Source organism: Heterodontus francisci, chromosome 3, assembly GCF_036365525.1.
Source record: "Heterodontus francisci isolate sHetFra1 chromosome 3, sHetFra1.hap1, whole genome shotgun sequence".
Taxonomy (NCBI): domain Eukaryota; kingdom Metazoa; phylum Chordata; class Chondrichthyes; order Heterodontiformes; family Heterodontidae; genus Heterodontus; species Heterodontus francisci.
Genome location: NC_090373.1, coordinates 41,998,244 through 43,151,676, shown reverse-complemented (window position 1 = coordinate 43,151,676; position 1,153,433 = coordinate 41,998,244). Strand labels below are relative to the sequence as shown.

Here is a 1,153,433-nt window from a genome sequence, read left to right as displayed (position 1 = left end):
AGTGTTACATTGTCAGAGGTTCTGTCTTTCAGATGAGGTGTTAAACTTAGGCCCTGCCTGCCCTCAAAAATCCCATGGCACTATTTCAAAGAAGAGCAGGCGAGTTTGTCCCTGGTGTCCTGGCCGATATTTATCCCTCAATCAAAAACAGATTATCTGGTTTTTAGCACATTGCTATTTGTTGGGGCTTGCTGTGTGTGAATTGGCTGCTGTGTTCCCTAAATTACAACAGTCACTACACTTCAAAGAAAGTATTTCATGGGCTGTAAAGAGCTTTGGGATGCCCTGTGGTTGTAGAAGGCGGTATATGAATGCAAGTTGTTCGTTTTTTGTTCATGCTATTCCCCTTTAACTGATCATCTTTATACTCAATATCCATTTTCATTTATCTCATCCATAAAGCAGTCTTTGCAACATGACGAACAATAGATAACTGCAATTTGTTGTTAAACTCTGTCGAAATGTCTGTTGATTGTTAACAATATAACGGCGTTGTGAAACTGCTCTGTGATAGCTGCAGTGGCACAACTGTGCTGCAACTCAAGATCTTCAGGCTAATTGTTGTAAAATCAGAATTTTGGATCGAGTTGGCTCAAACAATATCTAGGAACATAGGAACAGGAGTAGGCCATTCAGCCCATTGAGCCTGCTCCGCCATTCAGTATGATCATGGCTAATCATCCACTTCAAAGCCTTTTTCCCACACTGGGCTGAATTTTGCGAGTGTGCCGCAGTTCGTGGCGGCGCACTGTAATGGCAGCGTGCATCCCATGCGGATGCGCCGTCCCCGAGCCCCTGCGATATTATGCGCAGGGACTCATTTAAATAGACGGGGTTTTAATATTTTAAGTGGTAGCATTGGGAAAGTTGATCAAATAAAAATTTTTGTGATGGAAGCCCTTCCCCAACCATCTCCAATGGTCATTTACGTGGCACCGAATGTCAGAAAAACGTTATTCCCTTCCCGAACCTTCCCCCCCACCCAACCTTCTGACATTTGGCCTCGAACCCCTTCCCACCATTCACACAACCAATAGCATTTGTTTTCCCTGCTCCCCCACACTTCCCATTCTGAAAATTTTATTCCTCCCCCTCCCCACCAGGTTCTCGCCTTGGAACTCCATGCGGAGTTCTGAAGCTGCGCGGAGCACGAACAGCATGAGACGGCCACCGCCTGCAGATAAATTTATTTACATATGCCGCAGAATTTTACCGGCCCCTGCGCCACGACCCACGGCGTTGAGGGGCTGGTAGAATTCAGCCCACTATTCTCATATCCCCTTATGTCACTGATATTTAGTAATCTGTCAATCACTGCTTTAAACATACTTAATGACTGAGCTTCCACAGCCCTCTGAGGTAGAGAATTCCAAAGATTCACAACCCTCTGAGTTAAGAAATTTCTCCTCATCTCTGTCCTAAGTGGCTTCCCCCTTATTTTGAAATTGTGTCCCCTGGTTCTAGACTCCCCAACCAGGGAAAACATCTTAGCTGCATCTATCCTGTCTATCCCTTTTAGTATTTTGTAGGTTTCAATGAGATCACCTCTCATTCTTTGAAACTCGAGATAAAACAGGCCCAGTTTCCCCGATCTCTGTTCATAGGACAGTCCTGCCATCCCGAGAATAAGTCTGGTGAACCTTCATTGCACTCCCCCTATGGCAATAATATCCTTCCTAAGGTATGAGGACCAAAACTGCATACAGTATTCCAAGTGCGGTGTATCCAAGGTTCTATACAATTGAAGCAAGATTTCACTACTCCTTTACTCAAATCCTCTTGCGATAAAGACTAACATACCTTCTTAATTGGTTGTTGCACCTGTAAGTTAGCTTTCAGTGACTTATTGACAATGACACCAGGTCCCTTTGTACATCTACACTTTCTAATCTCTTACCATTTAAGAAATACTCTGCACATCTGTTCCTCCTAAGTGGATAACCTCACATTTTTCCACATTATATTCCATCTGATACATTCTTGCTCACTCACTAAGTCTGTCCAAATCCCCTTGAAGCCGCTTTGCATCTTCCTCGCAACACACATTCCCACCTAGTTTTGTGTCGTCCGCGAACTTGGAAATACTACATTTGGTCCCCACATCTAAATCATTGTGAAAAGTTGGAGCCCAAGCACTGATCTCTGCGGTACCCCACTAGTCACAGCCTGCCAATGTGAGAATGACCCTGGGGGGCCGCTTGCAAATCGGTATTCCATTTTGGAGGCTGATGAGGCTGGTTCCTCCAGGGAGTGCGGACAGAGCCAAGCTTCTGGCACCACAAGCAGCCTGTCTGCACAGGAAGGGGGAAAGAGAGGAAGAGCAATAGTAATAGGGGATTCTATAGTCAGGGGAACAGATAGGCGCTACTGTGGCCGTCAACGTGACTCCAGGATGGTGTGTTGCCTCCCTGGTGCCAGGGTCCGGGATGTCACTAAACGTCTGCAGGGCATCCTGAAGGGGGAGGGTGATAAGGCAGAGGTCATGGTACATGTTGGTACCAATGACATAGGTAGAAAGAGGGATGAGGTCTTGCATCAAGAATTCAGGGAGTTAGGCAGTAGACTAAAAAGCAGGACCTCTTGGGTTGTAATCTCTGGATTACTCCCAGTGCCACATGCTAGCGAGTATAGAAATAGGAGAATAGCACAGATGAATGCATGTCTTAAGAGTTGGTGCAGGAGGGAAGGTTTTAGATTCCTGGACCACTGGGACCGTTTCTGGGGAAGGTGGGACCCGTACAAGCGGGACGGTCTACATCTGAACCAGAGGGGGACTAACATCCTTGCTGGCGGGTTTGCTAGTGCTGTTGGGAGGAGTTTAAACTAATTTGGCAGGGGGAGAGGACGCAGACTCCTAGCAGAATAGGGACACAGCTAAACACAGGAAAGCAAACAAGTCAGAGGGAATACAGCGGAAGTAAGTTTCAAGGGAGTAAGACCAGGATGGATGGCCTCTAATTTAATGCCAGGAGTATTACAGGTAAAACGGATGAGTTACGGGCAAGGATTGACACGTGGAATTGTGATATAGTAGCCATCACGGAGACATGGTTGAGGGAGGGGCAGGATTGGCAGCTCAATATCCCGGGATATAGAATCTTCAGGCGAGACAGAGGAGGGGGTAAAAGAGGAGGGGGCATTGCAATATTAGTTAAGGAATCAGTTACTGCAGTAAGGAGAGATGATATCTTGGAGGGGGCATCAAATGAAGCTTTATGGGTAGAGTTTAGGAATAAAAAAGGGACAGCCACATTGCTAGGTGTCTATTATAGACCCCCAGATAGTCAGCGGGAAATTGAGGAGCAAATATGTGCACAATTCGTTGAGATGTGTAAAAATAATAATAGGGTAATTATATTTGGTGATTTCAACTTTCCCAACATTAATTGGGATAGTCATCGTGTTAAGGGCTTAGATGGAGTTCTTAAAATGTATACAGGAGAACTTTTTAGCTCAATATGTAGAGGATCCAACAAGGGAGGATGCAGTGCTGGACCTAATTCTGGGGAATGAAGCTGGACAGGTGGTTGATGTGTTGGTGGGGGAGCATTTTGGTGATAGTGACCACAACATGGTACAATTTAAGCTTGTTATGGAGAAAGAAATAGACAAGTTGCAAAAAACGGTTTTGGATTGGGGGAGAATGAATTTTAGTAAAATAAGGCAGGATCTGGCCAAGGTAGACTGGAAGGAGTTACTTGTCAGGAAATCTACAGAAGAGCAGTGGGGGGCATTCAAAAAGACAATGGGGTAATAGGTAGGAGCAACAAGCCCAGAGAACCATGGATGACCAGAAACATTCAGGGTACGATGAGAAGGAAAAGAGAGGCTTTTACAAGGAGAGCAAATCAATGGAAGCATTAGTGGAGTACAGAAAGTGTAGGATGGAGTTTAAAAAAGCAATTAGGAGAGCAAGGAGGGGATCTGCGAAAGCACTGGCTGGTAAAAGTAGGGAAAATCCCAAGATATTCTATAAGTATATCAATGGGAAGAGGATAACCAGGGAAAGAGTAAGACCCATTAAGGACCAAGGGGGAAATCTGTGGGTGGAGCCAGAGGACATTGGTAGGGTGTTGAATGAATACTTCACATCTGTCTTCACCCAAGAGAATGACGATGTAGATATGGAACTCAGAGAGAGAGACTGTGAGGTTCTTGAGCAAATTGTCATAGGGAGTGACAAGGTATTGGAGGTTTTGGCAGGCTTAAAAGTGGGCAAATCTCCAGGTCCGGATGATTTGTGTCCCAGGATGCTGTGGGAGACGAGGGTGAAGATTGCAGGGGCTCTGACCCAAATTTTTAATTCCTCTCTGGCCACCGGGGAGGTGCCAGAGGACTGGAGAGCAACTAATGTAGTCCCATTATTTAAGAAAGGTTGTAGAGATAAGCCAGGGAACTACAGACCAGTGAGTTTCATGTCAGTGGTAGGGAAACTATTGGAGAAAATTCTGAAGGATAGAATCTATATCCACTTGGAGAGGCAAAATTTGACTAGGAATAGTCAGCATGGCTTTGTCAGAGGGAGGTCAAGCCTAACAAATTTGATTGAATTTTTTGAGCATGTGACCAGGTGTGTAGATGAGGGTAGTGCAGTTGATGTAGTTTACATGGATTTCAGCAAAGCCTTTGACAAGGTCCCACATGGGAGACTTATCAAGAAAGCAAATGCACATGGGATACAGGGTAACTTGATAAGGTGGATTCAAAGTTGGTTAGCTGTAGAAGACAGAGAGTGATGACAGACGGCTGTTTTAGTGACTGGAAGCCAGTGTCCAGTGGCATACCACAGGGATCTGTGCTGGGTCCCCGATTGTTTGTCATTTATAGAAACGACATAGATGACTATGTGGGGAGTAGGATCAGGAGGTTCGCGGATGACACAAAGTTTGGCCGAGTGGTTAACAGTGAGGTTGAGTGTCTTGGGTTACAGGAAGATATAGATGGGATGGTCAAATGGGCAGAAAAGTGCAGATGGAATTTAACCCTGAAAAGGGTTAAGGAGTAATGTGACACGGAAGTGTTCAATGAATGGCCTGATACTGGGAAGTTCTGAGTAACAAAGGGACCTTGGCATGTTTATCCATAGATCTCTGAAGGCAAAAGGGCAGGTTAATAGTGTGGTGAAAAAGGCATATGGGACACTTGCCATTATCAATCGAGGCATAGATTACAAAAGCAGGGAGGTCATGTTGGAGTTGTATAGAACTTTGGTAAGGCCACAGCTAGAGTACTGTGTGCAATTCTGGTCGCCACATTATAGGAAGGATGTGATTGCACTGGAGGGGTTGCAGAGGCGATTCACCAGGATGTTGCCTGGGATGGAACATTTAAGCTATGAAGAGAGGTTGGATAGGCTTGGGTTGTTTTCACTGGAGCAGAGAAGACTGAGGGGTGACCTGATCGAGGTGTACAAGATTATGAGGGGCATGGACAGGGTGGATAGGGAGCAGTTGTTCCCCTTAGTTGAAGGGTCAGTTATGAGGGGACACAAGTTTAAGGTGAGGGGCAGGAGGTTTAAGGGGGATTTGAGGAAGAACTTTTTTACCCAGAGGGTGGTGACGGTCTGGTATGCCCTGCCTGGGAGGGTGGTAGAGGCGGGTTGCCTCACATCCTTTAAAAAGTACCTGGATGAGCACTTGGCACATCATAACATTCAAGGCTATGGGCCAAGTGCTGGCAAATGGGATTAGGTAGACAGGTCAGGTGTCTTTAATGCATCAGTGCAGACTCGATGGGCCGAAGGGCCTCTTCTGCACTGTATTATTCTGTGATTCTGTGACCCGTTTATTCCTACTCTCTGCTTTCTGCCTGTTAACCAATCCTTAATCCATGCCTGTATATTACCTCCTATCCCATGTGCTTTAATTTTGCTCACCAGCCTCCTGTGGGGGACTTTATCAAAGGCCTTTTGAAAATCCAAGTATACCATGTCCACCGACTCCTCTTTATCAATTCTATTGATAACATCCTCTGCTTAGAAACTCTCCAAAAAAGTGAACTGTGTTCTTTTAAATGGGATATGGTTTGGAGATTGGACAGTGTCGTAGTGCTATGAAGCAACGTGGAATGGTGGAATGCCATTTTGATTTCACCTGCTCCGCTATGTTCTTGATTGCAGTCATGTTGTGGTTTGGTGGGGTGGCTTCAATTAAAACCAAAATGACAAGTGACTCGATCAGAGACAAGCAAGACCTTAACTCATCTACCCTGTTGTCCATAGACACTTTTGGCTCAGTGAGTTTAAGAGAACTATGGAATAGCAATGTGATTTTACATTGCTCAGGGAAAAATGATGGAAATTAAAGACTTCTCTGATGATGCCACAGATAAAATAGACAATAAAATTTCAATTATAGTTTATTTAGACTTGTAGAAGGATTTTAACAAAGTTTCAGATGATATACTTCCTTCTTAAAGTAAAAGTCACAGGATTCCAAGATAGAAAATGGGGTTGGACAAGAAGTTGACTGAAATAGGGGGAAAAAACACCTCCGCCAATTACGTAGCAAGTTTATCCAGTGAGCAGCTGAGTCACATGGAAAATGAATATGTCAGGATTGGTCTCTGGTCGGTTTTGAGTTACTTGATCTCGGCAGGACTAATAGTGGCGAACTATAAATAGGCTTTGCTTCTCTGGGGTTGGCAGGGGGATATTGCCTGAAGTTCTACGTTTCTATCCAGTGGCTTGTGCATAAAGTGCACATCTGTGGATATTGGGTAACAGCAGAACTGGATTTGGCCATGATGCTACTTGTGGTTTCATAGCCTCCTAACACTAATTTTCTGGGAGGAAATACTTGTGCTTTTCCCAACTTGAAACCACATCCTGGGGAGGACTCATGGCTTTTGGGGGTGAAAATTATTCAGGGGATAAAGTACTCCAGAGGGGTATTATCTGGAGTCCTGCAAGGGTCAAAAGTTGAAATCCAAAGCTTCTGATCGACATAAACATCCCAGATAACAAAACTAATCTCCAATTCATTCTCAAGACTTATTATACATTATGCCAATGAATAAACATTTTATAACTAGCTGTTCATCTATTTATTTAGAGATACAGCACTGAAACAGGCCCTTCGGCCCACCGAGTCTGTGCCGACCATCAACCACCCATTTATAGTAATCCTACATTAATCCCATATGCCTACCACATCCCCACCTTTCCTCAACCTAAACTAGGGGCAATTTATAATGGCTAATTTACCTATCAACCTGCCAGTCTTTGGCTGTGGGAGGAAACCGGAGCACCCGGTGAAAACTCACACAGTTGCAGGGAAAACTTGCAAACTCCACACAGGCAGTACCCAGAATCGAACCCAGGTTGTTGGAGCTGCGAGGTTGTGGTGCTAACCACTGTGCCACCCCAATCTGCTCCATTATTTGATGGGAGGAATTTATTTACCTGTCAGCTGTTCACTAGACAGGATTCGGTATGATATTAAAATAGAAAATGGATTTTGCACATTGATTTTCTCCTTCAAATGATAGCTGACCTTCTGGACATTTTTTGCAGCCTCTGTTTATTTAAGGTGTTCAGCATTCACCGTTTTTTGTTTTTTAAAAATTTGTGCTGTATAATATAAATGAATAATAAGTAGTATTGGAATGCCTTGGTTAGAGCGATGGTGCTGCACACACTTCATGCATATTTCATTTTACATTTGATACACTGGCCATGTGATTGCAATTGCTTCTGATTAAATAGTGCATGTTGAGTTTAGTAAGAGACAACAATATGTAAACTGTATCATAGATATAAATCTTATGAAAAAAATTACATCTGTAAGCACTGTTATCAAGTTTTGTCTCACACACTTTTTGGTGCCAAATTATTTTCATGATAAATTTCCATGCCCATATTAAATATCAATGTGGCTTATGTAAACATGTCACTGTCTTTTTGGTCCCACAAATCACTCAAAATGCTTCCTGAAATTTTTTTTATTTGACATTTTCTTCTCAGTAACTAAAATTTCAATGTCCAAAATGAATGTTTAATCAATATTAAATAATACATATTTCATAATAGCATGACAGAACTTTTCCACCAAATTGTTTTAGTTGTATCTTTTAAAGATTTCACTGACATCTTCCCTTGAAGGCCTCAGCCTCCTCCAGAAGCCTGGGCTTGGAGTAAATATTTTTGCCTGGACCTGTGACTCTGACTTGAATTTGGATTATGTGGTATGAACATATATAGTGCACCTGTTTTCCCAGAATTTATCAGCACCATTCACTCAGCTGCACTGATGTAATAATTTTTCTTCAGCTTCTTACACTTGCTGCTCAGTCACTATGCTTCAAATAATTCTGTAAAATATCTGTCAAAAGATTAATTGAGGTAGAATTTATATTGAATGTTTTTAAAGAGGCTGTGCCTGTGAGAATAAAATGACCAATTATATGCCTGTCATATCTTTTCATTTATATGCTATAAATTTCAGAGACCATGAGAAAGAAAGAGGGAAAGGGGCAGAGAGAGAAGATGACTGTATCTGGTCTTGATTCTCTAAGTGCAGAGCTTCAGGAGATAAACCAGCAATATATTAAAAAAATCTTTTATCTGTGCACAATTCTGTCAACTTTTTATTATAAATTCTTAGATTCACATTTATATTGGAACATGCCTATGTGAACGTGACACCTTAGTGCCTGCTAGGTGCTGTGGCAACATGTCAGAGAGGGAATAATTACAGTGTGACACGCTCACATAGAGAGTTTTCATTCTAAATGTGGACATCAACATTTATAATGAAAATACATAAAAATCAGGACAGCATGTACACCTTTAAAATGAGAACTGAATTTTATTTGACCATCCTGTCCCATTATCTGCAGTCCTCTCAACCTATTTCACCTGAAAACTACCCTTCAGCATGCGCAGCTCCCCCAGATCCCAGGTTTCTTTATAAGGGCTGTATAATGTTAAAAATGAATAATGATGAGTAGTTTGAAATCACCTGTTTGGAGTGATGGTGGAGAGAGTTCTTGACCTCTGTTGTGCAATGCTATGGAAGATCACCTCATATTTATATGGCATATATAGAATTTTCCTCCCATCACTCCTAAAGGTATTAAATCATGGCGAAGTTTATTTTCACAGATGTGCTGACAGCCTTGTGTTCATCTGTGAGCCGAGACCATGAGTGCCTCAAGGTTATCTTAGCTTAAGTTCACAGTTACGCTCAATTTTGTCCTCACATGTTGTGTGGAAAAAGTGCACTTTCGGCCAGGGTCACTGGATCACAATCCACAGCAGGAACCCTGGTTCCTTGTTTATCACCTGCTGCCTCTCCACACAACTTGGGCTGTTGAAGCCAATTGCAGCAAAGCTGAAGCAAAAGCAAATTACAGTACATACTAGAAATCTGAAATAAAAACAGAGAATGCTCAGCAGGTCAGGAAGTATCCATGGAAAGAGTAATAGTTCAGGTCACGTCCTTTCATCAGAACTGTGCTGTGCATTCAATTTAAAAATGTGCTCCTATAGCTGTTTTTTTTGGATGAACCATTTGAACCTTTTACCAACAGTTCTGAAGACAGGTCAAGGAGCAGAAACGTTAACTCTTTCTCTCTCTCCATAGATGCTGCCTGACCTGCTGACTATTTCCAGCATTTTCTGTATTTATCGCAGCAAAACTAATTTTGTCCCCGCTAACATCAGTACAGACCTGGAATCAAAACTGAGAGCTGTACAGATCAATATTGTACAACACAGTGCATTTACCATTTAGGTCGTCATGGGAGTGTGCGAATGCATATGTGGGCCAGAATTCACCAAGCCTGGCGACTCTTGAATTTTCTATGGTTGGTAACAACTGATTATAAGACGTGTCTTGAAGATTGTGAGTCTGTCTATTCTCCTCACCAGAATTTTAAAAAGAGTCGATACTTGGGATAGCAAAGTATATGGGGAAGTGGCAGCTTCAGATTGAACAGTCTTTGCCTTGACTGTTACACAGCTAACATTGTACATTTGTTTATGATTTCATATCAGATGCACAACACCATAGGCAGATTGTGCTGACATTGAACTAAAGTCAGTGCAACCAACAAAATGAATCTAGAATTTTGAATAGCATATTCATTCCACAGTTCGTCATTAAAAAAGATGACATATGTGGGGTCAGGTCCATTATTCATTGCTCACTGCAGTTGATCATCTAGTTGCTATTTTGGTGGAAATTGGTGATGTGATGTTCTTTGGCTCTGTTCAGATTGAAGAACCGCAGGTGCCTCTTGCTGTACGAGTGATTTGGGATACTTGTGTGACATGGCTTTGGAGGAACATCTTTGCCAACATCTTAAAGTTTATGCATTCAATTTTAGAATATTTCTATGCTCCTACAATTATTGTGTCTGATGAACCAATAGAACCTTTTAAAAAGGCTCAACAGAATTCAGTAAGAAATTGCAGTCGTCAGGATACAGAATGATTCACAATGTGTCACAAAATGTGTAAATTATTCGACAACAGTTCCAACAGACTTGGTGAATTTCCAATTGACATAGCACTGTATGAGTTTTCTTGTTTATTATGTGTTTTTTTTAAACCACTGTATTTATTGTGCTTTGTATTCCTGTTTCCCTGGAGAAGTTCCAGTGTGATTGCCCGTGCCATTTTGTCCATACCAATACTGCTGCTATGATACTCAGTAATACGCAGACTGTGATTTAGCTTGCAGGAGGCAGTCAAGCGGAGAATCCTGCTCCCCAGTTGGCCTCAAAAACAAATGTGCTCGATTTTACGGTTTCAGAAATGAATCGTTTCCTGAATGGAGGTTTAATCTTCACAGTATCAAATTCTGCAAGCTGCGTGCTGTGATGATAGACAAATTACTAGCTGGCGACTCCCTGTGGTGAAAAAAGTACATGGCAGCTTATCTTTTTTAAAAATAACATATTTGTGGAAATAGCATAGATGCAAACATATCATGTTAGGAAGGCTGGATTTTGATTCAAGCTGGCAAGGCCTAATTGCATTCTGGCTCTCGAAATGTTGCTTGGAGACGAGAAAGATTTCTTATATCAGCTATTTTTTTAATGAACGTTTTCTTAGAACTGTTTTACTATTTTGCTGGAAATCTATGTCCACATTGTCAGCAGCCCATAGCAACGAAGGGAAATTTTCTCCATTGTGGGGCACTGATTGGAAAAGTGCATAGAACATTGCATTTTTATGCTCACTTTGTGCGATTGATTCTAGTCCAGATAGAACCGAAAATTATTTTCATAATTGGACCTTTTAGAAGTAGGTAAGAAATCCGGTGCTACATGGCACAAATTTAGCAATTTCACTGCTTATAGAGAGTGTGGGAAATTGAGATTTTGCCCTACTGATCCATTATGATGTGTTTTCTTTTTACATCTTGTGACCTAACAGTAGAGTGCAGCTATGAAGGACAGATTCCTTTTTAACCTTTACCTTTTGTGGTTGCTAGGAGCAGAGAGAATTTTCAGGGACTTGTACTACGGCGTCAACAAGCAAGTCAAATTTCTCGGAGCTGGTTCTAGCATCCCTTGGCTATTCCAACGCAAATAGTGAGGCAGGTTTCAGACAAAATGTGCACATTAAAAGGCCACTGAAATCCCAAGGAGGAAGAGCATCATGGTGATGATACATGCAAATGCCACCAAATAACACGTTTACCGTGTTGAGTAAAAGTCCGAAAGGTGTCTGTCGCCTTCCTTTCCTTTCTTGAAAAAAAATTCAAGGAAAGTGTGATTCAGAGATTCTATGGCCTAGAAATTTGTTACCCGTCCTTTCTTGGGTACCTCACCCACAGAGTGCTAACAGCCCATGCCCAAGTACGGACGCCCGAGCTGCCGAGATTCTGGGCCTCCAACCTCATTGCCATGTAGAAGGCACTGTGGAAGGAGCCTGTACAGGTTCATGCCAACGTTCAGATAAATGATCAGGCAAGAAGATCGTGGGGGCTTGGAGGGGCAAAAGCTGGGCCTCTGAGTGCAATCAGAGGGCTGTTGTGGTTGGAGTGGAAGATTACAGGGGTCAGCAGTCTTGATGGGGGTTGTGGAGAACTGTTGGGGGTTGGGGATCGAGCAAGTCAGGGCCAGGGTTGTGGCGAGATTGGGGAGGGGTGGATAGAGGTTGGAATCGGGAGTGAGGTTGGACTTTTCGGGACCTGGAGCGAAGGTGGTTAAGGTGAGTTTGAACCTTTTTTAATTCCGTGCTGTTTAGTGTTGGTTTTCCTGGAGACAATCAACACTGGTGCTGGTTGCAAGAGGGAGCAGAAGCAGACGTTGGACCCCTATATTTGCAGATGTTAATGCCCTAACGCCTGCTTCTGGTGTGGGTACAGGATGCTTCTTTTTTGTCCCTTTTTTGTCCCTTACCAAAACAGCACCCATAGCACTGAAAAACTGGATGCTACAAAGCCGAACCTCTAGCCTTATAAATGAAAAGTGTTTGTTGTGTTTTGCCTGCACCAGTCATCACTTTGGGCGCAAGACTGGGGGATGGCAGGAAAGAGGCCTCCTGCCTGCCCTCTCAACCATGGTATGAGGCAACCCCTAGCAAGTGAACTGGAAGTAAAATTCTCTCAGTGTGAAGCACGAGGGGTTTAACAGGGAAGCTTTCAGGCAGATGAAACAAAGTTTAGCTTCACAGCAGCAAAAAGAAAACACTCCTGTTTACGTGACTTGATTTATAACCAGGCAATCCTGAATGTTTCAAGTTGTTATGTTTCCAGTGCTGAGTGCTGATCCTCCTCTTTCACCTCCTCAAAACCCCTCTTCCAGCTGCCAATCTGAGATGTAGGGAGTTACACAAGTTGCCTTAGTGAGTGTAATGCTGTGTGACACCACCTTTTTGCAAATATATGTGGTATACTTTCTTAGGATTGGCAAGTGAAATGGATCTATAAGCTGGAAATGTGCCCCAAAAGGAACAAAGCATTGCTAACTTAGTAAGTTGTCTGATGTGCCTGATTTAAGTTGCTTTTGGCCAGGAGCTTGGGGTTTTAATAAAGGAGTCAGAGCTTCAGCTCATAACCTTCCATCACTTGGAGAAAGGAATAAAATCATCATAACTCCACAACGCATCCAGACTAAAGTCAGAAAGTGAGGTAACAGTTACCAAGCAACCAGCCATTTACAAAGATTACTCAAAGAATCTGGGTAAAGGAAGATGGAGAGAGAACATATGGACATTGGAAGGAGTAGGTTAAAATGACATTGATGGGACTCATACAGTTCATGAGTCAGTGTGAGATGAAAACAAATGCTGGAATTCTGCAATAAAAATGCTAGAAATGCACAGACCGTTAGGCAAGAGGGAAAGTACAGATTAGTGGATGAAAGAATGCTCCTTATCATGAGTCAGAGGATATGCTGTAGTGTGATGGTTCAGTTCTGACACGTGAGAGCAAGTGTGACAAAACAAGTGCACGCTATACACAAGTTTTATATGTTCTGAGGACATCAACCTGAAACGATAACACTGCTTTTCTCTCCAAAGATACTGCCTTGCCTGCGTAGTTCCAGCATTTTCTGCTTTTGTTTCAGATTTCCAGCATCTGCATTATTTTGCTTTTATATGTTCTATATGGTTATACATTCTATTTGCCTTTTTATGTTACAAGTGATGAATGAGGATACATTCAGATTTGTTTATAGTTTTACAGGATTAGTATCAAGCTCACAACAGAGCAATGAAATTATTGGGAAGTTCGGAATAAACTGTCACAGGATAAGTGTGGTCCAAGAGTCATTAAGCAGTTCCAGAATGCCTCTCCAATGGTCTGAGCCTGAAGGGTGTTAAATGATGGGATATAATTGTGCTCACAGATTCATTAGGGTCACTTTTCATTGCAGGGGCACAATGGGCCGTCAATGGGCATAAGCTCTGGCCTCGTTTACATGATGACGGCAAACTTTGTGTTCCAAACCACCACTCCAAAGGAGCTCCTCAGTGGGAGAAGGCAGGAAATTCTTTTGCATCCTACACAAGGACTGCTGAAAGTCAAAACCCAGGGGTGCAGTAGGTGATCGATAGGGTGGGAATCCCTCAAATGGGCCCACAGCAGGTGAGAGGTGTTTTGTGGGTCCAGGAGGAGCAGGAGTTAAAGTCCAAAGAAATTTTAAATGTTTTTTGAGGAGCTTCCAGCAGTTCCTTTAAGAGCTCAATGCCGTGCAATGGGCATTGTTGGTCCACGCTCTTTCCCTTTGCATACAAATGGCTCCCATGTGAAACAGGCCAGTACTCCAGCTGCTCTTCTCTGAACCTTACCCAAGATGGCTGCTGTCTGAGCACCAGCATAAGCAGTGACATTTTTTTCAAGGAATACCTTCAAGTATTTTCAACAGAATTTCCAGGCTGCTACTGCCCCATTCACACCTGGCAGAAGCAGTTAAAATTAGCCCTTGTGGTCTGCTGTAATTGAAGTACAAAAATGCACAACTGCATCAATGTACAAACCAGTGTCAAAGTCCTAGAATCCTATAGCACAGAGTGAGGTCATTCAGTCCATTGTGCCTGTGCTAGCCCTTCGAAAGAGCTAACCAATTGGTCCCACTGCCCTCCTCTTTCCCCATAGCCCTGCAAATAATTCCTTTCCAGGAAGATATATTTTTAAAGTTGTTACTGAATCTGCTTCCACTACCCTTTCAGACAGTGCATTCAAGATCATAGCAACTCGCTGCATTAAAAATAATTCTCATCTCCCGCCTGGTAACATTTTAAATCTGTGTCCTCAGGTTATCAACACTCCTGACAGTGGAAACAGATTTTCCTTATTTACTCTATCAAAACCCCTCATAATTTTGAATACTTCTATTAAATCTCCCATTGACCTTGGCTGCTTTAAGGAGAATAACCCATGTTTCCCTAGTCCACATCCCTTGTACCATCCTAGTAATTCTCCTCTGCATCTCTCCAAAGGCTTGACATTCTTCCTAAAGTGTCGTGTCCAGTTGAGGACTAAACAGTAATTTATGAAGGTTTAGTATGACATCAAGGAACCCTAGCAAAATTGAAGTGAATGGGAATCAGGGGGAAAACTCTCTGCTGGTTGGAGTCATACCTACCACAAAGGAAGGTGGTTGTGGTTATTGAAGGATAAGCATCCCAGTCCCAGGCTATCACTGCAAAAGTTCCTCAGGGTAGTGTCTTAGGCCCAACCATCTTCAGCAGCTTCATCAATGACCTTCCCTCCATCATAAAGTTAGAAGTGGGGATGTTTGCTGGTGATTGCACAATGTTCAGCACCATTCGTGACTCCTCAGATACTGAAGCAGCCCATGTCCATTTGCAGCAAGACCTGGACAACATCCAGGTTTGGGCTGATAAGTGGCAAGCAACATTTGTGCCACACAAGTGCCAGGCAATGAACATCTCAAACAAGAGAGAATCTAACCATCGCCCCTTGACGTTCAATGGAATTTCCATCGCTGAATCCCCCACTATCAACATCCTGGGGGTTACTATCAACCAGAAATTGAACTGGACCAGCCACATGAATACTCTAGCCACAAGTTAGAGGCTGGGAATTCTTTGGTGAGTAACTCATCACCTGTCTCCCCAGTGCCTGTCCACCATCGACAAGGCACAAGTCAGGAGCGTGATGGAATACTCTCCACTTGCCTGGATGGGTGCAGCTCCAACAACACTCAAGAAGCTTAACACCATCCAGGACAAAGCAGCCTGCTTGATTGGCACCCCATCCACCACCTTCAACATTCACTCCCTGCCCCACTGACACACAGTGGCAATAGTATGTACCATATACAAGATGCACTGCAGCAACTCACCAAGGTTCCTTAGACAGCACCTTCCAAACCCGCAACCTCTACCACCTAGAAGGACAAGGGCAGCAGACGCATGGGAACACCACCACCTGCAAGTTCTTCTCTTAGCCACACACCATCCTGACTTGGAACTATATCGCTGTTCCTTCACCGTCACTGGGCCAAAACCCTGGAACTCCCTTCCGAACAGCACTGTTGGTGTACCTATACCCCAAGGACTGCAGCGGTTCAAGAAGGCAGCTCACCACCACCTACTCAAGGGCAATTAGGGATGGGTAATAAATGCTGGCCTAGCCAGCAATGCCCACATCCCTTGAACGAATAGTGTGACATCCTTGCTTCTGTATCTGTGCTTCTATTTGTAAATCAGAGGATTCCATATGCTTCAAATATTCCTGTATGTAATCCCTCAGGGCTTTTTGTTCCTGTGCCCCTTTCAAAATTGTAGCATTTAGTTTGTACTGTGTCCCCTCATTCTTCCCTCCAAAGTGCATCACTTAATGTTCTATTCATCAAATTCTTATTTTTAATTCATTCACAGGTTGAGGGCATTTCTGACAAGGCCAGCATTTATTGCCCATCTCTAATTGCGCTTGGGAAGGTAGTGGTGAACCGTTGCCTTGAACCACTGTAATTCATCTGACGTAGATACTTCCACAGTGCTGTTAGGGAGTCTGTTCCAGGATGTCACGGAGCGGCTGCAGGACATTCTGAAGGGGGAGGGTGAACAGTCAGAGGTCGTGGTACACATTGGTACCAACGACATAAGTAGAAAGAGGGATGAGGTCCTGCAACAAGAATTTAGGGAGCGAGGTAGCAGATTAAAAAGCAGGACCTCAAAGGTTGTAATCTCTGAATTACTCCCAGTGCCACATGCTGGTAAGTATAGGAATAGGAGGATAGAGCAGATGAATGCGTGGCTGAAGAGGTGGTGCAGGACGGAGGGCTTTAGTTTCCTGGATCACTGGGTCTGTTTCTGGCAAAGGTGGGACCTGTACAAGTTGAATGGGTTGCACTTGAACCAGAATGGGACCAACATCCTTGCTGGGAGGTTTGCTAGTGCTGTCGGGGCCGGAGTGGGGTGGGGGGGGGGGGGTGGGGTTGAACTAATTTAGCAGGGGAATGGGATACAGAGTGGAGGTACAGTAGGAGGTGATGCACAGTCAAATATAGAAGAGAGACTGAGTCAGTCTGGAAGGCAGAGCAAATATAGACCTGTTAAGGCACAAGGGAAAAATGCAAGGCTAGATTGCATCTATTTTAATGCAAGGAGTCTTACTAGTAAGACAGATGAATACGATATGATTGCTATCACAGAGACATGGTTGAGGGAGGGGCAGGACTGGCAGCTCAATACTCCAGGGTATAGAATCTTCAGGCGTGACAGGGGAGGAGATAAAAGTGGTGGTGACATTGCACTGTTGATCAAGGAGTCAATTACTGCAGTAAGGAGGAATGATATCTTAGAAGGTTGTTCAAATGAGGCCATATGGATAGAACTTAAAAACAAAAAGGGTCAATCGCTTGGTTGGGAGTATACTACAGGTCTCCAAACAGTCTGGGAGAGATAGTGGAGCAGATATGCAGGCAAATCTCAGAGAGGTGTAAAAATAATAGGGTAATAATAGTAGGGGATTTCAACTTACCTAATATCAACTGGGATAGTCTTAGTGTAAAAGGCTTAAAGAGGGCGGAATTCTTAAAATGCATACAGGAGAGTCTTTTTAAGCAAGTAGGTAGAAAGTCCTACAAGAGAAGGGGCAGTATTGGACCTAATCCTAGGGAATGAAGCTGGACAAGTGGTAGAAGTTTCAGTGGGGGAGCATTTCGGGGATAGTGATCTCAGTAAGATTTAAGGTAATTATGGAAAAGGACAAAGATGGGCCGCAAATAAAGGTACTGAATTGGGGGAAGGCCGATTTCAATATGATAAAACAGGATCTGGCCAGAGTGGACTGGGAGCAGTTACTTGTAGGAAAGTCTACATCAGATCAGTGGGAGTCATTCAAAGAGGAAATAGTGAGGGTTCAGAGCCAACATGTACCCGTTAAGTTGAAGGGTAGGACTAACAAGTCCAGGGAAACCTGGATGTCAAGGGATATAGAGGATTGGATAAGGAAAAAAAAGGAGGCTTGTGGCAGATTCGGAGCGCTGAAAACAGCAGAGGCATTAGAGGAATTTAGAAAATGGAGGGGGGGTACTAAAAAAGTAATTAGGAGACCGAAGAGGGGACATGAAAAAACACTGGCGAGCAAGGTAAAGGAAAATCCTAAGATGTTTTAGAAATATTTTAAGGGCAAGAGGATAAGCAGGGAAAGAGTAGGGCCCATTAGGGACCAAAGTGGCAATCTGTGTGTGGAGCCGGAGGACATAGGTGAGGCTTTAAATGATTACTTTTCATCTGTGTTCTCTATGGAGAAGGATGATGTAGGTGTAGATATCAGGGAGGGGGTTTGTGGTACCCTTGAACATATTAACATTGAAAGGGAGCAAGTATTAGCTGTTTTAGCTGGCTTAAAAGTGGATAAATCCCCAGGCCCAGATGAGGTGTATCCCAGGCTGTTATGTGAGGCAAGGGAGGAGATAGCAGGGGCTCTGAGATGAATTTTCAAATCCTCTCTGGCCACAGGAGAGGTACCAGAGGACTGAAGGTCAGTGAATGTGTTGCCATTATTCAAGAAGGGTAGCAGGGATAAACCAGGTAATTACAGGCTGGTGAGTCTCACATCAGTGGTTGGAAAATATTGGAAAAAATTCTGAGGGACAGGATTAACCTCCACTTGGAGAGGCAGGGATTAATCAAGGATAGTCAGCATGGCTTTGTCAGGGGGAGATCGTGTCCAACAAATGTGATTGAATTTTTTGAGGCGATGACTAGGTGTAGATGAGGGTAAAGCAGTTGATGTAGTCTATGTGGACTTCAGTAAGGCTTTTGATAAGGTCCCGCATGGGAGATTGGTTTAGAAGGTAAGAGTCCATGGGATCCAGGGCAATTTGGCAAAGTGGATCTAAAATTGGCTTCGTAGCAGGAGGCAGAGGGTGATGGTTGACGGTTATTTTTGCGAGTGGAAGCCTGTGACCACTGGCGTACCGTAGGGATCAATGCTGGGACCCTTGCTGTTTGTAGTGTACATTAATGATTTAGACATGAATATAGGAGGTATGATAAGTAAGTTCACAGATGACACGAAAATTGGTGGTGTCGTAAATCGTGCGGAGGAAAGCCTTAGATTACAGAATGATATAGATGGGCGGAGCTGTGGCAACTGGAATTTAATCTTGAGAAGTGTGAGGTGATGCATTTTGGGAGGACTAACAAGACAAGGGAATATACAATGGATGGTAGGACCCTAGGAAGTACAGAAGGCCAGAGGGATCTTGGTGTACTTGTCCATAGATCACTGAAGGCAGCAGCACAGGTAGATAAGGTGGTTATGAACGCATATGGGATACTTGCCTTTATCAGCCAAGGCATAGAATATAAGAGCAGGGAGGTTATGACGGAGCTGTATAAAATGCTAGTTAGGCCACAGCTGGAGTACTGTGTACAGTTCTGGACACCACACTATAGGAAGGATGTGATTGCACTGGAGAGGGCACAGAGGAGATTCACCAGGATATTGCCAGGGCTGGAGCGTTTCAGCTATGAAGAGTGACTGAAAAGGCTCGGGTTGTTTTCCTTAGAGCAGAGAAAGCTGAGGGGGGACATGTTTGAGATATACAAAATTATAAGGGGCAGTGATGGTTAGATAGGAAGAAACTTTTTCCCTTGGCGGAGGGGTCAATAACCAGGGGGCATAGATTTAAGGTAAGGGGCAGGAGATTTAGAGGGGATTTGAGGAAAGATTTTTTCACCCAGAGGGTGGTTGGAATCTGGAATGCACTGCTTGAAGAGTTGGTGGAGGCAGGAATCCTCACAACATTTAAGAAGTATTTAGATGAGCGCTTGAAATGCCATAGCATACAAGGCTATGGGCCAAGTGCTGGAACATGGGATGAGAATAGGTAGGTGCTTGATGGCTGGCATGGACGTGATGGGCCGAAGGGCCTATTTCTGTGCTCTATAACTCTATGACTCTATGACTATTATGACCTAGTCACAGTGAAGGAATGGTAATATCGTTCCAAGTCAGGATGGTGTGTGACTTGGAGGGGAACTTCCAGGTGGTGGTATTCCGATGCATCTACAGCCCTTGTCCTTCTGGGTGGTAGAGGTTGCAGATTTGGAAGGTGCTGTCAAAGGAACCTTGGCGAGTTGCTGAAATGCATCTTGTAGATGGTACACACTGAAGCCACTGTGCGCTGTTGGTGAAGGGAGTGAATGTTGAAGGTGGTGGATGGGGTGCCAATCCAGTGGGCTGCTTTGTCCTGGATAATGTTGAGCTTCTTGAGTGTTGTTGGAGCTGCATCCATCCAGGGAAGTGGAGAGTATTCCATCACACTCCTGACTTGTGCCTTGTAGATGGTGGACAGGCTTTGGGGAAACAGGAAGTGAGTTCCTCGCTGCAAAATTCCCAATCTTTGACCTGCTCTTGTAGTTACAGTACTTATATGGCTGGTCTAGTTAAGTTTCTGGTCAATGGTAACCCCCAGGATGTTGATGATGGGCGATTGAGTGATGGTAATGCCATTGAATGTTAAGAGGCGATGGTTAGATTCTCTTTTGATGCTGATGATTATTGCCTGACACTTTTGTGATGCGAATGTTACTTGCCTATTATCAGCCCAAGCCTGAATGTTGCCCAGGTCTTGCTTCATGCAGGCATGAATTGTTTCAGTATCTGAGGAATTATGACTGGGCCTGAGTACTGTGCAATCATCAGCAAACATTCCCACTTCTCATCTTATGATGGAGGGAAGGTCATTGATGAAGCAGATGAAGATGGTTTGGCCTAAGACACTGCTGTGAGGAACTCCTGCGGCAATATTCTAGGGCTGAGATGATTGGCCTCCAACAACCACAACTATCATCCTTTGTGTTAGGTATGACTTCAGACAGTGGAGAGTTTTGTTTTAGTTTAGTTTAGTTTAGAGATACAGCACTGAAACAGGCTCTTCGGCCCACCGAGTCTGTGCCGACCATCAACCACCCATTTATATTTCTTTGGCCTCCTTATCTCAAGAGATAACTCGCCACACTTTAGCCCCGCCTTTATGGCTGCCCGCCAGCTCTGGCGAAAGCTGGCAACTGACTCCCACGACTTGTGATCAATGTCACAGGACTTCATGTCGCGTTTGCAGACGTCTTTAAAGCGGAGACATGGACGGCTGGTGGGTCTGATACCAGTGACGAGCTCGCTGTACAATGTGCCTTTGGAGATCCTGCCATCTTCCATGCGGCTCACATGGCCAAGCTATACTAATCCTACACTAATCCCATATTCCTACCACATCCCCACCTGTCCCTATATTTCCCTACCATCTACCTATACTAGGGGTAATTTATAATGGCCAATTTACCTACCAACCTGCAAGTCTTTTGGCTGTGGGAGGAAACCGGAGCACCCGGAGAAAACCCACGCAGACACAGGGAGAACTTGCAAACTCCCTGATTCCGATTGACTTCAATTATATCAGGACTCCTTGGCACCACACTCAGTGAAATGCTGCCTTTTTGTCAGGCAGCCACTCTCTGATCACCTCTGCAATTCAGCTCTTTTGTCCATGATTGGTCCAAGGCTGTAATGAGGTCAGGAGCCTCAGTGGCCCTGGTGGAACCCAAACTGCGCATTGGTGAGCAGGTTGTTGCTGAGTAAGTGCTGCTTGATTACACTATCAACAACTCCACCTAATTCCTTTGCTGACGATCAAGAGTAGATTGTTGGGATGGTAATTGGCTGGATTGGATTTGCCCTGCTTTTTGTGGACAGGATATACCTGGGCAATTTTCCACATTATCGGGTTGATGCCAATGTTGTAGCTGCACTGGAACAGCTTGGCTAAGGGCACGGCTAGTTCTGCAGCACAAGTCTTCAGTACTACAGCCAGGATGTTGTCAGGGCCCATAGCCTTTGCTGTATCCTTCAGCTGTGGAGTGAATCAAATTGGTCGAAGATTGGCATCTGATGCTGGGTACCTCAGGAGGACTGGATCATTTACTTGACACTTCTGGTTGAAGATGTTTGAAAATGTTTCAGCCTTGTCTTTTGCACTGATGTGCTAGGCTCCCCCATCATTGAGGATGGGATAATTTATGGAGCCTCCTCCTCCTGTCAGTTGTTTAATTGTTCACCCCCATTCACGACTGGATGCGGCAGGACTGCAGAGCTTAGATCTGATCAGTTGGTTGTGGGATTGCTTAACTCTTTCTATTGCAAGCTGCTTCTGCTGTTTAGCATGCATGTAGTCCTGTTTTGTAGCTTCACCAGGTTGGCACCTCATTTTGTTTTGGTATGCCTGGTGCTGCTCCTGGCATACTCTCCTACACTCCTCATTGAACCAGGATCGGTCCTTTGACTTGATGGTAATTGTAGAGTAGGGGATATGCTGGGCCGTGAGGTTACAGATTGTGGTTGAACACAATTCTGCTGCTGCTGATGTCCCACAGTGCCTCATGGATGCCCAGTTTTGAGCTGCTAGATTCAGATCAGATCTGTTATATTTAGTATGGTGGTAATGCCACACAACACAATGGAATGAGTCCTCAGTTTGAAGACAGGACTTTATCTCCACAAGGAATGTGCGTTGGTCACTCCTACCAATACTGGCATGTATGGGTGAATCTGCGACAGGTGGATCGTTGAGGATGAGGTCAAGTAGATTTTTCCCTCTTGGTGTTCTTACCACTTACTGCAAGCCCAGTCTGGCATATATGTCCTTCGGGACTCAGCCACTTCGGTCACTAGCCACTCTTGGTGATGGACATTGAAGACCCCACCAAGAGTACATTCTATGCCCTTGCTACCCTCAATGCTTCTTCCAAGTGGTGTTCAACATGGAGGAGTATTGATTCATCAGCTGAGGGAGGGTGGTAGCTGGTAATCAGCAGGGGTTTCCTTGCCCATGTTTGACCTGATGCCATAAGACTTCATGGGGTCTGGAGTCAATGTTAAGGACTCCCTGGGCCACTCCCTCATGCCACATGTTCTGCAAAAGTCTGAAAAATAATTGAAGGAGATGCTTATAAACATTCACAGCATTAGCAATTTCCTCCTCACAGGTATGATTGCACATTAAAAGGGCTTTCTAATTGTAGAGCAATGTGAAAGATACTTCATCATGTTTATAAACAGTTGGGCGTATGATGTGATTTGTGATGTGGTGGGAGCATTGTGCCACTAACTTCTATGTGGTGTTACAAATGTTATCTTTTAAAACCTTTGTTTAATTGAAGATGTAGGTTAAAAAATACAGAAGGTACATTGTAAAATTTAACACTACAGCAGAAATAGGGGCCAATAATATCATGGCTGTTGCCTTTTGTTCTGAAATTGACTTTGTTTCTGATTCATCTTGTCTGCTTAATGCAGCTGGGCCTATGGACTAGACTCCTTGAAGAGATAAAACCTGTGACTTAGGACCTGATTTTGCACAGGTGCCAGATAATTCCCTTTCTCCCCAATCCCTTTCACTCCCTCCAAGAAAGGTCCTTCAAACAAGTAGGCTTAAACAGCTGCTATTGCCACGGTCATGAACTTGCTTTATTCTGGTGTGAGATATATCACATGCATTGTTTTAATCCAATGAGCTGACCTTAGCGGTCACCTCATTCAGCTTCAGGGCCAGCCAGTGCCTGGGGAGGAGTGATCCTGTCCAGGAGTGCATTACCAGGCCCCACAGTGTCTGCACAAACACTGCCGGGGAACCCGAGAGGCAGCGATACAGTGAAGATTTCACAACAGTCAGCTTCAGAATCTGAGTCTGCTTGAAAACCTCCTTAATGAAGCAGCAGTGCCTCATTAACAGAGTAATTATTTTATCTAATAACAAAAAAATCCCTTAAAAATGTTTCCAAAGTTATAAGGTTACATGTTTTTCATTGATTTGATGAGGGAGGCAATTAGGCCTATTTTGGATCATCCATGTAGAAAAGCACTGCATTCCTTGGCCTTTCTCCCAGGCCTGGCATTTAACCATCTTTCAGATGCTTCCAAAGCTTTTGCCTCCATTACCCTACATGGAATTCTATTCCGTTTAGCCCGCAACCTCTGCAACTTCCCTGACTGTCACATTGGCATAAAAATACTGGACATCTTTTAGACCAGTGGCAGGTATTTCAGAAATGACATGGTGACTTGATGGTGCAATACCATGATGCCACTGCTTGTGCATGAATGCTGGCCAAAATATAATTCTTGACCATAGTTCTAGATTTACCTTTTAATACTTTGAATTTGTTTCCTGTTGTCCTGCTCCCAAGGTGTTCTACATCAACCTCTTCTATACCTTTTACTGTCTTCTAAACTTTGATTACAAAGTCCCAACTATCAGCACAAAGAAAGCTTGGAGCTTTGTGAGGGTGGGTGATAGTAACTTTTCCTTTGGTTTTTGCTGCTGCCTTTTGCTTCAGGAAGTCATAAGCACAAGCCCACAATCCATAACTCCAATAAATGTATTTACTATAGGGATTTATCAGTTATAAGATTAGGAATCAATTAAAGTCATCTATGCTGAACAGCTCAATAACTTAGTTACGTTGACGTTGATAATTAGGTTTACACTGCATCTGAATTTTTATAATCACCCACTAAATGGATCGTGTTTGATTATCCCAGTGGTGTGAATTATATTTTACTTATTGTATTTGGAATTCCAAAACTAATTTTATATCAGATGTTGTTACGTTTTAGTTGAATATCACGTTATTTTTACTTCCCCATGGTGCAATTAAGTGCTTTCCCAGATGAAAAGAAAATACCATTCATTTCTATGTTATTGTCACAGCTTGGGTCTTTTACACCATATATACTCTTGCTTTAGCATCACTGATCATTCCAGCAAGCAGACCTTGTGTCCCTTATGATCAGGAGTGCACCCTTTCCTGCCCAATAAGAACAAGAACATTACTTGGGAATTGTATCATACAGCTCTTACTTTGTATACCGGCTACTGAAATATACCACATGCCATCACATGAAGCTCCTTTATTTCAATGGTGGACTGGATATATACTCTTATCAAACCAAGACACAGACTTTGACTGAAGGAATAGTTTTATTTCCATTTGATAGATAAATGAACACTACATAGTTTTTTTTATCAGTTCAACTTCCAGACAGGTACATTTGAATTTTAATTGGAATATACTATTGCCTTGAAGCTATGCTTTCATTTCTCCCATCAGTCTTTGTTCAATACTCTCCAGTTAAGTTTCCAACATTCCTCTGAGACCAAATTGTCATCCTATGTGTTTGCAGCTGCAGCTTCATGTCCCTGTTCAACATTTCTGTTGCCTCAACACTGTTGATCACATCATTCTATTTGAGTGTCTCTCTCCACCGCAGTCCATTTCATGGTTTCACATCCCCTTGTCAAATCATAGACATTACAATAGCTTGTTCTTTGATACCCAAAGGTATAACCTTTGGTCCATCCCAAGGCTTCATCCTAGGCTACATCCTCTTTATCATTTATATGCTCCCCTTGATGACATCTGGGAGCACCCCATTTGCTTTTCCATGTGCACCAACAGCAGCTTTATCTCTCAGCTTCTTCCGTTGACCTCAAAAGTATTGCTAGACTCCCAATTGCATATCAAATGTGAAGACATAAATGAGCCAAATATTTGTCCAACCAAATGGAAAAACCAAAGCCATCTTCTTCAGTTCCCTCAACACTTATAAACTCCAGCCTCAACTCCATCAGCTTTCTCAGCTGCCATATCAAGCTAAATCCCAGAGTTGTAGGACCATAACTGCAACCATACAAGTAGGGAAGCAACATCTTTGCTGCTGTGCAATGAACATGAGAGGAGACAGGGTTTTCTACTACTTGTTCTTTCATGGCAATAAACAAGGGAGTGCAAGAATTAATGATCTAGAAGGTACTTAATAAAGCACCAGCAGCCAAATGTCATTCCAGCTAATGATGCTTGAAATAATTATCAAAGATTGGAAACTTTTATATTGTGCATGTTCAATCACAGGGAGCTACAAATAGACAAATGGCCCCTTGTCTAACATTTTCCCTTTTCATCCTAATTTGACTCGCATGCTAAGAAGTTTAGTTTCAGACAAGATTGAAGACACCACCTTTACAGGTAGACATTGATCTAATAAAATCCATGTTGTTATGGACAGGGGGGTGATGGTGTGGATGACTTCCACTTTTCACCTCTCAACTGACTGTAGACAGTGTTCTTAAAATGTATTTTTTTAGTCCTGACTGTTTTAGTGGTCAAATAACAGGTTTTAACATAGGATTAAAAGAAAGATAAATTATTTTTTAAATAACACATGAAAAATATTGCAACCTCACCTACTCAATTGTGCACACATGCACAAGAAGAGATAGAGATCAGAGGATAGCATGCATTTAAGTCAAATTATTGTAAAAAGAGTTCACTTTGAAACCTGCTTAGTTTACTGAGAGGAATTTCTCTCAGCAGTAAAGGCCTGGTGTTCCTTTTCTTGGTTCACTGAAGTATTACAGACTCCTCTGGTTAAGATTCAGTCAAAGTCAATGGCGAGAATCCTGTTATAATTTCTCAGGTCGGGAGTTTGTCACCTTGCAGTCTTTGCCTCTGTGGTTTAAAGATTTTACAGGCAGGGTCTTCTTCTTGGCTGGAATGGATCTCCCAGCTCCCTGGCTGGCTGGCTTTCTGTCTCTGTCTTTCAGAGAGCTCTCTTTTAAGGAAAAAGTCTTATCAGGCTTTGTTTCAGTCAGGTGATCATAGATGCTCTCCCTTGGTGTGTTCATACAGTGTTTTTGAATGGCTGGCTATTGTTGCACAATAGGGTTTGAATATGGCTTATCTTGATAAAGTGGTGTTATGTCCCAGTTATTATCTTGGCTTTGAATCCGGAGTCTCCCTGGCTGAAAAGGCCTTTGTCAGCCCAATTCTTGAATATAAGAGCCATTTAGCATTGAATGGGCTGTTTAGCATTTTAATGTGCCTAGTTCAGATGTGATGAAGGGTTTAATCTCCAACAATCACTATGTATATTTGAAGTATAGGAGAGGTCACCTGACTTCTTACTCCATCTTGTCTGCTGTAAAAGTGTTTTTGGAGTTTAGTTTATCAGTTCATTTTTACAGTTCATAATTGCTCCAGTTCACTTTAGTTCATAACTGTTCCTTGCATGAACATGACAGTGTCCAGGGGTCTGCTAGCCAAGCTAACTGCTAAATGAATCCTCCTCATGAGCTGGAGGTGAGGTGCCAATCTTTGCTTGATTTATATTGGCTCAGATTTTACAGTCAGCAATGAAGGAATAGCTGTCCATAGAGTTTTCTTGGGCTTTTGAGTGGACACTTGCTGTCATTAGGGGCTGAATCTTATGCTCACGGTAGAGGTCCTGCTGACAGGCCAGAAAGTCGGGGGCGATCCCTCCTCAGCCATTTGCAGGACACCTGGCCACATTTCATGGGGGTCAGGCAACTAAATAGTCGCCATTGGGGCTGCCGTCCCTTTAAAAGATGCCCGTCCACATCCAGGAGCTGCTGAACAATTAGAGGGCTGGCAGATCAGCAGTCTCAGCAGCACCACAGGGAGTGCAGGCCACTGCTGAGACTGCACCTGGAAGAAGACGTCATCGATGGACACAACCCTCCCAACCAGGTAAGTGGGGTCTGGGGGCACCGGGATCAGTCAGGCAATCTCTGCTGAGGGGTGGGTTTTAGTTGATGAGGATGGGGGTGTTGCCGCGGGCACAGCCATTGTAGGGCCCCTCAATGGGCAAAAAAGTGCCCGAGGAGGAGGGCGCTCACCCTGAGACATCCAGGGAGGCTCCCAGGGTTCACCAGGTAGTCTCCCCAAATAGTGGAAACACTCATTTCTGGGTTTTCCTGCCAGGAGATCTGTTTTCCGACCTGTCAGCAACTCACCAGGATCACAGAGGTGAGTGCACAGCGGGAAGAGCTTCTTCAGTGAAACTGACAAGCTGTGCACACTTTGATCAGTTACACTGAAGAACTCCAGCCATGGACATTGAAACACTACTGTTCAAAGCTCTTCTTCTCTCAAAGAGTGTTTTCACTGCTTGACAGGTGATTTCTAACTCCTTGGAAGGCACTTCTCTCACTTTCAGCTGTACTTCCCTGTTGCCAGCCTTCACCATGGCATGGGGGCAGCTTATGCAGCTCCACCTTCCATCTCTGCTGAGGGTCAAGAGCAGAATCCACACCACTGCCAACAGTAGCAGGAGCAACTGCCTACTCCTCAGCCGTCTACTCTTCCACAGGGTAGAGGGGATGAACATTGAGGTCCAGCTGAAATGAGACGAGACCCCTGACACAGAGCAGAGGGTCAGTTCTCTCGACATGTCTGAGTACCAGTACCTCAGGAGGCTTAGGCTGTAGTGGCAAGTCGCTGCTGACATCTGGAGCCTCCTGGAGCAAGACCTCCTTCCTAATGGAGCAGGTGGGCACACATTGGCAATGGCTGATAAGGTGCCTGTCACTGGAGGGACACCGCACACCCCCTTCCCACCAAACCTCTCCCACTCCGGGTCTCTGACTCTCACCAAGCTCCGCGTTTTCTTCTGCAAGGAGACAAAGCAGAGAGCTATGTTCGTAATTGCTTGTGCGGAATGGAGGGTGACTGTGAAGTATGGGTGCGAGAGGCCAAAAGGCTGAGGATGACTGTGAGTGTTGCCTTTTCAGATGGGGATGCAAGGAGGTGCCTGGAGGTGCCTCCTCTCTCTGTTGTCCTGAGGAGTGCTCTGCAGGAGAATGCTGGGCAAGTCAGATTGTGGGGCTAGGTTCCTGAAAGTGTTATGCCACTCATCTGTTCTGCTCTCCTGAGGTCTTGGATCCTCGGTGCACTGTCTCCAGGTTACAAAGACTACATCTACTGTTGATGTCTTCAGCCACTTCCATCCACACTTGCATGGTTGGAGAGGTTGTCCTCTTCCTCCTGTCCTTTGGGAGAGCTCACCTCACTGCAGCCCCTCAGCTCCCGCAGCAGGACCTCCAGGTAAAAGAGAGAGATCTGGCAAGTAGCCTTCCCAGGTCTCCTCTTCATTCCTGTGGTCGCTGTGGCCTCAAATAGCCAAGTGCTGGTGAGCCCTTGTAACCCACTCCATGGCGCCTTTCATTAGAAATACTTCCTTTGACAGAATGTGTGTGCCTTCCCTCCTGGTCTCCCAAATGGGTCTGTCAACCTGGAGACGGGATGCTACTGCCTTACTTGAGTTAAAGAGCCCTGGCTAAGCCTGCCCTTTAGTATATAGGTTTACTGACCGAAAAATCATCCCAGTGTTCCGGCAGGGACTAAGTGCCGAAGATTCTGTCCGCAGAGTCTAAACCAGGAAGTATAAATTTATATATCACAGAAGAATAGAAGGCAAAATAAAGAGAGGGAAAGATGAGATTATGAGTGACAGATATAAGAGGGAGACAGAAAAAAAAATCTGCAACAGTAATTACATTCTGGAGGAATGAGACTCTGTACTTATAAAGTAAATTTTCAGTGCCAGAGAGGTTGTTTCACAGTAATTATAAATTATCACACAGTTAATACTGAATGCACCAGCCTTAACTTCCTGTGGCATGTTTTGTGGGTAACCATTGGGTAAGCAGTAATGTCATGCTTTTATACAGATGTCAATGCTGAGTCTATCAGTGCGGTAGCAATATAGCGCAGACCTTGGAGGAGCAGGATAACTCGGACCACAAGTTCTGAATTTTGGCTTTTAACTACACATGTGCAGACTCTGGAAGTTACTGTCTAATTTACTGAATAATAACAGGGAGTGTTATTCTCGCAGTAAAATCCAGGGCACTGTTCATTTCTTAATTCCTTGTTCTGCTACAGACACTTCATCGAGGATAGGAAATGCTGTTATAAATACTTCTAAAGGTTAATCAGTTACACTGGAAAGAAAATTTGCTGTTGTCACATTGCACCTCTGTTCAACATCATTGCCCAGAAGCAAATGCAGAAACACTTTCTCTTTACATTTAAAAATAGGGCAAACCCATCATTCCATCTCTCAATGTTGCTGGAATATTTTATTTTCATGCTTTCATTTAATTTAAACCTTTTGGTAATTTAATCTATAGTGAGCCGCCCTCCTCAATATAAAATATAAGGAATGAGTTACAACAGATTTGAATATTCTTATATCCACTCTGCAATGATATGATCCTGAGTAACAGAGCCCTCTCCACACCATAGCTGTAAATTTGCATTTGTTGCAAATTTTTGGATGAGTCACAGTGGAATGTGCTAATGTAAATGGTGTAGAGATATTTATTCTTGTCTTTCTAAGGGCAGGAGATTTTATCTTAAGCCTTGGTTGGTGTAAACAGCACATTGCACTCATCACCACATTACAGGGATCTCTGCAAGCAGATTTAATTTCTGAGAGCATTACCTCTGATTAACACTAATAGGTGTAATTTATAACAGTACCTTTGTCTGAACTACACCTTTCAACATAATTCCCTTCAATTCTCCCATCATGGTGTAGTGCTGCCTGGCAAGCTGTCCCTTGCAAGAAACTTTCTCAGTATTTTGATGCTCTTTTCTGAATCTTGTGTTTATTGCTGTTGGTGCTGGGGTTGGAAAACTTTCAGTTCTGGGCACCTAAGGGCTGTTTTTAATCGTTGTGCCAAATGATACCATTTGAAATGACAACAAAGGAGATTTTTCTTTCAGCTAAATAATCATACATGCAGTCACCCAACAGCTCAACGTTTTTACAGCAATGTGCGGCTATGTTCTGTAGCACAGAGGGATGTGGATTCGATCCTTATGCTGTGCTGTGTTTGATGAGTTCAGCCAGAGTAGCAGTCGGGGAATACAATTGATCTCAGTGTCTTTGGGTTAGGGAGAGGACAATTAACCAGCAGTCTCATTCCCGATGGCCATACAGTGACCACTGCTGGAAATGTACACTTGTGGATCTTGGATGGGATAGAATTGGGCATAAATGTAAATCTCTGGGCACAAAGAAATTCAGAGAAAATTAGTGGGTAAAAATTTCAGGTGGATTTGCAACACTGAGAGTAGGTTCATTGCTCTGTGGTAAGACTGTGATATTGTGGTATTATAATTGATATGTCACTGCTGCTACCCGTATCTGTCCTCCAGCAGCCGTTTTGTAGATTGGCTGTTTCTGGCTTGAGGCTGAGGTAAAGCTCAGCTGTCTGGTGTAAAGGCAGGGTTTCTAATTTCTCCTCTGCAACGTCCTGGGTCAGTCCCGCAATGTAGCCTGGCACAATCATTAGAGTGCAACATCTGATTCAAAACTGGCATCAAATGTAATAGGCAGGTGTAAAAAGCTAATTCATATCATCCATCATTTTCCTTCCCCCGCTGCAAAAGGAGACAGCACACGTGCCAGCTTGGGAATGTGATAGCACCTGAAGCATGACCTTAATCAAGGTAAAGGTTGCAAGAGAAGATAATCTGAACTGAGTGTGGCTAATTTTGACTTTAGGGATAGTGTAATATGGATGATATTGGATTGGATTGACGTCAATAGAATTGTAAATTGGAAGACACGGCTGATCTAACATTGCCCATTTTATACTTTCTGCCAAAGTCAAAATTACCCACACTCAATTTAGATTATCCTGACTCAAACTGAAAATAATCTAATTGTATCAACCAGCTTTAATATTTCTTCAGATCTGTGCTAAAGCCATTGATTCCTAATATACGTAAAAACAGCAGATTGCAAAAGTAAATCTGCCTGATTTACTGATAACAGAGGTTGAAAAGACCCATTTAAAAATTTAGCAGGGGGTTGGGGTGGGGGTGGTGGTGAGGGTGCTATCTTTGCATTTAGTGCAAGGTGCCATCTTGGTAATAGAGTTGAAGCCAGCACTCAGAACGGCTGCTCAGGGGCTTGTTAAACAGCTGATTTTTAAAAATTCATTCATGGGATGTGGGCGTCACTGGCTATGCCAGCATTTATTGCCCATCCCTAATTGCCCTTGAGAAGGTGGTGATGAGCTGCCTTCTTGAACCGCTGCAGTCCATGTGAGGTAGGTACACCCACCGTGCTGTTAGGAAGGGAGTTCCAGGATTTTGACCCAGGATTGACACCTAAAATGCCTGCTCTTGCCCATTAAAGAGACTGCACAGCATTTTGGTGGCGAGCACTTCAATTAACACCCTCTTCTAATAGTGACCAGCTGTTTGGGAGTAAACATGGTGCTGATGTCAATTTCAAGTACTACTTAAAGGAATACTTGCCACCTAAAGCGATACTCACTAGCTCATGATCATTGCTGCTGGAGCTGTGAAGAGGACCTCTGAAACACATCAGGAGTCTTTCTGGGACACTTTGTCAAGACTTTACCAACACTTCAGCAATTTTTATTGTGGCAATTCTATGAGGACTTTACCTAAAGAGAGTATGTGCTGGGGAACTCCACCCTATTGGATACTTTACAACGGTCAACAGGAGAAAGGGAGTGCCAGGTCATGGACATCTTGCTAGGGGTCACCCTTGCTCTGGACGAGGAATGCGAGGGGGGTATGAGGCCAGGGACAGCAGAACCAGCTGCTGCAGTAGAAAGGGACAGGGCAACCCTCTTACTCTGGCCCTTCTCTACTAGGACCTCCAGTGCCACATCCGAGAACCCTGTGTGTCTTCTCCCTCGGTCCCTGAGCCATTCTGCAACAAGCTGCTGTGTGCCTGTCAGAGCACTTCACACCTTCAGTGGAAGTAGGTGCTTGAAGCTCACATATACTGCTCCACGAAAATTGCTTGTAATCAGCACTTGGTCTGTTGCCATAATTTGAACTTGCCTGGAAGTGATAATCAGCAATTATGTGCTAAATCCAGACTTTCAAACAGGCGAGTCCAATTTGCAATTTACCTATTTAGCATCCATTTCCTCCCTTTGGCTAAGATAACTCCCATGGCCTTTTTGGTCTGTGTCCTTAGCGAATCTGCAAAGTTTACTTTGATATTGCTATGCAGGACCCATGCATGGAGACTCAGCGATGTAAACAGGGCACAGAATGCAATGCAAATTTGACAAAACTCTTTAAAAGTAGAGTACTGCATTCAGAAATGTACCTTCTTTTGGGGTTAGTCCTCAATCATACTTTGCAGATCATTTTCATACTTTTTCTGTAACGGAACTTTAAAAATGGCTTTGTACTTGAACTGTACATGAATTTTATGGTCTCTATAGTGCGGCAGCCATAAAGACGGGGCTAAAATGTGGCGAGTCGAAGAGACTTAGTAGTTGGCAGGAAAAAAGACAGAGGCGCAAGGAGAGAGCCAACTGTGCAACAGCCCCGACAAACAAATTTCTCTGCAGCACCTGTGGAAGAGCCTGTCACTCTAGAATTGGCCTTCATAGCCACTCCAGGCGCTGCTTCACAAACCACTGACCACCTCCAGGCGCGTATCCATTGTCTCTCGAGATAAGGAGGCCCAAAAGAAAAGAAAAAAGAAGAAAAAAGAATAGTGATACTGCAGAGTAAAAGTGTTTCTGTGACAAGAATGTGGAATTCATTTGGTAGTGTTGATAATTATTAGTGAGCCTTGCTTTCCTTCAGTAATGTTGAATTGCACAGACTGCCATGTTCTGTTCAGTTAGTGCAGGGCTGCCTAATAGGAGTTGCTGACAGGTGTGGCTATGGTGACACCACTTTAGCCACAGACACAAATTTGAGTCGAGAACACCTTACATACAATAAAGGGAAATGTGCACCATCTGCAGGCAGTATTTGCTTAACAGACCCAGTATCCCTATTCAGTGTGAGACTCTCCAGTCTTTCTCTTTCACCAAAGTTTGTAATTCTGGCATGAATTTATCAGACATAGCTCAACTTGGCACAATTTCTAGGTTTTTGTCCAGTTGTGAGTGGTACTTTGACTTCACCAAAGCGAATGCTGAGAATGTTGAGTCACACAATGAGAGGTTCCAGACCCATTCTTGTTCTCCAACCAGAAATGCAGTCGGATGCCACGACATTTCCTGTTGGAGCTGCTTGCTGTTGGTTGGCCTTTCTTTCTCCTGTTGGCATGGCGAGTTATTCTGATTAGCTGAGCTGACCACGATGACCACTCCCCTCTCCATACAATGTTGCCAATTATTTCCATGGTGCTGACATCTGGTGCTTTTTTTCACCCGTGTTACACCAAATTTTGACATAACTGAGAAGCAGTAACCAATGAAGTAAAGTGTACACAGTTATCATAAATCACTTGCACACTCTGCTGATTGTCTTCTCATTTTACCAACAAGTTTAAAGTGAACATGCATACGGCATGAAAATGTAAGTGTTGAGATCACATGCACAATTAATAATCAAAAATGCAATTAGACAGACGTGGATTCCCAATTAGCCACATGTGGTTAGTGGCTGATGTGTTGGACAACACTATTGAAGTAGTAAAATGAGTACATTGCTGTAATATCCCAGCCTCTGAAGTCCCCTGCTTGGAAGAATTGTCTTGCAATTAGCAGAATTCTTTTGCCGTTAAGCAAAGCTGATATTTTGAACTGAGAGTTATTTAAGCAGGGCAACATATTGACATTGCTTCCACTGGTACTGTGAATCGGTCAAGAAAGCTACTGGTGAGGAGGAATTCTTGTTGTAATATTGGTCGGAGATTATGGGCTGAATTTTCCCTCTGGGGTGGGAAACAGAAGTTGCTAATGTTTCTGGGTCCTGAACCCAGCCCTGGGGGGAAACAGTCACTCATTGGGATTTTCACGGGGACGTCCCATTAATTGACATGGAGGCAGGTTCTCTGTCCAATTAAGGATGGCTAGAGGGCCAATCAGAGGCCTTCCAGCTAGAGAGGAGTAGCAGGTTGGAATGGAAGGTAAGTAAGAGAGAGGGCGCTTCAACATGGAGGCACCCATTCTCCAACTTTTTAAAATCCTTAACTAAAAATAAAGAGATTCCGCAGCCAGGCCACCACCGTGGAGGGTGGAATCCCTCTCCAGGGTGGCCTGTGGCTGCTCTCGCACCCAGAGAGGCAGGGAGGGCCTTTTGGCCTACCTGGAGTGCTGCCTCCATGTGCCCTGCCGCCGGGTACCTGCCTCTAAGCTTCCAAACTGACCCCCATAGGTGAAGGAAACTGGACTTAATTGGGCCCTTAACAAGCCTAATTGGCTTCCCATGTATGCAGGCGGGTCACCGTGCCAGCCCCATGCTCGCCTCCACAAAAGTGACCCAGAGGCGGGATGAAGCCAAGGAACCAGCATGCTGGCTGGCGGGGCTAATTTTCAGTCCAGTCTGCCTCTTGAAAATCCAGCCTTGTCGCTCCTTTGTAATTTCAGTGCCATTTCATTGGTTGCCCAGGACATGCCGATCACAAGATCATCAGATAATTACGCAGGAGGAAGATTAATTTGACCCATCATAGGTCATCAATCCAGTATGAGCATAACAGTTTGATATTTCCCGAAGTAAGCATTTTGCATCACATGAGGCAATGTTCAAGTCACAATGACTTGAGGTATGCAAAATAACTAGGGAAAGCTGCAGCGCCAACCTGATATCACTATTTATAACTTTAAAGAACTGCGCCAGCAAGTCTTTATCTGCATAGTTGATTTAAAGTTGATTCAGTTGCTATAGTAACTGCTTTGCAGCATAAACGGGGTGGTTTCTATGGTAATGGGGCAGGAAGCATTTCAGCAGTATAAGCAGTATAAAGGCATCAATAAATTCATGTCCTAGAGTTTCCACATGATCATTCATCTTTAGGGTGAAGCTTTATCTTTCTGGGATATTTACTTGTGGTTATCTGCCTCTATGAGGGGATTTATTGATTTGTGGAGATCCCTGATAGTGCAAATAAAACATAGCCTGTGGGAAGAAGTGGGCATGAGGAGCTGAATGGCTTTTTGTTTAGCTTTTAAAACTGGATTTTCAAATTGCTTTCTTCGAATTAGAAAAAAAAGCACTGCACATACAAATCAAGCTGCATATGCATACAGCATTTTAGTCTGTTTAAATATAAAAGTTTTCCCATTTTTGAAGTCTAATTGGTAAACAGCCAGGAGATAATGCTGGCTGGTAGCAGGAAAGGCTGCAACTTGGTAAGAGGAGATTTGGGATAGAATTTTCCCAGTGCTGTAGAGGTTGCTGTGGAGGCAGGGTGGGGTGGGGTAAATGCCAGGAAATTTGGAGAAAAAAAACATTGGGACAGCTTCCTGATGTGTTCCGCCTTCTCATGATTTTGTTGGTAGCGGCTACGGTGAGATGACGGCCTCCCGCCTGGTAGCAGCAGAAAGCTATTGAAGGTAATAATCGAAATAAAAACATAAAATGCTGGAAATGCTAAGCAGGTCCGGCAACATCCATGGAAAGAGAAACAGAGTTAACGGAGGACCTGCCCACAGTCTTAAAAGTCAGGGGCGAGTCCACCTCTGCTGGGCCTGGAAGCCACGCAGTGCTTTTGTGTGGCCCAGGCCTTTAATTGGCTCCGGGTGGGACTTCTGCCCCTCTGAGGCCCAATCAACAAGCCGGCAGCTCTTCAGTCCCAGCAGTGCCACTGGAAGCGATGACCACTGCTTGGACTGCACCCAGCCGGAAGAGAACCATGGATGCTGGTACCGAGAGGGGTTTCGGGCCTTTCCAGGGAAAATTGGCAGGGCCCCGGTGAGGGGAGTGGGGGTCGATTAAGAGGGTGTGGGTAGGTGTTTCAGCAAGGGTGCCTTGTGCCATGAGGGGCCCTCCGTTGGGCACAGGGTGCCTGATCAGGTTAACCTCTAGCTGTACCCTGCACACACCCGAGGTCTTTAAACCTGCCAACCCACACAAAAACTTTCTGGAGTTGGGTAAATGTGATGGGACCCCATGAGGAGATAGTCCTCTTTTCTAAGCTTCAATAGTCGGTCCCTTTGAAGCAGCTGCTACTGGCAGGGTTTAAAAATGACATTAAATCTCGTATTTACACTAGCCGCAGTTACTCTAGCAGAAAAACTCCAGTGTATTTGCTGCACAAGATTTTACCTTTTAATACATTGATCAATGTAGCCAGGAGTTTTCTAAGGCGATGAATACAGTAATTATTGAGGGGATGAGGTGGTATTGTTAATGGAGCTGAATGAAGTATTTCTAGTCAGCCATTCAGCACCAAGTGGTGCTGTTCATTTATTTAATTTGTGGCTTGTCTTAATATTGCCAGAAGCCATAAAAAAGACAGAAAATCATTCAGCAAATAGACACATGGAGGGATACAGTCTTATTCATGTGGCAGCTGCTGCCAGGGAAAGAAGACAAAGGGAGAGGCCATATCCTTTATCGTGGCTTTATCGACCTCTCTGGAGGTTTCTGGCTCCCAGTAAAAAAAGATGTCATAGATTTAGATTAAGGAAGGACGTAATCACTGATCTATGTCCTGACTTCCAGGATGATAGTAAATACTTAGCATGGCCTTGCCTATAGCTGAGAAGCTGACAGTTAGTTGTCCTTGCTTTTGATGTGACGGGCTGTGTTAACTCTCCAACTCAGGTTTTTGGATAACAGCCAATCTAATGAGTAGACGTAGATTAGTGAAGTTGCTGATGCCCTCGTCAAATCCGTTGTGTATCGCTAGGATATAATATCACAAAAAAAAAGCTAATACAAAATGTCAAAACTGATGCCAAGAAGTCTGATAATTCTCATTCCAATTGTACCGTCCTGCAGATGAAATCAGAACATGAAGATGATTTTCTAAAGCTTTTAAAATATTTGACTGGCTTTGCAGATGATTGTTATCTCTGCTCCTCCACCCACTTTGTCCCCCACCCCTCAAACACAATTATGTGCTATTGAGACCAATTGTCATTCCTCTCCATCTGCCTACTGAGTCCAGATAACTCAACACAGACTAGAGTTCAATTTCTTTCAACCTCGTAAGACTATATTTGTTTCCACTACATTTTTCGGGGACCCTTTCCCAAGCTATCCATTTCTGAGACTTCACTGAGATATATAGTTGTAGTGCCTCATGTCCTCAAACTGTGCATCATGGGAGATTATGGACAAATTTACAGCAGATAGATCATTTTCCATAATCAAGTTATTGAATTTAAGTGTGGTTTTATGTGTTTTGAGTGAGATATTAGCTGGAAAGTAATTAAAATAAAAAATAGAAAAAAAATGATTGGTTGCACTCTGATATTTGATGGTCATAAAACTCTGGGACAGTTGACTTTACGCATCACATTTTACAACAGATATTTAACCTCTTTGGTAGAACTTCTGCCAGTGGTTTTTAATTTGAGAGTCAAAACACACTGCCAAAAGAGACTGAGAAAATATTCAGAGCAAAATGACCTTGAATAAACAACCTCACATTTCAGAATTGGAAACAAAATTCTGCAGGTGCACAGCAAAGGAAAGAAGGACTAGAAAAACATGCATTTGCTTTGTCCCCAAATTAACTTTTTTGTAGCATTCTTAGACTGTTTTTGTGGAGATCTCTGGACTACCGTAACTGGCTCTGTACCACAACTACTACCACTCCATCACAAAGGCCACCAATTACCACCCTGTACCACTATTTGTCTCCACCTCTTCCTTAGCCCATTTGCTGCTGAAACCCTCATCCATGTATTTGTCACCTTCTGACTTTGTTATTCCAATATTATCCTGGCTGGACTCCTGTCCTCCAACCTTCATAAACTTCAGCACATCCAATAGTATGTTGCCAGCAACCAAGTCCCATTTACCTGCAATTCCCATCTTTGCTGATCTACACAAGCTCCCAGTCCCCCAATGCCACTGGTTTTAAATTTTCATCTTCATGTTTAAATCATGTCATGGCCTTGCCGCTCCCAATCTCTGTATCTTTCCCTAGCCCTGCAATTCTGGTTTCTTACACGTTCTGTTTTCCATTCTCTCTACAATTGGTGGCTATGTCTTCACTTGCCTTGGCCATAAGAGCTGAACTCAAGAGGTGAGGTGAGAGTGACTGCCCTTGACATCATAGCAGCATTTGACCAAGTATGGCATCAAGGAGCCCGAGCAAAGCTGGAGCCAATGGGAATCAGGGGAAAACTCTCCGCTGGTTGGAAATGTACCTAGCGCAAAGGAAGACGGCTGTGGTTGTTGGAGGTCAATCATCTCAGCTCTAGCATATCACTGCAGGAGTTCCTCAGGACAGTGTCTGAGGCCCAAACATCTTCAGCTGCTTCATCAATGACCTTCCTTCAATCATAAGGTCAGAAGTGGGGATGTTTGCTGATGATTGCACAATGTTCAGCACCATTCGTGACTCCTCAGATACTGAAGCAGTCCGTGTAGAAATGCAGCAAGACCTGGACAATATCCAGGCTTGGGCTGATAAGTGGCAAGTAACATTTGCGCCACACAAGTGCCAGGCAATGACCATCTCCAACAAGAGAGAATCTAACCATCTCCCCTTGACATTCAGCAGCATTACCATCGCTGAATCCCCCACGATCAACATCCTAGGGACTATGACCCCTGGTTCTGGACTCCCCCGACATCGGGAACATCCTTCCTGCAGCTACCTGTCAAGTCCTGTTAGAATTTTATAGTTTTCTATGAGATCCTCCCTCACTCTTCTGAACTCCAACGAAAATAATCCTAACTGACTCAATCTCTCCTCATGTGTCAGTCCCACCATCCCAGGAATCAGTCTGGTAAACCTTCGCTGCACTCCCTCTATAGCAAGAACATCCTTCCTCAGATAAGGAGACCTAAACTGCACACAATATTCCAGATGTGGCCTCACCAAGGCCCTGTATAATTGCAGCAAGACATCCCTGCTCCTGTACTCGAATCCTCTCGCTCTAAAGGCCAACATACCATTTGCGTTTTTTACCTCCTGTTACACCTGCATGCTTACCTTCAGTGACTGGTGTACAAGAATACCCAGGTCTCGCTGCATATTCCCCTCTCTCAGTTTATAGCCGTTCAGATAATAATCTGCCTTTCTGTTTTTGCTACCAAAGTGGATAACCACACATTTATCCACATTATACTGCATCTGCCAAGCATTAGCCCACTCACTCAACTTGTCCAAATCACCCTGAAGCCTCTCTGCATCCTCCTCACAACTCACCCTCCCACCCAGTTTTGTATCATCTGCAAATTTGGAAATATTACATTTAATTCCCTCAAGGACAGCAGATGCATGGGAACACCACCACCTGCAAGTTCCCCTCCAAGCCATACACCATCCTGACTTGGAACTATGTTGCCATTTCTTCACTGTCGCTGGGTCAAAATCCTGGAACTCCCTTCCTAACAGCACTGTAGGTGTACCTATCCCACATGGACTGCAGCAGTTCAAGAAGGCAGCTCACCACTACCTTCTCAAGGGCAATTAGGGATGGGCAATAAATGCTGGCCTGGCCAGCGCCGCCCACATCCCATGACATGAATAAAAAAAAATTCTCTGGAACTTCCTCCCTAAATCTCTTTGTCTCTCACTTCCCTCTCCTCCTTTGAGACTCTCCTTCAAAGCCACGTCTTCAACCAAGCTTTTTATCATGCATCCTAATTTATCTCCTCCTTTGGCTTGGCATCCATTTTTTGTCTGATTATACCTCGTTGAAGTGCCGGGGACATTTTTCTGTGTTAAAAGTGCTTATATAAATGATTGTTATTGTTGCTGCTGCTAGGCTTAGCCCTACATGTGATCAGCTCCTGGTTAGATGTAGGAGTTCCATTCCAGCTTGAATTTTTGAATTTGCTTTACTCCGGTCCACAATTTTACTGAGCTTTCCACACTGTAGTTATGTAACCAATAATTGATATATAGTCTGTTTAACAGGCTGTTTTCATTTTATGGTGTTTTCAGTAGTTGCTGGAGCTGTTAGGATAGCCTATTTATCAGTTTATTTGGAGAAGTGTTGCAGTATGGAAGACATCATTCTAACTTCAAGAGAAATGAATAATACAAAAATTACTTTTCTTTCTTTCCAATTTCACAGTTACATTTGACTTATGTCAAAGGTCATTGCAAGCTTGAAACAACTGTGCTCTGGTCAACACAATTAAAACTCGGTTGGTTGAAATGCTATTTTGCAGCCAAGTCTCCAACTTCCACTAAAATAAAAGCAAAATACTGCAGATGCTGGAAATCTGAAATAAAAACAAGAAATGCTGGAAATATTCAGCAGGTCTGGCAGCATCTGTGGAGAGAGAAGCAGAGTTAACGTTTCAGGTCAGTCATGAAGGGTCATGGACCCACAGACACTGCCAGATCTGCTGAGTATTTCCAGCATTTCTTGTTTTTATTTCACCATCTTCCACCTTTGGAGTCTTGTGAATTCAGTTTTGGTTTAATAATACTAAAACTCTCCATATTAATGTGTCTCTCGGAAAATATGTTTCTGATTAATGAGAAACCTTTAAATTTCAGATGACTAGAAAAGAAATATGTAGCATTGATGTTTAGCCAACATGAGATCAGATTTCCACTGTTCGCTGTGCATTGTCATTATTGTAAATAAGCTTGTGAAAGAAAGGAAGAACTTGGATTTATAGAGTAACGTTTACCTCCTCAGGACATCGCAGAGTGCTTTCCAGTCACTTAATTACTTTATGAGCGTTAGTCATTGTTGTTTATATAGGCAAACACACCAGCAATTTGAAAGGTCCACACCCCACAGTGAGGTGAAAGATTAGTTCATATTTTTGATGGAATGTTGGTAGATGGATGAATGTTGTTTCGGAACTGGGAGAACTTCCTGCCCTTCTTTAAATACTGCCAAGGAATCCTTTACATCCGCATAAACAGGCAGCTAGGGTCTCATTTTAGCATCTCATTTGCTGATGGTAGCACTCCCTGTCAGCCTAAATTTGAGAGTACCTATTTTTGGGTGCACATCTCCCCGCAGCCCCCCACCCCACACTGCATTTATGCTGCTCATCACTGATCATCAGGATTTGAGGCCTGAAATCTGCAGCAAAGATCAGGAGTTGGGATCACCAAAGACGTGGAGTCTGCAGTGGATTTGAGAACGGGGGAAAGATCGGATACGCAGAGGAGTGATCACATGGTCGGGAGGGAGGGATCAGCGCTTGTGTGGGGGTGGGCGCTGCATGTCAGTGCCAAAGGCCAGGAGGAAGATCAGAGGTCATGGGGCCAGGGCCTGGATGTCAGAGGTTGGGGATCTCGGGACTGTCATGTAGGCCCCAACCTGCTGAGAATGAGGCATATTAATTTTGTCATATGAACATTGATTTTAAATTGTTACTGGAGATAAAAAAATCACCAGACACTTGGCTGGAAAAACATTTTTGCATACGAACAGACAGTGCTTGAAGGGACAATGGGGCTATTCCCTGCTCCAATTTAACCCACAATGGACTTTGAGCACCAGGTATTGTGTGTAAGAAGAGACATTCCAGGGTTGGCTAAGACAGGAGAATCCACAAACAGACGTGGTCAGATCACCTAGTCACATGATTAACCTGCTTGGCAACCTGTGTTTTTCTGAATTGTACGAAGCGTTTGAACTGAGAAAGACTGTTTGCTCCTGGAGTGAGAAGACCTCTCCTGTCTTCTCCCATCTCTTTCTCACAAGTCTGTGGATCCACTGAGGACACATGAACCGCAAGATAGAAAAGTCTCCTACATCCCACAAGATTTAAGAAGAATACTGTGCCCCAGCGAAAAGCAAGACCTATCTACAATCAAGGACTCGACAGCAAGCTCGAAGAACAGTAACCAAGACCATCTTCAGATATTGCCTCAAACTTTTCCAATTTATTTCTTCTGCTCTTTTCTGTCTCTATCTGCATGTGTGCATCGCATATGCATGCTAGCGTGGGCATCTCGCATATACGTAGGCGTTAACCAAATTAGAGTTTAAGTTTAATAAATTTCAAGTTTTCCTCTTTAAAAATAAGAAAACCTGTTTGGCTAGTTTCTTTGCCTAATAAATGGAAGTTAGTGAACAAGGATTCACTAAGGGATAGCTAAAAAAATGGTGTGTTTAAGATTAAACCCTGTTACGGTAAGACCAGGTGAAGGCTGAGAGGGAACTCTAGATCCCTTTCTCACCTGGTCGGAACAGGACTGAGAGGTGGCCAGTACTTAACTTTTTTTTTTACTTACAAGATACTCAGATTTGATTTGCAAATGGACTAACGCCTGCTTCAGGCGTGAGTAATGGATGCCTCTTAGTTGTCCTTACCCAATATGGCAGGCAGCACTCTTCCAATTGGACATGTGCACACCCCTTCTGCCCACCAGTTTGTGGCCTTAGAAAGCCATGTAATGTCTGAAAAGGGACAGTATTCAGCCCAATTTAACCTCCCTAATTTTTAGCTTTACATTTTAGCCTCGATTGTGTGCTTATGTCATGGGACAGGGCTTGAACCCAGAACCTCTAACTCAGAGGCAAGAGTGCTAATACTGAGTCAAACTGAATCCCAAAGATTTGGTCAATTTGCTATTTCTCACAAAATCATAAACCGATTCCAAAAGGCCTATGGTATTGGGAGAAGCCAGTAAGGAATGAAGTTATTTATGGCTCTTTGCTTTGTCAATTTGTTCCTATGTCACTTAACTTGTTATGCATTTTGATGGATGATCTTGTGCTTGGTTGTTGGCTCTACCTGAAACATCATGAATTTACAAAATTATTAATCAAAAAGTCAGGGAACTTCAATTAGGAATCTCGTTAGTACTGTTGTCATAAAGCTCGTGGGGATTTGAATTATGCTGATTAACGTAGACAGTGGGACGACACATTCCATCTGTGACTGAGTTAGCCCTTCAGCAGTTATTATCTTCCTGAGAGTGGAATGGCCAAGGCACATTGGAGTTTTTTTTTGATAAGTGCTATTTCTGCAAATGAGGTTTTGCTGGCAGCTAGAAAAATCTAACATCCAATCACAAAGTGCCTGTACTAATGATCTTTTAATGTCTCAGATACCATTATTGAGCAACGTTTAATTGTAACATAAATGCTAGATTTTAACACAGAGGACATAGTTGAGGGGGCAAAGGTGGCAGGCAAACCATCTGTGTCCTTGCATTGTGAAGTCTGGGAACTTTTAACTCATTTAATTCATCCAACTTGGGCTTCCATCCAAACCCAATGGGAATCCCTACCTGGCTGGCTGGCTGGCTGGCAGGAGTGGGATTTTGGGTGGCAGGAGGCCACTGCTGAGGGAACAGTCCCCAGCACATGGTAAGTGGCTGGGGAGGGGTTGGGACTGTTCAGAAGCAATTGCAGTGAAGGGAGGGAGATAGAAGCTGGAGGCAGATGAGACCCATGTGGGGAAGGTCCCTAAGGAACACTCCTGCTCTTCATGGTCCACATAGAAACTTACCTTGTTAAAAAATAAACTTACTTGTGTTGGCCTCATCTTGCCCCAGCTTTCACTGCCATGATTGGCAGTTATAATCAGGCCCCGATTTTTAAATTTTAATAAGACTCCCATCTGCCTGCAACACTGCTGAAACCGAGCAGTTAAAATGACAGTGGGCATGCATTTGGGAACAGGAAGTGCACAATTGCCATTTTAACCACCTGCCCCACCATTTAATGTTCAGCAGGCAGGTTTAAAATCAGGCCTTTAAAATGCGATAAAGTTTATCTAATCTGGTTGTTGTCTGTATATTTTAGTTGAAAATAGCTCTAAATATCCGTTTTGCAGAGATGCTATAAGGATCCTCATGAACTTTAATGACTGTCATGAAGACACATTTCAGTGGCAGATTGTGGGCCTGAAATTTACAAAGGAGAAGGTAATTGAGTTAGTTTGTCATGAAGATGGTGAACACTGTGTCAGTATTTGGAAGGGCTGGGTTAGAAGTGAAAAAAAAGTAGCATGAGTTAAAGAAGAGCACAAAAGTGAGGCAAGGATATTATTGTAAGATAACAGCACAGAACAAAATACAAATGAAAGAAAGTTATATTTGTAAAAGAAATATACCAATCAAATTGTACTGATGCAAAGAAATATTATCAAGAATGTAGCAAATAAAGTACTATAACTGAAAATATGGGGGTCATGTCATTTCAAAACATGCCACAATGGAAGAGGGATTATACTGCAGGAAATGATTTACTTGGATCAATTTTGCGGTTAAATGCAACACTGCCACGAAGTAGAGAGTATAGTGTGGAGTTGCCACACAAACGTGGAGAATGCCGAATGAAACAAGTCTTGGACCCCAAACAATAAATGATTGACCCCATATGACTAAACTGTTGTGGAGCTGTTTAGGAAGCGTTTTAGAAGGTGCGTGGTTTGTGGAGCTTAGAGAATGTGCAGAATTTCTATTATATATCACATCATTTACATATTGCGTGATTTATGCAATGCATTGCATAAACATGTCTGTACATAGCAATGATGTCTAAGTGTATAAAAAGCCGGTGAAGATAATACAGTAACAGTATAGATTATTGACAAAATATTGTACAAAAGATTATTGGAAGAGGATAGTTCAGGTGAGATTGTAGGACAGATGTGCTGGATTGATGAATCTCATAGGCAGAGGGTTGCCATTAATTGGAGTGAGTCTGAATGAAGTCCGAGTTCCACAAGTCTCCTTGTTGTGTCCAATACTGTTTATCATGTTCAGCAATGATTTGGATGAAGGCATCATTGCAACAATTTGTACATTTGCAGATGACAGAAAAAGGTGAACAGGAATAAATCAATGAGACCACATTAGTATATTGTAAATTGATTGAGATAGATTGGTGGAATGGGCAGTTAGTTTTCCACATGGATAGTGTCTGATGGGGTCTTCTCTTGTCCCTTTCTCATGCCAATGTGCTGATTTCACATGTAATGTGTTATCTACTCTTTTAATAGAACAAGCAGTACACAGTAATCCTCCAGCTGAAACCAAATAGCATCTTTCACCAGGACACAAATTCTCAATGTTCATTCTTCAGTTGAAAACCAGCAACAAATACACGTTCTTCAGGAGAAATAGATTATCGTGCTCAGGAACAATCAAGGGGTAAGGCATGGGTTTGGTAGAAAGGCAATGGTAGTCATGACACACAGCAGAATCCCAGCCTGCTGACTGCCCTCACTGAGTTGTCTGGCAATGCAGACTTTAAATCAGTTTTGAAATGCGTATTGGTATAAAAGCAGTGCCATATTGACCTTCACAGAATATTTGAATAACACAGCACATATTATGAGTGCTACATCACTCCCCAGTTTCTGCAGTCCCCCTACCTTCCTGGTTCTTCCTCCTGAATAGATCTACAAAAACTTGCTCTTGACAGGTCAGTTACTTTGTGTGTATGAGCTCGCCATCTGTTCTCTGCTGCTCCCTCTGATTATACGCAAATTCAGCCCAAATAAAAAACAAAATTTTGAATTGATGCAGGGCAATTATGCCTCTGGAAATTTCTCCATATAGTCTCTTCTCTTTCCCATCATGACATGTATAATAGAATTTGCATAAACCTGCACTTAACACTAAATCTACTAGATCCTTTGTACCATGGATCTATTGTCAGTAGAGCATTTTTGGCAGGAACCTTTAACAAATATTTTCGACCATGTCCATATCTTACCTGTTCTGATACGTTACAATAGGATTAATTCCTTATGTTTTGTGATCAGTGTTAAGCTGTGCAATTATTTCTGGACCTCCTGCCAGGTCCTCTGAGTGGTTGGTGCCACATCAAGTCTTTTTGTAAAGGACTACCATGCCTGTTGCATCTTTTGAATATTAGGGGGACCGAACAAAATGTGCTCATGTTTTTCTACCAGTTTACTAAAATATCCAAAGGCTGCTTGATATATTTTCCTCAGCCACCTTCCTTCAAAATGGAATGCTTCACAACTGGATTCATGAAGTTTCCAACAATGATATATTGGTTCAATAGCTGCTGGAGATGTATTAACAGATCATATTCACAGGTGCATCAAGATTGGCTGCTATTTTCCATACCTGCTGAGAGTATTCTATTCTCAAGAATCATACATTTCAAAGCATTCCCATAATCTTGTTAGGTCATAGTATCACCTAGCCCCTCCGAAAGTGACCAAGTCTGCTATGGACTCAGTGCTGCATTATTATTCGGATAAAAACTGCATTGTATTGAAATTTTCTTGTCGTTTACGTTGTTGAATTTCCACCATTTGGCGAAATTTGAACTCTTATTTATTGTATAAATTGGAAAAGCCTAAATCTGATATGCAAAGAGTTGATCAGATAATCTTACATATGCACATTTTTAGGGAACAATGCCACAAGGGGATAAATTATTTATACAAGAACATTTATGTAAATTAAACTATCCAATAACATTTGCATTCATTTTTTAAAAAATGAAATATTCCACAATGACACATTTTCAGACTGCGGGTAGACTAAGTTACCAGCTTGCTCCATACATTCAGTTCAGTTTTCAAGCATTCCCCAGAGAACAGGGAAGTTCTGAGGCAAGAAAATGCCCAGCTTTTTTCTTGCCATGGGTGTTCTTAGTTCTTCTCTGCAGTGTAAAACTGGGCTGATTCCAGGGCATTCGAAGCTGGGACTTACTTTTCTTTTGAGCATTTCTGTGAAGTGTATCTCTTACTTCTCCACTGCTAGTACCTAGTTAACTCGACACCAGGAAAGTTTGAAAGGAATAAAGGAACGACTTGCATTTATACAGCACCTTTCACCACCTAGGAACATCCCAAAGTGTTTCACAGACAATTACTTTTGAGGTGTATCCACATTTGTAATGTAGGAAACGTGGCAGCCAACTCCCACAAACAGCAGTGTGATAATGACTAGATAATTTGTATTTAGTGATGTTGATTGAGGGATAAATATTGGCCAGGACACCAGGGAAAACTCCCATGCTCTTCTTCGAAATAATGCTATGGGATCTTTTGCGCCCACCCAAGAGAGAAGGTAGGGCTCAGTCTAACATCTCATCCAAAAGATGGCACGTGCAATAGTGTAGCACTTCCTCAGTACTGCACTGGTGGGGCAGCCTAGAATTTTGTGTTTAGGTCTCTGGAGTAGGACTATGAACTTGCAATCTTCTGACTCAGAGGGGAGAATGCTACCAACTGTGTCACGGCTGACAATTATATGCAATTTTGGAATGTATACAATTGTGTATAAAATTACTTCAGCTTATTCTCAGTGGCGGCATGGTGGTCTTGGAATGTTTTGTCTCCAGGATAGGAAGTGGCAGAATGGCCATGTTAACCAGATAACAATTACACAGAAACAAGGAGAGCGAGGGATCCTATATGGAGAGTTCTAGGCAAGTGATCATGGGGGAGGGCATGGAATGTACAAATTTGTAATTGTTAGCAGCACAGTAGGTCGATGGCAATTTGGCCAATTTACTGTCGGTGGCGTGAAGTTGCTCGAGACCAAAATGAAAGCATGAAAAGAAGAGGATATGGAATGGCACAGAGCACTGGTGCACCAACATGCAACTCAATTAAGTGGTGCGAAAATGAGAGGAAGTGCTATTGCTCAGCCTCTAAGCAGACCAGCTCAGAGCAGCATTGGCCAAGGTTTGAGAGCAGTTTGCCCACTTGGCCATGGTTTATGCATTGTCAGGGAGGGTGAGTGACAAGGGAGATGATCATTTCCAAAACGAGGGAATCGTACCATACAAAAAAAAATGCAAATATGTGCTCTGGGGAATGGAGGATGGTGGGTGTGGGAGGGAGATTATTTTTGGTTTAAGTGTGGAAAATAACTGAAGGAAATAAATAGAACAAGGAAAAGGAAAAAGGTCAAGATAAAAGACCAAAAAAGGAAAGGAAAAGAAATAAAATATCTGTCAGTGACTGCAGTACATTTGTCAGTGAAGTGATACTTGAAAAGACATTCAAACATAAAATAGCTTATAATTCGGCAGGTGAATTCCTCTGTGAAAAAATAACTCTTATTTACTAAAGGTGTCTGAACATCAGCAGGTCTTCTGACAGCACAATCTTCAGAGAGCACTGCTTGTGTACTAAATAGGACAAAATAGATAATGAACTTATACAATTACTCATTACCAGCTTACTTGAAGCTAATATTTTGGGTTGGTTGCACAAATTTCACCTTAATATTTTGGTATATCCTTTTATAAACTGGTTTTATTTATGAACCCAAGTTCTGTGGGAAGTTGTGCAGCAGCACTGCAGTTTACAGACAGCACGCTGTGCTGCCACCTGCTCCATGAAGGATTGCAGGCTGGGGAGATGTTTGATGTTCCTCACACAGAACAGAGCATAATTTAGGGGATCTCGGGGTAAATAATCTAAGCCTACCATTTTTGAAAGCAACGTGTTCCCCTTTATGTGTAATTTGCTTTCAAATATTCATTTGTCTTTTCAATTGAAACACATACCTTGACCCAGTGGATGTAAAATAACTGCAGGAGCAGGATCTGTCATTCATATTATCTAATCCTTTATAATGTCTTACTGTCTTTGCCATTTTTATTAATTTTTAGGTAATGCTTTGGTTTGTGGACTTGTGGTAATTAATTTTCCAAAAAATGGGTAGAATTCACAAATTTTTTCTTCCAATTTGAATGGTTATATTTTAGTTGTTAATAGAATACTAAATAATTAATGCTGAGATATTAAAATCTTAGAACAGTAATGCTTGCCTGTGTTAAAATTAGACATTTGACGGCATCAAATGGAATGTAATTTAGAATAAAACTTTATGCTTTTCCATTTTGTAAACCATGCGTTGTTAGTTATTAGTTTGATGCACCTCGATGCTTTTTTTTTTCATACTTTCTTTCCTCTTCTTTTGAAGTGGTGCCTGGTTGGTACATTTGCAACGAAACTACAGGCCTCCATTCTATCAGCTAAGTGCTCATTCTTAAATTTCTAAACTAATATTAAATAACAGCAGGCTGTTCAAGGATGGTTGACATCCTAAGGAATTCCAGCAAGCACAAATGTATGTTTTACAGCTAGGGTCACTGGATAGAGATCAGGATTGTGAATTCTTGCTTTTTTTCTTTCTTCCGAGTTGAGGGCAAAGTGAGCTAACTGCTAATTCGGCTGATATCAGGTAGCTCAATTAAGTTGGAGATCGATCCAGGGATTTACCTGATCTGCATTTTTATGTATCATTACTTGGGTCCATTGGCTGTTTAATATTCCAGGGAGGAAGTCTTTGAGGAAAGCCAGCATGTGACAAACAGGGGAAGATTTCTTCTGAGCACTACATACAACAGGGTGGAAATATGTCTTGGACAGCAGTGCAAATTGGGCAATAGTGAATTGGCAGCCTGTTTTACATTCATGTCCACTGACATCAATGAAAATGAACTGAGCTAACGTAACCGGGTTGCTGATTTGCTATCGGCCACTTTGCAGCATCACCCAAGAAAAATTCCTACCCAATTAAATTGTAAACCAATTTCTTTACAAATGCTTTAATTTAATTATACATGGTGCACAAGAAGTCCCCCAACACAGACTGGGAATATCTCACATTCCATCCCTGGCCTGTGCTGAGTTTGCTTATCTCAGCCTGGCAAGCCAGTAGGGATGGTACTATTGTCCCAGTGAAACTTGTGGAACCTTGGCTAAATATCCACCCCTAGTTAAAACTAATGTTGCACACAATAATAAATGTGCTCATTTACAATTAAACCAACACTTTGTAGCTTTCTTGTCACTTCTTTATTTACTAGCTCAAATTTATTAATGGGGTGAAGTGCAATGATAATTCCTCTAACATTCCTTGGAGGTTCTCTCAATGACGTATTGGAAGCAGGCAACCAGCAAGGTTTTTCTGAACAGCTCATGTAAAAAAAAACTGCCAAAGAGGTCACACGGCATGCCAAGAAGGAGTAAATTAGGCATTGTAACTGCTGTTCATTTCTTCAGGTGTTGATGTAAAGAAATAAAATACTGTAGCCAGGTCTGGTTTGGGCTTGCCCTTTCCAGCCATCAATTTAGCTATTCTTTGCTGCAAGCAGGAGATTCCAGCAAAGTTTAATTCAAAGTGTCAATAAGCACAGGTGAGCAAGCTCTTTTGGGGCTTTAGTTTTTATAATTTGATTTTATCATTGAATACACTGAGGGTTCTTTTGTTTCAGAACAATTATCTAACAAGTAATAAAGACCATTCATTGTTGAGTGACTTTGCAGATCAAAGGATAGCTGAATTAGAATTCACAGGGTAGATTTTAATTTTGGGGGCTGACTGGTGGAACCTGCTGCCTTCTGGGCCACCTGCCTATTTTGAGATTTAAATGAAACCAGGAAGTTGCAGGCTCCAAATGGGAGCAATTTGGGTCTTGCACACAATTTGCATATTTAAAGGGGCCTATTGTCGTTATCAGATGGTTGCTTCAGTCCATAAAACCTGCGGTGACTGAAGCGTCAACATTAAAGGGGACGGTAATTCTACCGACCTCATTCTGAGGCTGTAACCACCCCACCAACGCCGATTTTGGTAAGTTAAAATTGCCGGCCTAGCCTCAGTTGCTATTTAAGCTTACCCACCCAGATTCCATATCTTGTTGTTAGTGCGACCATCATTTGGAGCGGTATCTGCTGCTACCTATCATTCAGTCAATTGATCATCAATCCCAAGGTTTTCTTTTCAATCCTCCCTGCTCTAGGATTGAACAGTAATCTTCTTGCTGAATTCAATCTCCTAACCCGTATAATCACTTGGCTAGAATTAGGTGAGGTTTGACCACTTGAAAACTTTACTGCGGTTCAAACGGTGATCTGCTACAAATGGGCCAAGTGAGTGTTGGAGTTTGACCGTGTGTCTGTGAATAGCTACTGATGTCATGCAACTCTGAGGTGTCTTTTTTATACCATTGGTATTTGACAAATTAAGAAATGATTCAATGCTGCTGTGATCCAGAAGGATTCCAAAGTAGAATGGTTTATAGGTTTCTTGCTATTTTCAGGATTCAATTTAATCCAGTCAGGGTGACTTGTCCGTGACTACAACAAACCACTATGGAGACAGGTATATGTTGGTTATAAGTGTAGCAGATTTATTAAGTAGTTTATATTCAGTGCAAAGAAGTAATACTTAACAAACACAATAGTCATAGTCTGTTCCTCAGAACCTTGGCAGTAGCCCTTCGACTGACTGTGTTCTTTCTCTTGCTGTGTTCTGACAGAAGATTCTCTACTTTCTTCCTGTGGATTTTTCGTGCTGCTTCTCATGTTCAATAGCTGTTCTTTTATACCCTTTTTTGGCCATCAGACCAACTTGTAATTTGCCCGATGGTTAGTCCTGTGATGTCAGTTACTACCCTACTCTAATTGGGGCTTAATCGATAAAACATTTTGCCAATAATTGTGATAAAAACCTATGAAGAGTTCCATTCATTATTGTGGTTAATGCCGTGGACAGTATGAATTTGTACAGAAATTGATTTTTTTTTTAGCCAAGTTAATGAATGTTATCAGTGTCACAATAGTTTTTCTGCTGACTTTGTGTCAGTGACTTCCAAAGTCCTACTGATACTGAAATTCTTACAAGCTTAAGACTTCGTTTTTAAACTTAATACTTTTAAATTAAATCCCATTCTCTCCAGCGTGACTCTTAATTCATTAATTACAACTCAGTCAAGGTCCATCACTTTGTAATCAATGTTTTCTTGACAGGTTACTCCTTAGAAAAGGAGATCCATTGTCAAAGGAACTATCATTGTTTATCTCAGGCAATACAATCAATATATTTTAATTGCAAGTCACAGGCAGTGCATGCTTGCGAGTTACCTTCTCTTTTATTTCTCCTTTAATTATTAGGATTTTTTTTGTTTGTTTTAGGACACACAATTTTACAAAATATGATGGCCCATCTTGGAGATCAGAATCCTTTTTCATCCTGCGTCTGTCTAATCTGCATCCTGCTGCTTTTGCATCATTTTCTTTCTCGCTGTGATACACTTCCCAGCCTCATTCTATTCACCCTGAGTAATATTGCATTACTTCCTGGCACCACCTCTCGGGTGCACTGTTCTCCTGGGATGCATGCCAATTCTCAGGTTGCGTTTCTGATTAAAACTATCAGTCTGATTTGTGGGAGTATTTTTACATTTGCTCGCTAAGACCATTCGCCCCTACTCTGTACAGTGTGCTTTTTCTTCTGTACCCATTTTCCAGAGCTTAATTGCCTTGTTAATGCCCTCACATTGCTAAACTTCTACCTGTTAACGTAATTTCAGTAATGTGTGATAGACTCCTCCACACCCTCCCTTGCTCCGTCCTGCCGTGAATGTAATGCTGTTTGTGCACATCACCATAAGTTGCAGTGAACTTGCCTTTTTTACACCATACCTATCATCCCTTGAATAAATCTCCCAATGTTAGAAACCAATATGATAAGACACTGGTCTCAACGTGCACCAAGTTACCACTCTTAAATATATCAAGGAATATCTTTTTAATGCAATTTTTTTTTAAGTACATTCCAAAACTCTGCCCAGTTGCACTTGTTTATGACAGGTTATATGCTTGGCAATATGCAAATAAGTTTGAGACGAAACCTGAGAAAAAAACACTTCACAAAACTAGTGCAATTTGCGCCTGAATTGCCGATTATGCCCAAAGTAGAAACTCCAGGGCATTATGTCCCATTGCTTTGCTGCTTCTGTATTCACTTTGCTCTTTGACTGTTGCAAAACACTCTTTTGCAGTGAAGTGTGTTACCATGTGCTTAAACTACCCTCACAAAATTGAGAAAACCTAACTGTGTCCACAAACATGGGGTCAACTTTCTAAGTATCCCAATGATACATAACTCAACCTCTCTACCTTCAGCCTTGATTTCATGACCATTACTCAGCTTTCCCTGGCATTAAGTCTTGCATTAGCCAGGTCATTTTACAGCTCAACCTTAGCAAGGACTTCCCGGGGGAGAGGATGTGCCGACTGGCATTGCCTCCTCTGCTGGCAACTGTCTGGCACAGCACCTCCTGTTGATGACAGGCTTCTGAGGTGTCTAAAGAATTTCATGGTGAAATAGCTGGCATACAGTGTGCTAGATATGAGTTGTGGGTGTAAGGATTGAAATAGTGAGGACAATGGGGTGCAGTGGTGTGGTGCTGTCATTGTAGGAGGACAGTAGTGGAGGAGGGAAATATTGTGAGTAGTGAGGCTGGAGGTCATGGAGGTGTGAGCAGAGAGTAAGAGAGCAGTATTGTTGCCTTGACAACTCTGGTGAAGCGACTGACCTTTTTTGCAATATTGCGGCCAAGTCCATGATGCTAAGCTGCTGGCATTAGGCTCTTCTCACTGTCACCCAAGTTGATGCCTATATAGCTTCCTGCCCCCCTGGAGGGGAAATGGATATACCCTTTCTTACCAACCACCCAGATTAGGGCCTCCAAGGCAGCATCTGAGAACCTCGGGCATGATCTGCTGTTCTAGCAGCCATTACTTTGCTCAGAAGAGCTTCCATGCTTCCTCTTGCACCTAGAGTGAAACTTGCCTTTAAGGAGGTAATGGCTGCCTTTGAGTGGTGTCAGATGCATCCGGCGTTCAGTCCCCCATAGAGGCGTGTAAGCAATGAGTAGCCAGAGTAGAGCTGGCTGCAAACCTGAGTGGTTATAATCAACCAGCAGTACCAATATTACCTGCTGACTGAGTCGACAATAAGATGCACTTGTAGGTCTGGATTTTACAAAGCGCCCGACGTCGGGCTCCATGGTGGGGGAGGGGGCCGGAATATTGTTCCGGCAGCGGCCTGCCATGGAGCCCGATGCCGGGAGGGTCGGGCCCAATCATCCCAGCGGCGGCAAGGCTCTGTGGCAGCCCCCTGCCTCTCGGCTACAGGACCCAACTTTAAATATTTAAGTCACCTCTTTACATACATTAATATTCATATTGGGGTGATTCAGCCATCAGTTTAGGATGTTCTGCTGGACGGACGGCACTCACGTGCCTTCACTTTCACGTCTGAGAAAAGCCGGCGACTGTGAGCATATTCAGGGATTGTGGAAGCGCTCAGTGATCAAGCGTTGTCTTACATCCCGGAGACTGTGAAGGTGGGTGGGTGACTGTTGTGAAGGGGGTCTCAACTCTGCGTTCATGAAGGGAGGAACCCCGTACCCTTGTTCTGTAAAGGGGGGGCCACTCTGTGTCTGTGAATGGTTGCAGGGAGGGGAAGGGGGTTGACCCTGCAGTTGGGCAACGATGTGTGGGGGAGGGGGGAACAGTGGAAGTCGATGAGTCCTTTATTTGGGATGGAGGGCACAAATGTTAGATGGTGTAAGCTCATGTTGCCGGTGGCAACTGGAATGATATGACAGTGGTCAGGGTGCCCTGCTCTTATTTAAAGCTAAGATGGGCAATGCCATGCCATACCATATATGCAATGTTAGAACGCAGCCGAAGCACCAATTCACATCACTCTCTGCCCTGAAAAGTGCCACCGACCTTGTGAAGGAACCGAGTTCACATCCAGCATACAGATGGGGCTGGTCCACCCTGTCTTTCTGGATCCATGTGCCATGAGGAGTCATATCCACTGGAGGCAGAACCAAGAGGCAGGCGCAGCCCATGTGGAAGCTCATAGAAGTGAGCAGCAGCAGCATCAAGGTGCATTCGAGGCCAGAGAAGACAACGGGTCTACAGGACCCGGATAACGTACCTACCGATGTCGGAGTGCCAGTGTCAGAGGCGACTGCGGATGTCCAGAGAGACGGTGACACATCTCTGTGCACTGCTGAATGATGACCTGCAGCCAATGGGCTTTGCTGGACACCCTTTGCCTGTGGCCCTCAAAGTGACAGCGGCTCTAAACTTCTCCGCCTCCACATCATTCCAGGGATCCACCGGCGACCTGTGTGGGGTTTTGCAATCTGCAGTACACCGCTGCATCAGGGAGGTCACCAATGCCTCGTACAGGAGGGCCGGTGACTATGTTCACTTCAGGAGGGACCCCGAGAGTCAGGCCGAGAGATTCGTTGGATTTAGGGCCAATGTGGGATTTCCACAGGTGCAAGGGGCCATCGACTGCACGCATGTGGCCATCAAGGCTCCAATGGAACAGCCAGCTGCATACCTCAACAGAAAGGATTTCTACACGCTGAACGTGCAGCTAGTATGCGACCACAGGAAGTGCTTCCTACTTGTGTGTGTCTGCTTTTCAGGCAGCTGCCATGACTCCTTCATTCATTTGCTAGTCCCAAGTGCCACTGCTGTTCATTCCACCTGCATACCTACAGGGGTGTATACTAGGGGACAAGGGCTACCCTTTCATGACGTGACTTCTGACGCCAATGAGGAACCGCAGCAGCGATGCTGAGGAGAGATACAACACCTGCCACGGCTCCACACGAGCTACCATTGAGCAGGCCATTAGCATGCTGATGATGCACTTCCACTACTTCGGTAGATCAGGCAGGGCCCTACAGTACACACCAGACAGGGTTGGGCGCTTTATTGCGGTATGCTGTGTTCTGCACAACATTTCAGGGGAGGTTTTGCAGGACGAAGAGATACGAGAGCAGGACGCATCCTCCGATGATGATGACACAGCCGCACATGGGAGAACGGAGATCTTTGATGGAGGGCGTACACATCGAACGGCGAGCAAGGGATGTAAGACAACGCTTGATCACTGAGCGCTTCCACAATCCCTGAATATGCTCAGCACAACACATACCACCATCCTTCATCTCATCTGCAGTCTTCTGCGGGTGTGACATCTGTCTCTCCAGCATGACTGGCAGCAGCTGACTGAACCATTGCCCACGTGACTGCATCCATGCAGTGCCACATCACGCATACTGGCATGGCACACATTGGCAGTACCGTCAGGCCAATAATGTAATGGGAGGACACATAATCGGTACATGGTGGCAAGTGTCATTCGTACAGGAAAAAGGCTATGTTTGTTAGAAAAACACATTTACTGACATGAATTATGACATAGGCATCTCACCCGTGAAAATCCATATGTATCAAGGTGTCTTTTCGAACCATTTGCAGAAACTCCTTCACAGTGTGACTTCTGCACTAGCAGCTTGACTAGAGGCAGGCTGCTGATCATGGCGTCCTTTGGCTTTGGATGACTTCGGCGGTCATCCTGGAGGGCCCAGCTGCCTGAGGGCCTCCTGCACCAGTGCAGGGCTGTCCTCAGACATCATGGCTGCTGGAGCCAGACTCACTGGCGGAGGGGCTGCGGAGCCGGTGTCCACATTGGAATCATCCTGAGGTGGGGGGGGGTACCCCAGATGCGGAGAGCAGGCTTACCTCCTCCCCCTCAAGGTCCATATAAACCTCACTGCTCTCCCGAGAAGGACCTGGAGCACAAACAATCTCCAGGCCCCTGGTCCCTCTCTTGCCTAGCCACTGCTGCGTCCAGCTCATGGCCGAGGCGAGGGTTTATAGGTCTACATGCATCTGTGGAAAGTGGCTATCTATGAGTGTTACCAACCTCTCACTGGATGAAGCCATGCACTCATATGCCTGAGATGTCATGGCCTGCATGGCCTCCGGCCTCTCCACCAGATGTTGCCTTAACTCTCCCTGCAACTACAGCATACCCTGTGCTACAAACACCAGAGGATTATTATCAGCCTGGGGCTCAGCATGGGCCTGGCCACTCACAGTCCTCTGACTTTCAGAGGCATTGCCTGTCTCAGCCTCAGCTAGCTGTTCGGGCATGTGTGTGGTGCTCTCATCAGCTTGTGACCTAGAATCTAAAGCCGAACGGATTCCCACCGAGTTGTGTGTATCTGCACTGGTAGAAGGTGCGCGAGTGTCATGGGACACTGCATCCTCTGAGGTTGTCTCTTCTTCAGTGGTTCTGGAAGTCTCCAGGGCCTCCAATGTCATTTCGGTGCGTCGCCCTGCAAGATACAATGTGAAGAACAGACACTTAAGTTTTGTGGTACAAATGTCGCAATGATGACAACATAGTCTCTAAATATGAAATGTTCTGAGAAATCATTGTGTTTGTCAAAAATCAGTCTGTTCACCCAGGACCCCAAGCTCCACATCCGAAATGGCATGTGCTTCCTGGCTGCCAGCTAGCTCCAGCATCTCTTCCTCAGCTTGGGTGAGCTGCCTCAGGCCCTCCACCAGTCCTGTACACCTCCTGACTATTGTGGACCCTCTTCGCCTGGAAGAGCAAGGATGCAGATATTGAACATTGCCAAACATCAACATGACGCATGTCACAACAGGGGCGCTAAAAACAGCAGGTGGGGGAAGCTTAGTCTGGTATATGGACTTAGCCTGTCATTGATGTGACATGCAATCAGGTGCAAACGAGGGTGAGGTGATTTGCATATGCAGCCACTCAGGCGCCATCAATCCTCCCCGCCCAACCTCCCTGTCTTTGACATGGCAGTGGCACCCATGTGCCATACCGTGTGGGGACACCCAGGTCAAACGGAGCTGTTCTGCAATGTGCTGCTTACCTTTGCTGAGCGCACGAGATCATTGAACTTCTTCCAGCACTGCACCCTGTCTTGTCTGATGACTCCATGGCAGCTTACCTCCTCTGCGATCTCTGTCCAGGCTTGCATGGTCAGGCGGGAAGACCTCTTCTTACCATCACTGGGGACAAGGACCCCCTTGCAGCCTGGAGGAGAGTGAGCAAGAAAGCATCGCTAAACCATGGGACCACCCTTCCTTGCAGGTCCGCCATTCGCACAGGGTTTCCAGGGGGTGTTGCTTCTAAGTTGGTGCTGTGCTGCAGGCACTCCTAGCTGCTCTGCTCCAGCAGCATAAGCAAAAGGTTTGAACAGTTTTCAGGCAGGACTGGCCGCCTTTTAAAGATGGCACCAGCACAAGCTCACAAATCACCTGATGCCTGTGCCGGCGCCTGTACCAGATTGATCGAATTTTAGGCCCAGGTTTCTGACAAAGAACTAAAAACAAGCAGCCTGTCCTGAGGACCACCTTTAATTTCAAGCCAGTTCTTTGAAGTAGACATATGTACAAAATGTTTACAGTCTTCATGCCTTGGTAGAGAACGGGAGAGGTGCTGACCATTAGCAGCAGCTGCAAGATCCGAGGATTGAATTTTGCCACCAAGGATCAAGTTCTGTCGCTGGGGCCAAAAACGGGAACCAAACCCACTCTGATGGCAGCAGTTTCTTGGAGTGACATCTTACTGCAGCGGCCAATTAACAAGCCGCCCTCTGGGGGCTGCCATCCAGTTGAGGATGGTGGCTTGCCATCCAGTGCTGCTGGCCCAAACAGAGGGCTGGCTGCTCAGCAGCCTCGGCAGCACCACTGATAGCGGTGGCCACTGCTGAGGCAGTAGCACGAGGAAGAGTGTGCCTCAGTGTAGAGGTGTCCTCGAAGATGTGTAAGATTTTCTGAGGAAACTGGGCCAAGCAGGCAGGGCCGGGTGATTGAGGGGGGCGAGGGGGTTATTCTAGGTGCATTAAATGGGCATTCACTTGAGCCCCATATAAATAGACACTGTTGTCCACTGATACGCTTGAAGCCTTCTGTGACCAGTGGGCACTGGAGGGACTGGAGTGCACCATCAGCCCTAGGAATAACATTTTAGTTTGATTCAGCTAAGTTGGCTTTATAGTTATTTTGTTACCATATATTATTGGTGCCCCTTTTTATTTATTTTTTATTTAGAGATACAGCACTGAAACAGGGCCTTCCAGTCTGTGCTGACCATCAACCACCCATTTATACTAATCCTACATTAATCCCATATTCCCTACTACAACCCCACAATTCTCCTACCATCTACCTACACTAGGGGCAATTTACAATGGCCAATTTACCTATCAACCTGCAAGTCTTTGGCTGTGGAAGGAAACCGGAGTACCCAAAGGAAACCCACGCAGACACAGGGAGAACTTGCAAACTCCGCACAGGCAGTACCCAGAACCGAACCTGGGTCGCTGGAGCTGTGAGGCTGCGGTGCTAACCACTGCGCCACTGTGCTGCCCAATAGTAGTATTCAATAGGAGTATTTAGTCCCTCCCTTTAAGTTGCTATTGGTTTTAAAAGAAGTATAAATAGACACTGACTAAAGCTATTTGTTGACTTAGGAGGTGCATGCTTGTAATGTGTACCTCTGTGAATAAACATAAAAGTGTAAAGATTGGCTCCAGTTCTATCCTTCACCAACTGGCTTTCTGGATTAGAACAGTTACGTCTCCATCTATCAACTTGGATATAGTAACAATTTAAACATGCTGTCCCCATAATCAAATTAGCTTTATCTTAATTGATCCCAGCTCAAAAACCAGGTCCTCTTTTTCACAGTCATCTGTCTTTTGTAGATAAGAAAAAACCTTTTATTTTAACCTGACTACTTCAAGCCAAATGAAACAAGACAGAAATTTCCAACTTTTGTCACAGTATTTTTCTTGCTCTGCATGACTCCATGCAATTACCCCCTAAACTACTGGGGAACCCTAAAACAGACATTTTATACACTTGTGCATTAACATGTCACTGAAGAAAGCACCTTGGTAAACTTTTGACCAAATTTGATCAATACTGTGCACATCAGATCTGTGCACACCTGTCAATTCTCCACTTTATATGGGATTGAAAATGTAATGGTGCACAGATATCATGGGGATTGTCCCAGTCTCCCATCGTAACTGCAATGGGAAACTGGTGGGACTTGACAAGCAAATAATGGAGCCTTGAAGTAATCAGGTTATGCTGAGTCTCCACATCTTTTGGAGAGCTCCACCAGTTTCTTGTTGAAGTCACGGAAAAATATCCAAAATTTTAGTGGCAATTTATTTCTTCAAATACAGTTTTACCCACTTGTGCTGACATGTTAGAGACCACTCTAATGTGGAAGACTAGGGCTGGATTTTTGGAGCTCCACAACCACCACCCCCCCACCCCCCCAAACCAAAGTCTGGGAAAATACCGGCGTCGGCCAGCCTGTCAGTTTCAGGATACTGTTTCTGGCGCCAGTAATGTTCACCAGGGCAGGCGATGGCAGGACAGGGACACTGCTCTCTTCCCTATTGAGGCCAATTAAACTAGTTAAAAAGCTCATGAAGAATTTGTTGGGGATGAGGTTGGAAGATTTAATGAGTTGCACAGGTTTCTGAAGCTGTCAGTTTCTGATCAGCTGAAGGAAGACTGGTACAGAGTGGAGAACTAGTCACCCCAGCCTCATAAGAGGGTCAGGGGGCAAAGGGAGATGCAAAATTTGGTAAGGAGCTGTCCTTGGTGCTGTGCAGGTGGTAGGGAGAGTGGGCACTCAGCATTGGGGCACTGAATGAGGTGGTTACCCCTCAGGCATCAAGGGGGCAGAAGAGCAGGAAGCAAGGCTGCCAAGGACAATTGGGCAGCCAACTGTCCAAAAGGAAGGCTGCAGATGGCAATGGGGGCATAAGTGTCATATTTTGGGCTCCAGTGGCAATGAGGGACAACATGCTCTGCAAGAAAGGTGGAACCCCAAGCAGCAGGAGGGCATGGGAGAGGAAAGAGAGCTTTGAAGGCAATGGAGACCATACCCTCAAATAGGATCTACCGCTGAAGATGGAGATAGATGGAACTGACTGAGACCCAGTGCTACAGGAGACTGCGACTCTCCAGGCAGATGGCCACAGACATCTGTGACTTCATCGCTGAAGATCTCGCAGTACTGGTCGCCATGCCCTGACAGTAGTTGTCAAAGTCACTGTGGTCTTGAACTTCACTTTCTTGCTCCTTCCAAGGATCAGCTGTGGACTTTACTGATATCTTGCAAATGGCAGAACACCACTGTATCTCGCAGGTCACTGATTCCCTCTTTGCCATAGCTGGACAGCACATTCACTTCAAGACCTCACAGGGACAGAGGGCATTGGGTTTCACTGCCATTGCTGGAATCCCCCAGATGCAGAGCTTCATCGATTGCACCCATGTGGCCATCAAGGCATCCACCGACTGCCCAATCAGATTCATCAACAGAAAGGGCTTCCACTCCCTCCATGTCCAACTGGTCTGCGATCACAAAAGAGCTTCCTCCATGTGTGTTCTCACTTTCCTGGCAGCTGCCATGACTCCTTCATCCTTCGGTAGTCCAGGCTGCTTCGGATCTTCACTCCAACCCCCAAAGTGTGCAGATGGATCCTAGTGGACAAGGGCTATCCCTTAAAGAGATGGATACTCAGCCCTCTGCAGGAGCCCTTGACAGAGGAACTGAGGCAATACAACCAATGCCACTTGCTCAGTAGGACAACCATTGAGCAAGACATTGGGCTTGTGAAGTTGTGATTCTGGTACCTGGGCCAGTCAGACGGTGCCTCCAATACCCTCCTGCATGGGTCTCTGTCATTGTGGTGGTCTGCTGCACTGTCCATAAAGTGGCCCTCCAAAGAGGTGTGGACCTTGAGGATGGTGAGGCCCTGGAAGGTGGCTGAAGAGGAGCAGGAGGAGGAGGACAGAGAGGTGGCCCTGCTGCATGGCCAAGTGGCCTCCTCCTGCCATCCTGCAGGAAGAGGACCTCCCTCCTCTCCCTCATTGCCTCCAGCATTAAATCCAGGTCGGTATCGATGACACGAGGGGCTGTCCCACCCCCAGTGCCTGGCCTCTGGCTCTCTATGACATCTCATTGCCCTCTGGTTCTGCAGAAAGCTTTGGCACAAACTGCCTATCTGGCCCTTAGGACAAACAACAGCCGCAGTGATGTCTGCCGTGGCAGTCTAAATCAGTTCCACACTTCATGTGACTGCCTCTGTTCCTGCGCCCACTGACACTAATTGATCAGGAAACCTGTATCCATACCAATTAAGGGCTTACCCACACAAAAAGCTTAACTTTAATCAGTTTTCCACCGGAGGCGGGTTTCTGACTCAAAAACAAGCCTGTTTCCTGTTTCCTGTTTCCTGCCTCCATGACAATTAAGATAACCAAGACAAGTCAGTAGATTTACGTTTCCGTCCAAATGTTCTTTCAATTATCTTCCCTGAACTTCTGGGCCTGGAGAGTCAATCGCTTATGGCTTTGCTTTCTTGGCACAAACATAGCTCCTAATATAGGAAATATTGCTAACAACCTGGGATCTAAGATTGACATCTCTCTTTCACCCTCCCATTCTTTACCCAGAATCTGATTGACTGATTTGTAAGCTGTTTGTGGCTTTTCAAACCAACATTGAAATAAAATTTACAAGAAATGTTTTTTTTTTGCCTGAGATTAGTACTTGCCAAGTCAGTAGTCTTAGTGACCCAATCCTCAAATGTAGCCAGAGCTGCACAGAATCCTAGGAGTTATAGGCAGATAATATTATCTGCATCTTCTCAAAGGATGACTGAAGGTGAAAAGACTACAATCTCACTGGACAAAGCAACAGTAACACTCTTCATGTCGCTCCTCCTCCATGTTTTGTAGATTTAACTTCGCCACAATGTGAAAGCAAGGGCCTTTCAACATTAATGGTGATCAAAGAAGGTATTTAATACTGTTAGGGATTTAAAAGATCTGTTGAATTAAGCATACCAGAGTTTATGTCAACTTTAATTGAAACAGTAAGTATTTGGTATTTTTCAAAAATTCATTCATGTGATTTGGTAATGTCCATCCCTAATTGCCCTTGAGAAGGTGGTGGTGAGATGCCTTCTTGAATTGCTGCAGTCCGTGCAATGAAGGTACTCCCACAGTGCTGTTCAGGAGGGATTTCCAGGATTGTGACCCAGTATCGATGAGATAATGGTGATACATTTGCAAGTCAGGATGGTGTGTGACTTAGAGGGGAACTTGCAGGTGATGGTTTTCCATGCACCTGCTGCCCTTGTCCTTTGAGGTGGTATAAGTCGCAGGTTTGGGAAATGTGTCGAAGGTGCCTTGGCCAGTTGCTGCAGTGCAACTGCACTGGTACAAACTGCAGTTATGGTGCACTGGTGATGGAGGGAGTGAATGCTTAAGGTGGTGGATGGGGTGCCGAGTAAGTGCACTTTGTCCCAGTGCAGAGAAAAAACTGAGACTTCACCTTTTTGTTGAAAAAGGAGGAAAGTCGACATAAACAGGTTTGAGTTAAGTGCGTAAGACTTTAGTATGTTTTTATTTTACTTATTTAAGGTCACCTACGGTGCATGCAGCTGGTATAAAACACATACCCTTTACCAAATTCCACAATCATAGCTCCGGGCAGTGTTGTTGATCAGGAACCAAAAATACCAAGGATACTCCTGTAGACTGAAAAACCTTTGCAATCCGTCTTTGTGTACTTTTTTTTTAACTGGCACATTTCTTCAACTCCCCCCTCCAACCCCCACTCCACCACCGCCACCCCCCCCCCGCCCCCCACAACACCCCAACTCTTGGTCTGTGTTCATCTAATTTATTTTCCAGGTTCTGTTCCAAATATTCTTACAAACGTCTGTAAACCTGGCACCACAACAAAATGGCCAGCTGTTTCTGTCAAGCAGCCTTACACCTTCTGCTGTATCAATTCTCACCTTGTATGTTTTGTTTAGTGTGAATCTCCTTGGAGATTAACCAACATTAAATTTAAAAAAGCCTACGTTTTGGTGTGAAACCTTATTATTGCAAACTGATGTTATAAACCATTTTGAGCGAGGAGGCATTGCTGAAAGTGATACCTTTGCCCAAGTCAGGAGTTTTAGCCTTTCACTAGAATTTCACTCAGGGATTTTGCCCACTTCCACAAGTGTGGTGCAACTTATATTACTGTTTGCACTGTGGCTTTAAAATGTAACCCATAAAGCTACGTTGCTTTTGAACAACACAATCACATATGAATGTGTAGCACAGCAATAGCCTGGAAATGTTGTTTTGTATTTAACTAATAGATCACAGCTTTCAGTGAACTTAAATAACTCAGTTGACATAAACTGTGCTGATCTCCCCAGTGGAGCTAGACGAAGAAAACAGAAAGATAGGAAAAGGGGAGAGAAAGGAGGAAAAGGATAAGAATCCATTAATAAAAACCGGAAATGCTGAAAAGACTCAGCAGGTCATCAGAAATAGGAGCAGGGCAGGCCACACAGTCTATCCACCCTGCTCTGGCATTCAATTAGATCATGGCTAAACCTTGAACTCAACTCCACATTTCTGCACTATCCGTATATCCCTTGGTTCCCTCAGTGTCCAAAATTCTATTGATCTCAGTCAATCAATGACTGGAGCATTCACAACACTTTGGGGGAGAGAATTCTAAAGATTCACAAACTTCAAAGTGAAGAAATCTCTCCTCATCTCAGTACTAAATGGCCAGCTCCTTATCCTGAGATGATGCCCCCTAGTTCTGGCCTCTCCAGCCAGCGACCAGCCACTCAGCCTCTCCCCTGTCAAGCCCTCTCAGAATTTTATATGTTTCAATGACATCACCCCTCCTTCATCTAAACTCTGGAGAATATAGGCCCATTCTACTCAATCTCTTCTCATAGAACAACTCTCTCATCCCCGCAATCAGTCCAGTGAATATTTGTTGCACTCCCTCAAAAGTAAGTATATCTTTCCTTAGGTAAGCAGACTGAAACCAGTCACTGTATTCCAGGTGTGATCTCACGAAAGCAAGGTTTGATGATGCAAGGTGAAAGGGGATGATATTAGGACGAGTAAAAATACATTAATGCCATTTAGCCAAGCCTTATAGCCAATGTGTTGCTTTTAATCATACTTAGTTTCTGTGGAGCATGTGGGTGCCTCGGCTACATGATTTGCCACGGAAATTCTCACACTTGTGATTTGTTCATTGTTGACAGCTCTGCAGCCTAGCTGGAACTGGAATGAGATTAGATGCCAATGAATTTAAACAATGATGTACTTAGTTCTCCAGTGTAAACATTAGAAATTGTCACCTGTGTGAATGAAGCATTGGCACCTGACCAAGACAACTGACTGCTCTCTTAAAGAAGCCACTCTGAGGATCTATGCCAGTGGAAGGCACAAATATTAGAAAGCTGACCATTCAATCGAAATTGTTCAAAATATGACGAGCAGAAGGAAGGGCTGTACCGAAAAAAAAAATAGCTAAAATGGATCTAAATGAGCAGATAAGATTGCACACAACTCTGAAAAGCGGCTAGGTGTACATGCACGAAAAATAATTATCCAATACTTTAAATTGAGCATTGTAAATAACAGAACAAAATGGAAATTTAGTATTAAAAATTGAATTATCAAATAATTTGAATTAAGTGCCTTAAGAAAAGTGTTTTGATGCATCAAGGGCAAAATATCTTGGAGAGAAACTTGGGTGGAGCCATCATGGGAGAAGATTTCCCAAGATTGGAAACACGCAATAAAATCTATCATGAATTAAAAATCATACATCAGTATACACTTCCTATCTATAAAACCTTTCCTGTAATTATGGTTTTTCCACACTTTTAGGCCAACTTTTCCCTCTATCCATATTTCTAATGGAAACCACCAATGTAGTTCTGCTGCATTGTAATTACACCCTTCCACGAGTTATTTCCTGTGCTGTAGTGTCATGAACAACATGGTGTGTTTTATTGCCATGCTGCACATTAAGGGCTGAATTTAGTGGGCTCCCTGGAGATGGGTTCGGAGGCAGGGGGGCCCATAGAATTGCGATGCGGGAAGGGGAGGGGGAGCAGGGAGGGTCCTCCTCTTCCTGCTCCTCTCCAGCAACTCCATTGGGAATTCAAGGGAACAGGTTCTGAACAGGCAAAGATCTCACTGGAATTTAGTCGGGGGCAGGATAGGCCGACAATGGCCTTCCCTCCCAGAGGCCAATTGAGGCCCTTAAGTGACCTATTACTGGCCACTTAAGGGCCTCTTCCTGCCACTGCTGGGAATTAACCATCAGGCGGAGCGGGGGGGGGGGGGGCTTCTGCCACGCAGGGAGGTTGCCCAGTAAAACAAGGTGACCTCCCTGCGGGCTTGCAGGGGTGGGGGGACGGAGGGGGTGGTCCCTCCTTCGTGGCAATCCGTGGCTCACTGAGGGCCCCAGCCAGGAAACACACCACCTACGCTAACCCCCTCCCCCAACACACCACCTACGCTAACCCCCTCCCCCGTACTAAAGACCCCTCCTCACCCCCCCCACCCCCACTTCGCTGGGGCCTCCTAGTCTGGCCCCGGTGACCCCGCCTCACTTACTTTGGCTCTGGCTCCAGCGCTGGGTCTGGGCCCAAGTCTCTTGTAGTGCTGGCAGTGGCCACAGCTCCTGGTGGCGCTGCCGGTGCCACTGAGCTGCTGGTCCTATGATTGGCTGGCAGTTGTTGGAGGTGGGATCTCCGTCTCTAAAGGGATGAGGATCCTGGTGCCGGGCAAGTAAGTGCTTGAGCGCTGTTAGATTGCACAAGGTGGTGGGTGGGGGTTGGGGGGGGTGCTCTGAATGACCGAGGCAGGGTTCCCTACACCTTTTTGGCCCGGTGCTGGGAACCCCACCAGCGTGACAAAATCTAGCCCTAAGACTTTGTTCGGAATACAATCAGTTTGTCTTCCTCAATTTTTAGCTGGAGTTTCCGCCTGGTGCCACATAGTATGAACATATGAACAATGATGGACAAGAAAAGATCCTCTGGTCCATCCAGCCTGTTTCAAACATTTCTGATACCTTGTGCACCACAATATATACATGGCCCAACCCACCTAAAACCAGGTGATCTCCTGTGAGAGGTGAGAAACAAGTAAAAAAACCCAGGCCAATTCGGGAAAAGAAAATCTGGGAAATTCACCTCTGACTTCCTTAGGTGATCAAAACTAGTCCAGGAGATCACGCTGGCCTGGATAATTCAATGCAGTACCTATCTTTTGTATGAGGTAATCTCCACTCCAGCCAGAAGCGGGTCCAACAGTGCAAAAGTACTTCGGATGTTTTGGCATTACCCTGATATTATCCCTGAGGAGTATTTTTAGTCTGCTAAGTAACAATTTCTGATTTTTAAAGATTTCCTTGCTCAATTATTTTTGGTACCAACCTTCTCATTTCAGACCAGGGTTTTCTTGTCTTCTGCAACTGAATTCTTTGGTATGAAATTGTAACTCTCATCATCTCTTTTTGTAGTTTAAACAGCATTCCAAAGGAATTGTATGTGTGTTCCACTGGGTGAAAGCAATCCTTGACATGCAATCAAAGAGAGTGGAATTTTATAATGCAGGGATGGTGGAGTTCTACCATCAAACGTGAGAAGGGAGAAGGAAGATCCTTGGATTAGAAGGTTTAGGTATGGAAATCTCCTGCTTGATGTAGGAGACTTCCTTATAGGTTCTTGATCAGAGGACATTGGAGAACTGGTGTGATAGGGGGATTTGGGGCCTGTTTAGGGGTGATGCAAATGGGCTGTCCTACTTGGTTGATTTTTTTGGAATGAAGGATGAAGTGGTATAGTTTGGATTTCATTTAAACATTTGCACTCTTCTTGGTGATGCTGGTATTGTGCATGTTAGGATGGATGCCACTTATGTTTCTACTGCTGAATGTTTCTTGTAAAAAAAAAACATAAAAATCGTTCATAATAAAATCGAGAAATGCTGGAAATACTCAGCAGGTCTGGCAGCATCTGTGGAGAGAGAAGCAGAGTTAACGTTTCAGGTCAGTGACCCTTCTTCAGAACTGACAAATATTAGAAATGTAAACGATTTTAAGCAAGTAAAGCGGGGGGTGGGGGGCGGTGGCAAGAGATAACAAAAGAGAAAGTGTTGATAGGACAAGGTCACAGAGAATAACTGACCAGAAGGTCATGGAGAAAAGGCAAACGGTATGTTAATGGTGTGCTGAAAGACAAAGCGTTAGTACAGAGGGTGTGAATAGACTGTGTGATTGGAAAACCGCTAATGTGATGCCCCTGTTCAAGAAGAGAGGGAAACAAAAAGCAGGAAACTATAGGCCAATCAGCCTTGGTTGTTGGGAAAATGCTAGAGTCCATTATTAAGGAAGAAATAGCAGGACATTTAGAAAAGCTTAACACAATCAAACAGAGTCAGCATGGTTTTGTGAAAGGGAAATCACGTTTGACAAGTTTTCTAGAGTTCTTTGAGGATATAACAAGCAGAGTTGATAAAGGGGAACCGGGAGATGTAGTGCATTTGGATTTCCAGAAGGCATTCGATAAGGTGCCATATAAAAGATTATAGCACAAGATTGGGGGTAATGTATTAGCATGGACTGAGGATTGGTTAACTCACAGAAGACAGAGAGTTGGGATTAATGGGTCTTTTTCAGGTTGGAAAGATGTAACTAGTGGAATGCCACAAGGATCAGTCCTAGGGTCTCAATTATTTACTATTTATATTAATTTCTTGAAAGAGAGGGTAGAATCTAATATATCCAAATTTGCTGATGATACAAAAATAGGTGTGAGGGCATGTTGTGATGAGGACATTAGGAATCTGCAAGGGGATATAGATAGGTTGAGTGAGTGGGCAAAAACTTGGCAGATGGAGTTTAATGTAGGAAAGTGTGAGGTCATGCACTTTGGCAGGAAGAATCAAAAAGCAGACTATTAATTAAGTGGAGAGAGACTTCAAAAAAAGTGCAGCAGAGAGGTATCCGGGTGTTCTTGTGCATGAAACACCAGAAGTTAGCATCCAGGTGCAGCAAGTAATTAAGAAGGCAAATAGAATTTTGACCTTTATTGCTAGGGGGCTGGAGTTTAAAAATAGGGAAGTCTTGTTACAACTGTACAGGGTGTTGGTGAGGCTGCACTTGGAATACTGTGTACAGTTTTGGTCCCTATATATACTGGCATTGCAGGCAGTTCAAAGGAGATTCACTTGGCTGATTCCTGGGATGAAGGGGTTGACTTATCAAGAACGGCTAAAAAGGTTAGGCCTTTATTCAATAGAGTTTAGAAGAATGAGGGGTGATCTTATTGAAGCGTATAAGATTCTGAGGGGGCTTGACAGGGTAGATGTTGAGAAGATGTCTCCACTAGTGGGGGAATCTTGAACTAGGGGACATAGTTCCAGAATAAGGAGACACTCATTTAAAACTGAGATGCGAAGGAATTTCTTCTCTCAGAGGGTAGTGAATGTCTGGAATTCTCTACCTCAGAGAGTTGTGGAGGCTAGATCATTGAAAGTATTTAAAGAGGAGGTAGATAGATTTTTGAAATATCAGGGAGTTGAGGACTATGAGGAGCTGGCACGAAAGAGGAGTTGAGTTAAGATCAGTCATGATCTTGTTGAATGGTGGGGCAGGCTTGAGGGGCTGAATGGCCTACTCCTGCTTCTATTTCTTATGTTCTTATGTATGAGATATCATGGTCTATCAGTACCTCTGGATTGATTTACTTATATTGCAAATGATATGGATCAATTTTGTAATTAGTTAATGAAAGACTTTATTGTGAATAAGTTGCTTCCTATTTTGCATAACATTTGGTATTATTGTTATAACCAGCCAAACTTCGAAATGGACTGGATTTAAGACATCTAGGTCTGCAAGCACACCAAATGTCTGCAGAAAAATCTTTAACCTTTGAGGAACATGTTGGAGAAATGCTGAAAGTTGTTGTTTATATGAAACTTTTACTAAATGTTGCACAGAGTGATGGTCACTTTGCCAGTCTTCAAAACTAGGCATGAGTTAAGTCTATTTTATTGTCTGACTTTGTTATACCATTTATTTAATGTAGATAAGTGTAAAATTCTTAGCATGGCAAGAAGGGACCAGAAGAGTAATTTGTGTGAAGTAATGGTCCAGTGCACTGATGAGGAAAGATTTATCGAGATTATAAGTGGATAAATCTAGAAAACTGTCAGTTCAATGCTTCGCTGCTGTAAAAAAAAAACTCCATTAGCAGAGAAAATACAAATCAAAAAAGGTTGTACTGTTGTTGCACACTGCATTGCAAGACTCTAGCTGAAGGACTTTGTTCAGTTCTGGCTAAAAGATATTGGTCCAGAATTTATTGCAGTGGGGCATTGCACAGTGTGTCCTGTTAGTTAGATTATTTTCCTCAACGTTTAGCTTGCCAAAACTTTTGTACTGCAAATTGCTGGAAGTGCAATCTGATAAAGGCATGTAAATGGGTCATTTGGGACCTTGGTGAATGATGGGACCAACAGTCCATCTCCTTAACCATTAAAATTTAAGGATAGGGAAAGTAACAGGAATGAAAGAGAAGGAAACAGGTTGAACTATCATTAAACTGGGCAGAGACAGAGAAATAGACAGTGGAATCTTCCTGACATAGAAAATAATCGAGGGTCAGAACAGTTTACAGATCCCAACCCCTCTTGTGTCTGCCATCCACATGATATAGGAGGCCTAATGAGAGGGTCCACAGCACTGGAGGGCCAGCAGCCCCACCGGGAGAGATGAGCCCTGCTGAGGAGGGTAGGTCAGTGTGAGGGCATCTCAAAATGGAGGCGTTCTCAGATGGCTGCTGAACATGTTTAAAAGAAGGCCCAGAGGTGTTGGGGCCATCAGCGTGGAGGAGGATCCCTCCACAAGAAGGATTGTTGCTGCAGCTGTGGCCCTTTCAGCTTAGTGGCTCCGTCATTGGGGGTTTGAGAGGAGTTTCTGATGGCCCTCTGACCTGCCGTCCAGAGACTGCCTCCATGTAGTTGCCAGGCTTCAGATTCAGTGTGAGGCACATCCAATGCTGGGCATGGGATAATGGTCCTTGATTGGGCCTTAATTGGAGCATCCATTCCAATGGCAGCCCACCCTTGGGAAATGCGCGTCGGGGAGCCATCCCGAAAAGGTTCTACAATACTTTCGCAGCACCCTGTCACCTCCAATGCCATTTCCAAGGGGTCACAAAGATTCTGCCCAAAGAGAGGGAAAGAACGATTGGATCAAGAGGGAGAGAATAAAAGAGACAGAAAGAAAGAATTAAGTTTTTTTTAAATTAAACTTTAAAAATTTAAAATGCTCTAATAACAATTTACTACCTGTAGGAATGAGAGTCCATAGTTTCAATTGCTCCCTGCCTGGATTAGAGGAGTTGAGCAGCATGGCAGTAACATAAATCTTGTCATTAAAAGGGTCCTTACGCTATTAAGTATCAGCCCTAACTTTCTGCAGCAATTTTAATTTGTATTTACTGCACAAATGCAGCAATTTCTTAAAACTCATGGGGAGATTGATGGTGAGTTGCTGTTTCTGCAAGGCTAATAGCAGAGTGCTTCAAATGATTTGGCAATTTGTGGAGATTTGCGACTCATGGGTATCTCTTGCTCATCAAACATTGCTGGGCTCGTTATACACCAATAATGGCATGTGCATTAAATTTACCATTACTTTCCCAGCAGGTTCAGGGCTTAGTCATTACCAGACCTTAATTTAATTGGAAAATAACTAATTTTAGGATTATAAAGGGGATTAACAAACCTGATTCTTTTTTTATTTCTGATTCTGAACAAAATTGTATATGGAGGATGGAAAATTAAGAAAACACTATTTATATCAAGAATAGTCTTGCTGATGTTGCACTTTCTAATGGTTATCGAGTCATAGAGTCGTACAGCATAGAAACAGGCCCTTTGGCCCACCGTGTCCATGCCGACTATAATGCCTATCTATACTAATCCCACCTGCCTTCATTAATTCCATATCCCTCTATGCCTTGCTCATTCAAGTACCTGTCCAGATGTCTCTTAAATGTCGCAAGTGAATTCTTTTGTACTTTGGCTGTGGGACTTGTGAAGGGCTGAAAATGTGGGAATTTTTCATGCCCAATACTCTCTTATTGGATTATTTACATTACCCTTTCATTGCTGAAACTTCGTATTTCAAAATATCACTTTGGAAGATAAAGTGAGTACAAGGCCAAATTGTCATCACATTGCGAATCAACAACTACTTTATGAAAATGGGTTTTTACTATTGCCGATAGTTTTCTTTCGTGCCAAGTTCTGATAGATTTATTGCAAGAAATGAGCTTGGAGATTGCCTTCTAAATCTTAACCACGGTTAAATGGTTCATAACAATGTATTACTGTCTATGTAGTTGGTACTGAAAATATTGGCAATTAGCTTTTATTCCTATTGCAGCAATCTAATACTTTTAGGCTAATATGTGACATTTAAAGACCACAGTTTCTCATTTGAACCAGATAAATTTCAATATGAACAGGTTATTAATATCATTTTCTTTGCTTTGCAACAGCTCAATGAGTCTGCAGTTCAAAGGGTTGAAATTGCAGTTTGTTAAAAAGCTGCCACGATTCTAATTTCATTAAAGAGAAACCATCAATTATTGTAGATTTTTCATGACGTTTTACATGTTTTTTTGCTCACTGGCAGACAATGTAATGTTGCAAAATCATTGTGGTCTGGATTTGGAGTCCATAAATGTACCATAATATTAGAAATTAGGGCATTGTTAGGATCAGGTGAGTAGGGATCGAAGGGCTCCCCTCTTTTCCCTCTCCTTGTTTGACCGCATCAGGGTTTTTTTTAAAAGTAGATGTTCTTGTCAATTCAGTGAGTGTTGAACTATTTATCTGCTATGATCATAAAAGAACCAACTGGACAGGTTTTCTTGAGTGTAAAGAAAGAGGTTAGCTCTGTTGTAACTTAAACCAATCTAAGTAAAATAATAAACTACTCTCCAACTGTAAAACACACACTTGAGATTCATACACACAGGCAAATAGGTTACAGAGTGGGGAAGGATAGATTGGTCAGATTAGAATCCAGAGCAATAAAAAAGGGTATGCAGTCTGTGGAGGTTTGTGACTCAGTTGGCTCCTGGCTGAACTTGGTGGTCCTGAGGCTTCCGGCTCGTAGATGTGGACAGCAGACTCGGTGGTCCTCCTGAAAACAGTGATGCAGATGAATTTCTTCATGGGGTCTCTGTCTGCCGCAGGCAGGGTTCAAAACCTGCAAAGTGGACTGGAGAGAGAGAGAGAGAGAGAAAACAGCTTGCACAGATCGTCCAAAAGGTTAATTTAAAGGGTTAAGTCATGGCAGGAGAGCTCAAAGCCGTGGTGTGCTTCTCATGCTCCATGTCGGAAACCGGGAACATTTCCAGTGCCTGGGACCGGCATGTGTGCAGGAAGTGTCTCCAGCTGCAGCTCCTGGAAGCCCAGGTTTTGGAGCTGGAGCGGGAGTTAGGGACACTGTGGAGCATCCATGAGGTGGAGAGTATTGTGATAGCACTTATAGAGAGGTGGTCACACCGCAGGCTCAGACTCCACAGGCAGGGAGGGAATGGGTGACCACCAGGCAGAACAAAAGGACTAGGCAGGCAGTTTAGGAATCTCCTGTGACTATTCCCCTGCAAAACAGATATACTGCTTTGGATACTGTTGGGGGGAATGGCCTCTCAGGGGAAAGCAGCAACAGCCCAATTCGTTACACCACGGTTGGCTCTGCTTCACAGGGCAGGAGTGAAAAGTGTGGGAATGCAATAATTATAGGGGATTCAATTGTAAGGGGAATAGGTAGGCGTTTCTGTGGCCGCAAAAGAGACTCCAGGATGGTATGTTGCCTCCCTGGTGCTAGGGTCAAGGATGTCTCAGAGGGTTACAGGACATTCTTTAGGGGGAGGGTTAACAGCCAGTGATCGTGGAACACATTGGTACAAACGATGTAGGTAAAAAAAAAGGATGAGGTTCTAAAAGCAGAATATAGGGAGTTAGGAAGTAAGTTGAAAAGTAGGACCTCAAAGGTAGTGATCTCAGGATTACTACCAGTGCCACCTGCTAGTCAGAGTAGAAATAGCAGGATATATTGGATGAATACGTGGCTGAAGAGATGGTGTGAGGGGGAGGGTTTTAGATTCCTGGGACATTGGGACCGGTTCTGGGGGAGCTGGGACCAGTACAATCTGGACTGGTTACACCTGGGCAAGACCGGGACTGATGTCCGAGGGGGAGTATTTGCTCGAGTGGTTGGGGAGGGTTTCAACTAAAATGGCAGGGGGATAGGAACTTTTGCAAGCAGTCTGAGGAGGGGGGATCACAGACAAGAACAAAAGACAGTAAGGGGAATAAGAAAAGTGATAGGCAGAGGAATCAAGGGCCAGAATCAAACAGGACCACAGTGAAAAATAGTGGGAAAGGGCCAAGTAATGTTAAAAAGACAAGCCTTAAGGCTTTGTGCCTTAACGCACGGAGCATTTGTAATAAAGTGGATGAATTAATCGCGCAAATAGATGTAAACGGGTATGATATAGTCAGGATTACGGAGACATGGCTGCAAGGTGACCAGGGATGGGAAATGAACATCCAGGGGTATTGAGTATTTAGGAAGGACAGACAAAAAGCAAAAGGCGGTGGAGTTGCTGGTTAAAGAGGAAATTAATGCAATAGTGAGGAAAGATATTAGCTCTGACGATGTGGAATCTGTATGGGTAGAGCTGAGAAACACTAAGGGGCAAAAAACATTAGTGGGGGTTGTATATAGACCCCCAAACTGTAGTGGTGGTGTTGGGAATGGCATTAAACAGGAAATTAGAGACATATGCGATAAAGGAATACCTGTAATTAGGGGTGACTTTAATCTGCATATAGATTGAGCAAATCAAATCAGTCACAATACTGTACAGGGGGAATTCTTGGAGTGTATAGGGGATGGTTGAGGAACCAACTAGAGAACAGGCCATCCTAGACTGGGTATTGTGTAATGAGAGAGGAATAATTGACAATCTAGTGGTGCAAGACCCCTTGGGGATGAGCGATCATAATGTGATAGAATTCTTCATCAAGATGGAGAGTGACGTAGTTGATTCTGAGACTAGGGTCCTAAATCTTCAGAAAGAAAACTACGAAGGTATAAGGTGCGAATTGGCTATGACGGATTGGGAAACGTTACTTAAACGGATGATGGTGGATAGGCAATGGCAAACATTTAAAGAGCGCATGGATGAACTGCAACAACTGGTTATCCCTGTCTGGCGCAAAAGTGAAACGGGAAAGGTAGCCAAACCGTGGCTTACAAGGGAAATTAGAGACAGCATTAGATCCAAGGAAGAGGCATATAAATTTGACAGAAAAAAACAACAGATCTGAGGATTGGGAGCAGTTTAGAATTCATCAAAGGAGGACCAAGGGATTGATTAAGATGGGGAAAAGAGAGTACAAGAGCAAGCTTGCGGGAACATAAAAACTGACTGTAAAAGTTTCTATAGGTATGTGAAGAGAAAAAGATTGGTGCAGACAAATGTAGGTCCCTTACAGTCAGAAACGGGAATTTATTATGGGGAACAAAGAAATGGCTGACCTACTAAATGCATACTTTGGTTCTGTCTTCACAAAGGAGGACACAAATATCATACCAGAAATGCTGGGGAACACAGGGCTTAGTGAGAGAGAAGAACTGAAGGAAATCAATATTAGTAGAGAAATGGTGTTGGGGAAACTGATGGAATTGAAGGCCAATAAAGCCCTAGGGCCTGATGGTATGCATCACAGAGTACTTAAGGAAATGGCCCTATAAATAGTGGATGCATTGGTGGTCATCTTCCAAGATTCTAGATTCTGAAACAGTTCCTACAGATTGCAGGATAGCTAATGTAACCACACTATTTAAAAAGGGAGGTAGAGAGAAAGCAGGGAATTATAGACCAGTCAGCCTGACGTCAGTAGTGGAGAAAATTTTAGAGTCCATTTATCAAAGATTTTATAGCAGAGCACTTAGAGAACAATGGTAGAATTGGGCAGAGTCAGCATAGATTTTCGAAAGGGAAATCATGCTTGACAAATCTATTAGAATTCTTCGAGGATATAATGAGTAAAGTTGATGAGGGGGAGCCAATGGATGTGGTTTATTTGGACTTTCAGAAGGTTTTTGACAAAGTCCCACATAAGTGTTTAGCGTGTAAAATTAAAGCACATGGGATTTGGGGTAGTTTTTTGCGATGGATAGAAAATTGGTTGGCAGACAGGAATCAAAGAGTAGGGACAAATGGGTCTTTTTCTGAATGGCAGGCAGTGAGTAGTGGGGTACCGCAGGGATCGGTGCTAGGACCCCAGCTATTCAAAATATATATTAATGATTTAGATGAGGGAACGTAATGTAATATCTCCAAATTTGCAGATGACACAAAACTGGGTGGGAGGGTGAGTTGTGAGGAGGATGCAGAGAGGCTTCAGGGTGATTTGGACAAGTTGAGTGAGTGGGTTAATGCCTGGCAGATGCAGTATAATGTGGATAACTGTGAGGTTATCCACTTTGGTAGCAAAAACAGGAAGGCAGATTATTATTTGAATGGCTATAAAATGAGAGAGGGGAATATGCAGCGAGACCTGGGTGTTCGCATACACCAGTCACTGAAGGTAAGCATGCAGGTGCAACAGGCAGTAAAAAAGGCAAATGGTATGTTGGCCTTCATAGCGAGAGGATTTGAGTACAGGAGCAGGGATGTCTTGCTGCAATTATACAGGGCCGTGGTGAGGCCACACCTGGAATATTGTGTGCAGTTTTGATCTCCTTATCTGAGGAAGGCTGTTCTTGCTATAGAGGGAGTGCAGCGAAGGTTTAACAGACTGATTCCTGGGATGGTGGGACTGACATATGAAGAGAGATTGAGTCAGTTAGGATTATATTCGCTGGAGTTCAGAAGAGTGAGGGGGGATCTCATAGAAACCTGTAAAATTCTAACAGGACTTGACAGAGCAGATGCAGGAAGGATGTTCCCGATGGTGGTGGAGTCCAGAACGAGGGGTCATAGTCTAAGGATACGGGGTAAATCTTTCAGGGCTGAGATGAGGAGACATTTCTTCACCCAGAGGGTGGTGAGCCTGTGGAATTCTCTACCACAGAAATCAGTTGAGGCCAAAACATTGTATGTTTTCAAGAAGGAGTTAGATATAACTCTTGGATCTAAAGTGATCAAAGGGTATGGGGCGAAAGCGGGAACAGGTTACCGAGTTGGATGATCAGCCATGATCATAATGAATGGCGGAGCAGGCTCGAAGGGCCGAATGGCCTACTCCTGCTCCTATTTTCTATGTTTCTATACAGAATTAACGTTTTAGGTCGATGACCTTTCATCTGAAAGGTAATTGACGTGAAACATTGGGCTGGATTTTGTGGAGTAGCCAGGGCTCCTGGTGCCAGGCCGAAATGGCAGGTGGTGCCTCACTTGGGTCTTTTCAAGCCTCCCCAAAGTGATCTTCTCATGTTTTGAAGCTTATGTTTCCTGCCCTGGGATTCTTGTCCCTTTAAAGATGGGGATCCCGCCTCCAACATCTGCAGGCCAATAACAGTTCCAGCAGCTTGGCAGCAGCACCGGGAGTGATGGCCACTGCCAGTACTGCACAGGCCTTGGACACAGACCCAGCGCTAAAAGCCTCGACTTCAGTAAGTGAGGCGGGATCGCTTGGGCCAGTTTGGAAGGCTCTGTGAGGAGGAGTGAGAGGGTGGGCATGAAGTCTGGGGGAGGGGGGTCCTGGGAGTTGCATTATTTCCTAGCTGGGGCACTCCATGGTCCACAGATTGCCCATGGAGGAGGGACGATCTCCCCAAACCTGCACCGAGGGAGCCTCGTTTTACAAGGTGGTGGAGGCACCCCCTGCCATTGGTCAGATCCAAATGGCGGCGGGAAGAGGCCCATAAATGGTCATTAATAGGCCACTTAAGGGCTTCAATTGGCCTCTGGGTGGGAAGGCTGTCATTGGCCTATCTTGCCCCCAGGAAGATCACTTGCCTCGTCTCGGGGGTGGGGGGGGTGGCCCATAAAATCCAGCCCATTACCTCTGTTTTTGTCTCCACATATTGCCAAAGCTGCTGAATATTTCCAGCCTTTTCTGTTTTTACTCCAATTATGGTTGCTGGTTATTAACTTGGTTTAACTTCTTCTTGACTTCTGTTCATATGTCAATACTAGTCTTCCAAAACTGACATGATTTGGTCTGACTAACTCTTCATTTTATATATTAGTCTAACAAAATGAAGAGTCAATCAAACAAAAACACTGGCGCATATGTTCCTTTTATTAGTTCTTTGCAACTTCCAACAACATTTGTATTTTCAGTCCCCCCTTATGGTAATGCTATTGAGAAACCAGAATTCAGATTAAAAATGGCTAGAGGTAGAACATATTATTCATGACCATTATACTGTTGAGAAATCAAGATTTAATGGGAAATTGTCATTTTTGCCACTGATACCATCTCCGTATCCAAACCCTGTTGTCAAACTGACTCGATAGATATTTACAATCCTGAGTTCTACTACAGATAAAATAATGACACACTCTGACAGCACAGTCAAGGTTGAATAGGTCAAGTGGATGACATGGTCACAAGAGGGTTTGAATATGCACTCTTTCTGATCTTTTCATAGGGAAAAGGTCAATTTCTTTTTTTGCTTTAAATAAAGTTCACTGTAGTTCATAATAGATTGTTTCACTATTTCCAAGTGAACATTTGTAGGTAAACAACTTAATTTTCCTAACCCTAAAAATAAAGCATTTTTATTGTACATAAGAAACAAGAGGAGGAGTCTCAGGTGGAGCATAAACACCAGCATAGACCTGTTTGGCCGAATAATCATTGCATGATTTCCACCACGCCCCATTCCCCACCCCCACAACCCAGGTCATCTGCTGACAGCAGGTAAGTGGCAGGATTGGCTGCTGGAGCTGTCCCACTGGGGTCTCATGATCTAGTAGGTGTGGGGGGAGTGGGGGGGAGGTGGGGATGGATTGGTGGTTGAGGTGGGTGCTGTAAGATCTTTGGCTTGTGCCTTATCTTTATTAATAGACCCAGCAACTTTAATATTGTATTAAAAAAAATATAAGATTAGCTGAATTTCTGTCCTCTATCTTAACTTATAGCAAGATATCAATCATAGTAAACACATAAGCACTACCTACATGTAGCTGTCCAGCTGGATGGAACCTTGGCATCTTTAGTTCAAGGTGTCCACCTTACAACAGTATACTGTCACTTTAAGCTCCTTTCTATGACACTTTTGGCCACAGAATCTGAGGTAACCACAACACCAAAATATGTAGGAACTGTTTGTTGTCAAGTTTTGTAAAGCCGACCGTAAGCCTTATGCCTTATCTCTGCAAGGTTTCTCGCTTCAATATTTTCATTAGGCCACAGTTGGAGCCTGACTTCCAGGACAGCACTCAATTGTTTGTCTTTACCCATTTCAATATCAAAGTCTCAGTTAAGTGTTGTGTGATTGCCTTAAAGAGTGATAGCCCTTTAAGATCTTTGTATTCTCATGAGCTAAATGCCAGGATGCAATCATGTAACTACTTGCTGTGTACTGTAAAATACTTTAGCTGTTTAATAAACCTGTTTGAGATCTTCAATCAACCGGACTCCACACATCTCATTTATGTTGCTTCAGCCACATACAAAGCATCTCATTACATGGTAACAGCTGTGGTGAGAAGACAAAGTCTCAGTTTGAAGACCACAGGGAAATCAGATCTGAAAGTGACTTTCCAACAGCCACTGGAGAAAGAAAGTTCAAAAAAATACTGGCTCAAACAGTAAAAAAAAAGAACTTACCTCAAGTTATAGAAGACAGAGCACAGAATGATAAGCTGCAAGTCAATCAGGTGAGTCATTGTGCTGGTGGGTGAGGGATACTGCTTTAAAAAGAAACAGCTATGACTTCCTTCAGAAGATTGATTTTTTTAAAGGCTCAGTAAAATAAAAAAAACAGGGAAAATCCAATCCCTATCTCAAGCTGATCGATTGTTTTCAGAGCCTCCCCTGGGCTGATCGAGGTCCGTGCCATTACAAGAGGCACCTGACAGCAAAAGCACAGGAATCCTCCATTCATGCAGCTCGCAGCTAAAGCTGTAAAAAGAAACCCATTAAAGTACTCCAGTATGAAGAGCGTTCATTCATTCAGCCAGAGTTTTTTTTTAAAAAACCCATAAAACCACACAAGCATGAAGAATTGCCTATTGAATGGCTGTACAAACAAACTCTAACAAAAAGCACTTGAAATGCCTATTGCACAACTGTGTAAACAAACAAACCAGAGTGCTGGAAGCTAGATAAACAGACAAGCACTGCTAAACACCTGCTCCTGTCAATCAAAACAGCTAGCTCAGACAACAGAGTTTTTTTTTAAGGGAAGATAGTACAGAGTCACAGAACCAGGTCTTAAAGCAAGTTTTAAAGCAAAAGAAAAGCAGCAATATGGATACCAATTTTCCCAGCATGAACTGGAAAGCCTTGGATATCCTATCCCAGTTCAAACTGTTCCAACAAAGAATGCAATTATGCTTTCAGACCAAGTAATTGCAGAACTAGAAAAACAGGCTGTAAAAATGCTAATAGAAATTGGAAATGAGGGCTTACACAGAACCAATACCTCAGGCATATCTGAAGAGGATCAGAAAGATCCTGCAAAGATATGGAAAGTGCTAGATCAGTTCGATCAGCTCAGATTAAGAGTAAATTTTAGAATTCACCACCTGGAATTGATGTCCTACAAACAACAGCCACAGGATTCAATAGACCAGTTCATCAACAGATGCCGTAGTAAGGGCAATGAATGCGATTTCTCAGATGCTGAGCTGTCGGACCAAATAATGGAGTTGGTGATTGTATCAACACCCATTGAAGTGTTTCAGAAAGACCTCTTGGGGAAAAAGAAAGTCACAGCATTGATGCACTGCTGGAAGATGGTAGGAAATACAAAGCCATTGTAGCTTGACAACAGCACTTGCAAGCACGAGATGCAGCCAACAGTATCAGCACCATAACCAGGTCGAAAAGAGCAAGTAGGCTGTATGATAAGTGCGGTCTGTCCCACTCATGGCGAAATTGCCCTGCATTTCGAGACCTGTGCAAAGCTTGCGGTGCAAAAGGACACTGGGTCCTTATATGCAGGAATTCTGTCTCCAAAGATGCGGCCAGAAGTCACGGCAGGACACAGGCAAACAGACAACAGGGCAACAGCAGCAAGGAAAATGCCAGTGACCTGCTTATACACAAGCCGATCCACGAGGTCTACAACGAAGCAGACCTGAGACAAGCCTCAGACAGAAGTAGTTCCAGAGAGAAGATGAACAGGCATTCCACATTGACTTCATCAACATGATGTGTCAGGTTCACAAACAACTGGAAGCTTTCGCCTCTATCAACATCATGTGCCCAAAGAAAGCTGGCAAACATCCACTAAAGGTCAGTGTTACCGGTGCTAGTGCAAATATCCGACCAGTTTGAATTCTCAAAGAAATGTACCGAAGCCGTTGGAAATCAGTGATACAACTAACAACTGCTAAGTTATCTGCATGCAGCGGGTCACCCATCCCTTCCAGTGGCACATTAACAATGCAATGCAGATATGGCATGGAAACAACGCACGTTCTACCTAGTAGACATGAGCGGACCAGCAGTGGCTGGACTACCAGCGTGTAAGGAGCTCAACATCGTAACTATCCATGAGATCATCGCCAAGGGGAAATCGCTAAGAACTGGAACCCATTTGCAGACTCTTACCGGCATCAAACGGAGCAGTCTAGAAACCCAGCAATACCACAACTATGCCATGCCTTCACTTCTGCTTTCTAGAGAACAGCCAGCACCACATCGAGCCAGAACGGGCATGTATCTCCATGAGACCAAGTACTCTTCCCCCAACAAGTCCTCGACTTTGAGCCCCAAGCCTTCAGACGCAGAGGATGAGGAGAGGCGAAGGACACGCAATGCCCTGAAGAGGCAGAGAAAGAAGATTTGTCTATTGACTCTTCGAGATGAGGTTCTGGAACGTTCCAAGAATGGCAAGGCCCCAAAAGTGGTCATCTGTTAGCAGGCTGAAGGCAGAGCAACTGAAACTGAATGCAGAGAGGAAGAAACTTCAGAAAGAACAGCAACAGCTGAGACACAAATTCCCCGAGCAAGAATTGTCAAACCACTGAGGCGATATATGGACTTTTGAGTCTCTAAACTTGTAAATTATATAATCTATATTCCATGGAAATAATTTTGATGAAATGCAATGTTGTATGTTTGCACTTTTAGCATAGGAGACTAATCTTTGCAAAGAAGGGGGATGTTGGATGATTGCCTTGAAGAGTGATATCCCTTTGTGATCTGAGTATGCTAATGAGTTAAGTGCCAGGATGCAGTCATGTGACTTCTTGCCAGGATAGTTAATCAATCGGACATCAAGCATCTCATTTATGTTACATCAGACAACATAAAAAGCTTTTTATTTCAACATTTAGGAAGGACAGGAAGCTAGGAAAAAGTGGAGGGGTGGCTCTGTTAATTAATGACGATATTAGCACAACAGGGAGGGGTGACCTAAGTTCAGGAAACCAGAATGTGGAAGTGATTTGGGTCAAGATGAGAGATGATAAAGGCAAGAAGTTACTTATGGGAGTGGTGTACAGACCCCCGAACAGAAACCACATGGTTGGACAGAATAGAAAGGAAGAAATAATGGGTCTTGTCAGAAAGGTATGGAGATAATCATGGGGGATTTTAATCTACATATAGACTGGAAAAATCAGATGGGCAAACGTAGCTTAGATGAAGAGTTCATAGAATTTTTTTGGGATAGTTCCTGAGAACAGCACATTCTGGAGCCAACCAGAGAGCAGGCTATACTAGACCTGGTATTGTGCAATGAGATATGATTAATTAATTACCTCATAGTGAAGGCGCCCCTAGGCAGCAGCGATCATAACATAATTGAATTTTACATTCAGTTTGAGGGAGAGAAGAGTGAATCTATGAATAGTATTTTAAACTTAAATAAGGGTGATTATGAGGGCATAAAAGCAGAGCTGGCAAAAGTGAACTGGCAAACTAGGTTAAGGGATAGGTCAATAGAGATGCAGTGGCAGACATTTAAGGGGATATCTCAGAATACACAGAATAGATATATTCCAACAAGAAAGAAAGATTCCAAGGGGAGGACCCACCATCCGTGGTTAACTTAAAAAAGTTAAAGATAGTATTAAACTTAAAGAAAAAGCATATAATTGTGCAAAGATGGGTGGCAGGTCAGAAGATTGGACAGAATATAAAAAGTAGCAAAGAATGACTAAAAGATTAATTAGGAGGGATAAATTAGAGTATGAGAAAAAGCTATCTAGAAATATAAAAACAGTAAGAGTTTCTATAGATATTTAAAAAAGAAGAGTTAACAAAGTGAGCATTGGTTCTGCAGAAAGTGAGTCTTGGGAATTAATAAGGGAAAATAAGGAGATGGCAGATGAATTGAAGAGGTATTTTGCATCGTTCTTCACCATAGAGGATACAAATAACATCCCAGAAATAGCTATAAATCAAGAAATGGAAGGGAGGGGGAACTCAAGAAAATTACAATCACCAGGGAAATGGTACTGAGCAAATTGATGGAGTTGCGGATTGACAAGTCCTCGGGTCCTGATGGACTTCGTCTTAAAAGAAGTTGCTAGTGAGATAGTTTATGCATTGGATTTGATTTTCCAAAATTCCCCAAATTCGGGGAAGGTTCCATTAGATTGAAAAATAGCGAATGTAACTCCTTTATTCAAAAAGGGAGTGAGATAGAAAGCAGGAAACTACAGGCCAGTCAGCTTAACATCTGTCATAGGGAAAATGTTGGAAGCTATTATTAAAGACTTTATAGCAGGGCACTTAGAAAAATTCAAGGTAATCAGGCAGAGTCAACATGGTTTTGTGAAAGGGAAATCATTGCTAACCAATTTATTGGAGTTCTTTGAAAAAGTAACACGTGCTGTGGATAAAGGGGAACCAGCATTTGTACTGTACTTAGATTTCCAGAAGACATTTGATAAGGTGCCACATCAAAGGTTATTGCGGAAAATAAAAGCTCATGGTGTAGGGGGTAACAAATTGGCATGGATTGAAGATTGACTAGCTAACAGGAAACAGACAGTAGGCATAAAGTCTCATTTTCTGGTTGGCAAGATGTAACGAGTGGTGTGCCACAGGAATCTGTGCTGGGACCCCACGTTTTACAATTTATGGAAATGACTTGGATGAAGGGACCAAAGGTATGGTTGCTAAATTTGCTGCTGACACAAAGATAGGTTGGAACATAAGTTGTGAAGAGGACATCAGGAAGCTAAAAAGGGATAGAAATGGGTTACGTGAGTGGGCAAAGATCTGGCAAATGGAGTATACTGTGGGAAAATGTGAAATTGTCCATTTTGGCAAGAAGAATAAAAAGATGCATTTTATCTAAATGGTAAGTATTGCAGAGCTCTGAGATTAGATTAGATTAGATTAGAGATACAGCACTGAAACAGGCCCTTCGGCCCACCGAGTCTGTGCCGAACATCAACCACCCATTTATACTAATCCTACACTAATCCCATATTCCTACCAAACATCCCCACCTGTCCCTATATTTCCCTACCACCTACCTACACTAGTGACAATTTATAATGGCCAATTTACCTATCAACATGCAGAGGGATCTGTGTGTCCTAATGCATGAATCGCAAAAAGTTAGTATACAGGTACAGCAAGTAATTAGGAAAGCTAATAGAATGTTATCGTTCAGTGAAAGGGGAATTGAATACAAAAGCAGGGAGGTTATACTTCAGTTGTACAGGGCATTGGTGAGACCACATCTGGAGTACTGTGTACAATATTGGTCTCCTTATTTAAGGGAGGATGTAAATGCATTGGAAGCAGTTCAGAAAAGATTCACTAGACTAATACCTAGAATGGGTGGGTTGTCTTATGAGGAAAGGTTGGACAGACTAGGCTTGTATCTGCTAGAGTTTAGAAAGGTAAGAGGTGACTTGATTAAAACATATAAGTTCCTGAAGGGTCTTGACAGGGTGGATGTGGAAAGGATGTTTCCTCTTGTGGGAGAATCTAGAACTAGGGGTCACTGTTTAAAAACATTTAAGACAGAGATGAGAAGAAATTCTTTCTCTCAGAGGGTCGTGAGTCTTTGGAACTCTTTTCCTCAAAAGGCGGTGGAAGCAGAGTCTTTGAATATTTTTAAGGCAGAAGTAGATAGATTCTTGATAAGCAAGGGGATGAAAGATTACCGGGGGTAGGCAGGCATGTGGATTTGAGGTTACAATCAGTTCAGCCATGATCTTGTTGAATGGTGTAGCAGGCTCAAGGGGCCGAGTGGCCTACTCCTGCTCCTAATTTGTATGTTCATATGTTCGGAAACATTCTACTTAACTATTGCTAACTTTCTTTCTGTTAACTATGTTAGCTCCTTCAGCATTAAAATCATATGTGATAATAGGATGTATTATCTATTTTTCATTGATTTTGATTTTTCTTGTTTTATGGTTAATCATAAATTGTCACAGGTGCCTGGGCAACTGCTTTCTTATCTTATCTCATCCAGCTGAATACTTGAGCATGTTTCTTCCTGTGTCACCAGAAATCCATGATGCATACAGGAAGCTGATTAGATACACTTAAGTGAACTTAATTTACCCATGATCCTTTCAGCTGATGCTAAGTTATCCTAATTAGTCATTTTCTACTATTACCCCATAAACCTTCAGAACTTTTCCTGTGGGATCTGCAAAAATATAAGGAAAGTAAAAACAAGACATAAAAAACTTACCTCTTTGGGCCTTTTCTTGCCTTGATCATATGTGCTGCTGGGGTGGCCTGGTGGTAAATTCACTGCTCCTTCTTGTTCAGGCTGTCTAATTAAAATTACAATTGGGGCCCCGATGATATAATCATGGCCTGACAAGCAAAAGTTTAAAAGGACCCTGCCGGTGGGTATCTTTGATGTCTGCTCAGTTGAGCAATGTGAAAGTCACAGCAGCACAACTCCCAGAAGCTCCAGGGTGAGTAAGTGACCTGGGCAATTTAACTGCCCAGTTGTTAAAATTGTGCCCATAATGTATGTTATTTACCTTTGTTATAAGAATTGTTTTCTAATTATAACCTATCATTAAAACTGATCTTTCAATGAAACATTATGGTCAAATAGTGCAAGTTGAATGGTTAGGTTCCAGAAAAACTTCTGGAGGGTCTTGAGAACTGAAACTTCCAGCCACTTATGACTGATTCATACTAGTTGCAGTGTAACCTCAATAATTTAGGGTAAATTTAACAGGATGTTTGAAATATCACACTGGAAAGGATTGAATATATTGTAGATTGGTTCAATGAAGAGTGCAGGAGGGCATGTCAGGAGCAGCACCAGGCATTACTAAAAATGAGGTGTCAGCCTGATGAAGCTACAACACAGGACTACTTGCATGCCAAACAGTGTAAACTGCTTGCAATAGACAGAGCTAAGAGATCCCACAACCAATGGATCAGATCTAAGCTCTGCAGTCCTGCCACATCCAGTCGTGAATGGTGGTGGCCAATTAAACAACTGACAGAAGGAGGAGGCTCCACAAATATCCACATCCTTAAAGATGGGGGAGCCCAGCACATCAGTGTAAAAGACAACGCTGAAGCATTTTCATCCATCTTCAGCCAGAAGTGCCAAGTGGATGTTTAATCTCGACCACCTCCTGAGGTCTCCAGCATCACAAATGCCAGTCTTCAGCCAATCCGATTCACTCCACATGATATCAAGAAATGGCTGAAGGCACTGGACACAGCAAAGGCTATGGACACTGACAACATTCCGGCAATAGTACTGAAACTTGTGCTCTAGAACTAGCCACGCCCCGAGCCAAGCTGTTCCAGTACAGCTACAACAATGGCATCTACCGGGCAATGTGGAAAATTGCCCAGGTACACAAAACTCAGGACAAAAATTGACCTGGCCAATTACTGTCCGATCAGTCTACTCCCGATAATCAGCAAAGTGGTGGAAGGGGTCGCCAACAGTGCTATCAAGCAGCACTTAGGCAGTAATAACCTGCTCAGTGACACTTAGTTTGGGTTCCGCCAGGGCCACTCAGCTCCTGACCTCATTACAGCCTTGGTTCAAACATGGACAAAAGAGCTGATCTCCAGAGGTGAGGTGAGAGTGACTGCCCTTGACATCAAGGCAGCATTTGACCGGGTATGGCATCAAGGAGCGCTAGGAGAACTGGAGTCAATGGGAATCGGGGAAATCTCTCCACTGGTTGGAGTCAAACCTAGCACAAAGGAAGATGGTTGTGGTTGTTGGAGGTCAATCATCTCAGTCCCAGGACATTACTGCAGGAGTTCCACAGGGTAGTGTCCAAGGCCCCACCATCTTCAGCTGCTTCATCAATGACTTTTCCTCCATCATAAGGTCAGAAGTGGGGATGTTCGCTGATGATTGCACAATGTTCAGCATCATTCGCGACTCCTCAGACACTGAAGCAGCCCGTGCCCAGATGCAGCAAGACCAGGACAACGTCCAGGCTTGGACTGATAAGTGGCAAGTGACATTTGCATCACACAAGTGCCAGGCAATGACCATTTCAAACAAGAGAGAATCTAACCATCTCCCCTTGACGTTCAATGGCATTACCATCGCTGAATCCCCCACTATCAACATCCTGGGGGTCACCATTGACCAGAAACTGAACTGGACCAGCCACATAAATGCTTTAGCTACAACAACAGGTCAGTGGCTGGATATTCTGTGGTAAGTAACTCACCTCCTGACTCCCCGATGCCTGTCCGCCATCTGCAAGGCACAAGTTCAAAGTATGATGGAATACTCTCCACTTGCCTGGATGGGTGCAGTTCCAACAACACTCCGGAAGCTTGACACCATTCAAGACAAAGCAGCCTTCTTGTTTGCCACCCCATCCACCACCTTCAACATTCACTCCCTCCACCACTGATGCACAGTGGCAGCAGTGTATACAATCTACAAGATGCACTGCAGCAACTCACCAAGGCTCCTTCAACGGCACCTTCCAAACCTGTGACCTTTACCACCTGGAAGGACAAGGGCAGCAGATGCATGGGAACATCACCAACTGCAAGTTCCCCTCCAAGCCACACACCATCCTGACTTGGAACTATATCACCGTTCCTTCACTGTCGCTAGGTCAAAATCCTGGAACTCCCTTCCTAACAGCACTGTGGGTGTACCAACACCCCAAGGACTGCAGTGGTTCAAGAAGGCAGCTCACCACCACCTTCTCAAAGGCAATTAGGGATGGGCAATAAATGCAAGCCTAGCCAGCGACACCCACATCCCCCAAACGGATAAAAAAAGATATTTAATACGATCAAAATGTTGTACTATTTTTTACTCTTTAGCTTGCCTCTAAATTTGGCAGATGGCAATCTTGGCTGCACATGGTGCACAAATGTTCTTGTCTACTGTCAGATCAGGCTCAGTTATGTCATTACTGTGCCTTCTTTCTATTGCCAAATCCTCCTACAACTCCAGTATCGACCTGGAGGATAAGAACAATCTCTGGCTTCTTTTCCCTATGGAAAGCTGCCTCCTGAATCCCCATTCACTTGCTGTTGCCAACCTCACCTCTAATGCCAAGTGCAAGTAGCTTAGTCTTAATTTTTGAAATGAAATTATCCATCAGTGCCATATCTCAACTACCAGCTCAGCTGATGACCCAATGTCATCAAGGTCAAGTTAAAGGTTGAAAAGAATCATCATAAGGTTTGCACTGTTTCAGCAAGAGAACTTGAGATATAAAATGTTAAGGGAAAACGAATCTACAAAGACTTTGTTGCCAAACAGATTTTCCACCCTTTCTGTTTCTGGAGTATCATGCTTGTAATACAGGCTGAGTCTAAAATGATTTAAAGTGCATGGTCATCGTACAAAGGCACTCAACGTGGATTGTGTAAGTATTATGGTTCAATTTGGAGCCATGCATTTCTTTGTAAACATTACTAAGTGTGCTAATTTGTACAAAATCATCATGGAAACTATATCCATCACTTCATTTTAGGTTATATACTTGGAGCCAAACAATTTATAGCGCAGTGCGCTATAAAGCAGATTTAATTTTCCTCAATTCCTCATATAATTAGCAATTGTAAATATAGATGAACTTGTAAATATACTCCAGTACAACAACTATATTAATTGGAAATATTCTATTTTATAGTCATTACAGTAATAGTTTAAAGTCTTATTTATAACAGATTGACTTCTGATCTTGCACTGTATAAATTAGCAGTAGAACTGGTGAAAATTTGATTTTAGTCATTCTTGGGATGTGCATGTTGCTGGAAAGGCCAGCATTTATTGCCTATCCTTAATTGCCCTTGAGAGAGTTGTGCCTCCTTGAACTGTTGTTGTCTGTGTGGTGAAGGTACTCCTACAATGCTGTTAGGTAGGGAGTTCCAAGATTTTGACCTAGCAACGATGAAGGAACAACAATATATTTCCAAGTCAGGATGATGTGTGACTTGGAGGGGAATTTGCAGGTGTTGGCGTTCCCATCTGCCTGCTGCCCTTGTCCTTCTCTGTGGTAAAGGCCAAGGGTTTGGAAGGATCTGTTGAAGAAGACTTGGCGAATTGCTGCAGCGCATCTTGTAGATGGTACACATTGCTGCCACAGAACGCCATTGGTGGATGGAGACAGAATATGGGATGCCAATCAAGTGGGCTGATATGTACTAGATGGTTTCGAAGTTTTAGAGTATTGTTGGAACTGCACACATCCAGGCAAGTGGAAAATATTACATCATTCTCCTGATATTTGAGATTAGGCTGATGGGGCAGTAATTGGCCATATTGGATTAGACCCGACAAGGCATAGCTGAGAAATTTTCCACGCTGTCGGGCAGATGTCAAGTTTGTAGCTGTATGGAAACAGCTTGGCAAGAGGCACAGATAGTTCTGGAGCACAAGTCTTTAGTACTGTAGCTGGGTTGTTGTCTGGGCCCGTAGCCTTTGCCATATTCAGTGCATCTAAGGTATCACTAAGCCATCACTAAGACCACATATTTCCAAACTCCGTAAAATCAGCTGACTTCACCCCTATCTCAGCTCATCTGCTGCTGAAACCCTCATTCATGCCTTTGTTCGCTCTGGACTTGGCTATTCCAATGCACTCCTGGTCGGCATCCCACATTCTACCTTCCATAAACTGGAGGTCATCCAAAACTCTGCTGCCCATGTGCTAACTCACACGCAGTTCTGTTCACCCATCACCCCTGTGCTTGCTGACCTACATTGGCTCCTGGTTAAGCAATGCCCCAATTTAAAATTCTCATTCTTGTTTTCAAAAGCTCCATGGCCTTGCCCCTCCCTATCCCTGTAATCTCCTCCAGCCCACAACCCTCCGAGTTATCTGTGCTCCTCTAATTCTGGCCTCATGAAAGTCTCTAATTTTAATCCCTCCACCATTGGTGGCCATGCTTTCAGCTAACTCAGCCCTAAGCTCTGGAATTTCTTTCATAAACCTCTCTGCTTGTCTCTTGCCTCTCTTTCCTCCTTTAAGACACTCCCTAAAACCTCCCTCTTTGACCAACCTTTTGGTCATTTGACCTAATATCTCCTTCGGTGGCTTGGTGTCATATTTTGTTTTACAATACCCCTGTGAAGTGATTTTGGACATTTTTATTACATTAATGGCACTATATAAATATAAGATGTTGTTACTGTTATTAAAGAGTGTCAGTGTTAGGAAAGAATTCTATCACAGTACTAAAACTCAAGGATGTCCAAGGGGGTTGTGTTACGACAGAATACGTACGATAGAGTTAAGAAATGGAAAGAAAAATGGAATAGTAGATGTATATTAGAAGTCACCCAACATTGGAGATGAGATGGGGTGGGAATCAACAAACAATTCAAAGACATAGATAAAAACAAGAAGCAATATTTTTTGGCAATTTTAACGAGCAACTTGCATTTATATAGCATCTTTAATGGAGGAAACACCATAATTTGGCAAAAATGGCACTTAGATGAAAAGGGAGATATGAGGAGGAGTGAAGAAAAACTTGGTGAAAGAGGCAAACTTTAAAGAGAGGTGAGCGAGGTAAAGTGGTGGGCAGGTTTAAGGAAAGATTTCAGAGTGTGGTGCCTAGACATCTGAAGCCACAGCTGTCAAAAGTGAGGCAACGCGGGGAGGGTGCACAAAGGTCCAGAGAAATGTAAAGTTCTGGGTGGGAGAGCTATAAAGATGAAAGTGGTTACTGAGATAGGGAGAGGTGATACGTCAAAGGGATTTAAACACAAGAGTGAAGATTTTAAATTGGTGGTGTTGGGAGAACAAGATCCAATATAAATCCACAGAGACAGGTTGATGGGTGAGCAGGATATGTGTGGGATAGGATACAGGCAACAGAGTTGAGGTTTTCAGAGGAACATTGGAATAAAGAGTCTGGAAGTGACAAAGGCATATCCTAAAATAGACTGGAATAAAGGTAATCACTGTGATCAAAATTGGAGATGCATTTTAGAATGCATCTAGGACTGCTTGCTGGATCAATATATTTCTAGTTCAACAAAGGAAGAAACATTCCTTCCGAAGAAGGGTCACTGACCCGAAACGTTAACTCTGCTTCTCTTTCCACAGATGCTGCCAGACCTGCTGAGTGGTTCCAGCATTTCTTGTTTTTATTTAAGAAACATTGCTTCATTTATTTCTGAGAATTTAAGTCATCGAGTCATAGAATCATAATGGCACAGAAGGAGGCCATTCAGACCTTCCACTCCATGCCAGCTCTCTGGAGAGCAATCCAAACAGTTTCATACCCCAGCTCTGTCCACGTAGCCCTGTAAGTTTATTTCCCTCAAGTGTTGATCCAAATTCCTTTTGAAATCACTCATCATCTCCGCTTCCACTACCCACATGGGCAGCGCGTTCCAGGCCATTACCACTCTCTGTGTAAAAAAGTTCTTCCTCACATTCCCCCTGCACCTCTTGTCCAAAATCCTCAATCTGTGTCCCCTACTCCTTGTACCATCAGCTAATGGTAACGCTTTTCTTTGTCTCCCTTATCCAAATCTGTCATAATCTTGGACACCTCTATCAAATCTCGCCTCAATCTCCTTTGCTTCAAGGAGAACAACCCCAGCTTCTCCAACCTAACCTTGTAACTAAATTCCCTCATCTCTGGAACCATTCTGGAAAATCTCCACTGCACCCTCTCAAGGACCCTCACATCCTTCCTAAAATATAGTGACCAGAAATGGACGCAATACTCTTATTGTTGTCTAATCAGAGCTTATGTACTGATTACCTTTATTTATGAAACCCAAGATCCCAATGCTTTTCTAATTACTCTCTCAATATGTCCTGCAACCTTCAAAATCTATGCATATGAACCCCAGGTCCCTCTGTCCTTGTACACTCTTTAGAACTGTACCATTTAGTCTACATTGTCTTTCCCTATCACTTTTGCCAAAATGCATCATCTCACATTTCTCTGTATTAAATTACATCTGCCACTTATCTGCTCATTCTGCTAGATTATCTATGTCCTGTTGCAATTGATTGATATCATCCTCACTGTCTGCGGCACCTCCAAGTTTCATATCATTGGCAAATTTTGAAATTTTACTCTGCATTCCAATATTCAAGTCAATTATATATACCAAATGAACCTTGGGGAACACCACTGTCCACCACCCTCCAGTCTGAAAATAACCATTTACAATGACTTGCTGTTTTCTGTCCTTCAGCTAACCTTTCATCCAAGCTGACACTGACCAGTTACTTCATCAAAGAGAAATCAATTAGATTAGTTATGCACAATCTGCCTTTTACAAATCCATGCTGGCTCAAACCTCTCCAAGTGCCTGTTGATTTTTCCCCCTGATTATTGTTTCTAAAATCTTATCTACCACAGATGTTAAACTGGTCTGCAGCTACTGGGAATGTCCTTACTCCCTTTCTTGAATAAGGGTGTCACATTTGCCACTCTCCAATACTCTGGTATCTGCCCCGTGTCTAGGGAAGATTTGAAGATTATGACAAACCCTTCTGCTGTTTCCACTCCCACTTCCTTTAGCAACCTGGAATGCAAGCCATTCAGACCAGGCGACATCCACTCTAAGCATAGCCAGCCTTTCTAGTACATCCTGTCTATCAATTTTCACACCATCCATTACCTCTACCATCTCCACTTCTACCGATATTTTGTCAGCACTTTCCTCCTTCAGTAAACACTGATACAATGTACTCATTAAGTATTCTAGCCTTGCCCTGTGCCTGTAAGCATACATCACCCTCTTTGTCCCTAATAGGCCCCACACCACCTCTTACTACCCACTTACAATTTGCATGCTGGTAGAAGATTTTTGAGTTGCCTTTTATGTTAACTGCCATTCTATTCTCATATTCTCTCTTTGCCCGTCGTATTTTCCTCTTCACTTCACCTCTCAACTTATTGTATTTGGCCATGCATCCTACACCCCCTTTTTTTGTTTCATCATGTTCTCTATCTCCCTCGTCATCCAAGGAGTCCTAGCTTTGGTTGCCTTACCTTTCGGCCTTGTTGGAATGTACCTAGCCTGTACCTGAAGCCTTAAAGATAATCCGTTGTTCCATTACAGTTTTTCCTGTCAATCTTTGGTTCCATTTTACCTGCCTAGATCCCCTCACATCCCATTGTAGTTATCCCTCTTCCAGTTTATAAGTTCTACTTTAGATTGTTCTTTTCTCTTCCTTTCTAAACTAAATATGATGTTACAATGATCATTCTTACCCAAGTATTCTCCCACAGACACTTGGTCCACCTGGCCCACCTCATTCACCAGCACCAGATCCAGAAATGACTCCTTCCTAGTTGAACTAAGAACATTCTGGTCAAGGAAGTTCTCCTGAACACATTTCAGAAATTCCTAACTCTCCTTTCCTTTAACTCTAACATTATCCCAATTGATATTTGGGTAATTAAAGCCCCCCCACCAAATCTCACCACTCTATAGTTCTTGCACATCTCTCATTTCCCAGTAGATTTGCTCCTCTATCTCTCTCTCTCACTATTTCACAGCCTATAAGAATATCCCGAGTAGTGTGATCATCCCCTTTTGCCTCTCAACTCTAAACAAATGGATTCTGTCTTTTCCTCCTCAAGGACATCCTCTCTTTCCAACAGTATAATGTCTTCCCTAATCAGTACTGCTACCCCACCTCCATTTTCCCTTCCCTTTTTTGAACACTTTGTATCCTTGAATGTTAAGCATCCAGTCTTCACCATTTTTAAGCCACGTTTCCGTTATTGCCACTACATCATATTTCCACACAGCTATTTGTGCTTGTAGCTCACCAACCTTATTCACCACACTTTATACATTTACATGCATGCATTGTAAACCTGTCTTTGTATTCCTCGTAGTCCTTCTTAGTCTGTTCTATCTAATATGGTACTACTTCCTTCTCTAGTACTATTTAACGCTCTCACTCCTTTATGCACCATATCCTCTTTTCTCCTTCTACATGCAGGTGCCTATACCCCTACCAATTTAGTTTAAACCCTCCCCAACCACACTAGTGAACCTCCCATGAGGATATTGGTTCTAGTCCTTTTGAGGTGCAAACCGTCCCTTTTGAATAGGTGCCTCCTGCCCCAGAACTGGTCCCAATGACCCAAAAATCTGAAGCCCTCCCTATTGCACTGTGCCTCAAGTGGAGCAAATAGCTTCTGGACAAGTAGCAGAACAATTGGGAAATACAACATAGTTAAGTTCAACTTAAGAATAGGAAAGAATAATGAAGATTTGAATATAAGCACATTGAACTGGAAAAAGAAAACAATGTTCAGTGATATATGAAGGTATCTGGCAAATCTGACCAGACAAGTTAACAAACAGAAATTCACAAATATGAGATGGATAGGGTACAAAATAAATAGATTCCTATTGAACAAAAAATAGATGCCTCAAAGGATGGAGATCCAATGATAAGTAGAGAGATTAAAACTAAACTGAAACTTAACAGGAAGGCATTTACTAAATATAAGGTTGCTAAAGCTTAAGAAAAGCGTGAGGAAAATAGAAAGTGTAACGAAAAGGCGAAAAGAGAAACTGGAAGGAAATGCAAAAAAAGTTAGGAAATAATCTAAAAGAGAACTTAAGGTCTTTTATAAACATATAAAAAAATTTAAAAAGTAAAGAAGATAGGACCACTGAGGGATATAAGAGTGAGTATACTAGTGAAAGGTAATGGGGGGCATCAATAATAAATATTTAGCATTGACTTTTATAAATAATGATGGACAAGTGTGGATTAATGAAGGAAAGCCAGTATGGATTTGGTAAAGGCAAATCGTGTTTAGTCGACTTGATTGAGTGTTTTTGATGACGTTACAAAAATAGTTGATGAGGGTAATGCAGTTGGTGTGGTGCATATGGACTTGCAAAAGGCATTTGATGAAGTGCCACATAATAGACATGCCAGCAAAGTTGAGGCCTGTGGAATAAAAGGGCAGCATGGATACGATATTGGCTGAGTGACAGGAAACAGAGAGTAGCGGTGAATGGTTGTTTTTCAGACTGGAGGAGGATATTCAGTGGGGTTCCCCAGGGGTTTGTACTAGGACCACTGCTTTACTTAATATATATTAATGACCTAGACTTGGGCATATGAGGCGCAACTTCAAAATTTGTAGATGACCCAAAACTTGGAATGTATTGTAAACTGTGTCATGCAGACTCCCACTTGCCAAGAATGAGGCATATTAATTTTGTCATTTGAACATTGATTTTAAGCTGTTGCTGGAGTGAAGAAATGACTTGCTTGAAGATCACCAGACACTGGGCTGGGAAGGCATTTGCATACTAAGAGACACTGCTTGTGGAAACAAGGGACTATTCCCTGGTCCAATTAATTCAAATGGATTTTGATCACCAGACATTGAAGGTGTAAGGACGCGCATTCCAGGGACTGCTAAGAAAATATAATCCACAAACCTCGCAGGAGAGACTTTTTAAAATAAGGAGCTGGTCACATGACTAACCTGCTGGGCAACCTGGGTTTTCTTTTGAATTGTGCCACACAGGAAGGAACAGAAGGCAGTGTGCAACTGAAGATGGAACAAGGAAGCCTCTCTCTTGGCTGTCTCTCTCTCTCGCCTTCCCCTAAGCCACTGGATCCACGGAAGACATGTAAACCTTAAGAGAGAAAAGACTCCGACATCAAAACAAGTTGAAGCGTGAACTGGGCCCCAACAAATAGCAGGACTTATCGGCAACCAAAGACTCCACATTGAACTCAAAGGACACTAAATAACTAACAGATATTGTCTCCGACTTTTTTCCTTTTTTCTTTCTACTTTTTCTGTCTGCGTGTGTGTTTATCGCGTATGCATACTAGCATGGTTGCGCGCACATTTGTAGTCGTTAACCGGATTAGAGTTTAAGATGAATAAACTCCCACCTTTTTTATTTAAATCTAAGGAAACCTGCCTGATTTCTTTGCCTTACAATTGGAGCAGTGAACAAGGATTTACTGAGGGGGAGCTAAAACACGGTGTTTTAAAATTAAACCCTGTTATGGTTAGACCAGACAAAGGCTGAGAGGGAACCCCTGGATCCCTTCTCACCTGGTCGTAACAACTGTGAGGAGGATAGTGATCGGCTTCAAGAGGACATAGACATACTGGTTGAATGGGTGGACACGAAGAAGATGAAATTTAATGTGGAGAAGTGTGAACTGAAATATTTAGGTAGGAAGAACATGAAGCGGCAATATAAATTAAAGGACACAATTCTAAAGGAGATGCAGGAACAGAAATTCCTGCAGCTGTACATGTACAAATCATGGAAGGTGGCAGGGCAGGTTGAGAAAATGTTAAAAAGCCATACAGGATCCTGGGCTTTGTCAATAGAGGCATACAGTACAAAAGCAAGGAAGTTATGATGAACCATCACAAACCACTAGTTTGGCCTCAACTGGATTATTGTGTCCAATTCTGGGTACTGCACTTTTTAGGAAGGATGTAAAGGCTTGAGAGAGGGTGCAGAAAAGATTCATGAGAATGGTTCCAGGGATGAGGGACTTCAGTAACATGAAAAGACTGGAGAAGCTGGGGCTATTCTTCTTAGCGAAGAGAAGGTTGAGAGGACATTTGATAGAGTTGTTCAAAATCATGAGGGGTCTGGACAGAGTAGATTGGGAGAAATTGTTCACGTTGGCAGAAGGGTCAAGAACCAGGGGACACTGTTTTAAGGTGAATGGCAAAAGAGCGAACATTGACATGAGGACAATCTTTTTAATGCAGTGAGTGCTTAGGATCTGCAATACTCTACCTGAGAGTATAGTAGAGACAGATTCAATCATGATTTTCAAAAGGGAACTGGATAAGCACCTGAAGAAAGATAATTTTCAGGGCTATGGGGAAAGGATAGGGGATTGGGACTAGCTGAGTTGCTCTTGCAGAGAGCTCGCATGGACACACAGGATTGAATGACTTCCTTCTGTGCTGTATCCATTCTATGATCGAATAAGTATATATGTTCTAGAAGAGAAAATTAAATGATTGGTAGACCTAACCATAGGGGAAAAAAACTAGTTCTAAAAAAAAACGTGGAATTCAAAGTGGATAAGTAATTGGCCCCTGATGGCATCCATTCCAGTTCATTGAAAGAAGGAGATAGCAGAGCCGCTGACCATAGTTTTCCACTTCGCCATAAATATGCAAATCTTTCAATGGGACTGGAGAGGAGCCAATGTGACACCATTGTTGAAGAAATGAAAGAAGAATAAACCAGATAATTATACATCAATTAGTCTAATGCCAGTTGTATGCACACTCATGGAATCTATAATTTAGAAATGCAGGCAGAGATCTGTTAGAGATTTCTTTTTACCAGAATTACTAGTTTTTTGAAGCTCTAACTGATTAGATATTTTTCTATAATAAAAGCAAAATACTGCGGATGCTGGAAATCTGAAACAAAAACAAGAAATGCTGGATTCACTCAGCAGGTCTGGCAGCATCTGTGGAAAGAGAAGCAGAGTTAACGTTTCGGGTCAGTGACCCTTCTTCGGAACCCGAAGAAGGGTCACTGACCCGAAACGTTAACTCTAGATATTTTTCTATTTGTTCATGTGATGTGGGAATCATTGAAGGCTGTCTTTATTGCTCATCTTTAGTTGCCCTAAGAAGGTAGTTGTGGGCATTCTCCTTCAGCTGATATAGTCCAGGTGCTGATGATGCTTCCACAATGGTGTTGGGAGGAAACTGCAGGATACTGACACAATGGTAAGGAAAGAATGGTGATATATCTCCAGGAAAAAGTTTTCAGGGCCATGAGGAAAGAATAGAGCAGTGGGACTTGTCATGATTATTGAGTGTTCTGCGGACTTGCATATTAGATACGGTACGGTGCATGCTGTACTAGTTAGCAGGTCATCTGACCTGGGGGTTCAAAGGTCAGATAGCAAATGTTGAAAAACTGTATCTGTGGAGTAAAGATGGCTGAATAAAGTCTTTGAAGCTAAGTTAGATCTCAGTCTTGCTATGATTTTCCAAAATTCCTTAGATTCGGGAACGGTCTCATCAAATTGGAAGTTGGCAAATGTTTTGCCGCTTTTCAAGAAAGGAGGGAGAGAGGAAACAGGGAACTACAGGCCATGTTGGCTGAACATCAGTCATTGGGAAAATGTTGGAATCTATTATTGAGGAAGTCTTAACAATGCACAGTATGATTAGAACAAGTCAACATGGTTTTAATAAAGGGAAATCCTGTTTGATAAATTTATTAGATTTTTTAAGGATGTAACGAATAGGATAGATAAAGGGGAACCAGTAGATGTGGTATACCTGGATTTCCAAAAGGCATTCGATAAGGTGCCACACAAATGTTTAAGAGCCAAGATAAGGGCTTATGGAGTTGGGGCTAATACATTAGCATGGATAGAGGATTGGTTAACGGACAGGAGGTAAAGAGTGTGCATCAAGGGGACATTTTCAAATTGGCAGGCAGTAAATAGTGGAGTGCTGCAAGGATCAGTGCTGGGGCCTCAGCTATTTTCAATCTATATTAATGACTTAGATGAAGAGACAGAGAGTAATGTATATACGTTTGCTGATGATACAAAAGTAGGATACAAAGCTGTGGAATGGGCAACCAGATGGCAGATGGAGTATATTGTAGGAAAGTGTAAAGTTATTCACTTTGGTCACTAGAAAAGCAGAATATTTTTAAAAAGGTGTGAAACTTGTAAGTGTTGATGTTCAAAGAGACTTGGGTATGCTAGTACAAGGAATGCAGAAAGTTAGCATGAAGGTACAGCAAGCAATTTGGAAGGCAAATAGCATGTTGGCCTTAATTGCAAGGGGATTGGATTACAGGGATAAAGAAGTCTTGCTGCAATTGTACAGCGTTTTGGTGAGACCACATCTGGAGTACTGTGTGCAGTTTTGGTCTCCACATTTGAGAAAGAATATACTTGCATTGGAGGTGATACAGCGAATGTTCACTAAATTGGTCCCTGGGATGAGGGTGTTGTCCTATGATGAGAAGCTGAGTAAATTTGGCCTATATGCTCTGGAGTTTAGAAGAATGAGAGGTGATCTCATTGAAACATACAAGATCCTGAAGGAGCTGGATAGGGTAGACATTGAGATCTTGTTTCTGTTGGCTGAGGAATCTAGAACACGGGGGTACAGTCTCAGGATAAGGGGCTGATCATTTAGGACTGAGATGAGAAATTACTTCACTAAAAGGGTTGCGAATCTTTGAAATTCTGTACCCTAGAGGGTTGTGGATGCTCCACCATTGAATACACTTAAGGTTGGGATAGACAGATTTTTGGTCTCTCAGGGAATCGAGGGATATTGGAAACGGGTGGGAAAGTGGGGCTGAAGCCTAAGATCCGGCATGATTGCATTGAATGGTGGAGCAGGTTCGATGGGCCATATGGTCTACTCCTGTTGCTATTTCTTGTGTTCTTTTGTTCATTACTAGTGGATTCAACAGGACCATTTGGATAACTCTTTCCAAGAGCTGACACAGGCCAAATGGCTTCCTCTTGTGCTGAAAGGTTCTATGATTCTCCTTGATGTTAGGTCAGGATAGTGTATGTCTTGGTGGGGAAATTGGAGGTGTTGGTGTTCCTGCAACATTCCTGGTCTTGTCCTTCTTGGTGACCAAAGTCTCAGGAGTTGTTAGTGCTGTCAAAGTAACCTTTGCTTTGCTGACATGCTGATGTGTATCCAGTAGGTCATTTGAACTCCATGCACCAATGGTGGTGGAGGTAGATGCTGAATTTGGTGATAGGGGCCCTGATCATGTGAACTGCTCTCTTATGGATTGTGTCTAGCTTCTTGAGTATTGTTACAGCTGCACCCTTCTAGGTGAATTTGAAGTGTTCCATCACAGTCCTGACTTGAACTTTGTAGATTGTGAATAAGCTTTGCGGGATCAGGGGCTGAACCTCTTGTTGCAGAGTACCCAGCCATTACTTTGCTTTTGTAGTCACAATGTTGATATGGCTGGACCAGTTCAGTTTCTGGTCTATAATGACTCCCTAGATATCAATGGTAGGAGACTCAGTGATGGTGATGCCTGTGAAGGTCAAGCTGAATACTGTGGAATTGTCAGCAAACAGGCCCAGACCTGACTTTATGACAGAGGAAAGATCATTGATGATGCAGCATAAATGGTTGGGCTGAGGTGCTTCACTCAGGAACTTGTGCAGTGATGTGCTCAACAATCCTCCCTAGTGTATGACTCCAGGTAGATGAAAAAGAACACTGCATAGCAATTTTCAGAAAGTATTCAATGAGGTGTCTCACCAAAAGCTTATGAGAAAAACTCAGATATATGAGGAGTTAAATTGGGCCATGTTGTGCCCATTTTCAAATAATGCAAGGCCTCTTAAATCCCAAAACAATGGGCAGGAAGCACGCAGATACTTCTGACCATAAGTGTGCTGCCTGCCATATTGGATAAGCTGGAGAAAACAAGCCCTAAATATCATCTACATTATTAAGTACTTACCACAATCACCATTGCAATCAATAACTTCAAAAGGAAATTGGCTGTCCACTTGAAGGAAGTAGACTTGCAAGGCTATGGAGATCGAATGTTGACAGCTGTAGAGAAACATTTTATCTAAACCCAAAATTATTCTCGCCCAATATCTGCTTCTGCATAGTTCATCAGGCATCATTGAAGAGAAATAAAGAGCACGCGACCCTGGCTATATTCTCTCTCTTCCTTAGTCTGCGACAATGGGGCCAATTCCAGCAACCACGTGGTTAGCATGGCTGAAATCAGATGACTAACATAAACCTGGGATCAAATGCAATACTACTTGGAGAGAATGCAACTTCAGTTTTGAAAGTAAGCTGTCAAAGCATTATTCCACTGAAGTGTTTAAAGAAATACTCTGCATTGGCAAATTATGCAGCAAGTACCCAAGCATTTATGCGTTTGAAAGCTTCCATTTCTCCAGTGCTGAACAATAGATGGCATGATAATTCTTCAGACAGAAACAATAATGTTTGTGTTGTGTAACAACAGTGCAGTGCAAGATAATTTATCATTTTGTAAGCTTTTGAAATAAGATTTGTTGAAAACTCGGGTAATTATTCTATTGGGGTTTTATTTACCTCATGCTAAATGTAAACCTAAATATTGTTCAGTACTCCAAATGCTAAGTTTTAGATATGCAGAATGGCAGTTACTGTCACAGTTTTATGGTGGCCTCCTCTCTGTGACTTCTGATGGTTACATTGGGGTTTAAAAAAGGTAAAAGAGTGATCTGCCATTAGGATAGCTTCCTACTTATGTGGGAGAAGTGTCAGGCTCATCAATTATTCCTGTGGATGACAGAAAATCATTTAATTATGTTGTACAAACTTTGAACACTTGAGAAGTAGCTAATGCACTACTTAAGTGATAGTAACAGCAAATGCTCACGATGTCAGTTGGTTATAATTGTCACGCACACTGGAAGTGTGACAATAAAAATTATGGACTAGCTCTGAAGAGTTATAAAAAAAATGTCTTTTTAAAAATGAATCTTTATTTTAAAAAGTGAACAATGCATCCAAAGTGGTCACCGAAAAAAAGCTTGGCCTTTGTGTACTCCATCTGTCTGACAAAGACAAAAGACAAATTTCTGAAGCTACGAGGTGTCAATTGCAACCCATCATAAAACATTCCAGAATTGACTGTCTTCTTCTGAAACAAAGAAGGTATGAAGTAAAAGCAAAATACTGTGGATGCTGGAAATCTGAAATAAAAACAGAAAGTGCTGGAAATACTCCAAGTCTAGCGGCATCTTTGGAGAGAAAAACAGAGTTAACCCTTCAGGTCTGTGACCTTTCATCAGAACTGTCAGGGTTGGACCTGAGAGAACAGAGTGCAGCAATTTCAGAGGGAGACAGGTTAGAGTGAGTGAGGGGAGCAGAGAAATTAAGACAGTTAATGTCACGCCGCCAGTTCTCAATGAAAAGATCGAGAGCGAGTAAGGGGTCAGAGGGAGGGGTCCAGGTGGAGGGAGAATATGGAGGCAGGTGCATGGGTCTGCTGGTCGGGGGGAGGACTCCTAGCCAAAGAATTGAGCCCGGAGTTGAAGGCGACGGAAGAAGTGCTCAACATCATGCCGAGCATGAAATACATTGAGGTGGGCGCATATGGTGATAAAACTGAATCCTTTGCTCAGTACAGATCATTCAGCGTCTTAGAGGAGAAGGTCAGAGGGTATGGTGAATACACAGCAAGGGGTGAGATTAGGAGAAGGGATGGGGTCAGAGGGAAATGAAGGGGAAGAAAGATCTGGAGGGGCGTTGGTTCCCGTGAGCTGCTGGAGCTTGTGTTCCATAACACCTGAAAGGAAGAGAAAATGTTTTTTGTTAATGCGTCGGATAAGGCGAATGATGAAATGAAACTGTGGAGCAGGACAGCTTTGAGATAAAGTGAATCGGTGCTGCTGGAGAGAGAGGTCGAGTGTATATTTGTGCTGGTACATGCCACTGAGTGTGGATCTCAGGATGCGGTGAGAACAGCAGTCCAAGAAACGTTGTATTTCACGGGGATAGCTGTAATCCCGGGTAGATTCAAAACATGAAGGATGGAATTCCAGTTGGAATCCACGTGGAATAAGTCAGAGCCGGAGACAGTTGCTGAGGAAGGAGATGTGGCTGTGAAAACGAGTTTTGGTAGACACTTTATCAAACACTAGGAGGGAATTGGAAAGCAATGAAAGAGAACAAGGTAAAAGAGACAAACAGAAATCCCGTCGGAGAGAAGAGCACAACTTCTTCAAGGTAGGCATTCTTGGAAGAAAAGTGGCAGTGAATTAATCACTAAAATCAAAGCAAAATACTGCAGATGCTGGAAATCTGAAATAAAAAACCTGCTGGAAATGCTCAGCAGGTCTGGCAGCATCTGTGGAGAGAGAAACAGTTAACGTTTCAGATCTATGACCTTTCATCGGAAGGTATGAAGTAGCCATATCATGTGCCATTGTGTGATCAACATGGGGAAGAGATGAGAATGTCTCCTTCCAGGAGGTGAGAAGTAACACAGCTTTACCTTTTAAAAAAAAAAAGCCTAAAGCCAGAGAGAGAGATGGAAGCAACATTCTGGAGCTTGTGTTCCAGCAAGCCAGAAGGCACATGCCCTGCTGCAGAATCCTACATCTACATTAGACAGCAGTGAACTAGAAATGACCCTTTGTCTTCAACTGAACTTTTAATCAAGAGAGAAATCTACAATCATCTCAGGCCTACATCCATCGAGAACTTGATTTCCAAGAGAATTCAACCGGCTTATCGTGACTTCCCCACCCCACCCCTACCTAAAAGTCACCTTCCTTTTTTCCCTTTCAATCTGTCTCGTGTGTGTGTGTGTGCGCACGCGAGCAAATGCATGAGTGGATGCGGATGCGACAATTTTGGGATAAGGCGTCTTGATCAACATACAATTGATTTTCTGTGTTTTAAAACCAACATGAAAACCTGTCGCTGTCTGTTTATTTGAAAATTAAAACACCAAGGGGTTAAACTCTATGAACAAAACACATGCTGCGGTCAAGTGGGGAGTTGAACAGTGGGAACCACCCACATCGCACCACATGGTTGTAACACAATACAACATTTATGTTAAAATTCTGACAGGTAAAGAATTTTTCCCGTGAGGTTGCTTTTTCCCCCCAATGCTGCAGCGTCAAAGAAGAAGTTATATCATATCGCTTTATATGAGAGGAACACAGTCATTAGTGGAGGAAATACTCACATAGGGAAAACATGGAGTTATAGTTATTGTACAGTGACAGATGGACACAAACTGGTAAATAAGTAATGTTGCACTGAGATGTAATCTTACAAACATAGACAATCTGTTTGAAAAAAAAAAGCGCACACAGACACGCACACAACTACGTTCACACAGACAGACATACATGGGCATAACTGCATGTACATACACATGAGGATACACACACTAGAGGAAACAGATTTTAGGTAATCTGCCTTTCAAATAGATTGAGTGGTTGGAGGAGTGGTGATTTGGAAATAATGGTTAAGAAGTAATAATGATTAATCGGGAATAAGGTTGAGAATGGTGGTAGCAAATATAAAAACTGGCATTGTGACATTTAGCATATACGTGCAAATATATTCAGTTCAAAGTGCAGATAAGGAAATTCAGGTCCAAGTAAAGGGCAATACTGGGAAGAATTTGTCATTAGTGTCTGATCAAGTAACATCCGTTTTATGATGCCTCCTCCAAAACCCAAGAAATAGCACAGATATCTCTAAACCCTCAACCCACTATTGCGAAATAAAAACTGATATTTCTGAGTGAAATAATGCTCGACACAGTCCCTTTAACAACTACGGAAGGACACCTCAGTTTGCCTTGATAGATGAGTGGTATTGGGAATATCAATAAGAGAGCACTGAGCAGCTTCGTATAAAATACGCATACCGGGGGTAAATTTGATTTTGAATGATAGTGTAAAACAGCAATGTCAGATCAGCTGCTTGTTATCACTCCAGATTTTCATTTCTATTGATTTTAATAGAAATATATATTGGGAGAGATGTATAAAAATAGCTGATCCAATATCATCCATTTGCTTCTACCATCCAAAGTCAAAATTACCTCCATTGCTTTCATTAGTCCTTTTGTTGCTTTTTAACCTTAGTGCATTAGTCTTTACTTGGATGTAATACTGGTAGGAAACAGGGGACGGCTATAAACCTTGCCCAAATAGTGGTCGCGTATCTTTGCAAAACCTGTCTCAAATGTGAACATTCCGCTGAAGCCAGTGTGTTCCACATAAATGCTCCACACCACCCTAATGGAAACATCTGTAGAAGTAAAATTCTTGGGGTTGGATTTCTGAGGGGAGGGTACTGCTTTTCTTTCTTCACTGCAACTCCGATGTAAGATCTGCAGTAAACATTTACAACTTTCTGTGGGGTTTTCACAGATCCTCTGTTGAAGTTATGGCAGACAATCAGGAGAACTGAAATTTAACTCCAATTTGTGCCTAGTGCAGGCTATGCCTTTAAAGGCCATGACTTCTGAAAATGTTGCACATCATGGTGTCCAACTGCATGTGACTGTGTGCACTGTCCCATATATCAGACCACGAAATCTTCATTTCAGTCAATTATTAATTTTTGCTTGTGTTTGTAACAACAATTTGTATTTATGTAGCATCTTTAATGTAGTAAAACGTCCCAGGGTGCTTCACAGGAGTGTTATCAAACAAAATTTGACACTGAGCTGCATAAGGAGATATTAGGGCAGATGACCAAAAGCTTGTTTAAAGATGTAGGTTTTATGGAGTGTCTTAAGAGGAGAAGGAAGTAGAGAGTCAGAGAAGTTCAGGGAGGGAATTCCAAAGCTTAGGGCCTCGGCAGCTGAAGACATGGTCATCAATGGTGGAGGGATTAAAATCGAGAGTGCCCAAGAGGCCAGAAGTGGAGGAATGCAGATATCTTGGAGGATTGTAGGACTGGAGGAGATTAGAGATTGGGAGGGGTTGAGACCATGGAGGGATTTAAAAACAAGGATGACAAGGATGATCAGGATAGGTCAACAAAATCACAAAAAAATTGGCTGAAGTAAAAAGAGTATATTGTGAGCCAGGCAAAATAATACAAATAATTCGAAGATATGAGTGGTGAGGAAAAGCCTTTTCAAAATGTCATATTTTAACACAGTTTTAATCATCAGATAAAAATAATGAACCAAAGATGTTATTTAGAATTAGGCTTATTTGTATTCCTGAGGGGAATTGATGTTTGTGGTAATATCAGCAGGATATGTTCATGAGGCTCCTAGATGCTGATATCAGACGTTTGTAACCAGACTTAGTCTGGGGAATGACCACCTGCAAAACCCTCCCTTGCCAGTGCTACACAAACAACAACTTTGAAATGGACAGATGAACTAGAATTCCACCAGGAGAAATAAATAGAAATGATGGGCTGGATTTAGCAGAGGCAACTGGGTCCCACCGCGGGGGCTGAAAGTGAGGGATGACTCTGCTTTGGTGAGCAGTCAGACCCAGTGCTGCATTTTGCCGGCAGTAGCCAATTAAGCGCCTGCCACTGAAGCTGTCTTTCCGATTAAGGATGACAGGCCACCCCCAAGAGCTGCCAGCCAATCAGAAGACCAGCAGCACAGCAGCCTCAGCAGCGCCACTTCTCGCGGTGACCACTGCTGGGGCTGCACCTGGAGGATGAGTTTGTCTCAATGGCCTTGCACCCTCAAGATCAGGAAAGTAGGGGCTGGGGGCACCGGGGCCAGTCAGGCAGGCCCTGATGTGAGGTGGCGGAGGGGGGTGGGGGAGAGAGGGTGGGGTTGGGGTCACTGAGGGATGGCGGCACCATTGCCACAAGGGCGGCCATTGCTGCCGGGGGACCCCTCCATGGGCCAAGGAGTGCCCAAAATGGTTGGACCCCATCCCCCCCCCACAAGAGCCCGCTGGGAGGCTGCCTGGGTTTACCTGGCGGCCTCCCCACGCGGTGGCTGGCCGCCCAGTCACTGGTAAAATGCTAGCGGAGGTGGGAAAAGGCCCTTAATTGGTCACTTAAGTGGCTCAGTTGGGATCTGGACAGATGGGCCGTCTGCCAGTATTCCTGCCGCTGACAAAATGGCATGGCGGCAGGAAGACAGGCACGCCACCTGGCGACCTTCCTGTGCCATTTTGCCAGCTTCCCAGCCCATTGCCAAGGGACCGGTAAAATTCAGCCAAGAATGAGACAGGGAAGTAAGGTTTTGAGGAGGAAGGAGAGATGATAGAACAAATAGACCACTGTGGATGGTTAGATTAAAAAATATGTAAATAGCTGTGAATAATAACTGTGAATATGTAAATAGCTGGCTGAGGGAAAAGAGACAGGTGGATGAAATCAGTGAGATGGGCATATGGCACAAAGCTGGAAGAAAATTTACAACATTATTCAAAGTTACAAAGTCCCCTTGTTATATTGGCTTGCAAACTTTTTTTAAAAAATGACAATGGCTTGCTGCATTTCAAACCATTCTTGAGCTGGAAAGTCAGGAATGTCTCAGTGAACGTGATCTCATATTGCACCTTTGTGGGGAAATCAAGATTTTCTTGATTTTCATCGAGCCATTTATGAGGGATATTTTGTACTCCATTGCACGATGAATAAACTTTGGGATATATATGCTTGTAAGTGTCTTGTTAGCTGCTGGAAAGCAATTGAAGAATCATTGCAACAGGTGCTTCACAATTGATCAGTTGCCTTTGTTTTGTGCAACAAATAAAAATGCACGTCCCCTTCATTTTGTTGGAGGGCTACAAATTATAAACATCAACAGGACTTTCTTTTGTATCTTTTTCGAAGCAAGGAAAATTTGGCCTCTAGAGGGCATGAGGAAAAATAAATAAAAGAATCCTCTGGTGTATACAGCAGCAGAAAGAACACATCAACCTCTTCGGTGTAAAATGAACATACATATAAACCTGTTTCAGCCCACCCTCTGCAGTTCATTGATCGACATTGTAGGAAAAGGCCATCGCTTGGAAATCTGGTGTATTTCTTTCCAGTGACAATTTTCTCTTTGTTCTGTTTCTGTGTTTTGCTCTGTGTTAAAATAGATGTGTAGTTAAAGTAACATTTTGTGCAAATAGCAGTGGTAGTTGAAATCTGGTTTTCATGTTACAAGAACTTGTTTAGAATCCAACAGGCAAACGTTGAAGACATGGTAAACTGCCAGATGATGCTTTTAATTCTAACGGCTTTGGGCACAAAAATTGCTCACAGGAATCTATTTTCATGAATTCTTAGAGTAAATAAACTGATCCTTATTCTTTTCCTTATCCTTGCTGCTGCAGCAATTGAAAGAAATAATACAAATATGGGATAAAATATTTCATTCACCACTTACAAATCCTAACACTGCAAAATTGCCGGATTTGTTTTACAAGTCGTGAATTTCTTGTCATAGCTTTGTCAAAACTTAGGATACATAGGAATGTGGCAGCCAACACGTACAGGTTGGAGATGCATTCTGATACATGGTGTGGGTTAGGTTATCTGGGAGCTAGTGCATCATGTGGGATGAGAGAAAAATGTTGGAATTGAGGACACAAGTGTCAGGGGAGGAGGGGCATTTGGCGCCAGGTTGACCTAAGATTTGTTATAGGGTTTGACCCTGGAATAAGTGGCCTCAGCCTTGGGAGTAGGAGTGGAGGATGAGAATCATGCACAGCTATGGCCAGGTAGCATTCAAGGTGGTAGCTGGAGTTTGCGAATGCTAAGGGGGAGGGGAAGAATGAGGAAATAGTTCTGGAGGCAGCTGAGCACACGACTTATGCAGTAGTTAGCAAGAAATACCTGCAGGGAATGGAGCGCCAGAGGTTGCTGTGGGGAGCTGAGGGCACCAGGAGCGAGGGAACTAGCCTACTCCAAGGCTCAATATAGAAGCAAGAACAACAGATGGCCACAAGGGGCGAAGAGGACATTCAACACAGAATTACGACTTTATCTGCAGTAGAAGACTGATTTTGAGGTTGAAACTTGGAAGAAGTGATTGCATTCAAAATGAAAAGGAAATAAATAACATTGGAACATGTCATAACAAGACAGGTTAAGGATGAAACAACCACTTTCAAACATCAGAGAGAGAAATTTCCCATTAAATAGTATTTGCAGTTAATGAAATTGATATAACTGCAAACACGTCATTATTCAAACTGGGGAAATCTATTTTTTCAGCCGCATACACATTTGGGTCATGCCTGGACGAAGAGCTGAGTGGCAAATTTTCACACATAGATCAAATAAATAGCATAGTCTGTAAAATTGCTCGGGAAGTTTCCAATTGGTTCACATTTTTCTCCATTATTGCAAAGCGAAAGCGGAATTTAGAAGGCAAAGAATGAAGAACATCTCAGCAATAGCATCCTCACCTGCAGTGCCCCGAGATTACTATGATACTTATTTTTTAACTAATGGTGGTGTAGTGCCTTAAGCCTGACAATGTGATGAACACACTGTACTGGGAGGGTGGGTGTTGGAAATCTGAGGGATGGATTTTACGGGCCCCTCTGAGGTGGGATCGGAAGCAGGGGGGTGGTGGGGGCGGGAGGCGGAGGCGACGGGGCAGAGGGCCCATCGTCTCCTTGTTGCCCAGTGATCTTCTCGGGGGTGGGATAGGCCTACGACAGTCTTCCTGCCCAGAGGCCAATTGAGGTCCTTAAGTGGCCTATTAACAGCCAATTAGGGGCCGCCTCCCGCCACTGCTGGAATATTAGCGGCAGGAGACCTGTCTTGTAAAATGAGGCGCCCTCCCTGCAGGCTTGTGGGGGGGTGGGAGGCAGGGGTTCTTCCTCCGTGGGAACCAATTCATCCCCCTGGGAACCCCTTCCCCTGGACCGCAAGACCACCCCCCAGATTCCCCTTGCTGGGGTCTTCCGGACTGGCCCTGGTGACTCCTCCTCACCTACCTCTTTTCCAGGTTTCCAGCACTGGGCTGCAGGCACTGTGATTGGTCGGCAGCTCATGCAGGCGGGATCCCCTTCTTTAAAGGGATAGGGATCCCGCCTCCTGAAACGCACATTTACAAAACACTGAGGATCACTCCACGGGGCCGTGAAAATGCAGAGCCGGTGTTCCCACCGCCTTTTCATCCTGGCAATGGGAGCCCCGCCTTCTACACAAAATCCAGCCCTAATGATAAAAATAAACCAGTAAACTCGGTCCACCAAAAGAGAAATAAATATTGTTATTAAAAGTGTTCGAACTCCTGGTGGGATGGCCATAAGAAGTCAAGAGCCCCAGAAATATTGGTACGCAAGGCCCAATTGGAAGATTCAGAATTCTGGGAGAGAAGTAAAGGGCAAGCCTGAGGCCCCCATAATAGTTTGTCTGGTCATTTTATTTTATGCAATTGCATGTTCTGAGCCACCTAGTATATTTTAACCTTTACAGAACAGTCAAATTATTGCATGAACATGGCCAAAGACCTTTCAACATGCACCATAATTGTGTGTGTGTGTATGAAGTTGCAGTATACCCAGATTCTTACTCTTTCTATCTCTCTCTGTACAAATGGAGAAATGTATTCCTTCAACCAATCATATCCCAGAAATTTGGCCTATCAGATTCAAGAACCTTACTTGTAGCATTATTTTTTATTGGTTCAGTCACAAGAATGACCTCCGAAAAAGGTCTGTGGTGTACAACCACCATGACAGCATTCCTTGCCCCACATCAACTAAATCTCTCCACAGCATCGTTCCTTGGCTACAGGGCCTGCTGATCCCAAGCTGCCATTGGCACCTGGTTTCAGGTTTGGCCACTGTTGCTCCCTGTTGTAAAACATTTGGATCACTGTGGCAACAAACAGAGAGATTGAGGCAGGAAATACTGCTGAACAGGTTCCTATAAATGTAGAATGAAGGACTAATACTGGTATAATGACAATAGTTACAACCTACTTTACAATGCACTGGGGCATAGAAGAGGTATTGATATTTTAAAATATCAATAATTTTTGCAGAACCAGTACCGGGGCTTTGCTACATAATCATAGCAGGGGAAATACTCTTTCCTGCTAACTCCTGGTCCCAAGTAGACTATAACCTCCTAACCTGCTCCCCAAATAGCCCATGGTGTCTTCACTTGCTCCTTCTTCCCTCAGCTTCCTGACTTGCCTCCTCCCTTTCCTAGGCAATCTTGGTTTCCCCACTCATTTTCCGCGCCTAGAAGGGAGAACAAGTGGTGGTGGAGGTAGGGGAGGGGTGAAGCCAGGTCCCAGGGCAGATTGAAGTAAGGCTGGTAAATTCAGGCACATACAAAACAATGACTGAGCATTTCCTCACCCATCAAAGTTGTGAGTCTGGCTCTAGTTTCACATGCTAAGTGAGAGCAAAAAAAAACTGCGAGACAGAGACAATATATACAAGAACAACAGGCAAGAAAAACATCCCAAGGTGTTTCACAGAAGCCAAAGCAGAAATAAATGGATGCTGAGCCAAAGAAGGAGATATTAACATAGGTGACTGACAGCTTGGTTAGAGACATGCGTTCTAAGGAAGGCCTTAAAAGAGGAGGGGGAGGTGTAGGGGCTTGGGCAGGCAATTCAAGTGTGGAATAAAAACTAAAAGTGCTGGAAATACACAGCAGGTCTGGCAGCATCTGTGGAGAGAGAAGCAAAGTTAATGTTTCAGGTCTGTGACCTTTCATCAGAATTGGCAAAGGTTAGAAAAGAATTAGGTTTTAAGCAAGTGAAGGGGAGGAGGGTGGGGAAGAAAACAAAGGGAAAGTCCGAAAGCATGACCCCGAGCTTCTGGTTGCTTGCCATTTCAACACTTCCCCCACTGCTCTCATGCCAACATTTCTGTGTTTGGCCTGCTCCAGTGTTCCAGTGAACATCAACGCAAGCTCGAGGAGCAGCACCTGATCTTTCAATTAGGCAATCTGCAGCCTTGCAGACTGAACATTGAGGTCAATAACTTCGGAGCATGACTGGCCTTTTTTATATATTTTATTTTATTTTTTAACCATTTGCCTGTTTTTCATGTAGTCAGAGCTGCTCATTATTCTGTTATTAACACTCTCTTTCTAATGCTTTGTCTTTCACCACAGCATTAACACACTCTTTGCCTTTGTCCCACGACAGCTTTGCCATTTAATCTCTCCTGCCCTCTGCCTTATCAAACACCTTCCCCTTTTATTCTCTTCCCCACCCCCTCCCCTTCACTTGCTTGAAACCTAATTCTTTTCTAACCTGTGCCAGTTCTGATGAAAGGTCACTGACCTGAAATGTTAACTCTGCTTTTCTCTCCACAGATGTTGCCAGACCTGCTGAGTATTTCCAGCACTTTTTGTTTTTATTTCAGATTTCCAGCATCTGCAGTATTTTGCTTTTAATTCAAATGTGGCCCCATTTGGCTGCTAGTATGACTGTCAATGGTCTGGAAAAGGAAGGGTGATAACCAAAAGGCTAGAAAAGTAAGGATATAGTGTTTGGAGGGTGTTGAGGGGTTGGAGGAAGTTACAGAGATTTGGAGGGTTGAGGTCACAAAGAGATTTAACATGAGGATAAGAAATTTAAAATTTGGGCCATTGTGGAACCAGGACCCATTGTCGGTCAGTAAGGGGAAGCATGAGGGGTGAGCAGGGCTTGGTGTGGGATTGGATATAGACAGCAGGGTTTTGGATGTACTGAAGTTTACAGAGTGACTTAGAGTTTTGTTCTAGGGGTGAATGCAGAAGGAAGTGAGATTGAAATGTTCCCTGCTGAATAACATTGTGGCTGTATCATCACCACTTATACTGCAGCAGTTGAAGGAGACCCATTACCACGTTCTCAAAGACAGCTGAGGAAGGACAATAAATGCCAGCCTTGCCAGTGATACCCACATCCCAAAACATTATAAATAAAGGAATAGAGGAATGTGGGTGGAGAGAGATATAATGAAGGGGGCATCCTTGGCCTTATCTGTAATTGAAGCCATGGGAGTAAAGAGGCCACAGGTGATAGCAAGGCTGAGAGAATGGAGATAAAGATTTAGAGAATACAGTAGGGCAGTGAATTTGAAGGATAGAGGGCAATAGGAGTTGAGAGGCAGATGAAAATCAGCAAGCATGAGCAGTTGCTCATTACAAAGGTGAAGGTAGGAAAGGAGGCAGGATAGCTTGGTAAGAAACCTAGAGTTAGGAGGCTTGATGGAACCTTTGGAGAATGCTGAGAGAGCTTAGACCATAGCTGTGGGCTTAACTAAGGGGGATTCAAGCCTGGAATGGCGGCAGAGCGTAGGAAGGCAGAGGAGCAGTGATGAGTTGGGTAGGAACTGTGGGGAACAAAGTACTCAAGAAGGGACAAATGAAAGCTTACATGACTAGATGCCAGGAAGGAGAGGAGAAATGATAGAAGGGCCTGAGAGAGGCAAGATGCGAAAAAGGGAGATAGAAGTCATGGGGCTTGGGTCTGGAGCAGCAGCCAAAATGTGCCTGTGAATGAACATGGAGGGATTTCAGGATACATTGGCATGACAGAGATTAGGAAAGACATGGAGATAGAAAAGGTATGCGGGGCATACAGAGTTGAAGACATACAGTCAGAGAGAGAAAAAGAGATTGACAGACATGGAGAGACATTGACAAGGCATGTGTGCTATTTGTAAATAAATCATAAACCTGCTTATACAAGAGATGGCTTGTGATTTTGTTATACAATGCACATAGAAATCTTCCCCCATAGAGAAGGCATATGAGGGGGTTACAGAGAGATTGAGAGATTTTTTTTTCAATTTTTGTGAATTCAATTTTTCCAGTGAAGCACCTCATGATTTTCAACTACATTAAAGGTCCTATATGATTGTAAAAGAGATTTATAGCAAGGTGGAGAGATGAAAAGTGTGGAGAGACAACAGCTAGAAATATCAATGAGTGAAAGTATGTGAGACAGAGGGGGCGGGTGGGGCAGTGTAAGACAAGTAGAAGGACAGAGCAAGATGGATAGAATTATAGAATTAGTGCAAAGCAAGTAGACAGTTACAAAGAGTGAGAGAGATGATATTTATTTTGGCTGTAAACAATGTTACAGGCTGTCACTAAGTCGTCGAGAAGCCTGGAGGCAGGTGCTTCATTGGTTTGTTCTGGCAAAGAGCAACCGGAAGGCCTGCTAAACCCGTGATCGGGTTCATGACCCGAAAATTATCCCAAATTCTGGAATAAAACTAAAGTGGTAAGATTCTGCCCATTAACTCCGTTTCTCTCTCCACAGATGCTGCCTGACCAGCTGAGTAGTTCCAGAATGTTATGTTTTTGTTACGGGAAATCAATAAGTAGTTATTAAAATTGCTCTCCAAATATCAATTGTTTTGAGTGCCTTTTCCAAGGTCCCTCAGATTAGAATATAAGTTGTTTCTTCAAAATATTCTAAAGAGCATTGCTCCCTGTGAACAATCAGCAGGAAGGTTGTTTGTATTATTTACAATAATAACTCCCCCTCAAAATTAATTTTCAAAAGATGTACAATATTTTGTTTGCACCATGACAAAACTTATATTTCTCATTGTTTGCACCTAGTGTTACGCAACATTGCTGAATAGGGAAGTTAAGACATAAGGCAGAACCAAAGCATTTACAATCTGTGAAAAGCAGGAATTTGGAAACAATAATAGAATACATAAAGATGAGGGACAGGAAGTGACCGGTTGGTTCATCAAGCCTGTCCTGTATGGTCATGGTGCATCTTAGGCAAAAGAGAACCTCCATCCACTACCTGACACCATCCACCATCTATTGGGATAGACAACACAAAAGAAAAACAAATCGCAGGCCAATTTCAGGGGAAACAAATTGGGAAACTCCCATGCAACCTTATAAAATGATCAAACAAGTTCCAAGTGTCCATGATGATTGGAAAACACAACCCCCACTCTCTTCTGTATGTGGTGATATCAGCCAAACTCAGGAACTTTTGTAGCTCCCAGTTTGAATGTATGAGGTGAATCTGCATTCAGTCAATGAGCTGACCACTTATTCCATAGGAAAAGAAATACTTCCTGACATCTAACCTTGCTGTGTGCTTTTATAACTTAGACTCATGTCTCCTGGCTGGCCCTGACATATCTAACTCAAATAGTCTTTCACATGTACTGAATCTAATGCTTTCATGGTTTTCAAGACTTCAATCAAATGTCTTTGAAGTCTATGCATTTTTAGAGTAAAAAAAAGCAGGTTTCCGATGAAGGGTCACTGACCCGAAACGTTAACTCTGCTTCTCTTTTCACAGATGCTGCTAGACCTGCTGAGTGGTTCCAGCATTTCTTGTTTTTATTAAAGCAGGTTTCTGTTTGTTAGTGTAACTAAGGCCTTTAAAGTAGATATCAATCTCGTAAAAATATTCAGCACCTTTGGAGAGAGAAATAGAGTTAACCTTTCAGGTCTGTGATCTTTCATCAGAACTGATATTCCAGTTCTGTGCCACTCCTGATGAAAGGTCGCAGACCTGAAACATTGGGCAAAATGTTCCTGGCCCCGGGATGGTGGGAGTGAAGGCGGTGGTGGGATTGGGGTGGCCGAGAAAACAGGGGGAGCCGGATTGGGATGGCACCTTGGTGCATTTCTGCTGCCGGGGAACTTTCCCAGGAGTGGGCAGGAATGCTGATTGGCTGCCTGCTGCAGGGGGCGGGCAACCAATCTGCATACTTAAGACCCCAATTAGGGGCAACTTAGAACACACAATGTTATTTTGCTGTCAGTGGAATGGTCCCCCATCATGTATGGAGGCTGCTAGCTTTAATGGAGGTGATCTCCCTGCTGCAGTCTGACGGGCCATTAGAGCTTGAGGCTCCATCCGGCAACAAGTGGTCCAAATGCTGCGATTGGAGAGGTTTCCCCTCCGATTAGAGGGATCTGCCTGCTTGGCCCCTTTAAAAAAATTCTAATTATTTTCATCCCTCCGATGGCGCCCCCATTTTGAGGCATCCTCGTGTTCTCCTACCTGTCTCAGCAGTGCCCACCTCACCTGTTGTGGTTGCTGAGGTTCTAGAGCTGCCAGTCCTGTGACTGGGCCATCAGCATCGGAAGCCCACCCAATGTTCTTAATTGGACAGCGAGCTTGGATTCGGGAAAATAGCTGCTCCAGTCTGGTTCCCAGCAAGTGTGAGCTCAGGACCCCCATTTATTCCCGAGCCAGGGGCCTCGAAACCCATGGAAAAATCCTGTCTGTTAACTCTGTTTCTCTCTCCATGGACGCTGAAAGAGCTGCTGAGTGTTTCCAGCATTTTCTGTGTTTATTTTAGATTTCAAGAATCTGCAGTATTTTGCATTTGTATCAATCTAGTAGCCCTTCTATGAAACAGTTCCAATGATATCACCGAGTAGGAGAGGGGAGCAAAACTGGACACAACAAAATGAGAAAAAAATCTGAAAATGCTGCAAATACTCAGCAGGTCTCGCAACAATTATGGCAGCAGAAACAGAGTTAATGTTTCAGGTCTGTGAGCTTTAATCAGATTCCAAATGAGGCCTACCCAAGGCCTTATACAAAGACAATGGAGCAGTTTTTGTTTGGTATTTAAGCATCCTGGTAATACATGCCAACATTCTGTTCGCATTTGCAATAGCCATCATTGTGGACCTTCAAAGATCCAAGTACTACAACATCTCGGTCTTTCTATTGCTCGAAAGCTTTTGATCATGCAACCCTCCACGGTATACCCATTTTCGTATTGATCCTACCCCTGTGTTCAAGACTACATTTAAGAGAAGCTGAAATGTTCCTTTGAAAGTTAAAGAAACAAGTCACAGGAGATAATTAAGCAAATTAAAAGTGGCCTTTGGCAAACATTTCCAAGAAGCAAACTTAACCAACCTAACCTCTTAATGATGAAAAAGTTGAGATGATGAAAAGGGCAATTCAATAGCAGAAACCTTCAATTTCCTTCTAGATATTGGTAATAATGCTATTATATGAGTACACTGTCAATCTATTTTTGGTTGAGTGAGGAATGCTAACTAGATTACCAGCAGAATGACTTGTTCTTCAAAACATTATCATGGGATCTTTTAACCTCCTTCTGAAAAAAACAGGTTCTCAGTTTAACATCTCATAGTACTGCATTGGAGTGTCAGCTTTGGTTAATAGTTTAAATTCTCGGGTGCTTATTTGAATCCATAACCTTCTGATCCCTGAAGAGAGTGTATCGATGACTGAGTCAAGCTGACACATAGCACTATGTGATAAAAGTTGCTTGCAAGTTTTGGAAGAAATTAGTGGTTGGCAGTGAACAGTTATTTAAAAATCTGCCATTTTATAATTTGCAAGTTGGATAGAATTCATCAAAGAATTGTAATGTGAAGCTTTTTATGTTGTCTGATGCAACATAAATGATATGCATGGATTCCAGGTTGTTGAAGATCTCAAACAGGTTTATTAACAGCTAACTATTATATATGGTACAGAGCTACCTATTTACAGAACTTGCCTCTGGGTGTTACAGTAGCAGAGTGACTCTGGCTCCAATTCAAATGACTATGTCCTGGCACTTAGCTCATTAGCATTCTAAGAGCTTAAAGGGACATCACTCTTATAGGCAATCACACAACACTCCCCTTCTTTCCAAAGACAAGTCTCGTATGCTAAAAGTAAAAATTAAAAAAAATAGTTAATATCAAAATTATTTGCACATGGACATAGATTATGAACTTAACAAATATAAAGGCTGAAAAGTCCATATATCATCTTAGTGGTTTGACAACTCTTGCTCGGGGAATTTGCATCTTATCTGTTGCTGTTTTTTCTGAAGTTTCTCCCTCTCTGCAATCAGTTTCTGTTGCTCTGCCTTCAGCCTGCTAACATACTCTCTTGCTTTTCTCAAGATGACCACCTTTGAGGCCTTGTCATTCTTGGAATGTTCTGGCACCTCATCTTGAAGAACCAATAGACAATGCTGCAACTCATTCCTTTTCTGCCTCTTCAGGACATTGCATGTCATTCACCTCTCCTCATCCTCCATGTCTGAAGGCTTGAGGCTGAAGGTCGAGGATGTTGGGGGAAGGGTACTTGGTCTCATGGAGATAACTGTCTGTTCTAGCTCGTTGTGGTGTTGGCCGTTCTCTGGAGAGCAGAAGTGAAGGCACGGCATAGTTCTGCTGTCGCAGGGTTTCCAGACTGCACCGTTTGATGCTGGTCAGAGTCTATGAATGGGTTGTGGTTCATAGAGATTTCCCTTTAGCAATGATCTTGTGGATGGTTATGATGTTGAGGTCCTTACACGCTGGTAGTCCTGCCACTGCTGGTCCACGCGTGTCTACTCGATTAAAATGTTTGTGGTTTCCATGCCGACTTGCCGTATCTGCATTGCATTGTAAATGTACCATTGTAAGGGTTGGGTGACCCAATGTAAGCAGATAACTTGGCAGTCGTCAGTTGAATCATTGATTTTCAACGACTCCAGTACATTTCTTTGAGGATTCAGACTGGTAGGATATTTACAATAACACCGGTGTCAAACTTAACCCTGAGTGTGTGTTTGCCAGCTTTCTTTGGGCACATGATGTTAATAGTGATGAAAGCTTCCAGTTGTTGGACTTCATCACGTGATGTGTCAGGTTCACAATGTGGAATGCCTGATCTTCCTCTGACTGAAAATTACTTCTCTCAGGCTCTTGTCTCAGGTCTCTTTTGCTGCGGACCTCATGTATCGGCTTGCATTTTTGCAGGTCACTGACGCGTTCCTTGCTGCTGTTGCCCTATTTTTGGTTTGTTTGCATCCGACCATGACTTATGGCTGTACCTTTTGGAGCCAGAATTTCTGCATAGGTGGGCCCAGTGTTCTTTTGCACCGCACACCTTGCACAGGTCTCGAAATGCAAACAACTTCGCCGTGAGTGGGACCAACCATACTTACCGCACAGCTTGCTTGCCCTTTTCGACCTGGTTATCATGCCGATACTTTTAACTGTTCAGTAGCACAGTTAATGTGTACACTATTAATTTAGAAAAGGGACATTGACATTGACTTTCAAGGTGGTTCTTTATTGAAAATGATCATGAAGATGCAGCGTGTGGTTTGACATGATCAGCTGTCTCTTATTCAGCCACCACCTCTACTCCAGAGAAGTGTTCTTCCTCCTGTAAATCACCAGAACTCTTTGAACCGTGTGTGCCAGAGTGGATGTGAGTTTGAAGTGGTGATAACTCCACATTTTGTGAGACTGCCCGGCTCACTGATCCTGCATATGGCATCACTGTAACGAGAAGAAAAGAGACCATAATAAGTCAATTGGTAAAGTTGGCCATGTTGTTGTTGTACAGATGCTCCATGACACATTTCATGGTGTGACTACCACTGCTTTATGCCTGCTGAAACTCATTTGAACAGAGGGTATATGATTAGAATTGTATACAGCTTAAGCATATTACTCTCCTCTGGTCTGCACATCACCCACATACCAATCGATGGTATCAATGTCAGTGTCTTTGAAAGGTCTAAGAAGTTTGGCTTCCTTAATTCCAGTTAACTCTCTGCATTCTGTGCCTTCGATTGATAGAAGCCATTTTGATATGAAAACAAATCTGTTATTCTTGACTGAATATGCTGTGTATTTTAGACAGTAACCCAATTTGCACTATCTGAATGGAAAATATCCTAACTACAGCAAGTTTGTGAGAATGTCTGAGAGCTGACTGTCAGCTATATCTGTGAATGATTACACACTCTTCAATCATACCCAGCTGCATCATTCTCGATTCCCTGTCTTTGCTCCTGCTGTGTTGGTTCTCGAATATGCTCATTACTCTCTTCATGATTCATTTGTGTTAGGTTACTGATTCTTGTTGAGTACGCTAACTAAATCTAGCTGACATCTGTAATGTACTTTGTTTATTACTAGTCACTTGCATATATGGCCGGCAGTGCTTATTCATGCACAATATCATTTTTTACTCTTCTTCTGGTTTGACACCTTTTTCAGTATCCTTTCAAATTCTTCTGATCCATGACCTTGTGTCATGGGTGATGGGGTCAGAGTGGCATTCTGGGCAATGGTGGGTTGCCTCTCCACTCCACTGTGAGCACTTTGCTGTGTTCTGTACAGTCTGTTGATCTCCATTCATCACAGAAATTGCACGATTAACATCTGGAATGGCCCACAGTGGACTATTTAGACTGGTTAAGTGGCTGTTTAGCTAGTTGAGTACTATTCTTGCATGTACTTTCCAATTGGCTGCCGTGTTCCACACTGTTTTCAGCGCATGCCTGGGGTGAGAGTTTCTACTCAGCTCTGTCACTGATAAGTGCAGCAGTTTTGTTTATTCAACCCATGGGAGCTATTTGTCACCTGATGGATGAACTCAGCTGCTTTGCATTGGATCCATGTAAATGTGTCCAGCATTTAGCAAAACTGGGTATGTCACTCAAATCATAACCTTGGACCACCTGGGTTTCTGCTCTGCCTTCCTTCTGCACAATTTGCTCACACTATCTTCTTTTGTTATCAACCAAGTTAAAAATGTCATCGCACTTCCACTACTACCATGCTGCAAACTGGGCAAGGCTAACAGTAACTAACTATGGCTTCAGCTCTTATGGAGGTACTGGGTTCCCTGACTCATCCTTTTCCTTTCAGACCAACCAACTTGCTGCTCACTGCCAATATTGTCCGATTTTACTTAAGATTTCTACTGATGAGAACTTAATTCAGAGAATCTACAAGAATGGGGGAAAGGGAGCATATTTCTTTTAAAAATAGAAAATGCTAGAAATACACGACAGATCACTCAACATTTAGAGAATAAAAGACCCAGTTGTACTTTACAGCTGTGTATGCTTCATTATAAAATGGCGCACACCTGAAAGATTACAGCCTGTCTCTTCTCTTTACAGATGCTGACTGACCTGCTGTGTATTTCCAACTCTTCAGGGTGGATTTTCACTTTCGCCTATGGCGGATCACAGGCAGGAATAGATCAGCCAGCAGATACACAAACCGCCTCATTTTCCTTTTGTGACAGTTGATGATTTCTGACATCTCGCTTTGTTTTATGCTAACGCAGCTTCTACTCCAGTTCCCTGGTTCTCCCTAACCTATCTAACTCAAATAGCCTATCCACACAGATTTAATTTAATGCTTTCATGTTTTTAAAGACTTCAATCAAATGTCCTTGGAATCTCTGCTTTTCCAGAGTAAAAATCCCCAGGTCTCTAAGCTCACTTTGTGGTAACTAAAGGTCTTTAAATTGGATGTCAATCAAATGGCCCGACATGAAAGCATTTCAAGGCTCTATCATCCTATATGATGGGACAAAACTGGGCACAATATTCTAAATGAAGCCAAGCCGAGATCTCCAACAAGGACACGATAATATTTTCTGTTTTGTATTTAATCAATTTTGCAATAAATCCTCTAACACTTTGCTTTTGCAATAGACTCATGGCAATGGTCATGGACCTTTAGGGATTCACGTCCTATACACCTAAATATTTCAAGTGTTCCTCCTGTTGAACTTTAAAATTATAACACTGCTGAATGTATATGTTGTTACAACCAGGTGAGAAAGGTGTCTAGGGGTCCCTTTTAGCCTTCACCTGGTCTTATTGTAACAGGGTTTTAATTTTAAACACACTGTGTTCTGAACTCCCCCTTTGGTGAATCCTTGTTCACTACTTTCCAATTATAAGGCAAAGAAATGAGTATAAACAACCTTCTTAGGTTTAAAGAAAAAAAGTGAAACTTTATTAAAACTTACTTCAACTCTCGGTTAACATCTACGAATACACATCGCACCCCACGCTAGCATGCACACGTGATACGCACATGTAAGTAGAGATAGAAAAGGGAAGAAAAATAAAATGGAGAGGTTTGAGGCGATATCAGAAGAGGGTTTTTTTTACTGTGCTTTGAGCTTGCTGCAGGATCCTTGATTGTAGGTAGTCTTGCTTTTCGTTGGGGCCCAGTATTCTTTTTAAACCTTGCTCACTGTAGGTCTTCATGGTTTCCGAAGCTGGTGAGAGCAAGATGAGAGCAAACAGGAGAGAGGTGTTCTCAGTCCAGGAGCAAACAGTTTTCTCACTTTTAAACACTCTGTGACAAGTTAAAAAATAAACAGCCAGTTAGTCATGTGACTAAATGGCCTGACCAGGTCTTCTAAGCATTGGAGAAGCAGGTACTGGGTTGTTTGTTCCAACACTGTCTGCTAGCATGCAAATGTCTTTCCGGACAGGGGCTTTACAATTCCTTGTGATAGGCCCTCTTTTCTTCCCTGCCACAATTTGAAGTTTTAATGTTCATGTGGTGAAATAACATGTGCCTCAGTCTTGGCAGGTGGGGAGCTTGCCTGACAATGTACTTGCTTTTGGTCATAACCCTGCTTATAACACTACACTGATTTGTAAATCAGCCTGTAGGCTATGTTTCCCTCCTAATGTCCCTCACAAATCTTTGAATTATCCAGAAACTTGGAGACAGTTTTCAGACACCTTCAACTAGATCATTGTAAAGATGGTGAACAGCAACACTCCTGACGTCAATCCCTGTGGGACTTCACTTGTAACCAGTCTTCATGCAGAATCACGACCATTCAAAACAATTTTCTGTCTAGAGTAGTGCAACCAATTCCTTATGTAGCCCAAAATCAGCCTACTCATCTCACAGGACTCTGTCTTATTATGTAGCCTATTGTGGGGCACCTTGTCAGGGGCTTTTTAAAAATAAAGATATATAATAAAGATATACAATGTCAACATAGTGGCATGGTGGTAATGTTACTGGACTAGTAATCCAGAGGCTCTGCCAAATGCTCTGGGGACCAAGTTTAAAAATCCCACCACGGCAGCTGGTGGAATTTAAATTTGATTAATAAATCTAGAATTAAAAGCTAGCCTAAGTAATGGTGACCATGAAACTACCAGATTGCCATAAAAATCTATCTGGTTCTCTACTGTCCTTTAGGGAAGGAAATCTGTCATCCTTACCCGGTCTGGCCTGCATGTGACTTCAGACCCATAGAAATGTGGCTGACTCTTCACTGCCCTCTGAAATGACCGAGCAAGCCACTCAGTTGTACCAAACTGTTACAGAAAAGTTTAAAAAAAAAAATAAAACCGAGTGGATCAGCCAGCATTGACATGATCTCCGGAACCTTTTACAGCATACACTGCCCAGTCAACCCTGCAAAGTCCTCCTTAGTAACATCTGGGGATTTGTGCCAAAACCGGGAACGCTGTCCCACAGATTAGGTAAGCAACAGCCTGACATAGTCATACTCACCGAATCATACCTTACAGACAATGTCCCAGACTCCTCCATCACCATCCTGCAGGACAGACCCACCAGAGGTGGCAGCACAGTGATATACAGTTGGGAGGGAGTGGCCCTGGGAGTCTTTAACATTGACTTCAGACGCCATGAAGTCTCAGGACATCAGGTCAAACATGGGCAAGGAAACCTCCTGATGATTACTACCTACCACTCTCTCTCAGCTGATGAATCAGTACTCTTCCATGTTGAGTACCACTTGGAAGAAGCACTGAAGGTAGCAAGGGCACAGAATGTACTCTGGGTGGGGGGCTTCAATGTTCATCACCAAGAGTGGCTCAGTAGCACCACTACTGACCAAGCTGGCCAAGTCCTGAATAGACTGGGCCTGTAGCAGGTGGTGAGGGAACCAAGAAGAGGGAACAATTTGCTTGACCTCGCCCTCACCAATCTACCTGTTGCAGATGCATCTGCCCATGACAGTATTGGTAGGAGTAACCACCACACAGTCCTTGTGGAGATGAAGTTCCACTGAGGATACCCTCCATCGTGTTGTGTGGCACTACCACAATGCTAAATGGGATAGATTCAGAACAGATATGGTGGCTCGAAACTGGGCATCCATGAGATGCTGTGGGCCGTCAGCAACAGCAGATTTACATTCAACCACAATCTGTAACAACATGGCCGGTCATATCCCTCACTCGACCATTACCATCAAGCCAGGGAATTAACCCTGGCTCAATGAAGAGTGCAGGAGAGCATGCCATGAGCAGCACCAGGCATACCTAAAAATGAGGTACCAACCTGGTGAAGCTACAACACAGGACTACATGCATGCTGTACAGTGGAAACAACATGTGATAGAGCTAAGCAATCCCACAACCAGTATTATATTGATCAGTAGATCTGTTACCAAAAAATAAATTCTCAGAAAATCCTGAGGGTTATAACTGGTGATAAGACCCAAAAAGCTTGGCTCCTAAATTTGTTGAAGTATTGCTCAATAAATATGTGGCACAATTTCTCCAACTTACAACAACCAATTATTTCAGCAAGTGTTTCAGTGTTGGGGCTACAACTAAGTGTTTTTACTTAAGTAAAGTTTTTACTTAAGTAAAAACATTGCTAGGAGGGAGGTACAGCTTTATTGGTTGTGTTATCCCTGTCTTTGCTTGTTGAAAGTAGTAAAGCAGCATTTTAGCTTTGGATCTTCAAAGCCAGTAACTTCATAGGGCTCAAATATTTTATTTTCTAACATTGACACTTTATTTTATCAATACAATGTATTATCAATACATCACCAGTCATTATTCTGAATGTTCTTCTCTTGTGCCTTCAAAGCTTCAAATATACTGCTCTACATGATTTTCATTTCCACGCTCATTAGGATGAAGTAGAATTTATTACTTTCTGAAACTTCAAAATTATGGACCTTCCTCGTTTTAATCTTTTAAATACAATTCTCTTGCCATTAAAACCCCAGGTTGGCATCAATTAATCATTCCTTCTTATTTAGCTAATTATCTCCTACTTATTTTGATACTGTCCTGTGCCGGGACCTTGGCTTTTATTTAGACTTCTCATCTAAAAAAAAAACCCAGGCTGATAAAGCCAATGATTGAAGGGACGCCCTCTAAAATTATAGAGTGTTTAGGGAGCAATCAAAAATAAAGTTTGGATGTCCAAAAAAAGGCAGTGTGGCAGACTTTCAATTTGCTGACTGGGCATAAAATCAGTATTGTGAATGAGCCTCCCCATATAAACACTGTTTGGTTTTCATTTTCATTGATTTCATTGATAAATGGCAGTTTTACACCTCAATGGCAGGTTAACAGAACACAAAGTGTCCTTTCTAAAATGAATGCAGTTTGGGGTGGGAGGTGGAGAGGGGGGGAGCATTACTGGGAGTGAAAAATTAGCCTCAACAACATGTACAACCTGAATTCTTACAGCATTCCTCACTTATGGAGAATTCTTGCAGGGTGCTTTAAAAGACAGTGGACAAATAAAAGATGCCGAGCAGGTTGTCAGAAAGGAGAAAAGAGAGGTGAGAGGATGCAAAACCACAAAAGGGGATATGGGAAGGAAGTGACGAGGACAGGTGGCGGAGGAAGAGATTTCCAGGGGCAGGATATGCTGGTTGATGGCACAGCTGTTGAAGCTGGAGGGCAACAAGTGAGGAATCACAGCAGAGAGCAGAGGGACTGTTATGTTTTCGCTGGTTTACTGGATATTTTATATATCTGATTTATCACAGAGCAATGCAGATAAGACACTAATTCTAAATCAACAACAGGTTTATTTACAATACTTTAAAATATCTCAGCACTTCAAAATTACAGTAAAATGTCTTTCAGAACACTCTCGTAGTTAGTAAAACTTTCCAGCCTCTTTTTAGTTTCAGTTTCAAATCTAGGCTTAAGTAATCAAGCACAATGAACACTGATCAATGAATAGACTAATACAATCAAACCCAGATCAATCAAACCATTGTACACCACATTTTCCCCTTTTTGACAAAAGACATTTTTAATTCTAAACATCAAACATATATACATCAAGTTATTTCTTAGTGTTCAACTTGTCTGTTTTCTCTAAGTACAGAAATAGTCTTTAAGATAGGAAGGTCCCTTAAGTCTGTGATTAGATTTACGAATTTAGGGTTGTGGATCTGTTTGATCAGCTTGATGAGGTGGATGATCAATATCACTCATAGGAAAAGGAAATGTATCCTCATAACCACTATCCTCAAAATATCCTGGTCTGCTCCCTATCAAACCTCTCACATTCCACTTGCTGTTGTCAACCAACAGACCGAGCAAACACTTGATCCACTTTGGACCTGATACTGATGAAGCAAGTTTGTGGTTGCGATTTGGCCGTTTAATTCGAACCCAATCTCCAACTTTAAACTGTGGTTCCCTTGCACCTGTACGTTCGACAAAGTATGCTTTTCTATCACCAACACTGTCTGCGATAGTATTACGGCTAAGCATATCAGCTACTCAGTTGCGTGACCCTGCAATATACTTGACCTCAAAATTATGCTGATGAAGATGATCTGACCATCTACACATGCATAGAGGTCAATGACCTAATCCTGTCGTAGCTAATAATGTAGTCAACGTTTGGTGACCATTGTGGAGAGTAAACTTTCTACCATAAAGATAAATGTGCCAATGTTCACATGCATAGATGCAGGCTAGTGCTTCCCATTCTCCAGTAGGGTATTTACGTTCAGTTTCCAACAACAGGTATGATGCATAAGCTATTGGTCATTCGCAGCTCCAATTGCAGTTCCCGATGCATCTGTTGTGACATATATTTCTGCATGTGGGTAGAAATGTGCGAGGACTGGCAGAGATACTATCTTCATCTTTAATGTTTCAAACGCTGTTTGCTGTGCGATTGTCCATTCCCATTGAGCATCTTTGCGCAGTAGCTTCCAAAGAGGAAATGGGATCTCTGTGTACTTGGGAACAAATTTATGAGAAAAGTTGGTAGTACCAAAGAACAATGCCAATTCTTTCATGTTTGACAGTGTTGGAAGTGCACAAAGGGCTTTGTCATTTTGTGTGTTGGCTTTACTTCAGCTGCTATCACTCTGTAACCTAAAAAGCCAATTTCAGGTGCAGCAAATATGCATTTGTCCTTATTTAGCATCAAATTGTATTTTGCAAGTCGAGTGAGCACTGCTGATAATCATTAATCATATTCAGCTTTGTCCCATCTGTGGACAACGACATCATCAAGTAGATTGAGCATCCCCTCAACATCTGACAACACTGAAGAAACGATCTTCTGGAATGCGCTAGGTGCTGAACTTAGTCCATAGGGCATTCTTTGGTACTGAAACACACCTTCATGAGTAACAAAAGCTGTAAGATATTGGCTTTGTTCTTCTAGAGGTATCTGAAAATAATGAAGAATATTAGCATATCGAGCTTTGTAAAGATTGCACAGTCATGAAATGATGTTGACAGTTCTTGGATTGTGGAAAGCGGATACTCGTCTGGTATGATAGACTATGCATTGACCTTAAGGTAGTCAATAAAGCTAAGTATGCCATTTCTTTCATCGTGCAATGACTATATTTGATCTTCATGATGATGAGTCAATTCGTTCAATGATACCATCTGCTTCTAGTCACTTCAGCTCATGTGACACTTCAGCATGGATTGCAAACGGCAACCGTCTCAAATTTTATGTAACTGGTTGAACTGATGTGTCAATACAAGGAGCATGACAGTATCATTTGATTTCTCCAAATCCAGTAAATAAGGAAGGATACTGGCATGTATAATCTGCATCATGAATCCCCTTAATGTGTGCTCCGGTGGGGTCTGCAAGTTTGAATCTGAGCCTATCAAAAAGGTTTATCCCCATAAGGCTTTGGCCTTTAGCTACATAGAAAGTGAACCTGTCTCGGGTGACATTTTTATAGCATACAGGAACTGTGATCATCCCCAAGACTGGAATATAATGTTGTCACAAGCTTGAAGAGTGTCTGTCGCAGGAGTAAGAGAGAACTTAGTAAGTAAGCGAAAACTGACCATGATGGGACACATTTTGATGAGGTTGCTGGGGTCTCCTAGTCCGTAACCGTTGCACTGAAACTGGTCGGGAAAGCTGTGTCTGCAACTCTGGGTCTAAGGGTGCATGTGTGTGTAGCCTCTTTGAATCTAATGTGGCAGATTCAATTTGGATTGCCAAGGTTGTGACTTTTTCCGAGGTTGAATCATTATCCTCCATGAGGAAATGTTCTCTAATTCATGGAACTGAAATCTTTTCAATTAATTGGTCACAAATTAGTTAGTTAGTTAGTGTGCCAGATTTACATGTAGATATCAATTGCTGCAATTCTGTCACGTATTGTTTAATGGGCTCACCGTGTCCCTGGGATCTCTGGTGGAATGTGTCTAGCTCTATCATCACACTTTTCTTTGGCCCGACGTATTTTTTGACGGCACTTACCACCGTATCAAATGTATATGTATCTTCTGTGAGCTGGTCTTCTGTTCCGAGACAATGTACAAGTATCGTTTTCTTGCGGATCGCTGCTACATCTTGGCTGTCCATCCCCGTAACAAGCAAGTAGGTCTTGAAGGCAGAAATCCATCGCTCCAAGGACATGGGAGGATCTCCCAGCTTTGAAAGAAATGGTTCTGGAGCTGATAAAATTAAACTTTGCTGAACCATCCTCGTTGCCACTTTTTGTTATGTTTTTGCTGATTGGGTATTTTATATATCTGATTTATCTAAGACCAATGCAGATAAGTCTAATTCTAAATCAACACCAGGTTTAGTTACAGTATTTAAAATATCTCAGTACTTCAAGATTTCAGTACAATGTCTTTCAGAACACTCTTGTGGTTACTGGAACTTTCCAGCCTCTTTTTGGTTTCAGTTTTCAAACTAGGCTTAAGTAATCAAGCACAGTGAACACTGACCAGTGAACAGACTAATACAATCAAACCCATATCAATCAAACCATTAAACACTGCAGGGACATGTCATTATAAGGGATTCTTGAGGTAGGTTAGGTCAAGGCCGTGGTAAGAACTTTCAGGTGAGGATGAGAAAGAATGCAGAATATAACTTGTATAGTAATGTAGTTAAATATTTCCAAGTATTTTTTTGCCTTATTGCCATTATTAAATTGATATATGGTCTGTATGTATCTTCAAAATTTTTTGCTATCCAGTATTTATATCAGTTTCCAAAACTCAAATTTATTTTCTGTCATTATAGGTTAATGTAATGATACCTTCCATATAATCCCCATCTTAGTAATGTTTCTCCAGCGAGTCAATTAAGGTCTCACAAAATCTAGTTATCTGTTTCAGTTCTTTCAACATCAAGCCTAAAACCATATGCATAACTTGAAAGTGTATGTAATATGATCTCCATATTATAATAAAGGATATAGAGGCACTGGAGAAGTTGCAAAAAGGATTCAGAAGGATGATACCAGAATTGATAGGATATGCTTAGGATATACCAGGAAAGGTTGAACAGGCTGGGGCTTTTTTTTACAGAAACAGCAGGCTGTGGGGTGACCTGTTAGAAGTCTTCAGATTAGAAAAAGGCTTGATAGGGTAGTTGTAGAGAAAATGTTTGCGAACAAGACAGCATAAATATAAGATAATCACTAATAGATCCAATAGGAAATTCAGGAGCAACTTATTTACCCAAAGAGTAGCTCGAATGTCGAACTTGCTACCACAAGGAGTAGTTGAGGTGAATAGTGAAGCTAGATAAGCACATGAGGGAAAAAGGAATAGAAGGATATGTTGATAGGGTTAGAAGTGAAGGGGTGGGAGGAGGCTTGTGTTGAGCATAAATACCAGCATAGATCAGTTGGGCTGAATGGCCTGTTTTGTGCTGCAGACTTGATTTAACTATGTATATTTCCAAACATAATAATTGAGCTTTGAGTTCTGCACATTCTTTTAATTTTGGCTTTATTTAAAGTCACATCGGCAGATTTAAATCTCTTGAGCTTTGGGTGATTATTCATCAGAATAACTTGCTAGTGTACAGAAATCTTGAATGTACTCTCTTGCACTGCTGCTAATTAAGACCCACCACAATGTGCAATCCTACTCCCCAAATACTCTGCACAAATTATCACTCAAAGCTGCAGGAGGTGCCCTCTCTTTTGAGCTTGCAGCCTGTTGTTAGTGAAAAGTAGAGAGCATTAGTCTTAAAGAACTCGACTTGGGTGTGCTTAATGTTATCACTGAGTGCCTGAAGAGGGAAAGAGTTCCATTCTCCAGTGATAACATCCTTCAGCTTGATAACAATTCATCAAGCAAAGGAAAACAGAATAATGCAAATGTAAAGCAAAGGACATGCTAATACCCTACTAATATTTTCATACAATTTCATAGGATTGCATGCTCAAAATATCAATGTGCCCTGCAGGAGGGTGAGTGTTACTTATACTTTGGAACATGCATATATTAGTGAGACAAATATTATACTTACCATGTGCACACAGGATCATAACCAATAATGGGACCAAAATGTTAGCTGCGTTATTATAACATTTGGGCCTTGTCAAACTCAAAGATTAAAAATATCATTAAATATGATTTTAGCACCAAAGTAAAATGAGTGCTAAACTTTTCAATGCAGTACAATGGCTCATGTAATACTGTGCACAGAGACATAAGAATAACGTAATTCATTTGGTCAAAAAACATAATTAAAAATGAATCAGCATTAAAGGCATGAGTATTGCATTTATGTCTGGTATATTTAAATTGATATGCTTAATGTAATGAATAATAGTAATGTGAATTTCAATCAAAATAATTGATATTGACTGTGTGTTACTGCTGAGTGAGCATGCCTGCACTCACTGGGTTCAGAAGCTGATATCCCTTTCTCACTGAGAAGGGTTATTGATGAATAAAGCAATGCTTGTTCAAGATCTTTCATTTTTTACGTTATTTACAGATAATAAAACATTGTAGATATATAAAATCGTTACAGCATCCACAAATTGTTTTCAAGACACATTATATGACTTGACACTCAAAACAAATTTGATAAATCTGTTCATTCACATTAAGTTACTGCTTTCATCCTTCAGATGCCTAGTGGAGGTCAATCATATAATTAAAAGTTGAAAGAATGAGTTGTTGGACACACGCACACAAAATGCATGGGAGGTAATACTAGATAGTCCACCTGTTGTATTTAATCAATAGGTCTTTGACCTAGTTGACAAACAATGGGCATGTTTAACTGCAATCACAGAGGTCAGTGAGATCAGAAATTACAAATCACTTTTAAGCTTGGGTAATAAATAATGCTCTTGTGTATTGTCATTCCTGACAAATACCGGGGCACATTAAATAGAAAAGTAATTAAACAAACCCATATCTGTTTTTAGTTTAAATCGATGTTACAATTGATAAGATATAGAAAGAAACTGGGTGGTTCATCCTTTCTAAATATTGTGGAATTTTTAGATTGTGCAAAGAGGAGCTCCCCTGCTTTAAAGGGGTGTATTTTGTATAATTTGGGCCAAAAGCTGCTCTTTATTGACCCCACAAAGTAAGAATAGCCTGCAGGACTTCAGTTTGATGCTTTTGGTGCTTTTCAGATCATGAAAGATAAATAACTATTAGGAGTGCTGCCAAGGATCGGGCAGTTCTTTTGGGCCTCCTTATCTCGAGAGACAATGGATACGCGCCTGGAGGTGGTCAGTGGTTTGTGAAGCAGCGCCTGGAGTGGCTATAAAGGCCAATTCTGGAGTGACAGGCTCTTCCACAGGTGCTGCAGAGAAATTTGTTTGTTGGGGCTGTTGCACAGTTGGCTCTCCCCTTGCGCCTCTGTCTTTTTTCCTGCCAACTACTAAGTCTCTTCGACTCGCCACAATTTAGCCGAAACCCCACTGAGGGATGGAGGCGGATACCAGGGGGCAGACTGGGGTAGGGTGAGGGAGGCCAGTGCTTCATCAGTGTAGGTAATCTCCCCACCCCTCGCAGCCTCAATAGCCATAGTGTTACAGCTAATACTGCAGGCCACTCTGTGGAGGGGATTCCCCTTCGTAATGATGGCTTGGTAGCTGTGACCTCTTTGTATCTCAAAAAAATTTTTTAAGGTCTTCTGAGGCTTCCTTCATCATGAATTGCCCTCTCTATCTCCTACCTACATTGACAACTCTCACCTCTGACAGTGGGGCTGCCAATCTGTCAGTGCTGGAGGGCCTCCTATTGGCCCTCTGGACTCAGAAGCTCACCCACTGTCCCTAATTGGATGGGGCTGCTGAAGGCAGCCGCCTCCTCCAACATCACTTCCAGGGTAGTTCCTGACCTGGAATTGAGCCTAGTGTTGGGATAAGGGCCCTGGAATGAAAATACAGCCCCGTGAGTTTCTGCCTGATACAGTTTAAGAATGGAACAAGGTGCTCCTTCAAAGGCAAGGAGTGAAAATTGCAAGCTAACTTATGTCATGGCTGTGCATCTCTCCTCTTGATCATCAGGTATAAAAATGGCAGTGACCTAAGGTTAAGTCCACTGAGTCTGTTGGGACCCAACATTCCCATGTTCACTAACCTTAATGAGAAAAAAATAGATGAGTAAAGAGAGATAGAATGTTTGATGAATTGTTCTTTGGAATTTTTCTCCCACATTTAGCACTACTCTGAATTACTCCCCAACAAAAAGGATGCAATTAAAAATTCCCAATGATGAAATTATGCAGCAATCTGCAGCTCCATAGGCACACTTAAAAAGTAAGTGGGCTGGCTTTTACAGCCACTAACCACCACCCCCCCCCCCCCCCCCACCCCCGATGTCGGGAAGACCTGGCCCGAAATAGCCGGCTGTGAGGCCTCGTGGCAGCCCCCCACCGCTCAGCGACAGGAGCCAAATTTGCATAGGTAAATTTATGTAAAGAAATGAAGTAATTACTTAGCTGCTCCCACTGTCCGTTCCGGTGCCATGTTGCTGCCGGTGGCCGGCATTCCTGTACCTTCTGGAGATCCATTGCGGGACACTGGTGGAGAGGGGGGAGTAAGTATTTCAGTGCGGAAGTTGGGGGAGCGGGGTCAAACTAATCTGATTGGTGTAGGGGATGGTGGAAAGAGGTGAAGTTAAAAGTTTGTGGGGAGGGGGGGTAGGTCAGGTACACAAGGTAAGTGTTTTGGTGGGGGGGAGAGGGCAAGGAATGAGTGTATGGTTAATGGGGGGGGGGGGGTGGGAGAGGGGCTAGAAACATTTAATTTGTCAAATACATTTTACTGCATTATCGCTTTAAAATGTTAACTTGTAATGTAGGGCCCGAAGCCCTTTAAAAATGGCACTGGCACCTGCGCAGTGGCACCTATGTCATTTGGAGGGTGGGAGTGGTCCACCCCAGCCATTTAAATGAGCTGCCGTGCTGAATAACGCAGCGGCTCTGTGACATCATTTCCGCGCGGGTGGACTGCCATTTTTGAAGTTTAAAATCCAGCCCAGTATTTCACTGCACATTAGAGCTGATGCTATTGAGCTTGACTAAAATAAAGATTTTAGAATATCACTGAGTGAAGTGAACGTAACAACGAACAAGAAGCTGGGTGCGGTGGGCATTGGTAGATTATATTTAAGACAAGAAAGATCTTCCATTTATGTAATACCTTGTCAGCTCCTCACAATGTTCCAAAGCATTTCAAATGGTATTTTTCACAAGAGGAAATTGAGGTAAGGGAAATCTAAAAGGCTGAGGAAGCGCAGTACTCACAGCAACGACCTCTCTAGGCAGCGGGTGTGCGGGGCAGAGCAGGAGTGTTTAAGGAAGCTCAGACTCAACATGGAGCTTGTAGCTGAGGTGAGCTAACAAGACCTGAATGTGGTTGTAACCATCTGTAATGCACTACTGGTTGCAGCAGAGGTCAACACTGCCCTCTATATTTACGCTGCAGGAGCGTGCCAGGCAACTGAGGTCTGCCACTTGGTCCTGCACTATTGTGATAAACTTGAAGCACTGTCCTATCATGCATCCTGTTACATATCAGTTAATGACATTTAGCAGAAGACCAGTCACAGTAGACTGGTTATTAGGTGAAGATGGGTTTCGTTCATCAGTCTCTTCAAGTGAGTCCTGGAATTGGGCACTACTGTTTCTTTTGTTGGATCTGGTAGCTACCACCTTAGTTGAATTTTTGCTATGTGTCACGTGCTTGTTTGGCTTTTGGACAAGTGACGTTTTATCTTCTGTAATGTGAAGAATGACAAAAAGAAAGAAACATGTGCATTTATATCGCGCTGTTCATGATCACCCGATGTCTCAAAGTGCTTTAAAATCAATTCAGTGCTTTTTGAAGTGTCTTCACTGTTGTAATGTAGGAAATGCTGCAGTCAATTTGCACACAGCAAGCTCCCACAAACAGCAATGAGATAATGACCAGATCATCTGTTTTTGCAATGTTGATTGAGGGAGAAATATTGGCCGAACACCAGGGATAACTCAAGCAAAAGCATAAAATACTGGAAATACTAGGCAGGTCAGGCAGCATCTGTAGAGAGATTTCCACTATCCGCAATATTTTACTTTTGCATCGGGAATTATTCCCCTGCTCTTCTCCAAAATAGCACCGTGGAATCTTTTATGGTCGCCTGAGAGGGCAGACAGGTACACAATTTATTGTCTCATCTGAAAAACAACATTTTCAACAGTGTAACATGTTGTTTGATTGCCTTTAAAAGTGATGTCCCTTTAAGAACTTAGTATGCTAATGAGCTGACCAGGATGCAGTCATGTGACTACATGCCAGTTGCACTCTGTAACTAACACCAAGAGGCAGCTTCTGTAAATATTTAGCTTTGAGCTGTATATAATAGTTAGCTGTTAATAAACCTGTTTGAGATCTTCAATCAACTGAATCCACGCATCTCATATTATGTTGCATCAGACAACATAAAAAGCTTTTCTTTATAGGGTGGCAGTGATACATAGCACTCCCTCAGTACTGCAAGACATTGATTCAAAGAATGATACAGCTCAGGAGGAAGCCATTCGGCCTATCGTGTTTTTGTCAGTTCCTCAAAAGAGCTATGCAGTTCGCCCCACTCTCCTGCTGTTCCACATTGTCCTGTAAATTTCTCTTCAAGTATTTATCCAATTCCCTTTGGAAAGTTACGATTGAATCTGGTTCCATCATCCTTTCAGGTAGTGCATTCCAGATAACAATGTTTTGAGTACGAGAAATCCTCCTCACCTTTCCCCGCCCTGGCTCAGGAACAGTGAATTAGTTTTATTCAGTTGTACTTTGCTTGGCTGTACATATTTAATGTATTTTGCTGCTGCATTCTCCCTTTGTGTTGAGTTCACTTCTTGTCGTTTGTGGATGTGCCCTACTTCTAAGTGCTCCTCTGGTTGAGGGAGCAGCACTCCTTCGATGGATTATTGAACTCTTTAACGTTTATAAGTAATTAAGTGGCTCATTAACTGCTTACCAGATAATCTTTGCAGAAGCATTGAGATTGGATGCTGCCCTTCTACTATCATTAATAAAATCATATCACAATTTACAGCCACACACTCCAATAATGTTAGAGGACTTAATTTTTCTCAAGACCCGAGGTCCCGCCACTGGGACCAGAGGCGGGACCCGACCCCATGCAGACTGGCGGCAGGACCCTGGGCGATATATTATTTGTGGCAGCCAATTAAGAGGCTACGGCTGGGATGGTGGCCTACCTCCAAAAGATGCTGGCCTAGTCAGAGGAGCGGTAGCTCAGCAGCTTTGTCAATGCCACTGCTTGTGGTGGCCGCTGCTGAGGCTGCAGGTTGAGGAGGAGGGCAACACCATGCCGAAGCACCCTCGAGGACATGGTAAGTTTTTTCATTTACCATGCCAGTGCCAGACAGGCAGACTCCGGCGATCAGTGGGGAGGCATATTTCAGCGGCGGTGCCTTAGCCAGGAATGTGGCCATTGCTGTCGGGGTGCCCCTCCCCAGGAACTCGCTGGTAAGCCACCAGTGTTTATCTGGCAGTCTCTGCACACAGCAGCAGTGCCTCCCAACGCCAGTAAGATGCTGGCAGGGTTGGAAGTTAGTTCTTAATTGGGCACTTAATTGGCTGCCCAGTGCACAGCCGAGGTTCCTGTATACTCTAGCGGTGGGAAGACATGGGGCTCCTCTCCCGATGCCTTCTCCTGTCATGTTAAGATCTCCCCTGCCTCCCAGACTGTCTCCAAAGGGCTAGTAAAATCCAGCCCAGCGTTTCATTTTGATGTCAGCCGTGTCGCAGTCTGTAGCATTCTTGCCTGTGAGTCAGCAGCTTGTGGGTCCAAGCTTCACTGCACAGACCTGAGCATGTAAACCAGGTTAATACTGCAGGGATTAAATTGAGGCCCTGCCTGCCCTGTTAGGTGGACTTAAAACATCCCAAGCGCTGATTGAAAGAGCAGGGGCATTAGCTTTGGTGTCCTAGCCAATATGTGTCCTTCAATCAGTATCACTGAAAAAGGCAGTATACCTGGTCATTGATCTCATTGTTGTTTGTGGGATCTTGCTGTGTTAAATTTCCCTACATTCCAACAGTAACAGTACTTCATTGGCCATAAAATGCTTCCAGATGTCCCAAGGATGTGAAAGGCACCAAAAAAAATAAGTTCTTTCTTTCATTCACATTGGTGAAAACATGTATTTTTCCTGTTTTGGAAAAAAAGAGGAATGTTGACAATGGATTGAGAATTGGAATGTCAAAGAGAGGAAACCGGAAAAAAGGAATATTTATACATTTGGTGATTTTTTTTTAAAAAAGCAATGTTATAGTTTATATTTGTGGAATGTTCTGTCATTAAAAAAGTATTTTCGTTTTCAGATTTATATTTTAGAAAAATGCTTTATCCTGCACCAGTTTCCTCCATGACTGCTACAGGGGATGACCATTTTTATATTAATTTAAATGAGGTTTTCTGTACTTTTTGACACATTTCTAAATTCATACTTTATTTGTTTGTGTAATAGGAGGAGCAATGTCAGTGGCACCTTCTTGTCACATTTGAGTAATTAACACCTGATGAAACATAATAACATGCTGATATGTTTGGGCACAGAGGTGCTAATAACAGCACATTAACTCAAAGAGTGAAGCATTTGAGTAGGGCAATCACTATGGGTAATCAATTTTATTAAGAAATAGTGAAATCAAGAATGGGACATTTGTAATAAAATATTTAGGATAGTTCATCCATTTTTAGTTCATGCCTGTAACTGTCTGCTAAGGGCTTAATGAGAACAGTAGGATATTCAGTCCTTAATTTCAGTACTTGTCTGTAAGGGAACCTTATGTCTCTGTTTGGCACCTCTTTCTTAACAGACTGACTGACATCTGGAACTGCTGTGGCATCAGGTATTTGCTGCTGTGAGACTGCAACTTGCCAATCTGTTGTACTGCTCCCACTGCACCAAGCAAAGGAGTTTAAATTAATTTCTGTTGAAGCGAAGCTCCATCTTTTGCTTCATCAGGTTTCAATGACTTTGTTTTCAAATTGAAATAATACCTCAGTAATCTAGATGGCCACTATTTAAAGGGCAGTTGTCTCATCACCAGGAATGGAGAACAATTAAAGAAACCAAGAATTGAGAGATAGTATATAAAACTAAAACTATGAATGGCAAGGACAGTAGAGATTCTACAGACTGGGAGACATATAAAGAGCAGCAAAGGGTTACAAAGGAAGTGGTAAGAGCTGCCGAAAGGGAATACGAGAAAAAGTTTACAAGGGATATCCAGAGTGATGCTAATGGCTTTCAACAAATTTATTTAGAGAAAGAGGGTGGCTAAGAATAATATTAAAGACATATTGTATTGGAAATCAGGAAATGGCAGACTACCTTAAATAACTATTTTGTATTGGTCTTCACGGTAGACCATGAGGATATCACGTGGAGTGAATTGAATTGGCTGATGACTGTCATCTGTGATCAGGAGGAGGCAAGGTGATTCATCCACTCAGTACTTTTGACTGAAGTTGGTTGTGACCACTTTTGCCTTGTCTTTTGCTCTCATGTGCTGGACTCTGCCATCATTGAGGATGTGGATGTTAATAAAGCCTCTTCCTCTTGTTAATTGTTTAATTATCCATCACCTTTCACATTGGAATGTGACAAGACTGCAGAGCTTTGATCTATCCATTGGTTGTAGGGTCACTTAGCTCCTTTTATAGCATACTGCTTCTGTTGTTCAGCATGCATGTAGTCCTGTGCTGTAGCTTCACCAGGTTGCATCACATTATGAGATACACCTGGTGCTGCTCCTGGCATACTCTCCTACACTCCTCATTGAACCGATTGGTCACCTGGGTTGGCGTTAATGGTAGGATGAGGGATATGCCTGGCCATGAGGTTGCAGCTTTTGGTGAAATACAATGTTGCTGCTGCTGATGGCCCATAGCACCTCATGGATGCCCAGTTTTGAGCTGTTCTGAATCTATCTCATTTGGCACAGTGGTAGTGCCACAAAACATGGTGGATGGTATCTTCAGTATGAAGATGGGGCTTTGTCTTGTTACAACCGAGGTGGGAGGAGTGCACCGTTAATTCAGTCCCACTTCTCCACAGGTCACAACATATTATTTAAAATGTTCTCACTTATTAATACAGGCAATCATATACACTATTTTTCCCAGAATGCACTAACCAGGTTTCTTTACTGGAAACAAAATTATCAAGTCTTAACTAGTAATGAAGTAAAGCATAAACACACAAATTAAAACTTGTAAAGTCCCAACATTAAATTTTTTAAAGTCCCTTTATTTTACCTTAGCATCTCATACTCACGCACACACCCATATATACACTGGTTAACCAAAAAATAAAAAAGGGATTTTTGGATCAGAGGTCTGGTACAAAAAAAAAACCACCTTGGCAGATCACTTGCCCACCCCTGCAGTAAACAGAAGATGAGGCATCAAAACAAGCACACAGTCCAACTTCTGAGCACATGCAGACAGGCCACCGAGATCCCCCAGAACAATTCTCTTCAGGTGGTGCCGAGAAGCAACTCTAGTAGGCCCTCCTCAGAGACAGGAGACGAGATGAATCAACACAGTGGACGTCACAGGGTCTTTTATGGAATTGCTGAAAGGCAAGCTGAGTTGTAATCTTTTCTCCTTCCTTGACACTCCAGCAGATTTGGCTTAATCTCCTTCCAGAAGGTAAAACACACACACACTGACACACAACCAGAAAGCTTGTCAGTTTTCTGCCCTTCCAGGTGCTCTGCAGCTACTGGTCTTGTCCAATCAAAGGAGTGCTTGTCACTTCTCTGCCCCGTTACCAGGGTTTCTGTTATATCCCTAACCCGAGTCATGTGAAAACCAGCAACACTGTTGCCAATCTGGCTTCCTGTGTCCTCTTGATGGATCTCTTTTTTTTAAACTGGTCTAACATTCATTCAGCTTAACCATAAGTTCCTTTTTAAAAAATATTTTTAACCTAAAGCAGAATCACTTTCATAACAGACTTCATAAGGATTGTGTAGTTGTCACTCCTACCAATACTGTCATGGACAGGTAGATTGGTGAGGATGAGGTCAAGTAGGTTTTTCCCTTTTGCTAATTCTCTCACCACTTGCTGCAGGCCCAGTCTGGTAGATATGTCCTTCAGGACTCGGCCAGCTCAGTCAGTAGTGGTGCTGCCAAGCCACTCTTGGTGATGGACATTGAAATCTCCCACCCAGAGTACATTCTGTGCCTTGCTACCCTCAATGCGTCTTCCAAGTAGTTTTCAATTAGAAAGAGTGCTGATTCATCAGTTGAGGGAGGCTGGCGGGTGATAATTAGCAGCAGGTTTTCTTGCCCGTGTTTGACCTGATGCCATGACATCTCGTGGAGTCCAAGGCCAATGTTGAGAACTCCTGGGGTCACTCCCTCCCAACTGTATACCACTGTGCCATCACCTCTGGTGGGTATGTCCTGTCGTTGGGACAGGACATAGCAAGGAATGGTGATGGAGGAGTGTGGGAGGTTGGCTGATTCAGTATGATTGTTATGATTCTGTGAGTATGACTACAGCCTGTTGCTTGACTGGTCTGTGCGACAGTTCGCCCAATTTTGGCACAAGTCCCCAGATGTTAATGAAGATGACTTTGCAGGATTGACAGGGCTGGGTGTCTGAATAGGTTGATGCAGGGTGGTCGATTTAGTTTCATCTCTTAATTTTTTTTATAGCGGTTTGATTCAGTAGAGTGGCTTGCGAGGCCATTTCAGAGGGCAGTTAAAAATCAGCCACATTGCTGTAGGTCTGGAGTTAATATACATCACACCAAGTAAGGGCAGCAGATTTCCTAAAGGAATCAGTGAATTCAGCACCTTCCTGGACCTAGCCATGGTGGTCAGCCTCAGGCAGCTTCGGCCAAAGAGTTGGTCATGAAAGCCATGAAACGCTGCCGTACTGAGGTTCTCTGGGCCGTTAACACAGTGACATTTTGGGCAGCTTTAGAGGTCAGGCTGCGGGGGGAGGGTGATCATGGAACAGAGGGAGAAACAAACAGACTAATGTGAGTTATGGGGAAGTTACTAGAATCTGTTATTAAGGGTGGAGTGACTGAGCAGTTGGATCAATATGTACTGATCAGAGAGAGCCAGCATGGATTTGTAAAGGGTGAATCATGTTAATGAATCTGGTTGGATGTATTGGTGAGCTAACAAATGTGGTAGATAAGAGAATATGTATGGATGTTGTATATATTGGACTTCCAGAAGGCATTTACAAGGGCCCATGTAGACTGTTCAAAAAAACCGAGAGTGCATGGAATTGGAGGCCATCTATTGGCTTGGTTAGGATCATAGGAAACAGGAGCAGGAATAGGCTATTTGGCCCGTCGAGCCTGCTCCGCCATTCAACCAGGTCACGACTGCTCGTCTATCTCTATGCCATTTTACCCCGCTATCCCGATACCATAGGGAATTGGTTACGAGATAGGAAACAGAGAGTAGGGATAATGAGTACATAAACAAATTGGCAGGATATGACTGGTGGTGGCCCCCAGGGATCTGTACTGCCTCAGCTTTTTATCAAATTGATAAATGACCTGGATGAAGGAATATCTACATATCCAAGTTTGTTGACAACACTACATTAGGTGGTGTAGTAAATATTCTAGATAAGAGTAGAAAGTTGCAAAGGAACATTGTTAGATTCAGTCATTGAGAAAAACTGATAGAACTCAATATGAGAAAGTATGAGGCCATCCACTGTGGACCAAAGACAGATGGATTAAAGTATTTTCTAAATGGCAAGAAGCTCGGAACTATGAATGAGCAGCAGATACATTTAGGGGTCCAAGTACAAAAATCATGAAAAGCAGGTGGACAGGTGCAGAAAATAATGAAAAAAGCTAATGTAGTGTTGGCCTTTATTTCAAGAGGGCTGGAATATAAAAGGGTAGAAGTTATCTTACAGCTGTAGAGCTCTGGTTCAACCCCCATATGCAGTTCTGCATTCAATTCTGGCACCACACCTCAGGAAGGATAGCTTGGTCTTTGCCGGGTTGTCGTGCAGATTCACCAGAATTATATTGGATTGAAGAGGGTGGAGTTATGAGGACAGGTTGAATTGGCTAGACTTGTATTCCCTTGCATATAGCAGATTAAAGGATGATCTAATTGAGGTGTTTAAGATGAGCGTATGGTATATATAGGGAGAAACAAGGACCAATATTAAAACCACTCCATGATGGGCGGAGAGGATCAAGGGGTTAAAAAAAAACAGGGATGCATCCCCAACCTGCTGCGTGTGTGTCTGCCACCATGAGTTTTGAAATGTGCCTGTGTCCAACCTTAGAGAGGCAGAAAAGGTCATGATTATACTTAAGTTTGGCTCCTCAAGTGCAGTTGAGAGCCTGATTTAAACTTAATCCGCCGAGGGTGGATTTCCCATGGCTCAAAAAACCCAACAGCTAAATGGAAACAGGAAGGAGTTTCATGTGCTGTGGATAAAGGGGAACCAGTGGATGTATTGTACTTAGATTTCCAGAAGGCATTTGATAAGGTGCCACATCAAAGGTTATTGCAGAAAATAAAAGCTCGTGGTGTAGGGGGTAACATATTGACATAGTTAGAAGATTGGCTAGCTAACAGAAAACGGAGAGTAGGCATAAATGGGTCATTTTCTGGTTGGTAAGATGTGACAAGTGGTGTGCCACAGGGATCTGTGCTGGGGACTCAACTTTTTACAATTTATATAAATGACTTAGATGAAGGGACTGAAGGTATGGTTGCTAAATTTGCTGATGACACAAAGATAGGTAGGAACGTAACTTGTGAAGTGGACATAAGGGGACTACAAAGGGATATAGATAGGTTAAGGGAGTGTGCAAGGACCTGGCAAATGGAGTATAATGTGGGAAAGTGTGAAATTGTCCACTTTGGCAGGAAGAATAAAAAAGAGGCATATTTTCTAAATGGTGAGAGATTGCAGAGATCTGATATGCAGAGGAATCTGGGTGTCCTAGTGCATGAATCACAAAAGGTTAGTATGCAGGTACAGTACGTAATTAGGAAAGCTAATAGAACGTTATTGTTTATCGCGAGGGGAATTCCATACAAAAGTAGGGATGTTATACTTGAGCTGTACAGGGCATTGATGAGACCACATCTGGAGTACTGTGCACAATACTAGTCTCCTTATTTAAGGAAGGATGTAAATGCATTGGAGGCAGTACAGAGAAGGTTTACTAGACTAATACCTGAAATGGGTGGCCTGTCTTACGAGGAAAGATTGGACAGACTAGGCTTGTATCCGCTGGAATTTAGAAGAGTACAAGGCAACTTGATTGAAACATATAAGATCCTGAGGGGTCTTGACAGGGTGGATGTGGAAAAGATATTTCGCCTTGTGAGAGAATCTAGAACTAGGGGTCACTGTTTAAAAATAAGGGGTTGCCCATTTAAGACAGAGATGAGGAGAAATTTTTTCTCCCAGAGGGTCGTGAGTCTTTGGAATTCTCTTCCTCAAAAGGCGGTGGAAGCAGAGTCTTTGAATGTTTTTAAGGCAGAGGTAGATAGATTCTTGATAAGCAAGGGGGTGGAAGGTTATCGGGGGTAGGTGGAAATATGGAGTAATTAGTTCAGCCATGACCTTATTGAATGGCAGAGCAGGCTTGAGGGGTCGAGTGGCCTACTCCTGCTCCTAATTCGCATGTTTGTATGCAGAACATAAGTTCCTTTAAGAGCACTGCTTGTGGGTCAAGAGAAGCGGAGTACTCTCCTCAGCCCTCCAAGCAAGCTTTCTGGATTTCCATCTTATTACTGTGCTCCCTTTCTCCCTCCCTATAAATATCAGGGCCACTATTTCTTCTGATGGGGAGTCCAGAACAAAGTAGCATAATTTTAAAATTGTAGCCAGGCCATTCATGTGTGATGTCAGGAAACATTTCTTCACACAAAGGTTAGTGGAAATCTGGAGCCATCTGAGTAATTGTAGGATTTAATGTTCTTTTAGCATGACCTTTGTGACTAAACTAAGGAGTACTTGATGCATGAAAGATAATTAGTCCATCTACATCAATGATAATAAGTTGCTCTAGTTTTTAAAAGAGGCGCTGTCATTATTAAAATTGTTTTCAAACAAACAAGGGAAAAGAACTTCAATTTGTATAATGGCTCTTCATGTCTGTCAGAAACATCACCAAGGGAAAATGCATCATGTGCAACCATCCACATGGGATGCAAGTTATACGTTCAGATTATTTTGTTATTAAATACTTGTTATTCTCATCACTTTTTATTGATTCAGGCTGAATATCAGGTCCAAGAGAGAGGGAAAAAAAAGCAATAATTATTAAGAATGGTTCAGAATATCATGATTTTTGGTGGGGAAAGGAGATGTGAAAGGCAGGCACTTCTTTACACAAAGGGTAGTGTCTTCCTCAAAAAGCTGTTGAAAATTTCAAAACTGAGATTGATAAATTTTTGTTAGGCAAGAATATTCAAGCTTACGGAGCCAAGGCGGGGAGATGGAATTAAATATACAGGTTAGCCATCATCTAATTGAATAGCAGAATGGGCTTGCGGAGCTGAATGGCTTCCTCCTATTCCTATGTTTCTACCTGCCATGTCAACCATGAGAAAGGCAATAAATGACTGTAGTAGAGAGATGCATTTTGATTTGAATTGCATGCTTATGCTGAGTACAAAGAACAGTACAGCGCAGGAACAGGCCATTCGGCCCTCCAAGCCTGCGCCGATCGTGATGCCTGCCTAAACTAACACCTTCTGCACTTCCGGGGTCCATATCCCTCTATTCCCTTCCTATTCATGTATTTGTCAAGATGTCTCTTAAACATCGCTATCGTATCTGCTTCCACCACCTCCCCCGGCAGCAAGTTCAAGGCACTCACCACCCTCTGTGTAAAAAAACTTTCCTCGCACATCCCCTCTAAACTTTGCCCCACGCACCTTAAACCTATGTCCCCTAGTAACTGACTCTTCCACCCTGGGAAAAAGCTTCTGACTATCCACTCTGTCCATGCCGCTCATAACTTTATAAACCTCTATCATGTCGCCCCGCCACATCCGTCGTTCCTGTGAAAACAATCCGCGTTTTTCCAACCTCTCCTCATAGCTAATGCCCTCCAGACCAGGCAACATCCTGGTAAACCTCCTCTGTACCCTCTCCAAAGCCTCCACGTCCTTCTGGTAGTGTGGCGACCAGAATTGCACGCAATATTCTAAGTGTGGCCTAACTAAGGTTCTGTACAGTTGCAACATGACTTGCCAATTTTTATACTCTATGCCTTGACCGATGAAGGCAAGCATGCTGTATGCCTTCTTGACTACCTTATCCACCTGCGTTGCCACTTTCAGTGACCTGTGGACCTGTACGCCCAGATCTGTCTGCCTGTCAATACTCCTAAGGGTTCTGCCATTTACTGTATACCTCCCACCTGCATTAGACCTTCCAAAATGCATTACCTCACATTTGTCCGGATTAAACTCCATCTGCCATTTCTCCGCCCAAGTCTCCAACCGATCTATATCCTGCTGTATCCTCTGACAATCCTCATCATTATCCGCAACTCCACCAACCTTTGTGTCGTCCGCAAACTTACTAATCAGACCAGCTACATTTTCCTCCAAATCATTTATATATACTACAAACAGCACTGATCTCTGCGGAACACCACTAGTCACATCCCTCCATTCAGAAAAACACCCATCCACTGATACCCTCTGTCTTCTATGACTGAGCCAGTTCTGTATCCATCTTGCCAGCTCACCTCTGATCCCGTGTGACTTCATCTTTTGTACCAGTCTGCTATGTGGGACCTTGTCAAAGGCTTTACTAAAGTCCATATAGATAACATCCACTGCCCTTCCTTCATCAATCATCTTCGTCACTTCCTCAAAAAACTCAATCAAATTAGTAAGACACGACCTCCCCTTCACAAAACCATGCTGTCTCTTGCTAATAAGTTTGTTTGTTTCCAAATGAGAGTAAATCCTGTCCCGAATAATCCTCTCTAATAGTTTCCCTACCACTGACGTAAGGCTCACCGGCCTGTAATTTCCTGGATTATCTTTTCCACCCTTCTTAAACAAAGGCACAACATTAGCTATTCTCCAGTCCTCTGTATTTGACAAAATTGTTGTTTACTAAATTTCTTTTTGCAAACACTATGCCCGTTATCTATCAGGTTAGCTGTCTGCTGGAAATAAATGTTTTATATGTAATTATTTCTAAATATTGAATTGGGGTTCTGTATAATTACTGAAGCAGCAATTCTCTGAGAATGATGAATTGACTGTTCCATTCTTAAAAGCGTTGAAGAATTTTGTTAATGTTGGGAATGTAGGTTAGCTGAAAGTTTTCACATGCAAATATTATGATGGTATCTTAATGCCTCGTACAGTCACCATTTATCAATGCTAATCGGAAGAGTCATCTCAGAATGTCCTAGAAACATATCCCAGAATGGGTTTAAGTGCTATTTAAAAGGTTATCATCCCCTTGCTCCAGAGCTGTAACAAATCATGCTACTGAATGGATTAAAAGTAGCAGTCGCTGTGACTTGATGGAAACCACCCTATTTTAATTATATTTTTTACACACCTGCCAACTTGACAGGAATGAAGATATTTAACCCTGATAATTTGTCCTAATTTGATTTTACAGGAATTTTTTTTATTGCGCATTGGAGCTTATGATATCTTTCTTAAAGCCTTAACATTTGAAAAGAGGTTTGTTTGACATTCTTTTGTGGGTTCTAGTTCTGTAGTGAAAACCCAATTGTGCACTGATATTGGTGTTATATTGAAGTAGGCTATACTGTATTTCTATTTTTTGTTGAGGGAAGGAATATTCAGTAAATTAATCTATCTTTTCTGACAATGCAGTGATTCTGTGATCTACATTTGTATGTGCCCTGATATGCCTTCAGACTATCCCTTTTAATGTTTCAGTTTTTTTATTGCTTTGTTTCATCAATTCCCTATCAGGCCCTCACTGGGACCTTTCTCCTTCAGCTGAGATGGCAGGACATCTGGCTGTTGCTACTCAGTAATCTCCTAACAGAAGGGGCATTTCTGCAGGGCAGGAGTGGGCCTGCTAATTCCCCCCCCCCCCCCCACCCACCCCCTGTGTGATCACTGCAGCAATGTGTTTCATATAGAAATCTGGCCAAGAAATGATAAATACCATCTATTCAAGATAGTTGAGTTCAAATCTCAGGTCGGTCTATTTGTTCTTGGGGCCCTTGGTTTGACCAGCAAGTGTTACTGCTGGAGATGTTGGGTGGGCAATTTTTTAATGTTATTTTTAATTTATTCTTTAATTTGATACTAGATTAGGTTTGCCTGTAATGAAAAGGATATTGTCCACTGCATGTCAATCATGTCAGAGGCATCATACCTCCAAGTGGAATTGGTTCAAATAACCCCATATCTGTTTAGTTCGCAGCATGTCAGTCACATATTTGGTAAATTATTAAACAAGTGCAAATAAAAAAACACATAACTGGTTGCAAACTGGGCATGACAAGTTATGTACAATGTTATATCTTTATTAGTATTGATAAAGTACATAATAGTTTATTTTAAGCCAGTGATGTACATTTCAATAAAGTTAATGCATGCTGGGTGAAGTGCTGCCTTGCTTCAGTTGCAGTAAACATCCCATTCCTGGCTAACCCCCTAAGTGATGCCATGGGAGGTCTAATTATCTTCAATGTTAATTGCAATTATCTAGCCATTTTTCCTAGAGGAACTTAATTTTGCTCAACACTGTTTATGAATAAAGGAATCAAAGAAGTTCAGCTTCTGAAAAATAACAGTAAACATTTGGTCAAGGTAAGCAGTAGCTGAGCCATACAGATGACCAAGGTTGTAAGCTTGATTCTCAGTCAGCAGTGAGATAGCAGATCACAGATCAGGTACTGCTGCTGGTGCTGTAATTGGCCTCAGCACCCTGGAAAAATTGGCCAGAGTCTGCAATGCCTGATTCGTGCTCCAGTGCTTCCTGTGCAGACATTGGTGAGGACAATATTGGACTCTACTGTGATGCCCTCTGCCATATTAAATAGTCTGCTGATACTCATTGTCTAGTTTAAACAGGAAGGGAGGATGGGAGGGAGGAAATTAGCAGATAAAGGAGAGGAAGGAAAACAAGCAATTTGCAATGATTCTTTTTGGAACATTAAAGCTCACTTTTAAAATATAAATGCATAATGGCCCAGATTTTACAGGAGTGAGGCATCTCGTAGCATGCCCCATTCTTTACATTTTTTCCCTCAGCCTTCAGATCAAATATTTTGCCATATTAATTGCTGGAATTGCGAGCTGATAACAGCACGGTGAGGTCTTTGGGATCTTAGTGAATATCAGGACCAATAGTTTATCTCTTTAATTGATGAGACATAAGGATTGAGAAAAGAGAGGACCGACAGAGATGGAGGGTGAATTAGAGTTAAATCAGGTACAGAAACAGGAATAAAATGAGGGAATGAAAGATTGGATTAAGAGAGAGAGAAAAAAGGAGACAAGAATGAAAGTAATAAAAGCAAGCATTTAAAATTTGTGAAGTTTAAAATTTCTAAGAACAAATTACTATATGCAGGAATGAGACTCGACAGTTGAAACTGTATTTGGGCTGGTGAGGTGATTGGCATTACAGAAACTTTAAATCTTCACATTAAAAAGGTACTAATGCTGTTAATTATCAGCCTTCGCTTTCTACTGCATGTTTAATTGGCAATTAATGTGCAAACGCAGCAATTTCATGAAACTCACTGGGAGGTTGACGACAAGTTGACATTTTTGCATGGCTAACGATGGAGCGGTGCAGTTCATCCAACAATTTGTGGCCATTCACAATTCACAGGATATCTCTTCCTCACTACAAGTTGACATCCAATTTACACACTAATAATGGTGAGTGTCATTAAACTTCTTGTTATTTTGGCAGCAAATTCTGGGCAACAGTCTCATTGCAAATGGCTAGTGTAGAATCATTGAATATCTAGAGAACAATTAACATACCAATATCTTGAAGCAAATTAGTTTAAATGACCCGAAAATAAAATAACGTACAGTGTTAGACAATGCGTTTTCAAACTTAACTCAAACAGGTGTCTGAATCTCCATTATGTGTTTGGTATATGCTGTATCCTAACAGGTTTCAGGACAGAATTTGGGATGATGGTGCCTTTATTCAGATGCAAATCTATTCCTTAAATACCTGAATTAAATCAATATTTTTCATTTCAAGATGACAAGGATGTGCATAATGCAATTATTGAATAGAGTGGAGGACAGTTTCTATCAGGCCACAGGAAAAACAACTTTTAGTCTGCTTTCACATTGTTACAGCTCTGGATCGAGGAGACGATAACCTTTCAAACAGCACTTAAACCTTTTCTGGGACATGATGCTAGGACACACTGAGGTGAATCTTCTCATAAGCATTGACAAATGATGACTGCAGCAGCTATTCAGATACCATCACAACAGTAACAACTTGCACAAACAGCACCTTTAACAAGAAAATGCCCCAAGGTGCTTCTCAGGAGCGTAATCAGAAACCAAGTCAAATAAGAAATTGTTAGGAGGGGTGACTAATAGCTTGGTCAAAGAGGTAGAGGGTTTTAAGGGGTGTCCTTAAGGAAGGGGAGCCAGAGTTGGAGGAACAGAATTTTTGGTGTGTTGTCGGGCTAGCAGAAGTTACTTGCTGCTTGTGAGTTGCTGCTACAGCTTTAGAAACAATGACACAAACCTGGTTAAGCAACTGATATTCAGCTGGCAGTCCCTCTTCATGATTTTGAAAAGTAAATTACAGGAAAAGATCAACTTTCAACTCCAATCTTCCTTGAGGAATTAGAAGATAAATATAATTTCTGCAGCAAATATGGCTAACAAGAGAAGTTAAAGATAATATTAGATTAAAGGACGAGGCTTAGAATGTTGCCAAGAGCAGTAATCCTGAGGATTGGGAGGATTTTAAAATTCAGTAAAGGATGACCAAGAAATTGATAAAGAAAATAGTATCTGAGATTAAACTAGCTAGAGACATGAAAACAGATTGTAAAAGCTTCTATAGGTAAGTAAAAAGGAAGAGATTAATGAAGCAAACCAGGTTCCTTAGAGGCAGAGACAGAACAATTATCATGGGGGATTAAGGAAAATGATGGAGATATTAAACAAATACTTCATATCTGTCTTTAGGGTAGAAGACACAAAAAACATTCTGGAAGTAATGGGGAACCAAGGGTCTGATGAAATTGAGGAACTTAAAGAAGTTAGCATTAGTACAACAATAGTACTGGAGAAAATAATGGAACTAAAATCTAATAAGTTCCTGGGCCTGATGGTCTGCACCATGATTTTTAAAAGAGGGACGTCATGGTGCCCCCCCCCCCCCACCCCACCACTGCAGGGTGACGGAGACTTAATTTATATATTAAATACATTTTAATGAATGACTAATGACTTGCCTTGTAGCGACGGCCATCCCACGCCAATATTCCGGCTGGTCGCCAGAACTCCCATGCATTCGGATCTCCGTTTGGAGATCTGAGGCATAACATTGGTGAGAGGGGGGAGGAGTGAAGTTCTCAGGGCAGGAGTGGGGGGGAGCAGGGAAAACCTTTCCTATTGGTTGAAGGGATGGTGCGAAGGGGTTGGGGGTCAAAGTTAGTATAGTTCGGGGGGTGGGTTGGGGGGGGGGTGGAAAGTTCAAGATATGAGAAAAAGCTTTTTGTGATGAGATGGAAATTTTCTTATTGATTACTCATGGGGTGGGGGGGGGGTGGGAAAGGGGATTACAAGTGCAATGAAAAGTTTATTTAAAAATGTAATTCTCACTGCAGGGCTTGAAGCCCTTTAAAAATGGCACCAGCGCCTGTGCAATGGCACCAGACGCTGTTGCCAGGGATGGAGCTCCAAGCCCCTCCACCTCATAGGGGGCGGGCAATCCACTGCCCCCCTCCCCATGTTAATGAGCCGCTGTGCAAAATATCACGGAGGCTCCACGGCACACATCTCGCGCGTGCTCAGTGCTGTTCTTGAAGCTTGCCGTCAAGATCGGCAGCGAGTTTGAAAAATCCAGCCCCATGTTTGAACAAAGGTGTTAGTTTTTTGAAGTTGTAACTAGCAGGGTGAATAAGGGGAACCAATGGATGTACTGCTTAGACTTAAAGTAATTGGCAGAAGGATTAGAGGGGAATTGAGGAGAAATTTTTCATCCAGAGTGTGATGGGAGTCTGGAACTGCTGCCTGAAAGGGTAGTAAAGGAAGAAACCCTCATCATATCTTAAAAAATACTTGGATGTGCATTTGAAGTGCCATAACCTACAGGACTACGGACCAAGTGCTGTCAAGTAGGATTGGGCTACATAGCTGTTTTTCAGCTAGCATAGACACCATGGGCCAAGTGACCTCTTTCTGTGCCCTTTAACTTGGCTGTTCATAATATCCATTTGTCCTGCAATCACCTCCTAGCCAATTCCCACACCAATGCAATGCACCTCAGTACTACCTTTGAACAAGCTGTAAGGAAATGTTCAAGAGCCAGACATTGTAATTTGCATTTTGATTTTCTTTATATCCCTTGGGGGTGATTTCCTCTCTGCTACATGTAACAGAATCAGAAACTAGTTTCTAAAGAACAGGTTGACAGTTTACATATAGCACACTTTGGGAAGTGTCTACACTCAAATCTGGTATGAACAGCCATTTTGATTGGTGTGGAGAAATTCTCAAGGTGACCCCAATCTCTTATCAGTCTATGGCAGAGTGCATTTATCTATCAACACAGCGTACAGTTGCACCACCCTGTCAGTCACTCATTCATTTGGAACATAGCCCTTGCTGTTCATCACTGCAAATGCTGTTCCATCTTTCACTATTTGCACTGTCATTTCTCTTCTCACTTGTCATCTTTGCCAGTTACCTCCTCCAGATGATTAGCATACCAAAGAGGCTGCAGTCTCAGCACTGACGTACACAGCTACGAAAGGCAAACCAATGTAACTCTCCACCTTTGACTTGAATGAGCAGATGGTTTTATAGGTTTTTCAAACAATATATTGTTTTGAATAAAGTTTTCTCTTGATCGATGATGAGTTGTGGCAGTTGGTTATGATGTTTTGATTACAGAAAACTCTTCACTGGAACTGAGCATTCTGTCTTCCTGAAATGTTATAAACAGTTTTGACATTTCGAGCAGTGTAGATAAAGATAAAGTGCTGTATTTTCTGAGCCTTTCACTGTGAGAAAATTTATTTTCCTATTACAAATACAAGGAGCTCTGCAGCCACAATAGTGTGTTTGTTCCTGATACATAAGCTCTTTATAAACATCAGGCTCTTCTTGTCATCTTCAATATGTCAGTGAAAAAAGTGATTTTAATCGTGAAATGGAAATAACAAGGATTTGTGCCTAGATTGTACCGTTTTCTTCCAATAAATATTTAGGAGGATTTTGTTTTGTGTGCAGTAAGCTAGCCATATTTTTGCAGCTCTCTTCTTCCTGGCACCCACCCATTTGTTCCCTCCTGTCCTGAAAATGGTGACTCTTGCTGGGGTGCAGTTACATGGGCCTTCACAGTCCTCCAGCACCTTTCTTCAGGTCTAAGTCCAGAGAGTTAGGTTAGATATGATCCAGATGTGGCCAATTGCCTGCTATCCACAAACATGCAGTTTGCACCAGGGAATTGTGCAAAAGCGATCAGCAGCAGGAAGACTTTTTTTTTCAAGCCCCCAGCCTTTTCTGCAAGCCTGGGAATACTATAGTTGCTACCTTGGTTGTGACGAATTGATGTGGGACAGAATGTTGATTTAATTTGGGGCCTTCTTGCAATGCGTGGCAAAGCTCTGTTCCGGATGGATTGTTTACGATGGAATTTACTGATGATTTCTGCAGAGGAGTCTCAGGAGGTGGGAGGAGGGGGAGAAGTGTCTCAGGTGGCCAAATTCACCCAGGGTCTTCTTGGAGCAATTCCCTTATGTCAAACTCAGCGCGGCTCAGTGTATGTGACGTCACTGTTTTACAAAGCAGGTGATTACTGAAATCTGCCACCTCAGAAGGTATGGCCCTGCCAGTGGCTGTAAAGGTGACCATGACCATGAACTAATCCTTTAGGTAGGGATCCTTCCAGGCTGGAGCAGGCAACTTTTCTAACATCTCACAGTTCAACGTCCACTGCTGTATAACTGATGCACTGTATGCCAGGAGAAGGGAATATATTACAATCTCTATTTCCAGAGGAAGCAGGCAGAGAGTGCACGTGGCTTTGCCAGGATAACTGGCTACCCCATGGTACAGGGTGCCATTGACTGCATGCACATTGCTTTGTGGGCACCACATCTAATTGCAAAGATGTGCTGAAATCGCACTCCCTGAATGTGCAGTTGATGAGTGAACATGCTCAGCAGCTGAATGCCCGGTATCCTTGCAGCATTCATGATGCCTGTATTCTGTGCCAGTTCACTGTACTATCCATATTTGAACCACCACAACAAACCAGAGGATGTCTACAGGGCAACAAGGGCTATCTGCTCACCACATGGCTCATGACTCCAGTGCGCAACCCAGGTGGGATGGTGGTGGCAAGAAAGATAGTGGGGAGCCACGTTGGGACAACTCCATGATGTAGTCCTGCCGCCGGTGAAGTTTCCCAGCAATGGTACTGGGCATGGATTGGCTGCCGGGCGAAAGGGGCAGGCAGCCAATTTAAATAATTAAAGGGCAATTTTTCTGGCCCAGGAGCAGCCTCCTACTGCATGGGGAGGCCACCAGCTTCGTGGAGGTGGTCTACCTATGGTCGTCCGAGACACCATTGGATCTGGAGGCTCCATGGTCCTGAGAGGAGGCCAAGGGCAGGGAAGGCCACCCCCACAGCCCCCAGTGACCCACCACAGGGGCCTGTCTACATGGTCCCTCTGATTTTAAATTTTTCACTTGATGTCTGAGGTGCCCTCTCAATCACGTTCTTACCTGCCTCTGAAGCTCCCACCTCTCTTGGTGGCCTGCCAAAGTTGGGCCAGCAGCATCCTGAGCCTGGAGATGGCTAATTAGGAGGCCGCCTCCGGGAAAATTGCTGAGCCAGTCCTGCTGCCAGCAAGTGTAGGCTTGGGACCCCATTTGGTCCTGAACTAGGGGTCCTGAAGCCAGTGGTTAAATTCTTCCCATACTGTCACTGAGCAGACTGCTGGGGTGCTTAAGCAACACTTCTGCTGCCTGGTCCACTCTGCAGGAGCCTCCAGTACTCACCAGAGTGTGCTCCATTGTCATCGTGACATTCATGAAGTTACAACCTTGCCACCAGGTATTGGGTGAGGAGGTGGAGGACATAGAGGAATGGAAAAGACTACAAACACATGTCCTCTCCAGCTGGGCTATCCGGGATTGGCTCATCCAACTGCAGTACCAGCGAGCACAAGCCCAGTTCCCCATTCAGCAATAGTCCCCCACTTGCCCTCCCTCTGTCACTGACCATCGCAATATCTTCTTGGCCACAATGCTGAAGTAAAAGCCACCACAAAACAACCATTCCAAACCAACGTTATCAAATAAACCAACCAATCTTTCATACAAAAGTCAACTAATCACCCTGCTGCATTCACTTAGTGCCTGTCTTGTGGGTGCCTTTGCCTGTCCTAGTGCTCCTATGCAATGCTACCCCAGTGGCTGCAGTATGACTGATGGAAGGCTGCTGACTTGCAGTGGGGAAGACTGCAGATGGCCTTGGAGGATGAACTTGAGCAGCTCTGGGCCTTGAAGGCCTGGCTTCAGACTGTAACACCTTGGCGTGTGCATCAGCATTCTGGTCTGGCTTACTGATGGGCAACAGCAAGGGTATTGGCAGAGTAGCAGTGGTGGGAGGGCAAATGCTGTCAACTGAGAGAGGACAGCAAGTTCGTGCTCTACAGAACCACTGCCACTGCCATGTGGTGGCACTTCAGTAATCCTAGTAATCTTCTGGAGCACAGATTTGTTGGGCTACTGTGAGATCCTGCAAGCCCCTTTGAGCAATGGTATCTGCAGCCATGATAGCAGCAGTCTGAGCCTGCATGGTACCAATCTGGGCTTGTGTGACAACAAGGTAAGCTTGCATGACTTCAGACTGAGCTTCCACTGCAGCACTCGGATACTGGGCAGCTTCTGCTTGTGCAGTATTGGAAGATGAGACATTGTCCGTCAGACATTGCATCACAGTTGGGTGCTCAATGTGTTTTCATGGAGTTGGTCAGCACTTCCACACTGGAAAGGATGGGCTCCAGGCTCTGCGCAAATCTCTGTGCCAAGTTGGTGCCAGACTCTTCCATGCAGCTAGATAATGATTGCAGGCTTTCAGAGAGGCCTGCCAATGCACCAAGCTTTTCTTTGCATATGCCCATCAGCTTTTTCCTCTATGCTACCCCATCAAAATTCTCAGCCACGTCCTCTGCAGTAGAACTCGTGTGTGACCTTGACCTTGGTGAGGTGCCATAGGCACTTTTCTCCTGTCCTGGCTACAGGCTCCTCATGCCGATGACTCAAGGGGCTGAATTTAATGGTTTCCTGGGAGACTGGCTAGGAGGCAGGAGGCCCATAGAATAGCAATGGATGATTGGGGGGGTGGGGGCAAAGAGCCCGTCGCCTTCCCGTCGCACTGCAATTAAGTTGGGGGAGGGAAAGGCTTAAGACAGACAACTTTCCCAATTGAGGCCATTAAGTGGCCAATCACTCGCCACTTAAGGGCCTCTCCCTGCTGCCGCTGGAATTCCGTCACACGGGGAGGTCGCCCAGTAAAACAAGGTGGCTTCCCTGTGGGCTTGGGGTGGGGTGGGGGGGGGGAAAGCCCTCTTCTATGGGCAATCTATGGCCCATGGAGGATCTCCGGCAGCAAATTATGCTCCTCCACTAAACTCCTCAAAGACCACCCTCCACCCACCCCTCACCCGGGCCTGAAGACTGGCCCCGCGACCCTGCCTCACTTACCTGGGGTCTGGGGCTCCAGTGCAGGGCCTGGTCCCAGGCCTGGTATAGTACCAGCAGAGGCAACCACTCCCAGTGGCGCTGCTGATACTACTGAGCTGCTGGCTCTCTGATTGGCTGACAGCTCTTGAAGGCAGGATCCCTGTCCTTAAAGGGATGGGGACCATGGTGCCAGGCAGTTAATTGCCTGAGTACCAATGAATTGCGCCGGGGTTCCCCTTGCCCTTTTGGCCCAATGTCAACACCCCTGCCGGCTCCACTAAATTCAGCCCCCATGTGCAGATCCTGCTGGCATCCTGCCCTCTAAAGTATATGCAGTATCTGAACTGGTGGCTGAGCGGGTGGGATCAAGTGGCAACATTTCATCATCAGTCCCTTCTTCCTCTTTGACCACACTTCTGCACCACTTCTAATCAAGTGGCAATTTTTGGCTTTCTGAAAGGAGAAAGGCACAGGTAGGATTACGGTGAGGGGTTGGGTGGAAAGTAGGAGTTGCATGCTTACACCATCTGTAACTTGTAAATCAGAAGAGTTTATGGGATGGGGAAAGTGAGGTATGAAGAGAATTAGGTAGGAACATAATGTCATCTTGGATGGTTTCAGTCCCACCTCTGGCCACAGCATCAGACATGGCCACTCCAATGATGTCGAGCACCTTCTTCTTCATTGGGGTGAGGATGTGCAGCTGTGCCTGTCCCTTGCTGGTTAGCTGCTGCTGCCTCTGGCTCCATGCCACCTTGTCCTGCAAGAGAGAGAGAGAAAAGTGTGTTTGAGTGTGGTGTAATGTGTTTGGGTGATGTGGCTGTCATAGTTAAATAGCTGACAGTGTGCGCAAGGCGTGAAATGTGGATGTGAAGCTTGCAGCACTGTTAAGTGTGTAAGGGTGAGGTGAAGCTATGAATGTTAGTTATCAGTCCTGATCGATAGAGATTATTGGTCGGTGAATGATGGGGTGTGGTGAATTGAGCAGTGTCTGAGGCTACTGGTGCAGTTGGGGAAATGTGGCATTGGCCATTCATGTGAATTGTTATGGTCAAGTGAGGAGGGGTTGAAGGGCTTCCCTCTGTTCCCTCTCCTTGTTTGACCACAACAGGTTTAATTCCTTTTTAAAGTGGATTACTGGCCAATTCAGTAAGTATTTGATCACTTACTTGCAATTATCATAACAAGAACCAGTTAGACAGGTTTTCTTGAGTTAACAAAAAATGAGGTTAACTTTGTTGTACTTAAATTGAACTAATGAAAATAATAAACTATGCATCAGTTTCACTTACACACACACACACCACACTAGAGGTTTACACACACACAAATAATAGGTTACAGAGTGGGCAAAGGTAGATTGGTTGAGTTAGAGTCCATAGGAAAAAAAGGGGTATACAGTCTGTGGGGTTTGGTGATTCGGCTGGCTTCTAGCTGCATTCGGTGGTCTTGAGGCTTTTAGTTTCAAGAGGTGGATGACTCTTCAGTGGGTCTTTTGAAGACAGCGATACAGATGATTTCCTCCAATGGGGTTTCTGATTTTAGCCAGAGTATGCAAAGGTGTTCAGTCAACAGGCAGGATTTGAAGTTTGCAAGCTGGAATGGAAAGAGAGGGGCCTCCACTTGGGTCTGCACATGTCAGAGGCCAGATGCTTCTCCTTGTCGCTGCAAAGAAACACCAGCTTAAAACCACAGATGGGGAGGGACTTGTCACATCACAGTCACTCAGTGATTCGAGCATAGAAGTTAGCAGTATTTCTTCTTGCTAAAATGAAAAGAACAAGCAGTTCCCTTAAACTTCTTGGGTCTTATTTTTTGCTGGGATGGGCAGACATTTCATCTCCCTCACAGGCCTTGCAATGTAGGATACAATGTTACAAATTAGGTGGCCATCTTAAGCTGCTAGAAAAGTCTTTTATCTGTTCTTTTTAAAATTTCTTTAAAAAATATAAGTTCAGATCTCCAGTCAGTGGATTAAAGAAAATTATCATTCAACAAAGCACGTTGGCATGACAGAAGCTATTGAATTTCTTTCAGCACTGCGCCCAGGTCCTTGGGGCTCCACTGCTAGCATTGACCTCCACAGCTATCTGCTCCCATTGCCTTCTTAGAGTTTGTCCAGAGGGCCTCCTCACCCTGTGCAGATAGGTGACTTCTCTCCTCCTATTAACCTCTTGCACCAAGGCCTCCACTGCTGTGTCGGAGAGCCTTGGAGCCTGCACTCTGCAATGTGCCATTCCTATATACTTCTTTGGCCAAAGTCACTTGTGCAATGAATTCCAGCACCTGCTCCCCTTTAAGAGGTGTGGGCTTGCTTGAAGTGGTGCAGACTAGCTTGAATTCATGCTAGCCTCTCATGATATTGTGCCTCCTGCCCAGGCATGCAGTGTGCTCAGCACTGACTGCACGCTGCCATCATGCAAATGAGCAGGCAGCACAAAGATTGGAGTTTGCGAGAGGCCTGCATCGGAAGGAATGAACGCAGTTTAATCAGGCATCATGATCCCGATTTTCGGGCCGTATCCTAAAGATCCAGAAATGGTACCAGAATTGCGCAGCATTATATTGTTTGTTTTGGTAATGTATAGTGGCAAAGTAAGGAAATAACAGCAACAAATTGCATTCAGAGTAATGCTCCAAGCAGTAATAATAATAATAATGTTAACGGTCCTACATAGAATTACACAGAAATGACAACATGGAAACAAGCCATTCAGCCCAACCAGTCTGTATTGGTGTTTATCTGCCACTTAATGATATCCGTCTACCCTGTTCCCATACCTGTCTAAACTATTCTTAACTATAGGCATGTGCCTCAATTTGTGGGACTCCCTGAAGTCGGGAACAGAGGCATGTTGGGGTTGGGCCGGTAAGTGCCCTGAAAATATCGGGCGACGTGTCAATTTTAAGGCACCATTCCTGGCAATAATCACCAGGGCGGGGTGAGGGCAGGACAGAAATCCTGCTGTCCTCCCAGTTGAGGACAGTTAAGACTGTTGAAAAGCTCGTTAAGAGCTTGTCAGCGTTTGAAGTTCAAAGTTCTGAAGGGGTTCATGGGTAGCACGCACCTTCTGAAACAAATCAGCAGAGTGGAGGCGGGTACAGAGTGGGAAGCCAGTCATGGCTGCCCCAGGCCAACACCCTGGCCCCATAAGGGAGTCCGGTCTCGGAGTCCCCCTTTACCCCACAGGTGGCAGGGAGAGTGGGCATTCAGCACCTGGGATTGAATAGGGTCAGCACCCCCTGGCATTGTCGGGGCAGAAGAGCTGGGGGGAAAGGCTGCCCAGAAGGAAGGCTGCAGCTGGCAAGGGAGGCAATGACTGTCAGATTTTGTGCCCAGTGGTGATGAGGGGCAAAGCATTCCACAAGAAGGGCAGAACCCCGGGCATCAAGAGGGCATGGGAGAAAAAAGAGGGGCAGGAAGGACATGAAGGCCATACCCTCAGCACAGGATCTACCACTGAAAATAGAGCTACCTGGAGATGACTGAGACCCAGTGCCACAGAAGACTGCGACTTTCCAGGCAGATGGCCACAGACGACTGTGCCCTTGTGGCCGGAGACCCTCCACCTCGCAGCACAGGTTGCCATGCCCTGTCAAAGTCACTGTGGCCTTGAATTATTTTCCTTCAGGCTCCTTCCAAGGATCAGCTGCAGACCTTAATAGTATGTTAAAAACCGTTGCACGCCACTGCTACTGACCCCACTGCGGGAGCTGCAGAAAGTGGCACCGAGGTGATACAACCAATGCCACCTGCTTAGTCGGACAATCATTGAGCAGGCCATTGGGCTTCTGAAGATGCAATTCCAGTGCCTGGACCGGATGGGCGGTGCCCTCCAATACTCTTCTGCAAGAGTGTCGTCATTGTGGTGGTATGCTGCACTCTCCATGGCCCTCCAGAGAGGTGGGGATCTTGAGGACAATAAAGCCCTGGGAGAAGACAGCTCAGTGCAGGAGGTAAGAGAGGAAGAGGAGGTGGAGGGAGATGACACTGAACAGACAGGTGCTCCTGCTGCATGATGAGGTGGCGTCCTCCTGTCACCCTCTGGGAAGAGGACCTCCCTCCTCTCCCTCATGGCCTCCAACATCCGATCCAGGTTGGCATCGATGAAGCAAGGAGCTGCCCTGGCCCGGGCGTCAGGTCTCCGGCTCCCCTACGACATCTCGCTTCCTTCTGGTGAAGTGGAAAGCTTTGGCACAAACTGCAGATCCTTCCCTCAGGACAAACAGCAGCCTTAGTGATGGCTGCCACAGGAGTCTAATTCAGTCCCCTATTCATCTGACCCACCTCTGTTCCCGCCCTCACTGGCTCTAAGTGAACAGGAAACAAAACTCCATATCAATCCTTGTGAAAATCTTAACTTTACTCAGTTTGCCACCGGCAGCGATTTTCTGACCCAAAAACAAACCCAAATCCTGTTTCCCACTTCTGTGGATAAAATTCAGCCCATAGTGTTTGCTTCAGTCTCTAATGGCAGTAATGCATTCCACAGCCTCACAATCCTCTGAGTAAGAAAAATCTCCCAATCTCTGTCCTAAATCTCTTACATTTAATCTTACATCCATGTCCCTTCATTTTGGAGTCATCAATCACAGAAAACATTCAGTTTCTGTCTATTCTATCTCATCCCTTCATAATTTAAACACCTCTGTAAAATTACACTCTAATCTCCTCTGTTCGAACAAAACAGATCCAATTTTTAAAGTACTTTCTTTGTACTTGTAATTCCTAATACCACACAATGTTCTGGTGATCTCTATATTGACTCAACATCCCTCCTATTGGGAAATATTAGAGAGACAAACTTAGTATTGGGAAATATTAGAGAGACAAACTTAGAGTCATCGGGGGTAATTTTAACTTTCAAAAATGGGGAAACTTGCCCAGTTTTAATGGAGGCAGGACTGATGGTGGGCAACCAATCCATTCCCAGGAGGTGGGTCAGTCGTTTAAGCCTTTTAGATTAGATTAGATTAGAGATACAGCACTGAAACAGGCCCTTCGGCCCACCGAGTCTGTGCCAAACATCAACCACCCATTTATACTAATCCTACACTAATCCCATATTCCTACCAAACATCCCCACCTGTCCCTATATTTCCCTACCACCTACCTATACTAGTGACAATTTATAATGGCCAATTTATCTATCAACCTGCAAGTCTTTTTGGCTTGTGGGAGGAAACCGGAGCACCCGGAGAAAACCCACGCAGACACAGGGAGAACTTGCAAACTCCACACAGGCAGTACCCGGAATCGAACCCGGGTCGCTGGAGCTGTGAGGCTGCGGTGCTAACCACTGCGCCACTGTGCCGCCCTAAGGAGGCTGTGCTTCTACTTTTACAGGGTTTCTATTTTTAACCTGTGTTGGCTAGGTTTCCTGGGTCACGCAGAGACCTAGCAGGTAAAAGGAGGCAAGTAGGACTTAATCCATCAGGTTAATGCTTTTACAGTACCGTCTGTGAGCCAAAAGGAGCACAATTATGTTTTCCAGGCCCAACAAGATACTCAATAGCCACCCCAACCATGCTCTGTGATCTGTCCAACCCCAATCTTCCCACACCCTGTGATCTTCAACCCCCGATCCTCCGCGGTCCTAAACCATCTCCCCTGACTACTGTTCCGAAGAAGGGTCACTGACCCGAAACGTTAACTCTGCTTCTCTTTCCACAGATGCTGCCAGACCTGCTGAGTGGTTCCAGCATTTCTTGTTTTTATCCCCTGACTACCCCATCCCTCCCCAAACTTCAACAACCTGCAATCTTCCCCAACCTCCTGTGATCTCTACCTCAACAACTACCCTCTTCCCCCACCATGAGTTCTACCACAACAACTGTGCTGTATCACCAGCTCTCCCTCCATGACCTCACACTATCTGCAACATGAAAGGCTGTGGTCTTTTCTGCAGCTTCCCTGCCCGGCTCATAGCTAAGCCTGTCAAGCAGGCTGCCTTCTGGGTGTCGAATCTGTTTTTAAAAAAATAACACGTGCTATGGTGTTAAAACACCTGGGCATTTAGGGAAACCTGCCCTTCCGAATTTCCCAATCATAACTCTGCCCCACTGCTCCTCAACCCTGCCCCGATGAATATTAGGGCCAATGTCTCTGTGCCAAGCATTGGAGTTCGAGGTAAGAGCCTTAGCCTTATAGATATTAGAGGAAATGATACTCGCAGACAACACTCAAAATGATGTGAAGGCTGTGGGTTGTTCCCGCGAACAGTTGGTAAGCTCAGGAGCACAGTAATCAGCCCTGGTCCTCCGAATTTTGTGTTATATTGGCTCACTTTTATCTTTCACATGCAATATTACCTCACATCCTGCATTCTGTGAACTTTGCTCTGACTTTACTTTACCCTACATCAGCTCAGCATTCCAAAAACTGGCAGTCTAAGTGATATCGGTGGGTAAAAGCTCCATAGCCACCACTCAGCTGGACTTATAGTGCTGGTAATATGGATAAGCTTATGTAGAAAAATGTTAAAGCAATACAAGGAACAGGCAACTATATTTACCACTCCAGCTGTACCCAGCCATGGCGGCCCTTGAGTTAATCTAGACATGTTCCAAAATGTTGTTGCCAGCAGATTCTGGAAAACTTGTCTGTTTATTACAAAATGGAGTCTTTAGCATAAAATGGATTCTTCAGTAAAACCTAGCATTCCCACTGCGTGCTTGGGAGGAACTCACAAAGTCCATTCACAATCTCTGATTAATATCACATATTGATCTTGATCCAACCGTTCCTGCAGCCTTCACTTTCGCATTACACATCATGATACAGACAAGGAAAGGAATAACACACTGTGCAGGCATGCAAAGTTTTAAAGTCAATTTCTCCCTAAATACTGCCACCTATGAAGAAATCAGCCCCAGGACTCTTTTTACTGTTATCCATATCATGAATAATTCTGAATAAGAAATAAAGACCATGCATTTATATAGTGCATTTCACAAATTCAGGACTTTCCAAAGTGCTTTACAGTCAGTGACGTAGTTTTGAATGGTAGTCAGTGTCCTAATGAATGAAACATGGCAGCCAATTTGTGCACAGGAAGGTCCCACAAAAAGCAATGAGTTAATGCCTGATAATCTGGGTTTTTTTGGTGTTGAGTGAGGGATAAATATTGGCCTAGGACACGAGGAAGAATTCCCCTGCTCTTCCTCAAATAGTGCCATGGGATCTTTTAAGTCTACATAGCAAACGGGGTATCGGCTTAATGTTTAATCTGAAAGACTGCACCTCTGACAGTGCAGCTTTACCTCAGGACTGCACTGGAGTGTCAGCCTAGATAATGTGCTGAAGTCTCTGGAGTGGCACTTGAACCCACCACCTTCTAAGTCAGAGGTGAGAGTGCTACCATTGAGTGGCTGACATCTAAGTCTTATTTCTTCCTAACCCTCAACTGTGCTTTATGCATGGATAGCAAAACTGCACATAGTACTCCAACTGTGGCCGTAGTAAGGTTTTATATAGATTCATCAATACATCTCAGCTTTTGTATTGCATAATTTTTGACAAAATCCCAATATTCCATTAACCTTTTTATACAGACTTATTTATTTGAGATTTCTTTTAATATAGTTGGCCATTTATAAAAAAGAAATAATAATGCCAGTCTGATTATTTGTTTGACACTTCTTTAGGTTTGCAATAATGTATTTTACCTTTTGATAGTCAGGAATGAAAGGTTGCTGGACTGGAATTGGTATTGTTACAGGAATATGTTAGCTGTCTTTAGAAAATCGAAGCACTTCCCAGAAATCAGGATCCATGGTGGCAAATATTGTAGTGAGACCAATGAACAAATTTAATGAGAATATTTTGTACATGTTTCTGTCTGTTTCCAAAATTGCATTGTTTTCAAGGAGCCTGCTTTTATGTATCATTGGGGTGAGTTGTGATAATTAGCTTCAAGTCCCAGCTGGGACATTTAAGGTGGTAATGGAAAGAAAATCAATGAGCAACAGTCTGGGAGTGTGAGGCAACCAACAGCAACAAATTACTGTGAAGTGAAGTGACTGTTTTGTAGGCAAACATGATGGGAAATGCATGCACATCAAAATCCCACAAACAACTCTGAAATCACAGAATCGCACAGCACTGAACGAGGCCATTCTGTCCATCTTACTTGTGCCAGCTCTTTGAAAGAGCTATCCAATTAGTCCCACTCCCCTGCTCTTTCCCCATAGCTCTGGAATGTTTAAATTTTCAAGTATTAATCCAATTCCCTTTTTGAATGTTATTATTGAGCCTGTTTCCACTGTTGTGTGATTGCTTTGAAGAGTGATTTTCTTTTAAGATCTTAGTATACTAATGAGCCAAGTACCAGGATGCAGTCAAGTGACTACAAGCCTGAGTAAGGTTTTGTAAATAGTTTGCTCTGTACTGTATATACTTATTAGCTGTTAATAAACCTGTTTGAGACCTTCAACCAACCAGACTCCACACATCTCATTTATGTTGCATCAGACAACATAAAAATAACTCATTACATTCATCACCCTTTCGAGCAGCACATTCCAGATCATCATAAATTGCTGCATAAAAATACAAAATAAAAACCAACAAATCTGTTTTTTGCAGAGGGTAGGGGGGGGAATGGGGTGGGCAGTGATCACTGAGAGAGGAATGTTGGCCAGAGTACTTGAGAGAGCTTCATGCTGTTTGAATAGCAGTGCAGGATTGTTAATGTCCACCTGAACAGGCAGATGTTGCCTTGGTTTAATGTCACTTGTGGAACAGAGTGCCTCTGAGAATACAGCAAGTCTTCAGTACTGCACTGGACCATCAGTTTGGCTTGACCTCACGACCTTTTGATTTATAGGAGAGAGTGCAACAAATCGAGGCAAGTGGACAGATAAATTAATAGAGAGTGAAGCTTAAGAATACGCCTGATAAAAATAGAAAAGAAGGAAGAGATGAGAGAGCGGGTGAGATCGAAAGCAAGCAAAAATAAGTTCTATTTTTTGACCATGTTTACAGCAACAACAAAATCTAATCCGCTTGAATGTCTGTCTAATTCTAGAATCTATAGCAGAGAAGCAGCTAATTAAACAGGTTTGTAGTTGAGGGGATCTGTCGATGCGATTTTCAAATTAAGGCTGTCCATTCATATGAAACAACATAAAACGTATCAATACATGCAATGTAGTACTCAAATTTATCGGAAACAACTTTCTGCATGTCATGTTTTCTTAAAACAGAAGTATAGTATCAGCAGATGAAGAGGGGACATGAAAAATTATTGAACGAGACTAAAAGGAGGAACTTGCATTAATACAGCATCATTCATGAACTCCAGACATTCTGAAGTGCTTTACAGCCAATCAAATATTTTTGAAATGTTTTCACTGTTGCAAGGTCAAGAAATGCAACAGCCAATTTGTGCCTCAGGTCCCAAAGTAGCAATGAGATGAATGATCAGATCAGATCATATGCTTTTTTGTGATGCTAAAGTGAAACTAGAAAATAGCATTAACTTTTAGTGGGAGAAAATAATTTACCTATCATTGTAGACACTGGAGGCTAAATTGGATAGCGCCCCCCCCCCACCACCACCTCCACCTCCCTGCCACAATAAAGGCATGGTGATCGCAACATGCTATTACTCTGCGCCTGTTTAATGTATTGAAGGCAGCATGCCATCTTTGTGCGACCTGCTAATCATCATGGCTGCTGTGTGCAGCCAATGCTAACTGTGCTGTTCATTGGCTGCACACATTTGCACGTCTTGAGACATCAGGCATAACTGCATCACAACCAAGGCAGGACGCAAGGAAGTGCAGGTGCCATAGGGCAAGGTCACACAAATTTTCTACTGCAGAGGAGTCAAGTGGGAACTTTGATGGGCCGGGCTACAGAAAAGGGCTGCCAGGGGTATAGACCAAAATGCTTGGTGCACAGGGGAACCTGCCGAAGCACCTACATTCATTGTCAAGGAGCATGGAAGACTCCGACACTAACTTGGCACACGGCATTGCTTAGAACTTGGAGCCCAATCTTTCCAGCATGGAACTCATGGCCAACTCCAATCACACACCTGTGGACCCAGCAATGATGCAGTGTCTGATGGGAGATGTCTCCGCTTCCATTGCGGAACAAGCGTCTTCCACTAAAAGTCTGAGTGCTGTCAGGGAAGCTCAACAAGCTTGCTGCCATGTAAGGTATTATGGCTGAGGCGGGAGCAGTGCACTGTCTTTTCTAGTTCCACTTCTCCACAGGTCACAATATATATTTAAATGTTTACCCAGTTACCGATATGGTCAATCATAGACTCTACTCTTTATCCCAGAATAAAATACAGCAACCAGTTTTCTTTAATAAACAACAAAATTATCAGTTTATTATAAAACAAGACTTACTCAGTAACAAAGCAACATGTTAACACACAGATTGAAATATGAAAGTTCCCTTTTACCTTAGCCCCTTACACACAACCCTAACGGTTAACCGGGAAAAAATAGAGATTTTCTTTTTAGAGCTCTGTTACAAAATAAAAAGAATACTTTGGCCAAATACTTGCTAATTCTTGAAGAAAAAAGAGATATGGAAAGATGTCAGTTGTTCCTTTTTTGGTATGCGTAGATGGCTGTCATTGGGATCTTTCTAGAACAGTTCTTTCAGGCGATGTTGAAGATCAGTTTTGCAGGTTTTCCAGGTGAAATGTGGCATCAGGGGTTTCTGGCAGACTTTTCAGGAGAAATGCAGCATCACTTTCTTTATTTCTTACACTTGATTCTCAGGAAGTTCTCAAAGAGATGGAAGAGGGTGCTGATGGTGACTGTTCTCTTGTCTGGTTTTCTCCAACTCTCTTCAAAACAGTGTACCCTCCAACACACTGTCCAAAGCAAAACCAAAAACAATATCTCAAGAGTCAAGTCTCCTGACCCCTATAAATCTTGACCTGTCACTTCTCTGTAAACATCTTCTCTAAGTCAAAAACCCTGCTGGATATTTATCTGAGTTCAGGTGATTTCCAGTAAGGGTTGTTTACAAACTAAGACCTGTCCGTGTCCTTTCAATGACCCGAGTGAAGAAAAAATCCATGGAATCCTTTTCAATTTTCCCAATTAAAATAGTGTCCATAATTCTAAAATACATGAGTCCTCAAAAAAATACTTAACAAAAAATATAGAAGCACCGTCATAAGAAAGGTCAGAGGGCTGCCATCATGGTTGTGGTTACTATTGTTCAAAGGAGTTTTCAGGGTGTCACAGCAGTCCAGCGATCTGTCCTTGAATGCAGCACCTCAGAGGAGTGGCAGTGTGAGTGGCGTGGAGTATGAATCTACTGTCCTCTCAAAGGATGACCGTAATCATGATCCCACACAGCTATTCTTTCAGTGCCTTTACTGTTGTCTGTCAGCGTGTCAGCCTAGATTGCTGCCATCCATGCCGAGATGGTGCAGTGTGAAGCTAATCCTTCTTGGCCCAGAGCTGCTCAAGGTCATCCTCCAAGGCCATCTGCAATCTCTCCCAGTGAAAGTCAGCCATGCCGCAGCCACTGGCGGACCACTAGGATAATCAAAGGCACACAGAAGGCAGACATTAAGGGAATGCACAAGGATGATTAGTTGATTTTTGTATGCATGATTTCATTTTTAAATTTTGTTTTGGAATGCATATTTTGTGCTGGCTTTTATTTTTACTTTGTGACCAAGTGGATTCTGTGATTGGCAGTGATAGAGGGAAGGTAAGATATGAGACTATTGGTGAATGGAGAATTGGGGTTGCGATACTGGGATGACTTGAATTAGTTCTTTATGGACAGCCCAGGCAGAAAGGGACCGGCAGCCTCCTTTCCTATTCCTCCTCCTCTTCCTCAATCTCCTCGTACTCCTGCCCTTCAGCTTCTAGCCAGTAGGTGGTAGTAAGGGCTATCCCCTCATGATGGCGAGGTTGTGCAGCATGCAGCAGATCATAATGAATCTTGAGACATGCTCAGCTGAGTACTGCAGGGCTCCTCCAGAATGGTCAAGGCAACAGAATTGTTGCTTCAGCACACCAATGGTCTGCTCTTTCACGTTTTGTGTAGCAGCATGGCTCTCACAGTATGTATGGTGAGTACAGGTGTGTAGTTTGTGCACCAGAATCATGTACCATGTCATTAATGGGTCGTCTTTGTCGCTCTTTAGCCACCTTTTGCCCTGGTGGCTCAAATGAGACTGGCATAGCGGATTGCCGCAGAATGGAGGCATCATGATTGTTGTCAGGATACCAGGTTAAAAGTTAACCTGCATGATGTACTGTGTATGGTCACACACCAGATGGATATTGAGTGAGTAGAAACCTTTTTGGTTGCGGTATAGGGCAGAGTTGACATGCGGTGCCTGCAAAGCAATATGCGTGTACTCAATAACACCCTGCACCATGGGGAAGCTTGCAATCCTAGAGAAACTATGTGCTCATGCTGCTTGCTTCCCTCCAGCTAGAGAGAACGAAATGAGGTTATTTCTTTTTGAATAGAGAGCCTCAGTGACTTTCCTTTTGCAAACTGTGAGATGTTGACTATATCTCCTGCAGCAGCCTGGAAGAAGCCAGATCCATCAAAGATCATAGTCACGGCCACCATCTCAGCCACTGGCAATGTGGTTCTTGCCCTGTTCTGAGGTTGGAGTTGTGGCTGCAGTAATTGACAGATTTCAGTGAAGATCTCCTTAATGAAGCGCAGATACCTCAAAAATTGTTCCTCGTTGAGGTTCAAGAGAATTGCTCCCAGAACACCCTAAGCAAATATGGCCTCCTGTTCCTTCTCCCCTTCATCTCCTTCCCTCTTGTAGCAGCTTGTCCTATTCTGCATAGCCTCTACTCAGTCTCTCAATCTTGCTCGAGTCCAGGAGGAGGACCACGAGGTCACCCACGTCTGGGAGAAACTGGTTTGTACAGAAGCCTTGAAGTTAGCAAAAGGTCCTTCAGTACCTGCTACACCACTCCCTGTAGACTTTAGAAACTTGAAATAACCATAGAAAGCATCAAAAACTTGTAGAATTGTAGCAATAGCAGAATAAATCAACCAGAAACTAATCTGTAAGTATTTGATGATCCCTTTAAATAGCACAGGTAGGGGTTTCATCCTGCTGCTGACAGGGATAGGCAGCATCATGTTGCATCACGGACATTTGACAAAATTATTGACTCCGCCACAGACATGGGGGCAACTAATCTGTATTAAAGTGTGCAGCCAACCTAATGCCATCAAAATACAGTCTGATTTAAAACATATTTCTCCCTACTAAATAAGATACCTGTCATTGTTTTCGTGCACACTTGGTATCGCAATGTGGAGAATTCGGATAGATGTCCCTCTGTCAGGTGTGATTGTGATATCTCTCTCTCTCCCTCTTTGTGTGTCTGTCCCCCTCTCACCTCTCTGTGTGTCCATCCCCCTGTCATCTCTATGTCCATCCCCCTCTCACCTCTCTGTGTGTCCATCCCCCTGTCATCTCTATGTCCATCCCCCTGTCACCTCTCTGTGTGTCCATCCACCCCTCCCCTCTCTGTCTCCATCCCCCCTCCCCTCTCTGTGTCCACCTCCCTCTTACCTTGGTGTCCATCCTCCCTCCCCTCTCTGTGACCATTCTCCTCTCACCTCTCTGGGTGTCCATCTGCCTCTACCCTCCTCTGTGTCCATCTCCCTCACCACCCCACCCTGTGCCCATCCCCCTCTTTCCCCCCTTGTTTATCCCCCACTCCCCTTCCGTGTCCAAAACAGGCGATGTTGGATCAGCCGTCCATTATACACCTCCTGATCTTCCTTTCCAATAGAGTCAGTGGAGAGGAAAATCAGATGGGGTATATTATAAGATGACCTTTTTTACTGCCCCTGGTGAAGTTAAATTTTATTCTCTATAATTTCTCATTTCTTTCATCCTCTCAACCTCTATTCACATTCTGCAATATGATATTCTTTACAATTTGCTCATGCTCTTGTCACATAATCAAGCAGTTAGTTAATCATTCGAAGTCCATAACTTCTTTGTTTCCACATTTATTTAAAATCAATCACTGGCTCTATTCTCTTACTTTACTAATAGCAAGTTCATCATTTCATTGCAATATTGTCCGCAACCTTTGCATGGTTTCTTTTCAGAGGCCCTGGGTACCAGGAACAGCCCATCTGCACCTCCATTCCTCACCCAGGTAAACCTGTCCAGGATGCTTGCTCCTCTTCTTGCTCCTCTTCTTGCTCCTCTTGATGAGCATTTTCTTCTACTCATTTCCCTCTATTTATATCCAAGTTGTTTACATCTCAAACACAATATATGTACTTGGACCTAAGTAATTCCTTTCCTAGTCCACTTCCCATTGCAGTTTCCTTACAGGCACAAATCTGAGCCTTACCTCCGGATTCAGTCGTCCTCCAGTATTAGAACAGACAGCATCTCAAGATTCGGATAGATGATGACCCAGAACTTTCTGTAATATTAACGACAAGTTTAATACGTGCACCATTATTAGTGTGTAAATAACCCATCAATTTGTAGAGAGGAAGAAATACAATTTGAGTTGTGAATCGTTACAAATGACTGGATGATTTGTGCTGCACCACTCACAAAAGCTGAAGCTTGCTATCAACCTCCCCATAAGTGCCAAGAAAGTGCTGTTTTTATGCCGTAAATATAAATTAAAGTCACCGCAAAAAAGTTAGGGCTGTTATTTCATGGCATTAGGAGCCTGCTCGTGGTGATTAATGTTCCTGGCATGCAGCTCAACCTCAGAGGTCCAGAAATGAAGGAACTGAAACTGGAGTTTCACTCCTCCAGGTAGTAAATTGTTCCTAGAGGTTTTAAAAATGTTAAGTTTGAACCATTTTAATTTCTTCCTTTATGTTTTTGTCTCTTTTAATTCACTCTTTCTTTCCCTCTCTTTAGTTCTCTTTCTGGAGCTGATTTGACTCTAATTCACCCAATTTAATTTTCTATCTTCCCTCTATTTCTTTCTCTATCCTTAAGTTTAATTGGTTAAGGAGATAGGCAAATGATTCCATTGTTCACTCAGGTCCCAGATACCCAGTTGCCCTCACTGCCTTGTTATCAACCCGCACTTTAGGAATTTGCAACGCAAAAATATTTTGAGCTGAAGGGGGAAAATAATCCAACTAATGGTGCATGCTGCAAGATGGCCTGATCCAGAAAGTTCTGAGCCAATGTCTCATCCTGGATCAGCATGCAGTCCTGTGAGCTTGTGCTCGGGCCACTACTGAGTCACTCAATACCTTTCCATTCCACACGTGAACCCCAAAGGTAATTTTTCTTTATCATGACTCATTAGTTTGCATTTTATTGTCGGAAGTGGTGAGTTATCCAATTCATAATTTAAACAAGCAAGTAATTAATCATCAGTTAATCCCAATCCATACATATGGAGAGGCAGTATAAAATAAATGGTATAATGCTAAAATAGGTATGGGAGCAAAGGGACCTAAGGGTATAAGTGCACAAATTGTTGAAGGTAGCAAAGCAGGTTAAAAAAGTGGTTAATAAGGCATAGGGGATCCTGGACTTTATAAATAGAGGCATAGAGTACAAAAGCAAGGAAGCTATGGTGAACCTTTATAACACACGAGTTCAGCCTCAACTGGAGTATTGTGTCCTAATCTGGGCACCACACTTTAGGAAGGATGTGAAGGCAATGGAGAGGGTGCAGAAAAGATTTATGAGAATGGTTCCAGGGATGAGGGACCTCAGTTATGTGGATAGATTAAAGAAAACTGGTTTGTTCTCCTTATAGAAATGAGGGTTGAAAGTAGATTTGATAGAGGTGTTCAAAATCTGAGGGTCTAGACACAGTAGATAAGAAGAAAAAGTTCCCATTGGCAGAAGGAGTGAAAACCAGAGGACGCTGATCTAAGGTGAATGGCAAACAAACCAAAAGTGACATGAGGAAAAATGTTTTTATGCAGCAAATGGTTAGTATCTGGACTTTATTCATAGAAGACAGAGGGTAACAGTGGAAGGGTGCTTTTCTGAATGGAGGGCTGTGACTAGTGGTGTTCCCTAGGGATCAGTGCTGGGACCTTTGCTGCTTGTAGTATATATAAATGATTTGGAGGAAAATGTTGCTGGTCTGATTAGTAAGTTTGCGGACGGCACGAAGGTTGGTGGAGTTGCCGATGGTGATGAGGGTTGTCAGAGGATACAGCAGGATATAGATCAATTGGAGAGTTGGGCGGAGAAATGGCAGATGGAGTTTAATCTGGACAAATGTGAGGTAGTGCATTTTGGAAGGTCTAATACAGGTGGGAAGTATACAGTAAATGGCAGAACCCTTAGGAGTATTGACAGGCAGAGAGATCTGGGCGTACAGGTCCACAGATCACTGAAAGTGGCAACGGAGGTGGATAAGATAGTCAAGCAGGCATACCGCATGCTTGCCTTCATCGGTCGGGGCATAGATTATAAAAATTTGCAAGTCATGCTGCAGCTGTACAGAATCTTAGTTAGGCCACACTTAGAATGTTGCGTACAATTCTGGTCGCCACACTACCAGAAGGACGTGGAGGCTTTGGAGAGGGTACATAAGAGGTTTACCAGGATGTTGCCTGGTCTGGAGGGCATTAGCTATGAGGAGAGGTTAGATAAACTCGGATTGTTATCACTGGAACGACGGAGATGGAGGAGTGACATGATAGAGGTTTACAAAGTTATGAGTGGCATGGACAGAGTGGATAGTCAGAAGGTTTTTCCCGGGGTGGAAGAGTCAGTTACTGGGGGACATAGGTTTAAGATGCGAGGGGTAAAGTTTAGAGGGGATGTGTGAGGCAAGTTTTTTTTCACAGAGGGTGGTGAGTGCCTGGAACCTGCTGCCGCGGGAGATGGTGGAAGCAGGTACGATAGCGACATTTAAGAGGCATCTTGACACATACTTGAATAGAGTGGGAACAGAGGAATACAGATCACGGAAGTGCAGAAGGTTTTAGTTTAGACAGGCATCATGATCGGCGCAGGCTTGGAGGGCCGAATGGCCTGTTCCTGTGCTGTACTGTTCTTTGTTCTTTGTTTACTGCCTAAGAGTGTGCTCGAGGCAAATTCAATTGTGACTTTCAAAAGGGAATTCGATAATTATCCGAAGAGAGAACATTTGCAGGGCTATGGGGAAAAAGCAGGAGATTGAGTCTAGCTGAGTTGCTGTTGCAGAATGTTGACATGGACATGATGGGCCAAGTGGCCTCATTCTGCGCTGTAAAATCATTCTACGCTTCTATGATATAATGTTTGGAAAATCTGCTTGCAGATCGGTGAAGTCATAAAAAAGGCAAATAGCATTTTCAGTTTTTGTTTCCACCAATTTTCTTCTTTGCTCTTCATCTTTTGATATCTTGCAGTTTTGCTCCAAGTGGCCTTAATTCAAATGTAAGCCAAGAAGGTGAGCATAAGCAGGCCATTTGTCCATGAAAGGAGGCAATGCAACCAAGTCCAGTCTTCTGCTCTCCATGCGAGTGTGCTCTGATCAGGGATCAGTGGACTGTGATGAGGAAGGGAAATCTGGGCACTTTTGTCTCTTCCCAGGCTGGATCAGAGGCCAATCACAAAGACCTCTCACTAATTGGTTGAGATTTGCTAACTTTGTATACATGAAGGATTGAAGCTTGGATTGAAGGACTGGGAACCTAAGATTGGAGAGAAGCAAAACTGGTAACCGGAAGTAGAGAAGTAGTAAGTGAAATTGGAAGGCAGATGAGATGAAGGCAAACATCAAATAGGATCGGAATGAGGAATAATGTTAAGACCGAGTTAACGGCACTCTATCTGAATTCATGCAACATTCACAACAAGGTAGATGATTTGGAGGCACAAATGGAGGTAAATAGGGATGTTTAAATTGCCATTATGGCGACGTGGTTACAGGGGGACCAGGACTGGGAACTGAATATTCAGGGATATTTGTCATTTAGGAAGGATAAGCGAAGGGGAAAAGGAGGTGGGATAGTTTTGTTAATAAGGGACGAGATCAATACATTAGTGAGAGAGGATCTTACATCGAAGGAGCAAGATGTAGAATCAGTTTGGGTGGAGCTAAGAAACAGCAATGGGCAGCAAACATTGGTGGGAGTTGTTTATAGGCTACCAAACTGTAGTTGTAATGTTGGACACAGTATAAAACAGGAAATTAGAGCTGCATGTAGCATGGGCAATACAGTAATTATGGGCAATTTCAATTTCCAGAAAAGAACACAAGAACTAGGAGCAGGAGTAGGCAATTCAGCCTATAGGTCTTTGTGTTGACATCTTTTGATTGATCCTTTTCGGGAATTAGTCAACATTGCAGTCAACATAACACATGTAGCTGAACAAATCATACTGGCCAGCAGAGTAATTTTCATATCTCTTATGTTGCCTACATCTGCAGTCTTCCCGATGACAATTTAAAAATAATGCACGGTGAAAGATAAAATGAGATATGTTCTTCATTCTGTACAATGGGACAATAATAATTTACTGGGGAATTCTTCTGACAGGAAAAATAAGACAAATATTCTGAACGTCTCACATTTGTGCAAATTATTTCTAATTGAATAAATTCTCCACTGCCTTTTTCTCATTGTGTAGTATTTTGGTTCATTTTTTCTGATAAATGTTTTCACTGATACATTTATCAGACCTTAAAGATTGAATCTCTGTACTTCTAATCTGGATCACATTGTTTTAAAGGGTTGCTAATTTCTTCAGCATTCTTTCTTTTTCTCTTATTTTTGATTTTAAAGAAGTTAGATAGTGAGCACTGTTGATGCCGTTGGAGAACTGATTGGAAGATGTACTACTGACATTATGAAGGCGTTAATGTACCAGAGTTAATATAGTGGACTAGTGATGTAACCCTGACTAATGGTATATGCTATTTCTAGTGGCCTTAGTGTGTGGGGTATAGCAACTTTTTCAGCACTTAGATTGTTAGCTATAGTTCACAACCACATGTTTCCAGTAAGCATGAGACTCTTAATAGTAGAGCATATGGAACAGACTTTATCAATATACAGTGCAGTGATCGGCCTAACTGTATATAAAGAGAAAAAAGCTCTTTGGTTTCTGTATCTCTCAAGCTCTCTGAAGAACTATTGAAAACCATGCTCCTTTTATACACCATATTATTGCCTACATTGCCTACATAAAGGTACATGTTACAGATAAGACCCCATGATATATTTATTTCCAAATCCTTTGAAGACAATCTATTCATTAACAAAATGGTAGTTGTTTACTCAAAAGCCAATTCGCTCACTCAAACGAGATTTCCTGAGCTAACTGTTCTTAACTTCTTTGAAGAACAGGCTTTATTAGCTGTTATCTTTCAATATAAGTTTAGTTTAGTTTAGAGATGCAGCACTGAAACAGGCCCTTCGGCCCACCGAGTCTGCGCCGACCATCAACCACCCATTTATACTAATCCTACACTAGTTCCATATTCCTATCACATCCCCACCTGTCCCTATATTTCCCTACCACCTACCTATACTAGGGGCAATTTATAATGGCCAATTTACCTATCAACCTGCAAGTCTTTGGCATGTGGGAGGAAACCGGAGCACCCGGAGGAAACCCACGCAGACACAGGGAGAACTTGCAAACTCCGCACAGGCAGTACCCAGAATTGAACCCGGGTCACTGGAGCTGTGAGGCTGCGGTGCTAACCACTGTGCCGCCCCTGCGCCATTGACATAATGGTCAATGAATCCTCTGCCTATGTTTATGACCCTCGCAATCAAAGTAACACTTCAATCACTCATAGCTGACATCAGTACTGTCACTTGCACAAGGACGTTTAGCATAGCAGACTAGCTGTGCATTAGTCTCACAACACTTCAAAGTTATCCTGCTGTATTGGAAAGTCTGTTGCTCCAAGATACAAAGATGTTCAACTGTTATCCATTAATGGCCCAAGATGCCTAGCAGTCAACTCTCGAGGTTGTCCAACATTAGCATCTAGCACCATTTTAGCAGCACAAGCCTCCTTTTCAAGTTCTTTGCTACTCTTTCCCTCTGATCTCACTCAGGCATTCACTTGTGGTAACTGAGCAAGTGGACTTGCTTCTTCTGACCTTTGCCAAGCCCTCTTGTGAGCTGGCCATCATGAAACCATTACTCTCTTACTAATTCTCTTTTCTTTATGAGGGGTTGCATTGCTGTTACTTACTGCTTCCTCACAAACCTGCCATGAGGAACCCAGCAGGATGTTGTGCCATGGTTCACCGAATGCACTGTGCAGCCACCCATACTTACTGAAATTCTCCAGGAACGGCTTTGCCAAATCTCCCGCCGTAATTCAGGGAAAGATGAATAGAACCAACTGAAAAATGGTAAAACCCAGATTATTGTGATTTTTTGTTGGGGGAGGGGTGAAAGTATTAAGTCACCTACCTGCCAGAGTTGCGATGGGAGATCAAAAGATCCCCTCCCACCCCGCCCCCCCCCCCCCCCCATGGAATTTCAGGGACTCAGGTTGGTATCATGGTCCAGAATTTAACACACAACCCCTGGGACTGGGCTGTGAGGTGGGGGAGGTGTAAAATCGTATGGGATGCAGGGAGTGCCATGCTAGTTGCCTGCCTGTCCCTGCTGCTATTTTACCAGTGGCAGGGAAGGTGGCAAATGGCCCATCCATCTGCCTGAGGCCAATTGAGGCCCTTAAATGGCCAATTAATTGCCACTTAAGGGCCTCTTCCAGCCACTGTAGGTATTTTACCAGTGGAGGACAGGCACTTCAGCACCTGCTGAGACCACCCAGTAATACCTGGCAACCTCCTTGTAGGCTGTGAGGTGGCCCTCCCTGTGCCCCACCTGAGGGCATCCAGCAGCAGAGGCAGCCCCCAGTAAAACTTTCCTCTTGCCCTGCTCTCCAATCCACACCCCCCTCTCCAGGGCCTAGCCGCTTGTGTCCAGCGAGTCTCGACCCCACTTACTTGTTCTGAGGTCAACATCCATAGCGGCTTCTCTCTCTGGGTGCAGTCCCAGCAGTGGTCATCGATTCCAGTGGCACTGCTGGGACTGAAGAGCTGCTGGCCCTCTGATTGGCTGGCAGGTCCTGGAGGCATAACATCCTGCCCCAGAGGGGCACAAGTCCCAACCGAGGCCAATTAAAGACCTGGCCACGTAAAATTGCAGCGTGGCTTCCAGGTCCAGCAGAGGCAGGCTCACCCCCGACATTTCAGCTGGTGGGTGGGGCCGCCGCCTCAATGTTAAATTCCGGCCATGTTGACAGATGTAAATGTTTTAAAAATCTGAAACCTGACCCCTTCCAAACCCTATACAAATTCCCCTGGGGTCAAGGATCAGAACCCTCCCTTCTTGATTGCAACCCCAAAATTTTAATAGTTAAAATAAATGGGTGAACACCTGTGTTCTCCTAGTGTCAAAAGTAGTGTCATGAGAATTTGTTAAGTGCTCATCTGTTAATATTACCACCATAGTTTCTAGCCTGCCATTTAAAAAAAGTTGTGTGTGCTTTTTAAAAAAATGCTGGCCAGCAGTTTCTGCTGGAGTGTGTTTTTTTTTTCAGTGCAATTCACCAAAAATCAGCCAAATAGTGCAAAAGATTGTAGAATTTCAAGCACAAATTATCTCCTTGCAAACTGAGTTTCTGTGATCTTTTGTGTTGATTTAAAAGCATCGCACTAGAAGCCAGCCCTGCTCACAAAACTAGATATGCCCCCAGATCAAATTAATCACCACTCCATGTTTTTTGCTAATTACATCTGTTTGTGGGTCTTCAGGAATACTTTTGAAATTAAGCTTTATTTCAGGGGCAAGGTCACCACTGTTAAAAGTTTTTGAATTTTTATATTTTTTTAATTTACTACGAAACTGACAACTGTACACTAATATAAGAATCAAATGGTGCTGAATAATTTTTTATAAGTCATTTTTCAATTATTTAAAATCAGGTTATTCACAGGTGGTAGACCAGACACTGATTTAAAAATGTTTATTTTTTTTATCATAAACCTATTTTCAGTTCCATTAATCAAACTGTATCAAGTTATATATTGTGTAATAGTTTTAAAGCAAAACTTTTATAACAATTCTAAAATGCTACTTGATTGCACTGGTTCATGGCAGATTTTATGTTCGCAATATGCAAATAAGTTTGCGAGAGGGGTGAAAAAAAAACTTTCTGAAGGCTGGCACAATTTTGCGCACGATTTGAGCCCAGATTTCCAATTGCACCCAAAGTGGAAACTCTACTCCACCTCTCCCTTTATGAATGATACTGCCTGTTTAAAACGTGAACTCAGGAAAAGTTGCTCCAACTGTCGAATTGAATTGAAAGGTTGGCAACTGGAAATGTTATTAGATTACATCCTTTTAGTGAAACTAATGAAGTCATTAAAATACCTCAATAATATTGATTAATGTTCACAATTAACCAATAGTTAATGCATTACAACTCAGCAATGCATCTATGTGTCAGGCAGCAAGATTGTTGATTCTTTGTCCCTCCAACCCTTCCAATTCTATTCCCACATGGGTTTACACAGCTGCACAAGTTCAAGTTGGTGTTTATTGAACTGTTGTGTTGAATACATGGTAAGGGCACTGTGGGATAGAAAACACATTTTAGTACAGAAAACATGAATTCGGACCATATGGCTGTGTCATATTGATTATGCTCAATGTACAAATAGGAGCTGCACAAATGTTCTCAAAGTAAATATTGCTAATTTCCAACTAGAAAATAGCTTACTCTAATTGGATTAAAACTAAAGTGATCCATTCATTCACATCCAGTCGGACCCTTCAGGTGCTGTTACCCTTTCAGGCATCCCAGAAACTTCTCTTTCTCAACCTGTTGCTGTCCTTTCCAAAGGTCACCATTACTTTCCATGCTAATACAACTACAATGACAATAATTTAATACATCATCGAATTTGGATAGGTAGGGCTTCATTTTGCATACCCACATGCATACTGTGGTTTATCTTTTCTATTCCAAAAGTTTCTCACATAAATTTCATTCTCCTGTGCAAGTTTAACACTTCTTGCTTGTGCGTTGTCAATCATACTGTGCCATTTGGTTTCTTTAAATATTAACAAGCGACCTAGCACTTCTGCAAGTCGCTAATGCTATAAATAGGAATATGAGAGGCTTGAAATCGTGCTTTGGGGTATTATTGTATCATTGAGTATGCTTGTATGAAATTCCTCCCTCTGCTCCTTAATGGCCATATTAACCCACTGAAAATCGACAAGTTAAAGCTGAAGCAGCAGAGACAGAAATTTCAGACAAACACAGTGTGATTTCGGGGCCTAAGTGTTGTCCTGTATGAAGCATTTTGACTAGAGTTTGAATCCAGTCTGGCCTAATGAGGTGAAAGTCTCCTTGCACTACTCACTACAGGAAATATGTGTTGGGTAGTTTTATCCCATTTCCCAGCAGGCACAGATCTAAGCAACAAAAAAAAATACTGCCCATTTGACAATAATTGGCACTGTCTTACTGAGAAATATCATTTATTAGTTAGATATGTAGGCGGCTGATGTGAGAAATAGAACATAACTGCCCATTTAGCATTAATTGGCACTCTGTTACTGAGAAAAATAATATATTAGAAGGCTGTGTAGGAGGCTGATGTGGGAAATGAAACAAAACTACCCATTTGACATTAATTGGCATTTGTCTTATTGAGAGATGCTACGCATTAGATGGCTGTGTAGGTGTTTTTATTGGCAAGTGGGATACTATGTAATACTTGGTACAGTAGGGGGTACTGTACTGGTGTTACAGTTAAAGCAGATTAGAAAAGACTTCAGTTTGCTTTTAAATAAATCTAGTTTCATCTGTATGCTGGATGCAAAAAGTGATACAATTATGTTTGCTTACATTTATATCCTTCACCACAATGAACATGGAGCTCAACTCACTAGGAAACAAAGTGGTCATTTTACTATTTAGCTTGACATCATCTGAAAATGAGGCGATGTGCGCAGTTCGAGTTCCTCTGCTGTATAGGAGAGAACACCAAGTGTAAAGGAGATAAACTATGAAAACAGGTTAGAGAAGTTCAAGCTCAATAACTTAGAAAGTAGGCAGTTAAATAGGACTTGGCTTAGTCATATTAAATAGTGATTAGTTATCATTCAGAATAATAATGACATTTTGGCCAGGCCTAGAGCTGTGTATCCCCCCTCATAAGCAGTGTGTTGCTCACTTGTATGATATACTAGCGGCAACCACATTTAAATGCTTGTTTGTTACCCCAGTCTGGCTGATTGTTTTCTTCTTTTTTTCCTTTTTTTCTTCAGCATGCTGTCTCTTAAAGTAGCACTTATCTTGGTGAAAGGCATTCCACCACTTGATTCTGTCAGTAGCAATCTGCTCCCTAGAGTCCACTTGATCACAGTGTGTGTAGTTTCCTTTTCAATGTGTGCTTATAATGCTTGTGCTATACTTTATTGGAATGGTTGCTGTCTTTTTGCTGAAACTGGAGATGATCCTGAGCAGCCAATCATTCGACATCCTTAGGATATACCCAGACCATATCAACTAAACCTTGACTAGCATGTTCTACAATCTGTGATTAGCTACCCCCAAGCATGATCTCAGTGTTTGAAATCTGATGTTTGTGATTGATGGTGCAGAGTTTGTTGATTGGGATTTTGTATAAGTCTGATTGTTATGGAGAAGAGATAAGAGGACCAGTACCTCACAAATTTTATACTTGATCTTGATGCAGTGTTGACAAGAGGTGGAGTAGGTCCAGTAATCAGCTCCATGCATGGTGTGAGTGCCGCGCACGTTTTGGATCTCCTGTTCTTTTTTCGAGTAATATGCTCAAATAGATGGAAGTGTTTGAGTGAAGCTGCAGTGAAGAAGTTTTGTATTTATCATCTTGGTGAAATGAGGTTTGATGATCACCAGTTGATGATTGACACATTTGGACAAGTGAAAGAGGCCACTCCATGTTTGTTGATCACCCCTTCCATGTCTTATGATGCTAGCCTAGGCAGGCATTAACATCTTGTCCTCCTTTGGGACCAAGAAATAATCTGATGCAGATCCTTGCAGAGCTTCTTCTTGTTGCCATCTTCAGTTGTCATTCTTGAGCATATAGATGCCTGTTTCAGTGGAAAAAGTGTTACCAACTGAGCAAAACTGATGCCTCTATCCAAGACATGCATCATGAGCACTGCGGTGGTTGAGATCAGGTAACTCAGCAAAGATCAGGGATCAAACCTGGGATCTTGCTGTTTGGATAAGCTCAGAACCATCAATCTAGCTCATAAACTGTCACATTTAACGCTGCTTGCCACATTTGCCTCTCCTGTGTGGATGAACCTTGATGATATTCTCGCTAAACAATGTTACAGAAGCTGTTGGATAATTGCTTGATTTCTATTGCATTTGTTTTAATTTTTTTTTGAACTTTTGAAAAGAGCCATTCTCATCCATTCTCCTGGCATTCATGAGGGTAAATATTATACATTCACAATTGTACTAAGCGTGCAATTTCATAACCAATACCTTGTAGAGTTTATTGCATTACATTTGAATCATTATATCTGTGCATTCATAAAGAATCATCGATAAGTAAGTTTGCTATCTAATACATTTCTCTCCTTTATGTTGACAGTTTTCTTGCTGTGTGGGCTTCTTTGATACTTCTTTGCACAGTTCTTTGTCAGTATAGCCAATACTTGCTCCTGCCCTTGGTGCAATTGACCTATTGATCTTTCATGCTTACGAAAGAACTATTGTACCTTGTCACCATCACTGATATATTTCCTATTTAATAAACTGTGACTTACGTTCAGAAAGATTTGGTAATTAAGCAGATTTGTTCTTTTTAAATGTCTTTCTCTTTTTGCTTTGGAGCAAGGACAAGTTGTAATATGTCACAACAGATGCACGGTGTGTACATCAGTGTCTCAAGAATTTTACGGTATATGTTGGAGACAAATGTCTCTCTAAGGCAAAATAAGTGACTACTGACTATTATTTTAGATAAATAAATGCCATTGTCTCCAGCTGACTCCATCAAAGAATTTTCTAATCTGTGCCACGACATAGCATTTTTTGTGATTCACAGACTAATCCAAGAAATGTTAGTTCGCAAACTAGTAGTTAGTGTCATAGGAATCTTGATGTTAAAAAGAAATGGTCGATAATACCATTATAAAATCATTTTCTGTCCTTAGCTTTCCAAAGAAAATTCTTGGTAACCAGATGGCCGCCTTTGAATTTGTTTTACTGCCACATCTGATGGTAATAGACTATTGGAGATCTTTTTGTAAGCGCTGTCTCGGAAATAAGATAGGTTGTTTAAATTGACGGTGCTTCTGTTAAAGTCTAACTGTCGTGACAAAAAGGCTCCTGTTAAGATGCTGATTTCTTGCTCTCTTGCAGATGTAGTGGAAGAATTCCTATCTAGGGAATCTCAGGATTCTAGGGAATGAGTGGTCTGACAGAGGTACCTACCCACCAAGTGATTTTGCTCTTCTAGAAGGCATAATATAGGGACAGAACATGTTAAAGGCTGGTCTCATCTCTGTCACTGTAAGCTTCCTGTGCTTTTCTGAGAGAAAACAAAGTTGGATACCCATTCTTGGTGGCAAAAGTCTCCACCAATGTATTTGTACGACAATGGATTCAGTTAAAATAACCAAAATAAGGTTAATTTGTCATTCAGGCAGATTTACTATGCATTGTCAGCATGGCTGGGTGGAGATTGATGTATGAAGGTACTACATAAATACGAGTTGTTGGTGTACTTAAATCTGACTGAAGCAGTGTATTTTTGTTAACATATAACTGGTAGATGACCGGTTATTGGCTAGTTACTGGCAAATCCATTCATCAATATTTTGTTTTGACCTTTCATGTGGATTGAATTTGTTGAAGTTTACCTTGTCCTTTTGTACCTGGTAGTCTATTACAGCTACACAGCCAGCCACATGCGATAGCAAACATGAGGTTTATAACTACCGAGTTCTTAAAGGCTTTTGAAAATGCCAAAAGCATAGTCTTAGGAATTATTGGCCTGTTAGCTTGACATCTATTGTGGGAAAAAATGCTGTTGCCTATTATAAGGTAAACAATTCAGCTACATCTGGCCAGGGTAAAGGCAATAAATCCAAGCTAATGTAGATTTATGGTAAACAGGTCATGTCTAATAAATTGATTGGATTTCTGTGAGGATGGAGCAGACTTAGCTGATCAGGATAAGGTGTTGAGGTGTTGGAATTTAAATCATTGCTTGTAGAAAGCATTTAATGAGCTACACCACAGCAAACATGACTAAAGCCAGTGCTTGTGGGATCCAGTATGAAACCAAATTGGATTGCTTGCTCTTGAGAAGATAATTAGAACCAAATCTATTTAATTGAGTAACTGTAATAAGTGCGCTTGCCCCATCCCACCTCATGCAGTGGTCACAGGAATGCTCCATTAATTCTATTTATTGATTATAAAGACAACGTAAGTGGAATTGCTCCATTTGTAGATTAGACAAAATTGTGTGGGCAAGCAGGACATAGATTAGTGTTACTCAGATCCTTGCAACACGAACCAAGTGGTGATGTGAATAACCAGATGTTTAATATTGAGAAGCTTAAAGGAATATATAATGGTGCTATGAGTAGCAAAAATGTCATAGTGAATTATTAAATATGAAGAAGAAGGAGAATGGTTTAAAATAAAAACATAATATGCTGGAAATATTCAGCAAGTCTGGCAGCATCTGTGGAGAGAGAAACAGAGTTAATGTTTCAGGTCTGTGACCTTTCCTCAGAAAGGGGAAAATGTAGAAATGTGATAGGTTTGAGTAAGTGATAGGGGGAAGGGTAGAAAAGATTAAATGACAAATGATTTTATGGTGCAAGCTAAAGGGAGTGGGAATGAGACAAGTGAAGAAACAAAAGGTGTGTCTAGAGGAGATGTGAATGGCAGGATCCTGAATGGCTGTCGGCCAAAAGCAAAGACAAATAAGAGGAAACGGGAGAAACTAAACAAACCAGCAAAGAAAAAGGAAACGAAATGGGGGAAGAGGTTCTGATCTAAAACTGAGTCCAAAAGGCTGCAAAGTGCCCAGTCGAAAGATGAGGTGCTGTTCCTCGAAGGAGAAAGGGGTTGGTTGTTCTACTGGTAACAGATCAAAAAGTGTCCTTATATTGCATGGCAGTGATGATACTGATACTCTATAAAGCATTGGTAAGTCACACTTACAGCATTGAGGCTCGTCTTGATCCTTGAAAAAGAGGTATCTGTCTGATAGGCATGAAATACCAATAGAAGCTAAGGAAGTGAAATTTAAAGAAAACAATAACTGGAGATGCTGAATTTCTATCTATTGAAGGAAAAGTTAACTAGGGAATACGATCATTAGCTAGGGAAACCTTGAGCTGAATGTTACACAAGGAGTAATTACACAAAAGAGTTGCTCCATGAACTATGAAGTTTTGTTGGTTTAACATCTGGCAATTCTAGCTCCATATGTCAAGAAGTACAACAGATTCATACCTCGTAACTACAGACCCAGGAACCTGACCACAATAATTGTTGCTGAATGGAAAGTTGGTTAAGGATAGGACACTGGATTCTTTGAACAATCAGAAATGTGCCATGTCTTTTGGATTGTTACACTCGATATCTTCTTGATTTCAGTATCACTGGAACTGACCATATTCAAGATAAATGGCAGCATAACCCATGGATCATAATGGAGAACCCTGACATTGTACACTGGTTATTGATTCCACCTGATTCTTGTTCCTGTTGAAAGTGGATTGATTCTGCACTCTTACCAGATGAAGACTAGGGTTCTGAACAAATAGTGGCATAGGGCTGAATTTTACGCCGCCCCAGCAGGCCGGATGGCAGTGTGGGGGCAGCGTAAAATTGAGCGGGAGGCTCTGGGAGGCCTCCCCACCCCGCTCCTGCCTCCGGCTAACTTTACGGCGGTTGGGGGTGGGAGGGGGTGAAAATGATTGGCCCAATGATTGGCCGGCAGCTCACTGAGGTGGGACTTCCTCCCTCAAGTGGTTGGAAGTCCCGTCTCAGGTCAATTAAAGCCCAGGGATCAGATCCCCAGGCTAGACGGAAGCGGGTTCGCCACCGACATAAAAATCGGTGGCGAAGTTCAGTCCGCCTCAGGTAAAATTCAGCCCTGAGGCCAGAACTCTATGCCACCCCAGCGAGCCGGATGGTGGTGGGGGGTGGCGGAAAATGGAGTGGGAGGCTCTGGGAGGCTTTCCCGGCCCACTTTACGTCGTCTGTGGGGGTGCGAGAAACGGGCCGTCCGCCCAGGCCAATCGAGGCCCTTAAGAGGTCACTTTACGGCCACTTAAGGGCCTTCGCCCATCTCCACAGGTATTTTACCCATGGCAAGCGGGTGTCCGGTAGAAAGATGTGAAAGGCCGCCCAGCGATATCTGGCAGCCTTCCAGCGCACCGGGGCGGGGGGGGGGGTGCCTGACAATCAGGCACAGTTCGTGGGTCGACCCCGCTTTCCCAACCACTCCCAGGACCCGAGACGCCCCCGTTCCCCCCCAAACGACCACCCTTGCCTCGCCGGGCCGCAACCGATCTGTCCGGCGAGGCAAACCAAACGTACCTCGGTTTCAGCTCCATGCCCTTGGCTGGGCTGCAGTCCCAGCAGTGGCCACTACTCCCAGCGGCGCTGCTGGGACTAAGAGCTGGCAGCCCAATGATTGGCCAGCAGCTCATTGAGGCGGGACTTCCTCCCTCAAGCAGGTGGAAGTCCCACCTCTGAACAGTTAAAACCCGGGGACCCGTAAAATGTGGGCTGGGAAGATGTGGGTTCACCGCTGACATTTATGTCGGTGGCCAGCTCCCGCCCAACCATCGTAAAATCCAGCCCATATGAACAGTAAATAATCTAAAGCACTGAATCATGCTTTGCTAACCTCCTCGATATATAAAACAATAAAGCTATCTTTAAACGTATATTTGAAACTATAAATATACTTCCTATCTTGACGAACATTTGATAAGTAGCTCTGCTATACTGCCAGCTGGTCCAACACTTAAATACAGAGCATTCAGGTGACTGACGGCAGGATTGAAACTGACTGCAGACCGAAAGAGGGCACCAAATGTACTTCTATGAAGTGGAGAATTTCGGGCATTGAGCAATCATAGGACAAAAGGCTATCAATTCCCTTCTCAAATGCATCAGCCACAACAGCCCATTAAACTTATTATCCCAGACTGAGCCCTAATTCCTTGGATCTATGTCATGAGGGCATAGATGGCATTATTGAAATAAAGGCTGTTTTTTCTTATTGCTGTTCGATAGATCAACTATAATTGACAATGGCAAGTTTGTTTATCCCTGAACTTGATCTACCTGTAATAACTGGAATTAAGTGTCTCTGCACTCATTCTGAATAAACATATAAAGAAAGAAAGACTTGCATTATTTTAGCGCCTTTCACACCCACCGAACGTCTCAACGTGCTTTAGACCCAATGAAGTACTTTGAAAGTGCATGCACTGCTGGAATGTTGAAACATGTACAGCAAGCTGCCACAAACAGCAATATGATAATTACCAGATAATTTGTTTTTGTGATGTTGATTGAAGGATAAATATTGGCCTGGACACTGAGGATAGCTCCCCTGCTCTTCTTCGAAATAGTACCATGGGATCTTTACATCTACTTGAGAGGGGAAACGGGGCCTTGGTTTAACATCTCATCTAAAAGAAAGCACCTCTGTCAATGCAGCACTTCCTCAGTACTGCACTGGAGTATCAACCAAGGGTATTTTTTGAGGGTCAAATTCTGGAGTGGGGCTTCAACCCACAACTTATAAGCTGGGTTGTTTCATGAAGACTGCTTTTTTGATGAAAAATAATTAGCCTTCATCTACTATAATGCGAATTTGCTGTACCTTTCAAATTCCCATTTACCAGAATCTACCATTAACCCTGTGTGTGTTGTACTTCATAATAAGACTATACCAGTTAAAAATCAATGCAGATGAAAAATATAACTTTGTTAAAGCACTGCCTCGACCACTTTTTTAATAATTTGCTTTGCTTGTGAGGGTTGTGCATGCAACCATAGCTGACAATTCCCCCAATTACACATGATTCCATGGGCTGTGTGGAGATCTAGTTAACAGCCATACCGGTCTTTGCCTGGCACCTCTGACTCCCTGTTCCAAGCATGGTTGCATGGATTGTATGTCAGTGGGGCCTGTCAGCTTTTGAAGTTGGCCAAACCACTGTGCACTGCCATTCCTGTCTCCATTGCTAGGTTCTGCTCACAGGCCTCGTCACAGGCTACCAACTTGCTGAAACAGCTGCATCTGATAGAATGTTTGCTGTGCCTCTAACCAAGGTGTCTATTATGTGACTCACTCGATCTTCCTGCCTTCTCTCTTCTGCTGACCCTCTTCCCTCCTGGAACATGTAAAGAGAGGAGAGGCCAGCTCATCCTGTAGAAAATGTGGCATGGAACCATTTTCTGGCCATATTAGGGAGCTCTGCATGGCTAAGAGCAAACTTACTGGATAAAGTAGAGTATGAATATTTCCCCTACCATTGTACAAATCCTTGGCTGGGGTCAACTCGCTATATCTCTGACAACCATTTAACTTCATCTGAAGCTGGCTCCTGTGAAAGTCAAATCTTAAAGCTGGGGCTCTTTTCTCTGGAAAAGAGAAGACTGAGGGGTGACTAAATAGAGGTCTTTAAGATTATGAAAAGATTTGATAAAGTAGATGTAGAGAAGATGTTTCCACTTGTTGGGGAATCCAAAACAGGGAGCCATCAATATAAGATAGTTACCAGTAAATTCAATAAGCAATTCAGGAGAAACTTTGTTCCTCAGAGAGTGGTGAGAATATGGAACTTGCTACCACGTAGAGTGGTTGAGGCAAATAGCATTTTAAGGGGAAGCTAAATAAGTGCATGAAGGAGAAAGGAATAGCAGGATATACTGATAGAGTGATATGAAGTAGAATGGAAGAAGGCTTGTATGGAGCATAAACACTGGCATAGAGCAGTTGAGCTGAACATCCTAGTTCTGTGCTGAAATGTCTATGTAATAATCATTTGGTGCATGATTTGCCACCACTCTGCATACCTTCACTGTGTTCAGCGACAAACAAGTGAGTGTTCTACACGAAATCATGCTGTTCTCCTGATCTGTTCAGGTGGGCAAAGGCCAAAGGCCAAGGTACCAGCCAACTCTGCAGCTGACTGTGCAGAATTGACAATGCCTGTACTTCCTTGTTGAGCCCTGGCCTCCTTTTTTTTTTATGCAGTCTGGCTGTAACTGCTGTCACTACTGTATCATTCCCCAGCAAAGCCTGAAATGGCATGGTCAATAAGACCCAACTTCATCTACCTCAGCCAAACTGGAGCTATGGTACCCATAGCCCCTGAATGTGAGAATTCGGCAATTGAGGGTGAGTCAGTTGAGCTTTTCAACAAGAAAACAAATTCCTAATTCAATGGCCAAGGTATATTAGCTTTAACCCAATGGCGGAAGAGGAAAATCAACTCTGTGGGTGCTGTGATAACTGACCAAGTCAGGTAAATTGAATGTCTTTTTCTAAAATCTGCGTTCTGCTCCTCATTGGAAAGCTACTTACTTAAATAACTTGTTTGTGACTCTCAGTGACATCATCCGAAAATACACCAGGTTGTCTCTGATTTGTCATGCTGCTTGTCTGAAATCCAGTATTGGATGAACAGAAATGTCCTTGATTTAAATATCGGGAAGACCAAAGCTATTGTCTTTGGTTGTCGCCACCAGCTCCATTCCATAGCCACCAACTCCATCCTTCTCCCTGGCAGCTATCTGAGGCTGAACCAGACTGTTTGCAACCTTGCCATCTTATTTGACCCTGAGCTGAGCTTCTGACCTTCTATCATCTCAAGACCACTTATTTTCATCTCTAATGTCGTCTACCCTGCTTCAGCTTATCCTGTGCTAAAACCCTCAACTATGCATTTGTTACCTCTAAACTGACTGTTCCACTGCTCTGCTTCCTGGCCTCCCACCTTGCATCCTCTGTAAACTTGAGGTCATCCAAAACTCTGCTGCCCACAACCTAGTGCACATCAGCTCCTGATCACCCTTCCCCCTTGTGATCGCTGACATACATTAGCTCCCGGTCTCACAACACCTCAAATTTAAAACTCTCCTCCTTGTTTTCAAATCTATTCCTATCTCTATAACCTCCTACAACGCTCCAAAATCTCTATGCACCTCCAATTCTGGCCTCTTATCTGTCACCAATTTTAATTGCTCCACCATTGGTGGCTGTGCCTTCAGCTGCCTAGGCCCTAAACTCTGGAATTCCCTCTCTAAACCTCTGCACATCTCTACCTCTCTCTTCCTTAAAGATATACCTTAAAGCTACCTCTTTGACCAAGCTTTTGATCATCTGTCGTAATATCTCCTTGTATGGCTTCATTGCAGATTTTGTTTGATAATGCTCCAATGAAGTACCTTAGGACATTTTACTTGGTTAAAGGTACAATATAAATGAAAGGTACAATATAAATGAAAGAGTATGGTGTACAGTTTAGCTTTATTGCTTGCAATAAATGTATTATGAAGGCATGTGTAGACATTGGGATATCTGTGGTAGAAATTCTGTGCAAGTAAAAGTCAAATCTCATGATATATAAATCTCAGAAGTAATTTGATTAAAATGACTTATTTGGAGCAGTGAGGTTAAAGCCAGTCTTGAATTTTAAATACTGTGCTGTGCATATAATACAGCTGCTGAAAGTATGCTTGTGAATTTGGAGTGTGATATTTTCAGTTAATTTGGGTGTCTTTTCTAGGCAGGAATAATTACCGACAGAATTAAGTATAAAACTAACAGTTGAACAAATAACAAGTGAAATATTTGTAATGGAGAAAAAGGTAATGGTTTGTTCATTATGCTGATGCTTTACAGAATGTTCTAAATGCCAGCTGTCCTATTGATCGATCATAAAGCACAACAGAGCAGACAGTAGCAGTGAAAAAAAGACATTTTCTGGATGTGCTACCATTTATACAGCATGAAGCAGCATCTTTGTGTTGTAGAGTTGATGCTCACATCCCGGTTATCTTGTAGTTTCTACCCAATTTTTACAGAAATTTAGAAAGTGCCTGATACAACACCTTTAAAAGGTAGCTGATGCAACACATGGAGAGGAAGCCAACATATCTCAACTGTTTTGCTAATGGGCAGTCTCAAGTTCAGCATAATAGCTCTCGGCCTCAGAAAAAGAAAGCTATAATGCAGTGTGTTCAATTAATGTTGTCACTCCGTGATTTTTAATTGACAGTTTTCTGTTATAGTTTGAGATTGTATAAAAAACACAAAATAATTTCTAATTGAGTTCTACCCACCAATAATTTGATTTAGAGCTTCAAAGTAATGCGAACAGGCATAGAAAATGGTTACAACAGAATGCATTGGAACAGAGAGTGTGGGGTTAATGGCTTAGCAATAAGGAGGAAAAGAGAATTTTTGAGTACAGACTTAACTGAGTCAAATGATAAATGCGATGCACAGTGCCTTATGTGAGCTAATGTTCAACAAAATCAGCATTCGTGGTGATTGTAATCTCAAAGCTCACCAGATTGAGTTTTCAAAATGTAAACTGCATAACGTTCTTAATAACTGTTTGAAGTTTTAATTATGTTGCATTGTGTTTTGTTTTTAAGGCAACTTGGGTGAAGCAGATGGACTTCATACATCCTTGGCTTCTTTTGTCTCAGTTAAAAAACTGATCAACATATTGAACATATATGAATATGTTGTTTTCAAGTTGTTACTGAGCATTAATCTTCCCAAGTCTGATATAAATAGAATAGGATGAGTTGTGCCATCATCGAGCCAGATATATTTTGGTACTGAAATAAATAAATGAAAGAAATGATGAATAGACAACATTAAATCCTAAAACATTTTATAAACATGTAAAGTGTAAGCAGTTCACGAGGAATAAAGTTGGACCTAATAAGGATCCAAAGGAAAATCTTCATGTAGAGGCAGAAAACGTGGCTAAAGTATTAAATGCGCATTTTACAGCTGTCTTCACAAAGGATGATGTGAGAGAGAATCTATGAGCGGATAGAGAAGATGTATTAAAAAGATTAACATTACTGAAAGTCGGAAAGTCATCTGGTCCAAATGGAATGCATTCCAGGTTACTGGATGAAGCAAAGATAGAAATAGTAGAGACATTGGTCACAATCTTCAGTCCTCATTGGGTACATGTGTAGTGCTGGAGGACTGGAGATTGCTATGTAAGAGGTTCCGTTCCCGTATCCCCTTACTACAGCTCTTGGACTTTAGGAATAATAAAAACAAAATTGCACATGACACAGGGTTTGGCTTAACCATGAATTGTTATTTTATTGAGTCCAATAATATCCCTGATGCAGACACCTCTATGGTTAGTTGAAACAGAAATAAGACAAAACTGCCCTCAGTACAAAACCTCCTGCAGTAACGTAAAAATTAGAGTCATAGAGTTATACAGCACAGAGATAGGCCCTTCAGCCCACCGTGTCCGCACCGGCCATCAAGACTATCTATTCTAATCCCATTTTCCAGCACTTGACCCATAGCCTTGAATGCTATGGCGTTTCAAGTGCTCATCTAAATACTTCTTAAGTGTTGTGAGGGTTCCTGCCTCTATCATCACGTCAGGCAGTGTGTTCCAGATTCCAACCACCATCTAGGTGAAAACATTTTTCCTCAAATCCCCTGTAAACCTCCTGCCCCCTTACCTTAAATCTATGCTCCCTGGTTATTGATACCTCCGCTAAGGGAAAAAGTTTCTTCCTATCTACCCTATCTATGCCCCTCATAATTTTATATACCTCAATCAGGTCCCCCCCTCAACCTTCTCTGCTCTAAGAAAAACAACCCTAGCCTATTCAGTCTCTCATCATGGCTGAAATGCTCCAGCCCAGGCAACATCCTGGTGAATCTCCTCTGCACCCTCTCCAGTGCAATCACATCCTTCCTATGGTGTGGTGCCCAGAACTGTACACAGTACTCCAGCTGTGGTCTAACTAGCATTTCAAACAGCTCCACCATAACCTCCCTGCTCTTGTATTCTATGCCTCAGCTAATAAAGGCAAGTATCCCATATGCCTTCCTAACCACCTTATTTATCTGTGCTGCTGCCGTCAGTGATCTATGGACAAGTACACCAAGGTCCCTCTATATTTCCTAGGGTCCTACCATCCATTGTATATTCCCTTGCCTTGTTAGTCCTCCCAAAATGCATCACCTCACTCTTCTCAGGATTAAATTCCATTTGCCACTGCTCTGCCCATCTTCCTATATCGTCCTGTAATCTAAGGCTATCCTTCTCACTATTTACGACACCACTAATTTTCGTGTCATCTGCGAAATTATTGATCATACTATATTCATGTCTAAATCATTAATGTACGCTACAAACAGCAAGGGTCCCAGCACCGATCCCTGCAGTACACCACTGGTCACAGGCTTCCAATCGCTAAAACAACCCTCGACCATCACCCTCTGCCTCCTGCCACTAAGCCAATTTTGGATCCAATGTGCCAAATTGCCCTGGATCCCATGGGCTCTTACCTTCTTGACCAATCTCCCATGCAGGACCTTGTCAAAAGTCTTACTGAAGTCCATGTAGACTACATCAACTTCTTTACCCTCATCTCCACACCTAGTCACCTCCTCGAAAAATTAAATCAAATTTGTGAGACATGATCTCCCCCTGACAAAGCCATGCTGACTATCCTTGCTTAATCCCTGCCTCTCCAAGTGGAGATTAATCCTGTCCCTCAGAATATTTTCTAATTGTTTCCCTACCACTGATGTTAGACTCATTGGCCTGTAATTACCTGGTTTATCCCTACTACCCTTCTTGAATAATGGTACCACATTTGCTGTCCTCCAGTCCTCTGGCACTTCTCCTGTGGCCAGAGAGGATTTGAAAATTTGCGTCAGAGCCCCTGTAATCTCCTGCCTTGCCTCACATAGTAGCCTGGGATACATCTCATCTGGGCCTAGGGATTTATTCACTTTTAAGCCCGCTAAAACCGCTAACACCTCCTCCATTTCAATGATAATTTGTCTGTAGGTAGTCTGTAAGTTTTGATTTTTCATTATCATCCTCCTCATCAAGTGCAGCTTCTTTTGTTTCCTGTGATTCATCTGTCACCATGGATTCACTGGTTTCAGATGCTGCCATCTCCAATATGGTTGCCATGGCATCCACCACTTCTTTACAAAGCTTTTTTCCATTTGATGCTTTCACCATTACATGTGTTCTCCATTACATTTAGAGCTCGATTCAAATACCCTGGGGTCCAGATCAGGGGCATTATCGTGTGAATAGCACGGATCCCCTTAGATAGTTCAATTCTTCCGAGCAATGCAAGGCCCAGAAGCTGAGAGCTAAAGCCAACCGTGTTGTTCGAGTATATCACAATCCCCCTCCCTAATCTCTACACCTACATTGTCCTTCTCCATAGCGAACAGAGATGAAAAGTAATCATTTAAAACCTCACCTACGTCCTCCGGCTCCACACAGAGATTGCCACTTTGGTCCTTAATAGGCCCTACTCTTTCCCTGGTTATCCTCTTGCCCTTAATATATTTATAAAATGCCTTGGGATTTTCCTTTATCTTGCCCGCTGTGTTTTTTCATGGCCCCTCTTCGCTCTCCTAATTACTTTTTAAGTACCCACTACACTTTCTATACTCATCTAGTGCCTCTGCTGTTTTCAGCGCTCTGAATCTGCCAAAAGCCTCCTTTTCTTTCCTTATTCAATCCTCTATATCCCTTGACACCCAGGGTTCCCTGGACTTATTGGCCATACTCTTCACCTTTACGGGAACATGTTGGCCCTGAACTCTCACTATTTCCTTTTTGAATGACTCCCACTGGTCTGATGTAGACTTTCCTACAAGTAGCTGCTCCCAGTCCACTTTGGCCAGATCCTATTTTATCATATTGAAATCGGCCTTCCCCCCCAATTCAGTACCTTTTATTTCTGGCCCGTTTTTGTCCTTTTCCATAACTACCTTAAATCTTAGAGTTATGGTCACTATCCCCGAAATGTTCCCCCACTCACACTTCTACCACTTGTCCAGCTTCATTCCCTAAGATTAGGTCCAGTACCGCCCCTTCTCTTGTAGGACTTTCTACGTGCTGGCTCAAAAAGCTCTCCTGTGTGCACTTTAGAATTCCGCCCCCTTTAGGCCTTTTGCACTAAGACTACTCCAGTTAATATAGGGGAAGTTGAAATCCCCTACTATTATTACCCTATTATTTTTACACCACTCTGAAATTTGCCCACATATCTGCTCCTCTATCTCTTCCTGACTGTTTGGAGGCCTGTAGTACACTCCCAGCCAAGTGCTTGCCTTTTTGTTTTTAAGTTCTACCCATATGGCCTCATTTGAGGAACCTTCCAAGATATCATCCCTCCTTAACGCAGTAGTTCACTCCTTGATCAATAGTGCAGTGCCACCTGCTCTTTTACACCTCTACAGACAGGATTGGTTTGATCTAAACTGAATACCAAAGGATTGATTTTGGCTTCCGGCAGGTGGTGGAAAACAGGCAGTGGTGGATCAGCTGCACATTTTACACCCTGCCTTATTTTCCTTTCCATTAACACAGAACCCACTATTCCTGTTCTCTTCATAACTGATGTTGAATACCTTGCCTGACTAGTGGTATCAAATGATATGATATTATCAGCTAAATCTAGGTCCTCTGGCAACTGTGTTTCCTTCATCATCACTATCAATTGTTGGAGAAACTTGAGGGACTAAAATCTGACAAGTCCCCGGGACCAGATGGCCTACATCTTAGGGTTCTTAAAGAGATAGCTGCAGAGCTCGCGGATGTGTTAGCTATGATTTTCCAGAATTCCTCAGATTCAGGAATGGTCCCATCAGATTGGAAGTTGTCAAATATTACACTGCTTTTCAAGAAAGGAGGTAGAGTGAAAACGGGGAACTACAGGCCAGTTAGCCCAACATCATTCATTGGGAAGATGCTGGAAACTATTATTAAAGAAGTCTTAACATTGCACTTGGAAAAGCATAGTGGTGTTGGGGGTAATATATTAGTGTGGATAGAGGATTGGTTAACAGACAGGAAGCAGAGAGTGGGCATAAATGGGGCATTTTCAAATTGGCAGGCAGTGAATAGTGGGTGCTGCAAGAATCAGTGCTGGGGCCTCAGCTATTTACACTCTATATTAATGACTTGGATGAAGAGACAGAGAATAATGTATCTAAGTTTGCTGATGATACAAAGCTTGGTGGAAAGGTAAGCTGTGGGGAGGACGTAGAGAGGCTGCAAAGAGATGTAGACAGGTTAAGTGAGTGGGCAAAAAGATGGCAAATGGAGTATAATATAGGGAAGTGTGAAGTTGTTCAGTTTGGTCATAAAAATAGAAAAGCAGAATATTTTTTATAAGGTGTGAAACTGCTAAGTGTTGCTGTTCAGAGAGACTTGGGCGTACTCATACAAGTAACGCACAAAGTTAACATGCAGGTGCAACAAGCTATTAGGAAGGCAAATGGCATGCTGACCATTATTGCAAGGGAATTGGAGTACAGGAATATAGAAGTCTTACTAAAATTGTACAGGCTTTGGTGAGACTGCACCTGGAATACTGTGTGCAGTTTTGGTCTCCACATTTAAGAAACGATACACTTGCACTGGAGGCGGTGCAGCGAAGATTTACTAAATTGGTCCCTGGGATGAGGGGGTTGTCCTATGATGAGAGGCTGAGTAAATTGGGCCTATATTCTTTGGAATGTAGAAGAATGAGAGGTGATCTAATTGAGAAATACAAGACTCTGAAAGGGTTTGATAGGCTAGAAGCTGAGAGATAGTTTCCACTAGTCGGGGAATCTAGAACGCAGGGGTCACAGTCTCAGGATAAGGGGCCAATCATTCAGGACTGCGATAAGGAGAAATTGCTACACTCAAAGGGTTGTGAATCTTTGGAATTCTCCACTCCAGAGGGTTGTGGATGCTCCATCATTGAATAGATTTAAAGCTAGAATATATAGATTTCTGGTCTCGCAGGGAATCAAGGGATATGGAGAACAGGGAGGAAAGTGGAATTGAAGCCCAAGATCAGCCATGATCATATTGAATGGTGGAGCAGGCTCGATGGGCCACATGGTCTAATTCTACTCCTATTTCTTGTGTTCTTCTGTTCTTGTGGCTTGGAGGGGAACCTGCAGGTGGTGGTGTTCCCATGCATCTGCTGCCCTTGGACTTCTAGGTGGTAGAGGTTGCGGGTTTGGAAGGTGCTGTTGAAGGAGCCTTGGTGAGTTGCTACAGTGCATCTTGTATATGGTACATATTGCTGCCACTGTGCATCGGTGGTGAAGGGAGTGAATGTTGAAGGTGGTGGATTGGTGCCAATCAAGCAGGCTGCTTTGTCTTGAATGGTGTTGAGCTTCTTGAGTCTTGTCGGAGCTACACTCATCCAGGCAAGTGGAGAGTATTCCATCACGTTCCTGACTTGTGCCTAGTAGGTGGTGGACAGGCATTGGGGAGACAGGAGGTGAGTTACTCGCTGCAGAATTCCCAGCCTCTGATCTGCTCTTGTATCCACAGTATTTATGTGGCTGGTCCAGTTCAGTTTTTGGTCAATGGTAACCCCAGGATGTTGATAGTAGGGGATTCAGCAATGGTAATGCCATTGAACATCAAGGGGAGATGGTTTGATTCTCTCTTGTTTTGGATGATCATTGCCTGGCACTTGTGTGGCACAAATGTTACTTGCCACTTATCAGCCTAAACCTGGATGTTCTCCCGGCCTTGCTGCAGCAGGACAATTGTGACAATAAAGTAGATATGGCTCAAACAAGGGGCGGATTAGAAACTTAATATTCCTGAAAGATAAGGAAAGAATAAAGGAGGCAGTTGATCACTGCACTACAAAGGGATGATGTACCTGAGGGTTCAAAGACAGAATCCATTTGGTTAGAATTAAGGAATAAATGAGTAACTATTACACTGCTGAGTGTACATTGCAAGCCACCAAATAGAGGGAAGAAGATACATGAGAAAATTTGTTGACAAAGAAGGATGCAAGAACTTTAGAGTCGTGATGATGGGGGACTTCAATTAACCCAATCTAGACTTGGAAAATAACTGTAAAGGGCAAAGTGAGGGAGGAATTCCTGAAATGTGTACAAGAGAACTTTCCTGATCAGTGTGTTTCCAGTCCAATGGGGAAGGGAGCAGTGCTGGATCTAATTCTTAGGAATGAAATGGGGCAAGTTTCAGTGAGAGAGCATTTGGGGAACAGTGATCAGAATATCATTAGGCTTGGAGTAGTTAGGGGAAAGGACAAGGTAAAAAATCAAACCTGAAAATATTGAACTGGACAGGGACTAATTTCAATGAGTTGAAAAGGGATCTGGCCCAGGTGGATTGGAATCAAAGATTGGCAGGTACAACAGTTAATGATCAATGGGAGGCCTTCAAAGAGGAGATAGCTTGAGTACAGAATACCCACATTCCCATGAGGGGAAAGGAAGGTCATCCAAAGGTATAGATTTCTGGATGACTGAAGATGTAGAAATTAAAATTAAACTGAAAAAGGTGGCTTATGATAAATATTGGGTTCTGTAATTCAGTAGAGAATCCAGCTGAATACAAAAAGTACAGGGGAAAACTGCAAAAGGAAATAAAAGGGGAAAAAAGAGTGTATAAGAATAGATCAGCAAGTAAAATAAAAGGGAACCCAAAAGTCTTTCATAAAAATATAAATCATAAATGAGTAGTCAAAGGAAGGGTCCTGTCAATTAGGAACCTAATGGGAAATCATCTTGTGGAGGCGTAGAGCATGGTTGAGGTACTAAATGAATACTTTGCATCTGTCTTCACGAAAGAAGAGGATTCTGCCAGTATCACAGTGAAGGAGGTAGTAGAGAAATTGGTTAGGATGAAAATAGATGAAGAGGAGATACTTAAATAATTCACCATGCTCAAAGCAGAAAAATCGTCAGGTCCAGATGGGATGTATTCCAGGTTGCCGAGTGAAGTAAAGGCGAAAATTGTGAAAGTTCTGGCTACAATCTTCCAATCCTCCTTTGATATGGCAGTGATGTTAGAAGTCTAGAGGATTACAAGTGTTACACTGCTGTTTAAAAAATGGGGAGAGGGATAAAGCCAGCAACTCTGGACCATAGACCAGCCAGCCTAAAGTTGGTGTTAGGGATCGTTTTAGAGACATGAACCTGGGACAAAATTAAATGTGACTTGGAAAAATATGGGTTAATAAATGACAAGCAGCCTGGATTGGAGATAGGCAAATTGTATTCAATGAACTTGATTTTGATCAAGTAATAGTGAAGGTGGATGACGGTAGTGCAGTTGACTTTCAAAAGTCAACTTGTTAGCAAATTTGAAGCCTATGGGAATAAAGGGATAGTGGCTCATTGGACATAAATTGGCTAATGGACAGAAAACTGAGGGTAGTTTTTCAGACTGGAGAGGAGTATGCAATGGTCTCTCGGGGGCAGTGTTGGGAACACTGCTCATTTTGATATATATTAATGACCTGGATTTGAGTACATAGGCCAGAATTTCAATTTTGCAAGTGAGATGAAACTCAGAAACATAAGGCCCGATTTTAACTCTGTAAGTGAATAGGTTTTGAGTTAAAATGTTCCTCATAGTAAAGAGTGAGAAGGATAGTAACATATTTGAGGAGGACATAGAAAGACTGGGGAAATGGGCACACACATGGCAGATGAAATTTAATGGAGAGAAGCTTGAAGTGGTTGATTTTGGTAGGAAGAGTGAGGAGTGGCAATATAAACTAAATGGTAGAATTTTCATAGCATCAGTAACAGAGAGACTTGGGGGTATACGTGTACAAGTCTTTGAATGTTGCAGGACAAGTTGAGAAGGGTGTTAAAAAGGCACACAGGATCTTTGGCTTTGTAAATAGAGCTATAGGGTTGGATTTTGTGCTGGAGGTGGGACTCCTGGCTCCAGACCGAAAAGATGGGGGGAACCCCACCTCTGTCGTTTTGTGTACCCCCATCCCCCAACCTCGAATGATCCTCTGGTCTTTATGATTCAAAGTTTTAGGAGGCAGGATCCCCATCCCTTTATAGGCTTTAAAGAAACTGGGATCCCGCCTCCAGGAGCTGCCAACCACTCAGAAGACCAGCAGCTCAGCAGTATCGGCAACCTCACCAAGGGCAGTGGCCACTGCCAGTACTGCAGAGGCCTCAGACCCAGGCCCAGCAATGGAGCCCCGGAATAGATATCATGAGGTGGGGTTGCTGGGGCTAGTCCAGAAGAACCCAGCAAGGGGGGATGGCAGGCGCGGTGGTTGTTCAGTCTACGGGGACAGTGTCCTGGGGGGTAAGGTTGTTCCTGGTGGGGGTCCTCCGTAGGCCACAAATTGACCATGGAGGAGGGACCACTCTCCCCAAGCCTGCAGGACATGCACCTCATTTTACAAGGCCACCCATCGCGATACTCCATGTAAAGTCCCGGCCACAGAGTGCAAAAGCAAAGACGTTATGCTAAACCTTAAAAAACCATTATACAACACTTTAGTGGTAGAGAAACTTCCAAGCCTGTTTGTGAAGAAGACACTGAGACTAGGATGCTTTGGTGGAGATTGTTTATTGCTTGTCACAGAGCTTACTCCTGACAACACCCACAGCCAGTGCTGGCTGGCCCTTCTTTATATATACACACTTGAATACAATTAACTCATTATCACCCAATACCTGTTCACCCTATTATCTTGAACTACCAGGTATTTATCATCCATTAACAGAACTTCAGACCCTAACATTTAGGCCTCAGCTGGAGGATTGTGGCCAATTCTAGGCACCAAATTATAGGAAGGATGTCAAGGCCTTGGAGAGGGTGCAGAGGAGATTTACCAGAATGGCACCAGAGATAACAGACTTCACTTATGTCGAGAGACTAGAAAAATGGGGTTGGCCTCATTAGAGCAGAGAAGGTTAAGTCAAGATTTGATAGATGTGTTCAAAATTTTGAATGCATTTGAAAGCGTAAATAAGGCGAAACTGTTTCTAGTTACAGAAAGGTCCTTAACCAGATGAGACAGATTTAAAGAAATTGACAAAAGAACCACTGGGAACATGTGGGAAAACAAATGCAGAGAGGTGTTCTTATTTAGAATGCACAGCCTGAAAGGGTAGTGGAAGCAGATTTAATAATAACTTTCAAAAGGGAATTGGATGAATGCTTGAAAAGGAAAGATTTGCTGGGATATAGGCAAAGAGCAGGGGAGTGGCACGAGTTAAATACCTATTTCAAAGAGCTGGCACAGGCATGATGAGCTGAATGGTCACTTTCTGGGCTGGAAGATTCTATATTTCAATGATATAACCTCTACTTTCTGATTTATCTCAATTCCTTTACACTTTAAAACCTTGGCATTCTGCAGTAAGGACCATAGTTTGTAATCTCGAATTTTCAGTAAAAAAGGTTACTGAATCTATTATCTTTCTCCCCCCCCTTACCAACAAATGCAAGTAAAATGTGAATTCCACCGGATGTTTGGCTCTGCTAGGGTCAAATGAATCATTATAGAAATAGTGTCTATGTAACAATATGCTTCTTCACAGGATGTTCATTCCACTTAATACAATTGCACCATGCCATGCGGACAATAACAATTAACTTTGCAGAATCCAGCCATAAACCACTGCATTCTGCTTCTTTATGTAATGTTGTGTATCTTTCTATGGTTCTATAATTCAAAGCAGGAGGACAGTAGGTCCATTTTCCTATGCTGGTGTTAGTCCTCCCCAGTGAGGTTATTCAGTCCAACAACAATCTCTGCTCTTTCTCTGTACCCCTTACTTTTTTTTTTACTATTATAGATTGCTTCCATTCCCTTATGTGCATACATAGTTTTTAGCTCACTTCAGACAAACTCCATTATTGCCTGTACTTTAGATGATGAAATCTATAACACTACTTTGCCATCATCCATGTTATTTGTTCATGTGTCCATGAAAGACAATGTGCTACATTTCCCTTCCCTTCCTCGATTTCTCTGTCTCCATCTCTGGGGATAGGCTATCCACTAATATTCATTATAAGCCCACCAACTCCCACAGCTACCTCGACTACACTTCTTCACACCCTGCCTCCTGTAAGGACTCCATTCCATCCTCCCAATTTCTCTGTCTCCGACGCATCTGCTCTGATGATGCAACCTTCCACAACAGCGCCTCTGATATGTCTTCCTTTTTCCTCAACCGAGGATTCCCCGCCACTGTGATTGACAGGATCTGCAACCGTGTCCGGTCCATTTCCCGCAGTTCTGCCTCACGCCTTCCCCTCCCTCCCAGTAACGCGACATGGTTCCCCTTGTCCTCACTTTCCAGCCCACCAGCCTCCACATCCAGAGGATCATCCTCTGCCATTTCCACCACCTCCAGCATGATGCCACCACCAAACCCATATCTTCCCCTCCCCTCCCGTCAGCATTCCGAAGGTATCGTTCCCTCCGCGACACCTGGTTCACTCTTCCATTACCCCCGACACCTCGTCCCCTTCCCACAGCAACTTCCCATTCAACTGCAGGAGGTGTAATACCTCCCCTTTTACCTCCTCTCTCCTCACTATCCAAGGCCCCAAACACCCCTTTCAGGTGAAGCAGCAATTTACTTGTACTTCTTTCAATTTAGGATACTGTATTCACTGCTCACAATGGTCTCCTCTATATTGGGGAGACCAAACACAGATCGGGCGACCGCTTTGCTGAACACCTCCGCTCAGTCCAAAAGCGTGCACCAAGCTTCAGGTTACTTGCCATTTCAACACTCCCCCCTGCTCTCATGCCAATATTTGTGTCTTTGACCTGCTCTAGTGTTCCAGTAAACATCAACGCAAGCTCGAGGAGCAGCACCTGATCTTTCGATTAGGCACGCTACAGCCTTGCGGACCGAACATTGAGTTCAATAGCTTCAGAGCATGATGGGCCTTTTTTTAATATTTTATTTTTTAATCACATGACTGGCCCTTTTTTAATATTTTAGTTTTTAATCATGTGCCTGCTTTTTATGCAGTCATGTAGCTGCTCATTATTCCGTTATTAACAGTCCCTCTGGACTAATGCTTTGTCTTTCACCACAAGCATTAATACACGCTTTTCCTTCGTCCCAGGACACCTTTGTTATTTAATCTCCCTCTGCCCTATCAGACACCTTCCCCTTTGTTCTCTCCCCCACCCGCCTCCCCTTCACTTGCTTAAACCTAATTCTTTCCTAACCTTTGCCAGTTCTGATGAAAGGTCACAGACCTGAAACGTTAACTTTGCTTCTCTCTCCACAGATGCTGCCAGACCTGCTGAGTTTTTCCAGCATTTTTTCTTTTTGCTACATTTGTGACTTGGGCATACCAATGTAACTGATATTAATGCTGGGAATGGAACATGTCTCTGCTTTGAGCACTCACTATAAGCACCATGCATTCCCAAGCCAGGCACAGCACAATCAACTGGACGCTGCTTTAACAATGTCTCTTAGCCTTAGTGTTTAAGGGGCTTGATTGGTGGCTGACTGGTGGAGCCTGCCATTCTGCTATGAGGCAGCAGAAATTTATGAGGCTATGGCCTCATTTGAATGTGGCATGAGCTGCAGATGCCAATCGGACATCCTGATGTACCTCACCACTCTTCAGGTAGATGCTCAGAGTGGGGAAAAGGCAGAGCCAAGGCAGCAGCCCATGGGCATTTTGTGGAAACAGGAGGAGCATTCTGGCTGCTTCCTGATCGGAACAGCAGTAAACCTGGGCAGAGCACACATGTCACAAGTTCTGTCCATCTGTCCTTTGAAATTGCAATCAGGGTCCTAACTACATCATTAGGACCCTGATTTCCATTGGAAAGAGGCCTACTGCTTGTTCTAGCCAGGCAATTTGGCCTCTCAGCAATAGGCCCCTGTGGGCCGATACCACCTCGTTAACAACGATTTTTTGAAGTGTAAATGAGCCCCGAGCACTCCATATTGCATCGGTGCAAGTATTTGCCTTCCCTGCACCTGTCTTTCCCTGAGTTTCTCCACATTCTGGAGCTGAAAAGCCACATTGTTGCACCCTTTCTCCACAAAGCCAATAAGTTCCTTTCAAATGTTGACCAGCTCACAACCTACAGACATTACAACTACACGATGAGCTATTCAATAACTTTAAAATGCTTCACTAGATCTTAACCAAACATTTGACGTGCCCTTCCATTCCAAGTTGCTTTATGAAAACGAGCATATTTAGAATGAACAACATGTTCCGTTTACCGAACTGTAAGAAATGTGATCACTTGAATAAGGAGGGAGTGTGGTTCTGAATGAATACTTTGCATCAGTTTTCACAAAAGAAAGGGGCGATATACACATTGCAATCAGGAAGGAGGAGTGTGAAATATTAGATGAAAATAACATAGTGAGAGAGGAAGTTTTAAGGATTTGACAACTTTGAAAGTGGATAAATCTTCAGGCCCAGATAAATAGTATCCGAGGCTGTTAAAGGAAGCAAGAGAAGAAATAGTGGAAGCTTTGACATTTTCTCAGACTCTCTGGCTATAGGTGTGGTGCCAGAGGACTAGAGGACAGCTAACATTGTGCCATTGTATAAAAAGGGAGAAATGGATAGACTGAGTAATTACAGGCTAGACAGCCTAACCTCGGTGGTGGGAAAATTATATGACAAAGTTCTACAATACAGGATAAATCTTTGTTTAGAAAGACATGGATTAAAATAAGACAGTCAGCATAGATTTGTTAAGGGTTTGTTGTGTCTAACTAACAAGATAACATTTTTTGAAGATGCAGCAAAGAAGATTGATGAGGGCAATTCACTTAATGTAGTCTATATGGATTTTAGCAAAACTTTTGATAAGGTTCCACATGGCAGACTGGTCATGAAAGTAAAATCCCATGGGATGCAAGGCAAAGTGGCAAGTTGGATTCAAAATTGCCACAGAGGCAGGAAGGAAAGGGTAATGGTCAATGGGTGTTTTTGTGACTGGAAGGCTGTTTCCAGTAGGGTTCCACAGGCTTAGACCTAGGTCCCTTGGTTTTTGTGGCATATATCAATGACATGAATGTAGGGGGTATGATAAAGAAGTTTGCAGACACTACAAAAATTGTCCATGTGGTTCATAATGAAGAAGAAAGCTGTAGACTGCAGGAAGATCAATGGACAAGTGAGGTGGGTAGAGCAGTAACAAATGGAGTTCAATCCGGACAAGTGTGAGGTAACGTATTTGGGGAAAGCTAACAAGGCAAGGGAATACACAATAAATGGTACAATAATCAGAAGTGTAAAGGAACAGAGGGACCTTGGAGTGCATGGCCACAGATCCCCGAAGGTGACTGGACAGGTAGATAAGGCGGTCAAGAAGGCATACCAGGATACTTGCCTTAATTAGCCAAGGCATAGAATATAAGAGCTGGGAGGTTATACTGAAATTGTATAAAACACTAGTTAGGCCACAGCTGGAGTACTGCATGCTGTTCTGGTCACTGCACTATCGGAAAGATGGGATTGCACCAGAGAGGGAACAGAGGAGATTTACGTCAATGTAGCCTGGACTGGAAAATTTTAGTTATGAGGAAAGATTGGATAGGCTGGGTTTGTTTTCTTTGGAACAAAGTAGGTTAAGGGGAGATCTAATTGAAGTGCATAAAATTATGAGGGATGTGAATAGAATGGATAAGAAGACCCTATTCTTGGTTGAGGGGTCCATAACCAGGAGGTATAGATTTAGGGTAATAAGTAGGAAATTTATTGGGGATTTAAGGGGAAATCTTTTCACCCAGAGGGTGGTGGGGATCTGGAACTCACTGCCTGAAAGGGTGGTAGAGGCAGAAACACTCAACATTAAAAAAGTACTTGGATATGCACTTGAAGTGTCATAACCTGGAAGGCGACAGAGCAAGAGCTGGAAAGCGGGATTAAACTGGATAGTTACTTGTGGGCCAGCGTGGACATAATGGGATGAATGGCCTCCTTCCATACTGTAAATTTCTATGAGTTTTATGATTTGAGGGAGTATTCAGAAAGCAGAGCATCACAGACTCAAATTCAAGTGCTCGACCCTGTTTTGTATCAGCATGAAATAAACCCATTCCGGTTGTGTGAAATAAAGTTGAGTAATTGTGACAGATCTCTTTTCCTTAATAGTTGTCACCTCAATGTAAATGAGAAAGTTGACTATCTTTATGTATTACTTGTTTCGAATGCAAAGCTTGTTGCTAAAAATGCTTTATGTAAAGTTGTATTTAACCACAAATTGTTGTCTTCATTTCAGATCAGCCCTGTGGTGGATTAGTTCAAGGACCAAATGGCACAATAGAAAGCCCTGGATTTCCTTATGGCTACCCGAATTATGCGAACTGCACCTGGATTATCATTACAGGAGAACGGAACAGGATACAGCTGGTATTCCAGATCTTCGCTTTGGAAGAAGACTTTGATATTTTATCCATCTATGATGGCCAACCACAGCAGGGCAAGTTGAAAATGAGGTATGGTGCCATCTATTTATGGAATGATCCAACTGAGACTTTCTCCTGCAGTTGCTCAGCATTAAAAAAATTAAGCAATAAATGTGTTTGCGTGAGCTAATGCAGAACTCTTGGTTATTGCAAGCAATTCAACATCAATCCATTCTAATTTTAAAACAAAGTACATTCAGTTTTCAAAACTTAAACTCTGTAAAGGATTTAACAAATGCTTAATTTTGATATTTGAAGTTTCTATTATGTTGCATTATTCCTAGTAGTTGCTTTATTTTTAATTACGTTTTTTTCATTTATGGGCAATGGTCCTCTTTGCACCATTTCCTTCTCGTCCCAGGCCAAGGGAACAGGCTGACAGTTGGCTCCAAGACCACTGCCAATACCACTCTGTTAACAAACATTTGACAATACCCAGAGTTGCTTGTGGAAACTGATTCTCTGATTTTTCACTGTGGGAACTGCTGGTGTCTTCACATCACAACACAGTTAAGCTCAGACATGAACTGTGTGGGGAATTGTAGGCTCAAATCCAAGTCTTGCCATTCCCTGGTGGAATTTGTTTAATCCCTTGAAGCAGTTGATCATAATACCTACTTTATATCTCATTAGTTTTAGTTGTAGTTTACTTTGTCAGATTCTTGGCAGATAAAGTGATAATCTCCATTTTTGTGTAGTAGCAAAATATAAATGTAAACAGTGTTAAAGCCAGAATCTTCACTGTTTCTCAAACAGTGTTACAACTGAAGGTTGTTTGATTAACAACCGTTGTCTTTAGATTAGAAATTCAGTAACTGATGGAGGATAAATTTGGTTTAAGAGGCATTGTAGTATATCAATTTATTAGTATTGACAGAAAGCAGCAATTATAGATTCCTTCCTAAGAAAGGAATACCTTTTGTCATTGGTCCAGTTTATGCAAAATAACCACTAAAATGTTAGCAATGGAATAATTTGTAAATGATGTACACCAGAAGGAAATAGTGTTTTATAGTCTGCTTTGGGGTTTATTCCTTGGAATTACAACAAAACCTTTCTAGAAAGAACATTTGTATATATTGAGCTTCTAATGATAGGTACAGCAATATACTCACAATGGTGACTTTGACAAATGCTAAAAGGGCCAATGGCTGAATTCCACTACTTTAATGACATTACTGCTATTCTTTGCAAATAATTTATATTGTCCCTCACTTAGGTACAAGTGCATAGTTGTGGAAGAAAAAATGCTGAGATCAGAACCACAGCTGATGTTTGCTATATACATATTTATCTGCTGTTAATTGGTTGGATTAGTACTATTGCTGAACTGATGCCGGTGATCTTGGAAAAACGAGAGGAACAATGTAATGTGAGACAAATGTTTGATGGGTACAGCAGGTCAGTTAATACGTGAAAGAAGATAATAGGTTTGCACCTTGTTTAGGACTCTCAAAAGAATTGGCAATGGCTCAGTAAGAGAAGCCTCTTTAATGAGCTGACCAAACGGAGGGGAGGGCACAAGAGGTCAAGAGTTCATCTAAGTTAACTACAGTAATTTCACAATTAGATAGTTAAAGCATTTCAGACTGCAAGTAAGCTTTTAAATGTTAGAAAGAGGTATGAAGTACCATATACCATAACAAGATCATTTCAATCAACATGGATTTTTGTTGGCTAAGGGTCTTAAGGGACATGAAGCTAAGGCACATAATTGAAGTTAAGCTATAGATCATATATGATCTGACTGAATGGTGGAACATGCTCAAGGGGATGACAGGCCTATTCCATTCCTTTGTTCAATCAGACATATAAAAAGGCAAAGATCAACCTTGAGCCAGTCTTGGTTTCAAACTAGGAAGAAAAGCATAAGCATAAGGAAGGGATTCAGCAGGAACACGGGCAATGTGATGTTCTGGTTTCATGAAGTTGCTGCTCCATATTCTTGAAATGTTTCAGTTGATAAATTTATTTTTGTATAAGGTGTTTTAAAAGTAGAAGCACAGATAGTAGGTGTTACAAATTCAGATCTTGCCTTAGATATTCTCTGCCAGACCTGGGATTTTGGTGCTGTGGGTGCTTTCTTGTGTCCAAATGGTGCCTTCGCCATCGTGGACTATTGTGGTGCTGGATGCACCAGATAGCATTTTGGTAAGGGCCAAACAAGAAGAATCCTTTACCCATGTCTCAAGCAAGCATTAGGCCATTAACATATGCAAATAAGGGGACCAACATCTGCTTCTGCTCTGTCTTGCAAATTTGGCTTGGACCTGAGGCAGCCAACACCAGTGCTGACTGCCTTGGCAAAAACCAATGCAAAGCAGCACGGGATGAAAAAAAGGTTAGTACTCATCTTAATCACTGCTGATCCTGGTCCTGAGACTTCACTTTCAATTCAGGCACCCTGGCCCTGACCTCCTAACCTCCCTCCCTGACCACACTCCGAGGCCCAGCCAGAAATACTGCAGACTAATGCTCTCTTTACAGTGCGTGCCCACACAGCAATCTGGAATGAACAGCTTACTGAAATAACAGGCTACTGACAACAGCAAGCTCGAGTGGTGATGGAGATGTGGGGGTGGCAACAAGGCTAAGTATCAAATTCCAACTGCGAAAGAGTGAGCTGTGATTGGAGGAACAGTGACCGCAGGAGAGAGGGAATCTGTGGTTGGAGAAGCAGTGAGGGCAGGAGAGAAGGAATTTGTGATTGGAGGAGCAGTGATTCTGAGTTGGAGGGGGGGGGAAGAGGGAGTTATGTCTGGATGAGAGCAGTGTGCGACTAGAAGGACAGGAAGCAAGGAGTCGGAGAAGGTCTCAGCGCCCTGGGAGAGACCTAACTCCAGCCAGTGAGAGTGCTCTGGATTCATCAGCCTCGGGTTGTGGAAGGGGGAGGGATTTTGGAAAATTCCCCGGTAGCCAGTCCAAGCCTGTGAGGGCAGGGGCTGAATCGAATGAAAGTGATGGGACCTGAGGAGTGTCTGGTTGGCCGCCCTGGATTACAGTGAAACCCAGGAGTCCTCTCCTTTCAGCAGCTCTCAATGGCCTAGGACTCAACTTGGAGCTGAATGAAGCACAGCAACTAAAGGTCAAAAGCCCTGTGGGTATGGGTGATCATGACCAGATTAATAAACACAGGCTGGGGTGAAACTGATCAAATGGATTTAGTCTCAGTGAGTACCTAATGCTTTCTGATGGGCAGGTTTATGATGCAGATTGCATTATCGATCATATATATAGAACATGGCCAATGAACACTTGCCTTTAGCATTGACTGAGCCACATAAAAGCCTGGAAAAAGCAGGTTAATTGAAGCTGTCTAGGTTAATGGATAATGAATGAAAGCCAAGATTATGTGAGTTTCATTTCACTGTTTGGCAAGATGAATGGATTTTTAAGATTATTTATGATCTAAGCACAGAATTTCAATCTGTGTGCATCCTCCCCACTCCTTTCACTTTTCATCTACTCTCCGAAAAGTATGAGTTGTTGTATCAGGACACAAGAACTACAGTCCAGATGTGAGGAGAGGGAGAATGGACTGGGTGTGAGGAGGGTTAGAATGGGATGTATGAGGAAAGCAAGAAGAGGAAGTGTGAAGAGAGAGGGAGAATGGGACGTGTGAGGGGAGAGGGAGAGTGGGAAGAGGGAGAATCGGATGCATGAGGGGAGAGGGAGAGTGGGACATGTGGGGGAGAGGGAGAGTCATATAGCACTGAAACAGGCCCTTCGGCCCACCGAGTCTATGCTGACCATCAACCACCTATTTATACTAATCCTACATTAATCCCATATTCCCTACCACATCCCCACCTTCTCTCAATTCACCTACCACCTACCTACACTAGGGGCAATTTACACTGGCCAATTTACCTATCAACCTGCAAGTCTTTGGCTGTGGGAGGAAACTGGAGCACCCGACGGAAACCCATGCGGTCACAGGGAGAACTTACAAACTCCGCACAGGCAGTACCGAGAATTGAACCCAGGTCGCTGGAGCTGTGAGGCTGCGGTACTAACCACTGCGCCACCCAGTGGAACATGCGAGGGGAAAAGGAGAGTGGGACGTATGAAGAGATAGGGAGAGTGGGACACGTGAGGGGAAAAGGAGAGTGGAATGTGTTAAGAGAAATGGGACCAGTCGGAAGAGAGGTGGATTGGGACTGGTGAGAGTAGGAGTATATGTTGGAGGAGAGGTGCGTCAGAACCTGTGAAAGGTGGAGCTTAAATGGGACCTTCGAGGAGAGGGAGAATGGGACAGCGGGAGGAGGGCAAAGGTGTGCAGCCACACAGAAATCTGGAATGTACTGGAATGTATTACATGTTGAGAGCAGCCTGTGTATTTCAATGTTGCAAAAGTGCAATAACTTTTATGGTGTAAGTTGCCTGTGGACAAAAAAGTAGTGCTCAGAGGAAATGTAGCCTGCCCAGCACAAAGAAAATTGAGAGTAAACATTGCTGCAAAGCCATGCAATATTCTTTCCCAACCTCCTAGCCCCATTCCGATTGCACTCAGAGGCCCAGCTGCTCTCCCTCCAGACTCCCACAATCTTAGCCAATCACTTACCTACACAATGGCAAATTAATCTCTGCGGGATTCTGTGATGGTCTTGGGACTGGAGCAAGGTTTAGCTTAGTTTAGTAAGAAATATGAGGCAAAGACTGAGACAGCATGCTGCTGAACATAATGGAGTCTTCTTGATTCTGTTTTACTTTCACTTTCTCCTTCAGCTCCCAATGCTGACTCATGTGTGCATGGTAGCCTCAAATGAACAATATGTACAATGCAATTTTCAAAACACTACAGATCCTATCACTGCACATTATACATAGAGTCATGGAGTCATTTATGGCATAGAAGGAGGCCCTTTGGCCCATCAAGTCCATGCTGGCTCTCTGCAGAGCAATTCAATCAGTCCCACTCCCTGGCTTGATCCCCGTAGCCCTGCAAGTTTGTTTCCTTCAAGTGTCCATCCAATTTCCTTTTGAAGTCATTATCTCTGCTTCCATTACCTTTGTGGGCAGCGAGTTCCAAGTCATTACCACGGGCTGTGGAAAAAAGGTCTTCCTCACATTCACCCTGTATCTCTTGCCCAAAATCTTCAATCTGTGTCCCCTCGTCTTTTTACCATCAGTTAATGGAAACTGTTTTTCCTTATCCAATTTATATAAGCTTCTCATAACCTTGTACTCCTCTATCAGATCGGAGGCCCAAAGTCCCTGGCTCCACAGACCTCCCCATTTGAGCACAGCCTGTTCGCACGCTGTGGATGAGGCGCCAAAATGGACGCTGCTGAATTTCTAAGCCCGTGACTTTTATGTTTGAAAGACTGGCAGCCAATCTGGATCAGCAGTGATACACAAGCAGTCATGAGCTGAATGATAGTTTAATTTGGGTTATTTGCTTATTTTCATGGAGGAGGAATTTCCACCAGGATTCTGGAAATGTAAAGTAATTTCACGTTGAGATATTGGCCTGGCTTTGAAAAGGTAGCTATGAAACACGAGCAGGATCCCTACAGATTGAAGCTCCTGACAGATTTATTTGGAACTAAGTACAAATGTTTGCCAATTAGTAAAGATACAATACAAATATCTACATATATCAAGGGCAAGTCCTTGAGGATGTCTTCTGAAAAATAGAAAAAATGTTGCTCAAAAATAGAAGTTTGTTCAATATTTATCAGTTTTTGATAATGTTCCGAAGTTCTATCCATAACCTCTTGGAGGTCCAACTATTGTTCTGAGGGAATCTTCCTGTTACCTTTTCCAAAATACATCAAATAATTCCTCCTGGAATTGTCAATTAGCAGAGGAGGTTGTTCTTAGATTGTTAAATAAAAAAAATGTGTTTCTTATGAACATTTAATTGAACACAGTAGCTAGATCATACTGGAAAGAATTTGTATTTACATAAAATCGAGACAGATGTATAATGCACAGCTGGTTTGATATTGTCCACTTTATATGTCTGCCCAAAGTGCACTATATTTTCAAGTCACTGATGTGGGGCTTGAATTCCTGACCTTCTGAGCCAAGCTCATATAAATATATAATTAAAACATTATTGTGCCTATTCTGCAATGAATGTAGACAAATGTTACTGAACAGAAGCTAGCCATTTGGTCCAACAAAGTCTATGCTGGTGTTCATCTCCACTGGAGCCATCTTTTTTAAACCCACTTGCCGGCCTTTTATTCATACTCTTCAATAATTTTCCAGGAACTAAATCTCCTTTAAAAGAACTTGTTTTGTCAAAGAAAACAATGGACTATGCTTCATCAAAGGTTTGTGGCAGAGAGTTCTACATTCTAACTACCTTTCATGAAGAGCTTTTTTCTAACTTCCCCTTTAATTGTTTTTGTGATTGTCTTAAATTTGTGTTTTTTTTATTAAAATTACATCAACCACTGGAAATGATTGGTCAGTATTAACATTAGAATACTTTGTAATCTTGAAGATTAGGAGAGGCAGTGGCGTAGTGATAACGTCACTAGATTAGTAACCCTGAGCCCGAGGTTTATACTCTGCGGACTTTGGTTCAAATCCCATCGTGGCAGACGGTGGAATTAGAACTCAATTAATAACTCTGGAATTAAAAAAGCTAGTTTAGTGGTAGCCATGAAACCACTGTTGATTGTTGTAAAACCCATCTGGTTCACTCATGTCCTTTAGGGAAGGAAATCAGCTGTGCTTACCTGGTCTGGCCTACATGTGACTCCAGACCCACAGAAATGTGGTTGACTCTTAAATGCCTGCTGAAGCAGCCTAGCAAGCCACTCAGTTAGATCAAACTGCTACAGAGCCTAAGAAAAGGAATGAAACTGGATGGGCCACCCACATCAACCTAGGCAGCGGAAATGACAACGGCAAACCTAGCCCCATTGACCCTGCAAAGTCCTCCTTACTAACATCTGGGGGCTTGTGCCAAAATCGGGAAAGCTGTCCCAGAGACCAGTCAAACAACAGCCTGACATAGTTATACTCGCAGAATCATACCTTGCAGGCAATGTCCCAGACACCACCATCATCATCTCTGAGTATGTCCCGTCCCACCGACAGGACAGACCCAGGGGTGATGGCACAGTCATATGCAGTTGGGAGGGAGTTGCTCTGGGAGTCCTAACATCGACTCCGGACCCCATGAAATCTCATGGCATCAGGTCAAACATGGGCAAGGAAACCTCCTGCTGATTATCACCTACCACCTCCAACCACCGCCCCCCCCCTCACCACCCCCCTCGGCTGATGAATCAGTGCTTCTCCATGTTGAACATCAATTAGAAGAAGCACTGAGGGTAGCAAGGGCACAAAATGCAGTCTGGGTGGGGGACTTCAATGTCCACCACCAAGAGTGGTGGGGTAGTACCACTGCTGGCCGAGTCCTAAAGGACATAGCTGCTAGACTGGGTCTGTGGCAGGTGGTGAGGGAACCAGTAAGAGGAAAAAACCTACTTGAACTCATCTTCGCCAATCTACTTGTCACAGATGCATCTTTCCATGACAGTATTGGTAGGAGTGACCACCGCGCAGTCCTTGTGGAGACAAAGTGCTGTCTTCACATTGAGGATACCCACCATCGTGTTGTGTGGCATTACCACCATGCTAAATCGGTTAGATTTGGAACAGATCTGGCATCTCAAAACTGGACATCCATGAGGTGCTGTGGACCATCAGCAGCAGCAGCAGAATTGTATTCAACCACAATCTGTAACCTCATGGCCTGCCATATCCCACACCCTACTATTACCATCAAACCGGGGGACCACCACGGCTTCAATGAAGAGTGCAGGAAGGCATGCCAGGAGCAGCACCAGGCATACCTAAAAATGGGGTGTCAGCCTGGTGAAGCTGCAACACAGGGCTACTTGCATGCCAAACAGCAGAAGCAGCATCCAATAGACAGAGCTAAGTGATCCCACAACCAACAGATCAGATCTAAGCTCTGCAGTCCTGCCACATCCAGTCGTGAATGGTGGTGGACAATTAAACAGCTGACAGGAGGAGGAGGCTCCACAAATATCCCCATCCTCAATGATGGGGGAGCCCAGCACATCAGTGCAAAAGACAAGGCTGTCCAGTCAGAAGTGTCAAGTGGATGATCCATTTCGGCCTCCTCCTGAGGTCCCCAGCATCACAGATGCCAGTCTTCAGACAATCTGATTCACTCCACTATCAAGAAACGGCTGAAGGTACTGGATACTTCAAAGGCTATGGACCCTGACAATATTCCAGCAATAGTACTGAAGACTTGTGCTCCAGAACTAACCATGCCCCTGGCCAAGCTGTTCCAGTACAGCTACAGCACTTGTATCTACCCGGCAATGTGGAAAATTGCCCAGGTATGTCCTGTCCACATAAAGCAGGACAAATCCAACCTGGCCAATTACCACCCCATCACTCTATTCCCGATCATCAGCAAATTGATGGAAGGTGTCATCAACAGTACTATCAAGCGGCACTTGCTTAGCAATAACCTGCTCAGTGATGCTTAGTTTGGGTTCTGCCAGGGCTACTCAGCTCCTGACCTCATTACTGCCTTGGTCCAAACATGGACAAAAGAGCTGAACTCCAGAGGTGAGGTGAGAGTGACTGCCCTTGACATCAAGGTAGCATTTGACCGAGTATGGCATCAAGGAGCCGTAGCAAAACTGAAGTCAATGGGAATCAGAGGGAAAGCTCTCTGTTGGTTGGAGTCATAACTAGCTGTTATAACCAGGTGAGAAAGGGGTCTAAGTTTCCCTCTCAGCCTTCACCTGGTCTTACCGTAACAGTGTTTAATTTTTAACACACCATTTTTTTAGGTCCCCCTTCGTGAATCCTTGTTCACTAACTTCCAATTATAAGGCAAAGAAACTAGCCAAACAGGTTTTTTTAAGTTTAAAGAAAAAGGATTGCACTTTATTAAACTTAAACTCTAATTTGGTTAACGCCTACGGATACTCGATGCGCCCACACTAACATGCATACACGATACACACATGCAGATAGAGACAGAAAAGAGCAGAAGAAATATAGTGCAAAAGTTTGAGGCAACATCTGAAGATTGTTTTGGTTACTGTTCTTCGAGCTCACTGTAAAGTCCTAGATTGTTGGTAGGTCTTGCTTTTCGTTGGGGCCCAGTATTCTTCTTAAACCTTGTTCGATGTAGGAGACTTTTCTCTCCTGAAGTTCATGTGGCCTCAGTGGATGCAAAGGCTTGTGAGCAAGATATGGGAGCAGACATAAGAGGTCTTCTCACTCCAGGAGCAAACAGTCTTACTGAGTTCAAAAACTCTGTGGCTAGTTCAAAAAACCTGGACCAGCCAGTTAGTCATGTGACCAGCTGGTTTAACCAGTCCTGGATTTTGTGGATTGTATCACCTTGGCAGTCTCTGGAATGCTCTTCCTTACACCTTCAAAATTCATTGTGGGTTGAATGTGTTCGGGAAAGGTCCTTTTGTCTCCACAAGCACTGTCTGTTAGTATGCAAATGTTTTTCAGCTAAGTGTCTGGCAGCCCTTGTAACAGGCCTTCTCTTCTTCCCAGCCAGTTTAAAATCAATGTTCATATGACAAAATTAATATGCCTCATTCTTGGCAGGTTGGGCCTGCATGACACTCGCACAAAGGAAGAGGGTTGTGGTTGTTGGAGGTCAATCATCTCAGTCCCAGGACATCACTGCAACAGATCCTTGGGGCAGTGTCCTGGGCCCAACCATCTTCAGCTGTTTCATCAATGACCTTCCCTCCATCATAAGGTCAGAAGTGGGGATGCTCGCTGATGATTGCACAATGTTTAGCACCATTTATGACTCCTTAGATACTGAAGCAGCCCATGTCTTTATGCAGCAAGACCTGGACAATATCCAGGCTTGGGCTGATAAGTGGCAAGTAACTTTGTTCCACACAAGTGCTAGACAATGAGCATCTCAAAAAAGAGAAAATCTAACCATCTCCCCTTGAGTTCAATGGCATTACCATTACTGAATCCCCCACTATCACCATCCTGCGGGTCACCATTGACCAGAAACTGAGCTGGACCAGCCACATAAATGCTGTGGCTACAAGAGCAGGTCAGAGGCTGGGAATTCTTCAGCAAGTAACTCACTTCCTGTCTCCCTCATGCCTGTTAACCATCTACAAGGCACACGTCAGGAGCGTGAAGGCATGGTCTCCACTTGCCTGGATGTGTGCAGCTCCAATAACACTCAAGAAGCTCGACACCATCCAGGACAAAGCAGCCTGCTTGATTGGCACTCCATCCACCACCTTCAACATTCACTCCTTCCACCACTGACACACAGTGGCAGCAGTATGTACCGTATACAAGATGCACTGCAGCAACTCACCAAGGCTCCTTCGACAGTACCTTCAAAACCTGCGGTTTCTACCACCTAGAAGGACAAGGGCAGCAGATGCATGAGAACACCACCATCTGCAAGTTCCCCTCCAAGCCACACACCATCCTGACTTGGAACTATATCGCCATTCCTTCACCATCGCTGGGCCAAGATCCTGGAACTCCCTTCCTAACAGCGCTGTTGGTGTACCTACAGCCCATGGACTGCAGCAGTTCATGAAGGCAGCTCACCATCACCTTCTCAAGGGCAATTAGGGATGGGCAATAAATGCAAGCCTAGCCAGTGATGCCCATATCCCACAAACGAATTAAAAAAAAACCCTATCTGGTTATGCTGGGCTGCTTAGCTCAGTTGGCTAGATGGTTAGTGTGCGGCTCACAATAATGTTAACAGTGTGGGTTCAATTTCTGTTCTGGCTTAGGTAGACTTGGGGATCTGCCTCTTTCCCCTATCCCTGTTGGTGATATACAGATGTTAGGCTGTGATGCCAACTCAACTGAAGTGGTACCTTAATTGTCTCTGCTCCAGTGGAAAAGCCCTTACTTCTCAAGTCTCTCTTCACCACTGGAATGTCTCACAATATACCACAGACTATTACACATGTTAATGGATAGCGATGCGAACACAATTCAAGCAAAACACTTTATTCTTAATTAACAGAGATAAGCAATTTAAACTTAATGACTATCAGGTTTACTTATATTGATCTCTAATGTTCAGTCTCATTCCTATTTTTAGAAAGGAGATATTGAGTGTTATAGGAATGAATATATTGTGCAAAATCAAAATAACAATGCCCTGTGGTGCCTACCACTCACTGAAAGAAATACAAGAAAGGAATGCACATATGAAAAAATATGAAAATTCTTTATTCATCATTTTGCAAGTTGATTGACACATGATTTGCTCAAATCATAATTTGGCTGTGTTGATTTTTCATAAAGGTCTTCCATTTCCATGTTCACAGTCAATATTAAATATCCAACTCACATCGACATTATCTATGCTTCTGATTTGCATAATGTCTCTTCTCAATCTTCCTTTCACCAGTAATATACATTTGTTTCTGTCAGCTTCTCTTCATTATACACAGTTAATCTCCTGGAATCGCAATTTTTTGGAACCCTCATCAATGCAACAATATCCTTTTGACAACACAGTTCCCAAAATGCCACCGAAAATTCAATATATTGGCCCACCAGTGATCGACACAAAAGTTAGAATAACGTGATTTCAAACTTATCAAATGCCTTTTGAGATCCATACTGTTGGGTTATTTTTATTAATAACAGCCCTTGTTGAAAAGTACACTGGTCAACAGACACACCAAAATAATTTTCATCATTATTCTTATATTTCCAACAGTGAGTGGTGGCACCATAGGGCATTGTTATTTTGATTTCACGGTCTAGCCTTTTGGAATCCATTTTTTGAAAATTATTTTTGTTAAAAATCAGCTCAGATAGACCAAACACTCCTGAAATTATGGTGGTGTTGCTTTTTAATGGGAGATACTTGTACGTATTCCCTGGCCTATTTTACTGTAGAAATTGTTTTCTATGACAAATGGACACTATATGGAACTTTTGTTTTGATGAACCTCATCCTTACTGTTTTGCTTCTCTTCTCCACTTTTGCTTAGCATTAGTTTGGGTCTGCCAGGCTACTGCAAATTTTTTACTGACACTGCTTTTCTAAAGGAAAGAATTTGCACCCCATTGTGGGTACAGACCCAGTGCAAAATATAATCCCTATGTTTAGTACTCCTTCCTCATGTTTCAAGCTAAATTCCACACTTGGGTGATTCTTCAGTAGCAAGACGTGGTTTCCACCATCTCACTGAGCATTTCTGTGTGGACGCCATGTGGAATGTACCTTAACTCCCTCAGATTTTGCCATTTTGATTTGATTTTGTTATTTTACTTTTTTTTTAAAGTTAAGTCAATTTCAGGAGACCACCGTGCCTTTCACTTTAGAGTCATAGAGTCTTAGAGAGATACAGCACTGAAACAGGCACTTCGGCCCACCGAGTCTGTGCCGACCAACAACCACCCACTTTATGCTTTTTAAAAGGACAAAATGGCTTACTCTTGACATCACTGATTAGAAACTCCAGGCCTGTCTTCAGATGAATAAAAAACATTAGTAAAGAAAAGGAAAATCAATATAATGGAGCCTGTCTATGGCCCTGTGGCTTTCACTGTGTGAAATGGTTGATAGAAATATTTCCAAGACAGTGGTAGAATTTGTCAAGTGAGCGTTGAAGGGGAGCAGCTGCCTGCAGATTATATCTCCACGGAAACTAAGGGCAATCGTGAAGCTGCAGGGACTGATAACAGAGCAGGCATACATTGCTGAAGAAACTGAACAACATGGTACCAGTCCTGAACAGCATGCTGTGGGAAGCAACCAGTAGACCGCCAGCAAAATAAGGATCACAGGTTGTTAATAAATCAACAAGATGCTTGAAATCTATGAGTGTGCTGTGTCTCCCACTTTTAATACGTGGCTTAAATGAGTGCTTGGCTGAGCAGAGATTTATATGAAAATTAGTTACAATTTTCTTTTGCTTCTGAGCTCTATCAAGTTAGGGTTGAAGAGTGTGAGAAAGCCAGAGGTTTCTAAGTAGGAACAGCTGTTATCACAGCATTCCCAGTGTTATTGGAAGCTATTTGTCAGGGCTAGAGAGCCCTATGTTTTATGAGCGGACTTCCACTGCTGTGGTGAATGCTGCAACAAAGCCAGGTGGGAAAAGTCATGTTGTGCAAACCTCTGCCCAGGCACGAGGAGACTGCTGCAAAAAGCTTTGGAGCAAAGTCAGAGAGCCCTGGGGTTTGCCTCAGTGTTAATAGAAGCACGTTTTATGTAACCTTTAATATCTTTAACATCTCAACCATGGGATTACAACTGTCTCTGCCCCCTCTTTACTGCACAATAACTGCTCTTACTCTCCACCGATGACCAGTCTGCTTCCTCAGCTGTCTTCTGGTTTCTCCTGACATGCGAACAGTCAGTGTTTTGGACCCAGTGTCTGGCAGCCTGTGTTTGTCAATAAAAATCAACATGGAGTTAGATTTCTCACATTCTTTTGTGGTTGCCCATGAGTCAGCACTTCTCCATCTTCTGTGCACATATTATTGGGCTTCATGGCTCCTGTCTCTGATACATGTATTGACTTTTTTTTAAGGATAAAAGTCAAATATTCCATATGAATTTAATGTCAAAAGTTTTAGTGACATTTATTACCCAACTGGGGAACATGACTGAGACAGTTCAGCAGAATAACCCTTCCAGAATAATCATTATTTTCCATGATGCGTAGAGTTATGGCAGACTCCAAATGCTGCAAAATTGCACCGAATCTAGGGTCAATGGTCATTTTGGCCCTGTTCCCACCAGCATAAGTGCAGTGCAGTGGATACTGGTGAGTCCCACTTTCAACCTTGCCACATCGGGCTGAATTTTACAGCCCCCACCACCCCGCCCTCCCCCCCCGACGTTGGGGGCCATGGCAGAGGGGGGCTAGAAAATGCCTTTGGCAGAAGTCCTCGACGGGCCTCAACACTGGGAAGGCCTGGCCTGATATTGCCAGCAGCAGCGAAGCCTCATGACAGCCTCCCCCCGTGCCACTCGGCGACGGAAGCCCCACTTAAATATTTTAATTTATTTTAACAAATGAATTGGTGACCTACCCGCTCCTGCTGTCCGTTCTGGAGCGATATTACTGTGGGTGGGTGGCACTCCTGTGTCTTCGGATACCCGTCTAGGGATCCGAGGAGGGACACTGGTGGGGAGGGGGGAGCAGGTAAGTTTTTCAGTGCAGTAGCGGTGGGGGGCAGGGTCAGATTAATTTCACAAGTCTAGGGGGTAGTGGGAAGGGGCAAAGTTTAAAGTTGATGAACTTTGCAGGGTGGTGGTGGAGAAGGTTGGCAGTGCAAGGTAAGTGTTTTGAAGTGGGGGGGAGAGGGCAGGTAATTACTTTTATGGTTATTGGGTGTTGGAAGAGGGTCAGGATCATTTTATTTAACTTCTTACAATCAGTATTCCCTTAAATATATAAAATGCAATGTAGGGCTCAAAGCCCTTTAAAAATGGCGTTGGTGCCTGATGCCATTACCGGGAACAGTCAGCCTGCCCCCCTCCACTTCAGGGAGGGCGGTCTGCCCCGCGCTGAGTATTGCAGCGGCTCCGCAACGTGCGGTCCACACTGGCGGACCGCCATTATTTATGTCCGCTGCCAAAATTGGCGTCGGAAATATAAAATCCAGCCATCGTCTTGGGTCAGAATGGGGGTCAAGCGATTGGTATACTCTCAGTAAATACTTGTGCTGCTGTGGGTGCATGTTGGGCACTCGCTATAGGGGTGTTGGGGGGGCTGTGGGGGGTTGAGGGAGCAAGAAATACTGTGCAGGCTCCTTAATTCCTTGGTCACCACATCTGATTTTCTTTTGCAATCTTAAGAGCTTGCACATTGAGGGAGAGAAATGGTGCATTGTTGTGTGTTTAATTCTGAGTTGGGATTTCCAATGAGCTGCTCACAGCTATGTAAATAGGATGAAGAAGTCTTGATTAGATGTTTGGATCCCTTCCTGATAGCTGTCTATAAACATTGCTCAAACAAACCAAGGCCAAAGCTTACTGGATTTGAACCCCAAGCAGCAATGGAAGCATTCATGAGAGACATTTCTTCTGCTGTGTCTGTGGCCTGCATCACTATGATTGCCATTGCAGTTGTCATTATTGTTGTTGTCTGCAGAGCATTTGATTGCAATGCAGACAAATGTTCATTTGCTTCCTTCACTGACATAAAAGTAAAGTCAAATAGTTGCTCAGGTAAGTCAATGGTCCAGAAGCAGGGTACGTCACACCATGGGCTGGATTTGGTTCTCCCCCAGGTGTCCAGTTCCATGGCGGGGGGCAGGGGGGTGTCTGAAGATGGCCCCGGATGTGGCCCACCACAGACCTCAATGCAGGGAGGGCCCAGCCCGATCCTCCAGGTGGCAGTGAGGCTCCGTGGTGGCCCCCCCCCACCCCCACCGCTGGGCATTGTGACTGCAATTTAAATGTTCAAATGAATGACATTAATAAATTTACATAGACTTACCTGTGATCTTGTGGGCCTGCTGCTGATCTCGGTGGCGAGCTCATAAATGGCAGCCCACCCACACGGGCCACACGCCAAAGAGCCGCTACAATCTCAAGCGCGGCGACTCATTTAAATAGCTGGGGCGGCCTATCCTACCCAATCCCGTGGAGGGGGTGGTTTGTCCATTCCCGGCACTCCCGTGCCTTCAGATCCCCATCCGGGGAAATGCAACGTCACACTGATGGGGAGGGGGGGGAGGAGGTAAGTTTGTCAGTGTGGGGGGGGTGGTGGTGGAGTCAAATATACATAATGGGTGTAGGGGATGGTGGGAAGGGTTGAACCTTAAATGTTGTGCAGTTTAGGGGGGAAAGGTCAGATGGAAAACATAAGTGTTTTGTGGGGAAGGGCAAATAGTTATTGTAATTGATATGGGGGGGGTGGGGAAAGGGCATTAGAAATGTATTTATTTAATTTTGGGGGGTAAGTCTTTAAACATTTAAATTGGGTGGCAAGGCTGGCTGCCATTGCCCAGGACAGACAGCTCGCCCCTCCTCGAGATTGGGGGTGGGGGTCAGGAGGGTCAGTAACTGAAGGACACAGATTAAAAATAATAGGAAACAAAGCTGGGGGAAATGAGGAGAATTTTTTTTAATTCAGCAAGTTATTATGATCTTGAATTATTGCCTGAAAGGATAGTTGAAGTAGATTCAATAGTAATTTTCAAAAGCAAATTGGATCTTAATATAAAAAGGAAAAATGTTCAGGGTTATAGGGTGAGAGCAGGGGAGTATGATTAATTGGATAGCTCTTTCAGCGAGTTGGCACAGACAGAATGGGCTGAATGGCCTCTTTCTGTGCTGTATGATGCTACGATTCTAAGAATTTTTGGGCCACCATTTGCTGAGAAAATAATGGCATCAAAATGATGCACTCTGTAAATAATATGCTAATTGGTCAGCAACATGTGGTGAGGAAGAGATACCCAGTGAAATGTGGATTCCTAAAAGTTGCTAAATGATCTGTGCTGCTGTGACATTAGCTTTGTGAAAACAACATCTCGCTCTTAACTTCTGCATGATTTTTATGAAGTTGTCCATTTAACTCACCATTTAATTCTAGTGTAATTCTTATTTAAGTCTAGTAATTAACAATATAAATACCCTATTAACAATGTGATAATTGTTAACAGCCAATCAACCTCTCTGGCCCAGAACGTGAACAATTAAAAGTGTGGATTCTCATTCCTTCAGGTAGTGAATTGTTGTTGGGGATTTAAAAAAGCAAATTTTTAATGTTTTAATTTTTTTGTCATTTTTTCCTTAATCCAATTTTTTCTTTCCCTCTTGTTATTTTTCTTTCTATACATGATTTGACATTGAATTCACCTAATCTAATTCACCCTCCTTCCCAGTCTTTACACTGTTTATTTCTCAATCCTTAAATCACATTGATTTACTAAGTTCCTAGATGCCCTGTTGCCCTCATCGTTATCAGCTCGCACTTCAAGCAACTTACAGGCCAAAACATTTAGAACTAAAGGATGCAGCAGTACATCTAACAGGACATGGGGCTGGATTGTAAGAGCCTGTCGCCGATCTCAGCAACAAGCTCAAAAAATGACAGCTCGCCCATGTGGGCTGCATGCCAAATAGCTGCCACAATCTCAAGTGTGGCAGCTCATTTAAGTACAGTTTCTCCTTATTCACACCATCAGAACCATTTATAATTTGAACCCTCTATTAAATCTTCCCTTAACCTGTTTTTTTGCTCCAAGGAAAGCAAGTCTAGCTTCTCTAGTTTGCCTTCAGCACTGAAGTCTCTCATCACTGGTACCATTCCAGTAGATCTCCTCTGCACCCTCTCCAAGCCCTTGAAACTTTTCTAAATTGTGGTACCCACAATTGGACACAATACTCTAGCAGAAGCCTAACAAGTGAGTTATAAAAGTTCAGCAGACATTCCTTGCTGATCGCTATGCCTATACTTTATACATGCAAATTATGGATACGAAGCATATGTCTAGAGTGCTGATTGATACAAGTCTGGGCATAGGAGTGAATGTTTCCCTGCAGATACGCCGTGAAGGCTATTGGATTCTACATATTTTGTCAAAGAACAGATTTATTGTTATCCAAGTAAACTAAACCATTTGGGTCTGGTGGTTTAATTACATGAATATTTCTTTGCAACTAATATGTTAGAATGTTGGCATAACTTATGGTACAAATCATGGGATATATGATTATTTTTATCATATGTACCAAGTGATTCATGTAACTCTCCAGTTTCTGATAAATTGCACTTCCCAGAGCATCATTCTGTACCAATTTTGTTATGCACAGCTCAAGTACTGTTAAATACTTCTTTGTTTCCATTTCTTGCCCTCCTAGTCATATGAGTTTGAGCTTTAAATGTAAGAGTTGTGTGAATTGATAATAGAGGCTGATGTGCCATCTTTATTGGTGTCAGTAAAAATGCACAGTTGAAAGTAAAACCGATTTATATTCTTATTTCTGTCTTACATATGGTAATACTCTTGTCATGATCTTGCTGTTCTTTTCAAAAATATTTTTAGAGACGTCCTCCCATGTTTTTACAGTGTCGCACCCTGTAATTGGGCAATCTGCTTTCATGTTGTGTCTACACCACAAATTCAAAAAGGTCAGCAGGCATTTCTAGAATGCTATATGTAAGAATTTTCACCCCATAGTCGCGAAATGGGCTTTCCCAGATCTTTGCTGTGCCGTTGCCATTCCAGTTTTATACAATCCACAATTGATTGAACAAACTATTCACGATTTATATAGATTCTAAGTGACAAGTTAGCAAATTGCAAAGTGTTAAATAGCATTCCTAAAGTTGTGGGGGTGTGATGAAGTGGATTATAATCCTAACCCCTTTTTGGAACCATCCCGGATCAGGCATACTCCCAGATGATCACTCTCACTTAAGGTTGAGAAAAACAGATCTCACAGACACTTGAATGGGTCTGAAGAACTGATCTAACTCTCCCCAAAGGAAACAACCCAGCAGAGAATATTAGACTGTCCTCCAGATAGCCTTTTTAACAAGTTTTAGCCAGGTTATCTCTTTTTTTTCTCTTTTGGGCCTCCTTATCTCGAGAGACAATGGATACGCGCCTGGAGGTGGTCAGTGGTTTGTGAAGCAGCGCCTGGAGTGGCTATAAAGGCCAATTCTGGAGTGACAGGCTCTTCCACAGGTGCTGCAGAGAAATTTGTTTGTTGGGGCTGTTGCACAGTTGGCTCTCCCCTTGCGCCTCTGTCTTTTTTCCTGCCAACTACTAAGTCTCTTCGACTCGCCACAATTTAGCCCTGTCTTTATGGCTGCCCGCCAGCTCTGGCGAATGCTGGCAACTGACTCCCACGACTTGTGATCAATGTCACACGATTTCATGTCGCGTTTGCAGACGTCAGCCAGGTTATAACAATCTGGATATTATAAGGGTCTGGGCATCTCGACTCAATAAAGTATCTCCCCATTGAAGAGTGTGTGGGTCTTGAGTTTGTGCTACAGAATATATGAGAGAATATAATTTTTAAATTATATAAAAGTTTATTAAAGAACCGAACATGCAATTCACATTTTGTGGGGAGGTCAACCGTAACTTTAATAGTTCCAGGAAAAGAAAGAAAGTCTAATCTTGTTACTAGTAGAGAGTACAATTATTAAGTCTAAATATTGTTACAGTAAAATATTTAAGATAGCCATCAACATTTAAAGTAATATTTGCCTTAAATCCCCAAGTAGAAAGCTGGAGAGTTTAGCGAGATACCTCTATCCTAATTAAGGGGAGAACTATTGCCGTCCCACCACTGTAGTTCATACTTTTACCGTCAGAAAAGCTGAATGAATCCAGTAATTCGAAAGATCCACTCTGATTCCAATATTTATACTGTTTCTAAGCTGCATAACTTTTTATTTTACATATGGGGGTGTTACCTCTTTGCAAGTAGGTTCATCCCACTCTTTCCCAAATAAGGCTGGATAACTGTTAATATCTAGTTAAAATCCACATTGTTTAGCCTCTAAGAAAAGGCTGAGCTAGCAGAAAGCTTTGAGCAGAGATGCTAGTCAACATCCTTAGAACCAGCAGGATGCTGGAAGTTGAAAATGGTGATAACCTTCCTCGTCCCCAGTTGTGTTTTAAGATTATAACTCAGTTTCCCAGATTCAGTTGACAAGTGATTTAAGTCCATCCATAGAAAATCTTGTCGTCCATTGTTAAGCTGTAGTAACTTACAATGACTATTTACAAAACCTGTGTTATCAGTGCCTTACTGAGGTGATGATGCTCTTGACTTTCTGGAGTGAGTTCCTGTTTTTCAGAACCTGCCATTGTGCTTTCGGAAAAGGCTGCATTCTTCACCACAGGGTTTTCGAGTCCTTGACTACAAGGGCATGTTACAGGCATTCCGATGAAAACTTTTATTTAACCTTCCAGGCAGATCAGTCCTGTTTTAATTTTTTAATCTCTAATTCATAGGAACATTTCTGTTTTAACCTTATAACCCCTATTATAGCTTGATTCCTTCACAGGGATCAGACCAGTGGGGTTGTCCACACCCCAGGGTCTAAAGTCCTTTCTCTGTTGCATTCCTGGGCCACAGGAACCTTTTCCATTTTGTCAAATGTTCCATGCTTTCCTCCTGTTCTACTGTTCTGCAATATTAATCTTTTGTTTCTTTGTTTGTTCCATTATCACTTCCTTTTGCCTTGCACCATCATCCCTTTTGTCATTTTATAACTCCTGTTCTCCAGCCTGTCACAGACCTCTTACTGTTCTTCCCCTGCCCCCATTTCCTTGGTTCTGTTCATCCTTAGCATTGCCCAGTTCTGATGAAAGGTCAATAACCTGAAATATTGGGGGTAATTTTAACCTATCTCGATTGGCAGGAAACTCATTGATGGTTTCAAACCTAGGCTATTATTATGGTGTGTAAAATCGGATGGGATGTAAAACCAGTGTTGCACCCAATCCCATCAATTTCCCAGCAGACAGGTTCGGCTAAAATTTCCCCCATCAACTGTTTCTCTCTCCACAAATGCTGCTGAGTACTTCCAGCATTTTCTGTTTTTCCTCCTAAAGTTGTGTTCTGATTGGGGTTGCTTTTCTTTCACTTCAGTTATCAAATTTGGATGGTTTGAAACTTAAGGAACAGAAATTTACACGCTATCCATCTTGATTTTGGTTCATCCAATTTTTACAGAATAAGAACAATTAACGTTTATTCTTCAGAAGAGGAAAATATGGCCCTTCATAGACTAGATGTAAATAGGCATCCAAGTAGTGTATCATAGTAAAAGTCCAGGGTGTCCTAACATGAATCCTTAATAATAAAGGACACAACACTGGAGAGTGGAGGTTTTACTGTCACTCTTCAGATGGTAAGTGGCATGAAAAGATCCTGTCTCCTGTGACATGCCACTGCAAACTGGGATGGGATATTGCTATTCATCTCTATGATCAAGTCTGCTACAAAACAACCCAACTCTATGGTACATTTTGCCATAAGGGAAAGTAAGTGCAGGTTAAAATGTCGTGTATGAGCAATTGTCCCTGCTTTTCAATGTCGCTTTTCTCCTGCTAAAATGTTGACCTCCTCTACGAAACTATCTTGGCTCACTGTCACAGTGCTGGAGCCTCAGCTTGAATTGCAGACTTTGCTGACAGTCACAGAATTGAGAGAGTTAGAGTTTCTCACTTCATGGCCAGGCTATCGAGATCGAAAACTGCTCAGACACAGTCTCCCTACTATGTGCAACCTAATTGTACCTTCTGGTGAGACTGATGTTGAGGAGTTCTGGAGCACATGAACTGTATAACTGAGGGTTATTACATGGCTGCAGGAGATTGACTGGATAGGGCAGGAAAGGGAGAGAAAGTAAAGAAACACTTATTTTATTGAAGTTGTGGCCTCTTCATAAAGGCAATGCTCTGGCATTCTCATTGGAATTTCTAACTAATGTGAAGCCTGCACGTAGAAATGAGGTGTTTTTAAAATAGATTTCCTGCAATTTACATCGAATGTAATCTTGTCGATTTCCATCTCAGAATTGTACATAGTGCATCTGAAATGTGCACCATCGATATTAATAGAAGATTTGAAGTAACGAACATTAATCACAGAGTAATCAACGTCTATTCATTTCACAGATTTTAAAAGTGTTGATGTGATGAGGTGATAAACTGCAGCTGTTTGAAATTAACAACTGTGAAAGCAAAATCCTTAATATTTCAGTGGCATGGTTGTTGAAGCCAGGCCTTTTGTTTTTAGCTGATGATTCTTGGATGGGTGGTATGGAGTGCAAGTTTAGACTTGCTAGAATACTGCTTTCTCCCTGAGACCATCAAGATTGCTTCTCTCTCCCCAACCAAGACTGTTGGCCAATACTAGCTTCCTAATGTTGAATGACCACTATTCTATGCATGAGATTGTCCCCCACAAACCTGTCAACAAAGCAACATGGTGAATAAATTGCCTATGTGTTACATGATCAATTTTGCAACATTCTATTTGTAAGGTGGCTTTTCCTAAAGCTGATCTGTAAATTTGGAACCTATCCACACAGTCTGACAGAATGGTTGTTCCCCCATTATCCAAAGATTAGGAGGACACAAGAAAAGCCCTGTGCCATTTCCACTAAACAAAGTACAGCAACAAGAGTATTTACTGGAGAATTAGGAACTTGGGGGCAGAGCCTTGTAAAATATAAAATTCAAACTCAAGTAGTAATAAATAAAAAAGTGAGGCATTTTGTTAGATAAATGATCAGTCAGAAAAAGTGGTGCAATGGGTTCAAAACACCACTGGGAGCTGGGTTAATAGCTTTCCACCAACGCAAAACCTTTTCAAGGAAAAGAGCTGTTTGCGGTATCTATAATTAAATTGTAGAACTGTTCTTTGCAATATTTTTCGTATTTCCCACAGAGAAATCATTTCCTAAATGTACATAGGCAGGTGGTCTATATATTTTGTTATTTCATATTTTAGGATTATATTGGAGTAATAAAGATATTCTTAATGTTGAGTAGCTTTCTTGTTTACAGTATCACAGTGTGTAACCTGAAAATAGAGAAAAGTGGTTGGCTCTGGGAGATATGAGTTTCCCTGAACCTGTTGGCAGCCCAAGGGTTAATTTCTTTTTGATGGATTCACTTGTCATTTCAACGGATGAGTCTTCAGCAAGGAGACTTGTTGTTCACCATCTAAGTTGGTGTCATCTCATATGTGATGTTAAACCAAACTTTGATTTGCAGATCCGATTGCAGATATTACAGATGAAATCATTGTTGGGGGGGTGGGTGAAGGTACTGGCTTTGCTGCAAGCTCGCTTATCCTGCAGGGACCTGACTCTGTTCCCCTCAAATGTTGAGATTGTTTGATGACAGAGACGTCTCAATTTGGTTGTTGTTTCCCATGTAGTGAGTCCCAACTTGCAGGCTCTGAGATTGGCTTTCAGGATGTCTTTGTATCTACGTTTGGGATGTGCTCTGGTGCAGGTTCCCATGCTCAGCTGACTGTAGAATACCACCTTTACTATGCGGGAATCTGCCATACAAACCAAATGGCCAAACCAGCAAAGCTAATCTCTGATTAGCATGCTCTCAATACCAGCTGTGCAGCACCTTGCAAGAACTCTTTTTTAATTCTTTAATGAGATGTGGGGATCGCTGGCAAGGCCAGCATTTATTGCCCATCCCTAATTTCCTTTGGCAACTGAGTTGTCAGAGGACATTTCAGAGTCAACCACATTGCTGTGAGTCTGGAGTCACATGAAGACCAGACCAGTTAAGGATGGCAGATTTCCTTCCCTACAGGGCATTAATAAACCAATTGGGTTTTTATGAAAATTGATAATAGTTTCATGGCACCATTACTGAGACTAGCATTCAATTCCAAACTTTTTTAAAATTAATCAATTGAACTTTTTTTTTATTCATTCATGGGATGTGGGCGTCGCTGGCCAGGCCAGCATTTATTGCCCATCCCTAATTGCCCTTGAGAAGGTGGTGGTGAGCTGCCTTCTTGAACTGCTGCAGTCCATTTGGGTAGGTATACCCACAGTGCTGTTAGGAAGGGAGTTCCAGGATTTTGACCCAGCGACAATGAAGGAACGGCGATATAGTTCCAAGTCAGGATGGTGTGTGACTTGGAGGGGAACTTGCAGGTGGTGGTGTTCCAATGTATTTGCTGCCCTTGTCCTTCTGGTTGGCAGAGGTCACAGGTTTGGAAGGTGCTGTCTGAGGAGCCTTGGTGCATTGCTGCAGTGCATCTTATAGATGGTACACACTGCTGCCACTGTGCGTCGGTGGTGGAGGGAGTGAATGTTTGTAAATGGGGTACCAATCAAGTGGGCTGCTTTGTCCTGGATGGTGTCGAGCTTTTTGAGTGTTGTTGGAGCTGCACCCATCCAGGCAAGTGGAGAGTATTCCATCACACTCGTGACTTGTGCCGTGTAGATGGTGGACAGACTTTGGGGAGTCAGGAGGTGAGTTACTCGCCTCAGGATTCCTAGCCTCTGACCTGCTCTTGTAGCCACGGTATTTATATGACTACTCTAATTCAGTTTCTGGTCAATGTTGGCCCCTAGGATGTTGATAGTGGGGGATTCAGCGATGGCAATGCCGTTGAATGTCAAGGGAAGATGGTTAGATTCTCTCTTGTTGGAGATGGTCATTGCCTGGCACTTGTGTGACACGAATGTTACTTGCCACTTATCAGCCCAAGCCTGGATATTGTCCAGGTCTTGCTGCATTTCTACACAGACTGCTTCAGTATCTGAGGAGTCACGAATGGTGCTGAACATTGTGCAATCATCAGCGACATCCCCACTTCTGACCTTATGATTGAAGGAAGGTCATTGATGAAGCAGCTCAAGATGATTGGGCCCAGGACACTACCCTGAGGAACTCCTGCAGTGATGTCCTGGAGCTCAGATGATTGACCTCCAACAACCACAGCCATCTTCCTTTGCGCTAGGTATGACTCCAGCCAGCGGATGGTTTTCCCCCTGATTCCCATTGACCTCAGTTTTGCTCGGGCTCCTTGATGCCATACTCGGTCAAATGCTGCCTTGATGTCAAGGGCAATCACTCTCACCTCATCCCTTGAGTTCAGCTCTTTTGTCCATGTTTGAACCAAGGCTGTAATGAGGTCAGGAGCTGAGTGGCCCTGGTGGAACCCAAACTGAGCATCACTGAGCAGGTTATTGCTAAGCAAGTGCTGCTTGATGGCACTGTTGAAAACACCTTCCATCACTTTACTGATGAGGCGGTAATTGGCCGGGTTGGACTTGTCCTGCTTTTTGTGTACAGGACATACCTGGGAAATTTTCCACATTGCAGGGTAGATGCCAGTCTTGTAGCTGTACTGGAACAGCTTGGCTCAGGGTGCGGCAAGTTCTGGAGCACAGGTCTTCAGTACTATTGCCGGAATATTGTCAGGAATTTAAATTCCACCAGCTACCATGGTGGGATTTTGGTGAGATTTGAATCCATGTCGCCAGGGCATTGGTCTGAGCCTCTGGATTACAAGTTCAGTGACATGACCACTACACCACTCGGTGCTGCAGATGGATCTTAAGTAGTGGAGGTGGAATGCATCTAGTTGCTTTACGTGACACTGGTAGGTTGTCCATGCCTCTCAGCAATAGAGAAGTGATGTGAGAACTACAGCCTGGTCGTCTGTGATCTTTGTTTTGAGAAATATAAATATATCGCTGCTTCTCCTGCTGGCCATAGACAAAGGTTGAGATTAAATTTGCTTTCAATTAGATCTTTTCCATGCACAAAAAATGAATGATTTCAATATATGTATATATATTTAAAATTGCAAGTAACATCCCTGATAATGTTTCTCGAAAAAGAAACTTTGTTTTAAACTCGGTAGGAAGTAGGCTACTCACCTATTCTGTCCAGCGATCCGTCATTTCTCTTGGGGATAAGGTAATATGGCTACTAACAATATAGATGTCTGCACACACTTTTACAAAGGGATCCATATCAAAGTCTTCTGACCCCAATTTCACATCTCTTTGACTGGCATTGGAACTCAGGACATGAAATATCTGCCCACATTGTGCAAATAAATTCATTGTGCCATGACTAGTTGCCAACTAGATGTATTTATCTGTTCCCTGATTTAGAAGAAGGTAAGCTGGGTTATTGGGGTTAAATCTCACTTCTTGACTCACTGGAAGCTGTAGTTGGGGCATGGCAAGGGGGGCAGAAGGTAGCAGGAAATCTGGAAGTGCAGGCTTCCCCGCATGCCGTGGACTTTTAACTCCACAGCATTTAAGGGATATCACTGATAGGTTCTTGGCCCAGAGCTCAGCCTAATCGATAGGTTGGGCTATCAGACAGACAGAGAACGCAGGAGAAATGGCTGCAGGACCACGTAGCTCTTACTTACAGCAGTGCGGGTGGGGAGGGTGCGGGGTGTGCACTAGGAGACTGATCCCAAGTCAGGGGAGGTGGGTGTTGTGGGCCCGATCCCAGGGGTTGGTGTGGTAGTGGTTCGGTTCTGGGGTGGGTGTCTATTTTTGGTGGGTGGGGGTGGTGGGGGCTGTTATAGACTGAGGGAATGGGGGCAATGGGGTGATCAAAGGGTCCGGGTGAGGATTAGAGGTCAGGGACCTCAGCAGGATTGGAACATCAGGCGCCTCAGGGTTTGGGGATGGGGGCGATAGATGTGGAGGCATTGAGGGCGAATGCCTCAATGAGGAATGAGGGGTATCAGGAGGAGATTAGAGAAGTCTGCAGGGGGAAATGTCCTATTGTGGGATGTTTGCATGGCAGGGCTGCTGGATCCAACAGGGAAGTGGAAGGGCACTTACTTCCTGGAACCCGCAGACCATGCCTCCCTGTAGCTGCCAGGTTTCCTGAGGCCCAAGAGATCTAGCTGCCCAGAGTTAAATTGGAAATGATGGTAAAATATGATGCCTCATTATAATATTTAAATGTCTACCCGTGTCCTGGGAGCAGGTTGGCTGCCCACCCATGCCTCCCCACCACTGTTAAAACCACAAGTTGGAGGCGGATGGGGATCGTGATTGGGGTTAAAACTCCCCCTTAATAACAGAGACAGCAACAGCTTGGGGATCACTTTACTCTGATGACTGACTGTGAATGACAGGTATATTCAAGATGAGCGAGTCGTGAAATAAAACAGCTGAGAATTATCCACAGCTTATTCTTTTTGATGTGATATTCTTCGAACATGTAATGAGACATTTTACTGGACTGGTTGCAGTGGATACTAGAAAATCAGGGAGGTCAAAGTACCTAGCCGTAAAGGTAGCTGCCTAATTTTAATTAACTACGTTTAAAATCATGGACTGAAAATCGGGGGAAAGGCAAGGGGATGGGGGTGTGCTCCAACCTGCCTGGTTTCCCAATATTGGATGCACCAGGTGATTCAGCTCACTTGGACATGGACCCAGGAAAATCTCCTCTGTAATTACAAATAAATAAAGGCTTGCATTTATATCGTGCCTTTCATAATCTCAGAACATCCCAATGCACTACACAGTCAAATAAGTACTTCTGAAATGTAGTCGCTGTTATAATGTAGAAAACGGTGCAACCAATTGCACACAGCAAGCTCCCACAGTGATATAATAATGGCCAGATAATCAATCTTTTTTGTGATGTTAATTGAGGGATAAATATTGGGCAAAACACCAGGGAGAGACCCTGCTCTTCTTAGTGTCATGGAATCTTTGACGTTTATCTGAGAGGGGAGACAGGGCCTCAGTTTAACATCTCATCTCAAATGGCAGCACCTCCAACATTGCAGCACTCCTGCAATATTGCACTGGAGTATTAGCTCGATTTTGTGCTCAAGTCTCTGGTGTGGGACTTGAAACAACCTTTGAGCTCAGAGGCAAGAGTGCGACTCCATTGAGCTTATAACTGATACCATTGCTTGAAAATAATTTGTAAACTTGCTTTCAATTAAAAATTTTCCCTTGAGGCTGTTTTGTGTTGTTCCCTGCAAGGTCACATTAATATGTTCCATTAAGCGTGTAGACAGTGAAAAGAATAAATAGATTGTGGTGAGCTGGCTGAGGCTGCCATAGAGAGGCTACACTTTGCCTCAGTGCCCGATAGGCTTTGGATCAGGCCAACAGCCTGTGTTTCTGCTCCGAGTTGCTATTCACTGACTTGTTCTTGAAAGTGCATGAGTGGGCAGGATTTGGCTTGACATTGCTGCCTCCATGCTTGTTTAATCTGCCAACATTCTCAGCCTGGGCTCACACAGGCAGAGTAGTTAGTGTGGTGGGGTTCTGGAGGGCTGCTGGTATCTGTGGAATTGTGCCCTACCCTAAGTCTGTACATTCAGGGAAGGAGGGGAGAAAATCATACTGTGGGAAGAAGAGGTTTTTTTTTGATATCTAGGTAACATCAAGTTATAATACTGTGTGAAATGTTTAAGTGTTAATTTTCAGCTTTTTAAAATAAAGGACAAAAGCAGCTGATACTTCATGAAAGCAAATTCACCAACAAGTCTGGTACAGTCTCTGTGCTTTTTTGATATATAAAAAATTGTAAAGTAGTCACTGCCAGAAAAAAGTCTCTAATATTTGATCATTGTAGCATGGATATGTATTTGATGACAGTTTTCCCTGTCTGAAGTCTTCTTTTCAATCATTCATGTGTTTCTGGAGATGCCTATGAGAGAAAGCTGACAGAATTGTTAACTCGGTGGATGTCATAATGTCCACATTGTCAAATGTTGCTGAAAGCAGGTGTTCGCTTGAGATTGGGAACAGAATTTGACATGCTAGCATTGTTGCACTTCTGTCAGAGCAGGTTATTATGCTTAAGGTTCCGAATCTTAAAATTATACAAATAAAATAATAATGCTGCCGTAGTTTAGATCAGCTACTGAGTGGGAACAGTCCAGTAAAAAAAAACAGAAACACGAGCCAATTCATCATGGTTACCAGTGGAATCCCTGTACATTCAGAGAAAATACCTCTTTTAGTTCTTTTATGATGGCTATGTGAGGCATAATGGAATGACAAGAGACATTGCCACTTTGCAATGCAGAGTGATCATCAAAAGTGGCAGCAACAGGCTTCTTGGTAAATCTGTTTTCATTAAATATCAGATTTAACTCCAATTTTGTGCAACAATGCCCCATATATATAAAGCTTCCAATGTTGACTAACTTGTCAGCTGGAATTGTCGACTCTACCAGTGTATATTTTCCACTACACCATTTGTTTACATGCCTGATTTGACCACTGATGTGAACTCATTTTTATAATTGAGAAGCAGTGATAGTGCAAACTCTAATCTGCAATACATGATATTCATTGCTCTATGAAGCCAGAAATATGAGCTCCTAAATTCACTGCAAACCAATGGATCTTTCGGCAGTTGACCTGCAGCAAGTATTTTTTGCAGATGATTCCCAACTTTACATCGATTTCATCTTCTTGTAATTCTGTAGCATCCATGAAATGGACCACACACATGAATGTTGCTCACAGATATTTATAACTTGTAAGATTGAGACCCAAGGCAAAGAGCCATTGCTTGATGACTGATCATAATATTCTCTATATGAATATTTCCAATGGCCATTAGGCAGCTCAATGAATAAAAGAGTATTTTGTGCTGACCAATCTTGTCAAATATTCATTTCACAAATACTCATTTCCCAATGTTCAGAAAGTATCATCTGCTTCAAGAGCAGTCTCCAGAGGGTAGTCTGCCTGTGTCTTGAATTGCCACTTGGGTGAGTTACTACAGAACTGTGCTCCTGGATCCCAGCATGGGTCCAGGAAAGAAGGAATATGATTGGAGGGAGGGGGGTTGGGGGTTTGGGGAAGGGTGGTTGGAGGTTATGGGGGAGTGGGGGGGGGGGTAGTGGGGAATAATCCAAACAATAAGGATAATACAGCTATTTATTCCCACTGTAGGAAACAGAAATTCTTGCAATTAAATTGATTTATTGCTATATTATGATAACATCTTTTAAAGAAATACAAAGTTGTATGCAATGTCCCATTCTGAGTATTGTCATTGCATATTTTGGTTTGGAGGAAGTAAATGAAAGGACTCTTTCTAATTTAGCTGTTTCACTGGCGGTAGTTAGAAAAGCACTCCTGGGATCAAAAACCAACATACAAATGGATGGATAAAACCACTGGTTCCTGTGCTGCCGTTAATATCCAGAAGTTGCATTGATCCTGTTTAAGAATTTAGTCAGATTGTGTAAAGTTCTGGTTACCTAATTATAGGAAGGATATTATTGCCTTAGAGATGAGATGGAGGTGAGTAATGAAGATGTTTCAGAAGTATAAGTCATGAGGAAACATTACATTAGAATTTGGGACTTGTTGAATTGAAGTGAATGCATGAATACAATATAATGAAGGCAATTGAAAAATTGATCCAAACACACTTTGTTACTGTGTCAAAGGGTTCAAATACATAAGAAAAGTCAAGAACAAGAAGATTCATATAGTCATAGCATTATAGAGCACAGAAACAGGCCCTTCAGCCCACCGTGTCTGCGCCGACCATCAAGCCTATCTATTCTAATCCCATTTTCCAGCACTTGGCCCTTAGCCTTGTATGCTATGGCATTTCAAGTGCTCATCTAAATACTTCTTAAATGTTGTGAGGGTTCCTGCCTCTACCACCCCTTCAGGCAGTGTGTCCCAGATTCCAACCACTCTCTGGGTGAAAAAATTTTCCTCAAATCCCCTCTAAACCTCCTGCCCCTTATCTGAAATCTATGCCCCCCGTTATTGACACCTCCGCTAAGGGAAAAAAGTTTCTTCCTATCTACCCTAGTTATGCCCCTCATAATTTTGTATACCTCAATCAAGTCCCCCTCAGCCTTCTCTGCTCTAAGGAAAACAACCCTGGCTTATCCAGTCTCTCTTCGTAGCTGAAATGCTCCAGCCTGGGCAACATCCTGGTGAATCTCCTCTGCACCCTCTCCAGTGCAATCACATCCTTCCTATAATGTGGTGACCAGAACTGTACACAGTACTCCAGTTGTGGCCTGACTAGCATTTTATACAGCTCCATCATAACCTCCCTGCTCTTATATTCTATGCCTTGGTTAATAAAGGCAAGTATCCCATATGTCTTCCTAACCATCTTATCTACCTGTGCTGCTGCCTTCAATGATCTCTGGACAAGTACACCAAGGTCCCTCTTACTCTATGAACTTCCTAGGATCCTACCATCCATTGTATATTCCCTTTCCTTGTTAGTCCTCCCAAAATGCATCACCTCACGCTTCTTAGGATTAAATTCCATTTGTCACTGCTCCGCACATCTATATCGTCCTGTAATCTAAGACTTTCCTCCTCACTATTTATGACACCACCAATTTTCGTGTCATCTGTGAACTTACTGATCATACCTCCTATATTCATGTCTAAATCATTAATGTACACTACACCAAGGGTCCCAGCACCGATCCCTGCGGTACACCACTAGTGACAGGCTTCCAATCGCAAAAACAACCCTCGACCATTACCCTCTGCCTCCTGTCACTAAGCCAATTTTGGATCCAATTTGCCAAATTGCCCTGATCCCATGGGCTCTTACCTTCTTGACCAATCTCCCATGCGGGACCTTATCAAAAGCCTTACTGAAGTCCATGTAGACTACATCAACTGCTTTACCCTCATCTACACACCTAGTCACCTCCTCAAAAAAGTCAATCAAATTTGTGAGACATGATCTCCCCCTGACAAAGCCATGCTGACTATCCTTGATTAATCCCTGCCTCTCCAAGTGGAGATTAATCCTGTCCCTCAGAATTTTTTCCAATTGTTTCCCTACCACTGATGTTAGACTCACTGGCCTGCATTGCCTAGGTTATCCCTATCACCCTTCTTGAATAATGGTACCATATTCGCTGTCCTCCTGTTCTCTGGCACTTCTCCTGTGGCCAGAGTGGATTTGAAAATTTGCGTCAGAGACCTTGCAATTTCCTCCCTTGCCTCACATAGCAGCCTGGGATACATCTCATCTGGGCCTGGGGATTTATCCACTTTTAAGCCCGCTAAAACTGCTAATACTACCTCCCTTTCAATGCTAATTTGGTCAAGTATATCACAATCTGCCTCCCTAATCTCTACAGCTACATCGTCCTTCTCTATAGTGAACACAGATGAAAAATAATCATTTAAAAACTCACCTACGTCCTCTGTCTCCACACACAGATTGTCACTTTGATCTTAATGGGCCCTACTCTTGCCCTTAATATACTTATAAAACACCTTGGGATTTGCTTTTATCTTGCCCGCAATGTTTTTCATGCCCTCTCTTAGCTCTTCTAATTACATTTTTAAGTACCTGCCTACACTTTCTATACTCTTCTAGGGCTTTTGCTGTTTTCAGCCCTCTGAATCTGCCATCAGCCTCCTTTTTTTTCCTGATCCCATCCTCTGTAGCCCTTGACATCCAGGGTTCGCTGGACTTATTGGTCCTGCTCTTCACCTTTATGGGAATATGTTGGCTCTGAACTCTCACTATTTCCTTTTTGAATGACTCCCACTGATCTGATGTAGACTTTCCTACAAGTAGCTGCTCCCAGTCCACTTTGGCCACATGCTGTTTTATGATATTGAAATCGGCCTTCCCCCAATTCAGTACCTTTATTTCTGGTCTATCTTTGTCCTTTTCCATAACTACCTTAAATCTTAGAGTTATGGTCACTATCCCTGAAATGTTCCCCCACTGACACTTCTACCACTTGTCTGGTTTCATTCCCTAGGATTAGGTCCAGTACTGCCCCTTCTCTTGTAGGACTTTCTACGTACTGGCTCAAAAATCTCTCCTGTATGCACTTTAAGAATTCTGCCCCCTTTAAACCTTTTGCACTAAGACTATTCCAGTTTATATTGGGGAAGTTAAAATACCCTTCTATTATTACTCTATTATTTATACACCTCTCTGAGATTTGCCTAGATATCTGCTCCTCTATGTCTCCGTGACTGTTTGGAGGCCCGTTGTACACTCCCAGCAAAGTGATTGTCCCCTTTTTAAGTTCTACCTATATGGCCTGATTTGAGGAACCTTCTAAGATACCATCCCTCCTTACTGCAATAATTGACTCCTTGATCAACAGTGCAATGCCACCTCCTCTTGTGCACCATCACCCGCACCCCCCACCCGCCCACCCCCGTCATGCCTGAAGATTCTATACCCTGGAATATTAAGTTGCCAGTCCTGCCCTTCCCTCAACCATGTCTCTGTGATAGCAATAATACCATATTCCCATGTGTTAATCAACGGCCTCAATTCATCTAAAATAAAAGCAAAATACTGTGGATGCTGGAAATCTGAAATAAAAACAAGAAATGCTGGCAATACTCAGCAGGTGAGGCAGCATCTGTGGAGAGAGAAGTAGAGTTAATGTTTCAGGTCTGTGACCTTTCACCAGCATGAATTTGGGCATCTTCGTGGTGGAATGGTGTGAACACACATGGTGTGAACAATGCAGTATTCTTTTCTCCCACATTGGAAAATACTAATGCTGATGGCCCTACTTGACATGAAACTGCTTCATAGTTCCAAGCCCCCACTCAGATTAATAGTGGTATTATAAAAATAGATTAGATACATAATTAAGAGCAATAAATTCATTTCCATAGTGCTTTGTGTACATTACGATATAAATACATGTGAGCTAATTGACATGGCGTAACATGCTCATACCATTTACTGCTGTTATTGAAAGTAACTGTGAGGTTCTACACTGGAATAAGAGCCAGAAATCAAATCAAATGTGCCTTAAATCTAATCAATGCTGTATAGTTCTCCCAAGGACAATTTAAAAACAATTACTTAGAAATTATTATTGTTGAATTATAGAATGGTTACAGCACAGGCCATTTGACCCTTCGTGTCCATGCGGCCCTCTGGAAGAGCAACTCAGCTGGTCCCACTCCACTGCCCTTTCCCTGTCGTCCTGCAAATTTTTTATCTTGATCATTTTCCAATTCCCTTTTGAAAGCCATGATTGAATCTGCCTCCAGCACACTCTCAGGCAGTGCATTCCAGATACTAATCAGCCACTGCTTAAAATTGTTTTTCTTCGTGTCACCTTTGGTTCTTTTGCTAATCAGCTTAAATCGCTGCCGTCTGGTTCTCGACCCTTCTGCCAATTTCTATCTACTCTGTCTAGGTACAAGAGTTGAATACTTCTATCAAATTTCCTCTCCGCCTTCTCTTCTCTAAAGAAAACAACCCAGCTTATTCAATCTATCCATGTAACTGAATTCCCTCATCCCTGGAATTGTTCTTGTAAATCTTTTCTGCACCCGCTCCAATGCCTTCACATCATTCCTAAATTGTGGTGCGCAGAATTGGACACAGTACTCTAGTTGAGGCCAAACCAGTGTTTTACAAAGGTTCACCATAACTACCTTATTTTGTACACTGTGCCCCTCTTTGTAAGGCCTAGGATCCTGTTTGCCTCATTAACCACTTTCTCAACCTGCCCCACCCCCTTCAACATTTTGTGCATATATACCCCCAGGTCCCACTGCTTCTGCACCCCTTTTAGAATTGTATCCTTTATTTTATATTGCCTCTTCTCATTATTCTATTCCTATCAAAATGTATCACTTTGCACTTCTCTGCATTAAATTTCAACTGCTGTGTGTCCACCCATTCCACCAGCCTGTGTATGTCTTCTTGAAGTCTATCACTATCTTCCTCACAGTTCACAATACTTCCAAGTTTTATGTCATCATCAAATTTTGGAATTGTGCCCTGCACACCCAAGTCTAGGTCACTAATATAGTTCAAGAAAAGCAGTGGTCCTGATACTGACCCCTGGGGAACCCCACTGTATACCTTCCACCAGCCTGAAAAACAACCATTCATCACTCCTCTCTGTTTCCCTGTCACTCAGCCAACTTTGTATCCATGCTAAAGTGTTCCTTTTATTTCATGAGCTTCAACTTTACTGACAAGCCTGTTATGTAGCACCTAATCAAATGAATTTTTAAGTGCATGTACACCACATCAACCACATTACCCTTTCTCTTATCTCATTAAAAGCTCAATTATCAAACTATTTTTTTAAAATAATTTCATGCGGTGCTGCTTCCTCTTGTACTATTTTCAGGTCAGGTATATTGAAAGATGTACTGGATGATTTATTAACAAGAAAGACTTCCATTTATATAGTGCTTTTCTCAACATCAGGACATTCTCAAGCACTTTACAGGCACTTTACTTTTAAAATGTAATTGCTGTTCCAATATAGGAAATGCAGCAGCACTGCAAGGCCCCACAAGCAGCACCGTGATAAAGACCAGATAATCTGTTATTTAATGATGTTGGATGAGGGATAAATATTGGCCAAATATTGAACTGGTTAGAACTCCCCTGCTGTTCTTCAAAATAGTGCTATGGGATCTTTTACATGAGAGGGCAGATGGGGGTTTTGTCATCGAGAGATAAAGCGCTAAAACAGGTCCTTCAGCCCACCGAGTCTGTGCTGACCATCAACCACCCATTTATACTAATCCTACATTAATCCCATATTCCCTACCACATCCCCACCTTCCCTCAATTCTCCTACCACCTACCTATACTAGGGGCAATTTACAATGAGCCAATTTACCTATCAGCCTGCAAGTCTTTGGCTGTGGGAGGAAACCGGAGCACCTGATGGAAACCCACGCAGTCACAGGGAGAACTTGCAAAATCTGCACAGGCAGTACCCAGAACAGAACCCAGGTCACTGGAGCTGCGAGGCTGCGGTGCTAACAACTGCACCACTGTGCTGCTTAACATTGGTTTAACATTTCAGCCAAAAGACGCCACTGCTGGCAGTGGTGAACTCCCTCAGTACTGCACTGGAATATTAATCTAGATTTTGTACTTAAGTCTCCGGAGTCAGTCTTGAACCCACACCTTCTGACTCAGATGTGATAGTACTACCAAATGAGCCAGCACTAACATCCATATGTGTCTGACCATTTAGGATGCATTGGCTGAGATACAGGGGGTCATAAGAATGTAAGAAATAAAAGGAGGAGTTGGTCATTTGGCCCTTTGAACCTGCTCCATCATTCAACAAGATCATGGCTGATCTTCCTCCTCAACTCCACCTTCCCGCACTATCCCTTAATTCTCTTTGTACCCAAAACCTATCGACTTCTGCCTTGACTATACTCAATGACTGAGCATCCACAGCTCTTGGTAGAGAGAAATCCTTCACAACCTTTCAGTGAAGAAATTCTTCCTCAACTCAGTCCTAATTGGCTGACCCCTTATTCTGAGACTGTAGCCTTGTATTCAAGATTTCCCACCCATGGGAAACATTTTCTCAGCATTTGCCCTTTCAAGCCCCTTCAGAATGTTATGTTTTGATTAGATCACCTTTCATTCTTCTAAACTGCAGGGAATATCTGCCTAGTCTAGTCAATCACTCCTGATAGAATAATCCCCTCATCGCAGGAACCAGTCTAGTGAACCTTCGTTGTTCTTCCTCTGGGTTAATTATGTCCTTTCTTGGGTAAGGAGACCAAATCTGCACACAGTTGTCTCAATTTTATGGTCCTCTGGAAGGCAGGATTTCAGGCGGTAGGGGGGGGTGGTGACGGAGGGTGGTCGGAGAATCCACATTGAGACATTCGCCATGGAACCCGATGCTGTAATGCTACTTCCTAATTCTGTCGGAGGTGGTGAAGTGCCGTGGCGGCACTTCCACTCTGATGCGACGGTATGATCATTTACATCTGTTAAATGCTATTTAGCATACATTTGAATTTTATTCATTGCAATCTTACCACGCATTCGTGATCCTGTGTGGGATGTGCACATTCATGTGCCTTTAGTTTCCAGTCTTTAAAAAGCTGGTGCCACCGAGGCAAGAGTCCCCTGTGCCTCAAGAGGGTAAATAACTTTACTAGTGTTATTTAGGGGAAGTGGATGGGTGGGAGAACTCTGCAAATGGTTTGTCTGTGAACGGGGGGAGAACTCGACAAGAGGTTTGTCTGTGAGGGGAGGGTGGAGCCCAGAGGGGGGCTGCTTGCCGAGAACAAAAAAAAACACAGAAGTGAAATCTCAGGGAGATATTGATGAAAGAACCCTAGTACAAATGCAGGGCTGGCAGCCTTTTAAAGATGGGCGCCAGCACCTGCTGCAGCATCAGGTGACTCAGTGAATAGGGTCGCCATTGCTGCCACGGCCATGTGATCGGGCGGACGGCCATCATTGTGTTAAATGGCCACCCTCTGTGTAATCGCAGCAGCATTGCTGCTGACATCACAGGCAGGACTGCCACCAGTTTGCACACCTGCCTCCATTCCCAGTGGCGGGATAATAAAATTCAGCCCAGTACTCCAGATGTGGTCTCACCAATGCCCTGTACAATTGCAGTAACACTTCTTTACTTTCATATTCCAATCCCATTTTCACAAAGGCTAATGTAACATTTGCCTTCCTAATTGTTCACTGTACCTGCATGCTAACTTACTGTTATTCATGTCCAAGAACCCCCATGTCCCTCTGAATGTAAACATTTCCCAGTCTCTCGTCATTCAAAAAAATTCTGCTTTTTTATTTTTCCTTCCAAAATAATAACTTCACACATCACCCCACAGTATTCCCTCTGTCATGTTCTTTCCCACTCACCCAACTTGTCTATATCCCTCTGCAACCTGTTTGTGATCTCTTTACCACTTCCTTTCCCACCCAACTTTATATCATCAGCACACTTTAGATACATTACCTCATTTTGTGAGAATATGATTTGAATTTCGTTTCACTGAGGAAAAAGTAGACTACAAGGAATCAGTGTCTGTCTTGTTATATAAACAGAAGTTGTGTTTTACATCTTCATCACCTATTCACGGTTCAGCAGGGTCCTCAGCAGTGGGGCCGTCAACACAAATACCATACAGCTTGCACAGCTGACATCAGAGGGAAGCTTTCACTTACCATCGCTCTTTGTTGTGGTGTGATGTATGTTGAGGACATTGAACAGACTTACAGTAGTATCATGATTAATTGTTTTGTCAAATAAAACAAGTGATTAATAAAACCCTAAGCTGATGCAAATGCCTTGTTATTGTTCTGCGACTGAACAGCAAATGTAACAAGGGAACAGATGTGTTAAGCCACTTTTAATTTATATCAGTCGAGTTTCATAATCTTTTGTAAATTCTAAGTATCGTAAACACAACAGTCTGTTCACTTAGCTTGACAAAACATTGGGCCATAATTTGCTATAGCAGGACATCTAATGGTGTGTGCTGTCAGTTGGACTTGTTGCACATTTAGGTTTTTCAGTTTTTTGCCTGGCAAGTTGCTGAAAGTGTGAGCTGATAATGACACAGCGAGGGAAACAGGCAAATGGGATCTGAATGAATAGGGCAAGCAATTGTGTATCTCCTTAACCAAACAGATTTAAAGATTATGAAATGAACAGTGCATGGTCTGAACAAGGAAATGTGAGCTAGAATGTGTGAATTCAATAGCAAATCAGGTACAGGGAAAGAAATAGAGAGAGCGAGAAAGATTGGTTGAAAAGAGAAAACAGAGACAGGGAAAGTTATAAAAGATGTTTCAAATCTCTAACAAATAAGCTGAAAGAATAAGCCTTGTACTAGTTCATTTTCCGTGCCAGAGAGGTTGATTGGCAGGAAGTAACACTTATCACCTTGTTAAAAGGCTGCTTAAACTTGAAATGACAAGACACAACTTTCTGTGGTGAGTTTATAGTTTGTTTCTAATGGATAAATACAACAACTTCATGCATGTTGATTGTGAGGCGGATCACGAGATGCTGTTTTTGCAAAGCTAACAGTGGAGCGACACAACTCAGACAGCAACTTCTGGATTTCCACGTTTAATTGCGTATCTTCTTCTCACCTAAAGTTGCTGCACCATTTGTGCATAAATAACTGCAAACGCTATTAGCCTCACCATTATTTTGATAGCAAGATCTGGTTTATTTTTTTGTAAAATATAATTGTAATCTATTAGCATGTGTTTACTGGAAAAAAATTGATGGGGCGGAGTGGGGGGGCGAGGTTTACACAGAGGAAACCACTTGTCAAAATCTTAGTCAGAACTGCTCATTACCTTGAAATTAAAACAGAAATATTATTTCACAAGATGGTTGGATTATTTTCATCGATGGGTTACCGTGACTAATAGCTGTAAGCAATATTTATATATATATATACAAGTTGCTTGAGATGAGCATCCCAGAGTCAGGTTGTGTTTTGGAGAGATGAAGCTGATTTTTTTTTTGATATATTAATGGGCCTCAGATGAATGTGTCGGTCACAAATGATTCAATCAAATTAAAAGGACATGGAAAAAGAACAGAATTTGATAACAAGCAGAATCACTCATATGGTAACATTGCTGGCAATCATGCCCATCTGATTAAATTGTCATTATTTCATGACGTTACTGATGAAAAAGAGTGAATAATTTAACTTGCCACAGAGAAAATACTGGAAAAATGTGGCAAACAAATAAAATTGTCAAATCATTTCACTGCAAGCAAGTCATTGGGAATCACTGTGTACAATCCAGGGCTCAAACCTGGAGGAAAGTGGAAGTGAACTGGGTTTTGGGGAAATTGAATTTCAGCTTTGAAGTCTCTTTTAGAAGAACACCTGTACTTTTGAGTACACAACTGGAGTTAATACTATTATAATAAAGGATGAGTTCTGTCCCCAGTGACATTAGTATTATCCCCGCTGTAAAAATCCACTGCTCAGCTCCCATTGCTGGCTGTTATTTTTTATTCCATTATATAAGATACCTACACAGGAGTGCAATTTTTCTCTGTTCCAACAGCCAAGTTAAGATCAGTTCCACAGTAAAATAAGACGTGTAGCACAGAGCAGAAGGCAACTAGTCATTCACAGATCAAGCCTATTTTGGGAAGATGAGCAGGAAGGATCATTTTTCTTTCTGGGTATAATATCCTTGCCATGCTGTGACAGGTAATGGTTCATAACTCTTTGTATTTAAAAGGGTCAATTCTGCTTGGTATCACATATGATGCTCACTACATCACCCTTAGTGTGCGAATTTGGTTTCCTTAGTGCTATGGAAGCCTGGTTCCTTTTTTGTTGGGCACACTGTTCCACCAGCCATTTCCTGTGTGATGTACCTTCTTGAGAAGGGCACTTACACAGAAATCCCCTGCATGCGCCAGAAGCAACTGATTCAGCGCTATCCTGATATCATGCATCTCCACTGGCTGATGTGCTGCTGAATTTCCTAATTTGGACCACATCGAACAAATTCACACTTCACTGTTGATCTGCAAGATGGGCCTGCACAAGTGCTATTCAAAGTGCCAGGCACACAACTTGCAGCTAAGTTAATTTTGAAAAACGTCTGCTATTGTAAATTGTCTAGAAGTACTCAAGTGTTTATGGTGGGGTTTTGGTGAGTTCATGGATTTGGCAGGAAGTACTGCTGCATCCTCACAGGGAAGGCAGAGAATTGGGTGACCTCTTCACACAAAGGCTGCAACAGGTATGGGGGCTGCAGTTGCAGCATCTCTGGGTGAGCAACACAACAGGAAGATGGAGCAAAGGCTGCAGAGAGGACAAGCTCTGCACGATGCCCCCTGCCAACTTGGAGCTGGACTCCTCCATGCTCCTTGACAGTGATGAGAAGCTGTTTGACAGACCAGCTAATGCACCCAGCAACTTGGTGTGCATGCCCATCAGTGCAATCCTATACCCATCAAGGTTTACATCTAGATCCTCTGCAGCAGAACTCGTCCTTGACCTCGCCCTCCAATGAGTTGGCAAACAAACCACCCTTTACTTCTGGTGTGGCTGCTGCTTACTCATGCCTGGTGACTCACCACGTGCTGATCCCAACTCTATAGTAGTCTCCAAGGTATGTACAGTGCCAGTATCTGACGTGGTAGCTGTGAGTGTCAGCTCAAGTAACAAGGCCTCTTCAACAGTGCTATGCTGTTGATCTCCCTCTTCCTCCTCAGGCCACTGTGGCTAGGAAGGCAGACATTCTTGGGTATCTGAAAGCAGGAAATTAGAAGGGGAAGGTTGTGTGAGGGAAGGGAGTGGGTGTAAAGTAAAAGGCCCATGGTCACACTGTCAGCAGCTTGCTGATCATGCCTCAGGATCTCAGGATGAAGGTGAGCTGGGAGTTGAGTATGGGTCATTCAAGAAGGAACATACCATCATCCTCAATGTTCTCAGTGATGCCAGATGCCAAGGGCTCCATCTCAGCAGGATGCTGAGGTTTAAAGTGGTGGATGACTGCTAATCAGTGGTTGCTTTGTCATGAATGATATTGAGCTTCTTGATTGTTTTTGGAGCTGCACTGGTCCAGATAAGTGGGAAGTATGCCATCGCACTCTTGACTTGTGCCTTGTGGATGGTAAAAATGCTTTGGGGAGTTGGGAGGTGAGTTACTCACTGCAGAAATCCCAGTCTCTGACCTGCTCATGTCGCCACAGTATTTCTGTGGCTGCTCTGTTACATTTCTGGTCGGTGGTGACCCCACCCACCCCCCAACCCCATGATTGTAGGGATTGAATGTCAAAGGGAGGTGTTTCGAGTTTCTCTTGTTGGAAATAGTCATTGCCTGGCACTTTTGTGCCACAAATGTTCCTTGCCACCTATCTGCCTTGGTCTCGCTTCATGCGGACAGGGCCTGAACATACTGGCATCACCCAAGTTTCCCGATGCTGTTCTTGGCGCTGGCCATTTTTGAGAAGGCGGGTTTGGGGCCGGGAGGTCTACCTACCCCACGAGGCAAGTAAAGGATTAGACTCATTAAGAGCCTTGTTAACTGTAATCAAAGGAAGCCAACTGGAATTTTCCAATTGGCCTCCAGTTTCCCGAACCGGCAGGGGGCAGTTTAACTGCCTGGCACTGGCCATCTAGCAGCAGGCCGGGCGGGGGCTAGCGCCTAGAGGCCCTCCCTATCTGCCTGGGTGCAAGTGCAGCCCAGGCCTCCCTGTAGAAGGATTCTCCCTACATTGGTGGCCTAGCTACAGGAAACATTTTTTATTTAAAATTTCAAAATAGTTGGTGAGAGGGCAACTCCACATTGAAGCGCCCTCTCTGTTACTTACCCGCCATCACAGCCTACTGCTTCTCTCAAGCTGGAATGCCTCTGATTGAACATCCAGTTTTGAGAGCCTGCCCACCATCCTTAACTGTACAGGGAACATGTCTCCATGCTAAGTAACGGGCCGCCTCTCTGAAAATCCCAAAGAGTATTCCCTCCAGGGGCAGGTTCGGGATCCAACACCTGTTTCCTGCCCCTGAAGTGATAATCCAGCCCTTGGTCAAGGATTTTCCCTGTGGGCTTCTGAACCCTGCCATCAGTCTCAGGTCAGGGTTAGAAGCCCGCATTGTGTGGGAAACAAGTCACTCAATTTTCCCTGGAGCGGCCAATTGATGGCCAGATGGAGGGCAGGCATCAAAGCTGGAGGGCCAATCAGAGGTCTTCCAGCTTGAAAGTAGCAGCAGGATGCGATGGCAGGTAAGTGAAGGAGAGGGTGTTTCAAAATGGAGGCACCCTCTCTCCAACTTTAAGATTTTAATTAAAAATGGCCATCAGCTATTTACAATCTCTATTAATGACTTAGATGAAGAGATAGAGAGTAATGTATTTAAGTTTGCTGATGATACAAAGCTATGTGGGAATGCAAGCTGTGAGGAAGGCACAAAGAGACTCCAAATAGGTATAGACAGGTTTAAGTGAGTGGGCAAGAAGGTGGTGGATGGAGTATAATGTGGAGAAGTGTGAGGTTATTCATTTTGGTAGTAAGAATAGAAAAGCAGAATATTTTTTTAAAGGTTTGAAACTTGTGAATGTTGATGTTCAGAGAGACTTGGGTGTACTTGTAGAAGGAACACAGAAGGTTAGCATGCAGGCACAACAAGAAACTAGGAAGGCACATGGCATTTTGGCCTTTATTGCAAGGGGATTGGAGAACAAGAATGAGGAAGTCTTGCTCCAATTGTATGGGGCTTTGGTGAGACTGCACCTGGAATACTGTGGGCAGTTTTGGTCTCCATTTTTAAGGAAGGATATACTTGCATTGGAGGTGATACAGCAAAGGTTCACTAGATTGATTCCTGGGATGAGAGGGTTGTCCTATGATGAGAAGCTGAATAAATTGGGGTGGCACAGTGGCATAGTGGTTAGCACCGCAGCCTCACAGCTCCAGCGACCTGGGTTCAGTTCTGGGTACTGCCTGTGCGGAGTTTGCAAGTTCTCCCTGTGACCGTGTGGGTTTTTGCCGGGTGCTCTGGTTTCCTCCCACAGCCAAAGACTTGCAGGTTGATAGGTAAATTGGCCATTGTAAATTGCCCCTAGTGTAGGTAGGGGGTGGGGATGTGGTAGGGAACATGGGATTAATGTAGGATTAGTATAAATGGGTGGTTGATGGTCAGCACAGACTCAGTGGACTGAAGGGCCTGTTTCAGTGCTGTATATCTCTCTTTAAAAAAAAAAAATTGGGTCTGTATTCTCTGGAGTTTACAAGAATGAGAGGTGATCTCATTGAAATGTACAAGATTCTGAAGGGGCTTGATGGGGTTTGCACTGAGAGGTTGTTTCTGCTGGCTGGGGAATCTAAAAACAGTTTCAGGACACGGGGCCGATCATTTAGGACTGAGGTGAAGAGAAATTTCTTCACTCAACGGGCTATGAATCTTTGGAATTCTCTACCCCGTAGGGTAGTCGATGCTCCATCGTTCAATACATTTAAGGCTGAGGTGGACAGATTTCAGGGAATCAAGGAATATGGGGAGCGGGCAGGAAAGTGGAGTTGAAGCTGAAGATCAGCCATGATCGTATTGAATGGCGGAGCAGGCTCGAGGAGCCAAATGGTCTACTCCTGCTCCTATTTCTTTTGTTCTTATGTTCTTTGCAGCCTGCCACCACTGCTGGTTGGTGGGGGTGAGCGGAGGGAGGGGGGGGTGCCTTCTACAGGGTGGCCTGTGGCTGCTGCTGCACCCAGACAAGCAGCAAAGGCCTCTAAGCCTGCCTGGAGCACTGGCCCCTGGCCCTGGTCATCACTGGGCGACTGCCTCCAGGCAGTTAAATTGGCCCCTGCCACCTCCGGGAACCTGGAGCTCGACTGGAAAATCCCTTAAGTGGTCCTCAATTAACTTAATTGGTTACTCGTCACATTCGGCTGGTTAGCCCTGCCAGACCCTCACTCTACCTCTGAGAAAATGTCACGTGGGCGGGATGGAGCTAGGGAACTGGCACGAAGGCCAGCGACACTACTTTTTATTGCCCACTTGCCTCTGTTCCCAGCCCCAGAAGGGGCTCAAAATCCAGCCCTTGAACACCTGAACTGACACTTCACTGCAGTACTGAGCTGAGTACTGCTTTGTCAGAGGTGCCATCTTTCATGCAAAATGTTTAATCAATGCACTTTCTGCCAGTTTAGTTTGATGTAAACGATCCCCTTGGCACTAATTGAGGAAGTGTCCTGGCTAACATTTATCCTTCAATCAATACCACTAAAAAAAGGATCTGGCCATTTATCTCATTGCCATTTGTGGAACTTTGCTGTCTGCACATTGGCTTCCACATTTACCAACACAACAATATTGACTACAATTGAAAAGTAATTCATTGGGTTGTCTGAGATCTTGAAAGTTGCTATATTAATGTAATTTCTCGATATCACTAAAACGTGTCAAAACCAATTTGAACAATTTTAATGTTTATATTTACTTGTAATACACCATGTTTGAGAAAAAAATAATTAAGTCATAGGAACATAAGGAACAATAGGCCATTCAGCCCCCTCTAGCTTGCCCTGCCATCCATTTAGATCATGGCTGATTTGCGACTCAACTCGATATCCCTCCATAGAGAGATTTTTGTTGGGTAAGACTATCACTGTTTTGAAAGCTCCAATTCATTGAATATCCACATTAAGATTTCTACCTCCCTTTGTGTGGAAAAGTGCTGCCTGATATTACTCCTTAACAGCATAGTACTAATTTTATGTCCTCTCATTCTTGAATTTCGCCAACAGAGGAAATAGTTTGTCCACATCTAACGGAGCAAATCCTTCGAACATTTTAAATACCTCAATCAGGTAACCACTCAGTCTTCTATACTCATAAAACCGCCTGTAAAGATGGGAGTACTTTGCCAGAATTAAACAATCTAAAAGTTTAGTAATTTTGTTTGCAGGTTATTAAGAAAAATTATTTTACTTGCTTGTCACCAGTTGATTTTATTGCCCTCTTCTCTCCCCAATGTCACCAAAAGGTCTCCAACAGTTAGGTTCTTCCACCCAGGTGTTACATTCCAGTGAGGTCTTATGTTTAAAAGTCATTTAAAAACACAAATTAAGGCATACATATAAATTAAAATAAATTACAATAAATTGTACTGATCGAGTCAGTAATACATCTTAATTCTAAAGACATAATTACATATAATTACATACCTAATTACTACATAGTGTATTCAGTACATCATTACTATCTTTGCAGCCTGTGTCATCGCAGTATCTGAAATTCTAACGAGCATGCCATATAAACTGTATTTGGATCTTAATCACAAGAAATAGCTTAAAGAACATCTTAAATTAGAATTTTACACTGCTTTATATGCTAATCTATTAGCACAAGGGTGAGATGGTGAATAAGTTACCAACATGGCATTTGTGGGAGCGTATGCTGATTGGAATTAAACTTGTGGTATGGTATGCAGAGGTATGTTAATGTTAGTTTGCACTTAAGAATTGCTGTGATTGTTAGACATAGTCATTGATAGGTAAGGGAATCAAAAGTGGGGCTAACTGGGCAATGGTGTGCCAGGGCTTTAGCAGTGCCACTATTAGTTTACTATTCTTATGGTGCCTGCAGCAGGTACTGGTGCACTGCTTCTCATGTCATCAGTCTGTCCCTCCATATGCAAGGATTTTTTTTATTTCTTCATGGGATGCAGGCATTACTGGCCAGGCCAGCATTGATTGCCCATCCCTAATTACCCTTTAGAAGGTAGTGGTGAGCCGCTTCTTGAACCGCTGCAGTCCATGTGGTGTAGGTACACCCACAGTGCTGTTAGTTAGAGAGTTCCATGATTTTGTCCCAGTGATGATGAAGATGTGGCGATATATTTCCAAGCCTGGATAGTGTGGGTCTTGGAGGGGAACTTGGAGGTGGTAGTGTTTCCATGCACTTGCTGCACTTTGTGCTGTGGTAGTTAGTGAGTAGATATTGCTCTGCAGGCCTCCAAAGATCCAAATATCTTTCCAGGCAGTTAGAGGCCTAACACATAGTTGACAACCACTCATATTTTACTGAACAATCACCCTATATGAGTAACTTGAGAGATGATGTGCTAAGTGTAGCATGTTTGGAAGGAAGATGACTGAATCTTTTGAAACTGTGGTTCCCAAAGCTCTCCGTTGCTGTGCTTTTCCTCAAAGACATGTCTGAGTCTGTTACACACCAATTTATAGAGATTGATTGCTATGATTAGTCACCATTTCCATTGTCATTATATCATGTGACTCCCAGGATGTAGAAGGAGAACTAGATGGAACTTGGTCATTTCTCATCTGACAATTCCTACATTCCTATCTGTATATCTGACATGTTATTCATGTGTTTGTGGATTTATTGGTCAAAATGCAGTCATTTGAACTGTCCACACTATTCCAAGGCCATCCTATTATTCCCCTCCGATAACCCCATGGAGCTACATTGTTGATAATCTATAAGGCAGAATATGCACCATATCCTGCACTGCTCTGAGTCTGAGGTAACTGTATCAAACATGGAAAAAGTCAGAAAGGTTTGTGTGCACTTGTAATTATAACTTATTAAGTTGACAGAGCTATGATCCTCAACACAGCAAATACTTGGCGATTACATTTTGGTTCCCCTGCTGAAAGTGTTGATGGACAAGGATGATTGGATTACTGAGTTCTTAGAGAACCTGATGCAATATATCTAAGATGCATGAATAGGTGATGCACTGTGTCTGCATTGAAGAATGGAATACCAAGGAGACAGGCAGATTACTGATATAATACTACAAGGTTGTTAACTCCATCGGCTAAATGCCATGACACCGGAGAAGAAACATTTGAACAGTTTCCTCCTGTTTCAAGGATATGGCTATTTCTCAGGAGCAATTACTCTAATCTGATCTAAAAAGGCTGCCCTGCCTTTTTTCCAAAATGTAAGCCATCTTAATCAAAACTGCACAGCATCAAGTCCTGATATATTTGTGTGTAGTGCCCCCACATGTACTTGCAACACATTGACACAGCCGTCTCTGCCATGACTGGCTTTTTGTTTGTGTTGAAGTGAAGTATCAGATTGTCTCAGTTGCAAACTGTTGCTGTTTTATACAGCTGGTGTGCTGTTTGTCTGTCTATACTTACATGCAGAAATCAGCAGGAGCTCTAACTTCTATGCTGGGATTGCAGCCCCCCCATTCCACTCCCACCCCCACCAGCCTCATGGTGCTATGTGAATGATTGCTGTGGTGATGATTCCTGGGACTGGAGCATTCCTTTCTCCGGAAACAGAATTTAAATCTGGAAAATTTTGTATGTAAATTCCTTCAGCCAAATGCCACCAAATAAGACTTTCTTCTCGACATAGTCCACCCTTGTCAACTCATAGGAACGTAGGAGTAGGCCATATAGCCCCTTGAGCCTATTCCACCATTAAATGAGATCATGGCTGATATGTGACCTAACTCCATATATCCACCCATTTCCCCTAATAACTATGGTTAATGAAAATCTATCAATCTCAGGTTTAAAATTAATAATTGATCTAGCATCAATTGCCATTTGTGGAAGAGAGTTCCAAACTTCTACCACCCTTTGTGTGTAGAAGTGTTTTCCAATTTCACTCCTGAAAGGTCTGGCTCTAATTTTTTGACTATGTCCCCTTGTCCTAGACTCTCCAACCAGCGGAAACAGTTTCTCTCTATCTGTCCTATCTATTCCTCTTAAAATCTTGAAAACTTTGATCAAATCGCCACTCAACCTTCTAAATTTCAGAGAATACAACCCTTGTTTGTGTAATCTCTCCTTGTAATTTAATCCTTGGAGTCCATGCATAATTCTGGTAAACACACTGCACTTCCTCCAAGGCCATTATACCCTTCCTATGGTGTGATGCCCAGAATTCAACACAGTACTCAAGGTATGATCCAACCAGGACTTTGTATAGCTGAAGCAGGACTTCTACCCCCTTGCATTCTAATCCTCCAGATAAAAAGACTAACATTCCATTCGTTTTTTTGATTATTTTCTGTACCTGTTTTTGATGTTTTCATCATCCAGGTACCTGGACCCCCCAAGTAGCTTTGGTCCTCCACTTTCTCTAGTTTTTCACCATTTAGAAAATACATTGTTTTATTCTTTTTAGGTCCAAAGTGTGTGACCTCAAGTTGAAATACATTTGCCACAATTTTGCCATTCACTTAATCTATCAATATCTCTTCATAATGTTATGCTCCTACCTACACTGCTTACAATGTTGCCTTTCTTTGTGCGATTGGCAAATTTGGATATATGGCTCTCTATCTCATTATCAAAGTTGTTAATAAGTAAATTAAAGGGCGGCACAGTGGCGCAGTGGTTAGCACCGTAGCCTCACAGCTCCAGTGACCTGGGTTCAGTTCTGGGTACTGCCCGTGTGGAGTTTGCAAGTTCTCCCTGTGACCTCGTGAGTTTCCGCTGGGTGCTCCGGTTTCGTCCCACAGCCAAAAGTTTTCAGGTTGATGGGTAAATTGACCGTTGTAAATTGCCCCTAGTGTAGGTAGGTGGGAGGAGAATGGTGGGGATGTTGTAGGGAATATGGGATTAATGTAGGATTAGTATAAATGGGTGGTTGTTGGTTGGCACAGACTCGGTGGGCCGAATGGCCTGTTTCAGTGCTGTATCTCAAAGTAAATAAATTGAATAGTTGAGGCCCAACACAGATCCTTGCAGGACACCACCAGTCACATCCTGCCAATTAGAGTAACTCCCCATTATCCCTACAATTTGTCTTCTGCTGTTCAGCCAATTTCCTAACTAGGTCAATAATTTGGCTTCAGTTTCATGGGCTTCAACTTTAGTTAACAGCCTCTTAAGAAGAACTATATCAAATGTCTTCTGGAAGTCCATACCAATTGCATCCATACATATTCTCTCATTCACTACTTTAGGCACCTCAGCAAAAAATTCAGTTAAGTTCCTAAGGCATGACCTACCTTTTACAAATCCATGCTGCTCTCTCTGATCAGCTGAAATTTTTCAAGGTGTTCCGTCACCCTATCCTAAACTATTGACTCTGGTAATTTCCCAACAACAGATGTTAGGCTAACTGGTCTATAATTCCTCAGTTTCCCTCTCTCACCTTTCTTGAATAGCAGAGTGACATGTGCATTTCGGTTCCTGAGTGGTTCCTGAATTGAGAGAATTTTGAAAGATTATAGTTTGGGCATCTGCAGTTTTCTCACCTAATTCCTTCAAAACTATAGAAACTATCTGGACCAAGGGATTTGTCACTCTTTAGTGCCATTATTTTCTTTAGACCTATTAATTTTGGTGTGTCCCTGTACCTGATTCAATATTAATTTCCTTGGGATGTCCACCATGCCGACCTCTTCCTCTACTGTAAATATTGATGCAAAGTAATTATTCAACATGTCTGCCATTTCCTTATTTACATTGAAAGTATCAGTTATTAGTTTTCATTGGGCCCATGTTGCTTCTGATGATTCTGTTTTTCCTGATATAATTGTAATTTTCTTGTGTTGACTTCGATATACCCTGTAAGTTTCTTTTGGCAAGTAGAGCTCTTGTCTCTTAAAGGTATAAACTGGTTCTGTAGTACGTTAAATTATTTTTTTTGAATACCTCCCAATGATCCTCTGTCATTTAACTTATTAACAGAGTTGCCCAGTTTACTGTGGACAGTCTGTGTCTCATCCCATTGATGTCAGCCTTACCTAAATCTAAAATCTTGGTAGCTGCTTTGCGCTTCTCCCTTTCAAACATTATGTTGAACTTGATCATACATTGATTGCTATTAGATAAATAGTCGCACACCGTTAGGCTGCTAACTAAATCTGACTCCGTACTCATTACTAAATCTAATATGAGATGCCCTTTGTTGGTTCTAGGACCTATTATTGCAGAAAACTATTCTGGACACATTCAAGAAATTCACTACATTTCTGACTTGTGCTAGTCCGCTTATCCCAATCTAGATAAAAGTTAAAATCCCCCATTAAAATCACTCAGCCTTTGCTACATGCTTGTCTAATCTCTACATTAATACAATCTACCATTTCACAATTGCTACCAAGTGAACTATACACAACTTCCACTTCAGTCTTAAATCCGTTTCTAGTTCTTAATTTTATCCATAAAGTCCCCACTGCCTGCTTACCTCTCATATCCACTCTTATCATTGAAGTAATTTTAACCTTAATCACTTAGTCTACTCCTCTCACTGTACCATTTTCCCTATCTTTTATGTGGACCTTATAACCTGGTAGATTTAATTCCCAGTCCTGACTGTTTTATAGCTATGTCTCAGTAATAGCTACCATGACAAACCTTTTCAAGTTAAATTTGCACCTGCAATTCATTCACTTTGTATCTTATACTCCATGCATTTGTATAAAGAATGTTTATTTGAGCCACACATCCTATCCTGTGCTTCAGCTCTAATGTTTTACTTGCATGCTTCTTATTTCTCTATCCTGGTTTAATCACTTTTTATCTTTTAGTTTTCCCTTTATCTGTAGTGCCTAAAGCACGATTTTGATTGTTTCTCTGGTCTCTTCCCTTTTGTTTGTTTCTGAACTATTATTAATACTACCTTTTCCACCTCAGCCCTCCCCTGCCCCCACCATTTACTAGTTTAAAGTCCTTGCTACTGCCATATTTATCCTTTCTACTAGAACCCTGATCCCAGCACCATTCAGATGGAACCTCTCCCAATGGTACAGTTCTTTCCTGTCCCAATACTGGTGCCAGTATCCCATGAAATGGAATACCTCTTTCCTGCACAATTCCTTCAGCCATATGTTCATCTCCAGAATCTGTTTATCCTTATGCCAATTTGCATAGTTCAGGTAATAATCCAGAGATTATAATTCTTGAGGTCTTGTATTTTAATTTAGTTCCAAGTTCCTGGTACTCTGCAAACAGGACCTCTTACCTATTCTTCCCTATGTTATTAGTCCCAATATGGACTACAATGACTGGATCATCTCCCTCCTTCGCCAATATCCTTTCAAGCCAGTTCGCGATGCCTCACCCTGGCACCAGGTAGGCAACATACCATGCGGGATTCTCAGTCCTACTTACAAAGGATGCCATCTGGCCCCTAATTATTAAATCCCCTCTGATATATTCACCATGGTAGTCTTTCATTTAGCTCAAGTTACCATCCAACTAATAATCTTCTGGTGGGATCGGATCTATAGGAAGATCCCTGCTTACCCCAGCGTCTCTCTGCATAAGTTTTCAGTTGTAAAAGAAGGCAATTCCAGGTATGCCCTATGGCAATAAGTTCTTCTGTTAAATAGAGGGAAATCTGGTATATTCAGTTTATAAAAATTGGTGCCCCTGGCCTTACCCTTACCCCTTCACCTGTGGACAGTGAGGGATTCGTGCTGCTGCGTGTTTCCACAGGCCAGTACAGTTTACTTGTTCTTTGTCCTTGCAAAATGCATTAGCCTGAATACTGAATGCCATTAAACAGGCCCAGTATTCTCCTCATCCAGCATGCAGATGCATACTTTTCAACATGGGTCATTTGAAGAAGGGCAGGATCAGAAAGCTTGATTTCACCCAACCTGGATTTGGGGCAGGATCACTCAATATAAAACAACATGACAATCTGACTGTAGCCTCTCCAGCATTCATCAGAAGGAGAATCTTTGGAGCTTATTTGGCAGGTAAAAAAAAAAGAGGTAGTTCAGCCTCCAAAATCCAATCAGGCTACATTAGATGACATGACTGCAAGAAGCTGACCACATCACATCATACAATTATAGAGTGTTCCCCTTTTACACTCAGAATACAAATCCTGGCATTTCCTTGACTCAGATTGCCAAAAAAATATTAGATATGTCGCAAAATGACTGTTGAGGACTAATTTTAAAGCTGTATCTTTCTCTCTATCAATATCATTCATCACTTTGAAATTTTATGTAAGTGCGTTGTATGAGAAACAGTTATTCTCTGATAGTTACATCATGTTCCCATTCTCCTCCTCTCCCCATCTCCCAGTCTTATAAAAGAAGTGCCTACTCCCTCATATTGCTATATAGGTGAAAGGAAAATATTATTAGCATTGCTGGAGGAAAGCCCCAATCTTCACCTCACCAGGACTTTTGCAGTGCCAGACACACCATTCAGATTGTAGTGCTAAGTTGCAGAATCATTGCCAGCTCTCTGAGCTCGGTGAAAATCAGTGATTGCATGTGTAATATACTGCTTTTAGGTGAGAGAACACCGAAGTAATTAAAGTGAGCTAGAAAAAGCAAAGCCATGTAAAAAAAATTGTACACACAAAGTTAGCTGAGCCAAAGGTCGAGATGTTCTTGTTCCGTTTCTTAATGAAGTACTGGCGAGGTTTAAAGGTTCCAATGAGAATAAAGAGACCTATTATATTAAAAAGGAGAGGGATAAATATTAGGCAATGAAAGGAGCCAATTCCATGATTACTTAAACACAATGCAATTACTGTCTATCATAGTTGTGTTTTAGATCACCCTGCCATGATCTGCATTGCTATGGTTTTAGGTTTGATGTATGGACGGTGTTATTTAAAGTTGATAAGCGCACTATTTGCATTAATCTTTGGTTGCTACTTTTTGAAGTCTAACAGTGTTGCCTCACATATAGCTGCAAAAAAAATGGTATTGTGAACAGTGCTGTGTGCTTTTCTGTTTTCTTTTTGCTGTTCTGCGATGTGTAATTGCATTTCCTTGTATCTTCAATCTGTCCCACGTTGTGGTATTACACAGAGTGACATAGTGCTCACCATCATTAGACAGATTTGCATTTATATAGTGTTTTTCATTACTACCAGATGTCTCAAAGCATGTCACAGCCAATGAAGTACTTTTGAAGTGTAGTCACTGTTCTAATGTAAGAAACGTGCAGCCAATTTTCACACAGCAAGCTCCTACAAACAGCAATATGATAATGACTAAATAATCTGTTTTTGTGATCTGCTAAACATACTGCACTGTTGTGAGACTTGAATGCACAACTTTCTGACTCAGAGATAGAGTGCTACCAACTGAGCCACAGCTGACACCTTAAAGGGGCCTTAGAGCTCAAATTGACAACTATAAGGCCAAGGAAATGTCTCCACATTACTGTAGGCCAGAAAAAATACAGGTGTTGCAGTGTTTCTTAATTAAATCAATAAAACGTTAAATTCTTACATTACAACAGTGAGTGCACTGTAAAAAGTACTTCATTGACTCCAGTGCGCTTTGGGAGATCCTGAGGTTGTGAAAAGGATTATATCTATGTAAGTTCTTTTTGAACATATAAACATATATGAACATACGAATTAGGAGTAGGAGTAGGCCATTCGGCCCCTCAAGCCTGCTCCACTATTCAAAGGATCGTGGCTGATCTGTTTGTATCTCAAATTCCACACTTCCATCTACCCGCGATAACGTTTGATTCCCTTGCCTAGCAAGAATCTATCTATCTCCACCTTATAAATATTCAATGACCCCGCCTCCACCACCTCTGAGGCAGAGAGTTTCCTGTTAAGAGTTTTCTAACCAATTGTCTATTCACACATTCCCTGCATGATTCAAAAATCTTGTAAGGACCTCCTGCAAGTATTGACAAACTCCTGGATAGCTTCTAAAAAAAAGTGATCTACCTTAAGAAAAACAGCTGTAATTTCTATTGCTCTGCACCAAAAGTAATGGTGGTCTAGTCACTCACCAATTAAAGAAAAAAAAAGAACCTATAACATGGAACAGCGATTTCACCCAGAGGAAGAGAAAAAACTGATGATCTGTTGTCCCACTGAAATCCTCTCATGGATGCACTCAGAACTACTGCCCCTGTAGTTTTAGTTGTGACTCAGTTGATACACTCTTGCCTTAGAATCAGAAGGGTGTGACTTCAAGTCCAACTCCAGGACTTACAGTACAAAAATCAACAATGATACTTCAGTGCTGTGCTGATGGATTTGCTGTTTCTCAGAGAAGATATTAAACTGAGGCCATATCTGCCCTACCAGTCATGGATGAGCTTGACGTACAGCCAACCAAATCGGAACTCAGTGATGCCATTGATTCTCTAGCCAGCAGACAAGCCCCTGGGAAGGACAGCATTACCCCTGAAATAATCAAGAGTGCCAAGCCTGCTATACTCTCAGCACTACATGAACTGCTTTGCCTGTGCTGGGACGAGGGAGCAGTAACTCAGGACATGCGCGATGCCAATATCATCACCCTCTATAAAAACAAAGGTGACCGCGGTGACTGCAACAACTACCGTGGAATCTCCCTGCTCAGCATAGTGGGGAAAGTCTTTGCTCGAGTCGCTTTAAACAGGCTCCAGAAGCCGGCCGAGCGTGTCTACGCTGAGGCACAGTGTGGCTTTCGTGCAGAGAGATCGACCATTGACATGCTGTTCTCCCTTCGTCAGATACAGGAGAAATGCCGCGAACAACAGATGCCCCTCTACATTGCTTTCATTGATCTCACCAAAGCCTTTGACCTTGTCAGCAGACGTGGTCTCTTCAGACTAGTAGATAAGATTGGATGTCCACCAAAGCTACTAAGTATCATCACCTCATTCCATGACAATATGAAAGGCACAATTCAACATAGCGGCACCTCATCAGACCCCTTTTCTATCCTGAGTGGCGTGAAACAGGGCTGTGTTCTCGCACCCACACTTTTTGGGATTTTTTTCTCCCTGCTGCTCTCACATGCGTTCAAGTCTTCAGAAGAAGGAATTTTCCTCCACACAAGATCAGGGGGCAGGTTGTTCAACCTTGCCCATCTAAGAGTGAAGTCCAAAGTACGGAAGGTCCTCATCAGGGAACTCCTCTTTGCTGACGATGCCGCTTTAACATCTCACACCGAAGAGTGTCTGCAGAGTCTCATCGACAGGTTTGCGGCTGCCTGCAATGAATTTGGCCTAACCATCAGCCTCAAGAAAATGAACATCATGGGACAGGACGTCAGAAATGCTCCATCCATCAATATTGATGACCACGCTCTGGAAGTGGTTCAAGAGTTCACCTACCTAGGCACAACTATCACCAGTAACCTGTCTCTAGATGCAGAAATCAACAATCGCATGGGAAAGGCTTCCACTGCTATGTCCAGACTGGCCAGGAGTGTGGGAAAATGGCGCACTGACACGGAACACAAAAGTCCGAGTGTATCAGGCCTGTGTCCTCAGTACCTTGCTCTATGGCAGAGAGGCCTGGACAACGTATGTCAGCCAAGAGCGACGTCTCAATTCATTCCATCTTCGCTGCCTCCGGAGAATACTTGGCATCAGGTGGCAGGACCGTATCTCCAACACAGAAGTCCTCGAGGCGGCCAACATCCCCAGCTTATACACACTACTGAGTCAGCGGCGCTTGAGATGGCTTGGCCATGTGAGCCGCATGGAAGATGGCAGGATCCCCAAAGACACATTGTACAGCGAGCTTGCCACTGATATCAGACCCACCGGCTGACCATGTCTCCGCTTCAAAGACGTCTGCAAACACGACATGAAGTCCTGTGACATCGATCACAAGTCGTGGGAGTCAGTTGCCAGCGTTCGCCAGAGCTGGCGGGCAGCCATAAACGCAGGGCTAAAGTGTGGCGAGTCGAAGAGACTTAGCAGTTGGCAGGAAAAAAAACAGAAGCGCAAGGGGAGAGCCAACTGTGTAACAGCCCCGACAATCAAATTTTTCTGCAGCACCTGTGGAAGAGCCTGTCGCTCTAGAATTGGCCTTTATAGCCACTCCAGGCGCTGCTCCACACACCACTGACCACCTCCAGGCACGTATCCATTGTCTCTCGAGACAAGGAGGCCAAAGAATATCTGCTCTATCAGGTGGATGTTCAAGGTCCCAAGACACTATTTCAAAAAGGCTGTGTTTGCTGACAGTGCAACCACTAGGTGGGGTGCAGTACTAGCAAATGCGCAAATGCAGCCTCTTCCACTGAAACATCACTGTCTGTGATGTTTCAGGCAGTTGCCAGGAATAAAGATTGCGCTGCTCAATTTATCACGAAAACAAATTCAACCTGAAAATTATCTCAATGGCTGCCATCACTGCCTCCATCCCACCCCCAACAGCTCCCCTCTCCCTCCTGCCATTGCGTTTCTCTTTGCTGCTCTCTCCTGCGCCGACTTCTTGTCGCTCGCTCCCTGCTATCCCCACCCCACTCTCCGGCCGCTCGCTCCCCGCTTTCCCCCCCACCCCCGCCACCTTCAGCTGCTCGCTCTCGACCTTGCCACTGCTCCCACGCATCCCCTTGCCTATCCTTCCCCGCTCCTCACTTCCCACCCCGCCACCCCGCTTGCGGGCCGCTCACTCGCTTGCTCCCCATTTACCGCCCCCCCCCCCCCCACCACAGTTGCTAGCTCCAGGCTGCGCCGCTTCCCTCCTCTCAGCTACACGCTCCTACGTTCGAATGTTTTCCGCCGCACGGCCCAAAGAAGCGAGGCGGGCCGCGACGGATGATTGGGTAACGTAGGAGCGAGTGGCCGAGAGGAGGGAAGTGGCATGGCCTGGAGCTAGCAACTGGAAGGAAGCGGGTGGGGAAGCAGGGAGCGAGCGGCCAGAGAGCAGGGTTGAAGTGGGGGGAAGCGAGTGGCGGGGAGCGGTCGGCCCAGGGAGTGGGGCGGGTGGCTAAGGTGGGGGAAGTGGCCAGTGGGGGGGAGGAAGAAAGCATCGAGGGCAGGAGCGAATGGTTGAGAGGGGGGAAGTGGGGAGGCCTGGAGCGAGTGGACAAGGAGGGGAGAGCGGCCAGTGGGGTGGGAGCGAGTAGCTGAGGCGGGGGGCAGGGGAAGCGGGCGGGAAGAGCGAGTGTCTGAGGGAAGGTAGCAGCATGGAGGGAATCAAGCAGGGTGAAGCGGCGATTGAAGCAGGGATGGTGGGAGGGAGCAAGGTACTGTTCTGGTGAATGGAGCTGGGTGAATAGAGACAGCTTTTGAGGGGTGGTGACATCATTACATGGTGACATCATTGTGTGATGCCATCATGTGTGTGCATTCATACTGGCAGGCTGGCAAATGTTCGCACACATCGATGACGTCCGTGATCGCTCCATGCATGCTCTGCGTTGTCAGGAGTCACTTTGTTTCAAGAAAGAGCAGGGGAATTCGCTTTGATGTCCTGGTCAATTGATTCAATTAACATCACAAAAAAAAGATTATCTGGTCATTAACTCATTGCTGTTTGTGCATATTGGCTGCTGTGTTTCCTACATTACAACAGTGACTACACTTCAAAAGTAAAGTGGCTATAAAGTGCTTTGAGACATTTGGTAGTTGTGAAAGGTGCTATATAAATGCAAATCCTTCCTTTCCTAGTCAGGAACCTTGCAAGATGTTTAAACAGATTTTCTCATAATCCTCCACAAAGCAAATAGCTTTTATATAGCACTTTTTTTAGTTTATTCTGCAATGTTTAGCTTTTTAAATTAATTTGAAAAAGTATGGTATAAACAGCTGATCTTTTAGAAGTAAAACTTGTCCACAGAACCTATATTCTGTTATGAAAAGGACAGCAATTGCCAACAGAATAGATAATGATCTACCTGCTTATTTAGTGGCAGTATGATTATTATTAACTGGCACTCAAAATTCCCACAGGTTAGTGCTTGCCAAACAAACCACGCTTGAATTGTTTATAACTGCAATTGGAGAATGCCAGTGGTCTTGGGAAGTACTCAGTAGAATCCAGGTCACCAAGCACGTAGCTGAAGACCCTCAGCTAAGGACGCCAATTATTCTGTATCCACAGAAGCTAACTCGACAGAAGCTGTAGCTGTAGAAAAAGTACATTTAGGCTGGCGGTTCTGTTCTGTCTTTCCTCCCTCCCTCCCAACAGGAAAAGACAGATGTTCCCAAGATAGATATCACCCAGGACAATAACTTTCGGAATCTTGAATGTTACTTTTGGTTGATTGTCTCAAGCTGATACTGAGGTATTTTCCCCATGTACATCTGTGCAATAAAATTAAAACAAAGCAATACAGTTGCATTTTTGGCACTGTGGATTAGAACTTGAGCAAAATGACTCTTAAATACAACAGCACCTTTAATATGGTAAAACAACCTAAGGTGCTACTAACTGATGTGTTGCCATTGAACATTTCATGTTGGGTGTGATAAGGATGCAAGTTCTCTTTTTAAGCTATTTCCTACCATTAGCTTTATCTTGGATCTCATCATTGTCCCAAGAGGCAGTGTTGGGTAGGAGTTTAGATTTCTGCCTAGGCCTCTCTGAAACTACTTTTTTATTATTTATTTAGATACAGCACTGAAACAGGCCCTTCAGCCCACCGAGTCTGTGCGAACCAACAACCACCCATTTACACTAATCCTACGTTAATCCCATATTCCCTACCACATCCCCACCACCTACCTACACTAGGGGCAATTTACAATGGCCAATTTACCTATCAACCTGCAAGTCTTTGGCTGTGGGAGGAAACCGGAGCACCCAGCAGAAACCCACGCGGTCACAGGGAGAACTTGCAAACTCCGCACAGGCAGGACCCAGAATCGAACCCAGGTCGCTGGAGCTGTGAGGCTGCGGTGCTAACCACTGTGCTACCCCTTGCCTTGAGTTGTGTAATACTGGCTTAGATTTATTCCATGGAATTATCCCTCACTCTCTGTAGGAAGATCCAGGCTTCCACTCATTACCTCTTAGTGGGCCTTGACCCTCTACAGTTGTACTGATGATGCTCCTGCAATGGTGCTAGGTAGGGAATTCCAGGATATTGTAACCATCACCAATGAAAGAATAGTGATCTATCCCCATGTTAGGATGATGTATGACTTAACAGAAAGGTAGTGCTAATATTTATTCTATTTTGCGGTAGTGTGGTGCAATGGAATTCCCACAGCATTCTTGACAGCTCTGTCAAGTCACAAAGAAGAAAAAATCTAATGTTTTTACGAAGGCTAAAACTCTGATTTAAATTGGTTCAATAATTCGGTCATTCATAAAGGCTAGAATAGTAAGGAAAATCTATAATGTACAACCAATATATAAAGGATCTTGAAGCATTCCATCATGCCAATTTTCCCTTTTCTGGCCAAGAAAAACTTGATTTTGCTTTTCTTAAATTTTCTTGAAATGGACAATTTTCTTAAGCAGAAACAAATGAGTCACCCTTTGACTCATGCTGAACAGAATGCAGTCTCAAGGTGTGTTCTTCTGGTTGAAGTATTATCAGTGGAATAAGCAAGTCCCAAATGCTCATGGAGTTTTATGCACCCAAATTATGTCAGCCACTATTACCAGAAACCAAGTAAAAAGACCTGGGACATGTATACATTTAGAGGGTAGCGATCCGCTTGGGTGCAGTTCACCCCACATCAGTCAAATCAGCACAGCAGATTGAGGAATTTCATGCCCAAATTACATTCAACGCAAATTGAGATTCTGCAATATTTTGCACCATTTTAGAAAAACACTGCATTGGGAGAGCTTTTCCTTCTGCAAACTCTCACCTATTCAACACTTGGACAAGTGGAAAAACTAAACCTTGCAGAGTTTGTCCCTAACTTGAGCAAGGATCATTAGTAAATGTAAATGTATCTCCTCTTTAATTGACTGCTTGGCACGTGACAGAGCTAGCCTGTACCTTGTCAGGTTTTTCCAATAGTTTAGACTTTTCATTATTCAGTATTCCCTTATATTTTCCATCTGAAACCTACACTTCATGAAAATAACATTCTTGTATTCTTGGTCTCCAGCTGCAGCAACATTCTTCGTATCCTTTGTAAGGGCTTTCACATTCAATTCTCAATTCATGACCTGACTTGTCACTAAAACCCTTCAGTATTGATGCTAACAAGTCTATCTCATATAATATACCTGCAGCAATTCTTTCTTTGTACAGCCATAAAGATCTGATGGTGTGGAAAGGCTCATGCACTGTCCAAATAACCTTTTACTATAGATGCTCCTAAAACCCTTCCTACTGCAGCTATATAAAAACTATGATTAAAGGCTTGGGGTGGAGAGGTACTGAACTTCTACTCTGGATAGATTTCTAGTACTAATGTACTTGCTCCAGTGGTGCAGTAGTGAAGGAAACCTTCTTGGGTTTTGTGCTGTCCCCTCGCTTGCATGGCATTAAAAGGTTCTCATCACAGTTTGCGTCCTGTGGTAGCAGTGGAGGGGTGAGGGGGATTTTCCTGGACAAGTCTGCAGGTGCTGCTCTTCAAAGCCTGCACTTCCTGATGGCTGCAAATTGTTGACCTCTGCTGTATTTGTCTGTATTGTGCTGCCAGCCCATAGCAGGGTTGAGGGAAGAAAGACAGCTCGCTTCTTGGAGAATGTTGGAAGGCATAATGAGGGAGACAATGCCAAGGAGAAGTGCTATATTTGGATGAGGGACCACTCTCCTAAGTAAGCAGCAACCAGGAACCTGGAAAAAGGTGGTCGGGAGGCCAATGCACTGCCCGTTGTAAAGAGTTGTGTTGCTAGGTGAAGATCAAACTCACATCCTGAAGGAGTTTGTTATGAGCAGTTTGTCCTGCATTTACATCTTATAAGTGGTCGACAATGTAATATGTGCAACAGACATGCATAAAAGGACTTTGTCCTTATCCAGTTGCACATTCGCAGGAAATGCTTTCTTTACACACCCTTTGCTCTCTCTAACTTGAGTGTGAGACACTTTTGATCATTGCAGGAAGCCTTTTACCGATGGTGGGTAGAATCACGAAAAGGTTCAGCCCCAGTACTCACTTGCATATGACCTATTCTTACACTCTGGTTTGGGAAGGAACAATGGGCAATTGCATAACTCTAGCAGGTCTCTTCAAACAATCTGAACCCAAATTGAATCTGTGCATAGTGGGCTAGTTTTGGAGAGGGGCATGCAGGTGGTGGAACCTGCCTTCTGCTTCTGGCCAACTCTGTGAGGGAAAGAGGTATTCCCAAAGGAATGCTGAAGACATCCACAGGTTGCTGTTGCCTATTTCAGGCTAGCCATCCTCGATGATAGGAGAGCAGAACATAAAAGAAGAACAAAAAGAAAACAAAATCTCAAGCCAAACAAATCACAAACCAATGAACTTGCAATGTAAACAAAGAAAAAAAAAACACAGAATGATCTCTCATAAATCATGGCACAAAGTCAAATTCTCAGAATGGCCATGCTTTGCTCCAGCCTCTTTCCTTGTGTTAAGAAATCCATTGGAAATTCCTGGGGCAGCAAGGACACTCCCCAAATGTGCCCCTTAATTGACTGTTGTAATGACGTTTACAGCAGGGAGCGTGCAGCCTCCTGTGCCCCAACGCAAGCCCATCAAAAAAGTTGGGGCTCGTACAGACCAATGCAAGACAGACTACTTTTTCCGAGTAGAAAAGAATCAGTCTCCATTGTGCTAATTTTTCAAAACAACAAAAACAATAACTTGCATTTATATAGTGTCTTTAATGTAGTAAGCCATCCCGAGGCATTTCATAGAAACATAGAAACTAGGAGCAGGAGTGGGCCATTTGGCCCTTCGAGCCTGCTCGCTCATTTATTATGATCATGGCTGATCATCCAACTCAGTAACCTGTTCCTGCTATAGAAACATAGAAAATAGGAGCAGGAGTAGGCCATTCGGAGCATTATCAAACAAAATTTGACACTGAGCCACATAAAGAGATATTATGTCAGGTGGCCAGTAGCTTGGTCAAAGAGGTAGGTTTTAAAATGAATTAAAGGAGGAGAGAGAGGTGAAGTAGTTTAGGGAGGGAATTCTAGATCTTAGGGTCTCAGCAGCTGAAAGCACGGCTGCCAATGGTGGAGCAATGGAAATCGTGGATGCACAGAGACCAGAATCGGAGAGGTGCAGAGATCTTGTGGGGCTGAAGGAGGTCACAGAGATAGGGAAAGGTGAGGTTAAGAGGGATTTGAAATTGAGGATGAGAATTTTGAATTTGAGGTGTTCCCAGCCTGGGGTGAATAGAGGTCATTGATCACAGGGTGATGGATGAATGGGCCTCAGTGTGAGTTCGGATACAAGCAACCGAGCTTTGGGTAATGTAAGGTTTAGTAATCTCTCATCTCCTGGATGTCCTTTCATATTTATAAGAGCTGAGTAAATGTGATATGACATATAATGTGGAGGCCAGTTCAATCTATCTAACTTACAAATCTGGCTTTCGTCATGATTTTGATGGCATTTCACCGGGCACTCACCATTTGTTAAATGCATCTTAAGCATTTCACCAGCACATGATTTGAGCTTAGTATTCTCCTATCACATCTGTTTAAATCTCCATGCAATTTTGGATCTTTTATCCGAGAAAATACATTTGTTTTTAATGTTTATATTAACTTGTTTCATTAACAAGCTTCAATCTTTAATTGTTAATTCTGTTTCCACAAATTCTTAAAGATAAAACAACCCATTATCCCTAATTTGTCCCAAAGATGGTTTTCAATTTCCAGCCCAAACATTCTGTCATCCTGTTGAGTGTTTATCTTCATTGAGTATCGAATGTTAGATGAAAGCTCCATTCTTTAGATAAATGCAGTGTGATTCACTTCTACGACTATCAGAGGAAACCCTCAGTCTGCTTATCTCCACAAATCAACTCTGAGCTGCTACATTTTACATAGAGTACCCCACCCCATCTCTGCTGCTGCCTCAACTGCAGAGGATTAGCATATTCTAGGGTGTAATTATCATCTCAATCCACCCTGTCCCAATCTATAGCCTCCAGTTCCCAATCAGATAATGATTCAACTTCGTTTCAAAGGAGATAAATGGCTCAGCTTCCAGTGCTTTTACTGTAACTCGCGACCTCCACCAACTAGAAGGACAAGGGCAGCAAATACATGGGAACATCACCACCTGCAAGTTCCCCTCCAAGTCACATACCATCCTGACTTGGAACTATATCGCCGTTCCTTCACTGTCGCTGGGTCAAAATCCTGGAACTCCCTTCCTAACAGCACTGTGGGTGTACATACCCCAAATGGACTGCAGCGGTTCAAGAAGGCAGCTCACCACCACCTTCTCAAGGGCAATTAGGGATGGGCAATAAATGCTGGCCTGGCCAGTGATGCCTACATCCCATGAATGAATATTTTAAAAACTGGTCAACATGTCCACTGCTGGGGTGAAGAAGGGTTTCTTTCTTTATTTAGCGATACAGCACTGAAACAGGCCCTTCGGCCCACCAAGTCTGTGCTGACCAACAACCACCCATTTATACTAATCCTACATTAATCCCATATTCCCTACCATATCCCCACCATTCTCCTACCACCTACCTAGACTAGGGACAATTTACAATGACCAATTTACCTATCAACCTGCAAGTATTTGGCTGTGGGAGGAAACTGGAGCACCTAGTGGAAATCCACGCAGTTACAAGGAGAACTTGCAAACTCTGCACAGGCAGTACCCAGAACTGAACCCGGGTTGCGAGAGCTGTGAGGCTGCGGTGCTAACCACTGCGCCACCCCAATTCTTCTATTCATAATTTCACCTGAGATGTGCTTCTTTTTTGTCTGGAATGATAGAGTGGAAATGCAAATACAAATGCCTTCCCCAGTAGAAGGACACCACTAACATATAACCAGCGATCCAGTTAAACTAAAAGTATGTGCAGAGAATGTGACATAATAATTTGGCTATCATAATCAATCGATCAAGTAATTCCCTGAGGAATCTGCCAGTTGAGGAAGGCTTTGAGCAAATCAATGCATGATTATGCTGCATGGTAACCTGGATGCATACTTGGGTTCAGAACATTCTTTGCTGTTGCTCGTTAATGCACTCACCTGAAACATTTTACTACTCACCCAAGGCTTGTTAATATTATCTCTTGAGGTCTGTTAATACTGTTATACTTTCACTTGAGACCTGTTAATACTCTTTCCTGAGCCACGTTAATACAGAATCTCTGTCCTCCAGATCTACATTCACAGTGGAGGTAAAATAGCTGGCTTCTTGAAAATATCTTGCTGACATGTGAAATTTTACCAGATGAGTTGACAATACAGCAATACAATAAGAACAGCTGAATGGCTGTATTTATAACGCTCAACTGGTAAGAAGGGGGATCAATCAAAGCAAGCTTGATTTATTAAAACATTTAAAATGTAAATGTGAAAAAAAGATCAACAGGAGTTTTTAAATAACACAAAAGATTACAAATGACATTTAGTATCATCATCACATCTCATTCAAATTATAATTTTATGCAGGAAGTGTAATCCTCGAATATGTATTGATGAAACAAATTAAATACAAATCATGTTGAGAAGGCATATTACATACATTGATAATTAAATGAAAGTGTATTTCAGAAGCCATTAACATATTGAGAATGTATGCTGAATAATAATTGTGTATGTGATCAAATAAGAGATGCTAGAAAGATTCATTAAATATGTTGTCGGTAAATACACATCTGTATTCATGATTACACTTTTCACTTGGCACGAAGATGGTAAACAAGTCTAATTAAAAGTATGTATTTAAAGATCTTTTGAATATGGAAAACTGGGATGCTGTATTTGAATGTTAATTTCCTGAATAGTGACAGGTATTAAGTGGTCAATCAGCCAATATTTACCATATGCCATATATTTTGCCTCTTTTTGACATCCTCTTTTTTGGTTTGTCCTGTTGGGCCAATGAGAATGGGTTAGAAAAGCACCATGAATTTCTCAGTGGTAATGATAGTATCAGCTGTGGATTTTAACTGAAAAATCATTGCTTTTCAACAATATCTTCGGAAAGGTTTGGTGCCTAGATCAGCCTGTTCTGAAAATGTCATACTTGTACCAACAGCAAGTTCAAAATGCAGAAGTTGCATTATCGCTATTGCAGTTTTTCAATTTAATCCAGGTTTCAGCTAGGACATCAAAAGCTTTGTAGTTTAGTCACAAATGCTACCTGTGAAGGTAGAGGAATAACATTAATGATCTCCTCACTGTGCAGAGCCTTGTCTGCAAACTCTGGCTATGAGTCAACAGCATCTGTACTCAAGTGGTCTGTTAATACCTCGATATCTTGCAGGTATTTTTATGGCTTTTGATACCAATAGCTTAAAATATAAGATGTTGCGAAAACCCCTCTCAACTTGTTGGTCTCTGCTTCAATCTTTTGGTGCAATTTTTAAAAACTGCTGCCAGACCTGCTGAATATTTCCAGCACTTTCTGTTTTTATTTCAAATTTCCAGCATCCATAATATTTTGCTGTTACTTTGACTTTAGATCCTGTTTATTTCAAGTAGCTTTTTAGTTACTAATTTGTTCATGAATATTAATGTATGTATTCTTATGGGCAATACCATCTGTTAAATAGTGTGCTGTCTTTGAGGGGCACCAGTTGATAGGGAGGGTTAATCATTTGGCACTGGGGGAAAATGTAGAAGGTGTCTATTCAATTGATAAATATTTACATAAAAATTCTTCAAATAAGCAACAGCCAAAATTGAGCAAGCACTTTGGTTGCAGTCAGACAGAGAAAGGAGGAAGATACAGGTATCGGAGTTTTTGATGAGATTTGGTAAGCCAGACATAATTTAAATTTGCAATACTAAATGAGCCAGGTTCTTTTCTGTAAACTGCCTAGCGTCTGCAGAACAGAGACAGAGAATATTTGATACATTGCCAAAACTTAGTGAGTACTTTAAATAGTAGTAGTATTTTAAAATTGACTGTGGGGCGTTGCAGTTTTAAAACTGTTTTTTTTTAAAAAGGTAAATTTACATGATTTATATAGATTGAATATTTTTAACTTTATGACAATTTATCACAAAAATAGGTAGGGAACTCAATGCACAACAAAAGCGTTCGACATTGAAAACCTAGGATTTTATGTGCTAATGTTTATTGAAATTCACAATGAAATCCTTAAGGAACTGTCTCAGAAGCTTACACTCTACCCAAGTGTAAAATATTTAGTTTGGATGGTGGGTTGTCATAATCTCCTTTCACTTGGGATTTGTGAAAACAGCAATTATGGAGCCACACTAAAAATAATCAATGCAAAATGAAATTGAGCCAAATATAGAGGAGAAGCAAAAATAAAAATAGGATAATTAAGGCCAATTGATATGGATTTATAAAGGGCAAGTCATGTCTGACAAATGCAATACTCCATGAGGGATGCAACAGAATGTATCGATAAAAGTGAATGCTGTGAATGCTTGTATGGATTTTCAAAAGTTTTTTTTAATGCTGTACAGATAACTTCGATAAAATGAAAGAACATACTTTTAAAGAGAATCTGGGAACATCAACAGTAAATAAGTTCAAGGATAGAAAACAGAGAATAGTGTTTGACGGGTACGTTTTTGCCTGGATGGTATTTCCCCCGGGAGTTAGCGTTAGAATCATTGGCTATTTCATTGTATAAGTGATGTGGACTAAGAAGCAGGTTTAATGGTAATGAGGACTGCAAGGGACCACAGGAAGACATCGGGCTAAAAATTGGTCCGTGTCGTCTATTGGGCACGGGGATCGTGATTCTCGACATGCTCACGCTTATTGCCGTGGAGGTGAACAGGAAGAGTCTCATTTATCTAACAATTGTGTTGGTATGAGCGAGACCTGCACCGCTGGCTGCCGAAGTGCTCAAAAGAGAGCACATGGTGCAGCCAGCCTGCTCCTCTTAAAGGCAGTCTTACAGGGGAGCTGCACTCGGTGGAAAGGAGCTGCTGCTGGCTGCCTGTACTGACACTGGCTGCACGTGGGAGCTGCACAAATGGAGCACCAGGGAAAAGGGAGGGCTTCCAAGGTCACAGATGTGGCACTGAAGGCCTTGGTGGTGGAGGTGAACAGGAAGAGAGACGCCATGTTTCTATGGGGGGTCAGCAGACCCTCTGAAGGGAGTGGGAGCAGATGGCCAGGGAGGTCAATTCAAGGAGTCTGGCCCTGAGGACCTGGCAGCAATACCACAAGGAGTTTAATGACCTCACTCAGGTGGTCAAGGTCAGTGAATGCATAGGAACATAGGAGCAGGAAGAGGCCATTCAGCCCATCGAGCCTGCCCCACAATTCAATATGATCATGGCTGATCATCCACCTCAATGCCCTTTTCCCACACTATCCTCATATCCCCTTATGTCATTTGTATTTAGAAATCTGTCAATCTCTGCTTTAAACATACTCTCTCAATAACTGAGCTTCCACAGCCCTCTGGGGTAGAGAATTTCAAAGATTCACAACCCTCTGAGTGAAGAAATTTCTCCTCATCTCTGACCTAAGTGGTTTCTCCCTTAATTTGAAATTGTGTCCCCTGGTTCTAGACTCCCCAACCCGGGGAAACATCTTGCCTGCATCTACCCTGTCTATCCCTTTAAGTATTTTGTAGGTTTCAATGAGATCACCTCTCATTCTTCAAAACTCGAGAGAATACAGGCCCAGTTTCTCCAATCTCTCTTCATAGGACAGTCCCACCATCCCAGGAACAAGTCTGGTGAACCTTCATTGCACGTCATCTATGGCAATAATATCCTTCCTAAGGTAAGGGGACCAAAACTGCACAGTACTCCAGGTGCGGTGTAACCAAGGTTCTATACAATTGAAGCAAGACTTCACTACTCCTGTACTCAAATCGTCTTGTGATAAAGGCTAACATACCATTAGCCTTCCTAATTGCTTGCTGTACCTGCATGTTGGCTTTCTGTGATTTATTGACAAGGACACCCAGGTCCCTTTGTACAGCTACACTTTTTAATCTCTTAACATTTACAAAATACTCTGCACATCTGTTCCTCCTACCAAAGTGGATAACCTCACATTTTTCCACATTATATTCCATCTGCCACGTTCTTATCCACTCACTAAGTCTGTCCAAATCCCCTCGAAGCCGCCTTACATCTTCACATGACATCACCCACCCGCTACTCAACCAGCCTCTCACGCTGCTCAATGCACCAACCCCCATGACTCACCCAGCAGCACTCCCTGGCACTCAGGACTCACACTAACATCCAGATACTCTACCTCACCCTCCCACATGTACCAATAATTCCAGACACTCACCCACCTCTCACTGCCTCCACATAACCCTTCCAGCTATTCAGCTGTGGCAGGCATCAGGCTTATCTCCCAAACAAAGTTGCACCAAAATCGATGATGTTCTCTCTCATGCAGGCCAGGGACACCAATAACTGCCGGAAGCCGAGCAAAACTGGTGGAAAACACGGACGCCTGCATCTCCTCAGCCTCACAGAGGAGATGGTTCTCCGCATCATGGGGCTGGTTGCAACAGAGACCATTGCATCTGATGTCACTGAGAACATTGAGAATGACTGTACTAATTCCCAACTATTTGGTTGATGAGCAAGCCGCTGATGGTGTGACCATGGACCTTTTGCTTTCTCCCTCCACCTCTCATCCCGCACCACAACTTTCCCTTTTCTGATTTCCTGGTTTCAGACACCCACGAACTGCTGCCTGCCCAGCCACAGCAGCCCCAAAAGGAGGAGAGAGAGCAACAGCACAGATGAAAATACCCCATCACCTTGATCTGAAACTCACAGCCACCATCTCAGATATTGGCACTTCATACACCTTAGGGGCTGGTGTAGATTCGGGATCATGGTGAGTCACTGGGCACAAGTGGGCTGCAGCCAGGCCAGGGGAAAGGATAGCTTGTGTGCCAGCTCATGAGAGCAATGATCACAGGTGAGTTCTGCTGCAGAGGACTCAGATGAGGACCTTGACGGGGCAGCATACAGGAGAGTGCTGATGGGCATGCACACCCAGATGCTGGGTGCATTTTCTGGGAGGCTTCTGATGCTTGCAGGGCACACCTGCACGAGCACCGTTCCTAGTATGCGGTGCCGCACAGGCCACGCTGGAAGCAGCTGGAGGCCCTGCGCATCCCACTCGGGCCGTCGGCTTCCTTCGCACCATTTCCAGTGGTGCTAGAGATCTGAATTTTGCACTCACAGTTTGGACAAAGCTTCATGTTTAACATACAAAGGAGTTGAAGTAGGCTATTCAGCCTCTCGAGCCTGTCCTACCATCAAATTAGATAATGGGTGATCTGTATCTTCGCTGCATCTATTCATCTTACTTCCTTAACCCTTAATACCTTTAACCTAACAAAAATCTATCAATCTTAGATTTGAAATTTTCAATTGACCTAACTTCAACAATTATTTGGGGGAGGGCGTTCCTGATTTCCCCCAATATACTTTGCGTGAAGCATTGTTTCATGACATCACTACTGAATGGCATAGCTCTAGTTTTAAGGTTATGCCTTCTTGTACTGGACTCCTCCACCAGAGGTAATAATTTCTCCTTATCGACATTATCAAATCCGTTAATCATCTTAAATATCTCAATCAGATCACCCTTTAATCTTCGATATTACATGAGTTACCTCCTCAAAATATTCAACTAGGAGAACTATAAGGTGATATTTTTGAGAGAATAAATAAGGAATAAATTAAACACGAATATTTAAAAATGAAGAGGAAAACAGGGAGACTTGGGAGTTCAGAGAAACACAACTTCAACAGATGGAGTCCAATTCGATTAAGATTTAAAAAAAGAGTAAATGGAATCTTAGATTTTATAAATACTGGTATAGATTACAAAAATCGAGATGTAATGCTAAATCTAAACAAATGATTGGTTGGACCAGTTCGAACCTTGTGCCCATTTTAGTGCACCTTACTATTAGGAAAGAAATCAAGGCCAAGGGCAGTTGCAGAAGAGATTCACTAAGATGTGATCAGGAATGAGGCTTTAGTTCTGAGGAGAGATTGGAGAAACTGGAATTCTTTTTGTTAGAATGAAGAAGGTTTGAGAACTGATTGAGATTTTCAAAATAGTGAGGAGTTTTGAGAAGATAAATTGAGGAAAAGCATTTCCACCAGTCAGTGAGGCTGTAACTCGAGGGCTTAAATTAGAGGTCATTACAAAAAGAAGAAAGGAAGAGGGCGGAGGATTTTTTTTTTGATGCAGATGATTGTTCAGCTATGGAAGGCCCTACCAGAAGCAACAGTGGAAGGAGAATCCATAATAGCTGCTAAAAGGAAAATGGATAAATATTTGAAAAACAGAAATATGAAAGGGTATATGGGGAAAAGGCAAGAAACTGGAGCTATGTGGATAGCTTTGCCAGAGAGACAGCACAAACACAATGGGCTGAATGGACTTTGTGCTGTGAAATTCCACGGTTGTATAATTCTATCATCACCCACAGGGCTTTCCAACCTAAATTGAATGGATGTGAACAAAGCTGTTTGATCATATTTACTCTTACCTTCATCATGACAGTTGGGATTTTTTTGACTATCACCATTTAACAATTTGAATTTCATCACGTAAATACAACATATCAAACCTCATTCAGTCGTTCGTAGTGTGGGTTTAATTATATTAAAGCTACTTGGGCACACACATTTGGAACTGGAGTAAAAGCTTCTAAGAAAGCCCTCAAAAATACTAAGAAGCAAACAAAAACATGAGGTTTATTTTCTTAGTTTGTATTCATAATTTCATGATTTTTATAGCTTGAGATGTTACTGCAAAGCAAAATTTCTCAGCTGAATTATCTGGACTTATTTATCTCTGACCGTATGAATGTTTCTTGATCAATTAACGTATCTTGAGACCATTGGTGGCCGTACCTTCAGCTGCCGAGGCCTTACATCTCTTTCTTCTTTTAAGTTGCTCCTTAAAACCTACCTCTTTGACCAGGTTTTTGGTTTCCTGAGCTAAAATCACTATGTTTCTCCTTTAGAGTGCCTTGAGTTGTTTTACTATTTTAAAGATGCTTTATAAATGCAAGTTGCTGTTTTTGAGGCATTCTTAGAATTTTTATAGTCCTTTGTGAGATGTGGTCGTCGCTGGCCAGGCCAGCATTTATTGACCATCCCCAATTGCCCTTGAGAAGGCGGTGGTGAGCTGCCTTCCTGAACCGCTGCAGTGTTTGGGGTGTAGGTCCACCCACAGTGCTGTTAGGAAGGGAGTTCCAGGATTTTGACCCAATGACATTGAAGGAATGGCGATATAGTTCCAAGTCAGGATGGTGTGTGACTTGGAGGGGAACTTGCAGGTGGTGGTGTTCCCATGTATTTGCTGCCCTTGTCCTTCTAGGTGGTAGAGGTAATGGGTTTGGAAGTTGCTGTCGAAGGAGCCTTGGTGAGTTGCTGCAGAGCATCTTGGATATGGTACACACTGCTGCAACTGTGCATCGGTAGTGGAGGGAGTGAATGTTGAAGGTGGTGGATGGGGGTGCCAATCAAGCGGGCTACTTTGTCCTGGATGGTGTCGAGATCTTGAGTGTTGTTGGAGCTGCACCCATCCAGGCAAGTGGAGAGTATTCCATCACACTCCTGACTTGTGCATTGTGGATGGTAGACAGGTTTTGGGGAGTCAGGAGGTGAGTTACTTACCACAGAATTCCCAGTGCCTGACCTGCTGTTGTCGCCACAGCATTTATGTGGCTGGTCCAGTTAATTTTTTGATCAATGGTAACTCCGAGGATGTTGACAGTGGGGAATTCAGCGATGGTAATGCCATTGAATGTCAAGGGAAGACGGTTTGATCCTCTCTTTGAGATGGTCATTGCCTGGCACTTGTGTGGCACGAATGTTACTTAGATTAGAAGTGGTTCTTGTTTCCTAAGATAATACACCAACAACAATGAGATTTAAAGGGGTCTGTACATGCTTCTAGAATTTTTACAATTACATGCATGAGATCAAGGGCGAACCCCTTTTGAAAATCCAGATATAGGAACAAATATATGTATTGCATTAGCAGTTACTCTCAGGAAAACATGGAGTATTCAGAAAAGACCGCTTGGCTATCAAGCCCATACCTTTTTATTGATTTTGAATTACCCGTCTTCTCACCATCTCTTTCAGTTGCTTCTCTCATGAAACAAATTGTTGCTTCTTGAACCATTTATACCAATTATTTCACTGACCTTGTCTGGCAAATTGGCAAATTATTCCACTGGTCTGCTGCACTCTGGAGGAAAAAAGTTTCACTTTTTTTTATTAAAAGCAAAATACAGCGGATGCTGGAAATCTATTCTGAAGAAGAGTCACTGACCTGAAACATTAACTCTGCTTCTCTCTCCACAGATGCTGAGTATTTCCAGCATTTCTTGTTTTAATCCACTTTTTTTTATTGCCTCCTCCTTTTCCTGCCAATTTCCTCGACCTCATCCTTTCCTGAAAGTGTTGACTGCTTACTAGGGCATTGTTCTCCAAACACCAGACATCCTTCAGTAAACTTCATGTGCAAGCTATCAGGCTTTTCCAATGTGTGAGCATCAGAGCGAAGATAATCCCTGTTCTCATCCAACATCGACATCCAGACACTTCTGGTAGGGGCAGCTGGGTAATAACTTTATAGAAGGACTAAAAGAACAATGAATTATAATAACTTTGTAGTATCTTGATAGGTTAGTTGGCTAACACGTTATCATTCTGAACCACACACATTGGGCAGTTCCAATTTCAGATCCTGGGCTGTGCTACTGTTGCTGCTTTCCGCTCAGGTTGCAATAAGGTGTCATTTAAGGTGGCCAGCACTGGTTGGATGTATTCCTGAAGATTTCTTCACATGATCTCCCATCTCCACCCATCTCACTCAATCTCACAGCCTTCTCCCCCCCCCCCCCCATCTCAATAAAAAAAAACTGTTCAAAGGAAATGAAGAAAACACACAAACTTCTTTTAATGCCCAGCTGATATTTCATCCAGGTCACTCACAGCAGAGTCCTGGAGATTAAGCTTTCATCCCTGGAGATTCAAGGACAATCCTGAAGGGTGGCAACCAATCAGTCAGAACTCCACTCCTATTGGCTAACAAGTGTCTCCTGTACCTTTGCAGGTCTGGTGAGGAGAAGGTAGGGATCAACATTGATGGTTGAAAAGTCTGTTGAAATGCACTGTCTCAGCCTACACAAGAAGTCTATTTTTTAAAAAATTGTGTATATTAAGTTATGTCATTTCAACTTCGCAAAATGGACACGTGAATGACACATTACATGTTGTGGGTTATCCCCGGGAAACAACACCCACGCATTGACAGTCCAGAGGGTTAAAAGTAAAAAAAAAAAGCAAAGCTGCCACCATCGTTTCATCACACACAATTTTAGACAGTTTATTTTGAGTATATCATTATAGACAAGATTTAATCTCTCAGCAGCAGCACTAAGCAAGGAGAGGGCATGCTAATTGACAAACTTCATTGTCTCAACAATGGGACACCAACTGCTGTTTTCTGAAAGCATGAATATCTGAAAATCTGATTAGGATTACACCTATCAGTTTAAAATTGTGCAGTCTAGAATCACTAAAAAATGAGAGCAGCCATTGTATTTGAGATGCTGTAACTTTGGCTGAAGCCTCCACATGTTCACATCATGCCAGTGGATAATGAACAGTCGATAATTTACTTGACTTTGTAAGTATGCTCAAAAAAGCCTTGTATTCAGTGAGCTTATTTCATTCAGAAAATATGACTTGAAAAGAGATACTTTTCTGACACATGGATGAGAGCAAAGCTTACTACGAATTGAATATATTCTTTTTTTCTGCCAATCATGATGACAGTCTCTTGTTAGGACCGAGGTTGGAGGAATGCACTGTCTTTCTCTAGTTCCATTACTCCACTGGTCACAACATATATTTGAATGTTTTACCCAGTTAGTGATACGGCCAATTATATACTTTATATTTCAGACTAAAAATCTGCCAACCAGGTTTCTTTTATAATAAGTCAACAATTTTGTTGTTTATTATAAAACAAGACTTATTCAATAAAGACGCAAAGTTTACCAACACACAGTTTGAAATATCAAAGTATAAATATCTACCCTTCTAAATTAAACTAACACACAAGCGCACACACACACACCAGTTAAAGAAAAGAATAAAGAAAAATATAAAAACTGGCTCTGCAGAGATCAACTTTTAAAAAAATACTTTGGCAAAGTTATTGTTAATTCTTGAAGAAAAAGGATAAGATATGGAATGTTCCAGATGGCCTTTGGTGTGGTTGTTACTGGGATCTTTCTGGAGCAGTTCTGTTCTGGAGATGTCGAAGAGTAGTCTTCCATGCTTTTTGGGAGAATTACTGCATGAGTGGTTTCAGCTATCACACTGGATGCTCAGAAGATTTTCCAAAGCAGGTGGAAAAGGATGAGTTGGGTGTCTTTTCTCCTGGCAGGATACACACCACCTGAGCATTCAAATAGTCCATGTCCCAATTCAGAAAGCCAAACACTCCTGACAACTATTAACCCAGACATGTGACTTCCCTGTAACAACTCCAATAGCCAGCAAGGCTCTTCATATTTATTTAGCACTTCATTGTTTCTTTCCTTTTATTCATCCACGGGATGTGGGCATCGCTAGTTAGGCCAGCATTTATTGCCCATCTCTAATTGCCCTTGAGAAGGTGGTGGTGAGCTGCCTTCTTTAACCGCTGCAGTCCATGTGAGGTAGGTACACCCACAGTGCTGCTAGGAAGGGAGTTCCAGGATTTTGACCCAGCGACAGTGAAGGAACAGTGATATAGTTCCAAGTCAGGATGGTGTGTGGCTTGGAGGGGAACTTGCAGGTGGTGGTACTCACATGCATTTGCTGCCCTTGTCCTTCTAGTTGGTAGAGGTCACGGGTTTGGAAGGTGCTGTCTAAGGAGCCTTGGTGCAGTGCTGCAGTGCATATTGTAGATGGTACACACTGCTGCCACTGTACGTTGGTGGTGGAGGGAGTGAACATTTGTGGACAGGGTTCCAATCAAGCGGGCTGCTTTTTCCTGGATGGTGTCGAGCTTCTTGAGTGTTGTTGGAGCTGCACCCATCTAGGCAAGTGGAGAGTATTCCATCACACTCCTGCCTAGTAGATGGTGGACAGGCTTTGGGGAGTCAGGAGGTGAGTTACTCGCAGCAGGATTCCTAGCCTCTGACCTGCTCTTGTAGCCATGGTATTTATATGGCTAGTCCAGTTCAGTTCTGGTCAATGCTAACACCTAGGATGTTGGTAGTGGGGGATTCAGCGATGGTAATGCTGTTGAATGTCAAGGGGAGATGGTTAGATTCCCTCTTGTTGAGATGGTCATTGCCTGGCACTTGTGTGGCGCAAATATTACTTGACACTTATCAGCCTAAGCCTGGATATTGTCCAGATCTTTCTGCATTTCTGCATGGACTGCTTCAGTATCCGAGGAGTCATGAATGGTGCTGAACATTGTGCAATCATCAGCAAACATCCCCACTTCTGACCTTATGATTGAAGGAAGGTCATTGATGAAGCAGCTGAAGATGGTTGGACTCAGGACACTACCTGAGGAACTCCTGCAGTGATGTCCTGGAGCTCAGTTGATTGACCTCCAACAACCACAACTATCTTCCTTTGCTCTAGGTATGAGTCCAACCAGCGGAGAGTTTTCCCCCGATTCCCATTGACCTCAGTTTTGCTAGGGCTCCTTGATGCCATACTAGGTCAAATGCTGCCTTGATGTCAAGGGCAGTCACTCTCACCTCACCTCTTGAGTTCAGCTCTTTTGTCTATGTTTAAGCCAAGGCTGTGATGAGATCAGGAGCTGAGTGGCCCTGGTGGAACCCAAACTGAGCGTCACTGAGCAGGTTATTGCTAAGCAAGTGCCGCTTGATAGCACTGTCGATGACACCTTCCATCACTTTACTGATGATTGAGAGTAGACTGATGGGGTGGTAATTGGTCAGGTTGTACGTGTCCTGCTTTTTGTGTACAGGACATACCTGGCAATTTTCCACATTGCTGGGTAGATGCCAGGCATCTCCTCAGTCTTTCAAATGAACCAATTTTCACAATCTTTTAGCATGAGTCCTCAAAGAATATTAATATTGGAGCACCTTCATGACATTAGTATTTTATTAATATTTTTCTTCATGGAAGTGATGACACAATGGAGATTAGATGGTGCTGTCGGAAAATAACATTTTAGAATTACACCAGCAGAACTATTCTGCACAGTGCAAAGAGTAACAGTTTGCTTTTCACACATTTGAAGAGCATGAATGTTTTTTTGCTTTCCTCACCAGCAACAGCCTGAGGTTACGTCCCAGAAAAGAGATGGAGCAGGTAATGGAGATGGGACGGTTGGGGTTGAGGGGTGGGGTAGGGAGGCAATGGCAGTGCAGTCGAGGGAACACTCTTGGCTCCAGAGGAAGGTTTAACTTTCATTGGTGGCTGCTGTTTGGACTGAAGCCTGCTGAAGAATCCTGACACTTATCCGTTCATTGCTGCCCAATGTACATATGAACATACGAATTAGGAGCAGGAATAGGCCAATCGGCCCCTCGAGCCTGTTCTGCCATTCAATAAGCTCATGGCTGAACTGGTTACTCCATATTTTCACCTACCCCTGATAACCTTCCACCCCCTTTCTTATCAAGAATCTATCTACCTCTGCCTTAAAAATATTCAAAGACTCTGCTTCCACTGCCTTTTGAGGAAGAGAATTCTAAAGACTCAGAGAAAAAATTTCTCCTCATCTCTGTCTTAAATCGGCGACCCCTTATTTTTAAACAGTGACCCCTAGTTCTAGAGTCTCCCACAAGGGGAAACATCCTTTCCACATCCACCCTGTCAAGACCCCTCGGGATCTTGTACGTTTCAGTCAAGTCACCTCTTACTGTTCGACGTTCCAGCAGATACAAGCCTAACCTGTCCAGTCTTTCCTCATAAGACAGCCTGCCCATTCCAGGTATTAGTCGAGTAAACTTTCTCTGTATTGCCTCCAACATATTTGCATCCTTCCTTAGATAAGGAGACCAGTACCGTACACAGTACTCCAGATGTGGTCTCACCAGTACCCTGTATAGCTGAAGCATAACCTCCCTACTTTTGTATTCAATTCCCCTCGCAATAAACAATAGCATTCTATTATCTTTCCTAATTACGTGCTGTACCTGCATACTAACATTTTGAGATTCATGCATTAGGACATCCATATCCCTCTGCATCTCAGAGCTCTGCAATCTCTTACCATTTAGATAAATGCTTCTTTTTTATTCTTCCTGCCAAAGTGGACAATTTCACACTTTCCCTCATTGTACTCCATTTTCCACTCACTTAACCTATCTATGTCCCCTTGTAGCCTCCTTATGTCCTCTTCACAAGTTACTTTCCTACCTATCTTTGTGTCATCAGCAAATTTAGCAACCATACCTTCAGTCCCTTAATCTAAGTCATTTATATAAATTGTAAAAGGTTGAGGCCCCAGCACATCTTGCCAACCAAAAAATGACCCATTTATGCCTACTTTCTGTTTCCTGTTAGCTAGTCAATCTTCTATCCATGCCAATATGTTAACCCCTGCAGCATGAGCTTTTATTTTCTGAAATAACCTTTGATGTGGCACCTTATCAGACACCTTCTGGAAATCCAAGTACGCTACACCCATCAGTTCGCCTTTATCCACAGCACATGTAACTCCCTCAAAGAACTCCAATAAATTGGTTAAACATGATTTCCCTTTCACAAAACCATGTTGACTCTGCCTGATTACCATTTCAGCTCTTGAAAATTTTAATACCTGCCTCACCTGAAATTGAAGTTCACCTTTTCTCTTGTGGGTGAGTTATGCCATTCCATTATTTCTAGGTAGAAAGTCCAAAAAATGAAATTAAAATACTGCTGGAAGTAGTGCAAATATGCAAAGATAGGCCTTGGTCAGGCACTTAACAGCACTGATAGCAGTAAGGGAGAGATTAGTGGTCCAGAGTATCTTGCAGCAGAAGTAAGTGTGGTTAGAGGCAGCAGAGAGCATTCCAAAAAGGAGGGGAAAAAGCAACATAAAAACAGAGACAGCTAAGAGTGAACCTTTTTCTTTAAGTAACAAAATGTGGGTGGTAGAGTCTGTCATAGAGACTGCTGATAGACTAGATTGTGTGACAGAAAGAGATGGATGGATGGAATGACCAGTTCTTCTACATATTCTTATATTAGTTAGCATAACTAAAGAACAATTGAATTCTTATTGTGAGTGAAAAGTAGCCTTGCATACTGTAATATATTAGTAAGTAAAGTAAATTAGTAATTCACTTACTGCAGGAATGCACCTTTTGATTTGTTTGTTATTCCTTGTTTGCCACTTTGAAACATACTTCAATTTACATCTTTCACACAAGACAGCCCTTGCACTCTGTTGGAACAGGAAAAGGAAATTAGTTTTGCAATTGGTTTTGCAAGCCCATCGTTTGACTATTTAAGTGCTTTGCACTCTCTCTCACAGAAAATGCTTCCTAATCCATGGCTGGTTTTCAACCTTTATGCCTGTCAGTTTAGGCCTATTCATTTTATTTCACTTGACTTAACGTAATTTCATTTTGCCTTCCATCAGTACTTCTGATTCTAAGTCAAGCTGTAAATTCATGATGCATTAAGGATACAGCAATTGGTGAGCAGTTGGAGAATAAATTCATAGCAAGAACTATTTATCTTTAATACATCACATCAGAGTAGAGATCAAAAAAGCAATATTTATCAAAACAAAAATAATGGTCAATGCATCTTTTGTTCCATCCACATATGCTGGTAAATGACCTCCTTTTGAACCACATTTTTAGAATGAAATTATCATATTGAATAAAAGACTTTTTTGAGGGAACTTTGAAAATTGAATAAATCATCAATTGGCAATTCTGCACTGGCATGGTGTCCACTTGTGGAGGTTTTAGCTAACAACGAATAGCTTTAAAATTTTGCTGCATGATACCAGTGTAAAAACAGTTAAATATTTAACTGAAGATCTTTTCACTATTTTAGGGCAGACATTTAAGACAAATGGATTCATTTCTGACCTAAAATAGCAGAGGAGAAATTTCAGTTGACCACTTCATCTACTATTGCACTAGTCCTAACTTCGAGACTTTGTCAGGCCTCGGATATTTGTACACATGTGATACAATTTAGATAACCTAGTGATAGTTAACTAGTTCCCAAAATTATGCCATAATTATTCATACAACAAACAATCAGTATGGGAGAACTTTAAGATAGATGCATAATTGTCGGGGTTCAAATACATCATTAGAATGAAGCTTAAGTTTATAAATGTCATTTTGACCTGCCAATTCACCTCTTGTTTGAAACTCACTTTTATTATTCCAGTACAATGAACTAACTTGTTTGAACAAATAATGTCTGTTCAGATCCTTGGCCGAAGTGGGTTTCTTAGGGGACAGTGAGTCGGATTATTATTGTGACATCAGAATGAAAGAACAAGTTTCTTTTTTTGTGAAATGCAAGTTTATTGTTCAAAACAAAATGATAAGAAAACAGTACAATGAGCTATCCCCAGGACCTTCAGGCTGTGTCACAGATTGTAGTTTATGCTCCTGATTTTTGCTGATCATTCAATCTATCTACTCATCAATCCATCCATCCATGTACACATATTATTCAAAATCTTGCATTTCGAGCAAACTTCCTGTCCAGAAATGCATTTTCCTAAAAAAAAAAAATCAACAATTACATATTTCACAGCAACATAAGATTTGCAAATTGAATTGTTCTGTGTCTTCTAACATTTTCATTAAAATGTTTACTTCAAGGTCTCAGCAAGTCTCAAATGCATGGGCTGTGACAGGAAATTTTTACCTACAGGAGACTGAAAGAGCTGTGCATTTTGAGCATGCACAATTTTGCAGAATTTCTGAGCATGCAATACATGCATCAGTAAGTAAGTAAGTTCTGACGAGAGGTCACAGACCTGAAAACTTGGCTTCTCTCTCCATCGATGCTGTATTTCTAGCACTTTTGTTTTTGTTTCAGATTTCCAGCATCTGCAGTATTTTGCTTTTAATTTATTATATCAGGAAGCATTGTTGTCCGCCTATTCAGTGAGGATTTGAGAATATCTACATTTTCTCCCAAAAACTTTGACAAATTGAGATTGAATTTGCAACTCATTATTCCAGACAAATGACATTTATTGAAGTTTTGTGACAATTGAACTCTTCACAGGCAGACAAGGGAGTGTGCTGTTGGTGTGGCGTCAGAAGCTGTAGGCTTTGAACCCTGCTCCGGACAATGCTGGCAAGTGGTTACCAGAGCTCCAGCTCTGAAATCTGGGGTGACACGCAGCATCTAGGATTAACCACCTTGGGTGTAAGGTTCAAATCCTGCTCCAGACAGCCCTGGCTTTAAAATCTGGGGTGACATCCAGCAGCATTCTTGTGTCCAGTGTGTGTGGGGGGCACCCCCTCATTGTAAGCATTGTGGGAACCCATAAACTGACCTCCACCACCCCTGTCGAACCATCCTGTTGGCTGCTATAAATATGGTTTAACCATGGAAAGAGTATCTGCGTCATGGTCTTTCGGAAGTAAATCAGATTGCAAATCCTTCTGCTATTCTCCAAGGTGAGTGTGTGAAGATAGAAAAGCGCCCACATCTATGATCAGCGGCATCTTTGATTGTAGTTTCTTTTTGCTGACTTTGACAAAAGAAGAAAAGGAGTTTCTCAAGAATCAATTCTTTTATCTTCGTCACTCTCCTGTTTATTACAAAAGAAACTTCAATTTAAAAAATGCTCCATTGAACCATTCTTACAATTTAAGGAATTAAATTTAATTGCATACACCACAGTTGAGCATTTTATGCGGAAATTTTTGTTTTGTTTATGGAAATTTATGTTTATTAAAGATGATATAAGTCAGCAAGATCATTAATGTGCACTAAAGGACACATTATTCACTCCTACTCTTCTAGTACATGCCAGTAGCACATGCCAGGAAATTGTACTCCCCAACCTGCAATTTTTCCATCCATCAATTTTAATGAATGAAAAGTCACAGGCTGAAAGTACACAATTTCCGAATGCAGGTGGTGGGAATGCAGAAGCATAAATTCACCCTTAAATGCTTTAAGGCAGGAAAGTAGAGATGGTGGGGGAAAAACGACCAAGCGGATATGTGAGAGCACAACATGTGCCCTGGGACATTTAGCCTTCACTGAATATGACAGGGGAAAAAAAATAGAGTGACAGTACCTGTATCTCAGTGTTGTCTGTGTGATCTTCCTACATACAAGGTTGCCTACATAAATGCATTCCAGTGTATGTAAAGACATTTGAAAATAGTCTGCGATAAGGTGCTGTGTAAATGCAAATCCTTTTGCTACAATCTTGGAAACAACACTTGCTTTGGGCTTCGATATTGGAGCTGGCACCAAGGGCTCTTCATCACTGTCTCTCCTCTCTGTCCCTCCAGAGTCAAGCGCACTACACCCACTACCCTCTGGAGTCTAGGCTCACTGCTCTGCTTCACCTCAAAGCATGGCTTCTCCCTGGACCTCAATACCTACCTACAATGTACTCTCAGATTCTGCCTGAGCTTTTGCTACATAATGTAACAACTTTAGAGACCCAGTATCAGCCACAGTTCCTGTCAGCACTGCTGCACGATATGCACCCATAAAACTAAATGATCTGTGGGGGTTTTGTAAATTGACCTTAGTTAGTTGGTCAGTTAAAAGTGTTGAACAGCTTTCTCATTCCTATCTTCTGCTCTTCTACTCTTTCCTTCTTGTAGCTCATGTGTGCATTTATCATTTGCAATCTGCCAAATGAATTTTCATCTTTTGGAATCACTGCCAAGTCTTCCTGTACAGTTTAGTACCATCTGCCATGTTCTGCCTTTTGAAGTCAGTGTCTTCCCTCACTTGTACAGAATTATGTGATTTTAATTTCCATCTCCGTGCTAAATATATTTATCTCAGTTTTAATATGATAACGGTGTTGCAGTCCAAAGAAACAAAGAACTTGCATTGATAAAGTGACTTAGCCTGGATTTTGTGGAAAAAATAGACATCTGAACAACCACTAGTTGCTGGACGATTTATGCTACTTTGTTGTTAGCTTTGTAAAATGTCCTTAACATCACCATGATTGTAATGAAGTTGTTGCATTTGCACATTAATTGCCCTTTGCTCTACAAGATGCACTGCAGCCAAGGCTCCTATGACAGCACCTTCCAACCCCGTGACCTCTACCATCTAGAAGCAACAAGAGCAACAGACGCATGGGAACACCACCACCTGCAAGTTCCCCTCCAAGCCACACTCCATCCTGACTTGGAACTATATCGCCGTTCCTTCACCGTCACTGGGTCAGTATCCTGGAACTCCCTTCCTAACAGCAGTGTGGGTGTACCTACCTCACATGGACTGCAGTGGTTCAAGAAGGCAGCTCATCACCACCTTCTCGAGGGCAATTAGGGATCAGCAATAAATGCTCGCTTTTCCAGCGACGCCTACATCCCATATACAAAAAAAAAGTTAAATTTATATTCCACCAGCTGCCATGGTGGATTTGAACCCATGTCCCCAGGACATTAGCTTGTGTCTCTGGATTACTAGTCCAGTGACATTCCCACTCTACCATTGTCTCTGACAATAACATCTTCCATCTCTTTGATTGAAAGAGATTGATTGGATGATAATTGGCCAGATTGGATTTGTCCTGTTTTTTGTGGAGAGGAAATAACATGGCAATTTTCTACTTCATTGGGTAGATGCCAGTGTTGAGGCTGTACTGGAACAGCTTGGCTAGGGCTGTGGTTTGTTCTGGAGCACAAGGCTTTGGGACTACAGTTGGGATGTTGCCAGGATCCATATCCTTTGCTGTATCCTGTACTGTCAGATGTTCTTCGACATCACGTGGAGTAAATTGAATTGAATTGGTTGAAGTCTGGCATCTGTGATTGTGTGCATGTCAGAAGGAGGTAGAGATGAATTATCCCCTTGGCACTTCTGGATGAAGATGGTGGCAAATGCTTCAGCCTTATCTCTGGCACTCACATGCTGGGCGCCGCCAGCAGTGAAGATGGGGATGTGCATGGAGCCTCCTCCTCCCATTAATTATTTAATTGTTTATGATTGGATGGGACAGGACTGCAGATCTGTCGGTTGTGGAATCCCTTCGGTCTTGACTATACGGTGTGATATTAAAACTTGTAAAATCTCAAACCTGACCCTAACCTGCCCACTTCTGGGTTTAATGGATGTGCGACAAGGGTAGACAGTCAACCCACTCCCAGGAGGCATGTTGGCCATTTATATATTTTGTTGAGGATGGCAGCCTCCCCAAGCTTTCCCTCTTTGCTTGGATCAGATCCCCCGTCATCAGACTACCTCGCACCCTCATGTAAGCACCTCCAGGGTCAAGGATCGGAACTCCTTCCAGCTTCCTAGTCGCAACTGCTGGCTGTCCACCTGGGGTTGCATCCTGCTCCTGAGAGCTCCCTGCCTGACTGGAAGCCATGCCCATTAATCAGTCAAAACTTTACAGTATGTGTGGAAATCAGGAATTCCAGGTTTCCTGTCTGACACATTGCGCCCATGCCTACACAGCCCATTCCTGTCAAGATTGGGGCCATATCACAAAATAAAGGAAATGCGCCCCTTATTTCTACTGATGAGATCAGATTGAGCAATGATCTGCTTACTGATTCCTGCTGAGACAATCACTACCAAGGATATCAGCTCACTTTGGCTTTACTGGTGGAAACTTTGTTACTTGGGAGACTCTTACGCTCTCTGGTGCTGCTGAAGTTATCAAAAGCGTTCATACTGAGAAAATTGCATTGTGCAAAGTTTTAGCATAGTTGCCAGCGAGTACAGTGACATCTGAAGTTTCTTTAATGTGCTGCTTTATGGTGTCATTTCTTTTATAAATGTTCTGATCTGTTGAATGTGGTCTGTACCCTTTCCTACAAGCTGCTAACATTATTCCTTCAAAAGAAATGGCTGCAAACATCCAACATTTGGATGAATTTCTACTGTGATTACTGATTTACTCAATGAGCTACATTTCAATGAAGTCACTTATATCACTCAGTTTCTCCAGCAACATTATACCAATCATTTTTTATGTTTTGGTTCTTTAATTAGTCACCTGTCATTTATACCCAAGCCTATTTCCCCAGCAATGTATGGTAAAGTATCCCACTTGTTTCAAACCAAAGGTAATTTTCTTGAGTAAATTTAAGTATCTTTTTACTGATCATTGCATGCTTAGTTCAGATTTACAGGACTGTTTGGTCCTGTATGAATTCTCCAATTCATTCAGCAAACTCTAAAAGTAATATTAGAAGCAATGTCCCCTCTAGATTATTTTCATAGTGTGCAGCCTGTTCAATTCTATATGCCATACTCTTCATTTCTTTTTTCGTGCCCACACACGTGCATTATCTTAAGGCTGCATTTGCTGACAATGCAACCACTAGGTGGCGCAGTACATGCACATGCGCAAATGCAGGCTCTTCAACTGGAACATCAGTGTCTGCGACGTTCAGGCTACTGCCAGGATTAAAGATGGCGCTGTTCAATTTATCACAGGAAATGCTTATGGCTAGATCGTTCTAGCAAACTAACCTTACATTAAGTTGGATGGAAGCCCAGTAATATGCTACTATGTAGTTATAGGATACTAACTGTAATCCTCAGACCCATTTAATATTCCAGTAATCCTATTAAATACAAAAGGAATTTTATGATTGACTTTCCATTGGAAGATAGTGAATTGACACCCCGATTGATGGAAATGAAAATTGAGCAGAGTATTAAATATGCCGCCAATCCATTATTGTGATTTGTTTATATGACTGACCAGGACTGATTTCAACCAAACGCAACTGCTAGCTCCCACCCCACTGGCCGCTCTCCCCCCTCGGCAACTCACTTTCTTCCCCTCCTCCCCCACCGGATGCTTCCTCCCCTTAGCCGCTCGCTCCAGACCTCGCTGCTCCCCCTCACTCCCCTGGCCGATTGTTCCCCGCTAGCTCCAGGCCGTGCCACTTCTCTCCTCTCGGCCACTTGCTCCCACATTTGATCAGTCACCACATGCCGCCCAAAGAAGCAAGGCGGGCCGCAAGGGGCAGTGTAGGAGCTAGTGGCCGAGAGGAGGGAAGCTGCGCAGCCTAGAGCTGGCGGCTGGAGGGGTGGGGGGGGGGGGGGGGCAAGTGGGGAGCGAGCGGCCAGAGAACTGGTGACGCCAACTTCCAGAATGTCAAGTAGAGATAGATAAAGCCCATGAACAGTCAATCCTTATTGACATATGTGTTACAAAAGTAAGTGCATTCGAAGGGGACACACTTCTAATCAATTAACTCCAGAAGCTGTGTATGCACGTGCATAGATATGCAGCAACCTCCAAGGTACTGTACAAACTGCTCGCAAGCTGTCTCTTGCAGTGCATCACCTTGTGAAGGATCCTACAACAGCACTTTCCAAACCAGGGCAATTAGAGATGGGCAACAAATGCTGGCCTTGCCAGTGATGCCCACATCCTATGAACGTATTTCAAAAAAACTACATAAAATCTTGCAAAAAGAAGGATGAGAAAAACCCATGTGGGCTCACCCTATCCACTAGCCAGTGTGACCTCATGGACCAATCTCACCAACCATCAGTCACGCAAAACCCTGGAGGGACAAACCTAGAAAAAATAATCTATGACAATTGGAAATTTGGAGAAATAATCAGTGACTAAGATAAAGCAGTCTGCTCTAATGAAAAATAGGTCAGTGGCAATTTTGCACCAAGGGACTGATGGAATCTCATGTCGTCTGACCACAGTTGCCACCATGTAATGTGTTCTTTATATTGTCTGACGCAACATAAATGAGATACATGGAGTCCAGTTATGCTGAAGATCTCAAACAGGTTTATTACGGTTAACTATTATAAACAGTACAGAGCTAACTATTAACAGAACCTTACTCTCGGTGTTACAGTTGTGGAATGAGCCTGCCTTTGAGTCACATGACTACATTCTGTTACTTAGCCCATTGGCATGCTAAGATCTGAAAAGGACATCACTCTTAAAGGCAATCATACAACATCTGCTTCACCAAGGAGGTGCTCACTGAAATTTGCCACCAGTTGCAACCTGAAATGTAGCCTCAGAACAGGGCGAGGACAGCAGTGCCAATGACTGTGAAGGTGATCATGGTCAAGAGCTTTTATGTGTCAGCTCCTTCCAGGCTGGAATAGGAGATATTTGTAACATCTCCCAGTTCACACTCCACTGTTGTATGAGGGAGATCACTGAGGCTCTGTATGCAAAGTGAGCTGAATACATTTCATCCTCTTTTGTCAGAGAGAAGTAGGCTCAGTGAGTACGTGGCTTTGCCAGGATAGCAGGCTTCTTCATGGTGCAGGGTGCCATTGACTGCATGCACATCACTTTGCAGGCACCGCATGTAAATTCTAAGGTGCACTGTAACCGGAAAAGATTCGACTCCCTCAATGTCCAGCTGGTGGGTGACCATACTCAGCGCATCATGCAGGTCAATGCTCGGTACCCTGGTAACAACATGAGGCCTTCAGTCAGTGGCAGTCTTCTGTACCATCTGCAATTGAGCCACCACGATGAACCAGAGGATGGCTACTGGATGATGAGCTATCTGCTGACCATGTGGCTCATGTACACAAAGCAGCATTCATAGAATGAACAGGGGACGGCAATGTGTCCGTACATGGACATCAGTGTCTGTGGTAAAAATGTTGGGGTCTGTGACTGGTAATTTCAGGGATGAGAAATGTGTTTAGAGCAGGAACAGCACTTACATTGCAAGACAAGTTAAGGGTTTTCCAGCAGGTTCCAATTGATTTAATAAAGCTCGCCGAAAAGCCCAAACTTGTCCAAATTGGAAGCGCTGTTCCTGTGCTCAGCACCTGTCAGCTGTGAAACTGACAGCTGTAAATTTTTTTTTAAAACAAGCCAATCACAAAGCTGAGAGTTGCTGCAACTATCAGAGACGGAGGGGGGGGGGGGGGGGGGGGAGAAAGAGAGAGAGGGGAGGGAAAGAGGGATGGTGGGAAAGAGGGATGGGGAGAGAGAGACAGGGGGAGAGAGAGAGAGGTAGAGGGAGGGAGGGGGAGAGAGAGAGAGAGGTAGAGGGAGGGAGAGAGAGAGAGAGAGAGAGAGAGGTAGAGGGAGGGAGGGAGAGAGAGAGAGAGAGAGGTAGAGGGAGGGAGAGAGAGAGGTAGAGGGGGGAGAGAGGGGGAAAGGGGGGAGAGGGAGAGAGGAGGGGGAGAGAGAAGAGGGAGGGGGAAAGAGAGAGAGGAGGGGGAGAGAGAAGAGGGAGGGAGAGTGGAGAGAGAGGAGGGGGAGAGAGAAGAGGGAGGGAGAGTGGAGAGAGAGGAGGGGGAGAGAGAAGAGGGAGGGAGAGTGGAGAGAGAGGAGGGGGAGAGAGAAGAGGGAGGGAGAGTGGAGAGAGAGGAGGGGGAGAGAGAAGAGGGAGGGAGAGTGGAGAGAGAGGAGGGGGAGAGAGAAGAGGGAGGGAGAGTGGAGAGAGAGGAGGGGGAGAGAGAAGAGGGAGGGAGAGTGGAGAGAGAGGAGGGGGAGAGAGAAGAGGGAGGGAGAGTGGAGAGAGAGGAGGGGGAGAAAGAGGGAGGGAGAGAGTGGAGAGAGAGGAGGGGGAGAAAGAGGGAGGGAGAGAGAGAAGGGGAGAGAGGGGGTGGGAAAGAGAGAGAGATGGGGGAGAGAGAGTGGGGAGAGAGGGGGGATGAGAGAGAGGTGGGGGAGAGATGGAGAGGGAGCAGAGAGGGGGGAAGAGAGGGGGCAGAGGGAGCAGAGAGGGGGGAAGAGAGGGAGCAGAGAGAGGAGGGCAGAGAGGAGGGGCGGGTAGAGAAGGGTCAGAGAGGGAGCAGAGAGAGAGAGAAAAGGGTCAGAGAGAGAGAAGGGTCAGAGAGGGAGCAGAGTTAGAAGGGTCAGAGAGGGGAGTGAAAGAGAGGGGGGCAGAGAGAGGGGTCAGGGAGAGGGGGGGAAATGACACAGAGAGGGCGACACAGAGATGGAGGGGAGAGAGCGACAGAGAGAGAGAGAGACAGATGGAAAGACAAAGAGAGAGCGAAGAGGGAGAGAGAGTGATCAAGATCACTGACAATGGACATCTATCCAGAATACTCTGCATTGCTACAAGTGTGCAGGCACACATTGGCCACTTGTGCAAGCATAAAAATGTCAAGTGTCTCACAAATCAGTGTCCAACATAGTGACCAGAAAGCAAGTCAATAAATTAGTCTTCTCATTTAAAGCTGCTTCACAAAAATGCATGTTTGTTGTTTTGATTAATAGAAAGATACATTTTTAATGCCTTTATCTTTCCAAAATTGTCTCACTCGTCCCCTATATAAATTGGAACATGTCCCCCCCACACGAAAATGTTGGGCACCCCTGCTTCAAGCCTTTAACTGTGTGTTTTAAAATAACCCAGCATCAAAAGTAATTGCAAACGTAATTCGCATTGGCATTGCATAATATTTTGCTTGCCGGCTAGCTAATACAGTTGTGCTGCTCTCCATTGATATTTGTATGCTTAGTTACTTTATTCATAGGGAAAAATGAGTTTTAAATTGGACTGTGTTTTGATGGCATGAGATTGGATGTATACTTTATGCACACTTCTGCTGCCTGACCACTCTGAAGGAGCCCTGCAGTACTTGTCTGAGCATGTGTAATGAGTTGTTGTGGTCTGCTGCATACTGCACAAACTTGCCATCATGAGAAATGGCCCTTGTCACCAGGTATAGTGGAGTGGAGAAGGATGTGACGGGTTGCATCTAAACTGGAGGGGGACCAATATCCTTGCGGGGAGGTTTGCTAGTACTACTCGGGAGGGTTTAAACTAGTCTTGCGGGGGGTGGGACCCAAAGTAGTAGTCTCTCAGATGAGATAGTTGAGCCAAATGTAGAGGTTAAAGCAAGCAAGTCCAGTAGGCAGGCTGGGCGGGGGCAGGACAGGGAGTGTGGAAGGTCTGGTAGGCTAAACTGCATTTACTTTGATGCAAGAAACCTTACAGGTAATGCAGATGAACTCAGAGCATGGATTTTGTGATATTATAGCTATTATGGAAACATGATTGAGGGATGGGCAGGACTGGCAGCTCAATGTTCCGGGGTACCGATCCTGCCGGCGTGACAGAGATGGAGGTAAGAGAGGAGGGGGAGTTGCACTATTGATTAGGGAGGACATCATGGCAGTACTTAGAGAGGATATTCCGGGGTGGGGGGGGGGGGGGGAAATGTCCAGTGAGGCCATATGGGTAGAACTTAGAAATAAGAAAGGGGTGATCACTTTGATGGGATTATACTATAGGTCCCCCAATAGTCAGAGGGAAGTGGAGGAGCATATATGTAGGGAAATCGTAGATAGGTGTAGGAATTATAGGGTTGTAATAGTAGGTGATTTTAACTTCCCAAATATTGATTAGGACTGCCTTAGTGCTAAGGGATCAGATGGGGAAGAATTTGGTAAGTGTGTCCAGGATAGTTTTCTGAAGCAGTATGTGGATGGCACTACTAGAGAAGGGGCTACAATCGACCTGCTCTTAGGAAGTGAGGATGGGCAGGTGGTTGACATGTCAGTGGGGGAACACTTTGGGACCAGTGACCATAACTCTGTTAGCTTCAAGATAGTTATGGAAAAGGATAGGACTGGTCCTCAGGTTGAAGTCCTAAATTGGGGGAAGACTAATTTCGATGGCATCAGACAGGAACTCTCAAAAGTTGAATGGGAGAGGCTGTTTACAGGTAAAGGGACGTCTGGCAAGTGGGAGGCTTTTAAAAGTGAGATAGGAAGAGTTCAGGGCCAGCATGTTCCTGTTAGATGGAAGTGCAAGGCTGGCAAGTTTAGGGAACCTTGGTTGATGAAGGATATTGAGGGTCTGGTCAGGACAAAGAAGGAAGTAGCTGGGATCGAGTGAGTCCCTCAAGGAGTATAAGGGATGTAGGACTACACTTAAGATGGAAATTAGGAGGGCGAAAAGGGGCCATGATAAGATAAAGGAGAATCCTAAAAGATTCTGTAAGTATATTAAGAGTAAAAGGGTAGCTAGGGAGAGAGTAGGTCCCCTTAAGGATCAGGGTGGCAATCTATGTGTGGAGCCACGGGAAATAGGCGAGGTCTTAAATGAATATTTAAGCGGCGCAGTGGTTAGCACCGCAGCCTCACAGCTCCAGCGACCCGGGTTCAATTCTGGGTACTGCCTGTGTGGAGTTTGCAAGTTCTCCCTGTGTCTGCGTGGGTTTTCTCCGGGTGCTCCGGTTTCCTCCCACAAGCCAAAACACTTGCAGGTTGGTAGGTAAATTGGCCATTATAAATTGCCCCTAGTATAGGTAGGTGGTAGGGAAATATAGGGACAGGTGGGGATGTGGTAGGAATATTAGTGTAGGATTAGTATAAATGGGTGGTTGATGGTCGGCACAAACTCGGTGGGCCGAAGGGCCTGTTTCAGTGCTGTATCTCTATACTAAACTAATATTTCTCGTCCGTATTTACCATGGAGAAGGGCATGGAAGCTAGTGAGTTCAAGGGAGGGAACACCGATATCCTGGAGCATATCAACATTACAAAGGAGGAGGTGTTGGAGGTTTTGAAGCGCATTGAAGTGGATAAATCCCCAGGGCCTGACCAGGTGTATCCTAGGATGCTATGGGAATCAAGGGAGGAGTTTTCCGGGGCCCTGGCAGAGATTTTTGTATCATCGTTAGCCACAGGTGAGGTACCGGAAGACTGGAGGATAGCGAATGTTGTGCCTTTATTTAAGAAGGGCAGCAGGGATAAGCCAGGGAACTACAGGCCAGTGAGCCTTACATCAGTGGTGGGAAAGTTATTGGAAGGGACTCTGAGAGACAGGATTTATATGCATTTGGAAAGGCATGGTCTGATTAGGGATAGTCAGCATGGCTTTGTGCATGGGAAATCACGTCTCACGAATTTGATTGAGTTTTTCGAGGAGGTGACCAAGAGGATTGACGAGGGCAGGGCGATGGACATTGTCTACATGGACTTTAGCAAGGCCGTTGACAAGGTCCTGCATGGTAGGCTGGTCCAGAAGGTTCGAACACATGGGATCCTGGGTGAGCTAGCAAATTGGATACAAAAGTGGCTTAGTGATAGGAGGCAGAGGGTGGTAGTGGAGGGTTGTTTTTCAGATTGGAGGCCGGTGACCAGTGGTGTGCCGCAGGGATTGGTGCTGGACCCTCTGTTGTTTGTCATATATAATTAATGACTTGGATATGAATGTAAGGGGCATGATTAGTAAGTTTGCAGATGACACCAAAATTGGTGTTATAATGGACAGTGAAGAAGGTTGTCTCAGGTTACAACAGGATATGATAAACTGGGAAAGTGAGCAAGGGAGTGGCAAATGGAATTTAGCACAGAGGTGCAAAGTGATGCATTTGGGAAGTTAAACCAGGGCAGGATATATACAGTGAATGGCAGGGCCCTGGGGAGTGTTCTTGAGCAGAGAGACTTGGGGTACAAGTACATAGTTCCCTGAAAGTGGCAACACAGGTAGACAGGGTGGTGAAGAAGGTGTATGGCATGCTTGCCTTCATCGGACAAGGCATTGAGTACAAGAGTTGGGACGTCATGTTACAGTTGGACATAACGTTGATTAGGCCGCATTTTGAATACTGTGTGCAGTTCTGGTTGCCGCACTGCAGGAAAGATGTGATTAAGCTAGAGAGGGTGCAGAAAAGATTCACAAGGATGTTGCCTGGTTTGGAGGGCTTGAGTTATAAAGAGAAATTGGATAGGCTGGGTCTGTTTTCCCTGGAGCAAAGGAGGCTGAGAGGGGACATGATAGAGGTATATAAAATTATGAGAGGCATAGATGGGGTAGATAGCCAGAGTCTGTTTCCCATGGTAGGGGTGACTAAAACTAGAGGGCATAGATTTAAGGTGAGCAGGAGGAGGTTTAAAGGGGATCAAAGGGGTAAATGTTTCACACAAAGAATAGTGGGTATCTGGAATGAGCTGCCTGAGGAGGTGGTGGAGGCAGGAACAGTAGCGACATTTAAGAGGCATCTGGACAGGTACTTGAATGAGCAAGGCATAGAGGGATATGGAATTAATGCAGTCAGGTGGGATTAGTATAGATAGGCATCATGGTCGGCATGGACGCAGTGGGCTGAAGGGCCTGTTTCTATGCTGTGCAACTCTATGACTCTATGACTAGGAGGAGGAGGTGGAAGGGAGGAAGCAACAACAATATACCCTTTCTGACCGGGCAGTCTGTGGCAGGCTCATGTTCAGTGAATGCAACCCCAATTCTACATTCAGCAACAGCCCCACATCTTACCTTTCCCTCTGTCACTGACCATCACAATGGCCTCTTGCCTGCAATGCTGAAATAAAAGCCAGATAAATCAGAAGAGATTGTGGGATGAGAGGGAACTGGGATGTGAGAAGGAGGATTGAATTTGAGCACAGCATCATCTTCAATGATTTTAGCTCCACCGCTGGCCACAGTCTCAGTCATGGCCACTGCAGTGATGGAGAGCACTGTCTCCTCCATTTCATGGGGATAAGGAGATGCATCTCTGCCTTTTCCTTGTTAGTTCGCTGCTGCTGCTCCAGTTATGTACCACCTTGCCCTGCAAGAGAGAGGGAAGTACATCAATGTGTGTGGCCCAATGTCCGACTGAAATGTTAACAGTTACAGTTACAGTTAAAATCCATGCAAGGTGGATTTTATAACATGAAAATGGTCAGCATTTGTTGTCATAAAGTAATACAGCACAGAAACAGGCCCTTCAGCCCATCGTGTCTGTGCCGGCCATCAAGCACCTACCTAGTCTAATCCCATTTTCCAGCACTTGGCCCGTAGCCTTGGATGCTATGGCGTTTCAAGTGCTCATCTAAATACTTCTTAAATGTTGTGAGGGTTCCTGCCTCTGCCACCTCTTCAGGCAGTGCATTCCAGATTCCAACCACCCTCTGGGTGAAAAAAAAATTCCCCAAATCCCCTCTAAACCTCCTGCCTCTTATCTTAAATCTATGCCCCTTGGTTATTGACCCCTTCACTGAGGGAACAAGTTTCCTCCTATCTAATCTATCAATGCCCTTGATAATTTTGTACACCTCAATCATGTTCCCCCTCAGCCTTCTCTGCTCTAAGGAAAACAACCCTCGCCTATCCAGTCTCTCTTCATAGCTGAAATGCTCCAGCCCAGGCAACATCCCGGTGAATCTCCTCTGCACCCTCTCCAGTGCAATCACATCCTTCCTATAGTGCGGTGCCCAGAACTGTACACAGTATGTTGTATGAAGTTACATATGGTTAATAGTATGAAGAAAGCTGTCACATATTTTTCTATAGTTGTGATCCAAGCAATTTCTAAAACATCTTTATTCCTTAAACCAGAAGAACAGCCCAACAAGTATATCTGTTTGATTCTGGAGTCTGACGGTTGTATCAGTTTACTTGTCTGTGGGTTGGAAGAGTCAATATCACAAAGCATGATAAATTTTCAGTAACAACAACAGCTTATTTCCCAGTTCCACAAAACCATTTTAGCCCCATCCACTTGATGCAAAATTTGGAGAACTTTAAAAAAAGACTACACATTGTTTTAGACAATAATCACATCTTGCGTTGATGAGGTGATCTTAGCTGGTTTTCGCTGGATCCTTTGTTGAACAGAATGACGTGACTCATAAGGCCAACTTGTACATGGAGTAAAGTCAAAATGAGCCAGAAACCTCAGCCCTGCTATTTATGGGGAGGCGGGTAGGGTATGGGTGAGGCCAGAAACTGCCCATGCGTCCTGCAAGGCGGGAACCTGGAGCTCTGCTGACCTTCACAGCAGCAGCTCATTAACATCTTGCAGCTCATTTGGCCAGCTGGTGGGAGGGAACACCAATGACAGGAGGCCACAGCCATGGGAATGATCCCCATCAATTGGGAGGTTGGAGAGGGCGCTACAAGGAGGGGACAGAGAGCCCTCTAGCTGGCAGCTCTTGGAGGCAGGATCACTATCTTTAAAGGGATGTGGACCACAGCGCCAGGCTGTTAATTGGCTGAGTGCCATTGGATTGCGCCAGGGTGGGGTGGATGCCTCTGAAAGGCCTTTTCAGCCAGGAGTCTGGAGCCCCACCTTTACTTGATAAACCATCTACTGCAGTCATAAGCCAGTGTATGCTGTCAAGGAAACAGACTGAATATACAGTCTTACCAGCTAAGCAAGACTCAGGAGGGCGGATTTTAAATGTCAGGCAGCCAGATTCCTGCAGCAGGAGACAGATCTTTTTTTGATGGCCAGGCCTCAGTAACTTACATGCGTTGAACTGCACGCCCCCAACAGGCATTATTGGATGGCCTGGAGACTGATCCGGGTGAGGGGAGGGGAGCAGATCTTGGAGTGGCAACAACCTACCTTAATCTTATGAAGCCTGGAGGATCTCTCTTAATTGTCTGGACCCCACAAAGATCACTTTAACACCTAACTGTAAAGGCCTCTTCCATCACTCCAGGATTCCATGGGCCAGATTTAATCCTGATGACAGGGGTCCCGGTGGTGGTTCAGAATGTGGGGGAAGAACCTTCCTTGGCCCTCTGTTGGAAGCCCATTGCAATTTAATGGTGGGCAGCCAATTAACTGCCCGCCTTTGTGGATGCCATCCCTTGGAGGGATGAGCACCCACCTCTTGCCATTTTGTTTGCCCCCCTTCCCTGCCTCTGGTCCCATCTCCAAGGGCAGGATAAAATCCTGTCCTATGATTCATGGTCCACCCACTGAGCTGTTAAAATCGCATTGGGATCCTTTGTATGTCTTGGGACCCTGATTTTCATAGAGTAATGAGGCACCTGCCTGATTTAGGTGTGCACCAGCAGAAGGCCCTGGGAAACATGGCAACGCAGTCGAAATGAGTAAGTTGAACATGTAGATTTTAACTCTGCTACTGCCCCATTGCAGCCGGGGGTGAGAGTGTTAAAATCCCCTCATGGATCTAAAGCAACAAAACTATGAAACAGGTGAATGAACAATAAACAAAATAAGCCAGTGAATCATGCACTTTTTCTCATCTGCTTGACAATAAAACAGTAACAACACCACTCCCTTTCTCTCTAAATATCAATTTTAAAACATGAACTTATCTGTTTAAAAAAAGATATTGCAGTCTCAAAGCTGGTGAGATCTACTGCTCTCTGGCTGTAAAACTGACTCCCAAGCTTAGCACATGAAACCCAACATAATCCCATAATTGGAGACTCTGACCTCTTGAGTTTATAATCTATAAATGATCCTATTCCCTTCTCAAAGGTTTCAGACATAGCTGTCAATCAAATCCATTACACCAGCCTGCGTCTGATTCTTTGGGAGCCAGAGATATGATCCAAACATTTTTTTGAAGTTATTCTGAAATAAAAGGTAATGGCTGACTGCAGCTCTCGTACTTACAATACTTACACTAGATTACACTGACAAGGCTACATTTCTCTTGTCAGTATTGAATGGATAGGCATCCATTAACAATAACAAGGATGGTTATGTTACAATGTGGTACCTCTGGTCAATTAAACAATTTAAACCCTGGACAGCCCATTGTGCTTTTCATAGTAATTCACAATGTGTCTGGTGTCTGAGTTGATTGATTTTCTGTTTTGGAGTTTTAACCCTTTACATGGTGATTCTAGCCCTAAAAAATCCAAGCCAAATATTCAGTACAGATAAAAAGTACATTTTTATTACAGAAACCACGAGCTGTAAGAAATAAATGATGGGTCACTATTTGCTGTAGCAAGGCAGCTAATGGTGTATGCTGTTAGTTAGACTTGTGCTTGCATGTTTAGGTTTTGAAATTTTTGCATGGCAAGTTGCTGAAAGTGTGAGCTGATAACGGTACAGTGAGGGAAACAGGGGCCCCAATATTGATGGGTAGTTTTTCTGAGTGGAGGGGAGGAGTTTCAGTCCGTTTTGACTCCGCAGAGTGCGTCTTTGTTTTCTTACAAGATCCCCACCTGGGAGGCTTGACTCTCCATTGGGTAGTAAGCACTCCGGAGCAGGTGGGGAGCCTCCAGCTGCTAGTTGGAGCAAGACGTGATGGGGGAAATCCAGTCCCAGTTCCTAACCCCCATGGGATCTTGGGAACTGGAAGGAGGCTCTGCAGATCCGCCTGGCCCACAAGCAGTTCTGTAAAGGGACTTAGCTTTTCCCTGAAGCTCTCCTTGCTTTCCTTGAACTGCCAGGTTTCATGAGGCCCATTCATGCAGCGTTAAAGTAATGTAGTGAATTCCCCCTCCCCCAACTTGTGGCAAGCACTCTCGTGACAAGATAAATAGCCCTGCCACCTGCCTGAAATAGTCAAATGCCCCTTGAAATGGTTAGAGGCTCAGGTTATATATGGATGGATGTCCTGTCCTGCCAAAGATCCGGCACCATTGAGACAGTAAATTCAGCCCCATTTATGAAAAAGAAAACTAGTGGTCAAACATAGTGAAGCAATTATTTAAGCAATTTGATTTATCCTGTTTTGTAGTAGTTTGAAAAAGAACCAAGGGATTATGTGAATCGCACTCATACTTTTTGATTACATTTAATCAATCTTGATATTTGATTGCTAATTTGATCGATGAGTTGATCTTTGAGCCAATCATAGATTTGTTTTTGCCTGAAGAATATGTGACTCCACTCTGCAATGTAACGCCTCTGCAGCCATACTTTCGAGCCTTTGAATGTTATGTCATCTTCGGCATGTGCTAAGCGTAAGAATTGAAAAAATATAGCTCAACTTTCAAAGTGGGAATGGGTTGTAACATTGTCCTGCATTCTACTCAACTCCAGATTGATAGCTTGAAGGATGGAACTATTGAGGATCAGGCTCAAAGGTGCTGAATGGCCTACTCCTGTTCCTATTAGTAAAACAACTTTGGACTCTCTTGGTCCAGATGCAAATTGCATGAATACGCTGCACAAAACCAATCATATCTCAGTACTAATTAGCAATAAATTGACAGGCTCATTAAGAGAAACAATAAAGAATGTCAGTCATGCAAAATGAAAATGTTTCATTCTCACAGTCAGGATTACTTCTCTGCCACTCAGTGTAGTGGGAACCATATGCTTCATTGAACTTAGTTGCTTTATCTGGCCTGGAAATGAATAATTCTGTGTGTGGGAATAGTTTTTAAAAAAATCTTTAATTTCCAATCTTTTGGCTGACAAGAAAAATACATTTTCTAAAAGATGAAGCTGAAAATTGGGTGCAGTGAGTGCTGTGTTTGTGAAGTCACCCTAAGGAATGAAAAACAACACCAGCTGTAATTATTTACATGAAAGCATAAAGGGCACCGTTGCCCACTTTTATGTTTTGGTTTTTCCAATGGGGTGGCATCGTTCATGGATGTGGCATTTTGTCAGTCAGGGTAAAATGGAATATGGAAAACAAGTGGTAAGAGCTGAGCACAAATGTTTGCTGGATACAACTTCAGAATTAATAGCAGGCTTCACATTTGTTCCAATGTCATGAAAGCTATCAAGCGCATAAGTTTGCTGTCGACTGTTCTTATCAAGCAGGTATCACATTTGTCATAACGCTCTGAAATTTATTTGAAAGTTATGACTGGTACTCAAATGTAATAGCATTTATCAGCAGTAGTCTTCCGAATCCAAATTCATGTGTGTATTGGCAATAAAGAGGCAAAGGAACAATACCATTCCTCATATCACTATGTGTTTACTTGCTTAAATGCTGCTTGAGTTGAAGAATGAGGTTTCAAGTAGTTGAATTGTTATAGCTATGTATTGCCTGAGAGGTGACAGAGAGCCTTTCAGAGCAGAATGATACGAAATTTTATCTTTCAGCTAAACTACGTTAGCTGCAAGGATTTTATAATTGGATCCAGCACCTCTGAACTAGAAAGTGGGGGATTGTTATCAGTTATCAGGTGGTGTGCTGGAAATTAGATGTGTGTGGACGCAAAGACAGAATGGGGCTTATAATGATCTTCTCCACTTCCCCCTCACCCCACAGTTAACAGCCAGTTCACTATTACTGATTAGGTTTGCAAACATAGGTTGGTCATTACAATGAGGTAGCAGAGGCTGGCTGGCATCTGTGGAAGTGTACCCCTTAATGAGTTCACATTTTCAGGATAAAAGGGGAGCAAACTTGGAAATCAAACTGTAATTTGGTCCCTCTTACTAGTTCACATGTTTGATTTTGCATTGTAATTTGTCGAGTAGCGGCATACAAGATTACAATGTTTATTTTGTTTGGCCTATATTTTAAACTAGGCATGCCTAGTTTCTCTAGCCTTAACATGTAACATTTATAAAAATAACCAGAAAATTAAACAAAATACAAATTTTGAAAAAGGAGCATCAGATTGGAGAAGTTAAAATGATCTCTGAATTTATACATATTAAAGTGTACAGAGGCACATCAACTCAAGTCTAATGAGTTCAAATACAATTAAGATTTTCGTGATGGTGTTTGCTGTCTTTAACCTCAGAGCACATGAACCTGGCTTGTCTGAAACTTTGGGACAGCTGCCAAAATGCTCTCATTCTTTGTGAAATTTGTGTCAACCGCTGTCATGGTTTCTCCAAACAGTCTATTGGCTTTCAGGGTACACAATTTGATACCACTCGGAGCACCCTGAAACCTCTGTTAGTCTTGAACAGGACAGTTTTCGGGAGTATGGAGTTTGATGTGTAAATACTTTGACCACGTGGAGGTTATTCTATGTGATTATATTTGTAAGACAATTCCCCTACACAAAAATACTTACCCAGTAATCAGCAGGAGACAGAGTCAGAGAGCTGAAGGAGACAAACCGATAAGCTAGAGAGAGTGAAATAATGCAAAGAAGATGGGAAATTGAGATGTACAATGCAGACACATCTATCATGCTGTTCAGTGCATTGAAAGCTTGAGATCGAGTTTGTTAATATCATGACCTATTCTATATCATATGTGTTAAAAGTTCTGTTTTAGCACAAGAGCTGGTGAGAGAAAAAAGATAGAAGCAGACACCCTGACAGCGAATGCTTCATTCAGAAGAGCAGTAATGTCCGGACAGTTTTTTTCCTTATCTTTTGCAAAAACTGACGGTATAATTTCAGCTGGGTGAATTGAATGATGTAAATGTTTTTCCCCTGAGACGGAATGTGTAGTCACATAGAAAACCGTTTGAGAGCAGGCAACACTTTTTTATTGAGACAGCTGACCCTAGCACTTCAGCTTGTTAACATTCAGGTTGTGGGCCAAATATTGAGTTGTTTGGGCTACTTTAGATTTGTGTTTACTGGGAATAATAGTCCTAATTTGATTTTAAACTTGTGATACCCACATGTAAGATAATGGCTAGGCTCACCCCATCACATGAGGCTGATTTTGCATTCACGTAAGGGATGTGAAAAAATAGTTTTAACCTCATGTGTTACAACCTATTGGAACATAGAGAAAAAAGAAGGCCATTCAACCCCTCTTTTTTTATTTGTTTGTGGGATGTGGGCATCACTGGCGAGGCCAGCATTCATTGCTCATCCCTAATTGCCCAGCTTGCTAGGCTATTTCAGAGGGCATTTTAAGAGTCTGGAGTCAGATGTAGGCCAGACCTGCAGATTTCCTTCCCTAAAGGGCATTAGTGAACCAGATGGGTTTTTAACAACAATTGACAATGATTTCATGGTCACCATTAGACTAACTTTGTAATTCCCAGATTAATTGCATTCAAATTTCACCATCTGCCATGGTGGGATTTGAACCCATGTCCCCAGTGACATCACCACTACACCAGTGCCACCCCAACTGGTTCTACCACTTAATTAGATCTGCAGCTTAACTCCATTTACCTTCCTTGGTTCCATATTATTACTCTCGCCGAACAAAACTCTATCAATCTAAGTTTTAACATTTTCAATTGATCTACCCTCAATAGCTTTTTGAAAGATAGAGTTTCAGATTTCTGTTACTCTTTGTGGGAAGAAATGCCTGCCTTTCGTATTCCCTCACCAAAAAATCATGGTATTCTGAAGCACTGAATGATTGTTGCTTTTTTTTCTCTTTGACCTATTGTTTAGCCTGAATCAATAAAAAGTAGTAATTGAATAACATGTATTTAATAATGAAATGATCTGCACAACATGTAACTTGCATCCCGTATAGGTGGTTGCGCATGGTGCAATTTCCTTTGTGAAGTTTCTGACAGACGTGATGAGGCACTATTTAAATTCAAGTATCTTTCTCTGTTTGCAAACAATTATTCATAGCAACATTGTCCCTTTAAAAGCTAGGGTAACTTTTATTATCATTGACGTTCATGAACTAATTATCATGATTGCATCAAGTCTGCCTGACTTAAATCACAAAGGTCATGCTAGAAGGAGACTAAATCAACAATTAATAAGATGGTTTACCTTGTTGAATGCCAGGTGTCACAAAATGTGACATTGCGTAAAAGGACATAATACCCTTTGGATTTTTTTTTAAATTGTTGCAGTCATCCTTAAAGGTTACGGTCTCTGGAGATCAGTCTCCTGAGAGCTTCCTGCTTAATATTAATTATGTTGATCGCAAATCCAAATGGTCACAAGAATTAAATGGTTCAAACATTTTCAGTGGTCAATTCAGCCTTACTTGTCACTGCTGATAATTTCCATATTCCTATAGCCACTCATGGATGGAATATTGTAAGTCCTTTTTGACAGGCTGCAGAGAAAACCCATCTTTTCCTCTTCGACCTGACACAAATCAAAGCCAGCCAGACAAGTGGACTGAATGAGGATAGCCCACTTGACACCAAAATTTGTCTCCTCCAACATCTGAGAGGTCTGTCTGGGCTCGCAGTTTTCTATAAAGATTATGGCTGGAGCAGCAGCACAGGAGTTGTTGGATCGCCATGTTTATGTCACGAACATTCGCTGCTGCAACTGTACTTTAACATTACATGTTAAATCAAAAACTCAACAACTGTTACCAGAAACAAGTGTCACATGTGCTCCTTTCCAGCCTGTCTGAACTCTGACCCTTGTGCACAAAAGCTGAAATACCAAGTGATTGTTTGCTAAACTAGATTTGTTGGAGCGTGTATTAGACAACAGGAAAATTCCCCATGGGCTTGGCAGTACAATATCTCCAAGTCTTTATCTCCAGCACTGATAACAGGCACATTTATGAGACATTGGGCTGAATTTTACGAGAGGAGTCGAGACCACGACGTCGAGGTAAAAAGCGCATCCCGATCATGTACTTGCCAGCGGCAAGACCTGCTCATCAATTTTACCACAGGGGGCCTTCTAATTGGCCATCTGTGGGCCCGCTGTCCAATTAAGGACAGCAGGCAGGCTCCTGATGCTGCTGGACCTATCGGAGGGCTGGCAGCTCTGAAGCCTCAGCAGCATCACTGGGAGAGGTGGTCACAGCTTGCAGGCTAATTTAAAAATCATGGGGCCCAATGTCAGAAGAGAAACCCCTCTGGGGAAATTGTTGAATAGTTGGGGCCATAGGGGCTGCCTTCCTTGCCCATGGCCCCCTCTTTGTTCCATTAAATCTTCCCCCCCCCCCCACCACCCCTCCAAGACTGCCACTGCGAGGCTGCCTCCATTTAGCTGGCAGCCTCCCCAAGTGGCAGAGGATTGCCACGCCGTGAGCAAAATGCTGATGGCACTGTAAAATGATCCTTAATTGGACCTTTAGCTATGGAAATTGGCTGCCTGCCTCCTTGGCGTGGACAGCCTCTCCACTTCTGGTCCTGGTAAAATGCCCCAAAGGCAGGACCACATCGGGGAGCTGAACTGTGCCACTCCCCGCATTATTATTGGCCCCCTCCCCGCCCTCCCCTGGGGGCTGGTAAAATCCTGCCTATTTGATGCCAGTTACAGTTACTCCCAGCTGAGGTTCTTGTAGAAGGCTGTGACACTGGAAGAGTGGAAAATATTTTATGTTCCAGTTATAAAACGAGAAGATTAAAAAAATTTAGTGGGAGTATAAATATAGGTTTATCCGTCAAAAGTATTTATTATTGTGTTTTACTTTTATACTCCATAGCTCCCTTTAAAAAAGGCATAAATAAATGTTATTGACTCTTTCCATAGTTTTATCTATTTAGCACTTAGAATTTTAGTTAATTATGTCTTCGATCAAAATCAGTTCATGAACACTTTTTAGCAACTTTCCAGTGAACAAAACTCCTATTCCAAACATGTATTGCCTCACATATATCCACATTAAATTGTATCTTCCACCTGCTGGCTCATTCTGCAAACCTACCTGTGTCTTTACTGAAACAGTGGTGCTCAAACTGGGCTCCACACGGGCCTTTCAAGGGAGTCCGCGACGCAGGCTTCACCAATAGGTCGGTGATATGGGCAACCTCCCAGGGCACCATGGTCAACGGAAAGCAAATGAACAGTGACCAGAGACATAATATGCTCTCTCCCTGCTCTTGCACTCTCTCTGGGCTCCCACGCTCTCTCTGGGCTCCCGCGCTCTCTCTGGACTCCCGCGCTGTCCCTGGGCTCCCGCGCTCTCTCTGTCTGGGCTCCCGCGCTCTGCATGCTTCAGCTCACACCATGGTGTGCTTCCTCATTGGTCCTCCTCCCTCCTACCCTGCTCTCCAGTACTTTCTTTGTGTTCTGCTCTCCCTGGGTTCCTGCTCCCTCCATGCTCATGCCAGGGAGAGACAGACTCTGCAGTGATAAGCAGGCACACCCATCTAACTGATATCTGGAAGTAAGTAACTGTTTTCTTCAAGCATTATTGAAACATGCTTTACATGCAGTGCTTTCATATTATGATTATTATATAGTATTATAATTTAGATAGGGGGACCATGATTACTAATGCATTTAAAAAGGGTTCCTTCAACCAAAAAAGGGTGAAAACCACTGTCCTAAAACTCCTAACTTTTGTGTTGTCAGCAAATTTCAAGAATGTTTTCCCTGTGCTCTAGTCCATATTATTGCTATATACTGAGAACGTAAATAAACCCAACACTTCCCACAGGAGTACACCACTTTGTACCTTCTTCAGTCTGACCAACTCCCGCTCATATTTGTTTCCTGTCCATCAATCAACTTTCTATCCATGTTGCAACATTAGCTCTTATATCACACATCTTCATTTTTTTGAACCAACTTCTTGCATGACACCTTATCGAGCACCTGCTGAGAATGCAGATACTCTCCTAAGGCTAATGTTAACCCTGCTCGTCCAGCAGAACCCAGGCAGTTGGGCATTTAAAAGCTTACTGCAACTTATCCCCTTTGATCCCACTTCCTGTGGGATGCAATTTTACCCTGCTCTTTGGAGCAGGTGAGTGGAAGGAAGAAGGATCCTTCTTCTTTAAACATGCTGATTGGACTTCAGTGACATCATTGTGCCCAAGTGCAATTTTAACCAAGGCTTGCGCATGGAAATTCCTCTCTCACCTGCTGGTCAGACTGTTGTATCCGTGTAGATGAGACCCAGGAGTTAAATTGTCCCAGGCCTTATACTACGGAAGGCTGGAAAGTTTTTGGTATCCCCTGGACTTATATCCTGCCTTTATCTGTTCAATTTGTCACTTCTTCAGAAAGCTCTGCTAAACTTTGTAGATATGAAGAGATTCTTGCAAATCTGAAACACAGAAAGTATAGGTAGAAATAAATACAAGCAGAGAAACCATGAGCGAGCCATAACTTAAATATGAATTCCTTAACACTTAGAGATATTGGCCTGAACTTTACAGACACCCCCGACTTTGGGGGTCGTGGCAGGGAGAGTGGGAAAATGCCTCCAGGAGAGGCCTGCCACAGACCCCACTGCCGGGAAGGCCCAGCCCGAATTTACCGGCAGCGGCGAGGCCTCGTGGCAGCAACTCACACCGCTTGACGACGGGACCGCTAATTAAATACATAAATTAATTAAATCAATGAATTAATGAGACCTACATTCCTGCTGTCTATCACAGTACGATCTTCGTGCCACTGGCCGACACTCTGAGTCATGGAGTTATACAGCACAGAAACAGGCCCTTTGGCCCATCATGTCTGTGCCGGCCATCAAGCACCTAACTAATCTCGTCCAATTTTCCAGCACTTGGCCTGTAGCCTTGTATGCTATGGTGTTTCAAGTGCTCATCTAAATACTTCTTAAATGTTGTGAGGGTTACTGCTTCTACCACCCCTTCAGGCAGTGTGTTCCAGATTCCAACCACCCTCTGAGTGAAATTTTTTTTCCTCAAATTCCCTCTAAACCTCCTGCACCTTACCTTAAATCTATTCCCCGGTTATTGACACCTCCACTAAGGGAAAAAGTTTCTACATATCTAACCTATTAATGCCCCTCATAATTTTGTATACCTCAGTCATGTTCCCCCTCAGCCTTCTCTGCTCTAAGGAAAACAACCCTAGCCTTTTCAGTCTCTCTTCATAGCTGAAATGCTCCAGCCCAGGCAACATCCTGGTGAATCTCCTCTGCACCCTCTCCAGTGCAATCACATCCTTCCTATAGTGTGGTGCCCAGAATTGTACACAGTACTCCAGCTGTGGCCTAACTAGCATTTTATATAGCTCCACCATAACTGCCCTGCTCTTATATTCTATGACTTGATAATAAGGGCAAGTATCCCATATGCCTTCCTAACCACCTTATCTACCTGTGCTGCTGCCTTCAATGATCTATGGACAAGTATACCAAGGTCCCTCTGACCCTTCTGTACGTCCTAGGCTCCTACCATCCATTGTATATTCCCTTGCCTTGTTAGTCCTCCCAAAATGCATCACCTCACACTTCTCAGGATTAAATTTAATTTGCCACTGCTCCGCCCATCTTACCAGTCCATCTATATCATCCTGTAATCTAAGGCTTTCCTCCTCACTATTTACGACACCACCAATTCTCATGTCATCTGCGAACTTACTGATCATACCTCCCATATTCACGTCTAAATCATTAATGTACACTACAAACAGCAATGGTCCCAGCAGTGGTACACCACTGGTCACGGGCTTCCACTCACAAAAACAACCCTCGACCATCACCCTCTGCCTCCTGCCACTAAGCCAATTTTGGATCCAATTTGCCAAATTGCCCTGGATCCCATTGGCTTTTACCTTCTTAACCAATCTCCCATGTGGGACCTTATCAAAAGCCTTACTGAAGTCCATGTAGACTACATCAACTGCTTTACCCTCATCTACACATCAAGTCACTGCCTCGAAAAATTCAATCAAGTTAGTTAGACAGAATCTCCCCCTGACAAAGCCATGCCGATTATCCCTGATTAATCCCTGTCTCTCCAAGTGGAGGTTAATCCTTTCCCTCAGAATTTTTTCCAATAGTTTCCCAACCACTGATATTAGTGGTTGCACCTTCGGATCCCTGTTCGGGGAACTGAGGTGGAACACTGGTGGGGGGGGGGGGGGGGGAAAAGAGGTAAGTTTCTCAGTGTGGGGGTGGGGGGGGGTGGGAAATGGGGTCAAAGTACTATCATTGGTGTAGGGGATGGTGGGAAGGGTTATAGTTTAACGTTTATGTACTTTGTGGGGAGGGGGGAAGGTCAGGTGAATAAGGTAAGTGTTTTGTGGGGGAGAGGACAAGTAATTAATTTCATTGTAATTGGAGGGGGGTGGGAGAGGGGCAGAATAAATGAATTTTACATTTTTAAAATCAATGTGTCTTTAAATATTTAAATGGAACAGTAGGGCTCGAAGCCCTTTAAAAATGGCATCAGCACGGGCAGTTGTCGCCATTTCTGGGGACGGACAGCCCGCCCCATCCATGTCATCGCTGGGTGGGGGTGGGGGTGGTGGTGCGGCCTGCCCCGGCTGTTTAAATTAACTCTCGCACTTACATCACTTATGGCTCCGTGAAATGCAGCCCTTGTTTTCGCCCGCTGCCGATTTCAGTGGTGGGAGTATAAATTTCAGCTCATTAAGTCATCAGTCAGTGAATGCTGAATCCTCAAAAGAAATGAAAAATAAAATAAAGAAATTTGTGATCACACAGAGAGTACATCTGGGTTTGGTATCACATTGATTAAACAGCTGCAGTCCAGCTCTTTTAATGAGAAGAGAAAATGTACTGTTAAAATGAAAAATTTGTATGGATATACAGATAGTAATTATAATTATTTTGTTGCCCTTATTACTCCTGAGCTGTCCAACTGTGTACTTCTGCTGGCCTAACCTGTTATTGCTAATGAAGGTGCATAATGGTTTCTACAGCCGGTTGTAAAAATCAGCATGGTAATATGACACACATTGTAAAGTTGTTACCCAATCAAAAAGACTAAGGTGCCAGTATTTACTCAGAGCCAGGCCGGGGTGGAGTGGGGTATGGGATGTGAGGATTTTTAGATGGGAAATCTCAGTAAGGGTTTCCTGCACAATGTCTTTTAAATTTTCTCCAGCCAGACACATTAACAGGCTAATGGCCTGTCAGGCAGGAAAGTGGCTGGGGGGCAGATGTCAGGTAAGTCTGACACCATGCAGGGTGGGTGGGGGTGGGGTGGCGTCGGGAGGGGTGGTCAATTGAACATCATGGGGGGGGGGGGAAATCAGACATCGTGGAGATTTGGGGTGAATTGGATATCTTGGGGTTTGATCACATGGTGGTCAGCTTGTTGGGCCTACGGAAAACACTCCTGTTTCTTCTGGCCCACACTTGCAGTTAAAACAGTGGTAAATGGCCTCCTTTCAAGATTTTAATGATCAACGCACCTGTTTTGAATGGATTATTGTCCATCCCGTCCTGACCTGCCTCAGTTAAAACTGGAAGTGGGCAGGTTGTTGGCGGGTTTGAGATTTTACCAGATTTCACCTTCCCATTTGTTTCTAACCCACCTGTCCTCGGGGGATTAAATTCTGCCTAAGATTTGGAGGAAGATTTCTTCTGTGCACCGAAATCTTAAAACCCATTTTAAAATTAATGAGTTGGAGCTTAGTCAGCCATGGTGCACAGAGGAAATGTTCCTCCAAAGTGAGTTGCAAGACAGCAGCTTTGGGGTTTGAACTCTGGTGTTTTTTTGAGGAGCTGAGAACTTCCATCCCTTGAATTACTATCCTGTTGTAAAGCAGCACAATTGCTTACCCAAACTCCTAATATTGTCACGGACTGCAGTGACTGCGATGGATAATTCTGTGCATTACAAATCATGTTGGATACAGAGTGAAACAAGTGACCTGGACCTTCACTGCTTCAGAGGTTCCTGATAATAAATCCCACTAGAAAAATAGAGAATAAAGAATCCCATAATTGACTTTTAATCGCAGGTACAATTTAGAAAAATCACTGCAACAAACAATAGCAGTAGCTGCAGAAAGTGATATTTTTAGGAATTTGAGTGAGTAATTTGGGTGAACTTGGCATTGCTCAATAAACACAATATACAACAGAGCACATCATAGGCTGACATAGACTTACTGTCCCTCCCTTCCAGTGTGTGTTTCCCTCTCTTCCCCCCTAACCCACAGTTTGCGTACTGCCTCTCTTTTGCTCTCCCTCCCCCAGTTTGTGTTTCGCTCTTTCTTCCTCTCCCCCAGTTTGTGTTTTGCTCTTTCTCTCCCTCCCCCAGTATTTCTCTCTCTCCTTCGCTCTCTCTCTCGCTCCCTCCCCCAGTTTGTATTTCTCTCTCTCTCTCTCTCCCTCCTTTAGTTCGTTTCTCTCTCTCTCTCTCTCTCTCTCTCTCTCTCTCTCTCTCTCTCTCCCTCCCCCAGTTTGTGTTCCTCTCTCTCTCTCCCTCCCCTAGTTCATTTCTCTCTCTCTCTCTCTCTCTCTCTCTCTCTCTCTCCCTCCCCCTCCTCTAGTTTGTGTTTCTCTCTCTCTCCTCCCAGTTTGTGTTTCTCTCTTTCTCCCTCTCCCCCAGTTTGTGTTTTGCTCTTTCTCTCCCTCCCCCAGTATTTCTCTCTCTCCTTCGCTCTCTCTCTCTTTCTCCCTCTCCCCAGTTTGTGTTTTGCTCTTTCTCTCCCTCCCCCAGTATTTCTCTCTCTCCTTCGCTCTCTCTCTCGCTCCCTCCCCCAGTTTGTGTTTCTCTCTCTCTCTCTCTCCTTTAGTTCGTTTCTCTCTCTCTCTCTCTCACTCCCTCCCCCAGTTTGTGTTCCTCTCTCTCTCTCTCCCTCCTCTAGTTCGTTTCCCTCTCTCTCTCTCTCTCCCTCCCCCTCCTCTAGTTTGTTTTTCTCTCTCTCCCTCCCCAGTTTCTGTTTTTCTCTCCCTCTCCCTCCCCAGTTTGTGATTCTCTCTCTCCCTCCCCTAGTTTGTGTTTATTTCTCTCTCCCTCCCCCGATTTTTCTCTCTCGTTCCCCCATTTTTTTCTCTCTCCCTCCCCCATTTTTTCTCTCTCTCTCTCTCTCTCCCTCCCCAATTTGTTTCTCTTTCTCCCTCTCTCACTCTCTCTCTCACTCCCTCCCCCAGTTTGTGTTTCTCTGTCTCTCTCTTACTCCCCCAGTTTGTGTTTCTCTCTCTCTCTTTCTCCACCCCCCGTTTCTTTCTCTCTCTCTCTCCCTCCCCAGTTTGTGTTTCTTTCTCTCTCTCTCTCTCTCTCTCTCCCTTCTCTAGTTTGTATTTTTCTGTCTCTCTCTCCTTCCCCAGTTTGTGTTTCTGTCTCTCTCTCCTTCCCCAGTTTGTGTTTCTCTCTCTCCCTCCCCAGTTTGTGTTTCTTTCTCTCTCTCTCTCTCTTCCTCCTCTAGTTTGTATTTTTCTCTCTCTCTCCCTCCCCCAGTTTGTGTTTCTGTCTCTCTCTCCCTCCCCAGTTTGTGTTTCTCTCTCTCTCTCTCTCTCTCCCCAGTTTGTGTTTCTCTCTCTCTCTCTCTCACCCTCCTTAGTTTGCATTTCTCTCTCTGTCTCCCTCCCCAGTTTGTGTTTCTCTCTCTCTCTCTCTCTCTCTCTCTCACCCTCCTTAGTTTGCATTTCTCTCTCTGTCTCCCTCCCCAGTTTGTGTTTCTCTCTCTCCCTCTCTCTTCCTCCCCCAGTTTGTGTTTCTCTCTCTCTCCTCCCAGTTTGTGTTTCTCTCTTTCTCCCTCTCCCCCAGCTTGTGTTTTGCTCTATCTCTCCCTCCCCCAGTATTTCTCTCGCTCCCTCCCCCAGTTTGTGTTTCTCTCTCTCTCTCCTTTAGTTCGTTTCTCTCTCTCTCTCTCACTCCCTCCCCCAGTTTGTGTTCCTCTTTCTCTCTCCCTCCTCTAGTTCGTTTCTCTCTGTCTCTCTCTCTCTCTCTCTCTCTCTCTCTCTGTCTCTCTCTCCCTCCCCCTCCTCTAGTTTGTTTTTCTCTCTCTCCCTCCCCAGTTTCTGTTTTTCTCTCCCTCTCCCTCCCCAGTTTGTGATTCTCTCTCTCCCTCCCCTAGTTTGTGTTTATTTCTCTCTCGTTCCCCCGATTTTTCTCTCTCGTTCCCCCGATTTTTCTCTCTCCCTCTCTCTCCCTCCCCAATTTGTTTCTCTTTCTCCCTCTCTCACTCTCTCTCTCACTCCCTCCCCCAGTTTGTGTTTCTCTGTCTCTCTTTCTCCACCCCCCGTTTCTTTCTCTCTCTCTCCCTCCCTCCCCAGTTTGTGTTTCTCTCTCTCCCTCCCCAGTTTGTGTTTCTTTCTCTCCCTCTCTCTCTCTCCCTCCTCTAGTTTGTATTTTTCTCTCTCTCTCCCTCCCCCAGTTTGTGTTTGTGTTTCTGTCTCTCTCTCCTTCCCCAGTTTGTGTTTCTCTCTCTCCCTCCCCAGTTTGTGTTTTTCTCTCTCTCTCTCTCTTCCTCCTCTCGTTTGTATTTTTCTCTCTTTCTCCCTCCCCCAGTTTGTGTTTCTGTCTCTCTCTCCTTCCCCAGTTTGTGTTTCTCTCTCTCCCTCCCCAGTTTGTGTTTCTTTCTCTCTCTCTCTCTCTTCCTCCTCTAGTTTGTATTTTTCTCTCTCTCTCCCTCCCCCAGTTTGTGTTTCTGTCTCTCTCTCCCTCCCCCAGTTTGTGTTTCTGTCTCTCTCTCCCTCCCCCAGTTTGTGTTTCTGTCTCTCTCTCCCTCCCCAGTTTGTGTTTCTCTCTCTCCCTCTCTCTTCCTCCCCCAGTTTGTGTTTCTCTCTCCCTCTCTCTCTCCCTCCCCCAGTTTGTGTTTCTCTCTCTCTCCCTCTCTCTCTCTCTTCCTCCCCCAGTTTGTGTTTCTCTCCCTCTCCTCCCAGTTTGTGTTTCTCTTTCTCTCACTCTGCTCCACGAGTTTGTGTTGCTCTCTCTCCTTCCCCCTAATTTGTGTTTCTGTTTTGCACTTCCTGTTTTGTGTTTATTTCTCCCTCTCCCTTCACCAGTTTGTTTTTCTCTCTTCTGCTGTCTCTTTCTCTCTTCCCCACTCTCTCCCTCAGTTTGTGTTGCTCTCTCTCTCTCTCTCCCTCCCCCCCCCACCCAAGTTTGTGTTTCTCTTTCTCTCTCTCTCACTCATTCCCCAGTCTGTGTTGCACTCTCTCTCTCTCTCTCTCTCTCCATCTCTCAGTTGCTCTTTCAGGACTCTGAATTTCCAGGTGATTTTCTTAGGCTTCAATGCTATCATCCTCAGACCCAGTAATAAACAGTATGTTTCTGAAACATGTGGATACCAGCAGGGCTCAGACAGCACATTTTGGTTGCAAACTGCAACAGCCTGGCTTCTGCACTTGTGCAAGCCATGCATACAACGACTGTTTCTCCCACGTTACCTGCAGCGGCACACAGGAAACTAATAAGCCATTCTGGGAGACTCCCACCAAAAGCAGGCCTTTTGGGATCCCTAACATGCAGAGGTGCCATCTTTCAGGTGAGATGTTAAATTGAGGCCCCATCTGCCCTCTCAGGCAGACATAAAAGATTCCATGGCACTATTTTGAAGAAGAGTTAGGGGAGTTCCCCCTGGTGTCCTGCCAAATATTTATCCATCAAGCAACATCGCTAAAAACAGATTATCTGGTCATTATCACATTGCTGTTTGTGGGATCTTGCTGTGTGTAAATTGGCTGCTGTGTTTCATACATTACAACAGTGACTACACTTCAAAAGTACATCATTGGCTCTAAAACACCTTGGGACATCCTGCAGTTGTAAATGGTGCGACATAAAATGCAAGTTCTTTCTTTCTTGACCTCAAATGACTGCTGCATATTGCAGCAATGTGTATCGCCCTTGCTATGATCATTGCTTCCTATGTCTTGTTGAAGTGAATTTACTTGATTTATGCAGAATTTTGGGTAGTTTGGATTCATGTCCTCAAGGAACTCAATTAAAATTGTTCAAACTCACTTCAGTATGCAGCTTAGCAGCAAAATCCTTTTTGCCTTCTAACCATGCAGTCCTCATTCTCAGCTATCACTTATGGAGCTGGATTCTCTGCAGTTTCTGTGACCCTAATATTTTATATGGCCCTTTTACTATTGATAAATATACTTGTCAGCAATGGAGCTATAACCTGAGTGAAGAATGATAAGAGCAGTAATTATGCATTACTGATTATGTAAGGAACATCTGGAGTATTTGTTGTAAATTGTTGTAATTTCCATTGCAAAACAGATGAGTCTACCCTTGCATGCATGTGTTCCTGCAAAACTTTGCTTTTATTGCAGTGAGACAGTTTTAGCTATGCACATAATTTAGCACCACATCTGACTTTTTTTACCCACTTTAGCATCAAGTTAGAGATCATCTGGCAAAAGCAGTGTGTTACGACCAGGTGTGATAGGTGTCTAGGGGTCTGTTACTATCTTCACCTGGTCTTATTGTAACAGGGTTTTAATTTTAACACACAGTGGTTTGAGCTACCCCTTTGTGAATCCTTGTTTGCAACTTTCCAATTATAAGGCAAAGAAACCAACACACCAGGTTTTCTCAGATTTAAAGGAGAAAGATGAAATTTATTAAACCTTAAGCTTAAACCTAAACTCTAATACAGTTCACGCCTACGGATATATGACGTACCCACGCTAGCATGCACATGTGACATACACATTCGGTAGGGACAGAAAAGAGGAGAGGAAAATATAGTAGAGAGGGGTTTGAAGCAATATCAGAAGAGTCTCTAGTGTACTGTGCTTCGAGCTCACTTGAGTAGTCTTGCTCTTCATCAGGGCCCAGTGTTCCTTTTAAACCTTGTTCACGTAGGAGACTTTTCTCTCATTGAGGTTCAAGTGTTTTCACAAGATTCAGTTCTGTGGGAAAGAGGCATGCAGGACTGGAGAGGAGGTAATTCTTGTTTCAGTTCCAGGAGCACATGGCATTCTGAGCTCAAATTCTGTTTTTCCAATTTAAAACTCCTAGTTGGCCAGCAGGTGGTCATGTGAACGACTGGTTTGACCAGGTCTCTTCTGTGTATTGGGGCAGGGACTGGTTCCTTTGTTTTAACACTGTCCCTCCAGTCAGGGGCTTGCAGTTTTAAGTTTTAACGTTCACGTGGTGAAATAATGTGTTCCTCAGTCTTGGTAGGTTGGGGGCTTGCCTGAGAAGTGGTACAAAATTATCAAAACTTTTGGTGTTCCTCTGCTGATTCTAGCTGACTTATGGTTTGGATGAGAGAGTAGAGTGTTATGTTGTTGCTATGATAAAGTACTCTTCTGTGTCATAGCTGACACTCAATTATACTCTTAGTTCACTATTCTTGACCCTGAATCGAGAAACTCTAATGCTGTACTCTGTAAATTATCTTTCCTTGATTGCCAGTTGCTCCTTTGAACCTAAACTGTTGAACACTTGATTCATGTTGTGAATTCCTTCTGTAAAAAGCCTGGCAATACTTTGCTCTTGTTGCTGTCACTCCTATCAGAATTTAGATTGGGACTTTAAATAAGGGCAAAACAATGAAAGGCAACAAGAATTATTGTCAGTTCATGCTGATGGCAGATTTATGTTACAGATTTATATTCTTGGGAGCAAACTTTGTTACTTAAACTACAAACTCAAAAGCCTTGTCAATAATTTATAGCTAAATAATTGGAATTTGAGCAGGTTCCCCTGTCTGAGCTAGCAATCATCAGTAAAGATAGCTTGGTCCTGGAAATTGATTCGTGTTTGAATGCTTAGCATTTTCCTTTGAAATTCCTCTCTGTATGACTTTGGTGCAGGTTTTAATGCACTTTAAACAAATGGCTGACTCTTCTGCTAAAATAATATATAGGCACATCGTTAAGTATTTTAACGTCAGCAGCCCTTGGTGTAATTTCCAGATTCTTGTGTGATGACCTATTACGATTCTTGTTCAAGCATTAGCTAAAAACAGGTACTACTTAATCGATTAAAAAATATGGAATTGATTATGTGGAGGGGAGTGTCATTCTACCTTGTTTAAAGGCACTTCAGCAAGTTATGTAGGGTATGTACCTATGACAGGTATGAAACATATCACACATTCAAAATGTCATAAACATGAATTCTCTCTTTACAGATGCTGTCAAATTTGCTTTGCATTTCAAGCATTTTCTGTTTTTATTTCCAATTTCCAGCAATTGCAGTTTGCATTATTTTATTTTTAAAATTACCGTTGGCTTGAAATCAGTGCCCATTGTGATTACAGATTGAAGCGACTCGATATGATCAGTATGACTCTATTTACCAAGTTAATAATCACTGCTGTAATCAGTGTCCTCATACTGATACTTTACAGGTCTTACACTTCCAAGTTGTTAACACAAATAACATTCTAATGCAAGATTCAGGTCATAGTGAAGAGTTGGAGCTGCAGGTTAAGATAGCAACATAGGAACAAGAGTAGACCATTTAACCCACAAGCCTGCTCCACCATTCGATGAGATCACGGCTGTTCTGTACCTTAAATCCATTTACCTGCCTTGGTTCCATACCCCTTCATCTCTAAATGGGTGGAGGTTCTGCACAGTCACATAGTTTGAGAGCCACAGTCTCAAAATCAATATGTTTAATTCTGCCAGAAGTTGGAACACAAATAATCAACAAAAAAATACATTATTTTGATTGAAATTCACTCTTGTCACACTGACATCTGGTCATTAAGTTATCCAAACTATACAAAAGGTGGAAAATGATATGCAAACATTATGGCTGAGAATACTGATCAAATACCCAAGTAGGTTTAACATTATCTGCTGGTGGTTTGTAGTGTTTGATTGATCTGGGTTTGATTGCATTAGTCTGCCCACTGATCTGTGTTCATCGTGTTTGATTGCTTCAGTCTGTGGGTGAAGCTTTAGAGTTTCAAACTGAAACCAAAAAGACAGAGACTGTTCTGAAGAAGACATTGTACTGAGCTCTTGTAAGTGCTGAGATATTTTTAAAGTGTTTTAAATAAACCAGTTGGTGATTTAATACAAGTGTGATATCTGAAATGCTCTGAGATAAATCAGATATCTAATATATCTTGCACCCTGCATAAACATAACAGGATTCAGCAGTGTATGTATGTGGGACACTGATAACAATGAAGGGCTCAACTATTTGGGGACACAGCATACATCTGACTGAGTTAAGCACACAAAGTTGGGTGGAATTTGTTTACCTAAAGTCCTGTAGTCCTGTTAAATAAGATATGATGAAAGCCATTGAAACAGACCATACAAATGGGTTTAAGAAGCATTCATGGTGTAAGTAACCTTGTACAAATAGTTGTGGCTCAGTTGGTAGTATCTTTATCTTCAAGTCATAATGTTCTGGGTTCAAGTCTCTCTCCAGGACTTGAGTGCAAACATTAAGGCTGCATTTCCATTGTAGCATTGAGGTTGTGCTGCACTGTCAGAGGTGACACCTTTCAAATGGGATGTTCAACCGAGAGCCCCATCTGCTTGCTGTGACCGATGTAAAAGATCCCATGGTACTAATTTGAAGGAGAGCAGAGGAGTTATCCCCGGTGTTCTGCCAATATTTACCCCTCAAACAACATCACAAAAACAGATTATTTGGTCATTATCACATTGCTGTTTGTGGGCATTTGCGGTGTGCAAATTAGCTGCCATGTTTCCCACATTACAACAGTGACGACAATTTTTTATTCATCCATGGGATGTGGGTGTTGTTGGCCAGGACAGCATTTATAGCCCATCCCTAAATGCCCTTGAGAAGGTGGTGAGATGCCTTTTTGAACTGCTGTAGTCCTTGGGGTGTAGGTAAACCCACAGTGCTGTTAGGAAGGGAGTTCCAGGATTTTGACCCAGTGGCAGTGAAGGAACTGCAATATAGTTCCAAGTCAGGATGGTGTGTGACTTGGAGGGGAACTTGCAGGTGGTGGTGTTCCCATGCATCTGCTGCCCTGTCCTTCTAGGTGGTAGAGGTTGCGGGTTTGGAAGGTGTTGACAAAGGAGCCTTGGTGCATTACTGCATGCATCTTGTAGATGATATACACTGCTGCTACTGTGCATCAATGGTGGAGGGAGTGAATGTTTGTGCATGGGGTGACAATCGGATGCTTTTTCCTGGATGGTATTGTTGTTGGAGTTGTGGGATTCAGCAGTTCTGTAGGTTTGTGACAGTCGATCCAGGATCAATTAGTACAGAAGGCTAGTTTAAAATGTGCATATCATTCAATCATGTTTTTACATGTGTTTGTGAACCAATGTATTTCTCAAATGATCGATATTTTACGAATTATGATGTGTTGCTGTACTCAGTAACAGGTTTTTTTGTATATATCCATCCAGGCAAGTGGAGGGTATTCCATCACGCTCCTGACTTGTGCCTTGTAGATGGTGGACAGGTTTTGGGGAGTCAGGAGGTAAGTTACTCACTGCAGAATTCCCAGCCTTTGACCTGCTCTTGTAGCCATGGAAGTACTTCGTTGGTTGTAAAGCTCTTTGAGCCATCCAGTGGTCATGAAAAGCACTATATAAATGCAGGTCTTTCTTTCTTTCCAATCTGGCAGTATGAATGCTGCTGAGCGCTTTGTGCATGAGTACTTAAACGCAAATGCAGAACACTTTTCCTGGCAGTTGCACTTAGAGAGCAAGGGTGATGTTATTCTCAGTCTATGTTTTAAACATTTCCTAGTGCTGGGGTGTGAGTCCAAGGGACTGCCTTCACATGTTTAAAGCAGTGTTGGTCATGGACTGGAATGAATCCGCCTGCAGTGTCAAGCTCATGGTGCTGCAGACTGCTTCTTCCAACTGGAGATAGGTTGGAACCTATGGAATTCCATCTTTAGCACTGGTACTAAGTGGGAACTCCTTTTCAGTCATACTGAAGTTGCAGCGGAAATTGAATGCATTTCTGGTGAGAAATAGATTCAAGGGACATGGTCAGAAGGTAGATACGATAAAATTGTTCTATTGAAGGGAGCCAATTGTACCTGAAGGCCTGCTAAGCATCCAAAAATATTGATGCTGTTACAGGAACTAGCCTGGATTTTGCCAAGGTTAGCTTTTAAAAGCTTTTATTTGTAGAAGAAAGAGAAGTCAGAGGGAGGAGTAAGAGCTGCAGTTTTGAGGTCCTGGAAAAGAATGGGTTGGATTAGGGAAGGGTACAATGAGTTTCAAATTGAATATGGTGAGGATGCAGGAAGGAAGAACAATGTATAGGATCCTGTATTTTAAGCTTTCGAGGGTAAAAGAATTTGCATTCCTAATCAGTCAATGAAGTATGTTTGAACTGTAGCCATTATCGCAATGTAGGGAAATGGCAGCACCCATTTTGCAAATAACAAGATTCCACAAACAACAATCAGATAAATGAAAGAGTGGACTTATACAGCACTTTTCACAACCTCAGGACATCCAAAGTACTTGACAGCCAACTATGTACTTTGTGGTGCAGTTACTGTTGTAATGTAGGTAAACTTGTCAAACAATTTGTCCACAAACGCCTTTGTGATAATGACCAGATAATATGTCTTGGTGATATTGGGTGAGGGATAAATATTGGCCCGGATACTGGGGAGAACTCCCTGCTCTTCTCCAAAATAGTGTTATGGGGTCTTTTAGGCCCACCCAAGAGATCAGATAGGTCACATCCAAAAGACAGCACCAGTACTGCACGAATAGCACTGTGGGTGTACCTATGCCCCAAGGACTGCAGCGGTTCAAGAAGGCAGCTCACCACCATCTTCTTGAGTGCAATTAGGGATAGGCAGTAAATGCTGTCCTAGCCAGTGACGCCCACATCCCATGAAAGAATAAACAAAATTAAGGAAAGCGGGCAGGCTCTCAATCCTGCAGGGCCAATGAGATGAGCAGCAGCTCTGGTGTCGTGGCAGCCCCATCGGGAGAGGTGGGTGCTGCTGAGGCAGCTCAGGAACCCCAAGGATGCTTCAAAGTAGAGGCGCCCTCTGAAGAATTGAACATTAAACAAAATAAACCATGGCCACAACTGCCAGGCCATCACTGCAGAGGAAGAATCCCTCTACAGAATGGCCTGTGGCCACAGTTGTGGCCATCACAGCCCAGCGGATCCATGCTGGGTTGCTTTGCAGCATGTGCCTTTGGCCCCACCCCTCCCCACCCTCAGCCTGCCACTGGGAGGCTACCACCATTCCAGCTATGGGCTGCAGCCACATCGGGGAGAGGGCCCATCTGCATCTGGAAATCCAGACAGCGTGTGAAGAGTGTCCTCAATTGGCACTTTAATTGGCCTAATTGTTACCTGTTTCTGGCAGGCAAGTCATCTCCCTGAGAAAAGACCAGAACATGGCATCAGACGGGATGCCAACCAGTAGCAAGAAATTGCCGCCAAGTCTGCCTCCAAACCTGCCTCCAAACCTACCTCCACCTCCATGGCAAAATCCAGCCCTTAGAGAGGGTTCAGACAAGGCTGACCATTGAAAAAAGAGAGCGAGATGTTGGAGGCGAGAGCTAAGATAGGGATTGACTTTCAGAAAGCATGTTTTTTTACTTCTTTTCGCCCAGGACTATGAGAAAGATGCTAGAAAAGCTTTTCCAAGACATGGTCAAAGTCTCAAGACCTTTTATTCATTTGGAAGAGTTAAAGATGATGTGAGGGGCTCCAAGTAAGAGAGAACCAAGCTTCTTGGAAATTGATCTGCTATTCGATAAACTGGGAAGAAATCTTTTTAAGATCAGGGAAGACAGGTGAAACGTGACTACAGATAAAGAGGGAAACAAGTCAAAGAGTAGAACCAGCTGTTACAAACAGGTGCGAAAGGTGTTGAGGGGTCTGTTACTATCTTCACCTGGTCTTAGTGTAACAAGGTTTAATTTTAAACACACTGTTTTGAGCTCCCCCTTTGTGAATCCTTGTTCAAAACTTTCCAATTATAAGGCAAAGAAATGAGCACAAGCAGGCTTTCTTTGGGTTAAAGGAGAAAGATGAAATTTATTAAGCCTTAAACTTCAACTCTAATCCGCTTAACGCCTATGGATATATAACGCGCCCATGCTAGCATGCACACGCGATACACACTTGCAAATAGGGACAGAAAAAGGCAGAAGAAAAGATAAGTAGAACAGTTTGAGGCAATATCTTGTTACTGTTTCTCGAGCTCACCGTAGTCCTTGATTGAAGATATGGTCTTGCATTTCGTTGGGGCTCAGTATTCTTCGTAAACCTCGTTCACGTAGGAGATTTTTCTCTCTTTGAGTTTACATGTCTTCACAAGATTCAGTTCCATGGGGAAGAGATGGAGGCAGGCAGACAGGAGAGGAGGTAATTCTTGCTTCATTTCCAAAAGAGATCTTCACTCCATGATCACACGGCTTTGTCTGAGTTCAAATCCTTTGTTGGAAGTTCAAATTCTCATGTAACTAAAACTCGTCTGACCACTTCTTCTGTGTATTGAGGAAGCAACGACTGGGTCCCTATTGTTCCAACACTGCTAGTACTATGCAAATGTTCTACCAGCCAGGAGCTTGCAATTTTAAGTTTTAATTTTCATGTGGCGAAATAATGTGTGCCTCAGTCTTAGCAGGTGGGGGGTTTGCCTGACACAGCAAAGGTAAGAGTTAGGAGCTGGTCCCACGCTGAGTGTTTCTTATGTTCCAAATTGACAACAACTCTATTGATCTAGTGTAACATTCTAAAGCACTTCACATGGGTGAGAATGGACATTGAGCAGTAGTAGAAGGAGATTCACTGGTGATGATGAAAAGCATGGTAAAAGCGGTAGGATTTGAGGAGAGTTTTAATGCAGGGTGAAAGGGAGCATATCACACAGCTGAAAGTCATGCAGAACCATTGGGGTCATTCTGAGAAAACAGCCAGAGAGAGAGCGAGTGGAATCACGCACACTGTTTTGCAGTGGAGTCAAGCAGAATGACCATGTTAAGTCTTCCTAATGTTAAGTTGGAAATAGCTTTGGCTGGCAAGAACAAACTCATATTTACAACCTACTTTTAATTGAAAACAAGATTATTTGAAGCCATCTCGAGGGTCATTTTACAAGGTGCTGGTGTGGAGTTTTACTAGTTGTGAGTGCAGGTTGAAGACACCATTCACGACACCAAGGCTATGATGCTATAACACTGATTCTCTGAGCCATATTTACTGCTAGTGAGGCTTTTCATCTGCAACAGAACATTGTGAAATGACCTTCTAAAGTAATGTGCCAGGGTCCATAGAGAATGATGCTACTCCTGCTATGTTTGGATTCATTATTTCCAGAGGGTAGAGAATCCTCATCCTTGATACTCTGGTGCAATGCCAGACTTGTTCATCAAGTAAGAAAGCTGATCTCAGTTAAAAATTTACATTTTCTGGGTGAAAATGATTGTTTCTTTCCATATTAGCCTGAACACATTTAATGGAACGTTTCTACCTTATTTAGTTCCTGTTAATCTATATCACTCAGAATTGGTGGGTGATGTAAAATTAATTGTAACATTGAATTAAAAGAATGCAGATTTCATTCAAATTGTCAATAGATTCTCACAGTTAAATTTCCAGACATTATTAGTGACCAAACAACTTGAAACAGAAATACAAAGGCAAAAAACTGCAGATTCGAAATTTGAAATAAAAACAGAAAGTGTTTGGTCTGGCAGCATCGGCGGAGAGAGAAACAAAGTTAACAGGCAGGATTTTCATTTCCGGGTTCCGATCTCGCTGTCAGGATGAAATGCAGATCGGGAACGCACAACTGCCAGCGGCAGGACCCAGACAGAGATTTTGGAGGAGGTGGAAAATTAAGTGGTCGCCTCTGGGAACCCACTCCAGTTAAGGACAGTAGGCAGACTCCTGAGGCTGGAGAGCCAATAGGAGGCCTTCCAGCACTGGAAGATCAGCAGCCCCAGCGTCAGAGGTGGGCACTGCTGCAGTAGGTGGGCAACCACGAGGGCATCTCAAGATGGAGGCACCTTCTGAAGAATTTTCAATATTTAAACATAAAATGTGACCACAGCTGTGGCCCTCTGGCAATCACAGTGCCAGTAGTGGGCAGCGTGGGGAAGTGGAATTAAATGAGGCATCGCTGGCACCCCCAGCCTGCTGCTGGGGGCCTGCTCCATCCATCCGACTGGCTTCGAACTCAGCGGGGGGCCCGTATGCTGTCTGGAAACTTTCAGACAGCATATGAAGAATTCCCGCAATAAGTACTTTAATTGGCTACCTGTCACTGGTGGATGCATAGCTGTTACCCCCAGAAGCAGCCTCCCTCAAAATAGGCCAGAGGCAGGAACATGGTGGCAGACCAACACGCCGTCGGTGGCATGAAATTTCTGGCGTGCCTGCCTCCGGTTCCGCCGCCGCATCTCGACGAAAATTCAGACCAACATTTCAAGTAGGTGAGTCTTCAATACTCAGCAGGTCTGGCAGCATTTGTGAAGAGAGGAACAGAGTTTGTGGGTAGAATTTTGTGCTGACAGCAGGGGAAACCAACGGCGAGATTTCTGTGTTGCCTCTCCTAGGGAAGGTCCGCCAAATTAGTGACAATCAGGCACTTAACTGGACAGCGGCTGGCCTTTCATAGGATTTAGGACCCCGCCGGCAGAAGTCCCGGTCTTGCAGAGCTGCCGACCAATCAGAGGCCGGCAGCTGCTGCACCACTGTGGAGGTGGTGGCTGCTGCTGTAGTTGCAATGACCAGACACCGCGGAGCAGGTAGGTCAGAGTGGGAGGGGTCTTGTGGGGTGGGAGTCGTGGGAGAGGAGGGGGAGGGGGTCAGCAGCAAGGTCGGGGGGTGGCCCTCAGCAGACTCCACGCTTCCCAATGCCGGGTGGCTCATTCAGGCACTAAATGCCTTTGAAGGAGTGTTACGACCGAATCGGGAGGAGTGCACTGTCATTTCTAGTTTCGCTTCTTCACAGGTCACAACATATATTTAAATATTTACCCAGTTACCAGTTTGGTCAATCATAGACTCTTTTTATTCCAGAATAAAATACACCAACCAGGTTTCTTTAATAAACATCAAAATTATCAGTTTATTCTTAAACCAGACATAACCAGTAATGAAGCAAAGCATTAACACATATGAAAGTTCACTTTTACCTAAGCCCCTCACACACACACACACACACACACACACACACACGTTAATTGGAAAAAATAGAAACTTTCGTTTAGAGCTCTGTTACAAAATAAGACAAAAATAATACTTTAGTCAAATACTTGCTAATTCTTGAAGAAAAAAAGAGAAGATATGGAAGTATGTCAGTTGTCCCTTTTGGTTTGGCATCCCAAATACATGTAAATGGCGGTCACTGGGATCTTTCTCTGGAGCAATTCGGTCGGGTGGCATCGAGGATTTATCTGGCAGGTTTTTCCAGCATCTCAGGAGAAATGCGGCAAATGGGTTTCAGGCAGACCTTTCAGGAGGAATGTATCATCAATTTCTCTATTTCTTACAGATGCTTTAAAGAGCTTCTCAAAGAGATGGAAAAATGGGCAGGCTTTTCAAAGAGACGGGACAGGCTAAGTTGGGGTTTTGTCCTTCACGTGGATTTTTAAAACTCCAACTGACTGTCCAAAGCAAAACCAAAAACTATCTCAAGAGTCAAGCCTCCTGACCCCTATAAATCTTGACCTGTCACTTCTCCGTAAACATCTTCGCCAATGCAAAAAGCCCTGTTGGGTATTTATCTGAAGACAGGCGACTTCCAGTACTTGTTGTTTGCAAACAACTCCAAAACACCTTCCAATGACCTTTTTTTTCAAAAATAAACACTAATTCCAGCATCTATGGAATCCTTTTTTTCAGTTTTAAAACACAAGTCGTCAAAATTTAACAAACAGTGGAAGTACTTCTGTAACATGCGGGACACCCCTCCCCCCACAGCCGGGAAGCAGCCCATACAGTTTTCCATACAGTGCTTCCCGTGCGGTGACAGGGCTGTCCGCTGCATGGGTAATTGTGGCTGCGGCGGGAAGAGGCCCTTTATTAGGGGTTAATTACCTAGTTAAGGGCCTCAATTGGCAGCGGGACTAAATTTGGCAGAAGCCGGATGGTGGTGGGGTCCTTCCCTGCTACCATCCCACCCGATGTTCTGCTCAACCTGCCTCCAAACCCGCCGCGGGGGAGAGAATAAAATTCCACCCAATGGCCGGAATTTTGGAATTTTTTCAGCTCACCGCTGATCTCGGCGGCGAGCTTCAAAGGTGGTGGTGCCCGCTCATGGAAGTTACTCTGAAGAACCCCCGCGATATTTAGCACGGCAGCTCATTTCCATGGCCAGGTGGACCACCCGCACCCGGTGATGTGGAGAAGGTGGATGCTCCATTCCCAGCAACGGCGTCTGGCGCCATCACACAGGCACTGGCGCTATTTTTAAAAAGCTTCAAGCCCTTCCAAATCATTTAAATTTTTCAAGTTATAGGGGAGAGAAAATTAATGTTAAAAATTTCTTCAAAGTTTCAATCCCATCTCTTAGCCCCCCCCAATGACGAATCAATTTATAAAGCCAGGCCTTCCCCAAAAAATCTAATCTCGCAATTTCGACCTTTCCCCCCGCCGCCCCCCCCCCCCCCCCACCCCCCCACACAAAGTTTAGAATTTTAACCTTCAACCAGTTCCCACCATCTCCTTCTCCAATCACTTCAGTTTTCCCCATTTTCCTCCCCACCCTCCCGCCCTGAAAAATTAGCAGCACCCCCCACCAACCAGTGTTCTGCCTCGCACCTCCGAACAGAGTTGTGAAGGCGCGGGAGTCCCGGCAACCAGCCGGAATATCGCAGCGGGACAGCCGGTGGGACGAGGTAAGTATTTATTCAGTAAAATGAATTTACATACTTTAATGAAGGTCCCACCGCAGAGCAGCAGGGTGGCTGTCTTGAGGCCTCTCCACCGCTGGTAATATTGGGCTAGGCCTCCTCGGCATCGAAGCCTGTAGTGGGCCTCTTCCTGAGCTATTTTTTAGGTCCCCCCCCCCCTCTCCTCCACCATGACCCCCGACGCTGGGGGCCCGGTAAAATTCAGCCCAATGTTTCAGGTATGTGACCTTTCAAAGTCATTGAACTGAAACATTAACTCTGCTTCTCTCTCCACAGATGCTGCCAGACCTGCTGAGTATTTCAAGCAATTTCTGTTTTGATAACATAAAACAGAACATTGCTTCAGGCATGAAATTTGGCCATTGTGAATGAGCTGGAATTAATTTGTGGACACTAAAGAAGAAATCAATGTGCAATCATTATTTCCAGCTATTTAGAGAATTACACAGATTAAAACCATTGTACCATTTGAAAATAAGTGGCTGATTTTCAGTACCTTAATGCCATTCTTTAACCTAAATCTCCAAAGCTCATTATAAGTGCCACACAAAACCTTAATCAGCATGTACTTGAAACAAAAATGATATTAAAACTGCACTGTAATAATCTACTTAAAAAGTGGCAAATACTCTAAGTGCAGTAGACACCTGATAAATTTGTAATTGTATGCCAGCCCACGGAAGCAGTTTTTGGTTTTCAGAATGCGTGTGTGTGGGCAATTCAGGTAGAATGCGAAAAGGTGATCTGAATACAATGTAGCATTTTATAGAGTGATGGAGAGGAGAATACTTTTATATCCCGGTCACTATGACATAAAAATATCTATCAATAATATAAATGTACGTGGGATGGATTATCGGCCCTCGCCAGGGTCAGGATCAGAGGCAGAGAGGTCATAAATTAGCCCCACCAGCTGGCCTGCCAGTTCCCCAGCTCCATCTGGACTCTGGGCCATATTTGTGGAGGCAGGATCAGGACCAGCAGGGCTACCCGCCTGCACACGACAGATAATCGATCACGCTCATTAAGAGCCTTATTAATTCCAGATTCCCTCATCAGGAGGGGCAAGTTTAGATGCCTGGAGGCAGGCACCTGGGTCAGACCAGGGGGCCAGCGCTCCAGGCAGACCTAGAGGCCCTCCCTGCCTGCCTGGGTGCGAGAGCAGCCACAGGCCGCTTTGTAGAAGGGCCCCACCCCAGCAACCCCCCTCCCACCTCCCAACAGTGGTGGCCTGGCTGCTGAATCTACTTTTTAATGAATGAGTTAAAAAAGTTGGAGAGAGGATACCTCCGCGTTGAACTGCCCTCTCCCTTACTTATCCTGATTGCAGCCTGCTGCTCCTCTTAAGCTGGAAGGCCTCTGATTGGCTGTCCAGTTTTGAGCGCCTGCCTGCCATCTTTAATTGGATGGAGAAGCTGTCTCCATGCCAAGAAGACACCCCCGTGAAAATGCCAATGAGTGTCTGTTTCCTCCCTATGGGTGGGTTCGGGGCCTGCAAACGGTCCCGACATCTGTTTCCCACCCTGAAGGGAAAATCCAGCCGTGTGTGTGTATCAGTGTGTGTAGACATGATATATATGTACACAGTAAAACATATCCCTATTGTAAAACATAGTTTAATATGAGATTTGTATCAGTGACGGTGTTACACAAAGCCATGTTGCAGAAAAGGTTCTGGTATAATAGTCTTTTTTATACTGCGTATACATTTGGTTGATAGTCACAATTTTGAAAGCAAATTCCTATTCCATCCCAAATCACTCATTGATTCATAATCTGCCCTGATGGGGAAAACGAAAATGACTGGACAATGGATTACTTTGGGATGATTCGCCATGCCAATGAATAGTTGACAAGTTGTACAGTTTAAGCAAGACAAAGCCGTACATAAGGTACAAATATTGATCTGGAGTTTCCGTTTGGTTGTGCTGCTTTTCTCTGCACAATTTGCCCCAAATCGGCTTAACCAGCACAAAATATCATGGAACTTTATGGGAAAATTGCATTCACCACACCTCGCATTTCCATGATCTTTTGTGCTTGTTCAAAAAATATTGTACTTGAAGCAGGCCCCGCCCACAAAACTTTCCATGCCCCCAGAATGCATTAATCACCATTGGAAGCTTCCACTAAGTTGGTTCTTTTGGTTGCAAGGACGCTATAGGAATGTTTTAAAAGCTTTTGTATATAATTTATTTTTAATTTACTAAGAAGCTGATTCCTGCACTCCAAATAACTAGGAAATGGTTCTGTATAGTTTTCAAAAGTCATTTTCCGCAATTTAAAATCGGGTTATTCAGAGGTGGTGGATTGACTCTGTAATTACATTTTTTTGTGATAAATCCATTTTCCACTGTATTAATCAAACCATGCCCTAGTTACCTGTCTTCAAAATATCAAGGAACATTTTTTAAGCAATTTTTTAAAATTACATTTTAAACACTGCCCAATTGTGCTAGTTCACGGCAGATTTAGTGTCTGCTGATATGCAAATGTATTTGAGCAGAAGCATGGGGGAAAAAAAAGTTTCTCAACACGGGCAGAATTTGCTCCTGTTTTGCCGATTGTGCCCAAAGCAGAAACTTTACCCTTCTATGTCGGCCACAGAAAGAATTCCGTCTTAATGAGTAATCCAATCCAGCAGTCCATTCACGAATGGATGAAAATCACTCAGCTGAGGCAGACTGGATTAAATGATGGACAGCTTTGGGACTTGAACCAGTCAACAGTTGGATGGTAGCAGGTGCTGTGCTGCCTGCAATGATTGTCCTTGTTTGTCTTATGGAATTTCATTTTGCACTGATCGCATTTACTTGAATGAGATATGTGATATTTTCATACATTCACACTGTTGTGAACCTGTTGTGAGCTGACAATTGTGTTCTGGCTTTTTTTCCCCCACATATATTGGGTAATGTGGCCAACACAGCTGGGAATAGCACTGAAGCACCATTCCTGAAGGAAATGTTTGGATGGAATCATGTGGTCTCCTTTTGCATTATACAGCAGTAATCCAGGCAGCCCACCTGCAGTTATTTTTAATCTCAAGAGGCCATTATAAAATGATAGCAAACATTTTATTTTTACATGACACTACAATCCACTCTTTATTTTCCTGTTGCTTGCTTTTTGAATTACTATGATTATTTTAAAAAGCTGTCAATCAGTTCTCCACATCCTTTCCATCTTTAGATCAACTGGAGATGTTTAAACAAGACAATGAACCTAAAAGCACTGACACTAGAAAAACTAGACATTGGAAAACTGAATTTTCATTCCAGGGTCCTGATGCCAAAGCCGGGATGAATTCCTGGTTGGGAACTCAGATGCCAGCGGCAGGACCCTGGAAGCAATTTTGGAGGAGGTGGCAAATTAAGTGGCCACCTCTGGTAGCTCCGTCTATTAAGGAGGGCAGGTGGGCTCCTGAGGCTGGAGGGCCTCTCGGAGGCCCTCCAGCACTGAAAGATTGGCAGCCCCACTGTCAGAGGTCAAGGTAGAGACGCACTCTTGCGACCTTTTACAAATTTATAGGGCTGAATTTTCACTTTTGGGGGTAGGAAACAGGAGGCAGAATTGTTTCCGGGCCCCGAACCCACACCAGGGGGGAAACAGTCATTCTTGGGGATTTTGATCAGGGCACCCCATTTACTGGCATGGAGACAAGTCCTGTCTAATTAAGGGCGGCAACAGGCTCTCGAAGCTGGAGGGCCAATTGGAGGCCTTCCAGCTTCAGAGAAGCAGCTGGCTGCAATGAATGGTGAGTAACTGAGAAGATGTTCCAATATGGAGGTGACGTCTCAGCAACTTAAAAAAAAAAAATCAATTAAAAATAGAAAAAGCAGCCAGGCCACACTGTGGGGGTTGGTGGGTAAACCCTCTCTAGGCTATAGGGTGGCCTTTTGCTGCTCCCTCACCCAGGTAGGCAGGGAGAGCCTCTCCGCCTGCCTTGAGCACTGGCACCCTGGCATGCTGCTGGCTGCCCATCTCCAAGCAGTTGTACTGCCACTGCTTCCCCCCCCAGGTTGTGTCAGGAATCAGGAAGCCGACTGGAATTTTCAGTTGGCCCCCACCTACCGTTAACAAGGCTCTTAATGAATTAGTTGGCTGCCTGGCTTGTGGAGACAGGCGGCCTTGCTGGGCCCTGAACTCATTCACCCCAAAATGGCCATTGCTGGGAACAGTGCCAGGAAACTGGCATGCTGGCCGGTGCCTGTATTTTCAGGCCCCATCCACCTCCATTCCTGATCACGCCAGAGCCTGAAAGTCCTGCCCATAAATATAAGGAGTCCACAGCTGCCAGGCTATCATCCTGGCAACTCCTCCACTGGCTGGCCAGCAACCCCAATTGTGACCTTTATGGCTATGGCGGATGCGATGTGGAGTGCTGGCCCCCAGGTCTGCCGCCAGGAGGCCACCTCCATCCCTTGGCCTTGTTTCGGCCCAAGTGGGGAGCCTGCATGCCGACTGGAAAATTCCAGTTGGCATCAGCAGAGTGGCCTAAATAGGTTGGTTAGGTGGCCTAATTAGCTAATCAGTGCTTACTGGCAGTTAGCTGTCACCCTCCCCCCACTGATCCAGCCTGTACCAAAATGGCCCAGAGAAGGGAAAGTGCTGGCAAAACTGCAGGAAATTGCCAGCCCACCCACCTCCACAGCCAAATGAAAATTTGGCCCAGAGTCTCTTCGTCCAGGTGAGTTTGAACATGTCTGCTCACTTCATCTGGCCTACTGACATATACATTTGTTGTCTTGACTGAGTAACAGTGGCTATTTTATTGTTGAATAAAGTACAGAGATTTTTTTCTTTCTATATTTTTATTTGCTGAATTGTTAGAGGCAGAATTGTGGTCTTCACAATCTGATTTACATCAATGCCTGTTAAGATGCAATGCTCCCTTACATATCCGTCCATTGGAATATTCTTGCTGAATGTCAATACTACACTGCATTCTCAGCCTTGGATATGAGTTCGTGGAAGCATACTGCATCAAGGCCTATTTACTCTTAGAAAGAGTCACTCACTGCTTACAATAATGCTGGTTTACTTTAATGCACTGAAAATGTCATGCTTTCATTATTGTGTAATCTTATGGGTAAATTCACTATTTGAACTTGCAGTTCTATTAAGCACATGATTCCCTACTGCAACTGTGGGATTAGTAATTTTGCACTTCATTGTATTCTCACTCAGCATAGTTATATTACATTAGTATGTATCTTAGTTTCATACATTATATTAATATATTTATGAATTAGACAGAAAGTGAAGGAAGCCATCTGATTCACAAATAGTCTCCTGGTCTTGATAGGAAAGAACTTTTTGGTTTTCCCAGCATCCAGGCAGTGGGATGGAATGCTTAACAGGAGTAAGGAGTTGTGATGGGGACTGAAGACTATGGTGTCCTGTTCAACATTCCTTTCTCAACCAATGTTTAGTTTTAGTTTAGTTTAGAGATACAGCACTGAAACAGGCCCTTCGGCCCACCGAGTCTGTGCCGACCACCAACCACCCATTTATACTAATCCTACACTAATTCCATATTCCTACCACATCCCCACCTGTCCCTATATTTTCCCTACCACCTACCTATACTAGGGGCAATTTATAATGGCCAATTTACCTATCAATATGCAAGTCTTTGGCATGTGGGAGGAAACCGGAGCACCCGGAGGAAACCCACGCAGACACAGGGAGAACTTGCAAACTCCACACAGGCAGTACCCGGAATTGAACCCGGGTCACTGGAACTGTGAGGCTGCGGTGCTAACCACTGCGCCACTGTGCCGCCAATGTGATCATGATATTGCTGACAAAGATTAACTGCTACATTTACCTCCAGCAGTCTAAGCAATTTAACAGTATTGCATAGTTTGAAGTACTCTCAAACGTTTCAATGATGTGATAAAAATCCAAGTATTTTTCTTTCAAAGACAAAAAGAATACCCAGCGATGGATACTATTTATCTTGGGCTAAAATAATTTGTGAGGTGCTGGCAGCCATGAGGCACATGATGAATGCTCACATCCTCTTGATTGGAAATGTACTGATAAATTGTCAAAAAGGCTCCAATCAGACCCACATTCATATTGGGTAAAATACTGCAATTAATTAATGAGAGGAAACTTGCGGACAACATTTATGTAAGCATCAGTCAATCCTAATTGAGAAATAGAAATACCCAGCTGATCAACCTCTGACTTTTCAAGAATGGACATACCAAATGGACATTTGGAAGCCCTATGGTGAGGTGTACCTAGACGTAGAAAAGAAAGTTTGATGCAGTTCCACACCAAAGGCTGTTTGTTGAGCTTTAATCATCAAAATTAGACTATGGGCATTTGTATATGAACACACGGTTCATCTGAAATTCTGACCATTACTTTAGTTGCGGCATCAACGCATTTATTTTAAAGTGGTTAACATCTCTGCCAAAAACAGTGAAGAGAACCTAATAGATCATTTAAATGCACATAGTTTTTTTCATTTGAATGCAAACATATTTGATAAGATGTTGCTGCCACAGAGCATCAAATGGCATTTGTCATTAACTTGACTTGCCCTGCATCCTTCAGCTTAAAAATATATTGCCTACAAAGTTGCTGCAAGTTGAACTGTTAACGGTGCATCTGGGACCTTGGTGAACAGGGTATCTCCTTAACCAATGAAATTTAAGTATTGGGAAATAAACAGTGTAAGGACTGAGGGGGAGGGTGAATTAGAGTGGGTGAATTCAGTGACAAATCAGATATAGAAAGAAAAAGAGAGTGAAAGATTGTTTTGAGAGAGTAAAAAAAAAGAGATAAAGGACAAGTAAGAAATATAATGTGCAGTTTAAAATTTGACATTTTAACATGACCCCCAAAAATTTGAAACCTGAAGAAATGAGACTCCACACTTGTAATAGTTAATTTTTAATGTCAGAGAGGTTGAGTAGCAATAATTAACAATTATTAAGTTGCTAAAAAGTTACTAGCACTACTACTTACTAGCCCTAAATATCTGCGGCAAGTTTAGATTGTGTCTACCAAGTAAATACCGCAACTTTCATGGTGACCCAGGTGCAAAATGTTGTTTTTGCAAAGCCAATGGCAGAACAGTGCAACTTAGAAAACAACTTTTGACTATTTGGATTTAACTGCACATCTGCTTCTCATCTGAAGTTTTTTTTTTAAGTCACTCATGGGATGTGGGCACCATGAACAAGGCCAGCATTTATTACCCATCCCTAATTGGGTGGCGAGCCTCTTTTTTTGAACCATGTGATGTAGGAAGTTCCAGGATTTTGACTCAGTGAAACTGAAGGAACAGTTGATATATTTCCAAGTCGGGATGGTGTGTGATTTGCAATGGAATTTGCAGCTGGTGTTCCCAAGAGCCTAATGCCTTTGTCCTTCCAGGGGGTAGTGGTTGGGGATTTGGAAGGTGCTGTCGAAAGCCTTGGTGAGTTACTGCAGTGCATCTTGCAAACGGTACACACTGCAACCATTCTGCATAGGTGGTGAAAGGAGTGAATGTTTAAGGTGGTGGAAGGGGTGTCAATCAAGCGGGCAACTTTGTCCTGGATGGTGTCGAGCTTGTTGAGTGTTGTTGGAGCTTCACCCAGATGCAGGCAGATGAACAGTATTCCATCACACTCCTGACTCATGCATTGTAGATAGTGGACAGATTTTGGGAGACAGGTGGTGAGTTACTCACTGCAGAATTCCCAGCCTCTAACCTGCTCTTGTAGCCACAGTATTTATATGGCTGGTCCAGTTAAGTTTCTGGTTGAAGTTGCTGTATTATTTACTCACAAATAAAGCTAAGTGCCATTATGTTCACTGTCATTTTAATGTGGTCCGTTATGCTGCTTCAGAGGATGCGCATTCAGTTTAACACACTTGCAATATGCCACATGGTCCATGTCATCATCTGTGTTTGTAAACTTTGCAGGATCCTGTTATCAACTGATGCATTCTGCTTCTTTATCTTTCATGATATTTTTGAAACCTACATTGGTGTCTGCATGGCTTGGTAGTAATGCATAATAGTTACATTTTTGAGTTTAAAACCTCACCCCAACCCAACCGCTCCCCATGACTGATGGGAGAGGATCGTGGGTAAAAATTAAAACTCGCCAAACAGGATTCCAGCGTAATGTGTGAGTGCCTGCCACCATTTATTTATGGCAGTAGGTTGCGATGTCCTGTTATGAAGAGGTGGGAAACTTCATTATAATATTTAAGTCAGGGTCCCACAGTGCAGTTGGGAGTCTGATTTATATTTGATGGTTGCCAGCTGGTTTTCCCAGGGCTTCAGAAACCTCTCCGCTAAATAGCAATGTGGGCAGATGGATGTAGAAACACTCCTTGTGATGCAGGAGGATCAGGAATGCTCTCCCCAGCCCCTCAAGCAAATTTTCTGCTAATTGAGCCTCTCATCGCTGCTACAATCAGGAGACCCACCCTCCTGCCTCCGACCCCCGATCATGATCCACCTGCCCTGCGATTGGCTGACGGATCCCCACCCCCAACATCAAATCCTGATCTTTCCTGTGTCACGCCAATGTGCTTTGTTGAATGATAATTTTCTTTAATCCACTGACTGGAGATCTGAATTTATATTTTTTGAAGAAATTTTAAAAAAGGAACAGATTAAAAAATGACTTTCCTAGCAGCTTAAGATGGCCACCTAATTTGCAACACTGTATCCTACATTGAAAGGCCTGTGAGGTGGAGACAAAATGGCTGCTCATCCCAGCAAGAACCAAGACCCAGGAAGTTTAAGGGAACTGCCTGTTCTTTTTAGCAACAAGGGAAACACAGCTACCATGTTTGAATCACTTGGTGACTGTCATGTGACAAGCCCCTCCCCATCCGTGGTTTTTAAGCTTGTGTTTCTCTGCAACAGCATGGAGAATCATCTGGACTCTGACATGTGCTGACCCAAGCGGGGCTCCCTCCCTCTCTCTCCATTCCACCTTGCAAGCTTCAAATCCTGTCTGTTGACTGACCATCTTTGCATACTCCGGCTACAATTATAAAACCCGTGGAGGAAATCATCCACATTGCTGTCTCCAAGAGACCCACCAAACCAGTCATCTACCTCTTGAAACTAAAAGCCTCAGGACCACCAAATTCAGCAAGAAGCCAGCCAAATCACCAAACCTCACAGACTGCATACCACTTTTTCTAGGGATTCTAATTCAACCAGTCAACCTTTCCCCTCTTTGATACCTGTTAGGGTCTGAAGTTAATGGATGATAAATACCTGGTAGTTCAAGATAATAGGGTGAACAGGTGTTGGGTGTCAATTAATTCATTGTATTCAAGTGTGTATATCTAAGAAGAGCCAATCAGCACTGGCTGTGGGTGCTGTTAGGAGTGCAGAAGTAAGCTCTGTGGCAAGCAATAAACCATCTCCACCAAAGTATCTTAGTCTCAGTGTCTTCTTCACAAACAGTCTTGGAAGTTTCTCTAACATAATTTATTTGTGTGTGTGTAAACCTCTAGTATGTGTGAGTGAATGAAAGTTGGCATGTAGTTTATTATTTTTAGTAATTCAGTTTAGGTACTTCAGGTTCTTTGTTAAACTCAAGAAAACCTATCCAAATGGTTCTTGTTATCATAGCAAGTAAAAATCAAACACCTACTGAATTGGCCAGTACATCCTCTTTAAGAAAGAATTAAACCTGTTGTGGTCAAACAAGGAGAGGGAAAAGAGTTAAGCCCTTCGACCCCTCCTCACTTGACCATAACAACTGATTGCCAGACTGTTCCTAACCTCCTACTGCTTCCTTGACTGCCCGGCAGCTGGGCAGCCTGCCAATCTGGTCGGCTACAAGTGGGAGACAGAGAAAAAATAAATTTGGCGAGCCATGTCCCTGGGACTTCTAGGTTTCCACCCTGCCCCGACCACACTCTCATGCATCCCTTTCACCTCCCCGTGATATCAGGGCCTAAGGAATTGATGCTGAAGAAAGATGTAATTAATTAAATGCACTAAGATGAAATTTTGAATGCTATTAGATCCAAAATATTAACGCTACCAGGGATGGTGGATTTTGGTTATGCGGTTACGTTGGAAAAACTGGGTTTGTTCTCCTTAGAACAAAGGAGATTGAGGGGGGATTTAAGAGAAGTATACAAGATTATGACAACCTTAGATAAATTAGAAAAGGAAAAACTGTTCCTATTAACTTATGGTACAAGGACTAGGGGACACAGATTTAAGTTTTTGGCAAGAGATGCAGGGGGAATATGAGGAAGACCTTTTTTACGCAGCGGGTGGTAATGACCTGGAGCTCACTGCCCGCGAGGGTGATGGAAGCAGAGACCATGAATGATTTCAAAAGGAAATTGGATGGGTACTTGAAGAAAATAAACTGGCAGGGCTATGGGGGTTGAGCAGGGGAATGGAACTGACTGGATTACTCTAAAGAGCTGGCATGGACTCGATTGGCCAAATGGCCGCCTTCTGTGCTGCAAATGACTCTCTGATTCTCAAGTCATGTTCCCTGGTCTTAATCACCATTCCTACCAGTCTGTCCACCTTCCAATTAAAGGAATGCTTGCTAGCATCTGCAGTGCAAAGAACAGTCATGAAGGTGAGCATTGGAGGGCTTGGCTATGAAGAAAAACTGGAGAGGAAACAGCTGTGGTGGGAGCTCAGGACAACTTGTATATAAAAACGAAATTCTGGAATACTACCTCAAATTAAGCTGAAATGGAAAGACAAGAGGATACAAGTTAAAACACAACTTACTTTTATATAACCATTTAATTTTGAAACATTTCCCAAGGTACTTCACAGAGGCATATGTTATGACCAGGTGAGAAGGGGTCTGGGGGTTCCCTCTCAGCCTTTGCCTGGTTTAACTGTAGCAGGGTTTAACTTTTAAAAACACTGTGTTTTAGTTTCCCCTTAGTGAATCCTTGTTCATTGCTTTCCAATTGTAAGGGAAAGAAATCAATTCAGACAGGTTTTTTTAGATGTTAAACAAGAAAGGTAGAAGTTTAGTAATCTTAAACTCTAATCCAGTTATTGACTACGAATATGCGACGCGACCATGCTAGCATGCATACGTGAAAAACACTCACTCAGATAGAGACATAAAAGTAGAAAAGAATAAAGGGGAAAAGTTTGAGGCAATAGATGGATCTCCGTTTTACTGTCCTTTGAGTTTGCTGTGAAGTCTTTGGTTGCCGGTAGGACTTGCAATTCGTTGAGACCCAGTGAACGCTTCAACTTGTTTTGAGGTTGGAGTCTTTTCTCTCTTGAGGTTTACATGCCTTCCGTAGGTCCGGTGGCTTGGAAGAAAGTGAGAGAGAGAGAGAGAGGGGCTTCCTTGGTCCAGGTTCCAGTTCAAACTCCTTCTGCCTTTCTCTCTGCGGAACAATTCAAATAAACCCCAGGTTGCCCAGCATGTTAGTCATGTGACTAGCTGGTTTGACCACTTCTGTTTGTGGATTCTGCCATTTTAGCAGTCATCCTGGAATGTGAGCTCCCTTACCTTCAATGTCTGGTGATCAAAGTCCATTTTGGGTTATGTGGACCAGGGAATAGTCCTTTGTCTCTCCAAGCACCATCAGTATGCAAATGTTTCTCCGGCCAAGTGTCTGGTGATTTATTTTTTAACAAGTCCTTTCTTCACTCCGGCAACAGTTCAAAATCAATGTTCATGTGACAAACTTAATATGCCTCATTCTTGGCAGGTGGGGGTCTGCATGACACAGAAGAAAACTGGACAATGAGACAAGGGAGAGTTTAGGAGGGATGACCAAAAGCTTGGTCACAGAGGTGAGTTTTAAGTAGTGCCTCAAAGAAAAAAGGACCTAGAATGGTTTAGGGAGGAATTCTGAAGACATGGCAGCCAATGGTGGAGTGAAAGGTACAGAGGGTGAGAATATGTAAAAAGCCAGAGTCAGAGAAATGAAGGGAGAGGGAGGGTGATGGGGATTTGTAGCAGTGGAGGAGGTTACAGGGATAGAGAGGGGTGAGGCTGTGAAAGATTTAAATACAATGGTGATATTTTTAAATTGGGTGTGGATTACTTTTGAAGAGGCGTGATGACAGTTTTGAAAGGGAGGGGCCAAGTCTGAGAAGAGGGAGCCATTCACAATATCACCTAAAATGGGAAATGAGATGATCAGGAGTTTAGTGGTTAAGGGGTTGAGGGAGCAGGAGCTGGATTTCATGGATGAGATGAGCTTGGAGACGGTAAGGGAGAGTTGGGAAGGAATCATTAGAGACAAAGACAAGGTTTTAGGGCAAGGGCAAGTTTGGGTTTAATGAACAAGGGGAACTGGGCAGGGGATGCAAACAGCAGAGGCAGCTGAATGGATACACGAGAAATTTAGGACTAATGTCAGTGAGTTCTTCACATAGGAAAGGATCAATACATGAAATTGACTTTCAGGTAATGTTTCAAAGATTAAAAAGCCTGTGATCATTTCTGATGTTGGATGTTGTGATGGATGGACTGCAATTACTGACTTTCTGAATGAGCATTTGTTTTTATTCATTCTCAGGATCAAGACATTGTTAGTGAAGTTGGTATTTATCAGCCATCTCTGGTTGTCCAGAGAAGTTGTGTTGAGCTGCCTTCTTTGAATTGCTACACCACTTCAGGGGGTGACTCAGCCTCAACCATGTTGGTGTGCAACTGGGATCACGTGCAACCTATAGTGGTTAAGGACAAGTTTCCGTAATAAAGGACATTTGTGAACTAGTTGGGCTTTTGATGATCTGACAGCTTTATGGACACTTTTACTCATATCAGCTTTGTATTGAACTGAATTTGAATACTCAGACTTCCGTGGTGGGATTTGAACTCATGTTCCCTGGACAATTAGTCCAAGTGTTGGGATTCCTAGGCGAGTAACATAACCACAGGGATGGGCTGAATGGCCTTCTTGATCTATCTTGTGATCTTAAGAATTTTAAAAAGCATACTTTGACATGTATAGATGTTGTTCAATATCTAGGAAACAAAATACCTTGCAGCCTTCTCTATAGCAATGCATAGCCATGCAAAATTATTTTCACCTTTTGAGTGCTTAGGGAAAAACAGCATGAAATCTTTAAAAGCTATGAGATGAAATGCTTGTGAAACAGAAGTGCTTAGCCTGGCAAGCTACTGTTGCCACTAAATTCAGATTTGTCTGACAATTTAATTACATTTCAAAACTTACTTTCTCCCATATCATTGATATAAGTGGCTTCTGACATGCTATCTATTTATAATGGAATATGATTCGTACCAAAGTCTTTGCCAAGAGACAGGAAGGCCATAAAGCTGCTTTTAAGTCTGTAGCTTATGAGAGTACCACAGTCGTCAAGACCTATCTGAGCGCAGATTTGAGAATTTGGAAAGGCTAATATATCTACCTAATTATTGCATATGTGAAGGATGTTAACATTTCTCAGCTGGGCCATTGGTGTGAATATCTCCATGGTTTTCCTTATTAAACATCCTCTGAGCCACATGACTTACTCTGAATTTCATTGTATTTTTCCCATGGACAAACTTTATACTATCCGACCTGTTTGATGTTGATCGGCTCAGGTGATTCATCAATTGTGATTGAAAAATTATCGTTAATTAAAATAAATTAATTAAGTTATGCTTTTGCATGGAGCCCTGCATTTCATGAAAATGGGCACACGCTGAAGGAGTGCTGCACTGTCAGAGGAGCTGAAGTTTGAATGAGTTATTGGTCTAGGTTTTGTGGGTAATGGCGAAGCGAAGGAGCTGATCGCTGACCTCAATAAAAGCTGCTCACAATATTGCAGCCATCTTTGTGGTGTGGATTTCCCCTTTGCTGCTGATCAATTTGAAACTGCCGCCAAATCAAGGGGATCTCCAGGCGTCTTATAGCACTGGTGTCATCAAGCAGGGTAAGCAGCCAATCACATTGAAGCAATCTCACAGACAGCAAATCAGGAAGTAAAATTCACTGAATCTTTTACTTTTAATTGAAATTTTACAGAGAGTGAAATAAAAGGTTGGAGTATACACATGGAATTAGGTAGAATATGAAATATTAGAAACAAACATTTTAAAAATTATTTTTAAAATGTGATTTTTTTTGTATCATAATGGAGAAATTTGAAATTAGTTTTGTCGGTTCAGTAATTGCTACTTAATTGCAGTCCAGAGGACCGCAACAGTGCACCCTCTGGAGAAGCGTAGATCACTGACTGCAACCTTCTGCATTTAACTGTGCATGTGCAGACTCCAGAAGCTGTTGTCAGTTTCAAAGGAGTAATGACAGCAAATGCTGACAGTTTTGCTGTCATTGCTACTGCAAAATCTGAACCCCGAAACCAATGCCCCAATAGGCCCCTTAGGTAGATATAAAAGATGCAGTACAGTTTTTGAATAAGAGCAGGGGAGTTTTCCAGGTCTCCTGGCTCACATTTATCCCTCAATCAACAACTGAAACAGAAGATCCGGTCATTTATTTCATTGCTGTTTGTGACTTTGCTGCGTGCAAATTGGCTGTTGCATTTCCTGCATTACAATAGCGATCCCACTGCAAATTTACTTCACTGGCTCTAAAGTGCTTTTGTGAAAGCCACTATATAAATGCAAGTTCTTACTCCTTGTATTATTTTTGCTTAATAGCTGACCAGAATTTAAATTGTCCTTGCATTATGGATGAGTAATGCTGTTCGGACATGAACATGTTGCTGAGCCACAGACAAGTTAACTTGTCTTGCAGTTGCTTGTCTTTTTAAAACATATCAAAGACTGACCCTGTCACTTGTGTAACATAACTGTGGTTACATAGAGATTAAAAGATAACCGAAACGTAAGAGGAGGCTTTGCATAAATTTACTGTTAACAATATTCAAGATAATCATAAGGAATATAGAAAGTGTAGTAAGGAGGTGAGAATTAGAATGGATAAAAATGAATGAGGGAAATGACTAGCAGATAACACCAAAAGAAACAATAAAGACTTTTGTACTCATTGCTGTAATGTACGAAACTTGGCAGCCAATGAGGGCAGAGCAAGCTCCCACAAGCAACAATGTGACAATGACCAGAGAATCTGTTTTTGTGATGTTGACTAAGGGATAAATATTTACCAGGACACTGGGGATATCTCTCCAGTTCTTCTTCAAAATAGTTCCACAGGATCTTTAATGTCCACCTGTGAGTGATGATGGGGCCTTGTTTTAACACCCCATCCAAAAGACAGCACTTCTGGCATTGCAGCACTCTCTCAATACTACATTGGAGCATTGACCTTTACTTTTTCCCTCAAGTCCTGGAGTGGGACATAAACCCAGAACCTTCTGATTGAGAGGCAAGAAAGAGTACGACCACCTGTGCCACAGCTGACACTATAGTTAGAGAGGAAAGGACCATTTGGAGATGAATGAAGGATTTTTATTGTGGGGCATGAAAGATTGAAAAATATGAAATACATTTTTGCATTGGTTTTACAGATGATGGTACAAATGAGAATATAGGTTACTAGAGGTGAATTTCAAACAACTATTGAATCGAACTGTAGAGAATGAATTGGTTCTGAAGAAGAAGGAGACTGGTGGAGCCCACCTCTATATCCCACCCACCACCCTCCCTCTGCAAAAAAAAAAGTTGAGTTACAGATTTCAGGGTCAGTGTCCAGGAAAAGTAGGGAGAAAAAATGTGTTAAATCAGCGAAGAGGACTAAATCTAGCGACACTAGATTGCTTTGTCCCATAATTAATCATGTGGTACTTTTGTGTGTTGTTATTTTTGTTACGAATGCAGCTAGTCACTTTTTTATTTAATGTAGTTTTTTTAGTTAATAAATGTTTAGTGAATCCGATTATTCAGAAAGGAGAATTTTTTTGGGTAAAATGTATGTGATAATTTTTGTGGAATGTGTTAAATGCGATAATATTATAAAGCAGAAAATTGCACCAAGGACACTTAAGTTTTTTTAAATTTCCAAAATATACTTTATTCATAAAAATCTGTAAAAAAAAAAAAATACATTGCCAAACCGTTTCAAACAGCACCAAGTCAAAAAATACAAACAGTGCAAAGGTGATCAGTTTCCTTCAATACAGTCATGAGTTGCCTCACAACCCTTCCATTTCATTTGTCATGCCATATACATTTTTACATTTTACAGCAAACGAAAATTTTCTCTAAGTTCGAGGGGTTTTCCATGGATCCAATGGTAGCAGGTTAGGAGTAAGCAGCCTGCATTTTATTAATGGGGGGGCTAGGGGAAGCACTCCTTCACTTTCTGGCTTCAGTTTGAGGTAATTATATTTCAGAAATTATCTTCTTGGTTGTGGGTTAACAGACGGCCCCTTTAAGGACCCTCTGTTAGGCCGCATATAGGCTTGAGTGCAGATGGAAAATTCATCCTGCAGTGGGAGCATCAAACAGGCAGAGGGCCAGTTATTTGTATATGTATAGGGCCGAACACTTGTTCCAGGCATGGGGACTTCATGTTGAGCCACACATTTGCCTTATAGTGAGTGTGCACTTTGTATCCACTAGATTGAAGTCTTAGAAGCAACCATTTAGTGCCTAAAGCACGGCAGGCCAGATTTCTAGATTGTGTCTTGCTTTGTGGTGAAAATTTAAGAGAGTTGTACTTATGTATCTGTTATGGACCGAAGTGAGAGAGATTTGAAACCCCAGTTCCCTTCCCTTTACTCTCTGTAATAAGTGGCCTGTGACGGGGTTTCGATATCTGGAAAAGGTGACGCTGAAATCCCCGTTTTGCCTTTTCTCTGGAAGGCGCGCTGAATCTAGTGCAAATCAGGCAGTTAAGTGGACAGTGGTGGGCAATCCACAGGATCCATTCGCCGTAAGTCCCACCCTTGGAGAGCTGCTAGCCAATCAGAGGCTGGCAGCTCTTCCATTGAGCAGCACCACCGCGGAGGCCCAGGAGCAGTGCTGGATCCAGGCCACAGATAGGTCTCGTGTGGTGGGGGTCGTGGGGGAGGGGGGTAGGGTTCAGTAGGAAGGGCAGGGGGTTGTCTCTCAATGGGTCCCCCTGTTCCCAATGCCGGGTCTTTCATTCAGGTACTAGGTGCCTTTTAACAAGGGACGCACCCTCCTTCCCTGGAGCTGGGAAGCAGCCTGCACGGTTTCCCATGTCATGCTTCCCGTGCAGCGACAAGGCTGCCCGCTGCAGCTAATTGCGGCAGTGGTGGGATGAGGACCTTAGTTAGGGATTAGTTGCTGTTCAGTGGCCTTCCCACACCAGACTAAATTTTTGTGACGGGGTGATGGTGGCAGGACCAACCCCCCCCCCCCCCCCCCCCACCACCACCCTGCCACCATCCCACCTGATTTTATGCTTTCCCCCGCCTCCAAACCTGCTGCGAGGTGGGAGCATAAAATACCCCCCCAGTGTGTTTTTGACCAGGAAGATGTGTGTATTTCATAAGCCCTGATTATATGGTCAATTTGAATAACCAGCCGCACGCTTTTCATGGGTTTAAATAAAGAGGATAATTTTTCTTTATTCACCAGTTCACCTCGAAAGTCAAATGCTATGTCATTCACTCACCACTCACTCACACACACACTTGGGAAGGAGAATCATTAAAGAGAATGGTGCATTTTTACAAACTACAAGCAAAGGAATAGTTTGTAAGTTGTGTGATTTTGGCTCATCCTGCAGAAAAGGCATGTGTTGTGAGTCTGGTGAAGAAGGACAAAACTAAAGGCTCTGTATCTGAATGCATTTGAAACAAAACCGATGAACTGAGAACGCAAATAGAAATAAATAAGTACAATCTGATAGCCATTACAGAGTCATGGCTGCAGGATAACATAGATTGGGACATGATTATTGAAGGGTACAGGGCATTTAGGAAGGACAGGAAGCTAGGAAAAGGTGGAGGGGTAGCTGTATTAATTAATGATGGTATTAGCACAATAGAGAGGGGTGACCTAAGTACAGAACACCAGGATGCAGAAGCAGTTTGGGTAGAGATGAGAAATTATAAAGGCAAGAAGTCACTTGTGGGAGTGGTGTACAGGCCACCTAACATTCACCACACTGTAGGACGGGGTAGAAAGGAAGAAATAATGGCAGCTTGTCAGAAAGATACAGTGATACTTATGGGGGGTTTTAACCTACATGTAGACTAGAAAAATCAGATGGGCAGAGGTAGCCTAGATGGGGAGTACATAGAATGTTTTCGGGATAATTTATTGGAACAATACGTTCTGGAGCCAACCAGACTTCAGGCTATACTAGACCTGGTATTATGCAACGAGATAGAAATAATTACCTCATTGTTAAGGCGCCCCTAGGTAGCAGCGATCATAATATGAATGAATTTTACATTCAGTTTGAGGGAGAGAAGAGTGGGTCCAAGCCTAGTATTTTAAACTTAAATAAGGGCAATTATGAGGGCATGAAAGTAGAGCTAGCTAAAGTGAACTGGCAAATTAGGTTAAGGGGTAGGTCAATAGAGATGCAGTGACAGACATTTAAGGGGTATTTCAGAATACACAGAATAGATACATTTCAACGAGAAAGAAAAGTTCCAAGGGTGGGACCCGCCATCCGTGGTTAACTAAAATAGTTAAAGATAGTATCAAACTTAAAGAAAAAACCTATATTTGCACAAAGATGGGAGGCAGGTCAGAAGATAGGACAGAATATAAAAAAAACAGCAAAGAATGACTAAAAGATTGATAAGGAAGGCAAAATTAGAGTAGAAGAGAAAGCTAGCTAGAAATATAAAGACAGATAAGAGTTTCTAAAGATATTTTTTTTAAAAGTTAACAAAGTGAGCATTGAAAGTGAGTCTGGGGAATTAATAATGGATAATAAGGAGATGGCAGATGAATTGAACAGATATTTTGCATCAGTCTTCACTATTGAGGATACAAGTAACATCCCAGTATTAGCTGCACGTCAGGAAATGGAAGGGAGGGAGGAACTCGAGAAAATTACAATCACCAGGGAAGTGGTACTGAACAAATTGTTGGAGCTGTGGGCTGACAAGTCCTTGGGTCCTGATGGACTTCATCCTAGTGGCTAGTGAGATAGTTGATGTGTTAGTTTTAATTTTCCAAAATTCTCTAGATTCGGGGAAGGTTCCATTAGATTGGAAAATAGCAAATGTAACTTCTTCATTCAAAAAGGGAGGGAGACAGAAAGTAGGAAACGACAGGCCAGTTAGCTTAACATCTGTCTGAGGGAAAATGTTCGAAGCTATTATTAAAGACTTTATAGTAGGGCATTTAGAAAAAATCAAGGTAAACAGGCAGAGTCAATGTGGTTTTGTGAAAGGGAAATCATGTTTAACCAATTTATTGGAGTTCTTTGAGGGAGTTACATTTGCTGTGGATAAAGGGGAACCGGTGGATGTATTGTACTTAGACTTCCAGAAGTCATTTGATAAGGTGCCACATCAGAGATTATTGCGGAAAATAAAAGCTCATGGTGTAGGGGGTAACATATTGGCATGGATAGAAGATTGGTTAGCTAACAGGAAACAGAGAGTAGGCATAAATGGGGTAGTTTCCAGTTGACAAGATGTAACAAGTGGTGTGCCACAGGGATCTGTGCTGGGGCCTCAACATTTTACAATTTATATAAATGACTTAGATGAAGGGACTGAAGGTATGGTTGCTAAATTTGCTGATGACACAAAGATAGGTAGGAACATAACTTGTAAAGAGGACATAAGGGGACTTCAAAAGGATAAGTGAGTGGGCAAAGACCTGGCTAATGGAGTATAATGTGGGAAAGTGTGAAATTGTCCACTTTGGCAGGAAGAATAAAAAATAAGCATATTATCCAAATGATGAAAGATTGCAGAGCTCTGAGATGCAGAGGGATCTGGGTGTCCTGGTGCATGAATCACAAAAGGTTAGTATGCAGGTACAGCATGTAATTAGGAAAGCTAATAGAATGTTATAGTTTGTGAAGGGATTGAATAGAGAAGTAGGGAGGTTATGCTTCAGCTACACAGGGCATTGGTGAGACCACATCTGGAGTACAGTGTACAGTACTGGTCTCCTTATTTACGGAAAGATGTAAATGCATTGGAGGCAGTACAGAGAAAGTTTACTAGACTAATACTTGGAATGGGCGGGCTGTCTAACAAGGAAAGATTGACAGGCTAGGCTTGTATCCACTGGAATTTAGAAGAGTAAGAGGTGACTGAATTGAAACATATAAGATCCTGAGGGGTCTTGACAGGGTGGATGTGGAAAGGATGTTTCCCCTTGTGGGTGAATCTAGAACTAGGGGTCACTGTTTAAAAATACGGGGTTGCCCATTTAAGACAGAGATGTGGAGAATTGTTTGCTCTCTGAGGGTCATGAGTGTTTTTGGAATTCTCTTCCTCAAAAGGCGATGCAGGCAGAGTCTTTGAGTATTTTTAAAGCAGACGTAAACAGATTCTCAATAAACAAGGAAGTGGAAGGTTATCGGGGGTAGGTGGAAATGTGGAGTAATCAGCCATGAACTTATTGAATGGCAGAGCAGGCTTGAGGGGCTGAGTGGCCTATTCCTGCTCCTAATTCGTATGTTCATATGTAAGGCATTTTCGTTCCTGAAGTGTAGTTAGGTGGATTCGGGGGCCAGAGCTGTATATCGAAATCATTCCAGGATTCTCTCGTTGAGGTGAATTTTCAGCAGTTTGTGAAGTTTGTTGCTTGTAGCTTTATTACTAGGAGGTCAGTTTTCTGTGCTGGTGGACTTGAAAATGAACAGGCTTGGAGACCTTAGGATGTTGTAGTCTCCAGCTTTAAGGCACAGGTGTTCTGCTTTTTCTGCCAACTCTCCAGCTGTTGTTTGAAGACTCCGTATTTTCTCACTATTGCTTGGAGGAATAAAATTTGTTATTTGTGATTCGTCAAAGCAATACTTGGAAAAATACTTTCTAGCATGACTTGTACTGAGACAAATCAAAAGTATTTTGAAAGATACAGTCAAGATTACATGTTAAATTACATTTTTTTACATATCCCTTCTTATGGTATTCCTCTCCTTATAGTTCTATGAGCACCAGTTCTTGCAGATGAATGGCCACTTGGCACTCATTGGTAGTTGAGCAGTGAGGGGCATTTATTTGAGAAACTTTCACAGTATTATGTATACTCAGAGAAATTACTTCTTTTCTTCCTATTTAATCATTAATTTTATGAAAAAAACTTCCTCAGCATCTATCCAGCATGCTATCTTGTCCATTGAGAAGTAATTTGGATTTAAGACCAGTGGAAGAAGGAATGCAGCAATGTCTTTTTAACTTTCACAAGGCACATCCCATCAAAGTCCATTTTCAAACAGTTAACACGCAAGTTCGAGAGAATTTTGTGTCATTTTGAAGAAGAAATGGTCTGATAGGATGTAATTTGATTGGAAGTTTGGCTATTGTTGCAGGTCATAGCATTTTCTTTTGTGTTCAATGTTCCTTACTTGGGTGTCCTTATTGTATATAAAAGCCAAATGAATTTGTTTCCTTTGGTCCTGTAGCCAATTCTAAGATAATAGCTGCTTGTTACTTCCAAAGGTAAGGGGTGATGATTGAAAGAGTTCAGGAGAAATATATTCCACTGAAAAAAAGGATAGACTAGCCAAGAAGGAGACACCATGGGTAAACAAAGAGGTGAGGATAAAACTGAATCTGAAGAGAAACAGATACATAAACAGTAAAGGCAAGGGTGAGAAAAAGAATATATTGAGGTTATAAAAGAGGTGAAAAAGACAATTAGGGAGGAAATATGTAATGAAAATATCGGGAGTATATAAAGAGAAATAGTAAATTATTCTGTAGGCACGTAAGTAACAAAGGGAGAATTAAGATCAGGATAGGGCCACTCAGGGGTAAGCAAGGCAAGCTCGCTGGAGATTATACGGGAAAGGCAGTGTATTAAATAGATACTTTGCTTCAGTTTTCTCTGAAGAGGCTAACCAAGAGGAAATTACAATAGTAGAAGTCGTTGAGAGGTATTACAACAATTGAGAAAGAAGGCAAGGAGACAATGGAGGTAACCACGTCCACCTGGTGGACTTTTTTTTCTTTGGCCTCCTTATCTCGAGAGACAATGGGTAAGCGCCTGGAGGTGGTCAGTGATGTATGGAGCAGCGCCTGGAGTGGCTATAAAGGCCAATTCTAGAGTGCCAGGTGCTGCAGAAAAATATGTTCGTTGGGGCTGTTACACAGTTGGCTCTCCCCTTGCGCTTCTGTCTTTTTTCCTGCCAACTGCTAAGTCTCTTCGACTCGCCACACTTTAGCCCTGCCTTTATGATTGCCTGCCAGCTCTGGCAAACGCTGGCAACTGATTCCCACGACTTGTGATCAATGTCACAGGACTTCATGTCGCGTTTTCAGACGTCTTTAAAGCGGAGACATGGTCAGCCGGTGGGTCTGATACCAGTGGCGAGCTCGCTGTACAATGTGTCTTTGGGGATCCTGCCATCTTCCATTCCGGCTCACATGGCCAAGCCATCTCAAGCGCCGCTGGCTCAAGCTGGGGGTGTTGGCCGCCTCGAGGACTTCTGTGTTGGAGATACGGTCCTGCCACCTGATGCCAAGTATTCTCCGGAGGCAGCGAAGATGGAATGGATTGAGACGTCGCTCTTGGCTGACATACGTTGTCCAGGTCTCGCTGCCATAGAGCAAGGTACTGAGGACACAGGCTTGATACACTCGGACCTTTGTGTTCCGTGTCAGTGCGCCATTTTCCCACACTCTGTTGGCCAGTCTGGACATAGCAGTGGAAGCCTTTCCCATGCGCTTGTTGATTTCTGCATCTAGAGACAAGTTACTGGTGATAGTTGTGCCTAGGCAGGTGAACTCTTGAACCACTTCCAGAGCGTGGTCGCCAATATTGATGGATGGAGCATTTCTGACGTCCTGTCCCATGATGTTCGTTTTCTTGAGGCTGATGGTTAGGCCAGATTCATTGCAGGCAGTCGCAAACCTGTCGATGAGACGCTGCAGACACTCTTCAGTGTAAGATGTTAAAGCAGCATCGTCAGCAAAGAGGATTTCCCTGATGAGGACTTTCCGTACTTTGGACTTCACTCTTAGACGGGCAAGGTTGAACAACCTGCCCCCTGATCTTGTGTGGAGGAAAATTCCTTCTTCTGAAGACTTGAACGCATGTGAGAGCAGCAGGGAGAAGAAAATCCCAAAAAGTGTGGGTGCGAGAACACAGCCCTGTTTCAGGCCACTCAGGATAGGAAAGGGGTCTGATGAGGTGCCGCGATGTTGAATTGTGCCTTTCATATTGTCATGGAATGAGGTGATGATACTTAGTAGCTTTGGTGGACATCCAATCTTATCTACTAGTCTGAAGAGACCACGTCTGCTGACGAGGTCAAAGGCTTTGGTGAGATCAATGAAAGCAATGTAGAGGGGCATCTGTTTGCAGCATTTCTCCTGTATCTGACGAAGGGAGAACAGCATGTCAATGGTCGATCTCTCTGCATGAAAGCCACACTGTGCCTCAGGGTAGACGCGCTCGGCCAGCTACTGGAGCCTGTTTAAAGCGACTCGAGCAAAGACTTTCCCCACTATGCTGAGCAGGGAGATTCCACGGTAGTTGTTGCAGTCACCGCAGTCACCTTTGTTTTTATAGAGGGTGATGATATTGGCATCGCGCATGTCCTGAGGTACTGCTCCCTCATCCCAGCACAGGCAAAGCAGTTCATGTAGTGCTGAGAGTATAGCAGGCTTGGCACTCTTGATTATTTCAGGGGTAATGCTGTCCTTCCCAGGGGCTTTTCCGCTGGCGAGAGAATCAATGGCATCACTGAGTTCCGATTTTGTTGGCTGTACGTCAAGCTCATCCATGACTGGCAGAGGCTGGGCTGCATTGAGGGCAGTCTCAGTGACAACATTCTCCCTGGAATACAGTTCTAGGTAGTGCTCAACCCAGTGGTCCATTTGCTTGCGTTGGTCAGTGATTATGTCCCCTGATTTAGATTTGAGGGGGGTGATCTTTTTGATGGTTGGCCCAAAAGCTCTCTTAATGCCATCATACATTCCTCTGATGTTTCCGGTGTCGGAGGCCAGCTGAATATGACTGCATAGGGGTTGCCAGTAGTCATTTGCGCAGCGCCTGGCTGTTCTTTGTGCAGTGCTTCTGGCTGCTTTAAGTGCTACGGATGTTAACTCGCTGGGGGCTTTCTTGTAGTTCAACAGTGCAATGCGCTTAGCGGCTATGACAGGTTCCAGCTCTTCAATATGAGATTGAAACCAGTCTGCATTCCTCATCGCACGTTTGCCGTAGGTGGTCAAAGCTGACTCATAGATAGCATCTCTGATGTGGGCCCACTTGGTCTCAGCATCCCCTGTGGGAGTGTTTTGAAGGACTGTTACAAGTGAATTTAGAAATTTTTGTAACAGCTGTGGATGAGAAATTCTGCTCGTGTTGATGCGCGGGTGGCCCTTCTGCTTGGAATGATGCAACTTCTTTGGTCTGAGTCTAACCTTGCTGCACACCAGGGAGTGGTCGGTGTCGCAGTCCGCACTGTGGAAGCTGCGTGTGATTTGAACACTATTTAAGGAGGCTCGCCTTGTGACGATGAGGTCTAGCTGGTGCCAACGACACGATCTTGGGTGCCTCCATGAAACCTGGTGACAGGGTTTAGTGTGAAAGAACGAGTTGGTGATGCAGAGGTTATGATAGGTACACAACTCAAGCAATCTCTGCCCATTCTCATTCATCCTTCCAACGCCATAGCGCCCAAGGCAGGAGGGCCATGAGTCATGGTCGGCCCCAACCCTGGCATTAAAGTCCCCCAGCAGGAACAGGTGTTCGGTGTTGGGGATGCTACTAATGATATTATGGAGTTCCTCGTAGAACTGGTCTTTAGCTTCAGGTGGGGAGCAGAGTGTTGGAGCATAGATGCTGAGTAGGTGTACTGGACCAGAGGTGGTGAGCAGTCGGATGGACAGTATGCGTTCCGAGCCATTTGAGGGAGGCTCTATCATGCTGAGCAAGGAGCTTCTGATGACGAAGCCCACTCCATGCTGTCTTGGTTCTTCAGGATCCCTACCCTGCCAGAAGAAGGTGTAGTTTTGCTCTCTTAGAGATCCACTCACGGGGAGGCGTGTCTCCTGAAGTGCTGCAATGGTCAGGAGCAGGCATGAAGGAACCTCGCCCACAGAGTTTAGAAAGTTGCAGGGAGGGTGCTGGTGTGTGAATGTGGAGGGAGCTGTACTGTTTTTAGCTCTTTACTCTAGAGAGTGTTCTCAGGACCAATATTTCAGACCATTCCTGTTAAAAAAAAAAAAACCTTGAAATTGAACGAAATCCGGACGAAATTGCAAAGTACAGCTGGTGATACTTTGATCTCCGATCCTGCTGTCTACATCGTCCAGACTGTCGGCGGCCATGGTGGACTGAAGAAAGCTAAAGCATGCAATGTAAGTTAACACCACACAAGCTGGGTGGGAAATCTTTTATACTTTCAGCCATGATGTCACAGCTCCTTGATAGACCTTCCAAACCTCGTATAACTTTTTTTTCTATGCCTCAAGGAGTCTTTTTTTTTAGACTGGACCCCTTATCTTGGTTCTAATCACTAGAGCTGGGAGATAAATTTGCCACTTTGTGGTCTGTTACATGCTTGGCAAACTGGCTGAATGTGATATGAGTGTTATAAGTAATGGGCAGACACTCTGCTCAGATAAGCGGCCACCTTGTCTACCCATTGCTCGTCACTTTTGCCAACCCAATAATCTCCAGGCCTTGCTGCTTTATTTGTTGAGGGCAATGATGTTGGGGTTCCTCCTGCTCTTGTCCTGCTCTCTGCTCCCTGGCATAAAGTGGGTGAGGGTAATGAGCGGCTGTTTAAAAGGAAATTGAAGATGTGCAGGACTTCTGCATATAATATATCTTCTGCAAACCAGAGAATAAGTAAGGTGGAATCAAGATGGGGAGGTGATGAATAAAAGCTGAGTGTTTGGAATATGAGTGAGGAAGGAGTCCTGAGAGGAGTTGCTGGTTCTGCAGTGGCTCAGTTGTGAGAAGAGAATGGTCGTGCTGTCTGGTGTGAGTGTGAATGGAATGAGGAAGTGAGGTGTTGCAGTGTGCCCTTGTGACTCAATGTTGAAGAATGTAATGAAGGGAAGGGAATTACTGAGAGTACTGGGTGACGAGGTGAAAGGAGTATTGTCAGATGTTGTTGAGTGAGATGGAGAGGTGAAGACGTGTATTCACCCTTTCTGCTCTTGTGAGGGCTTTCTACATTGAACCCAGATTCTGTCAGTGACTGAGTCCCACACCTCTGTCCAGGCCTGCTGGACATTTCGTCCTGTGAATCTTCATGCCTGTTTGATTCAAAATTTGTTTCCTCCTTGTCCTGACCTCCTTCACCACAACCTCCAGGGTAGGAGCAGAAAACCTTGAGGCAACCCTCTGACTCATTAGTGGTAGAAAATGATGTCCAACTGTTGTAACAAAAGCTCAAAGCATGGAATTCAGTCTTGTTTTAAGAGGTATATTCCCACCTGAAATAGGCCTCAGGCATTCCACCAGGAGTGATGATGCGCAAATAGACAAGCTATCAGTTTCATGACCTGATCGGGTAGGTAGCCCATCAAACTTGGGCCGGTTGTGAAAGTTTTTCAGTGATTGCTCTTCGAAATTCCCCTCATGTTTCAGAAGGGTTATTTATTGCACATTGGGCTTCCTATCACTATTACTAGAATGGGTCACAGGGACTGACCATAGAACCATAGAAAAATTGCAGCACAGAAGGAGGCCATTCAGCCCCTCGTATCCATGCCAGCCGAGAAAACTAGCTGCCCAATCTAACCCTACCTTCCAGCACCTGGTCCATAGCCTTGCAGGTTGCAGCACTTCAGGTGCATGTCCAGGTATCTTTTTAAAAGAATTGAGGGTTTCTGCCTCCACCACCGTTCCTGGTAGTGAATTCCAGACACCCACTAACCTCTGGGTGAAAATGTTTTTCCTCATGTCCCCTCTAATCCTTCTACCAATCACTTTAAATCTGTGCCCCCTTGTAATTGACCTCTCCGCTAGGGGAAACGGGTCCTTCCTGTCTACTCTGTCTAGGCTCCTCATAATTTTGTACACTTCAGTTAAGTCACCCCTCAGCCTCTTCTGTTCTAAGGAAAACAATCCTATCCTATCCAACCTTTCCTCTTGCTGTAATTTTCAAGCTCTGGCAATATTCTTGTAAATCTCCACTGTACTCTCTTCAAAGCAATTCTGTCCTTCCTGTAAGGTGGTGACCAGAACTGTACGCAATACTCTAGCTTTGGCCAAACCGGCATTTTACACAGTTCCAACATTACGTCCCTGCTTTTGTAATCTATACCTTGGCCAATAAAGGAAAGCATTCCATATGCCTTCTTCACCACTCTATCTACCTGTCCTGCTACCTTCAGGGACCTGTGGACATGCACTCCAAGGTCTCTCACTTCTACCCCTCTCAATTACCTCCTGTTTATTGTGTATTCCTTCGCTTTCTTTGCCCTCCCCAAATGCATTACCTGACAGATGCATTTGTTTTTGAGCTCATAAATATAAATTCCTGTTAAATTTCAAAGATCACCTTCATAAAGTATAAAGTACCATTGACCTCTTAAGTAGCTGCGATATTATCAGAAGAGATAATAGTGTTTTATTGTCATCTTGAGCAAGAGATAACGCTGGAAATCTCATCAAATCAATGCTGCCTCCATTTCTTGACATTTCCCTTGCATTGTGAGGTCTCCTCCTGCAAGAACATGAATTCCCATTGTTACTCACACATGTAAGAGTCGCATAACTCCTACGTTATTGGCAGCCTATCTGTCCATTGTGATGCCACAGGCATGTCTGCTGCGGCCAACCAGCATTGGCTGTGCGGGAGTCCTCTGCCTGACCGGTGACCTGCACAGAGAGACTAATATGCATCTGTCAGCCATTCCTGATGCCTGAGCATCTCCACTAATTGTATAGGCAACCCGTTCTCCTATCTTACATACATCTTCAGTCACATTTGGTTGCAAGCATGTTATGCACTGCACTCATCTTGCTGGAATGCACCAGGTCATTGACTTTCTTTCAGCAGGTACAGAGGACTACCTGACAGCTGCTATCTCCATCCAGGCCTGCTTGGTTTAGTGAGCCAGTCTCCTCCTGACGTCCTGAGGGAACAGAACTTCCCTGCGTTCCCTAACAGCTTGGCGGAATACATCCAGGGAGGCATCCTGAATCTCGGAGCAACCTTTATCTTCCTTCGGATATGTCTTCAATTAGTGCTGCTACCAGGGTGCTCTCACAGCTCCCTTTGGGGCTGCTGCATTAATATGTCCTGCTGGCTAGCTTTTAAACATAGCTCCAACGTTTCAGGATCCAGAACTAACCCCCACCTGTGCGCTTCTCTGGCTGCATCCCCTGCCTGCAGGCCCTTAATTGGCTGGCCTGAAAATATTGCGATCCTAACTTCAACCCCACCCCCACCCCTAGCCTGGTCAGGTCACCCACATTTGCTTCTGGCTGCAAGACTTGCTGGCTTCAGGTAAAATTCCTTTCTAGATCTTACATTTTAATTCTGACAGACTTAGCTGTTGGATGGCAATGTTAAAAATGTTTATAAGTTTTAGGATTATTTTTTAGTGTTTAAAAGTGGGGAATAAACATACTTTGACAGTAATGATTTTTATAAAAAAAGATATAAATCAGCTTATTTTATGTTTTGTCTGATACAAGGTGCATTGCTGTATCATGTCTTAAGGTCGCGAATGTACTGCCTGAGAGTGTGGTGGAGGCAGATTCAATTGAAGCATTCAAAAGGGAATTAGACTATTGTATGAAAAGGAAGAATGTGCAGGGTTACGGGGAGAAGGCAGGGGAATGGAACTGAGGGAATTGCTCAAGCAGAGAGCTGGTGCATTACCGATGGGCCAGATGGCCTCCTTCTGCACTGTAACAATTCTGTGATTCTGTGATTCCATCTAGAATCAGCACATTGGAAACTCAGTCTTATTGATATATATTGTCAATGTGTAAGCATGAAAAACATTAGAAGGAATTAATTATTTTCTGATGGTTAATCATTGAGCTAATTAGTTTGGCATAATGTTCACAGCAATGATTGGAAGCAATTCCAATGTCTACTTTTACGACCAACCGCTCAAGTCGAAGCCCCCTAATGAAAATATATCCCCGAATGAGGCTAACCAAACCAGTTGTCTTTAGAGCAACAAATTACCTGGTTAAATCAAAAAACTAAATGCTTAAACACTACTAAGATATAAACAACATTTAAAATAGAAAAAAAATTAGTGTCCTTGCCAATTTACAAAGAATAAAGAACAGTACAGCACAGGAACAGGCCATTTGGCCCTCCAAGCCTGCGCCGATCTTGATGCCTGCCTAAACTAAAACCTTCTGCACTTCCGGGGTCCGTATCCCTCTATTCCCATCCTATTCATGTATTTGTCAAAATCCCTCTTAAACGTCATTGTCGCACCTGCTTCCACCACCTCCCCCGGCAGCAAGTTCCAGGCACACACCACCCTCTGTGTAAAGAACTTGCCTCGCATATCCCCTCTAAACTTTGCCCCTCTCACTTTAAACCTATGTCCCCTAGTAACTGACTCTTCCACCCTGGGAAAAAGCTTCTGACTATCCATTCTGTCCATGCCACTCATAATTTTGTAAACCTCTATCATGTCACCCCTCCACCTCCATTGTTCCAGTGAAAACAATCCGAGTTTATCCAACCTCTCCTCATAGTTAATGCCCTCCAGACCAGGCAACATCCTGGAGAGGCAACACCCTCTCCAAAGCCTCCACGTCCTTCTGGTGGTGTGGCGACCAGAATTGCATGCAATATTCTAAGTGTGGCCTAACTAAAGTTCTGTACAGCTGCAGCATGACTTGCCTATTTTTATACTCTATGCCCCGACCGATGAAGGCAAGCATGCTGTATGCCTTTTTGACTACCTTATCCACCTGCGTTGCCACTTTCAGTGACCTGTGGACCTGTACGCCCAGATCTCTCTGCCTGTCAATACTCCTAAGGGTTCTGCCATTTACTGTATACTTCCCACCTGCATTAGACCTTCCAAAATGCATTACCTCACATTTGTCCGGATTAAACTCCATCTGCATTTCTCCGCCCAAGTCTCCAACCGATCTATATCCTGCTGCATCCTCTGACAATCCTCTTCACTATCTGCAACTCCACCAACCTTTGTGTCGTCCGCAAACTTACTAATCAGACCAGCTACATTTTCCTCCAAATCATTTATATATACGACAAAGAGCAAAGGTCCCAGCACTGATCCCTGCGAAACACCACTAGTCACATCCCTCCATTCAGAAAAGTACCCTTCCACTGCTACCCTCTGTTTTCTATGACAGAGCCAGTTCTGTATCCATCTTGCCAGCTCACCTCTGATCCCGTGTGACTTCACCTTGTGTATCAGTCTGCCATGAGGGACCTTGTCAAAGGCTTTACTGAAGTTCATATGGATAACATCCACTGCTCTTCCTTCATCAATCATCTTTGTCACTTCCTCAAAAAACTCAATCAAATTAGTGAGACACGACGTCCCCTTCACAAAACCATGCTACCTCTCACTAATAAGTTTGTTTTTTCCCAAATGGGAGTAAATCCTGTCCCGAAGAATCCTCTTTAATAATTTCCGTACCACTGAAGTAAGGCTCACCGGCCTATAATTTCCTGGATTATCCTTGCTACCCTTCTTAAACAAAGGAACAACATTGGCTATTCTCCAGTCCTCTGGGACCTCACCTGTAGCCAATGAGGATGCAAAGATTTCTGCTCCTGCCAAAATGGAATCTTCCAATGTAGAAAAGTCAAAGGTTGCTTGAAGTCCTCACAGCCGTCCGATGGGGATAAAAAAAAAGTCCAATATCCAAAACTTCAACTCCCCTTTCGTCCAGCGATGATCTCAGCCAATCAACAATTGCAAACACTTAAATGAATCAATTTGGCTTTAGAATTTTGTGGGGTGAAAAAGTGGTCAGTCTAAAATTCACCTTCCTTCTTTTTAAATTATCAAAGAACACTGTTAGGTTCATGCTGGTCCAGCTGTCTGTCTGTTAGAACAGTCTGTTTCAGCAAAAAAAAAAGTTCAAAAGACAACTGCAACATTCTACATCATGTTCTTGGGCTCTGATTGGCTGAATCCCGGGGCAACCAAGATGCACTTTCCTTGCTCACAGTCCCTGGAGCTTGTTGCCTTAAAGCAGTACTGATCCTTTTGTAGCCTAAAAGGCACACTCCATACTTCCCAGAAAAGAAAAAAACTACAGGATCATAACCCTACATATTTATTTTTGCAGGGGCTCTGAAACGTGGGATAATAGTGGATGAACACCTAAGATGTTCATCTGAGATTCTCTCTCTGCCATTTTAGTTTTTAAAGCATTAAAGTTTTTAAAGATGTATTTCAAGCATCTATAACAAGTATGTGTATGCTGTTTTCTCCACAATTTAATTCCAGGGCCATATTTTTACATATTGGGCAAATATGCACAAAAGTATTGCCCATTTTGTGTTTCGGATCAAGTTTTATCGACATAAAATGATATAGGATTACAGCACAAAAGCAGACCATTCAGTCCAACTTGTCTGTGCCGGTGTTTATGTTTAGAGATACAGCACTGAAACAGGCCCTTCGGCCCACCGAGTCTGTGCTGACCATCAACCACCCATTTATACTAATCCTACACTAATCCCATATTCCTACCACATCCCCACCTGTCCCAATATTTCCCTACCACCTGCCTATACTTGGGGCAATTTATAATGGCCAATTTACCTACCAACCTGCAAGTCTTTCGGCTGTGGGAGGAAACCCACGCAGACACGGAGAACTTGCAAACTCCACACAGGCAGTACCCAGAATTGAACCCAGGTCGCTGGAGCTGTGAGGCTGCGATGCTAACCACTGCGCCACTGTGCTACAGTGAATCCTACAGGTGAATCTCCTTCCATCCTGCTTCATCTCACCCTATCAGCATATCCTTCTATTTCTTTCTCCCTCATATTTATCTAGCATTGAGAAATAAAAACTCCATGTGAAAAGTGATCCATCCATGGCTAACTGAAGTGGTTAAGGATGGTATTAGATTAAAAGAGGCTTTATAATATTGTGGCTTATGAGGGTTAAGAAGTTACTGTTTACATTGTTCAGCTTGTAGTTTGCTTCACTTATAATCATCTGACTGCATTCTGCTGTTGCACCAAATGCCCCTCGACATCTGCTTAACTATACAGTCAGCTTGACTTAGTTGGTCGTACATTGATTTTTGCCAGAAAGTAGTGGGTTCAGGCAGCACTGAACAAACTGTGGGGACTGTGGGGCTTGAGGGGAGAAGGCAGTGTTGGTGTGAGCATGGGGATCGTGCAGGGTGGGGGAAAGCGATCGGTGGCGCGTGTAGCATCAGCCAGGAGTAGCCCACAGGACCAGGGCCTGGATTCAGGGAGGTCAGAGGCCACTATATTAATCCTTACAAGTATCAGCTTAAGGAACAGTCTTTCATCCTGCGCAGTTAATACTGACACGGCTGTAGCAGTTATAAAGGCATGGATCAAATTGACTTAGCAAAGTTTGAGACAGATATAAAGGTGGAGTTGAGGTAAGTCGGGGGAAACAAGATCAGAAATTGGGAGTGGAGCCCCGGAGGAAAGGAGGTCAGAGGTCAGGCTGGAGGTCGAGTGTCGAGGCTCTTGGGGATGACTGCAGGGAGCGTTGGAGATCAAGTCGGTGCTGTGCAGGTAAGTAACAGCTTTTTTGCAGCTGTTCTTTCTTTGCATGTGAATAGAGCCAAACATCTGCTTCAAGTGTGGATAGAGGATGCCTCTTGTCTGTCCTCACCACCGAGAAGGCCACATAGCACCTTAAAAACAGACACTGTACGACCCAATTTGTAGACCAGTATCTCAATGAAAGGTTGAGAATTTGATTGGGCACATATGTCTCTATGAACTGGATCTGGAAAGGGTTGAATGCTGTTGTAATCTGGAATGGTGGCTTTGGGAGTGTGCCTGTTGAAAACATTTAAAAGTTGACAGGTAACCTGATGTAATATATTGATTAATTGATATGTACTTCTCCTTAATTTAAAGTGTAATAAGATATCATGCTGCACTTCAGAAGCACTATAGATTTTTAAAAAATTTCTAACATCAATGCTTTTTACATTGAAAAAAAAATCTATTATTTTCATTTGTTTCAATTCTTATTTGATAGTAGTCATTATAATTTACATTATTATCTTAATCAGCTATGGCACCCTCATACATGTTATATTCCAGTGTGCTATTGAGGGAGTGCTGCACTGTCGGAGGCAACGTCTTTTGTGTCACACGTTATATCGAGGCCCTATACGCTTTCTAAGGGGGACCTAAAAAATTCCATTGCACTATTTTGAAGAGAGCAGGGGAGTTATCCTCAGTGTCCTGGTTAATAGTTATCCCTCAATCAGCATCACAAAAAGCAGATTATCTGGTCATTGTCGCACTGCTGTTCGTGGGAGCTTGCTGTATGCAAATTGGCTTCTTACATGACAACAGTGTTTACACTTCAGAAGTACTTCATTGGCCGTAAGGCACTTTCGATATTCTGAGGTCGTGAAAGACAATATGTAAATGAAAGTTCTTCTTTCATGCCTGCTGTGTTACACTCACTGGGTATTAAGTTCTGATGTTGCAAGAATTATAAATGTATTTGGATTTGCAATAATTACTTTTATTTTGATACTTAAGTTACATATACAATAACCATGATATGCTGATAGGGTTAGTTAAAGAGGGGTGGGAGAAGGCTCATGGACAACATAAAGGCCGGCATAGAGCAGTTGGCCAAATAGCCTGTTTCCGTAATGTAGACTTCAGGTCACACTATGTAATTCCAGAATAGTTTGAGTTTGCTTCAAACACTGAACAAATTTTGCCAGATCACAGCTCACCTCCTCCCTCAAAAATATCTAAATCCATCATTGCAAAAGTTATACTTTTGTGTCCTTCAATATTTTTGCCCCCCTGATGGAAATTGGCTATATCTGTAATTTAAATCATGATAGATTCATGGTATTCTTGCATTCTCACAGTAATAATTTCTTTTTGAATGTCATTTGTGGGGCCATTGGGTTTTAGTTTTCACAGAAAAACAAATTGAATTGCCAAATGTGATCCCAAGATAAGAATAAAAATTCTGAAGTCTAATGTAATAAAAAGTTTGACTTATTCAGTATCCTTGAAGCAGTAGTCTCAGTCATGGAGCTGTTTCTCAGTTACATTGAGCTTTTCAATTTTGGGGTGTTTTACCAGGTTTGTTTTGAAGTCTTTGATCATCATTTCCAAGGTTGCCATGTATGACCGAAGTTGCCACTCCAATCTCTGCTCATTGTCTCAGTTACAGTTTGTATCTGCTGCTAGTGTTGTTTTGATCCAGGAGCGAACTCTGGGGCAGATTTTTGTCTGGGCCTGTTTTCAGGTCCAGATGCATGACCAGCCGGCACCTGAACTGAGAGTACTGAGGATCCAAGTAAATTGCTTCTCTGACTTCATCAGCAGCTCACCTAAGGAAAGAGATCAACTTTGGGCCACTTGCCTTGCTGTGGCTGGCAGCGACCCTGGGGTTAGTCTTGGGAAGGTGGATTGGAGCAAGCATGGATGGAACACAACTCCTGTCGAGTTAGGGGAGCACTCCTGCTCCTGTGGCTTCACAGGAATTTTTTTTTTTAAGGAAAGGAATTCAACTTATGTGTCATTGGCAGCCTTGGTGGTTCCTGAAGAATCAATACTCAATGGTAATAAATTTCTTGATGGGATCCATCAATGTTCGGGGCACCTAAGGAAAGGACCCAGAGATTTAGCAGTAGGATCAATACCTGTGCTGATTGGGCACAGACAATTCCATTGCTAACTTGGCATGTTTTGCACCCATTTTACACCTGGTTACTCATTGCTGTTTGTTTTTCACCTGTGAAACGGATACTGTTTACAAACTGATTTCCATTCTGAGCAGTAAGAATTCTTGATCTGTTAGTTTTTTACCAGCTCGGCAGGAGCACACTCATGGAAAGATTGCATAACTGAAGTAGAAAACAGGACCCAGAAAGTTGGGTGGATGGGGGGAATGACTGAAGTAATAGGAGAAAGTATGCCTCTGCAATCAAGGATGGCTGGGGATTGGAGGAGATGAATGTGACTATGAATGGAAGAAAGTGGAGATGCACTCTTGTGTGAAAGGGGGAAAATGACTGTTCAGGCAGTTTTTGGAGGTCACTCTGGTTGTTCAGTTGAATATGGATAAAATCCAAGTATTAACTTTTCCTGTCTTTATAAAGATTAAATATTTAACAATTATGAAGTAAAATGTGTTCTAAAGTTAACCGGAATGCACTATTTTTAATGTAAAATTTCAAAATAATTCAGGGAAGTATTTTGAAGGATACACTCCCAGCGCCATATCTTCACTTTGCAATTAACATGCACCATTTTCTGACCAATATATTGTTTTAGATTTTTCAGTATCGAAACCCATGTATGTTGAGCTGCAATTTCCCTAGATCTTACTGAATTTTATTACTTTCCTCTGAATAATCTGCTTAACACTTAACTTTACATCATGTTTAAATTGAGACATTCTACATTGTTTATAAATGGTCCTAAAAAACTATTCACATAAAAAGCCGAGGGTTGGATCGTGGACGCGCTATCCAAATAGAGCAAAGAAAACTGATCATGACCTTTTGTTTCCTGTTGCTCACCAATTTATTGTCCAGTTTCAGACCCTGCTCCTCTGTTACAAGAACGTTTCATTCATCCACAAGTCTCGTGTGAGGCATGTTGGATGCTTTTTGAAAACCGAGATATATAATCCATCACATCACCATCATAACAAGCAATCATGCTACATCCTCGAAAATGTTCAGTAAATTGGTTTGGCATGGCCTGCTTTTCAAAGTGCATGTCAGTTTAGAATCATCATCTGTGCACCTTGATACATAGGCTCTAATAGTTTACCTATTACTGATGTCAAGATGGTTGGCTTAAAGATCCCAGGATCATATTTCTGACATTTGGAAAAACTGGAACAGCATTCGACATTTTCCATTTTGGCACCATCCTTGACTTTTCTTTTTATTAGATATGAAGAATTTCAACCACTGCTGCCCCTTCTCATTTCATTTGCTGAAGTGGCTCTGTTGCTATTTTTAATAGCCATTTTGTTACTGATCTTTTTTCTAATCTTTTAAAATATTTGCAATTTATTTTACACTACACAATGATTAACTTTTGTTGCAACAACTTGAATTGAGATTTTGGTCTTATCTTGCTGCTTTTATCGTGTATATAATAACAGATCTCCTGTGATGTTGCTTATGATGAGATGGAGCCTTTTTATGAAGGTGTGCAGGCAATAATTCCAAACTGACATGCACTTGTGTAAAGCAGGCCATACCAACTAAATTTGCTGGAAATCTTTGGGAATGTAGCATGATTGATTGATAATGATAAGGTATGATTGTGTATTTTGGTTCTCAAAAAACATTGAGAACATGCCTCACAAGAGACTTGTGGCAGAAGTAAATGCTTTTATAACAGAGGAGCAAGATCTAAAACTGGACAATAAGTTGGTGAGCAACGGGAAACAAAAGGTCATGATCAGTTTTCTTTGCTCTATTTGGCGGATTTGCTGGTGCGTTATTCCCTGGAGCCGAGTATATTAGAGTATGGCTGATGTCGCATTGTATTGCACGTAGCCTTTCTTCTTGTAACAGCCTCTCTGCTTCTTTTCAATTCTAGTTATTTATTTCCTTCTCTTAGTTTGTATTCCACATTTTTTCTTCTCTCCAAGCATAGAGTATAAATATTCCCTGTCATGAGTTTCTCATTGTGGCAGCTGTACCTGTCCCACATATTTTCTGATTGTATCTTGAATGCCTCTTCTGTAAATCTCCTTCTCTACTGCCTCCTTTCTCCTCGAAGTGTTGATACCTTTTTTGCTGCTTGCTGATTGTTTATTGGAACCTTGGTGGATTTTGACCAATTAAGCAGCAGCTTTTACCAATTCTCCAAGCTCAAGAGTTTTTAAGAGCTGAAGCTTCCATGTTTTCAAACTTAAGAGGAGGGGGAAATGATGGGGTTGAGGTGTGGATAATACAGGGAGAAAAGTAGGAAAGGAGGATTGGTGGCTTGGAATTGTTGTGTTTGGGGATCTTGTTTTTTTGTGTACAGAGGATCCTGGTATTTTTGTGTATTGGGTTAGATGTAGTGACTCACTGTACTTTATAATCAAACACGGCACACTCACTGATTTTGATCTTTATCTGGCTCCCAACTGCAAAAGTTTGGGCATCCCTAACCCAATGGACTTTTGCTATGCACATGACTGCTAATGAATAAGATATTTAATTTTCACATTTACTCTCCCTATTTTGACCTTCATATTTTTAATGCTTTTTCTATAACCCCATACAGAGGAAAGAATTCTCCTGATCATTAATGTGTAATGGCATTGTAATGCTTTCAAGACTATTTCATTGGATTGATATTTCTCGTGAATATGTTCAAGAATTTATGTAAGATTTTGCTACAGATACCCAGCAGAGGAAGTTATCTGCTATTTTTGCCGAGTCCCAAAGATTAAATAACATTATATTCTGAACACTGATGCTGAACTCTAAAATTACTGCCTTCCTATTCCATTGAAAACTCAAATGACTAAAATCCTCTTTGAGTTATCAATGGGCACAAAAAACAGCAGACCTTTATCAGATTTTGCTATCGGGGTGGTGGGGGTGTGGTTGCAAGGGAAATTATTTAACGTTTTTAATGTGAGGATGAAGGTGAGTCGAGTCTATCACATTCTATCCCAACATTTCAAATCCAGATACAGAGGTTACAAGCAGCAATCAGTAGTTTTAGATTGTGTACAGAGAGCTGCCTGCTGTCATTCACTGCGAATGACAATATACTCATTTTGGGTTAAACATGATACTTTTCTTGATATGTGTCACGCTAATAAAAACATAGACAAAGCAAATAAATACTATGCAATGTTTTTAGAAATGCACCACTTGCTAATCATAAATCTCACATCATTTTGCCAATAATAACAGATCTTTGCTTTAACGAGATTGCCATTGCATTTATCAAAGTGACAAGCTCAATCTCTCTCAGAACCAGTACATATTTTCTTCACCCTATTCTGATGATAGGTGACCCCTTTAACCCCCTCAAATTGGCACCCTATTGCCGTTGCAATATATTTTGATATTTTCTAAAGTTTTTAGAAGTTGCTGTTAACTCTCAAGTTACCCATAATTTTGAAAGTGTTGGCCTCATTCATGATTGCTATTATATCTTTTGACATGGCTGCTCTACTGGAGCATTCTTGCCTCCGGCTCAAGTCCAACTTCAGGACTTGAAGACCAAAATCAAGGCGGACACTCCAGTACAATACTGAGAAAGTGCTGCACTGACAGAGGTGCTGCACTGACAGAGGTGCTGCCTTTTGGATGAGATGTTAAACCAAGGCTCCATCTGCCCTCCCAGATCCCATGGCACTATTTTATCCCTCAATCAACATCACAAAAAAAATCTGGTCATTATCACATTGTTATTTGTGGGAGCTTGCTGTGCGCAAATTAGCTGCTGGGTTTTCTTCATTACAACAGTGACTACACTCCATTGGCTGTAAAGTACTTTGAGACATCCAGTGGTTGTGAAATGCGCTATATAAGTCTTTCTTTTCTTTTTCCATTAACGCTATCTTTATAGCAGAAAAAAATAGAAAAAGCAGAGGTCAGACAGTTGATGTTTCAGATCTAGGACCTTTAGTCAGGACTGCAAGTCACAAAATCACAGAATTGTTACAGCTCAGGAGGCCATTCAGCCCAAGGTGTCTGCAATGGCTCTCTGAATCAGCAATTTACCTAATGCCATTCTCTCACCTTCTCCCTATAAACCCTGCACATTCTTCCTTTATCGATAACAGTCTAATTCCATTTTGAATGCTTCGATTGAACCTGCCTCCACCAAACTTTCAGGCATTACAGTCCAGATGCTAGCCACTTGCTGTGTGAAGAGGTTTTTCCTCATGTCGCTGTTGCTTCTTTTGCCAGTCACTTCAAATCTGTGCCCTCTTGTTCTCGATCCTTTCACGAGTGGGAACAGTTTTTCCCTATCCACTCTGTCCAGATCCCTCATGATTTTGAATACCCCTATCAAATCATCTCTCAGCCTTCTCTTCTCCAAGGAAAACAGTCCCAACATCTCCAATCTGTCTTCATAACTGAAGTCCCTCGTCCCTTGAACCATTCTCGTGAATCTTTTCTGCACTCTCTCCAATGCCTTTGCATCTTTCCTAAAGTGTGGCATCCAGAACTGGACACCATACTCCAGCTGAGGCCGAACTAATATCTTATACAAGTTGAATATAACCTCATTGTCCTGAAATATTAAATGACTGCTTGACATCTGCACAGATGCTGCCTGACCTGCCAAGTTTTCCAGCTTTTTCTCTTTTGTTTAGATTTCCAGCATTTGCAGTATTTTGCTTTTTGATGCTATGTTCATAGCTATTTAATTTTCTGTCAAATCTCTGCTGTTGATGTATTTATCTGTGATTTATTTCCCATGAACTCAGAGATTTTCTGAGGCTCTGTTAAAAGCAATATTCATTGTACTGTCTCTTACTTTGGGCTGCATTTTACACATCTGCTGCCGGACATAAACAATGGCGGTCCACCTGTGTGGATCACAGTCACGATATTCAGCGTGGTGGCTCATTTAAATGGTCGGGCGGACAGCCCACCCCATGACATGGAGGGGGCGGGTGGTCTGTCCCCGGCAATGGCATCAGATTCCATTGCACAGGCGCCGATGCTATTTTTAAAGGGTTTTAAGCCCTTCCATTTAATTGAAATATTTAAAGACTATGACCTTCTCCACTCTTCACCCAGCCCTGTCTACCCTTTTGCAAATGACTCCACTCTGTCTTCTGCTTTTTTTGGATTGCATACCTTCAGTGCTCAAAACCTCCAGTTCTCTTGCAGTGTGATGGTTGCATAACTACGTCTTGATCTCCTTCATTCTGCTCAATAAAGCAATGAAACTTTTGTTTTGTGGAAACTAATTGCACTCTTCCTTTTCCCTCCCTGCAGCATTTTTCATGTGTCTCATTAGTGTAACCTTTGGCTCTGCTCGTAAACCTTCTTCGTCTATCAATATTCTTGGCATCACTATCTGCTCTGATCTCGAAAAGAGGTCCCACATTTCTTCAATTGCAAAAGCTGCCTCTATTAATCTTTATTTATTTATTTAGAGATACAGCACTGAAACAGGTCCTTCGGCCGACCAAGTCTGTGCCAACCAACAACCACCCATTTATACTAATCCTACATTAATCCCATATTCCCTACCACTTCCCCACCATTCTCCTACCACCTACCTATACTAGGGGCAATTTACAATGGCCAATTTACCTATCAACCTGCAAGTCTTTGGCTGTGGGAGGAAACCGGAGCACCCGGTGGAAACCCACGCAGTCACAGGGAGAACTTGCAAACTCTGCACAGGCAGTACCCAGAACTGAACCCGGGTCGCTGCTGGAGCTGTGAGGCTGCGGTGCTAACCACTGTGCCGCCGTGCCACCCTTGGTTTTGTTCCCTGTGCCAAACATTTTTCTCCTCAAAAAATTTTATTTCTATTTAAAGACCAAGTACATCGAACTATTTTCATATCTGGAGAGGATCTTCCCAACCTCTCTCTCACTCCTAGATGGGATGCTATAAAAAGTTGACAGTCTGCTAATTAATCCACCTGTCACTACTAACTTCCAACCTCTCTCCATTGAAACGTCGTGTCTGCTTCTCTATTCTTCTTTGGCCTCCTTATCTCGAGAGACAATGGATAAGCGCCTGGAGGTGGTCAGTGGTTTATGAAGCAGCACCTGGAGTGGCTATAAAGGCCAATTCTAGAGTGACAGACTCTTCCACAGGTGCTGCAGAGAAATTTGTTTGTCGGGGCTGTTACACAGTTGGCTCTCCCCTTGCGCCTCTGTCTTTTTTCCTGCCAACTGCTAAGTCTCTTCGACTCGCCACACTTTAGCCCCACCTTTATGGCTGCCCACCAGCTCTGGCGAACGCTTGCAACTGACTCCCACGACTTGTGATCAATGTCACAGGATTTCACATTGATCACAAAAAATTTTATTTCTATTTAAAGACCAAGTACATCGAACTATTTTCATATCTGGAGAGGATCTTCCCAGCCCCTCTCATACTCCGAGATGGGATGCGATAAAAAGTTGACAGTCTGCTAATTAATCCACCTGTCACTACTAACTTCCAACCTCTCTCCATTGAAACTTCGTGTCTGCTTCTCTATTCTATCACTACTGATAAGGTAGTAGTCTTCAAAACTTTCTTTTTAATTCTTCCTTCTAAATACATCATCCTCAATGATCTACCTTCTGTCTAAACTCCACTTTGTTAAAAGCAATATTCATTGTACTGTCTCTTACTTTGTCCGCTGCCTGACATAAACAATGGGCGGACTGCAGGTTGCGGAACCGCCTCAATATTCAGCGGGGCGGAACATTTAAATGGCTGGGGCTGACCGCTCACCCCAATGACGTGGAGGGGGCGGGCTGTCCGTCCCCAGGAATGGCGTCAGGCATCATTGCGCAGGCGCCAATGTCATTTTTAAAGGGCTTCGAGCCCTTCCGTTTAGTTTAAATATTTAAAGAGATAGTGATTTAAAACTTATTCAAAAATTTTTTTAAATGGTTCTGGCCCCTCTCCCACCCCTCAATAACCATGCAATTCATTCCTTGCCCTCTTTCCACCCCAACCCCACAAAATGTTTACTTTGTTGTACCTGACCTTCCCCCCCCACCCCCCAATCCCCCCCCATAATTCATAAACTGAGAATTTTTCCCCTTCCCACCATCTCCCACACCAATCAGATGAGTTTGCCCCCGCACCCCCACCTCCCGCACTGAAAAACATACTTGTTTTCCCCTCCCCACCAGTGTTCCGCCTCAGATCTCTGGACGGGGTGTGGAAGGCGCAGCAGTCATATTGCTCCTGGACAGGCTGCAGCAGGTAAGTAATTAATTCATTTATTTAAATAATTTTCCATATGTGAATTTTGCTCCCGTCAGCGAGTGGTGTATGGCTGGCGGGCGCGGGGTTGTGGGGGGGGGCGGCCACCACAAGGCCTTGTCGCTGCCAGCAATATCGGGCAGGGCCTTCCCAGCATCGAGGCCTGTGGTGGGCCTCTGCTGGAGGCATTTTCTGGCCCCCCACCGCCACGACTCCTGACATCGGGAGGGCTGGGGGCTGTAAAATTCAGCCCTTTGACTCATTCTTTCCCAGCACATCAAAATTTTGGTACTGCTTGTTCTGTTCTCTCTTTCCTTCAGCAATGTCCAGGCTTGTTACACATTAATTTAATGTAATACAACTGAATGTAGTTGTGCTGAAACGTTTAGATCGCTGGTTATGCCTTCGCTGGAGTATTTTTAGATTAGATTAGAGATACAGCACTGAAACAGGCCCTTCGGCCCACCGAGTCTGTGCCGAACATCAACCACCCATTTATACTAATCCCATATTCCCACCAAACATCCCCACCTGTTCCTATATTTCCCTACCACCTACCTATACTAGTGACAATTTATAATGGCCAATTTACCTATCAACCTGCAAGTCTTTTGGCTTGTGGGAGGAAACCGGAGCACCCGGAGAAAACCCACGCAGACACAGGGAGAACTTGCAAACTCCACACAGGCAGTACCCAGAATTGAACCCGGGTCGCTGGAGCTGTGAGGCTGCAGTGCTAACCACTGCGCCACTGTGCCGCCCACTATTGTGCCCAATTCTGTGTTCCACACTTGAGGAAGTTAAGCCCTTGGAGAGGGTTCAGAGAAGATTTGCTAGAATGGTACCAGGGATGAAAAACTTCAGTTATCTCCCTCCAATGAAATATTGGGAAGACCACAGCCATTGTCTATGATCCCCACCATGAACTCCAGTCCCTAGCCATCAACTCCATTCTAATCACTGGTCAAATCAGACTGTTCTCAAACTTGCCATGCTCTTGGACCCTGAACCTAGCTTCCAACCCCATATCCTCTCCATCATCCAAATTGCCTACTTCAATCTCCATAACATCTCTCTCTATCCCTGCCTCAGTGCAGTGGCTGTCGAAACCCTCATCCATGTCTTTGCCACCTTTAGATTCAAATATTGCAATGCTGTCCTGTCTGGCCTCCAACCTTACACTCTTGGTAAACTTGAGCTCATCCAAAACACTACTGTCCATTATTGAGTTCTGTTAATCCATCACCTTTGTGCTTATTGACATACACTGGCCTCTGGTCTGACAATGCCTTGATTTTAAAATTTTCATCCTTATTTTGAATTCTTCCATAACTTCACCCCTTCCTATCTCTGCAGCCTCCTCCAGCCCTGCAACTCTCTAAGTCTGCTGAACTTATCTAATACTGGCCTCTTGCACATTCCTGATTCTCATTGCTCTACCTAGGTCCTAAGCTGTGGAATCCCCTCCCTAAACCTCTCCATCTCTCGAGCGCTCTCTCCTGCTTTCATGTGCTCCTTAAAACCCATGTCTTTGATCAACATTTTCGTCATCTATTCTAATATCTTCTGATGTGGCTTGTTGGCAAATTTTGTTTCATAGTACTCCTGTGAAGCGCCTTAGAATATTATAAACTATATACTGTCAAGTTGTTGTCTTCATTGTGTCATGCCAAGTAAAGACATATCCTATTCCTAACTTTTAAGATATGAACTTTATTCAATGTGGACTCTTTGAAATTGACTTTTCCTTTAAAAAAGTGGATAATGTGTTGCAAGTATGGCTGCCGAATGTCACATGACCTGTTTGTGTATTCAAAAAACTGCTTCAGTGTCTCAAAAGGATACCTTCCAGACTAAGAGGTGTTGACTACATCCCATCCTGAAACCATCAAGGACATTCCTGAATTGAATGGATTCTTCTGAGACAAAGAAGGTGGGAAGTCGCCACATCATTACCGAATGGTACCCATCCAGACATCAATAGATAACCATGGATTCCACATCCTGGTCCACTGTGTGGTCACACCAGGAAAGAAGGCCATGAGTCAACTAACAGCAATGCTAATGTGATGGATTTTGACCTTTAAAAGGTAGCCCTCTGGAGAGAGAAGCGCGATCATAACAACATCACAAAAAGCAGTTCAGTAAGTAGCTGTGGAAAGAAGTCCATCCAGACAAGGAAGGAGCCCTGCTGCTAATACTACACTTCAACTTGCTACACCAGAGAACTTAAAGTGACCACCACCTCCAGTCTGAAGTCTTAACTACCAGAAATCTACAACACCTCAACAAGTTCGAGAGGTATAGACAGGGTGGATAGCAAGAAGCTTTTTCCCAGAGTGGGGGATTCAATTACTAGGGGTCACGAGTTCAAAGTGAAAAGGGAAAAGTTTAGGGGGGATATGCGTGGAAAGTTCTTTACGCAGAGGGTGGTGGGTGCCTGGAACGCGTTGCCAGCGGAGGTGGTAGATGCGGGCACGATAGCGTCTTTTAAGATGTAGCTAGACAGATACATGAATGGGCAGGAAGCAAAGAGATACAGACCCTTAGAAAATAGGCGACAGGTTTAGATAGAGGATCTGGATCGGCGCAGGGCCGAAGGGCCTGTTCCTGTGCTGTAATTTTCTTTGTTCTTTGTACTACAAACGCCCAGGCCGGCACCTTTAAAAGAGACTGTCCTCTTTAGAAGATTCAGCAGGTTTACCGTGAACCATGAACACCTAGCTCACTTTAAACCACACCCTTTTTCTCTCTATCTGTCCTATTCATGTGGGTGAATGTGTGCGTGAGTGAGGTTACAACCACTTTGGGAATTGTGCAAAAATAAATAGTTTTTTAACCTAACAGAAAACCTGTCATTTGTCTGTTTATTTGACCCTAAAAGCACACATGGAGAAACTTATTGACCAGAATTATATGTTGGGCGGGAGGCCCCACCCACTGGCCAAAAGGTGCCCAAGCCCTTAACTCCTCTGAGGCAGGGAGTCCCACCTCCAAGTGCTGCTGGCCAAAAAGTAGGCTGGCAGCTCTCAGTCCCAGCAGCGTCACTGGGAGTGGTGGCCACTGCTGGGACTGCAGCTGGGGAGAGGAGCAAGAGGGACTCCGGCCATGGAAAGAAGGTAAGTTTGTGGAGCCTCACCGGGGATAATTGTCCGGGCCCCGGCGAGGCGGGGGGAGTGGTGGTCGGTTGTGGAGGGTATGTATTTCAGTGGAGGCGGTTGGGCCATGGGGTGGGGGTTGGGGGTGGGGGGGGTGGAGGTCCCTCCCTGGGGCACAGGGTGACCGAACAGGAAGATCCCCCATACGCAAGGGGGCCACCAGGTTTTACTTGGCGGCCTCCTAGAGGGCCTGACTCACCCACCTACCTCTGGTGATATACCAATGGCGACAGGAGGAGGCCCTTAAGTGACAGTTAATTGACCTGGGGCAGGCGAACCTTTTCTCGCCACCGCCCCTCATGAAATTGCAGCAGGGACGGGAAGGTGACAGGAACCAGCATCCCCCGCCTTCCACTCAAGTTTCCGGCCACTGCCCACCTCCAGCCCACCCCCATCGCCCCCCCCCCCCCCCCCATCAACTCCCTCCCCCGCCTCCAGGCAACTCCTGCGGGAGCACGTATAATTCTTCTGGCCATCTTTTTAAAGAAAACACGACTGTGGTCAGTTGGGAGGTGAACAGTGGGAACCGCCCACACCCCTTACCACCTGTCCGTAACAGTTGTATGTGGAAAAGCTAGAGAAGCTGGGATTGTTCTCCTTGGAGCAGAGAAGGTTAATGGGAGATTTAATAGAGGTGTTTAAAATTATGAAGGGCTTTGTTTCCACTTGATGGAGATCAGTAATGCAGATTTAAGATAATTAACGATGGGGGTGTTGATGAAAATTTTTCTCAATGCAGCAAGTTATGATCTAGAATGCACTGCCAGAAAGAGTGATGAAAGCAGATTCAATGGTAACATTCAAAGGGGAATTTGATATGCACTTGGATAGGAAGAATTTGAAGGGTTATGGGGAAAGAGCAGGGATAACTCTGTTCAAAGACCCGACACAGGAATAATGGGCCAAATGGCCTCCTTTTTGTGAAAGGTTATATGAATCAATCATATAAAATCTATTTCCTGATTTACCTGATTGTTCATACATTCGTTAACTTTAGTATCCTGGATTAAGGACCTTGGTTTGTCACCTAGGCTTTTGAATGAAAAAAGTTAATTTATTGATCTTCCCCCTCCCCCTTTACTTATAAATACAAAAAATAATGTGAATTCCACAAGCTCTGTAGCATTCTTAAGCTCAAAAGGATCACTATAGAAATTGCACATGCAAAAAACTGTACTTCAGAGGATGCATATTCAGTTTACCAGTCTTGCAATATGCCATGTTGCCAATATCATCATCTGTATTTGTTAACTTTGCAGAGTCCATTCATAAACTGCTGCATTCTGCTTCTCTATCCAGTGTGATATCTTTGAAACTGACATTGGTGTCTGCATCACTTGGTAGTAAGTGTCACTGTAGTTATGTTTCAAAAAATCGCTGACCTTTTCTTGACTTCAAGTAACAGATGTTGAAGAAATGTGGAATCAGTCAATTAAATTCAACAGAAAGAAATTTTGAATTCTAAAGTTCATTTTGAAGCTTAAGAACTTGTTACTGTAAAAGCCTCAAAAAATATTGTTTTTCACATTATTTACTCCATAATTTTGTCAGATACGAGGGTTATTGGCCGAGGAATTAGCTTGTGTTAGCCTGCCCATGCAAACCGGGCACAAGGAATAAACACTGACCCTGAACGAGTAGGCCTCAGGTGCACCTAGGGACTCATTTCAAAAGGCAATTGGATATATACTTGAAAAGGAAAGATTTGCAGTGCTATGTGGAATGGGACTAACTGCATAGCTCTTTCGAAGAGCTGGCATGGGTACAATAGCATACAGCAGCACATGCTTGTTGGGCATTCTCAGGCAGTTCATCAGTGAGGATGATTTCCCTTCCAGCCCACAGCCCACCAGTATGTTCTTGGAGAGGGGGAAAAGTGATCGGGAGAGAGGGGACAATCAAAATCGGGTGGGGGCCAAGTGGGGACGAGAGCAGCTGTCTTCAGCATTGCAATGGAGTTGGAAGGAACATTCCTGCATCTCCCTGCTCCACATTCAGGTAAGTATTTTTAACAAACTTACTTTTTGCTTGCCATTACGGACTATTAATGCTGGCTATGTTCAGGGTAGCCCAGTTTTCAAAGGGGGTTTTAAACTGGCATTCGGTTATCTATTCACAGATACAAAATGCTTAAGCTCGCTGCAAACGCAGGGCCAAATCGCCTCTTTTGCTGCCTTTACCAATTTAGTGGGCTGAGCCCTTCCAGCGAGTAATAAGTGTGCCTGTGCTGTCTACCAGAGCTCATGATTCAGAGTCTATTCTGCACCTATAACAGTGCCATTGAATTTCTGGGCCTTCCATTTTGGAAACCTTTGAAGAGAAATTGGCTATGTTTGGACAGCAGGTGGCATCATTACATGTCCCATCTCATGAGTGAGATCCAAAATGAAAAAGGAGGACCTGATTCAGTCACACTTAATCTGTAAACTAAGTTAAGAATGGATATAGGAACATGCAGATCTCCAAACATCACCATACCATTGAACCTCTGTCTGAACCGATGTATGTCCCAATCCCAATCCACTCAATTCAGGTGGATGTTGCACCTGTAGAAATCCAACCCTGTTGAGCTAATCTTAGTGACAAAGAATTGTAAATTCAAAGGCAACTGTTGCAGAACTATTTTTCAACCTTTACATTCCAGGAATGAGTTAAAAGAAGATGTGATACAAGGCGGGTGAATTTGTGAAAATCTAACAACTTCAATTAAGTGCACACACAATGTAAATTTTGACAACAGCATCTGTTATTCTCTCTCTAAGTTTCCTATGTGACATAAATGCTTTAAGAGAGGGCTTTTGCTTCAAGTGTTTGCAATCTTGCCTCCTTGGTTCTTTGTTTGGCTTCGATCATTGATAAATGAGTATGAGATGAAGTACTCATTACAAAACAAGCATTGGCTCCGTGAACAACACCAGATTATTGGGTGCCATCGTCTCATATAAAGATGCTAATATTTTTACTTATTTGGGACAAACTTCCCCTGTGCCATTATCACATAGATGGACATAAAGCTACTTTACATTATGTCGTGGTGTACCAGATCAGCATGCTGTCCTGTCAACTTTTTGCAAATAACCGTATGATGTGATTCATGGAAGGCGGCGAATACAATTTTAAATCCAGGTTTTGGGGTGAGATTTAGCTCCAGGTGTTAAGATAATGTAATAACATATGACCAGACTACGGAGCAAATCAGTTACAAAATCTTCAATTATTATCTCTATTTTCATAATTCTAAAATATAATTGGGGAGAATAGTGGAGGAAAAGTAAGAAAATAATCTTATTCAGGACTTCTTAATGGTGTGGAAGCCTTGTTAAGAGTTCCAAATTAAGCAACACATGCAGTTTCAGTCAGTGGGTGGTTAGAAGAAAATTGTGTTGTTTACTTTCATTTAGAATATGAATAAACTTGAAGGAAGAAGGTTAAGATTAGCACAGCTAGTAGTCATTGTTGAAAAAGAATTAGTGGTGTGTTTAGGGGTGGATGTGGCTGCATCCTGCTTTTTATCCAATTCCCGCTGGCAGCTGGGAGGGTCATTTGCCATTCATGCAAATTCATTCATTCACTTCTCTGCATGAGTATTTCGTTTCAAAAAAATTAACTTTAGTAAAAACTCCACTAATAAATTCACGTGAAGTACTGCACTCCAACAGAAAATCAGACCCGTTATAATTCAGAGGATTATAAATCATAACCTATCTGCAGAACATCAGTCATTCAAGAATATAGGTTAATTGTGATAAATTAATTGAAAATCTATTAGCTTAGAATAACATTTCTCAGAACCTAAATAGAGGGTATACAATTTTTTTTAATCTGTCCTTTATTTTTATAGCCTGTTGTAAATCTATTCTTGGCCAACTTCACAATGTTGCTTAATTTATCGGATTCTGGCTTATAGATCCTGCAGCTTCCGGTTGACTCTTTTTCCTCACATGATCTATTTCCTTCCTGGTAAAATGCGTATATTTATCTTTTTGTCTCTGTCTTCCTTTTAAAATTCCTGCTCTATTCCTCTTGGTTTTTATTTCTTCTGTCCCTCCAGAACCCCTATATTTATTCAATGTGTTCTTTCCTTGCTCCCTCTCTCAGTCATTTGTCTTGGTAATATTAATATGCAAATTGACCTCAGCCCAAACCAACACATTTGGGGAAGGTGGGATACAATTGGGAAAAGGAGAAAGAGCTGTTTTCATCTTCACGCTAACAAGAAAAATAAACAGATGAGTGTATTTTACCAGCATGCTATATACTTCAGAAATCCTGATGGAAATATTTTAATGAAACAATAAATATCAGATCTAAGGTTTTAATTGAAATCTTCACGAAGTTACAGTTACATTGACTTTAAGGATTTTTGTTGTTTACGTGAAATTAAAAATTACTATTAAATAGCAAGAATATAGGTAAATATAGTCGATTATTGCTAAAATATCAATTTAGTCTCAACAATTGTAAATCTGACAAAATGATGCTTTGGGAAGTTAGAAATATTGAATTAAACCATTTTTTAAAGAAGAACCTCAACAACTCAACGGGCGGCACAGTGGCGCAGTGGTTAGCACCGCAGCCTCACAGCTCTAGCGACCCGGGTTCAATTCTGGGTACTGCCTGTGTGGAGCTTGCAAGTTCTCCCTGTGTCTGCATGGGTTTCCTCCGGGTGCTCCAGTTTCCTCCCACATGCCAAAGACTTGCAGGTTGATAGGGAAATTGGCCATTATAAAAATTGTCACTAGTATAGGTAGGTGGTAGGGGAATATAGGGACAGATGAGGATGTGGTAGGAATATGTGATTAGTGTCGGATTAGTATAAATGGGTGGTTAATGGTCGGCACAGACTCGGTTGGTCGAAGGGCCTGTTTCAGTGCTGTATCTCTAAATCAAAATCTAAAAAAACTACAAAAAAAAATCTGTATTTACCTTTTAAAAATGCAACAATTGTGAATGAAATGGTAATTTTTAAAACAAGCCTTCAATCGCAGACACTGCAATCCATGCTCATACGTGGCAGCTGATGCAGGGAGAAGCATTACTTGGTAACTAAGAAAATTCAGTCATTCATTTGTGCAAATAATACAGTGGAAAATGACAACATAGAACTTGTACCATGTGGTATTGCTCTATATTATGCCTGTTCTGCCAAAATTATTGGCCATTTTCAAATGTTCACAGTTTTAGTTTGACGCCTGCATCTTTCCAGTCTTCACTGACCACCAGTACCTTGATTTTAGACCAACATTTACTTATAAGCTTCATTTCTTGCAGTCGTTCCACTAACCTGACATGTCTCCTGAATCCTGAGCTGGCATATCACCACAGCTAATTGATTAGCTGCAACTAAACTAGACCAATGATTTGCCTCAGTGCTCTGACCTGCTTCCTGCCTGATATATTCTCTAAATCCTGAGAATACAGGCCATGTCAGCGTATGCTCTAGTTCCCAGGCAATTCACATCAGGCAATCCGTAAGAGATGAAATCCTAAGCTTGTTGATTTTAGTGGAGATACCAAACAGAAAAGCCTGGGGCTTTCCCACTCTTACGTGCTTTACAATTCTTCAGAAAAGTGTGAGGCTGTGTTGTACTGACAGTTGCCAAACTTCACCTGTGGCTTCTGCGGTCAGTGTTTGAGCTTGAGTTTGTCATGGGGCCGTGTCAGGATTAGTGAGAGCTGAGATCAAACCAATTGATCTCTTCAGATTCTAGTTTGTTTGGTTTCCTGGATGCCACACTGCTGCATAATGGTGTAATACCATGTTCCCCAATAGAAATCACTGACAAGCCATAGGTACGGCTACAACACCACCATTTTAGCAACATGTACTAATTTTAATAGAAAATGGCCCAGTACTCACACAAATAAGTAAATACACTTCACACTTGTAATTCTAGTTTTAAAAAAAATGCATCGTTATTTAGTAGCCGAGGGAGTAAAGCATTCCCAAAGATCAAAAATGATTCAACACATTCTGCTTTTTGTCTCACCAGTTTACGAACAATGCACAAAATGATTAAAGTACACATACCTGTACAGTGTGAATGAGTCTTGAGATGAAAGTGCCCAAGGGCAGTAACTATTACTTATTTTGTATTTACTAATTCAAAATGAAATGAAGTACATCTGGATTCCCAATTAGCCACATGAGGGAAGTTGGTAATGTAGTGGACAACACTGGTGAAATGTCGCTGGTTTTAATGAGAATGCAAATAAATTTTTCGAAATTCAACAACCTGATGAAATAATGGACTGAATATTACTAAGCCCATGATGTCAGGCTCTGTGGCGGGGGCGGGGGGGCCAGAAGATGGTTGCGGCAGAGGCCTGCCATGGAGGCCAACGCCAGGAGGGTCCAGCTCGATCCTGCAGGCAGTGGCAATGCTCTGTGGCAGCTCCCCCACTGCTGGGCAACGGGACCTGGAATTAAATATTTAAATTAATGAGATGAATAAATTTAAATTAACTTACCTTGAATCTTCTGGGCCCGCTGTGATCTTTGGCACGGCAGAAGGTACTCCTGCGCCTTCAATTCCCTGTCTGGGGAAAGCAGACGTGACACTGGTGGGGAGGGGGGAGGAGCTATGATTTTTACTGTGGGGGGTGGACGGGGTCAAATAAGCATCATCAGTGTAGGGGATGGTGGGAAAGGGTGTACTTTCAACTTTGTGCAGTCTGTGAGGTGGGGGAGGGGGAAGTCAGAATTCAAAGTTAAGTGTTTTACAGGGGCAAAGCACAAAAACTTACTATAATTTTTATTGGGGGATTGTAAAGAGGTGTTACAATTTTATTTTGGAAATTTTTGGGGGGTTCTCTTTAAAAATTCAAATTTGCAGGCAGGGCCGGCTGCCCTTTAAAAGTGGCACCGGTGCCTGCACACAGGCAGCTGACGCCATTGCCGGCAACGGACAGTCTGTCACCTCCACATGATTGGGGTGGGGGGGGTGCCGTGCGGGCCGCCATGGCTATTTAAATAAGTCGCCGCGTAGGAGATCGGCATGCAGCCCTCCATTTTTGAGCTCACCGCCGGAACCAACGGCACACTCTTAAAATCCAGCCCAATGTGTTGCCGGTGGTTCGTTGATATCACATTTGGCTTATAGCAGATTACCAGGCAGGCGATGCCCTATTGGATTTAATGGTTCTTGCTGATGCAAGCTTTGAAATTGTCTACCAATATTAATTTGTCACTGTTGAGCATGGCACTGATGACTTGGTCAGTCATTACCCCTGAAATAATCAAAAGTGTCAAGCCTGCTATACTCTCAGCACTACATGAACTGCTATGCCTGTGCTGGGACGAGGGAGCAGTACCTCAGGACATGCGCGATGCCAATATCATCACCCTCTATAAAAACAAAGGTGACAGCAGTGACTGCAACAACTACTGTGGAATCTCCCTGCTCAGCATAGTGGGGAAAGTCTTTTCTCGAGTCGCTCTAAACAGGCTCCAGAAGCTGGCCGAGCGCGTCTACCCTGAGGCACAGTGTTGCTTCCGTGCAGAGAGATCGACCGTTGACATGCTGTTCTCCCTTCGTCAGATACAGGAGAAATGCCGCGAACAACAGATGCCCCTCTACATTGCTTTCATTGATCTCACCAAAGCCTTTGACCTCGTCAGCAGACGTGGTCTCTTCAGACTACTAGAAAAGATTGGATGTCCACCAAAGCTACTTAGTATCATCACCTCATTCCATGACAATATGAAAGGCACAATTCAACATGGCGGCACCTCATCAGACCCCTTTCCTATCCTGAGTGGCGTGAAACAGGGCTGTGTTCTCGCACCCACACTTTTTGGGATTTTCTTCTCCCTGCTGCTTTCACATGCGTTCAAGTATTCTGAAGAAGGAGTTTTCCTCCACACAAGATCTGGGGGCAGGTTGTTCAACCTTGCACGTCTAAGAGTGAAGTCCAAAGTATGGAAAGTCCTCATCAGGGAACTCCTCTTTGCTGACGATGCTGCTTTAACATCTCACACTGAAGAGTGCCTGCAGAGTCTCATCGACAGGTTTGCGGATGCCTGCAATGAAATTGGCCTAACCATCAGCCTCAAGAAAACGAACATCATGGGGCAGGATGTCAGAAATGCGCCATCCATCAATATTGGCGACCACGCTCTGGAAGTGGTTCAAGAGTTCACCTACCTAGGCACAACTATCACCAGTAACTTGTCTCTAGATGCAGAAATCAACAATCGCATGGGAAAGGCTTCCACTGCTATGTCCAGACTGGCCAAGAGTGTGGGAAAATGGCGCACTGACACGGAACACAAAAGTACTGTGTCCTCAGTACCTTACTCAATGGCAGCGAGGCCTGGACAATGTATGTCAGCCAAAAGCGACGTCTCAATTCATTCCATCTTCGCTGCCTCCGGAGAATACTTGGCATCAGGTGGCAGGACCGTATCTCCAACACAGAAGTCCTCGAGGTGGCCAACATCCCCAGCTTATACACACTACTGAGTCAGCGGCGCTTGAGATGGCTTGGCCATGTGAGCCGCATGGAAGATGGCAGGATCCCCAAAGATACATTGTACAGCGAGCTCGCCACTGGTATCAGACCCACCGGCCGTCCATGTCTCTGCTTCAAAGACGTCTGCAAACGCGACATGAAGTCCTGTGACATTGATCACAAGTCGTGGGAGTCAGTTGCCAGCATTTGCCAGAGCTGGCGGGCAGTCATTGAGGCGGGGCTAAAGTGTGGCGAGTCGAAGAGACTGAGCAGTTGGCGGGAAAAAAGACAAAAGCGCAAGGGGAGAGCCAACTGTGTAACAGCCCCGACAAACAAATTTTTCTGCAGCACCTGTGGAAGAGCCTGTCACTCTAGAATTGGCCTTTATAGCCACTCCAGGCGCTGCTCCACCAACCACTGACCACCTCCAGGCGCTTACCCATTGTCTCCCGAGACAAGGAGGCCAAAAGAAGAAAGATGACTTGGTAAGTCATAATGATGCTTACTTGGTAAAGTTCTGTTTAACTTCATTATCTTTAGTCTAAGTAAGCATCATTATTGGAAGATTTATTTTTCCAGATTTCCAAACACATTTTTGAACTTTACTTCAAATTTTCCAATACAGAACAATGTGTTGCCAGTTTGAATGTCTATGACCTTCGATTAATTGGTTAATACGGCTTCACTTAAAACAGCAACGTTGAATTTCTAACAGGATTGTTCTCTTGAATTGAGGACTGTGCAATATTCTGGACCATTGGTGTCCAGGCTTCTGCCTCAGATGTCATGTACATTGCATATCACAGTGCTGAGTGGTTGGAATCCTGTCAATCGCATTATTGAACTTACTGAGAAATTATGACACCTTGATCAGTTTGAGAAAAAGTGGGCAAGGTTAAGACATATTTTCTGGCCCCTCCCTGTATAAGGTGAGTAGTTTGATGTTAAAGGGCTGCTCAGCCATCCAGAATGTTGTTGCTGATTCAGAGGGCTATTATCTTGACCTGTCATTTTGTCATTTGCCCATCACCATAGAGCTTCTACCTTCAACTCCAGTCTTGAATGTTGCACTTGAATATGAGCAGGTTTTATGTCCGCCATTGGTTGCATTGGAGTTTCCATTCACGCTAAAATATCTTGATTCAAGAACTCCAGATGGCTTGGGATGTGGCTGACCTCAGTAGGATGATTAACAATTTCTTAGTGTCTGCATGGAGATCTGCTGATTTTTTTAAAAATTCAACAGCAACAAAACAACCCTTCAAAAAATAACTCCACTCTTTTTCCCACCCACTGACTGACAGAGAGCCCCCACCTGTAGGTGCAGTTCAGGTGGGGACCTTGTTGTGATAACATACTCAGGCTACCCTCCGGAAATCCCACAAGACTGGCCCAATGTTATGATAGCAAATACCAAGCTCATGATTTGCGGCTGTAATGTATATTTCCATATCAAAAAATGTGAGTTTTGGGAAACATTTCTAGATTAATTGGCACCAACAGAAAAATAACGACATTCAAAATTTTAGATGGAAAGCACCTGGTATATACAAATGAAAAGGCAACTGCAAAATCCATTTTTGCTGAATAAGTTTGCTCCAGGTGATAATGTTGACTTTTCATTACCTTTATGTAAAGCAGCATCTTGCTGTACCTCAAGGGGTTTTTCAATACGATGGCTAAAATAAGCTTCTGGAATTGACAGGGTGAGGAAAGTGGAGGGAGGTCTCGAAGTACATCAGGTTGCAATGATTTCTGAGGTCACCTTGAGTGATATAATATTTCCTTAAACATAAAATATTCAATACACACTGACAGTTAGTGACAACATTTGTTTTGTTAACATGTATTGTAGAATTATAGACTTTCAAAACCATACAAACTAAAGCTTAATAAATTATGATTCTACAATATGTAGTATGGCAGGTTGGACAGCTGCCATTCAGTGACTACAGGAATGGAAAAGAAAAATACCACATTTACGACAACTTGATGTATTGGCTTGGTTCACATGAATATCATTAGTGTCGCAGTGCAGTGCATGCAAGCAAGGTGCATTTTCAGCATAGATTTTGTGAACGTGAATTAAAAAATTTAAATTCAGATTTCTATCAAGTTTAAAGTGGTGACTTTTCCTCACTCAGTATTTAGAATCGCATTTGTTCCAGTGAGGTACAAGCCTAAACTATGAATGAATAAACCTGCTTTCTGCAGCAAGACACTGAATCAAGCCACAAACCGATTCTGCTCATGGAGTACTTTTTGACAGTTCGAAACCTTGCTGATTACCAGCATCCTTGCAGCTAGAGATCCACTGCAATTGAGGTGCAGAGCAAAATAAGCAACCTAAAAGATCTCAGAATTTTTGATGTCCAAATTTCCTGAATTTTTTTTAAACCAGCGTCTGTCTATCCCTTCATCCAAATGCATCTCTACCTATAATAATGGCCTTGCCCTCAAGTTTATAGATGCCAGTTTCCTGTGATTATGCTCTCTTCAGAATTTCAGGCCCACAGGCATCCGAACTCACCTGAGACAGGTGCAAGTCAGCTGCTCCAGGAAACGTTGAAGCCATTCTCATCTCGTATTGTTGCAGAAAGTCATTTTACAGTCTATTTTAAAAATAAAATGGTGCTTTTACTGGTTCTACTCTTACTTGATATTGTCATGGAGGAGGAGGGAGAGAACCTGAGACATGAGGGCCCAGAGAGTGCAGCTGCATGCACACAAGTGCCCGACCCGAAGACTATTCACCTTGATTGATATTCCCGGAGACTGCTGAGGATCTGACTGTGTGGCAGCTAGCTTTACAAAAGGGTATGTCAGCCAATACTTGTTCTGCGATGACTTAAAGCCCTGGTCTCCATACAACAAAGCCTTAACTGTAGAAATGAACATTATTATGGCCCTCGACTTTTATAGGTCTGAATCATTGCAGGCCTGACCAGGGTACCTGTGAGGATTAGTCAAAGGGCAATGAGGGCCTGGGTTTGGCAGGTAATTGGCACCCTGTTTGAGGGACTGGGGAATTCATCAGATTTGGTATGCTGGTGGGAGGATAAAGGAAGAGTGCACTTAGTTCCCACAATATTTCTGGCTTCCACAGAGTGCAGGGGTGAACACAGGTCACCTTGAAAACCTATAAAGAAAGAGTTACTATTCCTTCAACATGCAGATGGTTTACGACAGCTGGCTGCACATATTGCATGCGAGCGCAAAGCATGTGAGAGCCTGTCATGATGCAGTTAGCTATTGACATACGCTCAGGGTTAGGGACCCAGTGGAAGGATGGATAATCAATGGCTGCGATGTTTGATGATGCCGTTTCATGTTCCACAGACCGAAGCTGATGAGGGATACAACCAAGTACATGTGTCCACCACGCATGCAGTTGAGAGGACTATTGGGGTGCTGAAGGGCCACTTCAGATTGGACTGATATAGGGTATATGCCAATACTTCCCAGAGAGGGTAGTTGTGTGCTGTGGCCTGCACAATAATGATGGGAGGAGCCAGTCGAATTGGAGCAGAAGCCCCAAGCGAATCCACAAGAAGCATCACTTTGAGACGATAGCCTGTGGCACAATCTTTTATCCAATGAGCACTGCGCTTCCCCCCCAACCCCCCCCCCCCCCCCCGCCCCTCCACACCCCGCACACCCACAAAGCCAACAACCAGAAGTAGAGTCAATCACTGCTGTAACCTCAGATTGTTTTATTCAGAAAATGTTTAGTAATTTACGTACAAAATGCTCCAAATAAATATAAATTCTGCCTGAAATACTTAAACTATACTGATTGTTAATTGGACTCTGAAAAAATATCATTTAATTACAAACAGTGTTTAAAGGCAACGTTAAACTCTCTAGAAATTTGAATAACCATTTACAAGATAAAATATTTAATGAATATTAATCAACTTTAGGAACCACTGAAAACTTGAGTTAAACTAATGTCAACATCAGCAATTGTTATAGCTTTGACAAATAATAGATTTGTTTTATTTTGCTTTTTTATTAAAAGTTAAAATACAATGAATCAAAGAGAAGGGAAAGGTTTGAGACAATGGAGATTCTCTACAGAGAAATTTAAATGAATTAATTAAAAATCTTTTCTTCTACCATTATAGTTATCCACCCTAACCCCTTGAGGCCACATTCATTCTGTTTCAACTACATTCAAACTAAATAGAAGGATTAGAGAGGACATAAGGAAAAGCTTTTTCGCCCAGAGGGTGGTGAGTGTCTGGAATTCACTGCCAGGATCGGTGGTGGAGGCAGTAACCCTCAACTCATTTAAAAGGTACCTGGAAATGCACCAGAAGTGCTGTAACCTGCAAGTTTACGGGAATAGATTGGGCAGCTAGTTTTTTCGGCCGCCAGAGATATGATGGGCTGAATGGCCTCCTTCTGTGCTGTAATTTTTCTATGCTTTTAAGTGAGACAATTACATTTGTTTGATGTTTGGTTGTCCGTTAATGAGATTGGCAGGTAATTTGAGCATAACTTGGCAGAATGGATGGAGCCTTGGGTGCAAATTCTGGGCTGTGCCCGGGTGGGAAATTCGAGGCCCCACGTTTCTATTTACACAAAGAGTGCAGTACGCACAATAGATGATAATTATACACAATACCTTGTACTAACATTTGTGAATTGTGGAAAAGAAACCATAATATTTGTTAAAAAAAAAAATTTCACTTCCAAAAAAGGTTCATTTCTCGCGATTGATGGGAGTTGATTACAAAATCTCAGAATCTGAACAGTTGATAGAGGGAAACGATACACCTTGTACCTCAAATACTCATGTGTTTTGTGATGAAGATCCTGAGGAACAGAATGAGGTAGATCAAGGGTTGGATAGTAATGTGAGGGATCATGACACTCAAGAAAGAGCTATCACATCCAAAGGACAATTGCCCTGAATAGTTTGTTGGATGATATATATTCCAGAGGGATCTATTAGATGGAGGGCTGCAACAATTGTGCAACATGCAGGAAAATCTACAGGCAGCTTTAAATATTGGTTAAATGTTTAAGATGATGGCCAAGAAGCAAGGTCCATGGACTGGCAGAATGAGGTGAAAGGGTGGAGGGTTAAAATCACAGTGCAAGTTCTAATAGTGGGTCTGGAAGTGACTCTTGCATCAGGAAACAATCACGTACAGGAGAGAGAGCCTCCAATAATGTGCAAGGGAGATCTTCTAGCAGTAGTCCCGAAAGACATCAAAGTGCTAATAGAGGCCGTAGTTTGAGCAGGTTCCACAATGAAATGTAGGCTTGAGAGTAGTCTTGGAATAGAACATATGAACATACAAATTAGGAGCAGGAGAAGACCACTTGGCCCTTCAAGCCTGCTCTGCCATTCAATAAGTTCATAGCTGAACTGATTACTCCATATTTCCACCTACCCCCAATAAGCTTCCACTCCCTTGATTATCAAGAATCTATCTACCTCTTCCTTAAAAATATTCAAAAACTCTGCTTCCATGACCTCTTGAGGAACAGAGTTCCAAAGACTCACAACCCTCTGGGAGAAAAAAATTCTTCTCATCTCTGTCTTAACTGGGCGACCCCTTATTTTTACACAGTGACCCCTAGTTCTAGATTCTCCCACAAGGGGAAACATCGTTTCCACATCCACCCTGTCAAGACCCCTTAGGATCTTATATGTTTCAATCAAGTCACCTCTTACTCTTCTAATTTCCAGCGGATGCAAGACTAGCTTGTCCAATCTTTCCTCAGAAGACAGCCCGTCCATTCCAGGTATTAGTCTAGTAAACCTTCTCTGTACTGCCTCCAACACAGTTATACCTTCCTTAAATAAGGAGACCAGTACTGTACACAGTACTCCAGATGTGGTCTCACCACTACCCTGTATAGCTGAAGCATAACTCCCCTCACGATAAATGATAACATTCTGTTAGCTTTCCTAGTTAAGTGCTGTACCTGCATACTAACCTTTTGCGATTCATGCAGCAGGCCACCCAGATCCCTCTGCATCTCGGAGCTCTGCAATCTCTCACCGTTTCGATAATATGCTTCTTTTTTATTCTTCCTGCAAAAGTGGACAATTTCACACTTTCCCACATTATACTCCATTTGCCAGAGCTTTGCCCACTCACTTAACCTATCTATATCCCTTTGTAGCCCCCTCATGTCCTCTTCACAAGTTACTTTCCAATCTATCTTTGTGTCATCAGCAAATTTAGCAACCATACCTTTGGTCCCTTCATCTAAGTCATTAATATAAATTGTAAAAAGTTGAGGCCCCAGCACAGATCCCTGTGGCATACCACTCGTTACATCTTGCCAACCAGAAAATGACCTATTTATGCCTATTCTCTGCTTCCTGTTAGCTAGCCAATATTCTATCCATGCCAAGATGTTGCCCCCTACACCATGAGCTTTTATTTTCTGCAATAACCTTTGATGTGGCACCTTATCAAATGCCTTCTGGAAATCTAAGTACAATACACCCACCAGTTCCCCTTTATCCACAGCACGTTACTTCTTCAAAATACTCCAATAAATTGGTTAAACATGATTTCCCTTTCACCAAACCATGTTGACTCTGCCTGATTACAGCTCCTTTGGTCACATATTCATGGAAGTGTAGATCCATTGACATAAAAGCCGCATTTCTGCAGGGTGATACTTTTCAGAGGGAAGTGTATCCAAAGAAGCAGCAGATGCGGAAGGAAAATTATGGAAACTGAACAAGTGCATCTTTGGCCTCAATGATGCTTCCAGGATGTGGTATTTCTTGGTGAGATCTGTTTTGTTGAAAATTGGTTGTATTCAACTAAAAGCAGATCCTGCAATGTTTTATTGGTACCATAGAGAGAAACTTTCAGGCATCTTCATGATGCATGTTGATTTCTTATGGGGTGGTACTGCGGAGTTTGAGAAATATTTTATTCGTAAGATTAGAGCAGAATTTAAAATTGTGAGTTAGGCTTGTGGGGCTTTTAAATATATTGGTTTATTTATTAAGCAGACTAAGTCTGGAATAACTTTAAATCAACAACCCTATTTAGAGAGTGTTACTGCCATCCTGCTTAATCATGTTAGTTCATCACAAAAGATGATGATATATCGAAAGCAGAGACTAAGCAATTGTGAAGCTTGATTGGTCAATTAAACTGGTTGTGCTTTCAGATTAGATCTGATGCTAGTTTTGATGTGCTGTAGTTAAGCACGATGATGAAACATCCAAAAGTTGAAAATGTTTTCAGGGCAAAAAAAACATTTAAAAAAACTAAATCTGGAGAAATGTGTACTGGAGTTCCCATCCTTAGGTGACCCAAAGTACATGAAGCCTCCTGCCCGCTCCTGGGGGAGGAGGGGGGGGGCTGGTGGTGGTGTTAAATTCCAACCATTATCTCAGAGAATCAGAATGAAAAATGATCTATTGAAAAAATATACATAGGCCTTCATTTGTGTTTACATAAGCTGCTCCCTCAGAATAGTGTTTTTTTTTTTACTGTGTTTTAAAAAGAAAATCCAACTCTGAGATTGACAGCAGTTTAGCAGTCTCTCAGTTTATGGGCACCAACTTTCATAAGTTTTAAAAATAGTGATTATTGCCCAAAGTACAGCTACAGCAGTGGCATCTACCCAACAATGGGGAAATTTGCCCAGATATGTCCAGTCCACAAAAAGCAGGACAAATCCAATCCGGCCAATTACCATCCAAATAACTGAGCTCAAACAGGCTTTCTTTGGTTTAAAGCAGAAAGATGAAATTTATTAAACCTTAAACTTAACTTTAATACGGTTCACACCTGTGGACATACGACGCGCTCACACGAGCATGCACACGCGATATAAACATGCAAGATAGGGACAGAAAAGAGTAGAAGAAAATATAAGTACAGCAGTTTGAGACAATAGCTTTTTTGCTGTTTCTCGAGCTCCCTGGAGCACTTGATTGAAGTTATATTCTTGCGTTTTGTTGGGGCACAGCAATCTTCTTAAAACTTTGTTCACATGACAAAACCTTTCCTTTTTTGAGTTTCATGTGTCTTCAATGGCTTCAGTTACCCTGTGAAGAGATGAAGGCAGGCAGTTGGGCAGGAGTTCTTGCTTCAGTTTCCAGAGCACACAGCGTTCTGCCTCAAAACTCTTTGGGAGTTCAAATTCAAAAAGCTCCCAGGGTGCTCAGCAAGTTAGTCATGTGACTAGTTCCTTATATGGAACAGTCTCTTCACATCCCTAGTTGGAGGCTCAAATTTCTCTGCCCCAGCCAGCTAGCCATGTGACTGAAACTAGTCTGACCACTTCTGTGTATTGGAGAGCCACTGCAGAGTCTCCATTGTTTCAACATTATTACCATGGAAATGTCTTTCCAGTCAGAAATTGCTATTTTTAAAGTTTTAATGTTCATGTGGCGAAATAATGTGTGCCTCAGTCTTGGCAGGTGGGGGTTTTCCTGACAGTATCATTAATGCATTCATTTTAATTTATTTAAATATGCAAATAGGGGTCCCGTCGCCAAGCTGCGGGGGAGGGGAGGCCGCCACGAGGCTTCGCTGCCACCAGTAATATCAGGCCCAGCCCTCCCAGCATCGGGGTGCATGGCATTCTTCTCGCACCACCCCCCACCCCACCGGCACGGACCCGACGCCTGGGCAGAACTAGATCCAGTCCCTTGAGTCTCTTGCATTGCCAGGTATTGCTCCAGTGAGGAGGTAACTGAAAAATAATAAAGATAGCTATTTCTGCCTTTGGTTTTATATTGTGTTAAATAACTCGGGTACTCTATTAAAAATGCAGCAGCCAGCTGTGTTTCTGGGATATTGCCTTCAAATTTCCTCGGTTCTGTGTCAGAGTTAGTTTGGTGAATGGCTAATTGACATTCATGGATGTGATGCAAATAGGCTTTGTCATTGTTACACTGATTGATGCAACTTTAGGTGATATATTCATTGAAGCTGCCTGTTGAGTCAGCTCATCAAACTGTTACCTCAAGTACTTTTTCAATGTGGTTGCTTAACCTAAATGTATCTTTAATTAAAAGAACAAAATAAAACATGCAGATTATGTGAGTGCTTTGCTGATCATCTGTGCAGGAGTGTGACCTTAGCTCATCACTTGAACGCCCCCTCAATTTCTCACTCTGATCTCTTCATCTTTGGTCTTGAACACTGTGCCAGTGAAGACTAACATAAGCTTCAGGAACTGTATCTCCTCTTCCTGCTGGCCACATTGCTGTCCTATGGCCTTCAGATTTTAGCTGTACCCTCCACACATCAGTGGGTGCTTGCTATTTGGTGAGGGCCTGTCCGGAGGGAGGAGAGAGTCAGTTGATATTTGGACCATTTAGGAGAATGGTTCCAGGGATGAGGGACTTCAGTTATGAGGATAGATTGGAGAAGCTGTGTTGGTTGTTCTCCTTAGAGCAGACAAGGTTGAGTGGAGATTTGAGAGAGGTATTCACAATTATGATGGGTCTACACAGAGTCGATAGAGAGATACTCTTCCCATTGGCAGAAGGGTCAATAAACAGAGGACAGGTCAATGGCAAAAGAAAAAACCGTGACATGAGGAAAATCCTTTTTACGCAGTGGGTGTTTAAGATCTGCAGTGCACTGCCTGAGAGTGTGGTGGAGGGAGATTCACTTGGAACTTTCAGAAGGCAATTGGATATGCACCTGAAGATATAAAAAATTGCAGGGTTACGGGAAAAGGGCGAAGGAGTGGGACTCGCTAAATTACTGTTGCAGAGAGCTGGCAGGACTTGATGGACCAAATGGTTTCCTTCTGTGCTGTAACCATTCTATGATCAAAGATCATTTGTAAAAGCACAGTACTTAGCAGGAGTCTGAACCAATAATGTGGGCTCATTTCTTTCCTCATGATTGGCAAAGCCACCATGCTTTGCTTGTGTTTTATTGTTCAATTTCATTTCTGCTGCATACCCAGTTATTTTCATTCTAGTAGAATAATATAGTAATAATATAATCGTATGTCTTGCTTATGCTTTTGTTATACACGGATCCCTTTTATGTCTTTTCACTACCCTCCCCCCCCCATCCTACCTTAATATTTGCATATTATTTTGTCCTTTCTATAAGTCTGCATTATCTCACAAATACCTTTCATACAACTTAATTGTTTTTTTGTTTAGCAGTTTGCAGGTAATTTAGCACATGAGCTTCCTCACAATGATTGATGTATCTATTCGTTCCATCCCCTCCTACTTTCTCTCCATTTTCCCCACCTTATTAAAATGCCTGTTTATCTCAAAGCCATCAGCCTGAAGAGCAGTACACATTTAAAAGGCCCTAAGATCTTGTTTTTCTTTATTGATGTTGACTGGCCTTGTCAAAGCTTCCAGCATTTTTATTTCTACTTCAAGTTTCTGGCTTTAGCAGCTTTTCTTCTCTATTTTGCAAAATGCATCTTTGTTGTATTGTATCTATGTCTGCCTGCTCAAATCACAACATTGTTTGTTTTCAAAAAATTCTCTGCAGGGCAATGTTATGTGATGACAGGCTAAAAATGCAATTTCCAATTGTGGTCATGTGTTAGACACAGTCTGGTTGAGGTGTTTGAATGACATCAAGAGGAGGCACAATCTCCATCCATTATCCTGGTATTTATTACAATTTCATTTCCTTGACTGCTCCAAAAGAAATGCCTGAATTTCAGTGGGGATGATGTCCTTATTGAACAAGAATCACCTTGCACTCCTCCATTTTCTATTCGTCTTTATCACTACATATATGGACGATGGACCAAGCTCTGCAAGAATTAACTTATGTGATTACTACCAGAAACTGTTGGAGAGAAATTTAACAGGTTGTCTTCAAACAAACTCAGTGGAATTTTGGTAACTGGATGGGGTTGTGGTCAGAGAAACAAGGCATGACTGAAAAAAAAGGCCAGAGCCTACCACTTTTGCATTGGACAGCAAATTTGATCTGATGAGGGGTAGTGGCAGCTTTTCTCTACTCCATGACATCCCAGCAGAAGTTTGGAGGTGTGTCTGGGGGATACTCTCCGGCCTAGCATTACTTACTTTTAGATCAAGTGTAGGTTCCATTTTGAGCGCACGGCGAGTGATTAGAAGTTTTCAGGCAAACCCCACCTACCAAGACTGAGGCACACATTATTTCGTCACATGAACATTAAAACTTAAAATTGCAATCTCTGACTGGAAGGACATTTGCATAGTACCAGACAATGTCGAACCAGTGGAGGCCCCAGCAGTTGCTTGCCAATCCACAGAAGTGGTCAGACTAGTTTTAGTCACATGACTATGTCTGTTGCAGAGAATTTGCACTTCTCTCAAAGGATTTTTGAAGAGTCTGTTCCATATAAGGTGCTAGTCACATGATTAGCCTGCTGGGGAACTTGGGAGTTTTTTTTTATTTGATCTCTCAAACAAAGGAGTTGCCAGGCAGAATGCCGTGTGCTTCTGGAACTGAAGCAAGAACATCTGCCTGCCTATCCCTCAGGGAACTGAAACCATTGAAGACATGTGCAACTCAAAGAGAGAAGGGTTTGCCGCGTGAACATAGTTTTTAGAAGATTACTGGGCTCCAACGAATCGCAAGACCATATCTTCAATCAAGGACTAGAGCAAGCTCGAGAAACAGTAACAAGATATTGCCTGAAAATGTTCTGCTTATCTTTTCTTCTGCTCTTTTCTATTCCTATCTGCATGTTTATATCGTATGTGCATGCTAGCGTGAGCGCGTTGTATATCCATAGATATGAATCATATAAGAGTTTTAAGTTTAAAGTTTTAATAAATTTCCTTTTTCTGCTTTAAATCAAAGAAAACCTGTTTGTGCTCAGTTCTTTGCCTTATAATTGGAACTTGTGAACAAGGAATCACAAAGGGGGAGCTCAAAACACAGTGTGTTTAAAATTAAACTCTGTTACAATAAGATCAGGTGAAGACAGCTAGAGACCCCTAGACACATTGCTCACCTGGTCATACCAAAGTCAAGAGCAATGAAAATCAGGAGAAAATGGCTGATCCAATATTGCCTGTTTTATACTAACACCAGAAGTTAAAATCATCCCCTAAGGAATCGTTTGCTATTGAACAAAGCTGTTAAATTATGGAAGAGCACTTAGTAAAAAATTGCCACTTTCCCATCTATGTCTTGGCAACTGTCTGGGTGCTCCTTTTAGAACAGTAGGGACCCATTTCTGCATTATGTTGGTTCTGTAAGGCAAATGTCCCTGTTGAACTGCTGCAGAAGTAGGATCTGGGACTAGGCCACAGCAGGATGTAAACGGCAGGCTAAAATTCTGCCATGCCACAGTTCTGGCAGTGCCATAGCATGACTGGATTTCTGGAATTGTGCTTTTTTGAACGTTTGCTAAGGAAAAACTGGATGATCTGCAATCAACCCAACTGTTTGTTAATGTTAGTATCTGACTGTGTGGTGTAATGTCTGGTCAATCTTTTTATTTAATGATTAATGCTTTTTGTACGTATATCTGCCTGGCAGTTTAATCTGTATAGTCATTTAACAGTCTTCAATTGTTTGAATTGACAGGAGGCACAACAAGCATTAGATATCAAGAATGAGCATTGTAATTGGACAATAGTATGTTCTTTTGGACACTTCTACAATTATGGAACTACTATTTGCTGCCCATGTTTGGTTTTTGGTGTGTACTTTTATAGTTCAGCTTTTGGGCAATTAATATTTTACTTTTCTCTGCTGTTACGACAAGTTATAGCAACAGTAAATTAATTTGATTAAATGTGCAGTGCAGGTGGCATACTGTGTTTGGCTGCAATGTTCACTCTCGAGATTCTCAGTGCTGGTTGTGAACTTATAATGATCTTGAGCACTCCCCAGGCAGCAGGAGCAGCACCTTGTGAAATGATGCCTCATGTCACTTCTGTTGGGCTACGTGATCACACATAACTGCCAATGACTTAAGTGTCAACCAGCTGCTCCTGTGCTGCCTTATATATGACACTAGTTAAGTGCACCTCCTCCTCGTCTTTTTGAGCATCGAACAATTTCCTTTCTGTCAGCAAGTTGATTTGAACTTTTACCTCAAAGCCTCAATGGAAGCAATGGCTGCTTTTATAAGATATGCTTCAACCAAGGCTATGACCTACTTAAGTGAAGTCTGCACTGCAGATGCCATTTAGTCGTGGTTGTACTCAATGGCAGACTGCAGTGCTAATGATCGTTGTTCCATATAGATTAAACAAAACTGCTGTATTCACTTCCAATATTTTATTGATCCATTCTTGTTCATCCCTCTGTGCATTCATACTATGAGCTTCAACTAGGGCGGTGCAGTGGTTAGCACCGCAGTCTCACTGCTCCAGCAACCTGGGTTCAATTCTGGGTACTGCCTGTGTGGAGTTTGCAAGTTCTCCCTGTGTCTGCGTGGGTTTCCTCCGGGTGCTCCGGTTTCCTCCCACATGCCAAAAGACTTGCAGGTTGATAGGTAAATTGGTCATTATAAATTGCCCCTAGTATAGGTAGGTGGTAGGGAAATATAGGGACAGGTGGGGATGTGGTAGGAATATGGAATTAGTGTAGGATTAGTATAAATGGGTGGTTGATGGTCAGCACAGACTCGGTGGGCCGAAGGGCCTGTTTCAGTGCTGTATCTCTAAACTAAACTAAACTAAACTTCACAGTAATATTCATGCTATACTTTGGGTTTCTTATGAAATCTTGCACCTCCTGCTGTACTTCCAAGAGGAGATGACAGTGCTGCTGCTATTAGTGGATAATTGCAAGCTTGGTATATTTTTTGTAAGTTAGGTGGATTTTTATCCATTCTCCCATCTCTCCTTAACTACTTGCAGAGGGTCAAATGGCTCATGGGCTACTTGCACAGGAAGGATAGGATACAGGCAGTAGAATTTTGGATGAGATGAAATTTGTGGTAGAGGCTTGGTGGGTGGCCAGGAGAAGATTGAAATAGTTGAGGCTGTCAGTGACAAAGGGGTAGTTGAGGATTTAGTGGAATACATGCTTAGATAGCACAGAGGCAGGTGATTATGGAGATAGAAGTAGTACATCTTTCTGATGGAGGGGATATGGGATTGAAAGCTTAAATTCGGGTCAAATAAGGGTTTGAAGTTGCAAATACAGTGATCCTGCCTCAAACAGTGATCAAGGAGTGGCATGATTTCAGTTGGAATGGATTTTGTGACAGTGGCAGAAGACTGGTTTTGATCTCACTCTTAAGCTGGAAAAGATTGCAGGTGCATCGTAATTTGCTACTACTTTTTCATTGCCACATACAAGTTGGTATTTCTAACATTCAACACTTAGTCATTCTATGTGCACAGTTTCCACACCCTCTCCCTGCAGCACCAGAATAGCCTGAACTAAGGTCCTGAATGACTGCCACTGTGGTGGTGTATTTCTTATCATTGTCCTCGACCTCCTTGCTACCTGTGACACAGTTAATGACAACGTTCTTCTCCAATAGCTCTCCTCCATTTTCCACTCCGTGGAATTGTCCTCTCCCAGTACACTCTTAGCTATTCAATCCTAGCTAGAGCAATTCTCGCAATGACATTTTTTCCTCATACCCACATTGTCACCTGCCAAGTACCATCACCTCCTCTTCTCCCCCCGACCCAACCCCCTCAGGATCCACTGTCACATGTCAAGTACCATCACCTCCTCTTCTCCCCCTGACCCCACCCCCTCAGGATCCACTGTCACCTGCCAAGTACCATCACCTCCTCTTCTCCCCCTGACCCCACCCCCTCAGGATCCACTGTCACCTGCCAAGTACCATCACCTCCTCTTCTCCCCCCGACCCCACCCCCTCAGGATCCACTGTCACGTGTCGAGTACCATCACCTCCTCTTCTCGCCAGCCCCACTCCCTCAGGATCCACTGTCACATGTCAAGTACCATCACCTCCTCTTCTCCCCCTGACCCCACCCCCTCAGGATCCACTGTCACATGTCAAGTACCATCACCTCCTCTTCTCCCCCCAACCTCACACCCTCAGGATCCACTGTCACGTGTCGAGTACCATCACCTCCTCTTCTCCCCCCGACCCCACCCCCTCAGGATCCACTGTCACATGTCAAGTACCATCACCTCCTCTTCTCCCCCCAACCCCACCCCCTCAGGATCCACTGTCACATGTCAAGTACCATCACCTCCTCTTCTCCCCCTGACCCCACCCCCTCAGGATCCACTGTCACCTGCCAAGTACCATCACCTCCTCATCTCCCCCTGACCCCACCCCCTCAGGATCCACTGTCACATCAAGTACCATCACCTCCTCTTCTCCCCCTGACCCCACCCCCTCAAGATCCACTGTCACCTGCCAAGTACCATCACCTCCTCTTCTCCCCCCGACCCCACCCCCTCAAGATCCACAGTCACCTGCCAAGTACCATCACCTCCTCTTCTCCCCCTGACCCAACCCCCTCAGGATCCACTGTCACATGTCAAGTACCATCACCTCCTCTTCTCCCCCCAACCTCACACCCTCAGGATCCACTGTCACGTGTCGAGTACCATCACCTCCTCTTCTCCCCCCGACCCAACCCCCTCAGGATCCACTGTCACGTGTCGAGTACCACCTCCTCTTCTCGCCAGCCCCACCCCCTCAAGATCCACTGTCACCTGCCAAGTACCATCACCTCCTCTTCTCCCCCTGACCCCACCCCCTCAGGATCCACTGTCACATGTCGAGTACCATCACCTCCTCTTCTCCCCCCCGACCCCACCCCCTCAGGATCCACTGTCACCTGCCAAGTACCATCACCTCCTCTTCTCCCCCTGACCCCACCCCCTCAGGATCCACTGTCACATGTCAAGCACCATCACCTCCTCTTCTCCCCCCAACCTCACACCCTCAGGATCCACTGTCACGTGTCGAGTACCATCACCTCCTCTTCTCGCCAGCCCCATCCCCTCAGGATCCACTGTCACCTGTTGAGAACCATCACCTTCTCCCCACCCCCTCAGGATCCATTGTTGACCCACTTCTTTTCATCTACAGGCTGCCCCTTGGTGATATCATTCACAGACACAGTCATGTACACTGATAACACCTAGCTCTGCAGCTGTACCTCTCCATTATCTTTTTTGACCACTCTATTGCCTCAAACTGCTGTCAGACAGCTTGTCTGAAACTTAGTCTTGGATGAGAAACAATTTATTCCAGCTTAACAGTGAGATCAAAACAATTGTCTTTAGCCACTGTCACAAGATCAATATCCATTGATATCATGCCATTCCTTGACCACTGTTTGAGGCAGGACCACTGTATTAACAACCACAAACCCTTATTCGACCAGATGTTGAGCTTCCAATCCCATCTGCTCATCCAAAGTTCTGCTGCCTGGATCCTTTCCTGCACCAAGTCACACTTGTCCATCGCCCTTGTCTTTGATTATTTACATTGACTTCCAGTTCTCCAAAACCTCAAGTTTAAAATGCTCATTATTGTGTTTGCATTTTGCTATGGTCCTGCCCTTTCTTCTCTCTGTAACCTGCTCATTTCCTGCAATCCCCTTACCCACTGAACACTGTTCCTCTGACTCTACCCTATTGTGCCTCCTCACCCTCCCATCATCCAGCCACTGGTGGCCATATCTCCCATTGTCTAGCCCCAAGCTCTGGAATTACCTCCCTAAATTCCTCTGCCTCTCTACCTCCCTCTCCTCATTTAAGACCCTGCTCAAAATCCATCCTAATATGTTCTCCTTTGAATTGCCATGCATTTGTTCCTCTGTGAAGTACTTTGGGATTCTTTTCTATGTTAACATCACTATCCAGATGTAAGTTGTTTCTTTTTGTTAAGATTTGTTGAAAATTTAAAGAACATGTGAATGAATTGATAAATATCAGCCTAAAAATATCTCTAAGGTATCTGGACCAGGTAGCTGATTCTGGAATCCTTAATCAAGTAATGGAAATATGTGAAACTTGAAAATGCAGGAACTGTAGTTGAGGACCAAAAACAGAGGAGCTGGAGCATGTTCTCCTGCTAATCAACAAAGTAGTGAGGCATGAAGCTGCACATTATAGATCAGTTAGTTTAACATTGGTAGTGTGGAAATTGCTGATGAGCATTATCATGGAATTAAGAATTCATCCAAAGAGCATATAGTTTATAAGGAGAATTCAGCTTGTTGCTGGAAGTTAAATGATTCTGCTGGTATTATTTGAGCAGGTAATTTATCAGCAGATTATCTAGCTACTATAATTTACTTCGCTTTTCAGAAACTATTTGTTTTGTTCCACATGTGATGTTTAGAAGTAGATTTAAGGCACATAGAATAAATGATAAATCATCTAGCTGAACAGAAAACTGGCTGAGCAAAAGGAATGGATGTGATGATAAATAATCAAGGTGCTGTCTATGGTGGTGATTAATGGAACTCTGAGTCTGTTTTTGGTCCCCCGCTATTCATAAATGATAGAAGTGAGAACAATTGTAATAATATCATAAAGTTTGCTCAGAACAGCAAGCCACATGGTCAGGTGATAACTATTAGTGAGATTGATAACATTCAAAGACACTAAACCAATTAAGCAGATGGGCTAAAGCATGTGTTTGGATTATATTGTGGATGTATGGGTTACTGACCTTATATGGAATTGTGGAAAGGGAAGGACACTGACCTGGAATTCTGCAGGGGCTCTTCTGACCTTCCTCTGTATTTCTGATTGAACTCTTGGGAAATTAGCAAGACCCAGTGTGACTATAGTTATGCTTAACTTCCACGGTTGTCCCTTTGGCTAATCTTTCACCAGAGTTTCAGCAGGAGAGCAGGAGAACCCTGTGCATTTCAGGATTTGCATCTCAACTGTTAATTATGAGGTTAAGGTGCTGCAAAGTAAGATGGGATTTTAGCCAACCATTAATAGTAAGTGGATTCGATATGTAAAAATGCTTGGTCTCGCCCAAGCAGTATCAGCTGATTCCTTTCTTGTTCACTGAATACTTTTCAGCAAAGCAACACTTTCTGTTAAAAAATATTGTGAATTATCTGCAGGCAGATATTTCCTCTGGGAAAAGTCAAGAAGTGATTTTTTAAATACTTTGAGAAACACCAAACCCCAACATTGGTCTGTATTTTACATCTATTCTCCTCTTTGGTTAGTTTTTCAGTACCCACAGATGGAGTTATGAATAAAGCGCCTTCTTTTGCAAAATGATGGCTGAGTCCTGAATTTTTGGGGGGATTTGTCAATATGTTGCAATTACAATATCAAGTGGGGTAGTCGAGCTAAAACTGCAGGATCTCAGAATGGCGTTCTGCTGTACGGTTTAGTACCATTTCTATTGATTGAGCTCGAGGGCAAGGTATGCGAGTACATCATTCGGTGCGTCTGTGAATGTGTTGGCTCAGTGCCTTAAGCTCCATCACCCATTGATGCTGTCCCAATTCAAATTGTAACAACAGCAGTTTACTTTATGTCAACAGCTATCCATCACACATTGCAGATAAATCAGCCTTTGAGGAATTAATGGCAGTGAAAAGGTTATTCCAACTTATAAGTAAGCATAAATTGAGAACAAATATGTTTCTGTTTCTCATAAACCTCCTGCAGACAAAGGGATGGAAACTGTTGGTCTTCCAGCCAGACCCATTCCCAAGACATATGCTGGTGGTAGCTCAGCAGTTACTGTTAGTGACACACAGATGCCTCCTGCATCCGACCCCTTTCCAGGCACCTTGTGAGGGTCTCCAATGACAAATGTCCTCCTTCAGTGCCATTTTACCTTGTCTCAGGCAGTTTTCCTGCATCCCTGACCCTTTGCCCATTTCTGGGTGGGCAACGCCTCCACACCCAATGCACCCTCCTCCTCTGACAGATGCAAGACCCAAGAGCTGAAGGCTTGAAGAGATTCTTATTTTTGCTGCCTGGATGAGGTTATTGAACCATTTGCGTCACTGAATCCAGGTCCTTGATGTAACTCTACGGCTGGTGACCTCCTCCACAATCTGCAGTCAGGTTTGCTCGATCAGGCTCCTAGCTCTCCTCCTCCTGTCCCAAGGGAAGAGAATCTCCCACCTGGCCAACATTTATCCCTCAATGAACATGACATAAACAGATTATCTGGTCATTATCACATTGCTATTTGTGGGATTTTGCTCTGCACATATTGGCTGCTGCATTACCACAGTGACTACACTTCAAAAAGTACTTCATTGGCTGTAAAGTTGCTATATAAATGCTTTTTTTACTTTTTCCCTGGCAGCTTGTAAGAGCACCTGGAGGGAGGCATCACCAAAGCGTGGAGCCACCCAAGATCTACTGTCCACCATTACTCTGCAGCCTTTCAGCAGTCTGCAAATACTACCACTGAAGACAGTAACATTGAATGCAGGTCTGGCAGCCCTTTAAAAATGGTGCCAGCATCTGCCGAGGTGTATTTTGCTCTTCTATTTTGTGGTGTTAATTAACTGGCTTTTTATATGGGTTAATACCCCTGCTAAAAGATAAATGGAAGAATGTGATAAATGACTTTCACTGATATCAATAGTAAATGCAACAAGATTTCCATGCATCACTGAAATAACATCACATAGCTTGATTGAGTTGAATTTGCAACTCCATCTCTACAGCTTCAGTGTCAGCTGTGGTCAGTGTTCATTTTCTCATCTCTGAGTTGCTGGTCAAGCCACATTCCCAACCCACTTGGGCTAAGACTTCAATGCATTCTTGATTAATAATCTGTCCAATGGAATAGCTACTATTAGGGAGCCTGTAAACTGCTCCTGGCAGTGTTTTCTGCCCTTTGTTATTCCTTACCTGCACCCATGCTGATTCTACTTCTTGACCTTCTAAGTCAAGATCCTTTCTCACAACTGCCTTTATTATCAGGTCTACACCCCCTCCTTCTCCATTATGCCTGTCTGTTCAAAATGTCACATACACTGGAATATTTAGTTCCAACACCCCTTCAGCTTGCAATCAAGACTCTGTAATGTCTTAGATCAAGCCCATTTATCTGCATTGTGCCAATCTTGTTATGAATGCTTAGTTCTTGCAGAAAAAGAGCCTTTAATTTTAACCTTTTACTGTTATTCCCTGCTTCCAAAATTTCCCAGACTCTTGAATGGTCCCACTGGATTATTTTTATTCATTCATGAGATGTGGGCATTACTGGCTAGGACAGCATTTATTGCCCATCCCTAATTGTCCTTGAGAAGGTGGTGAGCTGCCTTCTTGAACCACTGCAGTCCATGTGGGATAGGTACACCCACAGTACTGTTAGGAAGGGAGTTCCAGGATTTTGACCCAGCCACAGTGAAGGAACGGCGATATAGTTCCAAGTCAGGATGGGGTGTGGCTTGGATGGGAACTTGCAGGTGGTGGTGTTCCCATGCATCTGCTGCCCTTGTCCTTCTAGGTGGTAGAGGTCGCAGGTTTGGAAGGTGCTGTCTAAGGAGCCTTGGTGCATTGCTGCAGTGCATCTTGTAGATGGTACACACTGCTGCCACTGTGCGTCAGTGGTGGAGGGAGTGAATGTTTGTGAATGGGGTGACAATCAAGCGGGCTGCTTTGTCCTGGATGGTGTCGAGCTTCTTGAATGTTGTTGGAGCTGCACCCATCCAGGCAAGTGGAGAGTATTCCATCACACTCCTAACTTGTGCCCTGTAGATGGTGGACAGGCATTGGGGAGTCAGGAGGTGATTTACTCGCTGCAGGATTCCCAGCCTCTGACCTGATCTTGTAGCCACGGTATTTATATGGCTACACCAGTTCAGTTTCTGGTCAACGATAACCCCCAAGTTGTTGATAGTGAGGGATTCAGCGACCGTGATGCCATTGAATGTCAAGGGGAAATGGTTAGTTTGGAAGGTAGCAAATCTAACACTGCCACGCAAGACAGAAGAGAGAGCGAAAACCGGGAAGCACATGTCAATTAGCCTGACATCGGTCATCTGAAAGATGCTGGAATCTGTAAGGAAGAGTTAATAAGGCACTTAAAAAATCATATATCACCAGGCAGAGTCAACGTGGTTTTATGAAAGGGAAATCATGTCCAATAAATCTGTCAGTATTTTGAGGATGTAATGAACAAGTCAGATAAAGGAGGACCATGGAGGTTGTATATTAGGTTTTCCAAAAGGCATTCTACAAGAAGCCACACAAAAGGTTAATACACAAGATAAGGGCTCATGGAGTTGGGATAAACAGGGCATTTTCAAGTTGGCAGGCTGTTCTTTTTTGGTGCTGCAGCGATCAGTGCTGGAGCCTCAGCTATTTACAATGACATAGATGAAGGTACCCAGAGTAACGTATTGAAGTTTGCTGATGGTACAAAGCTTGGTGGACAGTTATCTGTGAGGAAGACACAAAGAGGCCATTGGGTGTTTCTGCTAATCCCACTCATTTGCAGGCCTTTGAGGAGGCTCCAAAAATTAAAAGTTGGAACTTTTGGGCACAAGAGCACTAATCAGGAAAAGGTATTGATTTTTTTTTTAAATATTAAGAACCTCATTATTAAGAACCCAATATAATGAGCAAATAATTCTGTATATTTTTTAAAAGTCATTTTCAGTTATTTGATTACTCACAGGTGTTGGACTGACACTGTGATTAAATGTTCTTCTATTTTTATGATAAACCTATTTCCAGCTGTATCAATCAAACGTCATCAAGTTAACACTCTTAAATATATCAAGGAATATTTAAAGCAAATGTTTTTTTTAAATTGTATTTTAAAATGCTGGCTGATTGCACTGGTTCATGACAGATTTTGTGTTTGGTGATATGCAAATGAGTTTGAGTGGAAACTCGGGAGGAAAAAGACACTGTTCAAAATGGACACAATTTTAGGTGTAATTTTTTTTTAAAAGAGCACATGAACTAGGAGCAGGAGTAGACCATTCAGCCCCTCGAGCCTGCTCTGCTATTCAATACAATCATGGTTGATTTTCTTCCTCAACTCCACTTTGCTGCCTTCTCCCCATATCCCTCGATTCTCTGACAGATCGAAAATCTGTCGATCTCAGTCTTGAATGTACTCAATAATGGAGCATCCACAATCCTCTGGGGTGAACAATTCCACCTCCTCTGAGTGAATCTCAGTCCTAAATGATCGACCCCTTATTCTGAGGCTGTGCTCCCATGTTCTAGACTCCCCAGTCAAGAGGAAACAACCTCTGTGTATACCCTGTCAAGCCTCTTCTGATTCTTGTATGTTTCAATGAGATCACTTCTAAACTCGAGAGAGTAAAGGCCAAATTTACTCAGCCTCTCATCATAGGACGACCCTCTTATCCCAGGAAGCAATCTAGTGAACCTTCATTTTACTGCCTCCAATGCAAGTACATCCTTTCTTAGATATGGAGACCAAAACTGTGCACAGTACTCCAGCTGTGGTCTCACCAAAGCCTTGTACAATTGTAGCAAAACTTCCTTATTCTTGTTCTCCAATCCACTCACAGTAAAGGCCAACATGCCATTTGCTTTCCTAACTGCTTGCTGTACCTGCATGATAACTTTCTGCGTTCCTTGTACGAGTACACCCAAATATCTCTGAACGTCAACATTTAAAAGTTTCATGCCTCTTAAGTAATATTCTGCTTTTCTATTCTTACTACCAAAGTGCCCAACCTCACACCTCCCCACATTATGCTCCATCTGCCAGCTTAATGCCCACTCACTTAACTTGTCTATATCTCGAGATAGATCCAAAATGCAACCACTCTCTTTGCAGTCACCTCTTTTCGAACCCCAGGATGCAGGCCGTCAGGTCCAGGGAATTTGTCAGCTTTTACTCTCATGAGTTTCTCTAATGTTTTTCTTCTAGTGATTATTTACTTTAAGTTCTCACTCTCATAAGCCCCTTTTTCCCCCATTATTTTTGGTATACTTGATGGCTGGAATTTCACTTTGGGCTTGAGTCTCCACCCACTGGTCCAAAAGTCGGGGCTGAGCCTCCCCCTCCGTTGAGCCTGGAAGGCATGCTATGATTTTACATGGCTCAGGCCCTCGATTGGCTTCAGGTGGGACTTCTGCTCCTCTGAGGCTGAAAGTCCCACCTCCAATTAGCAGGCTGGCAGCTCTCAGTCCTAGCACCGCCACTGGGAACAGTGGCCACTGCTGGGACTGCACCCAGCCAGAAACGTAAGAGGGATGCCAGCCCTGGGTTGTAGGTAAGTGTGTGGGGCCTCGCTGGGGACAATCAGCTAGGCTGCAGCGAGACAAGGGGTGGTCAGTTGGGGGTGGGTGGGAATGTAATGCCGTGGGGCGGCCTGCACCATGGGGGGGATCCTCCATGGGGCACAGGGTGCCCGATCATGAGGGCACCACCCCCACCCCCAGCCCACAAGGAGGTCGCCAAGTTTTATTGGGCGGCCTCCTGAAGTGCTGAGCTGCCTGCCCACCACTGGTAATATACCAGCGGCAAAGGGAGGAGGCCCTTAAGTGGCAGATCATTGGCCACTTAAGGGCCTGAATTGGCCTGGGACAGGCGGGCCGCTTCTCGCCACCACCACCACTCGTAAAATTGCAGTGGGAGCAGGAAGGCGACAGGAACGGCACCCCCACCCTCCCACTCAATTTTACACCCTCCCCCATGGCTCTCTCCTGCAGGAGGTGTAAAAGTCTGGCCCTTGCGCCTTCTACTGTGAAGATAAATCCAAAATATTTGTTTAACATCGCTGCCATTTCCTAATTCCTCATTATAAATGCTCCTGTCTCAGCTTCTAAGCGACCAATGTTTACTTTTATTACTCTCTTTCTTTTTACATACTTGTAGAAGTTCTTACAATCTGTTTTTGTATTTGTTGTTGGTTTACTCTTAAATTCTATTTTTCCCCTTAATGCTGGTTTCTAAAACTCTGTTCTTCGCCACATTATAAGCTACATCTTTTAATCCAATACTATCCTGAACTTTTTTTATTAGCCACAGATAGATCACTTTTCCGGTGAAATGTTTGTTTCTCAAGGGGATGTATTTCATTATTGAATTATTTCTTTAAATGTTTGCAACTGTTTATCGACCTCCAGATCTTTTAATCTATTTTCCGAATCAACCTTCGCCAACTCACCCCTTGTACCTTTGTAATTAACTTTATTTAAGTTTAAAATTATATCGGATTTAAATATATCACTCTCAATCTTAATGTGAAATTTTATCATATTATGATCACTCTGCTCCATAGGATCCTTTATTATGAGATTGCTATTTAATCTTATCTCATTACACAATACAAGATCTAAAGTAGCCTTCTCTCTGGTTGGTTCCACTATGTATTTTTCCAGGAAATTGCCTCGAATGCATTCTATAAACTCGTCCTTCAGATTACCTTTGCCAATTTGATTTCTCCAATCTAAAATTAAAAAAAAGAAAGACATGCATTTATATTGTACCTTTCGCAACCATTGAATGTCTCAAAGTGCTTTACAGCCAATTAAGTCCTTTTGAAGTGTAGTCACTGTTGTAAGATTGTGATCTATATGAAGATGAAAATCCCCTATGATTCTTGCATTACCTTTGTTACAAGCTCCTATTATTTCTGATTCTACTGATTCTACTTCCTGATCTTCCGAGTCAAGATCCTTTCTCACGACTATCCTTGTTATCAGGGCTACACCCCCTCCTTCTCCAGTATGCATTTCTTTTCAAAATATCACATACACTGGAATGTTTAGTTCCAAACCTGCTTCACCTTGCAATCAAGACTCTGTAATGACTTAGATCAAATTCATTTATCTCTATTTGTGCCAATAGTTCCTCAATCTTGTTACCAATACTTTGTGCACTCAGATAAAGAGCCTTTAATTTTAATCTTTTATCCTATTATTTCCTGCTTGGACCTTATTCACTGATGCATTATTACCATCAAATTCTCTGTCCCTTCTTGCGACACTGTTTAACTTTACCCAAATCGCTACACTGATCTATCGCTTTGGCTCTTCCATTTAGATTTCTAAATTTCTCCTCAGCTGACCCTGCCACCTCACTCCCCGCACCATTAGATTTTGTGTTCAACTCTCTGGAATGTGTCTTGAACCCACAGCCTTCCAACTCAGGTTATAATTTATGAAACAACTTATTAGGCCAGTGCTCAGAAACTGGTGCCACTGATATGTAGCCTCTTTGGACTGCCAGGCAGAATATTGCCTAAAAAAGAAATGTTGATCTAGTTTTGTTGGTGCAGCTTCAAAATTCAATCTACTGTCTTAAAAAAAACCTTTTGAAACTAGTTTTTAGTTAATCAAGAACAAACTTTACTTAATTGGATTCCAAGTCAAATGAAAGCAGCAGGATGTTGAAGGGCTAGACAAAGTTATCACTTAAAAAAAAATCAAGTATAGAATATTGTAAATAATGTAAGTAGAATCATAGAATGGTTACAGCACAGAAGGAGGACATTCGGCCCATCATGTGCATGCCAGCTCTCTGTAAGAGACACTCAGCTAGCTCCACTTCCCTGCCTTTTTGCCGTAGCCCTGCAAATTTTTTCTTTTCAGATAATTATCCTATTCCTTTTTGGAAGCCATGATTGGTTCTTCCCTGTTGTTTCAGTCGCTGTGAGGCGACTATGGAGTGACCTTTCCATGGCGCATGCCTGGGCGAATGTATGGAGGTTGAGAGTTGCCCAAGCGTCAAAAACCCCCTCTCAGCCTTTCTGGTGGGGTCCAAAGGAGTACAGAGCACGACGTTTGGCACCAGTATGGCTGCAGGAACTGCCGGAAACATGCCAAAGGTGACACATGGCGGGCAGCCATAAAGGCGGGGCTAAAGTGTGGCGAGTCGAAGAGACTTAGCAGTTGGCAGGAAAAAAGACAGAAGCGCAAGGGGAGAGCCAACTGTGTAACAGCCCCGACAAACAAATTTTTCTGCAGCACCTGTGGAAGAGTCTGTCACTCTAGAATTGGCCTTTATAGCCATTCCAGGCGCTGCTCCACACACCACTGACCACCTCCAGGCGCTTACCCATTGTCTCTCGAGATAAGGAGGCCAAAGAGATTGGTTCTACCTCCACCACACTCTCAGACAGTGCATTCTAGATCCTAAACACTCGCTGTGTAAAAACAGTTTTTTCTCATGTTGCCGTTGGTTCTTTTGCCAATTACCTTAAATTGGTGTCCTCTGGTTCTCGACTCTTCTGCCACTGGGAATAGTTTCTGCCTATTGACTCTGTCCAGACTCCTCATGATTTTGAACAACTCCATCAATCTCTTCTCAATCTTCTCATGTTTAAGAAGAACACCCTTAACTTTGCCAATCTATCCACGTAACTGAAGTCTCTCATCCCTGGAAACATTCCTATAAATCTTTTCTGCACCCTCTCCAATGCCATCATATGCTTCCTAAAATGTGATGCCCAGAGTTGGACACGATACTACAGTTGAGACCGACCCAATGTTTTATAAAGGTTCACCATAACTTCATCGCTTCTGTACTTTATGCCTCTACTTATTAAGCCCAAGATCCTGTATACTTTATTAACTATTACCTGAACCTGCCCTGCCACCTTCAATGATTTATGCACAGACACCCCAGGTCCCTCTGCTCCTGCGCCCCTTTAGAATTAAAACAAGCATATAAATGCAGTGAAAAGGGAAAGGGAGAATAGGAGCAAAGGAAACAGGGATGTGGGTGGCAGGGGATAGGCACCCAATGAGTAGTTTTTAATTGTAGTCACTGTTATAATATATGGAAACATAGTAGCCAATTTGTGCACAGAAAAGTCCCACAAACAGGAACAAGATAAATTCATGATAATCTTGTTTGGTGATGTTGATTGTGGGAGAATACCCAGGGCTCTTCTTTGAATTGTGTCATTAGATCTTTTATGTTCACTTGAGACAGTGCCTCTGTTCAGCATTTCAACCGAAAGACAGTATCATTGACGATGCAGAACTCCCTCACAATTGAGAAAATATTCTGCTTTTCTATTCTTCCTACCAACATGAATAACTTCGCATTTCCTCACATTATACTCCATCTGCCACCTTATTGCCCACCCACTTATCTGTCTAAATCCCTTTGCAGCCACTTTGTGCCCTCCTCACTGTCCCACCAAGTTTTGTACCATCAGCAAACTTGGATACGTTACTCTTGGTACCTTCATCTAAGTCACTGATCCTTGTGGCATTCCACTAGTTACAGACTGCCAACTTGAAAATGCCCCGTTTATCCCTACTCACTGCTTCCTATCCATTAACCAATCCTCCATTCATGCTAATATATTACCTCCACCTCCATGAGCCCTTATCTTCTGTATTAGCCTTTTGTATGGCATCTTATTGAATGCCTTTTGGAAATCCAAGTATACTGCAGCTACTGGTTCCCCTTTATCTACCCTGCTAGTTACAACCTCAAAAAGTTCTTAATAAATTTGTCAAACATGATTTCCCTTTTGTAAAACCAGACTGACTTTGTCTAATCATACTATGATTTTCTAAGTGCATTGTTAAGACTTCCTTAATAATAGTTTCCAGCATTTTCCCAGGCTAACTGGCCTGTAGTTCCCTGTTTTCTTGGTCCCTCCTTTCTTGAATAGCTGAGTTACATTTGTTAATTTCCAATCTGCTGGGACTGTTCTAGAATTGAGGGAATTTTGGAAAATAATAACCAGTGCATCCACTACCTCTGTAACTACCTCTTTTAGAACCCTTTGATGCAGGCCATTAGATCCTGGGTATTTGTTGGCTTTTAGTCCCTTAAGTTTATCCAATACTTTTTCTCTGCTAATTTTAATTACCTTAAGTTTCCCATACTTATTTGGTTGCCCTTTATTTCTCATATGTAAGTTGTGTCTTCTACTGTGAACTCAGGCACAAAATATTTGTTCAACATCTTTGCCATTTCCTTATTCCCCATAATATTATTTCCTGTCCCAGCCTCTAAGGCACCAACGTTTACTTTTGCTACTCTCCTCTTTCTTAAATTCATTTTTGTGGTTTGTGGGTGACACTGGCTAGCCCAGCATTTACTGCCCATCCCTATTTGCCCTTGAACTGAGAGGCTTGCTAGGCCATTCCAGAATCAACTACATTGCTATGCGTCTGGTATCACGTGTCGGTCAGACCAGGTAAGGACAGCAGATTTACTTCCGTTAAGGATATTAGTAAACCAGATGAGTTTTTACAACAATTAACAGTGGTTTTGTGGTCACCATTAGACTAGCTTTTAATTCCAGATGTATTAATTGAATTCAAATTTCACTATCTGCTGTGGTGGGATTGAAACCCATGTCCCCAGAGCCTTGGGTTCTGGATTATTAGTTTAGAGACATTACCACTATGCCACCACATGTAAAAGTTCTTATAATCTGTTTTTATATTCCTGGCTAGTTTACTCTCATATTCATTCTTTTCCCCTTTTTGGTCATCCTTTGATGGTTTCTAAAATGCTTCCGATCCTCGGGCTTACTCCTATTCGTTGCAACATTCTACAAACATTCACTCCCTCCACCACCGACGCACAGTGGCAGCAGTGTGTACCATCGACAAGATGCACTGCAGCAATGCACCAAGGCTCCTTAGACAGCACCTTCCAAACCCGCGATCTCTGCCAACTAGAAGGACAAGGGCAGCAAATACATGGGAACATCACCACCTGCAAATTCCCCTCCAAGTCACACACCATCCTGACTTGGAACTATATCGCCGTTCCTTCACTGTGGCTAGCTCAAAGTCCTGGAACTCCCTTCCTAACAGCACTGTGGGTGTACTTACCTTACGTGGACTGCAGCGGTTCAAGAAGGCAGATCACCACCACCTTCTCAGGAGTAATTAGGGATGGACAATAAATGCTGGCCTGGCCCACATCCCATGAATGAATAAAAAAAAAATTATGTAATTCTTTTAATGTAATACTATCCTTAACTTCCCCAGTAAGTCGAGGATCGATTTTTCTTGCTGAGTTTTTGTTTTTAAATGGAATGTAATTTTGTTGAACATTTTGAATTGTTTATTTAAAGGTTTCTCACTGTTTATTTACTGCCATACATTTTAGTTCATTTACCCAATCAACCTTAGCCTGCATAGCCGATTGTGCCCACAGTGGAAACTCTTTCCCTTAATGTGTATTTTGTTACGGTCAAGAAAGGAGGGGTTGAAGGGCTTGCCTCTTTTCCCTCTCCTTGTTTGACCACAACAGATTTAATTCTTTCTTAAAGTGGATGTGCTGGCCAATTCTGTATGTGTTTGGTTATTGTTATGATCATAGCAAATAAGTAATCAATCGGACAGGTTTTCTTGAGTTTAACAAAGAAAGAGGTTAACTTTATTGTACCTAAACTAAACTAATAAAATAATAAACAACGTGCCAATTTTCACTCACACACACTTTGGAGGTTTACACACACAAAATTGGGAAAAGTAGATTGGTTGAGTTAGAGTCCATAAAATAAAGTCTACAGTCTGTGGCATTTGGTGATTCAGCTGGCTTGCAGCCAAAGTCAGTGTTCCTGAAACTTTTAGTTTGAAGAATTAGATGACTGGTTTGGTGGGTTTCTTGGAGATAGTGAGGTAGATGATTTCCTCCAGTGGGGTCTCTTATTGTCGCTGGAGTATGCAATATGGTCAGTCAACAAACAGGATTTGAAAGCTTTCAAGCTAGAATGGAGAGAGAGAGCGAGCGAGAGAAGGACCCTCACTTGGGGTCTGCTCATGCTCATGTCAGAGTCCAGTTGCTTCTTCTCTGCTGCAGAGAAAACACAGATGGGGAGGGGCTTGTCACATGACAGTCACCCAGTGATTCAAACATAGCAGTTAGCAGTATTTCTTCTTGCTGAGAGAACAGGTAGTTCCTTTAAACTTCCTGGGGCTTGGTTCTAGCTGGGGATTGAGCAGACATTTTGTCTCCCTCCTCACAGTCCTTTGCAATGTAGGATACAGTGTAACAAACTGGATGATCATTGTAAGCTGAAAGGATGACTTTGTCGCTGGCTTGTCTTTTAAAAATATATAAATTCAGATTCAGTAGATTAAAGAAAATTATCATTCAACAAAACACATTGGTGTAATGTTTTGCTCCAAAATCTAAGGGCTTGTTTAATTACTCATTATCTGTTACGTGAATTATAAGACTGAGAGAGGGGTATAATGCCTTCAGCCATAATTGGAAAAGGCCAAATGCATAGCCTGATAATTGAACAAGTCGTGTCTTGTATATTAGAATAACAAAGTTGCCAACAGAAGACAAAGCAAAGATGGGTAGGCTGAGAAGGGATTGGGACTTTTATATATTTTTGGGGGGTTAACTTTAAAAAAAAAATTCTTTCACTTATTCCTATTGTTCTGTTTCTCTCCAGCTTTAAGACTCATTTTCTTCCCTATCTCATTAGCTTTCTTTCACAGGCTTATCTCTGCAGTCATCGTCTCATTTTTGTTTGTGCATTGCCACTGAGTCACCATGCTTAATGACAGCACAATCCTTAATTTCTGTCACATTTTCAAAGATAATAGCTCACCCACAGCAGACAGAAATTGAGGAGAAGGTTGTGGAGCTGTGAGATGACTAGTGTTGTACAATTTAGAAGGCATAAATGTGAAACATTCTGATTTAATTGGGAGGATTGGTTCAGTTGTAACTGTGCACTTTACTTTGCATATGTAGGCTGAAAGAGGTAAGATTATGCTCTGTACTTGACCAGTATGGAGTTACTTATTGACAAGTTTGTATCAGCTACAAGAAATGAAAAGGACATTGATCACCACCGAGCCAATTTAGGCACAGTCTGGCTGAGTCCATGGGTGAATTCAGTGAAATGAGAATTGCAGTGTCTACCAGATCTGAAATGTCATCACTTCTATCAGGTTGGGGGAGTACTCCTTGCTGTGCTCCTGACAATGATTTTTCTTAATGAACAGAATTCTTAAAAAGTTTTGTGTGTAGTGGAACTATAAAAGGGTTGAGTACTGTGATGGAAAGTCTCTCCACTGAATATCTTTCCTCCTTCAATTAACTATGATGTGAAAATGCAAAACGGTCTTGTTGGAAAAGGTTTTTATTCTGCAATACTGAATCAGTTGCATCCATTTCTGAAATAGTCAAATTACAATCATTAGTCTAAGTGCTATAGCACTATACTTCCCTTGGATTTCTTCGAAGTTTAGAGAGCAGGTAAAAATTACTATTACATTTGTGAAACAACCATCAGAAATTTAACAAGAGAAACTCAGTAGGAAACAGGAGTTAATTATTTTCACCCATTTTCCTCAGTGTAGATGAAACTACTTAATGAGTTTTCCTGCACTGGGGGTAAGAATCATGGTGAGTAAGAGAAAAACAAAGACAAAAATAAAAGGAGAATTCTTAAAGGAGTGAATAGAGCAAAAGTGGGAAAGGACTTCAAGTGTGGATGCATTGTGTGGGCAAGATAAAATAACAACAACTTGCATTTCTGTTTAACATAATGAAACATCCCAAGGCACTTCACAGGAATAATATAAAACAAATAATGGCACCAAGCCACATAAGGAGATATTAGGTCAGATGAAAAGAGGTACATTTTAAGGAATGTCACAAAGGAGGAAAGTGAGGTAGAGAGTCGGAGAAGTTTAAGGAGGGAATTCCAGAGCATAGGTCCAAAGCAGCTGAAAGCACGGCCACCAGTGTTGGAGCAATGAAAATCAGAGATGCTCAAGAGATCAGAATTAGAGCAGCACAAGTATTTAGGAAGTTTGGGGTTGGAGGAGATTATAGCAATCAGGAGGGCGAGGCCCTGGAGGGATTTGAGAACAAGGATGTGAACTTTAAAATCAAGGCGTTGCTGAGCAAGGGGTGATAACTAAATAGTTAGGGTTGATTGTCACTTTGACAAGTAGATTTTTGCAGATATTGCAACTGCAATTGTAGGAATGCATAATAATATTTAACTGTGGATTTTAAAGAATAGGGCTGAGAAACTCAGCTCAGCAGCACCACTGGAACTGGCGCCATGGAAACCGTAGATCCTCTGAGTGGGTTACGCAGTGCTTCCAGCCACTCCTGGCATGGCACCCATGATGGGTAGGGCGCTCACATGGACTTGCTGTGTGTGTGCTGGAAGCTTGCCAACTGGCCACATTATTCCAGCTGACTTGATGCATGATTTACAAACTTGGACCACGCAGGTTTCTTGCTTGTCACTCACCAAAGAACATGCGTACAGCTGCAAGAGGGGCCCAGCACTCATGTTATTTAAAGGGCCAGACACCCAACTTGCTGGTAAGGTGATTTACACTAAGCCCTGTTATTACAAAATTTCTGGAAGTATTCAGGAGTATCGTTGGGATTGTTCCTGGATTTGTTAGGGAGTGTTAGCGCATCCTCACAGGAAGGGCAGAGGATGTAGTGACCTGGCCACACATAGGCTGCAACAGGGGTGGGGGGTGGAAGTGGGGTGGGGCAACAATGGCAGTGCCTCTGGGTCTGCAGGATGACAGGGAGATGGAGTACAGGCTGCGGAGAAGTCAAGCTCTGCAGAATCCCCTCTGCCAACTTGGAGCCAGACTCTTCTGTGCTCCTGGACAGTGACAGGAGGATGACTGGCAGGCCAGCCAATGCACCCAGCATCTCTGTGTGCATGCCCAGCAACGGTCTCCTATATGATGCCCTGTTGAAGTCCTCATCTGAATCCTCTACAGCAAAATGTATCTATGACCTCGCCCTCCGGTGAGCTGGCAACTGAACTATCCTTTCCCCTGGCCTGGCTCCAGCCCACTCATGCCCGCTGACTCACCACATGCAGATCCTAATTCTTTATTCACCTGTAAGGTACACGCAATGCCAGTATCTGAACTGAGAGTGTCAGATCAAATGAAAGGGCTTTTTCATCAGTGCTGTGCTGTTGCTAGCTCTCCTCCTGGGACTGCTGTGGCTGGGCAAGCAACCATCCTTGGGTATCTGAAAGCAGGAAATCAGAAGGTGAAGGATGGGATGAATGAGGTGGAAAGCAAGAGGCCCATGGTTACATCATTTGCAGCTTTCTGATCATACCAGATAGCAGGATGAGGGCAAGCTGTGAGTTGAGAAGGGACACAAGACAAGCAAGGTGACATGGACTCTGTCACAGCTGGCCCCATGATACAGAGAACCAGCTCCTCTGTTGCGCTTAGCAGATGCAGGAGTCCTTGTTGCCCACAAGTTCTGCTCTGCTCTTGGTGGTTTTGGGTGACCTTGTCCTGAAAGACAGAGGACAGAATGTCAGTAATTATGTTGCACTGTATTTGGGTGATGTATCTGCCACAGCTGAATAGCTGGGGTGTTGGGGGGGGTGGTGGGGGGAGGCGTTGGTGGTATGTAGAGGCAGTGAGAGATGGGTGTGAGGCTGGCATCATTGGAATGTGCGTGAGGGTGAGTTGGAGAATCTGAATGTTAGGCCTGAGTTTTGAGTGCCAGGAGGTGCTATTGGGTGAGTGAAGGGAGTATGGTGCATTGAACAGCATGAGAAGCAGGTGGTTTCGTGGGTATGAGGTTCTTTGATGTTGCACTCACTAGCCTTGACCACCCATGTGAGGTCGTTAAACTTCTTGTGGCATTGCTGCCAGGTCCTCCAGGCCAGTCTCCTTGTGTTGATCTCCTTGACCACCTGCTCCCATCCCCTTTGCAGGTGGTCCTTGAGGGCCTCCTAGCCCACTACAGAAACATGACCGCCCTCCAGCTCCACCACTGAGACCTCCAGCATTGTATCCAAGACCCTAGGAGCCCTATCTCTTCATCGGTGCTCCATTTGTGCAGCTCCGACATGCAGCCAGTCTCGGTACAAGCAGCCAGCAGCAGTAACTCCCTTCCATTGAGTGCAGTTCCCCATTAAGAGAAGAAGACTGCCTTTAAGAGGAGCAGGCTGGCTGCACCATGTGATAGCAACACATGCTGCTGGATCCCCTGCTGAGCACTCAGGCAGCCAGCAGTGTGGGCAATGCATGGACCAAGGCTACAATCAGATAAATGATGAGGCAGCACCAAGTTTGCATGCTGCCTGTCTTCATAATAGTGGGTGCAGGTATGTTGCGAGCTGCGACCTCTGCACCCGAAAATGGGACTTCATCAATTTTGAACACTAGGTATTTTACTTACGTAGCCACTCTTCTTGAGTAGTACTGAACTGGAAATCTCAGAATTACTTGTATATTTCTTAGATTGCTGGTACGCAGTTTGGGTTAACCAGGACTGACATCAGATCAGTACAGAGGTAAACTGTGCCAAAGGCAAAGGCTGTGACTAATCAGCCTTTGTTAGTGTGTAATATATAGGCAGCAAACTAATTTGAGGCAACAGCAACATGCTGGAAATCTGAAATAAAATCTGAAATTGCTGGAAACACTCAACAGATCAGACAGTATCTGTGCAGAGAGAAACAGATAAAGAGGTCAGTATTAACCACCACCTCACCCCACTCACCATGATGGCCAGGAGGAGGTCAGGGGGTTTAAACCTAAAAAAAATGAGAACATTCTCCCCAGCCACAGCGTACGCACCCATTGCCATTTTTATAAGGTGTGTGAGAGTCCTGTCTTGGAAAGGTGGGACGCTTCATTAACACATTTAAATCAGGCTCCGAGAGTGCAATGAGAGTTTCCGGAAAGTGTCTTTTTACAAAACTCCTTGTGGGCTGACAGAAGCTGAAGCAATCCTCCCTTCTGCTGATCGTGGCCTTGTGCTCTCCCTTGCCGTGATTAGCGATCTCTCCCCACCCGCCATAGCCCCCAATCTCAGGCCAATCCCCCAATTCCAAGTGATGACAACAGTTCCCGAGGTTTCCCAGTTGCGGCCTGCTGTTCCTCGTTTTCCTGCTCCACAGCTAACCAAAATTTAAATTTGGCCAGAGACTAGGTAGGACCTCCGTGTTTTTGGGACTTCTGGGATCCTGACCCCCTCCACCATGCTCCCAGGCATCCTCCCCTCCTCCCTGTAAAGATCTGGGCTAAAGTTTCAGGGCAATGCCCTCCAATTGGAAACTTGAGGCAGGACAGCAAGCTAAATATGGTGGTAGTTAGTGTAATGATTTAGCAGTTTTTGATAAATGTTCTGCAATCAAGCAACTTAAAAACAAAAGCTAATAGCAAGTGGCATAAAATGAGATGCAAGTATTACCATGTGAAATGCAGCTTGAGCTACCTGTTCAAGCATATATATCACCAAAAGTAGGGTTTTGCTGATAATTAGGGAATCCATACTGTCAAGTGAAGTGAGCCAACTGGAAGTTAAGATTGTGTAAGATTGGATATGAACAAGAGGGAAATCATATGATTATGGTGGAAGATACTGTTGCAATGATTTAGACCTGCTCCAGATACATTTCATCATGTCCACGGGCTCAGGAATTACATTTAAATGAGGCCCGAAGCCTAATTTTGGACACAGCTCAGACCTACTCACTCAGGTGCAGGTATTGTATCCTTACACCCAGTCCACACCAGCCTGCCATAAATTTGGGCCATGATCACTGCACTTGATAGACACTTTGGGATGAATTTAGTCATGCCAATGGGGCTCCCGGCACTGGGCCTAAAAGGTGAGAGGAACCCCGCTACGCCGTGCAGCACGCACCCCCACCCCCCCACCCCAGTGCAATTTAATAGCAGTTGGGCAATTAGGTGCCCACGCTGGTATCGCCATCCCTTTAAGGACGGGGATCCCACCTCCCAGAGCTACTGCCCAATTAGAGGGTCGGGAGCTCAGTAGTATCAGCAGTGCCACTGGGTGCGGTGATCACAGGAGCCCTGGGACCAGGCCCAGCGCTGGAGCCCTGGACCAGAGGTGAGTGAGGCAGAGTCACCGGGGACAGTCCAGCAGGATGTAGTGATTGGGAAGGGGGGGCGATGAGGGCAGGGTGAGGTGTTACTGGAGGTGTAGCCTTTGCCGCTAGGGATCCTCCGTGGCCACAGATTGCCCACGGAGGAGGGGCTGCCTTGTTTCACTGGGTGGCCACCCCGCATGACGGAGGCCGCCCACCCACCAGCGGTGGCAGGAAGTGGCCCTTATGTGGTTACTGATTGTCCATTTAAGGGCCACCATTGGCCTCTGGGCAGGAAGGCCATCTTTGGTCTTTCTCGCCCTGACTTAATCGCAGTGCGACGGGCCCTTCTCCCCCGACTTCCATCGCAATTCTATGGCCCCGCCCCCAGCTCCTTTTCACGAACTGCTGTGGTTGCTGGGTTGTCCCCTTGTTCCTAATTTCCTCTTGCTTAGTCTCCTCTTCAGCAAATTGTCACAAATCCCACAGCCAACAGGGCTGTGAAGGGAGAAAGATAAATACTAAAAAGGAGAAGAAGGACCGGAAGAAAAAGAATAATCAAAAGGTCAGGGATAAAGAATACATTAATGCGACTTGGTCATCACCAGTGCCCCACATGCCAGATGCATTTTTAGCCATATTGATGCTTTTGGTACAAAGTGAGCAATGAGCTAGTGTTTCCTCACATTATCTCTCGCCTCACCTAAGCACTAGAGGTTGTGTTTGTATGTATAGGAACAGTTATGTGTTGTCCAGCTGCAATAACATGTATTGTGACATTTTAAAAAACCCTACAAATGCTACATATCTGAAATAGAACACAAGATGCTGGAAATTTGCAACAAGTCACATTTTGGATCTGTAAGCTTTTATTAGAATGGAAGGCTGCTGAATATTGCTATCTCTTGTAAGATACATATCTGAAGCATGAACGTTTGTCTTTGCAAAAATCTTATTGCAATTGATTGTTTGAGTGGGTATTTGATTGAATTCACCATCCTTTCAGTTGGACATTCTACCTGTTTGCTTAGCTGATAAAGTAAGGCGAAAAGGGCTCTAGATGCACAGAATCGCAGGTAATGGTATTTTACAGACGATGAGATAAGCTTATAATCATAATAGATCTTGTAATGGAAGCAGTGTTCCCTCATGTACTTAGAGGACAGGCCTCATTTCTTGATAGACAGCCTGGATTAGCATGCAGAAAATAGAACAGATAATATTTCTCTTGGGCTGACAGGGTGAAGGTTGAAATGTGAATACCAATGAAATCATCTAGCTACAGAATTGAGAACTGTTTTCAGTGTCTGTTTATTTTTGCTTTGAAAATTATCTTCTCCAACCATTTGCTTCCCCTTCTCCTCCCCTTCCACAAGCCACACTTGTACCTGAGCTCTGCTGCCATTCACCTGTCTACCTCTCCTGGGTTCTGGCACCATTCACCTGCCCCTGGGTTCTGGCATTATTCATCTATTCCTTGTCTCCTACCCTCTCTTAATCTCTGCCTCCACTTAAACTTCTCAACCATTATTCAGGGCCACCGTCTTGACCTTGCCACCTCATGTGGCTTCACTGCTCCCATTGTGTCAATCGCAGATAATGCCATCTCAGATCACTTCCTTGTACCACTCTTCACTCAGATCCCCCGTCCCCCTCCCAATCCTACTTCCTTCGGTGACCAGCCCTGGAAAAAAAATCTCTCTCCCAATTCAATTACAACTGCACTTGCAAAATCTGCAGCTACTGTTCTGCTCAACCACACCCTCACCTTTGATTCCCTCATCTCCATTTCTCCTTGGTGCAGCCCTCATCTCTGCCCCCTTAAGTCCAAAGGACACATACTTGAATGGATATGGCAGTCAACTGGCCTAAGCCCAAGGTTGTTAGCATCAGTTATCCCATTTGCTTTGCTGAAGCCACCCTTGAACCTCCTAGTGCCTTGTGACATTTTATTGTATTCTAAATGCAAGTTGTTGTTATCAAGAATGAGATGGGAAGACTCAGCCTCTGATCTTCTTTCCCTCCCTTTGAATGAGTTTCCTCTCTGCCACCTTGCATCTCACCCAGCCAAAGCTGCTGAGGTAGTTAGTTTTGCGATGGGTGGAAGCAGCACTTCTATGATTCATAAGTGGCCAGTTAAATATATTACACTTTGGTGGCCCTGGTTGCTTTCAGTATTTAATATTCATTAATAAGGCAAGTTTGACTTTTTCCTGGGTGAATAATATTTTTTTATTCATTCATGGGATGTGGCATCTCTGGCTAGGACCAGCAATTATTGTAAATGATACCTGGGCCAGTACGTGGTCAGTTTTTGTTCTTTGCTGGTGCAGTGGAGGTTTTGTTGTTTGTTTAGTAGTTATTATCTTTACATATGATGGCACTGGGGAACAGATCTTGAACTGCTGGAGTCGAAGTAAAATGGATTTAGAAATAAGTTGGGTACAGCCATACTAGATTTCATATATAGATTTTAAATTTATACAGATTTAAAAAAGGATTGCAATGAAACATTTTTCCCTCTCAAAATTACTCAAGATATGGAAGGAAAGACCTTTTGCCATTCTGGGAGCTTCCTATAAATATAGCTCCCAAGTGCTTGGTACACAGAGCTGTTATTCTTGAACATTAATGAGTATAAGAGATAATTAAAAACTTAGAAATGCTGACAGCTCATCTGAAAGTTTAAGAAACTTTTCTTCATAGCTGCAGGTAAGATTCTATTCTCCAGTGTTTAAGGATATGGTAAGCAATTAGAGTCATAGAGAGATACAACACCAAAACAGGCCCTTTGGCCCAACAAGTCCACGCTGACCATCAACCACCCATTTATACTAATTCTACATTAATCCTATTTTCCCTCTCACATCCCCACATTCCCTCAATTCTCCTACCTACACGAGGGGCAATTTTTTTTTTTTACAATGGCCAATTTACCTATCAACCCGCAAGTCTTTGGCTGTGGGAGGAAACCGGAGAACCTGGTGGAAACCCACATGGTCACAGGGAGAACTTGCAAACTCCGCACAGGCAGTACCCAGAACCGAACCCGGGTCGCTGAAGCTGTGAGGCTGTGGTGCTAACCACTGTGCCGCCCCAATTCTCCCTCAAACATTTGTATCTTTTGATTTTATTTCTCTTGTCTCTTATTTTTTAAAGCGGAAAGCAATTATATTCATTTGAATTTATTTGCTTTCAAAAACAAAAGTCCAAGCAATTAAATCAGTTTTGTATGCTGCCACCTGCTAAATTAAAAATTTTGTTTCATCCATGCCAGCAAGGACTCAATGGGCGAATGGCCTCCTTCTGTGCCGTAAAGGACTCTATGACCCTAAAAGGACCATATCATTCTGTGGGCTAACACTCCTCATTAATCTTTGAACCTGGCTTTAGATCCAACCCAGACTGAGACATTGGAAACCTTCTTTGGCTGTTGGCTGTAAGGGATTTTATGAAGGATATGTTGATCGGGTTAGATGAATCTGGAGGGAGGATGCTTGTGTGGAGCATAAACATGGGCAAGGACCATTCAGGCCGAATGACTTGTTTCTGTGCTGTACAATCTAAATAATTCTATGAATTGACTAGCTAGAGTCAATCTGATTCCTGTTGGCACAAATTATGATAAGTTGATCATCTAGTGCCAAGGTCACAACTTCTATCACTCGGTCATACATTCATAACATATGTGGTTCCCATAGGAGACCTGAGTATAATTTTGACCAACGCAAGTCTTCGATCCTTTTAATGCCATGGATACCTGTGAGGGTCTGTTTCTTTCACTCAAGACAATCACCTTATGAGCCTTTATGGCAGCACAAAGGACTAGTGTTGGTAGGCCTATCAGGGTAAAGTTTCCAATCACTGATTTGGGCGCAAATTGCACCCAATTTGTGAAGCATTTTCTCCTCTGGATTTCCGTTCAAATTTCTTTGCATGTTGCCAGGCGCAAAATCTGCCATGAACCAATGCAATTGGACAGCATTATAAAACATCTTTTTAAAAATTGCTTTATTTATTTGAGTAATAACTTAATAAAGTCTGTTTATTACAGCTGAAAATGAGTTTATCACAAAAAGTAATCATTCTAGATCACAGTGTTAATCTACCACCTGCGAATAACTCAATTTCAAATGACTTAAAAAAAATATACTGAATTATTTTCTAGTTAGATTGGGGTACACTGGTCAGTTCCTTGGGAAAATTAAAGAAAAAAAATCAAAGCATACCTATTAGTGTACTTGCAGCCAAAAGATCCAGCTTAATTTTTGGAGTGTCCTTGCAGGCCTGCAAATGAGCACAATTACTGGAAACTCCTAATGATGATTAATTCATCCAGAGACATGGTCAGCTTTGTGGCAGCGCCCGTTTCTAGTGCAATGTTTCCAAAACTAGTGCGACAAATTGCGGAAACTCCATTGGCACTGAATGTAATTTGTGCTTAAACTTCTGTGATCTTTTGTGCCAGGTTATGTTGATGTTGGGGAAATTGCACCAAAAACACTAGTGCAAACAAATGGAAACTCCAGGCCAACATGGTTAGTTTGGCCGACAGAGATCGCCATTCTCAACCCCTACCCTTCATTTTTGCCTCAATAATACTGGAGTTTCACTTGTTTTAGGATATCTGTGCCGAAAATTTTATTCACCGTCTTGAGTTTCTACCATCTTTTGGAACTGATGCCTGCAGGGTGTTGGTTTTACATCTGAATAGTATAAGAGAAGTAGCGGCAATTTGAGCACCTGAAACAAAATCATTGATGTGTGCATTACAAGCAGCAGGCCACACAGGAGTGTATTCTCTGTGCCATCAGGAAAGGTTAGAACTTCATTATGCTTGTGAGTCAATCCCTTCTTGAGCCAATATGCAGCAGGTTGCCTTTGCGAGGCCATCTGCAGGACAGAGACGGGGAGCTTTATGACTTAATTTACTATGATCTGACAACTCAAGATGACAAGCACTTCACTTCTGCACTCTAAGGCTGATTGAACACACAGGTCCTCAAATCCCCATTTTGTTCCACTTTGGGGTAACTGTTAGTTGTTTGAAGAGATTAGACAAGTAATTTTCATTCTATGAATCAAGTTCAACCTTCCATTCCAAAGCTTTTTTTTCTGGCTTGTAGCTGCTTTTAAATATTATTTTGTTTCAGTTGAGGTTCTCAACTCTCCTTTGCTGCGCAATGAACTCTGATCCTGCCCTTGAAAAAGGCCGCAGCAGAATAGAGGTATATTACCTGACCACTCAGATGGAAAATATGGGCTGAATTTTACGTCCACACAAAGAGCGGGAAGGTGGTGGTGTTGGGGGGTGGGGGGGGGCATAAAATGGAGTGGGAGGCTCAGGAGGCCCTTCCCGCCTCCGCCTCGGCCTCCACTTTACACAGGGCAGCAGCAGTGAAAACTGGCCCACCCGCCCTAAGCCAATCAAAGTTAATGGCCAATTAAGAGCTTCCACCCGCCGTCGCAGGGATTTTACCAACACCCAACACCCGACATGCCCCCTGCCCCCCCAATCAACCACCCTTGCCTCACCGGGGCCCAACCGATTACCCCCTGGTGAGGCCCCAAAATCTTACCTTTGTTCCTGGGCCGTCCTTCATCTTCCTTCTGATGGCTGGGTTGCAGTCCCAGCAGTGGATACCGCTCCCCGTGGCGCTGCTAGGACAAAGAGCTACCGGCCAACCGATTTGCCAGCAGCGCCATTAGGCAGGAGCTCCTGCCTCAATGAGGTGCAAGTCCCAGCTAAGACCAATTAAAGCCCCGAGGACTGTAAAATTCGTGCCGGATCCCGCGGCCAGGCAGAGGCGGGTTCACCACCGACTTTTCAGTCAGTCGACGGCTCCAATTTGCTGAGAGTAAAATTCACCCCCATGTCACAACATAGATAGATTGGAGAGTTGGGCAGAGAAATGGCAGATGGAGTTCAATCAGGGCAAATGCGAGGTGATGCATTTTGGAAGATCCAATTCAAGAGTGAACTATACAGTAAATGGAAAAGTCCTGGGGAAAATTGATGTCCAGAGAGATTTGGGTGTTCAGGTCCACTGTTCCCTGAAGGTGGCAACGCAGGTAAATAGAGTGGTCAAGAAGGCATACGGCATGCTTTCCTTCATCGGACGGGGCATTGAGTACAAGAGTTGGCAGGTCATGTTACAGTTGTATAGGACTTTGGTTCGGCCACATTTGGAATACTGCGTACAGTTCTGGTCGCCACATTATCAAAAGGATGTGGATGCTTTGGAGAGGGTGCAGAGGAGGTTCACCAGGATGTTGCCTGGTATGGAGGGCGCTAGCTATGAAGAGAGGTTGAGTAGATTAGGATTATTTTCATTAGAAAGACGGAGGTTGAGGGGGGACCTGATTGAGGTGTACAAAATCATGAGAGGTATAGACAGGGTGGACAGCAAGAGGCTTTTTCCCAGAGTGGGGGTTTCAATTACTAGAGGACACGAGTTCAAAGTGAAAGGGGAAATGTTTAGGGGGGATATGCTTGGAAAGTTCTTTACGCAGAGGGTGGTGGGCACCTGGAACGCGTTGCCAGCGGAGGTGGTAGACGCGGGCACGATGGAGTCTTTTAAGATGTATCTAGACAGATACATGAATGGGCAGGAAGAAAAGAGATACAGAACCTTAGAAAATAGGCGACATGTTTAGAGAGAGGATCTGGATCGGCGCAGGCTTGGAGGGCCGAAGGGCCTGTTCCTGTGCTGTAATTATCTTTGTTCTTTGTTCTTTGTTCTTGACATTATTTAATATAATTTCCTACATGAGACACCAAAAGTATCCTGTCTTTATGTGGAGATTGCTGTTCAGTACTCTTGGTAGTGTCATTTCACATTACTGCAAATTAAGGTGAAGGGGACAAGCATAATTTGACATTAATAGTAGGAACTTAGAATTAGACACAATGGAAAGGATTTTTTATGACATAATCAAGAACATTGCAAAGTCATGGTTTCATTTCCGCAATTCCAGTGATTGCAAACATTTTCAAAATTGCAGCTTTTTACAAAAAGGAGCAGTGTAAATATAATGTAGAAACTCCTCATAATGAATTTGGAGAAGTTTCCAGGCACATGTGCACTTTGAATTGTTTTAAAGATCAACTCATTGCAGACTGTAGTTTGCAAATCTTCAAGCAATGACCCTGACTGGTTTCTTGGAAAGACAACGTTATTAGTCAGCAAAATTATGCTGATTTTGTTTTTCCAAGTTAAAAATATATGATCAGGACAAACAGCCTGAGTTTCAGATTGAAATTTGATATTTTTAGTGAAGTAGACCAGCACTGTGGGACATTATATTACGTTAAAGTTGCTGTATACATACAAGTTGTCGTTTGCCTTTCTAAGAACTTTGATAATGCAATGTTTTTTTAACCATTTTCTTGAGTGACTGTCAGAAGTAAAAATACAAAAATGCATATATTCGTATTGAAATAGAAGAAATGAAGAAGCCATTTTCATTCCTTACAACCTCTGAAAGAGCTTACTGTGCATTGACATACTCCTCTGACATTAATAAATCTTGACATGAGTTGCTGTGCCCAGGATTTATTAATTCTGGCATTGCGTTCAAGGAATTACACTCATTGGGATAAGTAACGGAATGTTCAAAAATACCTTGAAGCAATTCAGCAACAACCTTTTAACTCCATGTCTAATTTTTGATCGCAACGTATACATTGATGTAGCAACAGCTGCCTTTTGATTAATGGATGTTCAATGTACCAATACAATTTCACCATTATCGGTACACCCTTCAGCACTCAACATCTGTTGGCTATTGTTATTCACCTAAAAAAGAATGAATCATTAGCTCTGTGTATTTAAGAGGACATTCAGTGAGGTTTTTTTTGCTGATTTTAAAAAAGGCACACAAAATATGAGACGTTTCAGCGAAAGCCTTTTGTCCCAACAAGCTTGTCCCTTTTTCAAAGTCCTCAATGGAAAGAAAATCAATAGAGTGCTTTTAAAGAGGAAGGGGGTGATCTCCTTCACCAGACTACCACCCAGGAAGTGAAGAAGAAAATCTGCACTGTTATCTTTCAAAACTCTTTGCACTCCTTCTCCTTGTGGTCCATCTTTGTGGGATTATCAAGTGCTTGATTCCATCCCAAACTCTTCCCACATCACCAATAACATCTCCAGCAATAGCTTCTTCTCGTAACCTTGCATGGGAGCTCAAGGTTTCATCCTTGACCTCCTTTACATGTTGCTACTCAGTGACAATATCCATAGGCATGTGATCAGTTTCCATATTTATGCTTTTGCCATTCGGAACTGCCTCTCCTTCACCTTGACAATCAATTGCATGTTGTTGGACTGCTTTCATCTGGCAGGAGTGCTCTCAAACTGTGAAGACCAAAGTAGTATTTTTTTATCTTCTGCCGAAACCTCCATACCTATCTTCTCAATTTCATTTCCCTCCATGTCTGTTCATATGTCCAGATGACATGTTATCTTGGTGTTCTGTTTGACCCTGATTCGAGTTTCAAACCCCATATCCTGTCCATCACCAAGACCACTTACTTTCAATTCTGCCACGTTGTCTGTTGCTGTCCTGCCTCTTTCTCATTGTTGCTAAATTCCAGATCCATGTTTTTATTTATTTCTATTGTTGACCTCTCCCAATGTCTTCCTCACTGGTCTCCTGTACAAACTATAATCAGTCCAAAAGTTTGCTACCTATATCCTGTCCTATAATAAGTTCACTTGAGCCCTTGTCCATCTCTCTTGCCAACCATTTTTATTCCTTCTCATCCTTCACACATTGAATTCAGAATTGTCCTCCTTATTTACAAATCCCTCCATGACTTCACCTCACTCCATCCCACCTTTCCGCTTCAACATCTCCAGCCATACATAGAAGCCCATGCCTCTGGAGTCGTCTGACACTGGCTTCCTATCAATTTCCCTTCCTTCTGCTCCAGTATTGGTGGCAGAGCCTTCATCCATCGCCATTCTACTCTCTGTGACTCCCTTCCTAAACATCTCTGCATTTATACTTAACTTCCTGCTTTTAAAAGTCTTCTTAAACACTATTCTTTGACCCTTTTTGTCATTTGTCCCAACTCCTCTTCAACTTCGTGGCATCTGTTTCTCTCTTGACCTTGGCACTTTTATTTATGCTAAAGCCTCTATATAAATGCAGAATGTTGTTGATAATGTTGATTCTAATGATGACAATGGTGATCATGAATCCATTTTTCTTTGCTCGTTTAATGATCTTTCATGGTGAAGTATGAGCAAATATATGTGAGCTTATGTTGCGCTTTGTAACCATTAAATGCACGACAGGCAGATACAGTGCTTTATTATTTCTATAACTGAATATGATTTTGCTGTAATGTGTCTTAATTACATTGTTTTAAAGCACTGCTTCTGCACGTTATTGTGACAAATTTTGCTTGTTTTTTTAATGGATTTTGTCAAAATAATCTCTTAAAGTTGCATGACTGCACAATTTAATGCTAAGGTTCTTCCTAAAATAAGCTTGTTTTGAAAAGTAAATCTGTCTTCAGTTCCCTTTAATTGCTGAGATTATGACATGTGGATGCTTGCTGTATTTGCTTATGTTTAGACGTGTCTCTCGACCACATGGCATCATATAAACGAGCTCCTGGCACACTACACTTGTGGGGCTGTAGTCTCGTTATACGGCTGATTGATGCTTCTAAACCAGAGCAAGCTATATCTGTTGTATTTCCAGTAATGTAAGGCATTTGGATATGGACATTCATTATTCCAGTCATATTATTTTTGGGAATGTTTACGAATACACTGAAGAATGTTATGAATTCATCCAGCTTGTGGTGACATCTATGTCAATCTCTTTGTTGGGATTATGTTTTTAAGGCTCAAAAAAAGCACAAATGGAAGGGATTTTTTTTTAAAAGTTTTTAATTATCTGTCATCTCTCCTTGTCTGATGTGCTGCAGTGCTTAACAAAGGAAAGCAGAAGCTTTTTGCAGATGAAGCAGTTGAACTGAAGCAGGAATCATGGATTAGTGCAAGGAAGCTTGCTGAAAGGGTAGCTGACTTGTAAGGATTGAATTGAGTCAAACTGAAATGAGAGAACCGATAAAGCATTTATATAATCAAGCAATTTCTTCCATTCTACTTTACGGCGGAATCCTACAAAATGGACACAGGTCCTTTGTCAGAATGCTAGTAGCAAGTAAATGGAGCAATCAAGGCAAATAGGAAGTGCAAATACTCTCTGAGGGTATAATTGGCTGATTTTTTTTCTTTATTCAGCCTTTATGATAGAACATTATCGGTCACTTAAATCACATTATAGGTACTTAAAAACTGAATTAACAATAATTTTATTTGGCTAGTATACCAAACCAGTTATGTTAAGCATTTTTGAATAATAAATTAAACTCCTACTCATCTTATCTGGCCTCTAGTCTGATTCTTGTCATAATTGTGCAGCTTCTCATTTCAGGTACCAACAGAATTAACGTTTTGGCTTTAGTTGTGTTGAATCCTTTTGAGTGTTATTGCTACACAGGGTTGTGTTTTCTCACCGCAATTAAATCTGTATTTCTCCAACATTGTTATTATTTAAAAATACCTCAACTGCACCTAAAATTTATGGAGTTCTTGAAAAAGAACAATGTTTATTCTTAAACAAAAACAAGAAATGCTGGAATCACTCAGCAGGTCTGGCAGCATCTGTGGAAAGAGAAGCAGAGTTAACGTTTCGGGTCAGTGACCCTTCTTCGGAACTCCAAAGAAGGGTCACTGACCCGAAACGTTAACTCTGCTTCTCTTTCCACAGATGCTGCCAGACCTGCTGAGTGATTCCAGCATTTCTTGTTTTTGTTTCAGATTTCCAGCATCCGCAGTATTTTGCTTTTATTTTAATGTTGATTCTTACCTGTTCAGCTGGCATTTGTTATTGTGCAGCCTTTTGCTTCCCTTGGCCCAAAGTGCATTTTTTTCAATGTGGAAAGCTTTATTTAAAAATATCAGCTTCATACAGAAGCAATATAATTAAGTTGCATAATATTTAGGCACAATTTGCAGAAAGATAAACAAGAGATCTTCCATGAGGGCCTGACTAGTAACAGTTTCTGTGTAGCATGGTACTGTGGCATATAGATCAGCAAGGTTGTAGCTTTGAGCCATGGCGGTAGAAATTTACCTGGGCAGTAAAGCAAAATGGGTGGTATCTTCCTGGCCACCTGTTACGCATCTATCCCAATATTGAACTTTAATGACTTTAGTGGAACTGATTGTCAGGTAGCCCATATCGCATGTGGCCAATCTGGTGCTGCTGCACAAGGTGATTTTCTATCCCTTGGTCTTTGCAGTGTTAGCTGATCTGAGATAATTCGGTGCTTGGAATGCTGTAATTGACTTTAGTATGCCTATGATAAAGAAAGAAAGGCTTGCATCTATATAGTGCCTTTCACAACCTCAGCATGTCCCAAAACCCTTTACAGCTTTACACTTTTGAAGTGCAATAACTGTTGTAATGTAGGAACCGCAGCAGCTAATTTGCACAGACCAAGCTCCCACAAACAGCAATGTGACAATGACCAGATAATCTGATTTAGTATTGTTGTTTGAGGGATAAATATAGAGCAGGACATCAAAGATAGCTCCACTGTTCTTCTAAATCATGGTATGGGATCTTTTACATCTACCTGAGTGGGCAGACAGTTTAACATTTCATCTGAAATCTGGCCTCTCCAACACTGAAACAAAATTGGAGAGGGGGCATTAAAGAGGTGAAACAGGAACTAATTCTCTCATCCTTTGGCTGGCAGGGAATTCCATACATTTAAATTTAGTTTAACTTAATCACTTAATAAGTTGCCCATTATTTGAGTGCATCTCAACAGTACTTCTTTCTTCTAGATCACTGTTGTAGATTAAGGTCAGCTTTAAATGTCAGCTATTCTTGGCAAAACAGAGGCAGAGAAATTATTTTGTATTTATGTGTAGAACCCTCTTTAAATTACAAGTTATATTTGATTGAGATTATTTGTGTGAACTTTGGATCATCGCTTGTAATTAATTGCTTCAGTTAAAAAGCATGATCAGAGCTTTAGAATATGAATGCCAATTTATGAATTTCATTGGTATCTTTTCAAAAAGCTAATTAAATCTTATTGGGAAGCATTATGATAACGTTAAAATAAAAACAAAATACTGTAGACGCTGGAAATCTGAAATAAAAACAGAAAGTGCGAGAAATATGCTGCAGATCAGGCAGCATCTGTAGAGAGAGAAACAGAGTTAATGGCCAGGGTTTTACGGCCCCCCCCCCCCCACTGGCTACAGGAGTGGGCTGGTGGTGGGGGTGGGAGGTGGGGTGCGTACAATTGAGTAGAAGGCAGGGTGGGAGGGGGTGGTACTGTTCCCGATGCCTTCCTGCTCCTACTGCAATTTTACTAGGAGCGGCGGTAGTGAAAAACCGTCCGCCTGCCCCAGGTTCGTCAAAGCCCTTAAGTGGCCAATTAATTGGCACTTAAGGGCCTCCTCCTGCCACTGTTGGTGTTTTACCAGTGGCCGGCGGATGCCTTAGGCCCAACAGAAGGCCGCCCCTTGCGTTCTGGCACCCCTCCCCCTCCTGATTGGGCACCTCGTGCCCCACATGGGTCCTCCACCGAAGCCCCAACTGCCTCCACTGAAATAAATTCCTCCACCAGCCTCCCCAACCCACCCCTTCTTGCCTCATACATCAGTCCCGCCATCCCAGGAACCAGTCTGGTAAACCTTCACTGCACTCCCTCAATAGCAAGAACATCCTTCCTCAGATCAGGAGACCAAAACTGCACACAATGATCCAGGTGTGGCCTCACCAAGGCCCTGTATAATCGCAGCAAGACATCTCCGCTCCTGTGTTCGAATCATCTTGCTATGAAGGCCAACATACCATTTGCCCTTTTTACTGCCTGTTGCACATGCATGCTTACCTTCAGCGACTGGTGTATGAGAACACCCAGGTCTCGCTGCATATTCTCCTCTCTCAGTTTATAGCTGTTCAGATAACAATCTGCCTTCCTGTTTTTGCTACCAAAGTTGATAACCTCACATTTATCCACATTTTACTGCATCTGCCACGCATTATCCCACTCACTCAACTTGTCCAAATCATCCTGAAGCCTCTCTGCATCCTCCTCACAACTCACCCTCCCACCCAGTTTTGTGTCACCTGCAAATTTGGAGATGTTACATTTAGTTCCCTCATCTAAATCATTGATATATATTGTGAATAGCTGCGGTCCTAGCACCGATCCCTGCGGTACCCCGCTAGTCACTGCCTGCCATTCGGAAAAAGACCCGTTTATTCCTACTCTTTGTTTCCTGTCTGCCAAGCAATTTTCTATCCATCGCAATACACTACCCCCCAGTCCCATACGCTTTAATTTTTCACACTAACCTCTTATGTGAGACTTTGTCAAAAGCCTTCTGAAAGTCCAAATAAACCACATCCACTGGCTCCCCCTCATCAACTCTGCCAGTTACATCCTCGAAGAATTCTAGTAGATTTGTCAGGCATGATTTCCCATTCATAAATCCATGCTGACTCTGTCCGATTCTACCACTGTTCTCTAAGTGCTCTGCTCTATAAAATCTTTGGTAATGGACTCCTGACCCACTACTGACGTCAGGCTGACTGGTCTATAATTCCCTGTTTTCTCTACACCTCCCTTTTTAAATAGTGGGGTTACCTTAGCTACCCTCCAATCTGTAGGAGCTGTTCCAGAGTCTATAGAATCTTGAAAGATGACCACCAATGCATCCACTATTTCTAGGGTCGCTTCCTTAAGTACTCTGGGTTGTAGAAGATAAATAAAGTGGAAATGTTTGAGGCAATATCTGAAGAGTTGTTGTTATGGTTTTTCGAGCTCACTGTAGAGTCCTTGATTGTCGGTAGATCTTTCTTTTCATTGGGGCTCAGTATTCTTCTTAAACCTTGTTCACTGTAGGAGACTTTTCTCTCTTGGGGTTCATGTGTCTTCAATGGATTCAGAGGCTTGTGAGAAAGAAATGGGAACAGACAGGAGAGATCTTATCAGTCCAGGAGTAAACAGTCTTTCTCAGTTCTAACTCTCTTTGACTAGTTCAAAAGACTGGAAAAGCCAGTTAGTCATGTGACCAGCTGGTCGAACCAGTCCTGGCCCCTGTGAATTGCATCACCCCAGCAGGCCCTGGAATGTGCTTCCCCACTCTCTTACTGTCCGGTAATCAACATCCATTGTGGGTTGAATGTGTCAGGAAATGGTCCTATGTCCTTCCAATTACCATCTGTTAAAATGCAAATGTCTTTTCCAGCCATGGCTGATCTGTTTAACAAATCATTTTCTTGTTCCAGTAACAATTTAAAATCAATGGTCATGGCAAAATTAATATGCCTCATTCTTGGCAGGTGGGAGCCTAGCGTGACACTTCCCCTCCAGCTCTCCGCTTTAACTCAACCAGGAGAGTAAAGGGTTACACATTCCCTGAACATACTCACAAGCTTTTCTCTTACCCAGCCTAGCTGGCTCCCTTCTAAACTCTGTTCACACCTGGAGCACTGGTCAGACACACCGGCAAAAGATGTAACTTCTGACGTGATGGCCAATGGTCTGGCTGTACAGCAAAGATCAAAGGAAGGTATGCCTTTCTTAAACCCCTTTGTACGTGTGTTCAGAACCTGCGGCGATCAGGGATTGGTTACTCCCTGCATGGTCAACTCTGTAAGTGGTCAAGGGTGATGTTACCTGTCATGGGCAGAGTCCCTAGCAGATTCTAGTGATAAGGACAAAGTAGATGGCCTCTGTTGCCAATCATGCTGTGAATGCCTGTTCCTCTCTCAACCACCCAGGTGTCTTCCTTCACACTGTTTCAAGGTTCCTCACTCCCCTGACCATAATGACCATGGAACCAGAAAACATTACAAGATTCCCCGAATGAGGTTCATCCTGCCAGCGTTTTGATAATCATAGGTATTTGTACCGTTGGAATGTTTGCGATAAGAATAGATCCGATACCTGATTTCTTATAGTTACAGGATTTTGGTCAGTTTATTGCCGATATCCCGTCTTAGCAATGCAGCATCAGGACACTCCATACTGATTTTTGTTAAGTGTTTGCTTGCACAAGTGAATTGCCCAGGTCTTCCTTACTATTTTTCACTCCCTTAACCCTTGTGTTCCCACAAAGATCAAGCTGGTAAATTCAGCAGTGGCCAATTCAACTGAATATATCGTGCCTTTTTACTCATAGCGTCGCAGTATAACTGTAGTCATGGTATGAAGCTAAAATTGAAAATGTTACATCGTCATTTCAGTCATTTCAGTCCACAGCTGATATTGCAGAGGCCTTGGACCCCAGGCCCAATCCAGAAGGCCCTGGTGAGTGAGGATAAGGGTGGGGATGCATTCCGGTGGGTGGGAGGGTTCTTCCAGGGAGATGGAGGTTTTGCCAGAGGGGGTCCTCCGTGTCCCACAGATTTCCCACAGAGGACAGACCCTCCACCACCAAGCCCACATGGAGGATGCCACATTTTACAAGGCACACTCTCCGCGTGGTGGATGCATCCCCCGCTGCTGGTTCGATCCCAGCGGCAGTGGGAAGAGGCCCTTAAGTGGCCATTGCTAGGCCACTTAAGGGCCTCAATTGGCCTCCGGACGGAAAGGCCATCGTTAGCCTATCCTGCCCTCTGCAAAATCACATGGCGATGGGCCCTCTGCCCCACCCCTGCCACCCGTAGCAATTCCAGGGGGCCTCCGCCTTTGGGCCCGTCTCGGGGGGCCCATAAAATACATCCCATCAATTGTTTCTCTCTTCATAGGTGCTATCTGACATGCTGTGTATTTTCAGCACTTTCTGTTTTTTATGATGATAACATTATCGATCGGTTGATAGCAGTCCTCTGCCCATAATGCCGTAATGTAGTTTCTCAAAAATCAACCACTAGCAGATCAAAAATCTTGCCTCACACCGTGTAGCTCCTGAGTAGCTGGTGACCATTGTTCACAGTTGGCCCACTGAGTTCCATTTCCTATCTCAGAACAGATTGGAAGGTACTCTGGCTGGGTTCATCTCTGTGGATTAGTGTCTTAATGTATTTGAAAACCTTAAGTATAGGAGAGCTGTACAAAGATGCAGCAGCAGTTAGCAATGCATATATTAATAGCATTAGCCTCTCATTCACAATCTTGAGTTCAACAAAAAGATTTCTTAAAATATTAAGAAATAAACTGCTTCCATGCTGCAAAATCAAAACTATCTTAGAGTCATGGAATCGTAGAAATTACAACACAGAAGGAGGCCATTCAGCCCTTGTGCCTGTGCATCGGGAACTCTAACTGTCATCAGAGCCACTAATATGGTGCACACCTGATGTGCTGAAGAGGACGCCACATCGTAGAATAAAGGTTCCTGCCGCTCATGCCTCCCCGAAACCATTGGTCCACTGCTCCCTTGCCCCATGCTTCTCAGTCTTTCCCACCCCCATATTGGAAAGTTGACTGGTCCAAATAGGCAGTCAGATTGGCTGCTGTATCCCAACCATGTGGCCTTGTTGCTCCCAGGATATAATGAGTAACATAGCGGAACATCATGCGAAGGAGCTAACTAGTTCTATCTTGTGCAGTGCAAAGGTACAGACAGCATGGAAGTGCAGGTGTTGCATGTGTTATCGGCCCCATAGTCTGCCGCGGTAACCACCTGCGGTAAATTGTTGCTTAATTGTTCATGTGGAAAACAAAGTGTTCTAACGTCCCACTTCATTCTTCTGTGATAGTTCTAAGCCTATGCTCCCTTGTTGCTAATTCACCAAACCAGTGGAAACTATCTTTCACTACTTACCTTCTTCAAACTGTAATATTATTTAAAATCTTTATTAAATTTCTCAATAACCTCTGTTCCAGTGAAAATGTCCCAATTTTTCAAGTCTTTCTTCAAAGCTATCGCCTCACGTTTGTAGCTTCCGATGGCTCCAACATCCTTCTGATGCCCAAAACTGCATATGTTCATCCAGCTGTGGCAACCAGTGCCTTGTACAAATTTAACTTTACTTCTTGGCTTATATAGTCAATGGCTTAAGTTTAAAACCCAAATTCTTATTGGCCTTTTTATTGCCTTTTCTTTGTGTCATTCTAGACATCTGTATCTCTGGATCTCTCTCCTTACATTTAAACTGTACTTCCTTTACATTTCTGTATACTGAACTACAACTTCTCACACTACTTTCTGTGTGCTCTTGCATTCTTCCTTAGTTTGCCATGCCCCCTCATTTGGTGTCATTAGGAAATGCTAATATTATTCCATTGTGCCTACATCCAAATATATAGAACATAGAACAGAACAGCACAGTACAGGCCCTTCGTTCCACGATGTTGTGCCGAACCTTTAACCTACTCTAAGATCAAACTAACTACCTACCCTTCATTCTACTATCATCCATGTACCTATCCAAGAGTCGCTTAAATGCCCCTAATGTATCTGCTTCTACTACCACCGCTGGCAGCGCATTCCACACACCCACCACTCTGTGTAAAGAACCTACCTCTGACATCTCCCTGAAACCTTCCTCCAATCACCTTAAAATTATGCCCCCTGGTGATAGCCCTTTCCACCCTGGGAAAAAGTCTCTGACTATCCACTCTATCTATGCCTCTCATCATCTTGTACCCCTCTATCAAGTCACCTCTCATCCTTCTTCGCTCCAATGAGAAAAGCCCCAGCTCCCTCAATCTTTCTTCGTAGGACATGCCCTCCAGTCCAGGCAGCATCCTGGTAAATCTCCTCTGCACCCTCTCTAAAGCTTCCACATCCTTCCTATAATGAGGCGACCAGAACGGAACACAATATTCCAAGTGTGGTCGAACCAGGGCCTCATAGAGCTGCAGCATAACCTCGCGGCTCTTAAACTCAATCCCCCTATTAATGAAAGCCAACACACCATACGCCTTCTTAACAACCCTATCAACTTGGGTGGCATCTTTGAGCGATCTATGGACATGGACCCCAAGATCCCTCTGTTCCTCCACACTACCAAAGAATGCTGTCTTTAAGCCTGTATTCCGCATTCAAATTCGACCTTCCAAAATGAATCACTTCCCACTTTTCCAGGTTGAACTCCATCTGCCACTTCTCAGCCCAGCTCTGCATCCTGTCAATGTCCCGTTGCAACCTACAACAGCCTTCCACACTATCCACAACTCCAGCAACCTTCGTGTCATCGGCAAACTTGCTAACCCAGCCTTCCACTTCCTCATCCAAGTCATTTATAAAAATCACAAAGAGCAGAGGTCCCAGAACAGATCCCTGCGGAACACCACTGTCACCGAGCTCCATGCTGAATACTTTCCATCTACTACCACCCTCTGACTTCTATGATCCAGCCAATTTTGTATCCAGACAGCCAACTTTCCCTGAATCCCATGCCTCCTTACTTTCTGAATGAGCCTACCATGGGGAACCTTATCAAACGCCTTGCTAAAATCCACATACACCACATCCACTGCTCTTCCTTCATCAATGTGTTTTGTCACATCTTCAAAGAATTCAATAAGGATTGTGAGGCATGACCTGCCCCTCACAAAGCCATGCTGACTGTCTCTAATCAAACCATGCTTTTCCAAATAATCATAAATCCTGTCTCTCAGAATCCTCTCCAATAATTTGCCCACTACCGACGTAAGACTGACTGGTCTATAATTCCCAGGGTTATCCCTATTCCCTTTCTTGAACAAGGGAACAACATTTGCCACCCTCCAATCATCCGGTACTACTCCAGTGGACAGTGAAGACGCAAAGATCATCGTCAAAGGCACAGCAATCTCTTCCCTCGCTTCCCGTAATATCCTTGGGTATATCCCGTCTGGCCCCGGGGACTTATCTGTCCTCATATCATTCAAAATTTCCAGCACATCCTCCCACTTAACCTCAACCTGTTCGAGCATATCAGCCTGTTCCACGCTGTCCTCACAAATGACCAGGTCCCTCTCACTAGTGAATACTGAAGCAAAGTATTCATTTAGGACCTCAACTACCTCCTCCGACTCCAGGCACAAGTTCCCTCCACTATCCCTGATTGGCCCTACCCTCACTCTGGCCATCCTCTTGTTCCTCACATAAGTGTAGAACGCCTTGGGATTTTCCTTAATCCTACCCACCAAGACTTTTTCATGTCCCCTTCGAGCTCTCCTAAGTCCATTCTTCAGTTCCTTCCTGGCTACCTTGTAACCCTCTAGAGCCCTGCCTGATCCTTGCTTCCTCAACCTTAAGTAAGCTTCCTTCTTCCTCTTGACTAGCTGTTCCACACCTCTTGTCATCCAAGGTTCCTTCACCCTACCATCCCTTCCCTGCCTCATCGGGCCAAACCTATCCAGCAGTCGCAGCAAGTGCTCCCTAAACAGCCTCCACATTTCTGTCGTGCATTTCCCAGAGAACATCTGTTCCCAATTTATGCGCCCCCAGTTCCTGCCTAATAGCATTGTAATTCCCCCTCCCCCAATTAAATATTTTCCCATCCCGTCTGCTCCTGTCCCTCTCCATGACTATAGTAAAGGTCAGGGAGTTGTGATCACTATCACCGAAATGCTCTCCCACCGAGAGATCTGCCACCTGGCCTGGTTCGTTGCCAAGCACCAAGTCCAACATAGTCTCCCCTCTAGTCGGACTATCTACATATTGAGTCAGGAAACCTTCCTGGACACACCTGACAAAAACTGCTCTATCCAAACTATTTGCACTAAGGAGGTTCCAATCAATATTAGGGAAGTTGAAGTCACCCATGACAACAACCCTGTTACTTCTGCACCTTTCCAAAATCTGCCTCCCAATCTGTTCCTCCATGTCTCTGTTGCTATTGGGGGGTCTATAGAAAACTCCCAACAAAGTGACTGCTCCTTTCCTGTTTCTGACTTCCACCCATACTGACTCAGTAGACAAACCCTCCTCGACGACCTCCCTTTCTGCAGCTGTGATACTATCCCTGATTAACAATGCCACTCCCCCACCTCTTTTACCTCCCTCCCTATTCCTTTTGAAACATCTAAACCCCGGAACATCCATTCCTGCCCCTGTGATATCCACGTCTCCGTAATGGCCACAACATCGTAGCTCCAAGTACTGATCCATGCTCTAAGTTCATCACCCTTATTCCTGACACTTCTTGCGTTAAAATAGACACACTTCAACCCATCATACTGGCTGCAACTTTGCCCTGTCAACTGTCTAACCTTCCTCACAGACTCTCTGCACTCTGTATCTGCCTGTTCAACAGCTACCCCATCCACTGATCCGTGGCTCCGCTTCCCATCCCCCTGCCAAACTAGTTTAAACCCTCCCGAAGAGCTCTAGCAAACCTCTCGCCCAGGACATTGGTGCCCCTCCAGTTCAGATGCAACCCGTCCCTCTTGTACAGGTCCCACCTTCCCCAGAAGGTATCCCAATGATCCACATATCTGATTCCCTCCCTCCTGCACCAGTTCTGTAGCCACGTGTTCAGCTGCACTCGCTCCCTGTTTCTCACTAGCACGTGGCACCGGTAACAATCCAGAGATTACTACTCTGCTCGTCCTGCCTTTCAGCTTCCAACCTAACTCCCTATATTCGCTTTTCAGGTCCTCATCCCTTTTCCTAGCTATGTCATTGGTCCCGATATGTACCACAACCTCTGGCTGCTCCCCCTCCCCCTTAAGAATCTTCTGGACTCGATCCGAGACATCCCTGACCCTGGCACCCGGGAGGCAATATACCATCCGGGAGTCTCGTTCGCGACCACAGAATCTCCTGTCTGTTCCTCTAACCATTGAATCTCCTCTCACTATCGCTCTCCTATTCTCCCCCCTGCCCTTCTGAGCCACTGAGCCAGGCTCAGTGCCAGAGACCTGGCCACTGTGGCTTTCCTCTGGTAGGTCCCCCCCCACAACCGTATCCAAAATGGTATACATATTATTGAGGGGAACGGCCACAGGGGATCCCTACACTGTGTGCCTATTCCCTTTCCCTCCCCTGACGGTCACCCAGCTACCTTTATCCTGTAACTTAGGTGTCACTACTTCCCTATAACTGCTCGCTATCACCCCCTCAGCATCCTGAATGATCCGAAGTTCATCCAGCTCCAGCTCCAATTCCCTAACGCGGTCTGCGAGGAGCTATATGAAATACATTACCATCTACCTCCTGCTCACCAGAAAATGTGCATTTGTCTGACTCTTGGTTCCTATTTAGTACTTGTACTCTATCTTCCCTAAGCTCCTTCAGTCGTCTGGGATTTATATCCTGTTTGCCTAGTAACTTTATTTTACTTTTAACCCTGATAACCTTTTTTTATTAATTTCTTTTTGTGTACTTCCCAGCAGCAGTGACCTTTCCACATAGCACTCAGGTATTCCTGTAGTCTTAATTGAACCTCAGATGAAGTAAGGTTGGAGGAGGCCTGTGTGAAGCATAAACATCGGCATAGACCTATTAGGTTGAAAGGCTTGTTTCAATGCTTTAAATTCCATGAAATTTTTCTGTAAAATTCAAGGCAAAATATCGAGTAAGTATCACCACCATTCCCTCATTCCTATTTCTTTAATTATCTGGTTACTTTTTCTGTGTTTACGCTTGGCTCAGTAGTAACACACTTGCCTCTGAAACAGAAGATTGTAGTTTCACACCCTGCTCCAGGATTTATACACACAGGGCTGAATTTAAGCTTCAAAAACGGTGGGGCGCACGCATGAGATTTGCTCCGCGGAGCCGCTGCGATATTTAGCACGATGGCTCATTTAAATGGCTGGACAGACTGCCCCCCCCCCTCCAACGATGATGTGGAGGGCTGGGCACTCTGTCCCCGGCAACGGCTTCCATCACCATTTTTAAAGGGCTTCCAGCCCTTCAGTTTAATTTACATTTTTAAAGTTGCAGGAGTTATAAAATTAAAATGCAAACCCCACAATGACTAAACACTTTATTAATTGCTTTCTCCCCACATAAAAACTTAGCTCGTGATCCCGACCTTCCCCCGCCCCCCTCAAAGTTTATAACCTTTTACCTTCAACCCCTTCCCAACATCCCCTCCACCAATCACGTTACTTTTCCCTGTTCCGCCCCCCCCTCCCAACCAGTGTTCTGCCTTGGATCTCTGAACCGAGATCCGAAAGCGCCGGAGTTCTGGCAACTGACTGGAATATCCCAGCAGGACGGCAGGTAAGTGATTAATTCATTAATTTGAATGTATTAACATACTTAAATTGTGATGTCGCTGCCGAGCGGCGGGGGTGCTGGCACGAGGCCTCGCCGCCACCGGTAATATGGGACAGACCTTAACCGGCGTCGAAGCCCACGGCGGGCCTCTCCCGCTGGTATTTTCCGGGACCCCTGACGTTGGGGGGCCTGGTAGAATTCAGCCCATAATCTTAGGTGACAGTTATGACAATTGAGTGCAATACTGAAGGAGTTCCACTTTGTTGATGGTGCCGTCTATCATATGAGATATGAAACTGAGGTTCTATCTGTCTGATATTAAAGATAACATGGCACTATTTGAAAAGTGGCAGAAAGGTTCTCCTGGTCTCCTAGCTAATGCTTGCCCTTCAACCTGCACAAAGGCATTCATCTTATTGCTGTTTGCGGGACCTTGCTGTGCACAAATTGGCTGTTGCATTTGCATATATAACAAGTGACTGTACTTAATAAGTAATTAATTTGTTGTGAAGGAATTTGGGATACCCTGAAGACATGACGGTGTTATATCAATAAAAAAAACTCTTCCTTTTTCCATTCTTGCTGATCACCAGCTTTCATTTATTCTCCCTTTTATCATCCCTAAAATTTCCATTGACTTAGCTTCGATATTCTTTATATTTCTCACGGTTAGTTATTTATGGCCCATAATACTGGCAGACCTGTTGCAGTGACAATGTAGAACTCCCAATTACCCATGGAGGAAGACACAGATCCTGTCCCAAATTGCAGGGACTAAAGTCATTAATATTTTTGCTGCAGGCAGCACATACATGATAAGTATTCAATATCCTCAATGTGGTGCTATTACCTAACACCACAGTACGTAGTCCTCATAGCAGTGCATGCATGCCTCAAAGTGGAGCATGCTCTGGTGCTTCTCTGAAGTACTGTCTCCATGCCTTGAGCCTGTAAGGTGATTGACAGTTGAGTTTCTATGTGGGACTCCTGGGTGGCTTGTGACTTATGTCAGCATGGATCCTACACCAGAATGCTGCACTACCAAGGCTGAAATTTTGTCGGAGTGATCAGGGCCCTGACAATGGGCCCAAAATCTGGATGCAACCCTGCCTCGGCCGATTAGGACCCCCGGCCATATTTTTTGTTTGTCCGGCAACTAATTAGTTGTTGTCAGGACTCCCTTCCCCTTTCAAGACAGGAGCCTGCACCAAGAAGTTGCCAGCCAATCGGAGGGCCAGCAGCTCTTCAGTCTCAGCAGTACCACCAGGAGCAGGGGCCACTGCTGGGAGGACACCAGCAGAGAGGACGCCATCAATGGACATCCAACCTCGCTATTGGTAAGTAGGGTCTGGGATTGCTGGGGCCGGTCAGGCAGGCCTCAGCAGTGGCGCATGGTGGTGGTGAGGGCAGGGGGAGACGTGTTCATGTGGGGATGGCCAGTGCCACCAGGGGTCCCTTCCGTGGGCCACAGGGTGCCTGATGAGGGGCCCGCCCCTGAGCCCTCAGGGAGTCAGCCACGATTAACTAGGCTGTCTCCCAACATGGCAGACCTACCCGCTGCTGAAGAAGCCCTTAATTGGCCACGTAAGTGACTCAATTGGCCTCTGGATGAGAAGGGCTGTCCTCCAGCTTCCCTGCTGCTGGTAAAATATGGTGGTGGGAAGGCTCTGGACACTCCACCATTTTACGCACCCCCCCCCCCACCTCCACAACCTCCCAGCCTGTTCTTAGAGGGCTGATAAAATTCAGCCCATGTCTAGCGCCAACCTAAGCATCACCACTCTCTGTCCTATGCAAAATTGTTGCAGGTGGAATAGTATGGGACAGGTCCCATCATGAATGAGAAAACTATCATCCTCGGCTTGCAAGATGGCTATTACTGCCTATTAGCTTGTTAATTAACTGAAATCTAATGTTTTCTGAGAGCTGCAGAGATAATGCCCCTGCAGTGAGGAGCTGAACTACATATGTCCCTTAAAGTGCCATGTACTTCAAAGTGGGCTGCAGTGTTTCAATGCATTAGTACCCCATGCTGGTAGTAGATTCCACCATACCAATTACCATATAATAGAGGTTCTTGGACAGGTGTCCCAAGCAATCTGTCATACTTTGAAAGGTTTTTGTGTAAAAGCTGAGCAAAGGAGGTCAGGATACCTGCCTCATCCATTGTGGAGGAGATGTAGCAGGACCCCACAGACAGCTGATTACTGGTCCTCCTGTACCACCTCTACCCACTGCTATGTGCTTCTCCTGCAGTGCTGCTGACTGGTCGAGGAATCTGGGCTGTTGCTTGCCAGAATGAGATTGAGTGATGCAGTCTGGTGTGAGGTGTCAGATATGTTCCGTGAACTGGGCCCTGGCTCAAGTTCTTCCACATCTGCAAAGACGTAAAGAGAAACATTGTTACTTGAAATTGATCATTTCCATTTGCTCTCAAAGAGATTTGTTGCTAGTGAAAGCTACCCGTTCAGTAATTGCCAGCAATTAAGCTAAGCAGAGAATGAAAGGAATTATTGCACGAACCCTGAACTGGGACCAAGCCATTTGCTTCCCCATCTCCTGCCGCCTGATCGAAATCGCAGCCCAAAATTTACAGGGCCAGCTCTTCGAACATGCAGAGAGGTGAGTGTCACTAAGTCTCTTCATCTCCCTCTCTTAATGCGCATTCTTGTTCCATGGAGGCACAGGCGTCTACTCCTCAGTTGTCATTTTCATTACGTCTTCATAACTTAACCAGGTGTTTGGGTTGCCATACATTGCTACTGCTTTGACAGAATATAGGTGCTGGGCATTGCGGGAATTGGAATGGGCTTGTGATCTTGGTTCAAAAATGAAGTTGAGGAAACTGATGAGTACAGTGTGTTCACCATCTAGGGCAATCTAAACACTTTGAGAGAATGACAGGGTACGAGAGAATGTTGCTGCAGTTATTTGTGGATGTCATGTTTTATTAGGAAGTTTAAGTGCCAATCCCTACCTTGTCATTCCTGCGAGATTATTAAATACTTTGCAGTATAGCATGCAGATCTTCTGTAAAGCCCAGCTCATATTGATTGGATAGAATAGCAGTGACCAAAACAAACACACTGATCTTCTGCATTCCTAACTCTCCTACCATTCTGGGAGAGTGGAATTTCTCCCTTCTGCTGTACCACTGCAGCATTATTTCAGCAGGTTCTTCATTAAAACATATGGGACTCTCTATCCTGCAGCTACTTCCTAGCCTTTCACAACCACTTTCTGTGGCCATAATGAAAACAAAAATCAGGCATTTAAGCTGCTGCAGGCCTTTAAGGTTTGCAGCAGTGTTTGAAATGCCTGCCCTCTATTGGAATATCGCTTATGTAATTTTGGCGAGGGAGAGGAAAATTGCGATCCATGGGTTTGCGTGGGAAAAAGTGTCCAGAATTGATGATTAGAATGTGGCAACATATTCAGATAAATGAACTTTGGATTCTTCTAAATCCAAGCCTATGAGATTTCTTGAGTTCCAACTCTTGTCAGGTTGATTTATTGTCATTTGTTACCTTGATAATGATGCTTAAGTCGCAAGGGGAACAGTGAAGTACAGAATTGGATGTTTGCCTTCTACCTTCAGTTGTAAAGGAACTAGATATTCTAGAGAAGGTTGTTGAACCTGGGGGAAAGTTGTAGCAGGTCAGACATGTAGAGAATGTAAATACAGCAAAACATATTAAACCTCCTTGGGAGCTTGAGATTTCCATTTTAATGACTTGCCTGCTGAAATGAAATGACAGGGAAAAAAAGCAATTTGACTGGGTTACAGAATTAGTTGCTATTGGTTATAGTTTCTGTTACTTGGTTCGCTGACAAAGAGGGAATAAAAACAGCAGTTACTGAACAGCTGCAGAGTAAAACTTTATTTTTACCATTCTCAGACCTTGTCTGGCAATTGGCTATTATAAAGTATAGGTATTTAAGGCACATTGCTGCTTTGGTGCAAGATATATAAATTCTGCTGGTGTGTATCACATTACTGCCAAAGACATACTCCCACCTTAGACAGCTTAAAACAAACATAAAAATCGTGACTGCTATCACATCTTCCTGAAGTCCTTTTGGGTATGTATGAGATTACCTGCCTTGTTGGGTGAAGGTGAATTTATGAAAGTGGTCTTACATTGTTGTCCATCTCCCTTGCTACTGTCTCAAGCTGAATCACACTGTTTTCAACCTCGCCATCCTATCTGACCTTGAGTGATCTTCCATCCCCATATCCTATCCATCACAAAGACCACCTACTTCCACTGACAAAATGAGCAGGATTTTGTGTTGGAGGCGGGGCTCCCAGCACGACCAAAAAAGCTGCAGAAAGCCCGCATTGGCCTTTTCATCCATGCACCACCCCCACCCCCCCCACCAACCACCCTAGCCCAGGAACCATCCTGTGCCCTGTATAAATCTAAGTTTCAGGAGCTGGGATTCCTATCCCATTATAGACTGGGATCCCCCCTCTCCAAAAGCTGCTGGCCAATCTGAAGTGGGGGGGTGGGCGTGGTCATGCAGTCCATGGGGAGGTGGGTCCTGGGGGGTAAAGTGGTTTCTGGCAGGGGTCATCTGTGGGCCACAGATTATCCACGGAAGCGGGATCCCTCCCCAAGCCCGCAGGGAGTGCGCTTTGTTTGACAAGGTGCCCTTCCCGCATGGTGGATGCATCCTTCGCTGGTAAGATCCCAGTGACAGCAGGAAAAGGCCCCTAATTGACCATTAATAGGTCACTTAAGCGCCTCAACTGGGGAGGCTGTCATTGGCCTATCCCGCCCCCGGGAAGACTGCTTGGTGATGGAAAGGCGACGGTCCCCCTGCCCCCTGCCCCATCATGATACTCCATGCCTCCCTGCCTCCGACTGCGCCTCAGGGAGCCATATAAAATCCCGGCCAATATCACCCATCTCCGTCCCCAACTCACTCCATCTGCTGTTGAAACTTGCGTTCATGCTTTTGTTACCACTAGATGTGACTATTCCAATGTGATACAGTCTGTCCTCTCATCTTTCACCCTCCATAAATGTGCTTATTCAAAACTCTGCTACCTGTATCCTAACTTGCGCAAAGCCCAATTCCACCACCATCACTGTGCTCACTCTCATACATTGGCTCCAGGTTCACCAGTGCCTCAAAATTAAAATTCACATCCTCTTGATCAAATCATTCCGTGGCTTCACCCTTCCCTATTGCTTTAACCTCCTGCAGTCCTACAACCTTCTGAGAACTCTACGCTCCTCCAACTCTGATCTCTTGTGCATCCCCTACTTCTTTCATCCCATCATTGACCACCATGCCTTTAGCCATCTGGGCCCTAAACTCTGGAATCCCCTCAACAAAACTCTTCACCTCTCCTCCTCCAAGACTCTGCTTAAAATCTACTTCTTTGACCACACACTTGGTCACCTATCCTAATGTCTTTTCTTTTGGCTCAATATCAATTTTAGTCTCACGTATGCTCCTGTGAATACCTTGGGATATTTTATGACATTAAAGGCTTTATATTAATGCAAGATGTTGTTGTACAGTGCACATTTGTTTGTAGGGAGTGAACACCATTGTTTTCGTTTAATAATCTTGCTTCTTGCCCACAATGTAATACAATCAACGTCCAAGGAGTCAATTGTCAAGTCTTTTTTGCATTTGCTGCTTTATTATACTTCACTCTGCTTAATTTTTAAAATAATTTTTAGCAGCAGGGTGATGCAGCGTTTGACCAGCTGCTTGCATCACAAATCACAGTTTAGTAATGCATTTGACATAATTGCCATCCCAGTCCATTATCTTTACATGAGAAAATACATCATGAAGTTTTAAGTATTGATTGGGTGCTGGGAGATGGGCTGTGCAGAGGCCCCTTTCTCCCTGACACTCCAGAGGGAAGGATCATTCATTGGGGAGATTCAAATAGCACATATTACTCAATCTTTTAATATTTAAGATACAAATTAAATAACTGAAATAAATCGTTTCTACCTTGAGATGGTACATAATGTTTTCACAATGCATCTACACAGTAGCTCAAGAGATTTTTTGCAGCAGTGCAAACTTCTGAAGCTTCATTACAAAAAATGCTTTAGTAGCTGAAGTGGCCCCCTGTTAATTACTTATTTTAAATTGCTCAAAATGAGCTGACGTATAAGAGTTAAGAACAAATTGCTCATTAAAAAACTTTAATTCTGAGGCATGGTCAGGATCTGCAGAAGGTACAGAGGGTAAATTTGACTATGTGCAGTAGAATAAAGCGAGTGATAGTGAATGGGCTGCCCGTTTTACATCTCTCCGGACTTTGGAAATGAAATTTGGGACAAATATTAAACAGGCTGCCAACTCATTATCACCAATTTTACACAATGGCAAAAGATCAAAATCTCCCCCACAGTATCGAAACTGTTGGATTTGTGATGAAAATTAAAATGGTGTAACATCTACTTTTTGGTACTAGAGGGAATTTACTGAGTTGAATGAATGCTTCTATTAAAACAATAGATGCACAAACGATCAAAGACCTGAACATATTAGGCTGAAATTTATGGTCCCACCGCCAAAACTGTTGGTGGGTAAAACAATGACGGCCTGCACGTTGCACAAGCCCTATCGTTAAATTTAAATATTTAAGGAAGAATTGACTCAAAAAGATTAAATCAACTGATCTTGCCCCTCTCCGACCTCTGCCCCCCCCCCCAACTATAGATTTAATTACCTGCCCTCTCCCCGCAAAACACTGACCTTGTGCACCTGATCTTTCCCCCCACAAAGTCCATCAACTTTACATTTAACCCCTTCCCACCATCCCCTGCACCAATGAGGTGACTGTGACCCAGCTCATCCCTCTTGCACAGAGAAACTTATCTGTTCCTCCCTCAGCACCAGTGTTCTGCCTCAGATCCCCAAATGGGTATCCGAAGGCACGGGAGTGCCAGCCACCAGCACGATAATTACATTGGAAGAGACGGTGGGAGCATAAAGGTAATTTATTTGTTAGTTTAAATTAATTTACATATTTAAATTGGGCTCCTGTTGCCGAGTGGCAGGGCGCCACCATGAGGCCACACCGCCGCCGGCAATATCGGGCCAGGCCTTCCCGGCGTTGAGGCCCAAAGCGGGCCTCTCCGGAGGCATTTTCTGGCACCCACCCCCGCCACAACCTCTGACTTCGGGGGGCTCTGTAAAATTCAGCCCATTGACATTGAGCCAGTGTTCCTGCATATTTTAGTTCAGCGAAAATTTAGCAGAATTCTATCTTTTTAGATTTGCTCATGTTTGAATTTTCGACTTCCGCATAAAGGAGAATGGGGAAGATTTCTTCTGTAACAAAGCCATGCACACGCTTAGAAAGAATATTGTCACAATTTTACTGCAAGTAGAAAACAGAGTAAAATCTTCCATTTCATATGATTTACAAGATTTTCAGGGGGAAAGTGTTTGAAAAGGAAGTACTTGGAATGATTTTTGCCAGATGAGATTTGGCACTGACTGGCGTGCAACAGGGTGGAAGTAGAACTGAGGTAATTATGTTACATGCTTGGTCTCATCCTGTGCCATGAATTGCCTATTTTCCTATTGGTGTCAACTTGCTTAATGGCAAGTTAGTCCTTTTTCACCTTCATTGTTAGCTGTTATCTACTCTGCTATCCTCATCCAGCTCAGTGTCCAATGCCTTCCTTATCCTATCTTTGAGTCAATAACAGCTGAGCTTTCTATTGCACGTTCAATGGAGCAAAAATACATAAGGCACTTCACAGTTTGAAGTTACACCCATGCAGTGGGGGAATCAGCAAAGGTGGCTGAAATTAAAATACATGACATAGGTTTTGAGAGGAACCTTGCATGTGGGGAGAAGTATCATAGCAGAAAGGTTTGAGGCAAGATTGTGAGGATAAGGTGATCAGGGTATCTGCGACTGATAATAGAGTATAGATAAGGGGAGAGTATATCATAGACCAGAGTAAGGTGAGCAGATGGTGCAAGCAGGCATGTAGAGCCAGAGAAGGCTGCAAAAGTAGGAATGAATGACCAGTCTTGCTAATGTTAAACCATAGAAAGTTCTAGCTCACCCACAACTTGATAGCAGATGGAACATCACAAGGGTAGTCATGGAATCAAGGGTAGAGAGGCAAAGCTGATTATCACCATCGAATATTAGTTTTGGATAGCATTGCCAAAAGACAATCAGAGAGCAAAGATAAAACCATAGTGCAAACCAGTCATGAATGGGCATGGAAGGAGAGTCCATTGCAGGAAAAGAGTTGACTCTGGGGAGTCAGGTAGGAATGGAACCAAAAGATAGTGGAATCATGGAGGTGGAGCTCAGAAATAAGCTGGAGAAGGATAATGTGCTTAACTGTGTCAAATACTGAAGAGAGGTTGGAAAGGATAAGGAAGGATAATGCACTGTGGTCACAGTCAAACAATGCTCTCTTTTCTATCACACATGACCACATACATCTGCATGAAAACCTGCAGAAGTTTTTGAGACGGAAGTCTGCCTCCTTTCAGTGTGGGTGCAGCCATTCCCTTCGCAATGCTGATGGTGGTTGATGAGAGGGACAAAGAAGTGCAAAAAAAACCCCAGATATAGTTAGAGAGCAATGAAAGATCCCCCTGCAACTCAAATGCACATGACTGCACACAGTGGGCAGAATTTACTGGGACTCCTGGAGACAGGTTTGGAGGTGGGGTGGGGCCCATGGAATTGCAACATAAGGCTTGGGAAAAGGGCTCATTGTCTTCCCATTGCACCACAAATTAGTCGTGGTTGGGAAAGGCTAAAGACATGCTTCCCTCCCAGAGGCCAGTTGAGGTGGCGGGGTGAGGGTGTGCTGCCTCCTCAATGTTAACACACCCACCATCAATGCCCACCTTTCTCCCCACCCACCATTGTCGGGGCCTGCTGGACTGGCCCTGGTGACCCTGCCTCACTTACCTTTGGTCTGGGGCTCCAACGTTGAGCCTGGTCCCAGGCCTCCTGTAGTACCAGCAGTGGCCACCACTCTTTGTTTGGAAGCTCTGGAAGGCGGGTTTCCCGTTCCTTAAAGGGGGGGCTCCGACGAGCTGAAACGGGTTTCCTCTCGCCTTTTCGGCATGGCGCCAGGACCCCAGCCGGCTCAACTAACTTCAGCCTACTGGTTCAAGCCACAGTGCTGTTTGTCAACACATCCTGAAAACAATATTCACCTGTTCATCCAGTCAGCAGAGCTTCGTAATTAACAAGCAGGGCTGCACATTTCATACATATGGCAACCTCCTCTGCAGCGGCAACAGCTCGATTGGAACAAATTTCTTTGGTCTGCAGACTGATAGGCACTTCTGCATGCCACTCTGACACACAGGCAGATTAACAACCAAACCAAAGGGAGAGTTGGACAGCAACTGCAAGGTTCATGCCTCTGCACAGCCACAGATCTCAATTCCTTGGACTCATTTCCATTTTGGTGCTAATCCCAAAGGATTTTGGTTGGGTAGTGGCGGCTCATTCAGATTGCGGGTGCACTGCGGGAGCATTTGCTCCTCCAAAATGAGGTCTCTGAGATGTTATCCTATCACTGCCATTGGTTGATTTTCCTTTGCTTGGCTTCTTCAGATGATGAAGTTATTTATTACAAGTCACTGAAAACCTCCAGCAGCCATATGTGATATGACCCTGCTTGTGCTCAAAATACATGTCTTAGTCATTTGTCCTCCAGGCTTCAGAACCCATATTAATTTTTTCTGTCATAGTTGGCTTTATAACTGGTGCTATAGTTTTAAATAGGCAACATTCAGTACAGAAGCCTCATGCCTGTGCAACTGGGAAATCAATAAGTAGTTTTATTTTGAATATTTGTGCTCTGCATGTTTTGTATCATTGCTGGGAATTACTCCACTAGTTAATAAGTTGTTTCCACAGTTATGAAAATGTCCTTGCATCCCAGAGATCCATATTTTATTTGCAGCAGTAGAAGGATCTTCAGCTTTAACTAAAGTAGTAGCATTATTGGAGTGACCTTCAAGTAAAAATAATGCATTCAAGTAGGAAACACAGTTTCCAAAAGTAATTTTGGTGTGACTGGCACAGACAGTTTTCTTTCACACATTGGTCCACAGTTTTCAGTGCTCCAGGCAAAACTCTGAGATGATGCAGTGATCGTAAAAATCAGCCGCGCCGCCTGATCTGCATCATATCTTAGCAATTGCTTTAGTACATCGGTCATGTGATTGTGTGGTCAAGCACCCAGCAGGACTGGCTGTGCTATAGAATGCAGTATTTCCTAACCTGGGTGATATATTGGTGTTTTGCTCATCAGGCTTATCAGTCCTAGAATTGTACAAACAGTAGTAAACGGTCAAAAGGTGAATTGGTAACAGATAGTCAGTGCGATGTGCATTAGAGCTCCACGTGCCAGAGGGAAGACTAGTCTGTCTTCTTAATAATATGCTTTCCCTGTATCTAAAAATTCTGCCATCGGGCCTAATGTCAGTGCTTTTACAGAGATCAATCCCATCTACCCATCTTATCCATGAGTACGATCTCCAGAAACACATCTAATTGCTGAATCCATTTATACTGTTCACTTTAGTAGCTTTTTCTGGTTCATTTTTCACAACCTTTGGGTAAAAAGATCATGCTTACTTCTATTTTCACTCCCGATCTCCTAATTATTAACTTTTTTTTACACGTTCTTAATATTGTATTTTCTCTCCTTTTTCTATTAAAGGTGCCAGTTCTTAACTGGGGTACAGTTTTATATGTGAGCCTTAAATGTCATTGAACTAATTGACTCTGGGAGCCCCAAAGCCAGTCCTGATCCTATCCTCACCTGTCATTCACACACACACACTCACACACATTTCTAGTAGGAATATTGTGTAGTGATCAGCAGCAGGCTTCCTGGGGCATTTTCCTAACCCAGCAGCAATGAGGCCTATTGTAACATCCCAGCCACTGTCCCGATTATGGAACACACATTGGAAATCTGCCTGGGAGTCTCCTGGTTCTGTAAAGCTGAGATACCCGCTGAAAAATGTTGCTGATCAATCAAAGTAGCTTCCAAATTTTACTTTTAAGGCTAGAAAACCATTTCCTTGGGCCATTTTTGTCAAATTCCATCATAATCTTGGAAAGTTGTATCTTTCCTATGGTTGCGATCGGAACTGCACATGTGGTAACAAATGACACCTCAATAATGCCTTATGCAGCAATTATGCAGTGCCTTCTGTGCATTATTCCTTTGCAACTGTAGCCCAATCCCTGACTTGCCTCTTTTACTGCAGCGAAGCACTGTGCTGATCATTTCATCAATTGACCTACTATAATCTCTTAATCACATTCCTGATCAGCTAATGAACATACAAAATTGACAGGCAGGCAAAGACCAACTGGTCCTTTAAATCTGCACCACACTTCATGATGACTTGAACATCACAGGTAAATAGTTGTAGCTTGTCGCTCTCACTCTTGCCCCCACCCCACTGCACCCTTTCCTACCACCAAATAATCTGTAATTTCCTGGGGGATGCAAAAAAAAGAGAAATAGATCCAGGCTAAAAACAAAACAAATATGCTGTAAAATCCCTCTCCAGCCCGCACAGGCAATCGAAACTAGTCTAGGAGATCACATGGACCAAGTATTATTTGTAAAGACCTTTGACCTTCCATATGGCGCGATCCTGGCCCCAGTCAAGAACGAGTCCAGCTCCCTCTTTTGTTTACAATACCCCAATCCAAGTTATTAATGTGTAATAAATTACCAAAAGGCTTGGACTGATCTTTGAGATACTCAACTTATAACTTTTTTCCAGTCTTAAAAGGTCCCATTTGTGGTTGTGCTCTGTTTCCCATTTTAAGCCAATTTTCCATCTGGTGCCTTACTTTACTTCCTATTCCATGAATCCATAACTTAGCTATTAATTGTCACAGTGGAACCTTGCCAAAGGCTTTCAGAAACTCATAATGTACAATATCTATAGCCAGGGGAATTATTATCTTGAAATTCTTCCAGCAGCTTGAGATATATATTTCCAGAATGCGATCTGTAGTACAGGCCGATCAATAATTATTTTCTTTTGATCATCTTTATATATGTGTAACACCGACCATTGTGGATCTGGGAACAGTAAATGAACAACTAAAAATCCTACTCTACAGCAGTTTTAAGTAATATCAGATGCCTTTGGTAGTGATATTTTTTGGAAAAAATCCAGCAGCTTGAGTTAGCACAATCTTCCTTGCCTCAATCATGTTTACAGTCTTTTAAAAGGTTATGTTTTTCAAAATATTCACCCAATAGATTTCTCAACATTGCTTAAAACATTTTCCCTCAATGTATTGGTGTATAATTTTTTAGGTGTGTCTCGACCATTTTTAAATGATGTAGTTAAGATAGCCACTTTCCATTCCTCAAGTCTATTTCCCAAATTTAACAAATTTGTAAAAAAAAAAAGTTCTTACTTGGAAATATCCTCATTTAAAAAATTACAAGAACGTTACAGCATAAGAAATAGGAGCAGGAATAGTCTATACGGCTGCTCGAACCTGCTCCACCAATAAATAAGATTGTGGCTAACCCTCAAACTCAACTCCACTTTCCCACCTGATCCCCATATTCCTTGATTCCCTGAAAGCCCAAAAGTCTATCAATCTCAGCTTTGAATAGTTTCAACAATTGAGCATCCACAGCCCCTGGGGTAGAGAATTCCAAAGATTCAGAATCCTCTGAGGGAAGAAACTTCTCTGCATCTCAGCCATAAATGGCCGTCCCCTTATCCTGAGACAATGCCCCCAAGTTGTATACTCTCCAGCCAGGGGAAAGAGCCTCTCAGCAGCTACCCTGTCAAGCCCTCTCAGAATCGTATCAGTTTCAATGAGATCACTTTTCATTCTTCTAAACTCCAAGTATAGGCTCATTCTACTGAATCTCTCCTCATAGGACAATTCTCTCATCCCAGGAATTAATCTATTTGCACCCCCTCTAAGGCAAGTATACCCTACCTTAGTTATGGAGACTGAAACTGTACACAGTATTCCAGGTGTGGTCTCACTAAAGCCCAGTACAATTTTCTTCAGTTTGTTCCTCTTGTTCAAAAAACATTCGGTGAATGTATGAAAAGATATTCATTTTCCCAATGACACATTGTTAATGTAAAAGTTAATAATTACCTGCCCTCAACATCACCAATACCACTTAAAAGACAAACGGCAGCGAAATTACTACAGGAAGGTATGGGCATAATAGTCTAGTACTCTGATGCGTGGAAATTCATCATAATTGCCAAGAAAACCAAGGCAGTAACTCTGCCAAGAAAGATTCATGGGAAGTGTGTCCTGTCTTGTACCTTGAACAAGGGTACCTCATTTTCGTTAGGTAAGGGTCTTAAGGGATATGGAACCAAGGTGGTTAAATGGAGCTAAGGTACAGATCAACCATGAATTGCAGACCATACTTGAGAGTGGAATAGCATACTCCTGATCCAATGTATCAAGCTCTTTCAGTTAAAAACAATCAGTTTCTCATCTTGAAAACTACAGTTGAGTTATGTGACTATTACTAGAAAAGCTGCTGCTAGATTGTTAATTCTCAAGAAAGCTCACAGTCATCATCATTAGTGTTCTACATGCCTACATTCACATCGAGATGGGGTATAATTAACTCAGAGAAACATTTGTACCAAAAAAGTATTCAAAGCCATTAAGACCAGAGGGCTGGATAGGGTAGGCTGGAACTCATGCTTCTCAGTATTGGAGAGATGGGCAATAAATGCTGGCATAGCTAGCGACACCTTCATCCCATGAATGAAAAACAAAGTTGTAGCTGGCCTGTCAATCCTCTGAGACCACAAGAGCAACAGGAATTGTTGGTTCGTGCTGGTGCATAAGAGTTAATAACAGCTACATCCCAGCAGTCTGTATCAATCCAAAAATCTATATTAATGGTATCGGCAAAATGTCACCTCTCTACCTAGGATATTCTATCCCAGATAGGTGGTGCTATTGTGTCAGCTAACACATGTTTATAAAACTGAAGTCAAGATTGTGGCCATGGAGAGGTTTTCAGCTTGCTTCCCACTTAGTGTTCTACACTTCCAATATAAGAAAAGATCAGCTTCAATGTTTTTACCAGGCCATCGATTCCTGCCCTGCACACACTTGACAAATACCTTCCAAAGATAAGTAATTTCATCTTGTGTGCTGTCTGCGAGAGTTAAGCATCGAAATACCTCGTCCTGATCCGTCTGTTAGTGGCAAAGCACAAATCATGTTGCATACAACAATGCAGCTGTACCTAAACTCAAATAAAATAATATACCTGCTTGCATCCAGCATTCTTGGCTATTGAATAAGATGTCAAGCCTAAGGTGATCATACCACATATTAAAAATCAAAGTTTATGTTCCCACAAGTGACAGCCTGAGCAAAAGGTAAATGAAACCGATGATCAAAGTGTGGAATGATAGATGCCAATGAAGGAAATAACTGTATTGTTGTTATGGGGGACTGGTTGGCATCCTTCCATCTGTAAAGGATGATGGACACAAAGCAAACATTCCATTTAGGTGAGGTGTCTTCTCTTGGTGAACCTTTGCTGATGGCTGTGAAGGCCAATCCTTGAGAGGTAGTTTCTGCCATAAGTGCTGCATGTGAAGCTGCCAAGTGACATTGTGAGTTGTTGTTTTTGATGTTGGTGCCTATTGCCAAGCTGCTGTAGCAACTGGTCATCGTGATAATACATTCCAGTCCACAAAATGTGTCGCCATTTCCCTCTTTCGCCAACTTGTGACTCCCAAGTGCGATAGTTGACATTTAGGGCCTTCATGGCATGCTTACAAGCATTCTGGCCACCTCACCATACAGAAGGTCCTTGGGTATGTGACCGTCTTCCATTCTGCGGCCGTGTCCAATCCACTGAAGCTGCCTCTGTTTGATTAGTGCCAACATGCTGGGGAGCTCTGCCTTTGAGAGGACTGCCACATTATGGGGGACTGGCTGAGCATTATTACTGTAGGCAGAGATGAGCATGCATTTAGTAGCTATAGATGGTGTTGTTGAAATAGAACAGAAAATAAATGGATTACATTTTATAAAAAAAGAGAGATAATGGTTATGAAAAAATGGTTTGGCCAACACAAAAGAAAAAGGCTTACAGGAAGAAAACCTTGAGACACAGGATGGTATCAAATTGTTCACTGCTTGATGAAACAGAGATACTTCAATAGTATAAAGAATGTTTCTAACTACGCTGGCACAGTTGCCGATTCAGATCACAATTTGGCTGTGATCAATGTTTTGAAGTTGAGGAGAGTAAAGAACAGTACATATAGGAGAAAGTGGAATCTGGAAGAGCTGAAATGTGACTGTGGGGTAAGGTTCAGTAAAGAGACTTATAACAAGGTGAAAAAAAAGAGAAACAATATTAAATGTGCATGTAAAAAAGAGATGGTGTGAGCTGAAAGAGGTGCTTAGGGAACATTGAGAAACTATGTCTGGTAAAAGGAAAAGGGTGAAGTAGTCATGGCTGACCAATGAAATGCTGTTTAAAATGAATGAATGCAAGAAATGGAAATATGTGAAACAGGCGAGGGCAAATTAGTATTCAGGAAACTGAACAACAAGCTCAGGAGAGAGGTTGATTAGGCTAGAGAAATCTGACTGAAGGCACATTGTGAAGAATTGGAGAAGTTGGATAGGAAAGGCAGATCTGACTTGTTATATGAAAGTGTGAAGAGATTGGATGATTTAAACAGCCAAGGAAAGAGAGGTAAAGCAATCAGGTATGAAGATGGACAACTATTGACTGACCCAATTGAAGTACCTAATTCAGATGACAAGAATATGTTGAAGAACTGTATACTAAAGAGGAAAAGGCAGTTGTAATAAAATAGGGAAGGGAGAGAAAGTGGCAATTATGTATTGGCTATGAAGCCCATGAATGTAAGGTGAGCGTTGCAATAAGTGAGCTCTGGTGTTGTATGTGTTCAGCAGAATTAAGTAGCACAGGAGAGGAGGCAACAAACAAGCTCACTGATTTGTGCAAGCTATGTACTTGGAAGAGGAATGGCCAGATGATTTCATGAAAATAGTCCTGATACTTCAGGATAAAAAAGCTGAATGCTAGAAAATGTTTTGATTTTTGTACCATCAGCTTGATCCCACATGCCTGAAAAATTATGTTCAGTTCAAAGAAAAAGCGGAACAATGTCTTGGCTAAGATCCATTTAGCTTTCACATTGGATATGAAAAAAGCGAAGCAATAAGGATAGTGAGAGTTATGGGCGAGAGGAGTATAGAACACAATCCAGAAGAGATGTTTATTTGCTCTGCAGATTTGGAAAAGCCTTTGACAGAGTGAACAAGATCAAAGTAATGGAGATACTAAAACATATTGGTGTGTATTAGACAGATTAATGCCTGATAAAGGCTTTGTGTATGAGACAACTGCAAGTGTTAGTGTAGCAGATGGAAAGTCAGCCATGAGTGTTTCGAAGAGAAGTGTGACAAGAATGTTGCTTGTAACCTGTGTTCAATGTATATGCAGAAGCAATGGTAAGAGAAATGTATAATTGAGTAGAGGAAGGACAGCAAGTTGGAAGTCGGCTCATAAAAGCTGTCAGGTTTACTGATCATAAAGGCTTGGTAGTAAGTACTTTGAATGGACTACAGATGTTGGTAGATAGTCTTATGGCCTTCGCCTGTTCCTATGTTCTCATATTGACTGGGCAACTGAATAGAGAACTGAAGAAAATATTAGTGAAGAGTTTGATGTGGAATGTAAGGCAATATGGAGTTGAAAAATGAACACTGAAGAAAGGGGAGGTCAGGCTTCCATAGAGTTTTGAAATGTGCATTTGGAGACACATCGAGAAAGTACAATGAATAGACAGGAACAAGAATGAGGGAATGTTGGAAATGATATAATAAGAACCTAGCACGAGGCGAAACTCCTTGATCGTTTGCACTGTTCCTAAGTTATGTCCACCAAAACCCCATTTAATTCAGTAACATGTTTGAATCTCACCAATCAGGTTTTCACAGCACCAAGATGGTCCTAACCAAAGCCACAGATGACATTCTCTCTTACCATGGTCATGGTACAGTAGTATCTCTTGCCTCCCACTCTGGAGCCTTTGACATAGTTCACCACACCAGCCTCCTCCAATACTTCTCCTCCATTGACCAGTGCAATGGAACTGTCCTCACTTGGCTCCACTGTTACCCATCTGATCATAGCCAGAGAACATCCAGCATTAGTTTATCTTCCATCCCCCGCTCTATTACCTACAAATCCCTCCCCTCCACCTCTCCAGCTCCTTTAAGACCCTTCTTAAAACATGACTCACCAAGCTTTTGCTCCTAATTTCTCCTTCCTTAGCCCCCTTATCTTCAATAGCTACATGCTTCTCCTTGGTCGCATCATCTAGAGATATAGGGCAGAATTGTATGAAGTCTGCCATGGTGGCGTGTGGGGTCATATAATAAAGTGGGAAGTGTTTTTTTGGATTCCAATGGTGGGATATTTTAGAGGAATTATGTTGGCAGTGGGTTTGTGCTGTTCCGGGGCTCCCTCAGCACAGTGGCAGATTGCAGCTTTGCATTAATTTGGGTGCATTAGATCAGTACGGTTTAAAGATATTTGGCAAGGGCCTAAAGGGAGGGATGAATGCTGCTAATGGCGGAAGCTGTCGTGAAAATTGAGGGTACTGGCTACCATTTGATTCACTTTGGCTGTAGGGAAAATAGATGATTTGAAGTTGCTGGTGACTTTCACAAAATGAGGGAGGCAAAAACATTTTGATTTAAGTAAAAGCTTCAATTTAAGTTAGTCTGAAGATACTTGCATGAAAGGAAGACTGTTGATCCTTGAGGCTGCAAGCACAGAACGTTTTGTATCTGTGGTGATCATGGTGCTTTGGGCAGTGATGACAGGTGCCACCAATGAAAGACCACCCCTGGTCACATGATCCCACGTGTGCCCCATGCCTGTCACCACATGGCTAATTTAAATACAAAATCGCTTGGGAAACGAGATTTGCCGGGGAAGTGAAAGTTACGCCAACTTCCGGTCCTGCCATTGTGAACGATGAGGCACTCATAAGATTCCACCCATAGAGCCAGCTTCCACATTTACAGTGCCAACACCCAAATCTACTTTTCCACCACCTCCCTCAACATTTCGACTGTCTCTGGGCTGCCATACTACTAGTCTAAGATCCAGTCTGGGATAAGCTGCAATGTCCTCCTGCTAAACATTGGAAAGACTGAAACTATTGTCTTCAGCCCTCTTCATAAGCTTCGTACCCTTGGCACAGATTCCAGCCCCTTCACTGGCTCCTGTTGGAGCCTGAACCAGACTGTTCACAAGCTTGGTGTCATATTTGACCTTGAGCTGAGCTTTCGATCCCATAGCTTCTCCATCACAAAGACTGTCTCTTCCATTTCCATGATATTGCATGTCTCACCTCTGCCTTAGCCCATCTGCTGCTGAAGCCTTCATCTATGCTTTTGTTACTTTCAGACTTGACTATTCCTATGTTCTCCTGGCTGACGTCACATCCTCCACCATCTGGAAACGTCAGTTCATTGAAAACACTACCCATGTCTTTTTCCACAGCAAATCCCATTCACCCATCATCCTTGTCCTCATTGACCTCCATCGGGTCATTGTCCCCCAAACCTAAATTTAAAATTCTCATCCTTGTTTTTAAATCACTTCATGGCCCTACCTCTCCTTATCCCTGCAATCACTGCCAGTCCTTTAAACCACCACTGCCCCCCCCCCCCCACCCCCAAGCTCTCTGTTCCTCTGACTCTGGTTTCTTGTGCATCCTCCCCCTTCTTTCACCCACCAATGGAAGCCATGTTTTCAGCCAGCTAAGTCCCAGCACTGGAGTTCACTCTCTAAACCCCTCCAACTTTCCAGTACAAAGTAATAATTCCCTGGGATCTATACTGGGGCCTCAGCTTTTCATGATAAATGATGGAAGAATAGAGGGTTGTGTATCCAAGTTTGCAGTTGACACTAAGTTAGGAGACACAGCAAGTTGCAGAGAAGGGAGCAGGAAGACTTGTTGAGGTACAGATCACCCATAATCTAATCAAATGGTGGAACATGCTCGAGGAACTTAATGACTTACTTAGATTCCTGTGTTCCCCTTCTTCCTTTAAGATCCAATACTTAACACCCCTTTGACCAAGCTGCTGCTTTTGCTCAGTCTCAAATTTCTTTTAATTGTGCCTTTGTGAAATGTCTGGGGACATCCATCTGCACAAAAAAGCCCCATAAATGTAAGCAGCTGCCATTGAATTGCTGAAATGTTCAAGATTCTTTTGGATTATTGTGTGTAACTTTAAAAAGGGAGAAAAAGGCAAGTTAGAAGGGGAAAAAAAAATCACCCTCAAACTTTCTTTTACGAGACTGACATTTATTCACGGAAATGTCTGCCCCTATCTTCATGCTTATAGGCAGTTTCTGGAGGCACAAGGACCATTTTATCCATGGGGGTCTCCTGCAGTTTTAATAGGGAGACTTGACAAGAGATTGCCTGTGGTACTTAAAATATGTTGATACATAGAGTTGGTGTAATATTAATACTATAAACCTTGCCACAGGCGATTGCCACATTTATAGATTCTGATAACTTATTCTTCTGGCTCCATAGTTAACTCTCCTTGAAATTTTGCAGGGTAAATTGGCTTTATAGCCAGGGTCATGGCATTTCTATGCTGGTTATAAATTACAGACAAGGAAGAGATAGCAAAAATCCCCCCCAAAAAATGGCAAGTGGGTTAGCACTATCTGCAAATGCACCAGGTGAATATCTTGTCTTGTCCTTGGTACAGACGGGCAGTGATTTCGCATCCCTTTCGTTTGCTCTGTGCACTGCTGTGCAGTACTTCCCTCCATCCTGACAGTGGGAACCAGCACCAGTCTCCAAACCCCATCTCCACCCTACCCAGTAATGTCAAGGAAAATTCATTCGGAATTGTTTTAAGTATTGGTTGCCCAACTACACGAGTTGTGAGCATTACTAAATAATTCTGCTGCAGGCTGCGAAAGTACATTATGTTATCACATGTGAAGTTTGGTATGACACATTATATGGGACCAACCTGAATTATCTATACATTTACAATGTAATGCATTGAGACCAGTTAAAGGCTATATTTATGTTACCTATTTCCAAAGAATCAATGTGTAAAATGCTGTTGATTTTCACCTGTACTGACTTTATCCTATATGGCTGAATGATTGGGAGTTGAGTATTGCAAGTGCAACAGCAAAGGATAAAAGTTGAATTTGTGAGGATGTGCAGATTGTTATGACTGGGTGAGAAATGTTTCCAGGGGTCTTTGGCTGTCTTTATCTGGTCTTATTGTAACAGGGTTTAATTTTAAACACACTGTATTTTGAGCTCCCCCTTTGTGAATCCTTGTTCACAACTTTCCATTTATAAGGCAAAGAAACCAATTCACACAGGTTTTCTGAGGTTTAAAGAAGAAAGATGACATTTTATTAAACTTAAACTTAAGCTCTAATACAGTTAACGCCTATGGATATACGACGCACCCATGCTGGCATGCACATGCGGTACACACATGCAAATAGGGACAGAAAAGAGCAGAAGAAAAGAAAAGTAGGACAATTTGAGGCAATATCTTGTTACCATTTCTCATGCTTGCTGTAGTCCTTGATTGAAGATATGGTCTTGCGTTTAATTGGGGCCCAGTATTCTTTATAAACCTTCTTCACGTAGGAGATTTTTATCTCTCTGTTTTTACGTGTTTTCAATTGTTTTAGTTCCCTGAGAGATGAGCAGACAGGAGAAGAGAGGTCTTCTCCAGCCAGGAGCTTTCAGATCTCAAATACTGTTTTCTCCAATTTAAAACTCTCAGTTCAAACCTCTGCAACAGCCAGTTAGTCATGTGACTAAAATTGGTCTGACCACTTCTGTGTACTGGGGAAGCAACTACTGGGTCCTCATTGTTTCAACACCATATGTTAATATGCAAATGTCTTTCCTGTCAGGAACTTGCAGTATTTAAGTTTTAATGTTCATGTGGCAAAATCCTGTCTGCCTCAATCTTGGCAGGTGGGGGGTTTGCCTGACAAGATATTTGAAAAGCAGGCCATTTCAACAAATTTATTCACTAAACTTATGATATAGTTGAGAAATAGGAAAATGGAAACTGCCTTCCTGAACAGTTTTTAGAGAGCAGATAATTGGAGCCTAATTTATGGGCAATAAAAAGCCTTCATGAGAAGCTGTCATTTGATTTAACCTATTAAATATGTAGATTTTTGATACACAGGATGATTTTGAACCTAAAATGAGTACATTTTATGATTGAAAACTTGAAGTCGCAGTTATGCAAAGCTTCTTGGCAGATAAAATGCGACTTAACTGGAGGAATTCATTCTTCTGTTGTCACATTGTAGTGTTGCAGTGGATCCATTTTAAATTTTAATTTATTTCAATACGATATAGATTGCTGCTCAAAGGATTGCCTGTGGAAGGTAGCTGCTCTGGAATTTTTACACATTAATAGGGCAGAGCCAGTAAAATACAAGTATTACTCTCTGAGGAGATGCACTACTGTGCTGCATCTGTCTGTCTTTGTTACTTAGGGCCTGAGCACATGCAGTGCCTTGTGAAGCATTGGAGATTTTCTCTGTTGGTGGTCAGCACATTTCTCTGACAATTGCATACTCCACAGCTAGCTTACTGAACTGTAGGCGATTTATACCACTTAAAATGCTTGTTTAAGCTTGAAAATTATTAAAGAATCATTAGTTCAGATATACCACGATTCCTTGACATTTGAGTCCAACAGCAACAGGGTTTCACTTGTGCCAGTATATTGGTAGTCTGTTTTACATGGTCTAAAACTTGACCTTTCTCACATTTATCACAAAGAAGATTTTGCCCCTACTGATTTTCTGTTAATAGCAGGTGACCCATTAATGGAAGTCTTGGGTAGAATCAATGGCCTTAGCTCGCTGCTGAGAAAAGTTTGTATTATCAGCCAAACAACTCAGAGCAGATACTATCAGGTTAGAGAAAACTCACTTGTCTGTAGGGGACTCTGGCAAATCAAAAAGGGCACTTTTTTTTGGTATTTAGAAAGTTGTAATTCTACTTTGGAAAACGCTGAGCTGAACATAAATACTTATCTTTGGGAGTATAAATTCTCTATTTCTCCTCAGTGCTGCAGATATAAGGGTGGTCGATTTGTACATAAGACTTTGGCAAATGTTAACATAGCCCAGTAACTAAGAGACAATATTATGCAGAAAATGACACATAATGAGGCTCTTTTTGGCCATCTACCAAATCATTTTTGCCACTTTTTTCTTGCAGAGAATGCTTCCTTATTTTGAAATTGAAAAATATGAAATGATACCAAGCTGGGACATTATGGACAATAAGTGTCTAATTCGCGTAATCTGTGGTATCATTGGTTGGTCACAGGCTCAAAGTTTAGAATACAGGAAACTAAACTTCAGAAAAAAGCCAGTGGGATGATTACAGGATGACTAAATGAAATTTTACAGTCTTGCAAATTTTGGATATGACCTGTTGAAAAAGGAACAGGTGAACTTCACTGAGGGACATAAACTGTTAAAATGAATGGTCCCAACAGAGAGATATTCTAGAAAGAGTAATAGATTGCTCAAAAGGTTTTAGAATTGATGCAGGTCTGCCTGCCTTCAAGGTGCCAATGCAAGATAGTTTTGCAGGTTCTTTGCATTATCAAACAATATGCAACTTTGCTGGCTCTAACACTGCAGAACTAATCAAAAAGACATTTCAGTTAAATGAGCTCTCAGCAGCATTAAAATTGACCTTAGTCTGTAAAAAGGACAAAATTCCTTTTCTCTGTTTAGTAACTGTCCATAGTTCTTTTCAATGTGACTGCAAGATAACTTTAAAAAAAGTGATTTCTCCATGCCTCAACAAAACTCTGGCTGTCTGAATCAAAGGGTTTCATAAAGCGAAAGCTGTCTGCAATGATGGAAGGAGGAGATATCTGGTCATCCCACCTCGAGTGAGGGTTATTCAACAAAGCTGGCTTTTATTGTCTTTGTTCTTTCTCTTTTTGAATCCATAGCTAAAAACAGACAAAATAAATTATGGAAGTGTTGTTCATCTCAACCTCTGATCTCTCTCTGACCAATCTTACTCGCTTGTTTCAGGCTGGGCGGATGCAACTGCCTGCCCGTTGAATTTGGCAAGATTTTTTTTCCGAAATGAACTTTTTGCCTATGCAATGTACAAGCTGGTCCTTGTACGTTGATATTTTTGTCTAACTGTCAAGCTTTATCTAGCTGTAACGGTACTTCCACACCTTTGTATTCTAGCCCTGTAGGAATAAAAGCCAACTTTCCATCAGCTTTTTAAATTATTTTGTGTACCCATCCCCTATATCTCACTGTTCATCTCCAGTTTCTGCTTTCTCACTAGTTAGAAAATATCTGGCCTGTGTTTCTTGGGTCCAAATTGGATGACCTCATACTTTACTGCATTAAACTTCAGCTGCCACAGTTTTACCCACTCATTTAATCTATCAAGGTTCTTTGCAACTATTTACTGTGCCATTTGGCACAGTGGCGCAGTGGTTAGCACCGCAGCCTCACAGCTCCAGCGACCCGGGTTCGATTCTGGGTACTGCCCGTGTGGAGTTTGCAAGTTCTCCCTGTGTCTGCGTGGGTTTTCTCCGGGTGCTCCGGTTTCCTCCCACAAGCCAAAAGACTTGCAGGTTGGTAGGTAAATTGGCCATTATAAATTGCCACTAGTATAGGTAGGTGGTAGGGGAAATATAGGGACAGGTGGGGATGTGGTAGGAATATGGGATCAGTGTAGGATTAGTATAAATGGGTGGTTGATGGTCGGCACAGACTCAGTGGGCCGAAGGGCCTGTTTCAGTGCTGTATCTCTAAATTAAACTAAACTAAGCGTTGGCAGCAAACTACGGCTCTCTATTCCTTCATCTAAGTCATTTATATATTTGGTAAAAAGCTGAGGCCCGAGTACAGATCCCTGGGAGATACTTTTTTTTTAGAGATACAGCACTGAAACAGGCCCTTCGGCCCACCAAGTCTGTGCCGACCATCAACCACCCATTTATACTAATGCTACACTAATCCCATATTCCTACCACATCCCCACCTGTCCCTATATTTCCCTACCACCTACCTATACTAGTGGCAATTTATAATGGCCAATTTACCTATCAACCTGCAAGTCTTTTGGCTTGTGGGAGGAAACCGGAGCACCCGGAGAAAACCCACGTAGACACAGGGAGAACTTGCAAACTCCACACAGGCAGTACCCAGAATTGAACCCAGGTCGCTGGAGCTGTGAGGCTGCAGTGCTAACCACTGCGCCACCGTGCCGCCCACTACTAATCATCTCCTGCCAATTTGAGTATATACCCATTGGCCTGAATTTTATGGGTCCCCTCGGGACAGAAACTGAACTGGGAGGCCCATAAAATTGTGTGGGAAGTTGGGGGTGTGGGGTCGGGGCAGAGTGCCCATTGCTTTCCCGACACCATCCAATTTAGTTTGGGGTGGGGAAGGCTGAAGACAGCATTCCCACCCAGAGGCCAATTAAGGGGGTGGCGGGAATGTGCAGTTGGGGTTACAATCAGATCAGCCATGATCTTATTGAATGGCTGAGCAGGCTCAAGAGGCTGAGTGGTCTACTGCTACTCCTAATTCATATGTTCGTAAATGCTCATTCACTCTGTCTCTAATAACAGATTCTAGTAACTTCCCCACAATTGATGTTAGACTAATAGGTCCAGAAAATGCAAGTTTATCTTAAGATGTAAATGGATATGATATAGTTGCGATTACGGAGACATGGCTGCAGGGTGACCAAGGATGGGAACTGAACATCCAGGGATATTCAATATTTAGGAAGGACAGGCAAAAAGGGAAAGGAGCTGGAGTAGTGTTGTTAGTAAAAGAGGAAATCAATACAATAGTGAGGAAGGATATTAGCCCAGAGAATCCTGATGTGGAATCTGTATGGGTGGAGCTAAGAAACACCAAGGGGCAGAAAACATTGGTGGGGGTTGTTTATAGACCCCCAAACAGCAGTGGTGATGTTGAAGATGGCATTAAACAGGAAATTAGAGACACAAGCAATAAGGGTGCAACTGTAATTATGGGTGACTTTCATCTACATATAGATTGGGCAAACCAAATTGGCAATAATCCTGTAGAGATGGAATTCCTGAAGTGCGTACATGATGGTTTTTTGGACCAATATGTTGAGGAACCAATTAGAGAACAGGCTATCCTAGACTGGGTATTGTGTAATGAGAAAGGATTAGTTAACAATCTTATTGTGCAGGGTCCCTTGGGAAAGAGCGACCATAACATGATAGAATTCTTCATTAAGATGGAGAGTGAGAGGGTTGATTCTGAGACTAGGGTCCTGAATCTAAATGAAGGAAACTATGAAATTATGAGGCGCAAGTTGGCTATGTTAGATTGGGGAACATTTCTTAAAGGGTTGACAGTGGACAGGCAATGGCTAGCATTTAAAGAGCACATGGATGAATTGCAACATTTGTTCATTCCTGTCTGGCACAAAGATAAAACAGGAAGGGTGGCTCAACCGTGGTTTACAAAAGAAATTAGGGATGGTATTAGAACCAAGGAGGAGAAATATAAAATGGCCAGAACAAGCAGCAAACTTGAGGATTGGGAGCAGTTTATAATTCAGCAAAAAGGACAAAGGGATTAATTAAGAAGGAGAAAATAGAGTATGAGAGTAAGCTTGCAGAGAACATAAAAACTGACTGTAAAAGCTTCTTTAGATATGTGAAGATGAAAAAGATTAGTAAGACAAATGTGGGTCCCTTACGGTCAGAAACAAGGGAATTTATAATGGGGAACAAAGAAATGGCAGACCAATTAAATACATACTTAGGTTCTGTCTTCACAAAGGAGGACACAAATTACCTCCCAGAAATATTGGGGAATATAGGGTCTAGTGAGAAGGAGGAACTGTATGAAATCATTATTAGTAGGGGAATGGTGTTAGAGAAATTGATGGGATTGAAGGCCAGTAAATCCCCAGGGCCTGATAATCTACATCCCAGAGTACTTAAGGAAGTGGCCCTCGAAATAATAGCTGCATTGCTGGTCAGTTTTCAAAATTCTAAAGACTCTGGAACAGTTCCAACAGAATGGAGGGTAGCTAATATAACCCCACTATTTAAAAAAGGAGATAGAGAGAAAACAGGGAATTATAGACCAGATAACCGAACATTAGTAGTGGGGAAAATGCTAGAGTCCATTATAAAAGATGTAATAGCAGAGCACTTGGAAAACAATGACAGGATCAGACAAAGTCAACATGGATTTACGAAAGGGAAATCATGCTTGACAAATCAACTGGAATTTTTTGAGGATGTAACTAATAGAATAGATAAGGGAGAACCAGTGGATGTGGTGTATTTGGACTTTCAGAAGGATTTTGATAAGGTCCCACATAACAGATTAGCATGCAAAATTAAAGCACATCGGATTGGGGGTAAGTTACTGGCATGGATGGAGAACTGGTTGGCAGACAGGAAACAAAGAGTAGGAATAAATGGGTCTTTTTCCGAGTGGCAGGCAGTGACTAGTGGGGTACAGCAGGGATCAATCCTGGGACCCCAGCTATTCACAATATATATTAATGATATAGATGAGGGAATTAAATGTAATATATCCAAGTTTGCAGACGACACAAAGCTGGGAGGGAGCGTGAGCTGTGAGGAGGATGCAGAGAAGCTCCAGTGTGATTTGGACAGGTTGAGTGAGTGGGCAAATACATGACAGATGCAGTATAATGTGGATAAATGTGAGGTTATCCACTTTGGTGGCAAAAACATAAAGGTAGATTATTATCTGAATGGCAATAGATTGGGAAAGGGGGAGGTGCAGCGAGACCTGGGTGTCCTTGTGAACCAGTCGCGAAAGGTAAGCATGCAGGTGCAGCAGGCAGTTAAGAAGGCAAATGGTATGTTGGCCTTCATAGCGAGAGGATTCGAGTACAGGAACAAGGATGTCTTGCTTCAATTATACAAGGCCTTGGTGAGACCACATCTGGAATATTGTGTGCAGTTTTGGTCTCCTTATCTGAGGAAGGATGCTCTTGCTATGGAGGGAGTGCAGCGAAGGTTCACCAGATTGATTCCTGGGATGGCAGATCTGATGCATGAAGAGAGATTGGGTTGATTAGGCTTGTATTCGCTAGAGTTCAGAAGAATGAGAGGGGATCTCATAGAAACCTAAAAAATTCTAACAGGACTGGACAGACTAAATGCAGGAAGGATGTTCCCGATGGTGGGGCAGTCCAGGACCAGGCATCACAGTCTAAGGATAAGGGGTAAGTCATTTAGGACTTAGATGAGGAGGGATTTCTTCACCCAGAGAGTGGTGAACCTGTGGAATTCTCTACCACAGAAAGCAGTTGAGGCCAAATCATTAAATATATTCAAGAAAGAGTTAAATATTGTTCTTGGGGCAAAAGGGATGAAGGGATACGGGGAGAAGGTGGGAAAAGGGTACAATCAGCCATGATCGTATTGAATGGCAGAGCAGGCTCGAAGGGCCAAATGGCCTACTCCTGCTCCTATTTTTCTATGTTTCTACCTCTTCTACCCTTCTTAGATAATGGAGTAACACTAACATTTTTCCAATCCAAGGAGAAAATCCCTGAATCAACAGAGTTTTGAAAGATCACAACTAAAGCATTTTCAATTTTCTCATCTGATTTTAATACAGAGGTGGAAACAATTGGGTTCTGCCGATTTGCATTTTTTGGTTTCATGATTTTCTCCATTACCTTTTTTTCTAAACTTATGGTGAATATAATTATTTCCTCCCTTTGATTCATTTTTAGTTTTTCTTGTATTTTCTACAGTAAAGACGAATACAAGTCGCTGTTTAGTAGCCTTTTCTGGATTTCTGTTTACAATATCACTGATGTCTCTCTTTAAGTGGGGCACATTAATTTTAGTCACCCTCTTTCTCTTAATATATTTGTAAAAACCTTTAGTGTTATTCTTGATATCCCTTGCAAGCTTTTTCTTGCTATTCCTTTTGGCAGCTCTTAGCATTTCCTTTGTAAACCTTTCTTTTGTCTGCCCATTCTTTATATCTCTCCCAGTTCGTGAAATCTCTATTGGTCTTTGCTTTCATAAAAATCATTCTCAAAATTTCCTTCTTCCTATAATCTTCAGGCTTTTAAACCCGAAGCTAGGTGTTACCTAAACATGACATTTTTTTCATTACTGTTCTTTGCAATCTTGATGAACCATGAACCTTCACTTTGGTTTTGCAATAATAAAATGAAAAATCATCTCACAGATACTGTCAGATATGTACTGTCCTCTCCTGATACTAGTTGAATAGTTGTTAATTTTTACATGTATTTCTCATCATTGCCTTTGGATTTTCATCTATCCCAATGCAATAGGAACACATTTAATAACAAAGAAGAAATAAAACAATCCGTGTAGATAGGGCTCTTGGTTGGGCCCATTTGTGTTGTATGCATAAATTACCATATCCTTTTAAGTGGCGCAAGCAGACTGAAGGATTCAGTGCAATGGCCCACGAATGCAATGGAAACAATGTACATATTATGAATATTACAAAGAATACAAAGAACTCAGAAATGACCAGTGTACACGGCTTGGATCAGAATTCATCTAGCTTAAAACAACACTCCCTGTGCCCTTCAGTTGACCCAGGAGTAAATCTGCTCCTTACACATTTTAAATTGGAATCTTACATTCCCAAAGTATATGGGTATCTTGGGGTTTACTGTGATTTCAGGTCATATCGTTGAACTGGGAAAATTATTATTGTAGTCTAAAAACATATGAATAAAACCGTCTTTTTAGAAAATTGCTGGATAGCATAACAGTTCAGTCAGATGTAGAGAAAACAGGTGAATTAATGTTTCAGGAGTAAATGCTTTATTTTTCTCAGTTTTGAGGAATATGTTATACATGAAATGTTGACTTGTCTGTCCTCGCCACAGATGTTGCCTGATACACTGAATGTCGCCAGTGTGTTCTGTTTTTATTTCAGGTATCCAGCAGTTGCAGTTTTTTGATTCCGTTTTCAGTCCTTTTGCCTTTTATCAGAGTTTGTTGATTTCACTGAAAGCTGTAAGGGCAAAAGGATATTACAGCTGAAAATGTCTAGATTGAAAGGTCAACTGTAACAATAAAAAATTGCTCAGGTTGAATATGGCAAAAAAGTTAGAAAATATACTTCAACTCCTACCGTCGATAACAATATAAACGGGGAAAAGAAATAGACAAGTTAGGCTAAATTTTGCAGTCAACGGCGAAGCAACAACACTTACTACCTTGAAGAAAGCTTCCCACAAAAATCTAGCAATCTCTGTGGCGTTGATTTCCCCTTTCCCAATGACTATTTGAATCTGGCGGCAAGTCAAGGGGATTTCCAGGCGTCCAGCAACAGTGATGTCATCAAGCAGGGTAAGCAGCCCATCACATTGATATATTTTCACAGTCCGCAAACCAGCAAGTTAAAATTACTGATTTATCATTCACTTTTAACTTAGATTTTCAGAAATAAAAATGATTATGATTGAATTAAAAACTAAAATAAAGATAAATAAACTTTAAAAAGATTTAAAATATGTGGATTTTTTTTTATAATAATGTTGTTATGACCGAGGTGGGAGGAGTGCACTGTTTTTTCTAGTTTCACTTCTCCACAGGTCACAACATATATTTAAATGTTTACCAGTTACCGATATGATCAATCATAGACTCTATTTTTATCCCAGAATAAAATACACCAACCAGGTTTCTTGAATAAACAACAAAATTATCAGTTTATTATAAAACAAGACATAACCAGTAATGATGCAAAGTATGAACACACAGCGTGAAGTATGAAAATTCCCCTTTTTACCTTAGCCCCTCACACATATACACACTGGTTAACCGAAAAATGGAGATTTTTTCTTCAGAGCTCTGTTACCAAAAAAAAGGCAGAAAAGAATACTTTGGCCAAATACTTGCTAATTCTTGAAGAAAAAAAGAGAAGATATGGAAACATGTCAGTTGTCCCTTTTTAGTTTGGCGTCCCAAATACGCGGAGATGGCTGCCACTGGGATTTTTCTCTGGGGCAATTCGTACAGACAGTGTCGAGGATTTATCCAACAGGTTTTTCCAGCATCTCATGAGAAATGTAGCAACCGGGGTTTCAGGACAATGCATCATCAATTTCTCTATTTCTTGCACTCGCTTGTAAGAGCTTCTCAAAGAGATGGAAAAACTGGCAGACTTTTCAAAGAGATGGAACAGGCTGAGCTGGGGTTTTGTCCTTCCGGTTGATTTTTAAACTCCTTTTCAAAACACTGTCGGCGTCCGAACTGACTGTCAGCCTCCTGATCCCAATAAATCTTGACCTGTCATTTCTTCATAAACATCTCCCCCAAGGTAAAAAGCCCCTGATGGGTATTTATCTGAAGAAAAGTGACTTCCATTCTATGTTGTTTGCAAACAAGACCTCTCAGTCCTTTCAATGACCCCAGTGAAATAAATCCATGGAATCTTTCAGCACGCCATTAACATACAGTTTGCCTTTGTTCCATGACCTTCTTGTCAGTTATTCTCTGTGACTCTGTCCTATCAACACCTTCCCTTTTGTTATCTCTTGCCCCACCCCTACTTTATTTGCTTAAAACCTAATACATTTCTAACCTTTGCCAGTTCTCATGAAAGGTCACTGACCTGAAATGTTAACTGTGCTTCTATCACCACAGATGCTGCCAGACCTGCTGAGTGTTTCCAACATTTCTTGTTTTTAATCCATGGAATCCTTTTCAGTTTTCCCAAATAAGACACAAGTCCTCAAAATTTAACAAAAAATTGAATTACTTACATAACACTGGTGATATTTGACATTCCACAATTATAAATGAGCTTTTCAGGATAAGTGAGGGTGTTCAGTAATAGTGAAGTTAGTATGCCATTTAAAAATGCAGTTACACTTCATTCAACAAGGATTTTTACAGCAAGACGAATGGCGTAAGAGTGGAAATTTTTGTCAATTCAATCGAGCTCCTAATAATTGCAGTTTGGAGTGTAGGGGGTGCGGGAGTGGGGCAGTGTCTCAACAGTACCCTCTAGCGAAGCGTAGAATCACTGACAGCAGCTTCTGGATTTCTGTGTTATTCTGCACATATGGCAATTCCAGAAATTGCTGTCAGTTTCAGTGGAGAAATGATGGCAAATGCTGACAGATTCATCGTCATTACCACTCAAATTCCGGGCTGTTATTTCATTCAAAGCAAATTTCAAGTTTATGAAGTTTACTAAAAATAATACAAGACCAGAAGACCGTTTAATTATTGCTGCAAGGAAGTAGTTTGGACATGAATATTGGAACAGAGATTTGTTCAGGTGCAAGTAATCATTAAGTCGTGCTAAGGTCACTGAAACAAACTAGAACTTTTACTTTCTCTAGAGACATTTGGCTGGATTTTGTTCTCCTCCTGATGTTGAGCTCCATGGCGGGGGAGTGAGGGGGGTGCGAGAGGGCAGTGGGGCCGGAAGATCAGAGTGGCAGTAACCAACCACAGAACCTGACGCTGGGGTTGCTGGGCCCGATCTTCCCGGCAGCGGGGAAGCTCTGTGGTGGGCCCGACAGGACCCGACTTTACATACTTAAATTACCTGTTTGCATGAACTAAAATGAAAACCGCAGTGATCTTAGCTGCAGTTCTGGATCTTCAGTGCGACGGGCGGCACCCACGCACCTTCACTTTGCCATCCAGGGAAAGCTGGCATGACTGAGGTGGGGAAGGAGAACTCTGCATTTGTAGTGTAGTGGGGGAGGGAAGGAGTGAACTCTGCACTTAGTGCAGTTGTGGGGCAGGGGAAAGGGGTCAACTCTGCACTTAGTGCAGTTGTGGGGGAGAAGGGGCTCAACTCTGCATTTGTTGTGTAGTTGGGGGCGGTCGGGGCAAATATGCAATTTTAGTGTAGTTGGGTGGGGATGGGGGCAACTTTGCAGTTGCTACTCAGGCTGGCAGTCCTTTAACAATGGCGCCAGCGCCTATGCAGAAACAGTTGATGCCATTTACAGCATCACCGAGGCCGCCCCCGCCATGTGATTGGGGGGGGGTGGAGCGGGGTGCGGCTGTCCTGCACATGATAATGAGTGCCGGGCTCAAGATCGTGGCTGCCGAGATGACCTGTGGACTTTTGAGCCTCTATTCTTGTAAATTTCACAATCTCTAGCCATGTGTAAATAATTTTGATGTTATCTAATTTTATGTATTTTTTATTTTTAGCATACAAAACTTATCTTTGGAAAGAAGGGCAGTGTGTGATTGCCTTTAAGAGTTTTTTTTTATTCTTTCATGGGATGTGGACGTTGCTGGCAGACCATTTGTTGCCCATCCCTAATTGCCCTTGAACTGAGTGGCTTTTCAGAAGGCAGTTAAGAGTCAACCACATTCACATAGAAACATAGAAAATAGGAGCAGCAGTCGGCCATTCGGCCCCTCGGGCCTGCTCTGCCATTCAAAAAAGATCATGGCTGATCGTCTAATTCAGTACCCTGTTCTTGCTTTCTCCTCATATCCTTTGATCCCTTTGTCATTTCTGTGGGTCTGGAGTCACATGTAGGCCAGACCAGGTAAGGATAGCAGATTTCCAGATGGGTTTTTCCCACAATTGATGATAGTTTCACAGTACCATTACTGAGACGAGCTTTCAATTCCAGATTTTGTAATTAATTGAATTTAAATTCAACCGGCTGTCATGGTGGGATTTGAACCTGTTCTCCAGGGCATTAGATTACTCTTCCAGTGACATTGCCACTGTCTCCCCAGTGTACCTTTAAGATCTTTGTATGCTAATGAGCCAAGTACCAATATGTCGTCGGGACAGGATTTACTCCCATTTGGAAACAAACAAACTTATTAGCGAGAGGCAGCATGGTTTTGTGAAGGGGAGGTTGTGTCTCACTAATTTGATTAAGTTTTTTGAGGACGTGACGAAGATGATTGATGAAGGAAGGGCAGTGGATGTTATCTATATGGACTTCAGTAAAGCCTTTGACAAGGTCCCTCATGGCAGACTGATACACAAGGTGAAGTCACACGGGATCAGAGGTGAGCTGGCAAGATGGATACAGAACAGGCTTGGTCATAGAAGACAGAGGGTAGCAGTGGAAGGGTGCTTTTCTGAATGGAGGGCTGTGACTAGTGGTGTTCCGCAGGGATCATTGCTGGGATCTTTGCTGTTTGTAGTATATATTAATGATTTGGAGGAAAATGTAGTTGTCTGATTAGTAAGTTTGCGGACGACACAAAGGTTGGTGGAGTTGTGGATAATGATGAGGATTGTCAGAGGATACAGCAGGATATAGATCGGTTGGAGACTTGGGCGGAGAAATGGCAGATGGAGTTTAATCCGGACAAATGTGAGGTAATGCATTTTGGAAGGTCTAATGCAGGTGGGAAGTATACAGTAAATGGCAGAACCCTTAGGAGTATTGACAGGCAGAGAGATCTGGGCGTACAGGTCCACAGGTCACCGAAAGTGGCAACGCAGATGGATAAGGTAGTCAAGAAGGCATACGGCATGCTTGCCTTCATCGGTCGGGGCATAGAGTATAAAAATTGGCAAGTCATGCTGCAGCTGTACAGAACTTTAGTTAGGCCACACTTAGAATATTGCGTGCAATTCTGGTCGCCACACTACCAGAAGGATGTGGAGGCTTTGGAGAGGCTTTGGAGAGGTTTACCAGGATGTTGCCTGGTCTGGAGGGCATTAGCTATGAGGAGAGGTTGGATAAACTTGGATTGTTTTCACTGGAATGACGGAGGTGGAGGGGCGACATGATAGAGGGTTACAAAGTTATGAGCAGCATGGACAGAGTGGATAGTCAGAAGCTTTTTCCCAGGGTTGAAGAGTCAGTTACTAGGGGACATAGGTTTAAGGTGAGAGGGGCAAAGTTTAGAGGGGATGTGCGAGGCAAGTTCTTTACACAGAGGGTGGTGAGTGCCTGGAACTTGTTGCCAGGGGAGGTGGTGGAAGCAGGTGCCGTAGAGACGTTTAAGAGGCATCTTGACAAATACATGAATAGGATGGGAATAGAGGGATATGGTCCCCGGAAGTGCAGAAGGTTTTAGTTGAGGCAGGCATCAAGATCGGCGCAGGCTTGGAGGGCCGAATGGCCTGTTCTTTGTACTTTGACTACTTGCCAGTCTCACTCTGCTACTGCAACACCAAGAGGCAAGTCCTGTAAATAAGTAGCTCTGTACAGTATATATTAGTTAGCTGTTTAATAAACCTGTTTTGAGTCTTCAAACAACATAAACTCCATACATCTCATTTATGTTGCATCAGACAACATAAAAGAAACTTTTCATTGCATGGTAGCAGCTGTGGGATTTAAAAAAAAGCTTCTCATTGCATTGTTTATCAAGAATCTATCTACCTCAGGCTTAAAAATATTCAAAGACTCTGCTTCCACTGCCTTTTGAGGAAGAGGATTCCAAAGACTCACGTCCCTCTGAGAGTAAAACAATTCTCCTCATCTCTGTCTTAAATGGGTGATCCCTTATTTTTAAACAGTGACCCCTAGTTCTAGATTCTCCCATAAGGGGAAACATCCTTTCCACATCCACCCTGTCAAAACCCCTCAGGATCTTGTATGTTTCAATCAAGTTACCTCTTACTCTTCTAAACTCCAGCATAGCCTGTCCAAACTTTCCTCATAAGACAACTTGCCCATTCCAGGTATTGGTCTAGTAAACCTTCTCTGAACTGCTTCCAACACATTTACATCCTTCCTTCAATAAGATCTATACTGTATACAGTACTTCAGATGTGGCTTCACCAATGCCCTGAAGAACTGAAGCATAACCTCCCTACTTTTGTATTCAGTTCCCCTCGCAATAAACAATAATATTCTATTAGCTTTCCTAATTACGTGCTGTACCTGCACAATAACCTTTTGCAATTCTTGCACTAGGACATCCAGATCTCTCTGCCTCTCAGAGCTCTGCAATCTCTCACCATTTAGATAATATGCTTTTTATTCTTCCTGTCAAAATGGACAGTTTCACATTTTCCCACATGATACTCCATTTGCCAGATCTTTGCCAACTCACTGAACCTATCTATATCCCTTTGTTTTCTCCTTATGTCCACAACTTATTGATGGCGAATAGGAATAGTTTTCTGTGGATCTGTTAACATTGGATGGGAACAGGAGCTACGGATCAGTGGATGGGGCAGCTGTTGAACAGGCAGATACCGAGTGCAGAGAGTCTGTGAGGAAGGTTAGACAGTTGACAGGACAAAGTTGCAGCCAGTATGATGGGTTGAAGTGTGTCTATTTTAATGCAAGAAGTGTCAGGAATAAGGGTGATGAACTTAGAGCATGGATCAGTACTTGGAGCTACGATGTTGTGGCCATTACGGAGACGTGGATATCACAGGGGCAGGAATGGATGTTGGATGTTCCGGGGTTTAGATGTTTCAAAAGGAATAGGGAGGGAGGTAAAAGAGGTGGGGGAGTGGCATTGTTAATCAGGGATAGTATCACAGCTGCAGAAAGGGAGGTCATCGAGGAGGGTTTGTCTACTGAGTCATTGTGGGTGGAAGTCAGAAACAGGAAAGGAGCAGTCACTTTGTTGGGTGTTTTCTATAGACCCCCCAATAGCAACAGGAACAGATTGGGAGGCAGATTTTGGAAAGGTGCAGAAGTAACAGGGTTGTTGTCATGGGTGACTTCAACTTCCCTAATATTGATTGGAACCTCCATAGTGCAAATAGTTTGGATAGAGCCGTTTTTGTCAGGTGTGTCCAGGAAGGTTTCCTGACTCAATATGTAGATAGTCCGACTAGAGGGGAGACTATGTTGGACTTGGTGCTTGGCAACGAACCAGGCCAGGTGGCAGATCTCTCGGTGGGAGAGCATTTCGGTGATAGTGATCACAACTCCCTGACTTTTACGATAGTCATGGAGAGGGACAGGAGCAGACGGGATGGGAAAATATTTAATTGGGGGAGGGGGAATTACAATGCTATTAGGCAGGAACTGGGGAGCATAAATTGGGAACAGATGTTCTCTGGGAAATGCACGACAGAAATGTGGAGGTTGTTTAGGGAGCACTTGCTGCGACTGCTGGATAGGTTTGTCCCGATGAGGCAGGGAAGGGATGGTAGGGTGAAGGAACCTTGGATGACAAGAGATGTGGAACAGCTAGTCAAGAGGAAGAAGGAAGCTTACTTAAGGTTGAGGAAGCAAGGATCAGACAGGGCTCTAGAGGGTTACAAGGTAGCTGGGAAGGAACTGAAGAATGGACTTAGGAGAGCTAGAAGGGGACATGAAAAAGCCTTGGTGGGTAGGATTAAGGAAAATCCCAAGGCATTCTACACTTATGTGAGGAACAAGAGGATGGCCAGAGTGAGGGTAGGGCCGATCAGGGATAGTGGAGGGAACTTGTGCCTGGAGTCGGAGGAGGTAGGGGAGGTCCTAAATGAATACTTTGCTTCAGTATTCACTAGTGCGAGGAACCTGGTCGTTTGTGAGGACAGCGTGGAACAGGCTGATATGCTTGAACAGGTTGAGGTTAAGAGGGAGGATGTGCTGGAAATTTTGAATGATATGAGGACAGATAAGTCCCCGGGGCCAGACTGGATATACCCAAGGATATTACGGTAAGCGAGGGAAAGAGATTGCTGCGCCTTTGGCGATGATCTTTGCGTCTTCACTGTCCACTGGAGTAGTACCGGATGATTGGAGGGTGGCAAATGTTGTTCCCTTGTTCAAGAAAGGGAATAGGGATAACCCTGGGAATTATAGACCAGTCAGTCTTACGTCGGTAGTGGGCAAATTATTGGAGAGGATTCTGAGAGACAGGATTTATGATTATTTGGAAAAGCATGGTTTGATTAGAGACAGTCAGCATGGCTTTGTGAGGGGCAGGTCATGCCTCACAAGCCTTATTGAATTCTTTGAAGATGTGACAAAACACATTGATGAAGGAAGAGCAGTGGATGTGGTGCATGTGGATTTTAGCAAGGCGTTTGATAAGGTTCCCCATGGTAGGCTCATTCAGAAAGTAAGGAGGCATGGGATTCAGGGAAAGTTGGCTGTCTGGATACAAAATTGGCTTGCCCATAGAAGTCAGAGGGTGGTAGTAGATGGAAAGTATCCAGCATGGAGCTCGGTGACCAGTGGTGTTCCACAAGGATCTGTTCTGGGACCTCTGCTCTTTGTGATTTTTATAAATGACTTGGATGAGGAAGTGGAAGGCTGGGTTAGCAAGTTTGCTGATGACACGAAGGTTGCTGGAGTTGTGGATAGTGTGGAAGGCTGTTGTCGGTTGCAACGGGACATTGACAGGATGCAGAGCTGGGCTGAGAAGTGGCAGATGGAGTTCAACCTGGAAAAGTGGGAAGTGATTCATTTTGGAAGGTCGAATTTGAATGCAGAATACAGGCTTAAAGACAGCATTCTTGGTAGTATGGAGGAACAGAGGGATCTTGGGGTCCATGTCCATAGATCGCTCAAAGTTGCCACCCAAGTTGATAGGGTTGTTAAGAAGGCATATGGTGTGTTGGCTTTCATTAACGGGGATTGAGTTTAAGAGCCGTGAGGTTATGCTGCAGCTCTATAATGCCCTGGTTCGACCACACTTGGAATATTGTGTTCAGTTCTGGTCGCCTCATTATAGGAAGGATGTGGAAGCTTCAGAGAGGGTGCAGCAGAGATTTACCAGGATGCTGCCTGGACTGGAGGGCATGTCCTACGAAGAAAGATTGAGAGGGCTAGGGCTTTTCTCATTGGAGCGAAGAAGAATGAGAGATGACTTGATAGAGGGGTACAAGATGATGAGAGGCATAGATCGAGTGGATAGTCAGAGACTTTTTCCCAGGGTGGAAAGGGCTATCACCAGGGGGCATAATTTTAAGGTGATTGGAGGAAGGTTTCGGGGAGATGTCAGAGGTAGGTTCTTTACACAGAGCGTTGTGGGTGCGTGGAATGCGCTGCCAGCGGTGGTAGTAGAAGCAGATACATTAGGGGCATTTAAGCAACTCTTGGATAGGTACATGGATGATAGTAGAATGAAGGGTAGGTAGTTAGTTTGATCTTAGAGTAGGTTAAAGGTTCGGCACAACATAGTGGGCCGAAGTGCCTGTACTGTGCTGTACTGTTCTATGTTCTATGTTTTATGTGTTTTTATTTATTTTCTATGAAATACTCTTTTATCCTTCCTAGACCCATGTTAGCTGATGTTGTTTACAGTTCTCTCATGTGCTGTTCTCCACCACCCCCTACTTTCAAATCTGCTGTCATCACACCTTTCCTCAAAAACTACCCTTGAGCCCCTCCATCCTTGCAAACTATCATCCCATCAGCTTCCACGTGTATACTGGCCACATTCAGTTGTATCTCACCACCACCTCTTTGGACCCCTCCAATATTTCTCATTTGTCACATTGCTTGTCCAATATCCAATACTGTATGAGCAGAAATTTCCTCCAACTAAATATTGGAAAGACTTTCTGATGTTTTTGGTTCCTGCCACTAACTCTGTTCCCTGACCACTGTTTCCATCCCTGCCAATTGTCTTAAGCTGAGTAAGACCATTCCACACCTTGATGTTGTTTTTGACCATGAAATGAGCTTCCAACTACGTATCCGCAGGATCACCAAAGCTGCCTATTTCCACCTGCATAACATCCTTCGACTCTGACCCTGCATCAGCTCATTTGAAGCTGAAACCCTCATCCATGTCTTTGTTACCTCTAGATGTACCTTGGGAGGCAAGTACATAGTTCCCTGAAAGTGGCAACACAGATAGACAGGGTGGTGAAGAGGGCGTATGGCAGGCTTGCCTTCATCGGCCGAGGCATTGAGTACAAGAGTTGGGACGCCATGTTACAGTTGTACATAACGTTGGTTAGGCCGCATTTGGAGTACTGTGTGCAGTTCTGGTTGCCGCACAACAGGAAAGATGTGATTAAGCTAGAGAGGGTGCAGAATAGATTCACAAGGATGTTGCCTGGTTTGGAGGGCTTGAGTTATAAAGAGAGATTGGATAGGCTGGGTTTGTTTTCCTTGGAGCGAAGGAGGCTAAGAGGGGACATGATAGAGGTATATAAATTTATGAGAGGCGTAGATAGCCAGAGTCTGTTTCCCATGGTAGGGGTGACTAAAACTAGAGGGCATAGATTTAAGGGAGAGGGAAGAGGTTTAAAGGGGATCAAAGGGGTAAATTTTTCACACAACGAATAGTCGGTATCTGGAATGAGCTGCCTGAGGAGATGGTGGAGGCAGGAACAGAAGCAACATTTAAGAGGCATCTGGAGAGGTACTTGAATGAGCAAGGCATAGAGGGATATGGAATTAATGCAGGCAGGTGGGATTAGTATAGATAGGCATGATGGTCGGCATGGACGCGATGGGTTGAAGGGCCTGTTTCTATGCTGCATGACTCTATGACTCTGTGTGACTGTGTCAATACACTGCTGGCTGGTCTCCCATCTTCTACCCTATATTTTATTGATATCGCTCTTGTTAAGCTCCTTCGGACATTTTACTACTTAAATGCGCTATATAAATGTAAGTTGTTGTTGTTGCCCAAGTTGGCCATTCTTCACATGTGAATCAAAACCATGAGTATTGGCAGGCCACTCTGCCATGGTTAGAATCAGATCCAGTTCTCATCCAAAGCACATGCACTTTCACTTTCCTTGGAGATAGTGCTCATAAGCAAGAACCCTGAAACCTCTCTACCTTTCTTTGCTCCTTTGAGACACTGCTTAAAACCAAGGATTTGCTCAGCTGTCCTAATATTTCCTTATATGGCTTTGTGTCACATTTTGTTCCATAATTCTCCTGTGAAGCACCCTTGGGCATTTACTATGTTAAAGGTGCTAGTTGTTGTTGTCATTTGATGTTTTAAATGATTCAATATGGCATTTAGTTAAAAGGTGCACAAATAGAAGAGTGGATCACTTTCTGCATTCATGATTTCTACCTTTGGAAGGATTGATAGAACATATAATAGTTTATTTATGGATTTGAGAAAAGAGAAATACCAAAAATAGCAATACCTTCAGTTTAATGTACACAATCATCTTTATAATTAGATAGAAATATACAATTAGAATAGCATCCCCGGTACTTCATTTTCCTCAGGGTTGCTCCCAAATCCTGACTTCTATAAATTTTATGGAGCCACTTTTCCTCATCTTGGTAGCTTCCTGGTGAAAGTTGATCCAGGAAATGATGGCTCTCCAACAAGAGGAAGATTATTAATTTTATAAATTATCCTCAACTTGCATAATTGGCTTGCAAACTTAGAGAACTTCTGAATGTATGCTGCCACACACTGTGAAGTGAAACGATTTGACCTTCAAATCGATTACATCATGGGTTCCCCTTGCCTTCTGAATGTAGCTGAGATGTTACCATACAGCTGAGGGTTAGTTGATGCATCTGGTGTCACTACTGCTTTGAAGTCGACCAACTCGGAATCATTTTCTTAGGGTTGCGACTAATGCTAACAGTTATCTCTCCTGCCACATAATGCTCAGCTTAAGAAATGATGGAACAGGGCCAATGATGGGAGATGCATTTAAATGTCTGTCGTTTCATATTGAAACTTGCTATACTTTGGGACTTTGGAGTTAATGCTTGAAGCAACAGGTCATGAGAATCTGTAACTTATTCAAGGAATATATAAATACTAAGGATCTGAAGGAAGTGTCACCTCAATGGATATTCCAATGGGATACACAAGAACAGAAAGAGAGAATCACTGTTGTGCTACTTCATGGTATGACTTCAATATGGAAAGAAATAACACGGTTATCAGTTCTTTGTATCAAACCCCCAAATAATCAGATTACTAGGGGTAGATTTTTCTCTTCACTGCTGAGGCTATAATCTGGCAGAGTGGAATTCCTGCCTATTCTATAACACACCTGATTTCGTAATTCAGATCACCGCCCAGGTAGATGGAAATGAAAATCTGCCCCAAGATGTTTTGGTGCTTTGCCTGGCTAATTCTTTTTAAAAAATGAAACCATTATACCACAGCGATGCCATTAGAACATATCATGCAGCTTGAATGAACATTTGCACTTCTTCCGGAGGGTACCAATGTTTACTTCAGAGCAACAAAGAAAAAAAGGACAAAATTGCTCTATATTTGTCAATTAAGCAAAATCTTCCTGAGAGCTTCAAGGGTTCCCAGAGATGGATGGTAATGGTTATGTGGCATGAAATGCACTTGAATTAGGGAGGGTTGATTTGAAGGGGAAAAGAAATCATTATTTTCCTAAACTGGCAGAATATTTTCCGTGCTTGTCTTTTTTTTCCAATCGGCATTTCTGTTGGTCTTATGGATGTTGAGTAAAGTCCGTCTCCCTCTTCCCACTCAGTGTTGTCTCCTTCCCTGTTTCATTCAATTTAAAAATCTTTGCATCTCAATACTGGGGCAGATTTTTCAGTAAAAATAATATTGAGTTCTCACCACGATTAATGTGCAAATTGCAAAGTAACTTCCAGCAACCGCATATTCACAGTTAAATGCATAATTCAGAAAGTTGTTGGCCGAGATACCCTCCTCCTCCAGAAGCTGCATGATGATGGCATCACGCTGGGAGACTCGCCATTCAATTACATGGAATGGAGTGCAGTTGCTGTACTTATCTGATTATAAACCACTAACCTCACCAGATTATATACCCACTAATCTCAATAGAAAAGGTTAGGTCTTGTCCATTCCAGTGAAAGCACCCTTTTAACACTGTGATAATCATTAATTACTGCCAAATAACCTCTCTGGCATTGAAATCAACTTTAACAAGTGTGAAGTCACATTCCTACCGATTTTAATTTTTGAAGATTTTTTTAAATTGTAAACATTGGAAGAAAGGAAAAATAAAAAATAATTTTATGACTCATATCTATATCTTAACCTAATGTTTCTCTCCCTATATTTATTTATTTTTCTATACCTGATTTGAGATCAAATTAAATATGCAACTGATACTTCCTAATTCAGACTCTGTGTTGCTCATTTATGGTTCTTCGCTCTGATTTGTTAAGGAGATATAAAGTTGCTTGCCCGGTTCACACAGCTCCCAGATTCCGTGTAGAGGGCGCTGCATTTTTTCAACAAAGTGACTCCTGACAACACAAAGCATGCGCAGAGCAATCGCGGACATCATCAATGTGTGCGAACATTTGCTAGCTTGCCAGTATGAATGTGCGCATGACATCATCACGCAATGACGTCCTCACTCCTCAATAGCCGTCTCCATTCACCCACCATCCTTGCTTCAATCGCCGCTTCACCCCGCTCGATCCCCGCCATGCTGGAACCTTCCCTCAGCCACTCGCCCCCCCCCCACTTCCACCCCCACCCCCGCTCCAGTTCCGCTCGTCACTCTCCTCCCTTGGCTACTCGCTCCAGGCCTCCTCGCCTCCCCCCTCTGAGACATTCGCTTCCACCCTCAACGCTTTTTCTCACCCCCCCTCCTCCCCACTGGCTGCTCCCCCCCCAGCCGCTCATTCCAGATCTCACCACTGCTCCCCCCACCTCACCTCGGCCAATTGTTCCCCGCTCCTGGCTTCCCCTCCCCCCATCCTCAACCCACTCTCTAGCTGCACGCACCCTGCTTCCTCCTTCCCCGTCTGCTCTTCAGCCGCTTGCTCCCCGCATCCCCCACCACCCCCCCCCCCCGCCCCCGGCTGCTGGCTCCAGGCCATGTCAATTCCCTCCGTTCAGCCACTTGCTCCGACATCACCCGTCACCCCTCCCAGCCCACCTTGCTTCTTCAGGTGGCGCAGTGGGGAATGATCAAACGTGGGGGCGAGTGGTCAAGAGGAGCGAAGTGGCGCGGCCTGAAGTTAGTGGCGAGGGTGGGGAGGGAGCGAAGTGGGGAGCGGGGAAGCAGTGGCGAGGTCTGGAGCGAGCGGCTGAGGAGGGGGGCGGGAAGCGGGTCCGAGCGGCTGGAGGCGAGGGGAGCAGCGAGGCCAGAGCGAGTGGCTAAGGGAAGGCAGCGGGAAGTGAGTGGTGAGGAGATGGGCGCAGGACAGAGCGGCAAAGAGAAGTGAAATGGCAGGAGGAGCTACTGTTGGGGGTGGGATGGAGTGGTGATTGCAGCCATTGAGGGGATTTTTGGGTTGAATTTGTTTCTTTGTGATAAATTGAGCGGTGCCATCTTTAATCCAACCAGTTGCCTTAAATGTCGCAGACAGTGACGTTTCAGTGGAAAAGGCTGCATTGGTGCATGTGCTAGTACTGTGCCACCTAGTGGTTGCGATGTCAGCAAACACAGCCTTTTTCAATGGTTGGTTGTTTATGGGGAAGTGCATGTGTGTTGAACAACTGATGCCATTCATTTGGCACTGACTCCAAAATTCAGCTCAATTCTTGCTTGTCCCTTTCCTGGCCTAGTTACTTGTAATTTGTGTTGTTGTGACATACAACATTTTCTACAGCCATGTGAAGGAATGCTGATGGCAGCAGTACTCAAAGTGACTGGAGAATGTGCATTGGACTCTCATCAGTCAATGTATTTTCCCTGAGCTATATTTAGTTATTGTGGCTATCTGGATGTTGAGCCATGTGTTGAGAATTGTATTCAAAAAAAGAATAGTAAGCTGATGAAATAACATTTTGTATTGCCCTTTTCTTGATATGACCTTGTTTCCTGCAGTAAATGCCATCCTTATGGGGAGCAAGAAGATCAGTATAATACATGAGTTTCTCCCCATATTAAAACATCAGACTAAGGCCTCCTCCACAATAACTTATCTATTTAACTTGTATCAGAGGCAGCCCAGTTTGATAGATTCTCAGTCAGAACTAACTGCAAATATAATATTATAACTGGAAAGATATATGTGATCCAGGAGTACAATTCCAAAAGGTCATTTCACCATTAAGTGCACATTGGCCTTTCATAGATTTGGGCATCATGAATTATTTTCTAAACTGTCAATTTCTATTTCACTTCATAAACTGTATCCAAGTCAACAGCTCCTACAGTCCTTTTTTTAGTGCCACATTCATCAGCATTTAACCCAGAAGATGATTTACGAAATGCATTTTTATATCACTAGGTCACTGGATATTAGAACTTGTCTTCTTCAACCTTAATTTGAACAAATGTAAAATCAACTACCATTTAAAGTCCCACAATGGATTAAAAAATTCGGGAGCAATCCAATTCCGTAATATGCATATATCGGTGACATGGAATCTCTTCAGTAACAGCTTTTTATACCTTTGTTTTTTTCCAGCACTCCAGCTGCAGACCCTGTCATGAGCAGTAATATTAACTGAGTAATGGTGTACATTAGGAAGTGGCTCTCAATCTCAAAAACAATACCATGGAGATTAAATATAATACTTCTCAAATTAAAGGAGAAAAATGAAACATGCTGGTAACAGATGACACTTCAATCTTAAGAAAAATATTCTTCTATATTGGGACAATTACCAAAGATTCATAATTCTGATACAACACAGCAACATCTTGCAGTTATATATCATCTTTAATGTAGAAAAACATCCCAAGATACGTCACAGAGGGGTAATCAACAAAACCGAGGCCGACATTTGGAAGGGTTATCAAAAGCTTTGTCAAAGAGCTGGGTTTTAAGGAGGATCTTAAAGGAGAAGAAGATGGAGAGGTTCACGGAGGGAAGTCCAAATCATGTGGCTTAGGCAGTTGAATATATGGCCAACAATGGTGTGTGAAGAGGGAGTTGCACAAGAAGGCTGAGGCATAGGAGTGGAGACTTTGGGGAAGATAAGGTTTTAGGGTTTGTGTAGGTCACAGAATAGGGAGGGGCAAGGTTATATGAAGGATTTAAACACAAGGATGAGCATTTTAAATATGAGGTGTTGACAGCCAGTGTATCCAAGAAGGAGGTAATGGGTGTGCGGGATGAACAAAAAAGGGACCGTCACGCTGCTGGGAGTGTACTATAGACCCCCAAACAGTCAGAGGGAGATAGAAGAGCAGATATGTAGGCAAATCTCTGGGAAGTGCAAGAACAATAGGGCAGTAATAGTAGGGGATTTTAACCACTCAGTATTAACTGGGATAGTTTTAGTGTGAAAGGAATTGAGGGAGCAGAATTCTTGAGGTGCATCTAGGAGAACATTTTTGGCCAGTATGTAGCAAGTCCAACACGAGAGGGTGCAGTTTTAGCCTTTGTTTTAGGCAATGAAGATGGGCAGGTGGAAGGAGTGACAGTGGTGGTAGTAATCATAATTCAGTCAGTTTTAACATAATTATGGAAAATGACAAGAACAGGAGTTTGAGTTCTCAACTGGGTCAAGGCTAATTTTACTAAGCTGAAGAGATTTAGTGATTTAGTGAAAGTGGACTGGAAACAGCTACTTGAAGGAAAATCAATGTCAGAGCAATGGGAGGCATTCAAAGGGAAGATTCAAGGGGTTCAGTGTAAACATATTCCCATAAAGAAAAAGGATGTGATGGCCAAATCTGGAGCCCCATGAATGTCAAGGAGCTTACAGGGCAAGATAAGGCAGAAAAAGAAAGATTATGCTCGACAGAGAGAACTCAATACTGAAGAAAGTCGAGAGGAGCATAGAAAGTGAAGGGGTGAAATCAAAAAGTAAATTAGGAAAACAAAGAGAGGGCATGAAAGAATATTAGCAAGGAAAATCAAGGTGAACCCAAAAAATGTTTTATCAATCTATTAAGAGTAAGAAGATAACTAAGGAAAGAGTAGGGCCCATAAAGGACCAAAAAGGTAATCTATGTGTAGGGGTGGAAGATGTTGATGATTACTCTGCGTCTGTCTTCACAAAAGAGGGGGACGATGCAGATATTGTAGTTAAGGAAGAGGGGTGTGAATTAAGAGCCGAAGGGCCTGTTTCTGTGCTGTATAACTCTATGGCTCTATAGGATGTGATTAACATAGGGAGAGAGGAAGTATTAATGGGATTAGCATCCTTGAAGGTTGATAAATTGCCAGGGCCAGATGATATGTACCGCAGGCTGTTCAAAGAAGCAAGAGAGGAAATAGCGGAAGGTCTGACCATCATTTTCCAGTTCTCACACAATACAGGCGTGGTGCCGGAGGACTGTAGAACTGCTAATGTTGTACCTTTGTTTAAAAAGGGAGTGAGGGATAGACCGAATAATTACAGGCCAATCAGTCTAATTTCAGTAGTGGGAAAATTAGTGGAATCTATTCTGAGGGACAGGATAAACTGTCACTTAAAAAGGTACAAATTAATCATGGATAGTCAGAATGGATTTGTTAAGGGAAGATCTCATTTGACCAACTTGATAGAATTTTTTGATGAAGTAGCAAGGAAGATAGATGAGGGTAGTGCAATTGATGTGGTCTACATGGATTTGAGCAAGGCTTTTGACAAGGTCCCATATGGCAGACTGGTTAATAAAATAAGATGCTATGGTATCCAGGGAAATGCAGCAAGGTGGATACAAAATTGGCTCGGTGGCAGGAAGCAAAGGGTAATTGTTGACGGGTGTTTTTACGACTGGAGGGCAGTTTCCAGTGGCGTTCGCAGGGCTCAGTACTGGGTCCCCTGCTTTTTGTTGTATATATTAATGTTTTGGACGTAAATGTGGGGGGCATAATCAAGAAGTTTGCAGACGAGGAGGACAGCTGTAGGCAGCAGGAAGATATTGGTGGTCTGATCAGATGGGCAGAAAAGTGGCAAATGGGATTCAAGCTGGAGAAGTGAGAGGTGATGCATTTGGGGAGATCAAACAAAGCAAAGGAATACACGATTAATGGGAAAATACTGAGAGGTGTAGAGGAAATGAATGTCCACAGATCCCTGAAGGTAGCAGGACAGGTTGATAAGGTGGTTAAGAAGGCATATGGAATCCTTTCCTTTATTAGCTCAGGTATAGAATATAAGAGCAGGGAGGTTATGCTGGAACTGTATAAATCATTGGTTAAGCCACAACTTGAATACTGTGTGCAGTTCTAGTCACCTCATTACAGAAAGGATGTATTTGCACTAGCGAGGGTACAGAGGAGATTTATGAGGATGTTGCCGGGACTGGAAAAAAATCGGCTATGAGGGAAGATCGACTAGGCTAGGATTGTTCTTCTTGGAATAGAGAAGGCTGAGGGGAGATCTGATTGAAATGTACAAAATTTTGAGGGGCCTGGATACAGTGAGGTGAAAAGCCTATTTACCTTAGCAGAGAGGTCAGTGACTAGGGGGATTAGATTTAAAGTGATTGGGAGAAAGATTAGAGGGGAGATGAGGAAAAGGTTTTTTACCCAGATGCTGGTGTGGATCTGGAACTCACTGCTTGAAAGGGTAGTTGAGGCTGAAACCCTCAACTCATTCAAAAGAAGTCTGGATATACACCTCAAGTGCCGTAATCTGCAAGGCTATGGACCAAATGCTGGAAGGTGGGATTAGAATTGGTAGAATTTTTTTCAGCTGGCACAGACACGATGGCCCAAGTGGCCTTTTTCTGTGCCATAAACTTTCTATAATTCTATGATGTGGATTAGGGTATGAGCAGCAGAGTTTTGGATCAACTGCAGATCACAGAAGGTGGAAGCTGTGAGGTCATCTAGGAGAGCATTAGAATAGTTGAGTTTAGAGGTGACAAAGGCATGTATGAGTGTTCCAGTGGCAGATGGTCTGGTAGGAGTAGAGGCAGGCATTATTATGGAGTTGGAAGTCTTTGTGATGGAGCTGATATGGGTGGTGTTCTGGCTGTGATCCTATAGTTCATAGGGGAACCAGGCATGCGCAATCCCACAGAGTTTCATCATGGAGATTAGTGGTGCAGTCAACCATATCAAAGGCTTCAGAGAGGTCACGGAAGACAGGAAGGGATAATATGCCATGGGCACAGTCACAGACAATATCACTAATGTCCCATTACATCATTTATCTGTACTCATGCTTTCAAAATCTCATGCCCTTAAGCACTTGTATTGCCTTGGTTATGAACAGAAATGATCTCACAATTGGCTGTGGGTAGAAGGTTTATTAAATTCCCCATATACCTCCCCTTTGGAATAATAAAATTGTGATGAGTTTGTAAACCCTTCTGGCAAGAATAGGCCAACCAATGACCTAATTCAATATCAGCAATCTTTTCAGTAACTTAAGTATTGAAGTAACATCACTTCTGGGATTTTGTTCCAAGTTAATTTACTAAAGTTTCAAAAAGGAAGCTATCAACCAGTTAGGATAGTACAGGGGACTATGGTTTCTGCGGTCATTGAATTTTTATGGTATTTTTACAAAATAAGTTTCCAACTGATTATATAACTTCAGCCTAGTTGATCAAAGAAAACTCATAATTTCTAATGATAAGAATGTATATTATTATCTTTGTTGAGAAGATTAGATTTAGATGATAGAGCAGGGAAAATATATCAAATGGGTAATTAAGAGAGCGATATATGACCTTCTTTGTGAAATATAAATTTCAAATAAATGGTTGTCACAACTACATTTCCTTTCTACCTGCTAACCTTGTCATGTCATAAATGAAAATGTTTCACCCTCACAACATGTGGGGAACAGAATATAGGCTATGTTAATCTGACTTACATCGAGTTATATGGAATCTACAGCACAGAAGTAGCCCATTCAACCCAACTGTTCTATGCCAGCATTTATGCTTCATACAAGCCCAGTCCAACCCCTCTTAATCTAACTCTATCAGCATATCCCTCTATTCTGTTCTCCATCATGTTTAGTTTAGAGATACAGCACTGAAACAGGCCCTTCGGCCCACCGAGTCTGTGCCGACCATCAACCACCCATTTATACTAATCCTACACTAATCCCATATTCCTACCACATCCCCACCTGTCCCTATATTTCCCTACCACCTACCTATACTTGGGGCAATTTATAATGGCCAATTAACCTATCAACCTGCAAGTCTTTGGCATGTGGGAGGAAACTGGAGCACCCGGAGGAAACCCACGCAGACACAGGGAGAACTTGCAAACTCCACACAGGCAGTACCCAGAATTGAACCCGGGTCGCTGGAGCTGTGAGGCTGCGGTGCTAACCACTGCGCCACTGTGCCATGTACTTATATAGCTTTCCCTTAAATTAATCTGTGCTAATTACTTCAGCTATTCCTTGTGATAGTTCACTCCACATTCTTACCACACTTTGGGTAAAGAAGATTCTTCTTAATTTCTTATTGGACTTAGTGAGTAGCTTATGTTTATGGCTCTTAGTTTTTGAATCTCCTACAAATGGAAACATATTCTCCATGTGTACCCTATTGAACCCTTCCATAATTTTAAAGACCACTATCAGCTTTCTCTCTTCTAGCGAAAAGATCCCAGCCTGTTCAGTCTTTCCTGATAGGAATAACCTCTCAGTTCTGGTATCATCCTTGTAAGTCTTTTTTGCACATTCTCCAATGCCTCTATATCCTTTTCAGAACTCTGTACTGTATGCCAAGTGTGGTCTAACCAAGATTCTGACTTATAGCTGTTGAGCCGCTTCAAACAACATCCTGGTGGCCACAGTTGCCATTCAAATGTGGATGTTGCAATTCCCACCAATCAGCATCTGAAATTACTATCAATGGTAAATTAAGACACCCAGTCAAGAGGTAGTCGCTATTAATTAAATCTAGCACCTCATTTACGCACATCATAATGAGCAATATGGAACCAAATGGTAACTCCAGCTCTGTGAGCCACATTTTGATTTGCGTTTGGACAAGGTCAGCAGTGTTCAAAAGAAGATTATATGCATGGACAGCACAATCTGAAAGTGTCAAATAAAATTACTCAACTTTATCAAATGCCTCAAGACAGCTGGAAAGGAATCAACACAGGAAAAATGCTTGTGGAAAAAACAATTGAATTTCAACATGCAAGCATTAAAGGCACATTGCCATCAAATGGTAATTGAATGTTACCTAGCAAAAGAACATTTGTCAACCCACTACAATGTATTTGAAATTTCAACAAGGTGGTGGCCTGATATTGCCCTATTTATATTATCTGGAAAGCTAAAACAAGCTCTCCAGTGTCAGTTTGCACTGCTTATCAAAATCACTGTAAGACCAAGTTATGAATCCACACTCAAGCAGTTCTACTTTGAGCACTGACAGTGTGATCCATAGTAAGATCAACTTAACTAAAGGAGAAGAGTTCTCCTGAGGCATTCCATATGCAAAATATTTTAAATACTACATGCAGAATGACAAGAGGGAAATCCTGAATCAGTACTGAAATAATGGGTTGTAGAATAGTGAAAAAATCAGCTTTAATTTTAGTTTCTATTACTGGAGAAGGAATGTGCACAATTAAATTGAATTGTGTAGTGTCTTCAGTGTATAGTGTTACTTGAATGGTAACTGCCAGTTCTTTGCCAAGACAATATTTTGAATGGTCATCAATGTGCAAGCTACCTGAGGAAGATTATAGATGATCTGGAATAAAATATCATTCACATCCCTTCAAAGCCTTTGTACAACTTATGGGATGTTATTCCAGTTTCATCCTTGTGCCCATAAGCTTTCATTGAATAAATTCCAGGTCAAACAGCTCTAATAATGCCAAGTCATTGTGGTACTGATCAGTACTGTTGATGACGGTCCCAACAGAAGTAATTATAATGACATCTGACACAAAGGGAAAACTGTGCCACCATTTCTGACAACGGGCTCAAGGAGAGGCACACCAAGATTATATCTGCATTTGTGGGGATCTGAGAGGAATGGCCTTAATTATAATTTACTCTTTAAATCAAAAAGGTTCTTGAACATAGGTTTAATAGGCTGAAAGTACATACACTAGTACTTAAAAAACACTTTGAATGAAGTGGGGGTTATTATGGTGAAAGGGTGATAATAGGTGCTAAATTGGTGCTGTGCTAATAATACATACCTATTTTATAGTCTTGTTTTAGCAGACAATTTTGGGGTTAATTGCTGATTACTATAATTTGAACTTACCTAGTGGCGTTAAAACAGACACCAGCACTGTTTAGAAGCAATTTTCATGGAGCAGTATATATGGACTCCATGCACCCAATTCCACTGAAGGTGGGGTGTGTGCTGACTGACACAAAATGACATATTTCAGGATGGCTCAGGAACAAAGGGAGATGGTGCACAACTTCTTGGGAGTGGCATTGGAGGTTCTGCTGGAGAAAGTCTGGAGGAGGAGGGATGTCCTGTACTTGTGGGGGGGGGGGGGGGGGGTGGTGTCAATGGCACGTCTTTAATTTGCGCTGTGGCTATATGAGAAGCCACTCTCAATTTCAGGACTGGGTGTGCTAAATTTGTTTAAACCAGTCAGAGCTTGCACTGCAAGAACTTAGAATGGTCATCAATCCATTATCTTCTGGCATGTAAGTCTAGCATTTTGCATCTGTTATCAGGCACTATCAAATTTAGAGTCCCATTATTTTAGTATTAGAACGATGACTGTGCCTCTGCCTCCCATAGGTTTACAGCTCTGATGGTTCTACATTGGCAGACGCAGTTCGGTGAGTTGCTTTGTGGAATCAGTTTACAACTAAGTTTCTGAAAACAGTACCAGCACAGTCTGAGGAAGTACCTGTACGTGTGTATAACATCAGTCATTGTGAGAACTGGGGACTGGGCTTGCAGCATCAAAATTTTATAGTAAAATTAAGTGTTTTCTTTCGAAATAGGTTTTCTGATTTCTCCCTGAAGAGGTGAAGCAATAGCTGCTCCGATTCTTTCAACACAGAAGTGCAAGTTGTGGAAATTCTTGTCAATATTTTTCCATAGCTTGTACACTTGTATCATTTGATTGATAAAATTGTATACTTCATTGGTGTACAAACTGCTGCTTTGCAGTTTGACTGTGATGCCAACCCACTGAGATATCAGTTTATGGGCAGACAAAACAACTGCAAATAATTTAATATTTATCACTACATCCATCAGGGAGCTAGCATTTGTCTTGACACCAGAAACAAACGTTTGCCTATCTATATAGATCTTGCTATAGCTATTTCTACCTAGCACAAAAACAAGCTCAAGAAGAATAGCTTGTAAGGAGGTGTGATCTATACTACTCTCAACCTGTAAGACTGGTAGAAATGCTGGCATGCTATAATTCTTGCTGGTCAACAAATGTTTTCTTTTTATTAATTCATGGGATTTGGGTGTCGCTGGCCAGCATTTATTGCCCATCCCTAATTGCCCTTGAGAAGGTGGTGGTGAGCTGCCTTCTTGAACCACTGCAGTCCATTTGGGGTAGGTACACCCACAGTGCTGTTAGGAAGGGAGTTCCAGGATTTTGACTCAGCAACAGTGAAGGAACGGCGATATAGTTCCAAGTCAGGATGGTGTGTGACTTGGAGGGGAACTTGCAGGTGGTGGTGTTCCCATGCATTTGCTGCCCTTGTCCTTCTAGTTTGTAGAGGTCGCAGGTTTGGAAGGTGCTGTCTGAGGAGCCTTGGTGCATTGCTGCATCTTGTAGATGGTCCACACTTATACACATCAATGAGGAGTTGTCTTTGATTATTTTTAGCTACATTTGTGGTGATGGTTTCACATGGAAAACATTCCTCTCGAGATTATTTTTGGGAAGAGGAGACAAATTGGGTTAGAAGTTGCTGGAAAAATAGTGACACATAAATGGTGCCCGCGATTATTAGAACGTTAAAAAAAAACCTGCAATTGGTGGAGGAAAAGAGATACGCCATTGTGTTCCAATTCTCCACCAATTGCTGGACAATTTGCATAACTCTATCGTTAGCTGCGTCAAAATAAAAAAAACTTACCATTTTGCTGTGAGCCATTGGTGTTCATTATGTGTTATGAAATTGCTGGATTTACACTGTTAATGCAAATTACACTCACTGTGATCATGCAGGTCTGGTAGTCATGTTTTAAGAACCCTGTTAGCAATGTGAATTATCATTTTGACATGGCACTCAAACTTGGAGGACCAAGAAGAGAACAATGAAGTTGTAGTCTCACTCCACAGGTAATGAATTGTTCCTAGAGATATTTAAAACTTTTACATATCTTGGCAGTATTTTTGTTCCAGTCTTGCCTGGTTGCCATTGTTAGCATTGGAATGCAGTAATTTTCAGGCTGCAAAGCTGTCTTGTGTCTCAGAAATGCAAATTAGATAGATTTCTTTCAGAAAATAACATGTTGCGATACAGTACTTGAGTAATTTGAGACAATGTGATAAATGGAGCATGCTTGAGAGGAAAATGGTGACTTTGGACCTATGGTTCCCAAAGCTCTTCACCACTGGGGTTTTCTCCATGTCATTTCTGGGTCTGTTGTAAACGAACTGATAGAGAGTGATTGCTATTGTTATGACCAGGTGAGGCAGGGGTCTAGGGCTCCCCTCTCAGCCTTTTCTTGGTTTGGCCGTAACAAGGGTTTAACTTTTAAAACACAGTCTTTCTAGCTTCCCGTCAGTGAGTCCTGGCTCACTGCTCTCTAACTGTAATTGCAAAGAAATCAACTAGACAGGTTTTCTCAGATTTAAACAAGAAAGGTGTAAGTTTATTAACCTTAAAACTCTAATTCAGTTAAAACTACTAAAAAAATATGCAATGCAACCATGCTAGCATGCATATGCAATAGACACACATGCACCTAGAGACAGAGGGAGAGAAAGAATTAAAGGGGAAAGGTTTAAAGTAATAGATGGCGTTCAGTTACTGGTTTTGGGTTGGATGTAAAGTCTTTGATTGAAGTTAAGTCTTGCAGTTCTTGTTGGCCCAGTTTCAAACTTGTTTCGCTGATCTTCTGTCTTGAGGCTAACGTTACTTCTGTGGGTCCCTGGAACTTTGCTTGAGAGAGAGAGAGAGACAGGGAGAGGGAGTGCTCTCTTCTTGAAGTTTAATTGAAGTCTCTTTCTTTCTGTGTCAGACACAATTTAAAAAGCCCCAGGTTAGCCAGGTGACTAGCACCCTGTTTGAAATGGCCTCTCCTGCGAGGTTTGTGGATTCCTCCAAGCTTACCAATGTGGGGTGGGGGGGTGGGTGTGGGTGCAGAATGCTGTCTCTTACACAGTCAATGACTCTCAATGTCTTTTGATCATCACTTTTGACAAAACCCATCTGGCTAATTGAATCAGGGAGTACTCCCATTGCCTCTCCATGCACCTGTCTTTTAGAATGCAAATGTGCAGCCATGTTTTCAGCCACTGTTCTGTGGTCTTCTTAAAACAAGTTCTGTTCCATGCCCAGTAAGCATTCAAATAATGTTCCACATGACAAAATTAATATATTTCCATCAGGCAGGTGTGGTTTCTGTCACATTATGATTACAACTCCATTATCACTATGTTGTGCAACTATCAGGATGATGGAAGACAAACTAGATAGACCTTGGTCTTTTCACATCTAACAATTCCTATGTCCCTATAAAAGCCATTTCACTGTTCCTGATCATGATGGACGGGGCCATGAGCTCTATGCTTTGAGTCAAAAATGTTTGCATATTTCTTTCACCTGCACGGCCATTCATTCATTAACTTTGCAAGGACAAATACAACAATTTCTGAAGGCTACTGGATTACAATGTCCTCTTTTATTTTTTTCTTGCTTCCATTTCTGCCTCTTTATGTTCTCTCTCTTAACTCACTCTCTTTCTCTCTCTTCATTTCACACTGTCTCTAATTTGACTCTAATTCACCCTATTTCCTTCTCTGTCACTCAGTCTGTTTAGTTCTCCATTTCATTCATCAATTAAGCAGATAGTCCATCAGGCATGACATTCTTGAGGTACTAGATGCAACATCGACATGACTGTGCCATTATCATTTTGGCAGTCCAGTGATTTGCTGCATAAATATAATGTGACTGGAACATCGAAGTTAAAAAGTCCAAATAACGTAATTTTCTATGGAATGCACCACTGCAGCAATTTCTGACCCAATGACTTAATATTATCAGCATGTTCTTCATCAGGCTGAAGGAATGGTTGATGATGTTTCAAAATTGCCACTGTAATGGGCTTGTACTGCCAACTTAGACCCCGTAACTCCACATACCAAATACACTCAGTAGCCATATTTCAAGCCCCAGAGCTATCCCCTAATTCTCATGCCTTTCAACATCTCTTGCCTATTCTCTAATTGGTTATGAAAATATTGAAGAGAACTTTAGACAATCACCTCCTGTCTTTGCTTCAATCGACAACTGTGACACAAAGTGCATGTTTCTTGTTTGTAGGAGGATATTTTCCGTGATGCAAAAGCAAAATACTGTAGATGCTCAAAATCTAAAATAAAAATAAAAAATGCTGGAAATACTCAGTGGGTCAGGCAACATTGATGGGGAGAGAAACAGAGCGAATATTTCAGGTTGATGACCTTTCATCAGAACTGGAACAAGTTAGACATATAACAGGTTTTAAGCAAGTACAGAGGCAGGGAAAAATTGTGGTGGGGAGAGAACAAAAGGGAGGCTCTGTGATAGGGTGGGAGGCAGGAGAGATTAAATGACAAAAGGGCAATGGTGCGAGGCAAGAGGAGATGGTATTGGGATAAGTAAAGAAAGAAAAGATTGGTGGGGAGGAGATGTAAATGGGAAAGAAGAATTGGCACCAATGGCTGATATCCAAAAACAAATAAATACAAAAAAAATACAGAAAATAAAATGGGGGCAGGTATTATGATCTGAAATTGTTGGATTCAATGTTGAGTCCAGAAGGCTGTAAAATGTCTTGTTGAAAGATTGAACATTGGAACAGTGTAAGTAGCTGAGGACAGGTCAGAGTGGGAGTGGAGCAGAGAAATTAAATGATAGGCAAATGCCATTGTCCCTTCATCATCACCGTCATTTCTTTTTGTCATTTAATCTCTGCTGCCTTCCACCATATCACAGGCGTTTCCTTTTGTTCTTTCCCCTCTCCCTTGCCCTGCATCTGTACTTGATTCAAGTCTGTAACATCTCTTAACTTGTTCCAGTTCTGATGAAAGGTCATGGACCAGAAACATTCTCTGTAGTGTTAGGTAGCCTTTCCTCCAATGCTCCACTCTCAAAGATTTTCTGTGCAGAATGCTTTTCAATAATATTTATTTTATTTCTATGCATGACCAAATGTACATTGTTTTTTTTCTGCTAGGTTTTAGTCAGATGACTAAACACAGTATAGTGATCTGTAATTATCGTTAGTATTTTCTCGATCTCCTGGCAGCCTAGTTTTCTAGGCTCATTTCTGAGACTAATACAGTTCTGGCCACTATAGCAATTTGCATGACAATTCATAATGACAAATTTCTTCTCTGATGCACCCATATTCCAATAGTCAGTGGACATTTTCTCTCTGGGCTAATACACAGTGAATGGCCAGTTACCTGAGGCCTATTAGCACCTGCAAAATCCTTATCTCAGCATGAGTAGGTACCTTGCATAGAGGAAGTTAATGTTCTAATATAAATAAGTAAAACATAGTGAGGTCTAGAACAATTAAAAACACAGACTCTACTTCGACTATAGCTGATAATCAGCTCCTCAGCCTGATGCATCACCATGTCCATGCTTGACATTGATAACTGTAGTGAAGCAATCATAATGCCTAAAATGGAAAGAACCAACCACTGGATCTGCATGTTTTGTATCACTTCCTTCACTTGTATGCACATTATTTGCTTTAGTATTTGGGCTGACTTTTATGAGCCCTGCGGCATCAGGGGTTGTGGTGGGGGTGGCCCAGAAAATTCTTCTGGGAGAGGCCCGTCGCCACCTCTGATGCTGAGAAGGCCTCGCCGCATTTTACTGGCGGTGGCGAGACCTCGGTGCTGCAACCCCCGCCACTCGGCAGCGGGGCCTTCATTTAAATATTAAAATCAATTAAAAAACATGCAAATCAACTTACCTTGTCCTGGCGGCCATCCCATGCTGATATTACAGCCACTGGCCGTAACTCACACACCTTCGGAACTCCATTCGGAATTCCGAGGGTGATGCTGGTGGGGAGGGGGGAGGAGTGAAAATTTCTGGACGGGGGATTGAGTAGGGAGCAGGGAAAACCCTTCCGATTGGGTGTCGGGATGGTGGGAAGGGGTTTAGGGTCAAAAGGAATAAAGTTAGGAGGCGATTGGTCGTGAGTGAAAACTCACTTTTATGGGGGGGCAGTTAGGGCAATAAAATCAATGGATTATTCATTGGGGGTGTGGGACCAGGGAATTGAAAATGTGAATAAATATATATCTGCATTTTTAAGCATTCTGTCACTTTACAACTTTTAATGAGACTGAAGGGTTTGAAGCCCTTTGAAAATGGCGCCTGCGCAGTGGCGCTGGACGCCATTGCTGGGGAGAGAACGGCTGCCCCCTCTATGTCATTGGGGGCGGCCGCCGACTTCAAAGTGCGCCACCATGATGTGCGACGCACTCATAAAATTCAAAAAACGCTAGTTAGGCCACAGCTGCAGTACTGTGCACAGTTCTGGGCACCACAATATAGGAAGGATGTAATTACACTGGAGAGGGTGCAGAGGAGATTCACCAGGATGTTATAAAAACAAGAAATGCTGGAACCACTCAGCAGGTCTGGCAGCATCTGTGGAAAGAGAAGCAGAGTTAGCGTTTCGGGTCAGTGACCCTTTTATGTTGCCTGGGCTGGAGCATTTCTGCTGTGAAGAGAGACTGAAAAGGCTAGGGTTGTTTTCCTTGGAGCAGAGAAGGCTGAAGGGGGGGACATGATTGAGGTATGCAAAATTATGAGGGGCATTAATAGGATAGATAGGAAGAAACTTTTTCCCTTAGTGGAGGGATCAATAACCAGGGGCTTGGATTTAAGGTAAGGGGCAGGAGGTTTAGAGGGGTTTTGAGGAAAAACATTTTCATCTGGAACATACTACCCGAAGGAGTGGTAGAGGCAGGAACACTCACAACATTTAAGAAGTACTTAGATGAGCATTTGGAATGTCATAGCATACAAGGCTACGGGCCAAGTGCTGGAAAATGGGATTAGAATAGATAGGTGCTTGATGGCAGGCACAGACATGATGGGCCGAAGGGCCTGTTTCTGTGCTGTATAACTCTATGACTCATATTAACTTCTAATTGCAGCTGTCATAGACAAGCTTGCAAATACAAGTGGACACCTGCACTCTTGCCTACTGTTGCTGAAAATAGACCTTAGTTTAATTCTCAAGCTGCTGGTCTTCCTTGGCAGAATTAAAGGGTGTTTGAACTAACTTGCTTGCCTTTCTTGCCCTCCCCCAACCTTTGCCTGTGATCCCTATGCATTTTTGCTAACACATCATTTCTGTAAATAATAAGCATGATGAATAAAAGAAAGAGCAAACAGGAATTGACGTAGAATAGATTTTCTTCCTGCAACAGCAAAAGATTGCTGTGCCTGATTTACCCTTTCAGACTTTGAACGCATTGACCTCCAATGGACTTTTTACATGGATGGAGACAAAGTTAATGATAATTGCACATTCGAGCAGAGAGTTTCAAATATATTTATGTAGTTCTGAGATTTAGTGTTCAGTGAAGATGCCCAAGCTGTCAGGGTTATGTGATAAATCGCACTGATTTCAAAATTATTGCATTGAACACTAATTTGAAAGCACAAAAAAGCATAATGAATGACGTTTGATGAAAGTACTTAAAATAATGAAGGGCCTAGCAATGCAGAGTACTGGCATGCTGATCTGCTAATCATAAGAGTTGTGTGGCTTCGGTTCTTCCCCGTATCTAGTTCTAAACCTCAACCAGAAAAGTCTGAAAACAAATCAATTGGAAAACTTTTGGTCAATATAAGGGCAGCACAGTAGAACCCTGGAAAGAAGGAATTTGTTTGTCTCCTTGATTGAAACACTGCAATTATAGAAGGGACCTTCAGAAAGAGAAGACCGCTCACAAAATATTGGCTGAAGCTACTAAAGCTATGAATGTGATGAAAGAGTTGTTTTGTCTCCTGAATGAAACCTCCCATAACATGGTAGCATTGCATTCTGCACCATATACTCACAAGGGAATCAATCCTTGGCCAAGAAATAGAACCGTTTCAAGGTTTGAGGGGGAAAGTTAAACTCAATTCCACTGCAGCAAGTTGGTAATCTGAAGCAGGTTTGGGGAAGATAGAGTAGGTACAATCTTGATTTGGAGAAAAACATAGGAATGCTGAAAATCTTTATTCAGCCCATTTTCAGTTAATTTTCTCCCCTTTTCAATTAATCTGTGCCAGCCAAATTGTTCCCTCTTCAGAAACATATACAATTGTTCCTTAAACTAATTTATGCGTTTTGCTTTAAGTTATTCGACAATTCTGTTACACTTTTTGTAAAAAAAAAATCACACACATTTTGTCCCCATTCTCCGATTTTCAAGCTGAGTCCATGTGGGTGAACTTCTAACACCTGCTGCTCAGCCACATAATGGCAGAGTCTGTCTGACGATGATAACTCAGGAGAATGGACAACAAACCTACACTCCCTGATACCGCATCACTGCGTTGTCCATTCATAACTCAATATTTTAGTTTATTCTTAGTTATTCTTACTCATTTAAAGTATATGGCAAATGTAAAGCTCTCTTTTGAACCTTGCCAAATAGATTATTTGACTTAGCTCACAGTGAAAGTATTATTGGTAGTAGTGAGGGTGCTTGCCGCTGATCTCAAAGAAAGCTGCCCACAAAGATCTAGCGATCTCTGTGGTATGAATTTCCCCTTACCCGACATCAGTTTGAATCTGGCGCCAAGTCAAGAGGATCCCCAGGCGTCCAGGAACAGTGATGTCATCAAGCAGAGTAAACAACCAATCACATTAAGGAATTCTTACGGACAGCAAACCAGGAAGTAAAATGCATTAATTATCCTTCGCTTTTTATAAATTTTACAGATAGCGAAATTAAGATTGGGACATATACATCAGAAGCTGAAATATCATTAACAGACTTTTAAAGGAAATATTAAAAACTATGGACCTTTTATCATAATGGAAAAATTTGACATTAAACAAATATAAAAGTGGTTTTCTAGGATCAGAGAAGTTCTTCAGCAATAGTTGTAGAATCATAGAATGGTTAGAGCACAGATGGAGGTCATTCAGTCCATCATGTCCATGCCTGCATCTCCAAAGAGCAAATCAGCTGGTCCCACTCCCCAGCCCTTTCCCTGTAACCCTGCAAATTTTTGTTCTTCAGGTGCTTATCCAATTCCCTTTTGAAAGCCATGATTGAATCTGCCTCCACCACACTCTCAGGCAATGCATTGCAGATCCTAACTGCTCACTGCATAAAAAGGTTTATCCTCATGTCACAGTTGGTTCTTTTGCATTCACCTTATATCAGTGTCCTCTATTTCTCCCTATCTAATCGGTTCAGCCCCCTCATGACTTTGAATACCTCTGTCAAACCTCCTCTTAACCTTCCCTTCTCTAAGGAGAACAGCACCAGCTTCTCCAATCTATCCACGTAACTGAAGTCCCTCATCCCTGGAACCATTCTGCTAAATCTTTTCTGCACCCTCTCGAATGCCTTCATACCCTTCCTAAAGTGTGGTGCCCAGAATTGCACACAATACTCCAGTTGAGCTGAACCTTCTTTGGCCTCCTTGTCTCGGGAAACAATGGGTAAGCGCCTGGAGGTGGTCAATGGTTTGTGAAGCAGCGCCTGGAGTGCCTATAAAGGCCAATTCTAGAGTGACAGGCTCTTCCACAGGTGCTGAAGAAAAATTTGATTGTCGGGTCTGTTACACAGTTGGCTCTCCCCTTGTGCTTTTGTCTTTTTTCCTGCCAACTGCTAAGTCTCTTCGACTCGCCACACTTTAGCCCCGCCTTAATGACTGCCTGCCAGCTCTGGCGAACGCTGGCAACTGACTCCCACGACTTGTGATCAATGTCACAGGATTTCATGTCGCGTTTGCAGACGTCTTTGAAGCGGAGACATGGACGGCCGGTGGGTCTGATACCAGTGGCGAGCTCGCTGTACAATGTATCTTTGGGGATCCTGCCATCTTCCATGCGGCTCACATGGCCAAGCCATCTCAAGCACCGCTGACTCAGTAGTGTGTATAAGCTGGGGATGTTGGCCGCCTCAAGGACTTCTGTGTTGGAGATACGGTCCTGCCACCTGATGCCAAGTATTCTCCGGAGGCAGCGAAGATGGAATGAATTGAGACGTCGCTCTTGGCTGACATACGTTGTCCAGGCCTCGCTGCCATAGAGCAAGGTACTGAGGACACAGGCTTGATACACTCGGACATTTGTGTTCCGTGTCAGTGCGCCATTTTCCCACACTCTCTTGGCCAGTCTGGACATAGCAGTGGAAGCCTTTCCCATGCGCTTGTTGATTTCTGTATCTTGAGACAGGTTACTGGCGATAGTTGAGCCTAGGTAGGTGAACTCTTGAACCACTTCCAGAGAACCAGTGTTTTATAATTGTTCATCCTCTTTGCTTCTGTACTCCATTCCTCTATTCATTAAACTTAAGATCCTGTACGCCTTTTTAACCACTTTCTCAGCCTGCCCTGCACCTTCAATGATTTATGCACATATACTCCTAGTTCTCCCTGTTCCTGCACTCTCTTTAGAATTTCACCCTTTATTTTATGTTGCCTGTCCTGTTCTTCCTAACAAAATGAATCACTTCACACTTCACTGCATTAAATTTTCATCTGTCGCGTGTTTGCCCATTCCACCAGCCTGTCGATCTCCTCTTGAAGTCTATCACTATCGTCATCACCGTTCATAATATTTCTAACTTTTGTGTAAATTGTCGATTTTGAAATTGTGCCCTGTACACTGTAGTCTAGGCCATTAGTATATGTCAAGAAACACAGTGTCCGAGTACCAATTCCTGGGTAACCCCACTAGGTACACTATATACTGCACAGTGGCAGCAGTGTGTTCCATCTACAAAATGCACTGCAGCAATGCACCAAGGCTCCTGACACAGCACCTTCCAAACTCACGTCATCTACGACCTAGAACAACAAGGGCAGCAGTCGCTTGGGAACAGCACCATCTGCATGAACCCCTCCAAGATACACACCATCCTGACTTGAAACTATATTGCCTTTCCTTCACTGTCACTGGGTCAAAATCCTGGAACTCCCTCCCTAACAGCATTGTGAGTGTACCTATACCACATGGACTGCAGCGGTTCAAGAAGGTGGCTCGCCATCACCTTCTCAAGGGCAAGTAGGGATGGGTAATAAATGCTGGCATAGCCAACGACAACCACATCCCATGAATGAATAAAAAAAAAATTGTTCCTCCTATCTAAATTACCACCATTCACTACTACTCTCTGTTTTCTATCACTCAGCCAACTTTGTTTCAATGCTACCACTGTCCTTTTTATTTCGTGAGCTTCAACTTTGTTGGTTAGCCTATTATGTGGCACTTTATCAAACACCTTTTGGAAGTCCATGTACACTACATCAACTGTGTTACCCTCATCAACCCTCTTCGCATCAGAAAACTCAATCAAGTTAGCTAAACATGATTTGCCTTTAACAAATCCATGCTAGCTTTCCTTAACTAATCCACACTTGTCCAAGTGATAATTTTGTCCCAATTCTCGTTTCTAAAAGCATTAAAAGTATTTGCAGCATTTTCTGTTTTTACTGCCACTTTAAATCGGCTTTATTTTATTTATTGTTACATTTTTTCTTTGTTTTATATTCAACTTGTAAGAACACCTCTAGCTGTTCTTATCTCACATCTCCTCTGTTCTAAAGAATAGAATGTGTTTGTTCTTGGACCCTGATGATGCCTACAAGGTCAGGTTTTTGCTCAAAATAATGTGCTTGTTTTTATATTGCAAAACTGTGATTCTGCCATTGAAAGGCCTCAGTGAGTTGTAGATTTTGTGGCCTGTCACTTCCAGCATTTCACTTTACTGTTCAGATTCTATGTAAGACTCCAATACTTGCACAGATATATTCCATAGGTCTTGACTCAAAACCATAGATTTGCACCCTGAATATGTCAAAACTATAGAAATCCATACTAAGCGTGGAGCAACTTTGATGTGAAAAATACAGAGAGGCTCCCCACAAGCTACCAGCATCCCCGACCAAGGAAAATCCCAAATCCTGTCACCAAACACCCCAGTGTATAGAATCGTATGACTCTCACTGCATTAAGCTGTAAGTGCAGTGAAATATGCACCAAAGCATTTGGGGAGAATCTTTATTCAGTAATTTTTAGTAGATTTTTTTGCTATTTGAAAAATTATCCACATATCTGTTTTACTAAAAAGAGATCATAATGGCATTTTTTGCCTCTGAGATCTGACAATGTTGCACAACTGTCCAGTTTTTCTCCCCTCACAGGCATAACTTCTTCCAGCTTGAAGTCAAACATTATTTGTAATTAAGTGCACAGAAGGTATAGTACAGACAACTCTTAATTCAAACTACCTGATAATTAAATTTTTAAAGCACTAAATTCCCATTCTTTGCATTGCTTAAATTTGAAGGAATCGACAATTCAATTTTTTTTTAGGTACACAAAGCAACTTATGAGGAGGCCATGTACATTGAACTATGTAGTGTGCAGGAGTTGCTTATCTTGTTTGGAATTATGCTGTTATTGATGTGTATGGAATACACTAGTAGGATCACTATTAGAGATATTGGGTTGAAATTTATAGAAAAGCTGTTTGGAGCGGATTTGTTTCGAATTAAACATTTTAGTGACATCAACCATGGGTACGAAGAACATTGGCTGCAAAATTGAGCTCTGTAGCATCTGTAGTTATGGTGCTACGGATGCTGTTTTGGTACCAAAATGATGTTTCGTGCTGTGCGCTCACTTCTGGCCAGATCTGTGCCAAATGCCATCTTGTTGAGGCTGTTAGCATGGGTGTTAGAAACTTGCACTGAAAGTATACAAAGTAGGCAGATTGTGACATCAGTCAGCATGTAACACTGATTTGATGCCAGCATTGCCATTTGCAACCTTGTCGCTCCAACTAACACCCTCTCTTAAACAAGCACAGCTGAACATTTGTTCATCAGCAGGAAGGACCCCCACCAACCCTATTTAAAGGGAGCATCAGTTGCTGATTATTTTCTGCTGGCTCTGTTTGAGTTTGTGGAAGAGCTTGGCAGTATGAAGAGTTGGTTAAAGTTGGTGAAATCTATAGGGAGTGGTGCTGCATGTTGAGAAGGCCTTGGTTGTGAGTATAAAGATTCTGGTCAGACCACTTGCTCCCAGTCATGGGTGCTACAGTTGAATTCCCCTTGGGCTGCAGCATGAGAAGGAGATGGTACAGTGGCAGCAAAAATATGGACAAGCTACTCAAAGAGGGAAGAGCAAGAGGGGGAGAAGGGCTGTCAGCAGGAGGCCTTATCCATCTAGGGTCATCCAGAACACTTCTCTTACCTCCACCAAAGCCAGGAGCAGTGTGTCTCGTCAGCGCTTTCGGAAGGAGGTGCTCACAGAATACTGCCACCTCTTGCAACCAGAGCTGAAGCCTCAAAGCAGGGAAAGGATGATGCTGCCCGTGGCTGTGAAGGTGACTATGGGCCTGAATTTCCTCGTGCCAGGATTCTTCCAGGCTGCAGCAGGTGACATTTGTAACATCTCTCAGTTCGCTATCTACTGCTGCATCAGAGAGGTGACAGACACTCAGCATGCCAGGAGAGAGGACTTCATTGTGTTTTCTCTGAACAGGGAGAAACAAATGGAGCATGTATGTGGAATTGCCATGATAGCAGGCTTCTCCATGGTGCAGGGTGCCATCCACTGCACACACGTGGCTTTGGGGGCATCACATCTAAATGCTGAGCTGTACTGCAACTGCATAGGCTACCGCTTACTTATGTGCAGTTGGTGTGCGACCACACTCAGCACATCACATTGGTGAATGCCTGTGATCCTGACAACAATCATGACACACATTCTGCGTTAGTCCACTGTTCCCTCACCCTTTGATCCACCATGTCTAACCAGAAGATGGCTGCTGAGCAACAAGGGCTATCTGCTTGACACCTGGCTTTTGACTCCACTCTGCAAGCCAACTACACATGGCCAGACTGCATACAATAAGTCATGCTGCCACACAAAACATCATAGAGCAAACCATTGGGGTGCTGAATCAATGGTTCCACTGCCTGGACTGCTCTGGAGAAACCCTCCAGTACTTTCCAAAGTGGTTGTCTTGAGGGCACAACCTTTGCCACCAGGGATACTGTAAGCAGCTCATGAGGAACAGCAGGAAGGGAGGAGGCAGCCGGCACATCCCCGTTCTGGTCAGGCTGTTCGTGATTGCCTCATTCAACTAAGATTCATGTGAACACAACCCAAAATCTCCATTGCACACAGTCATACAGCTTATCATCCCTACCATCACTTAGCCACGATGTTGTAATAAAAGCCACCACAAAACCACCATTCCAACCCAACTTTATCTAACAAACCATCCAATATTCCATACAAAGTCAACTAATCACCCTTTTTCATTCTCAGTGCCTGTCTTGCAAGTACCTTTGCCTGTTCTAGTTCTCCTCCTTAGTGCTACCCAAGTGGCTGCAGCATGGCATAATAAAGGCAGCTGACTTTCAGGAGGGGCAACTGCAGATGGCCGTGCAAGACACCCTTGAGTAGTTCATGGCCTAGAGGTCCTGACTTCAGACATAACCTCTTTGGCACTGGTGGCAGCAGCCTGGCCTGGCTAGCAGGCAGGCAGCAGCAGGTGCACTGGTAGAGTGGCAGTGCTGGGAGCACGAATGTGCTGTCATCCCGAGAGAGATCCCTGCATCACAGAGCCGCTGCCACTCCCCGGGGCAGCACCTCAGCAACGTTAACAATTTGCTGAAGCACAGATTGCTGGACTGCTGTGAAACCATCAAAGCCCCTTTGAGCATTGGTATCCACAGCCATAATGGCAGCAGTCTCAGCCTGCAGTGGGACATGCTTGGGAACAAGTTGAGATTTTATGACCTCAGTCTGAGCTTCCACTGCAGCACTCAGACATTGGATGACTTCTGTTTGTGCTGAAATGGAAGCTGAGACCTTGGCCATGAGATGGTTGGATCCGCAGGTGTTAATATGGTGTTGGTCACCATACTGGAAAGAATCGGCGCCAAGCTCTGCATGAAGCCCTTGTGTCAAGTTGGAGCCAGACTCCTCCATGCTCCTTGACAGTGACAGCAGGCTTTCTGGCAGGCCAACCCCAGCCACGCATTTCTGTGTGCACGCCCATCAGCCTTTTTTTTTGTACACTGCCCTGCCAGAGTCCCCGCCAGAGTCCTCTACAGCAGAACTCGTTTGCAAACTCACCCTCCAGGGAGCTGGCACCCAGCTATCCTTTCCATGTGGCCTGGCTGCAGCCCACATGTGCCCAGTGCCTCACCAATTGTCGAATCCATGGGCCGGATTTCCAAAGGGCTACAGGCTTAGGAAGCGGAGCGGACGTGATTTCAAAATCATGGTCCCAGAGGTTGTCTCCGGAACCTGATGCCTCTGGGACAGTCTGAGATTTTCAATATGAGGGCAGGGAAGGGGAGGGAATGGGGAAGCCACTCGCCTCCAATTAAGGGGCCATTAAGCTCCTTGAGAAGCTTGTTAAGGGACCGGGGAATTGAGGAAGTCAATTATCAATTCTGATTTCAGCAATCCTGATCAGTCTGGAGCACATTAGTGCACAGTTGTCGGGGTTGTCGTGCGGCCAAATAAACTTTATTTAGAAAGTGTGATGGAAATAAATTTGAGGGGCCAACTAGCACCAGGTTGAGTGCTGTACCTTCACTTGGCCTCCATGGCCACTTTCCATCCTGTCACCATCGTTGCCCTTTCATGAGCTGCCTGGACTCCATGGCAAGGCAGCAGCAGCCCCCAATGTGGCTGCCGTCTGCCTTTACCGCTAGCCCCAGGCAGGCAGATCCTGCTTCCTGGGAGGCGCTTAGTGCCTCAAATTGGGCACTGAGCCTGCCTCCTGCCCAATTAGGGCATTTGCATTCCAAGATCATGTTGTGAGAGCGATGCTGCTGCACGGGGTCAGGACCCTGAATGTTCCTCATCCCGGAATGAAAATCCAGCCCTATCTCTCTTCTACCATCTAAAGTTTGCATAGTACTAGTATCTAAGCCAGTGGCTGCGAGTGGCATCAAGTGATGATGACTCTTCATCATTCTCTTGTTCCTATTGGAATTCAGGCTCCAGCACCAGTTGTTGACCAGGTGGCAGTTCTTGGGCATCTGAAAGGATAAGAGCAGGGTTGGGGTGAGGGAAGGAGGGGAGAGCAAGAGGTGCATGGTTACATCATCTGTTGCTTGTTAATAACAAGAGATTGCTGGATGAGGGAGAGGTGGGATAAGAGAAGGTGGATTAAGTGGGTACATACCATCATCCTCTCTGGTTTCATCCCCATCTCTGGCCACAACCTCAGTGGTGGCCACACCAATGATTGCCAGTATTATCTCCTCCATGGAGATGAGGACATGCAGTCGTGCCTGTCACATGCTTGTGAGGAGCCGTTGCCTCTGATTATGGGCCATCTTGTCCTGTAAGAGAGAGGGAAGTGTGTCGAGTGTGGTGCAATATGGCTATCATGGATGAATAGTTGGCAGTGTGTGCACGCTGTGAGATGTGAATGTGAGGCTTGCAGCAGTGTTAAGTGCGTGAGAGTGAAGTGAGACAATGAATATTGAGTCTGAGTCGTGATTGATATACACTGTTGTGCAGGCGAGTGATGCGGGGGGGAGAGGCTGGTGAATGGAGCAGTGTGTGAGACTGCTGGCTCAATTGTAAGCATGGCATGCAAAGATGCATGCACTCACCTTGATCACTTGTGTGAAGTTGTTGAACTTCTTGCGGCACTGCACCAAGTCCTCGGACGTAGCCACTTGGCATCGACCGCGCCGGCCATCTGCTCCCACCGCCTCCATAATGTCTGTCTGGAGGGCCTTTGGCCCCATGAGGCAAGAGGACCTCTCCCCTCCTGCCCACCTCCTGCACTCGGGTGCCCAGTGCTGTATCTCAGAACCTTGGGGCACACTCTCATCTATTGCACCAGTTCCACTCCTCTTCTGCTCAGAGACTCTTCTTGAACCAGTTCCATCAGCTGCTCAGGCCAAAATACATCTTGCCTTTAAGAGGTGCAGACTGGCTTTCAGTCATACAGGCTAGGTTTATATGATGTCAGCCTTGCTTGAACTTGGCCCCCCCGCCCCTGCTGAGGCATGCAGCCACTAAGCAGCATACTTGGCGCTGGGCTGCAGGCCACTATTATTTTAATTTGCAGGCAGCAGGAAGTTTGTGTGTTTCCTGCATCATGATGAACGGGTGTGGGTTAATTATGCATTGTGATCTTCACACCTGATTGCCAGCCTAATCCAATTTTTCCCCACAATGGTGAAATTGGAATTCTTTGATGCTCCTATTACTGATGTTTGTATTCGAATCAAAAGCTCAACTGCTCCCATAAGGAGAAGCAATTTCTTAAAGAATTTATAAAACATGGAACAGAATGTGTAAGATATGGAGTTTTTTTTTCTCCTCTCATTCTGTTGAAACAATTGTACAACATGCGTACGATAATTAGTAACTCCAGGTTGATGCCACATCACATTAGTTAGCAGGATATTTATCACACCACAGTTTGCTGAAAGGTCCGTGAGAATTGCACTGACAAGTGAAACAATAACAATGTTATCTAAAGAACACTACTTATTACATCATTAATTTCTTAACAAATGTGAAGGTTCTCTGTGTGGATCTGAATGTGTTGCCTACAGTGCACAAACTAGTACCAATCTGCGAGAATCCTTCTTTTGAAGCATGCTTTCTTTTCAGAATGTTTAATAAGTTCATTAACTTTTATTTTAACAAGGTATAATTTTAAAATAATTTGGGGATTGGTGTGAGGTAGGGTAGATGGGTACTGGGGAAGGGTTTCAGATGGAATTCAACTTTATGCAGAAAGCAGGGAGAGGCTAGGTGATGGAAGCAGTGTGGTTATGAAGGCAGCCACACAGACAGGTTACCAGACATCATTTGTTAAGGTTATGCAGCAGGAGTTCATATTTGTAATACAATAGACTTCTCACAGATAATGCACACAAATCTGCACCCACATTGGACAGCAGTGACAGTACATCTGCAGTGTGCCACCTCTTGCATTTATATGTTCCCTTTTGTTACCTCAGGACATCCCAAAGTGCTTTACAGCCACTGAGGTACTTTTGAAGTGTAATCAGTGTTATAATGTTGGAAAGGCGGCAGCCAATCTGTGCACAGTGAGGTCCTCCCAGCAGAAATTAGACAAATTACCAGATAATCTGTTTTAATGATGTTTTAGAGGGAGAAATGTTGGCCAGAGCATCGTGGAGAAGTACCCTGTTTTCTTCAAAATAGTGCCAGGGGATGTTTTACGCCTGTCTGAGAGGGAATAAATTATGAATGAGAACAATTTGATTATTAAAAGAATGAAATATATATTTTTATTAATGCTTACTTCATTTTTAATGAATAAAGTTCACCTGTTTATTTGAAATGGGAGCTCCAAAAAGATACTGAATGTTGCTTCTAGGTTTTCTTTTTATGAAGGAGCTTAAAAAAATATGGACTCCAAAAAGCCTTTTAACTCATCATGCCTTTTATTCCAATTCCAATTACTCTTGGTGATATGAGCAGACAAGGACTTAACACACTCTTCCCCCCCTTTATTTAGGGATGATGTTAACCCTTTAATGCCTTTACTTATGTAACCAGATAGTGGAAAGTAACATGAATTTACTAAGCATTTACCAGCATTAATCTCTAGGTTTAGTTATTTCTTCACCTCTCTTTTTGAAAGAGTTAATTAGAACAACATTGAAAGCATGTTTCACATGTCCACAGTGATTTTGGTAGAAAATAATCTTCTGATCTTATCTTGCTTGAGGCTTGTTAATTTTGATCCTGTGTCCTGTGGTTATGCACTTTTGGCCTCAGTCAAAAATCCATCTTATATCTATGTCACTACGTCGATATTTTACAGATCTGGACCATACCTACAGTTCCGCCAATGAAAACAAGTTCTATTTTCTTCATAACCTGCAGCATTAATTTCTGCAAGCAGTTTTGTCATGCTGTTCTGAAATCTCTCTAATGCATCAATGTTCTTTTAAAGGCAAAGTGCTCAAATTGAGCACTTCATTACCAATGACGTTTCGCAAATGATCTGTGCAAGGTTATAATAATTTGTTATAATTTTCACTCAATTGCCCTTGAAATGCAGCCAAATATTTGATTAGCTTTGCCCCATGAGTCACATTGGCTGGAAACGTAGTGAATGGTCAACAATTTCACCCAGGTCCGTCCATTTCCACTGATTTAAGACAATATTTGTGGTGTTTGAATTGTAAGGAGAGGCATGAGTTGATGCATTCTTGTGGAATTGTACTTCATTCAATCGATCAATTTATCAGCCTATTTAAATGAGGACCCCATCATCATGTAATGCTTGCCATTGCTATTACAATATGCATTGCCTCACATTCATATCCACATTAAAATATTAAAATCCATCTGCCTTTTCCTAGCTAATCTGTCCAATTACTTCAGATCTTTCTGTGTGTTTAGTTCCTTTTATTTGTCATTTGGTATCAGCAAACCTTCAAGTTTTCCAAGTAATGCCCTCTTCCAAATAACTGTTCTTAGGTTAGTTAGTTGCTTAGTGTTGATTGTGCAGTTGTGAAAATGATCGGCAGTGCTTGTCAAGTAACATTGTTGTGAACAATTTCATTAGGAAAAGTATGTGTTCATTTGTTAAACAAGGGATAGTTTTTATAAAACTTAAAAAGTGATTACATGTCATCTGTAATCCACAACATGCACAAATATGTTAAGTTTATTATGTCTCTTTCACTGTTATCCTCTGGTTAATTCCATTCTTCAGGTTAGACAGTTGCATATAATGGGCCATAGATTTACTCACAACCTCCTGTCAATGTGACCTTGAAATTGGTCAAAATAATCTGGATAACATGACTGATAGGCAGCTTTTCCTCTCCAGTGAGATGCAGTGAACCAACAGTGTGAAAGATCCATCTACTCATCGGGGTGACAACTGGTAAAATTGCTCAGATTTCTTCAACTTTCAGTCCAAGTTAAGATGTGATCTCAAACCTTCTATTTGGAAGGATTGTTATGTTACTGCCAGAAAGGTAGGCAAATAGTTCCAGCTTATTAAACATCTTTAGAATGGAACCTAAAATGATTAAATAAATGGACATGCTTTTTTGGAAAGATGGACAAGCAATTGCAATGAGGACAAATTAAAAGGCTTCATGGTTCCACTGGTAAGGTACCCATTTTTGCTGTGCTTTCCATGGGAACAGGTGAGGCAGTACCATGTCTACAATCAACAGCAACTACTAATCTGTTTTGCTTGCCACAGGAATGAGTTTCCCAGCTGCATTCAGTGAGGTTGGAGGCATGTCGACATGATTCAGATTCAGATGAACATGCACAGCTGGCTAATCCCCAACGTGACTCCAAAGGACCAAGCGAAAATAGGGCAATTATCATTTACTTTAAAAGTTGCTTTTCTCTGGTATTATTTTTCTGTATTTGATCTCAGGATGGGGAGGATGCTGGCAAGTCTCCAATTATTGCTTTGTTGTTCTGAGAAAGTGGTGGTGTCAGTTCTTGCAGTCCTTGTGATGATGGTGCTCCCATACCTGCGTTAGGTAGGAAATTCCAGGATTTTGACCCAGCAATAATGACGGAATAGCAGTGAGCAGCTAAGCCAGGATGGTGAGTGACTTGGAAGGGGTTGGTGTTGCCGTGATATTGCTATCTTGTCCTTTATGAAAGTAGGGATTGTGCAGCTGGGAGGTGCTGTTGAAGTAAGCATGGCAGGGACATGTGTGCTGATTGACTGAACTGCTTTGTCCTGGATGGTGTTATGCTTATTACTGTGACTGTAGCAATTCAGTTCTGAGTATTCCTCCAGGCTCCTGATTTGAGCCTTTTAGATGGTGCTGAGGCATCGTGGGGTCAAGAGGTGTGCCAATTGTGGCAGAGTACCCAGCTTCTCCTTGCTCTTGCAACCATTGTCTTGATATGTCTGCTGCAATTAAGCTTTTGGTCAGTGGCCATTTCCCCCCTTCCCCCTGGTTGTTGATGGTGAGGCACTTGGCAATGGTGGTGATGTTTGAAGTTTTGAGGGAGGTGCATAGACCTTTTTCTGTTGGAGACAGCCATGACTTGGTAGTTATGTGACAACAGTGTGCATTATCCAGCCTAAGTCTGATGTTTTCCAGGCCCTCCTGTAGGCTGGCATCATTGGATGAGTTGTACATGGAGCAGGCCACTGTGCAATCATCAGTGAACAGCCCCACTCCTGATCTTATGTCAGAGGGAATAGCATCGATGCGGCTGAAGATGCTTGGATGAAAGACTCTGTGCTGAATACATCCAGCAAGACTGTTCTGGGGCTATGATTATCAGCCTTTGAAAACTATGATGGTATTACTGTGTGTCAGATATGAGTCCAGTCACTGGAAGTTTTCCCATTGGTCTCATGTTTTCTAGGGCTCCTTGTTACCATACTCATTTGAGTGCTGTCTTGTCGCTGAGGGCAGCTCTTCTTGCCATTCAGCTTCTGTATTCATATCTAGGACAAGGCTGTGAAAAAGTCTGCAGCTGGAGTGGTAATGCAGTACCCATCCTGAGAAGATGATTGGTGAGTAGGTATCTTTTGATGGCAGTATTGAATACTTCCCCATCACTTTGCTGATGAATAGGAGAAGAATAATGCAGTAATAATTGCTTGGGTTGGATTTGTCCTGCTTTTTGTGGATAAGATATACCTGGGAACATTGTCAGATAGATGCCAGTGGCATAGCTGCACTAGAATATCTTTGCTGGGGTGGTCAGCATAGGTTTGAGTACCAAAGCCATCTCTTAGGACACAAAGCCCTTGCTGTGTCCAGTGCATGCCGATGCATTGCAATGTCAAAGTGGAGGGAACATATAGTCGGACATTGATACCTATGATGTTGAGAACTTTGGAAGGAAGCAGAGTTGGATTGTCCATTTGGCACTTTTGGCTGAAGAAGATTTGAAACACCTCCAGCCTTGTATTTACCATTCACGTGCTATAGTTGAGGATGGGGATGTTGATGGAGCCCCCCATCCCATCATTCTCCAATACTCCTCCTATCAATTGCCTGATGGCTCACCATCGTTCTCAAATGCATGTGATAGGGCTACAGAGCATTGCGACAGACTTTGATGAAACATCTTATACAATGTATCTCATTAAATGAAACCTCAGCACCCGACTACATTTCTTTTTTGATTATTAAAAAGAGCTTTCACCACATATTCCTGTATTGATCTTCAAATGAATTTCTTCTAGTCACACTATGCTTCATGAGGTTGTGTAGGAATTGTCCAGCAAACATCTCTGTTGTGATGGAAACCAGACCTGCCAAAATGAGACATATTAATTTTGTCATATGGAACATTATTTTTGACCTGTTACTGGACTTGAAATAACTTGTTTAAAAAGGCCACAACAGTGGCTGAAAACATGGCTACACATTTGCATTCTAAGAGACAGTTGTATGAAGAAGACAATGGCAGTATTTCCTGATTCATTTATCCAGATGGATTTTGTGATGATCAAGAGACTTTGAGAGTCATTGAGCCAGCATCCCACCCCTCACTGAGAATGTCTGGTGAGCTTGAAGGAATCCACAAATCTCGCAGGCGAGGTTGGTCTAAACAAGGAGCTAGTCACATGGCTGGCCTGCTGGCCAAGCTGGAGTTAATTGAATTGTGCTCACAGAACAGTTTTGGAAAGAGACTGCAACTGAACTTCAAGAAGCGAGCAGCTCTCTCTCGCTCTCTCTCTCCCTCTCACGCAAAGTTCCAGGGACCCAAGGAAGTAACTCAAGCCTCAAGACAGAAGACCAGCGAATCAAGTTTGAAAGTGTGCACTGGGCCCCAATGAGAACTGCAAAACGTAACTTCAATCAAAGATTTTACATCCAATCCAAAACCGGTAACTGAATTCCAGTTTTAACTTCAAACCTTTCCCCTTCTTTCTCTTCCTCTGTCTCTATTTGCGTGTGTGTTTATTGCATACGCATGCTAACGTAGTCACGTCATGTATCTTTAGTAGTTTTAACTGAATTAGAGTTTTAAGGTTAATAAACTTACACCTTTCTTGTTTAAATCTGAGAAAACTTGTATGGTTGATTTATTTGCAATTACAATTTGAGAGCAGTGACCAAAGATTCACTGAGGGGAAGCTGAAAACCCAGTGTTTTAAAAATTAAATCCTGTTATGGCCAAACCAGGAAAAGGCTGAGCGGGGAGCCCTAGACCCCTGCCTCACCTTGTCGTAACACTGTTAATACAACTAATTCTTTTGGTCAATATACTGGGATTTTGGGAAGGACCTTTAATTACTAGGCCCTTGTCTGGTTTCATCCTGCCTGCCAAGGTGACCCAGTTGCAATGGCAATATTCACACCGGCCTAGAGGAAACTCATGGCCTGATGCAGAGTAAGAGTGCAATGACAACAGGTCACTAATTTGGAAATTATTTCCTTTATTGTTCTGGGTGTTGGCTCAACCTAGAAAACATTTCCCTTGTTAAAAGCAAAAGCTGGAGCCACAGGGGTGGCTCCATTAATGACATCATGTAAAACATGTTAATAGGCAATCTACTGTAAATATTGATGCAAGGTCTATTAAATGGGATTTGTGCAGCACAATATTGCAGTTGTTATGCAGTAATCCTCTATTTAAAATTTGTAAATTATTGTATATTGGCATACATGGCATGGCATAAATATTAGCAATCACCAAATTAATTACAAAGTAATTTAACCATCCAATGCTGGTCTAATCTTACTTGGTGTGAACACAAGCTTATTAAATTCATAGAATATCTGAGCTTTATCATTCTAGTACAATTTAAGTTTTTATATTGATAACTGCACTCATTTCCTAAAGAAACCCGAGCAAATATTTTGTTGTGAATTCTTTTGTGAGTCGAAAATTAAATCGACTCTTTGTTTTAAGATTCCCATGGAACCAATTCTCAGGCAAGAGAGATGAACAGGTAACCTAGATCTCCTTGGTCTCTCAACATTGCTGGGAGGTGCAAAAAACTGATTTCTCCCCTAAGTTTATTTCCATTCTTGTGGCTAAATGCTTATTTCCCGCTAGATGCCTCATTCCTCTCACCCATAACATTAGGGTTCAGATTCAGAATTTACCATCGCTGTGATCATATGTGTCCTACCATCCCAGAATGCATGTGGAAATTGTGGACCAATTCATGCATTGTAATCTAACTTTGCATGCAGATAAATCAGGTAATTTTGTTGCATTAATCCTGTTTTACCTGAACTTAAATAGGATGCGCATAGACAGCAACTGACACATCAGTTCAGAACCAAGGGTGTGCTGCAGTGTTGGAAATTCCATAATTCAGGTCAAACATTAAACTCAGGGCCCATCCACTCCTTCGAATGCTTCTGGTGGATATTAAAGATCCTGTGGCACTATTAAAAGTTCTAGGAAGAACAGTGAGTTATCCATGCCGTGGTCAAAATACCAGAAATAGATCAACTGGTCACTTAGCTTATTGCTGCTTTGAAAGTCTTGTGTCAGGCGTGCGAACGACATGTCCAGCCCAGGGCAGCTGGTTTTGGATGATTAGCTTCCCGGTGCTGGGCAGGTTGGCTTGGGAGAGGATGCTGCTGTTGGACTGCCTTTCTTGCCATCAGATTTGAAGGATCTTGCAGAGGCACTTCTGGTGGTTCTTCTCCAGTGCTTCGAGGTGTCTGCTGCAGGTTGTCCAAGTCTCCAAAGCATATAGGAGCGCAGGGATCACTGCTGCTCAGTAAACTACGATCTTAGTCTTGGGTTTGAGATCCTGATCCTCAAATACTCAGTTCCTAAAAGCTGAGCTGGCACATTGGAGGCAATGATGAACCTTATTGTTTAGGTCTGCCTTTTCTGAGAAGAGGCTCCCAAGGTATGGAAAATGGTTCACATTTTCCAGGATCTTACCATTGATCTTGATTGCCGGCGTGAGGTGTTGTGCTGTGGGATCTGGTTGGAAGAGGACCTTCGTTTTCCAAGTATTCAGTGAAAGACCCATTTTCTCATGCTTTGGAGAAGGAGTCGACAATGATCTGGAGCTCACTTTCAGAGGGAGACCTATGCTACAAGAACATACTGTGCGAGAGAATGGTCACTTGTATAATCAATAAACAGTTTGGACACCAGAAAGCATTCCCAATTCACACAGTCTAAGAGAGCTTCTGGTCATTCATTGTTTGACACTCTGTAAAGTAAGGATGGAACTTACAAATAAATAGCATTTAATAAGTAAGAAAACAGCTGAGAAGAAAAAAACTCTTTTTAAGTGCTATAACTGGGAAGAGCTATCCTATAGTAATGTGGAGATGGGTTCTCCACAGAAATTAAAGAGGACGCAGTAGGTTTTTCCTCACTCCTGCTACTTTATCCTGCTCTAAATTCATTAGCAAATCTTAAAATCCCTTTAAAAATGTAAATATATCTCGTAAAATTGATGTACAAGTAGTGACGCATTCCCTGGTACTTTGAAGTACATGACAGATAAAACAGCCTAAGATTTCTGTCATTCAAGCACAGACTGAACATTTTTTCACTGAGCACTGCATTTGTCTGCATAGGGAGTTATGGAATTCTGTCATGATGAATGGGATTGAACAGACATTCCTACTGAGAAATGCTTGGGAAAGTATAATTTTTTGCTGGGCAACAGCATGGGAGAAGATTCACTCTGGAGAAAGACATTGATAATAAAAATACAAATCACCTTCTGCCTTGCAGTCCTGAAACAGATGGGAATGACTTGATTGGCTGACACAGGCAACAGACCTGATCACAAGTGAATAGCTATGGTGTCCTTTAAAATGTGGTTTCACCACAGTTTAAGGAACAGCACTTTTTTCAAAGCATTGCTGTGCTGTGAAGCCAGTAGTTTACTTCCATGAGGCTAAATGCTGCATTAATTTTTATTATTGATTTGGTACATTATTTTTATGTGCTGCAAGTCCTTGATAATATAGAAAAAGCACTAAAACCGAAAACTGGTTGAAACTAAATGGTTTAATTGCTCAGATGATAAGTTGCTATTGAATTATATTGTGAACGTGACTGTGTGTAGTCATAATATTAATCTACTGTTCCAAAGCTTCAACCAGTACCATTGAGGAACTGTCACTGTTAGTCTCATTCAGCTTGAGATCACACCTATCGTATTGTGTAGAATTTTGATCTCCTCATCTAAGGAAGGATATATTTGCCATAGTGGAAGTGCAATGGAGGTTCACCAGACCAATCTCTGGGATGGTGGGATTGTCTTATGAGGAGGGATTGCAGAAACTGGGCCTGTATTCTCTAGAGTTTCGAAGAATGAGAGGTGGGACTGGATTTTACCTTAGGCGAACGGGAATTCGCCACCGGCATAAAAGTCAGTGGCGAACCCACTTCCGCCTAGCCTGGGGATCCGTCCTGCATTTTACGGGTCCCCGGGCTTTAATTGTCCCGAGGCAGGAGTTCCACCCGGCTGAGGGAGGAAGTCCCGCCTCAGAGAGCTGCTGGCCAATCAGCGGGCTGGCAGCTCTTAGTCCCAGCAGCGCCACCGGGAGTGGTGGCCACTGCTGGAACTGCAGCCCAGCCGACCAGATGGGCATGACTCACCAGGGAGATCGGTCCTTCCCTGGTGAGGCTGGGGGGGGCATCTTGGGTCCCGGGGGTGGGTTGGGAGGCGAGGGCGGCCCTCAACCGGGCACCCTGTGCCCGACTGCCATGGCTGCCAGGGCAGCCTTTCACGTCCCCAGCAAGCCCGCTTGCCACGGGTAAAATGCCCATGGAGGCGGGCGAGGGCCCTTAAGTTGACCCGGGGCGGAAGCAGGGCGGGTAGGCCTCCCGGAGCTGCCCGCTCAATTTTACGCTGCCCCAAGGCACCATCCGACCTGCTGGGGTGGCATAAAATTCAGCCCATGATCTCATTGAAACTTACAAAATTCTTACAGGGTGTGACAGGGTAGATGTGGATAGGATACTTTTTCTGGCTAGTGAGTCTAGACCAAGGGGTAGGCCATTTAAGACTGAGATGAGGAGGAATTCCTTCACTCAGAGGGTTGTGGAAACTCAATCATTGAGCATGTTCAAGACAGAAATCAATAGGTTTCTGGATAGCAATGACATAGAGGGATATGAGCATGGGGGGGGGGGGGGGAAATGGTGTAGAGGTAGATGATCAGCCATGTTCTGTTTGAATGGCGGAGTAGGCTCGATAGGCCGAATGGCCTACTCCTGCATCTACGAGTACCATTCCTTGGCTGTGTTTGTTCTGTGCAGTGACAGGCAGCTTCTGAATTAAAAAGACCTATAGTTCTACCAAGATAGGTCAGCTGCGGGTCTAGAGTATGCTCACAATGGTCAATCTTTAATCTTCGCATGCCTACAATAAATATGGAGAGCTTGATTTTCAATTTGAGGTCAGGAACACGATGTCCAGTTAATTTTTGGGTCCTGACTCTATGCCTCATCTGCATCACTCACGTGGCTTTATCTTTAAATGTTGATCCCCTAATTGGGCCGGAGGCGAGCTTGGCACCCAATTAGTGGTGCTGAGTGCTACCAGGAGGCGGGAGCTGCCTATGGAGTGTGAACAGCAAAGATGATGGCAGCTATGATGGGTCCTGCCCCCGCTGCTGCCTTGCAAAAGACAGCGGGCAGCACCTCGGAGGCCCAGAAGCCTAACTGAGCAGGAATGTGCCCATCCGGCTAAATGAGAAGTAATGCACAGGACCCAGCACAAGATCCCCCAGATTCTGAGATTTTTAACCCTATAAAAAGAAACTTTGACTTCTCCCCGCAGTGAACCTGACAGCTGTGCACTAACGTGCACCAGACTGTTCAGCTTCGCCGATTTCACAATTGAAAATTGCATTCTGGCCCTCCCCGACCCATTAACAAGCTCCTCAAGGAGCTTCACAGGCTGTTAATTGTAGCCGAGCGGGTTCCCAACTGCACCACCCCCCCCCCCCCCCACCCTGCTGGTCCTCACTTGGAGCACATCCCAGAGACACTTTCTGGGAACGCAATCTTCAATCCATGCCCGATCTGTGCTCGCCCCCAAAGTGCTTTGGAAATCCAGCCTGAAGTATTATTTTTTAAAAGTAAATGGAAATGAATCCATTTTAAAATGTTAAACTGTATATTTTGAAGTACTTATCTCAAGTCTTTCATTCTGAAAATTCATAATTGTGGATTGTTGCTTTAAAATAGTTAGACTCCATGGCATTGACCAGAAATGAATGGATTGGGCCACACCTGACATTGATGCACTGTACCAAGCAGACACCCAAATCTTCACCAGGTCTTGAAGTATGGAAATTATTATTTGATCTAATAACCAGTTCTCTAAATGGTATGATCAAGTATCGGAATGTTTCAGACTAGTATTGATTGGTCAAAACAGAGTCGGTTCGGTTTGGTTCATTAGCAGAGTTTAATCTGGGTCGTTCTTGTTGCAAGTGACAATTCTGTCCATTGACTTGATCAGCTGTATCAATGTGTTACTTAATGATGAGCTGTTAAACTGTGGCCTGTCTGCCCACTCAGGTGGACCTAAAGAATTTCATGACAGTTTTGAACGTCCTCTCAGTATCCTGGGCAATATTTATACCTCAACTGACAACAGTTAAAAAAATTATCTGGTCATTTATCTTATTGCTATGGGGCCTTGCTAAATGCAAATTGTCTACCTTTTCCCCACTATTACAACAGTGACTACACTTTAAAAGTACTTGATCGGCTGTAAAGCATTCAAGGATGTCATGAACAACACTATATAAATGCAAGTTTGGTTATTCATAAATCCAATTGCTAAATGTCAAATGTTCATGTCTACTTTGTAGTTGTTTAACTGTGGCGCACTGGCTTCAGGAAAGGTGGGAGTCTGTGGGGCTTAAATCCTGCTTATCCACATTAACTATTTTTTGGTATGTTAAGAAAATGTAACAAAAAAATGATAATCCATCAAAGACAATTGTTTTGAATTTTGATCACAAGTGCTAAATAATTTGATGTTTCTCATTTACTCTCTTCATGTTGCATGTTTCCTCAGGGTGACTGGCTTTCAACTTCCATCACCAATTGTCAGCACAGGCTCAATCCTGACACTCTGGTTCACCACAGATTTTGCTGTTAGCGCACAAGGATTCAAGGCTGTTTATGAAGGTAAAAGTGTTACCATAGCGTTTATCTGTTTAACTGCTATGTTGCTCCATTACTTGAAGTCTTACTGTTCCTGAACTGGAATATTAATGTTTCTGGTTGTAATGCACTCATGTGTTAAGCATGGTTAACACATGCTTCATGTCAAGAAATAAACAGAAAGCAAAGGACTCCTCCAATGGCTGAGCAAGTGAGTGGATGAGTCACACAGACCAGATGTGTACCTTGGTATATGCTGAGTTGGTTCAGCTCAGACAGGGCAGCAGTTGCTACTATTGGCCTCAGTACTTTCGGGTGAGGAAGAAAACTCAGCAGAACTTTCACTCCAGCTTGCTGTCAAGTGATTGCCTGTGGTTATCAGGCGAGGGCAGGTTTAGGCTCAAGTAGCCTGCTGATACCTGAGGCTGTATTTTCCACCCTTCAACCCCAATTTCAGGAAGCTGTGAGGGAAGCTGCTCTACCAGGATTTCCCATTGGAATGTATGACAGATATTGAGCACATTCATCCATGTCTGGATGGGCATATTCAAGTTGGAGGTGCAAGATGGAGAAATATTACCTCATAGATTTGCCATCATTACTGCTCTACCACTGATGGGTATCTGGAATCCCAAATGTTCCTGATATCCAGCATTGCTACAGCAATATGAGAGGAGTGATTGGTGGGGGGGGGGGGGGTTGGTGGTGGCGGGCAGTGGGTTTCAGGGTTGAATTTCAAGAACTCCCTTGGCTAATGCAATCCTTCATAAAGTCTGCCACCAGTGTGAGCCCAGTAGATATGCTGGAGTCAGCAGTCAATAAGACAGACACCAATTTGGCAAGAAAAGTCCTGTCCTCACTGTTGAGTCTCACACAAGAATAATGACCTGTTGGCTGAGGTACCACAGTTCGACACTCTTGAAACTATAAGTCCAGCGAGAAATCAATGTCATCAGGGGAGGAAAAACTTGGAGAGAAGCAGAAAGGACAATTGCACAATGTATAGATCTGGCAAGAAGGAAAGCCAATAATAATATATTAACGCAATTGTTTTTTTCATGTATTACATTCATTATTAGATTAATGGGAAAATATAAGCACTTGGCAAGCTGGAGAAACAGCTCAGCCCAGAAGTTAAGAACTGAAACATCCCAACCCTTGCCTTTAGATTACAATTAAGGATAAGATTAGATTAGATTAGAGATACAGCACTGAAACAGGCCCTTCGGCCCACCGAGTCTGTGCCGAACATCAACCACCCATTTATACTAATCCTACACTAATCCCATATTTCTACCAAACATCCCCACCTATCCCTATATTTCCCTACCACCTACCTATACTAGTGACAATTTACAATGGCCAATTTACCTATCAACCTGCAAGTCTTTTGGCTTGTGGGAGGAAACCGGAGCACCCGGAGAAAACCCACGCAGACACAGGGAGAACTTGCAAACTCCACACAGGCAGTACCCGGAATCGAACCCGGGTCCCTGGAGCTGTGAGGCTGCGGTGCTAACCACTGCGCCACTGTGCCGCCCAACTAGCTGTTACATCTATCTGGGGAGTTCTAAAGCTCCTTGAACTTTGCCTCCGATTACAATTGGTGATCCTCTGCACGAAAGATAATGAGACGGAAGTAAAACATGCCAATGTGTTCTCTCAATGATAAGTAGTGAGCATGAGGAAGTTAACAAAAGTGGTCTGACCTATATCTATCCTGGCAAACCGAAAGGTTGGGCCATTGCACTAATCCTTCAAGTAAAGAATATGAAAAATCGAGAAATAGGTGTGGATTTGATGTAAATTATCCTTCAATGACATTACCTTAGGAAAGGTGTTATGTAGCAACTTTCGGCTCTGACCACTTAACTGCAAGAAAGAGCAAATAACTGCAAAATAATTTGGCTGGATGGGAACTGAAGTCTCATCTGAATTCAAGTTAGGTAATAGATGAATGAATGAACCAATTCTTTGGAGTTACAATTCTTGAGAGATTGACATCAGTGGGATGGAAAGATGCTGCAAATGAAAGCTAAGGATTTAGCTGAAAGAAAGAAATGTCTTATGAGAAATCAACACAGTGCTTGTTTGATTCACAGAAGTAGCTCGACTGAGATGTGGATGGTCAGTTTCATTGATTGCATGCTTGGGCATCTTTGAAATCTCCTCACACAAACCCATTTAAAAATGGAATCTTCATAAACTTGTGCAATTATTTGGGGAATAATTTTCTGAAACTTGCAAGGTAAAATGAAGCATATCGACTGGCTTCTCATCTACTACTTATCATTAGTTTCTCCCTTGACCCTTTCTGTTTCAGGATTTCCTTTTCTCAAGCCCTGAGTGAATGAATACAAATCATCTGCAGACAAACAGACATTGAGAAAATCTGTCCAAATAGGTCCCCAAAATGTGGACAATTTATTTGTAATTATATTTGCATTTGTCTCACCATTTGTTTGCTTAAAGTCAGTAAGAAAATGAAAAACATGAAAGTCTTCATAGAACATTTAATTGAATTATTTTTTTACAAAGGACAATCTTTTTCGGATATTGCTTTTGCAAAGTTTTTTGTTTCAAGACCCGAATTGAAGATATGCTCATTACTCTCTATGTTACTTGACAAGGTGTAACCCCCTGTAGATTAATAATAATAACAGGACAGGGGACATCTACAGAAATACCCAGTACAAAATAACCTCCTGGTACTAACAGCAGAAAAAAATCCTTCAACCGTCAGGTATCAAATGTTTGATTATTCCAAAGACTAGGCAACAGCAATTTCTCTGGACTTCCTCATTTTGATAGCACCAAGAATTAGAAGTGTAATTCTGGAAATACAATCATAAATGATGACATTGTCTTCAGCATTCAAAATCTGGGCTTTCGTCACTTGCAACTTGAAAAGTTCATCAATGTCTTGTGACTGAATCAATAGAAGTAACATTAGTATCAACACATGGAGCAGGATAGTTATTTTGCCTCTTTTTCTGCAGGGTATTCTTGTTTTCCTAAAATTTTGGAGGCATTCATTGAAATAATTGTGGACACAGAAATTGTTTAATTTATGCATTTTAAACATTAATTGAACTAATTAGTTGATTACTACTGAATAGGTAGCATTCCTCGGGAGCATATTTTGTGAAAGGTCTTCAATTTGTTTATCAGCACATAAAATAAATGTGTAATAATTCGACGAACTTGGTAGTTTATATTAGTAACAGAGTTGTGTTTATGTGTATGTGTGTGCGTATATTATATACGCACAAAAATATATATACACAAATATGTAAATATAATATATGAAACAGGAACAAACCACATCTATATTGATCTCAGTGTGGGCACTGAATTGACATTAGCTTGTGGTAGTGCCTTCACATTAACTCATGAAGTTGCATTGATCTGTATCAATGATGTGTTGACTTGTAATGTTGAATTGACTTCATACGGTGTGTGTTGAATTGTCTGCAGCTGCTGATGTTGGATTGGCCACGCTATGTGATGCTAAACTTACAATGGTCTGTGATCCTGAATAGATTTCAGTAAATAATTGTGAATTTTCCGTAGAATATAATGCTGAATGTAAAGCGTTATTTCAACAATGAAATTTTTTAGAAGTTTGCATGGTTCTTTGAAGGTTACTGTCATGATCCCATGAAATAACACCCCACTGGAAGTGGTTAGCAAATTCAGCTACCTTGGGTCCACGATGACAGGCAATTGTTCCCTTGATGCAGAGTTCGATACGCGCATAGGGAATGCAGCTACCACTTTTGGCTGACTTGCAAAACATGCATGGGATAACACCAAGCTGACCCTTGGGACCAAGCTGATGGTTTATCCAGCCTGTGTTCTCAGCACCTTGCTGTATGGCTCTGAATCATGGGTGACTTACAGCTACCAGGAAAAGAAGCTCAATAATTTCCATCTTGGCTGTCTGTGGTGCATTATGGGTATATCTTGCAGGACAAAATAATAAATGCGGCAGTCCTCTCAAAGGCAGAGCTCCCAAGTGTGTTGGCACTAATCTAAGGCAGCTTCGGTGGTATTGTACAGGTTCGTAGGATGGAAGACAGTTGCATACTCAAGGACCTTCTGTATGGTGAGGTAGCCAGGGCCAGATGACCAGTGGGGCACCCAAAGCTCTGCTTCAAGGATGCTTGCAACAGTGACATGAAGGCCCTGAATGTGAACTATCACACCTGGGAGTCACTAGCTGGCAAAAGAGGGAAATGGCGACACATCCTGTGGACTGGTGTGCACTACCATTACGACCAGTTGCTACAGCAGCTTGGCAACAGGTGCCAATGCCGAAAACAATAATTCACCATCACTTGGCAGCTTCACGTGCGGCACTTGTGGCAAAACCTTCCACTCAAGGTGTGCCCTTCACAGCCATCAGCAAAGGTGCACCAAGTGAAGACACCTCACCTAAATGGATTGTTTGCTGCGTGTCCATCTTCTTTTGTAGATGGAAGGATGCCAACCAACTGTCAGTATACACACAGAACTGAAATATAAATTGTTTGCACTGTATACGTCCCAGCTACAAGTCTCAAAATCAAAGCAACCCCTTTATAGGTGTCCTTTATTGAAAATATCTTCCACAGAGCATAAGAATCATGCAACCCAAGAGTTACAGCACAGCAGCCTGCAAAGACTTGAGGTGCTAGGCTCCATTCATAACAAAACTCCACTGATTTGGGCATTATTTGTTATTTAAATCATGCCAAGATATATTTTTATTTTGAGCCCATTAAGTTTTACTCAACTGTAAAACAGCTAGTGGCTCACAAATTAAATTTTTGATCCCTATTTGTTTTAAATATTAGACCCTTAATACTTGCTTCAGATGTGAATGTTGCATTTCAAATTTGCATGTTACACTCTAATGATTATTTAAATAATCAGAATGTGTTCAATTAATGTCTGATTTGCTTAATATGAAAAATTATCCCTGCCAATAAAGAGCAAGGAAATTGCACAAAAGCAACCAGCAATTGCTCAAAAATATTTTTCAAACTTACTTTGGTAGTAGTTTTGTGGCTTTTCAATTCACAATACTTACTACATATGATATTTCTAACAAGTAAATTTATAGCAGAATAAATACATTAAAACATTATTTAAACCAAAAGCATAAAACCTACCCATAACTATCCATTGTATGGTTGAATTGTCTGCACTAACTTCCTCCACTCGGGCCTATACTCTTCATTAGTGAACCTACACAGTGCAGTGGTTAAAATGGGCTGGAATCATGAGATGTTGTATTTACAACCCGAAAACTAACATTTTTGATTGAGCTCTCGTTCTTTCATTCATGTCCTTTGAACATCTGTCACAGAACTTAAGAAGAGGAAAGAAACACAGAAAGTGAATTTAAGAGAAGCAAGGTCTGTCCTCACTGGTGTATTTATGCATTTCAATGTGTAGTTAGAAACTTTAGTCCCATTTGTGAACATTTTAATAACATTTTCTGAAGTTCATTGTGAATCTTTGAGGCACACCTTTGTCCCTGAAGTAACTTGAAACATTTTACTTGCTGCTAGGGGAGTAGTGGGTGGGATGGGGAGGTTGGGTTTTGTTTAGTGATTATAGTATCAGATTACTAAATCCTTACATGTTTCAAATACATTTTGACTGAAAGATTTGGAATGCTGTGTCAGCATTACACAGGTTACGGTTTTTTTTTGTCAGAGATCAAAATTGAACTGTATGTTCATATCAGAATTTTATGCTCTGAATTCAAAGGGAGTGACATTTCTGATTTTCCAATGAGCAAACAACACTCTCAAAAGTAGCACCAGGTTAACTTTACTGAATGAAGCTAGGGCTAAGATCATGTAATTTGGTAATACCATAAGTCACATAGGCTGGGGTTAAAGAATGTATCCTGGCATTAATTCTGTCACACAATGCCACTGATAGTATGATATTATGTACTGTCATTGGTATGCTTAATTTACAAACCATGTCCTGCACACCAAAATGTTGAGAAGAGGCATGGAAGGATCCCGTACCCACTAATATATTTAAATAAAGTTCCCAATGTTTTGAGGTGATATTCAGCATTCCTTCAGAATTTTACATGATTTCAGATGCTTGCAATGGATCTCCATCCACTTTTATGATTGGGATCGACTGATTTACCTGATTTGAAAATCCTTACTATTGGGCTACAAGACCTAAGTACTGTGCAACTCCATGAGTAGTGGGGAAGGGGAGGAAGGGTTGGGAATGGTGGCGGGGAGAGAGGGGTGGTGGCCTAAACGAAAGAAACAGGAGAGAAGGTGCTCCAACCCCAGGTACTAAACCCTGCATCAATTTTATTATATAACACAATGTAAATTCTCTGGCATAATGCTCCTATTGATATTAAACAGTGTACCCTCTCATTCTTTTTGAGATGAACCACAGGAAATAAGCTTCTGTGAATATGTATGACTGCTGTAAAAATATATTTGTAATACATCTACATTTTCATCAATTTTTTCAAATATTTTTCCCAATTAAAGCAAACCTGATAGAGCCCTTCCCCCCCCTCTCCCTCCCAACCCACTATCAGTCCAGTGGCTCAGTAATTGCTAAGATAAAAGCATAATACTGCAGATGCTGGAAATCTGAAATAAAAACAGAAAGTGCTGGAAAAACTCAACAGGTCAGGCAGCATCTGTGGAGAGAGAAGCAGAGTTAACATTTCAGGTGCGTGACCTTTCATCAGAATTGTTCTGATGAAAGGTCACTGACCTGAAACGTTAACAGGGTTTGGTCCTCGGGCCCCAACTATTTACAATCTATATAAATGACTTGGATGCAGGGATAGAAGGTACTATAGCCAAATTTGCAGATAACACTAAAATAGGTGGGATTGTAAGTTGCAATAATAAAATAAGAAATCTACAAATGGATATGGATAGATTAGATAAATGGGCCAAAATTTGGCAGATGGATTTTAACGTGGATAAGTGTGAGGTTATCCATTTTGGTCAGAAGAATAGAAAGGCAAATTATGATCTAAATGGAGAGAAACTTCAGAGTGCTTCAGTGCAGAGGGATCTAGGTGTCCTCGTGCATGAATCGCAGAAAACTAGTTTGCAGGTACAGCAGGTGATAAGGAAGGCAAATGGAATTTTGGCATTTATTGCTAAAGGAATAGAATATAAAAGTAGGGAAGTGTTGCTGCAACTGTACAAGGCATTGGTGAGACCACACCTGGAGTATTGCATACAGTTTTGGTCTCCTTACTTCAGGAAGGATGTAGTTGCATTGGAGGCTGTTCAGAGGAGGTTCACTAGATTGATTCCAGAGATGGGGGGCTTGTCTTATGAAGAGAGATTAAGCAGTTTAGGCCTTTACTGTCTGGAATTTAGAAGAATGAGAGGAGATCTAATTGAGATATGTAAGATGATTAAGGAGATTGATAAAGTAGACGTAGATAGGATGTTTCCTCTTGTGGGGCAATCTAGAACGAGAGGTCATAGTTTTAGGATAAGGAGTAGCAGATTTTAAACAGAGATGAGGAGAAATTACTTCTCTCAGAAGGTCGTGAATCTGTGGAATTCACTACCCCAGAGTGCGGTGGATGCCGGGACATTGGGTAAATTTAAGGAGGAGGTAGACAGATTTTTAATTAGAAATGGGTTGAAGGGTTATGGAGAATGGGCAGGAAAGTGGAGTTGAGGCCAAGATGAGATCAGCCATGATCGTATTGAATGGCGGAGCAGGCTCGAGGGGCTGAATTACCTACTCCTGTTCCTGGTTCTTATGTTCTTATGAGCAAGTTGGTGGCACCTCCTACACCTATCATTATCGTTCCCTTTTAGACAAAGGTAGGGATAAATGCTTCCCCACTGCATGTTAACATTGAAGGCTCTAGTCTGATCTTTTCATTCTAACAGCTCAGAGACTGTGACTGAAGTATATCACACGTTGGCCAATGGACTGTAAAATTTGCGTTTATAACCGCAATCATTTACACCACAAGGCTTCAGTTGTTTCAGTGTGCTTCAGAACAGTTATTACCATGGGAAAAGAATTGAGTAGAGTAAATGGAGTATGATTTATGGCCGTGTTTCACATTAAGCTAGACTCCTGATTTTTGGATGAGAAATCCCATTGAATCTCTGAGATTGGTGAAATATTTATTTGAAACCATTACTTGTGTCAGCTTGAGAATTCTTTTCTATGGATCTTGTAATGGAACATGACATGTCTCCAGGTCATTTCATTTGTATCTTACAGATATTCTGTGTTCTGTAGCAGAATGGTATGACATTTGCAGGTGACACAAGAGCATGTTGAAAGTTTCAGAACTGCGTTCTTTGTTATTAAAAATGGATGAGCTATTGATGATGCAGGGTTACATTATTTTAAACAGCCTCCAGTATGACCACAGGAGGCAAATTCCTTCTCTGAAGCAATAAAAGAAAATTACAGAAAAGCACAGCAGGTTGGCTCACTTCTGAAAGAGAACAATAGGGTGACTTTTCAGGTGGATCTCAGACTCCTGATGAAGGGTCACAAAACAACAACTTAAATATGCAAAATATTAATCTATCCCCCTCTTTCAGATGCTGACTGAGCTGCAGTGCACTTGCAGAATTAGTTTTTTTCGATTTCAGGTTCATATTATTCACTGCTTTTACTCTTGAAATCCTTCCTTGATCAGACAGCTTGCAGGCTCTGAATCATGCACCTAAGCTCGAAAGATGTTGACTGCAAAGGTGAGATGATAACATTTATATATTGTGACCAACAAACAAAACTCTTCATCCGTTTGAAGCCAGTTTAGCTCATTGTATGAAACTGATAATAGAGCCATTCTGACAGTTTGAATGTAATCTAGATAGAGTTATATTTATACAAGATTAAGAATGTTGACCAGGGATTTAACAGCATATAAATTACGTCGCCACGGAAATGTGTGACCACATGTCCTTCTGGGCTTGAAGAGTCTTCAGTGGTTTTCGGTTCATGGTGAACTACCTTCCTTCTAAGTTGATTATATTTGTGCAATATTCAGATTTTAAAAAAAGAACAAGTATCACTGTCGCATTCATGACCCTGAAGCCATGTGATGTCAGAAAAAAAGCTTCCATGTGGCAAAAAATTCTCAGGAACTATAGTTGTAATTATAAGAGTAATTAATGCATTAATAATGCTTTGCTGTCTCAATTGTTTAATTAGCTAATGTTTTAGAGGTAATGTTTAAATTGTACAACACATTGCTGATAAAATGCTACTCATCCATGGTCGACAGCATATAATTTTCTGAAGCTAATTTAAAATAAATCTTTCCCAACAAGCCAGAATCCTGTTAGTTGTCCTCAGTTGGTTTAATTTTAACACTTTGTTGCTTCAATAAGCAGTAGGCACCCTGCACAGGCCTGGCCCTTTTCGCAGGGATAGAAAGATAATCTGTGAGATGATTAAGACCGCTTACATGTGTATTACTACTTGTTCTTTTGATGTGTGAACTATTATGAGATTCACAGGACTACAAGTAATATCCAAAGAAAATGTGGGTTTTTATGAGAACTTAATGATAACATATATACACAGTTACCGCATGAGCTGCATCTAAACACTTCTCACTCTGTCGGGCTACACCCACAACTCTCCGTTCATGTGTGATGTGACATCACTTCCTCTAGTAACCTTCACTTACAGCTTTTTAAGGTGGTCTGCTCTTACGATTGTCCCACAACAAGGTGCTTCTAGACCGAGTGGACTGTTGCATAGAGGAACTGACAGTGGCCTGGAAGGTTCTATAAAACAGCAGAGTAGGAGTGAATCAAGAGGAAACAAATAAGCAAATATGTGGAAGGAACCCATCCTGCAGAATTGAACTTGATGAGGTTTTGTTAATGACTGTTGAATTCTTGTTTATAAGTTTCTATATTGCAGGTTGACATTGGTGTATGTTCTATCTGTTAGTTTGTCACTGTCCTTACAGATTCTGGTGTGGATCATGGTGTCATGCAGCCTTGTATTAGGACTAGTTTTCTCTGTAGGATTGAGTCTTTATCAGTTACTTTGGATATAACAGCTGTGAAAAATAAAGTTGTGTGACAACACAATGATGAGGACAATGCTAGAAATTGTCTTGGATGACCAATATTTTGCTGTGTTTCATGGTTGAGATTTTAAAAAAAAATCTAATGCCTTGATATAGATTTTTGCCACATACATTGTCGACTCTAGCTTCAAGTACTTTATAGAATAAAGAATTAGTTGTTTTGTACCAACTGGAATGATATTGATATATTCATGGAAAATGAGATTCTGTTGTTAGTCCCTTCCTCTTGTCCTTGAGTCACCTTGACCTTTCATGTGTTCAGTAACTGAGGCTTTATGATCATTTTCTTGTATGCCTGGTGTCTGATCAATATACAGGCAGTCATGAACTCCAAAGTGCTCACCAAGGAACACATTGCAGAAATTATATTGCACACAAGGTTCTAATGGTTCTTTGATGCAAGCAAGCATTTGTTGGGGGCTACTGTTAGGTGGGGAGAATGTGATTCAATATAAATGCTGCATTTTTAAATTTTCTCCTTTTTACAACAACAACTTACATTTAGACAGCACCTTTAACATAATCAAATGCCCCAAGGGATTTCACAGGAGTGTTAGCAAACAAAATTTGACACCAGGCCACATAAGGAGATGTTAGGACAGGTGGCCAAAAGCTTGGACAAAGGGATACGTTTTAAGGAGCATCATAAAGGAGGAGAGGTAGTGAGGCTGAGAGACTGAGGGAGGGAATTCCAGAGCTTAGGACAGGCAGGCTGAAGGCACCAATGATGGAATGATGACAATTGGGAATTCTCAAGCGGCTAGAATTGGAGGAACACTGAAATCTGGGAGGTTTGTAGGACCGGAAGAAGTTACAGAGGTAGGGAGGGGTGAAACCATGGAGGGATTTGAAAACAAAGATGAGAATTTTATATATCAGAACATTGTGAAAAATATGCAATGTCAAACTAAAAACTTAAAGCCAAGTTGGTTTTTGAGGGAGAAGCTAAGCGCTATTGTGCTGGTGATGAGGGGTCTCTCTTAGTTTGCTTTGCTGTATAAGATCCCCACCAACATTTCCGCAATGCACCCACTGAAAATGAGACAGGATATTTATTGAGATGGAGCCTTCTCAAAATCAGTGGCCGCTTCACTGGATAGAAAGACTTCCTGTTCAAAGATAAGGAAACTGAATTCGATATTTGGGAGTGAAATGTCTGACTCTGGGTATTTTCTTCTTCCTTCAGCGCAAGGTTTTGTTCCTCGAGTTTCTACATCCTTTGTAGTTTGACGTTAAAGTCAAAACCCTCTAAGCATGTGTCACAAAACTTGTGCTGATCAGTTTACAAAATCAGTTTGTTCAGCAGGTCAAGAGTTTTGTATCGAAACAAACAATTGACAACTTTTTAGATGGTAGAAGACCAAAGGCCATGATTATTACCTGCACACAAAACCATTCAGCCAATGGTGATTATACTACTGCAACTGGTCCTGATTTACTTGTGTTTTCTATTCGTGACTGTATTTGAAAGCAGTGCAAATACATTCCTTGACAGGTAAAGTATATATTTATCTATTAGACTGCCAGTTACACCAAAGGTACTGGTGAAGGGGTTTCCAAAAGGGTAAGCCATGTTTTTCCCACACAAGCCTACAGATTGACCAGTAATGAAATATTGTTCTCTCCCAGATACGATAATTCAGTGCAAAATGTGGTTCCTGAAAGTTCAGTAGTTATTGCATATTTCAGACAAAATCCTGTTGCTCAAAATCCTACTGCTGTTCAGTTATAAGTGTCAATGGAACATGACACTGAAATCGATTGTTTCTTAAAAGCTCTAAGCTGAAGTGAGTGATTAGTGCTCACAATTTAGATTCTGATGGGTCTTATATGGTGCAATTTTAGGTTGATTTGAGCTATTATTCATGCTGGCACAGAATCTATTGTATAACTACAAATTATATCAAATCCACAGTAGGTCTGATTAAACCTTTTGAACTTCATGCCACCATTATGGTTCTAACGTTAGGGAAGTATCAACTTTCCCATCAACAATGCTTTTATATTGGAATGTTGTGATGATTAGTGAGACTCTGTGCACAGAGTTCGACTTTCTCTGATTTTGACAGTGGGACAGAATAGCTTGGTGCGGTCAGCTCACAGGCTTTTAAAGCATGTATGACTTGCAAACTGATAGCTGCACCATAGTAACAGTGAAATCGCACTTAAATTTTGTAAGTTAAGCCATTGCATCTCTGGTCTTTTGTCAATAATCAGATGCACTGCTCAAAACATTTAAGGACTGAAATCAGGAACAGGGCAATCCAAAGTACACTCCTCAAAGTAGGCATAGGGCAATCTCAAATGCGTCCTTTAAACGAAATGGTGCCATATGAGGATGGCACCGGGACAAATTTTATTGTTGTTTTGTAATATGCGTAGCAGCTAAAAGACTTAAATGGCATGAAAATATGTTTGGGAAATATCAATTATATTGAATGTTAGGTCAATATTACGAAGTGCTTTTGAATTGTAATATCTTTATGCTTTTTGCCCTTTCACTTTAAGGCGACATTTCAAATCATTGCATTGTAATGTTGGTACCATAATTACACAGGTGTGTACAAATAAGTCAATGAGAAGAACAAAATGTTTTCTAATTAGTTTCTCTCCCTGACTCTGAGAAAAATATCTTTTTTCTAAGTGCCAAGAAAATATGTTTCCCCCATCCATCAATTTCACAAAGAGATGCAGAGGTTAGCTGCCTATTCTAGCAGAATGGATTGTTTTACTTATTAGCAGGTGGTGCGGCAAAATTGCATAAAATCTGCTGCAAGCTGGTCTGAAGGCATGTTGTTTGCTGTTTGGTCTAGTGCAGAAAACAAAAGAGCCAAAGGCTGCATTAAACATCAAAGTCATATCTTTAAAGAAAGTAAACCACTTCTTTGGATCTTGTTGTTTTAAAGGCAGAATTTCAGAATATATTAGCAATCTGTGAAAAGCATTCTGTCAGATAGCCAGCTGTTTCAGCAATTTCAGTCCCATTGTCGCATATGTTCTTTTTGTAGAATTCAGATGAATTGAGTTCAATTTTAATTTGTAAAAATATCAGCTAAATGTTCAAATAGATCACCATCTGTGCATCAAAATTGGTTGTTCCGATTGTTTCTTCAGCACAGTTTGTAAAATTGGTTAGCCACTTAGATACATGTTCAACTTGTCAACATAAGCACATACACACACAGACACACAAGGCTGAAATTTATTAGTGCGCCGTGACACGGAAGCGCCGCCGCTGAGCCCCTGCGACATTTTGCATGGGGGTTCATTTAAATGGAGGGGCAGAACGGCCACCCCCGATGACGTAGAGGGGACGGCCGCTGCATCCCTGGCAATGGCGACCGTGCCACTGTGCAGGCGTGGTGCCATTTCTAAAGGGCTTCAAGCCCTTAGATAAAATTTTAATATTTAAAGGGAAATTTGTTTACACCTCATTTTAAAATTTTATTGAAACCTGGAGGCCCTTTCAACCTACCCCCAATGTCTGTTTTATGGCCATCAACTCTGAATAAACTTCATTGACATTGCAAACTTTCATGCCCAACCTCGTAACATTTGCCCTTCAACCCCTTCCCACCATCCCCACAGTCAATGAAAAGTATGTTCCCCGCTCCCGCCCCACCCCATCCTGATATTTTCAGTCCTCCCCCCTCCCCACCAGGGTCTCACCTCGGAACTCCGTACGGGTTGCGGCCAGCAGCCATAAAATTGCCGTGGGACGGCTGCCGTGACCAGGTCAGTTAATCTGCATTTAGTTTTAATGATTTTTAATATTTAAATGAAGGCCCTGCTGCTAAGCGTTGGGGTACCACACCCAGGCCTCGTTGCCACCGGTAATATGCGGCGGGGCCTTCTCGGCGTCGTGGTTTTATGGGCCCCCCTATTACGACCCCCGACTTTGAGGGGCTGGTAAAATTCAGCACACACACACACACACTCTCACTCTCACACTCTCTCACACACACACACACACACTTAGAAACCCCAATGTATTCCTTCATACACATGCACCCACATGCAAATTTCTGGCCTCACTTATACACAGACATGTATACTCATATTCCCGGTCAAACATGTACATGTACGTAGAGGCATACATGCACAACAATAAACAGATCCATCCTCACAAATGTTCAGACACACAAGTGGCAATTTTAACCCCACTCACCCAGCAGGAATGGGGTGAGTGAGTGGTTAAAAGTCGTTGTCGAGTATTTACTGCTCCATTCCCAGTATCTGCCATTTCAACTAAGCATCTTATTTTCAGTTAGGCAACAAGAGTTAAAGTGAATCTGAAAGGCTAAATATTAGAGAATGCAGCTTGAAGTTGGGAAGCTTGCTAAATATTTGGTGAGGTGATAAAGGGTTACAAGTAATGAGCAGACATCCTGCTCAGATGTGGCACCAGCCTCACCTTCTCCCAGACTCATAGCTTTGTCTGGACCACTAATCCCTGGGGCTTCTTGTTCCGCTTGGCTGACTGCTATGAAATTAAATACTCCTTCCCTGGTCTTGCTTCTCTGCCTTGCATTATGTGCTGTCTTATCCTGCACAAGAGAGGTTAAATGTTAGTGAGTGGATTTGTAAAGCTAAGTGGAGATGCAAGGGCTTGTTCATATAGTGCATCTGCTGAGAGGTGGAGAAGAAGCAAGATGAATTGACAATGGGAGTGTGATGAATGTGAAGCCAAGTGTGTGGAATGTGAACTGAGGAAGGAATACTGGGAGAAGTTGATAGTTCTTCAAGTGCTAGGATGTGAGAAGACAATCTTGTTAGTGTGAGGAAAGCAAAGGAAGAGGTGAGTGGGTTTGCAATGAGAGGTCTAGTAATGTGCCCTTGGGATTGGATAGTAATGGATGTGATGAAGAGGAGGGAATTGTTCAGAGTGTTGGGGGAGGGGGGGGGGTGAAAGGGGTGTTGTTAAGAGAGATGGAGAGATGAAGAGCTGTACTCAATCTTGCTGCTCTTGTGAGGTAATTGAACCACTTCGTACACTGAAGACAAGTTCTGGGGAGATGTTACTGGCTGACCCTGTCACTCATTTCTGTCTCCTGGAAATGCTGCAATGGGTGCTGGGGAACAGTATCTCCTGTTCACCTGGACCTCCTCCACCAGGATGTCCACGGCTGTATCAGAAAACCTGGAGGCATCCCTGCAATTCATTATCTTACTTGATCCTTCTTTCAGCAGTGCAGCAACCAAATCTGTCAGAAAGGAATGCAAACATGTTTTAGGAGGTGCAATGCTACTTTAAGTAGACCTTGGAAAACCCACTGGAAATTAAGCTTAGAAAATAGGCCAGGTTGCACGTTTCCTGGTATAATCAAGTGGTCAGCCTGACAACCATTTAAATTAGGCCTGGGATTAAAATCCTCCAGGCGTCATGCTGGCAATGTCACACAGGCTCTTGCTTATCCTGTCCTGCGTTAATATCAGAGCTGTACACAGTGTCATGTACCCATACAATAAACAGATGCTCACACTATTTCTCAACTCAAACATGCACATACTTGTGTAGTCACATGTCAGCCCCAGTGGTCGGGATAAGTCTGGGTTTCCCCACATGGAGTTTCAACGCCACAGCATACTTATTTTTAAAATGGTATCACCACCCAGAAGCCAGCCTCATTGTCAGACTTGGCTACCTATCAGGCAGGGAACACCCTGGAGGAGGCTGCAGCTGCAAGAGCAGGTATGGAAACTGCAGTTTGGTTATTGCGGATGTGTGGGCGGGATGTCGTTGGTTTCTGTGATGAGGGGAGTGAAAAGTATGATCCCTAATCCAGGGAGGGAGGAGGGATAGTTCTCCAATCCTGGATAGTCCGATCCTGGATCCTGATGAAGTGCAATCCATGATCCCGAGAGGGAATGTCTTTGGATTCAGTTGCATGGGGAGGGGGAAGATGGGCAAAGGTTCCAAAGGTGGGAGGGAGGGTCTGATGGCAGGGACGAAGGCAAGTTTGGAGGGCTGATTCAAAGCAGTTCTGCTCCTCCTGGCCCACCAGCAGTGCTGTAAAAGCACTTACCTTTCCCCTGAAGCTTTCCTAACCTCCCTCTATGTACCAGGTTTCCTGTTACCTAGGAAACTTGGCTAGTCAGGGTTCAGCCTGAAAGGTAGGTTAAATCTAAGGCATGCAGCCTAATTATAATATTTAAGTGACTGACCTTCCTCCTGGGAGCAGGCTGGCTGCCCTCCCCCTTGACCTGCAGCTGTTAAACCCGGAAGCATGTGGGTTGGGATCAGGTTGGAAATGTAAAAAATCTTTACACGTCACCTGACCCCAACCCACTGGTTTATGTGGGTTAAAATTACCATTATTGACACAGACACAGGGAGCTGGATTTTACTGTGGGCTTCGGGACCCAAACATCGGGAACAAATAGGGCTTCTGATCCCACACTTGTTGGCAACGGGACTGACTCAGCAATTTTACCAGAGGTGGCCTCCTAATTGGCCGCCTGTAGGCTGTCGATCCAATTAAGGATGGCGGGTGGGTTTCTGAAGCCTCAGCAATGCCACCAGGAGAGGTGGTCATGGCTGAGGCAGGTGAGGGACCACGAGGGTGTCTCAACATGGCAGTGTCCTTGGATAGATATGTAAAGATTGGAATTTATGGGGCCAAATGCAGTAGGCACCACGGGACGGAGGGGAAACCTCTCCAGGGGGATCATTAGGGCTGTCGGAGCTGCCTTTCATGCCCCGGCCCCACTGTTTGGACCATGGAGCCTCTGGCTGCCGCAGGGAGGCTATCGCCATGAAGATGACGGCCTCCACACGCGGCTGGGGGCCACTCTGTCATGATGCAAATTGACTGCCTACCTTCCGCCTACCGCTGCGAAACTTCTCCAGCAGCAGGACGGTGATGGGGAGCCATCCCAACGTGGCTTCCTGCTATTCTATTGCCCCCCCTGCCACTTCTGTTCCCACCACCAAGGATGGTAATATTCAGTCCTTAAGCTCACATGACCTATTGTCAGTAATACTTTTTTATTTTCCTGTCTGCATTACAACAGCAAAAAAATATATATTTATCCAGTGTTTTTAATGTAATAAAACATTTCACAGGAGCATTATAAAACAAAATATGACACAGAACCATAAAGTGAGATATTAGGGCAGATGACCAAAAGCTTGGCCAAAGAGGTAGATTTTAAGGAGTGTCTCAAAGAAGGAAAGTAAGGTTGAGATGTGGAGCGGTTTAGGGAGGATGTTCCGGAGCTTAGGGCTTTGGCAGTTGAAGGCCACCAATGGTGGAGAGATTAAAATTGGGGATGCTCAAGTGGCCAGAAGTAGAGGAGCACAGATACCTTAGAGGGTTGTGGGGCTGGAGGAGATTACAGAGATTGAGGGGTGGGGGGTGGGGTGGCGAGACCATGGAGGGATTTGAAAGCAAGAATGAGAATTTTAAAACTGAGGTGCTGTTTAATTGGGAGTCAGTGTAGATCACTGATCACAGGGGTGTTTGTTGAATGGCATTTAGTGTGAGTTATGACATGGGCAGCAGAGCTTTAGATGACCTCAAGTTTACAGAGGGTAGTATGTGGGAGGCCGGCCAGGAATGCATTAGAATAGCCAAATGTGGAGGTAACCAAGTCATGGATGAGGGTTTCATCAGCCATGAGCTGAGGTAGGGGCAAAGGTGGACAATGTCAGAGGTGGAAATAGCCGGTCTTAGGGATAACGCAGATATGTGGAAACACATCTCAGGGTCAAATATAACACCAAGATTGCAATCAGGCTAATTTAGCCTCAGACTGGTGCCAGGGAGAGGGATGGAATTGGTGGCAAGTGAGCAGAGTTTGTGGCAATGACCGAAGACAATGGCTTCAGTCTTCCCAATATTTAATTGGAGAAAATTTCTGCTCATCCAGTACTGGATGACAGGTAAGCAAACTGACAATTTGGAGACCATGGAGAGGTCGAGAAAGGTGATGGTGTGGTCAAGCTGAGTGTCATCAGTGTACACGTGGAAGATGACTGTTTTTCGATGATGTCGCTGAGGGGCAGGATGTAGATGAGAAATAGGAGAGGACCAAGTATAGCTCCATGGGGAACACCAGAAGTAATGGTGTGGGAACTTCATCCTCATAAATCCCACTGATTCACTGTGAATCAGTGCTGGAAAAATCTGCATGGTAAAAATAATATGGCGCATTAATGATCGGTATCTCAACTCTATTTAGCCACCTCTATTCCATATCCTTTAATAACGTACAAACATACAAACAATAATTGATATGAAAAGACCCTCTAGTCCATCCAGCCTGTGATACCTTCTATCCCAGTACACACTTTCCACCCCACCCAAAAAGTAAGGGAGAGGTGAAAACCCAGATAAAAACCCAGGCCAATTTGGAAGAAAAGGTCTGGGGCATTCCTTCTCCCACCCCTCCAGGTGTTCAAAATCTGTCCAGAAGATCACACTGGCCCAACATTCTTTGCAGTACCTACCTTTTGTAAGGGGTGATTTCTGCCCAATTCAGAAACAGGTCCAGATCTCTTCTGAAGGAATTTAGTGAATGTTTGGTGAATTGACATCCACCAAACATCAAGTTGCAGCCTTTTCCAGAGATCCATTATTCTCTGGGAAATGACCACTTCCTGACATCTTGCCTACCAAGAATGTATCTATCTTCGTTTAGAAAATTTCAATTGACCCAGCATCCACGGCCTTTTGGGGGACAGTCCCAGATTTCTATTGTGTAAAAAAGTGCATTATGAGTTCACTCCTAGATGGCCAAGCTCCAATTTTAAGATTGTGCTCCTTTGTTCTGGATTCCCCCACCAGCGGCAATAGTTTCACTGGATCTACCCTAGTGAATCCCTTCATCATCTTAAACACCTCTATTAGATCACCCCCAACTTTCTAATCTCAAGGGAATACAACCCAAGTGGCAGCTTGTCTTCATAATTTAACCCTTTAAGCCTTCACATCATTCTGATGAGTCCAAGGCCATATGTCCTTCCTGAGATGCATTTCCTGAAACTGAACACAATACTCCAGGTATTGGTTGACCAGGAATCTGTACAACTGAAGCATAACTTCCTCCCTTTGTGTTTCAACCCCCTTGAGAGAAAAGCTAACATTCCACTACATTTTGCACCTTAATACCAGCTTTTAGTACACTAAACGCACGTGGACACCCACATCTCTTTCGTCTTCTATAGTTCCAAGTCTGTTACCATTTTAAAAAATTCTGACTTGTCTTTCTTGGATCTGAATTGGATGACCTCACAGTTCCCTACATCAAACTCCATCTGCCACTGTTTTACCCACTCCCTTAATCAGTATGTATGCCTTTGTAACTTCTTACTTCCATCTATGTAACTAGCTGTGCCTCCTAACTTGTACACCATTGTTCTCCCCTTGCCACACCATTGGCAGCTGCCCCTTTGGCTGCCTCGGCCTGTATACAGCTTCCCTTTTCCTTTAGGATTTCCCTTCAAACTTAACTTTTTTGGGGTTTTTGGTTGTTTATCCTAATATCTCCTTCATTGGCTTGGTGTCCTTTTTTTTACATACAATGGCTGAATGGAGTGGGCTGGAGGTGGGGGAGGGGGTGTAAAATTGAGTGGGAGGCAGGGCTGCCATTCCCAATGCTTTCCCACCCTCGCCACAAATTTGCGAGCAGTGGGTGGGGTGACAAATGGCCTGCGTGCCCCGGGCTAATTAAGGCCATTAAGTGGCCAATTAATTGCCACTTAAGGGCCTCCTTCTGCCAGTGCTGGTATATTACCAGCATCGGATGGGTGGCTCAACACCTCCAGAGGCCGCCTAGTAAAATCTGGCGGCCTCCTTGCAGGCGGGGGGCAGGTGCACAGGCCTCTTGATAGGGCACCCTGTGCCTCACGGAGGGCGCCCCCCCCCCCAACAGCACAAGCCGCCCCCACTGAAGCACCTCCACCCCACCTCTCGACCAACCTCACTCTGTCTCGCCAGGATCCGACAGTTTGTCCCTGGCGAGGCCCCACACACTTACCTCAATTCCAGGCCCCCCTCTATTGCTGCTCCTCTTGGTGGATGCAGTCCCAGCAGTGGCCACCACTCCTGGTGGCGCTGCTGGGACTGAGGAGCCGCCAGTCCGCTAATTGGCCAGCAGCTCTTAGAGGTGAGCATCCTGCCTCAAAGGGGCGGATGTCCCGCCCAAGGCCCATTAAGGGTCTGGACCACATAAAATTACAGCGTGGCTTCTCGGCTCGGCAGAGGTGGGCTCGCCCATGACCTTTTGGCCAATGGGCAGAGCCTCCGCCCCGACATAAAATTCTGGCCGATATCTCTGGAGCACATTGAAACATTTTTCTATGTTGAAGGTGCTATATAAATGCAAGTTGTTGTTTTTGTTGCTGAGAGCAAAATGTAGCCACGGTTTCCACTCCTGGATGCTATCCAAGGATGTTCACCTTAAAATGTGAATATGCGGATTCCCAAGATTAGGCTCAGTCTGACTGAATGGCCAGCCAATACTGACTGCCTGGACCCACACATCCATACAAATACTGGATGGATGCCAGCATCTGTGTAATTGTAGCTCAGTAAAAGTCAGCATTTTAAGGATAGAAACTGTTCCCGCTCATGACAGGATTGAGAACGAGAGGGCACAGATTTAAAATAATGGGTAAGAGAAGCAAAAGTGACATGTGGAAAATCTTTTTCATGCAGCGATTGTTTAAGGTCTGGAATGCGCTGCCTGAGAGCGTGGTGGAGGCAGGTTCAATTGAAGCATTCGAAAGGGAATTAGACTGTTGTATGAAAAGGAAGAATGTGCAGGGTTACAGGGAGAAGGCAGGGGAATGGCAGTATGTGAATTTCTCTTTCGGAGAGCCGGTGTGGACACGATGGGCCGAATGGCCTCCTGCTGCACTGTAACAATTCTGATTCTGTGACAGGAGAACTGGGGGAAAACATGAACAACCTGAGGGGAAATAAAATTTGCAACACCAGCTGAAAAGCTTTTTGGATGAATTTGGCAGTTAATAGAAACTTAAATTTGCTCAATTTGTTAATCAGTCAGCCATATTGATGGAATGGACGTTGATTATAACAGTCACTGGGCAAGTATAAACCAATTAATTTCTAAGGAAGATTAGTTTATGAGGACATTAAGAAATTACACTATAAAGCTTGATTTTATAGTCAAAAGCATGAACCTGTTAATTAAATTTGCACTTAATGATATATGGTTAACTCTTGAATTAAACAGTGACTGCTGAGGCTTTTATGTTAACTTTCTTTGTCTTATTCTTAAAAAAAAGACGTTATTACTTTGGATGATGGGTGGAGGAGAATTTTTTTCATTCGGGACAGTGTAAACACCATTCTTGGGAAGTGGATGTTGCTGGCAAAGCCAGCATTTATTGTCCATTCCTAGTTGCCCTCAAAATGGTGGTGTGGACTTTCTTCTTGAATTGCTGAAGACCGTGTGGTGAAGGTGCTTCCACAGTACCGTTAGAGAGGACGTTTCAGGATTTTGACCCAGTGACAATGAAGGAATGGCAATACATTTCTAAGTCTGGATTGTGTGTGACTTGGAGTTGGTGATGTTCTCATGCACCTGCTGCCCTTCTCCCTCTGGGTGGTGTAGGTTGCAAGTTTGGGAGGTACTGTCAAATATACTGTCATGGATATACTGGCAAATCTGGGGCTGCTCTCCTCAGAGAAGTGAAGGTCGTGAAGAGATTTCACGGAGGTTTCAAAATCATGATGGTTCTCGACAGGGTAGATTGGGAGAAACTGTTCCTGTTGGCGAAATGGTTGAGAATCAGAGGACACCGATTTGAGGTAAATGCTAAAAGAACCAAAGGCGACATGAGGAAAAATGTTTTATGCAGCGAGTGGTTAAGATCTGGAATGCACTGCAAGGGAGAAAATAATCTCCCACCCCCCTGTCCACTATATGGACCAGGGCTTCCACTGTGATATTTTCTCCTTTGGAGTGCACCCCCGCCCCACACCCCACAACTGTCATCTGCAGCCAGGGTGCACTTCCCCTTTAAGAGGAACACACTGCCTTTAAGTGGTGAAGTGGTGTCTGGCCTACAGCCAATGACCTGTGCAGGTGGAGCTGGCTCTACACCTGTCACGTTACAATGAGCTTCCAGCACCAATTTCCCTTGGTCCCTTCGCCCATGTGAACAGACATGTGCAGTATACGCCCCACCCCATGTGTGCCCGCTTACAGCATGTTCAAAAATTGATGTGATTTTAAAAATAGCTGCCCTTACAAATTCTTTCCCCTTTAACTCAGATCAGTCAGTAGGCTTTATTATAGAATGAATAATGTGAGGATAATCAATGCACATTTCATAAACATCTCCATGGCAACAGCTTCATTAAATACTGAAAATATATTCAGCAGACTTAAGTGATCACTTCTGACCTACATATTGGAAAATCTGCTTCAGTTAGCTTAGCTAGTTGAATGAAGATGCCATGGTTTAAAGAAAGACCGTTGATAGTGATGTTAATAAATGACTTTTGCCTCCTTTACATTGAATATGGGCAAATGCCAGGAACATACTCAAACAACTGTTTTATTTTTGTTGCACTTCAGCCTGACTAGTGAGGCAGCACATTGAATACAAACACAATTATAAATGGGTACTGCAGAGCTATGTGAATATATTATGCTAGTTCAAAGAATAAATGGGATGTCTGCTCCATAGATCAGGGAGTTAGGAGCAGAACAGCATGAAGCACGTGTGGATTGAATTTGCACTAATTAAAATTCACTTATTTGTTCCTCCAATGGTCTGAGTTTTGATTTAAAATAACCCACAGCAGAGCAGGCATTAGTCATGAATGTTCTCTTTCTCTCTCTTTCTTTCTTTCTTTCTATCTCTCTCCCCTTCTCTTCCCCTTCTCTCTCTCTCTCTGTTTTTCTGTCTCTAACTTTTGGGCCAAGCCTTCAGTGTTTTCCCAATGAGCTGGAGAAACCCTGTTATGTTGTAAAATTGGTGTTGCCTTGCATCATTTTCCTTACTGTTTGTGATGCTTCATTATTGGAAACAGCAACCTGCCCTAATTCATGAACACTCACGGCTGCAATGTTCTTGCAATGTTTCAATTGTTTGTTAAAGACATTAACGGGATAAGGCTTTCCTTGAGAACACACTAAAAAAATTATATTCAATTGGAAATTAAAGATTAATTGGCACATTAAGACTCCTCCATCTGCAGAATATGTATAATGGGGGGGGATTTTATGTAGATGACGGGGGTCTCAGCCGGCGAGAGCCCCGCGTCACCTTCTCTGGTGAAGGCCCACCATATTATATGCCAATTAAGCACTTAAGTGGACAGCGGCGGGCCTTCCCCAGGGTTAAGGACCTCAGTAATGGAAGTCCTGCCCTCTGAGAGCTGCCTGCCAGTCAGAAGTCGGCAGCTCTTTTGCTGAGCAGCACCACCACAAAGGCGGTGGCTGCTGCAGGTAATGCACCCACCTGAGGCCTAGGATCGTCAAGGGACCCAGGCCGCAGGTGAGTCATGGCGGGAGGGGTTTCGCACGGTGGGGGTTACAAGGCAGGAGGTTGTGGAGGGTCGGCAGTAAAGGCAGGGGGTGGCTCTCAGCGAGCGCCCCCCCCGATGCCGGGTCCTTCGATAAGGCATCAAGTTCCTTTTAACAATGGAACCCCCTGCCCAGAGCCAGCAAGCAACCTGCACGGTTTGCTTGACGTGTTCCCCTCGTGGCAAAAGGCCCATCTGCCGCTGGGCTAATACCGCCACGGACTTAATTGGGATGGAGGCAGGAAGGTATTGGTGTTCACACCAAACTTACCGGGGGGGGGGAGAACATAAAATCCCCCCTAATCTGCCTATACATCAATGCTTCTCCATTTATTTAATTTCCTTGGGCCAGAAAATAACTTGTATTATCCTTATTTTGAAACTACTCTGGCCACAAAGCTATTTATTTGCTATCAATCCTGATGTGGACGATATTTGGAACAGATTTGTGCACTTACATTTGATTTATATTCTGTATGTGAATTTGTGCGACCATGATGAGGGTGTGAATGCTGGGGAAGGCAATCACGAACTTCTCCACCTTTTATCAGCATCAAGTGCTTCTAAGTCTATTGCAGAGTAAAGCTCCATCTACTCGAACTCAACAACTTTAATTGCAATCTGAGAGGAGTATCCCTCTAAGGCATCAGCCATTCTTATGGCCTTCTGGATGACTCACAGTTTAGTGCTAGTTGATAAAATATATGTTCCTACTAGGAACTGGAGGAGATGTTCAGTTAAAGCAGTTTAAAAATAAATATATATAATTTTTCATTTTTAACAGTAATATGTTTTGACAAGTAATTTCAATTAAATCTGGCCACATCTGATGACATTAGCACTGTAATTCAAGTCGCAAAACATGTAGCTTATTTTTTGAAATACTTTGCCACTTTGAAATCAAAATAATTGCACAGCATGGGATTCTATGGTGATGATGTCTTTTGTTTTTTTTCTCTCTTGTAAAGGCAACGTGGACTTGATTTGGGTTTCACCATTGACAATCTAGTGGTGTTACTGAGGACCCACAAATTGACATAATTGCACAAATCACTCAAATGTTTAACGGGAGTGATAATACAATAATATACTGAAAATTCTCAAGTTTAATCCCTTGAGTGTATTGGATTGGCTTCTTTCACCGGTGTGCTAGTTAACTGATGCATGTCCATGTTTGGGAGTGGAGCTTGACTAACAATCCCTGTCCTAATTGCTGTGCAATGACTCTACTGTAAAGGTGCTTATATGTCTATGTCAGATAAGGTCAGCAGCAGGCTCAGCATTGATAGTTATAAAGCTGATATTTCACAGTCACAGCTATTAGGGTGAGATGAAGCATGACTGCTCCCCTCCCCCACCCCAAAGTCCCCTAACTCTACTCCACAAAAGTCTTGAGAAGAGGAGAATGAAGAGAAAGTTGGAGAAAGGGGACCATCATGAATAGGATTAAAATTAAAAATGGAAGTTAGTTTTTTTTTGAGTTGCACCTTTGCTCAGGAACATATTTTTCTGATAAATCAAAATTGGGGCACAGAAACATATATTTCTTTTTAATTTGGTGTTTATTTCAGGTTTATGGTACATCGCCAAACATTGCATTTATAAAATGTGCAATTGTAAAAATATTACAAGCCACTCAAAAATATGATTACCAATATACAAAAAATAAAATTCTGATTAAAGGAACCCTGTTCACCACATCTTCAATATATTAAAAGGTTAGAGTGGAGATAAAATCTGTGTTAGAGATAACTTTATCAGAAAAATGTGGAGCTCCACAGAGCAAGACATGTATTAGCATAAACATAGCGTAGTGTCCAGATGGCTGGCCAACATCAAGTAAAAAGACTCTAATTGGATCCTTGAATTTCTTTATTGAAGTTTTTCCCTGCTTATAAATTATCCAGGAGAGAAACAATGTACTCATAAACTAATCCTACAGGCTGGGAAACCTAAAATTCGACCAACAAATTTCTAGTGGATTTTACGTAGTATGTATCCTGGAGAGTTTTCCCAGTGTTTTGGCCAACATTTATCCCTCAACCAGCACCAAGACAGATTATCTTGTCATTTATTGCATTGTTATTTCTGGGACCTTGCTGGACACATATTGGTTTCTGCTTTTACCTCCATTGCAACAGTGTCTACATTTGAAAAGTGTTTCATTGGTTGTAAAATATATTGGGACATCCTGAGGCAGTAAAAAGCCGCATATAAAAACAAGTTCTGCTTCTTCTACTCAGTGATGACTTTCTCAAATACTAGACCATCACAAAGACACTCAAATAGAAGGCAGAAGCTTAATTATTCATTTTACTGCAATATGTGATCTCATGGCCAGGGCCATTGATTTATGGTGACAAAATTGTAATACATAACCTTCCAACTTGACTGGTTACTCTACAGTTCGGATACAAGAATTACGAGAAATAATGAGAGAACACTCAAAGCCTAAATTAAACATTAATGTCTTTACTAGGGGTTTTGCAGGAATACCAGTTAGCAATACAAAACACCTGTTAGCAATACAATACAACCATTAGTCACAAATACATTACAAGAAGTTATAGATACAATCACCCAGTGAGCAGTCACCTCCTGTTGATCGTACTATTCAGCAACTGACCACGTTGCCCGGCTGCAGCACCAAATCATTCCTTGCAATGATCTTTATACCCTTCTTTCCAAGGTGGACAGGATGTTTCATTGATGGGGTCATACTGTTGTATCCAAATCCATCATAAGCTGCAATTGTCTAATGGAGTGTCGAATTCTTGTTCAAACCATGACGTTAGAGCCCGCCTTGACATTGTTTGTACACCTTTCTTAAACTTCTATTTCTGGTCACACATTCCAAGACCACCAATATAATTAAACAATTAGAGTCCCTCAAATTACTGACTCCTTGCAAATTGTGGCTCAGTAACAAAGACAGAAAAACAAACGTAACTTCTTGCAGAATTAGTTTCTCTGCATTTCAAAAGAAGGCAAACCCTGTCAATGTCAATCAATGTCAAGTTGTGTCAGTTTCTTGCAGCTTCCAAGTAAAATTTACATCGCTTAAATTTGCTAGATCTTTGTAGTTGGGTTTTAGAAACCCCCTAGAACAGACCTCATGACTCCATGTTCTTTGTATCCAATTCACAAAAGTTCTAACTTTGCATCAAAGCAAAACACAGCTTTAATGTATGGCTGTTTATTGGTTTCAACCCTACTTATGTCCCTTGGGTCTCTTGGCCAGATATATAATAGGCTGAAAGTGTTTTTCATCACATTTAAGTGATTTTTTTTCTGTGGAAAAAGCAACCTGAGAATTGGCTAAAGCAAAAAGCATTTTGCCTTTTATCTGAACAATCGATGCCTCTGAGTAGAATAGCTTTCACAAATCTTAACCATAAATTTCACTTATGGTATGATTAATTTGGTTAAGAATATTCCGAATTCCTACAAAATAAATCACATGTAGTTTTTAATTATATGCAATTAAGACATTTTTAAGTAGTGTTCTTAGCCTCCCATTTTACAATTTTATTCATTTTTTCAGTTATAAAGCATTATTATTTTTTTTATTTTATTATTTAGAGATACAGCACTGAAACAGGCCCTTCGGCCCACCAGGTCTGTGCCGACCAAGAACCACCCATTTATACTAACCCTACAGTAATCCCATATTCCCTAACACCACTAGGGGCAATTTACAATGGCTAATTTACCTATCAACTGCAAGTCTTTGGCAGTGGGAGGAAACGGGAGCACCCGGCGAAAACCCACGCGGTCACAGGGAGAACTTGCAAACTCCACACAGGCAGTACCCAGAATTGAACCCGGGTCCCTGGAGCTGTGAGGCTGTGGTGCTGACCACTGCACCACTGTGCTGCTTCCAGGAGGTCGCCAAACCTGGTGGAGCCATTGCTCCAAGCCATTTAGCCTTGTCTCTTGACTATAGGATCAGACATATTTATTGTGTTTTTTTGCATGAAAACTTTTCCAGGTTCAGCTAATTGCTTTATTTTGGATAGGTGCTGGGTGGGACTGCAGCCTCTAAATTGAAGCTCATCTTAAATCAGGGGAATTGTACAGAGCAATTCAATTGGTACAACTTAAATTTGTATTCTGATTGAAAATAAAGAGCATATAATGCTACCTCCATTCTGGAGGACTATCATATTTAATTTAATGTAAATAGAATAATATCCCTCGAGGCAGAAACATTCTCCTTCTGTTGCCTGATGCCTGGGCAGCTCTGTTTCTGAAAATAAGACTGATTTTTTCATGTCTGTGTTCTGATTTTTATAAGGCCCTCCCACAGGAAAACAGAGATTAAAAAGTTTTCCTAAGCTATGGTCAGAGATCCAGACATCCTGACAAACTAACTATTCACTCATCATCCAGGCTTTAAGGGAAAGAACTTCCTATTTAATGTATTAGCTACCTTTGCCCTGAACTCTTTTCTTTAAAAGAATGAGCATACACATTGCCTTTGGAACTGTCAGCACGAAAAATATATATTTTTTTCAAAATCTTTCTGTGATAAAATGTTCCGAAGATCCAGAAATGTGACAATGGATTTTCTTCATCCAGGTTTCTAGAGTGATTTTTTTAAAGCTGTTGGTAGTTTGTATATTGGTGCCGTACTTATAAATAATTTACAACATATGGATTCGGAAGTTCTTTAAAGTTGCTCCCCTTCTGCTGCCACAACTTCCTCGGAAGCGCAGTGTAAATTCCTCCCCGCATAAGCCAGGTTTCCTCTGCACTTCCGGTCAAGAACAGCTTCGAGAAAATTCCAGTCATGGAGTATCACCAGAGACCAGGATGTTATGTTTTGATAGACATCTGTTGGGTAATAAATATATCACTGGTTAATTCCTGCACATCACAAGCCATTTTATGGTTTCATGGTGAACAAGGTGCACAGTGATTTGCCTCACCATTTTTGTGTTCCTACATTACTTGAAAGAAACTTTTATAGTGTGGAGTGATCTCTAAGAGTTAACCACACTCTGTGTTTTGGGGCTGCCTGAAACAATTACCAATTTTAAATCTGGCTTCACTGGCCCAGCAGGCAATCAGCTAAATTTCCACAAATGATTGAACTTGAAATTTAGCTCAGAATTTTCATGAGAGGGGGAACTCCACTAAGGCAACAATGCAATTTGTAAACGTTACATTCGGGCTGTTTGTCGGTGGATGTCCCCACTGCAAATGCTAGTTATCATTTAAAATCTGGAGGATTACTTGCTCAAAGAATAAGGATGATCAAAGCACAACATGTTGCAGTGATGTTAGTACCACATGTGACTAATTGATTCTTAGCACCATGATTGAAGTACTTCCTCCAGTTATTGGCAATCAGAAGGCTTCAGCAAATCCAGATGAATATTTTGTCATGGTTTGTGCCAACCCAGCCTGCTTTTGTGACACCACCAGAGAGCACTGAGGAGGAACGTGACCAAAAGAGTTAAAGCAGCCATAAACCTACGATCCCCTGATATTTTAGAGCTAGATCTTACATAACTGCATGGTAGAAATAGCACAGATTCCTTTAGGACCTCTTGCTCCATCTGGAATACGCTGCTTTTTTCAATTATAGTTTCTGAGAATGACTAGATAGTGGCACTGACACAGAGATAATAATCCTACTGGGATGAATCCCATGCACTTCTGAAACTAATGACAAATATTTGATAGAGCTCTGTCTGCAACATTAATGATGAATTGCTCATGTCTGCCCTCCCACACCTGGTTGTAATGTGAAGTAATCTACGTTGTAGTTAATAGGGGACTCAAATAAACTGCTTTCTTTATGCGACCTCAATCATTCCAATCATGCCAATTAGTGGCAATTGAAAAACAAGTCAAATTTTCGCAATTTTTATTAATTATTGAAATTAGGATTCAGGATAACATCAAGGTTAAAAAAATAGACGGGAAGTCAAGATCAATTAAAGCATACTGGTTAGATGAATGATGCCAGCCTCTGGTTTTAAATGCCTGTAGATTTTGCATGGAAAGGTAGAATGAGGGAAATGAAGAGTTACTGTATTAAAATCATGATGAAGAATGAGTTAGAGTAGGAAAATGTGCATTGAAGCTTTCTTGCAACATAGTACAGCGCAATGATGCACCTGGGCTATTTCCATTTCTCCTGTGTCTTCTGTCCCTTTTGTAATTATTGCCAGCGATTGCACAGATTTTTCTTTTTCACTATCTTTTTCTCTCATTACTTTTCTTGTCTTGTTGCTCATTCCTCCTGTATATGTTGTTTGCACCTTGGCACATCCCATATGCTCAGGATCCTTTGACCTCCTTCAGGGAGTGGGAGTTGGTTGCTTTCTGTGGAGCAGATCTCTGCTTCAGTTTTTTTTCACAAAATTGCCTTGGATTCAATTACCTTTGGTACTGAAAGATGTAATGGAACACCAGCTCTAAATAAGTCATTTGATTAGATGTCATCATGTGTCTATGTGCAACGGGGAGAGGGGAATAAGAAAAATCTGCTTGACCTGTCGAGCACATTATTTCCAACAAACTTACCACAAGCTCTTTCCAACATATTTAATCTCCTAAATCAATAACCGCACAAGATAAAGACTTTTTCACCAAGCAATTTATTTCTGTGAAATTTCTCCCTCAGTCCAAAGATAACCCAGTGAAACTGCATGATATCAATTTAATATTGAAATCTGCATTATTCAATTCTTATCAATTGTGTTCCATTATTCCAGCAATAGACAAAAAGTGCTACATAGGGAATTTCATCATCTGTGTGTAGACCTATCTTTGAAACTTACTACTCTTTGTTACATTAATGCAGCTCATTTTAAAGGATTAAATCAACACAGCAATAATTGCTTTTGATGACCATCCACTGGGCAGAGAAAAAACAAATCCAATTCCTAGCTTTGTTTCAGGCTTGTTGGCTGTTTTCTCTATAATTCATATCTTGTAGTTGAGTAATCACGGATTAACACCAAACCAATGCTGACTAGAAGCCATTGAGGGCAGACAACATTATGAAGTTAGTCCAAGGTCACACATCAAAATGGCTACTTTCGCAAAGGTCTACTCCCACCTAAAGGATGATTGCCACAGCATGAATCACCACTTTCAGGAGCACATAATAACATAGGAAACAGGATCAGGAGTAAACCATACGGTACCTCGAGCCCAATCATGGATGATCTTCCTCAACTCCACTTTCCTGATTTATCTGCATATCCCTCGATTCCCTTCGTGTCCAAAAATCTATTGAGTTCAGTCTTGACTATACTAACCAACTGAGCATCCACAGCCTCGCATTGCAAGTGCAGCTCACCACTGTGCCACAATTTCACAACTCCCCCTCCCCCAGTAGGGCTATTTTGGACATTTTTTTTTTTGAGATACAGCACTGAAACAGGCCCTTCGGCCCACCGAGTCTGTGCTGACCAACAACCACCCATTTATACTAATCCTACATTAATCCCATATTCCCTACCACATCCCCACCATTCTCCTACCACCGACCTACACTAGGGGCAATTTACAATGGCCAATTTACCTATCAACCTGCAAGTCTTTGGCTGTGGGAGGAAACCGGAGCACCCGGCGGAAACCCACACGGTCACAGGGAGAACTTGCAAACTCCGCACAGGCAGTACCCAGAACTGAACTCGGGTCACTAGAGCTGTAATGCTGCGGTGCTAACCACTGTGCCGCCCCTAAATAACATAATCCTCAATACTCCTCCCCCTATCTGGTTCATCCCCTAAATGCAACTAACTCAAGTAAACAGAGATTATGAAGTCACCCATGCAGATAGATTGGGACAGAGTTGCAGTGAAGGTTTGTTGCAGCCTCGGGCTGAATACTCTTGGAACAGGTAATCTTGAGTCCTTTCCGGTGGAGACATGAATTACCTGTAACTAACAAAAAGGTTTGGCAGTACAGCAACATACTGAACTGGTACTGAAAATGGGGAGACAGGTCTTTTGTCAGTTATTGCTCACACAATTTTCATATTCCACCACATTTTGTGTTAGCCAATTATTGCCAGGTTTGACTCCATTTTGCCCATTTTTCTGCCATAAAATGGGGGCAAAAATGGTTTATTTTTGATTGTAAACTCAATGGTTCAAATGGCCTCCTTATGTTCTGTACTATTCTATCATTCTATGTCTGGTGCACATAGGGCACCTGAAATAACTCTGATGCCATATTGGCTCAGGTGATATTCAGGCAACACTGGTGGATGCCTTAAACAGGCATTAGGCACTTTACATATGCCAGAAGGGGTCTAACAGCAGTTTAAATACACTGCTGTGAAACTGGTCAAGAGTTAGGCAGAGCTTGCGCTGTTCAAGCTCTGGCTAGCTTTTTGGGATCACCAGCAGCCTAACCAGTGGTTAGGGACTCGAGGCCACCAAAGACAAGGTAGGTAAACTTGTTTTCACTTCTCTGAACATGAGCCAGTAGGAATAGGAATACTCCTCCTGGACCAGCAGCAATACTGCAGGCAGCTGACGGTCCATGCATTCCCCGCTTCCACTAACCGCATTACTCCTACTCCCCTTAGCACCAACCTGAGCGCCACTTCTGACATTCAAACTGGCCACTCTCGCTCTGGATCTGACTGTTGAACTGCATCTGTGGTTTCAGGATAAAGAGGTCCTTGGACCAATTTCTGAAGCTCCTTGAGCCGTCCTCTTCAGGCACGTGTTGCAGACCTGTTGCTCATTTCAAGCCTGTAGTCAGGAGTTAATCAAATTCTCCTGCACAGTCTCACCACAGTTTGCTTTAGATTGGATGCAATTTAGAATCATTATGGAGAAGTGTGAGAGAGAAGAAAAACATTGAAAATTCTCTATCAGTGTACCAATAGTTTTACAACATTCTGACAGCCAATTACAATGTTGAATATTGATTCCAATTATGTGGTTAACACCACCACATCAAGTTGAGGTCTTCATTCAAGGCCATGGAGTGATATTTTAAAAGATATACACAAGGAAATAGAGAGTAATACATCTTGAGAGATAACAGGTAGTTGAAGTATGCAAAAACAAAGATTATTCCAAGTGCCCATGGGAGTTATAGAACGGTGGTTTGTAAACTTCAACAAAGGAGATCTTTTAAAAAAAAATAAAACTGCAAGTGGTGGAAATATAAAATAAAGATAGAAAATGCTGGAAATGCACAGCAGACCCATCAGCATCTGAACTCAGTTACCAGAAACAATCTCAACCTAAAATATTAATCGGCCTATTCACTTTCCAAATGCTGATGGGCTGCTTTGTACTTCCAGTTTCTTTTAAAGATATGTATATAATAATTGAAAGGTATGAGACCAGATAAGTTTTGTTAAAAGGTAGCAATATTTCAAAGGGTCAGAAAATGGCATCAGCATTAAAAGAGATCTTCATGTCTGATTTTGCAAATTGAGACAATAGTCAATTATGAATATAACTATTATAGCTCAGAAATCTAGCATGTATGCTGACATCAATAAATTATCTGTTATGAAGAAATTGAACAAATTATATATAGATATATATAGATATTTATATTTACATATATAAAAGTATAACAAGTGGAACTTAGCCAAAAATGGTGGAGAAAATCAATGGAATACTGGTTAATAATTTCTGGAGTTTGGCGATCTGCTAGATTTCTTTGAGGTTCACTCAAAATTTACAGTTCAGTTGGATTTGTAAAAAGGCATTTGACAAAATTTCCAAAATGAAACTCATAAAGGAGGTAAAGCTGTATGAGAATCATGTCAAGTGAGGCAACTGGATTGAAAAGCAGATTGGCAATAGAAAGTAGATTACTATAAATGGACATGGCTCTGTTGGAGGTGCAACAGGCAAGTGAGAAGTAAAGTACTTCAACCCTTGCTCTTGACAATTAAATGATGCAGAGCTCGGTAATTCTTGTTGGATTCTAAAATTCGCTGATGATACCAAGTGACTATTGTAAGGAAGATAGAGAACATTCAAAAGGATTGCATGACATTACCTGTCAGGGATGAAGAAAATCATTTGGTATTTAAGGTGGTTATATATAAGATATGAGTATTGGAACAGAAAACATGGACACAGTAGATGGGTTCAAGAAATTTGAGTATAATTACAAACCATTCACTGAAAATGCCTGTCATATAAGGCTGCTATTAACAAAGTGAAATCAAATTCTAGGATTGATCATGATTGTATCAATTCAAAACAAATTACTACAACTCTTTAGAACTCATTGTTCAGTTGCATTTGGAACATTAGATTGAATGTGAGCATTGGTACTGGTATTAGGCAAACACTTAACACATTCATAGCAAGTTTCCATTCTCCATTATCTGAACAGAGGCGTTAACCTGTTTAAAAATACAATTACATTTGTCATACAGCAACAGGCAACAGCCAGTTCTAATCTGTTGCATCCAGTTTGAGTTCCTACCTTCACAAGGACATTGATTATAAATGTAGTCAATAGGATGAGCTCATTCTGTTTGGCCTTCAGTCAGCTCCAGGGAAGTGAACTGTTTTGTCCTCAATCTACGGTGAAACCTTTTACTACGTATTTTACTACAGCCCAGCATATGAATGTGGCCTCTTGATAACACGGTTGAATTAATTGAATTTTTAAAATATCAGTTCAGCTATGGTTTTCATAATGCGTTCCTTTGGTTCTATTTCAGAGAGAAAATTAAAGCAGATTATATTTCTGCACCTGACAGAAGGCCAATAAATCTTCAGATATTAAGATTGATGTATGGTAGTACCTTTCTCAAGCATTTTATATTGCCATCGGCTTTATATCGTAAAGGAGATTTCTTGATCAAAATAAAACTGATTTCATGTAGAAAAGAAAATGATCAATAATATTTCCATTTTTGTTTAATTCGTGAAGTCAGTTATTCCTTGAAACATATACATTGACATATTGCAGCAGGTGGAGAGAATAATGGAAGTATGATTCTTATCTTAACATTTGGGTGGTGGGGGAGGGGTGGAAATTAGGATATCAATGCTGAATATGACTGCATGAAATTTATTTGATATTTTGAAGGGAATCATAGAACTGAACTGCTTTTTATTGGAAAAGAAGTTCATAAAAAGGGAACATGCTGCAAGCCTTCAACATACTGAAAGGTGTGGCCAACGCTAAAATAAATAAGATATTTAATTCAATGTGGGTTAGCAGAACTCAAGGGAATTCAAAATTAGAAGGAATCTTTTTCCACAGAATAGTACATAGATGGTGTACACTTCCATGAAAAACAATTAATGATGTGTCAACTAACTGCTTTAGGGACTAGACAAATACTTGGTTAAGAATGGAACTGAATGCCAAGTAGGAAACATTGATTTGGGTTTTAAATCTGGACAGTGTTAATGAAGAGTGTCCATTTATGGTAAATTTATTTCTCTTTTCAATCTTTGCAATTTTTGTCCACTCCCTTCTTCTCTTAAATGCATCAGCTCTTTGTTGGGGCATGATGCTGTACACCCTCCAGTAACACTCAAGTAGCCGCTCTTTATGTTTAAGCCTTGGCAATAAGTAGCAGCAGGCTATATGTGAGGTGCATCACAATCAAGCGCCTCCTATCTGTAATGCGTTCTTTATGTTGTCTGATGCAACATAAATGAGATGCGTGGAGTCCAGTTATGCTGAAGATCTCAAACAGGTTTAATACAACTAAACAGATATATACAGTACAGAGCACTCTGTTTACAGAACCTTCCTCTAGATGCTATAGTTGCAGAGTGACTCTGGCAAGTAGTCACATTACTATGTCCTGGTGCTTAGCTCATTAGCATATTAAGATCCTAACGGGATATCGCTCTTAACGGCCAATCATACAACACTATCCTCAACCTCCATATGAGCACACGTATAGCAGAAATCGCTGGATAGCGATCATTGGCGAATCTTCCCTTTCCTAGCTCAGGGCCACTGAGAATAATGGTAGAACTCGACACTAGGTAATCTACTTAAGACAGCTCAGTCAGCACAGGCTGGTGATTGAACTGGGACATACCTTGTTGGTTGCTGTGGCTCAGCTATACACTGGATGAACTCACTGAGCCATCACTGAAGTCCATGGTGAAGTATTACTTATGAAATGGAAAACATTTAGTACGGGTTCATTGCATATACAAATATCTTAAAATCTGCTAGAAGCATCTCAGTCCCTTGTGTTGCATTATTCCTTCATTAACTCATTGTACCAGAAACAGTTCATTAGAAATTTCATATTCAGGTCTTCTTAGAGCTTTTAAGTTTTGCACAGAGTGCATCTTTTGTAGAGTTGCTGAAGCTCAGAGAAATTGAGGAAAACGTAATGCCTTTCATAGAAGTCTACAAAAAACTGTAGAAAAACTTTGAAAGCATTAGAAATCTCAACTTCGCTAAACTCAAGGGATTCTGTGAGAAAACACACTGTGAAAAATGTGCCATAAATTAACGTAGTGAAAAACTTAAAACAAAATTTTAATTTTTGCTCAGGGACTCTGGACATGACCCTGACTCAAAGAAAGAAAAAAAAAACATAACTTGCACTAATTAAAATTTCACTGCAATGGTGATAAGGGGTTACCAGCTTCCGCTTGTTCATCTGGGAGGCATAAATGAAGAGCTGCAACATTCTGTGTACTACTAAAAAAAGCTAATTTATTTGATGTGATCTACAGAATTTAGTGGCAATGGTTATGAAAGTGATTAACGTAAACATAACTCAGGTCTCAGATACAGCTTTAGCTTGGCCAATATTAGTGGAACATAAGAGAATCTTAACTTTTATGGACAAAGCAAGCCAGTAACAAGACTTGCAACTATCAAAAATAAGAGAAAATGACGATAAAGACAAAAAATGTCACTCCACATCTTTTCTTCCAGATATTGTGCATTTTCTTTTCAGATTCTCAGCAGTATATCGTTCTTCTTCTCTATCAATTTTAGCTCTATAAATTAAATGGTGTTTTAGAAAAGGCATATGTTCTCTTTAGTCTAATGAGAGATTAAATGATGTGTAGGAAGATTCGGGTATGGTCCATGCCCTTCTGGTGGTGATAACTAACTGATCTGTTCTCTAGTCAATGTGCTGTTTCAAACAGTTCAGCAATATTTTCGGCAGACAGACCAGTCTGTACAGCAAGTGTGGTACATCTTTCAGTTTTTTTAAATTCCTTTTTTAAGTCTTGTTTTATTTCTTTTTTTCTATTCATGATGGGACAGGCTGATGCTTGTTGTATGCTGCAGGATGGAAAGTGCATATTAAATGGTGCATTCCAACCTCCCTTCGCCCCACAATTGCTTTAGTTTTTTAAGCCCTAAGTTTTGCACTGCCCTCCCAAAACATTTCCATCCATCTCTCCTCCTTTAAGATGCTTCTTAAATCCAAGCTCTTCGACCAAACTTTCAGTCACCTATCCTCATACCTCCTTCTTTGGCTTGATGACAATTTCTGTCTGATCATGCTCCTGTGAAGCATCTTGGGACATTCTACTACATTAAAGTCAATATATAAATGCAATAAAAACAGAAACTGCAGATCAGGCAACATTTGTGGAGAGAGAAACAAAGTTAACTTTTTAGGTCGATGATCTTTAGTCAAATGCAAGTTGTGGTTGTTGTTGAATTCTTTCTCCAAAAGACAGTCTCCTGCTAGGACTCATAGTGCAACGCTAAACCCAATGTATCAATAAAGGATACAGTGTAAAATCTCAATACCTGGAACAGCCTTTTTTTAATTTTAATATTTCTAACGTTGAGTATTGCTGAAAATAGCGACATGTTGTCGAAGCTTTTTGTCTTGCACTCATCAGGACAATTTTCAAGAATACCAATGTAAGGGAAAACAACAACTTTCTACTGTATGAGAAGAGAGTGCTGATTGGTTGGCAAGCGAACTCTGATTGGTAGAGGCGTTGCCATGGGGAATGCACCAGTTTATGGTGACTGACAGTTAACTGCCAAGCTTTGTTTGAAATTTGAACCCGGCAGCTTGTCTGTGATTGGTCAAGGCATTGCCCTGAGGAATGAACCAGCGAATGGCTGTCACTTATTTTGTTTAGCTGAAACAGGTTCTGAACTACCAAATAACTGTTTCTAATGTTCTTATGGAATTGCCTAGAATCACATTGAATTTACAGCAAGAAAACAGGCCATTCAGCCAGCCTCCTCTCACTCTATTTACAGCCTCTGCCCTATCAACATTTTCTTGTATTCCTTTTTCCCTCATGTACTTATCAAGCTTTCCCTAAAATGCATCTATTCTATTCGCCTCAACCATTCCATATGTAGCAAGTTCCACATTCTCACCACTCTCTTGAGTAAAGAAGTTTTCCCTGAATTCCTTATTGGATTTATTCCTGACTATTTTAGATATATGGCTCCCTTATTTTGGTCTCTCTTACAAGTGGAAACATCTTCTCCACATCTACCCTGCCAAACCAATTCATAAGTTTAAAGATCTTTATCAGGTCACCTCTTAGTCTTCTCTTTACTAAGAAAAGAATTCCAGATTGTTCAGTCTTTCCTGATAGTTGTGCCCTTTCAGTTCTGGTGTCATTCTTGGAATTCATTTTTCGTACTTTTCCCGATGCTTCTATATGACTTTTTGTAATATGGAGACCAGAACTGTGCACAGTACTCTAAGAATTGGAATCTGATTTTTATTTAGTACTTTTGCAAATACATGATCTGAAACATTGAGGTTTATTCCAATGTTTGTCCATTAAGGTGCTAAATATCCAATCCATCAGAGGATGCTTTATGTTGAACATATCCTGTTTGTAGGAATATTATGATATATCATTGTCGAAAAGCAAAAGCATTGCTTATTGGCTGAAGCTACCCATGGGATATGATCTGGTCATGTCACCATGGATCAATCAGATCTTAATGTTTAATTACACAAAAACAAGTTAGGCAGCCATGCTGGATTTAGACTTAGTATATTTACATATTGCATTTCTTCTTGCTTTCTCTCCACCTGTTCCTGTGTGCTCTGCCCCAACAGTCTTTCTTACCTCCTATTTTACTCTTGGGCACTTCCAAAATCCTGAATATTGATTTTTGCCCTGCTTACCTCCTTCAGCAACTTGTTAACACCACCAACAACTCCCAGCATCTCGATCATCTGCCTACAGCTCCCAAGAAATGTTTTGCCTTTCCTAGCATCTTTCTCATCATCTGTTTTCCTGCCCAGACTTCTGCCTCAAACTACAGTCACTTCATTTTTTTCCCTCATCGTTAGCATAACTTCAATTTTATTTTTATTCTCCATCATCCACTCAAGTATATTATTTCTCAGCACCAATTCTCTTGGAGTCCACCTTTTTTTTCTTGCTGCCAGTGCAATTGTCTAATCATAACTGACAGTAAATGTGGAATAATTCATTAACAGTCATATTTTACTAAATTTTGTATCATATCTCTAAATATAATTTGAGTTCAGGTCTGTCGAATCAGACACACGGGTCACAGTGATTGTCCCTATCAAGGGAGCCATGCCAACTGAGATTCCTATCTTCTGTGAAGGATTCACCATTGCTCCCCATTGGTGCAGACCATCTCCCTTTATACCCTTTTCTATACTGACACATCTCAGCTCTGCCCACAATGTCCCTTTGCTCTCCTGCAGGAATTTATTATGCTTCTCTGAGCAGATAGTGCCCTTTTGTTGAATTAATTCTCTGCTCTCTTACTATTTGGTCTTGGGAGTATACTGTTGTCTCCTACATTTTCAGACCTTTCTAATCCTTCCAACCTCAGCACTAAACCACAAGGGCATTTCTATACCATCTTGTCTAGTCTCACAGATTCTGCTTCTAATGATCCAATTTCCCTGCAGGTTCACCTCTTCAAAACATACAGGACAGTCCAGACACCGAGAAGCTACTTCAAAATATTGTGGAGTAAAACTATATTACTCTGTTTTTCGGATGATATGTTGAAATCTCACATAGCTGCAATGTGCTCAGGAACCTTATTTTCTAAAGAAAAAAATTAAACTAACAGATTCAATTAAATCAATACAGCCTGATTAACTTTGCTTACATTCTGGCCTAATACATTCACCCAAAATAATTATTTAACCCCACTTGTCACTCAGCAAAGAAAATATGATTACCTATGACTTGGGAGTGCTGCTCAACCCTCCACAGAAGAAAGAAGCTTTGGTTGGCATCGCTCCCAGGGCACTGTGTTCTGAATGGCAAGGTTGCCCCATAGTGGTGTGAGTGCTTGCTGCTACGGTTGCTGCAATGCTGACGTGCTTTAACTTGTCACAAATGAAGATTAAGTTGATTTTTATATGCACATATATGTACTTGTTTTGATATGCCTGATCCCAAACTATACATACAGACACGGTACATATTTTACTAACAAGGCACACAGAGTGGGAGACGCTCAGAAATTTATGCAGTGGGAGATATACAGGACAGAAAGTTAGGGAGAGAGGGATTTGCAGAAAGATAACAAAATAAGTATAAGTGAGGAAGGCCCTTTAGCCCATCATTCAACAACAACAATAAGAACCTAAATTTACGTAGCGCCTTTAAACATAATAAAACATCCCCAGGTGCTCCACAGGAGCATTATAAAACAAAATATGACACCGAGGCACATAAAGAGATATTGGGGGGAATTTTACCCTGGCGGCAGGGGTTTCAACATCTGGAGGAACTGATCCCCCGCCTCTTCTACGGAAGGCCTGCTGAATTAAGTGCCACTTACGTGGCCCACGGTGGACCTTCCACGGGAACAAAGGCTCCATCGCTGGAAGTCCTGCCGGTCAATCAGAGGCCAGCAGTTGCAGCACCACCACAGAGTTATTCCAGAGCTTAGGCTTTGACAGCCTAAGGCTTGGCCACCAATGGTGGAGTGATTAAAATTGGGATGTTCAAGAGGCCAGAATTAGATCAGGCCAGCTATCACAGAGGATTGTGGGGCTGGAGGAGATTACAGAGATCAGGAAGGACAAAGCCATGGAGGGATTTGAAAACAAGGATGAGAATTTTAAGATCAAGACATTGCTCGACAGTGCGCCAGTGTAGGTCAGTGAGCACAGGTCTGATAGTGGAACGGGACTTGGTGCAAGTAAAGACACGGGCAGCAGAGTTTTGGATGACTTCAAGTTTGCGGAGGATAGAATGTGGGAGACCAGCCAGGAGTGCATTGGAATAGTCAAGTTTAGAGATAACAAAGGCATGAATGAGGGTTTCAAAAGCAAATGAGCTAAGACAGAGACAAAGTCGGCTGATGGAGGTGGAAATAGGCGGTGTTAGTGATGGTGTGAATATGTGATTGGAAGCTTATCTCGGGGTCAAATGTGACACCAAGATTACAAACAGACTGGTTTAGTCTCAGACTGTTGCCAGGGAGAGGGATGGAGTCGGTGGTTAGGAAACAGAGTTTGAAATGGGTAACAAAAACAATGGCTTCAGTCTTCCAATATTTAATTGGAGAAAATTCTGCTCACCTAGTACTGGACGTTGGATAAGCAGTCTGATAATCTAGGAACTGTGGAGGTCTCGATTGTAGTGACAAAGAAGTCCATAGATCGTATCACTTATTGTTGCAGGTGAGATTGGAGGAGACATCCAAAATGACTCCAAAGTTCACCTATTGAAATATTCACTTGTTCTTAAATGATTCCAGGGCTTTCACCTCTACCTATGAGTCAATTCTAAATATCAATCTCTTTGTGTAAATACAGCTTTTTGGTATCAGACCTTAATTGGCCTTTTATTCATTTGAACTTATGGCCCTCTTATTTCTACCCTTGCAATTTAATTAAAAGTAATGGCTAGATTTTCTATGCCATACTCTATGTTGCATTTCAATGGGATCACCTCTTGTGTACATCCTTTCAAGGCTGAAACACCCAAGTCTCTCCACTCTTCAATCATAATTCTCTCCTCTCAACAACTAAAGATTAGATGCACTGCCTCCAGTACTTTTTGTGTCTTGGTGACTAGAACTGGACATAAAACTGATTTGACGAGATCACTATACCTTTTGAGTGTAACTCACTTTGATTTATATTCTACTGTTTTGGCTACTCAGCTTAAGGTTGTATTGTTGCTCTGCGTTGGTTGAAACTCTTAAGCTACTGAGTCCACTCAGACTCATAGGTTTCTTTCAACTTCATCCCTAGCTATTTGAACACTATACATGGAGCAACGTTTTGCCTATTTTCCTTCCTATGTGCAGTTCTTTGCATTTGTCTGTGTTAAATTTCATCTGGTCACTTCAAATTTTCTCCAGCTGATTCTGTAATATCTGAGCTGTCTCTTCCAATTTGTCTGCCACTCTTGTTTTTGTGTCATTTGCGGATTTGACCAGTTTGGGCTTTTGAATGTACGTTATTGATGTACGAGAATGGTCACAATGCCATTCTCTAGGGCACCCTGGCTTTGTATTCCCTGGAAGTGTCATTTACTTGAGGTATTTCAAATGATAAAGGTATTCAATAGGGTAGAAATAGTGAAGCTAATTCCTCTGGTGGGTGAAGCTAGAACAAGGGGGCATAGTCCTAAAATTAGAGCTGGATCATTTGGCAGTGAAATCAGGAAGCACGTTTTCCACAGAAAAGAATAGTGAAAATCTGGAGCTTGCAGATGCTGGAACAATTTAAATTTTCAGGACAGTGATCAATAGATTTTTGTCAAGCTAGGGTATAGAGGGATATGGATCAAAGGCAGGTAAATGGGGTGAGGTACAGATCAGTCGTGATCTAATTGAATGGCGGAATACCCTCAAGGGGCTAAATGACCTAATCCTGTTCCTATTGTCCAAAAGAAGTAATGGTGCAGAGCAATAGAAGAGGAATAGAAATGGAGGAGAGACAGAAGTCAAAGTGGAGTGAGAAGTGAAGTCGATAGAAATGGTGCAGTGACTCAAAAACACAAAATAGATGGAAATTTTGGCATCATGTTTTATCATGGCTGTGTCTGGCTCAGAATTGATTTCATAGAATCAGAGAAACATAAGCACAGAAGGGGGCCATTCAGTCTGTTGTGCCTGTACTGGCTTTTAGAAAGAGCAATCGTGCTTAGTTCCACATCCCTGCTTTTTGTCCACGGCCCTGTAAGTTCCTCATGCTCAAGTACCTGTCCAACTCCCTTTTAAAATTATTTATAGAATCAGCTTCCACCACCTTTTCAGGTTGAAGGTTCCAGATCTCGACAACTCTCTGAGTGAAAAAGATTCTCATCCTTCCTCCAGATCTTTTTCCAATAATTTTAAATCCGTGATCCCTGGTTATTGACCCACTCACCAGAGCAAATATTTTTTCCTTATTCACTCTATTAAAATCTTTTCACCATCTTGAAAACCTCTATTAGGTCTCCTCTTAACCTTCTCTATTCCAAGGAGAACAGTCCTAACGTTTCCATCCCCTCCTCATAACTGAAGACCCTCGTTCCTGGTATCATCCTGATAAACATCCTCTGAACCTTTACTAAGGCTTTTGCGTATTCTCTGGAGTCTGGTGCCAAGAATTGCCCACAATACTCCAGGTGAGACCAAACCATACATTTATAAAGTTCTAGCATGGTCTCTTTGCTTTTATATTCCATGCCTCTATTTATAAACCCAAGTAACCATATGCTTTTTTAACGACCATCTCAACTTGCGTTGACATCTTTAAGGATTTGTGTATATGGACATCAAGGTCTCTCTGCTTATCTAAATTTTTCAGAATGATGCCATTTATATTATACTGTCTTTCCATATTAGTCCTCCCAAAGTGTATCACTTCACATTCCCCTGCATTGAACTCTGTCACCATGCTTCTGCCGATTTTACCCTCCTGTCTATGGCATCCCAAAGCCTATAACTGTTCTCATCATGATCTACTACTTTTCAAGTTTCATATCATCTGCAAACTTTAAATGCTGCTCCCTACACCAGAATCTAGGTCATTTATGAAAATTGCAAGGAGTAATGGATGCAAAACTGACCCCTGGGGAACATCATTGCAAACCACCTCCCAGTCTGAAAAACATCCATCCACCACCACACTTTGCTTCCTGTCACTGGGTCAATGATATTATGGGCTGAATGTTACCAGCCCCTCGATGCCATGGGTCACGGCGAGGGTGGGGTGGTGGTGGGTGGGGTGGGTGGTGAGGGTGTGCCCATAAAATTCAATGGGAAGAGGCCTGCCTCAGCCTCCGACGTCGAGAAGGGCCCTCCGCATATTACCGGCAGTGGGGGGACCTTGGTGCGGCCCCCACCACACCCCCCCCCCCCCCCCGTCACCAAGCAGCAGCGCCTTCATCTAAATATGTAAATGAACAATAATGAGATTTAAATTAACTTACCTGCAGGCGGCGGCCGTCCCACACCAATTTTACGGCCGCCGAACACACCTCACATTCCTTTGGACCTCCATACGAAGTTCCGAGGTGAGAACCTGGTGGGGAGGAGGGAGGAATACAATTTTAAAGGCGGGAAGGGTGGGGGAGCGGGGAAAACAATTTTTATTGGCTGTGGGGATGGTGGAAAGGGGTTGAGGGTCAAAGAGAACAAATTTCAGGCGGGAATGTTCGGGATACTAATAAAAGTTTAATATAGGAAGAGAGCGCAATTAATATATCAATTACCCATTGGGGGTGGGAGACGGGATTCAGAGTTGAAATTGAAATTTATTTTAATTTTCCAGAAATCGGGACCTTTAAATTTTAAAATGTTATTGAAGAGCTTGAAGCCCTTTAAAAATGGTGCCGGCGCCTGCGTTGTGGCACCAGATGCCATTGCTGGGGATGCAGCGGCTGCCCCCTCTAATTAAATGAGCCTCCGCATTTAATATGGCGGGGGCTGTGCAGTAGCACCTCTGTGTTGATGAAGGCCGCCGAGTTCAATTTGATAGCTGTGATGTATGGATTTGAGCTGTTACTTCAAAAAGTTAAACGTTCCCTTCCATTTTGAAAACCTACCCCAAATACTTCTTTGATCTTCATGCTTTGAATCTATCCCAGCTGGAAACAGGATTGAGACAGGCCAGGCTCATTTCATAAAAGTAAAAGCAAAATACTACGGATGCTGGAAATTTGAAATAAAAACAAGAAATGCTGGAAATACTCAGCAGATCTGGCAACATCTGTAGAGAGAGAAGCAGAGTTAACGTTTCAGGTCAGTGACCCTTCTTCAGAACTTCTGAAGAAGGGTCACTGACCTGAAACGTTAACTCTGCTTCTCTCTCTACAGATGTTGCCAGACCTGCTGAGTATTTCCAGCATTTCTTGTTTTTATTTCAGGCTCATTTCATGTTGGGCCATTTACATAATACAGAGAAGACTTGCATCTTGTTACTCTGAACGAGATGGGAATCCAGTCCTCAGATGTGAAAGAACAATATGTGAACCACTGCACCATCTTCTCCTCAAACTGTTTTACTTGTTGCGTTTCAATGATATCAAATAAAGGCAGAATTTCTTAACACAGATCATGATTGATAAAACTATGCCACCATGGTGTTGCGGATGATGTCATGATATAGCTGTCTGTTTAGAAATAAGGCCTCTCTGACAGGTTATTATGGAGTAGAAATAGATTAATGCCCATTTTTGGGTCCATAGGTTGTAACACACCGTCAGCATAAATCCCAGATTAACGTTTTTTTTGCCCGAGCTGTCGGTGCTTATCTGACATCCACAGGCTACTCACGGTAAGATGAAGGTAAGTGGCAGGAGAGGGGTTGGAATGGTAAGGGGAGGTGGGGGAAGGGCACAATCACATGTCAGGAGAGTCAGGAAAACAGTTCTGTCCCACAGCAACTAATTCTGAATTTAGGGGCTGCTGAAGAGTCCTGAGTGGAGCAGGCCTGTCTCCTGTTCTGCTCATCGACAGCCAATTTCAGCAAACAGACCTAAAAAAGATGGCAAACTCCTCTTTAACGAGCATATTGTCACATTTAGGTGGCCACCAGATACGCCTGAAAACTAGCCCTCACGTAATCTTGCAGTGGTCATCTCACTGCTAAGTTGTTATTCTTGTGCCCACTTTAGGAATGTAAAACAGTCCCTATGTGTTTGGGCATACCAATCCAATCTATTATTGGGCACAAAGTGGCAGGAAGACCAAGTTGTTTGGCACAATTTCTGCTGCTACAAAGCGTGTTCAGCTAAGCTATCATCAGTCAGTTTTGGCTGTTGGGTCCGAGATAACTTGGAGGCAGCATTCCATTTCAGCTAAACCCAGTATAACTGCCACAAGTCTGGAGCGATCTGTTTGAACTTTTATTTGAAATTAGAAAGGCTCCCGGGCAGTTCACTGAACTGTCTTTAGGTTTGCAATGTTGGTTAAAAAGCCAGTTATCTACCTGCATTTGGATGCACGTGAGCAGGACTCTGCACATGCAGTGATGTTCTGTGTCTTCCTCTGATTTGTGAATGATACAGAACTGCCAGTATAATTCAATAGTACTGGCTTGCACTGATTTGAAACAGATACCTATGTTGGAGTACAATACAAAAAGGCAGCATCAATGACTTTTCACCATCATTTAAATGCCGTTTTAAATGCAGAAGTTGTCAGGCAATGTATCAACAGTAAACACACATTACCTTTCAAAAAGATTCCAACAAAGATGCAATTAAGAGAAGAATTAAGAGTCAATATATACCTCATGCATTTAAGTTCCATTATATAGCTTGAAATTTGCAGCAATAGACGTAAATTTTTATGGCATGTTATAAAAACTGTGTCTTTATCATCAGTAGAAATAATAGATTTATGTCAGCAATAAACTAAAATGGTTTTCAAATCTATTTGTGGCAAATAATGTACAGTGAATTTGTTCCTGTTCAGTAATGACTGAGCTGTTAAAAAAGAGACATTTTTAAAAAGATTTGCTTTTAGGGTGGCAATTAGGAGTACAAGGAATGCAGGTAGCAACAATGACATAAACCTATGTAGAATTTACAGCACAAAGGCAGGCCATCCAGACCACAGGCCTATGTCGGTGTTTTTGGCCTGTTTGAGTCTCTTCCCACCATACTTTATTACCCCTAGTTTTGGACATTCCCACAAATCTTCTCTATGTCTACACTATGAAATGTCTTCATAATTTTAAAGAACTCCATCAGGACATCTCTTAGTCTTCTCTTTTCTAGAGTAAATAGCCCCAGCCTGTTCAGTGTTTCCTGATAGTTGTACCCTTTCAGCTCTGGTTTCATCCTTGTAAATCATTTTTTTCCCCCAATGCTTCTATGTCCTTTCTGTAATATGGAGATCAGAACTGTACACTTTTCTGTGGGGTCTAACCAAGGTTTAACCTAACTTTGCTGCTTTTTAATTCTATTCCTCTAGAAATTAACCCCAGTGCTTTGTGTTCACTTTTTATGGCTTTGTTAATCTGCATTGCTACTTGTAATGATCTATGACTATCTAGCCCTAGATCCCTTTGTGTCTCTACCCCATTTAGATTCTTATTTTCTAAGAAGTAATTGGCCTCCTTATTCCTCCTGGCAAAATGCACCAGCTCACGCCTATCTCTATTGAAATTGATTTGCCATGTACATGCCCAATCTACAAGTTTGCTAGTGTCATCTTGTATTTTATTAATATTAACTCAGTATTAACTTTACCTCCCAATTTTGTGTAATTCACAAATTTTGAAATTGTACTTCCAATCCACGAGTCCAAATCATTTATATCAACAGGGAACAGCAGTGGTCCTGGCACTGATCCCTGTGGATCATTACTTCCCACCTTCTGCCAGTCTGAGTTTAACACAGGGTTGTCCAACATTTTCACATGGGAAGGTGGGGGGGGCCACATTGCAATTTTTCTCTTACATAGGGGGCCGGTGAGACAATTTCGTAAACCTAAAAGCATTAAAAATGTATCTTACTATTAATCAAAACAACAACAAATGTACATTTTTGTGAAGAAGCTTTAAATGAGAAGACTAAATTATTGACTTCCTTTCTCTTCACTATGTTGGACACTGATTTAGTGAGATGCCTGGCATTTTTTTCTTGCACAAGTAATCAATGTCTGCCTGCTCACTTCTTGTAGTGATATGGAGTATTCCAGATAGACATCCATCTGTCAGGAGTAATCATGATCACTCTGTCTCCCTCTCTCTCCCTGTGTCCCTCCTTTCTGTGTCCCCCCTTTCTGTGTCCCCGCTTTCTGTGTCCCTCCTCTCTGTGTCCACCTCTCTGTATTTCCCCCTCTCTGAGTTGTTCCCCTGTGTCATCCTCGCTTTCTGTGTCCCCCTTTCTCTCTCTCTGTCCCCCCTTTCTCTGTCATTGCTCTCTCTCTCTGTCCCCCTTTCTCTCTCTCTGTCTGCCTTTCTTTCTCTCTGTCCCCCTTTCTCTATCCCCCTTTCTCTCTCTCTCTTTCCCCTCTCGCTGTCTCTCTCTGCGGCCCCCCCCTCTCTCAGTTTGCGGCCCCTTTCTCTGTCATTGCTCTCTCTCTCTTTGTCCCCCTTTCTCTCTCTCTCTGATAGTTGCAATGAGCAAGAATGCTCAGCAGATGGTTGGTCAGTTTTTATTTTAAAAAAGGTCGCGCTGTCAGTTTCACAGCTGACAGTTGCACACATCAGGAACAGCAGATTCTAAACTTAGAGCAGATTTGGAGTTTTCTGGCAGGCTTTAAAAAAAAGTCGGAACCCGCCAGAAACCCCGAATCTGTCCAAAATTCGAAAACCACTTTTCCTGCCCCCCCAGCAACTGTCAGCTGTGAAACTCACTTAAGATTTTTTTTTAAAAAGCCGGTCTGAAAGAAGAGGCCAGTGTAACATTTCTCATCTGCAGTCACTGACCCCAAGCGAGGATGAGGAGCAGCCTGATGCAATTTACATCTGCGGGCCGGATGGAAGCATTTGGCGAGCCAGATCCTGGCCTGCGGGCTGTATGTTGGACAACCCTGGTTTAATACCTACTTTTTTTCTGTTTTGCTGGCCAGCTTTCTATACTTTCTGCCAATTGTCGCCTGACTCCACATGTTCCAATCTTATTCATGATGTGGTATCTTATCAAAGGCCATTTGAAAACCCAGGTATATTACATCCACTACATTACCCTTGTCTACTCTTTTTGTTACTTCTGTTACAACCAAGGCGGGAGGAGTGCACTCTTAATTCAGTCCCACTTCTCCACAGGTCACAACATTTTCTTTAAAGTTTTCCCCATTGTGGAAACAGTCAATTAGATACACTTCCCCCCCCCCCCCCCCCAGAATAAAATACACTAAACAGGTTTCTTTACTGAACAACAACATTAACAGTTTATTATAAAACAAGTCTTAACTAATAATGAAGTAAAATAATATCACATAGATCAAATTTTATGAAAATTCAACATTAAATTTTTAAAAAGTCCCCTTTCTCTTAGTCCCTTCATACTTACACACATTTACATATATATTCTGGTTAACTGAAAAAAGTAGAAAAGGATATTTTAGATCAGAGCTCTGTTACAGACAAAAAGCGCACTCTGGCAGATCACTTGCCTACTCCTGAAAAAATAACAGATGAGACTCATTGCACCAAACTAGCAACTTCCAAGCAACTATTAAAGAATCTTCCAGAATTAGCTCTCTTCAGGCGGTGTTGAAAAGCAATTTAGCAAGCCTTCTTGAAATGCAGGAACAAGACGAAATGACACACTGAACTTCACAAAGTCTTTCAGAGAATTGCGAGAAAACGAGCTGGGTTGTGGTCTTCTAGTCTAACTTGGAATTCTCTACCTTTCCTATCCTTTTTTGACACTTTAGCAGCACTTGACTTTTGTCTCCTTCCAAAAGGTATCACACACACGCACTGACCAAACAGCTTGGCAGTTTTCTGCCGACCCAGATGTTCTGTGCCTGCTATTGGGCTTGTCCAATCAAAGGAGTGCTTGTTACTTTTCTGCCCTGTTGCCAGGGTTTCTGCTCATCTTAGCCCTAGCCATGTGACAAACAGCAACACTGTTGCCAATCCTGCTCCCTCACTGTCCCCTTGATTGCTTTCTTTTAAAAATAAAATAACCTGGTCCACATTTGTTTAGCTCAACTCTAAATTCCTTATTTAAAAAATTATTTTTCACAAAACAGAATCACTTTCATAACACTTCCGAAAGAATTCAAAAAGGTTGGTCAAGCATGACCTCTTTTGAAATCCATGCTGACTACATTTTTAGATTCTTGGCTTCTGGATGTTCTATTGAATAAAGGTTCCAATATTATTACATTCTTGACAGGAATCTTCTTTCTACTGACGTTTAGAGGACAAGAGTTCAAACTCTTTTTGGATACTTGTTTCCTAGCCTCACTATCGCTTTTACTTGGTTTGAAATGAAAAATCTTTGCAATATTTGTCAAGTCAATGGAAAATCAAAACTGACATAGCTGCTAATTCGCTACATGCCCATTTTCACTGCTGACATAGAGCAATTTCACCCCCTGGATGTCAGGGCCGGGGAAGCCTGGTGGTCAAGGCCAGGGGAGAGGGAGATCGGGTGTCGGGGCTGGGAAGCCTGGTGGTCAAGGTCAGAGCAGAGGGAGATCAGGTGTCGGGGCTGGGGAGCCTGGTGGTCAAGGTCAGAGCAGAGGGTGATCGGGTGTCGGGGCTGGGGAGCCTGGTGGTCAAGGTCAGAGCAGAGGGAGATCAGGTGTCGGGGCTGGGGAGCCTGGTGGTCAAGGTCAGAGCAGAGGGTGATCGGGTGTTGGGGCCGGGGGGCCTGGTGGTCAAGGCCAGGGCAGAGGGTGATCGGGTGTTCGGGCTGGGGGTCCTGGTGGTCAAGACCAGGGCAGAGGGAGAGTCGGGGTCTGGGCCGGGGGGTCTGGTGGTCAAGGCCAGGGGAGAGGGTGATTGAGTGTTGGGGCCGGAGGACCTGGTGGTCAAGGTCAGAGCAGAAGGTGATCGGGTGTTGGGGCTGGGGGGCCTGGTGGTTAAGACCAGGGCAGAGGGTGATCGGTTGTCGGAGCCTGGGGGCCTGGTGGTCAAGGTCAGAGCAGAGGGTGATCGGGTGTTGGGGCTGGGGGCCTGGTGGTCAAGACCAGGGCAGAGGGTGATCGGTTGTCGGAGCCTGGGGGCCTGGTGGTCAAGGACAGGGCAGAGGGAGAGTGGGGGTCTGGGCCGGGGGGCCTGGTGGTCAAGGCCAGGGCAGAGGGAGATCGGGTGTCGGGGCCGGGGGACCTGGTGATTGCATGTAGATACTGAAAGTATTTTCTGTCAGCTGGCTTTAAAGGTCCTGCATGAAATGAGTTTGGACAAGTTCAATCAAGTGCCTATAGGACAAAACAGTTTGTACATTGACAATGTCACTCAGAAGCCCACAAATGCCTGATTCAGTAAGAAGGTTTGGGGTGGAGCTTTTCTTGGTTGGAGCAGAATGATGCACTTTAAGCCTGCATTGGTATTTGACCAGGGAATGCTAGATGCTGACACTGAGGAGAATGGACTGGGTGGGCATTTAAAATGGGAGCAGGGTACTTGTTTGCACACACTTCCAACTACTGCCATTATAACTCTGTGGTTGCAGGATGTGTCGGAGACAATCACCTCAGCTTGACGAGGGCCTCATAAATAAACAACAGTCTGGGTACTGTGATGCTTTTGGGACCTTGGTGTGATTTTAGCCTTGTCTCACATTGTTTGCTGGACCCACCAGAGACACCTGGTGGCAAGTAGGAGTGGGGTCAGGAGAAGACCAGAGAGGTAGATTTTTAAAAGAAAATAATGGTTTCTTTATGGGTCAGGTATAGCAGGTGTGCACCTCCGGGTCTCATATGGATAACTTGGGCCTCCACTCCCTCAGGCTTCCAAACCCTTCCCCGTAACCGTGATCCCTGCCCCCCCAGACCACTTATATTAGAACTAAGGTCCATTCTCAGCAGTGACCTTCTGCCACCTGAAGTCCCCTGCCAGCAATATTGTGATTCCCTCCAGATGTAGGCAAGAGTCTGACCTGAAAAATGAAAATAGGGCCCCATAGTTAAAACCATGTGATGTGGGCTTGCCACTTACACAACGCATTCACATCCAGATTTAAAATTGGGTCTTGAGTGTCTGAAATGAGAACATTTTCTCTTCCTTTATAAACATCCATTATCTTGTTGAGCAGAAAAAGATCTACATGAAAGATTTTCCTGTCATTGTGCTTGGGTGTATTGGATTGTCTAGGTGTGATCCAACATGTAGGGAAAACCAAAAGGAGAAAATTGCACACTGATAACAGAATCTGCCCAATTTTCTAACCATTTAAATTATTGTGAGACACAGAGAGAACAGTGTCTCTCTGTTCCCTCTCTGCAGGAACAGAGAGTTCAAAGAGAGGTAATGCAGGTAATAAACCTTTGAAAGTGGCAGGACAAGTTGAGAAGGCTATTACAAAGCATATGGAATCCTTGGCTTTATAAATAAAGTGCCGAGTGACGAGCAAGGAAGTTAAGCTAAATCTTTATAAAACACTGGTTAGACTTCAGCTGAAGTACCCTGTTCAATTCTGGACACCGCACTTTAGGAAGGATGTCAAAGCCTTGGAGAGGGTGCAGAAGAGAAGAAGGGACTTCCCTGCTCGAAGAAGAACAACCCCACTTTCTCCACTCTCTTCACATAACTCAGATTTCCAGGACACTTGTATGAAGGATTTCAGTTATATTGCCAGACTAGAGAAGCTGGGGTTGTTCTCATTAGAGGTTGAAGAGATAGAGATGCTCAAAATCATAAATGATTTTGGTACAGTAAATAAAGAGAAAATGTTTCCAGTGTCAGAAGGGTTCGCAACCAGAGGATGCAGATTTAAGGTAACTGGCAAAATAACCAGAGCCAACATGAGGAAAACATTTTATTACTCAGCGAGTTGTTATGATCTGCAATGCACTACCTGAAAGGTTGGTGGAAGCAGATTCAATCATAACTTTCATAAGGGAATAGAATAAATACTTGAAGGGGGAAAATTTGCATGGCCTTGGGGAAAGGGCCATTATAACTCTTTGGTTGCAGGATGTGTCGGAGACAATCACCTCAGCTTGACGAGGGCCTCATAAATAAGCAACAGTCAGGGTACCATGATGCTTTTGGGACCTTGGTGTGATTTTAGTCTTGTTTCACATTGTTTGCTGGACCCACCAGAGACACCTGGTGGCAATCTTTCTGATTGTATATCTCCTTCAAAGAGCTGGCACAGCCAAGATGGACCAAATGGCCTCCTTCTGTGCTGCATCATTCTATGATTTTATGATGCTAGCTACAGTGCATATGAGATTGGTATTGATTATAAATCACATGCAAAGGACTCTTCAATGGGGAGGTGCAATCATTTCATCTTGAGTGCTTATGCTAGTCTCTGCAAGACTAGGTTGAAGTCCGAAGGATCTCCAGCCTGTTGCATCATTAATAGGATTAAACATAGGCACAGTACATTATTACCTTTTGTGCATGTTGTTGATACTTAAGCTGGTTTAGTGGTAATGTTAGATGCTCATTTGTTGTGCACATTCTTTAATATTTTAAGTTGTTTGTTACGCTCCGGACATTCTACGCATGAGAGCGCAATAGTTCTTTGTTGCTTTCAAAGTTTTATCACTCCCAAGTACGTCTACAACACAACCTTATTCATACCAGGCTGTTCCCTCTCTATTCTGAACTAGTTTGCTACAATACCCACTATATACCTTATAACCTTGTACCCACTGCAGAATCAATCTTCAATATGTGCTTATATATATTCATAAAGGCTTACTATAGTTAATGTACCTGGTACATCTGTCCTTGCATTGAAGACACTGGCAGTGCAGGAAATATGTTGGTGAGAATACTAACAACTTGGATTTTTATAGTACCTTTCACAAAATGGTCCAAGCCACACTCAAGGTGTAGCGCTGGATACTGAGCAGGTAGTAGCAGAGAAAGTTAGGGCAGGTGGCCTCAGATACTGTTAAGGAGGAGAGATTTGAGTCTTTTCAAAGTGGGGAGAAAGATAGCAAAGCAAAAAGACTCAGGAGAAACATTTCAGAGGGTCATGCTGGCTGTAGGCCCTGTGACCTGAAGGCGGAACATGGGGCATGGGGAGATATAGGCGTAGATTCATAGTAAAACACCGGGGACTTTGCACTTGAGAAGATTGCAAAGATAAATTGGAGTGAGGCCGAGGAGATATTCAAAGATGACCAAGAGAATTATGAAGTTAATTTGCTGGGGGACAAAGAGCCTGTGGAGGTTAGTGAGGATGGGAGTGATGGGTTTGTAGGAGGTCATATGGCCATGCTGTTCTGAATGAGTTGCAGTTTCGTTGGGTGGAGCTGGGAGGCTATCGAGGACAGCATAAAGGAAACCAAGTTTTAAGGCACTGAGGAATTTCCCATTTGATGGCAGGCATGTGGTATGAAGATTCTTGAGGTGAAGGTATGTGATTTCAGCAGTGGACTGGATGCTTGTTTTGAAGTTCAGCTCAGGGTTGAACAGAGGAACAGCGGTTGACCAATCTGGCCCATGAGCCTGTTCTGCCATTCAATTAGATCATGGCAGGTCTTTACCTTACCAAGTTACCTTCAATTCCGTGCACTTTTATGTTTGTTAATATTCTCATGATTGGAACCTTATCAAATGCCTTCTGGAAGTCCATGTAAACAACATCCATAGACACTCCCCTATCCATAATGTTATTGACTTCCTTAAAAATTCACCTCGATTAGTCAGATATGATCTACTCTTCACAAATCTATGCTGACTCTCTTTGATCAGCTCATACTTGTCCAAGTGCTCAGTCATTATGCCCCTGATGACAGATTCCAATAACTTCCTCACTGAAAACTATAGATCTGTATTTTTCTGTTTTCTCCCTCTTCACTTCTCAAATAATGGACTGACATTTGCAGTTTTCTAATCCAAAGTCACAATTCCCAAATCTTAGAGAGCTTTGGAAAATTATGACTAATGTATCTGCAATTTCCTCCCCTATTTTAAAGCCCTGGAGTGGAACCTATCAGGTCCTGGAAGTTAATCTATCTTAAGTACCATTATTTTCTCCATTATCCAATAAAGTCTTCCCCTTGACTTATTTTTAGGTTTCTATGTACCACGGGTATTTTGTCCCATTCCTCTACTGTGAAAATAGAAACAAACAATTCATTTTACAAGTATGTTAGTTCCTTACTATCCATTATCGTCTCACCTGCTTCTGTCTTTACTGGGTCCTCTTTCTCCCTAACTACTTTATTTCTTAGAATATCTTTTTTTAAAAACTTTTACTTTGATTTCTCTTGTAACTTTTTTCACATTCCTTTTTGAACCTGATTACTTACTTTGTATCCCTTTGTTGCTTTTAATTGTTCTCCACTGGATTCCTGCTTTTCCTTGCAACAGTTTACCTAGTTTATACACGTGTGGTTTAACAGGAGTGAGCAGCCATGGAGAGAGGGAGCTGAAATTGGTTTGTGAAGTCCATTGTTTCTGGTCAGGGTCTAGTAGGATGGCTTCGAGTCACGCTGATAAAGATACAAAAACAAGAACAGTAACTTTCATTTATATAGTGCTGTTAACAAAGTAAAACATCCCAAGGCACTTTTTTCTTATTTTAGAGATACAGCACTGAAACGGGTCCTTCGGCCCACCAAGTCTGTGCTGACCAACAACCACCCATTTATCCTAACCCTACAGTAATCCATATTCCCTCCCACCTTCCCACACTAGGGGCAATTTACAATGGCCAATTTACCTATCAGCCTGCAAGTCTTTGGCTGTGGGAGGAAACCGGAGCACCCGGCGAAAACCCATGTGGTCACAGGGAGAACTTGCAAACTCTGCACAGGCAGTACCCAGAATCGAACCCAGGTCCCTTGAGCTGTGAGGTTGCGGTGCTAACCACTGCCACCCTGGTTCACAGGAGTGTTATCAAACAGAATTTGACACAGGCCACATAACGAGCTATTAGGAAAAGTAACCAGAAGTAGGTTTTAAGGAGTGCCGTAAAGGGGGAGAGAGAGGTGCAGAGGCAGAGAGGTTTTAGGAGGGCATTCTAGAGCTCAGGGCCCAAGTAGCTGAAGGCACCTCTACCAATGGCAGAGTGATTATAATCAGAGATGCGCAAGAGGCCAGAATTTGAGGAGAGCAGAGATCTTGGAGGTACACAAACATGCATTGCTTTATAGAGAATTTATTTATTGAATATCCACACTTCCCAACTGCATATGTATGGGTGTTCCTGGAGAGGTACAATTCAAATGTAAAAGTTCAGAATTGGGCCAAAATTTCAGTATTAATGAATAGTTGCAGGTTTGGGCCTGCAAATTCAGACTGGGGCTCCTGCTTATTGCTTTTGCTGTATACTTTAGCCTTGGGTGCTTTAAAGTGGAATGATATGTGGAAGATTACGTGGTGATCCTCAGATTTGCTTTATTTTCCAAGGTCACCCACTGAATGTGTGTTTGCTACTAAAGTCACATCCATTGTGACCTGGTGAGGAAATGGTTGATAAAGAAATAAAATCGTAGCTGAAGTAAGTCAATGGGGACAGGCATGTGGCAAGCATGACGGTTTGTTTATCCAAACAATCTCATTAAGCAAATCACACTGAAGATGTATCCACAGTCCCAGTGCAGACATTTGCTTGATTTAAGAAAGGCAGGAACCAAACAAACACAAATTACACTGATAGATTTCTGGCAGCTCTGACCCTACAAGAAGGTTTCCGGTTTCAGAAATACTTCTGTTGTCTATCAAAAACCTAAGAACAGAAAAATGGTGTCAGAAATCAAATGACAGTGGAGAAATAAAATCTGACTTCTTAAAATATATCGTGCAGGATTTTTGTACTGCCCTTGGAGACAGGCATGGAGGCGGGGTGGCATACAAAATGGCAGGGGTGCCGTTCCTGAGGGTGGCCTTCCTGCCCTAGGCCAATTAATGGTGACTTAAGGGCCTCTTTCCACCTCCACTTCAATTTTGTTGAAGGTGAAGGGCTCCACCTGGTGGCCTGCTAGTGGGAACGTGGGGGAGGTCTCTCCTTTGGGGGCGATCCAGGGATCTCAAAGGGCATCCCTCAGGAAGAATCCCTGCCACCAGCACCCCCCCCCCATCCACCACATCACTGGCCCTGCCTGACTGGCCCTGGCAATCCTGATCCCACTTACCTCTCTCAGGGTCTTCTCTTTTCGTACTGTAGGTACTGCTCCCAGTGGCACTGCCAGTACTGCAGAGCAGCTGTCCCTCCGATTGGCCAGCAGCTCTTGAAAGTGGCAGCTCATCCCTAAAAGTGATGGAGTCCCAGATGGCAGGCAGTTAATTGACTGCCCACCATGAAATAGCAACAGCAATCCAATGGAGGGCTGAGGCAGGGTCTTCCCCACCCCACCCCCCTCCGCCTTCCAGCCTGCCGCTAGGACCACAATCGTTGGGGTAAACTCTGGCCCATAGTCTTTGAGTTAAATAAGAGAAGGAAAGAATTTTCATTTATATGGTGTCTTTTGCCACCTAAGGATGTCCCAAAGTGCTTTACAGTCAATGAAGTATTTGTGAAGTGTAGTCACTGTTGTAATGTAAGGAATGTGGTGGCCAATTTGCACATAGAAAGTTTGGTAAGTTTCTAACACTTGGGCTGCATTACTTATCCTATTTGTAGCCTACAAGAGAAATTTCTACCTGTATACACCTTCCAATCTGAATAGGGTAGACGTCTGCCGAGTGCTTGAGATGTTGAGGGTTGGGGTGGGGGGGGGAGAGGGTTTCTGTCCTTTAACATATACCGTGTATGTAGCACTGCCTCTTGAAACAAAATTGAAATACAAAACTATGAAATGAGTTTCCTCCCAGTGAGCTGGTCAGCAGGAAAGCTACGTGGTGCAGTACAGATATAAAGATCTCACTTTAGTTCCTGATCTGTGCTCAGTTAGTCTCAACTTGGGCTCTAGTTAGAGTGCCACTGTTGACCTCAGGGAAACTCACCCACTGCTGATGACTGTCCACTTAGTCCTGCTGGGAAGTACAGATGCATGGAAGTGAGTGAAGACAGGATCGAAGTCAGCTGTGTTGCTTTCCATGGTTTAATAACTTACTGATACTTCCTGTTTCGGCACATATATTATCCATTCTCTTTAGGAGGACAAACTGGACAGCAACTAGCTACTGGGGAATTGTATCCCCCTAAGAATCGACACCTTTACAAAAAGCAAAGACATTGTGGGAAAAATGGACTTAGAAAGCCATGGAAGTATTTTGTAAAGTAATGGTGTATATACAGAGCATTACATGAGCTTAGGATAATATGCAGGTGGGACAAGGGACTCATTTAGCTAAATTTGATTGAATTGTTGACCTAAAGCAATTGCCAATTGTTTGTTGTACATCTGTTACACATTTGTAAAAATAACATTTTAGTTTTGTTTTCTGGTCCTAATACCATGTTGAGTACATTGCAACAGTGTGAATGGGCAGTAAAAAAATATAGTGATGGAGGACCTGAAGCTGTTAAGTAATTGTTGTAATAATATTCTGAGATCTCTTTTGGTGGATTCTGCTTTTGAATTGTGACTGTAATTCACAATGGAGGATTTTTTTTTGTCTTTATCACCATTGGGCTTTATAAATAACCAACTTCAGGACTGGGTAGTAATTTCCTCTGCTCTATCTCAATCTGTCCAATGTATTACTCCCACACATGCACTAGAATAGTACTGTCACTGCCAAATGTATAGTTTTACCTCCTGCAAAATGGGACAGTAAAATCCAGGCCATGATGCATGAGGCTGGTCACCCTTCAATTCTTGTCATATCTTTAAGTTTACTGTTATGTAATCGGCAAATATAAGTGTTACTTCTTCAAAAGAAACTCGCCAACGCGCTATATTTCAAAACCAAAATATTTGTTACTTAAAGAATTAAGTAAACCAAGCTAATGCTATCTGTTGGAAAAGCTACTATTTTTTTTATCAATCTTCATTATCACCAGCAGCATTTTGCCCTTGAAAATTATTGTTTTAAATGACATCCTTGCAGTAAATCCTGAAGCTCCCCTGACCAGAGATCTGAAGTAATAGCCAGCACGAGATTTACTGGTGAAGGCAGCAGCTTCACCGAGGATTTTATGTTGCCGACATCTGTAATGTATCTGTCCTAGTCTTTTTAATACTCTCTGGGTTAGATTTTGATGTTTGGACAACCGACTATTGCTTTGCTAGCAAGAGGCCCCATGATTGCGAGGCTCCAACCTCACTTGAATTCAGCAGGCAATCTGCCAGGAGTCAAACTGACATCCCATCACAGCTCAGCAGACTGAAGACTGGAAATTGAGCCAGAGCTGCCACCAACAAGGTAAGTTGTGGCAAGGAGGGGACTCATGATCATGGGAGAGGGGGGAGCGGGTGGTGTGGGGTTTTGGGGCACCAGCAGCCCAGATACTTTTTCTGGGCACTAGAGGTGAATCTGTTGCTCCTTTGGGACCCACAAAAATAATTCAAGATTTTGCTTTAGCTGGCCTCCTTCTTTTCTGTCACCTATGGAATTGATCGAAGCTTGCACTGCACAGGCACCGATCAGTTCCAACCTAAAATAGTAATAGGGATCCTATTTATGGCATAGAATCCCCATTTCCAAATTATATGGGGCCTATCGCCTGGAACAGGCGGGTGCTTTGGACACCTGGCAAAGGAACTGGCTGCATCACTTGTGTTGACGAGCGGGAAGGCTACCAACTGCACCTTGTGGCTGTTACCACCCTGTTAACACCAGGTGAAGGCACGCAAAGTTGATCTCTCTCTGTTTCCCACTCTCTCTCTCTTCTCACTTGTGAAGGACTGGGCCTCTTATGAGCTACCACAGGGTGCTTGGGAACATGAGCAGCTATGAGGTTAGATTTATACAATAAATTTGTTTTCAAAACAAATCAAATTAGAATCTAAAAAGAAACTTCTTGTTTCTCTGCAGGTCTGGCAGCAGCTGTGGAGAGGAAAACCGAGTAAGCATAATGAACGGTCATCAACCTGAAACGGTAAATCTGTTTCTTTCTCCGCAGATGCTGCCAGACCTGATAAGTATTTCCAGGACCTTTTGGTTTTATTTCAGATTTCCAGCATCTGGAGTACTTTGCTGTTGTATTTTGTTTGTGTTTCTCTTTGTGTCTTTTCCTCTCTCTTTCAGTCTCTGCCTCATTTTTTCACATGAGAAGCTCTATCTCACAGATGCAAACCATTACCACTGACCTTCTCTGACTGTCAGCAAAACATAGTTGAGGTGCTTGGCTGCCTTCAATATTTAGCTTTTTTTTTGAAAGGGGATGTAATTTTATATGAGGAAAGTCACATACAATCTCCCACTCACTCATCTCCCACTCCCTCACTTTCTTAAATTTATAGAACACAAGACAAAGGCTACAATAGGTCTGTTAGCAGAACAATTATTCATTCTCTCTTCCTTTCTCTCTCACACAATAACACTTAAAATAAATTTGACTACAATTAAGTATTTGAAATTTGTCTTTTATTTCTTCTTCAAATAATTATAAAAATAATCAGCAAAAACTTGTAGAAGGTAAAAAAAAAATGCTGAATATAGCTGCCTGAATATTATTGATGCATCCTTATAAATTAAGTATGTTGCACTTGCTCAGAATGCACAATCCAAATTCAGCTCACAGCATCACAGATCGAGGCAAAAGTATCAACACCACGCCCAGGCTTTTTGAAGAGTCTGAACCCTTCAAGTAAAAAGAAAAGGAAGGTGCTAAGAGACTATCCAAATATATATTAATCATGTTTTTTTGTGAAACAACTAATTATTTTGAATTGTTCAGTCCTTATTTTGGACATATGAAAGTTCATTTACTGAGAAGAGAAAGTTCAGAAAGCAGTTTGAGAGAATTATGCTGCCCAGTGTGTAGGTTACATAATCCGAAGGCAACGCTGCATAATCGGAGTGACTGGTTTAGATTATAAATGAGGACGTGGAATTTACAATAGGAAAAGTTGACATGAAATTTGACTACAGGAAATCAAGTGGCACAGACATGAAATGCACAGATATGATTTTTTACAAAGTATTTTACATATATATATAATACACAAAAATATGTAAAATAAATATATTCTACCCATGTCTATAGTATATTATTTTACAGCAAGAATGGCACAGAAGATGATTTGCATCATATCGCTGAGTATCACATAGGTTAACTTCAGCTTTAGTTATGGGAACTATACTCAGTTGCCCTGAAGCAATCATAACACAACACAAGCATCTATAAGTGATGACTATTGCCATTTGATTTCAATAAAACAGATGCATGGGGGACAGCTCAGACTTTGATGTAGTCTTTGGGCCCTGCAGATGTTCATAACCAACTCCTGTCACTGGAAGTCCCATGATTGAATAATAGACCTATAATATTCTTCTACGCCTCCACTATTCAAGCTCTGGTTTGAAGCTTGTGCAGGAAACATCCTTGATCTGTGCAAGCCCAGTTTAGATGAGATGTATTCGAAATGACAGGATGCTGGGCAAAATTTTGTTTGCCATGTTTAGCTCAACCTATGAGAGTTGCAACTGCATATGGTCTCATTGCAGCTCCACATAATCTTTCTCATTAATTAGGAACAGATATTAGGCAGCAAATGTGCTTAATCAGAAAATCTCAGAATTGTAATGAAATATTAAAAGGAAACTGACAGTTGAAGCCTTTATCAATGTGGATCTTGAGAGAGTAACATCTTATTAGATTTGTCCTGTAGTGGTAGAAACTAAATATAATTACTTATTTTTCGCAAACTACATAGCTGTCAATTAGATCTGAATATTGTGTTCCTCGGGCTTGTCATTCTTGCGTTTTGCCCACTGTTGGTTTGTGGTTAGTAGATTCTTGCCTTATCCAGTTTTGCCTGTGTTCCTTACACATGACTGATTAATGGACTGTTTCACTAGACTAATTGGAATCCATTTGGCGACAAACCTGACTGTGATGCTGCAGCCAAAATGCAAGAGTTATCTCCTCATGTCTACTCCTATAGCTGATAACTGAATTCTTCTAAAATATTATGTTAGGCCATGGTTGAATAAAGAATGAGGGAGTATAATCTTAGCATTACAGTTATGCCATTGGCGGGGTGCGGGGAGGGTGGGGGGAAATCAGGAAGCACTTTTTCAAACACAGGGTACTTGCACCCATCAGCCTGCATGTAAATAAGATGCCCTCCTGCTGACTCTGCAAATCCTGTGGACCGTTGGGATCACCACCCATGGGAATTCAAAGTCTTGGCCTCTTTAAGTAGGGATTATTCTGGGTGAAATAGGCAGCTATTAAATAATCAGACTGAGCGAGGTCAGTGTCTCATCGTATTCACCGCTTCCTAACAATAAGTTGAGCAAGATGTTACATGGACAAAACTTAGGCTTTTTCTAAGAAGTCTTTTTCACTCCAAGACGATCTCACAGAAGAGGGGAAGCCCCCATGGGGAAGCTGTTTTTGGTGCGGAGTATTAGATAGCTCCATGCCTGTCACGTGCTGTTTTACTCGTACCTGTGAGGATGAGTATGTGAGTGAAAGCTGCCCTGTAGCCAAGAAGAGAAACACTGGCAAAGCATTTTGTTGGAATCACCAGTGGCTCTTGAGGAAGAGGTGGCAGAGAGGAATTCAGCATCATTGTCACCATGTGGACACCTATCCCAAGCTCTGATTTTATTCCTGAAACAATACTGCCTTAGTGTTGTTGCTTGTTGGCTGTGAACACAGGAGTTATTATGATTAATAAATATAATCTGAGCGAAACACAAGCAATTTATATCGAGAGGCACCTTACCTTTAAACACTCTAAACGCAAGCATTTTAATAGACTATTAAAGAGGTCATTAATGCCAGAAGCTTTTTTTTTCAAACTGCTTGAATCCAGGAGTCACAATTTGATTCTTCTGTACGCTGCTGCTCAGAGTGTACCACATCCCATGATGCACAATTATGGGTATAGTTGTGTGGTATGGTCGAAGATAGCACTAGAGGACTGAACTGAAACATTTTCATAAATTGTTGTTTCGAAGGCCAAAGGACTTAGAGGGGAATTCCTGGGGAAGGTGAGGCCCAAGGTTTTATTGCAGAGCCTGGAAGCACACTGCAGCTTCTCTTGGCCCACAAGGAAACATAAAACAACTATTAAGAACTTTAATTGTATCCCTGTTTGTAAATTAAATGTCTAGGCTAATTGGCCAACAGAATAGTGGACAATATTTTGTACCAGTTTTTTGAATGCTCAGGAATTCACCTTATACTATTTGAAAGGGTGTCCTCAGTACCTTGCTCTACGGCAGCGAGGCCTGGACAACGTATGCCAGCCAAGAGCGACGTCTCAATTCATTCCATCTTCGCTGCCTTCGGAGAATACTTGGCATCAGGTGGCAGGACTATATCTCCAACACAGAAGTCCTTGAAGCGGCCAACACCCCCAGCTTATACACACTACTGAGTCAGCGGCGCTTGAGATGGCTTGGCCATGTGAGCCGCATGGAAGATGGCAGGATCCCCAAAGACACATTGTACAGCGAGCTCGCCACTGGTATCAGACCCACCGGCCGTCCATGTCTCCGTTATAAAGACGTCTGCAAACGCGACATGAAATCGTGTGACATTGATCACAAGTCGTGGGAGTCAGTTGCCAGCATTCGCCAGAGCTGGCGGGCAGCCATAAAGACAGGGCTAAATTGTGGCGAGTCGAAGAGACTTAGTAGTTGGCAGGAAAAAAGACAGAGGCGCAAGGGGAGAGCCAACTGTGCAACAGCCCCGACAAACAAATTTCTCTGCAGCACCTGTGGAAGAGCCTGTCACTCCAGAATTGGCCTTTATAGCCACTCCAGGCGCTGCTTCACAAACCACTGACCACCTCCAGGCGCGTATCCATTGTCTCTCGAGATAAGGAGGCCCAAAAGAAAAGAATTTGAAAGGGTGGCAGCACCAGTACTGAGAGTAGGTTGGCAGTGCCAGTATTAGAGACGATGTAGAGACAACAGCAAAACAGCCAGTGAGGCACAAAATATGGAAGTGGATCAAGAGCTGAAATGGAGGCTTGCAGGACTGCAGTTTTCCCTTGGGTCATATAGCAAGTGCCCATCAGGGTGGGTACTGGTACAGTTTTCTTTATTAATTACTCCACACTTTTGTTTTCTTGCTTAATTACATTTATGTGCTATTTGGTAACAATCAGGTTCAGGTTCATAGGAAGAGCTGCATTTTATCAAGAGAGCTGGCAACAAATTAGGTTTACCGCTCTATTACCAATCAAATGGCTATTTGAATGGGGAAAGAGGAAGATTTATTGAATGGTATGAACATATTATGGACTTTCTACTGTGCCATGAACCTGACTCTGGCTCTGATTGGCAGGGGTCGGCCATTTTCAACTTGTATTTTTGACCTCTTTGTATCGACTGTTTATAGAACTGCCCAATCACATATACAGTTGTAACTCTGCCACAGCTCCATCAATGACCTTACATCCTCACGTACAACAGGAGGTGTATACTGTATGTGTTGTTTCTGTCAGGAAAGTGATTTTATTTTGGAAATACTATTGCTGCCAGTTAGAAAGACTTTGGAAAATATGAAAATGAAAGTTCTGGCTGCAGGAATATTCTGATTGAAGTAACTTAATGACTACCACTTCACAAACTGATAGTGCTTTGCAGTTCTTTATGAATTAATACACTGTTCTTTTTTATTACATAGCTAATGTAAGTCATTCTTTCATGTCACAAAATCTTGCACTGAAGACATGCAAAGTGACTGAAGTAATCAGAGTCAAATTTTTAAAAAAGCTTTAATGAGGTGCATGCATGTGTTGATGAAGATATGTGCAAAGACAAAAAGCTACTTAACAATAACATTGTTAAAAGCACCACATATGTTATGCAAGAGGCATTTCTTTAGAGTTCTACATTATTACAGTGACATTATTGTTGTTAATTTGTAAAATGACTAGGAGAATTTAAAGACCTTTTTTGTGCGTCAGTCACATATATCTCCTAGGAGTCTTAAATGACAATGAGATCCAAAATGTTATCATCAACAAGACCAGTATTGATGTTATGCCAGCAGAATAAAAGACTGTTTAGTTGATGCACAATCATGAAATCTTGTTAGCCATAAATGACATCTCTGTTGAATCTGTCCTACAGCATAATAAATGGGGAGCAATTTGTAGCAGTAATGATATGACTGCAGCAGTAATGATGAGATTACAGTTAATGCAGTAAAATGTGCAGAAGCTAATTTGTAACAGTAATGATACTGCTATAGTGAATTGTTAGGTCATTTTTAAAGTACTGTATGTATATTTATTAGCTTCTGCTGTAAATGTAAAGCCACCTGCACCTCTCTGCTCCCGCAATAGCACTTGCTGGTTCACACACTGTTTAAATTGATGCATGCTTATGGCTTTGTTGTTGAGTGCCTCAACATGATATTCTTCTATCTGCACACGTTCACGGTACAGAGCCACCTGCACTTGGCTTCTGAAGGATGATTTTCAAATTGTTCTGGGCTGCTAACTAATGGAAAGTTCAGAAGTGACTGAGTTACAACAGTTAATTTTCAAAATCTCAACTGTGGAGATGATCTTCAGGTAACAGCAGATATTAAAGGCAACAGATTACTTGAGCAATGGGAATAAGCTATGATTCCTGCAACAACCTGGTACTGAAGATCTATGTTTAGCATGTGTGTGTAGATACATAGGTATGTGGGTAGCTTTGTATCTGAAACCTAAGCTGATTTGATATCAGTGACAGCATGAGGCAGAACCATTGAGTTTAGCAAGTAATTTCGAGCCAATAAGTAATTGATTCTTAACATCAGGTTGCTCACTGGCCTTGGAGAAACTGATGATCTTAAACATGCTATGGGATGTATATTGTACACTTTGAGGGCAATTTTAACCCCTCACCCCCAGAACGGGCAGGACAACGTTGGGCGGGGGAGGCGGTTAAATTGTTAAAAATGGAAAATCCGGCCCCGACCCACTGCAAATCCACCTACTTCTTGTTTAACAGGACACAGGTTTGGCATTGGATGAATAACCCGCTCCTGAGAGGCAGGTTGATAATTATAATAATTAAATGGAAGTCAGTGCCTCAGTTTTTGGGAGTGATTTGAATTTAATAGCTGTGGGCTGCGTTAACCATGGCTCAGGAAACCCATTAGCTGAAGGGAGATTAGGAGCTGCCAGTGGCACCAGGTAAGTGCTTTTCCAGTACTGCTTGTGAGGCAGAAGGAGCAGAAGTGCTTCCCTCCACCCGTGCAGGCAAACCTGGTGCAATTGGCCAAACAACAAGCCACCCCCCCCACAATCTATCGGACCACCCTCCTCACGATCTCTCCACCACACGCATGATCTCTTCCCTGCGATCTCCCCACGATCTCTCCCCCACGATCTCTTCCCCTGTGATCTCTACCCCCACGATCGCTCCCTCATGTTCTCTCCCCGTGCAACCTTTCCACATCCACAATCTCACCACTTCTGTGAGCTCTTTTCCATGACCTCTTTCCCCCCATAATTTCTGCACCCCGGCTTTCACTCCCCTCTACCATCACGTGCCTGAGCAACCTCTCTTTGCCAAATGCCCCCACGCAGCCCCTGGGTGCCGGGTACCCCCAAGTCCCTAGTTCTTCTTGATTGTCAGGGCCCATCCCATCCTTCATCAGATGCAGCTTTCTACTGCAGACATTTGCGGCCAGCAGCCAGCCTCTCAATCTGACTGGCTGACCCAGCGCAGTGCAAGCTGTGTGTGCCTGAACTAGGGAGGGCCAAAAATGAATGGAATTTGGTCCTTGGGCTTCATCAACATAATTAGGGTGAGCTGCTGGTGCTGATCACACCTACACAGGCAGCTTCCCCAAGCAAAGACTTCACATTTCACCAGCAGTTACCCTCAGGTAAGTCCTGGGAGGAGTGTTGGAGTGGGATATGGGAAGCTGCAAATTGCATTGTCTGTGGAGAGTGGCGAGCACTGCTACTTCTCCTGGCTCCACAGGAAGGCTTCTTATTAGGGAAAGAAAATTTGAAACTTACCCTTTGGCCGTGGCCTTGGAGTGAGGAGAATCCTGAATGAGGCAGGCCCAAGATCTGCTCCACTCATCATTGACTAATTTCACCAAGGGCTCCTTCAACAGATGTTAGGCCCCTAATTTACATCTTCAAGGATTAAAGACCACTTTATACATCTGGTCAGGTCACTTAAAAAACGGGCCCATGAATTTATTGGTGAGATCAATGCTGGAAAAATGGGTTACAACACATATCAATTTCTAGCCCCCTAGATCGGGGTTTGAATCCACCACCTTTAGACTCTAAGGTGAGGATAGGAAATAAGCTATTAAATCAATTTATTGACCTCAGTGTAAACATCATTAAACTAGTGTGTAACTCTTAACAATCAGATAGCAGATTATGAGTTCCACTTATATATCCTTGGGCCTTCCTGAGTCCTGGCCTTGCCGCTCCCACTTGGCGCTGGAATTGTGTCACAGCCCTTACCCAGTGGCTGAGGTAATGCCGACGACCGTTCCTTTGGGTCCCTGGACTTTCCTTCTTGAGTGTTTGTCTACATCGTCCTGATCAATGCTCCCTTTCAAATTTAGTTGTTGTGCATGGCCAGCTTTTTCAGTGTGTGCTCCCTTTAATTTTTTTGCACGGCTGTGCATGTGTATTATTTATCACAGAAAAAGGTCTGTGCGGGAGCTTCCAGGCTGCTGCGTGGCCACGCACCCCGCACGGTTTAGCAGGAACATTGCTTCTGAGTCGAGCATCAGAGACAGTATTTTCCTATGGCATTCCACGTTATCATTGCACACTGCTCTCTACCACCAAAAGATTGCAGCAAATCAGCAGGAACAGTCACAGCGTTCACACTATGCCAACTGAGAGGACTGGCAGCAAACAGCTTGGCTTCTCCCAAGTCCTAATGCCTGCTATGTTAATCCACCAAAGGCTCAAACACATCCAAGACATGGCTGAACAATTTGTAGGCCGCTCAGAAGACATTTTAGATTTGAAGCTGTAATTGAACATATTGCAGTTAAGGTATTAACTTTGGAAGAATGAGCTAATTTCTTATATTGAATACTAAACGTGAATATCCAATAGTTGCCATCCGAATTGGACCTCTCTACCATTAGCTTTGTGAAAACAGCATTTTGATGTCTGCCTCACCATTGAAACATATTGAACAACCTGAAGTTGCTATTTGCGCAGTAGATCGGAACTAAACACAGCAGAGAAAGTACAAGCACAAGTACCCTTTTAACAATGTGATAACGCTTAATTACTGCCAATGACCCTCTCTGGCAATGAAAATTAAATATTACAAGTGTGGAGTCTCATATCTTCAGGAGATTTTAGAAAATATCAACCTGGAGTTTTCACTAGCTTACACTTTTATTTTCAGTGCAATTTGCCTGAAATTAGCCAAACCAGTGCAAAAGATCGCAAAATGTTAGGCACAAATTGTGTCCAGCACAAATTGAGTTTCCACAATCTTTTGCGTTGGTTTAAAAAACATCATACTAGAAGCCAGCTCAGCTCATGAGGCTGCCATGGCCCCAGAATGGATTAATCATTGCGAGGTTCCACTAATTAAGCTCATTTTCGGGCCCTCAAGGAGGGACTAAAAATTAAGCTTTTTATTAGGCACAAGGACTCTAATAGGTGCCTTTTAAAAGCTTCTAAATATGATTTATTTTTGACTTACTAAGAAACTATGTACCACAACAAGCTAGCAAATGGTTCTGTGTAGGTTTTAAAGTTATTTAAAATTGGTTTACTCACAGGTGATGAATGAGACACCTTGATTAACCCATTTTCAGCTGTATTAATCAAACTGCATCAAGATATATAAATATATATCAAGGAATGTTTTTTGAAGCAAAGATTTTTTTTAAAAAAGATGACCTTCTCAAACATTGCCCAATAGCACTGGTTCAAGGCAGATTTTAAATTTGATGATATGCAAATGAGTTTGAGTGGAAACTTGAGGGAAAAATCTTTTGATGTCATTGATTTCTATTTCTTTAATTCGCTTTCTGTGTCTAATTTGACATTGAATTCACCCACCCTAATTCACCCTCCTTTTCAGTCCTTGCACTGTTAATTTCACAATTCTGATTGGTTAAAGGGATACACAGTTGCTTATCCTGCTCACTCAGGTCGCATGTGCCCTGTTTCCCTCATTGCACCATTATCAGCTCACACTTTCAGCAACTTGCCATGCAAAAAATGAAAAAACTTGCAAGGGCAAGTCCAATTAATGGCAGATGCTGTTAGATGCCCTGCTACAGCAAATTAGGGTCCATTGTCATGACAACACTATGAATCTTTGCAATTCAAACTGGAAATTATGGCTGGAATTTTACCCCACGCCCCATCCCCACAGAGCAGGCTTGGGGGGGGGGGGCGGGGTGGGGTGGTGGTGCGTAAAATTGTGTGGGAGGTGGGGGGTGCCCTTCCCGTCCTGCTACAATTTTATGAGCGTCAGCAGAGGTGAAAAATGGCCTGCTTACCCCAGGCCAATTGAGGCCCTTAAGTGGCCAATTAATTCCCGCTTAAGGGTCTTCCGCCACCGCTGGGATATTACCAACAGGGGTTGGGCACTTTGTCAGCTATGGAGGCTGCGGAGGAATACCAGGTGGCCTCCTTGCAGGCCCAAGGGCGGAGGGGCCTCCTGATCAAGCACCCTGTGCCCCATGGAAGCCCCCCCAGCAGCTGCTGCCACCTCCGCTAGTGCACCTCCCATCATGCTTCTTATTGACGCACACCCCCTCACGGGAGCCCAGCAGATTGTGCCCTGTGAGGCCCAAAACCCCACTTACCTTTTTCGGCACCAGCGTCCATGATCCTTCTGAAGCTAGGTTCAGTCCCAGTAATGGCCACCGCTCCCAATGGCGCTGCTGGGACTGAGGAGCTGCTGGCCTCCTGATTGGCCGGCAGCTCCTGGGGGCAGGACTTCCTGCCTCAGAGGGACGGATGTCCCGCCCGAGGCCAATTAAGGGCCTGGGCCAAGCAAAATCTCTGCGTGGCTCCCAAGCCCGGCGGAGGCGGGTTCAACCCCGACCTTTAGGCCAGTCGGCGGGGCCTCTGCCCCGACGTAAAATCCCTGCCTATGAGTCCCAGTCAAAATGGTTGTATGGTTGTAACTGGCATTTTTAGAAATGTAAAAAGAACATTTAATAAATAGAGAAATAATAACAATTTAGTAAAAAACTGAGACAAGATTTAACTTTGATTTTGAAATGGTTTTCTTAAAATTCAAAACTTGAGTCGAAGGCCATTCAAGTTTGGGGAAATAATAAATTAGCAGATAAATCATTAAGCTGGGCAGTGTGACAGGAGAAACAAGTTAACAGGGCCTGCAGTCAGACATGTTGCTCACTCCGTCGCTGATCTCAGCTCCATTTCTTAACAGATCATGGGCCACAACAAGATTTTTCATACAAGATACATTTTAATTTCAGAGGAGCTTTTTGAATCAGAGGGGTCCAGGTTTTGGAGATGAAGTTGAAAAGCGTGTATGCTTTATGGAGATCATAGGCAGAATTTCTGCCCCGATATGGAGGAGAGAACAGAGGTGGGTGGGCACATAATTTCACTCTGCTGACCAGCATGCCAGTTTGCTGGCACCATCCAGCCCCTGAGCCATTTTTCTGGAGGCCTGTTCGGGGGCAGAACGTCTACCCATTTGCAAGCGGCGGGTAACGTATGAAGCTAATTAACAGGCCAATTAAGGACAACAATCAGAAGCCGACTGGAATTTTCCATAAATCAAACATTTGGCCAACTAAGTGCACCATCTGCTCTGTTGTGCCTGATAGTTAAAACACACATCACACGCACACACACACACTGCATGCATAGTTTGACTGCATAATCACAATTAGTGGTAAATTTGGATAGCCCTCATGACAATGCAATACTTGCCAGGCTAGTTAACGTAACAGCAAGTGACACAGGAAACAACATGGAGAGAATTGAGAAAACTCTAATCTTTGTTCTGTAGTTCTATAACAACTGAATGAGAAACTGCTGTTCATTGATAGATCTGGTGATCATGATAACATATTTGTTTGAGGTGAGTTCAGAAGAGAAGAAGGAAGGGCAATTGTCTTGCCATCTGACTGGCTGGGCCCTAAATTGCTAGGGGTAAAATTGCCCCTCGGCAGCAGTACAGAACTGGCAATGATGAATCAACAGCCTGTTTCTCACTCTCCCCAACCTCATCTTCTATTAAAGTTAATAGAAAAGAAAATTGGGCAGGTATAAGTTGCCCACATGGTGGAACTGTCTGATTTTGCCCTCATTAACTTTAAACAGGTGTTCGACACTGTCAAATCATAGAGACTGTGAACATTGTTTTCAGAAACCAAGGTGGCCAAGATGGGATAAAAACAGAAAAGGCTGGAAATACTCAGCAGGTCTGGCAGCATCTGTGGAGAGAGAAACAGAGTTAATGTTTCAAGTCAATGACTGTTCGTCAGAGCTGAAAAAAGGTAGAGATCTAACAGGTTTTAAAAAAGTACAGAGGCAGGGAAAGAGGGAAGGGAGGAAAGAACAAAAGATGAGTTCTGTGATAGGATGGAAGGCAGGAGAGATTAAATGACAAAAGGGTTGCAAGGCAAAATGAGATGGTAATGGGACAAATAAAGAAACTAACGATGGATATAGAGGAGGACTAAATGGCAACAGCAAAACCATCATCAACAGCTGCTATCTGCAAAAACTGGAGCAGTGGTAATGATCTGAAATTGTTGAACTTAATGTTGAGTCTAGAAGGTTGTAAAGTGCCTAATCAAAAGAGGAGGTCCTGTTCCTCGAGCTTCCATTGAACTTCTTTGGAACAGTATAGGAAGTCGAGTTCAGAGCGTGAGTGGGTGGAGAATTAAAATGACTGGAGAACTGAAGTTCTGGGTCATGCTGGTGGACTGAACAGAGATATTCCACCAAACAATCACCCAATCTGTTTTTGGTCTCCCCTATGTAGACACTGCATCGTGAGAAGTGAATACAGTATAATAAATTGAAAGAAGTACAAGTAAATCACTGTTTCACCTGGAAGGAATGTTTGGGGCCTTGGACAGTGAGAAGGGAGGAGGTATAAGGGCAGATTTTGCATCAATGGGAGGGTGTGTTTGGGATGATTAAGGAGTAGACAAGGGTGTCACAGAGAGAACAGACCCTTCTGCATGTTTAAAGGGGGCAGGGAGGGGAAGATGTGCTTTTTGTGGTATCATGCTGGAGGTGGTGAAAATGGAGGATGATCCATTGAATGTGGAGGCTTGCGGGATGGAAGGTGAGGACAAGAGGATCCCTATCATGGTTCTGGGAGGGAGGGAAAGGGGTGAGAGCAGAAATGCAGGAAATGAAACAGATATAGTCGAGGGCTCTGTCAACCACAATGGGGGGAAATTCTTGGTTGAGGAAAAGGGATGACATATCTGAAGCACTGGTATGGAAGGTGGCATCATCAGAACAGAGACAGAAAACCTAGGAGAATGCAATAGAGTCCTTGCAGAAAGCTGGGTGGGAGGAGGTGTAGTCAGAGTAACTGTGAGAGTCAGTAGGCTTTTAGTAGACATTGGTTGTACCATTATCTAGCTGTACCTTTGGCCTTTTTTGTGAATGTGGAATTCATCAAGCTGGGAAATGGAATAGATTTCATTTGGGCAACCTGGTTTAAAAAGGCTCAAATGGAAGTACAATATTGCACCTTTAAACAGGGGGTCTGTGTAAGGCTCTTGTTTAGCTGTAGCCTAACCTGGCCAATTCATTCCCAGTAATGATGATCCTAGCCCAAACATTTTGGATATATCTACTGTCATAACAATTATCTATTGCATACACAGCTTGTGGTTCTCATTTTAAATAAACACACAAGGATTCCCTGGTAATCCAATAGCGGAAGGGAATCCCCTGACAGCTTAGCAGGCAGAGGGAGCACAGGTTAGCGGCAGAAAAAGGCAGCAGCTGGTGACTGCTGAGGGAAAATAATTAAAGCATCTTGGTTTATATTGCAGCTTCCTAGTTGGTTAAAAGAGGGTGGTGATCTTTTTGAGAAAAATAAAGGGCTGAATTTTACCCCCACCGCCCCCCCCCCCCCACCTCCAAGAGCAGGAAGGTGGTGGGGCAGTGGGAGGGGGGGATGTAAAATGGAGTGGGAGGCTCAGGGGGCTCTTCCAGACCTGCTCCCACCTCCACTGCCCCTTTATACAGGCCGGCTGTGGCGAAAAATGGCCCGCCCGCCCCAGGCCAATCAAGGCCCATCGCCACGGGAATTTAACCCGTAGCCGGTTGGACGGCCCAGGGCCGAGAGAAGCTGCCTGACAAAAGCAAGTGGCTTTCTGATGGCCTGGGGCGGGGTTGGGGGGGCCCTCATGATCAGACACCCTATGTCCGACAGACGGCTGCCCCCACTGCCCCAACCACCACAAACACCCAACATGCCCCCTATCCCCCCAATCGACCACCCTTGCCTCATAGGGGCCCGACCAATCACCCCCAGCGAGGCTCCAAAAACATACCTTCATGTCGGGTTCCCCGACATCTTCCTTCTGATGGCTGGGTGTAGTCCCAGCAGTGGCCACTGCTCCCAGTGGTGTTGCTGGGACTAAGAGCTGCTGGCCCACTGTTTGGCTGGCAGCTCCATTAAGTGGGACTTCCTGCCTCAATGAGATGGAAGTGCAGCCTCAGACCAATTAAAGGCGTGGAGACCTCAAAATGCAGTCTGGATCCCCAGAACAGGCGGAGGCGGATTGCCACCTACTTTTCAGTTGGTGGACAGCTTCTGTCAGCCAAGGGTAAAATTCAGCCCAAAGAATCAGTTTGCCGAGGTTGGGTGTGAATTGATCATTAACACAAGTGTTTTATTACAGATGGGGTAGATTGATAGGAAATTCCTTTAAAAATGGCAACTTGGAACTGTCCCCTCAAGAGTGAGTGTCCCTCAACAGTGAATGTTCTCCACAGTGAGTGTACCCTCAAAAGAGTGTCACCTTAACAGTGACTGTCCTCGATAATTAGTGACCCCTCAAGAGTATCACCTCGACAGTGAGCGTATCCTCAACAGTGTTTCCCTTGGCATTGATTGTTGTCATGAGTGTCATCTCAACAAACAGCATCCCTCTACAATGAGTGTCCCTGGAAAGGGAGTGTCCCTCCACAGCGAGCATCCCTCGACAGCGGAGAGTGTCACTGGAAAGTGAGCATCCCTCAACAGCGAGCATCCCTTGAAAGTGGGGAGTGTCCCTGGAAAGTGAGCATCTTTCGACAGTGAGAATTGCTCGTAAGTCAGTGTCCCTCGACAGTTAGCATCCCTCGACAGTGAGTGTCCCTGGCAAGTGACACCTGGATATATCAGGGATCGATTTTGAGTGATTGCTGTCACTCTCCAGTGTTCTGCATTTATACTGCATAAAGCCATCTTATAAGTAATTTAAAAAAAATTTAGTTTACCAGATGGGTTTGTTATATTACCACTGTCACACTGACATGAAGAGGCTTCAGAGGTGCATCACTGCAGAATCTAGAACCACGCAGGAATCAGGGTACAATGTAGCCAGTACCACTTAAAAGCTCAGATAGCATACCTGTGGTGGGCTCTGACTACATTTCTTTCTACAGTCAAGTGCAAAACCAAATTGAAAGCAACCCCCTTGGGTAGTATATTGTGTTACCTTTGAACTTAATGAACTTAGGTTTGAATGTTCTTCACGTTAGCAGAATACTAATGAACGGAACTTTGTACATGCAAACTCCCACTCCTGCTCAAAGTTCCTTTTCGACTGAGTGAACGTGACACGCAGGTGGCAGTATAACTTGGTGACACTAGTTTGGGACCAGTGCCTGTGGCAAAAGTAAGCCCCTATGGTTTGACTTGCTTCAGGTTAATAAAGTGAAAGTAAAATTCTTTCTCCAACTTAAACCCAACAATTTAAATTAAATATGAAAGTCGAGAGATTTAAATTTCGATTTTTTTTTTTTTGTTTCAATATCCTGTTACTAATTTCTGCTATTATCAATGAGATAATGACTTACCAACTCTTAGTATTTCCTCACTATCATGGGATTAATATTCAAAAAATACATGATTTTTTTCTATGCAAAAGAATTGCAAAATCACTCGTGGTGCCAGCAATGGCATGAATAATTTATCCTACTGACAAAGAATTCCACATTTTATTTGATTACTCATTAAAAATACTTGGTGCTGAAGTGTCATAGATTACATCCACAGGGATTGTATGATGTGCTATTATTTAAATAGTAGCTACTGCAGTGTAAACCCTGCAAGGACTGAGATGATGTTAGTCAAGCATTTTTCAATGTAATTAGATAATAGTGCAATTCACTTCAGCGTTCTTGTGCCATTTACTTTACTCTGTTGTTTCTAAGAGGGAAATTTTAGCATGGGGTGATTGGGTGGGACTGAGTGCAGGTGGGTTGGCGGTGATGGGTGGGGGTTCTGTTCAATAGGCAAAGAATTATGAGTGTGTGGGGACCCAGCTCCAACTTCCAGATTTTACTGAGGCGGTTCATGGGGCAGACAGCCAACCTGCTCCCAGGAGGAAGGTTGGTATTTCAAATATGCCAATGAGGCTGGAAGCCTCGGATTTAACCTGCTTCACAGGCTTAACTGTTGTTACAGTCAGGTGAGGAGGGGTTGAAGGGCTTCCCTCTTTTTCCTCCTTGTTTGACCACAACAGGTTTAATTCTTTTTAATAGTGGATGTACTGGCCAATTCAGTAGGTGTTTTATTATTTACTTGCTATGATCATAACAAGAACCAATCAGACAGGTTTTCTTGAGTTTAACAAAGAAAGAGGTGAACTTTATTGTACTTAAACCGAAATAAGTAAAATGATAAATTACGTTCCAACTTTCACACACACACAGACACACACTAGAGAGTCACACACACAGAAATAAGTAACAGAATGGGAAAGGGTAGATTGGTTGAATTAGAGTCCATAAGAAAAAGGGGCATACAGTCTGTGGAGTTTGGCGATTCGGCTGGCTTCGAGCTGAATTCTGTGGTCCTGAGGCTTTTGTTTTGAAAAGATAGATGACTGATTCGGTGGGTCTCTTGGAGACAGTGAAGCGGATGATTTCTTCCAAAGGGGTTTCTGGTTGTAGCCGGAGTATGCAGACAGGGTTTGCAACTTGCAAACTGGAACGGAGAAAGAGAGAGAAGAGGGACCCCCACTTGGGCCTGCACGTGTCAGAGCCCAGATGCTTCTCTTTGCTGCTGCAGAGAAACACTAGCTTAAAAGCACAGATGGTTTTGGGGGAGGGGTGGGGGGAAGAAGGGGCTTGTCACATGACTGTCACCCAGTGATTCAAGCATGGTAGTTCGCAGTGTATTTTTTCTTGCTAAAAAGAACAGGCAATTCCCTTAAACTTCCTGGATCTTGGTTCATGCTGGGATGAGAAGATATTTCATCTCCACCTCACAGGCCTTTCAATGTAGGATACAGTGTTGCAAATTAGGTGGCCATCTTAAGCTGCGAGCAAAGTCAGCATTTATCTGTTCTTTTTAAAATTTATTTTAAAAATATAAATTCAGGTCTCCAATGAGTGTATTAAAGAAAATTATCATTCAACAAAGAATGTTGGCATGACACTGTGGATGGGCTTTAGGTAACCCAGCAGCTGCAGTGAAGTGAAGACAGCCCAGCGAGAAGGCCCCCAACTTCAGAACCCTTCCCATCCCCGTACAAATTCCTCACCCCAGATCGGACCTCTGCTCTGGAATTGGCGATTAGACCCCACTTCGGGATCGGGGATCAGACACCCTTTGAAATTGGACTGCACCCCCGGGTCAGGGATGGAACAAACCTGTTCCTGCCACCTCCTCCAAAGAGCTCCCCCATAACTGGATGGTCAAGCCTGTTAATCTGGGTAGGGAACCTATGAGAACCAAAAGTCTCACACTGTGGAATTAAAACTCACAGCCCACCATTCCCAACATGTCGGTAAGGAAACATTCTAAGTCTTACGAGTGTGATTTTACGATTTTAAAGGAATATTAAGCAAGATTTTTCTGTAGTGGAGCATCGAATGGCATCTACCATTAGTTAGTCTTTCACCTCCACTCATCAGCTCAAAATAATTTTTTCAGCTAAGTTTCTGAAAGAATGAGCTGATAATGGCGCAGCGAAATAAAAAGGTATCCGTGACCTGAGTGAACAGGCCAGCCAACAGGGTATCTCCTTAAGCAACCAGATTAAAGGAATAAGATGTAAACAGTGGAAGGACTGAGAAGAAGGGTGAATTAGAGTGGGTGAACACATTGTCAAATCAGTAGAGGAAGAGAAAGGAAGAAAGGGGAAAAAAGATTGGCTGAAGAGAGAAAGAGAAAAAAACACAGGCAGAATGGAAAAGTAAGAAAAAAAAAAAAATTTGATATCTTTAAAATCTAAAATAATGGAATGGAATTGGGTTGGTTTCAGCTGCTGATCCTGATAGTTTAACCACTCTCCCAACCTTTGGGGTATTAAGTAGAGATCCTTATTCAAGATCAGAATCTGTTAAATCCTTTCAATTCAGCCCAGTTTTTTAATAAAAATTTTATAATGGAAATGCCCAGCTTGTATGTCAGCAATACATTCTGCATAATTTAAAAGTGTTCTCTTAACCAAGCTTCCATTTCATCATTCAAGAAACAGTTCAGAACATAGTGCTCAGGACAAAAAGCAAACAAGTTAAAAAGCTCTCTCATAATTTTCTCAAATCACAATGAAATTGTATGAAGCTATTTCTATTCCAAGTCTGACTCTGCATAGGTCTGTTTAGCTTACACTGCTGTGTAGTTTGAAGTGCCTTTGCTGGACCAGTGATGAATGTATTGAGTTAAACAGTGTAACCTGAAGAGGAAGTCCTGCACCAGGAGAAAGGGAGTGCTTGGACATGGGCATCTTTCTTAGGGTCTCCTTTGGTCTGCAGGAGGAATGGGAGGAGGGCATGGGGCCAGGAAGACCACCAGCAGCTGCAGTAGAGAGGGGCAGGGAAGCAAGAAGAGCAAGGTGGCATCCTTGCCCTCTGCGGGTACAGGACATCCTTCCTCCTCTGGACTTGCTCTATCTGAGAACTTGTCTGCCCTCTTTCTCGGTTTCTGAGCCATCCTGCCATGTGTTGCTTTGTGTCAGCCAGCTCACTCCACAACTTCAGTGAAAGTGGGTGTGAGAAGCCCACATATACTGCTCCACAAAAGTTACTTTCAAATCAGCACTTGGTGCTAAACCTGCAGGGTTCTGGTTTGGTGCCTCCAGGCAAGTTCAAATTCTGTCTTCAGCAATTAAGACCAAAATTATGTGCTAAGTGCAGACTTTCAAGTAAGTGTGTCTTACACCTTTTATCCCAAATAATACCCCCACCCCCACCCCCACCCCCATGTCCAATCCACTTTTTGAATTAGTTGTGATTTCAGCAATGGCACAGAAGGCCAATAAATCACATTCCATGAATTTATTTGAGTTGTGTACAAATCTACAATGCTACTTATCACAAAATGAACAAGCAGTCTGAATTCACACTTCTCCTGCACAGAGCTGGACAACTAGTATACAAAACTGCACTGGCAGCTGAACAACGACATGATACATGTTAAAGCCCTGGTGCAGCCATTATTATTTCCTTTTTATTTATTCATTCAGGGATGTGGGCATCGCTGGCTAGGCCAGCATTTATTGCCCATCCCTAATTGCCCTTGAGAAGGTGGTGGTGAGCTGCCCTCTTGAACCGCTGCAGTCCATTTGGGGTAGGTATACTCACAGTGCTGTTAGGAAGGGAGTTCCAGGATTTTGACCCAGAGACAGTGAAGGAACAGCGATATATTTCCAAGTCAGGATGGTGTGTGACTTAGAGGGGAACTTGCAGGTGGTGGTGTTCCCAAGTATTCGCTGCCCTTGTCCTTCTAGTTGGTAGAGGTCGCGGGTTTGGAAGGTGCTGTCTAAGGAGCCTTGGTGCATTGCTGCATTGCATCTTGTAGATGGTACACACTGCTGCCACTGTGCGTCGGTGATGGAGGGAGTGAATGTTTGTAGATGGGGTGCCAATCAAGCGGGCTGCTTTGTCCTGGATGGTGTCAAGCTTCTTGAGTGTTGTTGGAGCTGCACCCATCCAGGCAAGGGGAGAGTATTCCATCACACTCCTGACTTGTGCTTTGTAAATGGTGGACAGGCTTTGGGGAGTCAGGAGGTGAGTTACTCGGCTCAGGATTCCTAGCCTCTGATCTGCTATTGTAGCCACGGTATTTATATGGCTACTCCAGTTCAGTTTCTGGTCAATGGTAGCCCCTAGGATGTTCATAGTGGGGGATTCAGCGATGGTAATGCCGTTGAATGTCAAGGGGAGATGGTTAGATTCTCTCTTGTTGGAGATGGTCATTGCCTGGCACTTGTGTGGTGCAAATGTTACTTGCCACTTATCAGCCCAAGCCTGGATATTGTCCAGGTCTTGCTGCATTTCTACACAGACTGCTTCAGTATCTGAGGGGTCACGGATGGTGCTGAACATTGTGCAATCATCAGCGAACATCCCCAATTCTGACCTTATGATTCAAGGTAGGTCATTGATGAAGCAGCTGAAGACGGTGGGGCCTTGGACACTACCCTGAGGAACTCCTGCAGTGATGTCCTGGAGCTCAGATGATTGACCTCCAACAACCACAACCATCTTCCTTTGTGCTAGGTATGACTCCAGCCAGGGAAGGGTTTTCCCCCTGATTCCCATTGACCTCAGTTTTGCGAGGGCTCCTTGATGCCATACTCGGTCAAATGCTGCTTGATGCCAAGGGCAGTCACTCTCACCTCACCTCTTGAGTTCAGTCCTTGTTTGGACCAAGGCTGTAATGAGATCAGGAGCTGAGTGGCCCTGGCAGAACCCAAACTGAGCATCATCGAGCAGGTTATTGCTAAGCAAGTGCTGCTTGATGGCACTGTTGATGACACCTTCCATCACTTTACTGATGATTGAGAGTAGGCTGATTGGGCGGTAATTGGCCGGGTTGGACTTGTCCTGCTTTTTGTGTACAGGACACACCTGGACAATTTTCCACATTGCTGGGTAGATGCCAGTGTTGTAGCTGTACTGGAACAGCTTGGCTGGGGGCGCGGCAAATTCTGGAGCACAGGTCTTCAGTACTATTGCCGGAATATTGTCAGGACCCTTGCTTTTGCAGTATTCAGTGCCTTCAGTCATTTCTTGATATCACATGGAGTGAATCGAATTGGCTGAAGTCTGGCGTCTGTGATGCTGGGGACTTCAGGAGGAGGCTGAGATGGATCATCAACTCGGCACTTCTGGCTGAAGATTGTTGCAAATGCTTCAGTCTTATCTTTCGCACTGATGTGCTGGGCTCCCCCATCATTGAGGATGGGATATTTGTGGAGCCACCTCCTCCAGTTAGTTGTTTAATTGTCCAGCACCATTCAGGACTGGATGTGGCAGGACTGCGGAGCTTAGATCTGATCCGTTGGTTATGGGATCGCTTAGCTCTGTCTATCGCATGCTGCTTACGCAGTTTGGCACGCAGATAGTCCTGTGTTGTAGCTTCACCAGATTGACACCTCATTTTGAGGTATGCCTGGTGTCACTCCTGGCATGCCCTCCTGCACTCTTCATTGAACCAGGGTTGGTCTCCTGGCTTGATGGTAATGGTAGAGTGGGGGATATGCCGGGCCATGAGGTTACAGATTGTGGTTGAGTACAATTCTCCTGCTGCTGATGGCCCACAGCCTCTCATGGATGCCCAGTTTTGCATTGCTAAATCTCTTTGAAATCTATCCCATTTAGCATGGTGGTAGTGCCACACAACACGTTGGACGATATCCTCAATGTGAAGGCGGGACTGCGTCTCCACGAGGAGTGTGCGGTGGTCACTCCGACCAATACAGTCATGGACAGATGCATCTGCGGCAGGCGGATTGGTGAGGACGAGGTCAAGTATGTTTTTCCCTCACGTTGGTTCCCTCACCACCTGCTGCAGACCCAGTCTAGCAGCTATGTCCTTTAGGACTCGGCCAGCTCGGTCAGTAGTGGTGCTACCGAGCCACTCTTGGTGATGGACATTAAAGTCCCCCACCCAAGCGTTGTCGTTTCCGGTGCCAAGGTTGATGCCTGGTGGTCTGTCCGGTTTCATTCCTTTTTATTGACTTCATAGCGGTTAGGTACAACTGAGTGGCTTGCTAGGCCATTTCAAAGGGCATGTAAGAGTTAACCACATTGCTGTGGGCCTGTAGTCACATGTAGGCCAGACCAGGTAAGGATCGCAGATTTCCTTCCCTAAAGGACATTAGTGAACCAGATGGGATTTTACAACGATCGACAATGGTTTCGTGGCCATCATTAGACTAGCTTTTAATTCCAGATTTATTAATTAAATTCAAATGCCACCTTCTGCTGTGGTGGGATTCGAACCCACGTCCCCAGAGAAATACCCTGGTTCTCTGGGTTACTAGTCCAGTGATAATACCACTACGCCACTGCCTACCCTGTGAATAATATCCCTGAGTGGGATCTACAGAATGAATCAAAGGCATCCTATGTTTGAGAGTATTTCTTTTCTAATTCAATAGATTGAAGGTTGTCTGCGAAGTTGATGAGGTAGCCAAAAAAAATTATGCTTCTGTTACAACCTAATTACTGAAAAAGTACATGATAATTCTATTTACTTATCTTTGTCTCCGTTCCGATATTCTTGGTAGATTGTTCAATTGCAGTCCTCTTTATCTGAGTCTTTGAATAATTATTTTTTTATCTGATAAACTTCAGAAAAAAATTGCTAAAAATGAAGTTATTAAGATGTTTTAAAACTGTCTTTGATATTATAGTCTTGTTACAGTCAAGTGAGGAGGGGTCAAAGGGCTTCCCTCTTTTCCCTCTCCTTGTTTGAACACAACAGGTTTAATTCTTTCTTAAAGTGGATGTACTGGCCAATTCAGGAGGTGTTTGATTACTTACTTGCTTTGGTCATAACAAGAACCAATCAGGCAGGTTTTCTTGAATTAACAAAGAAAGAGGTTAACGTTACTGTACCTAAACAAAACTAATAAAGTAGTAAAGAGAAATTACTTCTCTCGAAGGGTCGTGAATCTGTGGAATTCACTACCCCAGAGTGCAGTGGATGCAGGGACATTGAGTAAATTTAAGGAGGAGATAGACAGATTTTTAATTAGTAATGGGTTGAAGGGTTAAGGAGAACGGGCAGGAAAGTGGAGTTGAGGCTGAGATGAGATCAGCCATGATAATATTGAATGGCGGAGCAGGCTCGCGGGGCTGAATTGCCTACTCCTGCTCCCAGTTCTTATGTTCCTATGTAAACAACGAGCCAACCTTCACTCACACACACACACACAGACTCTGGAGGTTGACACACACACAAATAGGTTACAGAGTGGGGAAGGTAGATTGGTTGAGTTACAGTTCATAAAAAAGGTATACAGTCTGTGAAGTGTGGTGATTCCGCTGGCTTCTAGCTGAATTCGGTGGTACTGAAGCTTTTGGTTTGAAGAGGTAGATGATTGGTTTGGTGAGTCTCTTTGAGACAACGATGCAGATGATTTCCTCCAATGGGGTTTCTGATTGTAGCCAGAGTATGCAAAGGTGGTCAGTCAACAAGCAGGATTTGAATGCTTTCAAGCTAGAATGGAGAGAGAGAGTGAGGCACCCCCACTTAGTGTCTACTCATGTCAGAGTCCAGTTACTTCTCCTCTTCTGCTGAGAAAACACCAGCTTAAAACCACAGATTGGGATGTACTTGTCACATGACAGTCACTTAGTCATTCAAACATAGCAGTTAGCAGTATTTCTCAGTTTACTGAGAGAACAGGTAGTTCTTTTAAACTTCCTGGGTATTGGTTCTTGCTGGGGATTGAGCAGACATTTTGTCCTCTCCTCACACTCCTTTGCAATGTAAGGTACAGTGTTGCAAATTAGGTGATCATCTTAAACTGAAAGGATGACTTTTCTGGCAGCATGACTTTTTAAAATGTCTTTAAAAGATGTCTTTTTAAAAAAAATTCAGATCTCCAGTCAGTGGATTAAAGAAAATTATCATTCAAGAAAGCACATTGGTGTAACAGTCTGCAAAATAAAAAGAAAAGGGAGCCATTTTTCAGGAAATCTCACCAATTGAACCATTAAACTATTTTTGTATAAAATGAAAAAAAAGTCATTGGCCTCCCCACCCCCACCCCAATCCCGGGAGCAGATGAGGGACGGTGGAGGGGGAGGGCCAAAATTGAGTGGCAGGCGGGGGTGCCATCCCCGTCACCTACCCGCCCATGCTACTATTTTACCAGTCGTGGGGGAGGCTGAAAATGGCCTCCCCTCCTCAGGCCAATTGCGGCCCTTGTGGCCAATTAATTGCCAGCGGCGGATGTGCTTTTCGCCAGCTGAGGAGGCTGTCCAGTAATACCGGACGGCTTCCTTGCAGGCTCAGGGGTGGGGGTGGAGATGTGCCATCTTGATCAGGCACCCTGTGCTCCATGGAGGAACCCCCAAGTGGCGCAAGCTGTCCCGCCCCGCCCCGCCCGAAGCATCTCACCCTGCCCTCTTGATTGACCCCCAACCCCCTCGCCAAGGCCCAGCCGATTATCCCTGGCGAGGGCCAAAACCCCACACACATTTTGGTGCCAGCGCCTGTCTTGCTCTTCTGGCTGGATGCAGTGCCAGCAGTATCCACCACTCCCGGTGGTGCTACTGGGGCTGAGGAGCTGCCGGCCCTCTGATTGGCCGGCACCTCTTATAGGCGGGACTTCCTGCCTCAGAGGGGGCGGAATCTCGGACCACAGCCAATTAAGAGCCTGGGCCATGCAAAATTGCGCATTGCTTCCAGGCCCTTCGGAGGCAAGCTCGCCCTCAACTTTTCAGCCGGTTGGCGGGGTCTCTGCCGCAGTGTAAAATTTCAGCCATTATTTCATCGGTATCAGTGAACTCCTAATGAAATCATGGAATGATGCAGTTTATAACCGTGTAATTTGTGAGGTAAAAACAGAAAATGCTGGAAACACTCAGCAAGATCAGGCAATATCTGTGGAGAGAGAATGGTCTGGGTAACCTATCATGTGTAGTTTGCATTTACTTTGTGAGAATACTTTTCATTAATGACAGTGTGAAAAGTAGCTGCTTATCAGTAAAACAACATTAACAACAACTTGCATTTGCATAATGACATTGATGTGACAAAGTATCCCAAGGTGCTTCACAGGAGCATTATCAAACCAAATTTGATATTGGACCACGTAAGGAGATATCAGAACAGGTGACTAAAAGCTTGGTCAAAGACGTAGGCCAGGATTTTATGCTGTAGACGGGAGTCTCCCCATCCGTAAAAAGCGACACTGCAAATGCATGGGAACACCACCACCTGCAAGTTCCCCTCCAAGTCACACAGCACCCTGACATGGAACTATATCGCTGTTCCTTCACTGTCGCTGGGTCAAAATCCTGGAACTCCCTTCCTAACAGCACTGTTGGTGTAACTACACCCATGGACTGCAGCGGTTCAAGAAGGCAGCATACCATCACTTTCTCGAGGGCAATTAGGGATGGGCAATAAATGCTGGCCTAGCCAGCGAAGCCCACATCCCATGAATGAATAAAAAAAATCCTCGCACACTTCTTCTCCGGAAGGCCCACTGAATATAGTGCCAATCAGGCACTTAAGTGGACAGCAGAGGGCCTTCCACAGGATCAAGGACCCTGTCGCCAGAAGTCCCACCCTTGGAGAGCTGCCAGCCAATCACAGGCCGGCAGCTGCAGCGCCACCGCGGAGGTGGTGGCTGCTGCCAGAGGAGCACCTACCAGAGGCCAGGAGTGGCGCTGGATCCAGGCCACAGGTAGGTCAGGGCAGGAAGAGTCTCGCGGGGTTGGAATCGTGCTGGAGGGCGTGTTCGCTAGCAAGGGCAGGGGGTTGGCTCTCAGCGGGCCCTCCCTTCCCAATGCTGGGTCCTTCATTCCGGCATAAAGTACCTTTTTAATGAGGGATTTCCCCCGCCACTCCGAGCCGGGATGCAGCTTGCACAGTTTGTCATGTCGTGCGTGCTGTCTGGTGGCAGGGCTGCCCGCTATACGGTTAATTGCAGCAGCAGGATGAGGCTCTTAATTAGGGAAAATTGCCCAGTTAATGGCCTCAATTGGCAACATGGTGGGAAGGCCGTTCTTCCTGCCCCAGACTACATTTTGGCAGAGACAGGAGGGTGGCGGGGCCAGCTTCCTTCTTGCTGCTCTCCCTGGCTGCAGTCCTAGCAGTGGCCACCGCTACCGGTGGCACTGCTGGAACTTGCAGTTGCTGGCCCGCTGATTGGGCGGCAGCTCTTGGAGGTAGGACTGCATGCTTCAGAGGGGCGGAAGTCCCGCCCAAGGCCAATTAATGGCCTGGGCCACATAGTGGCTCCCAGGCCTGGCAGAGGCGGGTTGGCCCCCGATGGTTTGGCCAGTGTGTGGGGCCTCCCACCCGATGTAAAATTCCAACCTATAATAAAAACAGAAAGTGCTGGAAATATTCAGCCGGTCAGGCAGCATCTGTGGAGAGAGAAGCACAGTTAACGTTCCTGGTCTGTGACCCTTCATCAGCACTGGCAAAGGTTAGAAAAGAATTAGGTTTTATGCAAGTTAAAGGGTGAGGGGGTGGTGGTGTGTGCTGTGGGGAAGAGAACAAAAGTAAGGTGTGTGATAGGGCAGAGGGCAGGAGCGATTTTTAAAGACCAAAGCTGTCAAGGGACAAAGGCAAAGAGCGTGTTAATGCTTTTAATGGTAGATTAATGAGCAGTTCTGTCCACAGGAAAAAACAGGTACATGATTCAAACATAAAATAAAATAATAATTTAAAAAATAGAAAAATATATTAAGAACAGGCCAGTTTTGCCTGAAATTATTGGACTCAAGGTTGAGTCCGCAAGACTGTAGAGTGCCTCATCGAAAGATCTGGTGATGTTCCTCGAACTTTCGTTCATGTTCACTGGAACACTGGAGCAGGCCAAGGACAGAGATGTGGGCATAAGAGCAGGGGGGTATGTTGAAATGGCAAACAACCGGAAGCTCGGGGTCATGCTTTCGGACTGAGTGGAGGTGTTCCAAAAGCGGTCACCCAATCTGCGTTTGGTCTCCCCAGTGTAGAGGCGACCGCGTTGTGCTTTTATTTTAGTGTAAAATTCCGGCCTATGGATTGGATTTTATGGACCCCTGCTGAGGCAGGGTCGGAGGCAGGGGAGGCCATAGAATCGCGGGTGGTGCGGAGGGCCTGTCACCGCCCCGTCGCCAAGCGATTCACCCAGAGGCCAAATGAGCCCCTTGTGGCCTATTAATGGTCAAATAACGGCCTCTTCCCTTCACCACTGGGATCTTACCAACTGTGGGGGGATTCTCTGCCACGCGGGGTGAGCACCTTGTAAAATGAGGCACACTCCCTGGTTGCTGGGGGGGGGTGGTGCTGTCCCTCTTTTGTGGTCAATCTGTGGTTCACGGAGGACCCCGGCTGGAACACTGCACCACCGGGACCCCCCGGACTGCACAACCACGCCCCCTCTCCGCCCCTCTTGGATCGCTGCCGATACTGCTGCGCCGTCGGCCTTCTGATTGGCCAGCAGCTCTTGGAGGTGTGATCCCCTTCTTTAAAAGAGACGGAGATTCTGGTGCGGACACTTAGAGGTTAAAAGACCTGAGGATCGCTCCAGGGTGGAGATGTGGTGGAGGGGAAGGGGGTGGGTGCAAAAAGGCCAAGGCGGAGGTCCCCCCGTCTTTTCGGCCAGGTGCCGGGTGCTCTGCCTCCTCCACAAAATCCAGCCCTATAAGTGCCACATTCAATAATACAGTTTTTGATTTTTTTAAATTTCCAAAATATACTTTATTCATAAAAATCTGTAAAAAATACATTACCAAACAGTTTCAAACAGCACCAAGTCAAAAAATACAAACAGTGCAAAGAAGGTCACTTTCCTTCAATACAATCATGAGTTGCCTCACAACCCTTCCACTTCATTTGTCATGCCATATACATTTTTACAGCACACAAAATTTTCCTGATACAGTTCGAGAGGTTCCCCATGGATCCAGACCCTCAGTTCAGCCTTTGCTGTGGCTGCCCCAAGCTTTAGTGCGTCCCTCAGCACGTAGTCCTGGACCTTGGAATGTGCCAGTCTGCAACATTCGGTCGTGGACAACTCTTTGCGCTGGAAGACCAGCAAGTTTCGGGCAGACCAAAGGGCGTCTTTCACCGAATTGATAGTCCTCCAGCAGCAGTTGATGTTTATCTCGGTGTGCGTCCCTGGGAACAGCCATTCAATAAAACAGTTTTTGATAAAGGAACTGAGAAAAAGATGATTCAGTGATGAGGCCTTGCAAATGCTGCTTTTCACAGACAAGCCGCAATATAAGCACCTTTTGGGTGTGGGAGGTAATCTTGTCAGCTTGCAAAGAAGACATAAAGTGTGGCAATGTGTAACAGACCAAGGTGATGGTGTCTCTGTCACTTGAAGGCCTAAGTGAGAGAAGTTGTAATGCTTAAAGGAGGGCACAAATGTAAAGCACAAATGCTGCTCAAAAGTAGCCACACAGCATCTAAATGCATGTGAAGTAGAGAGAGGAAGAATTTGCATTTATATAGCAGTGTGCATTGTCATATTCTGTCAACATACCAAAGTGATTTATAATGAGCGGATTGCTTTTATGTTGAAAGTACTGTTAATACTCCGGCAGACATAGCAATGTCCCACAAACAAGGCACAAGGTGAGTATCCAGTCAGTCTGTTTTTGATGGTGTTGGTTGAGGGTGAAATGTTGGGAAAGACATGGAAGGCTCCCTGGTCTTTTAATAGTGCTCCAGGATATTTAAATCTATTTGAATATGCAGATGCCGCCTCCTGCTCTTCTTGCTTCCCTCCAACATATAATCCAGTAGGCACAGCAGCAATTCCATTAGACAAGACTGCTATGTGCCGTTTAGATTTTCCATGATTGTCGTGATAATTCAGAATCTTCCTCTTTGGAAAGCTCAGTAGTGCCAGATGTGATCTGGAATACAATATTCCATTTTTTCAGCTATAGAATTCTACTTAAGGTAATCAGGGCAGCCATAAAGGCGGGGCTAAAGTGTGGCGAGTCGAAGAGACTTAGTAGTCGGCAGGAAAAAAGACAGAGGCGCAAGGGGAGAGCCAACTGTGTAACAGCCCCGACAAATAAATTTCTCTGTAGCACCTGTGGAAGAGCCTGTCACTCTAGAGTTGGCCTTTATAGCCACTCCAGGCGCTGCTCCACACACCACTGACCACCTCCAGACGTTTATCCATTGTCTCTCGAGATAAGGAGACCATTATTGCCTGTTAACAAGACCTGAAGGATACAAATTGACCAACAGCTATCCTCCCTTTTTTGGAGCATTATGGATTCCCGGAACAGTGGGATACACAGATGTTATATCCATTGGCACTCGCTCTTTTTTCACATCTAATTTTTTTGCTAAGTTTAGTGAACATAAGAATGCCAACTCCTCAGTAGTGCCAAAGAAAACAGTTAGCAAGAATTGCATCATGTGGCCTCTCTGCTCGCTTTAGATTTAGATGGTGTATAAAGTGGGAAAATGTGAACTTGTCCACTTTGGCAGGTAGAATAGAAAAACAGTATACTATTTACATAAAGAGAGATTGCAGAACTCTGTGGCACAGAGGGATCTGGGTGTCCTGCTACATTAATCACAAAAAGTTAATATGCAGATACAGCAAGTGATTAGGAAGGCTAATGGAATGTTGGCGTTTATTGAAAGGGGAATTGAGTATAAAAGTAGGAGAGTTTTACTGCAGCTGCACAGGGCCTTGGTGAGACCACATCTGGAGTACTGTGCACAGTTTTGGTCTCCTTATTTGAAAAAGGATATAATTGTGTTCGAAGCAGTTTAGAGACGGTTCACTTGACTCATTCCAGGAATGAAGGGCTTATCTTATGCTGAAAGGTTGGGCCTATACCCACTGGAGTTTAGAGGAATGAGGGGTGATCTTATTGAAACATATAAGATTCTCAGGGGACTTGACAGAGTGGATACCGGGAGGATATTTCTCCCTGTGTGGGGAGAATAGAAGTAGGGAATACATTTTAAGACGGAGATGAGGAGAATTCTTTTCTCTCAGCGGGTCGTTAGTCTTTGGGATTCTCTTCCCCAGCAAGTGGTGGAGGCTGGATCATTGAATTTATTCAAGGCTGAGTTCGATAGACAAGGAAGTCAAGAGTTATGGGGGGGGGGCAGTCAGGAAGATGGAGTTGAGATCACAAACAGATCAGCCATGATCTTATTGAATGGCAGAGCAGGCTCTAGGGGCCAAATGGTCTACTCCTTATAAGTCCTAATTGTTATAGCTCAGGTTCTACAGGGCCAACATAGGGATGAAAATCAACCCCTAAGTTATTGATTAAAAACAGTTTATTAAAAGTTATATAATATGAACTGGACACATGTAGCCTTGAGGGAATGTTTGATTGCAGTATTAATAGAGTCCTGTAACTATTATTATTTGTTCTATGACTTCTGCTTCTCAACACTACGGGGGTGAAATTTGACTTGGGCAGGGATGCAAAGCAGGTAGTATCGCATCTGCCTCCCATTACTCGCGCCAGTCGATATTGCCTTCAATGGAACTGCATTTCCAGTAGGCAGCCAATATATCACCATTTTACCACCCTGCTGAAGTCTGATTTTACCCTCTCTATCCTTAACTTTGTGTATGCTATCATTGTTATTCCATAGAGTCAGAAATGGCTGTATAAAGGAGAGGCCTTTTCATGTCCAATTCATTTTGCCATGGAGCTTTATGACCTCAGCCATGCCAATAAAGGAGGTACAGAACAGAAGTCAACACTCATTCATAGAAATGAGGGGAAACTCTAATGGTGAACCACATCAGGTACACATTTGCTTGTGGTCAACTCAGGAATAAGCTTGACAGAGACTGAGGAAGACGGCCCATAGCTGGAAAAAGCAGAAGTTAAGCCAAATCAAGAAGTAATGGTTCAGATTATGGCAAGTTCAGATTTTAAAAGCCAACAGATCATTAAAAATATATATACCATTGGTAGGTATTTGTTCTTCTTTCCACTCTTCATTTCCTCTGATGGTGTGGCTGATATTTTTACTTGATATATCCACCGAAAAGGAGATCATCCCACCTTCAACTTCCAGTTGGCTAATGCAGATTAACACTGGCGATGATGATGGAAAAGGCTGCATCACATATCATAGGAGCTTGGGTGCTATGGGGATGCAGTTCTAATTTTCCTTGCCCACAAGCAGGCTGTAAAAGCACTAACTTCTTCACGAAGCTGTTCCTGCCCCACTCCTTGAGCTGCCAGGTTTCCGGAGGCCTCGGAAACACGGCCACCCACTGTAAAACTTGCAAAGCAGGTTAAACCTGAGGCTACGAGCCTCATTAAAATATTTATAATTGCAAACTGCCTTTTGGGGGTTGGTTGACCGTCATCCCTTGTCCCAACTTTGTTGAACCTGCCAGTGGATGGGTTGGGGGTGGCTTGGGGTTGGGGTTAAAAATTTTAACATCTGTCCTGATCTCAAGCCACCCATTTTTAGTTGTTAAAATCCCGTTCATAGTCTTTATATGTCGCTCTTTTACTCTCCATGAATTGCAATCCAGTCTTCAAGTTTTGAACAAAATGTCAGTTCACTTGAAGCACTTTGTGTCATTGGAGTCACTCTAAACAATGGAGCTCCATCAAGGTTTCATGACTCCATATTCATCAGACTCCCAAAATAAGCACAGGGTAACCATTTCTATTGAAGCCCATGAGTGGCAGCATTATCTATTGTCTAGTCTTCTAATTTATAAGATAATCTATGGTCTTCAGTACATAAATGGGATATTGTGACTGTTTGACATGTGTATTCTAAAGGAATATGGTCTGGTATATCTTATGATAATGGTGCTATGAACGTTTTAGAATCAATTACCAAAGAAGATCATGATCTGCCACCTGAGTCTACAAGAATGAGACCTGATATGGGTTATTTTGGGTATTCTTGAGCATGTCATACTTTGTTCAGCCAACCACTTTTATGTTCTGGATTTGTATATCCCCATAACATCATGCCAAGCTGATTCCACCCCAGAAAAAGCTCTCAGCTCAAGAACTGCCCTGAATATAGGACTCATGTAATGCAAAAGACCATTAGACTGAAAATTAACCTGGAGTAGAACAGGTTTGGCATTATATTAAGCTGCAGATGTATCCTTATGACTTTAATCATTTTTTATTGCAGGGCACAGATGCAGAGACTACAGCGCTGGTAGATTTAGAAATTATTGAAGGCAGGTGTAGGTACCAAAACCATGACATTTACTTTCTAGCAAGATCTGGGTTATGACTCCACACCCCCGGCAACCCACCCTCCCCCACCACCCCACCCCACCCCACCCCACCCCACCCCAAAAGTAGACTTTTTGATCCTTGATTTAGTGCATTTTGTGGTATTTGGGAGCCTGCTAATGCAGTGATTGAAATGCTTAAGTGAAGCCAGTCAATGCACTCATATCGGAGCACATACACATTATCTAAAAAAAGAGTCTTGACAAAAATAAACATAGATATAAAACAGCAGTTTGACATGCCCCAGAAAATGTCTTGGAGGAAAACAAAACTGTTAGCAACAGCTCCTTAGCAGCTTATTTGTCATATCTCATTTCTTTGGAGAAAAACACTAAATGAATCATCGAAACGGAGAATAATACATTACAGAAGGAAGTCATTCAGACCATCATGCCTGTGCTAGCTTTTTGAAAGAGCTATCCAATTAGTCCTACTCCCTTGCTCTTTCTCCATGGCCCTGCAAATCTTTCCTTTTCAAGTGTATATCCAATGGCCTTTTGGAAGTTACGATTGAATTTGACTCCACGCCCTTTCAGGCTGTGTATTCCAGATCACAAGAACTCCCAATGTAAAATAAATTCTCCATTCCTCACCTGGTTCTTTTGCCATTTGGAACTGTGACTCATTCAAAACTAACAGCTCATGCAAAATTCTGCTTCCTCGGCCGGAATTTTACATTAAGCGAGAGGCCCTGCTCACCGGCCAAAAAGACTGGGGAGCCACACTGGGATTTTTCACTCCCGAGGCCCTTAATTGGTCTTGGGTGGGACTTGACCCTCCTTGAGGCAGGAAGTCCCGCCTAATAGAGCTGCCGGCCAATCAGCGGGCCCGTAGCTCTTTGTCCCAGCTGTGCCACTGGGAGCAGTGGCCACTGCTGGGACTACACCCAGTCATCGCAAGCAAGGTGAAAGATTCTCAAAGTAGATATTATGGTACAGGAGACTCGCTCACCTAGCAAGGTGACCAGTATGTTGTAAATTGCAATCCATGTTGCAGTCAGCTGCTGTTTTATTCACTTTGAAAGGTTGCAACTGAATTATTAAAGAGCACCTACAGTCTACAGTTCATATGCAGTACAACTGAGGCACTGCAGTGTTTCTCCACACTGAGTGGCATTGCCTTACAACGTAAATTGAACAGGTTTCACACTAAAAATAAGGCTTGGATTTGTAATGTTATTCAAAGCATGAGAATTACTTATCAAATCAAAAATGTTTTTTACATATGGTTCAGTATATTATGGCAAGACTTGTAATTTATGCATTCATCCCTTATTGCAACAAATTATTTGATAGAGATGTATCCAAATGCCTTACAAATTTTTATCAACTTATAAAGAAAGAACTTGAATTTACATAGTGCTTTTCACAACCTCAAGACATCTCAAAGAGCTTTACAACTAATGAAGTACTTTGGAAGTGCATCATTCTAATATAGGAAACTGATATTGATATACTGATAGACTGTGAATTCAGATCAAACACTCGATTCAAAAGTCTTCACCAAGTAACATACTTTCTCCTCCAAGCCTAGGGTGGTGGTAAATTTGGTAAGCTAGTGGTGAAATCAGATAGTGTAGCGAGATCATGATCAGAATTTAACGTTGGGTGGAATTCCCCGCCCACAGGCCGAAAAGACAGTGGCGAGCCAGCCTCCATTGGGCCTGGGGAATCACGCCGGGATTTTTCGCTCCCCAGGCCCTTAATTGGCCATGGGAGGAACTGCCACCTCCTTGAGGCAGGAAGTCCACCTAATGGAGCTGCCGGCCAATCAGCAGGCCAGCAGCTCTTAATCCCAACAACGCCACCAGGAGCGGTGGCCACTGCTACACCCAGCCATCACAAGCAAGAGGAAGGATGGCCCCAAAACTGAGGTAAGTTTTTGGGGCCTCGCTGGGGACAATCAGCCGGGCCCCGGCAAAGCAAGGGGTGTTGTTTGTGAGGGAGTGATGTGCATTGGGAGTGGTTGGGGCTTCAGCGGGGCGGCCCTCTGTGGGGCACAGGGTGTCCGATCAAGAGGGTCCCCTCCCCAGCTGGCCTTCACCGTCCACCCACTGGAGGTAAAATATTTGTGGCGGCAGGAGGAGGCCCTTAAGTGGCAGTTAATTGGCCACTTAAGGGCCTCAATTGTTTTGAGGTGGGTGGGCCATTTCTCTCCGCCGCCGCCCCATGTAAAATTGCAGTGGAGGTGAGATGGCATCGGGAACTGCACCCTCTGCCTCTCACTCAATTTTTCAGCCCTCCATCACCACCAGCCTGCTCATTGGGGGGCTGTAAAATTCCGGCCCAAAATTTGGAGGATAGTATTTCGTAAACAAATAAGGAAACGATATATTCAAACTTCAATCTGTTTTAAAGCAGGAAACTAGCCGCTGTCAAGGTAGATCTTTTTCTGCAGGTGAAACAGAAAAGAATAGAGGCTTGATGGAGAAAAATGGGATCGCTGTATCACGCAATAGTAAGAGATTGAGGGCATTTGGCAGCCAACTATGTTATTGAATACATTATATGTTTCTTTAAATATCACACTATTTCCTTTTTATTTGTTCACATTGACATTTCAAAAGTAGTTGGTATGAGATTTGTCACAAAAGTGCCAACAGGTCTCAAAATAAGGAAATACAAGTCAATAAAGACATTCTATGGAAATGTGCAAGAAGACTGATTGCTTTCATTGTGTTGCCTGAATATAAAGGAGTTGGCAATGAAAGTAAATTGGGCTCTAGGGGTACATGAAATTAATACATACATTCATGGGGTGGGGGGCCTAGGCTTCAGTTACTGAGCTATTGATTGCTGCAATAACACCATGTAAATTTAGCAAGACAGATAAATAAGAGTTATTGTAGAAGAACATATATATCAGACTCTTGTCAGCTGAGATGCAAACAGCAGTCCAATGTGAAAATCATGGAAAATAAGGAGTGTAAACTCTTAAAAATAATCTAGCCAAGATCTCTTTTCCTCAGGTTGACACTGCAGTTTTCCTGTGTGTGCACAATGAACTACTGTTTTCCCAAGAGCTGAAGCAAGGGCCACTGCTTTAAATTTACAATTTAGCTGTTGTTACGACCAGGTAAGAGGGATCTAGGGGTTCCCTCTCAGCCTTTGCCTGATTTAAAAACACTGTTTTAGCTCCCCCTTTGTGAATCCTTGTTTACTGCTTTCCAATTGTAAGGCAAAGTAATCAATTCAGACAGGTTTTCATAGATTTTAAACAAGAAAGGTGGAAGTTTATTAATCTTAAACTCTAACCCAGTTACCGACTACGAATATGCGATGTGACCACGCTAGCATACACACACGATAAACACACACGCAGATAGAGACAGAAAACGTAGAAGGAATGAAGGGGAAAAGTTTGAAGCAATATCTGAAAGTTACAGTCCTTTCAGTTTGCTGTGAAGTCTTGGTTTGCCGCTCAGTCCTGCTGTTCGTTGGGGCCTAGTTCACGCTTCAACTTGTTTCGATGTCGGAGTCTTTTCTCTCTTGAGGTTTAAGTCTTCCATAGGTCCGATGGCTTGGGGAGAGTGTGAGAGTGAAAGAGAGAGGCTTCCTTGTTCCAGGTTCCAGTTCAAACAGCTTTCTGCCTTTCTCTGTGGCACAATTCAAAAAAAACCCAGGTTTCCCAGCAGGTTTGTCATGTGACTAGCTGGTTTGACCACTTCTGTTTGTGAATTCTGCCAACTTAGCAGTCATCCTGGAATGTGTGCTCCCTCATCTTCAATATCTGGTGATCACAGTCCATTTTGGGTTAAGTGGACCAGGGAATAGTCCTTTGTCTCTTCAAGCACAGTCTGTTGATATGCAAATGTTTTTCCAGCTAAGTGTCTGGTGATTTTTTAAACAAGTCCTTTCTTCATTCCAGCAACAGTTTAAAATCAATGTTCATATGACAACATTAATATGCCTCATTCTTGGTAGGTGACACTGTTTTAAAATGAAATTGTTTTAACATTGATGTCCACCTTCACTGGGGTCTTATACACAGCAGAGATGAGAGAAGGATTTGCACAAGGGTTACTTTGGAAACAAATGGGTTTCTCTCATTAAAACTTTAAGGGGATTATAACTGAACTGGGATTAGATTAGATTAGAGATACAGCACTGAAACAGGCCCTTCGGCCCACCGAGTCTGTGCCGAACATCAACCACCCATTTATACTAATCCTACGCTAATCCCATATTCGTACCAAACATCCCCACCTGTCCCTATATTTCCCTACCACCTACCTATACTAGTGACAATTTATAATGGCCAATTTACCTATCAACCTGCAAGTCTTTTGGCTTGTGGGAGGAAACCGGAGCACCCGGAGAAAACCCACGCAGACACAGGGAGAACTTGCAAACTCCACACAGGCAGTACCCGGAATCGAACCTGGGTCCCTGGAGCTGTGAGGCTGCGGTGCTAACCACTGCGCCACTGTGCCGCAGTGACCCGAAACGTTAACTCTGCTTCTCTTTCCACAGGTGCTGCCAGACCTGCTGAGTGATTCCAGCATTTCTTGTTTTTGTTTCAAACCATTGTACCTCTGATGAAGGATAATTCAAACCCAGACAACTCACAGGGTTTAAACAGCCAAGATACAATAAGGATCTAATCAGTATAATTCAAACATCAACCAGCAGTCCAGTTACCATCTGAATTGCGAGGCACACATCTGTCAGAGGTTATCATTTAATTTTGGGGATTGATACGCTGTGGTTCAAAGAATCTATCCAAGTAAGCAGGACAGCACTGCCATCAGTGTGATGTAAAGCACAATCAAGGGATAAGGCACAGATTTGTTTCTGCAGTTTGCTCACGCACTTAGTTTCCAGTCTCATCATGGGGGATCAGTAAATGGATACCTGGTGCACTCTACAGCACCAATAAAGGTTAGCAGTCATGGAAGCACATAGGTGAGTTGCACAAGAAGAGTCCAATTATAATCCCCTGAAGATTTTCATCAGAAAAAACCATTTATTTACAAAGTAACCCTAATGCAAATCATTGTATCATCTCTGCTGTGTATATGATCCAGTGAAGGTGAACACCAATGTTAAAACAACTTCATTTGAAAATGCTTTAAATTGTGAATTTAAAGTAGTGGCCCTTGCTTCATCTCTTGGGAAAACCTGCCATTTAGAAACTGCATGACTATTGTTCACTTTGAAAACATATCCCATAGTTTTCACCCAAGTTGTACAGAATAGAGAATGGAATTTGCCAATGGCTGGAAATATGAATGTTGCTGACGCAAAGCTCTTGCTGCCCATCAACAGTAAAATCCCCAAAACAAGTATTGCACTGCTATCAAATAAATTCTTGTCTTAAAAATTTCCGTTGATGTTGTACAATATGGTGACCAATGATGTCACCTATGAGGTCACGTCACAGAACTGTATTTACTGATGCAAATACAAAATGTACCTACTGCTGTACAGGTAGTGTGTGTATGTGCTGTGATTGGTTAAGCGGAAATATGAGACAGGGCCCGAGTTAAAATAAAAGAAATAATCAGACCTCTGATTCATTGAGTATCCATCACAATAGCGTCTTCTTATGGCTTGGTGTTTGCAAGTCAATTTTTTCTTCCTACTACAAAAAATAACTTGCAATAATGTTGAACATAAACTACTGTTCTCAGCTGCTATTTAATCCCCTTAGCCTGTAGCCTCAGCATTTATCCATTGTGTTGGGTATTATTGCATCAAACACTAACGTATAATGCACTTTATTGCTTAAATAGTACACTAAATAAGATAATTGCATTCCAAGACATTAACTGTTAATAGAAACATAAAGCACAGTGTTCTGGCCTGTACAGTAGAGCAAGGCAGATCTTGTTCATACATCCTAATAGGTGACCTTTATTCTTTGTACTATCGCCTGCATTCACCTGGGAGCATGTTTCTCGAAGATACTTGATTTTATTTGCAATCTCTTGCTGCATGGCTGCTTGCCACCACTTTCCTTCTTTCAGTTTGGAGAGTGAAATTATCTGATTTTTTTTTTTACCCTGAATGCCATCAATCTGATTGTTCAGTCCCTCCCACTGGAGCTCTGGAACTGCTTTGTTGTTGCAAAGTTCTCTAGTTAGGAAATACTTGACAAACTACACTCACCAAATATTGCATAATACACCATCTACTGTAGCCAAACAGAATGGAAAGGCTGCAGGCTTGACCCCAGGTCGGAATTTTGTTTCCTGATTTCAACTAGGCAATAGTAGGGTACCAATATTAAACTTGTTTTTTTAAATTCTTTCATGGGATGTGGGTGTCACTGGCAAGGCCAGCATTTGTTGCCCATCCCTAATTACCCTTGACAACGGAGTGGCTTGCTAGGCCATTTCAGAGATCATTTAAGAGTCAACCACATTGCTGTGGGTCTGGAGTCACATGTAGGCCAGACCAGGTAAAGATGGCAGATTTCCTTAATTAAAGGACATTAGTGAACCAGATGGGTTTTTACAACAATTGATTATAGTTTCATGGCATTATTACTGAGTCTAGCTTTCAATTCCAGATTTTTATTTATTAATTGAATTTATTAATTAATTGAATTTAAATTCCCACCAGCTGTCATGGTGGGATTTGAGCCCATGTGGCCAGGGCATTGGCCTAGTTCTCTGGATTACTAGCTGTGACATTACCACAACACCACCATCTCCTCCTTGGTGCCCCTGGCCTCAGAGGGAAGCAAGGGTTCTTGCTCCTGACTGCTGTCCAGTGACAGCTGCTGGAAGGTACTTCTGAAGACTGGTCGGATAAGCATAGGATTTGGGTTGGCTGTGATGTTTCCCACAGTTGAATGGTCTGCCAGTGCTCACTGTGCAGGTTCCTACATGAACTGTCGTTACTTTAAAGAGGTACTAAAGGACTACTGGCCTGAGTTTTGAACATGAGTCACCACATTTAGGAGAGGAATCTAGAAAAGCAAAGAAAATCAGGGAAAGTAAGTTCAAAGGTTTTCTTGCTTAACAAAGAAGATGAGTTGGACTCTTGAACAAATTAGAGATGTTCTGTCTGGGAACCTGCTTGTCTTAGCCACAAATTGTCTGTCTACTAGCTGTGGAGGCTTCAAACTCAGCCATTAAATGACACTTCATATCCTTGTTGTACAAGTCCCATAAACAGAGGTCTTGTCACCATCATGATATCCACCTCCACAATCTAAGCTTACAGAACACGAATGTTAACTGTCTGATACCAATCATTTATGCGCCTACCATTGCCATTTGTGTCAAATGCTGCTCTTAATTTCAGACATCATTTCAAAAAGACTTTTCACTAAGTAAACAAACCTCAGCAAAACTGGAGAATAATAATTCCAGGCCTTAACTTAAAGAAACAGGGGCACAGAAATGTTTTTGGTGGGCATTTTGTTTTCAAATTGGTAGTACTATGGTTTCTTATCTCTGCTGACACAGAAAATCTTAAGAGGTTAGTAATTCTGCCAACTAGCTCTGATTATCCTATTCTATCCCTTTAGTCATAACCCATTTCTGCCAGATTTATTGTGAACAGGAAAACAACTGCCGATTGTCTAAATTATTACCAGCAGGTTCAATTTCTGTCAAAAGGAGGTTGTGCATTCTCTGTCAACAGGAACACCTTGGCCAAGTCAACTGAATGGTTATTGATAGTTGTAAACTACTGGAATGTTTCTTTACTAGCAGGAGGACCTTGCTTAATGTGGTATCTTATGCCTCAAAGCATTTCGGTCATAAGCATTCAGTATTGTATTCCTACCCCAGCTGTGTTGAACAGGTGGTAAATTGTCTCACAGCCTGTAATGGATAATAATTATGTATCTTTTTCATCACCAACATTTGTACATAACACTGCATACAGTTCTTGTGCTCCATATTTTGTAAAATGGTATTCTAATGCTATGAAATTTAACCATAGATTCAATTGCATTACAATACCCAACAACTACGAGCCTGAATTATTGAACTTGTGTAATTGTTTTAAAGAGCCTGTGTGTGGCATGTTCTGGTTTCTGAAAGCCATGAATAGGTAATTGAGGGAAAAATTCCCCCACCAGCTATACAAGTGGGCTGAGTCATTCAGCACAATAAAGGCCTGGAAAGATACTACCAACAGCTGGGTCTGTGAGCTTCTTCGAACAATAGCACTGCCTCATTTACATGACAGCACTGCCACCAAAGTTAGGTCTGGCAGCTATAGTGGCACTGGAGGATAAAAACAGCAACTGACTGTCAGTACACCTGCAATGGAATCCAATAAGGAGCTCTGGACAGTTCACTTTAACTACATAATGTATGGCATCCAATTGCCAAGGTTAACTAAATCATTAATATCAATTCCCACATTCAAGATCTGTCTTTCTTTGTTAGGGACTATTTGGAGAGGGATTTGCTGCTCAGAAATTGCACAGATCATTGTTCTACTCCATTGCTGGCATTCAGGTTAAAAAGAAAAGTACACAGTAACAGTGTGGAGTCATTTGGTACCATATCACTGTAGTTTATGTTACGACCAGGTGAGAACATTGTCTAGGGTCTTTCCAAGTTCTGTTAATATGCAAAAATGTCTCTCCAGCCAAGGATCCATTGAGGGTTTTTTAACCAGTTCTTTCTTCACTCCAGTAATAGTTTAAAATTAATATTAATGTGGCAAAATTAATATTCCTCATTCTTGGCAAGGTGGGGTGCTGCATGACATTTAACTCACATCGTACACTTGCATTATTAACCCATGGATAGAGCAATCACTGCGTTAGTAGTCAAATCAGTCAGCAAGCTATAATTTCTTTGATTGGTGGGATGCTGACCCCCAGGGACATGAACTGGGGCCTCACCTTTTAACTATACATTCAAGACTTGGGTGAAGGAAGGGAGACTTGTATATCTAAGTTTGCAGTTGGCACTATGTTAGCAGGAATAGTGAGTTGTGTTGCTGAAAAAAGAAGTTATGGGGGAATGGAGGGGATATAGCAATGTTAGGTGAGTGGGCAAAACTATGGCGGATGGAGGTCAGATGTCAACCACTTTGGATCTGGGAAAGGCAAATAAGAGTATTTTCTGAATGGAGAAAAACTAGAAGCTGCAGAGGAGCAAAGTGATTTAGTAGCCATGAGCACAAATCACTAACATTTAATGCGGAAAACAATCCAAGGGGCTAATGCAATGTTGGCCTTTAGCACAAGGGAGTTGGAATTCAAAAGTGAAAAAATGATGCTTCAGGCATACAGAGGCTTGGTCAGACTCCATCTGGAGTGCTGTGTTCAGCTTTGGGCAGCACATCTAAGGAAAGATATATTGGCCTTAGAGATATTTTCATGGCTCAAAGGGTTAAGTTGTAAGGATGGGTTTCATGATGTTGTTTTGAGTCTGGGACAGTTGAAAGGTAGTGTAGTTGAGGTTTTTGCGGTGGTGGGAGAATTTGATGTGGTATTTATTTTCTTTGGTGGGGGTGTCCATACTAGGAGGCCTGGCCTTGAAGTTGGAACTCAGTAGAAACTGAAATTTGGTATGTTGCTTTCAAGTTCGGGAGTTGTTGAGGTCTGGAACTCTCTCCCAATTGTAATTTTCAGGACCAAGATTGATAGATTTCTGTTCGTTGGGGACATGAAGGGAAAAGAGAGGAGACTGATAGGTAAATCAGATATGCAGATGAGCTGTAATCTGGTAAAGTGATGGAGCAGGCTTGAAGGTTGATTAGCCGATTCCTAGAGCAATGTTTGCTAAATTCAGAACTTCCTATATCAAACTTCAGTACTTGGGCAGCAAATTGTAGTATATTCAACCATTGTACTGCTATGATCAGGTGAGCAGGGGGCAAAAGGCACCCCTCTTGTCCCTCTCCTTGTTTGAACTTTTAAACAGTGGATGTGCTTAGTAATTCAATGAGTGTTTAATGCTTTTATGTGCTAGGATCATAAAAGAACCAATCAGACAGGTTTTCTTGAGTTTAAACAAGAAAGAGGTTAGTTTAAAAATCAAAACACCATCTAAGTAAGATAATAAACTACGCTCCAAATTTCACACACACACACACGAGAATCACACACACACAAATAGGCTACGGAGTGAAGAAGATTAGATTGGCTGGATTAGAGTCCAAATAAAAGAATATACAGTCTGTGGAGTCTGGTAATTCAGTTGTCTTTCAGCTAAACTCAGGGTCCTGAGGTTTCTGGCTGGTAGAGGTGGCCACCTGGTTCAGGGTTTTCTTGGCGACAGGCTTTCTCCCTGGAATCTCTGTCTTCAGCAATGATTGACTTGGATGTTTTGCAGCCTGAAGGCAAGATTCGAACTTGCAGTGTTGCATGAGAGGGAGAGAGAGAGAAAGAGAGACGGGCCCCTTGTTGGGTCTTGGACTGGTTAAACTCAGATGCTTGTCTGTTGTAGAAAGAAGAAATTGCCAGGTTTCACACAGATGGAGAGATTGTCACATGATTATCCAGTGTATTCTCTCTTTTGCATCTTAATTAGTTCAAGTATTAAGAATTCCAATCTTTCCCTCGGGTTCCATTGTTTCAGCGTTTACCCTTTGAGGTTCGTCTCCACCAGTATTAATGTTCCAAGATGGCTTTGAATGCCTTGTGAATGGAGGTGTGGCAGGTAGCTCATTCAAAGATTCACAAGCCACTGTTCTGATGGGAGATTAATCCAGGCATTCGTCTTCACCTTGATACCTTGGTGTTTGAGGTATTTCAATGCAAATTGCAGTGGCCATTTTCGCTGCTTTCATTTTAAAAGTTTAATTTAGGTTCCTAACCGATGGATTAAAAATCATCATTCAGCATAGCACGTGTTCATGCCACTACAAATTTATGGGATTTGTTTTCCTACTTATAGGTGCGTTATAGTTCTATTTCATCATACCCAGATTGTAGAAACAAATTCTGCTATTTCTGAATTTCTTATGGTTGGTATATTTTTTTCTTGGAAAATTTTCTTCTTGTCCTCTACGCTCTGCTGTGAAAGCACTTACCATTCCAAGGATGTTGTTCCACCTGTATGTCGCTCAATTGATCCATCATTCATGGGCAAGCCTTATGAGCAGACGAAAATGAAGGGCAAGAAAAGACTAGGTGCTCCATCACACTTGCCTCACACTCATGATACTTGAAGCATCATGACTGACACTTCCTATGCCCCACCAACCACATCCCCCACCCCCACCCCACAGCCATATTCAGATTGTGTTTATATTGTAGCGATGGTGGAAATGAGAAGCTAAAATTGCTTTTAACTTATAATGTAGTTATAGCCTGAATGCACCATTCAAAGGAAAATCATAAAGGTGATTCTGGAGATAGAGAATGAAGATTGTGGGAATATAGATTCTAAAGCAATAACGTCCTCAGCATGCCAGCTAAAAGGTTGCAGTGACTTTGCAGGTAGGCAGGAAAGCATATGACTTACTACTCCAGTCACAGGACCTCCATGTTACAACACTTGTTTTTTCAGTAGCTAAAGGTTCTTTGGTCTTTCCAGTGAATTTTTTACTGCCAATGTCTGGGGAAAACTAGCTTCCGATCACTGCAGTATTTCTTCATTGGTGCAATGCCAGTGAAAACAGGACTCATTCTGAATGGGCTATTCAGAGGAAGTATCCAACACTAGGGTAAGGTAATCACATATGTAAGTGATGTCAGTTGGTGCCAGCTTTGGCTCAGTTGTAGTACTCTCGCTTCTGTGTTGGAAGATTTGTTTAAAATCCCTCTCCACAAATTCAAGCAAATAATCTAGGCTGACACTTTGAGACAGTACTGAAGGAGTACTGACTTTCAGTGGATTTCTTTTTCCTATTTATTCGTTCGGGGAATGTGGGCGTCGCTGGCAAGGCCAGCATTTATTGCCCATCCATAATTGCCCTTGAGAAGGTGGTGGTGAGCTGCCTTCTTGAATCGCTGCAGTCCTTGGAGTGTAGGTACACCCACAGTGCTGTTAGGAAGGTAGTTCCAGGATTTTGACCCAGTGACAGTGAAAGAACGGCGATATAGTTCCAAGTCAGAATGGTGTGTGACTTGGAGGGGAACTTGCAGGTGGTAGTGTTCCCATGCATCTGCTCCCTTGTTCTTCTAGGTGATAGAGGTCGCGGGTTTGGAAAGTGCTGTCTCAGGAGCCTTGGTGAGTTGCTGCAGTGCATCTTGTAGATGGTACACACTGCTGCCACTGTGTGTCAATGGTAGAGGGAGTGAATGTTGAAGGTGGTGGATGGGGTGCCATTCAAGTGGACTGCATTGTCCTGGATGGTGTCAAGCTTCTTGAAAGTTGTTGGAGCTGCACTCATCCAGGCAGGTGGAGAGTATTCCATCACGCTCCTGACTTGTGCCTTATAGATGGTGGACAGGCACTGGGGAGACAGGAGGTGAGTTACTCGCTGCAGAATTCCCAGCCTTTGACCTGCTCTTGTAGCCACAGCATTTATTTGGCTGGTCCAGTTCAGTTTCTGGCCAATGGTGACCCCCAGGATGTTGATGGTGGGGGATTCAGTGATGGTAATACCATTGAGTGCCAAGGGGAGATGGTTAGACTCTCTCTTGTTTGAGATGGTCGTTGCCTGGTACCTGGTATGGCACAAATGTTACTTTCCACTTATCAGCCCAAGCCTGGATGTTGTCCAGGTCTTGCTGCATATGGACAGGGAGAGATTCAGTATCTGAGGAGTCGCGAATGGTGATGAACATTGTGCAATCTAAAGCGAACATCCCCACTTTTGACATTATGATGGAGAGAAGGTCATTGATTACCAGCTGAAGATGGTTGGGCCAAGGACACTACCCTGTGGAACTCCTGCAGCGATGTCCAGGAACTGAGATGATTGATCTCCAATAACCACAACCATCTTCCTTTGTGCTAGGTATGATTCCAACCATCGGAGAGTTTTCCCCCTGATTCCCATTGACTCCAGTTTTGCTAGGTCTCTTTGATTCCATACTCGGTCAAATGCTGCCTTGAAGTCAAGGACAGTCACTGTCGCCTCACCTCTGCAGTTCAGCTCTTTTGTCCATGTTTGAACCAAGGCTGTAATGAGGTCAGGAGCTGAGTGTCCCTGGCGGAACTCAAACTCAGTGTCATTGAGCAGGTTATTGCTGAGCAAGTTGCGCTTGATAGCACTGTCGACAACCCCTTCCATCACTTGTAGTTATGGAGTAGACTGATGGGGTGGTAATTGACCGAGTTGGATTTGTCCTGCTTTTTGTGCACAGGGCATACTTGGACAATTTTCCACATTGTGAGGTAGATGCCAGTGATGTAACTGGACTGGAACAACTTGGCTAGGGGCACGATTCGTTCTGGAGTATAGGTCTTCAGTACTATTGACAGAATGTTGTCAGGGCCCATAGCCTTTGCAGTATCCAGTGCCTTCAGTGGTTTCTTGATATCACCCGGAGTGAATCTAATTGGCTGAAGTCTGGCATCTGTAACGCTGGGGACTTCAGAAGGAGGCTGAGATGGATCATCAACTCTGCACTTCTGGCTGAAGATTATTGCAAATTCTTCAGCCTTTCGCACTGATGTGCTAGGCTTCTCCATCATTGAGGTTGGGGATATTTGTGGAGCCTTCTCCTCCTGTCAGTTGTTTAATTGTCCGCCACCATTCTCAACTGGATATGGCAGGACTGCAGAGCTTTGATCTGATCCATTGATTGTGGGATCGCTTAGTCCTGTCTATTGCATGCTGCTTCCGCTGTTTGACATGCAAGTAGTACTGTGTTGTAGCTTCACCAGGCTGACACTCGTTTTTAGGTACAGTGGCGCAGTACCACAGCCTCACAGCTCCAGCGACCTGGGTTCAGTTCTGGGTACTGCCTGTGCAGAGTTTGCAAGTTCTCTCTGTGACCGCGAGGGTTTCCGCCGGGTGCTCCGGTTTCCTCCCACAGCCAAAGACTTGCAGGTTGATAGGTAAATTGGCCATTGTAAATTTAAATTTGCCCAGGCATGCGCCATGGAGAGGTCACTCCATAATCACTGACCACCTCCAGGCGCGTATCCATTGTCTCTCGAGATAAGGAGGCCCAAAAGAAAAGAAAGAAGAAGAAATTGCCCCTAGTATAGGTAGGTGGTAGGAGAATTGAGGGAAGGTGAGGATGTGGTAGGGAATATGGGATTAATGTAGGAATAGTATAAATGGGTGGTTGATGGTCGGCACAGACCCGGTGGGCCGAAAGGCCTGTTTCAGTGCTGTATCTCTCTATGACTCTGTGGTGCTGCTCCTGGCATGCCCTCCTGCACTCTTCATTGAACCAAGGGTGGTCCCCCAGCTTGGCAGTAATGTTAGAGGTGATATGCTGGGCCATGAGGTTACAGATTGTTGAATACAATTCTTCTGCTGCTGATGGCCAACAGTGCCTTATGGACATCCAGTTTTGAGTTGCTAGATCTGTTTGAAACCTATCTCATTTTGCATGATGATCGTGCCACACAACACTATGGTGGGTACCCTCAGTGCGAAGACAGGACTTTGTCTCCACAGGGACTGTGCGATGGTCACTCCTACCAATACTGTCATGGACAGATGCATCTGTGACAACTAGATTGGTGAGGACGAGGTCAAGTAGGTTATTCTCTCTTGTTAGTTCCCTCAGCACCTGCCGCAGACCCAGTCTAGCAGCTCTGTCCTTTAGGACTCGGCCAGCTCAGTCAGTAGTGATGCTACCGAGCCGCTCTAGGTAATGGACATTGAAGTCCCCCACCCAGAGTACATTCTGTGCCCTTGCCACCCTCGGTGCTTCTTCCAACTGGTGTTCAACATTAGCCACCGGGGACCGGGGGAGGCGGTAGGTGGTAATCAGCAGGCGGTTTCCTTGCCCATGTTTGACCTGATGCCATGAGACTTCATGGGGTCCGGAGTCGATGTTGAGGACTCCCAGGACAACTCCCTCCCGACTGTATACCACTGTGTCACCACTTCTGGTGGGTCTGTCCTGCCAGTGGGACAGGACATACCCAAGGATGGTGATGGTGGTGTCTGGGACATTATCTGCATGGTATGATTCCGTGAGTATGACTATGTCAGGTTGTTGCTTGACTAGTCTGTGGGACAGTTCTCCAAATTTTGACACACGCCCCCAGATGTTAGTAAAGAGGACTTTGCAGGGTCAACAAGGCTGGGTTTGCCGTTGCCGTTTCCAGTGCCTAGCTCGATGCTAGGTGGTCCGTCCAATTTCATTCATTATTAAACTGAGATGCCATCTGCCCTCTCAGGAGGACATAAAGGATCCCATGGCACTATTTAGTTAAGAGCAAAGAGTTACACTGGTATCCAGGTCAAAGTGAGACATGTGCACCATTGTCTGCAGATGCAGATGTTTGGGTATCTTTGGGTGGGCACATAACATTTTTCAATCAGCCTTACCGGCCTAGTATCCTTTCATCGGTCTTTCTCTCCTTCTAAGCATGCTCAATAGGAGGAATTCCCATTGGGAAGTCTATAGGTACCAGCAATGGTGTAAAAAAAACATTAACTGGCACATATGCACAGGAAGCTAAGCACCAAAAGGAAACACAAGAAAAGCGGGAAAGGTGTAAATGGTAAACTATTCTTAACTTGATATTGTTAAGTCCTTTCCATGGCCTTCTGGAGGATGCTTAACAGCAGCATTAATCTCTAGATGTTCATTTAACTGCAGAAACTCCCATGTAGATCTGACATGCTCCCGAACACTTCGTAAATTGAGATGCAGAGAACTAAAGCTGCTGATTTATAGTATAAGGATTTGAAACGGTTAATGTTATAGACATTGAGTAATACCTCCCACTATGATGATGTAAGGGATCACATGAGAGATTGACTTGAAGGAGAAGCAGCATGGCATCAGTGGAGTCAGACATACTTGTATAAAGCTGTATATAGTTCTCTAATATGTAATAAACTAGTATTATTACAACTTACTGAAGACTCTGTAATTTCTCCCAGCTAGACTAGCCAAACATACAATGCTGATCACACCCACATGAAAATTTAGAAACTTTATCCAATTTTCTTCTTTCAGCTGCTCTGATCACATCAGAAATTGGTCAGTAAAGCTGAGGAAAATCCTCTTTACTGTCTCCTGCTGGGATACTGTTACAAGGTTGCCATCAGCCCTCTGGTATGTCATCCAAGTGGTTGTTTTTCACATGTGAACCTCAACACTGAATTTCAGCAGAACAGCTTCCATGGTTCTGCCTGCACCCAAAGCCCACACACATATGGGTAGATTTTGCCTTTATATGCTGGTGTAAAAGGAATTGGCTGCCTATTTTACAGCTATCCTGCATTCAGTTCCAATAAAATCAAAAAGTGAGAAGTCAAATGGGCTGCTCATTCACTATCACCCATTCCTTTTCCACTCTTGCACAAAAATCAAAATCTACCCCAAATAGTAATCAGGAATGGGAAAGCTGCCAAATATTTTTGCTTCCTTTTTAGCCCAGGGATGCTGAGATCCCTGTTACAACTCCAACTGACAATAACTGACTCAGAACAGACCAGTAATCGGACCAGTGACATTCATGGTCTATCGGGTTAGTCTATTCTGGTTAAGGCATTTAGCCACGGAGGTAGTCAGATAGCTCGGAAGCCGCAGTGATAAGTTAATATCGAACATTATTGAGACTTAATTTTGTGCTGTCAGTGGGCAAAAAATTGATGAGAGTAACGTGGGTTGCCTCAAATACAGTAAATCAAAAATCTTTATATGTAAACTTGTAATTGAAAACAGGGTCAATGCTCATTTTTCCTCATAAAAGATCAAGAGTCCTTAGAAGAATACAATTTGAATGTAATTTTGCTTATACAGAGGCATTTATGTTTCGTCAGTGTGTGTCACTAATCTTAACCTTGGACTCCATTCTCAAGTTCCCTGATAAGATATAACATATTTAATCAATGTTTCTATGTAAAAAGGGACATTAAAAACTGCACAGTCCAGCGAAATGGAGAAATGTCATGGTTCATTACCAAGATGTAAATATTTATAAGACTGTGCTGTTATTGACTCTGAAGGATCATCGACATTTCTTTGATTCTGAATTTCAATGGAGTACAGTGACTAGTCAAACAACCATCTGTAGGAACTCCTGCTGTTGCACCATATAAATAAATCAGTTTCAATTCACTTTCACAATGTCACACATACATGTTGTTCTGACCTAAAAGGCCTTTAGATCTGTGCCCATTCCTCTCGTCATCCGATGTCTGCACATCCCTACTTTCTTTCTAGATCAATGGGTAGAAATCAACAGAGAGGGATCCTGGATAATCTTCATCCCACTCTCCACTCCACCCCTGGAGTGCTGGGATCAATTGTACCACCCCAACAGCTGCCCCAGCTCAGATCAAGTAACTCAGCACAGGCTGGGAATTGAACATGAGGCCTTACTGATGGGAACTGCTCAATTATTCACTACTGAGCCATCAACTGAATATCGGTTTTGACCGTATAAAACAGGAGCAGCCAAATCACAGATCTATTATGACACTTTTTCTGCGAAGACAGTGATAATTGTAAAGTTTTAAATGGACATGCCAGGAGCAGAACCAGGCATGCCTAAAAATGATATGCCAACCTGGTGGAGCTACAACACAGGACTCCTTGCATGCCAAACAGCCGAAGCAGCATGCAATAGACAGAGCTAAGCGATCCCATAAACAACAGATCAGATCGAAGCTCTGCAGTCCTGCCACATCCAATTGTGATGGTGGTGGACAATTAAACAACTAACCGGAGGAGGAGGCTCCACAAATATCCCCATTCGCACATCAGTGCAAAAGAAAAGGCTGAAACATTTGCAACCATCTTCAGCCAGAAGTGCCGTGTGGTTGATCCATCTCTGCCTCCTCCTGAGGTCCGGAGCATCAGAAATGCCAGTCTTCAGCCAATTCGATTCACTCCACGTGATATCAAGAAATGGCTGAAGGCACTGGATACTGCAAAGGCTATGGGCCCTGACAACATTCTGGCAATAATACTGAAGACTTGAGCTGCAGAGTTAACCGTGCCCCTGGCCACGCTGTTCCAGTACAGTGACAACACTGGCATCTACCCGACAATGTGGAAAGTTGCCCAGGTATGTCCTGTCCACAAAAATCAGGACAAATCCAATGGGGCCAATTACCGCCCTATCAGTCTACTCTCGATCATCAGTAAAGTGATGTAAGATGTTGTCGACAGAGCTATCAAGCGCCACTTAAACACCATTAACTTGCTCACTGATGCTCAGTTTGGGTTCCACCTTGGCCACTCAGCTGCTGACCTCATTGCAGCGTTGGTCTAAACATGGACAAAAGAGCTGAACTCCAGAGGTGAGGCGAGAGTAATTACCCTTGACATCAAGGCAGCATTTAACTGAGTGTGGAGTCAAGGAGCCCGGGCCAAATTGGAATCAGTGGGAAAAATCTCCACTGGTTGGAGTCATACCTAGCACAAAGGAAGAAGGTTGTGGTTGTTGGAGGTTATTCATTTCAGTCCAGGACATCACTGCAGGAGTTCCTCAGGGTAGTGTCCTAGGCCCAACCATCTTCAGCTGCTTCATCAATGGCCTTCCCTCCATCATAAGGTCAGAAGTAGGGATGTTCACTGATGATTGCACAATGTTCAGCACCATTCGCAACTCCTCAGATACTAAAGCAGCCCATATCCAGATGCAGCAAGACCTGGACAATATTCAGGCTTGGGCTGATAAGTGGCAAGTAACATTCACACTACACAACTGCCAGGCAATGACCATCTCAAACAAGAGAGAATCTAACCATCCCTTGATGTTCAATGGCATTACCATCGCTGAATTCCCTACTATCGACATCCTGTGGGTCACCATTGACCAGAAACTGAACTGGACCAGCCACATAAATGAGCAGGTCAGAGACTGGGAATTCTGTGGCAAATAACTCCCCTCCTGATGCCAAAAAGCCTGTCCACCATCTACAAGGCACTAGTCAGGAGTTTGATGGAATACTCTCCACTTGCCTAGATGAGTGTGGCTCCAACAACACTCAACAAGCTCGACACCATCCAGGACAAAGCAGTCCACATGATCTGCAACCCATCCACCACCTTAAACATTCATTCCCTCCACCAACGCACACTGGCAGCAGTTTGTACCATCTACAAGATGCACTACCACAACTCACCAAGACTCCTTTGACAGCACCTTCCAAACCTGCGAACTCTTCCACATAAAAGGCCAAGGGTAGCAGATGCATGGGAACACCACCATCTGCAAGTCACACACCATCCTGAGTTGGAAACATATCATTGTTCCTTCACTGTCACTGGATCAAAATCCTGGAACTCCTTTCCAAATAGCACTGTGGGTGTACCTGCACCAGATGGACTACAGCGGTTCAAAAAGGCAGCTCACCACCACCTTCTCAAGGGCAATTAGAGATGGGCACAAATGCCGGCCTTGCCAGCGATACCAACATCCCATGACCAAATAAAAGAAAGCTTTGCCTCTGCTAATATAGAATATATAACAGAAAAAAGCAAAATATTGCTGATGCTGGAAATCTGAAACAAAAACAGAGAATGCTGGAAATGCTCAACAGGTCAAGCAGATTCTGTGGAGAGAAAAACAGAGTTGACGTTTCAGGTCTGTGTCACCTTTCATTAGAACTGTCAAAAGTTAGAAATGTAATCGGTTGGAGCAAGTGAAAGGGGGGAAGGAGGCAAGGGGGGAAGAACAACAGGGTGGAGGGTAGGAGAGATTAAATGATAAAAGATTTCATGGTACAAAGCTAAGGGGAGTGGTAAGGGGACAAGGTAAGAGACAAAAAATGTGTGGATGAGGTGTAAATGGCCGCATGGCAGCCGTCTGAACACAAAGTAAAGGAATTAAGAAAGAAAAAAGGGGATGGGGGAGAAAATGATCCAGCAAAAGAAAAACACACAAAAAAAGGAAAAAATGGGGGCAGTGGCTACGATCTAAAATTGTTGAATTTAATGTTATAGAGTCATAGAGTCAAAGAGTTATACAGCACAAAAACAGGCCCTTTGGCCCAACGCGCCTGCGTCAACCATCAAGCACCCGTCCTACCTAATCCCATTTCCCCGCACTTGGCCCGAAGCCTTGTATGTTATGGCGTTTCAAGCGCTCGTCTAAATACTTCTTGAATGTCGTGAGTGTTCCTGCCTCTATCCCCTCTTCAGGCAGTGTGCTGCAGATTCCAACCACACTCTGGGTGAAAATATTTCTCCTCAACTCCCCTCTAAACCTCCTGCCCCTTACCTTAAATCTATGCCCCCTCATTATTGACTTCTCTGCTAAGGGAAAAAGTTTCTTCCCATCTATCCTATCAATGCCCCTCATAATTTTGTATACCTCAATCAGGTCCCCCTTCAGCCTTCTCTGCTCCAAGGAAAACAACCCCAGCCTATCCAGTCTCTCTTCATAACTGAAATGTTCCAGTCCAGGCAACATCCTGGTGAATCTTCTCTGCACCCTCTCCAGTGCAATTACATCCTTCCTATAGTGTGGTGACCAGAACTGTACACAGTACTCCAGCTGTGGCCTAACCAGCATTTTATACAGCTCCATCAGAACCTCCCTGCTCTTTTATTCTATGCCTCGGCTAATAAAGGCAAGTATCCCGTATGCCTCCCTAACCACCTTATCTACCTGTGCTGCTGTCTTCAGTGATCTATGGACAAGCACCCCCGAGGTCCCTCTGACTCTCTGTACTTCCTAGGGTCCCATCATCCATTGAATATTCCCTTGCCTTGTTAGCCCTCCCAAAATGCATCACCTCACACTTCTCAGGATTAAATTTAATTTGCCATTGCTCCGCCCATCTTACCAGCCCATCTATATCATCCTGTAGTCTAAGGCTTTCCTCCTCACTATTTACAACACCACCAATTTTCGTGTCATCTGTGAACATACTGATCATACCTCCTGTATTCACGTCTAAGTCATTAATGTACACTACAAACAGTAAGGGTGCCAGCACCGATCCCTGTGGTACACCACTGATCATAGGCCTCCATTCACAAAAACAACCCTCGACCATCACCTTCTGCGTCCTGCCACTAAGCCAATTTTAAATCCAATTTGCCAAATTGCCCTGGATCCCATGGGCTTTTACTTTTTCAACCAATCTCCCAAGCGGGACCTTATCAAAAGCCTTGCTGAAGTTCACGTAGACTACATCAACTGCTTTACCCTCATCTACACATCTAGTTACCGCCTTAAAAAATTTAATCAAATTTGTTAGATACGATCTCCCCTGACAATAATTTCCCTACCACTGATGTTAGCCTCATCGGCCTGTAATTACCTTGTTTATCCCTGCTACCCTTCTTGAATAATGGTACCACATTCGCTGTCCTCCAATCCTCTGGTACCTTTCCTGTGGCCAGAGAGGATCTGAAAATTTGTGTCAGAGCCCCTGCAATCTCCTCCCTTGCCTCACATAGCAGCCTGGGATACATCTCATCTGGGCCTGGGGATTTATCCACCTTTAAGCCCACTAATACAGCCAATACTTCCTCCTTTACAATGCTAATTTGATCAAGTATATCACAATCCCCCTCCCTCATCACTACACCGACACCTTTCCTCTCCATTGTGAACACAGATGAAAAGTAATCGCTCAAAACCTCCCCTATGTCCTCTGGCTCCACACACACATTTCCTCTATGAGCCCTAATGGGCCCCACTTTTTCCCTGGTTATCCTCTTCCCTCTAACATACTTATACAACGCCTTGGGATTTTCATTTATCTTGTTTGCCAGTGATTTTTCATGCTCCCTCTTCGCTCTCCTAATTACTTTTTTAAGTATTCCCCTACACTTTCGGTATTCCTCTAGGGCCTCCGCTGTTTTCAGCACTCTGAATCTGCCATACGCCTCCTTATTTGGCCTTATCCAATCCTGTATATCCCTTGACATCCAGGATGCCCTTGACCTGTTGGTCCTACTCTTCACCTTTACAGGAATATGCTGCACCTACACCCTCACAATTTCACTTCAAAATGACTCCCACTGGTCTGATGTAGACTTTCCTATAAGAAGCTGCTCCCAGTTCACTTTGGCCAGATCCTGTTTTATCATATTGAAATCTGCCTTCCCCCAATTCAGTACTCTTATTTCCGGTCCCCCATGTCCTTTTCCATAACAACCTTCAATCTTGCAGAGTTATGGTCACTATCCCCGAAATGTTCCCCTACTGACACTTCTACCACTTGTCTGGCTTCATTCCTTAGGAATAAGTCCAGTAACACCCCTCCTCTCGTAGGACTCTACGTGCTGGCTCAAAAAGCTCTCTTGAATACACTTGAAGAATTCTGCCCCCTTTAAGCTTTTTGCACCAATACTATCCCCTCTAATATAGGGGAAGTTGAAATCCCCTACTATTATTACCCTATTATCTTTGCACCTCTCTGAGATTTGTCTACATATCTGCTCCTCTATCTCTCCCTGATTGTTTGGAGGTCTGCAGTACACTCCCAGCCAAGTGATTTCTCCCTTTTTGTTTTTAAGTTCTACCTGTATGGCCTCATTAGAGGAACCTTCTAGGATATCATCCCTCCTTACTGCAGTAATTGACTCCTTAATCAACAGTGCGATGCCACCTCCTCCTTTACCACCCCCCCCCCCCTCCCCCACCATCATCATGTCTGAAGATTCTATATCCTGGGATATTGAGCTGTCAGTCCTGCCCTTCCCTCAAACATGTCGCTGTGATAGCAATGATATCATATTCCCATGTGTTAATCAACGCCCTCAATTCATCTGCCTTACTAGTAAGACTCCTTGCATTAAAATGGATACAATACAGCCTTGCATTATTTGCCTGAGCCTTAACAGGTCTACATTTACTCTGCCCTCTGGATTGATTGAGCTTCACATTTATATTTGATTGTACAACACCCCCTAAAGTGCTTCCACTCTGTATCCCATCCCCCTGCCAAATTAGTTTAACCCCTCCCCGCACCCCCCAAACAGCACTAGCAAACCTCCCAGCAAGGATGCTGGTCCCGTTCTGGTTCAGGTGCAACCCGTCCATCTTATACAGATCCCACCTTCACCAGAAAAAGGCCCAATGATCCAGGAGTCTAAAGCCCTCCCTCCTGCACCATCTCCCCAACCATGCATTCATCTGCTCTAACCTCCTATTCATATACTCACTAGCCCGTGGCAGCGGTAGAAACCCGGAGATTACAACCTTTGAGGTCCTATTTTTTAATCTGCTGCCTAGCTCTGTAAATTCTTTTTGCAGGACCTCATCCCTCTTTCTACCTATGTCATTGGTACCAATGTGGACCACGATCTCCGGCTGTGCACCCTCACCCTCCAGAATACTTTGTAGCCGCTCAGTGATATCCAAGACCCTTGCACCAGGGAGGCAACATACCATCCTGGATTCACGTCTGTGACCACAGAAACGCCTATCTGTTCCTCTAACCATAGAATCGCCTACCACTATTGCCCTCTTGTCCCTTTTTCTCCAACCCAGCACAGCCGAGTCAGTCATGACATTCCGGTCATGACTCTCGGTGCATTCTCCAGAGGAACCCTCTCTCTTATTGGTACTCAGAACTGAATACCAGTTAGAAAGTGGGATGTCCTCTGGGGACTCCTGCATTACCTGCCCTGACTTCTTTGTCTGTCCGGCAGCCACCCACTCACCCTCCAACTGTGCTTGCCAAGGCACCGGCTTGACTACCTCCTGAAACGTGCCATCCACGTAGTCCTCCACCTCGCGGATGTGCCACAGTGACTCCAGCCACCGCTCGAGCTCCGAAACCCAAGCTTCTGCAACCGGAGTCACTTTCTGCAGACATGTTTGCCAAGGTCACATGACACATCCACAACTTCCCACATTGCACAGGAGGTACATTCCACTTGGCCAAGCTGCCCTTCCATTACTTACTTTTACAATGAAAAAAAAAATGCCAGTGTAATAACTTATCAGCTATTTACAATCAACTTTTATCCCCTGTACCTTTGTGGCTGAGAAAGAAAAATACCAAAGAGCACCTTCCACTGCCCCCAGCCAATGAAAATACCCACACTTAACTTACAGCCTCACTCCATGCAAACAGCACTAGTATAGCCAGTAAATACTAAAAATGTACAGGGAGCTATTCTCGGGCTTTAATTTAAAAGGAACTTTTTTTTTAACTCCATTCAATCACAGTTATAACAGCTGCCATTTACCGACCAATCAGTGCACAGAATTTCAGTGACGTCACTGTATTTTTTCACACTAAATCCAAACAAAGCACACGCAGAAACAGTCAGAAAGTCCGCTGCCGCCGTCCCCGACTTCAGGTTAGTGAAGGGCCTCGAGCCCCGCTCTTTCTTTTATAGGTCTGATTCCACTCCCGACTCCTTCCAGGTCTGCTGCCGCCGTCCCTGACTTCAGGTTAGTTAACGTTGAGTCCAGAAGACTGTAAAATGCCCAGTCGAAAGATGGGGTGCTGTTCCTTGAGCTTGCATTGAACTTAATTAGAACACTGTAGCAGGCCAAGAACTGAAAGGCCAGAATGGGAGTTAGATAGACAATTGAAATGACAAGAAGCAGGAAGCTCAGGGTTGCGCTTACGGACTGAACAGAGGTGTTCCGCAAAACTGTCATCCATATTATACTCCAGAAAGCTTGTTGTTGAAGGATTATGCTGGAGCCAATCTTTACTCAGCCTTGCATTTATTTTATAAAGTAAAAAGATTACAAACATACAGCACCTCACTCACACCTTCACCCTCACCCAGTTTCAGTAAGCGTCTCCTTATATATACTCCAGTCAAACCCTAATTAACAGCCACCACCTACATATGATTAAACACAAACAACAGATTCCCTTCTTTTTCTTGAAGTAGAACTAAGTGTTTAACATGCACAAACATTTCAAAACAAATCCAAATAAATTCCATGTTCTGTACAAAGCATTACATTGCAAGACACCCCTCCGCTAGGACCCTAACAATTTCTTTGTTTTATGTGAAGAAATGCTTTTGCAATCAGATAATTGATGACTTGCATCTACCCATTTAATTTTGGAGATTTCCTTTCTCTCCAGCATTTGTTTCAATCCAGCAATGCCAATCTGTAAACTTTTTTCACTTACACTTTTTGTAGAGTATAAATTATCCCACAAAGAACAGTTAAGTACCTTCAGTACTTCCCTTGGACAGAATCTTACTGAAAATATTTGGCTAATAGAACCCCATGTCCACTGCCTCCACAAGAGCCAGCGTTTCTGCAGCTAAAGTACTTTTAACAAACACTTTTATTTTTTTAGCTTCCCAAGCTATCGGACATTTCTCATTTTCACCCATCAAAATTATTATGAAACCAGCTACATTTGAATACTCATCAGGAAGATTAGCATATGAAGCATCACTAAAAATGACTCGCAATATATTCTTTGGGTCACCTAAGGATGGGAACTTAAGTACACATTTCTCCATATTTAACTTCTTTAATGTTTTATTTGCCCCAAAACATTCTCAGCTTTTGGGCGTTTCATCGTAGTACTTAACTCCAAAAGGTCAAAATTAACATCAGATCTAGTTTGAGTGCACAACCAGTTTAACTGATGAATCAAGCCTCACAATTGTTCCGTCTCTTCTTTAGATATATCATCATCTTTGTGTGATGACCTAGCAGGAGAGTAACACTCTCTAAATAGGATTGTTGATTTAAAGTTATTCCAGACCTACTCTGCCTAATATCTAAACCAATATATTTAAAACCCCCACAAGCTTGACTCCCAATCTTAAATTCTATTCTAATCTTAGAACCATATTTCTCACATTCTGCAGTACCACCCCATAAGAAATCATCAACGTGCATCATAAAGATGCATGAAAGTTTCCCTTTGTGATACCAATAAAACATTGCGGAATCTGTTTTTAATTGATCACAACCAATTTTCAGCAAAGCAGTTCTCACTAAGAAATACCACACCCTGGAAGCATCATTAAGGTCATAGATGCAATTGTTTAGGTTCCATAGTTTTCCTTCAGCATCTGCTGCCTCTTCAGGTGGTTTCAGAAACACTTCTCTCGGAAAAGCATTACCCTGCATAAATGCGGCTTTTATGTCGATTGAAATACACTCCCATGAATATGTGGCCAAAAGAACTAAAAACATTTTCAAAAGATTACTTTTCCAGCTGTGGAATTGTCCACTCCAGCATCTATATCATGCAGTCGCTCTTCAAAAGCCCTCACAACTAGCCTTGCTTTAGCCTTATAAGGCCCATTTGCAAGGACTTTTGCAGTACCAATCCATTTATGTGATGAATCATAGAGTTATATAGCACAGAAACAGGTCCTTCGGCCCATCGTGTCTGTGCCGGCCATCAAGCACCTATCTATGCTAATCCCATTTTCCAGCACTTGGCCCGAGCCTTGTATGCTATGGCATTTCAAGTGCTCATCTAAATACTTAAATGTTGTGAGCGTTCCTGCCTCTACCATCTCTTCAGGCAGTGCGTTCCAGATTCCAACCACCCTCTGAGTGAAAAATGTTTTCCTCAAATCCCCTCTAAACCTCCTGCCCCCTTACCTTAAATCTATGCCCCCGGTTATTGACCCCTCTGTGAAGGGAAGATGTTTCTTCCTATCTACCCTATCAATGCCCCTCATAATTTTGTATACCTCAGTCATGTCACCCCCCCCTCAGCCTTCTCTGCTCTAAGGAAAACAATCCGAGCCTTTTCAGTCTCACTTCAAAGCTGAAATGCTCCAGCCAGCCCAGGCAACATCCTGGTGAATCTCCTCTGCACCCTCTCCAGTGCAATCACATCCTTCCTATAGTGTGGTGACCAGAACTGTACATAGTACTCCAGCTGTGGCCTAACTAGCGTTTTATACAGCTCCATCAGAACCTCCCTGCTCTTATATTCTATGTCTCGGCTAAGAAAGGCAAGTATCCCATATGCCTTCCTAACCACCTTATCTACTTGTGCTGCTGCCTTCAGTGATCTATGGACAAGTACACCAAGGCCGCTCTGACCCTCTGTACTTCCTAGGGTCCTACCATCCATTGTATATTCCCTTGCCTTGTTAGACCTCACAAAATGCATCACCTCATAGGATTAAATTCCATTTGCCACTGCTCCGCCCATCTTACCAGCCCATCTATATTGTCCTGTAATATAAGACATTCCTCCTCACTATTTACGACACCACCAATTTTCGTGTCATCTGTCAACTTACTGATCAAACCTCCTATATTCACGTCTAAATCATTAATGTACACTACAAACAGCAAGGGTCCCAGCACCGATCCCTGTGGTACACCACTGATCACAGGCTTCCAATCGCAAAAACAAACCTCGACCATCACCCTCTGCCTCCTGCCACTAAGCCAATTTTGGATCCAATTTGTCAAATTGCCCTGGATCCCATGGGCTCTTACCTTCTTAACCAATCTTCCATGCGGGACCTTATCAAAAGCCTTACTGAAATCCATGTTGACTACATCAACTGCTTTACCCTCATCTACACATTTCATCACTGGCTCGAAAAATTCAATCAAGTTAGTTAGACATGATCTTCCGCTGATAAAGCCATGCTGACTATTCCTGATTAATCCCAGCCTCTCTAAATGGAGATTAATCCTGTCCCTCAGAATTTTTTCCAATAGTTTTCCAACCACTGATTTTAGACTCACCGGTTTGTAATTACATGGTTTAACCCTGCTACCCTTCTTGAATAATAGGACCAAATTTGCTGTCCTCCAATCCTCTGGTACCTCTCCTGTGGCCAGAGAGGATTTGAAAATCTGTGTCAGAGCCCCTGCTATCTCCTCCCTTGCCTCACGTAACAGCCTGGGATACATCTCATCTGGGCCTGGGGATTTATCCACCTTTGAGCCGACTAAAACAGCTAATACTTCCTCCCTTTCAATGCTAATATGTTCAAGTATACCCCCTCCCTGATCTCTACACCTACATTGTCCTTCTCCAGAGTGAACTCAGATGAAAAGTAATCATTTAAAACCTCATCAATGTCCAACGGCTCCACACACAGATTGCCACCTACTGGGCCCTACTCTATCCCTGGTTATCCTCTTGCCCTTGATATACTTATAAACCACCTTAGGATTTTCCTCTATCTTGCCTGTCAGTGTTTTTTCATGTCCCCTCTTCGCTCTCCTAATGACTTTTTTAAGTACCCCCTACACTTTCTTTACTCCTCTAGGGCCTTCGCTGTTTTCAGCGCTCTGAATCTGCCATAAGCCTACTTTTTTTTCTGATCGAATCCTCTACATCCCTTGACATCCAGGGTTCCCTGGACTTGTTGGTCCTATCCTTCACCTTAATGAGTATATGTTGGCCCTGAACTCTCACTATTTCCTTTTTGAATGACTCCCACTGGTCTGATATTGAATTTCCTACAAGTAGCTGTTCCCAGTCCACTTTGGCCAGATCCTGCTTTATCATATTGAAATTGGCCTTCCCCCAATTCAGTACCTTTATCTCCAGTCGATCTTTGTCCTTTTCCATAACTACCTTCAATCTTACAGAGTTACGGTCACTATCCCTGAAATGCTGCCCCATTGACACTTCTACCACTTGTGTGGCTTCATTCCCCAGGATTAGGTCCAGTGCTGCACCTTCTCTTGTAGGACTTTCTACGTACTGTCTGAAAAAGCTCTCCTGTATGAATTTTAAGAATACCGCCCCCTTTAAGCCATTTGCACGAAGACAATCCCAGTTCAAATTGGGGAAGCTGAAATCCCCTACTATTATTACCCTATTATTTTTACATCTCTCTCAGATTTGCCTCCATATCTGCTCCTCTATCTCTCATTGACTGTTTGGAGGCCTGTAGTACACTCCCAGCCATGTGATCTCCCACTTGTTTTTAACTTCTACCCATATGGCCTCATTTGAGGAATCTTCTAAGATATCATCCCTCCTTACTGCAGTATTGACTTCTTGATCAACAGTGCAATGCCACCACCTTTTTTTACCCCCTCCCCTGTCTCACCTGAAGATTCTATACCCTGGAATATTGAGTTGCCAGTCCTGCCCTTCCCTCAACCATGTCTTTGTGATAGCAATATTATCATAATCCCATGTGCTAATCATCGCCTTCAATTCATCTGCCTTACTAGTAAGACTCCTTGCATTAAATAGATGCAATCCAGCATTTTTCACTTGTGCCTTAACAGGTCTATATTTGCTCTGCCTTCCAGACTGACTCAGTTTCTCTTTCATATTCGACTGTGCATCACCCCCTACTGTACCTCCACTCTGTATCCCATCCCCCTGCCAAATTATTTTAAACACCACAACCCCCGCACCCCCCGCCCCCCCCCCCCCCCCCCCAACCTCCAACACTACCAGCAAACCCCCCAGCAAGGATGTTGGTCCCTCTCCGGTTCAGACGCAACCCGTCCAACTTGTACAGGTCCCACCTTTGCCAGAAACAGGCCCAGTGATCCAGGAAACTAAAACCCTCCCTCCTGCACCATCTCCTCAGCCACGCATTCATCTGCTCTATCCTCCTATTCCTATACTCACTAGCATGTGGCACCAGGAGTAATCCAGAGATTACAACCTTTGAGGTCCTGCTTTTTAATCTGCTACCTAGCTCACTAAATTCTTGTTGCAGGACCTCATCCCCCTTTCTACCTATGTCTTTGGTACCAATGTGTACTACGACCTCTGACTGTTCACCCACCCCTTTCAGAATGTCCTGCAGCCACTCCGTGACATCCTTGACCCTAGCACCAGCCACAGAAACACCTATCTGTACCCCTTAGGAGAGAATCCCCTATCACTATAGCTCTTCCACTACTTTTCCTCCCCTCCTGTGCAGCTCAGCCACCTGTGGTGCCACAGACTTGGCTCTTGCTGCATTCCCCTGAGAAGCTATCTCCCCCAACCGTATCCAAAGTGGAAAATCTGTTAGATGGGGAGATGGACCCAGGGGACTCCTGCACTACCTGCCTAGTTCTTCTACTCTGCCTGGTGGTGACTCATTCCTTTTCTGCCTAAGCAGTCTATACCTGCGGTGTGACCACCTCCCTGTACATGCTATCCACGATGATCTCAGCCTCGCGGATGCTCCACAGTGTCTCCAGCCGCCGCTACAGATCCAAAAAGCGGATTTTGAGTAGCTGCAGCTGGAGACACTTCCTGCACACGTGTTTGCCCAGGACACTGGAAGTGTCCCTGACTTCCCACATTGCACAGGAGGAGCACTCCATGTTGACGAGCTGCTCTGCCATGACTTACCCTTAATTTATGCCCCTAAATTACCCAAAAATTAGATTATTTACTGTAGGGACCTTGATTCCCTGAAAAAAAAACACTACCTACTATATTAAAAAAAAAACATAGACCTTTCCCTTTACTTTTAGTTACTTACCCAGCTATTTAGAGTTATTCTCTAACAGCGGTTACTCACCAACCAATCACCTTGTAGCTTTCCTGTGATGTCATTGCTTATTTTGTTTTCAAACTCCGGCGTGCCTGGACTGCTCTTACCACCACCAAGGGCAATTAGGGATCGGCAATAAATGCTGGCCTAGCCAGTGATGCCCATGAAAGAATAAACACAGGTCCACTCCTCTCCGCTCCCGGAAGGTAACTGCCTGGGCCTTGATCCTCGGGCACAATTTATCGGCTCCGCTCTCGATGTTCTCCCCACAGGTCCACTCCTTTCCGCTCCGCTCCTGGAACGTAAGTGACTGGGCCTCGATCCTCGGGCTCATTTTATCCGCTCCTCTCTCGGTGTTCTCCCCTCAGGCTCGCTCCTCTCCAATGCTCTCTCGGAAGGTAACTGGCTGCCTGTCCCCTATCTGGTACCTCAGAAGAAACATCAAACTCTCTCCAACTCCTTTTGCCTTTCTTATTAGTTTATCCTCAAGTTTTTTGGCAGCCAGCAAAACCTCACGGTCATGAGGACTGCAGCTGCTAGTGCTATTGCGAGACTGTTCTTCAGCCTTCATTTCATTGTGTAATCTGTTCAAACTATGGCCTCTACTGGCACCTTGATGACTTTTGGGACTACTACTGTAAGATCTCCCTCCCGCACTATTGGAGGCTTTTTCTCCAGTGCGTGATCATTTCCTGATGCAAGAGTCAGTTCCAGACCCACGAGAACTTCAACTGCTCTTCCTTACTCCCTGCTCTTTCACCCCATTTTCACAATACATGGATCTTGCTTCTTGGCCATCATCCTGAACCTTCAATCAATATTTAAACTTGCCAGTAGATTTTCTTGCATGTCCCACAATTGCCGCATCCCTCAATTCACTAGACTCCTCTAGAATATACATCACCCAATTACCTACTTGGGGCAATTGGTCTTTGGATGTGAAAGCTCTGTCCTGTGTGTCGTGATCACTCACATTATCACTATTCAACCCGTGATCTGCCATATTCTGTTCCTCGGGACCTTCATCACAAAACACATCAGTATTTGAGGTACAAGGTGCATCATTTCCCTCTATCAGCTGCTCAGATTCTGAGATTTTGTAATCAACCCCAATCAATTGTGAGAAATGAACGTTAACAGTTTCACTTCCATGATTGATAACTACTGTCTTAATATAAAAACCTATTACCTTACCAGGCCCTTCTATTCCCCATGACTCTCTCATACGAACATACGAATTAGGAGCAGGAGTAGACCAGTCAGCCCTTTGAGCCTGCTCCGCCATTCAATAAGTCCATGTCTGAACTGATTACTCCACATTGCCACCTACCCCCGATAATCTTCCACCCCCTTGCTTATCAAGAATCTACCTACCCCTGCCTTAAAAATATTTAAAGACTCTGCTTCCACCGCCTTTTGAGGAAGAGAGTTGCTAAGACTCACAACCCTCTGAGGGAAAAAATTCTCCTCATCTCTGTCTTAACTGGGCGACCCCTTATTTTTAAACAGTGACCCCTAGTTCTAGATTCTTCCACAAGGGGAAACATCCTTTCCACATACCCCCTGTCAAGACCCCTCAGGATCTTATATGTTTCAGTCAAGTCACCTCTTACTCTTCTAAATTCCAGTGGATACAAGCCTAGTCTGTCCAATCTTTCCTTATAAGACAGCCCGCCCATTCCAGGTATTAGTCTAGTAAACCTTCTCTGTACTGCCTCCAATGTATTTACATCCTTCCTTAAATAAGGAGACCAGTACTGTACACAGTACTCCAGGTGTGGTCTCACCAATGCCCTGTATAGCTGAAGCATTACCTCCCTACTTTTGTATTCAATTCCCCTCACGATAACATTCTGTTAGCTTTCCTAATTACATGCTGTACCTGCATACTAACCTTTTGCAATTCATGCACTAGGACACCCAGATCCCTCTGCATCTCAGAGCTCTGCAATCTCTCACCATTTATATAATACGCTTCTTTTTTATTCTTCCTGCCAAATGGACAATTTCCCACTTTCCCACATTATACTCCATTTGCCAGGTCTTTGCCCACTCACTTAACCTACCTATAACCCTTTTTAGCCTCCTTATATCCTCTTCACAAGTTACTTTCCTACCTATCTTTGTGTCATCAGCAACCATACCTTTCTTCCCTTCATCTAAGTCATTTATATAAATTGTAAAATGTTGAGGTGCCAGCACATATCCCTGTGGCACACCACTCGTTACAACTTGTCAACCAGAAAATGACCCATTTATGCCTATTCTCTGTTTCCTGTTAGCTAGTCAATCTTCTATCCATGCCAATTTGTTACCCCTTACACCATGATCTTTTATTTTCCGCAATAATCTTTGATGTGGCACCTTATCAAATGCCTGCTGGAAGTCTAAGTACAATACATCCACTAGTTCCCCTTTATTCACAGCACATGTAACTCCCTCCAGGAACTCCAATAAATTGGTTAAACATGATTTTCCTTTCACAAAACCACATTGCCTGTGCCTGTTTACCTTAAATTTTTCTAAATGTCCTGCTATAGCATCTTTATTAATAGCTTCTAACATTTTCCCTCAGACAGATGTTAAGCTAACTGGCCTCTAGTTTCCTGTTTTCTGTCTCCCTCCCTTTTTCAATAAAGGAGTTACATTCACTACTTTCCGATCTAATGGAACCTTCCCCGAAACTAGGGAATTTTGGAAAATTAAAACAACGCATCAACTATCTCACTAGCCACTTCTTTAACACTCTAGGATGAAGTCCATCAGGACCCGGAGACTTGTCAGCCCACAGCTCCAACAATTTGTTCAGTACCACTTCCCTGGCGATTGTAATTTTCTTGAGTTCCTCCCTCCCTTCCATTTCCTGACTTACAGCTAATACTGGGATGTTACTTGTGAAGACCGATGCAAAATACCTTTTCAATTCAGCTGCCATCTCCTTATTATCCGTTATTAATTCCCCAGACTCACTTTCTATAAGACCAACGCTCACTTTGTTAACTTTTTTTTTACAATATCTATGGAAACTCTTACTATCTGTCTTTATATTTCTAACTAGCTTTCTCTTGTACTCTAATTTTACCTTCCTTATCAATCTTTTAGTCCTTCTTTGCTGTTTTTTATATTCTCTCCAATCTTCTGACCTGCCTCCCATCTTTGCACAATTACAGGCTTTTTCTTCAAGTTTGATACTATCTTTAACTGTTTTAGTTAATCATGGATGGTGGTCCCACCCTTGGAATTTTTCTTTCTCGTTGAAATCTGTCAATTCCGTGTATTCTGAAATATTGGACTTTCTGCCATTGCATCTCTGTTGACCAATCTCATAACCTAATTTGCCAGATCACTCTGCTTTTATACCCTCATAATTGCCCTTATTTAAGTTTAAAATACTAGTCTTGGACCCACTCTTCTCTCCCTCAAACTGAAAGTAAAATTCAATTATATTATGATCGCTGCTACCTAGGGGCGCCTTAACTATGAGGTCATTAATTGATCCTATTTCATTGCACAATACCAGGTCTAGTATAGCCTGCTGTCTGGTTGGCTCCAGAATGTTTTGTTCCACGATATTATCCCGAAAACATTCTCTTTTGTAATACACCAAATCTCCTGAATTAAAGTCTGTCTCAGATGGCCTTATACAATGCCTCAGATGTCTCAGAATTTTCTCCAAGACCTCTGCCTTGATGAAAGCCCATTTCTTGCAGGTAAAGCATTCAAACATGCAGAAAAATTGGAACTAATTCTATTATTTTTAGAGCAGGAGGACTGTCGCAAGGCACAGAAGGCAATTTGGGATTCTGCCCATAGACCAATTGATACGGATTATATCCTCCAACTACCTGAAGCAAATTTCTTGCATGACCCGCCCATGACAGAACGATAGTTAATTTGCAGTTTGTTCGGTCAGCTAAGATTTTATGCTGCATTTCATCGACCACTATGTGGTTCCTTTCACAGAGCCTATTGCTGAAAAGACTTTCAGCTGCAGTACTCATGACCATAATGTTCATGTTTTCACAGATGTCCCTGAACTTGTCATTGGCAAATTCCCCTCCATTATCAGTCAGAAACTTAGCTGGTGGCCAAAGTCCAGTCCCTACCCATTTCTCCATGATTTAATCTAGAATCACCCTTTTGTCCTTGCTATGTATTATTGTAGAAAGACTAAATCTGGTTGTCAGGCCTATAAAATGTAGAATGAAAATATTTCTGTCTTGCCCCATAACTTTAAATCCATGGCAATTGCCTCATTAAAGTCACGTGCCAATGGAAGGCTAACAATAGGACGTGACGGTGTCCTTTTACATATTTCACACTTTTCACTAATCTCTTCTATTGTCCTCATATACTCTTCATCAATCACACCTGCATCCTTTAGCAGGGTTTTTAATCACTGAGAAGAAGGGTGAGCAAATTGTCTGTGTAACTTTAAGACAATTTGTTTTTCTTTTCTTTCTGATTCTTACCACCTGATGCTATTATTACTTCTCCAACACTCTGACTAGAAACATCAGGTTTTGTTAAGGGGATACAATAATGCTCAGAATACTCAGCCGGTCTGGCAGCATCTGTGGAAAGAGAAGCAGACTTAATGTTTCGGGTCAGTGACTTTTCTTCGGAACCCGATCCGAAGCTGCCAGACCTGCTGAGTATTTCCAGCATTTCTTGTTTTTATTTCAAATTTCCAGCATCCGCAGTATTTTGCTTTTATTACAATAATGCTCTGACTGGGTAAACTGCAAATCCACTGACTTTCCAAAAACAATTGCCTTATCGTGCTCCATATCAATTTTCATTAGTGTCTTTTTCATAGAAGGTTGACTCAACGCAAAGATATCTCACTAGAGACTACATCAGTTCTGATTACGTGGCTTACTCCAGCTATTTTACATAGAATTACCACTCTCTTTTGTGACTTCAATGTGTTGTCATCACCAAACCTAAAGCAAGTAGTACTCCTTAACCTTGCATCAAGCCTCACTACTGAGTGAATCCAGATAACAGTTTAACCAATCTGCTCCACATACTGTTGACGTACAAACACTATCTAACACAGCATAGTTGAATGAATTCGCAACTAACATGTTCATCACAGGACTAAAACTCTTTGCTACTAGTACAGTTCATTCAGATTGATCATTATCTTCCTCTTCGGCCTCAAAATTCTTTTCATCATGTGTCATGCTTCGCTGCTTGGGCAATTCATTGCATAATGATACATCAAGTCACATCTGAAGCACCTATTAACTGTTCTTTGGGCATTCCTGGAATTCATTTGCCTATTATTGCTGTTCCAATTCTGTCTTCTGCTGACCTGCTAGAGGTGCTTTCATCCTCATTCCTCCTCTCTTTAACTTTTCCATTATACTGGTGCCTGCATCCAGTATCTGGACCATTTTGAAATCCAGCAATCATTGAGTCCTCCATTCTTTGTGTCGATGCAGAATGCCCCATTTGTTCTACCAAGGCTGCAGGAAATGTCTATTGCCCCAGAATTTTTTTTTAAGGCAGAAGACATCGGATCCAACAGAGAGTCTTTTTCCAAGAACTGAACCCCAATTAGATCCAGGGGCCTGTCCATATGTGACGCCCTAGCACAATCGAGCAATTTAAATGCTAGCACTGAACCAGGGATCTCCAAGTTGAATTTCCTCAATCTTCTACACAATCTGTTAAGGTCCATGATATATTCCTCCATGGAGTAACCATCTGTTTTCCAAAATCTATCGAAGTCTGACTATGCCTCTTGCGCATTTAATAAATAATCTTTCTGTAAATCTCATTCAAGAATTCCATCAGATGATCCAAACCTTTATTATTATCCAGCTGATGATCATCCATCTCACAAAATACTTTACTTCTGATTTTACTTTTGGCAGGAAGTGACAACGCCAAGGCTATACCTTGTTTCCTCTTTGGTAGGGGTTTAACCCATTTTAACATATCCACTTCATTCTTCAACTGGTTCAGACTCAGAGAACATCAGAGGGTAATCATACCCCGGCAATTTACACTTGCTTTCTGCCATTTTCCCCAATAGCCACTGGGATTTTAGTTTTCTATGTGAAAAAAAAATTCTTAGTTTCTAACCTTCACCTTTCGGCTACCGCCCTCTGCTACCATGCTGTACTCCAGAATGCTTGTTGAAGGATTATGCTGCAGCCAATCTTTACTCAGTCTTGCATTTATTTTACAAAGTAAAAAGATTACAAACAAGCAGCTCCTCACTCAAACCTTCGACCATTTTCAGTAAGTGTCTCTTTTTATATACACAAGTAAGACCCTAATTAACATCCTCCACTTGCATACGATTAATCACAATTAACAACTCAGTCTGCATTTAGACTGCCCAGTGTAGAGGAGACCACATTGTGAGCAGCAAATACAGTATGCTAAATTGAAAGAAGTACCAAGAAGTCACTTGGAAGGAGTGTTTGAGCCCTGGACGGTGAGAAGGGAGGAGGTAAAAAGGCAGGCGTTACACCTCCTACGCTTGCATGGAAAGGTGCTGTTGGAAAGAAGGGATGTGTTGGGGGTGCCTGAGGAGTCAGTTAAGGTGTCACAGAGTGAATGGTCCCTTCAGAATTCTGAGAGGGGAGGGGAGGGGAGACTGTGTTTGGTGATGGCATCATGCTGGCAGTGAATGACCCGTTGAATAAGGAGGCTGGTAGGATGGAAGGACAGCTGAAGGACATAAAGACAAGGAAAACCCTATCATTGTTCTGGGAGGGAGGGGAAGGGGTGAGAGCAGGAAATAGATCAGGCACAGTTGAGGTAAAAACAAGAAATGCTGGAACCACTCAGCAGGTCTGGCAGCATCTGTGGAAAGAGAAGCAGAGTTAACGTTTCGGGTCAGTGACCCTTCATCCGATGAAAGGTTACTGACCAGAAACGTTAACTCTGCTTCTCTTTCCACAGATGCTGCCAGACCTGCTGAGTGGTTCCAGCATTTCTTGTTTTTATTTCAGATTTCCAGCATCCGCAGTATTTTGCTTTTATATTAGACACAGTTGAGGGCCCCGTCAACCACGGTGCGGGGAAATTCTCAGTTGAGGGTAAAGGAAGACATGTCGGAAGCGCCAGTATGGATGGTGGCATCGTCCAAACAGATGTGACGGAGATGGAGAAACTGGGAGAATGGAATTGAGTTCTTGCAGGAAGTTGGGTGTGAGGAAGTATAGTCTAGGCAGCTGTGAGAGTCCATGGACTTATCGTGAATATGAGTGTAGAGGGATTGGATATCCAAAGTGAATAGGAGATGGTGAGGGCCAGGAAACTGAAAACTGTTGAAGTGACTCAGGGCATCAGAAGAATCACGGATATAGGTGGGAAGAGACTGGACAAGGAGAGTTGTGATAGGAAGCAATCAGTTCAATGGTGCAGGAACAGGTTAAAACAATGGTTCTACCATATACCAATATATAAATCCATTGAGTATTTTGAGCTATAATCTCTTCCAGCCCTACAGTCCAATGAGAAATCTGTATTTCTCTGTCTCTGGCCTCTTCTGCATCCCACACACATCCAGCTGGACCCAACAGTCTAAAGTTTTCCCAGAGGAGACATGTGGAAAAACTCTTTTAAGTAGCTGTGATCTCGACTGCATTGCCTGAAAGGGTGGTAAAAGCAATTTCAATAGTGACTTTCAAAAGGGTAACGGATAAATACTTGAAAGGGGAAAATATGCAGGGCTACGGGAAAGAGCAGGAGAGTGGGACTAATTGGATTCCCCTTTCAAAGAGCCAGCACTGGCAAGATGGGCCAAACGGCCTCCTTCATGGCTGTAATACTCTATGATTCTATAAACCTCTCTATCTCCTTCCTTATTTATGACGCGTCTTAAATCCACCTTGTTTTACCAAGTTTTCAGATTGCTTTGGCTTGATTTGATTGCCTGATTATGCCTCTGTGTAACACCTTGTCACGTGTTTCTATGTTAAAGATGCTCTGTAACTGCAAGTTGTTGTTGTAATGTTGCAAAGATGAATCTCCAGGCTTTATTTCTTAACCTTTGGGCTTTCAGAAGCTGCAGGGAATTCTGTGTTCACGTGGCTTGCCATGTTTTTGCTTTGCTGAAAAATTCCCTCATGCCGTAACAATGCCACTGAGATATCAAAATCTCTTGTTATATTAATAATAAGTACTTTCTAAGAAATAATTTTGACGATTAAATATTCTTAAGTATAGGGATGTTGCAGTGTGTTTGTAGAGTGCTAAAAATCTTGCTCATTGTCCAAATTGATCAGATTTATTTATTGCTTCCACACCCAATCTTACACCTAATTCACATTATTTTTACTTCTTTTCTGGTCGTGCGGCCGTCACAAATTATTTCACACACATGGCAGCCACTATGATTATATTTTTAAATTATTGTTTCCACAACCAATCTTACACCTAATTCACATTATATTTACTTTTTTTCTACCTGTTTCTCTCTTCCTCTATTCATGTGAATCATTCAAAGGAAAAAAGTGCAAAATTAATGATCTCTGATTCCAAAAGCTAACCCAACTGTAAATGAGGCAAAATTAATAGGACGTGAATGAAATTGAAAGTGTTTCTAACACTAGCATACAAAACAAAACAGTCAAAAAAATAGAACAAGGAGGTATGGTAGCTCAGAATATATCGTGTTATCTATCAAAGTTCAGAATTACAGCAAAATACTCAACCTACTATATCATTTTGCTTATTGGAAGCAGGGTGACTTTCATGTACTACAGAAGAATTTTATTCAGTCTGTCGATATAATAAAGTGGAAATTGTTCGTGTATTCGAAATTCATTTTTATTCCAGTGTCTGCTACGGCAGCATGCACCATTATTCCTGAAAGCAGCAGGCTGTGCAATTACTTGGCATTGCTCGGCCAGATCTTTTCCTGGTAAGTCGGTTGAAAATCTCAGACAGACTTTGCATGCAACACTGAACTTCTTCACTGATTACTCATAGAGTCATAGAGTTATACAGCACAGTAACAGGCCCTTCGGCCCATCGTGTCTGTGCTGGCCATCAAGCACCTATCTATTCTCATCCCATTTTCCAGCACTTGGCCCATAGCCTTGTATGCTATGGTGTTTCAAGTGCTCATCTAAATACTTCTTAAATGTTGTGAGCGTTCCTGCCTCTAACATCTCTTTAGGCACTGCATTTCAGATTTCAACCACCCTCTGAGTGAATTCTTTTTTTCCTCAAATCCCCTCTAAACCTCTTGCCCCTTACCTTAAATCTATGCCCCCTGGTTATTGACCCCTCCGCTAAGGGAAAAAGTTTCTTCCTATCTATCCTATCAATGCCCCTCATAATTTTGTATACCTCAATCACGTTTCGCCTTAGCCTTCTCTGCTCTAAGGAAAGCAACCCTAGCCTATCCAATCTCTCTTTATAGCTGAAATGCTGCAGCCCAGGCAACATCCTGGTGAATCTCTTGTGCACCTGTCCACCATCTACAAGGCACAAGTCAGGAGTGTGATGGAACACTCTCCACTTGCCTGGATGGGTGCAGCTCCAACAACACTCAGGAAGCTCGACACCATGCAGGACAAAGCAGCCCGCTTGATTGGCACCCCATCTACAAACATTCACTCCCTCCACCACCAACGCTCAGTGGCAGCAGTGTGTACCATCTACAAGATGCACTGCAGCAATGCACCAAGGCTCCTCAGACAGCACCTTCCAAACCTGTGACCTCTACCAACTAGAAGGTCAAGGGCAGCAGATGCATGGGAACACCACCACCTGCAAGTTCCCCTCCAAGTCACACACCATCCTGACTTGGAACTATATCGCCGTTCCTTCACTGTTGCTGGGTCAAAATCCTGGAACTCCCTTCCTAACAGCACTGTGGGTGTACCTACCCCAAATGGACTGCAGCGGTTCAAGAAGGCAGCTCACCACCACCTTCTCAAAGGCAATTAGGGATGGGCAATAAATGCTGGCCTGGCCAGTGTCGCCCACATCCCATGAAAGAATTAAAAAAACCCTCTCCAGTGCAATCACATCCTTCCTATAGTGTGGTGCCCAGAACTGTACACAGTACTCCAGCTGTGTCCTAACTAGTGTTTCATACAGCGCCATCATAACCTCCCTGCTCTTATATTCTATGCCTCGGCTAATAAAGGCAAGTATCCCATATGCCTTCCTAACCACCTTATCTACCTGTGCTGCTGCCTTCAGTGATCAATGGACAAGTACACCAAGGTCCCTCTGACTCTCTGTACTTCCTAGCATCCTACCATCCATTGTATATTTTTTTGCCTTGTTAGTCCTCACAAAATGCATCACCTCACACTTCTCAGGATTAAATTCCATTTGCCACTGCTCCCCCCGTCTTACCAGCCCATCTATATCGTCCTGTAATCTAAGGCTTTCCTCCTCACTATTTACGACACCACCAATTTTCGTGTCATCTGCGAACTTCCTGATCATACCTCCTATATTCACGTCTAAATCATTAATGTACACTATAAACAGCAAGGGTCCCAGCACCGAATCCCTGTCACAGGCTTCCAATCGCGAAAACAACCCTCGACCATCACCCTCTGGCTCCTGCCACTGAGTCAATTTTGGATCCAATTTGCCAAATTGCCCTGGATCCCATGGGTTCTTACCTTCTTGACCAATCTCCCATTTGTGACCTTACTGAAATCCATGTAGACCATATCAACTGCCTTACCCTTGTCTACACATCTAGTCACTGCCTCAAAAAATTCAATCAAGTTAGTTAGACACGATCTCCCCCTGACAAAGCCATGCTGGCTATCCTGGATTAATCCCTGCCTCTCCAAGTGGAGATTAATCCTGTCCCTCAGAACTTTTTCCAATAGTTTTCCAACCACTGATGTTGGACACACCGACCTGTAGTTACCTGGTTTATCCCTGCTACCCTTCTTGAATAATGGTATCACATTCGCTGTCCTCCAGTCCTCTGGTACCTCTCCTGTGGCCAGAGAGGATTTGAAAATCTGTGTCAGAGCCCCTGCTACCTCCTCCCTTGCTTCACATAACAGCCTGGGATACATCTCATCTGGGCTTGGGAATTTATCCACCTTTAAGCCCGCTAAAACAGCTAATACTTCCTCCCTTTCAATGCTAATATGTTCACGTATATCACAATCCCCCTCCCTGATCTCTACACCTACATTTTCCTTTTCCATAGTGAACACAGATGAAAAGTAACCATTTAGAACCTCATCCCTTTGTTCTCCGGCTCCACACACAAATTGCCACTTTGGTCCCCACTGGACCCTACTCTTTCCCTGGTTATCCTCTTGCCCTTAATATACTTATAAAATGCCTCAGGATTTTCCTTTATCCTGCCCGCCAGTGTTTTTCATGTCCCCTCTTCGCTCTCCTAATTACTTTTTAAAGTACCTCCCTACACATTCTGTACTCCTCTAGTGCCTCCACGGTTTTCAGTGCTCTGAATCTGCCATAAGCCTCCTTTTTTTCCCTGATCCAATCCTCTATATCCCTTGACCCCCAGGGTTCCCTGGACTTGTTGGTCCTACCCTTCACCTTAGTGAGTACATGTTGGCCCTGAACTCTCACTATTTCCTTTTTGAATGACTCCCTCTGGTCTGATGAAGACTTTCCTACAAGTAGCTGCTTCCAGTCCACTTTAGCCAGATCCTGTTTTATCATATTGAAATTGACCTTCCCCCAATTCAGTACCTTTATTTCCAGTCCATCTTTGTCCTTTTCCATAACTACCTTCAATCTTACAGAGTTATGGTCTCTATGCCCGAAATGCTCCCCCACTGACACTTCTACTACCTGACCGGCTTCATTCCCTAGGATTAGGTCCAGTACTGCCCCTTCTCTTGTCGGACTTTCTACGTACTGGCTCAAAAAGCTCTCCTGTATGCATTTTAAGAATTCCGCCCCCTTTAAGCCTTTTGCACTAAGACTATCCCAGTTGATATTCACAAAGTTGAAATCCCCGACTATGATTATCCTATTCTTTTTACACCTCTTTGAGATTTGCATACATATATGCTCCTCTATCTCTTCCTGACTGTTTGGAGGCCTGTAGTACACACCCAGCCAAATGATTGTCCACTTTTTGCTTGTACCCATATGGCCTAATTTGAGGAACCTTCTAAGTTATCATCCCTCCTTACTGCAGTAATTGACTCCTTGATCAACAGTGCAGTGCCACCTCCTCTTTTACCCCCTCTCCCCTGTCTCACCTGAAGATTCTATACCCTGGAGTATTGAGTTGCCAGTCCTGCCCCTCCCTCAACCATCCCTCTGTGATAGCAATAATATCATAATCCCATGTGCTAATCATCGCCTTCAATTCATCTGCCTTACTCGTAAGACTCCTTGCATTGAAATTGATGCAATCCAGCCTTGCATTTTTCACTGGTGCCTTAGCGGGTCTACATTTGCTCTGCCTTCCAGACTGACTCAGTTTCTCTTCTCTTTGACTGTGCATCACCCACTACTGTACCTCCACTCTGTATCCCATCCCCCTGCCAAATTAGTTTAAACCCACCCCCAACAGCACTAGCAAACCTCCCAGCAAGGATGTTGGTCCCATTCTGGTTCAGGTGCAACCCCTCCAACTTGTACAGATCCCACCTTTGCCAGAAACAGTCCTCCCTCCTGCACCATCTCCTCAGCCATGCATTCATGTGCTCTATCCTCTTATTCCAATACTCACTAGCACTAGGGCGGCACAGTGGTGCGGTGGTTAGCATCACAGCTCCAGCAACCCGGGTTCGGTTCTGGGTACTGCCTGTGCGGAGTTTGCAAGTTCTCCCTGTGACCGCGTGGGTTTCTGCCGAGTGCTCCGGTTTCCTCCCACAGCCAAAGACTTGCAGGTTGATAGGTAAATTGGCCATCGTAAATTGCTCCTAGTGTAGGTAGGAGAATTGAGGGAAGGTGGAGATGTGGTATGGAATATGGGATTAATGTAGGATTAGTATAAATGGGTGGTTGATGGTCGGCACAGACTTGGTGGGCCAAAGGGCCTGTTTCAGTGCTGTATCTCTCTATGACCATGGAGTAATCCAGAGATTGCAACCTTTGAGGTCCTGCTTTTTGATCTGCTACCTAGCTCCCTAAATTCTTGTTGCAGGACCTCATCCCTCTTTCTACCTACGTACCAATGTGTACCACGACCTCTGACTGTTCACCCTCCCCCTTCAGAATGCTCTGGAGATTACTGGAATTTAGCACAACCTTCAGCCACATCCAATTCTGATTCCTTTAATGATCCTGCCCTATTTACATCTAGTTTGCCCTGTGTATCTTTAAGTGACAATTAGCTGAGAAGTATGACTCCTCTCTGCATGCATGGAATAAGATTAAATGGAAATGGATGGCTGAGCCTTGCAGTTAGCATCATTTGCTGAGCTCACTGTTCACCTACTCACAGAAAAAAGATGACATTAAAAATAAAACAAAGCTTTGTGCCTTTTCTGTAACATTATCTCATATTTCCTAGCCTCTAAGCAACTATGATGATTAAGGCACATTACTTTAGATGCAAGATTTCTATCGCATATAATTGTTATTGATGACCTGTTTAAAGCAGCTGGTTACAAATGATCAGATTGTCATTGGACTGTTTGTGATTATGGAGCCGTGTTGCTTAAATGAATTATTTGGAGTGTGTAGGACCCGTTAACTGGCAAGCATCATGTTTCAGCTAATTAGCTAGCATTGGATTTGTCCCTAAAATAAAAGCAAAATACTGCGGATGCTGGAAATCTGAAATAAAAACAAGAAATGCTGGAAATACTCAGCAGGTCTGGCAGCATCTGTGGAAAAAGAAGCAGAGTTAACGTTTCGAAGTTCCGAAGAAGGGTCACTGACCCGAAACATTAACTCTGCTTCTCTTTCCACAGATGCTGCCAGACCTGCTGAGTATTTCCAGCATTTCTTGTTTTTATTGTATATTGGATTTGTCCACTGGTTTTAGTGCTTTAATGGATAATGATGCCCTTTTAAATATCATAACCATGGAGTCAGCTGCCCTCACTCCTCTCACAGCTGTGTTTAGCCAGATGCTTGCACAGCAATGTACTCTTATTCCAAACCAATTTATTTGGATTAAAAGAGAGATGTTCCAGACAGGACCACTTTCAAACCTTGAAATCTCATCTGCAGGAAATCTCCAAGATGATGATTTGCTCATGTTATATTATTATTTTTCTTACTTAGCCACTGGTTATTCAAAAATATAATTTTCACATGTTGTACGTGATCCTGGCTTGTGTAATGTAGACACTGGATGTCACAAGCCTTCCAAGCATATTATTGCCAAAATTATGGGCTGTTCATGCAGCCACCAGAGATACACAAAGCTTTCATTATTCTGATGGAAAATGAGTACATTTTCATGGAATTCCAGCAGAAATCTAAAAGTGTATGTCTGCTTATAGAGCACTGCTCAATTGAATTCCCTTATACTTTCAAAACTATTGGAGACAGCTTGTGCAATAAAACCCTGACTGGAAATACAGGACACAAAATGTGATTCCATTAATTGCAAAGGCATCTTAATTTTTCAAAAAAGCCCTAACCCTAGATAGCTGAACAGTCTATTAGTGAACACTATCGACAATGTTGTCATGTAGAAAGTGTGGAGCCAATTTTGTGTACAGCAAGTTCCCACAAACAGCAGTGTGATAATTTGTGTGAATGTCAGAGACTAGGGGCTGGAAATGGCCATCCGCATGCGCATGCTGAATGCTGCCATGCCGCTGTGATCCCCCGCGCAGTGTCTCATTTATCTACCCCGGTCGACCCATCCTCTCCAATCACATGGAGGGAAATGGCATCAGCTGCCTGTGCACATGTGCTAGTCCCATTTTTAAAGGGCAGCCAGCCCTGCTGGCTAATTTAAATTTTTAAAGGGAACCACCCCACCACCCCCCCCCCGCCCTCACTGTTCAAATCAAAATTCTGTCGTCCCTTTCCCACCTCTCAGTAACAATAAAATTAAGTATCTGCTCTTCCCTCCCGCCCCCAAAACAGTCACCTTACTAACATGACCTTCGTTCCCCCCAAACTGTACAAAGTTCACAGTTCATTCCTTCCCACCATCCCCGAAAGTAATGACGAAAGTTAGACCCCGTTCTCCTCCCGCACTAAAAATCTCACGTTCCCCGCCCCCGCTTCCCCACCATTGCGGCTTCTGCTTTTCCCAGACGGGAAAGTGAAGGTGCGGGAGGGCCGTCCGCCACTCTGAAGATCGTGGCCCGACCATAGGATCAGTGGTAAGTTTATGTAAATGCATACATTGTGCTCATTTCAATATGGCAAGCCGAGTCCCATTGCCCAGCGGCGAGGGCGGGCAGAGGGGCACCACGGAGCCTTTCCGACATGGGATGGGGTCATGGGATGGTTCCAGATGTGCCATTGACATCGCTGCCTCATTATCAGTTCACATTTCCAGCAATTTGTGGCACAATCATAGAACGACCTGAAGGGTGAGGAAGAAAGTCCAGTTCACATTGACAAAGCTTTTGCTTTTCCCAAACGGGAAACTGAAGGTGCGGGAGGGCCGTCCGCCACTCTGAAGATCATGGCCCGACCATAGGATCAGTGGTAAATTTATGTAAATGCATGCATTGTGCTCATTTCAATATGGCAAGCCGAGTCCTATTGCCCAGCGGCGAGGGCGGGCAGCCTCTCCGTCATGGGATGGATTGTGCCCAACCCTCCTGGCATCGGGCTCCATGGCGGGCCACTGCCGGAACGATCTTCCGGCTCCTCCCCAGCCACAAAGCCCGATGTCGGGAGCCCTGTAAAATCCAGCCCGAGGTTAAAGGGGTTAATTAGGGAAATTGCACACTCTCCAAAAAGACATGTTAGTGTAGTATTGGCATGCTTTTATTTTGCTATTGGTTATCTGTGTGACTGTGAGGAAATGCAAAAAACATAATGACCCAGAAACTGCTGGAATGGTGCATCTCAGAGCAACTGGATCAACATTGACCGGAGGGGGAGGAGCCGGAAGATCATTCCAGCAGCGGCCTGCCATGGAGCCCGATGCCAGGAGGGTTGGGCACAATCCATCCCATGACGGAGAGGCTGCCCGCCCTCGCCGCTGGGCAATAGGACTCGGCTTGCCATATTGAAATGAGCACAATGCATGCATTTACATAAATTTACCACTGATCCTATGGTCGGGCCACGATCTTCAGAGTGGCGGACGGCCCTCCCGCACCTTCACTTTCCCGTCTGGGAAAAGCAAAAGCTTTGTCAATGTGAACTGGACTTTCTTCCTCACCCTTCAGGTCGTTCTATGATTGTGCCACAAATTGCTGGAAATGTGAACTGATAATGAGGCAGCGATGTCAATGGCACATCTGGAACCTCATGAACATTGTGCCCAATGGTCTATCTCCTTAACTAATGAAACATGAGGATAGAGAAAGAAGCAGATCCAATGGCAGAGAAGAAAATCGGGTGAATGAGAGTCAAATTAGACACAGAGTAATAACTAAGGAATTGTAAAGGAAGAGAGTGAATTATGAGAGAGAGAAAAGAGAAAGAAAGAATAAAATAAGAAAAGAATTACAACGAACAAGCAGAAGAAGAGGGCATTGTAATCCAGTTGTGTTTTGGAATTATTGTATTGGTCCTTGAGAAGTTAATGAGTGAATAGCAGGAAAGGCGTGTGAAACATTCTTACTCATATATTGTGTCCCAAAATTATTTTCTGAAAGAAATATATCAAATTGACATTTCTGAGTGTCAAACAGCTTTCCATCCCGAAAATGATGGCCTTCTGACACTATCAGGAGTGTGGATGGCATGATAATACTGCCAAGGTAGATAAAACGTTTTAAAAACCTCTAGGAACAATTCACTAACTGTTAGAGAGAGCCTCAACAGTTTAATTTTTTCCCTTTCTGGTCCTCTGAGATTGAGTTTCATGTAAGGACCATAAATCATGTCCTTAGCAGGGTCATTATAATACGAATTACCAACCCTAAATGGCTATGGTAAGATTAATTTACATTTGTGGTGTTTTTTTTTATTCGTTCATAGGATGTGGGCATCATTGGCTAGGTCAGCATTTATTACCCACCTCTTATTGCCCTTGAGAAGGTGGTGGTGAGCTGCCTTCTTGAACTGCTGCAGTCCATGTGAGGTAGGTACACCCACAGTGCTGTTAGGAAGGGAATTCCAGGATTTTGACCCAGTGACGTCGAAGGAACGGCGATATAGTTCCAAGTCAGGATGGTGTGTGGCTTGGAGGGGATCTTGCAGATGGTGGTGTTCCCATGCATCTGCTGCCCTTGTTCTTCCAGGTGGTAGAGATCGCAGATTTGGAAGGTGCTGTCGAAGTAACCTTGGTGAATTGCTGCAGTGCAACTTGTAGATGGTACACACTGCTTCCACTGTGCATCGGTAGTGGAGGGAGTGAATGTTTGTAGATGGGTTGCCAATCAAGTGAGCTGCTTTGTCCTGGATGGTATTGAGCTTCTTGAATGTTATTGGAGCTGCACCCATCCAGCCAAGTGGAGAGTATTCCATCACACTCCTGACTTGTGCCTTGTGGATGGTGGACAAGCTTTAGGGAGTGAGGAAGTGACTTATTCCCTGCAGGATTCCCAGCCTCTGACTTGCTCTTGTAGCCAGGGTATTTATATGGCTACTCCAGTTCAATTTCCGGTCAATGTTGATAGTGGGGGATTCAGCAATTGTAATGCCATTGAATGTCAAGGGGAGATGGCTAGATTCTCTATTTTTGGAGATGGTCATTGCCTGGCACTTGTGTGGCACGAATGTTACTTGCCACTTATCAGCCCAAGCCTCGATATTGTCCAGGTCTTGCTGTATTTCTACACTGACTGCTTCAGTATCTGAAGATTCACGAATGGTGATGATCATTGTGCAAACATCTGTGAACATTCCCACTTCTGACCTTATGATTGAAGGAAGCATTTGAAGATGGTTGGGCCTAGGGCACTACTCTGAGGAACTCCTGCAGTAATGTCCTGGAGCTCAGATGATTGATCTCCAACAACCACAACCATCTTCCTTTGCACTAGGTACGTCTCCAACCAGCGGTGAGTTTTCCCCTTGATTCCCATTGACTCCAGTTTTGCTAGGGCTCTTTGATGCCGTACTCGGTCAAATGCTGCCTTGATGTCAAGGGCAGTAACTCTCACCTCACCTCTTGAGTTCAGCTCTTTTGTGTGAACCAAGGATGTAATGAGGTCAGGAGTTGAGTGGTCCTGGCGGAACCACAACTAAGTTTCAGTGAGCAGGTTTTTACAAAGTAAGTGCCGCTTGATAGCACTGTCGACGACACCTTCCATCACTTTACTGATGACTGAGAGTAGACTGATGGGGCGGTAATTGATGGGTTTGGACTTGTCCTGCTTTTTGTGGACAGGACATACCTGGGCAATTTTCCACATTGCTGGGTAGATGCCAGTGTTGTAGCTGTTCTGGAACAGCTTGGCTAGGGGCGCGGCAAGTTCTGGAACACAGGTCTTCAGTACTATTGCCCGAATGTTGTCAGGACCCATAGCCTTTGCAGTATCCAGTACCTTCAGTCATTTCTTGATATCACATGGAGTGAATCGAATTGGCTGAAGACTGGCAACTGTGATCTGGTGTAAATTGAGCAAATGCATGGAATGCAATTAATGTCACTGGAGAGGCTCACGGTGAGCTTACAGTTTCTTCGGTTTTGTTGAGGCTAATGACTGAGTGGCATAAATTCTCCAGCAATTTGCAGAGAATCTGAACTCATGGTGTATCTCTTCTTCACCACAAATGGAAGGCGCCATTAATTCACTATTATTTTACTAGCAATTTCTGGGCCTATGATGCAGCTTTAGGCCATACTATGTTCAAATAGCTAATCAATATTTTGATGGTATATAAGGAAGTAGCCTAGAGAAACAAATACGGTAGTGTTGGAGTGCTCTTTGGGAAATGCTGAGATTTATGGGATGGCTCCTAAAGATCAGTAGCCTTTAGAAAGGGAAAGGTAGTTGAAGTTTACCAGTGCTGATTGCAGGGTCATTAACATCTATCTCTTCAGAAAGTTCTTTGAAAAGCAGAGAGAAAGACAGGAACTACAGCAGAATTGCCATATAGAAATGATAAGAAAGGATATTAAGGGAGAGAGTCTACCGCTAGACGAGAAACTATGACACAACCTCAACAGAAGACAGAGGCTGCAGCTACCCTAGCTTCCAGAACTGTGTTTTGTTGGCAAAGTTGCCCGAGAGCAGAGATGCAGCACAGTGGCACAGTGTTGTATTGTGGCTTTGCTGATACTTGAAGTCTGTCATAAATAAAGGTTAAAGTGACTTTTAAAACATATGCATGTGAAGTTGTGTCCAAACCTAAATTATAGTTGGAGACATGGTACCCATCATTTTAAAACTGGTGACCAAACATGGACCTCAAACTGCAAAGCACTATTGCAGGGTGTATGGGTCACAATCCAGTGTTGTTTAGTGGGGAGTCAAGAGGGTATTTGCTACCTGGGTGATGGTAGTCAATCCTCATTGCCAAGGAACTCAAGTGTGTCTGGGTTACAGTGGGGTCATACTTATTGGGCAAGCTGTTGCACAAGAAAAGGTTGCTTGTGCTCACTGAAGTAAAGTAAGCACTCATCCATCAATTGTTATTTGTAAATGATTGTGCACTGGAGGAAAATATCCAGATGCTCAAAACAGATTCTTGACAGTATCAAAGAGCTTGCCAATAGCCTCTGGGGTGAGAAAAGCCATCCTTGTCCCTCATCAGCAGCTTGGGGCTGTTTATTGTGGCTCTTCATCTATTTGGGAAATGTGCTTTCGAATGTTGCACTCGGGACAAGAGATACACATATTAGGATGGCTTAGTATGAGTCAGTGTGGCAACATCATAAGGACCAACCGGAGGTCTGTAATGTATTTACGCTTCCAACTTCCTTGCACGTCTGTGAGGTGTGGGCCTGTTACAAGCTGCACATGAAATGAACTGATCAAATTGCAGATGCATTGCCTGTAATCGGCACAACACATCAAAGTACAAAATGAGATTTTTGTCACCGAAGTTGTGACATGAATAAATAGAACTAATTTTAAAGATAGGCTCGACAGAATAGAACTTTGTTGGCATGTTTGTGCATTTAGCTGCTCAGGCAGCAGGCATCTGAAGCCAGTGTTCCACTGGAAAATGGCATGTGACCCTGCGATGGCAGAAGAAATAGTGCAGAGGCACTTTGAAAATGAACCTGAAGGCATGTAAAATCTCCACTGATGTCTAGCGAGACATGACAGTGAGTGGGTCTCAATAGCATATCAAAATAATCATGCCATTGTCTCATATCAGAAACAAATGCCTGTATGAGTTGAGCAGAAGCAATGGCTACAGAACCCAGACCATCCCATGGTGTGAGCATTGCAAGAAGAGCTGTGGCATCAGGTTCATCACTCTACATACTGGAGACACTGAGAAAGATCTGGCGGCCCTCAGATCTGATTTGGTGCCGTCCGTAATCCCAGAACAAATCCAGTGAATTTCTATCTTTAACATGCCCTGTGATTTGCTGCCACAATTTTGCATAAAAACTTCCAGGGGTAGAGAGCTTCCTCAGAGCTGCTCCCAGTCCTCTGGTGTTATTTTCCTTTGCACTGTGATAAAAACTGCAGTTACATAGATGAACGGGGTGTCCATTGCACTTCCGCCAGTAACAACAATGGAGCAGGATTAGCTGCGAGGAATTTCCTGACCAGGGTACCTGAGCAATAACAAATCTTCCCTGGCATATGTGGAGATATTGAATGCTTTGTTTGCTTTTCAAAGTGTTGCTGTATTCATTATCAAGACAAGGAACAATCATAAATGTCTAGCTTTCCTGTCACTTACACAGCAGGGCTGCTTCAGATAATGGATCGAAAATAGTTTGTTGTTACTTGTTGGAATTTCAAGAATTGTTCACATCCTCAATTTTAAGCTTATGTATTGTCAGCTTTTTCAAATAAGCATTTGTAGCCATTCAACTGTACGAGAGTATGACACAAAAGAGTTTGATTGACCTTGTGAATGAGCACAGCATTACATCTGAATACTGTATGCATAACAACTGAGCTACAGCACTAATATTTTGAGGTACAGCTTTACCTCTATTCTTCTTCTTTCCTCCAAAAGAGGTGACTTGGATGGTTGCAGTGGAACTTTTAACATAGGGTCAATTTAAGCCCTAATAGCTTGGCAGGAACTGAGGGCTGGATTTTATGTAGGAGGCACTGGGCCAAAAAGGCAGGGGAAACACAGGAGGTAAAGTTGTTCCTGGTGAGGGTGTTCCATGGGCTACAAATTGCCCACAAAGGAAGGACCCCCTCAAACCCTCAGAGAGGCCGCCTCGTGTTGCAAGGTGTCTTCCCCGCATGGCGGAGGCACTGCCCGCCACTGGTAAGATCCCAGTGCCAATGGGAAGATCCCTTAATTGGTCATTAATAGACCACTTAAGGACTTTAATTAGCATCTGGGTGGGCAGGCTGTTGTCTGCCTATCCCGCCCCCAGGAAGATCACTCGGCAACAGGGAGGTGACAGGCCCTAAGCACCGCCGACACGCCCTACCATTCATCGTGATACTCTGTGCCCCTGCCCCCCCCTTCACCTCAGGAAGCCATACAAAATGCAGCCCTGAATGTGTGGGCATTTAAAGGTGAACAGGTTACTTACCAGCTGGAAACTCCATCCTTACATGCTGTTTCCGTCCCTCTGAGGTAAGTGCCAAACTGTTCTTCCTGGGCCAGGGCCAAGAGTGCTCCTACTGACTCCTGCAAGGAAAGTTGCAGTTTCACCAACTTCAGACTGCCTGCTCTCTCCTCTCCTGACACCAGCTTGAAAACCCTTTTCCTCCCTGCACCCTACCTGCTCACCAGCAACCCTTTCCTCAGTACCAGGCAGTGGCTTCATTGTTCTTTGTCGAATCACCATTTAAGTCAACATTTTGTCAGCCTGACTCCCATAATATACCACTGACTTTCATCAATGTGCATCTGAAAGTGCTTTACATCAACAAAACCAGGTGTATAAGTGGCTGTTACACAGAGCTGTTATTAGTAAACTGCATTTTCAAGTAGCACGGAGGGAGGTTCAGAGCATTTATAATGAGAGCAGAATATTTTACCTGGCCGTGCAGAGCTAATTGCTGTACACTCCTGGGCTAGGGAAAGGCTGCACATTTCTTGTGTTACTAATAATGCCATTTGGAAGACTTGGGCAATTTTAAGACATGAATTGAGACGAAGCAAACTTGTCATCAGCAGAAATGCCATTGAATCATTATAGCAGAGTATTCCTGCATTTACTGCTTTTCTATTCAACTGCAAATGTGAGCACAGATCAGAAAGTCTTTTATTGTTCACGATGCAACAAGTATAATGAGAAATGTTGGTCAGTATTACTGAGAGACAGCAAAGGATTTTCTTTAACATCTGACTGAAATCAATATACCTGGCCACATTCCATCTGAAATCTTTCCTGTTAATTGTGTGCACTTCCTGTTTCATTTGTAATTATCTCTGATGCCTGTAGGATCATCTGTAATGAGCTTTTCCCACAGAAAACACTCAGTTCTTTGTCCCTTTAGTCACAAAAGTCTCCTCAATTCTCTATCTGAAAGCTTGGTTTGAGTCAGCCTGCAGTTTCATACTCTGGCCACGAAGTGGCTCTAAAGCAATTTTGCCCCCTCAATCCTGGTGTCTGGGAACGTCAGCCTTTTTTTACCTTTTTCTTTTTAATTCTGTTTTAATTAACTCGCAACAGCAAATCCTCTCCCAAAATTACATTCCCACAGTCACTAGAGATGTAATTCTGGCACTTCCAATCCTCCTCAGATCACCGGCTTCCCTCCCAATTCCCCTACTGTATGTTTTCTTCCCAACACTAGGCTCTCAGCCAACCCTCTGCAACTAAATGTTATTACCTTTTTTATCTGGCTTATTCATCCAGCCCCATCACCTCAGTATTTTATAACTGTCTTGGAAATGTTGCTACACTGCTGTTCCCTTATTCTTTCACTCTTGATAGTCCTCCCCTGCTCCATCTATCCCACCACCTCCAGTCAGCCTGCCATTTGCAAACACCTTTGCCACATACAATCATGGAAATAGTTAATTGAATTATGATGATGGCAAATAATTTTTACGTAACAGCACCTTGGTGAATTTAGGATTCCCCCGTTCCTCTGAAGTAGTTTCCCATTCCCTCCCACCATACTGGGGAAGCTTTTTCTGCCCCACCACCCCCCACCCCCCCCCCCCCCCCCCGCCCCCATCACATGCCACAACTGCTGAAGTTCATTTTCAAATATGTCTCCTCTCTCGCTCTCCATCCCTTCACCCTATCCTTCATTCCTCCTGCCCCCTTCCTCTCATCTCCATCTCCTTCCTCCATCTATCCATTTCCTTTCATCCCTTCCACTCCCAGTTGGCCTGTCCCATTCCTTCTGCTTTCCTTTCTTTTCCTCATGCTTTATTCTCCACCACTCATCCTGTCCCCTTCCTTCTCTTCCCTTCCTTCCCACTCCTCTCCTGCACTTTCCTTCCATGCAACCTTTGTCCAATTATCTCCTACCTTCCAACAGGGTTACCAATTCTGATTGAAAATATCCCTGGAGTTTTCATCACTTGATCTCCTGCCACTAACCGCCCGCCCACTCCAACAGCCTTTATTCTGATCTCAATATGTTTGTAACTTATTAAACAAAGTGTTGAAAGAAAATGAAAAAAGACCACAATTTTTTAATGCTGCTGTGATTTTTCTCTTGGCTACTTGGCAACCAGGTCCTGGAGATTAATTTCTAATTCTAGAGACTCCAGAATAATCCTGGAGGGTTGGTGACTCCACTTCCAATCCAGCTGCAGAATAAATATTTCTATTCCAAAGGATCCATTCTCCATACAACTGCTTTTGCCAGTAATGATGCATTAAAGCACGAGGACCAAGTGAAAATTCCCCCTCGAGAGACTTTCACTTTTCTGCTCCTTCACCTTCCATTCAAAAAACCCACAAGTATAATTGAGATATGGCAACGTGAGACAAAGCAATTTTCCTCTGAGGGAGACTGAAGCTAAGTAAAATGATCATAAAATCATAAAAAAAACAGAGTTAGTTACTTTAAAGCAGTGACAAGTTTTGTGGAAAAACCATTAATATTGTCCAATCAGAGGGAACTGAGAACACTTACCTCTGTTGGAATGTATAACTTATAAATATGTAATTCCTAAAGGGAGGTTTGAAGAGTTGATTTTGAACCTGTATACATAAAAGTTAGGGATTGGTCAATATTTAAGCAACCATGATCCAGACTCAGCTGAATTGTGAGATTACGACCATGATATTTACAAGGAAGTGGGAAGGGAGTGGTGGGGCAGGGGTGTAGTGCGGAGGTTGAGGATGGAGATGTGGGGGGGGGGGGGGGATTGGGAGAGAGGGGGCGGTGTGGAGGTGTTTGTAGTGGCCTGAAGCCTGGGAGTGCCAATTTAATAACAGATCCTTTTTGAATTTCTCTGACCGGCCAGATTCAGAGGCTATCTGACTGGTGGATGGGAATGCTGCAGCCCGAGAACAATGACTAGGAAAGGAGAGATGGATGGGGGGCGGGGTGGGGGGCTTTGGATCGCAGGTCAGGAGAATTTGGATTGCAGATTGAGGGGCTTCATATCATAGGTTGGGAGGGGGGGTGCGGGTGTTCTTCAGAACATGGGTCTGGGTGACTTCGTATCACAGGGGATCTGCTGCAACAGGTTAGCTAGGTGAATTGGAGGAGGGGGAAGTACTCCTGCTCTTCCTGGCCCACAAGAAGTACTAAAAAGGCACTTGCCGCATGATCCAGCCACTGTTCTGTCCCTTCAGCTGCTGGCTTTCCCAAGCCCTGGGAAATCCAGCCTGCAACCATTAAATGTCTGCTAAATCACAGGCTGATTAATACATGTACATAATTGACCCTCCTCTCAAGAGCAAGTTATTTGCCTGCCACCTAATCCACCTCTATTAAAACCGGAAGTAGGCGAACATGTTCCAGGCGGTTTCGGGACGGACTTCAGATTTTTGAAATTTTAACCTGCACCCCCTCTCCTTTCTCGCCCTTCATGGACTGGAAGATTAAAATTCCCCTGTAAACCTTTTCAGGAGGGCTTTTGTGGATATCTCTAAATATCAGATGCATTAATGCTGGTGGCAGCTGTTGGATCCAATTACGCCATGTCAGTGATGGACTCCATTGAACTATCACTACGGGACCAGAAGAAAAGTTGTGAGTAAAGTTCGTATAAGACATATTTCGCCCTGAGATAGCTTCACACACTTCAGCCTCCGACATCACATGAGGCTTCAAGGATCAGCTACATTTGTGAAGGAGTAATAATCCAAGAAGGGATCAACAACATTATGTATATCCAAAAGGGCAGAAGTAGATTTCCAGAGAAAGGTGCCTTGGAGAACTTGAGGTTAAAGAAGAATGGTAGAGAAAAAAGGCAAATGGGATTGAAATGGAATTTGAGCCCAAAGTGATAAATACTCTGAATGATTATTTCCTCTCAAAATGTACTAGTACAGACATGAGCAACATTTACTCTCCCAATCAGAAATAACCAAAGCAAAATTAGTGACTTTCATAGAATTGAGATAGAAGACTTTGACAGATTGAAGGGCTCAAAACAAATAAATCTTCAGGAAAATATATTATTTATCATGAGGGGTCTGGACAGGGTAGTTAGGGAAAAACTGTTCCCATTGGTGGAGGGATCAAGAACAAGAGGGCATAGATTTAAGGAAATTAGAAAAAGAAGCAACAGCGACATGAGGAAAAACTTTTTCATGCAGCGAGTGATTATGATCGGGAATGCACTGCCTGACAGTGTGGTGGAGGCAGGTTGAGTTGAGCATTCAAGAGGGAATTGGATTGTTATCTGAAAAGGAAGAATGTGCAGGGCTACAGCGAGAAGGCCAGGAAGTGTCACTAGGTAAATTGCTCTATCTGAGAGCTAATGCAAACATTACGGGCCGAGTAGCCTCCTTTTGTTCTGTAACAATTCTGTGATTCTGTAAGTGGCAATAGGCTAATGCAATGCTTTTGCTCAGTCATAGCACTCCTGTCTTGGAGTCAGAAGATCGTAGGTCCAAGCCTCATTCCAGATTGTACACATAATCTAGGCCCTGTCTGCCTGTTCAGGTGGATATAAAAGATCCCATCATGGGACAGCAGGAGAGTGCTCTTGCTGTCCAAGCCAACAGCAGATTAACTAGACATTCATTTCATTGCTGTTTCTGAGACCTTAGTGTGTATGAATTGGCCATTGTGTTAACCTTCAGAACAACAGTAATGGCACTTCAAATGTACTTCATGGATATCCTGAGGACAAGGAAAGGCACTGTATATATAAAAAGAAAGAAAGACTTGCATTTATATAGCACTTTTCATGACCACTGGGCGTCTCAAAGTGCTTTATAGCCAGTGAAGAACTCTGAAGTATAGTCACTGTAGTAATATAGGAAATGTGGCAGCCAATTTGCACACAGCAAACTCCAATTAGCAATGTGATAATGACCAGATAATCTGTTTCTATAATGCTAATTGAAGGATAATTATTGGCCCAGGACAATCAGAATAAATAAGATTGTGCTTGCATGGACTATTAACATTTCATGAAAAGTTATATTGTTTCAATAAAATACTTGAGTCTTTGAGACTGGTTTTCTATTTTTAATCTCTTCTGTGGTTATTTGTCTGTGAGCAGTGAGTTTGCATGAGAGATTAACTTAAAAATGTTTATCAGATTTTTGGGCAACGTTTACAGTGCAAGAGACTGTGCACGATGCTGTCGGTAAAGAAACAATTTGTTGGGACAGTAACGATGAGTTTATTATGCATGCTGTTATTAATGTATGAATTACGCAGCAACATGTGATGAGGAAGACATAAGGCACGAGTTGTGAATCGCTACAATTTGCAAAAACAGGAACTCACCCTCAACCTCCCTTGAAAATCTTTGCTGCTAAAACAGATTAAACTCACAGAAGAAAGTTATAACTGGTATTTAACAATGTAAGGACCCTTTTAATGGCAAGGCTTATATTCCTGCAATGCCACTCAGAATCCCAACCCAGAAAGGATACAATTGAAACTGTGATGTCTCATTCCTGCATGTAAAGACTTTAATTTCTTCCTTAATTTTTCTTTCTGTCTTTTTTTTCTCTCTCTCTTAATCCACTTTTCACTTCTCTCTTTATTTCTCTTTTATAGCTGATTTGGCTCTAATTCAGCCTTTTCCTTCTCTGTCATTATGTGATGATGTCACACCAATCTAACAGATCCTTCTGAGCAAGCACACTGTAATTTAGTACCTGCCATTTAGTAAGGCCATTGTTGTAGTTAGAAAATGTGTAAGGAATTAATTTGTTCCTTGATGAATAGCATTTTCAAAGCGTCTTTGGGACAATCTGTGGAATCCACAAAGGATACCTAAATTGGATGCTTTACATTCCACAAACAAAGGAGGCAGCACTGTTCACCAACACTGACCTCAGAATTGAGCTACATGTAAACAGAAAGACTGCAAATGCTGAAACACGAAAATGAAAACAAAAAATATGTTTTACCGATCAGCATCTGAAAGAAAGATGAAGGTTAATACCTTATCAAGGCAGTCAGATTATGGTTGTGGGGTGGAGTCATTATACTTAGCTTTTCAGATGCTGATTGGTAATATTGGTACATAATTTTGGGAAATATAATTGAAAGCCATATGCCGAGTTTAACAGTATTTTCCATGATTTTCCATATTGTATCCTCTGCACAATATTTGTATATTTTATTGAGAAATGATCTTTAGCAATTGAGTTTTCATCTGGCATGGCATTTCAGTGACAGCAAGTGCAAGATAGTTGCGAGATAGTTCCCAATGACCTGTGCTGCTCATGTTATTGTGAACAACTGTAATGTATGTGGAACAAGTTCCATATCCCATCAAGTGCTGTATTGAGACTCCAATGCATGATGACACATAAAGGATGGATGTGGATTTGAGTCTATGTTGCATCATAACTCCACGTTGCTAATTTCCGTCAAGTCTACTGGGGGAAGTTACTGAGACCAGGTGCTTTGAAACAGGGGAGAGCAAAAATCAGAGGAAAAGTCACGAGCAACTTTTGTAGAGTTCTGTGCAAACTCAAATGCAACTTAAGTGAAGGCCTTAGAGCAGGCTCCTTGCTCACTCCATTGAGCGTAGTTGGTAGGGGAAACAGGAGGACCTACCAAGTGATGAAGTGGAAAAATGGAATGAGATGTGACATCTGCAAAATTAGTAAAATCACATATTCCCCATTGATTTTATTAATTTTGAAGGTGTCACATCTCATTCTATTTTTCCACTTCTCACCTTGGTAGTTTTAACAAGAACCACTATTAGACTTTGAAGACCTTTGAATATTATTTGTATGAATATTTTCAATCGGTCAGCATTCAATGAACTGAAAATATCTTGTCTGGTCTCTGTTAGTATGACAGAGTCTGAATTGTTTTTTTCTTTGACTTCAATGTTCAAATAGTAATTTCAATCTTACATCCGATTAGTTAATTGATATAATTGATAAGTTTGATCAAAAGTTTGTTTTATTCAATTGTGATGACTTGTATGCTTAATGTAGAACTGCGAGCTCTTAATAAGCCTGTTCACATCCTGAAAATGACAATGCAGATTTAATAACTTTTTTATTCTTATTTTTCAGTGGATTTAACCAAGAAGCAATGTTTGATTTGTCATAGTGAGTTCCCTTGTTCAACAAAAAGTTACACAAACTATTATTTTATTTAATAAACTTGCGAATCTCCAGTGATGTTGGCTTGGTAATTACAATGTGACCAGCAAGTAATAGGGAAGCTCTTCTGAAAACTGTTAGTCAGGACTGGTCGTAAAGTTCTCAATGGTTTTAAGTTTTGTGCTAAACCATACAAAAGGATATAGCCTAATGAAAGTAACAGACAAAGCATTCATTGTGGGAATAGCAGTTATACCATTGAGATCGACGGCGGTATTAAAAGCCCCCAAACTGAGGAAGTCACAATTAAATTATCCTGGTCAGTACTTGAGGAAGGAATTAACATTTTTAGCAATATGCAGCTGTTAATGAACAGACATCAGGGATAATTTCGATTTTGGGTGACAGTGTGGGCTGGGCGATAGCGATTCTATCGCCTGTGATACATCATCTTATTTCAGTTATATGTACCAAAATTATTATAGTCTCAAAATTTAGCAAAGTAAGATGTACAGATTGTTTAGCTTTATTGAGGAAAGTATTTTTTCTAATTGACTTAATTTGCATTTATTTTCGATCCAATTATCAAAATTTATTACCTATTTCAATTACCTGAATAGTGCTTTCCATGTTTTGCAATGATAGGTTCAGGCTTATAGCTTTGGGTTATAAAGGGAAAGTTTATTCTTGAATGAATTTAAATGCTTATGTATTGTTAAAACATAATTACATTTTTATGTTCTTTGCACAATAAAATAGCAAATAAATGCTTGAGGTTTTGCAAGTGTAGCATCTGCACACTGATTTGAAAAAGAAAGCTGCCATAGTATGCAAACTAGCATTTAATTCAATCTTAAATTTAATTAACATTTGCATTTAAAATTTTGGTGAACATCCTAAATTCAGCAATGCATGATTTCCTTCTGTCACTCCCTCATTACAGAGAAAGATGGCAAGGTGCCAGGTAGAGGAAGGCACCTGGTATTTTTCAGAATTGAGGATTTGTTGTACTGGGCTTTGGTAACAATGATAAGGAAGTGCCCTGTGGTTTGGTATAAGTGGGGCAGAATCAGCAGTCGACAACGTGTCCATGCATAGACACCAGTGTCCGTGGTAAAAGAGCGACGGCTTACTGGTCAAGTTGTACTCGGCCCTGTGGGACTGGGTCGGCCCGGACCTGCTGGAAGTATACGAGAGTATGCTCCTGGCCGGCACCATGTCAGAGACCATGAGAAAAGGCATCATCACCCTCATTTACAAGCAGAAGGGGGAGAGGGCAGAAATCAGAAATTGGCGGCCCATCTCACTGCTTAATGTTGATTACAAGATTCTGTCCAAAGTCATAGCCAGTCGAGTCAAGTCTGCTCTGGAGTTGGTGATTCACCCCGATCAGACCTGTACTGTACCCGGCAGGAAGATCTCTGATAGTCTCGCGCTACTCAGGGATACGATCGCCTATGTACGGGACAGGAGGGTGGACACCTGCCTCATCAGCCTGGACCAGGAGAAGGCTTTTGACAGGATATCGCACACCTACATGATGGGTAGGTGCTTCATCGTGCTTTCCAAAATGGGGTTTGGGGAGGGAATCTGCAATTGGATCCAACTGCTCTACACAAACATCAGTAGCGCAGTGTCAATCAACGGGTGGGAATCTGAAAGTTTCCCGATCAAATCTGGAGTCAGACAGGGCTGTCCTCTGTCCCCGGTCTTGTTTGTTTGCTGTATTGAACCCTTTGCTGAGTCTATTAGGAAGGATGCGAGCATAAGAGGGGTGACAATCCCAGGCAGCGGAGGCACTCAGGTCAAAACCTCCCTGTACATGGATGACGTCGCCGACTTCTGCTCGGATCCGCTGTCCGTGCGCAGACTGATGAGCATCTGCGACCAGTTCGAACTGGCCTCGGGAGCCAAAGTTAACCACGGCAAGAGCGAGGCCATGTTCTTTGGGAACTGGGCTGACCGATCCTTTGTCCCCTTCACCGTCAGGTCAGATTACCTGAAGGTGCTGGGGATATGGTTCGGAAGGGCCGGGGCGTGCACCAAAACCTGGGAGGATCGGGTAGCCAAGGTACAACAAAAGTTGGGCATGTGGGGGCAGCGATCTCTCTCCATTGTGGGTAAGAACCTGGTCATCAGGTGCGAGGCGCTCACGTTGTTGCTCTACGTGGCGCAGGTCTGGCCCATACCCCACTCCTGCGCCGTGGCAGTCACCCGAGCCATTTTCCGCTTCGTCTGGGGATCTAAAATGGACCGAGTCCGGAGGGACACGATGTTCAAATCTCTGGACATGGGCGGGAAAAATGTACCCAACGCGGCCCTCATCCTGATGTGTGCGGCTGCATCAAGCTATGTGTAGATCCCCAGTACGCAAACTCCAAGTGTCACTACATGCTGAGGTTCTATCTGTCCCCGGTGTTGCGAAGGATGGGCCTGGTCATATTGCCGCGGAACGCTCCATGCAGTTGGGACGTGCCGTACCACCTATCCTTCGTGAAGCAGTTTCTGCGGGAAAACACCTTTGACCACCGGTCCATCAGGCAGTGGTCTGCACGGAATGTCCTCAAGGCCCTACGGGAAAAGGAAACGGTGGATCCTGTCGGATGGTTCCCCGAGCAGACCGTCAAAGTCATTTGGCGGAATGCCTCATCACCAGAACTTTCAAACAAGCACCAAGACGTAGCTTGGCTGGTGGTGAGAAGGGCCCTCCCCGTCAGATCCTTCATGCACACCCGAAGTCTCGCCCCCTCCGCACAGTGCCCCCGCGTTGGCTGTGGTGGGGAAGAGACGGCCGCCCACCTCCTCCTGGAATGTGCCTTTGAAAAGCAGGTGTGGAAAGAGATGCAGTGGTTTTTGTCAAGGTTCATCCCAAGCAGCTCTGTAACACAGGAGTCTGTGCTCTACGGGCTGTTCCCAGGGACGCACACCGAGACAAACATCAACTGCTGCTGGAGGACTATCAATTCGGTGAAAGACGCCCTTTGGTCTGCCCGAAACTTGCTGGTCTTCCAGCGCAAAGAGTTGTCCACCACCGAATGTTGCAGACTGGCACATTCCAAGGTCCAGGACTACGTGCTGAGGGACGCACTAAAGCTTGGGGCAGCCGCAGCAAAGGCTCAATGGGGAAAGACCACAGTGTAAGGTTCCCCCACCAAGCTGAACTGAGGGGCTGGATCCATGGGAAACCCCTCGAACTGTATCGTTAATATTCTGAATTGCTGTAAATGTAAAACTGTAATTGACATGACAATTGTGAAACGGAAGGGTTGGGAAGAAACTCATGACAGTATTGAAGGAAACTGATCTCCCTTGCAATGTTTGTATTTTTTGGTGCTGTTTGGAAACTGTTTGGCAATGTAATTTTTACAGATTTTTATGAATAAAGTATATTTTGGGAAAAAAAATAAAAATTTTGAGGTCCGTGGTTTCCATCCGGTCTGCCAATCCTCAGAATGATAGCGAGCTGCCCTTGGCTCAGCTTTGATTGATCCTATTAAAGTATATGTCGGATGGAGGTGGGACCTGCATCTGATGGGTGGCGGATGCCTTCTGTGATTACTTAGTGTCTGTGACTGACAGCATGCTGCCTGGGCGGGATGAGCGCTGATTGGTGGTTTGCAGCACAGGCACACTGGAATCGGCTGCCCCTGCTGTTTTTGTATGGTTCACGGAAGGACCGGGAATAGCTGCTACGAGGGAGAGGGAGATAGGCTTAGGAGAGAGCAGGAAGTCGGCCAGCACACAGCCAGATGCGTGGGGCAGAGGGAGCACGATGAGAGTCAGGGAGCCCTTTAAACAAGCACCGGTCCAGGGAGTTGGGGTGGGGGAAGAGAGGGGGATGGACACAGAGCGGGGAGAGGGAAGTTGACACAGAGAACCGCAGAGGGGGGATAGACACAGAGAGCAAAAGAGAGAGAAATCACAATCACCCCAACAGATGGTCATCTGTCCGAATTCTCCACATCGCTATATCAAGTGTGCAGGCAGACATTGACTACTTATGCAAACAAAATCAATGCCAGGTATCTCACCAAATAGGGAGAAATGTGTTTTAAATTGGATTGTGTTTTGCAGGCATTAGTTTAGCTATTAACTTCATATAAGGATTAATTGCCCCATGTCTGTGGCTGAGTCAATAATTTTGTCAGATGTCCATGGTGCAACATGTTGGTGCCTATCCCTGGGTGGAAAATGGGTCATATGAACATAGAAACAGGAGTCGGCCTTTCAGCCTCTCGATCCTGTTCCACCATTCAGTTAGAAAATGGCTGATTTGTAGATCAACTCCATTTACCCAATATTTCTCTATATCCCTTGTTACTTAACAAAACTCGATTGATCTTGAAAATCTCAATTGACCCGGCAGCCACAGATTTTTAGGGAAGAAAGCTCCAGATTTCCACCAGCCTTTGGAAAAGTGCTTCCTCATTTCACTCTTAAATGACTGAGCCCTAATTTTCAGGTTATGTTTCCGTATTCTAGATTCCCCACCAGAGGGAAGAGTTTCTCTATGTTTACTCTATGAAATTCTTGTATCATTTCAAAGACCTCAATTAGATCATCCTTTAACCTTCTATACTCAAGGGAATACAAGCTATTTAACCTGCACTCATAATTTAACCCTTTAAACCCCAATATAATTCTGATGAATCTGCACAGTACCACTCCAAGACCAATATATCTTTCTTGTGGTTCAGTGCTCAAAACTGAACTCTACTCCAGATGGCTGTGACAAAGGGCAAGATATTAACCCACTCAAACCCCATCCACTTACACAGAGATAATAATCAGCATATCCTGCTCAATGGTGCTGTTTGGGTTCCGCCAGGGTAACTCAGCTCCTGACCTCATTATAGCCTTTGTCCAAACATGAACAAAAGAGCTGAACTCAAGAGGTGAGTTGACAGTAACTAGCCTTGACATCAAGGCAGCATTTGACTGAATATGGCATCAAAGAGCCCTAGCAAAACAGGAGTCAACGGGAATCAGGGGTAAAACTCCTCCACTGGTTGGAGTTATACCTAGCACAAAGGAAGATGGTTGTGGTTGTTGGAGGTTAATCATCTCAGTCCCAGGACATCACTGCAGGGGTTCCTCAGGGTAGTGTCCTAGGCCCAACCATCTTCAGCTGCTTCATCAATGACCTTCCTTCCATCATAAGGTTAGAAGTAAGGATATTCGCTGATTATTGCACAAAGTTCAGTAATATTCGCGACTCCTCAGATACTGAAGCAGCCTGTGTCAAGATGCAGCAAGACCTGGACAACATGAAGGCCTGGGCTGATAAGTGGCAAGTAACATTTGCGCCAGGCAAGTGCCAGGCAATGACCAACTCAAACAAGAGGGAATCTAACCATCTCCCCTTGATGTTCAATGGCATTGCCATCACTGAAGCCCCTACTATCAATATCCTGGGGGATACCATTGACTAGAAACTGAACTGGACCAGCCACATAAATACTGTGACTGCAAGAGCAGATCAGAGGCTGGGAATTCTGCAGCGAGTAACTCACCTCCTGACTCCCCAATGCCTGCCCATCATCTACAAGGCACAAGTCAGGAGTGTGACAGAATACATTCCACTTGCCTGGATGGGTGCAGCTCCAACAACACTCAACAAGCTCGACACCATCCAGGACAAAGCAGCCCACTTGATTAGCACCCCATCCACCATCTTCAACATTCACTCCCCACACCACCGAGGCACAGTAACAGCAGTGTGTACCATCTACAAGATGCACTGCAGAAACTTACCAAGTTTCCTTCGACAGCACCTTCCAAATCCACAACCTCTACCACCTAGAAGGAAAAAGGCAGCAGATACATGGGAACACCATCACCTGCAAGTTCCCCTCCAAACCACACACCATCCTGACTTGGAACTATATCACCATTCCTTCACAGTCGCTGGGACAAAATCCTGGAACTGCCTTCCTAATAGCACTGTTGGTATACCTACACCCCCAGGACTGCAGCGGTTCAAGAACACAGCTCACCACCACCTTCGCAAGGGCAATTAGGGATGGGCAATAAATGCTGGCCTATCCAGCGATGCCCGCATCTCATGAATGAATAAAAAAAAATCAGGCTGCAAAGATCTTGTTAAGGTCAAGTGAGGAGGGGTCGAAGGGCTTCCTGCTTTTCCCTCTCTTGTTTGACTACAACAGGTTTAATTCTTTCTTAAAGTGGATGTACTGGCCAATTCAGTTAGATTGGTTCTTGTTATGATCATAGCAAGTGAGTAATTGGACAGGTTTTCTTGAGTTACCGAAGAACGAGGTTAACTTTATTGTACCCAAACTGAACTAATAAACATAATAAACAAGGCACCAACTTTCACTCACAGACACAAATAGGGTACAGAGTGTGGAAACGTAGATTGGTTGAGTTAGAGGCCACAGAAAAAAAAGGTATACAGTTTGTGGGGATTGGTGACTTGGCTGGCTTCTAGCTGAATTCGGTGGTCCTGAGGCTTTTAGTTTGAAGAGGTAGATGACTGGTTCAGTGAGTCTCTTGGAGACAGCGATGTGGATGATTTCCTCCAACGGGATTTCTGATTGCAGCCGGAGTATGCAAAGGTGGTCAGTCAACCAGCAGGATTTGAAAGCTTTCAAGCTGGAATGGAGAGAGAGAGAGAGACCCCCACTCGGGTCTGCATGTGCCGGAGTCTAGTTGCTTCTCTTTCTGCTGCAGAAAGACACAAGCTTAAAACTACCGATGGGGAGAGGTTTGACACATGACAGTCATTCAAACACCGCAGTTGGCAGTATTTCTCCCTTGCTAAAAAGAACAGGTTGTTCCTTTAAACTTCCTGGGTCTTGGTTCTTGCTGGGGCATGAGTAGACATTTTGTCTCCCTCTTCACAAGCAGTGTAGGATGCAGTGTTGCAAGTTTGGTATCCATCTTAAGCTGCCAACAACGTCATCCTTTTAGCTGGTCTTTTTAAAAATGTCTTTTAAAGAAATATAAATTTGGATCTCTACTCAGTGGATTAAAGAAAATTATCATTCAACAAAGCTCATTGGTGTAACACTCTACAACTGAACATCGTTACCTCTCCTTTGTATTTCAGCCCAATTGAGATATAGGCTAACATTCCATTAATATTTTTGATAACTTTTTGTACCTGGACACTCACTTTTAGCTATTTGTGTGCATGGACCTTGTGCACATGGGTCTTTGCTCACTGGTTGTTTTGTAGAATCTGTCAGCAGTGTGAGGAGACAGGGCAAAGGTTTGATACTTTTGAAAAGTTCATTGTAAATATCAAATTGATTGTTTTCTGACTAACTCTTGGATTAGATAAATATCATGGCTGAAAAAAATAAATTGGCCTGTGAATTCAGCTGCATAGGAACATTTTCCAGACACTAATAGACCTACTAAGCCCCCAATGTGATGGGCAGCAGGCACACGCACAGTTCTGGACAGAAGTTAGCCACCCCCATATTAGGAAAGGACAAAAGATTGTTGTGCAGTGCCCACACTTGAAACTGGTATTAGTCCCTTTGCATATTCAAACAAGGGACCTAATGCTTATTTGAGGCCCTTGCTTCAAGATTGGTTTGCACTCAGGGTAACCAAACCATGGGAAATAAACTTACCTGAATGTGGATCTGGGAGAAGCACATGCCTCTCATTCCCACACCCCATTCCCAGTCAGACCTGGTCACACTTGGTTCATGCAACTTTACATTTCCCAACTACAGTGTACATGAATAATTAATAACTTAGAATGGCCCTGTTGATATAGGAGTTTCTTTTATCATTCCTTGCTGAGGTCACATGGCCATTCTTTTAATGAGGGTGTTATTATCAGGCAGTACCATGCATGAATATTCTCAAGGTTCAGAGAATAATGAGGATGCCAGGTGGAAGCTGCCTTTCCACAAAAGAGTCCCGGAACAATGATTCAGACAGAGAACTGAATCTTCTGTCTACATTTGTGTGCTGTTGCTTTATTTGAGTGGAGTCAGCATTCTACATTTTAACACTTATGGTACATGTCATAGAGAGATACAGCACTGAAACAGGCCCCTCGGCCCACTGAGTCTGTTCCAACCAACAACCACCCATTTATATTAATCCTACATTAATCCCATATTCCCTACCACATCCCCACCATTCTCCTACCACCTACCTACACTAGGGGCAGTTTACAATGGCCAATTTACCTATCAACCTGCAAGTCTTTGGCTGTGGGAGGAAACTGGAGCACCCGGCGGAAACCCACGCAGTCACAGGGAGAACTTGCAAACTCCGCACAGGCAGTACCCAGAACGGAACGCAGGTCACTGGAGCTGTGAGGCTGCGGTGCTAACCACTGCACCACTGTGCCGCCCACAGTCATCTAATAGGCCTTTACACAATACTTTCCACACCCAATTTAACAGCAATGTTGAATGGTGTAAAGCCAGGTTAGATTCCCCCTCCCCACTTTATTAATGTTCATTAATGTATATAATGTACAGCTGTTAGCCTTGGATCACTCTTGCCACTGAGTCAGAAGACTCAAGCCTCACTCCAAAGACTCCAGCACACAATCAAACATGACACGTAGAGATCGCTGCATTGATGGAGATGCTATTTTTCCCTGAAGTGTTAAACTGTGGCCATCTCTGCTGTCTCAAGTGGATGTAAAAGATCTCATAGCACTATTTGAAGAAGAGCAGGGGGGTCCTCCTGGTATCCTGCTCAACATTAATCCCTCAAGCAAAATCACTTAAAACAGATTACCTAGCCATTTATCTCACTTTTTTAATGGGACCTTGCTGTGCACAAATTGGCTTTAATTTCCCTGCATTACAACAGTGACTAAAATTCAGAATTACTTATTGGCTGCAAAGCATTTTAGGCCATCTTGAGGATGTGTAAGGTGTTATATAAATGCAAGTTCTAACATTCTATTGTATGAAAGTTAAAGTATGCAGCAGTTGAAACTGAAACAATGAGTTCTCTCTTGTGTAGGGCTATAACTTTTATTTAACTAATTCTTGGGATGTGGATGTTGCTGACAATGCCAGCATTTATTGCCCATGCCTAATTGCCCTTGAGAAAGTGGTGGTGAGCTGCCCTCTTGAACTGCTGCACTCTGTGTGGTGTAGGTACACCCACTGTGCTGTTAGTGAGGGAGTTCCAGAATATTTTCCCAGCGACAGTGAAGGAATGGTGATATATTTCCAAGTCAGGATGATGTGTAACTTGGGGAGGAACTCGCAGGTGGCAATGTTATCATGGCCGGAATTTTTCATTGGGCAGGAGGCCCCGCCCACAGGCCAAAAGTCGTTGGTGAGCCTGCCTCCGCCGGGCCTGGAGAATCAGCCTGGGATTTTTCACTCCCTAGGCCCTTAATTATCTTGGGTGGGACTTCCACCTCCTTGAGGCAGGAAGTCCCACCTAATGGAGCTACCGGCAGCTCTTAGTCCCAGCAACGCCACCGGGAGTGGTGGCCACTGCAGGGACTACATCCAGCCATCGCAAGCAAGTTGAAGGACGGCTCCGGAAGACAGGTAGATTTTTAGGGCCTTGTTGGCGACCATTGGCTGGGCCCCGGCCAGGCTAGGGAGGTCGGTTAGGGGAGCGGTGGAGAGTGTTGTGCGTTGGGGATGGTTGGGGCTTCAGGGGCGGCCCAGCACAGGGTGCTCCATCAGGAGGGCACCCTGTGCTGGGTCCCTGGAAGGCTGCCTGGTTTTACCAAGCGGGGTTCTTGAGGCTTTTGCCCTCTGGCCACCAAGGGTAAAATACCTACGGAGGAGGCCCTTAATTTGCAGTTAACTGGCCACTTAAAGGCCTTGATTCACCTGGGGCAGGCGGGCTGTTTCTCACCGTCACTGTCCCACGTAACATACGTCCCCCCACCAGCCCGCTCGTTTGGCGGCCGTAAAATTTCCACCCATGTGTCTACTGCCCTTGATCTTCTAGGTGGTAGAGGTTATTGGTTTTGAGGGTGCTGTCAAAAGAGGCTTAGTGAATTGCTGCAGTGCATCTTGTATATGGTACACACTGCTGCTGCTGTGAACTCGTGGTGGAGGGAGTGAATGTTTAAAATGGTGGAGAGCCGATCAAGCGGGCTACTTTGTCCTGGATGGTGTCGAGCTTCTTGAGTGTTGTTGGAGCCGCACTCATTCAGGCAGGTGGAGAGTATGCCATCACACTCCTGACTTGTGCTTTGCAGATGGTGGACAGACTTTGGGGATTCAGGAGGTGAGTTACTTGACACAGTACCCAGCCTCTGACCTACTCTTGTAGCCATAGAATTTATGTGGCTGCTCCAGTTGTGTTTCTGATCAATGGTGACAGCCCCCAGATGTTGATGATGGGGGGGTTCAGCAATAGTAAAGCCATTGAATGTTAAGGGGAGATGGTTAGTTTATCTCTTGTCGGAATAGTCATTGCCTGGCTATTGTGAGGCATGAATTTTACTTGTCACTTATCAGCTCAAGGCTGATTGTTGTCCAGGTCTTGCTGCTTGCAGGTACAGACTGCTTCATTATCTGAGGAGGTTTGAATGGAACTAAACACGGTGCAATCATCAGCGAACATCCCCACTTATGATGGAGGGACAATCATTGATGAAGCAGCTGAAGATGGTTCAGCCTGAGGAACTCCTGTAGTGATGTCCTGGGGCTGAGATGATTGGCCTCCAACAACCAGAACCATCTTCCTTTGTGCTAGGTATGACTCCAGCCAGTGGAGTGTTTTCTCCCTGATTCCCATTGACTTAAACTTTGCTAGGGCTCCTTGACGCCACACTCAGTCAAATGCTGCCTTAATGTCATTGGCAGTCACGCTTTGGAATTCAGCTCCTTTGTCTTTGTTTGGACCAAGGCTTTAATCAGGTCTTCAGCCAAGTGGTTCTCACAGAACAAAAATTGAGCATCAGTGAGCAGGTTATTGCTGAGTAAGTGCCGACACCTTTCATCGTTTTGCTGATGATTGAAAGTAGACTGATGGGGCGTTAATTGGCTGGATTGGATTTGTCCTGCTTTTTAATGGTTGAAGTATTGATCCATAAATTCAATGGTGAAATGTGAGAGAATGAAGAACCCCCCAGAGATTGGCCTAATGCCCATTTTCAGACATTTACTTTGTTTTCTGGAAGTTTTGGCTCTCTCCCACCAGAGTTCCAGCAAGAGACCTGGACAGACTCCATGGAATTTCAATGCTGCTATGCCATGCAGAGCTATTGTACACCAGCTTGGTAAGGGCCCTGTTTCTTACCCTTCCATTCTGCCTCTTACCCTCTCCTGCCCACCTTTCATTTCTTCTTCTGTCCTTCCCCTACTCAGTTCTCCTGTCCTCTATCCTTCCCTTCTCCACCCTTCCTTCCACCACCTACCCCCTTCCATCCTCCCCTCCTCCACCTTCCCCTTCTGCAGCCTCCCCTCTCCTTCCCCTCCTCCACCCTTCCCTCTCCTTCTCCTCCTCCACCCTACCCTCTCCTTCCCCTCCTCCACATTCCCCTCCTCTTCTCCTCCTGCACCCATCCCTCTCCTTCCCCTCTTCCATCCTCCCCTCTCCTCCTCCTGCAACTACCCCTCTCCTACCCCTTCTCCACCTTTTCCTTTCCTTCCCTTCCTCCACCCTCCCATCTCCTTCACCTCCTCCACTTACCCCTCTCCTTCCCCTCTCCACCCTCACCCTCCTTCCTCCTCCACACTCCTTTTCCTTCTCCCCCCCTCCCTTCCTCTTCTCCTCATCTTCATTTTTAAGCCCCCTGCATTGTTCCCTGCCTCTCCTCTTCCTTCTCTCTGCCTTCATCCTTCTCACCCTCCTGCTTTTCCTCCCCTTCTTTTCCTTCCTCTCCTCCCATCTTGTCACCTCCTTCTGTCCTCTCCTCCTTTCCCCTTCATTCTGTCCTTTCTACCTCCCTCCTCTCTTCTCCCTTTTCTCCATCCCTTCTTCTTCCCCTACTCTTCTCCCTACTTTTCTCCCTACTTTCTTCAAATTATTAAACTTATTTCTAACACTATTACCTACCTTTTCTTTCAAATACTTCACATATTGATGGGCAAATATTTTCATAGTACCAACATCTGATTTCTGTATTTTGCCATGTGACCGCTTTCCTGTTTAAATCCAAGTTGTACTTCGTACTTCTTTGACTTGTCAAGCACTTTGGAATGTCCTGAGTTTGCCATATTAATGCAAATCTGCCTCTTTTATTATATCTTTAATTGTATCAGATCATTTTCTGATTTTTTTTGTTGTGTGTGATTTTATTGTGGCTCCTCAGTTAATATTTTCAATCTTTGTCCTCATGATTTTTTTAGTTCATGTATTGTCAGAGTTTCACTTTTTTAAAAATTTGAAATAAGATTTTGTCCTTTGCTGCAGTCCGTAAATCCAACCTGCAATGAGTCATGTTGGTACTCGTATGTGTCAGACAATATTTATGTGACAACAAGCCCAATTCTGCTTTAAGTGGAGAGAGGTGAGTTTCCACTGTGTATTGTCAGACAGAATGTTCAATTTAGCTGATATGCCTTTCACATATAAAATTGTTGTCTAATACAGACACTACAAAAAGATAACAAAATAGTCATTAATTAGCATCTTAGTTGAGAAATGAATGGATCTGGATTCATTTGGGAATTTTAATGATAACTACTGAGAGGTGACAGTTGAAGAACAATCATACTAATTGGTGTCTTTTACCAGATATTAATGCTTTTTCCTTCTGTCTACTCTTCCCCTCACTTTCTGTCTAGTTACTACTCGATGGCTCCTTAATTGGAAGGTGCTGTTATCTCATTGGCAATGGTGTATATTTTCCCTAAGTAATTGTTAACTGAATTTGAGTTAGTCTGCAAATAAGATTAACTTTTTGTGGAATCCCAGTGTAATGATTGCTAATTATTATTAAAAATGTATAATTAAGCCTAATTGTAATTTGTTAAACAAATATGAACATAATGTGTAAATGGTGTGCATTTGTTTGAAAAGAAAGGCACCTACCTGGAGGCTTGTAGTATAAGGATGCAAAGGGTTAATACAGAACACAGTGAAAAAGACCCCTCCCACTGTAAGAGATTAGATTAGAGATACAGCACTGAAACAGGCCCTTCGGCCCACCGAGTCTGTGCTGACCATCAACCACCCATTTATACTAATCCTACACTAATCCCATATTCCTACCAAACATCCCCACCTGTCCCTATATTTCCCTACCACCTACCTATACTAGTGACAATTTATAATGGCCAATTTACCTATCAACCTGCAAGTCTTTTGGCTTGTGGGAGGAAACCGGAGCACCCGGAGAAAACCCACGCAGACACAGGGAGAACTTGCAAACTCCACACAGGCAGTACCCGGAATCGAACCCGGGTCCCTAGAGCTGTGAGGCTGCGGTGCTAACCACTGCGCCACTGTGCTGGATGCTGTAACAGTCACATGGGATAGGCTGAAGATGATTGCTCGCTTCGGTGGTTTGAGGAGTGTGTACATAGTATAATGTAAATAATAAAAGGTTCTGAGTTAACCTTTACCTGAGCCTAAGACTTTCTTTAGAAAACCCTGCAACTCTACTAATACAACAACACGCAACATGGTGGCAGTGGTAAAGCAACGGTAAAAACAATGGTAAAACAGCAGTTAAAATGACCAAGAAAAATGAAGAACTCCCTACCTCGTGTAGAAGTGCCAAGAAAACAGCAGATCTAGTTGGGGAACTGCAACAAACTCAGGAGCTGCTCCGGTGCCACAGATGACACGAACAGTCAGTGAGAAAGCCCTGGAGACTCTCAAACCTCACTACAGAAGCATGGGGGTTTGCATCAGTACATCCAAGTCCAGCGATCGGGTGCAGGTTTCAACGCTGGGCGATGGTCCAGGATCGGGTGAGAAATTATGTATGGGAGACAGTAACGGTTAATGGCGTACTGGGTCCAAACCACGGGTAGAACAGTCGATCTCGGGGAAGAGATGACTCAGGAGTCAGGTGGAGTCGGCAGACATTGCTCAGCCAGGCTGTGGAGAGAAAGCGTGTGAAATCCCCAAAAGCCTGCCAAAACCTCCATTCAAGCCTGCATGATTTTAAACCAAACGGGAATACCCTAGAAAGCCTTACTAAAGTGAAGAAAATAATATGGATTAAAAATACAGAATGCCAGAAGGTTTTCAAGATCTTGAAGGACCCAATCAGGTTCAAAATTGATCTATTTGGAGGAAGAAATTCCTAAGCTTCAGGATTGCTTCCCAACTCCATACAAAGTCAGAAGTTGAACAGGTCAACACCCTTTTATATTCAGTAGGAGCGATTGCGGACAACGTAATTGTCCGACAAGGGATCAACAAGGCTTCCGATAAATTTGAAGATGTCCTTTGAGCTTTTGACAAATATTTTCATCGTCGCAGCAACAAAATCTTGGAAAGAGCCAAATTTAATAAGTGGGTGCAGAACATTGGTGAATCTGTAGACTCCTATATTAATGAACTGTATAGATTGGTAGAACGTTGCAAATACGGCGAATTAAAGTCAGAACTAATCAGAGACAGGATAGTCATTGGCCTAGTGGATGAATCCTTGTCAGACCTGTTGCAACCCAAGAAAGACCTTACACTGGAAAAGGCCATTCAAATGGTAAGACAGGCTGAAGTTTGCGAACAGAACAGGGATATCCTACGAGCAGATGACAAGCCATGGATGAGAAGGAGTCCAATTCCCATTCAATTTGTTAAGCCAAAGCCAGGGAAGCACTTGGGGAACTTAGAAAACATATAGGTGAGAAGGCACATAACACAAAGGCGCATTGTGGAGCCTGGAAAGCCCACAGATGAGAACAATGCCCAGCAAGTAAAGCTGAGTGTTTTATTTGTGGAAAAACTGGACGCTATGGGAAGATGTGCCACAGCAAAATTTCTTTGCTTAAGGGTATAAAGCAGAAGACCTTCATTCAAAGACCAGTAAATCAAGTACTGTAATATCCATGAGAGAACCAGGAGATTTCTATGGAGAACTTAGTAACCCAGACTTAAACGATGTTTAAGTTTGACACGGGGCTAGTGTCATGGTATTCTCTGACTAAGAACCATGGGTTAAGACACATTACCTGCAACCAACAGATATATAGTTGCATGGTTCAGGCAGAAGACAACTGAGCGTAAAAGGCAAATTCCAAGCAACTCTTCAGCATAGAGGGACACAGCTGACCTTTATGTCTTACATAATCAAGAATTTTCTTTACTGACCATGCTTAGAACTGCAGTTGATTATGAAGGTAGCCGAAGTTGAGCAAACAAAGGTAAACAGTTCCTTTCAATTGTCAGCCAATGCGTTATCGAGGACAATGGTAGATCATCTAACACAGGAAGACGTGAAGTTCATATGTGACATCGAATCATATTCGCAACACACAGCACAAAGTTGACCAGAAAGCACACAGGAGTTGTGAGAAATACAAAAAGCACAGAAGAATGACAAAGAATGCATTCGCATTAGACAATATTGTACACATGTGTGGCCACAAGAAAGTCCAGGAGGGAGAACAATGAAGATGTTCCATGAGTATAGGAAATACTTTACCATAATTGATGACTTATTAGTTTACACTGACAGAATTGTTATTCCTACTTCAATGAGATCCGATATCTTAGATCGATTACACCAAGGCCATTTGGGTAAAACCAAGAACAGAGCGAGGGCACAATCTTTGGTATGGTGGCCTGGGATATCGAAAGATATTGAGACCATGATCAACAACTGTCAGACATGCGTGATACAGAGGCAAGAACAATTTGAACCACTGTTGACTGCCCAATTTCCAACTAGACCTTGGCAAAGACTTGGCATGGATTTATTCATGTTTGGTGGGAAGTCATATATCATCATGATCGACTACTTTTCCAGGTGGATAGAAGTCCAACGATTACATTCTATGACCACCGAGGTAGTTATCGGGACATCTTTGCGACACATGGGATTCCATATGAAATATTTTCAGAGAACAGACCACCGTTCAAGAATGAATGTTTTACATTGATTGTTGTGAAGATGGGCATTCAGCATCTTACGAGCTCACCCAGGTATCTGCAGTCCAATGGTGAGGCAGAGTGAGGGGTGTGAACTATAAAGTCTTTACTCAAGAGAAATGAAAATCTTCCTATCCCACTCCTAATTTATCATTCAATGCTACTCATGTATGGATTCTCACCAGCTGAATTACTAATGGGAAGAAAGCTAAGAACACCGCTTCCAGTATTACCTCAACAATGAATTCCTGGATTGAAGACTCAAGACGAGAAAATTTGTGAAAGAGAAAATCTTAGGTAACAAACCTAGAATTATCATAGAAGATTTCAAGCAAGAAACTTACCCAAATTAAACAATGGTCTAAAAGTTTACGTATGTGACCTGAAGGTACTGTAATCCATAAGCATGAGGACTATCAGCAATTATTGTTATACAGATAACTGAAGGGAACATACAAATGAATCCGAGGAATATCATTCCTATTCTGCAAAAATAACAGCCAGTAATCCATCTGCAAGATCCAGATGAAGATGAACAAACCCAAACAGAACGAAATACCACAGCCCATAGAAATGAAAAACCAAGTCAAAAATCCAGACTTACGAAGACTACTGATCACTCAGACAAATTACAACCGGATCGGAAAGAGTTGTCAACCCTCCGATGAGACTGAATCAGTAAAGTTAAAGATTTGGGGGGGGAGGGAGGATAGTTGAGAAGTCATAAATGTATATATGTTTGGAACAAATGTTGGATAAAGACTTGGGGGTAGTAGAAGAATGTAAAGGGTTAATACAGAAGTCAGTGAGAGAGACCCCTCCCATTGTAAGAGGGATGATGTAACAGTCACATGAGATAGGCTGAAGAAGAAGGAGTAGCACAGAGGATGCTAGCTTAGGTGGTTTGAGGAGTGTGTATCGCGTATTATGTAAATAATACAGTTCTGAGTTAACCTTATCTGTGCCTGAGACTTTCTCTAGAAAGCCCTGCAACTCTACTAATGCAACAACACGCAACAAGGCTTCTTGCTGATTGCAATGCTTTGATGTTGAGACAAGGCTAGATGTGGTTTGGAACACTATGCAGAACTGTTTACTTTGAAGCTCGATTCTGTAGTAAAAAAACCGAGCTACTACTGACATATCTGAAACAGCACTATTGTTGTTTTGCTGGCTTCACGGCTTTCCGTATGCCAGCGAGGCAGAAAGCTTATAGAATTGAAACAGGAATTACTCAGGGATTCATCAATAATCCTGACAGTGTGGCCCTTGTCCCTGAAGCTATACATGAAGTATTGCTCATTTGTTTTCAGAAGGGATGCACAGTATAGAGACTTCACGGTGGAAAGAGAATAAATGTGATTGTAATTAACTTTTCGGAATTTCATCACTGTGTAATTCTTAGCATTAATGGCATATATCACAATGTCACTGAGAAGCACTGCAGATGTGAAAAAGTGATATTAGTGCAGCATTTATGCACCCACCTGCAAAGCAATTGCATATTGTGAGAAGTGAAGTGGTTCCAAAAAGCATGCATGGCAAAGCAAAGCAATCAGAACCAAAGAATTAGCTTGAAGAACTTATAGCTTCCCTTGCTTGACAATGGAGTTTTGTAGCAATTTTTAAAGAGTAAGGGCACAGGATGTTGCGCAACTCCCATTCTGGAACAGTTGCGTGGCAACTGTCTTGCTGTGTAGATTTGTAAAAAGATTAGCAGTCTGAGCATGTTGACATTTTGTTGAAATTGTTATGAGATTTGTTTCTTTAAGCTTCTTTGAGTCTCTCAAAATTACATTTATAATTTCTTTTTCTCGCTGAATGTTGTAAACTTCCAATTTCGATATTTAAGTCTTCTTTTAACTGCTTCACCTGAACCTTTTCCACACTGAAAGTCCAGAGCCTCTTTGGCTTTATAATTGAAGAAACATTTATGACACATTAGATGTTTCTGCTCCCCCTTGTGATTTTATTCATAATATCTTACAGTAAAGTGCCTGCTTTTTATGATCTTCTAATGTGGGTCTGATGGCTCCACTGGGAGCTTTGTGAATGTAAGAAATATAAATTTAAAGGTCACTTGGGCACTTTGCTTGATCAATAAAGGCACTACATTATTATTAATGAATACCAAATGTTGTATATGCTTTTACAGTTTATATCTGGCCATGGCACACCTTTTAAACAGAAGTGATTTGAAATTAGACTGGTTTGACACTTCACAAAGACTGCTTTTATAGATCACTACAAGGATATTGCCTTACCACTTTTTCAGCACAAGTGCACAAGTTTCAAAGACATGATTTAAGAGACTCTTAATTGGAAAATTACTGTTTTGCAAATTCAGCCTTTTCAAAGCAGTCTCTGTTTTCTACATTTGAGTTTTTTCCTAAATTTATTGGAAGAACGAAATGTCCTTGATGAAATACATGTGTATGTTTTACTTTGTGGAGAAGTTAAGGTGGTGTTGTTACATTTGTGCAGAAGAAGTAGTAATTCTTTATTCCACAGTATAACTTGGCTCACTGACGTACTGATTCAATTACATTCTATTAGTTGCCATGAAGTGGAAAATTAAATGATGGCTTCAAGAGATACGGAAACTGGAAGTGTTTATAAATGCGAAGAGAAAAACAACATCCTTTGCTATTGTGGGCTCAAATTCATATAAATCAGACTTGTTTCTTTTTAATCAGTGAACATGAGCTGAGATGAATATTTGGACACATGACCTTCAGAGCTCCAGAGGAAGGTTTATCCATCAGAGAGCAGAATTGGCCTTTTGAAATTTTGAATCATGCTAAATAAGCTTTGCACATGCAAAAGTCTACCATTGTCACCCAATGTGGCTACAGATTCGAAAGTCAAAGTATGATAAGTAAATGTGTCATTATAGCAGGAGTTTTATTAGGTTGAATTTTCATTACGGAGGTGGAAACAAGAGCTGGGTCAGTTTTTGGGTCAGAAACCCACCTCCGTGTAAAACTAATTAAAATTCAGATTTTTGTGTGGGGAAGGCCTTAATTGCTATGGAGATGGGTTTTCTGTTCACTTAGACTCAGTGGGGGCAGGAACAGAGGTAGGTCAGATGAATGTGGGACTGATTTATACTCCCTTAGCAGCTAGCACTGAGGCTGCTGGTTTTCCTGAGGGAGAGATCTGCGTTTGTCTTCCACTTCACCAGAGAGAAGCAAGATGTCACAGGGGAGCCAGAGGCATCTGGGGCAGGGCCAATGCCAACCTGGATCTAATGCTGGAGGCCATGAGAGAGGTCCTCTTCCCAGAGGGTGGCAGGAAGAGGCTACCTCGTTGTGGAGCAGGGGCACCTCTCAGTTCACTGTCATTTTCCTCCGCCTTCTTTTCCTGCTCCTCTATTAGCTCCTCCTCCTGCTCCTTCCCTGATGAGCTGTCTCCTTATGGAGCCTCACCATCCTCAAGATCCACACCTCTCTGGAAGGCCATGTTATGGAGAGTGCAGCAGACCACTGCAATGACAGAGATCCGGTGGCCTGCTCAATGATTGTTCTGCTGAGTAGGTGGCATTGGTTATATCGCCTCTGTGTTTCTGTCTGGGGTCCCATAGAAGAGGTAGTAACCAACTCTTCAAGGGATTTCCCTTGTCCCCTAGGAGCCATCCACACACTTTGGTTGTCGGAATGCCTATGTGAGGCAGCCTGGACTGGCAGAGGATGAAGGAATCATGGCAGCTGCCAGGAAAGGGAGCACACACGTGGATCTCTTGTTGTGGTCACAGACCATCTGACCTGGGTATCTCTGGCAGTTAGGAGCTAGCTCCTGCCACATCAGATCCTCCTTTTCTTGCTGTTCCTCCTCCTTTTCCTTTTCTTCCTTTTTTTCCTCCTCCTCCTGATATCCCCAGTCCTCTCTGCTGCACCAAAATGTACATTCTGGACACCCTTGCTGGTGCATTCCACCGCCAGATATGTCCAGTCACCTGAATCCCATGTTAAACAACCCACTCGCTTGCTCTATGACCATTCTTGTGATCACTTGACGTCGGTTGTACCTTGCCTGTGCATCAGTGGTAAAGTTCCTCACAGATGTCCGCTCCCACATTTTTAGAGGGTAACCCTTGTCTCTGAGGAACCATCCACTGACTCAGCTTGAAGGTGTAAAAATCTGTGGTGGACTTGACTGGTGCAGAATGAAGACATCATGGCAGTTTCCTGCATGCATGGTAATCTTCCGGTGGTCACAAGCCAGCTGAACATTGATGGAGTGGAATCCCTTATGATTGACAAATACCACTGGTTGATCTGAGGGCACTTTGAGGACCACATGTTTGCAGTTTGTGATCCAGCCATTGCAGCAGTAGTGAAGTAAGCTAATTGACGGGCTTGGCAAACGTAGCATCGATCACCTGGGAGATGCACTTGTGGGCAGAAGATTGTGAAATCCTGCAGATGTCACCAGTAAATCCCTGGAAGGAGCCAGAGACAAAGAAATTCAGGGCTGTGGTGACCTTGACTGTCACTGGCAGTGCATGTCTACCTGGTCCACCTGGCAGGAGATCTGGTTCCAGGAAGCTGCAGATGTCAGCAACGACCTGCATGAAAGTCTGAACCTCCTGAGGCATTACTGCTCAGTCATGTCCAAAAAGCTGATTCTCTGCCTGTAAACCCTGTGTTGGGGGAACACCTCATTTGAGCTGGAGCTCCATGCTCATCCCCTCTGTCCTGTGGAGCAGCATCTGGTTGAGGAGAAGGCTGCTGCTGCTCCTGCTGGTGCGGCGCCTGCTACTGCTGCTGATGTTGCTGGTGCTGCTCCACTTGTTCCTCAAACTGCATAAACAGCTCTCATGCTGATGAGAAGGCTGACAGCAGGGAAGTGCAGATCAAAGGCAAAAAAGTCCAAATGTAGCAGAAATGACCTTCATAGTGTTGGAAATAACCTCCAAAGCAGTGAAAGCACACTCTCAGAACAAGTGCGTGAGCAAAAGCCTTTTATTTAAGCAAAGAAGCAGCTGTCACAGCTCAGTATTTAAAGGCTTTCCAGCCTGTCAATTACTCAGCCCTGTCAATCCCTGCTGTGCTCTCGCCTTGTTGTACCTGGTGAGTTTCAGAAAGCCAGAATGCAGGGTTAAATCCTCAGTCAATTGGCTTTTTGCACATTTAAATCTCAGTTTCCTGCAAACTTAGAAACGTCCGGCAGTTAAATACGGATGTCATTGGCTTCCTGCCAGGTTCCCAACTCGCTGGCATTTTTTGCATCTTTAAACCCTCACGTACCAACATCCAACCAATCCTGGCAGGTTAAGATGTTCCCTTTTGTCTTCAGTCTCCCAACCAATTACCAACCCATGTGACAAGTCTGCCTCTAATTCTGTGTCATTTTGTAGTCATCGAGTCATCGTCGCAGAGTTATACAGCACAGAAACAGGCCCTTCGGCCCACCGTGTCCGCGCCAGCCATCAAGCCTATCTATTCTAATCCCATTTTCCAGCACTTGGCCTGTAGCCTTGTATGCTGAGGCGTTTCAAGTGCAGATCTAAATACTTCTTAAATGTTGTGAGGATTCCTGCCTCTACAACCCTTTCAGGCAGCGTGTTCCAGATTCCAACCACCCTCTGGGTGAAAATTTTTTTCCTCAAATCCCCTCTAAACCTCCTGCTCCTTACCTTAAATCTATGCCCCCTGGTTATTGACGCCTCCGCTAAGGGAAAAAGTTTTTTTTTCAAGTTCATCTCTGCTGAACCTTATTAAAGGCCTTCTGAAAGCCCAGGCGGACAACATCCATAGACACTCTCCTATCCTCGATGCCGGTGATCTCCTAAAAAAAATTCAAGTTAATTAGTTCGACATATAACCGACCCTTCACAAATCCGTGCTGACTGACAGTGATCGGCTCATACTCTTTCAAATGTTCAGTCACTCTGCCCCTAAAGATTGATTTCCGTAGCTTCCCCACAACTGAGGTTAAATTGACAGGGCTGTGGTTATCTGGCTTCTCCCTTCCTTCTTTCTGCTCTCAGAAAGACAAAAAAAATTATATTCCATACTGCTTCATATCCAAGAAATTACTTTGAAGCGTCACTATTATGTCGAAAACTTCAGCAACTAATTGTGCTCAACAAGGTCCCATATACAACAAATGAGCTGAGCGCTCAGTTAATCTGTTTTTGAGTTTTTGGAATGAGTGTTGACTTGGACATTGCTCTTATTTGAATAGTGCCATGGATCTTTTTCAAGTACCTGAAAATTGTTCTAATGTCTCATCTGGGAGATGGCACCTCTGTCAATGGAGCTCGTCCTCAGAAGTGCACTGATGTCTGAGTCTAGGCTGTTTGCTCAAGAGCTGAACTGAGGCTTGAATCAGCCATTTTAGACCCAATTTTAGCTTTACCCACCCTGTGAGAGTAATCTAGGTTTGGGTTCTATGCTCATTTTATATACAGTCCGTCCGATTTTACGCTCCACTGACTGCAATGGGAAGTAAGATCGGATGGGATGAAAAATGGGCATCCAACCCAAATCCAGTCTGCTTGCATTGGACAGGCTAGGTTAAAATCAGGAAATTATAAAGAACTTCTGAATTTGAGCTCATGGTTCTGCATCTGTAACAAATGGCTGCCTCTCTCTTTTTCTGTTTATCCCTCGCTCTTCATTCTCTTCTCTCCTCATCTCTTTTTTTTCCCTTTTTCTGGTGGGAGTTGGCAGCTGGTGCAGTGCGTTGGCTAAGCAGGTTGGAGATGGTTGCAGGGAGCAGCCATGGTGTGCATGGGAGTGGGATGCTGGTTTTGTTGAGGGATCCAACCAGTGCCACAGGATGGAAGTTGCTGTGTTCGCGCATGAGATACAGACTAAACTTCCCACAGAAAGGTAAGTCTTATTATTTCAATCCCAAGTCCTCGTTTAACCGTGTGATAATTGTTAATCAACCATCCTGGCACAGAAAATGATCTGTTACAAGCAATGTTCCCTCTAATTTCTCTTTGCTGTGTGCAGCCGGCTTGTTGCACTGCACAGTCCCTTTAAGATTGGTGCATGGTCGCGCATGCAGCTTAGATGGAACATTGATGAGAAGTATGGAATCTAACTCCTTCAGATATTAATTGTTGTTGGAGATTTTAAAAATCCCTTTCTCTTAATCAAGCCTTTCTTTCCTTCTCTTTATTTCTTTTCCTGTATCTGACATTGAATTCATCCCCTCTAATTCACCCTCCATTTCACTCCTTCCACAGTTTATTTCTCAGTCCTTCAATCTGATTGGTGAATGAGTTACACAGTTGCTTGTCTTGTTCACTCAAGTCCCGGATCCCCTGTTTTGTTTGCTAAACTGTTATCAGCTCACACTTTCAGCAACTTTGTGGGCACCAATGTTTTGAGTTGAAGGTTACTGGCAAGTTTAACTGATGGCAAATGCCATTAGATGCCCTGCTCCAGTAACATCTGGCTCATTGTCTTTAATGGAGAGAACAGATCAACACCAACTAATATCCAAATCTCAGGCTTAAATGCAAGATTTGAACACTGCAGTTGAGTCCGTTTTCAGACATTTCTAGGACATTTCTTCACGGAGAATTTAAAAGCTGATGAATACTTATCACAGGTGCTAAAACTGCTGCTGTGGTTGTAAACAATTGTGAAAAGCTGTGTAAGCACTGTGAATCAGTGCTTTGTGCTTTTGTTTCACTTACTAACTAACAGCCTCAGGACCTCATTGCTATAATTTCCCATTACTTTGAATCGAGGCTCCTAGAGCTACATTCCCATTTCATTCTTTCTTCTGTGCATTTAGTTCTTGTCCTGCCATCTCTTTTAGACACTGAGTTCATTATTTTTTTCTCAGCTAGGCATCTTTTATTTTCATTGTCTACTTTTAATGAAGTCTGCATTATTAGGGCCTGGGCCTGTGGCTTGTCATGTTTTTTGAGCAATTACCTCCTCATGCCTACTGTGCTGTGTTTGACTTCTTCAGTCCTTTTACACTTCTCCTTGAATAGTCCTTTCTGCTCTTCTTTACTAGTTTCTGTCTCATTATCACCTCATCCAGCAGCATTTTTGATTAAGCAATTTCCTCAGCTGCGAAACTAACATTCATCATTGTGTTTAGTTATTTTCCCTTGAAGTAGTCCCATCACTTTTTCCACCTATGTTTCCACTTTCATCCATTTGAATTTCATGTTTTCTTCAAGTTACTCCACTTCAACTCCATCATTTAGAATTTTGCGCCTGATAACAGCAGCTTCTGTTGCAACCATAACAACAACAACTTATGTTTATATAGCACCTTTAATGTAATAAAACACCCCAAGGCGCTTTACAGGTGCATTATAAAACAAAATATGACACCAAGCCACAAAGGAGATATTAGGTTCGATGACCAAGAACTTGGTCAAAGAGATTTTGAGGAGTTCCTTATCAGAGGAAAGTGAGGTGGAGAGACAGAGAGCTTGGGGACGGTATTCCAGAGTGTAGGGCCTAGGCAACTGAAGGTGCGGCCACCAATGGTGGAGTGATTAAAATCGGGGATGAACAAGAGGCCAGAATTAGAGGAGGGCAGATACCTTGGAGGAATGTGGGGCTGGAGGAGATTACAGAGATAGAAAGGGTTGAGGCAATAGAGAGATTTGAAAACGAGGATGAAAATTTTAAAATCAAGACATTGCTTGACCGGGAGCCAATATAAGTCAGAAAGCAGAGGAGTGACAGGGGAATGGGACTTGGTGCAAGTTAAGACACAGGCAGCAGAGTCATAGCCATAGCCTCATTAATTCAGTAAACATATTGACATTCAGTTCCTCAGTTTTCCTCACTTATCAGCTCTCCACAGTCATCTCTCAAATTGAGGATTGCTGTCTGTAGGTTTCTATACCAGATTTGTAGTCTTGTTGGTTCAGTATTGTGGTAACGTTGGATTAAAGGTCAACATGCCACTGTCTGGATTAGTCTGTCTTCATTCAGGTTCACCTTCCCTTGTAACACTTCTTCCATTTGAATAACTGTTAGTTATGTAGAAAGTCAATGGTCACATAAGGCCATGTCCAGTTTGGGATCTATAATATCAAATGAGACATCAGTGCAAACTAGTACCATTTTCCTTGGTAAAATAGATGAGCACTTGCATTACACTTCTGTATTCTGAAGTAAAGGGGGGTGGTACTTAGGGACTGTCAGGATCCTGAAATGAATGGCATAGAAGCACGTGGCATGGAAGTACTTCTCCGGAAAGCACCACATCCAGCTTGGTAGCTTCTGAACCTTCTGCAGGTAAATGAGGTTAAGGTGGAGACCATTAATAGAAGTTTCAACTCACAACTGTTGGATATTCTGTTTCTTTCAGTACAATAATTGAATTGAACGGCTTTCCAAACATAATAGACTGGAGTAAAATCAAGAAATGCTGGAAATATGAGTTCTGATGAAGTATCACTGACCTGAAACGTTAACTCAGCTTCTCACTCCACAGATGCTGCCAGACCTGCTGCTGAGTATTTCCAGCATTTCTTGTTTTTATTTTAGATTTCCAGCATCAGCAGTATTTTGCTTTTATAATAGACTGGAGGGTTGGTGCACCTCATGCATTGTATCGGGATCTTTTAGGTTAATCTAGAAGAAACAATGATTTATGCTTGAGTATTTCCTGTCATTGTGTATGTCATGTGTTGTTCTATGGAATGAAGAGTAAATATTAAGAAAATCTGTGGATTTGGTAAGATTCCCTTGGACTGATCGATTTTGAGTTTCCCAGTTTTTCTCGGCATGTGACACAAAACTGCAATTGGAATGATTAAGATAACCAATAACTCAAAACTGACGTGCAAAAGCTGACGGACACTCTAATTTCTCTTGAAGAAAACCTTTTCTAAGTCCCGCTGGTGACTCAGTGGGTGTGCTCGAATGCTAGCTAGACCTATCTGATACAGAATATGAAGGTGCTAGTTTCAGTCCTGACGTTAGTTTTCCTACCACTGATCCTGATAACAGTATAATAAGTTGTCTGATCTCTGGATGTGCAACATTTACTCACTCTGTCCCTGGGTTCAGGAGAGAAAAAAATTGGTCTAAGTTACTGGCTGTTAATGCTTATTCACAGAAAGGTGGAAAGACATCAGGTAAATCAAACAAAATATATGTTTTTACTTGCATTTCATTGTTTGGCATTTGCTTATCATTAATTTTCGCATCACTGATCCAGATGGCAATGATATCTGCCTCATTAGAACGTAGAACATAGAACATAGAACAGTACAGCACAGTACAGGCCATTCTGCCCAAGATGTTGTGCCGAACCTTTAACCTACTCTAAGATCTAAGTAACGACCTACCCTTCGTTCTACTATCATCCATGTACCTATCCAAGAGTCGCTTAAATGCCCCTAATGTATCTGCTTCTACTACCACCGCTGGCAGCGCATTCCACGCACCCACCACTCTCTGTGTAAAGAACCTACCTCTGACATCTCCCCGAAACCTTCCTCCAATCACCCTAAAATTATGCCCCCTGGTGATAGCCCTTTCCACCCTGGGAAAAAGTCTCTGACTATCCACTCTATCTATGCCTCTCATCATCTTGTACCCCTCTATCAAGTCACCTCTCATCCTTCTTCGCTCCAATGAGAAAAGCCCTAGCTCCCTCAACCTTTCTTCATAAGACATGCCCTCCAGTCCAGGCAGCATTCTGGTAAATCTCCTCTGCACCCTCTCTAAAGCTTCCACATCCTTCCTATAATGAGGCGACCAGAACTGAACACAATATTTCAAGTGTGGTCGAACCAGGGCCTTATAGAGCTGCAGCATAACCTCGCGGCTCTTAAACTCAATCCCCCTGTTAATGAAAGCCAACACACCATACGCCTTCTTAACAACCCTATCAACTTGGGTGGCAACTTTGAGCGATCTATGGACATGGACCCCAGGATCCCTCTGTTCCTCCACACTACCAAGAATCCTGTCTTTAAGCCTGTATTCCGCATTCAATTTCGACCTTCAAAAATGAATCACTTCACACATTTCCAGGTTGAACTCCATCTGCCAGTTTTCAGCCCAGCTCTGCATCCTGTCAATGTCCCGTTGCAACCTACAACAGCCTTCCACACTATCCACAACTCCAGCAACCTTCGTGTCATCGGCAAACTTGCTAACCCAGCCTTCCACTTCCTCATCCAAGTCATTTATAAAAATCACAAAGAGCAGAGGTCCCAGAACAGATCCTTGTGGAACACCACTGGTCACCGAGCTCCATGCTGAATACTTTCCATCTACTACCACCCTCTGACTTCTAAGGGTCAGCCAATTTTGTATCCAGACAGCCAACTTTCCCTGTATCCCATGCCTCCTTACTTTCTGTATGAGCCTACCATGGGGAACCTTATCAAACGCCTTGCTAAAATCCATATACACCACATCCACTGCTCTTCCTTCATCAATGTGTTTTGTCACATCCTCAAATAATTCAATAAGGCTTGTGAGGCATGACCTGCCCCTCACAAAGCCATGCTCACTGTCTCTAATCAAACCATGCTTTTCCAAGTAATCATAAATCCTGGCTCTCAGAATCCTCTCCAATAATTTGCCTACTACCGACGTAAGACTGACTGGTCTATAATTCCCAGGGTTATCCCTATTCCCTTTCTTGAACAAGGGAACAACATTTGCCACCCTCCAATCATCTGGTACTACTCCAGTGGACAGTGAAGACGCAAAGATCATCGTCAAAGGCGCGGAAATCTCTTCCCTCGCTTCCCATAATATCCTTGGGTATATCCCGTCTGGCCCCGGGGACTTATCTGTCCTCATATCATTCAAAATTTCCAGCACATCCTCCCTCTTCACCTCAACCTGTTCGAGCATATCAGCCTGTTCCACGCTGTCCTCACAAACGACCTGGTCCCTCTCACTAGTGAATACTGAAGCAAAGTATTCATTTAGGACCTCCCCTACCTCCTCCGACTCCAGGCACAAGTTCCCTCCACTATCCCTGATCGGCCCTACCCTCACGCTGGCCATCCTCTTGTTCCTCACATAAGCGTAGAACGCCTTGGGATTTTCCTTAATCCTACCCGCCAAGACTTTTTCATGTCCCCTTCTAGCTCTCCTAAGTCCATTCTTCAGTTCCTTCCTGGCTACCTTGTAACCCTCTAGAGCCCTGTCTGATCCTTGATTCCTCAACCTTAAGTAAGCTTCCTTCTTCCTCTTGACTAGCTGTTCCACATCTCTTGTCATCCAAGGTTCCTTCACCCTACCATCCCTTACCTGCCTCATCGGGCCAAACCTATCCAGCAGTCGCAGCAAATGCTCCCTAAACAACCTCCACATTTCTGTCGTGCATTTCCCAGAGAACATCTGTTCCCAATTTATGCTCCCCAGTTCCTGCCTAATTGCATTGTCATTCCCCCTCCCCCAATTAAATATTTTCCCATCCCGTCTGCTCCTGTCCCTCTCCATGACTATAGTAAAGGTCAGGGAGTTGTGATCACTATCACCGAAATGCTCTCCCACCGAGAGATCTGCCACCTGGCCTGGTTCGTTGCCAAGCACCAAGTCCAACATAGTCTCCCCTCTAGTCGGCCTATCTCCATATTGAGTCAGAAAACCTTCCTGGACACACCTGACAAAAACTGCTCCATCCAAACTATTTGCACTAAGGATGTTCCAATCAACAGTAGGGAAGTTGAAGTCACCCATGACAACAACCCTGTTACTTCTGCACCTTTCCAAAATCTGCCTCCCAATCTGTTCCTCCATGTCTCTGTTGCTATTGGGGGGTCTATAGAAAACTCCCAACAAAGTGACTGCTCCTTTCCTGTTTCTGACTTCCACCCATAATGACTCAGTAGACAAAACCTCCTCGACGACCTCCCTTTCTGCAGCTGTGATACTATCCCTGATTAACAATGCCACTCCCCCACCTCTTTTATCTCCCTCCCTATTCCTTTTGAAACATCTAAACCCTGGAACATCCAACATCCATTCCTGCCCTTGTGATATCCACATCTCCGTAATGGCCACAACATCGTAGCTCCAAGTACTGATCCATGCTCTAAGTTCATCACCCTTATTCCTGACACTTCTTGCGTTAAAATAGACACACTTCAACCCATCATACTGGCTGCAACTTTGCCCTGTCAACTGTCTAACCTTCCTCACAGACTCTCTGCACTCTGCATCTGCCTGTTCAACAGCTACCCCATCCACTGATCCATGGCTCCGGTTTCCATCATTCATCAATACTTGTACTTTCTTTTTTACTTGAAGTGCAGTTTAGAACAGAAACTGTTTCATGCATTCCAAGCAGAAACAGGCCCAAAGCTGTAAATGATAGCATTGGCATTAGAAGGATACTAAATTCTACAAGCTCATTTTTTTCTTGATATTTGAACCACATGGGCTAGATCACTAGTCCTCGCAATACAGGTTGGAGCTTCTGGTGGCCTACTTTCCCTTTTCCTGTTGTCCTTGACAGATATACTGTTCCATGTGCTTCTTAGGTTCGATACCCAACCTATCATTTTGTGTGCTGTCATCAGAGCTGGATTCAGTACTGTTCTCTCCTCAGACTGCCTAATAAAAAGAAGAAAATTTTATTTTATTATATTGCTGCCTTAAAGGAACAATCAGTCATAAAGAAAGAACTTGCATTTATATCGCACCTTTCATGACTTCAGGACAGCCAAAAGCAGCTTGCAGCCAATGTAGCACTTTTAATTTTTTTTGTATCTAGGATTTCATATGTCATGCTTAAATTAGTTTGCTTTGAGCTGTCCAATGTTCCTCATACAAAATCTATCGATTATAGCCTAAGCCAAGTTTGTTCAGAATTGAACCATAGTTACAACACTGCATGATGTGCAACTTGTGTTTTATTTTCTGGAGGCATCAAGTACTACATCAGACTGAGATACATCATTTACACTATTTTATTTGAATTCATATTGGTCGTGTTATCACAATGTGTGGTATCAGTGGATGTAGTAAAAGTAAGCTCATACTTAATGTCAATCAAAATTATAATAAGCACAAAAGAAAACTTATTTGTCAGCCCATAAAATCTAAGTTTTAACTAGGCTTTGCCTCATTACAGTGTAATAAAATAACATTTGATATCCTAGATTAATGGATGCATTTAGCAAGGTTAGGTTCACAGACTATATTCAAAGTATAAATATTAGCTTCCATTGTTAAGACTTTCCCTTGGGTTATGTTGCTATGGTGTTGGGGAGTTCTGTCTTAATCTGGGATCCTCTAATTTCACCTCTGGCTTCTGCATATATCAAGTTTTTTTTCCTAACAACAGTTAACCTTGCATGCACTGTAGCTTCTCTGTTTGCTATTCCATACTTTGTATCTGTTCTCTGAATTACATAGAAATTACAAACATTCGGTCCAGTCAATCTATATAGTTTATTCTCCACACAACTAGTGGTCCTAATCTCATGCCCCACCCTGTTCCCATCTCGCTTTATCAGCCTTTTCTTCTGTCTTTTCCTTCACCATCTAACCGACCTATTCTTTAATGTTGACATGGTCTTTGCTTCAATCATTAACTCCAGCCGTACATTTCATAGCCTCAGCCACTGTGCAAAAAAAGATTCCCTCTACTCCGTTACATCTATGTTCCTTATTCTAGACCCCTCAACCAGTGGAAGCAGTCTGTTTCTATCCAGCCTACCCCTTTTAATAGCCCAAGTAAATCACCCCATCATGGAAACAGCCTCACCTTTGGAATACTCTTTACATTTTTTACTTCTCCTTTGATCGTAAATAATTTAACCTCCCTAATGTTATACGCTTAAACTTATCAACAGATTCTTGAGCTTTCTCAAACCCCTTACCAAAAAAAAATTAAATTTATGAAAACTTTCCAATTTACTTGATCAACTTCTGACCTCAAAACCCTTAACCTGCTACAGACAATCCCACTACAGGTAATAAAAACAGAAAATGCCGGAAACATTCAGCAGGTCTGCCAGCATCTGTGGAGAGAGATACAAAGTTAATGTTTCAAGTCTGTGACCTTTCCTCAGAACTTACTACAGGTAACAAATGACAACAAATTCATCAATTTAGATCACTGTCAAAGATATATTCAACAAACTATATGAAAACTAAAATGTCAAAAATAACAACTTGTATTTATCTAGCACCTTTACCCCAAGGCACTTCACAAGAACGTTATAAAGCAAAGTTTGACACTGAGCCACATAAGAAAATATTGGGACAGATGACCAAAAGTTTGGTCAAAGAGTTAGGTTTTAAGGAGTGTCTTAAGGGAGAAAAACGAGGTAGAGAAGGAGAGAGGTTTAGGGAGGGAATTCCAGAGCTTAGGACCTTGGCAGCTGAAGGCACAGCCACCAAATGAAAATCAGGGATGCTCAAGATGCCAAAATAAGAGGAGAGCAGATATCTCGGAGTGTTGTGAGGCTAAAGGTGATTACAGAGATAGTGAAGGTTGGGGCCGTGGAGGTGTTTGAAAACAAGGATGAGAATTTTAAAATCGAGGCATTGCTTAACTGGATTTTAATTAGCTTTCCAAAACTCATACCTGCTATTCTTTGATTCCTTTCTCTTTTTCTATTTGTGTGAAAACTCACCAAAAAGGAATGCAGTACTATTTGTACATCAGAAGGTTCATTACCATGCAACCAGCTCAAGGGCCATGGCATGTAAATCTCCCATTGTCCTTTCAGTCTTGACAGATTCCAGCTCATCTTGATACAAGTGTAGTAATGAGAGGCAATGACTACACCAGCATATATGTATGTACTGAAAGGATTAGCACTTAGAAAACATGGGCACTTCTTAGATAGTCCTGTCGTGTGACGTGTCAGAGAGGCAAGAGTACTGCAGTAAGTTCATCATTACATTCACACAAGAGATGTTGCTAGGTAAGTCGTAATATATTCCGCAAGATATTTACTCACCCCATGGTGAAGTACACAGAGACTCGAGGACAGCCTTCAGCTGAAACGGAGTTAGACAGTAGGGGATAATTGGACCAATGTGAGGGAGTGTTAATGGAATGTGGGAGGGGTGGAGGAGGAGAAGGCAGATGGCAAGAGGAGGAAAGAGTGGATGTCACTGCGAATGCTTTGCTGATGTTGGCAACTCAGGAAATAAAATTGAACTTTACTTTCACAAAAATAATTTTCTCAAAACTTTTACTTTCTGCCTCTGTTGCACCCATACTGAGGTCAGGGGAAGATGTCATTAGTCTTCTCGGGTAAGAATAACAAAACGATATTGTAAAAATGCAAACTGACCTGGTTGCAGAAGGCCTCAGGAACAGTAACTGAATGTGGTTTCACTTCCGTATCATTGATGGAGAATTTTAAAATAAATTGATGCTCAAAACCTACATATATTCCTTTGCTGCATTATAAGTCAGTATAATACATCGGATGCCTTTGCAGTTGTAGTCATTGGATTGGATTTAATCAGAATTGGAATAGGACGCTCTTGAACATTTCATAGACTTTGAATGTGATGGAGGCTGTGTTAGGCTTAGTGAGAGCCATTGCACACTTACGATCCTCATTTTCTGATGTGCAGAATGTAATCATAGCCTTCAAGTCAATCCTATTCAGGTTGTTCTGTTCAGTCTTTCTTCCAATATATGCCTTGTAGGCAGGGATGGAATGGAGTTTAGATTGCATCTCTGTAAGGGAAAAAAACCCTGGAGTTATTAGATTCTGTAATGTGATTGAATATAAATTCAAGCAAATTTTCCTGATTGATGGAAACATTAAATCTGTTTCTCTCTCCACCGATGCTGTTTTGCTTTTATCCCCTGATTGAGTATTGGTTAATGCATTAGCTGATGATGCACTGAGCCATGCAGACCCAGAATTCCACAGGTTCAATTCGCAGTTTATACCAGGCTAACTGAGCTTAACAAAGGCTGGAGTGGGGGATACTATAATTGGCCTCAGTACCCTAATTAACCAAGGCTACTCCCTAGATCACTATATTGTGGCCTCTCTAAGAAAGTAATAATGTGAAGATGGGTTTGGGTGTGGTTTTGATTTCCCATCCATTGAATATTCTGCCAACACACTCACATTCAATAGGCACTTGTTCCTGTGGTGGCCCCCACAACTTGTGGCCCCAGCCTCAAATAAATGTGCCAGGTGAGCTGCTCTGCACCAAATAGTCATCCTTTTTCAGCTCATACATTTGAGACTTCAAGATTGGGCTGGGGTAAGTTGGGTGGGAGGGGAATGGGGTGGGTGGGGGGGGTCCCGGGCAGCAGCAGCCCAGGTTATTCTTATGAGCCACATAAAAATAATTCAACACGTAGATTTGACAGGTCTCTTCAATTCCATCGTCTGTGGAACTGATCAGAGCCTCAACGATTTCCGACCAAAAATAGCAATCGGGGTCTTTTTTACGACATATGATCTCTATTTCCATATTAAAAGGAGCTACTGGTAGGCCCTTTTAAAATGGAGTCAGTCACATTGCTGGTGTTAGTTGTGGCTCAGTTGGTAGCATCTCACTTCTAAGTCAGAAGATTGTGGGTTCAATGCCCACTACAGAGGCTTGAGCATATCCAGGTTGACATTGAGTGAAGTACTGAGGGTGTGCTGCATTGTCAGAGGTGCTGTTGTTCAGATGCGACGTAAAATCCAAAGCCTCATTTGTCCTCTCAGGTAGATGTAAAACATCCCACAGCACTATTTTGAGGAGGAAAAGGGGAATTCTCCCCAGTATTCTGGCCAATATTTATCTCTCAACCAACATCATTAATAAGGATTATCTGGACATTTTCACACTGCTGCTTGTGACAGATTGCTGTGTGCGACATTACAACAGTGACTATATTTCAAAAGTACTTAATTGGCCATAAAGTGCTTTGGGAAGTTCTGAGGTCATGAAAGGCACGAAATGAATGTAAGTCTTTAATAGCATGGTAGGTCTGCCAACTCCATTTTGAGGCCATTACAAAGCAAAGGCAGTTAAAATCAACTCTTATTGTCACTGCAATAGCTCATCCATGATAACTGGACACTAGGCTGAGATACTCCCCTGGAATTCCTCTGGAACCGTAAGTCAGTGAGGAATTAAGACTTTCAGGAGAGGAAGTGAGCAGAAGACTAAAATTTAGACGTTGCATCATAAAAATTTGTGATTTTCTTTGTGTACTTCATGAGACACAAATTTCAATCTCAAGTCCAAATCTGAGATGGATGTGCCAAAGGGCGGAATAATGACATGAATTTGAGTTTTGCTTTGCTGGCTATGAAAGTTCATTCTTAATAAACTTAGTAACTGATGAATCTGTTTGATGAGGTGGAGATCTGAGAGCAACAATGACTTTTACTCTATAAATCAGATTAGTGGTGTTTCAGAAACCTCTTGCTATCTTGCTCAAAAACCACTAAACAAGTGAAAACAGTATCTGAGCCCCTCCCCTTCAGGCTTGAAGTTTGATTAAAACTATCTCTGTTCCTCTGCAAACACCACAGCCTGTTATTAACATCCTACTGTTTGACTAACCAGTCCGTCTAGCATGTGTATTTGCAGTGAAAATCAACCCAAGCAAAATGACCTGTAAAATTATACAGATTATGTATTGCCACAGTTTTAATGTAATGCTTCCAATTTTATTTATGTATTAATAAGTCCCATCCATCAAAGTATGTTACTTTGTGGATATTATATAAGCTGATTCATAAAACGGAATGCTGCATCTTATTTATGGATTTTATTTACATTGGTGTTCCGCAGGGATCAGTGCTGGGACCTTTGCTCTTTGTCGTATATATAAATGATTTGGAGGAAAATGTAGCTGGTCTGATTAGTAAGTTTGCGGATGACACAAAGGTTGGTGGAGTTGCGGACAGTGCTGAGGATTGTCAGAGGATACAGCAGGATATAGATCGGTTGGAGATTTGGGCGGAGAAATGGCAGATGGAGTTTAATTTGGACAAATGTGAGGTAATGCATTTTGGAAGGTCTAATGCAGGTGGGAAGTATACAGTAAATGGCAGAACCCTTAGGAGTATTGACAGGCAGAGAGATCTAGGCGTACAGGTCCACAGGTCACTGAAAGTGGCAACGCAGGTGGATAAGATAGTCAAGAAGGCATACGGCATGCTTGCCTTCATCGGTCGGGGCATAGAGTATAAAAATAGGCAAGTCATGCTTCAGCTGCACAGAACTTTAGTTAGGCCACACTTAGAATATTGCGTGCAATTCTGGTCGCCACACTACCAGAAGGACGTGGAGGCTTTGGAGAGGGTACAGAAGAGGTTTACCAGGATGTTGCCTGGTCTGGAGGGCATTAGCTATGAGGAGAGGTTGGATAAACTCTGATTGTTTTCACTGGAACGACGGAGGTGGAGGGGCGACATGATAGAGGTTTACAAAGTTATGAGCGGCATGGACAGAGTGGATAGTCAGAAGCTTTTTCCCAGGGTGGAAGAGTCAGTTACTAGGGGACATAGGTTTAAGGTGAGAGGGGCAAAGTTTAGAGGGGATGTGCGAGGCAAGTTCTTTACACAGAGGGTGGTGAGTGCCTGGAACTTGCTGCCGGGGGAGGTGGTGGAAGCAGGTACAATAGTGACGTTTAAGAGACATCTTGACAAATACATGAATAGGAAAGGAATAGAGGGATACGGACCCCGGAAGTGCAGAAGGTTTTAGTTTAGGCAGGCATCAAGATCGGTGCAGGCTTGGAGGGCCGAATGGCCTGTTCCTGTGCTGTTCTTTGTTCTTTGTTCTTTGTTGAGTTGGTAGCATTGGATTTCATGAATTAAAATTTTATGTATGCATTGTGCGAGGAGTAAACACATACTGCATTTTAATAATTGTACAAGGTGTTTGAAAAGAAATTGGAATGATTACATTGAAGCTGCGGCTCAATTGCAGAGTACTTCAGACTACTTGAAGGAGAAAGAAAATGGCAGGGATATGGGGAAGTGGGGGTAGTGGGACTAACTGGATTGCTCTTCAAAAGTGCCAGCACAGACTTGATAGGCCGAAAGGCCTCCTTCTGAGAAGGACTGTTCAATAATGTTATGACTCTATAAAAGCCTGTGAACCCCAGTTGCAATGTAACAAGCTTTCTAGCCTGAAGCCAAATTACTGCCTATAACCTATTGTAAACCTGAGCGACAGTTACATCAAGTCCTTTAAACAAACCACCAGGAAAAGCTGTTTAATTGTGTTTCGACTTTCAGAAAATGCTAAGTTAAAATGGTTTTCCCATGTAAGGTTGCCTCTGAAGTTCTCTGGCAGAACAAGATCAAATGTGCAGAAGGGTCTTTATCTGAATCAATTTTGTGATACAGAATTGTTGATTGGAGCTGTGGATTTCTGAGAATTGCAGTGCAACAGGAGCGTGAACCCACAGGGAATTGAATGAGCACTCAACAATGTGGGTAATAATGAAACGTTAACTGGCACCTTCATTAGGAAAAGCTCCTGTTTTTCAATGTGATAAGCATTTCAAATAATTTTATGAGGATTTATTTCTTCTCTTTACTATTTGCATCAATTTGGCTTCCTAATGCCCCGTATTAGGTTAACACCAGAATTTCGCATTCAGGCAACTAGAGCATATTAGGTGTTTGTGTTTTATTGACCTAATCAGGGCGATCGTATTTCATATAAAAACAGCAAATGCTGGAATTACTCAGCAGATCAGGCAGCATCTGTGTGTAGAGAAACAGAGTTAACATTTCAGGTTTTCGTCAGAGATGAGGTGAGAGTGACAGCACTTGACAACAAGGCAGCATTTGACTGTATGTGGCATCAAGTAAAATTGAAGCCAAGAAGTATCAGGGGAAAACTCTCCTCTGGTTGGAGTCATAGCTGGCATAAAGGAAGATGGTTGGCGTTGTTGGAAGCTAACCATTTCACTCTCAGGACATCGCTTCAGGAGTCCCTGAGGGCACTGTCCAAGGCCCAAATATCTTCAGCTGCTTTATCAATGACCTTCTCTCCATCATAATTTCAGAAGTGGGTATGTTCCCTGATGCTTGCATAGTGTTCAGTACCATTGGCAACTCCTCAGATGATGAAGCAGTCTGTGTCTGCATGCAACAAGACCTGGACAAAATTCAGATAAGTAACATAAGTAACTCAAGTGTCAGGCAATGGCCATCTCCAACAAGAGAGAATCTAACCAAGTTACTTGACATTCAATGGCCTTGCCACTGCTGAATTCCCCAGTATCAATAGCCAGGAAATTAACTAGACCGGTCACATAAAATCTGTGACTACAAGAACAGATCAGAGGCTGGGAATTCTGCAGCAAGTAATTCACCTTCTGACTCCCCAAAGCCTGTCCGCCATCTACAAAGCACATGTCAGGAGTGTGATGGAATACTCTCCACTTGCCTGGATGAGTGAAGCTCCAACAACACTCAAGAAGCTCGATACCATTCAGGAAAAAGCACCCTGCTTAATTGGCACCCCATCCACCAGTTTAAACCTTCACTCCCTCCACCATCAATGCACCATGGCAGCAGAGTGTACCATCTACAAAATGGACTGTGGCAACTTGCCAAGGCTCCTTCAACAGCACCTTCCAAACCTGCAACCTTTACCACCTAGAAGAACATGGGCAACAGGTGCATGGGAACACCACCAGCTCCATGTTCCCCTCCAAGCCACACACCATCTTGACTTGGATCTTTAACGCCATTCCTTCATTGTTGCTGGGTCAAAGTCCTGGAACTCCCTCCCGACCAGCATTGTGGGTGTACCTACACCACGTGGACTGCAGTGGTTTAAGAAGGCGGCTCACCACCACCTTCACAAGGGCAATTAAGAATGAGAAACAAATGCTGGACTTGCCAGCAATGCTCACATCCCAAGAATTAATTTAAAAAAGCCAGTGAGCTCCTTCCACTCGTTGGAGGTGAAGGTTGAGTGGGACAGAGAAATTGGTTTAAAGGAATGTTTAATAGTGGAGAAAAGAAGCCAGGATTATCTTTGCATTCCACGATGATTCTGGAGTAGTGAGAAGTTTTGGCGGAGAAGACCTGAGTCTAATAGTGTGTAATATGGTCATCTTAAATCTGGCAATAAATGGCTAAACCTGTTGTCTGCCATAACCATTAATGTTTGTGTCCCTTGGATATAAAGGAGAAAAGACAGGTGCTGTACCAAAGGGAACGACCAGGGTGGAAGAGAGTAAGGGTTTTGCTTGGGGACAGAAACATCAACAGTGAAGGTGAGGGAGTGATTAAGCAGATCAACAGCTGCAGTAGTATTGTGCAAATGGAGGGCCAAAGGATAGACATTTACAAGTTTGGAAGAGCCTTGGGGGAGAGTTTGCAAGTGACTTGGGGAGAGCTTTCTCAGTGGTGGATGAAGAAGGAAGAGGCATTGAAAGTGAGAAGGTGGATGTGAATGGAGAGGAACACAAAGAACCAATCAGAGATGGCTTTGTGATTGAGAGAATGGGAATAGAAAGGCCACATGAGCTGACAAGGTTGACAGGTGGCCATGAATAAAGCTCAGGGAATTTAAATTGGTCAGGGGTCGGGGAGAAGGTTAAAGTAGGAGAGGGTGGTGGTATTGATTAAGGAGAGCATTGCAGTGCTGGAGAAAAAGGATGTCCCAGAGGGGTCGAGGACAGAATCAATATGGCTAGAGCTAAGGAACAAAAAAGGTGCGGTTACATTGCTTGGTGTTGTCTATAGGCCACCAACTAGTGGGAAGGACGTGGAGGAACAAATTTGCAAGGAAATTACAGAGAAGTGCAAACATTTATAGGGTAGTTATAATGGGGGACTTTAATTATCCAAACATAGACTGGGATAATAGTCGTGTCAAGGGCAGTGAGGGGCAAGAGTTCCTAGAGTGGGTTCAGGAAAGTTTTCTACAACAGTATGTTGCTAGTCCAACGAGAAAGAAGGCACTGCTAGACCTGGTTCTTGGGAATGAGGTGGGCCATGTGGATCAAGTGTCAGTAGGAGAGCATTTAGTGATCATCGCATCATAAGGTTTTGGCTGACTATGGAAAAGGACAAAGAACAATCCAGGGTAAGAATAATCAACTGGGGGAAGGACAGCTTCAGTGGAGTAAGAATGGAGCTGGGGCGAATAAATTGGAGTCAAAAGTTGGCAGGAAAACCGGTAGATGAACAATGGACTACCTTCAAAGAGGAGATCATTCGGGCATAGTCAAGGTATGTTCCCTCGAAGGGGAAAGGTAGGACAAACAAATCCAGAGTTCCCTGGATAACAAAAGAGATAGAGATTAAGATAAAGAAGAAAATGTGTGCTTATGACAGGTGCCAGATTGAAAATACTATTGAGAACCAGGCTGAATCTAGAGGTCCAGAGGGGAAGTGAAAAAGAAAATAAGAGAAACAAAGAGAGAGCATGAAAAGAGACTGGCAGCTGGCATTAAAGGAAATTCCAAAGTTTTCTATCAGCATATAAATAGTAAAAGGGTGGTAAAAGAAGGAGTGGGGTCGATTAAGGACCAGAAAGGGGAGTTACACATGAAGGCAGAGTGCATAACTGAGGTATTAAATGAAGACTTTGCATCTGTCTTTACCAAGGAAGAAGATGCAGCCGAGGTAATGTTGAAAGAGGAGGTATGTCAGACACTAGAAGGGTTTACAGTTGATAAAGAGGAAGTATTAGATAGGCTGTCTGTACTTCAAGTGGATAAAACACCAGGGCCAGATGAGATACATCTAAGGATACTGAAGGAAGTGAGGGTGGAAATCGAAAAGGCATTGGCCATAATTTTTCAGCTTTCCTTAGACTCTGGTATGGTGCCAGAGGACTGGAGAATTGCAAACCTTACACACTTGTTCAAAAAAGGTGTAAAAATCAGCCCAGCAACTACCGGCCAGTTAGTTTAACTTCGGTGTGGGAAAACGTTTCGAAAAAATAATTCGGGACACAATCAATAGTCACTTGGACAAATGCAAGTTAATTAAGGAAAACCAGCATGGATTTCTTCAGGGAAAATCATGTTTAACTAACTTGCTGGAGTTTTTTGAGGAGGTAACAGAGAGGGTTGATGAGGGCAATGCTGTTGATGTGGTGTACATGGACTTTCAAAAGCCATTTGATACAGTGCCACACAACAGGCTTGTGAGCAAACTTGTAGCTCATGGAATAAAAGGGACAGTAGCAACATGGATATGAAATTAGCTGAGTGACCGGGTACAAAGAGTAGTGGTTAATGGATGTTTCTTGGGCTGGAGGAAGGTTTGTAGTGGATTTCCCCAGGGATCAGTGTTGGGATCATTGCTTTTACTTATATATATGAATCACTTAGACCTTGATGTACAGGGCACAATTTCAAAGTTTGCAAATGGTACAAAGCTTGGAAGTATGGTGAACTGTGAGGATGATGGTGTAGAACTTCAAAAGGACATAGACAAGTTGGTGGAATGGGCCGACTGGTGGCAGATGAAATTCAATGCAGAGAAATGTGAAGTAATTCATTTTGGTAGGAAGAACATGGAGAGACAATACAAAATAAAGGGTACAATTCTCAAGTGGGCGCAGGAGCAGAGGGACCTGGGTGTATAGGTGCATAAGTCATTGAAGGTGGCAGGACAGGTTGAGAGAGTGGTTAATAAAGCATACAGTATCCTGGGCTTTATTAATAGGGGAATAGAGTACAAGAGCAAGGAAGTTATGTTGAATACTAGTTTGGCCTCAGCTGGAATATTGCGTCCAATTCTGGGCGCTGCACTTGAAAGACGTGAGGGCATTGGAGAGAGTGCAGAAAAGATTCATGAGAATGGTTCCAGGGATAAGGAATTTCAGTTATGAAGATAAATTGGAGAAGTTAGGACATGAGGAAAAACCTTTTCATACAGCGAGTGATGGAAGTCTGGAATGCGCTCCCTGAGAATGTGGTGGAGGCAGGTTCAATTAAAGGATTCAAAAGGGAATTCGAGTTATATGAAAAGGAAGAATGTGCAGGGTTACGGAGAGAAGGCAGGGGAATGGAACTGAGAGAATGGAACTCTCAGAGAGCCGGTGCGGACACGATGGGCTGAATGGCCTCCTTCTGTGCTGTAATGATTCAGTGATTTTGTGAAGGCAGTGAACTTCGAAGGGTGAGGGCAAGGTGAATTGAGATGGAGGTTTAAATCACCAAGGATGAGAAGCCACTTGGCGTAGAGGCTGTGGGAGGTTATCTCAGTGCGAAACTTAAGGTTTTCCAGTTACTTTAGATGGAGGGTACTGGTTGATATCAATTTCTTCCTCTGTCATCATGATTCATGTGGAGTAAGTTGGTGAGTTAATGCAGCATTGCACTTGGGAGGCCTTTTCGTATTGCATGTTCTCTGGTAAACAGGATCTTCAGTATTGACCAGCTCTAATTGACTGACTCAAGCCGCAAAATCTGAGCTCAGAATTGAAGAACGATATTAAAGACCTCATTACCCCACCACCTCCCCAGAACAAACTTTCAGTTACATGCAAAGTCCCTTCATACAAACAATTCATGGGGCTGGATTTAGTGAGCCTGTCGTGGACCCGGTAGAGGACCCAGAAGTGGGCATTGTACCCACTCCTCATGTTTGCAGCTAGCCCATTGCAATCATGCGGCGGGTGGCCAATTATAATATTGGAGACGTGGGATCTGGCCAATTGTGCGACGGGCAGGATTCAAGACGCTGAATATTGCGTCAGCTGACTCTGGAACAAGTGTTGGTGCCATATTTAAAGGTCTGCCAGCACTGTATTCACTCCTGCCTGATGTAAAGTAGTGCTTTCCTGTGTGCCCTCTGCAGGCCCAGGATCCGTTCTGCTGCCTCTGCTGTCTCAGGACCCCATCTGCTACCCCAATACCACTTCTGCTGCCTCTGCTACCTGATAGGCAAGGAGCTGAACATGAGCCTGCTGCGACTATGGCTGAAGGAAGGCACTAAGTGGCCCCACAATTTAGCAATGCTTCCCTCTGGATTCTCATCCAGGTTGTAAGGGAAAGGCGGGAGGTCTCTTCCCCAGCAATGGCAAGAAGAGGTCCTCCACCTGACCAAGCAAGCCTGGATGGAGATCGCAGAGGAGGTCAGCAGCCATGGGGTCACCCCTCAAACATGGGTATAATGCTGAAAGGAAGTGACTGCTCCATATCTCCCTCTTTTTTTGGGATTTCATGTGTGGCTACGCAGGAGGAAGCGGGCATGGGGAGGGAGGGGGTTAGGCATCACCACATCCTGACTGCATCCATGGCTGCATCTCGGCCACAGACCACTGTCTTTCACAGCTCACCCTCATTAACTCCCCGGAGAGCTGACGGGAGGATGAGCTACATAGGGGATGAGGGGCTGCCACTAGCAAAACTGTCATGATCTCTGTGCGAGATATGACGATCTCCCTCTTTCCACTTGCAGGACAGGAGGGCCCATAACAGAAGGGAGACAGCCCAGACTGGTGGGGGTATCCCAGACATCAGGCCTCTCTCCACGGCTGAGGAGGGGGCACATGAACTAGCGGAGACACAGGGCAGTTGCTCAATAGTGGATGGTGAGACTGGAGTTTTCACGCAGGAGAAGGAGGATTGTCTTCCATCGACATACAGTTCACTTCTGAGGACCTACATCATGCATGGTTAGCATGATGAGATCTGCACAGCCTAACCCACACATGTTTATGTTCTGTCATGCAGGTCAGTGACCGCAGGAGACTCTAGTAGAAGGGGGACATAATTCCACCTCTCAGGAGGATCTGCAGTCAGAGAATGCACCGTCACATGACTCTCCTGCACATTCTACAAGCACAGATACTTTCACCTCAGTGGGTTTCTGCTCAGCTTTAGAATCAGGGTCACAAGCTGGCTGAGGCTGAGACAGCCAAGGCCATTGACTGTCGGACAACTGTGGGTGGCAAGGCCCATGCTGAAACCCAGGCCCATGACAAGCCTCTGATGTCGACAGCACAGGACATACTGGAGTTGCAGAGAGAGGTAAGGCAACATTGGTAAAGATGCCAGAGGCCATGTGCAGACATGAACAGATGGTGGAGGAGTCCATTCGTGCCATGCGTGCTGCCATGTCGCAGGCATGTGAGCACATGGCTTCCTGCATTGTGAGGTTGGCGATCCTCATGGACAGCCAGATCCCACAGATACGCACAGACCTGCACACCATTGCCTTGGCCATGAGGTCTATGCAGCATTAGCAAAGCGAGAGAAGGACGAGGTCCCTGGACTCTTCTCCAGCGCCTTGTCCTTCTCTGGTCAGCAGGAATGTTCAAGTGATCCTTGAAAGGGAGGAGGAGAGGCTGTCCTCAATAGCTGGGGACTCCTCTCAGAGTACTCTGAGTGTGGACAATGGCTCCTCAGCCCCTCTGCCAGTGAGCCCAGGTCCATCAGCCGCGTTGCTGAGGGGAGTCCTGCACCAGTACAGGAAACCCTTAGGCAGCTGGGGCCTTCCAGGCCTCAGGCAGCCAGAGGACTGCTGCTGAAGTAATCAGAGGCCAAGGGGCAGCATGATCAGCAGCCTGACTCCAGCCCAGCTGCTAGTGCAGCGGTCATACCATGTAGAAGCACTCGTAAATATATAAAGAAAAGCACCTAAAGACACTTGGGGTTTCATGGGTGTTTGAAATTTGCCATCTGTTTGTCTCATAAAGAGTTTTCTTTTTTGAAGTTAGCTTTCATTGCGGAAAATGCTTATTCTATCATGCCTTAATTGTGAGTTGTTGACCTCATCCTTCCTCCTTAGTGGCTGCCAATGTAGGCACAGCCCTCATTTGATTAGCATCTCCCATGGGCCACAGCACATAGTTCAGCTGGATGCTAGGCACAGAAGACAAGTAGAAAGGAGGCAACAGACAGAATGCATTGAGGTGAGCCTTTATTGATTTTACTCTGAGAGGCCATCATGGTGGCTGAATGCGGGTAAGTATGAGACTGTCTCTTGCCTCCTTGGCACATCGCTCAATGTGCCTGGCCTCCGGTGCAAGGGCTTCAACATCCAGTGCTGCCTGCCCATCATCCTCCTCCACATCCTCCTGGCCGTTGAGGAGTGACGGTCAATCATGTCCACATCATGAAAGGCCTCCCTCTTCTACAGGGCTAGATTGTGCAGAGCACAGCAGACCACCATGATACATGAGACCCACGCTGGGGCATACTGCAGGGCACCAGAATCTCATCTTCAACAGCCCAATGGCCTGCTCGATGGTTGCTTGGATGGAGCCATCGCAAGTGTTGTACTTCTTCTCCACGGCAGCGTGAGGGTTCCTCACAGGCGTCAGTAGCCATGTCTTCAATGGGTAGCCATTGTCCCCGAGAATCCATCCCTGAAGACGAGCGGGGGGCTTGAAAAGCTGTGACACCTGGGACTTGTCAAAGTATGTAGGTGTCGTGGCTGCTTCCCAGGAAGCAGGCACACACCTGCAGGAAACACTTTCGGTAGACGCAGAACAGTTGAACATTGAATGAATGGAAGCCTTTCCTGTTGATGAAGGTGGCTAGCTGGTCCATTGGAGCCTTGATGACCACATGTGTGCAATCTATCAGACGCTGCATCTGGGGGAATCCAGTGATGTCCTGAATCCAATTGCCCTTACCGCCTGACTGTCAGGGTCGGTCCTGTAACGCACATGGTCGCCAACCCTCTTGAACAGGGCATTGGTCACCTCTTGATGCAGCAGTGGGCTGCTGCCTGGGAGAACCCACACATGTCCCCCGTGGATCTCTGGAATAATCTGGACATGTAAGAGTTAAATGCCACGGTGACCTTCAAGGCCATGGGCATAGAGTGACCACCAAATCTCATAGGTTACAACTCATCCTGCAGTAGTGCACATAAGTCGGAGATGGCCTCCTGGAGAGCCATTGTCTTCTCTGACAATGCCAATTGGACATTTGGAGGTAGCTGAATGGAGTCTGGTACACCCTCTGGCGCAGGTGAGCCCTTCTTGGCATGGCAGGCTGCTATCACTCTAGTTGTGAAGCTTCACAGACAGGCACAGTTGCTTGCTGACCCTCCCTTCTTCAGAGGTACTGGATCATGCCATGGGAGTCCAAAAAGACATGGTGTATGAGACCCATGCCAGGTAATCAATCGTCCTCCACAGTGCTGTCCTTGAAGAGGCAAAGCGGCCTTGACAACTTCCCCTTTTGCTAATCCTATCTGCAGATTCTCTAATGACCCTCAGTGCCCGCCCTTGCTGTACCCAGCAGTATGGGCACGTGACCCTCTCAGCCAACAGTATGGGCATCCGTAAACCAAAACCAAGCCCCCCTATGCAGACCACTAGACATCCAGCCCCCCTTGCAGACCACCTGAGACCCAGTTCTCATGGTACTTCCATCTGAGACCAAGCTCACATGCTACTGCCACCCGAGAACAAGCTCACCCAGTACTGCCACCTGAGAACAAGCCCCACCCATGCAGAGTGCAAAACACTGCAGTCTGACAATGGCCTCTGCTCCCGCCTCTTCCTCTATGCAGTGCTCGTCATGGCTACCTACCCATTGCGACACTGAGGCCTCGCCTCAGTGCTGTCAGGTTTCAATGGCCAGAGATCCGAAGGCATGTGAGAGCCATCTATCGTCCACCTAATTCCAAGTTCCCAGTTGAGTCGTGATCAATTACATGCAAATGTGTTAAAACTAATTGTTCTGCTGCAATTTAAATTGCACTTCTGTCGTGTTGGGGTGGCAACGCCATCTTGGTGCTTTCTCGCCGCTGACTAAATCCAAAATCAATGTCACAACATCAGATTTCCAGGCGGACTCATCCGATGCTATTCTCTGGCCACCCCCGCCCCCCCCCCCCCCCCATGCCTCTATCCCCTCTCCAAATTACCTCACTAAATTCAGCCCATTGTATGCAGATATTTACTTAACTGGTTAAACTGTAAAAATCATCAATTTATTTTTGTTGCTTGCGCATAACCATCATTGTTTATAAAGTATCTGCCTGATTCCTTTTTTTTTCCATTTTATTCTCGGGTACAGGAGATATTGGCCAGGTTGCATTTATTGCCCATTATTGGGAACCCCAGCCTTAGGGAATTCCCATCCCTGGCCATTATTTGCTTTCTACAGAGCAAATGGAAGTCCTGTCCCTTACAGGGCAAAGAGGAAACTCAAAGAAATAGTGGAAACCAGGCACAACTGGGCCTTCGTTATTTTCCAGAGAATTCCTCCTAAGTTATGGTGGGAGACCAACTGAACCCATTTAGTTCTTTAGTAGCGATGTGATGAAGAAGGTTGGTGAATAACGGAGAAGAGCATTTTGTTACTGTTTGGCTGTGTGTTTGGTAAAAGTAGCAATATAAATAAATCCAGATTAAGAACTTTTTATTGTATGATAAAGCTCATACTTAACTAAAAAGCCAAAACAGCTCCAAGCAGCATACAGGTTATGCATGAATTGAGCAGTCTTAGAAAAGAAGGGTTGTTAAAAAAATACGCTGAGGTCTTCAGTCCATTCAGAGTCAAATGTGTTTGCTTTTATTTGTTTGGAAGACCGCATGCAGAATGCAGATTTGCAGCATACACTGACGTAATAACTGGCTGACGCTTATGACAAGAGCATCCTGTATCTGTGGCTCTGCCTATGCAATGTCTCATGCTCTGGTTTTCAAATTCAATACCCAATTACACACTGTTCAGATCCTCGATGCAAAACGTGCACACCACTGAAATGAACGGAGCTGATCTGTTGCCTTTTCCACAACAGTTCTGTCTCTGTTCCCCTCACAGGTGGTTTACTTATTATCTCAGACATCAATTTTTGATCAAAGTGCAATCCATCCTCTCCACATTCCTAATAATTGAAAACTCAAAAATATTTGTTGGGTTTAAGAAGATAAATGATTCAATATATCTGCTGTGAAGTTTGTTGGTTCAGATGATCTGTAAATATATCTTCATGTTCACCTGCCTTTCAGCCTTCATGAAGAAATGTCTTGCCTGAAGTTTATTTTGGGAATTTGTGTTTCCTTTGTTTGGTTCTCCCCATACCAGGCAATGATATGCAGTAAAAAGAATGGGCAGGCAACAGACTCTCTACTAATATTCTTTTCTAACTAGCTCAAGCTAAGAGTGACCTGGGGAAATTTGTGATTGATTTTTCTTTTGAGTCCTGTGATACAGAAGAAAAATCCATGCTCTGATTTGTATTGTTTCTTGAAGGCATGGCAGGGCCTGTCAGCACTGTGTAGAGAACTGTGGTCACTTCGCCGCATTGCACGAAACAGTGCACAGCACACTGAAGCATCAATATGCTGTACAACTCTGCAAATTGTATTTATTTGGTCATATTTGGTGTCATGCAGGTCCCCACCTGCCAAGAATGAGGCACACATTATTTCACCACATGGACATTAAAACTTAAAATTGCTGCTGGGAAGAAAAGAGGGGCTATCACAAGGAATTACCAGGCCCCTCTTTGGAAAGATCTGTTTTGCATACTACCAGACAGTGCTGGAACTAAGGACCCAGTCCCTGCTTTCCCAATACACAGAAAACCTGGCTAGACCAGTTTAGTCACATGACTGACTGGCGGTTGGAGTTTTTTGAATTTGAACTTGCCACAGAGTTTTAAAACTCAGAAAGCTCTTTGCACCTGGACTGAAAAGACCCCTCTCCTATCTGCTCCCATCTCTTTCTCACGGAACTGAAGACCCATTGAAGACACATGAACAAAGAACAGTACAGCACAGGAACAGGCCATTCGGCCCTCCAAGCCTGCGCCGATCTTGATGCTTGCCGAAACTAACACCTTCTGCACTTCCGGGGTCCATATCCCTCTATTCCCTTCATGAACCCCAAGAGAGAAAAGTCTCCTACAGCGAATAAGGTTTAAGAAGAATACTGGGCCCCAACGAAAAGCAAGACTACCTACAATCAAGGACGACAGCAAACTCAAAGCACCGTAATAAAAAAAACAAATCTCTCAACTTTATTTTTTCTTCTGCTCTTTTCTGTCTCTGTTTGCATGTGTGTAATGCATATGCATGCTACCATGGGGTGCAGAGTGTATCTGTAGGCATTAACTGAATTAGAGTTTAAGTTTAAGTTTTAATAAATTTCACTTTTCTTCTTTAAACCTAACGAAGCCTGTTTGTGCTAATTTCTTTGCCTTATAATTGGCAAGTGGTGAACAAGGATTCATCAAGGGGGTGCTCAAAACAGTGTGTTTAAAAATTAAGCCCTGTTCCAATAAGACCAGGTGAAGGCTGAAAGAGACCCCAAGACACCTTTCTCACCTAATCGTTACACTGCTGATAGAACTCCTCAGAAGGTCCTAGTAAATTAACAGTCAAGAGTTCAAATCTAAATGAATTACATCCAATTGTACAATTCACATGGGTTTAAAGTCTTGGATGGCGAATACTCCAGGGAATTCCACACACCCTGGGCAGTTGATTTCGATTAAATTGAGCTGAGATATTGTGACAATGGAACAAACATGAGTATGACAGTAAACTCAAGCTCCAAACATAAAAGGTGAGCAAACAGTTTGGATTTACATAGTTCACAGAAAAGGTAGTGAGCAGGTGGAACAGATTGCCCAGTGAAACAGTGGAGGTGGATGCTATCAGAAAATTCAAGAGGGAGTTAGTTTTCGAAGAAAAAGAGCAACGTAAGAACATGGTTTCTTTTTACTTTGACTATATACAGTTCAAAGGTTTTTCCATTCTAAACGTTTCTTTGTTGCTTTGTGAAGTTCTGAAGATATTACTTTATTAGTGCCAGGTTAACACCATAATACTAAAGTAAACAGTTAAAACAGTTTTATGCTAAACATTTTTTTTGCCAGCCTAGCCTTCTATTTTTTCTGATTCTCTCTCTTCTAGCGTTACGTCAATGTTCCTTCTCCGTTATTTCTAACTACTTTACCGTGGGGCAAGTTCTCCGAATGCGCGTTGCAAATTGATCTGCCACTGATGCTAATTGGCAAAATGCAGACACATTGCCCATGATTTTCCATTATGTGAGGTTGCTCATTGTCAGCATGTACTCAAGATTCAAACTCCCAACTATTAGTGAATATTTTTTTCTTACATCATAGAATCACCAGCATAGAAGTAGACCACTTGCCCCACTGTACCTGTGCCAGCTCTTTGAAAGAGATAACTAATTAGTCTCACTCCCCTGCTCTTTCCCTATGGCCCAGAAAATTTCTGCTATTCCCTTTTGAAAGTTACTGTTGAATCTGGCTTCCACCACACTTCCAGGTAGTGCATTCTAGAACATAACCCACTGCATTTAAACAACTCTTTTAGTTTCTCCCCCTGATTTTTTGCCCATTATCTTAAATATATGATTAATTTTGGGCAGTGTTGTGTGCCTGTTTTTCATACACCTCCTGGTTCTTAACTTCTATTTTAGAGACTGATAAATTGTAAAAATAAGCTGTTGATTGGCTGAAAGTTATCTTTAACGACATTTCTTACAAGTCTCAAGTATAAAAATTGGCATGTTTTCATCCTAGTCAATATTTCAAAAAGCTTTGATTGTCAAAGAGGAAACCCTGCCACTTGATGTGAGATGATCGAGTCATTATCACATTACAGTTTGTGGGAGCTTGCTGTGCACAAATTGGCTGCTGCGTTTCCTACATTTACAACAGTGACTACACTTCAAAAGTACTTCATTGGCTGCAAAGCACTTTGGGACATCCTGAGGTCATGAAAGGCACTAAATAAATGCAAGTTTTTTTTTAAACTTTCTTTGATCAATGATTTGAGTAATATATGTTCCTGCTAAAGAAATAATTTGGCAGTGACATTCCAAGATTCAAAAAGAAAGTTGACAAAGTTCCACATGTGAGGCTTCTAAAGAAGATTAAAGCTCACAGAATGAAGAATAGAAAGCTGGCTAGGCAATAGAAAACAAAAGGTAATAAACAATTGAAACAGCTTTGGCTGGGGCCAATGAACACTGGCATTCTGTATGGGTCTGTTCTGGGTATATTACTGTAAGTATTGTTCATAAATAGCAGGGAGTTGGATAGTTTCAGTAATATAAAACTTACTGATGACCCCAAATTATATGGTCAGGTGAATGGTATATGAAAGACTAAGAGTGTTCAGTAAGTTCTGAAAAATCAGGCGGATGGGTAAATTTCATGATGGCTCCTGTAGTGCTTGTAATCAGGTATCTATGAAATACAACTGATCAGATAAGACGAGTGTCAACTGTAATTGGATTAATATTCTTCTACTTTGTTCAATTATGTTCAGTTTCGGTGGGATATGCAAACGACTTTATCTTCTTCGAGCTTTGTCTGTAGTTGGTTCCCTCCTCAGGTAATTGAATTGATTGGGTAGAGTCCACAATCGAGTATGCACATGGTCAGTGCAGGCAATGGACTTGACAGGCTTAATGGCCTTTTCACATGATTCATTTTCTTTATCAAAATAAATATAATGCTTCATAACTAAGAGCAATGGCTTTACTTAATTTAAAGCTCTATGGTTTTCTATATGGAGTGCAAGCCTGCAGTTTGGTTAGACTTGCGAGACTCTATGCTTCTCTAAGGTCAAGCAAATGTTAGTTGTGGTGATCAACCAGTTGTGCCTATTCCATTATGGGGTACTATAAAAGATTCAACTCAGTAAGTGACACCTGTGATGAAACTGTGATTGAAACCTGTAAGTTTAACACTCAAGTGCTCATTGGAAGCAATTTTCCTGGAGCATTATATGTGCACCCCACTCACCTACTTCCGTTCAAGGTGCGGTGTTCACAGGCAAACACACCACAGCACATTTCAGGATGGCTCAGAGACTGGGTGAGTGAGTGTACAGTTTCTCAGACACAGCACTGGAGGTCTTAGTGAAGGAGATCCAGAGGAGGAGGGATGTTCTGCATGCACAGTGGGGAAATCCCCCACCTCATCCTCCTGTCCTTCCCTCCTGCAGCAGCTGGTGCTGCTCTGCTTGACCTCATCTCCTCCTATTCCTCCTGCAGACCAAGGGGACCTCTAATAAGATGTCCATGACCAAGAACTTCCTTTCCTCTGGTGATTCCTATAAGGATGACTAGCACAGCACATACCTTCGTTAGGTGAAGTCTTTAGAGAATTTTCAGAATAAATGTTGATAGAGTGTTGATGGAATCTTGACAGACTGTCCCAGAATGTCTTCCATTGTGTCTCAAAAATCCTCTTCAAAGCTCCAGCACAAAGTGAACAGTGAAAACTGAGCGTGTCTTTACGTAGCACTCAAAATCCTGAACAATGACTTCTTTATTCCTGTTCATCTGGTTGCTGTTAGAAGAGGTCATTTGTTGAAGTGCTGGTCACCAAAATGCTGTGCTGTCTCCTTAATGCGTGCTAGCAGATAATTTAATTGTCAATTGAAGCCTTAACACTTACCCAGGAGTGCATGCTTCAACTCTTTTGCCAAGATGGTATCTTGCACTAAATTATGGCTAACCGGCAGCTAAAAATTCTATTTTAGCCACGTTGGAGGCTCTTTAGTGCTTAAAGAGTCCAGAGAAAATTGGTGCCAAGGTGCTTTTAGTATGAAATTATCATTTTATGACCAGGTGAGGAAGGAATCTCAGGCTCCCCTTCTGCCCCTTCTCTGCGGTTTGACCACAACAGGGTTTATCTTTCAAACACAGTGGTTTAACTTATCAACTGAGTGAGCACTTCCTCCTGTTACTTTAATTACAATTGCAAATGAACCAATCAGACAGGTTTTCTTGAGTTGAAACAAGAAAGATGTAAGTTTATTAACCTTATCACTCTAAACCAGTTAAAATTACTAAAATACGCGACACATCCACGCTCACATTCATACGAGAGGCACACGCTGAAGACTGAAGAGGAAGGAAGACCCCGGGAGAAGGTAAGTTTTTGGGGCCTCGCCGGGGGTGATCGGTCGGGCCCCAGAGAGGCAAGTGTCATCGATTGGGGGACTGGGGGATGTGTTGGGCATTGGGGGTGGTTGGGGCATTGTGGGCGGCCCTCCGTCGGGCACAGGGTACCTGATCATGAAGGGCCCCCTCCCAGGCCTTCGGAAAGCTGTCTACTTTTAACAGACAGCTTTTCTTGAGCCTGGGCTGCCCGCTTGCCACCGGTAAAATCCCTGTGGCAGTGGGTGGAGGCCCTTAAGTGGCTGTTAATTGGCCACTTAAGGTCTTAATTGGCCTCGGGCAGGCGGACCGATTTTCGCCACCATTGCCCCGCATAAAATGGTGGCAGAGGTGGGAGCAGGTCGGGAATGGCCCCCCGAGCCTCCCACTCCATTTTACGCCCAACTCCCCCCCCCCCCCCCTCCCCCCAAACCCGGCCACAATCTGCTCTTTGTTGGGTGGGCGTAGGGGGGTGTGGCATAAAATTCCAGCCTGTATTACAGTGGCAGATATGTCATGTGACCACCTCTTTGTTTGAAAACAGAAGTTTCTGGAAGGTTGTTTGAAATTCAGAGTTCTTCAGACATACTTGGTGAGGGGGGTGGGTGATTGGCTCCTTCAAAGTCAAAGGGCGTTGATGGCTTTTGATCACCACTATTGATAAAATCATCCTCGTTAACTGAATCAGGGAGCACCCCCATTGTTCTAGCTAGACTGGGTAATTTACTGCTGTCCCCCAGCCAGCCTTTTGGCTTCTCAAATGCAAATTGTATGTGGCCATCTTTAGCTTTTCTGTTCTGCTTTTTCAAAAGTTATTCGTGATAATGTCCAGTAAAAAGTTCTCAATCAAAGTTTCATTGGATGAAATTAATATTTTCCATTTGGCATGTGGGTTTTTCCATCACAATCAGCACTAAAATTCCATTATTCTACCTCCAATAATATAGCTGTGGGGCTACTGTTTAAGCCAAAAAATCTTGTGGGACAGGTTTATAATGTAAACACTTAAAACATTTTAAAACAAAAGTATGGGTGTGTTAGCTAGTATAAACAAGTTAGTTAGGAGTGTGCTGTAAAACAGTACGATATTTCATTCAGCTTGTTGTGAGTTAATATTTTGGATCAAATTGGTATTCTCAACTGGAGAGACCACCATGATGGCAGTGGTTGTGGGAAATGAAAATATCATAGTTGTGTGACCTTAGTTGGTACACTGAGAACTGTACAATTTGCAAGGTGCATGATCAGAGCTGAGTAAAGAGAGTTTACTCTCCATTGTATGTATGCTGTACCTGCCCTGGGAGTCTTTGATACTGACACCGCATGACAAATAGTGGGAAAAGATGCATTTCCTAACATTGACATCACTGGCCTTAAGGAACATGAAGACATTTTTTACTCATTCACGAGATGTGGGTGATTGATTAAAACTGTAAGTAAAAATTATATTCTTCTGGTGGAAGAACATTAGTATTAGTGAATAATTTACCATTTTAAATTGAATTTGCTTTAATAAAATGATGGAAGTCAAATGATTATCCTGTTCCTACAGATTGGAGGGTGGCAAATGTAACCCCACCATTCAGTTTCTACAGATTGGAAGGTGGCAAATGTAACCCCACTATTTAAAAAAGGAGGGAGAAAAAACAGGAAACTACAGACCAGTTAGCCTTACATTAGTAATGGGGAAAATGCAAGAGTCTATTATAAAGGATGTGATAGCAGAACACCTGGAAAGCATAAACAGGATTGGGCAAAGTCAGCATGGGTTTACGAAAGGGAGATCAGGCTTAACAAATCTACTGGAGTTTTTTTGAGGATGTATCTAATAGAATAGAGAAGGGAGAACCAGTGGATGTGGTGTATTTGGATTTTCAGAAGACTTTTGATAAGATTCCACGTAAGAGGTTAGCGTGCAATATTAAAGCACATGGGATTGGGGGTAATATACTGGCATGGATTGAGAATTGGTTGACAGACAGGAAACAGTGAGTAGGAATATACGGGTCTTTTTCCGGGTGGCAGGCAGTGACTAGTGGGGTACCGCAGGGATCAATACTTGGGCCCCAGCTATTCACAATATATATTAATGACTTGGGTGAGGGAACTAAATGTAACATTTCCAAGTTTGCAGATGACACAAAGCTGGGGGGGGGGGACTGTGTGCTGTGAGGAGGATGCAAAGAGGCTCCAATGTGATTTGGACAAGTTGGGTGAGTGGGAAAATGCATGGCAGATGCAGTATAACGTGGATAAATGTGAGGTTATCCACTTTGTTTGTAAAACAGAAAGGCACATTATTATCTGAATGGTGATAGATTGGGAAAGGGGGAGGTGCAACGAGACCTAGGTGTCCTTGTACACCGGTCGCTGAAAGCAAACATTCAGGTGCAGCAAGCAGTTAGGAAGGCGAATGGTATGTTGGCCTTCGTTGCAAGAGGATTTAAGTACAGGAGCAAGGATGTCTTACTGCAGTTAAACAGGGCCTTGGTGAGACCACGTTTGGAATATTATGTGCAGTTTTGGTCTCTTTATCTGAGGAAAGATGTTCTTGCCATGGAGGGAATGCAAATAAGATTTACTAGGCTAATTCCTGGGATGGCAGGATTGATGTATGAGGAAAGATTGGGTCAACTAGGCCTATATTCACTAGAGTTTAGAAGAATGAGAAGGGTTCACATAGAAACCTATAAAATTCTAACAGGACTAGACAGGCTAGATGCAGGGAGGATGTTCCCGATGACTGGGGAGTCCAGAACCAGGGGTCACAGTCTCAGGATACGGGGTATGCCATTTAGAATCGAGATGAGGAGAAATTTCTTCATTCAGAGGGTGGTGAACCTGTGGAATTCTCTACCGCAGAAGGCAGTGGAAGCCAAGTCATTAAATATATTCAAGAAGGAGATAGATATATTTCTTAATGCCAAAGGGATCAAGGGATATGGGGAGAAAGCAGGAACAGGGTATTGAATTAGACAATCAGTCATGATCTTTGTTGAATGGCGGAGCAGGCCTGAAGGGCCGAAATGCCTACTCCTGATCCTATTTTCTATGTTTCTCTATGTTTCTGTGCTACATAGTATAAACAAAATCACAACTCAAAGCTGATCCAAACATTGACCCTTTTCTTGTCACTGACAAGTTTACAAGAACCTTCGTAACATTGCTCGACTCCGCCCCTGCCTCAGCTGATGTGCAGTTGAAACGCTCATCCGTCCCTTTGCTACCTCTAGACTTGACTATCCTAATGCGCTCCTGACCGACTGCCCACATTCTACCCTCCATGTACTTGAGGCCATCCAAAACTCTGCTGGCCGTGTCATTATGTGCACCAAGTCCGGTTCATCCATCACCCCTGTCCTTGCTGACATACATTAAGTTCTGCCTCAATTTTAAAATTTTCAGTCTAGTTTTCAAATCCCTCTATGGCCTCCCCCTCCTTAGCTCTGTAATCTCCTCCAGTTCAGAATCCTCCACGATATCTATGCTCCTCTAGTTCTGGCCTCTTTAGCATCCCTGATTTTAATCCCGCCACCATTGGTGCCTGTGCCTTCAGCTGTCAAGGCCCTAAGTTCTGGAATTCCCTCCTTCAACCTCTCTGCCTTTCTACCTCTCTTTCGTCCATGAAGACACAGTAAAACTTACCTCTTTAACCAAGCTTTTGGTTATCTGCTCTAAAATCTTTTTATGTGACTTGGTGTCAAATTTTGCTCTTGTCAAGTGCCTTGGGACATTTTATTACATTAAAGGCACTATATAAATACAAGTTGTTATGGTTTACTTAGTCCAGGTATAATGGCACACTTTCCCTTTTCACTGCAAAAAGACACATCAGAGACTGACTTGGATACATCTGTGATTAAATCAATGATATCAATCTTCACTTTGCTGTCTTTCAATTGGTTAAAAACATGTTCTTCACTGGAGATTTTTGACCAATCATAACAAACTTTGCAAAAAGTTATTCCTCCTCTGGAAAAAGCACAGATCCTGGCAACTGGGACAGAGACAGAGAACGACTATAAAGTTGACAAAAGAGATGGTGACAGCTACAAAGAGGGAGTACGAAAAAAAAACTTGCATGGGATATTGAAATCAACACAGATTTTTTTTTAACAATCATATTAGGAAAAAGAGGGTGGTCAGGAGCAATGTGGACCCCTTGGAAACTGATAATGGGGATATTGTAAATGAAAATAAGGAATTGGAAGGCATATTGAACAATTACTTTGTGTCAGTATTTACAGCAGAAGAAGAGGATATCATGGCGGACATCCCAAGAAAACTAATATTGAATCTGGGACGGGGTCTCACCAAAATTAGCACAAACAATGTAACAGTAATGAAGAAAATAATGGCAGTAAAGAGTGCCAAATCCCCAGATCGAGATGCTTACCACCCCAGGATTTTAAAGGAAGCAGGTGTCAACATTGCAGATGTCAGGGTCTGAAGTTCTGTTCATGCATGATAAACACCTGGTAGTTCAAGATAATAGGGTGAACAGGTGTTGGGTGTTAATTAGTTAATGGTATTCCAATGTATATATAAAGAAGAGCCAGCCAGCACTGGCTGTGGGTTGTTAGGAGCAGAGAAGTAAGTTATATGGCAAGCAATAAATAGTCTCTACCTAAGCTTCCTCGTCTCAGTGTCTTTACAATCAGGCTTGGAGGTTCAAAAACAACAGAGGCCCTAACTATTGTCTTCCAAAGTTCTCTTGGTTCAGGAACCATTCCTTTAGATTGAAAAATGACATGCATCACTCTGCTTTTGAAGAAATTTGGGAGAGGGAAACCAAACAACTATAGACCAGCTAGCCTAACGTCTTTTGTTGAGAAATTGCTGGAATCTATAATTAAGGATAAAGTGGTTAAACACCTTAAATTGTTAGTTGATCAGAGAGAGCCTGCATGGATTTGTAACGGGCATGTAGGTCAAGTCTGATGAATCTGATTGAACTTTTTGAAGAGGTGACTGAAGTTGTTTCAGCTGTAGTCCTAAAGGACCAGAGGCATCTCTCCCCATTAGAGAGAGGGAGAGACAATTGGCAATGTATATCTTGAGGAGCACGACTCCAGAAGCATGGGGAAAAGCAAGGAGGAAGGCCTCCGTGAATTACCTCAGCTGGTATGGGATTGAACCCATGCTGTTGGCATCTTTCTGCATCACATGCTAGCCAACTAAGCTAACCGAACCCCCAGTGACTGAAGAAATGGACAGGGGCATGTCTATGGATTTATTTATATATACTTTAAGGAGGCATTTATTAAAGTCCCTCATAAAAGACTATTAGCTAAAGTTATTGAAGGTAAATTATGGACCTGTTTGAGAAATTGGCTGAGCAGCAGGAGACAGAGGGTAGGAATAATGGGCAGGTACGCTATGTGGTAGAATTTGACTAGTGGTATCCCAGAGGGATCTGGGTTGGGTCTCAATTATTCACCTTACTCAGTAACCACTGCATATCTGGCTAAGGTGGATAAAGTGACTAAATCACATTGAAGGTCTCTTGTCCCATTGGAATGTGCTTTCCAAACTGGTAAGAGTTGAGCAAAGGAGTACGATAGGCTTCACAGTAATTTGCTTAAATAAGAATGTCTGAAGGCAGTAGTTTCTAAGATGTTACAGTTTGATTGACACTAAAGACTGTATTGCATACACTGTTGCGAAGATCAAAAGTTTTTGGAAATATTGAACATTTTTTGCTCAATGTTATGTGCACATCTGTGGTACCAGTCACAGATGGCAAGTTCTGATGTGCCATCTGCCAAACTGACTGGGAAAGATAGCTATTCTTTGTTTCTGCACGTTCACTAAATCACATAGAATTACGTAGAACCTACAGCACAGAAGCAGGTCATTTGGTCCAACTAGTCTGTGCTGGTGTTTCTCTGCACGAGTCTTCTCCTGCCTTACTTCATCTAACACTATGTTCGTCTCCTTTTATTCCTTTCTCTCTCATGTACTTAGCTAGTTTTCCCTTAAATGCATCTATGGTTTCATTTAAATGCATCTAAATTACATCGGGGAGAAACTGGACTAGGAAGCTCCCATTTTTCAGGTGCTTTGAGACCCCTTAAGTTTCCAAAATGGCATCTGTGGCATCCACCCGCATTTCTGATGTGAAATGCACCAGATATCATATTGGTAAAGAGGTAAAGCTGATTTGACACCAGCGCTGCTCAACACTCCAGCCTACGCCCCATCTTAATGTCGCACGGTTGAACAAGCATTCAACAGCATGACGGACCCTCTCCAGTGCTATTTAAAGTGATCATCAACTACTTACATGTTAGTTGTGGGATAATGTTTCTGGATTTTGCTGCAATTCAATTTATTTTGTGTGCTTTTCATATTTGCTAATAGTTTCAGTACATAAGAACATACAAACATACAAATTAGGAGCAGGAGTAGACCACTCAGACCCTGGCGCCTGCTCGGCCGTTCAATAAGATCATGGCTGATCTGACAGTAAGTTCAACTCCACACGCCCGTCAACCCACAATAACTTTTCACCCCCTTGCTTATCAAGAAACTATCTACCTCTGCCTTAAAAATATTCAAAGACTCTGTTTCCACCACCATTTGAGGAAGAGAGATCCAAAGACTCACGACAGTGCCCCCTAGTTCTAGATTCTCCCAGAAGAGGAAACATCCTTTCCACATCCACCCTGTCAAGACCCCTCAGAATCTTATATGTTTCAATCAAATCACCTCTTACTCTTCTAAACTCCAGAGGATAGAAACATAGCCTGTCCAACTTTCCTCATTAAACAACCTGATAGGGCGTAGGCTGGAGTGTTGAGCAGCGCTGGTGTCAAACCAGCTTTGCACGCTGATTAACATCAGGATCTTCCTGCTCCGCATACTGTTGGTAGATGATAGGTGCATGTACACTAAGCTGTTTACCAATATGATATCTGGTGCATTTCACAACAGAAATGTGGGTGGATGCCACAGACGCCATTCATGACTCCTCAGATACTGAAGCAGTCCATGTAAAAATGCAGCAAGACCTGGACAACATCTAGGATTGGGCTGAGAAGTGGCAAGTAACATTTGCGCCACACAAGTGACAGGCAATGACAATCTCCAACAAGAGAGAATCTAACCATCTCCCCTTGACATTCAATGGCATTATGATTGCTAAATTACCCACTATCAACATCCTAGGGGCTACCATTGACCAGAAACTGAACTGGAGTAGCCATATAAATACCGTGGCTGCAAGAGCAAGTCAGAGGCTAGGAATCCTGTGGCAAGTAACTCACCTCCTGACTCTTCAAAGCCTAACCACCATCTACGAGGCACAAGTCAGGAGTATGATGGAATACTCTCCACTTGCCTGGATCGGTGCAGCTCCAACAACATTCAAGAAGCTCGACACCATACAGGACAAAGCAGCCCGCTTGATTGGCACCCCATCCACAAACATTCACTCCCTCCAGCACTGACGCACAGTGGCAGCAGTGTGTACCATCTACAAGATGCACTGCAGCAATGCACCAAGGCTCCTTCGACACCACCTTCCAAACTCGTGACCTCTACCACCTAGGAGGACAAGGGCAGCAGATGCATGGGAATACCACCACCTGCAAGTTCCCCTCCAAGCTACACACCATCCTGACTTGGAACTATATTGCCGTTCCTTCACTGTCACTGGGTCAAAATCCTGGAACTCCCTTCCTAACAGCACTGTGGGTGTACCTACCCGACATGGACTGTAGCGTTTCAAGAAGGCGGCTCACCACCACCTTTTCAAGGGCAATTAGGGATGGGCAATAAATGCTGGCCTGGCCAGCAACACCCACATTCCCATAAAAATACAAATAAAATAAACTGTACAACAGTACTCCAGATATGGTCTTTTTTTTTATTCGTTCATGGGATCTGTTCAAAATCTATCCCATTCAGCACAGTGGTAGTGCCACACAACACGATGGAGGGTATCCTCAATGTGAAGGTGGGACTTCGTCTCCACAAGGACTGTGCAGTGGTTACTCCTACCAATACTGTCATGGAGAGATGTATCTGCGACAGGTAGATTGGTGAGGATGAGGTCAAGTATATTTTCCCCTCATGTTGGTTCCCTCACTACCTGCCGCAGACCCAGTCCAGCAGCTATGTCCTTTAGGACTCGGCCAGCTCGGTTAGTAGTGGTGCTACTGAGCCACTCTTGGTGATGGACGTTGAAGTCCCCCGCCCAGAGTACATTCTGCACCCTTGCCACCTTCAGTGCTTCCTCCAAGTGCTGTTCAACATAGAGGAGAACTGATTCATCAGCTGAGGGGCAGCGGGAGGTGGTAATCAGCAGGTGGTTTTCTTGTCCATATTTGACCTGATGCCATGAGTCCTCATGGGCTCTGGAGGTGATGTTGAGGACTCCCAGGGCAACTCCCTCCCAACTGTATACCACTGTGCCGTCACTTCCTCTTGGTCTGTCCTGTCGATGGGACAGGACATAACCAAGGATGGTGATGGCAGTGTCTGGGACATTGTCTGTAAGGTATGATTCTGTGAGTATGACTATGTCAGGCTTTTGCTTGACTAGTCTGTGGGACAGCTCTCCCAACTTTGGCACAAGCCCCCGAAGTTAGTAAGGATGACTTTGCAGGGTTGACCAATCTGGGTTTACCGTTCTCGTTTCCGGTGCCGAGGTCGACGCCAGGTGGTCCGTCCGGTTTCATTCCTTATCAACTTTGTAAAGGTTTGTTACACCTGAGTGTCTTGCTAGGCCAGTGGCCAGTTCAGAGGGCATTTTAAGAGTCAACCACATTGCTGTGGGTCTGGAGTCACATGTAGCCAGATCAGGTAAGGACAGCAGATTTCCTTCCCTAAAAGACATTAGTGAACCAGATGGGTTTTTATGACAATCGACAATGGTGTCATGGTCATCATTGGACTCTTGTATAACTGAAGCATAACCTCCCTACTTTTGTATTCAATTCCCCTCACAATAAATGATAACATTCTATTAGTTTTCCTAATTACATGCTGTACCTGCATACTAACCTTCTGCGATTCATGCACTAGGACACCCAGATCCCTCTGCAATCTCTCACCATTTGGATAATATGTTTCTTTTTAATTCTTCCTGCCAAAATGGACAATTTCACATTTTCCCACCTTATACTGCATTTGCCAGATCTTTGCCCATTCGTTTAACCTATCTATATCCCTTTGTAGCCTCCTTATGTCCTCGTCACAACTTACTTTCCTACCTATCTTTGTGGCATCAGCAAATTTAGCAACCATACCTTTGGTCCCTTTGTCTAAGTCATTTATATAAATTGTAAAAAGTTGAGGCCCCAGCACAGATCCCTGTGGCACACACTCATTACACCTTGCCAAACAGAAAATGACTCATTTATGCCTACTCTCTGTTTCCTGTTAGCTAGCCAATCTTGTATCCATGCTAATATGTTACCCCCTACACCATGAGCTTTAATTTCCATAATACCCTTTGATGTGGCACCTTATCAAATGCCTTCTGGAAATCTAAGTACAGCAAATCCACCAACTCCCCTTTATCCACAGTACATGTTACTTCTTCAAAGAACTCCAATAAGTTGGTTAAATATGATTTCCCTTTCACAAAACCATGTTGAGTCTGCCTGATTACCTTGAATTTTTCTAAGTGCCCTGGCCAAATATCTTCAATAATAGCTTCAAACATTTTCCCTATGAAAGATGTTAAGCTAACAGGTCTGTAGTTTCCTTTCTATCTCTCTCCCTTTTTGAATAAAGGATTTACATTGGCTATTTTCCAATCTAATGGAACCTTTGCCAAGTCTCGGGAATTTTGGAAAATTGAAACTAATGCATCAACTATCTCATTGGCCACTTCTTTTAAGACCCTAGGATGAAGTCCATCAGGACCCGGAGACTTGTCAGCCCGCAGCTCCCAACAATTTGCTCAGTACCACTTCCCTGGTAATTGTAATTTTCTTGAGTTCCTCCCTCCCTTCCATTTCCTGACTTCCAGCTAATACTGGTATGTTACTTGTATCCTCTATGGTGAAGACCAATGCAAAATACCTGTTCAATTCATCTGCCATCTCCTTATTTTTCATTATTAATTCCCTAGACTCACTTTCCATAGGACCAACGCTCACTTTGTTAACTCTTTTTTTAAAATATCTATAGAAACATTTACTATCTGTTTTCATATTTCAAGCCAGCTTTCTCTTGTACTCTAATTTTTCTCTCCTTTTAATCTTTTAGTCATTCTTTGCTGCTTTTTACATTCTTCTGACCTGTCACCCATCTTTGTGCAATTTTATACTTTTCTTTTTCTTTTTCAGTAGTCTTCAGGGAGTTGTTTGGCTGGTGCTGCAGTACTTTTTAAGAACTTAAAGGCTTGTGCACAAATCAGCTCCTTCCAGATATGGGTGCACTAGTAGGCCTTTGTCTTAGACTAGAACATTACCAAGACAATAAGCAAAGGCCACACGGAGCAAGGCAAGTTACTAGAAGAGGGAGGAGGAGAAGGTCTCTTAGTAGGGCACTCAGGGTCCAATGCTCCAACATGAACTGCAGCACTTCTTTAAGTAAGCTGTCAATAAAATCTGCCAACTGCTGCAGCCACAAATAGAACCTCAGAGCAGGTCAAGGACTGCATTGCCAGTGGCTGTGAAGGTGACTATGGCGATGAACATTTGTGCATCTGGATCTTTCTGGACTGTTACTGTAGTTAGAAGCAATATTTTGCGGTTTGCAGTGTACTGTTGCATAAGGAAGGTCACAAGGCTCTCTATACAAAGAGAGATAATGTAATTTCATTCTCTGTTGTCAGTGACATGCAGGCGAAGAAAGCATGAGGGTTTGGAAGGAATGCAGCTTCCTGCATATAGGAGAGGCAGTGGCGTAGTGGTAATGTCATGGAACTAGTCATCCAGAGGGCCAGGCAAATGCCTGAGGACATTTGTTTAAATCCCACCAGGGAAGCTGGTGGAATTTAAATTCAATTAATTAATATAAAAAATCTGAAATTGAAAGCTAGTCTCAGTAATGGTGCCATGAAACTATCATCAATTGTCATAGTACCCATCTGGTTCACTAATGGGAAGGAAATCTGATGTTCTTACCTGGTCTGATCTACAGGTGACTCTTAACTCTTAACTGGTCTCTGAAATGGCTGAGCAAGCCACTCAGTTGTTAAGGGCAATTAGGGATGAGCAACAAATGCTGGCCTTGCCAGTGACACCCACAGCCCATGAAAGAATACAAAAAATGGTATTGGATGCATTGAGTGCATGCACATTGCTTTGCAGTGCCTCATGTAGCTGAAGCAAAAGGGATTCCACTCCCTCGATACGCAGCTGATGTGTGACCATAGGCAGTAAATCATGGAGGGCAATGCCCGGTGTCCCAGCAGTAGTTGTGAGGCATTCATTCTGCGCAGTCCTCTGTGCCACCATGCAAACCTAAGGCTGGCTACTGGGCGACAAGGGCTAGCCACTGACCACATGGCTCATGACTCCAGTTCAGAACCCATGCACAGGTGGGCAGCAGTCTTACACTGAGACCCATACTGCCACAAGAAATCTGATGAAACAACACCTCCGCCGACTGAACCACTCTAGACGAGCCCTGCAGTACTCGGCTGAGCAGGTCTCAAGATTTGTGATGGGAAGCTATGTGCTGCACTATCTTGCCATCATGAGAGAACAACCTTTGGCACTACCTATCAGGTGAGAAGCTGAGGAGCAGGAGCATGAAGAGGAGGAGAAGGAGGAAGAGAAGGATGTGGAAGAGGAAAGGAGGCTGTAACCTTGACAGCCCCTTTCTGCCCAGGCTTTATGTGAACAACTAATTCAACAGCAATACCAGTAACCTCAACCATGATCCCCCATTCACCGACCATACCACACTTAACCTTCCCTCTGTCACTGACCATCATATCGTCCGCTTGGCCACAATGCAAAAATAAAATCCAACACAAACCAGATTTATAAATTAAATCATGCCAAGTTGCGCACAAAAAAAAAACCAATCACCCACCTGCATTCTCTTAGCGCCTGTCTTCCATGTGTATTTGCCTGTCCTAGTGCTGCTACGCAGTGCTACCCCAATGGCTGCAGCATGGCTGCTGGAAGGCTGCTGACTTACAGTAGCAGTGACTGTAGATGGCATCGTATGGCATAAGCAACTCTGGGCTTAGAAGGCTTGACTTCAGACTGTACCACCTCGGTCTGGGCAACAGCATTCTAGGCTAGCTGGCTGGCTGGTTGACAACAGCAAGGGGAGTGGCAATGGTGGGAGAGCGAATGCTGTCATCGGAGTAAGGACAGTAAGTTTGTGCTCCACAGAGCCAATGCCACTCCTCCGGGGTAGCACCTCGGCAATCCTAGTCATCAGATTGATGGACTGCTGTGACACCCAGAAGCCCCCCCTGAACACTGGTAGCCAGAGCTATGATGGCAGAGGTCTGAGCTTGCACTGCAGCACTCAGACTTTGGATGATGAAATATAGCCATCAGATGCTGTGTCATGGTTGGTTCCCCAAGTGTGTTGATGGAGTTTGCCAACCATTCCCTGCTGGAAGGGATGGGCTCCAAGCTCTGTGCAAAACTCTGTGCTAGTTTGGTGCCTAACTCCTCCATGGTCCTTGACGTTGCACCAGTCTTTCTGTCAGGCTTCACAGTTCACAAAGCATTTCAGACTGTATACCCATCAGCCTATTGCTGTATCCTGGCCCATCAAAGTCCTCATCTGAGCCCTCAGCAGCAGAACTAATGTGCGACCTAACCCTCCAGCGAACCGACGACATCTGTGCTATCCTTGCCCCCGACCACGGCTGGAGCCAGCTTATGCTCGGTGTCCCACCATGTGCAGATGCCACCTCTATTCTATCCTCTAAGATATGCAGTGTCAGTATTTGAGCTGGTGGCTGCAAGTGTGAAATCAAGTGATGGTGCTGTGTCTTCATCATCACTCTTTTTGCTCTTCCTGCACTGCCTGGTCAGGTTGCAACTCTTGGGTATTTGAAAGGGAAAAGGGGCAAAGGTTGGGTTGTGGTGAGGGAAGAGGAGAAAGTAAGAAGTGCATACTTACACGATCTGCAGTTTGTAAATTGGAGGGATTGTGGGATGAGGGAGAAGTGGGATTTGAGAAGAAGGATTAGACATGAGCATATTGTCATCTTTAATGGATCCAGCCAAGGTGGTGGCCAGATCCTTACCAATGGCGCTTCCTACAATGGCCAGCACCATCTCCTCCATGTGCACCTGATCCACTCTGGTTAGCTCCTGCTGTCTTTGCTTGTGTGCCACCTTCTCCTGCAAGAGAGAGGGAAGTGTGCCAATGAATGTGGTGCAGTCTGTTTTGATGATGTGGCTGCCACAGTTGAATTGCTGGCAGTGTGTGCAAGCTGTGAGATGTGGTTATGAGGCTTGCAACACTGTGGAGGGTGAAGTGAAACATAAAATGTATGTGTAAGTCCTGCTTGATAGAGATCGCTGGTAGGTGTGTGATGGGGGTGTGGTGAATTGAGCAGTGTCTGAGGCTAGTGCTGCAGTTGGTAGGATATGGCATTTGAAGGTGCATTCACTGACTTTGACCACTTGCGTGAGGTTGTTAAACCCCTTGTGGCATTGTACTCTTGCACCTGAGCAGCTATCTGCTCCCACTGCCTTCTCAACATGCGTCTGGAGGGCATCCTCCCCCCGTCCTCACCCCCCCGAACCACACAACTCTATGTGGATACAGGACATCTCTCCTCCTTTCCACCTCCTTCACCAAGACCTCCAGAGCAGCGTCAGAAAACATTGGGGCTCATGCTCTCCCATGGCCGGCCATTCTTCTGTTGTTCTCAGCTAAGATTCACTTGCAGAGCGACTCGCAGCACCTGCTCCAGCTACAAGGCACCTTCCCTTTAAGAGGTGCAGGCTTGCTTTAAGTTTTGCAAGTTACTAATGTTATTGGGCGCTCTGATGGGTGTAGCCAAGGATCAGCATTGTGCTGCTGGCTGTATGCAACAATTATTATAATTAGCAGACAGCATGAAATTGGCAAGCTGCCTGCACTCCACTCTGTGGGTGCAGGTTAATTGTGCATTGCAATCCCTGCACCCATTTTCCAAGGAAAAACAATTTATAGTCCCAGAGCTCCCAGAAAATATAACATGCAGGTTCTTAGAAAGTTAAAAAAAAAAGAATTAAAATTAAAAATCATTCACTCATTTTGATATAATCGATACACTGTGATTCTGGCTGGCAAGGTATAAAATTGATGTCATTTTGAATTTTAACACTTTGTTGACTGTATGATAGGACTCAGTAAACAGATGCATGATGGAGTATAGATCCTTCTTTGGAATGCTAATCAACATCCTTCAGAATTGTTTCTGAGAAAAAAAACCTTCTTGCATTAAATAGAGATTTGCAATATGATAGTGATGGAGATGAATTTGCCCCCACTGCTAAATACGTTGAGCAGTTGTACTACCTGCTCCCTAATTTTTTTTTATTCATTCATGGGATGTGAGCATCACTGGCAAGGCCAGCATTTATTGCCCATCCCTAATTGCCCTTGAGAAGGTGGTGAGCTGCTTCTTGAAGTACTGCAGTCCATGTGGTGATGGTACTATTAGAAGGGAGTTCCAGGATTTTGACCTAGCAACAGTGAAGGAATGGCAATATAGTCAGGATGGTGTGTGACATGGAGGGGAACTTGCAGGTGGTGGTGGTGTTCCCATGCATCTGCTGCTCTTGTCCTTCTAGGTGGTGGAGGTCACAGGTTTGGAAGGTGCTGTTGGAGAAGCCTTGGTGAGTTGCTGCAGAGCAACTTGTAGATGGTACACATTGCTGCCACTGTGCATCGGTGGTGGAGGGAGTTAATGTTTAAGGTGGTGGATGGATGTTGATCAAGTGAGCTGCTTTGTCTTGGATGGTGTTGAGCTTCTTGAGTGTTGTTGGAGCTGCACCCATCCAGGCAAGTGGAGAGTATTCCATCACACTCCTGACTTGTAGATGATAGACAGGTTTTGGGTAGTCAGGAGGTGAATCACTTGCTGCAGGATGCCTAGCCTCTGATTTTCTCTTGTAGCCACAGTATTTATGTGGCTGGTCCAGTTAAGCTCATAAAATGCAGAATTGGCATCTAACCATTTAACCGTAGCCAAACATGACACAATAAGACATTAGAGATTTCTGAATTAATGAAATTTGGTGAACAGAAAGAAAGGTAGTGGAGATGACACTGAATAAAGCCAAGCAGATTTAGTACCATACTTCATCTGCTTTCAATTCATAAATGAGAATGGCTTAACAATATGTCTTCCAGCTATCTGACCAGATCATGGTGGCCCCCGTGTCAAGAACCTTCCCTGTCCACTTGTGTGAAAGCAAAGAGTTTAAAGCACTTTACAGACATTGAGTGTGACAATCAGAAAGAGGATATAAGCTTGCTGCATTAGCTTATCTCCAAGCAGCTGATGCTATCTCAAAACCATTTTGTATGCTGTGAAATCCAACCTTTACTTCTGCCAGTAAAAGCTGTTAATGAAAATAGAAGAGAGCTGGATCAATCCAAAACCATTTGGGCTACATTTAGCTATTCAGGAACTAACACCAAATTGGTCAAGTCACTTCACTTTGGTTTTAGAATTTGTTTTGGATCTCATCTTTAGCAGCCATCAGGCCTTTTTTATCTCTGCCTCCAGGCGTAGGATGTCTAGGCCGGGATTTTATGGGCGCCGCCCCTTTGCCAAGTGATCCTCCCTGGGGTGGGATAGGCCAATGATGGCCTTCTTGCCCATAGTCCAATTGCGGCCCTTAAGTGGCCTGTTATTGGCTAATTAAGGGCCTGGTTCCACCGTCGCTGGGATCTTACCAGCAGTGGAGGGAGGGGGGGGCGCGTCTCTCCTCTGTGGGAAATTTGTGGCTCACGCAGGACCTCCAACAGGAACAACTCTACTCCCCAGAACCCCACTCCCCCGGACTATACGACCACCACCCCCCACCCCCCCCCCCCCCCACCCACCAATTGCCAAGGCCTTCTGGACTGGCTCCGTTGACCCCGCCTCATTTACCTCTGATCCGGCGTTCCAATGCTGGGCCTGGGTCCAAGGCCTCTGCAGTACCGGCAGTGGCCACTGCTTCCAGTGGCAGTGCCGATACTGCTGAGCTGCCAGCCCTCTGATTGGCCAGCAGCTCATGGAGGTGGGATCCCCAGTCTTTAACGGGACGGGGATCCCAGCTCATGAATCTTGAATTGAAAAACAACAAAGGATTGCTCTGGGGGGCCTCGAAAATGCAGAGGCGGGGATCCACCGCCTTTTTGGCCCAACGCCGGGAGTCCTGCCTCCAGCACAAAATCCAGCCCCTAACGTGTAAATGTGTTGTCTCTTGATTAGAAGGCCAATTATAGAATGAAATAAGGACAGGAATGACTTTGGAGTCTGTCATTGACATCATACCCCTTACTCTTAGAACCTTTCCAATATTGTACCTGATCCATTCTCAGCAGCTTTCCCATTCTGTTTGATGGACTGCTCTGGAGAAAGTGGGGTGTGGTACGTCTTTAAGGCTTGTTTTAAATATTTGTTTTCTGTTATGTACATTTTTTTCATCACCAGTTAAATATGGGTAGAATAGGCCACAGGTCCACTACCCTTAAAAACATGGTTCTGAGCATCCGGATATAGAACGAGAAGCTCAGTTGTGTAGTGCTGCTTGTAGCGGTGCTATGAATGCCGACCTTTGACCCTGGGGGCAGGATGTGCTGCTGGTTGCTTCCTGCGTGGCCTACACAGCATTCTGCAAGGATATGGACACACCCAGGGGTCCTCTGTGTGTACTGGCAGGCATTGATTTGGTGCTTTCCTGACTTCACACAGCCCAACCAGCTGATGTGACATCAGGACCCAAATTTGGGCAGTGAATGTGCAGGCATTGTCTACTATTGATAAAAGAAGTGTGACGATGCAAGATGGGCCTGGTAAAAGCATTCTTTAAAGGGCCAGACACACTGATTGCAGGCAAGTTAATTTTTTGGAACTTTTTCCATTGCAAACATCTGGAAGTACTCTGAGTGTTTCTGGAGGCATTTGGTGAGTTCCAGAGAGTGTTGCCTCATCCTCACAGGTATGCGAGAGGAATAAGTGATGAGGGAACACAAAGGCTGCAATAGGCAGCAATGTCTCTGGGTCTGGATCATAACTTTAGAGATGGAGCAGAGGCTGCAAAGTGAAGGCCGGCTACACGACCCGACATGTGTCGGGTTCGGTTCAGGTCGAGTCAGGTTGCACTTTCAGGTCTGGCATTTGGACTCAGGGCGGGTCGGGTCAGACACGCTCTATCACAGATAAGTGTCTCCAATGTTAGTTTAATTTTTGGACTAGAAATGTGGTTTTTGTTAGTTATTTTAAGTTTGTACAGATCAGCACCAAAGTGTAAAACGGAAGGTAAGTTAACTGAAGGTCGGGCCAGGTCAGGCTCGGGTCGGCTGTGGTTCTGTTGGGCTTGGGTCAGGTTTTTTTTTGCAGACCCGAGCAGGCCTTTACTGCAAAGAGGGCAAGCTCCACACCAACTCCTATGCCAAATTGGAGCCAGACTCCCCCATGCTCCTTAACAGTGACAAGAGGCTGTCTGATGGGCCAGCCGATGCACCCAGCATTTCAGTGTGCATGCTAGTCAGCACTCTCCTGTATGCTGCTCCATCAAGGTCCTTATCTGAGTCCTCTGCCACTGTACTTGGCTGTGACCTCAGTGAGCTGGAAAACGAACCAGGCTTTATCCCTGGCCTGATTGCAGCCATTTATGTCTGGTGACTCACCAAGTGTTAATCCTAACTCAATACTAGCCTCCAAGATACGTGCGGTGCCAATATTTGAGCTGCTAGAGTCAGATCAAGTGACTGGGTCTCTTGATCATTACAGTGCTGTTGCTTTCTTTTCCTTTTTGGGAAGCTGTGGCTGGGCAGCCAACAGTTCGTGGATGTCTGAAGGCAGAAACTCAGAAGCGGAGGGTTGAGATCAAAAAAGGGGGCTGGGGTGGAAAGCAAGATGTCAAATTCCCAGTAATTACTGAAAGAATTACACTACAAGATTTCACGTTTTAAACAAAAAATCGTTACTGTACAAGAGTTAAACAAAGCAGAACACTACTAGCAATTTGGAAGCACGTATATTTTAAATTTAAAATCTTAAAAAACATGAAGACATCTACTTCAAACTGAACACTCCTATTCGACTGTTACTTTCACCCCAAGTATTTCCCTCTACATTACCGGATCTTGGTGGTTTATTCACTTTTGGGACCAATCCAAAGTGTACCACAGCTCTTAGGAATTCACTTCGATTTCCTTAATTTCTCAGCTTTCTTCTGAGGTATGAGATGACCTCCTGAATCTGGGCTCCGAGTTTGAGCAAGGGCATGCCTCAAAACAAAAACACCCCTAGTTCCCGATGGGTTCTTTGCTCTTACGTCCAGCTGCTCCCAAAGCCAACTGCTTTTCCAAAAGTCAATTGCCTGTCTGTGTCAGCAAGCACCCAGAAAAATAGACTTGACCCAGAAGGCATCTCCCGAGCAACATCTATCTCCATAGCAATGTGGTACATATGGGACATCCCTAATAGCAATTTAAGCTAATTATTTCCAACTTCAAATTCTCTCTTTGATTCCTGATACCCACCTGAATAATGGATATCGCTAACAATGGCAGAACAAACTCTCCTGAACTTTCTGGTTCCAACTGCCCAAATAAATGAGGCCACCTGCAATGTTATGACTCTCACCTCTCTAACTCTGTCTCTGTAAGCATTCATGGAGAGATTTTTGAACTTTAAAACTTCGCTTTGTTCTGCGAAATCAGATGAATAATTTAAAGCCCTAATGATGGCAGCTGCAGACACACCATATTCATCAATAAGAGGGATTCCCATTGTGTAGAGCCTTTCCACTTCTCAATTTGACCTTACCACACAAGGCCTGTTTACCAGCTTCTCAAACCAGATGTTTTCATTTGTCTTGTATTAAAAAAGTTCAAATCCCAAATTAAAAGTTACCTCCAGGAAATTAATACAAACCATGAACTACGTGATCTTAACAATATCATGTGAAGATGCATTCACTGACCTTGAGCACCTGTATGAAGTCATGCAATTTCTTCTGGCATAGTTGCCTTCCTGGCCACCTGCTCCTACTACCTTCTGAGGGTGGTCCTTGAGGGTCTCCTGGCCTCTGCAGGAACATGACATCTTGTCTCTTGCCCATCGGCAGCACTAATGCCTCCAGCACTGCATCCGTCCCTACAGATCCCTCTGTTTGCCCTCGTGCTCAGTTTGCAAGGTTTTCTATTGCAGCAATCTTTTTGTGCAGCTTTCCTTTCAGAGGCAGCCAGCCTTTAAGAAGAACAGGCTGCTTATACCATGTGATCACCAAACAACCAAGGCCTCCTGCTGTGCACAGCCTGCCAGCAGCATTCAGGAGCAGAGAGCACGGCTGGAGGTGCACCAGCTAGCACCACAATCATTCAGAGGAGGTGGGTACACAAATTTTGCATGTTGCCCACCTTGTACTAAACGGATGTGGGCAAGTCACGAATTGTCACCCCACACCCGAAAGTCAGGGCAACCCAATTTCTTTTATTCGAGTTGAATAATCCTGTTGGACAATTTAGCAAAATTACCACAGGAGGGAGAGGTTAAAGACTTCATTTAAAAAAATAGATTCCATCTATTTTGCTTGGTAATATTAATAAATTGAACATGCATATATGAATGAATGAAGTGACCTAAATGACCCTTGGATCATAAACAATTTTCTGTCACTTAAGAAGTGCTCAATGCTCAATGAAAAGGGAAAAAATTGGCATTGAAAATGATTTTACTGATTTATGAAGACTTCTCTTTCAGGAATAACCTGGTGAAAAAACTTTTACAAATACTGTCAGTAGACGTAGATTTGAAATTAATCAGAAAGTAAATTAATATCTCACACTGCATGATGATAGTGTCTCTCAATATGTGAAGTATTTGGTGGCATTTGTTGAAAGAGTCTATCTCACAGAACAATAATAACACATAGTAAATTGAGCATCCACACTGTTCCTTTTCTCAGTGCTACGAAGATAGAAATAAGATATAAAGACAACTTGCATACAATTTATTAGACTGCAAGAAACTGCTCCAGCTTTTAATAACTTTTATTGACATTTCATAAGGCTGTGACTGTAGCTCATATCTGCAGGGGTTGCACTCTTGCGTCTGAATCAGAAATGGGAGGCCCCCAGGATCTGAGCACAATATCAGAAATCCTTTAAATAACTTAGACCCTTTCTGGATGGTAAGGTCTCTTAACACTGTTCAAAGAAAAAAAAATCACTTGGCGTGCTGACCAAAATTCCCCTCAAACAATACTCCCCAAAAAACGTTTGTGGCCATTGTTGTTACTAAGATCTTGCTGTTCATGAAATAGCTACTCCGTTTGTCTACAAAGTAAGTTATTGCACCGTAAAGTAATTCACTGTATGTGAATTTCTTTGGAATGTTTCCAGGGTAAGTGATGAGGAACTAAATAAATGCAAGTCTATCTTTTAATTATTTTGCATGACAGCAACCATTAATAGAAAATAATAGTCTTACTGAAGCACCATAAATCTCAAGTGTAGTTGGGGGTAGGGGTCATAAGTAGTCAATGCAGAGTATAAATTGTCCATTTTTACCAGTCAGAGAGCAACCTACTGGCCTTGGGTTAGGAAGAGACCCACGTAGGTGAGGCACGTGACAGGACCACCTAGAGTTGAGTGACACTAAATAGCCTTGCCGATATTGGAAGTTGGTTGTCACTTCCATGCATTAAAAGGATGCTAGAGTTAGTGGTAAAGTGGGTTTCACCCAGGGCCTTTTAATCTCTGAGATTTGGGTTCCAATATCTGTAGAGTTTAGCAATAAAAGATTCTTCACTCCACTGGCTGTAAGGGATCTAATTGAAATGAGCTTAGACTGTAACAACCAAGCTTGAAGTGGGCATAGGTAAATAGCATAAACTGTCGTGAATTGAGCACCAATTGGTAATCCCATTCAGAAAGACCACAGGATGGCTGGTGGGAAATGAACAAGATGCAAGAGCAGGCATTCCCCTGAGTGTGCGGCTGACAGCCTTGTCGGGGGCAGAATAAAGGGAGCTTTGCTCCGCGTGTAACGTGACCTGGGATTGTTTTACACTGATGCTGGGAGCCTACAAAAGTTGCATTCTCCAGCATAAAGATCACCAAAACCGAAATTGGAATCAGCTGGAGCTTGAGTGGATATAATTTACAGCTGGATGAAGACAGACTCCACGGCATGCTTCAGCTGAGTGGGTTTTTCGATATGGCAAGTCTCCAGCTGACTGCTTTTTCATTTTGAAAATGGACAACTTCTGCTCTCAGGTTGGAAAGATTGATTTTTCACAATGTTTGGAGGGGGGGCAGGGAAGGCAGGTATTTTGGATTGAAAGTGTTTCCTTCTGAGTTTGGCCCTTTTTAAGAATATGATTTAAATTTAAATTATGCTCAGCAGATAATAAATTCAAAGTACAAATAAGGGTTATCCTCCTTTGCTTGGTGTCCAAGCCAAGATTTATTCCTCAACTACCATCATTAAAACTGATTGGGCTAGAAATTCAGGAACAGTCACGGCACCTGCATGGGAAGGCCTGGAGATACACCCCACTATTGGGCTTGAACCTTATTTCCATCAAACTTGTTGCTCTCGGCAGCTCACCAGTGAAGGACGGTGGAAAATCAGTCTGATGCCACATTGCTGCAGCTCTCTGGTAAGTGAGGATGGGTGGGGTTGGGTTGTGAGGTCGCGGGCTGGGGGTTAGAAATGGCTGTGAGAGACTGGGCAAGTGGCACCAATCTGGGGGGATTGGAATTGGTGCCCAGCAGTGGCCCCTGTACTTTGAATGTGGGGTTGTTAGCATTAATCCTGCTCCATGTTCTGCTAAGTATATTTTAAAAGCTTAACTTGTTGTTTGCGGCTTGCAGCAGTCCATTTAAAATGCACCTGTTAGGCCACATATAGACCTTTTTTTAAAGTGTAGCTTGTGCTGGCTGCCTCAGGGCAAACCCAGCTTGTACTGAGGGTCGCCAACAGACATTAGTCCCCTTACTTGTATACCCAAAGGGGTAACACCTGTGCCAGGCATGGGCATGCGTGCCAATTGTTTGGCTTTTACCAATACGGTGGGTGGCATTCCCAAGATATAATGAGCGTACAATTCCTGCCCGTCATATTGGAGGATTAGGGGTCCATTTAATGTCCAATAAACAGGTGTTGCTTGGCCAAATTTCTAGGCCATTATCTGGTCATTTATTTTGTTGCTGTTTGTGAGACCTAGGCGTGTGCAAATTAACTGCTGTATTTGCCTACATTATAATAGTGAATAAACTTCAAAAGTACTTCCTTGGCTATGAAGCGCTTTGAAACATCCTGAGGAAATGAGAAGTGCGATGTAAGTTCTTGGGGTGTAGGTACACCCGCAGTGCTGTTAGGAAGGGAGTTCCAGAATTTTGACCCAGTGATGATGAAGGAACAGCGATATAGTTCAAAGTCAGGACGGTGCGTGGCTTTGAGGGGAACTTGCAGGTGGTGGTGTTCCCATGCATCCGCTACGCTTGTCCTTCTAGGTGGTAGAGGTGGTGGGTTTGGGAGGTGCTGTCAAAGGAGAGTTTGGTGAGTTGCTGCAGATGTTAGATGGTACATACTGCTGTCACTGTGCGTCAGTGGTGTAGGGAGTGAATGTTGAAGGTTGTGGACAGGGTGCCAATCAAACAGGTTGCTTTGTACTGGTTGGCGTCAAGTTTCTTGAGTGTTGTTGGAGCTGCACCCATCCAGGCAAGTGGAGAGTATTCCATCAGACTCCTGACTTGTGCCTTGTAGATGGTGGACAGTCTTTAGGGAGTCAGGAGATCGGGAAGCTAATTATTCTGGAGTCAGTGCAAACACATGGTCTTCATTAAGACAGTTAAATGCTTTATATTTGTCCAATGGAGCAGATTCTGCAACAGCACGTGTCATAACTGTGCACTATCAGTGAAATGAAAATATTGTAATATCAGTTAATCACTAGGTAGGATACTAACCATACATATGCAAAGTTTAAGAGTTAGTGCATTTCACATTGACTAGATCAAGGCCTGCATTGTTTAGACCCACTCTTTCTGCTTTATTTAATTTTTCACTGGGTGTGCACAGCAACAGCTAATGTTTCACCACTGCATTATTATCGTGTCTTCCTGACATCTAATGTGCTTATTGAGTAAACTACAAAAGACTATCAACCCCTGATCAGAATTCTGTTATATCGGCACTGATATTGATGGGTGGGGTGGGTTGCGTAGGTGGAGCAGAGTTTTAGACAGTTTCACCGCATGCTGTGAAGTTTTAACTTTGTTCTTTGCCAGGAACCTTGCTTGGAAGTCAGTCTGATTGTCAGGCTTGGCTTCCAATAGGGCGGGAAACACTCGAAAGTAAGCTGCAGCCACAGGTAGGAAGCCTGCTACTGCTATTGGGAAGTGGGGTGGGCATCCAATTCCTAACACTAGGGAGGGATCCAATTGCGGGGTGGGGGTCGGGGGGGCGGGGGGTGGCGGCGGTGCCCAATCCGCAAACCAGGAAAGGGCAGGTTGTATGATCTCCAACCTCCAGGGATCTTAGTATGGAGAGTCCAATCCAAGTGAGGAGGATAAACTTGAGTGCAGTGGGGAAGCACTCCTGTTCCTCCTGGCTCACAAGCAGTGCTTTAAAGGAACTTAGCTTCTCCTTGAAGATGCCCTCACCTCCCTTGAGCTGTCAGGTTTCCCAGGGCCTGGAAAACCTGACTGTCCACAGTTAATCTTGCAAACTGGTTAAGTCAGAGGCTCCCAACCTTGTTATAATATTTAAATTGACATCCCCACTCATGGAAACTGCCCTCTGTCTATCCAGCTGCCATTAAACTGGGTTGGGGTCAGATTTGTGATTTTAAAATTTTAACATCTCACACGACCCCAACCCACTCATTTTTGGGGGTTAGCTTTGACCTCATTTTTACACATGCACTGTCACATGACCAGAGTTATTAAAGCTCTCTACCAACACTGGTATGCATTTAGTTTACTTGAACACTACATTGGTAAATTGCACAGACTGAAATGAGAAAAACTGTACCTGTTAGGTGAACTATTCAACAGTGATGGTAAGAAATAAATTACAGACAAGTGCATGGCACCTCATTGACATGGGTCATGGGGTATCTTTAAGCCACTAATGTTACTTTTTATTTTAAATTAGTGCTAGATAATATTGCCAAATATCAGATGCCAAACCGATTGCATGATGCAAAGTGACTGTTATTGGCCTAAATTCCAGTCCAGTATTTTATTCAAATGCCAGATTTGACTGTTTTCACTGTCCCTCATCTACGGGACTTCAACATCTATGGGGCTTTCAGTTGGTTTCATTTTAAATAAAATCATCTCAGTCGAGGGTAGCATTTAAAATCTATCAACCTTCCTATCAGTCTATCTATCCCTTCCTTGTATATTGTTCAGTGTAAAATACATATGTATTACACTTGGAGTAGCTCACTCTCAATAAAGCCAGTCCTTCCTGCTCTTGTACTATCCCTGGGTCAAGTACAGTGACAGGCGCAATATTAAATTTATCGTGCTGCCACTGGACAGGTTGCCTTGGAAACAGTGTCAGACTGCAGATCTGTCAGAACACATACCAATAGTTCCCTTAGCCTGCCCAATTCTTCAACGTTTCAGGAATGCAGTATAGATTTACACCACTTGGGAAGGGGCAGATGAAGTTTAGGAAATGTTTGCTATTAAGTGGCCTCTCACTTTCCCCAACATACATACTTCTATTGGTACAAGAACAAAGTACAGCAGATGCTGGAAATGTGAAATAAATACAAAAAGTACTGAACAGCTTCAACAACATCTGACATAGGGTTATCAACCTAAAAGATTGGGCTGAATTTTCCTGATTCCACAGAGACAAGTTTGGATGCAGGGTCAGGAGAAAAATTACAGAATCTCGGAGGTGATCCCTGGCAACAGTGGGTAGCTATTCTGGCTCGATGAAGTGCCCACATGCGGGCAGATTGGTGTCACTGCCAGAATCTTTGCCTCCACAATGATCACCTGGCAGCTGTAGCTTCATTTATTTTTAAAAATTTTAGAAATCTTCAAGAGGGCGCCTCCATTTTGAGGGTTCTGATGCCTGCCGAAAATTCAGCCTGTTAACTCTGTTTCTCTCTCGGCCAGACCTGATGAGCATTTCCAACATTTTCTCCTTTTATTACCATTGGTGCTGTGAAACACCTCACTTCCTTTGTGTTTTGTGTTAATGAACTGTGATCTCTCTGCAACCAAGAGGGTGGGTGCAGAACCTGCTCCCCGATCTCTGCCAGTGGCATTTTGAAATCAGTCCTGAGAAACCATGAATGTGTGACATATGTCACGGATTTTACCTCTCGTCCAAGTTAGTTGTTAGCCTTGGCTTAGTGGTGGCACTCTTGTCTTGAATCAGAAGTTCGTGGGTTCATGCTCCATAATGATGGTATGAGTAGAATACTCAATGATAATTTTTTCAGTATAGATTGCTTTATTGGTGGCTGATGCGCATCTAAGTTACTTGTTCCCTTCACTATTGGACAGGGATAGGCACCAACATGTTGCACCATGGACATTTGACATAATTATTGACTCAGCCATGGATGTGGGGGCAATTAATTTGTATATAAAGTGTATCGCCAACCCAATGTCATTAAAACACAGTCTGATTTAAAATGCATTTCTCTCTTTAGTGAGATACCTGGCATAGTTTTGCTTGCACAAGTAGTCAATGTCTGCCCGCACACTTTTAGCGATGCAGAGAATCCAGGTAGATGTTCATCTATCAGATGTGATCGTGATCTCTTCTCTCTCCCTCTCTCTGTCCCTCCCTTTCTTTGTCAATACCTATCCCCTCTCTGTGTCCATCTCTGTCCGATCTCTCCACCCTCTCCCTCTCCCCTCTCTCTGTGTCCAGCCCTCTTTCCTCTCTTTCTCTCATCCCTATTTCTCTCCCCTACTCTCTCTCTCCCCTTCCCCCTACTCTTTTCCCCTTATTCTCTGTCCTCCCATTATCTCACCCCCCTTTTCTGTCCCCCATCTCTTTCTCCCCACTCTCTCTCCCCCTCCCTCCCTCCCTCTCTCTCTCCCCCCTTTCTCTCTCTCCCTCTGTCTCTCTTCCTCTCTCTGTCTCTCTCGCTCCACCCTCATCTCTTTCTGCCCCTCTCCTCTCTCTCCCCATCCTCTCTCCTCCTTCTCTTCTCTCTCTCCCTCTCTCCTCTCTCTCGCTCCCTCTCCTCTCTCTCTCTCCCTCTCCTCTCTCTCTCCCCTCGCTCATCTCTCTCCCCCTCTCTCCTCTCTCTCCCTCTCTCTCTCCTCTCCCTCTCCCCACTCCTCTCTCCCCTCTCCTCCCCGCTCCTTCTCCCCCTCTCCCCCTCTCTCTCTGCACTCTCCCTCTCCCCCTCTCCCCCCCTCACCTCTCCCTTTCCCCCTCCCCATCTCCCCTGCCCCTCTCCCCTGCCCCTCTCCCCTGCCCCTCTCTCCCAACCCCTCTCTCCCAACCCCTCTCTCCCAACCCCTCTCTCCCAACCCCTCTCTCCCAACCCCTCTCTCCCAACCCCTCTCTCCCAACCCCTCTCTCCCAACCCCACTCTCCCAACCCCACTCTCCCAACCCCACTCTCCCAACCCCACTCTCCCAACCCCACTCTCCCAACCCCACTCTCCCAACCCCACTCTCCCAACCCCACTCTCCCCTCCCCTTCTCCCCCTCCCCTTCTCCCCCTCCCCTTCTCCCCCTCCCCTTCTCCCCCTCCCCTTCTCCCCCTCCCCTTCTCCCCCTTTCCCCCGTCCCTCCCCCCTTTCCCCCCCTTTCCCCTCCCCCTTTCCCCTCCCCCTTTCCCCTCCCCCTTTCCCCTCCCCCTTTCCCACACCCTCTTTCCCCCTCTCCCTTTCCCCCTCCCGCTCCCCCTCCCGCTCCCCCTCCTCCTTTCCTCTTCCCCCTCCCCCTTTCCTCCTCCCCCTCCCCCTTTCCTCCTCCCACTCCCCCTTTCCTCCTCCCACTCCCCCTTTCCTCCTCCCACTCCCCCTTTCCCTCTCCCCCTTTCCCTCTCCCCCTTTCCCACTCCCCCTTTCCCCCTCCCCCTTTCCCACTCCCTGTTTCCCCCTCTCCCCCTTCACTTCTCCCGCTGTGCCAGTTGCAGAGAGTGGGATCGCTCCCCAGAGCTGCTTTGTGATTGGTCAGATTTTTAAAAAAATTCACAGCTCACAGTTTCAGACAGCAGGAATAGCGGCTTCCAAACTCAGGACAAGTTTGTGGTTTTTGGTGGGCTTTTGTAAAAAAAATTGGAAAGCTCTGAAAACCCCGACCTTGTCCCAATTGGAAACCCCTGTTCCCACTCAAAAAACCTGTCAGTTGTGAACTGACAGCTGTGAATTTTTTTAAGTCGGACTTGTCTGGAAAGAAGAAGTCAATGGGAAATTTCTCATTCCTGAAATGACCAGTCACGGACCTCAAAATCTTTTACCACGACACTGGTGTCCATGTATGGACACATTGCCAACCCCTGCTATGGGATAAGTTCTATATTTAAAAGCATACAGCTGAATATCCTTGTATCTAAAAAAAATTGCTCCTTTAACTAAATGACACTAATTAATTCAGAACTACATATTAGCATCCTGATGTGCACATGTCACAAGAACAAGTAACAAAAAGCCAGTATTTCAATTACTAGAAGGTTACTTTACTAAGATATTTCTTGATAGCTGTTGAGTGTATTTGACTAATCCATGTACCTCAGCAATAAATACTTATGCAAATTTACATTCACTTTGATTTGGATTGAAACACTCAGTGCAAATTAGTCAAATTTCAGATGATGCCAAATTAGGAGAGGCAACAGAATGAGAAGAGGCAGCTCAAAAATGATAAAATATGCAAATGGCCAGAACAGTGCCAGATGAAACTGAATGTGGACACTGCAAAGAATTTCTCAAAAGAAGAAAAATTGGGTGACAAATATACTCCGAGTAATGTTGAAGTAACTAAGAATGAAATTGAAAAAGACCGAAAGTCAGAATAGATTCAACACTCAACATGCCCAATCAAAGTTGAGCAGCAATTAAAAAAGCCAATTGAATCTTGAACCATATAGCCAGAAGAGTATAGTCAGAGAAAGTCATGATCTAACTATGTAGTGCTAAGGTCAGATCACACCTTGAATACTGCATTTTATTCTGGTTGTTAAGCTACAAATGAGACTTTCAAACACAGGGAACAGAGTAGAGAAGAATCACACATGAGGGGCAGCAGAATAGAAAGGGATTCAACAATAGTAGGGTTAGACAGTATCCTCTGCAAACACAATCAAGAGTCTAGAGAGGGGTGATGCCTACCCCGGTGTCAGGCAAAGGGATATTTCAAAGCAGCCAGAATGGATCTTGATAGGGGAGGGGGAATTCCAATTGTGATGGTCTGTGTTGGCGATAATGACAGAAGAAAGAAGAGGGAGGTGATCCTGCTATGGATGGATCAGGAGCTAGGACCTCAATGATGGTAATCTTTGCATTAGTGCCTGAGCCACATGCTCATTGGAAAAGGGATAAACAAGTAAGGAATGTAAATGCCTGGTTGAAAGAATGAGGGGTTAGAAAGAGGGGTTCCATATTCCAAAGTACTACAAAGTATTTACAGCACAGAAAGGGATCATTTGACCCACTAAATCCATGCCGGTGTTTAGGCTCCCCACAAGCCTCCTCCTACCTCTCTTCTAATCCACCAACATATCCTTCTGTTTTTTTCCTCCCTTATGTGCTTATCTACCTTCTCCTTGAATGCATCTATACTATTCACCTCAATTACTCCATGTGGTAGTGAGTTCCACATTCAAGCAATTTCCTGGGTAAAGAAGTTTCTCCTAAATTCCCCATTGAATTTATTAATGAATATCTCAAAGTTATGGCCCTTAGTTTTGGTCTCACCCACAAGTAGAAACATCTATATGTCTACAGTCATGCAGGCCCCCACCTGCCAAGAATGAGGCACATTAATTTCGCCATGTGGACGTTAAATTTCAAATTGTTGCTGGGAAGAAGAGAAGGCCTGTGACAAGGGGTTGCCAGGCCCCATTAGCAGACAGTGCTTCTAGACAAAGGAGCTATTCCCTGCTCCAATTCAATCCATAAACAGACGTGGTCAGACCAGTTAATCACATGACTAACTGGCTGTTGCAGAGTTTTCACTGAAAGCCTGGAGAAAGCTCTTTGCTCCTGGATTGAAAAGACCTATTTTGCCTGTTTCGCCACAGCCTCTTCTGTCTGCTCCCATCTCTTTCTCATGGAACTGAATCCACTAAGACACATGAACCGCAAGAGAGAAAAGTCTCCAACAGAGAACAAGGTTTAAGAAGAATACTGGGCCCCAATGAAAAGCAAGATCGACCTACAATCAGGCTTCTGCAGTGAACTCGAAGAATCATAACAACAACTCTTCAGATATTGCCTCAAACCTTTCCACTTTATTTTTCTTCTGCTCTTTCTGCCCCATTTGCATATGTATATCGCATATGCATGCTAGCGTGGGCGCGTTGTGTATCCATAAGCATCAACCAAATTAGAGTTTAAGTTTAAATTTAATAAATTTCAATCTTTCTTCTTCAAACCTAGCAAAAGTGGTGAACAAGGATTCACCAAGGGGGAGCTAAAAGCACGGTGTGTTTAAAATTAAACCCTGTTACAGTAAGACTAGGTGAAGGCTGAATGGGAACTCAAGACCTCTTTCTCACCTAGTCGTAACACGACACTATCAAACCACTTCATAATCTTAAACACAGCTATTATGGGAGACTGGCACCAGCATGGGACAGGAAGGAGCTTACCTCTGAGATGGACTGTATCTGAACTGGGTTGGGACCAAGGTCCTAGTAGAAAGGTTAAATAGGACTGTGGAAACGGCGTTAAGCTGTTAAAGGTCAGAGGTGTCAACTATGGCTCAGTGGGTTGCGCACTCACCTCTGAGTCACAAGGTTCCAGGTTAAGGTCCCAGTCCAGGACTTGAATACAAAAATCAAGTACTGAGGGAATGCTGTGCTGTCGGAAATGCCATCTTTTGGATGAGACATTATACAGAGGCCTTGCCTGCCTTTTCAGGTACATGTAAAAGATCCCATGGTACAATTTTGCAGAAGAGCACGGAGTTATTCCCGGTATCCTGGCCAATATTTATCTCTCAATCAACATCATAAAAACAGATTATCTGGTCATTATCACATTGCTGTTTGTGGGAGCTTGTGTGCAACTTGCTACTGCATTTTATAGGAAAAAAATAAAATACCTGATAAAAAAAATGAAGCAGAATTAATGAAAAGTAACAGCATATTAAATTGCCTGTGTAGCAATGCACAGAGCTTCAGCAACCAAATGGCAGAATTGGAAACTGTAATTAGGTGAAGAAACAGATGTCATAGGGATAATAGAAACATGGCTGCAGACTGGACAGTATTAACAGTTAAATCATATAGCACAGAAGGAGGCCATTCAAACTAGCATGACTGTGTCGACTCTTTGAAAGAATTATCCAATGTGTTCCAATCCCTTGCTCATTCCCCATAGCCCTGCAATTCTACTATATTTAGAAAAAGAGCAGGAAGAAGGCATGGTGAGAGACTGTGTTAATCAAAAATAACATAATGGCAGTAGCAAGAAAGGAAGAAACTAACATAGGGATAAAAACAGAATCCAAATGGGAGATCAGTCATACTATTAGTGGTTTACTGCAATAGTGGAAAAGTGGAGGCAGAAATATGTAAGCAAGTCAATGAATTGAGTAAAAACACAGAATCAGATTTATGGAGGATTTCAGTTACTCCCAAATAAATTGGCAGGGGGAGAGAGTGAAAGGGGAGTCAGGCAGTGTGGATTTTACAGTGTGTACAAGACCCCTTTCTGACCCAATATTTAAGAGACTAACAAGGAACTGGTCAACCAACTCAGAAATGAACAGAAGCAGATATGAAAATTAAACATGGGAAAACACCAGTGGAGTAGTGATAGCAATGCAGTAAGGTTTAAGGTAATGATTGAGGCAGATATAGGTATTACAAAGACCAATGTAGTAGACAACTATGATGGAATGAGGATGGAACTACGGGAGGTAAACTGGAGAAAACATTGACAGATAAAGAGGCAGAATAAGAGTAGACATAATTTAAAGAAGAGATCAATAGAGTTTGTGTGAAATATATCCCACTAAAAATTACAACAAATTAACCAAGATTGAGACTTGATGAATAATTGAAGAGGTGAGGATAAAATTGACTCGAAAGAAAAAGTCATGCGTAAAATACATAAACAAAATAGAAGATGACAAAAGGGAATATGGTGAGCTTATGAAATAGCTAAAAAAGACAATTAGGAAAGCTAAGAGGAAAGGAAAATATCAAAGAATTTAAGAAGAAATAGTAAATGATTCTGCTACTTGTCTTGCTGCTGTAACATTTTTGCCACATGTTTTGTGCCAGCTTTTCCATTTTAAAATTATATCCTTATTTCGTACGAGTTTTGCTTATCTAAATCCATTATTCTCATTGTGCAATCTGACCACTGGGTACTAACAATTCCCTCTAAATGTTTTATATATATATATATATTTCATCTGCTTTATTTTCTAACATCCAAAATAAAGGTAGAAGCAGGTGTATGAGTTTGTTCAGTCAGCTGTCCTTAAGCAAAATCTTCGTCTTTCTGCTGAATAGATTAATTGAGCTGAAATTTATACTGTCTGTTTTTTAAAGAGGCTGTGTCAATGTCCGTGTGTAACAGAGTGCGAAAAAATGACACTGCTAATTAAGCATCCATTGTAGCTTTTGTATTGTATGAACTTCAGAAAATTAATTATATGGAGTGAGGAATGACCAAGAGATTGTCTTCATTCATGCTAACGTTCAATTAAAAAAACACCAGTTGAATTTCAAAGCTAACTATCGCCACCTGCTTTTGTCGACTGTTGGAAAAGGTCAATGCTAATGGCTTCCATATTTGAGATGGTGGTTCTAATTTCTAAAATACAAAAGAGGAGAGAAATAATTAGTGAGAAGACAGATACATAGGTCTTTTCTCATACCAGCTCATTTCTTGAAAAGAAGTTAAATTTGGAAAACATACTCACCTCTTGAGGGAAATGGATGGGAAGGGAGAGAGTGGGAGGGTCCTGAGAAAGAGAGATTTAAGAGAAAGGGAGAATAAATTTGAGGGAGGTGTGTCAGAGAAGATTAAGAGAAAAAGAAGAGATTGAGAGTACATTTGAGAGAAAGATAAAGGGGAGTTAAGAGAAAGGACTTCAGAGCAATGGATTGGGATAAAAAGAGGTGTAGGCTGAGAAAGATTGATAAAGGCACAAGATCCAAGTACAGAGAACAAAACACTGATGATTTCTATCCTCATTCTAGTTTGATTTATTTTTCCTCAAAGGTTGAATTTTGAAGGAAAACTAAGCCCTTTTGTTGGAACAGTTAGGAAGGGAGGGTAAGATAGAAAATTGGTCGAAGGTGGTGGTCCTTTTTGCCCCTTATCCTGCCATTGGAGAGAGTGAGGAAGAGTGAATGGAGGGTTAAGAATAAGGTGATCAGAGCAAAGGGGAAGAGAGAATGAAGGGGATTGAGTGCATCATTCACAGTGGAAGAGCTAGGTGGAGTGATGAGATTGTAGAATGGGAATGGGTAATGCGTAGATGAAGGGACAGGGGAAATGAGTGGTCAAAAATATAGAGGAAAGCACAACAATTTGCCTTTATAGGTGAGAGAATGGGAATTGTGCCAATGTAGGCCATATTTTCCTCACAACCCATACCTGAAATATTACTGACAGCTGTTGAGAGCTCCTTTCATCCCCAACACATCAAATCATGCCACCCAGCACTTCCCACCTGTAATACAAAAGAAAAGCAGCAACAAACATCGTAACAACATTGAAGGCTGTAGATGAGCAGAGAGACTTAGAGATTCAAATATAAAATTCCGTGAGAGTGTAAGTGCAGGTAGATTTTTAAAAAATCATTTGTAAATAGTGACATAATGTTCAATAAAAAAATTATCTATTTATACAAAGCATTAAGGAAGCCACTATGAGAATACTATGTACAGTTTTTGGTACTCCAATGTAGAAAGGACATTAAAACCATCAAAAAGTTTCAAAAATGTGAGGCGACAGGGTGATAGAAATATATTTACACAGAGGATTGTTGGAACATGGGATTCTTTGCCACAGGGTATATTGTAGAGACAATTGTTTCTTTGAAGAGAAGTCTGGATAAATATTTAAAATGGAAAAGGACACAGGCCTATGGGGATGGGACAGTGCACTTTTGGATTGCTTTAGCAAACAGCCAGCACAGACAAAATGGACCAACAGCCTTCCTCCTGGCAGTAATCATGTTCTATGCAGTACATGTAACTGGACACGAGAGGGGCAACATGGAGCTTTCTTTTGGAATAATGACCATGCATTAATTATATCACTTATAACAACCAGGAACTTTTTCCTGCAAATAGTAAATCAGCATTTATAAACGTGACAATTCTCTGGAAAGTTCTACCTACGTTTCTGTCTTTGGCCTGCTCTAGTGTTCCAGTGAACATCAACGCAAGCTCGAAGAGTAGAACCTAATCTGTCAATTAGCCTTGTGGACTGAACATTGAGTTCAATAACTACAGAGCATGACCGGCCTTTTAAAAATATCTTTTAACCATGTGCATGCTTTTCATGTAGTCAGAGCTGCTCATTATTCCACTATTAGCAGTCTCTCTGGACTAATGCTTTGTCTTTCACCACAAGCATTAACACACACTTTGCCTTTGTCCCAGGACAGCTTTGTTATTTAATCCCTCCTGCCCTATCAAATGCCTTCCCCTTTGTTACGAACATCCGAATTAGGAGCAAGAGTAGGCCACACAGCCCTTTGAGCCTGATCCGCCATTCAATAAATGCATGGCTGAACTGATTACTCCACATTTCCACCTACCCCTGGTAACCTTCCACCCCCTTGCTTATCAAGAATCTATCTATCTCTGCCTTAAAAATATTCAAAGACTCTGCTTCCACCACCTTTTGAGGAAGAGAATTCCAAAGACTCACAACCCTCTGAGAGAAAAAAAGTTCTTATCTCTGTCTTAAATGGGCGGCCCCTTATTTTTAAAAAGTGATCCCTAATTCTAGATTCTCCCACAAGGGAAAACATCCTCTCCACATCCACCCTGTCAAGACCCCTCAGGATCATATATGTTTCAATCAACTCGCCTCTTACTCTTCTAAATTCCAGCAGATACAAGCCTAGCCTATCCAATCATTCCTCATAAGACAGCCTGCCCATTCCAGGTATTAGTCTAGTAACCCTTCTCTGTACTGCCTCCAATGCATTTACATCCTTCCTTAAATAAGGAGACCAGTACTGTGTACAGTACTCCAGATGTGGCCTTGTATAGCTGAAGCATAACCTCCCTACTTTTGTATTCAATTCCCCTCCCGATAAACGATAACATTCTATTAGCTTTCCTAATTACGTGCTGTACCTGCATACTAATCTTTTGAGATTCATTCACTAGGACACCCAGATCCCTCTGCGTCTCAGAGCTCTGCAATCTCTCACCATTTAGATAATATGCTATGTTTTTATTCTTCCTGCCAAAGTGGACAATTTCACACTTCCCCACATTATATTCCATTTGCCAGGTCTTTGCCCACTCATTTAATCTATCTCTATCTCTTTGTAGCCCTCTTATGTCCTCTTCACAAGTTACTTTCCTGCCTATCTTTGTGTCATTAGTAAATTTAACAACCATACCTTCGGTCCCTTCATCTAAGTCATTTATATAAATTGTAAAAAGTTGAGGCCCCAGCACAGATCCCTGTGGCACACTACTCATTACATTTTGCCAACCAGAAAATGATCCATTTATGCCTACTCTGTTTCCTGTTAGCTAGCCAATCTTCTATCCATGTCAAAATGTTACTCCCTACACCATGAGTTTTTATTTTCTGCAATAAAATTTTATGTGGCACCTTATCAAATGCTTTCTGGAAATCTAAGTGCAATACAGCCACTGGTTCCCCTTTACGACAGCACATGTAACTCCCTCAAAGAACTCCAATAAATTGGTTAAATATGATTTCCCTTTCACCAAACCATGTTGACACTGCCTGATTACCTTGCATTTTTCTAAATGCCCTGCTCTAATGTCTTTAATAATGGCTTCTAACATTTTGCCTAAGACAGATGTTAAGCTGACTGGCCTGTAGTTTCCTACTTTCTATCTCCCTCCCTTTTTGAATAAAGGAGTTACGTTTGCTATTTTCCAATCTAACGGAACCTTCCCCGAATCTAGGGAATTTTGGAAAATTAAAACTAACACATCAACTATCTCACTAGCCACTTCTTTTAAGACCCTAGGATGAAGTCCATCAGGAGCCAGGGACCCAGAGCCCGCAGCTCCAACAATTTGTTCACGACCACTTCCCTGGTGATTGCAATTTCCTTGAGTTCTTCCCTCCCTTCCATTTCCTGACTTACAGCTAATACTGGGATGTTACTTGTATCCCCAATAATGAAGACTGATGCAAAATATCTGTTCAATTCAACTTCCATCTCCTTATTATCCATTATTAATTCTCCAGACTCATTTTCTCTAGGACCAATGCTCACTTTGTTAACTCTTTTCTTTTTTTAAATATCTATAGAAACTCTTACTATCTGTCTTTATATTTCTAGCTAGCTTTCTCTAGTACTCTAATTTTACCTTCCTTAGCAATCTTTTAGTCATTCTTTGCTGTTTTTTATATTCTGTCCAATCTTCTTACCTGCCTCCCATCTTTGCGCAATTATAGGCTTTTTCTTTAAGTTTGATACTATCTTTAACTGTTTTATTTAACCATGGATGGCGGGTCCCACCCTTGGAATTTTTCTTTCTCGTTGAAATGTATCTACTCTATATATTCAGAAATATCGCCTTAAATATCTGCCACTGCATCTCTATTGACCTGTTCCTTAACCTAATTTACCAGTTCACTTTCGCTAGCACTGCTTTCATGCCCTCATAATTGCCCTTATATATGTTTAAAATACTAGTCTTGGACTGATTCTTCTCTCCCTCAAACTGGATGTAAAATTGAATCATGTTATGATCGCTGCTACCTAGGGGTGCCTTAACTATGAGGTCATTAATTAATCCTATCTTTTTGCACAGTACCAGGTCTAGTATAACCTGTTCTCTGGTTGGCTCCAGAATGAATTGTTCCAAGAAATTATCCCGAAAACATTCTATGTACTCTTCATCTAGGCTACCTCTGCCCATCTGATTTTTTCCAGTCTATATGTAGGTTAAAATTCCCCATAATTAACACTGTACCTTTCTGACAAGCTGCCATTATTTCTTCCTTTACACCCCGTCCTACAGTGTGGTTAATGTTAGGGGGCCTTTACACCTCTCCCACAAGTGACTTCTTGCCTTTATGATTTCTCATCTCTACCCAAACTGCTTCTACATCCTGGTCTGCTGAACTTAGGTCAACCCTCTCTATTGTGCTAATACCATCATTAGTTAACAGACCTACCCCTCCACCTCTTCCTAGCTTCCTGTCCTTCCTCGATGCTATGTACCCTTCAATATTTAGGTCCCAATCTATGTCGTCCTTCAGCCATGTTTCTGTAGCAGCTACCAGATCGTACTTATTTATTTCTGTTTGCGCTGTCAGTTCATCTGTTTTGTTTTGAATGCTACGTGCATTCAGATACAGAGCCTTTAATGTTGTCCTTTTATTATTTTTGTAACCTCTAGACTTATCTGTTGATTTACTCTTAGATTTGTACACTCTGTCCCTTCCTGTCACAGTCTGTTTATAATTTCCCATATTAATACTTTTCTCTCTTGCCTTGTCTCTACTCCTTGATTTACCATATCTTCCCAAATATGATCCTTTGCCCCCGCTATTCAGTTTAAAACTCTTTCTACTTCCCTAGTTATGCAGCTCGCTAGAACACCAACCCCAGCAAGGTTCAGGTATAGACCGTCCCAACGGTACAGCCACCACTTTCCCAAGTACTGGTGCCAGTGCCCCACGAATTGGAATCCACTTCTACCACACCAGTCTTTGAGCCACGCATTAATTTCTCTAATCTTATTTGCCATATGCCAATTTGCAATTGGCTCAGGTAATAATCCAGAGATTATTACCTTTGAGGTTCTGCATCTTAATTTGGCAGCTAGTTCCTCATACTGACTATGCAGAACCTTGTTCCTTGTCCTGCCTATGTCGTTGGTACCTACATGGACCACGACGATGGGATCCTCCCCCTCCCACTGTAAGTTCCTCTCCAGCCCTAAGCAGATTTCCCGAACCCTGGCACCGGGCAGGCAACACAGCCATCTGGACTCTCGCTCTTTGCTGCAGAGAACAGTGTCAATCCCGCTAACTATACTGTCCCTTAGTAGCACCACATTCCTTTTTTCTCCCTCCACTTGAATGGCTTCCTGTACCATGGTGCCATGGTCAGGTTGCTCATCCATCCTGCAGCCCTCACTCTCATCCAAACAAATTGAAAGAATCTCAAACCTGTTTGACAATCGCAAAGGCTGAGGCTCCTGCAATCCTGCCCTCTGGGTCCCCTTACCTGCCTCAGCTGCAGCCACACTCTCCGGTTCCTGACCACTCACCAAATCAGAAGACCCCATCTTAAGGGGTATGACCGCCTCTGGTACAAAGTTTCTAGGTAACTTTCCCCCTCCCTGATGTGTCGCAGTGTCTGCAGCTCGGCCTCCAGTTCAGTAACTCTGAGCCAAAGCTCTTTGAGCCGCAAATGCTTAGTACAGATGTGTTTGCCCTGGATCACACTGGCATCCAGGAGCTTCCACATGCTGCAGCCATGCCACATCACCTGTCCTGCCATCCTTAATTTGTTTTAATTAACTACTTAATTATTTTATTCAATTATTTTCCTTTTTAATATATTTTATTAAGCTTACCACTAGTTCCTTTGCTATTTTAAACCTTAGGATTAGAATGGACCTTAATCACTTACCAGATACTCACCAAACAGGTAGCTTCTTCCCAAACCAATCACCTGCCTGCTTGCCTGTGATGTTTGACGCTATGTTTGATTTAAATTAAATTAAAAGCTTACCTGTATACTCAACCCCGCGGCTCTGTTTGCTCTGTTACAATGTTGATTGTGATGTCACTCTGATGTCACATTTCGATTTTTTTTTTTTTTATTTATTTTTTTCCCCTGCTCTGCTGCTGCTCCTTCCGTGCTCCTCTCTCTCTCTCTCTCCATTCCCGCCGTGCTCCTCTCTCTCTCTCTCTCCATTCCCGCCGTGCTCCTCTCTCTCTCTCTCTCCATTCCCACCGTGCTCCTCTCTCTCTCTCTCCATTCCCGCCGTGCTCCTCTCTCTCTCTCTCTCTCCATTCCCTCCGTGCTCCTCTCTCTCTCCATTCCCGCCGTGCTCCTCTCTCTCTCTCTCCATTCCCGCCGTGCTCCTCTTTCTCTCTCTCTCCATTCCCGCCGTGCTCCTCTCTCTCTCTCTCCATTCCCTCCGTGCTCCTCTCTCTCTCTCTCCATTCCTGCCATGCTCCTCTCTCTCTCTCTCCATTCCCGCCGTGCTCCTCTCTCTCTCTCCATTCCCGCCGTGCTCCTCTCTCTCCATTCCCGCCGTGCTCCTCTCTCTCTCTCTCTCTCCATTCCCGCCGTGCTCCTCTCTCTCCACTCCTGCCATGCTCCTCTCTCACTCTTGCATTTCCTGTGTTTCACAGTATGAAGACAGGGTCGTCATTTTTACTTTAAAATCTAGTATTGGTTGCAGCCTGCTAACAGTACATTAAGGTACGGCCTACCATACAGGGCTATTGTTCGTCATTTTGAGGAAGTTTCAATTAAAATGCAAATGATGTCCATTTCAGAAACCAGCTGAGATGTAGTATTTGTGTGTGTGATCAAAGGATTTCATTTGTTGTGAGGGTTTAATAGTGAGCATTTGTGGGGTCGAAATTCATCTATCGAATTGGCCACCTATAATAATACAGAACTGAATATCAGGTGGGGCATGTAGCTGGCGGCCAGGGCAATCCCGCCCATTTAGTGCTACCCCCGAGATAAACTTCTACCCTTTTGCACAGAAATGGACATTTGTCCAGTAATGCTGAACAAGTGTACACAATTGAGAGATTATTGCTTACAACATAGTTCCTGTTTGTTTAGTGTTTTTTATATTGCTCTTAAGCCTGCTTCGAGCTTTGTAGCAACAGCTCTGGCACATAATGTAAGTGTATCTTTGCATTTTTCAGGAGTTTTAACCAATGAAAACTCATCCTCTATGACTTCCTAAATTGTATTATAGTGGACCTCATTATAACACTTTACTTGGGAGTCAGCCAAATAACGCATTATTGGGAGGTGAATAGTATAACAAGAGTTGCATTGATTCCCTGTACAAGCAATTTCAGAGGCAATCAATGGCAACTCTTTAACTTCATTCTTAATGACTATATTTTGTATTCGCAGGTGCACTTCTTGACGTAGAATTTGGCCAGATTATTTCCATCTTCCTTTCCTCTTCTCCCTCACTACCTCTGCCACCACCACTGACCCAGGCAGCTTCCTTTCCCTTTGTAAAGCCCAGGCTTCTGCCTTTGCCTTTGGAATTAGCAATGGTATACTCTTTCAGCTATAATGTGCACTTAAGTTAGCAGGGAGCAGAGTGAGAGGTAGGCTCACTTGTGCCTGACCCTTTCATGCAATGTATCTGACTGGTGGAGTTCCTTGTTCACAAATGAATTATATTATATAGAGGGCCTATCTTTTTCATCATGAGACTACTTCTATTCTTAAAGTTTATTGTTTTCTTTTATTTTCCTGTCTGTCTGTCCTTTCACTCTCTCCATCTGGCAGAAACCAGGTAGAATGGGAATTAAAACTGATTGTTCCTACAGTTCATTTTAGTAACAGGAGTAGGCCATTCAGCCCTGCAGGCTCCAGTCACCATTCGATTACATCTGTTTCTTAACTCCATTTACCTGACTTGGTTCTATTTCCCTCATTCCTTTCTCAAGTCTACCAATTTCATTTTAGAAATATTAAATTGACCTCGCCTCAACAAATTTTTGGGAGAGAGTTTTCCAGATTTCCACTACCCTCTTATGTGAAGAAGTGCTTACTGACATGTCCCCTGAATGATCCAGCTCTAATTTTGAAGTTATGCTTCCTTGCTCTGGACTTCCCCCACCAGAAGAAATAGTTTCTCTCTATCTACCTTATCATTGCTTTTAATCATTTTGAATGACTCAGTTCGATCACCCTTAATCTTCTGTCCTTGAGGGAATACAAGCCTAGTCTATGCAACCTGTCATCATAATTTAACCTTCCAAAGCCCTGGTATTATTCTGGTGAATCTCCACTGCTGTCTCTCCAAAGTGAATATATCCTTACTGAGGTGCAAAGCCCAAAACTGAATGCAGCACTACAGGTGGGTTCTGACCAGAACACTATGCTACTGTAGCATCACCTGCACCCTGTTGCATTCCAGCCCCTTTAGATAAAGGCTAACATTTAATTAGCCATTTTAAATTTATGTATTGGACCTGTCCACAAGCTTTTTGTGATTTCTGATTAAGCAACTGTAACTTGACTCTCAAAAGGTATGCATTAGGTACTTGTTTGCAGAAGTACAAAGCTTGGGATTGCAAACAGAATGGAAGCTGAGAATTTGGTGATCATAAATACTCGATAATTCGGGACAAAATTAATAGACATTTGTGCAAATGCGGGTTAATTATGGAAAGCCAGCACGGATTTGATAAGGGCAAATCATGTTTACCTAGCTTGTTGGAGTGTTTTGATAAGGTAACAGAGAGTGTTGATGTGGTGTACCTGGACTTCCAGAAGGCATTTGATAAAGTGCTGCACAACAGACATGTGAGTAAAGTTATAGCTCATGGGATAAAAGGGACAGCAGCAACATGGATATGAAATTGGCTGAGTGACAGGAAACAGAGTCGTGGTTAATGGATGTTTTTCGAACTGGAGGAAGGTTTGTAGTGGAGTTCCCCAGGGTTCGGTGTTAGGACCCTTGCTCTTCCTGATACATGGTCATGACCTAGACATTGGCGTACAGGGAACAATTTAAAAATCTGCGGATGATACGATTGTGAACTGTGAGGAGGATAGTGTAGAACTTCAAAAGGACAGAGACAAGTTGGTGGAATGGGTGGACAAATGGCGGATGAAATTTAATGCCAAGAAGTGTGAAATGATTCATTTTGGTGTGAAGAATGCAGAGAGACAATATAAAATAAAGGGTGCAATTCTAAAGTGGGGGGTGCAAGAGCAGGGGGACTTGGGTGTATGTCTGCACAGATTATTGAAGGTGGCAGGACAGGTTGAGATAGTAATTCATAGCATACAGCATCCAAGACTTTAATAGGGGCATTGAGTACGAAAGCAAGGAAGTTATGTTAAATTTATGTAGAACACTGGTTTGGCCTCAACAGGAGTATTGCTTCCAGATCTAGGTCCTAGATCCTACACTTTAGGAAAGATGTGAAGACATTAGAGAGAGTGTAGGAAAGAGGAACTTCAATTCCGTACATAGATTGGAGAAGTTGGGACTGTTTTCTTTGGAGGAGAAGGTTGAGAGGAGATTTGATAGAGGTATTCAAAATCATGACGGGTCTGGACAGAACATATAGGGAAAAACTGTTCCCATTGGTAGAAGAATCGAGAACAAGGGGGCACAGATTGAAAGTCATGTGGCAAAAAAAGCAATGACAAATTGAGGAAAACCTTTTTCATGCAGTGAGTAGTTAGGATCGGGAATGCACTGCCTGAGATTGGTGGAGGTAAGTTCAATCGAGGCATTCAGGATGCAATTGGATGGTTATCTGAAAAGGAAGAGTGTGCAGGGCTGTGGGGAGAAGGCGAGGAAGTGGCACTAAGCAAGTTGCTATTTTCGAAGAGCCAGTGTGGACACAATGGGCCAAATGGCTTCCTTCTGTACTGTAACAATTCTGTAATTCTGAATTCTGTTAATCAGTGGAGAGGAGGAAGCTGTTCTCGTGCCCAACTCTAAAGGAACTGCTGACTTCGAGGATTCTAAGATCAAGGTTAATTATCTAGATAGCTCATATCTTTGTGTTTAGCTATCTCATTGGCTCTTGTTCAGATTGTGTAAATAATCTGAGAAGTGATTAGAAAATAGCAATGTAGTTTAGACCGACTTAACAGCAATTATATGAACAATCAACTTATATCTAAGGAGTTTATTTGAGGCTTCTAATTGGAATAGAAGGTCAGCTGCGACCAATATCTACAATTCCTGCACCATATGGGAACTTCAGGACATTTCATGTGTCCCAGAGTCCATGCTTGCAGGAAGTGCCTCACACTACATGAACTCATGCTGAGGGATTCAGAGCTTGAGGGGCAGCTGGATTCATTATAGGACATACGGGTGGTTGAATGTTTACTGGATTACTGGTTCCGGGAGATGGTCACCCCACAGCCAGATAGACTTCAGAACAGCAAGTAGATGGCCACCTGGAAGGGTAGGAAAAAGCAAGCAGTGCAGGAATCATCCAGGAGTGTGACACTCTCAAACTGATATTCAGCAGTGAATACCAGTGAGGGTGACGATACATCTAAGGAGTGGAGTCCTGAGCTTGCTACCATGAGGCAAAGGACTGTATAGGGGTTGGTGAGGGGGGAGGGACAAATGCAGCAAAGTGTAGGGATGCATTAGTAATTGGGGTCTCAATAGTCAGTGGGATAGGCAGGCATTTCTGCTACCAACAACATGAGAGAAATGGTACATTGCCTCCCTGATGCCTGGGTAAGAGACATCACAGACAGGTTGCAGAACGTTGTGCAGGGGGAATGGTAAGAGCCAGAAATCATGGTTTATGTTGGAACCAATGACATTGGGAGGAAGCGGGTTGAGATCCTGCAGTCACTTCAAAGATCTAGGGGGCTAAGTTAGAAAGCAAGACCACAAATCTCTGGATTACTTCCAGTGTCACGTGTTAGTGAGAGTAGAAATAGGAGGATATGGCAGGTTAATGTGTGGCTAGACAAATGGTGCAGGAAAGAGGGCTTTAGATTCCTGGGACATTGGGACCAATTCTGCTGCAGGAAAGATCTGTTCAAGATGGACAGATTGCACCTGAACCCCAGAGCTGGGACCAATCGCTTTGTGGGAGAGGGTTTAAATCAACTCGGCAGAGTGTTGGGCAACAAGATATAGTATTAAAAAGTAGAAACAAGGGGCACAGAGGACCCAGAGAGATAGAGTTAGAAATAATACAGAATAAGTGGGATCATGGAAAGTACAAAGAGGTCTAAGTTAGGTTTGGAGTGTGTATGTAAATACAGAAAGTATGGTTAATAAGGTTGGTCAGCTACAGACTCAAATAGGCATGTTGGGAATATGATGTAGTGGCGATAGCTGAGACCTCTCAAAAGAGGGGAGGATTCAATGCTTAATATTCTTGGTTACAAAGATAGGGAAAGATAGGGAAGTAAAATGAGAAGGAGTGACAGCAGTTTTGATTAAGGAAAATAATACAGTGCTAGAAAGAGATTATGTTCTTGAGAGGCCAAAGACAGAATCTATTTGATTGGAGTTAGGAAACAATAGGGAGCTATTATACTACTTGGTATATTTTATTGGTCACCAAATAGTGGAAAGGAGATAGAGGAACAGAAATTTGAAGAAATTACTGAGAAATGCAAGAATTATAGCTTTGTGACAATGGCAATCTTTAACGATGCCAATATTGAATGGGGCAGTGACTGTTGAAGGCAGAGAAGGCAAAGAATTTCTGAAGTCTATTCAGGAGAATTTTCTTGACCAGTATGTGTCCCATCCAATGAGAAAGGAGGCATTGCTGGATCTAGTCCTGGGAATGATGTGGGCCAAGTGAAGAATGTCAGTTAGGGAGTGACTCAAGAATATGGATCATAGCATTGTAAGGTTTAGCTTACAAAGAGCAATCTAGAATAAAAATACCTAACAGCACAAGGGCTAATTTTAACAAATTGAGGAGGGACCTAGCCGAGGTAAACTGGAGTCAGAGACTGGCAGGCAGAAATATGATGGAGCAATGGCTGGCCTTTAAATCGGTGATGATATAGGTGCATTCCCACATGGGGGGAAATGGAGGGCAACTAAAGGCAGATCACTGGAGTACGATAAAGCAGAAAAAGGAGGCATATGACAAATGTCAGCTTGATAGGACAAGGAAGAATCAGGCTGAATATAAAAAGTACGGGTAAGTGGAAAAGGAAATAAAATGGGGAAGAGATAGTATGAGAATAGATTGGCAGCTAACATAGAAGGGAATCCATAGGTCTTCTACAGACATATTAGCAGTTAACAGTTTATCAAAGGGTTGGTGGGTCCAATTAAGGACCAAAGTGGAGATCTATTTGTAGAGGCAAATGGTATGGCTGAGGTACTAAATGAATACTTTGCAATGGTGTTTACCAAGGATTTTTCCAAAGCTATGGTAAATGAGAAGATTGCTGAAATGCTGGATGAGATAAAAATAGATGAAGAGGAGGTACTTGAAAGGCTGGCAGTACTTAAAGGACCTAAGTCACCGAGTCCTGTCGGGATGCATCTTAACTTGCTGAGGAAAGTAGGCGTACTAATTGCGAAGGTGTTGGTCACAAACTTTCAATCCTCCTTAGATACACGGATGGTACCGAAGGACTGGAGGAGTGAAAATGGTACACCCTTGTTCAAAGAAGGGGAAATGGATAAACCTAGAAATTATAGGCAAGTCACTTTTATGTCTGTGTTGGGAAAGCTTTTAGAAACAATAATGCGGGAGAAAACTAACAGCCACTTGGACAGACATGGACTAATAAAGGAGAACTAGCATGCATTTGTTAAGGGAAAATCATGTTTGACTAACTTGATGGAGCTTTTTGGTGAGTTAACAGAGTGGGTGTCTGAGGGCAGTGCAATTGATGTTGTGTATATGGACTTTCAAAAGGTACTTGATAAAGTACCACATATTAGGCTTGTTGACAAATTGAAGCCCATCAGATGAAGTGGGCAGTAGCAGCATAGATACAAAGTTGGCTAAGGGATGGAAAACATAGAGTTGTGATGAATGGCTGTTTTTTGAATTGGAGGGAGATATACAGTGGAGTTCTCTAGGCATCAGCACTAGGAAAATTGCTGTTTTTGATATACTAAATGACTTGCACTTGGTACAGGGCAAAACTTTGAAATTTGCAGATGACATGAAACTTGGAAGTAAAGAAAAAGAGTTTTTACTACCTTCAGCAATACAAGCACCTTTTCTATGTCTAAAGACATTATGACTTCTTATTTTAATCTAACTCTCCCATTCACACACATACACTCAAAAATAACAATAGTTAACCGGTTTTAAAAATGGTGTTTTTCAAATTACCTGTCTTTGTGGGCTACTTTCCTGATGGATGAGGTATTCTGATGTGGAAATAATCAAATGCTACTCAAAGTCTTCACTTGGATTTGATGAAGCAGTCTGTTTTTTGATAGGTATTCAAACTCTTCGGCTGCAGCAGGCATCAAACACCGGCGAATTCCAGAAAATACAGTCAAGACAGATTCAATCTTGGAGCAAATACTTCCTGGCTTGGAAGTAAAGAAAAAGAGTTTTTACTACCTTCAACAATACAAACGGTCTCTTAAAAGAAAAGGCTTTTTTTCTTTCCTTAGGGAATTAACTTGGCCTGTAGCTCCTTGTAGAATTTCTGCTGAGAGAGAATGGTCAGCTCTTTTCTCTTCAGTACAATACTTTGCTGGCGACTCTGGTTCAGACCGATTTTTGCCAGCTTGCCAGCTTTACACACAGTCAAATCGAAACGTGATACCGCGTGACCTCTCTTTCCTGCTGTTGCCTAGGGAACAAAATACAGCTGAGGCAAACTGTGTCTCTCGAAATCCAAACTTCTTACCCTTTCTTAACAGAGTCTTAAAGGCACACTGTTTTAATCCTAGGAGAAAAATAATACAAGTCTGTGACAACATGTTAAATGGTAAAATTTTAAAGTGGGTGCAAGAAGAGAGAAACGTTGGGGGTTAATTGTGCACAAATCTTTGAAGATGGCAGACAGGTTAACCAAGCAGTTAATAAAATATATGGGATCTTGATCTTTATAAAGGGTACAAAAGCCAGAAAATTATGCTAACCCTAACTAAAATACTTGTTCGGCCCCAGCTGGAGTACTGTGTCCAATTCTGGGGAAAACACTTTAGAAAGGATACAAAGGTTTTGGAAAATGCACTGAAGAGATTTACTAGAGTGGCTCCAGGGATGAGGTTATTATAGTTACATGGACAGACTGGAGAAGTTGGCGATGTTCCCTTTAGAGCAGAAAAGGCTAAGGAAAGATTTTATAAAGGTGTTTAAATTCTGAAGGGCTGAGATAGAATAAACAAAGAGGAACTGTTTCCAATGACTAAAACGTCAATAATGAGTGGGAACAGATTTAAGGTGATTTGCAAAAGAATCAGAAGTGGCATGGGGAAAAGTACGCAGCGAGTGGTTAGGATTTTGAATGCACTCCCTGACAGGGTGGTGGATACAGATGCAATAGTAGCCTTCAAATGCAATTAGATAAATACCTGAAGGAAATAAAATAGCAGGGATATGGGGAGGAAAGAGTGGGAGAGTGGGACAAACTGGACTGATCTTTGAAAAAGCAGACTTGATGGATCGAATGGCATTCCTCTGTGCTGTACGATTCTATGATTATCAACCTGTAGACAGCCTTGATGCCGCATCCCCATATTCTCCTACTGGGTCTCTGGCAGATGGCTTTTTACAAGGTCCTGATGGACAGCTAGATGACGAGGTGTTAATGAGGCCTTGTCCTTAAAATTGACCAGACCTCCCACCCAAAGTCCCAGGTGGGAAGTTCAGCAGCAGTCCCTGCCTTTCCAATCAGTACTTAAAATCTTTCCAAAATCATGCTTATGTGGACTGTTACATTTTGGGGACTCTCTTGCCCTTTTTATTGCAGTGATTTTTTTTTTGGCTTCCATATTTCATAAAACGCTCGTAAGTCAGCCCTAATTCCTTAAGACTGTTTCCAATTATCCTGATATCTAGATAAAATTTGCAGCAATCTAGGGAAATGAATTACTAACCTTTTTTCAGATAATCTCAGATTCTGGTTAAGGCTCATGCTTTTATAGAAGCCTCACTAATGTGACGGGAAATCAAAATGAGGATAAATTTGCGTGACATGTTTTTGATCGGTGTTCTGTGTTGAGTAGTGTTACAGCTGATTGCCACCCAACTCAGATTGCAACATTGGACTGAATGTTCCCAGTGCATTGGAGATGGGCTGGAAGGCAGGAGGGCTGGCAATACAGCGGGGGAAGGCATTGGGAGGGGAGCTCGACGTCTTCCTGTACCATATTACCAGCAGAGGGAATGTTGGCAGCGCGCCCTCCTGCTGGGCCGCCAACTGAACCACTTAAGTGGCCACATGAATGCCACTTCCCACCCCTGCAGGCATTTTGCCCACTTCAGAAGGGCCCGCCGCTACATGGGGAGACCACCAGGTAAACACTGGTGGCCTCCCAGCAGGTTCCGGGGTGGGGGAACCCCCTTGATGGGCACTCCATGCACCATGGAGGGGCCTCCCCGGTGGCCCACAGTAATGGCACCAAAATGTAACACTCAAAGTTCGCAGGGGTCTGCTTGCCTACCCCAGCTTTCCCCAACCAAACGAACCTCTCTTCGAGGGTGCCCCGCCATTGAGGCTCCCTCTCCCTGGGGATGCAACCTTAGCAATGGCCATTGGTAGCATGGGTTCTTGGGGATGGACTGCCATCCTCAATTGGTGGGCGACCCTGGTGGTGGTCTGTTAATTGGCTGCCGGTGGGTCGCTCCAGGGTCCTGCCACCGGATAGCAGGGTTGCCTCCCGCTGTCATCCCAGCAGCGGGACTTTAAGGTAAGCCAAAAAATTCAGCCCATTATTGCTAACAGCAGTCTCAGCTTCAGTGACAGCACTGTAACATAAATGAGATGACACTGCATCTTCTGGAGATGCTAAGATCCTGCCCTTTGACCTCCTCTCTCCTCTCCATCCAAGGCGCCAAACACTCCTTCCAGATGAAACAGCAATTTACATGTACTTCTTTTAATTTAGTATACTTTATTTGCTGCTCACAGTATGGTCTCCTGTACATTAGGGAGACCAAACGCAGATTGGGTGACCACTTTGGGGAACACCTCTGCTCAGTCTGCAAACATGGCCCTGAGTTTCCAGTTGCTTGTCATTTTAATTCACCACTTTGCTCTCACGCCCACATTTCTGTCCTCAGTCTGCTGCAATGTTCCAGTGAAGCTGAACGCAAGCTTGAGGAACAGCACCTCATCTTCCGATTGGGCACTTCACAGTCATCTGGGCTCAACATTGAGTTCAAGTTCAGACGATGAACCCCATTTTAATTTTTTTTTGACCATGTGCCAGTTTTAAACCTGCTTTGCATGTTTTTGCCTTCTTGAACCGCTGCAGTCCAGGTGGTGTAGGTACACCCACAGTGCTGTTAGGAAGGGAGTTCCAGGATTTTGACCCAGTGACAGTGAAGGGACGGCAATATAGTTCCAAGTCAGGATGGTGTGTGACTTGCAGGGGAACTTGCAGGTGGTGATGTTCCCATGCATCTGCTGCCCTTGTCCTTCTAGGTGTTGGAAGTCGTGGGTTTGGAAGGTGCTGCTAAAGGAGCCTTGGTGCATCTTGTAGATGGTACACACTGCTGCCACTGTGTGTTGGTGGTAAAGGGAGTGAATGTTGAATGTGGTAAATGGGGTGCCAATCAAGCGGCCGCTTTGCCCTGGATGGTGTTGAGCTTCTTGAGTGTTTTTGGAGCCGCACTCATGCAGGCAAGTAGAGAGTATTCCATCACACTCTTGTCCTGTGCCTTCTAGTTGGTGGACAGGCTTTGGAGAGTCAAGAGATGAGTTACTCGCCACAGAATTCCCTGCCTCTGATCTGCTTTTGTGGACATAGTATTTATGTGACTGGTCCAGTTCAGTTTCTGGTCAATGGTAACTCCCAGGATGTTAATCATGGGAGAATCAGCGATGGTAATACCATGGAATGTCAAGGGGAAATGGTTAGATTCTCTCTTGTTGGAGATGGTCATTGCTTGGCACTTATCTGGCACGAATTTTGTCAAGGCCCATTGCCTTTGCAGTACCCAATGTCTTCAGCTATTTCTTGATATCACGTGAAGTGAATCGAATTGGCTGGGGACCTCAGGAGGAGGCTGAGATGGATCATCCATTCGACACCTCTGGCTGAAGATGGTTGCAACTGCTTCAGCCTTGTCTTTTGCACTGATGGGCTGGGCTCCACCATTGTTGAGGATGCGGATATTTGTGGAGCCTCCTCCCTTTGGTTGTTTAATTGTCCACCACCATTCACGATTGGATGTGGCAGGACTACAGAGCTTAGATCTGATTTGTTGGTTGTGGGACCTGTCAATCATAGTGGGGGATATCCTTCGTTGAGGAAAATGAAAGACATATCAGAAGCACTGTTGTGGAATGTTGCATCATCAGAACAGATGTGACGGAGACAAACTGGGAGAATAGAATGGCGTCCTTACAGAGGCAGGGTGTGAGGAAGTGTAGTTGAGGTAGCTGTGGGAGTTGGTGGGCTTATAATGAATATTAGTAGACAGCCTGTCCCCAGAAATGGAGACAGAGAAGTCGAGGAAGGGAAGGGAAGTGTCAAAGATAGACCATGTGAAAGTGAGAGAAGGGTGGAAATTGGAAGTAAAGTTGATAAAGCTTTCCAGTTCTGGGCTAGAGCAGAAAATGGCACCCATACAGTCATCAGTGTACTGGAAAAAGAATTGGAGGAGGGGCCTGAGTAGGACTGGAACAAACAATGTTCGACATACCCCACAAAATGAAAGGCATAACTAGGACCCATATGGGTACCGATAGCAACACCTTTTCTTTGAAGGAAGTGAGTGGAGGTGAAGGAGAAGTTGTTCAATGTGAGAACAAGTTCAGCCAGGTGGAGGAGGGTGGTGGTGGACGGGGACTGGTTGGGCCTCTGTTCAAGGAAGAAGTGGACAGCCCTCATCCCGTCCTGTGGGGGGGGGGGGATGGAGGTGTAGAGAGATTGGACGTGCATAGTGAAGGGGAGGCACTTAGGGCCTGGAAACTGGAAATTGTTGAATTGAGTAGAGCGTCAGAAGAGTCACAGATGTAGGTGGGAAGAGACTGGACAAAGGGAGAAAAAATAGAGTCAAGATAGGAAGAATTAACTGCAGTGGGGCAGGAAGAGGCTGTAACGATGGGTCTACCAGGATCGTCCGGTTTGTGGATTTTGGGAAGGAGGTAGAAGCGGGCTGTTTGGGTTTGCGGGACTATGATGTGGGAAGATGTCTAGAGGAAATGAGGGAATTGACAGCCCTGGAGACAGTGGCTTGATGTTTGGTGGTGGGGTCATGGTCCAGGGGGAGGAAGGAAGAAGGGTCTGAGATTTGGCGCTCAGCCTCTGCAAGGTAGAGATTGGTACACCAGACAACAACAGCACCACCCTTGTCAGCAGATTTAATCACAATGTCAGAGAGAATGGAGTGCAGCAAGTTTTGAGGGAGAGAGGTTAGAGTGGGTGAGGGGAGCAGACAAATTAAGATAGTTGATGTCACACTGACAGTTCTCAATGAAAAGATCAAGAGTGTGTAAGAGGCCAAAGGGAGGGGTCCATGTGGAGGGGGAATACTGGAGGTGGGTGAATGGGTCCACTGGTTGTGGGGAGGGCTCCTGGCCAAGGAAGTGAGCCCAGAGGTCAAGGCAATGGAAGGAAAGCTCAATGTCGTGCCAAGCATGAAATTCATTGAAGTGGGGGCGTAAGGGGATAAAGCTGAATCCTTTGTTGAGTTCAAATCGTTCAGCACAGAGAGATCAGGTAGAATGTTGCTTTTACACCTCTTTGAATATTACTCTCCACATGGAAAGTAAAATCAGGCAGGGTGTAAAATCAGGGTTGCACCCAATCTTGTCAGTTTCTCGATGGGGAGGTAAGGTTTAAATTGTCCCCACATAGTTTGAAATCTTCCTATGCAATCTATTGACAGGTTGTTATCCTGCCACCTATGAACTATGATGGACACGTAACAAACAATCCATTTAGGTGAGGTGTCTTCTCTTGGTGCACCTTTGCTGATGGCTGTGAAGGCCAATCCTTGAGAAGCAGGTTCTGCCATAAGTGCTGCATGTGAAGCTGCCAGATGACGCTGTGATTTGTTGATTTTGACATTGGCACCTGTTGCCAAGCTGCTGTAGCAACTGGTCATTGTGGTCGTGCACAGTAGTCCACAGGATGTGTCGCCATTTCCCTCTTTCGTGACTCCCAGGTGTGATAGTCGACATTTAGGGCCTTCATGTCACTCTTGCAAGCATCCGTGAAGCAGAGCCTTGGGCGCAATCTATTAGTAAGAAATAAATTAACATGTTTTTGTGATATCTTCATGTACACTATTTTAATAAAGAAATTCCCCAATTAAAATAGCTGACATCAAAACACCATATGAGAATGTTGACATTTCTGTGTATAAGTTCAACTCATCAATGCTAAATGACAACTTAGAAACAGCTGCATATCTGTAAATGTCTTATTTCAATGCTGAATACACCTTACACTAGTTTGTTGCAGCACTAAAAGCCTTGGGCAGTGTGACAGAACCTTTTAAAGAGGCAATTCTACAATCTAAAAATGCTTTTATCACCAGATAACTACAGATGTAGAAGGCTATTTGGTCCAATTTCGTTCCTTCATCCAGAATGTCCCCCAGTTACAACATCCAATTGTTTCTTTAATGATTCCAAGATTTTTGCTACCACTATTTTGGGAGTCCATTTCATGTGTTGTTCATTCTCTGTGTAATATACATTCTGATATCAGTCTTCAGTCTACTTTTTACTATTTTGAATCAGTGTCCCTTTGTTCTACTCTCACAATTTCATGTAACTTTAATCAATTTTCCAAATTTCTTTTCTGTATCACTTATACTATAATTATAAGATAAGGTTGAAAATTCCAAGTTAGCCTCATCATTTCTCATAATTCAAGATGTCTATCATTTGGGATCAGGCTCATCACTTCTTAAATATAGTGAATGTTTCCTTTGTGCGTCAGTAAGCAGAACTGGCAATAATACTTGAACTGGTCTGACCAGAATTTCTATACAATTTGATCCTGACTTTCTCTGACTTGTTCAATACTGCGTAGACTTTGTTAATGTTCGGCATTTCTCTTAACAGCAGATGTATGGTACTTGCACAACTGGTGCCACTCAATGATATAAAGTGAGTGAACTCTGGAGATTCATGGCACCACAAAGCCACATTGTCCTGACTTTCAGGAACCGCTCCTGAATGTTCACTTCAATGTAAACCTGCATGTAAAGGCGTCAGCTTTGGCTCAGTCACCTCTGAGTCAGAAGTAATAAAACAAGAAGGTAAATAAAAACAGAAAATGCTGGAAATACGCGGCATGTCTGGCACCATCTGTAGAGAGCGAATCAGAGTAAATGTTTCAGGTTGACGATCTTTCATCAGAACTGGAAAAAAATTAGAGATGTGACAGTTTTTGAGCAAGTACAGAGGCAGGGAAAGAGGAGAGCAGGAAGGTCTTTTACAGGATGGAAGGCAGGAGAGATGAAATGATTAAAACAGATGATGGTACAAGGCAAAAGGAGATGGCAATGGAATAAGTAAAGAAACAAATGATGGTTCGAATGGAGGTGTAAATAGCAGAATTAATAGCATCATTGCTGTCTGAAAGAAATGGGGGCTGTAGTTATGATCAATGTTCTCTCTTTTTTTTGTGCGCAGCCTGTTCCAATGCAGAGTACCTTTAAACTACTACACAGCGGCTGTGCATGCACATTCTCTTAAACGAGACAACTTGTGTGTGGCCTGTGTAGCATCTTCCAGTTTCCTGCGCATCCACACAGGTGCGTACCTCAGAGGGAATATTGGTTATGATCTGAAATTGTTGAACCCGGTATTGAGTTCAGAAGGCTGTAAAATGCCTAATCGGAAGGTGAGGTGTTATTCCTTGAGCTTACGTTGAGCTTCATTGGAACAGTGTAAGAGGCCAACGACAGAGAGGTCAGAGTCGAGTGGGGAGGGGAATTAAAATGATAGATGACCTGTAAGAAGAAGGAGGTCTTGCATTTCTTTGTAATGATTTTCATGATGCCATAGTGTCCTGAAGTGCATTACAGCCAATGAAGTGCTTTTTAGAGTCTAGTCACTGTTGTATTGTGAAAAGGTTGTGGGTTCAAGTCCCAATCCAGACACTTGAACACAAAATCCAAGCTCACACTTTAGCACTACACTGTTGGAGGTGCCGTCTTTGGGGTGAATTTTTAAACCGAGACCCTATTTTCCCTCTCCACGGCACTAGTCAAAGGAGAGCAGGGGCGTTTTCAGTGTCCTGGCCAATATTTGTTCCTCACCCATCTTTCTTTCTTTCAATATTTATCCCTCAACCATTGTCACTAAAACAAATTATCTAGTCATTATTTCATTGCTGTTCATGGGCCCTTGCTATGTGCAAATCGGCTGCTACATTTGCTGCATTACAACAATGACTACACTTGAAAAGTACTTCATTGGCTGTAAAGCTGTTTGGGATATCCTGAGGTCATTAAGGTGTTACATAATGCAAATGTTTCTTTTTGCAATGGAAATCGTGTGTCACTGGCTTCCAGTGGATGTTATTGGGATACTGACTGGCACTAAGGAAAGTATCTTTGGAAAGCCATCTGACAGTTGCCATATATAGGCTATTAGAGGAATTTAGTGTAGCTTGTACACTACACCTGTTTGCTTTGGTTTATTTGGAATCGACATAGTGATTGCGTTCGAATGCAAGTACTGCTGTAAGGAAGAACATTATAGTGAGGGAGGTATGTATGAATAAGTAAATTTACAAATCACTCAGCAATCCTGTAATATGTTATCAAAGCAATCATCTTAATAATTACCTTAGGGCTTTTTTTTAAATCACATGCATTAAATTGTATTACTGTGACTAAATGTTTATGACTTGAAATATTCTGTTTGGAAATGTGGTCTCATAAACCTGCTGCCTCACAGACACTGGCAATATTTTGTTTAAAATGTAATGCAAATTTAAACATGCAATTCAATATAATAAGAAAAAATGTACATTGTTAATGTGATTCCTGATTTGTGCTGTGTAATTAATAGACCACCTCAAGCTCCCTTTGTATAAATTGACCCTCTGGCACGCAACTCATTTAGACTTTCTGCAGCTCCCTCCTTCCAGTGAAATTCCTCAGCCTTTGGGGAGAAGTGAGGAGTTTATGGATTGGTGTGGAGTCTAACTCTCACATATAAAATCACCTTGAATACTGGGATAAAAAGACTAAGAACATTCAAGAATTGTTTTCTTTATATCCTCCTTCAATACCTCTTCATTGTCGTCCTGCTGGGTGGGACTGGTCTCACTTGGCTCTATTCTTATCTATCTAATCGTTGTCAGAGAATCACTTGCAATGGCTTCTATTCCTGCTGTCGCCCCATTATCTCTGGTGTCCCCCAAGGATCTATCCTTAGCCCTCTGCTATTTCTCGTCTACATGCTATGCCTCGGCAACATCATCCAAAAGCACAACGTTAGTTTTCACATTTATGCTAACAGCACTCAGTTATCTCTCACCACCACTTCTCTTGACTCCTCCACTGTTGCTAAATTATCAGACTGCTTATCTGACATCCAGTAGTGGATGAGCAGAAATTTCTTAAATATTGGGAAGACTGAAATCATTGCTTTCGGTCCACGCTCCCAACTCCGTTCCCGAGCTACCGACGTCATCCCTCTCCCTGGCAAAAGACTGAGATTAAGCCAGTCTGCTCACAAACTTGGTGTCACATTTGACCCTGAGATGAGCTTCCGACCTCATATTCATGCCATCACTAAGCCTGCCTATTTCCACCTCAATAACATTGTCCAACTTTGTCCCTGTCTCAGCTCATCTGCTGCTGAAACCCTCATTCATGCCTTTGTTACCTCTAGACTTGACTATTCCAACGCACTCCTGGCTGGTGTCTCACGTTCTCCTCTCCATAAACTTGAGGTCATCCAAAACTCTGCTGCCTGCGTCTTAACTCATACCAAGTCCCCTATCACCCCTGTGCTTGCTTACCTACATTGACTCCCGGTCAAGCAACATCTTGATTTTAAAATTGTTTTCCTCGTTTTCAAATCCCTCCATGGCCTTGCCCCTCCCTATCTCTGTAATCTCCTCTAGCCGCACAACCCTCCAAAATACCTGTTCTTCTTTATTTCTGGCATCTTGTGCAAACCTGACATTAATCGCTCCATCATTGGTGGCCATGCCTTCAGTTGCCCAGGCCCCAAGCTCTGGAATACCCTCCCTACACCTCTCTGCCTCATTTTCCTTCTCTAAGACACTCCTTAAAACTGACCTCTTTGACCAGGTTTTTTGAAATGGATCTAATATCTCTTTTAGTGGCTCGTTGTCATACTTTATTTTATAATGCTCCTGTAAAGCGCCTTGGGACATTTTATCAAAGGTGCTATAAGTATTTTTTGTTGTTTGAACTAGAGTGGCATTTGTTATATAATAGCTGGCAATTTCTGACAGTTATCCCATTTTACCAAGAGGACATCACTAAACCAATTGGCTCACAAAAATCTAAAATGCAAGCAAAGAGAAAACATTACTCTGTTTTGACATTCAATGAAAGTTGTTATCCAGCATGTCCCACCAGTCACGAAATGCTCCAGGGTCACCTGTGCCCACACAAGTCCTTGAAAGAGGGGCAAGCATCCAGAAGATACTATTCCCCCACCTAACCCCATCGATTCTATGCATCATGGACCCTTGGATGGTGACTTTTGCCAGACTCTGCAGCAGACCGATCAGTATACCCCCCAGATGAACAAAGATGAGCATAGGTCGTCAAACTCTGTCAATACACACATATGTGAAAGGCCATTTCCTCCACTCCACTGTGTGGGTATTGGAGAATTGAAGTGGTTGAAGACTCTTTTTGATGCCACCGCACTGTGGAACACTCTCCATCCCAAGTCGCCGGTGCTGTCAGGAAACATGTCCTTTCTACAGGGCTCTCCACAGGGACCTTCCTGGCCACCAATTTGCAAAAGGTTCCACCATGGTATATCAGGGCAGAAGGAAAGTGTGTAGCAGCGTTTTATAAAGGACATCCCTTTGCAACATTCTATTCTGCTCCGGGAGAAGCCTCAAATTGTGAACTGGGGGCTGCCAAGGGAGGTTTATGGTATTTGTGCTGATGAACAGCTCTGCCCAAACAGGGGTGAGATCAAAAGGGAACCAACCTGAGCCTCCTCAATACATCATGCCGAGACAGGGCCTAACATAGACTTTGTCACTCGGGTGGCTCTGGATGTGAGATGAATGCATCACCAAGACATGCAAAGTTGTTAACTTTTACAAGATGATGAGTCACACATACAGAGAGATTTAAGTGTGTCTAGTCCTATCAGATTTGCCTCGATGCATTGTTCATTTTCATTTACATTCTGTAAAGTACAGAGGATGAAAGTCACTGTTGTCAGAATAATTAAAGCCCTCACTAAAAATCAATGGTGTTTTCTTTCTATTATTCAAAATCAGCTGTGATATTCATAAAACAAAAGGTTGAAATGAAGTCGGCTGCTTGTGAATTGTAATTTTGCATCGCCATGGTATCATTGGGTCGTGTTCAGGCACTGACAATACTCCACTGATGGTAATTCCATAAAGGAAACTGGGTTTGTTTTAACAAACCACTTGCTGACATTTTGTCACATCTCCACTTATAGTATGACAGTCTGACCATTCTTGATATTTTCAACAGGCTTTTGACTAAACTGTGGCAATCGCAAAGATGTGACAAGCCCATCAGGAAAGTGATTACAATGTGTAAAGATCAGCTTGGTGTTCAAGTTTGTGATTTTTTTTGTTGAAAAACCATTGTGAAAGGCTGATAGGGTACAGAAAGCCATCAAAGTTGAAAGGAATAGGAGTGAAGTAAATTAAGGAAGTAATTACGTGATGTCATTCTGTGTTCCCTACCTCATAACCATGATTACATTTCAGAAATACTTAATTGGTTGTAAAGCACTTTGGGATGTCCTGAGGCCGTGAAAGACAGAATATAAATACAAGCTCTTTCTTTCGCAAGTCTTTAGCTTGGAAGAGGAAGGAAAGGCCGAGGGAGGTAAAGACTATTAGGAAATGAAGATCAGGAACATATTTAAGGCATCCTTGAGGCCAAAACCTTGGAACAATAACAATGCTTTCTTGCACAATCCACAAACCTTATGAGCAGTACATCAATCAGTGGGAAACCCCCTGTGCACTATACAGGCAAGATAAGAATAAAAATACTACTCAATGGCATTAAAATTACATGGTGTGATATTACCATATGAATACTTCCAATGCATTTGCCTGAAATTCTTTTCTCTATTTTAATGAAGCCATTTAAAATAAACATTGATACACTAATATTGAACTGTGTCATTTCCAAATGACTGAGATGGTTCTGTTTTGCAATGCTAACATAGAGAAAAACAATTATTTTCCTCTAACCATCAACACCTCCACCCCCCACCCCCCGCAAGCTCTTTTCAGAGTTTTGAAGCTGAAAGTAAAAGTGGTGCACTCTCAGCTGACATCTAACATTCATGTTTCTCCAAAATCTGACAGCAAGCACTTTGTCAGAAAGAGTAATTATCAGCTTGTCTCAGCAGTAGCGCTCTTGTCTATGAGTCAGAAGTCTTGGGTTCAAGTCCCACTCCAAATCTTGGCGCTTCAAGAGGGGGTTAGATTTTAACCGGTGGAAACCCAGCAGGTGGAGAGATTAACTCGTCCGGGTCACTTACCCATTGAAAGCTGCTCGGAACTCACTGTTTCTGAATTTTTACCTGCTGTACTGAGTGGGCAGAGAGGACACCTACCCAAGCTGATTTACATATTGCATGTCAGGTCCCCATGATGTCACTGGGACCTGCCTCCAGTCTTAACTGCTGGCTTAGTTTGGATTCGCCTAGTGAAGGCAATGGGAAGAGGAGCCTGGGCCAGAAGAAAGTTTTGTTTTATTTTCCTCGTGGGGCCAGGGGGAGGAAGACTTCTCCTCTGGGGCCCCAAAGATAAAGCTCAGGCCTTCCCGGTACCTTCTCTCACCCTTTTCTGAATGTGAGAGAGTGGCAAGACGGTTTCCCGAAGCCATTCCTACCAGCTTGCCAAGTGTCCACAAGTGACCTCTGGGCTGCACTATATTCCATTATTACCTGCTGACATCTCTCCCTTGAAGCAACATTTAAATGAGACTTTGGTGTTAAAATACTGACCTAAGTTCTGGAATGGCTCCTGACTATCCGCTTGCCTGGAGTTAAAATTGGGCCCTTCAGTGCAGTACTGAACGAGTACTGTATTGTTGAGGTGCCTTCTTTTGGATGAAACATTAGACTAAGGTCTCCTCTCTCTGTTCAAGTGGGCATAAAACATCCCACAGCTGCAGTGGAAAAACATCAGGGGAATTCTCATGATATCCTGGCCAGTAGTTATTCCTTACACAACATTATTAAAAGCAGATTATCTGGTTATTTATCTAATTGCTGTTTGAGACCTGGCGGTGCACAAAATCGCTACCACATGTGCCTCTCCCCTTCTTAGGCAGTCCCTCTTTCTTTCACTCCAGGGTTGTGGGTTCGAGGTGACTCAATAGTTCAATTCTGGATCTGCACACTCTGCCACAGATGGGGCAGGTACTGTTTGGTGAGTTGAGTGAATGGGATGCTTGAATTTCCGAACGTTCCTTCCACTTAGTCGCTGCCTGGGCATGTCGACGTTGTTCGAACTGGTGCACACCTTTGCAGATGCTTCTTCTCCATTTTGAGCAGTCTTGGCCAAGAGATTCCCACAAATCAGTGGAAATGTCATATTTTTTCCGGGGAGGCTTTAATCAGTGGAGATTTCGCATTTTTTCAGGGACACTTTAAGGACATCCTTGTAGTGTTTCATCTGCAGGCGGTGCACAAAATAGCTATCACATTTACCTCTACAGCAACAGTGAGTGCTCTTCAAAAGCAATTCTTTGCTTGTGAAGTACTTTGGGATTCTTTGAAGAAAAGCAATATTAATCTATCCCTTCATTCCTTCCTTCCTCCCATCTTTCTTTCTTTCATTTTAACTAATTTGCTTTCTTTCGTTCTATCTTTCACATTCTGGAATCATTCGCAGGGGAGTTGGATACTTTCTATGCAAGGATGTATTAGGTGGGCGGAATAGCTTCCTTCATCTTTACTTATCTTTGATTTAATTTAAGCAAAGCAGAAATGAGTCATGAACAAGTCAGTCTCACAGCTAACCAAGTAGCCTCCAAGTGAGAAGAGGGGTGCGCTGGGGTTCCAATGCCCAAGCTTTAAAGCTGAACTTCTGGCATGGGCTGTTTTTTCCTGGAATTGGATAGTTATAGCAGCAGCCTAGAAGGTTTTAATCATTTCTGACTACGACCATTACTTAAGGAAGATGATCCACATGTCATCAAATCTGTAAATGCTCAAGCAGTTACTCACTGAGCACAGCCTGCTTAAGGTAATAACTGTACTTGAATGGCTGATTCCATATTACAATCACAGATCTGTTGCATGCAGGTATTTGGTACTGAAAGTTGTCCTACTTTTAATTCATGTCTTCATTAATCATTCAATCTAATCTGGGAGTGTCACAAACATTTTGGTAATCAGAAATATCAATTTATGGGCTCTATTATAACAACATTGCTGCACTTTTCTGGAGAGGCAACCTTGAATCCGGCTTGCAGAAAGGTGCAGCTTGCGGATGTTATTTGGTCTAATTATCAAACCAGAAAATCTATAGTTTGTAAGTGCTTTTTAATGCACTGACTGCTGCTTTGTCTTTGTACACTGGGAGCTTTTGGAAGAGTGATAGTGGGTTACCACTTTCACAGACTTTCTAATTACATGGACAACACAGTAATCACATTAGAAAATTTTGAAAGGTTATTGGCAACAATTAGAATGAGCTAATGAATGGTCTTTCAGACGAGCCCTAATGTTTAGCGAGTGAAATAAATATCTTGACGTTTGCAGTGTTAGCCAAAGACAATAAATGTGATCGTTACTGCAATGTTTCATTTTATGACCATAATGAGGGCTTTTTATGAATTTATAATTTTTTTTTCTAAATTCTACGTGCAAGGCTGAACACTTTCTCATTTCCAGTATATCACTTTGATAGGGTTGACTTCCAGGCAATGTACTTGCCCTTTTGCTATCTCACTAATTGCCATGATTCTGGGATTAAAATCAATAGCCACCTTTATACCTTCATTTAAGGTTGACTGTGGTGTCAGTGTAAACTATTCAGTGGCAAATTTGTTTCTGCCTTACAATGAAAATGGAATTTAACTGTCTACAGAATAATGTTGAAATTCGGAATGTTCTTGTGGCAATTCATCCACATTTATTTGAAAATTTATGGGTCTACGTGATAAATTAATCTGAAAAGAAACCTCAAATTAGTAATTGCAACAGCCAGCATGCTATTTATCGGCAGACATCATTCCATCAGCCTGTTCTTCTGTTGTTCAACTGAACATGAATGTCATAACCCCAATTGACTGAAACTGCCAAAGTGTCCGACGGAGCAATACGGATAGAGTAAGCACACATCTGGGACAGGAAATCATTGTGTACCTCCAGGAGGAACATGATCATCTGTGAGGCGATGGAAGAAATTCTTCAAACCTGCGATTTAATGGATTATTCAAAAATGGTGCTGACTGCTATTTTTTTGTGCTTCCTCAGTTCCTCACACTGAAAGTGCTGATATATTTTGCAGCACTATTCTGTGTGCATTGACTGCCTTCCACAACCTAATTAGAACTGCCAATTATTCACATTTGAGCCTAGATGTTGTGGACAAGCTGTGGAGAAAAAAAGAAAGACTTGCATTTATATCGCACCTTTCGCAACCTTACAACTTGTCAAGACACTTCACAGCCAATTATGTACTTTTGAAGTGTGGTCACTGTTTTACTGTAGAAAACGTAGCAGCTACTTAGCACACAGAAAGCTCCCACAAACAGCGATGAGAAAAATGACCAATTAATCTGCTTTTTTAGTGATGTTGGGGGTTGAGGGATAAATAATCAACAGGGCACTGGGAGAATTCCTTTACTGTTTTTCAACGTAGTGCCCTGAGATCTTTTACATCCACCTGAGAAGGCAGACAGAATTTTGGTTTAACATGCCATCCGAAAGGTAGCACCTCTGACAGTGCAGCACTTCCTAAGTACTGTACTGAAGTCCCAGCCTCGATTATGTGCTCAAATCTCTGGAGTTGGACTTGAACCCTCAATCTTGTGCCTCAGAGGCAAGAGGCTAGCACTGAGCCAAAGCTGGCACTAAACATTACAGCATAGGGTATGGTACAGGAATCATAAATAAGTTCAACCTTGCCGTCACAGACACACATCCACTTTCCTGTAGGGGCTCACTGGGTTGCAAATAGACCTCGGAATCCTGGTTTTCTTCATGCATTCTCTAATGCAGGATAGTAAATCCAATTGCAGTGTCCTTACCGCTGCCCCTTTTGAGGCCAGATAATTTAGTGCAGCTTTGAGTTTGAACCGAGGAACTTCCTGGTCTTTGTGTCATAGTTCCACACCCACTGTTTGTGGGGAGTGGAGATAACCCAACCATTAAGTGTACAGAAATACAATGGAGCACGCATTTGGTAGCCTGATTATGTCATTAATTTAATATAAGAATATCTCAGGGTTAATCTTAAGAGAATGTAAAGATTACCACCCACCATGATGAGGCAAGAGATCATGTGGGAGAGACTCAGGAACAATTACAGCATGGCTTTTGAAGGAGACACACAGGCTAGTGTGGAGTGTATGTAGTTATTAAGTAAATATTAATGTTTAAATACTGCAGTCTATGAACCTCTCTGGCTAGACTATACTGTGGCAGCATACATAACCAAACATATAACAATTAAAATGTTAAATCTAATGTTGATGGAAGTTCATCAAAGACCTTCTTCATGACTTGCAAATAACAAACTTGACTGTTTTCATCCACTCTCAATCTTTGTTGCCTTTCTGCCCTCCTGTGAAGGTAACAAGTGGACAGTTTTCATATACCTGGCTGGCTTATGACTGTGACATTTTGAATGTGCTGTGTAGGAACATGAGCCCACCTGCATTGAGTGTGTTTGTTAAATTTAATTCCAAGAATCAGATACTCACTGCATGTACAATAAGATCTTTTCTGGTTGGAATGAACACAGAAAAGTAATTTGCGCTCCACACAGTCTGAAAGGGTTGAACAGCCTCAGGTGGCTCACCTCTCGAACCTAGGAAATAATGAACACCTTGCTCAAAGAGTTTCAATACTTTGCTACAGTACAGACCGCAGATAGCGATGTTAAGTTAAGAATTTGGTAAGTAGTTGGAATTGAGAACAGGGGGAAGAGGGTGCTTCTTTTTGCCTTTAACTCTTTTGGTGGTTTGTGTATGTTTGAGGCAGTAAGTATTTAAAATTTTGTCAGTATTACAGTGTGTCGTGCAAGTTGCTGTGTTAAAAAAAACCACCTAAAAGCAGACTAAAGATAATTACCTATAAATCAATATAAATAGTAACCAAGAAACTAGGAACCAATAACTAATACTATATTAAATTAATAATTTAAACTCGTTAAATTAATTAGTTAAAAAACTAAACGTAAACCAAATGGATTAATTACAAAACACTTTAGTTAATTAAATATGAAAAAACAAGGCCAGATAATGATGACAGTGTAGGAGGTGTGCCGTATCTACAGCATGTGCCAGGTTGTGGATAGCATTGTGATCCCAGGCAACCACATAGACTCAGGATAAATGGCCAGCCATTTTAGGACTGAGATAAGGAGGGATTTCTTCACTCAGTGGGTTTTCGAATCTTTGGAATTCTCTATCCCAGAGAGCTGTGGATGCTGTTAGGACCAAGGCAGGAGGAGCGCACTGTATATTCTAGTTCCACTTCTCCACAGGTCACAACATATATTTAAATGTTTACCCACTTACCGATACAGTCACTCTATTTTTACTCCCAGAATAAAACACACCAACCAGGTTTCTTTAATAAACAACAAAATTATCAGTTTATTACAAAACAAGTCTTAACCAGTAATGAAGTAAAACATAAACACACAGATTGAAATAGTAAAGCTCTTGTTTTACCTTAGCCCCCTCACACACACACATACATATATACACCAGTTAACTGTAAAAATAAAAGGGATTTTTATTTATAGTGCTGTTACAAAAAAACCCGAAAAAGAACACTTGGGCTGAATACTTGCTCATGCTTGAAGAAACAAAACATATATGGAAAGATGTCATTTGTTTTGGTTTGGCATCCCAAATGCATATAGACAGCTGTCACTGGGATCTTCCTAGAAAAGTTCTTTACAGGCGATGTTGAAGATCAGTTTGGGTAGGCTTCCCAAGAAATGCAGCTACAGAGGCTTCAGATAGATCTTACAGCAGAAATACAGTGACAAGGGTTTTCAGTTCTCACACATTCGATATGCAGGGTTTCTTCAAATATGCAGATCTTCAAATACAGGAGGAAATAGGAATCTGATAGACTGTATGCAGGATTTCTTTTCAAGAGAGAGAGAGCTGGGTCTTCTTTGGCAGACAAAAAACAACTGTCTTTTGGAACATTTCAAACTGAAACTAAAAACACTCCGGAAGTTAAGCCTCCTGACCTCTGTAAATCTTGACCTGTCACTTCTTAATGATTTGGAGGAAAGTATAGGTGGACTGATTAGCAAGTTTGCAGACGACACTAAGATTGGTGGAGTAGCAGATAGTGAAGGGGACTGTCAGAGAATACAGCAGAATATAGATAGATTAGAGAGTTGGGCAGAGAAATGGCAGATGGAGTTCAATCAGGGCAAATGCGAGGTGATGCATTTTGGAAGATCCAATTCAAGAGTGAACTATACAGTAAATGGAAAAGTCCTGGGGAAAATTGATGTCCAGAGAGATTTGGGTGTTCAGGTCCACTGTTCCCTGAAGGTGGCAACGCAGGTAAATAGAGTGGTCAAGAAGGCATACGGCATGCTTTCCTTCATCGGACGGGGCATTGAGTACAAGAGTTGGCAGGTCATGTTACAGTTGTATAAGACTTTGGTTCGGCCACATTTGGAATACTGCGTACAGTTCTGGTCGCCACATTATCAAAAGGATGTGGATGCTTTGGAGAGGGTGCAGAGGAGGTTCACCAGGATGTTGCCTGGTATGGAGGGCGCTAGCTATGAAGAGAGGTTGAGTAGATTAGGATTATTTTCATTAGAAAGACGGAGGTTGAGGGGGGACCTGATTGAGGTGTACAAAATCATGAGAGGTATAGACAGGGTGGACAACAAGAGGCTTTTTCCCAGAGTGGGGGTTTCAATTACTAGAGGACACGAGTTCAAAGTGAAAGGGGAAATGTTTAGGGGGGATATGCGTGGAAAGTTCTTTACGCAGAGGGTGGTGGGCACCTGGAACGCGTTGCCAGCGGAGGTGGTAGACGCGGGCACGATGGAGTCTTTTAAGATGTATCTAGACAGATACATGAATGGGCAGGAAGAAAAGAGATACAGAACCTTAGAAAATAGGCGACATGTTTAGGGAGAGGATCTGGATCGGCGCAGGCTTGGAGGGCCGAAGGGCCTGTTCCTGTGCTGTAATTATCTTTGTTCTTTGTTCTTTGTTCTTTGTAAACATCCCTCCAAGTCAAAAATAACCCCCGCTGGGTGATTATCCACAGACATGTGCCTTCCAGTAAGACTTGTTTACAAGCCAAATCTAGGAACCTTCTGGTGACTCCTTTAAAATAAAAACACAAGATTTCAGATGAATCAATGTCCAGAACTCAACTATAAGTCCTTAAAACATATTTTACAAAAAATATAGAAGTACTCACATAATAATGCTCAGTTGTTAAATATATTCAAGACTGAAATCAATAGATTTTGGGGCACTGAGGGAATTAAGGGAAAAAGGGATAGGGTGGGACAGTGGGGTTGAGGTTGAAGATCAGCCATGGTCATATTGACTGGCAGAGCAGGCTCAAAGGGCCATATGGCCTATTCCTGCTTCTATTTCTTAAGTTCTTGATCATCTTGTAGCCTCTTCCCTGATAGCATGATATACTTGCACCAATAAGTGAATTATAATATAGATCAGTAGACCAAATGGATGTCTGTTGGGAGTATCAGTGTCTAGAAGTCCAGAGGATCTAGCTCACTTGCTAGATTTGGTCAGCAACCTGCTTACTTCTTGCACATTATGCTGTGCACCAACAGGCTCACCGTTGGTGAGCTCAAAAAGTTCTGTTTCACCATATTAAGTTTGGAGGCTATTCAGTACTGGGATGCTTGTTCAGAAAGAGCACTACATAATCATGGGATGTTGTATGATGTCAATTTTTTTTTATCAATATGGTGCCTAAATGAGATGTTTCCTCACATCATTATTGCTTTTAAAGCTATACTTGTTCATTTAAAGAAAAATACTTATTACAGAATTGAAAGAAGTAACCTTTTTTTAAATTACAGAAATGCACAAACGTGGGCACCCTATAAAACATTTCAATCATTGCTAGCCTTAAGCCAATTGGGGAATATTTATTTTAGGTACCTCCAAAGCATCTTTCCCATGGCTGTTAGCACATGGGTGCCTGGTGGATCTTGGTTCATGGACATTGAGAGCAATCTTCTCTTGCATGAGGGCCATGCTGTGTTTCAGTGCCGCGTTACACCCACTAATCCTTCTTTCATTTATGTAATCTTTCACCTCCTGAAAGAGAACAATGTCAAAGTGCAAGAACATCAAAATGATGGGCGATGAATGAAAAATAAGCATGCATGTATGTATACATGTGAGGAAGGGTGATTTGGAGGGATTCACCAATAATGGAATTGCTCATTTTATTCTTACTACTAAAACCTAGAAAATAGTGCTTGAACACTAAAGACATGTAATTCACACTTGTCTCATTGATTCCATTGGTGTTGAGTCCAGACTTGGCTGCCTTTATCCCATCTCCTGGTGCCAGCAGCGTTCTACCAATAGTTGGTACTGCTTCCTTCCAGGTTGCTTTTACAGCACTAAAAACTCTAAAAAAAAATTGCATCTATCCACTCATTGTCTGTAAAAAAAAAAATAAGCTGTACTGTTTCATCCATTTACTGCTATGTCCAGTTTAAGATTGAGGATGCTAACCTTTAAGTGCAGGCTACCTTTAAATGACATCACATTCCAATTCCTGTAAGAGGTTCTGTTCCTGTACCCCCTTACTACAGTTCTTGGACTTTAGAAATGACCAGAACAAAAATTGCACATAACACAGGATTTGGCTTAACCATGAATTGTTGTTTTATTGAATCCAATAATATCCCGAATACAGACACCTCTATGGTTAGCTGAAACAGAAATAAAACCAAACTGTCCTCAGTACAAAGCCTCCTGCAGTAACATAAAATTGGCACCCCAATTCCCAGCTGAACCCTTCAGTGATTTGACCACTGCTCCCAGTTACCCAAAATAAAGTCTCTACGACTTGGCTCAAACTTACAAATTTCAGGCAAAAACACCATGCTTTTGTCCCAATCCCTCAGACTAAGATCACTATGATTTGGCTGAACCACAAATACAAACAAAACACTCCACTTTGTCCCAAACCCTCAGACCAATATCACTACGAATTGGCTGAGCACAAATATGGGCAAAAACACTACGCTTTTGTCCCAATCCCCCAGAAAAAGATCACTACGATTTGGCTGAAAACACTTACAATCACCCACATGGCCGGTCAGTCCCGGTGTTGATAGTAGGTCCTAAGTCAAGATGACCAACTGTGACCCTTCTTCCGACTGCAGCGTTATTCAAAATAGCTTAAATTCAAAATTTTCAAATGGGTCAGTTTGCTTGGCTAGGGACTTACTTAACTCCTGAATTACTTCCTGCTCTGTAGAGCTTCTGGCAACAGATTGTCAAATTTGGAAATTTCAGGATTATGGTCAATGTCCTGAAAATAGAAAATAGGACCAGTGATGAATATGTGACCCAGACTGGATGGGACTAAGAAGGGAATATTACTTAAAAGTGGCAGTGAGATCTAGCTCAAGGGACAGAATCTTCAAAACAATAGTAGTTTGGGAAGGTGTAAGAGCCTTGTGTTATTTTCATCTTGATAATGTCATAAACACTTGAGACAATGATGCATTTTAAGGTGGCTTCAAAAATGCCATTGTGCATTCGGAAGCAAATAAAGTGCTTTCTCTAGGAGATTACACCATTAAGTTTCTACTGCTGCACAAGTAATCACACGAATGCTCACCATGTATAAATGACCGGTGCTCGATTACAAGTGACCACAATTAACTTTAGAGGGTGGAATCTCTTTACAAATTGTCAATGATTGTTATAATGGCTTTCACTTGATTACAAGTGGCTACCACTCGCAATAATGGCCATCGCTCAATTACAAGTGGACACAATAGCTATGCCAACTGTTGAAGCAAATGATTTGAACAAAATATGATTGAAATGAATATGACAAAGAAGACTCAATTGAGTTGCCTCTTCCTGGCAACTATTGGATTTAGCATTGACTTTGTTAGTGAAAATCAGTAAAATGCTGCCTGCTCCTCTGCCCTGTCTGGAAGAGAGATCCATAACAAACATTATTGATTAAATACTGGAGTAATGTCCACATCCTGTAGTTTTATTGCCATTTGTAAGTCTGACAGCAACTTATGTTTTTGCCACTTGCTAGTTGTATTGTCAACGTCGCTTAAGAAAATGATAGACATGCGATTATATACTGATGGTATTATTTCCCAGTAATCAACTCAATATTATTGCTTGATCAAGTTGAAGCAGTCTTACAATTATTAATCCTACGATGTGAATACTGAAATCCCTTTCAGCAAAAATAAACCCAGTGTCCCAGGAGGTTCATCATTTATGTCATAAAATTAATAGCAAAAAAGAAACGGAGTGACTTGCAATTGACTGGGTGTCCATTTGTAATTGCTTGAGTGAATGACATGGGTGATTGGAACAATAGTGTAGAAATTACTTTTACTGGCAGATAAATATTTAATGCTATCTATTTGCCATTTTATTGGCATATTAGCATACTTTAAAGAAATCAGTGGACAAAGAAATTTCCTGAAACACATTAAATGTCATCCACTGTCAACAATAATTTCTAAACTAATGTTCCTTCACCTCTGGCAGGCACTCAAGTCTGTTCAAGTTGGAGGGTGAGAGTCTCCTTTTTCTTTGCTGGTGTTTTGTATCCTATAAGAAATAAGTATGGATAGTTTCAAGGCAGTATTTCATAGTCATGAGTCCGCAGCAATAAGTTGCCCTCCATCTGTTGCACTCAATCTTTTCGACCTGACAGAAGCTTGGTAACTCACTTCCTTATTTCCCAAAGCCTGTCCACCATCTACAAAGCACAAGTCAGGAATGTGATGAAATACTCCCCACTTGCCTGGATGAGTGCAACTCCAACAACAGTCAAGAAGTTTGATACCATCCAGCTTGATTGGCACTCCATTTACCACCTTAAACATTCACTCCCTCCACCACCAGCATGCAATGGCAGCAGAGTGTACCATTTACAAGATGCACTGCAGCAACTCGCCAAGGCTCCTTCGACAGCACCTTCTAAACCCATGACTTACACCACTTTGAAGATCAAGGGCAGCAAGTGTATTGGGAACATCACCACCTACAAGTTCCCCTCCAAATCACACACCATCATGACTTGGAAATACATTGCAGTTCCTTCACTGCCACTGGGTCAAAATCTTGGAATTCCCTTCCTAACAGCACTGTGGGTCTACTTACACCACATAGACTGCAGCAGTTCAAGATTGCAGCTCACCACCACCTTCTCAAGGGCCATTAGGGATGGACAATAAATGTTGGCCTTGCCAGTGATATCCCATGAACAAGTTACCTGGGAGTATGATGTTATTGCTATTACTGAGACTTGGTTGAGGGAAGGGCATGATTGGCAACTAAATATCCCAGGATATCAATGCTTCCGGCGGGATAGAGAGGGAGGTAAAAGGGGTGGAGGAGTTGCAGTACTGGTCAAAGAGGATATCACAGCTGTGCTGAAGGAGGGCGCTATGGAGGACTCGTGCAGAGGCAATATGGGCAGAACTCAGAAATAGGAAGGGTGCGGTAACAATGTTGGGGCTGTACTACAGGCCTCCCAACAGCGAGCATGAGATAGAGGTACAAATATGTAAACAGATTATGGAAAGATGCAGGAGCAACAGGGTGGTGATGATAGGAGCTTTTAATTTTCCCAACATTGACTGGGATTCACTTAGTGTTAGAGGTCTAGATGGAGCAGAATTTGTAAGGAGCATCCAGGAGGGTTTTCTAGAGCAGTATGTAAATAGTCCAACTCGGGAAGGGGCCATACTGGACCTGGTGTTGGGGAATGAGCCCGGCCAGGTGGTTGAAGTTTCAGTAGGGGACTACTTTGGGAATAGTGATCACAATTCCGTAAGTTTTAGAATACTCATGGACAAAGACGAGAGTGGTCCCAAAGGAAGAGTGCTAAATTGGGGGAAGGCCAACTATACCAAAATTCGGCAGGAGCTGGGGAATGTAGATTGGGAGCAGCTGTTTGAAGCTAAATCCACATTTGATATGTGGGAGGCTTTTAAAAAGAGGTTGATTAGCGTGCAGTAGAGACATGTTCCTGTGAAAATGAGGGATAGAAATGGCAAGATTAGGGAACCATGGATGACAGGTGAAATTGTGAGACTAGCTAAGAGGAAAAAGGAAGTATACATAAGGTCTAGGAGGCTGAAGAAAGACGAAGCTTTGAAAGAATATCGGGAATGTAGGACTAATCTGAAACGAGGAATTAAGAGGGCTAAAAGGGGTCATGAAATATCTTTAGCAAACAGGGTTAAGGAAAATCCCAAAGCCTTTTATTCATATATAAGGAGCAAGAGGGTAACTAGAGAAAGGATTGGCCCACTCAAGGACAAAGGAGGAAAGTTATGCTTGGAGTCAGAGAAAATGGGTGAGATTCTAAACGAGTACTTTGCATCGGTATTCACCGAGGAGAGGGACATGACGGATGTTGAGGTTTCGGGACAGATGTTTGATTACTCTAGGTCAAGTCGGCATAAGGAGGGAGGAAGTGTTGGGTATTCTAAAAGGCATTAAGGTGGACAAGTCCCCAGGTCCGGATGGGATCTATCCCAGGTTACTGAGGGAAGCGAGAGAGGAAATAGCTGGGGCCTTAACAGATATCTTTGCAGCATCCTTAAACACGGGTGAGGTCCCGGAGGACTGGAGAATTGCTAATGTTGTCCCCTTGTTTAAGAAGGGTAGCAGGGAAAATCCAGGTAATTATAGACCGGTGAGCCTGACGTCAGTGGTAGGGAAGCTGCTGGAGAAGATACTGAGGGATAGGATCTATTCCCATTTGGAAGAAAATGGGCTTATCAGTGATAGGCAACATGGTTTTGTGCAGGGAAGGTCATGTCTTACCAACTTAATAGAATTCTTTGAGGAAGTGACAAAGTTGATTGATGAGGGAATGGCTGTAGATGCCATATACATGGACTTCAGTAAGGCGTTTGATAAGGTTCCCCATGGTAGGCTGATGGAGAAAGTGAACTCGCATGGGGTCCAGGGTGTACTGGCTAGATGGATAAAGAACTGGCTGGGCAACAGGAGACAGAGAGTAGCAGTGGAAGGGAGTTTCTCAAAATGGAGACGTGTGACCAGTGGTGTTCCACAGGGATCCGTGCTGGGACCACTGTTGTTTGTGATATACATAAATGATTTGGAGGAAAGTATCGGTGGTCTGATTAGCAAGTTTGCAGACGACACTAAGATTGGTGGAGTAGCAGATAGTGAAGGGGACTGTCAGAAAATACAGCAGAATATAGATAGATTGGAGAGTTGGGCAGAGAAATGGCAGATGGAGTTCAATCAGGGCAAATGCGAGGTGATGCATTTTGGAAGATCCAATTCAAGAGTGAACTATACAGTAAATGGAAAAGTCCTGGGGAAAATTGATGTACAGAGAGATTTGGGTGTTCAGGTCCATTGTTCCCTGAAGGTGGCAATGCAGGTCAATAGAGTGGTCAAGAAGGCATACGGCATGCTTTCCTTCATCGGACGGGGTATTGAGTACAAGGGTTGGCAGGTCATGTTACAGTTGTATAAGACTTTGGTTCGGCCACATTTGGAATACTGCGTGCAGTTCTGGTCGCCACATTACCAAAAGGATGTAGATGCTTTGGAGAGGGTGCAGAGGAGGTTCACCAGGATGTTGCCTGGTATGGAGGGCGCTAGCTATGAAGAGAGGTTGAGCAGATTAGGATTATTTTCATTAGAAAGACGGAGGTTGAGGGGGCACCTGATTGAGGTGTACAAAATCATGAGAGGTATAGACAGGGTAGATAGCAAGAAGCTTTTTCCCAGAGTGGGGGATTCAATTACTAGGGGCCACGAGTTCAAAGTGAGAGGGGAAAAGTTTAGGGGGGATATGCGTGGAAAGTTCTTTACGCAGAGGGTGGTGGGTGCCTGGAACGCGTTGCCAGCGGAGGTGGTAGACGCAGGCACGATAGCGTCTTTTAAGATGTATCTAGACAGATACATGAATGGGCAGGAAGCAAAAAGATACAGACCCTTAGAAAATAGGTGACATGTTTAGATAGAGGATCTGGATCGGCGCAGGCTTGGAGGGCCGAAGGGCCTGTTCCTGTGCTGTAATTTTCTTTGTTCTTTGCATCTGAAGTTCCTTTTACAAGTTGTGGTTAAGTGAAATTGTTGAACAGAGGAGATAGTGTTTTATTTTCCACTTGAATGTATTACAACTGGCTAATGGGCACCTTTTTAGAACATTAGAACATTAGAACATTACAGCGCAGTACAGGCCCTTCGGCCCTCGATGTTGCGCCGATCATCTGACCTACACTATTCCATTTTCATCCATATGTCTATCCAATGACCACTTAAATGCCCTTAAAGTTGGCGAGTCTACTACTGTTGCAGGCAGGGCGTTCCACGCCCCTACTACTCTCTGCGTAAAGAAACTACCTCTGACATCTGTCCTATATCTTTCACCCCTCAACTTAAAGCTATGTCCCCTCGTGTTTGCCATCATCATCCGAGGAAAAAGACTCTCACTATCCACCCTATCTAACCCTCTGATTATCTTGTATGTCTCTATTAAGTCACCTCTCCTCCTCCTTCTCTCTAACAAAAACAACCCCAAGTCCCTCAGCCTTTCCTCGTAAGACCTTCCTTCCATACCAGGCAACATCCTAGTAAATCTCCTCTGCACCCTTTCCAAAGCTTCCACATCCTTCCTATAATGCGGTGACCAGAACTGCACGCAATACTCAAGGTGCGGCCTCACCAGAGTTTTGTACAGCTGCATCATGACCTCGTGGCTCCGAAACTCGATCCCCCTACTAATAAAAGCTAACACACCATATGCCTTCTTAACAGCCCTATTAACCTGGGTAGCAACTTTCAGGGATTTATGTACCTGGACACCAAGATCTCTCTGCTCATCTACACTACCAAGAATCTTCCCATTAGCCCAGTACTCTGCATTGCTGTTACTCCTTCCAAAGTGAATCACCTCACACTTCTCCGCATTAAACTCCATTTGCCATCTCTCAGCCCAGCTCTGCAGCCTATCTATGTCCCTCTGTACCCTACAACACCCTTCGACACTATCCACAACTCCACCGACCTTCGTGTCATCCGCAAATTTACTAACCCACCCTTCTACACCCTCATCCAGGTCATTTATAAAAATGACAAACAGCAGTGGCCCCAAAACAGAACCTTGCGGTACACCACTAGTAACTAAACTCCAGGATGAACATTTGCCATCAACCTCCACCCTCTGTCTTCTTTCAGCTAGCCAATTTCTGATCCAAAGCTCTAAATCACCTTCAACCCCATACTTCTGTATTTTCTGCAATAGCCTACCGTGGGGAACCTTATCAAACGCCTTACTGAAATCCATATACACCACATCCACGGCTTTACCCTCATCCACCTGTTTGGTCACCTTCTCGAAAAACTCAATAAGGTTTATGAGGCACGACCTACCTTTCACAAAACCGTGCTGACTATCGCAAATGAACTTATTCTTTTCAAGATGATTATAAATCCTATCTCTTATAACCCTTTCCAACATTTTACCCACAACCGAAGTAATGCTCACAGGTCTATAATTACCAGGGCTGTCTCTACTCCCCTTCTTGAACAAGGGGACAACATTTGCTATCCTCCAGTCCTCCGGCACTACTCCTGTCGACAATGACGACATAAAGATCAACAACAATGGCTCTGCAATCTCCTCCCTGGCTTCCCAGAGAATCCTAGGATAAATCCCATCTGGCCCAGGGGACTTATCTATTTTCACTCTTTCCAAAATTGCTAACACCTCCTCCTTGTGAATCTCAATCCCATCTAGCCTAGTAGGCTGTATCTCAGTAATCTCCTCGGCAACATTTTCTTTCTCTACTGTAAATACTGACGAAAAATATTCATTTAACGCTTCCCCTATCTCCTCTGATTCCGCACACAACTTCCCACTACTATCCTTGATTGGCCCTGTTCTAACTCTTATCATTCTTTTATTCCTGATATTTCTCTGCAGCACCTGTGGAAGAGCCTGTCACTCCAGAATTGGCCTTTATAGCCACTCCAGGCGCTGCTTCACAAACCACTGACCACCTCCAGGCGCGTATCCATTGTCTCTCGAGATAAGGAGGCCCAAAAGAATTCCTGATATACCTATAGAAAGCCTTAGGGTTTTCTTTGATCCTATCCGCCAATGACTTCTCGTGTCCTCTCCTTGCTCTTCTTAGCCCTCCCTTTAGATCCTTCCTGGCTAGCTTGTAACTCTCAAGCGCCCTAACTGAGCCTTCACGTCTCATCCTAACATAAGCCGCCCTCTTCCTCTTGACAAGCGCTTCAACTTCTTGAGTAAACCACGGCTCCCTCGCTCGACAACTTCCTCCCTGCCTGACAGGTACATACTTATCAATGACACGCATTAGCTGCTCCTTGAATAAGCTCCACATTTCGTTTGTGCCCATCCCCTGCAGTTTCCTTCCCCATCCTACACATCCTAAATCTTGCCTAATCGCGTCATAATTTCCTTTCCCCCAGCTATAATTCTTGCCCTGCGGTATATACCTGTCCCTGCCCATCGCTAAGGTAAACCTAACCGAATTGTGATCACTATCGCCAAAGTGCTCACCTACATCTAAATCGAACACCTGGCCGGGTTCATTACCCAGTACCAAATCCAATGTGGCATCGCCCCTGGTTGGCCTGTCCACATACTGTGTCAGAAAACCCTCCTGCACACACTGGACAAAAACAGACCCATCTAAAGTACTCGAACTATAGTATTTCCAGTCAATATTTGGAAAGTTAAAGTCCCCCATAACCACTACCCTGTTACTCTCGCTCCTGTCGAGAATCATCTTCGCTATCCTTTCCTCTACATCTCTGGAACTATTCGGAGGTCTATAGAAAACTCCCAACAGGGTGACCTCTCCTCTCCTGTTTCTAACCTCGGCCCATACAACCTCAGTAGATGAGTCCTCAAACGTCCTTTCTGCCGCTGTAATACTTTCCTTGATTAACAATGCCACACCCCCCCCTCTTTTACCCTCTTCTCTGTTCTTACTGAAACATCTAAATCCCGGAACCTGCAACATCCATTCCTGCCCCTGCTCTACCCATGTCTCTGAAATGGCCACAACATCAGGATCCCAGGTACCAACCCATGCTGCAAGCTCACCCACCTTATTCCGGATGCTCCTGGCGTTGAAGTAGACACACTTTAAACCAAGTTCTTGCTTGCCAGTGCCCTCTTGCGTCCCTGTAACCTTATCCCCTACCTCACTACTCTCAACAGCCTGTACAACGGAACTACAATTTAGGTTCCCATTCCCCTGCTGATTTAGTTTAAACCCCCCCGAAGAGCACTAACAAATCTGAAACCAAAAGTACTCCAGTCATCTGTACTGATATTCCTCATAATATAAAAAACACACTGAAAAAAATATTTAAGTTGCTGTAATTCCATGTTGAGTTTCAGCAAGTTAGTGGCCAAAATTTTGAGCTGCAGGGTTCAGGGACAAGTCAACCTAATGGCAGATGCTGTTAGATGTCCTGCAACAGTAAGATCTGACATTTCTTTTTTAATCTCTCTGAAGGCAGAGCCAGGCAACACCAGGAAAGGTTCAGAAACTGCTTTATTCCATTGTAGACAAAACATACAGAAGATTGAGTCTGATGAAAAATTACTTGATATAATCAGTACAACTTCTGTTTGTGTCCCATTACAAAAATAAAAACCCAAGTGTGATATGGCCACAGGGGATTCTTACTTAATGTAGAAAGGTAATATCCTGTACGACAATTATGAGAATTGTTCCAGCGATGAGGGACTTCAGTTATGTGGATAGATTGGAGAGGATGATGGTGTTGTCCTTAGGGAATGGTGAGATGAGATTTGAGAGGTGTTCAGAATCATGGGTCTAGACAGAGTAGTTGGAGAGAAACTGTTTCCATTGCTGGAGAGGTTGAGAACCAGTGACACCGATTTAAGATGATTGTCAAAAGTACCAAAGACGACATGAGGAAAAACGTTTTTATGCACCGAGTGTTTAAGATCTGGAGTCTGAGAGCGCAGTGGAGGCAGATTCAATCTTGGTTTTCAACAGGGAATTGGATAAGAACCTGAAGAAATGATGTCTGCAGGGCTGCTGCAAAAGGTCAGGGAACTGTGACTGGCTGGGTTGCTCTTACAGAGAAGTGGCATGGATACGATGGGCCAAATGGCCGCCTTCTGTGATGTAACCATTCTATGATTCTGTCCTGCAACGGTTAATTCTCCTTCTCAGTCTTTATGTTGCCTTCTCAATTTGCAACCTTTTTCTTGCTTTACTCCTTTTGTTGCTTTTCTCCTGTTTTCCGTTACTTCTCGAGTTGGTATCGATTTTTTAAAGGCCTCTCTTCAAAAGCTAACAGATGAAAGAAACTTGTTGACACTGCAATTTGAAAGGTCTCCTGAATTACCCCACGTCCATTTGTGACCTATGCTGGGAAAGCAGGTAAAGTCTCTTCGCATGTGAAACTTCATACTTGCCTGTAAAGTGATGCAAAGTTCTTACTTTGCTCCACATAAATTAAATTAAATGAAACATTGATATCTGCATTCCCACAGCAGCCTTCCACATTATGATTGGTGGAGGTCTTTGAAATAATTAGTCAAATAGCCCGATTAATGCTCAGTTGAGAGTTTCAAAGAGGAGCTTTGCAGTAACTTGGTACTTCATTCAAAAAATCAAAATAACAAAGTAAATATGGGTTAATACACAGTCAGCATGCAGGTCTAAATAGCAGTGACTGCTTCCTGTGCTCCCTAGCATATGTGTAGCTTCTGTGTCGGAGCAGTTTCATTGACAACTAAGGAGGACATTTGAAAATATTCATAACCTGCACTGCTGGAATAGATTGCAAACAGGGTAAACCTATTTGCTTTGTACACTCCTTGGAGTAGGTGAAACCCTTCACTTTTATTAATTTTCTGCTGTGAGCACACAACTCTTTCTATGGTTACATTCATAATCGTAGTGGTGGAAAGAGCTTTGCACTTTGACCACCAGCTCCCCCTGGAGGCAGGCTGTCATTCCTAAATGTTGTCAGAAGAATTAGATTAAAAGACTTCTGTTCAGTGGACTGATTATTGGCTCACAGCAACCCTTATATTTGCACTGCTGAATTCTACATAGCCTAAGGTTAGAGAAAGACAATATTTTCTGCCGTGTAATGAAACCATTCAAAAATACTTTATGCTCCTGCTACAAACATAACCTTTAGTCATTTTTAGAGCACCAAGCTGCCATCAGTTACTCTTGTTATCCTTGAAGCAATATCTTGGCAGATCGACAGCTGGAGAATATGCTTGCATGACATGCTGATTTGTGCTTGCATATAGATACATATTTGCATGATGTTCCAATTTATTTTTATTATATCTTTATGATGTGATGTTGATAAAATCAAGATGTTGTAGTAATCTGATTTTTAAGGCAAATGCAAGCAGGACTGTTGCATAATGTCAATCTTCTGCTCAGGCTTCCTGCAAGGAAAACAGAAATGAATCGTTATGTGTGATGCAATTCAGTTATGTGGATAAATGAAGATCTTCCTTATGTCAGAGCAACTTATGTTCTCTTACTCCTGTGGATAAAGGTGACTTGGATAAGGGCCATGCACTTTCCTGTGCTCAAGTGCATTAGGATGTCTGATTGCAAGAAACATCCATGGCATATCTTCTCTCTGATCGATAACTTGTTTCACTTGAATCACAATGACTGTCAGAGCCAAGTTTAGAATATTAGGAGACCCCAGCCAATTTAGTCATCTGCTGCCCCTTGCCACTCCGATACCTGTGTTATTTTACTCCTACGGATTTTTAAATGCTATTCGTAAGGTACAGTTTCTCCTGTCATGCTGCCAATGAAGTTTTATTTTACTTTAAAGAATGTAATTGAGAAATATTCTTATCTTTGGGGCACTTGCTAAATGCTAAGTGACATCTCAGGGGAAAGAGGACTGAGAGGTAGGAAAATGATCTTTTTGGATAGCTGTTGGAATGCTGAAAAAGGAAAAGCCCAACTACAGTTAAGAGAATGATGATGATTATCCAACTACTGTAAATCTACATTTTTCTGGATTGTTGTTGTCAGAGGGCTTTAGGTGGGCCTTGACCATTTTGGAGATCTCTCTGGAAATGCGAATGGACCAATAGATTGTGGCAATATTGCATTTCCCAATTTCTATCAGTAGGTATCAATGGAACATTTACATGACTTAGTAGCAACATCTAGTGGTGGGCACTGAGTACTGCAAAAGTGCAGGCTGCCTCACTTTTTGCCGACTTTTGCACGAACATTAGTGAACAGAGGAACATATACCCCTGTGCGCATGTACAGATTGCATAACTGCATATTTTGACTCTTGAGGCATTTAAACAATTGTACAAGTTCAAAGGGAGAGGGAATGGTAATATATCTGTGCTATGAACAGGACAATAACCAAACCGTGTTTGCTGAAATGGGTCACAATTATAACAGAAAACGTACAATAGGTAATGTGCATTTTACATGTGAAATGTTTCAAGCATTGTTAAATTCACATTTATTGATGACACTTAGTGGACCCTATCCTGAATACAAATATATATTTTTAATTAAATTTTTAGAAACTGTTTTACTTTGTCTTCCTCTTCCCCTTTCTTATCCCATTTTGGTTGCTGATATACTTGTTTGCAATGAGTTTGAAGGAGGTGTAAAAGGATATCGTTACAATCAGGTGAGGAGGGGTCACAAGGCTCCCCTCTTGTCTTTCTCCTGTTTGACCGCAATAGGTTTATTCTTTCTTAAAACAGTAGATGTGCTTACTACTTCAGTGAGTGTTTTATCTTTTATCTTTGTTGTGATCTTAAAATAACCAATCGGACAGGTTGTCTTGAGTTTAAACAAAAAAGCGGTGAGTTTATTGTACGTAAAAAAAAATCTAAACCGATCCAGATAAAATAATAAAATTACGCTACACTTTCACTCATACGTGCATGCAAGAATCATACAGACAAATGTTGTACAAAGTGATAAGAAATAGTTTGATTTGGCTCAGAGTCCAGAACAAGTAAAAATTAATATACTGTCTGTGGGGTTGGGTAATTCCGTTGTCTTCCAGCTGAAGTTGTGATCTTGAAGTCTTTGGCTGGTAGAAGTGTACTTTGTGGCTGACCCACCCGGCTCAGGGTTTTCTTGGAGACAGGGTTGTAGGTGGCTTTCTTTCCCTGGGGTCTCTATCTGTAGGCTTGGATGGTCCACAGTTGCAGATAGTTTTCAAACTTGTAATGTTATCTGGAGAGACAGAGAGAGACAGTCCTCCGGGGGTTCTACCTGGTTAGCACTCGAAGCCTGTCTGCTTCAAATTCTCAGGAGCTTCTGTCCTGTGTATAACAAAATCCCCCAGTTTTACACAGCCTGGGGAGACGGTCACATGTTTCTGTCAATCCCCTTTGTTTTTAATGAGGTCCAAAGTCTAAAACCCAAACCTCTCTCAGGTGGTATTGTCAGTGTTAACCCCCCTTGGAGGGATGTGTCCACTCATGAATGCCTCAAGATGGCTTTGAATATCCTGCTAATGAGGGTGATCTGGGTAATCTACTCAGTTAGCCAAAGAATTGTCCTGGATGGGATTCTTGTGAGACATGTGTCTCCAACTTGATGTCCTGGAATGTGAGGTATTTCAGATGTAAATTGTGGTGGCCATCTTAGCTGCTGGTTTTTAAAAGTTAACAGGAGGATCCCAGCTCCTTTTTTTCATTAAAAGTTTACTGCAGGTTTCCAACTGATGAATTAAAATTCCTCATTTGGTATCGCATGTTTTCTTGACAATATCCTCATGCAATTTGCTCAATATTTTCTTATTCTCTATTTGAAGCCTTCCGAAATGGCTTCTCCAAGATGCAGAAGTTGTGTGCAAGGAGTCACAGTTATGAATGCTGTTGCTTCCAGCAGGTTCATGAAACAACTGCCAGAGGGTATCATAATTATGGCAGAAAAATAGAAATCGGGTTCTGTGGATTAAAAATAACTTTGCCACAGCTTAATAAAATGTAAACTTGATGCAGGTTGCAGATTCTGCAAATGCAGGCATTGTATAGTTTGGTCAATGTGCCTTCTGGCAATGCAATGAATACCATTTAGCTGACTTTTACAAGAGTGCATAGATTTACATATGCCACGCAAACAGCCATTTGGCCCAACACCTCTATACCAGTGTTTGTGCTCCACACCAGCCTCCTCCCACCATACTTCCTCTCACCCTTCAACATTTTGTTCTATTTCTTTCTTTTTCATGTACTTATCTAGCTTCATCTAAACTGCATCTATTCTATGCACCTCAACTATTCCTTGTATTAGCGAGTTCCGCTAACCTTTTTCTGGGTAAAGAGAAGACAGTGCCCCACTGAATAGACCAGGCTGAGTACCCAGGAAAAAAGACAATTGCACATTCTGGAGGTTCCTCAGACAGTGAAATGCATCAGCCAAAATACAACGTACAGCATAGCTATTGTTCTAGATGAAGACTGCATAATGATAGGGAAGTATTTTCACACTAAGCGCATGTCCATTATGAAATCAAGAGCAATTAATTATTATTCATAATTTTTGTTGAGCAAATGGAAATACATTTGTGCAGGCTGTTGTTATATTAGAAGAAAACAAATCAAGCACATAGATACTTTGGCTACACAATGCAGAGAATATAAATAGGACTGAAAAACACGGATAGTGGCCTTGATATTTACGGGAAGAGGGAGAGGACTGTGGGTGTGTGTCTATGGGCGAGACCCGGATATACCAGGAACGCGGAGGCCCTGCCGAAAATAATGGCAAGAACTCATTAGCAGTTTTTTTTTTACTCCATTTCCCCCCTCCCCCACTGACAGCTGGCCAAATAGAGAGGATGTTTAACTGCTGGGCGGAAAAGCTTGTGGTAGAAGGCCACAGATAGGGATCACTGGGAATTGACCCTGGCAAACAGAGAACATTGGAGCATAGTGTGGGGAGAGAGGCAGGTTGTGACAGCAGATTTGATTGAAGGGCCAAAGGAAGGACTCCAGCTCCTCCTGGCCCACAAGCAGTAGCGGATAAATATGTACCTACTGGGCCCAGCAGCTCTTGCCTGCTGCAGCTCTTTATCCCAAAGAGGATCGGGGAGAAATATTTCATTAAAACCTTTAAATATAAATGACTGAGGAACAGAGCCTCATGTAAATATTATAATCACGGACCTGCCTCTCCAGAGGGGGTTACTGAGACACCCCTAAACCCACTGGAAGCAGATGCATTCTGATGAGTTGGGATTGCGTTTCACATATTTGCTGATTTAACCCCCCCCAGACCATCATCTGGTCATTGTGGGGGCATTAATATTACCCTCAGTGACACAGCCAGGAACAGCCTGTGGTGCACAGGAGATTTAATCAAATCAACAGCAAGATGCACTGGATAACATTTTTCTGACTGTTCACTTCAGTTAGATGCAGATTACACTGAAGACCATTATGAATATTTTTGCCATTTCCATTCTGGAAAATCTTCACAGGAGACTTTATAGAGCTAAACCCTTGACATTATTGGAACAAACACTGTGGCATTATTGTAGCTCGGGCGGTGTGTTTAAAAATTAAACCCTGTTACAGTAAGATCAAGTGAAGGCTGAAAGGGAACCCTAGACCTCTTTCTCACCTGGTCATAACAGAAATTTGGGAGCTCGTCCAGGATTGACCCACAGACAAATGAGAGAAATTGGAAGTGGGGAGCTAAATTGTTCCCAAGCAAAAAAAGAAAAAGATTCCAATACATGTTTTGTTGTGGTTGTGTGTGATTGACTACTAATATGTCTTCAACTGAAGTTAATAGCTCTCCAAGCCAGGGTGAAGTAACTTGGGATAAGTTAAAAGCATTGTCTATGGAGGAGTTGAGGAAAATAGCTGAGTGGTGTGGGATCACTGTATGTGGCGAGGCTAGGAAGCCTGAACTCCTAAGGCTAGTGGCCAACCATTTTTCCCTTGAATCTGAAGAAGCAGAAACAGGGTTAGAAGCAGACTCCAACAGGGTATTGTTAGCAAAGATATAATTGGAACAGAGGAAACTTGAATTTGAAGAGAGGGAGAGAGAAAGAATATTCCGGAAGGAAGGTGAAGAGAGAGAGCTGAAGCAGCTTGAGTTAACTAGGGGGCGACAGAGTAACCCCAGTAAAAGCATGGCCAACATGGAGGAGCAGAATTCAGGGCTGGGTACAAAATTGTTAAAACTAGTTCCAGTAATTCAATGGGGAGGATGTGAAAGAATTTTTTGTGTCCTTTCAGAAACTGGCAAGGCAGCCAAAATGGCCAGCTGAGACCCGGTCTCTTTTACCACAAAACAAGCTAACTGGAAAAGCCCACGAGGTTTATTCCCAGTTGCCAGATGAGAGTTCATCAGATTATGAACTGACCAAAAATGCTATCCTCGGACCATATGAATTAGTACCTGAAGCCTATCGCCAAAAGTTTAGAACCCTCAAGAAGCAAGCTAATCAAACTTATCTTGCGTTTGAAAGAAGTAAGCAGCTGGCTTTTGATCAGTGGTTGAGGGCTCTTAAAGTACAGCTCAGCTATGAGAATCTCAGAAGTAATTCTGTTAGAGGAATTTAAACACTCTCTCCCACTCTCCATAAAGACCCATGTATAGGAGCAGAGTGTCCAGAGATCCCGGCAAGCTGCCCTCCTGGCCAATGAGTTTGCTTTAATTTATAAGTCGGTTTCCCTGGGGAGAACCTTTCCTAGTCACCCCCACAAATCTAAAAAGGACAAAGGGTTGGAAAGTGATAGAAGACTAAGCAGTCCTGGGAGGGAAAAGAAAGTAGGAGACACAGGGGGCCCTCCTCTATTCAAAAAGGAAGGTGCTGTGAGCAAGAGTGAGACCCAGAGACTTGTATGCTTCCATTGTAATAAGGCAGGGCATTTAAAAGCTGACTGCTGGAAACTAAAGGGAAAATCTGCAGGATTAATCAGGGTCTGCACGCTCAGTGAAGAAGAGAACCTGATGGAATGCACAGCAGAACAAGCTGTGGCTTTAACTGCAGCAAAAGTGCGACCCAGGAAGCTTATGGCTGCAAGTGCAGGAAATTTTAATAGGATTCCTGAAGATGTTCAGGGTTTTGTGTCTGAAGGGAAAGTAACCCCATATCCCTCGAGTGGGTCAAGCAAGCTCATAGCTATTCTCAGGGACACAGGGGCAACTAAGTCCTTTTTACTGGGAAAAGGCCTGACCTTTCCTCCAGAAAGTGCAGTGAACACCAGAATGGTGATGAATGGTATTGGAGGGCAGTGTATGCCTGTACCTGTACATCGGGTGCACCTGGAGTGTGACCAGGTTTCGGGACTGGTGACCGTAGGGATTATCTCTAGTTTGCCTGTGGACAGGTTAACCTGCTCCTAGGTAATGATCTGGTGGGGGTGAAGGCGGTAGCCCCCCCCCCCAGTAGGGAAAGAAAGACCGCAGGAGGTCAGAGAGACGGGGCTGTGTCAGGAGACGGACCCCTGCAGTTTCCCTGAATGTGTAGTGGATCAAGCCATGATCAAACCAGCTTCCCCTGGGGAGACTGCATTGGCACCACAGGGAGATGACCATGAGGTCTGCCTGTCCGAGACATTCTTTGGAAAGTTAGGAGGCCCAGAGAATGAATTAAATGGATTTTCCCTAGTTGAGGCTCAGCGAGCCGACCCAGTATAGTGAGTGTTAGCACAGGCTGCCCAGTCTGAAAGTGAAGCAGAGGGAGTTCCTGATTGCTACTATTTAAAGAATGAGGTACTAATGAGGAAATGGAGTTCTCCTCACAGACCTGAGAGCAAGGAGTAGGTAGTAGTTCACCAGTTTGGGGTGCCGCAGAGGTACCAGAGAGAAATTTTAAGAAGGGCCCCCAAGACTACAGTGGCTGCACATGCCAATATATGAAAAACCAAAGCCCGCATAAGAAAGAAGTTTGACTTGCCAAAACTCCACAAAGATGTGGTGGAGCACTGCAGGAGTTGCCACATGTGCCAGGTTGAAGGGAAACACCAACTTACAGTGAAATCTGCACCCCTACATCCTGTACCATGTTAGGAGGACCCTCCAGCAGAGGGCTGGTGAACTGTAAGGGACCCCCGCCGAGAACAAAAAGGGACAGGCAGGTGCAAGGCTGGAAAAGGGTTAGATAGAGAAGGGAAAAAAGTTACTAAGAGGGCAGGTTAAAGGAAGTCCGGGAGGAATCCTGGATGAAAACCCCTCCTGTCCTGTCAGCCAACCCCAACAAATGTGAAAAGTTAGACCCCACATCCTCCTATGTAAATGCAGACACTAGATGCACCCCACCAGAGTTGCTAACAGCATTTACAGGAAACAGCAACAAAGAAAGACCTCTGGGGGCACAGAAACCATGAGCTGATGCCTCACCTAGTCAAAGTGCCACAGGGGAGTGCAGTAGAGCTTTCAGGTAGGGGTGTCCTCTGGGACAAAGGGGATATTAGCAAATCCTCCCCCACATTCAGAAAAAAGCGAACCACCCATCCCCTGAAGTCAAAAACCTTTGCATGACTCAGCAAAGCACTGAAAGAGAGTTCAGGATAGACTACTACAGATTCTGTAAAAAAAAAAAATTACTCAGCAGGAACAAACACCCTAGGCAGCCATGGAAATGGGCAAACGGAAGAGAAACCTCCCCCCCTCCCCCCCCCCAAAAAACACAGGTTTATTGGGATGCTAAAAAGGGCGCAATTAAAGCAGCACTGGCATCAAGAGAAGACAGGCTGTCATAAATTTTAGGATTTATGAATGAATGGGAATGAAATGAGAGAAAAGCATGTTTCTTTCTGTATCTTACATTTTTCTCGCCCCTTTTAATGAAATGCGCCTTTTCTCAAATCACATTTCATTCCCCTGGATGTGGAGGTGGCATGCAGGCCCCCACCTGCCAAGAATGAGGCATATTAATTTCACCACGTGGACATTAAATTTCAAATTGTTGCTGGGAAGAACAGAAGGCCTGTTACAAGGATTGCCAAACCTTGGCTGGAAAAAAACATTTACATACTAACAAACATTGAAGGCAGGGAAGCACATTCCATTCCCTGCTAAGATGATACAATACACAGAGCCAAGACGTGGTCAGACCAGTTATTCACATGACTAACCTGCTTGGCAACCTGGGGGTTTCTGAATTGTACAGTTTGAACTGAGAGTTTGGGCGAAAGCTGTTTGCTTCCGGACTGAGAAGATTTCTCTGGTCTGCTCCCATCTCTTTCTCAAAAGCCTCTGAATCCACTGAAGGCACATGAACTCCAAGAAAGAAAAGTCTCCTACAGCGAACAAGGTTTAATAAAAATACTGGGACCCAACGAAAAGCAAGATCTACCTACAATCAAGGACTCTACAGTAGAGCTCGAGGAACAGGAACAACAACTCTTCAGATATTGTCTCAGACCTTTCCACTTTATTTTTCTTCTGCTCTTTTCTATCTCTATTTAAATGTGTGCATCACGCATGCATGCTAACGTCGGGCATGGCGTGTATCCATAGGCGTTAACCGCCTGTTTAAGTTTAATAAATTTCAACCTTTCTTCTTTAAACCTAAAAAAGCCTGTTTGTGCTGGTTTCTTTGCCTTATAATTGGAAAGCAGTGAACAAGGATTCACCAAGGAGAAGCTAATAACACGGTGTGTTTAAAAATTAAACCCTGTTGCAATAAGAGCAGGTGAAGGCTGAAAGGAAACCCTGGTCCCCTCTCACCTGGTCGTAACACCATTCCTTTAATTAAAAAGCACAGGAGTTTTCTTTTCTATGTAACATGATTTCAAGCAACTCATGTAATACTGAAGGCTTCCCTAATTATTGGAGAATGTGCTGAGACCTTTTCAGCCTTGGATTTTGCTTTTTTTCTTTCACTCTCGCCTGAATCTGCCAGACAATAGCCAGTGGATTAGACATCAGAAAGGAACAAGGAGTGGCCAATATGTTCATCACAGCCACTTCTTCTAACAGACCAAACATATCATGGACATCACAGACTCTCTGAAATGTATTCAATCTCCTGAGGAAGATGAATAACCATTGGTAGAAAATCTAAGAAAATAAAACTGCCATTTCTCCTTAATTCCTGCAATGAAATGGTAGAAATTTGAAGGGACATCAGCCCGCTATTATAATTTATATTATTCAATCCTGATGGATCAATTTCCAATAGATGAGATTTCCATGGCCCCTGCATGGGAACTATTGTTTTTCATCAATAGTTTGATCATTGATGTCCGTACTTATTTTAAAAAACTTCAGTATTGCTTTTAATCAGATATTTATCCCAAATGCCTTGCTCAAAATTTAGTGACTTTAATCACTTTTGCGAGGAGCTTGTTCTACCTATTCACCAGACTAGAGGGATAGGAAATGATCTGATTTCATGATTCACTTCAGGTTAGACAACATTTGTACTTGTATCTTCTAATTCTGCAATTACAGTTTAGGAGAAATAATTACTTTCCCTCTTTATTTGCTGTCTTCCAAAATCAAGTAAAATGACAGGTCTCTGAATTCGTGACAGACTTAGAAGTGTTGTCTTCCATTTTGAAGTTGGTGGGAGTGAGACACAATGGGCTGAATGGCCTCCTTCTGTTCTGTAACAATTCTGTGATTCTATGAAGTTTATTGGCGTAGCGACTACAAAATGGCATATTGTCAGATTTTGGCACCGCAGCCAATGTGCTGCAATGGGAATTTAGAGGTGAATGAGAAAGTTCTTAAAGGATCCTGGCAAGGTTATCTTGTGGCTACAGAATGGGATAAGAAGTCAAAGACAGTCCAGATAGTTACCCTGAGAATTGTAATGGGTCTGGAGTGCAAAGAGAAGTCGAGAACGCTTAGTATGAGTGAGGATGATGCAAATGAACCAAGGAAGATGATTGACAAATTATCCTGATCATCTTGCACCTGCAGGGAATGTTTTGCATGACATACATTTTTCGAAGCGACAGCCAGCTGTTTAAGAATAGTGTTGAACAGTTTGTGGTCTGGTTGATACAGTTAGCTGAGCCCTGCAAGTTTGGTATGCTACTTGATGAGATGTTGAGAGATAGGCTGGTGCTAGGTTGCTGAGATAAAAAGGCTCAAGCCAGATTGCTTAGAGAGCAGGATACAGTATGTGATCTCAAGAAGGCTATTGCAGTCCTTGATGTTAGTGAGACTGCTCGTCAGCAACTCAGATTTGTTGGAGGGCAAGAATAGGTGCATTACAGCCATGTCATGTTATCTTCCAAGCCCAAGATGAGGTTAGCAGGCTCCTCAAAGCAGACTTATGACATAAGGAAATGTCAGTATAGGATATCACACAGCCAAAGGTCCACACAAAGAAGCCACAAGGTTTCCAACTCGTGTCCCTAATGTGGAGGAAGTCATGGAAATGGACGAGAAAAATGTCTGGCATATGGAAAAGACTGCAGGAAATGTGACAAGGCAAACAATTTCCAAGCTGACTGAAAAAGGAAAGCTCTAGCGCTACATGAAGTACAAGATGATAATGACAAGTCAGACTCAGAGGATGAGACATATGCTATGGAGGAAGTTGGATCTCTCCACATTCATGGTGAAGGAAAGAAATTGACCGTATCATTATTTTGCCGCAATCAAGTAACTGCCACAAGATAATGGTATGATCAACCAAGTGCCAAGATGATACAGGAGTAACATGCAATGTCATCCCATTCAGGAAGTTGTGTGAGATTGACAAGACAAGACACCCAACGCTTAGACCTCGCAAGACAAGTATTAGACTTTATGATGGAACCACTATTTCTGTAAGAGGAGAGCATGATCTTTCCTGCCAACATGAAGATTGTGCGCAAGGTCACTTTCAAGATAATGGATGTGCAACAGATGCCAATTCTGCCAGGCCAAAGATCACTCCAGATGGGCTTGATTATAATAAACACCCACAAACCTTGAACAAAGTTAACTAGATGGGAGGAGAGAAGACTACACATGAGGTAATCACCGAGTATGCTAATGTTTTCAAAGGCTTAGGCTACCTTTCAGGAGAGTACCACCTCAACGTAGATGTCACTGTAACTCCAGTGAAGCATGCAGCTCTTAAAGTAGCTATTCCCTTGAAGCAGGAATTGAAGCAGAAGCTCCATGGGCTTGAAGAATGGGAAATCCTTGTCAAAGTTATGCAACCAAAAGAATGTATTAGCAGTGCAGTCATTGCGAAGAAACGTAACACTTTGAATCTGCATTGGCCCCAGAGACATGAATAAGACTCTGAAACACCTGCACTGCCCAATTCCCACTGTGGATGATATCTTCCCAATGCTATCTAACGCTCATGCCTTCACAGTTCTTGAAGCTAAAGATGGTTTTGGCAAGTGAAACTAAAATGAGGAGAGCACTCTTCTCACAACATTTGCTATACCCTATTGCTGCTACAGATGGACACATATGCTGTTTGGGATATCAACAGCCTGGAAGAGTTTCAACGACGTCAGTATGAAATTATTCAACACTTAGATGGTGTTGATGTCATGCTGATGATTTGCTGGTATTCGGCAGTGGTGACACCCAACAGGAAGCAGTGGCAGACCATGACAAGAACTTAGCGAAGTTTCTGCAGACAGTAAGAGAAATCAACTTGAAGTTGAACATGAAGAATCTTCAACTTCATCGCTTGTCAGTGCTCATGGGACACCTACTGACAGAGGATGGTCTATGCCCAGATCCGGACAAAATAAAGGTTATCATGGAGATGCCAGCACGTAAAGACAAGAAGGCAGTGCAATGTCGTCTTGGGTGTGTTACATACCTGGCAAAGTTCCTATCCAGATTGCCTCATGTTACAAAGCCATTAAGAAGATTGAGGGACAAAGATATTCACTTTGAATGGCTAGAACACCACACTCAAACACTAGCCGAGCTGAAACAACTTCCCACGCAAGCTCCAGTGTTGAAGTACTACAGCTTGTATGAAGAGGTCATAATCCAATGTGCTGCATCATAGAAAGGGCTTGTAGCCACCCAGCTTCAGAATGGCCAGCCAGTTACCTTTGCATCACGAGCCTTGAGCAAAGCAGAGATCAACTATGCTCAAATAGAGAAGGAATGTTTGGCCATAGTCTTGAGCTATGAGAGGTTTGAGCAGTACATATAAGGGAGGAAGGTCACGGTGCACACTGATCACAAGCCACTTGTTCCAATTTTCACCAAAGCGATTCACAGTGCATCAAAGAATGATGCTGAGATTACAGAACTTCCAGCTAGATGTCAAGTATCTCCTGGGACGAGATGTACATAGCTGGCTGGTAGAACCCCGTAGCTGAAAGGCTGATCCAATTTACAATGAAATTGAACAGATTAATCAGCCAGACTACTTGAGAATGAGCAATGTGACATCGATCCAGCTCCATAAAGAGACTTTGAAGGATCAGACACTGCAAACACTGTTGTCCATGGTGATGAATGGATGGCCAAATGTACAGAGCAGAACTACCAGTCTTAATTCGAGAGTACTTCAACTTCAGAGAGGAGGTAACAATGCAGACTGGAGTTTTCGACAAGGACATGAAAGTCATTGTGCCTCAAGCAATGCAGCCATTGATGTTGGACAGAATCCACAACAGTCACTTTGGGGTAGGTGCCTACATCAGACAAGCCAGCGATGTTCTTTTTTGGCCGGGAATGGTTGCACGACTGAAAAGAACACTATGAACACTTAAAGACTCAGTTGCAAAAATAAGTATATCATACGCTAATACATTTGTTGTTTGTTATTGTTCTCTGATTGGGATCACTATATGATTTTACTTTCATTCCCTTGGACAAGTAGTTTAAAAAAAAAGAAGGGAGATGTTTTGGTATGTGAGTAGAACATGACTTGTTTTCTGTACATTCAGAACCTGAGTGTGACTTGATGGGAGCCTATGTATATTAGCTCCCTCTAGTGGCTAGGGCCACACACACACAAACAGAATAAAGATGGAAGCTCACACAGAAAAGCACATGTTCAAATGCCGAATCGTGTGCTGTCTTTTTTGTGGCAACCGAACCAAACACATGCTAAATAACTTTTCAATTTGGGCAGTCATCATTCTTATTTCCACATCATCTAAACGGTGTGAATTAATTTTTGGTTTGACACGTCACACCAAATTATCGTCTGAACTAGCAACAAATTACGCCTCAAATCAGGGCTATAACTAATAGCAGGAGGATCAAGGTGACTAAGCAGGTGATATCTTGTAATTCTTACTCCATCAGAATGATGGCTGTGGCTGTTGATGTATTCCAGACCTCTTCATCAGTCTCAATACAGATTTCTCAATAAATTTTTGGTCTCAAACAGAACACTCGAGAAAGCATCTTGTGTGTAAAATGTTGGGGAGCTGCACTGGGAAGGCTCCCCAATGCAGTCTCGCCGCCAGCGATGTTTCCCAGAGGTAGAAACGGCAGCAGCTCAGCTGCCACCGACTGGAGGCTGGCGGCCAATTTTGACAAAGGCCCAATTAAGAACCATTTTCCCCATAAGTTAGCATTTTGCCAGTGGTGTTTGGTTCCCGCTGCATGGAAAGGACGTCAGCTGTAAGGTGGCGGCCTCCTTGCAGCTTCCCGGAGTGGAGCCATCGGAACACGAGGCTTCATGGGCCAAGAGGGGCGCCACCAGCAGCAAAGGCCACCCCACACTGCTGCCACTGGAGAGGTTTCCCCTTTGATTGCTGGGGCCTGCCTGCTTGGCCCTGGGGAAAAAAAACTCTTCACCTATTTCCCTTGCTGCCTCTCTCGTTGGTGCTGCTGGAGCTGCAGAGCTGCCAGCCCTCTGATTGGGCCAGTAATGTGGAAGACCCATCCCTCTTTAATTGGCTGCCTCCCTCACTGGCTGGCTCTTGATTGCCTCCTCCTGGCAATATCGCAGGGGAAGTCCCGCCTCCACCCGAACATGCTGGTCACCTGAAAAACTCCCCGACGTCAGGACTTCCCCCCGCTCCCCACTTCTGGGAAGATCCCGCCTATATTTTTCAGTACCAGTTAATGTGGGGGAACAAAATAGAATGCTGGGATTAGTACCTAGAACAGTAGAAATGACAGTAAAGAAAGATTTTCTAATACATTGGTGAGACAAGACTTGAGGTATTGTGAAATAAAAACAGAAAGTGCTGGAAATACTCAGCAGGTCTGGCAGCATCTGTGGAGAGAGAAGCAGAGTTAACATTTCAGGTCTGTGACCTTTCATTTATTTTGAAGTATTGTGATCTGTCTTGATCACAACACCACAAAAAGATATAAATGCACTGGAAATGGTGCAGGAAAGAACGTAAAAAGAATGAGCTATGAGAAAAGATTAGAGAATGTTAAGTTTTACAGTCCAGAAGGAAGGAGGTTAAGGGGAAATTTATTGATGTATGTTAAATGACATAGCTATGATGAACTGACATTACTATTTCAAAGTAAGCCAGGAAAGTTGGACTCAAGGACATAATGGAAATGAGTGAAAAATGCATTTACAATTTCTTTACTCAGATTGGTGAATGTTTGGAATAATCAGCCAGGCAGGTTGATAAGCGCAAACGTTGTTCAGAATACAATTGGTTGTTGTGATAGGGAGAAGGGTCCAGCTTTCCTCCCACAGTCAAATGCAGTCCCTGAGCTCTGATCATCTTTGGAGATGAGACAACTGAGTTCTATTTATGCTTATATTTCCTATTCTCCATTTTGTCCTTTTTGAACTTTGGGGAGATGGACAATTAGAAAGGACTCTTTTTAAGATTGTCATCTCATTGTTGGATAAACTCAAATTCAGAAAACCTAGATGCCTCAGTATCAGCAATTTGTCATGGGTTCCAATGAATGGGAAAGTGGATTTAAACTTTGAGGGAGAAATTTGTTTGCTCAGTGTTGCTTCAATGGGAATCGATGTAGGTCTGTGTAGTGTCGCTGGATGAATTTTTCCCTCACTATGTGGTCCTGAAGTTTCATGGTATGCACCTATGCAGATCATAAAGAGAAAACTTCAGAGGTTCCTCAGTTAGGATGCCTGAGGGGAGCTTTCATGGGCTAAATGTTCATATATTTATTTTCTTTAATGCTCTAAAGTAATGTAAAAAAAAAAAATGGTTTTTTACAGTCACTTTTATTTTGGGTGAATTTTCTGGTGTTTCTCTGATATTTACTCTACCATTTAGCTGCTGAATATAGAGAGAAGTAACCCTCAGGGAAGTACCCTCTGGTAGAAATGGCATATGAATCCCATTAGGTACCAGGCATATTAGGAAGAACTTATTTATTCAGATTGATAAATGCTTGAAGTAATTAACTAGGCAGAATGGGAGAAAAGGAATGTTCAGAATGTCCTTCGGGAAACATTTTCAGTTATTCTTATGAAGGCACTTACAGACAGGGGGTCATTAAATAGTGATTAGGTGCAGTTACTGTAGCTGACATTAATCTTCATAACCCAGGATACTGAGATCAAATGACGTTCTGGCAGAAATCAGCTAACTTAGCAAAGACTGAACATCGATCCTGGTCTATATGGTTAAGCCACTCACTTTCTTAACTAACTGAGCACTCGTGGATCCATTGACCCTTGGTTTTCAATTGGATTAAGATTATGGGGTGATCTAATTGAGGTGTTCAAGATGATTAAAGGAGTTAATAGGGTCAATAGAGGGAAACTATTTCCTCTGATGGCGGAGTCCAGATCAAGGGGCCTAAGTTTAAAATTAGAGCTAGGTTGGGTAAGTTCATGGGTAATGTCAGAAAGCATTTCTTCACACAACAGGTAGTGGAAATCTGGAACTCTCGGCCCAAAAGACTGTTGTGGCTAGGTTAATTGAAAATTTCAAAACTGAGATTGATAGATTTTTTTGATAGGTAAAGGTATTAAAAGGTAATGGAATCAAGGGGGGTAGATTGAGTGAGGATCAGCTAGCTGTAATGTACTTGAATGGCGCAACAACTCGAGGGGCTAAATGGTCTTCTCCTAATCTAATGTTCCTATGCTGACATCATTGGGTAATGACCAAAGCCCATTGCCTGCCTGTGCCATAAAGCATAGAATCTCGCAGTGACAGAAGGTAATAATAGTATACTTTCAAGACTCCCAATCTATCTTTGCTGTGGACCCGAAATAATCAGCCAAACCTCCTGACTGCACCATTCCATTGCTGTTTGTAGCATAGCATTTTTCCAGCAATATAATTGGGACTGAAGAGCTGTCACAAGGGAGGTGAGATTCTTCCAGGTGACTTGTATTAAAAAGCCTCAGTTATGTTGACTGCTGAAAGCATTCATACATTCATGCTTACTTCAGTTATTTTTGTATTGTGGGGAAAATAGGATTAAAATGCTTACAGAATTTGTAAAGCCTACCTTTGCATTGTATATTCCTATATTCGTTGTCAGTCAAACCTTTTTTGCCACTGTAACAAAAATTGCTGGAAATCTGAAATAAAAACAGAAAATGCTGGAAATACTCAGCAACAATGTTCCCTCTAATTTCTGTTTGCTGTTCATGGCCTGTTTGTTGCATGGCGCAGTTCCTTTAAGTTTGATGTGTAGCTGCGCATGTGCATATCTTAAAGGGAATGTAGCTCGTGCATGGCATGTTTTTGGCCATGCACCTGCGGACCCTGGAGGGAACATTTTGATTTCTGTTTTGATTTATTTGAGATGTTTTATTAATCATGTGGATCATGGTACGGGGGTGGGGGGGCCTCTACTTTGGGGTGCAAAATGGGCGACAGTGGATTGCTTACACATTATACATCCCACTAATTGTCGTTCACATTGACTTAAATAACAACAATAACAAAAACTTGTATTTAAGTTTTTGTAACATAATAAAATGCCCAAGGTGCTTCACAGGGGCATTATAAAACAAAATATGATGCTGAGCCACATAAGGAGATATTGGGGTAGATGACCAAAAACATGGTCAAAGATGTAGGTTTTAAGGAGTGTCCTAAAAAAGGAAAGTGAGATAGAGTGGTCGAGGGAGGGAATTCCAGAGCTTAGGGCCCAGGCAGCTAAAGCCACTGATGGCAGAGGGATTAAAATTGTGAATATTCAAGAGACCAGAATTATAGGAGCACAGATATCTCGGAGGGTTGTGGGGCTTGTGGAGATTACAGAGATGGGAAGGAACAAGGCCATGGAGGGATTTGAATGTAAGGATGAGAAATTTAAAATCAAGGCATTGCTTAACCAGGAGTTGGTGTGGCTGAGCAAGCACTTGGGTAATGGATCAACGGCCTGGTATGAGTTACAACACAGGCAATTGAATTCTGGAGGACCTCAAGTTTACGGTACGTAGAATGTGGGAGGTCAGCCAGGAGTGTGTTAGAATAGTCATAATAGTCATCTCTAGAGGTAGTAAAGACATGAATGAGTGGGCTGTATTTTAACCTGCCCTTGGAGACAAGAATTGAGGTGGAGGGACATACAAAATGGCATGGGGTGGTGTGTCTGGCTTTGTCCTGTCCCCGTGCCTTTTTGTTTGTAGTGGGAAGTTGGAGAACGGCCCTCCTACCCAAGGCCAATTGAGCCACTTTACTGGCCAGTTAGGGGCCACTTAAGGGCAGCTTCCCGCTTCTGTTCCCATTTCACAAATGTCAGAGGGGCCTGCTGCTGCTTGGAGACACCACCAGGTTAGCCCTGGCGGCCTCCTGGCAGACTTGGCAGGTCTCTTCTCTAGGACCGTGACCCACTGAGGGCCTCATCACCCCTGCCCCCCGGTGGTGATGACTGCTCCATGGCATGAATGACGCCCTACCCACACTCACCAACACCCCCCTCAATCCCTCGTTGGGACCTATCTGACTGGGCCCAGTGACCCTGGCCCCACTTACCTGTGTCCTGGGGTCTCCACCGATTGGCAGCTCTGGAGGCTGGAGATTGACCCTAAAAGGGACAGCATCCCCGACAGCAGCCAATTAATTGGCTGCCGACTGTGGCTTCTACCGGGGATCTGACGGAGGGCTACGGTGGGGTTGTCCCTGCCTTCCGGCCCACCACTTGGATCGTTGTCACCAGTGTTTCAACAGCAGATGAGCTGAGGTGGGAACAGAGTTGGGCAATGTTACAAAAGGTGTAATACGTCCTAGTGATGGTGTGATATGTGGTTGGAAGTTCATCTCAGGGTCAAATATATCACCAAGGTTGTGAACAGTCTGGTTTAGCCTCAGGCAGTTGCCAGGGAAAGAAATGGAGTCAGTGGCTATGGAATAGAGTTTGTGGCGGGTCTTCCCAAAAATCAGTTCGAGGACATTTCTGCTCATCCAGTACCAGCAGCCAATTTAGAGATAGCAGAGTGGTCGAGAGAGGTAGTGATGAGGTGGAGCTGGGTGTCAACAGCGACATGTGTAAACTGATGTGTTTTTGGATGATGCTGCTGAGGGGCAGCATGTAGATGAGAAATAGGAGGGGGCCAAGGATAGATCCTTGGGAAACACCAGAGCTAACTTTGTTGGAGTGGAAAGAGAAACCGTTGTTGGTGATTCTCTGCCTATGATTAGATGGCTAGGAATAGAACCGGGTGAGTGCAGTGGAAAAACCCCAGGTGGGTGTATGATGGGTGGCTGATCTGTCCCCACCTGTTTTGTGCCATTATTGAAGTTGAATTTTACCCCTATCATTTCAGTGCTCAGTAGACACGTCTGTGCTAATGAACTTGAAACATGTTTCCTGTTTCTTATTCCAATGTGCGTAACCATACATTATTCACAGAACATACTTCCAGCTAGTGTTTACTCTCTATATAATTAGATTAGATAAAATTACTATAATTATACCCCTAGTATTAAAAGTATTCAGCCTTGTCTTAATATCCATCAAATGTAATTGTTCCCTAATTAGAGATCCCATGGACTACCCTTGATTTTATGTCAGGTAGTAGTAATCTTTAGGTCAGATAATGATCCTCTCATAACTGAGGGCTGGGGGATGGCTGATCATTACTATAAAGTCGCTTCAGTTGAGGCCTTTAAGAAGCATGAATGACTGCTGGACCTATTATTTGTGCTCAAAAGTAAAAGAAATAGTCTTTGTGCAGTGGTCAGATCTCAGACGTTTGTGTTCAGTGTAAATAAATTCCATTCTCTCAGAAACTTCACAGATTAATTTGGAATCTGTTCTTTAGCTACCTGCCGTGTTGAATTGATTTTGAAGTTTGAGAATGGGAATGTGAATCGCAGCAGCACGGATCTAAAGTAAATAGCGGAATGTGTGTAACTACATTGCCTTGGGATTCAGAGCAAGATTCCATCTTAATCCTGGTGTTTGTAAATATTTCACAAGCCCCAATGTGCTTTCTGTTCATCTGTTCAAACATGCACTCAATTCCCCTTGATAACTGAGCAGAACAAAATCACTCATTTATTCTTTGTTTAAAAAAAATGAGAGAAATTTATTGACCTAGCATTTACAAGCATATTTAAAGCTCTTGACTGCATGATTTTATCATCTAAATTATGGGCATATTCCACAATGTGCAGGTCCTGGCACAAAAAGATAAGAATCAAATGTTCAGCTATTTTAAATCTGTTTGGTTGAAAATACAATCCAGAATAATTTATGTTTTCAATTTCCTGTGCTTTTGTTGATCTTAGTTGTGTTGTATGTCTTAAGAGTCGAGAAATGCAGAGAGTTTCTTCTTGAGTCACTAAATTCCTTGTGGTGAAGGTACTCCCACAGTGCTGCAAGGTGAGGAGTTCCAGGATTTTGACCCAGCGATGATGTTGGAATGGCAGTTTCTGCCCAAGTCTGGACAGGGTGTGACCGACAGGAGAACTTGGTGGCTGATGACATGGCTTTGGGAGGTCCTGTCAAAGAAAATTCAATGTATCAATTATTTTAGTTCCACCAATAATTCTAATCTATTCTGTTGCCTGAATGTTCTCAGATCATAAGGTAGAAGGACACAGAGAAGGAAGGCTATTCACCCCGTATTAGCTCAACCATTCAATCCGAGCTTATTCATCCAACCTTATCTTGTAGAATAGTGGTAATGTCACTGGACCAGTAATCCAGAGGCCCAGAGTAATGTTTCAGAGACATGAGTTCAAATCCCACCGTGGTGGCTGGGGGGAATTTAAATACAATTAATAAATCTGGAATAAAATGCGAATCTCATTCATCATGATCAGGAAAATACTGGACTGCCATAAAAACACATCTGGTTCACAAATGCTGTTCAGAGGAAGAAATCTGCTTGCTTTACCTGGACTGGCCTACTTGCGACTCCAGACCCACAGCAATGTGGTTGACTTTTAACTGCATAAGCAAGCCACTCAGTTGTATCAAACTGCTGCAGAAAGGTTGAATAAGAATGAAACTGAGATGGACTACACAGAATTAACCTAGGCACCGACAGCGCCAAAGGCACACCCTGCCTAGGTGACCATGCTAAGTCCTCCTTGGGGGAAATCTGAGGACTTGTGCCAAAATTGGGAACGCTGACTCACAGACCAGTAATAGTCACTGAATCATAGCTTACAGCTAATGTCTTAGACTCCTCTATCACCATCCCTGGAATGGACACACCCACTAAAGTTGATGGCACATCAGTCAGGAGGGAGTAGCCTTGGGAGTCCTCAACATTGACGATGGACATTATGAAGTCTCATGGCATCCAGTCAGGCACAGGCAAGGATACCTTTTGCTCATTAACACCTATGGAATCAGTGCTATGTCATATTGAACACCACTTGGGAGAAGCACTTTGGGTAACAAGGGCACAGAATGTACTTAAATAACACCAAGAGTGGCACAGTAGCACTACTACTGATCAAGCTGGTTGAGTCCTGAAGGACATAGCTGCAAGACTGGGCCGCTGCAGGTGGTGAGGAAACCAACAAGAGGGAAAAACCTACTTGACCTCCTCCTCACCAATCTACCTGTTGCAGATGCATTTGACCATGACAGGCATAGATAGGGTACAACTACAACACTGGCATCTACTGGCAATGTGGAAAATTGCTCAGTTATGTCCTGTACACAAAAAGCAGGACAAGTCCAACCCGGCCAGTTACCACCCCATCAGCCTACTCTCAATCATCAGTAAAGTGAAGGAAGGTGTCATCAACAGTGCCATCAAGCGGCACTTGCTTAGCAATAACCTGCTCAGTGACGCTCAGTTTGGGTTCCGTCAGGGCCACTCAGCTCCTGACCTCATTACAGCCTTGGTTCTAACATGTACCAAAAAGCTGAACTCAATAGGTGAGGGGAGAGTGACTGCCCTTGACATCAAGGCAGCATTTGACCGAGTGTGGCATCAAGGAGCCCTAGAAAAACTGAGGTCAATAGGAATCGGGGAAAACCCTCCGCTGGCTGGAGTCATACCTAGTGCAAAGGAAGATGGTTGTGGTTGTTGGAGGTCAATCATCTGAGCTCCAGGACATCACTGCAGGAGTGCCTCAGGGTAGTGTCCTAGGCCCATACATCTTCAGCTGCTTCATCAATGACCTTCCTTCAATCATAAGGTCAGAAGTGGGGATGTTCGCTGATGATTGCACAATAATCAGCACCATTCGTGACTCCTCAGATACTGAAGCAATCCGTGTAGAAATGCAGCAAGACCAGGACAATATCCAGGCTTGGGCTGATAAGTGGCAAGTAACATTCGCGCCACACAAATGCCGGGCAATGACCATCTCCAAAAATAGAGAATCTAACTATCTCCCCTTGACATTCAACGGCATTACCATCGCTGAATCCCCACTATCAGCATCCTAGGGGCTACCATTGACCAGAAACTGAATTGTAGTAGCCATATAAATACCGTGGCTACAAGAGCAGGTCAGAGGCTAGGAATCCTGAGGCGAGTTACTCACCTTCTGACTCCCCAAAGCCTGTTCACCATCTACAAAGCACAAATCAGGAGTGTGATGGAATACTCTCCACTTGCCTGGGTGGGTGCAGCTCCAACAACACTCAAGAAGCTTGACACCATCCAGGATAAAGCAGCCCACTTGATTGGCACCCCATCTACAAACATTCACTCCCTCCACCACCGACACACAGTAGCAGCAGTGTGTACCATCTACAAGATGCACTGCAGCAATGCACCAAGGCTCCTTAGACACCACCTTCCAAACCCGCGACCTCTACCAACTAGAAGGACAAGGGCAGCAATTGCATGGGAACGCCACCACCTGCAAGTTCCCCTCCAAGTCAGACACCATCCTGACTTGGAACGATATCGCCTTTTCTTCACTTTCGCTGGGTCAAAATCCTGGAACTCCCTTCCTAACAGCACTGTGGGTGTACTTACCCCACATGGACTGCAGCAGTTCAAGAAGGCAGCTCACCACCACCTTCTCAAGGGCAATTAGGGATGGACAATAAATGCTGGCCAGGCCAGCGACACCCACATCCCATGAATGAATTTAAAAAAGGTATTGGTAGGAGTGACCACCGCACAGTCCTTGTGGAGACGAGGTGCAATATTCACACAGAGGACACCCTCCATCGTGTTGTGTTGCACTCCCACCATGCTAAATGGGATAGATTCGGAATAGAGCTAGTAGTTCAAAACTGGGCATCCATGAAGCGCTGTGGGCCATTAGCAGCAGCAAAATTGTATTCAACCAAAGTCTGTAACCTCATGGCCCGGCATATCCCCCACTCTATCATTACCATCAAGCCAGGGGACCAACCCTGTTTCAAATGAGGAGCGCATGAGAGCATGCCAGGAGCAGCACCAGGCATAACTAAAAATGAGGTGCCAACCTGTTGAATCTACAAAGTGAAAGTGGCATGCTATAAACAGAGGTAAGCGATCCCTCAACCAATAGATCAGGCGTGAATAGTGGGGGACAATTCAACAACTGACCGGACGATGAGGCTCCACAAAGATCCCCATCCTCAATGATGGAGGAGCTCAGCACATCAGACAAGGCTGAAGCATTTGCTGCCATCTTCAGACAAACATGGCAAGTACATGATTCATCTCAGCCTCCACTTGAGGTCCTGTCCATCATAGATAATAGTCTTCAGCCAATTCGATTTGCACCACATGATATCAAGAAACTGTTGAAGGCATTGGATAAAGCAAAGGCTGTGGGCCCTGACAACATCCTGGCTGTACTACTGAAGACTTGTACTCTAGAACTAGCCTTTAGCTAAGCTGTTCCAGTACAGCTAAAGCACTGGCATCTACTCGACAATGTGAAAAGTTGTCCAGGTGCATCCTGTCCACAAAAAACTGGATCAATCCAATCCGACCAATTACCACCCCATCAGTCTACTCTCAATCATTAACAAAATGATAGAAGGTGTCCTTGACGGTATTATCAAGTGGCACTATCTCAGAAGCAACCAGCTCATCAATGTTCAGTTTGATTTCTGCCAGGACCTCCCCACTCCACGCTTCATGCCAGCCTTGGTCAAATGTGGACAAAAGAACTGAATTGCAGAGGTGAGGTGCAAGTGACTGTCCTTAATATCAAGGCAGAATTTGGCTGAGTATGACATCAAGACACCCTAGCAAAATTGAAGGAAGACTCTCCACTGGTTGGAGGCAAACCTAACACAAAGGTAGATGGTTGTGGTTGTTGGAGGCCAATCATTGATGTAAGAGTTCTTCAGGGTAGTGTTCTCGGGCCAACCATCTACAGCTGCTTCAATAATGACCTTCCTCCATCATAAGGTTGGAAATGAGGATGTTCCCTGACGATTGCACAGTGTTCAGTTCCATTTGCAATTCCTTAGATACTGAAGCAGCTCGTGTCCATATGCAGCAAGACCTGGACAACATTCAGGCTTGGGCTGATAAGTGGCAAGTAACATTTGTGCCATACAAGTGCCAGGCAATGACCATCTCCAAAGAGCGAATTTAACCATCTCCCCTTGACCTTCAATGGTATTACCATCATTGTACCCTCACCATCAACATGATGGGAGTTACCATTGAACAGAAACTTAACTGGACCAGCTATATAAATACTGTGGCTACAAGAGCAGGTCAAAGGCTGGGAATTCTGCAGCGAGTAACGCACCTCCTGACTCCCCAAATCCTGTCCACCATCTACAAGGCACAAGGCAGGAGTGCAATGGAATACCCTCCACTTGTGCAGATGAGTGCAACTCTCAGAATACTGAAGAAGCTTGATGCCATCCAAGACAAAGCAGCCCACTTGATCGGCACCCCATACACTACCTTGAACATTCACTCTGTCCACCACAGACGTACAGTTGCAGCAGTGTTTACCATCTACAAGATGCACTGCAGCAACTTGCCAGGGCCCTTTTGACATAACCTTCCAACCCACTAACTCTACCACGTAGAAGGACAAGGGAAGCAGACACATGTGAATTCCGCACTCTGCAAGTTCCCCTCCAAGCCACACACCATCCTGACTTGGAACTATATTGTGGTTCCTTCACTGTTGCTGAGTCAAAATCCTGGAACTCCCTCCCGAACAGCACTGTAGGTGTACCTACACCAGTTGGACAGCAGCAGTTCAAAAAGGTGGCTCCTTCTCAAGGACAATTAGAAATTGGCAATAAGTGCTGACCTTGCCAGCAAACTCACTGCCCAAGATCGAATGTAAAAAAATCCAATATTAGATCATTGTTTCAAATCAGGTTGTGAAAATCTACAGCCTCCCATCACAGCTTCTGTTTCTTAAATGATTTCAGTGTTTTTGCCTCAATTTCCTTGCCCACAAGCCTATTCCATATTTTTGATCATTCCTTGTGTGAAAAGATCCTTCTAACATCAGTCTTATGCTCGGTTATTATCACTCTCCTACAACTGTTCAAAGTGTTATTACTCCTCAGTGCATTGAAGCATCAGGGGAAAACCACTATCATAAAATAAGAACCTTGTTCTGGAGAATACTGTTCAAATTCCAGTTTGAACTAATAACACTTCAGTGAGATACATGATTGAATCTTCATAGCTAGAACAGGATAATTCTTACAGCGCTAGCTAATACGTGCATATGAATTCCTTATCAGGTTCAATACAGATTCCATTTGTGCAGCACCCTGGCCGATTTCTTTTACCGCTTCCTGCCACAGTTGCTGACTGTAAATGTTGCTGGAATGAAAATGAGTTCAAAATTCATGTAGATAGATCATAAGCAAAATGTATCTTGTAATCTCTTCCTGAAAAATTTAATAAGAACTAGTTATTTCACTTTCGGAAGCAGCACTGCATTATGAAGAACCAAATGCATGGAACGTAATTGATTTGAAACCATTTCAGTTCGTCTCCACTTCACCAGTGGAGCCATAATCATAGAGCATTGGGTCATTCCTCTTGGAGAGCAAAGGATGTCTGCAGCAGCTGATCTATAATTATCACCCTTGGGGCTGCAAATACCTGATTGTTTAGCTCCATCATGATCTGTTGAAGAGTTAATGGCTCAGTTTGGCTTTTATTTATTCATTTTCCCTCTTGGTGTACTGAAACTTCTTTTCCTGATCACCTAAAAAGCACAGCAATAGGGAAAGAATATGACACTAAAATTTCAGATTGCTGTTGGGCATTATTCATTAAGTACGAGCAGTAGAGATGGATAAACAAGCTTAGTTTCAAGCTCGCAAAAATTGTTATAACAATTCCTAGGTCAGACTTTGGCTGTTTTAGGTAGATGTCTATGGTGAGCACAAAATATGATAGCGTGCAGTACAATCTTTAATATGCTATCAAGTTGCTCTGGTTCTCCACAGTCATCCAGATCTTTATTAATTTTTTTGAAAATTTTCCTTCCTCCCCATCGTGAAAAGAGGCTGATTTTCCACAACTTTGCTCCCAAATAGCATCCAAAAAGCTGTGCTAAATGCCAAGAAAGTCTATGTGCTCATTTCTTGCCATCATTTTGCTCCTGAACAGCACAACACATGAACTTCCTTTATGGTTTTCAGGTGTCTGACTCTGGCATGTAAATGAACGTCGGAGAGATCTGCACTCAAACTTCCTTGAATAACGCCAAGTACAGTTGAGGGGATAACTGGTCCCAAAAAAACCTCATGCTACTGATCCCAAATCTGAAACTTTCTCCCCTAACAAAAAAAAACTGAGAATGATAGATTTTTTTTTTAGGCAATGGTATTAAGGAATATGGTACCAAGGTGGGTAGATGGAGTTATGTTACAGATCAGCTATGATCTAATTAAATGGTAGAATGGGTGCAAGGTGCTGAATCACCAACTGCTGCTTCTAGGTTCCCAGAGCTGCCTTGCAGGAACTATCTGTGTAATTTTAACTTTGGGTGATAGTGTAAAACCAATGATATTGAGTAGTCAGCTGCCCATTATACATCTCTCCTCATGTTTATTTCCATTGAAGTCAATTGAAATGAAAATCAGGAGGGAGGTAGGGAGGTATAATAGGCAGATGATCCAACATTGCCCAATTTTCACCAATGGCGAACGTCAAAATGACCCCCTAGCTGTCTTAGGAAGAGGCAAATATTGCCAGAATTAATCTTTTGGAATTCAAATAATTTTGCTGATTCTGGACTTGAATTTGAATACTGCTATTCCTTTTCGATTAATGTTGGAGGCTGTGTTCAGTACTGTGCCACCTGCTGTTTTGGGCTATAGTTTATTTGGAGGCAGACAGAGAGAAATGACCACAAGCCCCCTTTACAACCTCTGAAGAAATTTGCCTTGACATATCCTGAGTTACAAGAAATAGTTTCCCTAAGCTGGAGTCGGAAACCCCATCTTCTTAACCTGCTTCATGCCGCCTGGAATAAAAAGACAAGACTCACACATATCCCTCCTCCTCCACCTACCACTTGCACCACTGCAACAGCCTCCACAGTAAACTGTAAGGGTGTCCAGACTTGGAATACGACTGCCATGACACAACAGCACTCATTCGTTCTCAGGAGATGGAACCTTTAAATAAACATAATTGGCACCAACATGCAACTTACAGCTTCTGACACACACACACATTCATTAAAAGTTTACTAGTCTTCATCAGCCCAAGGTAATAGTTGTGCCTCATTACCTGCTTAAAAAAAAGCCTTCTGGCTTTTCAGTGAGGGTTGAACTGTGCCTGGCCCTTTAAAAGGGCCTTTGCCTTAAGGCCCAGGATGCATCTAAACTCCTTCTTGGATGGATCGATGGCTACGGTCAAACATGTGCCCTGAGGTATGCCCACATGGCATCTTCTTTAATTAAATTGAGCCTGAGAGCAATTTTGGGCATACAACTCTTGGTATCAAGACAGCATATTTTGACGCACGCCTCACTAAATGCTCCAGAAACAGAAGATCGCACCAGACTGGATCTTGTTGGAGTACAATTCCTCAGCACTTCCAATACTTCACTCAAGTTGCCATTCATCAAGTTCAAGTTTTGGCAGTATATATTACATAGTAAATGCAGCCCAGAAACAGGCCATTTGGTCCAACCAGTCCACATGAGCCTCCTCCCCTCCTTCTTCATCTAACTCTATCAGCATAACCCTCTATTCTTTTCTCCCTCAGATGCTTATTTAGCCTCCTATTAAATACATCTATATTATTCACCTCAACCACACCTTGTGGTAGCAAGTTCCACCTTCTCACCACTCTCTGAGTAAAAACCTTTCTTCTGAATTCCCGATTCAGGTTATTGGTGACAATCTATATTGCTGACCTTTAGTTTTGCTTTTCTCCACAAGTGGAAATGCTGGCCGGAATTTTACGCTGGGCGGACGGGAGCCGGACTCCGACGTAAATGTCGGTGTCGGTGCCGCTCCCGCTCCCGCCCAGCCTGGGGATCCATCCCGTATTTTACGGATCCCCAGGCTTTAATTGGCCCGAGGCGGGACTTCCCCCCGCTTGAGGGAGGAGGTCCTGCCTCAGTGAGCTGCCGGCTAATCAGCGGGCCGGCTGCTCTTAGTCTCAGCAGCGCCACCGGGAGCGGTGGCCACTGCTGAGACGGTCGTGCCCTGGTGAGGCTAGGGTGGTCGATTGGGGAGGGGGGGGGGGCCTGGTTCCCGGGGTTGGGGTCGGAGGTGGGGGCGTCCCTCAATCGGGCACCCTGTGCCCAATTGCCAGGCCCCCCCACCGCCGCGGTGCGGAAAGGCCGGCAGCTGTAGCCCGGCGGCCTTTCACGTCGCCGGCACACCCGCTTGCATGGGTAAAATACCCGTGGAGGCGGGCAAAGGCCCTTAAGTGGCCACTTAAGGGTCATGATTGGCATCGGGCGGGTGGGACATCTCTCACCCCCTGCACCCCCCCCCCCACCCGCACCCCCCCCCTCCCCCGCCACTGGACCAATGTAAAGTTGGGCGGAGGCGGAAACAGGGCGGTGAGGCCTCCCGAAGCCTGCCACTCAATTTTACACCACCCCCACGCCACCATTCCACCCGCTGGGGTGGCATAAAATTCCGGCCGCTCACTCTGTATATACTCTATCAAAACCTTTCATAATTTTAAAGACATCTATTAGTGCAAGATTTAGATTCAGGAGTCGCAGGTTATCTAAACTAGGTGGTCGAGAACTCATAAGTAATTTTCAAGTAGATTATTGAGTTTATTAAGAAGCATCCATTTAGATATGATGTATAAGCTAAATAGACAAAAGAAGTATACGACCCATGACAAGTGATTTTGCAGCCAATCTCTGCAGCTGGAAGGGCATTCTTCTCTCTTTTTTTTCTCTCTGTCTCTTCACCTCCTCCAGTTAGCCGAGATGTCAGGAAGCTCTCTATCATCTGCTAGATGGGGGCTCCTGTCTCTGCTCCTCTGAGCGTCCATTGATATATCTTACTTTTGGGGGCTGATAATTTACCCTCTATCAATCACCTGTTCAGATCTTCTAACCAATGACTACAGGACAGTTACCCAAAGAGTTGGGGTGGTCACCTACCCCTTGTCCATCACTTAAGCTCAAGGTCATCTTTCAGTTTACTTCATACTGGAGGCCGTTTGTCAGCCTTTACCAGGCACTTGCACTGATAAGAGGGTACACTAGGAGCCAGAAGATCCCCTCTCATCATCTTTGGAATGTCGATGATGTTTAGTGGCTTCTATATGACCCCCTTGAGCATGTCATACTCCTCTCCCCTATCTTGTCTGTTGTATGTTTGGTTTGTCCGTGGCTACCTTAATATGCTTAGTTAACTTAGCTTAGAGAGACTCTTGAGTCTTCTGTACTTTGAAAATTAACTCTTTATTACATTCTAGCAATGTACAGCTTCACACCAGTCTGTCTGACTCCTCTAAAGCCACGTTGCATCTCCCGTCAAGTCTCTCTCACGTGATCTCTTATGTCGTCATGGTGGGAGGTATTCCTAACACTGTCTCAACATTAATCCTTTCAGACATTTATACTATATTGCCTACACCAGTGAAGACCCTGGCGTTAGGAACTGCTTCTCTGTCCCTTTTGAGAGAGAGAGGAAAACAGCTTTTCTGTGGGTCATACTATGCCTACCGTTTCCATATGAATTCTATATTACTCTGAGAAATATCATTCATTAAAATGTCCCATTTCTTACATTAGGTCATCCCTCAATCTTCTCTTTCGAAGGGAAAACAGACACAGCCTGTTCATCCTTTCCTGATAGGGATAGCCTTGCATTTCTGGCATCATCCTTGTAAATCTTTATTGTACCCTCTCCAGTGGCTCTATATCCTTTCAGTGTTAGAGTGACCAGAACTGTACATGTTCCAACCGGTTCATGAAGCATTTATGCTCCACATGAGCCTCCTCCTATCCTTCCTCATCTAACTATCTCAAATGCTTATCTAGCCTCCTATTAAATGTATCTATATTATTCACCTCAACCACTCCATGTTGCAGCAAGTCAATAGTGAGGAGAACTGTAACAAATTACAAGAAATCATTCATAAGCTTGCAGACTAGGCATATAATTGGCAAATGAATTTCAACACAGAGAAGTGTGAGGTATTGGTAAGCAATGGAAGGAATTACTTTGAAAATAAGAATCTGAATGGGTAGAGGAACAAAGGGATCTGGGACTACAAATATACAAATCACTAAAATAGTCATACAAGTTAATAAGGGTATATAATAGGTAAACCAAGCACTAGGATTTATTTCCAGAGGGATAGATTTGAAAAGTAGAAAGGTTATGCTGAACTTGTATCAAACCTTGGTCAGACCTCAGTTGGACCATCGCTGAATCCCCCACTATTAACATCCTGTCGATGACCAGAAACTGAACCGGAACAGCCACATAAATGCTGTGGCTACAAGAGCAGGTCAAGAAGCTGGGAATCCTGCGGTGAGTAACTCACCTCCCATCTCCCCAAAGCCTGTCCACCATCTACAAGGCACAAGTCAGGAGCGTGATGGAAAACTCTCCACTTGCCTGGATGGGTGCAGCTCCAACAACACTCAAGAAGCTCGACACCATCCAGGACAAAGCAGCCCAGGATTGGCACCCCATCCACCACCTTCAACATTCTCTCCCTTCACCACCAACGCACAGTGGCAGCAGTGTGTACCAAGATGCACTGCAGCAATGCACCAAGGCTCCTTAGACAGCACATTTCAAACCCACAACCTCTGCCACCTAGGAGGACAAGGGCAGCAGGTGCATGGGAACACTACCACCTGCAAGTTCCCCTCCGAGCCAAACACCATCCTGACGTGGAACTTTATTGCCATTCCTTCACTGTCACTGGGTCAAAATCCTGAACGTCCTTCTTAACAGCACTGTGGATGTACCTATACCCCAAGGACTGCAATGGTTCAAGAAGGCAGCTCACCGCCACCTTCTCAAGGGCAATTAGGGATGGGCAATAAATGCTGGCCTGGCCAGCGACACCCACATCCCACGAACGAATAAAATAAAAGGCCAATTTTAGCACTCTAATTGCTGAACAGGTTTGGTCGACTGGTCTGCTCGCACTTTGAGGCTCACGTATGAATAACAGCTACTTGGCAGGGATACAAGAGGTCAACATGTGCCCTTGAATCTATACCCCAGCATGGAGTCAACACCTTCTGGAGATGAGAGAAGAAAGTTGTCAAAAAACAGTGGTGGTTGGGGAAAAGAAAACAATTAAAAGGTCATCAAAATCTTTAAGATTAGTTCATGTCATCCTGGACATAACTCATTAAACCTTTAAGTAATTTCAAACTCGTGACCAGAATATTAGTATTTGCCTGCTCTCCAGCAGCTCAAAGAAGTAGAAGATTTGTATGACCTGAATGAAGATTTCCCAATGTATTCTAGCCGTGCACTGCAGTAAGTGGCCAGCAAGCTAGCTGACACTGAAGTTCTTTTGGCAAAAGAATCAATAGCTGTGCTGCTGCTATTGATGCAGGATCAGCAGCACCTCTTTGTGTTTTTACACTGAAAGTGAACTAAAACTCTTTTATTGTGCACACAAATAAGGTATCAAGAAGATTTAATGAGGGTGATTTTATTCCAGTGACAGTCTCCTTTTCCATGAGGGGATCGTAGGAAATAAGTTAAGGCAAGTTATGTATTATTAATGTGCCAATGATGTCCATATTAAAGAATTATTGATGGTGTTGTGATTTCTATTAGTTTATTCATTGATATTTAACAGTCAATTGTAAATAATAGTCACAGCATGTTGCAGTTTATTATTAGTATAAATGTATGCCTACTCAACTTATGGTGCAGTTGGTAAAACTCACTGTCCAGTGTGGAACTGAGGCAAGCAAGCAACAAAAGCCTCAAACTCAATCCCCAGTTCATTGCTGAGACAGCTGGGGCTGAATTTTCAAAACAGGATCAGGAATACAGTGTCCGGGTGATTTCTGGGTCCTGACTCCCATGCCTAATTGGGCTCCCAACTGGTGGTGCTGAGTGTCTGCAGGATGCGGCAGCTGCCTGCAGAACGCGAGCAGCAAAGGCAGGCGACAGCCATGATAGTGCCTGCTGCCGCTTGCCGAGAGAGCAAGCAGCTCCATGGAGGGCCAGCAGAATAAAGAGGTGAGGTAGCGCTTCCAAAATAAAGAAAGGTGTTCTGCATTTGGCCCAGTGCAAGTTGCCTTTGGGCCCCAAACGTTTCATCTGCCAACGATAATGTTTGCCCGCTGCCAACCGTAAGCCTAACAGCTGTGCATCTATCGTGCACCAGACTGTTCCCTTCTCCACCCCTGCACCCTCACATTGAAAATTGTGGACTGTCCCGGAGGTGTCAGGTCTGGAGACAAACTCCAGGGCTGCGATTTTAAAATCGTGTCCACACCCGATCCTGACACCGCTGGCATTTGAAAATCCAGCCCCTGATCTTCAGTTGGGTAATAGTAAGTTTGCTGCATTTAAATTTAATATTCCTGACATAGGGAGGAGAGAAATCAGTCAAATTTCCAGCTCCAAATTGCTGTCCAGTTACTGTGGCTGGAAAATTCCTGTGTGGACATCACAGTCATTGGTTATAGCTTGTTAGAGTATATGTCGTGCCAGCAGAGCTCCAGCACCCACAGAGCCAAACCCATGTTTGAATCAGAAGAGAAACAGAAAATATTGCAAAGGAAACAAAAGTACACTTGATACAGTGAAAAAAAATTACAAATGTGTAAGATAGCTGAATATTATTGACTTCTTGAAACAGCAGCTATATGAAGATCCAAGGCATGCCAGTGATGGATAGAAACAGCAGCAGCACCACACAGTAGGAGAGAAAAAAAACTTGCTTTTCCTTTCTTTCTTTGCTTAAACTCAGGTCTGTAAATTAGCAACACCAAAGAAAATTTATTTCACAGATTCTGAAGCATTAGGGATCATCTTGACAAGACAGGACAGGCCACAGGCAACATGCAGGCAACTGTGAGCAAAGTGGGAACGTAAACTGATCTGTGCTGAAAGGTAACACCATATTCATGAAAAAGTAATTGGCAACCCTGTTTTTTATTTCCTTACAATGTGTTCACGTAAATTTGGTGGAGCTGCATCTTGCATCACTTGTGCACATGATAGAAAGCTGTCCTTTCTTTGTCAAACACATTTTTAGGAAGACAGTGCACCTTTAAGGCTATGGCTCAGTATTAACTTACTACAAAATCAAAGTGTGGAAGGATGCAGAAATGCTGTAGAATTTGAACATTGAGAGATGAATGCAATCTGAAGTACCTGGTTTAATGCGATGGCTTTTTACTGTTTCTTGTCTGAGGTAAAATATATGGATATGGCCTGCCAATAGCTCAGGTGTCTCACACACATCCCTGCTTTCCATTGTTCCATTATTGGTAGCTGGGCCTCAGTTATCTTAGCCCTAACCTCTGGAATTGCCTCCCTTTATCTCTCCGTATTTCTCTCTCCTCCATTAAGTCACTCCTTAAAGCCAACCTCTTTGACCAAGTTCTTGGTCACATGTCCTAATATCTCTTTATGTAGCTCAAGGTCAAATTTTGTCTGATAATGCTATTGTGAAGCTACTTGGGGCCTTTAAACTACATTAAAGGTGCTATATAAATGCAAATTGAAGTGATAAATGGAAAGAAAGGGAACCTCGTAACAAACAGCTAAGACCTTCATCAGAAATTGTTCCCGGTTATTGTTAACTCTTTTTTTTTGAATAGATTAATGTCTGTGCTAAAATAGCAGATTAAGTCTAAATAATTGCATTAAGCATGCATTTATCTGCTAATATCATACTCCCTATTTTAAGGGCAGAAGTGCATGCAGGCAATTAAAAGTTAGCAAAAGGAGCCACAAAACAAAAGCAGGAGTGGTTGTATCTACTACACATGATATGGAAATGAAAGAATTTGTGCATACTTAAATCATCTAAGGCCTTACATCTGCTGGAACTGTAGAGTTGGTTCCCTACTAACTATTATGAATAGGACTGAACTAGGAATCTTTATTTTTAACAAATCATACAGTTAACTGTGCACTTGCTAATACTTAATCTATATCTAAGTAATCATTTAGGAATCAATAATCATCTGATGGCACAAAATCCACATTAACCCATATTGTAATTAGATACATTGCCAAAGGTCTTGTTATTATGCTTGTTCCATTTACCAAAGCCGATACGTTTTGAGGCACATTATAAAGGAATGATATGGAGATTGATTTCACAAGGTATGAATGTGTCATGACTATGCCATAAAATACTGTACTCCTTCATAGAGTACTGGTGGTGAATTGAATACTAAAACAATATATAGAATTCACTTAGTTTCTGCTCTGAACTACAATTTGGGGTTTCTCACAATGATTTGAAATTCACACGAATTGTATTTGTCATAAGTCACAATCTCTGACCTGAAATGTACAAATATAAGAGGACTAACAGGCCTCAGGTCAAATAATTAATCATATCAAGATATTTAGCAGCAAAAGTCATACAGGATGCCCACCATGTATGTCCTTCCTCTGGCATGGATAGAAAAGCCTATCTTATCAGACTTAATCATTCAGGCTAAAACATCTATAGAATTCATTGTAAGAATTGGATTACATAGGAGTAATCGAAACCAGCAAGATGCCAATAGTACTAATTCTACTAATACCATAAGGATTTGGATCAAGTATCATGAATCGATAAGTACCTTGTCTAGAATGTGAAAAATCATATATTACAGTTTGTAGTGAGACAGAGATCTGCTTCTAAATTACGTTGGAGTTTTGGTGGAGCATTACCATTGACTTCAGTGCCACTGAAGAGAAAAATCAGCCAGGTTTTTACTCTGGATCAGTAACCAGTGACACCTGCTGGAAATACTGCATGATTAATGTTGGGAAAGTACAGGATCAGAACTTGCCTGTGAATGTTTGTGGGTTCCTGGAAAGATGAAAAAGCAACACAGCAAAATTACCACACATGGGCATGGTGTCAGTATATTCTTCGGATCTGGATTTTTTGAAAAGATAAATTTAAAGTAAGATCACTGTCTTTAACCAGTCATGGGTTACCAAAGTCATTTTGGATTTAGCAGCCTGTTTGGTTGGTTGTCAGTGTAGCATCCCTTCCGAATGCCTGATCATGCTGCCAGGGTCTTCAAAAGAAAGCACTTTTTGCCTTTTCAATTAAGGGTGCAGGGTAACATTGTAAACCAGTTTGCTCAGAATAAAGGAGTATTTTTGATTGCAATTAGATTATTTTTGCTAGAAGAGAGAGTGAGAGAGAATATGGCTTTTAAATGTGCCTTATATGATATAATCCTAACTGTTCATGTAAATATTCAATTTGATTACCCTGAATTAAAAAGATTTTTTTCTTTCATAGAACAGCTGTCATTTTGTTCTGGTTACAAATTTGCATAACAAAACCTCAGCCTTATGATAAGTAGGGAATTTGGAAGATAAAGGGCAGGATTTTCCCACGGGTTTCAGGACCCCGAAGTCAGGACCAGATGGAGGTCCTGAGCCAGGAGCCAGACTAGGGGAGATACTTTTCTGGAGGTGGCCTCCTAATTGGCCACTTCCATGCTTTCCTTCCAATTAAAGATGGCAGACGGGCTCCCAATGCTGCTGGCCCAATCACAGGGCTGGCAGATCTGGAGCCTCAGCAGCCTGACTGGGAGAGGTGGGCACTGCTGAGGCAGGTAGGAAACCTTGAGGGTGGCTCAAAACGAAAGTGCATTTGGCGGCATAAATTTAAACTATAAATTCAGAGGGGCTGAACAGGCAGGCCACTCAGCCTGGAAACCCCTCCAGTGGCAGCATTTGGGCTGTGGGTACAATCTTTGTGCGTGGTCTCCTCTTTGGGGGATGGAGCCTCCGACTCTGATGGCCATCTGGCCTGCCATAGAGAGACTGTCTCCATTGAGCTGGCAGCCTCGCCATGCAGCGCAGTGGGGGAGGGGGTGGCGGGAGGCGCACTCCGCCTCTGGCAAAATCCCAGTGAGCCTGAAAAATCGCCCCTAATTGGAGTCTTATCAAGTAGCCAATTCGTATCCTGGCTCACTTCCCCTGCGGTGGAAATACATTAGGGAGCTGTCCCAATGGAGTTCCCCATTATTCTCCCACCGCCCCCAACCCACCCCCTCCTCCAAGCCCGCCAGCTTGGGGCAGGGAAAATTCAACCCAAATTGTGTCATTTAGTCATTGACTTAAAAAAAAATCCAGACTATTGTTTGCAACCAAAAGCAGGAAACTCTTTGCCAGGGGGTTTCTGTTGTTCATAGCATGATTTGACTATAAGCTGTGCCTTTTTTAGTAACTAGAATTGTGCTTGTGACATGATTATATTAGCATCATTTATATTTGTGTAATCTTCATCCAAGCTATTGTTAAACATCAACAAATATCAGAACACATGAAAAGTGTGGAACTTGATGGAAATCTGCCTCAGATTGGCCAGTATAGGAGTTACTATAAATCAACATGACTTCTAGCTTCATGGATGTCCGTTGGTTAATTTAAACTTCACTAGCCCTTTAATGGAGCATGACATCAGAAAATTATTAAATGTGTAGCATGCGATGACAGACTTGGCGGCAATCTGACCCCTATTTAATGTCCTGTCAGATTTAATAAGCTGACAATGCTGAGCCAAAGAATTCACAATTGCCATGTATTTCAGTGTTGTCTTAGGCCATCATGATTTATGATATTTCCATAGGAACATTTTATTTGCAATTTAAAAATGCATTTGTAGCCCATCCTAATACCACACAATGGTGCTAAGTTTTTACTGACATTTATTCACAAAACTTGGAGTAATTAACAGATTTTTTTGAATAGTAGTTTAATTATTGAACCTTGTATGTACTGTAAGTGCAGTAGAATTGATCTTGTGCTATGAAAGTGTATTAGAAATTAGATATTTTGGCATCTAACAATAAATAAGAAAGCATGTCTTTAATAATAGCATCGGAAGATAGAGGCAGGTGTGTGTACTTTGCTGCTTGCCTCTCAGATTGACTCTACATACTGTCTCTTTCATAGAGAATAAACTAGAAAAAGGGGGCATAAAATAAATGTCTGCTTGATAATACAAGGGAGAATCAGGCTGAATATAAAAGTAAACAGGAGAAGTAGAAAGGAAGTAAGAAGGGGAAAGAGACAGTCTGAGTATAGATTGGTGGGTTGGTGGCTAACATAAAAGGAAATGTAAATGTCTTTTATAGGCTTATTAACAGTAAAAGGGTTGTCAGAGGACCATTGAGGTTGATTAGGAACCAAAATGGAGATTTATTGATGGATGTAGAAGGCATGGCTGAGCTACTTTGCATCAGTATTTATCAGGGAGGAGGATTTTGCCAAAGCTACATTAAACAAGAAGATTATTGGGTTACTGGAGGAAATAAAAATAGATAGAGAGAAGGTACTCAAAAGGCTGGCAATGCTTAAATTGGACAAGTCACACGGTCCAGAAGAGATACATCCCAGGCTTCTAAGGGAAGTAAGGGTAGAAATGGTAGACGTGCTCGCCACAATCTTCCAATTCTGCTTAGATGTAGGCATTGTACCAGAGGACTGGAGGACTGCAAATGTTATACCCTTGTTCAAAAAAAGGAAAGAAGGTTAAACCTGGCAGTTACAGGCCAGTCAGTTTAACATTGGTGGTGGGGATATCTGTAGACCATAATCCAAACGAAAGTTAACAGCCACTTGGACAAGCATGGACTAATTAAGGAGAGCCAGTATATATTTATTAAGGGCAAATTGTGTTTGACTAAGTTGATTGAGTTTTTTGATGAGTTAGCAACAAAGGATGGATGAGGGCAGTGCAGTTGATCTGTATATCAACTTTCAAAAGGCATTAAAGTACCAAAAGCTTGTTAGTAAAATTGAAGCCCATCAGATAAAGGGGGAAGTAGCAACATAGATACAAAATTATTTAAGGGATAGCAAACAGAGTTGTGGTGAATGGCTAGTTTTCAGACTGGAGGGAGATATATGGTGGTCTTCTCCAGGGTTCAGTACTCGGACCACTGTTGTTTTTGATATACATTAATGACTTGGGCTTGGGGGTACAGGACACAATTTTGAAATTTGTAGATGAAATATTAGATTGTAGTAAATAGTGAGGAAGATAGTAATAGACTTTAAGAAGACATGGAGAGGCTGGTGGTATGGATGGACACATGACAGATGAAACTCAGTGCAAAGAAATGTGAGGTGATATATTTTGATTGTAAGCATAGGAAGAGAGACAATGCATCCTAAACAGTACAATTTTAAAGGAGGTGCAAGATGAAGAGACCCAGCTGGAGTATTTTGGCCAATTCTGGGCAGCACACTTTAGGAACGGACGTGAAGGCTTTGGAGTGGGTACGGAAAACATTTACTAGAATGGTTCCAGTGATGAGGGATTACAGTTACATGGACAGATTTGAGAAGCTGAGGTTGCTCTCTTTAGAGCAAAGAAGATATTTGACAGAGGTGCTTAAAATTATGAATGCTTTACACACAGGAAACAAAGAAAAACTGTTTCCAATGACTGAATGGTCGATAATCCCTGGGCTTGGATGTAAGGTGATTGGTAAAAGACGAGGTGGCATAAAGAAAATCGTTTCTACACAATTAGGATTTTGGATGCACTGTCTGATAGGGTGCTGGACATAGATTAAGTAGTAGACTTCAAAAGGGAATTGAATAAATGCTTGAAAGAGAAAAAAATTACAGGGATATGGAGAACGAGCAGGAGCATGGGGCTAACTTGGTTGATCTTCGAAAGCTATCGCAGACTCGATGGATCTAATAGCCTCCTTCTGTGCTGTACTATTCTATGGTTTTATGATTTAGGTATTTTGTTGCAGTATTTGATCTTATATTAGTTAATGTTGAATGTGACTTGAAGGGAAATTGTGAAGCGTTCACACCTAACAGAGACAAAGCTTAATTTCCTTTACAGTCAAAACTGGTAAAATGCAACGGGGCCTCCTCTGCATCGGGGGCCAAGGAGGGCCTCTCCCAGAAGAATTTTCCAGGCCCCCCACCATGACCCCTGAAGTCGGAGGGCTGGTAAAATTCAGCCCATAAGAACTAAACATAGCTTTTACATTCTTGTTGCAAATATAAGATTGCAAAATCCTAATGCATACAACAAACTGAATAGGAGAAAAGCACTGAAGTAGTAAATAATACTGCAATACAGCAGGGGTTCCCAACCATTTTGCTTCTGAGGCTCCCCTTCCATGGTGGAAATATTTCTCAGACAGCTTGCAACACAAGAAATTTTTTCTGTATATAAATTAGTTATACAATTGAACATAAATAATTACTATTTTTGCTTTACTACTTAATGTGATACCTGTTGCTGGTGCTGAGAAACAATTCTGCCAAGAGGTGGAGGTGTCTTTGACAAGCACAGACACATGTGCAGATCAATACTCATTCTGGGCAGTGCCTTGTTTTCATTGATGTCATTGCTGAAAATCCAGATTTGCTTAAGTAGGTTGAACGAAGTGGGACCAACACTTTCAGTGTTGCAGAGGAAGCAGTGATTTATTTATTGGAACAGTCACTCCAAGACCCCTCACTGCCCGCAATACCCAGAGCCCTCATTGCCTCCAATACCCAGAAGCCTCACTGTCTCCTATACCCAGAACCCTCACTGTCTCCCATACCCAGAGCCCCCACTGTCTCCCATACCCAGAGCCCCCACTGTCTCCCATACCCGGAGCCCCCACTGTCTCCAATACCCGGAGCCCCCACCATCTCCCATACCTGGAGCCCTCACTGTCTCCAATACCCAGAAGCCTCACTGTCTCCTATACCCAGAGCCCTCACTGTCTCCCATACCAGAGCCCTCACTGTCTCCAATACCCAGAGCCCCCACTGTCTCCCATACCCGGAGCCCCCACTGTCTCCAATACCCGGAGCCCCCACCATCTCCCATACCTGGAGCCCTCACTGTCTCCAATACCCAGAGCCCCCACTGTCTCCCATGCCCGGAGCCCCCACTGTCTCCCATACCCGGAGCCCCCACTGTCTCCCATACCCGGAGCCCCCACTGTCTCCCATACCCGGAGCCCCCACCATCTCCCATACCTGGAGCCCTCACTGTCTCCAATACCCAGAGCCCCCACTGTCTCCCATGCCCGGAGCCCCCACTGTCTCCAATACCCGGAGCCCCCACTCTCCCATACCCGGAGCCCCCACTGTCTCCAATACCCGGAGCCCTCACTGTCTCCAATACCCGGAGCCCCCACTGTCTCCAATACCCGGAGCCCCCACTGTCTCCAATACCCGGAGCCCCCACTGTCTCCCATACCCGGAGCCCCCACTGTCTCCCATACCCGGAGCCCCCACTGTCTCCAATACCCGGAGCCCTCACTGTCTCCAATCCAGGAGCCATCACTGTCCCTTATACCTAGAGGTCTGTCTATTGAAACTTCTATCCCCACACATTCCGATAATCCAAACAGAATGGTTGGCTCACACCATCCAGAAGCAATGGTGGTGGGGGGGGGTGGGGAGGGAATGTTGATGGAATGATGAGCATTGGGAGAAAATGGTAATAAATCAAACAGCACACAGTCACAGATTAGCATTTTATTATTGGATCCAAACAGTGAAAAAATATTTAAAATATTGTCAGCAATTTCGCTTTAATGTTGAACTTTGTAACTCAATTGTGAATAGAGAGGTGAAATGTCAGGTGGGTCACTTACTTGGTGTAGTGTTGACTGTGATGGTAAGAACTGAGCCTGTCTCGGGGTTAGATTGATGGTATTGGAAAAAGCCATGGGGTGGTGGCGGTGATGATGGACCCCTTGAAATCTACTCGTAGCGTTCTTGGGAGCGCCAGGCTCCCGGCTGAGAACTGCTGCAATACAGTACATACTGATTCATTCCTGCGTAAATTGCTAAATAAAATATACTCTGTAGTGATGCAATATGACATAACAGGTCCCAGGTGTAATGTTTAAGGATGGAATTCATGCTGTGCCATGAACTGTGAAAATCATTTGACCCCTCCTCCCCACCTCTCGCCATATAATTAAAAGGATTGTCAGTATGAAGTACCTGATCCCTGTTGTGTTGTGTCCCGCAGAGTTTCATTTGTGATAGATTCCTATCATTGAGTAATTCATATTCAAAGGCTCTTCTACAGACCAACATTTCATCCAGTTGAATGTGGGCAGCTTCTACTGATGTCTCTCAGGGGAATTCCTGTGAAATGTGTCAACTAGCCACCATTGATTGCCGGCCAGTTATTCTCTTTGCAAGAATCGATTAGGATCTGTATTTTTCTTTTTAATACTGTCCCAACTGAGTTATACCATCAATACAGCAGCTTAACTGATACATGTGATAAATTGCTTTTAAACCACATGTTTTTAGTGCAGAATATTATAGTGCAATAATTGTGAAAAGCTGGAGGATCTATTTAACCAATCTATGAATAATAGTTTCACAGTCCTGATATGCTTTTAAAGACCCTCACAGGCCTTTTCCTAAAGGTCCAATTATTCCTTTCTCCAATCTTGTTTGAAGGTCAATGACTGAAAAAGAAAGAAAAGAATGTCTTCCATTTATATACTGTCTTTCAAGACCCCAAAGCACTTTACAACCAATGAAGTACTTTTGAAATGTAGTCACTGTTGTCAAGTAGGATGTTTCCAGCCACTGGGAAGTTGTTCTCCAATGTGCTAAGCCTGCTAATAGTCTGAATTTTGCTTGTTTTAATGGGGTAGAATTGCAAGCACTGGAAGCGACAACTGCAGCAACTGAGTGTGCACATTTGCAACTTTAAAGTAACTGCTAATTGGCAATTTTACACTTGAGCAGTTGCTTCCAAGTCATGTTCGCGATGCTGAGGTTTTGGTTGTCAGCCTTCCCAGCTCTTGCAAGAAGGTCTGCACTGACTAACAAAGTGGTGTGTATGTCTCCACACTGCACACCAGATTTCCAATGGCCATTCTCAGTGAGATTATCAATTTGTATTTAACTAGTAGGGTTGTTTTGTGCCGTGAGCCTACACTCACTCAGAATTAGATTAAGGCTGTCCAAACTAATTTTATGTAGGATTCTACCTACCTGTGGGAGACTCCAAAATTCAAAATCATAAATGTAAGATAGTCACTAATAAATCCAATAAGAAATTCAAGGGAACCTTCTTTACCCAGAGTGGTTAGAATGTGGAACTTGCCTGCACAAGGATTAGTTGTGGTGAATAGCATAGATGCATTTAAAGGGAAACTCACTAAGTACATGAGGGAGAAAGGAATAGAAGGATATGCTGATAGATTTAGGTGGAGTGAAGTAGGACAAGGTTCATGTGGAGCATAAACACAGGCGTTAGCCAAATGTAAGTCTATATCTGTCACCATTCAGCTGCCCCTTCATCAACAACAAATGTTATATTTTTTGCCGTTGTAGTTAAAGCACTAACTTGTGTCCTGTAATAGATTTTCACTGCTCTTACAGTCAGTAAACCTGCTTTCCTGTCCTGCCCTCCAGCACAAGGAAGATAACAGAACTATGCTAAATACAGCAGCTTTCCTCATTTTATCCAGAGGACAGAAATGCTATAAAAAGAGATTGCAGGTATTGATCAACAGGAAAGTAGCTCTCATTTCAATTTGCATTTGCTGCTAAACTGCTACTTTGCCCTGTCGTGTCTGTATTTTGAACAGAATGCTGGGATTTTGCATTATCGAGGAACACTCATGTCACTGAACCTCTTACTTGACTGCTTTTGTTTTCACAGCTGATCTGTGATTAGTGAAAGGTTGAACCAGCTACCATTTGCCCTTATTTCATTATAAATCCTTAGGCACTTTATTATTTCTGGACAGCATGGAACGAGCCTTCTTGTCTGAAGGATAGCTGTTACTGAAACTACTATTAGCTGTCACAATCACCAGATGTTATAATGAAGTGCCACAGGATTCACTCAGGTGGAGATGATTTATACCTCAGTGAGTGCGTCATTTATTAAGACTATCATAACACTAGCATTACAGTCCTTTTCTTTGACATTTATATTGGTGTAAATCTGGCAACTATTTTTAAATATAATATTACAGATGCACATGCTTTACATTAACATGAAGATTGCTACCACTTCTCAATAAAAATTGGACCATTAGTTATGATTTACAGAAGTTAGAAAGAGGAATGTCCTGGTTATAAATAGATTAATAATTTTATGACTATTAAGTTCGAGAGTGATAACTGCATTGATTAAAACATTGACTTTGTTAGTGCGAGTTAAATAATGCTTGCAAATAGTCGTGTATCATAAGGCGTGGAATTAATGCTGCTGAACTGCCAGAGCAGCTGAATAAAGTCATTGGTCCTCGAGAACAAGACAAACTAAACAAAAAAAAAGGAATTTGCTGTGCTTTCTGGAATTTGTTGGAGGCCATTTGTAACAGCATGGACTCAAATCTTTCTGCATAGAGAACAAGCTGAGGCAATGGAATGCATTACTGTATTTTTGAAATATTCCAGTTGTGGGCTCATCGACAAACATTCATTTTTATTCCTAGGACGAGAGAAGAAATATGGTTCTTAGACACTCTGTTTTGGATACCATGTGTTAGCACATTATCTTTTTATCCAGGGATCTGGGTTTGAATCTAATCTGGATCTTTTCTGTGTTGGCTGTAAAAGTCCAGCATGAATTGATTTTATTTATTTTTTTTTATTTAGAGATACTGCACTGAAACAGGCCCTTCGGCCCACCGAGTCTGTGCCGACCAACAACCACCCATTTATACTAACCCTACAGTAATCCCATATTCCCTGCCACCTACCTACACTAGGGGCAATTTACAACGGCCAATTGGCCAATTGGTCTTTGGCTGTGGGAGGAAACCGGAGCACCCGGCGAAAACCCACGCGGTCACAGGGAGAACTTGCAAACTCCGCACAGGCAGTACCCAGAATCGAACCTGGGTCCCTGGAGCTGTGAGGCTGCGGTGCTAACCACTGCACCACTGTGCTGCCCTGTACATTCTCAACCCAGATCCTTGTGGATATAAGTCCAGGGCTTCCCACAAGTTGCTTTTAAATTAACTATAACTTGGTAGTAACACCCAGAGAGGCTACAGTGTTGGTTGTTGTGAAAAGTATAAAAACTTACACCAGTAATTAATTGGCTGTGCTGTTCTCTCCATGGAGTTAAGGGATTCAAGTAAAAGGAGCTTCACACTATATCTAACCCACAAAATGCTTGACCTCAAAGTGTTTGATCCTGACAATGAGTGTAATAAGTGAAAAATATTGCTGATCCAAAAATGGCATCAAACATCTTGATAATCAAAAAAAGACCAGAGTAAAATTAAGGAAATTATATTCTACATCTCCATAATATTGGATTGTGACTAAGTTACATTCTTTATAACTTCAAGGATTATCCCAGGAGGTTGGTCCCTTAACATATATCATTTCAACAACACTGAATATAAACTAAGACCAGAAACGCTGGATCTCCTTAGAAAGGAAATCAAATTATATCATTGTGTAAATTCAGTTGGATTTACCCTTATGCTTCCTGTAAAGCAAAAGGCACATTTTTAAATTGTGAAAATGTCTGCATAGAATAAAATTGAAAGTGCTGGGCATTTTAATTAGTGTTTGAAGAACTTCCTGCAGTTTGGGTAAGTAGTTACTTCTGACAATGCATTTCTGTGGCATTGGACTGTGGAATAGTTCTAGGTACCTCAGCTGCATGGAAACCTCATTCCTCTGCAGTCCCCTGCTGGACACAAATCAGCAACTTGTACTTCAGATGACAGACTCTTGTGACATGCTTTTTGTGACATTTTGAAAGCTGCAAATCGCAATCTTGTACTTTTGGTATGGATACGGGAATTGATTAAGAGTTAGGTGACAGAGAGTAGGAATAATGGGTATGTACTTAAATTGGCAGGATGTGACTATCGTGGCATCGTCCAGGAATCTGTACTGGTCTATCATCTTTTCACTATATTTATAAATGACTTGGATGAAGGAACAAAGAGTTGTATATCCAAGCTTGTTGATGACCCAAGGTTAGGTGGCATTGTAATTAGTGTAGATGGGAGCAGGAAGTTGCAAAGGAACATTGATTGATTAAGTGAGTGAGCAAAACTGTGACCGATGGAGTTCATCATGGGGAATTATGCAGTTTCCACTTTGGACCTAAGAAAGATAGATCAGTGTAATCCAGAAGCTAAAGAGAAGCTAGGAACTGCAGAGGAGCAGAGACAAGTGCTTCCTGGCACCACTCCTGAATGGCCTAGCTCTGATATTAAGACTATGCTGTTTTGTTCTGGATAACCATGTAGATAGCTGGGAAGGTGGTTTGAAGCCAAAAGGAAAGTGTAATGTGTGAATGGAGCTTGTGGTGCATATCAGATACACAGGAAATGTGAGAATGGTCTGTGCAATCTCTCGGACTGGGTTCAATTGCCCAAGGAGGCTGGCAAGGAATTTTCCGGAGTTTTGTTTCCCTTATCAGTCCAGGAACTTTCTCTGTTTTTTGCCTCTTCCATGAGTTTACATAGATGTGGGGAGGAAGAATGTGTCTAATCATGATGCTCCAACCATCATGAGGGTGGAGCAGGCTGATGGATCAGCTGGTTTTGTTCCTGCATGCTATTTTTGGATGGTCGTATGTTCAACAGAGTGGGAGTAATTTTGACTTTGTGCAATGATATAAAAAGTGTGACAGTGAATTAGAAGCCCATTTTACATCTCTCCTGATTTCAGAAGAGATATAAAGAGCCTGCTGATTCGCCATTGCCTGTCTTACACTATTGCACAAAGTCAAAATTACCTCAGGTAAGTGGGAAGACGAGCAGTTGTGGAACTGTGCATGGGCAGATTCTAAAGTGCCAATAATTGAATAGCTGATGATTTTTGGTGCCTATTCGACTCAAAACATTAACTTTGAGAAAGTAATCATCATTAACAAAAATTACTTCACGTTATGGGTTTTCTGTGAATTCTTCTCTAATCTTGCCAGTTTGTGCATGCATGATAAGATAATAATGAATGCTTGGGAGTGATTACAAGGCAATATCTAATCAGAGGGTTCAGATCACATCATAAGATGCAAGGGAGATGCTTGAACTATTCATAATTTTTATCTGTACCTTGAGATTCGGTTCATGCTCATTCCAGGGTAATAGTTATTCTTGCAATATATGTTATCACCAATCTGTTGACTTTACTTTATGTTCATGTTTAACAGTGGTTTAAGTTAATTTGTTAAGAAGTGATCTACACCCATCTCTAGTCCTATGTAACTTTTGACCTCACTCCCACACCCTCTTGTGCTTCCACCTTAAACCCTAACCTTAATTCACCCTGCATACACCAGCAGCATTTTCTCTTAAAGGATAAGGGAGAGTTAACATTTTATGCAAATTTACTTTTACCTTTTTGAAAAATATTGTCACTGTCATTTTCTCACATGTATGCAAATCTAGCTTCCTCTTTTAGCTTCACAATATAAATCTGAAGGCATATTATAATTGATTTTCAAAAAAACCCTGAAGCATTGGCAGTGTAACACACTATTTTTTAGTGAAATATATTATTTCTTAATACATGTAGCACAAAGAGAGAAATGAGAGATCTAATAATCCATTAAACTGCTGCAACATGTTTCCATAGGCGGTCTCTTAAATTAAGAGCAGTGACTGGGAGAAACCAAAGAGCTTTATCAACAATGGTGAAACAAGTTATCGTAAACAGAATATGCAGAACTTGCTGCTCCTTCTCCTCTTCAAGTAACTTTAAAAATTAATTTCATTCTGGGGATTATAGCTGCATACTTTCCCTCTTGAGAAGGTGGTGGTAGGCTTTCTTCTTGAACTGCTGCAATTCGCGTGGTGAAGGGACTCCCAATGTACAGTTCGGAAGGGAATTCCAACATTTTGACCCAGCGATGATGAAGGAACATTCATGTCAGGATGGTGTGTGATGTGGAGGGGAACTTGGAGGTGCCAAACCTGCTACTCTTGCCCTTACACCACAGCTTGGACCAAAACTTAGGTTGCTTTCCTTTCCCTTCCATGTGCTACTCCTCAGTCACACTCAAGAAAAGAATAATGAAACAAAGGGAGTCATTTGGAACATGCACAAAAACTCTCCAGTAACAGAAAATTTTACCTCAGGCTTCATGACTCCAACAGCGAAAAGCAGGTCCCGCACCTGCACTTGCCAGCAGTGGGACCGGCTCAGCAATTTTACCACAGGTGGCTTCTTAATTGACCGCCTGCAAGCCCACTGTCCTTGCCAGCACCTGATGCTGCCAGTCCAATCAGAGGGCCTGCAGTTCTGAAGCTTCAATGGCATCACCGGGAGAGGTGGGCTCTGCTGAGGCAGGTTGAGACCTTGAGGGTGCCTCAAAATGGAGGTGCCCTCACATAGGTATTTTACTATTGAAATTTAGGGGGCCAAGGGTGATAGACCCTGGGGATCATTGGGGCCACAGGCTGCCTTTCGTGCCCACAACCTCTTTGGGTCATGGCCCCTCCGGCCAGCGAAATGTTCTGTAAAATGGCCTGTAATTGGGCTCTTAATTAAGCAAATCAGCCGCCCACCTCCATGGAGTGGACAACTAATCCACCTCGCAGCCTGCCTCCTGCTTGCCACTGGGAAACCTCCCCGGCAGCAGGACAGCGATGGGGAGACGTCCAAAATGGTTCCCCACTATTTTATCAGCACCCCTGCCTCTGTTCTCACCACTCGAGGGCGGGTAAAATTCAGCCCAAAATTTTGGCAGTTTATATTTGCTTACCAATCATATTTTTAAAAATGTAGGCAAGCAAAGCTAGGGTTCTAACATGGAGCCTGAATAGCAATTAAATGCTTAAAAAGAAACAAGCAAGGGATGGAGTGGGGCCACTGAAATTGGGATTGGGTGAGGGCATGACAACTGATGCTACACAGGCTGCAAAAGTGCTGAGTAAGTTTTTTGGCTCAGTTTTTACCAGGAGAAGACAGGTAACTGGTATGGAAAGGGAACTAGATGGTCTTGCAAAGGTAAGCTGTAAAACTATTTATGGTACTACCAACATGGTTGCCGAACAGCTGTACAAATGTAAGGTGAATAAGTGTAAGGAGCCAGATAAGAAGCATCCTCAGGTCCTTAAGCAAATAAGGGAGGAAATTGCTAGGTGGGAACCTAAGCAGTGAGGAAGACGCAATGAGGCTGTAAAGAGGTTAAGTGAATGGGCAATAAGGTGGCAAATGAGGTATAATATGGGGAAGTGTCAGGTTATTCACTTTGGTAATAAAAATAGAAAAGCAGAATATTTTTGAAAAGGAGTAAAACTTTTGAATGTTGATGTTCAGGGAGACTTGCGTGAACTTGTACGAGAAACACAGAAGGTTAGCTGACAGGTAGAGCAAGAAATTAGGAAGGCCAATGGCATATTGGCCTTTATTGCAAGGGGACTGGAGTACAAGAATAAGGAAGTCTTGCTACAATTGTACAGGGCTTCGGTGAGGTCACACCTGAAGTACTGTTTGCAGTTTTGGTCTCCATATCGAAGGAAGGATCTAATTGCCTTGCAAGTGGTACTGCCAAGGTTCACCAACTTAGTTCCTGAGATGAGAGGGGTGTCCTCTGATGAGATGCAGAGTAAATTGGGCCTATAGTCTCCAGAGTTTTGGAGAATGAGAGATGATCTCATTGAAACATACAAGATTCTGAAGGGGTTTGACAGGGTAGAAACTGAGAGGTTGTTTGCCCTGGCTGGGGAATCTTGAACACAGGAGCACAGTCTCAGAATAAGGGGTCGATCATTTAGGTCTGAGATGAGGAGAAATTTCTTCACTCATTCATTTGTTGATTTGTTGGTGTCGTCTTCTTCCCGGAAGGTTGACTGCCATGGATCACCACCTCTGTTTGTCCTGTGCTGTCCTTACACATTTTGATACTGCATCCAGTCCATTATATCTGTCATTCAGTTTTCTTCTCTGCTTCCCTCTCCTATGTTTTCTATCAACCTTTCCTTCCAATAATTGTCTCTGTCTACTTTCTGCTCTAATGGTGTGACTGAAGTATTGTATCTTTCTCTCTTTGATGTTGTACACTAATGTCCTAATTTCTCCAACCATTTCCAGCACTTCCTCATCAGTCTTTCTCTCTGCGTAGGATATGCGGAACATCTTCCGATATGTCCACACTTTGAATGCATTCAGCTTATCAATAGTCTCTTTGTTGCCCAGGCTCTGAGGCATATAACATAGATGACAAAATGTAGCATCTCAGCATTCTCTTCCGAAGGTTCTGGGTCAGTTTCTTTGATGTTAAGTCCTTCGTTCTGACAAAGCTGGTCTTGGCTATCTCACAGTCATATCTCCCATCATCTGTGATAATCTGTCCAAGATATGTAAACCTTTTCACTTGTTCCAGGACTTATCCATTTCCTTCAGTTTTCACTTCCCGGGTTAGGTCTCTGCTTATCACCATTGTCTTGGTTTTCTTCACATTCATTCTTAATCCATATTCCACATTCCTTGTATTCACTTTGTTCACAATTTCCTATCGGGTCTCTTCTGACTCTGCAATCAGTGCAATGTCATCTGTGTATCTCAAGTTGTTAATATTTAACCCACAAATATTGCAACCTGGTAGATGTTCAATGTCTCTGAAGATAGTTTCAGTGGACAGGTTGAACAGTTTTGGGGATATAACACATCCCTGATGCACTCCGCATTTGACTGGGAAACTGTCTGACAAGTTGCTATCAAATCTCATCACTGCTGATTGCTTCCAATATAGATTCTGAATTATCCTTTTATCTTTTCCAGTTTGTTTAAGCATTCCATTATTTTCTGATGGTAGACTCTATCAAATGCCTTCTCATAGTCTATAAAGAATACATACACAGGTTTTTGTAGTTCCAGATATCTTTTGATCACTACTCTCAAGTTAAAGATGCCCTCTCATCCCTTTCTTTGCTCTGAATTCTGACTGACTGTTATCTATCTCTGCTTCTGTAAACTGCACATTTCTTTCCAAAATGATTATTGAAATCATTTTCATCAATGGCTCATGAAGTAAAGCTTCATACTTGATAGTAACCGAGCAGCATACTTCTTCATCACATCTTCCTCTCTCAGTCTGTCTAAGTTGGCTTGATCTTTCATGGGAGTCCTTTTTGGGATTTTTAGCCTGATCTTCATCTTCATTAACAAGCAGGCAGTGATCTGAATTGATATCTGCACCTGGGTACATGAAGGGATTCTTCCCTCAGAGGGTTGTAAATCTTTCTAATTCTCTGTTCCAGAGGGTTGAAAATGCTCCATTGTTGAGTATATTCAAGGCTGATTTTTGATCTCTTCGGGAATCAAAAGATATATGGAGCCGGCAGGAAAGTGGTGTTGAGGCAGAAGATTAGCCATGATAGTATTGAATGGCAGAGCAGGCTCCACGGGCCATATGGCCTATTCCTGCTCCTATTTCGTATGATAAAAAGAACAAAAAAAGACTGACATTCATATAGCTCTCTTCATGATCACCAGATGTGTCAAATTGCTTTACAACTAATCAAGTACTTTTGAAGTGTAGTCACTGTTGCATGGTGGGTAGGTCCTTAAGTTATATTCTTATGAAACCCTGGGATAAATCTTCCAGATATCAATGAGTGATGTCTGCAGAAAGGCAGATGTTATTCCTGTTTTTTAAATGGGAGCAAAAGTGACCTGGGAAACTACAAACCAGTGAATTTGGCATCCATTGTGGGCATAGTGATGGAAACCCTTATTAAAAATAAAATCATGGAGTAGCTGGATAGAAATAACATTATAGAAGATAGCCAATATTGGTTCATGAAGGGGAGGTCATGCCAATGTACCTTACTGCTTTTCTTTGAGTGTGTGACAAAGGAGCTTGATAGGGGCAACGCGGTGGATTTGATATATTTGGATTTCAGCAAGACCTTTGTGCCAGCTCTTCTGGAAAAAGCAGGTACTGAAAATAAATGAGAATCAGTGGAAATATTTTACAATTAATACATAGTTGTTTTGTCAACAGAAGCCAGAAGGTAGTGGTATATGGATTGTCATCAGCTTGTGGTCTGTATTGGGACTTCTATCAATTAATGAAGATGGGGGACTCCAAATATAAGCTGTATAAGATACAGAAGGATTTGAATATACTTGGGAAGTGGGCCTACAGGTGACAGATGAAATTCAGTGCAGAGAAATGCAAAGTGAAAAATCCACATAAAAATCCATTACTTAAATGGAAAGAAAATAATGTTCATGGAAAGCAAAGGTGATCTGGAAATCCTGATTGGCAATAAAATGAAACTATTGCAACAATGTTCAGTGGCAGTGAGTAAAACAAATCAGATGTGTGGATGCATTAAAAGGTCAATATTGAGCTGAGATAGTGAAATAATCCTTCTACCTTATAAATCATTGGTACAGCCACACTTTGAGTTCTGTCTTTAGTTCTGGTCACAACAGTGCAAAAATAATATTGCAGCTATTGAAAGGATATAGAAGAGGGGAAAGCAGCATGATTGATGGGGTGGAGAGATTAGATTATGAGGAGTGATTATGTAAATTGGGCACGTTCTTCCTGGAAAAGAGGAGATATGATTTTCTTTTAAGATTCGAAAGAGACTAAGGGTGAAATTTTATGCTCTCCCCTGCGGTGGGTTTGGAGGCGATGAATGCATAATATAGGGTGGGGTGGTGGCGGGGGGGCGGTGGTCGGTGGAGGGAAACCATCCAGTTTCCGCTGAAATTTAGTCCGGGGTAGGAAGGCCTGTGAACTGCCTTCCCGCCCCACTGCCAATTGAGGCCTTTAACTGGGTAATTAACCCCCAATTATGGGCCTCTTCCTGCCGCAACCATAATTACCCACAAAGCGGGCGGCCCTGTTGCTGCACGAGAAGCACGGCACAAAAAAACCGTGTGGGCTGCTTCCTGGCTCCAGTGGGGGGGGGGTGGGGGTGGGGGGTGGTCCCTCATTCAAAGGCACTTAGTGCCTGAACTCGTGACATGGCATTGGGAAGGGGGGGGGGGGGCCCACTGAGGGCCACACCCCTGCCCTTGCTGCCAGCCCCTCTCCCCCGCGACCCCCACAACACGACACCCCTCCCTTCCTGATCCATATTAAGCCTGGTTCCAGCACCGCTCCTCAGTGTCTGGTCACTGCAGCTACAGCAGCAGCCACCAGCTGCCGGCCTCTGATTGACTGGCAGCTCTGCAAGGCCAGGACTTCTGGTGACGGGGTCCTAAACCCTATAGAAGGCCCACTGCTGTCCAGTTAAGTGCCTGATTGGTACTAATTTCGGTGGGCCATCCATAGGAGAGGCAAAACGGGGATCCTGCCAGCATAAAATTCTACGCTAAATAATGTAGACCATGACAGACTCTTTCAGATGTTGCAGAACAGTAAAATCAGAGGATAAGGCTTGTGATTAAAGGGGGGGGCGGTATATTAAAAAGTAATTTGTTGAAACATTGGCCAGAATTTTACCAGCCCTCTGGAGACAGGCTGGGATTTGGGAGGGCTCCTGAAATGGCAGTGGAAGGCATTGGGAGGGAAGCCTGATGTCTTCTTGTGCTGTGGGATATTTCCAGAAATAGGAACAGCAGTGGCCAATTAATTCAATTTACTGGCCAATTAGCGGCCATTTTACATCTCTGCCAGCATTTTACCAGCGTTGGGATAGGCCCTTACCATGTGGGAAGTCTAGTAAGTATATCGATGGTACCTCCTGGGCAGGAAGATGGCGGGGGGGGGGGGAGTGTGGTGGGTGGGCGCCTTCCTTTCTGTGTTCCATGGCCCGTGGAGGGTCCCCCCAGTGGTAATGCCACCCCTCCCCTGGCTCTGACACCGTCACTGGAGGATTCACCTCTCCAATTGTTGGGGCCTGCATGCTTAACCCCAGCACATTAAAAACATTCTTACCCATCCTCGAGGCCTCCTCAACTTGGAGGTGCCCTCTCCTCCTCCCTGCTGCCTCAGCCTCTATTGGTGGTGGCGCTGCCAAACTGCTGGTCCTGTGATTGGACGGTGGTCCCGCCGGTAGCCTCTTAATTGGTTGTGGCTGGTAAAATGGCCCCCGTGGTCCCACTTTCGGTCCCAGCGGCAGGAATTCCTTAATTCAGGTAAAATTCAGCCAATAATGTCTGTGTATGAGCGGTAAATCTGTGGAACAGATACCCTCGGAAGATAGTGGAAGCAGATAGAATTGATTCATTCAAATGCAAATTAGATAGATTTGTTTCAGAAAATAATGCTTTGGGATACAGTATATATGTAACTTGAGGCATGACACATGATAAGTGTAGGATGCTTCAAAGAAAAAGGTGACTTTGGACCTATGGTTCTCAAAACTTTGCAACACTGGTATTTTCTTTGCTTTATGTCTAGATTTGTTGTAGACTCATAAAGATTGATTGCTATGATTAGCCAAACACTCCATTATCATGGTTTCATTCAACTACCAGGATCATAGAAGGTGAACTGATTGACCTTGCTCTTTTCTAATGTAGTAATTCCTATGTTCCTATTGCAGCACAAGTACTGTATCAGAAATCCGTTGCTCAATTTGGCTGGGACTTAATTGGGTTGGCCTTTGTTGAATGCTTTTTTTCTGCCAAAAGCTTGGTTCATCATGTCAGTCATTATAAGTTCTGTCCCTCATTAGGACTAACTATTCACAAATTGTGCTGCACCTGATAATTGTAAGCTCTGCCCGTTTCCTACTTGTTCAGTGATGGTAAACTTAGAAGCTTGTGAGAACTTGTGATTTTTTTTTTTGTTTCGAAGCATAATAAGCCATCAACATTTGGACTTCATATGAGGTAAATGACATGCATGTACAGTGAAGGGGGTCATTTATTATGTATTTAATATATATTGAAATACCCATTTGCTTATTGAGTTGCTGTACCAGCAATAGGTTCCTACTTACTCTCAAATTAATCTCCTCTTCTGTCAGGGGCACCTGTTCTAGTTTAGTTGCTACTCCAATGTGCAGGCCAGGATTAGGCATTCTGGCATTTTTACTAAATATGGGCAATTGCACGCAATGCCACTTTTCCCATTCTCTAGATTATTGTAGTTGTGTGAAGAATTATGTAGCTACTGTTCTGCATATTGCTAAGCCGGAAATTCATGGTGATGCGAGAAGGAATGAAGAAGGACTCGGGTTCGGAGCTTGACACCAGGGCAGGATAGGCTGCAAAGGTGCTCTTTGGACTCCACCTTCTTGCTCACCCATCTATTTTGTAGCTTATCTCATACCTATCTATCGATGTCCACTTCCAAACTGCTATGTGTTATCTCTGTTCTTTTTTGTGTTTTTAAAAAGTTGAGAGAGATAATGAATACATCAGTAAAAGAAACATGTGTGAGCGCCACAAAGACATTGGGAAGAGAACAGAGGAAAGATTTACCAGATACAATGAAAAGACTAATTGGACAGAATGATACAGCACAATGTGAAATAACTGTGAGCAATGTCGTAGGACACCAGCTGTAATTTAATAGTGTGTGTGAGATGCAAAATTGCCCCATCATTATAAAATAGCATATTCTCTAACTCACCAGGAACGATGTCATTGGAGATTTGTATGGAAATTAAGAAAAAGAACAATTGTGGTGAAATGTTTCTACCCATTTTGCTGTCCCTTCTTTGCTGAAGTCGTATGATACAAAAAGTTGGCGCAACTGACTCCGAATGGGGAGAGGGCGTCCCAAACCCTTCCAAAAGCCGTGTGGCTGATTTTGTGCTCCAGGTGCAGTGTGAAATGCCTCACCTTGTTACCTGAGACTACAGGGTGCAGGAGAAATGACCATTTATTTGACCAAATATTTGAACAAATAATCTGAATAACATATTTGCTATTTGTAACTCAACCGTTATGTGCTTAAATATGATATCTGCGGGGCAATCAATAAGCTGTGGCTGAACTTTTTATTGACTGTAATTTTTGTAAAGTACATTTTGGGTTGCATTATGCCTCTTTCTAACAATATAAGCTTCTGTCACTTTGCTTAAAAGAAATGCATGACAGGAGGTTTGCTAGGTGGAAGCAGTGTCACATGGTTTGGTGGTGGATTGTTACACTGGTTTAATCAGCAACATCTGACACAGCATATGGTTTACTGCATGATTGCGCTGTCATTTTTGGCGTGAATGATGGATTGCTGCTGAGCACAGACTTTCAATACTTATATACGTTGTATAAATTCAGCTAAATTGTGTGTTACTGCATCAGTTCAGTGAGACCTCTATCCATAATTACAATTTTCCAGGTGCTACCAGTCTTAAAGTGCTGCAGATATTGATCAGTTTCTAAAGCACTGTCTCTTGGGATGTTTAATGCATTCCTTTCAGCTTGTAATTGCTGTCTGATGTGAGGCTAATATAGTAAATAGAAACTTAACAGGATAGCTGTTCTAATCGGTCGAACTTTGCTGAAAACCATCAAACAACCTGTACTTAAATTTCCTGATTTATACAGAATGTGCCTATAACTATTCACCAGGAAATTTGGCCATGCAATGCTTGTCTTTCAGGCACTATATGGCCTTCTAAGCCTTCAGTATGGTGGGCAGGAAATGCAGATTCATTTCAAATGAGAAGTGTGCTGCCTGCCATATGGTATTGTTACGGCCAAGTGAGGAAGGGGTCATAGTTGCCCCCTCTTGCCCTTGCTCTTATTTGACGCAACAGGGTTTGTTCCTTTTTAAACAGTGGTTGTGCTTACCAGCTCCGTGAGTGTTTTACCTTTGACCTTTACTGTGATCGTGAAAGAACCAATCGGACAGGTTTTCTTAAGTTTAAACCAGAAGGAATTTATTAACCTTAACACTCTAACCCCAATTTAAAAATACTAAAAAATACATTGCACATTCATCCACACATTCACACATGAATCACACACACACACACAAATAGATTACAGAGGAAAAATAGATTTGGTGGTTGGATTGAAGTCCAGAATAAATGGAACTTAACTGCACAGTCTGTGAAGTGGATGATCTGGTAGTCCTTCGACTGAAGCTGTATTCTTAAAGTCCTCACTGGTCTAAGTGCACTTTAGCTGGCTGGCTTAGCTCAGGGTTTGCTTGAAGGCAAGATTGTAGTTGGCTCTCTTCCCCTGGTCGCTGGCTGTAGCAGTCTGTAGGCTTGGAGGGCCCCCAGTCTCAGATGGTTTTCAAGCTTAATATTTTCTGGAGAGAGAGACAGACAAAGAGAGAAAGGGAAACACACAGCCTCCTCTGTTGCTCCACACTCAATTACTGCTTGTCTTCTGTCTGTGTAACAAAACATCTGTTTTTTTCAGAGATGGATAGACAGTCACATGGTTCTCTCAATCCCCTTTGTTTTTAATGAAGTCCAAAGTCTAAAACCCAAAACTTCTCTTAGGTGGGGTTGTCAGTGTTTACTCCCTGAAGGGACGTCTCCTCTTATGAATGCCCCATGATGACTTTGAATGTCCCGTATACAAGGACGATCTGGCTAATCTACTCAGTTAGCTAAAGCATTAATCTGGCTGGGCTTCATGTTAGACTTTTTGTCTCCAGTTTAATCTCTTGATATTTCAGATGCAAATTGCAGTTATCATCTTGGCTGATAGTTTAAAAAAAATAACTGTAGGATTTTTTTCATTAAAAGTCTAATGTAAGTTTCTAACTGATGGGATTAATCTTTGGCATGTAGGGTTTTCTTGACAGTATAGACAAAAAAAATTTGCCATTCAGGGCCCATGCCTGAATCAAACATTCTCCCTTTGCATATTCAACTAAGAGGCCATATGCTTGTTTGAAGTCCCCTCTCCAATATTGATTTGCCCTGAGGCAGGAAAAGCAGCTCTATGTGCAGCCAAGCAGATGGTTCTTTAATGGAGCATGCTGCAACCAGCAAGGTAAGCGTTTAAAATATATTTACCAGAATATGAAACTGGGAGGAGCAGAAGTGATCCTCCCGACCCACATTCACAGTATGTGGACCACTCCTGGCCACCGCTGTCCCACCACCTTACTCAACTCCTGGTCCTGGCCTCGGTCCTCCCTGATCACTGCCGAGCACTGCCCTCCCTCCCTGACACTGCAACCATCCCAAACCAATCACTTCCTGTTTCGACCCAATTGCCACCAGCTCCCTCCATCCTTGCTTCCTGGTCTCCATTAAACAATAATGTCACTTCTGGCATTATAGCAGCTTGGACTTTGCCAGCGAGAGGCTTGGAGATGCTTATTACATATCTCTAGCTTGCCAGCTCAATGATAATGAGACCCGAGGCCGAGTATCGAGTGCACTTTGAGCAAATCTATTCAGGCATAGCGATAGTTTCCTGCACCCACCTCACTCCAAAAATTATGCGCTCAAAGATCTAGGCACATTGGAGTTGGGTTGAACTATAAGAAACCTCCCAGCCTTCTCCCGCCCATCCGAGAGTATTAAAATGCTCCCTGAGCAGACAGAAATTAACCTGAGACACTGTGTTCCCACTAACCTGGAGTGCTGTCTGCCCTGATCTCTCTCCACCAGTATTAAGCACCTGTGCTTCCAATACTGCCAAGTTTCTGGTTTCAGCGGAGTTCTGGAGACAGTTGTGCAGGGCCTGGTGCAGAGCTCATGCAGAATACATTAAAGATGCCATATAAATGCAAAGTGTTGTTGTTGACACTGGTACTTCATCAAAGTATACTTATTTGCAGAAAACAGCCTAACTGTCCTTCCTTCTATGTTAACGATAGAGTTAAGGGACTTCTCCACATTTTTTGTTTGTTCAGTCAGCCACTCTGGAATACAGTAAGACTAAGCTCTAAATCCCCGAGGCCCAGGCAGTGTAACAGCTTCCTGTTGTCCATCTTCGGACCTTCTGAGCAATATTCACATCTTCTTCCCTTTCTTAACTTCGAGCAAGTGGCGGTACATTGTGCTGCTCTGGTTGTTGCTGCATCTATTTGGTTCTGCACTATCCCCAGCAAAGATAATAGGAAGTGCATTTCGGAATGCATGAGTACACTTTGCGAGTCCTCACTGCCTTTGAAAGTAATTCTGTAGAAAACGATGTTTTCTGTATGAGAATTGAACTATTCATGTTAGCTGCTCTGCAAATTAGGAAAAGGTTTTTAGGACCTTCATTGTGTTGGTGCTCCCATTTGTACCATGCTGGTGTATGATATCTTTTTCTATGAAAGTAACCTTGATTAGAAACTTTGCCAGTGTCTGTTCAGCAAGATTCCTCTAATGCTGCATTGAAATTCCAGTACATTCACAGCAGACACAATGCAAATGTTATCAGTCTTTTAAACTAAAAACACCCTTTTCATTGTAACACTTTTATTATATCTATAGCAGGTCGTGCTTCCCATTGAAGGTGGCTGCAATGCCTTAAACAATTAGATACCTTTAAAAATGTGAATCAAGGATGTAGTATTTGCAGTTATACTTCAGCATCACCGTGGTAGCCCTCCTCAAGTTATGGAACTACTTCCTCACATCGTTACCTGCCCTTTGGATTTTCAAACCAGCAACCTGCTCCTGAGCTTGATTGGTTGGCTATTCTCTGATTACAAAAGAAAGCTTATGGCCATCTTGACTGATGTTTGAAAGGATATTGAGATCTTTTTCAATTCATATGAGTCGGCATTGCTTGTGCATTCTGATTTCCACATTGCACACCTTCTTCTGAAGTACTGGTGATTAATCAACTCCTTAACTGCTTGAGAAGTGTGACAGTGAACATCAGTGCAAGAATGCTATATTGACTAATTTATACTGAGCAAAATTATTGAGTCAATGAGATGGAGAGCTGGATGAAACTTCAATACTCCTGTGAGTTTGATAGAGAAGTGCTACTGACTAACAGAAATGTCTGAACTTCAGCATTTGCTTTAAAGAAGGTCAATCGAACATAATATCTTCATAAGTGTGTGGTTTGCTTATGTAAATAGCTCCCTTACTTGTTAGAGACTAAATGGGCAAGCAGAATTGTCACTGTTCAAAAGGAAGTATTGAAGGGATTTTTTACAATGACGATGGATGTAATTGATGCAAACAGTGCTGTCACTTCTATGGGCAGTTTATTTTGTTGTAGAGAAACATGACAGAGATGCTGATGGTCAGGGTACCACCAGTGTTGAAAAGTGTCAGAGAATAATGCCATTTGGATTCTGTTGCTATTGGAAACAAGCTGCAGCCTATTTTCCAGCTGATGGGGTGGATCGAAGCTTGAAAAGAGTGGTGTAAATGAACACTTCTTCAACTAGATAAAAGTACCACCATGAATAGCACTTGGGACAAAAATGATCAGGATGTGACATCAGCACAAGAATGGTCTTTGAGTGCTCTAAATGCCTCGGGTGTCTCTCTATGGTGTGCTTTACCCAGCACATAAAGTTCAACAAATTTTAGTGCCCCTGTTAGCCCGTTGTTCTGGGATTTATGTGCTCTCTCACATTTCAGCAGTTACTGGGCTTTTCAGATATAGAGTGCTCATAAATCAGTTCATGATTTTTAAAGAAACAGTAATGGATTTTGATGATTGTCCAAGCTAATGTTTTATAAAGGGTACTCTTTCATATTCTAATATTAAAAATGGTAAAGCTGCAATCAAGTTGAGCTTTTAAGAGTTTTTTTCCCTACCTGATTGAAAAATATACCCTATGGTCATATTGTAGGTAGTGTAATGTTAGAACTTAACTTCAGGTTGGCAATCATACTTGTAATACTTGAAATTTCAATTTTCCTGTTACTTGGGAACATCAGCTTTATTAAGTAGCAATTACCACTCAGCTTTGGCATCTTTGAAGGCTTAGTGGCTCAATCAAACTGTCGAGTGTGCAGCTAAGCTACACAAGCTAGGAAGGCCCCTGCTCTGTGCTGACTTACCTGCTGTCAGTCAAGATAGCCATGGAGATGTTACAATTGGATGCAGACTCATCCAAAGCCAAGATGGGGATACATTAGACATGGCTCCTGGTTGTGCATGTGGATATTGGGTCAAAGGACAGTTTAGGGCTCAGTTGCATCATTTCACACAAGAAGTGTAACCAGGAGAGGGTGGAGATATGTCCAAGTGTGAGTCAATAACAATGAGCAGAGCAAGTGAGAAAAAGAGCAGAAAACAAACATTCAACCTGTAGTTGCCCACCACAGTGGCCGCAGCAAGTGGCAGATGATAGTTAGGCTGCTGTTCATTACAAAATTAGCTGTTTTCTGAATATGTGAGCTACTTGATCTCATTGTCTATTGATTTTTTTTATACTGCTAGACAAGTATGAGTTTGCTTCCTTGATGGGGAGGAGAGGGTCAGGGGTTAATTCTGTAAATATGTGAAACCCATCCAATACCCGCTGTGAGCACATCTGCTTCCTGATTAACTGTGGCATGTTTGGGGGCCTCCAAATATCTATAATAGATAAATGAGGTTCTGTTCCTTTGATTTATGGAGCCATTTGAATTTAACGGCTGTAGCTGGTTTGACATGGTTCAGGAAATCCGGCAGCTGAAAAGAGGCGGGAACTGCTAGCTGTAGTGGGGATGAAGGGCACTTGGCAATCAGGGATGGGAGGGCGGTCGGCAATCAGAGCTGGGGAAGGCTGGTAATTGGGTGGATGAGAGGAAACCTGTTATTGGTGGAGGTGGGAGGTCAGGAATTGGAGCTGGGGGAGGCAAAAGGCTCCTTGGAGGGGCCAGAGGTGTCAGGTAAGCACTCCTGGTGCATAAGAAGTGATCAAACAGCCACATACATTGTGGAGTTAGCAGATCCCATTTTCCTTTCACTGCTTGGTTTCCCGACCCCTGGAAACTCATACAGCAGCAGTAAATTTTAAATCAGGCTTCCAATTGCACTGTTGGGGACTGATAATAAATATTGTTACGACCAGGTGATAAAGAATTCTAGGGTTCCCTTTCAGCCTTCACCTGGTCTTACTGTAACAGGATTTAATTTTAAACACACCGTGTTTTTAGCTCCCCCTCGGTGAATCCTTATTCACCGCTTTCCAATTATAAGGCAAAGACAGCAGGTTTTCTCAGGTTTAAAGAAGAAAAGTAAAATTAATTAAACTTAAACTTAAACACTAATTCGGTTGACGCCTAAGGATACACGATGCGCCCATGCTAGCATGCATACGTGATACACACATGCAGATAGGGACAGAAAAGAACTGAAGAAAAATAAAGTGGAAAAGTTTGAGGCAAACTCTGTAAACGGTTTTATTTGTTACTGTGCTTCAAGCTCACTGTAGAGTCCTTGATTGTAGGTAGATCTTGCTTTTCATTGGGACCCAATATTCTTCTTAAACCTTTTTCACTGTAGGAGACTTTTCTCTCTTGGGGTTCATGTGTCTTCAGTGGGTTTTGGAGTTCCGTGAGAAAGAGATGAGAGCAGTCAGGAGAGGCTGTGGCGAGCCAACTAGGAGAGGTCTTTACAATCCAGAAGCAAATGGCTTTCTGGAGAGACTCAGTTCAAACTGTACAATTCAGAAAAAAAACCAGACTGCCAAGCAGGTTAGTTATGTGACTAACTGGTTTGACTACGTCTGTTTGTGGATTGTATTGGAGCAGGGGATAGTTACTTTGTTCCAAACACTGTCTGTTAATATGCAAAAATGTCTTTCCAGCCAAGGGCCTGGCAACATCCCAGCATCAATTTGAAATTTAATGTCCATGTGGCAAAATTAATGTGCCTCATTCTTGGCAGGGGCCTGCATAACAATATGTTAATGAAGTGACCCGCCTCCCCACAGTGGGATGCTCGAACGCCCTGATATCTGTCACTGTAAAATTGATGGTGCAGCAGGCTGGGGTCACATTATGTGCATTTCACTTTTTAACACCCTCCACCAATTCTCTCCTGCCCATCTTTGGGGGGGTTAATATCGAGGCCAAGGAGTTTGATCAGTTTTCCGACTGTTTCTACATTTTGTGAACATCAACCATTTTGGCCAGAGATCATGCACAATCTCTGAGTTGAAATAATACACTTCTGGAGCACTCCCATAATGTTTGGCACCATCTAAACTCCTTAGTTGAGTGACAAGGCTGTAGCTGACTTCATCCAATCTACCTGTACTATCCAATATCTTTGATCAATTACATTTCCAGTGTAATGTCACAATGCATTCTGTAATGCCACAGCAACCTCCTTGTGGCATCATATAACCCAAGCTTAACATAAGAACAAGAGGAGGCCCACTGAGCCTCTTCAGCCTGCCCCACTATTCAGTTAGATCATGGCTGATCTGTACCTCAGCTCCATTTACCCACCTTAGCTCCATATTCCTTGATATACTCAGCTAACAAAAATCTATTGATTGCAGTCTTGAAAGTATCAGTTGTTCCAGCATCTACAATATCTGGGGTCAAGAATTCTAGATTTCCACTACCGTTTCTGTCAAAAAAGTGCTCCTGATTTAGCTCCTGAATGGCCTAGCTTTAATTTTAAACTTATGTTCCCCTGTTCTTGATTCCTCACCAGAGGATATAGTTTCTCTGCATCCACTATCCACCCAACATAATCCTTTTCAAATTTTAAACATCTTTGATCAGATCACTACTTAATCTTCCATACTCATGGTGATACAATCACCTTTATGCCACCTGTCCTTGTAATTTAACTCTCTTAGCCCTGGTATCTGGTGGATCACCACTGTTCCCTTTCCAAGGCCAATATGCTCTTTCTGCGGTCTGGTACCCTAAACTGAATGAAGTACTCCAAATGGAGCCTGGTCAAGTCTCTATACAACTGAATCATCATCACTTCCTGCCCTTTGATTTCCAGCCCCCTTGAGATAAAGGCCAACATGCCATGAGAAATTTTTGACAGACAGCCTTCACATTTCTGTGGAAATAGTTGTAATCATCATCGTTTCTCAGTTGTGATGTGTGCTTCAGCTGTAGGGAATATTAATTTCTGTTTTCTTGTACTATTGGGTAAAAACCCAAGTGAGCAAAGGCAATGCTACCTGACTTTTCTTCGAGATGAAAAGTTAAATCCAATATTGCAGTATGCAAACAAGGTAAAAAGATTGGGAGTGAAGCAAAGATACCCTCAATAATTTGTTGTCAGGTAATATGAAGCAGAGATTTTAAAAACCCTTGAACTCGTGGGAAGACGAAAGTCTCAGGGAGGTAGGGAAGAGGTTCCTTACTCTTGAGGTCTTGAGAAAGGATCGTCAAGAGCAGTAGATGGTGCAGTGAGTCTTTCTTTTGCATTTGGAGATGAAGGCATGAGATGAACATTCAAAAAAGTGGTGACCACAAATAGATTTACATTTTCGTTGTATTTGACACACTTCAAATTTAGTCCATTTTATATTGCACTGTTTTTCAGTAAACTACACTGATTGCTTTCAAAATTATTTTGGCACATGGTGGGTTGAACAGCTAACTTTTGCCACTCACAACATAATGTTACTGGGTCATTGCACTAGATGAAAGACCATGAAAATGGAGAGTTGTACTTATCTCACATAGGCTTTTAATGGCTCCCAAAACCTCTGAGAACTAACACATTAACTACTTAAGTGAAGAGGCTTCAATAGAAATGGATAGAGATGGACTTTGCCCATTATGATTTTCCACTTAGCCCCTTACATTTCTGAGACTTGATTTTCCACAAAAGCTTTCCATTGAAAAGAACATCGGAACATAGAAGCAGGAGTAGGCCATTCAGCTCTTTGAGCCTGCTCTGCCATTCAATAAGATCAGGGCTGATCTGATTGTGGTCTCAACTCCACTTTCCTGTCTGTTCCCCATAACCCTTGACTCCCTTGTCTATCAAAAATCTATCTAATTCAGCCTCAAATAAATTTAATGACCCAGCCTCCATTCTTTTCTGGGGAAAGAGAACTCCACAGATTAGCGACCCTCTGAGAGAAAGAAAATAATCCTCCTCTCTGTCTCAAAAGGGACACCTCTTATTTTTACCTGCATCCTCTAGTTCTAGTCTCCCGACAAGGTGAAACATCTTCCCGGTATCCACCCTATCAAGTGCTTCTGACAATAGAGATACTCCCATTTAAAAATAACACATCTTCACCTCTTTTGCTGTAGAAATGCAGCTCTCAACATTTACATTTTTAAATCTCATGCAGAGGATCATTTGGCTTCCATTCTTCCTCTTATTTCATCTAATTTATACAGGTTTCCAGTGAACAATTTATAACATTAGATAAATTGCCAGGAGTACTGTGTACTGACATAGATGAAGAATCAAGTAGAATAATGTATGCACAATCCTGATGGAAGCAAATTCTTAGCATGTTCCAGTTTTGCTCCACACTGAGTGAGTAACTGCAGCCTGGTCTTAGGAAAGCCAATTGTGCACGGCAAGTTTCAATTTGATGCTTAATAACGGATATTGTGGGCTGGTTTTTAACATGCAGGAGTGTGTGGGTTTGTGAGTGGGTGGGGCAGGGGTGGCAGATAAAACCGGGGAAATTGACAGTGTGTCAGGAAGCCGGTTCCAACTTGCCGACATTTGCATTTAATTGCACCGCGTTAGGCTGGGTGCAAGCAACCCCCTCAGGAGAGGTGGGTTGTCAATTTCAATATGTTAATTGGTCAGTTACAGCGATATTAACATGGCTTTTGCAATTTAACTGTGGGTCTATGGGTTTCCCAGGCTTCCTGGACTCACCAGTAAAAGCAAGGCAAGAACACAGTGACAATTGAGGGGACTGAAGACATGACAAAGAAATACATCAATTAAGTCCTGGAACCTCACAGCTGCTTTCTTGCCTGCTTGTTTAAAAGGTTTTGTTAACTGTACTTGTGCTGAGAGGTTACTTTGGCAACTTTAGAGGTTTGTTTATCTGATCTGAACTTTGGAGCTCTGATCTATTGGATCAGCATGGGTGCCAGTTTTACTTTGGACCTCAGATGAGGGCCAAGATGGCCAGCACCAGCAACAGCTCCACCAGGGGTAGGAGGAGCAACAACCTGCACTTCACAGACCTGCAGCTCCACCGGAGAGAGGGCTACAGCAGAGAGGTGAAGCTCAGGGGAGGCCACACATAATACACAGGATCTAGAGGCAGAGTATAAGCTTCCTCGATATGTTGGGACACCAGTCTCTCAGGAGGCTCAGGGTCTCATATCAGATATTTGCAGCTTGTTGGAACAAAACCTGTTGCCAGCTGGACGAGGAGGCCACACTTTACCAGTGGCTGTCAAAATCACCACCACCCTCAACGTCTTTGCCCCTGGATCCTTCCAGGGCTTTGCTGGAAACATTTCCAAGATCTCCCAGTTGGTGATGTCAGCAGCAAGTGAAATATGATCATGTGCATAATTATCATTTAAAACATTCTTACCTTGGCAGTTCTAATTCATGTCTTAATCTCCCAGAGGGTGTCTGGCAGGAGGTTGTTCAGGAGGGTGATGAAGATTCCTCAGAGGAGGATCACTCTCTCTGTGTGTGCACCATCACAGGACTCATGCAGACCATGCATCAGCTCAGACACTTGCACTTCATTGGGATTGGTAAGGAAGATTGTTGGGTTTTCATCTGGTGACTCACACATCACAAATGAGCAAGAGCAGATGGAGAAGACAGGGATAGCAGCGTTGGTGACTGCAGGACACTCCAGACTCTGCTGAGCTGGATGGTGATGCTGGACCTTAGGGGTCATCGATGAACAGGATACTTTGGAGCAGCAGCAAAGAATGTGCAATGTATTGGCAGGAGTTCCAGTTGTACTGTGTATGCTTACAAAGAGGTTGGAGGAGTCCATCGAAAGCATGAGTGTCACAGGCTTTTGCAATGATTTCTTCCTCCATGGAAAAAGGGCCACCTGTATGGTGCACCAAATGCAAAAATCGCACAAGTATATACCAGCCTTCAATAATGGCTCTCACACTATGAATGCCACCTCAAATAGGATTCATGATATCCTAATTTTGGCTATTCATCACCCAAGTGATCGGCAGCAAAGTCTTCTCCAACTCATTGCTAGTAGGGAAGTACTGCTGGGCCATGAGAAGGACAATGGTGAAAGAGGACATGGAAGTGGGGTCTTAGCTCAAAGTGCTTCCACTTCTCATCTGCTGGCCCTCCCTCAGTCAGAGTCCCACATCCTGCCTCATGTCTCAATGTGCAAGTCTGCTCCAGCACAGGGACAGGTGGAGCAGTCTTTGCTGGGGCCCTCTTGGGCTCCAAAACCCAAAGGATATTGAGCAAGTGCATTTCAGCAGGGATGTGAGCAGCCTGTGTCTACTTTTTTTTATTATTCGTTCATGGGATGTTGCTGTCGCTGGCCAGGCCAGCATTTATTGCCCATCCATAATTGCCTTTGATAAGGTGGTAGTGAGCTGCCTTCTTGAAGCGCTTCAGTCCAGGTGGGGTTGGTACACCCACAGTGCTGTTAGGAAGGGAGTTCCAGGATTTTGACTCAGCAACAGTGCAGGAGCAGTGATATAGTTCCAAGTCAGGATGGTGTGTGGCTTGGAGGAGAACTTGCAGGTGGTGATATTCACAAGCATCTGCTGCCCTTGTCCTTCCAGGTGACAGAGGTCATGGGTTTGGAAAGTGCTGTCTCAGGAGCCTTGGTGCGATGCTGGAGTGAATCTTGTAGATAGCACATACTGTTGCCACTGTGTGTCGGTGGTGGAGGGAGTGAAGGTTCGTGGATGAGGTGCCAATCAAGTGGGCTGCGTTGTTCTGGATGGTGTCGAGCTTCTTGAGTGTTGTTGGAGCTGCACCCATCCATGCAAATGGAAGGTATTCCATTACATTCCTAACTTGTACCTTGAAGATGGTGGACAGACTTTGGGAAGTCAGAAGGTGAGTTACTTGCTGCAGGATTCCTACCCTCTGACCTGCTCTTGTAGCCACAGTATTTATATGGCTATAAATATTTATCCAGTTCAGTTTCTGGTCAATGGTAACCCCAGGATGTTGATAGTGGGGAATTCAGAGATCGTAATGCCATTGAATGTCAAGGGAGATGGTTAGTATCTCTCTTGTTGGAGATGGCCATTGCCTGGCACTTGTGTGACGCGAATGTCACTTGCCACTTATCAGTCCAAGCCTGGATATTGTCCCAGTCTTGCTGCATTTCTACACAGACTGCTTCAGTATCTGAGGAGTTGCAAATGGTGCTGAACATTTTGCAATCATCAGTGAACATCTCCACTTCTGACCTTAGGAAGGTCATTGATGAGGCAGCTGAAGATGGTTGGGCCTAGGACACTATCCTGAGGGACTCCTGCAGTGATGTCCTGGAGCTGAGATGATTGACCTCCAACAACTGCAACCATCGTCATTTGCGCTTTGTACGACTCCAAGCAGCAGAGAGTTTTCCCCGATTCCCATTGACTCCAGTTTTGCTCGGGCTCCTTGATGCCACACTCGGTCAAATGCTGCCTTGATGTCAAGGGTAGTCACTCTCACCTCACCTCTTGAGTTCAGCTCTTTTCTCCATGTTTGAACCAAGGCTGTAATGAGGTCAGGAGCTGAGTGGCCCTGGTGGAACCCAAATTGAGCGTCACTGAGCAGGTTGTTGCTGAGCAAGTGCCACTTGATAGCGCTGTCAATGACACCTTACATCACTTTACTGATGATCGAGAGTAGACTGATGGGATGGTAATTGGCCGGGTTGGATTTGTCCTGCTTTTTGTGCACAGGACAGACCTGGGTAATTTTCCACATTGCCAGGAGATGCCAGTGTTGTAGCTGTACTGGAAGTCACATGTAGGAGTGGTAGGAAAAGGAAGAGTAAAGCTGCACAGGGGTATGTACATGGGTGTTGAATACAATGTTAGATTGCTAAGTTTTTGTTTTATTCTTGAGCTATATAAATATTAGTTTTTTCCACCACTTTCCTGTGTTGCTCTTGGCAAGTGGCCTTTCGACTTGGGATAAACGGTAAGATTTGAATTGATGTCAAGCAGCGAGGAATGCATGGTAGTTTGCAGGAGTGCTTTGTGTTTGGGGGCTTGGCAGGGGAGGGGGGAGGTGTGGGGAAGTCACTTTGGTAAGTGCATTGGTGGAACTTAAGTGAATCTCACAATAATGAGAGCATCCTGGGTATTAAGGTGCACCGCTGGTGGTGCATTGACTGCATCACATTCTGCCTCCACTTACTCCTTGAAATTGTCTGAAGTGACTCTGTGCTCTGAGTTTTGCTCCTCCTGCAGCTCCAAACCCTGCTGCTATGTAAGGTTGTGCAGAGTTCAGCACACCAAGACCATTTTGGAGACCCTAGCTGGTGCATACTGAAGGGAGACTCCAGATCTGTCCAGGCGCTGGACATCTTCAGCATGCCAACAACCTGCTCCTCACAGACCTGCAGCTCCACTGGAGAGAGGGCTGCAGCAGAAATGTGCAGCTCAGGGGAGGCCATACACAACACACAGGAGTGTTGTATGCCATGTAGCTGTCTGAAACCTAACTCTATCACCAGGTAGCTCGAAGGCCCCCATCTCTCCATCTCTGCCAGCCAAGTGCCCCATGACTCCTCTATTGTCCAACCTCTGCAGATGTCAGTTGAGATGGCTGGAGGGCCAATGCCGGTTCTCTGCCTCTCCCTGGTGTTCTGTGCTCTCTCCTACAAGGAAGTAGAGAAGGGACCTATGAAGGAGAGTAATGGCATGTATTCAATGGATGGATGGAGAGCTTTTGTTGAGGGTGACTGTGAGGATGAAGTATGGCATTTGATGGAGCGTGACGGAGTTGATTCTGAGACGAGGGTCCTGAATCTTAATGAAGGAAACTACGATGGCGTGAGGCACGGGTTCGCTATGATGGATTGGGAAACGTTACTTAAAGGGATGATGGTGGATAGGCAATGGCAATCATTCAAAGAATGCATGGATGAACTGCAACAATTGTTTCTTCCTGTCTGGCGCAGAAGTAAAACGGAAAAGGTAGCCAAACCATGGCTTACAAGGGAAATTAGAGATAGCATTAGATCCAAGGAACAGGCATACAAATTCGCCAGAAAAGGATTGGGAGCAGTTTAGAATTGAGCAATAGAGGACCAAGGGATTGATTAAGAAGGGGAAAATAGAGTATGAGAGCAAGCTTGCGGGGAACATAAAAACTGACTGTAAAAGTTTCTATAGGTATGTGAACAGAAAAAGATTGGTGAAGACAAATGTAGGTCCCTTACAGTCAGAAACAGGGGAATTTATGATGGAGAACAAAGAATGGCTGACCAACTAAATGCATACTTTAGTTCTGTCGTCACAAAGGAGGACACAAATTACATACCAGAAATGTTGGGGAACACAGGGTTTAGTGAGAGAGAGGAACTGAAGGAGATCAGTATTAGTAGAGAATTGGTGTTGGGGAAATTGATGGGATTGAATGCCGATAAATCCCCAGGGCCTGATAATCTACATCCTAGAGTTCTTAAGGAAGTGGCCCAAGAAATAGTGGATGCATTGATGGTCATCTTTCAAGATTTTATAGACTCCAGAACAGTTCCTGCAGATTGGAGGGTAGCTAATGGGACCCTACTATTTAAAAAGGGAGGTAGAGAGAAAACAGGGAATTATAGACCAGTCAGACTGACGTCAGTAGTGGGAAAAATTCTAGAGTCCATTATCAAAGATTTTATAGCAGAATACTTAGAGAACAGTGGTAGAATCGGACAGAGTCAGCATGGAGTTACGAAAGGGAAATCATGCTTGACAAATCTACTAGAATTCTTCGAGGATGTAACTAGTAGAGTTGATGAGGGGGAGCCAGTGGATGTGGTTTATTTAGACTTTCAGAATGCTTTCGACCAAGTCCCACATAAGAGGTTAGCGTGTAAAATTAAAGCGCATGGGATTAGGGGTAGTGTATTGCGATGGATAGAAAATTGGTTGGCAGACAGGAAACAAAGAGTAGGAATAAACGGGTCTTTTTCCGAATGGCAGGCAGTGACTAGTGGGGTACCGCAGGGCTTGGTGCCAGGACCCCAGCTGTTCACAATATATATTAATGATTTAGATGGCATGGCAGATGCAGTATAATGTGGATAAATGTGAGGTAATCCACTTTGGTGGCAAAAACAGGAAGGCTATAAACTGAGAGAGGGGAATATGCAGCATGACCTGGGTATTCTCGTACACCAGTCGCTGAAGGTAAGCAGGTCCAACAGGCGGTAAAAAAGGCAAATGGTATGTTGGCCTTCATAGCGAGAGGATTCGAGTACAGGAGCAGGGATGTCTTGCTGCAATTATACAGGGCCTTGATGAGGCCACACCTGGAATATTGTGTGCAGTTTTGGTCTCCTTATCTGAGGAAGGATGTTCTTGCTATAGAGGGAGTGCAGCAAAGGTTTACCAGACTGATTCCTGGGATGGCGGGACTGACATATGAAGACAGATTGAGTCGGTTAGGATTATATTCGCTGGAGTTCAGAAGAGTGAGGGGGGATCTCATAGAAACCTATTAAATTACAACAGGACTTGACAGGGTAGATGCAGAAAGGATATTCCCAATGGTGGGGGAGTCCAGAACCCGGGGTCATAGGCTAAGGATATGGGATAAAGCTTTCAGGACTGAGATGAGGAGAAATTTCTTCACCCAGAGAGTGGTGAGCCTGTGGAATTCACTACCACAGAAAGCAGTTGAGGCCAAAACATTGTATGTTTTCAAGAAGGAGTTAGATATAGCTCTTGGGGTAAAAGGGATCAAAGGATATGGGGGGAAAGCGGGAACAGGTTACTGAGTCGGACGATCAGCCATGATCATAATGAATGGCGGAGCAGGCTCGAAGGACCGAATGGCCTACTCCTGCTCCTATTTTTTTCTATGATGGATGGATAGATGGGGATGTGAGGAAGTGAATAGACAGAGAAGGATGAGTGTACTTGCAAGGTAAGTGGGTGTGATAAGTGATGTGCTGGAGTAGGTTTGGGAAGGAAGAGCGAGAAGCGTAAGGTGATAGCACAGCAGGATGCAGATGAATGTGCCACTGTACTCATCTTTCTTGCCCTGCTAAGGTCATTAAACCCTTTTTAGCATTGAATCCATGAGCGTGACACTAACCCCTGCTGATGACTTCTTGGGAAATCTCCAGTCATCCCTTCTTTGTTTGACCAACAGGCTTCTCCGTTCTGTTAAGTAGGGAAGAGTATCAGCTCTTACAGCCCCAGCATCACATCCAGGGAGGCGGTACTAAAATGAAATGTAGTTTTTGAATGTCTGGACTCCATTCTGCCAATTCCTTCTGTTGTGTTGCCAACTCCAAACTTCATCAAACTGCATGTTTGGAATGCCTTGTTAATCATTGCAATTGAAATCGATTCAGGCAAGTTGCCATCATGCCTGCTTACGCTAATTGGTTAGGAAACCCAGGAATCAGGCGCACTGCACTTAGTTCTTAGTTTCCCCTGTGCTACTGGACTTGCCTGCTCCCAGCTCATTGGGAACTTAAAATCTGGCCCTGTGTCTCAGGTCATATTTCCTGGGAGTTCTCATGCAGGCTGCTGCAGGTAATCAAGCAAAATTCAGCCATTTCTTTGATTCATTCGATCATCAATGAGTCAGGCATTCCTTACAACATAAGAGATCATTGTTCAATGATGTAACTCTCCCATAACTGTATGTATGCATATCTAAAAGTATTGTTTTCAAAATAGCTCCTGCTGAAAGGCACTTGATATATGACAAGTTGCATTCTTACTCCTTTTTGTCAGTTTGGCCAGATGCCAGGGAAGGGTGTTGTATGATCGCATTAAGAGTTATGTCCCTTTAAGAACTCAGTATTCTAATGAGCTAAGTACCAGGATTTAGTCATGTGATTAGAAGCTATAGTCACTCTGCAACTAACCCCCTTGGCAATGTTCTGTCCATAGTTTGCTCTGTATTGTATATACTAGTTTAGCTGTTAATAAACCCGTTATAGATATTTAAAGGCAGTGGAATCCACGTATCTCATTGTGTTGCTTAACACAAAGAACGTGACAAGGGGCACCAACTGCGGAAGCAGGTATAATAAATTAATTGTTGCTGTCGGTTGCTTAGGTGTTCATTGTCCATGGTCAATAGAGTGGTAAGTTGAGCTGATCTAATCAGTTTGTGTAGTGAATGAGGTGCTGCTCCATTGGGGAAAACTTTAGTCCTGTTATTTTAGGCTTTGGCTGAAAGCCACTTCTACTGTGCATTAGTCTGTACAATTCAGGATTAACTGGTCCATCATATAAATCAATAGGGGAGATGTTGAGATGTATCATCAGATGGGAAAGAGGCGTTAGTGTCCTCAAAATCATTGGGAGGAACTTACCACCAAATAACCACCATCACCATTTTGTCGGGATCCTCGGGATAGGTGGACCAAGCAACTGCCTGACACAAATGTTCAACAAATTTAGGTAATAAGTCAGTGTCGTATGAACACCAATAAAAACCCAGTGCCATTTTATGTGAAAGTGGTTAGACCTGCATAAAATAACCTTGACTACTGTTGCATAAGGACAGCTGTTCTCTCGAGAATGGAACTTGCCTGACCAACTATCTTCCCGGCCTGGAGGCTGTCTGGACCATCTGATATTGCAGCAGCCCTGAGTCAGCAAGGTTCCCCGGGTACTCCTTTTCACCACCTACAGCCAGCCGGCCGGTTGTTGAAGAGGCCTGGACCGCAAAATGAATCAAGTCTCCCTTTGACTCTATTGGTGACTGACTGGAAGCAGAAATATATCTTAGTATGTGGAAAGTGACACAGAGCGTCAATGGGTTTGTACTGAATTCCTACAGCAGGTCCACGGTGTTCATTCCCAGTCTGTGCTGGGGTCTCAAATCTCAGTCGGGTTGGGGCTGCGCAAGAGATACTACAACATGTCACAGCATCCCTGGGCGAGGTAGGGGTGATCAGTCAGAGCTCCTTATTGTGATGAGTGGCTTCTGATGGAAAATACAAGTGTTTGCCACATCAGGTGGACACAGCACTGGGTGTGATGGCCCCATGGTAAAATAGACTAACATTGAACATTCTACCTCACATAGGAAGAATAACCCCTTTGACCTGGTACCAGCAGGTACCTGTGGAAGTGTACCTCATTGTGAGGTGCTATCTTCAGGAGAGAGCTCCGAAAACTTGTTAAAAAAGAGTTTGCAATGTTTGTACCCTGTTAACATTACTTTCCAGTTAGTGTCATACATAAACTGATAGCAGCAGCCCAAAATAATTGTGCAATGCCATAGAATTGAAGCAGCTTTTTCTACCCTGTTGCTTGTATGATTGCCTTTAAGAATGATGCCCCTTTAAGATCTTGGTATGCTAATGAGCTAAGTGCCAAGATGTAGTCATGTGACTACAAGCTACTCTCGCTCTGTAACAGTAACACCTAGACGCAGGTCCTGTAAATAGTTAGCTCTGTGCTGTATCATAGTTTATATGTAAATAAACCCGTTTGAGATCTTCAACCAACTGGTCTCCATGCATCTCATTTGCCTCAGACAACATAAAAAGAACTCATTATATGGTGGCAGCTAAATTCTAAAATTGAAGACCAGAGGGAAAACAGCTTTAAAAACTACCTTCCTACAACTAAAAGTGAGAAATTAAAAAAATAATGGCACAAACAGGGAAAGAAGGAAACACTTACTTCAAGCTGGAGAAGACACAGCAATGAACAACAGCCTGCAGATTAATCACTGCAATTGGGTGAGTCAGTGTGCCATCGGTAGAGGAATCCCATCGAGAAAAGAAAAGCCTTGAAGTCCTTAAAAGATTTAATTTTTTCTCTCAAAGGCTCACTGGGAGAATAAAATATTCAGGGAAGACCCGACGCCCCTCCTAGGCTGATCGAAGTCAGCGCCATTACAGGAGGCGTCCGATAGCAAAAAGCGCAGGAATCCTCCAGTCACGTAGCTCACAGCTAAAGCTATAAAAAGAAACAATCAAACCACTTGAATGCTGCGGAGCCTTCACTCCCTCAGCCAAAGTTTTAAAAACCCCATAAACCACTCAAGCATGAAGAAATGCCTGTTGAATGGCTGCATAAACAAGCTCTAGCGGAGAAAAGAGCACTTGAAATGCCTATTGCACAACTTTGTAAACAGACAGACTAGAGTGCTGGAAGCTAGATAAACAGACAAGCATTGCTAAACATCTGCTGCTGACAAAACCCAGGACAAAACCTTAAGGGCAAAATTTACCATTGCATGTCAGCCACATACCTCACCCAGAAACATTCACAATCAAATCAGTGAGCTGTGCCTGACCTATAGACTGCAGTAAACAGTCAATCTGTCCTGTTATCACTGATGTGGCTGCTCATGTTTTCTTCAGTTATCATTATAATGTTTGAATCATACCTTCTGCCCAAAGTGCACTAGCAGCTGGAAGCTAATGTGTTGTGCTCCCTCTATGTGTTTGGGTGCATGAGTGTGGAGCTCTGATTTATTTATTTTATTTAGAGATACAGCACTGCAACAGGCCCTTCGGCCCACCGAGTCTGTGCCGACCAAGAACCACCCATTTATACTAACCCTACAGTAATCCCATGTTCCCTACCACCTACCTACACTAGGGGCAATTTACAATGGCCAATTTACCTATCAACCTGCAAGTCTTTGGCGGTGGGAGGAAACCGGAGCACCCGGCAAAAACCCACATGGTCACAGGGAGAACTTGCAAACTCCGCACAGGCAGTACCCAGAATTGAACCCAGGTCTCTGGAGCTGTGAGGCTGCGGTGCTAACCACTGCGCCGCCCAACTTTGTCTTGTCCAACTTTGTAATAAAGCAAGATAGAATAATCAGATTAAAGTTTTATTCTGTTAATATAGATGGATGAGTATTTTAACTTGAAGATTTATTGGTTTGCATAATCCAGCATCAGTTGTATCGGTATTGATGAGACAAAGGAACTGGAAAGAATTTAAAAAGAATTTTAACTACATCTTAAAAACAGCTGCCTCATTTTTAACCTTGTTTGTGTATAGATGGTTTATAGTTCAACTTCCACACTACCTGCTGCTAAAGGCCTGAGTCCCATGCTTGTCATTTTCAGAAGATTGTGCATTTGCACCAGCAGGAAGAAGGATTTTGAAAGACTTGTAAAAGAAAGTTATTCTATTATTTGGTCGAGATAGCCATTTCTCTGTTGCTCTGCAGGGTGGGATATATGCTTATATTGACATTAAATAGAGATAATCAGCAGGGAGGAGATAAGATTACAAGCTGTTGTGTAGACACTCTTGCTGAACTTAAGAGAGCTAATGGCCTGGATGTTTGTGGGTCTCGAGTGATTGTCCTGGTTTCACCTATTGCAAAATACATTGTCTCTTACATGCAGGGTACGATATTGGAAGAAGTTTACTGTGTAGTGGGATCGGGGATCATTTTGTCTTGACTGGGAAGGAAAATTTGAAGAGATTTATAATGGGCAGCAGATCTGATGTAACCATCTTATACTATTGCACAACGTCAAAATTACTCCCAATGGTTCCGGTATGTTATAAATCATGTCAATAATCCATCTCTTAATTACTCCAAATCCTTTTACATAACATCTGTATTAAGAAATGCAGAATTTGTAGCAGGATGACTCAGTTCACAGTGGGCAGAACATCTGTGGTTACTGGGGAAAAATATATAATGAGCATGCTACATCAAAGATACCTGAGAAGAATAATTTTGCACGTCCTCATTCGAGAACACAAAAAAAAAATCAAGTCTCTTTCTTGAATTAACAGGAGGATTCAATTCAATATGTTGAATGGGTTTTAAATTATTTGACTGATTTGACAATAAGAAAACCTGCTTTTCTTTTTAAACACTTCTATCACATGTCAAAAATGGAAATTATTGTTGAATTGTACACCTATATTTGAGGGAAGCTATTACCTCAATGGAATTTTTTCAAGAAAGTTTGATTCTAGGAACACTGGAAACAGCCAGCTCTGAAATGTCAGCTCCTGTGTCACTCCCCTCTATTTCACTGACACTGGTTTACTGCTAGTTGCTCATAATCCCCCAGTCCACTGATGCTGGATTACTACTAATTTTCTATTCATTCAAGTGATATCAGTGTGCAGGCAAAACCAGCATTTATTGCCCATTCCTAAATTCCCTTGAGAAGGTGGTGGTGAGCGGCCTTCTTGAACCGTTGCAATCCGTGTAGTGCTGTGAGATAGACCAGAAACGATGAAGAAACAACGATATATTTCCAAATCAGGATAGTGTGTGACTTGGAGGGGAACTTGCAAGTGGTGGTGTTCCTATGTGCCTGCTGCCCTTATCCCAGGTGGTAGAGATCATGGGTTTGGAAGGTGCTGTCGAAGGAATATTTTTGACAATTTGCTGCAGTGCATCTTAAAGATGGTATACATTGCTGCCACTGTGCATGTTCAGATTGGTGAATGGGGTATCAGTCAAGTGGGCTATTTTGTCCTTGATAGTGTCATGCTTCTTGAATGTTAATTGAGCTGCATTCATTTAGGCAAGTGTTCCATCGCACTCCTGACTTGTGCCTTGGAGATGGTAGATAGGTTTTGGGGAGTCAGGAGGTAAGCTACACAGAATTTTGACTTGCTCTTGTAGCCACAGTATTTATGTGGTTGATCCGATTAAGTTTCCAGTCAACGGTAACTCCCAGGATATTGATGGTCGAGAATTCAGCAATGGTAATGCTGTTGAATGTCAAGGGGTTAGATTCACTCTTGTTGGCGATGGCCATTGCCTGGAACTTGTACGACATGAATGTTGCTTGTCACTTATCAGCCCAAGCCTGAATGTTGTCCAGATCTTGCTGTATACGAGCACGACTGCTTCATTATCTGAGGAGTTGTGAATGGAACTGAATACTGTGCAATCATCAGCAAACATCTCACTTTTGACCTTATGATGGAGGGAAGGTCATTGATGAAGCTTCTGAAGATGGTTGTGCCTAGAATCCTACCTTGGGGACCTCCTGCAGTGATGTCCTGGGATTGAGATGATTGACCTCTAACAACCACAACCATCTTCCTTTGTACTACATATCACTCTAGCCAGTGAAGAGTTTTCCCCCAATTCCCGTTGACTTCAGATTTATTAGGACTTCTTGATGTCACACTTGGTCAAATGCTGCCTTTATATCAAGAGCAGTTACTCTCAGCTCACCTCTTGAATTCAGCTCCTTTGTCCATGTTTGGACCAAGATTGTTTGAGATTTGAAGCTGAGTGGCCCTGGTGGTACCCAAACTGAGCATCGGTGAGTAGGTTATTGGTGAGTAAGTGCTGTTTGATAGCACTGTCGACGATACCTTCGATCACTTTGCTGATAATTTGAGAGTAGATTGATGGGGTAGTAATTGTCCAGATTTGAATTGTCCTGTTTTTTTATAGACAGGGCGTACCTGGGCAATTTTCCACTGTCGGGTAGATGTCAGTTTTGTGACTTGGCTAGTGGCGTGGCTATTTCTGGAGCACAAGTCTTCAGCACTACAGCCAGAATGTTGTTGGGGCCCATAGCCATTGCTGTATCTAGTGCACTGAGCCATTTACTGATATCACTTGGATTGAATTGAATTGGCTGAAAACTGGCATCTGTGATGTTGAGGACCTCAGGAGGAAGTCAAGATGGATCATCTATTACATACGAACATACGGATTAGGCCACGCAGCCCCTAGACGCTGCTCCGCCATTCAATAAGTTCATGGCTGAACTAATTACTCCACATTCCCACCTACCCCCAATTATCTTTCACCCCCTTGCTTATCAAGAATCTATCGACCTCTACCTTAAACGTATTCAAAGACTTTGCTTCCACCACCTTTTGAGGAAGAGAGTTCCACAGACTCACGACTCACAAAGGAAAAATTCCTCGTTATCTCTGTCTTAAATGGGCAACCCCTTATTTTTAAACAATGATCCCTAGTTCTAGATTCTCCCACAAGGGGAAACATCCTTTCCACATACACCCTATCAAGACCCCTCAGGACCTTATATGTTCCAATCAGGTTGCCTCTTACTCTTCTAAATTCCAGCCTAGTCTGTCCAATCTTTCATCATGATAGCCCGCCCATTCCAGGTATCAGACTCGTAAACCTTCTCCGAACTGCTTCCAGTGCATTTACATACTTCTTAAATGAGGAGACCAATACTGTACACAGTACTCCAGATGTGGTCTCACCAATGCCTTGTATAACTGAAGCATAACCTCCCTACTTTTGTATTCAATCCCTCTCGTGATAAACGATAACATTCTATTAGCTTTTCTAATTACGTTCTGTCTCTGCATACTAACCATTTGCGATTCATGCACCAGGACTCCCTGATCCCTCTGCATCTCAGAGCTCTGCAATCTCTCACCATTTAGATAATATACCTCTTTTTTATTCTTCCTGACAAAATGGACAATTTCACACTTTCCCATATTATACTCCATTTGCCAGATCTTTGCCCACTCACTTAACCTATCTATATCCTTTTGTAGCCGCCTTATGTCCTCTTCACAACTTACTTTCCTACCTATCTTTGTGTCATCAGCAAATTTAGAAACCATACCTTCGGTCCCTTCATCCAAGTCATTGATATAAATTTTAAAAAGTTAAGCCCCGGCACAGATCCCTGTGGCACACCACTCGTTACATCTTGCCCACCAGAAAATTACCCATTTATGCCTACTCTCTGTTTCCTGTTAGTTCGCCAATCTTCTATCCATGCCAATATGTTACCCCCTACACCATGATCTTTTATTTTTTGCAGTAACATTTGATGTGACACCTTATCAAATGCCTTCTGGAAGTCTAAGTACAATACATCCACCGGTTCAACGCATCGTTGAAGAAGGTTGAAAATGCTTTAGCCTTTCTCTTTTACACTCATGTGCCTGGCTCCACCATCATTGAGGATGGGGATTTCCCAGAGCCTTTTCCTACTTCTGTTTGTTGTTTAATTGTCCATCACCATCCATGGCTGGATGTGGCAGGACTGAAGTACTTTGAGCTGATCCGCTGTTTGTGGGATTGCTTATTCCTGTCTATAGCATGCTGCCTACACTGTTTTGCATGTATGTAGTCCTGTGTTGTAGCTTAACCAGGTTGGCAACTTATTTTTATGTACACCTTGTGTGCTCTCTGACACTCCTTGTTGAACTAGGGTTTGTCCCCTGGTTTGATGGTAATGGTAGAGTGAGGGATATTGCGGGCCATGAGGTTACAGATTTTGGTGGAATGCAATTCTGCTGCTACTGATGGCCCACATCACCTCATGGATGTCCAGTTTTGGACTGCTAAATCTGTTCTGAATCTAGCCCATTTAACACAATGGTAGTGTTGCACAACACGATCAAGGGTGTCTGTGTGAAGATGGGACTTCGTCTCCACACAGACTGCGCTGTGGGCACTCCTACCAATCCTGTAATGGATAGTTACATCTGCAACAGGTAGCTTGGTGAGGATGAGGTTGTCATTTCCTTTGTCCCTCCTGCTGGTTCTCTCACCATCTACCACAGGCCTAGTCTGTCCTTCAGGAGTCGGCCAGCTCGGTCAGTAATGGTGCTACTGAGCCACTCTTAGCGATGGACGTTGAAGCCCCCACTTGAAGTTGTGCTATCATCCTGCATTACATACACCCAAGGGTCCTGAAGTAATTGAAACATGCAATCCAAACCCCTTTAAGAGCTTAATAGAGTTGACGTATATTTCCTCAGATTGGAAGGGTGCTAATATAGTGCCAACTTTTAGTAAAATCAAGAAAGCATGTCTGGATCACTATAGATCCATTAGTTTGACTTCAGTAATAGTAAGATGCTCAAAGGTATAGTAAAAGATGCCCTAAATGACCACTTAGATGTAAAATGCATCATCAGGAACTTTCAACACGGCTAATGAAAAAGGTCATGTCTTGTTAGTTTGATCCTAATTTTTAAAGAAATTACTAAGTTAGTGGATGGCGTCAAACTGGTAGACATTGTTAACTTGGACTTTCCAAATTGATTTTGATTGGGTACCTTTACTAGAGGCTATCCTGCAAGAATAAATCTTATGAAATTAGTGGTAATCTGCTGCAGTGGATTGAGAACTAGCTGACTGCCTGTAGGCTCAAAGTTATAGTCAATGGTGCCCCACCGGGATAAGCATTAAGACCTTTGCTCTTTACTATCTTCATTGGTGATCTAGATGTCGGTTTCGGGGGAATTATCTGGAGATTTGCCTATGATACCAAGTTTGTGCTAATATTAGGACTATACAGGATGCTCAATTACTGTAAGTAGATCTCAACATATTGAGGGAATGAGCCCACGTGGGCAGGTCTAATAATAAGTTTACATACTTGTTACAGTGAACAGAACTGAAATTCGTGGCGGAACAAAAAGATCTGGATGTTTTAATGCAGAACTCAAAATGTTCATGACCAATGCCATGAAACTATATCAAAAGTAAAGAGGGTATTAGGTTGCATTCAGATGAAAATTAACTACAAAACAAAACACACTGTTTTGTCCTTGTACAAGATCATGGTTAGATCTCATTTAGTTTTTGTCTCCTCACATGGTGGGGGTATCGAGACTTCAGAGGAGGACCACAAAATTGATGCCCAGTTAAAACACCTTATCTACCCAGATAGAATTAGGAAGAGCTGAATCTGTATACTTCAGCAATGCATAGGCTCCAGGGCGATTTGATCGAGATTTATAAAATAATGAAGGGATTAGATTATGTTTACATGGACAAATTATTTCAATAAATGGGTTAGGAAAGACTGGGTTCACACTTCGAAGTTATGTAAGGGCAGAACTAGGTTGGAGGTTAGGTGATTCTCCTTTTTCTAGAGATTGATGAACTTTTTGAACACGCTTCTGGCTTGTGCGGTCAATGAGGATTCACCATATTCCTGATAGGGAGAGCTGGACATTTATCTGGCTGGGGTTGGGATCAACTTAGACAAGCAGGTATCTTGTCATTAAGTCAATAGGATCTCCTGGACTACCGACAAGGAGGGAGGGGCTGAAGCACTCCTGGATGGTGAAGACCTTGCACCGGAGGCCAGGCAGATTAAGCGACGTGCCAAGGAAGCAAGAGACAATCTCATAATCACCCGTTTCCAGCCACCGTGATGCCAACTTGCAGATAAACCAATAAAATCTCACCTCAATGCACGCAGTCTGTTGCCTGCTTTCTATTTGTGTTCCCTGCCTTGCGCACATCTGCAAACTGCGCTAGTTCATATGGGTTCACTGGTGCAGGACTCTCCTCATGCATTGCAGTTGCTGGGCTCGCTGGCTGAGGAGCTGGTGTACACACTCTGAGCACCTTGAGAGAGCCCCCAGATATGGTCAGCCTCTCCTGCTCAATCGAACCTCCCTGCTGACCAGAGAGGACGGGTTGCTGGAGAAGACTCCAGGCACCTCTCAACTTGCCACTGCTGCGTTGAGCTCATGGCCAAGGCAATAGTGTGCAGATCTGCGTGCATCTGTGGGATCTGGCTCTCTTTGAAGGTTGCAAATCTCTCGATGGATGAAGCTATATGCCTGTATGTTTGAGACATGGCACCAGTCATGGCATGGATGGACTCCTCCATCATCCACTAGATGTAGCCTTACTTCTGTCTGCAACTCCAGCATGCCCTGTGCTGTGTGACACCCAAGGCTCATCTCATCCTGGGGCTCAGCATGGGCCTGGCTTCCCGCAGTCCTCCGATTGTCAGTGGCCTCGGCTGTCTCACCTTCAGCCAGGTGCTCGGGTGTATGTGCAGTGCTCTCGTCAGCTTGTGATCTTGATTCTACAGCCAAAGGGAAATCCACTGAGGTGAAAGTGGCTGTGCTGGTAGAAGGTGCAAGAGAGTCATGGGACGGTGCTTCCTCCAACGGCTGATCCTCATCAGAGGTGGAATTTTGTCCCCCTTCCACTGGAGTCTTCTGCGGTCGCTGACCTGCACATGACAACATAAACGTGTGAGTTAGGATGTGCAGATGTCGTCATGCCAACCATGCATCATAGGGGTGTCCAGAATTGAACTGTATGTCGATGGAGGTGTATCCTCACTCTCTTGCATGGAAACTACAGTCTCACAATCTGCTACTGAATGGCCACTCTGTGTTCCTGCCAGCTCTAGTGCCTCCAACTCAGCCGTGGAGAAAGGCCAAACATCTCCGCCAGTCCATGACGACTCCCTGCTGATATGGGCCCTTTTGTCCTGCAAGTGGAAAGAGGGAGATAATCACTTTGCAGGAAGAGCTACAGGACAGGTGTGCTAGTGGCAGCTCCTCGTCCCCTGCTGGGGTTTCCTATATGGCTCATCCGCACATCAGCTCTCAGGGGAGTTCATGGGGGTGAGCAGTGAAAGGCGGCACAGTGGCGCAGTGGTTAGCACCGCAGCCTCACAGCTCCAGCGACCCGGGTTCAACTCTGGGTCCTGCCTGTGTGGAGTTTGCAAGTTCTCCCTGTGTCTGCATGGGTTTCCTCCGAGTGCTCCGGTTTCCTCCCACATGCCAAAGACTTGCAGGTTGATAGGTAAATTGGCCATTATAAATTTCCCCTAGTATAGGTAGGTGGTAGGGAAATATAGGGGCAGGTGGGGATGTGGTAGGAATATGGAATTAGTGTAGGATTAGTATAAATGGGTGGTTGATGGTCGGCACAGACTCGGTGGGCCGAAGGGCCTGTTTCAGTGCTGTAACTCGAAATAAAATAAAAAATAAATAAAAGATGGCCTGTGGCCAAGATGCAGTCATCAGGATGAGGTGATGCTTCACCCCCTCTGCCTCCCTCCTAATGTCTCTCTCCCGCATAGTCGCATGCAAGCATTAAAAAGGATAGAGGTAAGAAGCAATCACCTTGGCGGAACGAAGCAGGTCATTGACCCTCTTGTGGCACTGAACCCTTTGTCCAGGGGCTAGTGATCTCCATCCAGGCTTGCTTGGTCAGTGGTTGGATTTCTTCTTGCCATCGCTGGGGAAGAGGACCTTCCGCCTTTCCCTTGTAACCTGGAGGAGAATCTCCAGGGAGGCATTGCTAAAGTATGGGGCCACCCAGTGTTTTATTCTGCAGTGGTTGCTGCAGGCTCAGTTACAGTTTGACGATCAGGCAGCAGAAAGGGTCCTGGGGCAGCGAATGGAACACTTGCAGATGCTCTTTTAAAGCAGGCAGGAGTGAATGCAAGACTGGAAAGCCTTTAAATATGGTGTCAGGTCCTGCTCCAGCGTCATTTGATGCCACATTCGGCATCTCACCTCCTGCCCCTACCGTGTGATTGGGGGGAGATCCCCCTCCTCCGGTATGTAAAACAGCCGCTCACTATGTGGTCACAGTGGCAGGATGACTGAATTCAGCCCACTGTCCGCTCCTGCATTTGTTTTAAAAAAAAACTGTTCTCAGAGTCTTCTATGTTTTAACATTTGAAGTCGGGATATGCATCAATTTCCTTTTCATCAGAAACTCGGTCAAAATCTGACATATCCATTAGAAACTGCCGAGTGTTGCATAGCTTTTTCCCAAATCATAGGATTCCATCCAATCACTGCCTATCCTCTGGGGTGTTACTGAATATATTGGAGTTCTATTTGGTGCAAAAAAATTAATGTTCCATTATTTTGATCATCAAGATATAGTTCATGTATCCAGCTGACCTTCCACAGTACTTACTTCTCTTGCTACATCGGCATATATTAGGAACACTTAGTCCATCACAGAATGAAGTCAATAGCAATGTCCCTGATACAGTTCTGGCTAAGATCAGATAATTTAATACAGATCAGGGATCAAGTTTTCCTGATCTGTAAGCATCAGTACCAAATCATAATTTAGTACTTTAAGTTACAAAAAAAAACTAAAGCATGATGCAAACAAGGTATGTTTGCTATTTTGACCATGCTTAATCCGATAATATGAGTTCTCTTCCTTGGTCTGCATTTATCAATGATAGTTAATCTTGTGCTGTTATAATCACATTCAAAGAAAAGCTTTTAATCTTCTATATTGTGCACAGCATATTGTGATAGTGTAGCTTCCACTCCAAAGGTCCACAAAAGAAGAGAAAGATCAGGGATTTATTGTGCAAGTGCCAGTTCAAACCCAGAGTAATTATAGGCTCAAGACCTCCAGCAACTCCCTCCGAGGCTGCTCCTTGCAGCCTGACTACACTTGGCTATAAATAGCCCAGTAGCATTTTTCCAGTATTTAGTCACCAGTACAAACATGTGAATGTCAGATAAAAAAATCATAATTCCAGAGTGCATTTAATAGAATTCAGGAGATCCTGCATTGCCATTACAATCTGGAAAGAACTTTAACATCAGCTGTATTGAAGTAGAGCATGCTGCAATCGAAACAAATGACTACAATTTTAACTTGAGTTTGCGGCAATATTCCTAATACTTTGATATCTGAAAATCTATGTGGATGAAGTACATTAAAGGAATTTTGGGGTAGATCTCGACTTTGTGCGATAGTATAAAATGATGATCGCAGCCCATTTTGCATCTCTCATGGTGTTTATTCCTATTGACGTCAGCTCGCTATCACTCATTTTAGACTTTCACAGAAAGTTATAATTTACCCCATTGTCTGTGTGAATAGATATAGTGATGCAATGCAGTATTTTAACATGAAATACCTCAATGTAATGTGAGCTTGTAAGACTACAACGAAAAAAAAGGTTTCAAATGTGACAAAGTTTTCCCGGTCCATTTCTTCTACATACCACATTCAATTTATCTTATCATACTTGTCAAAAATGAAAACCAGGAGTAGAAATGAAACATGTAAAAATGTACTTTTATATTTTCTAATTAAAAAAATGATCATTCCATTCCACAAGAACTTAAAGTATGGGTCGGTGCATCAAGCTTGTTGCTTTGATGCCAATCATATACAATTAGGACTGTTATGAGTAATGCAAAATGTACCTCCTGAAGGATGTGAATAATTCAAGGAAAAGTTCACCAAGATTAGAACTCCATGAAATTTCTCTCCAATGCTTAGAGGAAACCAGCAAAACTCCAGAACAGCAGTCCGAGATTGCAGCCCACATCATTGAACCCTGACTTTTATATGGCTAAAGCTAAGGGACCATTGCAATCCATGGAGTATTTGATTATCCATGCCTTTGTTTCTCCTTATAACCTTCAGTCCTCTGCTGAACCAGGTGTTCATCCAGCTCTTTATTCGTGGAGTCAATCAACGTACAATTAATTACTTTTGATGTGATTCTGTTCCACATATCAACTGCTCTGTAGGGGAAACAATCTAATTTCTAATCTAATTTAATGCTTGTTAATCTTGCGCTGTGTCATCTCGTACTGCAATCACAGTCCAAGTTAAATAACCTAATTCCATGTACATAATGTGTCTTCAAGTGTTTTACAGACCTGGATCATGTCCTCTCATAATCTTATTTTCCTCAGTGAAAAGTTCAATTCTGTCAGCCTTTATTTTATAACTTAGACCTCTCTCTTAAATGCATAAATATCCTTTGAACGATAGCATGCCATGAACTATACATAATGGAATATTTTCTCGCTCCCTCTCTTAAATGTAAAAGATTGAATTTAAATGGTTTGTAGATTAGCATGGGCTCCCAATTTTCCTTTCTGCACAGCATCCAGTTCATCCAATGCATGCAAGTGTAGGAACAGGAAAGGATGCTCCATTATTTCTGATGTGGTATAACTAATGAATTATCCAAGTATAAAATAACCAGTTATGCCTTATAATTCAAAGTTTGTGTGCTGTAACCACATCCTTTATTACCTCCTTAACAAAAACCTTATATTGGGAGGAAACATGTAATGAATAATTGTCAATCACAGCTAAATATTTCATCATTTTTGGCTTTTTCAATCAACCCATCCACTTGGTACCCACAATTGCTGCTTCCTAAGTTTGTCTAGATTTCTAATCGTCATTTCAGTTACCTTAGATGAACTTTTCAGTGCCTTCCAACTTCAGTACCTTTTGATCCACTGTGGCTGAATTACCTGTAGTCTCATTTTTCTGGCATAAATGCAGTGGGGTGGGATTTTCAATGGCCTGTTGTACCCAACCCAGTTGATGAGATCAAGGAGAATTAAACATTTCAGGTAGTGGCCTGTTATGGCACTTATGAAGGGAAGGGGAGTGTCCCCCCTTAAGTAGGGGGCACAAATTTGTCAGAAGTGTTTGTCAAACACCTTGTCAGAATGTAAGTAGATTCACAGTACTGGGGGAACAGCTGTCCAAATGTTTCAAGCTGCTGGTTTTCCAATATCACAGAATCGTTACTGTGCAGAAGGAGGTCATTCGGCCCATCGTGTCCGCACTGACTCTCCGAAAGAGCAATTCCCTCAGTTCCATTCTCCTGCCTTCTCCCCATAACACTGCACATTATTCCTTTTCATATAACTGTCTAATTCCCTTTTGAATGCTTCAATTGAACCTGTCTCCACCACGTACTCAGGCAGTGCATTCCAGACCTTAAAGACTCGCTGCGTGAAAAAGCTTTTGCTCATGTCACTTTGGCTTTTCTTGTCAAATACTTTAAATCTGTGCCCTCTCAAACTCGATCCTTTCATGAGTGGGACCAGTTTCTCTCTGTCTACTGTGTCCAGACCGCTCATGATTTTGAATACCTCTATCAAATTACCTCTCAACCTTCTCTTCTCCAAGGAAAGCAGTCCTTACTTCTCCAATCTATCTTCATAACTGAAATTCCTCATCTCTGGAACCATTCTCGGGAAACTTTTCTGTACTCTCTCCAATGCCCTCACATCTTTCCTGAAGTGCAGCACTCCAGCTGATACCGAACTAGTGTCTTATATGGCAGTTTGGCAGTTTCTCTTAAGCACTGACTTGCTTTGCAGCCAATTACATTTCCAAAACTGTCCTTACAAAATGCATATACTTCACAAGGCTGTTAGCAATGCTAGGGATGTACAGGTGGTTGGGCATATTATGGGCTTAACATTATGTCCAGCAGAAATTACCAGAGGTGCCATCAGGAGTTGAGGAGCCAACGGATTTCCATGGCCACTAACTCACTTTATGCCATTTCGGACACTTCTCCCTTTGTTTTTTTTTTAATAGCTATTTTCTATTTAGGTTATTTGGACCACTTTATTTATCCACTGAGCTCTGGCTTTTCTATTTTTCTTCCCAAATTTTTCATGATTATTTCATATTGCTTAAATCTATTAATAGATTAAAAGTAGGAAAGAATTCGAATTTAAAGAGTCATGGAGAGATACAGCACCGAAACAGGCCCTTTGGCCCAACGAGTCCGCTCTAACCAGCAACCACCCATTTATACTAATCCTACATTAATCCCATTTTCCCTCTCATATCCCCACCTCCCCTCAATTCTCCTACCACCTACCTACACTCGGGGCAATTTTTACAATGGTCAATTTACCGATCAACCCACAAGTCTTTGGCATGTGGAAGGAAACAAGAGCACCCGGAGAAAACCCACACTGTCACAGGGAGAACTTGCAAACTCCACACAAGCAGTACCCAGAACCGAACCCAGGTTGCTGGAGCTGTGAGGCTGCAGTACTAACCACTGTGCCACTTTATGGCAGCTTTATGCCCTCAGGTCATCTCAAAGCATTTCACAGCCCATGAAGTTTAGTCAGGCAATTGTGGCAGACAATTTGTGCATGGCAAGGTCCCACAATCTTTGTGGCATGAATTTCCCCTTTCCTGATGTCACTTTAATTCTGGGCCAAGTCAAGGGATCTCCAGGAATTCAGCAGCAATAATGTTATCAAACAAGATAAGCAGCCCGATATAGAAGTATTCTCACAGAAAGCAAACCGGGGAGTAAAATGCACTGGTTATCCTTCATTTTTATCCATAGAAAGCAAAATAAACGATTGAGAAATGCACATGGAATTAAGGTAGAAGCTGAATTATCGTAAACTTTTTTAAACAACAATTTAAAAATGTGAAATTTTTGAATATAATGGAGAAATTTGACATTCAACGAATAAAAAATTAGTTTTTCAGTACCAGTGAGGGTGTTTAGCAGTAATTATGAGCTTAATACGGTTAAAAACCTTATTCAAAAAGGTGTAACTTTTTAAAGGTTTTTACAGCAAGATTGATAGTGTAAAAGTGAAAGTTTTCATCAATTAATTGCTTCAGGATTGAACTCTGGGGGACTTCATCAGCGTACCTTATGAAGAAGTGTACTATCATCCACAGCAATGTCTGGATTTCTGTGTTGAACTGCACATGTGCAGACTCCAGAAGTTCCCGATAGCTAGAAGAGTAATGATGGGAAATGCTGACAATTTCACTTTCATCACTACTGCAAGATTTGGGCCTATGATAATTTTAAGGTGCTTGTCAAAAGGTGAGATGTTTGTAGGCAACTTGGAAATTGGTGAAAATGTGATAACAGCCGCCTTCAAGGGAGATATTTCAGGCCCCTTATTTCCATATGCAAATGGCCTAATGCCTATTTCAGACATGGGGGCCGGAATTTTACGCCACCCCAGCGGGTCGGATGATGGCATGGGGCGGTGTAAAATTGAGCAGCAGGCTTCGGGAGGTCTAACTGCCCCGATTTCGCCTCCGACCAAGTTTATGGGGGTCCGGGGGGGTGAGAAGCGGCCCGCCCGCCCAAGGCCAATCAAGACCCTTAAGTGACCACTTAACAGTCACTTAAGGGCCCTTGCCCGCCTCCACGGGTATTTTACCCGTGGCAAGCGGGTGTGCCGGTGACGTGAAAGGCCGCCCAGCGATAGCTGCCGGCCTTTCCGCACCCCGGTGGGGGGGGGGGGGGGCGGGGGCCTGGCAATTGGGCATAGGGTGCCCGATTGAGGGCTGCCCCCACTTCCTAACCCAACCCTGGCATCCAAGACGCCCCCCAGCCCCATTAACGACCACCCTAGCCTCACCAGGGCATGAATGATTCCCCTGGTGAGGCAACCCAAACTTACCTTCGGTACTGGTTCCTTGGTATCCTCCTCGGCCGGCTGGACTGCAGTCCCAGCAGTGGCCACCGCTCCCGGTGACAATTTTAATGACATTTGTATTTTTTTTTAAATGTAGCTTATAAAGAAAAAAAATGTGTCTTTTTTCCATAGTTATATATAGCGAGGAATTGAAAAATTAATCTGCTGAAAGAATAATTGCTTGAGTTAAGACTTCAGGTCAAGTTCATTTCCTGGTTTAGAGGCTGTTGCTTACATCTTTGAGCTTCAAACCTTTTACAAGAAACTGAAAAACACTTGTCTGCTGGTGGCAAGATAGCCTTTAAAGAGGAACTGAATCCTGTTATTTCATTACTTTTAGTAAACCCAAATCAAAATGATGGCTTTGTTGCAAATCACTGTGTCACGTACTTCATTCTGCAATGAAAAACAAACTGATGAATCTGTAGTAATGCTTTCAGACTGCTCTATTAATTGGTATTACTGATGAAACTTACAGACCATTGCCTATAATTGACGTCAAACTAACTGGCCTATAACTCCAAGGCTCTCACTTGGTTCCTGCGCAATTTGGGCTTCTCTCCAGTCCATGGAAGCACTCCTAGATTTTAATAAATTCTGTGAGGTAGTTCAATGGATTCAATTCTAGAATCACATCTATCCTTCAGTTTGGCATCATCAGTGAAAAAAGATGCAGAGTTACCAATCAGCCACTCAATCATGTTTATGCGAACATGCCCTGCAGAATCTCTATGACCTTATGTGGTCCTTGATTGCTTTCTGACTCTTAATTGAAAAAGGCCTTGCTATCGCTGCCACATCTATCCAGTCAGATGAGCACAGGCAGGAACAAAATCGGGAAAAGTGACAGCATTAGTAGTAGGTGACACATAAGGGGTGAAATTGATCTGCGGCATTAGAGCAAAATTGGTATGAGCCTAAAGCCAGCAGTAGTGAATCAGCAGCCCGTTTTGAACACCTCCCGATATCTTCTCCATTGAATTCAATGGGCTGTCTGTTCATCATTGCCCATTTTGTGCTACAACAGATGATTGATTAATTGTTACATTTATCTTTGATGTTTGTTGCTCAGGGACTGAAGAAATTGAGTATCTCTTCCTGTAGCTGTTTATCTACCTCTTTCCATCTCCCTAAAGCTTTGTATCTGTATTGGGTCTTCCCATGTTTACTTGGTGAGAAGGCAAGGGACCTTTAGCCCTTTAAATTGTATGCCTGCTCGCCCTGATTCCTTCCAGACAGGTTTGCAGTTTTGACCTGTAGATTGTGCTTTCTTCATTTTGTAAAGTTCAATTATTCGGCAGTTTTTCAAAGCAAACAGTTGACTTTGCATTAATTAAATAATTTTAATGCAGTCAGACCATTTTTTTCCCCCCGTCTGGTCCAATAGATTATATTTCTCCCCAGTTTAGTCTGGTACCTGTCTATATTATTAAAAGACTTGCAACAAAAACATATCCATGGAGGTTGGGAAAATTGAGGTGGTAATTGTTTCCCATATTGCAATTCACAGCTAAATAAAGATTTTAGTGCTGCCCACTTTTCAGTAAGTGGTACATTGTGCAGGAGAGTCCGTTCAAAGCAGCCCACAGCAATGTCTAGGCTTCTATCTTTCTTAAGTTAAACTTTGTATTTTTTTGGTTTGTGTGTTTGTGTATGTCATTTCCCAAAGAAATCTGAAACAAATTGAGCAATTTGATTATTTATTTGTATACAAGTTGCTGGTTTGTGCTCGTCAGATTTTTCTTACTTGTCCATGTTTGAGCAAATCTGCAGGGTTAATTTAGCAGATAATTGATCAGATGCAAGGGTAATGGACATTTTCATATGTGAAAATATAGTGGACAATTTTCCCAACCTCTATGGATATGTTTTTTTTGCAAGTCTTTTAATAATATAGATAGGTACATGTCCAAACTGGGGAGAAATATAATCTATTGGACCAGATGAAAAAAAAATGGTCTGACTGTATTAAACTTATTGAATTATTTATTTCCAATAAATATTTCTCCATTCTTGCCCAATTACATCTCAGTTAATTATTGTGCAAAGTTAAGCTTAAATATAAAAACACAGTCATCTTAACACATGTAGTGTTGACTGAAGTTAAAGAGGGGGTGAATAATATTGGATGCTCACTCTGTGCCAGTGGAGAATTATGTACAAAGGTTAAGCATGACCACATAGCAAAAGACAATTAACTTTATGTATAGTGGGTCTATTGCACAGATGGTGCTTGAATCTCCCATTAATGCACACTGAGCTAACTATAGCACACTATAACATGAGCTAATCTTTTTATTAATTGAAGTTCATACCTTTTTCTGAAATCTCCACATCCTGCCTGAATGCTGAAAGAGGCTGAACGTAAAACACCAGACAGTTGCCCCATTCTACCTGAAACCAGCTGCATGCGAAAAGGCTGTCCCTATATTTCATACAGTGTGCTTCACTTAATATTTATTGATCATTTGCCTGTCATGGCTGGTTGTACATTGCAGTCATTAATTGAAATATTTGGAATGTGAATTACAGGGTTATTAAAATATGGCCAACATTAACAATGGTATGTTGTTAAATTCTCTTGTGGGAAAAATACTGTTTTATTCAGATATATAGTTTTCAAGCTTAATTTTATTTTACATGTAGCTAATAAATCTGCCCTTTTTTGTATAACTATCTTACAGGCCTATATTGGAGTAGTTAATATCAGGACTTGACCCATATCCAAATTTATTTCCTCTCCATCACAAAGACTGTCTGCTTCCACCTCCCCCATAGTATTATCTGCCTCTGATCCTGTCATGCCTCTGCCACTGAAACCTTTATAGTTGTAGGGGATTTTCCACTAGCACAGTTCAGTTTTGACCATTCCAATGCTCTCCTGATCAACCTCCTATGCTCCACCTGCTGTAATCCAAAACTTTATTGCCTCTATCCTTTGCTGCACCAACATCAGTCTTGGCCTCACTGACCCATATTGACTCCTGGTTCCAAAACATGTCAAATTTAAAATTCTCATCCTTATGCTTTAAGTCCCTTCTTCACCTCGCCATTCCCTATCTTTGTAATCATCTCCAGTCCAACAACACCCCTCCTCTCCTCCCAAACCTCAGTTGCTATGACTCACTGGCCTCTTGTGCACCTCTTCCCCTGTACCTCAACATTGGGTCCATGATAGCTGCCTAGATCCCATCTCTAAACCTCTCCACCCCTCTATTTCCACCCTGTTCCTTTACAATGTTCCATAATATTCATCTCTTTGACCAGTTTTTTGTCATCCCTTCTAACATCCTCTTCTTTAGCTCAGTGCCTATTTTTAACTGTGATGCACTTTGGGCCATTCTTCTCTGTCAAAGGTGATATCGGGATGCAAATTATTATTTTCTTCCTCTTCCCATGAACATCTGTTGGAGTATCACAAAGATTATCGTTAAACAAAACCTTTACAGCCCTGAACATGCAATAGTTTTTCTGGCAATTTTTGAAAACCATATTTTAGCCTTGTTGCATGAAACGGAGCAGTAAAGCTGAGAAAATAAATCACTTTTAAATTCACTCCTCCGTTTACTCTTTTGCAAAATGTAGATACAGAAGAAAATATGACAATTACCTTGAAACTTTGCCAGTCATATATTCTTCAATAGCACCATTTTACTGAGCAGTTAACATGCATCTTTCACCACAGTGGTGCACGATACTGAATCACAGAAATAGATCTGCACTGAGCTTTCATTGTCTTGTGCTGTTGCTGCCGAGAGACTGTTTTCACATAGATAAAGGCATGTGCTTTTTAAATTCACTCATTGCATTCTTCAGTAACAAGAGAACAAAATGTCCTTTTATCATAAACAATCAAGCCTTTCTTACTACAGTTGACAAAATAAGTATAATCTCTATCAGTGAGTGAACATGTGGGCCTAGTCATAGGTACATAGGAGCAGAAGTAGGCCATTCAGCCCATCGAGCCTGCTCCACCATTCAATACGATCATGGCTGATCATCCACTTTAATGCCTTTTTCCCACACTATCCTCATATCCCCTTATGTCATTAATATTTAGAAATCTGTCAATCTCTGCTTTAAACATACTCAATGACTGAGCTTCCACAACCCTCTGGGGTAGAGAACTCCTAAGATCTGCAACCCTCTGAGTAAAGAAATTTCTCCTCATCTCTGCCCTAAATGGCTTCCTCCTTATTTTCAAATAATATCCCCTAGTTCTAGACTCCCCAACCAGGGGAAACATCTTACCTGAAACTACTCTGTTTATCCCTTTAAGTATTTTTTAGGTTTCAATGAGATCACCTCTCATTCTTTGAAACTTTAGAGAATACAGGCTCAGTTTCCCCAATCTCTCTTCATAGGACAGTCCTGCCATCCCGGGAACAAGTCTGGTGAACCTTCGTTGCACTCCCTCTGTGGCAATAATAGCCTTCCTAATATAAGAGGACCAAAGCTGCACACACTACTCCAGGTGCAGTCTAACCAAGGTTCTATACAATTGAAGCAAGACTTCATTACTTCTGTACTCAAATCCTCTTGCGATAAAGGCTAACATACCATTAGCCTTCTTAATTGGTTGCTGCACCTGCATGTTAGCTTTCAGTGACTTATTGACAAGGACACCCAGGTCCCTTTATACACCTATACTTTCTAATCTCTTACCATTTAAGAAATACTCTGCACATCTATTTCTCCTACCAAAATGGATAACCTTACATTTTTCCACATTATAGTCCATCTGCCACGTTCTTGCCCATTCACTTAGCCTGTCCAAATCCCTTCCTCATAACACACATTCCCACGTAGTTTTGTACGAACTTGGGAATACTACATTTGGTCCCCACATCCAAATCATTGATATATATTGTGAACAGCTGGGGCCCAAGCACTGATCCCTGTGGTACCCCACTAGTCACAGCCTGCCAATGCGAGAATGACCCATTTACTCCTACTCTGTTTTCTGCCTGTTAACTAATCCTTAATCCATGCCAGTATATTATCTCATATCCCATGTGCTTTAATTTTGCGAACCAACCTCCTGTGGGGAACTTTATCAAAGGCCTTTTGCAAATCCAAGTATACCGTTTGGAAGATGATTACCAATGCATCCACTATCTCCATAGTTACCTCTTTCAACACTCTGGGATATAGAATATCAGGTCCTGGGGACTTATCAACCTTCAACCCCCATTAATTTCTCCAGTACAACCTTCTTACTAATACTAATTTCCTTCAATTCCTCATTCCCCATAATCCCTTGGATCTCTAATTCTGGGAGATTTCTCGTATCTTCCTCAGTGAAGACAGACACAAAGTAATCATTTAGCTTCTCTGCCATTTCTCTATTCCCCATTATAAATTCTCCTGACTCTGCGTGTAATGCATCCACATTTGGCTTAGCCAAACATTTCCTTTTTATGTACCTATGGAAGCTTTTACAGCCCGTTTTTATATTTTTTGCTTACTTACGTTCATATTCTATTCTCCCTTTCTTTATCAGTGTCTTGGTCCTCCTTTGCTGTATTCTAAAATCCTCCCAATCCTCAGGTTTACTACTATTTCAGGCACCTTTATAGGCCTTTTCTTTTAATCTTATGCAATCATTAACTTCCTTTGTTATCCACAGTTGACTGCCTTTAAACATGGTAAACTTGCAAAGCTGTTCTTAAAGATATTAATTTACCAACTCTGATGTGAGTGCTTTCTTTTGTGATTGCAAAAAATGGGCTGAATTTTATCTGGAAGTCCCACCACTGGGGCTGAAAACAGGAGGCGACCATGGTTCGGTGGGTGGCATATTGCTGGCAGTGGCCAATTGAGAAGACGCTGCTGGGACCGTCGTTCAATTAAGAATGGTAGCTTGTCCCCAAGATCTGCCAGCCCAATCTGAGGGCCAGCAGCTTTGCCGCCTCAGCAGCATCACCACTAGCAATAGTGGGGGGAGTCGTGGAGTACCAGTGGTGCTGTTGCCACTGGGGAGCCCCTCTGTGGGCCATGGAATGCCTATCAAGGAGGACCTCCACCCTGGAACCCACTGGGAAGTCTATAGGGTTTACCTGGCAGTCTCCCCAAGCAGCAGCACAACCTCCCGACGTAGACAAAATGCCTGCGGAGGTGGGAAGTAGCCTTTAATTGGCCACCCAGTGAATGGTCCAGCTGCCAAGTTTCTCTCAGCTGGAAAAATGGCAAAGCGGCAGGAAGATGTTGAGCTCCCTTCCCAATGCTTCCCCCTACCATTTTGCCAGCCCTCCTGCCTCCCAGCCAGTTGCTAATGGGCTGGGAAAATTCAGCCCAGCATCTTAGTTTCAGTTAGGAGAAACCGTTGAATGATAATGGATTGCAAGGATGTTGTAAACTGTTTTAGGGTGTGTGATGCCTACTGAATGTACCCCTTCAAAAAAGATCTGCTTCCCAATAACAGCATTGCAGTATGAAGAACATTTTTCACCAGTTCTTTCTGTACCTCTCAACTGCACAATTTTAATGGTGAAATTCTGATAGTTATCAATATCATCTAGGAAAGCTTTTGTTTTAAATAAAGAGTTAAACTTGATAGAATTGTATGAAAACTTTTGGATTGAAAGAAAAATGATTTTGTCCAGGAGGTGTGTTTTACCATTTGGAAGCGAATCTCCCTTCTGCTGTTACTTGGTTGCCATTGGCTCAACATCTTGATTCAATCCTGCATTCAGCTGAATCGGGTCAGGAACTCAAGAATGAAGGGAAGCCTCAGGCTGGTATTTCAGTTTCAGCCCACAAACATGACCTACTGTTCCCTCTAATAGTTTGAACTTTGGCAAACAAGTGAATTTTAATGGTGCCATTGACTGATTTGTGAACAAGTACAAGCTCAGATACAATGATGTCTGGCTCATGTTCAAGTAGCAAAAATTATATTTTTAAGTCAAGTTTAAGTTTTGTTAAAGTCCATTTTAAATTAGATTGAACTGTGGCTAATGCTGCTCATTGTAGGCATTCATTTTGACAGTGTCAGACAGGAATGCATTCAACGTGTAGCTTTAGTTGTCAGTGTTCATTTTCCCTTTCTCTTCCATTTATCATTGAAAGAAAACATGTCTTTGTCGGCTTCTTCAGTTCTCCAATTCAGGAATAGATTTTGCCCCCCAACGCTCTTCGCCCCACCCTGCCAGCACTGCTCTTCACAATTCTCAATTACCAGTCTGTCCCATCTTCTGTAAATGTGAGCATTTCTAGCTATTGAAACTCCTCCAGCTCATGACCACTTGTTCTATATTTTAGTTGACTGTCATCCATGTTGATTGGGAATGTCTTCATGGTTTCATTTTTTCATTGCTTTTTCCATATAATTGCATTTAAATTACCATCTCGGGAAAAGAACCTCCACTCAAGCAGTTGTGTCTACATGCTTGGCCTGTTTCCACATCCCTTTATTCCTCTTACCTTCAACTACCTATCTAACCCATTCTTAATCTTCTCATGACTTGATAGCCCATCGCTCTCTTTTACGTAACTATCTCTGAAACTGCTGATTTTGGTGACATTTTCTTCACAGCCCCATTCCTTTTCATCTTTCTTTTGTACTGTCTCCTCCCTACTTCTCCAGTTTTTTTCTCTTGTATACATCTAGCAGCTCTTTGGTGTCTCACCGATGTGACCATCCTTAATATTTGACTGTGTGTCAGCAGGTTGTTCGGCTTTGGGGAGAGGGAGGCCATCAGAGCCAAGCCCAACCTTGTCCTCACCTGGTGTTCATATCCACTGTACTTTCCAGCAGTAATTCACTCAGAAGCCAAGGAGAATTAAACTGACAACCATTCTAATTTATGGCTAACTTTGTTAAACTTACAAACTGAGCCAATGGTTAAGCCACAGATGGCCATAGGCCTGATCCTTTGTTGACATTCATAACCAATTTTACTGAGACATCACATTTTTTAATCATATGAAGTTTCTTTCATCCTCCTTCAAGTCTCAAGTTCCATGCAGCCACGTGTTGAGAACCACATTGCGGGTTTAGTTTCCTAATTTCAGAGCTTGTAACCAGATCAAAGATCAAAGCGACAGGCCTATTAACTTGTTACAAACCACAAACCGGGCTTGCTTTATTTCTTTCCTAAGATTCAGAATCCACACGCAAGTGCCAACCTCCACTCAAGGAATCCCTTATTGTTTTAAATAAAGGGTGAATTTTTTTGATGTTGATGTCAATGTAGGTTTTGAATCAAAAGAAGAATGATTTTGTCCTGGAGATGCATTTAAACTCCTGATGATGAAAAATGTTTCCTTTGCAGCTGTACATTGTGAAAATCCTTGATTAAAGTATTATAGATTCAGCTAAAACAAGTATAATTTATTTCTATGAACCTGTCAGCCTGTAACACATTCAAAATCGAATTGTGTGTGGTGAGGTTGCATTAACATTTTATAAATGTGGCTGTCACTTGAGGAATTACAGAGGATTTTTTTTATTAAAAACAGACACATTCTTCCTTTTGACATTTACCATTAGTGGTTGCTGTACAATATAATTTTCTTCAAATACTTTTGAGCAGTTCTGAGTAAATTGCTATCTTTTGTTGAGGTTTATAAAATAGCATCATCTGCACCATTCCCCTTCAACTCCCATCCCACCCCCATTACATACCTCATTGCGAGAATAGGGTTTGTTATCATTTCTGCATGATATTTTGGTGGCATTTCCCTTTTGGCACTTGAGAGCCTTGTACCAGCAACGCCATATTTACTTAATGCTGAGCAGTTCTGTCAAGCATGCAACAATAGTTTTATCCTCCTTCCAAGGAACGCCAAAACCCATAAAGATAACAGGCACAAAATTGCAATCAGCAGCTCCTGTTGGATACCATGGGTGCTGTTGGTGAGCCAAAATGTCATCTGATGCACATGCACACACTTCTGCTGCAAATTGCATCTGAGAGTTGGTGCAGGAGGGAGGGTTTTAGATTCCTGGACCACTGGGACCGTTCTCGGGGAAGGTGGGACCTGTACAAGCGGGATGGTCTACATTTGAACCAGAGGGGGACTAACATCCTTGCTGGCGGGTTTGCTAGTGCTGTTGGGAGGAGTTCAAACTAATTTGGCAGGGGTGGGGGGGTGGGGATGCAGACTCCTAGCAGAATAGGACACAGCTAAACACAGGAAAGCGAACAAGTCAGAGGGAATACAGCGGAAGTAAGTTTCAAGGGAGTAAGACCAGGATGGAAGGCCTCTATTTTAATGCCAGGAGTATTGCAGGTAAAACAGATGAGTTAAGGGCAATGATTGACATGTGGAATTGTGATATAGTAGCCATCACGGAGACATGGTTGAGGGAGGGGCAGGATTGGCAGCTCAATATCCCGGGATATAGAATCTTCAGGCGAGACAGAGGAGGGGGTAAAAGAGGAGGGGGCATTGCAATATTAGTTAAGGAGTCAGTTACTGCAGTAAGGAGAGATGATATCTTGGAGGGGGCATCAAATGAAGCTTTATGGGTAGAGTTTAGGAATAAAAAAGGGACAGCCACATTGCTAGGTGTTTATTATAGACCCCCAGTTAGTCAGCGGGAAATTGAGGAGCAAATATGTGCACAATTTGCAGAGGTGTGTAAAAATAATAATAGGGTAATTATATTAGGTGATTTCAACTTTCCCAACATTAACTGGGATAGTCATCGTGTTAAGGGCTTAGATGGAGTGGAGTTCTTAAAATGTATACAGGGGAACTTTTTAGCTCAATGTGTAGAGGATCCAACAAGGGAGGGTGCAGTGCTGGACCTAATTCTGGGGAATGAAGCCAGACAGGTGGTTGATGTGTTGGTGGGGGAGCATTTTGGTGATAGCGACCACAACATGGTATAATTTAATCTTGTTATGGAGAAAGAAATAGACAAGTTGCAAAAAAAGATTTTGGATTGGGGGAGAGCGAATTTTAGTAAAATAAGGCAGGATCTGGCCAAGGTAGACTGGAAAGAGTTACTTGTCGGGAAATCTACAGAAGAGCAGTGGGGGGCATTCAAAAAGGAAATGGGGAGAGTACAGGCCCAACATGTTCCCTCCATGGTAATAGGTAGGAGCAACAAGCCCAGAGAACCATGGATGACCAGAAACATTCAGGGTACGATGAGAAGGAAAGGAGAGGCTTTTAGCAAATACAAGGACGGCAAATCAATGGAAGCATTAGTGGAGTACAGAAAGTGCAGGATGGAGCTTAAGAAAGCAATTAGGAGAGCAAAGAGGGGATATGAGAAAGCTCTGGCTGGTAAAAGTAGGGAAAATCCCAAGATATTTACATCTCCAGGCCGCTGCTCCACAAACCACTGACCACCTCCAGGCGCTTACCCTTTGTCTCTCGAGACAAGGAGGCCAAAGAAGAAGAAGAAGAAGATATCAATGGGAAGAGGATAACCCGTGAGGGACCAAGGGGGAAATTTGTGGGTGGAGCCAAAGGACATTGGTAGGGTGTTGAATGAATGCTTCACATCTGTCTTCACCCAAGAGAATGCGGATGTAGATATGGAACTCGGAGAGAGAAACTGTGAGGTTCTTGAGCAAATTGTCATAGGGAGTGACAGGGTATTGGAGGTTTTGGAAGGCTTAAAAGTGGACAAATCTCCAGGTCTGGACGATTTGTGTCCCAGGATGCTGTGGGAGGCGAGGGTGGAGATTGCAGGGGCTCTGATCCTAATTTTTAATTCCTCTCTGGCCACGGGGGAGGTGCCAGAGGACTGGAGAACAGCTAATGTGGTCCGACTATTTAAGAAAAGTTGTAGAGATAAGCCAGGGAACTACAGACCAGTGAGTCTCACGTCAGTGGTAGGGAAACTATTGGAGAAAATTCTGAAGGAGAGAATCTATCTCCACTTGGAGAGGTAAAATTTGATTAGGAATAGTCAGCATGGCTTTGTCAGAGGGAGGTCATGACTAACAAATTTGATTGAATTTTTTGAACATGTGACCAGGTGTGTAGATGAGGGTAGTGCAGTTGATGTAGTTTACATGGATTTCAGCAAAGCCTTTGACAAGGTCCCACATGGGAGACTTATCAAGAAAGCAAATGCACATGGGATACAGGGTAACTTGATAAAGGTGGATTCAAAATTGGCTTAGCTGTAGGAGACAGAGAGTGATGACAGACGGCTGTTTTAGTGACTGGAAGCCAGTGTCCAGTGGCGTACCACAGGGATCTGTGCTGGGTCCCTTACGGTTTGTCATTTATATAAACGACATAGATGACTATGTGGGGGGTAGGATCAGTAAGTTCGCGGATGACACAAAAATTGGCCGAGTGGTTAACAGTGAGATGGAGTGTCTTAGGTTACAGGAAGATATAGACGGGATGGTCAAATGGGCAGAAAAGTGGCAGATGGAATTTAATGCTGAAAAGTGTGAGGTGATGCACTTTGGAAGGAGTAATGTGACACGGAAGTATTCAATGAATGGACTGACACTGGGAAGTTCCGAGGAACAAAGGGACCTTGGTGTGTTTGTCCATAGATCTCTGAAGGCAGAAGGGCAGGTTAAAAGGGTGGTGAAAAAGGCATATGGGACACTTGCCTTTATCAGTCGAGGCATCGATTACAAAAGCAGGGAGGTCATGTTGGAGTTGTACAGAACTTTGGTAAGGCCACAGCTGGAGTACCGTGTGCAATTCTGGTCGCCACATTATAGGAAGAATGTGATTGCATTGGAGGGGGTGCAGAGGCAATTCACCAGGATGTTGCCTGGGATGGAACATTTAAGCTGTGAAGAGAGGTTGGATAGGCTTGGGTTGTTTTCACTGGAGCAGAGAAGACTGAGGGTTGACCTGATTGAGGTGTACAAGATTATGAGGTGCATGGACAGGGTGGATAGGGATAAGCTGTTCCCCTTAGTTGAAGGGTCAGTTACGAGGGGTCACAAGTTTAAGGTGAGGGGCGGGAGGATTAAGGGGGATTTGAGGAAGAACTTTTTTACCCAGAGGGTGGTGACAGTCTGGGATGCCCTGCCTGGGAGGGTGGTAGAGGCGGGTTGCCTCACATCTTTTAAAAAGTACCTGAATGAGCACTTGGCACGTCATAACATTCAAGGCTATGGGCCAAGTGCTGGCAAATGGGATTAGGAAGACAGGTCAGGTGTTCTAATGCATCGGTGCAGACTCGATGGGCTGAAGGGTCTCTTCTGCACTGTATGATTCTGTGATGCCATCCTGGTAAAGGACAAACAAGAAATTTTGTTTACTTGTGTCTGTAGCTGACATTAGCCTATTTACATATACAAATAAAGAGCCGAACGCTTGCCTCGGTTTCCTGCTGCAACTTCGGTTTGGCCTAGGAAAGCCAATGCCAGCACCCCCAACAGCACTCCAGATGCCTGCAATCTTCCTAGCCGATCTGATCCGATCCAATCACTTATATGGAAATTGGAGTGCTAACCTCTGTGGCTCCGACCACAGTGCCCATCTGCATCATGATGAGGTCTGAGGCCCAAAATCTGGGGCTCCTCGAACTTCCCCACTTGAGCGCTGGCTGTTTACAGTGTGCAAGTAAGGTCCCCAAAAACAGATACACCCGAATTTCTAGGCCAAAGTTTCTTTAGAGTTAAGAGGCAAGAAGACACAAAAAAGGGTTCAAAGTTATTGTTAAAATTCACTAAGGGTGTCGGGTCAAATTTTTAAAAAATGAATTTAACTGTACACTTGAAGCAACAATAATAAACTAACAAAGAGAGAATGAAAGGAGAGACAGGAAGATTGGGGCAAGTGCAATTCAAGTGTTGACTGGCTTTATTATTTTATAATTATGCTATACATATATAAATAGTTTTACATTCATCTTTCAGTCCTCCAGGAAAAGGTTTTTGAGACTGCTGGACTACTGGTCAGTGGAGTTCTTCGTGTCTTGAGATATGCGCGGATCTCTTTAGATCTGTTTCCAGGCTTCTTGGCAGATCTTGTAATAACATGTATGTATACTTTTTTAGAACTCGGTTTTATTCTATAGCTCCATAAGACAGAACACCACAGAGTTTCTACTTGGGACAAGGCCTCATCATGATTATTATATGGTCAAATTTCTTTACATTTATGCTTCATTGCACTTGGATAAAAACAGTTTTCTCCCAGTTACTAACAGTCAGTAGCAGATGTGATTAGCAATGGACTTGCACTACAAACTGTGGACAGCTGGCATTGAACAATTATCTCTGGTTATGTTGAAGACAAATTATATAACATAGCTGCTGAGACAGATTTTATGTGTAATTATCCTTAAGGAATAGTTACTTTAAAGTGACAATTGTGTAACAACACAATTGTTTTATAAATACATACAATTTACAAGTATTGCTTAAAAAAAAGAGACATGCTGTCCAAGTTTTTCATCTTACACTCATCAGGACAGATGCAAGAATGCCAAATTTTGAAGGGAGCTACAATTTATACATGAGGGTCACCAACCTCTTGATGGAGAAAGCCATGTGCTCACATGCCTGAGACATGGCAGCACTCATGGCATGAATGGACCCTTCCATGGTCTTCTCATGGCTGCGTATGGCCTCTGGCAGCCCGACCAGATGTTGCCTTACCTCTCTCTGCAACTCCAGCATACCCTGTGCTGTCAACACCAGGGGCTCGTCATCAGCCTGGAGCTCTGCATGGGCCTGGCCATCCACAGTCCTCTGACTGTCAGTGGCCTCAGCTGACTCAGCCTCTGCCAGCTGCTCGTGCGTGTGTGTGGCGCACTCACCAGCTTATGATCCTGATTTTAAAGCTGAACGGAAACCCACCGAGGTGAAAGTATCTACGTTGCTGGAAGGTGCAGGAGAGTCATGTGACACTGCTACCTCTGACTGCTAATCCTCAGAGGCTGAATGATCTTCCCCTTCATTTGGAGTCGACTGCGAACAATGACCTGCTTGAGAGAACACAAATGTGTGTGTCAGGATGTGCAGATCTTATCATGATATGCATGTGTGACGTGGATCTCTCGAAGTGTGTTGGATGTTGATTGAATACCCCTCACCCTCTTGCGCGGAGACTCCAATCGCACCATCCACTCTTGCGCGGCCGCCTTATGTCCCCGCTTTCTCCAGTGCCTCCTGCTCTGCTGCTGAGAGAGGCCATATGTCTGGAATTCCTCTGTCAGTCCTTCAGGTCTCCCTGTTGTTATGGGCCTGCTTGTCCAGCAAGTAGAAAAAGAGAGATAGTAATGCTTCACAGAAAGAGCAACAGGACAGTTCTGCTTGTGGCAGCCCATCATCCCCTGCTAGGTTTTCCTATATGTCTCATCCTCAGGTCAGCTGTCAGGGAAATTAATGGGGGTGAACTTTGTAAGTTAGTGGCCTGTGGCTGAGATGCAGCCATGCATCTGTCAGGCTGAAGTAATGCCTAACCCCCTTTGCCAGTTCATTTGTGGTGACTCCCTCCCCATATCACGCTGCCTCCCGTGTAGCCACTTGCAATCTCCAGAAAGGAGAGAGGTATGGAGCATTCACCTTGGCAGACTGAAGGAGGTCATTGATTCTCTTTTTGCATTGTACCCATGTTTGGCGGATAACCCCACAGCTGCTGACCTCCTCTGCGATCTCCATCCACGTTTGTTTGGCCAGGCGGGAGTATCTCATGTTGCCATCACTTGCAGCCCGGAGGAGAATCTCCAGGGCTGGCAGGGCTTTAAATATGGCACCAGCACCTGCTTTGGAGTCATCTGATGTTGCATTCCGTGCCACGACGCCCGCCCCATCACATGATTGGATGGGCCCCGCAGCTCCTTTGTGATAATTAGTCGTCTGCCACGCGATTGCATTCGGCCCACTGCATTTGTTATGAGTGGCGACAGCGCCCACTTCCGGGTCCGCTGCCGGAAGCCGTGACGGGAACACCAAATCCAGCGCAATGTATATGGTCTAGCATCATTAGTATTTTGCACATCGAACAAATTACAATGAAATCCCCAAAAGTTATGACGTGATAGATCATGTAATGGAGCTAAGTTCAGGGCTGTAATTAAAGTGATTTTTTTCTCATTTTGTCAGAAACCACTTTAACATTTTCTAATTATTCCTGAAGCTTATTCTAATAGTCACTCCAGCTGAATCAATTGCACTCTGCCCAATGGCTATAAATATTTTAACAGGCAAAGCATATACTGCAGAGATTGTTGCAATATAGTTCAGGTTACTATGATGAAATGCTGGCCTTGCCTTGAAGAATCTCTTGTTTTAGTTGTTAATGGAACCAGACAACAGCAAAACACAACTGAGCCTTGGTTGGTTAATGCTCCTGAATCTTCAGCTACCTATTTAACTACACTTGCAGGCTTCTTGCTGACTTATATATTTCTATGTGGACAGACAGACTTAACCAAGTGCTAAATAACTATTGATGTGGTGGACTGGTATCATTTGCGCGAAAAGAAATAGTAAGTTAATCTAAATTGTAGCGCTGCTTGACAGGTGCATTTTTCAACACTGCAGAATTAGTTCTGACAATCTTACCTGGCTCTGCAAAAGATTTTTGGTCATGGGGTGCAAAGGTAACTAATTCAGTAATGTCGACTCTAAGAAGCTCAGGGTCACTGTGCGATGAATGGAAATGTCACTTTCAACTAGTCTACAGGAGAGAACCCACTTCTAAGGCTTCAGCTTTTAGACTTTGAATCATGAAGGCATTTTCAGAATGCTAAGAACTGCTGTATACTTGCTAGTTGCTTACCTAGATACATCTACTGCAGTGCACTAGCCGATGAGTGAGACAAAGCGGGCAATTAGAAGCTTCTATGATAACACAAGAGTGAATTTGTAAGCTTATCCTTCACTTACAAAAAACATTATCATGAAATTGTGTTTTTTTTAATCAATTTTTCTACACCATACATCATTCTTAGCTAAGTGGGCTGGCAAATAAATTGCTCCCATCACCTTAACAATTCTGATGACTTGGCTCATGATTCATCCTGCTGCTCCACCCTCATGTCCTCTGCCCCTCCCCTCTCTTTAAATGGCTCAGCCAAGATTAGGAACTTGCTAAATGGTGAATAATATTGCTTCCATGTTGCACCAGCCCAACAATCAGCTACAATAAATGCAATTCACTTCGAATAAGTGGAGCAATTCATCCAACAGTAAGATTTTTTGGAGTAATTGTTTTTCTCAATTTCTCTCCATTCTTCACTCTTTCAACTCATTGGCTTCTGCTTCTTATCTCTAAAGGACCTTGGATGTTTGATATGTTAAAGGTCCTTTAGAATTGCAAGTTATTCCTTTGGAATAAATGGAAAGACAACATCTAGAAACATTAGGAGGGGAGGCGGTGGCATACTGATATTATCACTGGACTAGTAACCCAGAAACCCAGGTATTGCTCTGGGGACATGGGTTTGAATTCCACCACAGCAGAAGCTGGAATTTGAATTCAATTAATAAATCTGGAATTTAAAGCTAGTCAAATGATGGCCATGAAACCATTGTTGTAAAAACCCATCTGGTTCACTAATGTCCTTTAGGGAAGGAAATCTGCCGTCCTTACCTGGTCTGGCCTACATATGACTCCAGATTCACAGCAATGTGGTTGACTCTTACATGCCCTCGAAATGGCCTAGCAAGCCACTCAGTTCAAGGGCAATTAGGGATGGGCAATAAATGCTGGCCTGGCCTGCGACGCCCACATCCCATGAAAGAATAAAAAAAAATTATATCCAAGAGTGAGGGGCAGAATGGAAGCAAAACAAAGATAATTAATATTCTAATGGAGCTCTGTTAGGAATTTGTTCTCTTTGGTTCTTTATCAACTTGAGACTGCTAACAAGTCACCACTGATGCAATAAAATATCTGTCTGTCTACTATATGTGAGCCGCATGGAAGATGGCAGGATCCCCAAAGACACATTGTACAGCGAGCTCGCCACTGGTATCAGACCCACCGGCCGTCCATGTCTCCGTTATAAAGACGTCTGCAAACGCGACATGAAATCGTGTGACATTGATCACAAGTCGTGGGAGTCAGTTGCCAGCATTCGCCAGAGCTGGCGAGCAGCCATAAAGACAGGGCTAAATTGTGGCGAGTCGAAGAGACTTAGTAGTTGGCAGGAAAAAAGACAGAGGCGCAAGGGGAGAGCCAACTGTGCAACAGCCCCAACAAACAAATTTCTCTGCAGCACCTGTGGAAGAGCCTGTCACTCCAGAATTGGCCTTTATAGCCACTCCAGGCGCTGCTTCACAAACCACTGACCACCTCCAGGCGCGTATCCATTGTCTCTCGAGATAAGGAGGCCCAAAAGAACTATTCAAATTAGCGCCGCCTTTTTCTATAGGTTAATCCACCTGTAACTCAATATTTTTGAAGAATGCCTGACTACATTAAGTAATATTGCATAGGAGATCACTTGTGTAACTGACCTAGTCATTACTAGTCCAGCTCCATTTAAAGATGAACACGTTTGCATTGTCTTTGAAGCAGATGGAAAGAGTCCATTTTACTGCCGCAATGTGCCAAATATTACGCTATGTACAGTTAGCCAACTGTTCGCAGAAGCACTTATCTAGTAGTCTACCACCAACATCAAGGGCTGATTTTTCCCGGCCCTCTTGATGGCGGGGGTGGAGCTCGGGGAGCCATATCGGGATGGTTCACTGGTGCATTCCAACTGTCGGGGAAGTTTCCTAGGGGGAGCCTGGGAAGCGGATTGCCTGCCCGCTGCATGGGGGCAGGGGACAATTTAAATGGTTAAGGCCCCAATTAGGGGCTATTTTTGCAGCAGTTCCATGGAGGCATCTTCCCTGCGGTGGTCCGGGGGGCCATCGGAGCTGGAGGCTCCATGCCCCAAAGAGGGGGTCGCGAGCAGGAAAGGCAACTCTCACGGCTCCAACGGTCCAACTGGAGGGGTTTCCCCTCTGATCTGATGGGCCTGTTGCCTTTGCCCCTCTAAATATTTAATTATTTATATACCTCCATGCTGAGGCACTCTCAAGTTCTCAGATCTACCTCAGCAGTGTCCACCTCTCTCGGTGGGGCTGTTGAGGATCGAGAGCTGCCAGTCATCTGATTGGGCTAGTTAGGAGGCCACCTCTGGGAAAATAGCTCTGCCAGTCTGGCTCCAGGTACGTGTGGGCTGGGAATCCCCATTTGGTCCCAATGCTCATGGGAAAATCCTGCCCCAAATGTTTCTTCAGAGCAATTTATAGTGCAGAGTATGAACTGAAGTAATCCCTTCATATTACGCCAGCTTAAAATAAAGATCACTATAGGAACTTACAAACTGCTAGTTTCTAGAAGCTGGAAAATACTTGTCACTTACAGTTTGAATATATTATTGGTAATATATCTGTTATTTCATAACATTTCTTCCTACATTGTAGTGATGCACTGAAACACACTTCATATAGATAGCGTACTTAACATGCTTAATCAAAACCAAAGATACATAGTTGATCTCAATGAATTATAGTGTTAGTGCTCCTATCTAATACCATTTGCATTGTAGCAATGCGGCATTTCGTCCAAATCTTCTCTCAACTTGCCTGACATAGAATGAGCCATACACCCAACTTTTCTGGAAACTATAAGTGCCTTCATGCTGCACAAAAGCAGACTCCAACTGAAGTCTAAGACTTTTGTAATCAAATAAAAGGAACCGGAAGCAGATCAAGTAAGAAAAGGGCAAGAGATTGTGAAGAAGAGAGCAGGAAATAGCACTGCCCTGACATACCAAGGGATCGGGGGATAGAGTTTCTACTCGGTTAGGCTGCAGTTCAAGTTTTTGTGAAAATTCATTTGCATCATCACGAACATAAAGTCTTCCATGAATTGGTGCAATGGGGCAGCGTAATAGAATAATTGTTGCATTTTCCATGAAAAAGTATTCCTTAATATATTTAAGAACGGTAATTATTAATAAAGCAGAAAATGGGTTTTTCACCAAAAATAAACATTTTTAGTAATGGTGTTTACTTCTCCACCTGTGAATAAACTGATTGAAAATCACTGAAAATGACTTCACAAAACTATACTGAATCCTTCTACTAGTGTGCACTAGTCAGCTTTTCAGAAAATTAAATACTTTTTGTTATGAAAAAATACTTTGATAACATGCCTATTGGTGCCTGTGAGCCTAAGAAAATGCGTGCAATTTGAAGAGCCTTCCTGAACCAGCACTATCAGCGGAAACTCTCAATTTAGATTTGGGGGTGTGGCCAATTTTGTGGACAGGGGCTGATTCAGTTGAATTGAATCTTGAACCAGCATAAAAGATTGCAGGAAACAGGAATATGTTTTTGTGTGTAACACGCTTATGTATAAAATTCCCTGATCTTTCATGTTGGTTTGGATCATTGTGCTGGAATTTGCATACAAAACAAGCAAAAACAAGTGGAAACTCTACCTCTGAGTGTTTAACACTTCAGCCTGAATTGTCAAAGTATATTCAGTGAATGTCATTCATTTGAATGTATTAACTATGCCTGAGGATGAAACAGCTGGCATGGATATGCTCTCTCAACATGTGTCTAGTTTGTTGGTGACAACAAATTCACTGCACAGACACCAGAATAGGTACTCTGACTTCCACTTCAGCTGGGACCAGAGGGAGAAAATGACAAATGTAGTTTTTCAGTGAGTTAACATTTATTTCAACACCAACCACCACAGTATCTTGTGAATAGATTTTGGAATTAAGTACTTTATACGAACTTACGCACATACGAATTAGGAGCAGGAATTGGCCGCTCAACCCTTGAGCCTGCGCCGCCATTCAATAAGATCATGGCTGAACTGATTACTTCACATTTCCACCTACCCCCGATAACCTTCCACCCCCTTGCTTATCAAAGATCTATCTACCTCTGCCTTAAAAATATTCAAAGACTCTGCTTCCACTGCCTTTTGAGGAAGAGAATTCCAAAGACTCACGACCCTCTGAAAGAAACAATTTCTCCTCATCTCGGTATCTCTTTATAGATTTGTTTTAAATGTATTTCAAAATTAAAGGTGTTTATGTGTGTGGGGGGTGGCTGTTGTTGCGCCCATTTTCCCGGCATAAAACGGGGGCAATGAGGACTAATTTTGGTGCACGACATCCTGCGCCTGATTCGTGCTTGGGGTATGAGGGGTATTGGAGAAGATGGCTTCTCAGGCATCCTTGCCAAATAAGGGCCAAAACCAATGTCTACACCTTTATGTGCTAATCATATCAGTTCTGAATTCAAACTTACTGCTATATGAAAAGAGATAGAGGTATTTTAAGCATCAGAAAGAAAGGTCCTATTAATATTCTGCAACATTATTATTGAAAAGATGTTGGATCATGACAACTCTACTTCCAAGGACGGTTCTCCAAGAATTGTCTTGCAAACTGGGTTGGTTTGAATACTTATGCATTTTGAAGTGGCTCGATGGTGAGCACAATTCATTAGGCAGTTGTGGTGGTTTAGTCAGGCTATTTAATTGCACTTGTATATTTCAAAGAACAGAATCAAAAAAAAAGGAAATTGGAACTATCTACCAGCATTTGAAAAGGGAAAAGAAAGATTATCAGTTAAGCTAAAGATTTCAGGTCCAATAAAGTGAAATGTCAAACGCTGAGTAAACCTACATTTTCTGCTCTTTGAACTTGCAGCATTTTTTTGTGTCTGTTTTTGATTAGCAAACGATTATTCATTTCACCCCAACCTGTAAATACAGCTAAGCATATATACAATCGCACTGAGACCTATTTGCATTTTCTGTACAATTTTTTATGCATAGATTCTGTCAGGTTTTCTTGCATCAAACAGCAAAATGTAAATCCTGATTTAATTTCTAGCCTAGTGGCTTAGTCCAATGCCATTGACAGTCGCCTCTCCTGTAGCTCACGTGGGAAAGCTGCCATTGGCATGACACCCCAGCCACTTAAAGAAAAAGAAAAATGAAAGATGGCAAAGTGAAAATGGAAGAGATAAGACTGATTTTAAAAATAATCAGACGGAATACTGAAAAAACAAATGCCGAATTGATGGAGGGAACTGGATGAGATGAATAGCCTTTACCTGGTCCCATGTCCTGAGGTTAAAAATTGCTGTAAGTTTATACAGTGTACGGAATGATTCATTTTCTGATATGAGGCTGAAAATCATCTCAGCATTGAAATAATTGCTTCAGTTTCATTGTAACGTTTTGACCCTCCACCCATTGATGTGCTGTAATTTTCAAACACAATCCAGAATGAATGCTATCATATATAATATATATACTATTTATATTTTTATACACACCACACATGCTATCTTCCGATGATATGCAGTGGAAAAGGTTGCCCATATCTGAACTAACATAAAAGCACTTTGAATTGTGCTCAAGCTGCTCAGGTTTGCCAGGGGACTGCAATATCCACCAAAGGCAGCATCCCATCAATTCCCATCTGCCTGATGGAATCCAAGGAGAAATAGGTTAACTGCAGTTTGAAAACACAAGAAATCAGGAGAACTGGATAAGCAAAATGAAATGTGGAGGAATTGGGTGGGGAGGGGAGGAATGGGTGTATGAAAGGTAAATGCACAACAAAAAGAGAACTGGTTAATGAAAAAATGGGAGGAGCAGAGCAGGACGTGAAAAGGGATTACAACAGTGGAAAATAACTTCTTGGTAAATCAACCTGTCTCCATTACCCACTCACGTTCTGGATGGGCTGTCAGTGAGCACGTCATCAAACCCAGCTTCCCCTGAAGGATACTCAAGTCCCCCATTTCTCATCAGTTCCACACCTTATTGTCCCTCTGTGACAGACCATTACAGCATCCTCTTGGTGAAATAACAGCCATTAAAAAGCAACCATTCCATGCCAGCTTTATCCAACAACAATATCACCCTTGTGCATTGCCTTAATGCCTTGTGAGTGCTTTTTCCTGGCCTAGTGCTCCTATGCATTACTACTCAAGTTGGCTGCAGCATGGCTGATGGAAGGCTGCTGACTTTCAGTGGAGGAGACAGCAGATGGCCTTGGAGGATGACCTCGAGCAGCTCTGAGCCTAAAGTCCCAGCTTCGCCTGCACCACCTTGCCATGTATGGCTGCAGTCTGGGCTGGCTGACAGACAACAGCAAGGGCACTGGCAGAGTGACAATGATGAAAGTATGAAGGCTGTCACTCTGAGAGAGAACAGCAGGTTCATGCTCCACAGAACCAGCGTCAGTCACACAGGACAGTGCCTTAGCAATTCTAGCAACCTGTTGGAGGATAGATTGCTGGACTACTGTGAGACTCTGAATGCTCCTTTGAGCACCGATATTTGCAGCTATGATGGCAGCAGTTGAAGCCTGTGTGGCTGTGTGACTTCAGTTTTAGTTTCCATTGCAGCACTCAAGTGTTGGATGGCTTCTGCTTGTGCTTCAGTGGAAGCTGAGACATCAGCCATCAAACGCTACATGATGGTTGAGTTTGCAAGTGTTTTCATGGGATTGGCCATGACTTCCATGCTGGAAAGAATCAGCGCCAAGCTCCACACAAAGTTCTGTGTCAAGTTGGAGCCTGACTCCTCCAGGCTCTTTGACAGTGACAACAGGCTTTCTGGCAGGCCAGTCAATGCACCAAGCCTTTCTGTGTGCACATCCATCAGCCTTCTTCCATCTGTCACCCCATCAAAGTCCTTATCTGAGTCCTCTGCAACAGAACTGGTGTACGACCTTGCCCCTCCAGGTAGCTATAACTCATAGGATCCCTTCCCCCTAGCCTTGCTGCAGGTCACTTGTGACTCACCACATGATGGTCCTGCCTCTATGTTACCCTCTAAAGTTTGTGCAGTGCTCGTATCTGAGTTTGTGGCTGTGACCATTAGATCGAATGACAGTGTTTCTTCCTCCTCAGTCTGTTCTCCCTCTACTACCTCAGCTTCCCATAGCATTGTTTGGCCAGGCAGCAATTCTTGGAAGCATAAAGTTACAAGGGCATGGTTGGAGTGAGGTAGGGCGGGGGGCGGGGGGGGGTGGTGGAGGGACAAGCAAGAAATGCATCTTTACACCATCTGTAGCTTGTACATTAAAACAGATTGTGGGATGAGGGTTAAGTGGGATTTGGGAAGATGCATTAGGCTGGAACATATCGTCATCCTCATTGGTTTCAGCGCCGCCACTGACCACAGGCTCAGTGATGGCTGTTTTAATTATTCCCAGTGCCATATCCTCTGTGGGGAGAGTACATGCAGTCCTGCCTGTTCCCCACTGCATGAGCTGCTGCTGCTGACATCTATTATGGGCCACCTTGTCCTGCAAAAGAGAGGGAACTGTGTCAGTGAGTGTGTTGCAAAGTGTTTGGGTGATGTGACTGCCACAGTTGTGTTGTTTGCAAGCTGTGAGATTTGAGTGAGTGGCTTCCAGCAGTGATCTATGTGTGTGTGAGGGTGAGGTGATGCCTATGAATGTGAGGTTTGAGCCCTGGTTGAAATAGATTGTTGGTAGGAGAATGAAGGGAGTGTGGTAAATAGAGCAATGTGTGAGGCTAGTGGTACAATTGGTCAGATACTGTAGGAAGATGCATTCTTGACCAGTCATGCATCCAGGTCCTCAGGGCTACACTACAGTCCTTGACTGCTATGGCGACCTTCTCCCACTGCCTCCTCAGGATTTCTCTGGGGGTAAAAGGATCTCTCTCCTCCTATCCACCTCCTGCATCAAGTCCTCCAGTGCAGCATACAAGATCCTTGGCCTATGCTCTCTGGCTTGTTGCACCTTTTCTTTCCAGCTTCCTCCTGGTTTTCCACTTTTTTTAAAGCAGTTTTAGCCCTTGCTGCAGCCAAGAATGTATCTTGCCTTTAAGAGGTGCAGTCTGACATTTAGTGCAGGCTAGTTTTAAGTGGTGCTAGTCTTACACGAATTTGGGGCTCCTGCCTAGGCATGTAGTCACTCAGCAAAGTGTTTACCGCTGGGCTGCCCACCACAATCATTATAATTAGCAGGCAGCATGAAGCGATTGCACACTTTGGGCACAGGCATCACGATTATCCCATGCCCAATTTCAGGGACAATCCAATTTAGCTCCACGCTCTGCCCACCCCCCCCCCCCCCCAACCACACACATATTTAATGCGATAAAGGGATGACTAGCTTAGAATGAAACTACCAGTGTGACATTTATCATGCCCCAGTTATGCCCTTGCACCAGCCGTGACATTGTGACACATTGGGTTTGTGTTTTCCAGTTCTTTAACCTGTAATGCAGAGAACCTCCGATCCTCAAACTAACTTCCTAAATCACTGTAAATTTCCCTTTTTAACTATTAATAATATAAAATCAAAGTGTTACATGAAGACAAGGACATAATGCGGGACTTTAAAATGGAATAAATTGCATCTGTATGCTTTGGTCCAATCATCCCATGTTTTCTTCACTTGAAAACTATACTTGATCTTGACGAGGTGCAATGTCAATGGGAGATAGACTAATAGATGTATATGAATGAGAGAGACAGAGAGAAACATCATCCACCTTGTCTGTCTACCACTTGTAATTCTTCTGGTCGAACCACGTAGCCATTTAATATGTCATTGGTCATATGGTTAGGGGATCAATTCCCATGCTGTCAGCCCAACCCTTGATCTAGCTTCTCTGTTTCTGTTCTGCTTATCTCATCTAAAAAGAGTTTGAAAATTCGGTAGATGCCCAAGAGCATGGCCTCCCACCAAGAGAAAGATTGGGTCATTAATATGGCTATCAGAGGGTGATAGTCCTGAGTTTAGTTTAGTTTAGAGATACAGCACTGAAACAGGCCCTTTAGCCCACCGAGTCTGTGCCGACCATCAACCACCCATTTATACTAATCCTGCACTAATTCCATATTCCTACCACATCTGTCCCTATATTCCCCTACCACCTACCTATACTAGGGGCAATTTATAATGGCCAATTTACCTATCAACCTGCAAGTCTTTGGCATGTGGGAGGAAACCGGAGCACCCGGAGGAAACCCACGCAGACACAGGGAGAACTTGCAAACTCCACACAGGCAGTGCCCAGAATTGACCCGGGTCGCAGGAGCTGTGAGGCTGTGGTGCTAACCACTGCGCCACTGTGCCACCCATGGAGTATGGCTCCATGTTTCTGTGGGAGGTGAGTGGAATAACAAGGAGTGTGAGACATACAGAAAAAAGTTGCTTATGGCACACTTACCTATCAGACCAAATTTTCAATATAAAATTGCTTGAGTTACATGTGAAAGTGAATGTTATTGTATACGTTAAATTAAATCACTGTCCAATTTCCAGTGAACTGCATATTGTTTCTTGATAAATGTATAACAATAGTATGAGAATCAGTAATCCTTTAGTTCTTCATGCATCAATGATATGGAACATACAAGCAGTCAGCTTCAGCAGCAGCACTGATTGTCATCATTATCTGAGTCCTAAGGGTGAATTAAAGCAACCTATAAAACTATCTGTCCATATTGTAAAGAATTCCCGACAATGAGTTCAAGGCAATAAGTCCATTTTAGGGTTGAGGTGAAAATAGAATCTCCTTACATTTCTCAGCCATGTTTTCCTTCTATAATCTTAGGCTTTTCAAATCCAAGCTTGATGTACATAAGGCATTACTAATTGAATTAGAATCATAGAATAATAACGCATGGAAGGAAGCCATTTGGTCCATCGTGCCTGTGCTAGCTCTTGGAAAGAGCTGTCCAATTAGTCCCATTCCCCTGTTCTTTTCCTATAGTTCTGTAATTTCTTTTCATTTGAAATGTTTATCCCGTTCCCATTTGAAATTTATTATTGAGTCTGCTTCCAACACGCTTTCAGAAAGTGCATTCCTATCATAAGAACTTGCTGCATAAAAACATTTTTCCTCATCTCATCCCTGATTCTTTTGTCAATTACCTTATGTAATAAGTACCTTACCTAATAAAAATAATGCCATAGTGTTATTATCCTTTATGCCAGCTTCACAGTATTCTCATCATCAATGGCACAAGAGCATAGATTTGCAACATCCCAAAAAAACCTTGCGCAATGCAAAATAAACTCTGTGGTTGAAAAATAAAGCACTTTTGAAAATTGGACCCTTCATTGAGAAAGGTTTCATTCAGTTTTCCAGTGTGTTGTCTGTTGTGTGTACACCTTTTAAGAGGTGTGGCTATATTGTCTTGCCATGTAATGTAACACTCCATGTGACTTCTGAGTTGGGAGCAGTCTTAGGTAAGTACCTGCATAGGGAAGACCTATCTGTACATGCAGAACCATTCTTAATTAATGAGTCCATGTTGCTGTGTTACTGATCCCATCTTGAGTGGCCAGTGCTGTCTGTATAGTAGCAGCTAACACAGAGGTTAAGACAACATGCAGTATGGTGGCAGCAGTGTGCATTTGAAGACCAGACCATGCTGCAGAACTTACAAAAATTTAAAGTTGAAACATGGACCAGAAGATCGGTAACTGATGCACAGAGTAATGCATAAGTTTCCAGGGTTCAACAAGAACCATGTTTTTATAAGGTTACTACTTCTACTGATGCTACATTGCATCGGAATAGAGGTCAGATCAGAACAGTCCATGATCCCAGATCCATGGGAGACTGTATTGCTAATCGGACGAGTCACGAGGTATGTTACATGCTGCAGAATTCCCAGCCTCTGACCTGATTTTATAGCCACAGTATTTATGATTCTGGTCCAGTTCAGTTTCTGGTCAATGGTAACCTCCAGGATGTTAATAATGGGGGATTCAGCGATGGTAATGCCATTGAACATTAAGAGGAGATGGATAGATTCTCTCTTGTTGGAGATGGTTGTTGCCTGGCACTTGTGTGGCGTGAATTTTACTTGCCATTTATCAGCCCAAGTCTGGATGTTGTCCAGGTCTTGCTGCATCTGGACACTGGCTGCTTCATTATCTAAGGAGTGGCAAATGGTGCTGAACATCATGCAATCATCAGCGAACATCCTGACTTCTGACCTTATGATGGAGGGAAGGTCATTGATGAAGCAGCTGAAGATGGTTGGGCCTAGGACACTACCCGGAGGAGCTCTTGCAGTGATGTCCTGAGACTGAGATGATTGAACTCCAACAACCACAACTATCTTCCTTTATGCTAGGTATCACTCCAACCAGTGGAGAGTTTTTCCTCGATTCCCATTGACTGCAGTTTTGCTAGGGGACTCCTTGATGCCATACTTGGTCAAATGCTGCCTTGATGTCAAGGGCAGTCATTGTCACCTCACCGCTGGAGTTCAGTTCTTTTGTCCATGTTTGAACAAAGCCTATAATGAGGTCAGGAGCTGAGTGGCCCTGGTAGACCTAAACTGAGTGTCAGTGAGCAACTATTTTGTGTACAGGACATACTTGGGCAATTTTCCACATTGCCGGGTAGATGGCAGTGTTATAGCTGTACTGGAATAGCTTGGCTAGGGCGTGGCTAGTTCTAGAGCTCAAGTCTTCAGAACTGTTGCTGGAATGCTGTCAGGACACATAGCCTTTGCAGTATCCAGTGCCTTCAGCCATTGCTTGATATCACGTGGAGTGAATCGGATTGCCTGAAGACTGGCATCTGTGATGCTGGGGACCTAGGGAGGATGCCGAGATGGATCATTCACTATGCACTTGTGGCTGAAGATGGATGGAAATGCTTCAGCCTTGTCTTTTGCACCTTCAGGAGCGGAGAGTAGTCGGACCTGTGTGGAAACAACCAGAACCGGGAGCGGATAAATCCAACGTGAGGCTTGGGGCCTTCACTTACCTTCAGGAGCGGAGAGCAGTCGGACCTGTGTGGAAACAACCAGGAGCGGATAAATCCAGTGCGAGGCTCAGGGTCTTCACTTACATTCAGGAGCGGAGAGCAGTTGGACCTCTTCCAGCGCACTGGAGTTTTGGGAAAAAAAGAAAAAACAAAGGCCAACAGTGATGTCACAGGAAAGCTGGAAGGTGATTGGTTGGTGAGTCATTGCTGTTAGGGAATAGCTGAAAATAGCTAGGTAAGTATCTAAGGTAAGAAAGGTTTACAGTTTTATTTCCTACATAGTAAGTAGTGTTTTTTTAGGGAGTTCTGTAGAAATGAGGACAAAGGAAGAAGGGCCATAAAGTAATTGATATTATTTGATATTAAGATGTTCCAAAAGGTTTAATTTAAAGGGTTAAGTCATGGCAGGAGAGCTCAAAGCCGTGGTGTGCTCCTCGTGATCCATGTCGGAAGCCGGGGACATTTCCAGTGCCCGGGACCGGCATATATGCAGGAAGTGTCTCCAGCTGCAGCTGCTGGAAGCCCGGGTTTCGGAGCTGGAGCGGCAGCTGGGGACACCGTGGAGCATCCATAAGGCGGAGAGTATCGTGGATAGTACGTATAGAGAGGTGGTCACACCGCAGGCTCAGACTCCACAGACAGGAAGGAAAGGGGTGACCAGGCAGAGCAAGAAGACTCGGCAGGCAGTTCAGGAATCTCCTGTGGCTGTTCCCCTGCAAAACATATATACTGCTTTGGATACTGTTGGGGGGAATGGCCTCTCGGGAAAGCAGCAACAGCCCAATTAGTTGCACCACGGTTGTCTCTGCTGCACAGGGGAGGAATAAAAAGTGTGGGAATGCAATAGTTACAGGGGATTCAATTGTAAGGGGAATAGATAGACGTTTCTGTGGCCGCAAAAGAGACTCCAGCATGGTATGTTGCCTCCCTGGTGCTAGGGTCAAGGATGTCTCCGAGCAGTTACAGGACATTCTGAAGGGGGAGGGTGAACAGCCAGTGGTCGTGGTACAGATTGGTACAAACGACATAGATTAAAAAAAAGGATGAGGTTCTAAAAGCAGAATAAAGGGAGTTATGAAGTAAGTTGAAAAGTAGGACCTCAAAGGTAGTGATCTCAGGATTACTACCAGTGCCACGTACTGGTCAGAGTAGAAATAGCAGGATATATCAGATGAATACGTGGCTGAAGAGATGGTGTGAGGGGGAGGGTTTTAGATTCCTGGGACATTGGGACCAATTCTGGGGGAGGTGGGACCAGTACAAACTGGACGGTTTACACCTGGGCAGGACCGGGACTGATGTCCTGGGGCGAGTATTTGCTAGAGTGGTTGGGGAGGGTTTAAACTAAAATGGCAGGGGGATAGGAACTTTTCCAAGCAGTCTGAGGAGGGGGGATCACAGACAAGAACAAAAGACAGTAAGGGAAATAAATTGGATAAATCAAATTAGTCATAATACCATAGAGGAGGAATTCTTGGAGTGTATACGGGATGGTTTTCTGGACCAATACGTTGAGGAACCAACTAGAGAACAGGCCATCCGAGACTGGGTATTGTGTAATGAGAGAGGAATAATTGACAATCTAGTGGTGCAAGACCCCTTGGGGATGAGCAACCATAATGTGATATAATTCTTCATCAAGACAGAGAGTGACGTAGTTGATTCTGAGACTAGGATCCTGAATCTTAGTAAAAGAAACTACAATGGCATGAGGTGCGAGTTGGCTATGACGGATTGGGAAACATTACTGAAAGGGACGACGGTGGATGGGCAATGGCAAACATTTAAAGAGTGCCTGAATGAACTGCAACAACTGTTTATCCCTATCTGGCGCAAAAGTAAAACGGGGAAGGTAGCCAAACCATGACTTACAAGGGAAATAAGAGATCGCATTAGATCCGAGGAAGAGGCAGAGAAATCTTCCAGAAAAAACTACAGACCTGAGGATTGGGAGCAGTTTAAAATTCAGCAAAGGAGGACCAAGGGATTGATTAAGAAGGGGAAAATAGAGTATGAGAGTAAGCTTGCGGGGGACATAAAAACTGACTGGAAACGTTTTAATAGGTATGTGAAGAGAAAAAGATTGGTGAAGACAAATGTAGGTCCCTTACAGTCAGAAACAGGGGAATTTATTATGGGGAACAAAGAAATGGCTGACCAACTAAATACATACTTTGGTTCTGCCTTCACAAAGGAGGACACTAATACCATACCAGAAATGTTGGGGAACACAGGGCTTCATGAGAGAGAGGAACTGAAGGAAATCAGTATTAGTAGAGAAATGGTGTTGGGGAAATTGATAGGATTGAAGGCTGATAAATCCCAGGGCCTGATGGTATGCATCCCAGAGTACTTAAGGAAGTGGCCCTAGAAATAGTGGATGCATTGGTGGTATTCTTCCAAGATTCTATAGACTCTGGAACAGTTCCTACAGATTGGAGGGTAGCTAATGTAACCCCACTATTTAAAAAGGGAGGTGGAGAAAAAACAGGGAATTATAGACCAGTCAGCCTGACGTCGGTAGTGGGGAAAATTCTAGAGTCCATTATCAAAGATTTTATAGTAGAGCACAGTGGTGCAGCTCCAGGGACCCGGGTTCGATTCTGGCTACTGCCTGTGCGGAGCTTGCAAGTTCTCCCTGTGTCTGCGTGGGTTTCCTCCGGGTGCTCCGGTTTCCTCCCACATCCAAAGACTTGCAGGTGATAGGTAAATTGGCCATTGTAAATTGCCCCTCGTGTAGGGAGGTGATAGGGAATATGGGATTACTGTAGGGTTAGTATAAATGGGTGGTTGTTGGTCGGCACAGACTCGGTGGGCTGAAGGGCCTGTTTCAGTGCTGTATCTCTAAATAAAATAAAAATAAATTTAAAAAAAGCACTTCGAGAACAGTGGTAGAATCGGGCAGAGTCAGCATGGATTTACAAAAGGGAATTCATGCTTGACAAATCTATTAGAATTCTTCGAGGATGTAACAAGTAGAGTTGATGAGGGGGAGCCAGTGGATGTGGTTTATTTGGACTTTCAGAAGGCTTTCGACAAAGTCTCACATAAGAGATTAACGTGTAAAATTAAAGCGCATGGGATTGGAGGTAGTGTATTGCGATGGAGGGAAAATTGGTTGGCAGACAGGACACAAAGGGTAGGGATAAATGGGTCTTTTTCCGAATGGCAAGCAGTGACTAGTGGGGTACCGCAGGGATTAGTGCTCGGACCCCAGCTATTGACAATATATATTAATGATTTAATTGAGGGGACTAAATGTAATATCTCCAAATTTGCAGATGACACGAAACTGGGTGGGAGGGTGAGTTGTGAGGAGGATGCAGGGAGGCTTCAGGGTGATTTGGACAAGTTGAGTGAGTGGGCTAATGCATGGCAGATGCAGTATATTGTGGATAAATGTGAGGTTATCCACTCCGGTAGCAAAAACAGGAAGGCAGATTATTATCTGAACACCTATAAACTGAGAGAGGGGAATATGCAGTGAGATCTGGGTGTTCTCGTACATCAGTCACTGAAGGTAAACATGCAGGTGCAACAGGCGGTAAAAAGGGCAAATGGTATGTTGGCCTTCATAGCTACAGGATTCGAGTACAGGAGCAGGGATGTCTTGCTTCAATTATACAGGGCCTTGGTGAGGCCACACCTGGAATATTGTGTGCAGTTTTGGTCTCCTTATCTGAGGAATGTTCTTGTTATAGAGGGAGTGCAGCAAAGGTTTACAAGACTGATTCCTGGGATGGCAGGACTGACGTTTGAGGAGAGATTGAGTCGGTTAGGATTATATTCGCTGGAGTTCAGAAGAGTGAGGGTGGATCTCTTCGAAACCTATAAAATTCTAACAGGATTTGGCAGGGTAGATGCAGGAAGGATGCTCCCGATGGTAGGGGAGTCCAGAACCAGGGGTCATAGTCTAAGGATACGGGGTAAACCTTTCAGGACTGAGATGAGGAGAAATTTCTTCACCCAGAGAGTGGTGAGCCTGTGGAATTCGCTGCCAGAGAAAGCAGTTGAGGCCAAAATGTTGTATGATTTCAAGAAGGAGTTAGATATAGCTCTTGGGTCTAAAGGGATCAAAAGGTATGGGGAGAAAGCGGGAACAGGTTACTGAATTGGATGATCAGCCATGATCATGATGAATGGCGGAGCAGGCCCGAAGGGCCGAATGGCCTGCTCCTGCTCCTATTTTCTATGTTTCTATGTGTTGGGCTCCCCATCATTGAGGATGTGGTTATTTGTGGAGCCTCCTCCTGTCAGGTGTTTAATTGTCCACAGCCATTCATGACTGGATATGGCAGGTCTGCAAACCTTAGATCTGATCCATTGGTTGTGAGATCGCTTAGCTCTATCTCATGCTGCTTCCGCTATTTGGCATGCAAGTAGTCCTGTGTTGTAGCTTCTCCAGACTGATACCTCATTTTGGGGTATGCCTGGTGCAACCCCTGGAATGCCCTCCTGCACTCTTCATTGAACCAGCTTGATGGTAACGGTAGAGTAAGGGATATGCCGGGCCATGAGGTTATAGATTGTGGTTGAATACAATTGTGCTGCTGCTGTTGGCCTGAAGTGCCTCATGGATGCCCAGTTTTGAGTTGCTAGATCTGTTCGAAATCTATCCCATTTAGCACAGTGCTGGTGCCACACAACACGGCGTTTTTTTTTCTATTCTTGCATGGAATGTGGGCACCATTGGCAAGGCCAGCATTTGTTGCCCATCCCTAAGTACCCTTGGTAACTGAATGGCTTTCTAGGCCATTTCAGAGGGAAGTTAAGAGTCAACCACATTTCTGTGGGTCTGGAGCCAGACCAGGTAATGATGGCAGATTTCCTCCCTGAAAGGACATTAGTGAACCAGATGAGTTTTATCACAATTGATGATGGTTTCTTGGCATCATTGCTGAGGCTGGCTTTCAATTCCAGATTTTCTTTTAAAATTAATTGATCGAATTTAAATTCTACCAGCTGCCATGGTGGGAGTTGAACCCATGTCCCCATGGGAATAGCCTGGGCAACTGGATTATTTGCTCCGTGACATTACCACTATGCCACCATCTTCTCAGTGTGAAGACGGGACTTTGTCTCTACAAGGACTGTGCGGTGGTCACTCCTATCTATACTGTCATGGACAGATGCATCTATGACCAGGTAGATTGCTGAGGATGAGGTCAAGTAGGTTTTTCCTTCTTGTTGGTTCCCTCACCACCTGCCACAGACCCAGTCTAGCAGCTATATCTTTAAGACTCGGCCAGCTCGGTCAGTGATGATGCTACCGAGCAATCCTTGGTGATGGACATTGAAGTCCCCCACCCAGAGTACAATTTGTGCCCTTGCTACCCTAGGTTTTTCTTCCAATTGATGTTCAACATGGAGAAGCACTGATTCATCAGCTGAAGGGGGTGGGGTGGGGCTGTAGGTGGTAATCAGCAGGAGGTTTCCTTACCCATGGTGTCTGGAGTCAATGTTGAGGACTCCCAGGGCAACTCCATCCTGACTGTATACCACAGTGCTGCCACCTCTGGTGATGGCGATGTCAGGCACATTGTCTGCAGGGTATCACAAGGTAGTGGATAGAACATAGCACTGCAGCATTACAGGGCAATGGATAGAGCACAACACTGCAGCATTACAGGGCAATGGATAGAGCACAGCAGTGCAGCATTATAGGGCAATGGATAGAGCAGAGCACTGCAGCATCACAGGGTAGTGGTTGGAGCACAGCACTGCAGTATTACAGGGTAGTGGATCGAGCACAGCACTGCAGTATTATAGGGTAGTGGATCGAGCACAGCACTGCAGTATTACAGGGTAGTAGATCGAGCACAGCACTGCAGCATTATAGGGTAGTGGATCGAGCACAGCACTGCAGTATTATCGGGTAGTGGATCGAGCACAGCACTGCAGTATTACAGGGTAGTGGATCGAGCACAGCACTGCAGTATTACAGGGTAGTGGATCGAGCACAGCACTGCAGTATTATAGGGTAGTGGATCGAGCACAGCACTGCAGTATTATAGGGTAGTGGATCGAGCACAGCACTGCAGTATTATAGGGTAGTGGATCGAGCACAGCACTGCAGTATTATCGGGTAGTGGATCGAGCACAACACTGCAGCATTATAGGGTAGTGGATCGAGCACAGCACTGCAGTATTATCGGGTAGTGGATCGAGCACAGCACTGCAGTATTATCGGGTAGTGGATCGAGCACAGCACTGCAGTATTATCGGGTAGTGGATCGAGCACAGCACTGCAGTATTATAGGGTAGTGGATCGAGCACAGCACTGCAGTATTATAGGGTAGTGGATCGAGCACAGCACTGCAGTATTATCGGGTAGTGGATCGAGCACAGCACTGCAGTATTTTCGGGTAGTGGATAGAGCACAGCACTGCAGTATTATAGGGTAGTGGATCGAGCACAGCACTGCAGTATTATAGGGTAGTGGATCGAGCACAGCACTGCAGTATTATCGGGTAGTGGATCGAGCACAGCACTGCAGTATTTTCGGGTAGTGGATAGAGCACAGCACTGCAGTATTATAGGGTAGTGGATCGAGCACAGCACTGCAGTATTATCGGGTAGTGGATCGAGCACAGCACTGCAGTATTATAGGGTAGTGGATCGAGCACAGCACTGCAGTATTATCGGGTAGTGGATCGAGCACAGCACTGCAGTATTATAGGGTAGTGGATCGAGCACAGCACTGCAGTATTATAGGGTAGTGGATCGAGCACAGCACTGCAGCATTTTCGGGTAGTGGATCGAGCACAGCACTGCAGTATTATCGGGTAGTGGATCGAGCACAGCACTGCAGTATTATCGGGTAGTGGATCGAGCACAGCACTGCAGTATTATCGGGTAGTGGATCGAGCACAGCACTGCAGTATTATCGGGTAGTGGATCGAGCACAGCACTGCAGTATTATAGGGTAGTGGATCGAGCACAGCACTGCAGTATTATCGGGTAGTGGATCGAGCACAGCACTGCAGCATTATCGGGTAGTGGATCGAGCACAGCACTGCAGCATTATCGGGTAGTGGATCGAGCACAGCACTGCAGTATTTTCGGGTAGTGGATCGAGCACAGCACTGCAGTATTATCGGGTAGTGGATCGAGCACAGCACTGCAGTATTATCGGGTAGTGGATCGAGCACAGCACTGCAGTATTACAGGGTAGTGGATCGAGCACAGCACTGCAGTATTATCGGGTAGTGGATCGAGCACAGCACTGCAGTATTATCGGGTAGTGGATCGAGCACAGCACTGCAGTATTATCGGGTAGTGGATCGAGCACAGCACTGCAGTATTACAGGGTAGTGGATCGAGCACAGCACTGCAGTATTATCGGGTAGTGGATCGAGCACAGCACTGCAGTATTATCGGGTAGTGGATCGAGCACAGCACTGCAGTATTATCGGGTAGTGGATCGAGCACAGCACTGCAGTATTACAGGGTAGTGGATCGAGCACAGCACTGCAGTATTATCGGGTAGTGGATCGAGCACAGCACTGCAGTATTATAGGGTAGTGGATCGAGCACAGCACTGCAGTATTATCGGGTAGTGGATCGAGCACAGCACTGCAGTATTATAGGGTCGTGGATAGAGCACAGCACTGCAGCATTATAGGGTCGTGGATAGAGCACAGCACTGCAGCATTATAGGGTAGTGGATCGAGCACAGCACTGCAGTATTACAGGGTAGTGGATCGAGCACAGCACTGCAGTATTATAGGGTCGTGGATAGAGCACAGCACTGCAGCATTATAGGGTAGTGGATCGAGCACAGCACTGCAGTATTATCGGGTAGTGGATCGAGCACAGCACTGCAGTATTATCGGGTAGTGGATCGAGCACAGCACTGCAGTATTATCGGGTAGTGGATCGAGCACAGCACTGCAGTATTATAGGGTAGTGGATTGAGCACAGCACTGCAGTATTATCGGGTAGTGGATCGAGCACAGCACTGCAGTATTATCGGGTAGTGGATCGAGCACAGCACTGCAGCATTATAGGGTCGTGGATAGAGCACAGCACTGCAGCATTATCGGGTAGTGGATCGAGCACAGCACTGCAGCATTATAGGGTAGTGGATCGAGCACAGCACTGCAGTATTATAGGGTAGTGGATCGAGCACAGCACTGCAGTATTATCGGGTAGTGGATCGAGCACAGCACTGCAGTATTATCGGGTAGTGGATCGAGCACAGCACTGCAGCATTATAGGGTCGTGGATAGAGCACAGCACTGCAGCATTATCGGGTAGTGGATCGAGCACAGCACTGCAGTATTACAGGGTAGTGGATCGAGCACAGCACTGCAGTATTATAGGGTAGTGGATCGAGCACAGCACTGCAGTATTATCGGGTAGTGGATCGAGCACAGCACTGCAGTATTATCGGGTAGTGGATCGAGCACAGCACTGCAGCATTATAGGGTCGTGGATCGAGCACAGCACTGCAGTATTATCGGGTAGTGGATCGAGCACAGCACTGCAGTATTACAGGGTAGTGGATCGAGCACAGCACTGCAGTATTATCGGGTAGTGGATCGAGCACAGCACTGCAGTATTATCGGGTAGTGGATCGAGCACAGCACTGCAGTATTATCGGGTAGTGGATCGAGCACAGCACTGCAGTATTATCGGGTAGTGGATCGAGCACAGCACTGCAGTATTATCGGGTAGTGGATCGAGCACAGCACTGCAGTATTATAGGGTAGTGGATCGAGCACAGCACTGCAGTATTATCGGGTAGTGGATCGAGCACAGCACTGCAGTATTATCGGGTCGTGGATCGAGCACAGCACTGCAGTATTATAGGGTAGTGGATCGAGCACAGCACTGCAGCATTATAGGGTCGTGGATAGAGCACAGCACTGCAGTATTATCGGGTAGTGGATCGAGCACAGCACTGCAGCATTATAGGGTAGTGGATCGAGCACAGCACTGCAGCATTATAGGGTCGTGGATAGAGCACAGCACTGCAGTATTATAGGGTAGTGGATCGAGCACAGCACTGCAGTATTATCGGGTAGTGGATCGAGCACAGCACTGCAGTATTATCGGGTAGTGGATAGAGCACAGCACTGCAGTATTACAGGGTAGTGGATAGAGCACAGCACTGCAGCAGCCCTGTGTGACGCATTGATGGAAAATTCTATGAAAATATGACAAGTCAGATGTCACCAATTGTGGTGTATATTAACTTTGAAAACATTATGGGCACTGTCAACGTTAGTTTTGAATGGACAGATAACAGGAGATGCTAATTTTCATAACTACATATGTTTAGATCAACATAATTAAGCTTCTCAGTAATTTTGCATCACTTTGCTCAGATAAATTGACATTTGGAGAAGAGAACGCTGAGAGGTGATTTGATCGAGGTATTCAAAATCATGAGCGGTCTGGACAGAGTAGATTGAGAGAAACTTTTCCCACTCATGAAAGGATCAAGAATGAGAGGGCACAGATTTAAAGTATTTGGTAAGAGAAGCAAAAGTGACATGCAGAAAAACTTTTTCACACAGTGAGTGGTTAAGGTCTGGAATGCGCTGGCTGAGAACGTGGTGGAGGCAGGTTTAATTGAAGCATTCGAATGGGAATTAGATAGTTATCTGAAAAGGAAGAATGTGCCGGGTTACGGGGAGAAGGCAGGGAATGGGACTGAGGCAGTTGCTCTTTCAGAGAGCCTGTGCGGACATGATGGGCCGAATGGCCTCCTTTTGCGCTGTAATGATTCTGTGATTTCTAAATGATCCACTGGAGAGCTGTAAAGTACAAACTTCAATCATCTTAGTAACTGAGCTTCAAATAATTTTATTTGGGATGGAGCGCTAAAGCATTTTATTGAAAAGAAAATTAGACTTAATCCATTTTATTGTCCACATGAATTCTATGGAATTGGATTACCTTCACTGTTGGGTCCATCCAATGGTATCAGTCATGAGGAGAATTCTGGATTTACTCTTTTGCAAAAAATCATGGAAATGACCAACAGGGAAAAAACCTACTTGTCCATCCAGCCTGTCCCACACAGTTTCAATGTTTTACTCATCATAATACATACACTCCCATTCCACACGGAGCCATGTAATCTCCTAGGAGAGGTAAAACAACAGATAAACCAGACCATGTGATATATCACCGCCATGCACAGTCCCATTCCTATGCAATGTCCACACATGTGTACCTTCCAAAGCAGGCTCCCAAAGCTGTTATCAGAAATGAGCAATCCTGCGTAATAGTAACCTCTTGCTTTCCTCAGCTGAGGTCATCTCAACTGTCAAACCCAGCAATGGAAACTGGGAATTTCCTGTTTTGTATCATTCAGTACAACACCATGCTAAACCACTAGGGAGCCAACTGAGCTCTTTCCTAAGGTCTTACCAGGGTGTTAACCAGTGTGTATTTGAGCAACACAGGCCAAGAATTGTCCAGGTCCCATCACTGGATAGCTGATTTCAGTTGTTGTTGCAATTGGGGTTCTCTAATTAATCTTAAAACCTGGAGACTGGTAACGTCGTAACCCTCGTCTTTAAATATAATGCTATCTTTAACCTCTCTAGTTCGGTCCAGTTATGCCACTTTTCCACTGTCCCATGAATCAAAACCCATTTCTCCACACCAATCTTTGAGCAATGCTTTTAACTCTCTGATCTTATTGAACCGATGCCAATTTGCTCGTGGCTCAGGTAGTAATCCAGATATTATTACGTTTGTGGTTCTGCTTTTTAATTTAACCCCTAGCTGCTCCTACTCCCTCAGCAGAACCTGTTTCTTAGTCCTACCTGTATTGTTGGTACGCTCATGGACCATGACAACTGGATCCTTCCCCTCCCACTTCAAGTTTCTCTCCAATCCCGAGGAGATCTCCTTAACCCTGGCACCAGGCAAGCAACACAGTCTTTGGGATTCATGCTCTCGGCTGCAGAGAATAGTATCTGCCCCCTAACTATACTGACCCCTACTACTACTACATTCCTTTTACTCCTCCTACTTGAATGGCACCCTGCACCACAGTGCCATGGTCAGTTTGCTCATCCTCCCTGCAATCCCTGCTCTTGTCCACACAATCTGCAAGAACCTCAAACCTGTTGGACAAGTGCAAGGGCTGAGGTTCCTCCATTGCTACTTTCTGGATCCCCATACCTGCCTCACTTGTAGTCACACCCTCTTGTCCCTGAGAATGGACCAAATCTGAAATCCCTAGCCTAAGGGGTGTCCAGGTAACTTTCCCCCTCTCTCATGCATCACAGTGTCCAAATGTCAGACTCTAGCTCAACAACTCTGAGCCGAAGTTCCTCGAGCTGCAGACACTTACTGCAGATGTGGTTGCTGTGGATCACACTGGTCTCCACCAGCACCCACACACTACAGCTGCAACACATCACCTGCCCTGCCATCTCTGTCGTGTTTTATTTAACTAATTAGGTTTCAAGTTTAGAAATATCACTGATAATTTGTAGTTATATGAAGTAATTTTACTAATTAAGCTAAACTTTAATACAATACTTATATCTCTCCAGTACCAGTTTAAACTACTTAAACTACCCCAGTTTAGAAAGAAAAAAAAGTAAAACTCACCAACCAATCACCTGCCTGCTCAACTAATTAATGCCTCTCGGCTTCAGCTTGCAGGTCTCACAGTCTCCAGCTCCTTCTCTTGTATCACTGCTTGTTCTGTAAAAGACCAGAACAGCACCTGTTCCCTCACTGCACCTAATTCCCACACTGACTAAATTCCCAAGTTAAGTATTCTGTCATGCAGCACTCAGTTGAGCAGAACGTCTTGCTACTTTCTTCATGCATCAGAAAAACCTCTGTATTTATACCAGCTGGAATTCCAGAGACCTGAGTCAGACCCTGCTGACCATATTGAAACTTCTCCCTCAGCACCCAAGGTAAGCAAGAAAAAAATTCCCACCTAAGATTACATTTTACACAATGTAACCATGACCAATTGCGTTCCATAGATACGTTCTCACCGTCTCAAAAGAACTGAACCCATTTAATTTCACAGGATAATTGCACATATCTGTTGCCTCGCTCTTTAACCTTTCGTCTCTTTATTAACCAGGGACACGCTCACTTCATTTCTGGAGCTAACCAGTGACTGCTTTTGATTTTTGTGCTGCTGTATCACCCAAACAATTATGAATCTACAATATTCTAATGTTGAAAAATAATCAGTAAACAGCATTTTTTGCAAAGGACTTTTATGAACATTTATTAAGATATGACTCATGTCATTTTGAATTCTATCAATTTTATCCTGTGCCAGATATGCGCTGATTTCCGTTAGTGTTGAGTGTGAACTGAGGAAGATTTTATCTTTCACATACTGTTCAGGGTATATCTTCCTAAATTCACACTTGATCCTTCAGCACAGTGTACACATTTCTAAATGATTTATGTTGCCATTAGCTAGATCCTGTGTCATAAAAAAACACATTTTTATCCCAATATAAAAAAATTCATAAGTGTCAAGTGGATAAAAAGCACCCAAACAAACCATTACGATCTTTCAAAATATAGTCATAAAAATTAATTATGAATTTTATTGACAACACCATATAGGGTCAGTTGGCTACTATGTTGCAGTTGCTGAAGCATTAATTGCATCATGATCTGTGAAGTTTATTCTCTAAGTTGAGGATGTTTTCTGTGAAGGGCATATGGTGGTTTCATTACTAGATTAAGATGTGAGAAGTGCTTTATATTTCTGTAGTGTTAGTGCTTAAAATCTTTGTGTCCAAGGCTAATTTTTTTTGTACTGTTGTTATATAGTCTCCACCACTTAAAGCATTTGTGTTCAGTTGAGTAGTTGTTAATATCAGTCAAATATTACAAGGACATTAAAGCAAAATTGATCTAGCCATCCTTCATTGATATTCACAAAAAACAAACTGCCATTTTAAAATTGTGCATTTTCAATATCACAGTACTTCAAAATTGAAATCTAAATGATGCATCAGACATAATTGTCGTGCAGACTTACTACTATCTCTGCTTTAAGAAACACGTCATCTTAAATTCTGTCAAACCTTACCTTAAGAGTAATTTCCTTAAAAAGCAATACATTTGCTGTTCAAATGATTTATGTTTGTCTCTGGTTTAGGCAGCAATTATTTACGTGCTGGATAAATTAAGAGACTTTTAGTTGCACAGGTATTCATTAAACAAAATTGTTCCATAAATTAGAAATGAGTTGAATATATTATATAATAGTGCAATAAAATATTTCACCTTCATACTGTTTCAAATGCTATAAAGACAATTTTATAGAGCTATAATAAAGATTGTCTGCTGATTTTGCAACATTGCTGCACTGTTTTTCAATTAAACATTGTTGAATGAATTGCTATCAACAAGGATGTTGGACTCTATGAAGGGAGATGTTGTATGGATGTGAATTCTGAGCCATATTATAGTCAGGGCCCAAATCTCACACCTGTGAAAATATATCAACAACATTGAAAATTGCCTCTAAATTTCTTCTGTAACTTTTTCATCATGTTTTCATTCTCCAAATAACTGTAACTGTATTGAAACCAATGCCAGCACCTGATATTCTGGATCCAAATGGTACCAAGTGACAGCAGTCCTGTAATCTCCATTGATATACAGTACATGGAAATGTGAAAGGTGTGAAATGTATGGGGTTTAGGTATATCCTACTGATCACAGCTTCTCAATCAGTTGGTTTTGTGGAGGTTCTTGGTCCAGTTCAGCACGCAAGTATACAAGGTTCAAAATGCATGACAGCAAGGAGTTCTAAATCGATGGATATTAGATTGGCGCCAGCTGACATCATTTCAACTTTTAACGGTTTAAGTTGCGTAATTTTTCTGAAGAAAAGTTTTTGGCTTAGCATATTTATGCTCATGCCACAGAATTTAGGTAGGTTTGCTGCAGCATTCTAAGAGCCACAATTATACAGCAAAAGGCTGACCCATGTAAAGTGGATGCACTATAATTGAATTAGTTGGCAAGCACTCACCTCTGGGTCAGAAGGCTGTAAGATCAGAATGCAGAATATAATCTGGCTAACACGAAAGCGCGGCACCGAGGGAGTGTTGCATTGTTGAAGGTGCCATCTTTCCAATGAGATGTTAAACTGAATTTCCATCTGCTTGTCTAGATGAATATAAAACACCCCATGGCACTATTCAAAGCGGAACAGGCAGTTCTCCTTGTGTTCTGGTCTACATTTATTTCTTAATCAACAGTGTCAATATAGAACTTTATCTCATTTGCTGCTACTATGATCTTATGATGCATATATTTGACTTCCGTATTTACTTACATAAACAGTGACTGTTGGTTGTAAAGCACTTTGGAATGTCTTGAAAATGTGAGAAGGCAGTAGATCCATGCAACCTATTCTTTCCTTCCTTTTCAAATTGGGATAATTTTGCTTCTGAGACCCAAAGAAGTGGCCTGACTTTTGGATTTGAAAACTTCAACTTTCAACAATTTTATTGTTGTTCGGTTGTAAAAACTAAGCTTGTTCAGGAAAATCTACTCATTTTTATTTAGTGCCCAATAAAATTAAAAAAAATTATGGCATATCATTGTGTGTGGCATCTTTCTCCTACTGCATCCATCAACTCCACTATGATTAATTGCTTTCATGAAACACCGCACAATTTCCGCAGTGAAGACAGCAGTAGGATGATAGTAGGAGGCGGAGGTGATTTCCCACAATGTTAATTTGGTACATTCCTTCCTATGTTAATTGATATCCTGACTCCATACATCTCTGTTGGCCATAGATTCTTGCCCAGAAGAGAAGGAATGCAAAGAACTTGTCCCTTACCATTTTTCACTGATCCCCTTTCTCTTTTGGAGTTTGACCACATGAGGGTTTAAAGTACGTTGTGTAATTAATGGGAATAAAAATGGACTGTCAACTCACTATCACCCATTTTACACTATCACACAAAGTCAAGATCTGCCCCTATTTGTTCTCCCACTATCATGTTCCATCCTTTGCTAGCAGTGATTGAATCACAAATGGTCTTTCTGTAGTCACCAGCTGATGCCTTGATGTTTGGCTCTTCAGAAGATGCCAGGTAGCCAAATCATTGGTTTTCCGTATATATCATCAAGGCCAATATTGCTGTTAACAGCTTCACAATTGGTTGTTACTTGGCATTGAGTTACTCCATTTCTCATTGAACGCTTTTGCTGTCAACCTAGATCGCATATCATTTACATACAAATATTTTGTTAAACAATAACCTTCTCACCTATTTTAACCACGTACTGCAGCAGACGATCAAGATCACATCACAGAAAATGCTTTCCAAGTATTGTGTCTCAAAAGTAAACTACTCCAACAGTTTAAGTGGCAGAACTTAGAGAAATAGAAGTTTCTTTTACCACAGTGCTGTTGCAGTTTCATGTTGCTGAGTCACAGCATCACAAGTAGAACATCACATAGCAGCACTAATGATCAGTTTCAAACTGTTTTGCACATTTATTTAGCATGAAGCTGCTTGTGTGAAGTAACCCTTGTATGGAATGGAAGAGACACAAGGATTACTTTTGTATGCTTGCAACTTTTGTTACTATAATCTCAACGAATCATGGACAGATTCAAATGTGTATTACAAAGTCAAACAAGATAGTGTTAAGACCAAATGAGGAGGGGTTGAAGAGCTTCCCTCTTTTCTCTCTCCTTGTTAGACCACAACAGGTTTAATTCATTCTTAAAATGGATGTACTAGTCAATTCAGTAGCTGTTTGATTACTTACTTGCTATGATCATAACAAGAACCAATCGGATGGGTTTTCGTGAGTTAACGAAGGAAGAGGTTAACTTTATTGTACCTAAACTGAACTAATAAAATAATAAACTATGCGCCAACTTTCACTCTCTCACACACACTAGAGGTTTATGCACACACAAATAGGTGACAGAGTGGGGAAAGATAGATTGGTTAAGTTTGAGTCCATAAAACAAAGGTATACCGTCTGTGGAGTTTAGTGATTCAGCTGGCTTCTAGCTGAATTCAGTGGTCCTGAGGCTTTTAGTTTGAAGTGGTAGATGACTGGTTCGATGAGTCTCTTGGAGATAGCATTGCTGATGATTTCTCCAACGGGGTTTCTGATTGTAGCCAGAGTATGCAAAGGTGGTCAGTCAACAAGCACCATTTGAAAGCTTTCAAGCTGGAATGGAGAGAGAGGGACCCCCACTTGCTCATGCCAAAGTCCAATTGCTTCTCCTCTGCTGCAGAGAAAACACCAGCTTAAAGTCACAGATAGAGAGGGGCTTGTCACACGACAGTCACACAGTGATTCAAAACATATCAGTTAGCAGTATTTCTCTCTTGCAAAAAAGAACAAGCAGTTCCTTTAAACTTCCCGGTTCTTGGTTCTTGCTTGGAAATTAGCAGATATTTCGTCTCCCTCCTCACAACCATTGCAGTATAGGATACAGTGTTACAAATTAGGTAGCCAACTTAAGCTGCCAGCAAAATCATCCTTTTAGCTGGTCTTTTAAAAATGTCTTTTGTAAAAAAAATATTTAAATTCAGATCTCCAGTCAGTGGATCCAAGAAAAGTATCATTCAACAAAGCACATTGGCGTAACAATAGTTTTTAAAATAAAAGCTAAGAATTATTACCACTGAATCAGTACATTCCTAGAATTTAACAAGGCATTGTTCGTCATTCATTGTTGCTAGATCAAAATCCTGAAACTCCCTACCTAACAACATGTTGGGAGTACCTTCACCACACAGACTGCAGTGTTTCAAGAAGAAGGCTCACCACTAATTTCTAAAGGCCAAATAGGGAAGGACAATAAATTCTGGCCTTGCCAGTGATGCCCGTATATCAAGAACAATTTTTTTAAAAATTCAAGGTTACATACCATGACAATATCATTGACCAAAGAAGGAGTTGATGATAGGCCTCTCATCCTTGTAGTCTCATAGCAGCTGTATATTGGGTACATTTATATTTGGACATTTTTTGCCGAGTATGTTCATAGACATCGAATGGCACAATCAGATTTTGAAACTGTGAACAAAATCCTTGTCTCCCATCCTGTCCAAATGCTTCAACATTGGATACTACTCAACACCTCAGTTGTGGATGGATCCAAAGAACTGACAGCACAAAAAGCAGTGCATCTTCTGGTTTGAACTGCACTCATTTTAAGGAAAAAACATCCCATCATTTTGAATGCACTGCAATAATATTTTGGTAGTACCACACAGCAACTCCAATTTTGTGTTCTTGTGCTAGAGTCTCTTTGTGTTGAATGCTTTTGATAAATGAACATTTTATTGAATGGGCATATCAGGCTGAAGGACTGCATTCATGTGCTTACACAGGCAATACTTTTAACTTGGGTTTTCATGGCATTACATAACAATATTTAATTTTAATCATAAAATATTTATATTTAGACTGCTGATTTCATGGTGAGAAATAAATGTGCATTTAATATGTCAGCCTTGTTTTGGCGATCGCATTCTCACCTCTAAATCAGAAAGTTGTGGGTTCAAATCCAATTATAGTAACTTGAATACATCATGTAAGCGCTGCACTGTCAGAGGTGCCATCCTTCAGATGAGATGTTAAACCGAGATCCCACTTGCCCTCTCAAGTGTCTTCCTGTGACCTGGCCAGCATATGTCCTTTACCAAACATCACTACAATACATTATTTGATCACGTACGTCATTGCAATGCAGAAATTGACTGTCAATTTTCAAACCTTGCAACAGTGACCACACCTCAAAAGTACTTTATTAGCTGTGAAGCAACGTGCTGCACAAATGCAAGTTCATTACTTCATTCATTCAATGCACAATCAATATCAGCCAGGCATGATTTTTATCACTTCTGCCAGGCCATAAAACTCATGAGCGCAAGATCAGGTTTTTAATAGCTAATGATACAACATAACAAACTGTAGAAATTAGAAGGCTATTTGGTTCATCCAAATTATTCCAAACACAGACCATGTGCAATCCATCCTATCATGGATATTGCCCAACCCGTTTAATTGCTTGAGGAAAGATTCCATAGTTTCTCTTTACCACCCAAAGAGAAATAAACTAGAGTGCTGAATATCTGTCTAACCAGCCATCCTTTTTCCTCCTTGACCCAGTAGCCTTTCTTGGAATGACACTTTCATCTGCCAGAGATTCAGCAACCACCTTGTTCTGCAATTGATCATCTGTGCTTATAACACATGCTTATCCTGAGAACCTTCATTCCTGTTATCAAAGGGTTAATGATCCTCTTCCTTTTTTAAAAAAAGTATTAGCTGATAAAGCATTAACAATTTAACATGTAACTCTGACTCTGTGTATGGGTTTGGGTATTATATTCCTTCTATTCTCAACTATTCTAAAGCCTGTTAATTTTACTGTTGTGCCCACCAGTTCTGCAGTCCAAGTCAAATAACATGATCTCATCAATATGATCCATCTGCTCAACATTTTAAATACCTGGATCATGTCTCCTCTCAGATGAAAGCAAGTTCAGATCTTGGTGCTCTTCATTATTTAAAGCACTTTGCGCTCCGACTGTAGTTTTAACACAGCAGCTCCAACAGATAGAAAGAGATTCATTGAGATGCGAGTGTGAGGAAATACAAATCTGAAGAAACAATTCAAAAATTTTAGCTTTTTCATTGAAACAGAGGAGATTAAGGGGTGATTTGATTGAGGTTTTTAAAATGATGAAGGGAAGCAGACTGTTTGCAATGATTGTAGGACTTAGATATAACATTTCGTGTAAGAGATTTAGGATGAAGAGCAGAGAGGCTGTGGAAGCATCACCAGAGTTAGTGATTGAAGCAAAGACGATGTTAACATTTAAACCTGAATTAGTTAGGTGATCGAAGGAAAGGGGAATAGAAGGATATGTGAACAGACTGGGCACATGGGATGAGGAGAACTGCTCCTGTGGAGGATAAACACTACCACACTGTTGGGCCAAGTAGCCTGTTTCTCTGTTTTAACTCTATGATGTCAATGTCATTCTTGTTACTCTACTGAAACCTCTTCAATGCTCTTTTGAAGATGAAGTATGAAAACTCCAAACAATATTTCAAATATGCTTTCACCATGGACAAATAAAATTAGTCTAATGTATTTCAATAAAAAGTTAACATTTAGATTGATAACTGTCTCATGCAAGGTGAATGTACATTCAATCAATGTACATTCAATACTAACATAAATCTCCACTCCCTAATTACAACGCTCTACAGTTTCTGACTACTGTACTGCTGCATCTTTTGTTTATTAATCTCAGTGGTTAGCAGATCAGCTCTTTTCTGTGTAACTGAAAATGATAATTTGACCGTAAGATTAACAAGGAACATTATTAAAAGATAACTAATAACAAACAGTAGTGGAATCCTTGACTGTTTCTCTTTGTTCCCCTTCCTTGACTAAAAATAGTGTGTTGACTGCTGCCGTAGTTAACTAATTCAACAGTGCCTAAGGATCAAACCTCAAATCTTTCTGCTGTGATTTGCTTAGTGCCAGTGTTGATAGTGCATTTCTCCCTAAAGCCATCCAGATAGCTACAAGATTATATTGTGTATTAATATGACACATACATGAGGGTGATGTAAATAGACATCACATTGTACAGCTGTCTTTAGGAGATCTGTGAAGTGCCTAGGGACACTTATGTTAAAGGCATGATGTAACGCAAGGTGTTGTATATGAGCAGTGCAGATGTATCACTTTCATATGGGTTGTTGCTTTGTTGTTGGTTGTTACTTCTAAATATAACTTTTGCTGTTATTGCTGCCTTCACGTACATGGTAAATAAGCAATCTGTTATAGAAGCTAAAGCTTTGCAGTGATGAATTACGCTGTCAAGCTCCACAACACCAGGGAGGTAAAACCTCTTGAAACTGTCATTGTCACAATAGCCTTTTCACTTCTGGCTGCCGCTGGATCATGTCTTCTGGAAGAAATATGTCACCATGAAAACATTAGAGTGCAATTTTTTTTTGGTTTTTTTTGCTTGGAACCCCTTCCATTAGCCTGCAAACAATGCATTAAAAGAGAGGGAAAAGAAGAACTGGAAATAAAACAATCATTCTCAGTTGGCTATCTGAAGATAAGATTCCCCAGTGCTTAACTAACAGCCTTGATTCAGCATTCCAGGGAAGCAAATCCCGATTGTATTTGCTGCCTTGATTTTTGAGAGTACTATTTACAGTCAACAAACTGTAGGGACATACAGCTTTAAACCAGTTCTTCTTGGTGATTCCCTTGATGTTTCAGTTGTGAGACATAACACGTAACAAGAAGGAGAAAAAAAGGCTTGCATTTGTGTAACACCTTTCACAACCTCAGAACTGTAGTCACCGCTGTAATGTAGGGAAGGTGATAGATAATTTGCGTACAGCCAGGGCTCACAAACAGCAATGTAAGAAATGGCCAGTTCTTCGGTTTTCAATGCTGGTTGAAGGGGATAAATGTTGGCCAGGGCACTGAGTGAACTCCCGTGTTCTTCAAATAGTGCCATGGGATTGTTAATGTCCACTTGAGAAGACAAACAGCACCTCAGTTAAACATATATGAAAGAAGGCACCTCTGACAGTGCAGCAGTCCCTCAATACTGCACTGAAGTGCCAGCCTAGATTATGTGCTCAAGTGTTTTGAGTATGACTTGGGCCCACAGCCTTCTGACTCAGAGATGAGACCCTGGAATGGTGAAGAGAAAGTTCCATAAAGGGATTCCTCATATCGGAGAACAGAATTAAGAGAAAATGTCAAAAGAACTTTTCAGCTTCAAAGAGGTTTCATGAAAGGAAATCGTACGGAGTTATACAAGATGTGAAGTGGGTTGGAAAAGATTAATTCACAGCAAATCTAAATTAAGCCATGACTGCAGGACAAAGAGCCATGAGTATGAACTGGTAAAAACTAAAAGTTCAGAACTAATATTGTGCAGCAATTATTCTTGAAAAAAATTACCTGATGTGGTCTTTTGTATAGGGTGGTGAAATCCAAAATACTTGAGTCATTCAAGAGGCTATTAAAAATGTGATGGAGGAATGATAGGTTTCCATGGAAGGATGAACAAGATGAGCTGAATAATCTCTCATCGATACTTAAGCTTGTAAAGCTGTGATCGGGGCATGAGTCACAGAATCAATTATCCTTTGAAATAGTGCAATTTCGTTTTAACTGAGAAACCAGGTAAACTGGTTGACTTCAGGAAAATATGCTGAAGTGATATTCAAGTGAATTTTCTTTGGAATAAAATAGGAAAATACTGGAAATACTCAGCAGATCAGACAGCAACTGTGGAGAGAGGAACAGTTAACATCTCAGGTCGATAACCTTTCAACAAAAAACAGATATTTTAATTTACTCTTGTCAAGAGGACATCTAAAGTACCCCTGGATCATTTTAATTACAAACTGTGCAGGTGGATGGGTTAAAATCGGGCCCTATTCTGCTGCTTCTCTACCCTTTGTTCTATTTTTAAACTTCATTTGTGTGTGCTATTTACTACTACAAAGCCAAAAATAGGCAAATTTTGCAGTGGTCATAATTTCCTGCTGTATCATTGTAGAGACTTTCAGTAAGCCTGGCTGGTGGTAAACTACCAAAAAAGGAACTTGAGATTGTACAAGAATTTGAAACTAGAGTCATAGAGAGATACAACACTGAAACAGGCCCTTTGGCCCACTGAGTCTGTGCTGACCATCAACCACCCATTTATACTAATCCTACATTAATCCCATGTCCCCTACCACATCCCCACAATTCTCCTACCTACACTAGGGGCAATTTACAATGGCCAATTTACCTATCAACCTGCAAGTCTTTGGCTGTGGGAGGAAACCAGAGCACCCGGCGAAAACCCACACGGTCAGAGACAGAACTTGCAAACTCCACACAGGCAGTACCCAGAACCGGACCCTGGTCACTGGAGCTGTGAGGCTGCAGTGCTAACCACTGTGCCACTGTGCTGCATTAGAGTGGGACGGACTCTCGTGCTGCAGTATATTTGAGAAATGTCAGGAACTTTTCAATCCACATTTACCATGACGCACTTTATTCCAGCAAGCCATTGACATGGGAGACGGGTTCATTTGTATCATGTGCTATGAACCTAGTTCTAAAGTGAAAATAAGGTAACTTTGAAAAAGTGGTGATGTTGCAGGGGACTATGTCACAATGATAAACTCTTCACCCGGTCTTCCCCTTCAGAATGGGAACTTTGTTCTTTCCCTTTGTACACCGCTGTACAGGAGAATAAAAGAATGAAATACTCGCATTAATATAGCATCTTTGATGACCTCAGGATGTCCCAAAATGCTTTATAGCCAATGTAATTTCTGTACTTGTACCTAGATAGTGAGATCAGGTTCATTTGAAACTCAACTAAATATTATTAAATACCAATCAGATTGCAGTGCTGCACATGTTCTCCCCGACTCCAAGTGGTCACACAGCTAGACATCTGAAGACCATTGATTTAATGCCAACCATGAAGTTGCAGATATGCATCTGTAAGGATGTTTTATCACAACAGTAGTTAGTTCATCTTCTCCCTAAATAGACGTCCACATGGCAAACAGTTTTTCTGTGCATACAAGACCTTTTTGCTCATTATTGTCTAAGCCATCATTTCTGTACTTGTACCTAGATAGTGAGATCAGGTTCATTTGAAACTCAACTAAATATTATTAAATACCAATCAGATTGCAGTGCTGCACATGTTCTCCCCTGACTCCAAGTGGTCACACAGCTAGACATCTGAAGACAAATTTTCTGTGGTCACTAAGGAAAGTGATAGAAATGTTATCAAGCTGCAACTGCAGATACATTTTCTTGACTTGTTGAGATGTATTTTTCAAATGTGAAGGTGTGATGTGCAATAACCAAATTCAAATTGAAAACATCTTAACATAAAATAGTCAGTGAAATTTAATAGATTCTTTTTCAATTCTGCACCATAAACTATAAACTGTCAGGTACATTTTGAGCTTCTTCGACAGTCCCTTGGGACCGAGGATGATTTGCTTCCACTCCGGTTCAGTGTGTTCTAATATACCTAACAAGTCCGATGCGCGAATCACAGACTCTACCACATGTAGGGCAGGTGGTGTTTGAAGAGTTGGACAGGTGAGGTACTTGGGGGCTGTGCACTCCTTCTGCTGCCTGGACTTGGCCTCCATATGCTCCTGTCAAAATCTCAGTAGGTGCTTGATGCCTTCCCGAATGCACCTTCTTCAGTTGAGTGGTCAGGGAGCAGTGACTTTTTTAAAAATTCATTTGTGGGATGTGGGTATCGCTGGCTAGGCCAGCATTTATGAGTGGCTTGCTAGGTCATTTCGGAGAGCATTTAAGAGTCAACCACATTATGGTGGCTCTGGAGTCACATGTCGGCCAGACCAGGTAAAGGCGGCAGATTTCCTTCCCTAAAGGACATTAGTGAACCAAATGGGTTTTTGCAACAATCGACAGCGGTTTCATGTTCACCATTAAACTAGCTTTTTTTAAATTCCAGGTTTAGTAATTAAATTCAAGTTTCACCATCTGCCGTGGGATTCAAACCCATGCTCCCAGAGCATTAACCTGTGCTCCGGATTACTAGTCCAGTTGCATTACCACTACACCACCCCTGCCATGAGTCAATGGGCATGTTGAATTTCTTCAGCGATGCTTTAAGCACATCCCCAAAGCGTTTCCTCTGTTCTTCTGGGAGTCTTTTGCTGCCATGAAGCTCAGAGTAGAGCAGTTGTTTTGGGAGCCTGGTGTCAGGCATGCGAGTGATGTGACCTGCCCATTGAAGCTGGTTTTGGATGATTAGCACCCCGATACTGGGAATGCTGGCTTGAGAGAAGATGTTGACATTAGACTGCCTATCCTGCCAATGAATTTGAAGGATTTTGTGGAGACAGCATCGACGGTAATTCGCCTGTGCATTGAGGTGGCTGTTATAGATTGTTCAAGTCGCTGAAGTATATAGGAGCACAGGGATAACTGCTGCCCAGTACACCATGACCATAGTCCCCGGTTTGAGGTCATTCTCCTCAAATACCCTCTTCCTCAGTCAGCCAAAGGCTGAGCTGACACATTGAAGGCGGTGGTGGATTTCCTCATCTATGTCTGCCTCCGTTGAGAGGAGACCCAAGATATGGAAATGGTCCATGTTTTCTAGGGTCTTGCTGTAGATCCTGATCGACGGAGGATGATGTTCTGCTGCGGGAATGGGTTGGAAGAGGAAGAGGGTTAAAAGTAAGGCCCATCTTCTCGTATGCTTCAGTGAAGGGTCACCGATGACTTGGAGTTGTCTCTGACTGACAAGCGTCATCTGCGTACTGAAGCTCAGTGACTGAGGTTAGAGTGACCTTACTTTTAGAATGGAGGCAATGAAGATAGGATAATTTCCTGTCTTTCCTGTGAGTTATCTCCACTTCTGTCAGGAGCTTGCTGGAGGTGAGATGCAAAATTGCAGCAAGGAAGATCAAGAAAAGGGTCGGTGCGATGACACCTTGTTTGATGTCAGTCTTCACTGAGGTAGGATTTGTGATGGTCCCATTGGTAAGGATTAGGGTCTGCATGTCGTCATGTAGTAGGCGAAGGATGGTGACAAATTTCTGAGGGCAGCCAAACTTGAGGAAGACTCTCCTAAACCCTCACAATAAACCCCCATATTGTCAAAGGCTTTCTCGAGGACAAAAAAGGTGATATACAACGGTTGGTGCTGCTCCCTAAATTTTTCTTAGATTTGCCATGCAGTGAAGATCATGTCTATCGTGCCTCTCAGTGGACAAATTCCACACTGCAATTCTGGGAGGAGTTCTTCGGCCACTGGATGAGGCAGTTGTAGAGATTCCATGGGATGATCTTCCCCGTGGCAGACAGCAGAGAGATTCCCCTGTAATTATTCTCCTTTCTTGAAAAAGATTACAATCACGGCATCCCTCGGATTCCCTGGCATGTTCTCTTCTTCCCAGATAAGGTATATGAGGTGGTGCAAGCGCACCAGGAGTATCTCACCACCATGTTTCAGGATTTCGGCAGGAATTCCGTCTGCTCCAGAGGCTGTGTTGTTTTTCAGTTGATTATTATTACATACTGCTTCAATAACAATTCTTCGAATAGCCCAAAACAATAATAACTTGTAAAGAAAGCCACATGGCATGGATTTCCAAGTGGGGCATAGCTGAGTAACACCAGGACTGTACTTCCCAGTAGTTAAAATCAGTACTGTGGTGAGAAATTTTTCATAGAGTCGTACAGCATAGAAACAGGCCCTTTGGCCCACTGTGTCTATGCCGACCATCATGCCTTTCTATACTAATCCCACCTGCCTGCATTAATTCCATATCCCTCTATACCTTTCTCATTCAAGTACCTGTCCAGATGCCTCTTAAATGTCGCTACTGTTCCTGCCTCTATCACCTCTTCAGGCAGCTCATTCCAGATACCCACTATTATTTGTGTGAAAAATTTACCCCTTTAATCCCCTTTAAACTTCCTCCCTCTCACCTTAAATCCATGCCCTCTAGTTTTAGTCACCCCTACCATGGGAAACAGACTCTGGCTATCAACCCTATCTATGCCTGTCATAATTTTATATACCTCTATCATGTCCCCTCTCCGCCTCCTTCGCTCTGGGGGAAACAGACCCAGCCTATCCAATCTCTCTTTATAACTCAAGCCCTCCAAACCTGGCAACATCCTTGAGAATCTTTTCTGCGCTCTCTCTAGCTTAATCCCATCTTTCCTGTAGTGCAGCGACCAGAACTGCACATAGTACTCCAAGTGCAGCCTAACCAACGTTATGTACAACTGTAACATGACGTCCCAAGTCTTGTACTCAATGCCTAGGCCGATGAAGGCAAACATGCCATACGGGAGTTATTTTAATGCAGGGAATAACTATTTAAAACAAACTGGTCACTGCTGGTGTTAAAATGTTGCCCATCAGAAAATTCAAGGTCCAGTCTTACAGAACTTGCACTGCACAGTTGTTGTTGCTGAAATGTGAGGGCCAATTTTGAATTGTAGCTCACATCGGGAGAGTTGGGTATGAGGTAGGGTGATGAGCAGAGGGATCAGTCCGTCTGCTCTATTGCACTAGTTAGTAATCCTGAACCATTTTGATTGGTCAGCCTCATTTAAGTTGTATCAGGAGGCTGCCAGAACTCAACGAGCATTGACAGGTAGCTGGCCAAAGAGGAGAGGGGTAGAACATCAGGTGGATCCTCCAAAGAGCCAAACCACAGACTAATATTGGAAAGCATGGGACACTTTGGGCATCGGGTAAGGTGGAGGGATGGTAACGAGGGAGAAAATGGTCTCTTAATTTATGATGGCAGATTAAACCATATGTAGAACTTCAAGTCTGGGAATGTTATTTAATAAATTCAGTGGGCTCTGCTGGTGCTGGACCGTGCATTTGAAGCGATTGTACTTTTTGCACACCATTTTCTCATTTGTCTGTTTTCTGCTTAATTTTAATGGTCTATTGCTGGTGAGGTGGAACCTGTTATGGATTTAAGTCAGTGTGGCTTTGGCTAGAATGCTTTCCATTCTTCTTCATCCTTTTGGTTGCTTATGCTTGGTTAGCACTCATTTCTTTCCAATGTTATTTTTTCCCAAGGGGATAAACCTTTTGGGGCCAGGTGAGAAGATGGGAGGGGAGTACATTCACTCACCACCAAGTTCTGGGACAAACTGCAGCTCAGGTCTTATCTGTGAAAGAATTGAAAACCCATATTGCTTGAGGTTGTGACTGCCCTTAGTGTTCTGCAGGCAGCTGACACCTGGTGTTTGGTTGTCCATACTAAACTGAGGATGTTTAAAATATACGAACATATATATATGAGCATAGAAACATACGAATTAGGAGCAGGAGTAGGCCACTCAGCCCTTCGAGCCTGTTCCGCCATTCAATAAGTTCATGGCTGAACTGATTAATCCACATTTCCACCTACCCCCGATAACCTTCCACCCCCTTGCTTATCAAGAATCTATCTACCTCTGCCTTAAAAATATTCAAAGACTCTGTTTCCACTGCCTTTTGAGGAAGAGAATTCAAAGACTCACGACCCTCGAAGAGAAAATATTTCTTCTCATCTCTGTCTTAAATGGGCGACCCCTTATTTTTAAACAGTGACCCCTAGTTCTAGATTCTCCCACAAGGGGAAGCATCCTTTCCACATCCACCCTGTCAAGACCCCTCAGGATCTTATATGGTTCAATCAGGTCGCCTCTTGCTCTTCTATATTCCAGCGGATACAAGCCTAGCCTGTCCAACATTTCCTCACAAGACAGTCCGCCCATTCCAGGTATTAGTCTCCTTAATTAGTAATTAGTTACTAATTAAGTTAATACTTAATTAGTAAACCTTCGCTGTACTGCCTCCAACACATTTACATCTTTCCTTAAATAAGGAGACCAGTACTGTACACAGTTCTCCAGATGTGGTCTCACCAATGCCCTGTCATCAATGCAGGAGTTATTAATTATTAATTTACAATGAGTAATGTTTGTAAATGTAGCATCTGATATACAGGCTATGGATTGGACATTGTACCAGGACATCCCTGATTCTTTGCAGTTGCATAAATGATACAATTATCACTCACTATTTAAAACAATAATCTTTTCAGCCTAATGACTATAGTGCGTGATCTGCCATACTGCATTTGTGGCCGTTCATTCCTATGTCTTGCTATTAAGTTACTTATGGATAGAAAGGATCCATTCTTGATCAGTTCCTTCATTACTTGGAATTCGTTGAATGTACCAGAAGTTCATCATAAATTGACCAATTCTGCAATACAAAGGACTAGTGTTTGGGCTCGGTGCCATTCTTATTACATAATACTGACTGGTAGTTGGTTGGATGACATTCAGAAGCAATTGTTGAAACCTGCTTCACTGAAAGTCAGCTGTAATATTTCTTATGCTATTTGCATTTGAAGATGATGGAGCCAAATTTACTAGCCCCCATGCACCCAAATACCGAGGGCTAGATCATTACCATGGCTTGGTTGCACCACTGGTAACAGTCTGTTCCTCGCCGGGCCTTGCACTAAGGTTCACATTAGCAACAAAAGCACAGCTGCAGGCGAAGCTGCCTGCTTCGGGTATTTCAGAATGATGTGGGAAAATAGGAGCCAGAGAAGCCTGTAGGCATGAAGATCCTACATGGGCGGCACAGTGGCGCAGTGGTTAGCACCGCAGCCTCACAGCTCCAGCGACCTGGGTTCAGTTCAGGGCATTGCCTGTGTGGAGTTTCCAAGTTCTCCCTGTGACTGCGTGGGTTTCCGCCGGGTGCTCCAGTTTCCTCCTACAGCCAAAGACTTGCCGGTTGATAGGGAAATTGGCCATTGTAAATTGCCCCTAGTGTAGGTAGGTAGTAGAAAAATTGTGGGAATGTGGTAGGGAATATGGGATTAATGTAGGATTAGTATAAATGGGTGTTTGTTGGTCAGCACAGACTCAGTGGGCCAAAGGGCCTGTTTCAGTGCTGTATATCGAAATAAATAAATAAAAATAAAAAATCCCGCAGGAAATTGACCTCAACAGATAGAATGAATCTTCAGCTATCCAGGCCCTAAGCTCTGAAATTGTCTCCCTAAATTTCTCCATCCAGCCACCCCTCTCTCCTCTATTAAGAAACTCCTTAAAGTCTAGATCTTTGACCAAGCGTTTGATCAGCTGCCCTAATATTTCCTTATGTGCTTCTATGTCATAGTTTGTCTGATAACACTCCTATGGATGTTTGGGATAGTTTGGCCCCTTAAGACATTTTTACTATGTTAAGGACACTATATAAAGGCAAAAAGTTGCAAATGGAAGAGCTAGTTTGGGAATAAATAAAGCCAATTTGAATTTTTTCTTATATTTGGTGCTCTTGGTGGCTGAAGACACAATTCATGTAGCATAAGATGGGCATCAGACTAAGCATAACTTTTATTTGTTGGAGGGGTCTTATCTTTCTTTTTAGCAAACTGGTTATTTTTAGGGATGAGCCTAAATTTCAGCAGTTGCAGAGCCAGTTATATTGCACTCAGAGACAAGTGAAAATGTTTCCATGCCTTTTCTACTTCCTCCCTTCTCCCAGCAGTGCAGGAGATATCATTACAGCTGGGGCATGTCAGAGTAAAACAAAGTAGTTTGTGGCTTTGCATGCCCCAACAGAATATTTTCTTCTTTGTTTCAAGCACAAAAAGAAAATGTGAAAATATTTATGTATTCAAATTACAGTATGGTAGCCCAATGTTACTAGACTAGTATTCCAGAGACCTGGATTAATGATCTGGAGACACAAATTCAAATCCCACCATAGCTGTTAATTAAATAAATCTGAAATTAAAAGCTAGTACCAGTAATGGTGACCATGAAACTACCAGATTGTGATAAAAACCCATCTAATTCACTCACATCCTTTAAAGAAGGAAATCTGCCGTCCATACCCTCTCTGGCCTATATGTGATTCCAGACTCTCAGCAATGTGATTAAATCATAACTTCTCTCTGAAGTGGCCTAGCAAGCATTCATTTGTATTCAAGAAGATAATTCACCACTGCCTTCACAAGGACAATGAGGGATAGACAATAAATGCTAACCTTACCAGTGATGCTCATATCCCATGAATGAAAACAGCAAATAATAAAAAGCTGATCTCATCTGTGTGTCAGCACATTTATTCTCTAACTTGACAAGCAAACGTAATCAGTTTTACACTTGCTTACAACTTGCCACCTTTCAACCCGTACAGTCCACGCTCTTTACTTTTGAGTGAATAATAGACTTTGATTAGCAGCTTTTTCAAGATTGTGATAACTAGTTTCAGGGGGATGTTAGAAATTACACAATCTGTCATTGCTTCAAAGGTTCAGATCTCCATGCCATATGACATATGGCAGCTTTGCAGTGCAGATTGCTGTTGTACTCATTTATTTTAAACCTTTGGGTACTATTATGTTTTCAGTCTCTGATAATGCAACTAGTATTTCAGGAGTTATTTTGAATGGTAACTCAGATCAATTCTGAACTCATTCAGCTATCCCATTCTGATCAAGGGTCTACACCTCAACATTATCATGTGGTTTATCCTTGCCTTGATTTAAACCCAGGTCCAATATGTGAAATGACAATGTACTTAGCCTATTGTGCTGCCCAGTCCTCACAATGTTATTTGGTCAGCAATATCAAATACTATCAAAAATGGCCCAGGTAGTGTCTGCTTAAAGTATTTTAAAGATGTTTAATTTAATAGGATCGGTGATGGAAAATCATTGAACAGACAATTACAACAGATCAATCACATTATTGCAACTATTCTATTTAAGAAGATGAAGATCCTTTACCCAATTTCATGACATATGGCTATGCAAGTGCATTGAATAATCAAACAGAAAGGTGTATATATGTTTCTCCTAATGTTTGTTTGTAAACAGGCTCATTAGCACAGTATATGGAATGGATTGTGGATCGATGTGTCATTGATTGTGAAGAATTTTACTCTTTGTACAATTTTATTGTTGATATAAATCAGCGAACACAAGTTGTCAGAAAAGAGGAATCCACAAAAGTTAATAGTTTGTTTATTATTTATTGAAATAGTTTATCAGCCCCCATGGCTCATCAAATTATTTGGTGCCTGTAACTTTTGTGTTGAGTTATTCTTTGTAATCAACCCCTATTGTGGTGTCTGTACAAGGCATTATTTTCTGAATGCAGATACTCTGCAAGTAACTTCGAAAACCCAGCCCAGAACAATGTACTACCTAAAAAGTAATGTTCTGTTTGCTTTCATGGTAAAACTTAATGTAATGACAAAAAAATTATAGTGAGCTGCATTTATGCTCCTATCCTGGACAACGTTATCAGGGATGAAAGGCAATAGCTCTGAAAACAAAAACACTTACAAAGTAAGGCCCTTTATCACCAGAACTGCAGAAGAGATAACATGGCAGACATCTTTAAAATTATGAAGGGTGATTAGAGGGTAAGTAGCAATAGATTGTCAGTGAGACAGAAATGAGAGAGCCCAAATTCGAGATGATCACAAAAAAGGATTAAAGGAGAGGTGACAAAACATTTCTTTACATGGTCAATGGTGAGCATATGGAATTCTCTGCCACAAACAGTTGTTGAAGCAGAGGCTACTATTTCTTTTAAAAGGTAATTAGATAGTTGCTTGAAAAGATAGAATTCGCTGTTGAAAAGTCACTTGCAAATAAATACTTACTTTTCCAAGCATCATTGTTTATAGCTATTTTCAGAAATGTTGATCACTGGCCATTGTTCAATACAATATACATATCTGAATTATAATCACTTTTAAATGGTGTTACAACTGAAGCAGGAGGAGTGCACTATCTTTCTCTAGTTCCACTTCTCCACAGGTCACAACATATATTGAAATGTTTACCCAGTTACCGATACAGCCAATCATATACTCTATTTTTATCCCAGAATAAAATACACCAACCAGGTTTCTTTAATAAACAACAGAATTATCAGTTTATTATAAAACAAGACTTATCCGGTAAAGATGCAAAGCATTAACACACAGTTTGAAATATGAATGTAAATAGATATTCCCTTCTAGATACCCAACATACACACAGGTTAAAATAAAAATAGAGGTTTTCTTTGCAGAGATTCACTTTAAAAAAAGACAAAAAAAAACTTTGTCCAAATGCTTGTTAATTCTTGAAAGAAACAGAGAAGATATGGAAGGATATCAGTTGTCCTTTGGTCTGACATCCAGGTGCAGAGAGACTGGTCACTGGGATTTTTTTCAGAAGCAGTTCATTCTGGAGATGTCGAGAATTAGGCTCGTAGGCTTTCCAGGAGAAATGCAGCATAAGCGGTTTCAACTATCACAATGGATTTGCAGGGTTCTTTAGAGAGGTGGAGAAAAGATGAACTGGTCTTCTCGTTTAGCAAGCTGACATCCAACTGTCTTCAAAATAGTCCACACCCCAGCAGCAAGTCAAAACCTCCTGACCACCATAAATCTTGACATGTCACTTCTCTGTGAACAACTCCCCTGGCCACCAAGAATCCTGTTGTTTATTTAGCTTAAGGCATGTGACATCCAGTAAAGGTTTTTAAACACAAAGCTCAAGAGTCCTCCAAGTGACCCTTGTAAAAAAAAAAACACATCCATGGAATGTTTTCAGTTTTCCAAATGAACAAATGTCCATAATCATTAACAGAAGTCTTAAGACATTTTAAAAATGGAGCACCTTCATAACAATAAATTGACTTGCAAGTTTTTTTCTTTTATTCTTTCATGAGATGTGAGTGTTGCTGGCAAGGCCAGCATTTGTTGCCCATCCGTAATTACCCTTGACAACTGAATGACTTGCTAGGCCTACCAGGCCAGAGGTCTCAAGTCACATGTAGGTTAGACCAGGTAAGGATGGCAGATTTCCTTCCCTAAAGGACATTAGTGAACCAGATGGGTTTTTAACAATAATCAATGATAGTTTCATGGCACTATTACTGAGACTAGCTTTCAATTCCATACTTTTTTAAATTAATTGAACATATTAATTAATTGAATTTAAATTCCACCAGCTGCCATGGTCCCTGGATTACTAGCTCAGTGACATTACCACTACACCAACATCACCCCTGTATAACATATGATAAGGATACTTAATACAAAGACATTGACTCTGGAATGTGACCCGATAATACACAAAGACCACAGGCATGAATGAGTTGTGCAGCTCTTGCTTGTAGGCATATTAAATAAGTTGACCACAAGTGTAAGTATGGTTATAAATAGGGGCTTAAATTTTGCTGTTAGATCTTGCATTAGTCTGGATGGCTGCAAGAGTAGTTTAATGCCTTCATATTCTTTACAGGCTTTATCATGTATAATAAGACTGAAGCATTTGCGACCATCTTCAGCCAGAAGTGCCGAGTGGATGATTCATCTCGGCTTCCTCCTGAGGTCCCCAGCATCACACATGCCAGTCTTCGGCCAATTCGATTCACTCCACGTGATATCAAGAAATGGCTGGAGGGACTGGATACTGCAAAGTCCTGACAACATTCCAGCTGTAGTACTGAAGACTTGTGCTGCAGAAAAAACTAACTGTTCCCCTAGCCAAGCTGTTCCAGTATAGCTACAACACTGGCATCTGCCCGAAAAAGTGGAAAATTGCCCAAGTGTTCACAAAAAACAGGACAAATCCATTTGGGCCAATTACTGCCCCCTTAATCTACTCTCAAACATCAGCAAAGTGCTGGAAGGTGTTATCGATAGTGCTATCAACCTGCTCACTGATGCTCAGTTTGGGTTTCGCCAAGCCCTGACCTCATAACTCAAGAGGTGAGGTGAGAGCGATTGCCTTTGAATTCAAGGCAACATTTGACCGAGTGTGGCATCAAGGGGCCTAACCAAATTGAAGTCGGTGGGAATCGGGGAAAAACTTTCCATGGGTTGGAATCATACATGGCGCAAAGGAAGATGTTTGTGGTTGTTGGAGACCAATTATCTCAGCACTAGGTCATTGCTGCAGGACTTCCTCAGGGTAGTATCCTAAGCCTGACCATCTTCAGCTGCCTCATCAATGACCTTCCCTCTATCCTCAGGTCATAAGTGGGGATGTTGCTGATGATTGTACAGTGCTCAGTACCATTGCAACTCCTCAGACACTAAAGCAGTCCTTGTCCATTTGCAGCAAGACTTGGACAATATTCAGGCTTGGGCTGATGTGACAATTAACATGTGCGCCACACAAGTGCTAGGCGATGACCATCTCCAACAAGAGAAAATCGAACCATCTCCCCTTGACATTCAACAACATTGCCATCGCTGAATCCCCCACGATCAACATCCTAAGGGTTACCATTGACCAGAAACTGAACTGGAGTAGCCACATAAATACTGTGGCTACAAGAGCAGGTCAGAGGCTGGGAATTCTGTGGCGAGTAACCCACCTCCTGACTCTGCAAAGCCTGTCCACCATCTACAAGGCACAAGTCAGGAGTGTGATGGAATACTCTCCACTTGCCTGGATGAGTGCGGCTCCAACAACACTCAAGAAGCTTGACACCATACCAGACAAAACAGTCGCTTGATTAGCACCCCATCCACAATCTTAAGCATTCATTCTCTCCACCACCGATGCACAGTGGCAGCAGTGTGCACTATACACAAGATGAACTGCAGCAACTCACCAAGGCTCCTTCAACAGCACCTTCCAAACCCATGATCTCTTCCATCTAGTAGGACAAGGCAGCAGAAGCATGGGAACAGCACCATCTGCAAGTTCCCCTCCAAGTCATGCACCATCCTGACTTGGAAATATGTCACCATTCCTTCACTGTCACTGGATCAAAATCTTGGAACTCCCTCCCTAAAAGCACTGAAGGAAAGCAGTAGTTCAAGAAGTTAGCACACCACCACCTTCTCAAGGGCAATTAGGGATGGGCAATAAATGCTGGCCTTGCCTGTGATGCCCACATCCCATGAAACCAATAAAGAAATTAAGTTCCAGATGGTGTTAGCAGGAATTAAAGTTAGAAATTCTGGTCAGTTGCAGCCCAAGCAATCTTAATTCAGATTTCTGGTTCCCTGACTTTATTGATTGCTGAAAACTACACAAATATGAATAAGTGTTAGACCAGCTGAGCTCCGGCAGTGAACCATTAGGAAGAGTAAAATTTTTCCTGCTTTACTTCTTTTCTAAAAATTGATTTTTAATATATACATATACATTTAAATACAATCAGTGTCATCACTGAAACAATGTATTCATACATTTTTACTTAAACTGAGGATTGAGAGGAGTTAAGAATTTATCACAATTCCCATATCTGAATAAATTAGGCAAATTGAGAAATTTGAATAATAACAAATATTCAGTGATCCATATCTGCACAAAAGTGCTGTTAGCATAATTTCTTGAGGGGAGTAAAATAAATATGGTCTGTTTACTGACTTCCCTATAACCAATTGTATATGAACTTCAAGACCTTTTTATAACTGTCACTTTATGCTTTTTTAACTTTGTATTCGATAAGTTAATTTTTTACTGATTGGATAGAATATGGAAACAGTCTGTCATATGATTGGTGCAATCTCTAGAGCAGGTGACTAAAATTTAAGAGAGAAAGAGAAGTTAATGTGTTACTTGTGATCTTTCATCAGGACATTTTCCTTCAGCTGCCGATTCACATGCTGGCGCTTTTATATATTTTCCTGCTTTAGAGTCATGGAGTCAAAGAGTTGTACAGCATAGAAACAGGCCCTTTGGCCCACTGCATCCATGCTGACCATAATGCCCATATGCCTTCTTCACCACCCTGTCGACCTGTGTTGACACTTTCAGGGAACTATGTATTTGCACCCCAAGGTCTCTCTGCTCAACAACACAGTGGCACAGTGGTTAGCACCGCAGCCTCACAGCTCCAGTGACCCGGGTTCAATTCTGAGTACTGCCTGTGCGGAGTTTGCAAGTTCTCCCTGTGACCGCATGGGTTTTTGCCGGGTGCTCCGGTTTCCTCCCACAGCCAAAGACTTGCAGGTGATAGGTAAATTGGCCATTGTAAATTACCCCTAGTGTAGATAGATGGTAGGGAATATGGGATTACTGTAGGGTTAGTATAAATGGGTGGTTCTTGGTCGGCACAGACTCGGTGGACCGAAGGGCCTGTTTCAGTGCTGTATCTCTAAATAAATAAATAAATGCTCCCCAGAGCCCTGCCATTCACTGTATATGTCCTGCCCTAGTTTAACTTCCCAAAATGCATCACTTCGCACTTGTCTGCATTAAATTCAATTTGCCAATCCCTTGCCCACTTTCCCAGTTGATCTATATCCTGTTGTAACCTTAGACAACCTTCTTCACTGTCCACTATACCACCAATTTTGGTGTCATCTGCAAACTTACTAATCATGCCCCCTACATTTTCATCCAAGTCATTAATATATATGACAAACAACAGAGGGCCCAGCACCGATCCCTGTGGCACACCACTGGTCACCGGCCTCCAATCTGAAAAACAACCCTCCACTACCACCAAGCCAATTTTGTATCCAATTGGCTAGCTCACCCTGGAGCCCATGTGTTCAAACCTTCTGGACTAGCCTACCATGTGGGACCTTGTCAAAGGCCTTGTTAAAGTCCATGTAGACAACGTCCACTGCCCTGCCCTCGTCAATCCTCTTGGTCACCTCCTCAATAAAACTCAATCAAATTCATGAGACATGATTTCCCACGCACAAAGCCATGCTGACTATCCCTAATCAGACCTTGCCTTTCCAAATGCATATAAATCCTGTCTCTCAGAATCCCTTCCAATAACTTTCCCACCACTGATGTAAGGCTCACCAGCCTGTAGTTCCCTGGCTTATCCTTGCTGCCCTTCTTAAATAAAGGCACAACATTAGCTATCCTCCAGTCTTCCAGTACCTCACCCGTGGCTAATAATGATACAAAAGTCTCTGCCAGGGCCCCAGCAATCTCCTCCCTTGCTTCCCATAACATCCTATTCCCATTTCTGGAGCACTTCTTTTCAGATGGCGTCAAAGTAATCTGGCAGGTTTTCCAGGCACTACTCAGGAGAAATGCGGTATCGGGGGTTTTAGCTCTCACACTAAATTCACAGGGTCTTTTCAAAAAGGTAGTGAAAGAGGAGCTGGGCATTTTTCAGCAGGCGACAAACCCAACTGCTTTGAACACAGACCACACCCTAACTGAACTGAAATAATATCCCAAAAGCAAAGCCTCCTGCCCACCATTAATCTTGACATGTCACTTCACTGTAAACATCATCTCCAAGTTAGTTCCAGAATCCTTGCTTTCCTTTTCCCCACTTTAACTGATGCTCTGGAGTAATCGTGAATGAACTTCAAAGCCTGCCCCCAATATGAACCCGCCCAGTTTTCCTTACCACTGAATCATTGGTATAGGTGGAGGTGGATAATGGGCTGAGGATCTGCTTTTGCCCATTTTGAGCTCCCACAAATTTAATTTCACCCCCATTGCCAACTGCGGCAAAGTCACAGACTACTCAGTAAATTTAGCAAACATATGTGCTTACTGTGTAATTGTTTTAAAAAGTTTGTTGTAGCATTCGTATTGCTCCATAGACCAAAAACTAAAATGCGGTCCGTATTGGCGTGGGTAATATGTGCTTCAGGAAAACAAAAAATGAGACAAAGATCAGATTCACTTAACGTGTTGGTGTTCTACACAGTCATCAAATCAAGGAGAGGAAGAAAAGTGGCTGTCAGCCATTGCACAGGCTTGCCAGGTTTTTAAATAACTTAAGAGGCAGTGGTGTTTCAGCTGCTCCCTGAGACTTGCAGCTGCCCATGCCTGAAGTGCAATCATAGTAATCAATTTGCTTTCACTTCATGGCTGTTAAACAACTTGTCGGAGAACAGTGTAACCTTCTCATCTGGGTCACATGGAACATCTATTTAATATAGGTTGCCATGTTGCTGCTTGTGGATGAGTAGTTTGGTAATGTTTCCTGTAATATGATTATAATGAGAGTGCTTGTTTTTCTCAGATTGCAAAAAAAATGACTTCCTTATTGTAGCATAAGCAGCAACATTACAGATGAAATGACCTTTTATTAATGGAAAGAGATATATACAGCATGGAAATTATAACAATCCAAATTTACCAGGGGCAATAAACAAATATCATTCAAGCTTGAATGCCTTCAAATTAGGCTGCTTTGAATATTGGCATGCAAACACTTCATGCATTCACATAAAATTCCTTTCTATTTTAAGCCACAAACTAATCCATTTAAATAAAAGGTTAACACTGCTGTTAAAATAATGAACAAGGGAATTTGATGTGCTGCTATTTCAACAGATTTGCTCCAGATATTTTGCTTGTGCTCTGTGCCAAAGACTACTCTTGTCACAAAGTTCCCATTCAAAAAGAACTGGAGTGTGAGTTGATTTAGGCAGGTTTTGCTCATTTAGCATTTTCCATAGATTGAACCCTTGTAATATAATAGACTACTGCCTCAATAAGAGCCCTCTTGTGCCCTACTACATTTTGGATTCAGAATAAACAATATTAGACTTTGTAATCTAGATGATGAACTACGATTCAGATCATTTTAAAGTAAAGGTTCAAGGATAAATTCAATGAAGCAGATCTCACTTCATTCCAGAACAATTAACTTCTGCCTCCTTGTATTAAAAAATAACAAAGTATACTTAAATAACGCTCAGTGATAGCAGTGTCTGTAAAAAAGTTATTTATCAGGTTTTGTCTATCTACTTTGAGTGTTTATGCATTCATCTTTTTCTCAATGTATCCAGAAAAAGTTAACAACTGGGGAAAGGATGGGTAAATATGTCTCACTGCTTAGTTTAAAGCCCCATTCACCCCACCCTGACCTTTACCAAGACACCCTGTGGACAGCTTGACATCTTTCCATATTACAGCCAGAGTTTCTTGAGTCCAAATTTCATAAGCCTTTGTCATTACAATAAAAGGCACAATTGCACTTTGTTGGCTGACAGCTTCATAACAGATATCAAAACAGAAAGTGCTGGAAATACTCAGCAGGTCTGGCAGCATCTGTGGAGAGAGAAGCAGTGTTAATGTTTCAGGTCTGTGACCTTTCATCAGCCTCATAACAGATGTTAGTCTCATATCCATGCATGCCTTTACAAATCGCAAGAAAATCCAATATAAAGTTCTATAATAAATAAATATGATTAATTTCTGACCAGTCACAGTTAACACTTCTGTTAAAATAGCATTTCACAAGCTACTATTTAAAGACTAAATTCAAGTGCTGAATTTTAGAAGGTACCCTTTTTAGGATAGCATGTTAAAAAATTGGCATCTTAGTTTACCAAAATGCTGTCCCATCGAGCAAATGTATCTCAACTCTCCTGCCTATAATGATGGTCTAGTTTCATGTGGAATCTACCCAAAGACAGTGAGCTTTTGCATTGCATTAAATGCTCCTTCCCAGTTGCATTATTACAACCCAGGTTCAAGGCTTTGGCCATGTGACCTGGTCTACCAAACGTGGCAGCCAGCTCCAATTCCTTTCATTAAGTGTCAGAGCATGTGAAGTTTTAATCTCAGACCTGAAATTGCTTTCCTTCTGTGAATCTTCCAACACTGCTTAGTCTATGCATGGCTATGTTCTTAGATATTTTCAGGGTAGTGTTTCAATCAATAATTTTTTTCCCCCAAATCAGTCAATGCGATGAGTTTTCTTTAAGATGATTACTCCGCAATGCAAACTGTTCAACTGACCTCGATCTATTTTATGGCAAATTCAACCAAGTAATGATGACTGACATTGTCCATTTGGATCTCTTCTCTTCCACAGTTTTGCCAAGTCACACATGCGGCAATCCAGGCGTAATACCAAAAGGAGTTCTACATGGCACCAGATTCAATATTGGGGATAAAATTCGTTACACCTGTGTCACAGGCTATATCCTGGAGGGTCACGCAATACTGACCTGCATTGTTAGCCCAGGAAATGGAGCATCGTGGGACTTTCCACCACCCTTTTGCAGAGGTAATCTCACAACAAACATTGTTCATGCAAAATCCATGGAGGTGCAAACATGTATTATTAAGAGCCAGTGAGTGTTTAAGATGTTAACAAACACAATTTATCACTATGATTTTAAGTCCCCAGGCAACTGGCATTTAATATGTTCTTTGTTGGATTCTGAGACATTTTAACACATCTGTTGTGGTTCTTGTGTTAAAACCATTTGCCAGTCTTAGAGTTAATGTGTTTATGTATCCCTGTGAAGCAATTCCATGCAGACACTGACAAACAATTTCTTGCTTAAACATTCACACATGGGGTTGAATTTATTGCGGCCATATAGAGCAGGAAGGGCGGTGTGGTGGGGGGGGGTGGGGTGGGTTTGCAGAGAATAGCGTCGGAGGAGTTTGCTCAGAATTCCAACGTTATGACATTGGGTCTGGATTTAGTCAGCGGCAGGAAAGCACCAAAGCGGCATTGCCACCCCAACACGACTGGAGTGTTATTTAAATTGTAGAACATTTAGTTTTAATATATTATCATGTAACTGTAAGCAATTCAATGGGGGACTTGTATTAAGTGGTCAACGGGCAGCTCTCATGTACCTTTGGAACCCTGGTCATTAAAAGCTTTCGGCACCGAGGCAAGGCATCAGTACCATGATGTAGGCAGCCATGACCAGCACTACATAGGGGAAGAAGGGGGAGTAGAGGCCATTGTCATTGTCAGACTGCAGTGTTGTGGGCTCTGCAAAGGTGGGCTTGGTCTTGGGTGCCAGTACTGGGTGAGCTGGGTCTCTGGTAACAGTACTGGGTGTTCTTGGTCTCGGTGGCAGTACCAGGTGGGCTGGGTCTTGTGTGGTCTGTGGGGGGATAGGGGTGGGGGGCTTGGTTTTGGATGGCTACATCAGGTGGCCAAACTGTTATCAGCAAGGGTGGGCACTGTGACAACCGGCGCGTCTGCCGGGAGAAGTAGCAATGGGAAAGCTGCCAAGACAGGATTGTCTCTGCAAAGGCAGTGCTCTGGAGGCCCACTGATCACCTGGCATGGGTCTAATACACCCTGTCTTTGTGAACCCTCCGACAGAGGGAGAGCCAGGAGGCAGCTGCGCCTGCCGTGAAGCTCAACGACGAGAGCAACAGCACCCTGCCACCTGTGCCAGAGTGTGTACCAGGCTCAAATCAGCTACCTCCAAATGTCCGAGCAGTGTTGTCAGCGAAGACTATGCCTCTGCAGGGTGGCCGTCACCGACTTGCGCCCCTTGGTGCAGGATGAATTATGATCTATGGGGTATGATGGTCCCCCTCTGCCCCTGGTCTTGAAAATCACAGTGGCGCTTAACTTTTACGCATCTGGATCCTTCCAAGGATCCACCGAGGACATGTCTCCCAGGCAGCAACCCACAGCTGCAATAAGGAGGTGACCAATGCCCTGTTCAAGAGGGCTGGCAGCTATATGTGCTACCCTGACAGTCAGGCAGAGAGAGCCATCAGATTCGGGGCCATCGCTGGGTTCCCCCGGGTGCAAGGTGTGATAGATTGCATGCATGTGGCCATCAAAGCTCCCATGGACCAGGCATCCACCTTCACCATCAAGAAGGGATTCCATTCAATCAATGTTCAACTGGTCGCAACCACCAAAAGCATTTCCTGCAGGTGAGTGCCCACTTCCCGGGAAGCAGCCATGACACCTACATATTTTGACAGTTCCTGGTGCCGCAGCTTTTCAGGTCCCCCGCTCGCTTTCAGGGATGGATTCTCGAGGACAAGGGTTACCCATTGAAGACATGGCTACTGACCCCCATGGGAAACCCTCACACTGCAGTAGAGGAGAGGTATAACACTTGCCACAGCTCCACCCGAGCGACCATTGAGCTGCTGAAGATGAGATTCTGGTGCCTTGATTGATCCGGTGGTGCCCTGCAGTATACCTCAGCAAGAGTCTTGTATATAGTGGTGGTCTGCTGTGCTCTGCACAATCCAGTACTGCAGAGGGAGGAGGCCTTGCGTGACGAGGACATGATTAAATGCCATTCCTCCACCGACGAGGAGGATGTGGAGGAGGGTGATGAGCAGTAGCACTGGATGATGAACCCCTTGCACCAGAGACTAGGCATATTGAGCAATGGGCCAAGGAGGCAAGAGACAGTCTCATACTTACCCGCTTCCAACCACCATGATGGACTCTCAGAGTAAAATAAATAAAGACCCCTCAATGCATTCAGTCTGTTGCCTCCTTTCTACTTGTGTTTCGTGCCTAGCGTCCTACGTAACCACGCTATGGCGCATGGGAGACACTGAGGGTTGTGCCTACATTGGCAGCCACGAAGGGGGAAGGGTGAAGTCAGCAGCTCACAATTCAGGCAAGATGGAATCATCATTTCCCACAACTAAAGTTAGTTTCAAAGACAAAAGAAATTTATATGAGAAAACAACTTTCAAACACCCGTGAAATCTTAAGTGCATCTAGGTGGTTTTCTTTATATGTTTACAAGTGCTTCTATAAGGTGTGACCCCATTGCTAGCAGCTGGGCTGGAGGCAGGCTGCTGATCAGGCTGCTCCTTGGCCTGTGATGACTTCAGTGGCCGCCTTCTGGCTGCCTGAGGCCTGGAGGACTCCAGAGGTTCACCATTAGCCTGGGGTTCTGCATGGGCCTGGCCACTCACAGTCCTTCAATTGTCAGTGGCCTCAGCTGTGTCAGCCTCAGGCAGCTGCTCAGGTGCAAGTGTTCTGCATTCACCAGCTTGTAATCCTGATTCTACAGCCGAGTGGAAACCCACTGAGGTGAAAGTATCTGCACTGGTGGAAGGTGAAGGAGAGTCACGGGATGGTGCATCCTCTGAGTGCTCCCCCTCATCAGAGGTGAAATTATGTGCCCCTTCTGCGAGAGTCTCCTGCGTCGTTGAGAGAACACAATCATGTGTGGGTTAGGATGTGCAGATCTCATCATGCCAACCAGGCATGATGGGGGGGGGGTCTCCAGAAGTGATCTGTATGTTGATGGAATACAATCCTTACTCTCTTGTGCAAAGACTCCAGTCTCACTATCTTCTATTGAGCGGCATTCCTGGGTCCCCACTAGTTCCAGTGCTGCCTTCTCAGCCGTGGATCCCTATTTCTAGGATGTGTCCACCAGTCCACAATGTCCCCCTGTAGTTACGGGCTCTCTTGTCCTGCAAGTGGAAAGAGGGCAATAGTCATACTATGCAGAGAGATCAACATAACAGTTCTGCTAATAGCAGCCCCTTGTCCCCTACTGGGGTATCATATAGCTCATCCTCCCAAAAGCTCTCAGGGGAATTATGGGGATGAGGTGTGAAAAAGGGTGGCCTGTGACCGAGATGCAGTCATGCATCTGTCAGGATGAGGTGATGTTTAACCCCTTTTGTCAGCGCCTTTGTGGTGTCTCCCTCCCCATGTCCCACTTCCTCGTGCGCAGCCACATGTAATCCCTAAAAAGGAGAGAGTTATGGAGCACTCACCTTGGGACAACAAAGGAGATCATTGACCGTCTCGCGGCACTGTACCCATATTCGGGGGGGGGGGGGGATGACCCCACTGCTGCTGACTTCCTCTGCAATATCCATCCAGGCTTGCTTGGTTAGGCGGGCCATCGCTGGAGAAGCGGACCTCCTGCCTTTCTCTTGCCGCCTGGAGGAGAATCTCAAGGGAGGCATCTCTAAACTTTAGCCATGGTCGCTTTAGGCTCACGTTCGGTTCCTTGCTTATTAGGGCAGCAGAGGTGGTCCTGGGGCCGGAGAGGGCACTCAGGAAGGCACTCTTTTAAAGCAGGCTGGTGAATGCAGCCTGGCAGGCCTTTAAATATCACGCCAGCAGCTGCTCCGGAGTCATCTGGCATTGTATTTGGCATCCCACAACCCGCCGCTGCCACATGGTTGTTCAGGCCCTGGGCCTCCATTATTATAATTGGCCGCCCGCCGTGTGATTGCGGTGGGCCAGCTGCACGCGTGGCAAATGGTGATGGTGACTACTCCAGGTCCATCACCGGGATGTGCAATGGGCTCAATAAACTCAGCCCATGGTGTTTCATATCAAAATGTTGCAAAAGGATTAATTTCCAAATATATAGTTCCTCAATTTATTAACCAAATGATCTATATTTCAATTCATTTTGACATTGAGAGTGAAAGGTAATAGCTATCATGTTCTTTCTGAATGACCTCTTAGATACTAACAGAATCAGACATGTTTTACAACTAAAAGTTGTAAAATTCTCTGTCAAGCTGGCATACCTTTATTTAGAATAACTCATTTACATTTTAATCATCTTTGAGTCTGTATAAAAAGTTGAGATCGAACCCTAGCTGTTGCTATTTTTCAAAAAAGAAAATATTGTGCTTCCATTGTTTTATATTTCCCTTTTTATCCTTTTTCCTCAATTATTTTTAGCTTCTTGCTGTTCCCTTATTGATTGGCTGTCTGCTATTTTTGGTCCTGTTTGATTCTCTTGTGTTTACCGACTACTTGCTGGCTCTCTGTACCATTGCCATATCTCCCAATACTTAGCTGTTCAGTACTGTCATTTGGTGCTTCTATAGTTTTTATGCTCTTCCTCTGCTGTTTCTTGGGTTCTTTGCAACCTCTCTGCTGTTATTTCAGGATTAGTGATCTTTGAGGAGTTGGTCGCACTGCATTTAAGTCAGATCAGCTGGTTTTGACAGTTAAAAGAGAGATGACTCTGTGGCTTTACCTGTACTTAAATCAAATATATCTCTATTTAATGTATGATCTTAACCAGACAACTTTAAACTGTATTTACACCTGGAGAAAGGTACAGCAAACATACGGAAACTGGTTTTAATCTCAGTTATAATCCAGAAATTGCACAGATGGGGCATAATGAAGTACAAAAATGCAGACAGATCAGTTCTGACTGGCCTCTGCCCATTTGATGTGCTTATTTATTGGAGTTTGGGGTGTGCGCTGGAAGCTCGTCTTGAAAGCTGGCAGGGGTTTCAGAACGAAATATGAAAATGGGAATGCCCTGCATACAATTTCCCAGTGTATAGATCGGAAGAATGCTCATTGTAAATAATGTTAAAGAAATTAAGCATTATAGAGTTTCTAGGGACTGATAATGTTGCCAGATATTTGTTTAAAGGCTTAAGTAATATAAGGGCAATTTTTTTTTTTACATTCTGGACTTTTGTTTCTTCTGGATCTCATGGATCTTTAGGCCAGTTTTTCCCCATGGAAATTCCCCTATCTGAAGTGTTAAGAAGTGAACCTACAGAGGGATCCCAGGCAAATCAAGCTGCATAACTGGTGCTCCAGACGCCTTAGTAACTACATCTGCCAACAGAGGTGAACATCACTCTGGTGGTTTATTTAGTGGATCAAGAGGCTTCACATCCTGAAAGATACTGTAACAATAGTGCCGATAGCATCACAAAGATATGTGAGCACCTGACTAGCTGTGATGTTGGATGTTACCTCAGAAACACCCTAATGACTGGATGCCATATGTTCCATCATACTGTCTGAAAGAAGGCATGCAAAGCAGCTTAACAGCCAGTGTACTCTGGTTGCCACACCCATCCAGATGCTACCAACCATAACTGCAGACTCTGGCACAACTACCTGTGAGGAACTATATACCTGGTGCCAAGCTCATCAGGAAGATTGTAGAAGCTCTTGCAGACAACTGCAGCTACAATTTAGCATCGGGCTGGCACAGTCAGCAACAGTAAGAGATGAAAGAAAGACTTGCATAATGCCTCCCTCGGCTTCAGGAATTCCCAAAGTGCTTTAAAGGCAATGAAGTAATTTTGAAATGCAGCAACCAAATTGCACAAAAAAAGCTCCCACAAAAAAATAATGAGATTTTCAACCATCTGTTTTTTTTTTAATTGATTTTGGTTTGAGGGATAAATATTGGGCAGGACACCGGGGAGAAACTCTATGATCTTTTCTGAAACAGTGCCATGGGATCTTTTATGTCCACCTGTGATGACAGACAGGAGCCTCAGTTTAACATCTTACCTGAAAGACAGCACCTCTAACAGCACACTCTCAGTACTGCACTGATGTGTTAGCATAGATTATTGGCTCAGATCTCTGGAGAAAAACTTGAACCACAACCTTCTGACTCAGGTAAGAGGGCTACCAACTGAGCTGCAGCACCAGTTGTGTCCTTATACCTGCATTCCCTTCTTGTAGGCATGCTACAGTACTGACCTATAGCAATTGTGGCATGGAATTGCAAATATCATGGGGAGCGAATGGCTGGATGGGTTAGGCACTTTGAGTCTGGCTAGTTCTCATGGATATTCTGGAATGTGCTTCAGCATTTGTTATCTTTTTTGATCTCCTTTCTCTCATTCTCTCTACCTTAGTTAGGCACAGGAGTGAGATAAGTGTAATTGAAAAATAAGAACAGAAAATGCAGGAAACACTCAGCAGGTCAGGCAGAATCTGTGGAGAGAAACAAAGTTAATGTTTCAGGTCTGTGACCTTTCATCAGAACTGAGAGAAGTTAGAAATGTAATAGGTTTTGAGCGAGTGAAAGGGAGGAAGGTGGGAAGAAGAACTAAAGGGAATATCTCTGATAGGGTGGAGAGCAGGACACATTAAATGTCAAAAGGTTTCATGGTGAAAAGCTAAAGGGAGTGGTAATGGGACAAGTAAAGAAACAAAAGATGTGTCTAGATGAGGCGTAAATGGCAAGATAGCAGCCGTACAAACTCAAAGTAAAAGGATTAAGTAAGAAACAAGAGAAAAAAAGATGAACCAACAAAATGGGGGCAGAGGTCTTGATCTAAAATTACTGTACTCAATGTTGAGTTCATGAGGCTTTAAAGTGCCCAGTCGAAAGCTTGCATTGAGCTTCGGTCGAACACTGCAGCAGGCCAAGAACAGAAAGGTCAGAGTAGGAGCAAGGTGGATAATTGAAATGGCAAACAACAGGAAGCTCGGGATCGTGCTTGAGGACTGAATGGCTTCTTGCTTTTCTTTCACTTCTTGGGCAGGTTGCGATTCTTGAGTATGTGAAAGGTTGTGGTGCAGGGAGGGGGTGGGTGGGCGGTGGGTAAGTAAGAGGTACATGCTTACACCAGTTGCAACATGTAAATGAGAAGAGATTGTGGAGTGAGGGGAAGTGGGAGGAGGATTAGGTATGCAGATACTGACATCATCAATGGACTCTGCTATGACGGAGGCCCTGGCCTCAGCCACGGCCCTTCCTAGAATGGCCAACGCCATTTCCTGCACGTGGGTTAGAATATGCAGGTGCATCTCCCCCACTCTGGTTACCTGTTGCTGCCTCCGGTTGTGCGCCATGTTCTCTGCAAGAAAGAGGGAAGTGAGTGTGGTGCAATATATTTGGGTAATTTGGCTGTTTAGGTTGAATAGCTGGCAGTGTGTGAGATGTGGTTGTGAGGCTTGCAATAGTGCTTAAGTGTGTGAGGATGAGGTGAAGCATATGAATGTTAGGTATAAGTCCTGATTGATGAAGATTGTTGGTGGATGATGGGGATATGATGAATTGAACAGTGGCTGAGGCTAGTGGTACAATTGAAAATACACTCACTGACCTTGAACACTCGTGTGAGGTCATTAAACCTCTTTCAACAATGCCTCCAGGTCCTTGGGGATAACCTCCCGGCATTGACCTCCGTGGCTATCTGTTCCCACTGTCTTCTCATTGTGTGTCTGGAGGGCCTCCTGTGGATATAAGATATTGTTCCTTCTTTTCACTGCCTCCACCAAGACCCCCAGCGGAGCATCTCTCTCAAGCTCAGCCACTGTTGATTGTTGCTCAGCACAATATTCCCAATGATCTCAATGTTCCTTCCTTTTAAGAAATGCAGGTTAGCTTTAAGTGTTGCTCGGAAGTAACCATATTGGGCCCTCTGCTGATGCATGCAGCCACTGGACAGCATGATCCCTGCAGCCATTTTCAGGGGCTATCGGACGTAAACCCACAGAAGTCATAAATTAGAAGATAACTTGATAGTCCAACTTAAAATAACACATTTGATGTTAACAGCTATCATTTATTTCCAGATGGCAAAATCTGAAGTAAGGTGGTTTACCAAAGCTCAATAACCCCTGTTTATAGGAACCAGGAGTTTTATATTATATGGAAAAAATAGTTAAATGCAGAGCTGAAATTATGGAATGCAAGAACTGTCAATTGGATGTTGAAACATGCGAACAAAATGTAACTGAAATCTCAAAACAATGAAAGAAATGGAGGAGTACAGGAAGTGGCTCTGTGATCTCAAAACAATAGTATGAAGGTGGCTAATATTGAAAAAAGATTAAAAACAACCAACAGCAGTAGTGTAGTTCTGCCTTCAATAGTATCACCAACTATTGGTGAAAGCGGTGATAAAGAGCACCCACTGGGGAGGTGGTGACATCGGGGTAATGTCACTAGACTAGTAATCCAGAGCCCAGGCTAATGTTCTGGGACATGGGTTCGGATCTCACTACAGCAGATTAATAAGTTCAATTAATAAATATGGAATTTATTTTAAAAAAAGCTAGTCCAATGGTGACCATGAAACCATTGTCGATTGTTGTAAAAATCCATCTGGTTCACTAATGTCCTCTAGGGGAAGGACATCTGCTGTCCTTAGCTGGTCTGGCCTATTTGTGACTCCAGACCCACAGCAATGTGGTTGACTCTTAAATGCCCTCTGAAATGGCCCAGTGAGCGATTCAGTTCAAGGGCAATTAGGGATGGGCAATAAATGCCAGAATAACCAGCGACGCCCAAATCCCACAAACAAATTTTTAAAAATCCACAAAGCTCATGTGTTCAGGGTAACTTTATTTCCATTTTTTTCACATTCATTAAATAAAAATAGGCTACTGATTTTGGAACCCACAGCATAGGTAGCCTTTGATAGTTTAACTCTTGTTCAAGACTTCCTCAGTGGAATGTAGCCTTTTCATGCAATGCTCTGCAGTCAGGTTGAGGTAGTTTTGCTGTAGGTACAATGCAGTGGTAAATAACAGCTCCTGGTGGACTTCCTTGGATGTTCCTAGCTATCCTTCTGTTGTATCCCTTCACACAACACGTCCAGCATAGTGAGATCTGTTGATATATCCATGATGAACCAGTTGTGTCACTCCGCAGTGTGTGTTCTTTTCTCAAGGCATCATTACTGTGACCTGGACTAGAAGGTAATGGTTAGGAAACAGGTATATTTGACTTTAATTAATGCTCTTAATCAGAGAGGGAAAATTATGAATGCAAGGGCCTCGATATTAAGGGAGTCAAAGAATATAGGGATAGACCGGAAAGTAGAGTTGAGGCCACAATCAGATCAGCCATGATCTTATCAAATGGCGGAGCAGGCTCGAGGGGCCGACTTGCCTACTTCTGCTCCCAATTCATATATATGTTTGTATGTATTAACCCCCGCTACCTACGGTGGGCAAGAGAGGGTAAGCAGGCAGGGGGGCAGGGTGATGAGGTAGAGTGTTGAAGAGTTAAATACACGACCCCAACCTGTTATTCCTTGTCTGCTGCCTTGTTTACAGTGTTAAATATTGTGGTGTTCAGGATCCTGCTGCGGAGAGGTGGGACACTTAGTTAACATATTTATATTGGACTGCCACAGATCCCAATATCCCAACATATTTATATTGGACTGCTGCCGGGGTTGGGAAAACTGGCATTGAAAGGGAGGCGGGAGCTGCTGGCTCCCAAAGGTAAGTATTTTTCTAGCACTTCTTGTGAGCCAGGAAAAGCGGGAGCTCTCCCCCCAGCCGCTCAAGAAGGCCTTTGGCCTCCCCCCCTGCCTATTGTGGCCTTTCTCTCGCCCCACTGTGATCACTGACCTCCAGCCCCAATGGCCAAAACTCTTCCTACACCAATCCACAATTGTGAATGCTCCCACTCCCAATTGCCAGGGACTGTCCTCAAGGGACCTCTTGCTGCGGATGTTCCCTCATGACCGCCAGCCAGGCTGTCAATTGAGCCAGTGGTTGTGCAGGAAGCAGAAGGAAAATGATAATGAGGTCCTGCCGAGGACCACCCGAGTTCCATACCTTGCTGGATTCCTCGTCATTTCTGGCTTTCCCCACACCCTCCCTGCCTCCCTGTAAATATCAGGGCTCATCTGTTGTGTGTAATAAGTTATTGGCTGATATGGCCTAATTTGATGGCTTATTAAATGATTCCATTTGATGGCTAACACAGCCAGTGAAATGAATCATGTCATAAAAGCAGAAAATGACACTCTAATTAAGGGGAATAACTGCACGGTACAATCTTCAAGCTTTTAAAACCCAATCAGAGAATCACTTAGTTCCCACTTCTTGATTTACCTCATTTTCTGTTCTACTTCCTATAACCTTAAAGTCCTGTAATCTTGTACTTGGTGCCACACCATGAATTCTCAACAGACAAAAAGAATTAATCAGATAGGATGTTCCTGCTGGTTTGTTTTTTTAAAGCTGCCCACACTGATGTGTGCTCTTTAGTCATTTAGGCAACTGTGACTAGACATCTTGATATCTCATATTTGGTACTTTTGTAGTCGGGATTATGCTACACAACATCTGTATTTCAGTTCCCCGTGTTTGCAGAGGTAAAGCCAGCTAATTTGCCCTGGAAGAAGAACTGTGGAGCCAAAAAGAGGGTCTACAATTCTGCCATTGGGTTAAGGTAGTTGGGTTTAGCAATGCAAACATGGGAGCTGGCACATGGAATAATGAGTTAAATTGCATAAAAGTGCAGAAATATGGAAAGGATGTGTCAGAGTTAGGAACATAGGAGCAGGAGTAGGCCATTCAGCCCATTGAGCCTGCTCCGCCATTCAATACGATCATGGCTGATTGTCCACTTCAATGCCTTTTTCCAACACTATCCTCATATCTCCTTATGTCATTTGTATTTAGAAATCTGTCAATCTCTGCTTTAAACATACTCAATGACTGAGCTTCCACAACCCTCTGGGGTAGAGAATTCCAAATATTCACAACCCTCTGAGTAAAGAAATTTCTCCTCATCTGTGTCCTAAGTGACTTCCCCCTTATTTTGAAATTGTGTCCCCTGGTTCTAGACTCCCCAACCAGGGGAAACATCTTACTTGCATCTACCCTGTCTATTCCTTTTAAGTATTGGGTGGCACAGTGGCGCAGTGGTTAGCACCACAGTCTCACAGCTCCAGTGACCTGGGTTCGTTTCTAAGAACTGCCTGTGCGGAGTTTGCAAGTTCTCCCTGTGACTGTGTGGGTTTTTGCCAGGTGCTCCAGTTTCCTCCCACAGCCAAAGACTTGGAGGTTTATAGGTAAATTGCCCCTAGTATAAGTAGCTGGTCGGGGAATTAAGGGAAGGTGGGGATGTGGTAGGAACATGGGATTAATGGAGGATTAGTATAAATGGGTGGTTGATGGTCGGCACAGACTCGGTGGGCTGAAGGGCCTGTTTCAGTGCTGTATCTCTAAAATAAAAAATTATTTTGTAAGTTTCAATGAGATCACCTCTCATTCTTCGAAACTGTAGAGAATACAGGCCCAGTTTCCCCAATCTCTCTTCATAGGACAGTCCCGCCATGCTGGGAACAAGTCTGGTGAACCTTCGTTGCACTCCCTCTATGGTAATAATATCCTTCATAAGGTAGGTGGACCAAAACTGCACAGAGTACTCCAAGTGCAGTGCAACCAAGGTTCTATACAATTGAAGCAAGACTTCACTACTCCTGTACTCAAATCCTCTTGCGATAAAGGCTAACATACCATTAGCCTTCTTAATTACTTGCTGCACCTGCATGTTAGCTTTCAGTGACTTATTGACAAGGACACCCAGGTCCCTTTGCACATCTACACTTTCTGATCTCTTACCATCTAAGAAACACTCTGCACATCGATTTCTCCTACCAAAGTGGATAACCTCACATTTCTCTATATTATATTCCATCAGCCATGTTCTTGCCCACTCACTTAAGTCTGTCCAAATCCCCTTAAAGCCTCTTTGCATCTTCCTCACAGCACACATTCCCACGTAGTTTTGTGTGATCTGCGAACTTGGGAATACTACATTTGGTCCCCACATCCAAATCATTGATATATATTGTGAACAGCTGGGCTCAAGCACTGATCCCTGTGGTACCCCACTGGTCACAGCCTGCCAATGTGAGAATGACCCATTTATTCCGACTCTCTGTTTTCAGCCTGTTAACCAATCCTGAATCCATGCCAGTATATTACCTCCTATCCCATGTGTTTTACTTTTACTAACCAACCTCCTGTTTGACTTTATCAAAGGCCTTTTGAAAATCCAAGTATACCACATCCACCGACTCCCTTTGTCGATTCTGTTAGTAACATCCTCAAAAATGTCCAATAGGTTCATCAAACATGATTTCCCATTCATAAATCCAGGTTGACTATGCCCATTCAGATCATTATTATCCAACTGTCCATTTATCATATCCTTTAGAATAGATTCTAGCATTTTTCCAATGACTGATGCAAGGCTAACAGGTCCCTGCTTTCTCTCTCCCTCCCTTCTGAAACAGTGGGGTGACGGTTGCGACCTTCCAATCTGCAGGAACCACTCCAGAATCTATAGAATTATGTAAGAATTGAGGGCGGTGGTAACTTGGAGTGTCGCTGGCAGTGCAGTTCTTGTGGTGGGCATTATCTTACAGCAGTTGGCATCGATCTGCAACTGCTTCTATGATGGCTTGGAGCTTATGGAGCCAGATCCTCACAGACACTGCCAGGCAGGTGCATCAAGTCCTGTAAATATGATTGGTGGCATAATGGCGAACACCAACTATGGTGCCAGCTGATCCCCTTGGCATGCGATTCCTTCATCTATTATCGCTTCAGGTATTAAAAACTCCAGCTATGATGCTTTGAAAGCAAACACAACAGGAAATGGAAAAGTCCTGCGGAAAATTGATCTACAGAGAGATTTGGGTGTTCAGGTCCATTGTTCCCTGAAGGTGGCAAGGCAGGTCAATAGAGTGGTCAAGAAGGCATACGGCATGCTTTCCTTCATCGGACGGGGTATTGAGTACAAGAGTTGGCAGGTCATGTTACAGTTGTATAAGACTTTGGTTCGGCCACATTTGGAATACTGCGTGCAGTTCTGGTCGCCACATTACCAAAAGGATGTAGATGCTTTGGAGAGGGTGCAGAGGAGGTTCACCATGATGTTGCCTGGTATGGAGGGCGCTAGCTATGAAGAGAGATTGAGTAGATTAGGATTATTTTCATTAGAAAGACAGAGGTTGAGGGGGGACCTGATTGAGGTGTACAAAATCATGAGAGGTATAGACAGGGTGGATAGCAAGAAGCTTTTTCCCAGAGTGGGGGATTCAATTACTAGGGGTCACGAGTTCAAAGTGAGAGGGGAAAAGTTTAGGGGGGATATGCGTGGAAATTTCTTTACGCAGAGGGTGGTGGGTGCCTGGAACGCATTGCCAGCGGAGGTGGTAGATGCGGGCACGATAGCGTCTTTTAAGACGTTTCTAGACAGATACATGAATGGCAGCAAGCAAAGAGATACAGACCCTTAGAAAACAGGCGACATGTTTAGATAGAGGATCTGGATCGGCGCAGGCTTGGAGGGCCGAAGGGCCTGTTCCTGTGCTGTAATTTTCTTTGTTCTTTGTTCTTTCTTTGTTCTTTGAATAAACACTTACATTTAGAAGAAGGAGCTGTCTCTCTTTAAACGCTTCCTTTCAAAATGCATCAGAATTGATTTTGGGTTTAATGCCTTTTTTGAATGGACAGATGTAATGATGGAAGGCTGAATACCAGTGCTCTCAGTAAAGTGTTGTATTCATGCACAATCAAACTCTTACACATTAGGGGCAGATTCTTGCACACTTTAAGAAACAATGGAGGGTCAAGACCATTTCTGGGTCCCAATCTCCCACTGGCTGCCGCCCCGCCCACCTGGGAGATCTTCCCCGAGGCAGTCATTTAAGAAGTCTCCTCTGGGTCCGCCATCTAATTAAGGATGGCGAGCAGGTCCCTGAAGCTTTGGGCCCAATCACAGGGCCTGCAGCCTTGGAAGAATGTCAGCCCTACCACCAGAAGTGGGCGCTGCCACTGTCGGAGGGGGAACATGAGCGAGCCTCCATTCTGAGGCGCCCTCTGAAGAGGCTCAGATTTGTTTTTAGAAAGAAATCTTTGGCCACAGCTGCAATGCCACCCCTGTGGAGGGGAGGTTACTCCACAGCATGGTTGGTAGCCCACTGATGGCTGTGCTCCGGTGAGGGGGTGGTGGTGGGGAAATGAGTGGAAGAGGTCTTGTGGTCCCCCCAGGTCTGCTGCCGGCAAGCCTCCTGCAGGCACCTGCAGGTGTTGGCCTTCAGTGAGGCTCCAATCAGCTTGGAAATGAGCAGTTAGTTATGCAGATTGGCTTTCCACCACTGCTGAGCAGGTAGTCTCTGCAACTGATAATCCATTTCCGAGAGGATCGCCTTGAGGCAGGAACGTGTTGGCCCGCTAACCCAACATCAACTTCTGTGAAAGTCATCCCTTTCTTGCCTTCAAGCCCACCCTCATGGGACTGGGAAGATTCCATCCTATGTGTGAGGGCCATATATAGTCATGTGAATGCATGCTCGCATGTATGACTCTACATACTATGTATTTGGACCAGGGACCGAAAGAAAGATATTTCTGGCTCCTGCTTGCCAGATAGCCTGGGTATTTACCTACACTGGAGGTTTTAAGTTCAGTTGTGTTAAAGCCAGTATGAAATGTGTTATCATAAATCAAGAAAAACATTTCACCTGGTAGAAACTATATTTTAAGAATCTCATCATTTATGATGTTCCTGCCATTATGCTGAATAATTCCAAGTCACTTGCAGTCCAGTAGCACAGAAACTCAGAGAACCTATCTGAAAATACTTAAAAAGAAACTGCAAGGATGCTGAAGGTTACCTTGGGTAGATAAGAAGAGCAGAAAGGAACTGGAAAAAAAAAACAGATTCACCTGTCTGGCTCCCAAACATGGGCTGCATCCATATATAAAAAACATTGGAAGGGATATATCAGGGGCAATTTAGGGAGTTGGTGAGTGGATCATATCCTATTAAAAAAAAAATGGACCTCTTTATTTGTAAAATATTTTTGAAATCTCCACAACCTTAATGTATGGTTAGCCAAAATTGTCTGTAACTTTATTTCTTCTGGTGGAGCTGCTAAAAGCTGCTTGGGGCCAGGAAGATGCATTTATTGAGTGTTCAACATCTGAGGAGTTAGTGAAGGTTAATGTTGAATAGTTGTTGGAAGCTTAACAGGAACTACAACAGAGTTTATTATAGTTTAAAGTTTTGAAATATAATTTTCTCTCTCACATCAGCCTGATGGATCAGTTCCCTAACAGCTTGTCATCTGCATCTTTCACATCGAAAGCCATCCAGCAGTTGCCAGCTCAGGTGTTAGTTTCCATGTCAGCTATTTTACAGATCTGTAGCAGTCATCTCGCTGCTCAGGACATCCAAATCCAGTTGTATTTACTGGACTTGCTCATCATCAATTGCTCAATGCAGGCCTTACAGAAGGCAATTTGGCAAAGAGGTGTACCTATGTGAGGCTGCTCTCCTGCTCAAGACTTGCATTTCTATTGCAGATGGGCTCAATGATGTCAAGAGAGCCCAATCTGCCTATTTAAAGAAGGACCCCACCAGTTTCACTCAGGTGTCCTCACTGCCTGCATTTTCAAAATGCACCTGGCCAGATTGGGGTAGGGTGGGGTGGGGTGCAGGGCAGGGCAGGGCAGTGGGTGAGTCCCAAACTTAATTTCAACTGTTCTCCCATTGGTTTCTGCTGGGAAAGAGGGTTAAATTTCTTCCTTATGGTGTCCTTCAAGACATGATTGTTGAAGGTATGGAATAGAATGGTTGCTGGTGAACAATGTGGCCTCATTCTCCTGTTGAGAGAAAGATGTGTTGAGTGATTCTCACTTTTACACTTATGTAGATCTTGGAGATGAAGTACACTGTCAGATAGAACCTAAAATTTGGCCATGCAGTCTCATAGTTTCTAGATTTTTCATGAGGGCAACACTAGGTACTTGAAGATCGATGAAAGCAATTTATATCAGTTCCCTCTGTATTTACAATACTCTGCAATCTCAAATGAAGCAATAATTGTCCCATACTTTTCTCACACCAGTAAAATCCTGACAGCCCATGTATAGAAAGTAGCTGATTCCCCTTTCATGTGTGAAGATTTGTGGAAAAACATTCCTTACGTGGGAAATCTTTAAACATTTTAATGTTCCCAGTGTGAATTGATACCAGGAAGCATGGAGCTTGTGTACTTACACAATCAACCTTTTCAGCTCATAAATGTGTCATAAGTATACACATCACATGCCTACCAATATTGATACATGCTTTTCAAATCTAAATTAATGTAGAACAACATAGAATTGTTTCCATTTGGTCTATATGTGGATTTTTGATATACACGTACCTTTTGCACAGTTTTGCAATTTTCTCTCAAAAATTGCTCGTATTCTCCAATAAATGGACGGTGTTTAGGCAAAAAAATTCAGATGAAATGGTGCTGGGTTAGATGAAAGGCTCAATTGTACCTTTTCGATATTGTCACTCTTGCACTGTAAATGAAGAATGGTAAGGGGTTGTCGATGTAAGAGAACCTCATGAAGGGATAAAATAATGTCCTGTGCTAAGAAATGTTTTTTTTTGTGTGTGTGTTTTACATCCTGAGATGAGATGAGATTATTTGCATCATAATAACTATCATGTTCACATTTTTCACTGTAAAGTGTTATATTTAGCGAGAAAAAGAAAAGCCTGATTCAATGTTGCTACACAATTTCTTCCCCTTAGCAAACATTAATGGCTAGAACACTCCATGTAAATAGTGAGACTTATGTCACATCCTTCCTCAAGATTCTTTTAAATGCTCCATGACGTTAACCTAATAATAAGATGTTGTTTTGGCCATAATAAACAGATTTTTTCAAAATATAAATGGTACTGGAAAACTTCTTTGGGAAAGTCTGGAATTTTCAAGATAGGTTTTTGTCCATCTCTGGGTAAGATGAGACCTGTACCCCTGAACAGAGCCGGGACTGAGTTCCTTGCGGGACGTTTTGCTAGTGCTTTTGGGGAGGGTTTAAACTAGTTTGGCAGGGGAATGGGGACCTGAGGGTAGACTCAGCTTGGACAAAATCAGAAATTAAAATGGATGGGTCTGGAAGACAGCGGAAATGAGTGTTAGAAATAAAAAAAAGAGTTTGACAGTGCTCAAGGGTATCTATTTCAATGCAAGGAGTATAGCAAATAAAGCAGATGAGCTGAGGGTGCAGATAGACACGTGGCAGTATGATATCATAGCTATTACAGAAACATGGCTTAAGGAGGGACAGAAATGGCAGGTCAACGATCCTGGTTACTGGGTTTTCAGATGCGATAGGGAAGAGGATAAGAAAGGAGGGGGAGTGGCAATTTTGGTCAAAGAAACTATTACAGCTGTGAGGAGGGATGATATGTTGGAAGGTTCACCAAATGAGGCCATATGGATTGAGCTAAGGACCAAAAAAGGGGCAATCACACTGCTGGGAGTGTACTATAGATCTCCAAACAGTCAGAGGGAGATAGAAGAGCAGATATGTAGGCAAATCTCTGAGACGTTCAAGAGCAATAGGGCAGTAATAGTCAGGGATTCTAATTACCCCAATATTAACAGGAATAGTTTTAGTGTGAAAGGAATTGAGGGAGCAGAATTCTTGAGGTGCATTCAGGAGAACTTTTTTGGCCAGTATGTAGCAAGTCCAGCAAGAGAGGGGGCAGTTTTAGACTTAGTTTTAGGAATTGAAGATGGGCAGGTGGAAGGAGTGACAGTGGGAGAGCATTTTGGTGGTCGTGATCTTAATTCAGTCAGTTTTATTATGGATAATTATGGAAAAGGACAGAGGTAGAACAGGTGTTAGAGTTCTCAATTGGAGCAAGGCCAATTTTACTAAACTGAGGAGTGACTTAACAAAAGTGGACGGGAAACAGCTACTTGAAGGTAAATCAGTTTCAGAACAGTGGGAGGCATTCAAAGGGGAGATTCAAGGGGTTCAGGGTAAACACGTTCCCACAAAGAAAAAGGGTGAGGCGGCCAAATCTAGAGCCCCATGGATGTCAAGGAGCCTACAGGGTAAGATGAGGCAGAAAAGGAAAGCTTATGTCCGACACCCAGAACTTAATACTACAGAAAGTCGAGAGGAGTATGGAAGGTAGAGGGGTGAAATCAAAAAGGAAATTAGGAAAGCAAAGAGAGAGCATGAAAGAATATTGGCAAGCAAAATCAAGGTGAACCCAAAGATGTTTTATCAATACATTAAGAGGATAACTAAGGAGAGAGCAGGGCCCATAAAAGAACAAAAAGGTAACCTGTGTGTAAGGGCGGAAGATATTGGTATGGTTCTTAATGAATACTTTGCATCTGTCTTCACAAAAGAGGGGGACGATGCAGATATTGTAGTTAAGGAGGAAGAGTGTGAAGTATTGGATGTGCTAAACATAAGGAGAGAGGAAGTATTAATGGGATTAGTATCCTTCTTGAAAGTTGACAAACCACCAGGGCCAGATGAAATGTATCCTAGGTTATTAAAAGAAGCAAGAGAGGAAATAGCAGAGGGTCTGACCATCATTTTCCAGTCCTCACTGGATACAGGTGTGGTGCCGGAGGATTGGAGAATTGCTAACGTTGTACCTCTGTTTAAAAAGGGAACGAGGGATAGACCAAATAATTACAGGCCAGTCAGTCTAACCTCAGTAGTGGGCTATTATTGGAACCTATTCTGAGAGACAGGATAAACTGTCACTTAGAAAGGCACAGGTTAGTCAAGGATAGTCAACATGGATTTGTTGAGGGCAGATCTTATTTGACCAACTTGATCAAATTGTTTGAAGTAGTAACAAGGAAGATAGATGAGGGCAGTGGAGTTGATGTGGTCTACATGGATTTTAGCAAGGCTTTTGACAAGGTCCCAAATGGCAGACTGGTTAAAAAAGTCAAATCCCATGGGATCCAGAGAAATGCAGCAAGGTGGATACAAAATTGGCACGAAGGCAGAAAACAAAGGGTAATTGTTAATGGCTGTTTTAGCCACTGGAGGGCTGTTTCCAGACCTCTTCCAGCATTCTACAGGGCTTAGTACTGGGTCCCCTGCTTTTTGTGGTGCATATTAACGATTTGGACATAAATGTAGGGGGCATGATCAAGAAGTTTGCGGACGACAGAAAGATTGGCCGTGTGGTAGATAGCAATGAGGATAGCTGCAGGCTGCAGGAAGATATTGATGGTCTGGTCAGATTGGCAGAAAATTGGCAAATGGAATTCAATCCAGAGAAGTGTGAGGTGATGCATTTGGGGAGGTCAAACAAAGCAAAGGAATACATGATTAATGGGAAAATACTGAGAGGTGTAGAGGAAGTAAGGGACCTTGTCCACAGATCCCTGAAGGTAACAGGACAGGTCGATAAGATGGTTAAGAAGACATATGGAATCCTTTCCTTTATTAGCCGTGGTACAGAATACAAGAACAAGGAGGTCATTCTGGAACTGCATAACTCATTGGTTAGGCCACAACTTGAGTACTGTGTGCAGTTCTGCTCACCGCATTACAGAAAGGATGTAATTGCACTAGAGAGGGTACAGAGGAGATTTACGAGGATGTTGCCAGGACTGGAAAAATGCAACTATGAGGAAAGATTGGATAGGCTGGGGTTGTTCTCCTTGGAACAGAGAAGGCTGAGGGTAGATTTGATTGAAATGTACAAAATTTTGAGGGGCCTGGATAGAGTGGGGGTGAAGGGTCTATTCACCTTAGCAGAGAGGTCAGTGACGAGGGTGCACAGATTTAAAGTGATTGGTAGAAAAATTAGAGGAGAGATGAGGAAATTATTTTTCACGCAGAGGGTATGATGGTCTGGAAATCACTGCCTAAAAGGGTAGTTGAGGCAGAAACCCTCAACTCATTCAAAAGGAGTCTGGATATGCACCTCAAATGCCTTAAGCTGCAGGGCTATGGATCAAATGCTGGAAGGTGTGATTGGAATAGGTGGATCGTTTTTCGGCTGGCACAGACACGATGGGCCAAGTGGCCTCTTCCTCTGCCTTAAACTTTCTATGTTTCTTTCTATGATTCTATTTGGAAAGCTTAGAGAAGCTTAAACTCTGCAATTGGGAGAAGAGAAAGTTAAGTAATGATGTTATTGACTTATATTAAGTATTAATTAACATAAGAGGAATTCAGAACAGAATTTTGTCAATCAGAACATTACAACAAAATGTAAATTTATTAATTTAGTGATAAAGTACACTTACCTGACCCAAACATGCTCCCCTATTAAAGTTGAATTAAAGAATGAATAAAATAAGGTAGTGCAGACAAGCTAAAAGCAATCTGCACAAGCTGCCACATGTGATTTTAAGAGACACAGGTTTCATTCACCATAAGTCGAACACATTGTAATAATGCCTTTTATGAATATTTAAAGAAGTACAGTTAAAGATTTGCCAGTCCTATCCTGCCATGGTGAAATTTCTGCACATCATTGCCCCCACCATGCAGACTGCTGGAAGAGGCAAAAAAAAAGAGAAAAAACTTTAGGTCAATTTAAGAAAGACTCTGGGAAATTTCTCTTTGACCCCCAAAGGAGAGTAACCAACTTCCAGGAGACCATGATGACTGTTAGACACACTCCACCAGTACCCTTTTGGCGTTATGTTGGGCACTGTCAGAAAGTTGTCCGGCTCCTATTTCAAAGCTTGTGGCAAATCTGCACATACCTTGGGCTGGATTTAGCCGTGCCGGTGGGGCTCCCAGCGCCAGGCTGAAAAGGCGAGGGAAGCCCCGCCGTGGACTTTTGGGGCCCGCTCAGCGCAATTCAATGGTGGTCAGGCAGTTGTGTTCCCAGCTGCAGGCCAATCAGAGGGTCGGCTGCTCAGCAGTATTGGCAGCGCCACCAGGAGTGGTGGCCATGCCCTGGGAGCAGGTCCAGCACTGGAGACCCACAGAGGAGGTAAGTTAGATGGGGTCGCTGAGGCCAGTCTGGCAGGCCCTGGCGATGGCGGGGGTTGGCAATGAGGGTGGAGGAGGGGGAGTTACAGGAGGTGCAGCCTTTGCCACAAAAGGCCCTTCATGGTCCACAGATTGCCCAGGGAGGAGGCTCACCCGCACCACCCCCCTCCTCCCCAGGTCTGCAGGGAGATCGCCTCATTTCACCGAGCGATCTGCCCTCATGGGGGAGGCCCCCTGCTGCTGGTTTAATTCGGCAGTGGTGAGAAGAGGCCCTTAAGTGGCTAATAATTGGCCACTTCATGGGCCTCAATTGGGTCTGGGCAGCAGGCCGTCTTCAGCCTTTCCTGCCCCTGACTTAATCGCGGAGTGACAGGAGGGTGATAGGCCCTCCGCCCCCGCCTCCTGTTGCAATTCTATGGGCTCCACTGCCTCCTAGATCATCTCTGGGGGGCCCATTAAATCCAGTCCTGTATGTGTTGGAAACTTGTTGCACTTCTCCACCTTGATCTTCCCTTTTTACTTCCTTCATTCTTTAACATTTTTGCTTCACACTGTTGCTCACAAATATATATTTATATTAACCTTTTCATATTACTTTCTCCTCTTTAAAATGAATGGTATGTTTATTTTTTTGTGCTACCATAATTTTCTTGTCCATTCCAGAGAGGAATGCATGTAATTAAGAGTATGATTAAGCAAAAGCTAATGGTTTTCTTAGAATGCAATGGAACCACCGGGCCCAAATTGTGGTGCCAGCTTCTTGTCATTTGCTAGCCAAAAGAAAATTGCAGTAGATTTTAATGTCTGAAAAGGGCTTAATTGAACATGAAAAATAAAACTCAAGCTAGACCACTTGGGAGCTTTTGAAACTTCAAGCTGCTTCGTATCACAATTCTTACTGGCAGAACAGACCCACCAGAGGTGGTAGGTCAGTGGTGTATAGCAGCAGAACTTACTCATCAATAACCTAATTAATCGATGCTAAGTTTGGGTTCTGCCAGGACCGCTCGACTCCAGAACTCACTACAACCTTAGTCCAAGCATGGACGAATAAGCTGAATTCCAGAGTGAGGTGAGAATAACTGCTCTTCACATCAAGGCACCAGTTGATTTGAGTATGGCATCAAGGTGCCTTTGTAAAATTGGGAATTGGGGGAAAATTCTTCACTGGCTGGAGTTGTACCTAACACAAAGGAAGAAGGTTGTGGTTGCGATTGTTGGAGGCCAATCATCTCATCCTAGGACATCACGGCAGGAGTTGCTTAGGGCAGTGGCCTAGGTCCAACCATTTTCAGCTGCTTCATTAATGCCCTTCCTACTATCATGAGGTCAGAAGTGGAGCGTTCACTAAGATTGCACAGTGTTGAGTTCCATTTACAACTCCTCAGATAGTGAAGCAGTCTGTCTCTGCATGTACCAAGATCTGGATAGCATTCAGGCTTGGGCTGATAAGTGGCAAGTAACATTTTTACCACACAAGTACCAGGTAATGGCTATCTCTAACAAGAGAGAGGCTAACCACCTTCCCTTGACATTCCTTGGCATTACCATCGCTGAATCCCCCACCATCAATATCCAAAAGGTCACCATTGACCATAAACTTAACTGGACCAACCACATAAATACCGTGGCAACAAGAGTGTGTTCGAGGCTGGATATTCTGCGGTGAGTGACTCACCTCTTGATTCCCCAAAGCTTGTCCACCATCTACAGGGCACAGGTCCGGAGTGTGATGGAATACTCCCCACTTACCTGGATAAGTACAGCTCCAAAGATATTCAAGAAACTCAACACCATCTAGGATAAAGCACCCACTTAATTGGCACACTATCCACTCACTCCAACACTGGCACTTTGTAATGTGTACCATCTACAAGATGCACTGCAGCAACTTGCCAAGGCTTCTTCAACAGCACTTTGTAGACCTGTGAGCCTTACCACCTAGAAGGACAAGGGAAGAGGGCACATGGAAACACAGCCACCTGCAAGTTTCCCTCCAAGTTACACACCATTCTGACTTGAAACTATATCACCATTCCTTCATCGTCGTTGGGTCAAAATCTTGAAACCCTCTCCCTAACATCTACATCACATGGACTGCAGCAGTTCAAGAAGGCAGCTCACCACCCCTTGTCAAGGGCAATTAGAAATGGGCAATAAATGCTGGGCTTTCCAGCGTTGCTCGTATCTTGCAGATGAATTTAAAAAAATGTAGTCTCATTGTGAGTGGTTGACAATTCAATGGCTTCACACCTGAGTTGTATGACAGAATTTGCTTGAAGTGAGATTAAATCCACTTTGCAGGAAAACAAAATCTGCTGCACACATTGGTCTCTAAAATTCAGTTCCCAGCTGGTTACAACTTGTTCCTTTCCAGTGGGCGCCTGGACAGAGCAGTTTGACTGGATTTTTTCACTGCAGTGACCAAGTCAAACTTGATGCTGGTTTCAGAGCAGCATGTCGAAACTCAGAACAGCTGGCTTGACCTAAGGGATTGGGAAAAATGAAATGCTTTCTCAGCAGTGGTACAGGAGCTAACACAACAAGAACTGTGATGTTGGACTGTGTTGCAGTCCCTACATGTTCAGTTAAACAATTAAGACTTAATCAGAACTTAAATGGAGAAACACTCCATTTAACTGACCTGCTCCATTTACCTAATGGGTTCTTTCAGTCTAAAGTTACCTGCTTCAGTCCCTCTTTGTTCATTTGTATCAAACTGATTTCCAATCTTTTTTTGTACCATGGATGAAGTACTTTGGCCTGAGGAGGGAGGAGGTACTTTCATTACATATGATTTTATGTTTTCCTATTCTGTACCACCTTCCAAGAAATTGTCTTTCTCTTCACTTATGCACTGATTTCTATCTCATTTGTGCACTGATTTCTATCTCATATGTGCAATGATTTCTATCTCATTTGTGCATTGCTTTCTATCTCACTTGTGCACTGATTTCTTTCTCACTTGTGCACTGATTTCTATTACACTTGTGCACTGATTTCTATTACACTTGTGCACTGATTTCTATCTCACATGTGCAATGATTTCTATCTCACTTGTGCACTGATTTCTATCTCATTTGTGCATGGCTTTCCACCTCACTTGTGCACTGATTTCTATCTCATGTGTAATGATTTCTATCTCACTTGTGCACTGATTTCTTTCTCACTTGTGCACCGATTTCTTTCTCACTTGTGCATTGCTTTCTACCTCACTTGTGCAGTGCTTTCTACCTCACTTGTGCACTGATTTTTATCTCACTTGTGCACTGATTTCTATCTCATTTGTGCATTGCTTTCTACCTCACTTGAGCACCGATTTCTATCTCACTTGTGCACTGATTTCTATCTCATTTCTGCACTGATTTCTATCTCACGTGCAATGATTTCAATCTCGCTTGTGCACTGATTTCTATCTCATTTGTGCATTGCTTTCTATCTCACTTGTGCACTGATTTTTTCTCACTTGTGCACTGATTTCTACTTCACTTGTGCATTGCTTTCTATCTCACGTGTGCAATGATTTCTACCTCACTTGTGCATTGATTTCTATCTCACTTGAGCACCGATTTCTATCTCACTTGTGCACTGATTTCTATCTCATTTCTGCACTGATTTCTATCTCACGTGCAATGATTTCAATCTCGCTTGTGCACTGATTTCTATCTCATTTGTGCATTGCTTTCTATCTCACTTGTGCACTGATTTTTTCTCACTTGTGCACTGATTTCTACTTCACTTGTGCATTGCTTTCTATCTCACGTGTGCAATGATTTCTACCTCACTTGTGCATTGATTTCTATCTCACTTGAGCACTGATTTCTATCTCACTTGTGTACTGATTTCTACCTCACTTGTGCATTTCTTTCTACCTTACTGTGCACTGATTTCTATCTCACTTGTGCACTGATTTCTATCTCACTTGTGCAATCTACTCCAGTTGCCCACTTTAATAGCCAGTGAAGTTTTGGTGGCTTCCTGTATTTGATAGGAAGTTTGCCAGGAATTTTCTCAAGTGGCTTCTGCTTCCAGTCAATAGGTTACTATCCATGGGGATTTTGTAGAGGTCACCTTATCAGTATTGCTCATGATTACTGAGTCTGAGCATTAACTCTGTCAAAACATGTCCAGAATCCCTAGGGTGTGCCTTTGTTGGGCCAGGAATAATGACCCTGCTCCTCAGGCTTCCTAGTTTGAGGATTGCTAATATCTAAAGCTCTGTACTGGAACATTTTTGACAAAACAATGGAAATGACTGTGCACCGCAGTGGAAGAACACAGCTCCCCCTGGCTCAATGAAATGTTTCTTACAGTGTCTTACAGCTCTGATACATAATAATTCTAACCATTATGTGGAGAAGGAAAACAAGTTTAATTTGGATTATGTGCAATTTTATTTATAAAATAGCACTGTAAACATTAGAAACAGTTGCTCATTTGTTAATAGATGCAACATGTGTACATGGTAAAATTTCCCTTTATGGTGTAAATTTGATAAAACATGTATAAGATGTATTTATATTGCAGGACTGCAGCCAATGTGAGGAGTGTGGGTTCATACAAAACAATGTCCCAAAGCACTTCACGAAGGCATAATCAGAAATAAATGGTTGGCAAGCTAAAGGAGATATTTGAATAGTTTTGCCAAAGAGATGGATTTTAAGCAGAATCTTAAAGAAGGACAGGGAGGTGGTGAGGTGGAAGGGCTTAGGCAGGGAATTCCAGAGTGTGGAGGCAGTGGCATAGTGGTAATGTCACCGAACTAGCAATCTAGAAGCTCAGGCTAATGCCTTGTGGACACAGGTTCAAATCTGCACCCCCCCACCCGTCCCCCGTGGCAGCTGGTGGAATCTAAATTCAATTAATTAATAAATTCAATTAATTAATGAAAAAATGGAATTAAAAGCTAGTCTCAGTAATGGTGCCATGAAACTATCATTGATTGTTGTAAAAACCCATCTGGTTTACGAATGTCCTTTAGGGAAGGAAATCTGCCATCCTTACCTGGTCTGGCCTACATGTAACTCCAGACCCACAGTAATGTGCTTGAATCTTAACTGCCCTCTGAAATGGCCTAGTCAAGCCACTCAGTTGTTAAGGGTAATTAGGAATGGGCAGTAAATGCTGGCCTTGCCAGAGACACCCACATCCCATGAAAGAAGCGAAAAAAATGAGGGGACTAAAGGTACAATTGCCAATGGTGGGATAAAGAGAAGGGGAAGCACAAAAGGCCAGAGATAAAGGATTGGCGAGATAATAGGAGAATTGGTGGGTGCATAGTAGAGCTGGAAATGTTTATTAAGATAACAAAAGATGTGGCCATGAAAGGATTTAAAAACAAGGATGAGAAATTTAAATTGTGGAAGTTGGGGGATGTAGATAAACAAGGGCAGGACAGAAAGCTGAGTGGTGCTGGTGCAGCAGAGTTTTGGATGAGCTGAAGCTGAGGGAGGATGGAAGAGGGAAACCTGTCAGAAGAACATTTGAATTTTTGACTGGCAGTAAGACATGCATGGATAATAGTTTCAGCTACTGATGCACTGAGACAGGAATGTGTCATAGAATTACATACAATTTACAGCAAAGAATGATGGCTGTGGTCTATCCAGTGTTTAACCAGAGGAATTTATAGCTCATCCAGAACCCTGACGTTGGGCAATCAATCCAACAACACAGATACAGTGATGGGGTTGAGAAAGATGGTGAAGAGTAAGAGATGGGCAGTGAATCCAGAGGAGAGAAGGCAAGATGAGAAATATATATAGATGAAGAAGAGGAGACTGACAAGAACAACATTGGAAGTTTCCAGAGGTAATGGTGTGGGGCCAGAAAAAGAAGCTATTGCTGGAGATGCTTTGGCTATGACGGTTGGCTAGCTAAGAACAAAGCAAGGGCAGCCCCATTGAGTTGGACAGTGGAGAAGAGGCATTGGAGAAGGATGGTGTGGTCAAACACATAAAAGGCTGTCGAAAGATCAAGGAGACTAAGGAGGGAATGACGTACCACTGTCACAGAGGGCATCGTCTGTGACTTTGGTTTAGACCAGTTTGGTGCTGTGGCAGGCACGGAAACCTGTTTCAAGAGATTCAAACAGGGAGTTATGGGAAAGATGGGCTCAGATTTGGGAGGCAAAAACATGTGAGAAACTTAGAAGAGAAAATGGGTGTTGGAGATGGAGCGCAAGTAAAGAAGGAACATAGGAACAGGATGAGACCATTCAGCCCCTCAAGCCTGTTTCTCCATTCAATTAGATCATGGCTGATCTGTATCTTAATTCCATCAACACACCCTGGCTCCATATCCCTCAATACTTCTGCCTACCAAAAATCTATCGATCTCAATTTTGAAATTTTCGATTGGCCTCATCTCAACAAATTTTTGGGGAGAGAATTCCAGATTTCCACTAGTTTTTATGTAAAGATTTTGTTTCTGACATCACCCCTGAAAGCTTGGTTCGAATTTTAATGTTATGACCCCTTGTTCTGGACTTACCCACCAGAGGAAATTGTTTCTCTCTAGTAACCCTATCAAATCCTTTGATCATCTTAAACACCTCAATTAGATCATCCATTACTCTTCTTTACTCATGGGAACACAATTCTAGTCTATGCAACCTGTTCTCATAATTTAACCCCTTGGATCTGGTATTATTTTAGTTTCCAAGGATACAGGGTTTGAGGTTGGATATTTTGAAGGGAACGGAGATGATGGTTGTACTTGGCAAGGAGCTTATTTGTGAGTGTGTAGAGAAGAATATGGAGATTGTTCATCAGCTTGTGATGGCTAAGAGATTTAAGGTGATTGGTAGAAGGATTAAAGGGGACATGAGGAAAAACTTTTTCACCCAGAGGGTGGTGGGTTCTGGAATTCACTGCCAGGAATGGTGGTGGAGGCAGAAACCCTCAATTCTTTTAAAAGGTAACTGGATATGCACCTGAAGTGCTGTAACCTGCAAGGCTATGGACCAGGTGCTGGAAGGTGGGATTAGATAGCAGCTAGTTTATTCGGCCGGCACAGACATGATGGGCTGAATGGCCTCCTTCTGTGCTGTAATTTTTCTATGGTACTAAGAGGGCAGTGTTTGGTGGGCTAAGCAAGAGGGAAATGAAATTGGTGAGGTTAGTCTCTAGTAAGACTGCTGGACAGTGAAAGCACAGGATGGGAGAGCTGGGACTGCTGCTTGTAATTGGCAGTGATGGGTACCTTGATGGGCCTTTCAGAGAATGCCAGAAGAGATAAAAGGGCAGCTCTGAGCTCATTCAAGGGGAATGGTGATTTTAGTGATTGAAGCCTTAATGGTGGCAGGAGAGTATTAGGTTGGGGTGGACATTAAGTGTGGGGCAGGGGAAAGTACACAACAGGTGAGAAATGACTGGATGAATGAAAGGGAAGGAGAAAGGAGAGAAGAATCTGAGAGGCGTCAAGCAAAACAAAAAGGAAGATAAAAGTTGTTGGAACTGAATCAGCTGCACAGAATTAATGGCACAAAGTTTAGGTTGTCACGGGTTTCATTGTGTTATCTTAAGCAACCCAATGAGGTGTATGGATTCCAGTTCGTTGAAGATCTCTAGCGTGTTTATTAACAGCTAAACTAGCACATACAATACAGAGCAAACTATTTACAGAACCTCTGTCGAGGGTGTTACAGTTGCAGAGTGACTATGGCTTCTAGTCACATGACTACATCCTGGTAATTATCTCATTAGCATACTGAGTTCTTAAAGGGAGATCACTCTTAAGGCAATCATACAACATCCCCTTTCTAAGTCTTATACGTGACAAGTAAAAACACATAAATTTGGACAATATCAAAATTAGGATACAGAATAGAGATTATAAAATGTGCAGGTATAAGGATAGGAATTGTGACATTTACGAGTGCAGAAACCTAAGAGTCCATATATCGTTTCGGTGGTTTGGCACCTCTTTCAGATCTTGTTTTGGTATAACCTTCTGGGGATGTGGATTTCACCCTTGGCTGTTATTGGCTTGCAGACATGTTGTCAATGTGTTGATTGTTGTCCTGTTGTTCCTTCACACCCTCATCGTCAGAGTGTGTTCTTTCGAGTCCGCTGTGCGCAATTGGAGAATTGCACACTTCTCTTAATTGGCTTCAGTTCCTCATCAACACTGCTCCATTAGATGTTGGAACCTCGTAAGACCTAGGCTCACTGCATACTTTGGATACTCTGTGGGTAACCATGTTCTCATTGTGGGGTGCATGACCCTGACCTTTTGTTCTTCATGTAGTTGAGGTAGTTCCACGCTAGCATGTCGGTCATGCACCATCTTCATTCTCCCTTTGGCTTGGCAAAATCGTTCGCACTAGTCTGACAAACATGATCTCTGCTGGTGATGGTAAGCCATATCCATAGGTGTAGCTTTGAGGTGTGTAGCAGGGCAACACAAAAATCTTGTTTAGTTGTCCTACACTTCAGGATAAATGATTTAACTGTGCGAACCATTCGCTCAGCAAGACCATTAGATCTAGGATAATGTGGTGAGGACATACATAGTTTATGCTCCATTGGGCACACATATCCCTGAAAGATCTGCCTGTATACTGTGGCCCATTGTCAGAAATAATTTCTTCAGCTGCACCAAATAGACAGAATAAGGCACTCAATGTGTCTGCGACGACCTCGCTTGAAGTGTCTTTTAGCTGTCTGACAATTGGAAAATTGGAGAAATAATAGGTGACTAAGGCTGGACTTTTACGGCCCTCAAATGAGCGGGCTGGTGGTGGAGCGGGCGTAAAATTGAATGGGAGGTGGGGGGGCGGCCATTCCTGACCCCTTCCTGCCCCCGCTGCAATTTTATGCGGGGCGGTGGTGGCGAAAAATGGCCCGCCCGCCCAGGGCCAATCAAGGCCCTTAAGTGGCCAACTAACGGCACAGTGGCGCAGTGGTTAGCACCGCAGCCTCGCAGCTCCAGCGACCTGGGTTCAATTCTGGGTACTGCCTGCGTGGAGTTTGCAAGTTCTCCCTGTGTCTGCGTGGGTTTCCTCCGGGTGCTCCGGTTTCCTCCCACATGCCAAAGACTTGCAGGTTGATAGGTAAATTGACCATTATAAATTGCCCCTAGTATAGGTGGTAGGGAACTATAGGGACAGGCAGGGATGTGGTAGGAATATGGAATTAGTGCAGGATGAGTATAAATGGGTGGTTGATGGTCGGCACAGACTCGGTGGGCCGAAGGGCCTGTTTCAGTGCTGTATCTCTAAACTAAACTAACTGGCACTTAAGGGCCTCCTCCCACCGCCTCGACTATTTTACCCTTGGCGGCCAGACAGCAGAAGCCTCACGAGCCCTGCCTTGTAAAACCAGGCAGCCTTCTTGAGAGGTGGGGGGAAGGCCATTCTGATGGGGCATCCTGTGCCCCACGAAGTATCACCCAAGCCCCAACTGCCCCAAATGTACAACACTCCTCCTGCTTCCCGAACCAACCCCGCCTTGCCTCACCAGGGCCTGGCCTATTTCCCCCAGTGAGGCCCTAAAAACTTACCTGTCTTCCGGGCTGTCCTTCACCTTGCTTGCAATGGCTGGGTGTAGTTCCAGCAGTGGCCACCACTCCCGGTGGTGCTGTTGGGACTATGAGCTGCCGGCCCGCTGATTGGCCAGCAGCTTCATTATTTTAGTTATTTTTTTTATTTAGGGATACAGCACTGAAACAGGCCCTTTGGCCCACCGAGTCTATGCCATCCTTCAGCCACCCGTTTATACTAATCCCACATTAATCCCATATTCCTACCACATCCCCACCTTCCCTCAATTCCCCCACCACCTACCTATACTGGGGGCAATTTACAATGGACAATTTACCTATCAACCTGCAAGTCTTAGGCTGTGGGAGGAAACCGGAGCACCCGGCGAAAATCCACACGGTCACAGGGAGAACTTGCAAACTCCGCACAGGCAGTACCCAGAATCGAACCTGGGTCGTTGGAGCTGTAAGGCTGCGGTGCTAACCACTGCACCGCCCAGTCGGTGGGACTTCCTGGCTCAAAGAGGTGAAAGTCACACCCAAGACCAATTAAGGGCCTGGGGAGCGAAAAATCCTGGCCTGGCTCTGTAAGCCCGGCGGAAGCGGGCTCACCACTGACTTTTCTGCCAATTGGCAGGCCTCCGCCCAAAAAAAATTCTGGCCTAAGGTAAAGTCGTCTCCACAATACAGAGCAAACTATTTACAGAGCCTTTGTTTAGGGTGTTACAGTTGCAGAGTGACTATGGCTTCTAGTTACATGACTACATCCTGGTACTTAGCTCATTAGCATACTGAGTTCTTCAAGGGACATCAATCTTAAGGCAATCACACAACATAGGCAACCAAATGTGACTTTTCAAAAGTGCCATCAAGTCATTTTTGGTAAGTTTTGGGACAGCAGCAGTGCCTATTTTAACACAACTGAACAATTGAGTTCCATTCATACAATGTGAGCAGCATCTGACGTAAATATGAAAGGTTGGGGGAAGGGAATTGTTTTCAATAATCAGGAAAAATAGCAAATAGACAATATACTGGCAACTTTAATGAAAGAACAAAATGTGTTGCATGAATTTATACTGTTTGCTTTCAATTGTGTAATATTGTACCTCAAACAACTGGAGGCTTGTTTTTTGGCAAATGAGTGATCATATGATAATTTCTTCACTGGAAGGGAAGATTTTGTTCAATTTACAGGATTAAATGTTCATAGTATACAGATGCTGCAAGAGCAGCACTGAAATAAAATCTAAAGGCAATTGTATTTATTTAATGCATGAGATGCTGACGCAGATTTGATAGGTTCTTCTCTCATTTTATGCCAGCAAAACAAGGAACAAGGCCGAATTTCTTCCCCAATATATTTTCTATTCCATCATTGCCTATAAACATAAGGATGAACTTGCAATATCAAAGTTGTTAGCATCTCTGCTTTGAATTATTCTTGATGACTGGGTAGGCAGTTACCTTCTGTTTGAAGTTTGTGGCATTTATATGAAAGTAGGTATGAAAATTGGTTTTGCATTTAGATATTGTTAGAATCAAGCAAATGCTCAGTTCTAGATTTTCCAGGACAGAAATAAGTTACAATCATTCCAGTGTATAAGCAGAGTGCCAGCTCAATGAATTAAAAGAAATAGAGACACATGACTGCTTTGCAGCTTTAAAAATTAACAGTTTTGCGAAGAGTCAGTGGTGAAATCTCATGTGAAACATTGCATTTGAAGGTTTCAACTTGGAAGTTGTGGAAAACAATTATTGTATAAAAAAGTTAATTTAATTCTCTGAATTTTGCTTTCAATGTTCAGAAATGTCAGACTTGCAAACTAAAAGCTGTGGGTGGTAATTCACGTTTGGTTGGGAAAATCATTTTACTCTGCCAGTGGAACAGAGTAAACCTCATCCTTCTTCCAAAGTAATGTTAGACTGTTGGGCTTCATAGAAACAGGAGTAAGCAATTCAGCCTCTTGGGCCTGTTCTCCCATTTAATAACCATGGCTGATCGGTATCCTAACTCCATCGACATGCTCCATGTCCCCTAATACATTTGGCTAGCAAAAATCTATCAATTTCCAATTTAAAATTATTAATTGAGCTAATATCTACTACTTTTAGTGGGAGAGAGTTGCATAGTTCTTTGTGTGAAGAAGAGTTTCCTAACTTCTCTTCTGAATGGCCTGGCTCTGTTTTTAGGTTGTGCACCCTTGCCCTCGACTCCCGCACCATGAGAGAAAGTTTCTCTCTATCTACCCTGTCAATTCCTTTCAAAATCCGAACAACCTCAATCAAATTATCTCTTAATCTTCTATATTCTGGAGAATACAAGCCTAGTTTATGTAGTCTCTTCTCATAATTTAATCCTTGTGATATTACTCTAAGAGAATATGTAAGTAGTGAATGTGCAGCATCACTGCAGGCAGTGATGTCATGCAACATGTAATACAAGAGTTGGAGATGGGTTGATCCTTAGGCAGACATGTATATAGATCTTGTTGTGAATATTTAAGAATTTAAAAAAACTTGAAGTATTTACTACCATTCATCCTTGTACATTTGTGTGAAGTAACAACATATTGGAGCCCTGGCTAGTGTTTCTCTGCTGCACTCCTTCCAAAGTCAATATATCCTTTCTCAGGTGCAGTGCCCAGAACTGTACACAGTACTTCAGATATGGTCGAACTTGGGCTTTGGTTACATTTTCTTAATGCCTGGCATTTCTAATTTAGGTACAAACTCAATACCAAGGAACCTTTAGCACCAAGGAACAAATGAATCTCTCCTCTCTTCCCACACTCCACCAACCCCCTCACACCCCTCACCCCCACTACCACCCCCCCGCCCCCCCCACCTTCCCAATTTTAAACATTGAAATTTGTGGTGGATAGATTGGAAATATGTGTAAATTGCACTGATGCCTGTGTCTAATAGGGCTTTTACTGCCTCTTCCAAAAAAAAAGCAACAAGGGATGTACAATGCAGACTAATACACATTGCCAGACAATGCAAAGAAGTTCCAAGAATTGTAAGATGAATTTTCTAACTGAAGAAGTTAACAAGTCCCCAAGTACAAGTAACAAGTGTCCAGAACTAAACATCACTCCACTGTTCCCATGCCCAGAGGGTGAAATAAGGCACTGGGGACTTTGTACTTTTTTGGTAATTGTCTGTGAGGTCAAAAGAGCTGGGGAGGTCCTGCAGCAAATAGTTTAACAATGTCCACAGGGAGATCGAGGAGAGGTTAAGTATTCCATGAAGTCCTGGAGCTCTGGTAATTCTGGGGCATTTACCTTAACAGAGAAGAAGGTGAATAGCTGGTCAACCCTGACATTGTTAAAAGAACAGGAGGGAGAAAACAAATCTACAGGAGCAGGATGAACCTAGAAAAAAGCACAAGAAACATTACATGTGGGCAAATATACTTTTTTAAAGTTACCAATTTCAGAAATGCAAGTAATTCTATATTTGTAGTTTCGATCTAAAAAGTACCCAGAACAAACAACTATGATTATTTTTTTTTTGCTATAGTGTACAATAGTGAAATTAAGAAAATAATTTGAATTTAAACAGTATCTTTCATGTGCTCATGACATGGCAAAGCACTCACAGCCAATAAATCATTGAAGTGTAGTCCCTGTTATTTTGTAGATAAATACAGTATCTAATTTATGCATGCAGTAAGGTCCCATAAACAGCAAATGAGGCAAGTGACCAGTTAATCTATTTTTAGCTGTATTGATTGAGAGATGAACAGTATCCAGGATACCAGCAGAACTCATTGATCAACAGGATTTAATACTACTGTGGGATTTTTTTATGTCTGCTTGAACAGACAGATAAGATCTCATTTAATGCATCTTCCAAAAGAAAACACCTAAGGCAGTACAGCACTCCCTCAACACAGTACTGAAGTATCATCCTAGATTGCGGCTCAAATCTTAGAATGGGGCTTGCATCCACAATCTTTTCTCGAGAGTGCGACAAACTAAGCCAAGCTGACAGACAGTGTAGAGGAGTGTGTCGTACCTTTCCTCTAGAAGACGGTTTGCTAAATGTAACAGTTTATCAAGGCACCAAGGGGCCAACATGAATGAGTTCTTCTCAATAGACTCCTTCCAACTTCTTTCAGTCATTCATGGTTTAGATCAAACTTGCACGAGTTCCTCACCATCACTGTATCTCAATATTCATTAGCAAATCATGAGGAGCAGGATCAGCACTCCTTCCAAATGAGCCCTTCACCTCTAGGATTGCCCAAAAGATGTATCAGCTATTTCTCCTGAAAGTCTATTCTACAACTCCAGTATTACTGCAACTTCAGTCTCACTTGAAGATTGCTAATTTTGCATGTGCCCAGTGCTCTTAGCCCAAGTTAAATAACCTGCTTGCATCTACATTATCCATACACTTCAGCATTTTAAAGATCTCTTAATGCTTTCATTTGATTGAAAGCATTTAGCTTTGTGAATCTTAGATTCCCAAAAATAATCCTAAACACTTTCTCTTAATGAATCATTATAAGTCTAAGATAGCCAAGGGTCCTTGTAAATGTGTGATAGCTTTTCTAGTTGATTATCCTTGCTGAAGGCTGATTCAAATTGGCTGCATACTTTCAGAAAATGATTACTAATCATACTCATATGTTTTTCTTACTCCTACTTTACAAATGGACCATTACCACCTGTACTTGCTACTCAGTTACTCGATGACAAAAAGTAGGAGTTTGATAGAATTAATTTGCACTACGGACATTTCAGATAATATTGGAAATTACTAAAGCCATGGTCTAGATTGAAATTGGTTCTCATGTCGCAATCAGTATAAACTTGTACAGAAGCTATTAAGATGATGCACAAGGCTCAATTCATACTGATTTGGGATCTGCCTATTCTGAGTGTCATTATGGCTTGGAGATGATGGGATCTACAGAATTCTGCACAGGCTTGTCAGAACACTTCATTCCTTGTTACTATTCCACCTTTACTCGCAGTTCTGCAGTTCCATAAGCAACCCTCGTCAAATCTAACCTTGTTATGTGGCAACATAGACACAGGGCTGGATTTTACCAGCTCCCCGACGTTGGTGATCGTGGCGGGGGGGCCCAGAAAATACTTCCCAGAGAGGCCTGCCACGAGCCTAGACACTGGGAAGGTTCCCTCACCATTTTACCAGTGGTGGCAAGGCCTCGGGGCAGACCCCCTGTCGCTTGGCGGTGGAGCTTTCATTTAAATATTTAAATAAATTATAATGAATGCATAAACACGTACCTTGTCCTGACAGCCATCCCAAGCGATATTCTGGCCAGTGGCTGGAATTCCTGCACCGATGGATCTCCGTTTTGTGGGGAGGGGGAGGTGGAGTGAGGTTTATCAGGGCGGTCGGGGGGGACGAATGGCACCAACTAACGCCATTGGTTGAGGGGATGATGGGAAGGGGTTGAAGGTGAAAGGAAAGAATGTTCAGGGGGAAGGTTGTGATCAAAAAGTTACTTTTTTGGGGGCGATAGGACAAATAATAAAATGATTATTCATTGTGAGGGGCAGGGCTGCAAGTGGGGATTGGCAGTGTGAATAAATTTTTATTTTAATTTCTTTCCAAACCTGTACCTTTAAACTTTTCAATGAAACTGTAGGGTTTGAATCCCTTTAAAAATGGCAGCAGTGCCTGCACGATGGTGCTGGACACCGTTGCTGGTGACGGAGTGGCCACCCGCTCTATGTCATCGGGGACGGGCATTCCACCCCCTCCATGTAAATGAGCCGCCCCGCGAAATATCGCAGCGGCTCAGCGACGCACCTTTTTTGAAATTCAGGCCACAATCAGGAGCTGGGCCCATGTGTCTTCAGCTCATTTCTGAAGATCACAGTGATACATTGAAGACAAGATATTTAATACCAGCCTAAATTGTTAACAATCTGGATTAAGCCCTTTGGAGCATCAAGATAACTTTTATACAGGTTTGTGCTGAATGATACTTATGAACAATTTCAGTCCTCTGATAACTGTGTCCTTTTAAATAACTGGTTGACCTGTTGTGTTACAGACAGAGGGCTGAATTTTATAAGCCCGCCGCCGAAAACAACAGCAGCCCGCCTGCGTGGACCGCACGCCAAAGGGCTGCTGCGATTCCAAGGACAGCGGCTCATTTAAATAGCCTGAGTGGGCCGCCCCCCCCGATCGTATGGAGCAGGCGGGCTGACCATCCCCAGCAGTGTCAGCTGCCTGTGCGCAGGTGCTGACACCATTTTTAAAGGGCTGTTAGCCCTTCCGTCAAATTTAAATATTTAAAGAAACATTAAATGAAAGACTCCCAGGAGAACAGAGGAAACACTTTCGGGACGTTCCCAAAGCATCCCTGAAGAATTCCAACATTCTCACTGATTCATGGGCATCCCTGGTCCAGACCGCCCAAAATGGAGAAGGAGCATTCGGGAAGATACCGAGCACCTCCAGAAACTTTTACAGGAGCACCAGAGTTCAAGTCCAGGCAGTGGAAGAAGTACACAGCCCCCAAGTAACTTGCCTATCCAACTCTTCAAATACCAACTGCTCCACATGTGGTAAAATCTACAGATTGTGCATTGGACTCATTAGCCACCTTAAAATTCACTGAAGTGGGATGGAAGCAAGTCATCCTTGATCCCAAGGGACTGCCTAAGAAGACCATTGCTGAGGGTATTCTGAAGGACACCAATTAGTGGGAAGGATATAGAGGAACAAATTTGCAAGGAAAGTGCCAAGAGGTGCAAGAATTATAGAGTAGTTATAATGGGGATTTTAATTATCCTAATGTAGACTGGGATAGTAATAGTGTAAAAGACAGAGAGGGACAAGAGTTTGTCGAGTGTATTCAGGAGAATTTTCTACATCAGTATGTTTCCAGTCCAATGAGGAAGGAGGCATTGCTGGGTCAGGTTCTGGGGAACAAGGTGGATCAAGTGAATCGACTGACAGTAGGGGAACATTTAGGGGACAGTGACCATAGCATTATCAGGTTTAGGTTAGCTATGGAAAAGGACAAGGAGCAATCCAGAGTAAAAATAATTAATTGGGGGAGGGCCAATTTCAATGGAGAGAGAATGGATCTGGCCCAAGTAAATTTAAGTCAAAGATTGGAAGGCAAGACTGTCACTGAACAATGGGCTGCTTTTGAAGAGGAGCTAGCTCCATTACAGTCAATGTATATTCCCACGAGGGGGAAAGGTCGGGCAAACAGATCCAGAGCCCCCTGGGTGATGAAAGAGATAGAAAGTAAGATGAAGCAGAAAAAGGGTGCATATGACAAATGCCAGGTGGATAATACAATTGAGAACCAGGCTGAATATAGAAGCTTAAGATTGGAAGTGAAAAACTAATTAAAAAAGCAAAAAGAGAGTCTGATAAGAGACTCTCAGCTAACATAAAAGGGAATCTAAAAGTCTTCTATAAGGGTATAAGTAGTAAAAGGGTAGTAAAAGGAGGAGTGGGGCCGATTTGGGCCCTAAAAGGGGATTTATGCCTGGAGCAGGGGCATGGCTCAGATACTAAATGAACACTTTGCATCTGTCTTTACTAAGGAAGAAGATGCTGCCCAAGTCATAGCGTGAAAGGGGGTAGTTGGGACACTGGATGGGCTGGAAATTGATGAAGAGGAGGGATTAGAAAAGCTGGCTGTACTTTAGGTTGATAAGCCACCAGGACTGGATGAGATGCATCCAAGGATACTTAGGGAAGTAAAGGTGTAGATTGCACAGGCCTTGGCCATAATCTTTCAATCCTCCTTAGATACAGGAGTGGTGCCAGAAGACTGGAGGATTGTAAAACACTTGTTCAAAAAGGGTATAAGGACAAGCCCAGCAACCACAGCCCAGTCAGTTTAACCTAGTTGGTGGGAAATTTTTAGAGGTGATAATTCAGGGCAAAATTAATATGTCTGGATTTGGTGAGGGCAAAACATGTTTAACTAACTTGCTTAAGCTTTTTGATGAGGTAACAGGGAGAGTTGATGAGGTGTATGTGGACTTCCAAAAGGCATTTGATAAAGTGCCAGTGGAATAAAAGGGACAGTAGCAACATGGACACGAAATTGGCTGAGTGACAGGAAACAGAGATTAATTCTGAATGGTTGTTTTTCAGACTGGGGAGGAAGTTATAGAGTGGGATGGTGTTGGGACCCCTGCTTTTCTTGATGTATATTGATGATCTTGACTTGGCTATACAGGACACAATTTCAAAATCTACAGATGACACAAAATATGGAAGTATTGTGAAATGTGTGGAGGACAGTGATAAACCTCGAGGATATAGGATGTTGGAATGGTCGGACAAGTGGCCGATGATATTTAATGCAGAAAAGTGTGAAGTGATTCATTTTGATAGGAAGATCAAGGAGAGACAATGTAAACTAAAGGGTATAATTAGCTAAAGGAGGAGCATGTGCAGAGGGTTCTGGGGGTATATGTTCACAGATCGTTGAAGGTTGCAGGGCAGGTTGAGAAAGTGGCAAATAAAGCATATGGGCTCCTCGGCTTTATAAATAGGGGCATAGAGTACAAAACAAGGAAGTTGTCATAAACCTGTATAAAACACTGGTACAGCCTCAACTGGAGTATTGTGTCCAGTTCTGGGCACCACACTTTTGGAAGGATGTTAAGGAATTACAGCAGGTGCAGAAAAGATTCACGATAATGGTTCCGAAGTGAGGAACGTCAGTCACGTGGACAGATTGGAGAAGCAGGATCGATTCTCCTTGGAGAAGAGAAGACTAAGAGGAGATTTGATAGAGGTGTTCAAAGTCATGAGGGGTCCTGACAGAGGGAGAAACTGCTACCATTGGTGGAAGGGTCGAGAAACAGAGGACACTGATTTAAGGCGATTGGCAAAAGAAGCAACAGCGACATGAGAAAAAACCTTTTTACGCAGCGAGTGGTTAGGAATTGGAATGCCCCGCCTGAGAGTGTGGTGGGAGCAGATTCAATCAAGGCCTTCAAAAAAGAACTGGATAATTATCTGAAGAGAAAAACTTTGCAGGGATATGGGAAATAGGACCAGGTGAGTTACTCTTGCAGAGAGCCAGCACGGACATGACATGTTGAATGGCCTCCTTCTGTTCTGTAACCATTCAATGATTCTATGTAACAAGTCTGTGATTCTGCGATTCTATGAAGAGAAACGTATTGCACCCAGTCATGCTTTTGTGGGTCAGCTGATCTATTCTTTGCATTACAGCATGAAAACCATTTGTGTCTTTTAATTTGGCAACAGTGATGTAAAACAAAGTATGCACCACCTTCAGCCTTCAGCTCGAAAGGAGAATGACTGCAGCTTTAAAATAGCTGTATGTGTGAAAGATTTTATGTTGCCACTTCCACTTGAAGTGGTTCTGTCTGTAATTTAAAGGGGGTATAATGCACACAGGCAGAGGGACTTTTAAGTTATATATTGCTTCTGACTTCAGATCTATGCCCCAAAGGTTTAAGGACTCTTTAAATTGCTCTTGTAATGTAGACGAAGCTGGCAAGAAAAGATTTATTGCCGATCCATTTTTGTCCTGAGAAGCCGGTGGGGGACTCATCCCTTCTTGAACTGCTGCAGTCCTTGTATTGATGGTGCTCCCAGCAATGTATGTCCAAGTCAGGATGATGTGTGACTTGAAGGTGATGGTGTTCCTATGATATTACTTTTCTAGACCTTCTTATTGGTAGAGGTTGCAGGGCTGAGAGGTGCTGTCTCAGTAAGTTTGGTGAGTTGCTGCAGTACACCTTATAAATAATACATACTGCAGCCATAATGCACCAGTGATGGAGGGAGAGACTGATTCCAGCGTCAGGGGAACTGATCAAGGAGACTACTTTGTTCTGGATGGTGTCAAGCTTCTTACTTGCTGTTCCATCTGTACCCGTCAGGTGAATGTTGAGCATTCCATTGCAATCATTGCTTATTGTAGCAAACAGGAACTGAAAAGTGGAAAGAAATTATGGAATCATAGAAAGTTTACAGCACAGAAAGAGGCCACTTGGCCTATCGTATCTGCGCCAGCCGAACAAACGAGCCACCCAGCCTAATCCCACTTCTCAGCATTTGATCCATAGCCCTGCAGGTTACCACACTTCAGGTGCAAATGGAGAATTTAGCATGATGAATGTAATTCATTTGAATAAAAGTTACTCTTTAATGTATGAAATACCATGAATGTAATGCTGGTGACCTCAGAATACTTAATTTGTGGCAGTATAAATGTTCGTAAATCCATGCTGACTCTACCCGATTCTACCACTGTTCTCTAAGTGCTCCACTATAAAATCTTTGATAATGGACTCTAGAATTTTCCCCACTACCAACGTCAGGCTGACTGTTCCATAATTCCCTGCTTTCTCTCTACCTCCATTTTTAAATAGTTTTAAATTAGCTACCCTCCAATCTATAGGAACTGTTCCAGAGTATAGAATCTTGGAAGATGACCACTAATGCATCCATTATTTCTAGGGTCACTTTCTTAACTACTCTGGGATGCATACCATCAGGCCCTGGGGATTTATCGGCCTTCAATCCCATCAATTTCCCCAACACCATTTCTCTACTAATACTGATTTCTTTCAGTTCCTCTCTCTCACTAAGCACTGTGTTCCCCAACATTTCTGGTATGACATTTGTGTTCTCCTTTGTGAAGACAGAACCGAAGTATGCATTTAGTTGGTCAGCCATTTCTTTATTCCCCATAATAAATTCCCCTGTTTCTGACTGTAAGGGACCTACATTTGTCTTCATTAATCTTTTTCTCTTCACATACCTATAGAAACTTTTACTGTCAGTTTTTATGTTCCCCGTAAGCTTGCTCTCGTACTCTATTTTCCCCTTCTTAATCAATCCCTTGATCCTCCTTTGCTGAATTTTAAACTGCTCCCAATCCTCAGGTCTGTTGTTTATCTTGGCAAATTTATATGCCTCTGCCTTGGCTCTAATGCTATCTCTAATTTGCCTTGTAAGCCATGGTTTGGCTACCTTTCCCGTTTTACTTTTGTGCCAGACAGGGATAAACAATTGTTGCAGTTCATCCATGCACTCTTTAAATGTTTGCCATTGCCTATCCACCGCCATTCCTTTAAGTAACATTTCCCAATCCATCTTAGCCAACTCGCACCTCATATCTTCGTAGTTTCCTTTACTAAGATTCAGGACCCTAGTCTCAGAATCAACTACGTCACTCTCCATCTTGATGAAGAATTATATCACATGATGGTTGCTCATCCCAAAGTGGTCTTGCACCACTAGATTGTCAATTATTCCTCTCTCATTACACAATACCCAGTCTCGGATGGACTGTTGTCTATTTGGTTCCTCAATGTATTGGTCCAGAAAACCATCCCGTATACACTCCAAAAATTCCTCCTCTATGGTATTGTGACTAATTTTATTTTCCCAATCTATATGCAGATTAAACTCACCCATAATTACAGATATCCCTTTATCGCATGCGTCTCTAATTTCCTGTTTAATGCCATTCCCAACATCACCACTACAGTTTGGGGGTCTATATACAACCCCCCCTAAAGCTTTTTGCCCATTAGTGTTTCTCAGCTCTACCCATACAGATTCCACATTGTCAGAGCTAATATCTTTCCTCACTATTGCATTAATTTCCTCTTTAAACAACTCCACAGCCTTTTGCTTTTTGTCTGTCCTGCCTCAATACTGAATACCCCTGGATGTTCATTTCCTATCTATTCCCCTTACAATTGAATCCCCTATAACTATTGCATTCTCACACTTTTCACTCCTCCCCTGTGCAGCAGAGCCAACCGTGGTGCAAAGAATTGGGCTGTTGCTGCTTTCCCCTGAGAGGCCATTACCCCCAACAGTATCCAAAGCAGTATATCTGTTTTACAGGGGAATAGCCACAGGAGATTCCTGAACTGCCTGCCTTGTCCTCTTGCTCTGCCTGCTGGTCACCCATTTCCTTCCTGCCTGTGGAGTCTGAGCTTGTGGTGTGACCACCTCTCTATATGTGCTATCCAAGATACTCTCCACCTTGTGGATGCTCCACAGTGTCCCCAGCTGCAGCTCCAGCTCCAAAACCCGAGCTTTCAGGAGCTGCATCTGGAGGCACTTCCTGCACATATGCCGGTCCCGGACACTGGAAATGTCCCCGGCTTCCGACATGGAGCACGAGGAGCACACCACAGCTTTGAGCTCTCCTGCCATGACTTAACCCTTTGAATTAACCTTTTGGAAGATCTTAATGTCAAATAATATCAGTTACTCCAGGGCCCTTCTTCCTTGGTCCTCGTTACTACCGAACTCCCTAAAAGAACATTACTTACGATATATGAAATAAACTGTAAACCTTTCTTACCTTAGATACTTACCCAGCTATTTAGAGCTATTCCCTAACAGCAGTGACTCACCAATCAATCACCTTCCAGCTTTCCTGTGACGTCACTGTTGCCTTTTTTTTCTCTCTTTTCAAAACTCCAGTGCGCTGGAAGAGGTCCAACTGCTCTCCGCTCCTGAAGGTAAGTGAAGGCCCCAAACCTCGCGCTGGATTTATCCGCTCCCAGGCCATTGTTGGCCTGCGGTGCAGGGCTCTCTGCCCAGTTGGTCTATATATAGGGTGCAAGGGTCTGGTGGGTGCATTGTCGGGTGCTGGGCTCTCTGCAAGCGTGGGTACTGAAAGGCATTAGTTCAATTTCCAAGGGGCTACTGATCAGCTGGCATGGGTTTCATACACCCCATCTTTGTGGACCCCTGTGCTGTGCAGCAGCAGCTCAGATGGAGGGAGAACCTGGATGCAGCTGTACCTTCCCATGAAGCTCCAAGAGGAGAGTGGCATCAGTCAGCCATGCCAAGAAGGGCCTACCCGTGCCAGAGAGTGTACCAGACTCGACTCAGCTACCTCCAAATATCCGAGCAGCAGTGTCAGCAAAGACTGCGGCTCTCCAGGTAGGCCGTTGCCAACTTATCCATCATACTGCAGGATGAATTGCGACTTATGGGCTTTGGTGGAAACCCAGGCAAAGAGGGCCATCGGCTACAGATTTCCCAAGGTGCAAAGTGTCATGGACTGCACACATGTGGCCATCAGGACTCCCACGGGTTTTTATCAACAGGAAGGGTGTCCATTTGATCACAGGGGAGATGGTGGCATAGTGGCAATGTCACTGAACTAGTAATGCAGAGGCTTAAACTAATGCCCTGGGGACACAGGTTCAAATCCCTCCATGGCAGCTGGTGGAATTTAGATTTGTTAAATTCAATAAAAAAAAATCTAGATTTGATAGCTCGTCTCAGTAATGGTGCCACAAAGCTATCATCAATTATCATAAAAACACGTCTGGTTCACTGCCGTCCTTTAAGGAAGGAAATCTGCTGTCCTTACCTGGTCTGGCCTACATGTGACTCCGGACCCACAGCAAAGTGGCTAACTCTTAACTGCTCTTTGAAATGACCTAGCAAGCCACTCAGTTGTAAAGAGCAATTAAGGATAGGCAACAAATATTGGCCTTGCCAGTGACACCCACATCACAATAATTAAATATATTCAATGGGTCTGTGACCACTGAAACATTTCATGTAGACGTGTGCCTGCTTCCCGACATACTTTGACAGTCCCAGGTGTCACAGCTTTTCAGGCCCCCGCTCGCCTTCAGTGATAGATTCTCAGATACAAGGGCTATTCATTGGAGACATGGCTACTCACGCTTGTGAGGAACCCTCACACTGCAGCAGAGGAGAGGTACAACACATGCCAGAGCTCCAGTCGAGTGACCATTGAGCAGGGTATTCAGCTGCTGAAGATGAGATTCCTGTGCCTGGATTGATCCGGTGGAGCCCTGCAGTATGCTCCTGTTAGGGTCTCGTGTATCGTGGTGCTCTGCTGTGTTCTGCACAATCTTGCACTGCAGAGCGGGAGGCCTTACGTGAACAGGAAATGATTGACTGCCAGTCATCATCCGATGTGGAAGAGGCAAGCAGCAATGGATTTTGATTCCCTTGCAGCAGAGATGAGGGTCATTGAGAGACGTGCAAGGGAGACAAGAGCCAATCTCATACATACCCGGTTCCTTCCACCATGATGTGGACTCAATTAAGACTCACCTTAATGTATTCCGCCTGTTGCCTCATTTCCATCTCGATTCCATGCCTAGTGCCCAGCTTCACCACACGCTCTGGCACATCTTAGACAATTACCAAATGCGGCTTGTGCCTACACTAGCAGTCTATTGAGGGAGCAAGGTTGATGGCAGCATCTCCCAATTCAGGCATGAAAGAATGAGCATTTCACATCAATGAATGTTAACTCTGTATCATTTACTGCATTTTTGTCATAAATAAAGGCCGAATGCAAAACACCTATGAATCCTCAAGTGCATCTAGGTGCACTTCTTTATACGCTTTTAAGTGGTAACCCCTGCGCTAGCAGCTGGACTGGAGACAGGCTGCTGATCAGGTTGGCCCTTGGCCTGTTATGACTTTGGCGGCTGTTCTCTGGATCCCTGAGGCCTGGATAGCCCCGGTTCTCTGAGGGTTTCCTGAACTGGTGCAGGATTCTCCTCAGGCATTGTGGCTTCTGGAGCTGGGCTCACTGGCAGAGGGGCTGAGGAGTTGGTGTCCACACTCGGAGTGCCCTGAGTGGAGCCCTCAGCTATGGAGGTCAGCCTCTCCTCCTCCCTTTCAAGGCTCACTTGAATCTCCCTGCTGACTAGAGAAGAACGAGGAGCTGGAGAAGACTCCAGGCGCCTCAACCTTCTCTCACCTTTTCACTGCTGCGTTGAGCTCATGGCCAAGGTGATGGTGTTCGGTTCTATGTGCATCTGTGGGATCTGGCTCTCTATGTGGGTCGCCAACCTTTCAATGGAGGAAGCCATACACTAACGTGCCTGAGACATGACAGCACTCATGTCATGGATGGACTCTTCCATCGTCCACTCATGGCCGCACATTGCCTCTGGCAATTCCGCCAGATGTTGCCTCACCTCTCTCTGCAACTCCAGCATATCCTGTGCTGTCAAAACCAGAGTCTCATCATCAGCCGGGGGCTCAGCGTGGGCCTGGCCACCCACAGTCCTTCAACTGTAAGAGGCCTTGGCTGTTACAGCCTCTGTCAGCTGCTCGGCTGCATTACCGGTGCTCCCATCAGCTTGTGACCCTGAAGCTAAGCCCAAATGCATACCCATTGAGGTGAAAGTATCTGTGCTGCTGGAAGATGCAGGAGATTGTTATGACAGTGCATCCTCTGACTGCTTCTCCTTCTCCTTAGAGGTCGATGGCTGTTACAGTGTCAGTGCTAGCCTCCTGCAGATGATGAGCTGCATGAGAGAAGACAAACATTTGTGCGTTAGGTTGAGCAGATTTCCTCTTGCCAACCATATGTGATGTGGATCTCCAGAAGTGTGTGGAAGACACGTGAAGACAATCCTCACTCTCTTGTGCAGAGACTCCTGACTCACCATCTCCTATTGAATGGCCACCCTGGGGCCCCTCTAGCTTCAATGCCTCCTCCTCAGCTAATGACAGAGGCCAGTCCCAGAAGTCTCCCTCATGTTATGGGCCCTTTTGTCCTGCAAGTCGAAAGAGGAACATCGTAAGACTTTGCAGGAAGAGCAACAGAACAGTATGCTAGTGGCAGCCCCTCATCCGCTGCTGGGGTTTCCAGCACGGCACCTCCCCATGTCTGCTCTCGGGGATATAATGGGGGTGAGCTGTGAAAGAAGGCGACCTGTCACCGAGAAGCAGCCATGCATCTGCCAGTATGTGGCGAAGCCTAACCGTCTTTCCAGTGCCTTTCCACTCCCTCCTCATGTCACACTCCCTCTCACATAGCCACATGCAAACCCCAAAGAGGAGAGAGGTATGGAAGATTCACCTTGGAACCAAGGAGTTCATCGACTCTCTTTCAACACTGGACCCAGTTCTGGGGCTGACCCCTTGTTGCTGACCTCCTCTCCGATCTCCGTCCAAGGTTGCTTGGTGAGGTGGGCGGCACAGTGGCGCAGTGGTTAGCACCGCAGCCTCACAGCTCCAGGGACCCGGGTTCGATTCTGGGTACTGCCTGTGTGGAGTTTGCAAGTTCTCCCTGTGTCTGCGTGGGTTTTCTCCGGGTGCTCCGGTTTCCTCCCACAAGCCAAAAGACTTGCAGGTTGGTAGGTAAATTGGCCATTATAAATTGTCACTAGTATAGGTAGGTGGTAGGGAAATACAGGGACAGGTGGGGATGTTTGGTAGGAATATGGGATTAGTGTAGGATTAGTATAAATGGGTGGTTGATGGTCGGCACAGACTCGGTGGGCCGAAGGGCCTGTTTCAGTGCTGTATCTCTAATCTAATCTAATCTAATTTCTTCTTGCCATCTCTTGGAAAGAGGACCTCCCGCCGTTCCCTTGCAGCCTTGAGGAGAATCTCTAAGAAGGCATTGCTAAACCATGGGGCTGCCCAGTGTCTTCCCTCTGACATGGTGCCAGGTCGCTTCAGCTCCATTCCAACAGTTATTAGTCCTTGTGCAGGGATTTGGGAGGTGGGGGGGTGGGGGGGGGGTGGTGGTGGGTGGTGGTCCAGCAGTTCCAACAGCAGTTTAGTGGGCTCCAGCAGTACTCCAGCTTCACTGCCTCACTGAAAGGCAGCCATACAAGCAGGGTTGGCAGCACTTTAAATATGGTGCCAGCACCTGTGTTGGAGCCATCTGACACTGCGATCACTGCCTTTGAGCCTGCCTCCATCATGTCATTTCACGGGCCTCGCACCTCCATTATGGTAAGTGGCCACCTGTCGTGTGATCACGGTCGACAGGCCATGTGGGTCACATGTGGTGATGGCACCCGCTTCTGGGTCTGCCGCTGGGACCCACGACAAGGTGACAAAATTCAGCCCACAGTGCAGAGCAATTAATAAAATCAATAGCAAGTTGTTCATCAGGTGATTAACACTGGATTCGTGTGACCACGGGCGCCTGTACATTGAGGGTTCTGGCTGCAGTCAGCAGAAATTCGCCATTCCCATCTGGGGTACGTGGCCAGTTTTGTCGGAGGGGTTTGCACCGGGCGAATGGACTTTTGAACAAGTGTAAAAGATCACGGATACTTGTGCATAAAAGTGTTTATGGGCACAACTTACCTATGCTTAAAATTCTGTCATCTTTAGTGCTATTTCATTTGATTCTACTCAAACTCTGCTTTTATCCGGGTGGAAATCATGCAGAAACTCCATGCCCACGTTTTTGTCTAATTACAGCTTATATCACATTGCTGACTGCATGACACTGGAGAGCAAAAAAAGGGCAATTTCACAGTGGACTGATAATGCAGAGGCAGTGTAAAACAAGCATTATAAGCTGTCATTGTCCAAGGTTCATTTGAGGCTGTCAAGAAACAGACTTTACTTTAATTGATATCTCTGACATTATGTGACTGGAGATTAAAATACGTCACTTGCTTATGCATCACAGAGCTATCTGCCAGGAACTGCTTATTGTCATTGTTCACTTATGGTAGACATTAATTTGGTAACTGGAAGGATGTCTTTGATTAGTGGATGAATCTTTATCGTCTGAGCTGAACTATAAATTTTAATTGCATCAGCCAAATAAAAGTGGAACTCTCCATTATGGCTCGAATTTCAGTTCCGTGTCCAAAGTGCTTCATCACTGCAACATTTTATAACATTTTAATATGCAAACAAACTGATGTCTAATTACTGTGAGTTGAATAATCCCAGTGTAACCAAGGAAGCTGTTACACTGTTACCAGCCTGCTTCAGCATCCTACATATTGGGTGGAAGAAAATGATTACAGAGAGCTGCTGTGTTATTAAAATGATTGAAACTTTTAGAAAAATAAATACTTTCTTTTTGTTAGGTAAGCATATCTGGGCTGCTTTTTTTTTCTGAATCCAGGTTCTCAGTCTATAGCTTTGTTTGCTGGAAGTAAGGTTGCTAACCATCCAGGGTTGGCCTGGAGTCTCAAGGATTTGAAGATCAATCTTCAGGACACCATTTTTCTTTTCATTTTCTTTGAACATTTCTCTTCACCAGATGTAAAAATATTGAAGATGGGGAAAAAGGCTGTTTGACTGACAGTCAAGTATCAACCAATTGGGTAATGAGTCTTTTGCTTTTGAATTGGTGTGGAAAGGCAGTGCGTCACAGGGTTGGATGTGTCGGGCAACTAATGGCTGGAGCGTGGGGGCAAGTCATGTGATAAAACCTCCAGGAACACATTTAATCACAGTTGGCAGCCCTAGCTGGAAGCCCCTGTAAAGAAAGACCTTTCACAACCTCAGGACATCCTAAAGCACTTTATAGCCAATTAAGTACTTGTGAAGTGTAGTCTGTTGTAATGTCGGTAAGTTATGGGTTTGTTTTTCACAATCTTCTGTTCATTAAAATTACAAATTTAAAATGCAGGGATCTCACATTCAGAAAATGGATCTTACTGTCAATAATGATCATACAGTTGATATATAGTTTCAACATATGTTTAATATTCATAAATGTCAACAAAGTATTAACTTACTGATTGAATGACTGCATATCTTCTTTTCAAAGAAAAGAATTCCCATTGTATGTCACGGCATTATAAAGGAAAGTAACACTTTCACCATGCTCCTTCCTGATTGAAAATATCACCTTAGATGAGGTAACTTAGATGACTATTAAGAAAGGTTTCAGATTCAGCAAATAAACAAACAGAAAGGATTCTTTAAAATGAAGAAAGAATGAGATTTGGTCCCTCAAAGGCAGGCCAGTTGTGTCACTGCCACGTCTCTAGCGAGCTTAGTGTTGCTTGAACCGCCTGCAGTTTTGGATATTTCAAGTATCTTAGGATAGCTGTCTTCATTTTTGGTTTTACAATGAGAGCTGTTTTCGGTTATAGTTTTACCCTGAGTAAGTCACAAGTGACCTAAGGGTTTGTTAACACAGGCTAAATGATTAAATTGACCTGAAACTTGGGAAGTGATTGCATGATAGCCAACAGCAGAGAGAATAATCTACTCTTAGCTTGGCTACTTTCCAGTTGTTCTTTTCTGTCAATCAACCATGAACACATGCTTCACTAATGCACTGATCTATGGACGTTTTGGCTCAGTATCTTTATAGGTACTGATTCAGGCCTTAGGATAATGAAACTAGAATTGGTCAAAAATGAGCAATTAGATGGTGGCAAGATGGGTAATTCCCAGATCAATAGAAAGGTTTTTGTTTTTCACTCTTCATAAATAGCAAGAAAATATTACTCCTGAATACACTTTCTTTTCAAGGGTTAATGCGTTGTGATATACAATAAAGCTGTTTTTCAACAAAAATACGCAGTGGGCAGGATTTTCGCTGCGGGCTTCTGAACCCCACTGTCAGGCTCAAATTAAAGTCAGAAGCCCGCAGTGTGTGGGGAACAGTCACTCACTGTGATTTTCCCCAATTTGGCCAATTAGTTGCCAGAGGGCAGTCTCGCCATCTAATTGAGGACAGCGGGTGGGCTCTTTAAGCTGGAGGCCCAGTAGGAGGCTGTCCAGCTTGGAAGCAGCAGCACGATGCCAAGCTAGGTAAATGAGAGAGAGGGCACTCCAAAATGGAGGCATTTGCACTCCCATGTTCTCAAAGTTAAAATTAAAAAATGATCTTTGCAGCTGGGCCACTGGTGTGGTGTTGGGTGGGAGGATTCCCCTCTACAGGGTGGCCTGCGGCTGCTGCTGCATCCAGGCAGGCAAGGATGCCCCTAAGCCCCTCCTCAGGTCTGCTGCTGGGAGGCTGCCTCCAGGCAGCTAAATCAGGGTTGTCCAACATACAGCCCACGGGCCAGGATCCAGCCCGCCAAAGGTTTGCATCTGGCCCGCAGATGTATTTCAGAGATGAGCAATTTTCCATTGTTGCCTTCTTTCAGACTGTCTTTTTTTTAAAAATCGCTGTCAGTTTCACAGCTGAAAGGTGCTGACATCAGGAACAGTGGTTTCCCAACGTTGGACAGATTCAGGGTTTTCCGGCGGGCTTTCAAAAAAAAGTTGGAACCCGCCGGAAAACCCCGAATCATTCTGAAATTCAGAAACTGCTGTTCCCGAAGTCAGCACCTGTCAGCTGTGAAACTGACCAAACACAAAGCTGCTGTGCTGAGCATTCCCGCTCTCTGCAACTGTCAGAGAGAGAGAAAACTGGTCAGAGAGCCAGGGGTGAGGGGGGGGGGGGGAGGTGTTCGAAGTTGGAGACAGAGAGAGGGGGAACAGAGAGAGAGGGCTCAGAGAGAGAGATGAGGTTCAGAGAGAGAGAGAGGAGCCAGAAAGAGAGAGAAGGGGACAGAGAGAGAGAATGGGGTCGGGGGGGGGGGGGGGGAGCAGAGAGAGAGAATGGGGGACAGAGAGAGAGAGGGGGAGGGCAGAGAGAATGGGGGAGGTAGAGAGGGGAGAGAGCGAGAGGGACAGAGAGAGAGAAAGGGAGAAGGGGGACAGAGAGGGAGGAATAACACAAAGTGGGGAACATAGAGAGGAGGGACACGGAGAGACAAAGTGAGAGTGAGAGAGAGGGAGTGATCAAGATCACTCCTGACAGATGGACATCTATCTGGAATACTCTGCATCACTACAAGTGTGCAGGCAAACACTGGCTACTTGTACAAGGAAAAAATGCCAGGGATTTCACTAAATCAGTTTCCAACATAGTGATGAGAAAGTAAGCCAATAAATTAATCTTCTCATTTAAAGCTTCTTCACAAAAATGCACATTTGTTTTTGTTTTAATTAATAGTAAGATAATTTTTAATGCCTTTATCTTTCTGAAATTGTCTCACCAGCCCTGTATGTAAGACAAAAATTGTAATGTGGCCCCCCACGCAAAAAGGTTGGACAAACCTGAGGCTAATTATCCCCTGCCGACTGCGGAGACCAGGAGGCTGACTGGAAAATCCCAGATGGCCTCCATTAACAGGCCTTTATGTGGTTTAATAGCTACCCGTCACTTGCAGGCAGGTAGCCCTGCTGCACCCCTCAAGCCGGCCATCCCGGGGGTGGGCTGGAGCCAGGGAACTGGCATGCAGGCTGACAGCATAAAATTCCGTGGCTGTCCTCTTCCATTCCTGCCCCCTGCGGGTGTCTAAAATTCCAGCCCAACATTTCTGTTACACACCTCCAACAGACACATTTTTAATACACCAATGCTTTAAAAGATTTGAAAATAATACATGCTAAAGAACTCATGGATAATATGTGGCAATGTCTCTTCAAGATTCATAAGTGCTTACTACCTAGTTTATAAATTCAAGCCTTGTTGAAAGACAAGAAATGACAGGCTGGTTTTTGTAGTCAGCAGTGCAAAATGTAGGCCACTAATTGGTTTCACCTCCCTGTAAATGTTCTAGTTAACAGTCCATTTACTTGTTAAATGAACATTGGCCCAGATTTTGCAGTCAGCAGCAAAGGAACAGTGCTTGCCATTCATCACACTGACAGCTGCCCACAGACATTTCAAAGGCTTTTGAGTGGCAACTTACAGTTCCTAGACATCATCTCCAGTGTGGCGCTCTCAACAGGAGATCTCTGACATGTGTGAGCAGGGAAAGCAGTAGCCTCTGTCTTCCACCAATCAGATTGGAGAATTCTCACTGAGACCCACAGAGTCTAAACCAGGAAGTTAAACCAGGGAGCATAAATTAGATTTAAATCACTGCAAAACCAGGTACAGAAAGTGAAATAAGGAGAGGGAATGAAAGGTGGGCTCAAGAGAAAGCGATAAATGAGACAGAAAGAAAAAGTTAAAGAAATTTTTTTTTTATTTCAAACTTCCAGCAATAATTGAATTCTGAAAGAATGATACTCCATATTTACCAGAGAGTGTGTTTGGCAGTAATTGTGACTGATCACATTATTATAAATTCACTTACACCTGCATTTACACCTAATTTTTTCTGGTATATTTAGTGGGTAGGTATAGCAGCTTCATGCATTTACATGGATTTGAATGTTGTGTCAATAGGCGAGGTACTGCTGGAGTGCAACCCGTGGAGGAGCACGGTAACTCCGTCAGCAACTTTCAGATTTCCGCGTTTAACTGCACATGTGCACTCTCTGGAAGCTGCTGTCCAATTTACCCCATAATAACAGTGAGCGCTGTAGCCTCACCATTAATCTCAATCCAACATCTGGGCCATTGCATTTTCTTGATGCATTCCTCATATTTATCTCTTTTTATAAAAAGGCATCGCTGACATATTTATTCATATGTAAACCCTTAATAGTTATAGATTGAACAGAAATTTCAATTATCCAGGATAAAAGTACAAGGTGCTTCTGCAAAGTTGACGTTAGTCAAACAATTGTTAACAAGTCAGATGTTATCGAGTTAGAGAAAGAAAGAAGAGAAGAAGGATAGGTCAACCCAATCATCTGACTGATCACAACATTTTGCCCATACATATAATATTAAATCAGGAGTCCTGAAAAACCGATTATAAATCTTTGGACCATGTGATTGCACAATGAATAATTAAATCCAAACAAGACAATCTGTTTATCAGTATATGCTTCACATAAAAGTGATTAGGTGTCTCAAATACATTGCATCCTCAGCTGAGATTTAATGGTGGATTTATTGTATTTAGTCTGCTGTGCATTAAAACTGCTTGGAGCATGATTTTATATTTTAATAGATAAAGAATTGTACACAATATAGGAATGGTACATTGGAATACTCTGATTGCATCAGTTATCCATTTGGGTAGAACTGGCTGTACCCACAGGGAAAGATAAAAGGTATGGCGTTGTTACTCATTAATTCATCAGTAATGAAGTATGTATGAATCCCTGACTCATACAGGATAGATTTACTTAAAGCGGTAAAGCACTTGGGTACGTCCTGAGTTTGTGCAAGGCGCCATATAAATATAATTTATATAAACTCCAATGTAAAACCTACAGCATCGCGGTTGCTGCTGTCTCAGCTTGCGGAGGCACTGCGGAGAAACCCTTAGCCGAAAGAAAAAGATTGGTCAACAGGAGCTGATCTTCACTTTAAACTGATTAAACACAGGCAAGAAGAATAAGGCACCTATGGCGATGAAAGAGAAGTGATAACGGCGGGGGCAAGATGGCACTGGTTGCTGCAGCCTCAATCCTGCATGTAGGTGGCTCAGAAGTATGGGTTGTCTGACTGTTGACCTGACAACAGCATCATTTGGCAGCACCCGGAGCGACCAAACAGCCTTTTCTAGGATAGCACTGTTTGCTCCAAATGGAGATGGGTCTAGGAAAGATTGCTTGTCTTAACCTTACCTGGTTGGCTTACCATGGTCAACAGGCATCTCTCAAGCGATGCAAAAGAAAGAAGTAACAAAATGAGCCAAAACATTCTGAAATTTGCATGTTTGGAATGTTCGCACAAGGACTGATGCAGATGACAATATGCACCCTACAAGACAATCTGTGCTTGTTGCCAGAGGACTAGCTCAGCTTGATATTGTTATCGTAGCACTCAGCGAAGTTCGCTTTACAGAACAAGGTTCATTGATAGAATACGGAGCAGGCTACACACTTTATTGGTCAGGGAAAGGGAAGGAGGATCGATGCCTGTCCGGTGTTGGTGTTATGATAGAGCAGATGATTGCAAGCAAGCTCCAATGCCTTCCCATCGGTCATTCTGATCATCTCATGTCCCTTTGACTGCTGATTCAAAACCATCGGTTTGCCACCATCATCAGTGTATGTGCCCCCACGTGACAGGCTGATCTTGTTGGAAAGAAGGCTTCTACTGTGATCTGCACAACCTTCTTCATAAGACCAATGCCAATGATAAGCTCATCATACTAGGGGACTTAATGCAAGAGTTGTCTGAATCCAAGAATCCTGGAAATGTGCGCTGGGTGGGCACAGCATCAACAATTGCAATGACAATGGTTGTTTGCTTCTGGACTTCTGTACCGAGCATAATCTCAGCATCAGCAATGCCCTGTTCCAGCAGAAGGCCAGATTCAAAACCACTTGGAGACATCTACATTTAAAACATTGGCACCTCTTGGACTACATCCTCTTCTGCCAGCGAGAAATGACAGATGTACTTCACAAAGAGTTATGCCCAGTGCTGACTGCTACACTGACTCAAAATTAAACCACCTCCAAGAGAAAGGAGCCAGTAACGAAGAAACTCCAAGTTCACTGACTGGGTCTTCTTCAGGTTAAAGCAGACCTCGAGAGCAAAGTGGCAATTAAACTCAACTATAGCATGTTCCCCGACACTGAAATGGACCCAGATTTCTTGAGGAAACAACTGCAGAAGTGGTCAGTTACTCAGTGAGAAAGAACAGGGACTGGTATGACGGAACCGACTCCGGAATCCAAGATTTGCTCCTGCTATATGAAACTTCTTACAGGACCAGGTGCCCAATCTGCCAAAGCCCCTTGTAGGGAAGCCTGCAGTACCCTACAAACCAAGCTTCGTGTCATTTAAAATGACTGGTGGTAAGTACCGGCAGAGAAAAGACAGAGTTACACAGACAGTGGAGACATGAGATTATTTTATGAGTCCTTGAAGACCGTTTATAGACCGTCCCACCTGATGCAGGCACCATTGCGATCTTCTGAGGGCAGAACCCTCTTACTGACAAAGAGGCCATCGTGATTCAAAGGTCAGAGTACTTTGAAAACCTCTTTGTGGATGCATAAGAGCAGGGAGGTTATGTTGGAATTGTATAACCCATTGGTTAGGCCATAACTTGAGCACTGTGTACAGTTCTGGTCATCTCATTACATAAAGGATGTAATTGCACTAGAGAGAGGAGAGGGGATTTACGGGGATGTTGCCGGGAGTGGAAAAATGCAGCTATAAGGAAAGATTGGATAGGCTGGGGTTGTTCTTCTTGGAACAGAGGAGGCTGAGGGGAGATTTGAATGAAATGTACAACATTTTAAGGGGCCTGGATATGGTGGAGATGAAGGGACAATTTACCTTACCAGAGAGGGCAGTGACTCGGGGAAATAGATTTAAAGTGACTGGTAGAAAGATTAAAGGGGGGGATGAGGAAACATTTTTTCACCCAGAGGTAGTGGGGGTCTGGAACTCACTGCCTGAAAGGGTCGTAGAGGCAGAAACCCTCAACTCATTTAAAAAGGCATCTGGATATGCATCTCAAGTGCTGTAACTTGCATGACTGCGGACTAAATGCTGGAAGATGAGGTTAAACTCAGCGGCTCGTTTTTTGGCCGACACAGACACGATGGGCCAAGTGGCCTCTTTCTGTGCTGTAAACTTTCTGTGATTCCATATGATTAAAGACAGTGCAGGAAGCTTTTTTAGTGAGGATACCACAAAAAGAAACAAAGTTTCAATTGGATGAATCCCCGACCCACGAGTGCTATAGCACGACTGAAATCCCGCAAGGCCTTGAGAATCGACGGTATTCCGCACTACAGCTCATCTTGAACTGTTTCTCAGAAGCAGCAAAGGCTGTCGGCCTTACCATTAACCTGAAGAAAACACAAGTGCTGTTCCAACCCCCACTCCGTGAAAATTACAACTCACCACAGATCAATATTGATGATGAAAGTCTCAACACTGTTGATCAATTACATATCTGGGCAGTATAATTTCAACCGATGCCTCCATCGCTTGTCCAGAACCAACAGCTCTTTTGGTTGTCTCTCTAAATGAGTCTGGCAAAATCACTCCTTGCACATTTCCATGAAAATTCAGATGTAGAGAACTGTTGTTATTACTATCCTCTTGTATGGATCAGAATCTTGGGCCCTGTACAGCAGACAGATTTAGTACTTGAATGCTTCCATCAACAATGCTTGCATTCCATTTTAATATCAAATGGCAGGACTACATTACAAATATTGAAGCCCTTAGAGGAGCAAAGTTACCCAACATTGAGAGCATTCTCCTACAATGACAGCTGCGCTGGACATGGCATGTGTCACACATGGAGGACACCAGGATGCTAAAAACAGTGCTATATTGAGAACTGTGCCTCAGGAAGTGGAATCGAGGTGCTCCGTCAAAACATTTCAACGACCAACTGAAGAAACAACTCTCCTCGGCTGGCATTGAACAATGGACATTGAGCAGGAAGCTGCTGACAGGAACAACTGGTGCTCAAAAATCAGGAATTTCACACACAGGTTTGAGTTTTTGTGATGCGAAGCTGGAGGACAGCAACGTCAAACACGAGGAAGCTATTTCTGCCCGGGTTCCCCCCCACGCCCCCAGCTTCCCCAGCTCAAGAATTCCTGTGCCCCAAATGCTCAAGAAACTGCAGATCGAGAATTGGACTGTTTAGACAGCACCAATAGAGCCAAATCTTCCCCAGATCTTCATCTGTGAAGAACTCGCCATCGTCATGTAAATACAAGTCTTTCCTTTTATGGGTGAGTGCTTCAGTGACATAGCCTGATCTGGAAGTATCAGTTAGCAACTATGAAGAACATTATATAGTTTATAGCACAAAATATAATTGGTTGGCATGTATTAAATGTGAAACACGTGTTGTCATCTTTCTTTTGGAAAACATGGCATATTCAGCACAGATTACTTAGCAAGGGTTTCGATCATTTCATAAAGCCTATAAAGTTCAGGAGATGGTAAGCGTCATTAGGACTAGTGTCTTGTAATTATTCCCATATATTTTGGACTTGAAGTTTATTTTGTTTCCCCTACGATTTGCTTCTTGATGGTGGTCATCCTGGTGTACATTGACAGCCAGGATTGTCCATGTCCATTTCCTCAATATAGGACTGAATAGCGCTGAAATCAGTGAGGCTGGTTGGAATTGAATCTATGGTTCACTATCGGGATTTACTCCAGGTGGTTTATATTATAAATTCATTATTTTAGCTTTGTTCGCGTCATTCCTTCAAAGTTTTGCTGCATTTTAATTGGTATCTTGAGGACTCATCATCTTTTATTTGGAGTCATTAAGGCTCAGAGATTGTCATCAGTGCTCAGGGCTATAATTGAGTTACACTTCTTTCAACCTTCATTTGCTTGAATACTTGAATTTCTATTTCCCACTAGAAATTGAAAAGAGTCTTCCTGTCTACTTGGACACCTTATTCTTTATTCCTTTATTTGCATTTTCAGGTCTGCAGCATGCTCTAATAATTGGATTTCTTACCTCCCATTTCAGGTCAAAAGTTTTTGTGCTGGAAATGTAAGTTGACAACAGCAAGGACAACAGAGCATCTGGGGTCTTGGTGAACGATGGGACCAATAGTCTATTTCCTTAACCAATAAGATTTTAGGATTGAGAAATAAAAAGAGATAGAGAAGGAAATAGGTTGAGTTTAGAGCCAATTCAGCAATAGAAAAAGAAATGAAGAGATGGAAAGAAAGAGTGAATTAAGAGAGAGAGAGTAAAAAGAGGCAGCGAAGAAAATTAAGAAAACTAATTCAAAATGTATTTTCAAAAAATCTCTAACAGCAATTTACGACCTGCAGGAATGAGATTCCACAGTTTCGATCCTTCCCTTCCTGGGCCAGAGAGGTTGAGTGGCATTGCAGGAATATAAATTTTATAATGAAAATGGTATTTACGATGTTAAATACCAGCCTTAACATGCTGTGGTGAATTTAATTGTTGAGTTAATTAATGTGAAAATGCAGCGATTTCATGAAACAGTGGGATCTCATTTCGTTCAGCCTAATAGTGGAACGGCACAAATTGTCCAGCAACTTGTGGCAGTTCATAACTTATAGGGCGTCCCTTCTTGATGACAAATTGCTGGACGACTCACGCAATCAGAATACTGTACGTATTAAACTCTGCTATTTTGCCAACAAGTTATGTCTCATTATTCTTTGCCTCTTTGTATTTTTTGTCCCTGTCCTTGCAACACACTTTTCATGTCATAGTAATTTTAAATTGATTTCCAAAGTAGCTCAGCTGGTTATCACGACAATTTCTAAACAAGCTCATGTAGCACAATGACACAAGAAGATCTTACCTAATGACTGGAAAACAAATGTTTCACACTTTTTCAGTTCGAGTAGAATTAATACCAACCCATCTCGGTTGCTGTCTGAAAATCTTGCTGTACATCCCAAAATGACCACATGATGCCATTGCTGTTCTGTTTGGACAAGATTACATTTTTGTCTTAGCCACAGGTCATCAAATAAAACTTCTTGAAAATATACCCTCTATAACTATAAATACAAATCCGATTTGATGGACAAAAATTGCAGAGCTATGTTTAAAGTCTGATATTTTTAAATTAGATTATATTATTATATTAATCTTGTATGCACTCAGAATACTGGTGGGGGCCTGTGATCAGTAAAACTCTTTGCTTTGTATTTCATCCATACTATATATGACCTGCAAATAATTAGGGGTGACATTAGGTTCAATTAGGTTGAAAGTGGGGGTGGGGTGGTGGTGATGCAGTGCCCATCGTGTTCTTGATGCTTTGGTATTTAGTCCGGGGTCGGAACAGCCTTCCTGTCCAGAGGCCAACTGAGATCCTTAAGTGACCAATTAATGGCCATTTGAGGGCCTCTTCCTGCTACTGAAAAACCACCCTCCACCCTACCTCCCAGTGACTCTCCACCACATTTAGCTGTGGTCTAGGACACCAGCGCTGGTCCTGGTCCCGGGCCTTTTGCAGTACTTGCAGTGGCTACCACTCCTGGTGGCACTGCTGATACTACTGAGCTGCCAGCCCTCTGATTGGCAAGCAGCTCTTGGAGGCATGAACCCAATCCTTGAAGGGATGCGGACCCTGTCGCCAGGCAGTTAATTGCTAGAGCACCATTAAATAGAGCTGGGAGAGGATTCTCCAAAGGGCTGAGAGAGGGTTCCCCTCACCTTTTGGGCCCGGCATCGAGACCCTCGCTGTTTCCATAAAATCCAGCCCATTGGGCCGAATTTTATTTGGGAGACGCCTGCCCTGCTGTCGGGACTGGAACCAGGCGCAAGACACGTCGGGGACAGGAGCGGCCAGCTGCTCGCAATTCAGCAATAGCTGACCAATTAAGCCTAAATTAGCGTGACACCGGACCAATTGTGCGGTCGGGGTCGGGCCCTGAGGTGAGGAGCATGGCGTCAGGTGATGCCTCGGCTGTTACTGGCATCATTTTAAAAGGCCCTCCAGGACTGCATGAACTCTGCATTTGGAAGGCCTGGAAGAGGAGGAGGGCATAGTGGATATTTAAAAATGGCTGAGAGGAGACCCCGTGCAGCCCCACGATTCCCTGATGGCTCCCTCCAGGTGTTCCTACAGGCTGCCAGGGAAAGGAGGGACAACTTGTTCCCGCGGGGCAGGAGAAGGAGACCTGGGAGCCAAACCAAGCAGGTATGGCTGCAGATTACGGTCATCAGCTGTGGGGTTACACTGCGCACATGGATTTAGCGCTGCAAGCAGTTCAACAACCTTTTCTGAGCTACGAAATTGCATTTCATGCTACATTTAATGCCTTCATCAGATTGGGCCTTGCACCGTGAGAAGCAGGACAGTACATTGGGCGGAGAGGGATCAACACCCCCAGACACAGGAAAAGGGTCAGGGGATGCACGATGTCTGACAGTGGCCTGTTGCGGTGGCTCTGAGAGGAGGCCCTCTGTCATACCACACTCGCAAGATCCCTGGAAGGGAAGACATGTAGGAGGCATCAGTGTGCCTCTATCAGTGGCGACTGAATTGCCAGCAGCCTATGTGTTGGGATTGATGTCACTGGGGGACCAATATCTCTCTTCACTCTGCCTGCGGAAGAAAATAGCACATAATCGTAGGGAGCGGGCCAAGGCCGACAGTGGGCTGCCATTGCTGAATATTCTCATACCAATGGAGGAGGAGGCCATGGAGCAAACTGGCCCGCAGGATGGAAGAAGCATTGCGGATAGAGAAACAGATGCACCTTCAAGAATCTTGCCTCCAAGAATCCATCTCTGAAGGCATGTGGGAGGCTGGAAAAACTCTGGCACCTGGTATTGTCTCAAAATGTAGGCATCGTGACAACCTCCCGGGAAGGGAAGACCTACAGAATCTGTCTGCAGTGGTTGCAGACAAGTTGTACAGTGAGGGAATGGAAGTCCTTCCTGTTGATGAAGGTCACTGGCTAGTGTTCAGGAGCCTTGATGGCCACAGTCAATGACACCCTGCACCTGGGGGAATCCAGCAATGGCCCAAAACCCAATGGACCTTTCAGCTTGAGAGTTGGGATCCGTGCGGAAGTATGCATAGTTGCTGGCCCTCCTGAAAAGGGCATTGGTCACCTCCTTGATGCACCAATGGGCTGCAAACTGAGAGATCCCACACATGTCCCCAGTGGATCCCTAGAATGTTCCAGAGATGTGTAAGTTCTGTGCCATGGTCACCTTCAGCGCCACTGGCATTGAATTTCCACCAAATCCCCTGGGGCACAGCTCATCCTGGATCATAGCGCATAGGTTAGTGATGACTGCCCTGCAGAGGCGGAGTCTTTGTTGGCATTGCCTTATGGACATCTGCAGGTAATTTAGCCTCGACCTGTACATACGCTTTGGAGGATACTTCCTTCTGCGTGGTGCAGCTTCCTCTCTTTCTTTCCTTCTCCTTCTCCTTCTGCAGCATCTGGAGGCCACTGAAGACCCTCCTGTGACTCCATAGACCGTTGCAGTACCACTGCAGGTGCCTAGCCCTCCCTCCTGTTCAGCTGCACCTTATCTTTGATGGGGTCCCCGAAGCCTGGATGAATGAGGCCCATGATAGTTGGCCTCTCCCTAAAAGGCAGTCTTTCTCTGCCAGTGGCCTCCTTTTGTTGCCCCCACTTGTTACCCTTGCCCAGGTGTCACTTGCCCATTGCCATCCTTGTAATGGACCTCTCCCCCACCCCCCCCCCCTCCACCCCCCACCCCCACCCTCACCATGCAGCTCAACCAACCTTTCTCTCACTCCTGATACAATGCGCACAGCCATCCCTTCATTATCCTGCCAGGTCCTCCTGGAAGCCCTGTGAGACCCATGTGCCATTTATAAAATTAAATTCACTCCATAAAAGTGTTAACTCTCTCAATTACTTGCCCACCATGTCGCCGTCGAACCTCCACCCTCCATGTTTGCTGTAATGGACAAAATCGGGATGGGACATCACGATGTGGGACTTCTTGTTCGTGTCTCATCTGAATTTTATGTCTGCCCATGCCTCTGTACCTGTCCACTTAGTTCCCTTAAAATTCAGCCCATTAAGTGCAAAAGAAATGGGAGAATGTTCAGATGCCCATCATCATTGTCTCTCAGTTTAATGCTTTGATGAGTTCAAAATTCTCAAACTCAAAACTCTGAGGCAACCTCAAAAATTCCCACAAAGAATGGCATTGAGCCTTTGCCTGGTTCTGTGCTTTATGCAGCCTCCCACCATCCTTGTGCCCTGTGTTGGAAGGATAATGTGCTCTTTTGGTAACTTGTCTTTTAAAATAACTTTTCCATTTTATGTCACAAATCAGTCTAGGGCGTAAGTTAAATTAATACTGGGCTGATTCTCCGGTAAGCTAAGGCTGCGTAGCATCACAGAAATCAATTCTGATTGAAGCAACAGGTACAATAATGAACCTACCATCTTTATTTACCTGGTATACTGTGATGCCACAGGAGGGTGGGGAGCATCTTCTGAAGCTGGCACAGTTTCAGCAAAGGAACATTTGTTCCGATATCAATCTGTTCCTAGCATGTTGTACAATGTTTATTTAATGGACGGTGTTGGATAAAGGGAAAGCTGGATTTGTTTGTGATGTCAACTTATTCAGTAGGCTGTGTTGTCAGTGGCTTCCCTTCAGTAACAATGCTGCATCTCCAGTCTCACACCAGTCTGTTCAACACCCAACACTGAACCAACTTCAGTTTCTATCTGCTACATTAATACTGACATTAATTCCACTGAGGAATTGCAAATTGGCACTACAAAAGAGGAGGCAATGTGGTTATCTGTGAGAGTTATAGACAAATTAATTTAGGTGAAAAAAATGAAATTACTTTAGAAAGCTTCTGCAATACTAACAGACTGTTGTTGAGGCAGTTTAGCATTTAGATTTGTTGTAATATGTTTCATAATGTCTAGTGCTTCCCATACGACTCAATGCAGTATTGTCCCTTATAACATGTAATGAGTTAGTAATCCCTAGGGTGCTATTTGCATATCATCAACTATTTTTTACCCAAGACTGTACTGTGACATACCATTGGACGAATTGTCATGACCGCATGATCATTTTAAATTAACATATTCTTCAAACAATATTGCTATGTGGTGTAGAGTGGGTAAAATACCGAGAAGTGAAGAGAAACAAAATAAAAATGCCCCATGGTATCCAGATGACATACATACATCACTCTTCAAGATGTTCAAAGTGGGGGTGGTGTAGTAATATTTTCCCTATGGCTTACAGCTGGGGATAACAAAGCTTATTGGCTTAGAACTATTGTAAAAGCCACTGTAAGCTCTGGAATTCCCTCCCTAAATCTCTTGGCCTCTCTGCCTTTTTAGCCTCCTTGAAGATGTTTTTTAAAACCTGCCTCTTCGCCCAAGCTTTTGGTCACCTGTCTGGCTCTGTGTTTAAATGTTGTTTGATTATGCTCCTTTGAAATGGCTAGAGATCTCTTAATAAGTTAAAGGCGTTATATAAATGCAAATTGTAGCTGTAAATGCACTGTTTTCATCACCATCTCAACCTGTAGGAAATATGAACACATTATCCTCCTCATTATGTAAGCGCTATTGGGGTAAATATTCAACCTTCTGCCTGGATGTAAAACATATATTGTGGATGAGCCACTTGTTATAGCTGGCAGATTGAGAATCTATCCGATTGTATTAGCAATCCAGTACATAATCTATGACACCAAGATCCAATGATTGGAAAATTGCATTGGTGTTCACCACTCATGAATTGTCATTAAACCATCAACTTTCAAAGATCTTTTTCAGTCTCCAAACTTTTCTCAAACAGTTCCTAAAAGTAAAACTCCATCCTTAGGTACCTGAGCAGGATCAGAAAGGAAATTTCACTTCACATAATATGACCAATAGAGAGAACAGGTTCAGCCACATGCGCTACTTTCATAGGTGACAATCAATTAAACAGACATGTTAAAAACTATATTGGGCATATTTTTTTATTAGTTTGACCCTAAAAGCTGCCAGTTATTTTATTTAGACTTTTTTTTTGGTGTCTAAATCATGATGAGCAGACAAACCTCTGTTAACTTTAATTTTTCAAGATCTCATTAAAGTGTGTCTAAGCGTGACAAATAAATCTGTCTTTGCTCTTGGATTTTGGCAGACCCCAGCTCAAGCTGATGCAAGAATATTAATTAACTACATCGGACAATAGCAGAATGTGTGAATGCTTTGTATATCCTACAATGATTATTTCCAAACTATGATGAGCCTTTAACTTGAGCATTGGAGCAGTCCTTACAAATCTTTCAATATTTTGCATGAGACTTGCATTAAACTTATAGCAATGGAAAATAAATGTTACGTATTTCATTAAAAGAGTTGTTGTGACCCAGTGAGAAAGAGGTCTAGTGTTCCCTTTCAGCCTTCACCTGATGTCTTACTGTAACGGTTTTATTTTTAAACACACTGTGCTTTTAGCTCCCCCTTGGTGAATCCTTGTGCACCGCTTTCCAATTATAAGGCAAAGAAACCAGCACAACAGGTTTTCTCAGGTTTAAAGAAGAAAAGTGAAATTTTCTTAAACTTAAACTCTAATTTGGTTAACGCCTACGGATGCATGATGCACCCACGCTAGCATGCACATGTGATACACACATGCAGATAGAGACAGAAAGAAAACAGAAGAAATAAAGTGGAAAAGTTTGAGGCAATATCTGAGGAGGTTTTTTGTGTTACGGTTCTTCGAGCTCACTGTAGTGTCCTTTATTGTAGGTAGATCTTGCTTTTAGTTGTGGCCCAGTATTCTTCTTAAACTTTGTTCACTGCAGGAGACTTTTCTCTCTTGGGGTTCATGTGTCTTCAGTGGATTTGGAGTTCTGTGAGAAAGAAATGGGAGCAGGCAGACAGGTGAGGCTGTGGCGAGCCAACCAGGAGAGATCTTCTCAGTCCAGGAGCAATCTGCTTTCTGCCCAAACTGTCTGTACAAATTCAAAAAACTCAGGTTGCCCAGCAGGTTAGTCATGTGACTAGCTGGTTTGATCATGTCCATTTGTGTAGTCGGCCATCTGGAATGCGAGCTCCCCCACGTTCAAGGCTGGCGATCAAAAGTCCATTGTGGGTTGAATGTGTCAGGGAATGATACTTTGTCCTTTCCAAGCACTGTCTGTTCATATGTAAATATCTTTCCAGCCAAGATCTGGTAATTTTTAAAATCAAGTCCTTTCTTCACTTCAACAATAGTTTGAAATTTAATGTCCATGTGACGAAATTTATATACCTCATGCTTGGCAGGTGAGGGCCTGCATGACAGAGAAATGAAAGTGAACTGGAGACATTAAGAATGTCAGTAGAATAATATAGTGTAACAACTGGAACTGATGGTGCTCTCAGGATTCAATATTCATATACTATTATGTAGATTGACATTTCCCTGTATCTTATCAGTAGATTGGCTCCTGAAGATGGGAATATCATATACAAGTAAATAATATTAGTCACATACACTGGGCTCTCTCATTTTTTCAGGTCTCCGTGCATCACTGCACAAGTGCATGCTATGAATGACCAAGTGTGTTTGTACGTGTGCATTGGTGTTCTCCGTGTCTGGAGGCAGAATCAGCTAGCTGTCATAACTGAAGCAGCAATGCTTAATGCACCTTACTTGCAATGTCACATTAGTATAACAAGGACACAATACTTCTCAATCAAACTAGCTTGGGGCAGTCTCATGCCAGTTCCTAAGAGAAATAAATCCAATGCACAAGATCACTCATGATTCACCACTAAGTGATTTTCTGTGTGGTACTTTAACCCTACCTGTCAGGTGGAAATCACAGAGGTGGGCACTTAAATTTCTTTTGGCTACTTACCTCCTGGAAAGGCATTGTTCTGAATTTGAACCTGGTATACTGAGCAGGTGGCAAGGACACCCGCCCAAAGCTGAAGGTCATGATGATGTCTTCTTGACTGAACTGTAATGTTAACTGGTGGCCTGAGTGGGGAAGCTAATGTATCTTTCCCATGAGGTGAAGGTGGGGGAAGAGGAGCTGGGGCCAGAATAGGCCCAAACAGGTACTTTCTGTTTCTTTTCCATGTGCTCCTTCAAATCCCAGAAGAAAAGTTTCAGCTTCTCCTGCTGCAAACTGCTCCTCTTCCCAATCGTGAGGCAACCTCTGAAGCTGATTCGGCCACTTACTTGGTATCATAGGAGCATCAGAACCTAGGAAATAGGAGCAGGAGTAGGCCATTCAAACAGATCATGGCTGATCATCTACCTCTTCGCCATTTTTCCCCATATCCCTGAACGAGGAACCTGGCACCAGGAAGGTGGCACTACACTATCATAATTTAATCTATACTTTTAAGTGAATTAATTGTTTTTTTTAATTAATAGCAACACCGAGTGCTAATTGTTTGCTATACCTAAAGAAGTACAGAGCTTGTTTTAAGTGCTTTCAGTGCCAATATTTACTCCCCTATGCATTCCAGATCTTATTTTGTTCTGGCCTCTCTATACAGTGAAATCTTCAAATGTAAGAGATCCTTTGTATCACCTGCAAGCATAAGATATTTTTGCTCAACTAGAATGACAATAGAAAATTGATCTCAGCTTCACAATATCTGAGTAGATGAACTGCACTGAAATTACTGCTGCCTAAAGATTAAGTTGGGTGAAAATCCCTCTTTATCAGGTGAGCAGAGCGCATCTTTTGAACTGAAAACTCATTTCTTTCTCCATTATGTGCTCTCCTTTCATGGAGGGATTGACTCCAACTGGAGTATGGTTCAGTACGTTTTGACAACCCTCCCCAATACTGCACCTAAGTGACCGTGTGATATTTGACAAAGATACACTGACCACCAATTCAACCATAGTTGCATTAACAACTGAGATTAATCCTTTCCTCACCTGGAGTTCCTACATGTCTGCCTGTCTACATAGGTCACTGAAGGTGACCAGAAGCAGCAAGCTTGGCTGAAATGTTTTTTGCCCCATCTACTTGCTCAAAATAATTAGGTAGTATTCCTTTCCCAGCTATGAACAGTCAGCCCAACACAAACTGTAGATTGGATCTGGGACCTTTGTGAATTATATAGCCTGGGCATTGCTATTAGTGCATTTTCCACCAATAAACTGTGGGTTACTAAAACTGCCTGGTTTACTTGCAAATGTGCCAATTTCATGCACAATAATTATCTTGGTGGGCCTTGTATTGGTGCTGCACAATGGTGTCATCACCCAGGGCTAAAATAGGTTGCTCTGGCTACCCAAGAGGCATCCTCGCTCTCTTGCCTTCACTTCAAACAAGGCTGGCCCAAAACCAAAGGTATCAAGGGAACTTGCAGGGTACCACACAGTGACCAGTTAAAGCTGACAGTAACTGAAACATCTATAGAGCTCACCGACTTGTTCTTTTCTTCCATTTCAAATTTAAATGTATTGAAAAGCTCTGAAGCACCTTCTCCTAAGTCAGGCAGGGAACAGGAACATTGCAAATCTCTCAGCTATTTTTCAGCTTCAGTAGAAATCAAGCGCAGTTGGAAAAGTCGCTATCATGTATGACCAGTTTTCAGGTTTGCAGGGTCCAAGGCCCAGGGACTTTTAATTGCTCCATTTTATTATCACAATTCTGCAATCCCATTTCCAGCACCATAGGGTGGGGCGCAATAATTTTTAATTCGTTGGTGGGAAAACGCATGATGTGGATTCAACTGCCCATTATACATCTCTCCCAATTTTCGGTAGGAGAACACCAACAATAACAGCTTGTATTGATAGAGCATACATAGAACACTGAACCACATAAGGAGATATTAGGGAAGATGATGAAAAGCTTGGTCAAGATGTAGGTTTTTAAGAAGTATCTTAAAGGAGAAAAGTGAGGTAGAGAGACGGAGAGGATTTGGGAGGGAATTCCAGAGCTCAGGGCTGAGGCAACTGAAGGCACACCCACCAATGATGGAGCAATTAAAATTGGGGATGCTCAAGAGTTCAGAACTAGAGGAGCACAGATACCTCGGAGAAATGTGGGGCTGGAGGAGATTACTGAGATTGGGAGGGGCGAGACGCTGGAAGGATTTGAAAACAGGAATGAGAATCTTAAAATTGAGGCGTTGCTTAACAGAGAGCCAGTGCAGGTCAGTGAGCACAGGGGTGATGGGTGAACAGGACTTGGTGTGAGTTAAATCACGGGCAGCAGAGTTTTGGATAACCTGAAGTTTATGGAGGGTAGAATGTGGGAGGCCATCCAAGAATGTGCTGGAATAGTCAAGTCTAGGGGTAACAAATATTTAGTTGCAGGAAATTTCTGCTCATCCAGTACTGGATGTCGGATAAGCAGTGTGACAATTTAGAGACAGTGGACGGCTTGAGAGAGACGGTGGTGAGGTAGAGCTGGGTGTTGTCAGTAGCTAAATGGGAACTGATGCTGTGCTTTCAGATGATGTCACTGAGGGACAGCACGTAGATGAAAAATAGGAGGGCAACAAAGATAGATCCTTGGGGGACACCAGAGAAACAGAAAAGAAAGATTTGCTCTTATAAAGTACCTTTCAACATCATAGGATGTCCCACAGTACTTTACAGCCATTGAGGTACTTTTGAAGTGTAGTCCCTGTAGTTATGTAGGAATTGCAGCAACCAATTTGCATACAACAAACTGTTACCTTTGTTACTGTCTGATAAATTGATTCATGTCTGAAATGGTCAGTGGAGGGAACCATGTTATGTCAAATTGCACCAAGTGAATAGGAATGACAGATTGAGAACCACGTTTTAATCAGAAAACTTAGTGTAATTTTGCAAGACTCTGCTCCAGACACAGAGGCTGTAATCTTCTCCTCTCAGATGATTCTTGGGTGTTGGGACCATATGTGTGTCACCTCCGGGAGCCCCATACAATTCGGGACAGTGAATGGGCTCCATAAAGAGAAAGGCCAATCGGAGCGCTCAAGACTGTGGGTGGTCAGCGGCTCCATCAGGAGAGGTAGGTGCTACTGTTGTAGGCGGGAGATCGCAAGGGTGCCTCAAGGTGGAGGGACTATTATGTTGCCCGGTTGTCTTTTGGTTCCCATATGTTAGAGATAATCACACTTAAGACTTGGAAAGGCTGAAGTTCTTTGTTTATTCATTCAGCTTCCATGCTGCCTGGTAATAGGACTGCCCTAGGCTGGTGTCCTGATATATGTCACATGACTCATGCAGCCGTGAATGTGGCCCCCTGGAACACTTACACATAACAAATAATTCCTAGCACCTTACAGATAGTATAACAATATATAAACAGGGGTCCTCTAAAAACATCTTAAATTGTTAAAAGTGTGGCCACTTATGCCAGGCCATCATTGTGGAATGGGAGCCCCTCCACAGGATGGCCTATGGCCGCAGCTGTGGCCCCCTGACACCCACGGCTCCAGTGGGGAGGAATTTAAAGGAAGCCACCTCCAGGAACCTGCTGAGCTTTGACCTTGAGAAGATATGGTGACATCACCAATTTTCCCCTAAGTGGGCACTTAATTGATAATTAACTACTGGCTGCTGCCAGTTGGAAAGCTGATGCCACATAGACCTCTTGCCTCTGGCAAGATTGCTTGGGGAGCTGCCGCCTCGCAAGATTTCCTAATTTTGCTCCCGGTCTCACCTCCAAACCCATCTTTGCAGGACCGGGAAGATTCTGCCCAGAGCCTTACTGACTTGAAGTCTGGATGGACGAAATGAACCTCGAGGTCAGCATGCTCAATTTGCAGTGCTATTGATTTTCAAGTCATTAAAGTCAAACACCAGAAATTCAGGAATGCCATGAATCAGGTACGCTAACCTCAACAGCTGATCCTCTGAGCTCAGTGAGGCACTGTGCTGGAGAGTGAAGGGGGAAGAAAATTGCCCTCTTATTAAAAGTAACAGGTTAGAATTTCAGAGGAATTTATTGTACGAAGTTAACTCAGGAACTACCATAGCTGATGTATGATCAGCTTAAAAATGAAACAGACCTTTAAATCATTACAACCAGCTATGCATAACGCATTCACACTACAAAGGTCTGTAATGTTGGTGGGAGGTGGCTTTGCTTTTCACTGCTGCTGCTATTGGGTTAGAAATTATGGCGTGAACAGTCTGCAAGGAACAATTCCTGCACTGGAACAGGGAGGCTCAAGGCTTGATTGACCGCAGGCCTCATTTACATTAGACAGGTGAGATGTAGCCACCTTTTGTGTGTTTCCACGGAGCTGGCCAGAAAAGTGGACATCAATCTGGTTGGAATGGGCTAGGCGGATGGGGGTGGAAGAATTATTTGCACCCCATGTAGAGATAGGGAGCACTCCTGCTCCTCCTGGCTCCACAGGAAGGGATTTTTTTTCAAAAAGTATACTTTGTCTTTCATTGGTGACCTCTGAAGAACCGTTGGTGAGAAAGGCCTGATACCCGATCCAGGATTGTTCCTCTGGGGCCTACAGGACACCTGCGGCCACATTACCCTCACCATCCGCCATCGCGACATCCCTGCAACATTTCTTGCTGGTGGCTATCCCCAGCCCAATCCTTGAGAGCTCAATCCGGTGAGCTACACCGGGATGCCTGTTCAGTGCCTCACAGCTCGCCTGCCAAATTTAAATTAAGCCAGACCTTCAAAATTGCTGAGCCTCTTCGCCGTGGGATCAGGCAACTGACTAGCTCACTTCGCTGATCAGTCACCCAAAAGTCAGAATCAACCCTGGTGTGTTCTTGACCAATGGCACAGTATCATTTTTCAATGGCATTGATTCCCACAGTAAACATGAAAGAAATAACCAGGAAATGCTATTGGCGATATCAGGTAACAATGTGAATATGCACACTTGTTTCCAGTAACAAGATAATGGTCTGTACCTTTCACTCTGGAATTATCTAAAGGTTCCCTGCTTGTTGCAGATTTTCTATCAGGTCTGAATTGGTTCACTCTGACTGGAGGTGTATGAGCACATCAGTGAATGATCAATCGTTGTTGCTTGGAACCTTTATTTTATCTCAATAGCTCTTGTGCTGGCTTAAAGAAATTAAAAAGAAAATTAAAAAGTAATCGAAAGATGAAAAAATATGCCCATAAGCTACTCCCTATCCCATATTTCTGCATTCACTGAAGCAATTTTTATTATTTGTTTCAAGCCTAAATATGAATGTTACTACACACCAAAGACAACTTAATGTGTTTTTAATTTTTCAAACAAATTAGTTCTGTGATTAAAGTGCTTTGTAATTATGTATAAGTTTAAATGTTAAATGCTATCTTCAGCCAACCAAAAAACTTTTGGGGGTTGCTAATGACATTTTATCAGTGAAGTGTGCTCATAATATGATTTTTTTTTAAAATAATTTCTTCAATACATTGATCATATAGCAGTGATGTGTAATAAATGTTAAAAAGATAGACTTGCATTTATATAGCATCTTTGACAATCTCAAGACATCCCAAAACACTTTACGGTCAAATGAAGTGTTTTTTAAGGCATAATCACTGTTGAACTGTAAGAACCACAGTAACTAGTTTGCACACAGCAAACTTTACAAACAGCAATGTGATAATGAATAGACCATATGTTGGAGTGATGTTGGTTGAGGGATAAATATTATTCAGGACACTTGAGAACTCCACTGCCCTTCTTAAAAATAGTGCCATGGGATCTTAAACCTGCACCTGAGTGGGAAGACAGTACCTAGCTTTAATGTCTCCAGCATTTCTGACAGTGTTCAAATATCTATTATCATGTCTGTATCATCTAGAATTTCACAGCTGCTTGACAAACAATATTTCAACTGTTATGCGAGAGAGCTGCAGACAGGAGTGGACCAGTGGTAGGAAGCAGGGAACAGTTAAATCAAGGCTGAGGATCGCAGCCTACAGCACTTAACTTCCAGCAGAGCAGCAAACCTGCGGGAGGAGCACAGAGCGGGGAGCAGTTAAACAAAGCCCAAGGATCGCGGCCTGCAGCACTGACTAAATGGAAGAGCCGTGGGCAGGAGTCCAGGCACGTCTGAGTTTGGAAAAAACAGTGACATCACAGGAAAGCTGTAAGATGGTTGGTTGGTGAGTAACTGCTGTTAGGCAGTATCTGTAAATAGCTGGGTAAGTACACTACTCTTAGGGTGTATGTGTAAATAGCTACAAATTAGAAAAAAACTTAAAATTAAAATTTATGTAACTACCTTCTAATTAAATAAGGCACACAGGCAGAGGGAAAAGTTGGTGAGTCTAATGTTCTGTTTTCCTTTGAAGCAGTCAGGTTTATTATTGAGGTTATTACTACTATTGGTAACATTTTAGTATTGGTAGGGTATACTAATAGTGGTAAGGTGGGTTAGTTTTGGTAAGTGGACATCACAGGGAAACTGGTAGGTGATTGGCTGGGTAAGACTTCAGAGCTACAAAAAACTCAAGAAGGAAGAGAGACTGGCGAGACGCAGGGAGCTAGTCTGTGAGTATCTGTTGGGTATTTTCTTTTTTCTCCTGATTTTTACTTTTTCGCTAACACTTAAGTCTATCTACTAAGTAGAAGCTAAAATACCAGTCTTTTTCTTAAAATAAATAAAAGATAGAATAATTATAATAAATACCTAAAGCACATATCTGTGTAATTAAGAAAAGTATCACTTTAGTTATAGGTAGTACTAGCATTTAATAAGCACTGTAAACTCTACTATACATAGGAATTATTCTAAGTTAATTAGAAAGTAATTTAAGTAAATCAACTGGTAACATAAGTAACAATGGCAGGACAAGTGTTATGTTGCAGGTGTGGTATGTGGGAGCTCCTGGATGCCAAGGCGATCCAGTACAAACACGTCTGCAGAAAGTGTAAGCAGCTAGAGGAATTCTGGATCAGGATTATTGATCTGGAAGCTGAACTGCAAACACTGTGCAACATAAGGGAGGGGGAGAAATACCTGGACACTTTGTTCCGGAAGACAGTCACACATCTTAGAACAGGGTCATCTGTTTTGTTCTGCAGCGAGGGACAGGAGGATGTGACCATGAGTGAGACAGATAAAGGGACCAAGCAGACAGTAGTGGAGGAGCCTCAGACTTTGCAATTGTCGAACAGGTCTGAGGTGCTCTCAACCTGTGTGCTCCAAAGCGAGGTCTGCAAGGTGGATGAACAGTCTGGCCATGGCACTATGGTACAGGCAGCCATTCAAGTGGGTGGAGCAAAATGGAATTTAGTGATAGTAGAGGATAGTATAGTGAGGGGGATTGACACTATTCTGTGCAGCTAAGAGTTGCCTGCCCGGTGTCAGGGTTTGGGACATCTGCTCAGGACTGGGCAGAAACTTGGAGTGGGAGGGGGAGAATCCAGTTGTTGTGGTCCATGTAGGTACCAACGACATAGGCAGGACTAGGAAAGAGGTTCTGTTTAGACAGTGTGAGGAGCTAGGCACCAAATTGAAGTGCAGAACCTCAAGGGTAATAATCTCTGGATTATACCTGAGCCACGTGCCAATTGGCAGAGGAACACAAGATTAGTGAAGTGAATATGTGGCTCAGAGTCTGGTGTGGAAGAAGCGGGTTTTGGTTTGTGGGGCATTGGCACCAGTACTGGGGAAAGTGGGGGCTGTACCATTGTGATGGTCTGCCCCGAACCATGCTGGGACCAGTGTTCGAGCAAACCATATAACTAGGGAAGTAGAGAGGGCTTTGAACTAAACAAGAGGGGTGAGGGATCAAGCTTGGGTAGATGTAGCAAATCAAGGGGTCAAGTCAAGGCAGGAGAGCATAATAATAATATGGGAATTGAAGGTCAGAGAATGGCAGGAAAGGACAGAGAGAAAAAACCTAAGAACACACCAACAGTCAAGACTAGATGTTACAAAGATAACAAAAAGACAAAGCTAAAGGCTCTGTATCTGAATGCACGTAACATTCATAACAAAGTAGATGAACTGATAGGTAAAAGCAAATTACTGCAGATGCAGGAAATCTGAAATAAAAACAAGAAATGCTGGAAATACTCCAGGTCTGGCAGCATCTGTGGAGAGAGAAGCAGAGTTAACGTTTCAGGTCAGCGACCCTTCTTCAGAACTGACAAATATTAGAAATGTAAAATGTTTTAAGCAAGTAAAGTGGGGGGTGGGGGGGGGTGCAAGAGATAACAAAAGAGAAGGTGTTGATCGGACAAGGTCACAGAGAGTAACTGACCAGAAGGTCATGGAACAAAGGCAAACGGTATGTTAATGGTGTACTGAAAGACAAAGCATTAGTACGGAGAGGGTGTGAATTGACTGTAAAGCACAAAGCATTCCAAGCACAAGCATTAAAATTTTTTTGAAAAAACCAGAAACAATGGGTAGGTACAGTAGAAACAAACTAACCAAACTTTTAAAAAAAACTAACCGAACTAAAAAAAATTAAACTAAAATAACCAAGTAAAAAAGAAAAAAAAAATAACTAAACATAAAAAGGGGGTGGGGGCCGTCATGCTGTGAAGTTATTGAATTCAATGTTCAGTCCAGCAGGCTGTAGCGTGCCTAATCAGTAAATGAGATGCTGTTCCTCGAGCTTGTGTTGATGTTCGCTGGAACACTGCAGCAATCCCAGGACAGAGATGTGAGCATGAGAGCAGGGGGGTGGTGGGGGTGTTGAAATGGCCAGCAACCAGAAGCTCAGGTCATGTTTACAGACTGAGCGGAGGTGTTCCGCAAAGTGGTCACTCAATCTGCGTTTGGTCTCCCCAATGTAGAGCAGCCCACATTGTAAGCAGCGAATACAGTATACTAAATTGAAAGGAGTACAAGTAAATCGCTGCTTCACCTGAAAGGAGTGCTTGGGGCCTGGGATAGTGAGGGGAGAGGAGGTAAATTGGCAGGTATTACACCTCCTGTGATTGCAGGGGAAGGTGCCGTGGGAAGGGGACGAGGTGGTGGGGGTAATGGAGGAGTGGACGAGGGTGACACGGAGGGAACGATCCCTTCGGAATGCTGACAGGGGAAGGGATGGGAAGATGCATTTGGTAGTGGCATCACACTGGATGTGGCGGAAGTGGCAAAGGATGATCCTTTGGATCTGGAGGCTGGTAGGGTGGAAAGTGAGGACAAGGGGAACCCTGTCGTGGTTCTGGGAGGGAGGGGAAGGGGTGAGGGTAGAGGTGCAGGAAATGGGCGGGACATGGTTGAGGGCCATGTCAACCACACTGGGGGGAATCCTCGATTGAGGAAAAAGAAAGACATATCAGAAGCACTGTCATGGAAGATAGTATCATCAGAGCAGATGCATCGGAGACGGAGAAACTGGGAGAATGGAATGGAGTCCTTACAGGAGGCAGGGTGTGAAGAAGTGTAGTTGAGGTAGCTGTGGGAATCGGTGGGCTTATAATTGATACTAGTAGACAACCTATCCCCAGAGATGGAGACAGAGAAGTCGAGGAAGGGAAGGGAAGTGTTGGAGATGGACCATGTGAAGGTGAGAGAAGGGTGGAAATTAGAAGCAAAGTTGATAAAGTTCTCTTGTTCCGGGCGGGAGCAGGAAACGGCACCGATACAGCCATCAATGTACTGGAAAATGTACCAGATGAACTGACAGTGCAGATTGAAGTAAATAAATATGATCTGATAGCCATTACGGGACGTGGCCGCAGGAAAACAAGGATTGGGTCCTGAATATTGATGGGTATATGACATTCAAGAAGAATAGGAAGCTAGGTAAAGGTGGAGGGGTAGCACTGTTAATCAAGGATGGCATTTGTGCAATAGTTAGAGTTGACCTTGTTTAGCAGATCACGATGTAGAATCGGTTTGGATACAGATGAGGAATAGTAAGGGAAAGAAGTCATTAGTGGGAGTGGTCTACAGGCCCCCTAATAGCAACCACAATGTAGGACAAAGAATACAAGAAGAACTATTGGGGGTGCTTGTGATAAAGGAATGGCAATAATCATGGGTGATTTTAATATAAACTGGAAAAATCAGATCAGCAATAGTAGCCTGGATGAAGAGTTCATAGAATGCTTTTGAAATAGATTCTAAGAGCAGCATGTTCTCGAGTCAACCAGACAGCAGGTTTTATTAGACTTGGTATTGTGTAATGTGACAGGATTAATAAATGACCTCAGAGTAAAGGCATCTCTAGGTAGCAGAAACCACAATATGATTGAATTTTACATCCAGTTTGGAAAAGAGGAATGGGTCTAAGACTAATAATTTAAATTTAAATAAGGGCAACTATGTGGGTATGAAAGCTGAGCTAGCTGAAGTGAACTGGGTTACTAGGCTGGGAGGTAGATCAATAGAGAAGCAGTGGCAGACATTCAAGGGGATATATCAGAATACTCAAGATAAGTATATTCCTACTATAAAGAAAAATTCGAAGTGGAGGATCCACCGTCCTTCGTTAACTACAGACTTAAAGAAAGCATCAAACTTAAGGAAAAAGCACATAATTGCACAAAGATGCATGGCAGCTCAGATGATTGGTCAGAATATAAAGAATGGCAGAGAATGACTAAAAGGTTAATCAGGAGAAAGAAATTAGAGTATGAGAGGAAACTAGCTTGAAATGTCAAAATGGATAGCAAGAGTTTCTACAGGTATTTAAAAAGGAAAAGAGTAAGTCAAGTGAGTGTTGGTCCTCTAGAGAGTGAGAATGGGGAGGTAATAGTAGATAATAAGGAAATAGCGGATGAAATGAACAAATATTTTTCTTCTATCTTCACTATAGAGGATACAAAAATCATTCCAGTAATAGCTGTAAAACAGGAGGCAGAAGGAAGAGAAGAGCTTTGTGAAATTGTGGACTAACAAGTCCCCGGGTCCTGATGGACTTCATCCTAGGTCTTTAAGGAGGTGGCTAATGAGCTAGTAGATGCATTGGCATTAATTTTTTTTAATTCACTAGATTCTGGAAAGGTTCCATCAGACTGGAAAGTAGCAAATATAGCCCCACTTTTCAAGAAGTGGGGGAGGCAGAAAACAGGTAACTATAGGCCAGTTACCTTGACGTCTGTAGTGGGGAAGGTGTTAGAATCGATTATTAAGGAGGTTGTAGCTGGGCACTTAGAAAAACTCAAGGTAATCGGGAATAGTCAGCATGGTTTTGTGAAAGGGAAATCATGTTTAACCAATTTATTGGAATTCTTTGAAGGAGTAACATGCGCCGTTGGTAAAGGGAAGCCTGTTGATGTACTGTACTTGGATTTTCAGAAGGCATTAGAAAAGGTGCCACGTAAAAGATTATTGTGCAAAATAGGAGCTCATGGTGTAGGGGGTAACATATTAGCATGGATAGAAGATTGGCTGGCTGTCAGAAAATAAAGAGTATGCATAAATGGGTCCTTTACTGATTGGCAGGATGTGACGAGTGGAGTCCCACAGGGGTATGTGCTGTGTACTCTAATTTTTACAATTTATATCAATGACTTAGATGAGGGGAGTGATGGCATGGTAGCTAAATTTGCAGATGACACAAATATAGGTAGGAAAGTATGTTGTGAAGAGGACATAAGGAGCTTTCAGACTGATTATAGATAGGTTGAGTGAGTGGGCAAAAATCTGGCAGATGGAGTATAATGTCGGAAAATGTGAAGTTGTTCAGTTTGGCAGGAAGAATAAAAGAGCAGAGTATTACTTAAACAGAGAACATCTGTAGAATTCTGAGGTGCAGAGGGATCTAGGTATTCTAGTGCATGAGTCACAAAAAGTTGGTATGCGCGTACAGCAAGTCAGAAAGAAGGCCAATGGAATGCTATCCTTTCTTATGAGAGGAATTGAAAATAAAAGTAAGGATGTTATGCTTCAGTTAACAGGGCATTGGTGAGACCACATCTCGAATACTGTGTGCAGTTTTGGTCTCCTTATTTAAGGAAAGATGTAAATGTATTGGAGGCGGTTCAGAGGAGGTTTACTAGATTGATACCTGGAATGAGTGGGTTGTCTTATGAGGAAAGGTTGGACAGACTGGGCTTGTTTTCACTGGAGTTCAGAACAGTGAGGGGAGACTTGATTGAAGTATATAAGATCTTGAACGGTCTTGACAAGGTGGATGTGGAAAGGATGTTTCTTTTTGTGGCGAGTCCAGAACTAGGTGGCACTGTTTTAAAATTAGGGGTCGCCCTTTTAGGACAGAGATGAGGAGAAATCTTTTCTCTGAGGGTTGTGGACTTTGGAACTCTCTGCCTCAGAAGGTGGTGGAGGCGGGGTCATTGAATATTTTTAAGGCAGAGGTAGATAGTTTCTTGTTCGACAAGGGAATCAAAGGTTATCAGGGGTAGCTGGGAGTGTGGAATTCGAGACACAAACAGATCAGCCATGATCTTATTGAATGGCAGAGCAGGCTAGAGGTGCAAATGGCCTACTTCTGCTCCTAATTCATATGTACGGATGACCAGTATACCTATTTATCGTAATTAACAGAATTCCATAGTAAACTGATAACAATTTGATCTATTTTCCTTATTTTTAAATACCTCAGAGATACCAACATCTGAACCTTTGTTTTAGAGTCACCAGCCTAGTCTACTTGCTTGCCAATTCTTGTTCTTAATCCTTGAAGCATTTATTTTTTCCATTCATGCAAGTGATCAATTTTAGGACTCATAGTAATCTTTGTGGAGTTATGCAATTGCAATAATTAAACCTAATTTCAAGAACTCAGCCTTACATGGTGTAAGATGCTGGAAATCTGAAATAACAACAGGAATGCTGGAAATACTCAGCTGGTCAGCCTGTATCTCTGGAGAGAAAATCAGAGTTAATGGCTGGGACATTATGCTGGCGACAGGGGTCTCGGCGTCCAGAAAAAGCAACGGCGAGAACCCCACATCCTCTCTTTTGTGGAAGGTCGGCCGAATACAGTGCCAATTAGGCACTTAAGTGTACAATAGCGTGCCTACCTTGAGATCAAGGACCCAATTGACGGGTCCTGCCCTCTTGAGAGCTGCCGGCCAATCAGAGGCTGGCAGCTCTTCCACTGAGCAGCACCATCATGGAGGCGGTGGTACAACTACCCGAAGCCCAGGAGCGTCACTGGAGCTAGGCTATGGTTAGGTCAGGGAAGGGTGGGGTCATGGGGGAGGGGGTTATGGGGAGTCCCTAGCAAGGACCGGATCCTTCATTTACAGGCCTTCCCACCCTCGACTTAATTTTGGCAGAGGTGGGAACGCGAAGGTTGCAGGGTCTCCCCCTGACATCATCCCATCCAATTATATGCTCTCCCCGCCTCCAAACATTTCTCACGGGAGAGCATAAAATACCACCCAGTGGGCTGGATTCTATAGGGCCACAGCTGAAATTGGTGACGGGCGAAGAAAATGGCAGCCCACACACCCAGGTTGCACACCAAAGACCGATAACAGTGGGGATTGTCCCTTGTTTACCTATGGATGGGGTTGACCTGTTCCTGGGTAATGATCTGGTAGGGTCGAAGGTGGTCGCTTCCCCAGTGGTTTTAGAGAGACTGAAAGAGGTCAGGGAGACAGAGCAGTTACAGGAAAGGGCCCCTAGGCATTTTTCCTGACTGTGTGATGACCCAGTCCATGGCCAAACAAGCTCTGTCAGAGGAAGCAGAAAAAGTAATATAGAAAGTTCAGAAGGGAAGCAAAAAAAAGAACATAAAGGCAAAGAGAGAGTATGAGAAGAGACTGGCAGCTAACATAAAAGGGAATCCAAAAGTCTATAGGCATATAAATAGTAAGAGGTTAGCAAGAGGAGAGGAGGGGAGGGGGAATAATTAAGTACCAAAAATGGCATCTATGCATGGGGATAGAGGGCATGACTGAGGTACTAAATGAATACTTTGCATCTCTCTTTACCAAGAAAGAAAATGCTGCTGAAGTCTTGTGCAAGAGGAGGTAACTGAGACACTGAGCGAAAAATTCATAAAGAGGAGGTATCAGAAAAGGTGCCTGTGCTTAAGTTAAAAGTCACCATGACTGAATGGGACGCCACTGAGGATGCTGAGGGATGTCATAGAGTGAGAGAGTTATAACGGCACAGAAGGAGGCCATTTAGCCCATTAGGTCCATGCCGGCTCTCTGTAGAGCAATCCAATTAGTCCCATTCCCCGGCTCTATTCTCATAGCTCTTAAGTTTATTCCTCTCATATGCCCATTCAATTTCCTTTGAAATCATTCATCATCTCTGCCTCCACCACCCTCATTGGCAGCGAGTCCAGGTCATTACCACTCGCTGCATAAAAAGTTCTTCCTTAGAACCCCCTGCATCTTCTGCTCAATACCTTAAATCTGTGTCCCCTAGTCCTTGTGCCATCAACTAATGGTAATGGTTTTCTTTGTCTGCCCTATCCAAACCCGTCATAATCCTGAACACCTCTATCAAATCTTCCTCCAATCTCCGTTGCCCCAAGGAGAACAACCCCAGCTTCTCCAACCTAACCTTGTAGCTGGAACCATTCTGGTAAATCTCCTCTACATCCTCTCAAGAACTTTAATATCCTTTCTAAAATGTGGTGACCAGAATTGGATGCAATACTCTAGTTGTGACCAACCAGAGCTTTTCAAAAGGTTCAGCATAACTTTGCTGCTTTTGTGCTCAATACCTCTATTATGAAGTTCAAGATCCTATATGCTTTGCTCACTACCTCTCAATATGTCCCGCCACCTTCAAAGATCGATGCACATGAACCCCCAGGTCCCTCTGTCCCTGTAGTGTACACTCTTTAGAACTGTACCTTTTAGTCTCTTTTGTCTTTCCCTATCCCCTTTGCCAAAATGCATCACCTCACACTTGTCTGTATTGAATTCCATCTGCCCATTCTGCTAGCCTGTGTGTCCTGTTACAGTTGATTGGTATTACCCTCACTGTTTGCCGTACCTCTAGGTTTTGTATCATCGGCAAATTTTGAAATTTTACTCTGTGTTCCATTATCTGAGTCATTTATGTATATCAAAAGACCAGTGGTCCTAGCACAGAACGTTGGCAAACACTGCTGACTACCATCCTCCAGCCTGAAAAACAGCCTTTTACCATGACTCACTGTCTTTTGTCCTTAAGCCAATTTTTTATCCCAGCTGACACCGGCCCTCCTATTCCATGAGGCTCAATTTTATTAACCAGCCTTTTATGTTGTAATTTATCAAACTCTTTCTTAAAATCCATATAGACAACATCCACCACATTCCCTTCATCAACCTTCTCTGTTACTTCATCAAAAATATCAATTAGATTAGTCAAGCATGATCTGCCTTTTACACATCTATGTTGGCTCTCCCAAATTAGCTCAAATCTCTCCAAGTTCCTGTTGATTTTTTTCCTTGATTATTGTTTCTAAAATCTTACCCACAACAGATGTTAAACTAACAGCCTGTAGTTACTCGGAATATCCTTACACCCTTTCTTGCATATGGATGTCACATTTGTCACTCTCCAATCCTCTGGCACCACACCTGTATCCAGGGAAGATTGAAAGACTATGGAAAGCCCTTCCACTATCTTCACGCCCACTTCCTTTCGCAACTTGGGATGCAAGCCATCCAGACCAGGCAACTTATCCATTCTAAGCATAGCCAGCCTTTCCAGTACATCCTGCCGATCAATTTTCACCTCATCCATTAACTCTATCATTTCCACTTCAACCATTATTTTGGCAGCGTCCCCTTCCATTGTAAACATCGATACAATGTACTCCTTCAGTATTCTAACCTTGCCCTGTTCCTTTAAGCATAGATCACCCTTTGTCCCTAATAGGTCTCACCCCACCTCTTACTACTTGCTTACTATTTATATGGCAGTAGAAGATTTTTGTGTTGCCTTATATGTTAGCTTCATTTTATTCTCATATTCTCTCTTCACCAGTCTTATTTTCCTCTTCACTTCCCCTCTCAACTTATCATATTTGGCCTGGTTTCTCGCTTGAAGAATTCACCTGACATGCATCATACAATAACCAGGGGGCATAAATTTAAGGTAAGGGGCAGGAGGTTTAGAGGGGATTTGAGGAAAAACCTTTTTGCCCAGAGGGTGGTTGGAATTGAAACACACTGCCTGAAGGGGTGGTAGGGGCAGGAACCTTCATAACATTTAAAAAGTATTTAGATGAGCACTTGAAATGCCATAGTATACAAGGCTACGGGCCAAGTGCTGGAAAATGGGATTAGAATAGATAGGCTTGATGGCCAGCACGATCATGGTGGGCCGAAGAGCCTGTTTCTGTGCTGTATAACTCTATGACACCATCTTTTTTGTTCCATCATATTCTCTATCTCCCTTGTCTCCCTTGGCTTTGGTTCCCTTACCTTTCGCCATTGCAGAATGTACCTTGCCTGTACCTCAAACATCTCCATAAAGATCACTCTTTGCTCCGTTACAGTTTTTCCTGTCAATCTTTGGTTCATTTTACCATGACAAGATCCCCTCTGATCCCATTGAAATTAGCCCTCTTCCAATTTTGAAGTTCTACTTTAGATTGTTCCTTGCTCTTCTCCATTGTTTATCTAAATCTTATGATACAATGATCACTCTTACCCAAGTGTTCCTCCACTGACATTTAGTCCACTTGGCCCACCTCATTTCCCAGCATCAGATCCAGCAATGCCTCCTTCCTAGTTGGACCGTGAACATACTTGTCAAAGAAATTCTGCTGAACTCATTTTAGAAATTCCTCCCCTCCTTACCCTTTACTCTAACATTACCTCAATTGATATTTGGGAATTCAAGTCCCCCACTATCACCACTCTATAGTTCTTGCACATCCTTGTGGTTTCCCTTCAGATTTGCTCCTCTATCTCTCTCTCACTATTTGGAGGTCTTCAGAATACCCCCAGTAGCGTGATCATCTCCTTTTTGCTTCTCAATGCTATCCAAATGGGCTCTGTCTTGCCCCTCAAGGACATCCTCCCTTTCCAACAATACAATGTCTTTCCTAATCAATATTGCCACCCACCTACTTCTTTTCCTTTCCTATCTTTTGTGAACACTTTGTATCCTTGAATATTAAGTGCCCAGTCCTCACTATTTTTAAGCTTTGTTTCCTTCAATGTCACTACATCATATTCCCACATAGCTATTTGTGCTTGTAGCTCACTAATCTTATTCACCACGCTTTGTGAGTTTATATACATGCATTGTAAACTTGTCTTTGTATTTCTCATAATCCTTCTTAGTCTTCTCCTATTTAATATGGTACTACTTCCTTCTCTAGTACTATCCAGCACTCACTTCTTTGTGCACCTTATTCCTCTTTTCTACTTCTATGTTCTGTTGCCCATCCCTCTGCCAATTTAGTTTAAACCCTTCCCAACTACACTAGTGAACCTCCCCATGAGGACATTGGTCCCAGTCCTTTGAGGTGCAACTCGTCCCTTTTGAATAAGTGCCTCCAGCCCCAGAACTGGTCCCAATGACCCAAGAATCTGAAGCTCTCCCCTAAGGGAGGAAATTGCGGGGCATTGGCCATAATCTTCCTAACCTCCTTAGATATGGAGGTGGTGCCAGAGGACTGTTGAATTGCAAATGTTACACCCTTGTTCAAAAAAGGGTGTAAGGCGAAACTCCATCAGCAGGAGGTCAGTCCGTTTAGTCTCAGTGGTGAGAAAGCTTTTAGAAATGATAATCTGGGACAAAATTAACCTGGAGAAATGTGGATTAATTAAGGAAAATCAGCACAGATTCGTTAAAGGTAAATTGCGTTTAATTGACTTGATTGAGTTTTTTGTTGAGGTAACAAAAATTGTTGATGAGATTGATGTGGTGTACATGGACTTCCAAAATGTATTTGATAAAGTGCCATATAACAAGCTTGCCAGCAAAATTGAAGCACATGGAATAAAAGGGACAGTGGTAGCATGAATACGAAGTTGGCTGAGTGACAGGAGCAGTGTGAACAGTTGTTTTTGAGAATGGAGGAAGATATAAGTGGGGTTCCCCAAGGATCAGTACTAGGACCACTGCTTTTCTTGATATATATTAATGACCTAGACTTGGGTGTTCTGGGCACAGTTTCAAAATTTGCACTTGGCACAAAACTTGGAAGTATTGTGAATTGTGAGAAGGATAGTGATAGACTTCAGGAGTACATAGACAGGTTGGTGAAATGCGTGGATATGTGGCAGATGAAATTTAATGAAGGGAAGTGTGCAGTGATGCATTTCAGTAGGAAGAATGAGGAGAAACAATATAAAATAAAGGATACGTTTCTAAAGGGGTTTCAGGAACAGAGAGACTTGGAGATATATGTGTGCAACAATTGTTGAAGGTCGCAGGGCAGCTTGAGAACGTGGTTGAAACAACATACAGGATCCTGGGTTTTATAAATAGAGGAATAGAGTACAAAACCAAGGGGATTGTGATGCATCCATATAAAACACTAGTTCAGCCTCAACTGGAACATTGTGTCCAATTCTGGGCACTACACTTTAGGATGGATGTGAAGACTTTAGAGAGGGTGCAGAAAAGATTTGCAAGAATGGTTCCAGGGATGAGGGACTTATGTTGTATGGATAGATTGGAAAAGAGCAGGTTGAGAGGGGATTTGATAGAAGTGTTCAAAATCATGAGGGGGGTCGGAAGGGTCGAAAACAGAAGGTCACTGATATAAGGTGAATAGCAAAAGAACCAACTGTTTTATGCAGTAAGTGGTTAGGATCGGTAATACACTGTCTGAAAGGGTGGTGGACGCAGATTCAATGGTGGCTTTCAAAAGGGAATTAGATAAGCAGATGAAGCGAAAAAATTTGCAGGGCAGTGGGGAAAGGGTGGGGGAAGTGGGACGACATGAATTGCTCTTGCAGAGAGCCAGCATGGTTATGATGGGCTGAATGGCCTCTTTCAGTGCTGTAACCATACTATGATTCTATAAATAACATAAAAGTTGATTATTCCAGTCATGCGGTGTATTAACTTTCTGAAGAATGCCTCACTGATTTATAGACCAGGTGTGGCATTGTAAGTAGAATTTATTATGAAGTATTGTGAGCAGATTTTCTCTTGGGGTGGAAAACCTCCAACAAAGCAATGAAGGCGTGAAGTATGTCAGAAAGTAAGGTTCAGGGCTGATGCACATCAAAAACTCAAACAGGGGAATTTTATTCTGGCGGCGGGGGTCTCGATGTCTGGAAAAAGCGACACCGAGATCCCCACATCACCTCTTCTCTAGAAGGCCTGTCAAATCTAGTGCCAATCAGGCATTTAAGTGGACATAGTGGGCCTTCCACAGGATCAAGGACCCCGTTGCTGGAAGTCCCATCCTTGGAGAGCTGCTGGTCAATCAGAGGCTGGCAGCTGCAGCGCCACACAGAGATGGTAGCTGCTGCTGGAGGAGCAGCTACCTGAGGCCGAGGAGCATCGCTGGACCCAGCCCAGAGGTAGGTCAGGGCGGTAGGGGTCCCGTGGGCTGGGGGTTGCAGAGGGGAGGGGGGTCAGCAGCAACAACAGCAAGGGCAGGGGTGGCTCTCAGCGGGCAACGCCCGCCCCCACCCCGCCCCGTTCCTGATGCTGGGTCCCTCGGTCAGGCACTAAGTGCCTTTGAACGAGGGCCCCCACCCCTGACCCCAGAGCAACGAAGCAGCCCGCATGGTTTTCCATGCAGCGACATGACCGCCCCCTGCACAGCTATCTATGGCCGCGGTGGGAAGAGGCCTTTAATTGTGGGTTAATTTGCCAGTTAAGGGCCTCAACTGGTGACAGGGCGGGTTGGCTGTTCACAGGACTAGATTTTGGCACAGGCAGGATGGTGGGAGGAACCACCCACCCGGCCACCATCCCACCCGATTTTCTGCTCTCTTTGCATGCAAACGTTCCGTGGGGGAAGAGCATTAAATTCCCCCCAAAATGTCTTGAGGGGTGGGTAGTGTGGAACAGCAAGACTTAAAAAAAGAACACCAAGATAAGACAAGAATACTATGCATAGTTGTTGAAAAAAATATACAGTCAAAGAATGAAGCAAGAATGAAGCAAGTATGGTAGCAAAAGTGAAAGTAGCAAGGTACATACACTGGTTACTGAGCGAGTTAATTATATCATTTTAGAGTTCAGTGAAAGGATGGTTTTGAGCAGAAGACAGTATGGTATTTATTATAACTATTCCTGATGATGTTTTCAATGGCAGAATGTGACAGGGAGTAATATAAAGTAAAGCTTTCATTTGTATATTATTTTAAAAGTGAAGCATTAAGATTAATAACTAGATATTGCTCCTGATTATTTCAACATAGAGAAAAGCCTAACGCATGCATATGATATCGAACTGTCCATTTAAAATAAAGGATTGTTGTCAGTGGTAAGATAGTGCACATAGGAATGTTAAATGAATGTGTGAAATTATCCACTAATGTGGTCAACAGTGTTCCCTCGAAGCTGCGTGTCCTTTCAGCAACCTGAACGTCTCTGCGCAGGCTGTGCACAAGTCAGCGCATTTAAATTACCTCATGTGCGCGGCCTTGCAAAGGTAAGTTAAAGAGGACACAGTCTTAAAGAAATCGCCCACAGTACTCAATAAAAAAATTACAGGGAACATTGATGGTCAATGATATTTATTATTCTGAGGTGGCTAAACTATGCCAAGGAAATGAAGACATGTATCGAGTTATCTGATACTTTGCACATTCTCCGATTATACATGCCTACCTAATTGAAATTTTGCTGTATTGAATATCCATAAATAAATGTACTGAAACGGAGCAGCATAATTAGCCTTCATTGCAGGACAAGGTGAAGAATTATTGGTCACAGGCTCATCAGAAACAAGTCTAAAACAAAACAAGTGAATGGGTGTCTTTCTGTCACAAAACTTGACTCATGAAGGCATCAAGCTGCACCAAGCTCATGTTTGCTGTGGATTTAATAGTTATAGATCTGTACAAAATATTAATTTTACAGTGACACTACAATTTATATAATCTCATATGCTTTGGGTTTATGGATCAATATGTGGATGTGGCTGCAATACTCAATTAGGCAAATAGCATCTCGAAGTAGCTCTCTGTGTCACATGGTGTGTGTGATCCAATCAGATCCACTATTGGTATATGCTAATCATGACACCATGGCTTGATGGCTTGGCCATGTGAGCTGCATGGAAGATGGCAGGATCCCCAAAGACACATTGTACAGCGAGCTCGCCACTGGTATCAGACCCATCGGCCGTCCATGTCTCCGCTTTAAAGACATCTGCAAACACGATATGAAGTCCTGTGACATTGACCACAAGTCGTGGGAGTCAGTTGCCAGCGTTCGCCAGAGCTGGCTGGCAGCCATAAAGGCGGGGCTAAAGTGTGGCGAGTCGAAGAGACTTAGCAGTTGGCAGGAAAAAAGACAGAGGCGCAAGGGGAGAGCCAACTGTGTAACAGCTCCCACAAACAAATTTTTCTGCAGCACCTGTGGAAGAGCCTGTCACTCTAGAATTGGCCTTTATAAGCCATTCCAGGCGCTGCTCCACAAACCACTGACCACCTCCAGGCGCTTACCCATTGTCTCTCGAGATAAGGAGGCCAAAGAAAATTGTGTAATCAGTTTACGTTGAAAACGTAAGATAGCCTTTTTTTAAATGTATGGTTATTTTTATTTTGTCCCCCTGCACAGTTAGGTCTTAATCTGCTCGCCACCATGCCCAATCTGAATCTCCATCCCAATTCCTATGCTGAGGTCCCAACCCATTCAGCCTGTCTAGATATTGCCTCTTTGTCCTGTTCTATCCAATCCTCATGGAGCCTTTTTGTCTGACCTGACTAGGTATCAGACTAGAGTGCCAAGCCTGCTATACTCTCAGCACTCTATGAACTGCTTTGCCTGTGCTGAGATGAGGGAGCAGATTACAGGACATGCGCGAAGCCAATATCATCACCCTCTATAAGAACAAGGGTGACCCCAGTGACTGCAACAAGTACCGTGGAATCTCGCTGCTCAGCAGAGTGGGGAAAGTCTTCACTCGAGTCATTTTAAACAGACTCCAGAATCTGGCTGAGCGTGTCTACGCTGAGGCACAGTGCGGCTTTCAAGCAGAGAGATCCACCATTGACATGCTGTTCTCCCTTCGCCAGCTACAGGTGAAATGCCGTGAACAACAGATGCTCCTCTAAGTTGCCGTCATAGATCTCACCAAAGCCTTTGACCTCATCTGCAGACGTGGTCGCTTCAGACTACTAGCAAAGATCGAATGTCCACCAAAGCTACTAAGTATCATCACCTCATTCCATAACAATATGCAAGGCACAATTCAGCATAGTGGTGCCTCATCAGACCCCTTTCCTACCCTGAGTGGCGTGAAACAGGGCTGTGTTCTCGCTCCTACACTTTTTGGGATCTTCTTCTCACTCCTGCTCGCACATGCGTTCAAGTCTTCAGAAGAAGGAATTTTCCTCCACACAAGATCAGATGGCACGTTGTTCAACCTTGCCTGTCTTAGAGCGAAGACCAAAGTACAGAAAGTCCTCATCAGGGAACTCCTCTTTGCTGACGATGCTGTATTAACATCTCACACAGGAGAGTGTCTACAGAGACTCATCGACAGTATTTCGGCTGCCTGCAACGAATTTGGCCAAACCATCAGCCTCAAGAAAACGAACATCATGGGACAGGACATCAGAAATGCTCCATCCATCAATATCGGCGACCACGCTCTGGAAGTGGTTCAAGAGTTCACCTACATCGGCTCAACTATCACCAGTAACCTGTCTCTCGATGCAGAAATCAACAAGCGCATGAGAAAGGAGTCTGCTGCTATGTCCAGACTGGCCAATAGAGTGTGGGAAAATGGTGCACTGACACGGAACGCAAAAGTCTGAGTGTTTCAAGCCTGTGTCCTCAGTACCTTGCTCTACGGCAGCGAGGCCTGGACAATGTATGTCAGCCAAGAGCGACGTCTCAACTCATTCCATCTTCATTGCCTCCGAAGAATCCTTGGCATCAGGTGGCAGGACAGTATTTCCAACGCAGAAGTCCTCGAGGTGGCCAACATCCCCAGCATATAAGCCCTACTGAGCTAGCGGAACTTGAGATGGCTTGGCCATGTGAGCCGCATGGAAGATGGCAGGATCCCCAATGACGCATTGTACAGCGAGCTCGTCATTGGTATCCGACCCAACGGTCATCCATGTCTCCGCTTTAAAGATGTCTGCAAACGCGACATGAGGTCCTGTGACATTGACCACAGGTCCTGGGAGTCAGTTGCCAGTGATCGCCTGACCTGGCGGACAGCCATAAAGGCGAGACTAAAGAGTGGCGAGTTGAAGAGACTTAGCAGTTGGCAGGAAAAAAGACAGAAGCGCAAGGGGAGAGCCAACTGTGTAACAGCCCCAACAACCAATTTTATCTGCAGCACCTGTGAAAGAGTCTGTCACTCTCGAATTGGCCTTTATAGCCACTCCAGGCGCTGCTCCACAAACCACTGACTACCTGTAGGTGCTTACCCATTGTCTCTCGAGACAAGGAGGCCAAAGAAGAAGACTAGGTATCAGCCCAGTTACCTGAAATGACGGGGAGAGGCTAACTGCTACAGCGCATGCCATTGTTCTGAATGATATAAGCTGTAGCAACCAGCCTCCTCCTTTTGTTCATCAGTCTGTGGCCTTCAGCCCTAAACTCTCCCTCTTACACCTGGGTCTCCAGTACTGTGACCACAAGCAATACCACAGAGGTTTACTGACCTTCTTTACATTATCTTGCATCAGAACTGTGTGGAATCTTCTGAAAATGCAAGTGGATTACATCTACTAGATAACCCTCTCTGGTACTTCCTAAAACAATTCCATTAGGTATGTAAGATATGCAGTATTATTGTTTTTCGATCTATGCTGTCTTCTACAATCTTCTTCAATTTATTTGAAGATTGAAAGCATTTCAAAAATGCTTTTCACCATTTCATAAGCTGAAGATATTAGACAAACATATCTCTGGTTATTGATTTGTGTGTTATTACACCAATGTGTTTTATTGAATGATAATTTTCTTTAATCCACTGACTGGAGATCTGAATTTGTATTTTTTTAAAAAGACATTTTTAAAAATACCTTTTTAAAAGACCAGCTAAAAGGCTGGCAGCTTAAGATGATCAACTAGTTTGCTACATTATATCCAACATTGCTAAGAACTGTGAGGAGAGAGACAAAATGTCTGTGCGTTTCCCAGCAAGAACCAAGATCCAGGAAGTTTAAAAGAACAACCTGTTCTATTCAGCAAGCAGAGAAATATTGCTAACTGCTATGTTTGAATCACTGAGTGTGTGAAAATGTGAAAAGCCCCTCCCCATCTGTGGTTTTTAAGCTGGTGTTTTTCTCTGCAGCAGAGGAGAAGCAACCGGACTCTGACATGAGCAGACCCTTAGTTGGTCTCTCTCGCTCTGTCTCTGACTCTCTCTGCATTCCAGCTTGAAAATTTTCAAATCCTGCTTATTGACTGACCATTTTTGCATACTCCGACTATAATCAGAAACCCCGTTGGAGGAAATCATCCACATCACTATCTCCAAGAGACCCACCAAACCAGTCATCTACCTCTTCAAACTAAAAGCCTCAGGACCACTGAATTCAGCTAGAATCCAGTGATATCACCACACTTCACAGACTGTATACCCCCTTTGCCTATGGGCTCTAACTCAACCAATCTACCTTTCCCCAATCTGTAACCTTTTCTGTGTGTGTAAACCTCCAGAGTGTGTGTGAGTGAAAGTTGGCGTGTAGTTTATAACCTCTTTCTTTGTTAAACTCAAGAAAACCCATCCAATTGGTTCTTGTTATGATCGTAGCAAGTGAGTAATCAAATACCTGTTGAATTGGCCAGTACCTCCACTTTAAGAAAAAAGTAAACCTGTTGTGGTCTCATAAGGAGAGGGAAGCCCTTCAATCCCTCCTCACTTGACCATAACAGTGTCAATCCTTAGATATTAAGATAATGCATGCTTCTTTGACCTCTTTGTTTCGAGAGACAATGGGTAAGCAACCAGAGGTGGTCAGTGGTTTGTGGAGCAGCGCCTGGAGTGGCTATTATGGCCAATTCTAGAGTGATAGACTCTTCCACAGGCGCTGCAGATAAAATTGGTTGTTGGGGCTGTTACACAGTTGGCTCTCTTCTTACACTTCTGTCTCTTTTCCTGCCAATTGCTAAGTCTCTTCGACTCACCTCTCTTTATCCCTGCATTTATCGCTGTCCGCCAGCTCTGGTGATCGCTGGCAACTGACTCCCATGACTTGTGGTCAATGTCACAGGACTTCATGTCACGTTTGCAGACATCTTTAAAGCGGAGACATGGACGGCCGGTGGGTCTGATACCAGTGACGAGCTTGCTGTAAAATGTGTCCTTGGGGATCCTACCATCTTCCATGTGGCTCACATGGCCAAGCCATCTCAAGCGCCGCTGGCTCAGCAGGGCGTATATGCTGGGGATGTTGGCCACCTCGAGGATTTCTGCATTGGAGATATGGTCCTGCCACCTGATGCCAAGGATTCTCCGGAGACAGCGAAGATGGAATCTATTGAGACGTTGCTCTTGGATCACATACGGTGTCCAGGCCTCGCTGCCGTAGAGCAAGGTACTGAGGAAACAGGCTTGAAACACTCGGACCTTTGTGTTCCGTGTCAGTACGCCATTTTCCCACACACTCTTGGCCAGTCTGGACATAGCAGCAGACTGCTTTCCCATGCGCTTGTTGATTTCTGCATCGAGAGACAGGTTACTGGTGATAGTTGAGCCGAGGTAGGTGAACTCTTGAACCACTTCCAGAGCGTGGTCGCCGATATTGATGGATGGAGCATTTCTGATGTCCTGTCCCATGATGTTCGTTTTCTTGAGGCTGATGGTTAGGCCAAAATCGTTGCAGGCAGCCGAAATCCTGTCGATGAGTCTCTGCAGACACTCTTCTATGTGAGATGTTAATGCAGCATCGTCAACAAAGAGGAGTTCCCTGATGACGACTTTCCGCACTTTGGTCTTCGTCTAAGACAGGCAAGGTTGAACAACCTGCCATCTGATCTTGTGTGGAGGAAAATTCCTTCTTCTGAAGACTTAACCGCATGTGAGAGCAGCAGTGAGAAGAAGATCCCAAACAGTGTAGGTGCGAGAACACAGCCCTGTTTCACGCCACTCAGGATAGGAAAGGGGTCTGATGAGGCACTGCTATGCTGAATTGTGCCTTGCATATTGTCATGGAATGAGGTGATGAAACTTAGCTTTGGTGGACATCCGATCTTTGCTTGTCGTCTGAAGCGACCACGTCTGCTGACGAGATCAAAGGCTTTGGTGAGATCTTTGAAGGCAACGTAGAGGGGCATACATTGTTCGCGGCATTTCACCTGTAGCTGGTGAAGTGAAAACAGCATGTCAATGGTGGATCTCTCTGCTCAAAAGCCGCACTGTGCCTCAGGGTAGACATGCTCAGCCAGCTTCTGGAGTCTGTTTAAAATGACTCGAGCGAAGCCTTTCCCCAATATGCTGAGCAGAGAGATTCCACGGTAGTTGTTGCAGTCACTGGGGTCACCCTTGTTCTTATAGAGGGTGATGATGTTGGTTTCGCGCATGTCCTGTGGTACTGCTCCCTCATCCTAGCACAAGCAAAGCAGTTCATGGAGTGCTGAGAATATAGCAGGCTTAGCATTCTTGATTATTTCAGGGGTAATGCCATCCATTCCAGGGGTTGTTCCACTGGCTAGAGAATCAATGGCATCACTGAGTTCCAATTTTGTTGGCTGTTCGTCCAGCTCATCCATGACTGGCAGAGACTGGGCTGCATTGTGGGACACCCCATGTATATATGGAGCAGCTACAAATATTAGCCAAAAGCTTCTCAATTAGTAGCTCAGTTCCTTTGGACTTTTGAGGTTTATTTTGTTTCCTCCCAGTATTTTGTTGTCATTTACATGTATTAGACTTTGTGATATTAATCTATAAGCACTTAATACATTTGAATGAAATTTCTTTGATATTTTAACAGTCACTTTAATCCATTTTGTGGGGTAGTGTGTGTGTTAATCCCTGCTTCCTGTTAAAATAGTCTTAAAGAATTAGGGGACCGATTTTATGAATTAGCCCTCTTGGTGCCATCTTCATATGATCAGAGTGAACTTCAGGAATTTAGGTAGGCAGATTAGGGAAGCTGCATGATTTACTGTCCGTTATATTTATAAAATCTACCCTTAGATTTTTCTTCTGTTTTATTTTCTCATTCAACGCACTTTGGAGCTTTCCTCATTGATCGAATATTAGCTGTGTTGAAGTCTCAGTGACATTGGTGTTACTTTTGGCCTCTGACTTTATTACAACATCAACACGTAACTTTTTACCGATCCTTGCCTCTGGTATTTATCCACATCCAGATTAATATTCAGTTGTTAACAGCTTTGTTGTTTTTATCATCATTTGTTTCAAATTATTTATGTTGCCTTTTTTGTTATTGTAAAAGTTTCAGATCATCCTCTGTTAACGATGACACACATCCAATTTTGTGATCCCTTTATGGAATGTGGGTGAACTGACCAGGCTACAATTATTTCCCATTGCTTATTTCCCTCAGGGAGTGGTGATGGGTCTATCTTTAAAACCACTGCAGTCCTTGTAGTGTTGGTGATCTGGTAAAGGTCCTGAGTAGGGAATTCCAGAATTTTGGACTAGCACCAGTGAAACAGCACTGATGTGTGTCCAACTCAAGATGGGGTGTGAGTTTGAAAGAAACTTGCAGGAGGATAAGCCTATCTTTTTGAAACACAATAATCTATTCCAATGTATACCAACATCCAAGCAATGATATTTACTCAGATCCAGGAGGAAAGCAGCAGGAGGATTTTCAGAGAGACCTGGAAATAAGGGTTTGCCTCACATCCTGTAGAATTTAATGACAGGACATCATTAAAATTTTTTCCCATCAGACAGCCAGCCAGGTTTTTCGGTCGGCCATCTGTCTAGCTAGAAAGCAGTTGGGAAGTGGATGTCGGGTTATGTCTGACATTGGTGGGATTGGGGTGGAGGTACAGAAATCATGAGACAGATCGGACATTGCGGTGGGGGATATTGACATTGTGGGTGGGTAAGATTTTGTGGTGGGCCGTACGGACATCACGTTGCAGGGTGGTCAGACATGGTGGTGGGGAGGAGGTCGGGGGATGATGTGGTCGAACATTGAGGATTAGACATTGAGGGGGTTGAGGCAGACATTGAGGTCAGACATTGTGGGTGAGGGAGCTGTTGGACATTGCAGAACGGGTGCAGAGAATGTGGTTGTGGGGTACAGTGAGCTCTCTCCATTGAAACCGGAAGTGGACAAGTTAGAAGCAGGTTGGCGTTGTTTGAGGATTTAAAATCTTTGACCTGCTTGCCTGACCCCACCCATGATGGCCATGCATCCTTGCGGGTTAAACCTCCTCCCGCACCCCCCCCCCCCCCCCCCACCCCCACAACACCTCCCCTGTGATTGTGAATGTCAATTTTTTCAATATTATTTTTATCATAATTTTTTACTGTGTCACCTGTGTCTCAGTGAATAGCATTCTTGCTTCTGAACCAGAAATACTTGGGTTTAAGTCCCATTCCAGAGGCTTGAGCGCTTAATCTAGGCTGACCCTTCAGTGCAGTAATGATGGAATGACATATTGTTGGAAATGCCGTTCTTTGGAGGAGATGTTAAACTGAGTTTAACCTCTCTGTTGAATGTATGGGCGGCACAGTGGCGCAGTGGTTAGCACCGCAGCCTCACAGCTCCAGGGACCCGGGTTCGATTCCGGGTACTGCCTGTGTGGAGTTTGCAAGTTCTCCCTGTGTCTGCGTGGTTTTTCTCCGGGTGCTCCGGTTTCCTCCCACAAGCCAAAAGACTTGCAGGTTGATAGGTAAATTGGCCTTTATAAATTGTCACTAGTATAGGTAGGTGGTAGGGAAATATAGAGACAGGTGGGGATGTTTGGTAGGAATATGGGATTGGTGTAGGATTAGTATAAATGGGTGGTTGATGTTCGGCACAGACTCGGTGGGCCGAAGGGCCTGTTTCAGTGCTGTATCTCTAATCTAATCTAATCTAATCTAAAAGATCCCATCTCTTTATTCGAAGAGTTGGGGAGATTCCCTCGTGTTCTGGCCAATATGTAAACCTCAATCAACATCACTAACACAGATTATCTGGTCATTATCACAATGCTGGTTGTGGGAGCTTGCTGTGTGCAAATTCCCTGGAGTTGTGGTTCTTCTGACTTCAGTCAGCAGGTAGTCAGTGTCCTGCCGACTTCAAAATCTCAGCGCCCAGCGGAAACAAAGGGAGGAAGCTAATAATGATGAAATCTATTCACTCCTATTGTATTTGAAAACTGTACAATTTGTAGAGATGGGCTAAATGGCAGTTCAAAGTGTATAATACATGCCAACCCTGACAGGTATTCTTTCTAAACGAAATAAAGGGATTTTTTTTCACTTGACTAAGTACAGGTTGTGTTACTTCCTGATTACTCAAACCTCAGTCGTGTTACTCCAAGTCAAATGTCAACTCATTTGCAATTAATCAATCTTAGAAGAAAATACATATTTTTTATGATTGTGAGACCCAGGTTATTTAATGTTTCATATCTTGCACAATTACATTTTAGTGGCATATGCATTTTCATGGATGTTTTGTTTACTAATTATTAGATAAAAATAGCCTTTATTGACTTTAATTAAGAGTTCTGTGAATCTCTGTGAAATTCTTAACCATAAAGCAATTTTTATATTTTATTGAGAAAATGTTGTCAATGATGAAATAAATTGTTTCAGCATTGAGTCGAAATTGTGATTATTGAATGGTGTTTTCCCTCAGGAACTCTGTGCATCATTTGTTTTTCTTGTTGCTCTTATTGCAGCTGAAGGAGCTTGTGGTGGGACATTGCGCGGAACCAACGGAATGATTTCCAGTCCGCACTTTCCATCAGAATACAACAATAATGCTGACTGCACATGGACCATCCTGGCAGAGCCTGGTGATACTATCGCACTCATCTTCTCCGATTTTCAGCTTGAAGATGGATATGACATCCTGGAGATTAGTGGGACTGAAGCACTCACAATATGGCAAGTACAATGGCTGTTATCTCTTTTTTTCAAAGAGCCAAATAACTTCTTTAAAAAAGCACACAGTTTCTTAGTGGTGTTATTTTTCACAATAAAGGATATTTTTGGAGATTACTTTAAACGTTTCCCACTATCATGAAGTGTAAATGATTTTGCAGGCCTGTTGAAGATGGCAGATAAAATGTCATTGTATACATGCATTTTTTTTAAAGAATCTGTGCAAAACAATGTGCTGTTTGCTTGATAATTATTAATGACAATTCAAGCTATATTTGCAAAATTGGATGAGGGAGGTTGCCAGATCCATTTATTTGGTTGTTGCTGTGATCGTAATCCTGCTGGTTGTTGTTGAATTCCTTGTCTTGCCATGTTGTTAAAGGTAAATAGTGCATAAGCAGTGGCCACCTTTCTTTTTTGACAATGACTCGAATAGAGTGGCAAAAAATGGTAAACTACTGGACCTTTTGGCCATTTATCTTGAAATTTCAGTCAGATTTCTTCTTAGAACTTTGGTCTTTCCTGATGCTGCTTGTTCAGGATAGGAATCGTTTTGTCTAAAATCAATTGTTCACTTAAAAGAATTGACTGTTGTCACACTGCAATATCTACATTTCCAAAACAAAGTTGATTACAGACCTCCTTTCCAAACTCTTATTTCTGATACTGCATCAGAAGAAAGGCACTCTGCACAAACTCTGCTGCAACATACCCTGAATATTCATTCTATGTGTTTTCTATCACAAAACTCAATCAGCTGCCTAAAAGCTGGATTACGCTGACATTAGAGAAATCTGAAATAGGATCCATGCTCATTTTTGGATGAGTATACTTGTAATGAGTGGTAGGGATTTTGTCAGAGTAAAATTAATGGTTGTTTTTAATCAGATGTTAAAATAATATTACAGGAGATCGTTAGGAGCTTATTGGTCAATCATGCAGATTTTAATTTTCCATATTGCCTCAATTCCAAATATTAATGAGAGTAATTGGGAAATTAATGAAGTAATAACTTTCAGGTAATCTTCTGAAGGTCAGTAAAAGAGATAGTTTTAGTCATTGATCACTTTCATGCCCTTCATGCTCTGATAGTTGCTTTCATCTATTTACTTGAAGAGTTATACTGTAAACCAAGTAACTGATTACATCACTTGAATTTTTTTTAATGGGGAAGAAAACAGTGGTCTTATTCTTCACAGCAACCTGATAATCACAATTGATGAGCTCATCATACAGTTGTTACAGACATTTAGGAAGGTGATAACATTGAAACCGTTGCTTGAAATAAGGATTACCATGACACCACATTTACCTGGGAATCGTCTGATTTACCTGATAGTAAATCATGCAGAATAAAGCTGATTTTTCTTTTGCATGTGATGAAGGTTAAGCTTCTGGAAGAGTTAAACTTTGCTTTCACTCTTGTGGCAATGCTAAGCATAGGCAGAATAGACAGGATACTTATAAAGGTGAACCTGTTCCTGAACCTCGTGCAGCATGAAAAGTCATCCATTCATAAGTTCACATTTCCATTTGGCTTTGTTGCATTTCTTAAAGTACCCTTTCATGTGCCACTCGTGTGATGGAGTGAAGTAGGCACATGACTTTCTCCAAAGTGATTGTGTCGGCAGCTTCGGACTAGATGTGTAAAGCTAACTTGGGGTTCAAATCTTGACCTCGAGTGTCACACAGACTCAAAGGGCTGGATTTTACCTCTGGGGGTGAGAAACAGAGGTCAGGACTGTTTCCAGGTCCCGAACATGCCCCGGGGGGTGGCTGGGGGGAGAAAACAGTCACTCACCTTTGCTTTTCCCCAGGTGGCCAATTAATGGCCAGAGAGCAGATTTGCTGTCCAATTAAGGATGGCGGGTGGGCTCTCGAAGCTGTAGGGCCAATCAGAGGCTTCAAGATGGAAATGGCAACTCCTCAACTTTTTCCAAATCTTTAATTAAAAAATAGATTCAGTAGCCAGGTCATCGCTGTTTGGGGGTGGGAGGGAACCCATCTTCAGGGCTGCCTGTGGCTACTCCTGCACCCAGGCAGGCAAGGAGGGCCTCTAGGTCTGCCTGGAGCACCTGTTCCCCTGGCCTGCTGCCAGGTGTCCGCCTTCAGGCACCTAAACTGGCCCCCACTCCCTGCGGGAACCTGGAGGCTGGCTAGAAAATTCCAGTTGGCCTCCTTTAATTGGCCTCACAAGGCCTTTCATTGGCCTCAGCAGAAATCCAGCCCAAAGTCTTCAGTGGGTGTGGTTTTTAGTTTGAAATCAAATAGTGCACCTCGTCATTGTGACAGAAGGAGAATGGAACAGAGAGGAGGCAATATTAACCAATATTAAGGATTGACCATCGGAAAATCTGTAGCTGAGCTGATCTTCCACTCTCAACTGTCAGGCTGTGATGATATTGACAAGGTTAAAATTTGAATTCCCTGTTAAGAAAGTCACATCTCTTGGTTTTGTTGATAACCGTGACATGATTATATTTTCAAAACTGTCACAATTTTTTATCAATACATCTTCAATTTAGGGGAAAGTCATCTCACAACTTCAAAATTTTATGCAATAAGCAATATTTATTCATTATTTTGTTGGTGATAATTCTAAAACTGTTATCTAATGAAAGCAATTCATTCAAACATTGGAATTGATTGTGTAAATTGTTAACTGCTGTCTCCTTGTCTAACAATAATAAGTTGAGACTGAATTTGTCATCTGAATATTACAATGTGTATTTATCCCATATTACAGTCTGCTGCTTTACTAATGGGGGGTCGGTTAGCTCAGTTGGCTAGACAGCTAACATGAAATGTAGAAACACGCCAACAGCTTGTGTTCATTCTCCTGCCAGCTGTGGTAGTTCATAGAGGCCTGCCTCCTTGTCTTGCCCGATGCTTGAGGAGTGGTGACCTTCGAGCTATACATCACCAACTGTCTCTCTCTAATTGGAGAGATGCCTATGGTTCTTTGGGACTCTGGCTAAAGCAATGTTTCACTAATGTGCTCATCCTTATGTAATACATTGACCTGAATACTATCTGGAAGTAATCAAAGCTATAAAATTCATTGAGTATTGTCCACAGCAAGACCAAGAATCCTAGGTCTCCTTATCTAACGCACCTAAGTGCTACCAAAACTGGAGCAGGGGCCGGATCAATGCATAACTTCAGAAGTCAGGATCAGGTTATCTGTAATGTCAAAGTTTTGTCACAGTCTCTGTTCTAGTAATTGGCCAACCACGAACAATACATGCAGCGACTTTCAATAATGGTGTAGATGGAGTGGGTGGTGAGTTGAGCGTCTGTTTGCCCTCCAGATGTAGTCAGTGAGGAGACTTGAACAGTTTACATGGTGAGACCAGAGTTGCATGCAAGAGACAAGTTGCCAGCACAAATTGCACTGCTTATAGGCAGCCTGCCAATTGGAAGGCAGTGAAATCCACCAGGGCAACCGATCCCCATGGGCTTGCGACAGCACTACAAATGAGAAGGGTAGGAGCATCAGGAATGAAACAGTGCAGCAGTTTTCAACAGCAGGGAGAATAATGGAAGCTGTTATCACTCAAAATACATGAAGGGATGGCAGAAAAGTATTGAATGTAGTAATGAGGCCTCTGCTTATTTTCGATCCAGCTTAAAATCAGAATGGCTAGCCTCCAACAGTATGTGAGTGGACCTATTTTTCAAATTTATTTCCCCTGTTATCATTCTGTTTACTGAGCGGTAGCAAGAGAAAAATAGCCCCACTCACTACCTGACTCCTAAGCTTTTTATAAGTTATATGTAGAGTCAAAAACCCTTGTTGTCCAGCATAAACTGAACTGATGCTTGGGGTGCTCAGGCGCAGGTCAGAAAGTCTCCTGTGTTTCTACCTCCATGCAGTAAGTAACGGAGTCAGGCTGTCTGGCATTCTTCACCTTCCCCCAACCACATGCCCCCCCCCCCACTTCCTATACTTTCTTTTAGCAAGCCCCCCCCATCCCCATCCTTTTTATGTTTTGTGGCTATTTGGCTCCTCAGACTTCAAGCTTAATATATATACATAAAAAAGCTAGGATCAGGTGGGCATGGTGAGGATATGGTGGGGGGGTGGTTGTGGTTTCAGACCCAATTGCAGGCCAGTCCAATTGTTTAGACTCTTAACAGCTATCGACAAAAGGCAACTTCTAGTGGTGTGAAATTGTTATGAAAATATTGTAACTGCTGATTATTCTCTATAAGCGTGATTACTTGTCCTTTCAGTTATTTGTCTTTACTGTGTTCTTCAGCAACTAGTATTCCTGATAAATATCCATTCATTCATTGGGTAGATAACATGTGCCCAGGGTACTTGCATAGTGTCATGGTCCTGTAGTTCTTTTCCGGAATATGCGGTTTGCCTTTAAAGCTTGCAAGGGATCAGTATTGCATTAAGAACCAGCAAGTCTCAGGAGTTATAGGAAGGTACATTTTCGTTGCCTTAGAAATAGCCATTTGGAGACTGCGATTCAAAGGGTGCATTCTCGTTCCCATGGATACAGCCACTGGGAGTGAGTCTCATGCGATACATTTGTTATCTTTGAGTGTTGAACTGGCTTTTAGTTGAAGACAGTTTGTTCTAACAGACACACAGAGGACACAGACAGCTGTGATGACAGCACCTGGAAAAAGATTTCTCAACCATTTAAACTGAAGGAAGAGAAATTTAGTCTGTTCAATTATTATCTCTCAAAATTCTAAAAAAAAGTCAAGCCAAAACAGATCTCTGGTAATTTAAATTGAAGAAAGGAAAGTTAGACTGTGACAATATTTTATCCCTCAAAAAACTCTAAAGTCAGATTGATTCTATCGAAAGTGTTCGCAAGTTGTTAATTGTGGAAATTCATCACCGAGAAAGGAAGCAGCACCTACTGCTGAAGTTAGACGACGGATTGTTCAATGTGGAAGAACCTTTTTCCCCATCAGATGGCTGTGAGGGCTTCAAGCAACATTCTGTGAGGACTTAAAGCAACATTCTATGAGGACTTCAAGTGACATTGGACTGTAAATTTGCAAGGACTCTAATTTTTTTCTATTTTAAATGCTGTTTATATTTTCATAGTATTTAAGAATTTAGTTCTTCTAATTAAAGAGTTAATTTGTTGATTTAAAGACACCTGGTTTGGTTAGCCTCATTCGGGGGTTAATAGATGGTACAATTTGGCTAGGTCTTTCTTTAATTTGGAACGTTTTAAATTATATGTTAGGCGATCTGTGAAGCGATGGAATTGAATTAATAGTGCGTTTCTCCCACCACAATCAGAATCGCATATTTTGATTGGGGGCTTCGACAGGAGTGGTTGGTCATAACAATAGCCAATGTACCTGTAGAAAATTCACTTTACCCTGAAACTTCTGCCACTTAATCATGTATTGTGGCTTTCAAAGGAACTAGGAATCCACATAGCTGTGACATGCTTTGAATGAACCAGGGGGCTGAATTTTGCTGCATACCGGCAAGTACCCCCACCGGGGTCAAAAGCAGGAGGCAACCCCGCTTTGGCGGGCAGCAGGACCTGGAGCAGCATATTGGTGGTGGAGGCCAATAAACAGCCATCCCCCAAGAGCTGCCAGCTCAGTCAGAAGGCCAGCAGTCTCAGCAGCGCCAACGTTAGTGCCTGCAATTGCTCTAGGTGGACACCTCAGTGGAGGGCCACTCTCGAAGAGAGTTGAGTAGGTTGGGGGAAGCCAGGCCCTGGCGATCAGGTCGGGGGTGGAGGGGGGGGGGGTGGGTGAACAGGGATACAGTGATGGAGCACCAGCAGCGCTGTTGCCATGAGGGCAGCCTCCGGGCGTGCTCTCTGAGGGCCATGGAGTGCCCAAAAAGGAGGGCCCCCCTCCACTCTACACCAAGCCAAGGGAAGGCACCAGGTTTCAGTGGGTGGTCTCCCCACACAGCAGCAGACCCTCCCAACACAGGAAAAATGCCTGCGGAGACTGGAAGTGGCCTATAATTGGCCACTTAAGTGGCTCAATTGACCATCCGGCTGACAGTCGAGCCGCCAACTTTCCCACTGCCACGCCACCTTGCCAGCAACTGGAAGACATCGAGCTCCCGTCCCAACGCCTTGCCCCAACATTTTGCCAGCCCTGACGGCTCCCAAAACATTGCCAGTGGGCCAGGAAAATTCAGCCCATGGTGTCTGCTTGAATCTCCTTCCTGTGATTACTCCAGATCCGAGGAACGTTTTACATCACTTCAATAGCTTTAATAAAAATACAAAAAGCTACACAGATTTTTTCTGCAGTTTTTGAATAAAAACATTTTTACAAATATTCGGTCAGACGTAGTGATTTCTGAGGCGCTGAAAGGGATGAATCTATGATTTCTTGCTGTAGCATTTCACTTGGGTGTGTTAAATAAACTGATTTGTAGCAATGCCAGGAAGTTTAAATGAAAACTGACAAGACATAAGGTTTCGGTGGATGGGTTTATGGACATCCTAATGAAAAGAAACCTGTTGGAGTCTAGAATAATGCTATTTTGAGTTTTCTTTTACAGCTTCAGGTGGAATGGTGCATTTCTTTAGATTGCTAAACGTCTGAAAGATTTTGAAAGAAACTCAAGGGAATTAGTAATATAATTGTGCAGGACAATATGGGATGTATGAGGAATTCCACTTTGCCAAACAGGATACACAGAGTACCTGTTTGTATATTACGTTTTTAAAGATCAAATGAAAGGCATAATTCAGCATTGCAGTGCCCCATCAGACCCCTTTCCTATCCTGAGTGGCGTGAAACAAGGCTGTGTAGTCACACCTTCACTGCTGCTCTCTCATGCGTTCAAGTCTTCAGAAGAAGGAATTTTCCTCCACACAAAATCAGATGGCAGATTGTTCAACCTTGCCCGTCTTAGAGCAAAGACCAAAGTATGGAAAGTCCTCATCAGGGAACTCCTCTTTGCTGACGATGCTGCATTAACATCTCACACAGGAGAGTGTCTGCAGAGACTCATCGACAGGATTGCGGCTGCCTGCAACGAATTTGGCCTAACCATCAGCCTCAAGAAAACAAACATCATGGGACAGGACATCAGAAATGCTCCATCCATCAATATTGGCGACCACACTCTGGAAGTGGTTCAAAAGTTCACCTACCTAGGCTCAACTATCACCAGTAACCTGTCTCTCGATGCAGAAATCAACAAGCGCATGGGAAAGGCATCCGTTGCTATGTCCAGACTGGCCAAGAGGGTGTGGGAAAATGGCGCACTGACACGGAACACAAAAGTCCGAGTGTTTCAAGCCTGTGTCCTCAGTACCTTGCTCGACAGCAGCGAAGCCTGGACAACGTATGTCAGCCAAGAGCGACGTCTCAACTCATTCCATCTTCGCTGCCTCCAGAGAATCCTTGGCATCAGGTGGCAGGATCGTATCTCCAATGCAGAAGTCCTCAAGGCGGCCAACATCCCCAGGATATACGCCCGACTGAGCCAGCGGCGCTTGAGATGGCTTGGCCATGTGAGCCTCATGGAAGATAGCAGGATCCCCAAGGACACATTGTACAGCGAGCTTGTCACTGGTATCAGACCCACCTGCCGTCCATGTCTCCGCTTTAAAGACGTCTGCAAATACGACATGAAGTCCTGTGACACTGACCACAAGTCGTGGGAGTCAGTTGCCAGTGATCGCCAGAGCTGGCGGACAGCCATAAAGGCGGGGCTAAAGAGTGGTGAGTCGAAGAGACATAGCAATTGGCAGGAAAAAAGACAGAAGCGCAAGGAGAGAGCTAACTGTGTTACAGCCCCAACAATCAATTTTATCTGCAGTGCCTGTGGAACAGTCTGTCGTAGAATTGGCCTTTATAGCCACTCTAGGCGCTGTTCCACAAACCACTGACCACCTCGAGGCGCTTACCCATTGTCTCTTGAGACAAGGGGGCCAAAGAAAGAAGAAAGACCAAATAGAGGATCAGGATATTATATGTGTCTTTAAAAATTATATTCTCTATAAAACCTATTTGAAATTACTAGTTCAAAAATCAAGTCTTTTCCCAATACTTAATGTTGCTTTGTTCATCATAACTATCTAAATAACTATCAAAGCAGTTTCCTTAAAATAAAAGCAAGATACTGCAGATGCCAGAAATCTGAAATAAAAACAGAAAGTGCTGGAAATACACAGAATGTCTGGCAGCATCTGTGAAGAGAGAAACTTCAACTCTGTTTCTCTCTCCACCAATGCTGCTGGATCTGCTGTTTATTTCCAGCACTTTCTGTTTTTAAACCAGTTTCCTTGTTAATTTTGAGTTTAATGGAACAAGGTAATGGCTTATCATTGGGTTTGTCGTTTAAATGTATGATGACCTGAAATGTCCATTAAATGCACCCGTTGTTCATCTCAACTGATAGTACCGAACATGTCTTGTTCTGATCAGAGCACAGCTGTATCTGCTCAAAGAACGGCCTGATTTGTTTCTGATAGAGAAACTAAAGGTACTTTTTCAACACGTAGATGCTGACAACATAGAGAGGTTCAAAGCCCAATTTTAACCTGGAGCTGCAATCAGGTGGGCAGGGGGTGGGAGGTGTGGATGGGTGCTGAGGTGGGTCCCAAAGCTCCTGACCAGATTTAATGCCTGGGTCTCAAACTGGTGGAAAGTGGCAGGTTTCCAGCAAGCGGAGAGCACAATGTGGGGCTATAGGAGGCTGAAGACCAGAACCTAACCAATAGTCCCCTGGTAAGTCGTGAGGAGAGAATTTCGACTTTGGTTGAGTGGGATCTCAGATGCGGAAGACACAGACCCCAGTGCAAGGGAAGCCTAAACTTCTGTTATGTGGCCTGGTGGAGCATTCCTGCTCTTCTTCCTGGCCCCACAAAGAAGTAACAAGAATTTACCTTTTTGGGCCTCTTCTGTCCTCAACTCCTCTTTCTGTTGTCTTCACTTGGCAGGAAAGGCAGCATTGCTTCTCTACTCTGCAGGGATTTTGCATCAAATAACTCCACATTGTTCCCACACAGCATGAGCAGATTTTTTTAGGGGTGAACCAGGTGCTTAACTTGCAAGGAAACCATGTTTGGGTCTCCAATCCTAGTTGCTGAGAAATCTACAGTTTCTGTGTGCCTGATTTCGAGTGCCTAGTTAATGCCAGAAGGAATATACTCCTCTTACCCAAGTACAGGAAGCATGTGTACAGATTGGAAGCTTGAGGCTCAGGGCTCCTTAGGTGAGCAAATGCGTACTCCTGAAGTTTAACTGAAGTGGAGTCTATCAATACAGAGCACTGCTAAGCTGCTTTCTGCTTGACCAACCAAGACTATCCTGGCCATTAGTACACTGGCTTGCGGAGTTATTGGAATCCAAATGAGAGAATCCCAGCAACAGGTTTACCCCTTCAGGTTCAATGAGTGGCCCAGGCTGCCTGGTCAATATTAACAGATCTCTGAAGATCTGGGAACTGCTTGGCTCAGGCTTCAGTTTGTTAAACCTTCTATAGAGAGTTGATTTGGTACTAAGTGTCCATTGCAAGTCACATCATCTTGGAGCCACTTCAGCCTCACAGACACCATGCTTAAATCTGGCCCAAGAAAGATGTCCATTAACTAGTCATTACAAAACTGACAAACAGGTACCAGGATCTCCTCATGAGGTGATGCCTTCCAGGTGCTGTTACCCCAAGACTGAACGGGGATCTTGACTTTGTGCGATAGTGTAAATGGGGTATTTACGAGTCGCGGCCTGTCTTACATCTCTCCCAATTTTTAGTTCCATTGACTTTGTGGATTTAAATTTTAAATTGACTCAGTGGTCATATACTTGCCTCTGCATCAGTAAGTTGTGTGTATAAACTTCACTCCAGGTATCCGAGCGCATAATCCAGGCTGACACTTCAGTTCGGTACTGAAGGAGTGCTGTACCATCTTTCAAATGAAACATTAAACCGAGTCCCCATCCTCTTGCGTGGATGTAAAAGATTCCATGATACTTTTTGAAGAAGAGCAAGAGCATTTTAATGGTGGCCTGGCCAGCTTTGATGACTCAACCAACATCAGTAAACCAGATTACATGGCCAGTATCACTTGGGGTTTGTGAGGACTTACTGAGCACAAAGTGACTTTCACATTTCTACACATTAAACCAGTGACTAAGTTTCAAAACTCCTCTGTTCATGAGTGTGTTATTTAAATGCAAGTTTTCTCTTTCTTTCAAGATGTGGCTCCTGAGGATCCATGTTATGCATGTATCTGTTAAAGGATTGCACACCCTTGACAGAAGGAATTTTTACTTTCGAAGAATGCAGTCAGTGACATATGTGCATTCCTATCATTGTCAGCTCCACTTGTAAAGATTAATAGCTTGACTTTCACTGCTGCAACGTAGTGGATGCCAACCTTTGGGTCTTCCAACATAATATTCCATCTTTCTTTAAAAGTAAATGTGACAGGTAGATCCCCTCACTTTTTGGCAACAGCAGCCATGGTACAAGGTAAAGTAAATAGGGGAGAATGATAAATGGAGCTCACAGGTCTCTTTTTGAAGATCCACTCTCCCAGGCCCTTCTCGTGAACATAAAAGCACCTGTAGCAGTTCCTGTGTAATGATGATGGAACACATTTCTGTATCGAGCAGCTAAAAGCTGAAAAACAATTCAACTTTTGATTCCCTCTTTGTTTTTCACAAATGTGAAAGCATCAATCAATGAACAGTTGAACTGATCCTTATTGATTTATGGTACAAATGATCATCTGGAACAAAGATCTGTAGAACAGCCTTATTCTGAACATTCACAGATTGTCTAATAATATTTGTGGCATTCAGGGTTAACTAAATTGAATTTGGAAAGAAAACTCTTGGCTCTATTTATCCAAACAATTGAGTCTGAAATTCTCTTCAACAATTTTGTTAAAGATTGATAATTATGTAGAAAAAAGCAGATTCTCACTTTTGCTAAGTGGAGTATCACTCCTGGATATTGAGTTACCTGGTAATTAAGTGATACTCTGAGCTGAGGCAACCATTTATAATTAAAACATGAGTCAACATCAGATTTAGACCATATTTAAATGGAATTTTTTTCTGGATGATTAATGTAAGGTGGTGAGGCTTAGTTGACAAGTTAATTTACAATTGGAGCATCATGAAAATAGAACCATGGAGGATTAAGCAGGGCCACTGGCCAAGAAACGTTTTGACTGTCAGTAGATGTGATCTCATTTGAACCAGACTCGAATACTTTCCTCTGAAATCTTTCCTTTTCTGCAGAAAACAATTTGCACTTTTGCTATTTATTGCAAAATTGAAAATATGAATGTAAAGAATTAACTTAAGATTTCGTTATGAGTAAAGAAGAAATCTTCCATATCAAAATCACACTGCATGACATTGTTCATTGTTTATTGGCCACCTCCTGACTCTACCATTCTTAACCAGTTATGGTCACTAACTTTAGAAAATCCCAGATCAGGACACTAATGAGTTGAAATCCCATTACGTGAGATTTGGTAATAACAGTACACGATTGAATGTTTTGTCAGTCCTATAGTTCCAAAGCTGCATTCTACCGATTTGGAAATGAAAAGAAAGAACTGTAGCTCAACTGCAGCCTGGGTAAAATTCATTTTTGTGCCATTTTATAAAGACCTCCATGAACAAATAGATGTACCTTTTGAATCCTCATGACTTCCCAGAACACTTCACAGCCAATTTTTAAACTACAATCACAGTTAGAATATAGGAAAGCCCAACAGCAAGGTTCCACAGACAGCAAATAAATAAACAATCAGTTAATCTTCATTGGCACTTTTGGTTGGGGGATAAGTGTTGGCTATGTCACTGGGACCACTCCTCTACTCCTCTTCGAATAGTTTCATGATAAGCAGCTGGGACCATTGCATAATACCTCATCTAACGATGACACCTCCAGCAAGCAATTAGGAAGGCTAATGATATATTAGCCTTTGTCGCAAGAAGATTTGAGTACAGGAACAGTGAAGTCTTGCTTGTATAGGACCTTGGCTAGACTGCACCTGGAGGACTGTGTGCAGTTTTGGTCCCCTTGTCTTAGGAAGGATATTATTGCCACAGAGAGAGTACAATGAAGGTTGACCAGATTTGTTTCCGGGTTGTCAGGACTGTCCTATGAAGAGAGATTGGGGAAACTGGGCCTGTATTCTCTAGCGTTTTGAAGAATGAGAAGTGATCTCATTGAAACCTACAAAATACTTAAAGGGATAGACAGGGTGGATGCAGGTAAGATGTTTCCCTTGGTTGGGGAATCTAGAACCAGGGGACACAATTTCAAAATATGGGGAAGCCACTTAAGATAGAGATGAAGAGAAATTTCTTTGCTCAGAGGGTTGTGAATCTTTGGAATTCTCTGCCCCAGAGGGTTGTGGAAGCTCAGTCATTGAGTATGTTTAAAGTAGAGATTGACAGATTTCTAAATACCAATGACATAAAAGGATATGGGGATAGTAAGGGAAAAAGGCATTCAAGTGGATGATAGCCACGATCGTATTGAATGGCGGAGCAGGCTTGATGGGCTGAATGGCCTACTCCTGCTCCTATGTTCCTAATGCACTTTCACTCAATATTGCTGTGAAGTGTCAACCTACATTGAACCCATGATTTTCTGACTTCTTGGTGAGTGTGCTATCACTGAGCGAAGCTTGATAATAAATGGATCCACATTTTTGTTAAATAGCAAACAAGAGAATCTCATAGAAACACGTTCATGTGGCCATTACTTATATCACAGTGTGCCATCTTAACAGAGTCTAGATATTACTATTGCCAATATTAATGGATGTAAGTTGAACTAATTTGTATGACATTCCTCTGTGTGCTATTTTAGTGGAAGAATTAACCCATTTAAAATGAACAGGTTGATGTCCATGTTAAAATAGCAGACTCAAGAATGCCATGCAGACACAGTAAAGCCATCATCCACTCAAATTATATAAGATAATTACAACATGGAAATAAACCGTTAAGTTCAGCAAGTCCATATTGGTGTTTATCCTCCATAGAAGCATTAATCTTAACATCCCTTCTTTTGTAGGACAGTATATAAGATAATAGGTTAACACAAGTACGGGGTAACGTGGGTAGTTAACATAGAAGTAAAAAAAGAAGTGTAGAAACCACAGTTGTACATTGAGTATAATTTGGTAAAATGTTTAGAACAGCTGGTGAGAAATAATGAAAATTAGCTTAGCAGTACCAAAGACAGTATTAATAGTTGTGTGTTATAAGAATGCATTCTGTGTGATCAAAGCGACCACATGGTTTAGACTGTTAGAATTCTATAGGCCAGAACTAAGCAAGCAGGATGCATTGTCAGTTTCAGGCCAGTAAGATGCAGCAAATAATTTATGTAACAAATTATGGCTCGTTTGGAGACAACAAAAGTGTGATGTTTTTAACAATGTAAAATTGTCTTCACTCTTACTGATAAGAAATCGAATGCCACCCACAGCCAGAGATAAATTAAATGTGGTGCAACATCCCCATCTACTGATGTGGTAGCATATGTTGCATAATGATCACATGACAATAGTCTCAGAATTGATAGGTTGAGAGCATGTCATCTGATATTGTTTACAAACTGTTTCTCTGCATAAATAAGACCAGTTTCAGTAATTCTTTGATATTTTGCTCGGTTTGTAGTGTGTAGTCTGTGATAGATATCCTACTTGTGAGTACATGGATGTATAAACTCTATCACTATTTATAAAATCATCAAATTGATTTGTCTCTGATGTCCCATTTAATTGGTTGATCTAACACCTTTAAAGAACATAAGAACATAAGAAACAGAAGCAGCAGTAGGCCATTCAGCCCCTCAGATCTGCCCCACCATTCAATCAGATCATGGCTGATCTGCCCTGGACATCAGCTCCTCTTTCATGCCAGCTCCTCATAGCCCTCAACTCCCCGATATTTCAAAAATCTATCTACCTCCTCGTTAAATACTTTCAGTGATCTAGCCTCCACAACTCTCTGGGGTAGAAAATTCCAGACATTCACTCCCCTCTGAGAGAAGAAATTCCTTCACATCTCAGTTTTAAATGAGTGTCCCCTTATTCTGTAACTATGTCCCTAGTTTGAGATTCCCCCACTAGTGGAAACATCTTCTCAACATCTACCCAGGCAGCAATGCACCAAGACTCCTTAGACAGCACCTCCCAAACCCGCGACCTCTACCAACTAGAAGGACAAGGGCAGCAAATGCATGGGAACACCACCACCTGCAAGTTCCCTTCCAAGTCACACACCATCCTGACTTGGAACTATATCGCCGTTCCTTCACTGTCACTGGGTCAAAATCCTGGAACTCCCTTCCTGACAGCACTGTGGGTATACCTACCCCAAATGGACTGCAGCGGTTCAAGAAGGCAGCTCACCACCACCTTCTCAAGGACAATTAGGGATGGGCAATAAATGCTGGCCTAGCCAGCGACGCCCACATCCCATGAATGAATTAAAAAAAATCTTGTGAGATCACCCCTCATTCTTCTAAACTCTAATGAATAAAGGCCTAACCTGTTTAGCTGTTCTTATAAGTCAACAACTTCATTCCAGGAGTGAGCTGAGTGAATCTCTTTTGAACTGCCTCCAATGCCAGTATATCTTTTCTTAAATACAGGGACCAAAACTGTACATAGTACACCAGTGTGGCCTCACCAACACCCTGTACAGTTGTAACAAGACTTCTCTATTTTTAAACTCCAACCCCTTAGCAATAAATGCCAAAATTCCATTTGCCTTCTTAATTACTTGCTGCACCTGCATGCTAACTTTTTGTGTTTCATGCACAAGAACATCCAGATCCTTTTGTGCTGCACATTTTTGGAATTTTTGGCACTCCACTAGTTACGTCTTTCCAACCTGAAAAAGACCCATTAATCCCGACTCTCTGTTTTCTGTGAGTTAACCAATCTTTAATCCATGCTATTTCATTACCCCCAATACTGTGAGCTCCTATCTTGTGCAATAATCTTTTATGTGACAACTTATCAAATGCCTTCTGGAAATCCAAGTACAGTACATCTACCAGTTCCCCTTTATCAACTTTGCTTGTTATATCCTCAAAGAACTGTAGCAAATTTGTCAAACATGATTTTCCTTTCACAAAACCATGTTGACTCTGTTTGCTTCCGTTAAGCTTTTCTAAATGTCCTGCTATTTCTTCTTTAATAATGGACTCTAGCATTTTTCCAATGACCGATGTTAGGCTGATTGGCCTATAGTTTCCTGCTTTTTGTCTCCCTCCCACATTAGTGGTTTTCCAATCCATTGGGACCCTCCTGGAATCTAGTGAGTGCTGGAATATTTCACCTATTGCTTCAACAATCTGTCTAATCTAATCTTAGCTGTTAACATAGACCTTGCTTCAGTCATTAACTCCATTTGTGTATTCCATAGCTTCGCAGCCCTCTGTATAAAAAGTTTATCATGCTCTCTGCCCTAAATCTCTTTCTTGAAACTTTCTATCTATAGTTCCTTGTTCTGGACCCCTTAATCATGTTTTCTGTCAAATCTGTCCTATCCCTTCATAGTATTGAATACTATGCTACACACCACTTAAACAACCATCACATCAAGCCATCATTTGCAGATCTGATCTCCTCTGGAGATCTTCCCTCCATGGTTGCCAACCTTATCGTCCCACACCTTACACAGCCCATAACTTTCTTCCCAGGATTCACAAATAGCATTGCCCTGGTAGATCCATCATTCCAGCCTGTTCTTGCCCCACAGAATTGATTTCTTCCTGTTTTGAATCTTTTTTTTCTCTCCTTCTCCATTCTTTTCCCATCTAAATGACACCACCCCGCCACCACTTTAACATTTGCCAGTTCCCTTGCTGTGGGTGGCATTCCATTTCTTATCAGTAAGAGCTAAGACAATTTTGCATTATTAAAAACATCACACTCCTTTTTTCCACGGGTCCAATCTCTCTATGCCTCCATCCCCATCAGCATAGCCTGAGGGCTTTTAGTTTCTTCCTTGACTGGAGCCCCAACCATTCTCCATCCACCATCTCCCTTTTCTGCCTGGCTGGCCTTGTTCTCAGATTAAACAACAACTTCAACTCCACTCACTTCCTCCAAATAAAGGTGTTGCTATGGGAACCCAAATGGGTCCTGCCTGCCTTTTTGTGGGATATGTGGAACATTCTTTGTTCCAGTCCTACTCAAGCCCCTGCTCCCAACTCCTTTTCCGGTACATTGATCACTGTCTCAGTGCCATTTCCTGCTCTCGCTCTAAACTGGAAAATTTCATCCAATTTCCACCCTTCTCTCACCTTTACATCATCCATTTCCACCTCTTCCTTTCCTTAACTTCACTGTCTCCATTTCAGGGGATAAGCTATTGACCAATATCCAACATAAGCCTACTGACTTCCACAGCTACTTTGACAACACTTCCTCCTATCCCATTTCCTGTAAGGACTTAATTTCTTTCTGCCAGTTTCTCCACCGATGTTACATCCGCTACCTTCCATACCAGCATTTCCATTATGTCTTCCTTTCTCCTCAAACGAGGATTCCCCCGCACTGTGGTTGACAGGTTCCTCAACTATGCCCATTTCAATTCCAGCTTTTTTGCTCTTACCCCTTCCCCTCCGTCCCAGATCCACAATAAGGTTCCCCTTGTCTTCACCTTTCACCCTACCAGCCTCCATTTTCAACAGATCATCCTCTGCAAATTTCGCCACCTCCAGTGTGATGCCACCACCAAACACATCTTCCCCTTCCCTCCCCTTTCAGCATTCTGAAGGAACCATTTCCTCCATGACACCCTGGCCTACTCTTCAATCACCCCCAACAACCCCAACCCTTCCCATGGCATCTTTCCATGCAAGTTTAGGAGATACAATTCCTGCCCTTTTACCTGCTCTTTTCTCACCATCCAAGGCCCCAAACACTTCTTCCAGGTGACACAGCAATTTACTTGTACTTGTTTCAATTTAGTATACTGTACTTGCTGCTCAGAATGCAGTCTCCTTTACACTGGTGATATGACCGCGGCAGAAGTAATGCACTGTCTGTTCAGTCCCAATACTCCCCATGTCGCAGCATGTTATTAAAGTTTTCGCACTTCCCAGAAATTAGCCAAATTAAACACGTTAGTAACCCCCGGAATAAAACAGAGCAAACCAGGTATCTTTAAACAACAACAAATTAATTATTTATTAATGAAATAAATCTTAAACACTATTAAAATACATTTATATCTAAAGACTTTATAACATCTTATTGTTTCTTAATCCTAATGCACATACATATACTTCCAAAAATCAATGGTTAACCAGTTATAAAAATAATATTTCTTAGGAATAAAATAAGTAGCTGGGTTGTAAGCCCTGGTGAGTTACGTTCCTGGTTGGTGAGGTGTCCCAGATTAGAAGAATCAGATCCCACTCGAAGTCTCCAGACAAATTTGACAAAAAGTCTTTTAATAGATAGGCATTTGAAGCATTTCGGTTGCAGCAGGTGTCACACAGTTCTTTTAACAAGGAGTATAGCCACAGGTCTATTTGAGTTCTAAAACTGGTAGTTTTTCAGTAGAAATATTACTGAGAATTCCAGAAAACACAAACAAACGACAGAGAATCCCTCTTGACAGCAAATGTTATTTTTCCGGGGTTCGTTTCCTCTCTTTAGGCAATAACAGCCTGTAACTCCATGCAGCTTTTCTGCTAAGAGAAATAGACAGCTTCTTCCTTCAGAGCATGCTTCGCTGGACCCTAGCTCAAACCAGTCAAAGCCAGTCTTTATCCACAGTTAAAAGTTACAGTACACCATGTGACCTTCTCTCTCTTCTGTTGTGGCCGAGGAAACAGGTGCAGCAGCTGGCACACTGTGAGGCACACTGTTTTTAAAGTCTTAAAGGCACACTGTTTTAAACAGAGGAGAAAAAACCAGTTCCAAGAAACTGGGGACACCAAATGAAGATTAAGTGACTGCTTTGCAGAACACATCTGTTCAGTCCATAAGCATGACCCCGAGCTTCCAGTCGCCTGTCATTTAAATTCTCCGCTCCACTCCTAATCTGACCTCTCTGTCCTCTCTGTCCTCAGCCTCCTGCACTGTTCCAATGAAAGTCAACATAAGCACCTCATGTTTCAATTTTCCACCTTTTGGACTGAAAATTGAGTTCACCAATTTCAGATGACAACCTCTGCTCCCATTCTTTTTACTCATTTTTTTTTTTGTTTTTGGATGGCAGCTGCTATTTCTGTTATTCCTCCTCTAAACGCATTGTTTCTTTCTTTATTTGTCCCATTACCATCTCGTTTTGCCTTGCACCATCATCCCTTTTATCATTTACTATCTCCTGGTTCGACCCTATCTCAGACTTTGCCTTTAGTTCTTTTTCACACTCTTCCCTTTCCTTGCCTCTGTGTTTGCTTAAATAAAATCTGTTACATCTCCAACCTTTTCCCAATTCTGGTGAAAAGCCATTGACATGAAACTCTGTTTCCCTCACCACAAATGCTGCCTGACCTGCTTAGTATTTGCAGAATTTTCTGTTTTTATTTCAGATATTCAGCATCTGCACTATTTCACTCATGCCCCACTTAAGTTACTCTGAAAACAGCCCTACATTACTACAGCAATTTCTAAGCCTTTGGGGAAGGTGTGGGGTGGAGCCATGGTTTGAGGTGGTGGGGACAGAAGTGGAGAAGGAACACAGTAAGAAATATTGTCCCATGAGTCAGATTCACTTAGTTTAAGGAATACTGGTAACTAGTCCCATTTGGGCTCCCTGGGAACTGAGACAGAGCGGAAGTGGTATTTGTTGAGTGAATGATGAATTAAGGATCCTATGCATTTCAGTTGATATTTGAGTCTTAACTTGCAATATTTTATTCATGTGTCAGGCAAGCCCCCCACCTGCCAAGACTGAGACACACATTATTTCACCACATGAACATTAAAACTTAAAATTGTGGCTGGGAAGAAAAGAGGACCTATCACAAGGAATTGCCAGGCCCCTGACAGGAAAGACACTTGCATGCTGGCAAACAGTGTTGGAACAAAGGACCCAGTCCTTGCTTCCCCAGTACATAGAAGAAGTGGTCAGACCAGTTTAGTCACATGACTGGCTGGCTGTTGGTTTTTTGAATTTGAACTGGCCACAGAATTTTAAACTCAGAAAGCTGTTCAGTCCTGAACTGGAAAAGACCTCTCTCCTATCTGCTCTCATCTCGTTCTCACCAGCTTTGGAAACGTAAACTCAAAGAGGGAAAAGTCTCCTACGTGAATAAGGTTTAAGAAGAATACTGGGCCCCAATGAAAAGTAAGAGCTGTCTACAATCAAATACTCTACAGTGAGCTGCAAACACAGAAACAGTAACAAGAAACCCCCTTCAGAGACTGCCTCAAACCTCTCTACTTTATTTTTCTTCTGCTGTTTTCTGTCCCGATTTGCATGTATGTATCTCATGTGCGTGCTGTTACAGATACATTGCGGTGGATTTTCAGCTTTACTGCCTGGGTATTAACCATCACCTGGGCAGTGCACAGAAAGGGAAATCTTTCCTGCAAACCTCCCTGTCATGTTTTTCTTTCTGTATTGTGATTTTTTTTGCACGAAATTTATGCCACTATGGTTGAAATTTTAGTGCAAATATTGGAGCATGATGAGTGTATTGATCTAATTAAGTAGTAGCTCATTGTATCGGTAATGGGTTTAAAATGCACCGCGCTGGTATACACTTGCATTGTAAGTCGAAAATTGAGTATTTTATCACGGTATGCCATAGCTGCTGTTGAACTGTGACGTCTGTATGAGCAGTGTTCAGCTAAAGGCATCAATACGGCACCTCAGGTGTCCAAATATTTGCTTAAAAAATGGACAAGACATTTGAGTGTTCACTGTAATTTAAATACTATCGAGTTCTTCACCTTAGGTCCATGGCTTTGTTGACCACTTTTGGTATTAAACAATATTTGTTACGATTTTCCATTAGTCATTGTGCTTTAACTTGTCACAAGAGTAAAATCTATTCACTTGGATTAGCAATGACTTCCCTGCATGTGTTTTTTTTTAACATAACAGCAGGCAACAGGCTTTCTGCTCTCTTTGTTTTCCCAAAAGCTGTCAACGTTCCTTTAGAATAATTGAAATATTTATGTGTGTAGTATCTTGCTAACTTTGGTGTGGAATTAGATAACCCTGCAAATTACTGTTGGCAATTGTAATGTATACAGAACAGCATAAAACCAGGAACCTTCCTTTTTTTAAACTGTTGCTGCTACCAATGATGTTTAGATTATTAATCAATCCAATAGGGAAATAAGAAGTTTATTTACTCACAGAATGGTTAGAATATGGAACTCACTGCCACAGGAAGAAATTGAGGCAAATAGCATAGATGCTTTCAAAAAGGAAACTAGACGAGTGTATGAGAGAAAATGGAGTAGAAAGATATGTTGAAAGGCTGAGATGAGGCTGTTAGAATGGGAGGAGATTCATGTAGAGTGTAAACACCAGCACAGAATGATTGGGGCTGAATGGCCTGTATCTGTGCTGTATATTCTATGTAATTTGAGTGTTTAAAATACAACGGGTTGGTGTTTCTCTATTTAAGAAAGATGTACTTAATAATTTGTTGTATTTCCATGATTCATTTGTTTTCTCCATGCAAGTCCAAGCAAGGTTGCCTTTGCTTCAATAATACTGAGGTGGTCTGATCAGTGGTATCTGGCTGAAGCCCGTATGGTGGCCTCTTTCCACCCAATCTTCTCAGCTCCTTTGCAGGGGTTAGTGACTTATGCCAAGGTGTGTGTGCCTGGACAGTGCAGCAGAGGTAACTGGAGAGTAATCAGGAGCAAATAATGCTTGGCATCTCACTCAGCCAACAGGTATTAAAGCTAACTGTGATGTTCCTTTTGTTGCTCTGATTTTGAGATCAGCTAACATCGCACAGACCAGAGATCCCACCAACCTTGACAGCTTGTCTGGCTTTTTAGACCCCACTTGAAGTACTGTGAGCAATTCTGGGCACCACATCTTAGAAAGGATATATTGGCCTTGGAGGGAGTGCAACGGAGGTTAACAAGAATGATACCTGGACTACAGGGGTTAAGTTACGAGGAGAGATTACACAATTTAGGCATGGTTTTGCTAGAATTTAGAAGTTTAAGGGGTGATCTGAACAAAAAACAAAGAATAGTACAGCACAGGAACAGGCCATTCAGCCCTCCAAGCCTACGCCGATCTTGATGCCTGCCTAAACTAAAACCTTCTGCACTTCCGGGGTCCGTATCCCTCTATTCCCTTCCTATTCATGTATTTGTCAAGATGCCTCTTAAACGTCGCTATCGTACCTGCTTCCACCACCTCCCCCGGCAACAAGTTACAGGCACTCACCACCCTCTGTGTAAAGAACTTGCCTCGCACATCTCCTCTAAACTTTGCCCCTCTCACCTTAAACCTATGTCCCCTAGTAACTGACTCTTCCACCCTGGGAAAAAGCTTCTGACTATCCACTCTGTCCATGCCGCTCATAACTTTGTAAACCTCTATCATGTCGCCCCTCCACCTCCGTCGTTCCAGTGAAAACAATCCGAGATTATCCAACCTCTCCTCATAGCTAATGCCCTCCAGACCAGGCAACATCCTGGTAAACCTCTTCTGTACCCTCTCCAAAGCCTCCACGTCCTTCTGGTAGTGTGGCGACCAGAATTGCACGCAATATTCTAAGTGTGGCCTAACTAAAGTTCTGTACAGCTGCAGCATGACTTGCCTATTTTTATACTCTATGCCCCGACCGATGAAGGCAAGCATGCCGTATGCCTTCTTGACTATCTTATCCACCTGCGTTGCCACTTTCAGTGACTTGTGGACCTGTACGCCCAGATCTCTCTGCCTGTCAATACTCCTCAGGGTTCTGCCATTTACTGTATACCTCCCACCTGCATTAGACCTTCCAAAATGCATGACCTCACATTTGATCGAAGTCTTCAAGATATTAACTGGAAAAGACAGGCTAGATAAAGATAAACTATTTCCACTGGTTGGAGATTCTAAAATTAGGGGGCATAGTCTAAAAATTAGGGCCAGACCGTTCAGGAGAGGTGTTCGGAAGCATTTCTTCACGCAAAGGGTGGGAGAGGTTTGGAACTCTCTCCCACAAACAGCAGTTGAAGCTAGAACAGTTGTTAATTTTAAATCTGTGAGAGATTTTTGTTAAGCAAAGATATTAATGGATATGGGCCAAAGGCAGGTATATGTAGTTAGGCCGCGGATCAGCCATGATCTCATTGAATGGCGGGACAGGCTCGAGGGGCTGAATGGCCTACTCCTGCTCCTATCTTCCTATGTTTCAATGTTCCTTTTTGTGACACATCAGCCAATGTACTTGCCCACTGAAATAGTGAAGCATAATGAGTCTTTTTGATTAAATTATTGTTGGCATTGTTTCACTTGCTTTCGTACAGGAGAATGCTGAAACAAGCTTTAAAAAAAGCCAAATGGGGGCAAACAGGGTAAAAGATGATTATGGCAAAAGATATTAAATATAACGGAACTTATACTTGCTATTAAAACAGTAACAAAGTAGCTAGAGCTCTAATCAACATGGTAGTTGAGGAAGGGAAACTGAAGAATTACTATATGATGACTAGAGAGGGAAATACTTAGCCAGTCATTGAAGTAGAACAAATATCCTAGATGGTTTTAAAAGCAGTACACAGTGGCTTTGATTTCCCTTAACCTATTAAACCCTCTCAACCAGACAAGATACGCCCCAGGGCACAGAAGGAAGTTAGCAAGGACACAAAAGCAATACTGTGGATGTTGAAAATCAAAAATAAAAACAGAAATGCTTGGAATACTCAGCAGGTCAGTCAACATCTGTGGAGAGAGAAGCAGAGTTACTGTTTCAGGTCAGTGACCTTTCATTAGAACTGGAATTAGTAAGGAACTTTGTGGGGAATCGGCTATACTTATTGAAAGAAAATTGGATACTAGAGATGTTTTTCAGGATTATATGTGAGCAAATCTAGTACCCATTGTTTAAAAAACGTACAGACCTGGCCCATTTAACTACAAGTCCATTAGGCTAATATTAATAGTGGATGAAGGGTAGGCTGAAGAGGTATTGTTACAAATTTCAGCTCTGGCTTTGATATTCTGTCAAGTTCAGAGGTGCTAGTCGCTCCGGTTACAGGTCCCCACATCTAGGGCTCAATTTTATGGGCTTCTGAGGGACGGGAACGGAGACAGGGGTGGGGGTGTTGGGGGGGGGGGGGGGAGCGGGGTGGCAATAAAATAGTGTGGCGTGCTCGTCACCTTCCTGACGCCTTTGAATTTAGCCCAGGGTGGGCACGGCCGAGGAGGGCCTTCCTGCCCAGAGGTCAGTTGAAGCCCTTAAGTGGTTAATTAATAGCCCTTCCCGCTGCTGCTGACATTTTACCAGTGACATTGGGGGTCCTCCACCATATGGAGAGGTTGCCCAGTAACTCAATGCAACCCCCATGTGGACTTTTTGGGGGCGGCTGCCCTCGTCTGTGGGCAATCTGTGGCCCACGGCGGACCTCCAGCGGCAAAGGCTGCCCCTGTGACATCAGCTAACTCCCTGCCCTCAATTACCCAACCCCCACCCCTGGCCAGGGCCTGCTTGAGTGGCCCTAGCAAGCCAGCTTCACTTACCTGCAGTCCCTGTTCCATGGCTGCTCCTCTTCAAGTGACTGCTGCAGTTCCAGTTCTGGCCACTGCTCCCAGTTGTGCTGCTGGGACTGCTGAGCTGCCAGCCCTCTGATTGGCCAGCAGCCCTTGGAGGCAGGAACCCCGTCCTTAAAGGGACGGGGACGCTGGCACTGAGCAGTTAATTGTCCAAGCACCGTTAAATATAGCTGAGGGGACCTGGAAAGGGCTGAGGCGGAGTTCCCCTCACCTTTTGGTCCTGCCGTTGAGACCCCCGCCGGCTGCATAAAATTCAGCCCCTACAGTTCAGGACTGTGCCCATACTATGATACACACAACCCAGGTGGGCTAAAAATTGAACACCCTTGTCTGTCTCAACAGGATATTGTGTCTTTTGATCTCATGTGCATTCCTGAAATCTTTCAGTAGAGGCACAGTAGCACTTTAGTCAGATGAGGCTCAAAGTGAGGAGTTAAACTGCTTTATGTAATAGCTGGCAAGTGAATTTACTGAGTAACAGTTTTAATTGAATCACACAATTTAGCTTTCCTTCTCTCTGTTTACTACTTCGGTTCTGTCTTCACAAAGGAGGACACAAATTACCTCCCAGAAATGTTGGGGAACATAGGGTCGAGTGAAAAGGAGGAACTGTATGAAATCAGTATTAGTAGGGAAATGGTGTTCGAGAAATTGATGGGATTGAAGGCCGATAAATCCCAGGGCCTGATAATCTACATCCCAGAGTACTTAAGGAAGTGGCCCAAAAAATATTAGGTGCATTTCTGGTCATTTTTCAAAATTCTATAGACGCTGGAACAGTTCCAACAGATTGGAGGGTAGCTAATATAACCCCACTATTTAAAAAAGGAGGTAGAGAGAAAACAAGGAATTATAGACCGGTTAGCCTGACATCAGGAGTGGGGAAAATGCTTGAGTCCATTATAAAAGATGTAATAGCAGAGCACTTGGAAAACAATGACAGGCTCAGAAAAAGTAAACATGGATTTATGAAAGGGAAATCATGCTTGACAAATCTACTGGAATTTTTTGAGCATGTAACAAATAGGATAAGGGAGAACCAGTAGATGTGGTGTGTTTGGACTTTCAGAAGGCTTTCGATAAGGTCCCACATAAGAGATTAGCATGCAAAATTAAAGCACATGGAATTGGGGGTAAGGTACGGACATGGATAGAGAACTGGTTGGCAGACAGGAAACAAAGAGTAGGAATAAACGGGTCTTTTTCCGAGTGGCAGGCAGTGACTAGTAGGGTACCGCAGGGGTCAGTGTTAGGACCCCAGCTGTTCACAATATATGTTAATGATATAGATGAGGGAATTAAATGTAATATATCCAAGTTTGTAGATGAAACAAAGCTGCATGGGAGTGTGAGCTGTGAGGAGGATGCAGAGAAGCACCAGTGTGATTTGGACAGGTTGAGTGAGTGAGAAAATACATGGCAGATGCAGTATAATGTGGATAAATGTGAGGTTATCTATTTTGGTGGCAAAAACAGAAAGGCAGATTATAATCTGAATGGCGATAGATTGGGAAAGGGGACAGTGCAGCGAGACCTGGGTGTACTTGTGCACCAGTCACTGAAAGTAAGCATGCAGGTGCAGCAGACAAGAAGGTAAATGGCATGTTGCCCTTCATAGCAAGAGGATTCGAGTACAGGAGCAAGGATGTCTTGCTACAATTATACAAGGCCTTGGTGAGACCACATCTGGAGTATTGTGTGCAGTTTTGGTCTCCTTATCTGAGGAAGGATGTTCTTGCTATGGAGGGAGTGCAGCGAAGGTTCACCAGACTGATTCCGAGGATGGCAGGACTGACATATGAGGAGAGATTGGGTTGATTAGGCTTGTATTCGCTAGAGTTTAGAAGAACGAGAGGGGATCTCATAGAAACCTACAAAATTCTAACAGGACTGGACAGACTAGATGCAGGAAGGATGTTCCCGATGGTGGGGGAGTCCGGGACCAGGGGGTCACAGTCTAAGGATAAGGGGTAAGCCATTTAGGACTGAGGTGAGGAGAGATTACTTCACCCAGAGAGTGGTGAACCTGTGGAATTCTCCACCACAGAAAGCAGTTGAGGCCAAATCATTAAATATATTCAAGAAAGAGTTAGATATAGTTCTTAGGACTAAAGAGATCAAGGGATACGGGGAGAAAGCGGGAACAGGGTACTGAGTTTGGATGATCAGCCATGATCCTGTTGAATGGCGGTGCAGGCTCGAAGGGCCAAATGGCCTACTCCTGCTCCTGTTTTCCATGTTTCTATGTTTCTATAATTAAGTTAATAAATCATTCCACACTGGCAAATCTGAAACCGGCAAAGAGGAAGCAAATTGGGAGCAGAGGTTACAGTCCAAAATTGTTGAACTCAGTGTTGAGTCCGAAGGCTACTAATTATCTGAAGAGAAAAAGTTTGCAGGTGCATGGGGAAAAGGCGGAGGAGTAGAATTAGGTGAGTTGTTCTTGCAGAGAGCCAGCACAGACACGATGGGCCAAATGGCCTCCTTCTGTGCTGTTACCATTCTATAATTCACTACCCTGTGTTACTTGGCGACTTTACTCCTTTTTTGGTTAATCCTCTTGTTTTTGCTTGCTCTGAGCTTACGATGGGCTCCCTCCCCAGACCCAACTGGACTGAATTTACATGTGTCCCTTTCACCAGTTTCCCCTTGTATTCTGAGGAAATGATCCCTGGCTACTTCCTTGTTCAATGATTTGCCCATAGGCATGTCAATATAAATTATACTCCTAAAGGGGGGATGTCAGCATGCACCCCATGCTGGGTTCAAATAAAAAGGTCATCCCAACAGTAAAATGTGTAACTGTATGTTGGAAACTCTCTCAACTAACTTACTGGGAAAGGGTAATTTTAATCACCCCCAGGATGGATCGCCGGGAGCTACTGTTTTGTTACCCAATCTCTAAACTTCCTGCCTCCAACACAGCTACTGCCACCCTGTTGGTATCAGCGCCACAATGTCTAAAGCACTCTAGTTGACATGTTTTATCTGAATTATCATCTGCATCCCCTAGCTCTGCTGTTGAGTGAGTTTAGCTGCTTGAGAGCTATTTCTAACTTATTAGTAACATTTTTGACATAAATTACACCAAGTGCCTCCGGTGCCAGAGCCAGAACTCCCAAGATGTGATGGGAACCTGCATAGCAATAGCTTAACAAGGAACAGCCAGGACAAGATTTAAAAAGCAAAGGTGCTGCTTGACAAATTTCCTCAATTCCTTAAAATCAAAGCAAAATACTGCAGATGCTGGAAATCTGAAATTAAAACCAAAAGTGCTGGGAAATACTCAGCAGGTCTGGCAGCATCTGTGGAGAGAGAAGCAGAGTTAACGTTTCAGATCCGTGACCTTTCATCAGAACTGGCAAAGGTTAGAAAAGGTTTTAAGCAAATAAAGTGGGGGTGGGGCAAAAGAGAACAAAAGGGAAAGTGTTGATAGGACAGAGGGTCACAGAGAATAACTGACAAGGAGGTCATGGGGCAAAGGCAAGGAGTGTGTTAATGGTGTAGTGAAAGACAAAGCATTAGTGCAGAGAGGGTGTTAAATGACAGAATAATGAAAGCCCTAGCCAAAAGCACAAACAGGCACAAGGTAAAAAAAATTAAATGATGAAACAAAATGAAATAAAAATAAAAAATAATCTGTCTCCGACGCATCTGCTCTGATGATGCAACCTTCCACAACAGCGCTTTTGATATGTCTTCCTTTTTCCCGAACCGAGGATTCAGCCCCACTGTGGTTGATTGGGCCCTCCACTTGGAGAAGCAGGGATAGTCAGCATGGTTTTGTCAGGGGGAGATCCTGTCTAACAAACTTGACTGAATTTTTTGAGGAGGTGACTAGATGTGTAGATGAGGGTAAAACAGTTGATGTAGTCTACATGGACTTCAGTAAGGCTTTTGATAAGGTCCCGCATGGGAGATTGGTTAAGAAGAGGCACAGTGGCTAGCACCGCAGCCTCACAGCTCCAGTAACCCGGGTTCGGTTCTGGGTACTGCCTGTGTGGAGTTTGCAAGTTCTCCCCGTGATCGCATGGGTTTCCTTTGGGTGCTCTGGTTTCCTCCCACATGCCAAAGACTTGCGGGTCGATAAGGTAAATTGGCCACTGTAAAAATTGTCCCTAGTGTAGGTAGGTGGTAGGAGAATTGAGGGAAGGTGGGGATGTGAGAGGGAAAACTGGGATTAATGTAGGATTAGTATAAATGGGTGGTTGATGGTCGGCGTGGACTCGTTGGCCTGAAGGGCCTGTTTCAGTGCTATATTTCTCTACGACTCTAAGATAAGAGCCCATGGGATCCTTGGCAAATTGGAACCAAAATTGGCTTAGTGGCAGGAGGCAGAGGGTTTTGGTCGAGGGTTGTTTTTGCGATTGGAAGCCTGTGACCATTGGTGTACCGCAGAGATTGGTGCTGGGACCCTTGCTGTTTGTAGTGTACATTAATGATTTAGACGTGAATATAGGAGGTGTGATCAGTAAGTTCGCAGATGACACTAAAATTGGTGGTGTCGTAAATAGTGTGGGGGAAAGCCTTAGATTACTGGATGATATAGATGGGCTGGTAAAATGGACGGAGCAGTGGCAAATGGAATTTAATCCTGAGAAGTGTAAGGTGGTGCATTTTGGGAGGACAAACAAGGCACGGGAATATACAATGGATGGTAGGACCCTAGGAAGTACAGAGGGTCAGAGGAACCTTGGTGTACTTTTCCATGGATCACTGAAGGCAGCAGCACAGGTAGATAAGGTGGTTAGGAAGGCATATGGGATACTTGCCGTTATTAGCCGAGGCATAGAATATAAGAGCAAGGAGATTATGATGGAGCTGTATAAAATACTAGTTAGGCCACAGCTGGAGTACTGTGTACAGTTCTGGGTACCACACTATAGGAAGGATGTGATTGCACTGGAGAGGGTGCAGAGGAGATTTGGCAGGATGTTGCCTGGGCTGGAGCATTTCAGCTATGAAGAGAGACTGGATAGGCTAGGGTTGTTTTCCTTAGAGCAGAGAAGGGTGAGGGGGGACCTGATTGAGGGATACAAAATTATGAGGGGCATTGATAGGATAGATAGGAAGAAACTTTTTCCCTTAGCGGAGAGGTCACTAACCAGGCGGCATCGATTTAAGGTAAGGGGCAGGAGGTTTGGAGGGGATTTGAGGAAAAGAAATTTCCCCCACAGGATGGTTGGAATCTGGAACACACTGCCTGAAGGGGTGGTAGAGGCAGGAACCCTCACAACATTTAAGAAGTATTTAAATGAGCACTTGAAATGCCATAGCATGCAAGGCTATGGGCCAAGTGCTGGAAAATGAGATTAGAATAGATGGGCACTTAATGGCCAGCACAGACGTGATGGGCCGAAGGGCCTGTTTCTGTGCTGTATAACGCTATGACTCAACTGTGTCCGGCCCATTTCCCTCACCTCTGCCTCTCCCTCCCAGAACCACGACAGGGTTCCCCTTGTCCTCACTTTCCACCCTACCAGTCTCCACATCCAAAGGATCATCCTCTGCCATTTCTGCCACATCCAGTGTGATGCCATGCCAAACGCATCTTCCCATCCCCTCCCCTGTCAGCATTCTGAAGGGATCGTTTCCTCCACGACACCCTGATCCACTCCTCCATTACCCCTGACACCTCATCCCCTTCATACAGCACCTTCCCATGCAATCACAGGAGGTGTAATACCTGCCCTTTTACCACCTCTCTGCTCACTATCCAAGGCCCCAAACACTCCTTTCAGGTGAAGCAGCGATTTATTTGTACTTCTTTCAATTTGGTATACCTTATTCATTGCTTACAATGCGGTCTCCTCCACATTGGGAAGACCAAACACAGATTGGGTGACAGCTTTGTGGAACACCTCCACTCAGTCCGAAAACATGACCCTGACCTTCCTGTCACTTGCCATTTCAACACAACGCCCCCCTGCTCTCATGCCCACATCTCTGTCCTGGGCTTGCTGCAGTGTTCCAGTGAACATGAACGCAAGCTCAAGGAACAGCACGTCATTTACCGATTATGCATGCTACAGCCTGCCGGACTGAACATTGAGTTCAATAATTTCAGAGCATGACTGCCCTCCCCTTTTTTATTTTTCATTTTACTTTTTTATTTTTATTTCATTTTATTTTGGTTTGTTTCATCATTCAATTTGTTTTACCATGTGCCTGCCCACTGTTTTTTTCCATGTTTGTGCTTTTGGCTAGGGCTTTCATTATTCTGTCATTTAACACCCTTTCTGCACGAGTGTTTTGTTTCTCACCACACTATTAACACACTCTTTGCTTTTGCCCCATGACCTCCTCCTCAGTTATTCTCTGTGATCCTCTGTCCTATCAACACCTTCCCTTTTGTTTTCTTTTGCCCCACCCCCACTTTATTTGCTTAAAACCTATTACATTTCTAACCTTTGCTCGTTCTGATGAAAGGTCACTGACCTGAAATGTTAACTCTGCTTCTCTCTCCTCAGAAGCTGCCAGACCTGCTGAGTATTTCCCTACATTTTTTGTTTTTGTTCCTCAATTCCTTTTTAGACATTACCAATAAAATTTAAACAAACTTTCAATAGGAAACAGGCAAAACGTGTGATAGCTGGAATATCAGACTGGAGGAGATGTTGATTGAAGTACTGCAAGGGGTCAGTGCTCAGATGCCTATATTTTTTTTATCTACATAGCTAACAAATTGGAAACTTGTTAAGCATACAGGCAGGACTAAAATAGGATTGTAACCAATATTTCAAGTTGTTATCTATTTGGCCAGGTAAATGCCAAATTAAATTTAGTGCTTGCCAATGTAAAGTATTGCACATTGCATAAAAACATGAGCTACCAGATTTACAATGAAGTGAATTAATTGAACACATGGAAATTTTGATAGGAGCCTGGGAGCAATAATGAGAAATAATGAATAATTTAAATTAGGATGCCCAGCCACACATGTGGAGTACAAATCTACAGAAGTTATGCTTCTTGGATTACTGAATACAGTTTTGGCCACCTTGCCTTAAAAAGAATGTGCATGTATTCGAGACAGTCAGGGAAAAGCTTCAAGAATGATCCAAAACACACATGTAAATAGTTGAGAAAAAAATTAGAGCTTTGTTTTCTGCAGCCGACAGAGAAGGGGGTTGAAGAAATCAGAACATCATAAAGTATTAAATGGTGTAGATAAGGTCATCCAGATCTTACTTCAAGGTCAGATATGATTTTAGGATAATAGCACATCCATTTAAATTAAGAAATACATTTATAAAAGCATTGGAAGAAAAAGATTACTCAAAAGGTGATTCAGGTTTGAGATAATCTGCCAGAAAAGGTAATGGAGGGTTTTGCAGAAACATGAGTAAAGTACTAAAAGGGATGAGCTACAAATGAGCCAAATGACCTTCCATCATTCTTGACTTTTTTCTTAAGTTCTTTAAATGTTATCCCAAGTCCAGTGGCAGACTGCCAAACTTCAACATCAGCAAGAAGCTGAACAAAGGACAGCAGCTCAAAAAAATCCAATTGTACTAGAATTTCTGCTACACTGACACTAAAAAGATAGAGCTCAGTGCAATCTTTGTGTTTCAGATAGAAGAGGGATAACATGAGGAATTAGATAATTTTACACAAACACCTCAAAGAATAGAACTCAATCCAGTCTCGCTTATCCCTTTTAACATTACTAAGCTTTTACATTACTGATCATTGGTAATGGCTCAGTAAAATGCAAGGGTTCTTTATTGTGCCGAATGGATAGTAAAGAGATGTGACTGGAAAAGGAAAACAACATGCATGTGAGAATTACGTATAGTAAGCCTTTCCTTTATTGTGAATTAAGTTTTAGTACTATTGTCATTTGGGAATCTTGTAGCTTCAGCAGTCAGCCACCGACCTCCCCTGATGATGAGGGGAAATCTTGCATGCCCGTAAACTGAAAGCACGTCACATCACTGTGCAGGTGGATGATGGCTCATCCACCTCTGGTCAGAATCCAGAATGGAACCAGCATGTCCTTATTGTATCCACCACTGACAGCATTGTTGTCACTGCAACTGGGGAAAAGAGTGTTGATTTGTTCATACTTCAGGGTTGTCACTCTCGCACTATAGCCTTCAGAGGAAGCTCTGCAGAATGAAAGGGGAACACCTGCGTTTCAGATTGTGAAATCATAACCTTTCTATTCAAAGGGTGAATGGTTGGGTTTAAATGGCCTGCTTTTATTGCACTCTCTGCCAAGTGCAGCATCAGAATTCAAACCACTTTTATTCAATGTCCATTTCCAGCTGTGCTTACTCCTGCCTAATTTCCAAAGCATCTTCTCATCAGTCATTCTTTCAGCTTTTCTAAAGACAATCAAAACAACATCATTTTGGCCCCTCACTACTGCTGAGCCAAAATATGAACAGGTTCCTCCATTTTGCAGCATGCAAAGCGTAGATGTGAATATGCTGTTGCACTTAAGGGCTAGTTCAGTGTCACAGCAAGATAGAACCTTGAGGAAACACTTGAAAACTATTTGCTGTTATCGGCTTCCCTTAAAGCAAGGTTAATAAAGCATACAATATCCTGGGCTTTATTAATAGGGGCATAGAGTACAACAGCAAGGAGGTTATGTTGAACTTGTATAAGACACTATTTTGGCCTCAGCTGGAGTATTGCGTCCGGTTCTGGGCGCCGCACTTTAGGAAGGATGTGAAGGCGTTAGAGAGGGTGCAGAAAAGATTCATGAGTATGATTCCAGTGATTAGGAGCTTCAGTTATGAAACTAAATTGCAAAAATTGGGACTGTTTTCCTTGGAGAAGAGAAGGCTGAGCAGAGATTTGATAGAGGTATTCAAAATCATGAGGGGGCTGGACAGAGTAAATTGGGAGAAACTGTTTATACTCATGAAAGGAGCGAGAACGAGAGGGCACAGATTTAAAGTAATGGGTAAGAGAAGCAAAAATGACATGAGGAAAATCTTTTTCACGCAGCCAGTGGTTAAGATCTGGAATGCTCTGCCTGGGAGTGTGGTGGAGGCAGATTCAATTGAAGCATTCAGAAGGGAATCAGACTGTTATATGAAAAGGAAGACTGTGCAGTGTTATGGGGAGAAGGCGAGGGAGTGACTCTAGGTAAATTGCTCATTAGGAGCCGAATAAGACATGATGGGCTGAATGGCCTCCTTCTGCGCTGTAACAATTCTGTAATTCTGCGTTATGATGCTGAGGACTAATCAAATGAGGGATTCATGTGGCTGAATGGATAAGGAGTGAATTGGTCGAATTACTGCAGCCAAAGATGGACATTGGCCCCAATTTTGACCCTGGGTGGGAATCGGAGAAGAGGTGGAGTGGTGGGGGGGATGAGGGGGTTGGTGGCGGTCAAGGCAGGTGACAAATTGTCCTGACCTCTGCAGCATGAGGCCCGGGACATTTTAACAGCTGCATGCCCCCAGTCAGTTGCCCGCCCACGTCATGTTTGGGAGTGCAATGTCGGATAACAGGAGGCCAGTACTGTAGATGAAAGGAACGGCCCCGAAAACTCAGGTAAATCAAAGATGGGGGCATTCAAGAGGGTCTCATGAGAATGAAGTCTGGGACCCGAGAGAAGGCCTCAACTTTTGTGGTGTGGCCTGGAGTTACACTCCAACACATCCTTAGTTCTTGGGCCTCTTCTGACCATGACTGCTCTTCCTGCAAGGTTGACCTGGTCAGAAAGCCACTACTGCCTCCCCACGCAGGCCAATGGTTAAAATAGCAGTCGGGCCCTGGTGACATAATCGGAGCACGATCTGCTTATTTAACGAAGGATCTCAGCAGTTTCTGACAGACATTCTTCAAGCCTACTCATTAGAGCAGGTTAAAATTGAAGATGGCAAGAAGAGAGTGGAATATATCTATGTACTGAAAAATTGGAAGAACTACTTAAGGTGCTGCATTACAAGACTGATTCAATTTAGCCACATCAATGGCTTTAAGGATTTGTTCTGAGAGGTGCAGTAATTTTATATCATTTCCAAGAAATCTGTTAGCAATGGTATGTGACAAGATGGGGAAACAGTGAGAAAAATAAAATAAAAGCTGCCAAAGAAATGAATGGCATAAGTTTCAAGAATTTGAAGACTTGTGTGTATTTAAATGTATTTCTCCCTTGGCATGGTCTTTAGTTTTGCCTTTATTTCACAATTGTTTTGGAGGGAGGCTTGTTCTTCTGCAAGTGCAACATAAACTTCACAGTTATGATATTACCTGAACCCTTTGATTTGTTTCCACCCTTGTACCTTATTCCTTATTTTAAATGCAATGTTGAATGGGTCTGATCACCAAAGCCTGTCACTGACTTGATGCTTTACACTATAAAGTACCTGGATTTACCATGGATCCGTCAAAACCTTTCGAGTTGGTCATGCAACTTAAATGGTACCAACTAAGCTAGCTCATTACGGACACCAGATATAGGACACTCTGTGGCTAAAAGCACTGCCTAATGTGGAACTGAGGCCTACAGATCAGAACATTACTGACTCAATCCCTAGTCTGTGGGCACTTGCTATTCTCAGCTGCATTGGCTGTCTGTTGGCCAGGTCAGCGCAGCTTTGTGCTCAGCTGTGAAGCCCCACAGTTGAATAGCCCTGCTGCTCTTCATTGTCTGGGCTCAAAATTGAAGAATGCCCAGCTGAGTGAGGTGCTCATGAAATTGTACTGCAGCATAAGAGAGGGGAATATGCAGCGAGACCTGGGTGTTCTTGTACATCAGTCGCTGAAGGTAAGCATGCAGGTCCAACAGGCAGTAAAAAAGGCAAATGGTATGTTGGCCTTCGTAGAGAGAGGATTCGAGTACAGGAGCAGGGATGTCTTGCTGCAATTATACAGTGCCTTGGTGAGACCACACCTGGAATATTGTGTGCAGTTTTGGTCTCCTTATCTGAGGAAGGATGTTCTTGCTACAGAGGGAGTGCAGCGAAGGTTTACCAGATTGATTCCTGGGATGGCGGGACTGACATATGAGGAGAGATTGAGTCGGTTAGGATTATATTCACTGGAGTTCAGAAGAGTGAGGGGGGGATCTCATAGAAACCTATAAAATTCTAACAGGACTTGACAGGGTAAATGCAGGAAGGATGTTCCCGATGGTGGGGGAGTCCAGAACCACGGGTCATAGTCTAGGGATATGGGATAAACCTTTCAGGACTGAGATGAGGAGTCATTTCTTCACCCAGAGGGTGGTGAGCCTATGGAATTTGCTACCACAGAAAGCTGTTTAGGCCAAAACATTGTACATTTTCAAGAAGGAGTTAGATATAGCTTTTGGGTCTAAAGGGATCAACGGGTATGGGGCGAAAGCAGGAACAGGCCACTGAGTTGGATAATCAACCATGATCATAATGAATAGCGGAGCAGGCTCAAAGGGCTGAATGGCCTACTCCTGCTCTTATTTTCTATGTTTCTATGTTAAATGCTTTTAGAAGAGGATGGGAAGAAAATTGGCGAGGCGAGAATGTCGGGTTTGTGTGGATGTGTGCGTAAGGGGGTGAGGGGGGCTAATAAATGTGCTAGCTACCACAACAGAATCTTTTTATTTTATTTTTTGTCTCTGTTTACTCTCTTTTCCTGAGTCACACAATGTAAACTATGGGAAAGATTTATTCTGCGTACACATGCACACAAGCATCAGGAATGTGTATGTCACGTAAGCTCATCACCTTTTCCGCAGTTGTCATGAGGTGGAGGCAGGTGACCTAGGTTTCATGATCCTTGAATGTTGTCTGTGGTTGGAGCAGAATTAAGGGGTAGGCAAGAGGCAATGGCATGGGATGATTTATGCCTTGCTTGCACTTGTGTCTTAAGTACAACATTTCCTGCGTTCACTATTATAAAGCTTGAGTTTCTTTCTCGAACATTTTACGCCATCTTAGCCACTCATCAACAAACAGTGGTGCTTTTCTGTTTGAATTTATAAAATGTGCATGATTTCATGGGCGGCCATTCTTCAATATTGGGTATTGGGGCTGAGGTCAGAGTTGAGGCTGTTGTTGATCTTACACAAGGTACACACAGACACATTTTTCAAGTTTTCATTAGATAGGAGCAGGAATCCTGACTATTTTCTTTTCAATCTCATATGGAGTACGGCCACTTGAATTGATGACTTTGTACACATAGTTTTCTTGCCCTTAACCATTTATTTTTAAAATTCTATGACTAAGTGGATGACCCTCTGGCACCCCTGTGCAGTTGAGATTCATTTCAAGATTTCAATTAAAAAACAGTTGCAGTTTCATTGTTCCTGATAAGTGGCTAATGCTGTATATAATGTAGGAGAAATGCACTGAAATCTTTCTGTGATAAATTGCACATAATAAGCATCTTGTCATGGCTGTTAAGTATCCTGCAGCGCTAACTAAACCTTCACTACCTGTGATAATGTGAAGCCCTCAGAGTGGGCAAGCACCACTCAATAGGATTGACAGTTACTTCCTTGGTGCAAAAGTGTAATCCATTTTAATATATGTCGCTCAGAAAATAAACATAGCGCCATAAATTTCACAAATGACATTGCTGACATTTCTCTTAGCTCTGGGCATGATTATGAGGGATTACAGAGGGTCTGCTTGAAATATAAACAGGAAGTGCTAGAAATAAAGAACAGGTCAGAGAGCAAATGCAAAGATACACACTTTTCTGGTGTGTGGCCTTTATCAGATCAATGTCAGGAACACAACTGAATTGTTATGATCTTTTTCTTCTTTATAGATGCTAACTGGCCGGCTGTTTAATTTTTATATTTTCTTTTGTTGTTTCAGAATTCCAGCATTTGAAGTATTCCTCTTTATTTTATTGTGGAAGGTTTGCCTCTTTGGTGTGAACCTGTGCTTCTGGTACATTATTGACTGGCATATCTCACCCACAATTTGCTTAATGACAAGAAGAAAAACATGCACTTATATAGTGTCTTTCATGACAGCACAACATCTCAAAGCTCTTCACAGCCAATGACGTACTCTTTGTTGTGTTGTACCATAGGAAACATGGCAGCCAACTTGCACACAGCCAGCTTCCACAAACGACAATATGACAATGACCAGGTAATCAGTTTCAGTGACGATGATTAGGTTATTGGTCAGGACACCAAGGATAACCTCCCTGCTCTTCTTCGAAGTAGTCCCATGGAATCTTTTATATCCACCTGAGAGGGTAGACTCCAATGGTTTAGCATATCATCTGTAAGATGGCACCTTTTACAGTACAGACCTCCCTCAGTACTACGCTGAACTGCCAGCATAGGTATGGGTTCAAGTCTCAGATGTGGGACTATGAAACCACAGCTCAGACTCAGAGGAATGAGAGCTATCACTGAGCCACAGTTTGTTGTAGACATGAAAAGCTTAATTTAAAGCTGTCACATATTGGGTAAGTGTTACGGTCAAGTGATGAGGGGTCAAAGGGCTTCCCTCTTTTCCCTCTCTTTGACTACAATAGATTTAGTTCTTTCTTAAAGTGGAAGTACTGGCCAATTCAGTATGTGTTTGATTGGTTCTTGTTATGATCATAACAAGTAAGTAATCAGACAGGGTTTCTTGAGTTTAACTAAGAAAGAGGTTAACTTTATTTTGCCTAAACCAAACTAATTAAAATAATAAACAATGTGCCAACTTTCACTCACAAGAGGTTTACACACACACAATTAGGTTACAGAGTGTGATGGGTAGATTGGTTGAGTTACAGTCCATACTAAAAAGGGGTATACAGTCTGTGGGGTTTAATGATTCAGCTGGCTTCTAGCTGAGTTTGGTGGTCCTAAGGCTTTTAGTTTGAAGAGGTAGATGACTGGTTCAGTGGGTCTCTTGGAGACAGCAGTGCAGATTATTTCCTCCAATGGGGTTTCTGATTGTAGCCAGAGTATGCAAAGGTGGTCAGTCAACAGGCAGGATTTGAAGCTTGCAAGCTGCAATGGGGAGAGAGCAAGGGATCCACACTTGGTTCTGCACGTGTCAGAGTCCAGATGCTTTTCTCTGCTACTGCAGAGAAACCTGAGTTTAAAACCACAGGGTGTGTGGGGAGGGGGTGGTGGCGGTCTTGTCACATGACAGCCACCTAGTAATTCAAGCATAGTAGTAAGCAGTATTTCTTCTGGCTAAACAAAAAAGAACAAGCAGTCCCATTAAACTTCCTGGGTCTTGGTTCTTGCTGGAATGAGCAGACATTTTGTCTCCCTCCTCACCGGCCTTGCAATGTAGGATACAGTGTTGCAAATTAAGTGGCCATCTTCAGCTGCTAGCAAAGTCATCTTTTATCTGTTCTTTTTAAAATTTCTTTAAAAAATATAAATTCAAATTTCCAGTCAGTGGATTAAAGAAAATTATCATTCAACAAAGCAAATTGGCATGGTATTAAGTTTTACCACAATTTATATGTATTTCAGAAAAGGCTTTCATATACCTATATTTTGTATATGAGTGCCAAACTCAGAGATCGCCCTCTGCTGTATCAGTGTGATAATTCCATTTTTAATGCCATCTCAGTGGCTTCTCTGTGTGAATTTGTCAATTTGGAGGCAGATCAACTGGTTTGTGCCTTGAACCCCTCAGAGTCTGTAGGATCCCATCAATCTGGCCTGGATTCAAACTCCGAACCTTGAAGAGCTCTCCCGTTGCTGTGTGCAGTCTCAAACGAAATGTTTATTTAGAATTGGATAAAACTATTTCTTTGAGAACTGTAGGTACATTCCTTAGCTTGCATAGATGCTGAAACATCATTTTTCCAAAAAAAAAAAGAAATGTTTTGTGCCAATGTATATCTTTACAATGTCACTTTATTACATTCAACACTAAAGATATGGAAAATATTTTATAGCTGCAACAGCCCTTGTGTGTTCATGTTAAAAATTACAAAGGAGTTTCATTATTCAAAGGATAAAAGCACGGTGTAAAACAGTAGTGAATGGTGTCAGACAAGCCATTTTTCAATTGCACAACGATTGTACTTACTTGCTCCAAAGTCATAAAAACATTTTTTTGTAAACCAGTATCCTAACAGAAGTAAAAGTAGAAAATGCTGGAAATATTCAGGTCTGGCAGCATCTGTGGAGAGAGAAACAGAAGACAGGATTTTCAAAGTTGTGGCGGGAAACAGGAACTGGGTCGGGTTTTGGATCAGAAACCTGCCTCCTGTGGGAAGCTGATTCAGATTGCAATTTTCAAATGGGTAAAGCCCTTAATTGGTATAGAGACAGGTTTCCTGTCCTCTTAGAACCAGTGGGATAGAAATTGACAGTGGTTCAGATCAAGTGTGGGGCTCATGTAGACTCCCACGGTAGACACCACTGAGGCTACTGGTTGTCCTGAGGGAGAGATCTCCTTCCAAAGCACCAGAAGGCCTGGCACTAGGGGCAGAGAAGACCCTCACTTCATCTATGCCCACTTGGATTTAATGCTGCAGGGCATGAGGAAGAGAAAGGAGATGATCTTCCTGGAGGGTGGCAGGGGCATATCTCTGTTCAGTGTTATTCGCCCCCTCCCCACACCCTCTTCCTCCTCCTCTTACCTCCTGCTCCTCCCCGGGTAACCTGTCTCCTTCCAGGGCCTCACTGTCCTCAAGGTCCACACCTCTCTGGAGGGCCATGCTATGGAGAGCGCAGCAGACCACTGTCGTGTATTATAGAATAGAGAGAGTGTTGTGGGGTTAAAGAATAACTCATTTATTATATACATATAATTATTTACACTCTCCACAAGCCTGTCTAGCTAGCACATCTGTGCTTCTTCTAGCTTCTTGCCAACCTAATATCCTTGTGTCTACATTGTCACTGCATGGGAGGGTTTATTCTCACTGCCTCAAATATTAACCCTTTTAGGACCTTATACTACAACCAATGAAAGAGACCCTTGCAGGAGGGCATTGAGGGGGTGCCACCTGACCGATCTAGGCACTAGAATCGCACCAGGCTCCTAACCTCATTACAGCCTTGGTCCAAACATGGACAAAAGAGCTGAATATACTAAGGCAGCATCAAAGAACCCTAGCAAAACTGGAGTCAATGGGAAGCGGGGAACACTTTTCACTGGTTGGAGTCATGCCTAGCATGATGGAAGATGGTTGTGGTTGTTGGAGGTCAATCATCTCAGTTCCAGGACATCACTGCAGGAATTCCTCAGGGAAGTGTCCGAGGCCCAACCATCTTCAGCTGCTTCATCAGTGACCTTCCCTCCATCATACTGTCAGAAGTCGGGATGCTCGCTGATGATTGCACAATGTTTAGCAACATTTACAACGCCTCAGAATCTGAAGCAGCCAATGTCCAGATGCAACAAGACCTGGACATCTAGACTTGGGCTGATAAGTGGCAAGTAACATTCATACCACACAAGTGCCAGGCTATGACCATCTCAAAGAAGAGAGCATCCAACCATCTCCTCTTGATGTTCAATGGCATGACCTTCACTGAATCCCCCATTATCAAAATCTTGGGGGTTACCATTGACCAGAAATTGAATGGGACCAGCTACATAAATACTGTGGCTACAAGAGCAGGTCAGAGGCTGGGAATTCTGTGGCGGGTAACTTGCCTCTTGACTCCCCAGCACCTGTCCACATCTACAAGGCACAAGTCAGGAGTGTGATGTAATATTCTCCACTTGCCTGAATAGCTGTAACAACACGCAAGACGCTTGACACCATCCAGGACAAAGCTTGACACTTGACTGGCACCCATTCACCACCTTCAACATTCACTCCCTCCACCACGCATAGTGGCAGCAGTGTGTACCATCTACAAGATGCACTGCAGCAACTCACTAAAGCTCCTTCGACAGCACATTCCAAACCCACGACCTCTCCCACCTAGAAGGACAAGGGCAGCAGGTGCATGGGAACACCACTACCTGCAAGATCCCCTCCAAGCCACAAACCATCCTGACTTGGAACTATAGCGCCGTTCCTTCACTGTCACTGGGTCAAAATCCTGGAACACCATTCCGAACAGCACTGTGGGTGTACCTACATCCCAAGGACTGCAGCGGTTCAAGAAGACACCTCACCACCACCTTCGCAAAGGCAATTAGGGATGGGCAATAAATGCTGACCTAGCCAGTGATGCCCACATCCCATGAAAGAATTAATTGAAAAAACACTATGGCCTGCTCAGTGGTTGGCATGCTAAGCTGGTGGCTTTGATTGTTTCGCCTCTATGCCTCTGTCTGGGGGTCTCATAGATGGGTCGGTAGCCATCTCTTCAAGGGATTTCCCTTTCCCCTTGGATCTATCCATACACTTTAGGGGATGGAATGAAGATCTGAGGCAGCCTGGACTGGCAGAGGATGAAGGAGTCATGGCAGCTGCCAAGAAAGTGAGCACACACATGGAGGAAGCTCTTGTTGTGGTAGCAAACCATTGGATTTTGGAGCTCTTCTTGTTGATGGATCTCACTGGCCATCCACTGGGTGCCTTCATGGTCACATGGGCACAAGTAATGGTCCCCTGCAGCTGGGAGAGTCCAGTAAGGAGGTGAAACCCAATGCTTTCTGTTCCAGCAAAAGCCAATCTGTGTCTTAAGTGCATGTAATCCCTGCCATCCTGAAAAGGGCGTCCGTGATCTTGCTGACTGTGAGATGCCACTTAGATCCACAGCTGATGCCTGGAACAAAGTTCAAAGCACCTGAGATCTTGATGGCTGCAGGTAGGGGACTGCTATGGGGGCTGTGAGGCCTCAGGTCATTGTGGATCAGAGCACACAAGACCGAGATCTGCCTGGACAGGCGCAAGCCTCCTATGGCACTGGTGCTTTGTCATTTGTCGGTAGCTGACTTTGGCCTGTGCACCTGATGTCTTGGGTAGTGCCTTCCTCCCCTTGCAGTGCCACCCCGTCCCCCCCCCCCATTAAAAATAGGATCGCATCCCAGAGGTGGTGGAGCCAGTGCCGACCTCCGAGACCGTGACCTTCAAATCACGCTCGCTGCCATCCTTGCTCTCGGTGGAGATTGAAAATCCAGCCCAGCATTTGTGTCTGGTCTGTGACCTTTCATCAAAACTGGCAAAAGTTAGAGATGCAGCAGGTGTTAAGCAAGTACAGAGGCAGAGAAAGGTGTGTGTGATAGGATGGAAGGCAGGAGAGATTAAATGACAAAAGGGGTGATGGTGCAAGGCAAAAGGAGATGGTATTGAGACAAGTAAAAGAACAAAAGATGGGTCCATAGGAGGTATAAATGGCAACAGCACAATTATTCCTAACAACTGCTATCTGAAAAAATGGGATCGATGGTTATGATCTGAAATTGTTGAACTCAATGTTGAGTCTGGAAGGCTGTCAGGTGCCTCATGAAATGATAAGATGCTCTTCCTCGAGCTAATGTTGAGTTTCTTTCGAACAGTGTAGGAGGCCGAGGACAGAGAAGGGGTAATGGGACAGTTAGGCTCTTTCTGGCAATTTTTGTTTTTAATCTCAGATTTCCAAGGCCGGATTTTCAAATGCCGAGCGAGGTCAGCACCGGGGTGTGAACATGATATCAAAATCACAGTCCCGGAGGGCATCTCTGGATCCCGGTGCCTCCAGGACAAACTCCAGTTTTTAAAGTGAGGGCATGGGGAAGGAATGGGGAACCCAGTCTCTTCCAATTAACGGCCCATTAAACTCCTAGAGAAGCTTGTTAAAGGGCCAGGGAGGATGGGACTGCAATTTTCAAGTTGGATCCTGGTGATCCCGAACAATCTGGTGCATGTTAGTACACAGCTGTTGGGTTCACAGCATGGCAAAGGGAAACTATTTTTTTTGAGGTTAAGAATTCTGGAGCCTTAGCGGGTCTTGCGCCAGATCATGTTGATTACCTTAGATTTGGATGTTTGCACATTGTCTTATTCCTTTATGCTGCTGGCCCTCTAAGGAGCTGCCTGCTCTCTTCGGCAAGACAGTGGCAGGCCCCATCATGGCTGCCGTCTGCCTTTGCTGCTCACGCTCTGCAGGCAGCTCCCACCTCCTGCGGATGCCCAGTTAAGGCGTTAACATTTCAAAATAGCATCATGTGAGCAACGCAGTTGAGACATGGGGTCAGGACCCAGACATTATCCGGGCATTGAGTTTGCGCCCTGTTTCGAAAATCCGGCTCCCCGGTATCAGCAATATTTTGGTTTTGTACCATAACTTGGAGACTTACATTTGAAATGCAAAACATATTCCAATGTAATAAATGCAAAATATATTTATGAGCACATTCAAATTCCCTTTTTCATTATTAATTTCCATGCAGTTTTCTGTGACATGAGCTGCTTATTTGCAACTCAAAAGCCTACGTAAAGAATAGACTGCGAATGGACTTCTAATTCAGAGAAACACAAGATACTCACTTTGTTTATGGTGATAGCCATCACTGTTGTTCTTAGTCCTTCCCTTCCCATGCTCAGGACTGTCTTACAATACAATAAATAAGCGTGTAACAGTTACATAAAACAAGGTCAATATGGCCCTTTGTTTGTCCTGGGTTCTGTGGTTATTCTTCATTATAACATTCATAACAAAGTCTTTTTCAACAGTTTTTACACACTGATGTTTGTCTCGTGCTGTAGTAATTAGTTTAGGCAAATATAGTTACCTTCAGCTCATTTGTTTTCTATCCCAAGCTATTACACAGCCTCTATTGTATAGAAATTGTGGTGAGTGCATTAATTTATTTTAAGAGTATTTGAATGGTACAAATTTTTCTTGCCTACAACGATGCTGGTTGTTCTCATAAGCAGTCCAAGCATCTTACATTTCATATTGTGCCCATACCTCACACCGTCCAACTATATGATAGCAGAATCTATGAATTTAACAAGAGGAACCACTTGATATCTTAATTGGATATCATGTCATTCACACACATCCTCATATGCACTTCTTCAGTCATTCCAAAGGCGAATAAAAGAAATAATTGATGAGTTGAGGCCAGATATGAATTGTTAAGCTACTTCATTCTTTAGGCAACAAGTCAATGTGCCAAGTAATAGATATAATCAAATCTGACCTTGATGCAACAACTCTCCTTGGGGACAAGAAAAATAATCCAAACTATTAAGGTTAGTAGGTTGGGATCCTACTCTGCCTATTTTGGTCCTGAGCCTGACCATTTCCAAGCTTGGGAAGAATACATTTCCATTCACTCATCCAGGCTTCCTCCCTTGACCTTGCTGGCTGGCTGACAACCCATGTTTTTTTTTATTTGTCCCTTTCTCTATTATCAACTATTGATGAAATTTTGGGCCTCTTAAGGTGTAGAGTATTTTATCACGCACACTCAATGTCAGTACTAACATTGGCATTTCTGATACAGTATGGGCCAGTCAGAAGATCGAACCCCACTATCAACTTGAGCAAATAACTGAACTGGCACTTCAGTGTGGGAGAACTGCATTGTCAGAGATGTTGGGCTGGATTTTACATTAGGCGGCAGGAGCTGGCCACCAACAGAAAAGTCGGTGGCGAACCCACTTCTGCCTGGCCCAGAGATCCGTCTCACATTTTATGGGTCCCCGGGCTTTAATTGTTCCAAGGCAGGATTCTAGCCGTTTGAGGAAGGAATTCCCACCCCATTGAGCTGCTGGCCGGATGATTGGCCAGCAGCTCTTAGTCCCAGTAGTGCCACCGGGAGCGGTGGCCACTGCTGGGACTGCAGCCTAGCCGAGGACATGGAGCCAGGACTACAGGTAAGTAGGGTTGCCTCACCGAGGTGATCGGGCGAGGCAAGGGTGGTTGTGTGGCGTCTCGGGTTCTGGGGGTGGTTGGGGAAGCGGGAGCGGCCCTCAATTGGGCACCCTGTGCCCGTTAGTCAGGGCCCAGCCCGGGGCAGCGCTGAGAGGCCATCAGCTTTCACTGGGCGGCCTTTTACATCTCCCGGACGCCCGCTTCCGTGGGTAAGATTCCCGTGGAGGCGGATGAAGGCCTTTAAGTGGCCATTTAGTGGTCACTTAAGGGCCTTGATTGGCCTGGGGTGAGGGGCCCGTTTCTCCACCCCCCCCCCCCACCACCACCCCCGGCCCACGTAAAGTGGGGTGAAGGTGGGAGCAGGTCAGGAAGGCCTCCCGCTCAATTTATGCCACCCCGCTGTCACCATCCGGCTCGCTGTGGTGGCGTAAAATTCTGGCCGTAGGTCCTGATATTTACAGGAAGGTGGAGAGGTTGAAAATGGCCAAAGAATCCAACAAGGTTGGGAATGCAAAGGTCCTGACAATCTTAATAGCAGGCTCTCATTAACATCTCCAGTCCAGCAACCAAGCAAATGGACAGGCTGGCTGCTGGGTGGGAGAGACCAGCAGCAACAGAAGGTCACAGCTGGGGATGCTTGGAGATGATCCCCAGGGCGGCACAGTGGTGCAGTGGTTAGCACCGCAGCCTCACAGCTCCAGCAACCCAGATTTGATTCTGGGTACTGCCTGTGCGGAGCTTGCAATTTCTCCTTGTGACCGTGTGGGTTTTCGCCGGGTGCTCCGGTTTCCTCCCACAGCCAAAGACTTGCAGGTTGCTAGGTAAATTGGCCATTATAAATTGCCCCTAGTATAGGTAGGTGGTGGGGGAATTGAGGGAAGGTGGGGATGTGATAGGAATATGGGATTAATGTGGGATTAGTATAAATGGGTGGTTGATGGTCAGCACAGACTTGGTGGGCCAAAGGGCCTGTTTCAGTGCTGTATCTCTAAATAAATAAATAAAAATAAATCAAGGGTGGGGGCAGAGGTCAGCAATTGAGAGGTGGGATCAGGTTATTAATTTGGGGGTGAGTGGAGGCCTGAGAGGAAGCTGGAGATCAGGGCTTGGGTAGCAGACTAAAACTGGGAGGCTGGGAGAGGCTGAAGACTTCCTTGAGAGGCCTGTGGGGAGGAACACTTCACCTCCTGGCTGATAACAAGTGCTCAAACAGCCATTTATCTTGGGGAGCCAGCATCTGCCTCCTCTCTTTCACAGCCGAGTTTCCTGTCCTCTGGAAAATCCACACAGCAGCAGCTAACTTCTAATCAGGCTCCTAATTGTGTTGTAGGAGCTCAATTTAAATATGTGTCCCGCCTCTCCATGCCTGGACACGCAGATGTCCGATATCTGCCGGGGTAAAAATGGCTCAGGTGCATGAACCCCGTGTTGCCACACATTTCAGTTGTTAACCCCTCCACCCAGCAACCTTTTCATGCACATCAGGGAACGTGAGCATTCTTATTATCGAGGTCTCTGACTGTCAAATGATATATTAACTATTTAGATGTACATAAAAGATCTAATGACAGGATTTGAAGAGGAGCAGATAGTTCTTCCAGTGTCCTGGCCAACACTCCCCCATCAAGCAACACTATCGCAGTCAAATTTGTTGGGTAGTCAGTCACTCATTTACTGTTTGTGGGACCTTGCTGTGTGTAAATTGGCTGCAATGTTTGCTTACAGAGAAACTGGAGTTGAGAATGAAGACATTAATTTTAAGACACTTTGGGATACTAAAAGATATGAAAAGTGTGGGTTCTTTCCTTTTTTAAATGCAGGGTTAAACTGCTTCTTCTGTGCCTCAGCAGTATGCTCGGTCCCCAACTTCAAGACTTTTCTCTTCACACCACTATGAATTTCTATTTCCAACACTTATCATCCGTCTGACCTTTCTGGTTCATTTGTTGGCCAACTTGTATGTACATTTGTGCTGTGGAACTTTTTCCATTCTGTACAAACTTTATTTCATTTAGGATGTGCGCTAACAGTGAGAAGGCCTCAAGTCCCTGAAGTAAAAGAAATTGAACTAAATTATCTGTATAATTATAACAGTCAACATAACTGAAATAAAACTGAATTATTTGTGTAATTTTACTGCTAAGTATAACTGATATCAACTTTTAATCTTTGGTGTTTATAAATTTTACATATTAAGATCCAAGAATATCTGTGAGTTTGAAGTGATTAATGACTTTAACGCCTTATAGGGACTAAACCAAATCAGGAGTACATCCCTATGAATCTCCTTTAATTAAGTTCAAACCAGAAAAACTCTTACAGGCACTTATTTGGGTCCAAAAATTGAACTCGCTTTCCCTCAAAGAAAGAAAACTAGCAGAGAATATTACCATCTTTTGAATAGCCTATTTTTAATAATTATGGCTATGTCATAAATATCTCAGATATTATAAGGGTCTGGGAAACTCTCTTCAATATGTATCTCACCACTTAAGGAGACACAGGGAGGGGGTTCTTGTAGTTGCATACAGAATGTTAAATGAGACAATTTATTAACTTTTATATATTTATTAAAGAATTTAACATGCACTACACTTCTTAAGTGGATAAGTATATCACAATATCAAATATTACTGAGAGATGTAACACATATTCTTATTTCTAACATAAACTCCAAAAGTTTAACCCTGCTAATAATACAGCAAAGTATCTTAGAATATCCATCCACATTTGAAGTAAACTTTTACCTTAAATTCCCTGAGTAAGGCTTCGGGTGAGAAGTATTGTTTGAGGAATTCAACACTTCTAATTTTCACTTCAGAACCTCTTATATTTATACTGTTTCTGAGGTGTCATATGAACTCTTATCATATAGTTGCTACCTTTGTGTGTGTTTTTCTTGCTTTCAAAATCCATATTTGGTAGTATCATTAACTAACTCTCTGCTTAATATATTACTGGAAATCCCCTGTTTTTGAAGTTGTGAGCATTTATCTGCTCAAAATGTTTATAATTGTGTTGATTTGACCCCTTGTTCCTGTAAGTCCATTTTCACTTATTGTTTTATTATCTATAATTGCCTTTTTTATGATACCTTAAAGCAACCTTTTGTCTGTATCAACAACTCCATAAACAAATTAAGTTTATTGCTACCTCTTACTGATGTCACACAGGATATTTCAATGTGTGAGTTTATCTTCCAATTCCCTGGCAACAGAAATTCTATTCTGACAGGGACCTTGAAATATTTAGCTCTACCTTCTTAAAGGGGAATTTCAGTGAGTCCTGAAAACTGACTATTTATTCAATCTTGAATTCTAAAAGGTATAATATATTAACTATATCTAAATGCTACTTAATTAAGCCTAATACCTATAGTCCATCACAAGTTTGCATTTTTCCTGCAGCAGATCTGCAGTTGTATGGAAGGGCTGGATTTTCCTGTGGGCTTCAGGACCCTGGCGTTGGGACCAGATGGGAGTCCTGAGCCCACACTTGCTGGCAGCGAGAGCGGTTGCAGTCTTCTAGGAGGTGGTTCCTATTTGGCTGCCTCCATGCTGGCTGTCCTATTAAGGACGCTGGGTGGCCTTCCGATTCTGCAGGCCCAATCAGAGGGCTGGCAGCTCTGGAGTCTCGGCAACCTCAACAGGCACTGCTGAGGCTGATGGGGGACTTTGAAGGTGACTCAACATGGAGGCGTCCTCTGAGGAGTGGGTGTAAATAAAAAAATTATCAGGGCCAAAACCATTAGGACCCTCAGAAGTGAGGGGAAACCTCTCCAACAGAATTGTTTGGGCTGTAAAATGCTGCCTTTTCTGCCTGCATCCCCACCATTGAGGCTTGGAGCCTCTGGCTCCTATGGCCTCCCAGCATGCCATAGGGAGGCTGCCTCCATTGAGCTGGCAGTCTCCCCATGTAGTCGGGGGGCGGGGGGTGGTGGGGACACTCCACCGGCGAGAAAATGCTAGCAAGGCCGCAAAATTGTCCCTAATTGGGACAATCTTAACAATCTTAATTGGCTTCTCGCCTCTGTGGAGTGGGCAGCCAATCCGCTTCCCAGCCCACTCCTGGGAAAGATGCCCAGCAGTGGGAATGTGGCTCCCACTTGTTTCCTTGTCCCGCCACCTCCAAGCACACCACCACGGGGCCAGGAAAATTCAGCCCAAAGAGCCAGGTGTAAAATCATTTTTCAAAAGTAAAATATAAATATGGGATAATAATTTCCTTGGTCACTATGTGAAATAACATCATAAATGGGCTTATGAAGGTTTTCTCTGGTACCTAAAGTGAAATTGTAAACATGTCTAACTGGGACTTTTTCAATAGGAGCATAAACAGGAGTAGGCCATTCCAAGTGTATCCCTTTGTTGGCTTGTGTGGGTTGACTGACCTGTAGTGGTAGACCTGACCTTAGTCATGGCTTCCTGTGACCTTGAACACAGAGTGCTGGTTCTATTTGCGACTGCTGGCAATGATCAGAAAGGATCCCCACAAAGCTTTCACTTCAGGGGAGTGAGCATCTATCCTTCCAGTGGCACTGCCTTGCTGCATTTAACTTACAGGGTTGCTTCAGACAGCTCGTCTGCCACCCAAGTTAACCCTGTAAAGTAATTGGGGTGGCAGAATGCTTCACAAATTGTACTGACAGCTTGAACTACTGAAGCATTTTTCAGAACAACAAACTATTGAGAGACTGACCAGTTCGCTTGTGATATTAATACTGTGATTAGATGTGGACTCAATTTGGTAATTTTCTAATTCTAAACTTGTGACACAAAGCAATGAGATAAAATGTTTGCCGTTGTGGTTTGTTGTCATTTGGTGAATTTTAAGTATAAAAATGGACGTATTTATCTGTGAACCATTGCAGTTTGTGTTGTCATCTCACCCCTCAATTAAGTTATTACTTTGTAATAACTCTTGCTTTTGTTATTTTTTCTGTGATGTACAAGCTCATTTCCGATACAGCCAGAGCAAGTTTGTCAAGTAATAATGATTGTTGGATATTGCAAAATGATAGTTAGTGTAATGCACACATGCTTTTTATTTTGATGCTTCCCCTCAAAATCCTTTTGCCTCTTTGCTTTTGGCTCCAGCTCCAAAACAAGCTTTTGGTCACACCACCTAATCTCTCCCTTCATCACTCAACATTCATTTGCTTAACTATTGCTATTTATTGACCCTGTCCCCCAAACCTCACCCCCCCCCCCCCACAACCTCCCCGCCACCTCCCCCCCCCCCCAACCCCGCCATATAAAATGCTGTTTTTATATTAAAGCTGTTATGTAATTAGCAGTGGCTGCTGAAACTGCCTTATGAAACTCAGTTCTTGTTTATATATACAAATGCAGAACAAACAATTACCCATGTAAGAACCTTGTGTTTATGTTTTTAAAAAAGAATTCTATTGTTCCAAAAGGCGTATAGGCAAGTTGATTTTTGATATACATGAACCAACCTGTAAAGTCTAATTTGAATGTGAAGTCACATGAATAGCAGTTAGGCAGCAAGCGTGAGCACAATGCTTCACATTTATTGTAGTAAAATTGTAACTGACCTTAAACCTTATAAAGTTTCCAGTTGGTCTCAATGGGCTGTCTGGGAACATCAAAAATTAATGTTCTAAAATTCATTTGAGATTGATAGAGAGCTGACTGTCCCATCAGATCTTAGTTAACATTAATATTTAATTAGCTTTCATAGGAGCAAGAGTAGGTCATTCAACCCCTTCAGCTTGTTCCGTCATTCAATTAGATCATGGCTGATTTGTACATCAACCCCATTTACTTGCCTTTGCTCTATATCCCTTGAATGGCAGTGAGCAGGATTCTTTACTATGGCCAGAGTAATGTGGATTCTGCAATGTAACTGGGATTTGTCATATCATTATGAACAGATACTACTTTGAAGCTTTTTTATCATTAGTTTTTGTGATGTAGTTGATGCTGGCAAGCCCATATGTATTGTCCACCCCTAGTTACCCAGAAAAGGTGGTTGGGTCTGTCTCCTTGCACCACTGCAGCCCCCATGAATGTTGAACCCCTACCACCCTCCCCTCCCCCCACCCCCGTTCCTGAAAGTTGGGAAATCACCTGCTTTGGATGGAATGTATTCTATGTTGCTGCAAGAAGCAAAGGTAGAAGTATCAGAGGTGTTGGTCAGATTCTTTCAATCTTCATTGGATACAGAGGTAGCAACAGAGGACTGGAGTGTTGCTAATGTTAAAAGGAGTTGGTCAGGTTCTTAAGGATGAGGAACTTAGAGAGTTGTCAACAAAAATTGGGATGTGGGGCGAAGCACAACTGCTCTTTCTAAGAGCCAGCAGAGGCACGACAGGCTGAATGGCCTACTTCTGTGCTGTAAGTTTCTATAATCCTATGATAATCATTGGGATTTCCAGAATTTTGACCCAGCTCATGGTGAGTTTTGCATGTGAAACTCTGTTTATTTAATATTTCCTAGTAACATGCTAAATGATAGCATATGTATTGGTTTGTCCTCACAGAAATTGGGAGTGAAGTTGGTCTTTTACCTCTACAGTATCTGTTGTGAACACGACAAATATAATTCATGACAGATATAATTCATGATGGATATAATTGAGATCAAAAATAGGATTAGAAATTACTGAAAATTCCCAACTCAGTCTGCAATGATGTTTCCATTTGTGGGGGAGTCAAAATGAAGGATCATAAATATAAGGTATTCATTAATAAATCCAATAAATGAATTCAGGAAAAAAATCTTTACCTGCAGAGTATTTAGAATGTTGAACGTATAACTGCTTGGAGCACTTGAGGTGAATAACATAGAATGTAGGGTGAGATGAAGTAGGGTGGGAGGAGGCTCATGTGGAGCATAAACACCAGTATAGACCAGATGGGCTGAATGACCTGTTTCTGTGCTGTAAATTCTATGTAATTCCATGCAGTGCAATGGGAAATGACCAGGTTAAGGTTTGAGAAATATACCCTCCATCAATTTTCATCATTTAATTAAGGAGACAGAAATTTATTATACTGTCTGTTGCAATGTTTAATCTTTCTGTTATTGGGATATTCTGGGATCAGTTACTGCAACATTTTTTTTTACTGCAATCATGTTTAAGATCATGAAAGGATGGATAATACTTGCATACCACTGTAAACCTTCCCTCAAAGTCAGCTTTCATTATGTTGTTCATATGGTTCCCTCTTCAATGTTGTCAGTTTTTTAAATTCAAAATTAAACAATTATGACAGCAAGTGTGACATGAAAATTAACTTGTTAAAATATGTTCTTGGGAAGGCACATCTGTAATTGGAAGAGCTATTGTAGCATTATGATTCATGTTTGCTAGTACATGTGTTTCGCTGCCGTGGCTCTTGTTTGCTTTAAGATTATTAATTAGGTCAAATTCTGTTTGTACACAGATCCAACATAAGTGTTTTGTGTGTTCAGGTAATTACTGGTGTCAGCAATCAATCATTGTTAAGATATTTTCAAAACCCATCGTGCTTCATTAGCATAGCGTATGGGAGTGAAACCACGTTTTGTGTCCTATTTCTCTCTAGTTTTCTCCCTCCCCTGAAGACATTGATTGATGCCCTGTATTGGTTCCATAATTGGCAGCCATTCAACATCTTACACATGCATCTATTTTTCCTGTGTGAATATACCTGTTCTTACCCATCGTCCACACAAGCCCCATGGAATTGAGAAGCCTCAGCCTCTCAGATTTCTTTTCACTTCAGCTCAAACGACTGATATAAAGGCACCTGACCTCCTTCCAAATGGATAGTTCGGCACGGGCTGATGATTGAATCTCAAAGATACCTGGTCCTCGAATTCTATTTTTTCCTAGTGACTCTTCAGAAAAGTTAATCATGACATTTTTCTGATAGGAATTGCCATTTGACTGGAAGTCCAGATTTGAGAGGCTGAAAATACATTTCTCGGTGTGGTGTGTGTGTGATGTGCACACCCGATAGAAATAGTCTTATAAACAGACTAATTGGCACAGCAGGCTGAGGGGGAACCTGGTATTGTGACATTTGGGCTGGCAGCAACATTATTTTGACAAGTGAAAGCAATAACTATGCTTCTAACAGAAGTACATTTGCAGCAGTCTGAAGTGTCTTGTTTCTTCAAACAGGTAAGTTAATACTGATGTTGGGGGAAGATGAGGGGAACAGCAAAAATAAAGAAGTGTGTGCAGAGGCAACAGCTGCATTTCAATGAAGCATGATCTGTTTCTTTGGTAGTAGGAGGAAGGTGAGACAACCAAGTGACATCTTCATTCATGCGATGCATTGGTGGTGTTTGAAGCAAATATATTTGCTTTCTGTACCAGTTGAAATATTTTGAAAGAAAACCTTACTGTAGGTTAAATGTCATTTCTTTCTTCTGTCAAATTATTCTTTCCTGCACTTTATTAGACACAAAGTTGTTTTTATTGTGTCAAAAATAAGTATAAGACGAGCAGTCTGCTGTGTTGAGAGTGATGACAATTAGCACATCTTAATGCAATTGAGCTTAGTGTTAGAAAGAAAGGAAGACTTGCATTTATATAGCACTTTTCATGACCACTGGACATCTCAAGGTACTTTACAGCCAATGAAGTGTAGTCAATGTTGGAATGTAGGAAAGTCAAGTGAAAGTGAGTCGAACCTAGGTTTGGCATCTAACATCATGGGCTAGAATATTAAAACTAAACACCTCACAGTTCATATTTTTAACATTATTTAATCCTTCGCAGGATATGGGTGTTGCTGCAAAGGCCAGCATTTATTGCCCATCCTGAATTGCTCTAGAGAGGGTGGTGGTAAACCACTTTCTTGAACTGCTGTGGTCCATGACACAGGACATACCCAGGGGTCTGAGAAATTGGCTAATAGGTATGATAGTGTGAGTATGACAGGATCGGATTTGTCCTCCTGTTGCTTGACTTGTCTGTGGATTGGCTGTCTCAAGTCTGTTTTGTTAATGTTTGATAGCTGTCATGACGCTTTCATCATGTGACAATCCACCATACCAGCCCTGATGACTCTCAGTCATGTTACAGGATGGTTGATTGGTGATCGGTCATGACTTATGACTCTAGTGCAGCATCTCTCTCAGCCTTTCTACATTGATTCTCTTGGAATGAATCACTTCAGAAAAGCTCCTGTGAAATCACAGTTCCTTCCAAGGTTCAGAATTCCACAGATCGGCAGTCGAGATAAAAAGCCTTGTCCATCTCCCCAGGTGTTAGTGAGGACAAATTTTCAGAGTTAACTGGACTGGGTGTTCCTTGGTTATAAATAAATCCAATGCCATTCTTATTGCAGTTTTTTCTAGTGGTTTGATACAACTGAGTGGTTTTCTAGGTCATTTCAGTGCAAATTTAAGAGTTAACAATATTACTGTGTGTCTGGTGTAACATTTAGTCCACCAGCCAGGAAGCCCAATGGAGAATAAAATCAGGCTGGGTATGAAACCTGCATTGTACCCAATTCTGTCAGTTTTCTAGTGGATGGGCTACGTTAAAATTTGCCCCAAGCTGTTTAACATCGTGATAGCCAACAGTTAGTTGATGATAAAAGATCAAAACAATCTGGAATAAATGGTCATTACGGGGAGAAAAAGAAAAAAGTCAACTGGTTTGAATTTTGTGAAAACGGAATTAATTTTGGCTCATATGACAACAGACATGTCATGAAGGAAGATATAGTATTCTGTGTTTCTCCCTTTTTGAGTCTTGAGGTGTTTCTTAAAAGTTATTTATAAAGTGTGAATGATGAGACTTACTCAAGCAGACAATTCCTGATGTGTTGATGCCTCTTTAATTTTCTACACTTACAATCCAGCCAATTACTTTTGACAGTTCCGGGATGTACACATTGCTGAGATTGTCAGCCTTTTGCTCAATATGGCTCTGAAAATCCATCAGTGACAGCAGACCTTCATCATCTCTTAAAATGGATTTGAGCTTTGAGCTTCAGATTTAAAACCTGGTGACCAAAACTATTATTTTAGCCAGTGACTTCACTATGTCCTGGAAACATCCAGTCCTAACAGTGTAATTTAAAAAAAAATAATCGGATGATGGATGTGAGAGATTATCTCTTCACTTTCTCTCCAATTACTCATCTTTGACATCCTGTGAATTCCTTTGTTCCACTTTTAATTCATTGAATTCCATAAGGTATGAGAAAGGTCCATTGTGGAATTTAATCTGCTGGTTAGGCCTAGAGAAACAACTCGAAACTTTAAGTACAAAATAAATTGATCAAACTGAAGAGTTTTCTAGCTGCCATTCAGCCATTGCTATTTATAGCAATTTTAAAATGTGATTACTTTGAAAATAAAAAACAACTGGAGTGATAGCAAGGTTGGCATGTAGCAGAATGTAACAACATTTTCAAAGCTAAAATGTTGTTGGACACAAGAAAATTTTCACAAGAGAAGTAAAATTAATAATGACATCAAAATACAAAAACTATTTAAATCAAAAAGATCTTTGAGTTGCTCATCATGGAGTAGAGGGATAACAGCGTTATGTTGCTGAGTACCTGCTGAGTTGGGCAACATATCTAGAAGATTATTTTATACGGTTTTGCTCAGTCTTATACATGAGGGATACTCGAAAGGAATTAGATAGATGATTGTTTTAACTGTGCTTGCTGCAGTTACTCTGTATGTTTATAAACCCTGTATAATATAAGGCTGTGGCAGAAGCAGCTATCCTTGCGGAAACTCTTCAGTCATATCTCACTGTTTTGATCACCTTTCAGGAATTTAATTTTGTTGCTGTTTGCAGTTATTTTCTAAAAATGCAGTACTGCCAATCCAATAGCACGCATCTGCGGAATAATATAATTCACAGCAGCTGCAGCATTGTTGTATTATTCTTTGTAAAATTTTCCATTTGTGCTGTCAGTTATGATATCAGAGGTAAGAATTTGTAAATCTTCTATTTTAGCAAATAGACAATGTGGAGGAAAATCTCACATTTGGATGAAAAAGAAAGCATCTTGGCAAAATTGGATGTAAAAAAAAATGCTGGAAATAATCAGCAGGTCCGGCAGCATCTGTGGCGAGAGAAACAGAGGCTGGAATTTAACGTTGGGTGGGAGGCCCTGCCCACCGGCCGAAAAGTCGGGGGCGAGCCCACGTCCGCTGGGTCTGGGGAGCCAGGCCAGGACTTTACGCTCCCCAGGCCTTTAATTGGTCTTGGGTGGGACTTGCTTCTCCTTGAGGCAGGAAGTCCTGCCTAACGGAGCTGCTGCTGATTGTCTGGCAGCTCATAGTCCCAGAAGCGCCACCAGGAGCGGTTTGGGACTTGGGGACGGCCCTCCATGGAGCAAAGGGTGCCTGATCAAGAGGGAACCCCCAGCCCTCAAGAAGGCCGCCAGCTTTTACTAGGCAGGGTTCTTGGGGTTTTTGCCATCCGTCTGCCGAGGGTAAAATACCTGTGGCGGTGGGAGGAGGCCTTTAACTGGCAGTTAATTAGCCACTTAAGGACCTTGATTAGCATGGGGTGAGAGGCTGTTCCTTGCCACCATCACCACCACCCCACGTAAAATTGCAGCGGAGGTGAGAAGACGTCGGAAATGGCCCCCTGCCTCCCATTCAATTTTTTAGACCTCCCGCCACCAGCCCACTCGTTGGGGGAGGCTGTAAAATTCCAGTCAGAGTTGACGTTGCAGCTTTTTTTTCTTTTTCTTTTTTTCTGATATGTTTAGGGCCAGGAAATTGGAAACTATTAAAGTGACGGAGGACATCAGAAGAGTCATGGCTGTAGGTGGGGTGGTACTGGACAAGGGGGGAATAAATAGAGTCAAGATAGGAAGAAATCAGTTCAGTGGTGAGGAAACAGGCTGAAATGATAGGTTTACCAGGGAAGTCCTGTTTGTGGATCTTGGGAAGGAGGTAGGAGCGGGCTGTTTGGAGTTGGGGACTATGAGATTGGAAGCTATGGAGGGAAGATCTCCAGAGCAGATGAGATCAGTGACTGTCCTGGAAACAATTGATGTTTGGTGGTGGAAACATTTTCCAGGGAGAGCTAGGGGGAAGTGTTGGAGAGTTGGCATTTGGCCTCTGCTAAGTAGAGGTTGGTTTGCCAGTCAACAGCAATACCCTGCTCAGTAGGTTTGATAACAATGTTAGGGTGGAACTGAGAGAACAGAGTGCAGTAAGTTCAGAGGGAAACAGGTTAGAGTGAGGGGAGCAGAGAAATTGAGACAGTCGATGCCAAGCTGGCAGTTCTCAATGAAAATATTGAGAGAGGGTAAGAAGCCAGAGGGAGGGGTCCAGGGGGAGGGAGAAAGCTGGAGACGAGTAAAAGGGTCCACTGTGCGGTGGGGCAACACCTGGAAAAATTGATACTAGTTTGCTCCTAAAAGAGCATTCAGGGTCCTATATGTATCAAAATTCTCCAATTAGTACATTGTACAGCCTGAAACAAGCAAACACCTTGGCTGCCCAGTGATAGGCGCCTGTCAAAATAACACTAGGTCAATCTCAATTTGAGTCTGTTGCCGCTCGATTAACAGCGATCTCAGCAGGTTAAAATGGAACCGTTTATCTCCAAGTTGAAGGATGGGAAGAGAAATTGGATGTTACTATTTTAGAATTAAAAATTAATTTCTTATGCAACCTTCAACTGCTCAAACGGTAACTCAATGCTAAGCACAGAACGGCGCACACAGAACAGGCTGATCCCCAGTTTGCACTGACATTATTGGGCTTGACCAGTGCTGTGGCAAATGCATCACAATTGGATTCCGTGCCACTTGACTGGGGGACAGGAGATATTCCGACCCGTTTTCCACACTATCCAGTGTCTCCTGTGTGTCCAGAACTTTGTCTTTACATGATTGTGATTGGTAGCGATATGAGTGAATAGACTGTTAACACACACTGTCTGGACAAACAACAAGAATAAGCACTTAAAAATGGTACCAAGTTGGCAGTGTCTGAGGAATTGAACACAGGGGTCAGCTGGTGTCTGTGAAATGGTATTGGAGGTCAAGCAGTGTCTGTGGAATGGTATCGGGGGTCAGTCAGTGTCTGTGAAATTGTACCAGGGGTCAGTCAGTGTCTGTGGAATTGTACCAGTGATTTGACAGTGTCTGTGGAATTGTATCAGGGGTCAGGCAGTGTCTGTGGAATTGCATCAGGTGTCAGCCAGTGTCTGTGGAATTGCATTGGGGGTCATCCAGTGTCTGTGAAATTGTATTGGGGGTCATCCAGTGTCTGTGGAATTGTACCAGGGATCAGCCAGTGTCTGTGCAATTGTAGCAGGGATCAGTCAGTGTCTCTGGAGTTGTAGCAGGGATCAGTCAGTGTCTCTGGATGGTATTGGGGTTCAGACAGTGTCTCTGGATGGTATTGGGGTTCAGACAGTGTCTGTGGAATTGTAGCAGGGATCAGTCAGTGTCTCTGCAGTTGTAGCAGGGATCAGTCAGTGTCTCTGGAGTTGTAGCAGGGATCAGTCAGTGTCTCTGCAGTTGTAGCAGGGATCAGTCAGTGTCTCTGGAATTGTAGCAGGGATCATTCAGTGTCTCTGGAATTGTAGCAGGGATCAGTCAGTGTTTCTGGAATTGTAGCAGGGATCAGTCAGTGTCTCTGGAATTGTAGCAGGGATCATTCAGTGTCTCTGGAATTGTAGCAGGGATCAGTCAGTGTCTCTGGAATTGTAGCAGGGATCAGTCAGTGTCTCTGGAATTGTAGCAGGGATCAGTCAGTGTTTCTGGAATTGTAGCAGGGATCAGTCAGTGTTTCTGGAATTGTAGCAGGGATCAGTCAGTGTCTCTGGAATTGTAGCAGGGATCAGTCAGTGTTTCTGGAATTGTAGCAGGGATCAGTCAATGTCTCTGGAATTGTAGCAGGGATCAGTCAGTGTCTCTGGAATTGTAGCAGGGATCAGTCAGTGTCTCTGGAATTGTAGCAGGGATCAGTCAGTGTTTCTGGAATTGTAGCAGGGATCAGTCAGTGTCTCTGGAATTGTAGCAGGGATCAGTCAGTGTCTCTGGAATTGTAGCAGGGATCAGTCAGTGTCTCTGGAATTGTAGCAGGGATCAGTCAGTGTCTCTGGAATTGTAGCAGGGATCAATCAGTGTCTCTGGAATTGTAGCAGGGATCAGTCAGTGTCTCTGGATGGTATTGGGGGTCAGTCAGTGTTTCTGGAATTGTAGCAGGGATCGGTCAGTGTCTCTGGAATTGTAGCAGGGATCAGTCAGTGTCTCTGGAATTGTAGCAGGGATCAATCAGTGTCTCTGGAATTGTAGCAGGGATCAATCAGTGTCTCTGGAATTGTAGCAGGGATCAATCAGTGTTTCTGGAATTGTAGCAGGGATCAGTCAGTGTCTGTGGAATTGTAGCAGGGATCAGTCAGTGTCTCTGGAATTGTAGCAGGGATCAGTCAGTGTCTCTGGAATTGTAGCAGGGATCAATCAGTGTTTCTGGAATTGTAGCAGGGATCAGTCAGTGTCTCTGGAATTGTAGCAGGGATCAGTCAGTGTCTGTGGAATTGTAGCAGGGATCAGTCAGTGTCTCTGGAATTGTAGCAGGGATCAGTCAGTGTCTCTGGAATTGTAGCAGGGATCAATCAGTGTTTCTGGAATTGTAGCAGGGATCAGTCAGTGTCTCTGGAATTGTAGCAGGGATCAGTCAGTGTCTCTGGAATTGTAGCAGGGATCAGTCAGTGTCTCTGGAATTGTAGCAGGGATCAGTCAGTGTCTCTGGAATTGTAGCAGGGATCAATCAGTGTCTCTGGAATTGTAGCAGGGATCAGTCAGTGTCTCTGGAATTGTAGCAGGGATCAATCAGTGTCTCTGGAATTGTAGCAGGGATCAGTCAGTGTCTCTGGATGGTATTGGGGGTCAGTCAGTGTCTCTGGAATTGTAGCAGGGATCAGTCAGTGTCTCTGGATGGTATTGGGGGTCAGATAGTGTCTGTGGAATTGTAGCAGGGATCAGTCAGTGTTTCTGGAATTGTAGCAGGGATCAGTCAGTGTCTCTGGATGGTATTGGGGGTCAGACAGTGTCTGTGGAATTGTAGCAGGGATCAGTCAGTGTCTCTGGAATTGTAGCAGGGATCAGTCAGTGTCTCTGGATGGTATTGGGGGTCAGACAGTGTCTGTGGAATTGTAGCAGGGATCAGTCAGTGTTTCTGGAATTGTAGCAGGGATCAGTCAGTGTCTCTGGAATTGTAGCAGGGATCAGTCAGTGTTTCTGGAATTGTAGCAGGGATCAGTCAGTGTCTCTGGAATTGTAGCAGGGATCAATCAGTGTTTCTGGAATTGTAGCAGGGATCAGTCAGTGTCTCTGGATGGTATTGGGGGTCAGACAGTGTCTGTGGAATTGTAGCAGGGAACAGTCAGTGTTTCTGGAATTGTAGCAGGGATCAATCAGTGTTTCTGGAATTGTAGCAGGGATCAGTCAGTGTCTCTGGAATTGTAGCAGGGATCAGTCAGTGTTTCTGGAATTGTAGCAGGGATCAGTCAGTGTCTCTGGAATTGTAGCAGGGATCAGTCAGTGTTTCTGGAATTGTAGCAGGGATCAATCAGTGTTTCTGGAATTGTAGCAGGGATCAGTCAGTGTCTCTGGAATTGTAGCAGGGATCAATCAGTGTTTCTGGAATTGTAGCAGGGATCAGTCAGTGTCTCTGGAATTGTAGCAGGGATCAATCAGTGTTTCTGGAATTGTAGCAGGGATCAGTCAGTGTCTCTGGAATTGTAGCAGGGATCAATCAGTGTTTCTGGAATTGTAGCAGGGATCAGTCAGTGTCTCTGGAATTGTAGCAGGGATCAGTCAGTGTTTCTGGAATTGTAGCAGGGATCAGTCAGTGTCTCTGGAATTGTAGCAGGGATCAGTCAGTGTTTCTGGAATTGTAGCAGGGATCAATCAGTGTTTCTGGAATTGTAGCAGGGATCAGTCAGTGTTTCTGGAATTGTAGCAGGGAACAGTCAGTGTCTCTGGAATTGTAGCAGGGATCAATCAGTGTTTCTGGAATTGTAGCAGGGATCAATCAGTGTTTCTGGAATTGTAGCAGGGATCAATCAGTGTTTCTGGAATTGTAGCAGGGATCAGTCAGTGTCTCTGGAATTGTAGCAGGGATCAGTCAGTGTCTCTGGAATTGTAGCAGGGATCAATCAGTGTTTCTGGAATTGTAGCAGGGATCAATCAGTGTTTCTGGAATTGTAGCAGGGATCAGTCAGTGTCTCTGGAATTGTAGCAGGGATCAGTCAGTGTCTCTGGAATTGTAGCAGGGATCAATCAGTGTTTCTGGAATTGTAGCAGGGATCAGTCAGTGTCTCTGGAATTGTAGCAGGGATCAGACAGTGTCTGTGAAATAGTATTGGGGGTCAGGCAGTGTCTGTGAAATAGTATTGGGGGTCAGGCAGTGTCTGTGGAATTGTATCGGGGGTCAGTCAGTGTCTGTGAAATAGTATTGGGGGTCAGGCAGTGTCTGTGAAATAGTATTGGGGGTCAGTCAGTGTCTGTGAAATAGTATTGGGGGTCAGGCAGTGTCTCTGGATGGTATTGGGGGTCAGTCAGTGTCTGTGAAATAGTATTGGGGGTCAGGCAGTGTCTCTGGATGGTATTGGGGGTCAGTCAGTGTCTGTGAAATAGTATTGGGGGTCAGTCAGTGTCTGTGAAATAGTATCGGGGGTCAGTCAGTGTCTGTGAAATAGTATTGGGGGTCAGGCAGTGTCTGTGAAATAGTATCGGGGGTCAGTCAGTGTCTGTGAAATAGTATTGGGGGTCAGGCAGTTTCTGTGAAATAGTATTGGGGGTCAGTCAGTGTCTGTGAAATAGTATTGGGGGTCAGTCAGTGTCTGTGAAATAGTATTGGGGGTCAGGCAGTGTCTGTGAAATAGTATTGGGGGTCAGTCAGTGTCTGTGGAATAGTATTGGGGGTCAGGCAGTGTCTGTGAAATAGTATTGGGGGTCAGTCAGTGTCTGTGGAATAGTATTGGGGGTCAGTCAGTGTCTCTGGATGGTATTGGGGGTCAGTCAGTGTCTGTGAAATAGTATTGGGGGTCAGGCAGTGTCTGTGAAATAGTATTGGGGGTCAGGCAGTGTCTCTGGATGGTATTGGGGGTCAGTCAGTGTCTGTGAAATAGTATTGGGGGTCAGTCAGTGTCTGTGAAATAGTATTGGGGGTCAGGCAGTGTCTCTGGATGGTATTGGTGGTCAGTCAGTATCTGTGAAATAGTATTGGGGGTCAGGCAGTGTCTCTGGATGGTATTGGGGGTCAGTCAGTGTCTGTGAAATAGTATTGGGGGTCAGGCAGTGTCTCTGGATGGTATTGGGGGTCAGTCAGTGTCTGTGAAATAGTATTGGGGGTTAGTCAGTGTCTGTGAAATAGTATTGGGGGTCGGTCAGTGTCTGTGAAATAGTATTGGGGGTCAGGCAGTGTCTGTGAAATAGTATTGGGGGTCAGTCAGTGTCTGTGAAATAGTATTGGGGGTCAGTCAGTGTCTGTGAAATAGTATTGGGGGTCAGGCAGTGTCTCTGGATGGTATTGGGGGTCAGTCAGTGTCTGTGAAATAGTATTGGGGGTCAGGCAGTGTCTCTGGATGGTATTGGGGGTCAGTCAGTGTCTGTGAAATAGTATTGGGGGTCAGGCAGTGTCTGTGAAATAGTATTGGGGGTCAGGCAGTGTCTCTGGATGGTATTGGGGGTCAGGCAGTGTCTCTGGATGGTATTGGGGGTCAGGCAGTGTCTGTGGATGGTATTGGGGGTCAGTCAGTGTCTGTGAAATAGTATTGGGGGTCAGGCAGTGTCTGTGAAATAGTATTGGGGGTCAGGCACTGTCTCTGGATGGTATTGGGGGTCAGTCAGTGTCTGTGGATGGTATTGGGGGTCAGTCAGTGTCTCTGGATGGTATTGGGGGTCAGTCAGTGTCTGTGGATGGTATTGGGGGTCAGTCAGTGTCTCTGGATGGTATTGGGGGTCAGTCAGTGTCTCTGGATGGTATTGGGGGTCAGTCAGTGTCTGTGGATGGTATTGGGGGCCGGTCAGTGTCTCTGGATGGTATTGGGGGTCAGGCAGTGTCTCTGGATGGTATTGGGGGTCAGGCAGTGTCTCTGGATGGTATTGGGGGGCAGGCAGTGTCTCTGGATGGTATTGGGGGTCAGTCAGTGTCTGTGAAATAGTTTTGAGGGTCAGTCAGTGTCTGTGAAATAGTACTGGGGGTCAGTCAGTGTCTCTGGATGGTATTGGGGGTCAGGCAGTGTCTCTGGATGGTATTGGGGGTCAGTCAGTGTCTCTGGATGGTATTGGGGGTCAGGCAGTGTCTCTGGATGGTATTGGGGGTCAGTCAGTGTCTCTGGATGGTATTGGGGGTCAGTCAGTGTCTCTGGATGGTATTGGGGGTCAGGCAGTGTCTGTGGATGGTATTGGGGGTCAGTCAGTGTCTGTGGATGGTATTGGGGGTCAGTCAGTGTCTGTGGATGGTATTGGGGGTCAGTCAGTGTCTGTGGATAGTATTGGGGGTCAGTCAGTGTCTGTGGATAGTATTGGGGGTCAGTCAGTGTCTCTGGATGGTATTGGGGGTCAGGCAGTGTCTCTGGATGGTATTGGGGGTCAGTCAGTGTCTGTGGATGGTTTTGGGGGTCAGTCAGTGTCTGTGGATGGTATTGGAGGTCAGTCAGTGTCTGTGGATGGTATTGGGGGTCAGTCAGTGTCTGTGGATGGTATTGGGGGTCAGTCAGTGTCTCTGGATGGTATTGGGGGTCAGTCAGTGTCTGTGGATGGTATTGGGGGTCGGTCAGTGTCTGTGGATGGTATTGGGGGTCAGTCAGTGTCTCTGGATGGTATTGGGGGTCAGTCAGTGTCTCTGGATGGTATTGGGGGTCAGTCAGTGTCTGTGGATGGTATTGGGGGTCAGTCAGTGTCTGTGGATGGTATTGGGGGTCAGTCAGTGTCTGTGGATGGTATTGGGGGTCAGGCAGTGTCTGTGGATGGTATTGGGGGTCAGTCAGTGTCTCTGGATGGTATTGGGGGTCAGTCAGTGTCTGTGGATGGTATTGGGGGTCAGTCAGTGTCTGTGAAATAGTATTGGGGGTCAGTCAGTGTCTGTGAAATAGTATTGGGGGTCAGTCAGTGTCTGTGGATGGTATTGGGGGTCAGTCAGTGTCTCTGGATGGTATTGGGGGTCAGTCAGTGTCTGTGGATGGTATTGGGGGTCAGTCAGTTTCTGTGGATGGTATTGGGGGTCAGTCAGTGTCTGTGAAATAGTATTGGGGGGTCAGTCAGTGTCTGTGGATGGTATTGGGGGTCAGTCAGTGTCTCTGGATGGTATTGGGGGTCAGTCAGTGTCTGTGGATGGTATTGGGGGTCAGTCAGTGTCTGTGGATGGTATTGGGGGTCAGTCAGTGTCTGTGAAATAGTATTGGGGGTCAGTCAGTGTCTGTGGATGGTATTGGGGGTCAGTCAGTGTCTGTGGATGGTATTGGGGGTCAGTCAGTGTCTCTGGATGGTATTGGGGGTCAGTCAGTGTCTGTGGATGGTATTGGGGGTCAGTCAGTGTCTGTGGATGGTATTGGGGGTCAGTCAGTGTCTGTGAAATAGTATTGGGGGTCAGTCAGTGTCTCTGGATGGTATTGGGGGTCAGTCAGTGTCTGTGGATGGTATTGGGGGTCAGTCAGTGTCTGTGGATGGTATTGGGGGTCAGTCACTGTCTCTGGATGGTATTGGGGGTCAGTCAGTGTCTGTGGATGGTATTGGGGGTCAGTCAGTGTCTGTGGATGGTATTGGGGGTCAGTCAGTGTCTGTGAAATAGTATTGGGGGTCAGTCAGTGTCTGTGGATGGTATTGGGGGTCAGTCAGTGTCTGTGGATTGTATTGGGGGTCAGTCAGTGTCTGTGAAATAGTATTGGGGGTCAGTCAGTGTCTGTGGATGGTATTGGGGGTCAGTCAGTGTCTCTGGATGGTATTGGGGGTCAGTCAGTGTCTCTGGATGGTATTGGGGGTCGGTCAGTGTCTGTGGATGGTATTGGGGGTCAGGCAGTGTCTGTGGATGGTATTGGGGGTCAGTCAGTGTCTGTGGATGATATTGGGGGTCAGTCAGTGTCTGTGGATGGTATTGGGGGTCAGTCAGTGTCTGTGAAATAGTATTGGGGGTCAGTCAGTGTCTGTGGATGGTATTGGTGGTCAGTCAGTGTCTCTGGATGGTATTGGGGGTCAGTCAGTGTCTGTGGATGGTATTGGGGGTCAGGCAGTGTCTGTGGATGGTATTGGGGGTCAGTCAGTGTCTGTGGATGGTATTGGGGGTCAGGCAGTGTCTGTGGATGGTATTGGGGGTCAGTCAGTGTCTGTGGATGGTATTGGGGGTCAGGCAGTGTCTGTGGATTGTATTGGGGGTCAGTCAGTGTCTGTGGATGGTATTGGGGGTCAGGCAGTGTCTGTGGATGGTATTGGGGGTCAGTCAGTGTCTGTGGATGGTATTGGGGGTCAGGCAGTGTCTGTGGATGGTATTGGGGGTCAGTCAGTGTCTGTGGATGGTATTGGGGGTCAGTCAGTGTCTCTGGATGGTATTGGGGGTCAGTCAGTGTTTCTGGATGGTATCGGGGGTCAGTCAGTGTCTGTGGATGGTATTGGGGGTCAGTCAGTGTCTCTGGATGGTATTGGGGGTCAGTCAGTGTCTCTGGATGGTATTGGGGGTCAGTCAGTGTCTGTGGATGGTATTGGGGGTCAGTCAGTGTCTCTGGATGGTATTGGGGGTCAGTCAGTGTCTCTGGATGGTATTGGGGGTCAGTCAGTGTCTCTGGATGGTATTGGGGGTCAGTCAGTGTCTGTGGATGGTATTGGGGGTCAGTCAGTGTCTGTGGATGGTATTGGGGGTCAGTCAGTGTCTCTGGATGGTATTGGGGGTCAGGCAGTGTCTCTGGATGGTATTGGGGGTCAGTCAGTGTCTCTGGATGGTATTGGGGGTCAGTCAGTGTCTGTGGATGGTATTGGGGGTCAGGCAGTGTCTGTGGATGGTATTGGGGGTCAGTCAGTGTCTGTGGATGGTATTGGGGGTCAGGCAGTGTCTGTGGATGGTATTGGGGGTCAGTCAGTGTCTGTGGATGGTATTGGGGGTCATTCAGTGTCTCTGGATGGTATTGGGGGTCAGGCAGTGTCTGTGGATGGTATTGGGGGTCAGTCAGTGTCTCTGGATGGTATTGGGGGTCAGTCAGTGTCTCTGGATGGTATTGGGGGTCAGTCAGTGTCTCTGGATGGTATTGGGGGTCAGTCAGTGTCTGTGGATGGTATTGGGGGTCAGGCAGTGTCTGTGGATTGTATTGGGGGTCAGTCAGTGTCTGTGGATGGTATTGGGGGTCAGGCAGTGTCTGTGGATGGTATTGGGGGTCAGTCAGTGTCTGTGGATGGTATTGGGGGTCAGGCAGTGTCTGTGGATGGTATTGGGGGTCAGTCAGTGTCTGTGGATGGTATTGGGGGTCAGTCAGTGTCTCTGGATGGTATTGGGGGTCAGTCAGTGTTTCTGGATGGTATCGGGGGTCAGTCAGTGTCTGTGGATGGTATTGGGGGTCAGTCAGTGTCTCTGGATGGTATTGGGGGTCAGTCAGTGTCTCTGGATGGTATTGGGGGTCAGTCAGTGTCTGTGGATGGTATTGGGGGTCAGTCAGTGTCTCTGGATGGTATTGGGGGTCAGTCAGTGTCTCTGGATGGTATTGGGGGTCAGTCAGTGTCTGTGGATGGTATTGGGGGTCAGTCAGTGTCTGTGGATGGTATTGGGGGTCAGTCAGTGTCTCTGGATGGTATTGGGGGTCAGGCAGTGTCTCTGGATGGTATTGGGGGTCAGTCAGTGTCTCTGGATGGTATTGGGGGTCAGTCAGTGTCTGTGGATGGTATTGGGGGTCAGGCAGTGTCTGTGGATGGTATTGGGGGTCAGTCAGTGTCTGTGGATGGTATTGGGGGTCAGGCAGTGTCTGTGGATGGTATTGGGGGTCAGTCAGTGTCTGTGGATGGTATTGGGGGTCAGTCAGTGTCTCTGGATGGTATTGGGGGTCAGTCAGTTGAAACCTGCCACCCCACAGTTCATACGCTTGTTAAACATCAAAATCTAATTCCGTCTTTTGATCAGCTTTAAAATTTTTGAACAAATTAATCTTTGGCTGAGTTTTTCTTCATTATTTTCCAGTAAAAGTGGCAGCATTTTGGTTCAAATGAGCACTTGGATTAATTTGGACATTTATGATTCTGGTACTCCAAAGTAGCGATAAAACAGACAGGTCTACAACTGTGGAGAATTCCTTGGAATCAGAGGAACACTTAACATGAGTCAATAAGCAATTGAGTTGGTCAGGACAGGGTAGGAGATGAATTTCTTAACCAAAGACAACTATGTACAATGGGCAGTAAAAACTGAAAATGCTGCACACTCACGAGGGACTGATGAAGGGCCTCTACCTAAAGCACGAACCAATCTAAGTTCTTTATTCATGCTGATATATATGCTTTGTATTTCCAGCATTTTATGTTTGTATTTTTCACTTTCCCCGTGGGACATTGGGGATTATTTTTAGCCTCCAATCGGTACGGCCAAGGAGGAATTTTGTGCCTTCGGCTAGTATGCCAGTTTCCCAGCTCCATCCTGCCCGGACCATTTTCCTGGAGGAGGGGAGAACAATGTGGCAGGGTTACCCACCCACAAGCGGCAGGTAGCCAATTCAACTAGTATTAAGGCCTATTGTCGGAGGTCGACTGGAACTTTCCGGTCAGCCTCCAGGTCCCTGTTGGCAACGGGGAATAATGTAGCTGCCTGCAAACAGTCTCCTGGCAACAGACCGAGGGAGCAGCACTCCAAGCAAGTTTAAAGGACCTCCCTGCCTGCCTGGCTTCAACTACAGCCACAGGCTGCCCTGTGAAGGGGTTCCCCTCTGTTCTGGTCAGGTGAGGAGGGGTTGAAGGGCTTCCCTCTTTTTTCCTCTCCTTTTTAGGCCACAACAGGTTTAATTCTTTCTTAAACTGGCCAGTTCAGCAGGTGTTTAGTTTAGTTTAGTTTAGAGATACAGCACTGAAACAGGCCCTTCGGCCCACCGAGTCTGTGCCGACCATCAACCACCCATTTTATACTAATCCTACACTAATCCCATATTCCTACCACATCCCCACCTGTCCCTATATTTCCCTACCTATACTAGGGGCAATTTATAATAGCCAATTTACTTACTTACTCCCTGTGATCATAACAAGAACCAATCTGTCAGGTTTTCTTGAGCTAGCAAAGAAAGAGGGTAACTTTATTGTACTTAAACTGAATGAATAAAATAATATACAATGCGCCAACTTTCACTCTCACACACACTAGAGGTTTACACACACAAATAGGTTACAGACTGGTGTTATGACCAGGTGAGAAAGGGGTCTAGGGCTCCCCTCTCAGCCTTTTCCTGAATTGACCATAACAGGGTTTAATTTTTAAAACACAGTGTTTTAGCTTCCCTCTCAGTGAGTCCTTGCTCACTGCTCTCTAATTGTAATGGCAAAGAAATCAACCAGACAGGTTTTCTCAGATTTAAACAAGAAAGATGTAAGTTTATTAACCTTAAAACTCTAATTCAGTTAAAACTACTAGAAATACATGGCACGACCACGCTCGCATGCGTACGCGATAAACACACACGCAAATAGATACAGAAAAGGAGAAAGTAGCAAAGGAGAAAAGGTTTGAAGCAAGTTACTGGCTTTGGGTTTGATGTAAAGTCTTTGATTGTAGTTCTCGTTGGAGCCCAGTGCACACTTTCAAACTTGTTTCGATGGTCTTCTGTCTTGAGGTACTTCTGTGGGTGCCTGGAAATCTGCATGAGAGAGAGAGAGACAATGAGAGACCTTTCTTCTTTTTGGTCTTCAAATTACAGTCTCTACCAAGACTGTTCTGTGAGCACAATTTAAAAAAAACCCAGGTTGCCCAGCAGGTTAGTCATGTGACTGGCTCCTTATTTGGAACAGTCTCGCTTGCCATATTTTGTGGATTCCTTAAAAGTTAGCACACACTCTCAGTGGGGTGGGTGGGGGGGGGGGGGTGCGGCGGGGGAGCGTGGGTGTGGCGTGGAATGCTGGCACATACACATTCAATGTCTCTTGATCAAAATCCATCTGGCTAATTGAATCAGGGAGGCACTCCCATTGTCTTCTTCAGGTAACTGTTTTAGAATGCAAATGTGCAGCCATGTTTTTAGCCCCTGTTGTGGTCTTTTTAAACAAGTCCAGTAACAGTTCAAAAATAATATTCCATATGATGAAATTAATATGTCTCCTTTTGGCAGGTGTGGTTTCGTCACAGTGGGGAAAGGTAGATTGGTTGAGTTAGAATCCATAAAAAAGGTATACAGTCTGCGAAGTTTGGTGATTCGGCTGGCTTCTAGCTGAAATCTGTGGTCCTGAGGCTTTTACTTTGAAGAGGTAGATGACTGAGTCAGTGAGTCTCTTGGAGATAACAATGCAGATGATTTCCTCCAACAGGGTTTCTGATTGTAGCCGCGTATGCAAAGGTGGTCAGTCAACAAGCAGGATTTGACAGCTTTCAAGGTGGGTTGGAGAGAGAGAGAGAGAAACCCCCACTTAGGGTCTGCTCATGTCAGAGTCTAGTTCCTTTCCTTTGCTGCAGAGAAACCACCTGCTTAAAACCAAAGATGGTAAGGGGCTTCTCACATGACAGTCATCCAATCATTCAAACAATGCAGTTAGCAGTATTTCTCTGCTTGCTGAAAGAACAGGTAGTTCCTTTAAACGTCCTGGGACTTGGTTCATGGTCGGAAATAAGCAGACATTTCTTCTCTCTCCTCACAAGTATTGCAGTGAAGGATACAATGTTGCAAATTAGGTGATCATCTTAAGCTGAAAGGATGACTTTGCTGGCAGCTTGTCTTTTAAAAAATGTCTTTAAAAAAATAAATTCATATCTCCAGTCAGTGGATTAAAGAATATTATCATTCAACAAAGCACACCCTCCCATAATGGTAGCCTGTCTGCTGAGGCCATTTTAATTTTAAATTTAAAAACGTTGGAGAGAGGGTGTCACCATCTTGGGGCGCCCTCTCCCTCACTTACCTGAAAAGGCAGCCTTCTGCTTCTCCGGTGCCGGAGGCCCTTCTTTTGGCCCTCCAGCTTCGAGAGTACACTCACCATCCTTAGTTGGACAGCAAGCCCAAACACTGGCTAGTAATTGGCCAATTCAGGAAAAATCACAGATGAGTGACTGTACCCATACAGTGTGGGCTTTTGACTTTCATTTAAACCTGCCATGGGGTCCTGAAGGCCACCGGTATAATCTTGTCCATTGTCTTTACCTCTACAATGGACATTTAGTTATTAATCCACTATTCATTGCTCAGGCAACCATAGAAAATGGATGTAGCAGATGGATGACAAGAGTGTTTGAATGTTAAACAAAATGGATAAATTGCCTGATTTAGAAGTGGTTTCTCTTTGTCAGTGAAGAGTCCTGATAGTACCAAACACAGAGATGGGCAGAGAAGTGTATATGAAAGCAAATTGGCTCCCTTTTTATTTTTGATGCCATTCTTTAAATTTTCTGAGTTATCAACATTTTAATTGTAGTTTTTTGAAATCATCTCAGTTTGGCTCACCAGGGCTGGATTCTGTCCCGGCAGCGGATGCAGAAAATGGCAGCCGCCCTGCATGGGAACTGTGCCGCTGCAATTCTGCAGCATGTGGCCACTTAGCATATTCATGGCGGCTGCCCCCCCCTTACCAAACATGTGACGGGCAGCATTGGTGACACCATTCATGGAATGGAAGCAGGTGATGGTGCCATTTTTAAAAGGCAGCCAGCCCTGCAAACAGTTCAAATACTGCAGAGCTGACCCCTTCCCCCATTTCCCATACAAATACTGCAGAGCTGACCCCTTCCCCCCATTTCCCATACAAATACTGCAGAGTTTACCACATCCCCCCCATTTCCCATACAAATACTGCAGAGCTGACCCCTTCCCCCCATTTCCCATACAAATACTGCAGAGTTTACCACATCCCCCATTTCCCATACAAATACTGCAGAGTTTACCACATCCCCCCATTTCCCATACAAATACTGCAGAGTTTACCACATCCCCCCATTTCCCATACAAATACTGCAGAGTTTACCACATCCCCCCATTTCCCATACAAATACTGCAGAGTTTACCCCTTCCCCCCACTTCCCATACAAATACAGCAGAGTTTACCACATCCCCCCATTTCCCATACAAATACTGCAGAGTTTACCACATCCCCCCATTTCCCATACAAATACAGCAGAGTTTACCACATCCCCCCATTTCCCATACAAATACTGCAGAGTTTACCACATCCCCCCATTTCCCATACAAATACTGCAGAGTTTACCCCTTCCCCCCACTTCCCATACAAATACAGCAGAGTTTACCACATCCCCCCATTTCCCATACAAATACTGCAGAGTTTACCACATCCCCCCATTTCCCATACAAATACAGCAGAGTTTACCACATCCCCCCATTTCCCATACAAATACTGCAGAGTTTACCACATCCCCCCATTTCCCATACAAATACTGCAGAGTTTACCCCTTCCCCCCACTTCCCATACAAATACAGCAGAGTTTACCACATCCCCCCATTTCCCATACAAATACTGCAGAGTTTACCACATCCCCCCATTTCCCATACAAATACAGCAGAGTTTACCACATCCCCCCATTTCCCATACAAATACAGCAGAGTTTACCACATCCCCCCATTTCCCATACAAATACTGCAGAGTTTACCACATCCCCCCATTTCCCATACAAATACTGCAGAGTTTACCCCTTCCCCCCACTTCCCGAGACAAATACTGCAGAGTTGACTCTTCCCCACCTCAGTGGCGCCAGCTTTCCCTGGACGGGAAAGTGAAGGCGCGGGAGTGCCGCACGTTGCACTGCAGTCCAGGAACTGAAGGTAAGATCGCTGCGGGTTACATTTAAATTAATGCAAACATCTAATTAGCATATTGAAAGAAGGGTCCTGTCGCAGAGGGGCGGAGGGCCTCCACGGAGTCTCCCCACCACTGGGAAGATTGTGCCCGGCAGACCCAGCGTCTGGTTCCTTGGCAGGCCTCTGCCACTCGATGCTCCGGCCTCCCCGCCATGGAACTCGACATCAGGCTAGGAATAAATTCCAGCCCTAGGAGTGGAATCATAGGCATTTGAAGATTTTCGGAGGTCGGGACGGAAAGCGGGTCCCAACCCCATTCGTGATGCCTGACTGCACGCCTGCGTGATCTTACCAGATACGGCCAATTAAGAGGCTGCCTTCAGGAGCGCCATCCAATTGAAGGTGGCAGATGGGACAGGCACATGGCTGGGCCAATGGGAGGGCCTGCAGAAATGTCCTGCTGGCAGCCCCATTGGGAAAGGTTGGCACTTCTGTGACAGGCAAGAGACCATGAAGACACCTCAGAATGGAGGCACCCTTGGAAGATGTGTGAAATATTAAAAATTATTTGTGGAAAAAGCTACCAGGCCAACATTTTGGAGGGAGAACACCTCTGCTGCAGTAATGTCCCTGTGGCAGAAGTGTTTCCAGGTGGGTGGGGGGGCTAAATATTGGAAGCCTCATTGGCCCCCTGACCAGCTGCCAGGAGACCGGTTCCAGGGACATGCCAGGCTTTTCCCACAACGTAGGGCCTGTCCACTGCCGGTAAGTTCCTGGTGGCATCCCCAATCTGGCCCCAAGTGGCCAGTTAATTGTCACTAATTGACTACTTGCCGGTGCCAGGTGGGAATGTGTCAGCCCGTCTACTCAAGGGTGACATTTCAGATTTCCCTTCAGGTCCCACCTCCAACCCTGCCTCCACAGGTCGCATAGGTTTCTACTCCAGGGCCAGAATTTTATTCTGATGACAGGTATCTCGTCCTCCAGAAAAAGTGATGCCGGGATCCCCGCGTCACCTCTTCTACGGAAGGCCTGCTGAATCTCATGCCAATCAGGCACTTAGGTGGACAGTGGTGGGCCTTACACAGGATCAAGGACCCTGTGGCCAGAAGTCCCGCCCTTGGAAAGCTGCTGGCCAATCAGAGGCTGGCAGCTGCAGTGCCACCGTGGAGGTGGTGGCTGTTGCTGGAGGAGCACCTACCGGAGGCTGAGGAGCGTTGATGGACTCAGGCCACAGGTAGGTCAGGGAGGGAGGGGTCTCGCGGGGTGGGGGACACAGGGGAGGGAGGTGTAGAGGGTTCGGTAGCAAGGCTAGGTAGGTGGCTCTCAGCGGGAAACCCCTCCACTTCCCGATACCGGGTCCCTCGGTCCAGCACTGAGTGCCTTTTAACGAGGGATCCTGCCCCCCACCCCTTTTACCCCCAGAGCCAGGAAACATCCCGCACAGTTTTTCGTGCCATGCTTCCTGTGCGGCGGCAGTGCTGCCTGTCGCACAGCTACTTGTGGCTGCAACGGGAAGAGGCCCTTAATTGAGGTTAATTGCCCAGTTAAGGGCCTCAATTGCTGGCGGGGCGGGTTGGCCATTCACAGGCCTTCCTACCCCGGACTAAATATTGGCGGAGGTGGGATGGAGGCAGGAAACCCCGCCCCTGCCACCATCCCACCTGATTTTATGATCTCCCTGCCTCCAAACCCACCCTGGGGGAGGGCATAAAACTCTCCCCTAGGTGTCAGTCTTGGCTTAGTGGTAGCACTCTCGCCTCTGTTAGAAGGTCACGGTTTGAAGACTCAATCCTGAATCTAGAGCAACGAAATCTAGGCTGACACTACAGTGCAGTATTGACGGAGTGCTGCACTGATAGAGGTGCCGTCTTTCAGATGAGATGTTAAAGCAAGACCCCATCTGCCCCTTCAGATGGACATAAAAGAAGTGTTATTCGAAGAAGCGTAGAGAGTTCTCTTCAGTGTCCTGGCTAACCTAGAATCCCTCAATTCACACCCAATGAAGCTGGTCTGGTCCTTTCTCTCACTGCTGTTTGTGTGAGCTTGCTGTGTTTTCCTACATTACAACAGAGACGAGACATCCAACGTAATTATTTGGCGATAAAGTTGTGCCAAAAGATCAGTAGAAAACTTCCCATATCCTTACTAAAATGTGATTACAAAGTATCCATTTGTTTGTTCAGCGAGTTGTACTTCCCAGCAGTTGCATATATTACAATATAAAAGAATTATTCTTGTCCACAATGAGCTAAACCAAGCTACACTGTGATATTGGGGGTGCTTCAACTGCATCAAATAAAGACAGGCATTTCACAAGATTTACTGCATAGTAGATGTGAATCACAGTTTTAAGTCTATTTGGATACTTAATCCTCATCAATTTACTGCTGGCTATGTATGATTAGCTCTTGGATACAAGAGCTGAATTTCAGAGATGATAGTGGGTGTAATTGATATCAAGGCAGTATTCGACTGAGTGTGGCACCAAGGAGCCTTTGTAAAATTGAAGTCAATGGGAATCAGGGGGAAAACTCTTTCACTGGCTGCACTCATACCTAGTGCAAAGAAAGTTGGTTGCAATTGTTGGAGGCTAATCATCTCAGCCTCAGGACAGCCTGCTAGGCCCAACTGGCTTCAGCTACTTTATCAGTAACCTTCGTTCCATCATATGGTCAGAAGCAGGGCTGTTCCCTGACGCCTGCACAGTTTTCACTTCCATTCAAAATTACTTGGATAATAAAGCAGTCCATGCCTGCATGCAGCAATACCTGGACTAGGAATGGGCAATAAATATCTAACTTTCCAGCAATGCCCAAATCCTGAGAATCAATTTTTTAAAAATCCAATTCTACCCCCTCAGAGTGTATAAGATTTTTCAACTCAAAATTACAAATAATTCTGGGCCATCATGTTCCTTCATAGGTTAATTTATCAGTTTGACCCTTATTAATTAACATTAATGCTCTGTTATATACCGAGTTGGGACGTAATATTTACAGAGTTACCATTCATATATTGAGCTGTTACAGAGAAACATAATGGACTTCAATACCTTGTTTTTTTTTTCTAATCCTGCTGCTTTTCTGAATATCTTGTGAATGGAACAGCAAATCCTCAGAGCTCAATTTACAATAGAGGACACAATGATTAGTGAAATACAAAAAGTATCACCACAGCAAAGTATGAAGGGAATTGTACAGAGGAGGTTTCTATGCAAGCACATAGTTGCAGCTGTCATTGGAAGAGATGTTAAAGTGGAGCAGGAAAGTATGGCCCAAGAGTGTGGACAGCATAAGAATCGTATAGCTGTCAGCAAATACTGCATCAAACCGTGGGCACACTGCAACAGGTTAGTTACCTGGGCATGGTTTAATTGCAGTCTATGAGGATTCTTGGATTAATCACTGATTTATACTACCTGATCCACAAAGATCTGCATTGGACTATCCTTCATCTGCATTGTGCGAGCAGTGACATCAACTTCTGTGCCAGTTGAAGCTTCCAGGCACCCAAAGGGATTACTGTATGATTTGGTCTCTTTATATGTTTGGCTTTGGATGTCTGACACTTCATTCGTTGCACAATAAAAGGATGACAGGTTGCAAGATATATTGAAAGTGAATACATCTTATTCTATTGTGCAATTCTGCTGATGCACACATTTAATGAGATGAGCTTCTGACCACACATCAGTGCCATCACTAAGACTGCCTATTTCCATCTCCATAACATCACCTGACACTGTCCTTCCCTTAGCTCATCTGCTGCTGAATTAGTCAATCACACCTTTGTTACCTCTAGACTTGACTATTCCAGTGCACCCCTGGCTGGCCTCCCATTTTCTACTCTCTGTCAGCTTGAGGTCATTCCAAAACTCTGCTACATATGTCCTAATTTCCACCAGCTCTCAATCACCCATCACCCCTAATCTTGTTGACCTACATTGGCTCCCAGTTAAGCAATGCCTGAATTTTAAAATTCTCAAATCCCTCCACAGCCTCACCCCTTCCTATTTTTATAACCTCCTCTAGTCTACATTCCTCTGAGATGCCTGCGCTCCTCCAATTCTGGCCTCATGAGTATCCCTGATTTTAATCGCTCCACCATTGGCAGCCATGCCTTAAGCTGCCAAGGCCCTACGCTCTGGACTTCCCTTCATAAATCTTTCCATCTCTCTACCTTTTGTCCCTTCTTTAAAACATACCCCTTTGACCAAGCTTTTGGTTATCAGCCCTAATATCTCCTTATGTGGCTTGGTGTCAAATGTTGTTTGATAATGCTCCTGTGAAACACCTTAGGATGTTTTACAATATATAAGTGCACGGTGCTGTTGTTGTTTTGCACTAGGTTTGCTTTTCATGTGATGTCAACCCCTCCCTGCTTGTTGGCAATTTACTATGTGCTGTGTGAGGGTGTGATATCAGTGAGTGGCTGCATAGCCAAGTACAGCTGCAGGGAATCCAGAAGGCTCTCTACCTGTAATTGTAAATAATCCCAACGAACCTGCATCTACGATTAACCCGGCTAAACCTGCACTAGTGCTATGAATCTCTGTTGCTGTAGTGATTGTGTGCTCAAGTGCTTTTGGAGGCAGTGCCGACTAACACTTCTGCTGTATTGTGGGTTGGCGCAGAATTGCTATTAAAATGAGTTCCAGCTGGATGCTCCTGTGCTACTCCACACATGCTACTCCTAGAGTACGCCTCCTCACAATATTGGGACTTAATCTGTTCCTCCCTCATGCATGCCAGTAATGGTTTTCCAAGCAAGTTGAAGCTAGTCATGAGTTTGGCCCCCTAAGTATATAACTTGGTAATTGAGACCTTCACTTATGTCACCATGTACTAATGATACTAATGAAGTGCAGAAAATTGCTCCATTACATTACTCGTGGGAGACTGAAGTACATATCTGCTTGGTTGATTATGCCACACAACTCAGATTGCCTTTGAAGTTTTAGTGCAAGGATGGAAGGCGTTATAGAAATGCAACTCTCTTTATTTTCATTTAGAATGTGTTCTGTGATCATGTCTGCTTCAAGATGGTGATGATTATTTGACAAAACAGAATTATAAAATGGAAGCAAAAAAGGTGAATAGGAAGATTAAAAGGAAGTTTGAAAGAAGACAGCCAGTCAACATAACGGGAAATAACAAGGAGGCAAAGGGATAATGAAAGAAGGGCTGAAGTGGACCATCTTGTACTTGACAGGGAGGGACTGATGGAGTTGCTCAATAACTATTGTAGAGAAGAAGCTAAAAGTGTTTTTTTAGAAGATGAAAGTGGATGAATCACTACTAGAATTAAATATTCAAAAGGGAATTACATTAAGATGCTTTAAATGCAAAAAAAAAAGACCAGGCCCCAATGATATGCATCCAAGATAGGGTGGGGAAAAAATAGTAGAAACACTAACCAATGCTGCCCCCTATTAAGAAAGAACAAGGATTTAAAACAGAAAATGAGTCTTACGCCAGTTCTGGTTAAGCTTCTAGTGTCTCCAAAATGGAATTAAATGAATGAATACTTAACAAAGGAAAGGGCTAATCAGAGCTAGTCAACATGGATTTTGTAACGAGAAGGTTGAGACTAATTTAATTGAAATTTTTGAGGAAGTCATTGAACATATAGGTGAAGGTAATGTGTTGGATATTGTGTGTATGGATTTTCAGAAGACATTTGTTGTAGTGATGCATTAGAGATTTGTTATGCAAATGAAAGCATTGTAGTTGTAGACTAGATAAATGGTTAGTGGACAGAGGGAAATGATAGGAGTAAACAAATATTATTGGTGGGATATGAGCAGTGGTGTGCCGAGGGATTTATTTATATAAATGAGTTGGACATATGTATAGAAAACTTGGACATATGCACAGACAGTTCACCTTTGCCAGTGATACCAAAATAGAAAGCATGACAAACTGAGGAAGAATGCAGCAGGTTACAGGAGAACATCGACAGGTTTGATGAGTAAACAGAGAAATGTGAAACCGAACAGTTTGGGATAAAGGATAGTGAAAAGAAGTACATTTTACATGGTAAACTTTTAACAGTGCAGAGGTATTGCGAGATCTAAAATCACAGATTCACTGATTGTTCAAGCTGGTAATGTAAATGGAAAAGAGAGAACTTGCATTAATATATCACTGTTACGATCAAGTGACGAGGGGTCACAAGATTGCCTTCTTGTCCTTCTTGTTGACCGCAACAGGGTTTAATCCTTTTTAAATGGTTGATATGCTTACCAATTCAGTGAGTGTTTTATCCTTTACCTTTGTTGTGATCATAAAAGAACCAATCGGACAGGTTTTCTTGAGTTTAAACAAGAAAGAGGTTAGTTTATTGTACTTAAAACCTAAACCCGATGTAAGTAAAATAATAAAATTATGCTCCAACTTACACACGCACGCACGCACGCACGCACACACACACACACACACACGAAGTACAAACAAAAATAGGTTTACAGAGTGATGAGGAATAGTTTGGTTTATATTAGAGTCCAGAACAAGTAAAATAATCTACAGTCTGTGGGGTCTGGTAAGTCAGTTGACTTCCGGATGAAGTCTCTGGCTGGTAGAAGTACTTTGAGCTGGCCCACTTGATTCAGGTTTTTCTTGGAACATATAGGTGGCTTTCTTCTGTCTGTAGCAGTGGTAGACTTGGATGTTCTGCAGTCACAGACAGGTTTCAAACTTGCGGTGTTATCTGGAGAGAAGGAGAGACACACACACACACATAGCCCCACTGGGGTCCTATCTGGTTAGCGCTCGAAGCTTGTCTGCTGTATCTAACAAAACTCCAAGTTTTACACAACCTGTGGAGACTGTCACATGGTTCTCTCAATACCCTTTGTTTTTAATGAGGTCAAAAGTCGAAAACCCAAATCTCTCTCAGGTTAAATTTTCAATGTTCACCCCCTCGATGTACGTCTCCACTCATGAATGCTTCAAGATGGCTTTGAATGTCCCGCTAATGAGGGTGATATTGGATAATCTACTCAGCTATCTCCTGGATGGGAGCCTTGTAAGATTTGCGTCTCCAATTGGATCTCCTGGAATGTAAGGTATTTCAATGCAAATTGTGGTGGCCATCTTGGCTGCCAGTTTTTTTTTAAAGTTAAATGTAGGATCCCAGCTTTCCTTTTTAAAAGTTTAATGTAGATTTCCAACCGATGAATTAAAAAGTCCTCATTCAGCATTGCATGTTTTCTTGACATCACTGTCTCAACCTCAGGAATATCCTAAAGCATTTCAGTCAATTTTGAAGTCCAGTCACTGTAATGATGTGGGGGAAATGCAGCAGTCAATGTGTGCATAGCAAGGTCCCACAAACTCTATGGGCAGGATTTTGTCCTTCCCTTGGAGGCACTTACAGCCATGGTGGTTTGGAGGGTGGTGGGGGTAGTGGGGGGGAACAGGGGGCAGTGCAACTGTTCCCAACGTTGCCTGGACTCCCTACCATTCTGTCCGGGGTGGGGAAGGCCTTCCTGCCCCAGGACAATTGAGACCCTTAAGTGGCTAATTAATGGCCACTTAAGGGCCTCTTTCCACCTCCACTTCAATTTTGCTGAATATGGAGGGGCCTGCCACTGCATGGAGATGCCGCCAGGTGAAGCCTGGCAGCCTCCTAGCGGGGTCGGGGGTGGGGGGGGTCCCTCCTTTGGGGGAAAAACCAGGGCGCGCACAGTGGCAATTGCTGTCCTCCCCGGAAGATATCCCCTACACCCCCCACCAGCCCTGTTGGCTGTGCTGCCTAACCCTCACTTACCTCTGCCGCGATCTCCTTCAGTCTTCTCTTCTGAAGCTCCTCCTTCAGTAGAGGAAGTGGCCACTGCTCCCAGTGGAACTGTCAGTACTGTAGATCTGCCAGCCTTTCGATTGGCCGGCAGATCTCCAGGCATGAGCTCGGCCCTTAAAGGGACAGCGTCCGTGATGGCAAGCAGTTAATTGGTTGCCAATTGTTAAAAAGTTATGGGGGTCCGATGGAGGGCCGAGGTGGGTTCTCCTCCCTACCTTCTGGCCTGCTGTCAGGGCTCCCTATCACTGGAATAAAATCCAGCTCCATGAGGCTAATGACCTGATAAACTGTTTTAAAGTTATTAGTTGAGGAATAAATGTTGACCAGGGCACCAGGAGAATTGAGCTGATTTTCTTCAAATAGTACTGTAGAATCTTTTATGTGTACCTGAGAGAGCAGACAGGGCTTCGGTTTAACATCTCATCTGAAAGACTGCACCTCCAAGCGTGCACCATTCCATCATTACTGCATGGAAGAGGCAACCTAGATTATGTACTCTAGAGTTGGGCTTGAAACCCTGATGTTCTGAATCAACAGTGTGAATGCTACCATTGATCCAAGGCTAACATCAGGAGCAGAAAACGAGGGCTTCTGTCATCTTGAAAGCAGTAATTCTAAAGGGGAGGGGATGGGGGAAGTGAAAAGGGAAATTTGGTCAGCAAATGTATTCTGAAGGTTTTTCCTCCAATCCTCTTGCAATTCCTCAGTATCTTCACTTATATTTTACCAGCAATACACTCTTAGATTGTAGAAAGCTGGAATTGATTTTGAAACACCAACAAATGAGTTGGTTCTCTGATGGTTTGATTAATCAGTGCTCCATATAATGTGGCACTGAATTATACAGAGGAGGAAAATGTCTTGGATTCAATCCCAAGTACTTTCTGTATTGGTCAATCACAGGCAAGCCAATATAACTGGGTTTGGGAGGGAAACAGCCACTCAGATTTCCTGCTCCTGATTCCTATCCATGAATCTTGCTAGAAAATGGGCATAGTATGGGAATAGGCTACAGCATTCCCTACAGTACCTGATAACGTTTAGATAGAGTCATAGAGTTATACAGCACAGTAACAGGCCCTTTGGCCCTTCGTCTCGAGTGGTGGCAAAATACTGTCAATATTGGATCGTCTTATGCGCCAAATATCAGTCACTGTGTATGACAGGCGGCCAATCCGATACTGCCCTTTTTATGCCACTGCCCGAGACATGTTCCATTGAAAGAGTACAGCTAAGAATTACTACATTGATACCAGGAATGAGAAATTGGCCTGGATTCTGCATTTGCAGTCAATACTTCTCTGAAATTGACTGCAAGTTCTGGAGCCCATACATGTACAATTAAACGCAGAAATCCTGAAGTTGCTGTCAGTGATTCTACGCTCCTCTAGAGGGTGCACTACTGAGGATCCCCAGAATGCAATCAATTAGAAATCACTGAGCTGATGAGAAGTTCCACCCTTAATTTTATTGTAAAAATTATACCTCATTGGCTGAAGTCTAACTGGGTTTCTAATGATGTAGTAAGTTTATAATTATTGCTAAACAGCCTTACTGGCCCTGAAAAAGTAATTTTATATTTGTTGAATGCCAAATTTCTCCATTACAATAAAAAAAAATCATTTTTATAATATATATTTTTAAAAGTTTGTTTATGATATTTTTGCTTCTACCTTAATCCCATTTATTTCATGGCACAAGAATTTAGAAATAAAAAATCAAGGGATTTCATAGTTTTTACTTCCTGGTTTGCTGTTTGTGAGAATACTTCAACATGATTGGCTGTTTACCCTGCTTGATGACATCACTGCCGCTGGATGCCTGGAGATCCATGATCACATGCCACAGAGTCCAAAATTCATATTTCTCGCATTAAGGTCCTGTTACCCTCCTCTCTTGGTTAAGGCAATGTGAAGCAGGGACCTCGGGGCTGCAGACATACTCCTCAATTATCTTTAACATTTGTTGTTAAAGTAGGCCCATTTTATTTATTTATTTATTTTATTTATTTAGAGATATAGCACTGAAACAGGCCCTTCGGCCCACCGAGTCTGTGCCGACCAACAACCACCCATTTATACTAACCCTACAGCAATCCCATATTCCCTACCACCTACCTACACTAGGGGCAATTTACAAAGGCCAATTTACCGATCACCTGCAAGTCTTTGGCGGTGGGAGGAAACCGGAACACCCGGCGAAAACCCACGCGGTCAGAGGGAGAACTTGCAAACTCCGCACAGACAGTACCCAGAATTGAACCCAGGTCCCTGGAGCTGTGAGGCTTTTTTTTTTCTGTGGACAATGAAGCTATTAACTTTTCTCTAACACTTAAGTATATATAGTAACCATTTCATCATCCATTTTCTTGGACACCTGGCAATAACCAAACCACATTTTGTCCAGTTCCCCATGATGGTTCAGCCAATAGAGATAATGGGCTGAATTTTCCCAGGCCTTTGGAGGTGGGCTAGGAGGCATAAGGGCTGTCAATATGGCAGCGGAAAGTGCGGGAATGGAGTCCGACATCTGACCATCGTCATGGCATATTGCTGGGCACAGGAACCTGAACAGCATAGCCACCCACCAGGCAGCCAATTGAGCCACTTAAGGGGTCAATTAAGGGCCTCTTCCCACCCCTGCGGGCATTTTGACCACGTTCCGAGGGTACACTGCCGTGTGGGGAGACCAGCAGGTAAACCCCTAGAGGCATCCCAGGGGTTTCTCAGTGGGGGGGAGCCCTCCTTGATGGGCGCTACATGATCCATGGACATGCCCACTGTGACAATGGCCGCCCCTGCACCTAACTTGCTACCAGTGCCCATTGACCACCCCCTCCCCAAAATTACTACAGCCTGCCTGCCTGCCTGGCCCCGGCTGCTCAAAATTAACCTACCTGCTCCATGGGTGCCTCAAATTTAAGGTGCCCCTCCCTCGAGCTGCAGCCTCAGCAGTGACCACCACTAAGCGTGGTGCTGCTGAGTGGCTGGCCCTCTGATCAGGCTGGCAGCTTGTGGGGCTGGGGGTGGGGGGTAGTGGGCTACTGCCCTCAATTGGACAGTGGCCCCAGTGGCAGCCTGTTAATTGGCCACCACTATCAAGATGGCGCCCCAGGGACCCACCGCCTGTTGGAGTGGTTTTGGCTCCTGCTTTCAGCCTCAGTGGCAGGACTTGACCTACAGCAGAATATTTCAGCTCAATAAATTGCACCTATTTGCAACATTAACATCTCAAAGGAAGATTGCCAAGCCACTCAATTTACTTTGACCAAATCACTGTCTAAATGTATTAGTTGAATGAACAGCCTCTCATTAACATGGCAGATATATAGAAAAAGGAAGAACTTGCATTTATACAGCAGCTTTCACCACCTCCAAAATCGGCCCATCTCTTGAATGCGTGCTTGAAGTTCCGTAACCTAAAAGGCTACGTGCCAAGAGCTGGAAAGTGGGATTAGGATGGACAGCTCTTTTTCAACCAGCACAGACACGGAGTCAAATGGCCTCCTGCTGTGCCGGAAATGTTCTGTTTCACTATGTTTGCGTACAGGAGTAGTGAAGTCTTGCTTCAGTTGTATAGAATCTTGTTTAGACGGCACCTGGAGTACTCAGAGGGTTGTGAATCTTTGGAATTCTTTCCCCCAGAGGGCTGTGGAAGCTCAGTCATTGAGTATGTTTAAAGCAGAGATTGACAGATTTCTAAATGCAAATGACATAAGGGGATATGAGGATAATGTAGGAAAAAGGCATTGAAGTGGATGATCAGCTATGATCATATTGAATGGCAGAGCAGGCCCGATGGGCTGAATGGCCGACACCTGCTCCTATGTTCTATGTGATGTTTCTGTGCATGGGGGAAGTGCTGTTGAATGCAAGTTCTTTTATATTCTCCATACCACATATAAGGCAAAAGAAAAGCGAAGAATGATGTTCATTTTCCACTCAGGACTGGATTGAGTTTTAGCCGAGTTTAGTATAGGATATGAAGCAAAGACAGAAAGATAAAGACTGCAGCAGCTGAACATAAAGGCTTCTCCTTTATTCACTTTGCTAGCATGTGTGCTCTACAGCAGCCTCTAGAGTACACAATGCAATTGCAATTTCAAAAGAGTACAACACGACATCCCTCCCTTTCTTAGTGAATGAGAGGCATCGCACGTTTCAATGGTTTGTTTCTAAAAATGTGAATGATAAACTTAAACGTAAATAGTTCATTTAACAACATGGTCACTTAAGTATGGTGGGTGTTTTCTCTCATGAGTCGATATTGTCTGACATCAGGTGTGGTCTCATTTGACTCATGTTCTTCATCTGAGGTGTTGATGTTGGAATTGAATTCATTGCTTGCGAGTGGTGTTTTCAGTGCTTGTAAAATGACGTATTTTGTGTGATGATTTGAGAACCGCGCTTAGCAGTGATCATTGATCCTTTTGTGTTTGTCACAACAAATGGTTGGATGTCATAAGGAGTTGTTTGTTTTCTGACCTGACCATCATATTTCACAAGTACTTTATCTCCTGGCTTTAGCGGTGTAGCTCTAAATTTCATGCTTCGCTCCGCATGTACTTTCACTCAATCTTTTTGTTCTCGATCGTGTTCGCGTACATATTGATCACTAGCTCCACAGGGTAGCTGTGGTAGACGTGTGTGCATATGATGTGCAAAGATGAGTGTAGCTGGAGGTTTTCCAGTAGTTGAGTGAGGTGACGCTCTGTAATTATGAAAAAAGTGATGTAGTTTTGCTTCCATGACTTGTTCTCAACTGTAGTTGTATGTATCACTTTTTTTCAAGGTTCACATCAACCTCTCGACTTCAACTTTAGCTTTTGGCCAGTGGGATGTGATTTTCCTATGAGCGAACCCTAGGTAGTTTGCGAATTTGCTGAACTCATCGCTGTTGAATGGGGGTCCAGTGTCACTTCTCACCTGTGGGCAAACCTGCGAAATCAATGTTGACTTCAATCCATGGTCCTGGTAATTCAGACATCTTGAAGGGATCATGAATGTTTGCCATTGTGGTTGCTTGACATGGCAAACACTGATTGATTTTGTGCTCTACCATGCAGTCAATGCCTGGGAACCATAGTTTTTCCCTAAGGAATTGTTTAGTCTTGACTGTTCCCTGGCGTCTTTCATGTGCTATATCGACAACACATTCCCTCAATGAGTGTGGAGTAACAATACAGTTGTTGCGTAATACAAGATCAGATGTAGTTGTAACTGTTAGCTCATTTTGCACATTAAGAAGGCCTTGTAGTGTGTGAGCGATTTTGTTTGTAGACGCTTTCTCAATCATGTCTTTCCAATTTCGAGATTCCATAGCCTCCATACATAGTTGCAAAGCTTCATCTTATTTTGTTGCTGCTTTGATGTTGGCTAGCTTTAGCGACTTTGGCACTGCATTTATGCTTACGTAGTTAAGGTGTTGTTCAGCAACCTTTTCCTCACGACTAGTAGGACAGACTGTTGGCAACGGATGTCACAAAAGGTAGTCCGCTGGGTTGAGCTTGCCTGGCTGATACTCAACATGGAACTCATGCTCTTGTAGTTTGTGTATCCAACATTCTATTCGAGTGGGTCGTTTGCTATGTGGATTGTTGATCAAGCTCACTTGTGGTCTATGATTGGTTATTACTTTAAACTCACTTCCATATAAGTAGCAATGAAAGTGTAAGATACCCCAGGTGACTGAGAGCGCTTCTTTCTCTGTTTGCAAATCACGTTGCTCTGCAGGCATTAACAATCTGCTTGCCATCGTACCGATTGATGGGTTACTGTTATGTTTATGCCGGGTTGCTGGATATATTATGTATATCTGATTTATGTCAAAGCAATGCGGATATCACACTTGTATTCAATCACCAACTGGTTTATTTACAGCACTTTAAACTATCTCAGCTTTTACAAGATCTTAGTACAATGTCTTCTCCAGAACAGTCTCTGTTGAGCTGTAGAACATTTTAGCTCTGTCTCTTTTGGTTTCAGTTTCAAACTCTTAAGCTCCACACATAGGCTTGAGCAATCAAGCACAGTGAACACAGGTAAGTGGACAGACTAATATAATCAAACCCAGATCAACCAAATACTACACTTATCTATCTTGTCTTTTTGCACAAGAACTGCGCCTAAGCCAACCAAGCTTGCATCCATGATTAGCTGGATGGTTTTCTCAGGGTTGAAATAGGCATTTGTGCAGCTTGCTGACAAATGTCGTTTGATCTGGAGTACTGCCTGTTTGTGTGATTTAGTCCATTCCCACTTGGTGGTCTCTTATGTCAGATTGCATAGAGGAGCAGATAGCATAGCGAGATCAGGAATTAAGTGACTACAGTATGTGACGGTCCTAGCAGACTCCTGACTTCTTGCATATTTGTCGGATCTGCAGCGTTTGCAATGGCTTCAACTTTCTGTGATCCTGGTAATACTCTTTCACCACTGAACAAGTGTCCAAAGAATTCAATTCTGCTTTCAGTGGACAAGCACTTGTCTTTGTTCAGGGTGTGGATACATTTTCTGAGACATTTTAGGCATGCACGTCGGCGTGTCTCGAGTTCCTTTTCGGTGCGGCCATAGATGAGAATTTCATCACTGATGTTCAGCGTGCCTTCAAGTCCTTGAAGTTCAGATTGAATCAAGTGCTGAAATACCTCAGCTGACTGCAAAGTTGAGCTTCTTGTATCAGAAAAGGCCAATGTGAGTAAAGAATACAGTAAGATATCTTGATTCTTCTGCAAGCTCAGTTGATGGTAGCCTGCACTGAGGTCAAGTTTAGCAAAGTGTTTAGCAGCATTTACTTTCTGTACGATGTCGTCAATTGTTAGTGTCAAGTGTCTTTCTCGTATGGCTTGGTTTGGTGATCGCATATCAATGCAGATTCTAATCTGGTTCTCGCTCCTGGGTTTCTTGATGATTTATATGGGTGAGATTCAGGACACAGACTCAGCCCCAACTTTCCCAATAATGTCAAGGTCAAGTAGAGATTGAAGTTCCTTTTCTATCTGTTTCCTGACAGGAAATGGTATTCATCGCCGTTGATGTAACTACATCCAAGCAGCCAATACTTACAGTTACACATGGCTGTTTGCTATGTCTGACAGAGAGGTCAAAAGTATGTTCAGGGTCATCTGCTTCTACTTTGGCTACTTTCTGTCACCTTTTTTCTGTGGTATGCACACGTGACATCCCTCTTCTGGTATTGGTCTTCGTAGTTGTTGATTTTGCTGAATACCGACAAGCACAAGCAAAGTGTTTAGTTTTTCCCACTTTACACTGTTAACCAGTAGCAGAACATCATGTCTAGTGTGAGTAAGCACTGTCACAGTGGAAATATTCTTTGAACAAGTTGCAACTCTGTTTGTGACATGGCTGTTGTTGTTTTGCAAGTGGTTTCCAAGCATGCAAGCAATGAATAGCATTCACAGGAGTTGAACTTGGAGTGTGGTAGTTACTATTAGTACCCTCAACTTCAGTAGATCTGGACTCTGAGAGCAACAGTGATCTAGCTAATTCCAGCAGCTCTGACAACCTTCTGTCTTACTTGAGTGCTTTTCGACCTAGTTCACTGGAGAGACAGCCTTCGATTATTTATGTTTTGGTTTCCTGTTCAACATGTTCAACATCAATGAAGTCAATTAGGTTCCGAGTTGCCTCAAACGTGTGCAATATTGGTCAAATTGTCTCATTTTCTTCTTGCTTAGTGCGTTGGAAGACAATGATTTCATATATGGTGTTTTTCTTCAGCGTAAAGTAGATTGTCAGCACAATCATTTGTCATTTTGCTCAGACGTAAGTGTCTCAAAGATATCTACTAATTCTTCACCTCCATAATGTAAAAGTAAAGCCTTTTACACTGTGTCATCTGTGATAGTGAAACCTGCCATCGCACCTTCGAAACATTGCAGCCACCATTGCCAGCGTGGGGATATGGATGATGGGTCTAAATACACTTCAAAATGTTGTAGGTTGGGCAGAGACAATGCCAGACTGATCAGCAACACAGTGATAAAGGATCTGGGATCACACTCCTTTTCAGAGGAAACTTCTCTGCAGTGATCCACAATTGTATGTCTTTTTTTCAATTGGATGGTTATTTTGGAGAGATATACACTGTACAAGCTTCCTGTGTGTCACTGTAACAATCTCCAAGTTAAAATGTTGTCCGTGAAAGTAGAGAAAAACCTTTCAAAATTTTCATAATTGAAAGCAATGTTTCCGTTTTTTTTCATACTTTTTCTGTTTACCGCGTCACCATTGTGATGTCCTTGGAACTGTAGTGAGGGTCAGCTGAGTTTAGTGTAGGATATGAAGCAAAGATAGAGAGACAAAGCAGCTAAACATAAAGGCTTCTCCTTTTATTGTGTCTTAGTTTCATTTTGCTAGCATGTATTCTACAGCAACCTCCAGAGTACACAATGCACAATGAAATTGTAAATTTCAAAACACAACAAAACACACTCCACACACTTACTTATCAAAACTGATGCAATATCTCCCAACAATGCACTTTAATCACCCTCCTGCTCAGTTTGTCTTTTTCAATTGCCACACTGTGTTCTTGTGGCTACGTTGCCTAATGCAATCATTCACAATATGGGAGATGTTTTTTTTTAAATGTCTTCAGCTGGTACTCAGACTATACAATACAATAGTAGGAGCTACAGTAATTTTCCTTTCCCCTATTCTCCCCAGCCATCCGCGGTGGGTAGCCTGACAGTCCTGGAAATACTTTTGGTTGCCTGACCACTAGCATCAGAGTGGGGCTACAGAATTGGGCAGAAATCTGTCCTGGAAGCTCTTCAGGCAGGAGCACCAGCACAGAAGAAAATCTCGGCCAGAGTCTTTTCTGGAAAACTGCACTTGGATCTGAGACTGTTCAAATTAATTTCAATTAAATCCTTTAACAGCATTGTTAGAGGAATCCTTTATACTGCAGAAATGTCCTGCATTTGTGGGCAGATGATTAAACCGAGAACAAGTGATTAAGTAATGTAAGCTGTTATCAATACATTATTAAAATGTGTAAAAATGTAGCCTCAAGAAAAAGCAAAATATTATATAAGAGATTTTAATGAAACGCGTGGTAGCCTGCATTACATTTAATTATTTCAATGTTGGCTTCCAACATCTAATTTTTCTCCACCTAAGTGATTGAAATATTGTGCAGCATAAAAAAAAGAAACTCACCAGAAAAGTCAGTCTTCCCAACCTACAAATGTGACATGGCTCACAGCCTGTCAAATGTGGGGCTATGAGTTCACATGTGCTAGGACTTGTGGAGCAGCTGGCAGTATTTATTTCACTCTGTGACCTGTTGCAACCAGCAGAAAGATGGCCTTTATTGTTTGGTGAGATTCAGTTTCTTAAGGTGAAAAGCAAAATGCTGGACTGCTTGCTGCAGTCTTGTGGTTCATTCATCTCACCTCTTATTGCTTTGTCCATGTGTTGCAGCAATTTTCTTTTCACATAATAATTGAAAACTGTGACAAAACAAATTATCATCTCCTTGTACATTATCTCTGCTGCCTGTATGCTAACTCACACCAAATCGACTTCAATTGCCACATCACCCCCGTGCTTGCTGACCGACACTGGCAACTGGTGTGATAACACCTCGAATTTTAAAATTCTCATCCGTGTTTTCAAATCTCTGCATGGCCTCACCCCTCCATATCTCTGGAAACTCCTCCAGCCCTACAAGTCTCTGAGATCTCTCCACTCCTCTAATTCTGACCTCTTGCATACCACTGATGTGCATTGCTCACCATTGGCAGTTTGCCTAAGTGCTGGCTCCCTAAACCTCTCCACCTCTCCGCCTCTCTACCTCTCTCTTCTCCTTCAAGATGCTCCTTGAAACCCACCTCTCTGAACAAGCTTTTGGTCACCTGTCGTATTATCTCTTTATGTGGTGCAGTATCATATTACCTTTGATAAAGTTCCTGTGAAGCACTTTGGGACATTTTTACAATATTAATGGCGCTGTATAAATGCAAATTGCTATTGTTGTTGTGGTTGGTGTAAGGTGTGTAATAGTAACTAAGGCAAAATATAGAGTGATGTATTATAACATAGAATCTGGCTGTTGTGAATTGCTGATTTTTACATACAGACAAACAGCTAATGATGACTTGTAGCAGCTTGCGCCTTGTGGTAATTTGCATTTAATAATAGATTAGTAATGTAATTTTTCCGAGATGACTTTGGTGTAGAGCACAGGTGAAATAAAGGGAAAGGAAAGAATTTTAGGGGAAAAAAATGTCACCAAGTGCTTTCAGGGATTTTAATGTTGTTTGGTCATTTTGCAGAAATAATTCGGTCCACTTCAAGACATTTTGATTTTATGAGTTTATTTGGTGAGTCGGTGAGCCATAAAGCCATGGCTCAATCAGTTCAATCGCCAGTCTGTACTGAGTTAGCTATTCTGTGTTGGGATAGCAGCAAGGGGCTCAAGAATTGCATTCAGCATCCCTAGATTAGGGAGGGTGGAGCTGCCCAGGTATTTTGTTCCTCATTGCTATGCAGCGACTCCCACTAGAAGTGCCTGTTTTATGGACAGAATCGGACTTGATTGCGATGGGCCATGGAGATGATCAGTCAGACAACGCTTAAAGTCAGGGTTCACACATGATTATTAGGCACTTGTTTGAGAAACCAGTAGGTGATGAATGCTTGTGTAGTCATTCCCCAGGGAATTGTTTATAGTTCCAGGGAAGAATGGTGGTGGTGGTGGGGGTGTTGGGGCCAGAGTTGGGGGAAGGATTGGAAAATGTTGATATTCCCTGTACAGAAGATAACATGGAACATGGGTGTTTTATTCTGCTCGTATGTAAGGAGGCACAGCAAATGAGAAAGTGTTAGATGCTGCAAAGCACTCAGGATTGGATTGGACACGAAAATAAAAGCAAAATACTGCAGATGCTGGAAATTTGAAATAAAAACAGAAAATGCTGGCAACACTCATCAGGTCAGGCAGCATCTGTGGAGAGAGAAACAGAGTTAACGTTTCAGATCTCTAACCTTTCATCAGAACTGGCAAACGTTAGAAATGTAATAGACTTTGAGCAAGTGAAAGGGGGAGGGGGGCAGAACAACAAGAGAAGGTGTGTGATAGGGTAGCAGATGGGAGAGATTAAATGACAAAGATGTCATGGAATAAAAGGCAAAGGGAGTGATAATAGCCATAGTAAAAGGCAAAGCATTTGTCCAGAGAGAGTGTTAATGGCAGAATAATGAACAGCACTGTCCGAAAGCAAAAACATGAAAAACAAATTTAAGACTGGTACATGGTAAAAAAAAAATTAAATGGCAGTCATGGTCTGAAGTTGTTGAACTCAGTGTTGTGTCCAGAGGGCTATGGAGTGCCTAATCATCAGATAAGGTGCTTTTCCCTGAGCTTGCCTTAAGCTTCACTGGAATACTGCAGCAGGCCAAGGACAGAAATGTGGTCATGAGAGCAGAGTGGTGAATTAAATAGCAAGCAACCGGAAGCCCGGGTTCATGCTTGCAGGCTGTGCTGCCTGCCCAATCAGAAGGCAAGCCACTCAGCAGCCTCGGCAGCAATACCCTTAATGGTGGCTCCAATTGCCCCCCCCCCCCACCCCCCCGGGGGGCCTGGCAGCTCCCCAGCATTTGTCGGTCCCCCTATCTCCTAGCACCCCCCACCATCCGGCGGCTGCTAAAATCTAGTCCATTCCCCATTGTAACAGAGGAACACTAAAATTTGATTTGGTACTGCTTCAGGCCTTATAAATTTACTCCTTAACAAATGGGTTTCCTCCTCTCTGCGTCATTTTTAAGGTTGGATATCACCATTATGTCCATGTTTCATGAGCTTACAATGATAAATGCACACCAGATTCATTATGTTTTTCATCGCTTTGCCATTTCCAATATTTAATCTTTTGTTGTACTGGTCTTTATTGGGCCCTTTTATCATCTAATTTCACAGGAATAATTCATACACTTTCTCTGCATCACTTCCTGATTATTGTCTATGAATCCACACCAGTGCCTGTGGTAATATTCTGTTTCATATCTTTGTATTGGTGGTCTTATGTTCTGTGTCTCCATTCAATTTAGGCTCCACGCTCCAAGTCAAAAAGGAAATGAAAAGTTCATGAAATTCGATGTTGTGGAGGCTTGATTGACTTGATATAATTTAAATCTTATTACTGACTATGAAAGAACTTACATAAAACTGAGTCAAAGCCACTTCTACGACATCAAATATGCCAAATGCTAACTATTTTTTTTGCTAAATCCCAATATAGATTTGCTCTATTACAATAGGAGATAAAACCTCACGAGATTTTGATTTCTAATTGTACATTTCATTTGCAGTAAAGATTGCAAATAATGAAGTACGTGAAGATGAATATTATTGAAACCATTATTTGGGCTTGATTCCTGTGCCTCATTGAAATTGATACCAACTTCTGACTCCAATAATTTAAGCCAATGAACATCACAGTGTAGATCAGTGTGATTCACTAGCATTTTAACAAGGACCAAAACTCCAACCAGTCTTTTGCTTACTGCACCCATGACTTTGCATGCAAGTTCTTATTTTCAGTCACACCATTGTGGGCAGTTGTTGAGTGGTGGTACTGATAGGAGTGGGAGAAAATGTTGCAGAAATGATGGTCCTGATTTTGGTCTTCATTGTATATCGGACAGGCAGTGGATACGAACATATGAATTAGGAGCAGGAGTAGGCCACTTGGCCCCCTGAGCCTGCTCTGCCATTCAACAAGATCATGGCTGATCTGATTGTAACCTCAACTCCGCATTCCCACCTACCCCTGATAACCTTTCACCCCCTTGCTTATCAAAAATCTATCTACCTCTGCCTTAAAAACAAAGACTCTGCTTCCACCACCTTTTGAGGAAGAGAGTTCCAAAGACTCATGACCCACTGAGAGAAAGAAATTCTCCTCATCTCTGTCTTAAATGGGCAACCCCTTATTTTTAAACATTGACCCCTGGTTCTGGATTCTCCCGCGAAGAAACATCTTTTTCATATCCACCCGATCAAGATCCCTCAGAATCTTGTATGTTTCAATCAAATCGCCTCTTACTCTCCAAAACTCCAGTGGATACAAGCCTAGCCCGTCCAACCTTTCCTCATAAGGCAATCCGCCCATTCCAGATATTAGTCTAGTAAACCTTCTCTGAACTGCTTCCAACACATTTACATCCTTCCTTAAATAAGGAGACCAATACTGAACACAGTACTCCAGATGTGGTCTCACCAATGCCCTATATAACTGTAGCATCAAATGGAGCAATCAATGCCTACGAGATGATTTTCGTGAGAGGCCTAAACCATTTTCATCGTCTGGCCTTATTTCAAATCAATTGCAAGGTGCCTGCATTTATTTTACACTGACAGGCACTTGTCGGGCTAGATTTTAAGGAGCTCTCAACGTCTGGATCGTGGCCGGGGGTGGGGGAGGGGGGGGTGCTGCCTGGAAATGGCCCCAAATGAGTCCTGCCACAGACCTCAAAGCCGGCAGGGCCCGGCCCGATCCTCCCGATGGTGACGAGGCCTTATGGTGGCCCCACCGCTGCTCGGCAATGGGACCATTATTTGAATATTTAAATTAATTCAAAGGCTTAATTTTAATAAACTTACATAGCCTTCCGATGTCCAGCTGTGACCTTCGGACCGGCAGCTGACACTCCCACGCCTTTGGATTCCCGTACGGGGAAACGAGGTACAACACTGCGGGGGGAGCGGGGAGGAGGTCAGTTTCTCAGTGCGGGAGGTGGGGGGATGGGGTCAAATTAATGTCATGGGTGTAGGGAAGGGTTGTACTTTAAAGTTTGTGCAGTTGTGGCAGGGGATGGTCAGATGGTAAAGGTATGTGTTTTGGGGGGGGAAGGGCAAATAATTAATTGTTATTTGGGGGTAGGAGAGGGGCAAAAGAGATGTATTTATTTAATTTCATTAAATGTTTCCTTAAATATTTAAATATGCCGGTGGGGCTGCCAGCCCTTTAAAAATGGCATCAGCGCCTGCACACAGGCAGATGACACCATTAACGGGGACGGACATCCCATCCCCTCCATGTGATCGGGGGGCAGCCCACCTTGGCTATTTAAATGACCCTGTTCTTTTGGAAGGGGGTGGGTGGACCTGCTAAGGCAACCACAGAGCATGGGTCTTCAGAAATGAGGAGTCCTTGTGGGAATTGTCAGAGAACATTTTATGATAGGGTGGAAGATTACGACAAACAGCGGGGAGAGCAATGAAGGTCACCCTGAATCCAAAAACCTGCCAAATAAATTAATGTTTATTCTTCCCAGTCCTGCTTCTAACAATCCTTCTAATGGCTGCTGGCTCTGTCCATTGCCCATTCTGCGTGGTGGGCATGTTTGCCTTTGGATGGGAACTGTGCTAACAAATAACAAAATAGCATTGTGATCCTAGCTACATCACAGGACCCTCATTTACATAGCTTAATGAGGGTCCTGCCAATTTCTGGTTAGAGTGCTGGCCCATCTAAACAGAGGCCGGCTCATAAATTACACCAAGTGGGACCTTGTTGGTAAGCAACTTTTGCAATTTTAATCTTCCTAATGCCCCATTCACACTGAAAAATAGGGCAGTAGAGATGCTAAAATTGGATCTAGTTATTCTTTTGAAACTTGAGTCTTTGTACAACCCTTTCATTTGTTCCATGAATGCCAGGATAGGTCTGCCTCTTAAAAGGATTCTCTTGCTAGAGGTCAAAAGGATAAAGCACCAAATCCTAGCTCTAACAACTCATGGCCAGACAAGCAAAGCATGGAGGCCTTGGAGCAGCAAGTCTGTCAGGCAATGGGGGTTGAAGGGAAGGTGGGCCACAGTCAATGCCTATTGCTATTGGTCACAGTATTAATCAGTTTTTGAAAATGATAGGTTGCAATAAGATATTATTGTAGGAAAAAGAATGGAGAAATGTTCTGTTTAAAGTTTGATTGGGAGTTGGAGCATGTTCGTTCCCTCTCTCTGAGGGGCATTACAAATATCAGTCCATGTTCCATTGTGCTTGTGCTGCAAATACGTCTACACCCTACTTCTCATTTTACAGATTCTGTTTAATTTGTTACCAACATGAAGAGCTATAGAATACTTACATACAAGACTGGACACCCATAAGTAGGAATTGATTAATAAATTCACAAGACATCTTTATTGCAGACCCTAACCCTACTTTTTATTTTGTCACAATCTCCCTCATTGCCACAAGAGGAGAAATCAGGCAACTGATCAGAGGATAGATCCCTTGCCCAGCTTTGAGCAGCAGTTTCGTATCGCCACCATTAGAAAGAACAGAAATTTGAAACATGGGCCAGAATTGTTTGGAGGCGCCAGAGTGACATTTTACAGGAGGTAGCCAATTAAGTGGCTATCACCGAAGTTTTTTTAAAATTCATTCATGGGATGTGGGCGTCGCTGGCCTGGCCAGCATTTATTGCCCATCCCTAATTGCCCTTGAGAAGGCGGTGGTGAGCTGCCTCTTGAACCACTGCAGTCCATAGGTTCATTGGGTAGGTACACCTATAGGGCTGTTAGGAAGGGAGTTCCAGGATTTTGACCCAGCAACCGTGAAGGAACAGCGACATAGTTCCAAGTCAGGATGGTGTGTGACTTGGAGGGGAACTTGCAGGTGGTGGTATTCCCATGCATTTGCTGCCCGTGTCCTTCTAGTTGGTAGAGGTCGCGGGAGCTGCTGTCCAGTTAAGGATAGCGCCTGCCCCCAAGAGCTGCTGGCCCAATCAGAGGACAGGCAGCTCAGCAGCACCACTGGGAGCAGTGGCCACTGCTGGGGCTGCACCTGGAGGACGAGGGCAGATTGATAGACGTGCGCCCTCAAAGTAAGGTAAGTGGCCCTGCCACAGGGTGGGCATTACCGCCAGGCGGCCACTTCATGGGCCAAAGAGTGCTCAAAAAGGAGCCCCCCCCAGACCCCCATGTAGCCCACTGAGAGGCCGCCAGGGTTTACCTGGCAGTCAGCCATTTGACGGAGTCTCCTCTGCCACTGGTAAGATGCTAGTGGAGGCAGGAAGAGGCCCTTAATTGGCCACTTAAGTGGCTCAATTGGGTTTTGGGTAGGCAAGCCAGCTGCTACCTTTCCCACCACTAACATAATAGCATGGCGGTGGGATATTGCCAACCTTTCCGCTTCCGAGCCTGTCCCCAAAGGTCCTGTTAAATTCCAGCCGTGAATACAGCTGAACTGTTACTGGGTTGGAGGCTCAATATCACCATAACCACACAGAAACACCACTCCTGGAAAAGAATACACTGAGTGTATGAAGTATTTTTGTGATTTACAGGTATTACAAAACCACCAAATGTGCTCTTTATGTCAACCAGATCCAATAAAACTTCACCTGGTAAAGTTAATATGGAAGGATTTTAACGAGCGCAGCAGAGATAAGTTGATAGTGCTAGATTTTCTGCACGTTAATGTGAATGATGGCTGACATATCGATTTGTCGTCTGAATATTGATGCACTGCTGTGGTTTTTATTACAGTAAGGGAATTAGTTATTTAATTTGCATTGTCCAGTAATTCTGTGTCACTGTTCTATTTGACTCCATGTTCTCTTGGTTTATGTAAAACAGTAACATTGAGCTTCACTTGCTCGTAAAAACAGTCACGCAGGATCAAATGATTTGAAATGTAATTTTATTGCAATGAATTAAGATTGAAAAGATTTATATTCAGTTAAAAGTAGCTTTACAGGAGCTCTTACAATTGGCAGCACTAGACTATTTTACCTCTTTAAAAAAAAAAGCATTATTCTGGGTTATGTTAATTGTTTGTTTTTTGTTCTCCAAAATAAACATCAGTGTCAGTTACTTAAAATAACATAGGCAGGCAGGACGGCACTGTTTTCTTGTGCTGGCATATTTGTAGATTCATGTCCATATGTTTCCTTACAATGAATCTATGTTTGTGGCAGGGCTGCCTGGCGCAACATCTGGGGAAGTGAGGGAACATTCTGAAACAAGCTAACGTATGCCACTGTTTTTCATCTCTTTCTGCTAATAGTATTAATTGTAAGAAGGAAAGTCATTTGTAACTTTTTTTTTACTGCAGTAATGAACAATAAATTTCTGGAGGAAGTTACTAGGTAAAACCATCAAAGCAAATCATATAATTGGGTTCAAGAGACAATTAGCTACATTTCTGAAAGAAGAGATTGAGAACTATGGTGAAAAATTGGTTAGATGGGGTTCATAGAACGAGAGATGAAATTATTGGGTCTATTGGCCTTTGTCTGTGCTGAAAAAACCCTCCTAGTTTGGCAACAGTGCATGATTAAAAGGTCTCTAAGCAAAAGAGAAATTTGTCTGTAAAACTCAAGGTAGGGAAAATTTAAAAAGGCGGATCAAGCAATTATTTTTAGCTTATTCCATCTGAAAAGTTATGCAACATCTTGTACTTGATCAAACCTGCGCTTGCTGAAAAAAGTTGAATTCATCTGACATATTTATGAAAGAAAGAAATACATGGTGTAATTTGTATATAAGATTGTTTCCCCAGGGAATCTAACAGGTTTCGTCTCATCAAGCTCTTTATACATAAAAGTACTTGTCTAAAATGATGGACCCAAAAGCTGCCATCAGAAGCAATGAACCATCAGGGCTACTAAGACTAAACTAATTTAATATGTTCATTTTCATATACTTTATCATTTCACAAAGCATCAGTATTAAACTCAAATGGAAAATTGTCAGAAGTGATGGCTCCTTTATTTTGTAGCAGGACAACATCATAGTAGCAGCTTGCTAAAAAATAAATGGCATTCCCTCTCAATGGTAAGATTTTATTTTCAGGAAACAGCAAATATCCTTATAAATTATGCTTATTGGTCCAGTTGCAAGCAGGTACACGAGGTTAAAGTTAAGTGTGAAAAACGTAGCCGAGATTTTCTGTATCCGATACAATTTACATCTGAATGGATAGAAAGGAGTGCAGAGCTCACAGAGTGTAATTATTCACAGCCTCAGGTACAGCTTTGGACACATGCAGGGATGTAGCCTGAATGGGGGATTACAAAATTGCAATTCAAGTGAGATTTAAAAGATGTGGATAGCTTCTATGTTCCAAACTACTCTCATAATGGATTCCTAGCTCTCAATATCCTCAAGAGTGTTTTCACTTGCCCTGATAGCTGGTAAGGTTCACAGTATGCCCCGTGTATCAGAGTTCTATTAGCTACAGGCTCTATCCCACAGTTTCAAAGGATCTTCTATGGCTGGGATTTTATGCTGGTGACGGGGATCTCGATGTCCGGAAAAAGCCATGCCAAGATCCCTGTGTTGCCTCTTCTCCGGAAGGCCCGGTGAATCTAGTGCCAATCAAGCATGTAAGTGGACAGCGGCAAGCCTTCCACAGGATCAAGGAACCCTTCCCCAGAAGTCCGGCCCTTGGAGAGCTGCTGGCCAATTAGAGGCCGGCAGCTCTTCCACTGAGCACTGCTGGACCTAGGCCACAGGTAGGTCAAGGTGGGAGGGGTCCCGCGGGGTGGGGCTCATGTGCGGCGGGGGGGGGGGGTGGGGGAAGAGTGTAGGGGGCTCAGTAGCAAGGGCAGGGGGGTGGCTCTCAGTGGGCCTCCTCTTCATGATGCCAGGTCCCTCGTTCAGGCACTGAGTGCCTTTTAACGAAGGCCCCCTCTCTCCTCACAACCCGCGCTGAGAAGCAGCTACACAGTTTTTCATGCCGTGCTTCCCATGTGGTGACAGGTCTGCCCGCTGAATGGCGAATTGTGGCTGCAGTGGGACAAGGCCCTTAATTGGGCTTAATTGCCCAGTTAAGGGCCTCAATTGGCGGCCGGGCGGGAAGGCCATTCACAGGACTTCCCGCCCCAGATTAAATTTTGGCAGAGACGGGATGGTGGCGGAATCCCCCCGCCACCAGGCCATCTGATTTTATGCTCTCTCCACCTCCAAGCCTGCCATGGGGGAGAACATAAAATCTCCCCCATTTGTCTTAGGAAGGCAGCAGATTAGCACTTCACTGGAACTTATTTTAAGCTTTAACTAACAAATGCATTTATTTTACATTAATAGAGCAAAGCAATTCATAAGGAGCATAACATAGGCTCTTTATAGTAGTTAAGCTAGTCCCATGTTCTGCTGGAATATAACAAGAATTGTCAACTAAAATATGATTATTTTTTATGTAGTCGTTCTTCTCTCTTCTTTTTTCTGACCAACTGGAGAAGTTATCCAATGTAAAATCCAAAGTTGCCAATGACACAAAAGTAGGCGGCATTATAAGCAGTCTGGATGGAAGCATGACATTTGCAAAGACACATTGATAGATTAAGTGAATGGGCAAATGGATTTCAATGTAAGAAAATGTGAGGTCGTCTACTTTGAAAAAAGATAGAACAGAGTACTTGCTAAATGGTGAAAAGCTAGAAACAGTGGAGGTACAAAGAAACCTGGGGGTCCAGGTACACAAGTCATATACATATGAGCAAGTACAGAAAATAATAATAAAAAAACTAATGGAATGCTGGCCTTCATATCTAAAGGACTAAAATACAAGGGGATTAAAGTTATGCTTCAGTTGTACAAAGCCCTAGTTAAAGCACATTTGGAGTACTGTGAGCAGTTCTGGCCACCAATCCTTCGGAAGAAGAGATTGGTCTTGCGGGGAGTGCATCATAGGTTTACCAGAATGATCCCTGGATTTAAATTATGAGGAAAGATTACATAAACTAGGATGGTATTCACTGGAATTTAGAAGGTTAAAGGATGATTTGATTGTACTTTTCAAGTTATTTAGGAGAACAGATAGGGTAGATAGAGATAAACCATTTCCACTGATTGGGGAGTCTAGGACTAGGAGAAATGGTCTAAAAATTAAAACCAGACCATTCAGGTGTGAAATTAGGAAACACTTTGACAAACAAGGCATGGTAGAAGTTTGGAATTCTCTTCTGCTAACCACTAGATCAGTTGTAAATTTTAAATCAGAGGTTGATAGATTTTTGCTAACCAAAGGTATTAAGGGATTTGGGCAAAGGTGGGTACTGTCATGAAGATGCTTCCATTATTATTTTTTGAGGACTTGTGTTTAAAAGACTGTGGAAATTACCCGAGAAGATGCCTGGCCTTTTTTTTTAAAGGGTCACTGGAAGGACACTTGGGACTTTGTTTTTTTTTAAAAAAACACTTCCTAGAAGTCACACGTCTTAAGCTAAGTGAACAGCCAGAGCCTTATGGACTGTGGAAATGTTTGGACTTAGAGAAGTCACATGTCTGGATTTATGGCTATCAGGAGTCTTGTTTTTGTTTTTGGATATTGTTTGGAGTTCTGTTGGTGTGTATTCTGCTAAGAGGGAAGCCACCCAACTTATCCTTTTCCACCTGCTTTGGAAAATCTTCTGAGAATCGAGTGCGGTAGCTGAATCCACTAATGCAGGCTTTTTGGGAGAATTACTGCAAGACTACTCCTCGAAGTCTCCTGAACAGAACTGCTCCAGAAAGATCCCAGTGACAGCTGTCTACATGTACCTGGATATCAGACCAAAGGCCAGTTGGAACATTACATACCTTATCCTTTTTCTTCAAGAATTGACAATAATTTGGCCAAAGTATGTTTTTTTAAAAAGTTGACCTCTGCAGAGCCAGATTTTTTCATTTTTCTTCATTTTTTTTCTTTAACCCATGTGTGTGTGTTAGATTATTTTAGAAGGGTAGATATTTATACTTTCATATTTCAAACTGTGTGTTAATAATCTTTGCATCTTTATTGAATAAGTCTTATTTTATAATAAATCAACAATGTTGTTATTAAAGAAACCTGGTTGGCAGATTTTTATTTTAAAAGTAATATAGATAAAGTATATAATTCTCTGTATAGGTAACTGGGTAAAACATTTAAATATATGTTGTGACCAGTGGAGTAGTGGGACTAGAGAAAGACAATGCATTCCTCCAACCTCGGTCTTAACAGTACATGAAGCTAAGTCACAGGTCAGTCATGATCTCAATGAATGGAGGAACAGGCTTGAGGAGTTAAATGGTCTACTCCTGTTACTATGATTCAAACAAATTCTCTTCAAACTGTCCAGAAAGATACTGATTTGATAAAACATTTGAAAAAAAAATACAAAATACATTATATATATATATATGAAACAAATGTTTCAGAAAAAGCAGCTTGCATCGTGCCTTTTTTGTCTTTATAACATTCCAAAGTGCTTCACAGCCAATAAATTGTGTAGTCATTGGAGACAAATGTGGCAGCAAAGCTCCACAAACAACAGATGAGAAGAATAACTAGTTACTCTGTTATCGGTGATGTTGGTTGCGGAAGGGATGTTAGGACACCTGAACGCCTTTCCTTCCTCAAGCAAAAACAACTGCAGGAATGCTGATTTTTAGGAAATGAATTTTAATGTCTGGGCAATGATGGAGAGTGTGCCACTTCCTGTAGTTTCTATCCAAGTAACCAAGGCTGCCCTCCAAACATCTACTTCAGTAAAATTAGCAATGAAAAGCCCTAATTTTTCTCTTTTTTTGATAATATTGTTCTTCAGACTCTTCCTCTCCCTTTTCTTCTAATTTCCAAAAATGCAGATGAACGTATTCTTCCTAGTCCCACAGCTGAAGAAATGAGTGATGTTTTTTCACCTGGAGTGTATGTGGCCCAGAACACATTTCTTTTGAGCACTATGGTATTTAAACAACTACACTCGCTATGAGTCCAGGCTCCTGATGCTAATTTTACATCTCCTGTCTCTGTTGCTATCCTGCTGGGCTGACTCCTATTTTAACTCAGCGGTGGGTTTTCGGATTCAATTCAGGAGGGACAGCATTGTAAAAGCAGAGTGCATTCTTATTCACCATCGCACCATCTGTTCCATGAGGTGCATAGAATGATGACTGCTAAAAGCCTTTATTTACATATCATTACATCAGAGGTCACATGTGTACAGCAAGCCAAAGTGTACAAAAGTATTAATGCAAACGCCATCACTCAGATCCCTACCACTCTTTGGGTGGAAGAATGTTTCCCCATCTCCCCTCTAATACACCTCACGGCTCATGCGTCAGAGCAGCTTGATTCTGGTATCGTCGAATGCCCCTATGCCTACATTTTCCCTGCCTGAATAATGGGCACAGCTGCCTTCAGTCCTGCCCAATCTAATCCCCTCTTCCTGCACTAGGTCCGTCGCCCTGCAGATCATGGCTCTTCCAGTAGACATCCAAGTACCTTTTAAATGTGGTGAGAGTTTCTGCCTCTACCACCCTTTCAGATAGTGAGTTCCAGATCTCTACCACCCTCTGGGTGAAACAATGTTTCCTCATCTCCCCTCTAATCCTTCTACCAATTACTTTAAATCTGTGCTCCCTGGTTTTTGATCTCTCTGCTAAGGTTGTCCCTATTTACTTTGTCTAGGCCCCTCATAATTTTATATACCTCAAGGGTGGCACAGTGGCGCAGTGGTTAGCACCGCAGCCTCACAGCTCCAGGGACCCGGGTTCAATTCTGGGTACTGCCTGTGCGGAGTTTGTAAGTTCTCCCTGTGTCTGTGTGGGTTTTCGCCGGGTGCTCCGGTTTTCTCCCACAGGAGACTTGCAGGTGATAGGTAAATTGGCCGTTGTAAATTGCCCCTAGTGTAGGGAGGTGATAGGGAATATGGGATTACTGTAGGGTTCGTATAAATGGGTGGTTATTGGTCAGCACAGACTCGGTGGGCCGAAGGGTCTGTTTCAGTGCTGTATCTCTAAATAAAATAAATAAATAAAAATAATTAAGTACCTCAGCCTCCTCTGCTTCAAGGAAAACAACCCTAGCCTATCCAATCTCCTCTCTTAGCTAGAATTTTCCAGTCCTGGCAACATCCTCGTAAATCTCCTCTGTACCCTATCCAGTGCAATCACATCTTTCCTGTAATATGATCAGAACTGTATGCAGTACTCAAGCTGCGGTCTTACTGGAGTTCTAGCATAACCTCCCTGCTTTTATATTCTATGCCTTGGCTAATAAAGGAAAGCGTGCCATATACCTTCTTAACCACCTTATTGACCTGTCCTTTTACCTTTAAGGATCTCTGGACATACACTCCAAGGTCCCTCTGTTCCTCCACACTCCTCAATATTCTTCCATTTATTGTGTATTCCCTTGCCTTGTTGCACATCTCAAAATGTATTTTCCCACACTTCTCCAGACTGAATTCCATTTTCCATTTTCTCTGTCCAACTAACTGGAACATCTATATCTTCCTGCAGTCTAAAGCTTTCCTCCTCACTGGTCAACCACACGGCCAATTTTTGTATCATCTACAAATTTCTCTATCATGCCCCCTACGTTTGAGTCTAAATCATTAATATAAACTACAAAAAGCAAGTACTGAGTATTGAACCCTGCAGAGCTCCACTAGTAGCAGCCTTCCAGTTGCAAAAACATCCATCAACCATTACCCTTTGCTTCCTGTCACTAAGCCAAATTTGGATTCGACTTTCCACTCTCCTTTGGATCCCATGGGTTTTTACTTTTTTGACCAGCCTGCCATGTAGGATCTTGTCAAAAGCCTTTTTAAGACCCCATTCACCTCACTGTCCTTGTCAACACTACTTGATACCTCCTCAAAAAACTCAATCAAGTTTTTTTAGACATGACCTTTCCTTAACAATTCCATGCTGACTTTCCTTGATTAATCTATGCCTTTCTAAATTAAGGTTTATACTGTACCTCAGAATTGATTCCAGTAATTTACCACAACCAAAGTTCAGCTAACTGGCCTAAAATTACTCAGATTATCCCTTCCTCCCTTTTAAATAACTACAGTTCTCCAATCCTCTAGCACCACTCCTGTAGCTAGGTAAGATTGAAATATGATGGTCAAAATCTCCGCAATTTCTTCCCTTGCTTCTTTTAACAATATGGAATTTATTTCATTGGAGCCAGGTGGATGTGTTGAAATAGTCACATATACAATACTTTTTTTTCAGGCGAAAGTATTTCTTCAGAGTACAACGTGTACATAGCATGCATAGGCATATGCAGAGACTAGGGGACTTTACTGGCGATTAGAAACCATAAAATCCATTAACCAATCACTGACTTGCAAACAAAACCCCATCATACAATAGTTAAGGTATCACATTATGCTGGGTCTTAAATTGCTTAGGCTTTAATTTCCTTCACCACCCTTCCCACTTTAGATTTTGACCATTTAGCCCTCTTATCAGGGCACTGTGGCTATGCCATAAAACATGTGTCTATATCAAGGCAATGTAACATTACGAGCCCTGCCGCTTCTTGTTTAGGGGCCTAGCCTTGTACCTGGTACATCCAGCACTTTGCTGCCTCTGCCTGTGTGTGCCAGTATCCATTCACAACTTGCTGTCAGGATTCTATTAACTCTTTACAAACCTTCATCCCTAATACTACATCATTACCTTAGCAGCCTAGCTGGTCCATCTCACATGTTCCAACACCAACTGAGTGAAGTGGCCGTGCAAGGCGGTGGGCAGTTTAGAGTCAATCTTGCTGATGTGGAACTGCAGTCACATATAGGCCAGACTGGGTAAGGGCGGCAGGTTTCCTTCCCTAAAGGTCCAGTTGGCTGTTTATGATGACCCCACAGCTCTCCACCACAGCTCTCCATTTTGATGACCTACTTCACTCTGGGCTCTCACTGATGATTTAAATTGGAGACAGACCATCTTTTCCTTTCCTTTGCTTCTGTAATTATAGTGATCGTGACAAATATCATGATGAAATGCTTCATCCGATTCTGGCTGTGATATAATCTGATTCCTGAGTGGTGAGTTCAGTGTGCTGAAGACCATTTTTCATAAAAGAATAAATGAGAGACATATTATTTCAACACAAAAAGAATTGGGTGGCTTTGTATTTCTCCTCTTGGTTGTAATTACTGGGCATTATTAAAATGCATCCTTTTAAAGTTCTGAGAATCCTTTATGTCAAGATGACTATAAAGTACCACAAACCCCAAATTAATATGGTGCATTTTTTGAAGTTAATCCTTTGATTAAAACCAACAATATATTTCTTATACCTCATTGAGAAAGAAAGGGCTTCAGAATTAATTATTTCATTTTTTGTCCTTAATTTATCCCTCTTGTGAGATGAGAGTTTATGCTCAATTTTCAGACAGAAATAGACACAGGGCTACTCCATCTCCAGGAGAAACCTCACATGTGTTTGTTGCAAAAGCTGAACAAATATTGCAGAAAGCTTTAAAACAAAACCCATATAGCCATCTGGAAGTGAGACAGCATGTGAAGTTCAATTTGCCATCGTTTCCTGAGGCACTAGATGGGGGCTATTCAAGGTGGGGAGACTCTTTGGTCGAAACCTGTGAATTTTCAGAAGAACATAAATTTAAAGCTGAAACCCAAGATAAATAAAAATACTCTTCTGAGGACCTGGAGTGATTCTTTTCAATTTAGGTTCTCTTGCCACAATTTCTACTTGTAAAATTGAGGATACTTCAGCTCACATTTCATATCAGCTCTTTTCATTCAGCTCAATAAGGTCTCAGATGTGTTGCTGGTGCGCTATGTGAAGAAATTATTGTCAGCTGGAGTAAAAAAACTAAAACTACTTCTCTCTCGGCTTGGTAACAAAAGAACTTATGTATCTGTCGGCCCTACTCACCACATTTTGTGATGAAAGTTGCTTTCCAGATTTTCAAACCCAGAAAGTTGGATGCACGGTAATTCACATCGTGCACTTGTTCCTCTTTAAACAGAGAGATTACCCAAAGAAATGGATAAAAAAGTAGAAATACATTGAGGTGTAAATTCTTTGTTTTCTGCAATTGCCTATTTCACAAGAAAGAAATGAAGCACATTCATGAAAACAGAAAGAAAAAAACTTACAAATACATTCAGTACATTAATGAATAATAAGGAATGTAAAAAACATAATGGGTTCTCAAAACCATGGTTTTCAGTACATAGGAAAAAAGCTTTTAACATCTTAACATTGCCATTAGATTTGTTTA

The 1,153,433-nt window shown here is 43.2% G+C and overlaps 1 protein-coding gene and 1 long non-coding RNA gene across 2 annotated transcripts; one reads left to right on the top strand and one right to left on the bottom strand.

The window, feature by feature from the left end:
- The first annotated feature begins 204,300 nt into the window (after nucleotides 1-204,300).
- Nucleotides 204,301-1,084,911, top strand: csmd1a (CUB and Sushi multiple domains 1a). The gene is made up of 9 exons (XM_068028481.1): nucleotides 204,301-204,451; nucleotides 204,610-204,799; nucleotides 252,532-252,542; nucleotides 253,266-253,281; nucleotides 518,725-518,837; nucleotides 952,859-953,053; nucleotides 1,048,261-1,048,468; nucleotides 1,052,358-1,052,424; nucleotides 1,084,897-1,084,911. Exons 1-9 carry the CDS (start codon nucleotides 204,301-204,303, stop codon nucleotides 1,084,909-1,084,911), a joined length of 966 nt encoding a protein of 321 aa, XP_067884582.1.
- Nucleotides 752,473-754,165, bottom strand: LOC137352190 (uncharacterized). The gene is made up of 3 exons (XR_010969649.1): nucleotides 754,085-754,165; nucleotides 753,336-753,411; nucleotides 752,473-752,546 (listed from the first exon to the last, which is right to left on the bottom strand). It is a non-coding gene; the product is annotated as an uncharacterized lncRNA (long non-coding RNA).
- Nucleotides 1,084,912-1,153,433: the final 68,522 nt, after the last annotated feature.

Bases quoted from the DNA above. Each gene is read 5' to 3' on its own strand.
- csmd1a (XM_068028481.1), top strand. From the start codon at position 204,301: ATGGCCTCCTTCCATACTGTAAATTTCTATGAGTTTTATGATTTGAGG. The intron at 953,054-1,048,260 runs GTAATCTCACAA...CTCTTATTGCAG, and splicing joins TCCACCACCCTTTTGCAGAG to CTGAAGGAGCTTGTGGTGGG. The intron at 1,048,469-1,052,357 runs GCAAGTACAATG...TAACGGAGTCAG, and splicing joins ACTGAAGCACTCACAATATG to GCTGTCTGGCATTCTTCACC.